The 1,040,238-nt window shown below is 42.4% G+C and overlaps 3 protein-coding genes, 1 long non-coding RNA gene and 1 other non-coding gene across 6 annotated transcripts; 2 read left to right on the top strand and 3 right to left on the bottom strand.

Moving 5' to 3' along the window:
- The first annotated feature begins 20,706 nt into the window (after nt 1–20,706).
- Nucleotides 20,707–22,550, top strand: LOC102409380 (transmembrane emp24 domain-containing protein 2-like). The gene has a single exon (XM_044932421.2). It carries the CDS (start codon nt 20,802–20,804, stop codon nt 21,405–21,407), a length of 606 nt encoding a protein of 201 aa, XP_044788356.1. The 5' UTR covers nt 20,707–20,801; the 3' UTR covers nt 21,408–22,550.
- A 58,767-nt stretch (nt 22,551–81,317) lies between these two features.
- On the bottom strand, nt 81,318–646,776 carry SEMA5A (semaphorin 5A). 2 transcript variants are annotated; one of them, XM_025270715.3, is made up of 23 exons: nt 646,246–646,776; nt 511,168–511,260; nt 444,891–445,085; nt 389,848–389,947; nt 371,529–371,574; nt 286,983–287,045; nt 276,740–276,838; nt 274,713–274,926; nt 250,946–251,231; nt 244,985–245,120; nt 236,238–236,442; nt 199,044–199,251; nt 178,180–178,297; nt 167,544–167,725; nt 161,470–161,613; nt 151,404–151,551; nt 105,660–105,885; nt 102,291–102,509; nt 98,143–98,313; nt 95,955–96,110; nt 93,212–93,259; nt 85,792–86,003; nt 81,318–83,231 (listed from the first exon to the last, which is right to left on the bottom strand). In XM_025270715.3, the coding sequence occupies exons 3-23, from the start codon at nt 445,009–445,011 to the stop codon at nt 83,112–83,114; spliced, it is 3,222 nt and encodes a 1,073-aa protein (XP_025126500.2). In that variant the 5' UTR covers nt 445,012–445,085; nt 511,168–511,260; nt 646,246–646,776; the 3' UTR covers nt 81,318–83,111. The 2 variants fall into 2 exon arrangements, with proteins under 2 accessions (XP_025126500.2, XP_044788464.2); XM_044932529.2 differs by lacking the exon at nt 646,246–646,776 and adding an exon at nt 516,081–516,117.
- A 3,442-nt stretch (nt 646,777–650,218) lies between these two features.
- Nucleotides 650,219–650,288, top strand: LOC112580747. The gene has a single exon (XR_003105083.1). It is a non-coding gene; the product is annotated as a small nucleolar RNA SNORD123 (small nucleolar RNA).
- A 98,537-nt stretch (nt 650,289–748,825) lies between these two features.
- TAS2R1 (taste 2 receptor member 1) lies at nt 748,826–749,716 on the bottom strand. The gene has a single exon (XM_006054484.2). It carries the CDS (start codon nt 749,714–749,716, stop codon nt 748,826–748,828), a length of 891 nt encoding a protein of 296 aa, XP_006054546.2.
- Nucleotides 749,717–916,117: 166,401 nt separating this feature from the next.
- Nucleotides 916,118–920,163, bottom strand: LOC123330617. Its single transcript, XR_006546643.1, has 3 exons — nt 919,568–920,163; nt 916,441–916,539; nt 916,118–916,222 (listed from the first exon to the last, which is right to left on the bottom strand). It is a non-coding gene; the product is annotated as an uncharacterized LOC123330617 (long non-coding RNA).
- Between the last annotated feature and the right edge of the window lie 120,075 nt (nt 920,164–1,040,238).

The following is a 1,040,238-nucleotide window of genomic DNA, read 5'->3' as shown; positions in this document are numbered from 1 at the left end:
TGGATTTTTTTTTTCTCAAAATCTTATTTTTTTTAAAATTACTTTTTTGTGTCATCTGGGACAGTGACTGAAGCCATGACATTAAAAGATGCTTGCACCTTGGAAGGAAAAGCTATGAAAAAACCTAGACAGTGTATTAAAAAGCAGAGAGACACGACTTTGAGGACAAAGGTCTGTCTAGTCCAAGCTATGGTTTTTCCAGTAGTCAGGTATGGATGTGACAGTTGGACCATAAGGAAGGCTGAGTGCCAAAGAATTGATGCTTTTGTATTGTGGTTGCTGGAGAACTCTTGAGAGTCCTTGGACTGCAAGGAGATCAAACCAGTCATCCTAAAGGAATCAGTCCTGAATATTCATTAGAAGGACTGATACTGAAGCTGAAGGTCCAATCCTTTGGCCACCTGATGTGAAGAGCTGACTCACTGGAAAAGACCCTGATGCTGGGAAGGATTGAAGGCGGGAGGAGAAGGGGACGACAGAGGATGAGACGGTTGGATGACATCACCAACTCACTGGACATGAATCTGAGCAAACCTGGGAAATAGTGAACAGGGAAGCCTATAGTGCTGCAGTCCACGGGATCACAAAGAGTCAGACACGACTGAGCAACTGAACAATGACAACATAGTTGCTTTACCCAAAAGGGAGGGGATATGTGTATTTGTATGGGTGATTCATTTTGCTGTACAGTAGAAGCCAGTGCATGAATATTTAACACAAACCTTAAGTGGTGTTGAAATATTTGAACTATTGAATAACTATTTTAAACTCCTGTTTTATCTCAGAAAAGAATGTTGATATTTTTGCTATTGATGCAGAAGCAGTGGTGGTTAAAACTTCTGGCACGTGAATCAGAGTCGTGGAAGGAAAGTGGACCAGCAGGCTTTGTCGTCCTCCCTCCTACACACTCCCATAAAACAAAACCAACGCGTTTTATTTCAAAAAGGGTTATACTTAAGAATGTCCTAGATGAAGCAGTAAAAATTATTATTATTAAATCTCAACCCTTTAGTATACATCCTTTTAAAAAAATATTTTGGGTGTTAAAGTGGGATGTAATGGTTATCTCAAGAAAAACTGATTGTGTGATTATTTCAGTTACAAACAACACTAGCTATTTTTCCACAGAACACCTTTTATATCTGAAAAAGTAACTGACAGACCAACCATGGCTTTTCAAATATAGATATTTGGCAGATACTCTCTTAAAAATGAATAAAGTGAGGCATTTTCTTCAAAGAAAACAGCTGACAAAACCTGTTTCCAATGACAAAATTTGAGCTTTCAAGTGAAAATTAGAATTTTGGAAAACTTATGTCAGCTACTGTGAACTAGATAGTTTCCTGATACTTTTAAAACGTTTCTTATGACTTTGGTAGTCATATTAATAATCAAACTTGTGTTCTATATCAACAGATGGAAAACTCATAAACAAAGCTCATTTGGAACACTCCTTAATTCTTTGAGAGTATAAGTGGTTCTGAACAATAAGAAGGAAATATAATTGGAAACCGAGGTAATGAACTGTTTCAGGGAAACTGTTCAGTGGGTCAGTGGGACATGAATCGTGGTCAGGCCTACCAGAAGAGAAACAATTTTCTTACTTCAATCCAGCACTTTAGTGAGGGGGTAAAACCAGTACTTTTATCAGTAATATGGAGCCCCTTTAACACAAACATGGCTGAAGCAGTGCAGTGTAAAGTCTGCCTGAAGAAAACCAGTTCTCACCGAGTCATGCAGGGACTCAGTGAGACACAGGCATCATGGCAGATGAAAGCTCTAATGCTGTGGTAACAGGCACCTACATCTGAGTCCTGGCTCTGCCCAAAGCCATTCTGTGACTTGAACACGTGGGGCCAACCGCCAGTTTCCTTGTTTTTAATGTTGGAGTACACCAGTACCTTACAGGGCTGTTAGAGCAATGGACGTACATGCTGAGTCCTGACAAGAATGCCCTGAATGGAGTGAACCTTAGGAAACAGCCCCCTGTGCACTGGGATGAGAGGTGGGAAGACTGGACCCGGGGGAAGGGAAGGAGATGGGTGGAGTTGGGCTGTATCTTGTGGTTGGGATGGTCAGGTAGGTTTGCTTAGGTTTTAAGAGCCAGGCTGCATTGCCATCTCCCTGTGTGGCGAAAGGCAACAGTATGAGTAGGAGGGGGTAGCATGCATCTTCCAGAAAGAAGGCTTTTTTTGACTCATGGCTTTGGAAAATTATTTGCAAATATAATTTAAGATGTTACACAACTCACTATTTTTCTCACAGAAAAAAAAAGGAGATATTCTAGTAACTTGTCAAAAAGCAATTAAAGTACTGAGTGATGCTGAGTGATACCTGGCAATTATTTTACTCATATCCTTGTTTCATCTATTACAAAATTGAATGTTTACTATCATAATTCTTTAGTAATGATTTTTACCATTATAAGTTTCCGTGATTATACTTCAGAAGTATTACCATACATATTCATTTGCCACTTCCATTTTTTTCTCATTTCCCAACATATATTTTTATAGAGACATATTTCTGTTAAGTTTTTCAATATATTAAGCATTCAGCAACTAGATTACTCACACTTCTATTTGTATTTTTATCCTATTGTCTTTTTTAAAAATTTGCTTTTATAGCAAGAACATTACAAGATATGGCAGGTTTTCCTAACCATTTTAAAAATAGATGTACTTAGGGCAATATTTCTATGTAATTTTGATACAATAATAACAGCATTATGACTGGTTTGCCAAGGAATGGAGTGAGGAAAAGGGATGTTTCACTATAGATACATAAATCACACACATACATCAACATGCAATTTTACAATCAACTGGCCAGCCAGCTAGCATCTGAGATAAACGTCTTCAGGTTTTAGTTATCACCACATTTAAGCTTATGATCTTCCCTGCATTATTAACAAGGACTCAGTGGTCCCCCTCCAGCTTTGTCTGCACTCTTGGCTCTCCCTTCTGGGGAGTGGGGCAGGGAAGGAATATGTAGTAAGTTCTTTCACATGAGGTGCTTAAGCTGTCTGAAACTATTCACCCTCTTGCCGATTTTCTCAGAGCAAATATTTCAATATACTCCTTCATTTTTCCTCATATCTAGTGAATAATTCTTTCTGTAATGCATCTTTCATTCAGCCAGGGACTCATAAAAGTAATGTACAGTTTGCTCTATGGCATCAATAACAGGAGAACAACACCTGCTATTTGCTACCACTGAAGATGCTGCCTATCTACCAATTCACATGAAATACCAATACATCAATAGTAGCAGCAACAGTGATCAAGTTTTATACAAGCTTCATAAGTCTTGAGATTTTGAATTGTGCTCAAAGCAGTAAATAATTAAGGATCAACTTCATGGAGATTACTGGTTTCTGGCACAGCAGGAATCTCAAGAAGTACCCTAATCATACAGGGAGGAAGATTTCTAAATTCCCAAGAGCTTCAATTCATGACTTGGTTGTGACACCTTGCCCTCCAGGAGGGGCAATTTGGGCAAAGAAAGAATTGGAGAATAAATTATCTCTGCTTCTCTTAGATGTTTCAGTTTGGTCATGCATGCGTGTGTCCTAAATGTCTTCAGTCATGTCCAACTCTTTGCAATCCCCTGGACTGTAGTCTGCCAGGCTCCTCTGTCCATGGGATTCTCCAGGCAAGAACACTGGAGTGGGTTGCCATGCCCTTCTCTGAAGAACCTTCTTTGCCCAGAGATAGAACCTGTGTCTCTTACCAGTCTCCTGCACTGGCAAATGGGTCCTTTACCATGAGCACCATCTGGGAAGCAGTACCAGCAGTGAACTCTAAGCCACTTGCTTAGGATCAGTGATGCCAAAAGCGTTTATCTTCCCTCTGAGCCCTTAAATTCCATGTAATTTCAAACACTAGGGCATGTTGCGTTGGCTTGGTTCCATAGATAATATTAAATTACCCAGGAAATAAATCTAAGTTTGTTTCTCTTCAGAGTTCTGTCCTCTATATTGAACAACATTATTATAATGAGACAGTGTGTGTAGTTTGCCTTCTCCTAAAGAGAAAAATCTGTTAAAAATACAAATGAAAGTTATAAACCCTCTTTGCACAGTTCTAGAAAGTTGATATAGACTTCATGTCAGTCTCTCACTTTTATTTTATCCACATAGCAGTGCTGTAAGGCAGACTGGTTTTTGGCTCTATTTCACAGATGAAAAATAACAGACAAGAATGTTGTCCCATTGCCCAAAGACCTTGAAGCTTGAATATGAGGGAGAGAGATTCAAGCCAAGATGCTCTGGTCTGTGTAGAAACCTGAACCTCATTGCTGCTCCTTACAGTCCACTGGCTCACAGTGCTTTGGGAGAGGGGGTTATGTAAATTCTATTGGTTTAAGGATAAAGGTACATGAAAATCAAAAATTTATCTAAATAATAAATGCCTACTTTCATTATATTACTTTGTGTTGGCTTAGCTAGGTTTCTAACAAGTTATCAGTGGATTTGCATTCTTCTGATGTTTGTAGATTAGTTTGTTGCACTCCAACCCTCCCACCAAGAACTGCTAGAAACACTGAAACAGTAAAAGGGAATTATCTATTTGAAGGCTTTGAAGAACTACCAAGATAGGAGAGGAGAAGGCAATGGCACCCCACTCCAGTACTTTTGCCTAGAAAACCCCATGGACGGAGGAGCCTGGTAGGCTGCAGTCCATGGGGTCGCTAGAGTCGGACACGGCTGAGCGACTTCACTTTCCCTTTTCACTTTCATGCATTGGAGAAGGAAATGGCAACCCACTCCAGTGTTCTTGCCTGGAGCATCCCAGGGACGGGGGAGCCTGTTGGGCTGCCGTCTATGGGGTCGCACAGAGTCGGACACGACTGAAGCGACTTAGCAGCAGCAACGAGATAGGAGAAGCCAGGATCCCAGAGATAAAAGAAGTGCAGAGAAGCATATTCACCATGAAACACAATTTTTTTTCCCTCGAACTATTTGTAAATTAGAAGAGTAATTCCCACTGGTTCAGAAACCAATCAGACAGACAGAGTTGAGAGGCGAGGAAGCTGAGCAGAATTTCCAGAAATCTCAAAGCGTTAGAGAGACCGAAAAGGGAGTTCGGGTCTCAGCAAGAAGAGAATGCCTGGTGTTTAACCCAGGAAATCCTGAAGGTCTACATGCTGTAAGAACAAAGTGAAATGCACCAACTCTTTAAGAATAATAATAAAGTTATTTAAGAATAACGAAGTTCAGCCTCTTATTAATTAATCCCTGGTCAATTTCAATTTATGATTTGTTCTGAGCTACTGGTTCCAAACTTTTAGTTCACAAAACCTGAAGGGGCATTTGGTGCTTAGTGATGAATGATCTGCTTGTCAGAAGTAAAAATAAATCTCTAAGGATGATAACAAACTTTATCATTTATCGTAACAAATGATCATTACAAGTTTTTAAATGTACGTTTTGACATTAAATTTGAAAATCACTCAACACACCAGGATATAAGACCAAGTGATAGAAAACAAGCAAAAAAAAAAAAAAAAACAGACCCAGACCCATGGGGAATTCAGACATTTTAGTTAATTTTATCAGACACAAACTTTAAATTGTACACACATGTACAAATGTGATCACAAAATTAGATGGCAAATGGAGATCATCAATAAGGAAATTTAAGCAATAAAGTAAATCTAATGGAAAATATAAAATTAAATATGCTCTAAGTGTGATTAAGATTGTTTGATAACAGGATATTGAGAGCTGAAGAAAGGATAATTAAGCCAAAAGACAAGTCAAAAGCAAATAGACTAAAATTGAGGGAAAATATGATTAAGGCCATCTCATCCTCTGTCGTCCCCCTCCCCTCCTGCCCTCAATCTTTCTTAGCATTAGGATCTTTTCCAATGATTCAGCTCTTTGCATCAGGTGGCCAAAGCACCTAAAGTTAACTTTTCTTTATTCTTGTCAATATCTTTCTCTCTGCTACTTTTTAGTATGGAATGATGTGGAACAAAAATGACTGAAAAGCTTTTCCTCCAAATCAAAATTAGGGCCTGAACAATATGATTGTGCATTTCGGTCTTCTGTTCATTTTGTGATCTCTTATCTATTTGTCTTATGAAATCCCTGGGCTTTATGAGTCAGGATAGAAATCAGACTCTACCAGATCCCTGTAGAAATAGTATATGGGAATAGGCATAATCAATAGACACAGAAGCTATATCATATTCTGAGCAGATTTGCTTTCTATCTTCAAAGTCATCACTCAAACTCTGTGAACTTACATAAATACTTTGTTTTACAGTGTAGATGGCAAATGTGTAGAAGGTATCTTTAGATTAAAATAAACATCCCAGAATGGAATAAGAATATATTCTTATCCAATCTATTTGAGTCTTTAAACTATAGCTAATTCAGTTTCCCATTCTCTATGGCTTATTTCCAAACTTTTCCCTTCTTCTAAATCTCACTTATACAGGAACTCTTCTTTCTAACATCTTTGGGAATTAAACCATTGCCTGCTCTATGTCAGATTTTTAGCACTAATCCCACACAATTGCTTTCACTTTGTTTGTTCAACATTTCTTTCTCCCCTTGTGTCCTTGGGAGAAGGTGCTCCTGAATTTAGCCAGCTCTTGCACCAGATACCCAGTGGATTCATCCACATAGCCCCCCTCTCAATTCTCAGCAGTCCTGATCTAGCAATTATCTTCTTTCTGCTCTATATTCAACCTCACCTTTTTATCTCCTTGTCAGTATTTGGAAATGCTCAAGAACACAACATTGTAAATCAACTATACTCCAGTTTTAAAGAAGTAATGATGTCTCAACCAGGGATTGAAACTTCCCCTGGTTGCGGCAGCATTACTGATGATTAAGTTACAAATAACTGTTAACTTTTATTCAGTATCTGCTATAGTCTCAAGACGCATAGCGTGTTAAATACAGTACAGTCACGGAGAAGGAGGTTGGGATTAGCTGATGGAAACTATTAAAATACAGCATGGATAAACAGCAAGATCCTACTGTTTAGCACAGAAGACTATATTCAATATCCCATGTTAAACAACATGATGAAAAAGAGTATTTCAAAAGAATGTATACACATGTGTACAACTGAATCATAACTGAATAACTTTGCTGTACAGCAGAAATTAGCACAATATTGCAAATCAACTATCCTTTAATAGAGATAAATAACATGATCAAGAATCTCCTATCTTTAAAAAATGCCCTTGGCCCTATATATTCCTCCAGTTACCCCCATTCCCCTCATTTTCCACCAAAAACTTACTGAAAATTTGCCTCATTCATTCTCTGCCCTTCTTCACCACAACTCTCCAACTCCATCATGGCTCTCATTTCTCCCAGTATGGAGTTCGGGCTACTGTATACAAAGGCCCTAGTGCCTCTGTGTGGCTGGACCGATGAATGCTTCGTACCTCCTCCCACCCCACACTCGGTGCTCCTTTCCCAGTGACCCCATGTTCCACACAGTTGTTGGAGCCAGCAGTCTAGCAAGGAACACCATGGAGATGGGAAGACACACTGCCTTTCTGGTTCAGCAGCTACTCAGCATGGAATCCTGCTGTGTTTCACAGACAAACAAATGCCAAGCACATTGCTAAGGCTTTTGAAATACTTTGGCGATTATCTCTGAGAATGTTGTATTTGTTTATAATTCTACTGGAAGTGCATGAGAAGGCTGGCTTTGACAACATTGGAATATTTTCATTTTTTTGTCTTGGCAAATGTGATGAGTGAGAAATGGTATTTCATGTTTTTGAATTTCAATAAGACTAGAATCTTTTTGCGCATAGCTCTTGGCCCTTGTATATTGACCCTTGGAGGGGTTTGCATTTTATCTGATTTCCTTTTACTATCTATTTCTTATTGGTTTGCAAACACCCTAAAACTTGATATGATTATTTTGAATAAGTTTTTCATCTATAGGATATACCCAAACTATATTTTGTCTTCTATATATTATGTGTGTGTATATATATATGTATATATATTTAATACAATCAAATTAAATTATCTGAGGATCTGGTAGAAAATCACAAATCACAAACTGTCATTAATAAAATATCAGCACCATGGTAGACCCAATTTTGGGGCTGAGTAGACAGTAATAGGGCCAATGAATTATGTCTGTCTCAGATTGAAGAAGAACCTTGAGTGTATTACTAGTTCATTCTAGAACAAACACTATATTGCTTTTTAATGAAGCTTGGAGTTATTGATTTTAGTGAGTCTTCAAGCCAAGAAGATTGTAGTCTGACTTTATAGTGAACTGAGAGGTGCTTCTAATCTCGCCCCTTGGGTGTATCTGTCATTTTGATGAATGTCTCTCAGCTCTTCCTCCTGGGCTGAGTCGTGGGCAATAATAGATGATGGGGGGTGGAGGTGGGTACACTCTTCTCCAGTAGCAGATTGGGCACCTACCCACCCGGGGAGCTCATCTTTCATTGTCCTATTTTTTTGCCTTTTCATACTGTTCTTAGGGTTCTTAGGGCAAGAATACTGAAGTGGTCTGCCATTCCCTTCTCCGGCGGACTGCATGTTGTCAGAACTCTCCATCCATCTTGGGTGGCCCTACACAGCATGGCTCATGGGTTCACTGAGTTAGACAGGGCTGTAGTAGGTGATCAGTTTGATTAGTTTTCTGTAATTGTGGTTTTCAGTCTGCCTGCCCTTTGATAGATAAGGGTAAGAGGCTAATGGAAGCTTCCTGATGGGAGAGACTGACTGTGGGGGGAACTAGGTCATGTTCTGATGGGCAGAGCCATGCTCAGTAAATCTTTAATCCAATTTTCTGTTGATGGGCTGGGCTGTGTTCCCTCCTGTTGTTTGACCTGAGTTCAAACTACAGTGGAGGTAATGAAGATAATGGTGAACTCCTTCAAAAGGTCCCATGCATGCACTGCCACACTCAGGGCCCCCGACCCTGCAGCAGGCCACCACTGACCCACGCCTCCGCCAGAGACTCCTGGACACTCACGGGCAAGTCTGGGCCAGTCTTTTGTAGGGTCACTGCTCCTTTCTCCTGGGTCCAGGTGTGCACAAGGTTTTGTTTGAGCCCTCCGAATGTCTCTGGTGGGCACGGGGTTTGATTCTAATTGCGATTTTGCCCCTCCTACCATTCTGCTAGGGGTTCTCCTTTGCCCTTGGACATGGGGTATCTTTCTTTGCTCGCATCCAAAAAAAGGGGCTTCCCTGATAGCTCAGTTGGTAAAGAATCCACATGCAGTGCAGGAGACACCAGTTTGATCCCTGGGTTGGGAAGATCTGCTGGAGAAGGGATAGGCTACAAACTCCAGTATCCTTGGGCTTCCTTTGTGACTCAGCTGGGAAAGAATCCGACTGCAGTGGGAGACCTGGGTTTGATCTCTGGGTTGGGAAGATCCCCTGGAGAAGGGAAAGACTACCCACTCCAGTATTCTGGCCTGGAGAATTCCATGGACTTTAGTTCATGGGGTCACAAAGAGTCAGACACGACTGAGCGACTTTCACTCTTTCTTTACAAATATATAGTCTAAGTCCTAAAAAACAATAATATGCAGAAATCTGGATTAAGCAAGAGATGTTTTCAGCTCTTCTCAGATTGATACCATGTGGTTCCCTGGGCTGCTCTCATCCCAGCTCTCCACCCTTTGCTGGAAGATGCATCCAACCTTTCCAGACTTGGTACCTGCAGAGGTTCCCCCCAAGCTCAGTTGCACAGAGTGAGCTGGTGAGTCTCCCCAGACCTTGACTTTGGCACTATCATTCTCCACATATTCCAAAGAATAAGAGTAGGTTTGCAATACCTAGTTCAATATCTGGCAGTTATTCCACATAGAAAGTATTCATTCCTTTCCAAACTTTGAAAGATAATAATAATTCTTTTTTGTTTGTTTTATTCACCTGTTATGTTTTTCAGAGTCCATATATAGTGAAACTACACAGTATGTCTTTGCCTGATTTATTTCACTTAGTATAGTGTCTTCCAAGTCCAACCATGCTGCTGCAAGTGGCAAAACTCTGTTCTTTTTTAAGGCTCAGTAGTATTTCAATATATATGTATATACACCACACTGTTATCCATTCATCTGTTGGTGGACATTTACTTAGGTTGCCTATAGACTCACAGATTTAGAAAGTAATTTAGGTGGCTCAGACAGTAAAGAATCTGCCTGCAATATGGGAGACCTGGGTTTGATCCCTGAGTCAGAGAAGGGAATGGCAACCCACTCCAGTATTCTTGCCTGGAGAATTCCATGGACAGAGGCAGGCTATAGTCCATGGGGTCACTAAGAATTGGACATGACAGCACACAGGCAATCTTTAGTGTTTATCAACGGGGAGAAATAAGGGGAAGGAGCAATATAGAGGTAGGAAAAAAGGTATTATTGTGGGATTATATGAAATTACATGTGTGAAACTTTTGTAAATTGTAAAGCACTGTAGAATTTAAAGAATCTTTCATTATAATAAAAAATAAAGATACTAATAATTCAGTGAATCTACCCTGGAAAGATGGAATGTAAGCACCTCAGTACCTGGTTGAAAGCCCTCCATCCCCAGATGGACCCTTTTTCAGATGAGATCTTTTCCCCTCCAAGTCCTCCCCTAAAGGACGTACAGACCCCAATTCACTCTGACTTATCTTCTGATTTTCCTAGAAGTCCTGACTCCACCCCCACTCAATTCAGGCTGAGAAAAATCTGTTTTTCATCCAACATTCCAGCCCAAATGTCCCAGAAGTCATCATATTCCCATATAGAACTGAGCAACACAGCATCCCAGAGCCTCAGAAAATACTTCTACTCCGTGCACCTCTGATTCCAGGTCAGAATTTTAATGATAGCTAAGAAGCCAGCCAATGATCCTTAGAGCCTAAAAGCACTGATGTGACCACCCTCCACATATGACCACTCACCGCACTCACTGCATGCTTCATTAGCGGGCGAGAGGCAGGCCTCAGCCCGGCCTTCCCTTTGTCCCGGGCTCTCCAGGCGTTGGTGGCGATCACAAATCCTCCAGGCCCAATCCTAGTCCCTCAGCCTCCTGGCTGACAGGTCTCACCTGGAGCTCTGCTAAGGCAGGGTTGGACCTGCCTGCTGGTACCCGGATTCCTTCACGTTCCATCTAGGGCCAAGGCTCCACCCTCTCACAGTCCGTGGCTCAGTCCCTGCTCACTGGCACATGGCCCTGGCCTGACACACACCAGGGCTCGCGGCTCTCCAGACGACAAGTAAATGCCCCCATCCTCTGGGTCTGCCCCTGATGCAGGCCCCCATACACAAGGTTTCAGAGACTCCCAGAGAGGTAGGGATTCCACTGATTGGGCACTGGGTGTTTGGAGGAAGAAAGCATCTTGGAGAATCAGAAATCACGTAAGTACCTGAGACTCCTTTCTGTACCAGAAAATGGAAAGAGAAAACCCAGTATGAGCAATCAAGACATCTAAGCTTATGTTTGCAATTATGATCTGCCAAGAGAGATTGTTTTAGTGAGGCGAATGCCACCTGCAATTTGTGGGGCGGGGGATGAAATATTTGTTTCAAATCCCCAGAACATTGGTTTGTGATTGCAATTCCAAGGGTAAAACAGAGAAATATATTCCGCCACTATGCAGCTCTACATTCTACCCTCTCAAGCCCCGCACGTAATTCTTAGAGTTAAAAAGGAAAGGCCAAACTGGCAAAAGAGCATTCATGTCCGATTCGTGTTGCCTTTGGAATGGTAAAAAGTGCTTAGCTCTTTCGCATACAGAAGCCACTCTGATTAGTTCCTACAGGATTGTAGCACACAGAACAGTGATAAAGGGTTTGGTTGATGAGTTAAGCTATTAAACATTTATAACAGTGTATATTCATACAGATCAATTCATATTTCTTCTCATGAAGTCTGATTATCTAACATCAAATTGAGGAAGAAATTTTGTCATCATGCAGTGACTGTCAAAGATGATAATTGCCAAAATAGATAATTCAGGTAAAAATGGCCTTCATTTCATGCCTCAATTATGAATGTTCACTGATCCTTGCAATTTTCTGTTAAGAGGACAAAATAGAAAGTCATGCAGTCTAACCACGTGACAATAAAGATAATGACTAAGAATGCTCAGTCTTACTAATTTTGGCGCATCGTTACTTCTTAGATTTTGAAGAATATTTTACCATTTTCTCCCAACATCTCTTTCCTTTTTACCAATCTTGTAGGCAAAATGACCAGTAAAACATGTTGAGACTATTCTGGAGATTTAAAATAAGATGAATATATGTATATGTGTGTGTAAAATATTGAAGTATGAAAGGTTAAATGTAACAAGGGTAAGTTAGAGGGTAAATGAGTAGATAATGACTATATTTATCAAGTTCTGTGTTTCTTCCTATTTTATCTTCTAATAAGTGCCTGTGGTCACATTTAGTTGTCGTTTTCCATGATGATTGTTAAGATGTCTTGCATTCTACTTTTCCTCATCCTATGTAACTTATATCAGAGTTTCCTTCAATTGCAAGTAATATAAAATTGAATAAAGTGGTAAACTCATTCAATTTTTTCCATGGGCACCAGAAAGCTAGAGGTAAGCATTCTGAATGGAAAGAGCATCTCCAAACTGAACCTCCGAACCAAGTTCCTCCTCCCTTCCTGTTCTGAGACCCTTAATGAATGACTTTCATCCTCATGTTCACAGAATGGTTGCTGTGCCTCTAGGCATCACATTTCTATTTCAGGTAGCAAGAGAGAAAGGGGAAAAGGGCAAAAAGAATGTGCCAGCTGAGTCCGATACTTTTTATTAAGAAAAAAGCAGCTTCTCCAGAAACCCCACCCACAATTTCTTATTGGGCAGAACTGTGTGTCACATGGGCACCACTAGCTAGAAGGCAGCCTGGAAAATTGAGATTTTCAGCTGGACACATGGCTGCCCAACCAACATAAAGGGTTTCCTTAGGGGGCTTCCCTGGTGGTCCAGTGGCTAAGGCTGTGCTCCCAATGTGGGGAGCCTGGATTTGATCCCTGGTCTGGGAACTAGATCCCCCATGATACAACTAAGAACCAGTGCAGCCAAATAAATCAATAAATATATATTTTTAAAAAACTGTTTCCTTAGAAATGGAAGAAGAGTGTTAATAAGTGTGGGTGGACTAAATATAGTGTCTTCTACAGTTCCTGCTATGGTTAGGGTATATCTATACAATTATATAGTTATGACTTAGAGATACATAGACTCATCTATTTGTGGTCTGAGAAGAGGGAGCTGTGATCCAGTAGGGAGTCATCAAATCCTGTCTGGCTAGTGAGTGGCGGTGCTCACGGGATGGTCAGATGAGCCCCTGGAAAGGCTCTAGTGCAGCTGCTGAGGCTGCTAGAGCTGGGTGTCCTGGGAGGAGAGTGGGTGGGAGAAAGGCAGGGGCTGACCCTGGAGAGCAGGGTCTCTCTCCAGGAGAGGGAGAATGATGTATGTAACCACAATGAAGGCTCACTCCTGCATGGGGCTTCAGATACCACGTCACTATTCCCCTTGATACCGTGTTCATCAGGACAGAGTGTACTTCCTGAAGCTCTGAAATCAGAACAGTGTCTAATTCTTCCACAGGACACTGCTGACCCCAGGAAGGCCAGTGATGGTTGTATAAATGCAAGAATTTATCTGAATGTGCTGGGAACTAAGTTAGATTTTTTTTTTTTACTGACCCTGCCGCAGGTGCTACGCTGGGTCTTCATCTGTAGGGTCTCACCTAAGCCTTGTGGAAACCCCATGGTACACGTGTACCGTGGATGAGGCAGATCTCCTGCTGATCCACATCCTCTTGTCTACAGCTCTGTATTATTCACGGTTCTTCAGAGAAACAGAACCAATAGGATGCATAAAAATTCCTTTGTGTGGTGTGTGTGTGTGTGTGTGCACCTGTGCATGCATGTGTGTGTACATGCCCATCCAAAGGCAGGGGAGAGGAGAAATGAAGAAATGCAGGTGCCTGCTGATCAGGTTAGAACCTCTTCATCCAGCCATGCCTGAACTGGATCTCTGCTCTGGGAGCCATTAAATTCTCAGTTTACATCAATCAGGCTACTGTGGGTTGGGTAGAATCTTTTCAACTACACTTAATAAGCGTCTTTTCTTTCCCAGTTGCCAAATAATAACCACTATACACATCTTCTTCTGAGGGCTCTCCCTTCAGCACACACGAGGCATCCCCTGTCGGGGGTGGTGGTGGGGAGAACAAGTCACAAAAAAATAAAACATGCACAAACGCACCGACATGAGGTTTTTGGTTATGAGAGGACTGTCCCTGAAAGGGCCTGCATGTGCAATTTTGAAGTCATGGTTTAGAAAAATGGACTTGTACTCTTTTTATATAGAATATGAATCTTCTCACTTTCCCTTCATAGCTCCTCATTTTGGGGTTCTTTGCCAAAAAAAGAAAATTGAGGTTCTCAGTAGAATCATTGATACGCTCAGATCGCGTTAAACTGTTTTGCATCAGGAGAATAAGTCAAGTTTCGATCTGTGATAATTCCCATTACCTTCTTCCCTATGGTGGTCCTCATACGAGGGTCAGAGGTCATCTATGTCTTCTCCAAACACTCCTATGACAAAGGCATCCTGAAGGAAGCACATTCCTTCTCACTTAGCCCACCGCAAAACCTTCTGCTCATTTCTATCCCTCTGTGAAAATAAACTCTCTTTTCTCAGTATGCTTTTTTCATGCAGTCACATTAAAATACAACCAATTTATTCTCTCTTTAAAATATTCATTTTTAAATCTTTATAATTTCTAGAACTCATTGGCCATGTTTCCAAGAAAACTATCTGATTATATGATACATATTGACTGTATGCCACATGCACAAAGCCACGCTTATTCTTCAGAAAGTAATTTAGTAGCATAAATTGAGGACAAGTGAATTTATACATCTAGAAATAAATGTGGAGTTCTTTATTCCTCAACTATTTTCCAAAATGATTGTCCTTGCATCCCAGAATTTTAAATATGGCTAAATAAGGGAATGTTTAAATTCCTCTTAATCATCTCAAATGTGTCACCAGGTCCCATAACTTCTCTTTCTGAGCAGGGCATTTTCTCCCATTGACCAGCCTCTGCTACGACTTAGCACCTCTGAAATCCAAAAGTAACAGCTAATTTACAGTCTATTTTGTTTCTACTTCTGCATAGTTCTGTAGCAGATTGTTAAGAACCATTTAAATCACTGGCAAAAAATGATCAATCTTAAATTGACACTATTAAAACCAATTATTAAAAGCACATTTAATAATTTGTTTTGTTTTCTCTTGCTTTCCTTTGGGCTCCAAGAAGGAGAAAAGGTTTATGTACTAGATTACATGATAAGCACCTTGATCTTTGACCTTCTTTCCCAAGGTGGGGAGTCACGTGGCTAAGCAGGGGTCACTCAGATTGTTTTTGAGTTGGAAGATGGCTGTGATAAAGGTAAAAATAGCCACATTCAGAATGGACAGAGTTACGCGTGGGCATCATCTCAAGTGTGTGAATGGGGGTTTCCTTTAAACGTGACACCTGAGGGACCTCAGTGAGCCCCCAGTGAATTTTTAGGTGTGAGTCTGTGAACAACTGTGGCTATAAAGATATAGTTGTAGAGTCTCCAAGGATTATCTTTGGAAAAGCACATAGGATCCGAGAGATTGCTAAAGCATAAAAAAAGATACTCTTTTTTTTTTTTTCATTAAAAAAAAAATGGCTAAGAGGAAAACCAGCCAAAAACCTAGGCATAGACAGTAAAATTTAACACATACAAGTACTGGAACGAATAAAAAAGAATCCATTTGTACCCGCTTTCACAATCAAAAGGGACTCAGTCCAGAAATCTGTGGAGCTTTGTATGGAATTTATTCAAGAAGATGGAACCAATTTATTCCAGCTATTATCGCAAGCCTGAAAGATCAGAGGGGAGGCAGCAGATAGGGCCTGTCTGCTGCAAAAGAAATTTTTCCCTCCTGTGGCCCCTTCTCAGACAGCAGCCTAGCAAGTCTGACCCTGAGGTCTTAGACGAGAAACACAAATCTTCTGGAAAGTTAGCCAGCACCGCAAGCCAGTAAGCTGAAGATGTAACCAGACCTAAGTCTCGTCAACAATTGACTAAGACAATCATCTCTGGACAAAGGAAAAAAAAAAAGATTTTGGAAGAGGCTTTCAGTATGATCATAATAAAATTAAACAAAATAGAAAACATAAATTGCACGGTATTAATATAACTCTATTTGGAACTTTGCTTTCTGGGACCTTAATTACTTAGTCATCTTAATTCTTCTTATATTTTATCTAATAAACCAGTAATATGGTTATTTTTGCTATTTTATTGGTAATATCGAGGGACTACTACTATGTATACGTAATTTCACCTGCAACTGAACCCAGTAATAAACCATCACAATTTCTGATTTTGCAGAGAAAGGATCTGAGTTTTCAACAGTTCATGTAAAGTGTCCAAAATACATAGAATGAGTGGTGAGGGCAGTGATCAGAGTCCGGTTGAGCCCAGAGCCAAGCTCTGCACCTCTGTGCACCCTGCCTCCCAGATTTCTTCAATCCCTCCTGGGATTTAAACTAAGAAGGATCTTGAAACAGAGGTCACTAATTCCACCTCTGCTGGAGGCATGACTTGTGTAGTTGCAGAAAATCCTCCGACTGAGTGGGGATCTTTCCTCCAAAATGTTTCAATCTACTATTGTAGCAGGCCCTTAAACTCAGAGTCCACAGGGCCAGGCAGGTAACCTGAATGTGTAATTTCTCTGAATATGCGAAGACACACTTGCACACATCTTCACCCATCTGGTAGGCTGTCTTTTGGTTCTGTTGATGGTTTCCCTCACTGTGCAGAAGCTTTTTAGTTTGATGTAATCCCATTTGCTTATTTGTTGTGTTTCTTTTCCTTGCCTGAGGAGACAGATCTAGAAAGATATTGCTGAGATTCACGTCAGAGTGTACTGCCTATGCTGTCTTCCAGGAGTTTTATGGTTTCTTATGTTCAAGTCAAATCCCTTTAAAGTCAGTTTTGGTGTATCGTCTGAGATAATGATCTAGTTTCTTTTCTCTTTTTTTACATGTGGCTTTCCAGTTTTCCCATCACCATTTATTGATTAAGAGGCTGGTCTTTCAGCACTGACTGTTCTTTTTGCTCTTTTGTCATAAATTGTCTATATGTGTGTGGGTTTATTTCTGGGATAAAGAAGATGCAGAATATATATAAAATGAGATGCTACTCAGCCAGGAAACATGAAATGTTGCTATTTGCAACAGCACGGGTGGACCTCGAGGGCATTGTGCTAAGAGAAATAAGTCGGCGGGAGAGACAGAGGCCATGAGATTTCACTCATGTGTGGACTAGGAAAAAACCAATAAACAAACACATGAACAAACAAAATAGATGAACAAACCAAACAAAAAAAGAACACATAGGGAGACGGAGGAGGAAAGGAGGAAAAGAGTAAAGCTGGTCAAGTGTATGGTGACAGATGGAGAATGAAATGTTGGTGGTGAGCACCCCATAGGATGTGCAAAGTTAAAAATAAAACACTGAATGTATGGAATTTGTGATATAAATCAATGCTTGTTGTTGTTTAGTTGCTAAGTCATGTCTGACTCTTTTGTGACCCTATGGACCATAGCCCACCAGGTTCCTCTGTCCATGGGATTTCCCAGGCAAGAATACTGGAGTAGGTTGCCATTTCCTTCTCCAGGGATCTTCCTGACACAGGGATTGAACCTGTGTCTCCTACATTTCAGGTGGTTTCTTTACCACTGAGCCACCAGAGAAGCCCTAAATCAATGCTACATCAAATAAATAAATAAAAATACAAGATGAAGAGGACTGTATCTACACACACACACACATACACACACACACACACTACCACAGGCATTCAAATCCACTTTTGTAATTCACTATAGACTGACCAAAGGAAAGCACTCCACAATTGAGGTTGCCCTGGTGGGCAAGGGTTTAGGACTCTATGTTTGAGGTCAGCAATGAAATCAAGTGAGAAAAGTGCTTATTTAATACTTGGCTAAAAGCACAAATAGTGAAGATTCAGACTTTGAGGTACAATTATGAATGCACCAAATAAGTAGGTTGTAAATGGATATACTTTTACAGGATTGAAAAGGCAAACTAGGGGAATGAAGTAATAAAATTACACTTTTATACTGAGGACTACTACACTGGGCAGTAGTGGAATAAAAATTGGGCCACTTTAATACTCTAAATTGGAGAAGGAAATAACCCACTCCAGGACTATTGCCTGGAAAATCCCATGGACAGAGAAGCCTGGTAGGCTACAGTCCATGGGGTTGCAAAGAGTCGGACATGACTGAGCAACTTCACTCACTCACTCTAATACTCTAAATAGACGAACTGTTGAATGCTGTTGTTTGTATAGACTTCTCAGTTTTTCAGAGATTAAAGCCTTTTGTTCCTACCTGGTGTGAACAACCTGCAGTCATAGTAAATGAAAAACTAGGGATGCTGAAATGAAAGGTCCATTCATGCAAACTACTTGAGCATTTGAATCTACTCTGTAGCATGTTTACTGAGAAAGACAAGGTTCGGAGCTTCTGTAATTCATCTTTGTTTAAACTGTAGAATATCCTGGTAATTCATTTAAAATGACTGGGAAATGTATTTACCAGCATTGGAGTCTATTAAGGTACAATATAAATGTAAGCTGGCAATTGGGATTTATCATGATCACCGGGGCACTTTAATGATAATAAAGTAGCTACCTTTCAGAATCCTGTTTTGAAAGGAGTCATTTTGATTTTTTCATTTTTATTATTTTTCTTTAACTTAACAGTGTTAGACTTTATTATTTTCTGTTATAGAGATAGGGATTTGGTTCTTAGACTTCCAATATACATGATTCTTCCCCCCTCTCCTTGCATAACTTTTATGCCAAACTGTTGGTGACATCAGATTGCGAGCTCGCGTTATTATGACCAGTAACTATTGTTTTCTGCTTAGCTAAGTGGTGTACTTTGATTAGGCTCCCTTTGCCTTTTCAATGATTTTTAAAAGGTTTTAATTAGAGGATAATTGCTTTTCAATGTTGCATTGGTTTCTCCCACACAATCACGTGAATCAGCCATAAGTATACATATGCCTCTACCACGCGAACCTCACTCCCACCCCCGGCCCCACCCCATTTGTCTAAGTTGTCCCAGAGCGTGGGGCTGGTTGAGCTCCCTGTGGTACACAGCAACTTCCCACGGGCTGTTTGACATATTGCAACATGTTTCTTTCAGTGCTGCTCTCTCAATTCATCCCACCATCTCTGTTCCCCGCTCTGTACACTAAATCTGTTCTCTATGTCTGCATCTTTATTCCTGCCCTGCAAATAGGTTCATTGGTACCATTTTTCTAGACTCCATATATGTGTGTTAGTATATGATATTTACTTTTCTCTTTTTGACTTATTTCACTCTGTATGACATGCTCTAGGTTCATCCACCTCACTAGAACTGACTCAAATCTGTTCCTCTATCTGGCTGAGTAATATTGCATTGTATATATGTACCACAATTCCTTTATCCATTCATCCATCGATGGACATCTAGGTTGCTTCCATGTCCTGGCTATTGTAAATAGTGTTGCAATGAATTTTGGAGTATATATGCCTGGTTCCCCTTTCTTTAAATATAGAGTTATTTTTCCTATAGTTAATAGCTATTCTGCTCTTTCATTTCCATAGATTTCTATGTAACCCTCACCAGTTCTTCCCACTTTCTCCAAATACTTCTCAGTGGTGTTTTCCACCTGGTCCAGTGATCCCATGCTTCTGTTGGTTCCATCTTGCTTCCAACTGCTTCTCTCTTGGTCCTGTCCTCTGGGGAGGGCCCCCTGCTCCCTGGAGTGAATGCCCAGCTGTCATCCTGAGAACGCTGGACTTTTACTTTAGCTGCCTTTGGTTGTCTGTTCCTTACCGCAGCAGAACCTTGTGTTGACATTGAATTTACATCAATTTTCTATTGTAAATGGAAAAAGGAGACATAAAAAGAGATAGGATTGTATCAGAAGATGTCCATGTGAAGGCTGGGATGCAGGGACAGTGTCCTGTGAAGCTGGAGGATTGGATTGAAGCACTTACAATTCAAGGAGTGCTGGAATCCCAGAAAACAACCAAATCTGGGAAGAGGCAAAGGAGGATCACCCTACAGTTTTCAGAGAGAACATGTCCCTGCCAACACCTTAAATTCAGACTCCTAGCCTCCAAAACTTTGAGACAATAAGTTTCTGTTGTTTTAAAGCCACTCAGGTTGTGGTCCATCCTTGGTTGTGGCAACTGTGGAAACTAATACAGTGGAGAACTAGAAATAAGCCTAATAGGTACAATTATCAAAGACTTTGCCATTTATATTGGTTATCTTTTAATAACATTCCTTAACTCTCAGAAGTGACCCAGTGTGGATGAAAAATATTAGAGGCTCATTCTGTACCTTGTGGGAGAAGGCAATGGCAACCCACTCCAGTACTCTTGCCTGGAGAATCCCATGGACAGAGGAGCCTGTTTGGCTGCAGTCCACCAAGGGGTTGCACAGAGTCGGACAGGACTGAAGCGACTTAGCAGCAGCCAGCTTCAACTCATCTTTAATTCCAAGTGTTCCCCTCGTTAAGCATGTGAGTGAGGGGTATAAAGAGTTAAGAGATAAAGTGAACAGCATTTTGGTATGAGGTGCTAATTTTAAAAAAATCACTGAGATAGAAAAAGTGTAGGCCGGGCGGCGGCTGAGAAGGCAGCGGTGGCGGCAGCGACGACGGCGGCTCTGGAGGCCGCAGTCCCGGTCCTGGCTTCGGCCCCAGCCCCACCATGGTGACGCTTGCTGAGCTGCTGGTGCTCCTGGCCGCCCTCCTGGCCACGGCCTCGGGCTACTTCGTCAGCATTGACGCTCATGCAGAGGAGTGCTTCTTCGAGCGGGTCACCTCGGGCACCAAGATGGGCCTCATCTTCGAGGTGGCCGAGGGCGGCTTCCTGGACATCGACGTGGAGATTACTGGACCTGATAATAAAGGAATTTATAAAGGAGACCGGGAGTCCAGTGGGAAATACACATTTGCTGCTCACATGGATGGAACATATAAGTTTTGTTTTAGCAATAGGATGTCTACCATGACTCCAAAGATAGTGATGTTCACCATTGATATCAGGGAAGCCCCCAAAGGACAAGACATGGAAACAGAAGCTCACCAGAACAAGCTAGAAGAAATGATCAATGAGCTCGCAGTGGCAATGACAGCTGTGAAGCATGAGCAGGAATACATGGAGGTTCGGGGGCGGATACACAGAGCAATCAATGACAACACAAACAGCAGAGTGGCCCTTTGGTCCTTCTTTGAAGCTCTTGTTCTAGTTGCCATGACATTGGGACAGATCTACTACCTGAAGAGATTCTTCAAAGTCCGGAGGGTTGTTTAAAAGCCTTTTCCCCATAATCCCAAATTCATAATTCACTGTTTACCATAATAATGTCATTAGTTTCTATGTTTTTATTTTCTGAACTATATCTTCACAGCTTGTTTCTTTGTGCTTAATAGATATTGGGGGAAAACACTTTTTTAGGAAAACTATAGTGAAAATTTGACATTTGATTGGCATAAATTCATATTTGAATTCTGAGGGCCTATACAGGCCCTCTCAAAACTCAAACACTAAGCCGAATATAGGTGTAGAGTCCTTAGTTTTCTTTCCTTTTATTTTCATTATAAAATACAGTTTGTTCAGGATAGTACTTTACTAAAAGGACTCTCTTCTTGGGATCCCTTATCCTACAGTTCAGGTCATTAGAAAGATTCATTTTGTTGAGAAACAACAATCTGAATCTTGACATTTTCTATCCAGCTTAATGGTAGAGCTCTGTGACTAGAGTATGTGACCAGGTTGGTACTTTTATACTTTGTCTATCTTGTTTTTGCTTTAAAGATAAGACTTAAACCAACAACCTTTACCCACCCCTCCAAAGTTTCACTTTGAACCTTAGAACTCAATCACCTCCACTTAAAATTGTTGACACAAGCAGCTAATAACCATTTTTTGGTTTCTGCCTAACCTTGTAAGAAGTTTATTAAAGCCAATTCTCTTGGGTGTTTTAGCAAACGGTAGCAAACGGTCCACTCTGCTTATGCATGAGAACAGAGAAGAAATGACTTCCTCTGTGCTGGCGCATCCACCTTCTCTACTCTTGGCATGTAGGGGGTGTGCATTAATGTAATTGGAAAAATCTGGATTTCCGATGCCAAAGGGTCAAAGCCTCTTGGATTTCTTTGCACTGATATGCAGCCACTATTTTATTTTTGATCAGTGGCATTTTGGCCACTGTTTAATTAGGGTACTGAACATCACTGTCAGTACTAGGGTTTTTGTTTTTCTTGGGTCTTTCTTTTTTGGCACATGTGAATTTTGTTTTGTATAGAACGAAAAACGACTTTCTTTTGGTCTCTGATAATGGGTTTAAAAATCAAGGAGCATCTGGTTTTATTGTGGGGATGATCCAGATTATGTTGTGACTGATGTATATTGGTTACTTGTACCTTTTTTTTTTGGATCTTTTCAAGGGGAAAACTACAAGTAACGAGTTTTGTATAATTAAATTTGTTACAGGTTTTCATGTTCAAGGTAAACAATTTTTCAACCTAGGGTGAAAATATTTGCAACAGTTTAAGGTGACTGAGTTTTATCTTAGGACAACTGTTGCATGCCAATTTGTGTGCGCGTGTGTGTGCAAACACTTCAAATTGAGTTAAAAGATGTAAATTTAAAATTGGTTGTGTATCTGATCTGCCCCAGGTTCAGTAAATAAACAGTTGTTTTTAAAAACAAAAAAAAAAAAAAAAGAAAAAGTGTAGGCCATGTGTACTTAGTTGACATACAGGAAAACTAGTTGCTTCAATTCACAGCTTAGCTAATCAGCTTGTGAATGGTCAAAAGACCCAGGGACACTTAGTAGAAACTCCAATAAGAGAAGCTGCTGCTGCTGCCAAGTCGCTTCAGTTGTGTCTGACTCTGTGCAACCCTATAGACAGCAGCCCACCAGTCTCAGCTGTCCCTGGGATTCTTTAGGCAAGAACACTGGAGTGGGTTGCCATTTCCTTCTCCAATGCATGAAAGTGAAAATTGAAAATGAAGTCACTCAGTCGTGTCCGACTCTTCGCAACCCCATGGACTGCAGCCTACCAGGCTCCTCCCTCCATGTGGTTTTCCAGGCAAGAGTACTGGAGTGGGGTGCCATTGCCTTCTCCTCAATAAGAGAAGAGGACTCTATGAGTTCCCATTCTTCCAGCTTGTAGCTGAACCAGGCTCCAATCAGGGCCATGTTGGATGTCTAAGACCCAGATAGAAACACCAGGTCTTATTGACTTGAGAAATGAAATGACCGAGTTCAAAGTAAATACGGAAGCTAGAAAGAGAGAAAGGAAATCCTGATATTGGGGTTTCCTTGGTGGCTCAGATGGTAAAGAATCTGCCTGCCAAGTAGGAGACCCGGGTTTGATCCCTGGGTCGGGAAGGTCCCTTGAAGAAGGAAATGGCAACTCACTCCAGTATTCTTGCCTGGAGAGTTCTAAGGACAGAGGAACAAGGTGGCTGCAGACCATGGGGTCGCAAAGAGTCAGAAATGACTGAGCGACTAACACAACACAGTGCAAGAACCCCAGATTCTGTGTATAAGCCACCCACATGTCTGACCGACTCTGTAGTCCTACGTGTAGTCCTACTACCCACATGTCCTACTGACTCTGTAGTCCTACGTGTAGTCCTACTCATGTATGTAGTCCTACGTGTAAACTAAGCTAAGTTCATCTCAGGAGAAAGGACCTGCACTGAGACCTTAGTTACTGCCATTTCTATGGAGACAGGGTAGGGAGTTTGAGTTAAATAAAACAAAGAAACTAAATCAGGACTTTTCAGAGGAACATGTCAAGATTCTGAATTCTGAACATTTAGAACATCAGAATTTTATGATGTCTCAGTCACACCCAAGATACAATCCAAAATTACCAGACTACAAAGGAGAAAACATGAATGCATACTCAAGAGAGAAAAGGCAATAAATGGAGACCTCCTACTCTTCTAAAATATTAATGAATTAAAAGAAAAAAATGAATACAAACAAAGCACACAGCCATAACTACTGGGCTTTCTGGCACATACAACTAGGCAGAGCCTTCTGCCACGAAGTACTCACAACACGCTCTTTTTATTTTCACACTTCCACTGTTCAATGGTCCATACTTCAAGCCCTCATCAGTTAACTTTATCCTTTATTATTAGAGTGATGGACAAGGATAGCCTGAGAGTGAAACAGTGGAAAGAGGAGGGAAAGCAGTTTTGTTTTCCTGGTTTGGTGAGTTTGCTTTAAGTTTGAGGTTATATGACATTTAGGGAGATGCCGATGAACAATTTTTCCAAGCTTTGGTGATTCTGCTGCTCATTTGCCATGCTGTGTAAGAGTGAGCAGAGGAAGTAACCTATCCCTGTCAAAGATTGTATCATGGCTCCATTTACCTCTAGGCCAGATTTTCTAGTTGCTTCATTAATTTTACTCCATAAGAGCTTAAAAGTGCCTGGGGGTCATCTGATCTCTTTTCATCTGTTGGGAACCAGTCCCAGAAAACTCAATAAGTTTACAAAGTTAAACAGCTTGTTAGTATCAGTTCAGGTCAGTTCAGTTCATTTCAGTCATTCAACCGTGTCTAACTCTTTGCAACCCCATGGACTGCAGCATGCCAGGCCTCCCTGTCCATCACCAACTCCCAGAGCTTGCTAAAAAATCATGTCCATTGAGTCGGTGATGCCATCCAACCATCTCATCCTCTGACATCCCCTTCTCCTCCTGCCTTCAATCTTTCCCAGCATCAAGGTCTTTTCAAATGAATCAGTTCTTCACATCAGGTGGCCAAAGTATTGGAGTTTCAGCTTCAACATCAGTTCTTCCAATGAATATTCAGAAATGATTTCCTTTAGGATGAACTCCTAAAGGAGTTTGAACTCCTTGAGTCCAAGGGACTCTGAAGAGTCTTCTCCAACACCACAGTTCAAAAGCATCAATTCTTTTGTGCTCAGCTTTCTTTATAGTCCAACTCACATCCATTCATGACTACTGGAAAAACCATAACTTTGACTAGACGGACCTTTGTCAGCCAAGTAACATCTCTGCTTTTGAATATGCGGTCTAGGTTTGTGATAGCTTTTCTTCCAAGGTACTGTTAGTATCAGTACTGGACTATAATACTGCATTTCAGCATCCTTCCACAAATCAATTGATTAGCACATTAAATGTAATTTTTTAACATGACTATTAGGTACCAAGAATCATCCTGGGAGATGGAAGTACATTAGTGAACATGATAGAGAAGTTCTCTGCCCTCAATCTATACTTACCAATTCTGTCTTGGAAATTATTTATCACTTGGCTTGAAGTTTTAATCAACTGATAAATACATTATTATTGTTATCACTTCTGATAAAAGAATTCCTTTGGTTGATTTTCCTAACATGTTATTCCTCTACCCCTCATTATAAGAAGTTAAGTAAAACTAAACATTAAAAAAACAAAATGATACCTGTTTAACTTTTGCAATAACTAGGCTGGCTTCTGGGCATTACTCCCCTTCATTCATGCTGTATCTATTAATCATTCATTCATGTGACAACAAGCCCATTAAAGATCATTTGAAATTATACAAGTTATACTGCATGGAATATGCTCTATTCCAGAGTCATTTAGATGTCTTTTACTTGCTCTCCTCCTGCTGCTTTGTTCACTGCTGAGAACAAAGACAACAACTGAACAGAATGGGTCATTACTTTTTACTTACTTCTTTTGGCAAAATTCATTGTGATCTAGTATAAATTAGTTTCCCCCAAATTAAAATAAACATTTTGCCTATTAACATGAGATTCTTGCTACTTCTCAGTTTGTCTTCTCTTTCTTGAAACTTGACTCATGATATTTAGCCTTCACTAATTGGCTGTAACTATTAAAACTGAATTCAACTAAACTGCAAATGCAATGTAGACACTAAAATAACATGGTTTTTCATTTGCTCTAAAGAGATTGAATATGTAATGGTGAGTGTTCGTATGTGTATATGTGGCTATTTTATTAACCTATGCATCAAAGTGAAAAGAACATAAGTTTTTAGAATGAACATGTGGATTAATATTTCTGATACAGTGGGCTATTATTACTTCTCATTTATGGGCTGTAAAGAAGCCCAAATCTTTAATCTGCACCGTTGTGCTATTAAATATCCAATATCCAAAACCTAAAAATCAACTGGGTGTGTGTAAGTTCTGTCCCTTGAGAGTCCCTTGGACTGCAAGAAGATCCAACCAGCCCATTCTGAAGGAAATCAGCCCTGGGTGTTCTTTGGAAGGAATGATGCTAAAGCTGAAACTCCAGTACTTTGGTCACCTCATGCGAAGAGTTGATTCATTGGAAAAGACTCTGATGCTGGGAGGGATTGGGGGCAGGAGGAAAAGGGGACGACAGAGGATGAGATGGCTGGATGGCATCACCGACTCGATGGACATGAGTTTGAGTGAACTCCGGGAGATGGTGATGGACAGGGAGGCCTGGCATGCTGTGATTCATGGGGTTGCCAAGAGTCGGACACGACTGAGCAACTGAACTGAACTGAAATTCTGTCTCTCAGTTGTGTCTCACTTTTTGTGACTACCATGGACATAGCTCGCCAGGCTCCTCTGTCCATGGAATATTTCAGGCAAGAATACTGGGATGGGTTGTCATTTCCTATGCCAAGGGATCTTCCAAAACCAGGAATCAAATCTATGTCTTTTGTGTCTCCTGCATTAGCAGACAGATTCTTTACCACTGTGCCACTTGAGAAGTCGCAAACATGAATTTGCCAACACTTTAAAAGATTAATAATGCCATTCTTCAATTTACTCAATAAAAGAGTTTTGCTAATAAAGTATTACTGAATCTTCTAGCCCTTTAATCTGTACATATATTCATATAACAACAAGAGGAAGAAATTACCTTGACGATTTAATCAACCCTTGAGGATATTTTTCAGGTTCTCTTCAAAGTTTCCTTGCCTCTCCATTCCAAAAGTGAATCATTATTTCTAATAAGATAGATTTCTAGTCAAAAGAGCAGAATATGCCCAAAGAACTCTTCCCTCCACTAAAAAAGAAAAAGTAGAAGCGTGCACACACACACTCCACTATAGGTTAAAATTTTTTTTTAAATTAAGGTAATGTATCCTTGGATATATCTACAGAGAGAAGCCAAATATTTAGACCTCTACCTATTCTAGAATTAGATGAAATCAGTGAAGACTCAGATATGCAGATGATACCATGCTAATGGCAGAAAGTGATGAGGAATTAAAGAACCTTTGTATGAGGATGAAAGAACAGGGTGAAAAAACTAGCTTAAAACTCAATATTCAAAAAACTAACATCATGGCATACAGTTCCATCACTTCATGGTAAATAGATAGGGAAAAGTGGAAGCAGTGACAGATTTTATTATCTTAGGTTCCAAAATCACTGTGGGTTGTGACTGCAGCCATGAAATTAAAAGATATTTGTTCCTTGAAAGGAAACCTATGACAAACCTAGACAGTATATTAAAAAGCATATTAACTTTGCTGACAAAGGTCCATATAGTCAAAGCTATGGTTTTTCCAATAGTCATGTATGGATGTGAGAGTTGGACCATAAAGAAGGCTGAGTGCTAATTGAAGGCTGAGTGCTTTTGAACTGTGGTGCTGGAGAAGACTCTTGAGAGTCCCTTGGACAGCAAAGAGATCAAACCAGTCAATCCTAAAGGAAATCAACCCTGAATATTCATTGGAAGGACTGATGCTGAAGCTCCAGTACTTTGATCATGTGATGTGAAGACCCTGACGCTGGGAAAGATTGAAGGCAAAAAGAGAAGAGAGTGGCAGAGGATCAAATGGTTAGAAGCATCACCGACTCAATGGATATGAATCTGAGCAAAGTCTGGGAGATAGTGATGGACAGGGAAGCCTGGCGTGCTGCAACCCAGGGGGTCGCAAAGAGCAGGACACGCCTGAGCGACAACAAATGGAGGCTCACATTTAATTTGCTGGGAGAAACAGCAGTTGAGCTCAGCCCCCTTGTTGCTGACCATAAAATGACTTCCTATATTAAGTGAGGTCTAAGTCTGAGGGTTTTTTTCTCATAAGCAGAAGTTGAACATGCCCTGTGAACCCACCTGCCATATTGTAAGGAAGTCCAAGATGTCCCACACAAAGAATTTTACCTGCAGTCAAATTCCAGGCCCCCAGCTCAAAGCCAGCATCATGCAGCCAACACTGAGAGAATGAATCCTCAGATGACTCTAACTTCCGGGCCTTCCACATGAGGACCTGGATGCTGTGGGGTAGAGACCATTGGTCTCTGAGGTTACCTGTTTAAGTTGCAGACTCACAGAATCTCTGATCATAAGGAATGTTTGTTTTACCCTGCTGAGTTTTAGGGTATCTGTTACATAGCTTTAGTAACCATTCATAATTTAGCTGTTTATATATAATTTCAGTTCAGTTCAGTTGCTCAGTCGTGTCCGCCTCTTTGCAACCCCATGAATCACAGCACGCCAGGCCTCCCTGTCCATCACCATCTCCTGGAGTTCACTCAGACTCACATCCGTCGAGTCGGTGATACCATCCAGCCGTCCCATCCTCTGTCGTCCCCTTTTCCTCCTGCCCCCAATCCCTCCCAGCATCAGAGTCTTTTCCAATGAGTCAACTCTTGGCATGAGGTGGCCAAAGTACTGGAGTTTCAGCTTCAGCATCATTTCTTCCAAAGAACACCCAGGGCTGATCTCCTTTATTTTTTTATTTTAGAACTTTTTTTTTAATTTTATTTTATTTTTAAACTTTACATAATTGTATTAGTTTTGCCAAATATCAAAATGAATCCGCCACAGGTATACATGTGTTCCCCATCCTGAACCCTCCTCCCTCCTCCCTCCCCATACCATCCCTCTGGGTTGTCCCAGTGCACTAGCCCCAAGCATCCAGTATCGTGCATCGAACCTGGACTGGCAACTCGTTTCAAACATGATATTTTACATGTTTCAATGCCATTCTCCCAAATCTTCCCACCCTCTCCCTCTCCCACAGAGTCCATAAGACTGTTCTATACATCAGTGTCTCTTTTGCTGTCTTGAACACAGGGTTATTGTTACCATCTTTCTAAATTCCATATATATGCGTTAGTATACTGTATTGGTGTTTTTCTTTCTGGCTTACTTCACTCTGTATAATAGGCTCCAGTTTCATCCATCTCATTAGAACTGATTCAAATGTGTTCTTTTTAATGGCCGAGTAATACTCCATTGTGTATATGTACCACTGCTTTCTTATCCATTCATCTGCTGCTGGACATCTAGGTTGCTTCCATGTCCTGGCTATTATAAACAGTGCCGCGATGAACATCGGGGTACACGTGTCTCTTTCAATTCTGGTTTCCTCAGTGTGTATGCCCAGCAGTGGGATTGCTGGATCATAAGACGGTTCTATGTCCAGTTTTTTAAGGAATCTCCACACTGTTCTCCATAGTGGCTGTACTAGTTTGCATTCCCACCAACAGTGTCAGAGGGTTCCCTTTTCTCCACACCCGCTCCAGCATTTATTACTTGTAGGCTTTTGGATCACAGCCATTCTGACTGGTGTGAAATGATACCTCATAGTGGTTTTGATTTGCATTTCTCTGATAATGAGTGATGTTGAGCATCTTTTCATGTGTTTGTTAGCCATCTGTATGTCTTCTTTGGAGAAATGTCTATTTAGTTCTTTGGCCCATTTTTTGATTGGGTCATTTATTTTTCTGGAGTTGAGCTGTAGGAGTTGCTTGTATATTCCTGAGATTAGTTGTTTGTCAGTTGCTTCATTTGCTATTATCTTCTCCCATTCTGAAGGCTGTCTTTTCACCTTGCTAATAGTTTCCTTTGATGTGCAGAAGCTTTTAAGGTTAATTAGGTCCCATTTGTTTATTTTTGCTTTTATTTCCAATATTATGGGAGGTGGGTCATAGAGGATCCTGCTGTGATGTATGTCAGAGAGTGTTTTGCCTATGTTCTCCTCTAGGAGTTTTATAATTTCTGGTCTTACGTTTAGATCTTTAATCCATTTTGAGTTTATTAGAATGGACTGGTTGGATCTCCTTGCAGTCCAAGGGACTCTCCAGAGTCTTCTCCAACACCACAGTTCAAAAGCATGAATTCTTTGGTGCTCAGCTTTCTTCACAGTACAACTCTCACATCCATATATGACCACTGGAAAAACCATAGCCTTGACTAGACGGGCCTTTGTTGGCAAAGTAATGTCTCTGGTTTTCAATATGCTATCTAGGTTGGTCATAACTTTCCTTTCAAGGAGTAAGCGTCTTTTAATTTCATGGCTGCAATCACCATCTGCAGTGATTTTGGAGCCCCAAAAAATAAAGTCTGACACTGTTTCCACTGTTTCCCCATCTATTTCTCATGAAGTGATGGGACCAGATGCCATGATCTTCGTTTTCTGAATGTTGAGCTTTAAGCCAACTTTTTCACTCTCCTCTTTCACTTTCATCAACAGGCTTTTTAGTTCCTCTTCACTTTCTGCCATAAGGGTGGTGTCATCTGCATATCTGAGGTTATTGATATTTCTCCCAGCAATCTTGATTCCAGCTTGTGCTTCTTCCAGCCCAGCGTTTCTCATAATGTACTCTGCATATAAGTTTATTAAGCAGGATGACAATATACAGCCTTGACATACTCCTTTTCCTATTTGGAATCAGTCTGTTGTTCCATGTCCAGTTCTAACTGTTGCTTCCTGACCTGCATGTAGGTTTCTCAAGAGGCAGGTCAGGTGGCCTGGTATTCCCATCTCTTTCAGAATTTTCCACAGTTTATTGTGATCCACAAAGGCTTTGGCATATTCAATAAAGCAGAAATAGATGCTTTTCTGGAACTCTCTTGCTTTTTTGATGATCCAGCAGATGTTGGCAATCTGATCTCTGGTTCCTCTGCCTTTTCTAAAACCAGCTTGAACATCTGGGAGTTCACAGTTCATGTATTGCTGAAGCCTGGCTTGGAGAATTTTGAGCATTACTTTACTGCATGTGAGATGAGTGCAATTGTGCGGTAGTTTGAGCATTCTTTGGCATTGTCTTTCTTTGGTATTGGAATGAAAACTGACTTTTTCCAGTCCTGTGGCCACTGCTGAGTTTTCCAAATTTGCCAGCATATTGAGTGCAGCACTTTCACAGCATCATCTTTTAGGATTTGAAATAGCTCAACTGGAATTCCATCACCTCCACTATTCTCTGAATAAATGACTATTTTTGGAGTCATTTCACAATTTTTCCTGAAATCAATATTGTCAATGCAGTCATCTAAATAGCAACACAAACAGCAATTACTGTAGTTACTTGTCAGCTGCTATTCATGGCTGGATCTTTTTAGTATTTTCTTTTGATTTCTCTCAAATCCACTGACTTCACATATCACGAGGATTTGATGTTGTCACTCACACCAATTATGCTTTTCCATAGACTATAACATGAGACACAGACTCTTTCAGAGCAGACTTCAGGGGGTAAATTCCAGTGCTGTGCTGAAATTATAGTTCACATGGGTTCTGCTGTAGACAATTGAATTTCACTGTGTCTTAATTTACTAGAGATGGTGATATAAAATAAGATCTGGCTGAACACCTGGGGTGTCTAATCAGGGTGATGCAGATGGAGTGAGAGTCAAGACGCCCTTGGTGTTAATGAAACCCCCAAATAAGTTTTCTCTAATGCCTAACAGTGTCCTTCCTACTGTGAATGATTATATTTTCCATGTGGACACAAGCGTTCTTCCCATCAGTTACCCAGTTCATAGTTATGAAGTTCTACCCTCCTGAGAGGCAAACTCAAATTTTCTCCCCCCTTTTATATTTTTAGATTTGTTTTCTTCTCTCCTTTTTCTTTTTCTTCAGCTATAGGAAAAATCTAGATGCTTAAACTATCATGATGACCTGCCACCTTATTTACCAACGGAGGCCACTGTCTGCTACTCAGCACATCATGGGCCATTCAGTGCCCTGTGCCTGCCATGAGCTGAGTTAGAGCAGTTGTAACCAATCCTTTGCCTACGAGTTCAGTAAAGCTCAAATATGTGGAGTTAGGAATCCTTGTAACAGGACTTCAACACATTGAATGGTCTGTTATTAAAGTGGAAACATATTCTATTAACTGATTGAGTCACATACTTATTATTTTTATCAATTTTAAATCTAGCTTTTAGAGAAGACCTGCTGTGTCTTACATTAGACACATTAGATGAGAAAGACATGATAAGATGAAAATACTTGCATTCATAAAAATACAGAAGATAAAAGAGAAAAAAAGAGATATAAAAGAGAGAAAATAATCTGAAGGCTAAAGTGGCCTTGTGTCTGTTCTTCAGTTAATTCTCCCATTTTCTAAATTCTGTAGCCATGTTAGTCTTTGCATCTAACATGATGGGCATCTATAATGGAAATGGGGTGGAGACGGGCAAAGCTTGTGGGAAAGATTGCTTACGTTTAATGATGAAAGAAGCCAAATTCAAGATGTTGTTTTAAAATCCAATATAAGACTTAAAAATCTTTAAATCTCTTAAATCTATTAAACCATACTCCTTAATTTTAAGAATTCAATGTTCATTTATTTCAAAGTATTCTAATTCACAGTCTCACACAAGATTTCTTTTGAGATCCTCATTTACCAATGAGGAGTGGCTACATTTGAGTGAAGCAATGACTTTCTAGACATGAGATGACTTCATGTTTGAAACTGGAATGCATAGTCGAAACTTTCATCCTCCTTGAGTTGCAGAGAGCACAAGGTTAGCCCCTTCTAATAAGTCAGCTTTTTCTAATAAGCTACTCATACTAAATACTTTGGCAAAGTCAAAAGACACGAAGAAATGATCTCTCCTCTTCCCTTCTACACATCCCAGTGGGAAGCTGGCTACCCCTCCTCTGAACTAAGCTATCACTTTTTAACCACTCTTTTGGAACTTATTGATGTCTCCCTGGTGTTATTACATAAAGAATTAAGTGTGAGCCTCTGGAGGGCAGAGTCTGTGATCACTGCCAATCCCAAATACCCCCACATCACCATTTCCCCTGAGGTCCCTTCTACACAGGGGCTTCTTGAATATGGAAGAATTAGTTTCAGGATCCTCACAGATGCTTTAATCCTCATCTCCATCGTCAACTGGACAGTAGCAGCCTATGAACAGCTCCGTTGTGTATTTTTTTCCAGAACATGGAAAAAATGCTGTTAGTTTTACTTATCACAATACACAATTGTGCTCCACAGATTTGTTCTCTGCTTTTTTGATAAAATACACTTGGCTCAGTCTACTGGCCTTTATTAATGGCATCTCTGCTTCAGCACTCCTGGTTCTGTCTATTATCCCAAACCCACACCAAGTGCAGCAAATCTCCACAACCTTGCCCATGACCTAAGAAGACACGTGTGTTGATACATCTCTTTAATCTAGCTGGAAGATCAGTCTTGTCTGCAGGCAGCTAGATAAGAGTGAGGACTGTGCCGTGCACGGATCTGACAAATGCGTGTCTGTTGTTTCATGAGTCTCAGAGTGCTGCATGTCCTCTGCTTGGCTGAACTGGGGCGCAGGGCAGAGGGGCCCTGATGGGAGGGAGGCAGCTTGCATTAGACCCTCCCACAGAGGCTGCTACAACAGGTGTTCGGACAGATGCACACGCAGGAGACACCATCCAGGACACTGGATGTGAGAAGAGTTAGTCCCAGCCCTGACTCTGCCCCCAGTGAGACCTGGGACAGGGAAAGTCATGGTTTCCTCCTGCCTCAGTTTCCTCGGGGGTGGAGTGATGGGGCTGTGACCAGTCTATCTCCAAAGGCAATGCAAGCTGTGGCACTTTGTTCCTTAAAAAGCTTAGAGATAAACACAGGTCGTCTTGAGTTCTATCAGATGCCCAAGAGTCGTGTGACTGTAAAGGATGCACCTGTCTAGGCAGAGTGTTAAAACAAGATGTGTGCAGCCAGTTTCCTGTGATGGAGAAGCTTGTGGATGAGGAAACAAAGGCAAACAACACCCCAGGACTTCTATTCTTCTCCAGATAATTTATCGATGCCAAGGTCCTCAGATTTATTCTTATATCATGCAAAAGAGTGGAGTGTGTCCCAAAGCAGCACGAGCTGAGGGATCAAATAGTTTCTGGAATAGACCTGTGAATGCATTTTTTGACAGTGTTTTGGTTGTATGCTTCCCTGGTGGCTCAGACGGTAAAGCGTCTGTCTGCAGTGCTAGAGACCTGGGTTTAACCCCTAGGTCAGGAAAATCCCCTGGAGAACGAAATGGCAACTCACTCCAGTGTTCTTGCCTGGAGAATCCCAGGGATGGGGGAGCCTGGTAGGCTGCTGTCTATGGGGTCGCACAGAGTCAGACACGACTGAAGCGATTTAGCATATGTGTGTATATATATGGCTGATTTACAATGTTGCACAGCAGAAACTAACACATCATTGCATTCCAACAAAATATAATAAAAATTTTTAAATGGTAAATATATACCCTCACCATCATATGCTTTTGGAATAGTTCTTAATTCCAGGATGCTATGGAAAAAAGAGTGTTCTTAAATTCTCGAGGCACCCCTGTGAACATGGCCCAAAATATAAGAATGACTTGACATCTAGATACTATCCCCCAAACCTACTCTTGTAAGGGTAGAGGCCCACAGTGAAAAGGAAAAAAAGTAAGCTAGAGGGGAAAATTTGGCTCACCTTCATACTAGACTCTCTGTTCTGACTTAAGGACTTCTAAAGAACAGAAAGATAAATTCAGGGGGAAACTGTAAAGATGGAACACTGATTAAATCATAATTTCAAAAGATCTTTCGAGCTTTTCCAAATGGATGTTAGATGAGTGTCTTCCTCTATGTGCTGTAGATATGGACTAGTCACAATACAATTATTTTCTTAGAGATGTTGAAATAATCCTTCCTTTTATTTTAAAGCCTTAGTACTCACAGTGAATTTTAAAGAGAATATTATTTTGTGTTTTCTAGTTAGAGAGTTATAACAACCTACAATGATGAAAAACATATTTTATTGGGAAACTTATTTGTGATTTAGTTAAGGCTTTCTCAATTGCTAAATTCTCTGTCCTCATAAGATTCTCTGTCCTCTGCCCTCATAACCTGCAAGCCTCCATGCTCAATGGCGTCTAACTCTTTTTGACCCCATGGACTGTAGCCCACCAGGCTCCTCTCTCCATGGAATTCTCTAGGCAGGAATACTGGGGTGGGTAGCCACTACTTTCTCCAAGGGATCTTCCCAACCCAGGGATGGAACCCAGGTTCCATCTGCAATCTGCATTGCAAGCAGATTCTTTACTGTCTGAGCCACCATGGAAGCCCTGGAAGTAAAATAGAATATTGAAACTAAAATTATTTAAACTAGCAGACACCTTTGAAATCTCAGGGCCTAAGATCCTAACTTCAGTTTTAACAGCTCACAGGAATGTATATATTTTCCTTCTCTGGGGTGGTCACTGGCAGGCCTAGGTTACAGAAAAATACATCACCGGTGCTCACTTCCTACACTTTAAAGCTGATACAGTTCAAAATTGCAGAAGAAGAACTCAGTATTCTCAGTCCGATCATGAAATTGCACAGGATATTTTTCTTCACCAATCATCAGCCCCTAAGTGACAAAAACTAGATGGTTTGAGGTTATAAAACAGATATCAAAGAAAGCCTGTCTTCCCATATCACTGGGAATGACTGTACCCTGTCTCATGACCACCGTGATAGTGATGAAATTGCAAGAAAGCAATCTTTAAATGCTTCTTCACCCCTTCTCGAATGACAAAAAAATGGAAAAATCACAGCAATTGGAGATCTCAAACTATCATTCTCCAAGGAATTCTGGAAGCAGATGGTCCATGGAAGCTCAGTGATGATATATGATTCTCAGAACAAGCAGTTTATGAAATCAGCAGCTTCTGCACAAGACCATAATGACAAGATTTCTGGACATCTTTGGAGCCACTGATAGTCACATTTCGCTTTGTATGGTGTTAGTCACTCAGTGGTGTCCAACTCTTTGCTAGTCCATAGACTGTAGCCTGCCAGGCTCCTCTGTCCATGGAATTCTCCAGGCAAGAATACTGGAGTGGATTGCCATTTCATTCACCTTTTGCATACTTTTGGTCATATTTTTGGTCATCCTTCTTTTGGCAATATTTTTACCAGTTCATATTTTAAATTTTTGACTTTAATAATACTAAAAACTTGCCTAAGTCTATTGTTGTATTATAGACAAACTCCACCCCACACTTTAAAATTCAGATTTCACAATCTATTGCTAACACAAACAATTTAAGAATTGTCAGACATATTATACCTTGCCAGCTCTTAGAAAAACTCAAAAATGGCCATAACTACAATTAATGCTTCAAATATACATCTTTATCAAGGATATTCTAATCATTAATTAACCTTAACAAGTGGTAGACTGATAAAGATCCAAGACAGAGTGACTATGATTTTACTTATATAAAAACCACAATTCACCATTATCATTGATTTGATCTGATCCTCAACATACTTTCTCTTTAATGATTGTTCACGATGTTTCTCCTGTAATAATACTACAAATCAAATCCTCAAAGAGACTCCAACTTCTGAAATCATATATATTACTGTAAAATGACAGAAGATCAAAGCATTTAGGATTATAAAAATAGAGACTAAGAAATGCTATGTTACATCAAATTATCAAATAAAGACTCAAAAACATATACAGAATGAAATATTGAGTCACAAGTATAAATCAGATCTCAGACTCTAAATCAGACACACAAACTGTAAATCGAACTATATGTGAAAATTCAACATTGAAGACAGTCACCACTTTGGGCTGAAACTTTGGATAAAGGATGATCAAAAAAGCAGATTTTGAAGAAGAGTTCCCTGACTTTCAGAAAAACATGGGCGGTCCTGTGACCATAACAAGAAACGACAAAGAACCCGCATTAATCGTGTCTGATGGATTAAATAAAAGTAAGCTGTATGACATCACTTTTAAAGCCCGTCAGTGACAGGTGAGCTTCCCAGGTGGCTCAGAGGTAAAGTATCCACCTGCCAGTGAAGGAAATGTGAGTTTGATCCCTGGATCAGGAAGACCCCCTGGAGGAGGAAATGGCTATCAATTAACTTTCTTGCCTGGGAAATCCCATGGACAAAGGTGTCCAATGGGCTACAGTTTACAGAAACACAGAGTTTGACACGACTGAGTGACTGAGCACAACAAACCAGAGACAAGCCACACTCCTGAAAGTGCACCTATTGGCAGCATAAATGTGTTAGCAACCACTGTTTTGAAACCAAGCCATTCACCAGCATATACACGCTACGCTAGCATTTACATATGGATTACCCAGGTAATAAAACAAATGCTTACACATTTCTACCTGTCAAAGCCCACCAGTCTCTTAATTACCCACTTCTCAGAAACCCATATGAAATCAATTCCCTGACCTGCTTGGACAGATTCTTCCTACAAGCATAGCTTTCTTTGACTTTGGCATGTAAAAAAGTTCAACTTCTTTGGGTGGTGGCCAACTTCTTTGAAAATCTGAAAAAAAAAAATCACATTGATAATGGTAGTTTTTAATAGCAAAATAGTTGTTTTTTTTTTCAAATATGTAGAAAATTAATACAAGGGATTATAAAACACATAAGGAATTTGATCTAGGTTATTCCTGAATGGCCTAGTGGTTCTCTCTACTTTCTTCCCTAACAGAAACAGAAGATATTAAGAGGTGGCAAGAATACACAGAAGAACTATACAAAAAAGGTCTTAATGACCCAGATAACCATGATGGTGTGATCACTCACCTAGTGCCAGACATCCTGGAGTGTGAAGTCAAGTGGGCTTTAGGAAGCATCACTATGAACAAAGCTAGTGGAGGTGATGGAATTCCAGTCGAGCTATTTCAAATCCTAAAATGTGAAAGCTGTGGAAGTGCTGCACTCAATATGCCAGAAAATTTGGAAAAGTCAGCAAGGGCTACGTGAGTGAAAAATGTCAGTTTTTATTCCAATCCTAAGGAAAGCCAATGCCAAAGGATATGCAAACTACTGCACAATTGCACCCATTTCACACACTAGCAAAGTGATGCTCAAAATTCTCCAAGCCAGTCTTCAACAAAATGTGAACTGAGAACTTCCAGATGTTCAAGCTGGTTTTAGAAAAGGCAGAGGAACCAGAGATCAAATTGCCACCATGTATTGGATCATAGAAAAAGCAAGAGAAATTCCAGAAAAACATCTACTTCTGTTTCATTGACTAAGCTAAAGCCTTTGCTGTGTGAATCACAACAAACTGTGGGAAAATTCTTAAAGAGATGGGAATACCAGACCACCTTATCTGCCTGCTGAGAAATCTGTATGCAGGTCAAGAGGCAATACTTTAGAACCAGACATGGAACAATGGACTGGTTCGAAATAGGGAAAGGAATATGTCCAGGCAGTATATTGTCACCTTATTAACTTATATACAGAGTACATCATGAGAAATGCCAGGCTGACTGAAAATCAAGCTAGAATCAAGATTGCTGGTAGAAATATCAATAACCTCAGATATGCAGATATCACCACCTTAATGGCAGAAGGTGAAGAGGAATCAAAAAGCCTATTGATGAGGTGAAAGAGGAAAATGAAAAAGTTGGCTTAAAACTCAACGTTCAGAAAAGGAAGATCATGGCACCTGGTCCCATCACTTCATGGCAAATAGATGGGGAAGCAATGGAAACAATGGCAGACTTTATTTTCTTGGGCTCCAAAATCACTGCAGACAGTGACTTCAGCCATGAAATTAAAACACGATTGTTCCTTGGAAGAAAAGCTATGAAAAACCTAGATAGCATATTCAAAATCAGAGACATCACTTTACCAAGAAGGGTCCATCTACTCAAAGCTATGGTTTTTCCTGTAGTCATGTATGGATGTGAGAGTTGGACCATAAAGAAAGCTGAGTGCTGAGGAATTGATGCTTTCACACTGTGGTGTTGGAGAAGACTCTTGAGAGTCCCTTGAACTGCAAGGAGATCCAACCAGTTCATCCTAAAGGAAATCAACCCTGAATGTGCATTGGAATGACTGATGCTGAAGCTGAAACTCTAATACTTTGGCCACCTGATGCAAAGAACTGACTTAATGGAAAAGACCCTGATGCTGGGAAAGATTGAGGGCGGGAGGAGAAGGGGACAACAGAGGATAAGATCATTGGATGGCATCATCTACTCAATAATCATGAGTTTGAGCAAGCTCTGGGAGATAGTTTTGGACAGGGAAGCCTGGCGAGCGACAGTCCATGGGGTCACAGTCGGACACATCTGAGCAATTGAACAGCAAAATAAAGTACATGTCTGCACGCTGGTGGGTGAAAGTGAAGTGTTAGTCACTCAGTCATGTCTGACTCTTTGTGACCCAATGGACTGTAACCAGTCAGGCTCCTCTGTCCATGGGATTCTCAAGGCATGACTACTGGAGTGGGTAGCCATTCCTTTCACCAGTGGATCTTCCCAGTCCAGGGATAAAACCCAGGTTTTCATGCATTGCAGGCAGATTCTTTACCACCTGTGCCACTAGGGAAGCCTGAACAAATGAAATGGTGGGTACATTCCATCATTTGATGGTGGATACATTCCATCAATGGAGAAGGCGATGGCACCCCACTCCAGTACTCTTGCCTGGAAAATCCCATGGACGGAGGAGCCTGGTAGGCTGCAGTTTATGGGGTCACAAAGAGTTGGACACAACTGAGTAACTTCACTTTCACTTTTCACTTTCATGCATTGGAGAAGGAAATGGCAACCCACTCCAGTGTTCTTGCCTGGAGAATCCCAGGGAAGGGGGAGCCTGTTGGGCTGCCGTCTATAGGGTCGCACAGTCGGACACGACTAAAGTGACTTAGCAGCAGCAGCAACATTCCATCAAGGGCTTCCCACATAGCTCAGTTGGTAAAGAATCTGCCTTTGATACAGGAGACCCTGGTTCGATTCCTGGGTGGGGAAGACTCCAGCAACCCACTCCAATATTCTTGCCTGGAGAATTACATGGACAGAGGAGCCTGATGGGCTGCAGTCCAGGGGCTGGCAAAGAGTCAGATATGACAGAGCGACTAACACTACTGCTACTACATTCCATCAAATCTTTCAAACTTCCCCAAAGGAAAAGCTTTGGTTGTTTAAAAGAAAAAAATAAAAGATATCAACTTTATTACAGAAAGTTCAGAAGCATTTGCCTGTTTCCCTTAAGAAAAACAAGAAAACAGATGTTTCTCAGAACAGTCCTACCTTCCTCAAATGTTCAGGTTAGTAGCCTGTCAACCACTAGTCCCTTTTGACATCTTGTCTTGCTCTGAAGTCTGCATCTTACTTTGTGAGTTCAGAACTTATCTAACCTCTACACTTGTGTATACACCTTTGTCTGAATTTATATGACTGAGAGAAAACAATCAAACTTACATACAAGATGATGATTGCACATAGGGTTTCCCAGGTCACGCTAGTGGTAAAGAATCCGCCTGCCAATTCGGGAGATACAGGTTCGATCCTTGTGTCAGAAAGATCTTCTGAAGAAGGAAATGGCAACCCACTCCAGGACTGTGGCATGGAAATGTCAAAAGAGTTGGACAGGACTGAGCACAAAGTGCAATAGGTCCCAGACATTTTCCTAGAATAACTATCTCTTTTTGAATCTGATGAGGATACACAACACCCAGACATCCCCTTCTTATTCTCCCAGTACACACAAATTATAGATGGATAACTTATTCAAAGGACTTCCCTGGTGATTCAGCGGTAAAGCATCCACCTGCCAAACAGGAGACCTGGGTTTGATCCCTGGGTCTGGAAGATCCCCTGGAGAAGGAAACTCCACTCCAGTATTCTTGCCTGGGAAATCCGATGGGCAGAGAAGCCTTGTGGACTACAGTCCATGGGGTCACAAAAGAGTCAGATAAAACTTAGTGACTAAACAAAAACTTATTCAAACTTCTGCAGATCAGAAAATTATATTTTACAAAGAAAGGGAGTAAGAAGTCAAGGGAGAATCATCCAACAATTTGGTTTAAGCACTCCTTGATTTTAACCTATGTGTTGTTGCAGAGCCATAGCAGCTTTCATAATGTAAGAATGCAGAATTCAAGAGATGATCTCACAATAGAAAGCACATAAAATTTCATTTTTCCCATAGTATGGAAGGATTAAGAATCATTCATATGGTGAACAAACTAAAACCTACTAATGCAGTATTTCTTGTCAGTAAAAGCAATATGATCATTAAAATATTTCCTCAAATGTTACTCGATGAGATCAAATCAGATCAGTCACTCAGTCGTGTCTGACTCTTTGCGACCCCATGAACCACAGCACGCCAAGCCTCCCTGTCCATCACCAGCTCCTAGAGTCCACCCAGACTCACGTCCATCGAGTCAGTGATGCCATCCAGCCATCTCATCCTCTGTCATCCCCTTCTCCTCTTGCCCCCAGTCCCTCCCAGCATCAGAATCTTTTCCAATGAGTCAACTCTTTGTGTGAGGTGGCCAAAGTACTGGAGTTTCAGCTTTAGCATCATTCCTTCCAAAGAAATCCCAGGGCTGATCTCCTTCAGAATGGACTGGCTGGATCTCCTTGCAGTCCAAGGGACTCTCAAGAGTCTTCTCCAACATCGCAGTTCAAAAGCATGAATTCTTCAGTGCTCAGCCTTCTTCACAGTCCAACTCCCACAACCATACATGACCACAGGAAAAACCATAGCCTTGACTAGATGAACATTTTTTGGCAAAGTAATGTCTCTGCTTTTGAATATGCTATCTAGGTTGGTCATAACTTTCCTTCCAAGGAGTAAGCCTCTTTTTATTTCATGGCTGCAGTCACCATCTGTAGTGATTTTGGAGCCCAGAAAAATAAAGTCTGATACTGTTTCCACTGTTGCCCCATCTATTTCCTATGAAGTGATGGGACCAGATGCCATGATCTTCATTTTCTGAATGTTGAGCTTTAAGCCAACTTTTTCACTCTCCACTTTGACTTTCATCAGAGGCTTTTTAGTTCCTCTTCACTTTCTGCCATAAGGGTGGTGTCATCTGCATATCTGAAGTTATTGATATTTCTCCCAGCAGTCTTGATTCCAGCTTGTGCTTCTTCCAGTCCAGTGTTTCTCATGATGTACTCTGCATATAAGTTAAATAAACAGGGTGACAATATACAGCCTTGATGTACTCCTTTTCCTATTTGGAACCAGTCTGTTGTTCCATGTCCAGTTCTAACTGTTGCTTCCTGACCTGCAGACAAATTTCTCAAGAGCAGATCAGGTGGTCTGGTATTCCCATCTCTTTCAGAATTTTCCACAGTTTATTGTGATCCACACAGTCAAAGGCTTTGGCATAGTCAATAAAGCAGAAATAGATATTTTTCTGGAACTCTCTTGCTTTTTTGATGATCCAGCGGATATTGGCAATCTGATCTCTGGTTCCTCTGCCTTTTCTAAAACCAGCTTGAACATCAGGAAGTTCATGGTTCACATATTGCTGAAGCCTGGCTTGGAGAATTTTGAGCATTACTTTACTAGCGTGTGAGATGAGTGCAATTGTGCGGTAGTTTGAGCATTCTTTGGCATTGCCTTTCTTTGGGATTGGAATGAAAACTGACCTTTTCCAGTCTTGTGGCCACTGCTGAGTTTTCCAAATTTGCTGGCATATTGAGTGCAGCACTTTCACAGCATCATCTTTTAGGATTTGAAATAGCTCAACTGGAATTCCATCACCTCCACTAGCTTTGTTCATAGTGATGCTTTGTAAGGCCCACTTGACTTCACATTCCAGAATGTCTGGCTCTAGATCAGTGATCACACCATCGTGATTATCTGTGTTGTGAAGATCTTTTTTGTACAGTTCTTCTGTGTATTCTTGCCATCTCTTCTTAATATCTTCTGCTTCTGTTAGGTCCATACAATTTCTGTCCTTTATCGAGCCCATCTTTGCATGAAATGTTCCTTTGGTATCTCTGATTTTCTTGAAGAGATCCCTAGTCTTTCCCATTCTGTTGTTTTCCTCTATTTCTTTGCATTGATCGCTGAAGAAGGCTTTCTTATCTCTTCTTGCTATTCTTTGGAACTCTGCATTCAGGTGTTTATATCTTTCCTTTTCTCCTTTGCTTTTCACTTCTCTTCTTTTCACAGCTATTTGTAAGGCCTCCTCAGACAGCCATTTTGCTTTTTTGCATTTCTTTTTCATGGGGATGGTCTTGATCCCTGTCTCCTGTACAATGTCATGAACCTCATTTCATCGTTCATCAGGCACTCTATCTATCAGATCTAGGCCCTTAAATCTATTTCTCACTTCCACTGTATAATCATAGAGGAGCTATCCCACGTTGAAGGTCATGAAGGGCGGCAGTGAGGAGATACCCCTCATCCAAGGTAAGGAGCAATGGCTGCGCTTTGCTGGAGCAGCCATGAAGAGATACCCCACGCCCAAAGTAAGAGAAACCCAAGTAAGACGGTAGGTGTTGCAAGAGGGCATCAGAGGGCAGACACACTGAAACCATAATCACAGAAAACTAGTCAATCTAATCACACTAGGACCACAGCCTTGTCTAACTCAATGAAACTAAGCCATGGCCGTGGGGCAACCCAAGACGGGCGGGTCATGGTGGAGAGATCTGACAGAATGTGGTCCACTGGAGAAGGGAATGGCAAAGCACTTCAGTATTCTTGCCTTGAGAACCCCATGAACAGTATGAAAAGGCAAAATGATAGGATACTGAAAGAGAAACTCCCCAGGTCAGTAGGTGCCCAATATGCTACTGGAGATCAGTGGAGAAATAACTCCAGAAAGAATGAAGGGATGGAGCCAAAGCAAAAAGAATACCCAGCTGTGGATGTGACTGGTGATAGAAGCAAGGTCCAATGCTGTAAAGAGCAATATTGCATAGGAATCTGGAATGTCAGGTCCATGAATCAAGGCAAATTGGAAGTGGTCAAACAAGAGATGGCAAGAGTGAAGGTCGACATTCTAGGAATCAGCTAACTGAAATGGGCTGGAATGGGTGAATTTAACTCAGATGACCATTATATCTACTACTGCAAACAGGAATCCCTCAGAAGAAATGGAGTGGCCATCATGGTCAACAAAAGAGTCCGAAATGCAGTACTTGAATGCAATCTCAAAAACGACAGAATGATCTCTGTTCGTTTCCAAGGCAAACCATTCAATATCACAGTAATCCAAGTCTATACCCCAACCAGTAACGCTGAAGAAGCTGAATTTGAACAGTTCTATGAAGACCTACAAGACCTTTTAGAACTAACACCCAAAAAAGATGTCCTTTTCATTATAGGGGACTGGAATGCAAAAGTACGAAGTCAAGAAACACCTGGAGTAACAGGCAAATTTGGCCAAAATTCCAAATTTGGCCTTGAAATACGGAATGAAACAGGGCAAAGACTAATAGAGTTTTGCCAAGAGAATGCACTGGTCATAGCAAACACCCTCTTCCAACAACACAAGAGAAGACTCTATACATGGACATCACCAGATGGTCAACACCGAAATCAGATTGATTATATTCTTTGTAGCCAAAGATGGAGAAGCTCTATGCAGTCAGCAAAAACAAGACCAGGAGCTGACTGTGGCTCAGACCATGAACTCCTTATTGCCAAATTCAGACTTAAATTGAAGAAAGTAGGGAAAACCTCTAGACCGTTCAGGTATGACCTAAATCAAATGTTACTCGAAGTTAATATCAATTTTAATAATGATCAGCTTTCCCTGATCTTTAAGCGATTCATAATAACTGATTATGTGATATGGGAACAAATGCATTGGCTCTTCTGTATTGGCATAATTTAAGAGATAGTAAAATCACTTAATAATTTCAAATGTTCCTTTAATATCCTAGTTAACATTCTTGTAGCTAATGAGCTGTTTTTAAATTGCATCACTCCTTAGAGAATATGCTTAAATATAGTCTTCCCTCAAACTCTATCACAACAGTTTGGCTAATTAAAAATTGAGGATGAGTTATTCTTAAAGCTGTAGACAGAGTAGAAAGTGCAGAGTTTGAATAGAAGTAAAAAGACATTACATTAAAGAATCCCTAGTTTATTACAGGTTTACTTTTTTTGAGACCCAAATTATGCTTGATATCAAGTGCAAAGCTAAGCATGATTGGGACTTTATGATTAATGTCATCACAGGCCATGCCTCTCTGAGAAAACCAACAACCTCTACTGTGTGTAAATTGTATATTTCAGAGACATGATATGTATTGGGTTGGTCAAAATGTTCATTCAGGTTTTTCCCTAACATCTCATGGAAAAAAAATTCGAACTAAAGAGTGAAGTTTTTGGCCAACCCAATACTTGCTGTATCTGTAGGTTTCCCAGGAAGAAAAAAGGCACTCAAATAGGATATTGTTAATGATGTGAATGAGGTTAAAGCAAACCAAAACGACTTTCTACCACCCCAAATTTAGAAACTGTAAGACTGTGACCAGGGGCTTCTCAGATGGCTCAGCAGTAAAGAATCTGCTTGCTAATGCAGGAGACTTGGGTTCAATCCCTGGGTCAGGAAGATCCCCTGGAGGAAGAATGGCAACCCACTCCAGGATTCTTGCCTTAAAAATCCCTTGGAGGAGCCTGGCAGGCTACAGTCTGCGAGGTTGCAAGAGTCGGACAGGACTGAGTGACTCAACAGGCACGCGCACAAGGCTATGACCAACCTTAGGTGCGTGTCGAGGGGAGAGAGATGTTTCCGGAACCCAAAGAGAGCTGAAGCTACTGAAAAGAGTCACCCATAGGAAGCAACGCCCTTTAGTGAAAGACCACAGTTACTGTCCACTCCTGGTCCAGTAGGCGGGGAGCCAGGAGTAAATATCCAAGATTTCTTCTCCTCCCAAGCTGTGATCTGCTCCTAGGACCACTTATTCCATAAGTTCAGATGGGAGCTGGAGGACAAAGGAACCAATTGAAGCCGTAAGTAAAGGCTCAGAACAGTGGAGATGGGAGGAGAACGGGTCTTCAGGAGTAAGCGGAGAAGACCCGGCCTGCTAGCTGTGCTGCTCTTCACTTCTGGCAGAATCCTTCTCCCCTTCCAAGGGCAACACGAACATCAGCTTTCCACAGAGGCTGTCCTCTGAGACGCCAGCTGCTCTCCAAGGCCTGTATACTGGCCACATTATGTTGCTTCTCCCCTGAAGAGCTGCTCAGTGTGGCCTCAAGGTGAACAGAGGCACTGTCATATTCATCAGGGTCTCCCAGCACTTGGCAGGATACCTGGCATAAAGTGTGTATACGAGAGGTTTGGTGATTGAATACATGTATGATCTATTGGCACAATAAAACTGTTTGATATTATTTAATATTAGGAAAAGATTTTTTGTTTGGTGGGGGACTTATAACTGCAGAGGAACCCAGTTCTTTCAGACATGCTGCTAGCGTTGCGTTTTCTTCTGTAACAATCTTATTTTTTTTCGTAAGGCTGATTTCACAGAGCTCTCAGAACACTGCATTCATGACTCTCAAGTGTCCTCAATCAGAGGCAGCACCCTAATGAAATCTATCTGTCATGGAGAAATCCAGGCTTCCCGCTGCTGCTGCTGCTAAGTCACTTCAGTCGTGTCTGACTCCATGCGACCCCATAGACAGAAGCCCACCAGGCTCCCCGTCCCTGGGATTCTCCAGGAAAGAACACTGGAGTGGGTTGCCATTTCCTTCTCCAATGCATGAAAGTGAAAAGTGAAAGTGAAGTCGCTCAGTTGTATCCAACTCTTAGCGACCCCATGGACTGCAGACTACAAGGCTCCTCCATCCATGGGATTTTCCAGGCAAGAGTACTGGAGTGGGGTGCCATTGCCTTCTCCGTCCAGGCTTCCTATTTTCCCCTAAATCCTGTCTCTACTCTGTCTGCCCTTTGATCCCAGGCTGGCAACGTGCTCCGCTGACTCAACGCGGAGCCCAAGGCAAACACAGTCACTGGTCACCAAATACATTTTGACCTTAGTCTCTGAATCCAACTAAGACTGAAGCAGTGGTTTTCTAGTAAATTCCTTAAACAAACAATATAAGAATCTAAGTCCCTTTCCCTCACGTTCAGCTCCGGAAGATTTTTCCAGCTGAACTCTGCTCTCACCTACTGGGTCTCAGGCTCCCCTTTCCCTTCCTGCGTCTCTCCCAGAGAATTCCAAGCCCCTCCCTCTGAGTGTGTCTCTGGAGTCCTTCTCACGCACAAGCTGAAGTGGCTTTCTTACCAAAACACTTCCTCCAAAAAAACCCAACACAAAGCTCAGTCCATTGTAACCATCAGTGAGTATTAATTGGCAGAAGAAATAATAGCTAACATCTAGGAAATCCAGGTCTCTTTTTAAATGAACTCATTTAATCCTCACTGAATACCAGACCACCTGATCTGCCTCTTGAGAAACCTATATGCAGGTCAGGAAGCAACAGTTCGAACTGGACATGGAACAACAGACTGGTTCCAAATAGGAAAAGGAGTACATCAAGGCTGTATATTGTCACCCTGCTTATTTCACTTCTATGCAGAGTACATCATGAGAAACACTGGTCTGGAAGAAACACAAGCTGGAATCAAGATTCCTGGGAGAAATATCAATAACCTCAGATATGCAGATGACACCACCCTTATGGCAGAAAGTGAAGAGGAACTAAAAAGCCTGTTGATGAAAGTGAAAGAGGAGAGTGGAAAAAGTTGGCTTAAAGCTCAACATTCAGAAAACGAAGATCATGGCATCTGGTCCCATCACTTCATGAGAAATAGATGGGGCAACAGTGGAAACAGTATCAGACTTTATTTTTCTGGGCTCCAAAATCATTGCAGATGGTGATTGCAGCCATGAAATTAAAAGATGCTTATTCCTTGGAAGGAAAGTTATGACCAACCTAGATAGCATATTGAAAAGCAGAGACATTACTTTGCCAAAAAAGGTCCATCTAGTCAAGGCTATGGTTTTTCCAGTAGTCATGTATGGATGTGAGAGTTGGACTGTGAAGAAAGCTGAGCACCAAAGAATTGATGCTTTTGAACTGTGGTTTTAAAGAAGACTCTGGAGAGTCCCATGGACTGCAAGGAGATCCAACCAGTCCATTCTGAAGGAGATCAGTCCTGGGTGTTCTTTGGAAGGAATGATGCTAAAGCTGAAACTCCAAAACTTTGGCCACCTCATGCGAAGAGTTGACTCATTGGAAAAGACTCTGATGCTGGGAGGGATTGGGGGCAGGAGGAGAAGGGGACGACAGAGGATGGGATGGCTGGATGGCATCACCGACTGGATGGACGTGAGTCTGAGTGAACTCCAGGAGACTGTGATGGACAGGGAGGCCTGGGTGCTGCGATTCATGGGGTCACAAAGAGTCAGACATGACTGAGCGACTGGACTGAAGTGAACACCACTAATGACATCATGTTGACTGGTTTTGTCACCAAGTAGTGTCGAACTCTTTTGTGACCCCATGGACTGTCACCCTCCAGGCTCCTCTCTCCATGGGATTCTCCAGGCAAGAATACTGGAGTGGGTTGCCATTTTTTTCTCCTGGGGATCTTCCCGACCCAGGGATCGAGCCCGAGTCACCTGCATTGCAGGCAGATTCTTTACTGCTGAGCCACCAAGGAAGTCCATGACATTATGACTCAAGTTATACTTTCATCTTCATCTTCTAGGATAGGGAAACGGAGACTCACAGATGTTAAGTAAAATTGTCAAAATCACAACACTAATAAAAAGAAGAAAGGAAGAAGGGGAGGGGGAGGGAACTCCATCTCTTAACCATTCAGCTGCACTTTGCATCTCACCATTGCTGCTTGCTATTCACTGGGATTTATTACACCTCCAGAGAGCTTCAAAGTGAAATAGCAACCCTGGCCACCTCCCTTCTTTTATTTAAAATCAATTCCGTCCATTGCAAGTTCACCATGTTTAACTTTGCTTCTGTGCCAAGCAAACCCATTGGTCTGAGTCCTTGCCCAGGGTGTCTAAGGAATTCCTGGAGGCATAAAAGCCAATGCGCCTGAAGTCAAGGCCCCTCTCAGCCCCTCAGTAGGATTGTTTCATTCCATTCACATCCAAAGTGTTTGATTTTGAAAACGGGAGGATAGAGGGGACATTTTGAGGAGGAGAGACTAAAATGAGAAGAAGAAAAGTTTCAAGGGCAAGGGGTACCTGCTCACTGAAGTCCCTGGAGCAGATTTAAAACTCCAAACAGAGAGGATTCAAATGCTCCAGACCACTGACCAGCCTGAAGAACTTGGTCACTTGGAATGCTGAGCCACTGACCTTGTGTCTAGAGTCGCAAAATAAAGCACCTAGTTGGGGGAGACCCTCCTTTCTCCCAGCCTCTGCCCCCATCAGCCTGCAGCCTGAAGGCCCAGCAGCTCCAAGACCTGCCCAGACTGTTTAGTGTCCTTTAGAAGACTGAGACAACAGAGGGGCTTTTAGGGCAGAGTTTGTGGGACAATGGAGGGCAGGGGTTGCCAAGAGAGGAGGAAAAGGGTATAGGATTATGTGTGGGGATACATGGGGAAGCTGTGAGCCCTTTAAGGTCTTCCAAAAATCACTAGAGTGGAAGGAGTCCTTAGGGCACAAAACTGGTGATGCTCCATCACTAACATGGTAGGGAGCTGGTAAGCCAAAGACCGCAAACTACGTAATTATTTTATGCGATACTTCTCTGTCCCAGGTACAGTTTCTGTCATCTTCCAGTTGAGATGGCTTGAAGCTCCAATCCTTTGCCCAACCTGATGTGAAGAGCTGACTCATTGGAAAAGCCCCTGATGCTGGGAAAGATTGAAGACAGGAGGAGAAGGGGACAACAGAGGATGAGATGGTTAGACAGCAGCACCAACTCAATAGACATGAGTTTGAGCAAGCTCCGGAAGATAGTGAAGGACAGGGAAGCCTGGCATGCTGCTGTCCATAGTGTCACAAAGTCGGACATGACTGAGCGACTGAACAACAGCAACATGCCTTTCATACAAATGGACCTCAGCTTCTCCTAATTAAGGTTCTGCATCCTCTTAGCACCCCTCACAATTTCAAAAAGAGGTCACCAAAGATTAATTTAAAACATAACCCCCTTATACCTAGCAAAGGTACTTGGAAACAGGATAGAAATATAATAGCTTTTGTAAAGAGCAATTTCATAATCAAATCAAAAGCCTCAAATCCGTGCCTAACTTTGACTCAGTAATTTCATTTACAAGAAATATCCCAAGATATATTTACAAAGATAGTCATCACAGCCTTGTTGTGGTGACTTGGAACACTTGGAAACCACCTAACATCCCGCAAACAGAGATTGTACATTCCTGACAGGGGGATGAATGAAGGAGCCATTTAATATGATTGAGAAGCAAGCAGCTTGTTTCCTGGAACAAATTACTGTACAATGTTAAGACAGGAAAAATGGGTTGAATAATATTTGTCTGTACTTATAAAAATATTCCTGTGCATGCCTGCTCAGTCGTCCAGTCATGTACAACTCTTTATGACCCCATGGACTGTAGCCCACCAGGCTTCTCTGTCCATGGAATTTCCTAGGCAAGAAGATTGGAGTGGTTGGCCATTTCCTACTCCAGGCAATCTTCCTGGAGTGGAACCCATGTCTCTTGCGTCTCCTGCATTGACAGGAGGAATCTTTCTCACATTGTTTCCAATAAAAGGAACATTAAGTGATAGCAGTCATCTCCAGATGACAAGTGTATATGGCAGATACTGCTTTTTAATCCACACGTTCACAATCCTGCCTTTCTTCTCAAGAGAATCTTTCCTTTGTTTAGAATTGCAGTGTACCAGGTAAAGAAGGACACTTTCCAACCTCTCCTGCACCTGATGGCTTAACAGAATGAGATGGCATGGCTATCTTCCCGCAGTTCTTTAGGAACTTTGTTCTGCTCCACAGCAGGACCACTCTTCCCTCCCTCTCTTACTTCTTCCTGTCTGGAGTACAGATAACACTTGGAGTTCCTGGAAGGCAAAGACCCCTTGATAAGAAGAGTAGAAACACTTTGAATAGAGGTTCTATAAACATTCCTGTGCCCGTGGCACAGCGCTAAAGAATCTGTCTGCCAATCCAGGAGATATGGGTTTGATCCCTAGATTGGGAAGATCCCCAGAGAAAGAAATGGTAACCCACTCCAGTATTCTTGCCTCGAAAATCCCACTGACAGACGAGTCTGGCGGGCTACAGTCCATGGGGTCACAGAGTCAGACATGACTGAGCAAGCATGCAGTCCAAACATTCACGCACAAGTATTTGTGTGAATATACAATTAACCTCTGGAGGAGTGCAATCACTAGGTCATATGTGTAACACACACACACACACACATACACACACATATAAAATTTATGAGACAATGATCAATTTTTCTCTGGAGAAGCTGTACTGTTTAGCATGCATATATTACAATAATTGATTAAAGAATGAGGCTGAATCTGATTGCAAGTATGACGATCTTTCTTCAAAATTTGCTGTTGTCATTGTTCAGTTGCTCAGTCATGTCTGACTCTGCGACCCCATGGATTGCATCATGCCCGTTTCCTCTGTCCTTCACTATCTCTTAGAGTTTGTGCAAATTGAAATCCACTGAATTGGTGGTGCTTTTTAAATAACTCATCCTCTGTTGCCCTCTTCTCCTCCTGCCTTCAACTTTCCCAGCATGAGGATCTTTTCTAAAGAGTCAGTTCTTTGCATCAAATGACCAAAGTATTGGAGCTTCAGCTTCAGCATCAGTCCTTCTAAAGAATATTGAGTTTATTTCCTTTAGGACTGACTGGTTTGATTTCCTTGCAGTCCAACCCTCTGTCAAATGTACTTCTCAGTATGTTCATATTTACTCAGGCACATTTTAGTATGACTGCTGAATGAATGTCATAAATGTTGCTATTATTGCCTTAACATTGTCATCATTTTAGTATGCTTCTATTATGCATATAGGTGTCAGAACCTTCTCCTCCCTTAAATCTGTGACTTAGAATCATTTGTATCTTTCCAGGTTGAAGTGCAATGAGACATACAAGTAGGTGCTGTGATGCCTTCATAGGCAATGGCAAGTGGAAATATGATGAGATGTATTAGCCTCTGTAAAGGTTGGTGACTGAAGTTTCTGAAACCTCAAATCATGGCTTCCGTCTTCAGAAGATTTTTCTCCTTGAAAGTACCTAATGTATCTTATCTTCTTAGAGAATGCTGGGACCTTATGTTTTCCATTTCTCATCAATTCATACTTTCCATGAACCCAACAATGACCTTTCAGAGAGGCTTGGCATTAAATGTACTGAAATTCTTTCTAGGCTCTGTGACCCTGAGTATTTCAAAGCCATAACACAGAATCTCTGTCTTTTTAAGAAATAACATATATTTTCTAGTGAATTCTTTGGTTATTTTGGGAAAATGCAGGAAAAACATACATGGTATTAGTTCAAGATTTTCTTGCGAATAAGAGCCATTTTTACATCGTTCATCTCTAATGATATAGCAGAAGGAACTGACTGAACAAAAAGTCTTGAGAAATATTACAATTATCTTTGTAAAAGATCAAAGGGATAAAATGCCTGAAACAGGAAGCTTATTTGTATAGAATGGTAGAAACCTGTTACATGGTGTTGAAGAGGAAAGGTTAAAATTTTATATAACCTTCTGCTCGTTCTGCCTCTGTAACTCAGCTTGGGCCTTGCAAAGTCTGGATCACATAAGTCATGTAGTCTCAGAAAGTAGGGACTTACAATAGTAGGAACTAGAACTTATCTCACTCACCCTTGTCCTACTCTTCGCAATCGCCAGGCCCCTGCAAAACTGCTTAATCATGCCTGTCTGGGTAAAGGTCAAGCATTCCCCTCCCCATGTTGACCACTGTTCCCGCGCGCGAAATCCCTTAGTTTAAACCAGCCTATAGCAATTAGTGTTGCACACTATAATCTGTCTATAAAAACTCTGTAACCTCTTTGTTCCGGGCTCAGAGCTTAACTCCTCGGGGCCCGCCAGTGTAATAAACCTGAGTTCTCCAACTCTCCGAGCCTGGTGCTTGGTTTGTCCAGTACTGGTTCCTGCAACCGTGTCTTGGTGACATTTAGTGTAAGCTAACTGATCAAACGGAGAAGGCAATGGCGCCCCACTCCAGTACTTTTGCCTGGAAAAGCCCATGGATGGAGGAGCCTGGTGGGCTGCAGTTCATGGGATCGCTAGAGTCGGACACGACTGAGCGACTTCACTTTCACTTTTCACTTTCATGCATGGAGAAGGAAATGGCAACCCACTCCATTGTTCTTGCCTGGAGAATCCCAGGGACTGCAGAACCTGGTGGGCTGCCGTCTCTGGGGTCACACAGAATCGGACATGACTGAAGCGACTTAGCAGCAGCAACTGATCGAAGGGAAAGATTTCAAATGGGAAAATGGCTCAGACACTGTAAAAGCTTGTTGGCAAGGAATGAACTATTGATAGAGCAGCAATATGAAAGAATCTCAACTAGCCTGACTCTTTTGGGGGTCCCCAGCAGCAGTGCCAAGGCCTTATTCGGCACACAGCTTCCAAGGCCTGGGGGGCACCTCCAGTCAGAACAGAGTCTGGGAATGATGGGTATCCTTTTCTTGGACTCACAGCCCATTGGTCAGAATCCTCACCTGATTCACCTAAAGACCCTAGGATAGGGAAATACATCCCCTCTCTGCATGGCCCCCTCCAAGGAGCAGCTCTAACCTACAATGAGGGAACACTGATCTTTTGTGGACAGTAAGCCCTCTGACCAACTGTTGTTCCAGAATACGTCATTTGTTTTGATGATTTATAGAATGCTGAGACATTGAGATGTGTCTTGGATATTTTCCCCGGAATCTTTTCCTCTTTTCTTTCCCTGAGTGTCAAGTACTTTTACTTCAATCCACTGCACTAAGTCTAAGCCAGATTCCCAGCAGTGCTTCCTACTGTATTTTTCTGGGCTTCCCAGGTGGTGCTAGTGGTAAAGAATCTGCCTGCCAATGCAGAGACATAAGAGATGTGGGTTCAATCCCCGTGTCAGGAAGATCCCCTGGAGGAGGGCATGGCAACCCACTCCAGTATTCTTTCCTGGCTAATCCCCTGGACAGAGGAGCCTGGTTGGCTACAGTCCATGGGGTCACAAAGAGTCGGACACAACTGAAGCATCTTACCACACACATATTTCTCTCTTCTCTATTTCAGCTTTAGGTGAAATCTGTACCTTGTTTTAAATTAAATCTTCTCATTGTTTTTGTCTTGACTTTTAACTTCTATTTTGTATTTCATATCTGTGGATCATTTTCTTAATTCTTGAGTTTTATCTTCCAATTACTGTCTTTCCATCTGTAACATCTAATTCACCATTTACCCTTCTTCTGAGATATTTTTCAATGATTAGAGATTTTTTTTTCAGGATTTTGATGGATTTCTAAATTTCCATTTCCTTTGTGAATCATGCCTTATTCTTGCCTTACAAATTCTAATCTTTCTCTTATTTTTTCCAACATCTTAAGCATATTTGTTTTCAAAACTTTTTATAAGATTTAAAGTAGCCGCAAAATAGAAATACCCTGAATGGTCATCACTTGATGGCAGTGTCTGAATATCTCTCAAGAATCTTCTCTTATGTGGTCATATTCTTTCCTTATCTTATGTGGGATATATTAGGGAAACACATTGCTCCCAGATGTGGAGAATTCACAATGAGACTTTACATTTAGGTTCACAAAATTTTATCATTTTCTAGACTAATTTATTTTTTCATCAGCATTACTGAAATAAATAAAATACACAAAATAAAATATAAGGGTAAACTTTGATACTTGTTTACAAATATATACATTCTTCTAGCCATGTTATTGCTGTTTAGTTGCTAAGTTGTGTCTTTAAGACTCCATGGACTGTAGCCTGCCAGGCTCCTCTGTCCATGGGATTTTCGAGGCAAGAATACTGGAGTAGGTTGTCATTTCCCTCTCCAGGGGATCTTCCTGACCCAGGGAATTGAAGCCCCCCGTCTCCTGCATTGGCAGGTGGATTCTTTACCATCTGAGTCCCCTGTGAAGCTCTTCTAGCCAAATGGTCATTTATATCACCCCTAAAATGTCTCTCAGGCTTGCTGGCAGAGAATGTACTCCTTTCCCACTCCTGCCCCAGACAACCCCAAATCTGTTTTCTGAAGCAACAGGGATATATTGTACCGCACAGGAAATTATAGCCATGATTTTGTCATAACTTTTAATGGAGCATGATCTGTAAAAATATTGAATCATTATGCTGTACACCTGGAACAAATATAATATCGTAAATCAACTATACTTCAATAAAAGTAAAATCTGTTTTCTGTTACTATGATTTTTTGGCTTTACTAGAATTTCACATCAATGGACTCATAGTTCATGTAATGTTTTTGTGCGTATGGCTTGTTCCACTTAATATCATGCTCTTGAGGTTCATTTATGTTGGTGTGTATCAGCAGTTTATTCCATTTCATTACTAAGCAGAATTCCATTTTATGAATATACCACAATTTATCATTCACCAGTTGCTGGACATTTGGGCTGTTTTTACCATTTTGCTGCCATGAACAAAGCTGCTATGGATTTTGCATACAAATATTAGTGTCATATTTTCTTCTTTGCATGCTTGGTATTTGGTTAATGAATGCTGAAAACTGAAAATTTGTGTGGTTTAATGTTGAACCTTTTTATTTCTGTATAGTGTTGGGACCTGTTCTGATGATCAATTATGTTATTTTGATTGCCTTGACCTTTTCAAGATTTGCTTATAAATTTGTCAGAGTGCATATGAGTAGAAATTTTATCGTTATAGGCTAACTTTCAACATTTATTTCTATAGAAGATTTTTGCACATCACACAGGCTGTGGTTTCTTCATTGTCATGGGCTACTCTTTTCCAACAATAGCTCAGAATCCCAGTTTGACATAGGCCTGGGATTCCTCAGTAGTGAGCACAGGGTATTCATCCTTAACCTCCTGGGTGGAACTGACTTCCCAGTTTCTGACCCTATTGTTCTTTTTCAGTCTCTCAGTCTTGTACGACTCTTTGTGAGTCCATGGATTGCAGCACACCAGGCTTCCCTGTCCTTCACTGTCTCCTAGAATTTGCTCAAACTCGTGTCCATTGTGTCAACGATGCCATCCAACCATCTCAACCTCTGCTATCCCCTTCTCCTCCTGCCCACAATCTTTCCCAGTATCAGGGTCTTTTCCAGTGAGTCTGCTTTTAACATCTGGTGTCCAAAGTATTGGAGCTTCACAACTTAGCACTCATGCATATGTGTGTGTGTGTGTGTGTGTGTGTGTGTGTATAAATGACAGAAGAAGTAACAGTAGTTACTTGCTTTGCTGAGGTATGCGTGGGGAGGTGGAGGGATTAGGAGCTGAACAGTTTGTAGAGATCAGTATAAGGAAATTTTTCACTAGTCTTTCTTAAATTTTTAATGTTTTCAAACTTTATGATTATGAATTTATTTCTGATTTAAACAATAAACATTTGAAACAGCAAAAATAAAAGTACGGAGCTTCAGGTTCAGCATCAGTCCTTTCAAAGAATATTCAGGGTTGATTTTCTTTAGGATTGACTGGTTTGGTCTCCTTGCTGTCAAGGGACTCTCAAGAGTCTTCTCCAATACTGATGCTTTGCAACAGTGCCAAAGCATCAATTCTTTGGTGCTCAGCCTTCTTTATGGTTCAATTCTCACATTTGTACATAACCACTGGAAAAACCATACTTTTAACTATAGGGATATTTGTAGGCAAAGTGATGTCTTTGCTTTTTAATACACTGTCTAGGTTTGTCACAGCTGTTCTTCCAAGAAGCAAGCGTCTTTTAATCCATGGCTGCAGTCACCGTCTGCAGTGATTTTGGAGTCCAAGAAAATAAAATGTCACTGTTTCCATTTTTTTCTCATCTATTTGCCTTGAAGTGATGGGACTGGATTCCCTTAAACATCACGTGGTTTCATTGTGCCCCTACGTCTCTTACAAGCATGCCTATCACCTCAAGCCTACTTTGCACAATCTTCTGTTTTACCAAAACCTTTACCTTAAGGGATGCTAAGCATTTATGATAGAGCTTTTCTGGATGGGAACCCCTTAAGTATCACTGCTGTTTCTGTAAATGTATTTTATTTCCCTAGAACACACTCTTTGAATATGTGCAGAGTGGGCAGCTTAGAAATAGGGGACTTGTTGAACCCTGGTCACAGTAATTTACAAGTGATACGAGAGCAATACAGACCAGACCAACTTTTCCAGGAGAAATTACTTCTCTCTTCAAAACATGTATAATCATTAAAGGGAGGATCCAATGTAATGGAGCAAATGCAATGACTGTCTTCTCAAAACAAGGCAAATATTGGGCATATTCTCTCATTTGTGATTTACAGGAGTTAACTCGCTTTTGTTTCAGGCTGTCAGCGTTTTGTAAATAACAATGCCCTGTTTTTGCAGTAGAGATGTATGACTGAGACATGCCCGGGTATTTTCCCTAATCCCTTCCTGCCCTTTGTCTCCGAGCATCTAATCCTTTTCTTTCCATTAGCCACATTAAACCAGGCAAAGTGAGGGAGCTTCCACCCCTCAGATACTAGAGACGGATTCAAAGGGCATTTTCACCTGGTCTGGGTAACATCTCATTGTCTCACAAAGGATCAAAATGTAGACTGTTCAACAATAGGATTGGTTGTTACCTAGGCCCCAGTTTAATTTTATTACACTGTTGAAACTTGTTTTCTGAAAAGTTTCCAGAAAAGAGCCTGACCACACTGTCAAGTTTACAGTGGTGCATTTTGAGAAAAATAGGACAGTTGGCTATTTTCTAAGCATGGAGAGCTCACCCTGCATCCTGGTCTCAGGTCTGGGAATCTGACCTTTGGTGACTGCCAAGGACAGAGGGCCCATTCTCATCAAAAGCCCAGTCTCTGCCATACGGGCCTTTCCTGCTGCCAACACACCCATCATCTCTCCTTCTTTCTCTTAATCTAGGTAACAAAACTCTTTTATCTAGTTGTGCTGTATTTATTGCCTCAGGCACTATGGAAGGACCATCTTCCCAGTGATGACTCTAGGTTACAAAGCCCTTTTCACCTGGTTGTGCTGCATGTATTGCCTCCAAGTCTATGGAAGGACCATCTTCCCAGTGATGACTTCTAGGCACTGTTCTTTCCAGAGCAGCCTTGTGGTTGGGGGTTTGGACAGTACCAGCCGCTGAAGGTGAGAGGAGAAGGGGACGACAGAGGATGAGACGGTTGGATGGCATCACTGACTCCATGGACATAAGTCTGAGTAAACTCCAGGAGTTGGTGATGGACAGGGAGGCCTGGCGTGCTGCAGTCCATGGGGTCACAAAGAGTCGGACAGGACTAAGTGACTGAACTGAAGCAGCGACAGGCATGGGGAATAGCATGGGATTAGCAAGTGTCTCCATGCCTCGGCCAGCTCTACCATTAACTGCTCTATGCAATTGTGTTTTGCACACATTTTATTTTAAAAAGAAAGAACTTTAACAGAAAAGAAATTAAGGCCACTCCTCCAGGGGAGTAAGAGCTGCTTGTCTTTGATGGTTTCCAGAGCCCTTTGTGGGGGCTCCTCCAGATCTAACTTGTCCCCCCTCCTCTCACCTTGCTCCACAGAAACGCTCCATCCTGTCAAACTCTTTTCTTTCCTCCAGGCCTCAGTGCACCCTGCCCCGAGCATCCTCACCTCCCTTCACGACCAATACTCTGTGCTGTGCTGGTCATCACACCCACCCATCCTCTGCTCCCTCCCTGCCTTTGGGGAAAGTGCCACGTGCCCAGGCTCTCAGGAGTCTCCCTTCCTCCTCCCTGGTACAGACAACTTCCCTGCAGAGCCCGAGGCCTCTTCCTCTTCCAGGCACCCGGGCCACGCACAGCAGACTCATCTCTTCCACTCCGGACAGCTCCTTACCTGGTCCTGCCCCAAGAAGACCCTGCAGAGTGGGCTGGCTAACCAGGAACCGACAGAGTCGTCTCAGCTTCACAGACTCCCATTTTCTGCAATTTTAGACAAAGATTTGCCTTTGCAAGGAGGCATCTTCCTATGAGGAAGTAGGTTCCTCATAGTAGGTTCCTGCATCTATGAAGGAGTAGGTATGTATTTAGATTCAGCTGCTGTAAGTGGGTTGACATTTGCTTGGACAGCAAAGAGATCAAACGAGTCAATCTTGAAGGAAATCAACTGTGAATACTCATTGGAAGGACTGCTGCTGAAACTGAAGCTCCAGTACTTTGTACATCTGATGTGAAGAGCCTGTAAGGTATAGTTCAGGCCGAGGCAGAAAAGAAGGAGAGACGACCTCAATGTAGGTAGATTACCTTTATTCAGGCAAGGAGGGGCGACAGTCAGCCTAACAACCAGGCTGAGAGCTAGAGAGATCAGGGAGGCTTCATATTTAAAGGAAGGTCTGTGAAAGTGAAAAGGGAAACGTTAGTCAGGTGGGACGTTTTGGGTAATCTTTAGTTGAGATGGCATTTGTAGTTGAACAGGGGGTGGGAGGTTTTGGGCAGGTGGTGATAAGTCCCCTGGGCAGGGGGTGATAAGTCCCAGGTAGCTTCAACCATCCCGGAGCATCAGGCTGGAGCATCAGTTCGGTTTTGTTTTCCCCAAAGTTAGATGATTCAGCAAGGGCCTTTGAGACCGTTGTTTTCTTTTCTAGGCCCAAGGACTCCTTCAGAGCCAACTCATTGGAAAAGACCCTGATGCTGGGAAAGATTGAAGGCAGGAGAAGGGGATGACAGAGAATGAGATGTTTGGACGGCATCACCGAGTCAACAGACATGAGTTTGAGCAAACTCAGGGAGTTGGTGATGGACAGGGAGGCCTGGCGTGCTGCGGTCCATGGGGTTGCAAAGAGTAGGACACGACTGAGCGACTGAACAACAGCATTTCTCACCACGGCAGGTCTGGGCCCCGTAGTTCTCCGTCTACACCAAGAGAGAGTGCAGGGACTTCTGTGTCACCTGGTCACATTGAGTGTAAGGATGACCTGACTGCTTCTGGTCACTTGCTGCTCATTCACACCTTGGCTGGAACAACAGGAACCACAGCCCAGCCTGAGTTCAAAAGGCAGAGGAGACAAGGAAAAGAAACAAACAGGGTGACTGGGAGAAGAAATGCAAACTAAGTCATTTCAAAAATGCTATTCTGTCCCAATCAAAGCAACCACTCATCCCCTTCCTTTATACAGGATTGGGGTTTTACCCTCTTTCCTACACTGATCTCCTGCAACCAGCTGTGGTGGGTTCTCCCACCTCCTTTCAAAGAATCTCAGGCCCCGGTCCTCACATGACAAGGTCCCCTCGATCAGATGCCTCGGCCAGATTGGACAAGTGCTCTGCCACTCAAAGCGGGTGCTGCACTAGGTCATCAAACTGGGTCTGAATCTGGCTCTGTCCTTGGGGACAAGGTGGTCAGGGCACTGAGCAGTCACGTGCTTTCAAATGTCTGGACTTTTGATTCCTTCGTAGGTGTCTCTCCTGTTGGACTGAATCACCACAGCTAAAAAAGACATGTTCACATTTGCTTTCTACAAACTTTTCTTTTTCCACTGCTCTCAAACACCAGAATTTGTCCAAGGCTACTTGATATTTATGTGAGTATGTGCAGGTAAGACTCCAGCAAATAGCTTCAGAATCCTGCTGTGGATGCAATTTGCAAGGTTCCATTCCAACCAACTTTCTTGTTGTTTAGTCGCCAAGTTGTGTCTGACTCTGCAACTCCACGGACTCTACCCCAACAGGCTCCTCTGTCCATGGGGTTTCCCAGGCAAGAATACTGGAGTGGGTTGCCACCTCCTTCTCCAGGGGATCTTCCCAATCCAGGAATCAAATCCAGGTTCTCCTACTTTGCAGGTACATTCTTTACCACTGAGCCACCTGGCAAGCCCCCCGCCTGAGCTGACTTTCCTTGCTCATGTATTTCTTATTACCTGCAGCCCCCTGCACCCAGGGAAATACTTCGGGGAAATTCCAGGACCCATGCCGTCTGAATTTTGGTATGTTTTACAACTTCTCCAAATCCCAATTTCCACAAAACTTTTGAAAAATATGGAGCAGTGAAAAATCAAACCCATAGATCAAAAGAGAGAACGTTAAATATCCAGGTCATAAAGCACGTTTCCACCAGCAGGTTTTTCTCTAGTTCTCAAGTGGGCCCTTGTGGAGTCACGATGACACTGGTCTCCATTTTCGGAAGTAAAGTTCAGAGGTTGGATTTTTCTTGTTTTCAGCCCTCAGGGCTTCCCATCATCATCCCTCTTGACAAAAAGAAAAATAGGTTGGAAACAAATAAAAAGGGAAAAAGCACCTGCCTTTTAAAAACTTGTTGCTTTCTCTGGTTATCTCAAGGTCAAGGAGCCCAAGGTACCTAGCAACCTCAACTACTAAGCACAGAAAATCTGTCTTTTCCATAATATTTTTAAATAATTTTATTTATGTATTGACTCTGCTGGGTTTTTGTTGCTGTGTGGGCTTTTCTCTAGTTGCAGTGTGGCCTCTGGTGTGGAGCACAGGCTCCAGGGTGCTCAGACATCAGTGGTTGCAGCACGTGGACTCAGTAGTCGCGGCTCTCAGGCTCTAGAACACAGGCACCATAGTTGTGGTGCTTGGGCTTAATTGCTCCACGGCATGTGGGATCTTCCTGGACCAGGGATCGAACCCGTGTTTCCTGCCTCGGCAGATGGATTCTTCCCTACAGAGCCACCAGGGAAGCCCAGTCTTTTACCATAACTCTTTAACAAACTCAAATATCTCACATTCTCTGTTTACATGATGCATACTAATTATGAGAATGTTGCCATAAACGCACAGAAGTCCTTCATTCCTGAGAGCTGTAAGAATATCGCCTGTCTGAGCCAGTCCTTCCATTATATGGTAAGGAGAGGATACAGGCTGCTCTGCAGAACAGAGCCATCAAGGGTCGAAGTGTTCCTCCCCATCAGCACCTCTATCGTGGATAATCATAACTTGCCTCTGTTTTGCAGGCCCTGGAATAATCCCCAAAATACGCATCGGACCAGCTTGATTCCCTGTTTCCCTGCAATGGACGCATAGCGGTTCCTTTTAGTTTTTAAATTTTTATGGGACTATAGTTACTTTACAGTGTTGTGTTAGTTCCTAGTGTACAGCAATGTGAATCAGCCACATGTGTTCATAGATCCCCTCTTTTTTGGATGTCCTTCCCATTTAGGTCAACACAGAGCACTGAGGAGAGCTCTCCAAGCTGTACAGTAGGTTCTCCTGAGTTATCCTTTTTATGCATAGTATCAATAGTATGCTGCTAAGTCACTTCAGTCGTGTCCGACTCTGCGCGACCCCATAGATGGCAGCCCACCAGGCTCCCCCGTCCCTGGGATTCTCCAGGAAAGAACACTGGAGTGGGTTGCCATTTCCTTCTCCAATGCATGCAAGTGAAAAGTGAAAGTGAAGTTGTTCAGTCGTGTCTGACCCTCAGCGATCCCATGGACTGCAGCGCACCAGGCTCCTCTGTCCATGGGATTTTCCAGGCAAGAGTACTCGAGTGGGGTGCCATTACCTTCTCCAATCAATAGTATATATACATGTATATATATATATATATGCATGCCAGGCCCAGTCTCCCAATTCCTCCCACCACTTCCTTTCTCCTTTTAGTGTTCATATGTTTGTCCACTACATATGTGTCTGTATTTCTAAAGAAGATGAAATACATATATTATGTAGCCATAAAAAAGGAATGAAATTAGGTCATTTTTAGAGATGTAGATGGACCTAGAGACTGTCATACAGAGTGAAATGGGTCACAAAGAGAAAAACAAATATTGTATATTAACACATATATGTGGAACCTGGAAAAACTAGGTTTATACGTATCTGTTCTGATAATCACTTGACCTGAAAGCTCATTTCCTCTCTTAAAGTGTTGTGGAGTTTGTTTGTTTGTTTTTTCTCTTTTTAATTGAGTAACATCCCAGTTTTCACAAGGAGGGTTCAATAAAGGATCACATTTAAATATTGTTCACATTGCTCTTCCATTCACAATAAAAGGAATAATAGCAAAGGCATACTTGTTCAGCACCTTGTATGTGGCCAGGCCCTTTGCTATGAGTTAAGATAGATGAATCTAAAGATTCATCCTTTAGATGAATCATCTGAAGGACCTTTCCGTATAGGCAGACCTTGGGGATAGTATGGATTCGATTCCAGACCACTGGAATAAGGTGAATATTGAAATAAAGCCAGTCACATGGTTTCTCAGTGCATGTAAAAGTTATGTGTCTACTATACCACAGTCTATTAAGTGTGTGAGAGCATTGTGTCTAAAAAAATATCTACCTTAATTAAAAAAACAGTTCAGCTCAGTCACTCAGGTGTGTCTGACTGTTTGCTACCCCATGGACTGCAGCACGTCAGGCCTCCCTGTCCATCACCAATTCCCAGAGCTCACTCAAACTCATGTCCATCGCTTCAGTGATGCCGTGCAACCATCTCATCCTCTGTCATCCCCTTCTCCTGCCTTTGATCTTTCCCACCATCAGGGCCTTTTCTAATGAGTCAGTTCTTTGCATCAGATGGCCAAAGTATTGGAGCTTCAGCCTGAGCATCAGTCCTTCCAAAGAATATTTAGGACTGATTTCTGTAGGATTGACTGGTTCAAAATCCTTGCATTCCAAGGGACTCTCAAGGGTCTTCTCCAGCACCACAATTTGAAAGCATCAATTCTTCGGCACTCAGTTTTCTTTTTAGTTCAACTCTCACATCCATACATGACTAGTGGAAAAACCATAGCTTTGACTGGATGGACCTTTGACAGGAAAGTAATATCTCTGCTTTTTAATATGCTGTCTAGGTTTGTCATAGCTTCTCTTCCAAGGAGCAAGCATCTTTTAATTTCATGGCTGCAGTCACCATCTACAGTGAATTTGGAGCCCAATAAAACAAAGTTTTTCACTGTTTCCACTGTTTCCCCATCTATTTGCCGTGAAATGATGGGACCAGGTACTATGATCTTCGTTTTTTGAATATTCAGTTTTAAGCCAGCTTTTTCACTCTCCTCTTTCACTTTCATCAAGAGGCGCTTTAGTTTCTCTTCGCTTTTTGCCATAAGTGTGGTGTCATCTGCATATCTAAGGTTATTGATATTTCTCCCAGAAGTATTGATTCCAGCTTGTGCTTCATCCAGCCCAGCATTTCACATGGTGTACTCTGTATATAAGTTATATAAACAGGGTGACAGTATACAGCCTTGATGTACCCCTTTCCCAATTTGGAACCAGTCTATTTTCCCATGTCCAGTTCTAAATTGTTGCTTCTTAACCTGCATACAGGTTTCTCAGGAGGCAGGAAAGGTGGTCTTCTATTCCCATCTCTTTAAGATTTCTCCACAGTTTGTTGTGATCCACACAGTCAAAGGTTTTGGCGTATTCAATAAAGCAGAAGTAAATGTTTTTCTGGAAATCTCTTGCTTTTTCTATGATCCAGTGGATGTTGGCAACTTGACCTCTTGTTCCTCTGCCTTTTCTAAATCCAGCTTGAACATCTGGAAGTTCTTGGTTCACATATTGCTGAAGCCTGGCTTGGGGAATTTTGAGCATTACTTTGCTTTTGTGTGAGATGAGTGCAATCATGTGGTAGCTTGAGCATTCTTTGGCATTGCCTTTCTTTGGGATTGGAATGAAAACTGACATTTTCCAGTCCTGCAGACACTGCCAAGGTTTTCGAATTAGCTGACATATTGGGTGCAGCATTTTCACAGCATCATATTTTAGGATTTAAAATAGCTCAGCTGGAATTTCATCACCTCCACTAGCTTTGTTCGTAGTGGTTCTTCCTAAGGTCCACTTGACTTCAAACTCCAGGATGTCTGGCTCTAGGTGAGTGATCACACCATAGTGGTTATCTGGTTCATGAAGATCTTTTTTGTAAAGTTCTTCTGTGTATTCTTGCCACCTTGTCTTAATATCTTCAGCTTCTATTAGGTCCATACCATTTTTGTCCTTCATTGTGCCCATCTTTGCATGAAATGTTCCCTTGGTATCTCTAATTTTCTTGAAGATATCTTAGTCTTTCCCATTCTATTGTTTTCCTCTATTTTCTTTGCACTGATCATTTAGGAAGGCTTTCTTGTCTCTCCTGGCTATTCTTTGGAATTCTGCATTCAGATGGATATATCTTTCCTTCTCTCCTTTGCTTTTCGCTTCTCTTCTTTTCAAAGCTATTTGTAAGGCCTCCCCAGACAGCCATTTTGCTTTTTTTGCATTTCTTTATCTTAGGAATGATTTTGATCACTGCCTCCTGTACAGTGTCATGAACCTCTGTCCATAGTTCTTCAGGCACTCTGTCTATCAGATCTAATCCCTTTAATCTATTTGTCTCTTCCACTGTATAATCATAAAGGATTTGATTTGAACAGTCTAGTGGTTTTCCCTACTTTCTTCAATTTAAGTCTGAACTTGGCAATAAGGAGTTCATGATCTGAGCCACAGTCAGCTCCATTTCTTGTTTTTGCTGACTGTGCAGAGGTTCTCCTTCTTTGGCTGCAAAGAGTATAATCAATCTGATTTTGGTGTTGACCATCTGATGATGTTCATGTGTAGAGTCGTCTCCTGTGCTGTTGGAAGAGGATGTTTGCTATGACTGGTGCATTCTCTTGGCAAAACTCTGTTAGCCTTCGCCCTGCTTCATTTTGTACTCCAAGACCAAACTTGCCTGTTACTCCATGTATCTCTTTTGACTTCCTGCTTTTGCATTCCAGTCCCCTATGATGAAAAGGACATCTTTTTTTGGCATTAGTTCTAGAAGGTCTTGTAGATCATTGTAGAACCATTCAACTTCAGCTTCTTTGGAATAAGTGGTTGGGGCATAGATTTGGATTACCATGATATTGAGTCAAAAAATACTTTATAGTTAAAAAATGTTAACCATCACCCATGCTTTCAGTGAAGTGTAATCTTTTTGTTGGTGGTGTGTGTTAGTTACTCAGTTGTGTCCGACTCTTCACGACCCCATGGACTGTAACCCATGGACTGTAGGTTCCTCCGTCCATGGGATTTTCCAGTCAAGAATATTGGAGTGGGTTGCCATTTCCTTCTCCAGGGGATCTTCCTGACCCAGGGATTGAACTCAGGTCTCCTGCATTACAAGCAGACTCCTTACCATTTGAGCCACCAGGGAAACCTTTGAAATATTGTTGAGAAATGCCAAATGTGACACAAAGGCAGCAAGTGAACAAATGCTATTGGAAATATGACACCAATAGACTTGCTCTATGCAGGGTTGCCGCACACCTTCAGTTTGCAATAAAATGCAGTATCTATGGAATGCAATAAGACGAGGTATATTTAGGTGGATGCTCTTGTTATCTCCATTTACAGATGAGAAACTGAGACACAGACCAGTAATCAGCCCCAAGGTCACAGCCATAAGGGTAGAGCCTTTGTTGGAACCCAGCCCAGCACCAGCTCCCTGTCGTCAAGGAGCCAAAGACACAGCTGTCTTAGTCAACACCTTTTCCCATCTTCCAACCCAGACCTGGTGCCTAGTGACCCAGAGATGGAGTACACGGAGGTATTGGAGCACATGCTTCATCTCCTTACTTGTGTGTGTCTTGTGATGCTTTAAAATCTGAGTGATTTTCTAAAATGTGATCAGGTGGAGAATTCAACCACAGGTCAGATTCCTTCCTTTTAATTTTGTAATGTTTTTAAAAAAGTCTTTATTGAATTTGACACAATATTGCTTCTGTTTTATATTTTCATTTTATAACCACCAGGCATGCGGGATCTCAGCTCCTTGATCAGGGGTCGAACCTGAATCCCCTGCATTGGGAGGCGAAGTCTTAACCACTGGACCACCAGGGAAGGCCCCAGACTCTTTTCTATTTCCATTCTGATTCCCCTTCCCACACATTTCCCCTTGTACTGGGTGGGGTTGGAATGGCTGTAGGCAATTCTGGGAGGTTCTATGCAGAAACTGAGATGGGGATACATTCAGTTGGGCTTCAGGAAGAGCGTGTAAGTGGTGTGTGATCACCTCTCTGTAAAGTGACGTTACTGCAGGCATCTTGCTGTCAATACGGCAGCACTTAACCTGTCTGTCATGTCACCCCTGTGTTGACACGAAGATGTGGCATCAGAAGGGCTGTCCTGCAGTGCACAAGTCTGGGAACGGTGGAGGGGAAAGAAGATTTGGAAACACAAGGCCATCAGCTGCTCTACATAAGTAATCATCCTCGTCTCTTAGCTTATATGAGAATAAACGTTGAAATAAGTGTTCCAGATTTTGACAGAAACTCTAAAATTCCACATATGGCTACATACAACACGGTGTTATTGATAAAGATAAATCAGCCTGGTTTAATAATTATCTTCTATTTTTGCAATAGCATAGTTTTTGTCTGATAATTAACACACACAATCTGTTATTTTTTTTTGAATTATTATATATGTAGTTTCTCCCATAATTTAAAATTTTTTTTTGTTTGTAGAGATTTATTTTCTAAGTCTGAATAAACACTGATTTTCATACTTCACAGTGTGAATCGCGTATTCCTCTCCTCTCAAAGACACCCAAATTAGATAAGCTTCAGGTGCTTTAAAGTGGGATCTATCCTGAGTATGTGCTACACAATGCATGTGCCACAAAGGGTTAGGTTAGAATGACTGGAAGCCCATGGCAAGTGTTTCTCCAAGTTCAGAAGGGAAGCGTGGCAGCTGTCATGTGTACTTGAGCAAGTGTGTGTCCCCTTGTCCGTTCAGGAAATGTGAGCGCCTCCTAGGTTCAGGACGGGGACTTTCCAGCTGCCGTGCTGATCTGTGAGTGTGTGCACGTGAACACACCCACTGGCCAACTGCCCACCTCTCCTCCTGATGGGCATGTCCTGACGCCTTGTTGCTGCCCCCACCAGGCTTCTCTCAGGGACCATGAGGCCTGGCTACCAGGGGGCGCCAGCCTCAGAAGGGGCACAACTGTAACTCTTGTAACAGGTATCTACTATCAGGAAACAGGGCTTCCCTGGTGGCTCAGATGGTGAAGGATCTGCCTGCGATGCAGATCTGGGTTCAATCCCCAGGTTGGGAAGATCCCCTGGAGAAGGAAATGGCAACCCACTCCAGTATTCTTGCCTGGAGAATCCCATGGACAGAGGAGCTTGATGGGCCACAGTTCATGGGGTCACAGAGTTGGACATGACTGAGCAACTAACACTTTCACATCAAGAAACAGGAAGTACAGCAGGGCTGAGGTGGCAGAGGGGCAGACCCTGACGAAAAAGAGACCCATAGACAGGGCTCTGCACAGCACTCAAGTGTGGGAGTGGCTGGCTTCAGGAAAGATGATCCATGAACCTGTAACTGAACCCAGGTCAGCTGCTCACTGCTCACTGGCCAACCATTTGAGAGGCCGGTGTCATAGAAAGGAAAAGTGCTTTCATTAAGATAGCCAGTCCAGGTTCGATGCATGAGACAGGGTGCCCAGGGCTGGTGCACTGGGATGACCCTGAGGGATGGGGTGGGGGGGGGAGGCGGGAGGGGGGTTCAGGATGGGGAACACGTGTACACCCATGGCTGATTCATGTCCATGTATGGCAAAACCAATACAATATTGTAAAGTAATTAGCCTCCAATTAAAAAAAGAACAACAACAAAAAGAAATTTACAGGTAGCAAGTAGCTGTGATACAATAAATAAGAAATAAAAAAAAAAAAGAAAAGCAGGCAATCTGGGGGGAAGGTGGACTCGTATCCAGAGACCAGCTTGGCCATGACAGTTTTCAAAGGAAAAAAAAAATGGGAGAAGAGGGGTGGATCTCAGTGAGGCACTGGGGAAAGAGGGTGGGTTCTGTCTCCATTGTGTGCAGACCGACGGACTCTCTCTTCAGATATTGTCCTGTCCGTGTGATCTGTCTGCAGGATTGCTTAGAGGGGCTACGGGGGCAGAGAGCTAGTCTTCTTTTTAATGTAGGAAAAGAATCAACAGGTTAGATGAGGCATGGCGTGCATGCAGGACAGCGTAAATCAGGAGTTAGTTTCAATTGCTTAGTGATCTCATTCCCGTAATTAGATTCTTTTAAGATTAGAGGGGAGCAAAAAAGGGCAAACAGGAAAGGGAAGAAAGAGCTGCTTTCAGAACCACCACTGGGATGAAGAATTGACCTTCTGGCAAAGGTCATGGAAAGTACCTGACAAATATCACGGAGCTCACATACATGAAGACTGGAAAACCTTCGTCCAGCAAACTTTTCTCTGTATTCTAAGATGAGACTCATTTTCCAAACATTAATAGTGGTTTTTCAAACTGAAGATGAACTTTTGCAGTTTCGGAGGTTTGTACGAGGGATCATTTCACCAAGAGTTACCTTTTGAGTTTGTTTCCTCTGTTATTTTTTAGTAGCTGGTCTTAGGAGCTCCGCACTACCCTGCACCATCAGATGTTTATCAAACATGTTCTTGTTGCTTTCAGTTCTGGTTCTGACTGTGATCACAGGGGTGAGGTGAGAGCTTCGAATACTCCCAAGAAAAATGTATGCCAAGTCGATTAATGAGAGAAAAGCCATTTCTGACATTCCTGTTTGATTTTATAAGCAAACTCCTGTAAAGAAGTAAACCAAATATAAACAAGTATAATTCCAGAAAATAATATAGTTTCAAGTGTTATTTTAAGGACAATTTCTTCTTATATTAATTTCCTACAATTGTGCAGTCAATACATTCAATCATTCCTGTTATTTTTCATAAGCTGGGCTCAAGGATACACTTTAAATTGAAATTTACATTGTGTATTTCAAATACATCCAGAGAGGGATTTTAAATCATATGTTAATTTTATTTTTTTTTAAGAATAAATGAAGTAGATTCAAAAAAGAGGAAGTGGATACATGAGCATTAGATGAGAATGTTTAAACATTAGAATGAGTGTGTGGTGTGTGTGTGTGTGTTCATTTGTGTTTGACTCTGCAACCCCATGGACTGTAGTCCACCAGGCTCTTCTGTCCATGGGATTTCCTAGGCAAGAATATTGGAGTGGTTTGCCATTTCCTTCTCCAGGGCATCTTCCTGACACAGCGATCAAGCCTGCATTTCTTGTGTCTCTTGCATTGGCAGGCAGGTTCTTTATTATAAGCTGAACCAGCAGAGAAGCCCCCTATTATAATACATCACTGTAAATACAAAGATTCTGAAAAAAAAATCACAAGGAAGAAAACTAGTGCCACATTTATTCCACTCCCTTTCTAACAGTCAAATGTAGGTTCTTTGGTGGTGTTTTAAGATATAATACAGATACTCAGGATGTATCCAAACTCAAATGGTCTGGGATGGGGTCTGGGTGATGTTTAAAAAACAGCTCCCCAGATAATATCAATATGCAGTTGATAATCTCTTGGATTGTCAACCTGCTAAATCATGAAAAAACAAATCTCCCCAAGAAGCTGCAGGAAATTCTTCTGCGCTTTTAGCATTAAAAGACCCCCAACCTTCCAATAGAAGAGAAGTCTATAAACTGTGCAAGTCAGTCTGAAACATCTGGGTAAAGACAGATTTATATTTCATTAGTTGGAGTTAAAGTTAGTTAATCATTACAGCATGCTTCATTAGTTTATATTTTTGTATATTTTGTTATTTTTTGCTTCCATATTAAATGAGCTTTCTGGTCAATTGAAAATTATATATGGGGAATTATACACATATATGGAGAAAGAGGTGGCAACCCACTCCAATCTTCTTGCCTAGAGAATCCTGTGGATGGAGGAGCCGGTGAGCTGCTGTCCATAGGGTAGCACAGAGTCAGACACGACTGAAGTGACTTAGCATGCGTGCATGCATTGGAGAAGGAAATGGCAACCCATTCCAGTGTTCTTGCCTGGATAATCCCAGGGATGGAGGAGCCCAGTGGCTGCTGTCTATGAGGTCACACAGAGTCGGACACGACTGAAGAGACTTAGCAGCAGCAGCAGCATACACATATATGTTTAGATATATATATATGAGTGTGCATCAGTTCAATTCAGTCAATCACTCATGCCCATCTTTTTGTGACCCCATGGACCACAGCACACCAGGCTTCCCTATCCATCACCAACTCCTGGAACTTGTTCAAACTCACATCCATCGAGTTGGTGATACTATCTAACCATCTCATCCTCTGTTGTCCCCTTCTCCTCCTGCCTTCAACTTTTCCCAGCATCAGGGTCTTTTCCAGTGAGTCAGTTCTTCGCATCAGGTGGCCAAAGTATTGGAGTTTCAGCTTCAACATCAGTCCTTCCAATGAATATTCAGGACTGATTTCCTTTAGGATTGACTGGTTGGATCCCTTTTCAGTCCAAGGGATTCTCAAGAGTCTTCTCCAGCAGCACAGTTCAAAAGCATTCTTTAGTTCTCAGCTTTCTTTATAGTCCAACTCTCACATCCATACACGACTACTGGAAAAACCATAGCCTTGACAAGATGGATCTTTGTTGGTAAAGTAATGTCTATGCTTTTTGATATGCTGTCTAGGTTGGTCATAACTTTCCTTCCAAGGAACAAGTGTCTTTTAATTTCATGGCTACAGTCACCATCTGCAGTGATTTTGAAGCCCCAAAGAAATAAAGTCTCTCACTGCTTCCATTGTTCCCCATCTATTTGCCATGAAGTGATGGGACCGGATGCCATGATCTTAGTTTTCTGAATGTTGAATGAGTTTTCTGATCTTAGTTTTCTTTTATTTTTTTAAATTTTATCCAAAATTTATTAGTCAGCTTTTTTTAACAATTGGTAAATGATTATGTATTTTTTACATAGCAAAAATATGGTTGACTTGTCCACAAAATATGGTATGAAAATGGATACTTTTAAGTTAAAGCATTGTGCAGTAGGATTTACTGAAGAACTGAAATTAGTATTCTACTAGGAAATTCGGCTGCAGACTTATTTTCAGAACATGGACAGAGATAACTGGGAAAACTTATGATTTGGGAAAATCCTTTATTAACAGTGTATTATGAGTGTTGTCTTCAGTTAGCCATGCCTTTCTATATTCTTGCTTTTTGTTTTAATTGCTTTACTTTAGCAGCAGCAGTAGCTTGATCAGTGGAATTTTGTTTTCAGAGTGAACCAACAAGTCCAGTAAGCTGATAAAGCAGATAGCAACTAATGAAGCTAACTATGGACCCCATAAATGGATGATTTTATGTAACTATTACACATAGACCCAACAGACTTATGATTTGTTTTTTCTTTTTATTTTGGCCCAGAAAAGTTTATTGTGCTGGGGTTTTTTAAAAAATTGAACTGTAGTTTATTTACAATACTGTGTTAATTTTAGGTGTAGAGCAAAGTGATTCAGATATATATAAATACACATATTTATATACATACACACTCTTATTCAGATTACTTTCCATTATAGGTTATTATAAGATATTAAATATAAGTCCATGTGCTATACACTAAATTCTTGTTATTTATCTGTTTTATATGTAGTGGTGTGTATTTTTTTTTAATTGGAGGCTAATTACTTTAAAATATTGTAGTGGTTTTTGCCATACATTGACATGAATCAGCCATGGGTGTACATGTGTCCCCCATCCTGAAGCCCTGTCCCACCTCCCTCCCCATCCCATCCCTCAGGGTAATCCTAGTGCACCAGCCCTGAGCACCCTGTCTCATGCATCGAATCTGGACTAGTGATCTATTTCACATATGGTAATATACACGTTTTGATGCTATTCTCTCAAATCATCCTACCCTCGCCTTCTTCCACAGAGTCCAAAAGTCTGTTCTTTACATCTGTGTCTCTTTTCTGTCTCGTATATAGTGTCATCATTACCATCTTTCTAAATTCCAAATATATATGTGTTAATATACTGTATTGGTGTTTTTCTTTCTGACTTACTTTGCTCTGTATAATAGGCTCCAGTTTCATCCACCTCATTAGAACTGATTCAAATGCATTCTTTTTAATCGCTGAGTAATATTCCATTGTGTATATGTACCACAGCTTTCTTATCCATTCGTCTGCCGATGGACATCTAGGTTGTTTCCATGTCCTGGCTATTGTAAACAGTGCTGCAATGAACATCGGAGTACATGTGTTTCTTTCAATTCTGGTTTCCTCAGTGTGTATGCCCAGCAGTGGGATTGCTGGGTTGTATGGCAGTGCTATTTCCACTTTTTAAAGTAATCTCCACACTGTTCTCTATAGTGGGTATACTAGTTTGCATTTCCACCAAAAGTGTTAAGAGGGTTCCTTTTTTTCCACACCCTTTCCAGCTTTTATTGTTTGTAGACTTTTTGATAGCAGCCATTCTGACCTGTGTATGTTGGTACCTTATTGTGGTTTTGATTTGCACTTCTCTGATGATGAGTGATGTTGAACATCTTTTCATGTGTTTGTTAGCCATATGTATGTCTTCTTTGGAGAAATATCTGTTTAGTTCTTTGGCCCATTTTTTGATTGGATCGTTTATTTTTCTGGAATTGAGCTGCAAGAGTTTCTTGTATATTTTTGAGATTAATTCTTTATCAGTTGCCTCATTTGCTATTATTTTCTCCCATTCTGAAGGCTGTCTTTTCACCTTGCTTATAGTTTCCTTCGTTGTGCAAAAGCTTTTAAGTTTAATTAGGTCCCATTTGTTTATTTTTGCTTTTATTTCCATTACTCTGGGAGGTGGGTCATAGAGGATCCTGCTATGATTTATGTCAGAGAGTGTTTTGACTATGTTTTCCTCTAGGAGTTTTTATAGTTTCTGGTCTTACATTTAGATCTTTGATTCATTTTGAGTTTATTTTTGTGTATGGTGTTAGAAAGTGTTCTAGTTTCATTCTTTTACAAGTGGTTGGCCAGTTTTCGCAACACCACTTGTTATGCTATGCTATGCTAAGTCACTTCAGTCGTGTCCAACTCTGGGTGACCCCATAGACTGCAGCCCACCAGGCTTCCCCGTCCCTGGGATTCTCCAGGCAAGAACACTGGAGTGGGTTGCCATTTCTTTCTCCAATGCATGAAAGTGAAAAGAGAAAGTGAAGTCGCTCAGTCGTGTCCGACTCTTAGTGACCCCATGGACAGCAGCCTACCAGGCTCCTCCGTCCATCGGATTTTCCAGGCAAGAGTACTGGACTGGGGTGCCATTGCCTTCTCCAACCACTTGTTATAGAGATTGTCTTTTCTCCATTGTATATTCTTGCCTCATTTGTCAAAGATAAGGTGACCATAGGTGATCTTAGTTTTCTTTGAATGAATTTCTGATCTCAGTTTTCTGAATGTTGAATGAATGAGTGTCCATACTATATATATATATATATATATATATATATATATATATATAGCTCAGTGAGGACAAAATCTGCCTGTGATCCAAGAGACTTGGATTCCATCCTGGGTCAGGAAGATCCCTTGGAGAATGGCATGGTAACCCACTCCAGTAAGTTTGGTGGGGAAATCCCATGGACAGAGGAGCCTAGAAGGCTATAGTCCATGGGGTTGCAAAGAGTCTGACATGACTTAGTAACTAAACCAACTGACAACATATATATGTGTGTATATATATATATATATATATATATATATATATATAGAGAGAGAGAGAGAGAGAGAGAGAGAGCCGTTCAGTGGCCAAGTCATGTCTGACTCTTTGTGACCCCATGGACTGCATCACACCAGGCTTCCCCATCCCTCACAACCTTCCAGAGTTTGCCCAATTTCATGTTCCTTGAATCAGTGATCCTATCCAACCATCTCATCCTATGGAGAGAGAGAGCGATTTAGTGGGATCATGAATACTGAAATATGACTTCCAGGCATCTTCTAGCTATGTTCGGGCTTACTAATTGTTAGTGTTCACTCTAGAAAAACCTCTCTTATGCAAGAAAGAATGGAATTTGATGTGCTGTAGAGAAGATGAACTTCATAGAAAAATAAATTGATCATTGCCAATACAGGATATCAACTCCTTGTAAATTAAAAACCTGATTGATTTTCCTCGGGATGCATTTCTTGTTGCCCACTGAGATATCTGTAAAAGTTGTTTACCACATCACAGAATCATCAGGAGACTAGTCAGTCCTGTCTTGGCCTCCACACAAGAGGCCATGGCAACACACTCAGGAGCGTGTTGTGGCGTTTGCCCCGGAAGTTGTCTGCAGTCTCCCTCCAGTGAAACGCTTTCCTTTAAGTGATCACACCTCAGCACATCTGGAGACAAAGGGGCCACTGAGGCTCCACAGAGAAAAATGCCACTAAATTGTTTCCTAAACAGTAGGGTTTACTTCAAGGCTAACTGACAATGGAATGAGACAAACTGTTTACCTAAAAACCTAAGTACAAAAAATATAATATAACTTTCACTGTACATATCAGGATTCTCTTATTTTTTCCCACAAATGTTGGCAGATAGAGATGAGGAGGGGGCTGCTGTGGAAGGAAAACTGGGGGACTGTTGGCAGGACCTGGGATCATCCTTCATGAATTGTTTATAAAAGATGCAAAGGTTTGGGTTCTAGAACTTGGCAATCAACCAAGAGCAGTGAGTGAGCAGGACACTTGCACTTCTGGGGTGCCAACTCGTTTTACCTTGTAGACATGCTTGTTTTCCTCGGTGTTGAGGCTGGGAGCTGGCAGGAGTTGGTGTCTGCTGACTGGCTGCATGACCCCTGTCCTCTTCGCCCCTGAACATCCATCACTAATCCAGGGCAGCGGGCAATGGGCTCCCTACCTGCGCTGCACAGCCGGTATTTTAAACTGATTTTGAAAACAGCATTATCTATCTGGTGTCTTGGACAATTTTCTTAGATTTAGACCTGAACAGCTCTCCAGCAAGCAGTTAGGAACAGTGAATTGGGTGCGTGTGTTAAGTTGCTTCAGTCTTGTCCAACTCTTTGCAACTCAATGGACAGTAGCCCACCAGGTTCCTCCGTCCATGGGATTCTCCAGGTGAAAATACTGGGGTGGGTTGCCATTTCCTTTTCCTAAAATTGTGTGTGTGCTGAGTCACTTCAGTCATGCTGGACTCTTCAAAACCAGTGAACTGATGAACAGAAAAGATGAAAGTGAAGATTACTGGAAATCTGGATTGCACAATTCTAGCAACCAGGTTTCCAATGAAACCTTGAGAGTATAATGTAAGGAATGAAAAAGAGTGCAGTATATACACCCAATGGTCATGAGGGGAATGTCCAGAAATCCACAAGTATTCCAACAAGACAACTGAAGTTCCATTTTTCTCACTCCAGTGAAGGGCAGACAATGCTATCTCATTCTAAAAAGGGTCCATTATGATAAATATATATTGTCTCTTACACATGAATTTCAAGATCAGTAACTTTCTGTAAGTTTACCAAAGGCTCAAGATGACTTCCAAGAAATTTCAATTAAAAAAAAAGAGAAACAATCCCAAATAAGTTTATTTTGTATCACAAAAACAGCAACAGCAAATTAACAAGGAATGAGGGATTTAACATTTCATAACATATTCAAAAGTTGTGAATGCCATAACACACAATTTTAATTACATACTTTTGAAGAATCTTACATTGGACCAATTTTGTGCACTTTCTTTGCAAACAGTGTAGAATTTTGGTGGTGTATGTAGGGGCTTGTGTTGAAGGTTCCTACTGTGCTTTCTTTCAAAGTGCAGAAATTCAAGTTTGATTTTGGCCAACAGTTACAGTATGGGTTGAGGGGAGAGAATGAATCAAATTTAACAGAGGAAACACTGTAGGTTTTCTTGATTCAAATTAAGGAAGAAAACTTTGTGAACTTATGAAGCAGTTTTGACACTGACTTCAAACAAACAGTAGGCAATATTCTATGTGGTTGTCACTCCACTCACCAGATCTGCCAAGCATCACCAGCCTCCATCTGATTTTCCTGTACCTATAGAGACTTGCCTGAAGAGGGACAGTAACAAGCTCCTTTAACTTCTACAGGCATCCCATTGACATTCCTTCTACAGAACAAACTCTCAAGTATTTTTGGAAGATGTAAAATTAAAGTGATGACAGTTTCTGGAAGGCTGGGCTCACCTAAATTCTGAACACACCGTGCCACCCCACTCTGGCACCACAGCCCCAGTGGGGGCAGAATTCACACCTGACGATGCTGTGCTTCTTGTTCTTTTCCTGAGATCAAAGAGGCATATGAGTGATTTTCTTTGAAGTACAGCCAATCAGTCCTCTGCTTTGAACAAATATCCAGATAAAAAGATAAATCATCATCTGAAACAAGGCACTGGCAGGAAATTAAACTACCTGCACTTACTAACAACGCTCTTTCTTAGTGATGATAGTTTGGGTCTTCTGGAATCCAGATTTTGCTTTCCAGCTTGTATTTATCTAATGTGGGGACCATTTTAAACATCTAACATTTGGGCCATTTTTGGCATTAAGTTGCCAAAAAGCTGAGAAAGAACAGGATCATCTTTGAATAGCTGGCCTCAGATTTCTGACTGATATGGAAGAGGTGGAATGACTTTTGTTGCCCATCCAACACGTTTGTTTAAGAAATGCCATACAGTGATTTTCCATTTCAATTTTTCTCCTTTCAGGTGTTACGATATCTTTGACTAGCTACTGTTGTCATGTCAGCAATGTGAAACAAGTTTGGTAGAATGAGAAATGGTATTGGGTAGTGGGTAATAAGGGGCTTCCCAGGTGGTGCAGCGGTAAAGAATCTGCCCGGTAATGCAGGAGACGAGACACAAGAGATATAGGTTTGATCCCTGTGTCCCGAAGATCCACAGGAGAAGGAAATGGCAACCCACTCCAATATTCTTGCCTAGGAAATTCCAAGGACAGAGGAGCCTGGCGGGCTATATAGTCCACAGGGTCATGAAGAGTCAGACACAAATGATCAACCAAGTGCACACACACACACACACACACACACAGTGGGTAAGAAGCTTGAACATTTTGTTTTTCTTCGGCAGGACTAATACAATCTTTTAAAAATACTACATGAGACAGCTTTCATTGGGAATAGTACATTCATGTTAGGCTCTGATTTTGGTTTTGATAATGCTGTTAGACATTTTGCAATGTGAACACATATTTTCAAAAGAGAAAAGGTCTCCATTCCTAATGCTTCTGAAACATGTACTAAATTTTTGATGATGCAATATATGACCATTACAAAACTCCCACTTTGATCCATCTGCTCCAAAAATATCTATAATGCATCTTTAACATAAATCCATAAAAAAGAGAATGGAATAGTCATTTTGATAAAAATCTCTGCCAATAGTCCAACTTTATATCTTGCTCATTACTTTTCAATTTCAAAAGAAAAAAACAAGCAAAGATGAAAGCAATATATTATTTTGTGTTTTATCAGGTTATCAAAATAGATAGAATGCATTGGTTCTGTATTTGTAGAGTTACAAGATATATTTAAATCAATTATTATTAATGACAATAGGAGAGAATAACAAATAAATTCCACTATGGCCACTGGTCTCTGTATATTTTATCTTGGCAACTTGCTGTGAAATATTTGGCATTCCCTTTTGTACATTTCTCAGGCCAAAATGAATGTTACTCTGTGTTGTCCCACTTCACACCCATTGATCAGAGAAGCTTTCTAGCATCTGACAATAGTTAAAAAGATAGGTAATCAGAGGTATTCAATTTTGGTAAAGCCTGGTCAACACAAATCACCATGTCAACATAAATTACCATGAAATAAGAGACAGACGAAATGAATATGCTGGGCATAGCCAATGAGATCTGTGAACTCCATTTTGTATCAGCTTAAAAATAAGAGCAGGAAAACAGTTTGAATATGAATAGATTTAAGTGTGTTTGTTTGTTTCTTTTTAATTCCCTGCCTTCACAGACAATGATTATTGGAGTTGTGGGATTTACGTGCAGTCCTGCCACGTGGAGAACATATGCCTAGAGGCAGACTCTGTGCACGGCATTCACCACTGATACTTGTTGCCTCTGGACAGATGCCCCAGAGTCACCTTTTGAAAACAGAAAGACTGAATTCAGTGTAGTTATCACAAAATGCCACACACAAGAAAATTCCATTGAACTATAAAAGACATCCTAGGGCTAAAGACAGTTGATGACCTTGGGGCAAAGTCAATGCTGAAAGTGGTTTGACAGTGCTGGAGAAATATTCATAAATGTCAAAAAGGAACATCAGGATATTTGTAAATGCAAACACCATCAGGGTTGCACCTCCAAAGTGCATTAAGGGAGTGTTTACACAAAATGACTGACTGACTGCAGACTTTGTACATTTAAAAAAAAAAAAAATCTCCTTTGATTTGCAGTTACACTAACATCCTTTCAGGAAGCCCCCGGGCTAAAATTTGTCCATAACTCTGAAGGCATCTGACTCACTAACTCTCTAAATTCTGAAGGACTCCTGTGCGAACTCTGATCACACAGGCTTTGATGCCCATGAATTCACCCTTTTCAGATAAATGAGGAAACACAGGCACCTTCACCTGCACTCTGGGCAGTTGATCGTGGAAGATGCAGGGATCAGACACAGGACTGTGTGAGATGATCACAGTCTCCACCTGGGATCGTCCACAGCCCTGGGCTGCAAGGGACCAGAGTCCCTTCTTCACAAGGCCACTTTCTCCCAAATTCACTTCCTTTCTCTTTGACATCACTCATGAGTCAAGGGGCCAGACCCCTGGCTCTCGCTGACCCTGCGGGCTGACCATCCCTGGGCACAGAGGCTTCTCTACATAGGAGCCCTCACATCCGCTCACCACTTACCCCTCTCAGTCCCTTTAGGCTCTCTGTCCACCCTCCACACACACAGGGAGCCATCTTTTCCCCCAGGATTACTGCCAATTCTAGTCGGAATCGACAGGCTTAGTGACATGTCCCTGAAAGAGCAGGAAGGTTCAGATCCCCTGGTAAGTTCCAGGGGCACCAGCACAGAAGCAGGCCTAGAGCAAGTCAGGCAATCGGGGAAGAAAAAGCCCGAGTCCGGGGAACCTGGGTCTTCATGCAGCACAGCCTGATTCTGTGTCCCCAGAATCCAGAGTCAAGGTCGTCCAGGGAGACAAACCCCTCAGTGTCATCAGAGCCACCATCTGCAGGGCTACTCTGAGAGGCCACCTGCTATGCTGTGAGCAGGGAGCCTGGGGCAGTGTGGGTTGGTGTTAGGCAGGGACTAGTCCAACTAGAGAAAGCACCCAACACTGGGAATCAGATTCCAAAGAATTTCAGCGTGAGACTGAAGCCCGTTTCCTAATGAGAACCAGCCAAACTTCAACTATATCTAGAAGCAACCCTAGAAATTAAACTGTGGTTAATGTCATTTGATGTTAAACTCAGAGAAATACAATTTAAAACTATTAGTTTTTATTTGTGCTGCCTGTTCCAGAAAAAAAAAAAAAAAAGACAAAAAGAAAGGAAGAATGAAAGAAAGAAAAAGAAAGGAAGGAGGTTGGATAATGAAGAAGTTACACAGAAATTTAAAATGTGACAGGTGTTGGCAGGAATCTCTACCATCCCCCTTACAAAGAGCTGCTGTTGGAAGTCTCCAGCAGAAGTGGGAGGCTTTACCATGAAAGCCACCACGTGGGGGCTTAATGAAGGGTACAGAGGGGAGGCAGACATGTGAGCAGTAGCCCTATGGTAACGGGAAAACAAAAGTTATTCCATGGCTGGTTAAAATTCTTAGATTATAGCTAAAACTATTCCAAAACCAATCCATATTCTGTTAAGTAAGAGGGAGGGATGGAGGGAGGAAGGGATGGGAGGGAAGGGGAGAGAGAGAGGAGAGAGAGAGCAGAACACTTTTATTTTGAATAGAATGCCAGAGAACAAAAACGAATGAATTTCTTTGTGGTGATCATCATAAAGCTTCATGTGATCAACAACATGAAAAGTCTGTTGCGGGGGAGGGTGCTTTCCTTAGTGTGTGAGACTGATTAATGACCAACTTTGAAGTCATTTAGAGAACATTTCCCATCAAGTCCAGTGATGCTTTTTTTTTTTTGAAATGTCAGTATCGTCTGTCCTAGGGGAAAGAGAATGATCTTTTAAGCTTAGAAAACATTGTGGGGGTTGGAATTCATAAAACCGTTGAATGTGCTTCACGATGCGGACATCTGTCCTCCAGGACAGTGATGAGACAGGGTGAAGCAACCAAGGAAAACACAACCCAAGGACAATTAGAAAACCAAGTGTGGACTTCAGACAGAGCAATCTCACACAGCATTCAAGGGAATACGGGAGATACAGCATGAACTCCCCACTGGAAAGACCCAGAACATCATTCACTTGAAATCTATCAGAACTCCCAGAGCCCAACTGCAATTTAGATTTTATTTTAGTAGCGCCATTTCAGAAAATTTGGGTACATGAGAATGTTTTGAACTCAACAACATTCATTACTAAGCATAAAAATTTTGAATTTTTTAGATAGGAAAGGGTGAATACATGTATGCTAAAACATACATGTGTCCCTCGATGCCCATACTGTAGATTTTCACAGATCTGAAGGTTCATTGATCAATAAGAACATGTTTTAATGTCCATCCAGGCCTTTATCATGACACCCAGAGGCATCCAATGGATAGTTTCAATCTTCTTGTTACTTTCAAAAATTATTCAACCAACTGCCATATATTATGTATCTTTCTTTTGTGAGTAATTTATCCTTTTTTTTTTTCCTTCTGGGGACCACACTGAACAGTATCATAACTCTGAAATGCTTATGAATGATTGAAGCTCAGAACCACAGGGATCAATGAAAGCCTTAACTTCCAGATACCCTGATTTCTCAGGGTACTTCTTCTGAAATGTTGTTGCCCCACACAGGGAGAGATGGGAGTAGGTGGGTGGGAAGGCAGCACTGAGATAAAAAAACAAAAGGCACCCAAGCTAAACACAACCTCCTGACCTGACCTGGAGGCAGCAAATGACAGCTTGGAACTTGGGGAGCACTTCAATATGCACAGCAACATGCTGCAGAAAGCCAGCTTTACACATCGTTAATGCTCTTAGTAGGGGCTGGTGTCCATACGTTAGTTCTATCAGGGAGATGGAAAATAGAAAGTTGCTTTTCATTAAGTGTCAGTTCATCCAATGCCTTCTGTAGCACGGAAAATTAAAAAAAAAAAGTTGTTTTCAATTATATTTCAGTTCTTTCAATACTTTCTTCATTGGCATCATGAGTGCTCAAAATTTTTCTTTGCAGAGAGAGGGCAGGTGCACAGTCTATTATACAAATGCTAAACAAGTGGTTATTTTACAGAGTGGTTCTTCAGAATGTTACTACGGCCCAGACAGGCAGGCTCCCTTGACTGCGTGGCAAAGAGCTCCCTGAACTGCCATGAAATCCACAAGGCAGAATAAGGCGAGCTTCCCGGCGAGCTGCAGAACACATTCACCCTTCATCCCGTCTGTCCCTCTGTTCTTTACACTCACTTCCCCTGGGAACAACACAGCAATGGCAGCAAGGCTGAGGGTGGAGACCTCACATCGCGTACCTGCACCTCTGCAGATGCTAGCCAGGCTGAATCCCCGGGCGTCCTCAGGCGAGAAGCGTTCCAAGTCCAAACACACACAGGACCATCCAGAATGAGAAGATGGAGATCACCACAATGGGTGAGTCCTTGCATGGCCACATTCATATTCTCCATTTTATCAATACTATAAAGCATGTGGAGGTGGGGAGGCTCTCATATTAAGTGCCTGCTTTCTTGAATTAAATCACCATTAAGATTTATGCTCAGAGTCAAGAAGATTGTTCATATTTCTAAAGACTGCTTCCAATGTGGGTGGTACAGTTATGAAAAAGCTCAAAAAAAGCAACAAACTTATTTGAAAAGTGGACTGAACATAATAAAAACAAAACTGCACACCATGGCTCATTAAAGACAATCATCAAGAATTGTAGACCAGATTTTCACAGCCATGTTTCGACTTTTGTTGCTTTTGAGAACGTTTCTCTTCGGCAGCAATGGGACACTGGTGGCTTGAAATGCACTTGAGATGTATCCACACTCCATCTCTGAAGGCTTGGAGACATGGGCAGTCATGGAGCACAGGCCTTGAGGAACTGGGGGAATTACGAGAAGCCAAAAATAGAAGAGCTCTTAGTACTCATCATAGTTATTGAGATCTGTAAAGTAGGCGTTAGAATAGGTCTTCCCGGTGAGATGCGGGTTGAAATATTTGTTTCTTTCCTCTAGGATCAAGTTGTTTTTGTTAAATGCCTGTAAAATATAAGATAGAAGATTTAAGAGTACTCAGTAAGCAGTATTTCAGAAAGAGAATGTAACAGGAGACGATTATAGTTGACCCTGGAACAACACGGGTATTAGGGGCACCGACCCTCTTCGAAGCTGAAAATCTGAATATAAGTTATAGTCAACCCTCCATACGTGTGGTTCTTCCATGTCTGAGGTCTGCCTGGACCCACAGTGCTGCATCCTGGATTCAACCAACTTCCTATCGTGGAGTACGGTAGTATTTAATACTGAAAAAGTCTGCAAATAAGTGGTCCCAAGAAGTGCAGTGTTGTTCAAAACCCTGCTGTGTGTGTATTTGAGCTCTCCCCTAAGCCTTCATTGTTTTCAAATGTCTTTTCTCACTTACACACTTCTGCATGTCATTTTCCTCGTTGAGGACTTGCCTCATAACTAGGGTGAGGTCGGTAGATTTTTCAGTCCAGATTATTTTTGAGCTTTCCTCAGAAAGTCTACTTTTGAACTTTAGTCTGAAAATTTCCAAGAGTTAGAACACCTAAATTGAAACCTCCAGGAAACCTAAGACTCTAGTGATTTCAAATTCATGAGCACTTTGAGGATTACCAGTTGTAACTGAGTAGCTGTATAAGCAGCTTTTGGATTGCCATGGTACATTGATAAAAGATTTTGAAGGAACACATTTACATAAATGCACGAGATTCTTAATTTCTCATTTCTACACTTGTGGGAAGGTGACTGTGGTGGTGGGTTCTACTGCAGCCACTTCTGACACAAAAGCTCCTTCTCACTAAGAGAATAGTTACCCACACTTTGGGGCCTCCCTGGTGGTTCAGATGATAAAGAATCTGCCTGCAATGCAGGAGACCCAGGTTCAATCCCTGGGTCAGAAGATCACCTGAATAAGGGAATGGCTTACCACTCCAGTATTCTTGCCTGAAGAATCCCATGGACAGAGGGGCCTGGCTGGCTGCAGTCCATGGGGTTGCAAACAGCCAGACATGACTGAGCAATTTTCACTTCACTTTACATACCCGTACTTTCGTTGAACTATCCCAAGTAGAGGGTAAATTATGAGAGGCTCAAAATAAAAGATGTTAGGTAGGTGGCAGAGCCCAAACATCCAGGATTTATCTGGCCAAGGAGTCATAAGAAAGTTCTAGAAAGACTCATTAGAGCCTGGACAGCGGTACTTTGCCTTCAGAGCAGCAAGATTTCAGATTAAGTGGCTCCTGGATCTTCAGTGAGAAGAGGAGACCAGATAAATGATCTTCAGATGCTTGAAGCAACTGTTCACAGGTGAGCTGACGGGTTGGAATCACACTGAGAAGGGCTCCCTTCTTGGCTACTGGAGGTTTCTCCTTGAAGATTCTTGCTCATGGGAACACATGTTCCTCCTTTGGGGGCTTGGTTCTGAGAAGGTGTGTGGGGTGTGTTATTAATTCTTGGGGCTTCATTTCCTAGCTCTATCATGGATCAGTATAACGTGCTGATGGCTGCTGGATGCAGCTCTGTCTCTATGCATGTGGGGGCACCATGGTGGTGAGAGGAATGAGAGAGGCCCCTGCAGATCCTGGGACATAAGAGCCTCCAACTAGCTGAAGCTGTAACGGCTGAAGAATCTCCATTTTCCACATGGGAAAGAAACTGGAATTTGAATGAAACCATCATAGCAGAAAGACAGGGCATCAACATACTCCCTAAGGACTATTAAGGGGAACCACGAACTTCACAGGAATGTCAAAATTCAGGTAGCTTAATGAAATGATGGCATTTGCAGCAACATGGACGGACCTAGACATGATCATACTAAGTGAAGTATGCCCGACAAAGACAAATATCGTATATCAATTATATGTGGAATCTAAAAAATAATACAAATGAACTTATTTACAAAACAGAAACATAGAAAATAAACTTATGGTTTCCAAATGGGAAAGGTGGGCATGGGATAAATTAGGAGTATGGGATTAATAGATATATATCATCATACACAAACTAAACAGCAAGGATTTACTGTGCAGCACAGGGAAATATATTCAATATCTCGTGAAAGCAAAGTGAAAAGTGAAAGCAAAGTCACTTAGTCGTGTCCGACTCTTTGAGACCCCATGGACTGTAGCCTGTGAGGTTCCTCCGTCCATGGAATTTTCCAGGCAAGAGTACTGGAGTGGGTTGCCATTTCCTTCTCCAGGGGATCTTCCCGACCCAGGGATTGAACCCGGGTCTCCAGCACTGCAGGCAGACGATTTTACCGTCTGAGCCACCATGGAAGCAGCACAGGGGAAACATATTCAATATCTTGTGACAACCTATAATGGGAAAGAATCAGAAACCAAATATACATGTAAAAGAATCACTTTGCTGTACACCTGAAATTAACACAACATTGCTAATCAACTCTCTTTCAATATGTCAAATAAAAATTAACGGAAAAGATAAGAGACGTCATTCACCTTGCCCCTCACCCCGTGACCTGAATTACCACCACTGAGTTTTGCCGACAGCCCCCAGGATAACACCTGCCTCCCTGGCACACCTGGCCACAGCAGTGGCTGCCGATCCCTACCTTGATGGCCTCCACCGAGTCATACTTGTCCAGTTTGTTAATGTGGTTGGTTATGCTGGTGTTGAGAGGGGCGGGCGCGACGGGGTGGATGACGGTGGCGTCGTGGGATTGTTGCTGGTACCGCTGGCAGTAGGTGTAGACGAGCAGCGTGAGAAGGCAGCCTAGGATGGAGCTGCTGAGCCCCACGGCAATCATGTGGAACAAGTTGAACTCTGGGGAGACAAGATCCACAGTGAGGCCACCTGGAAAAGGACATGCTCCTCCCCAGTGCAGTGGGCTCAGAGGAAAACAGAAGGACACAAGCAGAAAGCACCACATTCCTTCCAAAACTCAGGAAATCATCGGACCCTCCTTTGAAGTGTCCCAGGGACGTCCCCGGTGGTTTGCAGTTAGGACTCTGCCTTCTAAGGGGGGCAGTGTGCGTTTGATCCCTGGTCAGGGAGCTAAGATCCTACGTGTCTTGTTGCCCCCCCACAAAAAAACAGAAACAAGATACAAGACAGAAACAGTATCATAACAAATTCAATAAAACCATTTTTTTTATGTGGACCATGAAAAAAAAAATCTTTAATAATATAAAATGTCACTGCTACCAAAACGCTTCTCCGCATTGAGCACCGTGTAGTTCATGTCAATGCTTTTATGGATTATAACTAGTCTTTTGGACTCCCCACATACCCTAGCAGAGACATTTTTTTCTCTTTAAAGGCTTGAACAAGAAAGTCCTTCTGTCTCAAGTGCAGCATGATCTGTGGTCTCTGGGGTTCCTAGGGAGCACGTTTTCCATGCTCCTGAAGGGACTGCGGGCTCCTGCACACAGCCTGTCTGTGTCCCGGGAACAAAGCGAGGATGCATCTCACTGCTTCCCATCCCCACTCACCTGCAAGCCTGACCACTTCCCCTCTCCTTTATCACTTCATATTGTTTAAAACTGTGCTCTGATTGCATCATTCTTAATGCTTCCACTACATTTTTGGAATATTAATATGCACATATTGTATAACATTAGAAAGTGCATAAGGGTAGACAAGAATAAGTCTTTTTAAATTTTTTAATTTCCAAGAGGAGACGACTGTCACCATTTCTGTACTATGTTTTGGAGACACAAGGCGCACGCACATGCTGTGTGTGCCTGTTGTAAATGTCACCCGGGTACCATTTTTTTCACTCACATTGTATTTTGGAGACCTTATAAGTAAAATGCTTTACTCCAAAGAAACAAAGGATTTGTGTCAAAGAAATATGATCTTTTAATGGTCATGAAATGACCCTCTTTTATACAGTGCTTTTTTCCTACTTAATAGCATTTTCAAGTTATTTTGAGTTATAAATACAAAATATTGAAAAAATGAACTGATAGGACCTTATGTCTCTAATATAGGATTGGTTTGAGTGGTATCAAAGTGGCATAGCAAGGCCTGCTTAATGTCTGAGAAAGAACAACAAAATAAAAAATAAGATATTCACTGTGTGTTGGTAAAACACTCAACAATCAAAATTTTAAGCCTTTTAGGAAATAAAGATGACATCTGAGCTGTGCCCGTGAAGCTGAAATTACTGAAATTCAGGTAAAGCAAAATATGACCTCAATGCTTTTCCGCTGTCTTGGCAATGCATAGCTCACCAGTTGCCTGGGGGTTACTGGCCTTATGTCTCCATTGCACAGGGCACATCTGAGGATCTAGCTTTTCTCCCAGATGTCCCCTTCATGCATCACCAGATGCCAAGTGTCACCCTTCCTCTCTCTCATCTGTCCACTCTGCACTCAAATGGGACCACTGAAGATGCCTGCTGGGTACCACTGTGGATGCCAGATGAGAAGACTGGGCCACATGGGGAGGTCCCCAGGGAGAGAAGACCTGTGAGTCTGTTCCCTGTACCCAGCAGGTCCTGGCATATTTGTTCCTTGATCACCTGGGCTCCTTCCCAAGGACTCTGAGGGCTGCCTTTGCCTCACCTGGAATCCAGAGCACAGGTGGAGCATTCTTCACCCATCTCTAAACCCTCTAAGCTTCTCCCTCTATGCTGTGCCCCTTTGCTGCTCCTGGACACCATGTTCTGGGGCTCTGGGGCCCTAGGAGCTGGATTTGCACCCCAAGGTAGATGAAGATGGTGTAGAAGGGCAGCCTCCTCCTCTGTCCTCTGTGAACTATAACCCATGTACTGCCACTCCCACTGAAATTCTAAACTGATGATTCCTAACAGAGGCCTCCAGTGCCTTCAGCATCTGAGGCTGGATAATCCAGGAGGATGATACTAGAACATTCCACAGTACCACCCATTCCCTGACATCTACCTCAATTTTTCACTTCTTGATTATTTGGTCACTGGTTTAACAAAGTGAAAGGAATCAATAAATCTGTGGCGTTTTCTGATTTTGTCTAAAGCCTTTAGGGCTGAATCTGGGACAGTAGAATTAAGTATGTAAGGGCCATTCTACTAGCAACCATTAGAAGCTTCTACTCTAACCCTAAAGCCACCCTCCTCAAGGTAAGCAAGCGTGTACTACACTCTTGTTGTCATTTCTCAATGCTTTACAGCCATTTGGACCCTCCAGGGTCAAGGCCATGTGGGGATAAAAGCACTTCTGCTGCCTATATTTTCCTCTAATAGTTTCAGAGCGTCCAGTCTTACATTTACGTCTTCAATCCATTTTGAGTTCGTTTTTGTGTAGGTGTTATGGAGTGTTCTAACTTCATTCTTTTATGCGTGGCTGTCCAGTTTTCCCAGCACCACTCATTGAAGAGACTGTCTTTTCTCCATTGTATATCCTTGTCTCCTCTGTCACAGATTAGGTCACTGTAGAAGCAGGTGTTTTTCTCTGGGTTTTCTATCCTAATCCATTGATCTATAGTTTTGTTTTTGTGCCAGTACCATACTGTACTGATTACTGTAGCTTTGTAATATAGCCTGAAGTCAGGGCGCCTGATTCCTCCAGCTCTGTTTTTCTTTTTCAAACTTGCTTTGGCTAGTTGGGGTCTTTTGTGTTTTCATATAAATTGTAAAATAATTTGGTTATAATTCTGTGAAAAATTGCCATTAGTAATTTGATAGGGATTTCATTGAATCTGTAGTTTCCTTTAGGTAACAATAGTCATTTTCACAATATTGATTTTTCCAATTTAAGAACATGGTACATCTCTCCATCTGTTCGTGTCGTCTATTTGTCTTTCACTAGTGTCTTACAGTTTTCTGAGTATGGATCTTTTGCCTTCTTATGTACATTTATTCCTAGGTATTTTATTCTTTATATCCAGCAAAACTGACTTTCAAGTATAAGGAGAATAATCTGTTGTCTCGGTGTCACAGCTTGGAGAACACTGTTCACAGGAGCCCTTCCTGTGGGCATATTCAGAGAACAAGACCCAAACAACAGGCAAGACACAGACAAGGGGTTGGAGGTGGACCTTAAATACGCAGCGGCTTGTACGCAAAGGTTAGTGCGGGTGAGAGGGGAGCATGCACAGTGCAGCCGCTCTGGGTCCTGACGGTGCAGACAGAGCACAGCTGCAGATTCTGTGCTTTTCACACATGGAAGTTTGGTGGGGACTCTGTCTGTCTAGCAAGTCCATTGGCATCATTTTTCCAGCAGCATTTGCTCACCACGTGCCTCTGTGTCACATTTTAGCAATTTTTGCAATAGTTCAAACTTCTTTATTACTGTTATAATCTGTTATGGTAATCTGTGATCAGTGATCTTTGATGTTACTATTGCAAAAAATTATGACTTGCCAAAGGCTCAGATGATGGTTAGCTTTTTCTTTTTTTGGCAATACAGTACTTTTAAATTTATAAAAGTACTTCTGCTGTAGTAGTAACATATTATATTATAACAGGGGAAGATGTATGACTCTCTCCATATGCAGATACTTTGTCATTAGTCAAGTGAATCATTCCTGCAGGTGCCTGGGGAAGGCTGGGCCAGCTGACATCCCTAGGATGATTGTATAGTCTCTGAGTCTCATGCAACTAAAAATAGCTCTCAAAGTCAGAACCTTTCAACAGGCCTACATTTTTTTCTGTGTAAGTGAAAAATTGTTCCTATTAAATCTCTTGAATCTGCTTAGTGTGGCACTTCGCTTTGAATATGCTTTTTTGCTATTGTCTTTGTTCAGTAAATTTGGAACAGAGACCAACTACCCAGTGGGCTCAACTGGCCAATTATCTGTGTAAAGTTTGACTGATTTTTCAATAAGCTGAAAAAAGTTATCTGTGAAGTCCCCTCAACATCCTCAAAACTCCTTGCAAGGTAACCCTTTTTACTTATCACCCCTACAATTAGCCCCATCTGACCTCTTACCCCCAGGGCTTCCCTGGGGGCTCAGACTGTAAAGAATTGGCCTGTAATGCAAGAGACTCGGATTCGATCCCTGGGTCAGGAAGATCCCTTGGAGAAGGGAATGGTAACCTCCCCCAGTATTCTTGCCTGGGAAATCCCATGGACAGAGGAGCCTGGAGGGCTATCGTCCACAGAGTCACAAAGAGTCAGACACGACTGACCGCCTGAGCACGCCTGCACACATGACCACTTACCCACCTGCTCTGCCGTGCCAGTGTCAGCGGCCTAAGACCAAAACAATGAGTTTTGAAGACTGTGATTAAAGTTTCTATGACTGAACGAATAGCACCTTGAGGTTTGATTTGGTGCAGCATATGGCAGAACTGGCTCAAACACACAAATGCTGAGTCTTAGGATGGAAGTGGGCCTTCTGTCCCTCCTAGCTCAGTTGGTAAAGAATCTGCTTGCAATGCAGGAGACCCAGGTTCGATTCCTGGGTTGGGAAGATCCCCTGGAGAAGGAAATGGCAAGCCACTCCCCTATTCTTGCCTGGAGAATCGCATGGACAGAGGAGCCTGGCAAGCTACAGTCCATGGGGTTACAAGAGTCGGACACGACTGAGCAACTAAAGAGAGAAAGAGAGAGAAAAGGGCCTTCTGTGTCATGTTCTCCTGGATATTCAAGGTCTTGGCAGGACTCCCATATCTTACCCTGCGAAGGCCAGCTGAGGCAAGTGGCTTGTGAATTTGTGTTACACCTGCAGGGTCAGTCATGCTGCAGAAGCATCAGCTGGCTGCACCCAGGTTCTGCCTTGAAATCCCTTAGGATGGGGACACTCTCTATAAACTCTGCCGCTCTGGGGACCCTGGGTGTTGTCTAAGAGTGTTGCCTGGACAGAGATGCTATGGCTGCAGACCCCAGACACCTTCCACTGGGACACTCAGCACCAGGACTCTTTTCTTGTGGTGATTGTTGTTTAGTTGCTAAGTCATGTCTGACTCGTGACTGCACAGACTATAACCCATCAGGCTCCTCTGCCCAAGAAATTTCTCAGGCAAGATTATTGCAGTGGGTTGCCAATTCCTTCTCTAGGGGATCTTCCTGACCCAGGGATTGAACTGACATCTCCTGCTTTGGCAGGCAGATTCTTTATCACTGAGCAATATTGGAACCCCAAGGTGCTCTGGGCTTAACACTCACACTGGGATCCCACCGTCTGGATCTAGACCCAGCTCCACTTCGACTTCTTGTGAACCTCTTCTCTCTGACCGTCTCTCTGTTTATAAAATGCAGATAAAAGCTCTGGCTGCTATGCCTTCTCTACAATTCCCAAAACCACAGTCTCTGAACACAAATGATTTTTCACCACTCATCTGGCAGCGAAGCCCGACCTGACCCAACCTGACCGTTTGCTGCAGAACCGACCAGAAATGCCAGGAGGAGCATTCATTAGCTGCTTCTCTTCACCCATATTCCATGGCAAGGTCTTTAAAGAGACTGGTTACTATGGAGTGTGGTCCCCAGATCCTCCGGGGTGTCATACTGTATATGCCCAGTATCAGCTGTCTATACCCTGAAAAATGCTGACTTCCGAATCCTTCTCTATTGCCAAGGGTTTTACAAAAAGAACTGTGGGCTGCGGCACCCACAGGAACAAACTTTGCAGGGATGAAATAGGAAACCTCCTGTCATCTGATTCACTGTTGAGCACATAGTGACTGATCCAAAAATACTAAGGTGCCAATTATTCTTCTGTGAACCAACCCACATTCATCTTGCAGCTGGATCCCAAGCTGTATGCGTGCTTAGTTGCTTCAGTCATGTTTGACTCTTTGCAACCCCATGGACTGTAGCCCGCCAGGCTCCTCTGTCCATGGGATTCTCCAGGCAAGAAACTGGAGTGGGTTGCCATGCCCTCCTCCAGGGGCTCTTCCTGACCCAGGGATCGAACCCCAGTCTCCTGTGTCTCCTGCATTACAAGAGGATTCTCTACCGCTGAGCCACCAGGGAAGCCCAGATCCCAAGGCAGTGGTCGCTAGTCTGTGAACTCAGTGAATTGACCCGCATCAGACATGAGACATCACCCTTCTCAGGTACAGGGCTCTCCTGGGATATGTCATTTCTTTCCAGATGAGTTGGAGCTATTAGAGTCCCCACTGTACGCACCCCTCACAAAATTAGAACAGAGTGGGTGCTCAGTAAACACGACTGAAAACAAATGGATTAACAGATGGCCGAGTAAACAGAATGTAACAGTGTAGACAGACTTTATCAGTGTATTTAATAACGCAAGTATATCCCCAAAACACACCTCTGAAAATCCAGCTTCTTTCTGAGTGAGAGACCAAAGACCTTTGACCTGAGCTGTCTGGGACTCCCAGCTGGAATAGATTATGCTAGGAATGGTCAACACCTACACATAGGAAGACAGTGGTCTTGTATTTGGGTACTGGCTCCACACAGCAGCTGGACAGTGGTTGGACTCTGATTAGTGGACAGCCAGCCCCTCCGGTCCAGACAGGATAGAACTAGACGGGAAAGTCCAAAAGCATCGTGGATTTGACCCAAGGAATGCAATTTCTGTCATTCAGGGTTGCTGGAAGTTTGAAAAATATCTCTAGAGATATAAGTCTAACCTTTCGCCCATAATAAAACTGTATCATTTTATTGCTTCAGCCTTTTGGAGATTTGAGGCTGGCTGTCATGGATTTACACTATAAATATAAACAAAATGGTTGCATTCTGTTTTACTCGTGGGAAATCTAACTGTAGCTAATACCAAGATCACTGGATCATACAGGTTACATCCACCAAAAACACCCGAGGGGCTTATTAAACCACAGAGCCGGACCCCTCTCTGCGAGGTTCTGATTCTGTAGATTGAGAGGGGCCTGAAAACCTGCATTTCTATCAAGTTCCCACATGATACTGATGCTGCTGATCTAAGGACCCAATGTAAGAATCACTGATGCAGACATCAAATATGGACTCCTTTGCATTTTCACTGCCAAAATAAAATGTGTTTAGATCGAGGAGTTCCTCTAATCTGTTTTTCTTGGTCAATAGCAGAAACATATGAGATTAGAAACAACTGGAAAATATCAGAAATGCACTAGGAATTAATTAAAAAGCAGAACTCACCCCCACATCTTTTCTCTTCTATGCTGCTGGATCTGGCCACAGACACTTCTGGAAAAAGATTCAATCACAATGTATGAAGGGAAGGAAGATCACATTAATGATTCATTTACAAAGTGTCTAATGATTTTGAGTTTTATGTGAGTCAATGTTTCCAAAAGCCTAATCAAATTTTTTTTAAAAACACAATTATTTGTTTGTTTGAGCCAACCCGAGATGCATCTGGTCAAGGTCATCTTGATTACAAAGGAGTGAGATTCATTACAGCAATGAGAGAATACTAGGGTCTCCCAGACTGAAATCAAGGCACTTGTTTCAGAACAAGGGTGGGGTTTGTGCAGATCCTCTGTTACAATGTATTCTGCTCGCTGTGGAACACTGCAGTGTTTGCCTCAGGGTTTCTGCCTCAGATCTTTTGTCTCATCAAAAACAGTGTTGTCACATTCCCTGGGGAGGAGACCATTCCCCTAGAGCTCAAAGGAAACTGCCTCAACAAATAATTTTCCTACTCAGAGCTCATTCATGCTGTCTTCCATGCTTTTGTGAAACCCACAGGTAGGATGCCAATAAAAGGAGAGATCCACCTAAATGTTTAACTCCCAAGGATACACACCATTTCAGGAGTCCAGAAATGCTCCTGATTTTTCATTCAATAGCAAGAATTAAAAATATGTCTATGGTTGAAAAGGAAACAATAATAAACACTCCTGCAGTTCTAGACAGTGGAAGATTGAGGTCCTTAGGAGGCCTAAGGTAACTTTCTCTAAAACACGACTACATTTTTCTTTAGGGGAAAACAAGGTATTCTCTATTGCAACCTTTTAAGAGGTTACTCTCTGCTTTTGGTCCATGTCAGAGTCCTAAGGGACATGGTAGGAATATGTGAAATATTTTGCAAGTATCTAGCCCATGCCTTTTGGTTTGGTGTTTAGATGGTATCACCACCTCAATGGACATGAACTTGGGTGAACTTTGGGAGATGGTGGAGGACAGGGGGGCCCACTGTACTGTGGTCCATGGGGTCGCAAAGAATCAGACAGTTGAGTGACTGAACAACAGTCGGTGCCTGGGTGAGCATGTGATGGGTGATAAGCTATCACTATTAAGCAAACATTGATTTCACATGGAAAGGACTGTAGCCAAAGGGCCAGCCAACCTCTTCTCTAAGACGAGAATAAGGATCGGTTTCCATTTTCCCAAATATACTAAGATTACATGAAAAGAACGGTCCTCTTTTCTCTGTGCAAACAAATAGGCACAGCATTGCCAAAGCATTTAATCTAATATTTAAAAAAAACCAATCTTTTTATTTTTTGAACAAACTGTGTTATAGTCAATAAATTGTAGAAGATATTGTGCTTAAAAAAATCTTAAAACTCATGGCCTAAATTCAAGTCTCCAACTGCATTACCCACAAATCCATGCATGTGTGCATGCCTGCTAAGTTGCTTCGGTTTTGTCTCTTTGCAACCCAAAGGACTGTAGCCCACTGTGCTCCTCTGTCCATGGGATTCTCCAGGCAAGAATAGTGAAGTGGGTTGCCACGCCCTCCTCCAGGGAAACCTGTATCTATATCTACACCTATACCTCTATCTACATCTGTATCTATGTCTACATCTATGTTTATGCCTATATCTATGTCTATACCTGCATCTGTGTCTACAGCTGTATCTCTGTCTGTATCTATGCCATGCCCTCCAGAGGACCTTCCAGATCCAGGGATTAATCAGCATCTCTTACGTCTCCTGCTGCTAACTTGCTTCTGGAGAAGGTAATGCACCCCACTCCTGTACTCTTGCCTGGAAAATCCCATGGATGGAAGAGCCTGGTAGGCTGTGGTCCATGGGGTCGCTAAGAGTCGGACACAACTGAGCAACTTCACTTTCACGCACTGGAGTACTCTTGCCTGGAAAATTCCATGGGCGGAGGAGCCTGGTAGGCTATGGTCCATGGGGTCTCGAAGAGTTGGACCGACTGAGCGACCCCATGGACCACAGCCTACCAGGCTCCTCCGCCCATGGGATTTTCCAGGCAAGAGTACTGGAGTGGGTTCTTTACCACTTCTTATGTCTCCTGCATTGGCAGGCAGGTTCTTTACCACTGGCATCACCTGGGAAGTCCCATCTATGTCTACATCCTATCTATACATACATCTGTATCTTACATCCAATTCCCACATCTATATCTGTCTACATCTATATCTATGTCTACACCTATATCTATGTCTACATCTACATCTATGTCTACTCTATATGCATGTATGCATCTGCATCTACACCTGCATCCATATCTATGTCTACACCCGTATCCATATCTACATCTACACCTACATCCATATCTACGTCTACATCTATGTGTGTGTGTGCATGCTACATCACTTCAGCTGTGCCCTACTCTTTGCAACCCTGTGGACTGTAGCCTGCCAGGCTCATCTGTCCATGGGATTCGCCAGGCAAGAACAGTGGAGTGGGTTGCCATGCCCTCCTCCAGGGGATCTTCCTGACCCAGGGATAGAACCTGCATCTCTTATATCTCTTGCATTGGCAGATGGGTTCTTTACCACTACACCACCTGGGAACTTCCACAAATTCATAACCACCTTGAAACCATAAGAACTGATTGAATGATCTCTTGTTTTACCAAACAGAACCTCAAAGAGCAGTTAAAATGCCCTCCCATGAATCATTTCCTCCTGAAACATTAGAAGTGATTTTGTTCACACGAATAAGCATCTCTGCCCCCTTACCTGGAATGAAGTTGGAATCAAAAATGCAGGGCCGGCTTTCCGTGGTGTTTCCCAAACACTGGCTGCCCACGGGGAACAGAAGAACGCACTGGCGGACGCGGACCTGGACTCCAGCCACGTCACACTCAGACCACTCTGACCACTCCGACCAGCTCTCTGCAGGGGCCCGAGGAGACGAGATGTGGCAACAAGACCATTAAAATCCACCAACCTGGAAGCCTGGCAGCTTACCGACATTGAGTTTGCATATGATATTTATAGTTTACAAATAAGATAGACTCATATCTCATGACCAAGTCCAGTAAATAAAACACACAGGAGCATGAATCAAAGAACTCGTATACCTTTGATTAGAAATAATGTGCTTAGAGTACACTTTCTAAAACACACATTATTTTAATGCTCTAAAGTAATGTTAGACACTATCCTGCAGGATCATTCACACTCACATACGTCCCTGGGGAATTTCTACAGGTCTCAGCACCCAGGCAAGAGAACTGACATTAATGAGAAAGTCTTGGCTGCTGAAGGGGGTTCAAACTACTACACATATTAATACTTTCTTTTCTGTTATGAAAACAGCGCTGCAGAGTCAGTACACCACTGGCAGGCTGTACTTGAGGTAGAATTCATTCTATCCCGTGTTTACTGTGCCTGAAGCGCCAAAGATCCACGAACAAGTCTGGGTCAAGGTCAAAAGATGAGCCAGCTAAGGTCACTTTACCCCAGAGGAGGAGATTCCCTAGGATTTGTTAAATTCGCCCAGGTACACAGATGTGTGAAAAGAGAGGATTAATACACATTTTAAGTGAGGAGTTAAAAAAAAATGAACTCTCAATAATATTTCTGAAATATTAATAATATAAAAATATTGTTAGTACACACTTTGCATTTTTCTTCCTTTTTTCTACACACTTTGCGTTTTTCTTCCTTTTTAAATGTAAGTATCCTCTTTGCAGTTCAGGGAAAATCTGGAAACCAAACTTGTATTTTGATCAATTGTAAAGGGTACAGTATTTCCTGAGAAATGTGTAAAGTAACTGCTTTTGGACTGACTGAGGATACAGTTTCTAAACACTTCTCAATATACAAGAAACCTGCATGGAAAATATTCTGGAGCTAGTTAAAAAAAATACACACACACACACATACACACACGTTAGTGTGTTTCAAAGTTTAAGTCGGATTCAGAAGAGAGTGTCTCATTTTCACTCCAAGTGGTCCCTCTATGTCAGAAAACTGAAGTATTCTTGGATGGGGAAGGCTGCTGCAGGGTATCCACTGGGCACCAGGGCCACCCAGCCTTGGAGCCCGGAACCCATGCCCACCACCCTGGGGGGATTCTCGTGAAGCCACTCCATAAAGGCTCATTGGTTCCCACCATGATTCTCAGCAACAAAATGTCAGTTCGCATTCCCTGCCTGCCTGCTCAGTCACTCAGTCATGTACGACTCTTTGTGACCTTATGGTCTGTAGCCTGCCAAGCTCCTCTGTCCATGGGATTTCCCAGGCAAGAATATTTGAGTGGGTGCCACTTCCTTCTTCAGGGGATCTTCCCAACCCAGGAATTGAACCCGCATCTCCTGCACTGGCAGGTGGATTCTTTACCACTGAGCCAGGGGGGAAGCCCCTCAGCACCCATTACCAGCTTAAATATTATAAGAATGCTTGGTCATCACCAGTTTCTGTTGCTAGTTGTGCAACTGTGGCGTGGTGAGAATGATTCCATTGTATTAACAGAACAACGTGTTATGAAGTCACTTCACGGGCAACACTGTGGCACTGCTGTGTCCCCCTCTTTTGGTCTTACTGAGACATGCTTCTGTCAATTTCACCATTCCTCCAACAAAGTGAAAAGTGAAAGTCAAAGTCGCTCAGTCGTGTCCAACTCTTTGCACCCCATGGACTGTATAGTCCATGGAATTCTCCAGGCCAGAATACTGGAGTTCCCTTCTTCAGGGGATCTTCCCAACCCAGGGATCTAACCCAGGTCTCCCGCACAGCAGGCGGATTCTTGTTGAGCCACAAGGGAAGCCCAAGAAAACTGGAGTGGGTAGCCTATCCCTTCTCCAGCAGATCTTCCTGACCCAGGGATCGAACCAGGATCTCCTGCATTGAGGGCAGTCTTTACCAAGGGGAAGGCCAAAATCGCCCTGTCCTCTGCGCTGGGCAGGGAAGGGCTGCTTACCGGGGCAGGGCTGCGTGTTGCAGAGCGCCTCCTCCGTGTGCAGTCCCAGGCAGATGTCACCTCCATAGGCGGGGGCTGGGTTTGTGCACGAGCGGGTCCTCATGTAGTGTCCCCCTCCACACGTCGCCGAGCACGTGGACCAGGAGGACCAGCAAGACCACATGCCATCCACTGGGAAGGGGCAGAAAATCACAGCACTTCTGAAACCCACATCTGACCGAGCTGGTGCGGCTACCCAGGGTCTGCACCACAGGAATGTGTCGGGCACACCATGGACCATCACAGGAGGGCATATGGGGTCTTCCACATTCCTCCCCATGCTTCCTCAGTTCCTCTCAATTCTTCCAGGAAATATTTCTAAGCATGTAACATGCAAGCGTAAGGGTGATCGAGGAATGCGTGTATGTCTGTAGAACAAAATCCAGCCTCTGGGGCTGACCATGAACCTGGTTCTGTAGCTGTTCAGGTGAAGCTCTAGCTACCGCTCACTGCTGCCAACCACACAGGACAAAACTAAAGTCTTAGGCCCCCTTTGTGTTCCTTGCAGTTTACTGAACCAAGTGTGGACTTCAGGATTTCACTGACAGAGAAGCAATAAGTGTTCTTAGCATACCACAGGTGCCTAATATATGTTATAGACAGAACACTGTGGTTATTTAGTGGCTAAGTCATGTCTGACCCCATGGACTGTAGCCCGCCAGGCTCCTCTGTCCATGGGATTTCCCAGGCAAGAATACTGGAATGGGTTGCCATTTCTTTCTCTGGGGGATCTTCTGAACCCAGGGATCAAAGCCACATCTCCTGAACTGGCAGGTGGATTACCCCTGAGCCACCAAGGAGGCCCAAAATGAGAAAACTCATTTTAAAATAAAATACAGTGCCCCTTTGTGGACCCAAGAGGATGAAGGAGGAGTAAATTCATAGAAAGGGAAGAGTCCTAGATGAGGCAAAAATAGCCCATAGCTGGCTGAGCAGCTCAGCATGCAAACCTACGAGCTCTTTCAATCCCTGCGTGTTGTGTTAGGAATTTTCTAGGAGGTGGGAGAGAGAATTAGCAATTGCCCCACTTAGTCCCTGAACTTGTACCCTCCCAAGTGGAAAGTAAGAGGGCCACTCTGAATGTTTTCACAGCCCTCTAGGGAATCTTGGCTTTCAAAAGAGCTATTGCAATACAACAAGGTTATGTATACACGGTGCTGGCTTGACCAGCAGATCCACAAAAATAAAAGCAGCCACTAGGTCACACTGATGGGACGTGTCTGAGATGGACCCCAGCCTAGCACCCGAGGGCCCGGGCAGCACCCAAGAATCTGCAGGAGTCTGCACATTCTGCCGACGGCAGCCAGGGCTTGTGTCTGGAGTCTGGGGAGGTGGCGTGGGCAAGGGGTCCTGACTTTCTCATGCTGCCTCCCGGCCTCTCTTTATAGCACAGATGCTAATCTAATCATGTGGCCCCTCGGGTTCCCTCTTGGCCCCCCGGGGAAGGAGGAGCCCTTCGACTCTCCACTCTGGGGCTGTGGGAAAGACATGACCTTTCCCAGCCCCTCAGCATGGCTCAGCCAAGAAAGCTGGGTAGTTTGGAGGGAAGAGTCTCCTGAGGCTGGAGAAATTTAGGCAGAGATAGTCTAGGAAGTGCAAAGTAGCGGGAGGAGCAGGAACATGACTGGGAGCCCCCACTACAAAGCTGGGGACTGTATATTAAGTTTAATGTACATGTTTATTCACCCACCCAACTATCCGCCCACCATCTTCTCATCATCCATCCATCATCCGCCCACAATTCACTCATCATCCATCCATCTGTCCATCTAACAGATGCTGTCTAAGTACTGTTGCAAGCCAGTTCCTGGCTTAAGGAATCCAGGAAATTTTTTTTTTAACCAACTGAAAAAGATGCTACAGATGCAGGCTTCTGTGCCTTTAAAAACCCTGTGGACCATACTTAGCACGACCCCTTATTCCCCACCCCTGCTTGTCTATATGGCCTACTCGCATCTGGCCCTGAGGACTCAGCCCAGGGGCAGCCTGCTCAGTACAGCTGCCCTGATTCCAGCTCAGTGGGTCCCCGGCTGAGGTAGCCACCGCATCTTGTCATCAACCGAACAGCTGGTGACCTACTAGGTTGTCATTGTTCACAGGATGCCTCCTCACTAAATTCTTAAGTTCCTTTCCAACCTGGACCAGGTCACTGAGTCTTTCTCTGTGCTGTGCTGTGCTTAGTCTCTCAGTCGTGTCCGACTCCTTGTGACCCCATGGGTTGTAGCCTGCCAGGTTCCTCTGTCCATGGGGATTTTCCAGGCAAGAATACTGGAGTGGGTTACCACACTCTCCTCCAGGGGATCTTGCCAACCTAGGGATGCAACTGAGGTCTCCTGCACTGCAGGGGGATTCTTTACTGTCTGAGCCACCAGGGAAGCCCAAGAAGACTGGAGTGGGTAGCCCATCCCTCCTCCAGGGGATCTTCCCAACCCAGGGATCAAATCCAGGTCTCCTGCATTGCAGGGGGATTCTTTACCAGCTGAGCTACCAGGAAAGCCCGAGCCTTTTTATATTCAGTAAATAATGCAGAGTGGGTTATCAAAAATGTCTGCTGAAGAACTGAATGAATTAAAAAAAAGGAAGATCAAGTAACAAACTGCTTATTTTTGTATCCTTCAACAACCATCACTGGAGCTATTTGGAGCATGTGCCAGGCTCACTGGGAGCTGAGGGCATGGTCAGGAGTGAGATGGTTACCCTCCTTGGGTGGTCACTCTGACAAAGTCGAAGGCAGGATACAAAACCCCAGAGCCCAGCGCGCAGGATGGCCATGCAGCATGGGGTTAAATGAAAGCTGCTCTGACGTGGGAAGGCCAGAGGAAGCGATCAAGGTGACACAGCTGCACTCAGAGCCAGGGCAGGAAGAAGGTGGAGATGGTCAGAGCATCAAAGACAACAGAGGAGCCTTTGGAGCTGTGTCAGTACGCAACACCCTGCATGGGGGCCCTTGAAGCTCATTTATTGACCCTGTGCTTGTGCAGGAATTCGTGGACTCAGGGAGGAGACTCTGACAGCGCACCTCCAGTGGGCCTGCCGGAGAGGTGCTGCACGTTTAGAAGACTGAACTCAGGAGGAGGTGGACACCTGTCACCTGAGGGCACCTGGGGATGGGCTTGGCAGGCTCCTCGGGGGCCAGCCCAGTTAACTGTCACTCTGGTGAAGGCTCTGCGGTATGAAGGGAGGCCAGTTCTGGGGGGTTGGGCCCGTCACAGGCTGGGAGGGGCCAGCCTCCCATGTCAAGGACAGGACATGTCTCTCCAGACGACGAAGCCCAGCCCGCTTCTCCTGAGGTGCAGTGCCTGGGCCCACCATCCCTCAAAGGGGCTCTGAGTATGTTCTGGTTTCTTTAACAGCAGCAGAAACAGATGAACATAATCTGGTCCAGGTTATATTTGTCTTTATAGCAAGGAAGTTGGAAGATCATCTCTATATCCATGTATCTAAACTGATATGTATACTTACATCTATGTCAACATCTACACCTACTTCTACTTCCACATCAACGTCTATATATCTAACCTATGTCTATGCTGTGCTGTGCTAAGCCACTTCAGTCATGTCTGACTCTGGAGACCCCATGGACTGTAGCCTGCCAGGCTCCTCTGTCCATGGGATTTTCCAGGCAAGAATACTGGAGTGGGTTGCCATTCCTTCCTCCAAGGAAATCTGTATCTATAGCTACACCTATATCTCTATCTACATCTGTATCTATGTTTACACCTATATCTATGCGTGTGCGCATGCGATGTCATTTCAGTCATGTCCTACTCTTTGTAACCCTATGGACTGTAGCCCACCAGGCTCCTCTGTCTATGGGATTCTCCAGGCAAGAATACTGGAGTGGGTTTCCATGACCTCCTCCAGGGGATCTTACTGACCCTGGTATTAATCAGCATCTCTCATGTCTCCTGCATTGGCAGGTGGGTTTTTTACCACTAGAGCCACCTGGGAAGTCCATAATTTATGTATCTACACCTCCATCCACACCTGTGTCTGTATCCACCTATCTATCACAAGTTATACCTCAAACATAAAGCCAGGGAAGATGGATGAGAAGGTCTTCCAAGACCTTGATGTTTCAGTTTTTCCAGATTTCGGGACCTGCTCACCTGGGCAGGGCAAGATGTTGCATTCCTGGTATTCCAGGGACGGGCCCAGGCAAGGCATGCCCCCGAACTTGGGCTCCGGGTTGTTGCAGACACGCTTCCGGTTCCGGATGCCCCGGCTGCAGTCTCGGCTGCACTGCGACCACGCCGTCCAGGCCGACCACGCCCCGTTGACGGTGTGGGCGGAGTATCTCCCCGCCCGCAGGAAATCGCCCGACAGGCCTGCCAAGGAAATGGCCCAAGTGTGATTTAGTCAGGAGCTGTTCGAGTAACCAGAGTCCAAACTAACTCTCATTCTGCAGCCACTCTCTGCTCTGCCTCTGCAACTACATTCTCAAGTATCCGTGGAACAATTTTTACACTGCAGAAGCGAAAAACGAAATAAAAATAAAATTGCAGTTTGCCTGATAATCTCCTATAATTCAAGTCTTCTATCTCCACAGTTGCTATTAAATAATAGTGCAAATAAGACCTCGATTTGTGAATGTGGCAAAGTCCTTGTACAATAACAGAGTTCTTTTTTTTTTTTTTTTGGTAATAGATCACTTACTGTTCTGAGAAACTTCTTTCAAAGAAAATACAGCCTTCTCACTTCCATTGGGAATTCTGCAACAAATTGCCCTTGTGCAATTTGTGATTATTTTGATGAACATGTCTACTGCCTTAAAATATTAATAAATACTCAGTCATTTTCTCAAATGGAAGCAGGGTGACATGGGTTTTAACAAAAAACTCTCAAAGTATGCCATGAGGTTCTGGGTGTGAGGAGGCAGACAAGTATGGATGGTTATAGGCTTCTTGGTTGCTTACTTAAAATTTGTGGCTCAGAAACCTATGTGGGGTGCTCTTCAGAGAAAATGGATGAGAAACCTATTTCTCTGATGAGACAGTCCTTTGTGGTTAATCAATACAGAACACACAATTTAGCCTTGTTTTGTGTGATAGGAGCCACACAAGTCCAATTCTGTATTCTCAGGGTATCAGTACCAAGATGGGTGGCTGGTAATTAGAACTTGAAGCCACTAAGACACAGAAGGATGAAGTATTTTTAAAACTATGCCCACAATATACTTTTAGAGGAAAGGTAAGATGTCTTTTTTAAATGTATATCAAAATTTTCCTTAGTTTATATTACTATCATTAAAAATGAATGTTAATGTTGGTTTTATATATATATATATGAGAAAGGAAGGATTAAAAAAATATACGTTCAGAAAAGAGAATAAAGAAACAATGTCATTCATTTTCTCTTTTTTACCTTTGATGTCATAAGAATTAAGTTCACAGCCTGCTCTGAAATAAAGGAATATGTGACTGAATTGAAGACAGGGTTGCCAGATTTAGTGAATAAAATACAGGAAGCCCAGTTAAATATTAGTGTCAGATAAATAACAAATAATATTTTAGTATAAATATGTATCTAAGTGCATGGGATATACCTATCTTAAAAAAAGACACATGGAACATGTGTGTGTTAGTTGCTCAGTCATGTCCAACTCTTTGCAATCCCATGGACTATAGCTCACCAGGCTCCTCTGTCCATGGACTTCTCCAGGCAAGAATACTGGAGTGGGTTGCCATTCCTTTCTCCAGGGGATCTTCCCAACCCAGGGATGAAACCCAGATCTTCTGCATGGCAGACAAATTCTTTACCATCTGAGCCACCAGGGAAGCACATAGAACATACTTATACTAAAGTAATTTTTGAAAAATATCTCAAATTCATATTAAATTGCACATTTTGTATTTTATCTCAGAACCCTAACTTGAGATCATAAGACCATCCCTTGTGGTATGTAGATATCTAAAATGGGTCTTCAGTTACCTATTTCTTGGTATTCCATCACCTATCTTTCTTTCTCACTAAAGTAGGATTTTATAATGAATCAGAATGCATATCATGTTGCTTGATTTTGTAGGTAGGTAGTGTTTATTCCTTTGACTTAAAGTGTATACTTATTCAAATAAAATACTTCACTATAATAGACTTCCCGCCCCCTTTCCCACCAAGAAACAATGAACAACTTGTATAGCTGCTGAACTACAGGGAACAGAATGGTTTGAGGTCAGGAGACAGTTAATGTCAGTGGAAATATGACTGGGAGTGGCTCTTGAGGGCAACTGTTGAGCCACAAAGCATCCAGGCTGGCAGCTCCAGAAGGAGGAACGGAGATCTGAGACCTACATGTAGCTGGTGACCCTCACTCAGAGCCGCTCCTTGTGAGTGCAGCCCTGCAACAAAGCAGGAGCAGACTCATGGCACCTCCATAAGCTTATCCCACCCACGGCAAGCCCAACATGGCGACTCATCAGCTCTGTGGTCCGTCAAGGCCAATCACGCTGAACCTAAAAATGATGTTGATGGTGACTGTGTATTCTCTACCACAGTCACACTGGGAGAATAACAGAGAATCATAAACGAAAAAGTGTAAGAAATGTTCAAGCAGGTCCAGTGTAAGATATGACTCTACTGTTCTCATCATCTTGCTCCAAGAACCATCTTATTTTCTTTTTAGCATTGCACTGATTTTCTTAAATCAGATGAGCATTAGAGGAGAGATGAAGACAGAAGAAGAAATGAATCTCTTTGGGATGGCCAACCTCACTCCCTTTTCTGTAGTTGAGACACCTGAGCCCCAGAGGGAGCTAGTGAGTTGCCCGGTGGGTACAGGCAGGAGTGGCGTTAGTGGTGGAAGGTGACCATTCAGTGGCAGAACCAGGCAGAGAGTGGATCATCCCATCTACCTTAGTGCTCTCCCTACGTAAGTCATATGGCATTGAAGGGATTTATACAATTATAAGGGGCAAAGCAGTTTCAAAGAGTATTAAAGGATTCTCACATACTGCCTTTTTTAGCAGAAAGATTCTTTCATAGATATAAACACAGATATGCACTTCCTTTATCTTTGTCCCATTTGGGGAGTTAAAAAAAGGAAAAGCTTTATTTGCAGGTTACATTTCAGTGCCAACTGCAAAGGGATCTGTACAGTCTCTGACATCAACAATGATAAATATATATAATTGTATGTGAATAAAAGTGGTGATGGAAGAATGCAGGGGTTTCTTCAGTATATATTCTGATACTAAATAAATCTCCCATAAATTTTTCTGAACTCATTATAAATACGGTGCTATTTTGAGGGATGGAGTCAGGGAACCACCCCAACATGTAACTGAATATTTATAGTAAGAGTCTTTCCCACCAGTTTGCTATAAAGTGTTCTGATGTAGAGAGATCATTGTTATAAACATGGCTAAGCCATAATGAACAGGAAAAATCCATCCCCCCTCACAACTATTCTATGAACTTGGAGAGGGGATGGCACGCCTGTCCCTGGAGGCAGGTCAGTCCCTGTGGAGCCGCTGACTCACCGTCGGTGGAGCAGCCGCTGGTTCCATCACTAGAGCAGTACCGCATCTCAATTCTCTGTCTTCCCACTTCCAGCAAGTTTGGATCAGGCAGACGGGCTTTGCACGTGTACCGAAATCGCTGCTCGTAGTGACCCCCATTGTCAGAGATGTTGACGGGCGTCCAGGGAGTCCAGGGCGTGGTCTTTTTCAGCTCAGGGCATGGGTTGGTGTTACAAGGCTGGTACTCCTGGGAGAGAAAACGCATGACATGCGCTTATCATACTGCAGAAACAGAGCCTAGTGCTTCCTTCCTTAGGTGAAAGACAGGATTCTCACAAAAAACTTCAGCTAAAAGAGCTGAAATAACAACAGTCATAGAAGCTTTTGCTATGTTTACAGATAAAAAATTTAATCTTTACTCTAATTCTCAATATGTGGTCAGGCTGTTTCCACACATTGAAACTGCGGTTTTGCCTGAAAATAAAACTATATTTCATTTGTTAACTAAATTACAACAACAAATTTAAAAAAAAAATAAAATATTTTTTATTAGACACATTCGGGCTCATTCCAGATTGCCCAGCCCTTTAAATGCCTTTAATGATTTGGCTGACTTGTTAACCAGAAATACAGTGGCTGCTGTGATTGAGGAGGCCAGAGCCTCTCACTCACTTCATCATCAATACGCTACTGCTTTAAGATATCAATTCCAAATTCCCAGAGAGACTGCTCGAGAGATTGTGCGTTCTTACTTACACTGCCCTACTGTTTATAATAGTCTACCTATGGGAGTTAATCCTCATGGTCTCAAACCTAACGTACTCTGACAGACAGATGTAACTCATGTCTCTTCATTTGGAAAACTGTCTTTTGTTCATGTAACTATAAATACCTTTTCTCACGTTATTATTACAACTGCTCGTACCGGAGAGGCAATTAAAGATGTAATACAACATCTCTTTACTTGTTTTTCATATTTGGGCCTGCCAAAAGTTTTGAAAACTGACAATGCTCCTGCTTACAGTTCTAAGTCTTTTCAGAAATTTTACATAAAGTTTCAAATTAAACATAATACAGACATCCCTTATTACCCACAGGGACAAGCCATTGTTAAAAGAACACATCCAACATTAAAAATCCAAATAATTCAAAAAACTAAAAGAAGGGGAGTTTAAGTATAGTTCTCCCATCAAATCTTGCAACATGCTCTTTTCGTAATAAATATTTTAAATACTGATTTCAGCCGGAACTACTGCAATGCTTCCTCATTGGTGCCTGGAGCAATTAAATACAAAACCATTAGTCAAATTGAAGGCCCTCTCAGGACAATGGAAGGGTCCTGACCCATTATTAACTATCGGTCGAGGATGTGCTTATATTTTTCCACAGGATGCAGATTCTCCAATTTAGACAGGCTGATTCGCCATGTTGCAGGCCCCCAGACATCCAGTTCACCCATTGCTTCGATCACAAAAGAGGAGCCCGCCAGAAGGGGAGGCAAGATAAACATCGAGATCCCGGCGGGACCGACGGGGCTGCTGCAGCGCGAACTCCAACCAGAAAATAATTCTATTCTGTTTTGGCTTGTCTACCCTCTTCTTATGTTTTTCTCTTTACCAATGATTCTGGAAAACTTAATGTACATGTGACTTTAAACTGGTGGACCCAATGTAGTGACCTGTGAACAATGTATGCTCTCATCTTGTTTAAACCCTCAATATAATGTTTGCTCCTTTGTAGTGTTACAACGTCCACCTTATCTTATAATGTAACCACTTATTGATATAACTATAGTCTTGCTGTATTACAACAACTACAGGATTTAATGCGATCGTGACAGTTTGTGGGTCTACTTATTTTAGGAATATCAGCTTTAATAGCAGCTTTAGTAGCAGCAATATCATTGACTCAACAAGTACATACTGCCCAATATGTTGATACCATGTCTAAAAATGTTTCACTAACTCTAGCAACACAGGAAGCTATAGATAGGAAATTAGAGATGAGAGTAGACGCCTTAGAAGAGGCAATAATGCATATTGGGACTGAGTTACAGACTTTAAAAGTGAAAATGGCTCTGTCTTGCCACGCTGATTACCGGTGGATATGCGTGACATCTTTAAAGGTAAATGAGACAGATTATAAATGGGAAAAAATCAAAAATCATATCTCAGGTGTTTGGAACAGCTCTGACATTGGCCTGGACTTAGGGAAACTTCATAATCAAATACAGACCCTGGAACACTCTCGACTGGATTTTACTGCCGCTGGGGCAGCTAATGACTTTTTTCACACTTTCTCTAACTTCATTTCAGGAAAAAACATTCTGTCTAATATCCTTGGATACATCGCTGCTGGTGCTTTAATTTTGCTTCTCATATTCATTCTTCCTTGTATTGTCAGGATTCTTCGGCAGAACATTCAGAAGCTCGCGACTGAGCTACATCTGGCTGTTTTAAGAAATAAAAAAGGGGGAGATGCTGGGAGCCGGCATATTGCATATTGAGTGAGGATCTGGAATAGCTCAACTGGAATTCTATCACTGCTGAGAGCCAGCGTGAGGCACTCCACCCATGACAAAGGTCATGAGGAAGGAGGCTCGGCATACGCAAAGGCGGGATCGAGCCTCAGGAGTCCCCCTGGAAATTCTCGAGCATCTACCCCCAAAACCAGAGTCTGCCTACTTTCTGCTTTGTGCTTTCACCTACACCTCTGACTTTACGGGGGGCTGTCTCCCACTACCTCTCTCTGGAAAAAGAGTTAGCTTACAGCTCCAGTTAATAATTCTTGGATGTGACAGTGTTTAACCTACAAACTCCTTTGGAAATCCTCTAGCCTGCCTGAATAGGTTTTTCCGGCCACATGTGATTGTTCAGAGCCTCCCAACTGTGAGAGGCAGGAGATGTTCTAAACTGCCTAAACACAGATTCCTTTGAGTAGTTAAAAGATTGATTAGAAAATGTATTGGTGAAGGGTTTTTCACTTGGGCCAATGTTTGCTGCTAAGTCTCCATACTCCTTACCTACTGTGTCCTTGGCAGTGTATTGATTGATATAATGGGTGTATAGAAATGTAAAATGCCGCTTTGTCCAATGCTTTTTGGAAGGCTGGCGCCTGACTTTGGAATAATCACCTTTAGAGAAAGATAAGTTTCTTAAAATGTTAACAGGCCTCCGGGCCAGAAGATGATGTCAATCACCTGAACTTTTGCATATGATAAGTTTGCAGGAAGAAAGCCTGGCTTGCTGCATGACTCTACCCCTTCCCCCATTATCCTCTATGCATACCTTAAGGTATAAAAACTACTTTGGAAAATAAAGTGCGGGCCTTGTTCACTGAAACTTGGTCTCCCCATGTCACTCTCTCTCCCAAATTCCAGCTGAGCGTCCATCTAGAGCGCGGATGTCCTCTGCGACCATTTATTTGCCTGGGCTTCTAAGACCCACTCGAGAAGGTGTCTAAGGTGGGGCACCTTCCGCTATTCGAGAGGGCGCCTGCGGCCTCCGTGGTCAGAGCTAACCTGGTGTCACGGGTTATATTGATTTTCCGCGTAAACCAAGCCACTCAGCTTCTTTTCTCCACTGAATTTTTCTACTGAGCTATCCTTATTTCAGCCGCTTTTCTCCACTGAATTTCCTCACTGAGCTATCCTTATTCTATTACTCTTTGTATATTTAATTAAAGTGTAATTAAGCAGTTATTCCCTGACCCTCGCCTAGCCGTCTCTCCTTCGAATACCCTGGATCAGCCGGGGCTGGTCCCCGGCAAAACTTCAGGTCCTGAGACCTACCAGTCACTCTACCAAGTTAAAAGCACATTTTTTGGGGGTCAAATTAGGCATTTAAGAGAAGTTAACTGCAAAGGAATATGCACAGTTTCTCCATCAACAATGAGAATGAGACAATAAATGTTATTGTATGTGAACAAAAATGGCACCTATAATTACATTTACTGAAAGTGAATAAAGATGGTGAACGGGCTTCCCAGGCAGTGCTCATAATAAAGAACTTGTCTGCCAATGCATGAGACATAAGAGGTGTAGGTTCGATCCCTTGGTCAGGAAGATCCCCTGGAGAAGGAAACAGCAACCCACTCCAGTATTCTTTCCTAGAGAATGCCATGGACAGAGAGGTCTGGTGGGCTACAGTCCACAGGGTCACACAGGGTGAGACAGAACTGAAGCGACTGAGCACAGCAACAAAAATGGTGATCCCCCAAATCATCTTCCTTTCACTTAATAATCACTGAAAATGCTGTTTATTCTGATAGGTTTAGCTGTTTTTGTTTTTTAAGATTATAGTTAATTAAAATGATGGAACCAATATTTGTTTTTAGGATGATAATGTGTTTGATTTGAGATTTATGAATAGCTTAAGCTCTGGATCACAGATTCAAAGTGTTAGAAAGGTAGCTATCCAGTTGATAACACAATACATGATAAGTTTTAGTCTATAAGAAATTTCCACAAGGTAATGGTTTTTCTCAGTCTCAGCTCCCTTTCCTCACTGCCAGGTGCCTCCTCCAACAAGCAAAGGTGGGAGGACCCAGGCAAGTGGGCCACGCAGCTGTGGGTGGTGCAGTTTAGGACCATACACCTAGGTCTAATTATTTGACAAGAACTTTAAGCACTATGTCTCCAAAAACAAGACCAAACCTAAGGGGTGCAGAGTTTGACCTTGAACACAGCACTAGATCTCAAGTCCTCCTTTTGACAGCAAAGGATGTTTCATTAGAGAGAAAACCTACAACATGCAACACACTCAATGATGGCCACACTTTTAAAACAATTTTATTAATTTTAAATATACATATCAAATGGGAGTTAAGTATCTTTCTAACATTTATTATGAGAAATAGTAAATTTTTCCTAATAAACATGGCATCCAGGCCCATCATGTCATAGCAAATAGATGGGGAAACAACGGAAACAGTGACAGATTTAAATTTCTTAGGCTCCAAAATCACTGTAGATGGTGACTGCAGCCATCTGAAATTAAAGAGTGTTTGCTCCTTGGAAGAAAAGCTATGACTAACCTAGACAGTATATTAAAAAACAGAAGCATAACTTTGCTAACAAAGGTCCATCTAGTCAAAGCTATGGTTTTTCCACTAGTCATGTATGGATGTGAGAGTTGGACTATAAAGAAAGCTGAGAGCTGAAGAATTGATGCTTTTGAACTGCAGTGTTGGAGAGACTCTTAAGAGTCCCTTGGACTGCAAGAAGATCCAGCCAGTCCATCCTAAAGGAAATCAGTCCTGAATATTCACTGGAAGGACAGACGCTGAAGCTGAATTTCCAATACTTTGTGAAGAGCTGACTCATTGGAAAAGACCCTGATCCTGGGAAAGATTGAAGGCAGGAGGAGAAGGGGATGACAGAGTACGAGATGGTTGGATGGCATCACTGACTCAATGTATGAGTTTGAGCAAATTCCGGGAGATAGTCAAGGACAGGGAAGCCTGGAGTGTTGCAGTACACAGGGTCACAAAAAGTCAGACGTGACTTAGCGACTCAAGAACAACAAAAATTCTGTCCTTTCCTCCATCTCTTTCAGTTAAATATCTAGATATTTATCCCTTAGAGCTAACAACGAGAATTTTCCAGTAACAGGCATCATCTATTAACCATGTACCATGGGAAAAGGATTTCAATTTTTATTCCTTACCCTCACTCTGCATTAGAGAAGGAAATGGCAGCCCACTCCAGTACTCTTGCCTGGAAAATCCCATGGATGGAGGAGCGTGGTAGGCTACCGTTCATGGGGTCTCAAAGAGTCATACACGACCGAGCAACTTCACTTCCTTTCTTTCTCATTCTGTGTCTGCAACATTGATGCAGCTTTCTCACCTCCTATCATCTTAATGCAGTCATGCCGCACTTTTGGTTAGATCAAAATCCAGTGTTGGCACTCATTGCTAGATGAACAGTATCCATAGGTGACTGCTGTGGAAAACTGATTAATTTCTGTCTTGTGTCCAGTTCCTTCCCAGCCCGAGTCAAGGGCTCTCCTATTTTGTGGGGATGGTTTTCTAGTCTCTATGAACTTGTCATGCATTCACACCCCCTCCTCATCAGATATTTGGACACAGTTAGAACTGTGTTGCCTGGTGTATGCTTTGAAAATAAAGTATTGGTAATACTGTATAAATGAATTCTGGTAGGAGAGAAAGTAGCCACGTGCGTCCGCACCAGAAACTTTAACTGGAAGCCTATTTAAATGTTTATTTTGTCACAATTCTAATTATTTAATTAGTTTTCTCTACTCAGTGTCCATCTTTTAAAATTTTTTACAAGGACCCATAATCAACGGTTCTTCATTTTGTGACTTCACGGGCTTTTAACAGAAAATATGTAATCACTGCTTTCCTACTTTAATATCTACTGCATCCCTTCCCCATCCCACATGATGGCCCCCGTCTCCACAGCAACACACACTGGAAGAAAGGTGACTTCATTTCCTTTGCTTATAGCATCTTTTATTAAGGCATCTTTTGGATGCTGCTTTTTAAATGAAAAAAAAAAAAAAAAAAAAAAAAAAAAAAGCTCTAATGGGTGAAATAAACCTAATTGTGTGAAGTACTAGACAGAACATGTTTGTGCTTTTTTCACTTGAAATGGAGACCACGGGATAGGAATGCCTTCGACTTTGTCTCCGACTGTCCAGGCCCACAGTGTGGGACACTGCCAGCCCCAGACTGAAATTCCATGTGCATTCCCTTCCTCACTCTGTGCCAGCCTGGCTGGGCAAGTGCCCATGGGCTCCTTGCCAAAATGGACTTAAAGGACATGCTGCTTATGGACCCCTGCTCTTAGCATTAACACATTTGGCATCACCCACAAACCTAAGATCCCGTGTCTCAAGAAAAAAAAACGTATAAAGTCCAATAATTCTGAGTTTCCTTGCACCAGAAATTTTACCTCTTCTATGGAGACGAAGCTTTGGTTTTGAAACAGATGAGTAGAGAACATATTTTAAAACCCGAGTTTGCCTCCGTGTACTGCTAACAGGCTCAGCAGGGAGTGGGGGTGAAATCGTCCCAGAGGTGGGCACAACTCAAGGGTGAAGAAGAACAGTTCAGCCGTCAGACCTGAGCCTCTGATAGCAAACTGTGTCTCCTTGTGTCCCATGAACTCATCACTGCTCAAAACCCAACCGGAGTTTCAGGACCTCTCCTTTCAACCGCTTTTTAAGATCTGATGATGATGCATTCATTTAAAATATCAAATTTATTAAATCCTGAGAAATGGTATGACTGACCTGTTTTATATTAATAACCAAAATTATAAAGTGACTTAATTCAATGGTGAGTAGTTGTATGGCTTCATTGTGCCCGTGAGCTCCAATTTTCTGAGGAATTGATGCTATAAGTAAAATGGAGAAACTGTGACAATCCAAGCAAGTCCAAATTTGAATGGACGTGGAACAGCATTACATTTAATGTTAAAGAAAGAATTTGTTTTAAAAGTGATTTCAGGGAACTAATTGTTATTACCTACCACATAGGATTCTTAATATTCTCGTGGAAAAGCTAAGATAATAATTGTGACTAAATCAATCTCACTGCTGCTATATATCCAAAGGAATTCAACACAGGATCTCATAGAGATATCTACACTCCCATGTCCATTGCAGCATTATTCACATTAGCCAAGATATTGAAACCTAAGTGTCTAACACCAAGTTAATGGATAAACATGTCTCACACACACACACACACACACACACACACACACAAATACTATTCAGCCACGAGAAAGAAGGAAATCCTCCCATTTGAATAACTTGATTGGACCTTAAGTGAAATAAGAGAGGTAGAGAAAGACATTCTGTATGATCTCACTTATATGTGGAATCTAAAAATGACAAACTCAGAGACACATAAAGTAGCGTGGAAGTTACCAAGGAACTTCCTGGTTGGGGGAAATGGGGAAATATTGGTCAAAGGGTACAAACGTCCACTTATAAGATTAACACATTTGGGGATCTAATGTACAGCTTGATGATTATAGCTAATAATACTGTATCATGCACTTGAATGATGCTAACAGACAGGTCCTCAGTGTTCTCACCGTAGCAAAGAAATAGTGATTATGTGACAGGATGGAGGTGCAGACTAACTAATGTTATGCTGGTGACCATTTTGCAATTTATAAATGCATCAAATCAACACACTGTACACTTTAAATGTATACACAATGTTATATGTCAGTTAAATCTCAATAAAGCTGGAAAAAATAAAAATAAAGACAAAAAGAACAAAGGAAAAAGACACACGATTACTACAGCCATTTTCAGCAGTTCTTCCAGTGTGTCGTCTGTGTCCTCTCTGTCCCAGTCAACAGGAACACAACCGGGCATTTAAAGTTTGATCCAGAGACCTGGGCGGCACTTCCTGTTCTCCCTCACCTCTAGGCCAAGTCCTACATATATATATACGGCCTCCTGGGTTCATTCTCTCCTCCCCATCTTCATCATCTTTTTTTCTAATTCAGGCCATGGCACCTCAGGCCTGTTTCATAGAATTAAAGCTTGTATTTCACTGACATTTAATTGTATATGTATAATTCAGCCTTCATTAATAGACTGAAAATTTGTCAAGAGCAAGACATTTGTCATATTTATTTTATACTATCAATCTTAAGGCCAACAATATTATTTTTGGTGAATGGACAAATCATACTGATTGATTCACAAGAAAGTCCGTTCTGGTGGAATTTGTATAAATTTGGGAAAAAATTAGATGGTCAAGTGGGGGTGCTCTATTTTGTTATCAACTTTTCCACTGAGAAAATGAAGATATCTTATATTCCAAGGTTGAAAGTAAAATAGAGAGATGGTGACAATCCAAGAAAAAAAAATCGATACCACATGTTTGGCACAAAGTAAGAAAATTACCCTTAAAGTGATTTCATCAATAGCTGAATATATAAATATCTTCTCATCATGGAACACTCATGCTTTCTACATGCATTTATCAAGTTTTCTTTCAGTAACTTAGCAAGTCACACATGGAAACAGAAAGCCATTCTGCATAAAAGAAACAAGAAAGGAATGCAGTTGTGCTTTCAAAGGTCCAAAGCACCAAAGCACATGCACAGAAGCATATCTGTGACCCTAGGAGCTTGTGGAAACACAGCCAAGATTGACAGGGAATCCTGGAAATTAATTTAGAGGTCATGGCAAGGAAGATAAGGAAAGGGAGACAGTGTATCCAAAGTTATAATGCTGCAGAATCACTTCTGTGTCCAACCAAGATGACATAACAGAAATGGGATTAACTCTTTCACCAAAAATAACTTAAAATACATAAAACAACAGGTCTTAAGACATTGGACATCAAGCGAAGAAGGATACTGATTGCCAAGTTTGGGAAACATGAAGTGAGTCCCACAACTGACCAAGCCTACAACCCTAAGAAGGTTTCTAGGTGGTGGTGGAAGAAGGAAAAACCCAGGCCAGGGACAGGCTAGTGTTCAGGGAGACAGAGCTGGAAACTGGAGGAACCCAAAGGGGCTGGAGTTCTCCAAAGGAGAAGCTTACAAGGCAAGCAAATTCTGGTTATGCACAGCTTCTCCCTCAAGTATTTAGAATAGCAGAAACCCACAAACATGTATGAAGAAACTGCACATTGGTGGCAAAAGACCCATCTGAAAAGATCAGAGAGAGCAGTACTTGTCACGGACACGAGGTTGGGAATAGTGCTCGCTCCTAAGAGCCAGACTGAAAAACTCCGTAACTCTCCTAGCATCAGTTAGGGTATCAAGAAGGGTCTTGTCTCCACACTGCAGAAAAATCATCCCAGACTGAACTCTGTTCCGATCTCAACTAACAAAGCTTACAAGCAAAAACCAAAAAGATCAAACTAATTTCACATAACTTGATCTTGTCCCAAAGGAGAGCTCTAGCATATTTGGGGGAATTCAGTATTATCTGATGAACAAGGAAAAGGTCATAATATCTTACATCTGGTCTAAAATTGGCAGATATGCAAAGAAGCTTCTGAAAAAATAAAAAAAGCAAATAACAGAACCTATTATGAGAAGAAACATAAGTCAACTGAAATTGGCACAGAAATGACATACGTGACAGAATTTGTGATTCTGTTTTTTAATATCTGTGGCTGATATTTAAAACTGTTATTACAACTGTATTGCATATGTTCAAGGAGCTAGAAGAAACTAATATATTAAGTAGAAACATGGAAGATACACAGACGAGATATAAAGTCAACTGTACACAACGTCAACTCTAATTTGATATAAAAACCAGATAAAGACATTAGAAGGAAACAAACTTACATGTGAATATTCCCCATTAGCTGAGATACAAAAGTGCTTAACAGGGTTTTAAGAAACAAAATTCCCAACTATACACAAAGGCTAATATTTCATAGGTAGGAATTATGTCAGGGGTGTAAGTTTGCATTAACATTTAAAATTGGATCCATGCAACTCACCATATCAACAGTCTAAAAAGTAAATCTAAGCTGTGGGAAGCTGTTGTCTAGCACAGGGAGCTCAGCTCTGTGCTCTGTGCTGACCTTGCACGGTGGGATAGGAGGCGGGAGGGAGGTCCCAGTGGGAGGGGACATATGTCTACACATAGCTAATTCAAACTGTTGTACAGCAGAAACTAACACAACATTGTAAGTCATCTAGCCCAGTGGACATCTATGTTGCTTACATGTCCTGGCTATTGTAAATAGTTTTATTATAATAAATTGTAAATAGAGAAGCATGTCCTGGCAATGAACATTGGGATACCCATGTGCATCATCAAGCCCAATTTTACCCATCATCACTTATGCCTGAAAAACGTTATTTTCTATCATACAATCAGCCAGTGTAGCAACTGCTTGTTATAGCCACTATGTACACATGAATGAACTGCATTCTTTTATAATCTTATTTCTCTTACAATCAGTTTCTTTAGCTGCAGTGCATTTCCATGCTGATGGGGGTCTTTGAATACGAAGGAGTTATTATCTTCCTTGGGGTTTGGAGAACTTTGTGTGCTGCAAGATGGCTTGGTAGAAGGAGAACTCAGCCCAAAGGCCACCTTCTAACTTCTGTGTGAACTTGTGCTCAGTCATATCTGACTCTTTGCAGCCCCATGGACTGTAGCCTGCCAGGCTCCTCTGTCCATGGTATTTTCCTGGCAACAATACTGGTGTGGGTTGCCATTTCCTTCTCCAGGGGATCCTCCTGATTCAGGGATTTAGGATTTGAACCCGCGTCTCCTGAATCTCCTGCATTGGCAGGCAGTTTCTTTACCACTAGTGCCACCTGGGATGCCCACCTTCTAACTTAATTCTAGAATAATCTTCTGATAGAACAATCCTCTGCGAATCCTAGAACATGTCTCAGTCCATTCAGGGTACTATAACAAAATACCACAGACTGGGTGGTTTGTAAACCACAGGAATTAACTTCCCACCGTTCTGGAAGCTGGAAGTCCAAGACCAGGGTGCCTGTCTGCATGGCCAGGTGAGGGTCCTCTTCTGAGTTACAGATATCCCTGTATCTCTGGGGCCTCTTTCACAAGGACACGAATCCCACTCATGGGGGCTCCGCTCTTATAATCTATCATGTCCTGAAGGCTCCATCTCCTAATACCATCATCTTCAGCATTAGGTCTTCAACACACAGATTGGGGTGGGGGTGGGGGGGCAGAGGCAGGGCACAAGCTTTCAGCCTATAGCAGAACACATCCAAAAAATGTCAAGTAAGAGGTTATACAAGATGATCTCAAAGCACTTAACAAACACATTTTGGAAATCCACCATCTTGCTTTTGATTTAGTCTGCTGACCCAAAACAAATATTCAGTACATACACTTGAGGGCTTCCCAGGGGGCTCAATGGTATCCACCTGCCAGTGCAGGAGAGGCAGGAGATTCAGGTTTGATCCCTGGGTTGGGAGATCCCCTGGAGAAGGAAACGGTAACCCACTCCAGTATTCTCACCTGGGAAATTCCATGGACAAAGGAGCTGGGAGGGCTACAGTCCATAGTGTTGCAAAAGAGTGGAACATAACTTACCAACTAAACAACAATACACAATTGAATATGGTTCATAGAAAGGAAAAGATTTTATATCAGACACGACTGAGTGACTGAACAACATAAACGTGACCAACAGCTAGTCTGAAGAGAGGATGATGATTTAGAGATTTTAAAGAATATTCCTGATTTATTTCCATTACTATTATGAGTCATTAATGGCCCCCTGACATAACATAGAAATATTCTTTAAAATGTAAAAGCAATATTGGAAAAAAAGGAGTGAATATTTTTAAGTATAAAATCCACTGATAGAACCACTATGGAGAAGAGTATGGAGAGCCCTTAAAAAACTAAAGATAGAAATACCATATGACCCAGCAAGCAGAAAATCATAATTAAAAAAGACAACATGGGTATCCCAATGTTCATTGCCAGGACATGCTTTTCTATTTACAATTTATTATAATAAAACTATTTACAATAGCCAGGACATGTAAGCAACATAGATGTCCACTGACAGATAAATAGGTAAAGAAGATGTGATATATATATATAATGGAAAACTGCTCAGCCATAAAAAAAGATGAAATTAGGTCATTTGCAGTTGTGACTGGACCTAGAGACTGTCATACCGAGTGAAGTAAGTCAGAAAGGGAAAAAAACAAAACAAATATTGTATTAATATATTAACTCATAGATGTGGAATCTAGAAAAACGGTATTCATGAACCTATTTATAGGGCAGGAATAGAGATGAAGAGGCAGAGAATGGACTTGTAGACACAGAGGAGAAGGGGAGGGTTGAAAGAACTGGAAAAGCAGATTTGACATACAGACACTTTCAGTTCAGTTCAGTTCAGTTCTGTAGCTCAGCTGTGTCCGACTCTTTGCAACCCCATGAATCACAGCAGGCCAGGCCTCCCTGTCCATCACCAACTCCCCGAGTTCACTCAAACTCAAGTCCATTGAGTCAGTGATGCCATCCAGCCATCTCATCCTCTGTCATCCCCTTCTCCTCCTGCCCCCAATTCCTCCCAGCATCAGGGTCTTTTCCAATGAGTCAACTCTTCGCATGAGGTGGCCAAAGTATTGGAGTTTCAGCTTCAGCATCAGTCCTTCCAATGAACACCCAGGACTGATCTCCTTTAGAATGGACTGGTTGGATCTCCTTGCAGTAGATCACTAGTGAGAACCTGCTCTATGGCACAAGGAGCTCAGCTTGGTACTCACTGATGACCGAGACAGGTGGGATGGTGAGGGGAGGGAGGCATGAGAGGAAAGGGATATATGGATGCCTGGAGCTGATTCATTCTGCTGTACAGCAGAAACTAGCATGACATTGCAAAGCAATTATACTCCATTAAAAAAAGTGTTGTTCTAGTCCATCGCCTTAACCACTCGGCCACGACTACATATATCATGTTGATGTATGGCAAAACCAATACAATATTGTAAAGTAATTAGCCTCTAATTAAAATAAATAAATAAAATAAATAAAAATTTAAAAAGTATTGTTAAAATGTAAAAAAAAAACAGTCCCTACCCAAGGGGAGGGAGGTGGGGGGGAGGGGTTGAGGATAAGGGACATGTGTACACCCATGGCTGATTTGCTTCAATGTATGGTGAAAGCCACTACAATATTGTAAAGTAGTTAGCCTCCAATTAAAATAAATAAATTAACTTAAAAAAAATCCCACTGTTCTATTACAATAACTGCCTGCATTTCAGCAGACCTCCTCTGAGCAGCCACACTCCCCTCTTATGCCTCGTTCATAAGTCTTTGATCATTTGTTCCTAGGGGTCTCCCAAGCCTGCAAGCTTTTTGAGGGTAAATCCTGGGGTTGAAACAGCTTCCTTCCATTTGAGTGGAGCACTGGCAGTACCGCTGGCTCCAAAGGAGGAACAGATTGAGATCAACATCTCGGGGGCTTTCAAATGGGTGCGTTTACGTTCAGCAAGCAGTCAATCTGCATTTTTCCAGGTGCAGAAAAGCAGCAAAATATTCTGTGCCTTTGCACTAAAAAAGAGATGTGTGTGCCTGTGTGTTCTGTTAGATTATATACATGTGTGTATCTATAAAAAGTAGCTGGCTTTCTTCCTCACACATAATTTTAGGCATTCCTTTTTATAACACTGTAGAAAGCCCAAGAGAATAAGGAAATCAGTGCTGTTGCTGGAAATCTTTTTTATTATAGGGGCTGTGATTTGTGGTCCACTATAAACTTACATCTCAAATGAGAATATCCATTTATTTGCTTTATTCTTTCACTATCAAGCCCTTAAATTCTTAGTCTCTGAGAGTGAACATCAAGAATTCTGACATTTTTTTTTTTGGCAAACACCTTGCAACGAGAGGAGAAACTACTTTTAGTTAGGAGTGAAAGGCTGTCATTAGGAAAAATGCTTCCTTCTCAGACGGAAGATGGAAATGGGTGACCTTGAGCAAAAAAGTCCACCCATTACTGCCATTCCTCCATCTTTAAAGGAAAAAAATGCTTCACTGTAATATACTTGCTTCAGAATATTTGTACATATTTTAAGAGTTCTTAGAGGAATTTTGGAAGAACCAGAGTAAATAACACAAACCAAAATGAGGCTCTGTTATTTAAGTTTATGGCGAACTCATGGGGCATTGCTTTTACAGTAACACATGATGGTAGTTGCCCTGGATTCTTTTAAGTAAGAAAAGCAAATCATCTGCTTTCTTACTAGAATATGACCGTGTGCGTGTGTGTGAATCTCACCATATATATACAATAGAAAAACATGATTAAAGGAAAGAAATCTTCCCTATAAACATAAGATGTGGATGTTATGGATATATTCATAGAGTCACACTTGTGTGCACTGAAGTGGCTCTACTTCTTAAAAAAAGGGAGTAAGGGAATGGTTGTAAGTCATGAAAGTGAAAGTTGCTTAGTCGTGTCTGACTCTGCAACCCCATGGACTTCTGCAACATCCATGGAATTCTGTATGGAATCCTCCAGGCAAGAATACTGGAGTGGGTAGCCTTTTCCTTCTCTAGGAGATCTTCCCAAACTCAGGGATCGAACCCAGGTCTCCTGCATTGCAGGCAGATTCTTTACCAACTGAGCTATCAGGGAAGCCCGTAAGTCATGAAGACACAGGTCAAAACCATACTCATGGTTTGGGTAAACCCTAGTTTAAAAAAATAAGTGTATTGTATTAATATTAAAAGCTGTTACTTAGCAGCCTAGGCAACCATTAGTATTTTACCAACATGTGGTTATTAGTCTGTTGGATAAGTAAACATTTATTATATATATATATACACACACACACACATACACACATATAAATCCCTATAACAAATGGTTCTGAGCTTTTGAGAAATGTACTAAAAATAAATGGGAGTCAGATGCTGCTTATAAATATATGTAACTCTTTTCTACTTGACCACTGACTGCAAAATAACTTAATACCATTGTCTTCTTTTAGATAATTTGGATACTTTTGTTTTTTTCTTTATTCTGCTTTTGCAGCTAAAGAAACTTAGATTAAAACAGAGTTGTAATATCTTCTATTCGTTTATTCCATTGGCAAAATTCCGAAAGACGTCTTTAACAGATATGAGGCTCTTCCGCCTTTCGTCAGGGATGGAGGGCTGCGTGGTCCTCTTTGGCCCCAGGCAGCAGCTGGCCTGTATGCCATTAATCACCTGTCCCCTAACTCCCTGCTTACGGCACAGCTGTGATCTTAAGGGAGCACTGACATTAAGGATCCACTCGCAGACTGCGGTGGGCAGAATTCTCAGATACCCCCAAAAGCCCCACCACCTGGATATCACGCCCTGTGTAGTCCCCTCCCTGCGAGTGTGGATGGATTCCTGAAGCTGACAGCACAGTGAGGCTCCTCCTTATCTGAGACCTCCCCGCAGGGGACCAAAGAGAGAGGCTTCTGTTGGCTTTGCGAAGGTTAGCTGCCCCGCTGTGAGTGGACTGTGTGGCCAGAACCTGGGGGCAGCCCACAGGAATGGACGACATCCTCCTACCCACAGTCAGAAGAAACTGAGACCCTCAGTTCCCAGACTTCAAGGACCTGAGTTCTGCCAACAACCACAGGATTCCTAAGAGGACCATGAGCCTCAGAGAAGTTTGCAGCTCTGGTCAACACCTTGATTCCAGCCTGTGAAACACTGAGCAGAACTGCTTCCACTGGGTCCAGGCATCTGAACCACAGATCTGGGAAACCATAAATGCATGATGTTTTAAGCCACTAAGTTTGTACTGATTATGTTTTTTCCAGTAGTCATGTATGGATGTGAGAGTTGGACTAGAAAGAAAGCTGAGCACCAAAGAATTGATGCTTTTGAACTGTGGTATTAGAGAAGACTCTTGAGAGTCCCTTGGACTGCAAGGAGAGCAAACCAGTCTGTCCTAAAGGAAAGCAGTCCTGAATATTCATTGGAAGGACTGATGCTGAAGCTGAAACTCCAATACTTTGGCCACCTGATGCAAACTGACTCACTGGAAAAGACCCTGATGCTGGGAAAGACTGAAGGCAGGAGAAGGGGATGACAGAGGATGAGACGGTTGGATGGCATCACCGACTTGATGGACATGAGTTTGAATAAACTCCGGGAGTTGGCAATGGACAGGGAAGCCTGGTGTGCTGCAGTGCATGGGGCCGCAAAGAGTCAGAGATGACAGAATGACTGAACTGAACTGACTGATTACATAGCAATAGAAAACCAATATGTGCATGCTCAGTCACTCGGTCATGTCTGACTCTTTGTGACCCCATGGACTGTAGCCTGCCAGGCTCCTCTATCCATGGGATTTTCCAGGCAAGAATACTGGAGTGGTTTGTCATTTCCTACTCAAAGCAATCTTCCCAACCCAAGGATTGAATGTACATCTCTTGCCTCTCCTGTATTGGCAGACAGATTCTTTGTCACTGAGCCACCTGGGAAACCCCAGAAAACAAATACATTCCTATGTAAATATTTATTTATTTGGTATTTATATATAAAAGGGAATCTATTCCATGATCCTGATTTCCTTTCAACAGTCCAGAGGTTCAACTTAGTAGATGGTTCAAATTAAGCTGGATTGTCTTATCTGCTGCCTCCTTTACCCCTTATTCTGGTCGCCTAGTGAAAATGAACTTTCCTTCATGGAAACCTCATTGTCCCTGCTATGATAGTCCTCCGATATTCTCTTATAAGAAAGTTTTAGTTAAAAGTTAAAAAAAAAAATCTGTAAAATCACTCATCTGTCGATGGACTTTTAGGTTGTCTCTGTGCCTTGGTTATCGTAAATAGAGCTGTTACCACATGGGTGCATGTATCTCTTCAAATAGATTTTTCTCCAGATATATGCTCAGGAAGGGATTTCTGGATCATATAGCATGAATGATATAGATGAATGGATAAAGAGTGTGGTATGTATGCATGTATATATACACACATACACATCAATATTCATATACACCAATATGCATATGTACAGTGGAATACTATTTAGCAATAAAAAAAATAATGCCATTTGCAGCAACATGGATGGACCTAGAGATTATCATATAAGTGAAGTAAATCAGAGAAAGAAAGACAATTGACATACGGTATTACTTGCATGTGGAAGTATTACTTGCAAGATACAAATGAACTCATTTACAAAACAGAAACAGACTCATAGACATAGAAAACCAATTTATGGTTATCAAAAGGGAACAGGGTTAGGGGAGGGATAAATTAGGAATTTCAAAGAAAAAAAATGACCATTACTTGTCATTAATATTATATAGGAAATTCAAGGTGTTAATGAGAATCTGCATGTTATCTACCACGTTGAGGTTGGTTGTTACAATTTGTTTTATTAAAAGTGCCTGATAGCATCCAGAGTTAATTTTTTTGAATTCAATTTCATAGAATAATGACAGAATAGACATGTGGTGATCATCAAATTATATTTCAAACTCATCAGTTCCATTAAAGCTGTAGATTTCAGTTTATTGGGTTTGAGTAAACATGTTGGGTAAACGCTTTTGCTTTAAGGTCTTGAACAAAATTTAAGATGAAGCCCCATTCCCTCCATGAAAGAGCTTTTCCTAAAATGTGTCTCTGTGGGATGCTCATGGCACTACTGGGAAAAGCATCTGCTGTTAGTTGGTACCGAAAAGCTCCAGGTTCAACAAAGTTAAACGGGTTTCATTAAGCCAGGATGGATCAAAGCTGAACTGGCAGCTTTTTTTCTCAGAGGTATTCAGGAAGCAGAACTGGGTAGAGGGTGTCTTAGCACGTGCAGTCAGAGAGGATGCTACCTGCAACCAAAGGAGTTCTTGAAAGGAGAGAGCAGACTTCTCCTCAAATGACTGATTCCATAATCAACTTCACTGATTCAGAGCTGAAGATGGGTGTATCCCCAGAGTTTTGAAGTTGTGTGGAAGTCACCTGTCTTCTGCCAAAATTAACCAGGATTTAAAAGATACAGTTTTTTGTTGTTTTTTTTTTTTTTTAAGTATAGTTGGTTTACAATGTGCTGTTAGTTTCTGATATACAGCAAGGGGAATTCATATATATATATATACACACACACACACACACACATACATATATAGGGCTTCCCTAGTGTCTCAGTGGTAAAGAATCTGCTTGCTATGCAGGAGGCACTTCACTTACTTCCAAGTTCACGGCTCCATATAATAACCAGGTATTCCCACATGGTCTTAACTTTAACCTAGCGCCTCAGACTTCTCTTCCTGCATATAAAGGAATACATCATAATGACTGAGGAGTGTTAACAAGATAAGGTGTTCACAGAGATTAGCAAAGATCCTGGTACATGGAGCATCTCTGGTCTGCACAGAAGCCTGGAAATGAAGATGGGATGCGGAACATGAAAATATTAGGGTTTCTTCAAAGTTGGTCACTAGCAATCTTGAGAAATCACCCTCTAAGAAACTGCAGATGGTCGCAGCAACCCATAAAGATCCCAGCAGAGTTACACACAGGGGAACAGATTTACCTAACTGGCAAAATATGTTTAAATTTAACTTGCATCCAAGTTTACACGTATTATCATTTCACTCCCTCCATAATGTGATCATCCAGTAGATAATTATCTCTGAAATCTGTTATCTGAGTTTATATGAAACTGGCTTTTAATAAGTTCAAAATCCTTAAACAGTTAGTTAAGATGTCATGTCCTAAAAGAGAGTAGTAGGAATATTTATTTAACCTAAAATTCCTACAACATGAATGATGCATTTGGAACTTTCACTAAGATCCAAGTTCTTCAGTCATTTCCTTTCACCAATGTGGAAATATCTGGAACTTTGTGTATTTTTTTTTAGTTCTCTAAGCTCAGATTCTATCATTTAATGGGTCTGGGAAATGAAAAACATGTATATTTTATCAATACCTTTGCTTATAATTTAAAGCACAAGTAACCAACTTTTTTTTGCTCTTTTTTTTGGCCAATTTATTCTAGGAAATTATGGTCCTCAAATAAGGTTCTTTAAATAACTTTCTTCTTATAATTCAGATTAACTAGGTCTCTATTACCTCATGAGTATTTCCTGTCAGACATTATGGACAATGTCCTAAATACCTAAATTTAAACAACTGTGTTTTTGAAATTAAATGTCAAAGTAATATTGTCCAAATAGCATTTTCAGTGATAAACATAGTCATGAAAATAGAAGTATCATGTTACCCATCAATTCATCTGCTCCTCCATTCATACTTAGCTCAATAATTAGTGTTGGAGACCATTTGTTATGCAAGATGCTGAAAGAGTTAATTCTTAGGTAGGTTGATAAGGAGATCAGGGACCTCCAGGAGGAGAAAAGGGCAAACTTTTTTTCCCCCTTCATTCCTGCATCTTAGTCACATAAAACATTTTTTTTTCTTTAAGCCCAGAGCTAATGATTACACAACAAAGCAACTTATCTTGCTCAAGGATATGTTTTTCCTTAAGCTCTGTACCAATGATTATGTTGTTGTACAAAGTCACTGCTGATACAAAGCAAAAGAAAACCCCAGTGCACTCTCATCCACCTTAAAAAAGTTTAAAGTTTTGATTACAGAAAATAAATGGCCAACAGGTTAAAATGCTGCTGTTTTGCTATGAAGTCATGAAACTTCATAGTGACTCCATGGACTATAGCCTGCCAGGCTTCTCTGTCCATGGGATTTTCCAGGAAAGAATACTGAAGTGGGTTGCCATTTCCTTCTCAGGGGATCTTCCCAACCCAGGGATCAAACTAGGATCTCCTGCTTTTCAGGAGGACTCTACCACTGAGCCACCAGGGAAGCCCACAGGTTAAAATATAAGTTGTCAAAAGTGCTGGGTATGTGTTCATATTTTTTCTTAAAGATAAAATTCGTTGTGCCCCAGTTTTATAAATGTATGCACAGGGTTCCAGCAGTAGGTTTGGTGAAAAGAGAAAAGTGAGAGGGTAGCCTGCCCAGGACTGTGGTCACAACTGATGGCCAAGCGTCATTCCAAGGCCTGGGTGGTGCCCTGGGAACATCATTATTCTACTAAATTTCCTCTCAAAGCCGGGAGCTACAGCAACAAGAGACCACCAATCTAGCAGCAAAGGAGATGCATTTCAACTCTAGGAAAAAGGCATTGTGCTTTCTTGGTAAAATCACAATCTCTGTGCAGTAATATAAATAAATAATGGCTTTCCTAACATTTTTCTCAAATAAACAATCACAATAGTGAATATTCATTCTGTCTAAATGAACCGACAACATCATAACACAATATTTGTCTAAGACTACTTTTGATGGATTTATTCCTAAGAATTTATTCCTAATAATAGTTTAATGGCTTATTGATGTCTTGGGGTTATAATTAAAATTACTTACTGCTGACAATACTATTAATGTTGCAGTTGTTGTTCTTTTGTCATAGCCTAAACATATTTCTCATGTCTGCTTATATTTTTTTCTGTAAACTGAGTTTTTGGCCACCACAGGGGCTTCCCAGATGGCTCAGCACTAAAGAATCCACCTGCCAATGCCGGAGATACAGGAGACTTGGGTTTGATCCCTGGGTGGGGAAGATGCCCTGGCATAGAAAATGGCAACCCACTCCAACATTCTTGACTGGGAAATCCTGTGGATGGGAGAGCCTGGTAAGTTATAGTCCAGGGAAGGGCAAAAGGTCAGACACGCCTGAGCAACAGCGTGTGTGCACACACTGTATGGGAGGTCCTGTGCACCCACTTCTCATGGTCCTCTTTCTCCCCTCCTTAATAGGATATTCTGGACAATGGATCATTCAACTGCTTGGAGCACGTATCAAAGAGAACAGCCAGACCTGGCGAGCACCTGGAGTCTATGCCACAAGACTGGACAGAAAAACCTTTGAACACACCTGCTTCCTAAAGCCAGTCTGACACTGGCCACCAGCATCGATGTCGTTCTTTTCCTATCAGTGAGGACTGTAGTAGAATTAGGATATTCAAGAGGTTAACCCCAAACTTGTAAGCTAAACAGTTCTGGCCTTTAATATACTTAACATATGGCTGTAGAAGTTTGTGATAAAAAATAATTGTCCAAATGAACTTTTGAAGACTGATCTATATTATGGATTTTCATCTAGTTAAATATAAGTTGAAAATCTATACATCATTAATATGCAATATGGTGATTAAATTATTAAGTTGATAAACTTGTACCAAATCCATATTTTTGTCAAAGATATTTATTTATCATGACATGACTGGGCAACTGAACCGATGCTACACATGGGCTTCCCGGGTGGCACTAGTGGTAAGGAATCCGCCTGCCAACGCAGGAGACATAAGAGACGAGGGTTTGATCCCTGGGTCAGGAAGACCCCCTGGAGGAGGGACTGGCTACCCACTACAGTATTCTTCCCTGCAGAATCCCATGGATAGAGGAGCCTGGCAGGCTACAGTCCATAGGGTTGCAAAGAGTCAGACATGACTGAAGTGACTTAGTACAGTGCTATACATTCCTTAGATTTTGTAAAAGTGAAAGTGTTAGTCGCTCAGTCGTGTCCGACTCTTTGTGACCTATGGACTGCCCGCAAGGCTACTTTGTCCACGGAATTCTCCAGGCAGAAATACTGGAGTGGGTAGCCTTTCCCTTCTCCAGGGAATCGTCCCGACTCCAGCATTGGCAAGGGATTCTTTACCGCTGAGCCACCTGGGAAACCCCCATATGAAGATTACAGAACTAATAAATGTGGCTACAAATCTCATGTTCTAGAATGTTCCTTTAATAAAGGAGGAGTGTTTCTTGGGTTTCTTATGGAAAGCTATCTTTCAGGACAATAAAAAATGTCCCATTAAAATATTTAGAATTCTGTACTAAATTCTGTAGAAATCACAGTTGCTCTGTGAATGATTTTGAAATTCATTTTTTTCTTTTCTAGGAAATGTAAAATTTAAGCAAGACTATCAACTGCTTGAATTCCTGCTTCAATTTCTACTAATTTGGGCAAAAAAATTCATAAGGTGGCTGAATAAAAAGGCCTGCCCTACCAAAATCTGACTGAAGTAGCTCTAAATTGCTTAATTTTCCTACAAATAAAAGTATATGGAATAAGAAAAATAAAGGATGAAGCGACTTAGCGCACTCGCACATAGCAACTAAACAACCGCAACAACATGGGGTCACAGAAATGCAATTAACACTAATTAGCCAGGGTTTTTTGAGGCTGCCACCCCACCATTCAAACTCTTCCCGTGGACCTGCCTTGAATATGACTTTTACAATAATTTTGTGAAATTATATATATATATTTATATATAGCTGTGTATTGTATATATTAACATATAATTAGGCTTCTAGTGGAGAAGGCAATGGCACCCCACTCCAGTACTCTTGCCTGGAAAATCCCATGGACGGAGGAGCCTGGAAGGCTACAGTCCATGGGGTCGCTGAGGGTCGGACACCACTGAGCGACTTCACTTTCACTTTTTACTTTCATGCATCGGAGAAGGAAATGGCAACCCACTCCAGTGTTCTTGCCTGGAGAATCCCAGGGACGGGGAAGCCTAGCGGGCTGCCATCTACGGGGTCACACAGAGTAGGACACGACTGAAGTGACTTAGCAGCAGCAGGCTTCTAGCTGCTGGTATCATTCCTGCCTCCCTGTGTAAACTCTTGTTTGAAAAAAAACCTCACATCTCACTCTCCTGACTGCTTTGTTCTGTGTGAATATGGGTTGGGACCTTTCACGGTATAATAAAGCCAAACAACCTCTAACACCGAGGAATAATCTAAAAGAAGAAAACTAAATTTTCTTCTGTCATAAGAGAAAATTTGGATGTCTGTAGTCATCCTGTGTGCACGTGTGCTAAATCGCTTCAGTCGTGTCTGACTCTTTGTGACCCCATGGGCTGTAGCCCACCAGGCTCCTCTGTCCACAGGATTTCCCAGGCAAGAATACTGGAGTGGGTTGCCATGCCCTCCTCCAGGCAATCTGTCTGACCCAGGAATCGAACCTGTGTCTCCTGTATTGGCAGGTGCATTCTTTACCACTGAGCCACCTGAGAAGCTGGGGTGACCAGTAGAACAAAATCCAAAGTACTCAACTTTCCAGATTCAGAAAATGAGATCCACTGCACTGACTCCTCCCCTCCCATCCCACGCCCTGTATTTGAACCAGGTGGCACTGTCTTAGGGACCAGTGAAGGCATGCCGTGGCTTCAGGCCTCTCTGTCTTTGTTGCCACTGCCTTTCCTGTAATATGGGACTGTCCTATATTTACCCGCAAATACCACCCCCTCCTTCATGCCACCATAGCACCCAGAAGACAACAGACAAAGGATGCGTTGCCAAAGGATCTGTCTCCTTTGATTTTGAAGACACCTGCTACCTGGTTTTCGTGCTCCATTTCTAGCTTGGCACTGGACACTCGCTCCTGTCACAAAGAAGAAGAATTTTCAGCCCCTCACTGGACACTTGCTACCTATTAAAGAGCAGAAGACCCCCCGGGCCTTCCTCTGACAAACATGTCACTAATGGGGTCCATGCATCAGAAAACCAGCCTTCGCACCTGTGCTTTGACAGCTTTTCCTCAATGGTCCTCAAAATCTTTAAAAGCACTGAATAACCTTTCAATCAACAGAGAATACACAAAGATCAAGTGGCCATGGTTCAAGTGGGTTGGGGCCAGGAGTGGTCCAGCTGGGCACCTGCTATGACCCCAATGCCACCTGCCCAGGCTCAACATGGTGCCATTAGCCAGACACAATTAATGAATGTTACCCTACAGCTATTGACTGGTTATTAACTAGTAAGGCATGGTAAGTGAGCTGGCAGCATTCCTTGGGAAAAATCACTCCCATTCTTGACCTAACAAGTATTATTTCTTTGCCTTCTTGTGTTGAATTGACCATGAGGCCCAGAACAATACTGAACATTAGCACTGTTGGCAGGAATCCATGGCTTGTCTTTGAATTCAATTGAAAAGCATCTAACCTTTCACCACTATGTACGATGGTGTTTGCTGTATCATTTTAGAAGGTATCCTCATAAGGTTAAAACAGCTCCCATCTATGCTTTGTTTGTTGACTTTTAAAAAAACTATTACGAATGTTAAATTTTATCAAACATTTGTTCTGCATTGGGATAACTCTAACATTGTTTTTCTTTTCAAATCTTACTAATGTCAAATTTATTATTTACAAGGTTCTCTACTTGATCATTATAAATGTCATAAATATGAACATATAAGTGAAATGCAATTATTTATCTATGTATAATTTATATTTATACATAAAAGTCTGATGAATTAACATTGTATAAGGTTGCACAATATGTACACTGCACAGAAGAAGCCCCTGGCAGAGGGAATTGTGAGGGCTGAAATTCAGCCTGACTGTTTTCCTAATCCAGGAGTGTTGGCAGAAGGGTTGTCTGTCCTCGGAGGAAAGGGCATAAAAACATGCTGGCTGCCTGCTGAGCCCCGAGCTTGTGGTGTTAGGACCCTCAGGAGGGGAAACAGGTACTACTTCACAAAAAGGTACCTTACAGGTGAGCAGTGGTTCTGGGGCTCACCCATTCCTAATCCTCAAGGCCAAAGGCATTTACGAAGCAACTCAACGGTTAGGGGTAACACGCTGACTGAAACACCCACCCTGCCCAGGCACCTCAGTAACCATCTGTGTGAGTTATTTTATGAAAGGAGGTCCTGGTAACACGGAATTAATAAGCTACCACCAACCAGATGTCTGAAAAACGTCTAAAGGAGATGCTACTTGTTGGACCACCTCCCAGAGTCCTCCTCGCTGGCATCCACCTTGGCTGAGCAATGTGTGCGCCACCAAGAAGGACCCTGAGTCAGAATGCTTGGCCAAGGACAACCCGGAAACTAATCCCATCACCGTAAAACCCGAGACCGCAAGCCACATGGCAGAGCAGTCCTCTTGGGCTCCCTCACCCTACTGCTCTCCACCCGGGCACCCCTTCCCAGTGAAATCTCTTTCCAATGTTAGACAAGAGCCCACTCTCGGGCCCTGGAAGTGGTCCCCCTTCCTGCAGCTCAACCGCTGGATACTTTATCTTGGGAGAACTTGCTGGAAGAGCTTCTCACTTTGAAACAAAGGATCCCACCTTGTCAACTGCTCAGAATCCCTGCTGCCATCTCTATGAGCAAGCAACACTGGCTCTGACTTCTCATATGCCCCTCTTCTCAGTGATGCTGCCACAAGAAAAGGCACACAGAGTAAGGCAGAAAGATACAAATGCAACTCAAAATGATAAAGACCTGACTCTTCTTGAAAAATAAGGATTGTTTGGGGGCTACATGAGAGAATTTTTGATCTCTGCTGCTGGTTTAAATTTGTGATGATTCTTCCTTCATTTGAATTTTGCCAGGAACTTTTACACAGTTTACTGAGCAGCTACTTTGCTCTAGGTATCCAGAAGGTGCTGAGGATATAGGGCTGAGCCCCAGAGGCAGGGCATCTGCACTTGGGTTCTTGGAATCTCATGGTGTTCACAGCAAGGTGTCCCCAAGCCTCCTGGGATACCTCTCCTCTCTAGTGGAGTGCACCATAAAAAAAGCATCACTCAGCTTTCTGGAAATCAGGCTCACCTATCATTTCAGCCTGGTACAGTTACAAGGATATGTTTGACAACCTAAAACTCAGACGAGCACAGTTCTGTCTTCCACTGAGATGTAAATAAAACACCTGCAAAGTGCCAGCTTATAAACCTGTCTTTGATAACACTAGTCCCTCATCTTTTTTTAACTTGAGGACAAATGCTGAAAGTTAATTCAGATTCCTTTCAAATGAGGCAAAATCCGATAAATGTGTAATAAACTCATAGCTGCTTCTACTCGGAGGCCTCCCCTACACAAATATCAGCCTAAAAGCAACAAGGGAAACTGCAAACTTCTATTAAAGAATAAGGAGCAATGACTTCTGGGGGAAAAAAGTTACCATTTCCATTAATTATTTTTTGACAAGATTCAGGTAAGAGAATAGTCAGAATTCTAATAATTGACAGTTTGTATCAGAACGAAGTGGGATTTCCTCCGGTCAGGTTCCTCTCCTTATTTTGAGTCCTGGGTCTCCTCTAAGAATATTATAATCTGTGAGGGCCAAGGGTGACAGACAAGACAGAGAGCACAAGAAATATGAGACCATTTAAGACACGTGCTCCCAAGAAAAAGGGTGTCAAACCCTCACGAAGAACACGCATGTGGAATGACACCTCAACAGTTCAAGGAATCAGGTTTTAAAAAATATAAAATCAATTCCAGTGGGCCAGAAGTATTTGCATTTCCAGTTCAATGGCTTTGCAGGCTAAAGGACTCGTCTGTTTCAAGATTTGCAGTGCATGGAAAAACATGATAAATGCACTGGAGGGGCACAGGCCAGTCTCTGTTCAACAGGGTAATCAGCGGAAGCTCTTTAGAAAGCTCCGGAAGGGTGCTAGAGGTAAGCCCCCCCCTCCACCACACACATCCTCAGGGAAATGTCAGCACCTCAGTCAATCTCTGACAATTGGTTTGCTAGAGCAAAGCAATGGGGAACACCATTTGTATCTTTTTATTGGAGGATAATTGCTTTACAATGTTGCTTTCCTTCCTGATGTACAACAGTGAGTCCCTATGTGTATACATGTGTCCCCGCCCTCTTGGACCTCCCTCCCCCCTGGCTATCCCAATCCCTCTAGGTCTTCACAGAGCACTGAGCTGGGCCTTCCCACTAGCCATCAGTTTTGTGTCTAACTCTCAGTAACTCTAAAACAAAAGGAGTACGTCAAGGCTGTATATTGTCACCCTGCTTATTTAACTTATATGCAGAGTACATCATGAGAAACGCTGGGCTGGATGAAGCACAAGCTGGAATCAAGACTGCTGGCAGAAATATCAATAACTTCAGATGTAGATGACACCACCCTTATGGTAGAAAGTGAAGAAGAACTAAAGAGCCTCTTGATGAAAGAGGAGAGTGAAAAAGTTGGCTTAAAGCTCAACATTCAGAAACTAAGATCACGGCATCTGGTCCCATCACTTCATGGCAAATAGATGGGGAAACAGTGGGTGACTTTATTTTTTGAGGCTCCAAAATCACTGCAGATGGTGACTGAAGCCATGAAAGTAAAAGACACTTGCTCCTTGGAAGGAAAGTTATGACCAACCTAGACAGCATATTAAAAAGCAGAGACATTACTTTACTAACAAAGGTCTGTCTCGTCAAGGCTATGGTTTTTCCAGTGGTCATGTATGGATGTGAAAATTGGACTATAAAGAAAGCTGAGCATGGAAGAATTGATGCTTTTGAATTGTAGTGTTGGAGATGACTCTTGAGAGTCCCTTGGACTGCAAGGAGATCCAACCAGTCCATCCTAAAGGAGATCAGCTCTGGGTGTTCATTGGAAGGACTGATACTGAAGCAAAAACTTCAATCCTTTGGCCACCTGATATGAAGAACTGACTCATCTGAAAAGACCCTGATGCTGGGAAAGATTGAAGGCAGGAGGAGAAGGGAACAACAGAGGATGAGAAGGTTGGATGGCATCACTGACTCATGGAGATGTGTTTGAGTAGACTCCAGGAGTTGGCAATGGACAGGGAGGCCTGGCGTGCTGCAGTCCATGGGGTCACAAAGAGTCAGACATGACTGAGCAACTGAACTGAACTGACTTCTGCTAAAATAGTGAGGTGGGGCTTGTCTAGAAAAACCCATCCCATATAGAGGGGACTTAAAACTACCAGCCTGACTCCTCCCAACTTTTGGACACACGTAGCTTATCTCTAATACAGCACTGTCTACTGGAAGCTGATGTTATGGGATCGTTAGTATTAGTATCTCTCCTCCTAGGCTGAGAGTTCCTCAATGTTAAGGACAGCCACCTACCCAGATTCACATTCCACCCAGCCTGCATCCCCGGCTGTGGTTCATACTCATGGCTCTTCAAGACTCACTGTCGAGGGAACAGAGCTTGACTCCACGTTGGCTGTGCTCATGAAATGCACCAAGAGAGATAAGACAATGTTTGACTAACAGGCAGGCTGATGGTCTGCAAAGGGCTCAGGGCCATTACATTTAATTTCTTATTTACAAAGGAGAGCTCAAATCCTGGAATCTGTACAGCTTTAAAATATTAAATTCACATCTTCTTTTCTAATTGGGAGCTCTGCATTAGTTATATGTACTCAAGTCTTGCCTATGGGGGTCTGATAAGGTCTTGGAAGGTCACCGCCAAGTCTAATCTAATATCAAAACCAATTTTAATGAACTTCACATGCTTTTACTGCAGGCATGCTGGTTTTCAGTGCAGAATTTGATTTGTTTGGAGCAGCCTTGTAAAGTTAATTAGAAAGAATTTGAAATACGTTAAGAATATGAACAAGAAATGAAAAGTTCATAAGCGAATACCATGGAAAGAAAAATTAAATGTGAACAAAAACTAGCTCCATCAGGGTATGAAGAGTCTGGGTGAAGAAGATTGATCACAAAATACGTTCCTTCATAAGAAACTGTAAGAAAGAAACAAAGACTAGACAAAACCAATATAATGCACGAGTATAGTCACTTCATCCAAACTGCCATCATCTTTAACAGATTAATACATAAAATTAATAACTAGTTTCATTTATTCACTGCTATACATTCTGCTAGGTACTGAGGATACAATCCCAAATAAGACAGATATTGTCCTAGACTTTGTGCTAAGTTACCTTAGTCGTGTCTGACCCTTTGTAACCCTATGGACTGTAGCCTGCAAGGCTCCTCTGTCCATGGGATTCTCCAGGCAACTGGAGAGGGTTGCCATTTTCTAAAAATCTTAAAATATCATCTTTTTTGGGTATTAATAAGTTTAAAAGAAACTTCCCTGGTTGTCCAGTGGTTAATAATCCACCTTGAAATGCAAGGGACATGGCTTCGACCTTGGTCAAAGAACTAAGATCCCACGTGTCTCAGAGTAACTAACTAAGCCCGTGTACTGCAACCACTGAGCTCAAGGGCCACAGTGAGAATCCATCTGGCACGAAAAAGCATTCTTCATGATGCAACAAAGACCCTGTATGCCACAACTAAGACCTGATGAAGACAAATAAATAAATAGAAATAAAAACATCACCCAAGGGACTTTATACCATGTGTAAAAAGAAATTAATTTATCTCATATTAATGTGATGGAACTTTCCCCTTTGAAATTGGACCAAACCCAAGTTTACATGACATATTTGGGGGCAACATTGACTTTATGTTTTTTTTTTTTTTTTTTTTTGGTTTAGAAGCACCTATGAAAGTTGAAGTTATGATGGTGGGAAAATAGCAAATTTTAGAATAAGGACTCTGCACCTACACAGATCTGCTTTCACAATGTTATGTACGTGTTGACAATTAGATACTTTCTTTTAGGTAGTAAAATCAGGATGCTTTTGGTTGGGGGGGGGGGTGTCTATCAAGAAAAATAACTGAAACCAGGATGTAGCTTGTATGTTTGAAATCACTCATGGAGTTATACTGTGGAAATATTAACACAAGAAAATTTTCCTAGGGCTGTGAGATGTGGCCAAAAAGTTAAAAAAAAACAAAAAACTGACAAAGTTATAGTAGCCCCAGTTACATAGCTGCAATAGTGAGTGAGTGAGAGTTAAATGGCTATGCTCCACCTCAGCCTGATGTTCAAGGCCTTTCAGGAATTGAAACACCTTGTTTTCCATATTGCATCTTGCCATATTCCTTGATGACTTCCCTGGTGGGCCAGATGGTAAAGCGTCTACCTACAATGCGGGAGACTCGGGTTTGATCCCTGGTTGGGAGGATCCCCTGGAGGAGGAAATGGCAACCCACTCCAGTATTCTTGCCTGGGAAATCCTGTGGACGGAGGAGCCTGGTAGGCTACAGCCCACAGGGTCGCAGAGAGTTGGACACGACCCAGTGACTTCACTTCATATTCCTTGACAACAAGCTCAGGCTACGCCATTGACACTGGAGGACAGGGAGGCCTGGCATCTGCAGTCCATGGGGCCGCAAAGAGCCGGATACAGCTTAGCGATCTCAACAGCAACAGTGGCTCCCAGGGTGTTCCCCAGCCCTCTGATCCACAGACGTCCTTTATGCTACTTTTACAGGGAAGCTCTCGTTCCCACTTCAACTTGGCCAAACCCTGGCCACACCTCTGGGGCCATGGACCCATCCAGTCAGAAGTAACAGCCCCCTCCTCTGACCTCATTGCTTTCTGGCATGCCTCACTTCTTCCTTATAATCTGCCCATTAGATTTATGTTTTCTCCCATGGATAGTTTTCTTGTATGCACTGAGTATCTTCATCTTCCACAGTGCCTCCTACAGTTCTTTACACACAGCACATGTCTGACATTTTTGGTTGACTAGATATACAGATGAAAAGATCTGAAAAGTCTATGGAGGATAGAATGGAAGACATGGATCCATAACTCAAGTCACTGAGAGCCTTCTTTTCTTTTGCACGTGAAACTGTTTAGAAATTAACAATTACATATGAGATCACACCAAGTGTTCGAGAAATGAATTATCAAAGATGACTCATGTAACAGGCCAAGCTCCCTTCCACCCTTGGCTTTTGGATGTCAGAGCTTATCCCTAAAAGCTATTAGCCATGACAAGAAGATAAGAGAAGGAAATCCATTACATCAGCTTCGTAACCACCGGGCTAACATCAGAGGGCTCCTCCTAAGATGTGGATTCCATCCGTTTGCCCCTGCTATTTTCGTCTCTCTCTTTGAGAGGCGACGGCCCACATGCTTCGAGTGAGCCTGAATGATTTTATAAGGTAGATTCCACAGCTTCCTTTTTTCAGCCACTGCCATTTCTTTCTCCTAGCACGATGACACTCAGGTTCCTTGGAAGACTGCTTTTTAATAGCTGCAAACTGGGCAATTTCACGGGACTAGGATAGACTGGAACAGATGTGGAAAACCTTCCCCATCATGATAGAAGCAAGATGCCAAAAACTAATGTGGAGGATTCCGCTTTCTCACGCAGCTTGGCTTGTACAATAACGCAAGAACATGACACGGTGCAAGCCAACTCCGTCTTCAACAGTCTTCCCTGCAACTACTTCTTTCAAACCAGAACCTCATGAGATTCTGCAAGTCAAACAGATTTTGAAAAAAAAAAAAAAAAATGCCGAGTAGTAAAATGAACAGACAACTGTTCTAAGAACGTGTGCGATTTCAGCACATCCTCAGACCACAGAGCAAAACCGTTCAGCTTTAAAAAATTTTTTCTGCCCAATGTTGAAGGCTTCTAAATAGAACCTTGCATTTCTACTCAGAAATATTAACCAAAAAAATCAAAATGTAGCAGCAGCCTCTTTCTTGTATTCACATTGAAGAGTTCTGAGCTAGGCTCTTGTTCTTCGAAAATTCAAGGATTAATAAAAGGATAACACTTGGGAAGAAAGAAACCATGGCGTCTGGGAAAAATATTCAATGCTTTAAAACCATTTTTTTTCATGTTCCAACATCTGTTAGTTTCTTCTTTACTTAATTACAAGTTGCTTTGAAAATTATTATGTATGCGCATTGTTCTAACAACTGAAATTATACATGTTCAATAATTCCATTGGAGGCATTCAGATGAAATAATAAAAAAAAATGGGAAATGCAAATCTTAGGCAAAACACCAATTAAATCATACTGTTGATATAATTAAACACTTATGTTACTTCCCCTAAAAGGGAAAACTGTTTGCCACCAGTAAAGCCAAATGACAAGTATCAATATGACCAAAACTTGTGTTAAAACTCTTCAGTTGCCCTAGTATACGTGTGAACTATTTCTACAACACACTACTCGTGCTAAATCAACCCTGGTACTAAAGCACATTGTGAACAACACAAGGAGGGGGAAGGACTCTAAGGCAACAGCACATCCTCGACGTTACACACTGCATACAGAGGACAGGAAGTCCTCATCTCCAAATGACGGCATCATTTAAAGGCCAATTTGATGGACAGCTAAATTGCTTGTTTAAAAACTAGGAACAATCAAAGCCTGTTCAGACGCCAAGAGACCATTCTCTTTAATTGCAGTGGCAAGTGCCTGGTGCGACTACAAGGAAACAAGGTGAGCTACAGTAATTAACTAGAAATAAATGCCCAGTTTGGCAGAGACATCAAGTCGAATAAAGGACCTACACATAATCCACGATTAACCAAAAGTGTCAGCAGGCCTATGATCAAAGACTGAAGATGCATTTGGAAAAGAATATTCCCTGACTGTTGTTATAGGAACTTCTACTAAGGCTTTAAATTTAGAAAGTCACATTTCATTACTCATTTGCAGCAGTTAAAACTCTAGCATCATTTGAAACAGAAGCCTGGGGGACATGCTTGGTGGTCCAGTGGTTTAGACTCCACACTTCCATTGCAGGGGGCACGGGTTCGATTCCTCTAGTTGAACATTTATTAACATCTTTAGAATATCTGTTTCTTATTTGTGTACTGTGTATTTGTGTAGGTCTACAAAAGATTTTTAAACTCATGGTCATTGAGTGGCAATTGTTATGGCTGAGAATACTGTTTCTGTTTCCATAAGTTAGTTTCAGGTATTTTAAAAGCAGGTATTGGAAAATCTTTACCATGGAATGTATTAGCAACCTGTAAAGAAAGAGCCTGTGTGTGTGTGTCACTAAAGTCATTTTTACAACAGAAAATCTTCAGGAAAGTGTTTCTTTTCCGATTTGCAGTCACTCTATTTGAATTGTTACAGGCAGAAACAACCCCAATTTTTTGTAAAGCCAAAGAAATCTGGGCAATAGCCTCTTTTTTTTTTTTTTTTCTTTTCTTTCTTTTTTTTTAATTTTATTTTATTTTTAAACTTTACATAATTGTATTAGTTTTGCCAAATATCAAAATGAATCCGCCACAGGTATACATGTGTTCCCCACCCTGAACCCTCCACCCTCCTCCCTCCCCATACCATCCCTCTGGGTTGTAGCCTCTTCCAACACTGTAACAAAAACATTTTTGTGAACTAGTCCAGATCTCCATATCAATTAGTTTCCAGAGATGGTAGCATAATTCATATGTTCTAGAGGCAGGCTTTTGATGGATTAAGTCCTGTAATCCATCATTTTCTTTTCTTTCCATCTGCATCATACATCATTCTTAGACTTGATGGCCACACTTCCAGTTCTAAATTTCAGAATGCTTACATGTTTTCAGTTATCTGCTGTACCACTTGATTGCATGTACTGATATTAACTTTTTAAAAATATTCAAGCCTCTTTCAACAAATTCTGGCATTTTTAAGCTGACAATCTTTCATATATGCAAGCTTTTCACTGAGATCTCAAATAATAAAACAAAGCCAATTTTGCATTCCCATCCTTAGGAAGGTGTAATATCTAGTTTCAGCTAGAGAGATCCATCATTCCCCTCGCAGAATAATACGTAGAAGTACAAGTGACAGCATTTTACAGGCACAGTGCAGTGGGCGAGTGATGGTGATGAAATGTACATATATTATTTTTATTTATAAAAAATTTTCAATGTTTCCATTGAGTAAGAATTAACTATTTGATTTGTACTTAATTTTACTAAATTGTATTTCAGAGAACAGCCTTTTTAGAATTATGAAATGGGACTGCAAGGAGATCCAACCAGTCCCTTCTGAAGGAGATCAGCCCTGGGATTTCTTTGGAAGGAATGATGCTAAGGCTGAAACTCCAGTACTTTGGCCACCTCATGCGAAGAGTTGACTCATTGGAAAAGACTCTGATGCTGGGAGGGATTGGGGGCAAGAGGAGAAGGGGACGACAGAGGATGAGATGGCTGGATGGCATCACTGATGCGATGGACGTGAGTCTGAGTGAACTCCGGGAGCTGGTGATGGACAGGGAGGCCTGGCGTGCTGCGATTCATGGGGTCACAAAGAGTCGGACATGACTGAGCGACTGATCTGATCTGATCTTCATAAACAATGGATAAAGCTAGTTGTATTTAGCCCAGAAGGGCCACTGACTGACTTAACGTAAGCAGAGCTTTCAGGCTTCCCTGGTGGCTCAGTGGTAAAGAATCTGCCTGACAGTGCAGGAGACACAAGAGACTGGGGTTCGATCCCTGGATTGGGAAGATCTCCTGCAGGAGGAAATGTCAACCCACTCCAGTACTCGTGCCTTGGAAATCCCATGGACAGAAGACCCTGGCGGGCTACAGTCCATGGGGTTGCAAACGAATCAGACATTGCTGAGAGACTAAACAGGAGCTTCCTACAGCTCAGTGAGAAGCCCGAGTAAGCAGCACAGATGGGGGGCCAGCGTTCGTGACTGAGCCTTCAAGGTGTTGCTGGGGAAATAGACAAACGTGCAGAATTGGATTTTGGTAGAAGTGAAATAATAACCCTTTGAACAACACAGCTTAGTGTAAATTGGCAACATGCAAGTGCCTCTGTCTAGCATATGCTGGGCTTACATCGCCCAAACGTTAACAAAAGCAAACAAAAACAACAGGACTAAGAGAAAACATGCTTGCCCCTCCTCAGAGGAAAGTTCCTGTTCTTCACGGCAGGACCACAGAGCCCTAGAAAATCACCTTTCCAAGTGAGGAAATGCGAAACAGGAGTGCAAAGGAAACTGGCCGACACACACCAGGACACAGACTACTTTTCAGGTTTAAAAACTTCATTCTCTCCCAGCTAAGGTTTCCTTCCTATTTTCTGCAGAAAGGAGGTGCGAGCTGCCCCATCTGAGGAGAAGTAGGTGCCCCTGCAAGGAGGTCGTTATTCTCTTGAAGGGATGTGTGGTAGGATGTGTGCATGCTCAGCCGTGTCTGACTCTTTGCGACCCCACGGACAGTAGCCCACCAGGATCCTCTGTCCGTGGGATTCTCCAAGCAAGAATACTGGAGTGGGTTGCCATTTCCTTCTCCAGAGGATCTTCCCAACCCAGGAATTGAAACCATGTATCTTGCATCTCCTGCAATGGCAGGCAGATTCTCCATTACTAGTGCCACCTCTTAAAGATATTTTGAAAGCAGTGAAAGTTGCTCAGTAGTTTCTGACTCTTTGTGAGCCCCTGGACTGTAGCCTGACAGGCTCCTCTGTCCATGGAATTCTCCAGGCCAGAATACTGGAGTGGGTAGCCTTTCCCTTCTCCAGGGGATCTTCCCAACCCAGGGATCGAACCCAGGTCTCCAACACTGCAAGTAGATTCCTCACCTTCTGAGCCACGAGGAAAGGTATTTTAGCACTAAAAAAATTGTCGGGTGGGGGAGGGGGGTGGACTAAAGATAACTTTATCAATATAGAAGGAAATTAATCCAGCTTTGTGGGCAGGGTTATTACTTTGTGGATGGGGTTATTAACTTGTGGTTGTTAATTTGTGGGTGGGGTTACTACCTCCTGTAGAATGATTAGTTCTTACCCCAGTATCTTCTGAAGAGGCCACAGCATCCTGGACTTTCCAGCATCTTAAGGCCAGAAGACCTGCACCCAGGGTCTTGCTCTGTCAACTTCAGGGTTTTGTGTACACAAATGATTTTCCCTGAGCCGTGATTTTCTTATTTGGAAAATCAGGAACATATGAGATAACCTTTCCCAAAGTATTTTGAGAAATCCAATGTGCTACACAAAACCCAGCTATTTTGTAATATTGTTATTATTTTCATACAGTGTCATCTATTTAAACTGCCAATTGCCAGGTCTTACTTGTTTCTAAATGTATCCATGATGACATTTGTTGTTCAGTCATTAAGTTGGTCCAACTCTGTGCGACTCCATGTACTACAGCACACCGGGCTTCTCTGTCCTTCATTATCTCCCAAAGTTTGTTCAGACTAATGTCCACTGAGTCAGTGATACTATCTAACCATCTTATCCTCTGTCACCCCCTTCTATTCTTACCCTCAATTTTCCCCAGCCTCAGGGTCTTTTCCAACGAGTCAGATCTTTACATCAGATGGCCAAAGTATTGAAGCTTCACTTTCAGCATCAGTCAGTCCAGTGAATATTCAGGATTGACTTTCTTTAGGATTGACTGCTTTGACCTTCTTGCAGTCCAAGAGACTTGCAAGCGTCTTCTCCACCGCCACTATTCGAAAGTATCAATTCTTCAGCGCTCAGTCTTCTTTGTGGTCCAACTCACATTTGTACATGACTACTGGAAAAACCATAGCTTTAACTATACAGGTGCCATTACTTGACTCAAACAATTTCCAATGTGTTATATCAACTCTGATTAACCTTCCCAGAAGCCCTTTTGACACCTTGTATTGATTTTGATGTCTTTATTCCTGACCTTTCAGGGCCTTCTGTGGTCCAGTTCTTTTGTATCTAGAAAATAGATCTCCCTCTTCTACTCCCTGCTGATATCTGAAATCATGGCTTTTGTCAACTGCTTTACACTGGGTGTGAAATTTCAGTAATAAATGTAGTGCTGGCAGGACTAAGGCTGTTTTGCTTTTGAATTATCTTAGTTGTATGTGACACTGTCTTTAGCCTTATTCTTCTGCTAAACCTTTGAGGGAATTCGGAATTACATGAATTTTAAGAAGCAACTCTATATATACTGTAATATTTTATGCCTTCCTTGGTGTTTTTAAAGAAACTTATGTATTGATTTTGCCTCTGCTGGGTCCTTGCTGCTGCCCTCAGGCTTTCTCTAGTTGTAGTGAGTGGCGGCTGCTCTTCGTTGCAATGTGTGGGCTCCTTATGGCGGGAGCTTCTCTTGCTGCAGAGCGCAGGTTCTGGGCGCACAGGCTTCGGTAGTTGCAGCTGGTGGGATCTAGGGCTCAGGCTCAGTAGCTGTGGTGCATGGGCTTAGTTGCTTCCCAACAGGTGGGATGATCCTGGACCAGGGATCAAACCTATGTCTCTTGCATTGGTAGGCTGATTCTTATCCACTGTACCACCATGGAAGTCCTGTCTTTCTTCCTTTTGTATGTTGCAATTTTCAGCCAAAACACAGAAGTAAGATCTGGGTTATGAGTTCACCTTCCATTCATTTCCATGCTCATGAGAATCTCTACATGGAACTCTCATCCTGGGGGCTGGCGAAAGGATATGACTGCAATATTATGGACATCAAGGAAGCTAATGAACTAGGGGAGGGTTATGGAAAGACAAAAAAAAAAAAAAAAGCTCTTCTTTTTTTTTAAGGTACAATTTGTACTTCATAAGAGTAAAGAAAAATAAGGTCTTATCATTTATCACTTAACATTAAGCAAAAAAATGTGCAAAGGCAGTTGCATCAGTGTATTCTATTTGTACCCAAAGAACCAGTTCTCAAATGCTGGCCCAGTTACCCACTACAGCAGGGTACTGGCCAAGTTCATTAATCTTTCTCAAGTTGAGTTTCCCCATCTCCACATGGAGGTACTAATGAAAACTGCCTAGAAGGGACACAGTGAGAATAGAACAATGCATCACACACAGTAGGAGCTCAATAAAACTGAATTATTTGATTAGGAAACACAGAATTTCAGTCTATCATAACACACCTAAATAAAACTCCAGGTTGCTTGGTTATAGTTCCAACATTTCATTTGATATTACGCAGTAAGTTATGATTTGTAAAACTTAATGTAATGATTACCTTGATGGTTATTGGTGTGATCACTCACCTAGACCCAAATATCTTGGAGTGGGAAGTCAAGTGGGCCTTAGGAAGCATCAGGAAAAACAAAGCTAGCAGAGGTGATGGAATTCCAGTTGAGCTATTTCAAATCCTAGAAGATGATGCTGTGAAAGTGCTGCACTCAACATGCCAGCAAATCTGGAAAACTCAGCAGTGGCCACAGGACTGGAAAAGGTCAGTTTTCATTACAATCCCAAAGAATGACAATGCCAAAGAATGTGCAAACTACCACATAACTGCACTCATCTCACACGCTAGTAAAGTAATGCTCAAAATTCACCACATTACAGTTGAACAGTACATGAACTGAGAACTTCCAGATGTTCAAACTGGATTTAGAAAAGGCAGAGGATAGAGAGATCAAACTGTCAACATCTGCTGGATCATAGAAAAAGCAAAAAAATTCTAGATAAAACATATACTTCTGCTTCATTGACTACACTAAAGCCTTTGACTTTGTGGATCACAACAAACAGTGGAAAATTCTGAAAGAGATGGGAATACCAGACCACCTGACCTGCCTCTTGAGAAATCTGTACATAGGTCAGTAAGCAAGTTAGAACTGAACATGGAACAACAGACTGGTTCCAAATTGGGAACGGAGTATGTCAAGGCTGTATATTGTGACTCTGCTTATATAACTTCTATGCAGAGTACATCATGAGAAACGCTGGACTGGAAGAAGCACAAGCTGGAATCAAGATTGCTGGGAGAAATATCAATAACTTCAGATATGCAGATAATACCACCCTTCTGGAAGAAAATGAATAACTAAAGAGCCTCTTGATGAAAGTGAAAGAGGAGAGTGAAAAAGCTGGCTTATAACTCAACATTCAAAAAATGATTATGGTATCCTGTCCCATGGCAAATAGATGGGGAAACAATGGAAACAGTGACAGGCCTTATTTTCCAAAATCACTGCAGATGGTGATTGCAGCCATGAAATTAAAAGACGCTTGCTTCTTGGAAGAAAAGCTATGACCAACCTAGACAGCATATTAAAAAGCAGAGGCATTACTCTGCCAAAGGTCCATATAATCAAAGCTATGGTTTTTCCAGTAGTCATGTATGGATGTGAGAGTTGGAGTATAAAGAAGGCTAAGTGCTGCAGAATTGATGCTTTGGAACTGTGGTGTTGGAGAAGACTCTTGAGAGTCCGTTGGACTGCAAGGAGATCAAACCAATCAATTCTAAAGGGAATCAGTCCTGAATATTCACTGGAAGGACTGATGCTGAAGCTGAAGCTCCAATACTTTGGCTACCTGTTGTGAAGAGCTGACTTAAAAACCGTGATGCTGGGAAAGATTGAAGGCAGGAGAAGAAGGGGATGACAGAGGACGAGATTGTTGGATGGCATCACCAACTCAATGGACATGAGTTTGAGCAAGCTCTGGGAGATGGTGAAGGACAGGGAAGCCTGGCATGCTGCAGTCCATAGGGTTGCAAACAGTCAGACATGACTGAGAAACTGAACAAGAAAAACAAGGTTAGAAATGAAGTAAAAATATGCCAAATATAATTGAGCCCAAAGTGCCTATTCTAAAATGATCTAATTAAGTAATATAACTATATCCTCACAGTTCCAAAGCACTGCTGTGATCTAGGCTTAAATCCCGGCAGGAGACCTGGAACAGACACTGATTTTCTCTCAGCCCATCTTCCCGCAAGTAGAAGAGGAGGAGACACTGGAATGGAGACCCATCTGCCCTCCTCCTCTAGGGACAGGCACAGTACCCTCGGGCAGTTTAACCCCTGGGCTGTCTCACTAGGCTTCATCCATAAGCACTGGTGTAGTTGAGTCACGTTTACAGAGTGGTTGCATAGAACAAGAGGCAGATAGACTGCATCCAGCTCTCAGCAGGTGCTCAGTAAAGAGCATCATTTCCCCTGGTTTCTACTGCTGTCCCTTGTGGGTTTCCCTTGTAGCTCAGCTGGTCAAGAATCTGCCTGCAATGCAGGAGACCTGGATTCGATCCCTGGGTTGGGAAGATCCCCTGGAAAAGGAAATGGCAACCCACTCCAGTAATCTTGCCTGGAGAATCCTATGGACAGAGGAGTCTGGTGGGCTACAGTCCCTGGAGTCACAAAGAGCTGGACATGACTGAACAAATGAACACATGTGCCAACCTCAGGTAACATAAAATAACTTACATTTAATATAAATTTCTATATTTACACAAATACAAATTATAAATTATACAAATATGAATTTTAAAGTAATTTTAAATAGGAAAACATAAAATGTGAGTTGCTAATGGCATATTATTCAAGAATAGAAGATGTGTCCCCAAGACTATGACTTGATGCCAATAATGATGATAGTGGGTGGATCCTCAGTCATGTTCAACTCTTTGTGGCCCCATGAACTGTAGCCCACCAGGCTCCACTGTCCATGGAATTCTCCAGGCAAGAATACTGGACTGGACTGCCATTTCCCCCTCCAGCGATTGACCCAGGGATTGAACCGTGGTCTCTGACATTGTAGGTAGATTCTTTACCACTAGCCCCACCTGGGAAGCTTCAATAATGATGGTGACATTTTCGATTTCAATTTGCCTTGTTGGGTTTGTTACTGAGCAATGATATATAAACATATGTCTCATACATTCTGTGCATCCTCCCAGACAGCCAGGGGATTGCATTGAAGGATGCTGACTGGAGACGTGGAACAGGGCCCCAAGCACCCTGTGTACTTACAGGCAGAGCTGGGTTATGACACCAGCTTTCTCACCTGTCACCTGTGCCTTCCCCACATGCTCTGGGAGGCCACAGGTGTGAAGGGAGCTGGGGAAGAGCAGCAAGGACCAGAGAAACCCAGCGCTCATATGGGTTCTAGAGCAGCTTACTCAGAAGCAGGGCCCGGTGCTCATACGGGTTCTAGAGCAGCTTACTCAGAAGCGGGACCCAGCGTTCATACGGGTTCTAGGGCAGCTTACTCAGAAGCGAGACCCAGCGCTCATATGGGTTCTAGAGCAGCCTACCTTAGAAATGGGACCCAGGGATCATTTGGGTTCTAGAGCAGCTTATATGGGTTCTAGAGTAGCTTACTCAGAAGTGGAACCCAGCACTCATATGGGTTCTAGAGCAGCTTATTTAGAAGTGGGACCCAGGGATCATTTGGGTTCTAGAGCAACTTACTTATAAGCAGAACCCAGCACTCATACGAGTTTTAGAGCAGCTCACTCAGAAGCAGGGCCCGGTGCTCATACAAGTTCCATAGTGGCTAGAGCAGCTTATGCAGAAGTGGGACCCAGGGCTCATATGGGTTCTAGAGCAGCTTATATGGGTTCTAGAGTAGCTTACTTAGAAGCGGAACCCAGCGCTCATACAGATTCTAGAGCAGCTTACTTAGAAGTGGGACCCAGGGATCATTTGGGTTCTAGAGCAGCTTATATGGGTTCTAGAGCACCTTACTCACAAGTGGAACCCAGCACTCATACGGGTTCTAGAGCAGCTTACTTAGAAGTGGGACCCAGGGCTCATATGGGTTCTAGAGCGGCTTACTTAGAAGTGGGAGGAGTTTGTCCATTAAGTGTCCTGTTGTATCTCATTCCAAACTCATCAGAGGATTCAGCCACCAGGGAAGGACACATGTGTCCCCAGGGTCCAGGAAAGGGGTATCAGGATCAGAGCATCAGTGATTTCAGGGCCAGCACACATGGCCTCTAGCTAGCTTTGAGACAGAGGCCCAGAGGACAGTGGGCAGACCTCGGGGTCACAAAATGAACTGGCTGCAAAAGATCCAGGCCCTCCCTCTTCGTGTGTCAGTGAGCTCCCCAAACAACCCAAGGCTCGGGGCCCCCAAGCCTTTGACATCTGGAACTTACTTTTGTTTACCTTTGTTTCTTATTATGCTATTTTATCATGGTAAACATGATAAACATTTAACATGTGAGTGACCTTCTTACAGATTTTTAAGTGTTCAGTACTGTATTGTTGACCGTAGGCACAGTGTTGTAGCATACCTCTAGAACTTGTCCATCTTGCTTAACTAAAACTTTATCTCCCCATCTCCCACTCCACCCAGCCTCTGGCAAACACCACTGCAGTCTTTGATCCTAAGTATCTGACTGTTTCAGATATCTCCTTATAAGTGGAATCACATGCTATTTGTCTTCCTGTGAATGGACAGTTTTACTTAGCATAATGTCCTCAAGGTCCATGTTGTTCCATATGACAGAATTTCCTCCTTTTTAAAGGCTAAATGCTATTCCATTTTATGTATATCCTGTTCTTTATCCTTTCATCTGTAGATGGACATTTAGGTTGCTTCTACATCCTGCCTATTGTGAATAGTGCTTCAGTGAACACAGGAATATAGAGAGCTTTTCAAGATCTTGGTTTCAATTCTTTTGGATATAAAGAAATTGAAACCCTTGCGTGCTATAGATGGGGATGCAAAATGGTGCAGCCGCTATGCGAAACACCACAGAGATTCCTCAAACAATAAAAACTAAAACTACCATCCAATCCCAGCAAGCCCACTTCTTCATATTTAACAACAATAAAAAAATATAAAATCAGGATTGTGAAGAGATACCAACATTTAGAACTTTAAGAGCTGAGATTCACAGAAAAAAACTAATGGTTCTCAATGAGGATTCTTGACTGACCATCTCTTCAGTTCAGTTTAGTTCAGTTCAGTCGCTTAGTTGTGTCCGACTCTTTGAGACCCCATGAATCGCAGCACGCCAAGCCTCCCTGTCCATCACCATCTCCCGTCATTCACTCAAACTCATGTCCATCGAGTCGGTGATGCCATCCAGCCATCTCATCCTCTGTCATCCCCTTTTCCTCCTGCCCCCAATCCCTCCCAGCATCAGAGTCTTTTCCATGACCATCTCTTACTGAGATTTAAATAAATGCTTGGAGATTTATTGAAAGACAAGGATATATGAATATCACAGGTGAAACATGGGAAATATTTTTGTGGAAATTTCAAGTTAAAAATGGCAGAGCAAGAAAAGATTCTCAAGTCTTTTATATCCTATTCATTCTTGAACTTGAATGCAACACTTTTTCTACTGGCTGCTGTTGTGCTTATGAAATTTAAGTTCTTATACTTTTCACGAGTCTGTCCTTTACTGTGTGAATAACATTTCATTAGTATAAATAATTTTTAACAAGCTTGAACTCAAAGGAGCAGCTGAAGACCAGGAATAACAAAGAAGTGAAAGTAGGGAAGAGAACTCACAAGGAAGCTGAGACTTTCTGGAAGGAGGTCACGGGCATCACCGCACTTGATACTCACCGTGGCTCTGGGAGGGATGAAAGATCACCCTCTTCTCAGAAGAAGAGCCAGAGATTCAGAAATATCACCTGATGTCATCCAGCCAGACACGGGCACACAGATAACAAAATGCGTGACTCCAAAATCAACAAATTACCTATACTTACAGCCACATCTTTTTTTTTTTAACCAATTTAAAATATCCTTGTATTTTTTTTAATTCTCTTGTTTCAATATTTAATTTTTATTTTATAATAGATGGTCAATTTACAATGCTGTGTGCCACCATCTCGACAGAAGACTAAACATCAAAAATAGACATACGTTGTGCCAAAGATGTCTAAACTGCAGCTAGAATATGATCATCATGTCACTTTACCTAAATAGCTATTATTTTTAAATAACCATCTTAGGAATTGAACTGATAGGATATGTTTTCTAAGCAAGCCAAAGAAACCAAGCCTCTCCTTCATTCCGCTTATATTCCTCAGTTGATATTCCTACCTTGGAAGAGACAGAAAGTGGAATAAATAGGAAAAAAAAATGTGGGGAAAAAAATAAAACTTGTGCTTCTACTATAAAGAATAGAATGCTCCAGTGTGCCGTAATAACACCTTCCAGGAATTACATGGCCAGTAGTTTAACTATGGAGGGGAAGAAAAAGAAAACTAAACTGAAATACCTAAAAACTTATACTAAACTCCTTAGAGATGTTCATGATATTCCTCTGAATTTGAAAACTGATGTTACAGTTTTCATAAACCAAATTCTGCAAATATAGACACAAACAAAACAAATACATTAACATTTTAGGAAGACATTCAAGTTTTACATTTATAATCATATGTATCTCACACACACACACATACACACACACACACACACACACACACACACACAGTCCAGCAACACATAGGAGATAGGCTACACTTTTCTTTCATTAAACTTTTTATATGTAATAATTTAAATATGTTTGCAATAAGAAAATTAATAACTTGAAATGTTTTATGAGTTCTTTGTAGGGCGAAGTTTACAAACAAAAGTGCAATTCCACTCAGGTCATCAAATCATCCATCCCCATGGTTTACCAGCAGAGGAGACAAATTTTGACTTGGGAGTGGAGACCCCAGCGTTAGATGCCAAACCACCTGGATCAGGACTGATATATTTTAGAAAGGACAGACCTACCACATTTGAATGGTTTCCTAGACCTTCCTTCTAAATGATCACAGATTTACCTGTCACATTTTCATAAATAATTTTAAATCTCAGCATCTGAATTATCAATAATTACATCATCCTAAACTGAACACTAAGATATTCCATGGTTGAGTTAGTTCAGGCTGACCTGGAAAGAAGTGCTTCTATGATCAGTAATAGATTCTGCTAAAGCTACTGCAATATCTTTGCCAGTGCAAAGGGGAACAAATCTAATTGCAAATCCCAATAACAAAATCTCCTTGGGTTGGGTATAATATCCGACAAAGCATCTCATAACCCTCTTCCCCTCTCCAAATTTCCCAAGACTATCTGAACTGTGTGGTTTTTAGGTCTCACAAAAACAAACTGTACAGCAGCACAAAAACCTTCTATGCCTCATGAGCCAAGGTTACAAAATTACTGCAAAGACCAACTGGAAGATCAGCAAGGAAGCATGCCCAACCAGACCTTCTCATGCTGAACCTCCCCACCAAGGCGTCCCTACTGTCTCTACAGTCACTCTGCAATGTTTGCGCTGGAGGCAAGCAAATGAAGCCAAAGCCCCGCAGACTTAAGTGCTCAATCATTCTGACAGATGGCACAGGAAGAGCAACATCAGACCTTTGCACAAGTGGAATTTTGACAGACCAAAGTGTTAGGAGAAATAGGACCCACTAAGGCATAAGAGAAAGAAAACCATAAGTTGTCTCTGACGCCCTTAAAATTGGCACCAAATGTACTCTGATAACGGCCCCATAAAGTTGGTCAATCTTCAATGTCTAAGGTTTGTCCACATGTTACATTAATAACTTAGTGTGGGCTCAGTTTGATGACCTTATCCCATTTCCCAAACCAAATATAGCACCCAGAGTTAAGCAGGCTGAAGTTTGTGTACTAGCTCAGAGACAAGAACTGGAAAACTCCTGGGGCAGCTTATCCCACATGGGAAGATTTCCTCCAATCAGCCTTCAGTATACTCTTAATCCCAAGTATTTCCTCCAGACATTCTCGTTAGCCGGAAAGACTTGTGATTCACAGCATCTACTACCTGAATAGGCACTAGATTCACAGCATCAAGTTTCCAGAGCATTTTAGGTGTGCAGAACATCAAGTGTCTGCTGGGAAGCTCCTGTTTGTTGTATATCTAGTCAGTGAGACCACCTAGTCTCTGCAGAGCATCTGTGTTTGCAAAACATCTTTTGTGGGTGTAGCATTTAGTGTTTGCAAAGTACCCAGTGTTTGATGACTCTGGTCTCCCAGCTCTAGACTGCAGGCTGGGGATGAGGACTACTCACCACGTTACAGCCTGCACAGTCAGGACCGTTCTCGCAGGTTCTGCGGCGAGCTTGAATGCCACCCCCACACTGGGCTGTGCACCGTTCCCAGGGTCCCCATCCTGTCCAGAACACGTGTGGCGGGCACAGCAGGTGCTCATTGCAGTATCTGTAACGGGGAAACCAAGAGGGGGAAAAGCAGCCGTTTAGTGTAACGTGAGGCCGCGGGCCTGTCCACTCTCCGTCCCTGCACCGGATGTTGAACCCATGCGCATGCTCCGCGTGGAGGGGCGCTTCAGTGTTCGGAGTGGTCGCACAGGGAAGGAGGCGGATGCGGCGCTGGCCATGCTGTGTGAGCACAGACAATGGGATGTGCGGGAGACAACGCAAGATGCTAGACTCACGATGCAGGATGGAGCTTCCTGTGCAGCCAATTAGAGGAGAAACAAACAAACAGAGCCCTTCAAACAGACGCTCGGAAAAACGAGAACACACACAAAATACCTAAGTAGGGCATTTATCTTCGAAACATAAACACTGAAAGATAAAGTAGGTTATGAATACAAAGTCAGCAAATTGTGTTTGGGATTCATTTCTCATCCTTGAATCAAGTAAGGCCTGTAATCCTAGTAACATACCTTATAGAAAAATTAGTATAATTTTAGTATGAAGCTTCCAGCCACACAATGCCTAGGTTATTGTATTTTTAAATTTATTTGTAGACTCTCCCAGAATGATGTCCCACAACCTTAATATCGATGAGCACCTGTTATCCAAAAAGAGGTGAATTACTGTTGACAACCAGTCTATTTGTTTTAGTGACTGACTATACGTCTGTGTGTATATTCGTATTACCAATTCTTAGCCAAATATACAAAGCCATCCTTAGCCTTAGATATATCAAATTTCTCCTCAGTCTTTCATACTACAAGTGAGATAAAACGAAGTGAGAGAAGCAAACAATAAGAAGGAAACAAGCTGGCAATGCACGGGTTTACGGCTCACAGGTAAGAAGATGCTGTTCCTCTTCATCAAGGGAGCTTCCCTATTCAGGTGTGTCCAACCTGAGTTGCACTCAGGGAAACAGACACAAGCCCAGGGTGTGCAGGACAGAATAGACTTTTTAACTGAAATACAGTTGATTTACAATGTTGTGTTAGTTTCTGGTGTATACCAGTGTTTCAGTATACATATATATATATATATTCTTTTCAGATTCTTTCCCATTATACTTTATTACAAGATATTGAATTTAATTCTCTGTGCTATATAATAGGTACTTGTTGTTTATCTATTTTTAAGGAACCTCCATACTCTTTTTCATAGTAAGAAAAACACTATCTTAATGAGCAAAAAACAGAGGTGAGGAGCTGATTTCCAGAAAGTAAGAAAGGTAGTTTGGGCAGCATAGTTTCCTGACAGCAAATGCTGATATGACTCAACTGTTTTCCCATCAAATGAAGAACATTTAATGAATATGGTAGATGCAAGAATATATACAAGCATGAAAATCAAAAAGTCAGGCCAAGCTGAAGGGAGTCCACAGGATGAAGCACAGAGAGCATCACTGGGCATTCTGGGAAAGAATGAAAAGCAGGAGTGGGTCTTGCCAGTAGTCACTTCTACTACTAGCCAGGGATGTGAGAGCTGGACCGGAAAGAAGGATGAGCACTGAAGAATTAATGCTCTTGAATCATGGTGCTGGAAAAGACTGTAAGAGTCCCTTGGACAACAAGGAGATCAAACCGGTCAATCCTAAAGGAAACTGACCCTGAGTATTCACTGGAAGGACTGATGCTATAGCTGAAGCTCCAGTCCTTTGGCAACCTGATGCAAAGAGCTGGCTCACTGGATAAGATCCTGATGTTGGGAAAATTGAAGGCCAAAGGAGAAGGAGGCGGCAGAGGATGAGATGGTTAGATAGCATCACTGACTCAATGGACATGAATCTGAGCAAACTCTGGGAGATAGTGAAGGACAGGGGAACCAGGGTGCCCTCCATGGGGTCACAAAGAGTTGGACATGACATAGCAACTGAACAACAGGAATGGGAAGATTGTGATGAAAAAGTGCTTAGAGAGAGGTGAATACAAAAAGTCGCCGAGAGTGGAATGATCTGTCTTTATACAGATAGAGTGGAGGAACTTGAGCTTTATTTTCAGGGAACCAAGGAAATCTCAAGCTCCAGAGAAAAAATGAGTACTGTCAGAGTTGGAGTGAAGACTTGGCTGCAGGAGTTGGTGCCTCATCCTGATGGTACTGGAGCCCCTGAGAGGAGCAGAGTTCTCATGCTTGCCTGGAGGTGGTGCTGAGTTCCCAAAGGTGGATTAGGAGGAGCTGATGGGGCAGATGCCAGCCAAGAGGGCATGTTTGCAACAATATGAGGCAGAGACACCCCAAGTTGGACAAATACGATGGTGATGGCAAGAGACAGGAAGCGACATCCATGGGACATCCATGGTAGAGGGGGAATACGATGGCAGCTGTGTGGACATCAAGACAAATGAATAAATAAACTGTAGAGTCTAAAGTCAGCCTCTCCAATGAAAGTGGGTGGCGTGCTTACTTCTAGGGAGAGAGGGCTGATATTTCACAGCACAGGGGGAGTCAGGGACTAATTGGGAAAATGGTTTGGCCTCTAAATCTTCTCATGAAAGAGTAGGCAGTGAAACTAAAGAGTTCTCGCTCTTCTTCATAAGACAGTCTTCCAGGGTCCTGAGTCTCACAGCTCGGGACTCCAGACAGTCTTACATGTGGGAAGGAAGGGGAAGGAGGCTTCTAATTAACAGAGTATGAGCTTGAAAACAAAACTGAGGGTATAATAGATGAAAAGCACCAGACCTTTGCAAATGTGGAGTTACAAGACGTAAAGCAAAGCATCCTGACTCCTCAGTGACTATTAAAATCCATGTCAGTGCAATGATTGTTCTACTAAGAAACTGCCATTTGTTTTAAGAAGGTGTTTGGAAGAAGTAAGTCAAGAATACTCAAAACATCAGAATTCTTAACAGTAAATTAAAAATATCCATGCGGAACCTTTCTCAATGTGGACAGAAGACCACCCCCAGTTTCCAAAGTGATATTGCCAACATGTAAAGGGTCTGGAATTCCTCGACTCCTTAACACTAACTTCAGCTTTCTAAACCAAAAACAAACCCACATTAAGAGTAGAGCGGGCAAAGGAAAATCTTATTTATAGTACTCATAAAACCCTTGACTTTTTAATAAAAAGCATAGCAATGGAGCTACCACTTACCAAAAGGAAAGTAAATCAGAATGCAAGTATCCTTTCTTATCTCTGTCTACATCATGCTCCCCTCTGAACACACTGTGTTATTACACCTGAAAGTCTGCCACAGGAGAACCTGATAACTGTGTGTAGCCTAGAACTTTCTATCCATGTTATAAATTATATCCCTGGCTGCATTTTTAGGTGGTCAACAATACGCTTTTCTTCTCTTTCTTCTTCTATAGTAGTTCTATGACAAAAGGCACACCAGATAATGTAACTGGTGCCCTCTGCAAGGGAAGTCAGAGAGAACTAGACATTGCCAGGCTAGTCTGTCATTTATGTCTAGGTTTCACTCAAAAATTCACCTTGGGGGAGTCTGCTCAGAGGCTGAGCCCTTACAAGCTCCTAGCTCTGGATTCTCTGCAATGTCAAGAGAGCACTGGCCCTCTGCCTTTCTTACTCCGTCACCCAACAAACACATGCCAGAGGGGCATATCTCTTGTTAAATTACAGACTGGGCCTCCGATGTCTGTCTTGGTCATGAACAACAGTGGGCATCTAACTCACTCCAGTATTCTTGCCTGGACAATTCCATGGACAGAGGAGCCTGGCAGGCTGCAGTTTTCAGGGTCACAAATAGTCACACACACAAACTTAGTTACCTCGACGACTCTGGGTGTGCAAGGATTTTATTAATTTGTGGATAAAATAGATACACAATATATCAGCCATTTGCTCTTCATTACTGAGTCCTTTATACATGGCTGGCTTTTACCAAAGGATAAGCTGAACGGTTCTGAAATCTTATTGGCTCTCTCGGATCCCCAGCCTCTTAGAGCATCGATGGTCACAGATGCATTTCACGATGCATTAAAAATTAAGATTTTCATTTTTCCCATGACTGCTCATTCTCATTTTGCATTTCAGAATGAATTAATAGCCTGGCGGTATTTCTCCATAAATTATCCATTTTCCCACAGACCTAATCTCTGTGAAGAGAACTATCTTTCATAATCCTGCATGGACTAGATTTTCAATACCGTATCATTTTCCCTTGTCCTATTTCTTCACGCTACAAATTGTGTTCTGTTCTGGTTCCACCCATGTTGGTTTCTCATGAAACCTGTTAGCCTGAACCAATCAGAGCCCTGTGAGAACTGTTTTCTCCTTGATTTACTCTTAAGTGATCGTTGCTTTTCTGGGCCACACTGGGAGAATGGAATCTTCTGTGGCACCAGAGAGACTGTACAAGTATTGAGTTCTCCACAATATTATTTTTTCCCCAAGAAGAAGCTAAGGGATCCATTAGGAAAGAGTAGTGATAATGATTTGCAAAGAGCATCACTTTGGCTCATCATGGGATTAAACAAACTTACCTGTGCAGACAGAAAAATCATATCATAAACCCCGATTGGTGGCTGGGTCTCTTTACTTTGATAACACAACTGAAAGACTCTAGCGTGGTCTCCATGAGCCTCACTTCCTGGAATTCACATCTTGTGTAATTCCTTCCCACTCTGTGTGGGTGGGACCTGTGACTTGCTCCTAATCAACAGAATATGGCAAAGATGACAGATTGTCATTTCCATGATATACTACCTAACCCTGTATTATCCTTCTTTTAAGAAGTTCCTTCGTCTTGCTGGCTCTGAAGAAGTAAGCAATCAGATGTGAAAGTCCCAGAGGCAAGGAGTTTAGAGTAGTTTCTGGAAAACAGCTTCAGTCCAACAACACAGGAGAAATCTAGGAAGCAGACCCCTCCCCTTGCCAAAGGAGCCTCAGATGAGACTATGGCCACAGTCTATACCTTGGTGTACCCTTTAGTGATGCTGAAGCAAAGCGTCCAGCTAAGCTCCGTCCAGGCCATGACCCCAGGGACACTGTGAGCCAATAAAGCACGTGGTGTTTTAGGCAGCTAAGTCTGCGGTAATATTTTTATGAATGACAACTAGAACAGATCTTGATACTTAGACACATGGAGCTACTTTAAGAAAGATCTAAAAATATCAGAGAGGCTTCAGGACTAGAAACTGAGTAGAAGCAAGCAGAATTTTGAGAATCATGGTAGAGAAAATTAATCCCTTTGAATAAACTGTTAGTATAATATTACAGAAAAATATTATTCAGCCTGAAATGCAATGAAGTTCTGATACATGCTACAAGATGAACTTTGTAAATGATAATGCTAAGTGAAATAAGTGAGATACAAACTAGAAAAGATTATATGATTCTACTTACTCAATACTTACTTAAATCTTCTATTAGGCAGATTTATCAACTATTGGTTCCAGAGTTCTTGTTTCGGGGGATGCAGAAGTTTTGGAAATGGTGTTATGGTTGCTCAATAGTTAAATGTAATAATACTCCTAAGTCAAACTCTTAAAAACAGTTAAATGACAATTTTATGTTACAGGCTTCCCTGGTAGCTCAGATGGTAAAGCGTCTGCCTGCAATGCGGGAGACCCAAGTTTGATCCCTGGGTCGGGAAGATCCCCTGGAGATGGAGGAAATGGAAATTCACTCCAGTATTCTTGCCTGGAAAATCCCTTGGCCCGAGGAGCCTGGTAGGCCACAGCCCATGGTATCACAAAGATTCGGACACGACTGAGCGACTTCCCTTCCCTTTATGTTACAAATGTGTGTGTGTGTGTACATATATATGTGCACACATCTTCAGGCTCTTCAGTAGTGTCCAAGGCAAGAATACTGGAGTGGGTTGCCATTTCCCTCTCTAGTAGATCTTTATAAATCAGGGATCAAACCCATGTCTTCTATGTTTCCTGCACTGCAGGTGGATCCTTTACCACTGAGCCATTGGGGCAGCAGAAAAAGAAATTGAGGGAAATAATATTAAACAGAAAGGAAATTCTTGGCCTCTCCTGATGGCAAAAGATACTAAAATGAAGAGGCAGCTTCTGAGCACCACCAGGAACGGTTGGCAAAGAGTAAAAAACTGAAGTTGTAACTGTACAACCTTTTGTTAAAACCTCAGGAGCATCAAAAGATCAGAGTAGTGTTCAGTCCCACAAGGAGTCCTTTCAGAAGTTCAAGAGCAAGAGTCACAGATCTTCTCAATCACAAGAAAGCTGGAGGGTGTTGTCCCTCAGCTGTCTTAGCAGAAGCCCCAGCTAGAGAAGGGCTGTCTCAGAAAGATCTGTGGGTGTAGACTGTTTAGTGGAGCAAAGCCCAAGGAAATTCATGGCAGGCTTCTGAAGTTGACTTCAGCAAAAAGATCACCAGCTGAGACTAAATATATGGAGAAAGTACAAATGAAATGAGGCTGTTGGAAACCCAAACTTACACTGGCAGGAAGCAGGTTCATTAAACTAACCAGCTGCAGGCACATGCTACCTTTCATGGAAAAGGAAGGGTCAAGCAGGAAACAGACATGAGAGCAGAGCTAAGAACTGTGGAGAATCACACCCAAGCTTTGCAACTTCATCAAGCAACTCCATACACTTGTCTGCGTAGATCTCAGAATTTTTACGGAAATTTCTTTGTACCTTCCATTTCCCCCTTTTTGAACAGAAGTAACCGTAGCTGTTATCCTCTGCCTGCCCCACCATGTGTCCGCTGAGTGTGTTGGTGACCAGATAACTTGCCTCACACTTTAAGATGGACAGGCTGAAATGAACTACACCCAGGGAGACTCATTCACTTTGAGTCTGATTTGAATAAGGTTCCAGATTTGGAGAAATGACTGAATGTTATTATAAAACTGGGAGGAAACTGGAGATGGGGTGAATTGGATGTTGTATGTGATAAGGACAGTTCATCACTGATGGCAGATAAACTCTACGTTGAGCCCAACGATTCCTGCCTCTTGACGTGCACATCCTGTGCAATGCATACGTTTTTGTATGATGTACATATCTTTCCTCTTGATTGAGCACTAGGTCTGTGACTTTCTTCTAACCAATAAACTATGGCAAGGTGTGGGTATGTCACCTTTGTGATGATATTACATAAGACAGTAATGTTCATTTTGCAAGGAGATTCTCTTCCTTGCTGGATTTGAGGAAGCAAGTTGGGAAGGCTTGTTTGTCAAAAAACTGAGGACAGTTTCAGACTGACAATGAGTGAGCAACCAAGGTACCCAGTTTGATGGAAATGAATGCCAATAACAACCACGTGAACTTGGAAGTAAATCCTTCCCCAGGTGAGCCTCAGATGAGACCACAGCTCTGGCCGAGCAGAGAACCCAGGTGAATCATAACAGAACTCCTAGTCCACTGAGAGGTGATAACTGTGTGTTGTTTTAAGTCAGTAAGTTTGTATAACTGTTGTTACACAGCAGGAGAAAGTGAATACAGACAAGGATATTCGCATTTCAATAATATTTACACAGGGGTCCACTGCTTCATCCTTGTGGGCAGCCTCTCTGGGAATCAATACTTCTACTCAGTTTTTACTACTCAAGAAAATAATTTTCCAAAAATTTTGGAACAGATAAACAAATGCCCATGCCTTTTAAAGTACATCTAGAACATAAATTGGATATTTTCTTTATCCATTATTTAGACAAAAATCAATGTGAACATTTTTGAGATTTCTGTTGCAATAATGTTCTCACTGAATTTTTCACATATTGGAGATTTGATCACCAATAAAAAGTCACTCACTAAAGTCTTAGCATTAATTTAGGGACCTTACCGGGAGAGTCAATTTATTCATTTGTGGCCACTCAGGAGTTTTTTAGGTTTGTTGTTGTTCAGTTACCAAGTTGTGTCTGACTCTTTGTGACCCCATGGACTGCAGGATGCCAGGCTTCCCTGTCCCTCACCATCTCCCAGAGCTTGCCCAAGTTCATGCCCATTGCATCGGTGATTCCATGCAACCATCTCATCTCATTGTATCTCATTTTTAGGTTTGATGGTGTTTAAATAAGCATGATGTGACTTTATTAATGAGTGTATATGTCTAGCCCTTGTTCTTTCATACCTTCCCATGAAGATCAGGGTCTCCTTTAATCTTGAGTTTAGTTCTCAAATATGTCTTTTGTCAAAATTAGGATGGTATTTCTTTATATTCCTTAGGTAGAGAGATTTCCCACATAACCTGACAAAGACACTAAGAACTCTTTGCTAGTGAACTCTTTGCTAGTGAAGAGTTCTTAGTGCCAAGAAAGAGTTCTTAGTGCCAAGAGTTCTTTGCCAAGAAAGAGATGCCATGCATTTGTTTTTTCTAGCTTTCATTAACTTCTCAATCACCCCCTAAGAAAGGCAGTTTCAAAGGGAGATTCCCTGGGGATACCGGCCCTGTTCTTATCATCCACAAGTTCCCTCCTCAAGCAAACACTCATCTAGTCCAAAAGTGTTTCTTCTGTAAAACAAGAACACTTTAAATGAAAGTTCCCCAAACACATTAACCATCCTGATCTTTTTCTGAAAATGAAGCTTTATGAACACTTGTAAATGGATACAGAACATATATAGATGTTAACCACACAATTAACCAGCTTCTTCCTTCCTGTGTGCTCAGCTTGGGAAAGGTGATAACAGGTGTGAGATTTGTGGAGGTGCTGTGATTCTAGGGGTGGATAGAGGTCGCTTTACCTGAATGGGCTCTATTATGTGACAACATACAACATTTAAAACTTATAGCCAATTTAAAACCTTCTAACGCTGGAAGACATCTTTCCCATAATCGACTTTCCCACTTATCAACTGGTGTCAGATTGGAAATGACAGGCTTGTGTTAGACTGTCACAGGGTACTACTTCAAAAACAACCAACTTTGCCTTGTAAAAATCATCCTTCATTTTTCTTTGAGTCAAAAGAATGCAATCTTAATTGGTGATTTAGGAACACAATGAAGAGAGAAGAAAATTATTCTCTCCAGTTAATTTCAGGTTGTAATAAATATCTGGTGGAGAATTACCTACCCACTAAGCCTGTTGGCTTTGTCTATATAAATATTAATCACATAAGCCAATAACTGATAGGTATTTTTATGAGGCGCCCACTGAAGTCATTTCACAGGATACAAGTCTTACTACAATTTAATTAAAAAGTACTGAAAGCCAATTTGCTTCTCATGGACCAAGAACATAAACTGATATGAGTGTGGAGAGTTAAGACTCACAAAGGTGACGTGGAATTCACCTACCTGGATTTTCTCCCAAAACCATAAACGAGGGTGTACTTTAAATATGGAAGGAAGAGCCAGTGATCACAACTGCAGATTTATAAGGCCAAAACCAAATGTTTGAGTCTACAAATAGCAACAAGTTGTTAAATGCGAGACTGAACTGAAATGTCCCATGGACGTGCTGAAAGCTTAAAATATACATGGAAAAGGAACCCTCCCTCTGGGTTGTCCTGCAGGTTCACTGAGGGGTCCTGTTAATAGACAAGTGTGTAGTTGTAATTATAGCCAAAATACTCACTATGGCTCTCACCTGGTGCCAGTGCTTAATTCAGTCGTGATGGAAAACTTACCTCTTCTGATCAACACCATCTGGACCCAGGACCAGCTCAGGCCCTATTTGGAACTGGAGGTGTGAGACCAGTCTAGCGGAATTTTAATAAGAGCAGTCATTCCCCAGCAGACTCACTTGCCTCGTCTCCGGGGAGCCCAGCACAGAGATGCCCATTGTCCCTGTATCTCCCATCCCTCAAGAGCCGCTGGGCTGAGTGAACCCTGCAGGCTCCACCCCCACCAGTGATGCTGTCCACCCCAAGCTTTGGTCGAAATTAAAGGATGAAAGAAAAGAGGTCATTCGGCTCAACAGAAAAGGATGCCACAGACAAGCTGAGCTGGATCGAGAAACTGAAACCGCAGGGAAACCGACCGCACCGGGATGACAGGAAGCAGGAGGGTGGCGACCCGGAGGCGCAGAGGGTAGGTACCCACCTCTCCTCGCGGTTCTGCCCCACGCACACCCGGCCCCCGTGCCGCGGGGTGGGGTTGCTGCAGGACCGCTGCCGCACCTGGAAGCCGATCCCACACGTGGTGCTGCAGGGAGACCACGAGGTCCAGGGGGTCCAGCCTCCGTTCCTAGGGGAAGAAGCAACAGGGTCACTGGGGTCAACTTGTGCAAGGCCCAACCTCTATCTGCATGCACCCCCAAGTTCACACGGGGGTTCCCCCCACGGGGACCACTGACCACTGACCATGGCTGTGAAGGCCATGGGAGCAAGGAGCCCCAGGAATCAATGCAATGTACTGTCTCGGGAATCAATGCGATGTACTGTCTCGTAACCGCAGTTATTATGAAGTCTGTCCCCGCCCCCGAACCTGATTTTCGAGTCAAAAAAGAAAACTTGAGAGTTAAATTTTACATGTACTTGCAAATAACTTAAAAACGGGCTAATTAGAAACAAGAAAGCTTAGTGGTGAAAACGTTAAGCTAATGAAAAATAATGCTATTTTTGTTTTTTGAAAAGCAATTAGAGATGCATCCCTGAACCTTTGGCCTTTATGATTTTATTTGATCTGTACTGTATCAGTTATAATCTAGGAAAAGGGCACATTGAATCAAATAGTCATTAAATGTTTCCTTTAAAATCTATTAATGGCAGTGACAATCAGTAACTCTCTTGATGGCATTTGTATTGATAAAGAGTACCATAATGTCCAAAGTTATAAAACAAGCTTTATTAAAAATGAAGAAAGGATATTTTAAATTCAGATTCTTGGCTATTCTTGAATAATCTGACAAAGATATAGAGTATAACTAGGAAGTGCAAATTGTGTATATCTTTATTTATGTTATTTTAACATATATAAAATAAGGCAGATATATTAAAATATAAAATAAAAAACTTTTATAAAAGTGGGTTATACAAAAAACTGCTACTAACAGCCAGAGAAAAATTTTTGTTTAACATTGTATTTTTTTCCTTAAAATGTCTGCTTGTAGAATATTTATAATTTAAATATCTCCCTTAGCAGTTTGTCCCTGCTATTTAAAAATAAACTATAGGAATTTTTTAAAAATTTAAGTATTATTAATAAAATGTATGTTAAAACCAGAGTCCAAACTCCCATATAGATAGTTAAGTGCATGTAGAATTCTTTCTCTATTTCTCTGTTCGCATATGCATTTCTAAATAGCTGTTACTCTTATCTATAGTATTTATATTTCCACTGAAATAATTCTTATTTTACTTTATACATTCCTTTAAAAGCATGCAGGTGCATAGCTATACCATTGAAGCTCAAGGTATAAACAGCACACTACATACGTAATTTCTAACACAATTTCAAATGAAAGCTCCTCTGAGAAATTCTTAGCATATTTCATATTCCCCTACTTTATTTTCTGAAACTTAAAAATAATCAAAATCAAAATAAAGTGATACCTCGATGTATGATATAACAAAGCGGCTTCATAATAATTTAACCAAAATAACACAAAATAAGACAGATTTCTGAAGCTGTTTCTACAATTAGTATCTTACATGTCATTCCTCACACAATTTTAAAAAGTATACAAGTAATGTAATTTCAACATAAATAAAATAAAAACAAATAAAAGAAACATAAAAATAGAAATAAACATAAATAAAATAAATTTCAACATAAATAAAAAGAAAATTTTTAAGCTTCTTTTATATAAAAAAAGTTTAGATAATGCAAGAAACACTGCTCCCAAAATTGCTTGGAAATTCTTAACTGCCTAAACCTTTTAACAAACGTGACACCTTATGATGTAATCTACTCGCAGTCTATGGAACCTGTTGTATACAGGGCAGTAGGTATTTTAAATAATGGGAATATAGTACATTAGGAGATTAATGACTGCACTGTCCACATACGTGACTCTTCTATGGAGCTGGGTTCGCACTCCTCAAAGTGCTCCTTAGAGGCAGCCATGGCAGCAGGCAACCAAAGAAGCAGCATTGAAAGTGAGAGTGTTAGTCACTCAGTTGCATCTGACTCTGTGACCCCATGGCCTGTAGCCCACCAGGCTCCTCTGTCCATGGGATTCTCCACGCAAGAGTACTGGAGTGGGTTGCCATGCCCTCCTCCAGGGTATCTTCCTGACCCAGGAATCGAACCTGGGTCTCCTGCATTGCTGGCAGATTCTTTACCAACAGGGCCACCAAGGAAGCCCAGAGTAGCATTAAGTCAGCATATATCAGCAGATGGATCATTTTTTTTATTAAGTCAGTCGAAAACAATCCACTTAATGCATTTAAAACATCACTGAAGCAGGTTTGTTTACTAATATTTGATTTTTAGCCTTAAAATAACCACCAATTTTATCACAGCTCCTTTTACTGAATGGCATTCCAAAACTAGAGACAGAGCTGAGCAGGCATCAATAAAATCACAAGAATGTCTGTGATAGTCGTTTTTTCCATTAAACAATATAAAATAGAGTACTACTCATTGACTGTAGCCTTCCAACAATAACAGTTCTATAGCTTTTATGAAGTTTCTACCAGGCATCAGTGGAAACCACCTTAGTTTTATAGAAATAATGCAACACATAATGCAATGTTGAGATGCTCTTGTTTTCTGAAATAACGCAAACAGTCTAATCTCTGTAGCCTTCATGGGCTCCTTTTTGACTGTGTGGAGCATCTGAGCTGGCCTACGGAGATGGTGAACAGAGGGCAAAATCTGCCCTTGCAGCCTGCCTTTCCTTATCTGACTGCCCTTCCCTTCCTGGGCAGGCAGTGTCCTCAGGCCCTGGGTTGCCATACAGTGTGGCCCCCAACACGATTGTCAGTGTGAGTGATGTCACAGACCACTTACACAGAGGTCTCTGCATTCTAAATTGGCTCTTGGAAAGAAGATAATACTTAGAAAAAAAGTCCTACAATAAGTGAGGAGGGTGAGTGTGGACACTGATCTGAGAAGCTTTCCTGGTGCTTCTTGCTTTTTAAATTTTTTATATCTTTTTTACTGCAGTATGGATGATTCACAATATCATGTTAGTTTCAAGTGTCCTGGTGTTTGTTTTAAATATAGCATACTGATTGGGAGACTGGGATTGACATGTGCACACTGTTGATCTTGTGTGTGTATCTGTGATGCTCAATCATGTCTGACTCTTTACGAACCCTTTGATTATAACCCACGAGGCTCTTCTGTCCAGGAGATTTTCCAGGCAAGAATACTTGAGTGGGTTGCCATGCCCTCCTCCAGGGCATCTTCCCGACCTGGGGATTCAACCTGTGTTTCTCACGTCTCCAGTACTGGCAGGTGGGTTCTTTACCACTGCTGCCACCTGGGAAGCCCACTCAGAGCGCAGCACAGAGCTTTCTGATTAAAGACTTGGCCTCTGTCTCCTAGACTCTGGGGTCTGCCTGCCTTTCTCCAGATGCTGAGAGTATCGGTGGTTATAACTCTCAGGTGAGAGAATCTAACACCATCAAGGGTCCTGCCGCTACAGAGCTCCCCTTGTGACCAGCTGCAGTCTTTATGGGGGCTACAGCACAGCACACCCAGCTTCCTGCCTTCCCCTCATCCCCCCTGGAGATGCTTAGAACCCTCTCCATACTTCCTTCACACAATCTCACTGTCAGAGTGGTCATCCTGACCAACCAGGACGGATGCAGGTTTTGCTCCTAGAAAAAAAGTCCCATTAAAAAAGGTATACGTACACAAAATTAGCCTCCAATTAAAATAAATAAATTTAAATTAAAAAAAGGTATATGTAGCCATCATTGGAAGCTGCAAACTTATTTAGATGACAAAAACTCGGTCAAAGCTCCAAGCCTTCCTTGACATTCTACCTTACTACTGAGCTAGTTTGAGTTTTGTCTCTCTCCGTTCCTTCCTCCTTCCCAAAGAATTAGAATTCAGAAGGGGTGTAGACATTCATGTGTTCACTTTAATTATAAAATTAAACCAGATTTTCATGATTGATAGGAAGTCTGACTTGGCCCCAGTTTGATAATAGAGTCTGGCTTAGCTAATTACCTTATACTGTGGATTTATTTCCATAAATTGAATGCCCTTAATCTGTAGCTCCAAGATAATGACAAATTTAAACGATGTGATATAAGAGCATTTAATCAAAGATATTATATTTGCCAAATATATTGAATTAGCAATATTTTGAATTCCCCAACACTTTCTGAGTATATTAAGTTAAACAATAACAAAGATAAATGAAGAATGGGTTTAACTTTGAGTCATTAGATCAGTCTTTGTAAAGGCTTTCTGATGTACTTTGCACTAATTGAGGAAGTACTTGACATCAGTGGCTGCAAAAAAAAAAAAAAAATCAGTTTGCAAGTTAGGTGGTTTCCACTTTTCTGCTTCCAACAAAACTGAGGCCAACATAAACAAGTTATCAACTGATAAAGGGCATTAAAAACAATTTCTGATGTCAGATTACCATAGTTTTGGCAGATAACTTCAAAGGAATAATGTAAACTAATAAGCCCTTGCTGCTAGCAAACCAAATATTTGCTGCGAAATGGCCTTGTTCACTTGGCTTCTCACCACTGTCTCTTTCCTTTGACAGCACCAGGGGCTACCAGTGGATAGAAGTAAGTGAGTGCTATGGTTCCTCCCTCTTGACCCTGCAGTGAGGTGGTTCATAAGGATGAAGATCAAATCTGGTGACACCCATAAAACTGCAACATGGCCTGTTTTTGCCAATGATGGAGTCCTAGCTTCCTATCCCTCAGGCACGCTGAAATGTGCACTCATGAGAGGTCCCCATCAAGCAGACAGGATGCTCCTGGCAGCTGAGCATTCTCTTCAGTTACCATGAGAGACACGATCCCTGAGTCAGGCAAGGACAGAGATGCAGGCACAGTGTATCAACTCATGCATTCTTGGATCCCCCTTAAGTCGTCAACCAAAAATTATCGCTAATAGCTCACATACCAGTAAGTGACACTCTCATGTGGATTTGGAAAGCCATATGCACTTTTAGAGGGGCTTCCCAGATGGCACAGTGGTAAAGAATCTATCTGCCAAAGTAGGAGATGTGGGTTTGATTCCTGAGTCAGGAAGATCCCCTGGAGAGGGAAATGGCAGCCCACTCCAGTATTCTTGCCTGGAAAACCCCATGGACAGAGGAGCCTGGTGGGCTACAGTCCCTTGGGTCACAAAGAGTCAGACATGATGGAGTGTCAAGATACTGAAATATGCACTTTAAGAAGCAGGGTCCTCTGAGTGTAAGCATCAGGGTAGGATAGCTTTGGTAGTTTCAGAAATGGCCCCTAGAGTCGATATTCCTGAATCTGTAAAGGACCAGTCTAGGGTAACGACTAAAGCTCCCATGTCCACACAGGTACCTGCAATGGGCCAGCTGCCAATCACAATGTTTATACCTGGACAGTGTGGTTTTTGGATGCTCTGTCTCCATAGCAAGCTACTCACCTGCCCTTTAAAAGAATGGTGATAAACTAGATACCCTTCATATACTAGAAAGTTGTCATTGAATTCTCTTTTCACCAAAAGCTTCAAATGTTGCAGACATTTCTGTTACATCACTATTTGAATGTGTGAATGGAATTTAAATACCACAGAGATTTGATAGTCACCTTTGCATTTAAAAAATTGATGAACAGAGTCTAATTTAACATTCAGAAACTGTATGCTTTTCTTTCTTCTAACATTTTGCATACTCTAAACACTTTTCCCAGTCTAACAATGAACACATGGATAGGTTTAGATTTACCTAAACATATAAAGAGGCTTAGAATCTGATTTTTAATTTTTTAAATTGAGTTATAGTTGATTTACAATATCATGTTAGTTTTAGTTATATAGCACAGCAATTCAGTTATACAAATCTATGTACAGGATGCATAGGTGTATAAGTGTATTGCAAATTAGGTTTTTAATTTAAAATCTCCCCCCACAGATCATGTCATTTTTAAGTGGTCAACCTCTCTATCTTTTTGTGACCTTTTTCTTGAATAGGGAAGGCATTTATCGGAAGTGATTTCCCAAACGCCTGGACAAGCTGGGTTTACACTTGCGTTTAAGCCCAAGTGTCAGGAGGGACGCACCTGGAGCAGTTCGCAATCTCCATGCGGGGGCCCTGGCACTGCCAGCCGCCACACTGGGGGGCCGGGCTGTCACAGGATCGGGTGCGACAGAGGCAGGATCCCACGGCGCTGCCGTCCGTGTGCGTGCAGGGCGTCCACGGAGACCACGCGCCAAAGTGCCCATCCACGGTGAGATTCCTCACCTAGGAAGCAGACATAGGCAAGGATGTCAGAAAGGGTTAAGGCTGCAAACATAATAAGAGAAAAAAATCAGATCTCCCACAAGACCATCAGAGCTTCTTTGGAGTATCTCATATTGCAATCAAAAAGAGAGGAAGGGGAAGTATTTCGAAGGAAAGCAGTAGAGGCCACGGGTGGAGACAAGGATGAAGTGGAGGAGAGGAGGGGGAGGAAGGAGGTAGAGGGGAGGAGGGAACAGACGGAAAGGAGGAGGGGGAGGGGAAAGTGCTAATGACCTGTCAATCAAACCATGGCAGGGTTGTCTAATCTAGTTCTTTTTTTTAATTTATTTATTTTAATTGGAGCCTAATTACTTTACAGTATTGTAGTGGTTTTTGCCATACTTTGACATGAATCAGCCATGGGTGTACATGTGTTCCTCATCCTGAAGTCCTCTCCCAACCTCCCTCCCCATCCCATCCCTCTGGGTCATGCCAGTGCACCAGCCCTGAGCGCCCTGGCTCATGCATCAAACCTGCACTGGCGATCTATTTCACATATGATAATAGACGTATGACAATGCTATTCTCTCAAATCATCCCACCCTCACCTTCTCCCACAGAATCCAAAAGTCTAGTTCTTCTTGTTGCTGTTGTTTTTCATAAAAAAAAAAAAATCTTTTATTTGTGAGGAAGCCATGTAAAACTTATTATAAGTAAGTATAAGTTTAAGTAAAATTTTAGGAATCAAATTTAGGACTTGCCTGTGGTTTAGATAGAAAAGCATCTGCCTACAATGTAGGAGACCTGGGTTTGATCTCTGGGTCAGGAAGATCCCCTGGAGAAGGAAATGGCAACCCACTGCAGTACTCTTGCCTGGAAAATCCCATGGATGGAGGAGTCTGGTAGGCTACAGTCCATGGGGTCGCAAAGAGTCAGATATGACTGAGTGACTTCACTTTCACTTTTAGGAATCAAGAATAAAGGACATCCTCTCTCCTCTTCTAAACATGCCAGAACAGAATGGAGCAGAATAGGCTGTAGCTATTGAAGCTAAAAGCAAAGGAGAAAAGGAAAGATATATCCATCTGAATGCAGAGTTCCAAAGAATAGCAAGGAGAGATAAGAAAGCCTTCCTCAGTGATCAGTGCAAAGAAATAGGGGAAAACAATAGAATGGGAAAGACTAGAGATCTCATCAAGAAAATTAGCATTACTCTAATTAAATACCAAGGGAAACTTTCATGCAAAGATGAGCACAATAAGGACAGAAATGGTAGGGACCTAACAGAAGCAGAAGATATTAAGAAGAGGTGGCAAGAATACACAGAAGAACTGTATAAAAAAGATCTTCATGACCCAGATGATCATGATGGTGTGATCACTCACCTATAGTCAGACATCCTGGAATGTGAACTCAAGTTGGCCTTAGGAAGCATCACTACAAACAAAGCTAGTGAAGGTGATGGAATTCCAGTTGAGTTATTTCAAACCCTTAAAGATGATGCTGTGAAAGTGCTGCACTCAATATGCCAGCAAATCTGGAAAACTCAGCAGTGGCCACAGGACTGGAAAAGGTCAATTTTCATTCCAATCCCAAAGAAAGGCAATGCCAAAGAATATCAAACTACAGCATAATTGCCCTCATCTCACACGCTAGCAAAGTAATGCTCAAAATTCTCCAAGCCAGGCTTCAACAGTACATGAACTGCAAACTTTCAGATGTTCAAGCTGGATTTAGAAAAGGCAGAGGAACCAGAGATCAAATTGCCAACATCTGCTGGATCATGGAAAAAGCAAGAGAGTTCCAGAAAAATATCTACTTCTGCTTTACTGACTCTCCCAAAGCCTTTGACTGTGGATCACAACAAACTTTGGAAAATTCTGAAAGAGATGGGAATACCAGAGCACCTGACCTGCCTCTTGAGAAATTTGTATGCAGGTCAGGAAGCAACAGTTAGAACTGGAAAAACAGACTGGTTACTAATTGGGAAAGGGGTACATCAAGACTGTATATTATCACCCTGTTTATTTAACTTATATGCAGAGTATATCATGTGAAATGCTGGGCTGGATGAAGCACAAGCTGGAATCAAGATTGCCAGGAGAAATATCAATAACCACAGATATACAGATGACACCACCCTTCCTTATGGCAGAAAGCAAAGAAGAACTAAAGAGCCTCTTGATGAAAGTTAAAGAGGAGAGTGAAAAAGTTGGCTTAAAACTCAACATTCAGAAAACTAAGATTATGGTATCGGGTCCCATCACTTCATGGCAAATAGGTGGAAAAACAATGGAAAGAGTGATAGACTTTTTTATTTGGGGGGGGCTCTAAAAATCACTGCAGATGGTGACTGCAGCAATGAAATTAATAGACGCTTGCTCCTTGGAAGGAAAATTATGACCAACCTAGATAACATATCAAAAAGGAGAGACAGTACTTTACCAACAAAGGTCCATCTAGTCAAAGCTATGTTTTTTTAGTAGTCATGTATGGATGTGAGAGTTGGACTATAAAGAAAGCTGAGCACTGAAGAATTGATCCTTTTGAATTATGGTGTTGGAGAAGACTCTTGAGAGTCCCTTGGACTGCAAGGAGATCCAACCAGTCGATCCTGAAGGAAATCAGTCCTGAATATTCACTGGAAGGACAGATGCTGAAGCTGAAACTCTAGTACTTTGGCCATCTGATTCAAAGAACTGACTCACTGGAAAAGACCCTGATGCTGAGAAAGATTGAAGGTGGGAGGAGAAGGGGATGACAGAGGATGAGATGGTTGGATGGCGTCACCGATACAGTGGACATGAGTTTGAGTAGACTCTGGGAGTTGGTGATGGACAGGGAGGCCTGGCGTGCTGCAGTCCATGGGGCTGCAAAGAGCTGGACACAACTGAGCGACTGAACTGACTGACTGACTGAATATCCCATTCTTCTTGTTCTCTGGGTTTCTCACGTGAGTAGAAGGTCCTGCCATCCCTGACTGACAAGACATTAGCATACTGCCCTTTCCCTCCTTCTCCTCTTTCTTTTCTTCTGTCCCTTTCTCGTGATGTCACTTATATGTGGAATCTTAAAAAATAATGGCACAAATGAACCTATTTACAAAATAGACATAGAGTCACAGACACAGAAAACATACTTATGGTTAGAGGGGGAGGGGACGTGGGGGAGGGATAAATTGGGAGATTGGGGTTGATATAGACACACTAATAATATAAAAAAGATAACTTATAAGGACCTATTTTATAGCACAGGGAACTCCGCTCAATAGTTTGTGATGATCTATATTGGAAAAGAATCTGAAAAATGAATGTATATATATATATATATATGTATATGTATATCTGATTCACTTCATTGTACACTGGAAGCTAACACTATACTCCAGTAAAAATTAATTGAAAAAAGAAAATATAAAATGAAAAAAAGAACTAAAGTTAACACTCACACATGTACAACTCTTGCATTTTTATGTTCCTTAAAACATTGAAAGATTGGTCAACTAGTTTTATTTAAGATCTGGCTTGGTCTAAGAAAGTCATTTCAAACTGACATTTAGTTTACAAATTAAAAGAGTGCTTATTTGGCAAAACTAATACAATTATGTAAAGTTTAAAAATAAAATTAAAAAAAAAAAGAGTGCTTATTAAGCAACCAGATATGTCCTAGTTGTTAAGCACATTCCAGTCAAATCCATATTGTGCCCACCCTCCCACAGTTTATGAGCCAGCATGGAGGAGCTGGACCCATAATTATTACTGCAAATAAATGCAATGATGCAGCTCAGAGTAGGGAGTGTGGACGAGGAGATGGGGGGCTTCCAGCAAGCTGGTGGGATCTAGAGGGATGATGATGATGGAAGGTCTGGGCGAAGGGGTCTTCTGGGGCTGTGGAGGCAGAGGGCAGCCTGAGTGATGACAAAGGGGAAGGATACTGCCACATGTGTGGGCACCAGGCTGCTGTCCCTGGGACGGGAGGAGGTGGCCCAGAGGAAGCAAAGCTGAGAGCTGAGCTAGAAGCTTCAGCAGGGTCAGAGTGGAGGGCGGGAGGGCTGTGTGGATGCCCTATGTTGTGGATGCTCTGTGACGTGGGATGCTGAGAGCCCGAAGGGAGGGGCCTTGAAGGTTCCTTGACCCATGGAGACTAGTCCAGGGCAGGTGGAACCACATCATGTCAGCTCAAATCTGACAAGGGGATCTTCCCAGGAGGTAGTGAGTCCCAAGATTTGAGACTCACTGGACCCAGACTTCAGACCACCCAGCCCTCAGAAGGAATTTCCCCTCTGCAAATGGACAGAAGGCATAGAGTCCAAAGCTCCTGAATTTAACATGGGGAAACTGTGCATTTCTTAGAAAATATAATAAATGAAGAAATGAGGTTACACGTAAGTTACATGCTTCACTTTACCCTCTGCTGTCTGCTGCTCCCACCATCTTGCTCACAAGTTCCTGCCCTGGTTGATTCTGGGGGATTCAAGACTCATCATCCACATGGGGGGAGCAGAACTCCATGGAGGAGAGAATTAATTCCTTTGGAGCAAACAAACTGTGACATGACTGAGCAGAGTCAGACACGACTCAGCAACTAACATGTGTAACTTGTAAAACAAACTGTACTTGTGTGTCACAGTTTCAAAACAAAGGTGAAACCATATTTTGTGAAAATCCAGGCGACTTTCCTGTGGTCTGGTGGCTAAGAATCCAAGCTCCCAATGCAGGGGCCCTAGGTTTGATCCGTGGTCAGGGAACTAGATCCCATAACTTGCAACTAAGATCCAGCATAGCCAAATAAATAAATATTAAAAATACATATATATCCAAGTCAGTTTTATCTCTGCACTGTCATGCCTCCAAATACAACAGGCAAGAGTAACCACTGCTGGTGGTTTAGTTGCTAAGTTGTGTCCAACTCTTTGTGACCCCATGGACTGTAGCCCACCAGGCTCCTCTGTCCATGGAATTCTCTAGGCAAGAATACTGGAGTGGGTTGTCATTTTCTTCTCCAGAGGATCTTCCTGACCCAGGGATTGAACCCAGGTCTGCTACATTGCAGGCAGATTCTTTACTGACTGAGCCACCAGGGAAGTTCAGCATTAACTGTTTGCATTTCCTCTGACCTGGCTGGTTGCTCGTCTCCAGCTGCCACAATGATGACTCTGTCCTTTCTTATCCACACCCAAGGCTTTATACCCATTTGCCACACCTGGCTCTTTCTATAAGATGCGGTCAAAAGGGAGAGGAGAAACCTGCCTGATCCTCTGGATTCTGAGTGATTCACGGGATCCTACACAAATGAGTGAAGGGACGAAGGCAGATATTTCCTGAGAGCAAACATCCTCGTTTCTAAGTTCCCTGTAACCTACTTTCCCACCGGGATAAAAAAAAAAAATGCAACTCCTACTCTGACCATACTTCAAACTGTGATGTTGGAGAAGACTCTTGATCCTCCCTTGGGCTGCAAGGAGATCGAACCAGTACATCCTAAAAGAAATCAACCCTGAATATTCTTTGGAAGGACTGAGGACAGATGCTGAAGCTGAAGCTCCAATACTTTGGCCACCTGATGCTGGGAAAGACTGAGGGCAGGAGGGGAAGTGGGTGGCAGAGGATGAGATGGGTGGATGGCATCACTGACCCAATGAACGTGAGTTTGAGGAAGCTCCAGGAGATAGAGAAGGACAGGGAAGCCTAGTGTGCTGCAGTCCATGGGATCGCAAAGAGTAGGACAACTTAGTGACTGAATAACAACAAACTCTAACCTTAAGGACACTTCAGTGTTTTCTCAGAAACAGAGTCCTACGTAACCTTAATTCCCTTTTCCTTCTTTCACAGTAGATTTCGGTAATACCTGTCTGGCTATCTGAACATAACATGTGGATGACAAGTGGGTCACCAATCACTTAGTCTACCAATCAGCCACTGCTTTGGGAGATGCTGCCAGCTGGGAATGGCACTGATCTGCAGAAAAGGGAGAATATCAGAAGTATTGGACTTAAGTCCAGATTTATTTCCCAATGTAGTTTCAGAATCCTGTGTAAAATTTTTAGTCTGTGGTTTACGGTACTGATGTCTAAATAAAGAGCTCTAGGCTTAATCATTGCTAACGTCTCCTTTCACTCCAAGATATTAATTACACAGTAGCCAGGGAAGAATCTGTTATTTTAATACATTTAGGTGCTTATTTGGTCTACTTTATTTTGTTAATCACTGCAGCATGTATTTTGAAAAAGAGACTCATTGTATGACATAGTGTGCTAATAACCACGTGTCCAGACAGTATTCTTGCTTGGTGAACCCCATGGACAGAAGACACTGGCAGGCTATAGTCCATAGGATCGCAAAGAGGCAGACACGACTGAAGTCACTTAGCATGCCCGTACACACCACACAGAGTGTGGATGACATTCACACACAAATCAAGCCCAGGTGGATTTCCTTGGTAGCTCAGATTAAAGAATCTGTCTGCCAATGCAGGAGACTCGTTTGATCCCTGGGTCAGGAAGATCCCCTGGAGAAGGGAATGGTTACCCACTCCAGTATTCTTGCCTGGAGAATTCCAGGGACAGAGGAACCTGGAGGGCTGCAATCCATGCAGTAGTAAAGATTCAGACACAACTGAGTGACTAACACTTTCACTTTCACCCTTGTTAAGCAACACTGCAAGTTAGGACATATATATTACTTGAATCACTCTAGGTATATAAATTTAGATCTAACTTTAGTATTTGAAATCTCTTATACTGAGTAAAATGCTTACATTACAATAATATAAGCAAAAAGAACATTAATCAATATGTCAATTAACTAGTGTCCCATCTCCTGGATAAGAGAAATTCATAAACATTTTTAAATAGGGAACTTTGAGTGGAAAATAGGTCTCTGTCTTTACTCTGGTCCATAAAGTCAAACTTTTCTTTCATTTCAGTCAAAAACTAAAAATAATAATATAAATTACATTTTAATTGCTTTTAGAAATACTTCTCTAATCCTGATCTACATCAATGCTAATCATTTCATCTAGCTCATTTCTTTCTAAGAGATTTTTTGAAAGATATGTATAATTAATTAAAACAAGAGTTGGGTAATATAGGATTTCCCAAATTCTGCCTGGCAACGTACATAAATCAGAAAAATACACCTTTTTCTTTCCTTAGCTTTGTTCAAAGTGATACAATTTATTGTCTGTTGTTGGATGCTTTGCATATTCTTATCAAAAGTGTATCTTGGTAAATAACCAATTACATTGGATGAGATGGGAGAGATGGTTGTGTGTAATGAAATCACCTCAAATCAGGGGGAAAAAAAAAAAAAAACCTTCTTAAGTGTGTTTTAGGGACAGTGAATCAGAGATCACATCTCAGCCACATTTTCCAAAAAGAGTTGGTGGAGGGGCAGCTCTGAAACCAGGGTAGGTCCACATCATCCCCTGACCTTTCCTGAGTTTGTATCAGAAGCTGTCATCTCAGCAGAAAGAAGCAACTTTAGTGATAACCCTCCGGTCGCTTCTTAAATATCCGGTCACCTTCATTTTCTGACCATAGAAACATACAAGTGTACTTGTTACAAAACTAAGTGGGTGAGTGTGTATTTCCCATTATGTAATTAAGCATGTTGCAGATAGCCACTGAAACACCCTTGAGCCCTGGACTAATGACTTTATTGCTTAAGAAGAACTGCTGTTACCTTCTGCCCCCCTTTTAAGCATTAAAACAGTAAGGTCAAACCTCTGCAAGAAGATGTGCTGATTCTTCTAAAGTGAATGTCTGAACTTTTAAAGCTACATGTCACATAGCACTCTGTGTTTTCTTTAGCTGCAAAGAATTTAAAGGGAATACCCCTGTGCTTGTACAGTGTGGTTCAGACAGAAGAAAGGACTTCACACGGACAGTGGCATGTTTGAACCGGTTTCAAAGACAAGACACTGCAGATGTGTTGGCCCCTAAATTCAGAGATCCGGAGCTAAAGAACAAAAAGGACTGGCAGCTCAGCCCACCCCCTTCATGGCTTTGCTGAGAGCCTGGATGTGGTGAGGCACCCTCCTTTAGAGGGAAAAGCCTACACTTTGTGCCAACAGTTGGGGAATGACACCGGTTTAATCACCTTAGCCTTCCTCCAGTCACTCTGCCTGCTTGTCTCATTTACAAACTGAAGGACAGCCTTTGTGACACATGGCTTAGATAATGCAAAAAGCAGCTTCCTTGATAGGAAATGGACAGACTGTTCCAATGTCTCTGGCTGTTTGGAACAGAAGGACCATCATGGATTTAGCATAAGGGACGGTGTCCCTGCTTTCTCACCTGTCTTGCAGGGTGAGGCCAGGGCTGATAAGAACGCACACAGGCAGTGAGGTGATGGCCAAGGGACTTACGTAAATCCTAAACGTGCTGAAGTTAATAGCTGTTGCTCATATTCTCCAAAGACAGAAAAATAGAACTTGGGATGATTTAACTGACGGCTCTGAAGACAAAGGAGAAGAAAGGCCGGATTGTGCAGGTGAGGACCCAGATAAACATAACGGCAAAGGCAAGAGTGGAATCTGCTTTCTTGGATTCAAGTCTGACTGTAAATAGACCAGAGTTTCTCCACATTCCACAGGGTTCCCTGGGGGAATGCACTTTAGGCTGTTTCTCCCAGGAATTCCCTGACCCTGAGCAGTAGCGAAGACACTGTGCCACATTGGGTTCCATAATATTATCCTTTAGTGTGTTTAAAAGCTCTGTTTCCCTGCTTCTGGAATTATAGCTCCCAGGAGATATGGATGGGTGTGGAAGATACTATTTTATTAGTATTAATGCTACAAAGGGCAAAATGCTGCTGCTGCTGTTAAGTCGCTTCCATCGTGTCCAACTCTGTGCGACCCCATAGACGGCAGCCCACCAGGGATTTTCCAAGCAAGAATACTGGAGTGGCTTGCCATTTCCTTCTCCAATGCATGCATGCATGCTAAGTTGCTTCAGTCATGACTGATTCTGTGTGACCCCATCGACAGCAGCCCATCAGGCTCCTCTGCCCACGGGATTCTCCAGGCAAGAATACTGGAGTGGGTTGCCATTTCCTTCTCCTGAAGGGCAAAATAGTACACACCAAACTCTGGAGACAAAAATCCAAGAAGTAACAGAGATGTTACATCCCACTTGCAAACCAGCACTATTTTCTCTTAAGATAATGCGTGTATCTGTGTGTGTTCAGTCATGTCCAACTCTTTGCAATCCCATGGACTGTAGCCTACCAGTCTCCTCTGTCCGTGGGATTTTCCAGGCAAGAATACTGGAGTGTGTTGCCTTTTCCTGCTCCAGGGATTCTTCCTGACCCAGGGATCAGACTCTCATCTCCTATGTCTCCTGCATTAGCAGGTGGATTCTTTTCTCTCTCTCTCTCTCTTTTTTTTTTCCTGAAATTTATGTATATTTAATTGGAGGATAATTGCTTTACAATGTTGTGTTGGTTTCTGCCACACATCCCCATGAATCAGCCACAGGTATACAGATGTCCCCTCCCTCTTGAACCTCCCTCCCACCTCCCAGCCCATCCCACCCCTCTAGGTTGTCACAGAGCACCGAGTTTGGGCTCCCTGAGTCGTACAGCAAATTCCCACTGGCTAACGATTTTCCATATGGAAATGTGTATGTTTCCATGCTATTCTGTCAGCTCGCTCCACCCTCTCCTTCCCCTGACTGTGTCCACAAGTCTGTTCCCTAGGACTGCATTTCCACTGCTTCCCTGCAAAAAGGTTCATCAGTACCATCTTTTAGATTCCATAAGAGTAGTGTTATTCACTCAGTCGTGTCTGACTCTTTGTACCCCATGGACTGTAGCTCACCAAGCTCCTCTGTCTATGGGATTCACCAGGCAAGAATACTGGAGAGATTTGCCATTCCCTTCTCTAGAAGGTCTTCCCGATGCAGAGATTGAAGCCAGGTCTCTTGCATTGCAGACAGATTCTTAACCATTTGAGCTACAGGGAAGTCCTCTAGATTTCTTATGTATGTGTTAATATATGATAATTGTTTGTCTCTTTTTGCCTTGCTTCACTCTGTATAATAGGCTCTAGGTTCATTCACCTCATTAGAACGGGCCTCAAATGCATTCCTTTTTATGGCTGAGTAATATTCCATGATATATATGTACCACAGCTTCTTTATCCATTCATCTGTTGATGGACATCTAGGTTGCTTCCATGTCCTAGCTATTGTAAATAGTGCTGGCAGGCAGATTCTTGAGCCACCAGTGAAGCCCCTTCTCTTAAGATATTTCTTTTCAAAACAGACAGCAATTGATGGCAGCATCCTGTGTGGCTTGGTGCAGGAAGAGCTGAATGAGTTAAGAAAGCACAGACCAGATTTATGAGGAAGGTTCTCATAGGAAAAGGAATGGATGCCACAGAAGGCTAGGTTAGGACCACGGGTTAGGACCGTGGGTTAGGACGGCTGGTGTCCCGGGGATGGTGCTTCCAGAGCTGGGGACCCGGACACTCACAGGACAGGAGGCAATGCTCTGCTCCCACTGCGTCATGCTCAGGCTCTCCTCCAGGCTCGTGCATTTCTTCATCACCACGTCCCAGCCACAGTACGGATCCTGGGCCCCAATGCAGGCACTGAAAACATACACCAAAGGGTCATCAGAAAGGCAGGTTAATCTAGAACAAAAGAGGTAAGCTAAGAGTTGACCCTTAGGACTTGATGTAGGAGCCAGTTATGTGAAACAAAAGCTTCCGTCTGCACGTTAGAGAACATAGCTAACTGCATACACCAGTAAGTATCTAATTAAAATTAAACAAATTAATTTTAGTTGAAATGTCTATTTTTTTCTAAGATATAGAAAATGACTATTGGTGCTAACATGGTGACTTTAGGTGTTATGAATGATCTAAAGTCAGACTTTTGCTCAAGAATACTAGTTACCACCTCCACCGCCACCACAACCAACATCATCCCATGAATAATAGGCATTATTTGTGATAAGTAAAATTATTACATCATTGATACACTAACAGCTTTTATAGGAAGGTATTAATATTTTCGCTTTATTTATCATCATAATCATTATCACTACCACCACCATCATCATTACTACATCATCCTCACCCACTTAATGATAGATATTATTGGTTAAACAGACTGTGATTATTACATAATTTAACCATTTAAACAACCCTAATGAGGAAGTGAAAGTGAAGTCGTTCAGTCGTGTCCAACTCTTTGTGACCCCATGGACTGCAGCCTACCAGGCTCCTCCATCCATGGGATTCTCCAGGCAAGAATACTGGAGTGGGTTGCCATTTCCTTCTCCAGGGGATCTTCCCGACCCAGGGATTAATCCAGGTCTCCCACACTGCAGGCAGATGCTTTAACCTCTGAGCCACCAGGGAAGCCTTCTAATGAGGAAGGTGTTATTATTTCAACTTTACTGATGAGAAAAAAGAGACACTGAAAATTTCTAAAATTTGCCCAAGGACAAACAAATACACACCCAAACCTGTAACACGACTGGTTCAAATATAATAAAATAAATAAGTCTTCCTTTTGAGTAGCAGACTTTAAAAATGTATTAAAATTTTCCATTTAATAGTGGTTTAGTATAGCCCTGTCTATAATAATCAATATACTGTATCATAAATACTGTAGACGGTAGATACTTTATTCTAACTCTGTCTCAATGAAAGAGTTCATATACAACATGGGAATGATTAGATAAAGATTTCTGGCCAACAACAACAGCAACAGATACAATAGAAGGCTGGGAATTCCCTGGAAGCCCATTGGTTAGGGTTCTGTGCTTCCAGAACAGGAGGCACAGATTTGGTCCTGGCAGGGGAACTAAGATCCTACAAGCCATGGGATGTGGCCAAAAATAAAAATTAAAAAATCCAGGAGATGTGGGGAGGGAGGAAGCAGACAGAGGACAGTGAGAGGGCCAGAATGGTACAGAAGATGCTCCCACAGACAAGCAGCCCATTGGACACTTTCTCTTAAGAGCCAGGAGGTCAGGGACGCAGGACACGGTAGTGAGCAAAGGCAGCAAATACAGCCTGGGAGTGACAAGGTCTACCAAGTTAGGACAGAGCTCACAAGAGAGTATGGCCACCTCCAACACTTTGGCCACCTGATGCAAAGAGCCAACTCATTAGAAAAGACCCTGATGCTGGGACAGATTGAAGGCAGGAGGAGAAGGGGATGACAGAGGATGAGATGGTTAGATGACATCACTGACTTAATGGACATGAGTTTGAGTAAGCTCCAGGAGATGGTGAAGGACAGGGAAGTCCAGCATGCTGTAGTCCATGGCGTCTCAAAGAGTTGAGCACAACATAGCAACTGAGCAACAACAATAAGAGACTGAAGATGCTATAGAGCTACCAGTTCACTGAGAGCAGGGCTACAAATTCTTACTTAATCATCAAACATGGGGCCAGGGAGGTAGTCTAAATAATAATGCCATTAATATTAATGATATTAAAAACCCCTTATTAACAAATCAAATATGATAACCTTGAATAGAGTGCTGTTCTAGGAACTTGACCTCTATCTCCTCATTTAAACCTCATAAAAGCTTTAAATACACTACCCCCATTAGCTACTCCACTTAGTCTCATTTTAAAAGGGAAAAAATAATCAAAGAATAGAATGGAGACAAAGACAAAGGAGAAGTCCAAGTTCCACAGTTGGGGATGATAATCCAAAGGCAATAAATCAAGCAATAGAGGAAAATATGGCTGGTTAAGTTACTATGTAGTTACTGCTTATTAACCAGCCAAAGTTCAAAGGGTTAAAACTGGTGGTTCTCACTGCAGGACCAGGCTGGGGTGGAAAGGAGTGTCAAACAGTTACCTTCCCCATAACCTCACTGGGACTTTTTGATAAGTGCCCTGTAGCTGTTAAAAGATAAACTGAGGCCTATTAAACTGTTGGGGGGACTTCCCTGGTGGCTCAGTGGTAAACAACATGCCTGCCTGTGGAGGAGACACAGGTTCAATCTCTGGGTTGGGAAGATTCCCTAGAACAGGAAATGGCAACCCATTCAAGTATTCTTGCCTGGGAAATTCCATGCACAGAGGAGCCTGGTGGGCTACAGTCCATGGGTTACAAACAGCAGGACACAACTGAGTGACTGAACAGCAGCAGCAACAAAATTAAACCATTCAAGAGTTTCTTTGAGCAAAGGAGCTAAGAAGCAGTTTTTATAGGGAAGATTCCCTGGTGGCTCAGAGGAAAAGAATCTGCCTACAAGGCTGGAGACCTGGTTTTGCTCCCTGGGTCAGAAAGATCCCCTGGAGAAGGGAATGGCTGCCCACTCCAGTCTTCTTGATGGGAGAATTGCATGGACAGAGGACCCTGGCAGGTTACAGTCCATGGGGTTGCAAAGAGTAGGACACAACTGAACGACCAACACTTTGAGTTGAGAAGCAAGGCAAGAAAGTTATTTGATTGCCTGCAGCTTAAGAGGTACCTTACTTGGGAAAGCCTGGTTGGCTGCTTGCCATCTTGTTCTTAAGTTTCACCTTCTCTGATCCCAGTGTGCTGACTGGGTCAGGCAGGACTAGCGCCTACTCCAACTGAAACATCCCTGCCGGATGCTCAGCGTACATCACATGGCGGGATCTACTACGTGTTTGATCCTGTTTTCCCATCGGTGGGAAAAAAGGGCTTCGAGAATTATTTGAGAAGCCTGGATTTGATTTCATGCTTTTTTTTTTTTTTTTTTAATTAAAGCAACATGACCATGAGACAAACTTCACCTTCCAAAAAGAAGAAAATTTCACCAAGCCCCTAATTTTGCCTGAGACTTCCCCTTGCAAAGTTGCCGGTAGAACTGAAGCAATGCCACAGGGTTACAAGGAATAGTTAAGCTGCTTTATTCGAAAAGCAGCTTATAGTAACATCTCTTTCTTCTGATACCACTGATGGTTTTGAAGTTTCTTAAAATGACACTTAAAACACTAAAACTTCTCTATAATCATAAGAGCCCATTCATTAAAAATACCATTTATATATAAACATGTTTTCCTCACAGTTAAGTATTTCATACCACAAGGAACATTCTAATGATCTCCCCCAATATTCTAAATAACACCTTAAGGAAAACTAGTAATGACTTCTTATTTTTGGAAGGTGGGTCTCTGAAGGAGGTCGTGTCGAAAATCACAGACTCCCTACTAATGCAGCCACTGTGGAAGTGGCTTTTCTTTATTCCACCATGAAAATGTGTTTCTTTCTGTGATGAATCTTTTCAATAATATTTTTTTTCTTATTTTGTTAAGAATTTTAGATTATTTTCAGCTGACTTATTGCTCTGGCGTCTGAAAGTATATGAATTCAGAAAAAAATGTTGGTCAGATCCAAGATTTAATTTGAAAACACATTTATTGAAAATCGTATTTTAGAGCAAATTTATATTTTTAGAGGTAGGCCTTAATTCTAGAAGGATAAACTACTTTCCTTTTTACAGGAAATTTATCTAAATTAAAATGTATATAACCTCTTCCTTTACTTTTTAAAGTTCACAATTATGCTATTTGTTAAGTAATAGGAAAAAAAGGCATATTCATCAAAATCTTTCTACTGTATTTCTGGAAAGCTGGTGCTAAATACTGAATATCATCCTCTTGTGTATTAGATTAAGTATCGATGACTTCATCTGGCTTGTTTCCATCACACTAACTGCCATTATGTCAACTTATTTTTGATATTAAGAATTTTTGCTGTATCAACAAAATTTATTCATGAAACATGGAACATCAGAAGTGTTCCCATCATTCATTTCTTCATTACATGCTTAGCACCTGCTGTGAACTGACCTTGAAAGTGATGGGTGTGCCAGGCAAACAAAAGAGACAGTCAGTGTACCAGAGAACTCACCTCTCAGTGAAGGAAATAAACTTGAAACAACTACAACAGCAGCCAGTTGCAAAGTAAAAAAAAAAAAAAAAAAAAAAAAGGGGGGGGGATGAGGAAGTATGCAGAGAGAGACATTTAAGATGGGACCAATAAGATGACTAGAGTGATTGACATGATACTTTTCAGGGAAAATAGAACATTTTAGCAGGGAGATCAGAATGAGGCAGGGAGATCAGAATGAGGCAGCAAGACCAGCTGGGAGAGAGCTTGAGGGTCTAAAGAAACACCCAATAAATGGATGCTGGGTTTTGGAAGAAGCTTGGTGTGTAGAATCTGCTGAGCGCTCCAGCCTCCCTCCCTAAGGACTTAGGTTTCCTTGTAAATGCTGCATGCATCTTTAAGGTGTTTCCCAAATTCTACGCAAGAATCAATCACATGTCAAATATCACTATTTATTTGTATTATCATGAGGATGATAGTGAGAGAGAGAATAATTTATCTGTTCATGAATGATAGTGCCTTAATTTCTAAGACAATCTCAGGTGCCTTATTCTTAATCACTAAGTCACCATATACTTCAGAATCTGTTTTTACTTTGAGCTGCATTAAAAGCATTACACTACTAAAAATAAGATAGAGACATTCCAATTAGACAGTAACCTTTTTGAAGAAGGGCTTCCCTCCTGGCTCAGATGGTAAAGAAACTGCCTGCAATGCAGGAGACCCAGGTTGGATCCCCGGGTTGGGAAGACCCCCTGGAGGAGGAAATGATACCCACTCCAACACTTTTGCCTGGAGAATCCCACGGACAGAGGAGCCTGGTGGTTTATAATCTATTAGGTCCTAAAGAGATGGACACAACTGAGCAACTAACACTTCCACTTTCTGAAAAGTGCATTCTAAGACATCCACAAACTCCTCAACTGGTAAATCTAATTGGAGCATATTGTTTTCCTCCTGTTTCCTCTTCTATAAAACTGGAATGATAATGCTCACCTCACTGGGTTGTTCTGAGGATTAAATTACATCATGCAGTTAAGAAAAAAAAAAGCAACCAAACAGAACAAAGTATTTTGAGATGTGATGTACATAGCTGTTCTACTTAATGCATGCATGCATCCTCAGTCGTGTCCAACTCTTTGCAACCCCATGAACTATATAGCCTGGCAGACTCCTCCGTCCATAGAATTTTCTAGGCAAGAATAGTGGACTGGGTTGCCATTGCCTACTCCAGGGGATCTTCCTAACCTAGGGATTGAAACTGTGTCTCTTGTTCTCTTGCACTGGCAGGCGGATTCTTTACCACTGGTGCCACCTGGGAAGCCCTTCATCCTTAACCTCTAAACATAATTACAAATTAATATATGCGGTTGATTTTTGAGAGCGTCTGAAAACATTGTATTCCAAAAATACTAACTCTGTGAATACCTTGGGGTCTTTATTTAATAAGGGCATGTGTCACACCAGGATGTGTTCCTTTAGGTATTTCAGCTACACATTTGGGTCGATTATAAAGATTTTTTAACTACTTGCATATGCTCACACAGTGCCGTGGTTTGAAGGCACAAGAACCAGGAATGAACTTGCAGTCCAGTGAGGGAGGAAGACCATGGTCATGATCATTGCTTGACACCAGAGTTGATACTGTTAAGTAAGAAGTCCAGACAACCGGAGCTACTGGAGTCAGAGAGAGCTGTGGCCCAGATGAGTTCCAGGAAGTTGGCCTTTGAATGAAGCTGGGGATTAGCTGAGTAAGAAGAACATCCCTGGTCATTATGGCCCTGGGAAGGACAACATGGAGTTACATGCCCATGGCATGATCAGGGAGGTAAGCCAAGCAGCTTGGATGGGCTGAAGTTTCCTCAAGATTCCAGATAAGCGTAGTGATGCAATTAAAATGGTGCTTTGCTTAAGCATGAGGAATTTGTCTGTGGTGTATTGGATGTATATGACATCTACTAGAAGATTAATTCATAATTCCCAAGAAGAACTGAGATACAAGTACATTTGAAACAGCATTTTTTTTAAAGTTAGGACACATGCCAGGTAAACAGAAGACATAGTTATCAATAAAAATATGTGTCCACACTCATGATGCATAGCATTCTGAAGGCTATGATTTGTAGAGAAAGTTAATGAACTAGAATTTCAATTAGTCACTAACATTCAATATATTAAAAACTATTCATTATTGGCTTATCATTAAATTACATTGATTAAATAAAATGAGGATTTTTCACATTTCAATTTGCTTTTATCATCAAGTTCAAATAACTGATTTGCACTGCTGGAAATAGTAAGCAAATGGTTTTTAGTTAAAATCTTAGTAGGGAGATAGAACACTCAGGTTTTCCTGAAAAATTTGTTTTAAAACTGAGCTAGATTGATATAAATTTTGCAGTGAGGCATTATGGGAAAATTAATAGTTTAAACAAATAGTGAAAAAAGTGGGGGGTGTCTGAAGTAAGCAAAACAAAAATGCTTCCTGGAAATTGAGCAATTGTGATCAATTTTGGTTTCTGATGTGATACAGAGAGTCCCGTTTTATCCAGTTTTCCCACATAGATTACTGAGCTGTTTATCTTGGCCTCTGGGTGGACCTCAGTCATTGGGGACTTTTCTCTTGTCCAAACACAATGATTTTCTGGAAAGGTCATTCTGCCCTTTGAAAGTGAAGCTCTCCAGGGAAGGCGGGCTATCCAGTTTTGTATTTAGGGACAAAAGGGGCCCAGAGGGCAAACATGGGCCCTTCCCAGCTCAGGGCTGTTGACGGAATTTCCAAGTGACCGGAAAATGCTGCGTCCTGCGCCAGGAGAAAAAGAAGAGCATCGCTGGAGTCTTTTTTCAGGGAAAAGTCTACACTTTGGTATCCTATCCTCTCTACTCTGTACAAAAGAGGTAACTACAGGTTCCAGTCCCCTCTCCTGCCTGCCCAATCAAGGAAACCAATGCAGACACAATTACTTTTTGCCCCCCTCGTCTAATCAAGAGAAACCCTTCTGCACATGAGGGTTTAGTGGGCAGAATCAGAGGACATAGGAGAGGTCAAAGGGTCAACAGTAGCACCTGAAGAATGTACAAAGTGTCAAGTCACATATTTTAATTTTTACACAAAACCCTATAGGAAAGTAAGTCCAGAGTAGGGAGGGAAATATTATGTTGGCTTCTTACAATTCACTCAATAGTTTGCCCATGACTGAGTGAATGAGGCTTGAGCCAAGGTGTTAGCACAATCCATCCCAGGAAGGACATCCACCCATCTCAGCAGAATAGTGGAGGCAAGTATGGTGCCCATGTTGCCTCTGGATTCTCTGTTACCCTCCCCAACCACTGGGAAGGGCCTGGTGACAGCACCAAAGATAAGCACTTGACCTTCGTCACACGTGGCACCGGTCCACCTCCATCGGTGTCTGAACCTCAGCCCCTCTTGTAAAGACAGGTACCCACTCACCTGAAACAGGGGATTACTGAATTTCCACTGGCAGATGCACCTGCCTATTGGATGGGACCATGCTGACATCACTCACCTACACACAGAGTGTGGTCGTGGTAGAAAATCCCTTTGCTCAAACAGACTAGAGCTAGGTAAATAACTGAATGCAAGGAGCAGAATCTAGCCTGTTGGGTCCCCTACATCTCAGACAATGTGAAGTCATTTAAAGGTGCAAGAACAAATTCCTGACAGCTCAGTGTGCCCTCTGGTCCAGAGGCAAGTGAAGCTTATCTGGACAAAGAAGGCAAAACACATGTATAACAGCAGCCCTGGCTCCTCAGGACCTAGGTGAACTGAATATAATACTCAGGCAGGAAAGAAGAGGAGCATCTCATACTGAATTCTTTTTATTTGTCAGACCCATTATATGGTCTCTGTCTTTTTGTTTTCCTGGTGGCTAAGATGGTAAAGAATCTGCCTGCAATGCAGAAGACCTGAGTTTGATCCTTGGATCGGGGAGATCCCTGAGAGAAGGGAACAGCAACCCATTCCTGTATTCTTGCCTGGAGAATGCCATGGACAGAGGAGGCTGGTGGGCTACAGTCCATGGGGTCACACGAGTCAGACATGACTCAGCGACTAACACTTAACACACTGAGTCACTTGCTCACAATCACACATTAAGCTAAAGTCTTATCCAGATCCACCTGCATCCAGAGCTCATGATCTTTCCATATGGGAGCTGCTTTGTGTTAACAGAGGGATGATGATTTCCTTAAGAATCACTAATTCATTGGACCAGGCTACAAATACAATCTTACGGGGACTCAGGGAATAAAAGCCAAGGTGTTTCTGCTGAGAATAACTCAGATGCAAAAATCCGGTGTTGCCTATAAGCTTTCTGCAGCCCAAACTTTCCCATAGAGCACTGTTGTTGTTCAGTCACCCAGTCATGTCTGACTCTTTGCGACCCCATAGACTGCAGCATGCCAGGCCTCCCTCTCCCTCACCCTCTCCCGAAGTTTGCCCAAGTTCATGCCCATTACATCAGTGATGCCATCCAGCCTTCTCATCCTCTGATGCCCTCTTCTCCTTCTGCCCTCAATCTTTTCTAGCATCAGGGACTTTTCCAATGAGTCAGCTGTTCACACCAAAATACTGGAGCTTCAGCTTCAGCATCAGTCCTTCCAAAGAATATTCAGGGTTGATTTCCCTTAAAATTGACTGGTTTGATCTCCCTCCTGTCCAAGGGACTTTCAGAAGTCTTCTCCAGCACCCCAGTTTGAAGGAGTGGTGGAATAGAGTTCGTTACATAGCTTTCAATCTGCAAGCTCAAAAACAGGAGGCCAGTAGAGTGGACAGTAAATAATGAAACCTTGCAGTGTGAATCCTTTAGTTGTGCCTCTCAACACAAATGAGGTACAAAAGGTTGGTAATTACACTGATTTTAAAACTGTATCCAAAATGACTATTTGGAACCCAGACTGCCACTCGGAAGACAGTAACATGGTCATTTAGGAAACCAACCAGAGAGTGAAACCCCAAAACTGTTGGGTGACTAAGGAAAGCTAAGAACTTGTACTAGCGGATTTGATTTGTGGAAAATTCTTTGCAGTTTCTTGTTCTTAGAAACTTATTCTCCATTGTAATGACAATATGATTAACTTTAACACATTTGGCAAAATAAGAGAAGGAAAAAAGTGTACTCATAATTCTAAGGTTGTGGGGGCAGCCCATAGCATCTCTGCAAGACACTCATATGTTTTCTTTGCTTTCATTTTCTACCTGGATCAAATATATGTCTACATCATTGTCAAAGGTGGATGTACCATGATCCTACTGCAGACTGATGCATACTCCCTCACTTTATGACTTCTAAGATTCTGTGATTAACTCGAGAATTTTTTTTTTTGTTAGTATTTGACATTCTTTTCCTTAGAACAGAGAATTCCTTTTAGAATAGAGAATTCCTCCCAAATTGTAAGCGTCCTACTTCACATAAACCCCATTTCCCCTGAATACTACTGAAGAGTAGTATGACATATTTCTTAATTTACTAGTTTAATTCATCCATGTTCATGTTCTATGCATGTTTTGTCTGTTCCTTATCCACCCTTCCCAGGACTTGGGTGTGTGACTTAATGACTCTGCTGGAAGACACTGTGTTCCAGTTCAAGCCCACCTCCAACGCACTCTTACAGGGTTGTAATCAGCATGTTGGCATGTATTTTACAGTTGTAAATATCATGTGGACATATATACTTTTCCTTCTATTTTCTAAACAGTGTTAATGACGGCAAACACATAATGTCAGCTTATTTTTTTCGGTTAAGATCGTATCATATACATGTCTTCATAGTCACCATTTAATGATTTAAGAATAATCCACTGAGGGAATACTCCACCAATTCAGTATACATAACTTGGTAATTAATTCCCTTACTATTGGAAATTTAAGATTAGAGCACTGGTTGTGATTCAGACATAGCTTAAAAAATAACTGGAAAGGAACAGCAGGCTTGGAGATTAGGTCCTAGTGGAGTCTAGGATCAGACTTTAATGATAAATCAATTTTGGGATAAAGTCTAAAGTAAGTCCAAGGTCCTCTGGTTTGAGTCCAGAAGAGATATTTGGGAGATTTTATTTATGTCAGAATTTCTTATTAGATTCTGAGCCCAGGAAGACAGGGTAAGGATGTGTCATCTGTCATCATATACACAGAACCTAGCTTGGTGGTTGGTACCCTCGAGGTTCAATAAATATACTATGAGTGAATTAACTAAGGAAATCCCACAGTCTGTAGAGGCTACACCAGAGCCAGTGCCAATAAAAGCTGAAGACACTGAGATTTAGAAGACTCTTGAGAGTCTCTTGGACAGGAGGGAGATCAAACCAGTCAATTCTAAAGGAAATCCGTCCTGAATATTCATTGGAAGCACTGATGTGGAAGCTGAAGCTCCAATCCTTTAGCCACCTGATGCAAAGAGCTGACTCATTGGAAAAGACTCTGGGAAAGATGGAAGGCATGAGGAGAAGGGGATGACAGAGGACGAGATGGTTGAGTGGCATCACCAACTTGATGGACATGAGCTTGAGCAAACTCCAGGAGACAGTGAAGGACAGGGAAGCCTGGCGTGCTTCAGTCCATGGGGTCCCAAAGAGTTGGACACAACTTAGCAACTGAACAGCAGCAAGTTTTTTGAGACAGCAAAAGAGACACAGATGTATAGAACAGTCTTTTGGACTCTGTGGGAGAGGGAGAGGGTGGGATGATTTGGGAGAATGGCATTGAAACACGTATATCATATAAGAAACGAATCACCAGTCCAGGTTCGATGCAGGATACAGGATGCTTGGGGCTGGTGCACTGGGATGACCCAGAGGGATGGTACGGGGAGGGAGGTGGGAGGGGGGTTCAGGATGGGGAGCACGTGTACACCCATGGAGGATTCATGTTGATGTATTGCAAAACCAATACAATATTGTAAAGTAATTAGCCTCCAATTAAAATAAATAAATTTAAATTTAAAAAAATAAAATAAAGGGAGAATATTTATTTTGTAAAATGGGTACTTGTCAAAACATCCTTTTGATGTTTATATGATTCATAACTGAGTGGTTAAGTTTGTCTTGCTAGGGGACTTTTTGGGGATTCTGCAATTTCTCTCTATTTACTGTGCTTGTCTCATCAGGCAAATGATTTTTTTAGAGAATATTTCATTAATAAAGGTGCCAATTATTAACTCCACCTCTTAAAACTTTTTCTTTCAAATAATATACATCCTGCAGTAACTTAATTTTGATATTAATCGTCTTCATGAGGTGTTAATGCTTTTTTAATTACAGGCTAACTAGAATTTGAAATGTAGTTATTTGAATGGAATAACTAGACATCCATTCAAAAAGGGAGTTAAAGTTTTTTCTTAATGGTTTCCTCTTTCCCTCCAGTTGTATAAGCAAAATTTAAAAGAGATGTCTCTTATGTTATATATAGGCTGTGGTTCTTCCAGTTCTCAGCTTTTCTTCTCTCTCCAAATAGTTTTTTTATAACAAGGCAAAAATAAAACAAATACCTAAGGACTAAGGGCTTCCAGTCCTTTGGGTAATGTTTTACATTACTACTACACTTTTCTGTGGACTTTCCAGGTGGTGCTAGTGGTAAAGAACCTGTCTAACAATGCAGGAGATGTAAGACGTGGATTTGATCCCCTGGGTCAGGAGAATTCCATGGATAGCAGAGGCTGCTGGACTACAGTCCATAGGGTGGCTCAGAGTCAGACACAACTGAAGCAGCTTATCATTCATGCATACATACTTTTCTTTGAAGAAAGCTTTACAGTTTCTCAAGAATTGAGGGTTTTTTGTTTTTGTTTTTTGTTTTTTTGTTTTTTTTTTTTAAGGTCATGAAGAAAAATAGTAGAAAAGAGAGAGGCAGAGTATCCATTTGTTAATTTGATAAGTATTTACTGAGCCTGTCTCTGGCCAGGCACATGCTGAAGGCAACAGGGAGCCTAGAAAGACAGTGCCAGCCTTTGGAGTTCATGTTCTTAAGGGCAGAAGGAAGACTGCCCTGACAGCCCATACTCAGAATTCCAGTTTCTGTTCCGTGACTGATGAGTCTTTGTACAATCTCTCTCTGATTCCAATCCAATTCCTCATCTGTGAAATGTTGACTCTACAGCCTAATAGGTTTATCTTAGCTCATAATTGTGGTGGATGTCAAATAAAAAATAAAAACTTGATGAGTGTCTGAAGAGTAGAAAATATTAACTGGGTTTAGAGTTAAATTATGTAATTTAATACTTAATGGGTGTAATTTAACACCCAATTTTAAATGTTAGTATATATAATGATGCAAGGCATGTTGGTTCATTTGAAAGGCATATATGACAATAATCTAATTCAGGAATCAGCAAATGACAGCCTGCGGTCCTAATCCAGCCTACTCGCAGAAGTCTCAATGAAACACAGGGGAGGCAGATTCTTGGCCCCAGTATCCTGGTGACTGCCACATCTCCATGTCAGGCAAAGCTTAACCACAGCTGACCTAAGCTTAGGTGGAGTGCCCTGGGACACTTCCAATCATGCACATGGGAGGATTATGAGCGCCTGCTACAAAGCTGCTTTCCTTCCACCTCTCTGTGCTCCAGGGAGGGTTTCATGAGGTAGTTTCTCATTGCCTCCTGAGTTCTAATGAGGCATAAGGGTTTCTGCCCCCTACTCTCACCCCTACTAGAGTACAGTTGGAGGCATAAAACTGTAGCACGTACCCAGTTCCTCAGCCATGTGGGGCCCAAGTTCTTCTGTGGGTTATCAGCTGTGAGATAAGGACCCTGGGTTGTTTTGTTTTGGTGTCATCTGTGGGATAAGGGCCCTGGATTGCTGTTGCCTGGCAGCTCAGTTGCTAAGTCGAGTCCGACTCTGTGACTCCATGAGCTATAGCCCACCAGGCTCTTCTGTCCATGGGATTTCCCAGGCAAGAATACTAGAGTGGGTTGCCATTTCCTTTATTTCAGAGAGTCTTCCTGACTCAGGGATCGAACCCACATCTCCTATGTCTCCCGCATTGGCAGGTGGCTTTTTTACCTGCTGAGACAGCAGGGAAGCCTAAGGAACTTGGGTAGCTGATATATTTTCTGTTCTTACTTTCATTGTCTATGTAAATACTGAACTATCTGACTCTAAAAGTAAATTGTTTCTCTGCCTGATGAATCTGTGTGCCTTGCTGACATACAACCACACCCACTCATTGTGATCTGAGGCTGCTTCCATGCTGCAAGGATGGAGTAGAGAAGTGGCAACAGAGACCCTACAGCCTGGGAAGCCTGAAACATCTTCTCTCCGGTTCTTCACAGAGGAAATTTGCCAACCCACTGATCTAATTAATGCACAGTCCTTAAAATGACTTTAAAGTCTTAGTCAAAAGCCCTACCACCCCCACTTCCCTGGGCTTTCTTTTCTTTAGACCTGGGGAGTTTCATTCCCCTGAATTAACTGGAAGGTCACACAATTTCCTTGGAGGTGGGAGGCGGGGGATAACAGCTTGATTCCTGGGTGTGATGGTTATAGTCTGAGTCCTGTGGTCATTCCTTTCTTCCTAAAGCAGGGAGATGAGAACACTATCAATCCTTGGCCAGTCTCTTCTTTTCCAAGTGGCTGGTTATGACTTTACCTTGGTATTTATACCAGCAGGAATTAAGATAATGGCTATTCTTGGCTGCTTCACCCTGTGCATCCCTATGAAGACCTTGTACCACTTTCATGCTGGGAGCCCTGACTGTGCACCAGCCTCATGTGAGGACGGCACCAGCTTACCTACACTCCATTCACAGGCTGTGCACACCTGCTAAGTTGCTTCAGTCCTGTCTGACCTACGCTCCATTTCACAGGCTGTGCGTACGTGCTAAGTTGCTTCAGTCCTGTCTGACCTACACTCCATTCACAGGCTGTGCATACCTGCTAAGTTGCTTCAGTCCTGTCTGACTCTTTGAGACCCAGCGGGCCATAGCCCACCAGGCTCCTCTGTCCGTGGGATTCTCCAGGCAAGAACACTGGAGTGGGTTGCCTTACCCTCCTCTAGGGGGTCTTCCTGACTCACAGGTTGAACCCTCGTCTCTTAAGTTTCCTGCACTGGCAGGCGGGTTGTTTACCACTAGCACCACCAGGGAAGCCCTTCACAGGCTGTACCCACATCCAGCTCTTCCTAAACACCCATGTTCCTTAGAATTCAGCAAATACGATTCATTTCATGAAACTAACACATGTGTGCGGTAAATAAGTCTTGGAGTATGAAGGGCACACAGGAAAAGTAACCTTTCTCTCCCACTCTACATCCTCAGAAGTCACCCCCCATTCTGATCAGCTGCTTTATTATTTGCATCATTTTTCCATGCTATTTCTTAAATGGGTTGTGCAGGAAAAAAAAAACAAGACTAAAATTAAAACAAGATCTTTCTGCTCATTTTTTTGAGGTCAAACTTGACCAAAATATATTTTTAAGATATTGTTCTTTCAAAATAACTTTCTGAGGAAAACAGTTATGGGAAGTTAAAAACACCATGCCTTTGGCCCCAAGTTACAATGTGTGCACAGCATGGATGGCACGGGCGTGCACATTATTTTGGCCTCCCATGGGTCCAGGGTCACCTCCAGAACAGCTGGAGGATAAAGACTCATTTTACAGTAGCCCAGAGGTATAAAACCTCCTTTTGGTCTCCTTAACCCAGCCTGGTGGCAGTCATAATAAAGAAAGGACTAATGGGAAGAAGCTGGGGGTACTTGTCAATAGACTGAGTTCAGCCTGTCCTGGTACTAATTCTAGCTCTCAGCAACTCCATGGAAAATGCCATCAAATGGTCCATCCCTGCTGAAATCGAATGACTGAGCATGACATATTCTTTGTACCAGGAGGAGCAGAGAGAACCAAAAATAAAGTCTGGGCCTTGGGGGCAAGAGAGTTCAGCTCCGAACCTGGGTTTCGAATGTAAGAGCTATGTGACCTCGGGCAGGGCACCAGAAATCCCAGCTACCATTTCTTTATCTGAAAATTGGAGATGCTGTTTGACTTTACTGTCAGGGTGCTGTGATTAAGGAAAGTGGGGATAAGATCCAGCATAGTGGCAGACATAGAAGAATCTTGGAAAATTGTATCAGGTGTTATAATTTCTAAGCATTGCATCAGATATCAAACTGCCTTGCCTCTGAGAAACAGATATTAACAAAATGAACAATGTGAGTATGATTCTGAAGGAGATAAGTAATTTAGTTAAGCTCAATTTCTCCTCTTAAACACTTCAAAATTTACTCATAAAATTGATTTTCTGATAACAAAATTACTTATTCTATTATAAAAAGCATAATTAATATTGTTAGTGTAAAGAAAAATGCAATAGATTTCTGTGTATTAAGTTTGTATCCTGCAATAAAAGATCAGAAAGAGAAATTAAAGAAACAATCTCATTTACCTTCACATCAAAAAGGATAAAAGACCTAGCCTAGGAATAAACCTACCAAAGGAGGCAAAAACCTGTACTCCAAAAGCCATAAGACAAGATGAAAGAAATCAAACATAACACAAACAGATGGAAAGATATACCATGCTCTTAGATTGGAAGAGTCAATATTGTCAAAATGACTATACTACCCAAGGCAATCTACAGATTCAATGTGTGCTAAGTTGCTGCAGTCTTGTATGTCTCTTTGTCCCTATGGGCTATAGCTGCCCAGGCTCCTCTGTCCATGGGATTCTCCTGGCAAGGATACTGGAGCAGATTGCCATGTCCTCCTCCAGGGGATCTTCTCCACCCAGGGACTGAACCCCTGTCTCCTGTGTCTCCTGCATTGGCTGGCTGGTTCTCCACCACTAGGGCCACCTGGGAAGCAGTCCCTATCAAATTACCAATGGCATTTGTTATAGACCTAGAACAAAATATTTAAAAATTTGTACAGAGACACAAAAAACCCTAAATAAGCAAAGCAATTCTGAGGAAGAAAATCAGAGCTGCAGGAATCAGGCTCCCTGACATCAGGCTATACTACAAAGTTATGGTCATCCAAAGCGTATGGCACTGGCACAAACAATGTACATATGGATCAATGGATCAAGTCAGAAAGCCCGGAAATAAGCCCACACACCTGTGGGCAATTAATCTATAACAAAGGCGGCAAGACAATACAATGGAGAAAAGACAGTCTCTTCAATAAGTGGTGCTAGGAAAACCAGACAGCTACATGTAAAAGAATGAAATTAGAACATTGTCTAACACAGGAGCACTCAACCTCCAAGATCTAATACCTGATGATCTGAGGTGTAGTCATAGAAATAAGCGCACAATAAATGTAGTGGGCTTGAATTACCCTGACACCATCTGCATTCTCATCTGCGGAGAAGTCGTCTCCCACCAAACTGGTGTCTGGTGCCAAAAAAGGTGGGGGCACCTGTTCTAATACCATACCCAAAAATTAACTCAAAATAGATTAAAGATCTAAATGGAAGACTATACTATAAAATTCTTAGAGGGAAAACACAGGCAGAACACTCTGACATAAATTGCAGCAATATCTTTTTTGATCCATCTCCTACAAAAATGAAAATAAAAAGGAAAATTAAAACAAATGGGACCTAATGAAATTCAAAAGCTTTAGCACAGCCAAGGAAACCATAAACAAAATGAAAAGACAACCCTCAGAATGGGAGAGAATGTTTGCAAACAAAGTAACCCACAGAGGATTAATCTCCAAAATTTACAAATAGCTCATGAAACTCAACATAAAGAAAACACAAAAAACCCAATTAAAAAATGGGCAGAAGACATAAATATATATTTACCCAAAGAAGACATACAGATGGCCAAAAGGCACATGAAAAATGTTCAACACTGCTAACTATGAGAGAAATAAAAATCAAAACTAAAATAACACCTCACATGAGTCAGAAATACCATCATCAAAAAGTCTATAAACAATAAATGTTGGAAAAGGTATGAAGAAAAGGGAATTCTCCTAAACTGCACATGGGAATGTAAATTGGTACTGCCACTGTGGAAAACAGTATGGAGCTTTCTTAAAACTAAAAATAGAGCTCTGTATGGTCCAGCAACACCACTCCTGGGCATATTTCCAGAGAAAATCATGGCTCGAAAATATGCATGCAAATATTCATTGCAGCGCTGTTTACAATAGCAATGTCAGAAAAGTAATCTAAATGTTCATTGACAGAAAAATAGATAAAGAACATGTGGAACATATATAAAATGGGATATCACTCAACCATTAAAACAAATGAAATGGTGGCTCAGATGGTAAAGAATCTGCCTGCAATGTGGGCGACCTGGGTTCGATCTCCTGGGAAGATCCCCTGGAGAAGGAAATGGCTACCCACTCCAATATTTCTGCTGGAGAATTCCATGGACAGAGGAGCCTGGCTGGCTACAGTCCATGGGATCGCAAAGAGCTGGACACGACTGCACGACTTTTACTTTCACTTTCACATTAACACAAATGAAATGCCATTTACAACAAGATGGATGGAGAGATTACCATACTAAGTGAAACGTCAGACAGAAAAAGAAAAATGTCACATAGTGTTGCTTATACATGGAATTCAAAAATTATACAAGTGAACTTTTTTACAAAACAGAAACAGATTCACAGACTTAGAAAACAAACTTGTGGTTACCAAAGGGGAAAGGTGGTTGAGGGGATAAGTTGGGAGTTTGGGACTGACATATACACACTGCTGCTGCTGCTGCTGCTGCTAAGTCGCTTCAGTTGTGTCCGACTCTGTGCGACCCCATAGATGGCAGCCCAACAGGCTCCCCTGTCCCTGGGATTCTCCAGGCAAGAACACTGGAGTGGGTTGCTATTTCCTTCTCCAATGCATGAAAGGGAAAAGTGAAAGTGAAGTCGCTCAGTTGTGTCCGACTCTTAATGACCCCATGGACTGCAGCCCACCAGGCTCCTCTGTCTGTGGGATTTTCCAGGCATGAGTACTGGAGTGGGGTGCCATTGCCTTCTCCAATATACACACTACTATCTTTAAAATAGATAACCAACAAGGATAAACTGTATAGCACAGGGAACTCTGCTCAATATTCTGTAATAACCTAAATAGGAAAATACTTGAAAAAAATAAATATATGTATAGCTGAATTGCTTTGTTGTACACCTAAAACTAACACAACATTGTCAACAAATTATTGTCCAATGTAAAATAAAAATTAAAAAAAAGAAAAAAATAAGAGTGAGGGGACATAGGTATAACTATGGCTGATTCATGTTGATGTTTGGCCATAACCAACACAATACTGCAAAGCAATTCTCCTTCAGTTAAAAATAAATAAATTTATTTTAAAAAGAAAAATATAGTATATTTAACAATTATTATCCTATTCCTCTACAGCGCGTTTCTTTAGGCATATTTCTTGAAAATTAAAATTGCTTTTGTCTAGAAAAAACACACTATTTTTCTCCATAATTTATAAAAGTCTGGTCATGTAGCTATCAGTTCCTTAAAAATTGATTCTTTTTTTCTCCCAGGAATGTTAAGAGAGGATTTCTTGTCTTTCTATGAGAGGAAGATGACAGAAAAACTTTGGAAGAAATTCAGAGAAACTCTTGGGTTGAAATCTTTAGATTTTCTTTCCTCAAATGGAGCATTTAAGGGTCAAATACAAACTAACCCAGTTTGGTGTGAGTACACAGAGGATCACAGTCTATCAGTTTACAATAAATATCATCTCTCACTGCTTTTCCCTGAGCAAGTGGACAAGAAAACAGCAGGCAGATTCAGCTCTGGATAGAACTGTAAAATCCTGTCCTCCCAGAAGCCTGATACAGACAGACAAGGGGCTTATTCTCCTGAAAGGAAGAGGGGAGACTGTCAGCTCCTCCTGGGCAGCTGTGCCTGGAGGCCGCTGGTGCCTGTGGATTCATGACTGAGCTGCAAGTGCGGTTGCCTAGGAGATGAGAGGCGTGCAGATGATGCCTGCCTTGCTTGACCTGATTCAGGATCTAGTTGCCTAAGCTGCATCTACACGTTGCTGAGCTAGCAGAGCACCAGAGAAAAGGGGAATTGCCTCCTGCTCTGCCTGCAACGCAGGAGACCTGGGTTAGACCCCTGGGTTGGGAAGATCCCCTGCAGAAGGAAATGGCAACTCACTCCGGTATTCTTGCCTAAGAATTCTATGGACAGAGGAGCCTGGAGGGCTACAGTCCATTAGTCACAAAGAGTCGGACACAACTGAGCAGCTAAAACTTTTTGCAAGGCGCTAACATCCATTATGGCACCAGGAACACCTGTGTTTGGCTCAGGTCTGACTTCTTGTGTGATGTCCTATGTCACATCCCCAGAGCTTCCTGGCCTGGAGCTGGAAGACTGGTGACCTTTAGGTTCATTGAACTTGTGACACTCCCATTGGCAAGACCCCAGTCTTCCCGGTCAACCACTGAGCCATCAAGAACTGGGCCAGAACAATTTCTGCCGTGGGCTAGCGCTGTGGGAAACACAAAGCAAAACAAACTACAAACAGCCATTCGTTACATTTAGGGAAAAGCTGTTACATAAAAGATAGTCGTTAATCAATATCACTATTTGTTTTCAGCAATCACAAGAGCATTGTTATTAGTTGGGAGGGCCCTAATGTTATTTGTTTCTCAACACTCTGATACCAAAAGAGGAATTTTATTATATACTGTGCTGTCTAAAACCATCTATAAAGCAATATTGTCATGATTTTCATTAAATATAAGAATCTTTTTCTATGTAAGAATACTTACTTTGCAGATTGCTTTAAATCTTGCACAATATATATTATTCAGTTAGATTCTACAGCAATTAGTATGTGTTAGATAAGAAAGGAGGGCTTGCTAGGTGGCTCAGTGGTAAAGAATCCACCTGCCAATATAGGAGCCATGGGAGATGTGGGTTTTGATCCCTGAGTCAGGAAGATCCCCTATAGGAGAGAATGGCAACCCACTCCAGTATTCCCAAGGGACAGAGGAGACTGGTGGGCTACAGTCCATGGGGTTGCAAAGAGTCGGAGACAAGGAAGCAACTGAACACAAAACACACATAGACAAGAAAGAGAGGTTTAAAATGCTTTAGTGACCAGGTCAATATATATATATATCTCTAACTTGTGCCAGATTAATTCAGGAAGACCAAATATCAGCATTATCACTCAGTGCTGCAGGCGTGCTCAGTCATTTCAGTCATGTCTGACTCTGTGACCCTTTGGACTGCAGCCCACCAGGCTCCTCTCTCCACAGGATTCTCCACGCAAGACTACTGGAGTGGGTTGCCATTTCCTTCTCCAAACTCACTGAACAATTCACTTCAATCCTAACATCTGCTTACAGATGTCATACAGGGGTTCTTCTTCCAGGGATGCTGATGTATTATGGTTGGCATAGCAAGCTGGTGTGTATCAGAAGTCTGCATCCTGGGATGCAGGACGCACAAAGATTCTCTGGTCCCCATCCGTCCTCGGGGCTCCTGAACCCTCTCCCTGGGCGGGGTGTCTACAAGGGGCACCAGCACGTGGGATGGACCCCCCTTCCCGGGGCTGCCCTACCTGCGTGAGCGGTAGAACTGGCACCTCTTCAGCGGGATCTTGGCCACATGCTCTCGCAGGCCCGCAAACAGGACGCTCTGGCTGTGCAGGATCCGCAGGCTCCTGACAGGCTCGGGTCGCCTCTCAGGGAAGAGCTCCATCTCTTCCAGCACACAGCCGCCGGAGGTCTGGGTCAGGGGCGCCCGCACTTTCTTAATGGTGCCATAATCTGCGGAGGCAACAGGGAAAGCAGAAAAGTGAGGTCAGCGGTCTCACCGTCACTCACCAGCTAAGCCACCAGGCTTCTCCAGGCGGGCTGCACATAGGGCCATCTGAGGAGCTTGGACAAATGCCAGGAGACCCACCCTGGAGGTGTTCAGTGAGCCACACTGGACATGGAGCCAGGCACCAGTATTTTGTCAGCTCTCATCACAAGCGAAATAAAACCGGGATGAGGACCACTCGGCTACCAGCTGCCTGGTTCCCACACAGGTCCGGAGACCCAGAGCATGGCAGAGCTTGAAAGAAAAAAAGAAAGTGAAGTCGCTTAGTCATGTCCAACTCTTTGCGACCCCGTGGAGTGTATCCCACCAGGATCCTCCGTCCATGGGATTTTCCAGGCAAGAGTACTGGAGTGGGTTGTCAGTCCCTTCTCCAGGGGATATTCCTAACCCAAGGATTGAACCCGGGTCTCCTGCACTGCAGACAGATGCTTTACTGTCTGAGCCACCAGGGAAGCCCACATCAGAGCTTACTGTGGTCCAAAGCAGCCGGCTTTGCACCATCCCATGGAGAACAACACCAGGTGAAAGGGGCTGGATTCTCGATGTCAGACAGAGGAGCTGACTCTGCTGCTCAACACAGTGGACCCCACCTGACAGACAGCTGCAGATATGCAGGCAGCAAAGGAGGCTTCTGCTTCCTTCCTGCCCTGAAAGTATCTCCGTCTCTGTGTCTGCATCTAGACACACACATACTCTCTCTCTCAGACTTGTTCTCTGGGATGCTGTCCTGGGTCTCAGCTCCATGGATTCTTCTTTCCCATCCTACTGAACATCCATTTCAACCCATCCCCCTCCCTCCTCCATATTTTCTGCTCATCACGTGTTTACACTCATTTTGGTCTTAAGTGCTGCCCCAGGACAAGTGGGCCAGGGTCACCTGAACCACACAGATCCCCCAGGAGCAGCTGCAAGGGACACGGAGGAGGGCCCTCCCAGCCAGTAAGGGGCACGGCACCGTCAACCCCCAGGGTCGGGACACAGACTTGAAACATAGGATCTTGTCTGTGGTGCATGGTTGTGAAACCCCACCCCCCTCCAGCCAGTCTGCCAATCCAGGGCATGGATCCAACCCTCTAGAAGTACCTCTGAGAGCGGCTGGCAAGCTCCTCAGATCATCCTGGCTGAAGAAAACCCAAGGGAACTTAGTTTCAAAACATCACAATTCTCACTCTATCAACACAGACAACGAGGCTAGGAAGTCTTAAAGAGGAAGTGGAATCCAGAACCTTTGGCTTCAAGGCCTCTGATCGATCTGCTAATCTCAGAAGATTTGGACAGAAATTACCTTTCCAGTTTTCCATTCCTAGGAGAGTCTTTACAGATGGAGGATGTACGAAGTGGATATATGTTATCCTGAGTTCATTAAGGAATATGTATCTGAAACATCTCCAGTGATCATTCATTGATTATGAACTGTTATAAGTATTATGTATGTAATAGTCTATTTAATTTTGCACATAATAATATATTCCATATCATTAAACCATTGCTCAATTTTATTTTAGGTTAGTTGGTTAAACATGTAACTTTTGAGAAAGCTCAAGCACAAACAGAATTGCTATGGATGCTGGGAAGATTAAAAATAAGGAGAATCCCATGGGCAGAGGAGCCTGGCGGGCTACAGTGCATAGGGTTGCAAAGAGTCAGACATGACTGAAGTGACTTAACATGCATACACACATTTTTGTTTAAGGGAAGAGTGTGTTTGTGAACACACAGCAAAGTATGGGGATGGAGAGATCGGGGGCAGATGATGTAGCAAGGCAGCAATTTAATAAATAATCAGACTTCAGTGTGGAAGAAAATTTGTATGTATTTATTATATAAGTCAACCTAATTTTGAGTTGGAGACCTCAGTTCCCAGCTGGCGGGAAGTTCAACCCAGTGAGGTTTGGGTCTTCCTGCCTGTATGACGCAAAGGAACATAGTTGAGCAGAGCATCAGGGCAGTGGTGCAAACAAAGTGGGAGCTTCACAGAAGTTGACTTCAGCATCCACCGGCAGACGGAATTGCCAGGCTTCCTGTGGACCAGCAACAGGCAGGGAGCCCCTGCTGCCCTTCAGGAAACCCTGACAATCAAACAAGGTCTGAGACTAAAGATAGGAGCCAGACCTGCCACTATCCAGTGAACAGCAAGGCTCTGATGAGGCTTAAGTAAGACTCTTGGGAATATAGAATGCCCGTGTGTGTGTGCATGTGTGCGTGCTAGGGTGTTTAGTTGCGTCCAACTCTTTGGGGCTCTATGGACTGTAGCCCACCAGGCTCCTCTGTTCATGCAATTCTCCAGGCAAGAACAATGGAGTCAGTTGCCATGTTCTTCTTCTGGGGATCTTCTCGACACAGGGAACAAACCTGAATCTCTTACATCTCCTGCATTGGCAGACGGGTTCTTTATCCCTAGTGCCACCTGGGAATATATACACTACTATTTTCATTATAGGGGACTGGAATGCAAAAGTAGGAAGTCAAGAAACACCTGAAGTAACAGGCAAATTTGGCCTTGGAATATGGAATGAAGCAGGGCAAAGACTAATAGAGTTTTGCCAAGAAAATGCACTGGTCATAACAAACACCCTCTTCCAACAACACAAGAGAAGACTCTACACATGGACATCACCAGATGGTCAACACTGAAATCAGATTGATTATATTCTTTGCAGCCAAAGATGGAGAAACTCTATACAGTCAGCAAAAACAAGACCAGGAACTGACTGTGGCTCAGACCATGAACTCCTTATTGCCAAATTCAGACTTAAATTGAAGAAAGTAGGGAAAACCACTAGACCATTCAGGTATGACCTAAATCAAATCCCTTATGATTATACAGTGGAAGTGAGAAATAGATTTAAGGGCCTAGATCTGATAGATAGAGTGCCTAATGAACTATGGAATGAGGTTCGTGACATTGTACAGGAGACAGGGATCAAGACCATCCCCATGGAAAAGAAATGCAAAAAAGCAAAATGGCTGTCTGGGGAGGCCTTACAAATAGCTGTGAAAAGAAGAGAAACGAAAAGCAAAGGAGAAAAGGAAAGATATAAACATCTAAATGCAGAGTTCCAAAGAATAGCAAGAAGAGATAAGAAAGCCTTCCTCGGTGATCAATGCAAAGAAATAGAGGAAAACAACAGAATGGGAAAGACTAGAGATCTCTTTAAGAAAATCAGAGATACCAAAGGAACATTTCATGCAAAGATGGGCTCGATAAAGGACAGAAATGGTATGGACCTAACAGAAGCAGAAGATATTAAGAAGAGGTGGCAAGAATACTCAGAAGAACTGTACAAAAAAGATCTTCATGACCCAGATAATCATGATGGTGTGATCAATGACCTAGAGCCAGACATCCTGGAATGTGAAGTCAAGTGGGCCTTAGAAAGTATCACTACAAACAAAGCTAGTGGAGGTGATGGAATTCCAGTTGAGCTATTCCAAATCCTGAAAGATGATGCTGTGAAAGTGCTGCACTCAATATGCCAGCAAATTTGGAAAACTCAGCAGTGGCCACAGGACTGGAAAAGGTCAGTTTTCATTCCAATCCCAAAGAAAGGCAATGCCAAAGAATGCTCAAGCTACCACACAATTGCACTCATCTCACACACTAGTAAAGTAATGCTCAAAATTCTCCAAGCCAGGCTTCAGCAATATGTGAACCGTAAACTTCCTGATGTCCAAGCTGGTTTTAGAAAAGGCAGAGGAACCAGAGATCAAATTGCAAACATCCACTGGATCATGGAAAAAGCAAGAAAGTTCCAGAAAAACATCTATTTCTGCTTTATTGACTATGCCAAAGCCTTTGACTGTGTGGATCACAATAAACTGTGGAAAATTCTGAAAGAGATGGGAATACCAGACCACCTGATCTGCCTCTTGAGAAATCTGTATGCAGGTCAGGAAGCAACAGTTAGAAGTGAACATGGAACAACAGACTGGTTCCAAATAGGAAAAGGAGTACGTCAAGGCTGTATATCGTCACCCTGCTTATTTAACTTATATGCAGAGTACATCATGAGAAACACTGGACTGGAAGAAACACAAGCTGGAATCAAGATTGCCGGGAGAAACATCAATAACCTCAGATATGCAGATGACACCACCCTTATGGCAGAAAGTGAAGAGGAACTCAAAAGCCTCTTGATGAAGGTGAAAGTGGAGAGTGAAAAAGTTGGCTTAAAGCTCAACATTCAGAAAACTAAGATCATGGCATCCGGTCCCATCACTCCATAGGAAATAGATCGGGAAACAGTGGAAACAGTGTCAGACTTTGTTTTTCTGGGCTCCAAAATCACTGTAAATGGTGACTGCAGCCATGAAATTAAAAGATGCTTACTCCTTGGAAGGAAAGTTATGACCAACCTAGATAGCATATTCAAAAGCAGAGACATTATTTTGCCAACAAAGGTCCGTCTAGTCAAGGCTATGGTTTTTCCTGTGGTCATGTATGGATGTGACAGTTAGACTGTGAAGAAGGCTGAGTGCCGAAGAATTGATGTTTTTCAACTGTGGTGCTGGAGAAGATTCCTGAGAGTCCCTTGGACTGCAAGGAGATCCAACCAGTCCATTCTGAAGGAGATCAGCCCTGGGATTTCTTTGGAAGGAATGATGCTAAAGCTGAAACTCCAGTACTTTGGCCACCTCATGCAAAGAGTTGACTCATTGGAAAAGACTCTGATGCTGGGAGGGATTGGGGGCAAGAGGAGAAGGGGACAACAGAGAATGAGATGGCTGGATCACTGACTCGATGGATGTGAGTCTGAGTGAACTCTGGGAGTTGGTGATGGACAGGGAGGCCTGGAGTGCTGTGATTCATGGGGTCGCAAAGAGTCGGACACGACTGAGCGACTGATCTGATCTGATGGATAAAATAGATAACTAATAAGAACCTGCTATATAGCACAGGGAACTCTACTCAATACTCTGTAATGGTCCACATGGGGAAAGAATCTAAGAGTGGATACATGTGTATGTAAAACTGATTCACTTTGCTGTATACCTGAAGCTAACACAACACTGCAAATCAACTATACTCCAATAAACATTTTAAAAAAGACTCTTGAGATAAAATAGAACATTTTAGAGCAATGCAGGAGTATAGTTGGGGAGCAGCAGAATAGGCGGGAGTCCAGCTGAATAACTGTCAGGTTTTGACTATTACCAGCACTGAAAAATTGACGCTTTCAAACTGTGGTGCTGGAGAAGACTCTTCAGAGTCCCTTGGATAGCAAGGAGATCAAGGCAGTAAATCCTAAAGGAAATCAACCATGCGTATTCATTGGAAGAGCCGATGATGAAACTCTACTTTGCCCACTTGATGCAAGGAGCCAACTCACTGGAAAAGACCCTGATGCTGAGAAAGACTAAAGACAGGAGGAGAAGGGGCTGAGAGAGGATGAGATAGTTGAAAGACATCACTGACTCAATGGACATAAGTTTGAGCAAACTCTGCTGCTGCTGCTGCTGTTGATTCAGTCGTGTCCAGCTCTGTGCGACCCCATAGACGGCAGCCCACCAGTCTCCCCCGTCCCTGGGATTCTCCAGGCAAGAACACTGGAGTGGGTTGCTATTTCCTCCTCCAATGCATGAAAGTGAAAAGTGAAAGTGAAGTCGCTCAGTTGTGTCTGACTCTTAGCGACCCCATGGACTGCAGCCTACCAGGCTCCTCTGTCTGTGGGATTTTCCAGGCAAGAGTACTGGAGTGGGTTGCCATTGCCTTATCCATGAGCAAACTCTGGGAGACAGCAAAGGACAGGGAAGCCTGGTGTGCTGCAGATCCATGGGGTCTCAAAAAGCCGGACGTGACTTAGCAACTGAACAGCAACAACACACTATTTTCACAGGAGCCAAGGGTGAGAGAACTAAATCCTATTCAACAGGTGAACAAAGGCAACTGGCTGATTACTATTTATTTTGCTGACAGATTACTCTGTGAAGCCAAATCAATAATCATGGAAACATCCATATGCTCATACACACTTTGGATTCTTAAGCAACTGTGCAGGAAAAAAACACATTTTAAAAGATCTTTAAAAATTTGATTTAAATGAACTAACCATCATTGACCAAAATTTCTCAGTGTATATTTCTGCACACCTTGTATCTACTTTCCAGCTGACTAACAAATCCAGGGATTTGTTCGATCCAGGGATCTAACAAAACTCTAGGACTTAGCACTTTAGAGAATGGCACTGTACTGTCGATTTAGGTGCTTGCTTATTGAGCATATTTCCTGCCGTATCAGTAAACAAGGATGTCACCGTCATCAGTGATTGCAGCCCTGAGGGAACTCCGGAAGAAGAAAACCTGCCATCTAGACTGTAGCCACTCTCCGTGGTGAGTTGAGAGGAAAGGAAGCTGAGAAAATGAAAATGCTGAGGTACATATCAAAGAGATGATTTCAGTGAGCCCAGACTCTTTGTCTTCCCATACATAGAAAAGTGCTAAATTCCTTAAACTTGGGATACCTCGTTTTCTTTAATTTACAAAAAAAAAAAAAAATACATTTGACATTCAGACTATCTGCCCTTTGTTTGCAAGACTTCTATATAACATGGGTCCTCCTCTCCCCTCCTCTAAGCAGTTCTCTCGGGGTTATTTGAGAGGCTGGCTTCCTGGCTTGAAGTCCTAAAAACTCCCACTGAATAAGACATGACTCTCAATTTTTATGTAGTGAGTAGTTTTTAATCCTCATCACCCTCTATACCTCTGCTGGGTCATCTTCACCCTGAGCATCCATCACGTGAGGCACCTCATGGAGCTCCCTGCTCTTTTGGCACCAGGGTGACTGTGGAGGACCCTCAGGGTGCTTTTGTTTTTTGTTATTTTGTGTTATATTTCCAGGGTTTAATGACTGATTTACTTGTTTCATGGCTTCTACACTTGACACAATGAGGCTCCAAGAGGGCAGACGCTGTTAGTGTTGTTCTCTGATGTCTGCAGAGTGGCCATTACCGTGGCCTGTGCAGATTACTGAACACGCGCAGGATGAGAGAGTGAACAAGTGAGTGAGGGAAGGAAGGAAAGTAGAGAGACAGAAAGGCAGGGACAGAAGGCAAACGTTACAGGGATATCTTGTCACTTGCACATTTGCCAAAAAGACTCCTGATTAATGCTTTTGAATCAGAACTTTTAGTAAGAAATATGATATCAGTCAGTGTGAAGGTGAAACAAGAAATAATCCTCCACCAATTCCAAAATATTTCCTCTGAAAGCATCATAAACTAAACAGGAGTGAAGAAAATCATTTTAATTGGTTTCAGCTGAGAAAATATCAGCTCTAAAAATTTGCGGCAGAAAAATATAACCATACACACCTTCCATACTCCTGAAACTCAATACTCTAATCAAAGTCAGCTGAAGGTAAAAAAAAAAAAAGCTAGAAATACAGAAAAGCATCTCAATCAGTCTTTACCATTTTGAGATCAGAAAGAAAAGAGAAAATTGGCACTTCCTGTCAATCACTTCCCCAGAGAGACAACAAGGAGAAAGTGGTTCAGAGAAAGTGAAGAATCGGTGCTGAGAGCAGGACAATAGGGTGACACTGTTTTGGCCCAAATTCTCATAATATTCACCTTTTTGTGAAAATACGAACTACTAATTATGTTATGGAAACAAATTTCAGAGTCATATATTTACAGTTTCATGCTCAAATTGAAAAACCACAGCTATTCATTATGAAAGAGATAGAGCTGCTGCAAGATTTTTAAGACTGATGAAAGCTAATAGTATGGTTGTTATTTGAAAGACATGAATAGCTGTAATTACATGAAAATGTACATAATGTACTGCAGAACTTATATTTGCTAATTTCAGCAGAACAGGAAGCATGCTTATGTTCTAGGGAGTGGGCAGACTAAAGAAAGGATGCCCACTTAAATTTGAATTTTAGCTAAACCATTAACATTTTTTTAGTATTAGTATGTCCAATTCAATGTTATTCATGGTTTATCTGAAGTTCAAATTAAAGTAGGCATCCTGTATTTTATTATATAAATAAAACCTCATTATATCCACATCTCATTTGATTATCACAGCAAGCTGATGAGAATGTAAAAAAATATGTGAATGAGTATTCCCACTTGAGGGATGAGAAAACTGAGTTTCCAAGAATAGAAGATCTGATATATATTTCCAATGAACTGGTCTTTCAAAGTCCCATAAAGAAGTCAGACATAAAATGGAAGTTCAAGTCAATGCTTATGAATGAGATAAATGCAACAAAGGGCCCCAAAGCAGCATTAAATAAAAAGCTAGTGTGAGTGACACCTAGGAAAGGGCAGTTTTGTCGAGGTTGTTTGCAATACTCTTTTTATTCCATGAAGTCTTCCACAAGTCATGAAACATAACTTTGGGAAGCAGCAAGAAGGCAGGCAATCTCCTGATCCATTGGAAGCTGCCCACATGGATGACATGCAGGGGCAGCATCGGCTTCAGAAAGCACCAGACTCTCCTTGCCATCAGGATGACATCCCTTCCCTGGGTACCACAACCCAGGCATATACAGGCAAACAGAGTGAGTGACAGCTGTGTGCCCTTACACCATCTATTTAAAGAGGGAGGCACACTGAGCCAGATCAAACACCTGTATGTGAATGAACAGAAGTTGTATGCACACTTAAAGGGCAATATTTCTGGGAATAAGAGCAAAGGACCCCTGCCCCCAGCCCTCTGCCCTGCAAACAAGAACCGTGCAAGGAAGGTATCCTCACCAGACCGACCTTGAACAAATGAAGGGCTTCAGCAAAGTGCTCACCAGTGATATGAGAACTCTCCTGGGCACACAGCATCAGACTGCAGGTCCCAATAATTCCTAATATTGATTTTTACTGGTGACTAACAAAGTCATGGAAGACCAGAGGCGCAGCTGATGGCAGGTGGAAAACACAGGCAAAATTGGATTATCGCAATAAGAGAGATATTCGTTTCAACCTCAATTGAAGTTGAGCCATTCTGAGCCATTAGGAAAATGACCAAAGGAAAAAGCAAAAATCGTAAATGAGATGGTTTTCTAAGTTTCAGTTAGAACATTGACACGTGACACAGCAAGAAATACATTTTAAAAGTGACTGCTGGGGAAGAAATATTTACATAATACTTATCAGAAGACTGGAGTGCTACTTGAAAAGGACATGAGAAATCCTTACATATCCCCAACCCTCACCTAATTCCAACCACAAGAAATGATCCATGAGACACTGAAGCTTGGTCCACAACCTCCAACCCACAGGAAAATCTGTGCAGTTCCTACAGCTAATGAGATGCCAAATAACCTTAGAGGAACGATATGAGAACCAAGAACAACACCAAGTAAACAAACATGCATATGTTTTTCTGCAAAAAAAAATAAAAAACTGATTTCAGTGAGAGCAGAATGTGGTAGTCATGAAAGCTGCCAGGACACATTCCTAAAACATTTCATGGGAACAAAGTGACTGGCATGTGGGACCTGAGGAAGCAATGATGCCTAGAATCCCCAACAAACCATTGAGCATGGATGCCTGGAGGCGGAAGCTCACAGAGTAAGTCCAGACCAGCATCATTCAATGGAAATATAGAACAATCCATGTAATTAATTTTTTTTAAAGTAGCCACATTTAAAAAAAGATTAGCAGGTGAGTTGAATTTAATTACTTATTTTGATTTACCCCAATGTATACTTTGGTCAACTGATGGGAAGAATTGACTCATTTGAAAAGACCCTGATGCTGGGAAAGACTGAAGGCAGGAGGAGAAGGGGACCACAGAGGATGAGATAGTTGGGTGGCATCACTGACTCAATGGATATGCTGCTGCTGCTACTAAGTCACATCAGTCGTGTCCGTCTCTGTGCAACCCCATAGACAGCAGTCTACCAGGCTCCCATCCCTGGGATTCTCCAGGCAAGAACACTGAAGTGGGTTGCCATTTCCTTCTCCAGTGCATGAAAGTGAAAAGTGAAAGTAAATGGATATGAGTTTGAGTCAACTCCGGGAGTTGGTGATGGACAGGGAGGCCTGGCGTGCTGCAGTCCATGGGGTTGCAAAGAGTTGGACACGACTGAGTGACTGAACTGAACTGAACTGAACTGAAAGAAGATTCTTTCTGTTTTTGCTTATATGTTTTGTAGAGTTTTCCTTTAGTTAGAGGTTAGTCTTATGCCTGGCCTTCCTCAGTGGCTCAGTGGTAAAGAATCCGCCCGCGATGCAGGAACCGCAGGAGACATGAGTTGGATCCTTGGGTTGGGAAGATCCTCTGGAGGAGGGCATGGCAACCCACTCTAATATTCTGGCCTGAAGAATCCCATGGACAGAGGAGCCTGGTGGGCTACAGTCCACAGGGTCGCAAAGAGTCAGACACAACTGAAGTAATTTAGCACACACATGCAAGCTTTTCCCTACACTTCTGGAGTGAATCTTTTGTATCATCTTTCTGAGAAAACCAATGACCCTTACTGCCCTCCCAAATAGAAATGGTGAGGGCAACATGACTTTTCATCACTCACAGCCTGAATAATCAACATATTAAAGATAGTGTAAATAAGAAAAAGCCACTGATATATTTATACCAACATATATGCTAATAAAGAAAGAAGTGCAGATGTAAAACCTGATGGACAGAAAACTATAGAATCCCTTGTTTTCTTATTCAGTCAGTTTTGTAAATCCAAGGTAAATCCTTGAGGGAGAATACAAGAGATTCCATTGGTGTGGCCACCCTAAAGGCAAATCACCTACCATCACTATGTTTTCTAAGCTAAAATTTCAGATAGTCATAGGGTATTCGAGTTGGAAAGGATCTACAATATTCTGAAATTTGTAGGTAAGAAAAGCAAAACCCAGAAAAACTGAGTGCCTAAGGTCAGATTCTGGAATCTAAATGTAGGTCCTCTGTGTATCAATCAAGTGCTTGTTTCTAAATTTTTGATGGTCTTTTCATTTTTAAAGTATGGAAACTATAATATGCAGTCCTTACAATGGTGCATCCAGAATAGAAGAGCTGACAAGTTTCTCAAAAGATTCGGTTCAGTTCAGTTCAGTCGCTCAGTCATGTCCAACTCTTTGGGACCCCGTGAACCACAGCACGCCAGGCCTCCTTGTCAAAAGATTAGGTAGTCTGATACTAAGGGTATTAAGCAGCAGTTATTATTCAAGACACGGATTAAGCTATGATGCGTGGACATGCTTATCACAGAATTCCCTACACAAACTACCAATGTGTAAATGGTGCCAAGCCGAGGATAGATCTAACTTCTCTACCAGGCTAGAGACTCTCATTTCCATGAGCTCAGGAAGCAAACAAGAGAATAAACTGACGGAAATATTGCCTAAGGACTTCCCTGGTGGTTCAGAGGTTAAACTCAGTGCTTCCACAGCAGTGGGTATGGGTTTAATTCTTGGTCGGGGAACTAAGACCCTGCATGCAGTGTGGCTAAAGGGAAAAAAAAAGGAAAAGAAAAATGACTAGGGTATTCTATTTCAGTTATTTTTTAAAAGAAGGTTTAAGGTGATAAAATGTTGGTTTAAACAAAACATTTTATAATAAAGATATGATTTTTAAACCACTAATTTCTGTATGTAATATAAGCTCTGTGTAATATAAACTCTAATACACATAATTCAGTTATAAGTGGTTGAAAATTAACTATATTTTTTACTCTGGAAGAAAATAGCAGGTCTTTTTCTAAATTTCAAAGTTCAGCTTCCTAATTAACCTCAATTCAATAGTTTAAACAATAGCCTATTCTGCATCTTGATAGGGATGGTCAAATACAGAAATCTCTCATTTGCTGTGAAGTGTATCATATAATATGCAGATGACACCACCCTAATGGCAGAAAGCAAAGAGGAACTAAAGAGCTTCTTGATGAAAGTGAAAGAGGAGAGTGAAAAAGCTGGCTTAAAACTCAACATTCAAAACACGAAGATTGCAGCATCCTGTCCCATCACTTTATGGCAAATAGAGGAGGAAGCAATAGGAACAGTGACAGACTTTCCTGGGCCCCAAAATCACTGCAGCTATGCGATTAAAGGACACTTGCTCCTTGGAAGAAAAGCCATGACAAACCCAGTAAGTAACTGACTAAAAGTCACTCAGTTGTGTCTGACTCTTTGCAACCCCATGGACTATACAGTCCATGGAATTCTCCAGGCCAGAATACTGGCATGAGAAGTGTTTCCCTTTTCCAGGGGATCTTCCCAAACCAGGGATTGAACCCAGGTCTCCCACATTGCAGGCGGACTCTTTACCAGCCGAGCCACAACCCAAGCAGCATATTAAAAAGCAGAGACATTACTTTGCCAACAAAGGTCCATCTGGTCAAAGCTATGGTTTTTCCAGTAGTTATGTATGGATGTAAGAGTTGGACCATAAAGAAAGCTGAGCACCTAAGAATTGATGCTTTTGAACTGTGGTGTTGGAGAAGGCTCTTGAGACTCCCTTGGACTGCAAGGAGATCCAACCAGTCCAGCCTAAAGGAAATCAGTTCTGAATATTCATTAGAAGGACTGATGCTGAAGCTGAAGCTCCAACACTTTGGCCACCTGATGGGAAGAACTGACTCATTGGAAAAGACTCTGATGCTGGGAAAGATTGAAGGCAAGAGGAGAAGGAGACAAGAGAGGATGAGACGGTTGGATGACATCACCGACTCAACGGACATGAGTTTGAGCAAGCTCCGGGAGTTGGTGATGGACTAGGAGACCTGGCTTGCTGCAGTCCATGGGATCGCAAAGAGTTGGACATTACTGAGTGACTGAACTGATACCATACAATAAAATATGGGTTATTTTGGGCTGGATTGTATCCCTTGAATACTCTTATGTTTAAGTCTTAATTCCTAATACCTCAGAATATTTGGAAAAAGGGTTTTTTTTTTTTTTTAACTATTTATTTCACTGCATTGGGTCTTAGTTGCCTCATGTAGGATCTTTGTTGTATCCTGTGGGATCTTTCATTGCTACACACAGACTCTCTAGTTGTGGTATGAGGGCTTAGCTACTCCAAGAATGTAGGATCTTAGTTCCCCAACCAGGGATTAAACTGTGACCCCTGCCTTGCAAGGCAGATTCTTAACCACCAGACCACCAGTTGAAGTCCTAAGAAAGGGCTCTTAAAGAGATAATTAATGTAAAATGAATCATATGTGTGATTCCTAAGTCTAACGTGCATGCTGCGTGCATGCTAAGTCACTCAGTCGAGTCCAACTCTTTGTGACCCCATGGACTGCAGCCCACCAGGCTCCTCTGTCTATGGGATTCTCCAGGCAAGAATACTGGAGTGGGTGGCCACGTCCTCCTCCAGATGGAACCAGCTTTTCTTACATCTCCTGCCCTGGCAAGTAGATACTTAACCACTAGAGACAGCTGGAAGCCCAATCTCGTGTGTCTGGTGTTCTTTAAGAAGAGGAATTAAGATGCAGACTTCTGCATCCACATGGGAGGATACATCTGGAAGATACTTGACTACAAGCCAAGGGGAGAGGTCTCTGAAGAAATAAACCCTGCCAACACCTTAATCTCAAACTTCTAGCCTCCAGAGACATGAGAAGTAGACTTTTGTGGTTATATCTCTGAATCTGCAGTACTCCATTATCTTTGTTAAGGCAGTTTGAGAAGACTAGCAGATGGACTCCATGTCTAGAGTAGGAAGATTTTGTCACCCAAATAATTTGCTGAAACCAATTTCAAAACTAGGTTGAAAATTACTTTTCCACATTTCCCTAAGCTATTATGACTTAAATTCTAATGCAAAGACATTATAAACTATGTTAGACAATTTTCTTTTTACCTTGTATGGTTTACAACATGACTCATATTAGTAATAGTATGGTGTTATCAAATATTGTCATATATTTCATTTAATCCCCTATACATATGATCCTAGGCCAGAAAAGAAGCAGGAAATGACACAGAGCATGTAGTATTCTGAAAAACTGATGCACTTTGATAAACATTATAAAATAATTCAAATAGCTGAAGCCCTGCTCACAACCTTTATGTTAATGACCCTGGTGATCTTTGGGGGACAATTAGAACTAAATGAATCCTCAGGAAAAAGCTTTTCCAGTATTTAAGGAAAAGGTCATTGACTATAATGAATTTCTTTTTGGAGGATTATCACAGAAATTTCAAAAGTTCATGAATTTTTTTTTTTTTGTAAGAGGGACAGCAGAAAGGAAGGAGGGAGAAACAGGAAAGGAAAAGAAATATGATCAGCTGAGTATAACATTTACTACTACTATAAATAAAAATATTTTTTTATTTTTCATACTTATATATAATCAGACAGCCTTCTGCAATTCATTAAAACTTTAACAATAAAACAATACTTAAAGGGAAAGTTATGTCTTATGTTTTGGGCTTACCAGAAGGCTCAGTGGTAAAGAATCTGCATGTCAATGAAGGAGACACGGAAACATAGATTTGTTTCTTGGGTCAGGAAGATCCCCTGGAGAAGGAAATGGCAACCCACTCCAGTATTCTTGCCTGGAGAATCCCACGGACAGAAGAGCCTGGGGGGCTACAGTTCACTGAGTCACAGAGTTGGACATGACTTAATAACTAAACAACAACATCATGTCTCATGTTTATAGCAGCTTCAAGTCTAATGAACTTGAGAACCCTAAACAACAAAGAAAGGTTCAGAGAAATTAAAAATTCTTTTTGAGTATAGCAGCCAGAAGCACTTCCAAAACACAGAATAAATATATATCTCCTCTAAGTTTCAATAAAACACTTAGGAGGGTGGAGCTGTAGCATACTCTACACATATAAATTTTTGTTTTAAGAAAGGAAAGAAGCCACACCATGAAACAAAGAGACAAATATTCCAGGGAAATGTATTACAAAAATGCAGTATTACTGCAAAGTCTTGGATGGTTAAATCTTTTAAATCTTGATTCCATTCTCCTTTAACTACTTTTCTAAGTTCTGCTGTATTTTAAAGGGACGTTCAACTTGCCATGTGCTGAATCCAGTACAGAAATTCAACCTGTGAGCCAGTTAGGCAGCCATCCTGATGATGGTCATCTGTGATGGGGCTGGAGATTCAGTGCAGACACCAAGGCCACTAATCAGGGAAGCTAAATTGCTTTATTTCCAATTGTGCATTTGACTCTGATTCTCTGCTGCTGTATCCAAGAGACATTTTTATTGTTTATCTCATCGACCCAGAGTGACTGCAGACTAAAAGGAGGCCCTTTGTACTTGCATCTGTTGCTGTTCGGAGCACTATCTGTGAGGTAATGACGAAGTGCCCTCTTCCACTCACTGGGCAGCATGTTGCCATAGCAACAGATCATTATACAAAGTTCATCAATTCAGCTGGTTGTTAGTCCCAAGTAGCAGACAGCGAATGTGTTTCCAAAGGTCTTTCTTTTAACCCATAATTGAGCAAATGAATTAAATTGGTCTTGGCACTGGGAGCTCAGTATCACATTTATATAGTGAAGGGGAATTAGGAGAAAAAAAAAAAAAAAAACAAACAGGCTTTCTTGGCTGGTGTATGCCTGAAAAGGAGATTTTAATTAACTCAGTTTATCAGATTCAACTAATGGCTTATTTTTTTCTCAAAAAAAAAAAAATAAATAAATAAAAAGGACATGTAAGCCAGCTTAGCCATTCCAGTCATAAATTATATGTAACATTCTTTTATCGCAAAGAATTATTTTAAACCGTATTGAGGGAGTTTCATGGCTGTCCAGTGGTTACGACTTGGCACTTTCACTGCTGTGGTCTGAGTTTCAACCCTGGTTGCTGCTGCTAAGTCACTTCAGTCGTGTCCGACTCTGTGCGACCCCATAGACGGCAGCCCACCAGGCTCTGCCATCCCTGGGATTCTCCAGGCAAGAACACTGGAGTGGGTTGCCATTTCCTTCTCCAATGCATGAAAGTGAAAAGTGAAAGTGAAGTCGCTCAGTCGTGTCTGACCCTCAGCGACTCCATGGACTACAGCCTGCCAGGCTCCTCCATTCATGGGATTTTCCAGGCAGGAGTACTGGAGTGGGGTGCCATTGCCTTCTCCGTCATCCCTGCTTAGGGAACTAAAATCCTGCAAGCCACACGGTCTGGGCACAAAAAAAAAAAAAGTATATATATATATAGATAGATAGATAGACATTGTCACCCTCAGCATGTAAATTCCAGGCAGTCTGTGTTGGTGGACATAGTCTGACTTATTCACTGGGGACTCACCAGTGTCTGTGCCTGACACCCAGTAGGTGCTCAAGCAGAGCACATGGTCCAGTGTGTGGACCCTGAAGCCTGAGGGCCCAGGTTAGGCTCCTGTCTCCAGCCCACTCACCTCTGTGTCTCCTACACCCTGGGACCCAGCTCACAGACCAGGGGCCACGTAGGGAGCTTATCTACACAGAGGTCTTGGACAGTGCCTGGCAGGCAGGGTACGTTATATGAGAATTCTCTGTTATTACTTTATTGCTATTTTTAGCTTATAGATTATAAGCCCTCCTCAAGTTTTGTCTAAAATGAACAAGCACCCTACATCTGTCAGTACTGGCTTCACACAAAAGAGAGGAATAGATGATGGCTTTTTTTTAAACAACCTCCACTGCCTTTCTGAAAACCAAAATGAAACAAAACATTCCTCTAAGTACTCTACATCATAAGCTGATGCTTACAGGAAATTTACCACTGGAGCATCCTGTGAATAAAAACCATATTCCATTGGAAGTGAAAGTGCAATTAATAGAGTCCTCTGGGTATCTTTTCTAAGCTCCCATCTAACCCCACAGCTTCATTCTCCCATCATTCTGCTAAGGTGGCGATTCAAGTTTCTAGAAGGTAATTACTTGCCTTAGATTTATTGTATCTAAATTACCAAACAACGACCCAGTTGGCCAGGTTGGCAGCTCTTCATTGACAGTCACCAGGCAGGAACACGGAGTCTAAACGACCCTCTCACCCCCAGTGGTAAAATCAGTCCTGCCTCTGATCCCATTAGGTATGAACCGAGGTGGCTGAACAGATCTATGCAAAGCACTTTTGTACTTGTGCAACATTAATTTAGAGGGAAAAAAAGAGCTCTCTATTCAATGGAGTAAGAAAATTATTTTGTCGTTTTTCTGAATCGCTGCATTGCACTAATTACGAACTAGTGGCTGATAGTCCCAGCTGTTGAGTAGCTGGACTTTTCACAAGCTTTTTTCAGGCATGATCTCACCCACTCCTATGGAATCAAAGCCAATCTGAGCCCTCCATTACTGACCCAAACCTTTCTCTTTAAAAAAAGACTTCTAACCGACCATCAGACCTACCCCAGGAAACTGGAACTCAGTATCCCCAAACTGCACTGTTATCTCCCCTTTGGTGCAAATCTGTTCATGCATCTAAATACCTTTCCATTCATTAGTATAAATTTTTAAATTATTCAATGTTTTCATTTGATCTTTTCTCTCAGGGCTTCCCTGGTGGCTCAGATGATAAAGAATCTGCCTGAAATGCAGGAGACCCAGGTTTGATCCCTGGATCAGAAAGATCCCTTGGAGGAGGGCATGGCAACCCACTCTAGTAATCTTACTTGGAGAATTCCATTGATGGAGGAGCCTGGCGGGCTACAGTCTGGGGTCGCAAAGTGTCAGACACAACTGAGCAACTAACATTTTCTTTCACTTTCCTGCCTCTCTGCCTGTAACGCCAGTGAATGCAGTTTTTTTTTTCACCTTCGGAACAGTGCGTGCCTTTCTATATCTGCAGGTTTTCTATATCAAGGGTCTACTTCCAGGAAGGTTTTTCCAAACCTTCTCCACTAGGAAAGCATCCCGCTGTCTTTCAAGAGCCAGCTTCCACCCTCTTTCTGACCCTCCCAAGCCAGATCATGGTTCCCAAGTCTCTGTGCCCCTGGATGTACAGGAAGAAATCCTTAACCAGTCTTTGAGGAGAGGGTGGGGAAGGGGAAGCCTACACTCTTCAACTGGACCTTGAAAGATGAGCAAGCATTCACTAGGCAGAAAAGGAAAGGAGGGCAAGTTGGGGAGGGGTGTCCAATCAAAGTGGGGAGGATGGGGGACTCCGGCTCATAGATGTGTAGGATTAACTGTTCCTTACAACGGTGACACATTGGAAAAACCCAAACAAACCTTCAGGCCAACCCAAGAGCAGCACCACTTACAACAACAGAAGACTGGAAGCCACCCAAATATCAATCCTCAATATTACCTTCAGTTTAGGCAAACTGGAAAACTGCAGAGTGGCAAAGACGAAGGGATTTTAGTTATGTGCACAAACATGGATGAATCATTAATTTAAAAAAAATGCTGAACAAAATTTTAAAAAGACAGTCTTAGGAGAATATACATAAACACACTTACTGAAAGTTCAAACCATATAAAACTAAGCAATGCCATCTCGGGAATAAAATAAAGTGAAATTATCAAAGAAAGGAAGGGAATAATAAAAACAAAACTCAGGACTGTGGATACTTGGGGAAGAGTTCATGGCTTGAGGTGGGGTAAAGAGGGAGGCCCCCAGAACACTGGTACAGTTCTGCTGTGTGGTGAAAGTCAAAGAAAGTGAAAGTGGCTTAATTGGGTCCAACTCTTTGTGACCCCATGGACTATACAGTCTGTGGAAATCTCCAGGCCAGAATAATGGAGTGGATAGCCTTTCCCTTCTCCAAGGGATCTTCCCAACCCAGGGATCAAACCCAGATCTCCCGCATTGTAGGCAGATTCTTTACCAGCTGAGCCACAAGGGAAGCACAAGAATACTGAAGTGGGTAACCTATCCCTTCTCCAACAGATCTTCCTGACCCAGGAATCTAACCGGGGTCTCCTGCATTGCAGGCAGATTCTTTACCAACTGAGCTATTAGGGAAACTGATTTGATCATGTTATTATCTTTACACCTAAAATATCTATCTAAAATAGTAGTCTACAATTAACCCTTCCCCTCAAAAAACTTCTTAAAAATGGAAAACTACTATATAGAATGCAATTCTTGACCTTGGCAAATTTACCACTTTAGGCAGATGGACAGACCTATCTCTTATACCACATGTGTGTGTGCATGCTATTTCACTTCAGTCGTGTCTGACTCTTTGTGACCCTATGGACTGTAGTCTGCCAGGCTCTTCTGTCCACGGGATTCTCCAGGCAAGAATACTGGAGTGGGTTGCCATGTCCTCCTCCAGGGGACCTTCCCAACCCAGGGATTGAACTTGTGTCTCTTATGTTTCCCACATTGGCAGCCGGGTTCTTTACCACTAACACCACCAGGAAATACCACATGCACCCCAGCCCAATACACACATGCAGTTATACGATAGGAAGCTGATTTAGAGGCAAATATATTACATTAAAAGCAAGTATTAAAAACAAAAGGCATCATAAGTATGTAGTAAGTAATAATTAGTATGCAGTTTATAAGTATGTAGTAAGTAAGTGATTAATATATGCACTGCTATTCCCTAACATTCCTCTGGGACAGAACCAGTTATTCTTTGGGGAGTGCCCTGGACTGAGCTTGAGATGGAAGCTTACACACTTTCCTGTTATCCAGGCTCTAGATCTGGATGTGGGCGGGGGGTGGGGGGGCGGGGGTCAAGGGAAGAAGGTTCCATGGGAGATAAGGGTTGGACTTCTGTAGATCTTGTAGAGGAAGAGTAAAAGACCAAGGGTGGGAGAAGAGAGGCTGGGAGATGGCCAGAAGCTGCCAATAAAACTTCCCCATGACCATCGAACTTCTCACAGCGTTGTCTATAAACTCCCTCAAGGCTTGCTGGGCCTTGTTCTTTTTTAAACACAATCTGGTAAGGGAGCTGAGTGTGTGTCTGACAGCGTGAGAAACACAGTCTGCCTGAGAGTACACGGGACTTCCCGAGCATAAGCTCAGAATTCATTAGTGGAAATCGTGGAGAGAGCTGAGGACTTCCAAGGCCATGAAATTGGGAGTCTGAAATAAGAACCAAAGACTCAAGGGATAGGAAAGCCCCAGCGGGTTTCCTCTGTGCAGGTGTGATATGTGTTATTAAATGTTTGTGTGCACAAAATAGCTCTGCATTATGGCTCATTACTGAGATGAAGAGCTGGGATGTTCAGCCACTACACAGGCCCCACACTAAGGATGCAGAGCCCAGGGCCCTGAGCCTGTTGGCCTCAGGGTTCATTTCCCACATGTCTCTTGAACATTTCATGGATGCCAATGAGTCCTAACAAAATTCACTGGTTTTCCTTAACTAGGATTTAAATGGCTAAGGGGCAGCTGGGTCTCAATACTAGCTGTACATCCTCCAACCACGAAGGCCAAAGTGAGGGTCCAAGTCATACAGCAGGAGATTGAACGGAGGAGGAACAGGAGGGTGTCTGGAGATGGAGCAGGAGGGAGTGGGCACCAACTGCAGGGCACAGGAATGGCCCTGATTCCTGGGATAGGGATATGCTAGAGAAGATAGGACACAACCCGGACACTGGAGAGAAGACTGGATCACAGGTCACGAGACAAGATGTCAAGTCACTGAACTGGGTGATAAGTCAGAGCCGAGCCAGGGCAAGATGAGGTTCACTGGGCCAGTGGCCTCCTGGCATACCTGGAGCTCAAGGCAGGGAGGCTCCGGAACCTGAGGAACCCAGAGGTGCAGGTTAAGGAACCCCAACCCTGAAAATTAGAAGGTCCTCAAGACAAGCTGCAGGTGGCTCTTCCCAAGTCAGCAATTCAATGAAGACCAAGACAACTGACTGTTATCCAGTCTGTGCAGCGAGAAATTAATGCTGCCCACAATTTAAACAGAAAATGCCAATATTTTGTAAGCAGTATAATTTATAAGTTTAATATGTGTATGTATGTGTATGTATATATATATATATATATATATAGTTGAACTCAGAGCAATAGTGTGTTGTGAAGATGGCCTGTGAAATAACCAGTTTACCAAGGACAAGTCAACATCTCTGCAGATAGGGCTTTCACTTTGAACCAGTATTCTTTTGCTACAGTCAAGGTCAGATTTTAAAAATTAATTGAGTATATCAATGAGGATCTACATGAAATGCCTACACTAATAATTAGATTTTAATATCACTCTAAATACTATAAGTGAGGATTTTTTTTTTACATTTTGAATAGTTAGACATTTACTGACATTTTTATCATTAACACTGTCGACAAAAATTGTCACAACCTAAAAGTTGAGAGTTATGTTTTATTCGGTGGGACTTGTTAGGACTTCATGCTTGGGAGACAGCATTTCAATAACCCTGAGAGAACTGCTCTGAGAATGCTGGGGATGGCAGGGAGGAGTCAGGTTATATAGAGATTTGCAACAAAGGGCAGGCATTCTGAACATCAAAAGTATTTTGTGAATTAAAGAAAACCAGACATTTCAAGGTAAGGAATTTAGTTCTTTTCTATATATGGGAAGATTCAAGAGTCTGGGCTCACTGAAATCATTCCTTTCATATGCATCTCAGCTATCTGGGGCCAGTATCCTGGGTTTTTTCACATCCTGAGTTCCTCAGTGCTCACTCTAGGGAGTGGCTGCAGCCTGATGACTCCTGGGGGGCAAGTATTCCTCTCCTTCCTGGGTGCCCTGACAGCTCAGAACTTCACATTTGGAAGGCTGAAATCATTGATGATTGTGACATCCTTGTTTACTGATATGGCAGGAAACATGGTAGCTCAGTTGGTAAAGAATCCGCCTGCAATGCAGGAGACCCTGGTTCGATTCCTGTGTCGGGAAGATACCCTAGAGAAGGGATAGGCTACCCACTCCAGTATCCTTGGGCTTCCCTTGTGGCTCAGCTGGTAAAGAATCCACCTGCAGTGTGGGAGACCTGGGTTTGATCCTTGGGTTGGGAAGATGCCCTGGAGAAAGGAACAGCTACCCACTCCAGTATTCTGGCCTGGAGAATTCCACGGACTGTATAGGCTGTGGGGTCTCACAGAGTCAGACATGACTGAGTGACTTTCACGTTCCATTCCTCAACATAAATACATGGAAATTAAGGGTCATAAAACCTCATATTGTTCTTGGTGTAAAAACCAACTTCTACTGTTCTTGACTCAAGATTCTAATAAGGAACTTATAGTAATTTTAGATAATTCTCAATATTTTAGCCTCACATGATAACAATGCTTAACACATATTTTCTTGTTAAAGAAAGCAATCATCTATCTTGAGCAAATTTTCTTGTCCTTTCTCTCTACTCAAGTTTAATTCTTCAAATAAAAAATTACATATTTAATCAGTTTCATTGTACTCAGTTGGAGTGCAAGATTAGACTAAAAATAGATAACAAGAACTGCCCTCTGAACATTGTTTTAATCTCAAAATGCTTTAATAGCTTCATACAGAGTTAAGCTTTTATAGTCTTCAGAAATCCAAAAAGTGATGATAATTATTCACTTGGTCAAAAAGTTAATTTGCATTGAATGTTCTTAAATGGTGAAAAAGCTCAGAGCTTTTTTCTTCTTTCTGTCACATTTGGGTTTAGTTAACATAATGACAATGGGCTGGATGACTGCAAGGATGGCTGGCTGGACAGATAGACAGATGGCTCCTTGGTTTCATCTATCCATTCATTCAGCAGTGATTTGGCTTTTACTATCAGCCAATGCACAATTGGGATCAACTTGAGTGTTCATTACTTTTTCATCTATGGGAGCAACTTCATACATATATAATTATAATTTCAGATATTCTTGACTTTAGGAGGTAAGTTTGGGCTGCCTTGATTCTTCATATACTACAAGGTCTCATTAGCAAAAGTCATGCCTTCAGCATCTCTGAGGAAATACTTATTTACCCAACATGTAAATCAGATAGAACCAAGTCGGAACAGCATTTGCTCAGAGGGGCATTGCCTTAAAACATTATCTTGTTCTTAATACTACGAGAATTGTATGGTTCCTTGACAAGAACCTCTGCAGCATCTTTTTGGAAAGAGAATTCTGTTTAAAGACCATAAAATATTCTGTTCAGGAAACATCGATTTGACTATTTCAACATTTCAGTAAGGAAAGGTAGGTGAAAATATCATAAACCAACAAATAATTGGATGGGTTTTTAATCACACTGTAGGATTAGGCAATTTTTTTTGCAAGAAATAAGTTAAAAGAAATTTTGATGTTGACATCTCTGCAAAAGACAAATACAGTTTCCCACACCCACGCAGGTTTATAGATGTGCCCTGTCGATAATCACACTACCATCAAGCTGTTTACACCAATTACAATTTTCTGCAGGCATCCTGGTGGAAGGATTAATTCCTCCCACCTGGGTTAATTCACCACTTCCTCTAATGGGCTCCAGGTGGGAACTACAGTATTAATAGGTGCACATCACCCACTACACCTTGGCACTCTCTTATCAGGTCTGTCAAACCTCTTCCTTCTGTGCTAAGGGATTTCTTTACCCCCATCTCTTCTGCAAAGGTTTATTTGCAAAGAAATGATAGGGAGCTTTTTCCTCCAGTCACTCTGCTGTGTAACAACTTCTGGAAAAAAAGGCCGCATGTAATGTCATTGCTAATGATATTTCATGATGCACGGAAGACTGCACTTATACCTTCCTGGTCCTTCTGTGTGCACTGCTGCCGGTTTTAGAATTTAATTACCTGGAGGTCAGGGCCTAAATCTGCTCAGTAACGGTTGGTCATTATTGTTAGGTAAGGATCATATGTACAAGCCAGCAAGGATGGCAAAAAGTGCTTAGACAAGGAATGAAAAAGGCAGATGGTTAAAGTCAAGATGTAAACAATCCTAGATGTAATTTGCTGCTAGACATCAGATGCAGGTCCACTGTGGCCCAAGCAACCCGACACTTTGCAAAGCCTATGTTACCACGTCCTGTGTTGAGATGAAATCATTTTAGAAACATTTGCTCCAGGGACAACATTCCTTTCACAGGGCAAGAGTGAAATCTGAGTTTTTCTAGTGCAAAGATTCAATTTGTTAACACATCATAAACAGAATCAAATTATTCCAGATTTTATGGTACTAAGAAGAATCTTGCTTTCTGATTTAATGAGTTAGAGAATGATGACGGTGGGCCAGTTGACAGCAATATTACAATTATTTTATTGCCCATCAGCAACATGCAGGGTGAGGGAGTCCTGAGTCTGTCCCTTGCACTCTCTTGGTGAGTCCTGAGTCTGTCCCTTGCACTCTCTTGGTGCTGTTGTTTAGTCAATAAGTCGTGTCTGACTCTGCAACCCCATGCACTGTAGCCCACCATGCTCCTTTGTCCATGAGATTTCCCAAGCAAGAATACTGGAGTAAGTTGCCGTTTCCTTCTTCAGGGGATCTTCCTGACCCAGAGATGGAACCTGCGTCTCCTGCATTGGCAGGTGGATTCTTGCATTTCCTAATGAATGACAAAGCCTCATTCTGATTCTGTGTGTTCACAGAGGTCCACGACAACTGAGTACTGGACAATTTCATACTGTGGGAATCCAGACAGCTCCCCAGTGGTCCTGTAATACCTGGGTGTCAGAGAGGAAGCAACCCCTGGGAGATTTGTGCAGTTCCCTCCCTGCCTGTAGGGTGATGTCAGAAAAATGTTCCTGACAGGCTATGTGTTCATCCCCACAGTCAGGAAAGCACCGCTCCTCAAGGTCACAGTCCAGAGAAAGGAGGGAGAGAGAGAAGGCAGACATGGGCACGGCCCTTGCATTTTTAATGTTGTAAGATATTTTGTTTATTTGTTTTTAGCTTGTGAGGGAATTATCTGTGAAATGCCATAAATATAAGGCATTTTCCCCCAGACTTCCACTTCTACATTATTGATTTTTTTTCCCAGTGCAGACATTAGCTCATGGAGCATCGAAGCCAATGAAAAATGACTTCATTCTGCTATGAGCACTTCAGTCTGGGCTAGACAACCAGGTGGAGAACAAATAATCAATGTAACTGGACAGCCCAGACTAGAGCCACAGGTTTTTGCCTTTTAAATATGAACGGCCCTAATAACTGCAGGACTGGAAACATTTTGTACTTAGTTTTAAATTTTCAAAATCGAAACTTACATTGAGAGGCTTTTTTATCTGTTTGTTTGGTAGGAGTGGGTAGCAGGTGTGGGTGGAGGCTTCAAGAAACTTCCTACAGCAGAAAATTGTTAAGTGCTTAGTCGCTCCGTCATGTCCAACTCTTTGCAACCCCATGGACTGTAGCCTACCAGGCTCCTCTTCCATGGGGATTCTCCAGGCAGGAATACTGGAGAGGGTAGCCTATCCCTTCTCTAGGGGATCTTTCCGACCCAGGAATCGAACTGGGGTCTCCTGCATTGCAGGCGGATTCCTTACCAGCTGAGCCATCAGATCAGATCAGATCAGATCAGTCGCTCAGTCGTGTGCGACTCTTTGCGACCCCATGAATCGCAGCACGCCAGGTCTCCCTGTCCATCACCAACTCCCAGAGTTCACGTCCATCGAGTCAGTGATGCCATCCAGCCATCTCATCCTCTGCCGTCCCCTTCTCCTCCTCGAGAAGCCCCCAAATTTCTAAGGTGGCCCCACAATTACATGTATTATATATATGTACCTCTCCTTGAGTGGTCCAACCTTTGATGATGATATATCACTCCTGTGATTAGCTGACCTTGTATGGCAACAGCAAAGGGATTCTGCAGATGTGATTAAGATCCCAAATAAGTTGATTTTGGGTTAGAATGGGATTATCTTTTGTGGACCTGGTCTGATCAGGTGAAAACCCTTAAAAGATAGACAGGACCTTTCCTGAGAAGATGGCTCTTTGCAGGTGGATGAAGAAGACTGGGTGGGGAGCAGCTGCAGGCCACCTGCAGGACATGAGATGGTTTCTGCCAAGAGCCATCAAAACCCTGGGGACCCCAGTCACACAGCCAGAAGGACCTGACTTTTGCCAACAACCTGAATGAACCCATATGTGGATTCTTCACCAGTCCAGCCTTCAGAGGAGACTACAGCCCTACCTAACATCTTGACACAGCCTGGTGAGAGCCTGAGCAGAAAACCCAACCAAGCCCAGTCTCCTGACCCACAGAAGCTGTAAGATAATACATGTATTTCGTATTAAACTGCTAAGATTATATATATATATATTTATATGCATATATAAGATATTATATACGTATGTGATTGCTCATTTGTTTTATTCATGTCCGACTCTCTGCAACCCTGTGGACTGTAGCTGGCTGGGCTCCTCTGTCCATGGGATTCTCCAAGCAAGAATACTGGACTGGGTTGGTGCCCTCCTCCAAGGGATCTTCCTGACCCAGGGATGGAACCCATGTCCCCCGCATTGCAGGCAGACTCTGACAGCTGAGCCACCAGGGAAGCCCTTATATACATTTGTTGTTGTACAGTCATTAAGTAGTGTAGGACTCTTTGTGACCCCATTTATAGGATTTAGACAAAATCCCTTGTAACAATATATATTTGGACAAAAACTTTTAACCAAGTTTCTATAAGTAGGAGCCATTAACAAGTGTTGGTAATAACTGTACAATGTATTTAGCTCCAGATGACAAAATGAATGAGGATGGTGTAGCCATTTAATTGGGAGTCCTATTACCTATGGGAATGTTTGTTTTTAAGATCAGCTACAGAAATCCTTTTATAATAAAACTTGCAGGTTCATGATCAAATTAGCAGAGAAGTGGGTCTTCTCATAATGGAATTTCCAGGATAAAGGTATCTACAAAAAACATACCTTAAATTATGCATTCTAATAACTGGTGATCTACGTTAGACTTGCCTTATGAAGTTTGCAGAGCAAGTGGTTTGAATATTTCTCTGCAGAAGTGGAGCTCTCTGATTCACAGAACAAGGAAACCTGGGATATTTGGTGGGTATTACTAAAACCTCTTTGGAGTTATGATGTCATGTCACACAGAAACAATAATAGGCTTCAAGAGTTTTGTATAAATAGGAGAACAGCAAGACTGGGAATGGAAGAACTATCATTGTTAACCTCCAGTAACTGTCCTGATTTCTAAAGGAGTTACACCAAAAATGTGCACCAGACAGGATCTATATGAAAAGATGAGGTAAAGAGAAACAGTTTGTGTTGTCCACCAACTGTAACAATTTACTTCCTGGGGCAACTTTCAATCAAAACTGATCTTGTGAAATATGAAAAAGAAAGAATGAAAGACTTACATGGGTCAGAACCAAAGAAAGGCAGTAGAGAGAAAGCAGAGAAGAAAATGAAAATTGGGTCTCCCATAAAGACAGAAGTGGATTGCATCAATTTGGACTAAATTGTGATATTTACTAATTAGCATATAATTCAGATTATTTCGTGGTTGGGGAACTAGGCCTAAAGTACAAAAATTATTCAGAAAACATGTTTAAAAACAAAACACATTAAAAAGCAAGCAGTAATGTTCTTATAATTAGTAAAGTTGTTATACCATTTTAAGTGGTTTGGCATACATTAAATTGTATTCAACAGTAGACTTTTCATTTTAATTGGGCCTGACATAAAGTAATACTAAAACACTAATTTTGTTCGTTGCATTCAGGACATTTGAGGAATGTCAGGGGAGCAGGCTAGCACTTAAAATTTGGCTGCAACATCAGGTGCAAAGTGGAAAAGTATACCCAGGTGAATTAGTGTCCTGGGACAGCTACAATAGAATATCACATTCTAAGTGGCTTAAAGCAGCAGAAATTTCTCATCCCACTATCCTGGAGCCCAGAAGTCTGAAATCAAGGTATTGGCAGGGCCACGCTCCCTGGAGATTCAGAATAAAATCCTTCCTGGTATCTCCCCAGCCTTTGGTGCTGGCTGTCCATCACTGGTGTTCCCTGGCTCAGTCACATCACTCCAATCTCTGCTAAGTTGTCACATGCCATTCTCCCGTGTGTGTCTTTCTCCTCTTCTTATAAGAATGCCAGTCACATTGGATTAAGAGTCCACCCTACTCCGGTATAGGACTTCCCAGGTGGCTCAGTGGTAGAATCTGCCTGCAATGCAGGAGACCCAGCATCCATCCCTGGATCAGGAAGATCCCTGGAGAAGGGAATGACAACCCACCCCAGCATTCTTGCATGGAGAATCCCATGGACAGAGGAGCCTGGTGGGCCACAGACTATGGGGTTGCAAAGAGTCGGACACGACTGAGCGCAGCACACAAGACATCACAATGACATCTGCAAGGGCTCTTTCCAGATAAGTTCACATTCTGAGCCAGTTTTGCAGGGAACACAACTGAACCCGTGACACCAGGAAACTGGCATTTTCCTACATTGTTGCTATTCACTACAGGTATTTTATCATTAAACTGAAAATTCATTAAATTTTATCAAGCACTCAAATGATGTAATGCTCCCTTTCAGCCTAGGGGAACCCCTTACATAAATGGGCACATACAGAGCAAACCTGGATTAGATTGGGATTTCCAGCTGCCACTGAGAGGGAGAGAATTTGGAGTGACTGTAAAAAATCTTTTCAACATAGGATTTTCACAGATTGATGCTTGCCTGTGAAACTTAAGTAGTTGCAAATTCCTTATAAATATTAAGGGAGATAATTGTTAGTAATGGGAGCATTAAATGTATTACTTAAATTTTGGTGCTTGAAAAGATCCCTGTACTTTAGTCCCAGGGAATATTGAGGCCCCTCCTTTACTCAGCAGTCTTGTCTTCCTCTCTTTAGAAAGGGAGCTGAAAAACTGGATAATTAGCTTCTGGAAGAAACTATATTCAGGGAAATAAGTCAAGAGTGGGGTTGAGCTAGGTGATGATCGTTACTCTTACAGAAGTTTCTGGAACATTTTTTATTTCTTCGTTTTTTCTCTGTGAACTCATTTTGGAAATATTGCCGATTTCTGGATTTTAAGCATTGTTAATAGCATGTGACAATTAAAAAAAAATGCCTGTTTTGTATTAAAAATCTATTTGGAAAAGAAAAGAGGGAAAACAGGATAGAATCATTGGTGATATTTTCTCCATGGTCCTTGTGGAAAAGCCACATGGACTCGTGAGTCTGGGCTCCCACCTGCACCGGGGAATCTCCTTTCTCTTCCCTCTGGTTGGCTTGACCCCAGCCCCACGTGAGCATCAGAATGTCACCCATTTAGTGACTCCTTCTGCAGCTCCGTTTTCCTTCTCAGGGAGATGATTCCCAGCAGGGGTTGGCAACTTTATAAAACCCGCATTCAAGGGGTCTAGTCTCTACTGAAAATATTCAAAGTCATTTATTTCCCCAAACTGGAGTTCTGGAAAGTAGAATTTCAGTTTTTTTTTTCCTCTTGGAAATCATTATACATGATGGCTCTCACGCATTACCCTAAGAAGGGACACTGAAATCTTCCCCTCCCCCATTCCTTCTTATTGCTTTATTTTTTTCCCCATCTAACACTTAATGTAGCTATTTGTTTTATTGTTTGTGTCTCTTTCTGAAAGATAGGCTTCTTGAGGACAGAAAGTCCCTTTTGTTTACCCAGGGAGTTTGACACCAAAGCTGCAACTTCTTCCCTTCTCAGAAAACGCTGTCAAAAGATTGTCAGCTTCAACTGCCGCCTCGCAAGAAAATTAAGACACTCTTTGATATGACCCCTTACCTCACCCAAACATACCTCCAGAACATAACATACACTGAATCTATTTACTTCTATTCCCTCCATGAAAACACCCAACAGCAATGTTTCTCAAACTTTTTAAAATGATCACTCTGGCAAGGAGACTATCTTATTTCTTTTTCTGTAATTGTCCTCATGCCCATGAAATTTTAATACTAAAGATAGTGTATTTGTTTATGTGGTGCATGTATCATCCATTCAGTTCAGTCGCTCAGTCGTGTCTGACTCTTTGTGACCCCTTGGACCACAGCACCCCAGGCCTCCCTATCCATCACCAACTCCTGGAGCTTATTCAAACTCATGCCCATCGAGTCAGTGATTCCATCCGACCATCTCGTGCTCTGTTGTCCCCTTCTCCTCCTATCTGTTCCTTACACATAAAAATAAGGGTTTTGTCTCTTAAGAACTGATGTTTGCTTCCTTGGGAGCTGTATAGCCTGGCTGAGAGCACATGCTTCAGTCTACACCACCACTGCCTGTCTGCCGGCCAAGGCCACCACACCCATCTTGTTTATGACTGAAACAGCCTTGACCGCAGACTAGTCTTCATTACACAATTTCATTGAATGACATGTCACTACACTGCCTGTTTGTTCTTATATAACCAGCAGGTCGTGCCTCAAAATCATACTGATGTTGTAAAAAATAAGTTCTATCCTGTTTCTGCCCTTGCTACTACTCTCCAATCCATTCTTCAGGTACTATGGACACTAGTCTATTTTTTTTTCCCAACTTACTCAATGATTTTGAAAACATCTACTGATGCATATAATTTACTCTTTTTACAAAGTTTTGTTGCATTATTATTGTTGTACTCAGATTAAAGTCTTAATCTGGTCTATTGAGCCTATATCATCTATCCCTGCCTTTGTTTACAGTCAGGCAACTCTACATGGTTGGGTGAATTCTTCTTTAGTGTGATTGCCTAGAAAGCTGAACGTGAAGCAAGAATTAAGAGCTGATGCATTATTAGGGGTGCAACCCAGGACGTGTGAGTGAGGGACAAGTTTGAGCAGGAAAGGTAGGGGTTAATGCCAAGTGAGGGGTCACTGTGGGCCACCCCTGTATGCTGGCACATCTGCTCGGTTATGTGAAGAACCCACTGGCCACTGGAGGAAAAAAAGAGAAAGGAAATTTATTAGATGGTTCCTTTCCATATCATGCCTCTTGTCCATCAACCTTCACCTTACTGAAAGTTCATTCCCCTGAACTTCCAGGTTGCGTCTCCCAGATCATTTAGCATCTGCCTGAGAATCCACATTCCAGGCAAGCGGTGTGATGTCTGATTCATGTCCAGAAGCGGCAGGAGGGCCTGGCCACAAGCTGATCAGCATCAGTGGGAAAAAGCGCATCATCTAGCCCAGGCATCTATCAGCCCAGGTGGCACCTGGGATGGAGCAAATGGCTGAGGATCCAGGGAAAGGAAGCCCAAGAAAATCTGAGGACGGGCTTAGTTCAGTTCAGATCAGTCACTCAGTCATGTCCGACTCTTTGCGACCCCGTGGACTACAGCACTCCAGGCTTCCCTGTCCATCACCAACTCCCAGAGTTTACTCAAACTCATGTCCATCGAGTTGGCAATGCCATCCAACCATCTCATCCTCCATCGTCCCCTTCTCTTCCCGCCTTCAATCTTTCCCAGCATCAGGGTCTTTACCAATTAGTCGGCTCTTTGCATCAGGTGGCCAAAGTACTGGAGTTTCAGCTTCAACATCAGTCCTTCCAAAGTACATTCAGGACTGATTTCCTTTAGGATGGACTGGTTGGATCTCCTTGTAGTCCAGGGACTCTCAAGAGTCTTCTCCAATACCACAGTTCAAAAGCATCAATTCTTCAGTGCTCTGCTTTCTTTATAATCCAACTCTCACATCCATACATGACCACTGGAAAAACCATAACTTTGACTAGACGGACCTTTGTTGGCAAAGTAATGTCTCTGCTTTTTAATATGCTGTCTAGGTTGGTTGTAGCTTTTCTTCCAAGGAGTAAGCGTCTTTTAATTTCATGGCTGCAGTCACCATCCGCAGTGATGGACCCTCAAGGCCCTTCTCTAAGTTTTCTGTGCACAGGGTGTTCCATCAACTCTCAGAGGCCTTCATGTTCTATTGTTGTTTAGTTTTTAAATGGTGTCTGACTCTGTGACCCCATGGACTGTAGCCCACCAGGCTTCTCTGTCCATGGGATTTCTCAGGCTAGAGTACTGGAGTGAGTTCCTATATCTTTCTCCAGAGGATCTGCCCGACCCGGGGACTGAACCTGCATCTCCTCCATTGGCTGAATTTGGACTCTCTACCGCTGAGCCACCAGGGAAGCCCTCATGTTCTATAGGACTCCCTAATTTTTCTTTCATCCAAAATGAAAATGCATCCTTAGCTCACCAGCCATCCCTTTTCTATGACTTCTTTCCTGACATTTCTGTTCTAATTTTCTTCTTTGACTACAAAACACGGTTTTCTGTTTCAAAAGTAAGAAACCATAGATGCTATATTCCTAAATTTTCCATGTACCTTTATCTTTGAAGGAAAGATTAGCCTAGAATGAAAACTCTTGAGTCACATTCAACTTTCTTCCAATTTTTACATATATTGCTTTACTTGAAATCTAGTCTTAAGTGCTCCATTGTTTTGCCTTATTTTTCTTTTTTTCTTTTCAAAACTCCTCCATCATTTGTTTGGCTGAATCCAGCCAGTAATTAGTCTTGTTTTGTGCTTGTAGAAGACACTCCTGGTGTTTATTCTATTGCTTGAGATTTTCATTTTGAGGAATGTCTGCCTGTTTTCTTCATTTCTAATTGAATATAATACTCTTGATTCATATTTTCTTTTTCTCAGAATATTTCAGACTACATTTCACAGATTTATGCAGTCAGAGAGTATTCTAGAACCACCTTTATTTTTCCACTTGTAGATTTTTTTTTCTCATGAGCACCTGAATATTTCTTTATTATTGTAATTTAAAATCTTAACCTGACTATATTCAGTGTTCATTTATTCTGAGTTAATATTGCTCAAGAATGGTGTGATTTGAAATGTATAGACTCTATTCTTCCTTTATCTCAGGGAAGTCATTCCAGGTATCTTTGCCTGTCCAGCCCAGACCACCAAGTCCTATCAATATGATTTCTATTTCTTAGCCTATATTTTAATCATTCTGTATTAGCTTGCTTCATTTTAAAACATTTTCTTTCAAGTCAAGTCATATCTGCTTTGCTAAAAGTGAAAGTCGCTCAGTCGTGTCCCCATGGGACACAATGTGACACCAAGGACTATGCAGTCCATGGAATTCTCCAGGCCAGAATACTGGAGTGGGTAGCCTTTCCCTTCTCCAGGGGATCTTCCCAACCCAGGGATCAAACTTAGGTCTCCTGCATTGCAGGCAGATTCTTTACCAGCTGAGCCACAAGGGAAACCCAAGAATACTGGAATGGGTAGCCTATCCCTTCTCCAGTGGATCTTCCTGATGCGGGAATCAAACTGGGGTCTCCTGCACTGCAGGCAGATTCTTTACCAACTGAGCTATAAGGGAAGCCCTGGTAGCTCCCCTGATTAGCCAATAATACCAGCAAGTGAGATGAGCTGTGAAAATGTCTGTAATGTTCACATCAAGTAACAGATTTTATATCTGCATCAGGAACAATTAGAAATCAATCTCAATGTTATCAGAGCCCAAGCACAGAGATAAGCAAGGTACATTCCTTATAGAGAAGTGAGTCTAAGTCAGTAATCATCACTATTTCCTGTAGAAAGGCACTTCTTAAGTATGGACCAGAAATGCCTGGCATTGAGTTGACCTGGGAACCTAGTAAAAACACCCCCATCTCTGTACTGAATCAAGATCTCATGTGGTTGGGCTCAGGAACCTGCCTTTCACCTGTCCTCCAGGTGAGTCTTATCCACGCCCTCACTGAACAAACAGTATTCCAAAACAGCACCCCAGAAATAAGGGCTTGAATTAAGGGAATAAACAGTCATGGAAAAAGTAAAATAAATGATTAGCAGAGGTGGCAGAGGGCTCAGCATTATAGAATGTGGTACCTGAACAAGGGGCTTCCCAGGTGGCTCAGTGGTAAAGAATCCACCTGCTAATGCAGGAGACCCAAGTTCGATCCCTGAGTCAGGAAGATTCCCCTGGAGATGGAAATGGCAACCCACTCCAGTATTCTTGCCTGGAAAGTCCCATGGACAGAGGAGCCTGGTGGGCTACAGAGGACCCTGGTGGGCTACAGTCTATGGGGTCACAAAGAGTCAGACATGACTGAGCACCTGAGCACATACACACATTTTAACAAGAGTGACAGCATGTTGGAGGAGCAAATCTGTAGACATTGGAATTGAGGCCCAGTCAGAAAAAGCAATACATTTCTCCCTAGAGAGGACAGTAGAAGCTCTGAAATGGAATGGTATTTGCAGGGTTGGAACAGAGAATGAGAACAGCCATAGCTAAGAGCAAAAGAGATAGCCTCACATGAGGGGCAGGAAGATACACAGAGCTAGCAAAGGCATGTCACAGAGGGAGGATACAGGCCCGAAAAGATGGGGGTTCCCAAAATCAAGATGCCCAGAATCCACGGATGGTCAACACAATGCTCATTCTGTCCTTGGAGAGAGGAACTCAGCAGCTGTTTGGTTGTAAGACTCAGTCATTCATAAAACGCCACTCTTAAATATTCTAAAGGCAACATGGCCATGTTGACTCCTGTTCTGAGAAGACCTGCAAAATATCCACACAGTCATGAGCCAGAGAATGTGTCTCACCCTGGCTAGATTTTGGATAAGACAAAGATGGGAGTAGCAAAGATTCAGCCCCAGAAGGTGTACAGGAAAAGCTGTTGGTCTCAGTGCAGTGCTGGCCAGCAGGGACAATATCATTCGAGGCGCAAGAAGCACCATGAGCAGTACAATTAACAAAGGCCTATTTCACTTTGATTTTTAGAAACTACTGAGAAATAGAAGTAACCGACTTTCAAATGACCACAGGCAGGGTTTCTCCAATTTGTGCTTATTCAAGTAAACCCCAGGTAAAGGAAGAAAAATTACCAAATCTGATTGCTAAACCCAAGATACCCAACTGACCCTACTAGCGAGTTAGGAAGTAGCCCAGCTTCATATTCACTGGCTGTGAATGGTAATTATACCAATGCTGTATCAGCTGTGCTGTGCTTAGTCCCTCAGTCATGTCCGACTCTTGGTGACCCCATGGACTGTAGCCCACCAGGCTCCTCTGTCCATGGGGATTCTCCAGGCAAGAACATTGGAGGGGGTTGCCATACCCTCCTCCAGGGATCTTCCCAACCCAGGGACTGAACCCAGGTCTTCCGCATTGCAGGTGGATTCTTTACCAGCTGAGCCACAAGGGAAGCCCAAGAATACTGGACTGGGGAGACTATCCGTTCTCCAGCAGATCTCCCCGACCCAGGAATCGAACTGGGGTCTCCTGCATTGCAGGTGAGCTACCAGGGAAGCCCTGTATCAGCTGAGCCCTTCTTAACGTCTGGATGATATACAGCATATGGACAGTAAGGTCCTGCCATGTCTGCTCAGTATCAGCTCTACCATCAAATGTATCCAAGGTTTGCCTTGATGTCACCTATTGGCTGTGTGCATGCTAAGTCGCTTCAATCATGTCTGACTCTTGGCAACTCTATGGGCTGTAGCCCACCAGGCTCCTCTGTCTGTGGGATTCTCCAGGCAAGAATACTGGAGTGGGTCGCCATGCCCTTCTCTAGGGGATCTTCCCAACCCAGGGATCAAACCTTGCTTTTCTGATTCGTCTGCATTGGCAGGTGAGTTCTTTACCACTAGTGCCACCTGGGAGGCCCATCCACGCTATAAATAAAAGCCCACATAAACATCAGCCTTCTGAATTTTAAAAGTCCAATTCTGCAATCTTTGACATCCCTACTTGTCAGAAATGGTTCAGCTGTTAGCAGGTTTAGTTAAAACAGGCTGGCATTTTTGGATATTCCTTCTAATATTCCATTTGTACGTTTCAATGCCTTGAAAATAAAGAAGAAAGCTATCTGCTAGATCATTTCAAATGACATCCTTTTAAAGCTAAATTGTATTCTGAATTAAAACTTGCAAAAGAAGATATCACCTTCAAAATGTATTCAGCAGTGCTAGAAGAGATAAATGAAAAGACCCAGAACCTGGATGAGACATGAAATTTATAATTTAAGAGTCCTTAAAGTTAGAATCACCCAGCTAGTCTAAACAAATTAAATACTATCCATGTATCCAGATGCTAGGAGAACTCTGCATGTCTGCCCTTAGGCCCTGCGCAAGGTCGGGAGTGGGGCTGTTTCTGTATTCATGGCCATTTCCCTGCTGGAAGGGGCCTTCATCCACGGCAATCCCCTCTTCCCCTTGAGTTTAACAAACAACCTGCCTAGTGTGTCATGCAAACTACAGAAGAGTTCTATGTATGGCGTCTTCTCCCAGAGCCCATCCTGTGATTGGCATTAGTAACATCTTGCTCGACTATGAATGAATTTATCAATAAGCAGTAGATTATATCAAAAGCAGGAAAACCAGGTCTGTAGAAAAGAAAAGTTAGTCTCTAGAGGACGTATTTGCTGAATGGCTTGTCATCTATCATGATTGGAATTAGAACCCCAAACCAGGATGGACCTAGAAATTATCATACTGAGCAAAGTAGGTCAGACAGAGAAAGACAAATACCATATGATATCATTTATAGGTCTTCCCTTATAGCTCAGATGTTAAAGAATCTGCCTGCAATGCAGGGGACCGGGGTTTGATCCCTGGGTCATGAAGATCCCCTGGAGAAGGAAATGGCAACCCACTCCAGTATTCTTGGCTGGAGAATCCCATGGACAGAGGAACCTGATGAGCTACAGCCCATGGGGTCACAAAGAGTTAGACACAACTAAGCAACTAACACAGACACAGACAGAGAGTTAGGTGAAATCTAAAACACAACACAAATGAAATGAAACAGAATTTACAAGACAGAAATGGGCTCACATAGAAAACAGACATAGTTGCAAGGAGAATGGGGGAAGGAAGTACTAGGAGTTTGGGATTAACAGATGCAACTAGTAGATATAGGATGGATAAACAACAAGGTCCTACTGTAGAGCACCAGGAACTACGTTCGACATCCTGTCATAAACCATGATGGAAAAGAATATGAAAAAGAATAATATACAGATGCACGCATAAGTGAATCACTTTACTATACAGCTAAAATTGATGCTATATGTCAATAAAATTAAAAAGAAAGAAATTAGGAACTGCTTTTCCAATTAGAGTTATAACTAATAGACTGAAAACAGATGGTTAAATTACTTCAGAAAGGGTGATGAAGATAAGACAGCACTTTGATGCTTGGAGGAAAGAAGGCAGGCCCAAAGCGTGGCACCAAGGTCGCACACAAAATCAGGAGCTGGCAGAACACTCCGCAGAGGAGGGTGGGCTCCTACCTGTGGCCAGGTAGATGATGTGGATGAGGGCGTCCCGGGCCTGCACCACATCCACGGCCACGTGGGAGAAGCGGCTGCTGTCCTCCATGAAGGCGGGCACGGGGCTCACGGGCTGCACCACTTCGTGCATCAGGATGAACTTCTGCGCGTCCTGCAGGTTCCTCTCCGTGAGGTTCACGTACACGCCCTGGTCCACGGTGCCGCACTGCAGAGGGAGAGAGGCTGTTACTGGGCCCAGCCACCTGCACACCCAGGGCCACTCCAGCCAGCCTGGCTGGGGAGGCCACTGGCAATCTGAATATCTGCCGGTGCCAATGTGCCCCCTTCTCCAGTCCCCCTACTGCCCCCATTCTTGGTGTCTCTCCCAGTTTAGATCTGAGCTCATTGTATTTGGGGAGTCTTCTCAACTCTCATCCTAAATGAGTGATCAGAACAAAATGAAGTAACATCAACAAAGCAGAAACAGACCCACAGACTTAGAGAAGGAACTTATGGTTACCAGGGGGTAACTATGGTTACCAGGGGAAGGGTGAGGAGGGGATAGCTTGGGAGTTGGGAATCGACATGTATATCCTGCTATACTTAGAATGGATAACCAACAAGGACCTACTGTAGACCAGAGGGAAATCTGCTCAGTATTACGTAACAACCTAAATGGGAGAAGAATTTGAAAAAGAATAGATCTATGTATAAGAATAACTGAGCAGGCTTCCCTGGTATCTCAGTGGTCTGCCTCGGGTTCGATCCCTGGATCAGGAAGATACCCTACAGTAGGAAATGGCAGCCCATTCCAGTATTGTGGCCCAGGAAATCGCATGGACAGAGGAGCCCCATGGGGTCACAAAGAGTTGGATATGACTGAGCATGCAAACACATTGCCTTGTGTTGTATAGCTGAATCACTTTGCCATATAACTGAAACTATCACAACACTGTAAATCAACTATACTCCAGTATAAAATAAAAAGTAAAAATAAATCAATGATCAGAAGTTTAAAAAAACATGAAGTAGGAGTCACTGCTAATTTGAATAGCATATGCATAAAATCTCCTCATCACCTCTAGAGTCCCCGAGGGAGTTGTCTGGCTAAATGCACACCGTTCAATCTGCCAGACACATCAGATTCCCAGGTGGAAAATTCAGCCATCAAATGCATGACGCAGATTTACTAGCTTTCTTTGGGATGGCATGTCTATAAGCAAGACATGGATTCTACAGAGATAGATTTAGGTCATTTTAATCTGTAAACTATGCAATACTGTTCCGCTGTCTTTCACAGAAGCTACACAACACTACATTAGCCTTACTATTGTGCCCTTATTATCTGGGCTTCCCTGGTGGCTCCGATGGTAAAGAATATGCCTGCAGTGTGGGAGACCTAGGTTTGATCCCTGGGTCGGGAAGATTCCCCTGGAGGAGGGAACGGCTACCCACTCCAGTATTCCTGCCTGGAGAATTCCACGAACGAAACACTCTGTTCGCCTTATATCATGCGCTTATTATCTAACCCAAGCCAAAAGAAATAAAAACTCTGGTTAGAGTCAAGCATAGAATAAAAACATGGTGCAGGGCAGCAAAGCTTGCCACCCCAAACATCTCTCTGGCATGTGAACTATCTCCAGAGCGGAAAACAACGGAGGCCCAAAGGACTCGAGAAGAAACTGTGACCTTCCCCTAAATGCTTACAAAATTTAGATAGATGGCCTGTTCCTGGAATAGAGCTATTTCCAGAGATGTCTGCGCTGAATAAGGGCAGACTGTAGTGGGGAAAATTCAGCAGGGCCCAGAGACCAGAGCTCACTCTGTGTCCAACAGTCTCTGCAGGCCCAGCAAACTCTGGTTTACCAAACATTTGCTTTTCTATGTGCAGGTCAATTGCCTTCCTCCTCTTTGAAGTCTCAAACCACTACCAGCAACATGCTCTTTTATCTTTAGCTGAAGATGGTATTTAAGGTGAGGGTTTCTGCTTTAGGGGGAGTTACTCAGTTTTCCTGGGTCCCTCTCATGTGTATGTGTTATTAAACTTGTGCTGGATTTTCTCGTGTTAACCTGTCTCATGCCAATTTAATTCTTAGACTGGTTGGAAGAAGCTAGAAGGGCAGAGGAAACTTTCTTCCTCCCTGACAATGATGAATTTTTAAGAACAGGGGGGGTGTAAGGAACTAAAGGATGTGAGAGAGGAAGGAGATGAAGAGAGAGAAAAGGAAGAAACCAGAAGGAAATAGGAAGGAAAGAAGTGGACTTTTCAGGTAGAAATACCATGCAGAGGACTCTGGGACTAAAACAGGGAAAAAAAAATCCAAGCCTGGAAACTGCGGAGAATTAAATTCAGAGCTGCACTACGCAAAGGCTGGCAGGTGTCATGGAGGATGGTTTTGGGCAGGGACGAGGTTAAAAGAGGGGCGGGAAAGCAAGCCAAGCTTTCCCAGGGCAGCGTACAGAATCAGAAAATTATCACCACGATTTCTCATTTCTTTCATAAACTTTAAATCCTAGGCCCAATAAAGGCTGATCCCCGGCAGAACTTCATAGAGGCAGGGTTGATGGAAATGAATGTCCCTGTCCATTCCATCTGAAAAACAACCTTTATAACATGTCGTTTCTAATATGTGGTTTTATAATAGGTTAGAGGTGCAAAAGTAGACGATGGAAATGGCTTGTGAAAAATTGAGGATATTTTTGTAGCACTTGATAAAATAGCCTACATGCCCCCAAAGGATAGACTGATGGTATATTTAAAGAATCTTGGAGCAAAATGGATGCCAAGACCAGTCCAAAGCTTAGTTTAAATGCTGCATCTTTGCAGGGGTGCCCCCGGTACCAGGTGGCGAAGGGTCGGGTGAAGGTGAAGGGTCAGTTCTGTGGCCCAGGGGCCACGCGGCCTCAGGTGAGTCCCTGCCTCGCAGTCCTTGTCTCTTTATCTATAAAGTGGCTCAAAAACACTTCTTCTGCTCCCTTCAGAGGGCTGCTGTGAGGCTTGTAAATGCCAAGGAGCCAGGCCGTGCGCCTGGCACAGAGAAGCCATTCAAACAATGGTATAAATGGTCCGTGGGTCTGCCTCACAGCAGGGCAGCAATTCTATGGTCCATTGAGCTTCAGGGGCCAGAGGGAAGGAATGAATAAATGAAGGAAGGAAGGGATCAATGAGTGAACACACAGCAGTTGTACTGGGGCAGGGGGTGCAGAGCCAGGGGATTTTATATAATTACCGTATTTAACAATGACACGTGGAGGGCAGAGACACTGCCCGTTAACAACAGTGTCACAAAACGGTCTGAAGTCTGTCCAGGCAAGTTCTAGTTCTGAAAGTGGCCAGGTCTGGCTGTTTTCTCTTCCTGAAATCAGCAGCAATTCTTAAGTCACAGGAGGCAAGGAGCAGTCTGCCTGGGGAATGGAGTTTTCCATCCAGGTTTTGTTTTCTGCACACAGTGCTTTTAAAATTGACATCATAAAACCCGGGAGGCATAATATGAAACTGAGGACCTCTGGCTGCTCTTGAGGAGTCTGGGGACCTGGGAGACTCCAAGACCTGGGGGCGGAGGGTCGGTACTGGGGCTGAAGAATGGAACCCCCCACTGCCACCTGTCTTTTTCATGATGGCTACCCTAACCCTAGGCTGCAACCTGAATTGTCACTGTGATACTGCAATTTGTAATAAGAAACATATAGTTAGTTTTCATCCCTGTTCTGTCACAGAGCTCCTAAAACCCCTGACACTTCCTAAGTGAAGACAGCAATAAAGGCGTCTTTTGTTAAGTTACTGAGGTGACCTCTGGACCTCACTGAAGGGTGGGAATGCTGAATTCCAGAGCTGCCATCCCTGTGGTCAGAGGGTGGAACTTTTTGTCCCACTGCGCTGAACTCCAGGAAGGAGAAAGGTGCTGGAGGTTGAATCCATCAACAATGGCCAGATGATTTAATCAACCTGCTTAAGTGAAAAACGCTCATAAAGCTCCAAAGGATAGAGTGTTCAGAACTTCCAGGTTGGTGACCACATGGAGATTCAGCAAGCATGCTCAGCTCAGAAAGAGCTCCATGCTCTTTACCCAAACCTTTCCCTACTCTCCCTGTGCACCTCTTCCATCTGAATGTTCCTGAGCTATGTCCTTTACAAGAAAGCTTATTTTCTTGGACTCCCAAATCACTGCAGACAGTGATTGCCTGAAATCAAAAGATGCCTGCTTCTTGGAGGGAAAGCTATGAGAAATCTAGACAATGTATTAACAAGCAGAGATAGCACTTGCAGATAAAGGTCCATATAGTCAAAGCTACGGTTTTTCAAGTACTCATGTATAGACGTGAGAGTTGGACCATAAAGAAGGCTGAGTGCTGAAGAATTGATGCTTTCAAACTGTGGTGTTGAAGAAGACTCTTGTGAGTCCCTTTGACTGCAAGGAGATCAAACCAGTCAATCCTAAAGGAAATCAATCCTGAATATTCATTGGAAGGACTGACACTGAAGCTCCAATGTTTTGACCGTCTGATGGGAAGAGCCAACTCATTGGAAAAGACCCTGATGCTGGGATAGATTGAAGGTAGAAGAAGGGGGCATCAGAGGATGAAATGGTTGTATGGCATCACTGGCTCAATGGACATGAATTTGAGCAAAGTCCAGGAGATGGAGAAGGACAGGTGAGCCTGGTGTGCTGCAGTCCATGAAGTCACAAAGAGTTGGACATGACTTAATGATTGAACAACAAGGACACTCTCATAAGTAAAATGTTTGAGTTCTGTGAGCCTCTCTAGATGATTAACAAACCTAAGGAGGGGATTCACCTATAGCCCAGGTCGGAAGCAAGGGTGACAACCTGGACTGGAGATTGGTGTTGGAAGAGAGGGTCAAGGGGAGAGTCTTGCAGGACTGAGTCTATCAACCATGAGATCTGATGCTATCTCTGGGTAAATAGTGTCAGAATTGAGTTGAATTTTTGGTCATCTGGCTTGGTGTTGGAGAAAAAAAAGCTGCTTTGTGGTGAGGGGGGAAAAAGGCAGAGGTTGGAATCAATCAGCAGTATCATTAGCCAAGAACTGGTTGAAACTATACAGTGTCTTGGTTTTTTAGCCAAATTATAATGAAAATCTCACCTGAGGATTCTTTTTCAAATATTTTGAATTCTATTTAAATTTATACCATATATTTATTGGATCATAAGTAATCCACCTAGCTCTCTAACGGGCTGCAAATTCTCTCACCATGCTTACACATGGGGCTCCTGCAGTGTAGGCGTGACACCCCAGGGACTCTGAGCAAGAGGAAAACATTAAAAATAGTAAAAACACAGCCATCGTCCTCCTGCGGCTTACAATCCATAGTCTTTGTCTTGCTAACACCTCTGAGAGTAATACATCTATACTTCTACTAATTCTTATAACAATAATATTTGCATTCTTGTTTATTTTTTCCAAGGATGACAGATCCATCCTAGCCCTAGCCTGCCGGCCCTTGGTAGGTATGTCCACGATCACCGAGGCACACGTGGAGAGTGCTTGACTTTGATGGTACCCTTCCTCCTGTTTTGTTGCAAACGCCTATGGAGTACTGAAGGATGCTGATGACTTGGTCAGGTCCCATCATCTGGTCCTCCAGCAGTGGCCTGCTTATCTGCTCGACCACAATGAGGTCCGGCTTCTCTGTCCATGGGTTTCTCCAGACAATAATACCGGAGTGGGTTGCCATCCCCTTCTCCAGGGGATGTTCCCAAACCAGGGATCAAACCCGTCTCCTGCAATGTAGGTGGATTCTTTACTGTCTGAGCTACCGAGGAAGCCTTCTAGTACATATGCACTGCATAAAATTCCAAATCTTAGTAGGCAAACAATAATTTAAAATATCTAACTGCATGTAACCATTGGTTTTTGCAAGTATAAGGCCCTTTATACACAGTTAGTGGATGGACCCTTAATTCACAACATATCCCACCCCCCATGCCAGTGTGTGTGGTTCCTTAAAAGTCAGTCAGGTTGCCTTAAGTTAGCATGGTTATCAAACATGGTAAACCAAAAGAAAATATTCGATACTCTTGTATATCAGGACTTATGCAAAGAATCACCATAATCTAAACTTTAGTCCTATGCACATCTTAAATACTACCCAAAGAAGACAAGCTCAGTGGAGCAGGCTCCCTGCCTGAAATGCACACCACGTTCTGCAGGCTTCATTCATTACACCACATGGCCTGACTTCCATCTCATAAACGTGAGTAAGCCCTTTAGCGTGACACTGGCATTATAAAACCAGATGCCTGTGCCCTCAGGAAATGAGGGGATTTGCTTTGTGCTACAAATGTATCCAGACAAAGGGGCTAAAAGTTATCCACTGCCCAGAGGTGGTAAGGCATCACAGAGTTTATTAAGTCACTGTTCACTGTGAAGACCCGTGCAATTGAAACATCAAGACATTAAAAGAACCCTAAAATACTGTGAGCATCTTTGAAAATTTTTTTAAACTTCAGGATTTGACCAAGGACTTTCTGAAAGGAAATGATATATTTCGCCTTCATGGTTTTCCAGAGGGCCTTCTTAAACAGCTACATCACCCCAGGATCCAGGGATATGGGTGGGATTTAAATGCAGAGACTCAACAATGAGGCACAGGGAGTCCGTGTTCAGTTACTAATTACATAAACCATGTATGTCATCAGGAAACCTGACGACTTCATGTCTGGTTCCCACTAAACTGTTTGCTTGCCTGGATTTCTTTGTCTAGTACTGAACTTTCTTAGTAGGGAGACTTGAATAACAACTATAAACTTGATCATTCAGTTTCCTGACTTACAAGTGGGGCTAATGACACCGACTTTACAGAGCTGCTGAGATGAGAAAATATGACAAAGTCGCTACAAACAAATAACCCTTAAATAGTCCCCCCTGTTGCTGTTGCTGCTGCTGCTAAGTTGCTTCAGTCCTGCCAGACTCTGTGCAACTCCATAGATGGCAGCCCACCAGGCTCCCCAATCCCTGGGATTCTCCATGCAAGGACACTGGAGTGGGTTGCCATTGCCTTCTTCAATGCATGAAAGTGAAAAGTGAAAGTGAAGTTTGTCAGTCGTGTTGTGTCCAACTCTTAGCGACCCCATGGACTTCGGCCTACCAGGCTCCTCCGCCCATGGGATTTTCCAGGCAAGAGTACTGGAGTAGGTTGCCATTGCCTTCTCCAGTCCGCCTTGTTATGGGATGCTAAATCATTTTCCCAAGTAAAGCAGTGAACGATAAAGTGGACATGTAAGCCCATCTCTATTCTCAGTGTCATGATCTTTATAAAAAAATTTCAAAACAATTAAAATTGAATGATTCTTGTCAAAGTACAAGGAAAATGTAAAATAATTGAACTTTTCCAAATTCTCAGTTTTCTCAAAAGCCAGAGGTTTTATGTGTTGGGTTGACAAACCAACCAGAATTTGGAGGTCTGAATATACAACTTGAGTCTAACACTGACTAGTTATGAAGACTAAAGTTCCTCTGGTTGGAAGAGGTTGAGGCTCTGAATCTGAGGACTGGGCCTGAGAGCCCAGCTCAGCCACTAAGGAGCCCGTGTCCTTGTCCTGATGACATACTCTGAGGCTCAACACCCTTCTCTGTCAGAGGGAGCTGTTATCAATCATCGCACAGTTGCCAGAAGGAGGCAAGATACATAGAAGCATTGAGCCCAGTGTCTGGAACTTGGCATTCCTAAAAATTATACCCACGATGATGATGGTAAAGATCCTAAGACAGTTCTTCTCAGAAGAAAGGAGCTCCAGGGAAATCTGCTGGTATGCATGAATGTCTGAGTCTCCCTAAAATTCATATGTTGAAATCCTAACCCTCAAAGTGGCTGTATTAGGAGCTGGAGCTGCTAAGGAAGTGACTGAGGTTAAATGAGGTCATTAGGGTGGGGCCCTGATCTCATAGGGTTAGTGTCACTTCATGCTCACCTAGGAAAAGCCACATGAGGACACGGTGAGAAGCTGGCCATCTACAAACTAGGAAGGGAGCACTATCCAGAAACTGAATGGGCCAGAACCTTGATCATGGACTTTAGCCTCCAGAATTGTGAGAAAAGAAATTTCTAGTCTGTGGCATTTTGTTACAGCAGCCGGAGCTGACTAACACACCTGCTGACAGACCAAACAGTAGAGGCTTTTGTCTCTTTTGGTTTCAGCTCCCTCTCAACATGGGTAGATGAGAGCAGGTGATGTCAGAGCGCCTGACAGCTTGAACATGTGGCATTTGGTGCCTTATACACGAATGGCCTCCATCTGCTCCTGTTTTCTCCACAGCCGCCCCATCACATCCCATTCACCCCAACAGGAAATCTCACCGCGTACCCAATTAGAGCTCAATTCTGTTTGTGCATCCCCACTGCTCTGTGTCCTGGACCACATTCATTACAGCGTCATTCATTAGGAGTCAGAGCTCCTGGGGACACAGAGCCCACCATCATTAGCACTAATTGAAGCTGGATTCCCAACCTGCTGCATTGTGCTGGCCTTTTGCAGTCCAAGCTCAGGCGTCCCAGCTGACAAAAGACCCTTTGAAGGCCGGGCGCCTCAGGACACAAAAGGCAGTGGTCTATTTACAAGAGACAAGCTGAGTGAGGGACTGTCCCACAGGGGGTTGGGGGTGGGGCAGCTCACAGCTGCACTGTGCGAGTACCGAGTACCGGGGTTTCAGTGGTCCCAGCCTCTCTGTCTGCACAAGGTTTCTGCCTGCTATCTGGGTGAGCGGCGGGAATGACTGAAGGAGTGGTCCTTTGTCCCCGGAATTACCTGGAAGTTGGGGTTGGGGTTGGGATACGGCAACCAGGCGGACCGAGAGTTCTCCTGGTACTTGAAGGGCCCGTTAAAGGCCTGAGAGATGGCGCTGAGGTTGAAGACACACACGGCAGAGGCGGCAATGCTGTTCCTGGGGAAGAAAGAAGAGAAGGCGGGTCAGAGAGCACCCTCGCAGGTGAGCTCTGCTCCCCACAACAGATTCTGGGTGCCTAGGAAACACCTTCTAGGGGAACACTCAAGATCAGCAGGAATAAATGCCCTACAGATGAGGCTGAAGCAGTGACGGTGCTCCTCTGGGTTTTTTTTCCTCCAACATTTCATTCTAGAAACAACAGTATTTAGCAGTTATGATGCTTGTAATCCCACAGACAGGATGGAGTCCACACCCAGCCGGGGCGGAAATGATAGAAGCTTTTGAGGAGCTGTATGTTATGCCTTTAAAATTCCTGGAGGAAACAGAGTTCCTCCTCCAGGGCATGGGCCTCCCCTCACCTGGCAAGGTTCTCTCCCCACACTCTAATCTGGGCACTTTAGCTGGCAGTGGGGTGAGCTGCTGCTGCTTCTGTCTGTAAAAGCCCCAAATAGTTGTGAGTATTTGTCATCTTTTAAAAATAAACAACTGAAAGCATTTTGCAACAAGTGCCTGTTAGAGATCCTTCACGTATATGTACATGTATATGTGAAAAGTATTTTAAATTCAAAGGGTCAAAGACAAATATTTGGCAGAGCACTGACATAGGACCTCTTGAAGCTTTAATTTAGAATTCAGTCTTTGCAGGACCGAAGGCGTCAATGGGAGGCTCTCAGAGTCCAAGGCCCTTTTACTAAGTGGAAAAAGCAATATTTTTTTTTTTTTTTGGTTAAGTAAATCTGCATTATGAGCTCAGCTATGGTTTTAAAATTTCATGTTTATGCTATTAGCCAATAGTATGTCTACTTATAAACTGTATTTCCTAAGGCAAAGAAAAAGCAAGAAACTATAAAATGTGAATGTCTACCTTATCCTTGGTTCATCTGAAAAACACAAATAGGTGGTAGATATCTACAAACTCCAACTCATCTAAGCTTCTTAAGGGAGGGGACATTCACTGACCAAATGAGGTTAAGACAACTGCCCCAAATCACCCAGCCACTAAATGGGGGAGTTGGACTGAACCCCCAGGTAGGTTGGCACCAAAATGGAAATTTTGAATTCTTGGTGACAGCTCTGTGTGGAGAGTAACAAAAGACACCCCATGGAAGGTTGGAGCCATGAGAGCAGGTATACCTGTTCCCTCTGGAAGCCCCAGAGAAGAGAGTCTGAAGGGAAGACTCACCCCCACTTCTGGTGGATAAAATGATAAACAATAAATGTGAACTCATTACTAATTTTACTCTTTGCATATTACCCTTGGAAAACAAGAAGATAAGTCAAAAATGTCTAACGTAGAATTAGCCTTTGGACGTGTGAGTAGACTTCAGCAAGAACAAGAAGACAAGTATGTTAGAATGAGGATGGCAGACCTCCAGACCCCCAGGTGGGATACCACCCGGGGACCACGTGACCACTCCTCGGTCCTGGCACAGTGACAGCGAGGGGCTCACTTCTCCGAGCCCTCTGCTAAGTGCCTGACAGGGACCTTCTTGTTGATCACAGGGAAACTCTAGTTCCTGAGGCCAGCCTGACTTCACAGACATACGGACAAAGGTATAGGGAGGTGCCTGAGTCCACATCACAGGCTGAGGGGAAAGAAAGCAGGACCAACCTAGATAGCATATTCAAAAGAAGAGACATTACTTTGCCAACAAAGGTTCATCTAGTCAAGGCTATGGTTTTTCCTGTGGTCATGTATGGATGTGAGAGTTGGACTGTGAAGAAGGCTGAGCACAGAAGAATTGATGCTTTGGAACTGTGGTGTTGGAGAAGACTCTTGAGAGTCCCTTGGACTGCAAGGGGATCCAACCAGTCCATTCTGAAGGAGATCAGCCCTGGGATTTGTTTGGAAGGAATGATGCTAAAGCTGAAACTCCAGTACTTTTGGCCACCTCATGCGAAGAGTTGACTCATTGGAAAAGACTCTGATGCTGGGAGGGATTGGGGGCAGGAGGAGAAGGGGACGACAGAGGATGAGATGGCTGGATGGCATCGCTGACTCGATGGATGTGAGTCTGAGTGAACTCCGGGAGTTGGTGATGGACAGGGAGGCCTGGTGTGCTGCAATTCATGGGGTCGCAAAGAGTCGGACACGACTGAGCAACTGAACTGAACTGAACTGCAGGGGGCCCTGGTGCTCCTGCCTTTGACCCCATTGCTATGGCTCTTTCTTGGGAAGGGAAGACACTTATCCCCCACCTGCCTGCATCCATTTCCCAGTTCACTGCACTCATTCACTCTGAAGGGCACTGGGTGGGGTCTCTGATGTCAAACTGGATGCCCCAGGGGCTGTCGTTCTGAGTATCCCTGACACGTGTTGGTAGACACTTCTTCCCACCTCCTGGAAAGCAGAGCTCCATTGGTACAGGTTATGTGTTCTGTGCACACAACGCGCGCGTGCACACACACACACACACACACACTTTCCTGCCTTTCCTCTATCGTTTAACTTGCTGCAAACTGAGAAGGGTGAGGAGGAAGGACACGAGTGACCACCCCCTAGCAGCTCTTCACCCACTCTTCCTGGGATGGGTCTGCCAGCCAGAACTGCACATTCACCTTCCCCTGTTGGTCCCTGCAGGCAGTGGTGGTTGGCCCAGGTCTGGTCTACCATGACCTTGTGGACAAGTCTGCTGAAAGCTGGGGTCTACAGTGATATATCCATTTGGCTAATAGACCTTCAACCACATGTTGCAAGCTGACCTCTGTCATGGGTAATACTGCTGTATCTAATGTTCTGTTTCATTTCTTTCCCTGCTCAGAGCCTAGGCATGTAAGAGTGGCTGCACCCCCTCCCTCCCCCCAGGTGAGCCCAACAATAGGGGAACTTAGAATCTGCTGGAAGCCACTGGAAGAAAAGTAGAGGTGTTCCTCTTAGCTCTTTGTCTCTTAACAAAAGAAGAAAAATCAAAACGTTAACCCTCCCCTACTCCCACAACTACATTATCTGAAAGCCAGCATTTTTAGATTCCAGGGGAAGAAAAAAACCAGGCAAATCTCTTCAGAGACTCTGTTGCAGGAAGGTACTATTTCCTGCAGCCCAATCCATGCCCCAGGGTTGAGAAAATCACTGAGCTCTATCTGGAGAAGACTCTTGAGAGCTCCTTGGACAGCAAGGAGATCCCACCAGTCCATCCTATAGGAAATCAACCCTGAATGAATATTCAGGAAGGACTGAATGATATTCCTGAATATTCAGGAATATTCATTGGAAGGACTGGTGCTGAAGTTGAAGCTCCAATACTTTGGCCACCTGATGCAAAGAGTCGACTCATTAAAAAAGACCCTGATGCTGGGAAAGATTAACAGCAGAATGAGAAGGGGGCGACAGAGGATGAGAAGGTTGGATGACATTGCCAACTCAACAGACATGAGTTTGAACAAACTCCGGGAGATGGTGAAGGACAGGGAAGCCTGGCGTGTTGCAGTCTATGGGCTCACAGAGAGTCAGACATGACTTAGAAACTGAACAACTAGGGACAAAATGAGCTGGAACACTGAACTTTATCCCTATTCCCCAGTGCTGGAGACCAACAAACCTATGAGCCTAAGCACTGGAAAGCTCAGCTAGGGCAGTTTTAGCCATCGGTTCAGAGACAGGACACAACCGGTACCTCAAACTGTCATTTTCTCTCCATTTCGAGCATGTTTTGCCAAGAATGCAGTCATCTCCTGAGGGAGTAAGAGCAAGGCTGAGACAGGAGAGGGAGCAGAGGTGAGACGTATGCCGGGATTTGCAACAGATAGATCAGAAAGCAGTTCCCAAGACCTACTGAGAATAAGTACTGGAGAGAGATGTGGAAGGTCTAGTGATTCTCTTCCTGTTAGTATAAGGTCTCTGTATCAGATTTCCAACATGATGAGCATCTTCAACACTAAGCAAATATTCTGGAATAGTCTGAAACCTATCTTTGCAAGTATCTAAATAGACCACTCACCCTCCTGGAATGGCCCAGACACAGAACTTCCACAACTTTTTAAATTGTTCCCTTTTGCCCGCAGCCAGGGGAATGAACATCTCAGTAAGCCAAGCTCCCATTGTGTGTAAAATTGATGTCAACAGAGCCAGTGAACATTCATCTTGTGCAGCTTACACTATTTCTTAAATAAGGTTTTGGAAAGCAAATCAACTTCAGAAGCTATACATTGATTTTTTTTTCCCCCAAAGAAACTTATCAAGGAGAGAAAATAACCTCTGGGGTTGAAAACCAGATTTACAACAAAGATGGTCCTGGTGGGGTGGGGGTGAGTAGCGAGTCATCCATTTTAGTCTTATTTTTCTAACTTTACATCAGACAGAAGACTCCTCAGGAACAAACTTGTTAGAAAGCAAATGTTAACACTTAAGCTCAGCAGGAAAAATGGGAGGGAAGAGTAACAAGGAAGTAAGATGCAGATGATGTGATTCTTCAGAAATGCAATTCATGGGCAGCCTTCCCAAGTGGTTCAGTGGTAAGAATCCCACTGCCAATGCAGGAGACACAGGAGACCTGGGTTTGATTCCTGGGTCAGGAAAATCCCCTGGAGGAAGAAGGGGCAAGTCACTCCAGTATTCTTGCCTGGAAAATCCCAGGGATAGAGGAGCCTGCATTCATGACTACAGTCCATGGGGTCGCAAAAAGTCAGACACTACTGAGTGACTGAGCATGCACCATTTGGACATGAAAACAGAAGTCAACAAGACTTGGGAAGCTAATGAGACATCATAGACTGACCGACTGTCCCAGTAACCAATCTCTTGGTCTCGTGATCTGGGACAGACCTGTACACTTGGCCATCGCACCTCCATGATTGGCATTCTCAACTCATCCTGACTCAGATCCTTTACCCTGGACACAGATATCTGGCTTTTATCCAAACCATTAGGTCACCAGATGAGAGATTTCAAAGGTGATGCAAAGCAGAAATCACCCTGCAGAACCATCATGCCCACTGCGAAGGCGGAGGAAAGTGGAGCTTGAGTCTCTGTAATTCCTTGCGGTGGGTTTCATCTCATGGAGTCTGAGCACCTCAGCTAAGGAAGGGAATTAAGTGTGGGGTCCCACCACACTCCACCAGAGTGAATGTGAGTCAGGAAACTGTACATCCTGTACTTAGTCCAAATAATGTCAGTTCTCAAGGAAGAGTATCTCCCCACAAGAAATAAAACACTATATTTTTTTTTCCCAAAAATACTTTAAAAGTAGAATCATTCTTTTAGAAATGTCTAAGTTAGTCATCTAATACAATAGGGTAAGCCTACTCATGTGCTCTTCCTACATGTGCAGTTCAGTTAAGTTATGTTATCACAAAGATCAGATTCTCCAGACAACACTGGTTTCATTATGCAAAGATGCATGACTTATGTATAGGGTAAAAAAAAAGACCTAGAGAGGTAAGATGGGGAGGGAGGGGACACATATATAACTGGCTGATTCACGTTGTGGCACAGCAGAAGAAACCAACACAATGTAAAGCAATTAACCACCAGTTAAAAATAAATTAAAAAAAAAAGACATCTAATATATTCTAGTATTTCAGAACGTGCCCAGAACACACTAGTAAATCAGAAGGAAAAATTTACAGAGAATAATTTGAAGCTACCATAACAGAAGGATAGATCAAAACTTTCTGAGCAGCTTTATATTCCTAAGACCCATCTCAGAAATCACATCCCTTTAAGTAGCACTGAATTCATACTCAATTTTTTTTTTTTGGCTGTTAGCCCAGAGAAAGAAGAAACATCTCTGTTAAAGCAACTTGCAAAGCTCAAAGGGCAGAGAACAGTAGAGTCATTCACAAGGAGCGGAAGAGCAGGGCAAGAACCATTTGCAGTTACGTACACATTGGTGGTGAAGATGCCGTAGATCAGATCCAGCTCGGGCAGGAAGAAGGTGCCCTGGAGTTCATGGTAGTAGAAAGGCACCTCACCCGGGCGGGAGCAGTTGAGGCGAGCCTTCATGAACGTGGTCCACGTGTCCTCCAGCAGGAAGCGGCCCCCTATATCGTTCTTACACACGCGGGCAGCTCGGGAGAACACGGTCTTCCCACAGTCATGCTCCACGGCATTTTCTCGGAAGAAGAAGTAGGTGAAATTTCCAATGTCGTAAGAGGACACGAAGTTTGGTTCTAGAAACAACAGGAAAGAATAAAAGGCTCAGCCCACTGGACAGCACAGCGAACTGCTCAACATTATGTGACAACCTAACCGGGGGAAGAATGTGAAAAAGAAAGAGACACGTGTATCATTGAATCGCTTTGCTGTACACCTGAAACTAACACAGTATCGCAAATCAACTATGGTGGTGGCGGTTTGGTCGCTCAGTTGTGTCCGACTCTTCGCAACCCCCACGAACTATCACCCACCAAGCTCCTCTGTCCAAGGGATTTCCCAGATAATGCTGGAATGGGTTGTCATACACTTCTCGAGAGGATCCTCTGGACTCAGGGATTGAATCAGAGTCCCCTGCATTACAGGTGGTCCATTGCAGGTAATTTCTTTACCTACTGAGCCATGAGGGAATCCTCAAAACTATGCTCCAATGTAAAATAAAAAGTTGATTAAAATAAAAGCAAGAGAGAAGAAAAGCCTAAACATCCATAAGCTACTCCTTTGTATCTTGCCTGCTCAGTATTTATTCCAAGGAGACTTGATTTTGTGTGGCTAACACTGTGTTCTTATAGAAGGAACACAAGGCCCAAAGAGCACCGTAATGATCTACACCACTGGTGGAACCTGGTGCATGAGTTCTGCTGTTTAGCTGTTGAGTCGTGTCTGACTCTTTGCAACCCCATGGACTGCGGCCCACGAGGCTCCTCTGTCCATGGGACGTTCCAGGCGTGGGATACTGGAGTGGGTTGCCATTTCCTTCTTCAGGGTATCTTCCCAGCCCAGGGGTCAAACTCAGGCCTCCTGCATTGGCAGGGGATTCTTTACTGTCTGAGCCACTAGGGAAGCTCACATGAGTTCTAAGTGACAGGAAATAGCCAGTGTGATTCCACACATAAGCATCCCGAGTTAATATAGCACTTAGGTACATAACGAGGCTTCCCTGATGGCTCAGATGGTAAAGAATCTGCCTGCAATGTAGGAAACTCAGGTTTGATCCCTGGGTTGGGAAGATCTCCCAGAGTAGGAAATGGCAACGCACTCCAGTGTTCTCACTTGGGAAAACCCATGGACAGAGGAGCCTGGAAGGTTACAGTCCATGGGGTCACAAAGAGTTCGGCATGACTGAGTGACTAACACACACACAACTTTTCAATAGGTATGTAACATTAATACCATCAAAAATCAGCAGCAAAAATTTGCAACACACTAAAGCCATAGACAGTACTTTATTTGTATATTCTTAATAACCTTCAGAAACAGTGGGAGATGAACTTATTTACAGAACAGAAACAGACTCACAGACTTAGAGAATGAACTTATGGTTATTGGAAGGGAAGGGTTAGGGGAGGGATTGATTGGGAGTTTGGGACTGACATGTACACGATGCTATATATTTAAAATAGATGGCCAACAAGGACCTATAATACAGTAAAGTTTAAAAAATAAAAAAAGAAAGAAAAAAATTAGACACAGAGATTCTCAGCAATAATAATAAAATAGAACAATTACTATAATATACCATAATAAAAGCTATAGGAATTTGGGAAAATAAAGTGGGAGAAAAATATTAAAAACATGAAATGTGACTCCGAATATAGAGGTATTGCATTAATATCATGTTTGTGTAGAAGGCAATGGCACCCCACTCCAGTACTCTTGCTTGGAAAACCCCATGGACGGAGAAGCCTGGTAGGCTGCAGTCCATGGGGTCACGAAGAGTCGGACACGACTGAGCAACTTCACTTTCACTTTGTGTAGAAGACAACAATATTCTTTGATTTTACTTATATACTCGAGTATGACTTTGGCATAAATTATGTGCTTTCAGTAAGGACTTTAAAAATGTTTTCATTTGTGAAAACTGAAACTATAAGGTTAGTGTCCTGAATCAGCTTTAGCCATTCCTGTTACTATGGTGACTATGAAATGTGATAATTCTTACTTTCTTATTTCTGGGGAATTCATTTAGAGAAGGGGAGGGTATTGAGATGCAGTCATTGCCTTTCTGATCTCATGATTAGATCAAAATTATGGACTTAGAAATGACAAATTATGGCAAACCTTTACTTAATTGCCACACTCATTAGGCATTTAGGAATTTATTATAGATTGTCAACAGAACTTTGTATACAGCACTGAAAGCATTATCTTCATGACTTGCTGTTTGAGTCTATTGATAATAGAGATGATACCCTTTCAGACACCATGCCATGATGTGCTAAGTCACCTCAGTCGTGTCTGACTCTGTGCAACCCCATGGACTGTAGCAAGCCAGGCTCCTCTGTCCAAGGATTTCCCAGGCTAGAATACTGGAGCAGGTTGCCGTTTTCTTCTGCAGAAGACCTTCCCAACCCAGGGATCGAACCAACGTCTCTTAAGTCTCCTGCACTGGCAGGCGGATTCTTTACCACTAGCACTAGGTGGGAAGCGGCTGTCAGACACAGCTGTGCCCTAATACTTATCTTTTAAAAACTCTAATAACCAGGTTTCATTCTTACACTTTTCTCCATTGCTGAGAGTTTTCTACTCAATCAGCAAGTGCCTTAATTTATGGTGCAATTAAGATAATAGGAAAATATCCTTCAAAATTAATGGAAAAATACACACAACTGTATCCACAGGACATATTTCAGGGACAATTGGCTTTGGAGGACAATTCAATTGGCCTTGTACTTTGTCAGATCCAACCATGTTGTACCAACAGACATGTTATCAGCAGGGCAACTAAAAATAGATTTGGATACAAGATGATCCATTAATGTTAAGCATTAGGCCTGTTTTGGGCTCACCTAAGATCTAAAATAGGACTTCCCTGGTGGCTCAGATGGTAAAGCGTCTGTCTACAATGCGGGAGACCCAGGTTCAATCCCTGGGTCGGGAAGATCTCCTGGGAACCCACTCCAGTATTCTTGCCTGGAAAATCCCATGGATGGAGGAACCTGGTAGGCTACAGTTCATGGGGCTGCAAAGAGTCAGACACGACTGAGCGACTTCACTCACTCACTCACTCACTCAGGATCTGAAATACAGATGCTGATTCCAAGACTGACATGAAGAGTGTGCTGAGTAGTATTCTGTCCTGAAAGGTGCTACCAGCTTTCAACCAAATTCGACTGAATTTCAATCAAGAGTTGATGTCATCACAAAATGTTTCAAATTCATTCAACTTCACAGCTTCCCTGGTGGCTCAGAGGGTAAAGAATCTGCCTGCAATGCCATAGACCTGAGCTGGATCCCTGGGTTGGGAAGATCCCCTGGAGAAGAGAATGGCAACCCACTCCAGTATTCTGGCCTGGAGAATTCCACAGACAGAGGAGCCTGTTGGGCTACAGTCCATGGGTCGCAGGGTTGGAAACAACTAAAGGACTAACACCCTCACTTTCTCACATTCTAAAAATGTAAAAATATTTTACTATACATTGTATATGTCATGTGCTTCTCTCTTTAGCTCATAATATTGTTCTTAAATAGTTTTACGTGCACTAAAGTATTAAAAATAGAGATTTCAATAAGAACTGATTTTAATTTATCAACTGTTAAACATAGTGGCTGATCACTTGCTTTAACTCGAAACAGATATTTAAAAAAACACCCTAGCTTGCATTAAAATATATGAGATGGAAGTCAGACATATTTACTGTTCAGCCTGCTCTAATACCCTGGAAAGATACCCACAGAAACAGGTGGGGACTCACCTCCGACTTGTGTTTTTGAAAAGAAAAGCATAATAGTTGGGGAGTTTTGAATCTGTTTTCACTGTGTGTCTCCCAAAGAGAACTACTCACTGAAGCAGACCCCCTAAAGCAAATATATGAAACAATTTATAAGACTCTATTGAGTTTCTAAAGATAATATTCACCTGTATGCCTAATTCTGAAGAGAAGGTTAAATCTCTGCAGAGCAGGTTCTGCACCCAGGCTCGTATAACCAGACTGCAGTTTGCTCAGTGAAATGAAGACAAACAAAAAACCACCGTCATCACCAACAGACCTTATGGAAAATGAAGAAATGGAAGAAAGATGTAGGCGTGTCTAGCTATAGCTCCCAGCATGGGTGGATGAGGCGTGAGACAGAGTCCACAAGCTTTATCAAGCACCCTCACGACTACCTACTTCTGCCAGTAATTCAGGGAGACACAGCATGAAAACCACATAGGAAATTATCTGTAGTATCCAGGAAGCCTTGAGCAGGAAATCAAGGAGCTGAGAACATAAAAAAGATCTGCCTTGGTGTCTTCCGGCTCAAAGTCGGTCTGTAATTTAAAAATCTCCGAAGTGAAGTGAAAGTCACTCAGTTGTGTTCAACTCTTTGCAACCCCGTGGACTATACAGTCCATGGAATTCTCCAGGTCAGTATACTGGAGTGGGTAGCCTTTCCCTTCTCCAGGGGATTTTCCCAACCCAGGGCTCAAACCCAGGCCTCCTGAATTGAAGGAGGATTCTTTACCATCTGAGCCACCAGGGAAGCCCAATCTCTATTGAGATTAAAAACTCTAAAATCTCTATTGAGTGCTAAACTCTTGTATAAGGCTCCGGGCTAGGTGCTTCTCTTTCAGAAGCTCAGGAAACTCACAGGAATCATAAAAGGAAATGCTTGTGTTACCCATCCAGTTTCATAGATGAAGACACTACAGCCCAGAGGAACCTGACCAAGTTCACAGAACCAGCATCCAAGAGGAGGTTATGTCCTGAGTCTAGATAGTCTGACCACAAAGCCTATACATGGACCATTACACTTCACTGAAAAAATAACGGGCTGCGAGAGAACAGTTACTTCAACAACATTGAAGAACAGGTCTTGGAACTCCAGGCAATGTTTCAGAAACCACAGTGGTGGCTGGGTTTTACTCAGGACCAAGATGAGGAGGGTCTGAGAACAGACCAGAGGGGAAGAGGGATGCTCTGATAAATCTTTACTCTGCAGCTATCAGAGACATCAAGATGCCACAGAAAGAAAAGTGGGAGGAAGGAGTCAAGAATCCCAGAGCTCATTAAACAAGAATAGTGTGGGAAGCGTTTGCCTCAATTCTGGAGAAGATGCTTCCAGTGACGTCCACCAGAGCACGGGCGCATGTACCAGGGACCATGAGAGCGTCTATCCATGTTCATTGTCAACCCCACTGAACAATCTCACCCAGATTTCTCATAAAAGATTGAGTACTGAGTCAGGCCTAGCAGACTTGCCCATGGGTTCCTCTTTCCCTGGAGAACCTCCAATGTCTCTCCACACCACTCTAACCCATTTTATGATAGAGTGACATAGAGCTTTTTAGATAGAAATGTTCAAATAGATTTCTTTCCTACTGGGAAAACAAGGGAAGAATTTGTGCCTGGAATGCAGTACTGGACATGAACTTGAGCAAACCTGGGGAGATAGTTGAGGACAGAGGAGCCTGGTGGGCTACAGTTTGTGGGGCTGCAGAGAGTCAGACATGACTTAGAGACTGAATGACAAAGACAACAACGTTGTCCTGTGTTTCTCTAACCCACCACACCTTACATATATTTCAGTCAAGGAGCTAAGCTACCATTGGAAACACATCCTGCAGCCTCACATCCCTTCAGGGGGATGATGGGTTCCGATGGGTGACCTGCTGTCATATCAGGAAGTTCCAGAGCCTTTTAAAACTCAGCCAACATCCTGTTCCTTTGCCAAAGATAGTGGAAAAGCAGTGATAGCTGTTAAATAGAAAGCCAAGGAGCTGTTGCCTTTATAGATAGAAATCTGGAGGTAGGCGGTACTTGAATCTCACCTGGCGGTATAATAAAATGCATATTGTTTCCCTCCCATTATTTAAGTCCTGTCTCTTGTTAAAATGTGATTCACCATAAGCTAGCATCTTTCACTCCTGAGTGAACTGAACAAGTGAGAAATCAGTCAGTGGCCTTCCTGTCTACAGTGAATGTGGGTGCATGAAAGAGAGGTCTTTTATTCGTCATCATTATCAAGCTACAAATGAATAGAAGTTTTGCTAATTCAGAATAAAAACAGACACAAGTATTTGTCAGCTTATTATCAAATATATGCATGGAGAAGCTGTTTTTTTCCCCTCATGTTTGTAAAACATATCGAGTACCAGATTACAGAGTATTCTACAAAATATGTTAAAAGAGGAATTATGTTTCATGATATAAGCACTTTTATTTTGCACATTTACTGACATAATAGTGGCCATGAAGATGCGAACACTGAGTAGGGACCCAAGCAATATAAATAAACTTGAGTTGTAAGAAGGGCAAAAGCATCAATATTTTTGAGGGATTTCTGACCATGTACAACCAAACTCTAAACTGCCAGATGGATCCTTGCACTTGGTCTTCTCTCTGCTCCATAGCCTATTGCACCAGTCTGGAGGGGCGCCAGGCTCAGTGGTCCAATCTAATGACTGACTGGACCACTGAGAGCCTCTTGATATAGAAATATTTGTCTAAACCGATGAGAATGGACATTAAAGACAGGGAGGAATTCTGATTTTCCAACTCTATAAAAATCTTACGAGAATAAAAATCTATCAAAGTTTTAATTTTTTTGCAATCAAAAGGAAAGGCAGACTAGAAAATGTCTAGCAGGCGTAAAACCCTGGGCTGAACACTGACATCCAGAATGTTCCTTCATCCTGAACAACTATTCAGCCTAGGAAAGAAAAAGGCTGATACAAAATACCCTCCCAATAAATGAAGGCTATAATTTTTATTTGATGATTTCCTTGTGAATAATTTGTATTTAGTAGACCTTCTGAAGAATTGATGTTTTTGAATTGTGGTGCTGGAGAAGACTCTTGAGAGTCCCTTGGATGCAGGGAGATCAAGCCACTCAACTCTAAGGAAATCAACTCTGAATATTCATTGGAAAGACTGATGCTGAGGCAGAAGCTCCAATACTTTGGCCACCTGATGCAAAGAGTCGACTCATTGGAAAAGACCCTGATGCTGGGAAAGATTGAGGGCAAGAGGAGAAGGGGATGACAGAGGGAGATGGTTAGATAGCATCGCTGACTCAATGGACATTGATTTGAGCAAATTCCCAGAGATAGTGGGAGAAAGAGGAGCCAGGCATGCTGAAGTCCATGGGGTCACAAAGAGTCAGACACAAATTTTAACAACAATAAGTAGAACTTCACATAATGAAAATGAGTAATCAAACATGCATATATTAAAGGTGATCAGACTTTGAGAAACATAAATAAAGCCAGGTTGAGTTCTTAAAATAGCCAGCCACTTCACAAAAATAAAGGAGCTAATGGAAACAATATTTAGACATGACATTCAGTGAGACAGAGGTTTCAGTTCTATAATTTTTTGATATCAGTTACCACCTATATCATTTCTGTGCATATTCCTAGATTTTCAGGTCCTCTCTTTCTTTTGAAGATTGTTTCCCTATCACAGCTACATGGAAATGTGCAGCAGAGGGTTCCAAAGTAAAGCTAACTTCATCTATGTGTTTATCAAGATTTGATAATTAAACTAAAATTTAATTAAGTAAAAAGTGGTTTAAAAGACATTGACATACTAAAATTCTTTCCTTAAGATTTCTAGGAAAAGACTAGGTAGATCGATCGATAGATCAGTAGATATAGATAGATGGATAGATATACATGTTTGTGTGTGTATGTTTTGAGTGTGTGACATGCATAAGTATAGGATTGAGGTGTATGTATACATGGCTCAATACTTCCACCTACTGGCAGTAAGAACTTGGCCAGATTATGTAACAGCACAAGTTCTCAGTTTCCCCCATTTAGAATGTGTGCTCAGTCGCTTCAGTCGTGTCTGATTCTTTGTGACCCTCTGGCCTGTAGCCCACCAGGCTCCTCTGTCATTCTCCAGGCATGAATACTGGAGTGGTTTACCATACCCTCCTCCAGGGAGCTTCCCAACCTGGGGATCAAACTCTTATCTGCCTGCATCTCCCCCATTGCAGGAAGATTCTTTACCCACTGAGCAACCTGGGAAGCCCCTTAGAATGGTGATAACAATACCCGATACTTAGTATCATTGTGTTGGACATGACTTAGCGCCTGAACAACAACAACAGTATTATTGTGAAAGTCAAGGGTGATGCCTGCCACATGCCTATCACTTGGTTGCTAATCATCAAACTATAGATCACCATTTACATATATTCATATTTATCAGATTAGATCAGTCACTCAGTCGTGTCCGACTCTTTGCGACCCCATGAATCGCAGCACGCCAGGCCTCCCTGTCCATCACCAACTCCCGGAGTTCACTCAGACTCACGTCCATCGAGTCAGTGATGCCATCCAGCCATCTCATCCTCTGTCATCCCCTTCTCCTCTTGCCCCCAATCCCTCCCAGCATCAGAGTCTTTTCCAATGAGTCAACTCTTCGCATGAGGTGGCCTAAGTACTGGAGCTTCAGCTTTAGCATCAGTCCTTCCAAAGAAATCCCAGGGCTGATCTCCTTCAGAATGGACTGGTTGGATCTCCTTGCACTCCAAGGGACTCTCAAGAGTCTTCTCCAACACCACAGTTCAAAAGCATCAATTCTTCGGCGCTCAGCCTTCTTCACAGTCCAACTCTCGCATCCATACATGACCACTGGAAAAACTATAGCCTTGACTAGACAGACCTTTGTTGGCAAAGTAATGTCTCTGCTTTTCAATATGCTATCTAGGTTGGTCATAACTTTTCTTCCAAGGAATAAGCGTCTTTTAATTTCATGGCTGCAGTCACCATTTACAATGATTTTGGAGCCCCAAAAAATAAAGTCTGCCACTGTTTCCACTGTTTCCCCATCTATTTCCCATGAAGTGATTTATTTATTATATTTTATTTTAATATATTATATATATTTTAATATATAATATTATATATTATTATTTATATAATATTTATACACATATATAAATAAATTCATATTTATACGTGTATAAATATTATATAAATAATAAATCTATAAATCAATAATAAATACATACAAAATATGAATTAATAGCAACAGACATGTTGTTAAACATATCATCAGTATTTACTTGTGTGTGCTCACACTCACTCCTGTCTGACTCTTTGCTACCCCATGGACAATAACCCACCAGGTTTCTCTGCCCATGGGATTCTTCAGGCACGAATACTTGAGTGGGTTGCCATTTCCTACTCTAGAGGATCTTCCTGACCCAGGGATAGAATCTGTGACTCTAGCATCTCTTGTACTGGCAGATGGATTCTTTACCACTAGCATCACCCTGGAAGCCCTTATTTATTTAAAAAGTTATCATACTTCATAATATTTGCATTATGTATACCAAATGAGGGTGTGTGTTCCTTTCAGCAGATCTGGAACCAACATGGTGGAGGGTCTGTGCTAGAGATGGAGCCTTGCACTCCAGCTAAAGAGCCTCCATCCTCAGGCACTTCCTTGCCACCTGCTATGGGGCTGTCCCACTGTCCGGGGCCCTGGGCATCCCACAGCCCGTACCTTCAAGGCCAGTGTGAACCAACCAACAAGACACAGACCAACGAGTCAGCACAATAAGGAGGAGGACACTGGGGGCCAAGGGCATCGAGGTGAATTCAAGAATCAGAGGGAGGGGAGCAGGGAAAGGGCAGATGCTTAAGCTGGGACTGGGCCCCAGGCCACACCCAGAATGGAAAGTAGCCCAGGAGAAGACCCTAAGGGTGACCAAGAATGGAAGGAAGCTAGGGTTGACACAGAAGGCCAGGCCAAGACAGAGATTCACAGAGAGAAATCTGTAATTCAGCCACCACCGGGGAGACACTGGAGAGTTGCAGAGAAAGCTGATGCCCCAAATTCCTGTGTGTGTGGTGGTCGTCAGGCAAAGGTTGGGGTGGGATGTGGTCCCAATATGTCCTTAGTGATCACTGATATCATAACATGAGCCTCAGAACCCCAGGTCCTTCACTCACTGAGAACCCAGCAGAAAGTAATTGCTAAAACATCACAGAAGAACTAGAATCATGGTTCCAGCAAACTTGATTCCTTTCTTCTTCATGGGGAATGCGACCTGTTGAAAGTGTGTTATTTACATATATTTTCTGATTCGAGCAGGAGCAACATGTAGCACAGAGACATGTGCTATCTCTTCCTGAATGAGAATAGCCGCCTGTTCACCAGCATGTACTCTAGGAGCCCAAACTCTCACCCAGCAGTCTTCCTCTCTCAGTGTCTACAGGAACTCCCCCAACTGCCTATTGTCCACCTGTTCTAGCTCTGGCTCACAGGGCCAGAGACATCCTGCTCTATCCTGCTTGCTCACTCAATTTGAAGCACAAAGCCTCTGACAGCCTTTCCAGTCTCCTGTACGATCTGACTAAATCATATAGCTCTGGGCTCAACTAGGCATAAGTAATTTCATGATTACGTATTTCTCATATTTTCAAAGCTTCTATTGATCATGTTCATTTTTTCTTGATTATATAAATATTTTAAATATACAGGTTACTTCTTTTAGGAATCAATCATTTAACCTGCAGGACTGTAAAACCTAAAGAGTTTTTAAATTGGAGTATTAACTTTAATTCAAAGATCTTAGGAATACTTTAGCGCCTGTAAAATATTTCTTAAACACTAAGAAGAAAACATGCAAAAGTTGATTGGAAGAAATACTAGGTTCCAACATTATTTAGTGAAAACTGGGAAAACAAGAAGTTTTGCAGAGTATTATGGAGGCAAATTTACTGAAACACAGAGAATTGAGTATCTGATAAACAGGATGACAACATGATTTATGATCTGAACTGGAGATCTTTTGAGAGAGAGAGAGGAGCAATGTTAATAATCATGCCAGGAGTGAGGAGTGACCCAGGACCGTCATCAGGAGACTGCTATGATTTCTGGACAATGAAGATCAAAGCATTGTCCTGAGTGGTTACATAAGTACTAACAAATTTCTAAATGGTATATGTGTTCTCTATAATGGGAGATATCTTCTTTGTGCAGATTTTTTTTTAAATGCAGGTCTCTATATGTCTTAGTGTATACAGTTGGTGCCTCTGGCCTCATAATATCTTGGTGGGGGGAGAAAGGGTGGGATTCAAGTATTCTCTCTGGAAACATGTAAACTGAAGTCCAAAATGTAACTGAGCAGGATCCTATGGGGCCTTCCAGAATAGGCCCTCTACTCACATGTCCTCTGCCTGCCTCTTGTCAGTAAAAAAAAAAAAAAAGCCAACAAATAACCTTAATCAGAGAAATGAGAAGATGCAGAAGCAAAGGAAAACAGTTAAGCAGACAAAATAACAGTTTAGCCATCAGGCAAAGTCAAAGACCTTTAGTTCCTCCTCCAGGGCTAGAGATAATATTCTCAGATATATCCTCTGAGCTGTCTTGCAGATACTGAAACCCCTGCCAAGTGGGAGAAGTTAACTGTATGCTACCCACAAGCACAAAGACCCCAGACCAGTTGGAACCAGAAGGTCAATGATGTTGACTCCAGCTTACCTCAACACCCACCAGTCAGCAGAACGTCCTTGAGCTGACCATATACATGGCAATCTTCTCCTTCTCTTTTTCCTATAAAATCTCCAAGCAAAACATGGGGAGTGGGGAGTTGGTTCTTTGGGACATGAGTCCACCTTCTCCCCAGGACTGCTTACTTCCTCAATAAAGCTATCTTCCCTTTCACTCAACACCTGTCACTCTCAGGATTGGATTCTTTAGGGGCAAGCAGCCAAACTTGAATTTGGTGACAAAATGCCTTATTGCCAAGTAGAGACCCTGCAACACTCGCCTGAAGGGATTCTATGATTGCCCAACTTTCAGGAACTCAGTGCTCAAGGATCAGGACAGAACACACCACTATTTTCAGAGAGTACCACAAGAATTGGTTCCTTCCTGTCACCTACCAGACTTCTGCATGCATAAAGGGCTGTGCTAAATAATCCTACAGGCATTTCTGCCTTGGGTTTAATAACTCCAGCTCATTCCACCTCCTTTCTCAAGTTTTCACCAATCCAGAAAACACTGGCCACCATGTCCACGGTCTCCATATTGACTACCATACAGGCTACCATGACAGCCTGTGCATAAAAATCTGGACATCTGGAGAGAGATGGGGGCAGCTCATGATGGTGGTGTTTCCCAAGAAGTCAATTAACCAAAGGGGAGGCTGGGAGCCTACAGAAGGAGGAGGATCTGTCTTCAATTACTAGCTCACACATGCATCAGCCATGTGGGCCTGGTTCAGGAGGCTGATTCCTCTGACCCAGATTGCTCATCTCTAAATGGAGACAGTGCCATCTCCCTTGTGGTGGGGGGGTGTTGTGCAGAGATTTCCAGAAGACACATAAATGGAGCCTTCCATCTACCTGGCAAGTTATAAATAGTCAGCGTCACCACTCCTTGTGCATGGAATCATAATTGGATGTACCAGAGACTCCAGCAGGTGCACAGACAGGCAGATGATATGCAGGGAGACCATTTATTTAAACTCTTTTCTGACTTTATAAAGATAATCAGAATTGATTTACAACACTATTTCTAAGATATATCCATTCGCCTCAAGGTAGACCATCTGCCCACAATGCCTTCTGATAGGCTTGATTAAGCCTGAAAACTAGAAAATGACATTTGGTCATGCTGTGTCTCATGTCACAGGACTTTGCTCCCAAGCTCTAAGTCCACATGCCATCACCCTAACAAGTTGAAACTTCTTGAGTCAGTGGTCAGGGTTTAGTCTTTCAGCTGCACTGCTGAACAGAGTCTACTGTTCACAAGGACACCCCTTTTAAGCATTTGCCCAGATGCTGTCTGATAAAATCACAAAACTAGGCTGCAGACTATACATCCATGTCTTTTGTTCTGGGTTTTACCAAGCTTATTTTCCTTGATAAACACTACAGATCTCCTATAACAAACAGACTCCATGTTCAGGCCCTACTTGTCTTTGCTTTGCTTGTTCTGTGAACTCTGGTTCCACTCATGAATTTTCTGCTTTAGCAAATCTCATCTGTACAGGGAGAGCCTAACTCAGAAGATTTACACCTTTGGGGACTGCACTCTATAGATTGTGCCAAAAGTGATCTCACTGTCCCCAGGATGGAACCCAACAGGGTCACCCTATCCCAGACACGTTTGCATCCCCAAGAAGTGGTGTCTGCTCCCGGGAAGAAGTGCCAAGCTCCACAAAGCACCTGTCTTCACGATAAGCAGAAACAATTCCTCCTTAGAGTTAAGCACAGAAGGGATTTTTCTCTCTCCAAGTAAATTATCTTTAATCACTAGGAAGTTAATCATTGTATTTTAAAGACCTCAAAGAGTCTATTTAATATGTGGGTAACATCAATAAAGTATTTCAAACCAGGAGAGCTTGCGATGGTTACAGAAAGAGTTTTCTAAACTAGAAACACAATAGCTCATAAAAACGATTCTATGGATTTCAAGTGTGTTTTCCTTCACAGTGAGGTCAAGGCTGGACTCTCAAAGAATGGGGGAGCTGCAGAAATCATGGGAGAACCCTGGAGAGAGACAGATGCCATCTCCAAGAAAGAAAAGAAGCAGGATGCTGTGTTCCCAGTGAGATTATGCCCTGGGAGATGTCCATGCTGAGTTCATAAAGCTCACTGATAGATTCTTTTTTCACATTCTCTCCGAGGTTTCAGTTCATGTGCAAGCAAGCAGTTCCCTCAGAACCCACAAACTCAATTTGTACAACATTAATTTGGATATGCTATTTTACCCCCTTTTCATGGGTTGACTATTTCCCCGATTTGATTACCAGTTTCTTAAAGGCAAGTTTTACAGCTTCTCTATTTTAAACACTGACTATGAAACATTTATTATCCTGCTTTACAGTAATCATTTAATAAGGGTTATTAATGACTAGTATTTCAATGCACTAAACACATAAATTTGCTTTAAGAGTGATTTTGGCACAGAGAGAAAAATCTGATTTTGAAACTTATACGACCAAACATATAACTCAATGCTTCAAATTCTGCCAGAACATTATCCAATCGATCATGCTGCCTTTGATAACTGATGAAATACATAATGGCTAAAAGTGGGAGTTGAAATAGGTGGTAAAGGAAGATTCTTTGAATGTCCGGACCTGCATCCATTTCAAATATACAAATCTCTATGTTTTAAATTCTGGGTTACAACTAACAATGACATGTTCCCTTTGTTAACAACAAAATTCATATTTCTGCTGCTTATGAAATGTGCTTATCTCCAACTCATTCAACAAATATGGATGGAGCCTCAACTGTATTTCAGGCGGTACATGAAATGCTGAGCGCACAAAAATTGATCCCATCTAAACGCTGCCCTCAAGGAATTCATACACTAATGGATGAGGAAAACAAAGATGTAAACTACTAATCTATTAACTCATTTATTAAAAAGTGATGTATTGGGTGCTTCCTATGAGCCCATTAACGCTGAAAGATCTGGGATACATCAGTGGCCAAAGGAAATAAGAATGGACACCGGAGAAGCTTCATTCGAGCGGAGGACAGGAGACAAGTACTAAAGGAGGATCAAAGTTGAACACAGCTGAGGGAATCAAGAGGGCTGGATGGAGGAGGTAAGGTGAAAGCATTAATCACTCAGTCTTGTCTGACACTTTATGACCCCTGGACTGTAGCCCACCAGGCTCTGTCCATGGGTTTCTCCAGGCAAGAATACTGGAGTGGGCAGCCATTCCCTTCTCCAGGGGATCTTCTTGACCCAAGGATCAAACCCAGGTCTCCTGCAGTACAGGCTGATTCTTTACTATCTGAGCCACCAGAGAAGCCCCAGATGAAGCAGGGGGGTCATGTCAAATAAGATGATCAGGGCCGAGGTCCCATTTAGAAGCCACATCAGAGCAAAGACTAGATAGAAATAAAGTCATTGCCCACATGGACTGTCTGGGGCAAAGAGTTCTCCAGATAGTACAGGGGTCAGCACCCTATAGACCGCAGCCTAGATCTACCCACTGGTTATAAATAAAGTTTTGTGAGCACACAGTATTCAGTTCATTTCAGTTGCTCAGTCGTGTCTGACTATTTGCGACCCCATGAACTGCAGCACGCCAGGCCTCCTTATCCATCACCAACTGCCGAAGCCTAACCAAACACATGTCCACTGAGTCGGTGATGCTATCCAACTATCTCATCCTCTGTCGTCCCCTTCTCCTCCTGCCCTCAATCTTTCCCAGAATCAGGATCTTTTCAAATGAGTCTCTTCGCATCAGGTGGCCAAAGTATTGTAGTTTCAGCTTCAACATCAGTCCTTACAGTGAACACTCCGGACTGATCTCCTTTAGGATGGACTGGTTGGATCTCCTTGCAGTCCAAGGGACTCTCAAGAGTCTTCTCCAACACCACAGTTCAAAAGCATCAATTCTTCAGTGCTCAGCTTTCTTTATAGTCCAATTCTCACATCCATACATGACCACTGGAAAAACCATAGCCTTGACTAGATGGACCTTTGTCAAAGTAATGTCTCTGCTTTTTAATATGCTGTCTAGGTTGGTCATACCTTTCCTTCCAAGGAGTAAACGTCTGTTAATTTCATGGATGCAGTCACACAGCATAGATGAACACAATGGCCATGTCTGCTTTCATGCTTCAATGGCAGCATTGAAAAGCTGCAACAAAGGCCATATGGATGCAAACGATAAAGTATTTCCTCTCTGGCCCTTCATAGATAATGCTGATCCCTGGCAGAGAGGAAGGGCCAGGGCCAGAGTGCAGCATATAAGAAGTTAAAGCAGAAGGAGCAAGGTGTGGGCAGGAGTGAGGACAGGCAGGCAGTGGAGGCCGGCCAATGGCATCTCCACTTTCTCTGCAGCTGAAACGGGGACTCAAGAGGGTCTTGAGCAGGAGAAGGACCACGAGCTCCAGTGTTGTGGGGTGAATACAACCCTGAACATCGACCATGGGGAAGGAATGAAAGGGACCCGCCAATTCTCAGGGAAACTACAACTGTGACTAGACTACAGAATAATAGGAATTAGGGAAAAGGCAAAACTCAGGGGAAGTCAGAACAGCGTAAACAGTGTGTGGGAAGGAGTCCATTGAGGAGGAGTTTCACGCTCCTCCTGAAAGGGCACCTAGAAGGCACATGGGCAGAGGAGAGGACTCAGGGCTGAAGAGCAGGAAAAGCCAGATAACACAGGGAGGAAAGACGAAACTCCAGGAAGGTGCCACAACCAGCTTTGCTCTCCTCTCCTCGTCAGCCCCTGCTGACAGCCGATGGCGCGGCCACCAAGCGGGTCTTGCAAAGGTGCAGGTGGGAGGCTACCCATTGGTGGACAGTCTTAGTGTTGGTGGTGTCAGAAGACATCGTGCCTGGAACTCTGGTATTAGACTCAGGGCACTTAGCTTGCTCAGTGCAGGTTGTTGAAACTATACCACGAAGGGATGCTGGGTCTCTGGGAGGGGCAGCAAGGAGATCCAACCAGTCCATCCTAAAGGAAATCAACCCTGAATATTCACTGGAAGGACTGATGCTGAAGCTCCAGTCCTTTGATACAAAGAGCCAACTCACTGGAAGAGACTCTGATGCTGGGAAAGACTGAAGGCAGGAGGAGAAGGGGACAAGAGAGGATAAGATGGTTGGATGCATCAGTGACTTAATGGACATGAGTGAGAGCAAGCTCCGGGAGATAGTGAAGGACCTGGAAGCCTGGCGAGCTGCAGTCCATGGGTTGCAAAGAGTCAGACATGACTGAGTGACTGAACAAGAACAATGGGGAAGATCAGAGGCTTCACAGGTCCTTCTTTAGGGCTCTCTGTAGGCTGGCAGGACATCACCCTGATCATCCTGATGCCACCCTTTGCCTAGAAGAGGGCCCCTGAAGCATAGGGGTCCCCAGAGACTGGGGTCACTGAAGGGTCATGACTTTTCATGTTCTATCTACATAGAACATATCCCACATCCTGAAGAGCATCCTTTGCACTTCTCTTGACCTGGAAGGTCAGAGTGCTCATTGTTGCCAGGGTTTCTCTACAGCCCATTAAGAGAGTAATTCAGAGAGAGAATATGCGAGATGAAATCCACATCAGAATGCTGCCTAGGAGAGAGGGACTCCTTCCCCAGAGACGTGGGCTGGAGGATAGATGCACAGCAGATAAAGCAGAGGCTTAAGTGGACAGACTCTCCGCACCAGTGCTCTGGAGCACGGAAGGAGGAGTGAAGTGCAGGCCAGCTTGGCCCTGGGCAAAGAGGACTGTCCGCTGAGCCCTCCTCGATGAATTCTGATGCCCATTGGGAACAAGAAGGCAACATTGTTTGCCAAGAGTGAGGAGGATACTGCTGAGATGGGGGCACTGAGTGCCCAGAGGATTTAGTGGCTGCACAGAAATAGAGTGTCACTGGAAAATGGAACACCAAAGTTTAAGATTTCAACATTTGAGTATTTCCTGTTTAGGGCACTGTTACGGGTCGCATTGTATCCCGCCCCCCTCGGCCCAAAGATATGCTGGTATCTATAAATGTGACCTTATTTGGAAATAAGGTCATGACTGATATAATTAGTACAGGTGAAGCCATACTGGAATGAGGTAGGCCCCTAATGCAACAGACTTCCCTGATAGCTCAGTTGGTAAAGAATCCACCTGCAATGCAGGAGACCCTGGTTCGATCCCTGGGTCAGGAAGATCCACTGGAGAAGGGAAAGGCTACCCACTCCAGTATTCTTGGGTTTCCCTTGTGGCTCAGCTGGTAAAGAATCTGCCTGCAATGCTGGAGACCCGGGTTTGATCCCTGGGTTGGGGAAGATCTCCTGGAGAAGGGAAAGGCTACCCACTCCAGGATTCTGGCCTGGAGAATTCCATGGACTGTATGGTCCACGGGGTTGCAAAGAGTCAGGCACGACTGAGCGGCTTTCACTTTCACATCCAATACGATTGGTGTTCTCATATGAAGAAATGAAGATGGCCAAATGAGGACACGGGGCCATGGGGAGAAGCCACATGAACAGAGGCAAAGACTGGAGTGATGCTGCCACAAGCCAAGGGAATCTGAGAACCAAAGAGGTGGGGAAGGGTCCTCCCCTGGAGTCTTCATAAAGAGCATGGGCTGCCAACAACTTGGTCTTGGACTTCTCACCCTCATAACTCTCTGAAGACACATTTCTGTTTTAAGCTATCCAGTCTGTGGTACTCTGTTCCAGCAATGCTAGGTAACAAATGAAACAAACACCACCACTGTCCAAACTGCCACTGACGGTGTGGCCTGAGGAGATGGAGTTGGTTGGTATCCGGCTGTTGACTGGCTGGAGGCCGAGAAGGAAGACACCTGGCACAGGACTGGCAAAGCAAATGAAAAATGTATGTGACCGCTGTGCTGGTCACCCTGTGCATGTCCCCTCTATGACTTAATTAATCCAGTCATGGAAAGATACAGGCAAATTACCCTACAGAGACTTTAATCACAACAGTGGATCTGAAATCAGAAATTCTGCTGACCATGGTTCAGAGGTACCAGCCTCCACACCTCCCCTGCTGATAAAATTTCCCTTTCTCAACAGAGAAATGTTAGCCAAAAAAAAAAAAAAAAAAGTGAAAATGTCCAAAACAAAGACGGGAGCTCTGCCTATCATAATATGTGAGCAGCTGCTAGCTGAGTGATGGCCTCCCAGGGACCTTGGGTCTTGTTGACCCCTGGGGGTACCACGGATTGGGCAGTGACAGGAATCTACCTGGGGGACTTGGATGTGGCTGCAGCAAGACAGGACAGCCAGGAGAGGCTAGCCCAGAGCGGAGCAGGGAAAGCTCAGAGACAGAGGGTCAGAGTCAGGAGAGACAGGAGACAGGAGGCCGGTGGGTGTCAGTAATCAGGAACCACAGCCCCAGGTGCACTCAGCCAATAAGTATTAACTCTCTGGCTCTAAAGTCAGATATTGTATCAGGCATTGGGGAGTTCACAGTCATTACATCTATTTATAATCAGCTATTTGCTACTAATATTTATTATCTCTGCTGCTGCTGCTGCTAAGTCACTTCAGTCATGTCCGACTCTGTGCGACCCCATAGACAGCAGCCCACCAGGCTCTCCCGTCTCTGGGATTCTCCAGGCAAGAACACTGGATTGGGTTTCCATTTCCTTCTCCAATGCATGAAAGTGAAAATTGAAAGTGAAGTTGCTCAGTTGTGTCTGACTCTTAGCGACCCCATGGGCTGCAGCCTACCAGGCTCCTCAGTCCATGGGATTTTCCAGGCAAGAGTACTGGAGTGGGGTGCCACTGCCTTCTCTACATGGTCTGATTTTATTATCAGAACTTCCAGCCCCAGTGACTAGTTATCTCCAGTTCGCAGATGAGGAAATCGAGAACTGAGACAATTCAGCTCCCTGAGGGGTGAGTACTGATTGAACGGCAGGACTTTCCACCTCCAAAGTCTCCATCGCTTACCTTTTAAAATGATCACTGAGCCCAAGAAAAGGTAATGACCTCTGCCCAAAGGACCTAGTTCAGATGTGCTTGTTACCCTGCTTTCTGTCCCCTGGGGTGACCTGGGGTGGAGGGCTGCCCTCTCCCAGCTCCTGGTGTCCAGGTTCGAGGATCTGCAAGTAATACACCTTGTAATTTTACTTTGAATGAGTTTGTGGAAACTGCATCTTCAATTAAAACCCTGGATTCTTACTTCCCCAGATGGGAGCCTGATGCTGAGGAAGCTGCCTGCCAACCCCACGTGGAAGGCTGCTCCTCTTCATTCAGCAGCTCATGGTCTGCATTTTCTTAAGGTACCAGCTCTGAGAGTTTCCAGTACATTCGCTCAGCTCTATCACAAATAAATCCAGCTCTTTAATGGTCATTTATTAACCTCTGTGCCTAATCCTCCATCAATTGAAAACTTAGAAGAACATAAGAGCATCATTTAATGAGTCCCTGCTGCTGCTAAGTCACTAATATCACACAACAGGGTTGCAAAGAGTTGGACACAACTGAAGCGGCTGAGCAGGCACACAAGCAATATCACGCAGGGAGTAGCAGTCTTCTTGGACACGCAGAACTAAGGGTGCTTTTAGTTTCATTGTGTTTCTTTGTTTTTGTCTCACTGACAAGGGAGGAGATCCGAGCATTTTTATTAAGAGATGGTGGTTATCACCAGAGCGTGAGAAATTTAAGGATATGGCAAAAAAGAAGGGATAATAGGTAAGGCAATAACTTCCAGTAAAGGAAGAAAATTACTCCAGCGCTTGGCAGAAAGAAAAGAGACAGGGCGTCGGGTCTAAGTGCAAACAGATGCCAAGTGTGGACTCCAGTTAGGTCAGTGAGAATAAATGTCCAGGCTCCGAGGGGCAACGGATGCAGAGCTAACTGGGGGTCAGAGACCAGAATCCATGCTGGATGGAGGAGCAATCAGAGCAGAAAACCAGGGCCAACCAGAGGTAGAAACGATATCTCAGAGTTCAGCAGAACAAAGTGCCCCAAGAGAACACAGAGAGGGAATGACCACTGCACACACAGCAACCTGGGACCTTCAGGGCTCTCTGCCCGGAAGTGGGGGCCTCCGGGTGGGGCAGGGCACCACGCTCTGAGGAAGGCAGGCTATTCAGTGCCATGGGGGCTATGATGACCCTGCGAGCCAAGTGGCGGCTTCACTATATTTATTTGGGCTGATTTGCAATGTCCATAGTTGGATAGCGTCATCTATGATTTAGGACATGCATGCCTACAGTGACTGTCCTTACTTAGGCCCTCACCTGACTTTCAGATGGAAGAGATTCCACCCAGAGGGTTAGCAGAATCGGAGTTCCTGATCCGCCTAGAGATACATACAAAGAAACCGTGCTTATAACTCATGCTATAATTTGAATGATTTTTCCAAGATATTCTTCAGGGTGTCACTTCTGGGAAAAGAAAGACACTGTGCTCCTAATTACTTTTTACTTTGCTTGCAGCAAAGTCTAAATGCAATATTTGTGGTTGAGGAACAACTCATTTTGATTTTTAACTGGAATTTTACTTGGACAGGAAAAATCAACAAACAAAAAGAAAGAACTTTAAGCTACACAGATGAATGTGTAGAGCAGAAAGAAGACCATCTGTAGAGTCAAAAGGTTCAGCTGAAACCAGTTCAACAGAAATAGTGCTAATACAGGAAAGCTGGTTACTGCTTCAGTTTGGGAAAACAATTCACGTTGCCCTTTGGAAGCACATGGAGCCATTCAATTTGCTGAAGAAACTGGGTGAGGATATGCTTTTGTCTAAAAAGGAGTATTTTAAGGGCAAATTGTGATGGCTGGTTTGACTGTATTATTTTACAAAACGCTCATGTTATATATGTACCTGTGCTATGCTTAGTCTCTCAATCATGTCCAACTCTTTGCAACCCTTTGGACTGTAAGCCGCCAGGCTCCTCTGTCCATGGGATTCTCCAGGCAAGAATATTGGAGTGGGTTGCCATTTACTTCTCCAGGGGATCGTCCTGACCCAGGGATTGAACCCCAGTCTCCTGCATTGCAGGCAGATTCTTTACCCACTGGACCACTGGGGAAGCCCCATACACCTAAATAGCATACATGATCATTCTAAACCAAAATTTCTCAATAACAGGCAATATTTTTCCTGAGGAATATTTGCAAGTTTCTGAACAAATGTTTTGTTGTCACGTTGCAGGGGGTGGGGCATGTTAATGAATCTAAGCGGTATAAGCCAGGGATGTAGCTGACCATCCTACAATAACCAGGATGACCCCCCCCACCTGCCCCAGCAAAGAATTATCTGGCCCTGAACACCAGTAGTGCTGAGGTCTAGAAACTTTGATCTACATCATGAGCTTTTATGGGTGGAAGTCAGCACAACATTGTAGAACGTGAAAGCTCAGAACAGTAAATGTTATAAGGACAATTATAAGAGCTCATCTTTATGCAAACCATCAAACAAAGGCTTGAGGGAATGGATTACATATGGTGCATATATCTATACACAACATCGTGTTTGCTAGTGTGTGTTTCACCATATTCACACATGAGTGCACGCATATTCACAGGGTTGGATTTCAGCTGGCACGTCTCAGTACATGGCCAACTTTAACTTCAATTTGGGAGGCTGGAATCACTTTCCCCTCGTTTAGTGAGCAAGTGACCAAGTTCTAGCCCAGGACTGAAGGAAATCTGGCAGTTTCTGATGTCTTTAAAAAAGGACACAAGGGATGTGGTTCTCCCCTGGATATCGTGATATCTGAGTGCATACTTGGAACTGTAGTTGTGAATTTGCACCTATAAGCAGAGCCAGCCTGTGGACCAACCTGACAGACTGTGGGTGGCAGAGACAGCGGTGACAGGACTTGGGGGCTTATTAATTCCTGAGCCACTGAAGTGAGCAACTCCAATGACACCTACCCTGACCTCCTGGCTTTAAGACTTGATACCTTTAAAAAAAATTTTGGTTAACTTACCTGTGGAATCTAAAAAAAAAAAAAAAAAAAAAAAATGATACAAATGAACTTATTCACAAAACAGAAACAGACTCACAGACTTCGAAAACAAATTTATGGTTACCAAAGGAGAAAGGTGGGAGGAGGGATAAATTAGGAGTTTGGGATTAACATACAGACACTACTATGTATAAAATCCCCTGAAAGAGGATATGGCCACTCATTTCAGAATCTGCCTACAGTGCAGGAGACCAGGGTTCAATCCTTGGGATGGGAAGATCCCCTGGAGAAGGAAATAGCTACCCACTCCAGGGTTCTTTCCTGGGAAATCCTATGAACAGAGAAGCCTGGAGGGCTACATACAGTCCATGGGGTAGCAAGGAGTCATACAGCAACTGAGCACACACACACACACACACACACACACATCTGTAAACTAGATACTCAACTAGGACCTACTGTATAGCACAGGGAACTCTAGTCAGTATCCTGTAATAAACTATATGGGAAAAGAGTCTGGAAAAAAAATGGATATATGTATATGTGTAACTGAATTACTTTGTTCTATACCTGAAGCTAACTCAACATTGTAAATCAACTACACTCCAATATAAAATAAACAATTTAATTAAAAACATTGTCAAGCTAATGGCAGCCCACTCCAGTACTCTTGCCTGGAGAATCCCAGGGACGAGGGAGCCTGGTGGGCTGCTCTCTCTGGGGTCGCACAGAGTCGGACACGACTGAAACAACTTAGCAGCAGTAGCAGCATAGCCAAACACATTCTTTTACATAGTCATCTGAAAATTTCATGCAATGCTAGAAACTTCACTTTTTAGGGATACAGTAAAGAAGTCAAGAAAGAATGCACATGAGTCTACAGACATAAGTGACATGACATCAGATTTCCTGAACTTCAAACAATAATAGGAGAAAGCAACTTAAGTTTGATGAATGCTTATATCAGCATTAGCTCTATGTTACCATGTCCTACAGTGTTGAGAGGATCATTTCTCTTCCTAATTGGAAATGAGCCCTCTGATGGCTTTCTACATCCAAGAACAAAACAAATTACATTTTGATTCCTTTAGAAAAGGAGGAAATCATTTTATTTTGAAAACTGTGACAGCTTGCTTCTGAGCACCAAGGAAGAGGGCATCAGAGATGAGCGAGATGGGAAGCCGGGTGGGAGGGTAAGACTCACCATTGAGCCACTTGGAGTTGTACTGTGCGGTGCGGAGCGGGGGCAAGATGCCCAGGCTTCGGTAAATGGCGGGATCGCGTCCCGGGAAATCCATGGCCGTGGCAGCATAGAGCTCCCCACCGGCCGTGAGCAGGGCTGTGGAGTTGTGCTGGGGGCTGTAGGGGCAGCGTGCCATGCCACTGATCTGGTCATGGATCTCCGTGAGGTTACTCAACTAGGAGTGAGGACAAGAGAGAAAAGTCAGTGATTCCCCTCCATGAAAACCCTTTAACACTGTTAATGGATCAGATCTGCCCAACTTGCAAATGAAGCATACTCTAAACTCTCTGGGGCTCATAGCATGGGCCAGACATCCACATATTTGATGAGAAGAATATGCTGTGGGGACTGTCAGAGAATCTGGCAATCAATCTCTCATCATCCCGTGAGAATGAACCCCAGGCTGTTGGATACTCACCAAAGACAGAGTAAGACTATCATTTATGACTTCTATTTATAACACACAAGGCAATGCAAATTTGCCCACTTACATTACAAAACTCAACTTCACTGTTTATAGAAGTACAAACTGCAAGAGAAGTTAGGTACAGGTTTATCAACAAAAGTGGATCAAAGTTGTAAGACTAGCCCAAAATGTGTTCATGGGTAAGGATGGGTGGACATTTAGTAACCATGGAGCTCAAATTTCCAAGGCTTTAGATCTTAGTGTTCCGAGAGGCAACTTAGTGATCTGCAGTCCACCCTAGGACTCCTGCATTTGAGAAGCTGAACTATCACCGAATGAGAAAAGTCCTCTGGGTGGCTGGAGGAGGGGATCTCCACTCTATTCTTCTGTACTCTCACCTGAGAGCTAAGAGAGCAGAGGGGTCAGGCAGCGGCTCAGATACCCTGCCTGCTTTTTACTCGTGTGTGCTTAGTTGCTCAGTCATATTCAACTCTTTGTGACCCCATGGACTGTAGCCCGCCAGGCTCCTCTGTGCATGGGATTCTCCAAGCAAGAATACTGGAGTGGGTTGCCATTTCCTTCTCCAGCGGATTTTCCTAACCCAGGGATTGAACCCTGGTCTCCCCCACTGCAGGCAGATTCGTTACCATCTGAGCTACGAGGGAAGCCCTTATCAAGCGTGTAGACCCAGGTAAGCTACTTAAAGTCTTTAAGCCTTAGAGTCTTCTTTTACAAAACAATGACCCAAAGGATAACCACCAGGCCAGGTGGATGTGAGGGTGAAGTGACTGGGTTGTTGTAAGGTGTGTAGGACAGGCCACAATACCTAGGGCTGTATCTGTGAGCATCACTTCTTATCATCATCATCCTCCTGTCTTTATTTCCAATAACTGAATGTTAACTTGAAAATAATGAATAGTAAAAGAGGAAGATTAATTCAGCCTTTGAGAGAAATTGTGTAACCAGGAAATTAATATAATGATATTTCTTCATCATTTCTTGTTCCCTGAGGAAGAGCAAATGAATATCCCAAATTAGGAAGATTACACATGTGCTCTGAAAACTCTGCAATTCTATAGGAATGAGACCTGGATACAGAAGAGTCCCCTGTTCATAATGATGGGTTAAAAGAAAGAGAAAGAGGGTGGGTAATAACTTTATTTTTCCTAGGGTTCCATTTCTTTGTTAGGTTGCTTTAATTTTTCAACACGCTTCTTATCCAATTTCTAAATTGCATTTTCTTTGTTTGGATTGTGATTTTAGGTCATTTTTAATACTTAACACTATCTCTGCAATGAAGCAGGATAAGAAAAAATATGTTTAGGATTATCTTTAAGGTCACTGTTGAGAAAAAAGCTGGTGGAAATAGCTTGAAAGAATATTTAAATTTAATTAAACAAGCTTATTACATAACATATAATAAAAAAAAATACATCAAGTCTTTATTCAGTTTGACAAAACATGCTTTGAATTAAAATGCAACTCCTTGGAGAATAGCAATACATTTTAAAAGTGGTGTTTTAATAGTCTGTTTGGGTTTTCCTGGCATTAAAATCTATCAAAACTCCACATGAAGCCATACCGTGCGGTTGGTGCAGACAGGCGTGAAAGCGTTGGTCCCACACGTGAATAACCGGTCACCACCCACCAACAGTACCCGAATGTAGTTCTGACATTCCTCCTGAAAAACAAAAACAAACAACAAAAAAACACAAGAAAAGGGATTAAGAGGCTTGAACTCAAGAGGAAGGTGAATACGAAGATGTCTCGTCTGTTCAATAAATTAAAAGTTAATTGACCACTACAAACCCAACACACAACCTCCTCTCAGATACTGACCAAAAAATAACAAAAATCTTAAACAGTTTACCTTCGTCTGCACACTTGCTCAATAGAGGATATTTGTGAAGATTAATACATGTTCAGTTAAAATCTCAAAGCACATGTCTTCTTTTGATGAATGTGGTTTCATTTTGTGTTGTATCTGATAACAGTGCAAACTCTAAATCGCCTTTGACGTATGGTAGGAAAATAAATAAAGGAAACTATTAGAGCGGCTCATGAAACAGCACTTTAGGAAACTTGCCCAGGAGCTTCAAAAAGCATGGTGAATGCTCTCCAAAGACGAGGGTCACAAGTGAAGCTCTGATTACAACCGAAGCAAGTTTTAGATGAAGTTCTTAAACTGCTTTGTGTACAGCAAGAATCTGTAGACATTTTTGATTTTTTTCGTGAAAAAGTAAAATACAACTATAAGAAGTAAACAATGAGGGATGAAAGCCCATGCTAAGGGAGTGAATATTTTTTATGGTGGCAAAACATACATATATATCTGGGGCATGGTCAAAGTAGTACAGGAACATTCAGCTACAAAGCTATTCATTCAGCCAGCAAGAATTTACTGATTAGATACTCAATGGTAGAGACTGTGGAAGAAGTCACAATCTAGGCCCTTGTGTGTGGAATTTGCTCAGTCGTGTCCAACTCTTTGTGGCCCCAGGTACTGTAGTCCACCAGGCCCCTTGGTCTATGGAATTCCCCAGGCAAGAATACTGGAGTGGGTTGCTATTCCCTTCTCCAGGGGATCTTCCATACCCAGGGATCGAACCCAGGTCTCCTGCATCGCAGGCAGACTCTTTACCATCTGAGCCACCAGGGAAGCCTGCACGGAGGCCCTTGGCACAAAATTAAAATACATGGAGGTGTCCACACGCTCTATTAAGGAAGCACAGGAGAACAGCATATTGCTAATTCTAAAGGCCAGGGGAGGGGAAGGGAGGAGGTACAGGAAGGCTTCCTGGACGAGGTGACACCTAAGGTCAGTGTCAAAGGAAGAGTAGGATTTGGTGCCACTTGGCACTTGCAGGATTTTTTCGAGAGAAGGAGGGAAAAGACATTTTCAAAATGAAGAATGGACTGTGCTGGAGAAAGCATGGTGCTTTCACTGGGAACAGAGGAGGCACTGCACGAGCTGGGATGCCAGGCAGGGACCAGGTGTGTCTGGCCAGTGAGTGTGAGCATACTTTTTATGCTTGGAACGTGAAGGGGCCAGTTTATATTTTCACTGCATGTGGTTTTGACTTGATCTGATGTTTGTTACTGAAGGACCAATCAGGAAGCCATGTGGATGCAAGTGAAGGTGGGAGACTGTAGACAAGTAAGGAAACTACATCCATAATTCGTCCCTCCTCATTCTGTGCCTGGACCACAGTGTGAGGTGTGACAGGGCAAAGCCAGGTTCCAGCAAATGAACAGGACGTGGGGACTGACCGGACACCTGGACCTAGAAGACGCTGCATACTGACACACTGGTTTGACTCACACGCTTCCCCAGTCAGGAGGATCTGGATTAAATGGCGCAGAGATGCTCTCTTCAATGAAACAGAACCTCAGTCTCCAAGAAACATTGATTTGCTATAACTCAGCCTGCAGCATGGCCTAGCTGTGGATGTAAGATGAACTAAAACACATGAATTTGCTTTCTAAGCATAAAGTGAAATATCAAAGGTAGATAATTTACCTAACATTACTGAAAGTGAAAGTGAAGTGGCTCAGTCGTGTTCGACTCTTTTGGACCCCATGGCCTGTAGCCTACCAGGCTTCTCCTTCCATGGGATTTTCCAGGCACGAGTACTGGAGTGGGTTGCCATTTCCTTCTCCAGGGTGATTGTGGATTTTGAGATGAGATCAACCTGGATTAAGATGGGCCCTTGTGCTCAGCTGCTCAGTTGTGGCAACTCTTTGTGACCCCATGGATGGTAGCCTGCCAGGCTCCTCTGTCCATAGACTTTTCTAGGCAACAATACTGGAGTGGGTTGCCATTTCCTACTCCAACCTAATATTACTACTAACAATAATAGTAACCAATGAGCATTGGCTGCTAATCTGAAGTACACTGAGGAAAAAAAAGAGAGAATAAAAGATGGACATTAACTATTAGAAGAATTCAGAAATGAGTGTAAACAGAAGACAAAAGGTGGTGCTCTGTGACAGCCTTAGGGATAGGATGGGGAGGGAGGTGGGGGGGGTTCAGGAGGGAGGGGACACATGTATGCCTGTGGCTGATTCATACTGATGCATGGCAGAAATCATCACAATATTGTAAAGCAATTATCCTCCAATTAAAATAAATAAATACATTAAAAATAAACTGCATAACAAAGGATGAGATGGTTGGATGGCATCACCGACTCAATGGACACGAGTTTGAGCAAACTCCAGGAGTCGGTGATGGACAGGGAGGCCTGGCGTGCTGCGGTCCATGGGGTCACAAAGAGTCAGACATGACTGAGCGACTGAACTGAACTAAGAAAGGTGCACCAGATGGGGAGGCTTGTTCTGTTCTGCTCTGCTTTGTTTTTATAGCTGGGGAAAGGGAAGAAGAGTTCTAAAGAGAAAGAACAAAACCAGACTTCAAAAAGGCACATCGGTCTCCTTTCCCAGGCCCTGGGAGCTCTGGCTCCCAGAACACAGAGGAGGGTGCGCAGCCGTGGAAAGCAGAGGGGCACAGAGATAGGATCACAGCAGTGGTGGGAACACTAGCCCTAACCGCATAAATGAGAGGGCTCCAGAGAGACATCTCAGGGAACACAGGGCTCAGAGCGCTCTGGATGGCCGGAGTGGACAGAACAGACACAGCGGTGATGCTTTAATAACGAATGAGAGAAAATTACAAATGGTGCAGAGACTTTTAGGGGTGGGAGTTTATTTGTTTCTGCTGCTGCTTTTAGACCTCTTTTAAGAACTTGGTCAAAATGTAAGAGAAACATTTTGTTGGTTTTCCTAAGCAGGAGACTGACGCAGGTAGAAATACACTAGAGACAGTCACGTCACAGTGAACTTGGGGGTAAGGGTAAATTATTGGAAGAGAATCATTCCCGTTGAAAGAGGTGGTCTCATGGCTGAGTCCTACAGACACGCTGAAAAAAAAAGCAAGGGTCTCTCCTTGATTATGGGAAGAGAAACAATCAAGATACCACATGTGGTATTTATCTTCATCTCCCCAAAGAAAAAGTGTAAAGAAGGCTGCAGGTCAATAACCATCTTGAAGGCCCATCACAGACTTGATGGAGAACCAGAAAGATGGCTGGGGATGTGATAATTCAGATGCTGACACATTTCAGAGCAGAGGGACAAGTCGTCCAACCAGTTACCCACAAAAAAAAAAAATCTTGGAAAAATATATGAGAGAAGATACCAAATTATCTCAATTAGTAAATAGTATGTTCTGGTAGTCAGGCCCCTTGAGAATACCCGCTCATCCCGGAAGGCCATGCTGTCTGGGAAGGACTATGTGTGCCCATGTGTCCTCAGTCAGTTCCTCCATTTCTTTGTTTTTGTTTTTACATTCTGTTTTGCTTGGATTTTCCCCAGTTTCTAATTAAAAAAAAAAAAAGTTGTTTTCAATGTATTTATAAACCAAAACTTGGTGTGTGTGACCTGCACAGGTTGTTAGCATCCTATCTGAAAGAATCTTCCATGCTTGGAACAATTAAGAATAAAGAGTACAGAATAAAGGCAGTACTGTAAAGTACCGCCTTCACTGATTAACTCACAGGTTTCTAAATATTGGCACTTTGGATGAAAGTGTTGTTTACCCCCTACATCACCAGGTTCCCAGGCAGGATGGTGGTTCCTTTTTCTTCTCTGGAGTTAACCTGTTTAGGAGCAGAATCTGACAACCGGGAAGCAGAACTATAGGATCCAGCAGGAGAACAATGCACAGAACACTGGATTCTAATCCAAACTCTCCCACTGACCAGCAGAATCATTCTAGGAACTTGGTGTTAAAAATACTGAGATGAGATCACAAACAAGAAGCTTTCGAAAATTATAAAGTATAATACGTGCATAAAGGGACTCTTTTATTCCCTTTATAATAGGCTGTGTTTCCTTTGTAAAGCTGTTAAAGGTCACGGTGGGAAGGATTTTGGTTTAGACATAATGACCCCAAGCAGACAAAGAGCTCTTGTTGGATCACAAGTGAATTGACTATTTACGTTTAAAATAATATTTGTGTCAAACACATTTAAATAGTTCTAGAAGCCAGGTTCTATAATGGGGTTTCAAAAATAACGAACAACAGCCGATTTTATTAGAAAACTGTTTTGAACCCACAAACAACACACGAGTTCGCCCTCCCTTTCTCGCAGATGGAATGTTTAAGATCCTTTCAGGCCAAGTCACCCCCTTTCTCCCAAGGGAGCTGGAAAAGTTTAAGTGGAACCGATTCAAAGCTCACGAAGAACTGGCAGTCTCCACCCACCCTTCTCGGCTAAACAGGCCCGAATCAAAGATCCGGAGATGTTTTCTTGACCCCGAGTCCCTAAATGGCCACTTTAAAAGGTTGTACATGAAATGATGCTCAGGCTGGTCCCAACTGCACCGGGAATCTTGAGGAAATGTGTCCTCTCTCTTCCCACCCCTGCAGTCCGGGGAGGAATGTTCTATCCAGGGAACAGAGTGGGCATGGATGGTACGACCCCCACAGCCACAGCCCCCTCACCCATACTCCACATTCCTGTTGCTACAGTAAAATGCATTATGTGGAGACGCACAGACCACTTTCTTTTTTTTCCCCTTAGGGAAGGAAAAAATGAGTTCACTCAAAATGGCTGGCATTTTTCTCATTTTTGAGATGTCACATTTTGCCTTATTCTTTTTTATTTCAGGGAGAGGGGAAACTGTCAATCTGCGTGTAAAATTTTCATATTACTATAGCACCGACAAAAAGATAATTGAATTCCTATTTCTAAGCCCCGGGCGACTAAGAAAATCCGAATTCCACTCCACTCCCCCAAAGAGATGTTATATTTTAGTCAAAGGAACTCGATGGAAGCGTTTTCTGATCTGGGCTCTGGAAGCGTGAGCACAGGGAAACTAGGGGTGTGTGACCTTAGAATTCAGAGACTAGCCCTGGGGAGTGGGTTATTTCCTCCCCTTCTGGGTTCCAAGAGCAGGGCTCAGGTCTTTAAGAAAGCACCTGGGAGGCTAAATAAGAGAAAGGAACTAATGGGAATAAAAGGAAGAGCCTGGGAGGTCCCTCTGCTCTCCCTGCCCTTGGACCAGCCCAGCAGCATGGTCTAGGTTCTCCCCTTCCTAATTCTATCATTTTGTGCCAGGGAACTTCACCACACACAGTTCTGCTACAAAACCGAATTCTATTACAACCAAGCTCAGGTTGCTCAAAACTCGTCTGTGAGTTTATCAGCATACTTCATGCAGCCTAAAAGAACATGTAGTTTCTCTTTCCCACAGGGTTGGCACTTTGAAACTCATCTTCATCTGTCTTATAGTAATCTTAAAAAAAAAAAAAAAAACCTCCATCCACAAATGCAGTTTGAATCAGTTTCTAATTACTGAGCTTTGCCATTGTTCTTAGCCTATTAAAACCAGAAACATGTGGAACGTAAAGGTATGATTTCCTTTGAAAACGTTTGTTTTGCTCGTTTTCTTTCTGTGTATCAGCAAGCCTCAATTACGTATAATAATGATTCACTCCTTCTGTGAATCAAAAGTATACTCCTGATGAGCATGAAAGACGGTCTTTTCGGTGTGTTCTCTGGCTTTTACTTGCTTAATTTCTAAGCACCAAACAACCAAAGATCACAGCTTAAGGCAAAATATGGGCCAATTTTGATTCAGTAGAAGCGACTTTGCACCCCGAAGAGTAATAATATACTAGTATAAGGTTACCACAAGATTGTTTTAAAATTAAAGACTCATTGACTATTAGCAGGAGGAATCTTGGCTAGATTAAGTAATCGAATGTTCTCCTGTAACACATAGGAGACTGAAGTCCACAGAGATGAAGAGGATTAACTGTGATTTTTTTAAAGTCCATGAAATGAACACATAAGTAAGATTGATATGAAATATGAAAGGACTCTTAGGGAGAGTAAAATCTAACACAGACAATGTAAAAGTTGTCAATATATTTCCCATCTTGGGGAATTACCCCCAGAATTTTCAACTGAGTCATAGTCTGGCAATGTCTGGAGACATTTTTGGTTATTTTTGGTTGTCCTGATGGGTGAGAGGAATTACCAGCAACCAGCACATAGAGGCCAGGACCCTATTAAACATGCACCAATAACAGGACAGACTCCACAGCGGGGAGTGATCCAGCCCCAACATCAGGAATGCTGAGAGCAGAGCCCAGATGAAGGGTCCTGCGTTTGTTCACTCCATAGTGGAGTGAAGTTGAATAGCCACCACAGGCTGGGATCAACATGAATCCACTGGCCCAGCTCCGAGTTGAGGAGTTGGGGGGCTGGATAATTAACATGCAGACTGGCCAGGAAATACAAACAGCTACTGAGAAGCGATGCAGTGGTGTATGCTGGAGATGGAGGGTATTGTGGGACAGGTGAGGCAAGAATGCCCACCGACAGGGGACGCACAAGTCCAGGGAGATGGGTGAGGGAGGGAGGGTGGAATGATAGCAAGGAGGTGGGGAAGGGTTAGGATGGAGCCCTAGAGGCGGAGGAGAGCACAGCCACCCCCAGACCCAGGGCTACCAACTACACATATTCTCAGACAAGCCTTAGGACAGGCAGGTGTCAACAGGATTTTTGGCTAGGTTTCCCAAAACTGACTAGTGCTGCTCATGGGTGTATCATAGCCCCAGCAAGCAGGAAGAGGAGGAGAAAGATCCAAAGTCCTAGAGGAAGATGAAGACAAGACAATAAAGAGGGAAAAGAGGACAAGTGAAAGGTTTTTCCAGTGGTCACGTACGGATATGAGAGCTGGACCACAAAGAAAGCTGAGCGCCGAAGAATTGATACTTTTGAACTGTGGTGTTGGAGAAAACTCTTGAGAGTCCCTTGGACTGCAAGGAGATCCAACCAGTCCATCCTAAAGGAGATCAGTCCTGAGTGTTCATTGGAAGGACTGATGTTGAAGCTGAAGCTCCAATACTTTGGCCACCCAATGTGAAGAGCTGACTCATTTAAAAAGACCCTGATGCTGGGAAAGGTTGAAGGCGGGAGAAGGGGATGACAGAGGATGAGACAGTTGGATGGCATCACCGACTCAATGGACATGAGTATGGGTAAGCTTTGGGAGTTGGTGATGGACAGGGAGGCCTGGCGTGCTGCAGTCCATGGGGTCGCAAAGAGTTGGACACGACTGAGAGACGGAACTGAACTCAAGAGGGAGAAAAAAGCCCAAGGACCCTGGGGTCACCAGTGTCACCAGACAAGGGACAGCGTTGGCCGGAGCACCATGGCCAGAGCAGTCAGTGTTTCCCATCAGTGGATCTTACTAGAAGAAAGAAAGTGTTTCCAGGCCTCACACCCAAGCTGATCTGATTCCACCCTTTTCACTGCTCAGTACAGAGGGTCTTCCTTGAAGAATTTCTTGTGTGCCAAGGAATAAGGAGCAAAAGTGCAGGAATCCACCCATCAAACATGTAAGTGTTAGAGGGTGGAGAGGAAAAGCATATAGGAAGCCCCTTTTCAAAATCTTTATACATAATGTATACAAATTCCACTGTATTTATTATAGAGGTAAATAAATTTACTATGTTCTGATTCATTTATTTTGGGGGGAATTTTAAGAGACGCTATTCTGATTCTTTGGAACTTGGTGCTACCTTTAAATCATCTGTGTCTCTGATGACTTATCTCAGAGGAATTTTTGAGGTTAAATAACTTTCAGTAAATAGCCTTCAGCAACTTTTGCTTTTTTATTAACGTCTCCAAGTGTTTCTCTAGCTAAGATGGCATTTTCTTCCTACTCTTCCTTCTTTCTAGCTCTTTCCTCAGTTTTGGGAAACTGAATGACTAAGTGTGCTGAGACCTGCCTCCGTGTATGTCTCTCAGAACTGCTGATTTAAAAGACAAAGAAACAGAGGATGAAACTGGATAAAATAAAGTACGGAACAGTCTTGGACAAACACAGATGGTGTGAGGATACTTCACCAGCGCCCTCTCTCCATTTGCTGTATATCCCCCAAGCTCTTGGCCTTGGGACCGCACTTTGCACAGAAAGCCCTCTCTGCCGCTGTGTGTCTGCTTCTTCTGTAACCCCAAGTGTGATTCACATCGGAAAGGCCCACATTCCAATAAAGTAAGATGATCACTAACAGAATGATCCCTGGTGGTTCAAATGGTAAGGAGTCTGCCTGCAATGCTGGAGAGCCGGGTTCGATCCCAGGGTCAGGAAGATCCCCTGGAGAGGGGAATGGCAACCCACTCCACTACTCTTGCCTGGGAAATCCCACAGACAGAGGAACCTGGCAGGCTACAGTCCATGGGGTTGCAAAGAGTTGGACATGACTGAGCGACTTCACTTTCTTTTAACAGAATGAAACATCATGAGCTTATGGACCAGCTGCAGAAGAATTCCTTCAGGATGATCCAGTGTGATTTTCTTGAAATATAAAATTCCTTGAAAAAAGGACTCAGACCTCTTACTGAGCCGACCAGTTGTGTGAAGGTAGATTGAAGAATTAATGTTTTTGAACTGTGGTGCTGGAGAAGACTCTTGAGAGTCCCTTGGACAGCAAGGAGATCAAACCAGTCAATCCTCAAGGAAATCAACCCTGAATATTCATTGGAAGGTCTGATGCTGAAGCTGAAACTCCAATACTTTGGCTACCTAAGGCAAAGAGCCAACTCTTTAGAAAAGACCCTGATGCTGGGCAAGATTGGAGGCAGGAGGAGAAGGGAACGACAGAGGATGAGATGGTTGGATGGCATCACCGACTCAATGGACATGAATTCAGGCAAACTCCGGGAGACAGTGAAGGACAGGGAAGCCTGGTGTGCTGCAGTCTGTGGGGTCATGACAGAGTGACTGAACAGCAAGACCTGTGATGTGCACAGGAATTCGAGAAATATATCTCCAACCTTAGCGATTATCTTTCCTTGGGAACTTAAGGATGTAGATATTCATTCGGAGACAGACAGAGAGAGAGAGAGCTCATTTTAAAGATGTGTGTGTTAGTCACTCAGTCATGTCTGAGTCTTTGTGACCCCTTGGACTATACCCCACCAGGCTCCTCTGTGCCTGGGATTCTCCAGGCAAGAATGCTGGAGTGGGTTGCCATTCCCGAGAAGGGGATCCTCCCAACCCAAGGATCAAACCAATGTCTCTTACATTGCAGGCAGATGCTTTACTATCTGAGCTACTAGGGAAGGCTCTATATTTTAAAATATGTTAAACATATTTTAAAGATATGTTAAGATGCATTATTAAAACATCTCAAATCACTTTTGATCTAATAATCAAATTTATTATATAATCACTTCCTGGAGTGAGCTGCAAGATATGATTGCTGTGCTGTGCTCATTTGCTCAGTTGTGTCCAACTCTTTGTGACTCCAAGGACCATAGCCTCCCAGACTCCACTGTCTGTGGAATTTTCCAGGCAAGAATAATGGAATGGGTTGCCATTTGCTCCTCCAGGGAACCTTTCCAACCCAGAGATCAAACCTGTATCTCTTGTATTGCAGGCAGATTCTTTGAACCACTGAGCCATCCAGGAAGCCCATAAAGAATGATTAGGGGGAATTAAAATAGTATTTTCAAAATTCAGGTCCATATTTTTCTAAATAACATCATAATCAATTAATCTCATGTCTCATTCTAATGACTGGGAGGGGAAATTAGATCTGCTATGTTCTGAATCCTAACAAATGATTATTGTTCATCTTACTTTTGAACGGTAGAACCTTGAGAATTTCCTGTGTGTATATTTTGAATCTTGCTTCATTTTCCAGTTTCCAAGGCATCATAATCAGGAATAACCTTCATATTGAAATGTTCTATACACCCGCCTCCAAGTCAGTGATGACACACCCATAACAGCATCCTCCTTACCTGGGACTTGCCTTTGCTGTAACAGGCCTTCTTGGTTGCTTCATCACACTCCCATTCCACAGCCTGTAGGAAACACCAACGTGACAGCAACTATTAGGACTTTGACTGAATAAAAGGAAAATAAATAATAAGGCATCGGTACCCAGAAGAGGTAACACGGAGAGGCCGTGGCACCTAACATTTTCATACTAACAGAGTGTACACAAAATGCATGTCTTCCGGTCATGTGGGCTTATACTGAGCTTTCAAAGGGAAGCATTTTAAAGGACTCAGTATTTTCATTCATGCAGCAATAATGTGATATTTCAGATGTCACCATAAGACAGGCACATGCTATGAGTTGGTGACTCTGACGCACTGATGACAGAAACAGCCACTTCAGTGCATCACAGAATAGATTCGGAAGATGCTGAAAGCAGAAGCCTTGAAACAAACCGATCTAAATCCTCATTTAGACGTGTACCTCTTATTTGAATAGTCTGTCATTTATCAATATTCATAGATAATGAAGTGAGGTTGACTGCGTGTATCCCTACTCCCCAAACACACATATAGATGATGAATAGTCAATAAAATAAGCAGCTCAGGCAAAGCCCAGCTACTACTTCCTCCCAAAGCCACTAATTTCCATACTCTCATTAGCTCCCACTAAATACTGAGAGCTACAGCTTCTAAATTTCTTCCCTCACTTTCTAGATCTAACTCACGCTGATCAATTTGACGTGCATCCTCTGACATCTGATGCTAACTCACAAGTGGACCTGTGATTAGTCAACATAATGTACACTTACTTCACAGGAAAAATGATGCCTGCAAGCTTTAACGGCTGGTATGTTGAGATTGGGAATCATATTCTGAACAGATTTAAGCATCTGTGGTATTTATATTTTCTACTGTGTTATGGAATGTGCACTTTCATAGGGCCAAAATGTTTCCTTTATTCTGTCTGTCTGTCTTCACAATTTTATCCTATTTTCCTAAACCAGATGAATCATTACCAGAAAAAAAAAATTGAAGTGAGCGACAGTTTGTTTTTAGTTTGGATTACTGCTACATAATAAACTAAGTGAAAAAATACTAATGTTAAATATTATGCAAGAGAATAAAGCCTTCACTCTTCTAAAAAGAATGTTTTTTTTTTCCTAACTCTTCTAAACTGAGGAAAATAACAAAAGTCATATCAACACCATTATCTAACATCTACTGTTCTCCAAAGAATGTTACATAAGAGATTAAAACATAAAACACCACATTTTCCAAATCTTATCTTGCTTATCAAATATGAATCCACAAGAAAAGTGTTCTAGTGAGAACCACTTCAGGGCCTTTCAAACAGAAACAATACTATAACTGTTTTCCCCTGTGCAGACTTAGAGATTTCTGTCCATGTCAACATCTGATGAAAGAATTGGTTCTTTCTTCCTGTGATGTTTTCCTGTTCATAATGCTTAATGGCACCAAGAAGGTTAGAGCTAATTAGCATCTAATGCAAACAAATGACTTGAGTTTCACACTAGAGAGACAGATCCTTTTATGAGAAGTGGTGACATCTCAGAGAAGAGACAAGAGCTTCACATACAGTTGCATCATTATATATCTCCAGGAAGCACAGATAAAACAAGTGCATTGCTGCAGTTCTGAGTGGAGTGTCCCTTTAGCAGACCTCTGTATAAAAGCTTATCCTGTTGTTTTCGTTGAAATAGATACCCATGTCTTCACACTTCCTAAGGTGAGGGCACGTCTATGTGTTTAGTTGCTCAGTCATGTCTGAGTCTTTGCCACCCCATGGACTGTGTCCATGGGATTCTCCAGCCAAGAATACTGGAGTGAGTTGCCGTTCCCTTCTCTAGGGGATATTCCTGACCCAGGGATCAAACCTGGGTGTCCTGCACTGCGGGTAGATTCTTCACCATCTGAGCCACCAGGGAAGCTCCACCTTCACCCTTACTCAAACTCAAAAATGAAATGATACACTATGATATTACAGTTGTTGCTTAGTCCCTAAGTTATATCTGAGTCTTTTGTGACTCCATAGACTATAGCCCTCTAGACTCCTTCTGTCCCTGATATTTCACAGGCAAGAATACTGAAGTAGGTTGCCATTTCCTTCTTCAGGGGATCTTCCCAACCCAGGGTCGAACTTGTGTCTCCTGCATTGGCAAGCAGGTTCTTCACCACTAGAGGCACCAGGCAAGCCCACAGTATGATACAGTCTTTAGCACAGTAGATCCCGATACAACTTGGATTTTATATCATCAAGGGGACTTAGTTATACATCACAAAGAGGAATTTGTGTTGCATAATTGCTGGGCAAATTATTCAGTGAAATGTTTTAGATAATGGGGCATTCCTAGTGGCTCTCACTGGTCTAGTGAATTTGTTGAAAGTTCAACAGTACTGCACTCTTCAGTAAACTTAAAAACTGAAAGAAGCAGTTAGTGCCAGAGCTACCGGAAGAATATTTATCAAATGCCATCAAAATTCAAATCCTTCTGCTGAAATGGCAAACAATCAGCTTCCCATGTTTGCCTAACATCCAAGTAGCCTTTGCATTTTCAAGATAAACACTGGCCAAGGATTGGAAGGGGATAGTAATAGGAAAAAAAATTGTGACAGTTCTTGAACATATATCACTATTTTATCCAGTTTACCCAGAAAGAGCAATTGTTCACGTAAGTTTATTAGACCAACAGAAAATGGAAAACAACTTACAGATTTTTCTGAAGACAGTTATTAAAAGTAGCAAAATTGCCTTCCTGTGGCATTTTTATTACAGTATATCAAGTTTCCAATAATATTCAAATCCAGAATTAATTAAATACTATGATTATGTAACTATTCTCCTGATTCACTTTCACCCTGACTAGAAGACAGGATAAAGGGAAACTATATTAAGAAGAGAGCTGAACTATCTTTTGTACAGTTGAACACATGTGATTGGATATCACAGAATTTGAAAAAGAATGGAGTAGGGAAATGTATCTTTTCCAGATTGGCCTAAAATTGGGTGTTCCAGATGAGCCCCTTAGTTTTTGTTCATTCAGCAAACTAGACTTTACCTATATGACCAGGTGGCAGCAATGGATAAAGACACTTTGACTGGAGAGAAATATGAATTTCAGTGGGACTCTCCAGTATCAGATTTTTCAGTTTCTCAATTATTCTGCTTGAAGTAGATTATGTTTTAGCCTGGTCACAACTTTTCTTTATTCCATAAGATTTATAATTTTTTAAAATCAAGTCTTCTCACTCTAATCTCAATGGAGATTTATTGTGCAGAATGAAATTCTTTCATAATTTCGGAACAAATTCCACTATGATTTACGAAGCCATCTTTCTGGTTGACTTGCATTTTAAGACACTTTCTACCCATGCAAACCTGTCTTTATGTCAGTCACCACAAAGGCTAAGACATTCTACATTTCAGACCTCAATGCAACACTCGTGATCATATTTTCTGTCTCTGTTTCTTTTACATCTTTAATTTTTGTCATCTCCTGTCTTTTTCTGTCACATAAGATATGGTAGAGAAAAGATATCTTAATGTTTGACTCTATTCTGTATTTAGTCTTCATTATATTTTTCAACAGCAGATGTGTTGCAGTGATAATGTGGTTACTTGGATATCCAAAGGCAATGAGTTTGAAATATCTATAGCCTAAAAGACACAAAGATTCCGGTTTGTGACACAACTGTAAATAGTTAGAAATACTATCTGCGCTATTCAACAACGTACAGAAGTGTTGCTTTATGCACACACATTTACCACTCTCTCATTTAATATTCATTAACTACCGACCAAGAACAAGACACCAATAGATAATGAGCGAAATAAGGAAACACACACAGAGAGATAATATTCACACAAATCAGACATTAATTTACAATAAAATGTAAGTGACTTCTGTCAGTCTAGACAGCATCAGGCTAAATCTGAGAATGCATCCAAGGTCACTTTCGTTGTCACAGAAGCATGTTCGTCTCAGAATCCAGTGGTACACTGAAACTCACAACATCTTTAACTTTCAGGAAGTGACAGAACTTTCAGAGAGAGCAGGTTTACCCAAAATCATGTTATACCTGCAGAAATCCTGTGCGTGTCAAAGCATTTACGGTTTCGTGATACAGTACACTTTTCCCTGTCGTGCACACATACACACACACATGTTCAGGTTAGGATAAACAGAACTGTGATCTCTGAAGTAAATAGGATGTGAGAAAGAGAAAAAAAGATTGGCTCCTTTTATGGGCGAGTTACATACATATAAATCCACAGTTCGTGGAAGTATATAAACAAAGCTGTGTATTATCACATTCTGCAGACAGAGAAGTTAATTAGACAGGGACCAGCAAAGGCAGATACTTTTCATAAAAATGAAGAGAACAACATTCTAGGCAGATGGGCCAACACTCTTTCAGCAGATGGCTTTGCTAATTAGATACTGGCAAAAGATAACATGAAAAAAAAAAAACTAGTTTAATTACACAGTGCCAAAAATTAACAACCACCTGAGGGCTTTTTTTAAAAATATGTTTGCATTCATATTATTATGTCATGGATTTCTCTGAAATGCTGGAGAATGTTAAACTGTCATGATGATTATAAACAAATTGCCAGGGACCGTGAGATTGTATGTGTTCAAAAGAGAAGCAAAATGCAAACGAGTTGGAATTCGAAACAGTTGTGATTTTTATGCGACCTGAGTCAAGCGTCAATCTAGTTATCCTTGGGCAAAGGCAGCTTCGATAATTATTTTAGGGGTCACACTTGACAGGTTCAAAACAAGTGGCGGTTGGGGATTCCCTGGCAGTTCAGTGGTTAGGACTCTACACTTATATTGCAAGGGGCCTGGGTTTGACCCCTGAACTAGGAGACTGGGGACCCTTGAGATGTTGAGGTGTGCACTGCAAGACATAAAGGGGAAGAGAGCAGAGTCACTTTGAAAGGATTTGTCCAGTCTGCCTCTGTGTCTCTACTTCTTAGTGGATATTAAGTGTATTCGTTCACTTTTAACGTCAATTCGCTGTACACCTACATTTACGTCTATGGCAAATGTAGGCAAGCCCACTTTATTCTTACTGGAGGTTTCCAAATCAGAGAATTGGAAGGGGATGTTCATCATATTTTCTAACTACTGTTTTTTGATTCTTACAAAACTGAAGTCATCCAACATTAGAGAAACATGTGAACCTCAGAGAGTCCCGTACAAGCCTGTTATAATGATTGTTTAAATCCTTATATATCAAAGCCCAAGATTTTCTTCCACAAAATAATACCAAGTCAAACTTCCTTTGATCACTGGCCAGTGGAGCTCCCAATTTGTCAAATGCTCATTGGGGCTTTTGTTTTATAATTGGGCTTTTTAAATTCAGGGCTGTTCTTTTTAATTGAGCAGACAACATATGAGATTCCTAGGGCTGATGTAACAGAGCACTGCAAACTGGGTGGCTTTAAACAATATAAATCTATTTTCTCACAGTTCCCAGGGGGTAGGTCAGAAATCAGCCAGAATTGCTTCTTTCTGGGCTCCCCCGCCTCTGGTGACTGCTGGCCATCCTTGACCTTCGTTGGCTCGTGGAAGCATCACTCTAGTCCTTGCCCCTGTCATCATACAGTCTTCCCCTGTGTGTCTCTGTCCAAATGCACTTCTTAAGAAAACATTGGTATTCAAATTAGGGCCCATTCAATCCATTATCTTAACGAATTACACCTGCAAATACTCTGTTTGCTAAAAAGGTCACATTCTGAGAATCGAGTTGAGGATGAATTTTGGAGGGACCCCATTCCTCACAGCACAGATAGCCTGACATCACGACATAAGAAATCCTGAAACGGACAACTGACAGCATGTTAATGAGGGACACTCTTCTGCTGCAAATTAGCCAGATCTTACCAAAGCATGGATAACAGTTTATAAAACTTTCAGTCAGTTCAGTTCAGTTGCTCAGTCGTGCCTGACTCTTTGAAACCCCATGGACCACAGCAAGCCAGGCCGCCCTGTCCATCACCAGCTCCCGGAGATGACTCAAAGTTGAGTCGGTGATGCCATCCAACCATTTCATCCTCCATCGTCCCCTTCTCCTCCCGCCTTCAATCTTTCCAGCATCAGCGTCTTTTCCAAAGAGTCAGCTCTTTGCATCAGGTGGCCAAAGTACTGGAGCCTCAGCTTCAACATCAGTCCTTACAGCGAACACTTAGGACTGATCTTCTTTAGGATGGACTGGTTGGATCTCCTTGCATTCCAAGGGACTGTCAAGAGTCTTCTCCAACACCACAGTTCAGAAACTTTGGTTACACACTAATCACACTGCTACATGCTTTCTATACATTTATCTCACATATATGCCTCTCTATAATTTTATAGATTGGAAAATACCATTAAGGTTATGTTCTGGATGAGGACAGTGGTTAAGGCACTTTGCAAAACCACAAAGAGAGTAAGCGGGACACCAGGATTCAAATTTGGTAGCTTGGAGGAAGTCTGGGCTCTAATCCACTCTCCCTTCTCTTTGAAATTGTCAAAGTAACTAAACTTCATTGGAGGAGGAAATGGTAATCCACTCCAGCGTTATTGCTTGAGAAATCCCAAGGACAGAGGAGCTTGGTGGACAGGCTACAGTCCATGGGATTGCAAGGAGTTGGACACAATTTAGTCAATGACCACAACTGACCTTCATTACTGCCTATCAGGGTTTTCTTTTTTCCCTTAATTTAGAAAGTGAAGTGAAGTGAAAGACACTCAGTTGTGTCTGACTTTGCAACCCCATGGACTGTAGCCTGCTAGGTTCCTCTGGCCATGGGATTCTCCAGGCAAGAATAGTAGAGTGGGTAACCTTTCCATTCTCCAGGGGATCTTCCCAACCGAGGGACCGAACCCCAGGTCTCCCGAATTGCAGGCGGATTCTTTACCATCTGAGCCACCATGAAAGCCCATAATTTACAAAAAAAAAATAAAGAAAAAACCAGACAACTGTACACTTAAAGCATAGACATGTGTGTACACCTAAATTTGGAGCTGTAGCCATTCAGCAAACATTAATTAATCATACAAGTCATCGATTGCCCTGTCATGGAATGCATTCATTTTTAAAGCCTCTGGGCCCACTCATGGTCCTAGCATTGATTTTAAAGGAGGCATGATTCATCTAATGAAACTCTACAGTTACAACTGCATAGCCAGGGTATGATATAAAAACTGAGGTTGATTTTGTGACATTACACATCTTATTTTCTTGGGCTCCAAAATCACTGGAGATCGTGACTGCAGCCATGAAATTAAAAGACACTTGCTCCTTGGAAGAAAAGCTATGATTAACCTAGCCAGGGTATTAAAGAGCAGAGCAGTCACTTTGCCAACAAAAGTCTGTCTAGTCAAAGCTATGGTTTTTCCAGTAGTCATGTGTGGATGTGAGAGTTGGACTACAAATAAGGCTGAGAACTGAAGAACTGATGCTTTCAAACTGTAGTGCTGGAGAAGACTCTTGAGAGTCCCTTGAACTGCAAGGAGATCAAACTAGTCAATCCTAAAGGAAATCAACCCTGAATATTCATTGGAAGGATGGATGCTGAAGCTCCAATACTTTGGCCACTTAATGCAAAGAACCAACTCACTGGAAAAAGACTCTGATGCTAGGCAAGATTGAGGGCAGGAGAAGGGGGCGACAGAGGATGAGATGGTTGGTTGGCATCACTGACTTGATGGGCATGAGTTTGAGCAAACTCTGGAAGATGGTGAAGGACAGGGAAGCCTGGCATGCTGCAGTCCATGGGGTCACAAAGAGTTGGGCACAACTGAGCGACTGAACAACAACAACAACACATCTCGAATATCAGAACAGTCTGCTCTTGAGACAACAATGATTTTGTGCTTTTAAAACGGATGTTGAGATCCCATCCCCCCTCTGCCACAGCCTTCCAGGAGTCCTTCATTTACCTGGAGTAAAAGTTAAAGCCATCTGGAGGGGTCTACCAGATCGAGCCACTTACCTTCTCTCTGCTTTCCTAGCCCCTATCACCCTCATATCCTGTGATGATCCCCAGACAAGGCAGATGTGTTTCCTGTGGCTTGTGTATCAGCTCGTCCCACTTTCTGGGACACCCTCCTGGCTAATGCCTATGCCTCTGGCTCATCTCTGCTCAAGGGTTACCTCCTTGTGGGGCCTGTATGGTCATGCATGGAAACAGCAACAGGTGTTCTCAGCCCCCCTGGAAGGTGACTCCCACTTGGGTAGGCGTCATCCTCTCGGTTCACTTCTATGTCCTCAGCACCTGGAACACTGCTTCACACACAACAAGAAGTTTGTTCAACAGCCCACTTTCTGCATACATGAATAGGCTGAGGAAGCTCTATGCCTGCAACCTTGAAGTGGCTCCAGGCACCCTGATGGTGCCCCCCAAGTGGAAGGGACACATGAGGCTTTGGTACCATACCCTGCGCACCTGTGGCCCATGCACCGCAACAGTGTTTCTTCCGAACCCTCCCCTGACACTGGGAAGAGACACATCAAGGTGAGTGCAGAATCCACCAGAGCAGAGTCCCCAGGCTTTTAGGCAGCAGGGGCTGGCTTCATGGTAGATCATTTTCTGCAGACTGGGGTGGGGGACAGTTAGGGGTTCATTCCAGCACATCCATTTACTATGCTGCCACTGATCTGACAGGAAGCAGAGCTTAGGTGGTAATATGAGCGATATGGGGAGCAGCCACAAATACAGATGGAGCTTTGCTTGCTCACCCACCATTCGCTTATGATCTGCTGTGTGGTCGAGTTGCTAACAGACCATGGACAGGTACTGGTCCTCAGCCCAAGAGGTGGGGACCCCTGCACTATAGTACAGATGTCTACATTTCTTCTGCATTTGTGTGTGTGTGTGTGTGTGCGTGCGTGCTTTCACCTCCTTAAGTCAAGTCTTATGTAAAATCTCACATGTTGTTGTTTAGTCAGTAAGTCTCATCCAACTCTGAGACCCCATGGACTATAGCCTGTTGTCAGGCTCCTCTGTCCATGGGATTCTCCAGGCAAGAATCCTGGAGTGGGTTGTCATTTATTTCCTTCTCCAGGGGATCTTCTCAAGCTAGGGATAGAACCTGCATCTCCTGCATTGGCAGGCAGATTCTTTACCTCTGAGCCATCAGGGAAGCCCTATAATCTATCAGTTCAGTTCAGTTCAGTCACTCAGTCATGTCTGACTCTCTGCGACCCCATGGACTGCAGCACGCCAGGCCTCCCTGTGCATTGCCAACTCCCGGAGTTTACCCAAACTCAGGTCCATCGAGTTGGTGATGCCAGCCAACCATCTCATCCTCTGTCATCCCATTCTCCTCCTGCCCTCAATCTTTCCCAGCATCAGGGTCTTTTCAAATGATCTCATATAAAAGAATGCAAAAGTGGTATTTACTAAATTCAAGTTATAAATATAATCAAGATGATAGCATTAAATCATTAAAAAAAAAGATAACTTCAAGTGACACTGAGTCATAACACACTCAGTGTTCAATATTTTGTTTTGATTACTGAAATAATACTGATTCATACCAAGTAAGTAGTATTAAATAAGTTCACCTTTGAATTTCAGTTAATTTGGAGTAAAATCTCAAATGACAGCAGACAGTTTATTCCATGCTGTACAATAAACCAGCTTATCTGGGTAATCATAGCAATAAAATTTATGTCACTGAGGGTTACCAATGCCTTAAATTTTTATATATGGTATACATCAATGTAACTAATTTTTTATTAATAGAATTAAAATATATGCAATGCCTAAAATCCCTTAGCACCTCTAGAATTCTGGGACTCTAGGAAGCATATTTGGTTCTAAGGAACCAAGCATCTTTGATGAGCAATCTAAAGTGCAGAGGGACTTTCCTGGTGGTCCAGTGGTTAAGACTTTGTCTTCCAATGCAGGAGGTGTGGGTTCAATCTCTGGTCAGGGAACTAAGATCCCACATGCCTCTCAGCCAAAAAACCAAAACATAAAACAGAAGGAATATTGTAACAAACTCAATAAAGACTTTAAAAATAGTTCACAACCAAAAAAATCTTAAACAAAATGCTTGGAATTAGATAGAATTTGGAGAAAATGTAATGGAAGGTGAGTTCTAATAACCCCATTCTACTCCTGAACATGAATGAGCCCTCTCTAGATGATTTTGCCGATTAGGAAGGCGGTCAATATCAAGGACATTATAAAATCTGGTAGAATATTTAGAATTATGACTGTCAGACACTGAGGCATCAAACAACTTTTATATTTCCAAAATGTTGCCATCAGTGAAAATGTTGCTGGAAGGTAAGCTAGCAAGCACAGCTGCTCTTGGTTTCAAAGAAGTTATTTTCATGGATCCAAGAGAGATTGGTTTGAGAAATGGCATACTGTCCAATTCATCAGCCTAAATGTAGGGGTAAAATTGTAATTATGGAGAAATGACCATTTTTATATATAAACTTGCTGAAGTATTTGTATATAAAGAATCCAATACAAAGTAAATCAAGCATGGGGTAAAAATGTTGACTTCAGAGTGGACTGACTTCTCAAGGACCAGCTCCTTAACTGCATATTTCCCAAATGCCTAAAAAGTATTGCTTCAAATGCCATATTTTCAAGCATACGATTACATCTTCCATCACATAGATGGGGCAATTCAAACATCATGATATTTGTAATGTTCAACAAAAATGGTGACATTCATTAGAAATGAAACAGATATAAGACAATCAAATTAAAAGTAGGCATTCTAGCTGATGTAACATTTATTCTACTCATGCAAAGAAGTACCCTGAAAGGAATAAATTGATTATGTAGTCATGAGAAATATCAGACCAAGGTGAGCTTCTTAACACAACTTGAAGACTTCACAGAGCAATGACAAGAGGACTTGCAAAAATGTTTTTTTAAAAAAGGCAGCAAGTTGACATGAAATGCTCTGTTGGACTTCAGTCAACTGGAAGGATAAGCAACTTTGCATAATGAATGTTGTCCTGGAAATGTCTCCACAAGGCTAAATTTGTACTAGGGCTTTGACCAAAGCCTGCTTACACAGAGCGCTTGACTACTGACAGTCGCATTTCAGATCCTTGGGGAAAAGAACAGAAACAATTCTGGCCCCACTACAGGAATGAGTTTCCCAGCCATAGAACAAGACTTCATTTAGGAATGCAGTTAAAGAGTTTCAAAGAGACTGCATCTCACAGTGAAGGAGTTTAGAAGGGATCCCATCTCACAGTGAAGGACCAATATGAAGGGCCAAGGTATTAATTTTGAGGCAACATGAGATATAGAAAAATACTCTAGCAAACATAGCATGAATGTGAAGAGATACAGATTCTTTGTTTGACTTAGTTGTATTCTGCTGAGGTCAAAAAAATATTTTTTGTGTGTTTTCAAGATTCATTTGTGATCCTATATATTAGGTTTCTATTGCTTAAAGCATAAAGTCACTTTTATTGGGTTCATCAGTTTCGGTCCTATTACTGTATATTCTGGCTATATCGTAATGAATGCATTCTAGAGAAACTGTGACCATAACACTCAGCATAAATGTAAATACATGCATGTTTGTTTCTACTTTTTCCATCAATATTTTCTATTTTTTTCTGAAACTAGCTTCACAAAAACAAATAATACGTTGTACTCGATTCCTTTTCTCCATGGTTCTAAGTTAGAATGTGTGCACTAGAATTCACTGAAGTACTTATAAAGCCCAGATTATGGATGCTTACTGGGGAATTATTCTATACTCACTGAACCACTCAGAGTTTATTTATTGTTCATGTTATAAACCCTTGCTTCCTGAGATGCACCCTACCACTACAAAGACTGAATTTATTTCAACTGCAAAACATATTGATCTATGTGTCAGATCACAAAATATATGGAAAATCCTTTTTAGGAGTCTTATTCAGCCTTAGCTTCATAAATTTTAGGTTGCAGCTGGGAGAAACAAACATTAAATTTGTTTTCTGATATATATTGGGGCAGTTACATTTCTCTCTTATTTTACATAAAATGTGTAACAGGATGTGTAATTTCTGTTCAAGAAATATTATTTATAATATTATCACAATGTTAAAAGAGAACTAAATGAGCATTATTAATATATTCATTTCCCAGTTACTAAAGCTCATAATTTTATGAATACCTGCTTGAACTTATTCAAGCCAACAAATAATTTAGCATTCAACAGGAATGTGTGTTTTCACCATTTATTTCATCACAAATTTGTCTCTTTTCTATAGTATAATCAGTTTATTTATGTGCCAAGGGAATATTATAACTATTACTCAAGTCTTTGATGAGAAAGAACTCTACCTTGTAAACAAGTCTGAAAGCATTTCAAGTATGAGAATGAGAACTGGTGGTTTTTTGATATATGCAATGTCTAAGATCAGATTGATTATATTCTTTACAGCCAAAGATGGAGAAGCTCTATACAGTCAGAAAGAACAAGACCGGGAGCTGACTGTGGTTCAGATCATGAATTCCTGACTGCCAAATTCAGACTTAAATTGAAGAAAGTAGGGAAAACCACTAGACCATTCAGGTATGACCTAAATCAAATTCCTTATAATTATACAGTGGAAGTGAGAAATAGATTTAAGGGACTAGGTCTGATAGAGTGCCTTATGAACTGTGGATGGAGGTTCCTGACATTGTACAGGAGACAGGGATCAAGACCATCGCCATGGAAAAGAAACGCAAAAAAGCAAAATGGCTGTCTGGGGAGGCCTTACAAATAGCTGTGAAAAGAAGAGAAATGAAAAGCAAAGGAGAAAAGGAAAGATATAAGCATCTGAATGTAGAGTTCCAAAGACTAGCAAGGAGAGATTAAGAAAGCCTTCCTCAGTGATCAGTGCAAAGAAATATAGGAAAACAACAGAATGGGAAAGACTAGAGATCTCTTCAAGAAAATCAGAGATACCAAGGGAACATTTCATGCAAAGATGGGCTCAATAAAGGACAGAAATGGTATGGCCCTAACAAAAGTAGAAGATATTAAGAAGAGGTGGTAAGAATACACAGAAGAACTGTACAAAAAAGACCTTCACAACCAAGATAAACACAAAGGTGTGATCACTGACCTAGAGCCAGACATCCTGGAATGTGAAGTCAAGTGGGCCTTAGAAAGCATCACCACGAACAAAGCCAGTGGAGGTGATGGAATTCCAGTGGAACTATTTCAAATCCTGAAAGATGATGCTGTGAAAGTGCTGCACTCAATATGCCAGCAAATTTGGAAAACTCAGCAGTGGCCACAGGACTGGAAAAGGTCAGTTTTCATTCCAATCCCAAAGAAAGGCAATGCCAAAGAATGCTCAAACTAGTACACAATTGCACTCATCTCACATGCTAGTAAAGTAATGCTCAAAATTCTCCAAGCCAGGCTTCAGCAATATGTGAACCGTGAACTTCCAGATGTCCAAGCTGGTTTTAGAAAAGGCAGAGGAACCAGAGATTAAATTGCCAACATCCACTGGATCATGGAAAAAGCAAGAGAGTTCCAGAAAAACATCTATTTCAGCTTTATTGACTATGCCAAAGCCTTTGACTGTGTGGATCACAATAAACTGTGGAAAATTCTGAAAGACATGGGAATACCAGACCACCTGACCTGCCTCTTAAGAAACCTATATGCAGGTCAGGAAGCAACAGTTAGAACTGGGCAGGGAACAACAGACTGGTTCCAAATAGGAAAAGGAGTACGTCAAGGCTGTATATTGTCACCCTGCTTATTTAACTTCTATGCAGAGTATATCATGCGGAGAAGGCAATGGCACCCCACTCCAGTACTCTTGCCTGGAAAATCCCATGGGCAGAGGAGCCTGTAGGCTGCAGTCCATGGGGTCACTAAGAGTCAGACATGACTGAGCGACTTCACTTTCACTTTTAACTTTTATGCATTGGAGAAGGAAATGGCAACCTACTCCTGTCTTCTTGCCTGGAGAATCCCAGGGATGGAGGAGCCTGGTGGGCTGCCGTCTATGGGGTCACACAGAGTCGGACACAACTGAAGCGACTTGGCAGCAGCAGCAGAGTACATCATGAGAAACCCTGGGCTGGAAGAAGCACAAGCTGGAATCAAGATTGCCGGGAGAAATATCAGTAACCTCAGATATGCAGATGACACCACCCTTATGGCAGAAAGTGAAGAGAAAGTGAAAGAGGACAGTGGAAAAGTTGGCTTAAAGCTCAGCATTCAGAAAACTAAGATCATGGCATCTGGTCCCATCACTTCATGGGAAATAGACAGGGAAACAGCAGAAACAGTGTCAGACTTTATTTTTTGGGGCTCCAAAATCACAGCAGATGGTAACTGCAGCCATGAAATTAAAAGATGCTTACTCTTGGAAGGAAAGTTATGACCAACCTAGATAGCATATTCAAAAGCAGAGACATTACTTTGCCAACAAAGGTCCATCTAGTCAAGGCTATGGTTTTTCCAGTGGTCATGTATGGATGTGAGAGTTGGACTGTGAAGAAGGCTGAGTGCCGAAGAATTGATGCTTTTGAACTGTGGTGTTGGAGAAGACTCTTGAGAGTCCCTTGGACTGCAAGGAGATCCAACCAGTCTATTCTAAAGGAGATCAGTCCTGGGTGTTCATTGGAAGGACTGATGCTAAAGCTGAAACTCCAATACTTGGGCCACCTCATGTGAAGAGTTGACTCATTGGAAAAGTCTCTGATGCTGGGAGGGATTGGGGGCAGGAGGAGAAGGGGACGACGGAGGATGAGATGGCTGGATGGCATCGCTGACTTGATGGACGTGACTTTGAGTGAATTCTGGGAATTGGTAATGCACAGGGAGGCCTGGCATGCTGCAATTCATGGGGTCGCAAAGAGTCAGACACGACTGAGCGACTGAACTGAACTGAACTGGAGATATTTTGATTGAAAATCGATATTGTTGTTACAGTTTTACAATAGATTGAAATAAACATCACTGTTTCCCTTCACCCCTTTCCATCCATTCTTAGTTGGATGGAAACTAAGTTGGATGGTTACTGATATTTCTCCGGGCAATCTTGATTCCAGCTTGTGCTTCTTCCAGCCCAGGGTTTCTCATGATGTACTCTGCTGCTGCTGCTGCTGCTAATTCGCTTCAGTTGTGTCCGACTCTGTGTGACCCCATAGACAGCAGCCCACCAGGCTCCTCCATCCCTGGGATTCTCCAGGCAAGAAGACAGACACAGAGGGCACTGCAGGCAACCAGCGGATGCTGAGGGCCTGAAACACACACCTATATAATAAGCCTGAATTGGCAACTAATTGCCAAGTGTTGCAACTTTACCTAATTTTGTGCGAAGGAATTTGATTTCTATCTCTATGGCTCTGAGTAGCATCCAGAAACACTATTTTGTGTGTATGTAGAGGTGGAGCATGGTTGATGGATTTGAATAATGGCCCCCCACAAAAGATATTCACACACTATTCCCTGGAACCAATGAGTGCTACCTTGTAGGGCAAAAAAGAACTTTACAGACGTGATTAAATTAAGGATCTTGAGATGAGGAAATTACCCTGTATTATTCAAGTGGGCCCTAAACACAGTCAGATGCTTCCTTATGAGAGAGGTAGAGGGAAACGTAACACAGATCCGGGAACAGGCAATGTGGTCGCGAGGCTGGGACTGGAGGCACGCTGCCAGCAGCATCTAGAAATGGCAAAGGAGTGATTCTCCCCTGAACCTCCGAAGAGAGCACAGCCTGGGAGATTTAATTTTAGCCCCATAAAAATCATTTCAGACTCCTGACCTCTACAACTGTGAGAAAATACATTTCTATTGCTACAAGTCACCAAGTTTATGTTAATTCGTCACAGCAACCACAGGAAAAATGAATACAGGCATAATACACATGAATTAGTCACATGCAAACACACACATGATTTTAACATCATCAGGTGAACAAATTCATCTCTGTGCTTGTGTTGGACATCTGAGTTGGTCCCTGCAGAGAGGAAACAGACAGACCCTGCTTTGCAAATGCTGCCCGGGGGGATGCTTGCAGTGATTTGGGGGCATGGAAGGGACCTGGCTTAGGGATGAATCAAGGGACTTTCTCAGGGCAGCAAGGCTTGAGCTTAATGGTGAGGGAACTGGCAGTGGAGGGTGGGTAGTCATGAAAAGAGAAGGAATCGGCCATTACAAAGGCCTAGAATGGGAAGAAAGTGTGTCCGTGTGAGGACCCAGGTCACTGGGGTGGGGAATAGAGAGGAATGTGGCTTTCTGGGTTGGCGTGTAGCTCAAGATAGGGCTCACAAACCATGCCAAGGGGCTCAATTTTTTCCCCTCCAAATTACAAAAAGCCACAGATACGATGTTAACACAGATGTTGGCATGGTGAGGTCGACTGAGAAAGCTCTCTCTGGGAGCCTGGAAAGGAGTGTAACTGAATAGGAGACAGACACAGAGGGCGCTGCAGGCAACCAGCAGATGCTGAGGGCCTGAAACACACAGGGCCAGTGGATACAGAAGGGACGAGTGCCCAGCCACCTCGCAGTGGGACGAGCATGGCCAGCTTAAAAAGTAGATGCGTGGGAGGGAGGCACCTGCCCACCTGGCCAGACAACTGATCACCCATCGGCAGCTCAAGTCTGTCGAACCTTTAAGATGAAACAGATCGCACCCACTCCTCTAGCTGGGTCGGAACTAAGCACTGGGCACAATTCTGGACTGCCTTCTCTCACTCCATAGGTAACTTCAGAAAAATTAAGCTACCTTTGCCATGAGGTTTGAAGGAAAATATAATGGGATGATCCATCTACTATCAAAAACAGCAGAAGAGTTTGCAAAAAAACAAATTCATATGTTCTGATCATCCATTCTTGAAACAAAAGTATTTTGGCTCATTGGTAACAAAATTCTGGGTTTTCGAAACTAACTCAGAAAAACACCACAATAACCAAAGAAGCAAACCATATTCATCAGGTGAATGACATCACTAACATTGAAGGCAGTTCAGTAAAAGAATGTCTTTTTCAAAGTCACACAGTAATGACTTGTGTGCTTGGAATTCTATGTCCTGAGACAAGCAAATAGGATGATATAAAAGAAATGTGACATAAGTGGGAATTAAAAATGAGGAAAAACATAATCTAACAAAGCTCACGAAGTTGAGATTTTTAAGTGAAAAAAAATAACGAAAATACCGTAGAAAGAATGAAGCTTTTCACATTGGTTAGGCACATTCCTTCTAGATTTTCACCTATGTGGAAATTTCTGAGAAAGAACATGCTATTAAAAATGAATATCTATTCGCTTCTAAATAAGCCAAATTCAGAATTCAGGCTGGAGTTTCAGGTACATCGGTTCAATTACTGTCATTCTTAACATTAACAGAGGAAATTTAATGCCATTTTTAGGGAACACTTTGGGTCTTACTGTGACTTTTCAAGTTTTGACTCTGAATTCATTACTGCCTGCTTTTTGAATCAGTGTAGTGAGTTCAACCAGACCCAACAGACGAACATATATGCAGAAAGCTGTCAGTCAATCTGGAGCTGACACACTGTTCCAAGCATAGCTGACACGCAGAGGAGCAAAACAGCCTCAGAAACCAGAAACTAGACAGTATGCGGCAGTAAAGCACCCCTAAAATAGAAATCAGAAAGACATACCAGGGAAAACATGCTCAATTCCTGCTGGGGATGATGTCTGGTGTCCTTCCCCCCATCGCTACAAATTCTGTCTTCACCAACAGCCACACGAAGCAGCTACTAGTATTAAATCCATCCTACACAGCAGCTAGAAAGGTAAATAACTTTCCCAAGATTGCCAAGCTGCTCAGCAGATGACCTGGGATTTGAACCCAGGCCACCTGGCTTCAGCCTCTCTGATGTCAGCCCGCGTGCTATGGCCCCTGCTTCTAGTGTGTGGGCTCTGGGACCTCCCAGATTCCTGGTTCCTTCCTGCCTCACCAGAGTCCTACGCAAAGATGGCGTTCACTTGCTTTCAACTTGTCAGAGGAGATAAAACGCGTCATGTTCTCTTCATAATAAAAAAGCAAAAAGACTCTTGGGGGGAAATGGAAAATAAAATGATTTGGTTGAATTACATTGGTTGATGCCAGGGCTTGCAGGGTAGGGGGGAGGGAGGGGGAAGGGGAGGTGGTGTTTCACGGGGACAGAGTTTCAGTTCAGGTGAAAGGTGAGAAATCTGGGAGACAGATGATGGTGAGAGTTGCACAACCAAGTGGTACTCAGCGTCGCTGGACCGTATAGTCACATGTGGTTAAAATAATGTGCTTCATATCATGTGACTTTTACAGGAAAAAAAACTTAAGAAAACAATTTGGCTGAAGAGGTGATGCCTGTTCACTTTGTCTTAACTGAACTTTTAATAAAACCATTAATAGATTCAGTGCTGATTCCATACTGGGCATGTTCATTCATTTGAACATGTTGGCAAGCACCCCCTAACCCTTCCCATTGGTGCTCTGAAAAGGCATGGAGAATGCAGGGGTAAATTTAATTGAGAACAGGCCATCACTCTGTAATTCTGCTGAATTACCAAACTCACTTGAAATAATAGCAAAGGCAAGGTGCAGCACATACATGAGTGGATAAGTGTGTATATAATCCCATCTTCTGGCAGCGAACAGCTGGGGAAACATGATTAAACTACATACAGGTAATTCCCACCAGGTTATATCCCCAAAGTGAATTTACATGTTGAATTTGAAGAAATAAAGTAAAAGCTCTCCCACAGAAATATCATGGAAGCTGATAAGCACCCAGGTCAACCGACCCCTCACTGTCCTGAACAGGGTATGACAGACCCATCCATTACAGGGGCACAGCCAAGAAAGCACAAAATTCCAGCGTGAGAGTGTAAGGTTCCACGTTCTTCTCAGTGCAGCGAAAGATGGGTCCCCATCTTCTCACATAGAATATGGAGGGCAACCTCCTCCTCCTTCAGCACAGAGCAGGGAAGCCCACAGGAGTGTGCAGGACCATTGAAGAAGCCATATCAAGCCTGAGAAAGAAAATGAGGCAGTACCATGGGGCCTGGGGCACTGCTGGGTTCTTAAACTTGCTGGGAGCCAGCCTAACTGGTCTCTCCTAGAATGTGACTCTTCCCTGGGTCCAGAGTCTCAAGATTCCACTTGCTGTCCTCTTACCAAAGGACCCAGCCCTTCAGTGCAGTTCAGTCACTCAGTTGTATCCAACTCTTGTGACCTCATGGACTGCAGCAAGCCAGGCTTCCCTGTCCATCACCAACTCACAGAGCTGACTCAAACTCAGGTCCATTGAGACAGTGATGCCATCCAACCATCTCATCCTCTGTCATCCCCTTCTCCTTCTGCCTTCAATCTTTCCCAGCTTCAGGGTCTTTTCTAAGGAGTCAGTTCTTCGCATCAGGTGGCCAAAGTACTGGAGCTTCAGCTTCAGCATCAGTCCTTCCAATTAACATTCAGGACTGATTTCCTTTAGGACTGACTGGTTGGATCTCCTGGCAGCCCAAGAGACTCTCAAGAGTCTTCTCCAACACCACAGTTAAAAAGCATCAATTGTTTGGCACTCAGCTTTCTTTATGGTACAAGTCTCACATCCATACATGACGACTGGAAAAACCATAGCTTTGACTAGATGGACCGTTTTTGGCAAAGTAATCTCTCTGCTTTTTAATATGCTGTCTAAGTTTGTCATAGCTTTTCTTCCAAGGAGCAAGCATCTTTTAATTTCATGGCTGCAGTCACCATCTGCAGTGATTTTGGAGCCGAAAAGAATAAAGTCTGTCACTGTTTCCATTGTTTCCCCATCTGTTTGTCATGAAGTGATGAGACAGGATACCATGATCTTAGTTTTTTGAATGTTGAGTTTTAAGCCAGCTTTTTCACTCTCTCTTTCACTTTCATCAAGAGGCTCTTAAGTTCCTCTTCCCTTTCTGCCATCTGCATAGTGGGTGGTGTCATCTGCATATCTGAGGTTATTGATATTTTTCCCAGCAGTTTTGATTCCAGCTTGTGCTTCATGCAGCCCAGCATTTTGCATGATGTACTCTGCATGTAAGTTAAATAAGCAGGGTGACAATATACAGCCTTGACATACTCCTTTCCCAATTTGGAACCAGTCTGTTCTTCCATGTCTGGTTCTAAGTGTTGCTTCTTGACCCGCATACAGATTTTTCAGGAGGCAGGTAAGGTATTCGTATCTCTTGAAGAATTTTCCATTTTTGTTATGATCCATGCAATCAAAGGCTTTAGCATAGTCAATGAAGCAGATGCTTTTCTGGAATTCTCTTGCTTTTTCTATGATCCAACAGAGCCCTTCTGAGTCTTCCTAAACAGTCCCCAAGCTGTCAACAGTGCCACCATTACAGAGAGAAAGCAACCATTCTCTGGAAGCAATTACACAGGCTGTAAAAAAGCACTGCCTTTCAATTTAGTATTTTCTGAATATTCATTAAAAGGATTGTTGCTGAAGCTGAAGGTCCAATACTCTGGCCACCTGATGCAGTCGACTCACAGGAAAAGATCCTGATGCTGTGATTGAAGGCAAGAGAAAGGGGCAGCAGAGGATAAGATGGTTGGATAGCATCACTAACTCAATGGACATGAATTTGAGCAAGCTCTTGGAGATAGTGATGGACATGGAAGCCTGGTGTGCTGCAGTTCATGGGGTTGCAAAGAGTTGGACATGACTTAGCCACTGAGGAACAACCAGCCCAATCATACCCTAAAAGAGCTCTAATGTCTCTGAAACAAGTGATGCTCCTAGAGTTATCCTCCTCATTTCCTGAGGCCTACAGGTCTGATTAGGCTGAACAATTAAGAGAAGCTGTTTTTTCTTACTTTTTTCTTGCTTGTTTTTCCAAATAGGATCACTTTTTCCCATACACATCTATATGTACTCTCACCCAAGGGCAACAGGCTTAATGGATTATGATGATGGATAAAGAGGTCTCTTAATTATTTTCTTAGGATTATTGTAGCTGAGAAAATCAAGCCACATGCACATACATCCAAATAGTAATTATGAGACATTTAATTGCCTTTTAATTTAGAAATGATTTCTGGTTTTGAGAACTATCTCCAGCCAAGTGCGTTCATCATTTTTTTTTGCATATTCAAAGACATTCCCAGTCTATTTATAATCATTTTGATTGGTTTACCTTCTATGGTGGTTTGACAAATGTCATTTGTAATTGGTTAGATTTGTGTTCATGCTAATATACAATCGGGGTGATTTGACCAACACATAATGCTTAATTACCCAATTTTAATTGAATCTATTAAAAAAAATGGATGTGGCGAGTCCAAACGTGGCCTACAAAACCTCAGAATGTCACCTTTTCTAGACATCCAACCCTTGGCATTTCTAGAAAATGTCCTCCCTAGGGAATATCTGCCAATTCTTCCTTTTCCTTTAAACAATGATGAATCTCAGGGACAGAAACTTTTAACTTTAGGAAAATAGCTTCTATGTTGCCATAATATTAGTGAGAATCAAAATTATCATTGCATAATAGTTCTAAAATGGCTAAGTGAACTTTCTCTCCTGATGCCTAACAACTGTCACAGAGGCTCAGCCGTGTTAAATATTGATGAACTCACAAAACTGGAAACATGAATAGAAACCCTGTGTTACCCGTAATCCTTTATAATTGGCTCAGTGCCAAAGAAAAAACCAAAACAGGCAATGCTAACTAACTAGTCATGTTTCCACGCAACTCAGTTTACAACTTGCAAACTTTGTTTCATTTTCTGAGCTTCTATTCTGGGAAAGAATCTGGGATACAGTTGGGCTGCTTTCCAAACCCTCCTGCACTTTAGGAATTCTGAGCCCAGGAGAGGTGACAGAAAAGGTGTGATTGTAATACAATGTGGGGAGTAAAAGTATATACAGGCAAGCATGCAGAAAGGAACACCTTGGGTAGAGGTGATGATGAGTCGCACTCAGATGCTTAGGCAAGCTTCTGTCTGAGCAGGGCTGGAGGAAACGTGGAGGCTCTTCCTGTAAATGAAAGGAGCGGTTGCTCCCTGGAAAGAGGCAACAGCATGTATAAGGTCCGTGAGAAGAGAAAAGGCATCTCCTGTCTAGGAAACTGCAAGAATGCTCTATGCATGAAGGCCCTGAGAGATGCTGAGGAGACCAGCAGGCTTTGATGATGGAAAGAGAGAAAAGGTCAGACCATGAAGCTTCTTATATGATGTGGTTTGAAAACAGGAATGCTTATATTGAAGGGATTTAGTATAAAAATCATACACTAGTTTACCTATATTAAGACATGCATCTCAGTATGAGTCAGGGGAAACTGAGCCATAGAGCATTACAAACGCCTGCCCAAGGTCAGGAAACATGGAAGGAGCTAGGTTTCAAGTAGGATTGGATAAATAGTCCAGAAATGGACTGGGGGAAAAGGATTGAACAAATGAGCAAATAGAAAATAATTCATAAGAGAACATTACCTATTTTAAGCCCATAGAGGATAAAGTAAAGAAGCCAAATTCAAGAAGTGTGAAACTCCAATATTTTGGCCACCTGATGCGGAGAACTGACTCATTTGAAAAGACCCTGTTGTTGGGAAAGATTGAAGGCAGGAAGAGAAGGGGACGACAGAGGACTAGATGGTTGGATGGCATCACTGACTCAATGGATATGAGTTTGAGCAATCTCTGGAAGTTGGTGATGGACAGGGAGGCCTGTCGTGCTGTGATTCATGGGGTCCCAAAGAGTCGGACACGACTGAGTGACTGAACTGAACTGAATAAGACAGAATCAGCGATAGAAATGAGTAGACTGTGTTGGATTGGAAAAAGTTGATTTTGTTTTTCTCGTACCATCTTAGGAAAAACCCAACTGAACTTTTTGGCCAACCCAATATCAGTACAGGCTTTATTAATGGAGACAGAAACTTCCAAAGGCCTTAAGTGCTCTGGACAGAAAGTTTCAAGTCTGTTCCCTGAGGTCAGCTTGAGGTATATGTGTGCTAAGTTGCTTTAGTCATGTCCGACTCTTTGCAACTCCATGGACGGTAGCTTGCCAGGCTCCTCTGTCCATGGTATTTCCCAGGCTAGAATACCAGAGTGGGTTGGCATTTCCTTCTCCAGGGGATTTTCCAGACCCAGGGATAAAACCCATGCCTCTAATATCTCCTGCACTGGTATGCTGGTTCTTTATCAAATGGTGCTGGTGGTATGAAAAAGTACTCCATTGTTCCAGAAAGAAGCTAGATTGGAGTTAAAGGAAAAAAAAAATTTTTTTTTTCAAGACTTAAATTGTCTTTGCTTGGGAACTAAGGGGATACAGTGATTTAAGAGTGGCTCAGACATTTTGATTTGGCTTTTGTTCTTTTCTGGGAAGGGAATGGAATAAGAAGTCACAACAGCTCACACAATCATAAATCAACATTCTACACACTGGTTAACATGCAGGGTCCATGCTCAGTTGCTGGTCATATTACTGTTACAAGTAAGGATAAATCAAAACCCTTGTATGTTCAAAGTGTGAGATGATTCAGTGGAACACAAAGACTCACACCTGCAGCACAATGATATTAACGTCAAGAGAACTGAGCACAGTTTGTTGTCCTGGACAATAGAGTGAAGCACCCAGCACAGCATCTGGTTATCTAAGCGTTTTGCTAATGATTTCTCAAGAGCATTAGCAAGTCGACCTCTCCTTCCTGCAAGAGCCGCCTTCTCCCCATGTTCTACAGTGCACATTCTTCAGGTTTTCTTCTCCACTCACTAGCTGCTCCTTCTCAGCCTCCTCTAGCAATTCTTCCTCCTCTGTGTTCCCTCCAAATACTGGCCTGCCTCTGCCGTCTGTCTGGGGCTCTTGTCTTTCCTCTCAACCTTTCCTTCCTGGGGACTATGATCTGGTCCCATGATGATAAAAGCCATTAATACACAGTGCCTCCATTCTTGTCAATTGCTATCAACGATTCATATTTTTAACTCTCTCTTGGAATATATCCCCTGGGATAATCAAAAAGGGCCTCCAGCTGAATGCATCCAAATCACCATGTCTGGTCTTCTTCAATGTGTCTCAACTTGCTTCCCCTCCCCTCAGGTTTTCCCCATCACCACCCAGCCAGTTGCTTGGGTAAAAAGTATATGAAGCATCCTGGATTCCTCTCATTTCCTCATTGTGAACTTCTAAGCCACCAACAAATCCAATTGACTGTGACAAGCAGAAAAAGATCTCAATCCACCCAACCCTGAATACTCTTTGGAAGTACTGCTGCTGAAGCTGAAGCTCCAATACTCTGGCCACCTGATGTGAAGAGTCAACTCAGTGGAAAAGACTCTGATGCTGCAAAATATTGAAGGCAAAAGGAGAAAGAGGTGGAAGAGGATGAGATGGTTGGATGGCATCACTGACACAATGGGCATGAGTTTGATCAAACTCTGGGAGATAATGAAGGACAGGGAAACCTGTCATGCTACAGTCCATGGGATCACAAAGAGATGGACATGACTTAGCAACTAAACAACGACAACCATTTATCTACACTTCAACAAAAGTATGTTTTTCAATATGAAAATTAGTTGAATATCTTCTGGTGGCTTGATATTGTCCTTAAAATAATAGCCAGTGTCCTCAGCCTTGTTCAGAAAACCTTGTGAGATTTTACCACCATTTGTTTCCCTGATTACTTGATACCATCCCTCTGCCCCTTGACTAATAGGAACCAGTAACTTCTTTATATTCCTTTGGCCCACCAAGGTCTGTTCTGGTTCTTTGGATCTGTTGGTCTCTCTTTCCAGAACCTCTTTCCCTCACCTCTGCCTGACTCCACATCTTTCAGACATAAGCTCAAACCTGACTTTCTAAGGGTGGGCTTTTTCCAACCACCTTATCTACAGGAGACCCAGAGACACTGCCCATTGTATCACTGCATTTCACTCTCTAATACTTTTCTTAAGTATGGAGTCCAACTATTATCCAACTTCTAAGAGAAGAAAGTCCTTCGTTCTGGCTTGCTCCTTTACTCCCCACACTTAGAAGTCTGCTTGCCACATATGATATCCCGAAAATAAAATACTGAAAGAAAAAATCTAGGATTACAAGAAGGCACAACGATTTTGCCTTTAGAAACTTTCTGAACAAAAGGTAACAATTTTAAGGCAAAATAACCTTATTAACATTTGTTATCAGATGAACTTAACTTTAAGACCATTGGTTTAAAATGAGTGTCAAGTCTGGGCAAAGCATGCTGAACTTTTGTATAATGGGAAGATTAATCTCTTGTTTTTCTTGTTTCACAGGATTGTTGTAAGGTATGAAGAGATGAATATGGGAGCTCTCTACAAACTCAAGGGCAAAGTACGTCAGTAGTAGTCTGGCCTGGGATCTCCTGTCTTAATCAGGCATTGGCAAGCTCATTCTCACCCTTATAGAAATACTGTCCATTGTCACATAACCGGAGTGGTGGCTGTTACCACCTGGCCTTGAAGAGTTTTGCATCTGGCAACAATCCAGAACATAACTCCTTTGCAAGGTAAAAAAAAAAACAAAAGTACAAAACAAAACACAGAGAACACTTCTTAGCAGTCATCTCTATTATTTTTTCACAGCCACCTGTCACGTGACATTCAGAATGTTCGATGGACAAAATTCAGCTCACCTTTTGCTTCCAATAGGATTCTTGGTACACGTACTACTACTACATTATTATATGGGGAAAAAGTAAAGCTCAGCATATCTGGGAGACTATGTATAATACATATATAATCTTTCTTCATACCAAATCAAATTTCACTTGAAGGCAAACCAAATGAAATAAAAGCTTCTATGTCACACCTAAAAATGTTCATTAAAAGAGACAGTTCCAACTCAAAATGTGTGGTTTATATTAGGGACCCAGACTCTGTAAGAATCTAAACAAAACAAAACAAAACAAAAAACTGATTATAATTTCTCCTTGCAACACCTTGGAGTTCCTCTGCAGGCACTAAGACCCCCACCCAGATGGAAGAAGGTAATTTCAGGCTGAGGACAAGATCCCCAGAGCACTGCCCTATTACCTCACCACTGACCAATCAGAAGAAAGCCTGCACTCAGTCGAAGTTGACAAAGACTCTGATCCCTCCCCAGAGGATTCTTGCCTCAAAAACTTTCATGGTGGTGCAGAATCTTTGGAGCTGGTTTTTGTACCTTTAGTTCCTCCTCACGGGCTGTATACAACCATGTGATGCATATCCTGGACTCGTTCTGCAGAAACTAAGCCCTTCATCCAGGTAGAGGACGGTGGCTGCACAATGACCTCAGACATGTAGAGTCAAACTGGCTGCAGTCAGGAGAATGACTAAGATTCCAGAAACATTACCCTGTTATCTCGCCAGTAACCAGCGAGAAGAAGGTCCAAGAACTGCAACCCTCACCCCAAACGTTGCCTTTAAAAACCCTCCCCAGAAAACCATCAAGGAGTTCAGATCTTTTGAGCATCAGCTGCCTGTTCTCATTTGACGCCCTGTGATAAACACTGTACTTTCCTTCACCACCACCTGGTGTCAATAGATTGACCTTTTGATGTTGATTTCTAACATAATTCCACAGTGATTAAGGGAACAGACTCTGTATGATTTCAATACGTTTAGACCATGAAATTTTTGCACCTTGTGTAATGTCCCTTGATAAGTTTCAGTATCTCCCAGTTTATAGTCTATGGAAACTTGAACAGAATTTGTATCATACTGTTGGGTCAAAATTATATAAATCTTTACTTTGTTGAATTGGTTCACAGTGCTTTTTAAGTCTACTACATCCTTCCACTTCTCTGAATATTCATTTTATTAATTTTTAAGAGTTTGATATTGAAACTCCAACTATAAACTTTATCTATTTAAAAATAAGTATAATAAACAATAAAACTATATATAACCTAGTTCTGTATTTTCCAAGTCTCCTGTAAAACACTTTCATAATTAAAAAAATAATAAAAATTTAAAAAATAGACTGGGTTACTGTGAGTCAGGCTAGCAGACTCAAGTTCAGTTAGTACTAACAAGAACTTAAGAATGGCATTTAATACAGAGCCTTAATTAAACTAGGAGAATTTAATCATTTAAAGAAGCATCCATGTGAATCCACCTCTAATCCTTCAGCTATCTCTCTTTAACTTGGAATACAGCTATCGTGGGAGGGATATGTGCACACAGCTACCAGGCAACAGCTTGCTTTTCTTAAAAGGTTATAGTAACACATCTTTCCATGTGTGTTGACAAGAAATTGTCCTTTGCTTTGAGGGAGATTTGAAAATAAAATTTCAAGTAAATGCTTAAAGAATTCCAAATGATTTGAAAAGCTAAATCTATTCAGTCAGTAGAAAAAAAAAAAAAATAAAGCTGTCTGCCCCCACAAAAATCTATTCAGAATATTAATACTTGCTGTTTGCAACATTTGGAGAAAACTGAAACAAACAATGCTATGCCTTGAGGCATTTATAAAAATTAGCTATCAGTGTGTGATACAAGGAGAAATGTATATTTGACCTTTGTCCTGTCCTTCTCACCCTCAGCTCCTGAGACATTTCTAAAACCCTTGGAGTTTCCCCAAGTGACAGGAATATCTTTTGTTATTCATTAAGAAGCTACTTTCAGTCACTCCTGAGTTTATGCTAATGAGGTGACTCTTGATGACCCCTATGGTGGCTTCAAGCACATACATTATTTTGCCAACAAACGTCCATTTAGTCAAAGCTATCATGCGAAGAGTTGACTCATTGGAAAAGACTCTGATGCTGGGAGAGATTGGGGGCAGGAGGAGAAGGGGACGACAGAGGATGAGATGGCTGGATGGCATCGCTGACTCGATGGATGTGAGTCTGAGTGAACTCCGGGAGTTGGTGATGGACAGGGAGGCCTGGCGTGCTGCAATTCATGGGGTCGCAAAGAGTCGGACACGACTGAGCAACTGATCTGATCTGATCTGATCTGATGGCTTTTCCAGTAGTCCTGTATGGATCCCCTGGAGGAGAAAATGGCAACCCACTCCAGTATTCTTGCCTGGAAATCCCATGGACAGAGGAGCCTCACGGGTCCATGGGTTAAGGGTTGGACATGACTGAGCAAATAACACACATACACACATATGGATGTGAGAGCTGGACTATAAAGAAAGCTGAGCACTGAAGAATTGATGCTTTTGAACTGTGGTATTGGAGAAGACTCTTGAGAGTCCCTTGGACTGCAAGGAGATCCAACCAGTCCATCCTAAAGGAGATCAGTCCTGGGTGTTCATTGGAAGGACTGATGCTGAAGTTGAAGCTCCAATACTTTGGCCACCTGATGCAAAGAACTGACTCATTGGAAAAGACCCTAATGCTGGGAAAGATTGAAGGTGGGAGGAGAAGGGTATGACTGAGGATGAGATGGTTGGATGGCATCACCAATTCGATGGACATGAGTTTGAGCAAGCTCTGGGAGTTGGTGATGGACAGGGAAGCCTGGAGTGCGGCAGTCCATGGGGTCGCAAAAAGTCGGACATGACTGAGCAACTGAACTGAACTGAGGGCTTCAGGATGGAAGCTGATGCCCAAGGGGCAGTAGCTCTATGATCATAGACTGGAACTTACAGTCTTTCCTGCTGGAAGGGGAGAGGGGCTAGAGACTGAGTTAAATCAACACCCAAAGATGTATTCATCCATCCATGCTGATGTAATGAAAGAAAGTGAAAGAAAGAAAAAGAAAGGGAAGTTACTCAGTTGTGTCTGACTCTTTGCGACCCCATGGACTGTAGCCTATCAGGCTCCTCTGTCCATGGGATTTTCCAGGCAAGAGTGCTGGAGTGGATTGCCATTATGAAACCTTCCCCAAATACCTAAGTGATGGGGTTTAGAAACCTTCCTGGTTGAGGATGGTGAACACTTTAAGATGCTGGGAGGAACGTGAGTTGAGAAAGGCCATGGATGCTCTTTCATGTACACCCCCCAAAATTATTATCTAGATATGCACCTCTCTTCCATTTGGCTGTCTGAGTTTCATCCTTTGTAATAAACTGGTAAATGAATAAAGATAAAGTGATTCCTTGAGTTTTGTGAGCTGCTGTGGCATATTATTGAATCTGAGGAGGGGGAGGTGGGAAGCCCGATTTATAGGCAATTGCTTAGAATACAGATGATAATCTGGACTTTCTGCAATACAGTCAGTTGATTGGCACTGAGTCCTTCACCTGTGGGGTCTGGTGGACTCCAGGAAGTTAGCTGTAGGAACTGAATTGTAGGACACCCAGTTGGTGTCAAGAGAGTAGCAGAACTGTTGGTCTAAGGAAAACACCCCTCATTTGATGTCAGAAGTGTTGTGAGCAGCCACAGTTCAGACAATAAAAGGAATAAAACTGTCCCTGCTTTAGCACTCTGTCCTCCAGGGTCATTGAAGTCACTATAACACGTGCATCCTGCCATTTAACCTTTATGTGTGACTAGAGTTTAGCTTCTTGGGAAACATACGAGAACACGGTCTTTAATTCCTATGACATGTCCTAGATTCTCATCATGGTTCCATGGGAAAAATCAAGTTATTCTTATTAATAACACTTGGGTTTTTAACCATGAGCTGCTCTAAAAGATGTCCCTCTTAGCCTGGGTTTCCCCCCATTCACTTGGGTGCTTTTTTTTTTTTTAATGGGCACTAACACTGCTAAAACAACTTCAAGAGCTGTGGTCATTTCTCTTTTCTCAAACAAGCACTCACCTCATCTCTCCCCATCTTCCCTGCAGAGACTGGTAAGAGATGAATTTCGCTTGTAAGTCCACTTTTGTTGTCTTTAAACTAATTTTAGGATTGGAAACTCTCAAACGGTGGCTGTGTGCCTAGTTTCTTTTTAGGAAATATGGGCCAGTAATGAAAGATGTAAACAAACTTCAAGTCTATTTTGGGGAATTAGTTGTAAGTTTGGAAGAGAATAAAACATACACTCCAAATAGATCACTTAAGTTTTAGTTTAAGTCTATTATTTCCTATTTGAGAACATTTCACATTTGCCCAACACACTCCTATAAGCTAAGAGGAACAGGACTTGTGCCTGAGGATAAAGATGATACAAAGAACCAGGGGCAAGGAAGAAGGGAAGAGAGCCAGGAAGGAAGTAGAGGGGAAAGGGGTGAATTGGAAGCTGACAGTGATAAAGAGGAAAAGGAAGTCGGAAAGCATTAAACCATCTAGCCTCCAAGAAAAAACATAATTTAAAAAAAAGTAATGTTCAAAGCAAATCCAAGGGCAAGGTACTAGAATAAGCACCTAAAGTTAAAATGTGGCCACTGTTTTATAAGGAAGTAAGTTAAATACATGCATTGGAGAAGAAAATGGCAACCCACTCCAGTGTTCTTGCCTGGAGATCCCAGGGACAGAGGAGCCTGGTGGGCTGCCATCCATAGGGTCGCACAGAGTTGGAAAGGACTGAAGCGACTTAGCATGCATGAATGCCTGCCTGCAAGTTAAAAACTGGTGTCAAATGAAATGACTTGAGTAGAAACTATCCCCTGGTCCTCAGTTTTGAGATTTCACGTTGATCAGCAGTGGGACACCCTCACATTTACACACTCCCTCTGACTTCACCTGAGAGTAACGTTCAGTGTTTCATCAGGGGACCCTGGAGACAGAGATGGAAACTCAAAGAAAAAGCACATGTCTAGTTTTCTGATTTGGTATAACCTGTGCTGTGCTGTGCTGTGCTTAGTCACTCAGTCATGTCTGACTCTTTGTGACCCCATGGACTGTAGCCCACAAGGCTCCCCTGTCCAGGGGGTTTACCAGGCAAGAATACTGGAGTGGGTTGCCATGCCCTCCTCCAGGGGATCTTCCTGACCCAGGGACTGAAACCAGGTCTCGCACATTGCAGGCGGATTCTTTTCGTATAACCTACTTGAGGACAAACAAGCTACCTTCCTTTTCAATAACAACAACAGCTCTTTAACCAAGAACCTCCATGGCTGCCTAACCTGTGACGTTTCCAAGATTTGCTGCCTCGAGGATGGAAGGAATTGAAGCAAGGGAGGGTGGCCTGTGGCCGAGAATCAAGTGTCTTTATCTACAAAGTCATTTATCTCTTACTTGGAGCCCCTGAAAGGTGAATAAGAATGTCTTTGATCTAAAATTCCTTCTAATCTAACTCTTGGGACTCTCACTGTAATGTATACACACTTTAATATTTAGGAATAGAAAAGTAGGGGAAGAGTAGTAATATACGAATTGAGTGAAACAGTGAGTGAGTGGTCCACCGGGACTGCCAAGAAGTGCCTTTTTTTTCCTTTTTTTAGTTTCAAGCAAAGTAACAGAAGTCCTAAAATGAAGGTCTACCTCTGTGTGCTGCCTCCAAGTCTGCTGCTGCTAAGTGGCTTCAGTCGTGTCAGACTCTGCAGCCCACCAGTCTCCTCCGTCCCTGGGATTATCCAGGCAAGAAGACTGGAGTGGGTTGCCATTTCCTTCTCCAATGCATGAAAGTGAAACGTGAAAGTGAAGTCGCTCAGTTGTGTCTGACTCTTAGCGACCCCATGGACTGCAGCCCACAAGGCTCCTCCATCCATGAGAGTTTCCAGGCAAGAGTACTGGAGTGGGTTGCCATTGCCTTCTCCAGCCTCCAAATCTAGGGGAAACCTAAAGGGTCTTGAATGGTGTGACTGCAAGTTTCCTTCCTGCTCTGCTCCCATGGATAAGGTCCCTTAGCCAAATGACTCTCCTTGTCACAGGATGAGGCCCTGCTCCTGCTAATCCCTGGGTCACAGCCATCCCATGTGGTTATTCAAACAGCCACATGATGAGGACGTGTTCCCATCACATCCTCTTGTGGGAGCCAGGGGCACTCTGACCTTTGATCCTACAAAGTCTGCGTCTCACAGCCCCCGGTTGCACACTCTGTTCCCCTGGTGGCCCTGCCTGGCGGTCCGTGTCCTCCCACCCCGGCTGTAAGTACTGGTGACTCAGACACTGTGATCACCTCCTCTGTCCCGGGTCGGGTGTCCAGTCATCCTCCTAACCCCGATGGCAGGGGATCACCTTCCCCATCGGGGCAAAAGGCGGCAATGGAAACACTCATCACCTCCAGGGAGAGGCTAAACCAAGTTCCGGTACCGGTCCTCTCAGCTTCCTCTGACCTTCACAGGACTGATTTCCATCCACACTGAAAGTCTGGGCTCCAGACACAGGAGCAGGGAGCACTGGTCTGCTCCCCACCACGAGCTCGCAGGGAATGTGAGGCACTCTGCTGGCATGCAGTGATTTCATGCATTTCAAAAATGTGTGAAGGAGAAGGGCAGTGCTTTGTGGAGGAAGACCAAAGAGGAATTGCTAAGTTTTAACATTCCTGGCCCTGCAGCAACCCCTCCTTCCAAGCCTCTCCCACAGTTTCTCCCACCATTACCAAGAAAGCCACTTATCTTACATTCCCCAACCTGCTGGTGAGCAAAGGACATCAGAGCTCCGTTCCTCACTATGTAAAGTCCGAATATTGCTGGTTTTACCTCTACCCTGAGGGCATCTGAGGAAACAATGGATCCTTCAAGTCTCTGGACACAGGTTGATGTGTGCAAGTAGAGAACAATCTTGTCCACAGTTTTGTGTTGTGATGTTTCAGATACCAGAATGTCAGAGCTCACAGGGGCACACTCTAAAGCATGAGGGGGTTTCTGGACTTTCTAGGTATCTTATAAATAGAATCTATTGGCAAGCCTCTACTCATAAATACTGTTAATAAAGAGGGTGAACAGAAACATATAATTTGGGGGATACCTTGTTATTTGTGACAATCTCTAGAGGGCTAGGGCTCCATGAATGACTATTTCATGGTCACAAAGTCTCTGTCAATGTAATGATGCAATGCTTGGTTGAATAAGCCCTTTTATTTAATGTAATTTTAGGCTACAGTGGAAACTTTCATCAGATCCCTTAAGACAGTACTAGGAAACAATATTTTATCTTTAAAGCAATCTCTTCCCACCCTGTGAGAAAAAAAAATGTAGGAAGATTATAGCAATGAAATTATTGCAACTACTCTCTTTCGACAGAAGGACATAGGCATGGTTAAACTGAAAATGCCCTTCATTCTCTGAGAGTGATGAAGACGATTCTATTCATTGCAAAATGCCCACCACTGGCCCACCACCTGTGTTCAGCCACCCTCATAACCTCAATGGGTAGGGAATCTCTTTCACCATCGGGGCAAAGAAGGCAGTTTCTAGCCTCCCTCTGAATGGACCCTGTGTAGCGATCATTGTATCCTCAGATCACACTGCTGAACGAATTAACACAATTCCCACCATATCAAAGCAATATTAACATGGAAGATTTGAGAAGCTCTGAACATTTGAACAGTAAGTTTAAACACTAAATATCAAGCAACCAATTGAGTACAAAATATAAGAAAGAGACTTAACGATGGCCCCTTGTTAAATTCTCAGAAAACTCCTTAAAAAGCCCACTTTATAGATTAGGAGGCTGAGGTTCCAGTTGAGAGTAAATATCTCATTAAGCCCAGTGAGCAAGTGGCAGGATCAAGGTGAGCTGCTAGTTTGCTGGCTCAAGGCACTAGGGTCTTTCCACCACCCTATGTGTCCATACTATAAACAGTAGGGAAAAGCTCTTTCCTGGCTTTCATATTCAGAAAATACTAGATTCTGATCTCATAAGGATGAGCTGAGAATCCAACAGTAATACTTCACAGGATCTTGGGTTTGGAGAGAGCTAGATGACTTCAAAACTCTTCTAAATCCCACCTACCTGCCCCTCTATATCATGCTGCTAAGCTGTTGCTCTGTCCACTTGATAAATCCTATTGGTTCAAAACATCAATTTCTTGTGACAGGCCATCGAATCTTCAGCCTACTTGGCTGTAGAAAGTTCTTTCTTTAACCGAGCTGACATCCATCACCCCATAGCTTTTACCCATTAGTTCTGGTTCTACGCCCTGGAGACACAAAGATAAATTCTTAACCTTCTTCCACATTATTGTCCCTTTCTTGTTTATGGACTCCTAAATCGTCCTCCTGAGTCTTCTACTCTCTAGACAACTATACTCAACTTCTTCCAATTTCTCGGATAATATGGTATCTGATTTCTCTCATTATTCTGCTCTCTTTCTTCTCTCTACTTTCTGACTGTAACTTCAAAGTATAGACTTCAACTAAAATGTTGGAAGATGATATGACATGTTGTCTGAGGTCTGCTTCAGAATAATTTGTGGCTCGGGGTGGATGTGGGATTCCCAGGTGGTTCAGTGGCAGTAGATACATGTTTTATCCCTGGGTCGGGATGATCCCTTGGGAGAAAGAAATGGCAACTGGCTCCAGTATTCTTGCCTGGGAAACCCCATGGGCAGAGGAGCTTAGTGGGCCACAGTCCATGGGGTCACAGAGGAGTCAGACATGATTTAGCAACTAAACAACAAGAAGTGGTGGATGGAAATAAGTGGGTAAGGAAATAGATGAAATGAGATTTGCAAAATATGTGGATAAATTGTTTAACTGACTGCTTAATGCATAGTTTCATAATACTATTCTCTTTACTTTTGTCTAAGTGTAAAAGATTTTTAAATGGTATAGCATCCAAAAACATGTATGATTCCTCATATATGATACGATTTGTTGGGAAAAAGCTAAGGTTACACATTCTGTATCATAATACTGTACACTGATTACTGACAAACATGACTGCTTTTTTTTTTTTTTTAAGAGCCATGTAAATTCTGTTGATTTGTGTTTCCTGAAAAATCTTTGGTATTTCCCATTCTTGATTAACATGGTTGGTTCTTGTTTTTTTTTTTAATTGGTGGTGGGTTTAGCTTCAATCATACAGCTTAATATTTGCCCTTGAAAATATTATTTTGGAAGATTTCATCTATTAAACACCCATGGACCCTAAAACTGTCAATCAACTTACTCATTTGAGACTACACAAATATTTTTAGCACAGCCTTTAAATCCTAATCTGAGTCACTGATAAAATTACTGAGACAGACAGAAGTTGGAAATCTAGAGAATGAACTTGCAAAACATTTTCTGTGTGGGGAGGATGCATACAACAATTTCTTCTGGAAAGCTGATTCAATAAAAATGATAAGACCACCCATTCATTGAGGCAAACACAGAAAATGAGGTCATGGAACTCTCAGGGAAAGAAATATAAAGCTTATTACTTGTCATTTTTGCATTAAAGTTCAGAATTTGTGTGTAAGGTGATGGCATTGACCTGGGATTTAAAAAATTGTGATGATGATGGAACTAAAAATGCCACCTTAGTAAATATTATTGTCCCTGAGCAGTAAGAGTTGATGTAGTGGTAGGGCATATTAATGCTAGATGTGAGGGAAAGAGATAATTGCATGTTAATAAGGAATTTATTTTCCTTCCACTGTGGCAAATTTCATTTACATCACACTTTATAAATAATCACCCTCAACACTTCAACAGATTGCTGCAATTTATCATAAATTTTTAAAATGCTACCTTGTATATAGATAATTAATCAGCACCAACCGTTTGATTTGTAATTGCTTAATAATTTGGGAACAAATTATATTTATCTCTGTTTTAAACATACTAAATTATTTTTGAAGTAGGTATATTTCAATTTGTTTTAGAAACAATGACAATTTCATGATAAATAAGCTAGTAAGGTATACACTGCATCATATAATTATCTTCTGAGAAGCTAAGCAAAAGCACATTTTTTTTTTCTCCCTCTAGACTGTAAGATCAGATCATTAGACTAAAGGAACTACCCAAAATGCATCCCTTGGACTCATCACACAAAGTCAGGTGGGGAGGGAATTGTACTGAGAAAAAAACCATCAGGTGAAGAGTTGAGAACCTCATGTCTCAAATCTGTTATGCCGTGGGACCACCTAAAGTCCTCACTGGCAACAGACTGCCTAGAATAGAATCCCCGATCCCACATGGAGACACTTTGTTAGCAGTTGGAGGAAAGGGGCTAGCCAGCTGGATGACATAGAAGGGAAAGTTTAATACTGGCTCCAGTAGGCATGAAAGCAATACAAATAAATATTAATGCTAATAACAACCTACTCTTTTGCAGGTGGGGCTCTTAACTGAGTCAGTAACAAGACACTAGAGAAAGCTGCGGAGTTCATAGAGGAACACGGGGACTTTTTTTAAAGCTTTTTGTTTTGTATTGGAGTATAGCCGATTAACAATGTTCAGACAGTTTCAGTTGAACAGCAAAGGGACTCATACATATACATATATTCATTATCCCCCCGTCTCCCCTCCCATTCAGGCTGCCACATAACATTGAATGGAATTCTATGTTACAAGGACTGTTTTTTTTAATTAGCTATACAACTTTGAGCAAATTGTCTAACCTAAGCTAGTTTGTTCACCTAGAAATATGGGAAGAAAATGCCTTAGTTACCAAAATCAGTGATACAGAGTTCAAAGGAGGTAATATCCATGAAAATACCTTTATATTTCTACTAAAAAAGAAAGCAAATATGCTACATACAATTATTCATCTAATAGCAGCAAAAGAAGCATAAAATATAAAATACAAGTTTCCATATGATGAAACATGATCTTAAGGTTTCTATAAATGTGTATAGAATTTCTCAACATGTATTTTCTACTTCTTTTACATTTGCAGCATTAAAAATAATAAATCTACACCAGCATAAAGTAAGGGGTAGTTCTAAGGGTCTCTTCTGGCTCAGGGATCCAGTGCTATTAAATTAAATTCCTCATGACAATGAACTCCACTCCCCTTTGAATAACTGTACAGAAAGGAGTCTGTTTAGCAGACATGAGACCATGATCCTCAGAAGGACCTGCTTGCAACAGTGGCCTTCAGCCAGTATCTGGGAGGCTGGATTTCAGAAGGGTTTCTATCCTTCTCTAAGAATGGTTGACTGGGCCTAAACTGTTTCTATAATGAGATGGTTTACACTGAAACACGCTGTCCTTCAAGGAGTCTGGAGGTTTAGTAGGTCCCAGGCAGAGGGTGCCTATGTGACCAGCCCTCATGACTCCCATGCATTGAGTCCAGCAAACTTCCCTGGTGGACAGTGCTTCACAGATGTTGCTGCCACAAATGTTTCTGGAATGAAGCCCATCCTGTGTGGCTCCCCTGGAAGAGGACTGTTGTAGCTCATCCCTAGTTTGCCCTGGACTTTCCCCTGGGGTCTTTTCCTTTCTTGGACTTGGCTGTGTATCCTTCACCATAAGAAACCACAGCTGTGAACGTGATGGCCTGTGGAGTCCTATGAATTCTCCTGAAGAACCATGGAAGCCGGGCAACTCTACACCCAAACACAATAACTTTACTGAAGTATGCAGAAGTACATTCCCAGACACGTGAGCAGTAAGACTTCATAAGTCAACCTGGAAAAGCAAAGACCATATTTTGAAACTCTGGCCAGAGGAGAAAGTGTAAGAGGACAGGAAAAAGTCCTGGCTGGTCAGATAGGCAACCTTTGCTCTAAAACACCTCCTCGGGTCTGCCTGAGTTCTCCTGGCTTGGCCCTCAATGAACCACAGGAGACCATCAACCAGGATGCACTCTAGTCTGATACAGAGGAGATTTCTCCAAGACAAGGGGATGCAACTGTGTTTTATCTTCAATTTACACTGAGGAAGAAGATACTAGGAATTATAGAGCTGTTTATAAAAATAAAGATATATGTGGGTGTTGTCTGTGTTTACATAATTTAAAGAATCTCTTCGTTAACCTGATTCCTTACTAATAATGTTAGTTAACATGAATTAAGAGCTTCTAGGCAAAATGAAAGCCACTTTGTAAGCCTTATGTCAACTTCACAATAACCCTAGGAGGCAGGTGCCCTCATCCCCATTATATAGATGAGAACATCAAATATATTACTATTACTGCATAAATATGGATTATCCTCACAATTTAATCTCTAATATTTAATGATCTTTGAATCTATCTTTATCATGTAGATCTAGTAAAACTAACAAAATAAAAAAGCCACAGACAATTACGATACTTTGATAATGGCCTATTTACTTCTATTAGAATAAAATTTTCATTTCACCTCTAGCACAGAATACTGCTCTACTGGAATTAAAACACCTCATTCAAACACCTAATTTAATCCAGCCAACAGCTCCTAGTCAAATATGTTTTCCCAATGGTCTCAACTGGGGATGAATTTGCCGCTCCCCTCCAAGGGACATTTGGCAATGGCTGGAGTTGTTTTTGGTTATTAAACTGGGCAGGGGCTGGGGGGTTATGCTGGCATCAGTGGGTGGAGGTCAGGGATGTTGTTAAGCATCACAGAAGGAAGGCTTAGGACAGTCGCATAATGCAGAGTTATCCACCCAAAATATCTACTGCAGCAAAGTTGAGGAACCCTAGTTCATAGGAAAAGTAAACTCCATACCTATATTATTTATTGATTTTTTTAAACTGATGCATTGATTGACAAGGCTATGGGGAGATATTGAGAAATACTGAATTCTTACAACTATTTCTCAACAATACGGTAAATAGAGCCAAGAAACCTGATTAAAAGAGATCAAGAAATTCCGGTATCCCTGAGAGGGGCGAAGACAGCTGTTTGACATTTTTCAGGTCACCTAACCTCTCAGAATACTGGAGTCTCTTAAGAAAATTGAGTGATGGCTCATTTCTCATTTTTTTTCCCACTCAACCAAAAGAGCATCATCAGAATTCAGTTCAAAGAAGGTTCATTATCTGGAGCAAATAGATTAATGTCAAACACACTTTAAAAAAAATAATAAATACAAATAAAATAATGAAGACCGAACCAATAGAGGAAAGTACAGAAAGAAAAATGAAGCAAAGAGAAAATTCAGGTTGGAACAAGAGGTCAGAATAAACAGTGAGGCCTGTGGACACTGAATCATGGATTTGTCCCTGGAGTTTTCAGTAAGTCAAGTGAAGGGGACCCAAGATACCCTAAAGGCAGTGACTAGAAATGGAGTAACTGCGAGTTCCCACAACCTTCAGTCAAAGGGACACACATGTACAAAATGACACACTCTCCTTCCTTGTGAAATGGACTTAAGGAAAATCTATACTGCACAACATTTATCTATAGTTAAATCCACTCAGTTAATTGACTAGTATTTCTAAAACTAGTGTAATCTCAAGTACCATAGGTACACTGAGGCATTACCTGCTTTCTGGCAGTCATAACCTGGCCAGACAGACAAACAAATTCCCAACCGGGCTCCCTGCCATTCCACTGGAATGGTCTTTTTGAAATACATATTCCACTCTGTCACCATATGCATTCCCACTGCACAACATAAAACTTGAATTCCCAATGGTAGCCAGAATAAAGATGCACATGTCCTATCTTTGGAACCTGAGAATATATTAGATTACATAGCAAAGGGGGCGGGGTTAGGCTGCAGACAGAATTAGGTTGCTAATCAGTTGACCCTGAACTGAGGAGATTATGTCGGATTATCTAGTGAGCCCAATATTACCACAACAGTCCTTATAAGTGAAAGAAGGATGCAGGAGTGTTGGAGACAGGAAAAGAGATATAATGGATAGAGCGGAGGCCAGAGTGATAAAATCACTGCTTTTAAAGATGAAGACGGCCAGGAGCCATGGAATGCAGGCATCCTTTAGAAGCTAGAAATGGAAAGGAAAAAGACTATCTCCTACAGCCTCCAGAAAGAACACAGCCATGTCAAGACCTTGGTTTTACCCATTTTGAACTTCTGACATCCAGGAAGGGTAAGATGAAAAATTTACATTGTTTTAAGCCACTAAGTTTATGACAACTTGTCATTAAATAGGGAAAGCAATAGAAAATGTACGCACTCGTGGTTTAGTTTTCTATTGCTTTCTAACAAGCTGTCATAAACTTGGAGGCTTAAAGCAATACCCACTTAACAGTTCATGGTTCTTGAGGGTTAGACATCCAGATGTGGCTTAGCTCTGCCTATGATCTCACCAGCCTGTAGTCGAAGCGTCAACTGGCACCAAGATCCTGTTTAAGGCTCAGGATCCTCTTCCAAATTCAATGACTGTGGCAAAGTTCAGTTCCTGTGGTTGTGGGACTGAGACTCTCTGCTCCTAGGAGCTGCTTATGAACCTTCGCCGAGTGGCTCTCTCCATGACCTGGAAGTTTGCTTCTTCAAGGTCAACAGCAGAGCCTCTGGCACTACTTTGGAGTCCCTCTTAAAGGCTTATACAGTTAGCTCAAGTCCATGAGGATAATGTCTCTTTTTGATTGACTTACACTCTACTCATCAGTGTTAATAAAATATGCAAAATCCCTTTACCACACAAGGAGACCTGATCATGGAAGTGTGTTAGTTGCTCAGTCATGTCTGACTCTTTGCAGTCCCATGGACTATAGCCCACCAGGCTCCTCTGTCCATGGAATTTTCAAGGCAAGAATATTGGGGTGGGTTGCCATTTGCTACTCCAGGGGATGACCCAAGGATCAAACCTAGGTCTCCTACATTGCAGGCAGATTCTTTACCATCTGAGCTACCAAGGAATTCATGAAAGTGAATCCTGAGATAGTAACAATGCTCCACTGTGCACAAGGGGGCAGAACGACGGGTTGTTGTGGTTGTTCAATCACCTAGTTGTATCCAACTCTTTGCGACCCCATGAACTACATCACCCTGTTTATTTAACTTCTATGCAGAGTACATTATGAGAAACGCTGGACTGGAAGAAACACAAGCTGGAATCAAGATTGCCGGGAGAAATATCAATAACCTCAGATATGCAGATGACACCACCCTTATGGCAGAAAGTGAAGAGGAACTAAAAAGCCTCTTGATGAAAGTGAAAGAGGAGAGTGAAAAAGTTGGCTTAAAGCTCAACATTCAGAAAACGAAGATCATGGCATCCCATCACTTCATGGGAAATAGATGCGGAAACAGTGGAAACAGTGTCCGACTTTATTTTTCTGGGCTCCAAAATCACTGCAGATGGTGACTGCAGCCATGAAATTAAAAGACGCCTACTCCTTGGAAGGAAAGTTATGACCAACCTAGATAGCATATTCAAAAGCAGAGACATCACTTTGCCAACAAAGGTCTGTCTAGTCAAGGCTATGGTTTTTCCTGTGGTCATGTATGGATGTGAGTGTTGGACTGTGAAGAAGGCTGAGCACCAAAGAATTGCTGCTTTTGAACTGTGGTGTTGTAGAAGACTTGAGAGTCTCTTGGACTGCAAGGAGATCCAACCAGTCCATTCTGAAGGAGATCAGCCCTGGGATTTCTTTGGAAGGAATGATGCTGAAGCTGAAACTCCAATACTTTGGCCACCTCATGTGAAGAGTTGACTCATTGGAAAAGACTCTGATGCTGGGAGGGATTGGGGGCAGGAGGAGAAGGGGACAGCAGAGGATGAGATGGTTGGATGGCATCACTGACTCGATGGACGTGAGTCTGGGTGAACTCCGGGAGTTGGTGATAGACAGGGAGGCCTGGCGTGCTGCGATTCATGGGGTCACAAAAAGTCGGACACGACTGAGTGACTGATCTGATCTGATCTGAACTACATCATGCTAGGCCTCCCTGTTCCTCACCATCTCCCGAAGTTTGCCAAAGTTCATGTCCATTGCATCAGTGATGTCATCCAGCCATCTGCTTCAAGGATCAGTGTCCTGTCATGGAGAAGGGCTTCTGTAACGCAGTGAAGCTATGAGCCATGCCGTGTAGGGCCACCCAAGATGGTTGAGTCCTAGTGCAGAGTTCTGAGAAAATGTGATCCGCGGGAGGAGGGAATGGCAAACCACCCCAGGGTATGTGCTGTGAGAACCTCGTGAACTGTATAAAAGGACAAAATCGAATGCTGGGAGCCACCTGAACTTTTCTCCAGCATACTCCTTCCCTGGGAAAACTGGATACATTGCCAGTTTACCCTTGCCAACTTATCTTTAACTGAATTCCCCAACACAGGCAAAGTAGTAAGTTGTGACTGCCCTGAATACGCTCATTGTTACATAGAACATGTATCACCTTAGGTATACCCCTCTCTCTCCAGTGATGGCCCCCAGGTGGTTCCCCCAGCTCCTTACCATCTCAAAGAGTGCCCAGACTTCACCTCACTTTCATGGTGAAAGTATCTAACACAGAACGTAGGTGCATGGAATTAATTATTATGCATCTTAATGTAAACAATCCATAGTTTTATTAAAAGTATGTATATGATGATTTTTGTATCAAAAGCGTTTTCCTGATTGAACACTGCAATTCCACATGAAAGCATGCTGTAATGAACACCCAGTGATGCAATCACTTTCACTTCACCGTAAAACGGGAGCTAATATAGAATTCTGAGAGAAACTGATCATGACAAGAAGAAAGCCAAAGATCTTCATTTTCATAATGCAAACTCAGACCTAGATTTGCCTGCTTGAAAAGTATCAATGTAGACACATACTGAATGAATTATGTAGAGAAAGCGGCCCTATGGGAGTTAGCAATGAACGCTCAAATCAATGACTTCCATTCTTTTTTTTATGACGGATTGGATTGGCTCAAATTAGACACAATTTATCAATTATTACTAACAATTGCTAGCGATGGGATAGTTTTCCTTTGTTTTCTAACTCAAGAACTCTTTCTTAGGGTCACATTTTGAGAAAATCACAAATGGAACAGACTCCCCATCACGGGCTAGTGTGAACCTAGGGGGCTTTTATGTGAAAGGAAGAACAGCCTCCTTCCTTGTTCTTGCAGTTTTCAGCTGGAAGCAGCCTACCGCTGCAGAACGGATATGCTTTAATAAATAGCTCTCCTTGTGCCAAAGCACCACACATTGCTTCAATTATAGTTCTGATCCAGCACTGGGGGAGGGAGGGGTCACTCCTCACAGCCTAGCCTCAGGAAGGGGAGAGGGCTACCCCTTGGCCAGCTAGATAGTCTTGTAAGTCTGGGGCAGCCAGCCCAGCAGGACAGCTCACATTCTCTAATAATTCTATTCTAATAATAACACCAAAGGAGAGGAAGGCAGGAAGAAACATCTACAGTTCTGCGCTAAATTCCTCATGCCCCCAATACTTCCCAAACCCCTCCTTTTAATTAGAAGCACTTATACCTCATCACAAGCCTCCTTAGCCTTCCATCCACTGTCGAAAAAGCCTCCCACTCTAGTAAGAATTTTGACCATCTCTTGTTACCAACTGCTATAAAGGCTCGACAGTAAGTATTTTAGTCTTTGTGGGCCAAGAGGCAAAATCTCCTATATTATGCAGGTACTTATGTAACAAGGGGGAAAACAGATCTACAGCTTTAAAAATCGATGCAATTCAAACTATAGCAATAATAATTGAGTAAATTTTAAAGAGATAGGCCTACTAATTAAAATAGAATTCTAGTCTGGGGCTGGGGCATGGAGGATAAATATTTTCTTAATTGTGGCTCATAGATAAGATTGACCAAATTCTGGGAGATGGTGAGGGACAGGGAAGTGCTGGTGTGCTGCAGTCCATGGGGTCGCAAAGCCCTGGACAGGACTGAGCCAAGGAACAACAACAATTTGTTAGACAATGATCCTGCCCACTAAGTGCCTGCATTTCAGGATGCAGCTAATCTCCTTCCATCGTGTAGGGCTGGAGACTGCAACTCATCTTGGAGGGGATCCCGAGTATCAGTCATTAAGCTGAAAGCCAGCCAAGCTAGCGGCCTCTGTGAGTTGGCGGGAAAGGCCAAAAATGCCGTGAGCTCTTCCTCTCCAAAGAAACAGGGGATTAACAAGGAACTCCTGAGTCTCTCAACATACTAACGTCCAAATTAAACACAGCATTTAACTCAAACTGTGGTCGCCCCATTAAAGCCATGAGTTATGAAACTCAAAAGCAGCCAGGCCTGGTTCTTCTCTAGGCCGACCTGAAATACCAGCTCACAAGTTTCCAGAACAGCTGTTTCCGGTTGCCAGATCCATTTCTCTGCCAAACGGCGGTCCTGAGCGGGCAAGGGATGCCCTCTGAGGCATGAAGGGCTCATCTCGGGTGCACAGGGGAGGAGCACACCCCCACAGGGATCTACCTTCTCTCCCATTGGAGGTGGTACCCTAGGATGAATTGTGACCCTGATGCTCTGCTCATGGGGAGTGAAAGAAATACTATCAAAACATAGGGATGTGCCCACGAACACTGTAGCAGGAGGTACGAACTTGGGAGGCCAAGCTTTTCTAGAGAGCTGCACCAAATGGTATTCATCTCTTTGTATGAAGCTCCCAAGAATATACTAGAGATTTATTCCAGCTTCTTGATGAAATACAGATGCTAAATAAAGGCAATTCAATTCTATTTGTAACATTATATTAAAAAGAAATTACAAAGAGGTGTCCCACGAAGCTACATTTGAAAATGTACCTGTGTGTTACATGTAGGTGGCTTACCCTTACCTGATTGGATCAGCATGAAATCAAATTTTCAAATAGTTACAACTATTAAAGAGCTATTTAAATTATATATACATATAATGTACAATTATATATATATAATTATAATATATGTACATGTATATATATACATGTATGGAGAAGGAAATGGCAACCCACTCCAGTATTCTTGCCTGGAGAATTCCATGGACAGAGGAGCCTGGTGGGCTGCTGTCCGTGGGGTCGCACAGAGTCAGATGCAACTGAAGCAACTTAGCATGCATGCATGTATTGTAGAAGGAAATGGCAACCCACTCCAGTATTCCTGCCTGGAGAATCCCAGGGACGGAGGAGCTTGGTGGGCTGCCGTCTATGGGGCAGCACAGTGTTGGACACAACTGAAGCGACTTGGCAGCATATATATATACACATATATAATCATATATATATATGATTAGTTTTTTCCTACCATTCGATTGATAGCTTTATTTTTCATATACTCTGTTGCCCATTCCCAACCTCCTCTCTACCTCCCAGTCCTATATGTTAAAAAGGGCCAGCATCCTTCCTTGCAGCCTGATTTGAAATTCTCACATACTGCTTTGGGCAACCAGACAGATACTGGTGGTCTTCTCAGCTCACCATGTCCAGTGCCAGGGAAATACCCCTTCAAAGAGTGAGCCCAAAAGACAGGTGTAATCTGCTTCCTGGTCACAGCTGACTGGACCAGGCATGGACAGTTAGCCCATTCCACTACAAATAAGATATTCCTTAGTCCTCCACCTTCAATCACCATTTATTAAACAATCATTTATTCAAATGTTCATATTCAACCTCCTATCTCTCTCTCTCTCCTCTCTCTCTCTCTCTCTCTCTCTCACACACACACACACACAATTAATATTGATGTCTGCCAATATCTGAAGTAAAGCCAGTCATCAGAGATGGAAACAATCTGTGATGAGGTACATGCGAGTCTCTTGTGATCTGTCTGGGCCCAGGCCCTCCCGCACCCTGGCAACTCATTGACTTCAATATTTGCACACATTCCCCTGCTTTTTTATTGTTGTTTAATCACTGAGTCATGCCTGAGTCTTTTGTGACCCAATGGACTGTAGCCCACCAGGCTTCTCTGTCCATGGGGTTTCTCAGGCAAGAATACGGGAGTGGGTTTCCATTTCCTTCTCCGTTTTCTTTCTTTAGCTGCAGTCAAAACATGCAAACCCATTTCAGCCCACTGCTTTTGTTCTGCGTGCACCCTATGCAGTGGAGGGGACAGCACACGCTCCAGAGTGATCGGCAGTGCTGAAGACCAGGAACTAATATATTGGTGCACACATGCACAAACACACATGCACCCATGCAGAAAATGAATAAGGACATTCATTTTTATATTTAACTCAAATATCAGCATGATCTGAAAAATACCATCTGTACCACACTTGCTATGGTTAATTAAATATCTGTTAAGTGGTCTCAGAGTCAGCAAAAGTATCAAGTGCTATTTTTAGGCTTCACACAATGCACTAAATATTATTCAATTCAAACAGACTAGACACTCAAGTTCTCTTCATAAATATGTAGTTTTTATAGCCAAGTATTTCTTTATATACTACAATTATTTTCAGACAACTATAACTAGAAGTTATCCTTAAATAGAATTTAAATGATAATTTAAATGGCAAAGATTGTATAATTTCATCCATTGTGAAGACTTATAATTTATATAGCTTCAAAAATTCTATGCTTTTGAAATAAATTATATCCATTTCCCAACACTGTGTTCCTAGTACAGAAATGAGCAAACCATAGCAAGCAGGCCAATCTCGCTCACTACCTATTGTTATCAATAAAGTTTTATTTATACAACCATTTCTATTCATTTACATACTGCCTGTGCCTGGTTTTGTAACACAAATGGAAAAGCTGATTAGTTGTAACAGAGATCACACGGCCTGCAAAAGCTTCAAAACTCATTATCTGATCCTTTACAGAAAAAAAATGAGCAAACTCTTGCTACTGCTACTGCTAAGTCACTTCAGTCGTGTCCAACTCTGTGTGACCCCATAGACGTCAGCCCACCAGGCTCTCCTGCCCCTGGGGTTCTCCAGGCAGGAACACTGGAATGGGTTGCCATTTCCTTCTCCAGTGTATGAAAGTGAAAAAGTGAAAGGAAGCCACTCAGTCGTATCCGACTCTTAGCGACCCCATGGACTGCAGCCTACCAGGCTCCTCCATCCATGGGATTTTCCAGGCAAGAGAACTGGAGTGGGGTGCCATCGCCTTCTCTGGAGAAAACTCTTATTCTGGTCAAATATGGCAAAGCACTTTGAAGTTCTTTTCTCCTGCACTCCTAACTTAAAAAACTTAAATGCCATCATATTCAACCAAACTCAATTGAAAATGTAAATTCTTAAAATCTGTCTCTCTGCAAAACCATTGATGGACAGAGAGAACAAGCAACTAATATAAGACAAATTTAAAACAGTGGCATATCTACTATATTACATATGCTGTTACAATACTTCCAAACTCTAAAATAAAAAAAATACCTTTATAGGATATTTTATAAATCAAAGTTCCTATAAGAAATATGTGACATCATAAGATAATTTGAGGAAGCTTAATAAAAGGACTATAAATTAAAATGTGAGCAGGTAGAAGGCAACAGAAGAGTCCCCAGTGGCTACCAGGGGGTCAGAGAGACAAAATCAGAGAAGACTGGGAACATAAAGAGAGAGCCAGGTGGTACAGAGCTCTGTGATCTGAGTCCTCGGAGAGCTGGCCTTTGGTCTAGAGCTACAGCCAGCCTGAGGTGATCTTATGTGGACGATAACCCTGGCCTCCCTGACTTCTCCACCAAAGTTTTGTGTGACTTCTCCACTGGCCCCGTTTCTAACCAATCAGAAACTTGAGGGCACAGGAGTACAGAGGTGGTCCCTGAAGCAGGGCCCCATGGAGAAGGGAAAAGTGTACCGGGAGGCACAAGAGAAGACGCATGTCCTTTCAAGGCTGATGAAACAGGAGAAAATAAATATGAAGCCATTCTCAGTGGTGTTTGTATTTCTAGCAAATATAGTATCACAAATGAAATGCCATTTCTAAAATCAAGAATAAGAGTGATTCTTTTTACCACCATTAAACTTAAAAACAATTTTACCAAAAACTCATTCCATGATGAAATGGCTGGAACCAAAAAGTAGTCTTGATAAGATCACAACCAATCTGGAAAGGGAATTTAAAAGTTTTAAACTCCAGCTACTTAATATCATGTGATATTTGAAAAAAGTAGAAATGACAAAACAAATAAGAAAGCAGAGGACATTTCAAACAAAGGTTTTGTCATCTAAAAAATAATTTTAAATTAAACAACTTTTTGCTGGAGAGAGAATATTATATGCATTAATATTATAATCAATTGTTTACTGGAGACCAGTATGTGGTGTTCACAAAGTATCCTTTAATATGACTCTATCAGTATTTCCTAAAATGTTTTGTTCATTCTCATCAGTAAGACTACTGGCATTTCCTCTCTGCTGCTGCTGCTGCTAAGTCACTTCAGTCATGTCCGACTTTGTGTGACCCCATAGATGGCAGCCCACCAGGCTCCCCTGTCCCTGGAATTCTCTAGGCAAGAACACTGGAGTGGGTTGCCATTTCCTTCTCCAATGCATGAAAGTGAAAAGTGAAAGTGAAGTCGCTCAGTCGTGTCCAACTCTTAGCGACCCCATGGACTATAGCCCATCAGGCTCCTCCATCCATGGGATTTTCCAGGCAAGAGTACTGGAGTGGGGTGCCATTGCCTTCTCCGATTTCCTCTCTACCAATGTATATTTCATGGGGCTTCAAAATCACTGCAGATGGTGACTGCAGCCATGAAATTAAGACACTTGTCCTTGGAAGAAAAGCTGTGACCAAACTTCTTGGAAGAAAAGTAATGACCAACCTAGACAGCATATTAAAAAGCAGAGACATTACTTTGCCAACAACGGTCTGTCTAATCAAAGCTATGTTTTTTCCAGTAGTCATGTATGGATGTGAGAATTGGACCATAAAGAAAGCTGAGCACCGAAGAACTGATGCTTTTGAACTGTGGTGTTGGAGAAGACTCTCAAGAGTCTCTTGGACTGCAAGGAGATCAAACCAATCAATCCTAAAGGAAATCAGTCCTGAATATTCATTGGAAGGACTGATGCTAAAGCTGAAGCTCCAATGCTTTGGCCACCTGCTGCAAAGAAATGACTCCTTAGAAAAGACCTGATGCTGGGAAAGATTGAAGGCGGAAGGAGGAGGGGACGACAGAGGATGAGGTGGTTGGATAGCATTACCGACACGATGGACATGAGTTTGAGCAAACTCCGGGAGTTGGTGATGGACAGGGAGGCCTGGCGTGCTGCAGTCCATAGGGTCACAAAGAGTGGAACACGACTGAGTGACTGAATTGAATGTATATTTCATCATTTATATATTATACACATAGAACTATGCATACATATATGTAAATTTTCATTATATTTCAAAAGAATTACATAAATATACAATAAAGAAATATAGAAATAAATTAGACATATATATAGAAATAAATATAGAAATATAGAATAAAGTTATTTTATATTTTAATTGAACAAGTTTTTTAAAATCTTGGAATAAATATTTATGATACAGTGATTCAAAGGACGACCCAGAGGGATGGTGTGGGGAGGGAGGAGGAAGGAGGGTTCAGGATGGGGAGCACATGTATACCTGTGGCAGATTCGTTTTGATGTTTGGCAAAACGAATACAGTGTTTCAGGTTTAAAAATAAAATAAAATAATAAATTAAATTAAAAAAAATTTTTGTTTAGAGATTATTTTCACATTCAGTTTATTTTGACTTTTAGTGTAAAATTGTTAGAACCAAAGTACACATCTCAGACAGACATGTAAATCCAACTGCCCCTTTGAGCATTCTTTCTAAATTTTGACTTCTTTCAAAACAATCTTCTGATTAGCTGATTTTTTTGTTGAAACTTTCCTAGAACATTTCCAACTTTACTGATGTCAAAATCTCTTGCTTGAAAACTCATAAGAAGTTTAAAATGAGCAAAAAACACACAGAAATCCTCCATTGGGAAGTTTTACAGTAAAATTAAAAGTGCAGATAAGAATGCTTAGAAAATAATTTTCTACATTTCCAAATCTCCAGTATGGATAAGGCCATTATTGTGCTGATATTTTCATTTTCAACCACAAATTCATGTAAGGATAGATAGAATTAAAGCATTTGATTAAAAAAAGACTTTTCCATTGTATTAGTTTTTTAAAAAATAGACTTTGTTTCACTCATTCTTAAAATGAAGATCATATTTTTTCCCCAAAGCACCTATTTATCACACTATTAAAAGTCACAGGAAGTTCAGCAAATTTGGACCTCTTCTCTTAGAACGAATGAATAGATAGATGGGGAGATACATAGATGAATGGACAGATATGTAGATGATAGATAGACACACTTCATATATATGTGTATATATATGGTAAGTTTAATTACTTTTTAACATATTAATATGACAATTTTAAAAGTCTGTTGCCACTAAATACTAATGGAACTTCTCTACAGAATAAAGTAATGGTCCCTCCACACTTCATTACAAAACATTTTTAAGATCCTACCACATAGATAACATGATACAAAAATCCACTTTACTGGCACTTGTAAACCAAAATCCTTCCCCATTTGCCCACAGTTTCTGCAGGGACCCCAGAAATTGACCTTGACTTCTGTTGGCAACTGACATGTTGAAAAAGTGAAGGCACAGCACAGACTTGTATATTAATATTAGTAAAGGTCACGCTGCTGAGTTTTACATAAAAATAGTAGAAATAAATTTGAGTGCTTTTCCCCATGATTTTTGATATCACTAGCATTCAGGTCTAGACTCCATACATCAGACTCAACTCAGGTGTTTGTTAAAAATCAAGATCCTTGGTCCCTGGGGTCAGAATCCATGAGAGGTGGAATCCCAGGACCCAAGACTTAAAGGAATTCAGGACGGGCAGAGTGTGAGCCCCTTGGATGGCTCCAGAGTGCTCCCCTCCCCAAAACAGGTTGTTCTGCAACCTGAGCTGCAGATCGCCGCCCAGAACTGAGTCTAGTTCTCCACCACTCAGCATCCCAAGGCCTGTGACTGTTCGACCAACAGAACAGGACAGAGGTGCCCTGACCCCGCCAGCTCCCTGCTCAGCCCTAGCTGGCTCCATCATTCAGCTTCCTGCCTCGTGAAGCCAGCAGCCAGCTAAGACACAGGATTGTCCTGAGAGCAGGAGAGACCCCCAGGGATGAGATGATGGTGGCTGAGTGAGATGGGAAGGGTGAGAAAGTGGAGGACAAAGAAGGAGGGAGAAGGGGAGGGGAGGGAAGGAAGAAAATGAAGAAGAACAGGAAGGCAGAGGAGGAGAAGAAGGGCAGGGAGAGAAAGAGAAGAGAAAGAAAGAGAAGGCGGGGAGGAGAGACAGAGAGGGGTGACCCAAGAAGCAAAGAAGCGCAGACATAGTGGCTGATCAACCTGCTTGAATGAGAAGGCAATGGTACCCCACTCCAGTACTCCTGCCTGGAGAATCCCATGGACGGAGAGCCTGGTGGGCTGCAGTCCACGGGGTCACTAAGAGTTAGACACGACTGAAGTGACTTAGCAGCAGTGGCAGCAACCTGCTTGTAAAAGGAACTTCTGGCTTCAGCTGCCTCCGTTTGAAGCTATGCCGGTCACACATCAACTCCCCAACTAAGGTTTTCAGAATTGCCTGATTCACAAAACTGTGAGCAAAATGAAACAGTTGTTTTGAAACACTAAGTTGTGGTGTTGGCTCAGGCAGCAATCAGTAGCCAATGGAAGCAGGGAGTAACCGCTCTACCACAACTTCAGCTCTTGAAGGGACACTGCCCTGCTCCTCACAGGTGGGCATGTCAAGCCCACCCTCCCCTGGGGTCAGCACTCTCATGCCCATCTGACCATCCACCCTGGCTCCCCTTGCCCAGCTGAGCAGAACCAGAGCTGGGGCAGGGACAGTAGTGGCACTTCAGTTCAGTTCAGTCCCTCAGTCGTGTCCCACTCTTTGCGACCCCATGGACTGCAGCACGCCAGGCTGCCCTGTCCATCACCAACTCCTAGAGTTTACCCAGACTCATGTCCATGGAGTTAGTGATGCCATCCAAACATCTCATCCTCTGTCATCCCCTTCTCCTCCTGCCTTCAGTTTTTCCCAGCACTTCAGTTCAGTTCAGTCGCTCAGTCGTGTCCCACTCTTTGCGACCCCATGAATCACAGCACACCAGGCCTCCCTGTCCATCACCAACTCCTGGAATTCACTCAAACTCACGTCCATCGAGTCAGGTGATGCCATCCAGCCATCTCATCCTCTGTCGTCCCCTTCTCCTCCTGCCCCCAATTCCTCCCAGCATCAGAGTTTTTTTCCAATGAGTCAACTCTTTGCATGAGGTGGCCAAAGTACTGGAGCTTCAGCTTTAGAATCTTTCCCTCCAAAGAACACTCAGGACTGATCTCCTTCAGAATGGACTGGTTGGATCTCCTTGCAGTCCAAGGGACTATCAGGAGTCTTCTCCAACACCACAGTTCAAAAGCATCATTTCTTCGGCACTCAGCTTTCTTCACAGTCCAACTCTCACATACATACATGACCACTGGAAAAACAATAGCCTTGACTAGACAGACCTTTGTTGGCAAAGTAACGTCTCTGCTTTTCAATATGATATCGAGGTTGGTCATAACTTTTCTTCCAAGGAGTAAGCGTCTTTTAATGTCATGGCTGCAATCACCATCTGCAGTAATTTTGGAGCCCCAAAAATAAAGTCTGACACTGTTTCCACTGTTTCCCCATCTATTTCCCATGAAGTGATGGGACCAGATGCCATGATCTTCGTTTTCTGAATGTTGAGCTTTAAGCCAACTTTTTCACTCTCCTCTTTCACTTTCATCAAGAGGCTTTTGAGTTTCTCTTCACTTTCTGCCATAAGGGTGGTGTCATTTGCATATGTGAGGTTATTGATATTTCTCCCGGCAATCTTGATTCCAGCTTCTGCTTCTTCCAGCCTAGTGTTTCTCATGATGTACTCTGCATAGAAGTTAAATAAGCAGGGCGACAGTATACAGCCTTGACATACTCCTTTTCCCATTTGGAACCAGTCTGTTGTTCCACGTCCAGTTCTAACTGTTGCTTCCTGACCTGCATATAGGTTTCTCAAGAGGCAGGTCAGGTGGTCTGGTATTCCCATCTCTTTCAGAATTTTCCACAGTTTATTGTAGTCCACACAGTCAAAGCCTTTGGCATAGTCAATAAAGCAGAAATAGATGTTTTTTCTGGAACTCTCTTGCTTTTTCCCTGTTCCAGCGGATGTTAGCACTTTGATCTCTGGTTCCTCTGCCTTTTCTAAAACCAGCTTGGACATCTGGAAGTTCACAGTTCACATATTGCTGAAGCCTGGCTTGGAGAATTTTGAGCATTACTTTACTAGCGTGTGAGATGAGTGCAATTATGCACTAGTTTGAGCATTCTTTGGCATTGCCTTTCTTTGGGATTGGAATGAAAACTGACCTTTTCCACTCCTGTGGCCACTGCTGAGTTTTCCAAATGTGCTGGCATATTGAGTGCAGCACTTTCACAGCATCATCTTTCAGGATTTGAAATAGCTCAACTGGAATTCCATCACCTCCACTAGCTTTGTTCCTAGTGATGCTTTCTAAGGCCCACTTGACTTCACATTCCAGGATGTCTGGCTCTAGGTGAGTGATCATACCATCATGATTATCTTGGTCATGAAGATCTTTTTTGTACAGTTCTTCTGTGTATTCTTGCCACCTCTTCTTAATACCTTCTGCTTCTGTTAGGTCCATACCATTTCTGTCCTTTATTGAGCCCATCTTTGCATGAAATGTTCCCTTGGTATCTCTAATTTTCTTGAAAAGATCTCTAGTCTTTCCCATTCTGTTGTTTTCCTCTATTTCTTTGCATTGATTGCTGAGGAGGCTTTCTTATCTCCCCTTGCTATTCTTTGGAACTGTACATTCAGATGCTTATATCTTTCCTTTTCTCCTTTGCTTTTCACTTCTCTCCTTTTCACAGCTATTTGTAAGGCCTCCCCAGACAGCCATTTTGCTTTTTTGCATTTCTTTTCCATGGGGATGGTCTTGATCTATGTCTCCTGTAGAATGTCACAAACCTCAGTTCATAGTTCATCAGGCATTCTGTCTATCAGATCTAGTCCCTTAAATCTATTTCTCACTTCCACTGTATAATCATAAGGGATTTGATTTAGGTCATACCTGAATGATCTAATGGTTTTCCCTACTTTCTTCAATTTAAGTCTGAATTTGGCAATAAGGAGCTCATGATCTGAGCCACAGTCAGCTCCCAGTCTTGTTTTTGTCGACTGTATAGAGCTTCTCCATCTTTGGCTGCAAAGAATATCATCAATGTGATTTCAGTGTTGACCATCTGGTGATGTCCATGTGTAGAGTCTTCTCTTGTGTTGTTGGAAGAGGGTGTTGGCTATGACCAGTGCGTTCTCTTGCAAAACTCTATTAGCCTTTGCCCTGATTTATTCTGTATTCCAAGGCCAAATTTGCCTATTACTCCAGATGTTTCTTGACTTCCTACTTTTGCATTTCAGTCCCCTATAATGAAAAGGACATCTTTTTTGGGTGTTAGTTCTAAAAGGTCTTGTAGGTCTTCATAGACCCATTCAACCTCAGCTTCTTCAGCATTACTGATTGAGGCATAGACTTGGATTACTGTGATATTAAGTAGATGTCAAACATTAAAAGCAAGGTGATTTGACATATATGCAAATATGTAAGACCCCTTCTCCCTTAGCAAATGCCTATAGCCAGAAATTGACAAATAAATTCTGTTTCCCAGCCCCCTTATGGTCTTGATCTTAAAATACAGCTGTTACTAGAACACACTCAATTTGTGAAGTTCGTGATTAAAACAGGAAAATAACAATGACACCCATTCAGGGTTCCTGACGAGCCAGGCAGCTTCCACAGTGTTAGCCATACTCACTCACCATAAAAGTCTGCAGGAAGGCATGAGGATTAGTCCCAAGAGGAAGCTGAGACACAGTGAGTTTAAGCAACTTGTCCGCACACAGAGACAGGGCAAACTCAGAAAGCATTTTCCAAAACTCCTATTTACTGCCTTCTAGTTATTAATGTGGAAGTTGTAGATGAAAAGGCTACTAACTAAATTTTGCTGAATTTATGGGAAGATGAAATAGAATTGCTTGTAAGTTTAAATAATTTTTATGTACTTTGTTAAACAAAAACTCTGCTCATATGTGGGAAAGTTTAAACCTAAGCAACTGCTGTTAGTATCAACCAGTGGCTCTCAATCAGGGGGCTATTTTGACCCCCTTTGGCTCCATGGAATTGTCTGGGGACATTTTGATTGTCATAGTTTGGGAGGAAGGGCACTAACATGCTTAGATAGCCTCCCACCCTACACCCCTGCCATGAAAAAGGATTATCCAGCCCAAGACACCAATAGGCAAGAAACTCTGGTATGGAATGTGATTTGAGCTGTGCCCTGAGCTGCCCTTCTCTGACCTTCTGGCCTGTGATCAGTGATCCCGTCTTCCTGCTCCAAGTTCCCCTGGCCAGTCTGCTGTCACACGCCAGCCTTTAATCACAAAAGACCTGGGACAGCACTGTCACTATTACTATTTAGTCTTCAGGAGCATAAATCTTATCTTGTTAAATACAACAGAAGCTTCTGCTGAGTTCTCTTGTCCCTTTCTTCCCTGACAGAACACAGGGCAAATAGTCAGCACCTTATATCTATTTGTCAACCCTATTGACCTCGTAATTTCTGTTCTTGGAAGATTTGAAATGAGAGATTCAAAGCAGTCCAGATAATTGCTTCCCTCTAAAAAAAAGTCTTCATTCAAGGTCTTTGACTTCTTAAGGATTTATGAAGTCATCCTGTCCATCCCTGTACCAAGAGGCATATGAAAAATAAACTTTCTCAACTTTTAAATTGCAAGAGAAAGTTATGACAAGAGAAACACAGACTTGAATTTTTGAAGGTGCAGTGCTGACAGCCAGCTGTTTTATACTCACTATATGGGCAACTGCTGCTTTTCTGCAATAACAATAATAAATCTAAACAGATCAGATCAGTCGCTCAGTTGTGTCCGACTCTTTGCGACCCCATGAATCGCAGCATGCCAGGCCTCCCTGTCCATCACCAACTCCCGGAGTTCACTCAGACTCACGTCATCGACTCAGTGATGCCATCCAGCCATCTCATCCTCTGTTGTCCCCTTCTCCTCCTGCCCCCAATCCCTCCCAGCATCACAGTCTTTTCCAATGAGTCAACTCTTCACATGAGGTGGCCAAAGTACTGGAGTTTCAGCTTTAGCATCATTCCTTCCAAAGAAATCCCAGGGCTGATCTCCTTCAGAATGGATTGGTTGGATCTCCTTGCAGTCCAAGGGACTCTCCAGAGTCTTCTCCAACACCACAGTTCAAAAGCAGCATTTCTTCGGTGCTCAGCCTTCTTCACAGTCCAACTCTCACATCCATACATGACCACAGGAAAAACCACAGCCTTGACTAGATGAACCTTTGTTCGCAAAGTTATGTCTCTGCTTTTGAATATGCTATCTTGGTTGGTCATAACTTTCCTTCCAAGGAGTAAGCGTCTTTTAATTTCATGGCTGCAGTCACCATCTGCAGTGATTTTGGAGCCCCAAAAAATAAAGTCTGACACTGTTTCCACTGTTTTCCCCATCTATTTCCCATGAAGTGATGGGACCAGATGCCATGATCTTCGCTTTCTGAATGTTGAGCTTTAAGCCAACTTTTTCACTCTCCTCTTTCACTTTCATCAAGAGGCTTTTGAGTTCCTCTTCACTTTCTGCCATAAGGGTGGTGTCATCTGCATATCTGAGGTTATAGATATTTCTCCTGGTAATCTTGATTCCAGCTTGTGTTTCTTCCAGTCCAGATTTTCTCATGATGTACTCTGCATAGAAGTTAAATAAACAGGGTGACAATATACAGCCTTGACGAACTCCTTTTCCTATTTGGAACCAGTCTGTTGTTCCATGTCCAGTTCTAACTGTTGCTTCCTGACCTGCGTACAGATTTCTCAAGAGACAGGTTAGGTGGTCTGGTATTCCCATCTCTTTCAGAATTTTCCACAATTTATTGTGATCCATACAGTCAAAGGCTTTGGCATAGTCAATAAAGCAGAAATAGATGTTTTTTCTGGAACTCTCTTGCTTTTTCCATGATCCAGTGGATGTTGGCAATTTGATCTCTGGTTCCTCTGCCTTTTCTAAAACCAGCTAGAACATCAGGAGGTTCACGGTTCACATATTGCTGAAGCCTGGCTTGGAGAATTTTGAGCATTACTTTACTAGCATGACATATCATTAAATTCTACACTATTCTTGACCTCAGTTTGTCACAGTTTACACCTATAGCATTTTTCTTCTATGTCTTCCTCTCCTGTACCATTTACTCATCTAACTTCTTTATTTTCAGTTTTTTCTCACCTTCTCCTCCAAATTTAGATTTATTTAGATCAACTCTTTCTCTGCCATATTCCTAATTTAGCCATGTGATACCTGGAATTCAGAATTAAGAAACTGCTAACTCAAACTAGTAATTGATATTAAGGTACAGAAGTCTATAAAAAGATGAATGTTATTGGTGTCTATGTTACCTCTGTATCAATTAATGTGCTATCTCTATACTTTTCTCTGAAAAGAAATGAAGAGTAAGTGGTTTCTTTTTCTGCAAATCACAGTCTATATATTTCACCCCCTCTAACTTATCACATGATATCCCTTTTCACCTGCCAACAGAGGTGTAAGTGGTTGGAAAAAAAAATGTTGGCTTTTAATTAATCATATAATTGAAGGGAGAAGAGAGACAAGAAAATGAAACGGGGGGTAGAAACTCAGATCAGACAGAGCAGTGGATTATCCCCAAATCTTGTCTTCAAAAGATGGCACATGGGCTGGTCACCACACATCTCCGACGCAGCGACCACCTAACCATCATCCGGTTCAGCTCCACTGTTTCTGTTCAACCTTTGAGAGCTGGGAGAGGCATGACTCTTTGGAGGCACGACACCTGGAATAAGCCTCAGCATGTGCAACCCTCATCCCTTTTGGGAACCAGACACACCCATGAGACATTCTCCATCACATCAGCAAGTTGCCCACAAACTGGGCAGTGATCTTGCCTTGGGCTCAGAAAGTCACAGTCCTGCCAGACACCATGAGACGGATGCTGAAACCCGTCCCTCCATTCTCTCCTGGATTCCTCCTGCTGCTACTCACACGAGGACTGACATCATGCCTCCGTCCTGTTATTAAGTGCCAAACTCCCTGCCTGGCATATTCCAATACTTGATGCTGTCTAGACACCTTGGCAAAACTCTCTTCACAGATCCACAGACCAGCCTACCTGCTTAACCCCTCAGAGCTCCAAACCCTGTTCCTGTTATCTGCTTAGTCCACGGACACTGGAGTCCTAACACCTCATCCACAGAGCAGACCACGGCCTCTTCCTCTACACTGAGGACGCAAGGCAGAACTGGCTTCCTCGTGAGCCAACAATCTAGCCCCACTCCAAGATCTACCTGGTTCATTATTCATTCATTCATCTGCTCATTCATTTTCCCTCTCTTTCACTTTCACGTGCTCTGTTTTCCTCCTCCATCTTTACACCCACTAAGACTTTAAACTGCCTTTTCAAAGACCCACTGGACAGCCAGGGAACCCAAGTTCACTAATGTCAAAGCAGAACGTCCCACCCTCCATTTCCTCAACCCATCCAACCTCCAGCCTCTATAATTCCACTCTCCTCACAGATCTCCAGCACTTCTAGGCTTAGAGGGACTATTTTCAGAGCCCATGCTTGGATCCACTCCTACAAAGCTTGACTGACACCTTTGCTCTCTTTTCTCAAAGTTCCTGTTCAAGGCAGGAATTCCAATGGCTCTCCATGCTTATCCACTAGACATGGGAGGGATTTGGGGATTTCCACCTTTAAAAGTCCAGCTAAGAGAATCTGATGATCTAACAGATTTGAGAACTACTGTGTTAAAAAATCAGTGAGCCTCTTGTCCTAACTCGCATTTGAAACACGCATTCTAGTGGAAAAGGCATTGCACAGAAATAAATGAACCTTTGTGAGCTGGAATTAAGTGAACAAAGAGAGAGATAAGAGACCAAATAATTTCCCAGTAAGAGCTTGGATGGTAGACTTGATGGAATTTTCCAGCGGTTCATGAAGGTGGTATGTGGAAGTTAAAAGGGAAAGGGTTTGAACAGTGGAGAGGGGAGGAAGAGGGGTCACTGTCTTCCCCATCCTGCTCTTCAGAATTTACGTTAGAAGGTTGCAAACGTGTGCTACAGCCAGCAGGTAGGAGATCGAATCTGGAGTCTACCAAGGTTACAGGTGTGATACGGACACATTTTCCTTGAATGCAAAGTCACAATAAAGATGGTGGCTATCAGATTCAATACATGCTGAGTTCTTAGCACACAGATGAATATATACATATATATATATATGCTAAGATCACCATTATATGAGTAAGATTCAGGAAAATTAAATTTCTTCTATTGCTAAATATCTTCAGAAAATGACATTGTACATCCTGATGCTGGGAAAGACTGAGAGCAGGAAGAGAAGGGGGCGACAGAGGATGAGATGATTGGATGGCATCACTGACTCAATGGACATGAGTTTGAGCAAGCTCTGGGAGGGAGCAAAGGACAGGGAAGCCTGGTGTGCTGCAGTTTGTGGGGTCACAAAGAATCAGACACAACTTAGTGACTGAACAACAACATATCTCTGAAAATCTGACTAGAAATAACTGTCCTCATCCAAATAGCACTCAACAGTCTTAGGTAGAATGAGCAGAAAATACAGCTTCTATTTGTCAAATAAATCTGTGATCAACCAGCAGAGCAAACAGATTATTACTTATCAGCTAAAGGGCATTTTAATGTGATGAATGATAATTAAGGACTTAAAAGTTCAAAGGCTGCCATGTTAATTTAAAAGGGGGTGTGTAATGGGGACAAGGAAATACAGAATTGAATCCCACATGAGGAAAGGAATATGGTATATAAAAAAAAAAACAGTCATTTTAGAAGGTCAGGAAAAGGTTATCAGTGAGTGAAACGTGTAATTAATATACTATCTATACCTCCATTTATAAGCTTATCATGTCTTAGAGGCTGACCTATGAATCATCATATATATTGGCTATATTTAAACTGCTATGATAAACTGGAATTTGTCAGAAACTGGTAAAACAGTTTTCTTTCTACAAAAGCTTAAACATGATGTATTTATACAGGGCTCTCCAAGTATCAGGCTGCATATAGAGGATGTGACATTTTCTATAACTATGAAATACACATTTTCCATGAAAATAGAGAACTAGATGTTCTTTGTGAAAAATGGCAACTTTCCACAAAGGTACTTATTAACAATGAATCTGCCTTTTCTGGCAGAGTTCAATCCCACTTCCAATGCTGTGGGGAAAAAAAAAAAAATTAGGGCTTGAAATCTGACTTATGAGCTAATTAAGAAAAAAATCCTGAAATTTATAAGGAGAAAAAATATTACAGTAAGACATTAAATAATTTCATTAGCAATTTACTTATTGCATACATGTCATGTAGACTCAAAGTTTTGTTTGAATCACCCTATTCTCCTCATTTTCAATTTACTTCAAGCATATATTATCTACTCAAGTTTACTGCTCCTGGATCATTCATTTTCTTTTTTTATAAAAAGTAAACTCAAGAGCAATGAGTTTAAGATTGAATATATTTGCTTCAATCATGCTTCAAATGAAAAAGGCTATTATGATTTCCTGGTTGCGGGGGTGGGGGGAGTCACCTATTATTAGAACTATACTCTTATTCACACATTCAAGGCTAATAAAAAAACCATCAATGTAAAATCTCTATTTACCAAGGTAAATATATTACACATTCTTTTGTGACTCAGGGAACATATTTACATTTATGGTTATGTGTAATTCCATTTTATACTGAGTTGCCAAAAGGCATCATATTATTATGCGCTTGGTCAGATCTTTATAATGCCTGAAATTTTTTATTTTTACATTTTATAGCTTTGGTGCTGAAGGTTAATTTGGTAACTTGTTTTTTCTAATTAGAAAAGGAAATCAGCGTTTTAGAAAGTCTACAATCAAATGTAAATGTAAAACATCATACAGAAAGTAACCTGATCAGATGGAATACTTGATGACTTTTAAATTTCAGAACTAACTTAGGAAATAATACCTTTGCTGCTGCTGCTGCTGCTAAGTCACTTCAGTCGTGTCCGACTCTGTGCGATCCCATGGACTGCAGCCTACCAGGCTTCTCCATCCATGGGATTCTCCAGGCAAGAACATTGGAGTGGGTTGCCATTTCCTTCTCCAATGCATGAAAGTGGAAAGTGAAAGTGAAGTCGCTCAGTCATGTCTGACTCCTAGCGACCCCATGGACTCAGCCTACCAGGCTCCTCCATCCATGGGATTTTCCGGGCAACTACTGGAGTGGGTTGCCATTGCCTTCTCCCAATACCTTTGCAATATCTTATAATTTTTAAATTTCAGGATTAGTATGGACAGCACCAATATTGGGCAGAGAAAAGAGGAAAGGGGAGGGAAAGACAGAGTACATTCGGTATGTCAGTCACCATGCTCAAAATTGTATGGGCTAAAAAAAAGGTGTAAAGGCACTCTCCTTTCCTCAAGGAGCTTTCACTGAGTTACAGCAGAAGCTTCAGGGTCTCCCTCTGGAAGTAAGACAAAGGAAGTGATTAATGATGGGCAGAGAACAACAGTTAAATTTCAGAGAAGACAGCCAGCATCCCTGGATGATCAATTTTGTTGTTTAATCTCTTTGTCCAACTCTTTTGCAGCCCCGTGGACTATAACCCACCAGGGTCCTCTGTCCATGGGATTTCGCAGGCAAGAATACGAGAGTGGGTTGCCATGCCCGACCCAGGGATCAAACCCACCTCTCCTCTCTCTCATGTATTGGTGGGCGGGTTCTTTACCACTGCACCATCAGGGAAACTGGATGCTTCATTAGGAGGAAACACAAAAGGGTTAAAGAAAAAGATGGGAAGCAAGGTGGCGTAAGTGAGGCACTTTGCTGCAGCAGAAATCAGCACACATTGTAAATCAAGTATCCTCTCTAAAAAAAAAATTAAAAGGTGGCATGGTGGTTACCTAAAAAAAATTAATTATCAGCCAAAAGTTGAAAAGTGACAAATTCAACTTCACAAAAAATACTTTTTTTTTTCTAAATTTCATACCATCAACTAAACTATTCCACAGAGGGTGGAAGAAGGGGGGTGTTGATTTACTTATTCACACATGTGTGCAGAATTAAATACATAGATATGAACTTAGGTGATCAAAATGTTCGATTATTGAAAATGATATTGACAGTTCCTCCCATAAATGATAGGTTGAAATCCTAATTCCTAATACCTCAGAATGTGATGTCAATAGGAAATAACATTTTTCTAGAGGTAACCGAGTTAGATGAGGGGAGACCCAGGTTCTGTCCCTGGGTCATAGAGAACCCCTAGAGAAGGGAATGGCAACCCACTCCAGTGTTCTTGCCTGAAGAATCCCATGGACAGAGGAGCCTTGTGGGCTACAGTCCATGGGGCCACAAAGCATTGGACAGGACTGCGCAATTTTCACTTTTCACTTTCATTAGGATGGGCTTTAATCCAGTATGACCGATGTCCTTTAGAAAAGGAGAAATTTGGACATTGAGACAAATAAATACAGAGTGAAGCTGATGTGACGACAAATAGGGAGAAGGTGGCCACGAGACTAGGGTCTGCATTTACAAGCCAGGATGCCAAGGACTGGTGGAAAACACCCAAAGCTGGAAGAGGCAAAAAAGGACCCTCCCCTAGCACCTTCAGAGAGAGCACGGCCCTGCTGACACCTTGGTTTCAGAGTTGTGGCCTCAGGACCTGGGAGGGAATATATTTCTGCTGCTTGAAGCCACTCAGTTTGTGTTACTCTGTCACACCATTCCTAGAAGGCTAACACAGATGGTTAGAATAAGAGCATCGTGATCCAGTCTTTTCTTTGAAAGGTTTTTTACCAGTTCTCTCAAACAACCAAAAATATATAAATAATAACAAATATTTACATAGTTTAATTTTCTATTGCTGTAATGATTTCACTTTCCAAAGGATATTAAATATGAATTTTGTTCTCTGTTTGGCATAGAATTTTCAACCAGGTTTTTAAAGGAAAATATCTGTGATGAAGCTTCTTTTTCAAGATTGTGGTAGTAGCTGATCCTTTCACAACTTTAAATATATAAGGGCTTCCCAGTTGGCTCAGTGGTAAAGAATCCACCTGCCAATTCAGAAGAATTGGGTTTGATCCCTGGGTTGGGAAGATGTCTTGGAGAAAGGAATGGTTACCCACTTCCAATATTCTTGACTGAAAAATTCCATAGACAGAGAAGCCTGGAGAGCTACAGCCCATGGAGTCGCAAAGAGCTGGATAGAACTCAACAGGCACATGCAGGCAAATATACAGAGTGACATCTTTAGTGAAAAAGCATGGTAAGATTCAAACACTTCAAAATGGTCCCATTGTATGATTTCCAAACCATTATCATAACATTTTAGCAATGAACACTCCAAGTCTTTGGCTCTGCCCACTGTTGAATGGAGGCCATCAGCCTAAGTAAATACTTGCTTGATGGAGCTATTAGGAGCTTGGGATCTCTTCAGTTAGCCATTTGGACAGGCTTGATAAACCAAGCTCACAATCAACTGGCCATTAAAGGCACAGAGTGAGCTGTATTTGCTGCACCCTCAATATTAATTAAACATTGATGGTGAGCTTAACTTTTCTGAAGGAGGAGCCAAAGCAACTGACACATGCAACACTCAGAATCTCAGAGCTGAAAGGGCCCTTGGAGATCACCTGTCCATCTAGTCTAGTTCTGATGTGCTGGAGGAGGGCAAATTAGAACAGCAACAGGAGCGTTATGAAGAAACTGTTGGCATGGACGGGACAATTAAAATAATAGCTGCCCGGGTGAAGCAGTGGTAAAGAATCCACCTACTAATGCAGGAGATCCAAGAGATGCTGGTTCCATCCCCAGGTCGGGAAGATCCCCTGGAGGAGGAAATGGCAACCCATTCCAGTATTCTTGCCTAGGAAATTCCAGGCACAGAGGAGCCTGGTGGGCTACAGTCCAAAGGGTCACAAAGCATCAGACATGACTGAGCGATTGAGCACACACAGACAGAAGTATAGGGTCTGAACAGGAGAACAGCACCTGGAGACACAGGGGGGAGGTCTGAGTTGAGCTGGAGATCAGGTCAACGTGCAGGAAGCTGGGAATGATTCATTGATGTACATCTTGTCCTGGGGACTTTCTTGGAGCTGACCTTGCATTTTTATCAGCTCCCTATCTCAGGCTGGGCACTGACTGATGGACCAGAGAGGGAGGGCAGTGCAGGGGGAACTGGGAAGAAGAGTGTCCCCAGCAACCCAAGTCCGTCCTGGCAGAGTGGGGCTTAGATGCCAACTTTAAGCATCCCCTTAGGCACAGCCTTAGGCAGGATTTCATCATTTATCAACACCTGTCATTTGAACAGGTTTTGGGAAGGCGGCCACCGATGTGTAACACCTTTCTCTGCCCTCCTATTTGAACTTTAAAGAATCAAACAATATTTACAAGAAACCCTGGACAGTGATTATTCCAAGTAGCAGGGAAGCGCTATGCTTCACATTTCCTTTTTCCCTTATGCGGCTGGAACATGATGCCCTAATGCAGCTGAAATACAGCAGGAGGAGTGCTCCTGAAACCCTTCAGGACCCCAGCTCAAGAACTGTAAGCTCCCAATGCTTTAACCCTGCTATATTATGGTACTGAAACAGAAGATAAACAGAAAGAAAGCTGCAATCCCATCCTCTCAATTCCCCGCTACTGTATCCAAAGGCATTTGGGGATGCTGAGCTTCCATAGCTGCCCCAGGGATGTGGGGAGACCATCTAGCATCTGGTGGGGTTGCAGAGCAAGCCCAGTCATGACCATCTTCAGAGCCGTCCTCCAGGATATCACTGGGAGGGGCATTAGGACAAACAAGCTCTCTGCCGCCACCGACCTCCTTGTACCTCTAAGGTATGACCATGCCAGAAAAGGGTCGGGAGGGCAGATTTCCATAGTCCGTTTGTTTCGCCAGAGAAGATCCATTCCTTCCACTTCAAGAACAGGAAAAGCAGAACTGACATTTGCCTCTGAGCCCTCCAATTTCCTGTTCTCTTATCTCTTCACCTTTCTGTTGCAAACATTTACCATCATCATCCAGAGATATGGAGACAGAGTATGCTTCTCAAATGGGAATGACTTTGCCCCCTCCCAGGGGGTATTTGACGACATCTGGGGACAGTTTTGGTGTTGCACCTGGAAGGCAAGGTGCCACTACTATCTAGGGCACAAAACTCAGAGCTGCCGCCTCCATCCAACATCCTACTGGGCACAGGACAGATCACCCCCACCCCAGAGAATTATCTGATCTAAATGTCAAGAATGCTGAGGTTAAGAAATCCTGAGATATGTCTTGCCCTGGAACTTGTTGGCTCTTGTGTGGTGCTTGGTTTCAGCATAGGTATGGAGGCGTTTGATGACACATGTACCCCAATGTTCATCGCAGCACTGTTTATAATAGCCAGGACATGGAAGCAACCTAGATGTCCATCAGCAGATGAATGGATAAGAAAGCTATGGTACATATACACAATGGAGTATTATTCAGCCATTAAAAAGAATACATTTGAATCAGTTCTAATGAGGTGGATGAAACTGGAGCCTATCATACAGAGTGAAGTAAACCAGAAAGAAAAACACCAATACAGTATACTAACGCATATATATGGAATTTAGAAAGATGGTAACAATAACCCTGTATACGAGACAGCAAAAGAGACACTGATGTATAGAACAGTCTTTTGGACTCTGTGGGAGAGGGAGAGGGTGGGATGACTTGGGAGAATGGCATTGAAATATGTATAATATCATATATGAAATGAGTTGCCAGTCCAGGTTTGATGCACGATAGTGGATGCTTGGGGCTGGTGCACTGGGATGACCCAGAGGGATGGTATGGGGAGGGAGAAGGGTGGAGGGTTCAGGATGGGAAACACATGTACACCTGCGGCAGATTCATTTCGATATTTGGCAAAACCAATACAATATTGTAAAGTTTAAAAATAAAATAAAATTAAAAATAAAAGAAAGAAAGAAATCCTGAGATAGGGGAAGAAAGGAAGAGTCTTTTTTAAAAAGTTTTTGCAGCTACAGCCCGAGAAGAAGCCTCAGAGAGCCATGGATGGGGGGAATCTCTTTGAAACAAAGATGTAGAAACTCAAGAAGATGTCTTCTGAAGACCCCTTGAACACCAGCCACACTGGGTTGAATGGTGGTCTCGCAAAAGAGATATGACTACCTAGAAGCTGTGAATGTGACCTTATTTGGAGAAATGATTTTGCAAATCTAGTTAAGGGATCTCAAGATGAGATCACTCTAGATTGTCTGATGGATCCTTAATCCAATGACAGGTATCCTTATACCGGAAAGGCGAGGGAGATTTGTCACTCTGACTCACGGAGAGGACCATATGAAGATGAGGGAGAGACTGGAGTGATGTGCCAACAAGCCCAGGAACACCTGGAGCCACCAGAAGCGAGAAGAGGCAGGAAGGATCATCCCCCAGAGCTCCGGGGAGAGTATGGTCCTGCTGGCATCTGGATTTCAGACTACTGGCCTCCAGGACTGTGAGGGAACAAATGTCTCATGTTTTAATCCACTAAATCTGTGGTAATTTGTTACAGCAGCCTTAGGAAATGAATAAACCAAACAAAGGATCAGTCAGTTCAATTCATTCGCTCAGTCATGTCCGACTCTGCAACCCCATGGACTGCAGCATGCCAGGCCTCCCTGTCCATCACCAACTTCCAGAACTTGCTCAAACTTATGTCCATCGCATCGGTGATGCCATCCAACCATCTCATCCTCTTCAGCCCCTCTCCTCCGGCCTTCAATCTTTCCCAGCACAGGGTCTTTTCCAGTGAGTCAGTTCTTTATATCAGGTGGCCAAAGTATTGGAGTTTCAGCTTCAGCATCAGCCCTTCCAATGAATATTCAGGACTGATTTCCTTAAGGATGGACTGGTTGAATCTCCTTGCATACCAAGGGACTCTCAAGAGTCTTCTCCAACGCCACAGTTCAAAAGCATCAATTCTTTAGCACTCAGCTTTCCTTATAGTTGGTTTAGATTTAACTTGTATTCTTTCTAAAGGACAGAACTACCTGGTTTTAGGGCTTCCCTGGTGGCTCAGATGGTAAAAAATCTGCCTGCAATGCAGGAGACCTGGGTTTGATCCCTGGGTCAGGAAGATCCCCTAGAGAAGGAAATGGCAACCCACTCCAGTAGTCTTATCTGGAGAATCCCCAGGGGCAGAGGAGCCTGGTGGGCTATAGTTCATGAGATTGCAAAGAGTCATGACTGAGCAACTAACATACACACACACACACCTGGTTTAAATGTGACTTTCAAATGAGTTCTTTGAGATCTGCATTTATAAGCCAAGTGTGTTTCTCAGAGCTAATTGGCTCCCTCAACCAATGGTAATGTTTATTACAAACAGAACCAAATCACACTTTGTGACCCAAATCACACTTTAGACCCAGTGCTCTAAAGAGAGTCTCTTTTCTCAAAGCATAGACAAATTATAGGCAGTAAATTCATAAGCCTCAGGAGTCTCAATTAAGTATACACTGGCATTATAATCTACCTTGAGAAGTTTTAACATTAACATCAGATAAAATTAAAATCATTTTAACTAAGCCCTTAGAACTTGTCACTATCACTGTGACAAGTGGTAAAATCTCACTGACTAGTTTAAGTCAAAAGATTGGCCACATCAGTCTTCAAGGCCAACCTCTTCCAGTCTCCCTCTGCTCTACCTCCATATGAATTTCTTCTCTGCAGGTGTGTGTCAAATATCCCTTCGCCTCATTCTTCAAAGGACAGTTATGAATGCATTTAAGGCTTTGTTGTTGTTGTGGTTCAGTCACTAAATCATATCTGACTCTGTGACCCCATGGACTGCATCACACTTGGTTCCTCTGTCCTCCACTATCTCTCGGAGTTTGCTCAAATTCATGTCCATTCATTCAGTGATGCTAGCTAAACATCTCATCCTCTGCTGCCCACTTCTCCTTTTGCCTCTAATCTTTCCCAGCATCAGGGTCTTTTCCAGTAAGTCTGCTCTTCACATCATGTGTCCAAAATATTGGAGCTTCAGCAACTATCCTTCCAATGAATATTCAGAATTGATTTATTATTTATGGCTTATCCATATAATTCAAGGTAACCTACCCATTTCAAGATTTCTAATTTTACTGCATTTTTTTGGTCACAATCAGTTAACATTCACAGGTTTCAAAGATATGGTCATGGGGATCTTCTGAGGGGGCAGTTTTTCAACCTGCCACACCATGTCACTGGCAATACTGCCAGAATCACAGAGAGTAGGTTCTGATAATACCAGAAGAAAAATCAACAAGCAAGACAGTGACAGATGACCCATATGGGTGAAAATGTGAGCTCTTTAGTTAACTCTCCTGATGTTAATTCTCAAGATACTAGGAAGTCATTAGCATGAACCCTTCAGCAATGTGAGGGGTGAAGCACAGACCCCTGGGTAGTCAAAGATCATGAGATAGCTTTACAGTTGACCCTCTGTATTCATGCTTCTGTATCCTCAGATTCAATCATGTAGTACTGCTCCACATATTTGCTGAAGAAAAGAACCCACAGGTAAGTGAACCTGTACATTTCAAACCCATGTTGTTCCAGGGTCCACTGCATGTATTTGAACCACCAAAGTACTCAAATGGAATCTCAAACCTGGTGTTTGGTCAGACTAAGAAGAAGATCACTGTGGTAGAAACAGCATTTAATTTCACTCTCATTTTTATGCCCTGGGCTGTTTCTCAGAGCAGATTTGCAATGGTCATCAGGGCACCATCCCGGACCACAGATAGCGCAGCTGCCGTGACAGTGACATCAGCTAGCATCTAGACAAAGACAAAGCTTTAGAAGTGAGGCAGAAGTAGCTGGTGCCCAGGTGAGAAATCTGAAATCATGTGCCAGCCCTGGAGGGAAGCTTATTGAGGGTGGGAAAGAAGACACTCACCCATTCTCTCAGCATTTCTTCTCTGACTCTCCTGCTAAGTTTATGCTGAGAGGAAGAGATGTGCTGTGTGCTGTCCGACTCTTTGTGAACCCATGGACTATAGCCCATGAGGCTCCTCTGTCCATGGGATTCTCCAGGTAAGAATACTGGAGTGGGTAGCCATGCCCTCCACCAAGAATCTAACTGGCTAAGTAGTAAAGAATCCACCTGCCGATGCAGGAGACATGGGTTCGATCCCTGGGTGGGGAACATCCTCTGGAGAAGGAAATGGCAACCCCCTCCAGTTTTCTTGCCTGGGAAACCCCATGGAGAAAGGATCGTGGTGGGCTACAGCCCACAGGGTCACAAAAGAGTCAGACACAACTTGGCAACTAAACAACAAACAACAGGAAACTAACTACAATATGGAAAGAAATGTTGAAATCAGATTTCTCTTCCTTCAAGAGTCTGTTTAAATTTATTAGCTTTTGATGATACTAGAAATAATGTGTGTGTATATATATATATATATATATGGCATACAATTATGAAAATTACAGTAAAGAACAAAAAGGAGAATCCAAATCACCCACCACATACAGATGAGTACTAGTTAATTTACTTCAGATGCAACATATAAACTAAATATAAAGCAGAAAAATAATTTGAAATCAAATTGAAGGAATGTCTAAATTTCATATTTCTTCACCATACATGTAAACTGCTAAAATATTCCTAAAAGGAATATATTTAGAAAAAAATATTGTAAACATGTTTATGATGAGGTCATTAAGGTTGCTGTCTATTTTTTAACCACATAGTTCTTTACAGAACATATTTATTTTTCCAAGTAGTAAAACTTGGATCAGTTATTTAATAATCAGAAGAAACAAGTTTTTAAAAAGTTGTTCTTCACAATTATAAATTTTAACAAATCCTATAAAAACATTTTGAAATGGATCCAACTTTAAACTCTAAGCTTGTTTTTAGCTTGATTCTCAAAGAAATACAGAAGACAGATGATGATCATTTATCAAGCAAAAATCCCATTCACAAAAGATAAATCACTTTTTGGGGAAAGATAAATATTGAAAATTGATCATGCCATTAATTAAAATAAATCCTAGAAATTACACCCAAATAAAGACTACAGTCTTATGTACATCCATATTTGTTGCTTTCAGTTCTTCATACTAAAAATCTTATTTGATTTTATTTGGTATATATATATTCCTGTTTTTAGAAAAATTTGTTTTATATTTTTAAATGTTTTATATTTGTTTTATGTTTATATGTTATATGTTTTATTCATTTTTAAATTTTGCTTATATCCCACTTTCAAAAAGTTTGTTTTATATCTGGAGTACATTCTTGTAACAAGGCCATGGTTTTTCCTATGGTCATGTATGGATGTGAGAGTTGGACTGTGAAGAAGGCTGAGCGCCAAAGAATTGATGCTTTTGAACTGTGGTGTTGGAGAAGACTCTTGAGAGTCCCTTGGACTGCAAGGAGATCCATCCAGTCCATTCTGAAGGAGATCAGCCCTGGGATTTCTTGGGAAGGAATGATGCTAAAGCTGAAACTCCAGTACTTTGGCCACCTCATGCGAAGAGTTGATTCACTGGAAAAGACCCTGATGCTGGGAGGGATTGGGGGCAGGAGGAGAAGGGGACGACAGAGGATGAGATGGCTGGATGGCATCACTGACTTGATGGACGTGAATCTGAGTGAACTCCGGGAGTTGGTGATGGACAGGGAGGCCTGGCGTGCTGCGATTCATGGGGTCGCAAAGAGTCGGACACGACTGAGCAACTGATCTGATCTTTGTTTTCCTATCAAATTTGTAATAGCATTTCTGCTTTTCCTTTTGATAAAAACAATCATCATATAATTACTTTCCAACTGTTATTAATCTTGTGACTTAGATAAAAATACCTACTTTCTTCTTAAAGGCATTTTTATGGGACTCTTTTAATATATTTTTGATGAATTGTCTATATGAGACATTATATTTTTAATTCTAGGAATTCTTTCTTGATAATGGTTTTATCTTTTCCATGGCAGCCTTTTCATGCTTTATGGATAGAGTATCTTTCCTTATGTTATTTTTTTTAAACTAAAGTTAAACAAGTACTTAATTTATAAAGACATCCACCAGGCTTAGCACAGAATACTGAAGAAAGCCCTCTATTTTGTGGTTGATAAACTATTTGTTTTACAGAAGAACTTCCAGCTGTTTCACTGGTCTGTTTTGGCATTTATCTCCAAATCTCAAAATAGTCTGGTTTCATTGCTGTTTTGATTGCTAGGATGGGGAACACATGTATACCTGTGGTGGATTTATTTTGATATTTGGCAAAACTAATACAATTATGTAAAATTTAAAAATAAAATAAAATTAAAAAAAATAAAATAAAAAAATAAAAACTTAAAAAAAAATCATTTAGTGCCTTTTTTCCCCAACTTATCCCTCTCCCCCATCTACACACACACATCCTTCCATCTCCCCTTCCTCACTGCGGGTTTGCTATAATTCTGCTTCGATACCCAATGTTTACATATTCATGACCATGACAGCATCACAGATGTGCCCTCACACACATTCGCAGACGTGCCATGGAGTAAGATACGCTTCTCAAAACAATTTTATTCTTCTTGGAGGTAACAATGGTTACCCCTTTTCTTAGCTTGGACTAGTATAACAAAATATCAATGACTGGGTGCTTATAAAGAACAGGAATCTATTTCTCACAGTTCTACGAGCTGAGACGTCCAAGATGAGGTGCTGGCAGATTAGGTGTTCAGTGAAGGCAAGATTCCTGGTTCATAGATGGTGTTGTAACCTCACATGATAGAAGAGGAAAGCGATCTCTCTGGGGTCTCATTTATAAGGTGACTAATCCTATTCATGAGTGCTTTGATCTCATAACCTATTCTTCAGTGATCCATTGCTTGTTAAGTAGCATATTGTGTAGACTTCATGTTTGTATTGTTTGCATCTTTGTGTGTGTGTGTGTGTGTGGTTGATTTGTACCCTGTAGCAATGTGCTCAAAAAGGAAGTTTGATGTGATTTCAATTTTCTTAAATTTACTGAGGCCCAGCATGTGATCTATCCTGGAGAATGTTCCAGATGCACTTAAAAAGAATGAGTATTCTGCTGCTTTTAGATGGAATGCTCTATAAATATCAATTAAGTCCATCTGGTCTAATGTGTCATTTAAGGTCTATGCTTTCTATTGATCTTCTGTCTAAATGACCTGTCCATTGATGTAAGTGGGATGTTAAAGTCCCCCACTATTATTGTGTTAATTATGTTAACTGTTGACTTCCCCTTTTGTGTTTGTTAACATTTGCCTTATGTATCATGGTGCTCCTATACTGGGCACATATATAGTTGCAATTGTTATATCTTTTTCTTGACTTGATCCCTTGATCATTATGTAGTGTCCCTCTTTGTCTTTTGTAATAGTCTTTATTTTAAAGTCTATTTGGTCTGTTAGGTCTCTAATTTGTGACTACACTTCTCTTTGCTAAAATATCTGTTGGTTTCTCTTTCTGAGCAGTACTCATCTACCAGAGGCTTGCCTCTTCCTAAAACTCTGATAGTTTTATCTTTGCTCTCATTTTACTAGTTCTTGCGGGCTTGTAACATTAAAAATGCACATCTTACACTCTCAAGGTCGTATGTCAGAAAAGGACTGAAATGATCCTGAGTGTACAGTCTGATTTCTCACTGAATACCTACAATATTTTCTTGATTTTCAGTTTATAATATTTGAAATTTCTTTAATGTCTTATGTACCCTGGACTATTACTGATTCATCTGAAGTAATTAGTTTTTATCATGTTTTGTACTGCAGTTTTCTCTGTTCTTATATTTTTCCAAATTTCCAAAATTTTGTTTCTCAAAAAAAGCTTGCATTTCTAGAATTCTTTGAATTTATGAATTTATGTACTTTTACCTTCATTTAAATGCTATGTTTTGAAGGATGGAAGATCACTACATGGGTTCTCTCTACCTTCTTAAACCAGAAATGGGTAGCTATACTTTGAGACTACTTTTGAGTTCAATATTCCTTTATTAAAATGATAATTAAAATTTTTCAGCAAAAGACTTTACAAGATCTTTGCCCTGTAAATATTAACACATTCCATACATAGTTATACTCATTTTCTCATTAAATAGACTGCTTCTACTAGGAATTATAATAGGGCAACTTGCCTCTCTCCCTTCTGAAAACGTATTCAATGAGTGACTACTCCCAAAACATGAATAGTGTTCAGTAGGGTTGAACCTCAAGCATTAAACTGTACAATCAGCCCACATAAAATCTTAACAGATATCATATTCTGTACCTTGAAAGAGGATGAGTAGCCTCCAGGTTAGTAAGAAATGCTGCAAATAGATTAAATATTGTAACCTAATGAAGAAGTATTATACAGACTCTAAAATGTTACCTATGTGAGAGCAGCAAAAGGAGAGTTTGATGGGCATATATTAAATCAAGGTAGAGCCCATTACAGCTCAATCCACAGCTACTTTCTCAACTTCATCCCAGTTACTGAACAAATTCAGGATGACAAATCACTCACATGTGAAAGAATCACCAAGAATTTGAGTCCATTCAATCCAGAAAATGGTAGGCCAAAGTGACACATTTTTTCATCTATCATTCTCCCTTACTATTTTTCTTTGGCTCCTAGGAAACTAAGAGACTTCAGCTTCCAGAATGTATAATCTCTCACCTAAATAAAAAACTCATTACTTAAATTTGAAACAAAGGCTTTTCCTGGTACATTAGTTTATCTGTTTGGGTCAGCTTTTTGGGAGAGACACTCAAAATTAGGAAAAAGAAAGCAGATCAGAGAATTCTGAGCATGCTCATCATTCAGTAGCTATGTCAGATACTGGGGCCACTTCTGAAATGGAAATATAAATGCATTTTAGATAAACGAAACAGGCCCATCCATTTGTCTGCAGCCTGTGATTGTCAGACTGTTTGCTATTGACTTACATAAACTTCCTGACCTCATTTCATGAAACTAAATGATCCACATGACTAAGAAAAATATTCATGCATCTTCAATTTAGTTTTTGAGGCTGCAAGTGAAACATAAATTTGGAAGTGGATATGAGAATTATTAAAAAGCACAGCATGTACAACACAACAGAATGCATTCAATAATCAAGTATGTACTACATTTTTTTCAGGGATATAAAAAAATTTTGCTTCCTTGGGGATGGAGACCAGTGTCGGTATAGGCAGGGTCTAGAACATCAGAAGAAGCTGAAGTAAGATACCTAAAATACCGAGTGATGCATTCTGCACTGAGTGCTCTGGCACCCCATCCAGCTCTCCTCATAGGCCAGAGAAGCTTCCTCTGGCTGCTGGCAGTGTTGACAGCTTCTGACTCAGGCTACCCCCATCTCTGGAGAACTGCTTTTGGCTGATGAGAGCCACTCTGCCAGGAGATTCACCACCACCACCACCCCGACCCAACTCAAAAACCTGTTGCTAAAGACTGAAGGACAAGGTGGTAGTTGTATAAATCATCAAACCCTTGCTTCAAAGGGGACCTGCTGAGATTCCATCCATACTTTGGAATTCCCCTGGAATCAGGCTGATGCTGGACCCCAGCTGAGAGCAAAGGCTTGTCTTGTTTCTTTATCTGCCATATACCTCATCCTCCAAGTGCTGAGAACATAACCTCAATAAAGCACAGGCATATGGATCCTTGTCTCAGACTTTCAGGGAACTCGGCTTAAATCCACGTAAAAAATTATAATTATAAATGAACAACTATGTCTACTGTAGGCCAGTGGTCAACCACAGGTGGTACAACATTACTCACATTGTAATGAGTACAATAGTGTTTCAGTGATTAAGAGACTGTCATCTGGGACCCAATGTGCGTGCATGCATGCTCAGTCACTTCACTTGTGTCCGACTCTCTGACCCCATGGACAGTAGCCCACCAGGCTCCTCTGTCCGTGGAATTCTCCAGGCAAAAATACTGGAGTGGGCTGCCATGCCCTCCTCCAGAGGATCTTCCTGACCAGGGATCAAACCCACATTCCCTACAACTCTTGAAGTGCTGGTGGGTTCTTTATCTACTGAGCTACCTCGGAAGCCTGGAGCCCAATGTACCCAGATCCAAACGGTAGTTCTGGTATATACCAGCTGGGTCATCCTAGCTAAATCACATGAACTCTCCAAGATTCAACTCTTCCTCTGCAAAATACTGACAATAATACCCACTACACCTTAGTGGTACTGGGAAAACAAAACTGAGCTGATGATGCTTGTGAAGAGCTGAGTACGGAGGAAAGGCACAGTGAACACGGTCTGCTATTCCTGCTGCTGCGGTTATCATCATTAACTCATGACATTAAGTCAGTAAAGCTACATCAAATAAGAACAGTGCCAGGTTTCCCATTACAGGGCAAGTTTTCCTTAAAGGAGGAATCCAGGAGTCACTTAAGCAGTGACAGAAGGAAGAATCAGCACCAGAATGGCACACGTTAAGATTTTAATGCTGAAAGGGACTACAGGGATGATCCAGCCTACTCTTCTCCCCAGCTCTCCTCTCCAAATGCACCGTCAAGAAAATTGAGGTCTGAAGAGTTTAAATGGTTGGTTCAACATATCCCTGCTTTGTTAGTTACAGAAATGTTGGAGACATGGATAAATCTGTGTGTACAGTAGAAAATCAGAATGGCTGGAATGGTGGGGGGCAGGGGCAGAAAACAGTATCAGTGAAGCATAGCCCTAGGTGCTAATCTTGTTTTCCTAGCACCTTCTGGGAGAAAATGCTAATGCCTGGCGATGTCTGAAGGTCTCAGTTTTTGGCTTTTTTCTGGGAACATGGATAAATTATAATCCCAGCCTCCTTGAAGTTGGTTGAGGCTGTGTGACCTAGTGGCCACTGGGCAGAAGGGGGCATGCCACTTCCTGGCATGGGCCATGCAGATCTTCTCTGCAACATCCTCCACCCTTTCTGCCATGGAGGTGCCACAAGCAGAACCCCCTGGGCTCCTGGATGGCAGCAGAGAACAGAGTCCCCACAGCCGCTGCCCTGGACAGTCATCATGTAAGTAAGAAACTTCTGATGTGTGCTTATACACTAGGCGTGAAGGGCTGTTTGTTAATAGCATGAATTCAATGTGACTCTTTTCTGTGAAACTAGTAAAATCTTAGTCCTTATTGACTGGTAAAGAATCTGCCTGCAATGCGAAAGACCTTGGTTTGATCCCTGGGTTGGGAAGATTCCTGGAGAAGGTAAAGGCTACCCACTCCAGTATTCTAGAGAATCCCATGGGGTCGCAGAGAGTCAGACATGACTGAGTGATTTCACTTCACTTTATACAAAATATACACCAGAAACTATAAATCCTCCAGGAACTTAAGAGAAAAGGAGAGTAAAGTGTTTGGATAAAAGGGTAGATAAAACAGCTCTTGATGGGAAACGTTTACCAAGGGAGTGGAAGGAAGAGACAAGAATCTGGGGACAAATGGAGACACTGTGGGTTGCCAACCTATGGGTCACAGTCTAGGGAGGACCATGAAAACTTTTGGCCAAGAAGTCAAAATAAATACATCAACCACACAATGTCTGGGAAAATAAAAAAAAAAAAAAAAGCAAAAACAAAGAACAACAGCACATCATACTGTGTTCACTCACCCATTCAGGAAACACTTAACGGATATCTTCATCTGTACCACCTGTTTGGTACCATAATAGGTGACAAACTTCTTTAATGGGTCAGATAATAAATACTTTAGCTTTGTAGCCTAGACAGTATCTGATACAACTGGTCAACCCAGTTGATCTAGAAGCCATAGAAAACATCCAAAGGAGTGGGTGTGTTTGTGTGTCAATAAGATTTATTAAGGATAATCATGAGCTGGAAAATGCAAATAAATGGGCATGGCCATGTTCCCATAGAACCCTAACCACTATCGGCAAGTTTTCATTTTCAGAGCCTTCAAAATTTATCATAAAGATCTCTAAGCGCTTTAATAGCTAAAACCCCAGTCACTTCTACAGCAGTATGATTTTAAGAACGTATTTGACAAAGGAAGGCAGAAAAGAAAGAAAATTTAGAATCACGCTTTTTAAGGACCACATGGGAGACCAGTCTTCCCTTGTCCAATATAAATATAAGACAAGACTGAAAACATTAATCAATGTGAATATCTTACTTGAATAGTTATTCTAAATTATTAATTAAAACATCATTCTTTAAATTATACAGAAGAATTCCAACAGAGGGTAGTTGTATCAAATTGTTATGACCCATCAGAAAGGGTTTTGATATTATAAATTGACTCAATTTGTTTTTAAATTTAATTTCATATTAATAAAAGGAAGCAATTTAAACCCAAGAACCACAGCAGCTTCTTTAGAAATGCCACCAAGGGCTCATGCATGTGTTTGGTTAAATATATGAAAGACTCTAAAGAGGAAAATTCCCCAAGCACTGATCTAGATTTAATCCAATAATGTTAATATTGCAGACTTGAAAAGTGACTTCCTCAAAACACACAGAAGCCAAGGCAGTGATCACTTAACCTAGGGTTTCCAACCTCGGTGCTATTAGCAGTTAGAGCCAGAGAATTCTTGGTTGAGCAGAGAGGGGCTGTCCTGTGCACTGCAGAAAGTTTAGCAGCATCTCTGGTCTTAACCCACTAGATGCCTCTAGCACTTTCCCCTCCACTGCTGACAACTTGATGTTCCCAGCAGGTAAAACTGCCCCTAATTGAGAAATACTGGCTTAGAAATTGACTGGAGTTGAAATGCAATTCCCCAAATCTAAATATACAAGAAACAAAGTTAACATTTACGTTAACTTTGGAGCGAATTCTCTACCAATATTGACCAGGTCGTCAGAGACTTAATAGTTTTCAATTTAGAAACCAGAGCGAGGCAGGTGGCAAATTGGAACACAGATTTCAATTTTTTCTGCTTATTCCAGCAGGTTTGAGTGAGAAACAGGCTGTGAATTCCTTTCCCTCAGTAACAAAGCAATATGAAAATGGATTTTGAGCTATTTCCCCAAAGTACGTTAGGAAGACATGGAGGTTAAACGAGCTGCGGTGTCTCAGTGTTCGTAGGAGGTTGCTCAGTGCACGTCTACCTCGGGCCATCCCAGGCACAACCCCAGATGGGCAAACGCTGTCAATTCCTCTTGAGGCCAGCTGTGTTTTTACATTTTCCAGAAAGCTTTGTTCTTAGAAAATAACTGCTGTGATCAAGGCAAGAAATAAAAAGTGATGCTGAAGAGTTGGATCTGTTATTATGACAAGAAGTAGGAGAGACGCCTGATGGGAAATTCCATGCCCTCCATCCCTGTGCCTGAACATGACTGGTTTCCAAGATGCAAAGGCTACATTTCAGCACACGGTGAGCTGCAAGGAGATTTATCACAGGCTGCTGGCAGAAAGACCTTATAAATTATGTCACATGAATATCTGATTCTCCAGTCATTGATGAAAAACAGGTTTTGTTTCCTCTGGGTCTTTCGCTTTGATACTTTAAGATATGCATATTTGAAAATCACAACAAATATTCCAGATACAGCCACTCTAGCTCATGGTATACTTATAGGTGAATATTTTTGCAGTGATGTTAAGAGATTTACCTCAAACAGATAATGTTCACTGGGAGTAATAGTAATCGAGTCCCAACCCAATCCTTGCTCAAATTTTGGCTGCTTTAGAAACCCCACTAGTGGTGTCTTGACTTTGTTAGAGAGAAAAGGGGAAAAAGAACTGATTCAGGTTCTGCTGATGCCAGTTCCAGACTGCAGTCAGGATCAGGCTTATCAGGCAGCCTGACCTCACAGTTCATTCTCTCATCCTGAAGCCACTTTACAGAAGTCCATTTTTCTCACTTGTGGATTTCCACACATTTTCACAAGCTGAACCACGAAGCCCGACCATGGTGGATGGATAACAGGCTCTGATTTCTGTGAATGTACCAGCATTGCATCTTCAACCCATCCCTCACCCCTTGGGCAGGAACAAGAGCGGGAATCCTCATTAAACAATGAAAGTTTGGACCGCCAAGTCACTGTGTTGGGTCCAGCTAGTCATTGTGTGTGGACCACCCTGGTGTGGGGAAGGGGAGATGGGAGGATGCACCAAGGGTGTTCACAGTGCTACTGTGGTGGGGTAGGGGGGCTGGAAACTGCTGGCTGCAGAACACACATGAGCGCATTGAGTTCAGGGATCAGGAATTCAGAGGGAGGCTCTGGAACTCTGTGAAAATCACCAGATAGAAATTCAAGAAAGGAACCTTGTTGAATGTCTGCTTTCTCATTACTGATCTGAAAACAGCATTTAAGCAGAAGAATTTGGGGAAGAAGAAAAGTGCAGAGTAAGATGGAGCAGCCAGGTGGCTGGCACGTAAAAAGAAAGGAATGGGTCGGAGTCAGGAATTAATTATACTGTCCTAGAATTTTCCTGTAGGGTGGGAGCGTGAACATGTGCATTTCAGCATGACTTGCAGCAGGCATTCTGCACTTCTCTAGTCCCTGGATGTCATTACTTTCCTTCTCTTGAATTTAAGGACAAAAATATGAAGTTCACCCATGTCCTGCTAATGATAAAGTCTTAAAAAGTTGCAGAGTGAATATATTATCAAGTATCAAGGGATGCAGACTTTCACAGACATTTGTCTCCAGTCTATCACCCGCCAGATGACTACATATAATGATCGACTTTCATACAATCCTGAAGACCCAAAGAAATCAAATGCTCCACAGAACACAGAGAGAATTTCAATCTGAGACAAGAGAAAATCATTAAGAATAAAAGCTGAGGTTATGAAACACATTCCAGGAGTATCAGCCCAAAAAGACTCAAGGTGGGTTACAAAGAGGTGACAGTTACAGTGAGACCCAAGGGTTGGCCTCTTCTAGATTGAGAAGGGGTTAAAGTCGTTCACGAGAAAGAGGACCTAAGTAGGTGCTGAGAGTTGGGAAGTGGCCCCCAGTCTGGGAAGTTTTGAGCAACCTGTAACTCCAAGACCCAAGGAAACATCCCAAGACATCTGCCAACCGGAAGTGGACCCTCCTGTCAGGCAGGGAGGAGCCAGATCAAATGAAGGTTTGTCTAGTGTTAAATAAGGAATGTCACTGATTCTCAGCCCTGATGCTCTCCACTGTTTTCCTTTCTGGGCTCTGTTCCCTCATTTTCTCACATGTAAGCAATTATTTTCTTAATTCAAGCATTCAAGCAATTATTTTCTTGAAGAGAGAGGAAAGGAGAAAATTTATAGCCTAAAATATTCAATTAATCCAGGTGGTCCCTGGAGGAAATACTATTTCTATAACATAACTGAAGGCATGGGAGTCGTAAATGCTACTGCTCCTCGTGATCTCAAAGGGCACAGTCCAACTGGGCAGAAAGAGCTTTTCCACTCTTGCATGGTGGCTATTTCAAATCCATATATTCTCTAGGAGGGAAACACATACCAGATTTTGAAGACTTAATACAATTAAAATAAAGAAATGTAGCTCATTATTTTTTATAATCACTGCATGTTCAAATAATATTTGGGCTATAATGAGTTAAGTAAAATATATTATTAAAAATAATTTCCCCCCAAAGGGATTAAGAGGTACCGACTACTATGTTTAAAATAAATAAGCTACAAAGATATATTGTACAATACAGGTAATATATTCAATATTTTATAATAACTATAAATGGAATATAACCTTTAAAAATTGTGAGCTGTTATGAATCTGTTGGTCACTTGACATATATTCTACAACTATACCTCAATTAAAAATAGTGCTTCATATTACTTGTTTCAATGTGACCATCAGATAACCTTACAGTGTCCGTGAGGATCACATTGTGTCTCTTGTGGGCACCATAACTCTTTCTTCATCAGCGTGCCAAGTCTTTTTTGTTACCCTTGTTGTTTTTTAGTCCCTCAGTTGTCTCCAACTTTTTGCAAGCCCATGGACTGTAACCCATCAGGCTCCTCTGTCCATGGGATTCTCCAGGCAAGAGACTGGAGTGAGTTGTCATTTCCTTCTCCAGGGGACCTTTCAGCCCAGGGATCTAACCCATGTCTTCTGCATTGGCAGGTGGATTCTCTACCACTGAGCCAACCAGGGAAGCCCATTGTTACCCTTGGAAATAGTCATCTAAGTTGAAATAAAATATTCATAGAAATCAAAAGGACAACTTAACTGCAGACATGTAAGAAAAAAAGTCTGTGTGAAGAATTTCCAGAGAGAAGCCTCCAAGCTGCAGTAAGCTGAGCACCATAAACACCCACAGAACGTGACAGAGGAGGGTCGCACCGTGTGTGCTGATCCCAATGCCATGTCTGACATCCGTGATGAGGGCTGTGTTGTCAAAGCCTCCACAAGGGAAGCCCCTGCCTTCCTGCTGGGCCCTGTGTCAGCAGACCGCGCTCTCTCTTGCCAGGTGGTGACGCTGATGAATTTCCCAAACCTCTATAAAAATGCTTATTTCATCAATAACCTCAACCTGATTTCCACCAAAACTCAGTCATGACAATGAGAAGCGAAAATGGGGAAAGTACAGTTAGTTCCCTTGTCCCTAAAATAACATCATACACATGGTAACGACAAATGCGTCTCCTTATTTTTTGCATTATTTCTTTCGAAATTATGTGGATTTTTTTTGTAAGAAATGCCCAATGGACTCTCATAAATCTTTCACTGAGATTTCTAGAGCTTACCCATTGATATTTTATCACATTTGTTTTACGATTCTTTTTCTCTACATGCATGCATGTGTGTGTGAACATATATAGACAGAAACACATACATGTATATACACCATATATGGGCTTCCGTGGTAACTCAGTGGTAAAGAATCTGCCTGCCAATGCAGGAGATGTGGCTTCAATCCCTGGGTTGGGAAGATTCCCCTGGAGGAGGAAATGGCAACCCACTCCAGCATTCTTGCCTGGAGAATCTCATGGGCAGAGGAACTTGGCGGACTTCAGTCCATGGGGTAGCAGAAGAGTTGGACACAACTTAGTGTCTAAGCAACAATAATGTAATATATATACACATATGGTAACTTTTTAAATCAGAATACGTTTCAGAAATGAAACTTTACCCTTACTTATCTCAGAAGGTTTGTCCAAAGAACAAAGACATTCTCCTTCATAACCACATTACAGTTATCAAAGTCAAGATATTAATATTAATACATTCCTACCATCTTCTACCCAGACATTAAAATTTCACCAGTTGTCCCAGTACTGTTCTTTATAGCAAGAAAAAACTTATTTCCTGCTCCACGATGCAATTTTAATCAAGTGTTTCATTTGCGTGACATATGTATTTTTTCTCTTTAGGATGGAATAGCTCTTGTTGCTCATTGTGCCTTTGGTGATGGTGATTTTTGAAGAGTAGAGATCAGCATTCTGTAGAATGGACTTCATGTTTGGTTTGTGTGATGGTCCCTCATGATGAAGCTGGTTATAATTTTTGACTGTAATATGGAAATCTTGCTGTGCCTTTTCCGTGCATCTGATCAGGAAGCTTACACTAACTCTGTGTCCCATTACTAGGGAAAGCACCTTCACTAGCTGGTTATCAGAGTAGTGACCAGGCTTCTTCAGGATCAAGTCACAAGTTTTCCTCTTATAATTAATAAGCATTCTATAGGTAAAGACTTTGAGACTACATAGATACCTTGGTCATCATCAAAGTCTCTCTCATAAATTTAGCATCCATTGATCATTTTTGCCTGAATCAAGTTTTTCATGTGATCATTGCCAAATGATAATTTCCTAATTAAATCATTCATTCACGATTTCTTAGTTTTTAGAATAAAAATATTTTAGAATTAGTATTTTAGAATAAGGATAAGCAGTCCCTTTGTCTTATTTGTTAACTCATTTGTGTATTTTTATGTTAATATTTACTCATGGATTCTTAGTTAATTCAGTGTGCTATAATCTGATTCTATCATTATTTTAATAATCAAACAGTCCCAGATTTCTTCAGTGAGTCTACATCAAGCTGGCTCTTAGATCCTTCTGACTTGCTCTCATCATTCTTTGAATAATCCTTTAATTTCTGAAACAAGAAAGTCTTCCAGGCTTATCTGGGACTTTCTCTGCCAAAATTCTATAACCAGTTACTTCTCTAAGAAGCCCTGTCTTTTCTTAATGGATAATTATATTTAGAAACCAAGTACTAGATATTGTTCAGTGTGATCATCTCTATTGGAATGACAATACTTCTAGACCTTCTTAGCCAAGGGTGCTAGGGAACTAGGAAATCAACAGATATATATATATGGAAACATATATATCCATACACACACAAATCTACACATGTCACTTTTTCAGCACATACAACATGCCAAATAATATATTATACCATGAGAATCAAAATGAGAATAACCCTATCTATTGAATAATGTACATATTTTATAAAAGATGATTTAAAATCAAATACTATTTTGGTTAAACTGCTGATCATTCTCATTTCTTATTAATACATTCATAATTTCATTACTGATCAACTCAAAGATTTTAGTTATACATCAAATTGCAGTAGAGAGATGATGCATTGTCCACTGTGATGAAATGATTTTTAAAAAGTTATTATTTATTGTCATCATTTTCAAAAAACAATAGCAATTAGCATTTGTTACAAAATGACTATGCCTTACCCCTTGTGCATGCACTACTTTATTTAATTCCAGTAATGACAGTGGGTATTGTTTTGTGGCTATTCTCCAGATGAGGAAGTCCACAATTGCTGGGAGTCACGAAACTAGATAACAAACGCAGCTATATGGGTCTTTAAAGTGTTTACGGATATTAGTTTTCTTGTGGGGGTTGGCTTATGTTAAGGTACTGGTAAATAAAACTTAAATCTCATTAAATCTTAACTTTAAAGTTTCCTGAATGTTCACAAATACCAGCATCACAAAGAGAAGAAAATAACATGAATTTCTTGCCAATCACTTCTTAGAACTCTAGTACGTGAGGGTGGTTAAAGAATTTTTCCCAACTATATACAGCCCAAGGATTCTGTGCTTCACGGGGAGTTCCAGAATCTTGGTAGAGGAGATATTTATGCCATGACCCTGTCCTTCTCCAAGAGACTCTGCTAAAGACTGAAAGGGTCTTTATGATTCAGATCTGCCCCAAAAATATACACTGCTCAGACTTAAGCATCTCAGGTTCCTCCTCCAAACCACACACACAAAAAAGAAAGTAGGTAAACTGCATTTTTATCTATCATCACTAATTCTTCATCATATGTGGTTTTAAGCCATATACTTATATTTTTTATTTGCAAATAATAAAGAAGAAACAGAGATGTTTTTCTAAGGGAGCTGATTTTGATAATATGATAACTGGATGAATCAAACTGAATAATCAATGATTAATTAGGGGGAAAAGGTCATTCCCTAACACTGAAGAAATATCCATTGAATTAGCTCTCATTTGATGTAGAGTAAAGTGAAAGTCAAGTCGCTTAGTCGTGTCCGACTCTTAGCGACCCCATGGACTACAGCCCACCAGGCCCTCTGTCCACAGGATTTTCCAGGCAAGAGTACTGGAGTAGGGTGCCATTGCCTTCTCCGTTAACAGCGGCTAGGCATATTATATTTACTTGGAGCTGGTATATTTGGTGACAGCCTTAGTGCCCTCGGACACGGCGTCCTTGGCCAGCTCCTCAGGCGCACGGCAGTCTGAATCTCCCTGGATGTGATAGTCAAGCGCTTGTTGTAATGCACCAGGTGCAATGCTGGCGATGTAGAGTAAGTCAGGATGATTCCATGAAAGGAAAAGAGGCTGCTCAGAAGGAAGAGGGCTGGTTGGGAATTAAAGCAGGTGAAGACTCCTATCTAATAGGTCAGCCAAGAGTTCCGTGGCCCGACCTTCTGAGGAAAGGAACACCTCCTCTGATTTGATTTATACCTTCACGTACATCTGTCTTCATCCCCTTAAACACAGAGCTAATTAGGATGGAAAACAAAAGCTCGAGAAAAATAAATTGCACCTACCTGGATCAGAGACAAATCCTCCAGCTGTAACCTGAAGAGGTAGTTTCTACAAAATACAAAAAGAGAACAGTTTCATTTTTAATAGATCTAAAAAAATTGCAGTTCAAAAAACAATATGAGAACAAGGAAAACAAAAACAAAAAACAAAACAGCAACAACGATTTTTGGCTTCCAAAGCAGTCTCCTGCTAAGACTGTGTGTAACAGTTTTTCTTGGAACTCAGATTTCAGAGACATTCAGTAAGTCAACAGAAGTACACATTTGAGATTGGCAAGAAAGGTAAGGAATAAGGAGGTGGAAACTAAGGTAAGTCTAAATTACTAACAAGCTCTCTGAATTCATGGAATTCCATTCAGATGAAAGGACGTGGGTATTCAATTCTGAAACTAAGTTTAAGTTCAGCAAGACTATACAAAACCACTCTTCGTGAGTCTTCATCCTGATAGGTCACCTGTATTCACGATGTTTTATAATTAAAATACATCCAGGTTTTGAATTCACCAGTGGTCTGAGTATTATAGCTCTCTACCTCGCTGGACGGATTCTGTGTGTGATAATTTCAGAAGCATGAGCTTGTCTATCTGCCATCAAGGGTTTGAAAGGGTCAGCTCTGGCTGCCTAAGCATGAAACAGGGAATCAGAGAAAAGGAAATGATCAGCTTTCAACAATAAAGAGGAAGAACAATGAAATATGCAAGAGATATCAGCAGAGCAAAGGGGAAAATGGAGATATAGCCGCATGAGACTGGATCATATTGCTGTAGCATTTAGAAACAATGGATTGGTCTCCAACTTAAGTCATGAAAGAACATCTTAACATCATGCAGATGAGAAGCTGGGGCAGCAGAAGCAGCACCCCAGAGATGGATGGACAGGAAAGTCAGCCCAGGGGTGAACTGTGATGGCAGGGAGAAATTGACACAGAGTGGAGAGCAGACCTCAAGAATGCTTGTGTGCAGGGAGGGGTCTCCAAGAAGCTGAGGATACTGTCATAATAGGGCAGTCAAAGGCAGGAAAATACTAAGAGAATACCAATTCTCCCAACACCAGCAAGAAACAAATGTAAATGATTTTCACTCTCTTGTGGAGGTGGGCAGATGTTCGAAGTGAGCATGCTGTCCCAAAAGAAGTGACAACGGACAGACACAACAGGCCATGGGCACGGCCCTGAGAGAACAAAGAAACATCCCTATGGTGGGGATGCAGACGGCAGGCACAAACAACAGGGAAGGTTCCAGCTCCAGAAACATGTAGGTGGACACTGCTGGAGGAAGAAGGGGACTTAGTTCAGTTTCCGGGTGGTCTCAGGAGGACCAGCCCTTGCCCCCGGGGCACTCAGGTTTCTCCCAGTGTGCCCCCCCTCCACCGGAAGGGTGCCGCTACCCTGTATGTTGAAAATCGCTTCTCCCACCACTACAATGGCATGCTCACTATGGTCATTCTGTGCCTCCAATTCAGCCCCTGAAATATGGAGGTGGCCAAAAAATTTATTCAGGTTTTTCCATTTTGGCCAGCTCAATAAAATGCATGATACATGGCACCTCCACCACAGAGCCATTGAGGGAACACTCCCCATCTCTTTTCTTACAGTCAAATCATAGCTCTCTACAGAGGACTTCCCTGGTGGCTCAGCTGGTAAAGAATCTGCCTGCAGTGCAGGAGACCTGGGTTTAATCACTGGGTCAGGAAGATCCTCTGGAGAAAGGAATGGCAACCCACTCCAGTATTCTTGCCTGGAGAATTCCATGGACAGAGGAGCCTGGTGGACTACAGTTCATGGGATTGCAAAGAGTTGGATACAACTGAAGGACTAACACTATTACTACACAGAACTGAGGATGCCTTTTAAGAGGGAATGTGGAAGCTGGACTACTTCTATGTAGTCCAGCACCATGGACAGGCAAGATCTCCAACAGAAAACAACTTCCTGCAGGGGAAGGAAGATGAATTCAGTGCAGGTATGGAGGAGTGTAGTCAGGCTGCCAAGGGAAGCACCACTGAAGTCTGGCTAGTATACAAAGAGCTGCCAAGGTCTCACCTGATGTGAAACAGTGCTTCTAGGAGAAATTAGAAATCTATACCTACCCAGGGCATCCCTGGTGTTTCAGACGGTAAAGCGTCTGCCTAAAATGCAGGAGAATCAGGTTTGATCCCTGGGTCAGGAAGATCCCCTGGAGAAGGAAATGGCAACCCACCCCAGTACTCTTGCTTGGAAAGTCTCATGGATGGAGGAGCCTGGTAGGCTACAGTCTATGTGGTCCCAAAGAGTCGGACATGAGTTACTGACTTTACTTTCACTTTCTTACCTACCCAGAGATAAATCTTTCAGATGAGGGGCTTACAAGAGGCACCAGAGGCAATTACTGGCCATGATGCACTCACAGCCTCTTGTGAGCACCATGGTTCCCTACCCCCAGGCTGGTTTCATCATGGGCTTTCTGGATGCAGGAAGTTGCCAGAAGTCACTGTCCCTCCACGACAGGATGCAGTGTTGCCGAGGATACTTGTGCAAAAGCCAAAGTTCTGTCACCAAACTACATGGGGAGGGAAGCTGGGCACACTGTGCTTCCAACTTTTCATCTATAACATGGAGTTAATAGTCCCATCTCCTTGCTGATATTGCTTTGAGGTTTAAATCAAAAGGAAACAGAATGGTGTCTGACCAGCACTTAATTACCAGTAACTCCTTCTAGGCAGTTTATGGAAAATATTAACATTTCCAGACATGTTGAAATTCTCAGCATTTTCTCCATTGTATGGAGAAGGAAAGAGCATTTCTGCCTTCCAGCAAAGGCAGGTTTCAGGCATAAGCAGGTGTGATTATCTCTGTGTTCTGGTGATGGGATTGTTGTCAGAGGGGGATGGTGGTGGCACCACTGGGCTTTTGGAAAAGAAGACAACATTGTTTATCTGGTCATTGTTCTGGGACCCAGTGGTCACACTCTTTCAAGCTCACTGGCTCTTTTAAGAAAAAAATTTTTTTTTTCCTGCAAATGTTCCCAATAAAGAAGCTATTTGTATTCTTCCTCGGTGAATTTCTTGAGAGCTTTGATGATATTGCAAGGCCACTTCTTTCTCTCTCTCTTTCTTTTTCCTCCTCTGTCCCACACACATACACGCATACAAGGATGAATACCCACACTACAGTGCTGTCTCTGAGAACTTTCTAGAAAGGCCGTTCATACACTGAGGAAGAGCTGGAAGGCTTCATACCATTGAGGAAAGACGGTGGTAGTGTCTGTGATGCTCTGTAGAGCTATGAATAGGAAAACTGGACAGTAAAGTTCACAGTCGTCTTTCTCCTCATGGTGAGGGTTGAAGGTGTGAGCATTCTCTCTGAAAACCCCGGGTGCCGTTTCAGGTGTTGTTCATGGGGGAAATGTTATGGTCTGAAGGTGTGTGTCTCCCCAAAATTCATACGTTGAAATCCAACCCTCAAAGGTGATGGTACTAAGAGGTGGGGTGATTTGTTCATGAGGGTGGGGCCCTCATGGATGGGGTTAATGCCCTGACCAAAGCGGCTCTAGAGAGCTGCCTCCCCCTTCCACCATGTGAGGACACGTGAAAAATCAGCTGTCTGCAAACTAGAAGAGGACCCTTACAAGAACCCCACGGGGCTGGTATACTGATCTTGGACTGCCAACCCCCAGAACCGTGAGACATAAATCTCTGTTATTTATAAGCTACCCAGTCTGTGGTGTTTCGTAATAGCAGCTCAAATGGACCAAGGTAGGAAGACATTGATTGACGATGGCAAACATGGCACACTCTCAGTCTGCATCTCTTCAGTCAAATCCAGCTGCACTGGCCACATCTGCCCCACATCTCAGCAGTGTTTAACGGGCTTACCAGTGGATTTCAACCATTTGCTCTTCCTTCCCGAGATAACTGAGAACTATGGTACCCTCACAAGCATCTCATCAGTAATCAATCAGTACGGCACAGGTGAAAAGACAGGACAGAGAAGAGGGGCAGGCTTACTAGGGAAGTATGAGATACCATCACGATCATTACTATCACCATGCCTCAAACCTTAATGAAGTAAAGCACCAAAAATCTGAACTTTTCCTTTGATGTTTTCTGGGTTACAAGACGCAAATAGTGATTTTTTTAAACCAATTCTCAAGTTTTTTTTTTTTTTCTAATTTAAATTTATTTATTTTAATTAGAGGCTAATTACTTTACAATATTGTATTGGTTTTGCCATACATCAACATGAATCTGTAGTTTTGACCTAAAAAATAATCATAAAGCCCAGGAATGGTGGAGCTGGGTTCTTATTAGAGAATATATACCCCCTCGATTTTCTTCTGGACATTTCTGCAAAGTAAGGGGCGCAGTCTGATTTATCCAAGATTATTAAGATTCAGAGAAACACCTATGATTAGAACCAGGACTCCTCACTTTGCTGTCCCTCCAGAAAAACATCTATTTATGCTTTATTGACTATGCCAAAGCCTTTGACTGTGTGGATCACAATAAACTATGGAAAATTCTTCAAGAGATGGGAATACCAGACCACCTGACCTGCCTCTTGAGAAACCTATATTCAGGTCAGGAAGCAACAGTTAGAACTGGACATGGAACAACAGACTGGTTCCAAATAGGAAAAGGAGTACATCAAGGCTGTATATTGTCACCCTGCTTATTTAACTTATATGCAGAGTACATCATGAGAAACCCTGGGCTGGAAGAAGCACAAGCTGGAATCAAGGGAGAAATATCAATGACCTCGGATATGCAGATGACACCACGCTTATGGCAGAAAGTGAAGAGGATCTCAAAAGCCTCTTGATGAAAGTGAAAGTGGAGAGTGAAAAAGTTGGCTTAAAGCTCAACATTCAGAAAATGAAGATCATGGCATCTGGTCCCATCACTTCACGGGAAATAGATGGGGAAACAGTGGAAATGGTGTCAGACTTTATTTTTTTGGGCTCCAAAATCACTGCAGATGGTGACTGCAGCCATGAAATTAAAAGACGCTTACTCCTTGGAAGGAAAGTTATGACCAATCTAGATAGCATATTAAAAAGCAGAGACATTACTTTGCCAACAAAGGTCTGTCTAGTCAAGGCTATGGTTTTTCCTGTGGTCATGTATGGATGTGAGAGTTGGACTGTGAAGAAAGCTGAGCGCGGAAGAATTGATGCTTTTGAACTGTGGTGTTGGAGAAAACTCTTGAGAGTCCCTTGGACTGCAAGGAGATCCCACCAGTCCATTCTAAAGGAGATCAGTCCTGGGTGTTCTTTGGAAGGAATGATGCTAAAGCTGAAACTCCAATACTCTGGCCACCTCATGCAAAGAGTTGACCCATTGGAAAAGACTCTGATGCTGGGAGGGATTGGGGGCAGAAGGAAAGGGGATGACAGAGGATGAGATGGTTGGATGGCATCACTGACTCGATGGATGTGAGTTTGGATGAACTCCAGGAGTTGGTGATAGACAGGGAGGCCTGGCGTGCGGCAATTCATGGGGTCGCAAAGACTCGGACATGACTGAGCAACTGAACTGAACTGAACGCCTTTGTGCCAAACAGCCTCACCAATCAGTCATGCAGTGTCCTCTTTCCAATTTAACTGACAGCAAACACGCACATACAGAGGAGTCATTCTTACAGTACAATTATTCCATGTCATCATTGTTCATCCACAGGTGCATTTACAAATGTTTCTGAGATAATTCAAGTCTTGGCACTACTCGTGACAAGCTTTCAGTTGTAGGTAAATGAGTTTCACCTCTGGGACTGTGATCTGCCTGGGACATATGTCTCCCCATTAAGAGAAAATCTTAATCCCACAGGTCTGACTCATTACATGGTGACTTGTCTCCCTCTTAATTTCACATGAATTATTCCTGAAACTTCCTAACCATACTTATTTTAAGAGTGCCCCAGTTCCATCCTTTGTGAAATGAGAGAGCAAAACTATACAATCTGTCAATTTGCTTAACACAGATTCCTAAAAGATTGTGACCTTTTTTAGAGATAAAACATGAGCAACAGAGTTGGATAATCATATGACCATCTAATGAAATAATTGTTATTATGACATAGTTCAATAAATTCCTAACACTTTTCAGGTGTATTTTTATTATCTGCAACTGAATACCATACTTCAATAATCTTAAATGAAATTTCAGCACACAAAAGAGGTAAGAAAATGTATTCAATAGTTTACTTATATGTAATACCTGTTAATCATAAAGTCAGTTGACTAAGTTGATTTGAACATTTTTTAATTTGGCATTATCAGAGTTATCTATAATTTTTAATAGCCTCAAAGTTTAATTATGGTCTCTTTTTGTGTTGGTTGGCTGGTTGCATTTTTGTTGCCTTTTTTTTTAACTTGTTTGATTTTTGTGAGAAAGAGTTGGCAAATGTTTTCAAATATTTGTTTAATACATGACGATGTCTACAGAAACCCATGGACAATTTAATGCCTTGCTAGACCTTTCCATATTAGAAATACATAGTATTATACATTTTAGTGTTCACTTTATCTATCATGATTTTCAACAATTTTTTTTAAATTGTAAAAGATGAAATATACATGAAAAATGTGTGGAATTCCCTAATCACCTCCCTGGAACCTGACTCTGACAAAAATATGGTGTGGATTCTACCATTCTCAAAACACTTTCATCAAAGTATTTGGTTCCAAGTATAATTCCAAGTGTGTTTTTCTGCTGTTGGAAAAATTCCAGTACAGCTAGCAACATGAAGGACCAGAAATCTCCTATGACAGCTTGATCCATCACAGTTCAGGTGAATGACCTATGAAGTTAAAGGTTACAAAAAGAAAGAAAATCTTCTAAAGGGAATATAAAAATGGATACTCCCAGATGTTGGGTCAGTCAGGCACTAAAGTAAGATCTATGGTCCCCTGCAAGAGGCTGCTCTCCAGGGCTTTATGGAAGAGGCAATCACTTTATCTCGCAAGTGAGAGCATGCAGAGAAGGGGAAACAATGTATGTGAAGTTCAAGAGAAAGGCTACCAACGTTTCCAGCAAGAAGGAATAATGCTTCTGGCTCCCAGCCAGCAGGGAATACTAACCAAATGTTTCACATAAGGTCAGATTCTCTATTGGGGCAGTGCTTTGAGCAACCCAAAGCATTTAAGTGGCCTCATTAATCTTCCTAACACCCCCCGATGTAAATAGGTAGTAATGAGGAATATCGTCATTCTGCAGGGAGAAGGCAGTGCTGCAGGAGGTTAAGAGATCGAATTCTAAGAGCATATTAGTTACATAGCTTAGGGGAGCTGGTCTCTATTGCCATGTCCCACCTCTCATTACAGAAGTACAAAGCAAGGGTTTAACAAGGCTGTAAAGGTTCAATTTTACAGCCATAGCCAATAAAACTATGGGATTTTTTCCCTTGGTTTGAACTTACTCTTTATCAAAGGTATGGAATAAAATTTGATATGTGCATTCAAATGTAATAACTGTATTACTTTTAAGAGTGATAGATGAGGAATACATAGATCCAGTAAGCTGAATAATTCAAATCCCAAAGCCATTGAATTTGACAGACACAGACTGACAGTTCTTAAGCTCCTCCATCCTTCCCCCACTAAATATCTGAGAGTATGGTCTCCCTCTTGACCAGAGTGTATTTTTTCTGACTGATTATAGGAATGAATAACTCATTCCCACCTCCCATCACATACCCCAGTGGCCTATTAGAAACAAATCACTAAGCACAACAATATATTCTCTGAGGGAGCAGCCAGGGCCTTAATAGACGAAGTTCATTTGTGTCTTCATGTAAAGTAATAAAATTCAGCCAGCATTAAAGAAAAGGTTGAGCCTTCATGAGCATATTAACTAAATGATTCATTTTATCTAGAGACACCATAAAACTTAACTCTGACCTCCATTAATTATGAAAGACACAGGTGTTTTAAAATGACATTTGCTTAGAATAACTCAATTGGTCTCTGATGAATATAGTTATAAAATCAAAGGAAATAATTTCAGGTTCTTATTGAACATTTAGGTTAGAGGCTTGCTTATAACTGAGGAGCTTAAGACTGAATAATTAAGAAAGGTAGACTTGTACTTTGCACTACGAAAATCAAGCAAATCTTGATTTACTTACAGAAAAGCAAGGAAATCTATATATATATATATATATAAAAAAACAACAGTTTAAACAACAGTGATAGAAAAGTACACGTGTGCATGCTAAGTCGCTTCAGTCGTGTCCTACTCTGTGTGACCCCATGGATTGAAGCCCGCCAGGCTCCTCTGTCCATGGGATTCTCCAGGCAAGAATACTGGAGTGAGCTGCTATGCCCTCCTCCAGAAGATCTCGACCCAGGGACCGAACCCGCATCTCTTGTCTTCTGCATTGGCTGGCGGGTTCTTTACCACTAGCGTCACCATGTCTGTTGTTTATTAAAGTTCAGACCACTGCTGATGATGAAACAATCTGAAAACAAAATACCCACTGCACATAAACGGGGACCATTTGGGTAAATCTGAGAGTGAAACTAGTCTCACCTGTACCTAAGTCGGCTTCTCCTGTTCTGTGATTTCCCATTAATGCACGATTCCATCCTAACTCTTGTCAATATTCCACTGGCTTAGAGGCTGACACTGTGACTTCTTACATAACACCTGGATTTATAGTTGCAGAGACAGACTTAAAGATTAAAATATAATAAATGTGTGACTTTGAAGCTAAAGAAAAGTAGTATCTATATCTCTTAAAGCACAAAGTGTTTTCAGAAAATTATTTTCATTATCTACATGTAAATATTTAATATTTCAATCACATCAAAATTTTAAGAATATGAAGATTTGATTTCAGCATGTAACCAACTCACATAGTTCACCAACCTATCTATAATTGCTATACCTAGGATTTTCATTATGCTGATTGATTCTAAACAAATTTCAGGAGCTTTTATATTCTGTTACTTTAACCACTCCAAAAATATCTTTTCAATGTACTTTTCTCATAAGTTTTTGGGAGTCTAATTCAGCTTTAATATTACCAATTTATAAATAGTGGGATCACATTTAGATCACAGTTTTAAACACTGACTTTTTTTCACTTTGCTAATATATTTTGCAATATGGTGACAAATGTATAATACCATCATATTATGAGCTACCTCTTCAGTCAGAATTTTTCCAACACTCTTTGAAAAATAATAAATACATGTACTTTCAGCTATAGAATATTATAAGTAATTCTGATTTTATTATTATTATTACATTATTATAATACCATATGTGTCTAGTACTCACTATCCCAAAATTATACTGGTTTATCTCATTACCTATCCTAAAAAAGTCCATTTCAAACCCATTGAAAGTCTTGATTACTATTTAAAAAGTTCCAAAGAATGCATCAAAACCAAAATTAAACCACATTAATAGTACTCTTATATATTTAAATACCAATATTAAAAGGCACAGAAGTAGATGGAAACCTCTTACTATTTTGCAAGTAGAATCAAATAACAGAGATGGATTTTCAGTGGTTAGTAAATTCCAGAGATATGAAATCAGGAAAATCTTTTTCCCATAAGCATATTTAGGGACAAAGTTATTAATCAATACTGTCAACAAAATATTAGTAGTTTAAATTTTGTTCCTGGTCTTTCAGTCATGTCTGATTTTTTGCGACCCCATGGACCATAGCCCACTAGGCTCCTCTGTCCATGAGGATTCTCCAGGAAAGAATACTGGAGTGGGCTCTCATGCCTTCCTCCAGGGGATCTTCCCAATCCAGGAATTGAACTCAGGTCTCCCGCATTGCTGGTGGATTCTTTACCAATGGAGCCACCAGGTAAGCCCAATTTAAATTTTATTATGTTCTGTACACTATTAAGTGCTTTGAAGATTAAAGATCATGATTTATTGCTCTAAATTTAACTCATGACTTCTGCTTTTCTGGTCCACTGGGTATTTGATTTGTTCCTTTCCATTTTTCAATTAATAGAGATCATTTTTCCTTGAAAAACTACCAACTGTATTATTTTATGATTCCTTTAACCTATACTTTCCTAGGAATATTCACTCTTCAAATTATCTCCATATATACTACTTTTCTGGGTTATCTCAGAGTTAGTAAAACCTGAGATCTTTTTCACGTATCTCACATAATAGAAGAACTCTAATTCATTTCTCAAATGCTCAGTTCCAGTTGACGGTATTACAACAAGCACAGTTTCAAACCACAATCCCAAATCTTATCTTTGATCCTTGTTCTCAGCCACCTATCACGATTGGCCATCAATCACCATCAACTCAAAGATGTCTCAAATCTGACTTATCTCCATTTGCACTATCACTGACTAAGTTTAAATTCTCTCTACTGTCACTTGACCCAGATCCCCGTCTGTACCTCCAAACTCGAGTGCATTCTGCACACAGTGTAGTGGAAGAATCTTTCTAGTATGAATCAGAACTTATAAATATGCAGCTTTAGAAATATCCTGAGCTCCTACTGTCTTTAGCATAGGTCCGCCAAGTCTGCCAGGCCAGCAGATTACCAGAAGCTTGATTAAATCAAAATTCCAACATTACTTTTAGAAAGTCTAATTCAAATGTTCTGAGGAGAGGCCTGGCTATCAGCATTCTTGAGAGCTTTCTCAGACCACCCTACTGACTGCCGCAATTGAAAACATAGGTTTACAGGATGAAATCCCCACTCCTCCATAATCTAAAGCCCCAGCCTCACCTATGCCTACCCCTCCTCTCAGTCACTAACAGGTCCAGTCAAGGCGAGCTCCTGTCAGCCTCCTCAGCATCTGAGTTCCTTGTTCTATGATCCTCCTGGAAGACCTTTAAGGCCAACTGAAAAAGCAACTTCTCAGTACACCCATTTCACCTTTCTTTCCTCTTGGTGTTTTCAAGGCTCTTTATTCAGGCCTCCCTGGAGAACATAACCATTCCTGTTCCCCATACTCATCAGGCCAGGAGTCAGGAAAATATTTCATGGGCTAATTAGCAAACACTTCACCTTTGTGGCCCTGTGGAAACTACTCATCTCTGCAGTGAAAGCTGGAAAGCAGCCATAAGCGATGTGCAAATGAATGGGTGTGGCTGTGTGCCAATAAAACTTTATTTACAAAAGTAAGAGGCCAACCCAAGGATCTTAGCTTGCCAACCTATGCCCTAGGACCTAAAGTCTTTACCAGGTAGACACTCTGCTGCGTCTTCATTTCCCCTTGCCTAAGATACTTCTTGGCACAAAGTAGGTTCTATAAATATTCGATGAATGAAGAGCAACGATGTGAACTAATAAATTCTGATGGAACCCATGTGGGACTGACTATGAGAAAACTCTCAACACTCAAGACTTGTAACACACACATACACTCAAAGGCTGGTTAATTTTTATCATTCAGGGAATATGGGAAATGGGAAGACTATATTAACTAAATAAGGAACTATTCTGCTAGGTTTATTCTTCTTTGCCCTACCTCCAGCAGAAAGAAAAATGCAGAGATTTTTTTGTTTTTTTTTTTAATATAACAGCAAAAGGAGCACAATGGTTGGATGGTCCTTCCCACAGGAGTGTCTGCAGACTAGCTGTCTGTTAAAAGCTCACACTCTGGGACCACACTCCAGGCCCCTGGTTCAGATGAGTTGGAAGAAGGGGCAGAGGAAATTTCATTTTGAATGACTATCTCAGGTGATATTTAGGTACACGGATGTTTGGTAAATACTGGAAAAAATGTAACAAAGCAAGAAGAAAAATAACAGATTAAAAAAAAAAAAAACACGGAGTAGGTTAATTAATCAAACAGGTCTGTTGGAAGAAAGGTGAGAAGAAGGAAGATAAGCAAAGAGAATCTTAAGAGGAAAACATACCTATGTAGCAAGAGCCAACAGGAAAAACGAAATATTTAAATCTTAAAGTACAGTTTAAAAAAAAAATCCCGCTGGGGTGGGATAAAAATGAAGAGCAGGAATGAAAGCTCCATCCCTCCGTTCATCACCAGCTGTCTTCCTGGTGATAGGAAGTCATAATTAATATAAATACTATGTCAACATCATCATTACCAGGGATTTCTTTGCACAATGGGGGTTTACTGCTTTTTGGATTCACTCCTAATTGCTAATTTTACTCCACTCAGCATGAGTTACCTCTAATTGTATAAACTGGAAAATGGAAAGAAGTTGTGGCTACTGGAAGGAGAACTGCTGATCTCATAAAAGTCTCCAGGTTTTCTTTTAATTATAGACTGCTTCCAACAGATTAACTCCAAGGTAAACTTTGAAAGAAAAATAGGAATTATAGCCATCAAAAAAGGAGAGCATTATATTGGTCAAATTTCAAAGGTGACACACGACTTCAAAATTTAGCTCCACTTGTTTTGAATCAACAGCAAAATCATTTTGAAAGGAGGAATTTACACTGAGTAGATGCCTGCCCATTCATTTAATGTGATCTTATGACACTGTATGCTTGGAATACTTATAGCAAATTCAATACCAGCATAACAGAAAGCAAGTTAATTTTTTTTTCTTTGTTTTTGTAGATTCAAATCATGGGCAAAACAATGGTCTAAAATAATACACAAATGTTTCAAGACCAGTTTTCTGTGACCGTAAGAAAGCCCAAGTTCTACCTTGAAAGCAGGTAGATTTTAGCTTTTGTTTTTGGTAGAAAACATGCTGATTTGAAATCTGTACTATTTTTCACACAGATATGTACAGAAATATCTTTCAATATATGGAACTAGTCCATTGATCATAATGGTAAGTCAGAGGACTCTATACAATGCACATTCACAACTCTCGGCTGGTACCCATGTTGAATCAGGTGGGCAAGGAAACCCATGCAACCCCATTACCCTTTCAATTAATATTTTTATGACGTTCCCATTGTGTGATGCAATTTTAAAATTTAAAATTTTAGAAATGAAATTAAAAATTTCCCAACACATACATAAATCTTATGTTTGTCATCAGTTATGATTTTTCACCTGACCCAGTATTGGGTCTATGGGCTTCAAGCCCGTCCTCTCAATCCCTGGCAGATGGGTGGGCCTCCTGGACTCACTAGTGCTTATGTAAGAGCTCAGAGATGAGTGTTCTTACCAAAATATCATAGATTGCAAGTCTGTGCTCTTCAGTGATAGGTTTCTATTACACTGAAGCTTGTTAGAGAAGAGGAAGGTAATCAGAAAACAAGTTATAGGAAGAAAATGAATGAAAGACTGAGAAACAAACAAAAGCTGAAAGACTCTCATCTTCTCTCTGACGATGAAAAAACTTTTTTTCTTACTATTTATTGTATGGCTTTACACTTTACAAAAATATGGCTAATTTGTAAACACTCCAATTATTGTCAAACACCTTTTGGTGTGTAGTTCAAGTTAGTTGCCACTTGGAATAACACTTGAATTCAAAACAGAATCACTAGCTAACCCGAAACACTAAAGACAGATTCATTTGGAGAAGAAAATGTCGTTACTCTCACTTTGATCTACTGTTACAATCCTATACACAGTGAAACTGGAAATTGAACCAACTTTGTGAAATATTATTACTGTGAATTATTATCATTACTTTTATAATTATCCATGCAAAAACCTCTAAGCCTCTAACATAGCCTTTCATTTGAAATTTTCACACACACGTATACACATATATACGTATATGTATGTATATGTGCATGTGTGCTAAGTCACTTCAGTCATGTCCAACTCTTGAGACCCCATAGACTGTAGCCTGCAAGGCTCCTCTCTGTTCATGGAATTCTCCAGGCAATACTGGAGTGGGTTGCCATGCCCTTCTCCAGGGGATCTTCCTGACCCAGGGATCGAACCTGTATCCCTTAAGTCTCCTGCAATGGTGAGGGTTCTTTACCACTAGTGCCACCTAGGAAACCCATGTATATGTATACATAAATATATGAATACATATATATACACACACACACACAAAATGGAAACTGTTTTTAGTAGGTCTTTTTTAGCAAAAACATATACAAACCATCCATAAAATATTGTCCCAACATATAAACAAATAGAAATGAAATAATGTGGGGAAATAACTAAAAAGGTTAACTGATTATTTCTGAAATTGTGTTTTTTCTTTATGCTTTACAGTATTTTCTACTTTCTCTAAAATGAAAGTGCCTGAGTCTCATCACTGAAAATACAAACATTATTAATTTTTAAAGAGGCATGGGTAAAATAGGATATGAATATCAATGCTTTTAAAATAATATCAAAGATAATGTGCATCTTGGAAATGATAAATTTAAGGATCCTTCCAGAAAATGCATGAATTCAGATGCAACTACCTCTGGTACCACATAGCCACAAATCACTAAACAGAAGTAGTTTTTTTATTGATTTTGCTTGTTTTCCTTTTTGTTTTTGTTTTGCAAACAACAGAACTTTTTGCAAGGAATGCAAAGAACGTTTAACTGAATTCAGTTTCAGAAACATAAAGTACCACTGGTATAAAGTGAAACAACCCAACAATAATAATTAATAATAATAACTACCCAATAAACCACCAATGGCTTTACAATGTCTAGTACTAATTATGAAAAAAATAAAAAGACTATCATTGCAGTTTTTACCACTTACATATTTAAACAACTAAAGATTTCTGAAATATACACCTGCTAGCTAAACCTTTTTTGCTAGGTCAAGCCCTCCCAAACAGGAATCTGAGGGCTGGGTTATTTTTAAAGTTTATAACTGGCTCACATTCCCACTTAAACTTTCTGAGCCTAATCTCACCATGTGTATCTTAGGTAAAATTGCTATTCTCCACACACAGTGATATCTGCCTGAAACGCAGATGCACACATATGCCAAAGCCCACATATACCCACACAGCTTCCCCACCACTGTGGGCTTACAGGATGCCCGTTTCTGTGACAATCACTTTTCCTGGATTATTTCACCTAATCCTCACAACAGCTGAAAGGGATAGAAATAAATATATCAATTTTAAAGAGAAGAAAATTAGACTCTAAAATGGGCTCAAGGTCACACAGTTAAGCAAGTCTACCTACTCCCTTCTTTCCCATCAAGTAATCATGATGCATTATATCCTGCTCTAGAATAGAAAATACAGCCCATGCTCCTAGGGGTGCTCATCTGCAATTCAAGTTTAACTGCGCATGCGGGACTTCTATGTGCTAAGTCTGGCAATGCTATTGCTCCTGGTCATTATGCCATAGTATATGCCAGGGTGACTCAGTGGGTAGTCCAATCCCTCCCACGTCTGGGCTGGGACTGTGTTGAGGGGAGATGGATGGAGATCTTGAGAAACTCTAGGATGGAGACCTCAAGGGAGGTCAGAATGGAGATTTTCAAGGACACTGAGTAGGAAACCTTCAGGCAGGCCCTGATGGAGAGCTCAAGGAATAATGGGATCGATCCCTCCACCCATACTGGGATGGAGACTCTCAGGAACAGGAGTTCCCTGGGAACAATTCTCAGGTGTTGTCTGAAGCCAGGACAGAACGATGGTGATGTCTCTTTCAAATCTTAGTTTTCTCAGGGGCTTCTCACATCCCCATTAGGAGAATCTGTGTCCTTGACCAAAAGCCTACCACCTGCAGAGTGTCGGCAGGTATGTGATGCAGCCCTGTCCCTGTAGCGTGAAGGACCTCCAGAAACAATGGAGAGTCTTTTGAGCCAAGTTCACAGGAACACTATTTCCAAAGTCAGTTGGAGTGGAATGAGAGATGCAGGACTCTGCAACACCGGTTGGGGTCATATTTGCACCTGCTACCCCAGCCGGGAACCTCTTCCCCTTGGCTAAGGGTGAGAGTCCATTCGCCCTAAGGATTAACTGTGCGGTTTAGAGATTGCTGCTCACTGTATCCTTGCCCAAATGTAGGCATCTGAATAAATGCGCTACAACCCCATTCCCTTTTCCGTAAGTGTCCTACCAACTGCAGAGGGGCACATATACAAGTCAAATCCTGGAAATATAGACAATGAATCAACAGAAATCTTTGAACTTCTAGCCAGAGAGAAACTGTGCTACGTCTTAGAGAAACAAAGAAAAGACAGATCAGGTCATGAGCACACTGCTATGTTTAAAGTGGATAACCGACAAAGACCTACTGTGTAGCACAGGGAACTCTGCTCAGTATCACATGCCAGTCTGGATGCGAGGGGAGTTTGGGGGAGAATGGATACCTATATATGAATGGCTGAGTGCCTTCTCTGTTCAACTGAATCTATCACAACATTATTAACCAGCTATAATAATTAATTAATTAGTTGGCTCAGTTGTATCCAACTCTTTGCGACTCCATGGACTGTAGCCTGCGAGGCTCCTCTGTCCATGGGATTTTTCAGGCTAGAGTACTGGAGCGGGTTGCCATTTCCTTCTCCAGGGGATCTTCCTGACCCAGAGATTGAACCTGGGTCTCCCGTATTGCAGGCAGACGCTTTACCGTCTGAGCCACCAGGGAAGCTCTAAACAGCTGTACCTCAATATAAGAAGTTTAAAGCTTGGGGGAAAAGAGACAGAAACATCCTCTACCACACAGTACTTCACTATCTGACAACGGGGAAGGGGAGAGTTGAAACATGACAAGCAGTAATACAGTAAGGGCAGTAAGGAAGGCAGGTGGCAGGTGTGCTAGCAGAACCATGCAGGGCAGGGAACACGGCAGCTCAGGCCCAGCCAGATCCCTGCAAGGAGCAGGGGTTCACCCAGTGGATGACTTGGGACTTTGGTGGGTGGCAGGCTAATATTCCAGGAAAGCACAAGAGGGTATCAAGTCCCAGAGGCAAGAGAATGAACATTTTCTAGTTGTGGGCAACATAAATAATTCCACAAGCCTGGACTATGTGAGAATAAAAATGATGTGTGTGTCTCTCTGGCATGCAGGACCACAAGCCAGAAGTTCCGACAGGCCACATCAAAGAGCTAACAGGTGATCCCTGGATTGAACAGTATTTCTGCAACATACATGAAGGCAAACAAGTTGTAAGTGCTCCAGGAGGAGTGACTGAGGTGGGTATTTGTAAAAGATGACTTTGGCCATGGTATGCAAAAGGAAGAGAAATTCCAGAGGCCTGCAATGTATGGCCAAGGCTCCCAATGATGGAATTTGATGAAAGTCAGCATCAGAAACCCCTATTGCAGTCCCAGTGGCCTAAAGGCAGTAAAAACCCCAAGTAAGCCCTCCCAAATTCACTGTCCATTCAATAAACACTGAAAGAGATGCCAATGACACAGTAAGTGCCAGGAACTAAGCCAACTCTGTCTATTCATTTAAGTGACGACCATACATCTCAAGTCTTCAAGTGTTAAGTGGATGCACAAGGTCTTCTTAACATCTGAGAGCAAATGTAGTGATTCTAGAAAATGTTCAGTGTCCGTCCAGGGTGCTCAGAGCCTAAGCCAGATTTAGCTTCGCTCAGGTAGAAATTCCACCACCTCTCTTGCTATGAAAGGTATATTTCATCGTCTAGTAAATTTGGCCAAAAGATAACATGCACTCACTCTTCTGCCCATAGTACTTTCCTTGGCTGCCAGAAGAGTTCAAATCCACAAATTACCTCTTCACGTTATTACATCACTTCTCCTAAGAGATGAATACAAAATATTTTATCTCCACCAGTCTCAAAACATACTGGCAAGATAGGTGATTTGAAGTCAGGGAGGATGCACGTTTTCTGAGGAAGTCATGGCAAATGTCAGGAACACAAGACTAGATCTGTTCTGATTGGGTTCCAGTGGCCACACCACCCAACTGGAAGGTCAGGCATTGACCTGGACTCAGAAGCATGGGCTCTTTAAAAGAAATAAACAACAGCAACTCCCTTGAATGCTCAATTGACTGGCAAACAGCGTAACAGAGGTCACAAAGAAAGATAGCAACAGATGTGGGAATGGACATCAAGGTCTCCTGTTTTCAAGAACTGTGCTGAATTGAGAAATAAGAACATGCTGTTTGGAGCAGACTGTCTGGGTCTGAAAGCGGGGACCATTTGTTATTAGACGTAAAAATTTGTCCGCGGGGTAACACATTATCCAATTCTGACTCAATTTCCTCATCTCTAACACAGGGATGGTGATAATACCTACCTCTCAGGTGTCACAGGAGGAAAAAAATACTGAAATAATTCATGTTAGAACAGCTCCCGGCACATGGGTATAAAGAGTAGCAGTCCTCCTATTAGAAGTAGCATGTTCAAAAAAAAAAAAAAAAAAGAAGTAGCATGTTCATGACACTCTTACACGAAACTTCATTCTGAGATGAACTATTACTTAGCACTCATCAATTCCGGCAGGGATGCTCGCGTAACTGCAGAGACATAAAATGAAGTCGAAAATATCTGCAAGGGCAAAACATCAGATCTCTCACCTTGCTCCTACAACAAGTTCTTTCTGTCCTGGATCAAATGTTAACTGCGAGAAATCCACAGCATTCTTCGCTCTGAACTCCCGCAACCAGGGGCCAATTTCTAAATAGGAAAAATAAATAAATAAGAAGATAAAAATGAATAATTTTTTTACCCCCTCCGGGGACCCACAGAGAATGCACATGAGGTAGCAAACATTACATTTCAGAGAGGATTTGAAGGTCACCCGATGGATAGCTTGGGGGTCACTGGACGTTTCTGTCAGGATGTCACAAAATCCACACTGAGAACATGTAAAACACAGAGGACAGCCACCCAATATAAAGGGAGCAAGACGCCAAGGCTGGGCTGTGATTTACAAGCCAGACATGCATGTCCCTATAGGATCTGGGCCGGGCAGATGATAACACAACGTTCACAGGGCTCATCAGAGGAATACCGAATACAAACAAGACCATTTCCTGTGCAGCCTGGTGGGTAGGGGCCACAGAAGTAGAGAAATCACAACAGTCCCCATCTGGAACAAGGACAAACACAGGAGCACTATTTGCCTTCTTCCAACGTGGACATTCCATTTCCCTGGCCTGTGAGTTTCTATGTAGGCCCCGCGATTAGTTAAACGCATTCAGCTCTTTCTGGATGAGAAATTCACTGTAACTCCTGACCTCATTTACATTTTTTTTCTATGGAAAATCAGAAAACAGCCACTCCTTACAGACTGTTGTTTTTTTTGTTTTTGTTTTTTTTTTACAAGCTCTGTTAACTCCTATGAAGCGACCTCCAGCCTAGAGTCCAGTTATTATAACATGACAGTACTGGAAAAGGGTGAGAACTCGGCTTTACGAGCCGTTTTTGCAACTTTCATTAGCTGGTTTCTTTCACAAAAAAGTCTTCAGGGAGTTGCCTGCCAGTTGTGCGGAACCTGATCATTATCCTTGACAATTAACCACTTGATCTGATTGTCTTTTTCCTGGGGTTTAATATTCTGAATGGTATCACTCTGATGAAACAGGGGCATGAAAACGGGCAAATCGACACAGCTATTGGTTTGAGGAAAAAACTGTGCTGCACATAAATAATCTCATTCCACAAAAACAGATGCTAAAAACAGATCTAATACGGAAATATGCCCCTGTCCTAAGACATATCCTGTAGAAAGGCCTTTGTTGACATGAAGGAGGTAGATTATTTTCAAGCCATTGTTTTGTGAAACAAATATAGCATTTCTCTAATATCAGTTATTGGCAGGGGGTGGCAGCGAGGAATGAAATGAACTGAAGTTCTAGTCTACTTAAAGCAATCCAAGGTTGAGTTATGCAGAAATCACTATTTAGTTTTTTAAATTTTAATGTATACTGTATCTTGAATCCTTTTAGTATTTTATATAAAGTTTTTCATTTTATAGGCAAGTCAATTTTTTAAAAATACTTATTTGCAGCAACATAAGTACAAGGTCCTAGAGCTATAAAAAGCTGTCAATAAATAGTCTGTTTTAGGAGTTTTTAAGGAGTACGTCAAGGCTGTATATTGTCACCCTGCTTATTTAACTTATATGCAGAGTACATCATGAGAAACACTGGGCTGGAAGAAGCACAAGCTGGAATCAAGATTTCTGGGAGAAATAGCAATAACCTCAGATATGCAGATGACACCACCCTTATGGCAGAAAGTGAAGAGGAACTAAAAAGCCTCTTGATGAAAGTGAAAGAGGAGAGTGAAAAAGTTGGCTTAAAGCTCAACATTCAGAAAACAAAGATCATGGCATCCGGTCCCATCACTTTATGGGAAATAGATGGGGAAACAGTGGAAATAGTGTCAGACTTTATTTTTGGAGGCTCCAAAATCACTGCAGATGGTGATTTCAGCCATGGAATTAAAAGACGCTTACTCCTTGGAAGGAAAGTTATGATCAACCTAGATAGCATATTCAAAAGCAGAGACATTACTTTGCCAACAAAGGTCTGTCTAGTCAAGGCTATGGTTTTTCCTGTGGTCGTGTATGGATGTGAGAGTTGGACTGTGAAGACGGCTGCATGCCGAAGAATTGATGCTTTTGAAGTGTGGTGTTGGAAAAGACTCCTGAGAGTCCCTTGGACTGCAAGGAGATCCAACCAGTCCATTCTAAAGGAGATCAGATGCAGGATACAGGATGCTTGGGGCTGGTGCACTGGGATGACCCAGAGGGACGGTATGGGGAGGGAGGTGGAAGGGGGTTCAGGATTGGGAACACATGTACACCCATGGTGGATTCATGTTGATGTATGGCAAAACCAATACAATATGGTAAAGTAATTAGCCTCTAATTAAAAAATAAAAAAGAAAATAGACATAAAAAAATTAAAAAAATAAAGGAGATCAGCCCTGGGTGCTCTTTGGAAGGTGTGATGCTAAAGCTGAAACTCCAGTACTTTGGCCACCTCATGCAAGCTGGTCTTACCTGTGATAGCTGACAGGGTTACAAGCAAGCACTTGACACACAAAGCACATATCTTAGGAATAAAAAAGGGGGCATCGACAGGCAGAAAAGAGGACCGAATCATGGTGTTCCATCCTCCTTTTCAAAGACCAGTCCCTCCAACTTTATTTCAACACCATCGCTTCCTCTTCAATCCCTTCCCTAGATTACTTCTTTTATCATCTCTTGTCTCCAATGTTGCCAGGTCCCTTCACCTCTCCCTATATGAATATGCATACTCCTCGCATTTAAAAAAATATTTTAAAACACATTTCCTTTACACTCTTTTGTGATTACAGTTTCAAACACCCAAATAATAAACTCCAAAGTGCAGTTTGTTAAAAAGAGCTGCAGGCTTGGTTTTACAAGCAAGTATTGCCAACTGCTTAAGGAACCTATAAGACCAATTTCATACAAATTATTTTGGAGATTAAACAAAGAGTTAAAGCTTCTCTTCTCTCTGCAGTTAGGAGGCTATAATGATCTTGATAAATTTGATACTGAGGTTGAACGGGCATTATGAAGAAATGAAAAGCATGGGCAGCTCTCATTTAAGAACTGGGCTGAACACATTCCTAAGGAAATACTTAGATTAGCATATGGCACACAGAGATATGGACACACACACACACACACACACAAATTCATATGGTATAGGGTTTATTCTGGAGACATGACATCAGAAGATCTACTAGCAGAGTTTATCACAATAATGGATTTTCACAGTAACATGAAAAATTCATCAATGCTGCTTTCTAAGGACACAGAAAATGAACAGTTATGGATGCATAAGAAGAGGAATGAGAGAACAAAGTCAAGTCAGGCAGGGGAGGAGAGATCACCAGGGCAGGTGGTGGTGAACAGGCTCACTGGATACCAAAGAAAGGCCAAGGAGAGCGAGGTGACGAGGGTGGCACACAGAACGTGGGTGCTGGGGAGACATCACCTGCAGGAACCCCGACTTTCTTAACGTATGAGCTTCCCCCAAATAATGAGCTCCCCCCCTGCACCACCCTTTCTTCTGACCTTGCTGAAAGACCCACAGGATGAAATGGAACTTCAATATCACAGCCAATGTGACCACTGTTTGAAAGTCAAGTAGTGCCATAAAAATCTATAAACACAAATTGAATATTTTACATATTTTTTAATATTTGATATGAATCATCTTAGCTAATTCATTCATTACACAAACATGATTGTTGAAATATGGCCTCTGGCAGTGACTTTCTGCTGCAGAATTAGCTGTGATGATTCATATTTGCCTTCTCTTAATACTATATGGGCACCCACATATAGCTCAAAAAACAGTCTAGCAGAAGTATACTGATTCAATTTTTAAAAGTAGCCAGCTTCAAAAAATGATTCCTTTCATGAACATGTACCAATATTACTAAATTTGGTCTAAACAATTGGCAGACATAAATTCCCTACTTTAACTCTGTCCAGGTTTGTCTTTCCTCATTCCTCAGTCAGTTCAGTCACTCAGTTCAGTTCAGTTCAGTCGCTCAGTCGTGTCCGACTCTTTGCGTCCCCATGAATCGCAGCACGCCAGGCCTCCCTGTCCATCAACAACTCCAGGAGTTTACTCAGATTCACGTCAGTGATGCCATCCAGCCATCTCATCCTCTGTCGTCCCCTTCTCCTCCTGCCCCCAATCCCTCCCAGCATCACAGTCTTTTCCAATGAGTCAACACTTCCCATGAGGTGGCCAAAGTACTGGAGTTTCAGCTTCAGCATCATTCCTCCAAAGAACACCCAGGGCTAATCTCCTTCAGAATGGACTGGTTGGATCTCCTTGCAGTCCAAGGGACTCTCAAGAGGCTTCTCCAACACCACAGTTCAAAAGCATCAATTCTTCGGCGCTCAGCCTTCTTCACAGTCCAACTCTCACATCCATACATGACCACAGGAAAAACCATAGCCTTGACTAGAGGAACCTTTGTTAGCAAAGTAATGTCTCTTTTTTTTTTTTCTGTATTCTCAAATTTTATTTATTTATTTATTTTTTAATTTTATTTTTAAACTTTACAAAATTGTATTAGTTTTGCCAAATATCGAAATGAATCCGCCAGAGGTATACATGTGTTCCCCATCCTGAACCCTCCTCCCTCCTCCCTTTTGAATATGCTGTCTAGGTTGGTTATAACTTTCCTTCCAAGGAGTAAGCGTCTTTTAATTTCATGGCTGAAATCACCATCTGCAGTGATTTTGGAGCCCAAAAAAATAAAGTCTGACACTGTTTCCACTGTTTCCCCATCTATTTCCCATGGAGTGATGGGACCGGATGCCATGATCTTTGTTTTCTGAATGTTGAGCTTTAAGCCAACTTTTTCACTCTCCACTTTCACTTTCATCAAGAGGTTTTTTAGTTCCTCTTCACTTTCTGCCATAAGGGTGGTGTCATCTGCATATCTGAGGTCACTCAGTCGTGTCCAGCTCTTTGCAACCCCATGGACTGCAGCACACCAGGCCTCCCTGTCCATCACCAACTCCCAGAGCTTGCTCAAACTCATGTCCATCGAGTCGGTGATGCCACCCAACCATCTCATCCTCTGTCGTCCCCTTCTTCTCCCGTCTTCAATCTTTCCCAGCATCAGGGTCTTTTCCAATGAGTCAACTCTTTGCATCAGGTGGCCAAAGAATTGGAGCTTCAGCTTCAGCATCAGTCCTTCCAATGAACATTCAGGACTGACCTCCTTTAGGATGGACTGGTTGGATCTCCTTGCAGTCCAAGGGACTCTCAAGAGTCTTCTCCAACACCACAGTTCAAAAGCATCGATCCTTCGGTGCTCAGCCTTCTTTCTGGCCCAGCTCTCACATCCATACATGACACTGGAAAAACCACAGCCTTGACCAAACGAACCTTTGTTGGCATCCTCATCAACACCCCATCCCCACCAAAAAAAAAAAAAAGGAAAAAAGGAAAAGAAATAGGAGTAAAAGTTACTTTTTTTTTTAAACCAAAAACTCTATAAAGTTGTCCAAGTTAGTGATGGCTGTATGTTAAGAAAGCCTTTTAGAGCCTGATAAGTAAGAATCACAGGAGACTCTGCTGTTGAAGAACAGCACTTGTCCAAAACCTGACAGTCAGTCCAAATATCAGACCCCTGGCTCCTCCATGGGCTGAAGGCTTCAGAGTAGACTGTCTGCAGTCTGCAGATCAAGCTGATTTGTGGGCAAGCACTGAGAAGGAGAGTGGCTCTGGGTAGCCTGAGTTTCAGTCTTCATTCCTTCAAACCTTAGGTAATTAAGCAACTAGGAAAGCAGGATGGTAAAACTTCTTTGGGAACCTTGAAACCATATTGGAAACTGAGTCACAGGCTAAACTGGATGGGTCTGGGGGATGGTGGCTAAAAATTGTTGAAAGGCACAGGTAGCAACATACATATCCTGAAATGAAAAGAGCAAATCAAGGCCTACTGTTTCCAATTCTAATTAGTTATATGTTGGTTTTATACTATAGTACTGCTAATAACATGATGACTGGTAAAGCAGCTAACAAAAGGGGCTAACATTTAAATAGTATACACCACCTGCTAGGTTGTATTGTATGCACTTCTCATGTATTAAGTCTTGTATTTCTCCACCCACCCTATTACAAGTGAGCAAATCGAGCCTTGCTGAGATCAACAGGAGTGCTATTCAGCTTCTAGTATTGCAGCTATGGTTTTTAGCCCCACACTCGACTCAAACTACAGTGCACCTGAAATGTAGCTTCCTGTGTGATGCATTTGGAAAATAACAGGAAGAAAGAAAAATCAAAGACCTCTGCACTTTGAAAATGAGTTTATCACCATTGCTTTGGGCTTCCTGGTGGCTCAAAAGGTAAAGAATCTGCCTGCAATGCAGGAGACCCAGGTTCCATGCCTGGCTTGGGAAGATCTCCCATTGCTTTATACTATTAAGCAAAAACTGCCACCCACTCTGTTTAATAAATAATACACTTATTGTTGGGCTTCCCTGATAGCACAGTTGGTAAAGAATCCACCTGCAATGTAGGAGACCCTGGTTCCAATACCTGTGACAGGAAGATCCACTGGAGAAGCGATAGGTTACACACTCCAGTTTTCTTGGGCTTTCCTTGTGGCTCAGCTGGTAAAGAAACTGCCTGCAAGGCAGGAGACCTGGGTTCAATCCCTGGGTTGAGAAGATCCCCTGGAGAAGGGAAAGGGTACCCACACCAGTATTCTGGCCTGGAGAAATCCATGGGCTGTATCATTCTTGGGGTCACAAAGAGTTGGACACGACTGAGCAACTTTCACTTCACGTCACCCTAATTGTATTTACTGTTGTTATTACTAATAATGATGCTCTGTATGTTAAGATCTACCGAAAAAACATTCACCATTTTCCCTGTGCTGTGTGCTCAGTCCTGTCCTACTCTTTGCAGCCCCATGGACTCTAGCCCATCAGGCTCCTCTGTCCATGGATTTTGCCACCCAAGAATACTGGAGCTGGTTGCCATTTCCTTCTCCAGGAGATCTTCCCACCCAGGAATCGAACCCCTGTCTCTTCTGTCTCCTGCACTGGCAGGCAGATCCTTTACTACTAGTGCCACCTCGAGGTTTTATGATTCAAGGGTTGTGATATAAATAAGGCAGGGGGAGAGAAAATGTCACTAACTATTTACTGCTTTACAGGATAAAGAACATTCTGGAATGAAAAGGCAGGGCGGAAGCCATGGTTTTGATTTCTCAGCAGACTAAGCCACTCGACTCTGATGTGGGGGTTTAGGACACTGTCTCAAATGTGCAGGAGCGAGATCCTCACCTTCCTCAAAGGGCACATCTCTGGGCAGGACCAGTGGGGCAAAGGGCAGGGCGGACTCTGAGCTTAGCATGTGGAGGCTCTCCCTGTCTGACCTTCTCCCAGGCTGTGAAAGAGCCATCCTACCTCAAAGGCACCTATTACTCTCTGAAGTTGGCCTGTGTCGCCCTGCCATGGACTTCATTTTCAGCTTCAATGCATTACATGAACCATCTATCAAATGCAATCTGAGCTCAAAATGTGATTGGAAAACAGAGGAGTAGAATTTTAAAAAGCCCTAGAAGAACAGCATGGCAGGTCTGGGCTGTCTACTCCTCTGTCTCCATTTTTCTCCAACCCCTTTCTCATCTGCCTTTCCAGGCCTGTTTCACCAAACAATCATTCAGAAGAAAGTAACGCAGAACTATCACTTCAGGGACCAGTTTGATGGCAGCTCCAAGCCCTGGTTCCCCCCTTCTCCCCAAATAAGATACACTCAGGCCTTTGAGACCTGAGTCCTGTCTGAAATTCTTCAAGTGATTATCATAGATTTCAGCCCCCAAGTCTCATGTGGTTGTTCAGCAGCAGATCAAAAAAAAACAAAAAACATCTGTCATCTGGGAGGAAACATGCAAATTCACAACCATAAATGTTTGTGAATCAGAATAACTGATGTCTCTTACTTATACTTTTTTTTTAAACTATCTATATTTTCCGTGTTTGAACTATCCTAGATGCTCTTACATGTTAAAAGCTTTTTATTACATTTAGTGTTCATAATCCTATAAGGCTATAATCATTGTGGTAGAAATAATTTTTTAAATAAAAATCTCTGAGATTTTGACAAATAAAACATCTTGCCAAATGCAACACAGTGGGAAGGAGTTTAATTGGAGTTTAAACCTAAGACAGACTAAGGTAATATTTCCATAACGTCCAAATTAAAAATCAATTTTCCAAAGAATGCATATAAAGTACATTAATCCTTAGCACCGAGTAATCTATCTGAGTGGATTAATTTAGTGGAAACATGGTCGCCACCCACCAAAAGAGAGAAAAGTTGGAAAGGAGGGAGTTGGTGGTGGTCTTCTGACGGGGGATGTGAAGGATCCAGTGCAGGCTGCCCGGCAGGCAGGGCAGAGCATCATGGAAGGTCCCAGAAGAAAGCAGAAAGAAGCCAGCACCCCCACAGTAACCAGGCGTCCAGGGGAAGAAGATCCCAACAGTGCAACATGTATCTCCTTCATCATGGTATTTCCAAGGCAGGTGGTGCTTACAGCAGCTAACTTACACGTGCACACATGCTATGCTTTACTTTAGCTTTGTAGAAAGGCTGGGAAATGTCCAGTTAATTTTGTTTCTCCAAATGTATAGACCTCGATTATTTTAAAAATAACTACGACCCAGAATCAAAGTAATTATAGTAGGACATGATATTGACTGTCCTACAATTCATACTGCCCTTATTTTATACTTGATAAAACTCAGGGCAAAGAAGTAACATGATTCCAGAGTAACAGCCACTGAGTGGCCAAGTGGAAACACCAAGTCCTGTGTCTCCTTTACAAATACATATATATATATATTCTTCTCCATCACAACAGAAGGACATCCAAATGGAAAACCATGCACTGGAAAACCATGGACTTATCTGAGCACATAAAGCTTTCCAAATAGTCACATTTTAAGGGACCAAAATATCGATGTCTAGATTTAGGTAGGAGAAGGCAATGGCACCTCACTCCAATACTCTTGCCTGAGAAATCCCATGGACAGAGGAGCCTGGTGGGCTGTAGTCCATGGGGTTGGGAAGAGTTGGACATGACTGAGTGACTTCACTTTCATGCATTGGAGAGGGAAATGGCAACCCACTCCAGTGTTCTTGCCTGGAGAATCCCAGGGACGGCGGAGCCTGGTGGGTTGCCATCTATGGGGTCACACAGAGTTGGACATGACTGAAGCAACTTAGCAGCAGCAGATTTAGATATATACTTTATATTCAAACATGTATTGGCAGATTCATGTGTATGTGTATTTCCATATGTCTATCATGCATATATATGTACACAGATATATAATGAATATATAATCAATATATATTTACATATATATCTAGATACAGATACATATATATAGCTGTACATATTTATATCTAGATACAGGCATCCATAAGTTCATTTATATATACATATATGTGTGTACACATATGTATTTGCATAAGCATATATGAAGAGATATAAAAATATATACACACACACACATGTATATTACATACTGAATACCACAGTAAAGAAAATAATGGTTTCAAGATCTTGCTATAGGAAACAACCAAAGTGTTCCATTGATGCAAACTTTTCTAAAAAAACAAAACCAAAATATTCAATAATATCCTATTAGGTAAATTAAAATATTTTATATTAGTAAAAGAAAAACAATCCAATTTTTTGAAAAAAGACAAAGTATCTTTTATTTACACTAAACGCTGGACTGGAAGAAATACAAGCTGGAATCAAGATTGCCGGGAGAAATATCAATCACCTCAGATATGCAGATGACACCACCCTTAAGGCAGAAAGTGAAGAGGAACTAAAAAGCCTCTTGATGAAAGTGAAAGAGGAGAGTGAAAAAGTTGGCTTAAAGCTCAACATTCAGAAAACAAAGATCATGGCATCTGGTCCCATCACTTCATGGGAAATAGATGGGGAAACAGTGGAAACAGTGTCAGACTTTATTTTTTTGGGCTCCAAAATCACTGCAGATGGTGATTGCAGCCATGAAATAAAAAGATGCTTACTCCTTGGAAGGAAAGTTATGACCAACGTAGATAGCATGTTCAAAAGCAGAGACATTACTTTGCCAACAAAGGTTCGTCTAGTCAAAGCTATGGTTTTTCCTGTGGTCATGTATGGATGTGAGAGTTGGACTGTGAAGAAGGCTGACCACCAAAGAATTGATGCCTTTGACCTGTGGTGTTGGAGAAGACTCTTGAGAGTCCCTTGGACTGCAAGGAGATCCAACCAGTCCATTCTGAAGGAGATCAGCCATGGGATTTCTTTGGAAGGAATGATGCGAAAGCTGAAATTCCAATACTTTGGCCACCTCATGCAAAGAGTTGACTCATTGGAAAAGACTCTAATGCTGGGAGGGATTGGGGGCAGGAGGAGAAGGGGACAACAGAGGATGAGATGGCTGGATGGCATCACTGACTCGATGGACGTGAATCTGAGTGAACTCCGGGAGTTGGTGATGGACAGGGAGGCCTGGCGTGCTGCGATTCATGGGGACGCAAAGAGTCAGACACGACTGAGCGACTGAACTGAACTGAACACATAAAAGACAGCAATTTTTAAAAATGTTATTTGTATTTATTTGTTGGGGTTTCCCAGGTGTCTCAGTAGTAAAGAATCCGCCTGCCAACCCAAGAGTCACAGTAGATATGGGTTAGATCACTGGGTCTGGAGAGCCCCTAGAGGATGAAATGGCAACCCACTCCAGTATTCTTGCCTAGAAAATCCTGTGGACAGAGGGGCCTGGAGAGCTACAGTCCATAGGGATGCAAAGAGTTGGACACAACTGAGTAAGCATGCAACGCAGTTTATTAAACTTTTTAAAATTAATTTTTATTGGAGTATAGTTGCTTTACAGTGTTGTGTTTTTTTCCACTGCACAGCAAAATGAATCAGCCGTGCATATACATATATACCCTCTTTTTGGATTTCCTTCCCATTCAGGTCACCACAGAGCACGGAGTAGTTTCCTGTGCTATACAGCAGGCTCTCATTAGTTACCTATGTTATGCATAGTATCAATAGTGTATATATGCCAATTATCTCATGCAACTCAAGATCAAAAAAACAATCAGAAAGTGGGCAGAAGACCTAAACAGACATGTCTCCAAAAAAGACATACAGATGGCCAACAAACACATGAAAAGATGCTCAACATCACTAATTATTAGAGAAATGCAAATTAAACTGCAGTGAGGTATCACCTCAGATCAGTCAGTATGGCCATCATTAAAAAAATAAAAATCTACAAACAATAAATGCTGGAAAGGGTATGGAGAAAAGGGAACCCTCTTGCACTATTGGTAGGAATGTAAATTGATAAAACACAGCATTCTAAAATGTTAATAGTGTTTTGCTAGATTCTTTTTGCTTTCAGCTGCATATCTGCACACCTTGAGTCTGGTATTCTATCAAGTCTCTTCATATGTTTCTTTGCAGTTAGGTTCATGATAGAAAAAAATCTACAAAGTGCAAGTCATGCAAAATATCTGTGCTCTGGAATTAGTTTCTTCTGAAGTCCACTCCTTTGCCTTGCACAGCCTGCTTGGTAGATTTCTAAGAAACTAAAAAGCTATGATAGCTCACTTTTCTTTAACTGTTCTGATTTGGGTGTCCTTAAACACAACTCAAAAACCACAAGTCTCAAATTAGGCTATGTTTTATAGCCTGGAATCCATGTACAAGAGATATTCACAACATAAATAGACATTAAATAATAACCACAAACCAGTTAAATTATAGGAAAGAATGCATTGCTCCAGGAAGGGCAGAAACAGACCACCAGCATCCGGGGGTGGCTGTTATATAAATGCTGGCTAGAGTTTGCTGAGGGCATACCTCACTCCTAGATGGACTTCTGGTATGACTTACAGAGATAGCACTGCTCAGAGTTAGATAATTGCAGGGTACGCTGTTCTTGTTCAGTCGCTCAGTTGTGTCTGACTCTTTGTGACCCCCATGGACTGCAGCTTACCAGGCTTCCCTGTCCTTCACCATGTCCCAGAGCTTGCTCAAGCTCATGTCCATCAAGTTGGTGATGCCATCCAACCATCTCATCCTCTGTTACCCACTTCTCCTGCCTTCAATCTTTCCCAGCATCAGAGTCTTTTCTAATGAGTCAGCTCTTCACATCAGGGTATTGCAGGGTAACAGGGAACTAATTAAATGCATTTGATATTGATCCTGAGTATCTATTTTAAGAAAAATCTTAGGAAACAAAATTTCAGTGGGATTAACTACCATTCCATAACCAAATAAAATGTACTTCCTTGTTTAATGAAGGGTAGGATTTGTGCTATCCACCGCGTTCCCTACTTTTCATTCATTTGCATGATTTTCTGGCCAAAACACTTATTCAGTCTCAGGATCGAATGTCAATGCTAGGTGAGAGCCAGGCTTCTCTGGGCCCACAAATTCTTGAGTTGTTCAAGGGTCCCCTGAGACACATCTGGCAAGGTATAAAGAGAAGCTTCTGGAAAGCTGTCAGTAAGCTAGGTTCATAATCCGCCTGGCAGGGGGCATTGCCTTCTCTTTTGTTTAGGACTTTTAAGATCTGGAAACCTCCTGTTTCACTGAACTATCTGAAGCAATAAATGCTGGTGAGTTCAGAATAAGAACCAAGCTAATCAGCGGCAGGTTTTACTGCTGGATACCTCACACAAGAAGCAATTTCTATTCATCCATCCATCAAGACAGATTTTTTTTTTAGCTACAAGATTATGTAAATTCATATGTAAACTAAGCGAGACCCTCAAATTCTTGGACTGTGGCTGCCTTTGTCTTCCTGGCTGCGAGGTTTGTGCTGAGACTGTCCCGCCCTGAACTTGGCTTGGCTTATAAACACCCTGCCTCATCCACAGGAAGCTTTCCGGGTGCAGAAGGTCTTAATTTTGCCTTGTGACCTGCAACATATGACTGTAGGCTATAAAATCTAATTGCAAAATCTTAATGTTGCACCAGAGGACACTCAAAAGTAATTTCCTTCAGATTTACAACTTTAGAATTACAAATGATCTTAATATGATGAAAAGTGTAACAATGAACAATTTCTATTCAACAGGCTCTCTGCGAGTCAGCCATGCACTGGCGTGTCAGCACTCATGACCAGAAGTCTGACAGGTACAAATAAAGCCACTTGCCACTGGGAAACTACAGAGACTGCAGGAAACAGCCTCAGGAATTTCTCAGAATCTTAGGGTGTTCGGTTTTAAAATGCTCTTACACTTTGTTCTGCCACATATTCAGGCATTGACAGACTTTGGCTTTAAGAAAACAAATCATTTCCTGAAGTTAATATCACTCGCTGACAATTCATGTTCAGTTTCTTCTCAGGCTCCTTGCTATTTGGAAAAAGCACGTGTTCTCATCTAAACCTCTGCCTCCACAGACCGCAGGATTCAGGGGAAGAAGCCAAGTTCTAACAACTCAGGAGACAAGGCAGGGATGGGCCAGGAAGTCTCCTCGCTTGAAGACATTTGAAAAAGTCCCAGGGTGCTCTCTGAGCAAGTATTCATTCTATCTGTTCATTAGAACTAGGTTGATGTCCAAGACAGACCCAGCTTTTTCTAGGAACTTTACAGTTAAGGATTATGATGATATGTATAATGATAGTAAGGTGGGCTTCCCAGGTGGTATTAGTGGTAAAGGACCTGCCTGCCAGTGCAGGAGACCTAAGAGACATAGGTTCGATCCCTGAGTTGGGAAGATCCCCTGAAGAAGGGCAAGGCAACCCACTTTAGTATTCTTGCCTAGAGAATTCCATGGACAGAGAGTCCGGTGGGCTACAGTCCATGGGGTTGCAAATAGTCAGACACGACTGAAGGGACTTAGTACACATGTATAATAATAAGAATTGCTGTTGTTTAATCACTAAGTCAGGTCCGACTCTTTGCAACCCCATGGACTATAACCTGCTAGGCTCTTCTGTCTGTGGAATTTCCCAGGCAAGAACAGTGGAATGAGCTGCCATTTTCTTCTCAACAATAAGAATATTCTTGCATAAAATAATCTTCTAAAGAATATTCTGTATTTATGTAGTCAACTAGTACTTCTTGAGTACCATCTACACTGAGGAACACACTGTAGGTATATACAGGGTTAGATGCAAAGTTCCACAGGAGAGAGATCTCTGCCCTCAAAACATTTATGATTCAGTGTAAACTGTGAGATGTCTACACAAGATAGTTATGCCAAAAGAGAGAAATGCTTGCAGCTCCCACGGGAAGTGTGATAATCAATGCCCCAAGGCAGCACTGTCCAATGAAAATATATAGCAACCTACACATGTAATGTTAAATTTTCCAGTATGACATTAAAAAATGTTAGGAAGCAGATAAAACTAAGCTTCAACAACACAGTTTATTTAATCATATAGCCATGATATCATTTCAACATATTATCAAAATAAAAATTTTGGAGATATTTTCATTTCATATATATGTTCTAAGTGTCTGAAAGTCAGTGTGCATCTTGCACTACCTACTTACTGCTTGTCTCAGTTTAGACTAACCACATTTCAACTGCTTGGTAGCCAAATGTGGCTAATTATTGGACAATACACACCCAAGCTATTAGAAAAACAGCCTCCATGGTAAAGTAGAGTTATTTTTCTATTACCTCCATTACTGGAAAGGAAGTTTTGGATCTTCTCAGAACCAAATGCCACTAACACTGCAACTGAATCAGAGACTGGCTCTGGCCACCTAATCATTAACGAAAGTAACATGGTACTTGGACTTTGGTTGACTTGGGTTTGAATCTCAGATGCAAAAGTTTTTATCAGTAGTACTGTGAGGCTATCATTAGTTGCCCCCCCCCCCCATTAAACTAACTGTAAAACAGGGAAGTAACAGAATAGTTTGGGTTGAGAAGAATATGTAAATTAATTCCCAGGACACAGCCCGCAGAGTACCTAAAGCATGGGAGGATCTCAAGAAATATCAATTCCCACCATCACTAGGTAGTCAAGTGTTAAGTTGCTCAGTCGTGTCTGACTCCTCTCCACCCCAAGGACTGTAGACTGCCAGGCTCCTGGGTCCATGGAATTCTCCAGGCAAGAATACTGGAGTGGGCTGCCATTCTGTACTCCAGGGGATCATCCTGACCCAAGGATCCAACCCAGGTGTCCCACATTGCAGGCAGGTTCTTTACCGTCTGAGCTGGGTTTTAATCCATCTCACAATTTTACTATGAGGACGGCTCTATCAAATCCTGAGGATCAGGCAAGATATCTGACACCAGCTTTGCTGCCACTTAGAACTATATTCACTTTCACGTAAATCACATTCTACCTGCTCAGGGTGTAAGAGCCCTGCCAAATTTAGAAACACTCGAAGAACCATTCAAAACCAACTGAAAAAGTAACACCCTTTGCCAGAAATCTACTAATCCATTGAGAGGTTTTTCAGTAACAGATTGAATCCACAGGTCTGGGGCATTTGAAGCTTGCATTTTCCAAAGAATAGTCTGACCCTTGACCAGTTCCTGGGAAACAGTCTCTAAGACCTTGGCATAACCTGCCTGATCAGGGTGACTCAGTATACCTGAGAGCCTTGACTGATGGTGAAGACCTTTGACCGTGGTGTATCAGTCTGACCTCCACAGGGACTGGAGACTAAATAACTAAGATCAGCCACATGGGTGTTCCATGCCTACTGACTGAGTCATTAAAAGTCCCCAGGACACCAAAGCTCAAGTGAGATTCTCTGGTTGACACTACTTCGTGCATTCTGTCACACATCTTGCTAAGAGACTGTTGGCCAGATGATTCTACTGCAAGAGAACAAAAAATCTTGCACCTGGCTTCTCCTGGACTGTGTTCTATGTACCTTCTACCTTTGCTAATTTTAAAGTGTATCCTTTTTTATTGTAATAAATCACATTGAGTTGGCCAAAAAGTTCATTCAGGATTTTCTGTAAGATGACACAGAAAAACCCAACAGAACTTTTTGGCTAACCCAATAACTATAATAACTTTATTGAATTCTGTGAATCTTACTAGTGAAATCATTAAACCAAGGGTCATTTTGGGGACCCTTAACTGAGAGGTTACCTCCTTGTGAGGATATCCACAATAAATAAAATAATAAAACTCATATAAATATTCCTAGAAAGGTCTTATTCAAATACAGACATATTGGTTTAGGCGAGTCAGAAATGCACAGAAATCAGTCTCTCACTTTATCAGAGGATTATTTAACATGCTCATCTAAAAAGAGATCCCAGTTTCTTTCAATAGGTAAAAATCTTGGGTGGCCAGTCTACAGCATTTCCAGAAGGGCAATTCATTCTTAGGATCAAGCTCACCAAATTCTTTATCTGAGGTGTGATCACGCTATGGCTGAAAACAGGTACAGGTATAATCAGTACATTTCACTGTGATTTTCTTGATATATTGTACAGCTCCCTGCCCTGGTTTTTTGTTTTGTTTTGCCTTAATTTTTTGTTTCCCAACCCACTACAAAAAACTCTGTGCTTAGAGACTTCAATCTTGGATTTTTCCACAGAAACCAACAAGATAATAGATTAAAAAAATGAGCAGACATTCCATTAGAGTTTTCATTGTCCTATTCAATAATTAACATCAATTTAAAATAAAGAAAGCCAAAATGCAACTGTTTTGCATTTTGAAAGAGGGATCTTTCAGAAGGGATGAAAAGAAGAGAGAAAGTCAGATTTAGAGTCAGGAGTGGCCCAGTCCTCATATGAAATTCCCACACACGTTTGGAGGACACATTCTTAGTTGATGATGTCCCTGTGAACTTCCACCAACAGCCTTTGGAAGGTCATCCAGTGTCAAGGGGCAAGCCTGCCCTCTGCATGCACTGGCATTGTCCGTCTGTGAGTTTCCATGGGCCACAGTGAACTGCCTTTGCTGGCTGTCAGCCCCTCTCAAACACACCTGCCCTTCACTTCTTTTCTGTTTTTCCCCAACACCCCCACCACACACACACACACACACACACACACACCCCTAGTTGCACCACAATCAGCTCTTCGCTGAGCTCACTCTCATTTCCCCACTTTGCTAACATGACTCAACCTTTTCTGAATGATTCCTTGCTGCCTAGCAAATAAAACAGCCTGGAAGCCACTTACGAGTAGGGTGCAAATTTACTAATATTTGTGTTCTAGTAAGTAGCACAACAGGCCTCAAATGAATATGCATTTGAAAATGATAACCACACTGAATATAAGATTGAGCATTTTAATGCCCAGTACAACCCCAGAATCTACCTGAATCCTTCCTTAAAAACCCTCATTAACCATTCTCTCTTCCTCTGGCTCACCAGATATCACCTGTATAATACTGCTTGGCTGGTGATAATGTTTCAGAGGCACAAATGAATTATACTGTACCATTCTTTTACTTGTTTTATATATGAATAAGTTCATATGCAAATAATGTTGTGCATTTATCTTAAAATGCTACTGTTACTATTTACCGAGTAAAATTTGTTGGTACCTAGGCTCTAGAATGGGCTTCCCTGATGGCTCAGACAGTAAAGAATTCGTCTGCAATGCTGGAGACCCAGGTTCAAGCCCTGGGTCAGAAAGATTTCCTAGAGAAGGGAATGGCTACCCATTCCAGTATTTTTGCCTAGAGAATCCCATGGACAGAGGAGGCTGGCGGATGACGGTACAGGGGGTCGCAAAAAGTTGAACACAACTGAAGTGATAGCACTCATGCAGGCACAGGGTCTACAACAGGGATCAGCAAAATGATGACTCATGCACCACCCTGGACCCATTGATTATTTTGTAAAGATTTAATGAAACACAGCATACATTTACATATATTCTAGGGCTGCATTTGGGCTATACTGGCCAAGCTGAATACAGACCGCCAAGGTCTAGGAAGATAATGGTGACCTCCTTCAAAACGTTCTGTGCATGCACGGATGCACTCAGTGCCCCCAACCCTGCAGCAGTCCATCTCTGACCCATGCCTCCGCCAGAGACTCCTGGACACTCACAGGCAAGTCTGGGTTAGTCTCTTGTGTGGTCACTGCTCCTTTCTCCTGGGTCCTGGTGCACACACGGTTTTGTTTGTGCCCTCCAAGAGTCTGTTTCCCCAGTCCTGTGTAAGTTCTGTAATGAGCTGCACCCAGAGCCCCTGCCCCTGCAGCAGGCCACTGCTAACAAGGACCTCTGCAGGAGACACTCAAACCCAGGTCTGGCTCAGTCTCTGTGGGGTCTCTGGGTCCTGGTGCACACAAGATTTTGTTTGAGCCCTCCAAACGTCTTTGGCAGGTATGGGGTTTGACCCTAAATGTGATTTTGCGCCTCCTACTATCTTGCTAGGGCTTCTCCTTTGCTCTTGGATGCATGGTATCTTTTTTTGGTGGGACCCAACCTTCTCCTGCCAATGGTTGTTCAGCAGTGAGTTGCAATTTTGGAGTTCCCACAGGAGAAGATAGGTGCATGTCCTTCTACTCTGTCATCTTTAACTTATAAGAATTCATATAAGCTATTTAACTTATAACTTACATGCAGAGTATGTCATGTGAACTGTCGGGCTGGATGAAGCACGAGCTGGAATTAAGACTGCCGGGAGAAATATCAATAACCTCAGATACGTAGATGATACCACCCTTATGGCAGAAAGTGAAGAGGAACTAAAGAGCCTTTTGATGAAAGTGAAAGAGGAGAGTGAAAAAGCTGGCTTAAAACTCAGCATTCAAAAGACGAAGATCATGGCATCTGGTCCCATCACTTCATGGTAAATAGATAGGGAAACAATGGAAGCAGTGAGATACTCTATTTTCTTAGGCTCCGAAAGCACTGCAGATGGTGACTGCAGCCATAAAATTAAAAGATGCTTGCTCCTTGGAAGAAAAGCTATGACCAACCTAGATAGCATATTGAAAAGCAGAGACATTACTTTGCAGACAAAGGTCCATCTAGTCAAGGCTATGGTTTTTCCAGTGGTCATGTATGGATGTGAGAGTTGGATAATAAAGAAAGCTGAGCACCAAAAAATTGATGCTTTTGAACTGTGGTGTTAGAGAAGACTCTTCAAGCCCCTTGGACTGCAAAGATATCAAACCAGTCAATCCTCAAGGAAATTAGTCCTGATTATTCATTGGAAGGACTGACGTTGAAGCTGAAACTCCAATAACTTGGCCACCTGATTTGAAGAACTGACTCATTGGAAAAGATTCTGATACAGGGAAATATTGAAGGCAGGAGGAGAAGGGGATGACAGAGGATGAGATGGTTGGATGGTATCACCGACTCGATGGACATGAGTTTGAGCAAGCTCTGGGAGTTGGTGATGAACAGGGAAGCCTGGCATGCTGCAGTCCATGGGGTCGCAGAGTCAACACGACTGAGTGACTGAACTGAACTGAACTGAAGGTCTAAGATATTTACTGTGTGAATATCTTCTCGCTCTCAGTCATGTGTGACTCTTTGCTACCCCTTAGACTATAGCCCACCAGGTCCCTCTGTCTGTGGGATTCTCCAGGCAAGAATACTGGAGTAGATTGACATTTCCTCCTCCACAGATTTTCCTGACTCAAGGATGTAACCTGCATCTCCTGCATTAGCTGGTGAATTCTTTATCACTGAGCCACCAGGGAAGATATTTAGTACTTACTCTTTTATATCAACATTCCAAGCTCTGCCCTGGAAGATCATAAACTAATAAGAACTCCATAAATAAGTACTACAGATAATTAAACACACTAAGTATAATTCTTTAACAACAGACACAATGGTAATACACAACCTTTAAGTAAGAAAGAATCTCTAGATATCTCTACTCAAATGCCGCATTTTAATGATGAGAAATCTGGAGTAATCAACTACCCTACACCATTTGCTCTATAACAGTTAGCATCCATGAGTAATAGCATTTCCAGAATATTTTATTCTATTAGTTTCATTTATACATTCATATGTTTCCACTAAAGCAAAAATGGCATACAGAAAATCATTATTCTCCTCATGGACAAAAGCTGAGTGTTCCATGCACAGTCACACAAAATCACTTCAAAACCCCAGCTAATTACTATACTTCCACTTTCTCCATAAGATAAATAAACCTTTTGCAATTCCTAGCATGGCCTATTAGCTGATGTTATCTACAGTTCCAGAAAACTTACAGGCCTCACTCTTAGGCTTACTTCGGGACCAGCAGCCCCAAGTCAAACACTCAAGATGTTAGACTGAAAAAAAAAGTTTTAAATGCAAAACAAAAGCTGACATTTGCTGGTTTTTATTTCCAGCATAGGTGGATTTCGGCCTGGCCCGGGGTCCCCCAGAGAACTCGGCAGTCTGCACCTTCAAATCACCCACCTCCACAGAACGGTTCACAAGCCCTGCACAGTCAGAGGAAATCAGAGAGGATAAATGCTCTCTTTACCTTTGTTTCGTCCACTCGGTTTATGTTGGCGATGCCGTGGTTGTTTTCATTTCTGCCACTAACCTGACAGGAACCATATGCTTGTCTAAGGGCAGTTCTCATTGCCAGGAGGTAACCAAGCCAGTGTGGGGAAACCTGGAACTGGAGCTCTGAGTTCCTCAGACAGAGCTGTGAATCCAGTGTCATGGTCACCTTTCCAAACTTGTCTTAATTTTTTATTGGACTACAATCACTTTAAAATGTTGTGTTAGTTTCTGCCATACGACAAGATAAGTCAGTTATGTGTATGCATATGTGCCCTCCCTCCTGAGCTTCCCTTCCCCTCCCCGCATCTGACCCCTCTAGGTCATCAAAGGGCATGGAGCTCAGCTCCATGTGCTATAAAGCAGCTCCCCACTAGCTGTCTATTTTACACATGGTAGTGTATACATGTCAGTCCTAATCACCCAATTCATCCCACCTCCCCATAAGTCAGAAAGAGAAAAAGGACAAAGATCATATATTAACACATATGTGTGGAATCTAGAAAAATGATACAGATGAACCTATTTCCAGGGCAGGATAGAGACACAGATTTTTTTTTTTTCTTGATAAGCTCACACCCTCATTTTCTGATGTATCTCCAATCATTTCAGAACCCCTTCCTCCTCACTCTTTGCTGGATTTTCACAGTGTTCCTTGTGGTCAACTCTGCTCCCTTACTCCATCCTGTTCAACTTTCCTCCCTGGACCGTTCATCCCCAGGCACACAGCAGCTTCCATCTGGCAGACACTTAGCACCTCAGTGCCTGGCCCTGTTCTAGGAACTGGAGACACCAAAGGATAACAGACACAGCAGGTCTCCCTCTCATTAGACATACATGCTAGTGTGGAGGTCAGAATCAGAAACATTAATAATAAGTGCTAGGATATAATTTAAAAGGATGAATTTTTAGGATGCAGCTTGGAGCTACATTATGCAGAGTTCAGAGGGAAGACCACTTTGCTGAGCTGACATCTAAGCTGAGACCTGACATGTACATGCTGCTATATTTTAAATGGATGATGACAAAGGACCTACTGTACGGCACAGGGAACTGTGCTCAATGCTATGTGGCAGCCGGGATGGAGGGGGCCTTGGGGGAGAATGGAAACACCTATATGTGCGGCTGAGTCCCTCTGCTGTCCACCTGAAATGATCACAACGTTGTCAGTCAGCTATGTTGTTGTGCAGTCACTAAGTCAGGATCTACTCTTTGCGACCCCATGGACAGTAGCATGCCGGGCTCCCCAGTCCTTTACCATCTCCCGAAGTGTGCCCAAGTTCATGTCTATTGAATCGGTGATGCCATCCAAACATCTCATTCTCTGTCACCTCCTTCTCCTCCCGCCTTCAATCTCTCCCAGCATCAAGATCTTTTCCAATGAGTTAGCTCTTTGCATCAGGTGGCCAAAGTATTGGAGCTTAGCCCAGAGCAAAATAAAATGTTAAAAAAAAACCCAAACTGAGACCTGAGTGACAAAGAAGTCACAGAGAGCTGGCAGAAGAGGACTCCAGGAGAGGGAGCTGTCTTGTGAGAGGCCCTGAGGTGGGCGTGGGCCAGGGGTCAGTGGGCACCACAGCCAAGGCAGGCGTGTCCTGAGAGCTGAGGCCAGGAGAGACCTGAGGGAGGCAGGGCCACTTCACACAGAGACCCTGCAGGGCAAGGTGACAAGTTTCAATCAAATTCTACAGGAGTGATGGGGAAAAACTTGCTATAAAGGGCCAGAGAGTATTTAGGCTTTGCAGGGCATGTGGTCTCTGTCACAGCTATGCAACTTGACTTTTATCAATAAAGACAAATACAAGTGAGTGAGTGCAACTAGGTTCCAATAAAAGGACATTCACATCACTGGAGGTGGACCAGATCTGGCTGTGGCTAGTAGCTTGCCAACCCCTATGGCCCAAGGAAGCCAAGGTATGAGGGAAGGGGGTGAGGATGGAGGGAGAAACGGGAGCTACTTTGCTTCCAACCCACCCCGTGGGGCACAGCATGTGAGATCTTAGTTCCCCAGCTAAGTTCCTTGGGGACTAAGTTAGTTAGAACTAAGTTCCCCAGCTTAGTTAGATCCCCAGGGATCAAACCTGCACCCCCTGCAGTGGAGGCACTGGACATGCAAAGACCTAACCACTGGACCATTAGGGAAGTCCCAACTTTGCATTTTTAAAGGTGTCTATAGTTACAGTAAGTGTCTTTTAATTTCAACTCCAGTACTTTGGCCACCTCATGCAAAGAGTTGACTCATTGGAAAAGACTCTGATGCTGGGAGGGATTAGGGGCAGGAGGAGAAGGGGACGACAGAGGATGAGATGGCTGGATGGCATCACTGACTTGATGGACGTGAGTCTGAGTGAACTCTGGGAGTTGGTGATGGACAGGGAGGCCTGGCGTGCTGCGATTCATGGGGTCGCAAAGAGTCGGACACGACTGAGCAACTTAACTGAACTGAACTGATGGTTACAGTATGAAGGAGGACGCCAAGGGATTTAGAATACAAGTAGGCTGCATCTCAGCAGTCCAGAGGAGCCAGAGGGAAAGGGTGAATGCAGAAGGGCTTCGAGCTGACTGGGGAAAGAAGGAAATGTGAGGAATTAAGGCTGATACCCAAGTTTTCCCTGAGAGCAGCTCAATCGATGGGGAGCAATTCTGAAATAGGAGACACCAGAAATAAAATGGGTTTATTTTGGAGTCTGGAAATCTAAGTAGAGATCTGCCCTAAAAATCCCTGTGTCCATACAAGTGGGCAGGCACAGGGCTGTGCTGAAATCAGGGGTGGCTGAACTTAAGAGAGAGAAATGAACACAGATATGGTATTTGATATGGTTCTCAACAGGGATATTCAAGGAAGCAAGTCAGAACAAGAAGCAAGCAGGTCTCCACACTGAAAGTCAGCAAAACAACTTGGAGAATGTCGATCAAAGGGACAAACAGAGGCAGGCAAGAATGAATGAAGGAATTCACTGGGTCCTGCTGGGCCCCCCGCCCACGGTCATCTCCAACTCCTGTCGTTCACTGTAGAATTTCAAATCTCACCACCATGACTCTGTTTATTTCGCAATTTATGTGACCACTTAAACCCCCTCCCTGAAACCAGTAAGCCATTATCTACATATGTGCTTCTTCTTTCTCTGATGCTTTATTTTTTTCTCTTTTTTATTTACTAAATTATGAGAATATGCCAACACATTTACAGGAGACTTGGAATATACAGAACAAAGTCACACACATGTGCTTTTAAGCGCCTCTTAATTAGATGCTGTTTCTAGCACCATAAATATAAATTCCAACTTGCCTCCTCCCTTTTCTCCAGAAGTGAAGGCTTACAGGTCCAGGTAGGTTCTCAGCCTCCCTGAAGATGCTTTTGCGCTCCATGGGCCCCCTTGAAAGACAGAAACTGCTTTGGTGGTAATGAGATGGGTAACTATCATTCTTTTTGAACCAGTTACTAGACATTTGTTCTGATTTGTTTCTGTCCAGTCAACCCATCCTGTGTCTTTGTGTGCATGTGTGTGCACGCACGTGTGTGTGTGTGAAGAAAGTTTAGTTCTGCCTGTCATAACCTCAGGGTATGGAATATAACAGATGTTATAGCAACTACAAATTTTTATGCTTTCAGAAGAGGATGAAGGAGGTGGGGTGGGCTGACTTGAAGGCTCTTTGGATTCCAAATCAGACCAAAAAAAAATTTTTTTTGCACAGTTACAAGAAAGTGCAAGAGGAAAAGAACCCCCACAGAGTTCAAAGGGATCTAAGTTTAATCAGGCAAAAACAATTTTTATAGCCTCAGGAACCCACTTGGTGTGCGAGGAAGTTGAGCCTTGGGCATGGAAGCCAGCAAGCTTTATTCTCTCTGTGTTTGCAACAAGCTTTCAAAGAAACTCACTGTGTAAAAGAGATACTGGAGTGGATCAGACTCACGAATTAACGTTGTCACGAAAAGCTGCTTCCTGCTTTGAGCAAGATGGCAAGTGGCCCGTCGGTTACTGAAGCCCCTGTTCAGCCACCAAACCTCTTCCAGGGGCCCCATCGCCCGGCCCGCTTTGTCTCTTGCATGGATGCATCACGCATTTGAAATAATCATCAGCTTGCCTCCTGTCCTCACCAATGAGTCTGACTTCAAGAAAAAAAAACACCCTGAAAGAAGGGGCATCAGAAACTGGCAAGACACATCATCTTTTTTCTACTGAAAAACGTTCCTCCTTCCTGGGCCCATTTACGCCAGGCTTTGTCCGTTTCCTACCTGAAGGTCACATGCGTGGTCAAATCTGCATCTCATTAATTACAACTGCTGGCAAGTCATTAAAAATCTCATTTCATTCTCCTATTCACCCTCCTTTTAACTGACTTTTCATAATTATAATTCTATCTTTGATATACTGGACCTATTAAATTTAATGCCATACAGAGATTTAGAACTCCTGAAGAAAAGACCAATGCTGGACTGTGTCCATTAAAAAAAAAAAAAAAGTAGTCTTTGCTTGGGAAAAATGTAAGGAGGAAACTGTAGAGCATTCTACTTTCATGGAGAGAGAAAGAGAAGTCAAGTTAATTGCATATGGTCAGTATAATGACGCTGTCCTTCTGAAAGGGCTATAATTAGCCAGAATTGTTTTCACAAGCGGGACCAACCAAGCCGATGATTCCAGCCTGCATTAGTTCTTTTCTAAATTTCCCCACCAGTTATAAACATTTCTATTTTTATTCTTCCCAAAACATAAACACTACTGCATTAAAGATGCCCAAGCACAAGGGATTCTGACATTATCTCTATAAACGCTAGGAATAAATGTCTCTTTTCACATGTTGAGTCTATTAAGAGGATTAGGAGAGAGTGGTACTGTGACCCAAGGAGCCACCACTGAATTGGTGACACGAAGACAAAAAGCCCCAGTGAAACCTCTCCTCTGACTGTGTCAGTACTTGTACTAAAGGAGACACAGAGAGAAGTCATCTGAAGCCCAGTGTGAAGATGAGAGGGACATCTGAATCTGATTTATAAATCCGTAATAACACCATTTGCACCAACATGGATGGATATGTATCATCCTAAGTGAAGTCAGACAGAGAAAGACAGACATCATATGATATCATTTATGTGGGGAATCTAAAAAAAAGCGATACAAATGAACTTATTTACAAAACAGCAATAGAGTCACCAACACAGAAAACAAACTCATGGTTACCAAGGGGGAAAGGAAAGGAGGGATGGACTGGGAGATGGGGCTGACACACACACGCTACTGGTGGCTCAGACGGTAGAGAATCCTCCTGCTGGTGCAGGAGACCCAGGTTCAATCCCTGGGTCAGGAAGATCTCCTAGAGAAGGAAATGGCAACCCCATTCCAGTATTTTTGCCTGGAGAAGCCCATGGACAGAGGAGCCTGCTGGGCTACAGTTCATGGGGTCCCAAAAGGGTCAGACACAACTTAAGATACTAAAACAACAATAACAACAGCTGATACATAAAATAGATGACTAATAAGGACCTACTGAATAGCACAGAAAACTCTACTCAACATTGTAATGAACTATGTGGAAGTGAAGTGAAGTCCCGCAGTCCTGTCTGACTCTTTGCGACCCCACGGACTGTAGCCCACCAGGCTCCTCTGTCCATGGGATTCTCCAGGCAAGAATACTGGAGTGGGTTGCCATTTCCTTCTCCAGGGGATCATCCCGACACAGGAATCGAACCCGGGTCTCCAGCACTGCAGGCAGACTCTGTACCGTCTGAGCCGCCAGGGAAGAATCTAAAAATGAGTGAGTATATGTATATATAAATGTATATGATTCACTTTGCTGTACAGCAGAAGCTAACACAACCTTGTAGATCAACTATACTTCAATAAAAATTAAAACAAATTTATAAGGCAAACATTCTTTGTCTCCGTGTCTCATAATATAATATTAATATCAATGAATATTTATAGAAACACTTCTAGGCCACATCTTAGACCAAAGTTATTTAACTAATGGTATGGAGACAAGAATTACGAGAATGCCTTTTCCAGTGCTGAAACTCAACTGAAAATGTAGGTTTTAGGTTTTAAAATCTAAATCGTCAGGTTTTAATTAAACTGAAGGCAGTCAATTACCCTGAAATACACTGCAGTGATCACCCACACCCTCCACCCGCACCCCTGCACCAAATGCCATTGCTCCTACTTCTTCAATGCATATCCTTTGCTCTCCCTGTCATGGCCTTGCTTCTGGCCATGGCTCCCATGGCTGTGCTGAGAGTTGCTCCTTCGGTGCTCTGGTCCTGCAGTTTCCTCTGCCTGTGACCCCCCATCAACAACCTTAGATGAGACTGACCTGGGTCTTCTCCCACTCATCCCCTCTGCCATGCAAGGTGCACCCTGGATCTAGCTGTATCAAAGACTTTTGGGGTCCAGGGTCTCTCCGGACCTCCCCTCCCTTTCCTCGCCTGGAGCTCTGTTACCTGTTTGCAGGTACCAGCTGTGACGGCAGCTCCTTGGGAAAGCCTCCCTGAGTCTCCCAAGACAAGAGGAAAGATGCCTCCCACATGCACACACGACACGAACTTTGCCTCATCAGAACCCGTGACCCAGTGTTCAGCTCACAACTGTCCCCCCGCTTCCTGTATTCCCAGAGCCTAACACAAAGGCTGGCACAAAGCAGCCAGCCACTGGAGAAAAGTGTATGTAATGAATGAGTGGATGCTGGTCCAGTGAATAAGTGAGTGAATGAACACAAACATGAATAAATGAATAAGAGTCCTTAAGTAGCCGCTCTGTGATGCAAACAGTCAGTCTGGAATAGAAGACAAAGCTGTGGATGTAGACAAGTTCTTTCAGCTCCATGTGCATGGGCTGTCCCTCTAAAGTATAATAAAGACCCCCAGAATCTATCAAAGCAGTCCCTTATTTAGGCATGAGATACATAATGAGATATTCTTGCCTTAAACTTTTCTAAAGCCCTTTTTGTTTTGTATTGGAGTTCAGGCGACGAACGACGTTGTGATATTTTCAGGTGCACAGCAAAGGGACAAAGCCACACACAGGCATGTATCTATTCTCCCCCAAGCCCTTCCCCTCCAGTCTGCCACGTCACGCAGAGTTCTCTGTGCTAGACAGCAGGTCCTTGTTGGTGGTCCATTTTTAAATATAGCTGTGTGTACATGGCCATCCCAACTTCTTAACTATCTCTTCCCCGCATTCTCTCCCCACCCCGCCCCTGCTTGCTAAAAAATTTTTCAGCAAAGCACAGGTTGAGAGTCCCTTATAAATCTGGCTGTCAGCAGGGTGATGAGAAACTTCTGTTAACCTGAGGAAGGGCATACACATTTTGACTAAGAGGGAGCATGGGTCCCCAAACAACCAGGTCCTCAGGGGAACTCCAAACCTACCCTTCCCTAGACACATACACAAACCAAGACAGGCATACAAGGTTGCAGCAGTATGGAACAAGTCCCTTCCCACCAAGGCTAAGGACTGCAGAATTTTAGAGCCTGACCTTTGCATCCCCACTGGCCAGGGTCCCTGCTCAGTTATATATGTACCATGGGTTTGTGGGCAAGTTCCTTCACTTCTCTTAGCCTGCTTCCTGGGGCTAGATAAAAGGGTACAGACATCACCATGTTATAGAACTGTAAGACTAAAAACCATGTTGTACATAAAAGACTCAATAAATACTAGCTGTTGGGTTGCCAGGCATTGTCAGATTTCGAGACTACTGTTCTCCGTGCTCTTCATCACCTGCCATGATTATCAGCGGGGTGCTTCCCTACAATAGATTCCCTTTGCAACATGCCTAAATAATGAAGTGGCCAGAGAGAGAAGTTCCAAATATCAATTTAGATCAAAGCTGAACTGATGACAAGTTGACATGCATGGAATCCAAAATGATTCCTTGCTCTCAGAGAGGACACACCAGAACTTTCATGACTGTAATAATGATTCGTGTACACCAGTTTTGCCCTTTGCTTTAAAAAATTCAGAAATTCATCAGTTCCAGCTTGTTCTGTCTACATGTGACAACACATCGTGCTGGCTTGTTGAGCAGTGAAACACCCACGTTAGCATCAGTCAGTCACTTTCTTGAGGGCGAGAGAAAAAAATTAAAACCATGGAAAAAGTTACACTTGGAGGGTAAAACATCCACCCAGTTTCATATGAACCACTAGGGTGGAGGAAGCAGAATGATCTGGAATGCAAGACTGTGATAAGAAAGTTATTCCTCTGACAAGCTTTTGGGATTGATCGCCCTGAGGTCTATCACAGGACAGTAACAGATTTTAGAATTCTTGTTCTAACAGGACAATAACAGATAACAGATTTTAGAATTTTTGTTCTCTTCATATGATAGGCAAATAACAGGAGATTATTCTTGTTGAGTTTTTAAATTCAAGATAAACAAAAATTTCAGCTATGACATCATCTCTCGGCAATGGCCTTTGCACGCTTCAGGCAGTTTAATGACATGCTCCCCAAATGAGCCACTGCCCCCCTCTGTGAGGGAGGGAGGGAAAGTCGCTCAGTTGTGCCCAGCTCTTTGTGACCCCATGGACTGTAGCCTGCCAGGCTCCTCTGTCCATGGGATTCTCCAAGCAAGAATACTGGGGTGGGTTGCCATTTTCTTCTCCAGGGGGACCTTCCAGATCGAGGGATCAAACCCAGGTTTCCCACATTGCAGGTGGATTCTTGATCATCTGAGCCACCAGGGAAGTTCCCCCCTCCCCCCGGCACTGTAGTGGGTATCATATCTCATCTGATCAGAAGTTAGCATCAAGCATAAGAACAAACCCTTGAAGATAATGTCTAGGGTGGTATCTACAGGGATGGGGTTTTGATTCTGTTAGCAACCCTCAGAGAATACAGTGAGCAAGTTCTTAAGAAATTTGACAGACTGAATATATTTCAAAAGAGACAAAATTTCCATTCTTGGCTGCGCAACTTGCAGGATCTTATTCCCCAGCCAAGGATGGAACCGATCCCTCTGCAGTGGAAACGTGGAGTCAACCACTGGCCCACCAGGGAATTCCCAAGATACAACATTTTAATAGGCTAAAACTAAATAAAAGTGTTTTTCAAAATGTGTATATTAAGAAAATAAAGGAAACTATAATGAGAGGTTAGATTAAGAGACAGAGCCCCAGGAAAGAACTATCTCAACAGTATTCCCCATATATACATACATATATATATATATTTTTTTTTTTTTTTAAATAATCCCATACCTTGCTCTTTGGGGCTTCCTTGGTGGCTCAGTGGTAAAGAATCTGCACACCAATGCAGGTGATATGGATTCAACCCCTGGAGAAGAAATGGCAACACATTCCAGTATTCCTGCCTGGGAAATCCCATGGACAAAGGAGCCTGACAAGCTACAGTTCATGGGGCTGCAAAGAGTTGGATACCACTTAGCAACTAAACAACTACAATAAACTTGATCTTTATAACAAGACAATAGCTACCAAAAGAAACGAAGCCTTAGAACACACTCTTGAGAAACTTTATTTCAGGTGATAAATATAATAAAATTGCCATGAAAATAATAACACCCATAACAGTACATACTGATTGCACAGTAAGCCGAGCAAAAAGACAGTTATTTTACAATATACATTCATGAATCTTGAAAAATCCTGAAGCAGATATTATTATCTACATTATTCATCTACGTAAACTAGAATTCTAAGAACTAAAAGGCAAAGAAGAGTAAGACACAAAACGATGAATATTTTTTTTCCTCTTCCTCTAGCTGCTTTTATTTTTTTTTAATTTTATTTTATTTTTAAACTTTACATAATTGTATTAGTTTTGCCAAATATCAAAATGAATCCGCCACAGGTATACATGTGTTCCCCATCCTGAACCCTCCTCCCTCCTCCCTCCCCATTCCATCCCTCTGGGTCATCCCAGTGCACCAGCCCCAAGCATCCAGTATCATGCATCGAACCTGGACTGGCAACTCGTTTCATACATGATATTTTACATGTTTCAATGCCATTCTCCCAAATCTTCCCACCCTCTCCCTCTCCCACAGAGTCCATAAGACTGTTCTATACATCAGTGTCTCTTTTGCTGTCTCGTACACAGGGTTATTGTTACCATCTTTCTAAATTCCATATATATGCGTTAGTATACTGTATTGGTGTTTTTCTTTCTGGCTTACTTCACTCTGTATAATAGGCTCCAGTTTCATCCACCTCATTAGAACTGATTCAAATGTATTCTTTTTAATGGCTGAGTAATACTCCATTGTGTATATGTACCACTGCTTTCTTATCTATTCATCTGCTGATGGACATCTAGGTTGCTTCCATGTCCTGGCTATTATAAACAGTGCTGCGATGAACATTGGGGTACACGTGTCTCTTTCCCTTCTGGTTTCCTCAGTGTGTATGCCCAGCAGTGGGATTGCTGGATCATAAGGCAGGTCTATTTCCAGTTTTTTAAGGAATCTCCACACTGTTCTCCATAGTGGCTGTACTAGTTTGCATTCCCACCAACAGTGTCAGAGGGTTCCCTTTTCTCCACACCCTCTCCAGCATTTATTACTTGTAGACTTTTGGATCGCAGCCATTCTGACTGGTGTGAAATGGTACCTCATAGTGGTTTTGATTTGCATTTCTCTGATAATGAGTGATGTTGAGCATCTTTTCATGTGTTTGTTAGCCATCTGGATGTCTTCTTTGGAGAAATGTCTATTTAGTTCTTTGGCCCATTTTTTTATTGGGTCATTTATTTTTCTGGAGTTGAGCTGTAGGAGTTGCTTGTATATTCTCAAGATTAGTTGTTTGTCAGTTGCTTCATTTGCTATTATGTTCTCCCATTCTGAAGGCTGTCTTTTCACCTTGCTGAGAGTTTCCTTTGATGTGCAGAAGCTTTTAAGGTTAATTAGGTTCCATTTGTTTATTTTTGCTTTTATTTACAATATTCTGGGAGGTGAGTCATAGATGAATATTTTTTATCATTTTCTCAGTCTAAGATTTATGTTTTAAACATCTATTTTTTATCTTCTTCATCCTATTGGAGAAAGTAAGCTTTTTGAAAGCAAATAATTAAACATGAAGTCATTCTCTCCACCATCTGTGAAGTTTTTGTTTGGGGTACAATAATGAATAAAACAGAAAGCTCACTCTCTAAAACCCAAGTCTGTGCAGAATCACATACTTTCCTTATTGAAAATACATATATGGCTCTTTTTAAAGAGAAAGGAGGGAAAGGGATGAAAATTAGACTATAGAGACTTCTTTTTTTTTTTTTTCCTATAATGTAGCCTGGCATGCTGCAGTCCATGGGGTCACAAAGAGTTGGACACAACTGAGCAACCGAACTGACTGGGGACTGAGTCATGTATTTATTCCATGTTATAATTTCTGGATAAATCTTTGAATGACTCCCCAACTCTGAATTCAAATATAGATTAATCTATCCTTCTCTATGTACTACATTTGCACAGATCTCTTCAGAGATTCTTTTTCCAATTCACGACACTCTTCTTTGCTACATCTGTTTTCTGTCATATCCCTGTTCTGGCTTTATGCTCTGGACATTCTGATTCTACTTATGTATCTCTTATATACCTTAAAATCTGTCAGGAGTTATTTATTATATGGGTCAAGGGGATGTTCCTTCTGCACTGACTGTGTCTTCTGACTCTCTTGGGGTTATTTATGGTCTCAGTGTTATGTATTGTTTAAGCTCATCTTCAGCAAGAGTGGGCTTCCCTAATAGCTCAGTTGGTAAAGAATCCACCTGCAATGCAGGAGACCCCGGTTTGATTCCTGGGTTGGGAAGATCCACTGGAGAAGAGATAGGCTACCCACTCCAGTATTCTTGGGCTTCCCTGGTGGCTCAGCTGGTGAAGAATCCTCCTGCACTGTTGGAGACCTGGGTTGGGAAGATCCCCTGGAGAAGGGAACAGTTACCCACTCCAGTATTCTGGCCTGGAGAATTCCATGGACCATACAGTCCATGGGGTCACAAAGAGTCAGACATGACTGAGCAACTTTCACTTCCACCTCACTTTCACCCTCAGCAAGAGTGAGTCCTGCAGGAACCCAGGATCCAAAGAAAGGTGAAGGCATGTCTAGAGAGCTGAACACTAGGGGGTGGTCTCAGAGTCCGAGATCTGGTGTTCTCTTAACTGCCAATGTATCTGTTTGAGGCTCCTCCCTCACAAGGATAGCATAGGTTTGCATCTACAATACATGCTACATGCTAAGTGGTTTTAACCACATCCAACTCTTTGTGACCCTGTGGACTGTAGCCCACCAGGCTCCTCTGTGCATGGGATTCTCCAGGCAAGAATACTGGAGTGGGTTGCCATGCCCTCCTCCAGGGGATCTTCCTGACCCAGGGATCGAACCCTCGTCTCTTTATGTGTCCTGCATGGCAGGTCCATTCTTTACCAGGGATTCCCATAAAGCAGGTGGGTTCTTGAATTTCTCCTTCAAGAGCCTGTTATACCCACAGCCAGCGTCCCTCCCCCTGCTTCCTAAGAGGTTACTTCTTTTGAACTTCCACTTGTGGCTTGTATTAACTTTACAGAGGAGGCTGAGTTTCTATTCTTCCTGCCCATCAGGAACCCCACCACACGCATCCCTAAGCATGGTTTAAAACCCCAGCCTCTAAGGCCTTTCAACCTGGATTCCTACTGAGGATTCCAGACCTGAGTCTAGGTTTGATACCTGTTTGCCAAGACTTTCCCTTTTTTGCTTTTGGAGCACCTCTGTATTTTTTAATACCATTATACTAAGGTGAGGGATCTCTCCCGTCAACCCAGTTTACTGTTTTGCTGGAAATCTTAAATAAGACCTGTCTTCTTTATGTTTTCACATAATTCCTCAGGAACTAAGACTATTACCCCAAAATGAACAGAGATAATTATTTCTAACATTTTCATGTTGATAAATATTCACACTTTAAATCTGCAGGGAAGAGCTATACAATTTTAAGTCCCTACTTTTTATTTAACATCTGCTTTTTAAATAGAATTTAAATTACTAAGGTAAATCTCATTTAACCATTAATTATATCCTCCTCCAAAACAGAACATAAAAACCCAAGGGAACACAAAATTAATCTCTGGGCCGCATGGTTTGGGGCTCAGCCCACACACATTCTAAACTCTTTATTTGGTCCCCCATAAACACCAAATGTGAGATGAATTCAGTGGTTAGGAGGTGACATTAAAGTAGGAAAATTTTCATCTCAAACTCAAATCTTAATCTTTTTTTAACAGTTTTATAAGTCTTTTTTATTTCAGCTACCAGTCTGGTCAAAATGATATGTGTGTATGAAACTGATATGTGCTAGAAAGTCATTCATTTTTTTAAAACTTAACTTGCTGAGTATTTTTTTAAATGGGCGATGATCTTTGAGGTATTTTTTGTTGTTTATTTTACAAAATTCTGTTTTAGGGTTTTTTTCCATTTTATTTATTTTTTTATTGAAGTATAGTTGCTCAAATCTTAATTTTGATGTGCAAAACCATCTGTAAATGCTTAGAGAAGAAATCACGGGCTGCCCAGAAAACATTCAGCACCTCAGCCGAATGGGAGTACTCAAAAGGATCCCTCAGTGACTTCCTGGTCATGAAGGCACGTTATTTGTGAATGAATCTTATTTGTTTTTGTTTGTTTTGCATTTTTATTTCTTTTAATAGGGTTGGGAAACCCACTCATTAAAGATCTCAGAACTCCATAGTACATTTCATTAGTGTAGGATTTTTCATGAGACCTTATAATCCGGTTAGGTCCTTCACTGTCTGTGTGGTTATCTGGCTGGAGGAATCGGGTCTCAGATTATGAAAGGCACGAGTCCTTCTAATCTACACGTGAACAAATATAGCACCTAGGAAATCATTGCCAAATGCTGATAGCTTCATTTCTGTTTTACTCCATCTGAAGACGGTTGCTGTCCTCTAGGAGCTCACTGGTCCCTTCATGCTCTACAGATGATAAAAATAAACAGCAGTAGCCAGATTCAGTCCTGCGCTGGTTCTGGACCTAAGGACAGTTAGTCCGTTACCCCCACCTACCGCAGTAGAAGAGGGAGGTCACTATGATGACCCAGGGCAGAACAGGTCAAAAGCAAATTGCTGGGATGAGAGAAGTTCTCAAAGGTCACCCGGTGGGATTGGCTGGAAAGTGGCTCTAGCTCAGGCAAATGTTTTTGCTTGGCTTGAAGTCGTCACAACAACTGTTGCTACATAACAGAATTACACATCCTTTGGGAGACATCTTTCTCTCACATGGAGTGTGAAATTCTTGGCGATATCGACAGAGGCTTCACATAGGTATAGAGGTAGAAGAAACCCAGCGCATTTGACAATTACAAAACATGTCACACATGGAATATTATCTAACCATACTCTCACCTCCGCCTCCCTGCTAGGCAGCAGCTATATGGTCCTCGCCAAGAGCTACAGACCTGCAATGGGTCAGTTGCTCAGTCACAAGGAAAACAATTTTTAATGCATGCCGTGGGATGGCTGAACCAAAAAAAAAAAAAACAAAGTAAAATAAAATAAAAAGGCATCTCAAGTGACCAAAAAAAAAAAATAAGCACATGGAAATAGGGTGTGAAGCAGAATGTAGCCGGGAAAAACACAGTATTTCATTGGTTGCTTAAAAAACCAGTGGTGTTCAGGTTTGGCTCAGGGAGAAGGGGAAGTCTTAAACAAGAACAGTAATGGTAAACACATGCCAAGCTCACTATAATCTTCCTACTTGTTCTTTCACTACTGTGTACTTTAAATTTTCTCATAGCAGGCATCTTTAACAACCAACTATGTAAATTTATTATTTCCATATGTTCTTCCCTCTTCTCCCCCTAAATTCCAAACATTGCCCTCAAGAGCTTTCAAAGCTGAATTAAATCAGGGAAGATATTGAGCAATTTTGTGCAGACACCTTTGAGACTGAAGAATTTATGTCTTATAAATGGTGTGAATAATACATTTGACCCTAACACAAACTTCTTTTATAGCCTTGCATGAAATTCCTACTACACATCTAAATTAGACAGGCTTCACAGGTCTAGATGAAATATTCTTCTATGAAATTATCATCGTAGGAGGGTTACTTGTATTCAGTGGAAAAACCTGATAGAATGTTAAAGCTTTCCCAATGAGAGATGCATGTCTTTCTTTTATCTTGCTCCTTGAGGGGAAAAAAAGCTTAGGGAATTTCAGATAAAGCTTATCAGTATCACCTAAGAGTTAATCACACCAAAGATAGAGTGAGATTAATATTATGTGTGTGCCTACATAGGCACACACATCTTTAGGTCCTGTCTGACTTTTTTTGAGATCCCATGGACTGGAGCCCACTTGTCTCCTCTGTCCATAGGATGCTCCAGGCAAGAATACTGGAATGGGTTGCTGTTTCCTCCTCCAGGAGATCCTCCCCATCCAGGAATCAAACCCGTGTCTCCTGCATCTCCTGATCTGGCAGAAATATTCCCTACCACTGAGCCACCTGGGAAGCAGGAAGGGTGAATTCTTTTTTACCACCTTTCACACTGAATAGTTGTAATTGCCAAAACTCATGAGTTCTTTGAAAACATGGTTAGTCATTCAAAGATAGTCAGATTCCTACTGTCCACTTCAAGAGACACGAAAAAGCACCAACACAGCTTTCTGTTCTCTCAACCTTTTCATGAATCATCCTTGAAGTCTCAAGTCAGTCAACAATATTTCTCTTAAAGTATGAGAAAATTAAAAAAAAGAGAGAGAGAGAGAGAAATTCTTGCTCTACTTCACAGTATCTCATATTTGGTTGGAAACAGTCTGCTGGGGGAATTTTTCTGTTATCTATCAAGAGAATGTCTAGTCCAGGCTTCAATCAGAAAGAGAAGTGAGTACTGCTCCCTGTTCAGAAATAAATACAAGAGAGGGTACACACGTTGTTTATCAACCAGGGTTTTAGAATATAAAATAGTCCACGAAGCTTATATAAGGATTTACTCATGGGACAGATGCATCGGAACCAATGACAAAGCTCTGGAGGCAAACGCTGTAAGCTGCCCATGTTCCTCCTTGCTAATGGAACCCAATATTGTAGAGCAGCAAGAGGTGGGACAAAAGGAGCAAGTGAGCTCCTCACCTAGAGGGTGAAATTTAAGAGGGTGCCAAAATACTCAGCAATCAAGTTAATACTTTAATGCAGTATTTTCAAAGATGTGCATGCATGCTAATAAGTCCCTTCAGCCATGTCCACCTCTTTGTGACCCCCTGGACTGTAGCCCTCCAGGCTCCTCTGTCCATAGGATTCTCCAGGCAAGAATACTGGAGTGGGTGGCCATGTCCTCCTCTAGGGGACCTTCCTGACCCAGGGATCAAACCTGCATCTCTTATGCCTCCTGCATTGGCAGGCAGGTTCTTTACCACTAGCACCACCTGGGAAGCCCCTCTTAAATGTGTAAATTAACACAAAAAAGCTCATGAAGAATAAACTTTCAATATTTTTTTCAATATTTTAAATAAAGATGTTGGATCTCCACAGAGTCTGGAAGGAGACTGTACTGATCTTGACTATTTAAAATCTGAACAGTTTGTTCATCATGGATTTTTTTTGTCATACATATTGAGTTTTAAATACTGCATTGCTGCTGCTGCTGCTGCTGCTGCTGCTGCTGCTGCTAAGTCGCTTCAGTCATGTCCAATTCTGTGCGACCCCATAGACGGAAGCCCACAAGGCTCCCCCGTCCCTGGGATTCTCCAGGCAAGAACACTGGAGTGGGTTGCCATTTCCTTCTCCAATGTGTGGAAGTGAAAAGTCAAAGGGAAGTCGCTCAGTTGTGTCCAGTTCTTAGCGACCCCATGGACTGCAGCCTACCAGCCTCCACCGTCCATGGGATTTTCCAGGCAAGTGTACTGGAGTGGGGTGCCATTGTCTTCTCCAACATACTGCATTAGCTTGTTTTAATTTCTGAATTTTTTGGTGCCTCTTAAATATGCATCCAAGGTGACTTCCTCATCTCACCACACTCACAGGCCTACTAGACTCAGGGATTAATTCATGACTTTTCCCCTTCCATTTTTCCAGGCACTTCCTTTCTCTTTACAACTTGAGGCTGCCATGTGACATGGCTCTGGCCACTTGCATATAAACAATTCTGCACATGGCTCCCATGAAAGATTTTGCATTTGTTGTTGATTTCTGATACGAAACAGATGAGTCAAAAAGTTGGTTATCCCCCATTCTCCTGCTGTTGCCTGCCTCTGAACGCTGCCAAGAACCATCCAAACATGAAATAAAAACAAAAAGCAAAGGCCAATTCCATGATGATAACTGAACAAAATGACAGAACTTTGGTCTTTGAGCTTGGATCCCTAATTCTTTAAGTTGAGTTAAAGAGCAATAAATATCCTTACAATTTAAGCCACTATTAGGTCAGCTGTCTGTTACTTGAAGCCAAGATATTTTTAATTGATGTTGTAAGCTTAATAGCCAGTGAGCTTTAAGAGTATGAGTTTTCAAATTTCACTGCATTAGTGACTTTAAATATACACTATTTCATCTCTGAGTTGTTTGTTTCTAGATAGAAAAAGTGCTTAGTCTAAAGTGAAATATGATTCCACTTCAATATGTTAATTAATTGAGGAAATGTGTGAAAAACTGAAAGGTCAAACCATTGTATATATATGAAATACATTCATTTTCCCTACTAAACATTTGTGATAAAAATGTCAGTATCAACAATGTCAATAGGAATCTCAAATTCTAGTTTGCTTTTATAGAATTTTATATTATTATTATTTGAAGAATAAGACTGGATAGAGTTTTATGAAAGAGATAAGGAATGGAGCTTTCCTAGTGGTTTAGTGGTAAAGAATCCGCATGCCAGTGAGGGTGACATGGGTTCGATCCTTGGTCAAGGCGGATCCCACATGCCACAGGGCAGCTAAACCCATGTGCCACAGCTACCGAGCCTGTGCTCCAAGCCCAGGAGCCACAGCTATTGAGCCCACGTGTCCGGAAGGCAGTGGTCCTCAACAAGAGAGGCCACTGCTATGGGAGGCCCACACGCCACAGTTGGAGAGTGGCCCCCATTCTCTGCTACTAGAGAAATGTCCATGCAGCAAGCAACAAAGACCCAACACAGCCATAAATAAATATTATAAAAAGAGAGAGAATGAATGTCCCAATATTGTCTGGACTACCTCATTATCCTAGTTCAAAGAGCAATCAAATCATCACTGTGGTGAGGCCTTTGATAGAATAATCCATCCATTTACAGAAATTGAGATCAAAAGGAAAGGCAACAAGAGATTTCCTTTTCACCAGAGACACAGTCCACAGCAGAATTATAACAACTACACTGCTTTCTTTTCCTAGCCCAATTTTCTTAAAACATGAACCAGGATGCTTTCCAAAAAACTGACTCTGAGAAGATGCCAGGATACAAGTGTCTTTGCATAGCCTCACAAGAATGGCAGCCTATGCCAGTGTTTATTATGTAGTCCTAGAAGCCAAAGGTCCATACCTGTGTTATCCAACATGGTAGTCACCAGGAATAGATGACTATTTATACTTTAATTTTAGGGAATTAAAATTAAATAAATTTAAAAACTCATTCTTTCAGTTGCACAAGAAAAGAAGATTGAGCGCAGAACTGATGCTTTTGAATTGTGGTGTGGGAGAAGACTCTTGAGAGTCCCTTGGACAGCAAGGAGATCAAATCAGTCAATCCTAATCAAAAAGTGGGCAAAAGAACTAAATAGACATTTCTCCAAAGAAGACATACAGATGGCTAATAAACACATGAAAAGATGCTCAATATCATTCACTATCAGAGAAATACAAATCAAAACAAAAAATAATGTATCATCTCACACCAGTCAGAATGGCCACCATCAAAAAGTCTACAAACAAACGCTGGAGAGGGTGTGGATAAAAGGGCATCCTCTTACACTGTTGGTAGGCCTGCAAACTGGTACAGCAAGTATGGAAAACAGTGGAAATTCCTTAAAAAACTGGAAATAGAACTACCATATGAACCAGTAATCCCACTGCTAGGCACACACACTGAGGAAATCAAATTGAAAGAGACACATGTACCCCAATGTTCATTGCAGCACTGAATGAACACTGCTTCCATGGAAGCAACCTAGATGGCCATCAGCAGATGATGGAGAAGGAAGTTGTGGTACATATACACAATGGAATATTACTCAGCTATAAAAAGGAATGCATTGGAGTCAGTTCTAATGAGGTGGATGAAACTGGAGCCTATTAAATAGAGTGTTAGTGGTTTAGTCACTAAGCTGTGTCTGACTCTTGCAACCCCATGGACTGTAGCCTGCCAGGCTCCTCTGTCCATGGGATTCTCCAGGCAAGAATACTGGAAGGGCTTGCCACTTCTTTCTCCAGAGGATCTTCTCAACTCAGGGATCAAACCCAGGTCTCCTGCATTGCAGGCAGATTCTTTATCAATTTAGTTATGAGGGAAGCCTATAGAGATTAAAGTAAGTTAGAAAGAGAAACACCAATACTGTATATTAACATATGTATATGTGTGTGTGGAATTTAGAAAGATGGTAACGACTATCCTATATGCAAGGCAGCAAGAGACACAGATGTAAAGAACAGACTTTTGGACTCTGGGAGAAGGCGAGGGTGGGATGATTTGAGAGAATAGCACTGAAACATGTATATTACCATATGCAAAACAGACGACCAATGCAAGTTCGATGCACGAAGTAGGGCACTCAAAGCTGGTGCTCTGGGACAACCCAGAGGGATGGGTGGGGAGGGAGGGAGGTGGGGTGTTCAGGGGATATATGTGCACCCATGGCTGATTCATGTTGATGTGCGGCAAAAACCATCACAATATTATAAAGTAATTATCCCCCAATTAAAATAAATTAATTAAATAAAAATAATAAAAATTTAAACAATTAAAAAGTAAAATAAGACAAAGAGACAAACCAATCAGTCCTAAAGAAAATCAACCCTGAATATTTATTGGAAGGACTGATGCTGAAGCTGAAACTCCCATACTTTGGCTGCCTGATGCAAAGAGCTGACTCACTGGAAAAGACACTGATGCTGGGAAAGGTTGAGGGCAAGAGAAGAAGGGACAGCAGAGAATGAAATGGTTAGATAGCATCACTGATTCAATGGACATAAATTTGAGAAAACTCCTGGAGACAGTGAAGGACAGGGGGCCTGGCATAGTGTAGTCATGGGGTTGCAAAGAGTCAGACACGACTTAATGACTGAACAACAATAAGATATAATTTAGGCACAGTAACATTTAGCATTTTAAATTCAATGACCTTTAACAAATGTATAAACTCTATCACCACTGCCTCAATTGTGACATAAAATATTTCTCATGAAATATTTGCAGTAAATTCTTTCCTGTGCCCTCCATTCCATTCCTTTAATGGAAACAGAATTTAGTTTATCTGACTTTTCTTAAGTGAACTTGAATAGACTGCTTATTTTCAAAGAATTTACCCATTTCATCTAAGCTGTCAAATTCATTGCTATCACTCTTTTTAAACTGTAGGTTCAGTACTGATATCTCCTCATTCATTCTTAATATTAATGAATGTATCTCTCTCTTGTTCCTATCAATCTAGTTAGAGGCTTATTGACATTATTGGTGTTGTTAAAGAACTAAGTTTTAATTTCATTGATCTTCATTTTTTTTTTTATTTTCACTTATAATGATTTATACTCATCTCCATTTTCTTCTTTCTTCTGTTTACTAAAAGTTTAATTTTATTTTTTGTAGACTTTATCCATCCCTAATATAAGCAAATAATGATCTAAATCTCCCCCTACCAAGCTCTGCTTTAATCATATACCATAAATTTGGATAAGTTGGGCTTTTATCGCCATTCAGATGAAAATATTTCAGAATTCCCCTTTGATTTTCTATCTGATCTATGAGCCATTTAGAAATATATTGCTTAAATTCCAACATAATTTTCTATATACCATTCTGCTACTGATTTTTAGTTTGACTCTGATGTGCTCATTGATTACACAGCCATGATTTTAATCCTTTTTAATATATTGAGACTTACTTTATGCTGATCTATGTTTGGATTCTCCATCACTGTGCTAAGTCTTGGAAACTACTTTCATCGAACTGAGGCAATCATAGGACCCATCTCGTTTATTTACTTTCCCTAAGAAATAATCCTACTCCATCCTCTGCCTGTTGTCCACTGTCTGAAAACTGTACTTGTTAACATTCTGTCTGGTTTTCTTGTTTAAATCATGAAGGTAAATCAAATCCCTTTTTCTCATCATGACCAGATAGTAAAGTCCCCTATATCATTTTTCAACTTAAAAATCATGTTTACCAAATCTTGGTCAAACAAGCATAGAAGACAGAAGCTCTCTGCTGATACATACACAATTTTCAAAATTAGTATTAGATATTATGGTTAAAAACTCTATCATGAAAGAATTCAAACATTCATATATTTTTCATTGGTTTGCATTTATAGTCCCCAAAATGCTGAGGTATGTATTTATTCCTTACGGATTTATCAGCTAAGATGTTTTCCCCCACTATGAAATGGAAAGTGTATGGTTTCCATGCTTAAGCTTTTCTTTTGTAAACATGCTTTTTTAAAGTAGGGCTGACTCTTTGGAAGTAAGAAATAAAAGCATTCAGGTGAGTCCTAAATTTGAATGAATCATGCTTTATTTTAGTCTATTATTTTAATTCAGAAAATGTTTGAATCTGGGTGGAACTATCCACGCAATGATTTGAAATTTTCCCTGTAACTCCCAAATTATAACTTCTCAACATACTTTTGCATTATACAGTGAGAAATATTAAAATCCAGATAAAATTCATAAAGACTAAATATTCAGATTTGTTGTCCCTTCCTCACTGCTAGTTCCCAAACTGCTATGCTTTGTGGAATCTTCAAAAATTGCTCCCCAGAACTCCAAACTTGTATATGCAACTGACTACTTGACATTTTCACTTGGATGCTAAAGAATCATCTCACACTTCAAGTGTCCAAAATTGAACCTCTGAAACTCCTTCCAAGGGCGACACTCTTTTAATCTTTCTCATGTTAGTAAATACCACTTTCACCCTGCCCAACTGCCCAAGCCAAAAACTCGAGAGTCACGCTTGTCTTTCTCTTTCTCTCATATATATAACTTAAAAGGAAACACTTTGGACATGACATCCAAACACACTATAGCCAGAATGTGGCCACGGCTCCCTGGGGACTGCTGCCAACACTTTCATCCAAGCTACCACCATCCCCAGCCTAGATCACCCTCCAGCTCCCAAAATGGTCCCTCTGCCCTGCCCCACGCACCCACTTGCAATGCAGTCTGTCCTCAGCACGGCAGCCAGGGTGACACTTTAAGTCATATTAGGTCCTTACTACACCATTCCTCTGCTCAAGACCTTCCAGTGGCTCCTCGTGCCTGCATGTGTGCTAAGTCACTTCAGTCGTGTCTGACTCTTTGTGACCCCATGGACTGTCGCCCTCCTCTGTTCATGGGATTCTCCAGGCAAGAATACTGGAGTGGGTTGCTGTGCGCTCCTCCAGGAGATCTTCCTGACCCAGAGATCTAGCCAGAGTCTCTTACGTCTCCGGCATTGGCAGGTGGGTTCTTTACCACTAGCGCTACCTGGGAAGCCCGACTCCTCACTTCACTCAAAATAAAGGTCAAACTCTTAAAGGCCCTACAGGACCTTTTCCCCCTATTATCCTTCTAATCTCATCTCCATCCCTCCTTCCATTCTAGTCACACTGGCCTCCCTGCTCTTAGTCACACCTATCAAGTACCCTCCCACCCCAGGGCCTGTGAATTTCTTCTTCCCTCTGCTGGAACAATCTCCTCCATTATTCCTGTCACTTGCTCCCTACCTTTAAGTCTTGACTCAACAGGTTATTCTATACAAGCCACAGTCAATAGGAAGACAGAAACCACCCTAGGTAGCTCAGACAACACGTAATATAGAGAGTTGGTTGTACAGATCTTGGAAGATAAGGTACAAGAATGAAGGATGCAGCCTGGGAGAGCCAAGAGAAGAATGCATGACACAGAGATGAGCAGCTGCTAGCAAGCTGGGCTGGACCCACACACCTGTTTCTGCTGCTGTGCCTTTCTCCGGCAGCTGTGACTCAAGCTGTGACTGCCTGCTCCCTGGCTGAGGACTCAGAATCACTCCAGTCCTCAGCCACCCTGCGGAGGCATAAACGTGCTTCTCCATCTTCCTGCAGCAGCCTCCCCAGCAACAGCTGGTTCGTCCCCATCACACATCTCAGGAACCTGGCTGAGTCAGGAGCCCAATGAATTTCACTGACTCCCTCATCAGTTGTACAGGTGAAATTTAAGGGGCAGGTATGGGGCTGGAGCCAACAGGTAAATGCAAGCCACACCTTGTTACCCTAGTGTAAATTGCAAGATCTACTTAACCCATTCCCTACTTTATGTTTTTGCTCAGCCCATAGTACTACATAGACCAGTTTACATTGTGTGTGTGTGTGTGTGTGTGTGTGTGTGTATGTGTATGTTAGTCGTTCAGTCCTGTCCAACTCTTTGCAACCCCATGGACTGTAGCCTGCCAGGCTCTTCTGTGCATGGGATTCTCCAAGCAAGAATACTGGAGTGGGTTGCTATTCCCTTCTTCAGGGGATCTTCCCAGGGGGCCCAGCGATCAAACTTGGGTCTCCCGAGTTACAGATTCTTTACTGTATGAACCAGCAGGTCTATATTGTATCATCTTATTATTGTCTGTCTCCCCTAACAGAATGTAAACTCTGAGATTTCCACCATTCTGTTTACTGGGGAAACCCCATGATGGAAACATGTCTAGCACATCATATGCACTCAGTAAAGACTGATTGCATAGTTCATAAACTGGACCTCTGCTTTTATCTTCAAACAAGCAGAAGCTAAAGCACTCTGTGTGATGAGGCGAGGGGACCCAGGGCACAAAAATACAAATGAGGATGACAGTCATTAATCACGTTCTGAGAGCTGCCAGGAGCCCTCTGCCAGCCCAGGCATTCAGGGCATCAGGGTCTCGTTTCACTGATTTTATTTAATAGGGTGTGCAGTCTGCCTAACACAAAGGCCAGAGGGGCTTTCAAGGTGGGAATGGTCAGAGAGTATTACGACAACGTTGCCATCTTGCAGACTGGAGGGATCTATCCCTTTGGGCGTGTTAGCATACATTGTCACCTGCTGTTGATTAGAGCAGGTGAACATTGAACCATTGAACCACGTGACGCATGTGCTTAGGCTTTCTGAAGTCCATCCCTGACTCACAGGATGGAAGTGGAAACGTAAAAGAGAAATTAAAAAATAACTCCGCTGGTAGGAATAGAGACACAGATGTAGGGAATGGACGTCTGGACATGGGGCGGGGCTGGGATGAAGGGAGATTGGGATTGACCTCTCTGCGCTGCTATGTGTAAGACAGCTAGCTAGTGGGAACCTGCTATATAGCACAAGGAGTGCAGCCTGGGGCTCTGTGGTGACCTGGAGGAGCGAGACGGGGTGGAGAGGAGGTCCAAGAGGGAGGGGTTATATGTGTACATACAGCTGACGCACTTCATTGAACAACAGAGATAAACACAACATCGTAAAGCAACTATATCGCAATTTAAAAAAAAAAAAAACTCCTCTTTAAAAAGCTTCAGGAAAATAAAAGGTTAAGGTGCTGATTAGATTAGTACACAAACTAAATAAGATTTGGAAACCTTGGTGTAGTCTTTATTATATGAATACAGAGAAATTTCAGCACTGTTGTCTGCAGAGGCAGGCAGAATCTGGGTCTCCTCAAACGTGAGCATGGATGCTTACTTTGCCTTGATATTAGAAGATGACAGGGTGTTATAAATCCAAGAAAAATATTGCTTAATTAAAAATTTGTCCACTCTACATTTAATCTCCAACTGTTTTTCATAGGTAAAATAAGGATAAGGTTTTTATCTACCTTCACTGTGAGAAATGGATCAATTGCCCACTTAAGGCTTAGAAAGCCTATAACATGCTTGAACAAAAATAAAATAAAACATACTCTTTGAGGCTAAACAAAACGACTATTTTAAATTAGAGCCCTGATAATAACTTCACAAAATCTTATCCCCAAATTTAATGCAATCCCACTGAACTACTTAACTTATAAAGTTTTACATTTGCAATCTTAGAGTAATAAAAACTATTTCCCCACTGAGAAAAATCAATCAAAAATTGGTTATCTCAAGATAAAATATAGATGCCTTACTCATTATTTCATTAGTGGCCCTAGAACACAAAAGTAATACAAAAGTTATTGATCATTCTCAAAACTCAAATTATTTTCATCAGAACTTAATCACTGTTTATAAAAAAACATATAACAGAGACCCTCAAAAGCTTTCATCAATCAAAGATCAATAACAGTATGAAAGTAGAAGGTAGGTATTGGAGCAATTTCACCCAAAGAATAATGCATAGTGGTTTTATAATGACTGCATTTTCTAACACCTCTATGCACTCATGAGTGATCATTACATACCTGAGTATAGAGTTGAAAAGTGACATTTTTTAATATTCCATTTTTTCAAAGAGCAAACTAACAACACACTTTAGAGTAAAAAATGTATTAGCAAATGCAGTTCTTAAATGTGTAAAACCCTGAATAGTCATTGGAAGGATGATGCTGAAGCTGGAGCTCCCATACTTTGGCCACCTGATGAGAAGAGTCAACATATTAGAAAAGACGCTGATGCTGGGAAAGATTGACAGCAGGAGGAGAAGGGAACAGCAGAAGATGAGATGGTTGAATGACATCACCAACTCAGTGGGCATGAATTTGAGCAAACTCCGGGAGACAGTGGACAGGGGTGCCTGAGGGTGTCCTGAGTCCATGGAGTCGCAGAGTTAGACAGGACTTAGCGACTGAACAGCAGCAATGCATAAAACAGGCAGTGCGTGTATACCTTAGTTGCTTCACTTGCAAATAGGTTCAAATATTTTCTCCATGTGACTTTGAGATTACACTATGAGAAATATTCAGTCATTTGCTTGATAACAGGAGTTAAATTATTGATAGGTCAAAGGACTTTTTATAATAGAGGATCTATAGGAAACATTTCCCCCTCACAAGTAAACTCAAAGGAGGATAACTCATAACCTGCTATGAAACCAAAGAGAATTACAATTGATTTATGTAAATTTATGTTTTCACAAACAAAAGCACTGAGTTCAAGACAATTTTCAATGGTAAGTGGTATCTTACTATATTTTAATTAGATTCACAAGAAAATATCAAAATGAATTTTATGCAATCCATTTTAATTAAAATAAATTTTCCCAATTCTTCCTTGGAGAAACTGGACCACTGTCATGCAATTATGCACAATTATAACTCATAAAGGTCAAATGGCAAGTATAAGACTAGGAGAACAGGGAGAAATACTGGAGGCAATTTTAATCAAGGTTTACATGCTTAAAGACTCTGAAATCTGACAGGGACTCTGGAAATTACCTGCAAAGCCCCCTTGTGTGGTAATGAGCATCCTAGATCCTAACAGAAGAGATAGAATCCAGCCAGGATCATGAAACTACATGCCTGTCTGGGGCATTAGACACCAGACAGCCAAAACCCAGAGAGAAAAAGGAGCCTCGTGGAACATGTCTATGGTCCTGGGATGTTCATGAGGCCAAGACCTAGGTATGGAGTCCTGAGACAGGTATGGAGTCATCATACATGGCAAAAACACGGATGGACCTAGAGATGATCAAACTAAGCAAAGTAAATCAGAAAGAGAAAGACAAATGCCATATGATACCACTTATACGTAGAATCTAAAATACAACACAAATGAGCCTTTATCGATGAAACGGAAACAGACTCACAGAGAACAGACACTGCAGTTCCCAAGGGGGCGGGGAGGGGAGGGATTGGACAGGTTGGGAATTTGGGGGCAGCAGATGTCAACTATCACATATAAAACAGATAAACAGCAAGGTACTGTAGAGCACAGGGAATTATATTCAATAGCCTGTAATAAACCATAATGGAAAAGAATATGAAGAGGAATGTATATATGTGCATAACTGAAACACTCTGTGGTATAGCCAAAATTAACACAATCTTGTAAATCAACTACACTTCAAATAAATTTTTAAAAAAATACTAAGTGCTGTCAGCTAAGACACTGAAGATAGGCCTCCAAATTAGTCATAACATTAAAGTTGCAAGTCCAAGTAAGCATGAGTCCAGCATGGCTCACTCCAGCGGGGGTTTTTCCCTATGCATCCTGTGAAACCGCTCTAATTCCTATAACTGGCTCAGGCTCTCTAAACAGCCAGCCTGCTGGGTAAACTTTAATCAATAAACAAACAAAAGCAGAATGTGGCACTATCCCCTTAAGTGGACATTAAACATTTAAAACTCATTTGGAAGATGGTTATGAGAGTCAGTAAGCATGCTGAGAAACATGTTGTCTTGAAGGGTCACTATTTTCCCCCTCTTTATTGGAACAGATATTTAAGCAATCAACAAGGACATAAGTGTGAAGCATCTGTCGTGTGTCAGGGTGTTTTAGCAGCCACTGCATGATCAGGGGTAAATATTCTAGACCATGCAGTCAAGGGAGCAACCGTGCGGACACAGCAAGCTGTTAGGGCTTCTTAAGCAATGAACTCCACAAGAGAAGAGGAGTCTGGAGTGACAAATATTTTACCAAGATCCTGCCAGCATCTTCTGCCCAGCTAGGAAAATCGAATCAAGACGTTGATGAAACGTGCTTAGCTATAATGAAATGTTCCTGTAGACTCTTCTTGAGTAGATTCTCATGCAAAGTAACCCCAATGTATAAAACTAAATGGTGAAATTTGAAATATACCCCAAATATCAAGATCTTAAGTATCAAGGTGACCCAGTCCTGCCCTTATTGCTCTCTCATCCATGCTTCGTTATACTCTCTCAGACTGTTTGTAGAGAGCACAGAGAAGTGTTTAGGGGGCGTAGCTGTGGCCACCTGCTCAGCTATAAAAGGAGCCATTTCAAGGACTGACTGGGCTCTGAACAGTCATGGGGAATCTTCTGTGTCTGTTCTTGGTCGACAGTCTTATCCTTTCTTAAGAACGGCACTTCCTTCCTAAAGCCCCATCCTCCTGGCCCAAGGCCTGCCTGCTCCTCCTTGGCGAAGATGGAGTCCTAGGCAACCCCCTCCTGCTGACTGCCCTGCATCCTGGGTCCCCCGGTCTCCCTCCCCTGGGCTCCCTGGGGGTGGGGTCTGCTTCCTGGGAGCTAATCCCTCACCTGTGCCCCATATCCTGTCCCCTCCTACAGCCCTGGGGGCTCTGCCTAGTCAATTCCGTCCCCCTGTCTTTTCTCTCTTCCCCATCACCATTTAAAGAGGATTAAGTAATGCTCTCTTAAAAGCTATTCCCTATCCTCGTGTCCCTGCTTACTTGAAACAATAATTCTCTATTTTTATATCTATTCCTTCAACTCACACACATCCCTCTGTTCATTACCATGTAGTTTCATCCCATCACTGCTCTGAAGCTGCACTGATAAATGTCATTTGCTAAAGGCTGAATATGTCCTGTAGGTGACACCACACATGACACCACCCTAATGGCAGAAAGCAAAGAGGAACTGAAGAGCCTCCTGATGAAAGTGAAAGAGGAGAGTGAAAAAGCTGGCTTAAAACTCAACATTCAGAAAACTAAGAGCATAGCATCCGGTCCCATCACTTCATGGCAAATAGATGGGGAAACAATGGAAACAGTGACTGACTTTACTTTTTTTTTTTTTGCTCCAAAATCAGTGCAGATGGTGACTGCAACTATGAAATTAAAAGATGCTTGCCCCTTGGAGGAAAAGCTATGACCAACTTAGACAGCATATTAAAAAGCAGAGATATTACTTTGCCAACAAATGTCTGTCTAGTCAAAGCTATGATTATTCCAGTCGTCATATATGGATGTGAGAGTTGGACTATAAAGAAAGCTGAGCACCGAACAACTGATGCTTTTGAACTGTGGTGTTGGAGAAGACTCTTGAGAGTCCCTTGGACTGCAAGGAGATCCAACCAGTCAATCCTCAAGGAAATCAGTCCTGAATATTCATAGGAAGGACTGATGCCGATGCTGATGCTGAAGCTGAAATTCCAATACTTTGGCCACCTGATGTGAAGAACTGACTCACTTGTAAAGACCCTGATGGGGAAAGATTGAAGGCAGGAGGAGAAGGGGATGGCAGAGGATGAGGTGGTTGGATGGCATCACCGGCTTGATGGATATTACTTTGAGCAAGCTCTGGGAGTTAGTGATGGACAGGGAAGCCTCGTGTGCTGTAGTCCATGGGGTCAGAAAGAGTTGGACATGCCTGAACAACTGAATTGAACTGAATATGTCCACCCAAAAGATATGCTGAAGTCGTAACCTCATGAACCTGTGATGATTATGATTTTATTTGGACGTACGATCTTGATGTAATTAATTCAGATTTAGTCATGCTGGGTTAGGGTGGGCCCTAAATTCAATAGGGCTCCTATTCTTATAAAAAGAAGAGAAGACAAAAACATCCACACAGAGAAAATGCCATGTGACTACAGACTCAGAGACTGCAGTGATGAGTCCACAAGCCAAAGAACACAGGAGATTACTGACAAGCACCAGAAGCTAGGATGTGGAAAAGAAGAAGTCTTCCCTGGAGCCTTCAAAGAGAGCACAGCTCTGGCGACATCTTGTTTTTGGACTTCCAGCCTCCAGAACTATAAGAGACCACGCTGTTGTTGTTTTAAATCATCTAGTTTATAGTATCTGGTTACAGCAACACTGGGAAATGAATACACCATTGCTGACGGTTTCTAGGAGGGTAACCATCTGTTCCAGTTTTCTGAAAATACAGTAGAGTTTTCAGTGCAGGTGCTAAGTCATTTCAGTCGTGTTCAACTCTTTATGATGCTATGGACCACAGCCCACCAGGCTCCTCTGTCCATGGGATTCTCCAGTCAAGAGTGGGTGGCCATGCCCTCCCCCAGCGGACCTTCCCAATGTCTCCAGGAGCTTTCAGTGTTACACCCCAAAAGAGCCTGGGGGAAATCAGGGTGAGTCTGTCACCCTACCTTCTGGCCCAGATACTCTGATGGCCACTTCCCTCTTGAAAAACCTCTCCTTCCCTGGTACCCATGACTCCAGCTCTCAGCTAGTAAATTCCATCTGATGGCAGTTAGGAACTCAGATTTCTCAACCTCATCTCACCATTTTAGACTTCCCTTCTTTACTCCATCTGGAATCAACAGCCAAGAACTTGGGGCTCGTACTCAGTGCCTCCTGGTCCCTCCTTGAAAACATCAACAACCTCTTCTGCAGATTTCCAGAATCCACCCAGTTCTTCACATTCTGCTACCCATCCCACAGCTCAGGCTCTCCTGCCCTCTTCACGGCTCCCTTTGATCACAGCAGCAGCCCCAGGGTAGGCTGTTTCCACTGCCCGTTCTCCACCTTCCATGCTGAGCCTTTGCAGACAGAGGGGGCCTTCCAGAGATGCCTTCTTAGGCCCTACATTATTAAATCTTCCCTCTAAGTCTCATCTTCCTCCACCTCCTCTCCATGATCTAAACAGATTTCATGGCTCACTGGTCTTGTCACTTGCCAAAACCTACTGGGCTCCCTCCGTGAGACTCATAAACACATTCTCATAGTCATCTGGGACTCAGCTCTGATCCTGCAGCATCCTAGAAAGCATCCTCAGCCACTCCTCTGCTCAAGCACTCTTTTGCAGCCCAGGCTGCTGGTTCAGACAGCTTTCCCCTGGGCTCCCACGCACATGGCAAAGACACCTCTGTGAGGACCCTTAATAGAACATAACACAACGGCCCTTTCAGTCTGTATTCCTTAAGACATTCTAAACCCTTAACAGGAACTGTGTTTTTTTACCTCTGTCTCCTCGATATTTAGCACAGACTCCGGTACATAATAGGCACCTGAATGTCCACTCCAAATGTTTTTTAATTGATTGATTAATTGGAGGATAATTGCTTTACAGTATGATGGTTTTTGCCATACAATAATGCAAATGAGTCATAATTATATATACATATGTATGTGTAAATGTACACACACATATCCCACCCTTTTGAGCTTCCTTCACCCCTCCCATCCCACCCCTCTAGGTCATCACAAGATACCAGGCTGGGCTCCCTGTTATAATGCAGCTTACCACCATCTACCTATTTCACACATGAGTATACAGGGCTTGCCAGGTGGCACTAGTGGTAAAGAACCTGCCTCCCAATGCAGGAGATGGCAGGTTCAATCCCTGGGTCTGGAAGGTGCCCTGGAGGAGGGCATAGCAACCTGCTCTTGGTATCCCATGGACATAAGGGCCTGAGGTGGGGGAGCACACAGAGTCTGACACGACTGAAGCAACTTAGCATGCGTGAAGAGTATATATGTCAATGTTGTTTCCTCAATTCTTCCTACCCTCTCTCCCCCACTGTGTCCACACGTCCTTTTAAACATGCAGTTTGAAAGTATGCTGAATGCCACTGATGCACTACGCATGCATGCGTACTCAGTAGCTCAGTCACATCTGACTTATTGTGACCCCGTGGACTGTAGTCTCTGCTATGCTTCTCTGTCCGTGGAATTTTCCAGGCAGAATACTGGAGTGGATTGCCATTTCCTCCTCCAGAGGATCTTCCTGACCCAGGGACTGAAGCCATGTCTCTTGCGTTGGTAAGCGGGTTCTTTACCACTGAGCCACCTGGGAAGCCTTTGATGAACTACGGGGTTGTCCCAAATGCCAAAGCCTAACAGTGTGCTCTGCTGGAAAGGTTGGTAGGAAACAAACACTCATACCAAGAGCAAGGAGAATGTAAAATGGCACAACCCTCCTGAAAGGGAATCAGGCGAGGTCTAGCAAAACCACAGGCGCATTCACCCTTTGACCCAGCAATCCCAGTTCCAGGCATCTCTGCCAATAGCACACTTGTAACAAATACCAAAAGATTATTCCAGGAGATACTGTGCATTGTAACACTATACATGGTCACGTCCCCCAGTAAGGAGTTGTTGAATAGACTGGAGCTCATTCCATAGATGAGAGCCATGTGACTATGAGAAGTGACATAAATCCATATTACTGAGGCATGGACTTCAGGGCATGTCCTGATGTGCAAAAATGCTCGATAGACAGAATTTTTTGTATACATGCTACTTTTTAAGAAAAGAGGGTATGAATATATTTGTACATGTATATGTGTGTGTATGGAATTTTATTTATATTAAAAAAGAAACAAAAATCATAAACTTTAAGTAAAAGGTGAGCTAAAAGGAGAAAGGAGGAACAAGGTAAGGAAAACAGAGTGAAGTCAGTTTCTCCAAACACCCTTATTAATTGGGCTTTAAAATATTACAGAATTATGTCAATTTTGAAAAATCTCAAAAACCAAAAGTGAAATTAACTATGTTTCGAGTTGATGGCCCAACCATACAAACTGAAATTCCTTCAATTTCAAAGCAGTAATTTTGCTTCAATTATCTAGTGCAATTCATACCCTGATGACTATAAAAGAAAAATCACACGAAAGGGTTTTCTGTAGTCAACAAGCACTAGAGTTGCACACAGCCATTATTTTGAACAACTGAGTGTGTTTTGCAGGAAAAGACAAAGGAAAAATTACATTGACCTGCAGAGACAGGAGTCTGTGCACAGCAGAGAAAGACAGAAACATAGAATGGAAGAGGTCCAGAAGAGATCCCTAGAGTCCTCGAGATGAACTAGAAGCATCCAGAACAATCAAAGTGTGCTGTGGAGAATGCTTTCCTTAGATTTGTACACTGACAACACCTCACTTTGGCCACTCCTATGCTCCAATCAGATAAAAATGACTGCTTCTCAGGTCAATGGAAGGAAATGGATAAGAGGAGTGAAAGGCACCTTGTTATCCCAGAGAATAACGAAGCCACCAAAGGCCACTCGAGTTGTCTCAGAAAAATTCAGGAGGCAACCTCAAGAGCGTCCCCAACCCTAAGCTTGAAATGTGATCATTGCACCATCTACAAGAATAAACGCTGCAATTAATTGAAATATATCAAACATTGAAATCCATATATTAAAAATAACTCTAAAAAAAGCAAACAGAACATTTTATTTGTCCCCTTTGGATAATGTTAGAGAACCAACTAACTGGACTGTTTAAAAAATGGCACTGGAAAGAAAAATAAGCATTCACTCTGCCTTTCCTATGTCAGATGCACCCTTAGGAAATTCAAATAGTTAAGAAGTGAAAGTTACTTTATGTAGAAATAACTTAGCCATTAAGTGAAGAAAGAGTAGGAAAATGTAAGACTCCTAGTTTTGCACCCATGAATGAATCAGCAGATTTAGATGAATGAATGAATGATCATCAGTGACTGAATATTTCATAGCCCAGTGAAGGACAGGGCACCATCCATGACACAGTAGAGACAAAAAGCTGCATACCTGAATCCGAGTGGCCTCTCATTATCACTCCTAGTTTACAGAAACATTAGGGACAGAAGAACATCTCAATGACACCAATGGGAAGCACTGTGGAAACTCTCCAGGACAGTGAACTTAGGTTTCTTTAAAAATGAACTTGCAAGTGGAGCAACAAAAACAACACAACACAGCGAGAGACGGGGAGACTCCAGAGATACACCAACCAGCCACAATATACGAACGTCATTCCATTCCTGCCTCAACACAACCTTTAACAAAACAAGGAGCAAGCATTCCTGAGGCCATCAGGGGTCTCACAGCACTCACGCGACGGCTGCTAATTTTATGGCATTGGTTTATGTTTGGGCTTTTGATTGTTCTGGTGCGATAACAGTAGTATGAATTCCTCATCTTTGATATTCAAGAACTGAACTGTTATGACAAAATTATATGATTTCTTGAATTTGTTTCAAAATAATTTGGTGAATGTGGGTGGAGCATGGGTGGGGATTTAAAAGAAAAAAGACAGGCCATGAATGAATAAATCCAAGGGTTGAGTGTTCCTTAGACTTTAGAACAGATTCTAATTTTGTATGTATTTCAAAATTTTTGTGATACAAAAGTTACAAAATAGCAAAAAAAAACTAGTGGATGAATTATTAAAATACAAGGTCTGATTATACTTGGCTTCATGATATAAGTGTGACTTCCTTGAAGACAGACACAAAGACTAGTTTACTTTTCATCCTGAATGCCTATAAGTGTTGAGGGGTAAAGAACTCTAAAAACTTCTGATGAATTAAATAATAAAAGAACATGTACACATAGTAATCAATTGATCCTACAGATCTGTGGAGATATTTGAGACAGCAAAAGAACTCTGTCTGCCATGCAATGCCAGGTAAAGACAAAGGCATACGCTGTGTGGAAGGACTCGGGCTTTGTGGAGAAATGCTGAAGTGAAGACTTTTTTGTTTCGCTTGGTATGTTGTTATTTCTGTGGGCCCCATTTTTCTCCCCTGGTTCACACGCCTAGGGGGCTGACAGCAGCTGTCAAGTAAACGTGGCCTCAACGATGGGATTTTCTATCTGTGATAATTCTGAGCTTGAATTCTTCTCAGTTTCAAAATACGAAACACTCGCAATGGGGGATTTCATATTTTTGCTCTGATTTTAAACTAAAGTCACAGAATAACAGAGTGATAACCGCTGCTATCCTAAGCATGAGACTTGCACTTCAACGGTGCCTTTGCAATGCGAGCGTGCCTGACTCTCACCTTTATAGGAAATGACTGGGTGCTCTGCTCTCTGGCACAGAGACGTGTCTGTCTCTGGCTGGGCGAGTCTCCACCACCCCAGGCTTGAGAACAGCCACGCGATGACGCAGGGTCCCTTCATGATGGGCAGGAGACCGTCAACTCCGGGCACTTGTCTAACCAGAAGCTCGTGGTCCCGTCATGTGTGGAAAGTGCCTAAAACACACAGAAAAGAACAAGTACATGAACATAGGCTCAGGTTTTTAGTAGTTGGCCTTTTGGTAAAGCCTCAGCACTCTAGTTAAAAAAAGACAGAGACTTGGAGTACTTAGAAAAACATCCCTTTTTCTGGAAGATATTTCAGAAATGTGTATATATATACATATACAGGCTTCCCAGGTGGTGCTAGTGGTAAAGAACCCACCTGTCAAAGCAGGAGACATAAGAGACACGGCTTCCATCCCTGGGTCGGGCAGATCCCCTGGAGAAGGAAATAGCAACCCACTCCAGTATTCTTGCCTGGAGAATCCCATGGACGGAGGTGCCTGGTGGGCTACAGTCCATGGAGTCACAGAGTTGGATATAACTGAAGTGACTTAGCATATAGATATATATATATATATATATATATATATATATGCTATATATATATAAAAGATTAATAAGCTTTAAAATAAGATAGGCTTTTATATATATATATATATATATATATATATATATATATATATCTGAATCCAGACCTCTGTTCCTCCCAATGACTTTATGAGATAACCCATCCATTATAAAAGGGAAAATATTCACGCTTAAGCTCTATCAAGTTGTCATCATCACCCCTGAACAATGCACTTTAAGACTTATGATCATCATTTGGTTTTTCCCTCGGAACACCATTCTTACCTCCCTGTGCAGACACAGACCTGTATGTGGAAGCCCTCTGAATTCCTCCCCTTCCCTTTTCAAAATACAAAAGCCCCTATTAAATAAGGCCATGAGCATTGCCCTTTCCTAATAACCTGATTAACATCATGCCCCCAGCTCTTAAAAATCATCCACAGTAAGTGAGTTTATCCTTTGAAACTTACTGATGATCTGGCTGCAAACTTTCTGGCTAGCGATCAAGTGTGAATCAAATAAAACCTAAGCGGAGCACCTACTGGGTGAAATGAAATTACTGCGCTGGGAGCTCAGAGACTTTAAAGAGCATGAATAATTTAAAAGATTAATAAGCTTTAAAATAAGATAGGCTTATAAAAATAACGATAATCCAAGCTGTTGGAAAACCATAAAAAGAAGCTGGATTGCTGTGGGAGTTAGGGGAGAGAGCACGCTGCTATTTAGGGGAATCAAGGATGGGCCCAAGGAGGACTTCATATTTGAGTTTAATCGTAGAGGATAAAGAGGATTTCAACAGACAGAGATTTCCGGAAGTAATCCAGAAGAGGATGAAAAGACACACTGGATGGGATAAGAGGAAGGATCAGGCTACACGTGCTGGGAACAGTTTACTATACTCGATCTGGACCCCAGAAGATGTAAAGGGGAGAAGGGAGAAGCAGCTTAGAGAGCAGGTTGGGTTAAGATTTGGAAGGTGAATGATACTAAGTTCTGAGGTCTCTATTTTCATAACAATAACCTACCACAGTATATTAACATTAGAAGTAATGTTAACAAGATCACTATCTCCAGAGTGCACACAGGAAATTGGGTAAAAAAGAGCATAAAGGTCGAAAAGTTAAATTGAAGCTATGGCAATTGTCCAGAAGAGGAATAAGTGGAGCTGTGATTTCAGGGGGCTTCAGTGTCAACAGAAATTAAGGCAAACCCAGTAAACATGCCATGTGATGGGTACAGGGAAGTCCAGAAAATTAAAGATGTCATAGATTCTTCAACCTGCCTCCCACTGAAAGATGGATCTGCATCCCTTCCCTGCAACCCTGAATCTGGGTTGGCTCTCTGACTGCTCTGCTTGGCGGAATATAATCGAAGTGATGACACCCAGCTTCCAAGCTCTCAGCCTTAAAGACTGGCAGTTTCCACTTCCTGTCTCTTTGATCACATCCTCTGGGGCACTGAGACACGGGGTCAGAAGTTCAATGCCCCTGAAACCGCCAAGCCAGAGAGACCACATACAGGTCCTCCTAGCAACATCTCCCACATAGTCCGGGTTCCCGGCCAGCCCCACCAAGACGCCTGATATGTGAATGAAACCCACTGAGTGACTTCAGTAAGTATCCCAAGGGCACAGGCATCAGTTAGTGGAGCCTGGCCCAACTTCCTCATAAATGGCCATTGTTCCAATCTGTTAAATGTGGAGGAACAGAAAGCAAAAAGCACAGACGGACTCCAAGGATGTAAGTCCCTTTGAGGACAGTGAGGCCATTTTTTTTTTCCAAATATGAAAAACAACAGAAGAAGTTTTAGAGGAGGATATGATCATTTGGTTTGGTGCGTGTTGGGTTTAAGATGCTAAGAGAACATTTAAGGAAATGCAGCAGACTGTGGAAAATCCATGGCAGATGCTCAGAAAAGAAAAAAAAAAGAATCAGAGACAGCATATAATATTTAGAATGGTTAAAATCATGGGTGTGGTTCAGACTCATGAAACATGAGAGGGGGAAAAATTGGCTAAAGAGAAGTATTTATTTAGAAGTTGTTAAAGAAAAGTAACCACACAAAAATAACAGAAGAAACACAGAGCATCTCACAAATATAGCACCATGGGGGCCAAATTAAGCTGCTGGGAGGACAGATATAACACACTTTAAAAAGAGACCTCATCAGCTGTACCCTGATGAGGCAGAGCGAAGACCACTGGCTGTATTTAGTCAAAGAACAGTCAGTGGTCAATTTTGGAGTCAGTTTCAGAAAAACGGGAGACAGAATCCATGACGCAAGGAGCCAAGAAGGAAATGGATGAAGCAAAAGAGGGACAGAATATGTGTGGTACCTTGAATGTTAGGTAACCCCAGAAAATTCGATGAAGTCAGATAAGCACTAAGAGATCAAAGTTCTGAAAATTTTAGGATACAGAAAAAAATGATCATTAAATATGTCTCCTTTTCTGAGGAGTGGGGGCTGGAGAAGAGAATGCAGATTTTGGAGGGAGAGGTAGTAGAAGACCCAGAAAAACAGGTGACAAAGGATTAAGGTTCCAGAAGAGGAGGTGCTTGTGAAAAAGAAGAAAGGGGTTTCATCTTTAAAAACAGGGTGTGTTCATGAATAGATGGTAAGGGACTGTACAGTCCATGGGATTCTCCAGGCCAGAATATTGGAGTAAGTAGCTATTACCTTCTCCAGCGGATCTTCCCAACCCAGCGATTGGACCCAGATCTCCTGCACAGCGAGTGAATTCTTTACCAGCTGAGCCACAGGGGAAGCCGAAGAATACTGGAGTGGGTAGCCTGTCCCTTCTCCAGGGGATCTTTCAAACCCAGGGATCAAACCCAGGTCTCCCACATTGCAGGCGGATTCTTTACCAGTTAAGCCATCAGGGGAGCAAAGAGAGGGTGGTTATGAAAGGAAGAAAGGGGCTTCATCTTTAAAAAGGGGGTGTGTTCATGAATATACAGTAAGATATCAAGATAGTGATGAGACAGAGATGATATCTCAATATATGAGATATAACAATGGAGAAAGCATGAAGTGGAGGGTACATCGTCTTTCACAGTCTCCGCCTTCTGATTCCTGTTGACTCAATGTTCCCGGGGTTAGAAATGTGCAAATTAGACAGAGAAACAGATGAAGGGGCTGCAAATCATGAAGAGGCAAGAGAATGGTGTCCGTGGGAGGGAGAGACTGTGAGCAAGAAAGGTGGAGGAAGGAATGCAGAGAAAAACTGGGGTCCAGGGACACCTCCATCCAGTGGGGCCACGGCCCCTGCCCAGAGATAGCACGCTGTCATGGACAATGGAGTCCCAGTCACTGAGGAGCGGGGCACAGAGATGAGAATGTAGATTCAAGAAGGAGAGGTAGAATAAGACCCAGAAAAACAGAGGTGCCAAAGGATTATGGTTCCAGTAGAGAGGGTGGTTCCGAGAAGGCGATGGCACCCCACTCCAATACTCTTGCCTGGAAAATCCCATGGACAGAGGAGCCTGGTGGGCTGCAGTCCATGGGGTCACTAGAGTCGGACACGACTGAGCGACTTCACTTTCACTTTTCACTTTCATGCATTGGAGAAGGAAATAGCAACCCACTCCGGTGTTCTTGCCTGGAGAATCCCAGGGACGGGGGAGCCTGGTGGGCTGCCGTCTATGGGGTCGCACAGAGTCGGACGCAACTGAAGCAACTTAGCAGCAGCAGCAGCAGCAAAGGTGGTTATGAAAAGAATCAAAGGGATTATAAAATTAAAAGCATGGTTATAGTGGATTATAAAATTAAAAGTATGATTAATTTCACCCTTGGAACTGGGGTCACAGCCTGCAAAACTGGAGACTGTTCTAGAATGCCAGCTTAGAGGTGAATACAGGGACCCACAGGGAATCCTGGGGTCCCTGTGACCTGAGGTTTATGATGTTTCACCAAATGACGTATCTTAATAGGAGTTTGGGATTAACACAAAGACACTATTATATATAAAACAGATAATCAAAAAGGACCTGCTTACTGTACAGCACAGCAAACTCTACTCGATATTCTGTAATAACTTACATGGGAAAAGAATCTGAAAAAGAATGAATGTATGTATATCTAGAAATAAATTACTGTGTTATGCACATGAAACTAACACAACATTATAAATCGATCCTTTGCTGTTGTTGTTTAGTCACTAGGTTGTGTCAGACTCTTTTGCAACCCCATGGACTAGCCCGCCAGGCTCCTCTGTCCAAGGAATTCTCCAGGCAAGAATACTGGAGTGGGTTGCCATTTCCTTCTTCAGAGCATCTTTCCAACCAGGGATTGAACCCACATCACCTGCATTGGCAGGCAGATTCTTTACCCAACTCTACTCCAATATAAAATAAGAAATTAAATTTTTAAAAAGAATAACACCTGTCAGAGGTGCTCAGGTGTAATTCTTTTCTGTTCAGAGCAAGGAGATGCAGAGCACCCTCACCAACCCTCTCGGGAAAGGTCGCAGCTAGATTATCACTGCCCCACATCAAAAAAAAATGGTGATGATTAAAAAAATATACAGGAAAGCTAATGAAAGTAACACTGTAGCTCAACAAGTGCTAGCTGGCTTTGTGACAGGCAGGACAGCAAGCACTGACACCCACGCCCAGCACCCACCAGGCGCCCAGAGCTGTATCTTGGACACACCAACTCCCTCTGAACAGCATCCATCATAGAGATGGATGGGAACACGGCCACCTCGACCTCTGAGACTGAGCTCACGTCCCCTTAAGGCTAAAAGCAAATTCTTTCTCTTGCAGATCGCTTTTCGTGTGTCAGATCTAAGGCAACCCAGACCCACTCTATTATGTGGAACAAGCCATACAGACAACCGCCAACTGCAACTCTCTTATGTTTACGATAGCCATGCATTCCTATCTCGGTCCTGACATCTCTGCCTCCCGAAGGAAAGGTGAAGAAAAATAACACAAATGCCCGATCCGTCCCCTCCCTGGGATTTTGGAAGTGATGATTAGAGAATGAAATACCGTGTCAAGTGAAAAGAGCAGCTAAAATGGGAGAGACCCGTGGTTTGATGGGGAGGAGATGAAATTACAGGTTTGCCATGTTAGGCTAAGGGAAGCACATTTAATGAGAACAGGTGATTTTTAGAAGTTTATAATTTTCAGACCATAACATGTTACCTTTTTTTCCCTAAAATAAAGGCACTATAAACAGTCATCCTGGTAAGGTGCCAGGGAGGGACATGCAGAGTCGTCATTTAGATCGGGGTTTTCTGAGCATCCTACCATCAAAACTAACTCCTTGAATAGCCTTTTACTCTAAGTGGGCTCAGATATAAACATCAGGTCCTTCCATCCTGGCCTCTCGCTTCTTAGTGGACTACCATGGGGTGGGGAGAAGCATCTTTATGTCAGCAAGTTCAGTGCTCAGTCTCGGACATACTGATATTTAGATCCAGGCAGTTCTTTGTTCCGGGAGCTGTTCTGTGCATTTGGCACCATCCCTGGCCTCTCTCTACCCACTCCTGCCCAGTAACCAGTAGCGCCCCACTATCTGTGCCATTGAAAATTTCCTCCAGACTTTATCAAATTGTCCTGGTTGATAATCTCTGATTTGAATGTGTCAAAACACCTCTCCCTCTTTAGAAATAAAAGAATCTATCATCACTTGAAAGATTACTTCAAAATATGCTTATAAAATTATCCAAGTGAATTTGTATTGAATCATTTCTGGAAAATGTCAAGAAAAATGAAAGTCACGTTAAATATAACTATTTAGCTCCATTGGGGGAATACATGAGGAAATAATTTTCAAAGGTTCAATTTCAGGAAAAGTTGTTCGAATTCCATCCTATTATCTCTGGAAAATTAAAAGTATGTTTGGTGAGTTGATACTAAGCAAGTGATTTTGCCAATAGGAAGATTTATTACAGAGAGCCTGTTTGGGCTGTGCAATCAAATCATTTTCGCTGCAGCTTCTTCAAAATGCCTCAAGCCTTCTTTTCAGTTTCCTGATGCGGGAGGGAGGAGCCCTCTATAAGCTCGATCTAAAGAAGCAAAACTCTGTATATGTGTGTTTGTGCAATAAATAACATTTCCCATTCACACCCACACTGCAAATGAATAGGCTTTGGGGAACAGAAAATAACTGTTGCTTTTAGTAAAAAAAAAAAAATTACTGCTGTCAGAAGAAAAATCAAAAGAATGAAAGCTACACAAGAAGTTTTGCTTCAGGAACAAAAGTCTCACTAGTTATTAGTAAAAACAGATCCAAAATAAGCTTCATGTACCTCTTTTCAGCAGCGGCTGGTTTTCTTCTGAGTCTTAGGTTACAAGTAGCCAGGTTCACTGGTGTTGAGAGCCTGTGGAAACCCTGTCAGCCCAGCTCCTACCTGATGGCTTCAGGACTACCATCTCCAGGAGGATGAAGCCAGGTGAGAGAACTGACCAATGAGAGGCTTGGAGAGGACCAGCAGGCTGAGCTCCACCCTCGCAGGAACACAACAACCCTCGGGAAGACGCTCTGCATGTGCATCTTAATTATAAAAAGTTACGGTCTTGGGTACCATCGGAAACATGACAGCGTTTGGAAGATGGGGACGGCCAGCTCTTCCGAAAGGTCTGTGTTACCCTCATCTTTCCAAGCATCTCGTGGCCCTCCTCCATGGGATCAGGTGAGCCACTCCCCCAGGGACTAAAGCCCCAGCCCAAAGCAAAAGCAGCAGAACCACTGAAGAAACCAGCCTACCCTTGGAACAGACCACAGAGCCTTACACCTGCACACCCTGGCACAGCCAAACATGGCATCCTGGAGGCTGTTGCACCATCAGCACCTGGCACAGCCAAACGTGGCATCCTAGAGGCTGCTGCACCACCAGCAGCGGCCAGGTAAACAGCCCGGCCCTACTGAAACCCTCGCAAGATCTTCCCGCTGCTTTCCCAAGACAACCCCTTGCCCTTTCACCAACGACCCATCTCCTCCCAATTCCACCGTCACCGCTGCCAGCACCAAGGCTTCCCTTTGGCCCCTCCAGCAACCCAGCCATGGTCCTTCGGGTAAGCCTTGCACATGCATCTGCACATCCACTGATGCCTCAGCCCCACGTGTGTCCTGAGGCTTCCCACTACCCAAGGTCAAGGCTGGCCTCCACCTTCTGTACACACAGCAGCCGCCTACTCCAGCCAAGGTGGCAGATCCCCTGCGGTAAACCCTGATGAATCATGAACAGTCTCTACTTCCTCATCAAGGGGTCTATGGAAAGTCATAACCTTCTAGGTTTCTAAATTTTGACTTCTTTCTTTTTTTTTATCACAAATAAGCTATGGGCTGAGAGCGTAGTGACAGCCCCAAGTTAGACATTCCAACAAGCTGAACCGGCTGTCTGAATGAATCAGAAACCACATAACTGATGTCTTATTTAGCATAGAGAGCTCACCCACCCCTCGCCACAGAGCAAGCACCCTCATCAGGCGGTTTATTCAGTCCCTTGACACACGGGATACGGAAAGTGTCTCAAAAACTCATGAATTTGAGAGATGGAAAGGACACTTGAAGTCATCTCATCACTTTGCAGCAGAGAAAGCAAAAGCTCAGATGGACTGAACAGATCTTACAGGTTAAGGTAAGAAGGAGCAAACAGTGGCCGGCCACATTCAAACAGGAGCAAAACCCCCTGGCCCTTTGCCTGGTGCCCCTACCTTCCTGCTCACACTGGGGAGACCACACGCTCAGGGCCACAAGTTCAAATGACTCAAATCACACCCAGAAACACAGTTCTCTCTCGAGACTAACCATGGTCTGGAAACAGGGGTCGTCACTAATCCAGCCAGTCACTGAAGGATGACATCTGTGGGCAAGGGAGAGCCCTGTGACACAGGCGCAAAGTGAAGAGGGCACAGTCCGGGCACTTCCAGCTCACAGGTGTGAGTAATCAAGCAACTCAAAATCCACCTTTTGATAAATACCCAGTTATCCTAGAAGTAAGAGCAAATCTTACGAGCCACAGGAAAAGGAGGAATCCCTCTGAATGGAGGAAGAAGCTATGACTTCTAAAGGGTTCAAATTCAAGAAGGGAGAATAAAGGTCAGGGGCCATCCAAGCCCATGGGGTGTATTCATGGCTGGAAGGAGCCTGTTGAATGAATCTGGGCTCTTTCCTCATAACATCAGACATTCTAGGTACTGAGCAGGAAATGCCATTAAGTGAAGAAGCAATAAAACAATAAACTTAATGCAAAGTGTCCAAGAAAATAGATTCCTCTATTCTTCTCCAAAAACAATAACCAAACATTGTATTCTTTGGGAAATAAAGCAAAATTAAAGTTTTCTTATTACAGTACTGAGTCTATAAAGGAAATCAGGATGTTCACCAGGCATATTGCATCTTCAATTTTTAGGTACATTTTTATAAAAATTGAATCCTCTTTACATTGTTTTAACCCATGTACCATGACTGCCAAATTTCAGCCAAAAGAGGTTGTACACAAATGAATTAGTGCAACATTTTTAGGAATGTCTTAATGAAAACCCTGACTGCCCTCAAATATGGAACCCCTTCTGCATGGCACCTTCAGGTAACTGAGCAAGAAACTGACTTTCTTACTCACAGATTTTCATCATATCTGAGATGAGATGGAATTTTATGGCTATATAAAATGACCTCATGGTATAAAATGGGAAAAAGCAAACATTAAACTATTTTATACATTTCAATAATGGTTCGGCTCCATTGACCTTATTTTATACCTCTCTTCAAAGGGAATTGTTATTAGACTTTTGCCTTTTTCTCCTTGTTTAGTTCCAGATCGCCTGGAGGGATCATAAAAATAAATGAAGTCCATTGGATAAAATTATTATTTACACAAAGGCAATATTAATTTTATCTGTCAGCAGGTTTTAAAACTAAGTGAACGTTCATTCAATGTACTTCTGTGCTAGCTACACCAACAGGAACTCTTTCTAAAAAAGAAAAAAAAAAGTAATGGTCCCACAAGACAACGTAACTATTAATATATTTACAATTACTAAGGGATTTATCCAGAGAAGTTCCCTCAAGGCAGGAAACTCTTATGGGCAGAACAAAATAATCACGTTATAAATGACTCTCGTAGTGTGACAATTACTATTCATAGCTCCTGTTCATTTTTAGGTAAGATAGGCAGGAGGCGGAGCGCCACTTTGTCTCTCGTCAACCAGAAGGTGCAATGTCGATGGTGACATGCAAAGCACGCAACAGTGGCAGGAAGAAAAGAATGCTCTCCGACATCTCTACTCTGCTCAGCATCACTGACCACCTTGTGATTGCCAAGGCTGATGAGCTTATGCCATGGGCATCTATCACCATGGCAACTGTGCTCATGGCCTCTGCTCTTAAACGTCTCCCCAAACCCTCTCCTCCCTGGCTTCCCTAACCATGCCAATCTCCCAGTGCTCTACTGCATTCAGAACCCTTATTCCCCACTCTTCCCTTTAAATGAAGGTGTAACTCAGCCTCTCCTGAATATTCATTTCTTCTCAGTCTATGCACTCTCAGTGGCCCATCTCTTCAAACTCAATGACTTGATATAGTTCCTAAAAGTAGGTGATTCCAAGTCTATAATGCTCTGTGAGACCTCTGTACATAATCCAGATCTATAAATCAAAATAGACCTCTTCCAAAAATAGACCTCTTCACATAAATCAGACAGAAGGACCCCATCTGAGGGTGACTTCCTTGTCTGCCTTACCAACTGTATCCTTTATGCCTACTTTCTCTTATCGCTGCTCCCCATCTACTCTGACATCCCACTCGTAATCCAAGGACTCACCTTGTCTCCCCTCCTTCATCTTCCCAAAGCTCCTCTGTCATTTTGTCACTGTGTTCTGACAACTCTCCCCCAGCCCACTGGAAAAGACCATGATGCTGGGAAAGATTGATGACGGGAAGAGAAGGGGACGACAGAAGATGAGATGGTTGGATGGCATCAGTGACTCAATGGACATGAGTTTGAGCAAACTCCAGGAGATGGTGATGGACAGAGGAGCCTGGCATGCTGCAGTCCCTCGGGTGGCAAAGAGTCGGACACGACTGAGCGACTTAACAGCAACAACCCCTCCCTACCCTAAACACCCTCTCTATTTCTCTCCTCTACAATATTAGCCATTTTTTAACAGATTTTCTTGTCTCCAGTTCCAGTTTTTAAGCTTCATCTCTGAGTAACAACTTTCTCTGATTCTTTCCCACTTTCCTCTACCCCCATGGGGCCCCTACACATCAACACTCATTTCTATTTGTCACCCTGAATTACAATTACCCATGTACGTGCTTCATTCGAAAATAAGGCTGTGACATCTTAGCCTCTGGACAATACAGAAGGTACAATATATGCAAAACAAAATGATCTCATGAGAAATGAGTCAGTGGGGAGAAACAGTGCACTCACACATACCTCTCTACCTTCTTATCAATGTTGATGCTCCCATTAAAATGCAATTCTTGTTCCCTTTCCTTCTATGACTCTGCTAGTCACTGTCACAGATGTTTTATTCCTCTATTAAAATTCTCTTAACATCTGGTCCAAATACAAGGATTCCCACGGTTTTGAGAAATGTCCTTTCTAAATGTCATAATTTTCCAATTAATGGTCAAAGGGATGAAGGGATTACTATAGGCAGACCAGCTAAAAAGAGGAAGTCTCACTGGGCCTGGAAACATGAAAGCACATGGAAGATATAACTGAAGTTTGTGAACCCTGAGGTGTTTGGATAAGTTATTCTAGCACACCATAATTCGCTGCAACCGCTTGGAAAAAAAATCATAGGATGAAAAAGGAAGAAATTACAACTCACAGCAGAAGTAAATTCATCAAATTCATTGTTGTAGGGTGAAAATACAAATAACTTGAAATAGCATCAGATAAATCTGGGGCTTCCCCGGTGGCTCAGCAGTCAAGAATCTGCCTGCAATGTAGGAGACTTCCAGGAGACAAGGGTTCAATCCCTGGGTTGGGAAGATCCTCTGAAAGAGGGAACGGCAACCCACTCCAGTATTCTAGCCTGGGAAATTCCATCGACAGAAAAGCCTTGTGGGCTACAGTCCATGGGGTCATTAAAAGTCAGACATAACTGAGCACACACGCAGGAGATTGTAACAGATAAATTTACATATAATAGACTACTAACAATTTGGGTTTCGTGAAAAGGCCGCTGATTGGTGTTTTCAGATTTCAGTTGGGAATGGCCCTGTGTGTAACATCTAATGATACCTATTAGGTCCAATGGGATTTCCCCAGTGGCTCAGATGGTAAAGAATCTGCCTGCAATGCAGGAGACCTGGGTTTGATCCCTGGGTTGGGAAGATCCCCTGCAGAAGGGCAAGGCAACCCACTCCAGTACTCCTGCCTGGAAAATTCCACGGAGAGAGGAGCCTGGTGGGCTACAGTCCACGGGGTCACAAAGAGTCAGACATGACTTAGCATGCAGGCACATTAAGTCCAATGGACCAACATGTCAAAGCTTATTCGTTGGAGTTCAAATCTGTCACACTCTTTGGTCTAAGAACAAAAAAGACAAACCTCATGAGTACTAATTACTATCTGGGGGGCAGTTATTCAAAAACAAGAATAAGAAATCCTTACTAAAATAAGTAATAACTATAGTTAATATTGCATTGCATCTTTGCAATTTGCTAAAAGAGCGAATGAGGCTTCCCAGGTGGCACTGTGGAAAAGTATCTGCCTACTAATGCAAGAGATGCCGGAGACTCATGTTTGATCCTTAGTTTGGGAAGATCCCCTGGAGGAGGAAATGGCAACCCACTCCAGTATTCTTGCTTGAAATATTCCATGGTCAGAGGAGCCCGGCAGGCTATACCCACAGGTTTGAAAAGACTCGGACGTGACTGAGTGACTGAGCACACAGGAGGGCAAACTAAAAGTTCTCATCACAAGAAAAAAATACTGAGACATATAATATCAAAATCAAAGATTCCACCATCAGAGTGATAAAATCTAAGAAACTGCACAGAAGGTTATGTGGTTACGTACAGCATCAATACACTTCTTGTTTTCCTGAAACAAGCCTATAAAATAAGCATTGACCATCTTTCGTATTCTACAGATATAGAGACAAGACTCAAGGAGGTCCCGCAGATAAATGGAAGAGCTAACAATGTTAACAGGTGCATCCCTGGTTCCAAATCCATAGTCATCTCGCTACACTGAAGATACTGCCCCTGTGTATACAATAAGCATTTATTGACTAGAGATTGGAGCCCTGCTAGACACATGTATCATCTGGCTGAAAAAATAAGCAGGTGCTCTATTTCTACCAACTGACTTCGTATTGGGCTTGAATATGTGTTTCCTTGCAGATAGAAATTTTGCTAACTGGCACCATCATTCAGCGACCCTGAAGTCAGAGATCTCCTGGACCAGAATTTAACCCAGCCAGTGATGAACATGCACCCGCCTGAGCACAACTATGAGATGGCTTTAGCAATCTTCTGTCATTCTCTTCCCACCATCTACACATCCTCCTGGGAGCCCAAGACGTGGAAGAGCAACCATCAGGTGGGGAATATCAATTGATGTCTCAGCTCCACCTTGACCCTGAAACTGCAACTTCCATCTCCTCTTCACTCCTACTTGAGTACAAAGAATTACCTCCAATCAAACAAGGACCTAACACACCCCTAGCTGCCACTCTCCCCCAAATCTGCTTCCTCCCTGAGCCCTCCCCATCATAACCAGAGTCATTTTGGTGTCTCTAATTTCCCCATGTGATACTCTGACCCATCAACAAACCCTATCCTATGGCTCACACTTCACACTGATGCTGAAGCTCCAGACTCTGGCCACCTGGTGCAAACAGCTGACTCACTGGAAAAGACCTTGATGCTGCAAAAGACTGAAGGCAAAAGGAGAAGAGGGGCAGAGGATAAGATGGTTAGATAGAATCACTGACTCAACAGACATTAATTTGAGCAAACACCAGAAGACAGTGAAGGACAGGGGAGCCTAGCGTGCTGCAAGGAGTCCATGGGATCACAAAAGAGTGGGACATGACTTAGTGACTGAACAATAACAACAATGAATCACACGCCTGGCCCCCTCTCCCCTCAAAGGCTGCAATCCCCACGTGAAGCTGTTTCCTGTCCCACCTGCACCCAGCAGACCCTCTCTCATCAGAGTCTTGGGGCTTTTCTCTCTTGACCCCCCTCCACAGAAGTCTATTATCTACACTGTGACCAGAGTAATCTTTATAAAGAGACCGAAAATGTCAAACTCATAGAAGCAGAGAGTAGAACTGGCTGCCAGCAGCTGGGGAGTGGGAGAAACCGGAAGGAGGACAAAGGCTCAGTTACATGGGATGCAAATGTTCTAGACGTTTAATGGACAGCATGGTGACCTGGTCAATAATACACACAGTGTGCTTGACATGCACTAACAGACTAGATCTTAAACATCCTCATTACACGGGCACACGCAGCTGACAGACGAAGGGGTGGGTGTGTTCAGCAGCTTGACTGTGGCAGTCATTTCACAGTGTGTGTATATACATCAACACATCACATCGCACTGTCCTAATGATATGGTATGTTCACACGAATTCCTAATATTGGGGGGCCTTTGTATTACAAGCCCAAATATAATGAAATCATGGCAGATTGTCATTTTTTAAAACTTTTATTGGAGTATAGTTGCTTTACATTGTTTTGTTAATCACTGCTGATGGTGACTGCAGCCATGAAATTAAAAGATGCTTACTCCTTGGAAGGAAAGTTATGACCAACCAACTTCACTTTCACTTTTCACTTTCATGCATTGGAGAAGGAAATGGCAACCCACTCCAGTGTTCTTGCCTGGAGAATCCCAGGGACAGCAGAGCCTGGTGGGCTGCCATCTATGGAGTCACACAGAGTCGGACACGAATGAAGTGACTTAGCAGCAGCAGCAGCAGATAGCATATTGAAAAGCAGAGACATTACTTTGCCAACAAAGGTCCGTTTAGTCAAGGCTATGGTTTTTCCAGTGGTCATATATGGATGCGAGAGTTGGACTGTGAAGAAAGCTGAGCGCCGAAGAATTGATGCTTTTGAACTGTGGTGTTGGAGAAGACTCTTTGAGAGTCCCTTGGACTGCAAGGAGATCCAACCAGTCCATTCTGAAGGAGATCAGCCCTGGGATTTCTTTGGAAGGAACGATGCTCAAGCTGAAACTCCAGTACTTTGGCCACCTCATGCGAAGAGTTGACTCATTGGAAAAGACTCTGATGCTGAGAGGGATTGGGGGCAGGAGGAGAAGGGGATGACAGAGGATGAGATGGCTGGATGGCATCACGGACTCGATGGACATAAGTTTGAGTGAACTCCGGGAGTTGGTGATGGACAGGGAGGCCTGGTGTGCTGCGATTCATGGGGTCGCAAAGAGTCGGACACGACTGAGCGACTGAACTGAATTGAACTGAATGTACAGGAAAGTGAGTCAGCTCTGTATATATATATATATATATATTCCCTCTTTTTTAGATTTCCTTCCCACTTAGGTCATTTTAAGATAACTGATTCACTTGCTTCATTAAGATCTTACATCACTTGTGATTTTTGATCCTATTCCATAAGTAAAATTGCATATTACTTTTTTTAGGCTTTTAGGTGTTGTTTCAAAGTTACAAAGTTTCATAAAATTGTTTAGATAATCGTCCAATAAAATTTCCATCCTATTTGCTCTTTAAGAAAACAAAAACAAAAATCCCTTTGTGCGCTGTATTATGTGCTGTGCTAAGTTGCTTCAGTCGCGTCCGACTCTTATTGATCCTATGGACTATGGCCCACCAGGTTCTTGTGTCCATGGGATTTTTCCAGTAAGAATACTGGAGTGGGTTGCCATGCCCTCCTCCAGGATCGAACCGGTACCTCTTAAGCTTCCTGCCCTGGAAGGTGGGTTCTTTACCACTAGCACCACCTGGGAAGCCCCACTGTATGCTGGAAATAAACGCAATTTCTATTTATCAATTGTACCTCAATAACGATGGACAAAAGAACCAATTATAATAAAATATCTGCATGTTTTTAAAGGACTGACCCCACCCACTTCTGCACTTTCCCCAGCACTCCTAGGCACCATTCTGGGACCACACACACCCATGCACACACACCCAGGTACACACAGGCACACACTCATCTCTGTGGTATTTTTGCCCACTGAGCTCATCAGCTTTCAGATGCCACTTGCCACTCCTTAGGTCCAGAGGTCATTTCTCCAGGTTGTTTCAAAACATTCTCATGCCTCAGGCTTCTTTCAACGTCACCTCCTCAGAAATGAGTCCCAACCTGGCAGGCTGACATGGCCTCTCACTGTCTAGCAGATTCTGCTCTGTTCTCTTCTTAAGCCACTTAAAATTACATGAAACCACTCCACTGATGTATGTGCTTATGGCCTGCTTAATCCATAAGAATATCAGAGCTGGAGGACTGAGCCTCAGTCACGCTCAGTGGATGTTCCCAGGGTCCAGAAGAAAGTATGATATTAAATATTATCGACTGACTGACAAGGCCCTAGAAAGGAAAGAAACCCAGACAGCCTTCAGCTAAGTGATGGAAAAAAATCACTGTCAAGGCTTGAATGCTTTCTGCCAATGTCTCTGAGTGGTGCTTATCATAAGTTTCAGAAACATTTCTATGGAAAACTACAAGTTTCCTCACAAGCAATCAGTCTATTAGGTGAGATTTCAGGAGAAGAAGTCAGCAAAGCCCGTGAATCAGATGGCACAAAAGCATGGAGCAAATAGCGCGTTATACAACGCTGGGGCATGCAGATGTGCTGTGAACATATGGTGTTTTATTCTTCACTTCATTAGCCTGAAATATGGAAAGGTCATTGAGGACATTACAATAAAGGTCTCTGTGGTTTAAAGTAATCCCCAAATGTTTTAAATTCTACATTTTCTAAATATTAAAAAAGAGGTGACAGTGGATGTGTTAATGGAAACACAATAAGAAGAATTCCTAAATTCAAGTCCAGGAAAAGCAGTGACAGATTGCATCAATTTGGCAAGCCATTCCCAGGTGGCGCTAGTGGTAAAGACTTTGCGGACCAATGCAGGAGGCTCAGGAGACATTGGTTCAATCCCTGGTCCAGGAAGATCTCCTGGAGATGGAAACAGCAACCCACTCCAATATTCTTGCCTGGGAAACTCCATGGACAGAGGAACCTGGTGATCTACAGTCCATGGGGGTCACAAAGAGTCAGACACAGCTGAGCCACTGAGCACACACACAACACAACAAACACTCTTCAACTGTGACGCTTCAACAGAATTGCAGGATGCCTGCTTGCTTGCTCATGCCATGAGAAAAGCAAGAAGTACCTATGGTCCCCCTCAGCCTACAAGTCCCAGTGACCCACCTGCCCACCACTGCTGGCTTGAGATAGGCAGCAATTCAGAGATGCTTAGGCACACAGACTCTGGACCTAGACTGCCTGGGTTTCACTTAGCTCTAACAATACCCTTATGCCTCAGGATCCATTATCTGTCAAATGGAGAAAAAAGCCATGGCTTAAGATCACAGGAGTTAATTTGAAAGAACACAGATAACTCCCTAGCAAATAGGAAGCACCAAAAAGTTTTAATAAACAAATAAGGGTTATTTTTAAAACGCTTCTTAAAATTTGCAGGGTAAAAAAAAAAAAAAACAAACCCTCCAGCTACCAAATTAGTGTCTTCCTACAAAGGGATGATAAAATCAGTTCATGGTTTAAAAAGAGCTGTGATGGTGGGCGGCCTCAGCCTTAGGAAAATTCCACATCTCCCCAGGAAGCATGTAAAAGAACATTCACAGCAGCATTTTTCATAATAGCAAAAAACGAGAAATAACAGAGGTGTCCACTGAGAGAATGGGAAAGCTTATGGTATGTTATATCATGGGGAAAATGGATGGGCACCAGCTGCATGCAATGTAAACAAATATTAGAAACATCATGGTGAGAGAAAACGTCAAGAATAATATACAATACAGTAAATCAATATTTGGGATTCCCAGGTGGCACTCGTGTTAAAGAACCACCTTGCCAATGCAGGTCAGATCCCTGAGTCAGGAAGATCCCCTGGAAAAGGGAATGGCTACCCACTCCAATATTCTTGTCCGGAGAGTCCCATGGACAGAGGAGCCTGGCGGGCTACAATCTGTAGGGTTGCAAAAAGTCGGACACAACTGAAGTGACTTATACCTATTAAAAAATATACAAAATTAAAGGATAATTTGAATTTGTTAAAACAATATTTAAGCACAATACTATAAATCAATTATACAATTACAAAAAGATTATAAGAATTGTAGAAATATGCTGTAAAACAGCTTAAAAATGTGAATAAGACATAAAAAATGTATTCTAAAAACAAGGAAGGCAGTGTAAACAGAAACTTCACAGTGGTGCTAATGTGAAAGTTAGGAAACGTTGAAAGAACAACGGAGGAATTTTACTACTTTATCACCTCCCCATGATCAAGCCACTTGAATCAATTAGACCCACTAATCCTCTTCAGCCCCATCCACTTCCCTGCTTTTCTACTTCCACCCTCTGCATGGACAGAAATGGTCTCTTCTGTGTCTCTGTTAGAACCCCATGCCTCCTCTGAGGTCCATATCACTCACGAGTTCCCCCATGTCCATTACCATTTCCCCAGCAAGAAGCAAGGGCCCTCCACCAGGCCTCCTTGGGAAGCAACTGTCTGCATGGCCATCAGGTCAGCTCAACTTATAATCTGGCTTCTTCTGCTGTGTGGCAGGGCCACCCACGAGACTCTGTGCCACACACAATACTATAGCCCCTCAAAGTGAAAGTGAAAGTCACTCAGTCATGTCTGACTCTTTAGAGACCCCATGGGCTGTCAAGTCCATGGAATTCTCCAGGTCAGAATACTGGACTGGGTGGCCTTTCCCTTCTCCATGGGATCTCCCCAACTCAGGCATCGAACCCAGGTCTCCTGCATTGCAGGTAGATTCTTAACCAGCTGAGCCACCAGGGAAGCCCAAGAAGACTGGAGTGGATAGCCTATCCCTTCTCCAGGGGCTTCCCGACCCAGGAATTGAACAAGGGTCTCCTGCATTGTAGGTAGATTCTTTACCAACTGAGCCATCAGGGAAGCCCACATAGCCCCTCAAAGCCCCAAACATGTATTTTTTGCACTTAGACATGACCTAATCTTTGTTGAAGGAAAGGAACAACCAATCACTTACAAACAGTGGAAAGAATATCCAGCTAATATAGGAGGAGGCTGAGGAACAGATGAGTTTTGGAAACCTGGGAATTGTATAAACGAGCTAGAATGATCACATTTTGGCAGAGAAATAGAAGAAAAATCTCAAGGTAGAATTTTCTGAGAATGGGGGTAGCAAACACATTTATCTGCTAGAAGTGAAAAGACCAAACTTACTTTTATAATGAAATCAAATAAATCATGGCACATCCATACTATTAAATAGTACACAGCCTGTAAAACCAAAGTAGCAAAAATCTACACACAGACACAAAAATCCAATAATGATGCTGAAAAAATAAAGTGTAGACATTTACTTATCTATACAGAGAGAAAAAGGAGTAGGATTCCATTCTTAACTGAAATAAGCCAGATGATTTTTATGCGTATATGTTTGTGGGTGAAAGAAAACTTTGATTACTCCTAAGAAGTGGAGGGTAATTTATATTTGTCTATATTTTGTAATTTATTTCTTTTTAATTGGAGGATAATTGCTTTATGAGATTGTGCTGGTTTCTGACACGCATCAGCATGAATTAGCCATAGGTATACACATATCCCATCTCACATGCTAGTAAAGTAATGCTCAAAATTCTCCAAGCCAGGCTTCAGCAATATGTGAACCATGAACTTCCTGATGTTCAAGCTGGTTTTAGAAAAGGCAGAGGAACCAGAGATCAAATTGTCAACATCCGCTGGATCATGGAGAAAGCAAAAGAGTTCCAGAAAAACATCTATTTCTGCTTTATTGACTATGCCAAAGCCTTTGACTGTGTGGATCACAATCAACTGTGGAAAATTCTGAAAGAGATGGGAATACCAGACCACCTAACCTGTCTCTTGAGAAATCTGTACGCAGGTCAGGAAGCAACAGTTAGAACTGGACATGGAACAACAGACTGGTTCCAAATAGGAAAAGGAGTACGTCAAGGCTGTATATTATCACCCTGCTTATTTAACTTATATGCAGAGTATACCATGAGAAATGCTGGACTGGAAGAAACACAAGCTGGAATCAAGATTGCCGGGAGAAATATCCATAACCTCAGATATGCAGATGACACCACCCTTATGGCAGAAAGTGAAGAGGAACTAAAAAGCCTCTTGATGAAAGTGAAAGAGGAGAGTGAAAAAGTTGGCTTACAGCTCAACATTCAGAAAACAAAGATCATGGCATCCGGTTCCATCACTTCATGGGAAATAGATGGGGAAACAGTGGAAACAGTGTCAGACTTTATTTTTGGGGGCTCCAAAATCACTGCAGATGGTGACTGCAGCCATGAAATTAAAAGACGCTTACTCCTTGGAAGAAAATTATGACCAACCTAGATAGCATATTCAAAAGCAGAGACATTACTTTGCCAACAAAGGTCCGTCTAGTCAAGGCTATGGTTTTTCCAGTGGTCATGTATGGATGTGAGAGTTGGTCTGTGAAGAAGGCTGAGCGCTGAAGAATTGATGCTTTTGAACTGTGGTGTTGGAGAAGACTCTTGAGAGTCCCTTGGACTGCAAGGAGATCCAACCAGTCCATTCTGAAGATCAGCCCTGGGATTTCTTTGGAGGGAATGATGCTGAAGCTGAAACTCCAGTACTTTGGCCACCTCATGCAAAGAGTTGACTCATTGGAAAAGACTCTGATGCTGGGAGGGGTTGGAGGCAGGAGGAGAAGGGGACGACAGAGGATGAGATGGCTGGATGGCATCACTGACTTGATGGACGTGAGTTTGGGTGAACTCCGGGAGTTGGTGATGGACAGGGAGGCCTGGCGTGCTGTGATTCATGGGGTCACAAAGAGTTGGACACAACTGAGCGACTGAACTGAACTGATACACATATCCTCTCCCTCTTAAACCTTGTTCCCACCTCTTACCCCATTCCACACCTCCAGGTTGTCACAGAGTACCAGGTTTGAGTTCGCTGTGTCATACAGCAAATTCCCACTGGTTATCTATTAGATATGGTAATGGGTATGTTTCCAAGTTACTCTCTCAGTTCGTCCCACCCTCTTTTTCCCCCATGTGTTCACAAGTCTGTTCTCCATGTCCACATCTCCACTGTTGTCCTGTAAGTCAGTTCTAATGAGATGGATGGACCTGAACCTATTATACAGAGTGAAGTAACTCAGAAAGAGCAAAACAAATATCGTATATTAATGCATATATACGGACTCTAAAGAGATGAGACCATTCTTCTGTATTGTTTGAATTTTCAACAAGCATTGACTTAGTTTGTAACTTAGAGTAAGCAAAAAATATTAATATTTAGGTTTAAGATAAGTGAGCAGGGTGAGATTAGTTTTCTGGATTTGCTAATGAGACTGGGGCTAATTTGCATCTGTAGATTCAGTTCAGGCTCACTCACTGGGTATAAGGGATACAAAATGAAGGGAGAACAGGAGCTGAGGGCAGGACAGAAGCACGGCAAGTTTAAAGAGAGGATGATGAGAAGGTAAAAATATTGACTGAGCAGATGCCAACTTCCCATTAGAATTTTCCAAACACAACAGGAAACCCCTACTTTTCTCATTTAAAATCAGGTGAAGAACACTTATGATAAAAATACAGTATATACAGGTGTAAACTGAGTCAGTGATAGACATTTCTGCAACTGGGACCTCCAAGGCCTTTCCTGACTATACTCATTTTACCCGGGGGAAAAAGCAAACCTTCACTCTAACCTAAGCAAATGGGATTGGTCTTATCAGCCCAGACAATAAGGTATAATATGCAAAGCCCTCTGCTTAGACAGAAAAGAAATGATGAGGCCCACAGGCTTGACAAATGTTTTCCAAACTTGACATGGCATTCCTGTGTTTTGTCCTCAAAGTTGCCCCTTTAGCTTGGTAAATAGCACCCACTGTGAAATCACCCAGGAAAGTTAGAACACCTGTTTGTTTTGTGGATAAGCAGTAGACTATGTTTCTGGATGAATGCCTACATGAAAGTGATGTGCTTTCTGTAACACCATACGTAGGTGCAGCAAAATGTTATGGTTAATTTCGCTATTCCGGAAAATTCGAACAGTTCTCTCTGATTACAGCTGCAGGACCACAAACAGCAGCTCACTGCCCACGGAGATAACATTGCAGGGGACGAGGCAGGTTCTGGAAGAAAGCCTGGGCTTCCCAGGCGGCGCTAATGGTCGAGACCCTCCCTGCCAATGCAGGAGACATAAGAGATGTGGGCTCGATCCCTAGGTCAGGAAGATCCCCTGGAGGAGGGCATGGCAACCCACTCCAGTATTCTTGCCTGGAGAATCCCATGGACAGAGGAGCCTGGTAGGCTACAATCCATAGGGTCACAAAGAGCTGGACACAACTGAAGTGACTTAGCACGCACGCACAGAAGAAAGTTACCTATTTAAGAAGCCTGAAAGAAAAGTTTGTTTCCACCTTGTACTATCCAGTATTGTTTAATGATTGTCTTTTTGAAAAACAAATAATGAGGCACTTGGCAGTAGCTATGACCACTTGAAAAAAAAAAACTATTTTCTTTGATACACCAGCACACATACACAGAGAGAAAATTTTTTAAAAGACACATTTTATTTATTTTTTGGCCACGCTGTGTGGAGTATAGGTTCTTATTAATAGGTCCCCCACCAGGGATTGAACCCAAGCCCTCAGCAGTGAAAGGATCAAGTCCTAACCACTGGAACACAAAGGAATTCCCCCAGAAAAATTTTAAAGGACTTTAAAGTATTCATATACTTTGTCTTGGTGCTTTCATCTGAAGGACCTTCCCTAAAGAAACTGATCAGATAAGTCACCACATATTCACATCAAGGTATATTTCTTCTGGTCTGATTATAATACATTAATTACAACCATGATATGGAAACTTCAGTTTAGAGAAAAGGAAATGGTTCTATATAAATATAATACAGAACATCAGAAAGAGAGGCTATTATTTTTAAGAGAAATTTTAAGGACATGAGAAATACTCAAGATACAATATTAAGTGTACGGGCAGCAAACTAAACTCTGTTCCAGGCATATAAACAAGTACACACACACAGCACACCCACAAATGCAAGCCATGTGTGAGCACACACACAGATGGTCTTATACTGACATGTAAACATACAAATCCTGGGAGCCTGGGCTCTGAGTCGGCCAGTAAATTGGATGCAAATTCCAGTCACTCAGTCACGTTGGACTCTTTGTGACTCCATGGACTGTAGCTTGCCAGGCTCCTCTGTCCATGGAATTCTCCAGGCAAGAATACTGGAGTGGGTAGTTGTTCCCTTCTGCAGGGGATCTTCCCAGCTCAGGGATCAAACCCAGGTCTCTCTCCTGGTGGATTCTTTATCATCTGAGCCGAAGCCAGCATAGAAAAAACAAAGCAAGAAAAACAGGATGATGCTCCGAAGCCTAGGAAAGCTATGACAATAGTGTGGCATCAAACGGGAGATCACTTGAAGGGTGCTCGTGGTGCTCATCCATAACTTCCTAAATGGAATTCAGAGCTAGAGTGTAAGACCACATCGCCAGACTCTTCATTCATCTTGTGAGTCTCTCCCACATGCCATACTGAAAATAAAATACAGCAAGACCATAACCCTTCAAAAGCTTATTGTCCAATATTTTTCTCTCATGGTTAATGGTGATTCTCGGAGATTAGAACACAAGAGGTTATAGGAAAAGACAAGAGTGCAGACGCATTGAGAAAACAATTTCCTAGCAGCTGAGAGGCACAGCCAAGCAGCCCAGTTGACTTAAGATGCAGCTGCTGCTGCTGCTAAGTCGCTTCAGTCGTGTCCGACTCTGTGCGACCCCATAGACGGCAGCCCACCAGGCTCCTCCGTTCATGGGATTTTCCAGGTAAGAGTACTGGAGTCGGGTGCTGCAATCCAGGTGTGCCAGGGACCAATCGCTTCAGCCTCCAGGTGAAAAGTCGGCACTCTAAGAGTCAGACACAACTTGGAGACTGAAAAGCTACCAAACCTACCCACAAAATGTTACCACTTTCTGCATGTAATGACAAGAAAATCGTTGGAGAAAACTATGAGAGCTTGCAGATCACAGACCTGAGTTTTATCCAGTCAAGATACTATGACTCAGAGAACTCAGTCTTCTGGCTGCAGGTTATCAGCAGTCTAGAAAGGTCTGGTGCCAGAACCTGAATCACATGGGTTTGACTGAAAATACACCATACAATTCTGTGTCACCAGTGGTCTGATTTACTGCTTTAGGTAGGCTGATCATTTTGCAGCCACAGTAATAATGGACCCCACTGCAGAAAGCCTCACATTTAAAAATGTGTAAAGTGTGTGTTACATTTCAAATAGGATATGGTACTAAAGTATTTTTCCGGAAGTCATGTATGGAGATGAAAGCTGGAACATAAAGAAGACTAAGCATCTAAGGATTGATGCTTTTCAATTATGGTGCTGGAGAAGACTTGAGAAGTCTCTTGGACAGCCGGAAGAGCAAACCAATCCATCCTAAAGGAAATCAACCTTGAATATTCATTAGAAGGAATGGCACTGAAGCTAAAGCTCCAATACTTTGGACACCTGATGCAAGGAGCTGACTCATCAGAAAAGACCTTGATGCTGGGAAAGATTGAAGGCAAAATGAGAAGAGGATGAGATGGCAGGATGGCATCCTCGACTCAATGGACATGAGTTTGAGCAAACTCTGGGAGATGGCAAAAAACAGGGAAGCCTGGCGTGCTGCAGTCCATTGGGTCACAAAGAGTCAGACCCAACTTAGAGACTGAACAATGAACAACAATAGCTAAACTATTTGTCTCTCTGTAAAAATGAATGTCAGTGATTCAACATTTCCACTGCTGGGTATGTGCCTAAGAAAAATTATACCATAATCTACACCAAAACGTGTACATGAATGGTAATAAGAGAACCATACGTAACAGTCCCAAATGAGGAGACAATCTGAAAGTCTATCACATCAGATCAGATCAGATCAGATCAGTCGCTCAGTCGTGTCCGACTCTTTGTGACCCCATGAATCGCAGCACGCCAGGCCTCCCTGTCCATCTCCAGGTTGTCCCCTGACCAACTCCCGGAGTTCACTCAGACTCATGTCCATCGAGTCAGTGATGCCATCCAGCCATCTCATCCTCTGTCATCCCCTTCTCCTCTTGCCCCCAATCCCTCCCAGCATCAGAGTCTTTTCCAATGAGTCAACTCTTCGCATGAGGTGGCCACAGTACTGGAGTTTCAGCTTTAGCATCATTCCTTCCAAAGAAATCCCAGGGCTGATCTCCTTTAGAACATAGTTGACTGGAAAAAGAAAATGTGGGATGCCCTACAGGCTGGGCGCTCAGTCGTGTTGAACTCTCTGCGACCCCATGGACTGTAGCCCACCAGGTTCTTCTGTCCATGGAATTTTCCAGGCAAGAATACTGGAATGGATTACCATTTCCCATTCCAGGGGATATTCCCAACCCAGGGATCGAACCCACATCTCCTGCATTGGCAGGGATATGCTTTACCACAGAGTCACCTAAGACACCCCAGCAGTGATGGTGGGGACCCCAAAAGTAAGAAAAGAGTTCTTTATATATGGAGGTTTTCATCCACTAGGTTCCCCTTATGCTGACATACATGTGAAGCATTGGTAGATGAGTTATGGTAAATAAAAAAGTAAAAGAGCTATACAAAACCTAATCTGAACTTGAAATTGTTGCTCAATAGTTTGAACCCAAAGCACATTTTTAGGTTGAAATGCACTGATTATCCAGATAGCTTGCTGCTACCTACATAGTCACAAAACAACTAACTCTGCAATAAATTTAAATATCTTTCACTATTTAAAGTAATAAATTACTTTATAATTTATATTATCCATCATCAGAAATTACCTCCTCATTTATATTACTTATATTCTCTTACTTACTAGTAATATTAACATAGGCCTGGCTCCAAGCTCCAAGTGTGTCGTGCACACCCTGAACAATCCCCAGAGACCAGGTCCATGCTTCCTTCACCCAAACATATTTTAATAGAACTTCCTATTCTTTTCCCATTGTGTTTCCAAAGTGAAAGCAGTTCAGTCAAAGAGCTAAGGTGGGTTTTTCCAGGATTGCTCTTTCTCCAAAGAGGAGAATAAATGGAAGAACTAATGGGCATAAAGGTGGCTGGTGGCATCTGCAAATACTGTGTCCATGTACTTGGACATGTCACTTAAACCGTGTTTACATAACGCTTAGAAGACTAAGAATCTAGTGCTCCATGTCAGCCAAAAAGAATGTTTGCTCCTCTGGGGTCTGAGAACTCCCCTAAGGACCACAGTTCGGTGAAGCCTCTGTCACCCAACACTTGCACGATGGCTCGAATCAGCAGTCCCTGGTCCGCTTCTCAGCCTTTAAACATCAGCCTCACCCGCCTGCTCCACTGTCCCCACAGCAGGAGATAATGAGTGCTGTGATGGTCAAATTAGCATTGCAGACCAGAAACGAGTTTTGTTTTCCCCTAATCACAATCCTCTATAAATCTCTAGCCAGCCTATCTTTACAAATCAATTCCTGGACCACCGAGCAAGATTCTTAACCCACGGGGGGATTTTCAGGACAGGATCCATCCTGCACAAGAGTTTTTTGAAGAAATTCCAAGGACGAGGAGCCCAGGGTTGTTAGCTAAACACAACTCAGCCCTAACACACAGCTGCTTCTTTTTCTGTAACCATTCCCTCTAAACTCTGCCTCTGAGCAGGCCAGCACTGCCTTCAGCAGCCCTGATAAATTAAAGGCAGGCCTGCTCCAGTTCAAGCAGGCCCCACATATGGGCTGCCAGACAGTCCTCCGCACCGGTCTACAGCAAGAAAAATCGTTATCTTTATTTGGGGTAACCCACATGCTTAAAACGTGGGCATCCCTGGTGACTCCCATGGCAAACAATCTGCCTGCAATGTGAGAGACTCGGGTTCAATCCCCGGGTTAGGAAGATCCCCCGGGGAAGGGAATGACAATGCACTCCAGTATTCTTGCCTGGAGAACACCATGGACAGAGGAGCCTGGTGAGCTTCAGTCCATGAAGTGACAGAGTCCAACATGACTGAGCAACTAACATACACACACACACACACACACACACACAGGGACTCAGCTGTCTCAATCCATTTCTTTTGGTCCACTCTTTTCACTGAATGTCAAGACTCATGAAGAAGGAGCCACAAAACACCCCCAATCTTACAGTTAATAAGTGACTTTGCTCACAGCCAAGGACTAATTAGTTCCATGTAAACATACAATCACACAGCAACAAAGGACTCTAATATCTTATCTCATCTGTCAACACTTCTCTGGAATTTTTAGAAGTGGCATGTTTCAACCTCACCCTCAGTTTCAGAAGAGATGCTACAACTTTATCTCCAATTCCACCATGCAAATTGAATTATTCCACAGGTCTCTCCAACAACTTCTGGAATCAGACAGCTATGAGTTTGAATTCATTCTAACTTCTAGCTTGAGAACACTGGAAGTTTCCTAACCTTGGCCAACTTTCTTTTCTCACCTAAAACACTAGGGCCATTGAATTGACATGGTTTGTGTGGGGAACAGATAAGCTCATGCTTTTAATGTTCCCAAAACAACATCAGGCATGTATTGATGGTCCACGTTGAATGCCCTTCTCTCCCTGCCCCAGCCACTGTTCTGGTTGAATCATGACTGGTTTTCTCTTTTTCTTCCATCCATAAAGAAGGCTGAGCACTGAAGAACTGATGCTTTCAAATTGTGGTGCTGAAGAAGAGTCTTGAGAGTCCACTGGACTGCAGGGAGATCAAACCAGTCAATCCAAAAGGAAGCCAACCCTAAATATTCGTTGGAAGGACTGATGCTGAAGCTGAAGATCCAAAAGTCTGGCCACCTGATGTGAAGAACTGACTCCTTAGAAAAAGACCCTGATGCTGGGAAATATTGAAGGCAAAAACAGAAGGCAGCTGCAGATGAGATGGTTAGATAGCATCACTGACTCATGGACATGAATTTGAGCAAACTCCAGGAAATAGTGAAGGACAGGGAAGTCTGGCGTGCTGCAGTCCATGGGGTCACAAAGAGTTGAACACAACTTAGCGACTGAACAACAACAGCATTCTCAACATGGCTTAAAGATGCCTGTCCCGACCCTCTGCACTTGATCCTGTGGACAGTCCCTGAGCATGGCTGGCAAGACACAACACTATCTTACTCCAAACTCCTGCGTCACCTTCCACCAGGCACCACACGTGATTTAGCATTCTTGAGACACTAGCATGTTCATACCTACACATCCCTTTCCCTCTTTATGCTTAGAACACTTTCTTCCAACCACAACTTTCCATCTACAACTCCTCCTATCCTGTGAAGACCAACCACAGATGTATCTGCCAAAGTGTGGTGATTCACCCACTCTCTTCCCCCACGAGAATGAGATCTTCCTTCAACCTTGCACTCAAAAGCCACTGCATATAGCCTTTATCCTTCCATTTGCAAAGGGATATAATTCTTCATGCATACCGCAACAGGCCACGGGCAGAGATCATCTTATTAGTAGACCTCTTTTTTTTAATCACAATAGAGAACTTAGATACTAAATACTATTTAGACCCAGACAGTGTTTATGAGATAAATGAAGAAGTGCAGGCATGGCTGGTAAGCCCAGCTTCTGGATCGGGCTTCCAGTTCCTGCCCCGTGCTGGCTGAGTGACTCTGGGCAAGTTATGCAACCTCTCTAAAGCTCAACTGCCTCATTATGAAATGTGGATATTAACTGTACTTTCCCCCGTGGGTTGCTGTGAAGATTATAATACTGAATTCTTTACATGCATCATCTCACCCTGACTAGCATGCAATGATTAACACACATCTGCTGTCACATTGTAATGAAAACGGGAACACCTCATTTCAAGCCGTATCATACTCTGTTGAAAAATGGGTCAATCTTTTTCACTGAATGTTCCCTATTAGTGCTCAGAGGCTTAAGCTTTTGAAACAAACAACTTAATAAAACAGAAGAAAAGGATGAGAGAAAAGAGTAACAGAAACTTTACACACACAGCTCTCCTCTCTTCTATTGGAAACATAGAAAAAGTGGTACAAGGCATTTACATCCAAGTTCTAAGACAGGTTCTGTGTCTTACTGTGAATACTCCTTAGAAGACATATATATGGCCTTTATGTTAATTTCCTCAACCATGAAACCCAGGGTGGTCGTATTTCCCTTAACCATGGTGATACATGTTTTCATTTAGCTGCCTGTCATGAGGTTAAACTAAGAAGGAACATCAATGATTTTTTTTTTCTTCTAATCAAAGTCATAAATATAAAGAAAGCTGAGCACCGAAGAATTGATGCTTTTCAACTGTTATATAGGAGAAGATTCTTGAGAGTCCCTTGGACTGCAAGGAGATCAAAACAGTCAATCCTAAAGGAAATCAGATCTGTCTAAACTACCTGATAGAGAGAGGAGAGTGAAAAAGCTGGCTTAAAACTCAACATTCAAAAAACGAAGATCATGGCATCTGGTCTCATCACTTCATGGCAAATAGGTGGGGAAACAATGGAAACAGTGACAGCCTTTATTTCCTTGGGCTCCAAAATCACTGAGGACGGTGACTGCAATCATGAAATTAAAAGACGCTTGTTCCTTGGAAGAAAAGCTATGACCAACCTAGACAGCATATTAAAAAGCAGAGTCATTACTTTGTCAACAAAGGTCTGTACAGTCAAAGCTATGGTTTTTCCAGTAGTCATGTATGGATGTGAGAATTGGACTGTAAAGAAGGCTGAGTGCCAAAGAATTGATGCTTTTGAACTGTGGTATGAGACAAGACTCTCAAGAGTCCCTTGGATGGCAAGGAGACCAAACCAGTTAATCCTAAAGGAAATCAGTCCTTAATATTCTTTGGAAAGACTGATGCTGAAGCTCCAATACTTTGGCCACCTGATGTGAAGAGCTGACTCATTGGAAAAGACTCTGATGCCGGGAAAGACTGAAGGCAGGAGAAGGGAACGAAGAAGGATGAGATGGTTGGATGGCATCAATGACTCAATGAACATGAATTTGAGCCAGCTCTGGGAGATGGTGAAGGACAGGAAATCCTGGCATAGTTCATGGGGTCAACAAGAGTCAGACACGACTGAATTACTGAACAATAACAACATATATATATATATATATATATATAAAAGTGAGAGTATTAGTTGCTCAGTCATATCTGATTCTTTGTCACCCCCATGGACTGTAGCCCACCAGGCTCCTCTGTCCATAGGATTCTCCAAGCAAAAATAGCATTTGTGTATATATACTGTTTGTGTATATAGTGTTTTTGTGTGTGTATATATATATATACTTGTGAGACTCTGTTTGAACACATCAGGAAACAAAGCAGGTTCTCTATGCCCTGCTTGTTACTGCACTTTGGTCCCTTCAGAGAATTTGAGTAATACTTAGAAATGGCTTCACAGGGAAACAGTCTCACCAAAGATCCAAGATTCTGCAGGAATCCCACATTGCAGGCCATTCTGTGTGCTCTCACAAAAATCTTCCTTATCATCCAGGGGCCATATGTATACACAAACACACACACACACACACACATATGAGAAAAACAGGACTAAAATTGTAGCTTAGGTACCCATAACTTTCTAATATGAGTGACAAATTTCTAACCCAAAGCTAAACCACTTATAAGATTTAGTAACAGCTTGAAATCTCTAACACTATATCACTAGATTCCATATTTAATCAAATCATCTTGAAATGTGTATTTGTAGTGATGAGTGATTAGAGTCTCCTCTGATAAAGGATCGTTTCAGTGTCCCACTGGCACAAAATTTCAAGACAAATAATTTCCCCCTATTAGGAAGAACTCATGATTAGACTAACCTCTCATAGCTGGTTCTTGAGATCACAGAATGAAAATTACCACAAATGAATGAACAAACACTGAGGCCTTCCAGGGGGACCCTTTCAGGTGACCTCTGATGGTTAACTCAGGGAAGGGGGATACTGGCATCCCAACTATAAACCAACAAGCGATGACCTTGCTTCACCCTCTCCCTCTTTCCAACAGGTATAAGATTCCAGAAGGGATTATCCAGCCACCCAGAGAAAGGGTGAAAAGAAAGGAACTAGTTCTTGGGCATGTTCTCTCCCTGATTTAATAAGGAGCCATGTGTTTTGGACGCAACTTCTAGGGTTACAGAAGGCTAATCAAGATGTTCAGTTTTATCCCACCCTGAAACAACAGGCCCAGGCAGCCAACTCAGGAGCGTCCTTGGAGGCTCTGTTTGCACACGTCAATAAAAAAAGCAAGGTGTTCTCAATGCCCTGCTTGTTATGGCATTTCGGTCCCTTCAGAGAATTTAAGTAACACTTAAAAATGGCTTCCCAGATAAACGGTCTCAACAGAGACCCAAGTTTCTGCAGGAATCCGACATTGCGAACCATCCTGTGTGCTTTCATAAAAACTTTCCCTATTATCCAGGGCCATGATGTTTCTAACTCAAGGCAGGTCAGCCTTTCCATTTATACGACAGCACCTTTCTTAATTTTAAGCCATCGTGGTGGTGGTATAGTCACTAACTCGGGTCCAACTCTTGCAACCCCATGGTCATTTTAAGTCATATTTAAAGGTGAGTGTCTGAAGGCCCAGGAAAGTATTCCTTCCAAACCTGATCACTGCCCTTCATTCTCATTAAGTAGAATGATATATAATGTATAAAGCCAATGAGGTTCTACTGGAGAGACACAGTGAGAATACAGTGCTGGAGCTGGGCAGCCCTGAACCAAACACAGAACCTCAGTTATGCCAGCTCTGTAAGTTGAAATAAGGATATCCGTGCTCACCTCACTGGGCAATTGCAAGGGCTTCCCTGGTGGCTCAGACGGTGAAGCATCTGCCTGCAATGCGGGAGACCTGGGTTCAATCCCTGGGTCGGGAACATCTCCTGGAGAAGGATATGGAAACCCACTCCAGTACTCTTGCCTAGACAATTCCATGGACAGAGGAGCCTGGGGGCTACAGTTCGTGGGGTCTCAAAGAGTCAGACACAACTGAGCGACTTCACTCACTCAAATGAGCTAATATGTGCAAGAGGTCACCAGGGTGCCTGCTGCCCAGGTAAGGGTCAGTAATCATGAATTAGTTTGCATGGCCTTTTACAAGGGGGCTCTGAATATTCTAGGTTCTATTCCATATCACCCATCACTCCTTACTGTTGAACAGATCAACTGGGAGGCATGTGGACAGACAATGTCTGTAAGAGGGGCCCTGATGCAGCTCCTGTAATCACACACTGTCTGCAACTTACATGCTCACATGACAGGCCAGCAGGAGACAGGAACCCATGCATGCCCAGTTGTGTCTGACCTGTGACCCCATGGACCATAGCCTACCAGGCTCCACTGTCCATGGAATCCTCCAGGCAAGAATACTGGAGTGGGCTGCGATGCCCTCCTCCAGGGGATCTTCCCAACCCAGGGATTGAACCCGGGTCTCCTGCATTGCAGTCAGATTCTTTATCATCTGAGCCACCAGAAAAGCCCACAGGAACCAACAGGCCAGCAGAAATGACCAAAAATGGTGAACTTCTGGGGTCTCTCTTTACTCATCAGGAAAAAATTAAGACTGAGTTTCTAATTCCCCATCAAGGAGCTAAGACATGTCCCCTGGTTTAACTAGTCAAATAAATGGATATGGGAAAAAGAATTTGTTAGAAATCAAACTAACAGAACATAATTAAAATGACACTATCAAATCATCTCTGTCTCAAGCAGGAATTGCCCATATAGATACGTCTTCCTGATGGCAATTGCTTCCTCATCATTAAGTTTAGCAAAGTCATGGATACCTATTTATAATATCAAAAAGAGAGCATAACACGAGTTTTAAAAATGTTGTCCAGTGAGAATAGTCTCATAAAGACTCTACCCTAGATTTATTAAAAATAAATATAATAATGAAGCCTCTAAAAGTAGGAAGCTAAAAATATATCCTCAGATAAGAACCAAATTATGTTCAGTTGATGTCCAAATCCAGTGAGACTTTAAAATACTCCTCCTTTGGGGGTAAAAGGAGAAACACATTATTTTTTTTTCTTTTCAATGAAAGGAATTATAGATATCAAAAGTAATATGTTGGGTTTCGCTGATGGCTCAGTGGTGAAGAGTCCACCTGCCATCGTAGGGGGCATGGTTCGATCCCTCATCCAGAAGATCCCACATGCCATGGAGCAACTAAGCCCATAAGCCACAACTTCGGAAATCTGTGAGCTGCAGCTACTAAGCCCTTGCGCCCTAGAGCTCATACTCCACCAGAGAAGCCACCATAATGAGGAGCCCACGCACTGCAATGAAGAGTGGCCCCCATTTGCTGCAACTAGAGTAAAGCCTATGCAGCAATGAAGACCCAGTGCAGCCAAAAATAAATGAATACAATTTAAAAAAATAATATTTTGATTTATACAGATGCTTAAGGCACCAAATTTAAACATTAAATATGTGTTAGACATGTAGAGACATATATAGCAGTACATTTTGCAAACAATTCAAAGGACTTTATACCAGAGCTTAAAACCAAATTTAGGGAGAATAAATATATGCATAATTTGGCTACTAAGAATTGATAAAAAAAAATATCATTTGAAAAAGCATAAAGAAAATATTTATAGTGTTAACACTTAAACCGGAATTGTTTAAGTGTTAGTGTTAGCTATGAGCGGCCTCATATCTGGAGGACAGACAGACAAGATATAAAGAAATTAGTCAAATGGAAGAAAATTTTTTGTGGTACACAAATTCCAAACAGGTCTTTAAGTAAAGATTAGGTGTTCATTGTCATGAAATTTGGAAAATGGAAAAGAAGATATTCTAGAATGAGAAACATGGGTACTATCAAAGTTTTCATAGAATAAACATTGCATACCAGAGTTTTTTTAATCTCAGTATTACTGGCATTTGGATGGGGGGTGGGGTTCTGGAGGTGCTGTCTGAGCACTGGAGGGTGTTTAGCAGTATTGCTCACCTTCACCAAGGAGATGCCAGGAGCTCAAGATAATAAAAGTAAGAGTAAGAAAAGACATTACTTTGCTGACAAGGTCTGAATAGTCAAAGCTATGGTTTTTCCAGCTGTCATGTATGGATTTGAGAGTTGGACCATAAAGAAGGCTGAACACTAAAGAACTGATGCTTCTGAACTGTGGTGTTAGAGAAGACTTTTGAGAGTCCCTTGGACAGCAGGGAGATCAAACCAGTCCATCCTAAAGGAAATCAGTCCTGAGTATTCATTGGAAGGACTGATGCTGAAACTGAAGCTCTAATACTTTGACCACCTGATAGGAAGAGCTAACTCATCAGAAAGACCCTGATGCTGGGAGAGATTTGAAGGCAAGGGAAGGAGGGAACGACAGAGGATGAGAAGGGTGGATGGCATCACTGACTCAGTGGACATGAGTTTGAGCAAGCTCTGGGAGATAGTGAAGGACAAGGAAGCCTGGCGTGCTGCAGTCCATGGGGTCAGAGAGTCGGACACAACTGAGCAACTGAACAACAATAACATAATAATCTTGACAATCAAAATGTCTCTTACTATTGTTGTTGTTTAGTTGCTCAGTCATGTCCAGCTTTTTTGTGACCCCATGGACTCTAGCTTAACAGGCTCCTCTGTCCATGGAACTTTCTAGGCAAGAATGCTGGAGTGGGTTGCCATTTCTTTTTCAGGAGATCTTCCCAACCCAAGGACGGAAGCTGTATCTCCTGCATTGGCAGGCAGATTCTTTATCATTGAGCCACCAGGGAAGCCCCAAATACCTCTAGATATTGACAAACATCCCTGGTTTGGGCAGGTGAGTGGAGGTGTAATTCACCCTCCCTCCCCCTGAGAATCACTGCTATATACAAAGTTATAATTTCAAAGAAGTGTCTGAGTTATGACAGAACAAAAGAACTAAACATAAAAAGGGAACATTTCCATCTTTTCTTCATACTTCAATTTTCTTGTCTACTTACTATGCCAATAGGATCCTGTAAATAGAATGCACTACACATATTAATCAAAACTGTTTCCTGAGTCCCTACAACACACAATTTCACCACAATGAAACGTGGGTTTCACAAAATAGTTACATAATGGAAGCCAGATAAATGTGCTTGTTACCACAGTAACAGGGATAGAATAGTTTGGTAAATGAAATGAATACTGTCAAAATTTGTAAGCAAAGCCTACATATAATCCACTGCAAAAACATGAACAAAAACTCTGAATGTCCAAAGGAAGTGGACTTTGATCCCTCAGCTACTTGACAACTTTGGTTTTGCTCCGCAGATGGTAATGGAATTACAAGTCAAGTATGCGCCTGTGGAAGAGGTTCCAAGCCCTTCACAGGGGTCAGCCGTGAAGAAAAAGAATAAAGACAGTTTACTGACTATCCCCCACTTTCTTCTCTTCTCTCTCTCTCCGCAGCTAAGCAGTGCTTTTGCCTGAGCCTTTCCTTAGCAGTTGGCATGGAATTTCCAGATGCTTTTAAGCTCTGCACAGGGACAGCACCACGGTGACGTAAGATAAAGAGGAACTGAGTCTTCTGTCCTATCCCACTACCGTCACCACCACCTCCACCACCATCACCTTCACCACCACCACGACCATAGCAACCGCCACCAGCACCATCTCCACCACCAGCGCCAGCACCACCAGCGCCTCCACCACCATCACCTTCACCACCACCACCTCCACCATCATCACCTTCACCACCACCACCTCCACCATCATCACCTTCACCACCACCTCCACCATCATCACCTTCACCACCACCACGACCATAGCAACCGCCACCAGCACCATCTCCACCACCAGCGCCAGCACCACCACCACCTCCACCATCATCACTTTCACCACCACCACCACCTCCACCATCATCACCTTCACCACCACCACCACCTCCACCACCATCACCTTCACCACCACCACCTCCACCACCATCACCTTCACCACCACCACCTCCACCATCATCACCTTCACCACCACCACCTCCACCATCATCACCTTCACCACCACCACCACCTCCACCACCATCACCTTCACCACCACCACCTCCACCATCATCACTTTCACCACCAGCACCTCCACCATCATCACCTTCACCACCACCACCTCCACCATCATCACCTTCACCACCACCACCACCTCCACCACCATCACCTTCACCACCACCACCTCCACCATCATCACCTTCACCACCACCACGACCATAGCAACCGCCACCAGCACCATCTCCACCACCAGCGCCAGCACCACCACCACCTCCACCATCATCACCTTCACCACCACCACCTCCACCATCATCACCTTCACCACCACCACCTCCACCATCATCACCTTCACCACCACCACGACCATAGCAACCGCCACCAGCACCATCTCCACCACCAGCGCCAGCACCACCAGCGCCTCCACCACTAACGTCACCGCCAAGAACACGTCCCCCTCACCACCGCCACCACCGTCAGCACCAGCACTATCACCATCATCACTACTGCCGCCTTGATCACCGCCACCATTAGCTGGAAGGTGTCATTTCTACAGCAAGGAATCCTATGACCCTGCATTGGGCTCCAGCACAAGCAACCCTCTTCTTGGACAGAAGCGCACTCAATTTTCCCAGCTTCCCACACTTCTTACCTACACTAGACTTTTCCACTTCTAGAACTTCTACATTTCCAAAACTGGCTCAAGTTGTTCTCTTGACCTACAACATCCACTCCATACAAACAGTTAGCTTACCAACCTATGAAGCCCAAGTGAAAAGACACTGGACACAGAAAAGACTAAAACTGTTCAATGGATTGCAGAAATTCTCTCCATGTTACAAAACAAGTTTTCTAGTGGATGAGCACTCACTTATTTAACTCTTAAAAAGTACTTAATTGATGCCAGGCACTGTTGTTAATATTCTACAGTTATCATGATCTTGCCCCATAACAACTCAATGAAACCATGACTATCAGCATTATCTTCTTTTTAAATTAATAAACTTTATATTAATTCTATATATATTAATTATAATTAATATATTAACTCATATTCTTAAAACAGCTTTAGTTTCACAGCAAAATTGAGAAAAAGACACAAGAATTTCCCTTATGCTCCCTGAGATCACACGTGCACAGCCTTCTCCATCATCAACATCCCCCATCAGAGTAAATCCACACCAACACGGTCATCACTGAAAGTTACTGTCATCTTTTCACTGGTGAGAAAATTGAGGCACTAAAAAACATGCCTAAGGTCACAGTAAATGGCAGAGCTGAGATTCAAACTCAGGAAGCAGTCTCTCTAGGGATTCTAAACCACTCCACTTTGGAGCCACTCTAAATAAAGATAGTTCCAAAGCTAATTTTATGTCATACTTTTTGTAATATGTATACTTTTCATAAATGTATAAGTAACACTTCCTACATAAATGTCATAGGTACATACAGAACTGTAAAAACCTTTGACCTGCTGATTTTCAATTTTTTTCTAACAATAGAACCCTATTTTCAAGAGACTTGACCCCACACCACAGAGCACTCTGGAGAAAATCTGGGGTCAATTTAAATAGTTTAGAAACCACCGATTTTATTTCAACCTTCTCTTTTCACACATATGAAAACTGAGGCCCCTAGAGGGAAAGTCTTTGGCCAGAGAACCACAGAGCTAGTCAACAACAGAGCTGAAACTAGAACAGAGGTGTCCTGGTGCCAATCAGTCGCCCTTCAATTATCCCTGGGTACCCTGGCTAATCAACAGATCCATAAAAGTGCACTTTATCATCGATCAGTTTGGAGACGTGACTACAGACACATGAAAACAATTCAGCAGAAAAGGCAAAGATAACACTCACCCAAACATGTCTTCTTCTCTAAGTCTTCGGGGTCAAGTATTATAGTGAAAAATCTAGGATCTGGGCTGGCCCTCTCATCTATTCGGGTCCAAAGCCCTTTGCAGGCAAAGCTGGGCCACCAAGTCACCAGCAGAGTTAGCCAGGGAGAAACTGTAACAAAGACTTTGGGGGTCTGAGTTTATGGCTGAGCAAGAACTAAAACCTAGGTCCTCTGTCTGTCTGTCCACCCATCAATACCCAGCGCACACTCCCAGCCCAAAGTTCTCCTGCCCACTCCACACCTGGAAGAGTCCCTTACCTGAGTGTGGAGGAGACAGAGGCTCCTGGGCAACAGCCCGTAATTGGTTTAAGGGTTGACCTTGAGACCTTCACATCTTATACCTTTCCATGACTAAGTTCCTCCCCTGCAGAAAACTACTCCTCCCCCCTGCCCTGGAGGAGGTGTTGAGAAATGATCCAGCGCACCTGGCCACAGAGCAAAAGTGCCTCAGACTGAGGCCTGAGATGGCCTCAGATCCAGGATGGCACCCATCCCTCATCCACGCAGCTGCTCAAACCCAAGTCTCCAGGTAGAAACAAAAGACTTCCAGAAACACTGTGGTTTAACAAATGAGGAAGACCTCCCCACTGCTCTGTGGTTTTTTTCCTGAGATGAAGTGTGATCCTCCATGCTTTACTTAGAGGTTTTCTTTCCTATATGAGACATGATGCAATCTTAATAAAAAATGTTGTGTATCTTCCTGTAAAAATAATAATTCAATAGAAAACAAAACCTTATAGCTTTTATTTTACTATAAGAAATTTTCATTTTTAGAAACTGGTCATTAAAAGTTAGTGCTAGAGGTTTTATTTTCCAGCCTCTTTCATTTGTTTTTATTAAAGAAAGGAAAGTGTATAAATAAGAGATAAGCATCTATCTATACCTATAAGAGGACAAAAGAAATCCTATGGTGGTGTCAGTCTATTTTTTAAGAATGTAAAAAATAATAATAAAGAACTCCAATGAGATATTAAGTTCTTACTAGAAATATCCTATGTGCAACTAATAAATATTTTTCTGACATTACATGGGCTCCAGAGAGGGACGGCCTTTCTTTATCCACCTTTTCAAAGCATTTTGTTCCATTTCCCAGCAGCTGTTTTCATGTCTGGTTTACTAGGAAAGTCAGTTGCCAATCACCCCAGGATGAGGATTTCCATTTCATTGGTCTTTAATCTTGCAAAGGATCCAGGCTACTCTTTTCTCAGATTATAAATAAGTAAATAAAACAATCTGCAAGTAAGGAAAACAATAAAAAGGCATACAAGCTGCTTACATTTCCACAATACAGTGTTCTGTACCTACTCACTATATTTCGGCATATAGCAAATGACAATTTCCATCTGGACTTCTTTTTTTTTTTTTTCTTCCTTCATAAAAGGCATTTCTTGTTTTATCCTGTGATACTTTGAAAACAGTGTACACTGGGTAACCATAAACAAAATAGCTCATAGCACCTCTCCAAAAATTGTTCTCAAACTTCACACACACTGAAGTTAGCTGTTCCAGCCCAGCCAAAAATACAGCATCAAAGGGCTGCACACTGGAAGGGAAGAAATAAAGTAGCATGTCTCTGGCATGTTCTCTGCTATGCTGCTGACTATCCCGTGGAGCTCTGGAGTTTAATCAATTTTAGTTGGACACTTAGTTCAGCCCCTGGGTTAGAGCAGTCAAGTAAGAGATGAATCTTGGTCATCCATTTGTACTCTGTGCCTTGTCTACGCCATAGTTAGTAAGTATTGGTCACTCAGTCGTATCCGACTCTTAGTGATCCCATGGACTGTAGCCTGCCAGGCTCCTGTGTCCATGGAATTCTCAAGGCAAGAATACTGGAGTGGTTAGCCATTCCCCTCCAGGGGATCTTCCCCACCCAGGGATCAAACCTGGGTTTCTGGCATTGCAGGTGGGTTCTTTACCATCTGAGCCACCTGGGAGGCTCACGGGTATCCTCTGATTTCATCCACTGCAGGAGCCAAGCATCTCTATCCCATATCCAACCAACATCAAGTGAAAGCGAAAAGTGCAACCCTACCAGCACCCTGATAAAAGTTCCTGTTCTCATGTTGCAGTTCAGTTCAGTTCAGTTGCTCAGTCATGTCCAAATCTTTGTGACCCCCATGGACTGCAGCAGGCAAGGCCCCCCTGTCCATCACCAACTCCTGGAGTTTACTCAAACTCAAGTACATTGAGTCAGTGATGCCATCCAACCATCTCATCCTCTGCTGTCCCCTTCTCCTCCTGCCTTCAATGTTTCCCAGCATCAGGGTCTTTTCAAATGAGTCAGTTCTTCACATCAGGTGGCCAAATTATCGCAGCTTCATCTTCAGCATCAGTCCTCCTGATATTCAAGACTGATTTCCTTTAGGATGGATTTGTTGGATCTCCTTGCAGTCCAAGGGACTGTCAAGAGTCTTCTCCAATACCACAGTTCAAAAGCGTCAGTTCTTCGGGGCTCAGATTTCTTTATAGTCCAACTCTCACATCCTTACATGACCACTGGAAAAACCACAGCTTTGACTAGACAGAACTTTGTTGGCAAAGTAATGTCTCTGCTTTTTAATATGCTGTCTAGGTTGGTCAAAACTTTTCTTCCAAGGAGCAAGAGTCTTTTAATTTCATGGCTACAGTCACCATCTGCAGTGATTTTGGAGCCCCAAAAAAAATAAAGTCTCATGTTTACTAATCCCCGACTACAATAAACTGGGCACTTCCCTTAAGTCACCCACAGACTGATAGGCAAGTAACATCATTACCACATTCCACCCACTGCCAGAAAGATGGCTCATCCCCAACTCAGAGAACGAAACTGTGCCTCCAACTATCACAAGGAAGGAACAGAGGAAGAATGAAATGAAATAATCTAGCACCCAACAAATTGAAAGACTTATACTAAATATTCAACTATGATTAGAAAATGCTACATATTATAACTTAAAGGAGAAAAGCTCAAATAATATTGTATGTGCCTGTTCAGCTGCTCAATCATGTCTGATTGTTTGAGACCCCATGGACTGTAGCCCACCAGGCTCCTCTCTGTTCAAGGGATTTCCCAGGCATGAATAGTGGAGTGGGTTGCCACTTCCTCCTCCAGGGGATCTTCCTGACCTAGGGATCAAACCAGAGTCTCCTGCATCTCCTGCATTGGTAGGCAGATTCTTTACCAATGCAACACATGGGGAGCCCTGTGACTAGAACTTTATTTAGAATGAGACACAGGGTCTTAGTTAAACCCATGCAAGGTGGTCCCTGAAATTAAAAGACCATCTCCTTCAAGAAGGAAGTGTCCTATCCCAGTAAATATGGGGTGGAAATTCAATCTTGTCATGGATTGCTTTGTCTGTCTTTATTTTTGTTACCTATTCCAATTAAGCTAGAGAACTATGTCTATGAAAATGAAATACAATCAGCCACTCCCCAGATTATCCTATATGAAAATGACTTACCTTTGGAATGGCTATCTTGACTGACTAAGAACATTCCTTAAACTTTCACATTGTCATATAAAGCAAGGAACTATGACCTGATTTTATTGATTCCTCGACCATGTTACTATCATTTTCAAAACTTAACAGTCCCCATTGTTAATATTTTTTCTGTATAAGGATGTTTCATGACCAAAGCACAGTATTCATATACCCATCCTTCCAGCAGCAATCTCTGGTGTTTCATCCGCAGTGTCTACCATCCCATATAATCCACCACGTGAAATATAGTGGAATTATCTGTGGCAGGAGGTAAAACAAAATCTGCATCCCCAGCTAAGAGTCATGAGGTCAGGCAGCCAGGCGTTGGGCAACTTGGAATCCGAATCAAAAGAACTTTGAGAATGGCAGGCAACACCCCCAGGGGAATGACAAATAAAATTATCCAATGACTGGAGAGTGGGTAAAAAACTCTTTTTAAATCATTAGTACAGTCCTCCAGGGAAGGAGAAGGGCATCATGTAAACATATACCACCTATGAGAGCAAATGTGAAAGTACAGATGAGACTATAGAGGAGATTAGCTACACGTGTGTGTGATAAGTCGCTTCAGTCATGTCCAGCTCTTTTTGACCCTAAGGACTGTAGCCCGCCAGGCTCCTCTGTCCATGGGATTTCCCAGGCAAAAAATACTGGAGTGGGTGGCCATTTCCTTCTCAGGGAATCTTCCTGACCCAGGAATAAAACTCGTGTCTCCTGCCTTGGCAGGCAGATTCTTTACCACTGAGCCACCAGGGAAGCCCTACACTTCATTACTTCTCCTTCAAATGAATTTCACTGAAGACAAGCAAGATGTGTCCCCAAATAGGTAAAGTAAAACTCAACTCTATAAAGTAAAACTCGTCTAAGACATTAAGAGACAGCATCTCTTTTTTTTTTTCCTATCTAGTAGCATCTGATTCAAAATTATCATCTACTGTATTTTTTGTTTAACTAAAAGGATACCCAATTCTCTTGTCACTGTGAATTAAAAATTTATTACATAATTATTTTAGGAAAACACATATTATATGCACAAACAGACTTTATTGTAAGCATATTTCATTGCAATAATATCTGAGACTTTAAAGAATACCATTGAACAGCATTAATTTAATTTATAGTAAACGAAGCATAAGATATGGAAAACTCTACTCAGTTGTGTTCAAGATCTCACAGCTCCCTGTGAGTAAGAAAAAAATTACTTTCATCTAAAATGAGAGCTTTTCTCCAGTTTTTGCTGCTGCCTAGACAATATATTCTCTTCAAATAGGCATAAAATAAAAAAGTCCCTCTGACTAGATTTGATAGTGTAAATTTACATTCAGTGCTCTAAGTATCATGAATTCCACATAAATATTAAGATGGAAAATAAATATTAAGATGAATGATGCTTTTACAGTCTACTAATCATAACACAAAAAAATTGGCCACATTCTTTACTAGAAAGTTTCACACAAATGATACAAAAAAGTCATGCAGAAACCTTAGCAAAACCTTCCCATATACTGATGAGAAGAAAATACCCAACACAGGTTATCAGTCACAAGTGAAAGGAGAATATTTCCCAAAATCAGATCAAAGGTTTTTAAGTTAGAAGATCTCAGAATGAATCTACTTTCATGATTCTACACTAGGGAAATTAAAAACTCCGTGTCTCAGTTTTATCTATTAAATGGGAATAAAACCCTCTACCATTTGGGGTTTTATGACTGACTTTTATCATGACTGACAAAACATACAGAAAACTTCTACTACCATGCCTGACACATTGCAGGTCTTCTGTAAATATGAGATTTCCTATAAAACTGTTTAATGAATGTTATATCATTTCAGATCACTAGAAATCACATGGCATGTTGAGAAGCCTTCTGGCAGATTTTCCAAGCATGTAACGACTCTGCTTAAATAAATTCAACAATTTGTTAAATAAGTACATAAAAACATAAATATCCAATAACTGCTTACTGTAAGTCACTTCAGTTGTGTCTGACTCTGTGCGACCCCATAGACAGCAGCCCACTAGGCTCCCCCGTCCCTGGGATTCTCAAAGCAAGAACACTGGAGTGGGTTGCCATTTCCTTCTCCAATGCATGAACGTGAAAAGGGAAAGTGAAGTCGCTCAGTCGTGTCTGACTCTTCGCGACCCCATGGACTGCAGCCCACCAGGCTCCTCTGTCCATGGGATTTTCCAGGCAAGAGTACTGGAGTAGGGTGCCATTGCCTTCTCCAATAACTGCTTACAACCAGTATTTACTTTTAAGATGCAGTTTTCAGGAAACTGTTTTCTTTAAGCAAAATTTCATTAAAGAAGGAAAAAAAAAAAAAAACCCCAGCTCTTTGGCCAGTGTAGAAGCAGCTGCAAGGATCAGAGGAGCTTGATCACTTAGTGTCTAGGATTCCTCGGTGCTAAGATGGAGCTCTCCCACCTAGTAAAGTAAAGATGACCATTGAACACAGACACCTGTGAGATATCCTGGGCCCTGGAGATGCAAAATGTCAGCAAGAGAAGGAGAGGAATCTAAACACTGCCACACACATCAGAGGAGGAATACCAAAGAGGACTTAAAGGAACTTACTTAAACTTAGGGCATGTGTTAGAAGATGAAAAATTAGCATTTCTTTTAACATTCCTTTAAAATCAGTATTTTTCTAATTTTTCATCCTGTTTTTTCTTTTCTTTCAATTGGCAAGGTGTCAAAAGGCAGTACAGAAAAAAAGTGCTTCCAGATGGTGGGTCCCAGCAAATTGGGTGGAATTTTCCTTTAAATAAAATGGAAAATGTATGTCACAGAGGCCATGCTGAACACCTATCAAATCTCAATAACCACTGCCTGCATCGTTATAAGGTACTTACTGCTTAATGGCTTCACTCTATTGCAAAGAGTTTCCAAAATCTGCATGATGCTCTGCAGCACTGGGGTCAGCATCGGGTCTGTGATTTAGTGCAAAAACACAGGCTGTGACATTTTCCATGACTAGACAACGTTCTTGGTAACACGGTTGAAAAAGTTGAGCAAAACAATAATAAATTTTTAAAAAATTTGCATTCTCCCAAGACAGCTTTACCCTGTCCCAACTCCATAAAATCCATGGGTCTTAGTTGTTGTTTAGTTACTCAGTCGTTTCGGACTCTTCGCAACCCCTTGGACTGTAGCACTCCAGGCTTCCCCGTCCTTTACTATCTCCCAGAGTTTGCTCAAACTCATGTCCTTTGAGTCAATGCCATCCAACCATCTCATCCTCTCTTGTCCCCTTCTCCTCCTACCCTCAATCTTTCTCAGCATCAAGGTCTTTTCCAATGAGTTGGCCCTTCATATCAGGTGGCCAAAGTACTAGAGCTTCAGTTTCAGCATCAGTCCATGGGTCTTAGGGGTACCATCAAAAGATCTCTCTTGATCTTTCCAGTTTTACATTTTACTCTGATTATTGCATTCTTTTGGGCGGTTGTCAGTTAAAACAAGGGAGGCAAATGAAATGATGGTAAGGGGTCACCAGACCATAGATTAACTCTCAAAACTCTCAGAAAAAACTCATTCTGAAGTACTTCAAACTTCAGCCAGGTGGTTGAATTTTATTTGTTCTACCCTTTCACTCTAAAATCCATAAATGAGGGGAGACAGCGTTGAGATTTGTAGATGTGAGCAGTCAGGAAAGGTAGGGGTTAACTGTTGCCGACTTGGTCTACTGTAGCCCATTTGTGATCACTGGTAATTACAGAATAAGCCCCCAAGTCATTATTCATCATAAGACTTGGCCCCACACTGCCCAGCAATGAGATCCAGGGAGGCCCCCGCAGAGTCCCCAGGGAGGGGAGAGCAGACCCTGAAACTATGGGTCCTGCCTGCCTCCCTCCCACCAGGGCTGTCTCACCCATGCAGTGGATGGAAGCTGTCGGCACAAGGTCAGGAAACCTGTCAGAGACAACATGAAAATCGCGGTGTATTGAGTCCAAGCCCTGGCCTTCACAGATGTACGGCTACACAAAGAAGACACACAATGTTTTCAAGACTCATAGCTGTCCTGTTTTTAATTTGAGAGAGTGCATTCAGACCAATAGCTCCAAACTAAGGGTGATTTTAGTCCCTCTGCCTGGGAACAGTGGGCCATGTCTGGAGACAATTCGGGCTGTCACAGTCGGGGACGCTCCTGGCATATAGTGAACTGAAGCTGGGGGTGCTGCTATATTTCCCATAATGTACGAGAAAGGCCCCCAAGAAAGAAAATATCCACCTCCAAATAGTGCCAAGATTGAGGAACTGCTCCAAGACTGCGGAGGGGGATGGGCGGGGGAACTGCAATTTAGAGAGCATTATGCCCTGTAGGGAGAAAAGACCAGTACCAGACGTAATGATCAGAACCCCTCCCCCTTCGATGATTGCGATGAAAGCATTACCATTTGCCCACAGTTCCTGAACCACGAGGAAAATTCCTTATCCCCTGCATATAACCACTATTTTCCATAGCTTGCAAGCTGTCAGTTACAGACCTGGGAACTCCATACCACAGGAACTTTTCTCAGCTGCTAAAGTCAGAAGACTTTTCCAGTCATTGGACAGCTTTCTAATTATCTTTTATATCCTATACAGGTCCTCTCTTTATTTTGCCATGTAAAAAATAAGAGAAGCAATTTATAGAAAGAGTTCAACTCTCTGCTATATTAAAACACTGCTGCTTTTATGATTTTACCCCAAAGAAGTTACACTAGAATAATAAAAAACCAGCTGGACACAATTCATGAACAATTGTTTTTCAAAGAATACTTTGTTAATGTCATAAACTTCAGCTTCTAATCAAATATTTGATTCCATTGGACTGCATATGCAGAGTATACTTATCATTTCTACTTCTGTACATCATCTGCTTTGCCAAAACATTTTTTCACCTCTCACATAAATCTTCATTTATTTAAGTCCTGGATGGGATCTCAGTTTGTGCATTTTTCTTCTCAAGTACCCATATCATTTGATCCCAGCTATTCCTTGGCACTACCTAAACCTGCTAAATAGGAATAGACAAATTCCTATTTGTCGGGAACAAGGAGAATTATAAGGTTCAACCCATCTGACTCTGGAGATTCTGTCTCTGGAGACATTTTTCTTCACTTCTGTGCTGTGAAGAAGTCCACAGACCCTCAGATCCACACATCGTTTGCCTATCAGTCATTCTGTTAGATAAATTCATTTTAGCATTTATTAAATCCCTCCAATGTCAGTGGGCTAGGACTGCTACAACAAATTACCATAGAATGGGTGGGTTTGTTGTTTTACTTTATTTTTAAAGACTGGGTGGCTTTAGGAGTAAAGATCTATTTTCACAGTTTTGGAGTCTAGGAAGTCCAAATCCAGGATGCTAGCAGATTTGGTGTCTGGCAAGAACCCTCTTCCTGGTTCAGAGGCCAGTCTTCTGCTGCACTCTCACACTCACAGTAAAAGCGCAGATGGGAAAAGAAGCGGGGAGGGGGAAGCAATCTCCTGTGCTCCTCTAAGGGCACTAATCCCATTCCTGAGGGTCCATCCTCACGATGCAATCACTTCTCAAACGCCACACTCCTGACATCACCACACTGGGGATCAGAAATTTAACATTTGAACTTCAGAGGGACACCACCACTCAGTCTATAACACCTTTTACATGAAAGATGGAGAAAAATCAGGGCACAGACTCCACTTCAAGGCTCTTTGTCTCAGTGTGGAAATGGCAACCCACTCCAGTATTCTTGCCTGGAGGATTCCATGGACAGAGGGACCTGGCAGGCTACAGTCCACAGGGTCGCAAAGAGTCAGACATGACTGAACCAGTTTAACTTTGCCTCAGTAAGAGCAGCATTTGGCTTCAGCCCACAATGATCAGACACCCTCTTGTGACTCCAATCAAAGCCTTGTTGTTTGCTCGAAATCCCTGGCGTCCAACAAGAGCATTCTTTACTGTCTGCATGTGATACCTGCCCTCTCTGGATGAGAAATACTGGAGCACATTAAATGGAAAGATCCAGAAGATTGGGAACTCTGATATCTATGTCTTTATCCACAGAAAGCAATAAACTTGTCCTAACTATGCTCCTGATGTTGACAAGGATGAGTGACAGGGTTTATTCTACTTGACATTTCCTGTTGCAGAGAGGAGTTCAGGTGGCTAAGGAGCATCTCAACCATTACGACAAAGGAAAGGAAAAATGGGTTCCCCAGAGGCTCAGTGGTAAAGAATCCACCTACAGTGGGGAGACACAGATTCAATCCCTGGGTCAAGAAGATCCTCTGGAGAAGGAAATGGCAACCCCCTCCAATATTCTTGCCTGGAGAATCCCAAGGATAGAGGAGCCTGGAGGGCTACATTCATGGAGTTGCAAAAAGCTGGCTACAACTTAGTGACCAAACAACAACAACAAATGGAAAAATAGAACACGTCTTGGCCAGACTATGTGCCTCATTTAGGAACCAGATGGAGGTGGTGTCAAATCACGATCACAAGATAAACCTGGACCTATGAGCTGAGGGTCATCAGGGACCAGGTGATGACGGACTCGGGATCTGTCCCCATGTTCACGTATCACTCACCAACACAGGTACACAGACTTGGGGGATGAGGGTCTTTCTGCTTTATGAAATGAGATCTACCTTCCTCATGGATTATGCAAATCTCTCCAAGTTAACTAAGAGTGATTTAAATTAGTTTTTATAAATGGCTGCATCATATCCGAGGCATTCATATAATTTGATACATAATTTAAAATCTACTGATATATATTCAACATTTGGGGTCGTATTTATAGTTTGTCATGGGGAGGAGAGCACTGAAAACAATGCTACAATAAACACCTAATACACATACCCTTATATATGTATGCTTGTGCTTTTACTGTTTCAAACATTCTATTTCATATTGGAGTATAACCAATTGATGTTTCCAACATCTGCTGGATCATAGAAAAAGCAAGAGAATTCCAGAAAAAAATCTACTTTGGCTTCATTGACTACACTAAAGCCTTTGACCATGTAGATCACAACAAACTGTGGAAAATTCTTAAGAGATCAGAAAAACAGATGACCTTATCTGCCTCCTGTGAAACTTGTATGCAACTGAAGAAGCAACAGTTAGAACTGAACATGGAACAACGGACTGGTTCCAAATTAGGAAAGGCGTATGTCAAGGCTGTATATTGTCACACTGCTTATTTAACTTATATGCAGAGTACATCATGTGAAATGCTGGGATGGATGAAGCACAAACTGGAATCAAGATTGCCAGGAGAAATATCAATAACGTCAGATATGCAGATGACACCACCCTTATGGCAGAAAGCAAAGAGGAACTAAAGAGCTTCTTGATGAAGGTAAAAGAGGAGAGTGAAAAAGTTGGCTTAAAGCTCAACATTCAGAAAACGAAGATCATGGCATCTGGTCCCATCACTTCATGGCAAATAGATGGGGAAACAATGGAAACAGTTACAGACTTCATTTTCTTGGGCTCCAAAATCACTGCAGATGGTGACTATAGCCATGAAATTAAAAGACGCTTGCTCCTTGGAAGAAAAGCTATAACAAACCTGGACAGTGTATTAAAAAATAGAGACATTACTTGACCAACAAAGTTCCATATAGTCAAAGCTATGGTTTTTCCAGTAGTCATGTATGGATGTGAGAGCTGGACCATAAAGAAGGCTGAACGTTAAACAATTGATGCTTTGGAACTGTGGCCTTGCAGAAGACTCTTGAGAATTCCTTAGACTGAAAGGAGATCAAACCAGTGAATCCTAAAGGAAATCAACCCTGAATACGCATTAGAAGGACTGATGCTGAAGCTGAAGCTGTGATAATTTGGCCACCTGATGTGAAGAACTGACTCATTTGAAAAGACCCTGATGCTGGGAAAGATTGAAGGCAGCAGAAGGGCACGACAGAGGATAAGATGGTTAGATGGCATCACTGACTCGATGGACATGAGTTTGAGCAAACTCTGGGAGTCGGTGATGGACAGGGAAGCCTGGCGTGCTGCAGCCCAGAGGGTCACAAAGAGTCGGACACAACTGAGCGACTGAACAACAAAATAGCCAATTAACAACACTGTGATAAAGTTTTAGAAGCATAGCAAAGTTTCAGGTGCACAGCAAAGCAACTCAGCCATACATACACATGTATCCATTATCCCCCAAACTCCCCTCCCATCCAGGTTGAAATCAGACAGAGAAAGAGAAATATTGTGTTTTTATTTTTATACTCTATATTCCCAGAAGTGGTAATGCTGGGTCAAAAACTACATATATTTTTAATGGGAAGTCAGACTGCTTTCCCCCAAATACAAGCAATTCACATTTCCACCAGGAATGGGTGAGAGTCCTCTTTCATTAGTCCTTACCACCAGCAGTGTATTATGTTCCTTTGAGAGTTGGAAGTAGATGGAACATTATGTCATCTACTTACTGGACAGCAGAAGTTACTCATATGTGAACTATCTACTCATATCTTTGCCCATTTCCTTGTGGGCTGCTTGAATTTTTCTTATCAATATATAGCTACTTGTACATAGAGATACTAACCATAGGTCCATCATATGCATTACAAATATTGTCTGTATCTGATACTCAACTTGTTAGATTGTATACATTGTCTGTGGCACAGATTGTTTTTTAAATGACAACCAAATTACATTCTAGCCCTTCTGTCGCCAAAAAACGAGGAGGAAATCAGCAGAAAATTCCCAGCCTGCCACTGCTAAAATTAAGACTCAAAAACCCACTGAACATAAACTTGGAAAGGATCCAGTATAAATAAAACTACATGTCCAAAAATGCATTCTTCACCCTTAGCACAAACGTCATTTTTCCCCTTCCCTGGTTGAGAAGAACATGATGACCCACACAGTTGACAACGTGGCTGGTCCTTCCTGAACCCTGGGGTAGATGTTACTAAATGCAGCACTCTCTGTAATTCTTGAATCTGGGCAGATTTTTTGGGACTTTTCAGCTACAAATACTACTCTGTGCTGTGCAAAGTGGATTTTTTTTTTTTTTTACCAGAATAAATACATGATATGCTTAGTTGAGAAACTGTCTCTAGCATCAGGAAGCTCAAAATTGTTAGGTGGTAAAGAGTGAGAAAAATATATTTATCATTTTACCTGATTCTCGTGAGCATCTTTCAGTGTTCTTGGGGTTTTGAATCTTGTCCAATTTTTATCAGACTGACACTAGTATCAGCATTAAAAATGCTATGGAGTTTTTCTAATCCCCAAATGGTTCAATAAAACAAGTCTTAAAAAGGATAATGGAATCGCCTCTCACCTCAGTAACCTAATGTGACAGGCTAGATCCACAGCAAAGTGATAATATAAATATAATTCCAAGTGATGTGATCTCTGAGTCTCAGTCTTCCAGTGATCATTCAAAGCCCTCATCAGTCCGGGCAAATCCCAGTTTCATATTTTACTGTCCTCAGTGAGCTTCATTCACATCATTCATTTAAGAAGAGACACTTATAAGTCAGATAAAGACAAATACTGTCTGATGTCACCCACACGTGGAATCTAAAAATTACAACCAACTAGTGAATAACACAAAAAGCCGCAGACTCACAGACGTAGAGAATAAACTAGTGGTTACTGGTGGGGAGTGGCCGGGGGAAGGAGCAGTACAGGGGTAGGGGATTTAAACAAGGGTTATTATGGAATCATACGCTACTACGTGTGTAATGCTTTTGAAAACTGTAAAGCACTGTAGAACTTTTTAAAATAAAAATAAATTTTAGAAAGGGAAGAAGAGACACAACCCTACATCAGAGAAGAGAAGTCACATAACTTTAAAATTCAGACTCCTTGAAACTGAGGGTGCTGAAGGTTGACTAATAACCCCCAGACTGACTTGTTCAAATGGCATTCTTGAGAGATGAGCCCCAATCTCTAGAAATAAGGTGAATTTTAAAAATGAGATATATTTTACACCATGGAGTCTATTGATAATAACAAGACCATATTGCAAGCTTAAATTTGCTAAAAGGGTTGACCTTAGGTTAAGTATTCTACCAAAATAATTGGGAAGGACATATACATACTACTACAGATAAAACAGATGACTGATAAGGACCCACTGTATAGCATGAAACTCTACTCAATACTCTGTGATGACCTATAAGGGAAAGGAATCTAAAAAACAGTAGACATGCATATACGTATAACTGACTCACTTTGCTGTACACCCGAATCTAACACAACATCGTAACTCACCTATACTCCAATAAAAACTAATTTTAAAAAATTAATAAGAACAAAGTAGACAAGAGGAAACTTTGGGCAGTGACACTCTTGATGGCAAAGATGGTTTCACAGCTGTATTTTTATCCCCAAATTCATTAAGATCCATGCACAAAGTACGTTTAACTTCTTACAGATCAATCTTACCTCAATAAAGTTTTTCCTTAAAAAAAAATAAGATCTTTTGGGTGATTTATAAACTACTTTCTATGTTGGCATTTTACCTATGAAACGACTCACTGGGGGGGAAATGACATTCTTTAGTTCAGCTCATCCGTTTTAACAAGTGCTTGATCACTATGCCTTACAAATTATGTGTGTCCTTTTCACAAGTCTCTCTACGGATTCTAGATGCTCAAACCCATTCCTTTCCAACATACAGCTCTGTAATCTGGCTTAAAGCAGAATACAACTGTCTCAGGGAATCTTAATGGCCAGCGCTGAATGTTATTTTCAGTTTCTAGGAGAAACGAGAGTCCTCAACTTTAAGGTAATTGGCCAAATGCACTTCTCCTTGATAGAAATCAAGTTCTAAACCACTGATAAAATTCTGGTGACATCCTGAGCTTTATATCTCTGATCCTTTTATGAAAGCTATTAACAATGCAAGTGGGGTTAATTAGAAGAATCCTTGCAGGGAATCAAACTCTGTGGGCTCTCTGGCCCTCGTCATTGTCCGCTGCATTATTATTAACAGCGTGTCACATTCTCTTACCTAGCACACTGCAAGCATGCATAGAGAGTCATTCAATCAACAAGGATGCAGACGGCTGCCAGAACTGACACTGAGAATGTGCAACGCACTGGCAGAAACATTCCCCAGACCTCTTAATACTGAACTTTCACTAGCTCAAGTTTCCTGGAAACATATATGTAATTATAGTAATTGAATGAACACAGTGAGTGAAGAGGAAACAGCAGTGCAAAATTTTAATGCCAGAAAGTAGCATGTTGGTAACAAAGAAAACCGAAGAGAAGTGAAAGTCGCTCAGTCATGTCTGACTCTTGCAACCCCGTGAACAGTAGCCCGCCAGGCTCCTCTGTCCATGGGATTCTCCAGGCAAGAATACTGGAGTGGGTTGCCATTTCCTTCTCCAGGGCATCTTCCCAACCCAGGAATCGAACCCAGGTCTCCAGCATAGCAGGCAGATTCTTTACCAGCTGAGCCACAAGGAAAGCCCAAAGCAAACTGGGTGGATTGTTAAAAATACACTTCATACCTTGCCCAGTGCCTTCTAAGACTCAACTGGGAAGAGACTGCTTTTGAGAAACAGTGAGTTAACTGAAACAGTAGAACTGCTGATTGAAAGAAAAAAGCAAAATGAATGCTGACAATAAATCATATTGCTTCACATACAGTCATCCCTCACATCCCCAGTTTCTGCATCTGCAACTCAGCCGACCACAGATCAACTTGGAGAAACCAAGGACCGAGTATTGTACTCCACCACTTAATATACAGTAAGTCCCCTACATATGAACAAATTCCATTCCAAGACTGAGTTCATGAGTTCAATTTTTTCATAAGTCCAACAAAGTTAGCCTAGGTACCCAACTAACACAAGTGGCTATACAGTACAGTACTGTACTGCAATAGGTTTATAATGCTTTTCACTTAAATAATACATTAAAAAACAAACACAAAAAATAAAGAGAACATTTTTAATCTTACAATACAGTACCTCAAAAATTACACCAGACATATGAAATAACTTACATGATTGGACACTCAATGTATTTGAAAGTTCACAACTTAACGGTTTGTATGTCGGGGACTTACTGAAAAGAATCTGAGCATCCTTGGATTTTGGTCTCCAGGAGGTCCCAGAACCAACCCCCTACAGACACGGAGGGAATACTATACTTTTGTATGAATATGACCCCATTTCCCATAACCAGCATGGCATTTTCTATTACAACAGTGGAGAATTTTGCTGCTAACATGTTGAATGAAGGATTTCCAGGTGGCTCAGTGGTAAAGAATCTGTTTGCCAATGCAGAAGACACAGGAGACACAGGTTTGATTCCTGGGTGGAGAAGATCCCTTGGGGAAGGAAATGAAAACCCACTCCAGGATTCTTGCCTGGAAAATTTAACAGACAGAGGAGCCTGGCAGGCAAAAGTCCATGAGGTTGCAAAGAGAGGGACGTGGCTGAGCATGCGCACATACACAAACCATATGTTGGATGAAATCCCTCAAGGCAAGAATTACCTTTGGGACTTCTTGTCACTTTTTCCGTCACTTCTGAAATATAAAAGCACTACTATATCAAGCGGAATGTTATGAAGCACTCTCCAACAGATGCTCACACCCTACTCAAACATTCCAGCACCCACAGTCATGTCCAAGGTGCTCTTTTCCTCTCTCTGGTCTTTCCTGGGGGAGAGTCCTTGGACTTTACTGTCAAATACAGAGGTGACTCTGAAACACTGATCTTTAGCCCCAGTCATTTCCAAATATCCAGACTCACATACATGACTGCCTATTCTGTCCAACTGAGTGAGAAATGAAAGGCTTCAGCTCAAAATGTACATGGTCCTAGGAGACTTCTTGCTCTTCCTTCCAAAACCTACACTTATGCAGAATTTCTGTCTCACCCAATGGTCCATCCACCAACTCATTCAAGCCCAAAGCTAAACAGGACTCTTAGTTTTTCTTCCCCTCTCCCCTAGTGGCCAAGCCATCAGAGTATCACTCACCTTGCTTCTAAAAATATGCCAAATCCATCCGGTTTCCTCCACCTCCACCAACACCCTAGTCAGTACCACCATCAGGCCTCATCCGGTCACCTGTGATGGCCTTCTAGTCGGTCTTCCTCCTTCCCCTCTTGCTATTCTATCATCCACTTCCCTAATGGCAACCATGAAAATTTAAATGACAATTTAAAAATGCAAACAAATCCTGCACCACCACTGCTTCAGCAAAGGCTTCCCAGTGCCCATTATAAACAACCAGGTTTCCTGTCCTATCACAGAGACCTACACACTCTAACTCTTGCCCATCTCTTGATCTGAAGTCACACCACTCCCCTTCCACACTACACACACGAGTGCCCAAAGTTGCCCCTTCTTCACTGCCTACCATACAACCCTATCTGCAAGTTCTGCATAGTCCTTACCACTATTCGTTACTTTTCTATTTGTTGTTGTTCAGTCACTAAATCGTGTCCAACTCTTTGTGACCCCATGAACTGCAGCACACCAGGCTTCCCTGTCCTTCACTATCTCCTCAAGTATGCTCAAATTCATGTCCCTTGAGTCGGGGATGCTATCCAACCATCTCATCCTCTGCCACCCTCTTCTCCAATTGTCCTCAATCTTTCTCAGCATCAGGGTCTCTTCCAATGAGTTGGCTCTTCACATCAGGTGTGATGCAATAATTGTTTATAATCTAACTGTCTCCTAAAATATCTGCTTCATGAGAACTGGGAGCCTTCTTGTTTGTCAGTATATTTCCAATACATAAGAGGCTCCTACCCTGTATGTACTCAGTAAATATCTATTTAAAGCGAGGGGACACCTTTATATGAGACAGCAAAAGAGACACTGATGTATAGAACAGTTTTTTGGACTCTGTGGGAGAGGGAGATGGTGGGGTGATTTGGGAGAATGGCATTGAAACATGTATAATATCATATATGAAATGAGTCGCCAGTACAGGTTTGATGCACGATATTGGATGCTTGGGGCTGGTGTACTGGGAAGACCCAGAGGGATGGTAAGGGGAGGGAGGAGGGAGGAGGGTTCAGGATGGGGAACACGTGTACTGTGAAGTCATGTTGATATATGGCAAAATCAATACAATATTGTAAAGTTAAAAAATAAAATAAAATAATAAATAAATTTTAAAAAAATAATAAAAAAAAATAAATAAATAAAGAGGGGACAGCTGGACACAGGTGATCTCTTCCCTGTCACTTTCTTCATAATTTTCAAGAAAAGTGGTTAGTCTGTTACAATGATAATAGAAACACAATTTCTAATCTGACATGAATCGGGATGCCTGCTAGTCCTTGATGACCCACGTGTCCAGGAAGAGATGCTTCAGAGGTACCGTGTGTTTATACAGATGTTCATCCATGAGGGACTTTGTTTGAGATTAACCACCAATCATGTGTTTTCTGCAAGGAAATTACACACTGAAAGTGGGTTCCAACCCTCAACATACTTGCTGGCTCAGGGAAATAAAACCAAGACACTGTTTGCAGAAACCTATAGCAGCTTTATTTTGCAATAACATTTAGGATAAGGAATATTCTGCCCTGGAGTTCCCTTGGTGACCTTTAAAAGATAAAGGGGGTGAAACACATCTTGATTCTAAATTCAGAAGTTATATATCATCCACTGAGGTTGGCATGCAGGTAACCTCTGAATTATGCTGGCAAATTTCTTAACTATCCATGTTTTGGTTTACTCATCACTAAACTGGGGATAATGTTAGAACCTGCTTTGTATGGCTGCTGAGAAGATGAAATGATATAAATAAAGCAGTTATATCAGTGCCTGGGATGTACGGTGTGCTCAAGCAACTTGAGCCACTAATATGAATTATTACTAAGCTGTTATTATCAGTGGTTTATAAAATGTTCCAAAAGAAGAAATGTTGAACAACCTCTATCGAAAGTCTATTATCATTACCACATTACAAGGGGCTGTTTAATGACTTCCACTGGTGAACAGATCCAAGTCCTTCAGACCCAAACCTACAGGCAGGTGGAGGTGACCCAGAATATTTATACTCCTTGCTTTCAACATAAGGAGATCTGAGCTGCACTCAGATAAAAAGAAGAACCTATTCTAAATCAAGAACGCATTCACAAACCATGAACCTGTGCTTAGAAATATTAGTTGTAGGTATACCTGACCAGCCAGAATTTGCTTAAGAAAACAAAAAAGTAAAGTGTTAGTCACTCAGTCATGTCCAACTTTTTGCAATGACTCTGTAAATCCTCTTCCATAAAGACATAACTTGAACCAGAAAATAACTGTCAAAGTTAGAATATACATAATACTTAACGTTATAACCACAGAACACAAGTCAGACCACCACAATTCATTTTTCTTATTATTGCTATTAATATAACATCCCAGAAAAAAAATTTCTAAGAACTTGACAAAATTCCTATTACATCTGGATTATGGACTAATCTGAGAAGAGCATCCGGAGAAGGCAATGGCAGCCCACTCCAGTACTCTTGCTTGGAAAATCCCACGGACAGAGGAGACTGGTAGGCTGCAGTCCATGGGGTTGCGACGAGTTGGACATGACTGAGTGACTTCACTTTCACTTTTCACTTTCATGCATTGGAGAAGGAAATGGCAACCCATTCCAGTGTTCTTGCCTGGAGAATACCAGGGATGGAGGAACCTGGGGGGCTGCCATCTATGGGGTCACACAGAGTTGGACACAACTGACACAACTTAGCAGCAGCAGCAACAGAGAAGAGGATCAGTCAGTTCAGTCGCTCAGTTGTGTCCGACTCTTTGCAACCCCATGAACTGCAGCAAGCCAGGCTTTCCTGTTCATCACCAACTCTCAGAGCTTGCTCACACTCATGTCCATCGAGTCGGTGATGCAAAAGCACAAAAAATAGAAAGCTGCAACAAATGTGATCAGCTCCTAGAACCATGGCAGTGGAATGATCAATCTAGCATACAACGGCTTATCAAATTTAGCAGGGGAAATCAAAAAAAGAAAAGTCATAGTTGGTTGGGATTTAGTTAGATTTGCCTACTAAAAATACGCTTGCTTCGGTGAAGATATTTCAGAATGAGCACTTATATGGGCAACATGTGTTCACTCATTACTTCACTTATGTTCCTTCATCTTTGGGTCCTACTGTGTACCTGGCCTGTGGCTGCATCCTACTGCTGCTCATAGCTCAGAACTTGCATCTGTGTTCAGGGATGAGTGATAAAAATGGTGGCCATCTGTCTGCAACTTCCAGTGAAAAATATTTTTGTGTATACGTATGTGTAGGGCTTCCCTGGTGCCTCAGTGGGAAAGAATCCACCTGCAATTCAGGAGATGCAGGTTTGATTCTTGGGTCAGGAAGATCCCCTGGAGAAGGAAATGGCAACCCACTCCAGTATTCTTGCCTGGGAAATCCCATGGACAGAAGAGCCTGGCAGGCTACAGAAAATGGGATGGCAAAGAGTCATACATGACTTAGTGATCAAACAACAGTAACAATGAATATGCACATACTTGTAGCCCCAAGTCAATGAAAGATTATTTATCTAAAAGGCGCTTCATAGTTGTGGATCATTCAGTAGCTATCAATCAATTTACCAGAAACTTATAATTAAGCCAAAAAGCTGGGCTTTAGTACACTGTTGTATTTTTTAATATTTATTTTTATTTACTTATTTGGCTTCATCAGGTCTTAGCTGAGGCATATGATATGTGTTCTCTGATCAGGGATCGAACCCAGGCCCTCTGCATTGGGAGCATGGAGCCTTAAGGCCACTGGACCACCAGGAAAGTCCATTTGGTACAATGTTTCAGTGACACTTATTTCATTGGCTACTCCTGCTTTAGTGACTTTCATGAGCTCAGTGCTAGCGCTTTCTCTGTCTATATGTATATTTATGTTTATTTCATCTGTATCGCTATCTACAAACCTATATATCTATGAATGGTGGTGGTGGTGGCGGTGGTGATGTTTATCCGCTATGTTGTGTCCGACTCTTTGTGATCCCATATGGACTGCAGGCTGCCAGGCTCCTCTGTTCATGGGATTTTCCAGGCAAGAATGCTGGATGGTGGCCATTTCCTCCTCAGGGGGATCTTCCCACCCCAGGGATTGAACCCACGTCTACTTCATGGGCAGGCGGATTCTCTACCACTGAGCCACCAGGGAAGCCCCCATATATCTATGAATATACCTCTCTCTCTATCCATCTATCTATAGACAGACTATTCTACTGACCCAGAGGTTTATGGTCCCAGCGTGGCAGGGACTCTGTGAGGCACACAGGGCTGATTTTGAGCATGTACATCCCTGGTAACTACCTCACAGGAAACACAACTTCAGGGTTCTGAGCTTGGCTCAGCCATGCTGCACAGTGTCATTCTTACATTTAATGATATGTACTTCTTGAAGATGAAACTGATGAGATTCCACTGTGACCTTGACAGTGGGTCCAAGTACTCTGTGTTAGAAATGTTAAAGGCAGGAAGGAACTGCCTTCTGATCTTACAGTGTGGTTATGGACTATGTGCTGATGGACTACTGCCCACACCCCTTTCAGGTACGTGCACAATTCATAGACCACTCTGAGCGAGAAACACACTTAGAGAGGCTTGTGCACTCTTTCCTCTCTAAGATGCACTATGAATGAGGTACCCTTATACAGAAACAGCAAAAATTATTTGTGGAAACGGTAAATGGCCACAGCTGGACAATTTGGGGGCAGTCTATAATGGCTACCACAAATCTATTTAATTATTGTAAAATCATGAAATAAACATCTTAAATCAAACAGAGCATGATCAGAAGGCCAGAGGAGCACACCATTATCACACTCTTAAGGATTATTAAATCATGTTTTAAAAAATTTCAATCAGAATCCCTTCACTGAATAACATGTACATATTCAGTGCTTATTGTGTGTTAAGGATTAGGAAAATAAACACAATCAAGCCAAGGGCTTCCTGGTCTGAAAAGGAAAGGACTACATGTCTACAGGGAACAGTATAATGAGTCCAATTTTAAACTGCCATTATGGGAACAGGCCTAGGAATATGGAGGTGCTGCATCATTTATCTGGCTATGAATAAGGACGATAAGGCTCAGTAGAAGAGGTGACATATGAACTGAGACTTAATGAACATGTACCCACCTGCTGGACAATATGGGAAAAATTACACCAAATACACTAAACTTAGGTTGGATACAGAGGTTGAATAAGCCCATTCCTTCCTCTTACAGACAATCTCATGTACTTCCAGTTCTGTGTCCAAACTAAAATTAGGTTTTTCTGACCTAGTTTTGAAAATCATCCAGCCATCCATCCAACAAATAATTATTGGCAGCTTTTATGTCTGAGGTCATTCTCTATGCCTGAAGATGGAGCAGTGATCAAAATTGGCAAAAATCCCTGACTTCATGGAGCTTACATTTTGGGGACAGCAGAAACAATACAAATGGTGGGGATGGTCAGGGGAGAAGGGAAGGTCAAGGCACTGCAAGACCCCGCAAGACTCCAATGGCTGTAGGGCAGGGAGTCAGGCAGTTGAGGTAAATGGCCAGAGATGTGGGAGTCACTCCAGAGAACGGCGGTGTCCTGAAACCAGATGGAGCAAGTGCTTCAAGGAGCTGAGACGGATGGATTACACTGTAGGAATGCTGCTGACCCTGACTGCAGGGGCGATGCTGACAACATCAACCCCTGGATTTGGTAACATGGTGGCGACAGGTAATCTTAAAGAGGCAGGACTGATGGAAGGACTCAGCGGTCCAAGTGGGTTCAAAAGGAAGTTGAAACACAGGAATTAAGGATAATAAATACAAACAAATGCTTTCAAGCAGTTTTTCTGTAAAGAGAAGAAGAGAATGGGCTCACAGTTGGAGTGGAAATTCAGATCAACAGGTCACTTTTTTTAATGGTAGATGTTTGCTTTCCTATTGGAAAGATCCAACAGAGAGGGGAAAATAAAACTGATGATGCAGGAGAGAAAGGGAAAAACTGTTTAAGTACTGTCTTAGAGTAGGAGAGAAGGAATGGGATATTCATGCCCAAGTTGGAGTCTTGGTCTCAAGAAGAATTGATCAGAGTGGCCAACGGGTGGGTCATGTGATTGGCCAAGTTGGGCAGGTGCCTCACCTTCAAACCATCACTGTAGAAAGGAGGTGACTTTCTGGGGAAACAGGAAGAACCATTCTCAAAGGTATATGACCACTGAACTGCGAGCAAGGCAGTCATCTCCCACCTCCTACCAACGAAAAAAAATTCTCAACAACGATAAACAGCTTGGACATACCCACCTAATTCCTCAGCACTGGAAATGGAAGATCTGTTCACTATTTTTAGACACTATTATATGAAAATATGATGGTATTTACTTCCCAGAATCTACTGACCATCTTTCGAACCTTGGCTTTGGTTTAGCCAAGAGTGGTTACTGCCCAAGCTTGAGGCAAAAGCAAACAAAACAAAATGACTCTGCTCCCTTTGTGGCCTGGGAGGCTAAAAGAGACACAAACACTCATGCAAACCACATGAAAGGCTCCAGTGGAGAAAACATGAGTTGATTAGCTTTGCAACCCTGCAGCTATGGAAGCCTCTCCAGTACTGTGATCTGCAGACCACAAACAGGAAAACTTCAAGTCCATGAAATCCCAAAATCCAAACACAGGGTCATTTTTATGCCCTTAAGAGAGTTCTGCCAGAAAAGATCTCACACACAGTTTAATCAAGGGGCAGTGTACTCACAGGCACATGTAAATCTTCAAACCCAAGCAATTAACCCCAGACACAGATATCAGCCCCTCTAATGGGTGCCTGAGAATGAACAGCACACATGGTCCATTCCCAGGGAGAAAAGGATTCTGAACTTCGTCACACATTTGTGACTCACAAACATTTAGAGTAGTCACAGAGCCGGGACAATAACATAATGTGCAGAAGCTCACCCAAACAAACAAGTTTCAAAGGCCAAAATCCCAACAGGGAAGAGAACAGGAGAGAAAGCAAGGTTTCCCCATTCTGATGCCTTCGACCCTGAACAGTGGAAGCACACAGCTCTGCCATCAGTGAAGCTGGCTCACGTGGATCGAGATACGACAAAACACATCAGATCTGCATGGGGCCTTGCCAGATCGCTGCCTGGACAATGGGGCACGGATAATGAGATGCGGAGGCCACAACTTTAGTATTCCAGCCATTATTGAGACTGACAGGCTGAATCTTGATCCCCAAAGGCAACCACTCAGCATGTTTAAACAAGGGATGTACCTTGTGTCAATAATATACAGAGATGCACTGCAAATACCATAAAATGGAATTCCTCTCAGCACAGCAGCCCTAACTGAAACACTGACAGCAGAACTCAGGATTTACCAGCCAAGAAATGTGGAAAACTAAGGAAACATGGAGACTTGAACTGGGGTTCAACATTTCCAACTGGGGTTCAACTCCATCTCCATCTCAAAACCGAAATCTAGCTAATCCTCTATCTTTTGGAACTTACACATGAAACCGTCCTCATAAGCACATGATAATTAACAACTAATTAATATTTTAGGTGAGTACTCTAAACTCAACAAGCGAAGACATCAACCAATGCACACAAGATTCCACCAGTCCTGCCTTGGTCTTTCAGACACACCACAGACTATTTTGGTGAAAATCAAAAGTTACGTACAAAAATGAAACTAGAGGAAAAATGCTAACATATGACTTAATAATGCTCAACATAATGAGTTAAGTTCTACTGAATAAAAAGATAGGAAATACAGCTGTTTAAAAAAATAGATAAAATGCCAAAGTTAACCTTCCCCAAGCTAAAAGAAGAAAGTTAAAGAATGAAAGAATTCCAGTTGTCTGGCTGTAAACCTGATCTCTGTTTGTAGGATGAAGCAATATTTCCTTGAGATCTCTCATTCCTACAAATATTTTGACTGTCTGAACATCCTCCTCAGATTAAATTTGTGGGATAATTTTTGTCAGGGAGTTAAAAGAGAGGCAGAATAAAACTATGGGAAGAATTACAAAATAAGAGATAGCTATTCTTACATAAGTGAACAATTCCCTGAATGAAACAGTTGAGTATTTTTAATAATATCAGAAGAAAGCAAAGGAAAAAAATGTATTAAGTTTCTAAGCACTGATTGAAATAAATATGAAGGAACTATCTGGTGATACTAAAATAAACTTTGAATTTAAAAGGATAAAGTTAACAAGCTAATATACTGGGGAGAAAGACAACAAAGGGTTAATATTCTTCAAAATAAATTCTGCAAGTATCTGTTAAAAAAACATGGAATCTCAACAGCTAAAGGAGTATAAAACGAGAACTAACAATTTTTTCACAAGTAAGTTCCCTTCCTCTCCTCTACTTTCTCTCTTTCCTGCTCTTCTCCCCTTCTCAAAAAACAGCTATCACACAAAAAATGTAAAAACCTACCAAATAACATAATGAGTAAACAATAGAGTATATAAAAGGAGGCAAAACTATCGAATTGATTTAAAAAATTAATGATGATGATATTAAAGCTTTAGCAAAACAAATTCTGACACATATTTTTAGTGAAATAAAAATATCTAGAATACTTCTGCAAAGCCGACTGACAATCTTATTAAAATGCACTGACTCTGAAAGAGTAAATCAACTACAGCTATTCTGGCATAATGAATTCATCTTCAATTAAAAGAAAACCTTCATAATAATAGCTGCTATTGTTTATGAAGCGTCTACCTTATGCTCCAAATTTCTACTCTTCACAAGGTAGTGACAGTGTGGGCTGTAAAAGCAAACAACAGCGAGTAGCAGTGGGGTTCAGGAGTCTGCTACACTCCCCTTGTCACGATCCTTTCACACTGTCTGTGATTTTTGTTACCTGAAAATAATATATATCTCCAGCAAAGAAGTCAGAAAGAGAAAAACAAGCATCGTATCTTAATGCAAGTATGTGGAATCTAGAAAAATGGAACCAATGAACGTATCTGCAGGGCAGTAAAAGAAACACAGACTTAGAGAATGAAGATGTGGACGCAGTCGGGGAAGGCGGGTGGGATGAGCTATGATAGTACTGGCATTTACACAAGCACGTGGAAAACCGCTGTGGGAAGCCTCTGCGTGACACGGCAGCTCAGCCCAGGGCTCTGTGATGACCTAGATGGTGAGAGGAGGGGGTCCAAGAGGGAGGGGACACGTGTGTACATATGGCCGATTCACTTCACTGTACAGCAGAAACTAATACAACATTCTAAAGCAACTACACCCCAATTTTTTAAAAATATGCAGTAAATTACACTATAGTACCTTTGCATGATAGACTATTATGATGCATTCAAATAAAATATATTAACAATATATTTTCAATTACATGATATGCTATTCAGTTCAGTTCAGTCGCTCAGTTGTGTCAGACTCTGATATGTCATTATCATTTGTATATAGCATAAAAAATATACATTATAAGAAGCGAAAAAACAGCTTGTTAATTTTACATCTAGTGGTGTTCCCACTCTCTACAACACTCACAAAAGACTGTATTAAATGACAACAGTGACTGTCTTTGATGGAGGCACTATGGGTGAATATTCCCCTTCTTTTACATAATTTCCATAATCAGCTTTCACTATTTTAATCTTCTTTTCATATTTTTGAGCTGCAAAAATACAACATTCTTCAGAAAATTTTAGATAGTGACTATATGGTTTATAATCTCCCCCAGTAGCTCAGCTGGTAAAGAACTAGCCTGCCAATGCAGGGGTTGCAAGAAACATGGGTTTGGCCCCTGGGCTGGGGGAAGATCCCCTGGAGAAGGAAATGGCAACCCGCCTCAGTATTCTTACCTAGAAAATTCCATGGACAGAGGAACCTGGAGGGCTAGAATCCATGGGTTGCAAAGAGTCAGACAGAACTGAGCGTGTGCATATAAGCACACATGCACACAAGCACACATGCACACACGCACACACACACATACACATTTGGTTCATAAAGGGCCAACACCTCGACCCCAGAGATGACCTGTTTAGAGTCTGGTATATACCAAGGTGTGATCTAACAGACTTTGTAACACACAGGCACTTGGATGCAGAAATAGTACGAGTGTGTTTTTAAGATGAATGCAATTATATTAAGTATATTATTTTGCAACCTGATTTTTCCGATTAATAAGGTACCACACCTAGCCCTCCAATATTTTTATAATCTAAATTTTACTTTTCATATCATTGCTATTAAAGCGAAGAACACTTTTCCATTACTTGTAGAAGTACCGAGAGACCAGTGGCTCTGGAAAAATGTATATCCTCAAAACTACACAACATCAGGCTCACATGCTTGCTACAGTTACTTACTTCTGTGAATGAAGGAATGAACAGCTAGAGCAGGTCCCCACTTAAACTCCTTCAGGAAACACAAATTAACTGGTTTTCCTTTATCCTTCTTGTTAGATGATAAGCAGAAAGGTAGAGAGTCTAGCAGGCCTTGAACTGTCAGATGTATCCTTTCACAAGAAAAAATTTTAAAAAATCAAAACCCCACCTCATCTGATGTATGTGGCAAAGAGGGTTGCCATGTTACCCCATGATTTAAGTATGTCAATGTTGTTCACACTTGTCTTGTAAACATCTACTTTTGTTTAGAATAAAAGATGAAGATTTGATACCAGAATACTTCTGTACAATGTAATTATAAGAGAGCCCTCAAGATAATTGCATGATTGCCCTAATATGTATAAGGTATACATGTTAGGAGTATGTACATAGCAGCATGTATGCTCAGTCACTCAGTCGTATCCAACTCTTTCCCACCCCATGGACTGTGACCTGCCAGGCTCCTCTGACCATGGAAATTTCCAGGCACAGTGGGGTGCCAATTCTATTCCAGAGGATCTTCCTGACCAGGAACTGAACCCAGGTCTCCCGTGCCTCCTGCACTGGGAAGAGGATTGCTTACCACTGAGCCACCTGGGAAGCTCAGCAGCAGGTATATGGCTACCAAATAAAAATGTCCCATTTAGAAATTATATGTAGACCAAAATAGGAAATGCTGTCTGAACTTATTTGGTAAATGAGCTGCTGCTGCTGCTGCTGCTAAGTCGCTTCAGTCATGTCAGACTCTGTGCAACCCCATAGACGGCAGCCCACCATGCTCCACTGTCCCTGTGATTCTCCAGGCAAGAATACTGGAGTGGGTTGCCATTTCCTTCTCCAATGCATGAAAGTGAAAAGTGAAAGTGAAGTCGCTCAGTCGTGTCCAACTCTTAGCAACCCCATGGACTGCAGCCTACCAGGCTCCTCCATCCATGGGATTTTCCAGGCAAGAGTACTGGAGTAGGGTGCCATTGCCTTCTCCAGGTAAATGAGCTAGACATTGATTACTAACACCATCTTGATCAGGCCCTTCTGGAGCAAAGCTGTAGTCTAGGTGTTTGGACTTAGACTAACTCAGGGCATACCGACTGTGATAAGCACTGAACACCAAATGCAGCCAAGAAGTAGATTTTTGCAGTTACAGTAGACTGTTCAAAGTGGCTTATGATTAACTTCTGAGCATCCAAGATAAATTTTGTTAAGGGACTCATACCCACTGGCCACTAAAACACTCTCACTCTCTACACTGGGATCTTGGAGCGCTGCGTGTAGACCAAGGTTCGATAAACTACAGTCATGTGGAACAAGTCCAACTCAGCTTGACGTCTGTATTTTTAAATTTATATATATCATCTGTGGCTGCTTTAGGCTACAACACAGAGCTGAGCTGATACAAGATAATGATGATGATGACATGATAGAGATGACATGGCCAACGAATCCTGAAATGTTTCCTATCTCACCCATTTCAGAAAAAGTTTACTATCTCCTGGTATAGCCTGCTGTTCAAAAAATTGATTTCTTATTATTTAACATGAGCTTTGAAGATCTAAGTATTTCCAGAACAGAATAAAATCATGTCTGTCCTTATTCTCAGGAGGCATGCTTAGTGCTAAGAGGTCGTACTGGATTAAGGTTAAGAACATGAGTTCACATTACAGCCCTGCCTCTGATCACTGGTGAGCTCTTGAGCCCATTACTTCACTTCTCTGTGCTTTCAGTTTCTCTCTGGAAGCCTGCTCATTCTTTCACTGCCTTTCTGGACAGCTGAGATAAGTGATGCTCACATCCATCATGATTCTCAATCTATGAAATCGTTGGCTTCTTCATTTCCCATTTGAGTATCCTACTTACCAAGGAGGAAAGGGGTGGAGCGTGTCCTCGACCATGTATCACATGAAGGATCCACAGCCACTTGGGTGGTTCAGCAACTCTCACACACCAATGCTTCAACAAAGACAAGGGGGGAGAAAACAGAGATCATATTAACCCATTTGAAAAGAGGCCATGGTCATTGCTGATCGATTCTAGAAAGTTCCATGAATCCCCTGCACAGCCAGCTGCATTGACAATGTAAGGCTTAGCACAGAACAACTTGGAAATTACAACGTGACAGCCCTCGCCTTTTATCCTATACCAATGGGCTCCTTTCCTCAGAAAAGGAGAAACAAAAATTCAGATATCATTAATACAGGAAAACAAATCTCATAAAACAACCAAAAGGACCATTGCACACCTGTTTAAATTATTTTAAGCAGTTTGAGCATCAAATTCCAATTGTGTGAATTTACCCATTTTATGATGGGTCTTTCATTCTGTTTTTGGAAATACATAGTACCTTAAGAATGCATTTCAAAAATAGGAGATGAAGTCAGAAGGTATACAATCAACTATACTAGATTCAGAACTTGTGTTTTTATTTACATATTAATTTATTTGATGCAAAATATGAAGCTTTTTTAAAGGAAATTGTAAACCATAAAAACAATTCACATTACTAAAGCAAATTTAAATAAAATCCTAAAAGCTTAACACATAAGGTGATGACAGATGACTGCAAAGCACAAGCTTCCGCAGAACCATGTACAACAGAAATTAAAGAAATGGGTTACTTTCCATTTCTTATTCAAAAAAGAAATTTCTCCATTACTAGTTAAGGATGTCTCCTACTTCAGCTACTACATTTTGGGGCTCGTGCTTGTCCTGTTCTCCAAGTTTCTTTCTACTCACACAGTCCATAGCTTCTGGCTGCCATAAACCTCAAACACACTGAGGTTGCCTATCCCAAGGTTTCCCAGGTGGCAAAGTGGTAAAGAATCCGCCTGCCAATGCAGGAGACACAAAAGACGCAGGTTCGATTCCTGGGTCAGGAAGATCCCCTGGAGTAGTGAATAGCAACCCATTCCAGTATTCTTGCCTGGAAAATTCCATGAACAGAGGAGGCTGGTGGGCTACAGTCCACGGGGTGGCAAGGAGTCAGACATGACTGAGTGACTGAACATGCCTATCCCAGCATGAACACTTGGGCAGCAGCTGAGAATGATGATAAGAACAGGGGGAGAAGAAGCTTCCAGAACATTCTGAAACATTCTGGCTGTCCCCCTATGCAATGATTCCCACACCGTCTACTTAGTGATTATCTAAAGGCCATCTGCCTGCAGAAGGACAACTGGATTACAGCATCTGGAAATTTATATAATTTTCTATCTGTTGAAATGCCATTTGAAAGTCCTGAGGTTCAGAGGCCAGAGGACAATGGCTAGGTGACAGTGTCTTTCCATGAGGCTCTCTGCCTCCATTAGGCATCTTCATGGGAAGGGAGGGGGCAATCCAAAGTAAAATATTCAGAATTGGCCTGGAAGGCGCCCACAGCTCAGGTGCACTCCTGCACTGCGGCATCGCTGATCCCTTGAGGTCCCAGCTGAGTCTTTGAAAGTCTGTGACTTCATCCTTTGGAAAGGAGGAGAGGCAGCTGTAAATCTTCAAGGCCAAAAAGGGAGGAAGGGAGCTCTCCCCAAGGTAAGAAGGCATACTCGGCCCAGGAAAAATTCCTAGGAGTGGCCAATTCCTGTCTCACAACACCAGTAATATCTCCTTTGGGTGGGGCAGCAAATATGTTAGCTGGGACTTCTTGACTAAACAACTTGAATACAGTAACTTCCTCTCTTGATCTATTTTACAGTTAGTACGAAAATTTCTTTCCATTTGGTTATCTCTTAATCAAAATTTAACTGATACAGTTGGATAGGCCCACTGGTTACTGCCATGAACATCCAGCAATTCTTAAAGATTCCCATGTGTCAGAATTAAGTTAAAAATGAGAGAGTGATAATTAGGTCTGAAGGCTGAGTTCTCCCATCCTCCCTCAGTGAGATCATAAATTAGCTGATGTAGCCCCTTAGCTAAGACATCCAAGGGTCACACCTACAGAGAACGGCTATCCTCTTAAAAGGCAAAAATGATGGAGGCCAAATAAGACACTGAAAGAATCCAGAATTGTTGACAGGACCACACAACAAATACTGCAGGAGGTAAACTTTCCTGCTGAATCCAGGTGGGGACAGCCTGCATCCTGGACAGCCAGACGTGCCAGGCACAACCTCAGACCTAAAAGCGAGGCCTTTCCTTGTGAAAAGGCAACACTCAAGGGACAGAATGCCCAGACAGAGTTCACACAGTCTTGGGGGACAATAGAATGCCCTTTAGAATGTGAAATCTAAACAAGAAACTAGTTCCAACATCAGGATTTGGGACACACACCCTCAAAGGTTTTAACTATGCTTGCAGTTACATCAACAGTGAAAAAGACATTTTACCACCCTAGCCCATGATAGCCACACAAACACCATCAGGACCTCCTACTCTGGAGGGTCAACCCTTGCCTGGATAGGTGTGCCACCCTCTAAAGCGGGAGTCCTCTACCCCTGTGCCATGGATCAGTATTGGTCCATAACCTGTTAAGATCCAGGCTGCAGAACAGGAGGTGAGTACATGAAGCTTCATCTATATTTACAACAGCTCTCCATCACTTGCATTACTGTCTGAGTTCTGCCTCCTGTCATATCAGCAGTGGCATTAGATTCTCATAGGAGCACGAACCCGAATGTGCTTGAATCATCCCAAAACCATGCCCCTCCACCCCTGGTCCATGGAAAAACTGTCTTCCATGAAACCAGTCCTTGGTGACGAAAAGGTTGAGGACTGCTGCTGTAAAGGAATATATACCATCCCACAGGACATCCACGTGTCCTGTGCCGAGCAGTGTAGGCGCAGGCTTGGAAACCACAGCAACAAAGCAGTGACCTTGAATAGGCTAAGCTAAAGTCACCGATATCGGCCCCTGTAGGCCTGGATGCTGGGCTCTCCTCCCTCAGTGAGGTCATAAATTAGCTGATGTATAAACTAACTCGCTGACATATTTTCTAGAAAACTGAGAAACAATTCCAAAGGTAAAGAAGCTACAAAGTCTCAGTGGGTCATCTCAGACTGAAGGTGGAGTATTTTTAAGTGTCTATTTATTATAATGACTCATTAAATAAGAAATTGCTTATGTTTTATTAAAACACAAATGTCTCCATTTGACTCAATTCCATATTTTCCTTTAGCTGAAAATCAACTATAGTAGAAACAGCTCCTAAGTGCTCTGCCTCATGATTCTTAATTAGGGCCTGGCCATGGAAAAAGCTGCCAATGTGAACACACGTGCAGGGTGATCCCTGTCACACTCTGATTCACAAAGAAGAAACCTATCCTAGAAGTGGTACCTGTAGCCACCCTCACAAGTTCATAAAATCATCTCTAAATTAAAGTACATGTGTAAAATTTAAACATCAATTAGCACTAAGTATCCATCAGAAGCCTCCCAGATGGCTCAGTGGTAAAGAATCTACTTGCCAACGTAGGAGAAGCAGGAGATGTGGGTTCAATTCCTGGACCTGGAAGAACCCCCTAGAGGAGGAAATGGCAACCCACTCCGGTATTCTTGCCTGGAAAATTCCATGGACAGAGGAGTCTGGTGGGGTACAGTCCATTGGGTTGCAAAGAGTCAGACACGACTGAGCAACTGAGCATATAGGAGCACACCCTTGAGAACACGATTTTCTGCTAAAATATGCAAACTTCCCCATGTGGCTTAGAGTGAGGAAAAAAAGGTGGATTGAAATGTTTTCCTAGAACCAAAAGGTCAGCCGAGCAGTTGTTTTGTATCCTAAAGATACAAGAGAGAAATTAACATTTCAGGCCAGTCTGAAGAGCTCCATTTAGAAATAGCACTACAGTAACCAGAGTAAAATTACAGGAAATAAGGTGACAATGGGCAAGACCACCTGGTATCGTAAGGATGTTTAGCAGAGTCATGGAAAGAAACACCATACGTGCAAGCTCAGAAAACCTATAAGCGGCTGGGCTAGGGATTCCCAAGTTCCGAGAATTTTACAGCTTCATTGAGAGACATCCCAAACCACCACACACAACGTCCCGCTCTGGCCTTGCATGGTGGGTGGTTAGTAGATAAAGCAAGAACTGATTCTGTTCTCAAGAGCTCACACAAGATTTGTCTGCTACACAATTCACCAAATACTGTGAAATGGGACGAAAGGGAGGTACTACTATCGAATGAACGAGTCAAGGCCTGGAAGCTGAAAGCAGCTCTGCTAAGACTGGAAAGCAGGACCAGAGGGCAGCGAGGACCACAGACGGGGAGCTGGCCTGGTGCTCAAGTTTGTCGAGGAAAACAAGGAAGGAAACCAGAGAATGGGTGCCAGGTGGGAGACTGAGGAGTAAATGGATGCTCTGCCTTACTTCCCACATCACTCTACACGGCCAATCAGACACTTTGCTGCATCAAAGTTGAGGACAGGATGTGCTGAAGAGTGACACACGCAACTCCCTAGTCACGTGGAAGGGTCCTGTCCTCAAGGAATTCACCCTCTGGCTTCCCCCAAATCAGAAACAATTTCTTTAGTAACCAGCCAATTTGTTTTCATACAAATAATGCCATTTCTTGATCAAGACCATTTAGTAAAAAAAATCTCTTTCATAATTATCTCACCTACATTTAGAAAAGACAAGTAACAAAAGTCATAGTTTTGCTTCTTTAAATCTCTGGCTGTCTTTGGGCCAGAGTAGGAACACCGGGAGACCTTCAGCCCTATCAATGGCTGAAGCTTCAAGAACAGTGGGTCCTCAGGTGGGAACACAGGACCTCACGTCTTGGTCGTTTCATGACACAATCATCTAGCCCTGAGACCAGCAGAGGTAAACCTTACCTCCTGGAACAGAAGAGAAGGCACTTCTGAAAGTGACACCCATGGAGTAAGATGCACAAGAAACCGACATAAGCATCCTGTCAGAGCCTTCACACCCGGATCCACCACGAGGCTCTCTCTCCATCAGATAGTTGCCACTGTGGAATGTGATGGTTTACAAATATTAGACACAGCTGAGACCTACAGAAGACAGAAGGCGGAAATTGGATATTTCATTTCTCAAAGTGTTGACTAATCCTAACAACATTTGGGAAAAAAGAAACCTGACTGTTTTTCATTTTGGCTTCTGGTAGATCATCCTTTGGTGAGTATTTAAAGCTGGTAGGAACTGCTGACCCTGGAACAAATACACTGCCTCAGTAACTGAAACAAAGCCAGCATAAAAAAACACTTCCTGTGCCTCTGTTCCTACACCAGATGATGAGATGTGTTCTGAGTTCCAGGAGGCATGGGAAGAAAGGGAAAGAGAGGGCAAAAATGACATCCTTATTCAAGCAAAATGTTGCCCAAAACTAAGCGACTGCTCAAAATGAGCAATTTCTAAGATCAGCTCTCTAAGGACGCCAATGTCCCTGAATAGGGTCTACTTTCTTCTTTCTGCCACCATGTGCCAAATTTTCAAAGGGCAGCCTCACTTTTCAGGCAGGCAATTTTGAAACACTTGCACAAGTGGTTAATTTGCATGGGCAATTGGCCTCTCGGCTTTCATTTTGACAGCTAAATTGATCTGTCCTTTGTACACTAGAATCTCAGGACCCAGAAAGAGAAGGATGTCTGAGGCTTTTGGAAAAATGTGGTCTCTCAATTCCTATTTATTCATAACAACACATTCAACAAGACTTGCCCTGTAAGCAGTCGCTCGCACACACAAAAGGGACTCAAAATCCAACTCGAGATCGAAATTTGAGATTCAATTCTAAGATCAAGATTTAAGGCTAAAAAATTAAACTATAGCTGTTACTTCCCACTAAAGCAAACAGGATAGGTTTGGGTTCTTAAACTAGCTCTTTGGTCATTCCTTAGGAAGGGGGCACTGTCTGTCACAGATTAAACTCACAACTGGCACCAAAACCTTCCCAGGATGAAGCTGAACTAAGGCAGACAAAGGTCTCAAGCATGTGCATGAAGGAGAAGACGGGATTTGTCCCTGGAAAGAGGGCAGACTGTGAAAATCACAGCGAATTGTTAGTGAAATGGCAGTGGGATAAATCACTCAGAAAACTATTTTCTGAAAAAACGAACAGATAGAAGCTTTTTAGCTACAAAGGATGCTCTCTCACCAATTCAGTAGAGAAATGGAAAGATGTCCCAATCGGATTAGGACAAACCCACACAAGCCAATTCAATATACATGCTGGACTGTGTCAGTTCTAGCTTCTCAATACCTTCATTTATTTTATTAGTATGTGTCCAGACTTTAATGCTGCTGTTTTGCATGAGATAACAGTGATCTGGGCCAAATTGTGTTTTGAATTAAAAGTGAAACTATGCTCTTGTTTTTTGGCTTAAACCCAGCTGCTGCTGCTGCTGCTAAGTCGCTTCAGTCGTGTCCGACTCTGTGTGACCCCATAGACAGCAGCCCACCAGGCTCCCCCGTCCCTGGGATTCTCCAGGCAAGAACACTGGAGTGGGTTGCCATTTCCTTCTCCAATGCATGAAAGTGAAAAGTGAAAGTGAAGTCGCTCAGTCGTGTCCGACTCCTAGCGACCCCATGGACTGCAGCCTACCGGGCTCCTCCATCCATGGGATTTTCCAGGCAAGAGTACTGGAGTGGGGTGCCATTGCCTTCTCCGTTAAACCCAGCAAGTGCAGTGAAATCATTTCATTTCTCCAAAGGCATGAAGAATAAATGGGCATTTAAAACCTGTTGAAATCAGTCCCAGTGATCTATCGGGTCTTCCATTGTCAAAGGTGGGCTCCAAGACTAAGAAAAGAAGATAACTCGTCTCTTTGTTCCGGCAACAGGTCAAGTTGCTCAGAGATGCATTTGTTTCTTGCTTTTGAGACAGCAGCAGGCTTAACACCATATGAATTGCTGGGTGTGTTGTATAACCCAAAACCTACTTCTGTCCTATTTGTCATCCTCTCAATATAAATCAGTGATAAAAATAAGAAATAGGCTACTACGCATTGAACCAGATGGTGTCTTACCTTCCTGTAAACCCGGCTGTGATTAGAATGTGTACACATGTGGGGGAATAAAAAGATTTTCTTTTCTTTGCATTTGGCAATGAGTCATGTCACCCATTTCAGCACGAACTGTACTGAAACTTCCTCCCCAGGAAGAACCAACGCAGTTTCACTAACGTTTAAAAACAACCGTGTCAGCTGCCTTCGATTAGTCATGAAGCCTTTCTGCCCATCCTGCAGCCTCCAGCAAGGACAAGATCTGATCAAATCGGACTTGCTAAACATAACCAGAAGGTCGGGCATGTCCTGATGCAAACCTGCTGTAAAAAGACACCCTTTTTGTATGAATCAAAGATGCTTCCTCCATTCTCTCTGCAACAGGCACACTTCGAAATGTCAACCCAGGATCTTGACTTAAGGGCCCCCCTTCTACCTATATCCCTTTCCTCATCCTTGACCATCATGAACCAAACTATCAGACCTGGGGGAGGGATGCTGAATAATCGGAAAATTTCTGAGCTTACTGATGATTAAAGAAGACACAATCCATCACTCCCCACTGCATTCAATACAAGCCCTGCTTCCCTGGACGAAGCATAAAGAAAAGAAGACCAGTTTAAAAGGCAGATGGTATTTTACAAAATTGTGTTCCGTTATTTTCCACTGACAAGCTCTGCCAGCACAGAGAGCGTGATCCAGGCCATGCCTGACACATACAAACCACCCCGTGACTGTTCCCCTGTCCCTTTTCTCTGTCCCAACCATGGGCAGGTTTTGGGTTTCCTTTTCCTGGTGGCTCAGACGGTAAAGCGTCTGTCTGCAATGCAGGAGACCTGGGTTCGATCCCTGGGTCGGGAAGATCCCCTGGAGAAGGAAATGGCAGCCCACTCCAGTATTCTTGCCTGGAAAATCCCATGGATGGTGGAGCCTGGTAGGCTACTGTCCATGGGGTCAAAAAGAGTCAGACACGACTGAGCGACTTCACTTTCACTTTCACTTTCATAAAATCTCAAGAAGACAAACCCCTCCTCTATTGGATGGTAAGTATGAAACTCACCATGGGCATTGGTTTGTTTGTTTTGTTTTGTTTTGTTTTTATTTTACTAGCTGCTGAGACAGTACCTGCCCTCCTTGTGGTACCTATGAAGTGTATTTATGAATCTAAATCCAGAACTCTGTATTTCTCACCCTTTCCGATTCTATCTTGTTGGCTTGATCTCATCACTCAAGCCAGTCATTCTAAGCACTGTTGCTGCATCCCACCAGGCTCTCTGAAATCCACATGTGTCCCCATGGGATGTAGTCCCCTGTTCTCTGTGACCAGGACACCCAGTGCCTGTCTCCAGTTATCTCATATCACCCTCTGGAATTTGTCTGCTTCCTCTATCAAGGGCTATCATTCTATCCTATTCAACTCTGAATCCCAGAGCCCAGGCAAACATTCCATGAGGTTTCCTTCACTCTACTTCCAAGTTTGTGTAAATGATAACGGACCCATGGACCCAGAGGGCATAATCCTAAAGTCAGCTTCTGGAGACACTCTTCCCTCTTAACATCACATTATCCAATCTGGTATCAGTCAAAATCATCCAGAAAAACAGAATAAATCAAACCTCAGGGGGACTGAGATGCTCTCCTCCAGGTCTGTTGCCGGGCATCCAGCAGGTGCCCAGGTAGGAGTTAGTGGGTGGTGTCTGAGCGGGAGAGAAAGTCCTGTGGGAAGGGAGTCACGCCTTCCTGGACCAGAGGCTTGAGGCATGCCTTGACCCCATCTCTGCTCAAAATAAAGTCCTCCTTCCACCTTTCTTTAGAAGGAGACACCTTTCTGATGCTACTCATACAGATCTGAGTCCCCCTTTTTTACATCCTGTTCAAGCAATTGTAAAATCCAGACTTTATCCTAGACTTCTCAGGGCAAAGAAGCCCAAATGGCTCTGTCCTTGTCTCTTAAGCTGACTAAAACATACACAAGGGTCCTTCTGCAGACTCCCTGAGGGAGTTGCCTCCACACCCCCCAAAATCTCTCTAGATGCTCAGAGATATCCCCCCGAAGGGACAGCTGCTCACAGGAACAGAGGCCAGATAAGAGAACAAGGTCGAACAAGGGACCATCAGTGACAGCCAGGAAAATGCCCTTCCTTAAATGATATAAACATTATCTTTGTACATGGAATGTTCATACTGATAATTCCCTTAGGTAACCCACTTTCCACAGCCATCAGTTGAACTGCCAAGGAAAAATTACTCCAAGTTCTGAACTAATGATGCTCATTTAGACTGGAATGTTTCCTATGTAGCAAGTCTTCAATGATTAATTAAAACAAGATCAAAGTTCTTGGACTTCATTTCTATCATCAGAGCTTCAGGCCCCTTCACCCAGGCTCTGTCCTGAATGTACTTGAACTTCAGCTGGTGGCCTGCTCACACTTGGCCCCTTCTCTCCAGTTAATTGCAGAGTGTTGTTGTTGTTCAGTGGCTAAGTCCTGTCCAACTCTTTGAGACTCCATGGACTGCAGCACAGCAGGCTCCCCTGTCCTCCAGTATCTCTTAGAGTCTGCCCAAACTCATGTCCAATGAGTCAGTAATTCCATCCAATCATCTCATCCTCTGTCGCCCCCTTCTCCTCTTACCCTCAATCTTTCCCAGCATCAGGGTCTTTTCCAATGAGTCAGCTCTTTGCATCAGGTGGCCAAAGTATTAGAGCTTCAACTTCAGCATCAGACCTTCCAATGAATATTCAAGACTGATTTCCTTTAGGATTGACTGGTTTGATCTCCTTGCAGAGTCAGAAAGTTTTCAGCAGCTCTCTTTCACCCTCTTAGTTTTCCATGTCAATTCAGGTTCAGTTCAGTCACTCGGTCATGTCCGACTCTTTGAGACTCCGTGGACTGCAGCTCGCCAGGCTTCCCTGTCCATCACCAACTCCTGGAGCTTGCTCAAACTCATGTGTATCAAGTCGGTGATGCCTTTCAACCATCTCATCCTCTGTTGTCCCCTTCTCCTCTTTCCTTCAAGCTTTCCCAGCATGAGGGTCTTATTCTAATGAGTCAGGTCTTCGCATCAAGTGACCAAAATATTGGAGCTTCAGTTTCAGCATCAGTCCTTACAATAAATATTAAAGACTGACTTCCTTTAAGATTGACTGATTTGATCTTTAGAAAACATGGACATGCTCTGGCCACCTTGAACATGAAATTATGACATGCTTTACCCAGCTGAAAACTTAAAAGCATCTTTGACAACATAGCACCAGAAAAATCAATCTGTTCTTAGGGACATTTTATGCTTGAATTTACAATGCGCATTTTAATCTCAATGTTACATTTTTTGACTCCATTCATACTTACAATTCCCATCAATCACTTTTCAGGCTTATGGAAGTGATGCTATTCCATGAGAGTAATAAGCCCAACAACCGAATCCAGCTTTAAAGAAAAGTCTGTATGACTCCAGTGACGATGACAAAACAGTGATACAGAAAATAAAATCAAGTGACAACAGAACACAGACCTGTCTTTGCTTTGGGATTTTTTTCCAAACTATATGCTCAGGTTTTAAAATAAGACATTCTTGTCATATCAGGTCCCTTCTCTTGGACCAGCAGACAGCCAGCACCTCAGCACAGCTCTCGTGCAAAATCTGTCTCTCTCTCTCTCCTCACAGGTTTCATCAGAGGAACTATGGTCTAATTAAGGACTGTCCTATCAATACAGGCATCACTGTGAACATCAGGGAAATTAAACCATAAACAGAACCCCTCAATCACATGGAAAGCTGATAGCATTGTGGGGAGAGGTGATAAGACCCGTTATTATTCTTAGAACAAAACACCTTGCTCTGCTGGCCGTTTACTTTGTCACGTGTTTCAGATAGCGCTGGGAAGACGGGGCAGGCTATGCATTGCTGACAGTTTCTCAAGTCAAACTCCCTTTCCAAATATTGTTAAAAAGAAGCTATAAATCAGAACAGTGGCCTGAAATGTTGGTGATAGCTGCTTGTCTCAAAGACTCCTAAGTAAAGTGTCAAACCATAACCTGATGTAATGGCACGTCTTTATCCACCTTACTTGATGAACTCCTCACCCTCCTCATATTAGGTCTCTCTTAGTTTCATATTCGGAGAAGGCGATAGCACCCTACTCCAGTACTCTCGCCTGGAAAATCCCATGGACGGAGGAGCCTGGTAGGCTGCAGCCCATGGGATCGCAAAGAGTTGGACATGACTAAGTGACTTCCCTTTCACTTTTCACTTTCCTGCATTGGAGAAGGAATTGGCAACCCACTCCAGTGTTCTTGCCTGGAGAATCCCAGGGACGGGGAAGCCTGGTGGGCTGCCGTCTATGGGGTCGCACAGAGTCGGACATGACTGAAGCAACTTAGCAGCAGCAGCAGCAGTTTCATATTCTGGGGGACATAGGGTGTTTTAACAGAAGCAAAACAGATGCAAATTGGTCATAACCATCCTGAGATGAGAAAGGCCCAGGTCTCATGATTTCCCTCCACTCTGGACCTTGGGAGAGGCCAATGATCCCATCATTCTTGTCTTCACCTGGCCAAGGATGGCAGACGGGAACTCTGCTTCTCAGACAAGGCACCTGACAAGGTGTGGACACCAAGCAACGAGGTTGGTTACTTGGACACCAAAAAATAAGGTTGGTTTTATCTGAACTGTATGGTGAAAAGAAAGCAAAAGTGATCATCATTCAATTGTGTCCTACTCTTTGTGACCTCATGGACTGTAGCCCTCCAGCCTCCTCTGTCCATGGGATTCTCCAGGCAATAATACTGGGGTTGGTTGCCATGCCCTTCTCCAGGGGATCTTTCCAACCCAGGGATTGAGCCTGGATCTCCTGCATTCCAGGTGGATTATTTACCCCTGAGCCACCAGGGAAGTCCTCATAGAATGAAGAAAATAATCATAGCAGAAATCTGAATAATTGAACGGTTTCAGTCCTACACCTAGTCCATCTGTCATCAAAGGATCAACTGTCAATAGAAACACACTCTTCCCCTGACTCCCTGTTTCACCTTTCCCACCACTATCTTTTCCATCTGTCAGCCCTTCAGGCCCTACTGTGCTCATTATGGCTACAACAGATCTTTAAAGAAAGGACAGGCAGAGAAGCTACAATGATGTGAGCATCCCTCCCTCAAGGACGTTCTCTTGGGGAATTGACACTGCTCAGGAGACGTCTGCATTCCTGCTGAGATCACCAGAGGGAGCCCCTCCTCCTTGGTTTCAATTTGCTGTGACAGACACTTAGCCTCACACTTCCCAGAGCAAGATGCTGGGCAGGAATTTCATAACTGTCCTTGGCTTGTCAACAGATGTTAGTGCTCAGGGAGAAACCTCTGTGGCATCTCAGCCAGCAATCCATCCCACATGCTGATACACGATCCCACAAGCAGAAGAGCATCCCCCCTAGATTATTCCAGCCTGGACCTCGATGGCTCCCACCAAGGCATGGAGGTCAGCACTGTGTTTCAGAAGGAAGCTTCAGAGTCCTGTTCGAAGAATCACAATGGGCTCCCAGAAATCAGCCCACATCCCTTAACCAGACCAAAGGAAACTTCCTTTACCTTCCCGGCAACTCTCCCGAAGCCAAATTTACAAAGAGAAACGAGATGCAAACTAACCTTTGTCATTACTTGCTAGGGAGACATGCCTAGTGTGACCTCACCCAGCTTGTTAGTTCAGGGTGCTGTTGATCACTAAAGCTCTAAAACCACTGTTCTTCTCCAGGTCAAAGCAGAAGCACTCATGTTCAGAAAAAACACAGGCGTCAGGACAGGCAGGAAAGCTTCCAAAGAGGCCTAATTCCATCAGGAAGCAGGAATGTCTGAGAGCTGCTTCAGAGGTTGGGAAGTTTTCCACCAGTGATATGGCCACTGCCAAGGACATAGGGATGCACAAAGAATCCTGCTTCCTGAGAGGAGCTTAAACATCTCCTTCGTACCTATAAGATTCAGAGTACAAATGGAGTTGGACAAATGCAGACATTACTTCTTTCCTATAGTAACTGATAGTCATGAAAGAAGAAGAAAATGGAGTCAATGCTCTGCTCTTTCTTGATTCCACATTTACAGATTCTGCATTTGCGAATTCTATGCCTACTGGCTAACATTTATTTATAAACGCAAAATGTTCTGTTGGCTTTAAGTGCAAAGGTAAGGAATCAATTATATGTTAAATAAGGTGATTTCAAAATATGAATAAAATGTTCTTTATTCAGAAGTTGATGAAGACTTTGTGACCAGAGGCTCACAGGAACCTAACCCTGTGTGTGCCCTAGAAGCAAGGATTTAGAAGCCGACTAATTGAGGGTTCCCAATGAACTTACATGTCATGAGTACCATGAGTTGTGCTGTGTGCTCAGTCATGTCCAACTCTTTGCAACCCCATGGACTGTAGCCCGCCAGGATCCTCTGTCCATGGGATGTTTTAGGCAAGAATACTGGAGTGCGTTCCCATTACCTCCTCCAAGGGATCTCCTCGACGCAGAGATTGAACCCGAGTCTCCCGCATTGTATTGATTCTTCTGTACTACTGAGCCATCAGGGAAACCCATACTCCAGGAGGATGGACTAAATATTGAAGGTCACGAGCAACAGCCTGACCCCCCTCACCAAGTCCCAGCTCTCCTCAGGAATGTCAGGCGCTGGCTGACATGCAGGTGGGCGGCAGGACGGCATGAGCATGTCACACAGAGGAGGGGCCACCTCGATGGGGAGATGAGGGGTCAGACAATAGGAACTCCAGAGACACAAGCTACCTGATTGTTCCCAAGAAGCCAACTACCAGCCCTCTGGCTTCCAAGGAGCCCAGAACTCATGATGCTGGCAGCAAACTGTAGGAGCCCCTGGTGCCTGGCTGTCTGGCACTAATCTTTCTGAAGTCATCCTGGAGTGACAATTAGACCCCTCAGAAACAGACATCTGGACAATTCAGGGCACCGGGGATGACGGGCCGGTGGCCAAGGTCATTTGCTTGCCGCATGGTGGCTCCGGCTTTGGCTGGCAGGGCCCCTCATAGCTCTCAGTGCATAATGTGAACCAGATCCCCATCTTCCACAGCAGACAATGATCCTTGCTCCCTTGATTTAAGGTATGATTACAGTCTAAAGAGTTGATTGTGCCTTATTACACTTGAGATAAGAGATTCCTGACAGCCAAGGCTATTAACTTGAATTTCCAAACGCGTCACGCTAGCCCTCTGACATATTCTCATCCGTGGTACATCAAACAGGGGAGTATTTTCTTGCTGCTCAATGTGTAAAGGAGAAAAAGTTAAGCTGGTACAGAACAGAGAGTACTGTTTCTGTTTTGTTCTCCTAGTCCGTGACCATCTTAATTCAACTGTCACGACACTACAAAGTACATTGAGACCTTTAACATCAAAAAACAAAACAGGCAAGGCAATCCATAAAGGCCATAAAATAAAAAGGCCCAAAGCCATTACTTGCTTGTTTCTTTGTGGTTTTACAGGCTTTTGCCTCTAGACACCTCTCCCCTTTTATTACAATATTAAGAATTATAATTACCACCTTTTGGAATGATTGACTTCCTTTTATAGAGGGAAAAAAAGAACACTGAGCATCTTTCCCCACCTTCACCTCTACACTGGGAATTGTCAATAGAAAGAGACCAAAACTAACAGAAATGGCTCATAATAAAATGATGCATATACCATTTCCCAAGTTCAGAAAGGGTACTTTCAACAATGATCACAAAAATATGTCGGTCCATTCCACAATTGCATTCACAGAGAAAATCAGAATGACCTATAAATAACTCAAACCTAAGAATTATGGATATGAGTCAGACACCTGAATTTTTATTTCACCAGCCTCAGACAGGACTATATCTCGCCCATACCTGAGGCTGTGGTTATTGCAAACTAACCACACCTCTCAAGGAGTTCCCTGGTTAGTTAGCGTATCGTGGGCTTAGTCCTTGAGACTGGGAGGCAGTGAGCCAACATGAACAGGCCAGGACAGGAAACGGGTTTCAAATTGGGATCAAGCAGTCTTGTAATAAGAAATTGTGAGAATTTTTAAAATGACTATTCCATCTGGCTTTCCAGCCAAAGCTGGTTCTAAAAATTCCCTGATCTCTCCAAATACTAGATGCTAAAATAAGGACATGCGTATAGATGTTAACTGAGTTTTAAAAAGATCCAGTGGCAACATGAAAGGAAGGCTTGAGCACTACCAAAATTCAGAGCTGAAAAGCAGAGAAATAGTCAATATTGGACTAAAACTTTCAGAAGACCCTTTCAGAATGTGAGTGAGTCAGAAGGGTATGTACACATTATCTAGAGAACCTCAAACGCAAAAAAGCACTGAGGGAAGAATGTAATGAAAAGAATGTGAGGACAACCAGAGAAGGTGCGTAGAAAGAACCAAGCCTTGGTCTGCCAGTTTCAGCAGCAGTCAGCTTTTTGTTTCCAAGTAGACGGCAGTTGCAGGCCTTAGACTGGGGCATAAATTCTAACTAAACTAAATCTTTCTGGGTTCCCTGAAGAGTTTTCCACTCATCAGCTTCATCTTTCAGCAGGGTATGAGCTCCTTGTTACCCAACTCAACAAAGAGCTGCTCTGTCCCTGGCTGTGCCAGGGAGAGAAACACGTGTCCTAGCCGCACTAGGTCTTCCTGGGAAGTTTAATCTCTCTTCTACAATCCACTGAAAACAACTCCTTCTGTAAAGACAAGCACTGGGGATCTGGGTGAAGGTGAGAGTTGGGATTTGCCTGGGGAAGAAGAGGGAGTAATTGGAAGCCGAGACCAAAACATAACAAAACAAGAAAATGAAACCCCCTATTTTCAAGGCAATATAAGGAGAACACAGAGAGGGGAGAAGAAAAGAGAGCCATTTCTGGTGAGAGAGCAGAGCCCAATTAGGGACACCTGTGACTTTGGGAGCTAACAGAAAACAGATGTGGCCGTGGTCTTGGCCTCCTGAGCCCTCAGCCCAGTCCTAGGGCGGCCAAATGGTACCCCAAACCACAAACGGGCTGGAGGAGCCGGGCGAGGACTAAGTGGGTCCAGCTGCAATAACAAACCAGAAGGGTCGAACCACAAAAGGCTTTAAAAATAAACACTGTGATTCAAAGCCATGGGGAAAACCCAGCACTGGGGGAACTTCAAGGAGTGCTGGACCTCACCAGACCTCATTTTTAAAACCATTTAGAACTGCCTTTCAATGAGGTGTTTAAATGACAACAGAGAGGCCTGCCTCACTGAAGGAGAACAGGATCAAACAGAGAAACCCTCAGAAGAAGCCTGTTCAGGCTGTTCTACAAAGAGACCCAACTGGCCTTTCATCTCCCCATGGAAACATCCTTCGTCTTGAACATGCCTCAAAGCCCCCAGGACGCTGAAAGCTTCCAGAGTCTTAATACTGTTACCCCCTAGATTTTCTGAATCAATCCTAACAAATTAGCCCAACTATGTCTCTATTTCAGAGCTTTGGGAAAATAATTGGTCTCCCTGTTTGTGCTAAAAACCTGCTGCTTCTAAGTTCAATTCCTGAAAGTACAAACTGTGGCCCAGAAATTTCCGAGTTGTTTTTAAAAAAACACAATAATAATAAAAAGACATCACCCATGCATAATGGTTGAATGGCTGTGCCTGACTGAATCTACAACCTGCTCCATCTTCTTTAAGAAAAGTTGGGCAAAGGCTCCCTGATGGACCAGAAGTGGCACCCTCCTCAAGTTCAAAGGCTGACACTACTTTCTACCTGCTTAGTAGGAATGTGGCTTTTTGTTTTGCTTTTTAACTTTCCTGAGTGGTTTCCCATACAGTAGCATCAGGTTAAAGGGAGGGCATGAGCTTTCAAAACTATGCATGCCAGCTTCCTAACTCAAAGCTGGTGCTCACTATTTCTATCATTAGGACAAATGGAATGGTTCCTTAGACTAAAAAAGGGGAAAAGTCTAGAGGATTGGGGTTCATCATTTTTTTTCTTTCATTTTTACAATATTGTGTTGGTTTTTGCCATACAACAACACAAATCAACCATGATTATGTATACACCCACTCTGTCCCCAGCTTCCCCCCTCTTGCCCCATCCCACCCCTCCAGGTCATCACAGAGCACCAGACTGGACTCCCTGTGGTACACAGCAACTTCTCACCACTGATCCATCTTGTACCTGATCAGGACACGTGCTGACTGATGTTCCTTTCTCCATTCATCCCACCTTCTCCCTCCCCTACTGTGTCCACAAGTCTACTCTCTACCTCCGTGTCTCCTTTCCTTCCCTGCAAATAGGTTCATTGAAAAAGACCCACGTATCCTCAGTGTTCATAGCAGCACTGTTTATAAAAGCCAGGGTCCATCTGTTCTATGAGGCAGTGTCTACCACTTGACCTTTCTCGGCTTTCCTGTTTCATCTATCAAATGAAGTGATATGTTTACATTAGTTTCTTTAAGGCCAGTTTCAGGTCTAGAAAATCTAGCTGTCTGGGCATTTTGTTCTTCCTCTGTGTTCTACAACTGTGAAGACTCATTCTATGCCTACCATGACATTTTACCATGACATTTTTTTCTCCTGGCAACTTTTCCAGAAAAAAATAAATAAATAAATAAGAAACAGCCATCTGATATCCTCTAATGTACTTGGTTGGCCAAAAACTTCTTTCAGATTTCTCCATAACATTTTACCGAAAATTCTAAATGAACTTTTTGGTCAACTCAATAGAAGGATGACATGTTTTGAAAGGGTCATAGGACAAGTTTTTGATATAAAATACAAAAGAAGAAGGGAACATTAAAAATCAGTGTTTCTCCTTTCAAGTGAGAATGGGGACAAGCATACAGGCATTACCATGTGGAAAGGTCCAGATAGCTGATGACATACAGGTCTTGTTTTTTTCCCTAGTGATAGTAGCTTTGTTCTATATCTTTAAGTCCTTCTAAAATTGATCAGATCAGTCCTTCGATCTTTTGCAATGTTTCAGGATAATGTAGAAAGTGTAAACCTGCGTTACGTGCCTGAAACTAGGAGGAGCATTTGCCTACGATGTACTTTGCTCAGACATTCAGCTGCTCTACTGTGTAGGCCCATCAGAAGCAAGCCAGTTAATAAAACACAGACTGCACACACCCATCCACGTGTGGTCCAGCATGTAGATTCAGGCAGGTAACAGATCACCCATCGATCCCTAGAAGGCAGATGTAGACTGCTCTGGGGCTGCACAATGAGTCCATAAGTTGAGACTCCAGGATACACTCCAGGGTGCACTAGCAGACTCCAGGATGTCCATAGTGTCCCCAGAGAGCTGCTTGTCCATGTTTGCTGTGAAATATATCACAAGAAGTGTCTTCCATGGACAGCAGTGCCAACTCCAAGGACCATGTCTGAGCATCAGTACATAGGGGATGCTCCCTGGTGGCTCAGATGGTAACGAATCCACCAGCAATACAGGAGACCTGGGTTCGACCCCTGGGTTGGGAAGATTCCCTGGAGAAGGGAATGGCTCCACTCCAGTATTTTTGCCTTGAGGATTCTATAGACAGAAGCCTGGCAGGCTATACGGTCTATGGGGTTGCAAAGAGTCAGATATGACTGAGTGACTTCCACACGAGAGCTAACAGGCAGGTGTAAGAAGCAAAGAGGCTCAAACAGGGAGTTTCAAAGGGGTACACATTTTATAATCAGACTAGTATCAGTACTGACATCCTTTAAATCTGTCACAAGCTACCTTCGGCTTCATTTAGGAGAAGGCAAGCTATGTTGGATGAAAACTGATTCAGGGAGTCTTAGAAGACTAAGCTCTTGATTTCATCTATTTTGAAAAACAAAATATGGACAAGAAAGATTTTTACTCAATTGTTGTTCAGTCTATACTGACTGACTCTTAGTGAGCCCATGGACTGCAGCATGCCAGGTTCCTCTATCCTTCACTATCTCCCAGAGTTTGTTTAAATTCATGCCCATGGAGTCAGTGATGCCATCTAAGCATCTCATCCTCTGCCGCCCCTTTTTCCTTTTGCCTTGAATCTTTCCCAGAATCAGTCTTTTTCAATGAGTCAGCTCTTCGCATCAGGTGGCCAAAGGACTGGGGCTTCAGCTTCAGCAACAGTTCTTATAATGAATATTCAAGGTTAATTTCTTTTAGAATTGACTGGTTTGATCTCATTGCACTCCAAGGGACTCTCAAGAGTTTTCTCCAGCACAATTTGAAAGCATCAATTCTTTGGCACTCAGCCCTCTTTATGGACCAACTCTCACATCCATACATGACTCCTGGAAAAACCACAGCCTTGACTATATGGACAAATCAATTCTAATCAAAGCTGGAGGCAATGATTAAACACATAGTGCATTTTATATGATATTATAAGGTTAATATCTATTTTTTTAATTTCTCATAATTATATTGCTTTCATTAAAAGTTGGAAATGTCTCCCAGAAAGTTTCAGGAAGACTCTAAGACAGCTCCCAGGCTACCTGCCTTGCAAGATCTGCCTGCTTGAAGATAGCTGGGACATGTGACTTGCTTCTACCAACAGAACACAAGAAAGGTAAGGAAATATGAGTGATTACATGACTCTTACATTAGAGTACAGCACCTGCTTTGCTGGAGTTTCTGTCTCGCTAGCTGGCTTTGAGAAAGCAAACAGATGAGCTGGAGAAGCCCATGTGGCAGGGAGTTCTGGGCAGCCTCTAGTGCTGAAGGAAGCCCCTGGCGCAAAGTGAACTACTAGGCAATGGACCAAGAGGCAGACCCTTCCTCAGGCAAGCTTTCAGATGATACCCCGACCCTGGTCAACTGCCCTTGATGGTAGCATTGCAGAGAAGCCAGGAAAGCAACACGCAGACTCCAGAAACAGTAAGATAACAGATGTGTTCTTTCAAGCTGCTAAGAATTTGTTACATTATTTTAATATGCTAGTAGATAAATGATACAGACCATTAGAATGACACAAGCACTTGTATTTAAATAAGCTTTTTCACAGATCAGTTAAAAGTGAACTTGGTTCTCATCGATCCATGGTTGGTAACTAATGGTCAAATGTTGCTGTTGTGATTGTATACAATTTTATTTGTCTTATTAGAGTAAGGTCTTGCTATCTTTAGAATGACTGGGGAGTAGTGATTGGAAAATGAGAGTCAGCTATCCACAATGCTTGATTTTGTACTGTAGTTAAAAATAATCTTATTAAAATCAGCTAATTAAAAATACATATTTGTAGTTTATGATAGAGCAGTTCACTTGGATGCAATCTCAAAAATGACAGAATGATCTCTGTTCATTTCCAACACAAACCATTCAACATCACAGTAATCCAAGTCTATACCCCAACCAGTAATGCTGAAGAAGCTGAAGTTGAACAGTTCTGTGAAGACCTACAAGACCTTTTAGAACTAACACCCAAAAAAGATGTCCGTTTCATTATAGGGGACTGGAATGCAAAAGTAGGAAGTCAAGAAACACTAGCAGTAACAGGCAAACTTGGCCTTGGAATACGGAATGAAGCAGGGTAAAGACTAATAGAGTTTTGCCAAGAAAATGTATTGGTCATAACAAACACCCTCTTCCAACAACACAAAAGAAGACTCTATACATGGACATCACCAGATGGTCAACACCGAAATCAAATTGATCATATTCTTTGCAGCCAAAGATGGAGAAGCTCTATACAGTCAGCAAAAACAAGACCAGGGGCTGACTGTGGCTCAGACCATGAACTCCTTATTGCCAAATTCAGACTGAAATTGAAGAAAGTAGGGAAAACCACTAGACCATTCAGGTATGACCTAAATCAAATCCCTTATGATTATACAGTGGAAGTGAGAAATAGATTTAAGGGCCTAGATCTGATAGATAGAGTGCCTGATGAACTATGGAATGAGGTTCGTGACATTGTACAGGAGACAGAGATCAGGACCATCCCCATGGAAAAAAAATGCAAAAAAGCAAAATGCCTGTCTGGGGAGGCCTTACAAATAGCTGTGAAAAGAAGAGAAGTGAAAAGCAAAGGAGAAAAGGAAAGATATAAGCATCTGAATGCAGAGTTCCAAAGAATAGCAAGAAGGGATAAAGCCTTCTTCAGCGATCAATGCAAAAAAATAGAGGAAAACAACAGAATGGGAAAGACTAGAGATCTCTTCAAGAAAATTAGAGATACCAAGGGAACATTTCATGCAAAGATGGGCTCGATAAAGGACAGAAATGGTATGGACCTAACAGAAGCAGAAGATATTAAGAAGAGATGGCAAGAATACACAGAAGAACTGTACAAAAAAGATCTGCACGACCCAGATAATCACCATGGTGTGATCACTGACCTAGAGCCAGACATCCTGGAATGTGAAGTCAAGTGGGCCTTAGAAAGCATCACTATGAACAAAGCTAGTGGAGGTGATGGAATTCCAGTTGAGCTATTTCAAATCCTGAAAGATGATGCTGTGAAAGTGCTGCACTCAATATGCCAGCAAATTTGGAAAACTCAGCAGTGGCCACAGGACTGGAAAAGGTCAGTTTTCATTCCAATCCCAAAGAAAGGCAATGCCAAAAATGCTCAAACTACTGCACAATTGCACTCATCTCACACACTAGTAAAGTAATGCTTAAAATTCTCCAAGGCATGCTTCAGTAATATGTGAACCGTGAACTTCCTGATGTTCACGCTGATTTTAGAAAAGACAGAGGAACCAGACATCAAATTGCCAACATCCCCTCAATCATGGAAAAAGCAAGAAAGTTCCAGAAAAGCATCTATTTCTGCTTTATTGACTATGGCAAAGCCTTTGACTGTGTGGATCACAATAAACTGTGGAAAATTCTGAAAGATGGGAATACCAGACCACTTGACCTGCCTCTTGAGAAACCTATATGCAGGTCAGGAAGCAACAGTTAGAACTGGACATGGAACAACAGACTGGTTCCAAATAGGAAAAGGAGTATGTCAAGGCTGTATATTGTCACCCTGCTTATTTAACTTATATGCAGAGTACATTATGAGAAACGCTGGACTGGAAGAAGCACAAGCTGGAATCAAGATTGCCGGGAGAAATATCAATCACCTCAGATATGCAGATGACACCACCCTTATGGCAGAAAGTGAAGAGGAACTAAAAAGCCTCTTGATGAAAGTGAAAGTGGAGAGTGAAAATTTGTCTTAAAGCTCAACATTCAGAAAACGAAGATCATGGCATCCGGTCCCATCACTTCATGGGAAATGGATTGGGAAATAGATGGGGAAACAGTGGAAACAGTGTCAGACTTTATTTTTTGGGGCTCCAAAATCACTGCAGTTGGTGACTTCAGCCATGAAATTAAAAGACGCTTACTCCTTGGAAGGAAAGTTATGACCAACCTAGATAGCATATTCAAAAGCAGAGACATTACTTTGCCAACAAAGGTTCGTCTAGTCAAGGCTATGGTTTTTCCTGTGGTCATGTATGGATGTGAGAGTTGGACTGTGAAGAAGGCTGAGCACCAAAGAATTGATGCTTTTGAACTGTGGTGTTGGAGAAGACTCTTGAGAGTCCCTTGGACTGCAAGGAGATCCAACCAGTCCATTCTAAAGGAGATCAGCCCTGGGATTTCTTTGGAAGGAATGATGCTAAAGCTGAAACTCCAGTCTTTGGCCACCTCATGCGAAGAGCTGACTCATTGGAAAAGACTCTGATGCTGGGAGGGATTGGGGGCAGGAGGAGAAGGGGACGACAGAGGATGAGATGGCTGGATGGCATCACTGACTCGATGGACGTGAGTCTGAGTGAACTCCGGGAATTGGTGATGGACAGGGAGGCCTGGCGTGCTGCGATTCATGGGGTCACAAAGAGTCGGACATGACTGAGCGACTGAACTGAACTGAACTGAAGCGTACATAGAACAATATTCAATTGAACTGCTCTATCATAAACTACAAATATGTATTTTTAATTAGCTGATTTTAATAAGATTATTTTTAACTACAGTACAAAATCAAGCATTGTGGATAGCTGACTCTCATTTTCCAATCACTACTCCACAGTCATTCTAAAGATAGCAAGACCTTATTTGTCTGATAAGACAAATAAAGTTGTATACAATCACAACAGCAACATTTGACCATTAATTACAACCATGGATCAATGAGAACCAAGTTCACTTTTAACTGATCTATGAAAAAGTAACCATGTTCACCTTTAAATTGACCCATGATTACCATAAAATGCCACTTCTACTACTTTCAAAGTTTATTTTCAAAATTCTGATAGTTTGTTTAATGTGTTCCTGAAATGCACTCTAAGACATTGTGATTGATGTTAACAGTAGTCTAAGTAAAGGATCTGATTGTCTGAACAGCATGAGGAAGGTATTGCTAAGTTGTGTCATGTAGACTGTTTCACATTTGTGAGGGATATTTAGTCTGCAGGATATATTGAGACAGAATAGAAAACGAAAAATAGAATTACCATATGATCCAGCAATCCCACTCCTGGCCATATATTCAGACAAAACTATAATTCAGAGATACAGGTACTGCAATGTTCAACTCTATTCACACTAGCCAAGACATGGAAACAACATAAATGTCCAGTGACAAATGAATGAATAACGATGTGGTACATAAATATGATGGAATGGTACTTGGCCATAAAAACAGTGAAATAATACCATTTGCAGCAATATGGATGCAACTAGAGATTACCATACAAAAGTGAAGTCAGAAAGAAAAAAAATACCATAAAATATCATTTATATGTGGAATCTAAAATATGACACAAAGGAGGCTATCTATTAAACAGAAACAGAATCACACACTTCGAGAAGAACAGACAGGTGGGTGCCAAGGGGGAGAGAGATGGAGTGAGAGGTTGAGGTTAGCAGATGTAAGCTGTTATATATAAGACTGATAAACCCCAAGTTCCTACTGTACAGCACAGGGAACTATATTTAATATCCTATGATAAACCAGGAGGAAAAAGAATTTTTTAATGTACACACATATATATGTATGTATAACTGAGTCACTTTGCTGTACACCAGTAATTAATACAACTTTGTAAATTAGCTTTAATTTCAATACGAAGTCAATAAATAAAATATTAAAAAAGATTAGTTTCTTATACTTATAGAGGATCAGATCAGATCAGATCAGTCGCTCAGTCGTGTCCGACTCTTTGCAACCCCATGAATCGCAGCACTCCAGGCCTCCCTGTCCATCACCAACTCCCGGAGTTCACTCAGACTTGCATCCATTGAGTCAGTGATGCCATCCAGCCATCTCATCCTCTGTCGTCCCCTTCTCCTCTTGCCCCCAGTCCCTCCCAGCATCAGAGTCTTTTCCAATGAGTCAACTCTTCGCATGAGGTGGCCAAAGTACTGGAGTTTCAGCTTTAGCATCATTCCTTCCAAAGAAATCCCAGGGCTGATCTCCTTCAGAATGGACTGGTTGGATCTCCTTGCAGTCCAAGGGACTCTCAAGAGTCTTCTCCAACACCACAGTTCAAAAGCATCAGTTCTTTGGCGCTCAGCTTTCTTCACAGTCCAACTCTCACATCCATACATGACCACTGGAAAAACCATAGCCTTGACTAGACGAACCTTTGTTGGCAAAGTAATGTCTCTGCTTTTGAATATGCTATCTAGGTTGGTCATAACTAGAAATCCAAAATCAACATGTCAGCCAATTCATTTCCCTAGTGAGGGCCCTCTTTCCAACTTAAAGACAGACTGCCACCTTCGTGCTGTGGCCTCAGATGGTATAGAGAGAGAAGCAACTTGATGATGTCTCTTCTTACAAGGGCCCTAACCCCCTCACAAGTGGCCACCCTTTCAGCTTCATCTAATCCTAATTAACTCCCAAAGGCTCCATCTGCAAACACTATCACATATGGAATAAGGACATCAATATATAATCTTGGCAGGTACATAACTGAGCCCACAGCAGTTATGCATGAAAATATTTTTCTAAGCATGTTTATGAGTTAATTTAACCTCATGATTGCTTTGCTTAAATACACTATTTCTGTCAATGTTCTGTTAAAAGAGTATAAAATGCATGTAATAAAATATCATCTTTTAGTACATATAATAAAATATCATCTTTTAGTACATATAATAAAATATCATCTTAAAAGATGCTTGCTCCTTGGAAGAAGAGCTACGACCAACTTGGACAGCCCATTAAAAAGCAGAGACATTACTTTGCCAACAAAGGTCCATCTAGTCAAAGCTACGGTTTTTCCAGTAGTCATGTATGGATATGAGAGTTGGACCATAAAGAAAGCTGAGAGCTGAAGAATTGATGCTTTTGAGCTGTGGTGTTGAAAAAGACTCTTTAGAGTCCCTTGGACAGCAAAGAGATCCAACTAGTCAATCCTAAAGGAAATCAGTCCTGACTATTCATTGGAAGGACTGATGCTGAAGCTGAAGCTCCAATAGTTTGGCCACCTGATGTGAAGAATTGACTCATTGGAAAAGACCTTGATGTGGGAAAGATTGAAGGCAGGAGGAGAAGGGGAAGACTGAGGATGAGGCAGTTGAATGGCATCACCAACTAGATGGACATGAATTTGAGTAAGCTCCAGGAGTTGGTGATGGACAGGGAAGCCTGGCATGCTGCAGTCCATGGGGTCACAAAGAATCAGATACGACTGAGTGACTGAACTGAACAGAATAAAATATAACATGCTATTCAAGTAGGAAAATTTTGCTGCTTACTCAAAGTTAGATATTTTCACTCAAATCATCCTTTGGGATGAAAAGTGGGAAATGTTTCCCTCATCTTGACATGTTTACCAATTTGAAACAGAACCAAATGTCCCAGGTTTACATTCTCTAGCTCCCGGAAATTATGGAATTCTTTATTTCATAGAATTCATTCCTCTCTTGTCATTGAAAGTGTACAATACAATCAAATGAAAATAAATGCTATATTAAAGCCATGTACTCATCTACTTATAAAATGATAAGCCTTTGTCATACTGTTTTGAAAAATTTTAAATAATTTGTGGCCTTAGGACTTAAATTTGCTTTGTTATCTATCATCTATGCTGCCATTCTTATAGAGAGTAAGACTTCAATTATTAACTCTGTTTGCTGTCTTAGATGTCCCTTAAGCCTTGCCGAACAAGTAGCACATGGCTGTTCTTTGGACCAAACCCCAAAGACAGCCAAGTAAACCAAACAGTGAATCTCAGTGAAATGTATATCATTTTGGAAATGCTTATTTTCTTAGTAACAGGCTTTAGCATCCATTTAGCATAGAGATTTCCTAACACAGAAATGATTTTAAAAGCTCTAGCGCAGGGAATTCTCTGGCTGTCCAGGATTAGGACTCAGCACTTTCATTGCCTTGGGCCTGAGTTCAATTCCTGGTCAGGGAACCAAGATCCCACAAGCCACGCAGCATGGCCAAAAACCAAAACAAACAACCGAAAAGCTCTGGGACAGAAGACCTCCACAGACATGTTTCTAAAGAAGACATATAGATGAAGAGATGCTTCACATCACTAATTATTAGAGAAATGAAAATCATAACTCCAGTGAAAATCATAACTACAAGTACAATTAACTCATACTAGTCCGAATGGCCATGATCAAAAAGTCCACAAACATAAATGCTGGCGAGGGTGTGAAGAAAAGAGCACCCTCCTACACTGTTGGTGGGAATTTGGGTTGGTAAAGCCATGACAGAGAACCGTCTGGAGGTTCCTTAAAAAACTAAAAATAGAGCTACCATATGATCCAGCAATCCCACTCTCGGGCATAAATTCAGAGCAAACTCTGAACCCAACATTCATAGCAGCACTATTGACAACACCCAAAACATGTAAGCAACAGAAGTCCACTGACTGATGAATGGATAAAGAGGAGGTGCTACATACATACAATGGAATGTTTCTCAGTCGTAAGAAAAGAATGGAATAATGCCGTGTACGGCAACATGGATGGACATGGAGTATGGATGTAGTATGGACATCATACTAAGTGAAGGAAGTCAAAGACAAATAGCATATGATATCATTTATATGTAGAATCACAAAAAATGACACAAATAGACTAACTTACTCACAAAACAGAAATAGATTCACAGACATAGAGAATTTATGGTTACCCAAGGGGAAAGGGGTCAAGGAGAGAAGGACAAATTAGGAGTTTGGGATTAAGAGATACACATTACTATATATAAAACAGATAAACCACAAGGTCCTAGTTTATAACACAGGAAACTATATTTAACATCTTATAATAATCTATAAAGGGAAAGAATTCAAAAAAGAATATCCATCTCTCTATATATAATACACCTGAGACTGAACAATAGCAAATATATAATATTGTGCACACATTATATATCTAATACTGTATCACTTTGCTGTATACCAGAAGCTAATACAATGTTGTAAATCAACGATACCTCAATAAAAATTTTTAACTAAAAAAATAGAAAAGAAAAGAAAACACACACACGAAGGTCTTTATCGTTCCCCTATATATTTCCATCATTATGATGGTTGTGTTGTTGCATATGATCTTGGCTTAAAGACCAAACTTGACCCCATCCCCACTCTAGTGCTAGGAGTATCTGTATCCCAAATGTGAACTAAATGTATAGCAAGTCTTCCAAGAAATAAGGATGCACCTTATATCTAAAGGGCTTCCCTGGTGGCCCAGACAGTAAGGCATCTGCCTGCAACGCGGGTGACCTGGGTTCAGTCTCTGGGTCGGGAAGATCCCCTGGAGAAAGGAATGGCAACCCACTCCAGCACTCTTGCCTGGAAAACCCCATGGACAGAGGAGCCTGCTAGGCTACATACAGTCCATGGGGTCGCAAAGAGTCGGACACGATGCTTCCCTTTCACTTTTCACTTGTATCTAAGCTCTCAAAAAGAATCATAATATGGAGAACACTCAATTTATTTTAAACAAAAAAGTCTTATTAGGGAAAGACATGATCTGAAACAAAACAGGCCAAGGATTTTCAAGTGCAAAGCAGACTTCCGACACAACCATCACTGAGCTCACTGAAACAGTTAAAGAGAGAAGGGAGATTTGGTGCTAAAACTGCACTTGAAAGAGGTGCTCTTGGTCCAGAAGAAAACAAAGCCACACACAGATACAAAGTGTCACCTAAACAGTCAAAGGCATCAGTAGCCTCTGAGAAGGACAAGCGGTTTGGACAGTATTATTAATAATTAAGCATGATTTTCCTAGCAAATTAGTTTCTTTTTTTTCCTTAAGCTTAGTTGCAATAATTCTATAAAGAAAACATCCTTTCTCCTGAGTATGAAGTAAACACAGTGGAGCTGGGACAAAAATAAACCAGCCAGAGTCTAAAGCATACAAAAATCTGGGGCTAAAAATGGATACTCTCATTTTGCCTAAGAAATTATAGGTTTGGCAGGTGCTGCAAGCCACCAAGGCCTCCGCTGCCAATGCTACCTTCCTCTGTCCCCAAGCAGGGTGCTCTCCTCCAGCAGAGCCATGCAATAGGAAACGGCAAGTTACATTTAATATTCACATAGTATGCGGTGACACCACCAGAGTCGTTCCAAACCAACAGATGCAACAGTCAACCCCAGACTGGAACACGTTCCCCACACAACTGTGGACCTCACCACCGGAAGTGTTTTCGCCGGCCATATTTTGTGACTTTGGGGAAATGCTATCTAGGCTGTTGTTACTGGTTGGTAAGCTACACTCTGAAGGCACATCCTGAGGAATCTTAAAATAGTGATGCTAGAGCAGGTTTCCTCCACACGGGAAGTACACACATTTGCGTACGCACGTATGCGTGTACTCAGTTGTGTTTTCAACCACATGGACTGTAGCCCACCAGGCTCCTCTGTCCATGTAATTTTCCAGGCAAGAATTCTGGAACGGTTGCCATTTCCTCCTCCAGGGGATCTTCCCGACCCACGGGTGGGACCCATATCTCCTGCCTCTGGTGCATTGGCAGGTAGATTCTTTACCACTAAGCCATCTGGGAAGCCCTAACATAACAGGTGTTCTGTGTTCATGCCATTTTCCTACTCCAGGGGATCTCCCCCACCCAGAGATCAAACCCAAGTCTTCTGTGTCTCCTGCACTGGCAGACTCTTTACCACTGAGCCACCTGGGAAGCAGACAGCTAAAGCTAATTCTCCGTCATGGTAGCTAACACATGTAGGCAGGGTGACCAAAACCATCCCTGGTCTCTACTCTCTAAAGGCCAGTGGCACTCAGCTCTGCCCCCTGAGTTGTGAAAACAAAACTGTCCTTAGACATTGAAAGATGTTCCTATAGGAACTTCCCTGTAGCTCACACAATAAAGGCTTGCTTGCAATGCAGGAGACCAGTCTTCAATCCCTGAGTCAGGAAGCTCTTCTGGAGAAGAGAATGGCAACCCACTCCAGTAATCTTGCCTGGAGAATCCCATGGACAGAGGAGCCTGGAGGGCTACAGTTCATGGGATCACAAAGAGTTGGACACAACTGAGTGACTAGCACAGGGAGCGAACTGTCCCTGGCTGAGAATCGCAGGGCGAGATCCATGGGATGGTGTCCCTTTCGATTGCAGGCACTGAAGAGGATGTGGTAAGTCTACCTGCTGCCACCCTGGAGTGATCTTTGGGACAGAGTCACATGAAAAAAAGCCAAAGTCAGAACCACATCTCAGTTCCCATTTCAGAGTCTGCATATAGTTCCATCTGCTTAGGAAACTTCTGGAGAAAAACCTGAGACTTAATCATACTGGGCTCTGGGGAGGGGGATCTTGTTTACATTTTTCTACCATTTAAATTGTTTGCTATACTCCTGTACTTCTTCTCAATCATCTGAAAATAACTTTAACAACGTTTCATATTTTTCAAATTCTAGCATTCGATATGTTTTTTAAAAACTAGGACGTTTTTTGTGTGTGTTCCTTTAGTCAAATTCTCATTTATTTATTGAAGTATAGTTGATTTACAATGTTGTGTTAGTTTTAAGTGTACAGCCAAGTGGTTCAGTTTTTATATACACACACATATGGCTTTTCAGATTGTTTCTCCGTGTGAAGGGAAGTGAAAGTGTTAGTTGCACCAGGAGCCTGGTGGGCTGCAGTCCACGGGGTCACCAAGAGCAGGATACTGAACAAGGACAACCACCACCTTTCCCCTTTGGTAACCATAAGTCTGTTTTCTAAGTCTGTGAGTCTGTTTCTGTTTTGTATCAAACTGCAGTAGAGATGGGGTTGAACCTGGGAGCCTCACTGGGGGACCCGGCCCCGAGGACACGATGCCGCCACTGCCATCCTCTCTCAGCCCCGGCGCTGAAGCCGGCCGACCATCACCGCCTGCTCCGGGTGGAAGTGGGGACCAAAGGTGGGGATGTGCCACAGGTGCCCACGAATGATTGCTCACTGTGGGGTAACCTCAACCCCAGACAAGATCATGACGTCTAGTGGACTCAGGTCTCCGTTCAAAGGGATGCTGGCAGCAAGTCCCACTCCTGGTCTGCAACCACCCATGACTCGAGGTTTGCTGCACCATGACCCTGTGGAGTAGTGGGGGCGGGGGCCCATCTTCCACAAACCTCCTAGCATCACCCCAAATCTCTCATTGCATCATCAGTTTTAGGAGACCCAATTCCATCATCCAGAATGCACTCAAAGGGTGGATGGCATGCAGTCACTGCTGGGTTCTAGCTTATCAGCAGCATCACTAAGGACACATCAGAATGCAGGGTCCCAGGCTCGTCCCAGACCCACTCAATCAAATGCAGGGTCCCAGGCCCACCCCAGACCCACTCAATCAAACCTCTACAGGTGGGGCCTCAAGGTCTCCATCTTAACAGGTTACCCAGTGATTCCTAGGAAACTTTCTGCTTATTCGTGAATTTCCTTGATTTTCAGGTTACAATCAGAATCTAACATCAAATACTCACTTTTCCAAGAGTTGAAATCTGATTTTCCCCAAAGCTTCCAGGTATCAATCTTGAAACAAGTGAGTGAAATATATTCATCACTCATCAGGAAAGAATTGTTTCAATCACCCACGAGGAGCTAAGTTAATATAATCAGTTTCAGTCCAGTGGGCTGTCTGTATGAAGATATTTAATTACCCTATTTTGGGTCCTAGTCACTGTCTGGTGTGCCAAGGTGACACCCAACAGGTTCTGGAAGCATGAAGAAGGGCAGTAACGTGGAGAGGCAAAAACAAAACTTCACTTGGAAGTTCCACGTGGCTTCCATGTAGGGAAGGAAGGAGGCAAGGAAGTGCCTCCAAATTCCTCCAGGCAGGAAGTCTGGAGAGGAGGTTACAGGTGAAGCAATGCTCTGCTGTGGACCAGGAAGGCCTTCAAGCTCCCCTCTGCTTAGCTAAACTTCAGGTACGTTTCTTCCTGACTCTGGGCCCCTGACTTCTCTTTTCTTAGGATGTTTACTTTAGAACACCTACAGGTATCAAGTCTTTCTCTGAGATATAAATCTTCTCACAGGATCTTGCCAGTTTTACAACCCACGGTTGTTTATCTCAAGGACCCAGGAGCCATCTTTTTGAAATGTGATCAGTAAGGAAGATAGGGTGCCCCTAGTCTCTGGGGGAGGGCTGGAGCCTAACTACTGGGTGCCAATTAGCAAACACAGGTGGCCTCTTGGCAAAAGCCAGCCACCTCAAGCGCCCTCCAGTACTTTTGCATTAGCTCATCCCAATGCCTATAAATTCTTCTATTTTTCACATCAGTAAGGTTGAGTTCAATCTCTCTCCTCTGATATAGCTGTCTTGACCCCTACTGCCATATCCTTGCATAAAATCTTCCTGACCTAAAGTCTAACTTCTTCAGTACAATTTTCCTTTGGCATTACTGAAGGACTTTTATATACGGAAGTTTGTTTCTTATCTTATCTCAAGAAGGATGGGAGTTCAGTGAGGTCTCAGAGCTGGGGGTGCCCAGATCTGAGTGGCTGTATAATGAGGTAATTGGTTACCACTGGGAGATCGTCAGCAAACAAGGATTAAGCCACTAAAAGTATTTAAAAAGAGGAGTCATGAGGCCAGTAAAAGAATGAAGCCTCAATCTATCAAAATGGAGGAAAAGAACAGAAAAGAAGGGCTAGAATATTCAGGGATGGAGTTCACTATGAGTCAGTTTTTCTGACAAGGGTCTATATAGTCAAGGCTATGGTCTTTCCATTAGTCATGTACAGATGTGAGAGCTAGGCCATAAAGAAGACAGAACGCCCAAGAATTGATGCTTTCGAACTGTGGTGCTGGAGAAGACTCTTGAGAGTCCCTTGGACTGCAAGATAAAAAAACCAGTCGATCGTGAAGGAAATCAACTCTGAATACTCACTGGAAGGACTGATGCTGAGGCTGATGCAGTTTGGCCACCTGATGCAAACAGCCCACTCACTGGAAAAGACCCTGATGCTGGGAAAGATTGAAGGCAGGAGGAGAAGAGGGAGACAGGATGACAGGGTTGGATGGCATCACCGATTCAATGCACATGAACTACTTGGGAAAACTACAGGAGATGGTGAAGGACAGGGAAGCCTGGCATGCTGCAGTCCATGGGGTCTCAAAGAGTCAGACATGATTTGGCAATGGAACAACAACAGAAAAAGGGAGTGAAACAAAAAATTTAGAGTGATTCTGAGATTGCTTTAAAAACACTTAGTTCGGAGATTTCTGGTTTCAAAAACTAGGTAAACGTATTTATATAGAAAGATAAGGAAATCCAATTACCGAAGAATCGTGAAGTTAATACAATCTGTCCTCATGTTTACTCTAAAGTTATTATTTTCAATGTGTATCATAAATATTTCAGAGTTAATGATCTGGGATTGGTTTCACCTGAGTAGTTGGCTGATTTTTCTCATTCTTCCTCTTCCCACGCAGAATTAAATACTTGGCATCCACTCCCGACAGACATTTCTAAAATATTCTTCAAAGGCAAGGCCATGAGGGAGCCTGGGTTTTCAGATCGGTGTGTTTCGGATTTATCACAGGAGCAGACAGACATGGCAAAAAAGGAGAAAGAGGCTTGGCAATCCCCATGCTGAGAGGAGTTTCACTGTTGAGAGTGACAACCAGCAGACAGAAGGTGAAGGCACCCTCACAAAGCAATGTCCACATCAATTCTCTTCCCCAGACACAATGTGTCTACAATTTTCATCTCATGAGCCATATAAACAAAAGGAAACCGGAGCCAAGAAGAGGGAGGTGACCTGCATGAACTGTCCTGAGTCCAGCTGGATGCTAACTTCATTCCAGATTATGACTTTGAGGATCTTCCACTTCCACAGTGGTAGCTTTGGGGCACTGCTGGAGAATTCCAAGGTTCCACTTGGCCAGGCTACTCTGCAGAACTCTGCAGACTATGATGTAGACTTGGAGGAAAAGCATCTTTGTTTTCTGGCACAGCCTAGATGACTGTCAGCATAGGAGACTTTCTACCTCGACCGAATTTGGAAAATAAGCCCGAGAAGCCTTGAAGGCAGGGCAAGACGAGGCAGGTCCCAGCAGCTCTGTGCCTGGAGGTGGGGGCTAGGGTGGGTGGAGCAGCCAAGGCAGGACTGAGCCTGTTCTGGCCCAGTGTGGGCCCGGAGCCATACCTGCAGGAGGCTGGTTCCTTGTGCAGAATTACTAAATGCTACAAATAGGGGAACACTGCAGATGAAAGTGTGATGGGTTTATTAGTAATCGCACCATTCAGGGCACTAAAACTTCAAAATCCTCTTCCTGACAAAGTCATGCTATTCCTTACAACACCCCCACTGAGCTGGGGGAGCAAACAGGATTCAGTATTCCCATTTTAGGGAGAGCAGAGAGAGGTAAAGGAAATGGCAACCCACTCCGGTATTCTTGCCTGGAGAATCCCAGGAACGGGGAAGCCTGGTGGGCTGCCATCTATGGAGTCGGACACGACTGAAGTGACTTAGCAGTAGCAGCAGTAGCAGAGAGAGGTAAGGAGCTCTACGCAGGGTCATAGGAAGGTGAGCATCACTGGAGTCCGGATGACCAAGTCCAGCTTCAGAACAACACGCTGCCCAGCTCTACTGACTCATGCTGGGAGGGTCAGCTAAGGAGTCTCTCATTACTCAGAATGCAACTGGTGATTAGATTTTATTTAAAATAAAGGAAGCAGACATTGTTTTTTGTTGAAGCTTTAATAACAGTAAATGACAGTAATTTTGCCAAATGAGAAATGTCTGACTTGAGATGCTGGCAGACTTGCCCAGTATCAGGATATAGAATGTATGACTTTGACGAATCTCATCGGGAGCTGGACTCGCATCACTGGGCCTCCTCCCTGACGGTGGCCCCTACGTGCTACTGCTTCCCCTGGCAGCCTGAAAAGTTTAGGCATGAGTACTAAATAATGCTTGGGCTTCCCAGGTAGCAATAGTGGTTGCCTGCTAATGCAGGAGACATAAGAGACACGGGTTCAATCCCTGAGTCGGGAAGATCCCCTGCAGGAGGGCATGGCAACCCACTACAGTATTGTTGCCTGGAGAATCCCATGGACAGAGGGGCCTGGGGGTGGGGCTAGTCCATAGGGCCGCAAAGAGTTGGACACGACTGGAGAGACTTAGCATGCACGTGCTAAACAATGCTTAGTGGTGGGTTTTTCTTTTTAACAATCTTCCTTTAAATAAATTATAGTATTTTTCTGAATAGTTATCTATATTGTGAGAATTTTTGGAAAATACAAAGAAGTAAAAAGAAAATAAGAGTAATGAGGGATCTCTTATTGGTGGATTATGAATGATCTCTGGTAACACTACCTGTCAATTTTTACCCATGTAAATACATTTATGTTAGGTAAAATCGAGGTTACTTTACTTTTATCAAATCCTTGAATATTATTCAAAAATATGTAATAAATGGCTACATAACAATCCATCAAATGGTATTATCCATTTTTTAGCCAATCCTCAATACTGGCTATTTTGGTGGCTTCCAATTAGTGCTATCATTAGATAAACGTTTATATATTAGATAAACATTTCTCATAAAAATTTCTGATCATTTCCTCAGTGGCAATTTGTAGAAGACGAATCACGGAATCAAAGGATTCACACACATTCAAAGCTTTTCATATATACCACCACGCTATTCTCCAGCATGTTGTATCCATTTCCACTTTCACCTGCTTTAAGAGGTGAACTTTTCTGACTTCTCTAAAATTCCTCTAGCAGTGGGGCTTAAGAGTGGTAACGGGTTGCAATCATGGCTAGAACATTTGGCATAAAGCCATATTTAAAGCAAATATCAGTTTTACAGACAAAATGCCTGTTTGGGATGGCTAATGAGGGATGCCAGCCTAGCGGGGAAAAAGGAACATCTCTTCATTCCCCCCAAAGTCACCATCATTCATTAAGTGACTATGGAAAACAATTCACATAAAAGACCCTTGTAAGGAAGGTGTCCCCATTTGACACTTGAGAATATTGAGGCTCACAGAGATTCTCTAACTTGGACGTGGCATGATGGAGCCAAGATGGCAGGCCTGGCTGTCTGGTCCATCCCACCCACATCTAATTCGGAAAGTTAAGGGACCCTGAGTAGGGAGTGTAAGCAGCCCTTTTGATCCTGGCTATTGTCCGTCCTCTTCTTCAAGTACTGATGGCAGAAAAGTTTTCAATCCTAGATCCAAAGCACCCTTTATTCTGCAATGAACCCCCAGGAGGTGTGTATTGAAGGAGCACTCTGTAAGAACCCTGGGTATGTGGAGTGCTTTAAAAAAAATGTTATTTATTTAATTGGAAGATAATTACTTTACAATACTGTGATGGCCTCTGCCATACATGAACATGAATCCGCCACAGGCAGACATGTATCCCCTCCCTGCAGGACCACCTCTCACCTCCCTCCCCACCCCACCTCCCCAGGTTGTCACAGAGCACCAGCTTTGGGTTCCCTAATTCATACATCAAACTCCCACTGGCTATCTATTTTACACATGGTAACACACACATTTCAATGCTATTTTCTCATGGAGTACTTTTAATTAAACCCTAAGGCACAAAGCCTTTCAAAGGCAAGCTTTGAGTCAGACTACTGTGGGTTTTAGTACCAACTCTGCAACTTAAAACATGTGTGACTTTGGGCATGCCAGCTACTCCTCACTTATAAATGAATGAGGAAGAATTAAGGAGACAGTACAGGCAGAAGGATTATCCTAGTGCCAAAAGCATGGTAAATGCTCAAGAAATGGTCTCTAATAAGAATTCCTACTACGGCAAATGAGGTGATGAGGATGGAACACAGGTATCTGACTCAGAAGGCGATAGACGTGACCTAGCTTTGACATGCTGCAATCTCTACCCTCAGAATGTGATGGGATTTCCCTGGGCTGTATTACCCAGGCAGGCACAGCTAGAGAAGCTCCAGGAATGGCAAGTTTCTTATCCCTGCAGTGTTGGCCTCAACACTGGATTCTGGAGGATTCTGCAGCAACCTCAGGCCATGGGTGATGGCTCCAGGGTAATGGACAAGATTAGATTCCATTAATCAACTCACTCTAACTCTGTTCATTGGGCAGCCTTGGGCTCTTACACACCCTCTGTAAGCCTGTGTGTGAAATGAAGATCATCGCAGTTCCAATCTGCTGTGAGAAGTAAATGAGATAATATGCAAAGATAACATGCAAATGTCAGGGTGAAGATGCGTGACACATAAAAAACAAAAAACACTAACTGCAGGTATTATGTAACCATGAAAGCTGTTCACCTGTCTTCTCACGTTCTCCACTCAGCACACGGTAGATTCCTACCTCTCCATCTCTTGGAAGTAGGTGATAGACGTGTAATTTCTCTGGCTGATATAAGTGGAAGGGACCAGAATCCCCCTAGGTAGAAGCCTTTAGGAGACAGGGGTCCACTGTTGTTGTTGTTGTTGTTGTTGATCAGTTGCTAAGTCACGTCTGACTCTTTGCAACCCCATGGACTGCAGCACACCAGGCTACCCTGTCCTTCACTATCTCCTGAAGTTTGCTCAAATTCACATCCACTGAGTTGGTGATGCTATCTAACCATCTCATCCTCTGCCATCCCTTTCTCCTCCTGCCCTCAATCTTTCCTAGCATCAGGGTCTTTTCCATTGAGTCAGCTCTTCACATCAGGTGGCCAAAGTCCTGGAGCTTCAGCTTAAGCATCAGTCCTTCCAATGAATAGTCCTTCCCGAATCACAGTGATCACCAACAGTCTAGGTTACAGCAGCCCTGGAAGTGAGCCAGCCCCTCACCCCAGAGTGAGGACTGGGCGAGCAGACTCTCTGCCAACCCCAGATGCACACAGAACATGAAGCAGACGTTAGCTAATGGAGATTCAAGAGTACTTTGTTACTGTAACTTGACCCATCAAATTGATGCTGATACTATTCTGAGTAATTTGTCAGACTTGCTCAGAATAATTGGAAAAAATGATCCCAGCTTTTGACAAAACATTAATAATAGTAATTCTGATTGAGGACTTTCTCAATTAGAGTAGGTGACTGAGGTCAAAGGCTGTTTCAGAGCAATGAAAAGTTGGAGGTAAGAACTTTGCCCAGGACTCAGTGGGAATGGATTCTGTACAACCCCCTGGAAGTCAGAAGATAGGAGAACACAATTCCCTCACCTCTAGCAATCACAGCCGTAAGTCGACACAAAGGGTGATGTAAGTCCCTTGAGGATGAATGGGTGAGGGGGTCTAAAGCCAACGGGCCTGCTTCCTTAGGTTCTTGCAGGGCTGTGGGTCTCCAGGCAGCACTGCCTAGCCAGGGGCCTAGAGACAGATCTATTCAGGGGACGCTGCACAGTGATATACAACAGAGTTGCTGGAACTAGGTATGTACAGCCCACTTTCCAGAGGTTTCTGTATGAGGGAGAGAATAGCGTGGTCTCTGCCCTCCAATCCATAACCACCAGGCAACACAGGAAAAGCTTCAGTTCCAGATTTAGAACTAACTAAACTAACTATTGACTTCAGAAAACTCAAAAAGATTGCTGTCAAAGCAACCAGTTTGGGGTTCGAATAAAAGAAGCAAAAGAGATTTGGCAAATTATCCAAATCACGCAGTTTTACAAGTTACATGTAATATGTTGAATAACTGTAGCTACTAACAGTTTCGTCAACCATTAAGTCTGTGTATATTCATTTTAACCAGATTCATTAACGACCTCACCAAACGATACAGTTACAAGGAAACTCATTTACTCAAAATTAAATGCTCTGTGGTACATTTTTATTTCCAATTTTGCTTGAAGGAAAAAATGCAGAAAAGCAGAAAAAGTCACAACTTGTTGCTGTTAGTAAAATGCTGTAAAATATTCTTTACAGTATAAGATCTAACCTTAAATTATTAGGAATGGGACACTACAGTTATTAATTTTTTTAAAAAAGCTATAAAAACTCTTGCTTTGGTCTCTCAAAAACACAAACAGCCAGTCATGCTTTCTAAAAGCATCTGTCTTTGGGGTAATTTCCCTTCTGCTTTCTCTCCAAAAGCTTGGCAGTGTTTGGATTTGTTTTTGCTTTTGTTTTTCTTATATCTGCTCTTGACATTTTTGAGCATAGAAAAGACATCATACAGTGCTCTGCAAGTTTTTTGTTTTGATTTTTGGTCTTTTATGGCACCTCCTAATAGCGTTACATGACTGTGGGAATCAACTCTGTGCTTCACGAATAAGATATGAAATGAAAAGTTCCTGCTCTGTGTTCAAAGAATAGAATCAGCTCTCTTGAGGCTGTACTGTATGTTTTCCTGTATTTTCTATAGGCACAGAGATAATCCTTAGCTCGGTCTGGGGCAAGTGCCAAAGGAACAGTCTAAAACAACAGATCCCAAAGGGGATAGGAGGGTTGGGAGATGATGGGGTGAAGTAGAGGAGAAAAACTGTATAATAGTAATTTTTGTTCACTTCCAGATACATTCTTAATGTTTTCATATGCCTTTTCTTCACTGTGTGATCTGCATATATTCATTGCAAAACATTTATAAAAATATAAAAAGGAAAAAATCCTTCTTAATCTGACCACCAAACAATAATCACTATTATCATTTTGCTGTATTTTTAACAGTCTTTTATCTTAGAAATATATGTATTATATACATACATAATAATATACATAATATACTTATTATAATATAGTATATATTATATTATATTATATTATATATTATTATCACTGACTCAATGGACATGAGTTTGAGCAAACTCAGGGAGATAGTGAAGGACAGGGAAGCCTGGCATGCTGCAGTCCATGGGGTTGCAAAGAGTCAGACACAACTTAGCTAAGAATCTCAACAACAACAAATATTATATTATTATATATTATAATAATATATGTAATGTATACATAATACATGCATTTATATAAGATTTATAGTTATGGAAAAGATATGCATAAAATATATTTCCAGGTATATAAAGTGAAACCTTTTAAGTGCAGAATTTTTAACAACTGCACAATATTCATATTATTTATGCAACATTATTTAACTGTTTTTTTGCTGCTGGCCATTTATTTGATCCATATTTTAATTTACATTTTCTTTCCTGGTTTTCTTCCTGTTTGTTGCCATGGTTAACGAGAATGATAAACACCAGCATAGAAGGACCTACCAGATCACCTAGTCAAGTGAATGATTTAAAATAACTATGAAAAAAAGAACTTAAACTATTTGCAAGCAGCAGTTTATGCTGAATAATAGAGCTTTAATTAGCACAACCTATTGACAGAATATGGCGACGAGTAGTAAAAATGAGGACCACTGACTGACCAGTAAGCCCAGTAAAGACCAGCACAGGTGCTGTGCTGTGTTCTGACTCTCCAGCAGATCAGACCAGATACAAGGGGACTTGGGAGTCAAGACCAAGTGAACCCATCCAAAGAAAACAGCCAAGTAGGGCCAGGGGATCCGACCTTGACATTTTGGCCAAAACTAGGGTGCAGTATGTTAAAGGGAGAGAGGAGAGAAAAAAGGGGAAAAAAAGGACAAGAAGAGGAAAAAGGGGGAAGATAGGTGGCAACAAGGAACCTGGGGAAAGGATGAAAGGAAGAGAGAACGAAACAAGTCAGGAGACAGGGGTGGGATGGCCAGGGGTGAGTCAGCACAAGGATCCTGGCAAGTGGCCAGCTGGTGCAGACGAAGCACGTGAGAGTCTGCACAGGGGTCCTGGGGAAGCCTCAGCCAAGGACGGGAGACCCCAGGTGCTCTCCTGGGCTGGAGTCCAATCAGCAGGGCAGGAGTCTAGATGCTGGAAGCTGAAATAGCAGAGTTGGGGGTCAGGAATCGGGAGACAGGGTCACCAGAGTGACACCATCAGTGACACCAAGGAGTCCAAAGATGCTGGTGCGACTGCTTTTATGGAGCATGCAAGGCATTTACTACAGTCAGCTGCCTCCAAACAACAACCTACACCCACATCTATCCAGCTATCTACCTAGGACCAAGAGTTTACATGCTAGAAAAATGGTGGACGATGTGATAAAGAAGGTGCAACTAGAAGCTGCAGATGTTGAGAATGAAGAGGCCTTCTAAGAGGTGAAGACTTCAGTCCCTCAGGGCTGGATCTGATCTGACAGATTTCTCCATGAGCAGAAATGACTTTCTACTGAGTCAGAGTCTCTCAAGTCGCACACCCGTTTGAACGCGGTGTGCAGAGGAAAGCTGAGCCCGAGGGCAGGCTTAAACCAAAGCATCTGCCAGTTCGTGGGGTTCCGGGGGAGCAGCCAGAGACAAGGGGACACCAGCTGTGACAGATGTAAGTCAAGGTGAGGACAGAGCTTCCCAGCAGGAAACAGGAGTCTGGCTTGAAAAAGACCAAGGAATAAACAGGCACATCTGAGAAGCACCTTCACTTTGTTTCAAGGACATCCTGAAATATCATCTGTAAGAGTCTCTACAGGTTTTAGAGGTTTAGGCATTCACTGAGTAATTAGGAGAGGAGTACCCACCCATGTGCAAGGCACCGTGGAATTAATCTTCTACCTCAAAGGTAAATGGATTTTGCCTGTCATCTCAGGATTGTTTCCAACACAGGGTACAAAGGTCTACTCCACTCTGCACAGCAGTCGTGCAGCATTGTTGCCACTTGTCACCCACCATCTGGCCTCTGTCTGCCTGTCCTTCCTTCACCCTGGCCACACCAATCCACCTTCATCAACTCTCATAGGCCACTGGATGCTTTCGCTTTAATTGAATGAGAGATTCTTTAAATTCTACTGTGCTTTATAGTTTTCAAAGTTTCACCACTTGATTTCATATAATCTCATTATAACCCTTTCCCCTCTATCCCTATATTGCCCCCCCTTCCTTCTTCCCACTGGTAACCACTAGTTTGTTCTCTGTATCCATGAATCTGCTTCCTTTTTGTTTTATTCAATAGTTTGTTGTAGCTTTTAGATTTCACTTATAAGTGATATCATTTATATGACATATGATAGAATACCATAACAGTAATTTGTCTTTTTCTGATCTAATTCACTCAGCCTAATGCCTTCTAAGTCCATCCATGTTGCTGCTGATGGCAAAATTTCATTCTATTTTATGGCTGAGTAGTATCCGGTTGTGTATATACAGCACATCTTTATCCATCTATCTGTTGATGGACACTTAGGTTGCTTCCATACCTTGGCAATTGCAAATAATGCTGTTATGAATATTGGGTATATACATGCTTTTGAACTCATTTTCATTTTTTCAGATATATGCCCAGGAGTGGAATTGCTGGTCCATAAGAGATCTTTTTGTATCTCCATGATTTCACACATGGAAACCTCCCCACTGCTTATGCAATTGATTTCTTTCTCATTCTTCTTGTCTACTTTCAAATGTCCTCTCCATGGAGAGGCTCTTGTGAACAGCCCTGTCAAAATCCAGTGTGTCCATTTCCTCCACATCCTTTATCTCAATATTTATGATGTATTCAACTCTTTGTTTCCTTCTATGTTTTCTATTTCCTCAACTAGACTTTAAAAGTCCAACATTAGACTTTAAAATTCAGCACTCAAAAAATTAAGATCATGGCATCTGGTCCCATCACTTCATGGCAGGTAGACTGAGAAAAAGTGGAAGCAGTGACAGGTTTTATTTTCTTGGGCTCCTAAATCATTGTGGATGGTGACTGCAGTCATGAAATTAAAAAAACACTTGCTCCTTGGAAGAAAAGCAATTACAAACATTTGTTGCTTATTCGCTCAGTCACGTCCGACTCTTTTGTGACCCCATGGACTGTAGCTTGCCAGGCTCTTCTATCCAAGAGTTTTCCCAGGGAAGAATACTAGAGTGGGTTGCCATTCCCTTCTCCAGGGGATCTTCCTAATCCAGGGTTCAAACCTGCGTCCCTACACTGCAAGTGGATTTTTTACCACTGAGCTACCAACGAAGTTAATGACAAACATAGACAGCGTATTAAAAAGCAAAGACATCACTTTGCTAACAAAGGTCTATATAGTCAAAGCTACGGTTTTTCTAGTAGTCATGTATGGATGTGAGAGTTGGACCATACAGAAGGCTGAGTGCCAAAGAATTGATGCCTTTGAACTGTGGTGCTGGAGAAGACTCCAGAGTCCCTTGAGCTGCAAGGAGATTCAACCAGTCCATCCTAAAAGATCAGATCAGATCAGATCAGCCGCTTAGTCATGTCCGACTCTTTGTGACCCCATGAATCGCAGCACACCAGGCCTCCCTGTCCATCACCAACTCCCGGAGTTCACGCAGACTCACGTCCATCGAGTCAGTGACACCATCCAGCCATCTCATCCTCTGTTGTCCCCTTCTCCTCCTGCCCTCAATCCCTTCCAGCATCAGAGTCTTTTCCAATGAGTCAACTCTTCGCATGAGGTGGCCAAAGTACTGGAGTTTCAGCTTTAGCATCATTCCTTCCCAAGAAATCCTAGGGCTGATCTCCTTCAGAATGGACTGGTTGGATCTCCTTGCAGTCCAAGGGACTCTCAAGAGTCTTCTCCAACATCACACTTCAAAAGCATCAATTCTTCAGCACTCAGCCTTCTTCACAGTCCAACTCTCACATCCATACATGACCACAGGAAAAACCATAGTCTTGACTAGACGAACCTTTGTTGGCAAAGTAATGTCTCTGCTTTTGAATATGCTATCTAGGTTGGTCATAACTTTCCTTCCAAGGAGTAAGCGTCTTTTAATTTCATGGCTGCAGTCACCATCTGCAGTGATTTTGGAGCCCAGAAAAATAAAGTCTGACACTGTTTCCACTGTTTCCCCATCTATTTCCCATGAAGTGATGGGACCAGATGCCATGATCTTAGTTTTCTGAATGTTGAGCTTTAAGCCAACTTTTTCTCTCTCCACTTTCACTTTCATCAAGAGGCTTTTGAGTTCTTCTTCACTTTCTGCCATAAGGGTGGTGTCATCTGCATATCTGAGGTTATAGATATTTCTCCTGGTAATCTTGATTCCAGCCTGTGTTTCTTCCAGTCCAGTGTTTCTCATGATGTACTCTGCATAGAAGTTAAATAAACAGGGTGACAATATACAGCCTTGACGGACTCCTTTTCCTATTTGGAACCAGTCTGTTTTTCCATGTCCAGTTCTAACTGTTGCTTCCTGACCTGCATACAAATTTCTCAAGAGGCAGATCAGGTGGTCTGGTATTCCCATCTCTTGAAGAATTTTCCACAGTTTATTGCGATCCACACAGTCAAAGGCTTTGGCATAGTCAATAAATCAGAAATAGATGTTTTTCTGGAACTCTCTTGCTTTTTCCATGATCCAGTGGATGTTGGCAATTTGAACTCTGGTTCCTCTGCCTTTTCTAAAACCAGATTGAACATCAGGAAGTTCATGGTTCACATATTGCTGAAGCCTGGCTTGGAGAATTTTGAGCATTACTTTACTAGCATGTGAGATGAGTGCAATTGTGCAGTAGTTCAAGCATTCTTTGGCATTGCCTTTCTTTGGGATTGGAATGAAAACTGACCTTTTCCAGTCCTGTGGCCACTGCTGAGTTTTCCAAATTTGCTGGCATATTGAGTGCAGCACTTTCACAGCATCATCTTTCAGGATTTGGAATAGCTCCACTGGAATTCCATCACCTCCACTAGCTTTGTTTGTACTGATGCTTTCTAAGGCCCACTTGACTTCACATTCCAGGATGTCTGGCTCTAGGTCAGTGATCACACCATTGTGATTATCTGGGTCGTGAAGGTCTTTTTTTGTACAGTTCTTCTGTGTATTCTTGCCATCTCTTCTTAATATCTTCTGCTTCTGTTAGGTCCATACCATTTCTGTCCTTTATCGAGCTCATCTTTGCATGAAATGTTCCTTTGGTATCTCTGATTTTCTTGAAGAGATCCCTAGTCTTTCCCATTCTGTTGTTTTCCTCTATTTCTTTGCATTGATCGCTGAAGAAAGAAACCAACCCTAAATATTCATTGGAAGGACTGGTGCTGAAGCTGAAGCTCCAGTAGTCTGGTCACCTGATGGGAAGATCTGACTCAGTGGAAAAGACCCTGATGCTGAGAAAGATTGAAGGCAGGAGGAGAAGGAGATGACAGAGGATGAGATGGTTGGATGGCATCACCAACTCAGTGGACATAAATTTGAGCAAACTCTGGGATGTAATGAAAGACAGAGGAGCCTAGCATGCTGCATTCCACAGGGTTGAAAAGCATCAGAGATGACTTAGCAACTAAACAGCAACAACAGCAGACTGTAAATAGAAAGACATACCTGCATTCTGCTCATCAATCCCATTCCCACTGCCCACTACATAATCAGCTTTCCAATGTGATCATTTCTGATTGAGACACACATAGAATATGTTTCGATGAAAATGCAGCTTTTAATATAACATTTAATTCCTATGTCATAATGATTCAAAAAACCATTTCAGAAATATGCAAAATATCACTCACTTGCACAGTACCAAATGACACTATTTCTATTTTAACCTAACTGTCCTGAGCAGCAAAGTAACTAAGGGCCCCAAAAATAGAAAATGGGTTTAATTTGGCCAATAAGTATTTTGTAAAGTTTGACTGGAAGCTACTCGATAGCAGGAAAAATGTTTTTCATTCACATGTGGCCATCAGTGTTCAGCAGAGTACCTGGCAGTGCTCAGTAAGTGCTTTTGGTTTAAAAGGTTTTCTATTTTACACTAGTAAATGGTGCATGCTAAGTCACTTCAGTCACAGCCAACTCTTTGAGACCCTATAGACTGTAGCCCATGGGCTCCTCTGTCCATGGGATTTCCTAGGTAAAAATTCTGGAGTGGGTTGCCCTGCCCTCCTCCAGGGGATCTTCCCAAGCCAGCGATCAAACCTGCATCTCTTATGTCTCCTGAATTGGCAGGTGGGTTCTTTACCCCGCTAGCCCTAATATGGTACTCATTTGTAAAAGTATAAAATTATATAAAGTGGAAAAAGCCTCTCCCCACCTCAATCCAATTCATCCTACAGAGGTAGCCACTGAGAATAGGTTGGGGTGTATTCTTTCACTTGCCAAGTATTTATGTGCACACAAAAAGATTTACACATGTGATTTTATAACATTTCTTTCACTCAACATATCATAGATACATTGCTGTTTTGCAAAAACAGATATGCCCCAATCTTCTTAAAGGCTAGGTATGAATCCATACTTTACAAACCACTTATAAATGTCCCTTCTTGTGGACACTTAGGTTTTTCTCCCATTAAAAGAAGAAATCAGTAAATATCCTCCACGATTGCACAATTAGTTGAGCATAAACACAGGATAAATTCCTAGATGTGTTAGTGCCTGGTCCATTAATGTTGATAGATATGTTCTAAACTGCCTAGTGGCTGTTACGTTGACATCAGCCTTTGCATACCCTGGGATTTCTATTGTTTAAAAACATTTTTGTCAATTTGATAGGTGAAAATCAGTTGATGGTTTAAATATCCTTGATGATGACTGAGGCTAGTCAGCTTTTCATACTATTTGCTGCCTCTTATATTTCTTTTCTGACTAATAAAGATGATCCGACGCCTCCTCGCCAAGCGAGAGACTAAGCGCTGGAGGGGGATGTTGGAAGACTAACAGCCCCGTGGGCAGGAGGCTGCGTGAGTCAGGACTGCAATCCTCTGAACCACCTACGCTCTGCCCCTTGAGCTGAGTTGGCTCAACTCATCCTTAACTTACCCAAGCTTCCAGACAACACGCCTGGTTCATTTTTAACTGCATGCATGTCATTTCAGCTGATATATCTCTCATCATTCCTTACCATAACTTTGACTAAGACAAAAACGCCTGCTGTCATTTGAAGATAACAGCATTTCTCTCCCCAAGGGATTGGAAGAGAAGACACAGCAGAGACGCGGGATGGGCATGGACCCGCCACTTGTCAGCCGCGAGCGGGGCACAGGGCTCACTGTTCCTGGGCCTCAACGACATCAACCATGTAGAAATACCGTGTACAGTGTCTGAACTTTAACTGAATAAAGTAAGAAAACAAAGTGGCCACTGTTGGCTGTATGAGACAGGATTTTCTTGTTAAGCTATAAAATCCCTCCAGGGGCATTATTTCTCACTTCACACAGGAATACAGAACAAGAGGACTATCTGCTCTCCATCCCCACCACGAATCTTGACTACAATCTATCCATCTCTAGGTGAAGAGTCATGCCAGGCATGGCCCAATCTCCCACTAGCCCACCTCCACAGATGGAGCTCCGACAGACCACGCAGGGCAACGATGTTCATGCCCACTCACATCGTTACCCTCCCCAAGCCTGGTACCTGAGTATATATAACTGCTGCTACCAAAATACCATAAGAATCTGTTTAGACCAACGAATCTCAACCACAGCACTGAAGCACCTGGATCTGGATAATTCTGCATCGTGAGGAACTGTCCTGTGCCTTTCTTAGCATCCCTGGCTTCCACCTGGACACGCCTGGTGCACATACCCCAAGTTGCGACAACTCCAACCATCTCCAGACGTGGCCATTTAAATGTCCCTTGGGAGTGAAAATGAGCCCTCCAGTTAAGAACCGCTGCTTTAAACAGAAGGAAATCAACCAAATGTGTGTATGGTTTTTTTTAATATTTTATTTTTTAACTTTAAAATATTGTATTGGTTTTGCCATATATCAACATGAATCCACCACAGGTATACACGTGTTCCCCATCCTGAACCCTCCTCCCTCCTCCCTCCCTGTACCCTCCTTCTGGGTCGTCCCAGTGCACCAGCCCCAAGCATCCAGTATTGTGCATCGAACCTGGACTGGCGACTCGTTTCATATATGATATTATACATGTTTCAATGCCATTCTCCAAAATCATCCCACCCTATCTCTCTCCCACAGAGTCCAAAAGACTGTTCTATACATCAGTGTCTCTTTTGCTGTCTCATATACAGGGTTATTGTTACCATCTTTCTAAATTCCATATATATGCGCTAATATACTGTATTGGTGTTTTTCTTTCTGGCTTACTTCACTCTGTTTATTTTTTTTTAATGCAATGTTACAACTTGCTTAATTTTTCCTACGTTCCTGAATTCAGGGCTGTTTTGAGAGCCAAGCCAATAAGATAAGCTCGACGTTAGCGAAATAAGTCATCAGGGCTATTTACAACTGATTGGAGAATATTAACTGCCTCAGGCAAATCAGTCATTAACTACTGCTGATTTGGAGGGGGGACACAGCATTAACAATTCAATAAAGCAAAAGGCTGCAGGCTATAAAACCTCGAGGTTATTTATTTAGCCAATTAGATTCGTTTTTGGTGGCAACCCTGCTCTTGTGAGTGGGAATAAGCCCTGTGTATTCTTCAATTAATCAGGAAAATTGTACGTCACAAATCTGTGCTCATTGCCTTTCGAGCTGGAAGATGTGAGGCATAAGTGGTCCTCCAGCCTGCGGAGGAGGGAAAAAAACCAGCACAGGAGAGCCACAGACCCATAACTTAGCCACCTCACAGAGAACAGAGAGGCGTGGGAGTGGCGTGTAAATCAGAAGCCTGGGCCACAGCCTTCCCGCCCCAGCCCCTTCTCACTTTCCATCCTCAGCCCAGGGCAAGGAGGGGAGGGACCCCACCAGGTAAAATGTAGATGCGTTGACACCTGGACAAGCACAGTTGATGACCATTCGTGACGAGTGATCCCATCTTAACCACTCAGAGACCGGAAAACGTGGTATAAACACATGTCAGGTGTCATAGATGCAGGACCATTCTGTTTACTCCTTGCCCTCAATTTAGGGAATGGGAACCGTAGGTTGTAGACTTCTTTTGTGGGGGAAGGGGTTATTTTGGTCCAGGTCACAACGCGTCCTGTCAATCAGGAGTCATCTCTGAGCTCCATAGGCTGTGATGGCCAAATTGCGGGGTGGGGAAAGGCCACCACTAAAAAGACCATCTAAACCGACATAGTTCTGTTGACTGGCACAAACCATTGGAAATTCAAGAGACTTCTGCTTCAACCGTTAGAAATTTCATCTTCCTATTTTTTTTTTTTTGTAAGTTGCTTTGTCTCTATTTATATTCTATACTTCAGTTTCTTTTCCCTCTCACTGTCTTTTCCCTCCCCTGCTCTTTTTTTGGTCCCACTCACTTGTTCAAAGGCCAGATTTAATTATAAGGAGAGGTGCCTATAAGCTCAGAGGCACAAGGAACGTTAGATGCTAAGACAGACGAGTTGTTCCCTGGAAGGCCACTGACAAGATTCCAATAAGGAGATGCCCTCCTCTCTAAACAAATGCAATCACAGAAAACTAACCAAACTGATCACATGGACCACAGCCCTATATAACTCAATGAAACTATTAGCCATGCTATGTAGGGCCACCCAAGATGAATGGGTCATGATGGAGAGTTCTGACAAAACGTGGTCCACTGGAGAAGGGAACGGCAAACCACTTCAGTATCCTTGTCTTGAGAGTTGGACTATAAAGAAAGCTGAGCACCAATGAACTGATGCTTTTGAACTGTGGTGTTGGAGAAGACTCTTGAGAGTCCCTTGGACTGCAAGGAGATCCAACCAGTCAATCCTAAAAGAAATCAGTTCTGAATATTCATTGGAGGGATTGATGCTGAAGCTGAAACTCCAATATTTTGGCCACCTGATGAGAAGAACTGACTCTTTGGAAAAGACCCTGATGCTGATGAAGGCAGGAGGAGAAGGGACAACAGAGGATGAGATGGCTGTATGGCATCACCGACTCGATGGACTTGAGTCTGAGCAAGCTCCAGGTGCTAGTGAAGGACAGGGAAGCCTGGCGTGCTGCAGTCCATGGGGTCTCAAAGAGTCAGACACAACTGAGCAACTGAACAAGGACACCACCACCTTTCCCCTTCGGTAACCTTAAGTCTGTTTTCTAAGTATGTGAGTCTGTTTCCGTTTTGTATCAAACTGCAGTAGAGATGGGGTTGAACCTGGGAGCCTCACTGGTGGAGGTATGTGTCTCCTCCCTCACATGGGGGAGACACAACTGAGCCACTGAACTGACTGACTAAACAAACAGCATGGCCCTACAAACCTCTAGACAAAGATTTGAAATGCACAGAGACATCTATTTTAGCCTTTACAGACATACGGGGTCAGTTGAATGGCCCTCACGAAAGCACAAAATGGAAATCATATCTCCAAACATTTCTGTTTCCCTGAGACTGAACTGATGATTTGATAAACAAAACATAGGATCTCAGCTTCTCATGAAATTGCACTGACCCCCAAATTATCTTGGTCTACACAAACATGGGGCTTCCCAGTGTCTCAGATGGTAAAGAGTCTGCCTGCAATGCAGGAGACCCAGGTTCAATCCCTGCATCAGGAAGATCCCCTGGAGAAGGAAATGGCAACCCACTCCAGTATTCTTGCCTGGAAAATCCCATGGATGGAGGAGCCTGGTGGGCTACAGTTCGTGGGGTTGCAAAGAGTCGGACAGGACTGAGTGATGAACACTTTCACTTTCACGCAAATATTTTCTTCTGTCCTTTAATGTGCTTTTGGTTGTGTTGTCCAAGGTCAGGGGTACACACAGGTAGATTCGGATGACACTGAAGTGTATCTCAGAGCTGACGAGACCTCCCATTGCCTCCATCCAGGTGATGGGTTTGTCTGACTCCAGAAGACCCAGAAGGTCTTAGTTGTGTTTTTTAATGTGACACCTAGAAGCAATAGTCTATTAATTCCATGCAGTGGTAGGGCCTTGTATGAAGGGAATCAGAGGCCTCCTAATACACAGCAGTAGCCCACCAGGCTCCTCTGTCCAGGGGATTCTCCAGGCAAGGAATTCTCTAGGCAATAATACTGGAGTGGGTAGCCATTCCCTTCTCCAGGGAATCTTCCCAACCAGGATCAAATCTGGGTCTCCTGCATTGCAGGCAGATTCTTTACTGTCTGAGCCACCAAGGAAGACCATAAGAATGGAACTCGGGGCAAATAAATTTTGATTGAAGAAGAGAGAAAAATCAAGATATCCATAAGATACTCACTGTCTAGAGTGGGCATCCTTAGACGTCAGCATTCTGAGTGGGAGGGAGGTAGGAGGGGAAACAGCCTCTTGTGGGTGCCCAGTAACAAGTGATACACATACTGGTCACTGAAAGGAACAAGGGGCACCCAGAGGCATGTTGGTCTGTGTTTCCTAATTTCCTGGGGATCACGATCATTAGCATTTGTCAATTTCCATGGTGTAAATGCTCCCTCTGGGGCCCACTTCAAGCTACCCACAGGAGGTCACTGGACATGGGGATGGGAAGAGACACACACAGTAGGTTCTCAGGGAGTGAGAGGATGGGCCAGTGCAGCCCACCACCAGCAAAGGAAGTAAGAACTGAAGGGGAATTGGAAACCAAGTAGGGACCCTGAAACCTGTTTCCCACGGGTGGGGATTTGCTCTATCCGGGCCTTTAACATTGACAGAACTGGGCTTTACTGATCATGTATTCTAGGACATTGAATGGAGCTTCCTTCTCTCCACTTGCAATTATGAAATTCTTAGAAATTTAAAAATTCATGAAGAGTACAGACTAAATTAAATCCAAACCTCAAAGGGCTGTTCATTTTCCTCCTGTTGTGACCCTACCACATTAAATATGGCAGGAAATTATCAAGGCACTGATTTGGATTCAGATGCACTTTAGTTATGCCCAGACTTGTTGTTGATGGCATCCACAGAGCAAAGATTATCACCTCATCACTCTGAGACTTGCTGGTTGCCATTAGCTCTCCCTCCATCACCTCTTTCTCTCTCCTTTCCTTCTCTCTCACTTTGTTCTCTCTCTTTGAGGGGCTCCCTCCATCTCTTCTCCATTTTTCTTTCTCTATCTCTGTCCACATGCCTCTTGATCTCTCCAACTCTCTCTTCCCCAGTTCTCCCCCTTATCATTTACTTCCCTAATCTCCTCCTCCTCTCTCTCTCCCTTCTCACTCTTCTCTCAGTTTCTCAATAAGGCAAGGATTTATATATTTATCCTCATAAACTACCTGGAAACCCAGGCCCTGGTTTCCAGTTCTGTTTACTGGAGTGAGTGACAAGCCAAACTATAAGGGAAACAGAAAGAAGGTGATAAATCTGAGTACAACAGATATACCATCTATTACAAAATTGCGAACAAAGCTCAGAATTTTTGCACATCAGAATTAAAAATTGCACATCACTCATATGGACTTAATATGATGTACCAAAAACAAATGTGGCTGAACAGAAAGAATGTATAGCCACAAGAGACTAGATTACTAACCATTTAAATAAAGTTAGCTGAAAATGCTACAATAAGAATTGTGAATGGTATTTCTGTTTTATATGCTGGTCTCCCCTTGCCCTGGTATGTACTAGCCAAGCTCTGAAATTCTTACGTATCAGAAGATTCAGGGGAGAAAAGTAAATTAGACCCAAAGACTGAAAAGCATAAGTCACAAAATGAGGGCAGTTTTTTGTTTGTTTTTTAATTTTTCAATAAGGGCCATTTTTAAAATCTTTAATGAATTTGCTACATTATTGCCTCTGTTTTATGTTTTGGTTTTTCGCTTACGAAGCATGTGGAATATTAGCTCCCTGATCAAGGATCGAACCTGTACCCCCTGCACTGGAAGGCAGTCTCCAGTGCTGGACCACCAGGGAAGTCCCAATGAGTGCACTTAAAAAATAAATATTCTAAGATTTAGAGGGTAGGGGGAAAAAAAGCAGCTGTGACAGGTGAGACAAAGAATAGAAAACCTATTAAAGATACAGATAATGTCAAAGTCAAGTACTCCTTTCCACCTGACAGAGACAGTGCAGCCAACATACGTTGAACAGATAGAAAATAATATGACTCTAAATGTGACAACTCGTTGGAAGCTAATTCTTTATTCATAGAATCATTCTGCAATGCAGGGGTCCCAGGGAAAATTAACTCAAAATGTTGTCCCCTGAGAAAAATAAAAAAGGTGAAACTGAATTTCTGATACCCACAGATTTTGTAGAGGAAAATCAAATAGATTTTGAACCTGAAACCATTAAAATATAGGAAATTTTATAAAGAATTTTCCTCCAAAGATTAAGGCAAAGCACGTCCTCCATGTTCTTCTGATAAATGAAAGTGAAAGCTGTGTTTATAGCTCTTAGACTCATTTGACAAACACGTCAATAATAATTATCCACTAACATTACTTCATTGGCCTCCCACAGTCAGAAAAATATTAAAATTTCTCATGTGATCTCTTTGTTGTAACACACTTGTTCTTATTTAGCATGTTATCAGGAGGCTGTAAGCAAACAGCGAGTTAGCTAGCTGTCACAGTCAACATTTAACATCTTTGAAGTTAATGATGCTAAGTGGAAACTAAAAAAAACTGTAATTCAAGAGTGCATTTTAATAAAACAACAGAAGAAGTATTTTACATTTCAAGCAAAGTGGTATAAATAACTCAAGAGACTACAGGGTCTCCCATTTGAAGTGCTATTTATCATTATATCAGTATATTCATTGTTAGAAATTCATTTATTCACACTTAATTATTATCTGGAATATTCATATACTTAATTTTTGCTAGGGTCTGAAGATTTGCTGCTGCTGCTGCTGTTGTTGTTGTTGTTCAGTCATTAAGTCCTGTCTGACTCTTTGCAACCCCATGGACTGCAGCTCACCAGGCTTCCCTGTCCATCACTGTCTCCTGGTGCCATGGTTGGTGATGCCATCCAACCATCTCATCTTCTGTCACCCCTTTCTTCTCCTCCCCTCAATCTTTCTCAGCATCAGGGTCTTTTAAAATAAGTCAGTTCTTCAAATTAGCTAGCCAAACTACTGGAGCTTCAGCTTCAGCCTCAGTCCTTCCAGTGAACATTCAGGGCTATTTCTTTTAGGATTGACTGATTTGATCTATATGCTGTCCAAGGGACTCTCAAGAGTCTTCTCCAACACCACAGTTTAAAAGCATCAATTCTTCGGTGCTCAGCTTTCTTTATAGTGCAACTCTCACATCCATACATGACTACTGGAAAAACCATAGCCTTGACTAGACGGACCTTTGTCGGCAAAGTAATGTCTCTGCCTTTTAATATGCTGTCTAGGTTGGTCATAGTTTTTCTTCCAAGGAGCAAGTGTCTGTTAATTTCCTGGTTGCAGTCACCATCCACAGTGATTTTGGAGCCCAAGAAAATAAAAGGTTTGTGTCTCTCCTGAATTCAAACGTGACGGGGTTAGGAGGTGAAATTGATTAGGTCATGAGGGTAGAACCCTCGAGAATGGGACTGAGAAAGCAAGTCAGTCTTGGTTCAACTACCATTTCATTTGGTCCAGTTCTCAAAGTAAATGTATTTAAAGGGACTGCACTGCCAGAGCTCTAGAGGGGGCCCTCCTTCAGCTCCCTAAAGTATGTGTCACTACCTCTTCCCCGCCTACCCTCCATCACACGTTCCTCCAGAGTCAGTGCAGCTTCTGTTCACCAGACACCCGTGCGTAGGCTCAGCAGATTTAGCAAATAAAAATACAGTATGTGCAACTGAATTGGAATTGAAAAGAAAATAAACAACACACAGGTTTTTTTAGGTTAAATGTAAATTTCAAATAAACAGTGGATACTTTTTTTAGGGTAAGTACAGGGCAGATTTATACCAACACAATTACGCATTGTTTATCTGAAGCTCAAATTCAAATGGGCACCCTGTGTTTTATCTGGCAATCCTACCCAGGGAAAGCTGTGGGAAACCGTGCATAGTTCAGGGTCCTGATCCTGGCTACCTGCCTCTTCTTCCCACCCTGGGACTCTGGAAATGACAAAAGGGACATGTGTGCTTAAATGACAATGATAGTGAAAGTGCCGAAAGCTGAAAAGAAAGCACCATCCAAGCCCAGAATCTTGAGATAGAAAGAAAATCAGCTCATATGAACAGAGGAACTCGTAATCTCCAATAGGACCTAAGAAGACTGCCAGGAGACACCACGGTGCCTCTGGGGCTACTCCAAGGTCAGAAGCAACACATGCAGTGATAAGCAAGAGAACGAAGGCCTTGCAGATTAGTTGGGGGACCCCCTTCAGAACCTCTAAACAATGCTGCCCACCACCCTCACCCTGGGTGAAGCAGCAGAAGCATCTGCTCCTGGGATGGTCCACCAGCACTTAGACCAAAGAGAGAGGGAGGTACCCAGAGTGACTGTTGACACCCAGGAGGCACAAGAAAACAATACCCCTGCTGTATACCCAAACCCATCATCTTCAGTCAATGGACTGCAAGCACGGAAAGCCAAACAGCAACCACAGATAGAAGATTCCAGACTCACAGGATGACCTAATGACCCAGAACCTCAGGAAAAGCAACATCAACACCAGGAATTACCAAAGAGCTATGTGGGTCCTATACGTTCATTTAATTCTTATCTATTCTGTAATTGTGCTGGTATCATGAATGGGATCACATTATGTTGTTATATATTCATCATTTATTGCTGGTAAATAGAAAATCATTGATTTTACACATTTATTTCATAATTTGTAACCTGACTGAACTCATTTCCTCCAAAAACTTGTAGCTGATTATCTTGTGTTTTGAGGGCCAACACACAACATTCAGTTCAGTTCATTTCAGTTGCTCAGTAGTGTCCAACTCTTTGCAACCCCATGAACCACAGCATGCCAGGCCTCCCTGTCCATCACCAACTCCCGGAGTTCACTCAAACTCATGTCCATCGAGTCCATGATGCCATCCAGCCATCTCATCCTCTGTCATCCCCTTCTCCTCCTGCCCCCAATCCCTCCCAGCATCAGAGTCCTTTCCAATGAGTCAACTCTTCGCATGAGGTGGCCAAAGTACTGGAGTTTCAGCTTCAACATCAGTCCTTCCAATGAACACCCAGGACCGATCCCCTTCAGAATGGACTGGTTGGATCTCCTTGCAGTCCAAGGGACTCAAGAGTCTTCTCCAACACCACAGTTCAAAAGCATCAATTCTTCCGCGCTCAGCTTTCTTCACAGTCCAACTCTCACATACATACATAACCACTGGAAAAACCATAGCCTTGACTAGACAGACCTTTGTTTGCAAAGTAATGTCTCTGCTTTTTAATATGCTATCTAGGTTGCTAGGTTGGTCATAACTTTCCTTTCAAGGAGTAAGCGTCTTTTAATTTCATGGCTGCAATCACCATCTGCAGTGATTTTGGAGCCCAGAAAAATAAAGTCTGACACTGTTTCCCCATCTATTTGCCATGAAGTGATGGCACCAGATGCCATGATCTTCGTTTTCTGAATGTTGAGCTTTAAGCCAACTTTTTCACTCTCCTCTTTCACTTTCATCAAGAGGCTCTTTAGTTCCTCTTCACTTTCTGCCATAAGGGTGGTGTCATCTGCATATCTGAGGTTACTGATATTTCTCCCAGCAATCCTGATTCCAGCTTGTGCTTCTTCCAGCCCAGCATTTCTTATGATGTACTCTGCATATAAGTTAAATAACCAGAGTGACAATATACAGCCTTGACGTACTCCTTTTCCTATTTGGAACTAATCTGTTGTTCCATGTCCAGTTCTAACTGTTGCTTCCTGACCTGCATATAGGTTTCTCAAGATAATGAAGAATAATTTTACATTCTCTGCTTCAACGTTCATATTTTCTTATCTCCTTTTCTATCTAATTGGATTGCTTGTGCTCAGTGCTCAGTTGTGTCCAACTCTTTGCAATCCCATGGACTATAGCTTGCCAGGCTCCTCTGTCTATGGGAGTCTCCAGGCAAGAATACTGGAGTGGGTTGCCATTTCCTACTCTAGAATTGCATTGCTTAAAATGTCGTCAAAATACAGCATTAAAAAAAAAAATACAGCATTAAATCACACTGGGAAAGCCAGTATCCTTTTCCCAGTTCAATGGGTAAAGAAGAGTTACCTTCTCCCACATTTCTCTCAATGCTTACATTCTTTCAGGGCTTCCCAACTGGCACTAGTGGTAAAGAACCCACCTGCCAATGCAGGAGACATAAGAGATTCGAGTTTGATCCCTGGATTCTGAAGATCTCCTGGAGGAGGGCACAGAAACCCACTCCAGTATTCTCGCCTGGAGAATCCCATGGACATAGGACCTGAGGGCTACAGTTCATGGGGTCGCAAAGAGTCAGACATGACTGAAGTGACTTAGCACAGCACACACAGCATGGGGAACATATGCTGTATCTGTGTTCACCTGTGAGACTACTCCAACCCCACCTGGGCTTGAATCACTCTCTCTCTCTGCTCCCTCTTTGGAAACACACAGTCTGTCCAGATGGGCATCTCCATCTGCAGGTGAACTGAGATGAAGCTGGAAAGCCCACACTTCCAGATGGCCCCGCTGAGTATTAAACAATATATAAGTTCCACTTACAAAGAAAGCAGCTCCAGATGCTAAATGCACCACCTTTTACAGGAAAGTTTGTTGTACAAGTCCACTTTGACCTGCCATACTCTATCACCAGGGCTTCCCAGGAGGCTCAGTGGTAAAGAATCTGCCTGCCAAGGCACAAGGCGCAAGAGACAGGAGTTTAGTCCCTGGGTCAGGAAGAACTCCTGTAGAAGGAAATGGCAACCCACTCCAGTATTCTTGCCTGGGAAATCCCATGGACAGAAGAGCCTTGTGGACAACAATCCATGGGGGCGCAAAGTATCAGACACGACTGAGTGACTGAGCACACACATTCCAATGTCACTATTCCTACTATTTGTGACCGTATTTTTCATTACTGCTCTCAACTCAGGAAAATCAGTGACTAGTCTCAACCCTGTGTCCATTGATACTAGCATCTGTATGTGGTATATGCCTGCCACACACCTGCAGAAGGTTGTGTCCTCGAGTTAATTCCTAAACTGATTCAGCTCTCTAACACGGTGCTTGTGTGTCCACAGATCTTAAGCATTGACAGCAAATATTTTTTATATCCTCAAATAAAATATGCCCGTTATAGAGTCTTTTCTGGAAACAGAAATATATTTAAATCTATTCAAAATTCAGCATCAGGTCAAAACTTGGGGCAAGTGTTAGAAATCTATGAAGTTCCTTCTGAAGTGAATAAATTTTAGTAAGAACTCTCTTCCTGTGTTCTATTGGGTTTTAAGTCAACATAACTTTGTTCGCAAAAACACCTTCTGAAATGTTCACTGCTGCTGCTAAGTTGTTTCAGTTGTGTCCGACTCTTCGCGACCCCACGGACTGTAACCCACCAGGCTCCTCTGTCCATGGGACTCTCCAGACAAGAACACTGGAGTGGGCTGCCAGGCCCTCCTCCAGGGCATCTTCCCGAGATGTTTGCTACTTGTTTGTTACTTGTTTTGCATTTAGCTCCAGTGAAAAACTGCTTAAGGGTTTTACAACTATCAGCATTCTTTGAACAACCCAAAATCCTTGGTGGGGCTCACACACCATATTCTTACAGGCTTTCCCCAGGTCCAAACAGGAGGTGACACAGACAGACAGACATTGCGTCCAAGGAGTGTCCTTCAGCGCTTTGCCCCAGGTAGAAAAAAGAAGCTAGATTTGAATGCAGGGTGAAACTAACAACAGTGGGAGCCCTTCATTCTAACGAAAATTATTCAAAAGAGAACAAAATGTTAGCTGTTTCATAAAACCTATTTAAAGGTCCTTCCTAAATGGCAGGCGCAATGCTTGGTCCAAAATACAAGGGTTTCTCTAACTCTAACTTGTTGTTGCTGTTCAGTCGTTAAGTTGTGTCCGGCTTTTTTCCACCCCATGGAGTGAAGCGAGCCAGGCTTGCTTGTCCTTCGCTATCTCCTGGAATTTGCTCAGATGCATGTCCATTGAGTCGGTGATGCTAACTAGAACTGTGCAAAACAGAACTAAATATCAGCCTTTCCATAAGACACATCCCCATGGGCTCTCATAGAAGACCGGCTCTCTGTCGGGCTCAAGGCTGTACAGGGATCAAGAAGCTGCCATTCAGAAAGCAGCCAGGAGCCCGGTGGGGCTGGTGGTAAACGTACTTCACCACGAGCAGATAGAATGTGCTAGATATGGTGGGATTAAGTTACGAATGTATCATATTCATTCTGACTATCAGAAATTTTGAGAAAAACCACACTTCAGATAGTGTGGTCCAAATAATTCAAAGAAAATGAAGAAGTGAAGTAGGTATTTAACACTTAAGAAATGAAAGTGCCCTTGAAGTAGCGCTAACAGGATGATGAGAACAGCTCCAAATGGGAACAGAGATAACAACTCTGCACATGGACGGATGTGGTTTTTATAATATTATCATCCATTATGACTCATCACAAACTTCTAAGAGGTTACCCAAGTGAGGATCTGCTCTCAAAACGCTGCCTTCAAACACCACTCAAGACTCCCAAATTTTAGCTAAGTAATGCTGAATTTCAGTTGGCACCACTTTCCCCTCACCAATGGCTCCATGCTGTCCTTGGCACTTTTCTCCTCGTTATGTGATCAAGGAAAAGATACACGAGTGAGCCAATCAGTACAGGCCATTTGAAATGAAATATATGAGAAAGCCACCATTAGAGACAGAAACAAGTCTCATCTGCTCCCCAGACAAATTGAATTCCTTGGTGAGAATACATAGGTGAGATAATCAAACATATGTAAAGTGTCTGAGCTGATTTCTTCAAAACAAATGCTCCCAACAAATAGGATTGCCAACTTTGCTCTGCTCATTTGCTAAAAAAGAGCCATGTCTGCAATCTGAGAACATTAAAAAGGCCCAATTTGGATTCACCAAAGGCCTCATGCAGTGGGAACAAAAGGCGAGCACAATACATCTTCTTTAAATTGACACAACTTCTGTTTGAGCACAACCCCAGCCTGACATTGCAGATGTTGCAGACTGTAAGTAAGATTCTGAGAAATCAATAAGATGGAAAAATAGAAGACCATCATCTTTTTTCGAGTGACCTATCATTAATTTCTCTGTATTAGGAAAAAAAAAACTGAAAATAACTGTACACTAAAATTATGCTTTGGCCATCAGCATTTTACTTCAAAGACACTACTAAAGTGAATATATAATAAATAAGATAAATAAAGGTATTCCTCCTTCAGGGTGGCAATCAGTTACTGAGACTCCCCTAGTGGCCCAGAGAGTAAGGAGTCTGTCTACAATGCAGGAGACCTGGTTTCGATCCCTGGGTCAGGAAGATCCCTGGAGAAGGAAATGGCAACCCACTCCAGTGTTCTAGCCTGGAGAATTCCATGGACGGAGGAGCCTGGCGGACTTCAGTCCATGGGATCGCAAAGAGTCAGCCATGACCTAGCAACTTCACTTTCTTTTCTTTCTTTCTTTTCAGTTATTGTACTCATAGGCTCTGATGCAGAGGGTAACTGCATGCCAATTGCTGCTGCTAAGTCGCTTCAGTTGTGTCTGACTCAGTGTGGCCCCATAGACGGCAGGCCACCAGGCTCCGCCGTCCCTGGGATTCTCCAGGCAAGAACACTGGAGTGGGTTGCCATCCATTTCCTTCTCCAATGCGTGAAAGTGAAGTCGCTCAGTCGTGTCCAACACCTAGTGACTCCATGGACTACAGCCTACCAGGCTCCTCCGTCCATGTGATTTTCCAGGCAAGAGTACTGGAGTGGGTTGCCATTGCCTTCGCCGGCATGCCAGTTGAACTGGTGTTAAAATAAGCACCCTTGAAGCTCAGATGCTCTTGTCTATTCCCACATCTGCCAGGAGAAAGTGGCCACTCTCCCACCACTCTGTGGGGAGAGCCTGCCTAGGAAGACTTACAAGGAGCAGGGATGGGGCTGTGGCTGCTACACAAGCATCCTTGACTATCACCCCACCTCACACACGCCTTGAACACGACTTCTTTTTTTCAACTTATCTCTCAGACCTGGCAAGTGTCAGTCCTTCTTACACAAAGGCTCACACTGTCCCCACTGCCACACACCACCAGCCCTTCCACAAAGTCCTCTCCTGGACCCACTAAGAGATTATGGCAGAAACCCTGTGTGTTCCTCTTCAGCCTCACAGAGTGGCGTATAAGCCAGCACTGGCAGACCAGCTGCCAGATCCCCAGGAAAGAAACTAGGAGTGTCCTGGCCCAAACCCTCCACAGGCAGCCCTCCTTAGGCGTCCACTGCTCTTGGTCTGCATATCACTCATGATGTCCTCAACTTCAGCCTTGGACAGAAGGTGCTCCTTCACACATTCTTTTTTCCTCAGTTTACCCAACCTGAGAAATGGGACTATCTCACCTTGCTTGAGGCTCATCCCCAGGCTCTGGCCATAGTAGCTACTCTACCTACATCTAGGGCTTTTTTTATACTGATGTACACCACAATTGCACTCATCTTACACACTAGTAAAGTAATGCTTAAAATTCTCCAGGCCAGGCTTCAGCAATATGTGAACCGTGAACTTCCACATGTTCAAGCTGGCTTTAGAAAAGGCAGAGGAACCAGAGATCAAATTGCCAACATCCACTGGATCATGGAAAAAGCAAGAGAGTTCCAGAAAAACATCTATTTCTGCTTTATTGACTATGCCAAAGCCTTTGACTGTGTGGATCATAATAAACTGTGGAAAATTCTGAAAGAGATGGGAATACCAGACCACCTGACCTGCTTCTTGAGAAACCTGTATGCAGGTCAGGAAGCAACAGTTAGAACTGGACATGGAACAACAGACTGATTCCAAATAGGAAAAGGAGTTCGTCAAGGCTGTATATTGTCACCCTGCTTATTTAACTTATATGCAGAGTACATCATGAGAAATGCTGGGCTGGAAGAAACACAAGCTGGAATCAAGATTGCCGGGAGAAATATCAATAACCTCAGATATGCAGATGACACCACCCTTATGGCAGAAAGTGAAGAGGAACTAAAGAGCCTCTTGATGAAAGTGAAAGAGGAGAGTGAAAAAGTTGGCTTAAAACTCAACATTCAGAAAACGAAGATCATGGCATCTGGTCCCATCACTTCATGGCAAATAGATGGGGAAACAGTGTCAGACTTTATTTTTCTGGGCTCCAAAATCACTGCAGATGGTGATTGCAGCCATGAAATTAAAAGATGCTTACTCCTTGGAAGGAAAGTTATGACCAACCTAGACAGCATATTAAAAAGCAGAAACATTACTTTGCCAACAAAGGTCTGTCTAGTCAAGGCTATGGTTTTTCCTGTGGTCATGTATGTATGTGAGAGTTGGACTGTGAAGAAAACTGAGTGCGGAAGAATTGATGCTTTTGAACTGTGGTGTTGGAGAAGACTCTTGAGTCCTTTGGACTGCAAGGAGATCCAACCAGTCCATCCTAAAGGAGATCGGTTCTGGGTGTTCATTGGAAGGACTGATGTTGAAGCTGAAACTCCAATACTTTGGCCACCTGATGTGAAGAGCTGACTCATTTGAAAAGACCCTGATGCTGGGAAAGATTGAGGGCAGGAGGAGAAGGGGATGACAGAGGATGAGCTGGTTGGATGACATCACTGACTCGATGGACATGGGTTTGGGTGGACTCCGGGAGTTGGTGATGGACAGGGAGGCCTGGCATGCTGTGGTTCATGGCGTTGCAAAGAGTCGGACAAGACTGATCAACTGAACTGAACTGAACAGACCTAGGTTGTACAGGGCTTCCCAGGTGGCTTAGTGGTAAAGAAGCTGCCTGACAATGCAGGTGATGCGGGTTCAGTCCCTGGGTCGGGAAGATCCCCTGGAGACAGAAATGGCAAACCACTCCAGTATTCTTGACTGGGAAGTCCCAAGGACAGAGGAGCCTGGTGGGCTATAGTTCATGGAGTCTCAAAGAGTCAGATAAGACTTAGTGACTAAACAACAACAAACTAGATTGTCTATACAATTCAACAACATGGACAGATGGAAATACAGGTAAAACATTTAAGGAAGTAAAAGTTTCATGCTTGTGCTCAGTCATGTCTGACTCTGAGACTCCATGGACGATAGCCTGCCAGGCTCATCTGTCCATGGAATTTTCCAGGCAAGAAATACTGCAGTGGGTTGCCGTTTCCTACTGCAGTGGATCTTCCCAACCCAGGGATCAAACCTGAGTCTCCTGCATTGGCAGACAGGCTCTTTACTACCGAGCCACCAGGGAAGCCCTGCAAAAGTTTATGAACAGGAAATAAGCAGTGGCAACTTCTCTTAATTAAAGCCAGGTTCAGATTTCTAACAACTTTCGTGTTTCATTTTAATCCGATCACCTTTAAATTGCCACTGCCAAAAAAGTAACGTTAAGCTAGAAGGAAAAAATGAAAAGAAAGACAAAAGTAAATATAAAAGGGAGGAAAAAAAATTTATTGTCACTGATATGTTGTCCATCAGAACATATGATGGACATGTTAAAAGGACAAAAGTACCCTAACTTCTTATAGAGAGATAAATTGGTTAGTCCTACAATCACGAATTGAGATCTTTATTCAATATATTTATTAGAGAAGAAACCACATATACAATTAATTGATTTGCCAATAGTGGCCCTCAATTTATGGACATCTGCACTCTTTCTTGGTGAATCTGTGGTCAATCTTTCTGGAATATAGACAAAAGGCATCTGGAATATAGACAAAAGGCACAAAGCAACTTTGATAAAATCTCATCAGTTCTTTTGGAAAGTTCTTGTAGTCACTCAACAGCTACTTATGAAGTGTATCAGATACTTTCCTAGGCACTGGAGCTCCATAAGTACAAGTCAGATAAACAGATCTGCTCGTATGGTGTGCGAAAAAGACAATAAACAACATAAGAAGTAAATGTTACAATAAGCTGGAAAGTGACAAGACTTTTCTCCACAGACTGTTCTCCATGAAGAACAGCAATCTCAAGTTGACCACTTCTTGTGCACCAGACTGTCCATACACATCACCGAGAAGGCAGTACTGACATCTTTTCTGGAGAAGAAAACTTAGGCTCAGGAAAATGAAGAAAATTGCTAAAACTCATACAAATGGGAAGTTGATTCACAAGCCAAGATTCAAAGGCCCATCTCGATAATATAATGTGTTTGTGCAATCATTACACTGTTAAATTCTTGGGAAATCCTAAAGAGACCTCACTAACCATCTGAACAGGAAAACCAGGTGCCAGGCCTACTGCAGTCTGGATAAGAGGTGAACACAAGGGAACCAGACACCAGATGACCCAATGGTCCTCAGCATCCTGAATACCCAGGCTCCTCCTCACTATCGCCTTGGTATCTGCAACATCCAAATTCTACTTGCTTTTCATTTTTACAGAAAGCTTTACTTAAAAGAAAATAGCATAAAAGAGACTGTCTTATTTATCCTTACCAAAACACAGGAGGAACCAAGACGCCCCTTAGTAGGCGACTGGATAAATAAACCAACATCCATCCAGACAGTGAAATGTTATTCAGGGCTAAAAGGAAATGAGTTAACAAACCAAAAAGACTCAGAAGAACCTTAGATACATATTTAAATGCATCTCCCATAAGTGAAAGAATCTACTTTGCAAAGGCTACATTCCGTATGAGCCTCACTATATGAAACGTGGAAGTGGTTAAACTGTGGAGATAGAAGATCCATGGATGCCAGGCGTTAAGCAGGAGGGGAGGATGAACAATGGAGCACAGAAGATTTGTTAAGGCACAGTAACTACTCCACATGGTATCTCGATGATGGATACACACCATTACACATTTGCCCAAACCCATAGAAAGTAAACCAAGAGTGAACCCTAACATAAACCATGGACTTCAAGTGTTTATGATGCATTAAGGTAGGTTCACAGGTGTAACAAGCGTACACCTCTGCTAGGGGATGTTGATGACAGGGGAGGTTGTAGGTATATAAGGGGGTGAGGGAATATATGACAAATTGCTGTGCTTTCCAAGTAATTCTGCTGTTCACCCAAAACTGCTTGAATATAAAGTCTATGTATAAATATATCTGGGCTTCCCTTGTGGTTCAGCTGGTAAAGTATCCGCCTACAATGTGGGAGACCTGGGTTCGATCCCTGGGTTGGGAAGATCCCCTGGAGAAGGGAAAGGCTACCCACTCCAGTATTCTGGCCTAGAGAATTCCATGGGCTGTATAGACCATGGGGTCACAAAGAGTCAGACATGACTGAGTGACTTTCACATAAATATATCTATATTATATATATAATATATATATATGCTTGTGTGCTAAATCACTTCAGACATGTCCAACTTTTTGTGACCCTACGGACCACTCCTCTGTCCATGGGATTCTCTAGGGAAGAATGCTGGAATGGATTTCCATGCCCCCCTCCAGGGGATCTTCCCAACCCAAGGATCCAATCTGCGTCTCTGGGGTCTCCTGCATTGGGAGGGGAGTTCTTTACCACTAGCACCCCCGGGGAGGCCCATAAATACAGGCTTCCATGGTGCCTCAACAGTAAAGAGTCTGCCTGCTATGCAGGAGCCGCAGGAGACATGGGTTTTGATCCCTGCGTCAGGCAGATTCCCTGGAAGAGGGCATGGAAACCCATTCCAGTATTCTTGCCTGGATGGAGAATTTCACGTACAGAGGAACCTGGTGGTCTACAGTCCATGGAGTAGCAAAAAGTCGGACACAACTGAAGTGACTTAGCTCTCACACACATGTGTATAAATATATCTATATATAAAATATGTGTACACATAAAGCAAATGTAAGAGGCATACTGCCATCACCACTACTAACATTTGTTCAAAAAATTTACCATTTTTCAAAACAGCTTCCCTCTGTCTTACCCACATGTATGTGCCCCATTTGATTATTGCAAGATTCTTCTAGAATGATACCCTGGTAACTGATAATTAATTATGAACATAGTTATTTCTTTGGGGAGAATGTCAGTGCAGTCTGTTTATAAAACAGAACTGAAAGCCTCAGAGGAAGGGAACAAGAAGAGAAAAATCTCATTAGGCCTGACAGTCCTTGATAGGGGGATTAATGTTACTTTCCTCCCAACTACAAATGTGTCAAGTTAAGTCCACATCGTTGTATTTCTCTTCTCAGAAACGTGTGCTAAGTCCTTGCAAGGCCCTCTTCCCATGCCACAGTGTCCGTAACTCCTAGGAAATAAAGATGAAAAATGTAACCGGATGATGTCTTGGATGCAACGTCAGCAAAAGGCCAGCTCCTCATGAAGTGACACACACGCCAGCAGCAGCTCAGCACTGACCTTTAGAGAAATGAACATTTTCTAAAAGACATTTTCTAGCAGCAAACCAACAAATTCTCCGATCTTATCTCTCAGTGCACTGAGGTTCAATGTAACAGATGTAGGGTCACCACAAATTTGGAATTAACATCTGTTTCTAGTGTGTGCTAAATATTCTGCCTATTTTTAGTTGAAGTTTAAAAATACATTTTTATAGAGACACAGACATGGAGAATAAATATATGGATACCAAGAGGAGAGAGGGGTACTCTAGGAGATTGGGATTAACATATATACACTATTGATACTATGTATAAAATATTAATAGATAATGAACTGACTCATTTGAAAAGACCCTGATGCTGGGAAAGATCAAAGGTGGGAGGAGAAGGGGATGACAGAGGGTGAGATGGTTGGATGCCATCACCGACTAAATGGACATGAGTCTGAGTAAACTCCGGGAGTTGGTGATGGACAGGGAGGCCTGGTGTGCTGCTGTCCATGGGGTCCCAAAGAGTCGGACACGACTGAGTGAACTGAACTGAACGGAATGAGGACCTACTGTATAGCACAGGGAATTTTGCTCAATACTCTGTGGTGACCCAAAAAGGAATGAAATCCAAAAAAGAGGGGATATATATACACATACAGCTGATTCAGTTTGCTGTACAGCCAAAACTAACACACCACTGTAAAACAACAATATGTCAATAAAAAAGAAAAAGCATACATTTTTTAATGAGTGGATCATGTTTTTGTTTGAATCTGTCCTTACAAATGTCCTCCACAAAGACTGAATTTAACTATCCTTTTAATAAAACCAAATTAAATCAACAACGATACACAGAGCTCCTTCCTTTTGCATAATCCCTCAAGTGTTATAGGAATAATAATAAAAGAAATGTAAAGGATAGTCCCTGACCTCAAAGTGCTTACTCATGGATGCTGAGAAAGAGATGAAAGGATATCAAGAAGTTAATCTTTTAACTCTCAGACTCAAGACAACTATAGAAATAGAACTTCAAGGCAGTACATATATATACTATTCACTCTAAAACTGGCAAGGTATATAACGAAAGCGGTGTACTTTTATGTACAGTCTTCCTGCTTCCCAAGTAAGTTGCCAAAGCCTGGACCCTTGATCAGAACAGAATGGATGCGGCAGATGCACTGATTCAGTGCTTCTTCAACCAGCCTGCTCATCACGCTCCCCTGAGAAGCTTTCTCATCACCCTGCTCCATGCCTCAGGCCTCTGATTTTCTCTGATTACTAGGTCTCTCAGAGTCAGCTTCTGCCAATTCCCCTTCTCTCCACCAACCCAATATTTGCATAACACTTTAGAGTTTGCAAGCTTTCCCTAAACCTCCTTAGGCACTGTGCAAGATCTATTTCCTGAACAAGTATTTTGTCCTAGAGACTGGCGAATATGACTTGCATCAGCTCATATACAAAAACTTATGCTTCCCAAAGTATCTACTTAAAATATTCCCATTCTCCTCTCTAAGAAATAATAATAAATGCTTGTTTTGGCAGTTTTTACCTTAAAAACTCTTGCGAACTGACTGTATATATAAAAATATTCATTCCAAAATGAAAATTAGGAATTTCAGGAAAAGAACAATATTTGTACTTATGTGCATATGAAAGTCCTTCAGTCGTGTCTGACTCTTCCAAGGACTATAGCCTGTCAGGCTCCTCTGTGCATGGAATTCTCCAGGCCAGAATACTGGAGTGGGTAACTGTTCCCTTCTCCAGGGGATCTTCCCAACCCAGGGATCGAACCCAGGTCTCCTGAACTGCAGGTGGATTCTTTATCATCTGAGCCACCAGGGAAGCATGAACCTACTTCAAAATCAAGGCAGTTCTAGAATACTTCAAAGTGCTGAAATTCTTTTTCATTTCCTTTGAGACTGTCATTATTTCAGGTAAAGCAAAAATTTGTGTTCCTCCTGAACCATGGGGCTGCAACACCTTTGGTCCTAATCCAGTACACCGGGGTCGTGATGAGAAATAAATTACCCAGTGGCAGTGATTAAACCACCATTGCTAGGAGTCAGCAGGCAGGCATGTTCAAGGAGAGGGTCTCTCAGTAACAGCTTCACCCAAGAGCAAATACGAGCACTCCCCATGAGACCGTCTCACAAGACAGCAAGTCAATGAGCCAAAGCTAGAAATATTCCGGGTGGGAGAAGCTGACACCTACGGACTCCTCTACTGCCCTGACCTTCATGATTTCCTGAAGCAGGAAGTCTCACTCTTCCTTTACCTGCAGTAAGGACCATGTCTAGAAATAGAATCTATATGTTCCACCATTCAATACATACTTAATGATTCCCTACTAAGTGTCTGGCCCAGTAGCAAATGCTGGAATATACGAGGGAACTAGATTAAGCTCACAGTGAAGGAGTTGACATGGTTGAGTAACAAGCCCATCAATGTCACTTCCAGGATGGAACACCTAAACAGGAAGCCTGTATAAGGCTGAGGAGAGGCCCACTGGGCATCCCCAGCCAGGATAGTCAAAGGATATTCATCTATATTTTTTTAGCAGTTCTTGGCAAAGTATTTTGACATTTAAAAATGGGCAGTAAATGATAGTAAATACATCAGTCTCTCTGAGTGTTACTCTCCATTCTTCCAGTTTGGCAATCTTTCTTCCCTAAGCTCTACTTAGAAGAATCAGGAAGTAACCTTCAAAGGTAATTTTCTTTATATTTCTGTATGTATCTCTGATCTTCAATTTAATGCACAGAAGATATGTGATTTGTTACTTGAAGACCCAAATGGAATCATTATTTCTGATTTTAAAATTTCCAACATGCCAGTTCAAAAGCTGCAGTATAAATTCAAGCTACAAATGTTCTTCTGAGGATTTACTGACGGTTTTACCTGCCTGAGACTCAATCCTCAGGGTAAAAGTAGGACATGCGTGTACCCTGTAAAATGCAGAAGAAAAGTGTCTCATTAGTTACAGGAAAGCATTCAGTCATCATTCTGCTTACATCACATCAGTGGAGGAGGGCATGGCAACCCATCCCAGTATTCTTGCCTGGAGAATCCCATGGACAGAGGAGAATGGTGGGCTAAAGTCCATGGGGTCGCAGAGAGTTGGGCACAACTTATCAACTCAACAACAACAAAATAACTGCTCCCTTCAGGACCACAGCTGTGTGCTCACCTGCAGAAGCTCCAGTCGGGGTGGAGGCAGGGGGGTGCCTTTCCCAGGTTGGGGTGAGCTTGCTGGCACCTCCTTCACAGACAACAGATACCTCCTCCCTATCAACACTAGGGTCAGAAGAAGACTAGCAGTGTTATTACTACTCTCCCTGCATGTGTGGGACCATCTGGCATCACCAATATGGGACCACTTTTAAAAGAAGCAAAACCCAGCTATTGCAATTTGAAGCATATGCTCTGCCTAGTCAATACAACAACCTCCCCACCAGTTGCTGTTGTTCAGTTATCTGACTCTGTGTGACCCCATGGTCCTGGCCTGTCCTTCACTATTTTCCAGAGTTTCCTCCTTGCCAGTAGTCAACCTAAATCACTGTCTTGAGGCAATTGGTAACTAGCCTGAAGAAGGCTGAATTCTTTGAACGTCTTTGATTCTTCACTTTTTTTAACTATGTGCATGCATGCATGCCTGCTAAGTTGCTTCAGTCATGTCTGATTCTTTGCGACCCTATGGAAGGCATCCCTCCTCTTTCCATGGGATTCTCCAGGCAAGAATACTGGAGTAGGTTGCCATTCCCTTCTCCAAGGGATCTTCCCAACCCCAAGATCCAACCCCAGTCTGTCTCCTGCATTGCCAGGCAGGTTCTTTACCATGAGCACCACCAGAGAAGCCCCTTTTTAAAGTATTCATTTTCCTAATTTACAGATGAGTCCCTGAGAACATTTTTAAAGCCAATAAAGCCCATGCACCCTCTGCTACCAGTTTCCAGGAAGGACAATATTCCGAGCAGCCTATCTGAGATAATCACTGCTCATTTACGTTTTAATATGCATGAATAAAAAGGCCCTAAAATAGCCTGGCACATGAATCCAATATTTGTCTTTTAAATTAGTTAATCTGGTATGGGCTTCCAAATGCAACGCTTTATTAAAAAGAACATTACATGGTACCATTTTCCTATCTCCTTTTAGCTTCTTGTATTAGGGACTCACAGGGACATGGTATTTCTCTCTGAAACACCTGGAACTGGTCAGTCAGGATACGGAGACAATCAGCGTTCACACTTAATGGAAAATGATGAGTTCCTAATGGGAACCGACCAGTGGATATTTAATGCCAGTTGCCAACACAGGAGACGCAGGTTCAAACCCTAGGCCAGGAAGATCCCCTGGAGAAGCAAATGACCATCTACTCCAGTGTTCTTGCCTGGAGAATCCCACGGAGAGAGAAGACTAGCAGGCCAGAGTCCATGGCATTGCAGAAAGTCAGACATGACTGAGTGACTAAACAACAACAATCTCTCAAGAAAAGCATCATCGTTGTTCATATTGAAACAGAGCAGGACCCTATGGTCCTTGACCCCTTGCTTCATGTCCTCTGCCTGCCTTTTGTCTGCGGAAAACTGAAGTCAAAGCATAAGTTCAACCACAGAAGTGAGAAATGTGGAAACAGAGGGAAACAGTCAAAGAAGACCAAATAATAGTAATAATGCAGTCATTAAGCACAGTAAAAGGCCTTCAGTTCTTTCTCAAGGGCTACAGATAATATTCTGAGCTATATCCTGTGAGCTGTCTTATAGATACCAAAACACCAGGTGGAAAAGTTAACTACATGATGACCAGACAGTACCCAGGACAATTCCGAGAATTGGCCACAAAGAAACGGGAACAAATGGACCTGGAACTGAAGATGAACTGTACCTAGAACAATCAAGATGACACTGGTCAGACCACTGATAACCAGTTTGAAGATGACTGTTGGAGATGTCAATGCTACTTCTGTATGTTGCCCCACCACCACCACCAGCACCTTTGTCTATAAAAGCTACTCCGGTGGCAAATGTCTGAAGGGAGGTTACCAATAAAGACGGGATCTGCTAATATCCAGCCAGCACTTCCAGACAGGAGGCATCTGAGCACTATGGGCATGGTTCAGATTCATGCAGGAAATATAAATTCTTGACTTCACTTCATCAAAGAAGAATATGAGAAGTCAGCTTTTTGATCTGAGTCCCACAGGACGCAAGCACTGACAACAGGAGCCTCTCTGTGAAGCCGCTGCCCCTCACCACTGGGTTGACTTGCCTTACTTACTTGTGTGTATCAGTCTTTCAGTGAGGTCTGATTCTTTGCGAGCCCATGGCCTGTAGCCCATCAGGCTCCTCTGTCCATGGAATTCTCCCAGACAAGAATACTGGAGTGGGTTGCCATTTCCTACTCCAGGGGATCTTCCCAACCCAGGGATGGAACCTGGGTCTCTTGTATTGCAGCAGACTCTATGGTCTGAGTCACCAGGGAAGCCCTTTTGCCTTCGTTATTTTATTGCTGAAACTGTCTGCTTTCCATGTCCGTCCCACTTTCCCATCACACGGTGGCCTCTTGTATGTCTCCTGGCTGGTGTTCAGAAACAGACACCACTCAATTCTGTGTGTGGACCACTGGGATGTGATGGAGGCAGAGCTGGGTACAGTGATGGACACAAAGCCGCCACCCCAAGTTAACTGCACAGAGGCCAAGGGAACCCTCCCTGCACCAGCACAGTTCATCTGACCCTGTAAATCACTTGCAAGTTAATACAATTTAGACTCCAAATGAAGGTAGCCTGTAATATTCAATGAAAGAGCAAAGTATTAGTCACTCAGTCATATCCAACTCTTCATGACCCCATGGGTGCTCTATGGACTGTCCCTCTATCCATGGAATTATCCAAGCAAGAATACTGCAGTGAGTAGCCATTCCCTTCTCCTGGACATTTTCCCAACCCAGAGATAGAACCTGGGTCTCCTACATTGCAGGCAGATTCTCTACCATCTGAGCCACTAGGTAAGCCAATGAAGCATCCCTTTCTTCTCCTCAATATTCAAAGAGCCATCCCTTTATTCTCCTCAACTGAACAGTAACACCTATCTTTAAATTACTGAGTAACTGAAGATTATTCCCACACCCTTCATGTTTCCATTGTCTAAAAACCTTTTTTCTATTGAAATTACCACAAACTTGTGTAGCTAAGATAGCTTGTTACTGTTGTTGTTCAGTTATTAAGTCATGTCCAACTCTTTGTAACCCCCTGAACTGCAGCACACCAGGCTTCCCTGTCCTTTACTATCTCCCAGAGTTTGCTCAAACTCATGTCCATTGAGTTTATGATGCCATCCAACCATCTCATCCTCTGTTGCCCCTCCTTCTCCTCCTACCTTCAGTCTTTCCCAGCATCAGCACCTTTTCCAGTGAGTCAGTTCTTCACATCAGGTGGCCAAAATATTGGAGCTTCAACTTCAGCATCAGTCCGTGCAGTGTATATTCAGGGTTCTATTCCTTTAGGATTGATCAGTTTGATTTCCTTGCTGTCCAAGGGACTCTCAAGAGTCTTCTCCAGCACCACAGTTTGAAAGCATCAATTTTTCAGTTCTCAGCCTTCTTTGTGGTCCAACTCTCACATCCATACATGACTACTGGAAAAGCTGAATAGCTTTGACTATCCAGAACTGGGGAGAACCATTTATCACATTCTGCTATCATCAGAGAGTCATGGTCACCTTACATGTGCAATGGGCTATCATGGGTCCCTTGGCCAACTCTTCACTCAGGACAAGAAAGAAGCTGGCCAAAGATAAAGGATGCTGTCCCAGGATGCTCCAGGCTCCTCCCATTCATCCTTTCTGATCTGCTCAAGTTCAAGTGTGTTTTCAACAGGTGTGTTCCAGGGGGCAGACATGTCACTGAGCTCTAGCAAAGAATTTCCTTTCCACTGGGTTAGAGAGGTAAGGAGATGAGGGAGGCAGGAAGTGGAAGCAACAGGCACTCCAGAGCTGGGCAGGCCAGCAGCTTTCTCTGGCTCCATGTCCCAGGAACTAAGGTGAACACCAGTATCTTCCTGATTCTCATGGCAGCCTGAGAAGCCAGGCATCAGCCCTGAAGCCTGAGAGTCCTGGACACTGGGGACCTACAGGTTGGTTGGCCTCTGCACTCCCATATTTGTTTGTTCATTTATATATATATATATAGGCTGGGTTTTCATTCGCCCAGATTGGCCTTTCCGCAATAGAGAAGGAGTCCAGATTAAGGCAGAAGTTTGCAGGGAAAAGGGTGAAGAAGGAAGCTTTGGCTACTTGAGGACCAAGTTTCTATTCTAACAACAAATATGTCATTGCTTTGGATGGGAGTGATGAGTTCAGTTCAGTTCAGTTCAGTCCGACTCTTTGCGACCCCAGGAATTGCAGCATGCCAGGCCTCCCTGTCCATCACCAGCTCCCAAAGTTCACTCAAACTCATGTCCATCGAGTCAGTGATGCCATCCAGCCATCTCATCCTCTGTTGTCCCCTTCTCCTCCTGCCCCCAAGCCCTCCCAGATTCAGAATTTTTTCCAATGAATCAACTCTTTGCATGAGGTGGCCAAAGGACTGGACTTTCAGCTTTAGCATCAGTTCTTCCAAAGAATACCCAGGACTGATCTCCTTTAGAATGGACTGGTTGGATCTCCTTGCAGTCCAAGGGACTCTCAAGAGTCTTCTCCAACACCACCGTTCAAAAGCATCAATTCTTCGGCACTCAGCTTTCTTCACAGTGCAACTCTCACATCCATACATGACCACAGGAAAAACCATAGACTTGACTAGATGGACCTTTGTTGGCAAAGTAATGTCTCTACTTTTGAATATGCTATCTAGGTTGGTCATAACTTTCTTTTCAAGGAGTAAGCATCTTTTAATTTCATGGCTGCAATCACCATCTGCAGTGATTTTGGAGCCCAGAAAAATAAAGTCTGACACTGTTTCCACTGTTAGGAGAGGAAATGAAGCAGGGGCAGGACAGAAGATGGCGACTGAGCTGGGACTGGGCACAGGGGCAGGAAGCACTCCTGTACCTGGCCTTGGCCTTGGCTTCTGTCCTTTCATTTCCCTTTGAAACCTGTCAGATGGGAAATGCTCAGAAAGAGGTTTCAGGTGTTCCCAAGCTCTCTGCTGTCAACCAAGGAATCTTACAACACTTAATGCGAAATTACCCCTGATGAAATGTCTTATCCATTCATCTAGAACTGAGAAATCATTTCCTGAAATTGGGTTCAATCACTACCCACAGAGTAGAAATTCAGAGCCCACACTCAAAGATGCATGTGTGTGTATGAGCATCTTTGAGGGCTTCCCTGGTGGCTCAGATGTTAAAGAACCTGCCTGCAGTGCAGGAGACACAGATTCAACCCCTGGGTCAGGCAGATCCCCTGGAAAAGGGAATGGCAACCCACTCCAGTATTCTTGCCTGGAAAAGTCCCATGGACAGAGGAGCCTGGCAGACTACAGTCCATGGGGCCACAAAGAGTTGGACACAACGGAGTGACTAACAAATGCTCATACACACACATGCATCTCTATGACATTGTTTTAAAAGGCAGAGTCGCGGTTATTCTTCAACCCGCTCAGACGCCTGGGTGGATTCTAACACAAAAGGCATTTTGTCACGGAGGCAGGGCCATTAGGGAGACGAGGGGTCCACAGTGTCTGTTTCTCAGCCCACAATATGGCACCAGGGAGCAAAGTAGTATGTAAAGTAGACGAACCTCAGATCACAAAATCTTCAACAGGCATTCTCTGTAGCTGCTCAGTTCCCACGGGTATGCCATCCAAGTATGACAAGAACCAACTCTGACCCAAGAAACACATCATGCCTGGGGCCATTATGACTCAAGACTGAAACATAACACAAAAGGCGATGTTTAGCGTGGTTGGAGCTGGGCTGGGTGTAGTGCAATTTGCCTATGTTTTTGTTCTGTATTTGTTTTGTGTATAGGATTAACAGTTACAGAACTCGCTCTATCAAACAGAAGTATTAGTTACTGCAAGCTAAAGGAATGTAATGCCAAGAAATGTGTGCAGCAATTATGCTAATACCACAACCCAATGAGTAAACATGAAGCAGTGGGTGTAAGTACAAGCACAGAAAGGTCCCACTGGCTTCCAAGGGTGCAAGGATGCTGGTGTTTCTGTGGTGCCACCTGGTGGAGCCAGGAAGGTGGGAGCATTGATCATGAAAAGGGATGGCTGCCCCCTACCTGTGCCCACCACCACCAGGAGACTTCACAGGAATATGAAGCATTACTACTCCTGAAACTTGACAAACCTTTATGGAGCAAGCGAAAAAATGATTTTAAGGAAAAGCCTCAACTAGTTTATGGTGGTTTCTTTGTTCTCTTTCTATCCCCACCTGAGTTAATTTTCCCATATTTAAAAATAGCCAACAAATGCCAAAAGGAATGGATGAAAAGAATGGATGTATTTGGCAATGAACGCACTGCAAAAATCACACGAATTACACCGTTAGTAATGGCACAAAGAAAGCTTGCCTATGGAACAGGAAGAATGCCTCATTGATCTAATTATCTGGATAATATGTTTTCTTCTCCTCCCATTAAACTGCAAGCTATTAAAGTCAGAGAAACACCCGCTATGTCTCTGAATATTAGTTAACGCCTTACGTACAGTTGTTGCTGTTATTTAGCCACTAAGTTGTGTCCAACTCTTTTGTGACCCTGTGGACTATAGCCCACCGGGCTCCTCTGTCCATGGCATTTTCCAAGCAAGTATTACTGGAGTGGGTTGCCATTTCTTCCCCCAGGGGATCTTCATGACCCCAGGATCAAACCCCCATCTCCTCTGGCTCCTATATTGGCAGGTGGATTCTTTACCAGTGAGCCACCTGGGAAACCCTTATATACATTAGGCTCTCTAAATAATGGACTGACTTCTTTTCTCACAGCCCAGAAATGGACACTTTAATTCTTCAGTGTTTTAATCTTCTGTTATCACTAAGGATAAGGGAACTTATCCTTGGCAGCCATGGCAGATAAATAACAAAACCACCGTCATCAATATATGAAAATCACTCAAGTATCTCAACCTGGTTATGTATCATCAACTTCCACCCACTAATAACAAAAACCAAACTCCAAAATCCAGGGTACAGAGGCTCTTCTATCCCACAGGAAGGTGACAAGAAGAAACAGAGATCAGAAAGTGTAGGAAAGTTAGGGGGGAAAAGGGTGAAATCAGTGCTGTCCTGAAAAAGAAAAGCTCTATTTTACAGGAATAGGAATATAAGTCAATAGAAAACAATCAGGAGAAAATATATACGATGTGAAGCTCCATTACCAGCATCCATCTGTTACTCATATTTTAATATCTTGTGTATCACCCTACAGCACAACATATGCAATTAAGGAGGAATTCCAAAGCCATTGCTTTTGAGTAAGTTATTGTCAACAGGCCTACCACACAGAGCCCGATGCAAATCACTGAGTCAATTCAGCACCAGTTGACAAAGTTTTGATTAATCCTCCAGTCCGTCTTGTGTTATTATCATGCATTATTAAACACAACACACGCTTCAGACTCCATCCTTCTTAAAGTCGCCACATACCCATCGTGACAGTGGGTAGCTGTCATCCCCATGAGGCCTCAGAAGCGATCATCTTTCCCAGTGACAAGAAAACGTCTGTGCCTAAGACACACGTGCAGCGCTGTGTGGCAAAACTCCAAACCTTTCAAAGGTTTTAATCACACTGGCACTTGATGTGTGTGTGTGCATTCTAATCAAAGCTTGCCTTGTTACCCTACTCAGAACACTCATTTTCTCCCAGTTGGTCCAGATATCATCCCTGCACCTCCGGGACTGTATTGAACTCATCCAAGCAGATGGGGGAAAAATGCCACACAGAGATGCCGTGAAGATGGAGTGCCAGAGAAAATCCAGGACACCCAATTTAATTTGCATTTCAGACAAATAACAAACAACATCTTGTTAGTATAACTATTGGGTTGGCCAAAAAGTTCGTTCAGGTTTCCAAACAGAAAACCACTCGAATGAATGAATGAATGTCTATATTTATGTGTGTCTGTGTGTATTCATTGGAAGGACTGATGCTGAAGCTGAAGCTCCAATATTTTGGCCACCTGATGTGAAGAGTCAATTCATTGGAAAAGACCCTGATGCTGGGAAAGACTGAAGGCAGGAGAATGGGGTGACAGAGGATGAGATGGTTGGATGGCATCACTGACTCAATGGACATGAGTTTGAGCAAGCTCCGGGAGATGGTGAAGGACAGGGAAGCCTGGTGTGCTGCAGTCCATGGGGTTGCAAAGAGTCAGACATGACTGAGTGACTGAAAAACAAAAAATGTATATATACTTAACAGAGTCTTTTATACACAAACATAGTCTTTTATACACATTCTGAAGGAGATCAGCCCTGGGATTTCTTGGAAAGGAATGATGCTAAAGCTGAAACTCCAGTACTTTGGCCACCTCATGCGAAGAGTTGACTCATTGGAAAAGACTTTGATGCTGGAAGGGATTGGGGGCAGAAGGAGAAGGGGACGACAGAGGATGAGATGGCTGGATGGCATCACTGACTCGATGGACGTGAGTCTGAGTGAACTCCGGGAGTTGGTGATGGACAGGGAGGCCTGGCGTGCTGTGATTCATGGGGTCGCAAAGAGTCGGACACGACTGAGCGACTGAACTGAACTGAACTGAACTGAATACACACACATACTCACACAAGCACATATGCATATTTCAATTGTCTTTAGAGTAAAAGACAGGTGATCAGCAATCTAGGTTCTGACAGAAAAACCTGAACAAACATTTTGGTCAACCCAATAGATCCCATGCAACACTTGGGATATACTAACACTAAAATATTTGTTAACTCAGGCAGTCCTGCTTATGTAACTCCAGATTGTGGTCTGTGCCTGGCCCCATCCACGCTATCTGTTTCAGAAGAGGGAAATCTTGCCAGATCTAGTTTCTCCCTTATGCGTCTCTCCCTGACTTCTTGGAGCTTGCCAACACATCCCTTCTAAGCTGGGCCTTTACTCCATAAGTCTAATTCATCAGTATCTTCAGAAGCTAAACTGTTCATTGAAGATCAAGCTAAATTAATCCCCTAGTGAAAAAATTAACTATCCTTGTCCTTGTGAAAAAAACCTAGACACTTATTTAATAGCCACTCTGTGAAGCTGAAATCTCTTACTATGATTTTCTTGATATTTTAATGCTGTCATACAAAGACCATGGGAAAAAATTAATTAGCGATGTTCTATGACAGCTTTTCTCCAATTAAAATACACTTGACTCACAAATACATTAGCAGTTTCATATAACTGTGTCAAAAGGGTTGCTAACACAGTTTAATCTCTAACCTGCTGGAATCACAATACACCACAGAAATGAAAATCCACATATGTTTACACATTGGTTCTCAACTTGGGCTGTGCTTTGGAATCACCTGGGGAGATTTTTTTTTAAAATGCTGTTGCCAGGGCCCCCAGAGATTTGGATTTAATTGGTGTGGGTGTGGTCTAGGCACCTAACTGTTTATAAAGAGCTCCCCAGGCCTCCAAAAAGATTAATAAATGATCATTTATAGTAAAAAAAATAAAAATAAAAAAAGAGCTCTCCAGGAAATGGTAGGGCTTCCCAGGTAGTGCTGCTGCTGCTGCTGCTAAGTCACTTCAGTCGTGTCCGACTCTGTGCGACCCCATGGACTGCAGCCCACCAGGCTCCCCCGTCCCTGGGATTCTCCAGGCAAGAACACTGGAGTGGGTTTCCATTTCCTTCTCCAGTGCATGAAAGTGAAAAGTGAAAGTGAAGTTGCTCAGTCGTGTCCAACTTAGCGACCCCATGGACTGCAGCCTACCAGGCTCCTCCATCCGTGGGGTTTTCCAGGCAAGAGTACTGGAGTGGGGTGCCATTGCCTTCTCTGCCCAGGTAGTGCAGCTGGTAAAAAATCTGCCTACAATGCAGGAAACCTGGGTTCGATCCCTGGATTGGAAAGATCCCCTGAAGAAGGGAAAGGCTACCCACTCCAGTATTCTAGCCTGGAGAAGTCCATGGACTGTATAGTCCATGGGGTCGAAAAGAGTTGGATAGGACTGAGTGACTTTCACTTTCATTTTCACTTTAGCTGGCTCATCTGCCCTAAGTCAGGTTTACAGGAACACACAGCTGAATATTTCGCAAAGTGTTACAAAAGGAGAAACTTTAAAAGCTCTGGAGTCTAGGTATAGAAAAGGCAACCTGTTCAATTTCTAGATGGTTTTGTAATAATTCCCATACATAAGATGGAACTCAGGTACGTGCATTTTTTCATGGCATAAGGACAATATTGAAAAGAATCAAAGCTACCACTGATGCTAAAACAGACAAACACCTGATGGTGAGCCTTTTGCGCAAACTCACTCTCTACCCTTAGAAGAGGTACAAACTACTGTGTGTAAGATACTGCACGACACAGGGAACGGATCCAATGTGTCATGACTATAAATGAAATGTAGCCTTTAAAAGCATGAATCAATATATTATACACATATAACATATAGGACATCGACTACATGCCAATTAAAAAATTTCTTAACGATGTCATTTTTAAAATAACAATGGCAATACGGCAGAGGCATCCAAAGGGTCTGAGTTAAGAACTGAGGGAAAGAGCAAGTCTCTGGGTGCAGCTCGGATGGTTCTTCCTGGAGGGCAGAGTTTATTGCTCTGTAGCTGTTAACGTGGAGACCAGGAAACATTTCCATACCTAGCTGGCACTTCCATAAAAGCAGAAGTGACACCAGTGGTAAAGAATCTGCCTGCCAATGCAGGAGATGCAAGAGACTGGGATTTGATCCCTGGGTCAGGAGGATCCCCTGGAGGAGGAAGTGGCAGCCCAGTCCAGTATTCTTGCCAAGGAGATCCCATGCACAGAGGAGCGTGGAGGGTTAGAATCAATGGAGTTGCAAAGAGGCAGACACGACTGAGTGAGCACTCACGCAAATAAAAGCAGAGGCACCCAGCCCTCTGCAACAGGGACGAACCAGTGCTTACACCTGAGGATTCATTCTCATCCATACACGTGCATGTCAGAGGCACCAGCTGGCTCAGGGTAAGAATGCCGGCTCCGTCTGCACATTCCTGAGCTCACATGATTGAAGGACCTGAGACAGCCACATGACATCCAGGCGGACAGAAGGGACAGCAAACCTCAAGCCAGAAATAGCAAAGAGCTGGCCTGGACTCCCTCCCAGCGGTTCTCGATACATCCTGCGTCTCAAGCTTACAGAGTTTCCACGGGCTTCCTCGAGGGTCAGCCAGCCTCCTCCTGCGCCAGGCAACACGTGCTGAGCTTGTCACCTGGCACGCTCCCAGTGACACCAGAGCCCAAGATCCTGGCGGGAGGCCCCCAGCACTGTGGCCCCCAACTTCAAGGAGAGGAAAAAGTTCAGTCTCACAGCCATCAGGGACGAGCTGCCTGGGACAACAGAGGCAACTCTGTCATGAAATACAGAAGGAATGTGGAGGAGAGAGAAGGGGAGACAGGGAGGCAAGCCTGGGAAGTGGACAGAGCTTGCTTCATTCTCTGATTTCCTGGACATCTTCCCAAAGGGACACTGGAATCCTAAGCCCCGATTCAACCAGGATCTCAGAGTAGTTTTCCTCCAGAGAGGATGTCTCCTTGATCATCTTGCACCGTGCTTTGCATACTGTATGTGTCCAAATAATGACAGTACAGAGAATGCATGCATCCCTGGAATAGAGATGACAGTACAGGAAACACAGCCTCTGGCCTCTCCAGTGTTTAAACAAACAAAAAGAGATGAGGAAGAAAGAGAGTATTCAAAACATTTTTATAATCCCTTCCACCTGCAGGACTGTGTGTGTGCTCAGTCGTGTCCGACTCTTTGCGACCTCATGGACTGTAGCCCACCAGGCTCCTCTGTCCATGGGATTCTCCAGGCAAGGATACTGGAGTGGGCTGCCATGCACTGCTCCAGGGGATCTGCCTGACCCAGGATGGAATCCGAGTCTCTTTTGTCCCCTGCATTGGTAGGCGGTTCGTTACCACCTGCTGCATAGAGAAACCTGGCAGCTATAGTCCATGGGGTCACAAAGAGTTGGACAGGACTGAGTGACTGAGCAAGAGTGTGTACACACACATCTGACTCTTAAATGATGTTAACTGGTTACATTATGAATTGCAAATCTTCTCTATGTTAATGTTATTAATTCAAGAAAATGCAAATGCTTATTTTTATAGTTTCCATTAAAAAAAATATGAATTCTTTCAAATAGAGTCCTCCCTCATTTTACAAATGTTGGAGCACCTACTGTTTTCCAGAAATGTCTTCCAGCCCCAGAGAGGCACAGGGAACAGGACAAAGTCCCCATTCTCACAGAAGGTGGATGCACATGAGGGAACAGAGAATAAACATATGCATCCATAGATACATGATGCAATGGCGGATGATGAAAAGTGCTAGAAAGGACAGAATGTGAGGAGGGACAGACAGTGATGCTGGATAGAACCACAGATGGAGCGGTCAGTGGAGTTGCCCCAGTTCAGTTCAGTTCAGCTGTTCAGTCGTGTCCAACTCTTTGCAACCCCATGAATCGCAGCACGCCAGGCCTCCCTGTCCATCACCAACTCCCGGAGTTCACTCAGATTTGCATCCATCGAGTCGGTGATGCCATCCAGCCATCTCATCCTCTGTCGTCCCCTTCTCCTCCTGCCCCCAATCCCTCCCAGCATCAGAGTCTTTTCCAATGAGTCAACTCTTTGCATGAGGTGGCCAAAGTACTGGAGTTTCAGCTTTAGCATCATTCCTTCCAAAGAAATCCTAGGGCTGACCTCCTTCAGAATGGACTGGTTGGATCTCCATGTAGTCCAAGGGACTCTCAAGAGTCTTCTCCAACACCACAGTTCTAAAGCATCAATTCTTCAGCGCTCAGCTTTCTTCACAGTCCAACTCTCACATCCATACATGACCACAGGAAAAACCATAGCCTTGACTAGACGGACCTTTGTTGGCAAAGTAACGTCTCTGCTTTTCAATATGCTATCTAGGTTGGTCATAACTTTCCTTCCAAGGAGTAAGCGTCTTTTAATTTCATGGCTGCAGTCACCATCTGTAGTGATTTTGGAGCCCAAAAAAATGAAGTCTGACACTGTTTCCACTGTTTCCCCATCTATTTCCTATGAAGTGATGGGACCAGATGCCATGATCTTCGTTTTCTGAATGTTGAGCTTTAAGCCAACTTTTTCACAGAGCAGCTGATACTGGGGCAGAACCCTTCCTGGAGGAAGGCCGAAGCCAGCACACCACCTGGCCGCTCAGGGATAAGGGTGTGCATATGGATGATCACGGGTGCAAGAAAGAAAGTAGCCAATAAGGATAAAAACAGGTCAAGGGCCAGGCCACAGGAATCTCTGTCATTGGTGAGTCCTGAGATGAGATGCCATGTTGCTACTGATGACATCAGGGGATTACGCCATGGTGCCAACTGAAGGCTGAGACTGGCTTTCTTTTTCATCCTATCCTCACTTCTCAATCTGTCACCTCCTCCAAAGGCTCAGACATTGCCCTCTGTTTTCATAAGGCCCCTGTGCTTGGTCTAGCAAACAGCCTGATGCCCAACCATCTGCAGAATCCCAATAACTGCATTTTTGATAGAAATCAAAATTCACCACCCAGTTATTTCTCCTGACCAAATATTGCAACAAAATTCAGAATGCTGGAGAATTAAAAGCCTAATTTTGCTTCATTATATATCTTCTGTCTTGGCAGAAATATGAAATAACTTGGAGGAAAAGAGTTCCAGAAACATCAAGGATGACTATAATAATGACTGAGCAATTTCACATGGAGGGGACTCAGCATAGATGTGATGCCCAATTTCCTCCTCCTCTCCTGGATCCAGCTCTCATCCTAATAGTTCACAGAAGGCACAAGCATCTTGATTTCAACAGACAGCCCAATTGGGCTTAGTTTACCCAATGAAGAAATCCATTTAGTAGAATTTTTTAATTATATTTCACATGTCTATGATTCAAACTTTCAAATTACGGCCTCACTTCATCAGTGATTTTCGCTAATTACTAGTGGGAGATCTCAGATACAGCTTTGCTGTTGGGGGAACAAGAAATGGTCTGTAAAAAAAGGTGGCAGGCTCATCTTTTCCTTGGGGACAGGTCCACAGGTTGTCAGAACTTTCCAATGACACGATGGAAGCAGTTAAGCCTACTCTAGTCTGTTTAACTCCCCTGAAGCACTGGGAGGAAAGCTGCTTAATCTCCCTCTTCCAGAAGGTTAGAGCTGCCAGAAAGTCAGTGCCCACGCCCAGCTGATCCCAGCCCTTGAGGTCCGAAGACCCAGGGAGGCAGAGCATTGGCCCATGGCCCATGGCCCATGGCACCCAGCACATCTCCGCTGGCATCTTTCCCCTAGAAGACCAGATTCCTAAAGCTAAGACTGTGATCTCTCTTCTAACTGCAGCAAGAAGACACAGTGCAGGCTCATAAGTGGGGAGCATGTTATTTCTCCATTGTTTTTGACTTCCAGGTTTATAATTTCAGGGATCAGTGAAAAGAAGAGTCTCAAAGTGAGCAGTGAGAAATGTATCCAGGTAGATTAACTGTCATGCAAGCAGCTCTTCTCCACATTCACCACGATCAGAGCCAGATGAAATTAATGCCCCCAAAGGCACCTTGGGCTACGGAGGTGGGTCTCAACCTCATGGGAATCTTTCAGGTACAATTAATTAATACATCCACCCAGAATAATTTACATGACGGCTACAGACAGATGAAAGCAGAGAAGGAGCCAGATAATTCAGGCTTCCTTTTGGAATCATTTAAAGATTGATTCAGCATTAGACAGGGGCCAATTTAGTTGTAAAAGTTTAATTTTATATTAGCTGTAATGGGGACACTCTTAGCAGGTTACATGTATTAACTTCAAACCATTGCTTAGGAGCTGCTAAAATTATCTGACTTCTTGGTTTGTTCATGTCTCCGTTTAACTGCTATAAAATGTATTCATACATACTGAAGGTTCTAAGTTCATTAAATAGAACTAACACTTAACTCTAAAATTATTTTTTAACCTAATGTCAATATAAAAGGCCTCTTTTTTTTCAACTTTTGGTTTGGGCTGCAAAGAGCTATCATTAGACAATCTTATATAAGGTTCAGTTTTTGGAAACAAGACTGTGGAGGGTCCTATTTAAGGAAGAAGCCATAGTGATGTACAGTGAAGTACATCCTCATGGGCAGGGTCAAAAGGACAGACCCTGGGTCTTCAGGGGCATCAGAACAAGGGACAAGAAGCTGATGGGGGTGGGGAATTCCTGTGCAGCTTTATTGAGCCCCTTATGAACTGAGAGCAAAGATGGTGAGTAGAAATGGTGAGAAGGTGATGAAATCCACCACAACAAAGTGCTGAAAAGCCAAGGCCAACAGCCACCTGAAACTCAGATCCCAGAGATGAGGTCCCAGAACACAACCAGCTTCAACTCCCAAGAGCACACTATGACCCTGAAAACCTGTCTCCCACCCACAAGCCATCCCAAGACCACCACGTTTCTCACAGGGAGCCCGCCACCTCAACTTCTCTGAAGCACAAGCTTGTGTCAAAACACCCTTTAAAATTAACCAGTTACAGAGTATTTGTTAAAAGCTGAATACAACCAATAACAGAATGAAATGGGTGTCCATTCCTCATAGAAAAACGTCCACTCTCATTAAACAAGATGAAATTAGTTAGGTGGCAGAGGTATCACTTTACCAGAAATGAAATACTGATAGAAATTATGTGGTTGAACTCCATGACAATTAGATCTAATTATGTTTTATTGCCATAATAAAGGAGCACATGCTTTGGAGAGGTTGAGTTTTTACCGTGGCCCCAGACCTGCAGATCTTTGCCTTCATTATCTGGAAGTCACTTCCAGGTTAAATTCATCCCAGAATATCTGGGGCAGATTTACATGTTAACTAGTTCCTTGGAGAGAAGGAATGTGAGCAGTCTTGGAAAGAAAATGCCATCTGGTGCAGTAGGACTTCTCGCTGATGGTTTATCTGGATGCCATCACTGTGTGTTTCCCACACATGCCTTAATCACCTTCTTCAGAATAAATCGACTCTCTTGTCAAACTTGCTTTTCCCCGCCTTCTACACAAGTTTACACGTGGTTACAGAGGCTTATTACTCTGTTCAGGATGCACTCCTGAGGTCTTTCCTTATTCCCTGGCTTCCACATCTGATGCAATGTTAGTCACTCAGTCGTGTCCAACTCTTTGCGACCCCATGGACTGTAGCCCACAAGGCTCCTCTGTCCATGCAAATCTCCAGGCAAGAATACTGGAGTGGGCTGCCTTTTCTTTCTTCAGGGGATCTTCCCAACTCAGGGACTGAACCTGGGTGTCCTGCATTGCAGGCAGAATTCTTTATCATCTGAGCCACCAGGGAAGCTCATTTGATACAATATGGTGCCTCAAAAGCCCATGACATAAATTCTCATTCAGGCTTGGGAGGAAAGAAACAGACTGTGATAATTTCCATAAAGTGACCCAGGCAGGACCCAGTTTCCACTCTAGATATGCCTGCCATGGAAAGCCGTTCTTCCAGCACAAAGGAAAACTTGAGAGAGACAGCATGGGAATCACATCAAGAACATGGTCATAAGGCTCTAACAGCAACTGGAGAGAGATGAGTCACTCTGCAAGCGGGTGAGTCTTGAGAGTCAAAGATTGGAGTTCTTCCCCCCACACTCCCCACTTGCCATACCAACAGGAACAGCTGATACACCTTTCCTAGTCACTCACCTTGGAATGGAGCAGCCCTTCTTCTCAGGATCAAGCAGGAAACCAGTGTCATCTCCCATCATGAGGTTCCCTCCTCTTACCACATCCACCAGTGACCAAATCCTGCACGCTGAGCCTCCTGTATCCCAGCTAAATGGACCACTTTGCTCTCACACACTGTAATTTCTCTAATAAACACCATCATTTTATTGGACATGAGCTAGTAAAGAGGCTCCCTGCTTCCAGTCTTCTCCTCCTCCAATCCATGCTCCACGCTGCAGAACAGATGGCTTAGAGAATCTCACAGATGCACACCACTGACCGTGGGCCACATGCTGGCCAGACTCAACCACCTCCAGGTCTTCAGCTGCTCCAAGCTTTCTCACACCCTGAAGCTTTAACAGGTGGCTCCCTCTGTCTCCCACTGCTCCACCTAGGTCCTCTCCCTCCCTCAGGTATCACACAATGGCCTCCTTTTTCAGAACTTCCCTGCCATCCCTCCACTGCTAAACACTCTGGAACCTTCTCCTATGTTCCCTTCAATAATCCGTCTTACATTTCAATGCAGCTACTTGGCAACTTCCCATCCTCTTTGGCACAATAGCAGTTCTGTGAGGTTCCAGAGCCCTGTCTGTCTTGTCCATTACTGTGCCCTCAGTAGCTTTTAAAATGCAAGAGCCTAAAGGTAAGGAAAAATGTAAAGTGAATTATAATGAAGGACATTATAGAAGTTCAAGACAAAGTCTCACTGGCAACCCTGCTGCTGCTGCTGCTAAGTCACTTCAGTCGTGTCCGACTCTGTGCAACCCCATAGACAGCAACCCACCAGGCTCCCCCGTCCCTGGGATTCTCCAGGCAACAACACTGGAGTGGGTTGCCATTTCCTTCTCCAATGCATAAAAGTAAAAAGTGAAAGTGAAGTCCTCAGTCATGTCCGACTCTTCGCGACCCCATGGACTGCAGCCCACCACGCTCCTCCATCCATGGGATTTTCCAGGCAAGAGTACTGAAGTGGGGTGTCATCGCCTTCTCCTACTGACAACCCTAGAGGATGCTTATCAGAACCCTTACGGGTCCAGCAGGAAAAACAACACTTGACAATGAAATCCGTGCCTCTGAAAGAGAAGAGAGGCCAAGGAAGCTGCAACATTGACCCATTCTGATCAAGCACAAGGTATCAGAGTAGATGGGCTTCCCAGGTGGTGCTAGTGGTAAAGAACCCTCTTACCAACACAGGAGATGTAAGAGATGCCAGTTCGATTCCTGGGTTGGGAAGATCCCCTGGAGGAGGGCATGGCAACCCACTCCAATATTCATGTTTAGAGAATCCCATGGGCAGAGGAGCCTGGAGGGCTACAGTCCATGGAATCACAGAGTCGGACAGGACTGAAGCGATTTAGCACATGCACGCGCACACCAGAGTGGGTACAAGGGGAAGCCCACTAGCCCTCTCCAGAGCTGTATTACTAAAAGGAGAAGGCAGGTGATGACTGGGGCTGAGGACATGAGAAACAGATTGCGGGGACAGGGCTTGGGAAGCCCACTTTTACCTTCCATCCAAGATGCACTAAGTAATCATGGCCTAGCACTTAGTGGGCACTCAACAACAACAACAGCAAAATGCTAGATGAAAGGATATTGGCTCCAGAGCCCCAGGTACCCTACAGTACTGTGGTCTCAGCCCATCCTCATGGGTGTTATCATTCTAATATTCTAAATTCTGCAGAAGTCTCAGAGTTTCATCTTAAAGCTCAGTTTCTGGGGAAAAAAAATGTGCAAACCAGATCATCTCACTAGATAGTATCTCTTCAAATGATTCCTTCCTTCACTTACAAAATATTTATACTGAGTTGTTATTTTCATTGTTTAGTCACTAAGTCATGTCCAAGTCTGTGACCCCATGGACTACAGCACACCAGGCTCCTCTGTCCTCCTCTATCTCCTGGAGTTTGCTCAAATTCATTCCATTGAGTCATGACAGGACATGGTTGGATCATGATGCCATCCAACCATCTCATCCTCTGCTGTCCCCTTCTCCTCCTGCCTTCAATCTTTCCCAGCATCAGGATCTTTTCCAGTGAATCATTCCTTCGCATCAGGTGGCCAAAGTATCAGAGCTTCAGCTTCAGCATCAGTCCTTCCAATGAGTATTCAGGGCTGATTTCCTTTAGGATTGACTGCTTTGATCTCCTTGCAGTCCAAGGGATTCTCAAGAGTCTTCTCCAGCACCACAATTTGAAAGCATCAATTCTTCGACTATCAGCCTTCTTTATGGTCTAACTCTCACATCTGTACATGACTACTGGAAAAATCATAGCTTTGACTAGATGAACCTCTGTTAGCAAAGTGATGTCTCTACTTTTTAATACTGCTATCTATTTACTGAGTATCCATCATTTACCACTCACTCTTCTGGGAACTGGAGATATATTACTTAGTAAGACCAGGTGCATTCAATCAGGGACCTTACTGGAAAAAAAACAAGAGAAAACCAATATATAAGCTAAAGTATATGGTTTCAAATAGTGATACGAATGAGGAAGGGAAAAAATGTAGAGAAGAAGCAGTGGATTTCTCATGGGGACGGTCATGGGATATTTCAGGAAAGATGTCCACAGAAGGACCCTCTGTGATAGGCCAGTGTGACAGGAAAAAGTAACTTCATGGCACCTGGAATTAAAAGCCAGAAATGAAAGAAAAAGTCCTAAGACTGGAAGACATGCCACGTTAGCCCTATGGTTCCTGGCACAATGCTGAGTCCCAAACTCAAACAGACTCACACATTCAGGCTTCCATTCATTTACTATCTCATTTATTCTTTCAACAAAGGGTTCTCCCAAGGACTTACAGGCTGCCAGTACTCTGGTGGGTGGTAATAACATAATAAATGTTTGTTACTTGGTTGGGAGAATTAAAGTGAACCTGATCACATAAAATCTCTGATATTTGACAAATTTTAACCTATAAGACGGTAATTACGTATGATTCAAAGGTGATGTTTTATTCCTAAATTAGTAAGCACAAACTATGCAGAGGTAAATAACAGGTTTCATAATCTGGATTTTTGAAGTTTTTTGTAAGAGCTCATTTATACATCATCACAAAATAGTACTATTTTTAGTTAGCAAAGAAGCCTCTTCTCTGGGTGAAAGGATAATTTTTAAGGTATCCTTTGTTAATCCTGTTCTATTTACAGTTAATGGCTGAAATAAGTAAAACTGTAGGTTCTTTAAAAACCTTATATTTTGGACCCTTTTCCCAAGTTAATGCAAAGTTAACAATATTCAATATGTATTGGTATATAATAGAACTCTTTCCATTTACCTCCCAACAAGAATTTCAACCTAAGATTCTCTTTCCATTCCTTCAGAAAAGAAATATTTTAAAGTATAATCTCAGCAATCCAAGGAACTGAGTTAAACAAGTTTGGAAAATATTTTTGGTGACAATCATTACACAAACAAAAAAACAAATAAAAACTTCTGCAATGAACAGAATCCTGATCCATTCAAACTAGAATGCCAATTCCAACAAACACACAATTAGAAGTTCTTGTTAAGTCATTCAAGTTTCACTGCTCATTCTGTGGCCATGAGTATCAAGTCCTGCCTTTCTTGGTATCAATCTGCAGGGTTAGAAATATTCTGAAAGGAAAGTTTATGAGAAAAAAAAAAGAAATATTCTGAATACTCTCAGGAGCCATTACTAGCTTTTTAATTTATGAGCTCATCCAAACCCTTATGGAATTCATGTACAATGAGTAATTATAATAGATTACTCAACTCTTGGGGTGATGAACTTTATAGCTGAATTTCCCACCATGCAACACAGTCCTTCCACAGCTAGGCAAGAGTGCATCTTGTCAAAGAGATGCCATGAACACAGAGATAGAATGAAGTTCCTCTAATCTACATTATTGGTGGTGATACAAAATTAGACCCTGTCCTATTCTCAGTTGACACTAAGTCAAGGAGATACATCCTTTTTACAACAGAGTCTAATGTTTTCATCTAGATAACTCAGGAGGCAACCACAAGGATGAAAACTCTCCAACATTGAAAACTCTCTGAATTTCATCCCAGATTCTGAGAATACAAGAAAAAGTACCTCTGATACACTGGAGATGATCACCCTGATGGAAGAAATCAAAGGCACCAACTCTCTCAAAAGACCCTCCAACCTGCAAATGCTCCAGCCTGAGTTGTCTGGTATGTAGGCCCAAAATACAGTCTAAAAACAAAGCTGAATTACTGTGTAGGGACCAGGAAAAAATGATTTAAAGGGAAATTAAGATAAATAATAACAGAAATGCAAATAGTACCATCCTCAAAGTGTGACATCTCACCCCTCTGTTCTTCTTGCACAGACATCTCTCTCTCTCTTAGCCAGGGATGAACAGTGGGGAATCAAGAAGCATCCTTTATATGAGTATGGGCATGAATGAAGGCAGGGGAGTATTCATCAGTATTAGGCTCCTGACATCAACGGTTAGAAGTCACAACTGTCAGACCCAGAAGAGAGCAGAGCTGAAATAGCCTAGATCCACCTCTGTTGCTTCACGGCATGGGAGCAGACTCAATTGTTAACACTTTCACCCCAAGTGTACACACAGAGTTTACCTGCCTTCTACTTCAGCCATGTTCAAAACACCTTCATCATGACATTTCTTTTTATTAATACATAAAATTACATTTCACAAAGGTTTTGTATTAAGTTGCTTCAGTCATGTCCAAATCTTTGCAAACCCATGGACTGTAGCCCACCAGGCTCCTCCATCCATGGGATTTCCCAGGCAAGAATAACTGGAGTGGGTTGCCATTCCCTTCTCCAGGGGATCTTCCCCACCCTGTGATTGAACCCATGACTCTTATGTCTCCTGTACTGTCAGGTAGGGTCTTCTAGCGCCACCTGGGAAGCCCTACAAAGTGTTTACATTTAGCAGTCTGTAGACGTTCCCAAGAATCTGGAGTAGGAAGCAAGGCGCATTTTGTTGTGGTTCAGTGGCTAAGTTGTGCCCGACTCTGTCACCCCATGAGTTGAAGCACACCAGGCTTCCCTGCCCTTCAATATCTCCCAGACAATGCATACCGCTATTTTGCAAATGAAGAAACAGAGGTTCTTGCCTTGAAGGGACTCATCTAGAGATATGTGGGTAGGCAGTGATGAAGGCCAGTACAAATCCTGGTCTTCTAACTAAGAATCAAGACTTATTTTCTTTCACTTTCAAAATTAAGTGTTCATAGTAACTGAGCAACCTCCATGCACAGAGAGTGGATTTAGACCTCAACCCTCATGTTCAATTCTGCTGCTGTGGACAGTATTCTGGCACCAGGGACAGACCTCAAGAAGAACCTGGTCTGCTGCCAGCAGGAGCACAGCAATGCATCTTGCTTCTCCATTTAAGGTATTTTAAATTCATGTGTTAGATCCCATCTCTCTCTGCTTTGCTCACAACCAAATGCTTTCAATGAAAGTGCCCATTTGGCTTAGCAGCAGATTATTTCTTATCTATTTTTGAAAAATCACATAAACTTAACCTGAACAAATATGCCGCCCTGCATGTTCTTCCTGAATTGCAGTCAAAGTTTTTCAGTAATTAAGCATTTTTCCTAGAGTGCCATCAACCAAATAGTGCCGTGTGCCAAAGCAAGAGAAGCGTTAACGAAAACGGAAAGCAAAACGAAGCCAAGTCCAAGGAGGAAAAACTGTCTGCCTTATTTCATCAAAATAAGATGCAAAAGAAAAATATGCAAAGTGAGGAAGAAAGTGTGCTATGGGTTGTCAATGTGAATTCTCCCACTAGAATATTTTAGGAGAATAAATTATGGATCTGAAGAACTTAAAAAAAATATCACAGGTATGTGGGGTTAAGGTGTATTTTGGTAAAATTCAAGGACGTTACTGATTCATGCCTATAATGTGATTAAGCTGGAGAACTTGACTGTCCTTATGGGGGGAAAAGTAATCCAGAGGGAACCGTCTCTCTGCATCTCATCCAAAGTTTGAAAGTTTAGTCACTCAGTCGTGTCCGACTCTTTGCAACCCCATGGACTGTAGCCTACCAGGCTCCTCTGTTCATGGGATTTTCGGCAAGAGTACTGGAGTGGGTTGCCATATCCTTCTCCAGAGGATCTTCTTGACCCAGGGATTGAACCTGGGTCTCCCACATTATAAGCAGATGCTTTACCATCTGAGCCACCAGGTATCAAATCCTCTGGGTTTCATCAAAGTACTTAAAATTTTTTTTTCTTAAAATGTGTTAATCAATTTAAAAATATATACATCCTGGGGAGTAGTCTTCCAGGGAAATATTGGACACTGGCAACACATGTGTCTGAGGGGAGCAGAGAGAGAAGAAGAGGGGAAAGAATGGGAAGAAAGGGGCATCACATGCTCAGCAAAATTCACCGTCTCTGACTGCACGAGCTGTGGCAGAGCAGCCCCTTGCACAAGACACAGCACAGAGCTGTGCCGTCAAGTGGTCCAGCACACAGCTGCGCCGTCAAAGGCCAAGAAACTGAAGAATCACCCATTCTGTCCGCATCCGAAGCTTTCCCAATCTACACCCCAGAGTCACCTTCTAAATTTTTGCACTTTCATTCTCCCCTTATTCCAATCACTATACCTACTATGGTTTCACATAGGATCATTATAATTTGAATATTAATTTTATCTTCCAAAAACTCAGTGCCCTTGGACAAAAGTGAAATTGCTCGGTCATATCCAACTCTTTGCAACCCCATGAAATGTAGCCTACCATGCTCCTCCATTCATGGGATTTTCCAGGCAAAAGTACTGGAGTGGGTTGCCATTTCCTTCTCCAGAGGATCTTCCTGACCCAAGGATCAAACCCTGGATCTCCCACGTTGTAGGCAGACGCTTTACAGTCTGAGCCAGAAATGCTTCCTAATTAGATAGAGAAATGACATATTACTTTCCTATGGAAAAAATCATGATAAACTTGGTGGCTTAAAACAACACGAATTTATTCCCTAGTATTTCTGGTGATCAGACATCTGAAATGAGTTTCCCTGGGGTGAAACCAAGACCTCGGCAAGGCCACCATCAAGGCTTTAGACAGCAGTTCTTCCTTGTCTTTTCCAGCTTCCAGAGCTGCACTCTAGCTTGGCACCGGTCGTCCCTTCCATCTCTAAAGCAATAGCAAAGCATCTTCAAATCTCTCTCTGCTTCAACTTCACATCCTCCTCTCCTCTCCCCATGTAGCAAAGATCCATCCACTTCCCCTTTATGAAGACTCCTGAGGTTACATTCAGTTCAGTTCAGTTCAGTTGGTCAGTCGTGTCTGTCTCTTTGAGACTACATGAACCGCAGCACGCCTGGCCTCCCTGTCCATCGCCAACTCCCAGAGTCCACCCAAACTCATGTCTATTGTGTCAGTGATGCCATCCAGCCATCTCATCCTCTGTCATCCCCTTCTCCTCCTGCCCCCAATCCCTCCCAGCATCAGGGTCTTTTCCAATGACTCAACTCTTCGCATGAGGTGGCCAAAGTATTGGAGTTTCAGCTTTAGCATCAGTCCTTCCAAAGAACACCCAGGACTGATCTCCTTTAGAATGGACTGGTTGGATCTTCTTGCAGTCCAAGGGACTCTCAAGAGTCTTCTCCAACACCACAGTTCAAAAGCATCAATTCTTCAGTGCTGAGCTTTCTTTATACTCCAACTCTCACATCCATACATAACCACTGGAAAAACCATAGCCCTGACTAGGCAGACCTTTGTTGGCAAAGTAATGTCTCTGCTTTTGAATATGCTGTCTAGGTTGGTCATAACTTTCCTTCCAAGGAGTAAGCGTCTTTTAATTTCATGGCTGCAATCACCATCCACAGTGATTCTGGAGCCCAAAAAAATAAAGTCAGCCACTGTGCCCACTGTTTTCGCATCTATTTGCCATGAAGTGATGGGACCGGATGCCATGATCTTCATTTTCTGAATGTTGAGCTTTAAGCCAACTTTTTCACACTCCTCTTTCACTTTCATCAAGAAGCTCTTTAGTAGAAGCTCTTTAGTTCTTCTTCACTTTCTGCCATAAGGGTGGTGTCATCTGCATGTCTGAGGTTATTGATATTTCTCCCGGCAATCTTGATTCCAGTTGTGCTTCCTCCAGCCCAGTGTTTTTCATGCTGTACTCTGCATATAAATAAAATAAGCAGGGTGACAATATACAGCCTTGACGGACTCCTTTTCCTATTTGGAACCAGTCTGTTGCTCCATGTCCAGTTCTAACTGTTGCTTCCTGACCTGTATACAGGTTTCTCAAGAGGCAGGTCAGGTGGTCTGCTATTCCCATCTCTTGAAGAATTTTCTACAGTTTATTGTGATCCACACAGTCAAAGGCTTTGGCATAGTCAATAAAGCAGAAACAGATGTTTCTCTGGAACTCTCTTGCTTTTTCCATGATCCAGCGGATGCTGACAATTTGATCTCTGGTTTCTCTGCCTTTTCTAAAACCAGCTTGAACATCTGGAATTTCACAGTTCACATATTGCTGAAGCCTGGCTTGGAGAATTTTGAGAATTAGCATGTGAGATGAGTGCATTTGTGCAGTAGTTTGAGCATTCTTTGTCATTACCTTTCTTTGGGATTGGAATGAAAACTGACCTTTTCCAATCCTCTGGCCACTGCTGAGTTTTCCAAATTTGCTGACATATTGAGTGCAGCACTTTCACAGCATCATCTTTTAGAATTTGAAATAGCTCAACTGGAATTCCGTTGCCTCCACTAGCTTTGTTCGTAGTGATGCTTCCTAAGGCCCACCTGACTTCACATTCCAGGATGTCTAGCTCTAGGTGAGTGGAAGTGATCACATCTTCATGATTATCTGGGTTGTGAAGATCTTTTTTGTACAGCTCTTCTGTGTATTCTTGCCACCTCTTCTTAGTATCTTCTGCTTCTCTTAGGTCCATACCATTTCTGTCCTTTATTGAGCCCATCTTTGCACGAAATGTTCCCCGGTATCTCTAATTTTCTTGAAGAGATCTCTAGTCTTTCCCATTCTATTGTTTTCCTCTATTTCTTTCCAATGATCTCTGAGAAAGGCTTTATTATCTCTCCTTGCTATTCTTTGGAACTCTGGGGGTTACATTCAGAACTCACAAATGAACACTCAGGATAACCTCTCATCTCAAAACCCTTAACTTAATCACATCTCTCATGTTCCTTTTGGGATTTCCAGGTGGTGCAGTGGTAAAGAATCAGCCTACCACTGCAGGAGATGCAGGAGACTCAGGTTCAATCCCTGGGTCAGGAAGATCACCTGGAGGAGGAAACAGCAACCCAGTCCAGTATAATTGCCTGGAGAATCCCACAGACAGAGTAGTCTGATGGGCTACAGCCCATGGGGTCACAAAGAGTCAGATCTGACTGAGCGCACATGCAGTTTCCTTTTGCCAGGTCAGGTAACATTCCGAAGGCCTAGGGGTTAGCAGGGGGACATCTTTGGGGTCCCCATCCTGCCTACCACAGCACTATATATTCACCTCTCAGTATCATCCCTCCAAATTATTTCCTAATCTTCTTCCCAAATGAATACATGCCTTCTTAAGATTCCTTCAGAATAATCAGCTTTTTGGAATCTTGATTAGTTTCATTTCTACTCCAACTTAAACCCTGTATATTATGAAACTCTTGGAGAAAGACTACAGGATAGGATCTATGCTTCCTTCATTCTGGCAGATGTGGAAAGTTCAAGTCAGATTCCTCAAAATGTTTTGCTCCCATATTCAAATCATATGCTTATAATAGCAGTCAAAACCCATTTAGAAAATGGCCCTATTCAGTAATTTCTATGCCTTATGTTAAAAAAATAAAGGCGTATTACTTTAACATTAGCTTGTGCTGTTAGGTAATCGATAAATCCACTGCCCAAAAACATTACCATCATGGGATATAAGAGAAAAATATAATCATCTGAATATGATCATGGGATATTTGAGATCCAAAATAAATAAATATTCAGACATCACTCCATCAGATGCAGAGTGGTGTCTCATAGACAAACCAGTGACAGGAAACTGCTCTCTTATTAATTCACTTGTTCCTTTCTTAACCAGAGTTGTTGAAGATTTGTGAATTCAGTCTGAAAACAATCACTTTTTATTGCATCAGACAGTACTTATGCATTCAATTCAATTTAGCCAAAGAAATATTCTGTACACCTACTGAGTATAAAGTATCATGCAAGGCACTGCAGAGAGGGCCCCGCTGGACTCGACTCCAGCCCTGCCTGTGAGGAGGCACAAGTTCACACACAGATACACACACACAGCACATACACATATACACACTACACACGACATACATATCACACATACACACACACTCATACACACAGACATACATGCGCCCCAATCACACACCTGCACACATACACACCACACCACCCAGACACACACATTAATACACACATATGTACACACATATACTCATAAACATACCAAATACACACAGATGCACACACCACACAAAAACATATACCACATGCATGCATAAATAATTGTACATACCACATAAACATGCATGCACACACAAAGATATACATACATATGCTCATATCTGTAAACAAAGATACATAGATACACACTCATGCAGCATAAATGCACTCATACACTCACATGGACATGCAAATTCACATATATGTGCAAATGCATACCATACACAGAGATACACACATGCTCACATGCACGCATACACGCACCACGTGCCTAATGGGTCACTTATGAAGAGCAGAAGTTATCTTGTCAACAGCGGGAGACCCGAATGGCCTCCATGGGTGAGGATTCGGGAGCACCATCGCTTGAGAGAGGGAGGACCCGCTTAGAATCTTTAGAGAAACAGATCCCTCCTGCCCACAGTGTCTAAAGGCTCTCACAGTGATCTTACCCCACACTCAGTCACACAGCTTATAGTCCACATGATGCACATTTCAAAAATTCAGAAAACTGCCTTCACTTTTGTGTGAAGCAAAAAGCCTCCCCCCCACAAAAAGAAAACCCAGTGGGAAAAAGCAGGATGTAGTGTACCATCTTCCATGTACTGAATAGTTGACCGACCGGTTCCAAAGATGCTGCCTCATCAAAGCATCCTGGAGCCCACAGCAGGGAAGCCCTCGACACTCCAGCTGTTGAGGAGCAGGTCTGGCTGCCCTGGCCACTCAACTGGAGAAGCTGTGACCAGGCAGTCTGGGGCCACGCTGGAATGGTACCTCATGGATTACAGGGGACACCCTGCAAGGCACTGTGGGGCTCGGATCCACAGACACCCTCGCTGAAAGAACACACCCCCCACTAGACTCTGAAATCTGCATGATATCCCCATGGGAACAACACAAGAACCACTGACCTGAGAAGAAGCCCGGAGTCTTAGCAAAGCCTGCTATTATTCCCACATCAGCTTCTTTATAAGGAAATAGAGAAAAAGGTCAGTCATGTCAGTTCCTGATTATTTACTTACTTCTCAATGACATTAAAACAGGAATATCCACGACTTTGGGCTTTGGGGGCATAGTACAATTAAAAAAAAAAAAATCAAGCACAAAAAAGGAAAACCTCCAAGATCTAGCTAGACGGATGGGGAGAAGAGTCTATCAGTGTTGTCCCATTTCAAATAACCAAACACCAGTGGAAAAACAAATTGTGTGATGCCTGTGGATAATCACATTTTTTCCTTAAATAAAGAACAGTGAGATTCAGTGACAGTTTTGCCTGGTCTGTTCACTAAATGTCTATGGCGGAGGAAAAAGAATTTACTGGGAGGCTTTTCAGGGCTCTGGAGACTGACGTAGCATAATTATGGCTCCTGAGACTGAGGGCTCAATACCAGTGGCATCAGTATTATCCCGGAGCTTGTGAGAAATGCATCATCCCAGGCCCATCCCGGAACTCTAGACCGGGGTCTGCATTTTTACATAATCCCCAGATGCTCTGTATGTAACTTTGAGAAGGTGAAGCAGTGGAATAAATACCAGGAGTGCAATCTAGACCAAATAATGTCACTTGCAGTTTACTTTTTTAAACTTTTGTCTGTAATTAATTTCTCTAGTTAAAGAAGCTAGCCCAGCAATGACTTGGAATTCCTTGGCTAACAGGATGAATTTTAATACAGTTATTCAGTGAAACAGTCAGTTTTTGTGCATCATTAAAGTTTACCAAGGTTATCTCCCAGCTCATTATGAAGAAAATATTATCACCAATAAATCGAGGGACTGCAGCTTACCAAGAAGTTGACTCACTGACTCCCTCCCATCTGACTGCCTGTTAGCATGGCAACTCACATTTGCAGGCTCAGAACACACAAAAAGCAAGCAAACTGACACAAAGGAGTTTTTCCCTTTCTGGTCAGGGTTTATGGTAACAACAGGTGAGAGAGGTCAAGCTAAGCGATGATTTGCATCATTCCATGAAAGAGAAACACCAGCAGTAACTATGGCAACCAGACAAAAACTTCAAAAATGACTTGCAATTTACAAAGGGCAGAGCAACTCTATTTCTTTCACAAAAAATTAACTGTGGGCAAATCCATGGATATTTTCCCCAGATAGCCCAACATATAGAAGACAGTCACACAAATGTTTTACTTAAGCACTTTCACAGGTTGTTTGGTTTGCTGTGGAATTGTTGAATTACATATTTTTACACTTGGGTTATTTAGGTGTGGGTGCATGCAGGGCTAAGTCGCTGCAGTCGTGTTTGACTCTGTGTGACCCTATGGCCTGTAGCCTGCCAGGCTTCTCTGTCCATGGAATTTCCCAACAAGAATACTAGAGTGACTTGCCATGCCCTCCTCCAGGGGATCTTCCCAACCCAGGGAACGAACCTGGGTCTCCTGCATTACAGGCAGATTCTTTACTTTCTGAGCCACTGTGACTCAGTTTAAATCTAGGTTTCCATGGATTCTAAAGATTAAAATGGGCCCTTACCTGATTCAGCTCACTCATTCTTTAGGTGAAAGGTATATTGTTTTGAAGGTGAATTAACTGTTAAACATAAGTAGCATGACATCTCACCAATTTTCAAGATTTAAGAAATTACGGTAACTTCTAATGTGTCTCAGAGAAGGCAATGGCACCCCACTCCAGTACTCTTGCCTGGAAAATCCCATGGATGGAGGAGCCTGGAAGGCTGCAGTCCATGGGATCGCTGAGGGTCGGACACCACTGAGCGACTTCACTTTCACTTTTCACTTTCATGCATTGGAGAAGGAAATGGCAACCCACTCCAGTGTTCTTGCCTGGAGAATCCCAGGGACGGGGGAGCCTAGTGGGCTGCCATCTATGGGGTCGCACAGAATCGGACACGACTGAAGTGACTTAGCAGCTAATGTGTCTAATCTACACCTGAGGAAGATAAATGATCACAAGGATCCGGCCCATTATATGTTTACTAAATTGGTCCTCTATAGATGTCCTGTGGAAGGATCAGTCTAAATTGACACATTATTTACACAGCAAGAATGAAGAAGGAACATTTCAATGTTAACATCAACTTACCTACTGCCTGGAGATACCCATCCATCCAACTCAACGTCCATAAGCGGGTCCCCTGTGGATATCTATAGATCCTCCCATTTATCTGTCTGATGCTCTTTCTTCCTCACTTTCAGATCAGATATTACATTCTCCCTTTTCAGATCAACGTGTGAACTGCCTGATGCCTGTCAGATCCTCACCAGGAGAAAATGGCCACTCCACTAAGAAAATGAGAAAAGAATGAATCCCAACCGAAAGGAGTTTTAAAAAATTGTAAACAAGGGTCTCAAGGATGCATTTACGGACCAGAATGACATGCTTATCCTTCACTTACTGTTTTCATTCCACATCAGAGCAGAAACTATTTTGGGGGCTGGATAAATGAAGGCAGACTTTGGGCACCTGCTCTCTGAATTCCCACTGTCTAGGCTCAGTGAATGAACTGTGGCATATTATAAAGACGTCAATATGATACTGAGTTCCATCCTCCTGAGAATATTTATGTGAGTTTGTGCCTCCTTTTGTGTGTTTGCGTTTGATTTTCCTCCTTTCTCAGCAAAACACGCCTTTGCTAATCACTACTGTGTTATTACCTACAGGCAGAGTGTGCAAATAAACACTAACATGGTTTGCAAAGCCTGCTTGGCTGTGATGTGCCCCATTTTCAACTGAAATCTAAAAAGAGCTCTAAAACATTTCAAAATTAAATATTTGATTCTACTATGTGCCTAGAATGCTTTTGATGGATTGTGCCAAAAAAAAACTTAATTTAAAGCTGTTTTTTACATGGCATGAAAATAGAACAATACCCTGAACTTTCCATTGTTCAAATCAGGGTTCAACTCACAAAGTGAGAGAAAGCTTTCCACCACCAAAAACGGGAAAACAACCCGAACTAGCTGCTGTTGCCATTCCAGCGTCCTTTTAATTTGGTGTTAATTCTCTAATTGCTCATTTATTTTCTCTAACCACATAATTAACACTGAAAGAAGCCTTTGAGAGGCTGGTCACTGAGCACTCTATGCCTTAGTGGGAGGAAAAATGCCTTAGATAGGTTTCCAATCACCATGCATGTACTGAAGCCAAAACCAGCAAACTATCGTAAAATCCACACAAATAAGTGCTGAAACCAGCAAAGCCCTAAGACAGCTAATACCACGATGAGACCACCATGGGCTGGTTTTTCTGGCCTGTAAACGTGGGCTTCGCAGGCGGCGCAGTGGTAAAGAATCTGCCTGCCAATGCAGGAGACCAATCCCTGGGTCAGGAAGATCCCCTGGAGTAGGAAATGGCAACCCACTCCAGTATCCTTGCCTGGAGAATCCCATGGACAGAGGAACCTGGCAGGCTACAGTGCATGGGGTCTCAAAGAGAAGGACGTGACCGAGCACTGCTGCTGCTGCTGCTGCGTCGCTTCAGTCGTGTCCAACTCTGCGCAACCTCATAGACGGCAGCCCACCAGGCTCCTCCACCCAGGGGATTTTCCAGGCAAGAGTACTGGAGTGGGGTGCCATTGCCTTCTGCATGACTGAGCACATGCACATGTAAATAGGATTGCACTTCAGTGCCTCCTATCACGTGATCATTACATGCTAACGCATCATTTATTCCAGGATCGACCATATCAATTACATTACCCTCTTCCTTCTGCGTTAGTGTATGTTTCTGATCGATTCTGATGCATTTCCTTGATTGAAACCCATTTCAATACTCCTAGACTGTGTGCTTCTGCAAATATTGCCACAACACATGCAGTAGCCAAAGTTCAGACCTACATGGAGAAAAGCACTGGAGAAAAAGAGGATCACTGAAGCCCACACTGCTCAGAATATACACTGGTGAGAAAAGTGGGCAGCAAAAAGCCAAGTGATCCCTACCAGTGGTACCTGAGAAGGGCCATCACCATGGCCACGTTTCAGGCTTTATTCACCCCAAACTGTAACCTTAGGTGTAGAGGACTGTGAGCTAAAGGCTATGACCGTTCTTTTGACAAATCATTCGTTCATTTGCTTGTTTACTCTTCCCATATTTTTTGAGCACCTACTATGTGCCAGACACTGTCACAGGGGCTGAGGGTACAGTGAAGGAAGCACACCCTTCACCCTCCAGGGCCTGCCCTCCAGGGAGGAGACATCCACCAGGCAGACATACAGCTCACACAGGATGCTGGTGGTGATGAGCCTCGTGGAGGTAACAGGAGCATGGTGGGGGGCAGGTGGCTGAGACGGGAGCAGGTGCCTGAGAAGGGATGCTGAGATGGCCTCTGACACGAGAAGACAGGACGAGCACAAAGGGAAGGACAGACACAAGGGTCCAGGACATGAGAGCAGGAAGTGGACCGTAGGACAGAGCTCACTCAGGGCCCTGGGCCCCTCCAGATCCTCTGGATTTATATATTACCCCATATTTTATACCATCTCGGCAAGGTCCTCAAGGTCAACATCACGAGTGACAAGTCCTGCTGATGGCCGGACCCTTGATACTCACAAGGATGACATGTCACCACTGTGGTCCTCCCCTCAAAACCCAAACTGCAGTGTAGCCCAGAAAAGAAGAAAGTAAAAAAATCAGACAAACCCAAACTGAGAGACAGTCTATGAGAGACAGTCTACAAACTACCTGACCAGTACTGCTCAAGGCTGTCAAGGTCATCACAAACACAAACAAGGTCATCACAAACACAAACAAGGTCATCACAAACACAAACAAGCTGTCAAGGTCATCACAAACACAAACAAGTCTCACAAACACAAACAAGGTCATCACAAACACAAACAAGTCTGGGAAACTGTCATAGCCACAGAGAATCTAAGAAGACATGACAAGTAACTAGAAAATGCGGGATCCTGGACGGGATTCTGGAACATGACCCCAGGAGAAAGCAATCTAGGGGAAAATTGAGGAAGTTCGAGTAGAGTACTGGCTTTAGGTAATAATAATCCAATAATGCATCAGAGCTGTTTTTTCCTGGTGACCAACGTCGCATTCTAATGTAAGACAGTACAGGGAAACTCTATACTATCTTGTCACTCTTCTGTACATCTAAAATGATCCTAAAAATTTATTTAAAAGTTTATTTTGTTAAAAAATATACAGAGGCTCTCTGTCTTGAAATCATGATTCTGGAATACGAACTGAAACAAAAATGATAGATTTGTAACAACTTTGGAGCAGATTGCTCAGGACTTAACACCTCTCCGCATGTTCTTGTTGAATGGTTTATCAAATCTGTTTGAACCCTCCAAGCCAGCCAATGCCAAATGTTCCTTTATGATTCTAAATTATTAACTTATTTCTCCGCCATTGGCCCTACTTCTTTCCTCTGGGGCACAAATGACAAGGAAAACCTCTTTTCCTCTTAAGAGTCCTTGAGGTCTTTCGAGAACACTCTTCAACTCAAGTACTTTCTTGCCTTCTCTGGGCTCCGAGCTCCCCTGCACCAACAATGTCTGTCAGTGCCTCCCTAATGTATCCACAGGGTGCCTCTGATGTTTCCATGGTTGTCATGACTCCAGGGAGGTGGGCTGGCCTCTTTGAAGGAGGAGGTCACCAGTAGGAATGTCTGCTTGATATTCACACAGGTCAGAGGTAAAGTTCAAGTACTGCTGTTGCCAGACCTGTCCCCAAGACCCTCCTGCACCTTCTCTAGGGTCCAGAGCATGGGCTCAAGGCAGCTCCTATGTATAAGAGGCTCCCATCTGCCTGGACTACACCTTCTCAGAGACCTCACCTCGTCCTCCTCTGTCACCCTCACAACCAAACACAGAGCCTGCATCCACTGATCAATCAAGGATGCTGACAACTTGCAGGGAGTACAGCAAGATCAGGCTAACGTACTACAGGATCCCATGCCTAAGCAGCAGCCAGGTGATGTGCATGAGAGTAAATGAGGAAAAGACAGGGGCCAAGGCAGAATAAAGGGGTGATGCTTCACTCTCCTGAATGGTTTTCATTTCTGGGCTTCCAAAATGAGCAATTTTAACCTGAAAAGCTAAGCCTCTGAGGATTATCGTAACTATGAAATTAATATTTAGGAGAAAGTAAAATCTCTTAAGTTTGGTCTCCAACAGCCAGCCTTAACATAATTTAGTCTCTCTTGTACGTTTTAGTTGTGAAACCTCATCACAGTTGTTGATCAAATTGGCTTTCCACTGAAATTGAATTCACACAGTCTTTTATGTAGTCAGGACCATGCAGCTGATTTTAACTGTATTTAAACAATGGATTGAAAGTAATATTTTTCTTTTTCAAACTAATATGCACATGCATATTTTGAGTTTAAGTAAAATAAAGATAAAAGCAGTTTTATAAAATAAAGCAATTAGTACATGAAAGGTGATTTGATTTATACAGCTAATAAAAGAGTATTTAAAACCTATTAGAAGCTAACCTAAAGAAGATCCATTCTTCCAATATTTTGATGATCATAGAGAAAGCAAGGGAATTCCAAAAAAAAACCAACTACTTCTGCTTCATTGACGAGACGAAAGCCTTTGATTGTGTGGATCACAACAAACTGAAAAGTGCTTGAAGAGATGGGAATACCACACCACCATACCTGCCTCCTGAGAAACCTGTATTCAGGTCAAGAAGCAACAGTTAGAACCTTACTGACTGGTTTGAAAAACTGAACAGCTCAAAATTGGTAAAGGAATATGACCAGAGTATATATTGTCACTCTGTTTATTTAACTTATATGCAGAGTACATCATGTGAAATGCCAGGCTGGATGAATTACAAGCTGGAATCAAGATTGCCAGGAGAAATATCAACAACCTCAGATATGCAGATGATAGCACTCTAACAGCAGATAGTGAAAAGGAAATAAAGAACCTCTTGATGAAGATGAAAGAGGAGAGTGAAAAAGCTGGCTTAAAACTCAACATTCAAAAAACTAAGACCATGGCAACCAGTCCCATCTCTTCATGGCAAATAGAAGGGGGAAAGGTAGAAGCAGTGACAGACTTTATTTTCTTGGGCTCAAAAATCACCCCAGATGGTGACTGCACACATGAATTAAAAACCATTTGCTCCTTGGAAGGAAAGCTATGATAAACCTAGACAGTGTATTAAAAAGCAAAGACATCCCTTTGTCAACAAAGGTCCATATAGTCAAAGCTATGGTTTTTCCAATAGTCATGTACAGATGTGAGAGTTGGACCATAAAGGAGGCTGAGTGCCAAGGAACTGATGCTTTCAAACTGTGGTGCTGGAGAAGACTTTTGAGAGTCCCTTGGACTGCAAGGAGGTCAAACCAGTCAATCCTAAAGAATATCAACCCTGAATATTTATTAGTAGGACTGATGCTGAAGTTGAAGCTCCAATACTTTGGTCACCTGATGCGAAGAGCCAACTCATTGGAAAAGACCCTGAGGCTGAGAAAGTTTGAGGGTATAAAGAGAAGAGGACAACAGAGGATGAGAAGGTTGGATGGCATCACCAAATCAATGGACAAGATTTGAGCAAACTCTGGGAGATAGTGAAGGACAGGGAAGCCTGGTGCACTGCAGTCCATGAGGTCACAAAGAGTAGGACACAACTTAGCGACTGAACAACAACAAGAAGAAGCTGAAGAAATCTGTCCTTTATTTATATAAAACAGGCATTAACTCTTCCAGTCAAGAGAAAAATAAAATCAAAGCTGACACATACATAAGAGAACTATGTAACGATCAAACTGAGCCTCCACAAAGGACAATGAGATTTGAGTAGAACTAAATATGGCACATTGGCAATGGTGGGTTTTTTAAAATGTTTAAATATTGTCTCTATCTCCAGAGTCCTATCTTATCGTGGTCCCATTAGAGCAGTGAGCTCTTGTATCATCACCTCCTTTAGTAGAAAGTGGTTTAAATTTCTGTAATGAGAAACCTAATCATGCTGATGGCTCCCATAGAAATTCAGGAACTGTAAACATTGATAAAGTGAGAAAATTTCACAGCATACTTCTCAAATCTCAGCTGTAAGTGTAACCACTCTCTATAGTACATATAGTTTATAAAAGCTAAGAAATCAAAACCATTAGTACCTCCATATTATCACACAAAAACATAAAAAGATATAAAGAGGGACCAAAGGGAAGGTGATGTGAGTCAGTGTCTCAGCAGCAAATTATCAATTATTAATCATCATTATGGCATCACAATTGTCTCCTGCATGATTTCTCTCTTTTGTAAGCAGTTGGTCTGGAAGAAGTAGCTCTCAGGCAAGTTAAAATTGGCAAATGTTCATTAAGTGCTCAAAAACATAACTCTCCATTTGCAGCTCAAGGCGGGTAACTCAGGACCATCCCAAGAGCCAGAAAATTCTCTGTTAACCTGAAGCAGTGCAAACATCAGGATGCCATCAAGGTGTCATCTCCACCACCAGGAACCCTACATCACTCCCTCACAGAGGGCATCCTGGGGTGAAGAGTGGAATAGTGCCCCTCCACGTTCATGTCTCCAAAGAGCTTCCAAATGGCATGTGATACAGAAATAAGGTTTCTGCAGATGTAGATAGTTACATTAAAATGAAGTCTTTCCGGAGAAAAACAAGTATCATATATTAACACATATAATATGGAATCCAGAAAAATTGATATAGATGATCTTAGTTGCCAAGCAGAAATAGAGATACAGATGAAGAGAACAAACATATGGATACCAAGCAGGAAAGGGAAGGTGGGATGAACTGGGAGATTGGGATTGACATACATACACTACTGATACCATGTACAAAATACAGAGGGGCATCCCAGGTGGCTCTGGTGGTAAAGAACTTGCCGCCAATACACGAGACATAAGAGATGTGCGTTTGATCTCTGGGTCAGGCAGATCCTCTGGAGGAGGGCATGGCAACCCACTCCAGTATTCTTGCTTAGAGAATCCCATGAACAGAGGAGCCTAGTGGGCTACAGTCCATACGATCACAAAGAATTGGACACGACTGAAGCAACTTAGTTGCTCACTCATGTCCAACTCTTAGTGATCCCATGAAATGTAGCCTCTGTTTATGGAATTCTCCAGGCAAAAATACTGGTGTGGGTAGTCATTACCTTCTCCAGGGGATCTTCCTGACCCAGAGATCGAACCCAGATCTCTCACATTGCAGGCAGATTCTTTACCATCTGAGCCACAAGGGAAGCCCCTGAAAGATGATGCTGTGAAAGTGCTGCACTCAGTATGTCCGCAAATTTGGAAAATTCAGCAGTGGCCACAGGACTGGAAAAGGTCAGTTTTCATTCCAATCCCAAAGAAAGGCAATGCCAAAGAATGCTCAAACTACCACACAATTGCACTCATCTCACACGCTAGTAAAGTAATGCTCAAAATTCTCCAAGCCAGGCTTCAGCAATATGTGAACCGTGAACTTCCTGATGTTCAAGTTTAGAAAAGGCAGAGGAACCAGAGATCAAATTGCCAACATCTGCTGGATCATGGAAAAAGCAAGAGAGTTCCAGAAAAACATCTATTTCTGCTTTATTGACTATGCCAAAGCCTTTGACTGTGTGGATCACAATAAACTGTGGAAAATTCTGAAAGAGATGGGAATACCAGACCACCTCACCTGCCTCTTGAGAAACCTATATGCAGGTCAGGAAGCAACAGTTAGAACTGGACATGGAACAATAGACTGGTTCCAAATAGGAAAAAGAGTACGTCAAGGCTGTATATTGTCACCCTGCTTATTTAACTTCTATGCAGAGTACATCATGAGAAACGCTGGACTGGAAGAAGCACAAGCTGGAATCAAGATTGCTGGGAGAAATATCAATAACCTCAGATATGCAGATGACACCACACTTATGGCAGAAAGTGAAGAGGAACTCAAAAGCCTGTTGATGAAAGTGAAAGAGGAGAGTGGAAAAGTTGGCTTAAAGCTCAACATTCAGAAAACAAAGATCATGGCATCTGGTCCCATCACTTCATGGCAAATAGATGGGGAAACAGTGGACATAGTGGCTGACTTTATTTTTCTGGGCTCCGAAATCACTGCAGATAGTGATTGCAGCCATGAAATTAAAAGACACTTACTCCTTGGAAGGAAAGTTATGACCAACCTAGACAGCATATTAAAAAGCAGAGACATTACTTTGCCAACAAAGGTCTGTCTAGTCAAGGCTATGGTTTTTCCTGTGGTCATGCATGGATGTGAGAGTTGGACTAGAAAGAAAGCTGAGCCCCAAAGAATTGATGCTTTTAAACTGTGGTGTTGGAGAAGACTGTTGAGAGTCCCTTGGACTGCAAGGAGATCCAACCAGTCCCTCCTAAAGGAAATCAGTACTGGGTGTTCATTGGAAGGACTGATGCTGAAGCTGAAACTCCAATAATTTGGCCACCTGATGTGAAGAGTTGATTTATTAGAAAAGACCCTGATGCTGGGAGGGATTGTGGGCAGGAGGAGAAGGCGACAACAGAGGATGAGATGGCTGGATGGCATCACCGACTCAATGGACCTGAGTTTGGCTGAACTCTGGGAGTTGGTGATGGACAGGAAGGCCTAGCATGCTGCAATTCATGAGGTCGCAAAGAGTCGGACACGACTGAGACTGAACTGAACTGAACTGAACTGAAGCAACTTAGCACGCACAAACACATAAAATTGATAAATAATGAGAACTTACTGTCTAGCACAAGGAACTCTATTCAGTGCTCTTTGGCAACCTACATGGAAAGGAAATTTAAAAAAGAAATAGGATATATATAAACATACAGACAATTCACTTTGCTGGACAGAAAAAACTAACACAACATTGTAAAGCAACTATACTCCAATAAAAAAATTAAATTTTTTTAAAAATGAGATCTTTCTGGATGAGGCTGGGCCCTAATTCCACAACTGGTGTCCTCATAAGACACAGAGGAATACACACAGAGCAAATGCCACGTGACGACTGAGGAAGGGCTTAGGGAAATGGGTCTACCAGCTGAGACACAGCAAGAACTGCAAGCAACCATGCCAGGAAGCTAGGAAGGATGCATGAGCCAGATTATCCATTGAAGCCTCAGAAGGAACCAAGCCTGCTGATATCTGATCTCAGACTTCCAGCCCCAAATCTGTGAGAGAATGGATTTCTCATGTTGTAAGCCATCAGGCGTGGTTTGGTCACACTAGAAAATAAAGAGATAGTAATAACAATTATGAAAATCCCTTTGGTCATAGCATAAAGGCTTAACAAATTTCAACCACTACTAAAGCAATTATAAACACAAAAAATTTAAGGGTAAGAAAAAGAATATCTAATAAGTTATCAATTTTCTTCCAGTGAAGGCATTTTGAATTTAGGCTTCTGCACATCAGTCATGAACTAAATATGTACTTGTTGCATGAGCAAAATAGTTCAGGCTTTGACTTGGACACCACGGAGACTAAAAAAAAAAAAGAAAAAACCCAAGAGACTGAGAAAGAATCAGAAGTATTTGGAGTAGAAATGAAACATTCAAATGATAATGAGATTTACAACAAAGTATACAATATATTAGCTGGACTCCTATGAAATTGCCAATAGTTGACCTTTTCTGAACTACAAAAATTGCTATTTCATATGGTTTAAGTGTTAGTCGTTAAGTCATATCCAACTCTTTTCAACCCCATGGATTGTAGCCCACCAGGCTCCTCTGTCCATGGGATTTCCCAGGCAAGAATACTGGAGCGGGTTGCCATTTCCTTCTCCAGGGGATCTTCCCAACCTAGGGATAGAACTCAAGATTCCCACACTGCAGGCAGATTCTTAACCGTCTGAGCCACTGGGGAAGCCAGTGGCTCAAACTCATAAAAAAGTGGTTTAAGCCAGGGATAAAAAATTGCAGCCCATGGATCAGATCTGAATCACAGCCTGTCTGTATGGTTTTATTGAAATGCAGCCTGTTTGTATAAATAAAGTTTTATTGAAACCCAGCCAGGCCCACTCCTTTGCTGCTGCAAAATGGCTGCTTTTATGCTTCAACAGCAGAACCAAGCAGTCATGACAGAGATCATGTGGTCCCCAAAATGTAAAGCATTTGCCAACTGGCCCTTTGGAAGAAAACTCTGGCAAGTGTGTTTAACCTAACAGATGAAACGACTGGCAGAGACAGCAAGGATGACAGAAGTTTAAAAACAGGTAAGATGAATATAAACGTTTTCCCTGAGAGCCCAGTCTTGAGCTGGGTCTTGAGGAAGACTCAGATTCTGAACCAGAAGGGGAAAGGACTCTTCAAGGGATGCCATCGCTAGATGACAATGGCTTTGCTGACTGTAGGAACCCGGGGCACCTGCGGCCACTGGGACAACCACAAATGCCCCTCCACTGGCTTCCAGGTACTGTCTCGGCTCAGCCCTCCCTAGGGCGAAGTGGAAACAGCATGAGGCGAGTTTGGTAAGGTTTTCAGAGATGTCAACATTCCCTGAACACCAGATAGAGAAACGGTATCTGTTTTCTTTAAGCAGGAATCCACAGAGGCAGGACAAAGGTATGATACGTTACATTAGGGAAATAAGTCCTACAGATGTGAAATAATTGAATCCAGAGCAAAAATTCTATTATTTGGATTATATCATGGAGAATAATTATTCCAATGTTTGCAGTAATTATATTTTCAAGAATTATGGGGCATTTTAAACAACTGGGAACCTCTTTGAGCTATCAAATCAAAAAGTAATGAAAAGGAGCAATTTTTTCCTCATTAATAAGCCACACATTTCATCCAAAATATGACCTGTTGAAATATGACCTGTTATTCTCTCACACTATGCCGCCCTCTTCTCCTTTTGCCCTCAATAGTTCCCAGCATCAGGGCAGCAGCGGATGAGATGGTTAGACAGCATCACCAACTCAATGGATATGAATTTGAACAAACTCTGGGAGATAGAGAAGGACAGAGGAGCCTGGTGTGCTGCACTCCATGGGGTTGCAAAGAGTCAGGCACAGCTAAGCCACTGAACAACAACAATGACCTGCTCTAAAGCCTGTATTTCTCCTGCACAAAGAATTGCCAAGTTCTTGCTACCAAAAGCTCCCCAGAGATATAAAAATGATGAAAGAAAGAGGGAAATCGGTCTGAGTCAGAAGAGCCCTCTTTCCCAAAAGCACATTAAACCCTGGTAGTAACAGACACTGAGGTTGAGGATTCTGCCAGAAAGCCAAGTAGGATGTGTGTGTATGAGCCAGAAAGTAAACAGCTATTGTATGTTTATATGCCTGAAATTAAATGTATCTTAGACCCCATTTATGAGGACTGTCCAGGGTAAAAGAGTTTACAGATTTTATCAAAACTAATTCACAGCACACAGGGGTGCCTTTCATTACATAAACCAGATGTCCAGTGCCCAGCAAAGACTTCAGCATGGAAAATAAGAATCTTTCAGCTTTGAGAGCTGGATGTATAACACAACTGCTCCCAATTTCTAAGGGAATTGCTGCGAACCCTTAACAGCGATGATTTCTTCCTCAAGAGCCACCGGTGGCTGGACACTGGGCTTCAGGCTGCTAGTCCAGGCCCCTGGTTCCAGCCCCATCAGGGGCCGGTGAAGTGGGATGACTAAGCAGCCAGGAGTCGGGTCTGATCAACACACAGTCATATTTCTGGTCACGTGATCTGCTTCACCCCGAGTGTTTCACGTGACTTCACGTGAGCTTCATGTGATGACAGATAACAGATGACTACCCGCATACAGGCTTCGCTGGCAGCCCAGTGGTAAAGAATCTGCCTGCAATGCAGGAGACCCAGGTTTGATCTCTGGGTTAGGAAGACTCCCTGGAGAATGAAACGGGAACCCACTTCGGTATTCTTGCCTAGAGAATCCCATGGACAGAAGAGACTGGTGAGCTACAGGCTCTGGGGTCACAAAAGAGTCGGACATGACTTAAAGACTAAACAACAACCACCTGGGGTACTGGGGTAGCAGTGACACCCACCTGAGAAGCTGGGGAGGGAAATGCAAGGCATAGTTCAGAGTCAGGGCCAGCCACAGCCGGCTCAGCTACTGTCCCCAGGCCTGCTATCCTGGCAGGAGGGAGCATTTCAGTCCAAGACCCCACCCCACCACCCCCACAGAAGGGTTATGTGGGGGTCCCTGATGGCGTTGAGGCCTTGGGTGGAAGGAAAGTTGCAGCTGGCTCATGGAGACCTCTTGGGGTACAAGCCCCTTTTCCCCCACTTCCCCAGGGCTCCCACCAGGGGAGGCCAGGCAGAAGCAGAAAGCTGGCCAGCCTTTGTGATGTGGTCCACACAGATGAACCTTTCAGAGCCTGAACAAGGGTCAGACAGGATCTGTAGCAGCCAGCAGAAGATACCAGAGCAAAAGGCTAAGACATTACCAACCTTTCCTTTTTTTTTTTTCTTCAGGTCCAGAGATACCTGTTTTGATGGAGAGTATGGCAACAGTTTCCACTACAACCATTTTTATTTTTGTACTGGCCATTTCCGCATTTTTCCTCCCACCTTCTTTCCTTCCTCCGCTCTGTGTTGCACTCCCTATGCAGCTAACCTAACAGAGGGGCTGAGCCAAGTGCACAGTGCGACACACTGTTGAGTAGAGAAAGGTGTTAACCCACATCATGGCCTGTTGAGAGAATTTCTATTCATCGAATCATCACAAGAGTAATACCTGCTAAGATAAAAAGTGATCACAATGGAGCAGGCAAGTTACCTGCATCAACAGTCACGAATGTTCACAAAGGTCCCTAGGAGTTAAGAACAACTCATCATTTTGTTGTTGTTCAGCTGCTAAGTCGTGTCCAACTCTTTGCAACCCCATGGACTGCAGCACATCAGGCTTCTCTGTCCTTCACCATCTCCCGGAGGTTGACCAAACTCATGTCCATCGAGTCAGTGATGCTATTCAACCATCTCATCCTCTGCTGCTCCCTTCTCCTCCTGCCTTCAATCTTCTCCAACAACAGGGTCTTTTCCAATGAGTTGTCTTTTCATATTAGGTGGCCAAAGTATTAGAGCTTCAGCTTTAGCATCAGTCCTTCCAATGAATATTCAGAGTTGATTTTCTTTAGGATGGACTGGTTTGATCTCCCAGCTATTCAAGGGACTCTAAAGAGTCTTCTCCAGCACCACAGTTCAAAAGCATCAATTCTTTGACACTCAGCCTTCTTTATGGTCTAAATCTCACACCCGAACATGACGAGGAAACTGAGGCACGGAGGGATTAAGTATATCCCTCAAGTTCTCTTGGCTCCTTAGCAGCATAACTGAGTTACAAACCCAGCCATCTTCATCCAAAACCCACTCTCATAATCACTGCATTTCATAACTGACAGTGAAAAGTTTTAGAAGATCTTGATTCTTGAAGGAATCCTGTAACTGATCTTCCTCGTGGAGTAAAAAAAAAAAAATCCATTTTGGTGAAAAGGATCACCCATTTTGTAATGTGCAAGCTGGACCCTGCATATCATATTTGCTAAAGAACTGTGCTGGCTTCCCAATCCTGTCTTTACAGAAACAAATTCGGGGCTGATTGACTTAAGCAAATGATTATGCATGTACTTTGTCGGCTCTCATACACTGAACATGATGAGGAGTGGAGTGGCAGATGGTACTTCTCCACAGATGGTCTTGGCACACCCTCCCTCACACACACCATCTTCTGTAAAAACCTCGGTGCTTGCCCATCAGTAAGCATGCTATTTCTCCAACCCCCTGAATCTGGGCAAGCTCTAGGACTTGCCCTGAGCATTAGAATACAGTGGGAATATTCAATACTTGATTCTGGGCACAGCCTCTAAATGCCCTGAAAACTTGGGTTTTCTGCCTCTTGAAACCCATGCCTTCCTGTAAGACAAGAGAGGCCATGTGTCCAGGTGAAGCCATCTGGAGCATCCCACTCTGCAAAGTCTCTTATGAGGCTGGACCACTCGCCCCAGTGGCCACATGACCACAACTGAAGTAGAGACCCAGGAGAAACACCCAGCCCACCCAAAGGACTGTGAAAGAGAATAACCAAGTATTGTCTTCAACCACTAAATGGTCACACTATTTGCTACACAGCAGATAGGTCGTAGGGCTCCCCTGATAGCTCAGTTGGTAAAGAATCTGCCTGCGATGCAGGAGACCCCGGTTTGATTCCTGGGTCAGGAAGGTCTGCTGGAGAAGGGATAAGCTACCCATGCCAGTATTCTTGGGCTTCCCTTGTGGCTCAGCTGCTAAAGAATCCGCCTGCAATGTGGGAGACCTGGGTACGATCCCTGGTTTGGGAAGATCCCCAACCCAGGGGAAAGATTACCCACTCTAGTGTTCTGGCCGAGAGAATTCCATGGACTGTATAGTCCACGGGGTCACAAAGGGTCAGACACAACTGAGGGACTCTTACTTTCGTTTTTATTAAATAGGTCATGGAAACAAATGAGCTTATTGATTTAATGTATTTTCTTTTTTAATTTATTGGGGTATAGTTGCTTTACAATGCTGTATTAGTTTCTGCTGTACAACAAAGTGAATCAGCTATATGTACACACATACATCTCCTTCCTCCTGAACCTTCCTCCTCCCCCCATCCCACCCACCTAGGTCTTCACAGAACACCAAGCTGAGCTCCCTGCACTATATACAGCAGTTTCCCACTAGCTGTCTATTTTATACATGGTAAGTATATACGTCAAGCCTAATGTAATGAACTTTCTTTTGAGAAAGGTAAAAGGGTAAGAGAGCCAAGAACCAGAAATAAGAACACTACATTGTTTGCCTAAATTCCCAGGCAGAAACATAATGTGACCTGCGAGTCAGGCACCTCTAGGAAATTTCAGGAAGACTCAGTTCCAGAGGTCTGGAAAGCTTTTATGATAGGCAGTGTTTTCCTTTCTTTAAAAAACTAGTAGTTTGTACCTTATGAAACTTTTCACCAGTTTTGTCCATCCTCATACCCCACCTCTGGCAAACAACAATCTGATCTCTGTGAGTTTTGGTGTTGTAATGTTCATTCATCTGTTTTAAGAATCCACATATAAGTGCATTATTTAGTATATATCTTTATCTGAATTATTTCACTTAGCATAATGTCCTCAAGGGCCATCCATGTTGTCTTGAATGGCAGGATTTCCTTCTTTGTGGCTGAAACATATCCATGTATGTGTGTGTGTACACTACATCTTCTTTACACATTCATCCAGCAATGAACATTTAGCTTGTTTCCATGTCTTGACTACTGTAAACAGTGCTGCTATAAATGTGGGGGTGCGGGTATCTTTTCAAATTAGGGCTTTTCTTTCCCGCAGATAACTACCCAGAAATGGGATACCTAGATCAAATGATAGTTCTATTTTTAAATTTCTGAGGACTCTCCATACTGTTTCTCATAATGGCTACATACATCCCCTACACAAGAGTTCCCTTTTCTCCACATCCTCACCAACACTTGTTATTTCTTGTCATTTTGATACTAGCTATTTTAATGGATATGAGGTATTATCTCATTTTTATTTATATTTGTATTTCCCTGATGCTTAGTGATCTTGAGCATCTTTTCACGTGGGCCATCTGTATGTCTTCCTTAGAAAGACGTCTATTCAGATCCATTTTTTAAGTTGGATTACTTGGCTTTTTGCTATTGAGTTGCATGTGTTCTTTATATATTTTGGATACTATCCCCTCATCAGATATATGATTTGCAAATATATTTCCCCCCATGCCGCAGGTGGCCATTTCATTGCATTGACGGTTTCCTTTGCTGTGCAGAAGCCTTTGATGGAATCCCACGGGTTTATTTTTGCTGTTGTTGCCATTAGGTAATTTGTAAGATACGGCAATTATATTTGCAGGTCTTGATGCTTCCAGAAAATCCAGGGAGAGGCAGAAGGGCAGCTTATTTGGAGTTCTGAGGCTTGTTGTAGAGCCCTATGCAGATGGTTCTGGCTCTCACCATCAGTCTGCCTTCCAGTTCTGAAAGCACAACCAGCTGTCAGCTATATCACGGTCTAAGGATCCATCCAGGGATGGCGGCCAGGCCTTGGGTGCGAAGCTGCCTGAGTCGGGGTGCCAGCCTTCCCTCACATCTCCTCCACCCGTATCACTGTGGTAAACAGCCCACGTGTCCTCTCCGGTGGCCAGGCTTGTCAACACCTCGCTGAGAGGTCAGGAAGCCACTTGGCCGGCCCCGGGAGGCAGCTGAGAGGGCCCACTTCCTCGGCCTGCTCCCCAACCAGCAACACGGTTTCCTCCCAAGGGCTTCAGGACTGAGGCCTCCATTTCATGGTGAAGCTACTGAACCAAAGCTACCAGTAATAAACTTCAATTAGAACAAAATAAAACATGCAAGCTCTTTATGCCAAGAACGTTTCAGACTTTGATGTATAGACCTCTGACAATGTGATTAAGGTATTTACTGACCTGGAGTTAGAACTGTTTTTTCACATTAAACTGATAACTTGTGTTCAAACCCCAGCCTCCTCTTGGTATTCAGATCCTTATAAAATTCCATGGATACCTTTGCAAGTAACTCTGAACCTGACTTTTAGTTATTCATTCATTCTGTTGAAAGTTCTTCACCAAGCAGGGCAGGGGGATTGTGAAACCAAATTTCTTTGGGGGGGTCTTCCTTTGCAGTCCAGGGGTGAAGATGCCACACTTCCAATGTGAGGGTACAAGTTTGATCTCTGGTTGGGGAGCTAAGATTCCACATGCTACTCGGTGAGGTCAAAAAAAATTTTTTTTAATTGTTTTAAAGTCCTTTCAGGGCAACCTGATGTGTGGCTAACTTCTCTTTCTGCTACTTCACTACCCAGACTCGAAGTGTTTTATACTTTCCCTGGGATCATGTGGAAGGGTGGCCTTCAGAGTACTATCTGAAACTAAACCACCATAAAACCCAAAAGGTGTCATGTTTAAACAGACTCCACATAGTTTTCAAAAGGCTCAGTGGCCAGTGTGATCTCTGAGGAGAAGGCAAAGTCATAAGATTAGCGGGGCAGACAGAGAGACATGCTGGGGGCTTTTGCTCAGAAGCCCCACTTGCTGTTCTGGAGCCCCGTATTCTCTAGCTCTCTTCAGTTCAGTTCAGTCACTCAGTCATGTCCTACTCTTTGCGACCCCATGGACCACAGCACGCCAGGCCTCCCTGTCCATCACCAACTCCAGGAGTTTACCCAAACTCATGTCCACTGAGTTGGTGATGCCATCCAACAATCTCATCCTCTGTCATCCCCTTCTCCTCCTGTGCTCAATCTTTACCAGCATCAGGGTCTTTTCAAATGAGTCAGCTCATCGCATCAGGTGGCCAAAGTATTGGACTTTCAGCTTCAGCATCAGTCCTTCCAATGAATATTCAAGACTGATTTCCTTGAGCACTGCCTGGCTTGATCTCCTTGCTTTCCAAGGGACTCTCAAGAGTCTTCTCCAACACCACAGTTCAAAAGCATCAGTTCCTCAGCACTCAGTTTTCTTTATAGTCCAACTCTCACATCCATACATGACTACTGGAAAAGCCATAGCTTTGACTAGAGGGACCTTTGTTGGCAAAGTAATGTCTCTGCTTTTTTCTTTTAATATAAATTCATTTATTTTAATTGGAGGCTAATTACTTTACAATATTGTATTGGTTTTACCATACATCAACATGAATCTGCCATGGGTGTACACGTGTTCCCCATCCTGAACCCCCCTCCCTCCTCCCTCTTCATACCATCCCTCTGGGTCATCCCAGTGTCTGCTGTTTAAAATGCTGTCTAGGTTTGTTGTAGCTTTCCTTCCAAGGAGCAAGTGTCTTTTAATTTCATGGCTGCAGTCCCCATCTGCAGTCATTTTGGAGTCCAAGAAAATAAAGTCTATCACTGTTGCCATTGTTGCCCCATCTATTTGCCATGAAGTGATGGGACCGGATGCCGTGATCTAAGTTTCTTGAATGTTGAGCTTTAAGCCAACTTTTTCACTCTGCTCTTTCACTTTCATCAAGAGGCTCTTTAGTTCCTCTTCACTTTCTGCCATAAGGGTGGTGTCATCTGCGTGTCTGAGATTATTGATATTTCTCCTGGCAATTTTGATTCCAGCTTGTGCTTCTCTTAAATGAGACTGTTTCTGGAGATTATATCAAAAGCAAGTTGGTGATTCTTTGCTGTGTTGGGCTACACCATGAAAGACAGACTATGTGAATTTTTTCTAATTTATTATTTTTGGCTGCACTGGGTCTTCGTTGGTACCCTCTGGCTTTGTCTAGCTGTGGTGTGCAGCTTCTCATTGTGGTGGCTTCTCCTGTTGCAGAGCACAGGCTCTAGGGGACAGGTTCAGTAGTTGCTCTGTGGCATGTGGGATCTTCCCAGACCAGGGATTGAACCTGTGTCCCCTGAACTGGCAGGCGAATTCTTAACCACTGCACCACCAGGGAAGTTCCCACCACATGTGTAAGTAATGTTCACACAGCATCATAGGTGACCCAAGGAGAGCTCAGATACTCCCATTTAGACCAACAGCCATATTTTTTTACATTTGGAGGCTTTCACAGCTGCATATAATTTGATGGATAATTATACAATCAACACCTTTATCTAAAGGAACCATCCAAAAGGAAACAACACACATCATTGATAAACTCTTTAAGTCTTAAAGAACATCCTGGGGTGGGGGGTGGGGAGAAAAGGGCTCCTTTATAATAGTCTCTTTTTTTATTTCTGAGATATTGGCCCATATCTATCCCCACTCAAGGTGCTGCTCTTTCAGGGTTCTGTAAAAGACAAAAGAAAGAAAATAGAAGTGAGTGAGTTCATTCTCCTGGGTCACAAACACCTCTGCAATGAGAACTGGTGGATGGAGCATGCTGGCACAAAACCTGAATGATTTAAATAGTCAGTGGCATTCTGACGTCTGAGAACCACTGATGATGGCTCGACTCAGAGAAAGGGAACTCCTGGGATACAGGGAAGAAGGCTCGTGGAAGACAGAAATTGATGCTCTCCAGTGACCACAGTCTAGCTAGGGATCTTGACCAACAGGCTGAGATCCCTCTTTGATGGAGTTTGCATAAACCCGGATGCTATGCTAAAGGGCTAGGAAATCAGAGAGAGAGACAGGCAGAGGGTGCGAGCATCCCCAGGAAGGCTGGGCAGGAGTGGGTCTTAGGCAGCTTAGTTATCTAACTCTGCTCCAGTGTCAATTGCCCTCTCCACATCCCGAGGCTCTTCTATTTCAAGAAAGGTCAGGTTCCTTTCTTATCCTGACTGCAGAGCACACTAGACACTGGAAATGACAGCCCTGCAATGAAGGTGGATTATGTGATTTCTGTCTCTAAGAAAACCACCAAGAAATCTGTCCCACGTTTGAAGCCAGTGACATAAACCCCTTTATCCAAATCACACACAGAGCTAATCATTCGACCTCCAGCTCTGATGAGGAAGATCTCTGAGCCATCCCACAGAGATGCCTGCAGACTTCTCTAAGGTCCTAAAGGTAAGACCGTGGACAGTTCTGTCTTTCCCTTAGTCATCCTGAAGGCATTTTTCGGTGTCAGGCCCTCTCTGCTCCCAGAGAACATCAGAAGGCACGTGTCCAGGCTACATGTGCGATGATGGGTGCACCTCTGCACCCCAGGTGGAGGGTCCTCCCCAGGGCCCTGGAATGAGTACCAACCAGGTGTTTGTGTTAGGAGAGCATCTTTCAAACCCCCTCAGGTCCCTCTAGCCCATAAGGAAGGAAGCTCTGCCAGGGCGTGGAGACCAGAGCATGCTGTTCCAAATGTTCCCACGCCAAGCACCCACAGTCACCCAATCCTGGCTAGAGGTTCTAGGCAATCCTCAGGGTTTTAATAGCATTTGAAGCATCCTGCAAGTTTTCTTAAAGAACACCAGAGAAAAATGGCAGCCTTGCAAGGGCAAGGAATACCCAACTGGAAAACCAGGACCAAGAGAACAGAAACCCTCTCTGTCCTACACTCACTGTATTCCCAGATCAGGACCCAGTGTCAGACAGAGAGAAGTTTCTGGAAAACACTTGCTGGATGACCAAATGTCACCCTTCACCCAGTGTTCCTCTGGAGTTGGACCACAGTGAAACCAATGGACCGAGTTACAATAGAAGCCCCAAGGTACCTCCCTCTTTAAGAACGTAACAGATCACGATTTGTCCATGAGGGTTCAGAACAGGCCCTGCTTGCAGACAGAGAGACGCAGTGGACAGTTTCCACTGTGTCCTCTGTCCTCTAAACTCTGGAACCCTATGGAACGGTTGTATCAATTAGAAGGCAGTCAATAGTCAACGCATAAGACGGTGTGCTCCAACCAAGTGCATTTCCCTTCCTTTGAATCAAATCCACCTCCCATTCGCCATGTCAGTTTAAATTAAGACAACAGAAAGGATTTGTCAGAATAAAGCTATTAAAAATTAGCCCATCCTCTGTCAACTATGGATTACTTTACAAGCAAACAGAAAAACCTTTGGGAAAAAAAGTAATCAATGAACACAGCAAAGGATAATTGTATGCTGGGTGTGTATTTAACAAGGAAGCATTTCTCTAGGCATGGGGAAACGTAAATATAATTCTTTCAAGTGAATTGGTCATCTGTCTCCAGAATGACTGGGGGCACCATGTGTAAGAAAAGACCTTTTCCAGAAGGTAACTGTATCCCCCCTTTTTTCTACAGATGAAAGACCAAGCTTTTTCTGCCTTGAGGGTCCCCAACAACCTTCTCCTTTGACCTTCTTTTTATGTAAACAAAGCAGAAGAGGAAAAAAAAATCTCAGCTGTTCTTTTTCATGCCCCCACCAACAGAATAAAATAAAAATGTCCCTGTTAGGTATTTCACTGTCTTCATCACCAAGACTGTCATCTTCCAAAAGTCTGAATGTGTTCCCAATTTTATTCAGTACCTACCTTGCCTAGCCTGTAATTCCAAGGCTTCTGATCTTTTAGCTCACTAGGAGAGGTAATCCTTTTGTTTTCTGCAAAGAATGATGTATTGTTTGACCAAAGCAATCAATCCTAGTGGTAGATTTAGGCTGACAATTCAAAGATGTTGAGCATGCTGATCGGCTGAGTCCCAGACATTGTGGTGGCCAAGATCCCATGACTAATTTTGGACCATTGGACATCAGCCACCACAGGATACGTTGGAACTTGCTAAAAATAGCCCAGCTACCCATCGGCACATTTCAACCTACTGTGGTAGCCACAGAAGTGTGCTTCTCTTTTTAAAACTAGCTTCTTCCTCTGGAATGCAGTAAAGGAGTATTTCATAACAGGGAATTTTTCAGGAGGTCCAGAGGATGTTTTAAATAGATTTTTTCACCTTAGAGCTAACTGTTAAATAATCTGAAAAAGATTATTAATATAAAACTGAATGCCTTTTCTCTCAAGATAAGCAAGCCATACTGCATATTGTAGATCAATAGAAAACAATTGACACTATTTTCAGAACACTCCCTGGGCCTCCACTCCAGGTAAATGTGGAACATTTAATTAAACAAATCCCATTAATCATTTGAAAGTTGAAGTGGGAAAAGGAAACAGCTAACAACCTCCCGATTGCTCAGGAAAGTCAAATATTTCAAACATGCATATTTTATGTTTCATGTGTACCTCTAGTTATGTCTTTATATGAATTCCTTTTGCTTTCAACCAATCCTTTAAAGTTTATGCCTAACTCTTTGACAGAAATACAGCTACAAATCGTTTTCTTCCTACAGAGAGGAAAGATACAGGAATGAACCTGGCTGGCACTGATGTTCTGCTTCACAGGGGGCTTTTTAAAATCTCGTGCTCAGTAACATCCGACTCTTTGCGACCCCAGGGACTGTAGCCACCAGGCTCCTCCATCCATGGGATTCTCCAGGCAAGAATACTGGAGTGGATTCCATTCCCTTCTCCAGGGGATCTTCCCAACCCAGGGATTGAAACCAGGTCTCCCACATTGCAGGCAGATGCTTTACCATCCTAGTCCCCAGGGAAGCCCTATGGCACAGAGAACCCTGCTCAGTATTCTGTAATGACCTAAATGAGAAAAGAAGAATTTGAAAAAGAAGAGATACATGTATATGTTTAACTGTACTTCGCTGTACACCTGAAACTAACACCTTGTTAATCAACTATACTCCAGTAGAAAAAAGAAAAGAAAATAGAAAGGGTAGCACTCCCCTGAAGAGTAACAGAGATAAACACGAGGGTTCCCATACTCCTTCAAGCAGGCATTCTTCCCTAACCTGCTTTAGACTAGTTTTCATGGCTTAATTAGACTCGTTGTTCACTCAAAAGTGCAATTGCAGAACCACAAAGGGCTCTTGGCCCTGAGGGCCACCCACATCAGTGTCCAGCCTCAGCCATGCACTAATTGTGCCCTTTGTCTGGGCCTCTTAATGATGATTTTTGTCAAGCCTCCAGCAATGATTTTTGCTAAGCCTTCAATCACGATTTTTATTCTTCCCACTTAGCCCTGTCTCCAACAACCTCCAGGCAGAAAATCTTGGCCCCAGAGCCAGTTCTTCTGGGAACATACACTTTTCATCTAAAAACAAAAAATTAAAAGCCCACTGAAAGGCATTTAGCGACAGATCCAAAAGTTGGATTAAAGTTCACACACTACCACCAGTAGTTAAAGAGACTCTAAGGGACAGACCACTGGGGGTGAGCTTATAGCCTCGTTTTATGGGCACAACCTCAATGGACCCACTCGAAGGGGCAAACTGGGCAACCTTTTCCATTCTGTGTCCCTTCATCATGTGGACCCCAAACCAATGCACCAATGCTGAGCGTTTTGGTAGAGGACAAAGATCTGGGTGAAACTTAGGAAAAGCATGGCATGAGACGTGCACCTGGCTGAGTCTCCCCTCTAATCCACTCACTAGCTGAGAGGTCACGATACTCTCTTCCCTCTTAACATAAAACAGCCAAGTCATTGACTGCAAGAAGAAAAACTGCGATTTTTTCTGAAAGATTACCAAAGTACTCAGGATCCCAGAGATCAAATGAAGCATATTTATCTGGTCTGTTCTTTCCCAAAGTCACTCCAAAGCTCATACTACTCCCATCTACAAACCCAAACAAAGAAATCTAATATAGTTATTTTCTATAGGAGAATAATTCCTTTACAATGTTGTGTTAGTTTCTGCCATACAACAAACGAAGTGCATCAGCTGTAGGTAAACATGTCCCCTCCCTCCTGATCTTCCCTCCCACCCCTTGATCTTACCCTTTTAGGTCATTGCCAAACACCAAGCTCAGGTCTCTGCGCTATACAGAAGCTTCCAACTAGCTATCTATTTTACACATGGTAGTGCATATATTGGAGAAGGCAATAGCACCCCACTCCAGTACTTTTGCCTAGAAAATCTCATGGACAGAGGAGCCTGGTAGGCTGCAGTCCATGGGGTCGCTAGAGTCAGACACGACTGAGTGACTTCACTTTCACTTTTCACTTTCATGCATTGGAGAAGAAAATAGCAACCCACTCCAGTGTTCTTGCCTGGAGAATCCCAGGGACGGGTGAGCCTGGTGGGCTGCCGTCTATGGGGTTGCACAGAGTCGGACACGACTGAAGCAACTTAGCAGTGCATATACTGTCTACCCTGGTGGCTCAGATGGTAAAGTATCTGCCTGCAATGTGGGAGACCCAGGTTCGATTCCTAGGTTGGGAAGATCCCCTGGAGAAGGAAACGGCAACCCACTCCAGTACTCCTTCCTGGAAAATCCCATGGGTGGAGGAACCTGGTAGGCTGCAGTCCATGGGGTCACCAAGAGTCAGACATGACTGAGTGACTTCACTTTCATTTTTCAGGGCCTATATGAGGTATCACCTTGCACTGGTCAGCATGACCATCATCAAAAAGTCTCCAAACAATAAATGCTGGAGCAGGTGTAGAGAAAAGGGAACCTTTCTACACTGTTGATGGGAATGTAGGTTGGTATAGCCGCTATGGACAGCAGTATGGAGGTTCCTTACAAAACCTAAAATAGAGCTGCCATATGATTCAGCAATCCCACAACTGGGCATGTACCCTGAGAAAAATCATAATTCAAAAAGACACATGTACCCCATCGTTCACTGCAGTGCTATTCACAACAGCCAGGACAAGGAGGCAACCTAAATGTCCATCACCAGATGGGTAAAGATGTGGGACATATATACAATGGAATACTCGCCACAAAAAAACAAATGAAACCAGGTCATTTGTAAAGATATGGGTGAACCTAGAAACTGTCATACAGAGTAAAGTAAGCCAGAAAGAGAAAAATGAATATTATAAATCAACTGTACAAATAAATTATATCTGGAGTGCTTGATCTTCTGATATTATTTTCATTATATGAGAAAAAGAAGTCTTTTTTTAAATACTCTGTAGACACTGGGAAGTGCTCTTCTTCCTAATCAAAGCTGTAAGGGGTGTCACTCCTCCCCAGGTTAGCAAATCGGTCTCCCCTGTAGCCACGGTCCAAGTTGAAAGCATTGACTTTCTTGAGCCTCCTTCAAAAAGCAATTAATTCACTGACAGATACTCTTTTTAAAAGTGTCTTCAAGGTATCTGAATTGACAGGGGGGTCTGACGACTGTGAAACCTGACTCTACAGTCCTAACTGGGTTTTAGAGTTTCAGCAGCTGAACTCCAAGCACTGTTATTTACTCCATGGAGTTAGAAAGAAATGGACCTTACTGAACAATGCCTGGATCAGGGATGAGTGAGGTGGAGACATCCAGAAAGTCTTCGGCCGGTACCATCTCTGGGGCATGTCTACTAAGATGCCCACCATTGCCCTTCCCCAAGGGCTTTCTTCTGCACCAACACAAACCAGGTTCCAGGGAGATGGAACCCCAGGAGGTGGGCCCAGAGAAATTGTTCAAAGTTCAATAACATTTGTAGGCATCCGCTTTCGAGTGAATGAACCTTTGCAATTCTTACTTGCCAGCTTGCAGTTCCCCGAATGATTTCTTTTCACAAGCTGGGGACAGGACCTAGGAATTCCATCACAGCTGACAGACGGAAAGTAAATTTGGCTCCAGGCCTGACTTGGGAGTCGGCTTGGAAAGCCTTGACAGCCAATAAGCCACTGCTTGGACGTACAGGGCTCCTGGGCCCTCCTGTCTCCACCCCACCAGCCCCACCCCCAAACACCGCACAAATTCCATTCACAGAAGGCATTTGCACTGGTTTCAGATGTACATTGTAAAGGAAGTAGGGGTAGACAGGCAGAGTGGGAAAGACTGTTGCCTCAAACACCTAGGCTCAGGTATCCGCACTTTTCCTGGCACCAACTTTGTGACCAGGGGCCAAGGAAGTGAGAGTTCCGTGTGGAAAGGAGGGAGGACCTTGAGAAGCATAGCTCCAAGGCTTCCGACCTCCACCATCAAGACGAAAGGCTGAGGGGTGGAGAAGTCCCCACTGCCTTCTCACAAGGGCTTCTCTCGCCTAATATGCTGATGCCTGCTTTTCCCAGCTCGAGAACACCATCAGACGTGAAACTAAAGGCAGGGAACTAAATCACCACCATATTCCCGTCATACTTATAACTGACCTAGAGAAGGACTGACCTCATGAGTCAACATGAACCAGCCCAGGAACAAGGCTGAGCAAAAGAGCGTGTCCATCGATGGTGGCGGCGGTGATGATTTAGTGGCTAAGTCGTGTCCAAATCTTGTGACCCCATGGACTTCAGCCCACCAGGCTCCTCTCTCCATGGGATTCTCCAGGCAAGAATACTGGAGTGGGTTGCCATTTCCGTCTCCAGGGGATCTTGCCAACCCATGAATCGAACCCAGGTCTCCTGCACGAAATGCAGATTCTTTACAGACTGAGCTACGAGGGATGCCCATCGATGACACCTCTAATATTACGTCATCCAGCTGCAGCTCGGAACCCCCAGAGCTTAGAGCCAGGCACTGAAGTTGCCACCGTCTGGACAAAGCCTGGCCAGATCCCTTTCCACGGGGGCAGGAGCTGATACACAGGAGGGGAGGGCCAGAGAACGAGCTGGGCCTTGTTAGAAACTTAGGGCCGATCGGAAGTTTCAAGCTCAGCTCAGAACTTCATGGTGAAGGAGAAATGCATTACTAAAAAGGCAGCTGGGTTAGAGAAATTGACCAGAGAAAGGTCAGGTTAAGGAGGGACCACAGAAGAATCCCTCTGATGGGGGATGGAGGAGCAGATAAAAAGATTATCAGGGGATACTGGAGGAGCAGCAGTTCTTTCATTCATCAAAAAGAACAAGAAACCACTGTCCAGCAAGCTCCTTTCCACATTGGACATCTGGTCACCTTACCTCGGGCAAAGTTTCAACATCTGCAGCCTGGACCCCAGCTCCGTCAAACATGATCTTTCTTCTCTACTTACAGCCCAGAAATATTAAACTTAATAAATAAAATGCCTGACTTTAACTTCTAGCTCAAACATTAAAGAAGTTTTCTTTCCCTGACATATTGTCAAAAACCCTTCAAGTTTAAACTTCAGAACAAGGACAGCAGGAGGAGGTGTCAGCAGATACAAGGGATTGCAGTAGTAACCTTCCAGGCTGTGACGTGAACATTCCAGGCTCTTCCCTGTGATCCAACCACCCAACAAAGGTAGGATCCAGTACACGCTAGACTGTCCAAAATGAGTATTTGATCTTAGCATCTGGACGCTTTTCAGAAAAAGAAATGGTTAGGAAAAAATAAAACAAATCTTCAAAACTAATGGTCTAATACATTTTTCCCACTTAGGGCAATGTCTTCACAGAATTCTATATGTAACACTACATCTTGCTTTAATTACGATCAACTCCAGTTCTCAGATCCAATACAAATCAACAATGCTTCTAAAAGGAGGTCTTAAAACAAGAGAAAAATGGCATCATTTTCTTATTCCTTGTGTTTCCAAACTAAGTCTCTGTCCTGGCAAGATGGAAATTTCTCTCATCATGTAACCCGTCAATCTCTTTAATTGAATGCTTAACTAGTTACCCTTAAAATATGGAGAACATTAGCTCATTGCAAATGAAAGAAAACAACCACCAAAAGTACCCACCTAAACAGTACTTTATTGACCAATTAAAGCCGCCAAAAGTGACATCAAAATATAAATGTCACTCACTCCTTTGCCACCTAATAAGCAGAAGGAAATATTAATGCAATCTCATAAAGAACTCCTTACTACTCACCAAGGGTGAGTAATAATTTAGGGTTGGTAACAGAAAAACATGGTCATTTTATAAATTTTACTCTTAATTTGTGTGTAGGTTAGGCTGCCAGTTTGGGAGGAGGCAAACTCAGAATGAGCGAGTCAGAAATTACACTGGTAAGAGGTCAATATTTAAAACTCTTGTCAATCTCAATTTCTGCATATGACCACTACAAGGGCTGAAGAAATTAGACGTTCTTTGCAAACACCTGCCCAAACCATCCCAGGACTGGAGAGCAATACTTCACCACTAATATAAAGAGGCATATGAGCCCTGAAAGCCCCCATCTCCTGCCCAGTGTATCTGGAGCCGGGACCGTCTTTGCCAAAGTAAACACTCCCACGGAAAGTCACCATGTGGAAACCAACTGGTGTGGGGAGGGTAAGGTGCCCAAGAGAGAGACAAGCCAGCCCCGAGGCAGGAGGCAGAGAGGATTCTCAGGCACTAAACAGATGGAAGTTGCCATAAACAAGAGGAAAGAGCTAAAGACACTCCCATCCAGGGACAATAGTCGAAGAGCAAGGAAATTACAGGCAATTCATATGTACCTCTGCCCATAACTGAATCTCAGCTTGTGCTTTAACCGCAGAATATGTCAAAGCAGAAGAGAAAGAGCCAGAAATGATTCTAATGACTCTTCTAATGGGGAAAAAGGGCCCTCTCCAGTTTAACTGTTTGGGCTCTGAGCATTCAAAAACCTGCATACTACCACCAGCTCTGGCTGTTAGAAATAACCTCACCAGCGGAAGCAGATGCTCTGCTAGGTGAACAAGGATACAGAAGCAGGTACCACGCACTTTGCCCCATCCCAGGAAAGCAGTGTTCTATGGTGAGCAGAGCCACACTCTGGAGTTCCAGATCCTGCAGCTCTAATGAGACCAGGAGATGGTGTGTTTTCCAAGATTCTCCACCCCCCACCGCCACCCAGAGCGATGCCCATGTACCAATAAAACTAGCAGAAGAGGATTTCCCTAGTGGCACTGTGGAAAGGAATCTACCTGCCAATGCAGGGGACACGGGTTGGATCTCCAGTCCCGGAGGATTCCACATGTTATGAAGCAGCTAAGCCTGTGAGCCCCAACTACTGAACCCATGCTTTAGGGCCCATGAGTCACAGCTACTGAAGCCCTTTTCATACTGTTCATGGGGTTCTCAAGGCAAGAATACTGAAGCGGTTTGCCACTCCCGTGGATCACGTTTTGTCAGAACTCTCCACCATGACCCATCTGTCTTGGGTGGCCCTACCCGGCATGGCTCATAGTTTCATTGAGTCAGACAAGCCTGTGGTCCATCTGATTAGTTTGATTAGTTTCCTGTGATTGTGGCCAATACTTTGGCCACCTGATGTGAAGAACGACTCACTGGAAAAGACCCTGATGCTGGGAAAGATTGAAGGCAGGAGGAGAAGGGGACGACAGAGGATGAGATGGTTGGATGGCATCACTGACTTAATGGGCATGGGTTTGAGTAAGCTCCAGGAGTTGGTGATGGACAGGGCAACCTGGTGTGCCGCAGTCCATGGGGTCGCAAAGAGTTGGACACGACTGAGTGACTGAACTGAACTGAAGCCCACGTGCCCAGAGCCTGTGCACCCCAACAAGAGAAGTCACCTCAATGAGAAGCCTGTGTACTACAATGAAAACCCAGTACACCCAAAAATAATAATAATAAATAACACCAAAAACATTTTTAAAACTGGCAAAAGAGAAGTATCCTCAACAGACAACTGGAAACTGGTGTGCAGCAAACACCGAGTAGCCCAGGGGTCAGATGAGTTTAATTGATTTGACTTGGTTCCGGGTCTCATCTGGAAACAACCTGGGTTTGCTTGTTTTCAGGACAGAGATCACAGCTCTGATATACTTCCCAGGAAGTGCCTGGGGATCAAAGAGATGCTGCTCACCCAGCATCCTGTGGCATCAGCACTGGGCTTTGTGAAAATCCTGGAAACACAGACACAATTCCCAGGAAACACACCAGGATTTGTTTAGGCCATGGGTGGTTCAAAGAACTCTTTAGAGAGTATGCCCCAGAGCTCTTTTCTCTTTTAAGTGGATAAAATGTTTTGGTACATTGTAACCACTCAGAACATTATAAATTATTGTCACTATCTTGTGTACCTCTTGCATTTTGAGGTTTTGGATTTCTTCGGTGCTAAGTGTTCTTGCCTGGAGAATCCCAGGGGCGGGGGAGGCTGGTGGGCTGCCATCTATGAGGTCGCACAGAGTCGGACACGACTGAAGTGACTTAGCAGCAGCAAGTTGGAACCACACAACTTCACTGAGGCATAGATTACATACCATTTGTGTACAATTCGATGATTTTTAATAAATGCACATGTTGTGTGCCTGTCCCCATTATCCAGTTTTAGAACATTTCCATCTCCCTGAAAAACCCCAGCTGTCCATTAGCAGTTTCTTCCAATCCCCAGCCCCAATCCCAGATAACTTCAGATCTGCTTTTTGTCTTCACAGGTTTACCTGTTCTAGACATTTCACATAAAAGGAATCACGACACGCGGTCTTTGGGGACTGACTTCTTTCACAAAGCATAATCTGTTAAAGTTCACACTCAGTGCTGCCCATATCAAGCGTTCATTCATTTGATTGCCGAATAGTAGCCCATTGTATGGCTGGACCACACTCTGTTTATCCACTCATCTGTTTCAGCTTATTAAATCTATAAATCCAACTAAATGACAGAGCTCATGGGCCTCATCTCAGCAATACAAGAAGAAAGGCTTCCACAGTTCTAAACTTTTTCTGGAATTTTGAAAAGTCTCTGTAATGTGTGAAAATGTCATGAGGATACAATACAGTGCCTGGAATTTTTCTGCCTGTGGGTGGCAGAGGCAAGGGCTGCTATTCTCAGTAAATAAACAGCCCTGAATTGCACTTTTTTATGTTTTAATATACATAAACTATTAGAATACACACAAAGTGTTTTATGCTAATTTCCTAGTCTAGCAAGGTCATGGATTCATTGAACAAGCATTTACAACTGGGCAAACAGCCCTGTATAGGAAATATGAAGCTCACGGTCCTTGGCTCACAAAGACATCTGTATTTCAAGACGATGTCAATAAATCAGTTTGGGAGTATCCGAAACACTCTTCTCCACCTAAATAGTTTTTAGCTTCCACAGTTGGCCCCCAAAGTTTTAACCCATAGCTTTTATCCAGGACACTGTATCGCAGACTGTACTATTTACATACCACATAAAGGCATTTTCCCATTCCTTCACTCACCACATACCTGAACCCAGGGCAGCCTATGTGCCAGGCGCTCTTCTAAACACAGATTCACTAGGGGCAGTATTGTCTTGCTCTGAAGCTCCAAGTTGGTTAAAGACTTTAAGCCAATACAGTATGTTGGGTTGGAACAAAAAGCTACAAAGAGAAAAAGAGGCTGAGGAAGAGAGGAAAGAGGGAGGGGATGGTGTCCTAACTAGTATGATGTGAAGATGCCTTTCTGAAGATGGGACACTTGAGTGAAAGCCCTCCGAGAGGCCAGATCTGGAAGCCATGAGCTGTCCAGGCAAGTGGGGGGTGGGGGTGGCGGGGAGCTTTCCGAGCAGAAGGAAGAGAACACGAAGAGGCCAAAGGGCCTGGGGTCAGGAGGAGGAGACAGTGGTGGGACTGAGTCACGTTGGCGGGGACAGGATCACACAGGGTGCTTGGATGAGCTCAGGCGCTCATCCCCCCAACCAGGAACAGATTCCAGCCCGCTGCAGGGCCCAGGTCCCCTGGCTCTTCCTGCACGTTAGCAGCAGCCACCTGCCAGGATGGTATCCACACCTGGCGGGCAGCCAGTCCGGCTGGCTTGCTTTTCTCATTGCATCAAGACTGTCCCCTCGACCTGTCCTCCAGGCCCAAACTTGGGGCCTGCCTTCACCACCCCTCACCAGATAGCCTGGAAGCCGGCCACCACCGCCAACATTGCTCCAGCCCAGCGGGCGTGTTGTCCCCTGGGGACCTCTCTGCTGCCATCCTAAGTGCCCTGCCCAGTTAAGCAAGCAATCTATCAGAGCCCAGGCTCCTGGTAACTATTCCTCCCAGCTTTCCCAGAACTAAGTCTCCCAAAGTCAAGTTCACAGCTAGCACACACGGAGGAACTGACTTGATGGGTGTCTCAGAAGCAACTTCTCCTGTTCCGACTTGCACGTCAACTGGCACGAACAATGGCTTCATGGCAACGTCCGTTGAACAAAGGGAGGTTAGCATCCCAAGGGATTATTTTTGCTTTATGCCGTACCAGTTACAAACAATGTTCTCAGCTTTACAATCGGTAAAGTTTTACAGCAGATCTAAATCTGGGTCCTGTAATTGCTGAAGGAAATCACAGCAGCCAGTTGTGATGCTAAAGCCCATTTGGCTGCAGCCTGTCCAGCCATAAATGTCCCTGGCCTCCATCCGGGGCGCTTGCTTGGCACCAGGTCCTGGCGAAGTCCTGGCAGCGGGCAGCTGCCTCCTTGGTGGCTGACTGAGTTCAGCTCCCTGAGACAGGTCACATCTCCAGTTTTCTTTACAGAAAGGGAAGCTCTTTGTAAGGAATTGTATTGGGGGTCAGTTGGTGAGGAACACATCCGTTCCGGGAAGTTAACAGCCAGGCACTAATCATCCTATGTTTCTGCAGACAATTCACAGGACACAGCTTAGCAGAATTTTTCTTATTGCTTTCTTTTCTTTTCTTTGACTCTGCTTTTTCTTTGCATAGGCGTATCATGTATCATTGCCAAATGTTGGGTGAATTTGAACTGACTGAAAGAGGCTCTTTTTCCTGTGAACAATTTGGCCATGCTCAATCCTGACTGTCACTTGCCTAGAACTTATTTAATTTCACATTTCAGCAAATACAGTATTATTTTCTCCAGGAGAATTGCCTTCTGATAGCATCCATCTCCTGGTTATTTATCATACATATCTGTAATTGAATTACCTATTGCAGTAATGTGATCTACTCGCAAATGGACATAAAAATGCAACATAAAATAAAATTGTTCCAATATGTACCTCCTCATTATTCTATATGAACCCTAGGGTAGCCGATTTCCCAGAGAGATGGTGACAAGTAAAGAATGACAGATGGGAAGATAAAGATTAGTGAGTTCATGGCCTTCCAGAAAGCAAAGAAATTATCCTCTAAAAATGTACTCTTTTAAAAATTTAGTGTTCTTCAATATTAATCAGGAAACCAATTCGAGTATATGTAGGGGGGAAAAAAAGAGTAAAGAATGGAATGATTTCATTTTTTCCAAATGCAACATTACCACACTAATACATTTTAAAACTTAGGAAAGAGAAGTAAAGTGCTCAACTTCGCTCTTGTCAAACAGCCATTAATCTTGGACAATAAAAGAAGGTAAAGAAAAAGACAACAGCAATTCCTTTGAGAAAATTTTCTGTTTCCTTGAGCCCACCATTGGGCTAATTCTATTTTAAATGTCATACCCCAGGGACCTATAGCTTGGCTTTGAAGTTGCTTCAGAATACTCTGTGAAATTCAGAGCCAAGTTTCCCTAGATCTAGAACCTTTAGATGAAAAAGATTAATTGTGTCAATACCAGTACATAACAATAACTTAATTGTTATACTGGACCCTCTCTTGGATCAAGTTTTCATTTGCTTTGTTCTGTTTGGTATAAATTCTGAATCAAAACAAGTTTGTCTATATATATTCCAGTTTGCTTTAATTTTTCTCCTCTTTTCTTGCTGTTAGAAATTGATTCTGTGTAATCTGGGTAACCAGTACCTGATAAATTCATCACAGAAGTCAGTGACATCTTTATCAAGCACACCAAAAGCTGCTTCTTCAAACAGCTTCCCAATGAGCTAGCCACTCCTCACTTGTTAAATTTAATCTTTAAGATGCTACCAATATGTGCAGGAATTAGAAACCTCAGGTTGCCACCTATCTATGACTGATCATTTCTACAAGGCAGCAAACAGAGTGATAAAAACCAGTAATTTTCAACAAAACTTCTGCATCTCAATTTTAAAAGGCTGCCAGGAACATATGTGAAAATGCCTATGTTAACAACAGAACACAAAGACAAGTATAAACAACTTCAAAGTTCTTACTTGTTCTCATCTTAAGACTCAAGAAAAGAGTTGACTTTCTCTGTATAAATGTACAAAGATGCGGGTGGGCAGAAATGGACAAGGGTCCACACACACGCTTTGCACTTGGGTGTAAATGAAATTTGTTAGACACTGTAGCTTACCTTTTAAAAATTATTTCACTCCAAATGTAAAAATGTGTCACCTTGGTGTTATACGCTAAGCAACTTGTCTGTGTAACTATAGCAACAAGTTCAGAAGCATTTTAAAACACAAATATAGTACAATTTTAGAATCAAGAATTATGGAGGATTTATTGCAGGATGTGGAACTTTGCTCAAACACTTGTACACAGAGGACTCCAAAAATGGATTCCTTGACTCTGACATAGTATAAACTAATTAACTTGTTCTGTTTCACAAACTGTAGGATTTGTGATCCAAACCTCTTCTTATGGATTAGATCCTACTCTTAGTTAACTCTGGAGTTGATTACTTGTTTATATAATGGGATTCCTTTAGACCTCTGCTGGACATTTAATGAAGGAGGGGAATTTCCCCTCCCCCACTTTCCGGTATGTGTATCAGAAGGAACGCCTCCATTTCAGCGACTTTATAATAACAAAAACAGACATTTGGAATCATTAAAAATAATCACCAAGTTAATAAAAACTATGTAATGGTTTGGCTAAGCAGTTCTCTCTAGTATCAGGAGCAAAGGACAGAGTCCCAAGGAGCTGGCATCTCTCATTTCGAGCAATTAGCATATAACACATAGAAGAGTCTGGGTTTTAACATTTCTAATGTGAAACAAGATTTCTTGCTGCAAAGCCATGGCTGGGGATTCAGAAGGTCTACAAACTCTAAAACTTAAGCAAAAGTTTATGGGAATATGCACCTATTTATCATGCACTGGCCAACATCTTCTAACAGCCACTACACTACACATTTCCATGTTTCATCCTATCCAGAAATGGAGAAGAATCATTTTAAAAGGAGACCGGCAGTGAAAAGCACAGGTTTATTTTTATCAAGTTTTGAACATCCCCAAAACTTCTTTTGGACAAAAACAAGCTTTACCACCCAGGAGACCAAAGGCTTTGCTCGCAGCAGGAATCTCACAGCTGCTTGACATTAAAACAACCGATTAAGTTAGTGCAATTTGTAAAAGACATAAAATGATTAGTATCATCCATCTTCTCCCTGTTAAGCAAAGTATGTAAAAGCATGTAAAAGCGGGTACCAGCTCATCACCCCAAGGGTTCCATGAGTATGTAGAGAATTAGCATGACCAGTGTAGCACCATGGATGAGCTGCTATATCATGGCAAAGTTTCCGCAAGAAAGAAACTTAAGGAAAAAGAAATCTGTTTCAAGTGGCCCAAGCAGTTGCACTTCAGACCGCTATTTTCATTTAAGACAAACAAGGAAAAAAATCTTTGGGTGTACAAAATCTCTGTTTCCTCCGGGGTAAACACAGACATAGAGGAAAAGTTATTTAAATGGTACACAAGTTAAGCTATTATCTGCTTGAACTGAAAGTGTGAACTGGTCACTCAAAATAGTGCAGGATAAACTCTGCCCTCTCTTCAATAATGGAAGTGGCATTAACCAGCAATTAATTTAGCAATCCTAATTAGGTGTTAAAATCTTCCCTGGTAAAGTCTGATTTTGTCTTTCTGGGTCTCCTTAGGAAAGACTAATTCTGTAATTAATAACGTATCTGTTGATTGCAAACTTGGCCATCAGGGCTCTTCCGGATAAGCTGATTGTGACATACAATTGCTTTTCTTAAAAACAAGATTCAACATAAACCTTAATAAAAAAAAAATGATGTAACAATCATTTGTAACTCCTGGCGTTTTCACTAATCTGCTCCTGGAGGAGAACTTCATGTCAATACTGAACATAACTCACATTCTCTTCACCCGATTTCCATTTCTTTCTGGGTAAATACAAAGGTCGGGGGGAGGAAGGCAGACGCACAAACAGGAAGAGTTTACAGGGATGCGTTTAACTCTGGAAAGAGTCTTTCTATTTAAAGGACCTGAGTCTGTTGACCACCTTTCCTATCCCTTCTAACAAGGCTGACAGCTCCCTCCCTGGTCGACAGATCACCTACCCCGCCACCCTCCGCCTCTAGGAAATGATGGCAAGATCCGCCAGGTCCTGTGCTTTGCTCACCGGGACCCCCACCCACTCACCGGGCACAGAGGAAGCCTTCCTAGCCAGCCAGCATCCTCAGGCCCTCTTCCAGCGCTCGCTCTCGGCGCCCCCTACCGGGAGTCCCCAGGACGCCGCAAGTGCAGGAAAAGTTCAACCCCAACTCTAAACAGCCAGCCGCATCCAGGTACAAAGCGAGGGGAGGGCAAGGAGGTGAACGAGCTTCCCGCCAAAGCCCGGGGAGCCGGGATCTGACCACGCTAGGCCTGGCACCGGGCGCCACGGCGGCGAGCGATCCCGGGAGACCCCTCTTCGGCCGCGGGTCCCCCGCGCATCCTCCCTTCGGCGCCTGGATCCGCCTCTCAAGCCCAAAATCCTGAGCCAGGAGGGGATGCGAAGTGGTGGGGCGGCGGGAGAGATGCCCACGAAATGGGACTGGCCTGGTTGCAGCCAGCCTATCGGGCCGGCGACTCCCAGGGCGTCTACACCTCCCCGGCCGCGGCGATCTGGGCGGCCGCCAGCCTCGGTCTCCCTCCCTGCTTATCAACAGCGCTCGGAGGAGTTAAGCCCGGGTCCCACCGCCTCCTGGTTTCTCGCGGGCGCCGCAGAGCCCAGGTCACTCGACCAGAAAACCTTGCCCCAGGCAGGCACTGCGAAGTGACGGCCTCCGGGACCCTGCCCCCAGCTCCTTACGGCGCGAGCCCGGACACGCGCCGGGTGCGTGCAGCGACCTCCGCTGCGCACCTTAAGGAGGTGTTTGGAAGGGTGCCTTCTCTCCCCCCGCCCGGGGGCCCACCGGGTAGCTACCCCTCTTTCCCTCTGCACGCTCAGACCTCGGCAAAGGCGGAGACTCAAACTTCCAGCCAGCGAACCTGCTCAACAGTGGGTGCCCCCCCTCGCATTGGGTAGTCCGATCCAGCAAGTGCAACCCCCGGACTGTGTCCCACGAGCCTGCAGAGAGACCTTCCCGAGATCCACACGACCCACGCGCCGACAACTGCCGCCCCCGAGTCCTGGCCCTCAACGCGGCTGGCTCGCGGCTGCAGCTACGACCACGCAGGGACCGGGCGGGGTGCGGGGTGGAGTGGGGGGGTCGCTCACCAGGTGCAAGGCGCGTTCCCCGTGCCAGTCATCCGGCGCCCTGGGGGTCAAGAGCGGCTGCGAGGGTCTTCTTCAGCGCCCGCGAGGGAAGTCCAGGCAGCAGCCGCTGCCGCCCCCCACCACTTCCCTAGAGTTACCCCCAACTCGCTGAGCTCCGGGCTGGAGCGGGGGTGCGCCGGCTCGAGCCCAAGGCGCACCGTCCCCGGGCTCACGGCCGGACCTGAGGTGAGCAGGTTCGCGCCCAGCGGGGACGACTGACGAGGAGGCAAAGTTGGGTGCTCCAGCCAGCTCCGCAGGGAAGTCGCCGGGTGAAGTGGGGAGAGGGGAGCCCCTGGGATGAGCCACAAGGACCGGGGCGTCCCCCCGCCGAAGGAGGTGTAGGGTGGTGGGGGCCGCCGCTGGGCTCGGGGCAGCGGACGGCAGGGTGCTGCGGAGCCCACCCGCAGCGGGAGCAAAGCGCGCGGGAGGCAGCGCAAGGAGAGCAGCCGCCGCCGGCGCTGCCTTCCCGGCGAGTAGAGCAGCGCGGGGAGCCGGGGTGGGGAGCGCGGGGCCGGTTCGCCCCGCCCCCGGTCAGCCCCTAACCCCGCCCCTGCCCTGTTAGCCCCGCCCTTTCCCCCGCCCACCTCCGCCCCGCCTCCTGCCCCTCCCGGCGCGGGTGAAACCCGAGCGCCCCACCCCGCGCCTGACCTCCCGGGCCCCTCCCCCGACACCGCCCCTTCCCGGGACTGGACCCCCTCCTCTGCTCGCAGGGCGACCCCTGGACTCCCGGGAGGCCCCCCACTCCTGCCCGGCCAGGGCGAGCGCGCCCGAGCGTTGACTTTCAGGGAGCCCCCCTCCCCCGCCTCGCAACTTTCGGTCGCTCCCCCGCCCCCTGTCCCCTGTCCCGCCGCTCCGACGTGGCTGCTGGGGGTTGGGGTTGGGTGGGGGGGTATAAAGGGCCGCAGGCGGCGCGGGCCGAGCCCCGGGACGTGGCGCGTCCACTCCAGCGACCTCAGTTCCAGGTACGTGCGCGGCCCCCACTCCCTGGCTAATCCGGCCGGGGGATGGGGGGTGGGGGTGGGTAGGGGCCGCGGGGATCCTCTGGACTCCGAGTGTGTGATTTTGTTCCTCTCGTGTGCTCAGCGCTGGAAACTTCGCCAAAGACCGAGGAAAGTTGCTGCGGGTTCTTGGAGGAGCGTGTGGAGGGGGTCGGGGGCGGTGGTGCGCCTTCCGGCTAGATGGGGTCAATTTTTGCAGCGTTGAATTAGAGAAGCGGACAAATCCGGCGAACCAGGGAGGCAGGTCAGGGGATCCCCGAGTGGCCGGGCTGCGTGTTAAGAGAGGATAATGTCCCAGATGGACAGTCTTCTCGTCCAGTTATGGGGCAAATGTTACTTGTTGCACTTCGAACGGTTCTTTCGCCTTTATTGAGCGAGTACTCAAGTGAAAAAGATTCGTAGTTGAAAAGCAGAATACCTTTCAAGACTCTGGAATTTGTTGGGGGGTAAAAAAAAAAAAGGGTGTTGGTACTTGGTTGCAAAACTTTGGGAGGGAACGCTGAAGGGCTGCGCCTGACCTTTCTGGATGGGGGTGGGGGACAGCCTCTCTGGGCCCTTTTCTCTCCAACTAGGCTTCAGAGCGTGGCTTTCAAGCTTCCCTGGGGTGAGAAAATTCATGAATGCCCCACCGTGGCCCTTGTACTGCAGTGACAACAGCCAGGTGGCCCCATGGGCTGCCAACTGTGCCCCTGCGTTCATCTATAAAGACAAAGAGCCTGTGGCTGGCTGGAAGTGTCACGGCTCCCGCAGTAGCCACACAGATCTAGGAGAAAGACAACAGAAAAACAAACTGACATTGATTTATCTTTATTTTCTAGAAAAAAATTTTTTAAATAAAAGAATTAAATGAAAGCAATCCCGCGGGTTTGCGTGGAAGCCCAGCCCAGCCTCAAATCTCCAGTCTCTCTGTAGGGTCGGTGATGGAGCGGTTGGAGATACAACTCAGGGCCTCACTCGGATTTCCTTAAGATGTCCGGAGGAAATATCAGTAGCTGAGCGGGCGTCTGAGATGCTTTCTTCCCCGGGGTTGTGCCGGGGGCACTCATCCAGGTGTCTGGCAGCTGCTGGACTCCTGGGGCCTTCAGGAAAAGCTTAACAGGTCTCCTGTGCTGGGCACATGGGGCACCAGCTCCATTCCCGACATTCCGATTCTCCTGCCAACGTGGCAGAGAGACCCAGGAGTGCTTCCTGGGGAGGGCGGAGGCTGGCCAAGGTCAAGCCAGGCTTCTTTGCTCCTGGCCAGAGGGAGGGGGAAGGAGAACCCAGCCTCACCATCCAAGGGTGGCTCTGTGGACCTTGGATCCTCCAGCTGCGGGGGCAAAGGGAGACAGAAACTAGAATCCAAAGTGTTTATCTGCTCCTTGTCCTTTGCCCCTCAACACTACAGTTAAAGGCATTAAAAAAAAAAAATCTCAGCATATAGAGGGCTAAGCAGGGAGAAAGAAGTATCACCCAAAGAGGGCCGATAACATTTAATTCGATAAATTATGTACCTTTATGTGTCTGTGGAAGGAGTGAAAGTGTTATCCACTCAGTTGTTTCCGACTCTTTGAGACCCCATGGACTGTAGCCCACCAGGCTCTCCATGGGATTCTCCAGGCAAGAATACTGGGTAGCCATTCCCTTCTTTAGGGGATCTGCCCAATCCAGGAACTGAACCCCGGTCTCCTGCATGGCAGGCAGATTCTTTACTGACTGAGCAACTAGGGAAGCCCGTGTGGGGGCGGGGGGGGGGGGGTCCCGGGGGGGAGGGAGTCAATTTGACAGGTACTTACAGACTACACCAAAGGGTTGTTAAAATATGTATTTTTAGTGATAATGAATTATAAATAAATGAATAATAAAAATGAGGAACGGGAGAAACCAAATAATAATTTCGGATGCACCTTTAAAGCTAAATGGAACTAAACTGAAGTCATAATTTACCTTGCAACCTAGAGAAAGTTCTTGAACTTTTCTGAGCTATAGTCTTGTCAGGAGCTTAAACAAACCTGATGGCACATACATCCTTTGTAAACATTAACAGAAAAAGAAACTGGTACAAGTGAAATATTCATCTGAGGCCCTGCACGGAAGTAGGCTCTCTACAACAAAACTCATTTAAAAGAATCCACAGGTGTGTTCTTTTCCCAAATGCAATTTCTGAATTTGTTTTTTTTTTTCTTTGATAAGTCTTAGCTGAAGCCCATGTGACATTAAGCTGCTTCTCATCACAGTCAAAACTAGAGGGAATCATTTCAAAATGAAAGTGTGTAGTTATCTTCTTTTAAACATAAAATTGGAGCTCTCCCGAAACTGTATTCAGTTCAGTTCAGTTGCTCAGTCGTGTCCGACTCTTTGCGACCCCATGAACCGCAGCACGCCAGGCCTCCCTGTCCATCACCAACTCCCGGAGTTCACTCAAACTCATGTCCATCGAGTCGGTGATGCCATCCAACCATCTCACCCTCTGTGGTCCCCTTCTCCTCCTGCCCCCAATCCCTCCCAGCATCAGGGTCTTTTCCAATGAGTCAACTCTTCACATGAGGTGGCCAAAGTACTGGAGTTTCAGCTTTAGCATCAGTCCTTCCAATGAACACCCAGGGCTGATCTCCTTCAGAATGGACTGGTTGGATGTCCTTGCAGCCCAAGGGACTCTCAAGAGTCTTCTCCAACACCACAGTTCAAAAGCATCAATTTTTCGGCACTCAGCTTTCTTCACAGTCCAACTCTCACATCCATACATGACCACTGGAAAAACCATAGCCTTGATTAGACAGACCTTTGTTGGCAAAGTAATGTCTCTGCTTTTGAATATGCTGTCTAGGTTGGTCATAACTTTCCTTCCAAGGAGTAAGTGTCTTTTAATTTCATGGCTGCAATCACTATCTGCAGTGATTTTAAACTGTATTAGGTAAGCCATAATATAAAGGAATGAAAAGACCAACCGAACACTTGGTGAAAATGATGAATTCTGGGGCGCTGATTCATGTGATTTGAAAAACGCCATCCATTTCCTGATTCACCTCAGTTTCTGGGTGGAAATGTGAGGAGTCTCTTATATCTTTGAAACAAATAACTGATTTTGTCTTGTCTTTACCTTCCTCCCTTGTGTTTGAATTTCAGCCTCACGGTTAAACTGCCACCTCAGCTGAAAGGAGCCAGGAGAGAGTGGCAGAGAACATCACCCAGAGGAGACTGCCATGCTGCTGTGGGTCATAAGTGACCTTAACAGGAAACCTTGCTGTCTGTGATCCTAACAATGCAATGAGATTGTATCCAGATCATGAAACATCTCAGCATAGAAATTGTGGTTCTAGACGTTTCCATCATAACTGGATTTTCCTACTGATGAATAGGGAACATGTTACAGTCACCAACCACAAGTGTTCTCTTTTCACTCCGTTTTGCTTCTTTTAGATCCATGGCATTGAGAAATTGAAAAAATGTCTAGATCATCTGATCAACCCCATAAGTTTGTTGTTTTGTTTTTTTTTTGGTCTTAAAATGGCCAAACATTGAGAAAAAGGGAGTTTTATGCATCACTGAAGTTACCTGGTGCTGTTTTTTGTTCAGCAATTTTAAATATTTGGAAGACTCACAATTACAGTTACAGGTGACTGAATCATCGAGAAAGGAGAGCTCAGGGAGCCGTCAGCTCCTAATCACATCCCTTGAGCTTCACCAGAAAATCTTTAGCTTTTTTTTTTTTTTTCTTTCTTTTCTTTTAAACCCAAGAAACGCTCACTCCCCTTTTAGTGCAGCAGCCCACTCCCCTGGCAGAGGAAAGCAGACCAGCTTTATTCTAAAAAGCAGCTCCAAAACTAGGACAGAATAGAAAGAATAGTTATGGCACATCTGAGAATGAGCTGTGGGACCAAGTGCAGGTTCCTGGACCTTAAATGGGAGGACCTGGTCTACCAGGTAGGCACCAGTGCTCTGCCAGTCTGTGCATTGAACACTCCATCCTGGCCCCTTCCCTGTGCCTCAGTTTCCACCCCGCTGCATCCAGGCACTGCTCTGAGCTTTCCGTGTCTGGTCAAGGGAACGTGCTTTGCCACTGCCGGTTCAGTGCAGGTCAGCACAGAGCAATTTGGCCCTTGCTCCATCCAGGTGAACTCGACTCACCTGTGATCTCTCTTGAGCTCACTTCACAGGTGAAAACCACCTTCCCACCCCTCACAGCCACATTCGAAGGAGCAGCCTGCCTAAATCCTACCCACCAAGAACCTTAGCAAGAACTCAAGGGTACAGCAACCCGAGCGCATATTTAGTAAGAAATGCTCCCTTATTTTTTACTTAGGAAAACTAATCTCACATAATCTTAGCAATTAATCTCACTTTTAATAAGGGCCTATTAATAAAAGATGTGTTTTTACTTCAGCTGTGTATCCAGAAGAACAAAGTATTCTAGAAATCTGAAAGTATTTTTCCTGGTGTTGATGGTTAAATGTCTAGATATATGTATTTTTCTAGCATCCCAGTTTCCTTAAAATAAAATCAGTGTGCTCAAAATACCTCAAGTCATCTTTTTATAAGTATCATATGGGGAAAGGGAAAAAATGCAAAATTTCAAATATTTTGGGACTACCTAGAGGAAACGCAAATTGTTTGCAACATGGAGATAAAGCACTCCTGTGTGTCATTTTCTGACATTGAACCTTACATATATGTTGAGTATCTATACACAAAGAATGACTATACTTTTTAAAAAAAATTATGTTTGTACTTATTAATCATTGTCCTCTATATTCATCTGTCTTTGGAAATAGAGCTTTGAGAGGAAATTAGTACATTTGGAAAAACATTTTCGAAGAGAGTACCCATCCTGCATGTATTTAGAAACACAAATTAGTCTTCGTTTAGTCCAGTATTTACCAGGGAGATCAACTCATAATGACCTTGAGTTCAGTGAAAAGCCTCTCTACTAAGTGAAATTAAACCAATAGGCAAAGTGTTTCCTGGAGCAACGCAGTGAGAAGATGAGCTGTTAAGAACCCCGTCGCACCGTCTATCAAATCTCATTTCAGACCCTCCTTTCTGTTCCCGTGTTGTTGCCTTAATTCAGAATGTCAGTTTCTTTCCCTCCTCTTCCCGGTCTCCCTGTCACCCCTAGTCTACATCACTGTGCCGCAGTGATCACCTACAAACACCACCCCCACTCCCATCAGCCTTAATAACACAAGACACCCCCCCCAATTATATTTAAGTTGCAATCGTCCTGGCTTTGAAAAAAAAATTTTTTTTTCTTGCATCTAGGTTTGACCATGGAACTTAGCCATGATGAATAAGATATAAGTCCGTGAAATTCCAAGAAAGGCTTCTTAAGAGAGGCAACAACTAACTGGGCATGCTCTTTCTTGCCCTTCCCTCCCGCTTCCAGATTCCTGCCTGGAACTTGATTGTAATGATTGAAATTCCAGCTACCATCTTGGATTCATAATCTCAGGATCTAAGCCATGAGCTAAGGATAGTAAGGGTGTCCCTGGTGGCTCAGACGATAAAGAATCCATCAGTAATGCAGGAGACCAGAGTTTGACCCCTGGGTCAGGAAGATCCCCTGGAGACAGGAATGGTAACCCAGTCCAGTATTCTTGCCTGGAGAATCCCATGGACAGAGGAGCCTGGCAGGATGTAGTCCACAGGGTCACAAAGAATCAAAAATGACTGAAGCAACTTAGCATGCAGCTGGCAAGGATAATAGAGGTGGAGGAGAAAAAAATGCCTGAGTCCTTCTTGACTTTATGGCACCTCCTTATTAAGCCAGGACTTCTGCCTCCAGACTTCATAACATGAAAAAGAAGTAAATTTCCCGTTTTTGTCCATCATTGTCTCTGTTCTGGTTTTCGCAGGAGAATGTGATTCCTAATTGACAGAAGTATGAGACTCTCCCAGAGTCAGCATCCCTGTGGGTTCATCTCAGCATCACCACCCACGCCGCCTTCTCTCCCTCCCACCGTTGCCTTCCTGCCTTCAACGTAGTTTGTTGCCTGGCATGTTCTGGCACTGGGCTGCACCTTAAGAGGAGAATAGAGAGCAGCACAGCCAATGCCTACCTTTTCAGGCATTACAGCCCTTACAGGAATTAAGGAAGGTAGGGGTCAATGACTGGTTTCACAAGTATGTTGGCATAAGCCCTGGTAAGTGCTATGAAAGACAAGTTTAGGGGTGTCTGATTTAGTCTGGGGAGTCAGAACAGGCATTGTTGAGGAGGTGGCCTTTGGGCTAACTTTGGAAGGATGAGAAATGAGTAACAAAAAATGGGGGAAGAGAGATTCCAGGAAAAAAGCATAAATGTTTAACTTTAGAAGTTAACACTTGTTAAAATATCAAAGATAGTAATTGCAAAAGAATAGCCACAGACACAATCTTCTGAAACAGTAAAGAGGAAAAAAGATGAAATAAAGACAGCTTGGTCAATCAGACAAATGGAAAGAAAAAAATTGTGCAAGAGAAAACCTAGAAGAAATTAAGTAAATACATAAAATCAAATTATATCATAAAGCTCATAGCAACAAGGGGAAAAATACACACCAGACAAACATCAGTCAGAATAAAGCTAGTTTACAAATACTAAGAAGCAAATTTTTAGATTAAAATCTTTTTTGGTAAAAATATTCACCATCTAAAAAAAGTTCAGTTCATTAGGAAATAGAAATACATATACAACTAACAAAAGAGTTTCAAAATATAAAAAGTAAAAATCAGAATTGTAAGGAAAATTGACAAATCCCCAGTCATTGATAGTGCACATTTCTCTCACTAATTGATGAATTCACAAGGGGAAAAATAGTATGAATTTAAATATTCTGAGAAAAGCAATTATCAAGGTTATTCTGATATGGTATGGATATATCAAACACTTATCCAAAAATTACAAAAATTAATCAAGTCTGGGGCCACAAAGCAAGCCTCAATTAATTCTGAATAATTAGTACTATAACTGGGTTACAAATTAATAATTTAAAAAAGAATTTAGAAAACCTCACATTTGTTGGCTTTAAGCCATATTTTTAATAATGTGACAAAGAAGGAATAATGGAAATCAGAGAAACTTACATGTTGTATGAAGATTCAACATATAAAATGTGATTTAGTTAAAGTTATATTTACAGGGAAATTTAGCCTTAAGTATTTATATTAAGAAGGAAGTAGTAAAAATCTTTTCTCCAACTTTATTGAGATGTAATTGACCTGCAGCACTATATAAGTTTAAGGGGTACAGCATATTGATTTCATTTGTATCATAAAAAGATTTTCCCAATAAGTTTAGTAAACATGCATCATTTCATACAGATACAAAATTAAAGAAATAGAAAAAATTACTTCTTTGTGATGAGAACTCTAAGAAAGACTGAAATTAACAAGCTAGATATCTAACTCAAAAACCCAGAAAAGGAACAAAGCAAGGGAAAGTATGTAATTAATATCACATTTGAATGAAATATGCTGTAAAGATAGAGTGGAGACAATGGGAAATTCCAAAGCTGTTAAAAAAATCATAAAAGATTAACAAAACAGACAAACCTCTGAAAAGATATATAACTCACTAGGGAAATTTGGCTTTAGAAAACAAAAGAAGAAATGAAAATCCAATAACACTTATGACCATTAAAGAAACTGAATCAGTACACACTTCGACAAGATGAGCAAACTGGAGAACTCTACTGAATATTCAAGGCATAATTTACCCCATTCTGTGAAAGTCATCCTGGTGAATATGAAAATTGTAGCCCAAACCCCCCCAAATTCAAGAATGTTTTATCATTAGAAAATATACTAATATAAATCACCTCAGCAACTAAATGGAGAAGGAAATGGCAACCCACTCCAGTACTCTTGCCTGGAGAATCCCAGGGAAGGCAGAGCCTGGTGGGCTGCCGTCTATGGGGTCGCACAGAGTCAGACACGACTGAAGCGACTTAGCAGCAGCAACAGCAGCAACTAAATAAAAAAGAAAAAACAAATGATCATTTTATTGCCAGGAAAAGCCAATTCTGACTCCATGCTCGAACTATTTCTTTGACTTGCTTTCCATTGCTTTTGTTATTATCAGTTCGGTTCAGTCGCTCAGTCGTGTCCAACTCTTTGGACCCCATGAATCACAGCACGCCAAGCCTCCCTGTCCATCACCAACTCCTGGAGTTCACTCAAACTCACGTCCATTGAGTCCATGATGCCATCCAGCCATCTCATCCTCTGTCGTCCCCTTCTCCTCCTGCCCCCAATCCCTCCCAGCATCAGAGTCTTTTCCAATGAGTCAACTTCGCATGAGGTGAAAAATAACCTGCCTCAGAGAATCCTGCCCCTTTGCCTGACTGTTAAGCCAAAGGACCTTTATTCAGAATCATGTCCACCTGTGGATGGCAGGAAAGAAGATAGTAGAGTGGCCTTGGATGGGGTAACAATTTCAGTAACCACATAATATGCTTTGATAAAATCCAACATGTATTTTCATTTAAAAAAAGCACAAAACCTGTTAGCTATTAGATTAGTAACAAAAAGGAATTTACCTAACCTAATAGACTGTCTACAAAAAAAATTAACAAAATACTTGACGCTTCATTGTGAAAAGTTAGAACTATTTACTTAAAGAGAAGCTCAAGACAAGTGTGCACATATCAACACTTCTATTCAACGCAGAAACAATGGTTGAAAAGGGAGGAACAAACTTTAAATTGTAGACTGTACAAGTGTCTCCAGTAAAACCACTTAAAAACATCTGCAGATAAATAATTAGAATGAAAGGAAAGTTCTGCAGGTTGCTAGATAGAATCTCAACACACAAGTCAATTGTGTTCCCATAAGCCCGCAGCAAATATGAGAAAATATAATTTAGAAAAGATAACAATAATCAAAATCATTGATTTGTTACTTAAGAATAATGTCAGCAAACGATATGTTGGACCTTTGTGGAAAACTTATAAAACTAAATTTAAGGGTCCTAAAGAAGTCCTATGGAGAAGGAAATGACAATCCACTCCAGTATTCTTGCCTGGAGAATCCCATGGACCCAGGAGCCTGGTAGGCTACAGTCCATGGGATCGCACAGAATCGAACACTACTGAAGTGATTTAGCACCCAAAGAAGTCCTAAATAAAGTAATTCTATATCATATTTATAAGTAGAATGATTCAGTAATAATATCTTCAACATGATATATTTGTTTCAAAATGTCCATGCTCCCCAAATTTATCCTTAAATACAGTGGAGTTCCAATGAGGCTGGCTGTATGGAACTTGGGTAGACCTTACAATGGGTCTCCCAAGGCAAGAGCAAACATTTAGGAGTGGTTAAGAAATGTATGTAAAAAATGAACAAAACAGGTGAGATTATAAACTACCAATCCTGTTCATAAAGTTGTAAGAGTTAGGGCATTGATGCATTGTCACAGGGAGAGACCAAGAGAACAGTGAAACAGAGGGCCCATAAACAGACCCAACATATACCATCCATGACTGTGACCAAGAGGCTCCCTGGGCAGAGGTAGGGCTCAAGTGTGTTTAAGACAATTGACCACTTTGATGCAAAAAACACGGAATCAGATACTTCCCTCAAGCCATTCATACCAATAACTTCAAAATAGATTAAAGCCAAACTGAGAAACAAAACATTAACACGTTTAGGAAAACATGTATCTATCTATATGACCTCTGGGTAGGGAAGGCAGTTTTCAAAATAAGATACAAATATCAGTCTTTAAAAAAAAAAGTCAATACCACAAAAAACGTTAAAGTTTGGAACTTCCGAATGACAAAATACAACTTAAAAGCAAGCCACAGCCTGGGAGGATTTTCCGTTCATACAAATGACGAAAGATGGTAGACAGAATATACATATTCTCTAACTCCTAACCATCCAATGGAGAAAGAGGAAAAAAAGGAGAAGTGTACAAATGAAACAGGAAGCTCACTGACCAATAAACCTAAGAGTAGACTAATGACCTCCTTAACAATTATGGAAATTTATTTAAAGAAACATGGCACCATGGAAAACGGATCAGATTGGCAATAATGAAAAAGTCTGGCAATACCAACTGTTACCACACATTGACAAGGGGAACTTTAGAGGTGTAAATTGGTGCAATCACTTGGGAAAGCATTTTGGCCACTCTTATAAAGCTGAAAACGTACATTCTGTGCAGCCCAGTTGGCAAAGTTGCAGAGAACAGGCCACATACTGCTAGGTTATATAAAGTATTCAAACCCCAAATATCTGTGTAATGTATGGATACATACACAGTATGTATAAAAGCAGCAGAAATGCTCAACACTACACTTCTGATGAAATGCATGATGGTGGAAAGATAAACACAGGACACTGTGTTTACCTGTGAATCTGTTTTCAGAGATTCAAGAAAATAAGAAACAAGGCAAATATTGAGAAAGGTTCAGTTCAGTTCAGTTCAGTCACTCAGTCATGTCCGACTCTTTGCGACCCCATGAATCACAGCACGCCAGGCCTCCGCATCCATCACCAACTCCCAGAGTTCACTCAAACTCACATCCATTGAGTCAGCGATGCCATCCAACCATCTCATCCTCTGTCTTCCCCTTCTCCTCCTGCCCCCAATCCCTCCCAGCATCAGACTCTTTTCCAATGAGTCAACTCTTCACATGAGGTGGCCAAAGTACTGGAGTTTCAGCTTTAGCATCAGTCCTTCCAAAGAACACCCAGGGCTGATCTTCAGAATGGACTGGTTGGATGTCCTTGCAGTCCAAGGGACTCTCAAGAGTCTTCTCCAACACCACAGTTCAAAAGCATCAATTCTTTGGTGCTCAGCTTTCTTCACAGTCCAACTCTCACATCCATACATGACCACAGGAAAACCATACCCTTGACTAGACGGACCTTTGTTGGCAAAGTAATGTCTCTGCTTTTGAATATGCTATCAAGTTGTTCATAACTTTTCTTCCAAGGAGAAAGGTTAAGATTATATAAAGCTGGTTGGGTGGGTGTTCATTAGATTACTATCTTTTTCTGTATGCTCAGAAGATTTCATCGTTCAATAAAGAAGGTTAATGGGAAGTAAGGAAGTGCAGAAAGTAGGCAAAGAGAGCTCATTAGAGCGGTTTTGTCCTGGAGAGGAACAAAAGGACTGGTAGCAGCTGGAGAGAGATGAGCACAGAGGGCTATTTTTTTAAAGTGGGTCATTCGAAGCGTGTTTATATATTGATTGAAATACCTTCATAGCCAGAGAGAAATTGCCTATGCAGAAGAGGAAACAAGATAACCCCAGGAATGAAGGTCTTGGAAAGACAAGAGACAATAGAATTTGTTTGGAGAGAGCCGGAGTTTGTCTCCGCATTGTCATAGTAGAGAGGTCCAGGGAGAGAGCAGACACAGCAGGAGTGGAAGTTTTGTTGTACACATGCAGGCCTGTCCTTCTGATAACTTTTGTTTTCCTAATGAAGTATGATGGCAGGTTCGGGTTGCGGGGAGAAAGAGGGTATGAAGTTTAGAAAAGAGAAGCTGTGAAATCGACATCTTGGAAATCAGGAAGACACACTTGCTGGGATCTCCATGCTGCCTTGAAAGACAACTGAAGCTGGTGGTCGTCATCCTAACAGAACCCCATCCCCAGGCCAGTGGGATTTTGTCCTGCAAAGTTCAGCAGCTCAGGCACTGGCATGAGGAAGGCCAACAATTGGATCCAACCAGGAAACAGTTTCCCCAAGCAATAGAAAAAGGGAAAAGCAGGAAAACTGAAGATGTTTACAAGAAAGTGGCTTTAAGCATGGTCCTGCAATGGAAGCCAACTAAGGAGGACGTGCAGACAACAGTCACGGTGTCCGTGGACTGGAGGACAAGATACAGTCAAGGAATCGTGGCAAGGGGTCCCCTTGAAAGGGAAGCAGAAGAAGTTGTGGGGGAAGACTAGAATGAGGGCACGCATTGCATCATGGTGTTTCCATGGCAATGGGGAGCCCAGGTGGAAAAATTAGTGGTTGTTGAAGGCGGGGGGATGACAGATGGGTCATAGAACAGAAGGTCAGCATCTTAGATGTGTGATTAGTGTAGATGTTGAATCCCCCAGAGGAGTCCTCAGTGAATGAGGCAGGGTGACACAGGCGGGTCGGCAGACAACAGCCATGAGGAAAGGGCACCATCTTCTGCATTTTACAGGGTTTGAAAATGTGGTCCAGTGAGAATGAACCTCTAAGAAGACACTCACAGACTAATAGCCAACCCAGAATGGTTGGCCCCCAAACGCCATCCTTTTTCCACTAAACTTCTCAAGCACGTTTCAACACAGTAAACCTGAATAACCATATACAATGGAATTTGATATTAATCTCCAGTATCTCTTCTAGAAAGAACTGGTCATGACCACCCTTAACCCGTGTGACTAATGAGAAATAACCGGGAAGTCTGCAAACAAGCACAAGCCCAGGCTGACCATCAACCCAGTGAATAAGTCTCTAGGGGCTGAGTCCAGACCTGTGATTTTTGAAAAATCTCCCTGGGTGAGTCTGAAACACAATCTGTACTGACTTGGGTTATTGCCAGTACAAAAGCTCACCTATCTCTAAAGCATGAGTGGTTCTGATTGTCCCGAGGAAGAAATGATCCTGTAGAACAAAGGCTGGAGTGCCCCTATTGGGAGTGTTTTTCTGTCCATCCCTAAGCTTCTAGAATTCTTGCACTGAGCAGCCTGTATAGCAACTCCTTCCATACTAAACTGTATCAAGAACATGTTTTTCTGTTTAGAATCTTATGTATTCAGAGCAGATTCTTACTATTTGCTCAGCTTGCCCAAAAGATTCATTAAAATATCATTAAAATATCAACTATAAAATATTTTGGCTCATCTATAATATATCCTACAAAATGTTTGTTGCCTTGATTATTACTTTAGAGATTGCTTATATTGTGGAAGCCTCTGTCTTATCTGTCTCAGTCTCTGTCTCTCACACAAACACATATACATACTTTTCCATGCGGATCAGATTTTGCAGCTTTGTGCATGAGTGAAAGCAACTTCTTAGGGACATGAAATGAGACAGGATTCCCCTCTGAGTAGCACCAAGATCCCTCTGGCCCTTGTTTACCCTCCCTCTAGCCTAACTTCTCAGCTCAACCAGCACAGACATGATTCTTTAATCACACAAGCACATGAGCTGAAATAATATTCATTTCACCTTTCCCTGCCCCCCAGGAGATGATATCATGCCTGCTCACCACAGGGAGACACGTCAGGCTCTAGGGTGGGTGAGGAAATGGCCTGCAGGTACCTTGCTCCTGGAAAATGATACCACCCCTGCCAGCCTCCACAGAGCTCCTGCTGCTCCCCTGAGTAGGCAGGATTGCCTTCTCTTCTGTTCCCCAGAGCCTTGTGCATGGACCTAACAGAAGCAGAAGATATTAAGAAGAGGTGGCAAGAATACACAGAAGAACTGTACAAAAAAGATCTTCGCAACCCAGATAATCACCATGGTGTGATCACTTACCTAGAGCCAGACATCCTGGAATGTGAAGTCCATTGGGCCTTAGGAAGCATCACTATGAACAAAGCTAGTGGAGGTGATGGAATTCCAGTTGACATATTTCAAATCCTGAAAGATGACACTGTAAAAGTGCTGCACTCAATATGCCAGCAGATTTGGAAGACTCAGCAGTGGCCACAGGACTGGAAAATGTCAGTTTTCATTCCAATCCTAAAGAAAGGCAATGCCAAATAATGCTCAAACTACAGCACAATTGCACTCATCTCACATGCTAGTAAAGTAATGCTTAAAATTCTCCAAGCCAGGCTTCAGCAACACATGAACCATGAACTTCCTGATGTTCAAGCTGGTTTTAGAAAAGGCAGAGGAACCAGAGATCAAATTGCCGACATCTACTGGATCATCGAAAAAGCAAGAGAGTTCCAGAAAAACATCTATTTCTGCTTTATTGACTATGCCTTTGACTGTGTGGATCACAATAAACTGTGGAAAATTTTGAAAGAGATGGGAGTACCAGACCACCTGTCCTGCCTCTTGAGAAACCAGTATGCAGGTCAGGAAGCAACAGTTAGAACTGGACATGGAACAACACACTGGTTCCAAATAGGAAATGGAGTACGTCAAGGCTGTATATTGTCACCCTGCTTATTTAACTTCTTTGCAGAGTACATCATGAGAAACGCTGGGCTGGAGGAATCACAAGCTGGAATCAAGATTGCCAGGAGAAATATCAACAACCTCAGATATGCAAATGACACCACCCTTATGGCAGAAAGTGAGGAAGAACTAAAGAGCCTCTTGATGAAAGTGAAAGAGGAGATTGAAAAAGTTGGCTTAAAGCTTAACATTCAGAAAACTAAGATCATGGCATCTGGTCCCATCACTTCATGACAAATAGATGGGGAAACAGTGGACACAGTGGCTGACTTTATTTTTCTGGGCACCAAAATCACTGCAGATGGTGATTGCAGCCATGAAATTAAAAGACGCTTGCTTGCTCCTTGGAAGGAAAGTTATTACCAACCTGGACAACATATTAAAAAGCAAAGACGTTACTTTGTCAACAAAGGTCTGTCTAGTCAAGGCTATGGTTTTTCCAGTAGTCATATATGGATGTGAGAGTTGGACTATAAAGAAGGCTGAGCACTAAAGAATTGATGCTTTCAAACTGTGGTGCTGGAGAAGACTCTTGAGAGTCCCTTGGGCTGTAAGGAGATCCAACCAGTCCATGTTAAAGGAGATCAGTCCTGGGTGTTCATTGGAAGGACTGATGTTGAAGCTGAAACTCCAGTAGTTTGGCCACATGATATGAAGAACTGACTCATTTGAAAAGACTCTGATGCTGGGAAAGATTGAGAGCAGGAGAAGAAGGGGACGACAGAGGATGAGATGGTTGGATGGCATCACCGACTCGATGGACATGGGTTTGTGTGGGCTCCGGGAGTTGGTGATGGACAGGGAGGCCTGGAGTACTGCGGTTCATGGGGTCGCAAAGAGTCGGACACGACTGAGTGACTGAACTGAACTGAACACTTATTAAAAAGTAGAGACATCGTTTTGCCAACAAAGGTCCATATAGTCAAAGTCAAGGTTTTTTTCAGTAAGTCAGGTACTGATGTGAGAAGTGGACCATAAAGAAGGCTGAGCACCAAAGAATTGATGCTTTCAAACTGTGGTGCTGGAGAAGACACTTGAGAGTCCCTTGAACAGCAAGGAGATCAAACCAGGCAGTCCTAAAGAAAGTCAACCCTGAATATTCATTGGAAGGACTGATGCTGAAGCTGAAGCTCCAATTCCTTCAGCCACCTGATGTGAAGAGTCTACTTGTTGGAAAAGACCCCGATGCTGGGAAATTTGAGAGCAAGTGGAGAAGGGTGGAAATAGAGGATGAGATGGTTGGATGGCATCACCAACTCAATGGACATTGAGTTTGAGCAAACTCCAGGAGGTAATGAAGGACAAGGAAGCCTGGTGTGCGACAGTTCTTCGGGTTGCAAAGGATGGGGCACAATTTAGCAACTGAATTATAGCATATCATCTACAAAAGCAAATGGAGACCCATCTTTGGCTCCCAGGTGGTTGATCCCAGGGGTGCTCAAATTTGAACATGCCTCAGAATCATTGGGATAATTTGTTAAAAATCAAACTGGTGTTCAACACCCTTCCAAGTGTCTTATTCAGTAGGTCCTGGGTGAGGTCCAAGACAGCATCTTTAATCTGTTTCCAGGTGATACTGATGCTGTGGGTCTGGGTACCACCCCTTGAGAATGATAGCCTACAGGAATCTTAGCATCACACAGCCCTCATGTTATCTTCTGTGGGTAAATCAGATTTGCCATAAAATCTTACCATTCTTATGACTAAACCGCTATCAACTCCTTCCCCTTGCAGTCTTTATTCTCAGGAATTTTGTTTTCAGGAACATCAGCTCTTCAAATCTGAACCAGATTTTATCTTCTTGGTATTCACAGTACCCAGCGTAGTGGCTCATGTTACAAGGAGTTTGAAACTATTTTCTTGTAGAATGAAAGCAAAATGAGTGAGTCCAGTGCTGCATTAGATTATTGCCAGCAATTTTTGAATGTGACAAAAATACTAAGGATTTGGATAAACTGCTCAAACTCAGAGCGTAACATGATCTAGTGTAAGGAAATCATGTGTACGGTAGAGGAGCTCATTTTGCCCACTTTGCAAATTTAAGGAAAATCTACATTTTAAGACAAGTCCTGAGTTTTGTCCAAGTCACAAAAGATGTAGCTTGCTCTGAGTTGTGATTCTCCATAAGAAGCCCTTGCCTGTCAAGGTAGTCCTTAGAGATTGGAGACCAAAAAGTTGTAGGTTATTTATTTCACAAAAGGCATTAGCAATCTAGGCAGCAACAGATCTTATAGCTCCAAGACTGGGATGAGGCTGACTGGACCTGTCTAGAAATAACTCGAGCACAGCGTACCTGCCCAGGTGACTCTCCCTCGGGGTAAGTAGCCAGATAAGTATGACAAGGAGCAAATCACTTACAGATTTCAGTGCCCTGGCCAAGCCTTAAGGACATCAGGGTCTCCCAGTTCCCTTTATTTAGAAAAACAGGTGGGAAATCTAGATGTTCTCTGAAGTAGTGTGTTGGCCACAAAGGAGTGTGTTCATTCCAGTTTTTCGTAACAGCTTAAGCACCAACCCGAACTAACTTTTTGGCCAGCCCGATATTTTAATTAAAAGGAAAAAGCTTCTCCTTTGGTTTCAAAGCATGACTTTTCTTTCTCCCTCTCCACCCCTCAGCAATTCTGGGGGGAGAAAAAACAACTGAACGCAGCAGAGTGAAGAGATTGCTCCCAGTCTTTGGCACACAAGCATCACGGTCTTCCTGCATCCAAATGTTAATTTGAACTGACAGAACACGCTCAGCACTTTCATTTTATTTCATAACAAAAGCAGCAAACTTCACTTCTAAGCATTTTTGTTCCCCATTTAATGGCTGCCATTCCCGAGGTCGGCAAACAGATGGAGTTGAAGGCGAGGATGTATAATTGCAGATTAGGCAACTGCAAAATTAATATGACTTTGTTAATGTCATGATAAGATTTGAGAGCCAAAAGGGATTTTCGAGATCATTGATCTTGAACTTCATCGCACAGACGAAGACACTGAGGGCTGGAGTGATTATGTGTCCGTCTCGGATTCACAGAGCCAGCTGGGGACACAGCGACATCTGATGCCCAGCCTCCTGGCCCACGAACCAGTCCCCTCTGCCCTGCCCCTGTGCTCCACTCTTCCCATTAATTCCTCACAGGAAAGGGGCTGTAGTTTACCCCTCGCTGCTTCACCTTCCAATGGACGTGTATATGCACAGGTGCACACACATCCATAATGATTGTTTGGCTATCCATTTGAACTTAGTCCTCCATTTTCAGATATTTCATAGTTTACTTGGATCTGTTAACAACACATTGTACAAACACCGTGAAAGAATTATTCAAGAAAGACTTAACCCAGCCACATGTGGTAATGAGGATTTAATTGAGCTTCAGATGACAGAGACCCAAAATAACGGGGGCTTAAACACTGGAGGCAAAGGAAATGTCAGGGCGATGATACAGTGCTTCCTAAATTCCTCTTGGGACCTGGTTCCTCTCCAGGCCCATCCCTGGTGGGCTTCCTATGTCTTTATGAACCAGCATGGTTAACCATCACCCCAAAAATCTAGCCATGAAAGAAAGGAGGGGAAGAGAAAGGGAAGGCATACTCTTTCCCATGGGGACATGCCCTGGAGCCCACACACACATGACCTTGGCTGGAACTTCGTAACAAGGTCAGATCTTGATTCTGGGGATCCATGTGCCGAGTTATATAGTGTATGGAATTATATACTGTTGATGAAACAATGACTTTTGCTTTTTGTCTTAGTTTTGCCTTGTTGGCCTTTCTGGCCATCCAAACATCTATGTCTAATCAACTTCTCAGGATTTCCAGGTGGTGCTAGTGGTAAAAGAACCCACCTACCAATTTAGGAGATGCAAAAGATGTGGGTTTGATCCCTGGGTTGGGAAGATCCCCTGGAGGAGGGCACAGCAACCCACTCCAGTATTCTTGCCTGGAGAATCTCCATGGACAGAGGAGCCTGGTGGGCTACAGTCCATGGGGCCACAAAGAGTCAAACACGACTGAAGCGATTTAGAACACACACACATTCATCTTGTCATGTGAGGATACACTCAACCCCTACCCCAGGTGGGTGATCCCATATTGTCACTGTGTTCACCTCCAAATATTCTTGGGCTTCCCTTGTGGCTCAGCTGGTAAAGAATCTTCCTGCAATGCGGGAGACCTGAGTTCTATCCCTGGGTTGGGAAGATCCCCTGGAGAAAGGAAAGGCCACCCACTCTAGTATTCTGGCCTGGAGAATTCCGTGGACTGTATAGTCCATGGGGTCACAAAGAGTCAGACACGACTAAGCGACTTTCTCTTTCACTTCACTTTTGCCTCCAAACATGTGCTGCCTCCACCAGGTCCAGGCGTGGGCCCCTCAGTCTAGCAAGTATAAATTAAAAGATAAATTTCTGCCCATCCATTGCATTTAGTATGCAATGGTAAAGTAGAAACAGAAAACTTCAATGAGAAAAAAAATCTCTCAGTGGAAGGCAAGCAGAAGCTACTGGTTCTTTGTTGTTGCTGTTCAGTTGCTTGGTCATGTCTGACTCTTCTTGACCCCATGGACTGCAGCACGCCAGGCTTCCCTGTCCTTCACTGTCTCCCGGAGTTTGCTCAAACTCATGTCCATTGAGTCAGTGATGCCATCCAACCATCTCATCCTCTGTCATCCCCTTCTACTCCTGCCTTCAATCTTTCCCAGCATCAGGGTCTTTTCCAGTAAGTCAGCTCTTCACATCAGGAGGCCAAAGTGTTGGAGCTTCAGCATCAGTTCTTCCAATGAGTATTCAGGATTGATTTCCTTTAGGACTGACTGGTTTGATCTTTTTGCAATCCAAAGGACTCTCAAGAGTCTCCTCCAACACCACAGTTCAAAAGCATCAGTTCTTTGGCACTCAGCTTTCTTTATGTTCCAACTCTCACATCCATACATGACTACTGGAAAAACCATAGCTTTGATTATATGGACCTTTGTCAGTAAAGTAATGTCTGTACTTTTTAATATGCTGTCCAGGTTTGTCACAGCTTTTCTTCCAAGGATCAAGCATCTTTTCATTTCATGGATGCAGTCACCATCTGCAATGATTTTGGAGCCCAGGAAAATAAAATCTGTCACTGTTTCCGTTGCTTCCCCATCTATTTGCCATGAAGTGATGGAACTGGATGCCATTATCTTAGAATTTTGAATGTTGCATGTTAAGCCAGCTTTTTTACTCTCCTCTTTTGCCTTCATCGAGACGCTTTAGTTCCTCTTCACTTTCTGCCATAAGGGAGGAAAGCTGTTTGTTACTAGTAAGCAAATCCCTCCGAAAAGTTCCTGGCCAGGTAGTGGAGTCAGTGCCTTGGTCCCTTTGTCTGGCCGCACTGAGCAGAGGTCTCTGGAAGGAGATCCTGGTCCGTGTCTTCTATGGCTTTGTTTCCTGGGAGAGCCTTGCTGGTCTCTTAGCCTGTGCTATCCAGCTGGGGTGAGCCCAGCCCCCAGCAGGTTGACAGTGGGTCAATGATCACTTACATATGCAGGATCGTCTTGTGACTGCCTTGACAACACCTTTTTCAACCTTAAAATTCAGCATTTTTATTTCCTTACCTCTGTGCTCTGCCAAAAATCTTTTCAAATAAACTGTGACTACATTGAGGGTGTCTTAAGGAAAGAAGCTTCCAAGGTGGCACAGTTGGTTAAGAATCTGCCTGCTAATGCAAGAGACACAGGTTTGATCCCTGGGTCCGGAAGATCCCCTGGAGAAGGAAATGGCAACCGACTTCAGTATTCTAGCCTAGAGAATCCTATGGACAGAGGAGCCTTGTGGACTACAGTCCATGGGGTCTCAAAGAGTCAGACACAACTAAGTGACTAAACAACATAAGGAAATCCCCTTGTTCTGGCCTCCCATTGTCTGACATGCATGCTGCATGCTAAGTTGCTTCAGTCATGTTCGACTCTTTGTGATCCTATGGGCTGTAGCCCTCCAGGCTCCTCTGCCCGTAGCATTCTACAGGAAAGAATACTGGAGTGGGTTGGCATTTCTTCCTCTAGGGATCTTCCCGAGCCAGGGATTGGACCCATATCTGTTAGGTCTCCTGCATCAGTAGGGAGGTTCTTTACCATTAGTGGTACCTAACAGGAAATGCCTTATTTAAGGAACGTGAGAACAACCTATGATCTCTTGCCCTTGCAGCCTTCTCTGAGCTGCCTCTGGTCATGGTCTCAGTTTGGGGTAGAGGCTGTATTTATCAGCCTTACAAAGCCCCAGGAGGACCCTTAGTCAACTCAGTTGTCTACAAATAAGTGAGTGTCTTCTTCAAGACAGAATGTGGCGTGGCAGAGCTGAGGTCCTTCCAGTTTTGCTTAACGTCTGATGGCTCTTGTCTTAATTGGTCTCTCTAACATCTCAAGCAGCTGCCAGGACACCCCGGCATCCTGGATTTTCTGATCATTTCCCTGAATGGTGGTGATGGCAGTGACGGCATGTGTTCTGCAACCGGGATCCTGCAGAAGACAGTGTCGCCGGATGTCTCATCAGTGCACAAGGTTCACTAGCTTTCCTGCCACCATGATCAGTGTCTTTGCCACCTGCTATCAGAATCTTTCCTCTAAGACAATGACATCAATTTTAGGTTCTAACAAAGGCAAACTTGCACTTCCAGGAATAGAATTCTGCTCTATAGGTTCATCCAAACGTGGGACGATTTAGACGTCGACTTCTTTCTCGCATAAAATCTGACCTGCTGTGTCTGTTCCACAAGGTTACCAACCCCAGGCCCCTTTCTCCTGGTCTCCGCATCGCGCCTTGTTAATTCTCTGGTCTTCATGACCCAACATTTCTTACCACCCATGAGGAGGCAGAACGAGGATGCTACATCCCTGGAGATTTCACACATCATTTCTGTGCAATCCTATTATTCAGAATTATATCTCAAGAATAAACTCATTTTTCAGCATGGCTTAGTGCCCAGACAAAACTCAAGGTTTTTATTGCTTGAGAAGGAAAGGAAGTTGATACTGTGGAACTTGAGTGGCCTCTGCCACATTATGGAATCTTTTTTAATGTGCAACATAAATATTTATAAAACAACCTGCAATTAGTTTATAGCTATAATTGCAGGACAACTACAATTTTTTTTTTAACCTCTAAGTCTCTCTCCTCTAGAGTATTGTCTATACTGCCAATGAGGGAATTGTAGGAAACTCCTTATGTGAAGTGTTAGGGTCATCTCCTCCTCCACTGTGATTTGATCTTCCCTCTGTTCCCAGAGAGGAGGCATCCTCCTTGGGTGATGCTGGGACAGGCACTTCTTCTGTGGGAAATGATATTAAATCCAGTGAACACATGTTTAGTAACTGCTCAAAGTTCCCATTTTGAATACATCCGGCTTAACTCCTTATTTTAATTTGCCCCTGAAGCTTTTCTTTCCAACAGGCATGGTTTTCATTATTAGAATGTACATGGTCTTTTTGTAACAATATTGAGCTTACTTTCTGCTTTCTCTTGTGGCATTAGTCATCCCAAGTATGCTAATTTTGTCCTCAGTATCCTATTTTTCTAGGTTCTGAATCTATATTTTCTGCTGACTTGTGCACATGGTATTATAGATTGTTCTTTTGTGATTTTTTAAATTTAGATTGTGAGTTTGTGCTCAGTGGGTCTTTAGCTATGAAAACCCTGAGTGTCCTGAATTAAAATATGTCCCTTGCAGAAAGTTTTAGAAATCCCAGGAGTGATATCAGACTGGGGCTGTTTCTGTTGTTGCTTATTTTCTCCTTTGGGGATCTCATGCATAATAAAATCAAACTCCAAACCTTCATGAAATAAATCTCAGGGTTATTATTTTTAAGAGAAGAGTTTTTCTCACCATGAGCCCAAGAGAAATCACTGATTATCTCTTTGCTGATTAGTGAATGCTTCACCTTCCCTTTCAGATTTCCCTTTCCTACAGTTTCCCTTGATACAGCCAATCAAGGCCTTTTGGGAGGGAGGAAGGGCATCCTCCTGCATGCCCTAAGGCCTTATTTCCTGCGACCTTGAACTCTAACCCCCCTGGCTATTGCTCATCAGGATAGGTGTGCCTCACCTGCTTCCTGCCCCTGTTCCCACAAAGCAACCAGGTGAATTTCTATTCTCTCTTTATTTTTAACCCTTGGGAGTTTGCTTGCTTTGTTGTGAGCACAGCTCTGCATTTTAAAGCAGTTGGGTTTATTTTTATCCAGACTTCCCTGGTGTTCTGCAGTGGGAGGAGTTTCAGAATACCTAGTGGACCATGCTTCCATAAAAAGAAATCAGCTCCTCATTTCAGTTCAGGCAGAAGAATTTAGGTGCTTCAACCCAATAAATTGCAACAGAAATTTAAAATAAATAAAAAATAAGTTACAACAGAACTGAGAGAAAAGATTTGCAACATTTGTCACAGACACAGCCTTAGTACGCTCGTTAGAAGGACTGTGGCTGAAGCCAAAGCTACAATACTTTGGCCACCTGGCCCAAAGAGCCGACTCATTCTAAAAGACCCTGATGCTGGGAAAGATTGAAGGCCAAAGGAGAAGGCAGCAGCAGAGGACAAGATGGTTAGGTAACATCATCGACTTGATAGACATGAATTTGAATTTGCTCCTTGGAAGGAAAGCTATGACAAACCTAGACGGTGTGTTAAAACGCAAAGACATCACTTTGCTGACAAAGGTCCATATCGTCAAAGCTATGGCTTTTCCAGTAGTCATGTATGAATGTGAGATTTGGGTCATAAAGAAGGCTGAGCACCAAAGAACTGATGCCTTGGAATTGTGGTGCTGGAAAAGGCTCTTGAGAGTCTCCTGGACTGCAAGGAGATCAAACCACTCAATCCTAAAGGAAATCAACCCTGAATATTCATTGGAAGGACTGATGCTGAAGGTGAAGCTCCAATACTTTGGCCACATGATGCGAAGAGCTGACTCATTGGAAAAGACCCTGATGATTGAAAGATTGAGGGCAGGAGGAGAAGGGAATGACAGAGGATGAGATGGTTGTGTGGCATCATCGACTCAATGGACATGAATCTGAATTGAAGGACAGGGAAGCCTGGCTTGCTGCAGTCCATCGGGTTGCAAAGAATTGGAAAGAGCTTAGTGACTGAAAAACAACGACAAAAAAGAAAATATTTGCAACATTTGTCACAGACAAAGGCTTAATGTCTTTGTGTATCAGGGCACATCTGGCTCCCTGAGCTGGATCCAGATGCTCCTGGATATGGACAGTGGCTCTAGCTCTTCTTTGCAGGCTACTCATCTTCTCATTGAAGCCTGGCAAGTTCTTGCAACCTAAAGACAGCCATCCACAGAGGTTACAGGATTGGCACTACTGTTTTCTAACCCTAGGGAACATAGTTTCTCTGTTTACTCCAAAGAGTATTCCTGATCATTGATGGCAGCTATATGGCTTCCTGATGTGGCGTTTTGATGGTACACATGGACATATGGGAGCCATACCAAGATGGACAGAGGCAGTCAGAGAGCAGGAAGTGATGGCAAGTCACTAGCTATTAGCTTATCACAGGCTTATTAGCATGTGGTGGAACTACACTGGGGTCTCCCAGAAGTAATACACAGTGAAAGTTTTGCAATGAGCTGATTCCTGGCAATCAGCATGGGGGACACTAAGCTCCTGTAATTGATTGGGTCCCTAAAGCAAAAGGGATTTTATACTGCCAAGATTTGAACCATCTATCTAGGTGATGCTAAATATGTAGAGTGCTTAAGAAAGAAATTCCCAAATAAAATATGAGTAAAGGATAATTCGTAAAAGGAGCAAGAAAATAATGGGTTGGCCAAAATTCTATGACCAACCTAGACAGCATATTAAAAAGCAGAGACATTACCTTGCCAACAAAGTTCGTCTAGTCAAGGCTATGGTTTTTCCAGTAGTCATGTATGGATGTGAGAGTTGGACCATACACAAAGCTGAGCACTGAAGAACTGATGCTTTTGAACTGTGGTGTTGGAGAAGACTCTTGAGAGTCCCTTGGACTGCAAGGAGATCAAACCTGTCAATCCTAAAGGAAATCAGTCCTGAATATTCATTGGAAGGACTGATGCTGAAGCTAAATCTCCAATACTTTGGCCACCTGATGCGAAGAACTGACTCCTTGGAAAAGACCCTGACAGCATCAGGGCAAGAGTGAAGGCAGGAGGAGAAGGGGATGACAGAGGATAAGATGGCTGGATGGCATCACAAACTCAATGGACATGAGTTTGCCCAGAGTTGGTGATGGCCAGGGAAGTCTGGTATGCTTCAGTCCATGGGGTTGCAAAGAGTTGGACAGGACTGAATGATTGAACCGAACTAAAAACGTTCATTCGGGTTTTTCCATGAGATGTAATGGAAAAACTTGAATGAATGTTTTGGCCAATCCAATAAATATTAAACATATATATTAATTTTGCTGAAAAATTAAATAACAATGAGGTATCATTTTCATCTACCAAATTGACAAAGATTATAACATATGTTTTACCCTCTTATTTTCTGACTGATGATCATGTAAATGTATATAAATGTTATGAAGGGAAATATTTAGCAAGAGCTTTTAAAATGAACACTCCATTTTCCTCCAAATTAATTTAAAGAAATAAGAAGAGATTTATAAAAGTTAGGGACAAAAGTTACTTGTGTTACCATATATACAGTAGATAGCCAACGGGAATTTGCTGTGTAGCTCAGGAAACTCAAACAGGGGCTCTGAATCAATCTAGAGGGGTGGGGTGGGGAGGCAGATGGAAGGGAGGTTCGAAAGGGAGGGGATCTATGTATACCTCTGGCTGATTCATGTTGAGGTCTGAAAGAAAGCAACAAAATTCTCTAAAGCAATTATCCTTCTATTGAAAAATTAACACATAGTGAAAAAAATAAAGGAAGCAAAAGGCAAAAAAAGCTGGGGACAGAGACTGTCACCGCAGCACCAGTATACACCATAAAAAGAAACAACTGAATACGCCACAAAAGAAGTACAAGCAAATCCGTGTTTTCATCCGTTACATAGCTAGTGCATTTGAATCTCACTTTCTTCTCAAAGCCTATTTCAACTCATGCAAAAAAGCTTATGACATTCTTATGAAAATTATTTACAACCTAATTATGCAATGACATAGAGAAATATACAGGTTGTAAAGCAATATGTAAAATATATAGTCCTAATTTTGTATTTATACAAGTATTGGTGACACCTAGAAGTCTGTAGACACATGAGTGATTGTGGCTTTCCCCATCATGAATTTCTCCATTTTATCCATTTTTCACAGTGAACATGGGTTATATTCATTGTCAGTGGAAAGGACAATAAAAGCTATCATTACGATTATATAGTTGTGATCAGTGGGGTTTCCATGCCTCTAGAGATTTCACTCCCACTTCCCCTGTGGCACGTGTCTGGAGAGGCGCTCACAGGGAGGACCGCTCTGTGTTCCTCTGACCAGGGCTGGCCCTTCCTGGTCACTGCCCAACGCAAGGACGATCCTTGGGGATCACGTGGGCTCTGGGCTCGGAGAGGCCCCACTCACAGCTGGGGTCCCTGAGTTGCTCCTCATTATTGAAGACTCTTGTTTCACATTTCTTTTTTTTTCTTTCTTTCTTTTTCACTTGTTTTTATTTTTTAGATTTATTTTTAATTGAAGGATGCTTGCGTTACAGTATTGGTGTGATCCCTGCCACATATCAACGTGACTCAGTCACAGGTGTACACATGTCCCCTCCCTCCTGTAGTCCCTCCCACCTCCCATTCCTCCCCACCCTCTTGGTTGTCACAGAGCCCCGGTGTGAGTACCTCGAGTCACACAGCGAGTTTCCATTGGCTCCCTATTTTGCATATGGCAGTGTATAGGCTTCCACACTGCTCTCTCCATTCATCTCACCCTCTCCTTCCTCCCCACCCCTTGCCCTTGTCCATAAGTCTGTTCTCTATGTCTGTGTCTCCGTTGCTATTTCTTTTTCATTTTCATTTGTTCTGAATCATCTCTTTCTGAGTTGCTCTGCTAGTTAGCAGTTTCATCACTCTTCCTACTGAGGTGCCCGCACATGTGAAGTTCAACCAGATGAAAGTGCCAGTATTTAACAGTTTTTTGCTTTCATAGAAAGCACTTTCAACTGGCTTAACCTACTTCAATTGTATCTGTTCCTCATTTACTGGAAAAATCTTGCTCCTGATTGATTAGATGTTCTCGTTAGCTGGCTGCCCCACATAAGCAGTGATGCTGGGCAGAGCTACATGGGGTCTGAGCGGCACTTTCACAGGAGCACAGTTTGGTTGGTTTTTAATTAGTATTTTTAGAATAATGCTTTCCCACTAATCTAAACCATCAACTTAGAGGGTCAGGTTGGAATATTGACATTGAAATCGGCTTTCTTATACATATATATATATATAAATATATAAAATAAATGGGCTTTCATATATATATATATATATACACACATATATATAAAAGAACAGGTTCCACCTGCCTTCAGTTTAAAGGAATAAGCCTGAAAAGAAAAAAAAAAAAACACAAAAATACTTTTACAACGTTTTATACATTGATTAGACTTGCTAGGTATTTCAAAATAAATTTTAATTCAAATGTTAAAGGCTACAGATGACTGGAAATAATGGAAAAACAGAAAGTCCAATTTTAAAATACATAGTTCATGTTGGAGTAAAATAAATATGCATCTCAAATTATTCCTGAATTTTTTCAAAGGATAAAATAAAATGTAACCTAGAAACAAAAGCAGAGAGATGTTACCAATTCTTGGGCAACAATTAGCAAACGAGTCAAGAAATTACTCCTTAAAATAATCTGTATCCTCTTTCTAATATATTGTATTGCTTTTAATCTTGGTTTAAAGAATGAGATTGTCTTGGTGCAAAGTGATGATACAAAGTATTCCTGGGCAGGCAGTGGGGATGTCAAGTCTGAAATCAGAAAGAGGGGTTAGGGAGTCTTCAGTTCAGACGTGACTGGACAGGCTAAGAACAGGGTTGCAGGGATGAATGAAGATCAAAGCGCACAGAGTGAACCCCAGAACTCAGAATTCAGAGGTGGGGGAGGCGGAACTAGCAAAGGACTCCGGAATGCCCAATGAGATAGGAGGAAACCCAGATGGCTCAGTGTCCTGGAAGCCAGGTCCAGGAAAAGACAGAAATCAAATCCATATATGTTGCTGTGTGATCAGTCCATCAGTCGTGTCCAACTCTTTGGACCCCATGGACTGCAGCACACAGGCTCCTCTGTCCATGGAATTTTCCAGGCAAGAATACTGGAGGGGATTGCCATTTCCTGCTCCATTGATGCTGCTGAGAGGCCAGTTAAACAGAGAAACAAACGCCCACTGGATTTAACCATGTGAATCAATGAAAGCAGGTGCACTGGAATGACCCAGAGGGATGGTACGGGGAAGGAGGAGGGTTCAGGATGGGGAACACGTGTATACCTGTGGCGGATGCATGTTGATATATGGCAAAACCAATACAGTATTGTAAAGTTAAAAAAATAAAAATTAAAAAAAATATATTATAACCAACAAGCTGTTACAGAAAAGATGCTCAATCCTCACACTGGGAAAAAAAAAAAAAAAAAAGATACTTTTAATGCAAGATGTTACCAGTTAGGAAAAAACCAAGTAAAGCATGTCTGGTATCTTTTTGGAGATTTTCTTATAACTGCATGTGAATCTACAGTTTTTTCAAAAGTTAACATTACAAGGATCTCAAAAAAGTTAAAAAGTGACACTTTTGATAAGAAAAGGCCAGGTTTGAATCTAATATTAGAACTCCTTCAAGCTCTGATTCAGATGGGGGAGACAGGACTACCAATATCATTTGCAGGATGAAGTGCAAATGAAAATTTAGGGCCTCGGGTTCAAGAATGATTAAGAATCTCAAGATGTGGCCAGCAGAGCATTAACCCAATGGTGGCTGTGTGACTGCCAGCTTGTACAGCCCCTTCCAGCAGGATCAGGGCTGTGGGGTTGGGCTTCCCAGGGCACCAACGCTTTGCCCACGTGTGGGGCAGAAGGGGAGGGAACAGCAGTGGTGGGCTTGCCAGCTGCCAGCAGCCCCACATCAAAAATGGTCAGACTTTTTATTCCATGCTCTCATTTCCTCCAAGAATTTGTCCACATGTTAGCTTCTCAGGGATGCCCACCTGATAGGTCCATTTAAAATGTCACACCCCTCATACACCGTGGACTCACTTCCCAGGTGGCTCAGTGGTAAAGAACCTGCCTGTGAATGCAGGAGACCCGGTTTTGATCCCTGGGTCAGGAAGATCCCCTGGAGTAGGAAATGGCGACCCACTCCAGTATTCTTGCCTGGAGAATCCCCTGGACAGAGAAGCCTGGTGGGCTACAGGCCATGGGGTCACAGAGGGTCAGACACGAGCGACTGAGCACACGGGCACACACCTAGTTCCTCAATCCTCACCCCACCCCCAGGGCACATATCACTTTAGAACAAACTGTACTTTCCGTTTTTATTAGTAAAATAATATTTTCACTAGAAGATAAGCTCCATAAGGACATTTTCATCTATTTTGTTCTGAAAACACCACCAAGCCGATATTTGGCGCTCCGTGGTATTTGTTTTTGAATGAGTGGATGGATGGATAAATATAGGGTCTAATAAAAAGCTCTGAATGAGAGTGTTAGTTGGTCAGTCATATCTGACTGTTTGCTACCCCATGGACTGGGGCCCACCAGGATCCTCTGTCCATGGGATACTCCAGGCAAGATTACTGGAGCGGGTTGCCATTTCCTTCTCCAGGGGATCTTACTGACTCAGGGATCGAACCCAGGTCTCCTGCATTGCAGGCAGATTGTTTACTGTCTGAGCCACCAGGGAAGCCCCGCAAAAGCCGCTGACCCAGAACAGCGAGTCTCCCCTTGAGTACGAGTCTTAAGAGTCTTAAATTACACTGGTGGGGCCTGGTCCTGCCTCTCCGCTTTAAAATGTAAACATTGCAAGGGTTGAACAGTATTTAACACTAACGTCGTGTCAGCGTTTTACTGCTTTGGGTCCCAGATGGCAGAAAGACTTACAAAGCCAGGAAGGGTGGGAATGTCATCTTTAAAGTTGAAAACTGGAAACAGCACAAGTTGGAGTGTTACTGGGCAGAAGAGCAGGCGGTACTGTGAGAGCTGATTTCACAAAAGCAGTCATCAGGCACCGTGGTGCGACTTTAACGCAAGATGCTCAAGCAGCTCTCACTCTGATTGTTAAAGTGGGAGCATGATTGGCTGTAAGAGAATGTATTCCTCCAGGGAACCTGAGACTCCTGGATGGTCTGGAGGGACCAGGGTACTTGTGGAATAATGGGGGAGGGCGTGGGAAAGAGGAGGGCTGTTAAAGGGAAAACATCTTTTCCCCAGGTTCCATCAGCACCAGCACACATCACCTGAGTCTAATTGGAAAGCACAGACTTTGGATCTCATTTCAGGTGAATGGATGAAATGTCTCCTGTCAATCCATCTTTCTTCTAGTGTCCACGTTTATTGAGCTTCAGAAATAGAAAGAACGTGGCAGTGAAGTCGCTCAGTTGTGTCCAACTCTTGGAACACCATGGACTGTAGCCTACCAGGCTCCTCCATCCATAGGATTTCCCAGGCAAGAGTACTGGAGTGGGTTGCCATTTCCTTCTCCAGGAGATCTTCCCAACCCAGAGATAGAACCCGGGTCTCCCACGTTGCAGCCAGATGCTTTACCATCTGAGCCACCAGGGGGAAGAGCTAAATGAAGTGTTCCTTCCAGGGGACTTCTCTGGTGGTCCAGGGGTTTCGAATCTGTGTGTTGATACAGGGGACACAGGTTTGACCCCTGGTCTGAGAAGATTCCACATGCAGCAGGGCAACTAAGCCCGTATGCAGCAACTGACAGAGTTTTTGCACCCTAGGGCCCATCCGCCTAATCAAGAGAAGCCCCCGGAACAAGAAGTCCGAGCACTGCAACTGGACAGCAGCCCTCCCACAGCAAAGACCCAGCCAGAAATGAATAAATAAAAGCTTCTACCAGGATGCCCACATGCTACTATATCTCTGCCCACATGATCCACCAGGGTAAGTTCAACTTACACGTCCATGGGACTGAACCCCCTGCGTTTCTTTAGTCTTTAGGTTCTGATTCACGATTAAGTCTGATTTATGGACCTTCTCGCGGATGCTTACTGGAGCAAGCTAAGAGAGTAAAATGAAGTTGGATAAAGGAGAAGAGGAAATGAAGTGAGTTCATCTGATCCAACCCAGCATCACCAGCACCCTGTACATGTCAGTCTCTCCAGTGGATGGTCCCGATTCTGGAATTTGGATTTGCTCCAGCCCTGAGGAAAGCCTGCAGTCTTTCATCCCCTGCCCTGGGTCATTTTCTCCATTTTGCCAGCCATCTCTGTAGATTAAGGACAAGGCCATACCTCAGTCTTCATACAGAATGAAAAAGGAGGCACACCGAGGATTATCATGCCTACCGTTGAGACATAAACATGTTAAAACAAAAAGCAAAAACTCATTAATCACTGTCTGGAAATGAGCACGAGTTTTAGTCCAGACATATATGGTTACCTGATTAGATAAATGGGTGCCATACATGATACATCAATCTTCAGGCTTCTGAATTGGTCATAACTTAGCAAGAGAAGGCCTCCCTGGTAGTTCAGATGGTAAAGAATCTGCCTGCAGTGCAGGAGGCCGCAGCTCGATCGCTGGGTCAGGAAGATCCCTGGAGAAGGGAATGCAATCCACTCCAGTATTCTTGCCTGGAGAATTCCATGGACAGAGGATCCTGGCAGACTACAGTACATGGGGTCTCAAAGAGTCAGATGCAGCTGAGCAACTAACACTTCACTTCAGTTAGCAAGAGAAGAAAATATTCTACACACCCTACTCAGCCAGAGCTGGGGAAACATCCCAGTCAAACTCAGGGATTTTCTTATATGGTTGGAACACTTGCTAAGGAACCTTGTGTATTTCAGTAGCATTGAGAGGAAACAATGGTAAAATTCCAACATAGTAACTCTATCAGTAACTCTAATAAAGAATTCAAGAATCACAGGACACTACCCCAGGGGGAGGAGGCGTGACTGATGTGTGCCCCCACTTCTTTGCAAATGGAATGATTACTGTATCCTTTTTCTTCTAAGATAACTTCTTGGCTATTTGTTTGTTTTTGTTGTTGCTCTTGTTCACGTGTCTCCAGATGAGACCTGATGGAGAATCTTTGATTGAAAGGGGTCTAGTGGATATTTTCCTCCACAACAGGGTGATGTCTGTTGTGTGCCGAGGTGGGTGATTGAGAGAGTACACTGGGACAGCTTGTGTTGTCAGCCATCGGCCCCTTCTTACTATAGAGGAATGTCTTCCTCTGCACCTACTACCAGGTCTTCCGTGTGACTTGCTGTGGCTGACAGGTGTGAGCTGACACCATGTAGGCTACGGCTGAGCAAGACCTCCAAGAGCCTCTGGGTGTCTGCCCCATCTCTCTGGTTCTTCTCCTGTAGCCACGCCCATGCCATGTCCCCACCAGGGGCCATTCCTCCAGCTCTGGGACAGGAAAGAAGATACCTGAAACTGACCCACCAAGGACAACAAGGGTGAGTGAAAAATAAGCCAGAGTTTTGGGGGTAGTTTCTATAGCAAATTCTGAAAACTGATGGATGGATTCTGGAACAACTGAGCTCTTTGTTCAGCTGATGATTCCCATAAAGAGAGGAAAGCAATGCTCTCTGCCTATGAAGCATCATGTGCAGTGGCCAAAAGGTTTTGTCAATTAAAGTTTAAAGAATCTGAAGATGAAGGGCTGGCAGCAGGTAAACAACACATCTGGACCACAAACTGCAAACTGGACTCAAATGAAGATGTTCCCTGCTCAACTATTGTTTGCCTATAATCATCGTGTTGACTTAAAACACACACATGACCTAAAAGTTGAGGGCTATGTTTCATTCGAATGTTTAGGGCTTCAAGCCCAGGAGGGGCTTCCCAGGTGGCTCACTGGTAAAGAACCTGCCTGCCAATGCAGGAGACCCAGGTTTCATCCCTGAGTTGGAAAGATCTCCTGGAGAAGGAAATGGCCACCTGCTCCAGTATTCTTGCCTGGAAAATCCCACGGACAGAGCAGCCTAAAGAGGCCACAGAAGAGATGGATACGACTTAGCGACTAAACAACAACAGCAACAAGCCTAGGAAACAGCATCTAAAGTAATACTGAGACAACTGCTCCAAGGAGACAAGGAAAGGGGAGCCAGGTTAATGTAAAAATTTTTTAATGAAGAGCAGGTAGTCTGAACATCAAAAGGTTATTGTTGATGAAAGAAAACCAGATATCTCAAGTTAAAGAATTTAGTGCTTTTCTATGTGTGGGAGGACACAAGAGTCTGGGCTCAGTGAAACTTTTCCTCTGATAGACACCTCGGCTATCTGCAGCCAGTATCCTGTGTTTTCACATCCCTAGCTTCCTTGGCGCTCACCATAGGGAGTGGCTGCAGTCTGATGGCTGCTAGATGGCAGGTATTCTTTTCCTTCCTGAGTTTCCTCAGGGCTCACTGGTTCACACTGGAGGGCTGCAATCAATGACAACTGTGAGATCTTTTGTTTACCAATATGGTAGGAAATATTCCATTTCTAAACCACATTATTAGAAGTCTTAATGTTTTTGAACTTAGGAGTACCCTAGCAATTAGATGGAGAAGGAAATGGCAACCCACTTCAGCATTCTTGCCTGGAAAACCCCATGAACAGAGGAACCTGGTAGGCTACCGTCCATGGGGTTGCAAAGAGTCAGACATGACTGAGCGACTTTACTTATTTACTTACTTACTTAGCAGTTAGAACGTGTTCTCTGAGTAACTGTAATGTGTGCTGTATGTGCTTTTCTCAGAAATAATCAAAACTGACCTCTTCAAAGATGAAGCAAAGTTCAGAAGCTCTTTTAGCTGGGTATCTGTAAATTTAGAATGGGATGTCCACCCATAATGGATTCAAATGTGACTTATTTTTTCTCCTCTTTTGTATAAGTTAATTTTAGAGCAGAATTGACACTGGTATTTTGTTCTTTTCCTCTCTTTTTTACCCCAGATAATATGAAGACTCAACAGATCCCTTTTTAAAAAAAAAATCAGTATTCAAATTCATATATTCAATGTCATTTGTATAAATTGCCAGCAAATCTGCTGCCCTCCTGTGATCAGTGGGCTCTAAACAGAAGTTTGATAAAGCCTGTCAGTGCACTTGTTAGAGCATCAATAACCTTGGCCTTTAGGAGGGAGGTTGAATGAAGATGGATGGATGGCGGCTACGGCCCGGCAGGCTCTTCCTCTGCCAATTGTGGATGCCCACACACTGCCAGCGGCAATGCTACCCAAGTGCAATTAACGGATGCCACGGACAGAACAACTGTTCGTCTCACTCTCTGCCATCACTCTGACTTTGCTGCTAACTCTGAATCATTTTAATAATGTGACATGCTGCTATTTTCGTTTGTTTGACACATCTTGGAGTGACACTATTTCCCAAAGAATTATCCATAATGTGATTAAAAAAAAAAAGTCCATAGTTTACTTGTGCAAGTTTTCAGTATTTTTAATTGCAGGAAAATGCACATGGTTGAGTGGAGTTCTGGCAATAAAAGAGGCACTTTGGACTCTCCCAGTCAATAGGAAAATATAACCACACATGTACCTTATGTTTTCTTAAATATAATGTTAGTCATTCAGTCATGCCTGACTCTGACCCCATGGACTATAGCCCATCAGACTCCTCTTTCCATGAAATTCTCAAGGCAAGAATACTGGAGTAGATAGCCATGCCCTCCTCCAGGGGATCTTCCTGACCCAGGGATTGAATTAGGATCTCCTGCATTGCAGGTAGATTCTTAACCATCTGAGCCACCAGGGAAGTCCTTAATTCTAAACACTACATTTCCTTAAATATAAAATGTCACTCTACCATCCATTAATTTTCTTAAGTGGTTTTTGATTTATATATATTTTCAATCTGTATCTCTGTTTTATTAGCGCAGTACTATAACAAACCTTGCAATTGGGTTAAGACAATTTTTTTTTTTCTTACTTGCGTTACTGTCCAATGAGTAATTCCTGGTGAGTAGGCAGTTTTCCTCTAACTTGTGAATCAAAGGCCCTACCACTTTCCACATTGTGGCTCCACCTTTCCTGGTGCTGTAGTGGGCCCCTCAAACATTGTTTTCAACCAGCTGTTTTAGATGCTAAGTCATGTTTGACTCTTTGCAGCCCTGGGGACTGTAGCCCACCATACTCCTCTGTCCATGGAATTCTCCAGGCAAGAATACTAGAGTGGGTTGCCATGCCCTCCTCCAGGGTATCTTCCTGACCCAGGGACTGAACTCATGTCTCCTGTGTTTCCAACATTGGCAGGTGGATTCTTTACTGCAGAACCACCTGAAAAACCCTTTCAACCAGTAGAAATGCAAAAAGACAGTGGACAGGGCTCCTCTGCTTCCTAATTACCCCAGTGACAATGTGATATATCTCATTTCTGCTCATATCTCATTGGAGAGAAGTGGTTCATGGCCAGACCTGGATAGAAAGCTGAGCTGAAGTTGTCCTAAGTTGGGCAACCACCTGCCAAATATGTATCTATATTGTGGAAGAATGAACACAGGTTTGGGTTTATAGCTGGTTTTTCTGCCACAATCTCCTGGTGGTGTAATATATTTCATGCTTTTCTTCCTTACATTTATAAACACTGACCTTCTTATGTCAATGTTACTTCAACTCTATTTTGAAATTCAAGCAATAACATCTGCACGTGGCACTGAATTATTCATAATCTGACTCCATCTTTCCATACAAATAGTTTGTATGGAAGAGTTCTCAAAGCCTGTTGTATAAATACTCGCCAATTAAGGCTCATCTAATAATATGACTGGGCCCATTTGGAGAGTTTCAGTCTATACTCATAATCTGGGCTTGAGGACAAACTTAGTGGCATGGGAATCACACACTCCTTTTCTCAGATACCATAAAATTACTAAATCTGCTGATGCCAGCAACTTTTTCCCTCAGAATGAATTTGGAATCCATCATGCTTCTGCCAGTGTAAAATATTTACTTATCTATAATTGTTAATGTAAATTTGTTAAGGATTTTCCAAAGGGAAATAAATCATGTTAACTGATTCTCCACGCTTCCCTCTAACGTGTTGTTCATTTTCTCAAAATGCTCTGGTTTGTTGGTCAGTCAAGGAGCCATTCTCCAAGCAGTGTCCTGTCTGTGAAAGTGGAAAAACTGAGCTGGCTTTCCTGGTGGGGAACCCTGACTCACAACCCCAAAGACCACACTCTCCCCTTCCCCAACTCCAACTACTTCTGGTGCTCACTCAGGGGACCCAGCAGCTCCATAGCTTTCTAAGGGGCAAACAATCAATTTATTGAACAAAAGCACTCCCTGCATGTTTCTTTATCTTCCCAAGGTAGCTGTCTCAGAGATGCACACCTCAAGAAAAGGGGAAATTTTTCCATACTAATGACTTGATAATAAGTCAGATTGGTTTCCATTTTTTTTTCAACCAAATTAAAGGAGAGTTTAATTGAGTTATCAGCCCATAGAACATTAAAAGTAATTTTTGATAATAAATTGTAATATGATTTCTTCAGTGTAGCTTGGAAGAGTTCAAAGAATTGTGCAACATTGTTATAACAATTTTCTTCTATTTCCATCTATTTATATGGATGAATTTGCTAAGTACTTAAATTTATAAAAGTGTAAAATAGGAATAGAATTGACACTGAATCATTTTTCATTTCAGCAATAGGTAATATTCACCCAGAGACATATGAGCTAAAAGAGGAAAAGAACAAAAAAGAAAAGAAAAAGAAAGAAAAAAAAAATCACCCATTTTGCTTATGATGCATTTTTTCAATAAAATCTTATGTTCTTTCTTACAATTATCAAAGTTTGTGAGACATTTTCATTTTTGTTCCATTATGCAATAGTAATTACTGGAATGATAACTAAATCCAGAAGTAATTATTCAAAATGTATAGCAGGGTATTTAAAGTATCACATGATATTTTATAAAATTAAATTTAAATATAGACCCATATTTATATTGTAGAGAAGTAAAATGGAAATGCAAATTTAATGAGAAAAAGAAATAAAGTAAAAGTTCTCCTGTAAGAGTTTGTTCCCATAGTATTAAAATAGTTGGTGGTAGAGATCAAATCACTTTGTGATTGAGATTCCATAGAATATATTTAAAGGAGACAATATTAGGGTTTTACTCTAAGTTTCCACTGTGGACAGAACATTTGAAATTATAACCTTGTAAGTATTTAAATTTATGATAAGGCATTTTGGATATTAACTCAAACATGTGTGAAGGGAAACATTCACACATTCAGCATTCTGTTGGGAAAAATATTTGAAGATGCCAGTCCTGGTGTTGGTACACTTCTGTATCAGCATGCAATGGGTTGGACCAAGAGCACAGGGTTGGAGCATGTGCGAATCTTCTCATCTCTATCCAAAGTCCCTGGGGCTGGAGCTGTGGCTTTACAAAGGTATAGGGTACCTGTATCATAGACTACATAACATCCCATGGTGGGTTAAGGGTGGTTACCAATTCTCTTTTTTTAAATCAATGTTTATTGGAGTATTTACAATGCTGTGTTAGTTTCTGCTGTACAGCAAAGTGAGTTAGTTATACATATACCCACTCTTTTTTAAGGTTCTTTTCCCACAGCAGTCATTAGAGAGTAGAGTTCCCTGTGCTATAGAGTAGCTTGTTATTAGTTATCCATTTTATAAGTGTGTATATGGTCCAACTTTCACATCCACATATGACCACTGGAAAAACCATAAGGATGTGGGAGTTTGATCATAAAGAAAGCTGAATGCTGAAGAATTGATGCTTTTGAATTGTGGTGCTGGAGAAGACTCTGGAGAGTCCCTTGGACTGCAAGGGACTCCAACCAGTCCGAAAGGGAATCAACCCTCAATATTCATTGGAAGGACTGATGTTGAAGCTGAAGCTCCAATACTCTGGTCACATGATGTAAAGTGCTGACTCATTGAAAAAAGACTCTGATGCTAGGAAAATTTGTGGGCAGGAGGAGAAGGGGACAACAGAGAGGGTTAGATAGCATCACTGACTTGATGGACATCAATTTAAGCAAACTGCAGGAGATAGTGGAGGACAGAGGAGCCTGGTGTGCTGCAGTTCATGGGATCACCAAAAGTCTGACACAACTTAGTGACTGAACAGCAAAAGTGGGTATATGTCCATCCCAATCTCCCAATGTGTTCATGTCCCTTGAAAGGTATAGTCCATTGTCCTCGTCCTTGAATCTGGGCTGGAGTGTAATTGGTTTTGGCCACTAGAAGGCAGTGTAAGTGACACCCCAAACTTTGAGCCTGTGCCTTGAGCAAAAGCTGCAGCTTTTCTTCAAACGTCTTGGGATTCGTCCTCTCAAAATTCAGCTGCTGTGCTGAGGAAGCCCAGATGAGCCACAAGGGGAAGGTGGTGAAGGGGACCTGAGCCATCTCAGCTCAAGGCCCCAGCTGACACCAAGTAGAGAAGAAGAACCACCCTGTTGAAAACCCATCAACTCACAGAACCACGAGAGATAATAAACGGTGACTGTTCACCTGACACTGGTCAGAATCGCCATTATCAAGAAATCTACAAACATAAATGCTGGAGAGAGACTGGAGAAAAGAGAATCCTCCTACACGGTCAGTGGGAGTGCAAACAGATACAGCCACTATGGAAGACTGTGTGGGGATTCCTTAAAAAGCTAGAAATCACACTACCATATGAACCAACAGTCCCACTACTGGGCATATACCCCGAGAAAGCCATAATTGAAAAAGATACATGTACCCAAATGTTCATTGCAGCACTATTTATGATAGCTAGGACATGGATGCAACCTAGATACCCATCAACAGATGAGTGGATAAACTGTGGTACATATATATGATGGAATATTACTCAGCTGTAAAAGGAAGCTCTTGATTTGGTGCTAATGAGGTAGGTGAACCTAGAGCCTATTATACAGAGTAAAGTAAGTCAGAATGAGAAAACAAATACCGTATTTTAACACATGTATATGGAATCTAGAAAGAGGGTTCTGATGAACCTATTTGTAGGACAGCCGTGGAGATGTGGACACAGAGAACAGAAATATGGACACGGGGAATGAAGGGAGGAGAAGGTGGGATGGATGGAAAAAGTTGCATTACCATATGTAAAATAGCCGTGGGCATTTGCTGTACGACTCAGGGAACTCGAACTGGGTCTCTGTGACAACCTAGATGGGCGGGATGGAGTGGGAGGTGGGAGGGAGGTTTAAGAAGGAGGGGACATGTGTATACCTATGGCTGATTCATGATGATGGATGGCAGAAACCCATACAACATTGTAAAGCAATTATCCTTCAATTAAAAATAAAGTATTTTTTTAAAAGAAAAAGCTATAAATGGTGACTGTTGCTTTCAGCCGTAAGTTTTGGGGTCCTTCCTTGCACTACACTAAGATAGCATATATATCAGTATAGAGAAATCCAGAAATAGTCACAATGTGGGTAATCATGATCGTAAATAGCCTCACATCAATTCAGGCCAAGTTTTCACTACAAAGTTTACTAGGTCATTTCTTGTAGCCATATGAGTTATCAATAACATGGTTCCTGAAGAATTTTGAATTTTAGAATTGTGGATACAGGATTGAGATTGTGGATATGTAGTTTAAAACCCAGCTGAAATCCTCCATTGTGAGTGAAGTGAAGTCGCTCAATCGTCCGACTCTTTGTGATCCCATGGACTGTAGCCTAGCAGTCTCCTCTGTCCATGGGATTTTCCAGGCAAGAATACTGGAGTGGGTAGCTATTTCCTTCTCCAGGGGATCTTGCCAACCCAGGGATTGAACCCGGGTCTCCTACATTGTAGGTAGACACTTTACCATCTGAGCCACCAGGGAAGTCCCTGAAATCCTCTGTAGTTTTTGTCTTAAAAACTATAACTAATAACACCTATCACAGGTTCCCTATAACCTGATAGACGTCATTGTACATTCAGAGATACCATTCCTCATAATTTTGTATCTTTTCTTGCTGCCATACTGTTGTATGCTCCAATGAGGTGAGGAAATATCCTTCTATTCCCTATGTTTTTGTAATTTCAAGCATTTTATTTTACACCCAAAGGTAGAAACTTGCCATTTTCACTGTTCCAATGTCTCACCTTTATTATGTATGTGTAGAATTATCCCCATTTTGTAGATGAAGAAACTGAGGCCCAGAGAGATTAAGTAAGCTTCCCGAGTCACACAGCTAATAATAGACCATGATGTCTAGATTTGAACTTGGGCAGGTGAGATTAGGAACACTACAAATGCAGCCTGCATTTTAGAGAACCACCACCTGCACTGGCCAACCCAAAGGCTGGGCATTTCTCGAATGAGAGAGGGTTATACATGAACCTGCACTTTTTTCCATACAAAAACTTGATACAATTCACAGATCTTGTAAAGCAACCAAATACTGTATTAGTTACCCAAAGTGATGCAAAGATGACTATTGATGGAAATCACTCACAGGTAAATATACGGATATAAAAATGCATACTGCTCAATTAACTTTGTTGAATCACTGAATGAAGAAGCTACCAATTTGATTTCCCTGGTCATCTGTCAAGGAGCTCACAATCCCTTTTATTAAGAAGATAAAATGTGGATCCATCAAAGTCGACACTCTTGTTAAAAGCAGCACAGTCCAACAAAAGCACATATTTAAAAGAAATAACAGCTTTACTAACAACTGAAGTGTGCCTAAATAAAGAATAATGCTTACTAGATGTAAGCTTGACCAAAGTATTTTTTCTTTACACTTTGCTATTATCCTTCCTCCTTTCCAAGACATCACAGACCTTCTCGATGCTCCCATTGCTTCCAATGCCAAGTCCATTTCACTCCAAGGTCTCTCTCTGTCCCTTCTAATTCTCTCTGCTCTTCTTATTTTGCAGCACCAAGATTCTTCAGCCTAGACTGGCAATTGACCCTTTGTCCTCTTCTTTGAAACTGATTCAGAAATCTCCCCCGCTGGTTAGTTATCCATTTTATAACTGTCTTCTACAGAAGCCAGACTCTTTTTCTTCGGAACATTTATAAGTCAGCAGAAACAACCAAACACATTGAAAACGACGTGTGAGTGGATTTCCTAGAGGTGTAGCTGAATGAGGATATCTGATTTGCAACGTGCTGAGGTTATGACATAGCACATGGGAAGAATGCATGACTTGGCAACTTTTCCAAACTTAGTAAATTTGGAACCAGCAAATAATTGGCCTCCTTATTTTGGGAGCAAGCACTTTTGGAGAGAACCAGCACTTCACTTGCTAAATCATGTAAAACAAGGTGGAAGAGAAGAAGATTCAATTAAATAATCATTTGAGGATTGAAAAAGAGATAGTAAATATTTCTCATAAAACCCTTAAGCCACAGTGAAGATGAAGTAGAAAGATTAGTAGTAATCTTTCAGATTTAAAAATTGGAGAACCTGATCACGGAATTAGAATAGCAGTCTCTCACTATTTAAATCAAAGTTGTTAGAGACTGCACTTTTAAGTTGATGGCTTAATGTTAATAAAATGAAGATAAACAAGGTTAATATTTGTATATGTAACATATATAAATGCACATTTTGCCATTTAAATTGTTGACATCTAGAGCATTGGGTATAAATGCATATTGAGGTTCATGCAGAGATCATATACTTAAGTAGAATTGTTGATAAAGGATTTTTTTGTCCTAAAAAACTTTCTGAAATAAGAGAAGTTTTCACATTTCGAAAGAAATGCAAATATTTGCCTATTTGCTGCTTACTCGTATTGTTCCAAAAACCACCTGAAAGGCTACTTGCCTTTAGATTTCTTCCTCTTAAATTGTGTTGACGGTGAAAACCAGCCTTGCTGCCGATCTGAGCTTTCAGCATGGGGGAGGATGGCGTGTCTGTGCCCAGCGGTCCACATCACTCATGTGAGATCCTGACTCAAAGAGCACCTGGGAGGTTAATAACAATTGTCCACACCTGGGCCACCACCGCCTCCTCTGCCCCAGGTCAGGTCACAGCAGGGCCTCAGCACACAAGATAAAGCACGTGTATGAGAGACGCAGTATTAAGTTACTCCAAAAATTCAGGGCCTTTTGTAACTAGTCATCTGATCAAGACAGCTGCCTGCATTTTTGCAAAACAGTCAGCTATTAAAGGGCTGGTTAACATGATTATTTAACCAGCACTGGGCTTCCCCCAGCCCCGTTCTGGGAATGTACACTGGGCACGCAGCACTGATGAAGCAGACAAGGGCATCAGGCCTGTGCTCACAGCAAGTCGCCTACACCCATTAGGCGGCTGTTCTGTGGTTGTTCTAAACCCCAGGTCGGTAATGATCATAAATTAATTGTACCAAGGTGCTTTCCTCAAGGCACTTCACAGACTGGAGATTGCACCTTGATGAAGTAGCTGGCCATCCCCACACTTCCTGGACAACCAGCTTATTAGGAATACATCCTTGTCATCAAAGGCTGTTTGCTGTCTGCAGAGAGGACTGCAAATTCCTCTTACCCATGCCAAAAGGAAATGTTCCCGACAGAGGCTAATGTGAATGTCAGGCGTAGTACGGGGAAATTTGTCACTGTCTATGATCTGGGTGGGAAGAATTAGAGGTAGAAAAGACCAAATGGGTTGTTTCCCTCTGTTGATCCTAGAAAGTTAAATTTTGATAGAATAATCCAAATAATAATAATACCATTTTGCATCACTTATATCAGTTGGGACTAAGTTCTGCTATGTGAGACAGAAAACCCAATTAGATATGTTACTTTTCTTGCCTTGTAAAAGCAGTCCAGAGGCAACAGCAAGAACATCTATGAACCTGCTCCCCTAAGTCTTCAGGACACAGAATTTGTCCAGCCAACACCTCTGCTATTCCCAGCATATGTCTCAGGACCTCAGGATCCTGACTGGATGCCAGAGCTCCAGCCATCACCACCATGATCCAGGGAGGAAGAAAGTGGTCCCCATCCCTTTAGAGACACTTTCTGTGACTTGCACAAAACACTCTGACTTACATTTCTTTGACCAAAACAAATGGCCATATTTAGCTTTGATTAATGTGAGTAAGCAGTCATTTGGCTTAGTTGCAAAAGATTAGAAAAAAAAATTTAGAGAAAGGAGGAGTCTGAACTGAGGAGCAACTGGGATTTCTGCTGCATATAATTATAACCTCTTAACACATAACGCATTTTCATTAGGGGCTACTTTGGGGGAATAATCTGATTTTGTAAAATCAGTCATGTAACCCTAGAAACAAAATAAGTGAAGAACATTTGCCTATTCATTATGATGATATTCAGAATTACTTCCCAACTGGAAATTCTTTTCATGCGTGTTTGCTCAGTTGCTCAGTCATGTTCGACTCTTTTCCATTCTATAGACTGTACCCTGCCAGGCTCCTCTGTCCATGGGATTCTCCAGGCAAGAATACTGGAGTGGTTACCATTTCCTCCTCCAGGGGATCTTCCCTGACCCAGGGATTGAACCTGCGTCTGCTGTGTCTCTTACATTGGCAGGTGGATTCTTTACCACTGAGCTATTTGGGAAGCCCCAGAAATTATTTGAAATCCTATAAAATATACTAATTATATATTGACTCATCAAGTATTCTAAAGAACTTTGAATACTATAAAGATAACTATAGAATGAAAATAGGATTCTAATTTTGTTAAAAAAGAAAAACAGCAAAAAAAAAAAAAATAAATCTATGAGAAAAAAACTCTATTTCCTCACCTGGAAGTTCTAAAGCTCCAAACACTAAAGCTTTCTATATCTGCATTTGGATTCAAGTCATAGAAAAAATTAAACTTTATTTATTTATTTGGAGAGAGGTTTCTTACCACAATCTCCCCAGTGTCCTCCCAAAATGTAAAACCAAAGCTTAGATTTTGAACTCTAAATCTTGTTGCTATGGCAATTACAGTAACAACACTGAGATCCACTGGGTCACACTGGTTTCATTTGTTTCTAAAGGGAAGGGTGTATTTTAGTCTCAGGGAGACAGGGATGATGGATAGAGTCTCAGACAAGAGGTCGGAAGGCTGGCTTCTATTCTCAGCTCCTAGCATTGATTTGTGTGGCCACAGGCTAGTTACTTAAAGTCTTTGGTTTTATAGCTACTTTCTCCAAAGCTTAGCTACTTCCATGTGATAACTGCCCCTTAAAGATGGGAAGTATTAATTGTGGAATCTACCATGAAAACCCTTAGCTCCTCACCTTCTGAGTACTGCTTCTCCTAATTTCCCTGCGTAGGTAATGCCTCTCATCCAGCCAAGCATAGTTCATGTAGCCAATGCATTTGGAATGCTTTCTTGGCATGCCTTCTTCACTCTAGACATCTGAGGAACTGCAGAAGCAGCAGCTTCAAAACTCGAGGAATTGTGTGGATTCTGATAGACTCAAATTATATGAAACCCATTTACAGCCACTTGCAGCCAAGGCATGAGGAAGCAAGTTTCTCTGCACGAAGAAAATTCAACCAAAGCTCTGGGAAGTTCAATGCCAAGTCTTAGATCTAGGGGGAGCTCTGAATGAGGAACACCCGGGATTATCTATTTCTGGAACAAGACAGGCATTCTTGTCTGCCACACAAATGTGCCCAAGGAGTTGTTTCTTTTCCTTCTGAATGGTTTCCTGCCATACTGAAGCATACGGTGAGATGGTCAGTTGCTCTTTTACTAGGGAATTCAGAGATAAAACTACTCACGTCAAAATAAACAAGTCCACTAAGAGGTTTTTGGTTCACTAAAAACTTATACTACATGTCCAGAATGGGAAAACCAACCCTTTAAAAGGCTTGTGAAAAATAAGTGAAGGAGTGTGATAAGTATCATGTGCAGAATCATACAGAATTGTGCAGAATTGTGAAAGAAGTCATAAAATGTTAGTAAAAATACATGTGCTCAGTCCCTCAGTTGTATCCAGCTCTTTTGCAACCCCATTGACTGTAGCCCACCAGGATCCTCTGTCCATGGAATCTTCCAGACAGGACAAATGGAGTGACTTGCCATTTCCTAATCCAGGGAATCTTCCTGACTCAAGTTCAAAGTCCCATCTCTTGCATCTCCTTCATTGGCAGGTGGATTCTTTACTGCTGAGCCATGACAGGGTCAATTCAATAAAAATACAACAGAGTTAACAAAAATTATGTCCTGAGGACCATTATGATATTTGAGACCAAATTAATATTACCTTATATCATTGACTTCGGAGCTGGACAGACCTGGAGTAAATTTTACCTTCACTGTCTACTATTTTTTTTTTCAATCATCAGCAAATACTCCCTCTGAGCCTCAGTTTCCTCATCTGCAAAATGGAAACAATATCTGCCTTTCAGGGCTATGAAGGTTAAAGAACTTAACGCATGAGACTGCAACAAGGCTTCAACGTCTTCAAATATCCAAAAGGTTATTTCTTTTTGCTTAGAAGTTGTCTCACTGGAAGCAGGAGGCATGTGCCAGGCAGGAGGCAGGATTTTATGTTCTTGCCTAAACAATGTTGACTCCATCCTTCCAGTTTCTGTAAAACAAATAAGTAATAACATAAAAACTGGAGTCCCATAATTAGCTCTAAGTCTCATCAAGCCCAGATGGAGCCTTGGTGTCTCTCTGTGTTTTCTCTTCCAGCTTGCTTGGAGGAACATCTTTATCCTGTGGACATTTAAAGAAAATGTAAAGATGGAAGTAACATGCATACACTACTCTATATAAAGTAGATATCCAACAAGGGCTGACTCTATAGCACAGGGAACTCTACTCAAGTTGCTTAATTGTGTCCGACTCTTTGCAACCCCATGGACTGTAGCCCACCAGGCTCCTCTGTCCATGGGATTTCCCAGGCAAGAATACTGGAGTGGGTTGTCATGCCCTTCTCCAGGAGATCTTCCCAACCCAGGCATGTTTAAAATCTGGTTAAACTGCAATTGACAATGTAGCCTGGTCATTGCTATGACTTGTAACCCTTTAACATGATAACTAGAATTATAATTGACCACATTTTATCAGGGCATATCAGATCTATATGAATTCTACATAATTTGAGGATATCTATATTAGTAACATCAACCATACAGTATAATCTGAGATTTATATATAGATAGATAGATAGATAGATAGATAACTAAACCACTTTGCTGTATACCAGAAACTAACACAACATTGTAAATCAAATATATTTTAATAAAAAGAATAATAAAATAAAATCATTTTTAGAAAATAAATGGAAAAAAAAGTGGAAAAAAAATAAAGGAAATGTAAAAGCACCCGTGGCTGGTGCTGGGGACACAGGACCCTGTACGAGGGAAGCAAAGATTCTGCTGTGCCCTTGGCTTAGTTCTGCCCCCTTGATCAGAGCATCACCTGTCCCTGCATTCGTGGAGCTTCAGTTTGGCACACAGGACTCAGCAGGCTCCCTGGACAGCCACCCTCCCTAGCAGCCCCCAGTTTCTGCCTTTGCTCATCCGCAGATGTGAGCGTCAGGTGTCAGGAACATGGGAGCTCTGCTGTCTTGGAGCAGGAGGAGCCCCTGGTTGCCTTGGGCTTTCTTTGCTGTCCCGCGGCAGGCTGGCAGATCTCAGGGACTCAAGGGTTAACAATATGGTTCTGAGGAAAGCACTATCCTCAGTCTCAGGTGACTGAGTGGTAAAGAATCTGGCTGCCAAGGCAGGAGATGTGAGTTCGATCCCTGGTCAGGAAGATCCCCTGGAGAAGGAAACGGTAACCCACTCCAGTATTCTTGCCTGGAAAAACCCCATGGACAGAGGAGCCTGGCGAGCTACAGTCCCTGGAGCCACAGAGAGACGGACACAACTGAGTGACTAAGCACACACAAACACATCACACAAAAATACAGTAGCAGAGTCCTTGAGTTCTGCTCTTATCCAAATATTGTCCTTCCCAGATCTAAGCCCCATGCTTTCCCTATTTCTAGCTACACATCACACTCCGCTGCTACAAATGACATTAATTTTGCTGGGGGACACCTTCAAATACCTGGTCATTACTTAAAACAGCAGATGGTGACTGCAGCCATGAAATTAAAAGACACTTGGTCCTTGGAAGAAAAGCTATGACCAACCTAGACAACATATTAAAAAGCAGAGACATTACTTTGCCAACAAATGTCCATCTAGTCAAGGCTATAGTTTTTCCAGCAGTCTTGTATGGATGTGAGAGTTGGACCATAAAGAAAGCTGAATGCTGAAGAATAGATGCTTTTGAACTGTGATGTTGGAGAAGACTCTTGAGAGTCGCTTGGACAGCAAGGAGAACCAACCAGTCAATCCTAAAGGAAAACAGTCCTGAATATTCATTGGAAGGGCTGATGCTAAAGCTGAAGCTCCAATCCTTTGGCCACCTGATGGAAGAACTGACTCATTTGAAAAGACCCTGATCCTGAGAAAGATTGAAGGCAGGAGGAGAAGGGGAGGACAGAGGATGAGATGGTTGGATGGCATCACTGACTCAATGGACATGAGTTTGAGCAAGCTCTAGGAGTTGGTGATGGACAGGGATGCCTGTTGTGCTGCAGTCCATGGGTTCGCAAAGAGTTGGACACAATTGAGCAACTGAACTGAACTTAAAAAACCAGCTAGTGAGAGAGGGCACAGCACCTCTACAAATCTCTTTCCACCCATTCCATCCTTCTCCCTCCTCCCCCAGCTCAGCTCAGAACAAGGCACTTGGTAAGGGGCTGTGGAAGGAACTGGAGCCTTCTTTTGTCAAAATTCCTTTTAGCATACTGGCAAAGATCTGAACTTTCAGTGTGTAGGGGAGCAACGGGGAGAGATTTGTGGGTGCATGTGTGTGAGAGAAACAGATACATGTGTGTTTGATGAAGAATCTGGTCCGCATGTTGGTTTGAAGCCTGTTTCTAAGGTGAGAAACCCACACATCACCTCCCAGCTCATTCTGCTGTCCTTCTCCTTCAAATGCTGTCTGTTGAGAATTCCCTCCAAGGTCAACCAGCACGGGCATCAGGGTTACTCCTAGAAGCCTTTGCAGCTCCCGCCCTCTTCATGTCTTCTGTTTCCCCTTAAAATCTGGCACTTACACATCTTTCTCTCTCACCTATGCATGAGGAGTGGCAATGTAACCACTAATACATTTTCTGAAACTGCTTAACTAGTTCCTGTAGACCACTGGCCCCTGTGGAAGGGGCATCCATGCAAAGGACATCACTCCAGTCTTTCTTTTGGGTGAAAAATCAAATATGCAGGGTTCCCCCAGCCAGGAAGAAGTCTTGTTAACTGTCATTCCTTCTGAGAAGGGTATAAGGATTAAAGACATGAGGAGGGGGGACTGGGACACCTCTGCCAACAAAGAGAAAGCAATTCCACCTAGCTTGTTATGAAAGATTTGCAAGTTAAAGTACTAGCAGAGTGAGGGAAGGAAGGACTGTGCTGTGGAGAGAGGGGGTTAGAGACTGGACTTGCATCTCTGGCACTTGCTGCCCTGACTTGCAAGAGTCAAGTGACCTTCCAGAGCCTTGGTTTCCTAACATGGGAAATGGGAAGCATATAACCAATCCTGCAGATCTTTTGAGATAAATGTTAGCACAGCACCTGAAGTGTAATGGCCTAAGTGGTGGTTGTCAATACCACGAGAGTTGGGTGCAATTGGTGCAATCTGTTTTAATGCAAGAACTAAAACTTGGCAAAATTAAGGCCAAAGAAGTAAAATAATAATTATGTGCACTATTTGAAGATGTGACACCTTTGGAGGCATTCGACTGTATAAGGCAAGAGCTTCCAGAATATGATCCATATCATTTGAACCACAGCTTCTTTTCTTATGAATATGTGTTAAGAAAACACCTTAAAAGTGCAATATGAGGGCTTCTCTGGTAGCCTGGTGGTTAAAAATCTACCTTCCAATGCAGGTGATGTGGGTTCAATCTCTGGTCAGGAAACTAAGATACCACATGCAGCAGGGCAACGAAGTCTGTGACCTGCAAGTGCTGAGCTGGAGCACTCTGGAGCCTGTGATCTGCGACAAGAGAATTGTGTGTGCCGCAACTAGAGAAACGCCCCCATGCACCGCAGTGAGGACCTAGTTCAGCTCAGTTGCTCAGTTGTGTCCTACTCTTTGCAACCTCATGGACTGCAGCACGCCAGGCTTCTATGTCCATCACCAACTTCCGGAATTTACCCAAACTCATGTCCATTGAGTCAGTGATGCCATCCAACCATCTCATCTTCTGTTGTCCCCTTCTCCTCCTGCCCTCAATCTTTCCCAGCATCAGGGTCTTTTCAAATGAGTCAGTTCTTCACATCAGGTGGCCAAATTATCGCAGCTTCATCTTCAGCATCAGTCCTTTCAATGAACACCCAGGACCAATCTCCTATAGGATGGACTGGTTGGATCTCCTTGCAGTCCAAGGGACTATCAAGAGTCTTCTCCAACACCACAGTTCAAAAGCATCTTCAGCATTCAGCTTTATTTATAGTCTAACTCTCACATCCATACATGACTACTGGAAAAACCATAGCCTTGACTAGACGGACTTTGGTGACAAAGTAATGTCTCTGCTTTTTAATATGCTGTCTAGTTTGGTCATAACTTTCCTTTCAAGGAGTAAGCTTCTTTTAATTTCATGGCTGCAATCACCATCTGCAGTGATTTTGGAGCCCAGAAAAATAAAGTCTGACACTGATTCCACTGTTTCCCCATCTATTTGCCATGAAGTGATGGGACCAGATGCCATGATCTTAGTTTTCTGAATGTTGAGCTTTAAGCCAACTTTTTCACTCTCCTCTTTCTCTGTCCATCATCAACTCCCGGAGCTTGCTCAAACTCATGTCCAGCACCAGTTGGTGTTGCCATTCAACCATCTCATACTCTGTCATCTTCTTCTCTTCCTGCCTTCAATCTTTCCCAGTATCAGGGTCTTTTCTAATGAGTCAGGTCTTCCCATCAGGTGGCCAAAGGATTGGAGTTTCAGCTTCAGCACCAGTCCTTCCAATGAATATTCTGGACTGCAGTGCAGCCAAATAATAATAATATTTTTTTTTAAATGCAGTGTGTTTTGTGGTTATAAAATTATGGCAGTTAATACAGTGCATGGTTAGATGAGTAGATCAAGGCATCAGAATGGAAAGTCTAGACACTAGACCCACACTTAGGCAGTCACCCTGAATGTGACCAAAAGTGACACTGCTAGTCAAGAGAAAAGGTGGCCCTTTTGACTGATGGCGCTGTTCCAGCGGGATATCCATACGGGAAAAATAATTCTTAGTCCCTGCATCACACCAAACCCAGAAATCAATTACAGATGGAGTACAGATATAAATGCATGCAGTAAAATAATAAAGTAATGTCTCTGCTTTTTAATTTGCTGTCTACGTTGGGCATAGCTTTTCTTCCAAGGAGCAAGCATCTTTTAATTTCATGGCTGCAGTCACCATTGCAGTGATCTTGGGATCCAAGAAAGCAAAATCTGTCACTGTTTCCATTGTTTCCCCATCTATTTGCCATGAAGTGATGGGACCAGATGCCATGATCTTCGTTTTTTGAATGTTGAGTTTTAAGCCAACGTTTTCACTCTCCTCTTTCACCTTCATCAAGAAGCTCTTTAGTTCCTCTTTGCTTTCTTCCATAAGGGTGGTTTCATCTGCATATCTGAGGTTATTGATATTTCTCTTGGCAATCTTGATTCCAGCTTGTATTTGCTCCAGCCCAGCATTTCTCATGATGTACTCTGCATGTAAGTTAAATAAGCAGGGTGACAATATACAGCCTTGACGTCCTCCTTTCCCAATTTGGAACCAGTCCATTGTTTCATGTCTGGTTCTCACTGTTGCTTCTTGACCTGCATGCAGGTTTCTCAGGAGGCAGGTAAGGTGGTCTGGTATTCCCATCTCTTGAAGAATTTTCCAGTTTTGAGAAGGTAACAGGCAGGAAGGCCAGAGGTGCCCAAGTGGCAGGAGGAAATAAACTGCAAGTGGCAGAGATCCTGACTTGAGCTAACCAATGTGTTTTTCTTATGGAAATGTTTTTCTTAGGCTACGTTAATGGAACGATGTATTTACTTTTGAATTTGCCTTTCTTCAAAATGCTTCCACCTAAGACTAACGTTTTTTATTTTCTCAAACCTTGGGCTGATAATGGCTCAACAAACCAGTATTCCTGTCAACTGTTTTATGGCTGGATAACACACCTCCTGCCATCCTATCTATTGTGGGAGAGGGGCCTGGTGAAACTCCATCAGCCTTGAGGTGTCTCTCTTATTTGATTAATAGCTTTCTAACAGACATAAAACGCCTGGCTAAAAAACTACCAAGGATGCACTCTTTCTGTCCTCTTTTGATGTCTATGTCAGAAGTTTTCCTTATCTCTATTATACTTTAATAAAATTTTGCTAAAAAATTCTCCAAGTAGTCAAGGCTCATCTCTGACCTCGGATTGAAATCCTCTCCTCTGGAGGTCATGAATCCCGGCATAACACACAACTTGCACCAGCAACTTTTTAGTTGATGTGATCCACACAGTCAAAAAATGGGAGGTACTTAAGAAATGGAAATGCCAGACCAACTTATCTGCCTCCTAAGAAATCTGTATGCAGGTCAAGAATCAACAGTTAGAACTGGACATGGAATGACAGACTGGTTCCAAATCAAGAAAGGAGTATGTCAAGGCTACATATTGTCACCCTGCTTATTTAGCTTATATGCAACATACATCATGTGAAATGCTGGGCAGGATGAAGCACAAGCTGGAATCAAGATTGCCAGGAGAAACATCAACAACCTCAGATATGCAGATGACACCACGCATATAGCAGAAAGCAAAGAACTAAAGAGCCTCTTAATGAAAGTGAAAGAGGAGAGTTTAAAAGCTGGTTTAGAACTCAACATTAAGAAAACTAAGATCATGGCATCTGGTCCCATCAGTTCGTGGCAAATAGATGGGGAAACAATGGAAACAGTGAGAGACGTTATTCTTGGGGGCTCCAAATTCACTGCAAAAGGTGATTGCAGCCATGAAATTGAAAGTCACTTGCTCCTTGGAAGAAAAACTATGCCCAACCTAGACAGCCTATTGAAAAGCAGTGACATTACTTTGCCAACAAAGGTCCATCTAGTCAGAGCTGTGGTTTTTCCAGTAGTCATGTATGGATGTGAGAGTTGGACCATAAAGAAAATTGAGCACTGAAAAACTGATGCTTTTGAACTGTGGTGTTGGAGAAGACTCTTGAGAGCCCCTTGGACAGCAAGGAAATAAAACCAGTCAGTCCTGAAGGATATTCATTGGAAGTCCTGAATATTCATTGTAAGGGCTGATGCTAAAGCTGAAACTCCAATACTTTAGCCACCTGATGTGAAGAACTGGCTCCTTGGAAAAGACCATGATGCTGAGCAAGATTGAAGGCCAGAGAGAAGGGGACGACAGAGGATGATATGGTTGGATGGCATTAGCAACTCGATGGACATGAGTTTGAGCAAACTCCAGGAGTTGGTGATGGACAGAGAAGCCTGACATGCTGCAGTCCATGGGGTCCCAAAGAGTCAGAGATGACTGAGCAGCTGAACAACTGAACTGACATAGTCAAGGGCTTTACTGTGGTCAGTGAAGAAGAAGTAGATGCTCTTCTGGAATTCTTTTGCTTTTCGTATGATCTAGGCAATTTGATCTCTGGTTCCTCTGCCTTTTCTAAATACAGCTTGAACATCTGGAAGTTCTTCGTTCATGTATTGTTGAAGCCTAGCTTGGTGAATTTTGAGCATTACTTTACTAGCATGTGAAATGAGCGTAATTGTGCGGTAGGTTTGAACATTCTTTGGCATTGCCCTTCTTTGGGATTGGAATGAAGACTTTTTCCAGTCCTGTGGCCACTGCCAAGTTTTCCATATCGTTAGAGAAATGGAAATCAAAACTACAATGAGATGTCACTGCTCAGAATTGCCATCATTAAAGAATCTACAATCAATGCTGGAGAGGGTGTGGAGAAAAGGAACCTTCTTGCACTGTTGGTGGGAAAGTAAATTGGTACAGCCCCCATGGAGTACAGTATGGAGGCTCTTTAAAAACTAAAAATAGAGCTACAATATGATCCAGTAGTCCCATTACTAGGCATATACTCTGAGAAAAGCATAATTCAAAAGGACACATGTACCCCAATGTTCACTGAAGCACTATTTATGAGAGCCAGGACATGGAAGCAACCTAAACGTCCAATGATAGGTGAATGAATAGAGAAGACATGGTACATATATAAAATTAAATATTACTTAACCATAAAAAGTCATCTGTTTTTGAAATCTGGAAAGTAATTACTCTTGAATAGGAGGAAGGAGACATGAGAGGAATTCTCATGGTACATGGTGTACTAGATACATGGTGTGTTTATTTTGTGAAAACTCACTGATCTATATCCTTACGATTTGTGTGTATTCCTGGATGTATACTGTGCCTCAGTAAATAGTTTACCCTCTAATTTGCAGCATGCATGAAGACATACATGCACACATGCACACCCAATTTCATTAACACCAGACCTAAGGTCCCTGTGATGATTCATTTTACATGCCAGCTTGTCTGGGTCTTGGGATGTTCGGGTTTTTAGTTTAACATTATTTCTGAGCTTGTTTGTATTTCTGGAAGAGATTAGCATTCGAATAGTAAACTGAATCATGGAGACTGCCCTTGGCGGTGAGAATGGGCATCATCTCATCTGTTGAGGTCCTGAATAGAACAGAAAGGCAGATGAGGGGAGAATGCTCTGCCTCATGGCTTGGGCTGGGACATTGGTCTTCTCCTGCCCTCAAACTGGGACTTACACCATCAATTCTCTTGTTTCTCTGGCCTTTGGATTCAGACTGGAGCTACAGGACCAGCTTTCATTGCAGATAGCAGATTGTGGATTTGTCAGCCTTTATCTAATTATTTATAAATGTCCATGGACAGATGAGTGGGTAAAGAAGATGTGGTACATATACAGAATTGAATGTTATTCAGCCATCAAAAGGAATGAAATTGGGTCCTTTGCAGAGATGTGAATGGACCTAGAGAGAAGTCAGAAAGGGGAAACAAATGCTGTCTACTAACACATATATGTGGAGTCTAGTAAAATGGTACCCATGTACACATTCACAGGGCAGGAATAGAGACACAGGCACAGAGATTGGACATGTGGACACAATAGGTGGGTGGAGAAGGAGAGGGTGGCATGAGCTGAGGGTTCAAGGTAGACGTATATACACTACCATGTGTCAACTAAAGAGCTAGTTGGAGCCTGCTGTATAGCAGAGGGAGCTTAGTCCAGGGCCCTGTGATGACCTAGAGGGGTGGAATAAGAGAGTGGAAGGGAGACTCAAGAGAGATGGGATATGTGTATATGTATGGCTGATTCACTTCATTGTACAGCAGAAACTAACACAACATTGTAAAGCAATTACACTCCAATAAAAAATCTCTATCTGTATCCTCTTGGTTCTGTTTTCTGTTTCTCTGGAGAACCTTGGCTAATGTGGTTCCACATTATATTTCAGTGAGTTCAGAACAGCACTTCTGCTCCAGGACTTCTTGCGGCATTCTAGCTGTGTCCCACCCAAGACAATTTTGGATGCCCTCTGTCCCACTCTGCTTTGCAATTTCTTTATTGTCTCCTAAAATGAGACATCTATTAAACCTCTTTACCCCTGTTTGCTTCCCACAAATCCGCTGCTTTGTATCTGTAGGTACTGTCAACTCTGTGGATCCCAGATACTCCAGTTCTTCATTCTATTGAATTGATAGGTCTCAAAGAGCTACTCTGTTCCGTTCAGTTCAGTCGCTCAGTCATGTCTGATTCTTTGCAACCCCTTGGACTGCAGCATTCCAGGCTTTCCTGTCTCACCATCTCCCAGACTTTGCTGAAACTCATGTCCATTGAGTCGGCAATGCCATCCAACCATCTCATCTTCGGTCATCCCCTTCTCCTCCTGCCTTCAGTCTTCCCCAGCATCAGGGCCTTTTTCCCAGCATCAGGTATCAATGAGCTGTTGATACCAACTGGATTTGAACATGACTGATGATCATTACTGTTCCACTGGGAATTTGAGGAGACAAACTCATCAACATTTCCAGTTGTTCAGACAAAGAAAGACAGATATCATATGATTCACTTATATGTGGAATCTAAAAAAATTATACAAATGTATTTATCAAACAGAAACAGACTCATAGACTTTGAAAACAAACTTAATGGTTACCAAAGTGTAGTCGCTCAGTCACATCTGATTCTTTTTGAACCTTTGGACTGTAGCCCACCAAGCTTCTCTGTCCGTGGGATTTTTCAGGAAAGAATACTAAAGTGGGTTGCCATTTGCCTCCTTCAAGGGATCTTCCTGATTCAGGGATCGAACCTGCATTTCCTCTGTCTCCTGCACTGCAGGTGGATTCTTTACCTCCTGAGCCACTGGGGAAGAGGTTACCAAAGGGAGGAGGGATAAACTAGGAGTATGGGATTAACATATACACACTACTATATGGAGTAACAGGCAAATTTGGCCTTGGAATATGGAATGAAGCAGGGCAAAGACTAATAGAGTTTTGCCAAGAAAATGCACTGGTCATAACAAACACCCTCTTCCAACAACACAAGAGAAGACTCTATACATGGACATCACCAGATGGTCAACACCAAAATCAGATTGATTGTATTCTTTGCAACCAAAGATGGAGAAGCTCTGTACAGTCAGCAAAAACAAGACCAGGAGCTGACTGTGGCTCAGACCATGAACTCCTTATTGCCAAATTCAGACTGAAATTGAAGAAAGTAGGTAAAACCACTAGACCATTCAGGTATGACCTAAATCAAATCCCTTATGATTATACAGTGGAAGTGAGAAATAGATTTAAGGGCCTAGATCTGATAGATAGAGTGCCTGATGAACTATCGAATGAGGTTCATGACATTGTACAGGAGACAGGAATCAAGACCATTCCCATAGAAAAGAAAGGCAAAAAAGCAAAATGGCTGTCTGGGGAGGCCTTACAAATAGCTGTGAAAAGAAGAGAAGCGAAAAGCAAAGGAGAAAAGGAAAGATATAAACATCTGAATGCAGAGTTCCAAAGAATAGCAAGAAGAGATAAGAAAGCCTTCTTCAGCGATCAATGCAAAGAAATAGAGGAAAACAACAGAATGGGGAAGACTAGGGATCTCTTCAAGAAAGTCAGAGATACCAAAGGAACATTTCATGCAAAGATGAGCTCAATAAAGGACAGAAATGGTATGGACCTAACAGAAGCAGAAGATATTAAGAAGAGATGGCAAGAATACACAGAAGAACTGTACAAAAAAGATCTTCACGACCCAGATAATCATGATGGTGTGATCACTGACCTAGAGCCAGACATCCTGGAATGTGAAGTCAAGTGGGCCTTCGAAAGCATCACTACAAACAAAGCTAGTGGAGCTGATGGAATTCCAGTGAAGCTATTCCAAATCCTGAAAGATGATGCTGTGAAAGGCCTGCACTCAATATGCCAGCAAATTTGGAAAACTCAGCAGTGGCCACAGGACTGGAAAAGGTCAGTTTTCATTCCAATCCCAAAGAAAGGCAATGCCAAAGAATGCACAAACTACCACACAATTGCACTCATCTCACACGCTAGTAAAGTAATGCTGAAAATTCTCCAAGCCAGGCTTCAGCAATATGTGAACCGTGAACTTCCTGATGTTCAAGCTGGTTTTAGAAAAGGCAGAGGAACCAGAGATCAAATTGCCAACATCCACTGGATCATGGAAAAAGCAAGAAAGTTCCAGAAAAACATCTATTTCTGCTTTATTGACTATGCCAAAGCCTTTGACTGTGTGGATCACAATAAACTGTGGTAAATTCTGAAAGAGATGAGAACACCAGACCACCTGATCTGCCTCTTGAGAAATTTGTATGCAGGTCAGGAAGCAACAGTTAGAACTGGACATGGAACAACAGACTGGTTCCAAATAGGAAAAGGAGTACGTCAAGGCTGTATATTGTCACCCTGCTTATTTAACTTCTATGCAGAGTACATCATGAGAAATGCTGGGCTGGAAGAAGCACAAGCTGGAATCAAGATTTCCAGGAGAAATATCAATAACCTCAGATATGCAGATGACAGCACCCTTATGGCAGAAAGTGAAGAGGAACTCAAAAGCCTCTTGATGAAAGTGAAAGAGGAGAGTGGAAAAGTTGGCTTAAAGCTCAACATTCAGAAAACAAAGATCATGGCATCTGGTCCCATCACTTCATGGCAAATAGATGGGGAAACAGTGGACACAGTGGCTGACTTTATTTTTCTGGGGTCCAAAATCACTACAGATGGTGATTGCAGCCATGAAATTAAAAGACACTTACTCCTTGGAAGGAAAGTTATGACCAACCTAGATAGCATATTCAAAAGCAGAGACATTACTTTGCCAACAAAAGTCCATCTAGTCAAGGCTACGGTTTTTCCTGTGGTCATGTATGGATGTGAGAGTTGGACTGTGAAGAAGGCTGAGCACCGAAGAATTGATGCTTTTGAACTGTGGTGTTGGAGAAGACTCTGGAGAGTCCCTCGGACTGCAAGGAGATCCAACCAGTGCATTCTGAAGGAGATCAGCCCTGGGATTTCTTTGGAAGGAATGATGCTAAAGCGGAAACTCCAGTACTTTGGCGACCTCATGCGAAGAGTTGACTCATTGGAAAAGACTCTGATGCTGGGAGGGATTGGGGGCAGGAGGAGAAGGGGACAGCAGAGGATGAGATGGCTGGATGGCATCACTGACTTGATGGATGTGAGTCTGAGTGAACTCCGGGAGTTGGTGATGGACAGGGAGGCCTGGCGTGCTGGGATTCATGGGGTCGCAAAGAGTCGGACATGACTGAGTGACTGATCTGATCTGATCTGCTCTATAAAATAGATAATCAACAAGGACCTACTATACAGCACAGCAAAATCTACTCAGTGTTCCATAATAACCTATATGGAAAAAGATTCTGAAAAAGAATGGATATATGTGCATGTATAACTGAATCACTTTTGCTGTACACCTGAAAACTAATACAACATTGTAAGTCAACTAAACTTTACATAAAATAAAAATTAAATTAAAAAAAATTTCTAGCTGTGATTGGTGAGGTATCAGACAGGATAGAGTGGATAATGGTATAGAAAAATCTCAGCGGCTAGATAACAAAGTCTATTTCTTGCTTGCACTCTGTGTTTTAGGGACTAAGCAGCAGCAGCAGCAGCATCTTAAATCACTCAGGGACCCAGGCTTGCAGGGGCTCCCTGCTTTCATCATCTCAGAGGAGGAAAAGGGGAGCAGGGGCTGGCTCTTAAAGCATCCATCCAAACACACTCATATATCAGTGGCAAAGGCAAGTCATATGGTACCCCCTTCAAGGATACTCTGTCCTCCACAGAGACGGGCACTGAGTAAGTGTGGGTGCTGACCCATTCTCCCACGGGGGGATCTTTGGAGGAACCAAGGACACGAGATGCTGGTAGTCATTACCTATTTTTCTTTCCAGGTGTAATTTTGAAAGAGAAGCACTTTCTGTAATGAGGGGGAGGGCCCACCTGAGTCAGCCAGGTCACCAGAATCAATCCTGGTCCTCAATGGGCAATTGTAGTCATATTGACTAACATTCCATCCAGACAATGGTATGAGTATTAACTCTGCTTGATCAGTGGGGCTCCTTTGTGATCAGCAATAACTTAGTGCCATTTTGTTCTGTTTGGTCAATGGATTACCCTAAAGAACACCTAAAGAGAAAGTATCACATCATCAAAATGTTGAGAGATAATCTCTTTATGGGGATCTGAAAGGTTCTGTATTTATTAGTTTACTGATAAGGAACAGAGGGACACAGTCATCAGACCCTAAGTAGATGAACTGATAATATGTAAATAGATTTCCTCATTCTTCCTAGAGAGGAGACAAAAAGAAATTGTTTCTTTAATAGCAGAGTCACCTTAGATTAAACATTAGAAGGGGCTGACTCTTAAGTTTCAGTGTCTAAGGAGGTTGTGAGGTGTTCAGATCCTGTAAGTATAAGTATCATTGAATTAAATTCTGGATCCACCCCTTCCCCCAGATCAAATTTGGAAATGTACTAAGGCTTTGATCCTTAAATAATAAGTCAACCTCTTCTTTATCGGAGAAGTTGGCTGAGCATATATGCATGGTCTCTGCAGTTCCATAAAGTTTAAAAGAAAACGAAATAAAAATGAATTGTATACTGCAGGAAGGTAGGGGCTCGGTATAAGTTGTTAATTTTATCGGGTGAATTATTTTGCCATAAAGGTAAGTTTTTGCACTTTCTAGAAACCCTCTTTCTGCCTGGGGATCTGATAGAGCTACTTTTCAATACTCATACAGCTCAGCTTGAAAAGGGAGAAAAATGACGGTAAACAGCTTTGCTTCTCCTCACACGGAGTCCTTTCAGACTTTGAAGCTCAGCCTCTAATGAAGGGAGAAGATGCTGGCTCCAAACGCCAGGTGCAGAGCTGTTTCTGATAAGATTAAAAAGATGCTTTTCTTACCAGATATCATTCCCTCTGAATGTAGTATTTCCTAAACAAAGTGATTATACGCCAAATGGTGTGATTTATCTCATAGGAGCCTGGTTACTTGCTTCTTAGTTCCTGATAAAATGACTAGCTCTGGATTTTTTTGGTCACTTTTGTTTCTTTGTTTTAATATTCCCACATCTGAAGACAAACTCGGAAGCTATGGATAGAAGAAATTTATGTCCACTATGAACTGTCTTTATTATCAAATCATACTGAATTATGAGCCTATAAGAACATTGTTTCAAATTTAGTGAATGTCATTTCATTCCTCCCATTGATTTATTACATTGATGCCTAATTATTCCTTGAAACTTGTTTTATAGTAAACTCAACCAACTAATTTTTTACTGTGATAAGATATAGGTAACATAGAATTGTGGAGAAGGAAATGGCAGCCCACTCCAGTATTCTTGTCTGGGAAATCCCATGGACAGAGGAACTTGGTGGGCTACATACAGTTCATGGGGTCATGAAAGAGATGGACTTGACTTAGTGACTTAACAACAGCAACAACACAGAATTGACAATTTTATTTACTTAACTTACTTTTTATTGGCATATAATTGATTTACAATGCTATGTCAGTTTCAGGTGTACAGCAAAGTGAATCAGTTATTCATATACATATATCCACTCTTTTCCCATAAAGACCATTACAGAGTATTGAGTAGAGTTCCCTGTGCTATATAGTAGGTCCTTATTAATTATCTATTTTATATATAGTAGCATATGTATTGAAAAGACCCCGATGCTGGGAAAGATTGAGGGCAGAAGGAGAAGGGTGTAACAGAGAATGAGATGGTTGGATGGCATCACCGATTCAATGGACATGAGTTTGAGCAAACTCTGGGAGATATTGAAGGACAGGGAAGCCTGGCGTGCTGCAGTCCATTGGGTCATAAAGAGTGGGACATGACTTAATGACTGAACAATAAGTGTGTATATGTCAATCCCATAGAATTGACCATTTTAAGTCTACAGTTCAGTGGTATTGAGCTCATCCACAATGTTGTACCAACCATCACCTCGATCCAGTTCCAGAATTTCACTCACTAAAATTAAGTATGCCTAATAGTTCAAAGCAATCTCCCTTCCCACGGAAAATGAATATGTTGCCAAATGATTTTATCAAACAGTACTTTTTACCAAAATAATTTCTTGAACATGATGACAGGTAGTCATAAGGGCTTTTCCTTTGGAAGTCCCACTCTCCCAAGTTCTGCTCCATCTAGGGGTCTCTGGGATGACTCCATCCTCCCCATAGAACCGTTACCCTGGCCCTACACCAGCCCCAGAGGGACGGCCTCAGAGTGACCTGCCACAACCACAGTTAAATCAGAGAAGCTGTCTACGCTGATGTACTGTGCAACGACTCCTTGTGTAACAACTCGCTTGCAATCTCATCCGTCACAAGTAGGGGGGTATACCAAGGATGATGCCTTTCAGAATTGAGAAGCTTGACATTTTGATAAGAGCAGTTACAAAAGTAAGAGCTGAACTTCATTCCTTTATTTAACCTGAAAGTTCTCTTAATTTCCTGCATAACAGTGCCAAGAACTAGGCTTTCTGAGACTCAATTGGACAAAGGAGACATGTGGATTTGATTTCAGAGGCAAAAAAAGAGCCAAGGCAATGAAATGAGCGCCTTCTCAAAGGTAACCTTTAGGTTCATGAAAGGTTTTTTCATCCTATTCCTCAGCTCCCTCTCCCCACCCCTACCCATGCAAACTCCTCATCAAATCCTAAACACATCTGGCTGCTTTCAAATATGAAACAGGCTTTTAATTCATACCAAAAATGCAGACTTTTCAAAAGTTCTAAACTACAGCTTTAAACCCTTAATCATTCCTATGAATGCAAAGGCTCAAGTAATCTGGGGTAAAATAATCCTTCTTTAAAACATAAACTCTAGAATTTTATAATGAAAACAAACCATGCTTTTCAGTAGGGTAACCTCACGAACGGAGAAGGCAATGGTACCCCACTCCAGTACTCTTGCCTGGAAAATCCCATGGACGGAGGAGCCTGGTGGGCTGCAGTCCATGGGGTCGCTAAAAGTCGGACACGACTGAACGACTTCACTTTCACTTTTCACTTCCATGCATTGGAGAAGGAAATGGCAACCCACTCCAGTGTTCTTGCCTGGAGAATCCCAGGGATGGGGGAGCCTGGTAGGCTGCCATCTATGGGGTTGCACAGAATCGGATATGACTGAAGTGGCTTAGCAGCAACCTCACAAAGGACAGAGGATGAGATGGTTGGATGGCATCACTGACTCAATGGACATGAGTTTGGGTAAACTCCAGGAGTTGGTGATGTACAGGGAGGCCTGGTGTGCTGCAGTCCACAGGGTCACAAAGAGTCACGACTGAGTGACTGAACCAAACTGAACTGAACTTCGCAAATATATAAACCTCACTAACACATGTATACCTGTGGCGGATTCATTTTGATATTTGGCAAATCTAATACAGTTATGTAAAGTTTAAAAACAAAATAAAATTAAAAAAAAAAAAAAAAAAAAAAACCTCACTGATGTATTCCAGCTCCTAGAACACAGCCTGCCCAGGAAGATTCACCGTGAATATTCGCTGGATAAATAACTCTCTGTGGAAATCAGTGTTGTGGTGCCTTGTGACTACCTGGTATAACTTACTCTAAAGATGACTGCTGGGGCTGGGGGAGGGGGCAGGGCGAGCAGGGTACCTGGCAGGACAGCCCCACTGCCTTCTCCCTGTCTCTCCTTACACTCCTTCCCTGTGATCCCTGGCTGTCCTCCTCCCTCCCTGCTCTGGCTTCTCTCCATTTCTTCTCTGCTTTCCTTGCCTACTTCCCACCACTGCCTTTGTGTCTTGCTCTAGACTGAAGGCTCATGTCTCTCCAGAGTTTATACATTGAAAGTTCGTCCTCAGTGTGATGATATTTGGGTGTGGAGTCTTTAGGAAGTGATTAGGTCATAAGAGTGGGGCCCTGATGAAAAGAGTTAGTGCCCTGATAAAAGAGGACCCAGAACTCCCTCTCACATGAGGATGCAGGAAGAAGTTGGTTGGCTATGAATCCTCAGAACTCAGAACCTCACCAGACACCAGATCTGCCAGGGCCTGGAGGATGGACATCTTAGCCTCCAGAACTGTGTTGTTAAAGGATTTTTGTTGCAGCTTGAGTAGCCTGACACCTGCTTCTCTCCTTCTATTTAATTCCCACTTTTCATTTCGTGGATTTCTCTTTCTCTTTCTCTCATTTTTCCATTTTGCTTCCTCTCTCCTGTCCATCTTCTCCCTTTTCAGTACATACTTGGAACTAAGCTGTATTTTAAATTGGCATTCTGATTTATTAAATTTGTCTCACAATTCTTTACTTTTTTTCAGGAACACTTTGTAGGCATCTACATTGCAACAAGAGGCTTCCCTGGTGGTTCAGATGGTGAAGAATCCACCTGCAATGCAAGAGACCTGGGTTCAATCCCTAGGTCAGGAAGATCCCCTGGAGAAGGGAAAGGCTATCCACTCCAGTATTCTGGCCTGGAGAATCCCATAGACAGAGGAGCTGGGTGCGCTACACAGTCCATGGGGTTGTAAAGAGTTTGGACAAGACTTAGCGACTGAGCACGCACACACATTCAACAAAGAGCAAACTATTTTGCACTTGTCTTTGGCAAAAAAGGAAAAAAAGGCTGTCTCCATGAAGGCAAGTACAGCAGTGTTCCAGAAAGTTGCCTGCTTCCCATATGATGGAAATAAGTTATCCTATTGCCCATAATGCCCACATTATGAAGAAAACAGAGCACATTCTTATGGGGAAAAAAGGATGCTTTGTAGTTAAAGAATAATGGTGCTATTTAAATTGGGATGCCTTAGGTGATGTATCACCTTATTAGGGGATGAGGTATGAGTGTCATTATCCACAGTGTCCCTTCCTGTTTCCAGCATCCAGTTAATGTTGGTATGACATATGTTACATTGAGAAGTATCCATGGATTCAGCAGGGTGCAATTCCTAAATTCCTGGAAGAAGTGAAGCCTATGGGTTATTTCTTAACAAAAATAAGCATGAGAGTTACTTCTAGTATTTTCTGTAGGACAATCAATACTTACTTCTCATATATCTGTCTTCTTAGGTTAAAGGAATAACTGATAAAAGTTAATCAGCAATGTCATCATAACACATCACACTGTTCTGTTCTGATTTCATTTTCAAAAATGATATAAAATTGGAGGATTGGGAAAGAAAGCAAGATGGTTCATCCTTCCCAGTTTCAAACACCTGAGTCTTCAAGTTCTCCAGATATGTTAAATGAAACAGAGTGTATCATATTATGTAAGAAAATCTTCTCCTGCTCACATCATATCCCTTTGAACTCTTTCATTTTGAAACATGTAGAAGAAGCAATTGCTGGCTTGTTTTCTCAGTCAGTGGATTAATTTGCCTCCACGGTGGGTCTCTGCAGTTTTCCATTTCATTCAGCTTATACCTGCCTTGACACAGTGCTTCCCCTGCTTCTGGATACAAAGTCAAGAAATACAATTTGATGGTTAGCCTACCTGTGATTTCCAGATGCCTTTGTTCCCCTCATGTTGATTCCTAAGCTCTTGCCAGGGGAGGTAAGCTAGCCTGTCAGTAGGCAAAAGACTCTTCTCCAGTAAGTGTGGGTGGGTGAAGGAAGGTTGAATAGCAAGAGAACAAAACAGGAAGAAAATAGCATACTTTGCCATTTCTATAATCTTTGCTAAAATTTTTCTTCTGAGGCTATAAATTCACTTCTTTCACATAAGAAGCTTTGTTGAATAAAAATATTCTTAAAATTGCCATTAAGCGCACCACTTTGTTCAAGATGAACCCATTAAACATTTTCTTTCATATAATTAAGTTCGACACTCAGCAATCGGAAACATTTGTCCAAGTGCTGAAAGATTAGCTATCAACTTAGTGAGAGCTGGGAAGCCAAAGAATAGATGTGTATTTACTAAGCCCTGAAGAGCTTGTTTTGTTTTGACTTGACGGAAGGAAAGGCAGGTGGCCGAAACCCAGGACACTCGCTTTGTCTCCTCAGGATAAGCCTATTCACTTCAGCTTTGTTCAAGTCCACAAATGCAATCGTTCCTGGACCAGGAACCGAGGGGAGTCCTAAACCAGACACAGGACCTGTGGAGGAGAGCAGACAGCTACAGAAAGGTCAGGGACAGCCTGAATGGGACACCCAGATGGGAATAAACCTGGTTAATGGGCTGTTATATAAGGAAAGCTGGTCACCCAGCCTCCCATGGCTGGCTGTTAGAACCTGGATTGTTTTCAGTAACATTGCATGATGTCTAGATGTTTATCTGCAGTGCTATCTGTGACTTTTTAAGGCACAGAAGGACAGACGAATAATGATGTTCACATAGAATGAAAACAACCTAGGGTCTACTGAGCTGTCCGCTGAAGTCTGCACATACATCCAATGGGCTATAAACAATATGAAGTGCAGGATAACTCGATGCAGAGTGTTAATATTTTTCCTGTGGTTGTGAAAGGAAAAGAAGCTTCTTTCCATTTCTTTTCTCAAATGAAAAAAGGGGGTCTGGAAGGAAAAGAGCTGGATCCTTGCAGAAGAGATGTGGAAAGGCGCAGGGACAGGAGACTGGGCCAGGCCTCACAGCAGGAATCACTGGGGCTCAGGGTATTGATCGGAAGTTCTGCTGGGGACACCTGGCCTCAAGGGATCATCTCAGCTGAAGGACTCCTATTCAGGTATTTTGTGATGGCTTGAAATTGTTGCTGTTATTTAGTAGCTAAGTTATGTCTGACTCCTTTGCAACCCCATAGACTGTAACCCACCAGGCCATGGCATTTTCCAGAGAAGAATACTGGAGTGGGTTGCTATTTCCTCCTCCAGGGGATCTTCCCAGGGATTGAACCCGCATCTCCTGCATTGGCAGGTGGATTCTTTATGACTGAGTCCCCTGGGAAGCCTGATGGGTTGCAGACCGACCCCTAAGAGCTGTGCCCTTTGAGGCTGCATGGAAGATCCAAGTCACCAGATTTGTCACAAGGGAGAGGACATTTGCCGACCTTTGAGCATCCCAGGGAAAAGTCTGCAAACTGTGACTACATCCAGGCTGCAGCCTGTTTCTGTAAACAGGGTTTCGTTGGTGTGTGACCATGTCCCCTTTGCTTCTGTTCAATGTATGGCAGCTTTCACGCTACCAGAGCACAGTTGAGTAGTTGTGTCAGAGACCACAAAGTCTGGAGTATTCAATATCTGGCTCTTTACCAAATAACACGATGACCCCCGAACTGTTAGCTTGGAATGTGGGTTTAAACAATGACCATCGCAGCTGTTCTTGTCAGAGCCTGACATCAGGAGATCCCTTATAAATTTTTTGCATCACTTACATCCTCAAGGATACTGGTAAGATCCTGAGATGGATGGATACCTTTCCCTATCATCCCAGCCCTAGCCAGTTCAGTTCTAGATTTAAATATTCTATATTTCTAGGATGACAGAAACTCACGTGAGTTTCCTGGAGTGAAGCACTGTAACATGCATCCAGGTCCTTCACATATTGCATGAGCTTCTCATGGCTGCTGTAACAAATGACCACAAACGTGACTTAAAACCACATAAGTGGATTATCTCACAGTGTGAGCTAAGAAGCCCTGAATCAGACTCACTGGGCTAAAATCAAGGGTTTGGTAGGGCTGTGTTTCATCAGGGGCTCAGACAGGAGACTTGGCCCCTTTCCTTCTAGAGACCCCTGCAGTCCTTGGCTTGTGGCCCCTTCTTCTGTCTTCAAAGCCAGCAGGACAGCCTCATCCCTGCTCTCTGATCTCTGCTTCTATTGTCATGTCTTCTTTGACTCTCCCCATCCCTATATCCCCCTTGTAAGAATCCTATGATTACATTGGGCCCACTAGATAGTCCAAGATAATCTCCCCAGTAAAATCCTTAACTTAACTACATCAGCAAAGTCCTTTTTGTCAGGTGAAGTAACATAATCACAGATACCAGAAGTTGCTGCTGCTGCTGCTAAGTCACTTCAGTCATGTCCGACTCTGTGCAACCCCAGAGATGGCAGCCCACCAGACTCCCCCATCCCTGGGATTCTCCGGGCAAGAACACTGGAGAGGGTTGCCATTTCCTTCTCCAATGCATGAAAGTGAAACGTGAAAGTGAAGTCACTCAGTTGTGTCCAACTCCTAGCGACCCCATGGACTGCAGCCTACCAGGCTCCTCCGTCCATGGGATTTTCCAGGCAAGAGTACTGGAGTGGGGTGCCATTGCCTTCTCCACCAGAAGTTAGCACACGGCATCTTTGAGGGTCATATTCAGCCTAATGAGTCTGTGATGCTATCTTTAACATGTAAGAAATTGCTGAACTGCCATGGAAGACTACACGAGATGGGTTTGTCCTGGTACAGTCCAGAGTCTCTACTTTTTATTCATCTACAGTGCTCATTCACTGCAAGGACTGATGCTGAAGCTCCAATACATTGGCCACCTGATGTGAAGAGCCAACTCATTGGAAAAGACCTTGCTGCTGGGAAAGGTTGAAGACAGGAGAAGGGGATGACAGAGGATGAGATGGTTGGATGACATCACTAACTCAATGGACATGAATTTGAGCAAACTCCAGGAGATAGTGAAGGACAGGGAAGCCTGGTAAGCTGCAATCTAAAGGGTCACAAAGAATTGGACACAACTTGGAGACTGAACAACAGTGGCTCTCATTCAGGAAAGGAGTGAGTAGTAATAACACAGGTGGTCCCTTCTTGGTGGCATGTGTCATCACCCCTTACAGGATGAGAACAGGGGGATGGAATGAGCTCTTGGACTTGCTGGTTCTGCAACCTCGAGGGGCTCCCTCATCCTCTCCTCCCTGACTTCTGCTCTGTTCTTAGGGTGGGGTGGGGGTCCCTTCACTGTCTGTGTCACATTCCTCCTTGGCCACATCTTAAGTGGACTTTGAGAAGGATGCTCCTTTCTGGGGAAAGTGGTCAGAGTATTATTAGAACAGTTCTTCCAGCTGCAGGTGTAAGAGCCAGGAATCTCTCTAGGGAGGTCAAATATTCAGAGGCTGTTAATGACAAGACTCCAAATAGCTTTAAATAGAATTTTCTTGAAAGAAAGCAAGAAATAAAGAAAGAAAAGAGAAAGAAAAAAGGGGGGAAAGACGGAAAGAAAGGGAAGACTTCCATGGGCTGAATTGTGTTTCCTACATATTCGTGTGTTAAAATCCTAATTCCTACGACCTCAGAACATGACTGCTTTTGGAGATGGGGCCTTTGAAGAGGTAATTAAGGTCAAATTAGCTCACATGCCCCAGTCTTAATTCAATATGACTGGTGTCCCTATAAGAAGGAGAGATTAGGGCACGGGGAAAGCCATGTGAAGACACAGAAAGAAGGTGGCCATCTGCAAGTCGTGGAGAGAGGCCTCAGAAGAAACCAATGCTGCCAGCACCTTCACCTTGGATTTCTATACTTAACAAGAACCATGAGAAATAAATTTCTGTTGTTTAAGTCACCCAGTACAGAGTCCAGGTATGGAAGCTCTGAAAAGTGGGAAAATCAGTGAATCTTTAGCAGCAAACACTCCCAAGAGCTGGGAGTGCTGGCCCTGGATGGGCTTCCAGGTCGACCACTAAAAATAGCATTCACCACAACATGCAAGGTCTAGGCATAAGAAGAGAGGGCAGATGCTGGAGAGTCCCAAAAGAAGAGCTGTTCACTACTCTGAGCTCTGAACTCAAAATTATCACCATCAGGAACTTCTAACTGTTGCAGACTAGAAGTTGGAGTTTGAAGTCTCTTTCTAGGCAGAGTATGCTTGCCTTAAGCACAACAAACTGTGAAAAATTCTTAAAGAGATGGGAATACCAGACACCTTACCTGTCTCCTGAGAAACCTATGTGAAGGTCAAGAAGCAACAGTTAGAACCAGACACAGAACAACAAACTGGTTCAAAATTGGGAAAGGAGTACATCAAGGCTGTATATTGTCACCATGCTTTTTAAACTTCTATGCAGAGTATATCATGTGAAATGCTGGGCTGGATGAATCACAAGCTGGAATCAAGATTGCCGGGAAAAATAGCAACCTCAGATAGGCAGATGGTACCACTTTTATGGCAGAAAGCAAAGAGGAGCGGAAGAGGAGAGTGAAAAAGCTGGCTTAAAACTCAACATTCAAAAAACTAAGATCATGGCATCCAGTCCCGTCACTTCATGCAAATAGAAGGGGGAAAAGGGAAAGTGGTGACAGATTTTATTTTCTTGGGTTCCAAAATCACTGTGAATGATGACTGCAGCTATGAAATTAAAAGACACTTGCTCCTTGGAAGGAAAGTTATGACAAACCTAGACAGCATATTAAAAAGCAGACATCATTTTGCCAACAAAGATCCACACAGTTAAAGCTATGTTTTTTCCAGTAGTCATGTACAGATGTTAGAGTTGGACCATAAAGAAGGCTGAGTATCAAAGGATTGATTCTTTTGAACTGTGGTGCTGGAGAAGACTCCTGAGAGTCCCTTGGACTGCAAGATCAAACCAGGAAGTCCTAAAGAAAATCAACCCTGAATATTTATTGGATGACTGATGCTGAAGCTGAAGCTCCAATACTTTGCCCACCTGATATGAAGAGCTGACTCATTGGAAAAGACCCTGATGCTGGGGGAGCTTGAAGGAAAAAGGAGATGGGGGCAACAGAGAAGGAAGTGGTTAGACAGCATCACCGACTCAATGGACATGAGTTTGAGTGAACTCTGGGAGATAGCGAAGGACAGAGGAACCTGGCACACAGCAGTCCATGGGGTTGCAAAGAGTTGGACATGACTTGGAGACTGAACAATAACAACAATAAAAACAAATAGCACCCAGTGATAAGGCTGAACAACACCTGAATCTGCCTTTCTTTGTCCTGATGGGCTACTGCTGCCTTCTGGGTTGACATCAGTTTCATGCACCCCTTTGCCCAATGTGTGCCCTAGATAAGCTGTTGAATTCCTGAAGGAGAATGGAGAGGTAGGTCGTCTTTTCCTTCCCCTTTACCTAGATGCTTGTCAGAGTAGAACCTGTCCACTTACAAGATATCCCATTTTCTTTGTCCCTTCATCTTCTCATCCTATTATTCACTCCACAACAAATGGATGGGTTTTCCCTGGTTTCCTATTTTCCACCTCAGTGCTCCTGTCACTGGCAGGGAAAACCGAGCACTGTCCTTCTCTTTCTTTTTTAAAGTTCTGTCCTGCAGAAATGCTTCCCCTTGATGCTCTGGTATAAACCGTGCCATCTACCTCTACTCATGATCCCGATGACCACAGATTCTTTGTGGCATAGATCCTTGTTTCTCATTTCTCCTGCAGTGTTCTACCCTGTGTCTAGTGCAGTATGAATAATGGAAACAAAGTTCACCTTTATTTTTCATGCTTGATGGAACTGCAGAGGCTTGTAGCAGATGGCATCAAAAGGTGAAGGTACAATAAGACATTCGATTTTGTAATCAAAGAGGTCACTTTAAACAAGATGGAATGCCAGCCTGTGGGCTAATATTGACACAGTGGTATAATCCAACAGTGACTCAGGATATGTTTTTTTAAGCAGCCTACACATTTTCTGTTACATAGGACATAGACAAAGAAACACAAATATTTGGGGATTTTTGTTGCAATCAAAGCTGGAAAAGTTTAGGGTGTTTTCTTAGCCAGAAGTCTTGGTGTGGTCAGGAAGAGGTCTGTGAGCCCATGAGCAATTTCTCTGTAAGAAAACTATGATTACACTTTCTGTTGAATTTATTAATAGTTTTCAGATACTGAAATGCATATAAATTGAATGGACATTCATAAAAAGGATTCAGTTGGGAGAAAATAAAACAGATGAAGTCTGGATCTTTCTTTGTTGCTGATCTGAGGACTGGTGCATTCAGAAATGAATTGCAATGAAAAGTGTAGCCCAAACAGCAGGATCATTGGGAACTATTAGGGGCTATTGGCACAATGTCAGTGGACAAGCTGATCCCAAGTAGGCAGATAAAAAGATTTGGATCCACCAGCAATTCTGTGCAAAGATGCTCAGAGCATGTAGGATGAGGTGTGTGTCTGGTTGTCCTCAGTGAATTCATGAATGGGGTGAGGACATGGGGACTGGGAGCTCAGTGAAAGAGATGGGTGTGAATAAGAAAGTTTGTCATTCACTGGTACTGAAATCAGCCCTCTGTGTTTTTGGTTGACAGTAGCTCAACAGGAAATGGATTCCAGGAGAAAGAAGCCTGCAAAAGAACTACAAAGGAAGAAAGTCTATTCAAAACTTCAAACCAGCTGCCGGTCACCTTAACCAATACCACAGGTCAGCCCTTCAATCACTGTTTACTGATGCTCTGTGATGTGTAGCGACTTGGTCGATACTGGGAGTGAACTGGGCATTCTCCAGGCTGCCATAAGAAAACACCACAGACTGGGTGCCTTATAAACAAAAAGAGATTATTTCTCACAGTTCCAGAGGCCAGGGTGTCCATGATCAAAGCACCAGCGTGGACAAGTTCTGATGAGAGCCCTCCTCCTGGTTCATAGCTGGCTCCTTCTTGTATATACTGTCTGTATTTACTTCTTGTATATACTTCTGTATAATACTGTCCTCACACAGTATTAATCAATGGGGCTGGGGATCTCTATGGAGGTTCTTTTATAAGGGCACTAATCCCATTCCTGAGGACTTCACCCTCATGACCTAAGCACCTCCCAAAGGCCCCACCTCCTACCATCATCTCAGAGGGTTAGAATTTCAACATGATGAGTTTGATGGAGACTCAAAACTCAGACCATAGCCATCTCCTCCCTCATGGAGCTAACATTCCAGCAGAGAATTAGGTGACCCTGCTGTAATACAAGTGAGGGCTGGAGAATGGGGTTGGGAATAGGGCTTTCTATCCAGTGTTATATAAGCCTCCCTGAGCAGGAGGTCTTTCAACAATAGTGGAATGGAATGAAGAAGTGGGTCACTGTGGAGATCCTGGGGTCAGGGGAGGAGGGATTATTCCAGGAAAAGAGACTGTGCAAAGAGCCTCTGGTGACAATGTGGTTGGCAAGCTCCAGAAACAAGAGGTCCGTGGGGCTAGGAAAATAACAGACTCAGACAGTCTGTGGCCAGGTGTGTGGGGCTCTTTAAGGAATCAGAATTCCATCTTTCATGGGATAAGAAGCCACTGGGGATTTTCATAATTAGAAAGAATTAGGAAGAGATGTAGTCCCACCATTGTTCTCACAGGCCATCACCATAGTACACTGGAATAGAAAGAAATAGAAAAAGAAATAGAAAGAGCATGAAATCCCAGAATGGATTCTGTCACGTGTCCACTCATTGGCCAATGCAAGCCATTTAAATCCATCCGGGACCTGGTGTTTTGCAAAGACTGTTGCTGAACTTGAAGACTCCCAGTTATATTTTGCTCTCAGTGATCTGAATAATGTATAAGTGAAATATAGAGATATTAAAAGCTTTAATCCTCAATTTTATCATGCTTTAAGCATGATTTTTATTTTAGTATCAAAAAGTTATAGTATTCAAAGGGCCCTTTGTTGTCGTTGTTCACTTCCTAAGTCATGTCCAACTCTTGACATCATGGATTGCAGCACACCAGGCTCCTCTGCCCTCCACTATCTCTGGGAGTTTGCTCAAATTCCCATTCATTGAGTTGGTAATGCTGTCTAACCATATTATCCTCACCACCCTTTCTTCTTTTGCGTTCCATCTTTCCCAGCATCAGGGTCTTTTCCAATGAGTGGGCTCCTCATATCAGGTGGCCAAAGTATTGTCAACCTCAGCATCTGTCCTTCCAATGAATATTCAGGGTTGGTTTCCTTTAGGATTGACAGGTTTGATCTCAAATAGCTTATTTAATTTATTTTTAGCTTTGAATATGAAAAATAATGAAAGGCACAAATAATTTAAAATAACTTCATTGCATATATATATATATGAACACTCTTGGGATGTCTGGGAAATTCTAGCTGTGTGAGTCTCACATACCTAAGGAAGAACCCAGAGGACTTGGGGTCCCAGCTCTTAGAAACTGGGCCCCACATGTTTCCAAGTCCCACCACGCTGATTCTCACATACAAGCCCTGCTCTGGGAAGGAGCAGCCTGAGAAAAGAGGCTTCAGTGGAATCCACTTTTGGTGGAGGCATTTGGCTCCTGCCGGGCTGTGCACTTGCCTACCTAGTGCCTGGAGCACAAGGGGCCTGGGACATGGGGCAGCAGCCTCTGTGATCAAGCCAGGAGGCAGTGCACACCACAGCATCCCAGGCTTAGTGACAGCAGAGGTCCCACGGTCACTGTCATGTCCGTGGTTTGGGACCCAGTTCCTGGAAGTGGGGAGCTTATTTCTCAGATGTCTCGAGAATATCACCTGCTCCCTGGTCCACTCTTTTCTGCTGAATCCACCATAGTTAGTTATTGCTACTGGTAACTGCTAACGTCTGATACTGGCTGTCCTTGCCTTGTAAAAACATCTCCCCAGAATCTATATACATGTAAGCAACAGTGTACTTTCATTGGAAAGTGGACGTCTACTGTACACACTGGGCTTCTCAGGTGGCACCTGCCAACGTGGAGATGCAGGAGAGGTGGACTCAATCTCATTCTCTGGAATAGGAAATGGCAACCCACTCCAGGATTCTTGCCTGGGAAATCCCATGGACAGAGAAGACTGGTGGGCTGCAGTCCACATGGTCACAAAGAGTCAGACATGACTGAACAACTAGGTGCACACTCGCTGTTTGATACCAGTTGGCTTAGACCCTCCTTTCTTGTCAACAGCCATCATGCTCCCTGGTACTGACTCCTACACCGTAATTTGCTTATGGAGTTTCCTATCAATTTACATTGGAGAGATTTTCCTATTTTTAATTGTTATATACAATATAGAAGTGAAAACAGAAATAGTTATGTTTACCAACTCACCCAGTAGAGTTTTTGCATAGATTCCTAGCAGTAAGATTGCTGGATTATCATAGATCTATATTAAAATATTTAATATACGAATTATATTTTCCAAGACTATGCTAATTTGTACTCCCACTACAGATGCACAAAGAAATCTATTTCCTACCTTTGGTCTAATACTTGATGCTGTTAGTCTTTTTAAATGTTTTTAAATGATGCCATTTTGAAAGGCAAAACTGCATCTCATTATAATATACATTTTAAAAATCATTAGTAAGATTAAGTATATTTTCATATATTTACTGGTCTTTTGTATTGTTTAATCTTTGTTTTGTCTATTTATACCCTTTGTCTATTTTCTATTAATAGAGATAACATCAGATTATGTATTCTAAATATATAAAATATACAATGTATATGTTATCTATGTATTGTAAATACATAACATTTATGTTATATAATATGCAATTTGTATGCATTGAATTGAAAATAATTTCTCTAAGCCTCCCACTCATTTTTAATTTTATTTATGGCATCTTCTTCTATACCCATTTTACAAAAGTTTTATTCCAGACTCACTGAAATGGTTCAACTTTAAGGAATCTATAAATATTATTAATTATATTAATACAAATTTGAGTAAAAATTTATATCATCATATCCTGAGAAAAATATAATCAAAAAGAAAATTTTGTGATTAAAGACTTTAAATGAAACAACAGTTCCTCAGATATAACAAAAACTTTTAAAAAAGATTTTTAAAATGATACTAGAAATTATTATCAAGCATTAATATTAAATAGTAAAATCCTACATGCTTTCTCCTACTGCACTTGGAAACAGAACAGTCAGGGAATCGCCCACTAAAATTCAGACTCATTTAAGAGAATTAGTTAATGTAATGGGCCTCCCTGGTGGCTCAGCCGTAAAGAATCTGCCTGCAACTCGGAAGACCTGGGTTTAATCCGTGGGTGGAGATGATCCTCTGGAGGAGGGCATGGCAACCCAACCTGGAAAATCCCATGGACAGAGGAGTCTGGCGGGCTGCAGTCCATAGGGTCACACAGAGTCAGACACGACTGAAGTGATTAAGCAGCAGCAGCAGCTGCTAATGCAATAGGACAGAACCAAGTACTGGTGTAAATATTAGGGAAGAGGTGAAAACAGCATCACTTTTTGCAGCTAATACAAATCTATATCCAGAAAATTCAGGAGTCTTAACTAAGAGAAAACGTCTTAGAACCAATTTTTTAAAACACCAACATATGAAGATATCACCATATGCGACATAAATATTTGGAAAACCCAATAGTCTTTCTCTGTACTAGTAATAACCATTCAGAAATTGAAATGGGAAAAGATTCCATTCACGACAACTACAAAAACTTCAAAACGACTGAAATAAATTTTCAAGGCAGTTATAAGATTTAGAATATGTATTTTAGTATTAATATTTTACAGAGGACACAAAAGGAAGCTTCAGTAAATGAAGACATGACATATCCCCAAATGGGAATATTATAAGCGTGTTTCCAATCAGTGTGTAAAATTAATACAACTCCGATCGGCATCCTAATAGTTGATTTTGTATTCTGATCCAGCTTCTTAAATTAGACAAACTGACTATCCATTTCATATAAACAATAAACTTGATCATTTCTGAGAATAGTTCAGAAAAGAAATTATAACAGACTATTTTCCAGATATTTGAACATATGTTAAAACTGCCCTAATCAAAACAATATAGTTTGCGAATACCGGCACAGGAATAGACAGATTGATGAGCAAAACAGAACACACTCCAGAAACCAAACTGGAAGCACTTGGGTTTTTAATATATGATAAATGATGTGAGGACAAATAGCCTATATTTTATAAAAGAAAAAAATTATATATGCATCTGGGATTTCTTTGGAAGGAATGACGCTAAAGCTGAAACTCCAGTACTTTGGCCACCTCATGCGAAGAGTTGACTCATTGGAAAAGACTCTGATGCTGGGAGGGATTGGGGGCAGGAGAAGGGAATGACAGAGGATGAGATGGCTGGATGGCATCACTGACTCAATGGACGTGAGTCTGAGTGAACTCCGGGAGTTGGTGATGGACAGGGAGGCCTGGCGTGCTGAGATTCATGGGGTTGCAAAGAGTCGGACACGACTGAGCGACTGATCTGATCTGATCTGATACAAAATTTAAAAATTATTTCTAGATTGAATAAAGACCTGAATGAAAGGTACAGTCCATTTAATAATATAATACAATATAGAAGTTACGCTGTTTAAAAAAATAATTATTAAGAAGAGAAGGTACTTCTAAGCAAGAGTGGGGATTCAGATAACATATAAAAACCAAAATAAAATGAACTCCTCATCGCTTTGTTTATATATTAACTCCATCATTTTATAGGTTTGGATCTAAAGCCTAGAGATAAGAATAAGTAACTCACCTAACATAACTCAGTTTAGTGAAGATAGGGGAATAAATGACTACTCAGGTGATTAGAATATTTAATTGGTGTAAAATATCTAGCTTTTCTCTTTTTCAGCGCTTCTTAAACTTTACTAAACAGTAAAACACTATTTGTTAAAAGTTACCTGGGCTCCACCCCCAGTTTCTGATTTAATAGATCAGATTAGGGCCTGAGAATTTGCATCGAACCAGCTCACAGGTGATGTTCACTTAACTGGTTGTGACCTTATTTGAAGTAATAATATTGAAGTAATATTTCACTATGAAACTTCCTTATACAAATATTAAGGGTGCTGTTAGACACACTAGTTTGAATCATCAATAAATACACATTTTAAGGGGGCACCCATGTTATGAACTGAACTGAACCCATGTTATAAGACAGTGAAAACGTGGTCCTAGAGGGACAAATAAGTACCAAGAATCAGTCAAATTCCTTCATGAACAGATCTATCAGGTCAGGCTGGGGTTATACAAAAACAGCATGATTAAGATATTTCATTCATCAAAAGAAAGTTGAATGACATCAATGAAAAAGGCAGAAAATTATTTTTTCCAAACCAAAACTTCTCCATAAGAGCAATGAGACAACTGGTAAATGTTGTCAGACTTGATATTTTCAGAACTCTGGAAAATTAACCAAAGGCATGGTGTAATCAGAGGGGCATTTGTTAGAGAACAACTAGCTAAATCTCATTAAGACCAACGAGCGCATTGCATTTGTTGGGGGAGGGGGGTTGCCACACCACAGGGCATGTGGAATCTTAGTTCCCTGACCAGTGATGGAACCTGCACCCCCACAGTTAAAACACGGAGTCCTAACCACTGGACTACCAGTGAAGTCCTGGCATTCAACTTGCCCTAGTCCCACTCCCTGGTCTCCAGATCTATAAGAACCTTGTAAAATGAAAGCCTGTTTTTCTGTTGCAACCTGGCAGCCACTAGAGGTAACAGAATGGAGCTGGAACTCTTTGCAAAGACCCAGTCCCAGATAACTGTCACTGTTTGAACTATCTCAGGGTTCCCTGGATAATCTCACTTGCAGGGCTATCTGCATTTGACTTGACTTAGAGCTTGTGCAGTGCAAAAAGACTTCTCCCCAAGGGGTGCTTGTTGAAAACAATTATAGAGACATGTTTAACTTTGTAGCTGCCCGAGGTGATGGATAACAGTTTTGACAAACACCAGGCTAAGCAACAAGCTTAAAAGGAAAAGCTGGAGAAAGAGAAATCTGAAAGGGATTAGAAAAGCTCTGACAAATTCCTGGGAATCTAGAAAGACTGTGCATATATCCTGGGCTGTGAGCTTACTCAGGAAAGCTTTGTGAAGGTTCTAAGCTCTCAGCTTTAGCTGACCTTGAAGCTCTGTGCAAGCAGGAAAGGAAGGCAAAGGCAACACTGAGTTGAAGGAGCTCCTTAACACACATATGCAGCCCCTTTGCAAAAACTGGGAGGTATTGATGCCCAGGCCTTTAAGGAAACCTCTGTCTAATCACTAGCTGACCACCAAGCTAATTGAGAGTGCAGTGACCACACAAGAAGAAGATAACAGACTTTGTAGAATTAGTTCAGAAAAGTCACCAGATGAACAGCAATGATAACAATAATTCAGGGTGGAACAGAGGTGGGGACAGAGGCAAATCTGATTTTTAGAATTACTGTGCTGTGCTGGGCCATGCTTAGTCGCTCAGTCATGTCCAACTCTTTGTGTCCCCATGGACTGTAGCCCTCCAAGTTCCTCTGTCCATGGGGATTCTCCAGTCAAGAATACTGGAGTGGGTAGCCACGTCCTCCTCCAGGGGATCGTTCCAACTCAGGGATCGAACCCAGGTCGCCCACATTGTGGGCGGATTTTTTTATTTTTACCATCTGAGACACCAGGGAAGCCCGAGAATCCTGAAGTGGGTAGCCTATCCCTTCTCCAGGAGAACTTCCTAACCCAGAAATTGAACCAGGGTGTCCTGCATTGCAGGCAGATTCTTTATCAACTGAGCTACCCTGGAAGCCCTCAGAATTACTACATTATATTATTTTAAAATTCTGATTTTACAGAAAATTATGGGACATTCAAATAAACAGGAAAGCATGGTCTATATACAGCAAGTGGACAATGTGTAAGCAATCAATAGAAACTGTCTCTGAGGAAGATCAAACATTTGATTTACTGGACAAAAACTTTAAATAAGGTATTCAAATATAACCAAAGTGGTAAAAAAAAAAAATGTGTCTAAAGAACAAAAGAAAAATAAGAGATCTCATCAAATAAAGAATACCTATAAAGAAATGGAAATAATTAAAAATCATATGGAAACCCTGCAGTTGAAAAGTACAATCACTAATATGAAAAATCCATGGCCAGTCTCAATGGTAGACTCGAAAAGGCAGAAGAAACACTAAGTGAACTTGAAAACAGTTCATTGAGATGATCAATTTTGAGAAACAGAAAGAAAAATGAACTCAGCCTCAGAGACCTGTAGAGCACAAGCAAAAGTCTCAACCTATGAATAATGGGAGTCTCAGAAGTAGTAGAGAGAAAGGAAGAGACAGGAAGAATATTTGAAGAAATAATGGCTGAAAACCTCTCAAGTTTGATGAAAAAGAATCTCTTCCTCCAATTAGCTCAATGAATTCCAAATAAATAAACTCAAGAGATCCACACATACACATCATCATCAAACTGTCAAAAGCCACAGACTCAGGGAGAATCTTAAAAGCAGCAAGAGAGAAGGGACAGCTTTTGTACAATGGCTGACTCGTCAGAAACCATGGAGACCATATATCTAGGGCATGACATATTCAAAGCACTGAAAGAAAAAACTATCAACCATAAATTCTGTATCTGCAAAACCATCCTTCAGAAATGAAGGAGAAATAAATAGCATCCCATATTTTTTAAAAATTGAGATAATTTGTCTCTTAACAGAACTACCCTACAAGAAATAGCAAAGGGAATCTTTCAGGCTGAAATGAAGGGACACTGGACAGTAACTTGAATCCACATAAAGAAATCAAAAGCATCAATAAAGATAAGAACATAGGTCAGTATAAAAGATAGTATAAACAACTGTTTGATTTGTAACTTTTTTCCTCCTTTCTAATTTAAAAGACAACAGCTTCAGGAAGTAATTATAAATCTGTGTTGATGGGCATACAGTGTACAAAGACGTAATTTGTGACAATAAAGAAGCACCAGAGTGGGAGGAAATGGAGTCATATAAGGACAAAAGTCTTTGCAGAATACTGAAATTAAACTGATATAATCTGATGTAGATTGTTACACAATAAGACATTAATTATCATCCCCAGGGCAACCACTATGAAAATAACTCCAAATATATATAGTAAAAGAAATGAAAAGAGAATTGTAATGGTACACTGGAATATATGTATCTGACATTAAAAAAAAAAAAAAACAGAAGTAATAGAGAAACAGAGGAATAAAAAAGACATAAAACATATAGAAAACAAATAATGAAATGTCAGGTATAAAAGCAAGGTGAGAATTCTTGTCTAGGATACAAGGAGTGGGAGGGAATTGATGACCAGTATGAGGACTTGGCAGAAATGAGGACGGACCAGGACAGAAACTTGAGATAAAGTAAGAGAATGCTGGGAAGCATCACCATGGTAGTAAGTCCTCCCCCCTCACCCCTGCAGTCCCTCTGCCCCTCTGCAGGCTTTTGAGATATTCCCACCTTCTCCCAGGTTGGCTCCTGCTCAGCAGCGGGCTTGCCATGGAGAGAGTGACGCTTACACTATAGCTCTGCTCTCCTCCAGGGGTGCAGGCTCAGCAGCTGCTGGCCAGATGCATGGAGCATCGCCCCAGGCTAGGGTCACCTTTGTGCTGTACTCATGGAGGCCATGGGAAAGGACAAAAAATTGCCACTGTGTTCTATCCTGTGGTCCCAGTCCTTTGTGGGTTCATGGAGCATCCTGACTCTACCCCTGACCTCAAGGAGAGGGAACTGAAGGTGCTGCTCTGTCCTCTGCTTGCAGTGGACCAGCCCTGCTGTAGCCTGGAGACTCAGAAAGGACACAGACCAGGGCATGGGAGGCTAGACCTGCCACTGAGGCAGGAACTGCAGGAGTCCTGATCCAGAGAGCCTGGCAGATGAAGACTGTGGCCCTCTGAGGCCCTGACCTGATCCCGCATCCACCCCTGAAGGGGGAAACAGACAGAACAGGCTCCATCCTGACAGCAGGACTCCATCTTGGGCTGAACCGTGGACTTTGAGCTATATGCCCAGTATTTATGGAAACAGCATACCAACTGGAAAACCAGGCCCTCCGGATGGAAGAGCCCCAGGGCTTGTACCTAGACTCTCCATTGCCTAAAAGAGTACCCTAATTATCCATGTAACCAAATAGAATCATACATTCTATTATGCTTATTGGGGTATGATGTGCCTATTGATAATTGTCCACTCTTAACTACCTAGGCTTAAGGCATATGAATCGTGGGTTAACTTTGATTGTATCTTTCTTTTCCTTTGTTCAGACTAGTTTCAGGGAATTCAGCGAGGTAGGTTTGGGCACGTACACTTAGGGTATATAAGGTTTTCACAAAAATTAGTCGGGATCCTTGGCTAAAAGGAGACTCTGCCTTGGGCCCACCAGTGTAATAAACTGCACTCCACTATCTGCATTGTCCTTCTGAGTGAGTTTGTTTCCCAGAACGTGTGGCTACAACACCCCCACCTCCAGGAAAGACCCAAGGTCCCCCAAAGCGTCCTTTGACTCTGCATCCCTCCGTATTTCCGCTGGGAGGACCCGCTGAGCAAGAGACTGCACAGACAGTCACCATTGTGACATTGCCAGTTACGAGACGTGGCGCATAGAGAGGCTTTTCCAAACTATCAATAATAAAAAACAAATTTCTGTCAGCCTTGCTGGAGGAAAGATGGAATTAGCTTTCTGTTCTCTCTACAGAAAATGATATTGCTAAATTATTGTCCTAGGAGGAGGCAATAAAAGTGTGCAGGGGAAAACCAGAGAAGTGAGCCTTGCAGACGTGTGGCAGAAAGTCAGTTACTGCAAGGACTAATAATAACGATGTCATCTGATTTTTCTGGATGTTATGATGCTTGTGCTATTTGCTTTTTAGTATATAAATTTGTGTGATTTTTCTCAAGCGTCATCATCATATTCTATGTCAGCTTCAACCCCACGGCACCTGGGCTGGTCCTGTCCCCACTGTGTACAGGTGGCCTTCAAGGGGCTTCAAGTAAGCAGCACCCCCACTTCAGTGCAATTTTCCATTTATTGTCATGAAGTCCACCAGGGGAGTCTCTCACAATTTTTAAAACTTTTCATCTGTTTTGCTTCCTTTGTCATCACTAATATAATTTCTTTGTGTCTTCCTCTTTCTGGAAGTTTAATCTGCTTTGTCAGTAGTTTATTTTCTATTTTCTAAAAACAGCTTTTGCTTTTGTGATTTTGTTTCTTTGTCTTCTAGCTCATTAATTTCTACCATTGTTCCCTCTCTTTCTTTCCACTGATAAATATGAACTAGTAATTTTTTTTTTTAGAAATTTTTGATACAGCAAAGAACAAGCCAAAATCTCCCCATCCTGCAGCTTTTGTTGTAGGCAGAAGAGGAATAAACAAACAAGGGACAACTTAAGGCATATTTTGTCATCAGAGGGTGTCTGAGGCGCTTTGAGGAAAAATAAAGATAAGTCAGGGAAACAAGACGATGGAGAAGGTTCTGTGTGAGATTATGTTGACTAAAGAGCATGCACAACTTGAGAGTTGTGAGTGAAGTTTTATTTGGGGCAAAATGAGGACTGCGGCCTGAGAGAGGGCACCTGCGTTCTGAGAGACTGCTTCAAGGAGCCCGTAGAGGGAGTCGGGCTGTATGCAGTGTAACAAAGGGAGAAGGCAGTGTGAACATCAAAGATCAGGTATCAAGTTAAGGAACTTAGCATTCTACATATGGGAAGATGCAAGCCTCTGGGCTCACTGAATTCATTCCTTTTATATGCATCTCAGCTATCTGGGGTCAAATCCTGTTTCCTTGCTCACCTTAAGGGGTGGCAGATGGCTGCTTCTTGTATTCCCCCAGCTCCTCAGCAATCTCTGTAGGGGCTGGCAGCATGGCACTTTTGGGAGCTCTCATTCACATCTGGAGGCCAGAAATCGCCGATGGCTGTGACCTTCCTTGTTTATTGATATGGCAGGAGATATTTTCATTTCACAGTTAGATGACCAGGAAAGCCTTCTTCACGAAGGTGACACTCTAGTAGAGACCTGAATAAGTGAGGAAGAGAGGCACAGATTGTGCATTTTTCTGGGCTGAGTGAAGGAAGTGCAAAGACCCCGGGGTGGAAACAGACTTGACTCATTAACTAGAATGGCATAGAGGCCATTGGGTCCCATGCAGACCAGGTAAGGTAAAGAGAGAGGGAAAAATCAGAGAGATGCTAGGGCTCAGAGTTCATGTGCTCTTATAAATAAATGAGAGGGAAAGTATGGTTTTAATTCTGAACATGAAGGTGAGACAATAGAGGGTTTTGAGTAGCAAAGCGATAAACCAGATTTACATATTTTAAAGCAGCCGCAGGTGTCCACAGACCTCCTTTGCTTTCAATTCTGCTTCTGGGAACTTGTTCCTGGTGTGATACCAAAAGCCTGAAGGAGCTGGATCCCATGGGTAACAGCTGGGCAGGAGTAAACAGGCCTGATAAAAATGACAGAGAAAGAGTTGCAGGGGAGTCCGAGGGATTCAGACCAAGGCTCAGCTTTGATGCAAGGCAGAGAGTGAGAAGTCAGAAAGAAATATCCACCTGGGACAAGTGCCAAGAATCAGAGCAGGTAGCGAAAAGGCTGCTCAATTGTCAGAGGGCCTCTTTTCATTTTTGTTATTTTGTTTTTATTGTTAGTTGGTTATACAAACATTACAGGCTACTTGTGAAAATCTTAGGACCTACAGACAAGAGAAGAAGGAATAAAATCATTCTAATGTGTAAATCTAGAGATGAGTGAGTGAAAGCCGCTCAGTCGTGTCCAACTCTTTGTGACCCCATGGACTTTACAGTCCATGGGATTCTCCAGGCCAGAATACTGGAGTGGGTAGGCTTTCCCTTCTCCAGGGATCTTCCCAACCCAGGGATCAAACCCAGGTCTCCCACATCGCAGGCAGATTCTTTACCAGCTGAGCCACAAGGGAAGCCTAAGAATACTGGAATAGGTAGCCTATCCCTTCCCCAGCTGATCTTCCCAACCCAGGAATTGAACCAGGGTCTCCTGCATTGCAGGTGAATTCTTTACCGACTGAGCTATTAGGGAAGCACAAATTTAGAGATAGCTACTGAATAATTATTGTTGTTCAGTCACTAAGTCTTGTCTGACTTTGCGACCCCATGGACTGCAGCATGCCTGGCTTCCCTGTCCTTCACCATCTTCCACAGTTTGCTCATGTACATTGAATCGGTGATGCCATCCAACCATCTCATCTTCCATTATTGCCCTCAAATTTTCCAGCATCAGAGTCTTTTCCAATGAGCCGACTCTTTGCATCAGGTGGCCGAAGTATTGGAGCTTCAGCTTCAACATCAGTCCTTCCAATGAATATTCAGGGTTAATTTCCTTTGAGATTGATTGGTTTGATCTCCTTGCTGTCCAAGGAGAATAATATTGAATAATATTTTGATTTATATCATTCTGATATTTCTATATATTTATGTATAAGTTTGTATAAGCATACTTAACGTATATCACATAAAATCATATACTTTGTCTTATAATCTATTTTTTGCATTTACTGTTTTATAAACCTCCTCATGTCTATAAGTGTAGGTCAACATAAGTATTTGTAATAGATCCAAGAATATTTCATTGTAGAGCTCAACTGGGGTTTATTTAAATTCTCTTCTGGTCATTTAGAATTTTCCACATTTTTGCCTTCATAGAAAACCATGTCATGAAGCTTTCTAAATTTTTGTTTGGAGTATTTATTGTTTCTTAATACTAAGTATTTAGATGTGGAATTGCCAGGTCACAGTATTCAAAATTTCCAGTATCAAGGTACATTGACAAGTGACTATCAAAAAGCTCTATGCTGATTCCAAACCTGCCTGCACACCACACCCTCCACCTTCAGGATCACCAGCTCTGGCCACTGCATTCTTTTCCATCTTTGTCCACCTGCCAGCTATACTGTGGTTCTACCTAGATGCTGGTCCAGTTTGCATTTTGGTTACAAATTTCTCCTGTACATTCCAACCTTTGTTGAATCACCCACTTCTTATCTTTTGCCGATTCTGTTGGGCACACTTAATCTTTTTTTGTTGCTTTTGAGAGTTCTTGCTGTGTTTATATTAATTCTGTTGTATAAGCTGTGATGGTTTCCCAATGTTCTCATGATTATCTTTGAGGTTTTTTTTTTTTTTTCTGTACAGTTATTTGAAACGTTTCTGTCATCAGATTTGTGATTTTTTTTTTGCCTTTAAGTTTATGCTCTAAAAGACCTCTCCCACCCCCAGTTCTGTCAGAATGCAGTTTCTCTGTCTGTTGGTAAAGACTTATATTCAGATGTTAACCCAGCTGTCTGTCTTGGTCCCACTAGCATTCTGGTGAGAAAAACAAAAAATTGAAACAAAGTCACCCTGTTACACTGCGGCTCCATGCTGTTACACTAACATTCCTTGTGAATGTTCCCTCCTGCTAGCCTGAGTCTACAGAGAGCAATCACTGGGTCACTGTTTGCAGGGAGGTCTCCACGAGCTCCCATCTGATAAGGCACTGTCCCTCCTGGGGGAGCAAGGCTGTCCCCAGCTCTGAGAGTGACCACACGTGGCTTCTCAGGAAGGAGGTGAAGAGCAGTAACACTGCTGGCTGGACAGCCTGCCTGCTTAAGTTGACCTTTCCTTCCAGGCATCTAAAGAAGCAATGAATGATGGTGCAGACACCCTTGAACTCTCTGCAGAGGCTTGTCTGCACCCCCAGTGACCGGAAGCAGACAGCCGATGCTGTGTAAGAAGGGCATCTGACCTTGTCACGCCTATTTGGACTCTGCTCCCTAAAGCCCACGCAGAGCATCAGACGATCTTACATGAACTTTAAGGACAGCGTCCTCCTTAAGAGGAACTCCAAACAGAAGGAGAGGCTATTGACGCGCAGATGTCTGAATCCATATAGAACTTTGCTCTTGAGACTTCTGTCCCAATGTCACTGAATTCTGCACCCATTAGTTGATGAAGCCCCTACCTACACTACGGCGATGTCCTCACTCTGGGCCACAACAGCTGTTTCTCAGAGTCCATAAACAGTGGTTTGAAACCGGAAACAAGGGAGACTCTGTCCAGGGGAAACAAAGACAAAAACAGACAGAATTTGAATCTGGTTCAAAAGACACAGTTCCGAGTTTTCTCTGGAAGTTGATGTTAATAGAGCACTGAGCTCTATTATTTAATTGCATAAGTAGCACCATAGTCACGCATTACTTGTCAATTATAAAAATGTTCATTGACATATGGCCCACCGCCCCTTCCCCTGCCCCCCATCTCCTGTGAAGCAAGGTTTTCCCCTGAGCCCAGGTACCAGCCTCTCTGCTGACCTCCACTGCCATCTTCTTGCACACGTGGCTTCCGCTTGCCGTCTCCTCCATCCGTCTCCTCCAGCGTCCATAGCTGTGTGTGCCACACCCACTGCCGAGCATCCCGCCCTCAGCTCCCCTCCAGGGCCAAAGTTACTGTCCTGTCTCTCGGGCAGGTGAGTCAGGAGACATCATGGGAGTCCTTCCCTGTAGCTCAGACGGTAAAGAATCGGCCTGTAATGCAGGAGACCTGGGTTCGATCCTTAGGTTGGGAAGATCCCCTGGAGAAGGGAATGGCAATCTACTCCAGTCTTCTTGCTTGGAGAATCCCATAGACAGAGGAGCCTGGCGGGCTACAGTCTGTGGAGTTGCAAAGAGGGGGACACCACTGAGCAACTAACACTATTACTACTACAAGGATGGCAGTCCTGGCTGCACCAGCCACTCCATCTCCAAGGCTCAGTCCCTTCGCTTGTAGTGGGGTCAATAACAGGGTTTTAAAATACTAAATCAGGACCGTTAGTGCCCATCATTATCACCATCATTGTCATTTTCATGTTGAAAGTGATTATTATTATTGATGATAATTATTGATTCAATTTTAATTATTGATTTGACTCATTAATTTGATTCAATATTATTTTTTCAATATTAATTTCTAAAAGAATAAAGAAGACAAAGTATAATCATTTAACACACTTGTGACCTTCCTTCTGGGTAAACTTCATTCCTGGTGAGACTTTGAAGGATTCACACCCAGCCCAAGGTGTCCCAAGGCAGGGCAGGCCCTCTGAGCCGGGGCTGTGGAGTCAGATCACCCCAGCCTGGGTCCTCATGGCCCAAGCATCCTTGGCAAACAACATCCCTGAGGGCCCTGTTCCTGAATCTGGAAAGTGAGGGTGAAAGTGAAACCGCCGTCCACATCAAGGTGTAGTGTAGTAGTGTCACTCACTCAGTTGTGTCTGAATCTTTGTGAGCCCAAGGACTGCGGATCGCCAGGCTCCAATGTTCATGGAATTTTCTGGGCAAGAGTACTTGAGTGGGTTGCCATTTGCTTCTCAAAGGGATCTTTTCAACCCAGGCTTCGAACTCGCATCTCCAGCGCGTCCTGCATTTGGCAGGTGAATTCTTAACCACTAGCACCATAACCTTTGTGACCATGTAGAGACAGACCGGCTCACGGGAAGCCTTAGGTGCTTCCAACCCCAAGAGGGCTTTGGGGAGGACTGTCAGTAAGGACCTCACAGTCTTCCATACAGAGCCTGCCTGAAAGCATTCCCTGCCAGCCGGGAGCTGCCCAGAGCCTTTGGCCTCTGCCTCGGAAGAGTTAAGTGACAGCACAGAACACAGTGACAGCCACCACGGGCCAGGCTCTGTGCTCTGGGTGGTTAGAGACCATCCAGTGACTCAAACCTGTCCTCTTTGCTGGACGGATCTGGTGCGGGGCGTTCACTTTGAACATCTCCAGCTCACTGGAAACAAGGTTTCTTGGGAAACCTTCAAAGTTGATCAGGTTTTGTGTCAGACCATAAGACAAGGCTTCTAAAATGAAGATAAAGCCCAAAAGCTGTTCAGTAATTATTTAAAAAAAGAGAGATTTACCAATGGAAATCTCTCTCTGCACCTAGGAAATTAAAAAATGATAAACAACCTAGCAATTTTGTGCATTGATGGTTGACAATCCAGTGAATCTACACAATCTCCTTAAAAAGGAATTTGTTGGTGCTTTTAATAATCACTGCCATAGGAACCCTATTTCTAGGAATCTTTCCTGACAAAATTGCACAAAAAAATAGGAAAAATAAGAGCCATTAGACACTATTTATTGTCATAAAAATGGAAGCACACTCAATGCGTCCAAATAAGGATGTTCAGTTCAGTCTCTCAGTCATGTCCAACTCTTTGCAACCTCGTGGACTACAGCACTCCACGTCACCCTGTCCTACACCAACTCCAGGAGTTTACTCAAACTCACGTCCATTAAGTTCGTGATGCCAGCCAACCATGTCATCCTCTTCAATCTTTCCCAGCATCAGGGTCTTTTCCAATGAGTCAGTTCTTCATATCAGGTGGCCCAAATATTGGAGTTTCAGCTTCAATATCAGTCCTTCCAATGAATATTGAGGACTGATATCCTTTAGGATGGACTGGTTGGATCTCCTTGTAGTCCACGGGACTCTCAAGAGTCTTCTCCCACACTACAGTTCAAAAGCAGCAACTCTTCGGCACTCAGCTTCCTTTATAGTCCAACTCCCACATCCATATATATGGGAAAACCATAGCTTTGGCTAGATGGACGTTTGATGTAGATAAGTTAAATACATTTATTCATCTTTTCAACAAATATATATTGATTACCTCCATTTCCAGGCACTGTGTTATATGCTAGCCCAAGAGAATATTCTGTCATCATTAAAGTGATCAGCAAGAAAATATTTAATAAGGGAAAAGAAATTTATAAAATTATATCTTTGCCATGATGATAATAAGATTCCCAGCATTTAATGGGAACATCAGATCAGATCAGTTGCTCAGTCATGTCCGACTCTTTGCCACCCCATGAATCGCAGCACACCAGGCCTCCCTGTCCATCACCAACTCCCGGAGTTCACTCAGACTCACGTCCATCGAGTCAGTGATGCCATCCAGCCATCTCATCCTCTGTCATCCCCTTCTCCTCCTGCCCCCAATCCCTCTCAGCATCAGAGTCTTTTCCAATGAGTCAACTCTTCATATGAGGTGGCCAAAGTACTGGAGTTTCAGCTTCAGCATCATTCCTTCCAAAGAAATCCCAGGGCTGATCTCCTTCAGAATGGACTGGTTGGATCTCCTTGCAGTCCAAGGGACTCTCAAGAGTCTTCTTCAACACCACAGTTCAAAAGCATCAATTCTTCGTCGCTCAGCCTTCTTCACAGTCTAACTCTCACATCCATACATGACCACAGGAAAAACCATAGCCTTGACTAGATGAACCTTTGTTGGCAAAGTAATGTCTCTGCTTTTGAATATGCTGTCTAGGTTGGTCATAACTTTCCTTCCAAGGAGTAAGCGTCTTTTAATTTCATGGCTGCAGTCACCATCTGCAGTGATTTTGGAGCCCAGAAAAATAAAATCTGACACTGTTTCCATTGTTTCCCCATCTATTTCCCATGAAGTGGTGGGACTGGATGCCATGATCTTCGTTTTCTGAATGTTGAGCTTAAGCCAACTTTTCCACTCTCCACTTTCACTTTCATCAAGAGGCTTTTTAGTTCCTCTTCACTTTCTGCCATAAGGGTGGTGTCATCTGCATATCTGAGGTTATTGATATTTCTCCGGGCAATCTTGATTCCAGCTTGTGTTTCTTCTAGTCCAGTGTTTCTCATGATGTACTCTGCATAGAAGTTAAATAAACAGGGTGACAATATACAGCCTTGATGTACTCCTTTTCCTATTTGAAATCAGTCTGTTGTTCCATGTCCAGTCCTAACTGTTGCTTCCTGACCTGCATACAGATTTCTCAAGAGGTAGGTCAGGTGGTCTGGTATTCCCATCTCTTTCAGAATTTTCCACAGTTTATTGTGATCCACACGGTCAAAGGCTTTGGCACAGTCAATAAAGCAGAAATAGATGTTTTTCTGGAACTCTCTTGCTTTTTCCATGATCCAGTGGATGTTGGCAATTTGATCTCTGGTTCCTCTGCCTTTTCTAAAACCAGATTGAACATCAGGAAGTTCACGGTTCACATATTGCTGAAGCCTGGCTTGGAGAATTTTCAGCATTACTTTACTAGCGTGTGAGATGAGTGCAATTGTGCAGTAGTTCGAGCATTCTTTGGCATTGCCTTTCTTTGGGATTGGAATGAAAACTGACCTTTTCCAGTCCTGTGGCCACTGCTGAGTTCTCCAAATTTGCTGGCATATTGAGTGCAGCACTTTCACAGCATCATCTTTCAGGATTTGGAATAGCTCCACTAGAATTCCATCACCTCCACTAGCTTTGTTTGTAGTGATTCTTTCGAAGGCCCACTTGACTTCACATTCCAGGATGTCTGGCTCTAGGTCAGTGATCACACCATCGTGATTATCTGGGTCGTGAAGATCTTTTTTGTACAGTTCTTCTGTGTATTCTTGCCATCTCTTCTTAATATCTTCTGCTTCTGTTAGGTCCATACCATTTCTGTCCTTTATCGAGCTCATCTTTGCATGAAATATTCCTTTGGTATCTCTGATTTTCTTGAAGAGATCCCTAGTCTTTCCCATTCTGTTGTTTTCCTCTATTTCTTTGCATTGATCGCTGAAGAAGGCTTTCTTATCTCTTCTTGCTATTCTTTGGAACTCTGCATTCAGATGCTTATATCTTTCCTTTTCTCCTTTGCTTTTCATTTCTCTTCTTTTCACAGCTATTTGTAAGGCCTCCCCAGACAGCCATTTTGCTTTTTTGCCTTTCTTTTCTATGGGAATGGTCTTGATCCCTGTCTCCTGTACAATGTCACGAACCTCATTCCATAGTTCATCAGGCACTCTATCTATCAGATCTAGGCCCTTAAATCTATTTCTCACTTCCACTGTATAATCATAAGGGATTTGATTTAGGTCATACCTGAATGGTCTAGTGGTTTTCCCTACTTTCTTCAATTTCAGTCTGAATTTGGCAATAAGGAGTTCATGGTCTGAGCCACAGTCAGCTCCTGGTCTTGTTTTTGCTGACTGTATAGAGCTTCTCCATCTTTGGCTGCAAAGAATATAATCAGTGTGATTTCGGTGTTGACCATCTGGTGATGTCCATGTATAGAGTCTTCTCTTGTGTTGTTGGAAGAGGGTGTTTGTTATGACCAGTGCATTTTCTTGGCAAAACTCTATCAGTCTTTGCCCTGCTTCATTCCGTATTCCAAGGCCAAATTTGCCTGTTACTCCAGGTGTTTCTTGACTTCCTACTTTTGCATTTCAGTCCCCTATAATAAAAGGACATCTTTTTGGGTGTTAGTTCTAAAAGGTCTTGTAGGTCTTCATGGAACCGTTCAACTTCAGCTTCTTCAGTGTTACTGGTTGGGGCATAGACTTGGATTAGTGATATTAAATGGTTTGCCTTGGAAATGAACAGAGATCATTCTGTCATTTTTGAGATTGCATCCAAGTACTGCATTTCAGAATCTTTTTTTGACCATGATGGCCACTCCATTTCTTCTGAGGGATTCCTGCCTGCAGTAGTAGATATAATGGTCATCTGAGTTAAATTCACCCATTCCAGTCCATTTCAGTTCACTGATTCCTAGAATGTCGACATTCACTCTTGCCATCTCTTGTTTGACCACTTCCAATTTGCCTTGATTCGTGGACCTGACATTCCAGGTTCCTATGCAATATTGCTCTTTACAGCATCGGACCTTGCTTCTATCACCAGTCACATCCACAACTGGGTATTCTTTTTGCTTTGGCTCCATCCCTTCATTCTTTCTGGAGGTATTTCTCCACTGATCTCCAGTAGCATACTGGGCACCTATTGACCTGGGGAGTTTCTCTTTCAGTATCCTATCATTTTGCCTTTCCATACTGTTCATGGGGTTCTCAAGGCAAGAATACTGAAGTGGTTTGCCATTCCCTTCTCCAGTGGACCACATTCTGTCAGAACTCTCCACCATGACCCGCCCGTCTTGGGTTGCCCCACGGCCATGGCTTAGTTTCATTGAGTTAGACAAGGCTGTGGTCCTAGTGTGATTAGATTGACTAGTTTTCTGTGAGTATGGTTTCAGTGTGTTTGCTCTCTGATGCCCTCTTGCAACACCTACTGTCTTACTTGGGTTTCTCTTTCTTATCTTGGGTGTGGGGTATCTCTGTGGAGATCCAAATGGCTGGTTTATTAGGATGCAAATTCAGGATGATTTTCTTCTTTATTATTTGTAAGTCGTTATTACATTATTTCCAATAATCATGTATGGGTGTGTGAGTTGGACTGTAGAGAAGGCTGAGCACCGAAGAATTGATGCCTTTGAACTGTCATGATGGAGGACTCTTGAGACTCTCTTGGACTGCAAGGAGACCAGACCAGTCCATCCTAAAGGAAATCAAGCCTGAATATTCATTGGAAGGAATGATGCTGAAGCTGAAGCTCCAATACTTTGACCATCTGATGTGAATAGCCGACTTATGGGAAAAACCCCTGATGCTGGGGAAGGTTGAAGGCAAAATAAGATCTGGGCGGGAGAGGATGAGATGGTTAGATAGCATCACCGACTTAATGGACATGAATATCTCCCAAATTCTGGGAGACAGTGGAGGACAGAGCAGCTGGTGTGCTACAGTCCATGGGGTAGCAGAGTCAGACACGCTGCTAACAACAAAAGACTCAGTCCCTGGGCCCAAGGCTCCTTTCTCAGTTAGTCTAAGCCAGCTTGTCTTCCCTGCTTTGCTTTATTTTATTTTTGTTCTCTCCAGCATGATTTAAAGCCTCGAAGAGAACACATTGGAGAGTTATTTCACAAGAGGTCCGTTCATTCTCTTCCTGTAAAAACAGGGAGACCGAGAGCTATTCATACTTGGGATCCCTTGGGGAATGCTTTAGGAGTGGCACTCTGCCTGTAACTGATAAGCACATTCCAGCAGATCTGGGTGGAAGGGATGATGAAGCAGCTGCGATCTGCAGGGGCAGCAAGCTGGAGGGCTACAGAGCACAAAGGAGGGAAAGAAAGACAAGGACTACATTTCAAACTGGAATCAGCCAGCTGAGCTGGCTGAACTAAACTCTGGTCACACTCACAACTGGACAAGGTCAACGATCCCCAAGACGCACTCTCAGCTTACTCCCTTCAGGGCTCACGTTGATCGACACTGGTTCTCTCCGGGGAAGTGTTTTTATTTTGAAGGTTCTGGAAGCGTGTCATCCGTAGGTCTGTTCAGAGAGAACAATCAGTTTGTTCTCTCCGGATTAGCTACCAGTGCCTGAAGTAGCCTTTAAAGTTCTCTACTCCAGACAGTCAAATACAACCTCAATATCCTGAGGGATAAGAATTTCCATCCCCTGGCAATTGGCCCCAAGCATTTTCGGCCCATTAAAAGAAAGAAAGGAAAAACAGAAAGAGTTTTACAAGGTTTATTTGGGTTTGATCCTTGAGATGAGCTTTTTAAAGATGATATCAGAAGACTCGATTCTTCTCTCTTTATTCTAAACATCCACTGCACATTCTTAGGGTCAACTGCATGCAAAAGCCTGTGTACTTGGAGAAGCAGAAACTTGTGTTTGAATGGTAATTATCTATTTAGATTCTAAAAGTATCTGGGTTTGCAATATTTATCTGTTCACTGAAATGCAAGCTGATTCTAATGGGGAAGGCTGATTTAGGATTTAACAGTGAGTTAATTCACCAAATCAGCACCTACTCAATGGACATGAATTTGAGCAAACTCTAGGAGATAGTGGAAGACAGAGTAGCCTGGCATACTGCAGTCCACGGGGTCACAAAGAGCTGGACACTACTTAGCTACTGAACAGAACCACAAGTGAATTAATTCACCATGGAATATTACCTGAGACTTCTTTTGCCCATGAACCATATACAACAACACATTGGGAGTTCAGGATATACATATATACATTGCTGCTGCTGCTGCTGCTGCGTTGCTTCAGTCGTGTCCGACTCTGTGTGACCCCATAGACGGCAGCCCACCAGGCTCCCTCATCCCTGGGATTCTCCAGGCAAGAATACTGGAGAGGGTTGCCATTTCCTTTTCCAATGCATGAAAGTGAAAAGTGAAAGTGAAGTCGCTCAGTCATGTCCGATTCTTAGTGACCCCATGGACTGCAGCCCACCAGGCTCCTCCATCCATGGGATTTTCCGGGCAAGAGTACTGGAGTGGGGTGCCATTGCCTTCTCCCATATATACACTACTATAATATAAAATAATCAGTAAGGACCTACTGTATAGCACAGGGAGCTCTACTCAATGTTCTGTAATAACCTATAGGGGAAAATAAAATGAAAAAGATGGATATGCATATAATTTAATTACTTTGCTGTACACTTGAAAGGCTTCCCTTAGAGCTCAGTTGGTAAAGAATCCACCTGCAATGCAGGAGACCTTGGTTCAATTCCTGGGTCAGGAAGATCCACTGGAGAAGGGATAGGCTACCCACTCCAGTATTCTTGGGCTTCCCTTGTGGCTCAGCTTGTAAAGAATCCACCTGTAAAGTGGGAGACCTGCATTTGGTCCCTGGGTTGGTAAGATTGCCCTGGAGAAGGGAAAGGCAACCCACTCCAGTATTCTAACCTGGAGAATTCCATGAACTGTATAGTCCATGGGGTCGCAAAGAGTTGGACACAACAATTGCACTCATCAATGGCACCCCACTCCAGTACTCTTGCCTGGAAAATCCCATGGACGGAGGAGCCTGGTAGGCTGCAGTCCATGGGGTCGCTCAGAGTCAGATAGGACTGAGCGACTTCACTTTCACTTTTCACCTTCATGCGTTGGAGATGGAAATGGCAACCCACTCCAGTGTTCTTGCCTGGAGAATCCCAGGGACAAGGGAGCCTGGTGGGCTGCTGTCTATGGGGTTGCACAGAGTCGGACACGACTGAAGCAACTTAGCAGCAGTAGCACATGCTAGTAAAGTAATGCTCAAAATTCTCCAAGCCAGGCTTCAGCAATATGTGAACCGTGAACTTCCTGATGTTCAAGCTGGTTTTAGAAAAGGCAGAGGAACCAGAGATCAAATTGCCAACATCCTCTGGATCATGGAAAAAGCAAGAGAGTTCCAGAAAAGCATCTATTTCTGCTTTATTGACTATGCCAAAGCCTTTGACTGTGTGGATCACAATAAACTGTGGAAAATTCTGAAAGAGATGGGAATACCAGACCACCTGATCTGCCTCTTGAGAAATCTGTATGCAGGTCAGGAAGCAACAGTTAGAACTGGACATGGAACAACAGACTGGTTCCAAATAGGAAAAGGAGTACATCAAGGCTGTATATTATCACCCTGCTTATTTAACTTCTATGCAGAGTACATCATGAGAAACACTGGACTAGAAGAAACACAAGCTGGAATCAAGATTGCCCGGAGAAATAGCAATAACCTTAGATATGCAGATGACACCACCCTTATGACAGAAAGTGAAGAGGAACTAAAAAGCCTCTTGATGAGAATGAAAGTAGAGAGTGGAAAAGTTGGCTTAAAGCTCAACATTCAGAAAACAAAGATCATGGCATCCGGTCCCATCACTTCATGGGAAATAGATGGGGAAACAGTGGAAACAGTGTCAGACTTTATTTTTTGGGGCTCCAAAATCACTGCAGATGGTGACTGCAGCCATGAAATTAAAAGACGCTTACTTCTTGGAAGGAAAGTTATGACCAACCTAGATAGCATATTCAAAAGCAGAGACATTACTTTGCCAACAAAGGTTCATCTAGTCAAGGCTATGGTTTTTCCTGTGGTCATGTATGGATGTGAGAGTTGGACTGTGAAGAAGGCTGAGCACCGAAGAATTGATGCTTTTGAACTGAGGTGTTGGAGAAGACTCTTGAGAGTCCCTTGGACTGCAAGGAGATCCAACCAGTCCATTCTGAAGGAGATCAGCCCTGGGATTTATTTGGAGGGAATGATGCTGAAGCTGAAACTCCAGTACTTTGGCCACCTCATGCGAAGAGTTGACTCATTGGAAAAGACTCTGATGCTGAGAGGGATTGGGGGCAGGAGGAGAAGGGGATGACAGAGGATGAGATGGCTGGATGGCATCACTGACTCGATGGACGTGAGTCTGAGTGAACTCTGGGAGTTGGTGATGGACAGGGAGGCCTGGTGTGCTGCGATTCATGGGGTGGCAAAGAGTCGGACACAACTGAGTGACTGAACTGAACTGAACTGAGTGACTTTCAGTTTCACACTTGAAAGTAATGCAACATTGTAAATCAGCTATATTCCAACATGAAATAAAAATTAAATTAAAAAACCATCCCCCCCACCACCCCCTGCCTCTTTCCTTTTCTGATAGAATCTGTTTATTGCGTTAACACATACATAACATAAAATTTACCAACCCAAATAGGTGCTGCTCCTTCGGGACTTGGAGTAGCAACAAGACTTGTAAATTCACAGCTGTCTGGCAACGTGTGTGAGAACGAGCTCATGACTCAAGGACTGAGCTGTTGGCCCCAGTGGGGTCCCTAGTGATTCTGCAGTAAAAGAATCGGCCTGAATGAAGGAGACTGCCTAAAATACAGGAGTTGCAGTTTGGATCTCTGGATCAGAAAGATCCCTTGGAGAAGGAAATGGCAACTCACCCTAGTATTCTTGCCTGGAACATGGACAGAGGAGCCTGGTGGACTACAGTGCATGGGGTAGCAAAGGGTTGGACACGACTTAGCAATTAAACCACCACCATGATACTGTAGCAAAGCAGTCTGATACACCCTTCATTCCTCCTTTCACTCTTTTACTTTTCTGTGTCTTTATTTCTTTTCTCTGCCAGATCCCTCTACACACACTGTTTACTTTGTCTGGAATGTGTCCTCCTACAAACTCTATGATTGTTTGGTTTGTTACTGGGGGCTAAGCTTACCAAACTGACATCTTGGCATGTCAAAAATGATTCCATTTAAGGAGTTTCATATGATTTAACAACAACAGAAAAACAACACTGGCAGCAGCCTGGTGTGGATTCCACTGGCTCATCAACATAGCTCATTAGACCTGGAATGAACCATGTGCCCATTTCAAAGATGGGGAAATGTGAGATTCAGGCTCATCAACTTACCCAGCTCATAGAATCCAAATCAGCCTGTAATATGACCCTCTGTTATCCAGGATGATCCTTACCAATGCCCTTGCCCCCACAGTGCTGTTGGAGACTCCTGGTAACCATATTTATATCAGCCCCTTTACTCGGGGGGTGTGAGGATTCTGTGGTAGGTCAGCTGGTAAAGAATCCACCTGCAATACAAGAGACCCTGGTTTGATTCCTGGGTCGGGAAGATCCACTGGAGAATGGATCAGCTACCCACTTCAGTATTCTTGGGCTTCCCTGGTGGCTCAGCTTGTAAAGAATCCACCTGCAATGTGGGAGACCTGGGTTCAATCCCTGGGTTGGGAAGATCCCCTGGAGAAGGAAACAGCTACCCATTCCAGTATTCTGGCCTGGACTGTACAGTCCATGGGGTTTGCAAAGAGTCGGATACCACTGAGCAATTTTCACTTCTTTTACTTGGGAGTTGCTTTCATTAGTGCTCACAGTTATGTACCTGGAACTCTGTTAAGTACATGTCATCTATCATTATCATCCCCATTTTATAGATCAAGGAACAGAGTCTCAGCTCATTACTGTGCTTACAGCATTGCACAGATGTGGCTTAAAAGACCCAGGAAAGCAGGTACATTTCTAGCAAGAACTGAGATCAGGAAACTGGCTTTGGAGGACAGTGTATGGACTGGCTTCTGATCTCTATAAGGTATGACACAAATCTGTTGAGCCTCCCTGTCTAGAATATTATGCTCAAGACTTCCTCTCTCCTCCCACAGAGCTGATTCACCATATCCATCTCCAACCACAGTTACGAAGGACATCATGCCTCCATGATCAAAGGCACAAGTCCTTGTCTCAAGAATTTCAAGTATTACAGCAGACATGCAGTGATGCGTATGCTAGAGAATATTTATCATGAAACCAAGCTTTTTTACTATATCTGGTAGCACTTTCTGGAAGCCAGTTTCCTGGGTTTCAAGTGAAGTGCATGCTAAGTTGCTTCAGTCATGTCCAACTCTTTGTGACACCATGGACTGTAGCCCACTAGACTTTACAGTCCCTAGGATTCTCCAGGCTAGAATACTGGAGTGGGTTGCCATTTCCTTCTCCAGGAGATCTTCCACACCCAGGGATCAAACCTGCATCTCTTATGTCTCCTGCTTTGGCAGGTAGGTTCTTTACCACTAGCTCCACCTCAAGTGAAGTTCACAATCTTCAATCACAAGCATAGCATTTGCTGTCCAAATGAGTGAACTCATGGCCAGAGGACCTTCCATCTATTTAGTGATACAATATCCTAGCTCACTTACTTTTTATCCCATCCTTTTCCATCTGCTTATCTTCAGAAGAATCTGAAGTGTTCCCACTGGTTCTGGAATCTAGGTCATTCAGAGATGTTTTCCAAGTGCTGAGCCCAGTCTAGCTACCAGGACTTTGAGACTCTAAATTCAAATTTTGCCCAGTTACACATTAGCCTGTGTTTATATTATATTACTTAAACACATCTGTAGAAAGGAGAGAGTTTGTTTAACAAAAACTCAAGATTACACTTAAGAACATTCACACCAACCTCAACAACTGAGAAAGAGTTGAAATGTGTTGTTTTCCTCAGGAATTTTGAGATTGAAATAAAATGAATCCTCAGGCATAATTTTTATTTTTTATTTCTTTTTTACAGAAATTTTTATTGGTCTATCGTTGCTTTACAATATTGTATTAGTTTCTACTGTACAACAGGATGAATCAGCCATAAGTGAAGTTGCTCAATCGTGTCCACTCAGTTGCTCAGTTAGTGACTCCATGGACTGTAGCCCACCAGGCTCCTCCGTCCATGGATTTTCCAGGCAAGAGTACTGGAGTGGGTTGCCATTTCCTTCTCCAGGGGATCTTCCTGACCCAGGGTTTAAACCTGGGTCTCGGATCAAACCCAGGTCTCCTGCATTGCAGGCAGATGCTTTAGCCTCTAAGCCACCAGGGAATCCCCAATGTATACACATATGCCCTCTCTTTTGGACTTCCTTCCCATTCAGGTCACCACAGTGAAGTAAGTAGAGCTCTCTGTGTGTACAGTAAGTTCTCGACAGTTACCAATTTTATACATAGTATCAATAGTGTATATGTGTCAGTCCTAACCGTCCAATTTATTCCACCCTTGTCTTCATTTTTAAAGCAGACATGTTTTCAGAAGTTTCAGTAGATAATTTTATTCTAAACTGAGTTACACAGATGATCTTGTGGACAAACATTTAAAATAGAAACAAATAGAGCACCAAAGAGAAAAATGGAAACGCACGATGTGTTGATCTGAATGTTTTAAACTACAGGATAAAATCACTGACCCCCAAGCAGAACGATTAAGTAGATCCAGATGTCACAAATGTGAAGCCAAATGTCAAAAGCAATCACTATGTCTTTTCACAAAGGTATGGAGTGGTGCATCAAGTAGTCTAATGTACAAGGAGACAGAGGAACATGCTCGCTTATATAAGAGGGCAGTGAAGCAAAGGCCAGCGTGAGATCTGCATTTATGTTGACTCTTCCCCCAAAGCTTAATCTTCTCAGTTCTTTGGGACCGATTTTCTCAGCCCCTACCTTTTTCCTGGCATAAAGGTTTGAGATGACAGTTGACAATCAATAGGTGGCAAAAGAATAATTCTTTTAAAAGGAATATACGGCTGACATTGGGGCTTCCCCAGTGGCTCAGAGGATAAGGAATCCACCTGCAATGCAGGAGACACTGGAGATGCGAGTTTGCTCTCTGGGTTGGGAAGATCCCCTGGAGAAGGGTATGGCTACCCATTCCAGTATTCTTGGGTGAAAAATCCCACGGACAGAGGAGCCTGGCAGATTACAGTCCAAAGGGTCACAAAGAGTCGGACATGACTGAGCAACTAAGCGCATGCACTGCTGATATTGTTTGTACTAATACAGTCACTAACTTGATTCCAAATTCATACCATAGCAAGACCCTTTTGAAACAGGTGGGTCTCCTGCCCCTGCCATTTGGATTTTTCTCCAATATGGGCTCCATCTGTCTGCAGCATCTGTTATCCCACTGATTGCCAATGCTGGTTTGGATCATCTGTTTAGTTTCTTTCTTTCTCAGATATGTCTACCTATCCCTCCTCTTGCCCCAAGAGATGTAGGTCTACATGCCCTAAAGCTATGGAAACTGTGTTCCCCAAGCCTAAAATCACAGCACAGTTTGACATGAATGACTGTACTTAAGCATGCAATGGGGCATAATGTTGAAACTGTCTAAAGCATGCAGAATGGGTGGTCCTTAGCCTAAAGAAATGTATGTGTCAGTCTGTCACTTGTGTCTGACTCTTTGAGACCCTGTGGACTGTAGCCTGCTAGGTTCCTCTGTTTACGGAATTTTCCAGGTAAGAATGTTGGAGTGGGTTGCCATTTATTTCCTTCTTCAGGGGTTCTTCCCAACCCAGGGATCGAACCTGCATCTCTTACATCTCCTTATTAACAGGCAGATTCTTTACAACCAGCGCCACCTGGGAAGCCCTAATGAAGATGAGTACACATTAAATTTAATGTCTTCCTTCCACTTCTGGGTCTGGATTATTCCAACTATATGCAGTTACTACATTTGAATTAGTGACTGAGGATTTAAAAGGTATTCTTACTTTGGGAGAGCTTTAGAATTGTTATGTTTATTTCCTCATATCCAAATTGTTACAGGCATTTGTATTTTGAGAAAACTGTTGATATAAGCACACAGATTTAGTCTTCTTGGTTGGACTCACTGTCTTGTGGTCACTGAAACCATGGAGAATCCTTAAAGCTTGGGCACCAAACAGGTCAACCTCTGAATGGAGAATGGGTGGCAATGTGATGACATGTGTCTCCTGGTTTGGGGGTGGTTTGGGGGTGCTCATCCGACCTCTTTCTGAGATGGAATGGAATGCTCTTGCTGCCCCCGGCCTCATTGTAAGAGTCTGTCTCACTGCCCATCTCCTCTGCTACTAACTGAGCAGGGGAAACACAGGACGTGAAGGAAGAGTGGACAGCGCCTTGTCCTGTGTGGTCAGCAGTCCTCTGGCCTGACCCATGGGCATGCGCTCCCACAGCAAGGCTCTTGGGGTGACCATGTCCAGCCCCATCTCAGGGATTGGGTAGAGGACAATGCCATACCACGACAGAGGCTAATCCCATGCGATGTGAGCAGGACTAGAACACTTTGTCCACATAAAGGCAGCTCCAAACAACCAAAAGACTGAGTCTATTTTGCTTCAACTGGTGATGGGGCAATTAGTGTCCTTCACAATCTCCATCAACGTGAGAGCTAGGCAACATTTCTAGGAAAGTAGACTGAGAACGTGTTTCTGGAAGAGTTTGCATTAGCATGCATTATCTGTTTTTTGTTGGTTTTTTTTTTTTTTTTATAACTCTTGGTAACTTTTAAGCATACAATCATACCTTCATATTCGTCTCATTAACCAGCATTGTTAAAGCAAGATTTGCATGAAATTGAATGAGTAAAACAATCACATGAGACTTGTATACTTACAGATTTCCCATCCCCCCAAATATTTGAAATCTCTTCTAATTTTCTCACCATATTTCCAGGAGAAGGCATCTGAACTTGACATGTCCAGAAAATGTGATTCCTCAATGTCCCCTCCAAAGGAAGGAGTGATTGTCATCTCCAGGGCACAACAGCTCTTTCCAGAGCTGGTCACCTGAATACACAGTTAGCTATAAACCTTCCCACCCACTGGGACGTGGGGGAAGGAAATTCCAAGAAGACAAAGTTGGTTGCTTTGCTCCTTCCTCCGTAGGCAGAGCAAGAGTAACCTCAGAGCTTTCCCACATCCAAGGATCTTCTGAAGCAAAGACCTCAGTTTAGTACAAAGAGATCTGTATATCTTAGGTTTATAAACCAACATTTGAATCCATGTTGTTGATTACTGGCAAATCCAAACCTAACACATTTTTTATCATTACAAGTAAGCTGCAAGCTGGCCAAAATAAGGAACATCTTTTGCTTCCACTGGGAGTGGGGGCGCGGAAAGTGTTCTGAAGGTGTTTTAGGAATATACACATATATCTTAGCATCTGACATCATCAGCTAGTTCAAAACCGCATCTGTGACTTCAAGCAGATGGAAAAGGCCCCAGCCCACCCACCTACTGATGCTGCCTCAATGGGAAGACATTCAGTGTGGTAGGAGTGCCACATTGCCACCATCAGGTGAAAGGGCCCCAAAGCTGAGCACACAAGTACAAAATGAAATATCTTTGCAAGCTATTGTCTGTTCAGTGTGTCCAATTAGGTGAAATGGAAAGTGAGAGTTCAGCCCTTGTTTCCTCTTCCTCTTGCACCTGTCTGCCTTTTTATCATGTCACCATGGCACCTAGGTTCTTAGCAGCATGGAGTAGGTGAACCTACTTACAGGGCCAGAGAAATCCAGCCTGTCCTTGGCTTACTCTCTCATCCGATGAGGAAAAAATGGTTGTTGTCTGTGACTCTAAAAAAAAGTGCAGAAATAATATCCAGATAGATAAGGAACGAGCAATCAATGCTTTCAGTCAGGATAAATCATCTAAAACCAGCGTTAGACACACAGGGTCCTCAGGACATTCATGCATTCTTCTGCCATCACAAGTTCCAGCAGGTGCTTCCCTTTTCCTTTAAGCTTTTTATTTTGAGATAACTGCAGCTTTGTAAGCACTCATAAGAAATATTAAAAGCATCTCCCAGATGGCACTAGCAGTAAAGAACCCGCCTGCCAATATAGGAGACATAAGAGATGTGAATTCGATTTCTGGGTAGGAAAGATCCCCTGGAGGAGGGCATGGCAACCCACTCTAGTATTCTTGCCTGGAGAATCCCATGGACATTGGAGCCTGGTGGACTACAGTCCATAGGGTTGCAAAGAGTTGGACATGACTGAAGTGACTTAGCATGCATGCGTGTAAGAAATAATACAGAAAAATCTCTGTACCACATACCCAGGCTTCTCCAATAAGGTAACACCTGGCAGGGATACTGACATTGACGTAATCCAGCAATACATTTTTCGCTTTGAAAATCAGTGTAACCCTTTGAAAAAGGAGAGCCTCCACAAAAATATCTCAAGTTGAACAAATAGTCTTTAGATGATGCTTCATAAATTTGTGAATAAACTTTTTTTGGCTGAGGGAGGCTGAGCAGCTTCTGTTAATTCACCAAACTGCCGATTCTTTGACTGCATCAAAGTTCTCTCTCACTGACCTCACTTTCTGAGGAGGAGCAATGTCTTTGCATTTTGTTTCATTTTTGGGTTTCCTAAAATTAAAGTAATAGAGTGGACGGAGTGGTATGAACCAACCACGAAGGTGAAGAACAGAAATAGAAAGCTTCTAAGGTTAAAAATTTGAAAAAAGATCAAAGCAATTATCAGGTAGTGGCAGAGATAGAGGGCCAAGAAGGACAGGATGGAGAGAAAGGCCCTGATGTATGCACGTGTGTGAGGGTTTCTGGGGCCTGTCCATGTGTTTCTCACCTGCCAGGCATGTCTTCCCAAGGAAAATATCAAGGGCAGAGAAGAAATCAGGAAGATGAACAGTGGCAATGCAAACTCAGCAAACAGAAAGGCAAACTGTAAAGTAGGGGTTACTTTGATGTGAGTTGTTACATTTGGGAAGAAAAGGCCCAGGAAGTCTTCTCCGTAAAATACCCACTTATATTTGACATGCACAGCAGAAGTACTACATGCATACAGCAGGGACGCAAGAATCAGCCAAGGAACCAACTTGGAGATCTTCATCTTCAACCAGAACGAGAGAGGGTGAGCGATGGTAGCAATCTTGGTGCAGTAGTAGACACTGAGCCAGGTGGCAAACCAAAGTCCCAAATCATTTACAAATGTGAAGACTACAAGCGTCTCAGTAAATTGAGGGAATTTGATCAAGGAAAGAAGAGCCAGGTTAGTGTAGAAGAAGGCCAGCTGAATTCCCATCCTGGAAATCGCCAAGCAGGAAACAAGGAGATTCAGTGGGATCAACTTTCTCTGCTTGATGAAGTCAGTACCGTTCACAATCACAATGATGCCATTTACTAAAATCCCAAAGAGAAGGTGTACCACTGTCAAAACAAGGTGACTAACAAGGTGAGACTCCAGCATTCTGAGAACAAATAAAAAGAATCACTTACTTTAAAAAATGATGTAGCTATGGATGTTCAAACAGTTTGGATTATTTGAGTTTTCTTTATTCTTCAACAAAAATTCCTTTAGAGAACACAGCTCTTAACAACAAAAGAAATGAGGTAGGAATGTGGCGGACACTTGTTTCTATCACTGTTTCCTCAATTTAGTCTCAAGGCAGTCAAATAAGAAAGAGATACTTGAGCAATGATTTGCCTCTTAATGATGGCGTTTGCATTTCCCTGGTCTATTTGGCTTTCAGCTTCATCACAAGCAAATGGTGGAACCAGACACCTCCAGGGCTGGAGAAGGTCTTCTCCAGTACCTGAGCAGTGGAAGCTTCTCAATCCTCATCTCTACCATGAATTATTTAGTTATGCCTATAAGTTTGATTCTATTTAACACTTGCAAGGCATTCGTTACAGAAAACTCTTTTTAAAAACAAACAAAAAAATCATTTGTGGTATAATGACATAGTACAATCAGCAACGTGAGACTCCTAAGTAGCAGTTCTTTATTATGCAATTATTGAACAACTTAATGTCACCTAAAATATAAAACAGTAATGAGATAAATCATATGTTATAAAACACAGAGCATGACAAACTATAACGGCAAGGTAAGTAGGCTTACACATCCATGTACACGGTAGGTCAAAAGCTGAAAGGAAGGTGATAGAGAACCCTTCAGCACCATTCTCATCAGTCACCAACCATCTTCAGTATAATACAGGGCTCAAAATTTTTTCCATTAGTTTTCCAAGACTGTGAGAATTTTATGACATGAGCTGATTGTTCCAGGGGAAATGTAATGATAAAAGAGACCATGATTCGATTTGTTGTTTTAACTCTCTAATGGATTATTTTTGGAAAAAGTAAATGAGCAATTATTAAAATGTATTCTGCATGAGCAGTTGCATTCAACCTTGATACTGTTGATATTTGGGGCTGGATATTTGAGGGGTGGTGGTAGTGCCGCCTGGGTAGTGTAGCAAGTCTCCCAGCTTCTAAGCATCAGTTGCCAGCAGGGCACCCCTGCCCAAGCTGCTACAACAAAAAACGATTCTGGACTTTGCTGAGTGTTCCCTGAGTGGCAAAATCACCCCTCCACTGAACATCACTGTCTTACTACTGTGGGGACAAAGGTGGATACAATAGTTTCTGTCCTCAAGGAACTTGAAAACTAAAGGCAGAGCAAACCACCTTGTAGAATGTGACATAAAACTAAACTCATTATTTGGGCAATTAATCACTGGAGCACAAAGTGGAGAGTGATCTATTAAGCCTTTGTGGAATGAAGCTTTTCCAACCTAGCAGTTAATCACAGTGGACCCAGCAGAACCTCCCTTGAAGCATGTGTCCCTGTGGACATGGGTAATACTTTGTCTGAAGGTGTTCTAAAGGGCTCTTAGAGTGAAGCTCACTTTTAGAAAGGTGGAAGGCAATCCATATGAAATCCTTCATGTTGAAAGTAGGGACGTAGGTTATCTTATGATTCTTCTCTGAATATGCAGTATCTGTTTCCAAATTTGGAAAACTCAGCAGTGGCCACAGGACTGGAAAAGGTAAGTTTTCATTCCAATCCCAAAGAAAGGCAATGCCAAAGAATGTTCAAACTACTGCACAATTGCACTAATCTCACACACTAGCAAAGTAATGCTCAAAATTCTCCAAATCAGGCTTCAACAGTATGTGAACCATGAACTTCAAGCTGGATTTAGAAAAGGCAGAAGAACCAGAGATCAAATTGCCAACATCTACTGAATCATTGAAAAAACAAGAGAGTTCCAGAAAAACATCTACTTCTGCTTTATTGACTGTGCCAAAGCCTTTGACTGTGTGGTTCACAACAAACTGTGAAAAATTCTGAAAGAGATGGGAATACTGGACCACTTGACCTGCCTCTTGAGAAATCTGTATGCAGGTCAAGAAGCAACACTTAGAACTGGACATAGAACAAGAGACTGGTTCCAAATCGGGAAAGGAGTACATCAAGGCTGTATATTGTGACCCTGCTTATTTAACTTATACACAGAGTACATTATGAGAAATGCTGGGCTGGATGAAGCACAAGCTGGACTCAAGATTGCCGGGAGAAATATTAATACCTCAGATATGCAGATGACACCAGCCTTATGGCAGAAAGTGAAGAAGAACTAAAGAGCCTCTTGATGAAAGTGAAAGAGGAGAGTGAAAAAATTGGCTAATTTGCTATTATTTTCTCCCATTCCAAAGGCTGTCTTTTCACCTTGCTTATAGTTTCCTTTGTTGTGCAGAAGCTTTTAATTTTAATTAGGTCCCATTTGTTTATTTTTGCTTTTATTTCCAGTATTCTGGGAGGTGGGTCATAGAGGATCCTGCTGTGATTTATGTCGGAGAGTGTTTTGCCTATGTTCTCCTCTAGGAGTTTTATAGTTTCTGGTCTTACATTTAGATCTTTTTTCCATTTTGACTTTATTTTTGTGTATGGTGTTAGAAAGTGTTCTAGTTTCATTCTTTTACAAATGGTTGACCAGTTTTCCCAGCACTACTTGTTAAAGAGATTGTCTTTAATCCATTGTATATTCTTGCCTCCTTTGTCAAAGATAAGGTGTCCATAGGTGCATGGGTTTATCTCTGGGCTTTCTATTTTGTTCCATTGATCTATATTTCTGTCTTTGTGCCAGTACCATACTGTCTTGATGACTGTGGCTTTGAAGTAGAGCTTGAAGTCAGGCAGGTTGATTCCTCCAGTTCCATTCTTCTTTCTCAAGATTGCTTTGGCTATTCGAGGTTTTTTGTATTTCCATACAAATTGTGAAATTATTTGTTCTAGCTCTGTGAAGAATACCATTGGTAGCTTGATAGGGATTGCACTGAATCTATAGATTGCTTTGGGTAGTAGACTCATTTTCACTTTATTGATTCTTCCGATCCATGAACATAGTATATTTCTCCATCTATTAGTGTCCTCTTTGATTTCTTTCACCAGTGTTTTATAGTTTTCTATATATAGGTCTTTAGTTTCTTTAGGTAGATATATTCCTAAGTATTTTATTCTTTTCGTTGCAATGGTGAATGGAATTGTTTCCTTAATTTCTCTCTCTGTTTTCTCATTATTAGTGTATAGGAATGCAAGGGACTTCTGTGTGTTGATTTTATATCCTTCAACTTTATTATATTCATTGATTAGCTCTAGTAATTTTCTGGTGGAGTCTTTATGGTTTTCTATGTAGAGAAAATAATAGCAAATGAAGCAACTGGCAAACAACTAATCTCAAAAATATGCAAGCAACTCCTGCAGCTCAATCCCAGAAAAATAAACGACCAATCAAAAAATGGGCCAAAGAACTAAATAGACATTTCTCCAAAGAAGACATACAGATGGCTAACAAACACATGAAAAGATGCTCAACATCACTCATTATCAGAGAAATGCAAATCAAATCCACTATGAGGTACCATTTCACGCCAGTCAGAATGGCTGCGATCCAAAAGTCTACAAGCAATAAATGCTGGAGAGGGTGTGGAGAAAAGGGAACCCTCTTACATTGTTGGTGGGAATGCAAACGAGTACAGCCACTATGGAGAACAGTGTGGAGATTCCTTAAAAAATTGGAAATAGAACTGCTGTCCGACCCAGCAATCCCACTCCTGGGCATACACACCGAGGAAACCAGAATTGAAAGAAACACACGTGTATCCCAATGTTCTTCTCAGCACTGTTTATAATAGCCAGAACATGGAAGCAACCTAGATGTCCATCAGCAGATGAATGGATAAGAAAGCCGTGGTACATATACACAATGGAGTATTACTCAGCCATTAAAAAGAATACATTTGAATCAGTTCTAATGAGGTGGATGAAACTGGAGCCTATTATACAGAGTGAAGCAAGCCAGAAAGAAAAATACCAATACAGTATACTAAGGCATATATATGGAATTTAGAAAGATGGTAATGATAACCCTGTATGCAAGACAGCAAAAGAGACACAGATGTATAGAACAGTTTTTTGGACTCTGTGGGAGAGGGAGAGGGTGGGATGATTTGGGAGAATGGCATTGAAACATGTATAATATCATATGTGAAATGAATCGCCAGTCCAGGTTTGATGCAGGATACAGGATGCTTGGGGCTGGTGCACTGGGATGACCCAGAGGGATGGTATGGGGAGGGAGGTGGGAGTGGGGTTCAGGATGGGGAACACTTGTATACCTGTGGTGGATTCATGTTGATGTACGGCAAAACCAATACAAAATTGTAAAGTAATTAACCTCCAATTAAAATAAATAAATTTATATTTTTTAAAAAAGTTGGCTTAAAACTCAACATTCAGAAAACTAAGATCATGGCATCTGGTCCCATCACTTCATGGCAAATAGATGGGAAACAATGGAAACCATGAGAGATTTTATTTTCTTGGGCTCCAAAATGACTGCAGATGGTGACTGCATCCATGAAATTAAAAGATGCTTACTTCTTGGAAGGAAAGTTATGACCAACCTAGACAGCATATTAAAAAGCAGAGACATTACTTTGTCAACAAAGGTCCATCTAGTCAAGGCTATAGTTTTTCCAGTGGTCATGTATGGATGTTAGAGTTGGACTATAAAGAAAGCTGAGTGCCAAAGAATTGATGCTTTTGAACTGTGGTGTTGGATAAGACCCTTGAGAGTCCCTTGGACTGCAAGGAGAACCAACCAGTCCATCCTAAAGGAAACAGTCCTGAATATTCGTTGGAAGGACTGATGCTGAAACTGAAGCTCCAATAGTTTGGCCACCTGATGTGAAGAACTAACTCATTGGAAAACCCCTGATGCTGGGAAAGATGGAAGACAAGAGGAGAAGGGGATGACAGAGGATGGGATGGTTGTATGGCATCACTGACTCAATGGACATGAGTTTGAGTAAACTCCGGGAGTTGGTGATGGACAGTGAAGCCACGGAAGACTGAGCAACTGAACTGAACTGTGTCATGTAGACACACAGTATCTCTACTTTGTTCTTTGTGTCACAACTTCAGTGCAATGTAGGAAACAGCCAGGAGCATCTTCAATGAGGTGTCGAGGGAGGCAGTTCATGAGTGAAGTGAAAGAAAGTGAAAGTCACTCAGTCATGTCTGACTCTTTGCAACCCTATGGACTGTAGCCCACCAGACTCCTCTGTCCATGGAATTCTCCAGGCAAGAATATTGGAATGGGTAGCCATTCCCTTCTCCAGAGGATCTTCCCCACTGAGGACTCAAATCTGCGTCTCCTGTACTTCAGGCAGATTCATTATCATCTGAGCCACCAAGGAAGTTCACGGGTGGGCCCTATCAAAACTGATCCAGATTCAAGCATGACAATGAGAATAAGCCTTCTTCTCTCCTATGTGGAAAGAGAAAAATATTAAAAACAAAACAAAACAAAAAAACAACTTTCTGATTTCACATTCTGCAGGCTGGAAAAGTGAAAACGGGAGGGCATCCACCTGTGAAACAAGAGACTACGACTGTCATGGTTTCTCTATCAAACCTCCATCATTGTGCCTGTCACTACCTGCAAATATTGGGTCCTTGCCTGGATCCTGCAGACTCTGCTCTAGGGAGGGCATGTCTGGATTTTCTTCTCATCCCCAGAATGTATTTGCCTTTTCCCTGTTTGGCAGATGGTACTTTCCCCTGGAGGAGGAAATGGCTACCCACTCCAGTATTTTAGCCTGGGAAATCCCATGGACAGCGGAGTCTGGTGGGCTACAGTCCATGGGTTGCAAAGAGTCAGACAAGACTGAGCATGCAAACACCAAAGTAAAATCTTTTTAGATAGTTGTCTTTCAGTCACTAAGCTGTGTCTGACTCTCTGCAACCCCATGGACTGTAGCATGCCAGGCTTCCCTGTCCTTCATTATCTCCCGGAGTTTGCTCAAACTCATGTCCATTGATGCAGTGATGTTATCCAACCATCCCATCCTCTGCTGAGCCCTTCTGCTCTTGCCCTCAATCTTTCACAGTATCAGGGTTTTCTCCAATGAGTTGACTCCTTGCATCAAGAACCAAACTCCATTACAGAGGGTTTTCATAGCAAAGGAAAGAGGAAAAAATATTACAAAATCACAGAGAGAGAGCTTTTGTTTTCCAGCTCTCTGTTCCTAAAGGCATCAGGTCAGAGGAAAAGCTAGCTCATGCCCCTTCCTTGTCACCCCAGTTTAGCCATGACTTTGACCTCCTGAGCCCTTCAGCATGGTCTGCACACTTCAGTATCACAAAGAAGTCATGGTAACATTAAAGAGAAAAAAAATTCTGTTCTGAGTCTATAATCACAATATAGTTTTTCCTACATGGCACTTGAACGAGCAGAGATAATGCCTGGAACACCAAAGCCTTTAAGGAAATAACTTTGCTCTATTCTACTTATTAACATGCTTGTTTGTCTTTTGAATTCAAGCATCTGGAGGAGGTATTTGGGTCTCAAATACTCTATGATGACTTTTGTGAGAACTAGCTTGGGGAGCAGCAGTAATTCTTCATAGAAAACTTTATTTCATGTAGAACAGGTCTTCTGGTGCTGGAATCCCATGGAGTAAAAAATAAAAATTCATGAGGCTTAAGCTACATTATTTTTTCATTCAATAATTGCCACCACCAGTCTCTTCAGTGAACAAACACAAAGCTGTTGAAGGCACATCAACTCGCCTGGGACGTGAACTGGATTCCATCAAAGGATGGCAGAATAAGAGACGTCTGCCCTGGGCACCCAGCCTTCCTGTGGCTGTGGAGAAACTGATCCTCATTCAGCCCTGGAGGCTACTGCATCTCAGTACTGATGGGAAGACCTCCAGGGTTGCCTGGTCCAGCATCTCCCCCCACCTTAGATTCCACCACATCCATCAAGATAACCATGGATGTTGATTGCACTCTTATGCCAAGTGAGGGTGAGCTAAGTATTTTAATGAGCCATGCAACAAGCCAAATAGAGGAAAACGGTTCTGAATACAGAACTGCTTTGTGTCTTTGAAGCCATTTGTTTTACTGAGAAGGACACATCGGAGAATTTCTGACTCTGAGATGACAAACGAACAAGCCTGGCCTTACCTGTCAGTCATCAGCTCAGAATGGTGACAGTTTTACATGGACAAATGGCTCGGAACAGATAGAACAAATCCTGATATGGAGAAATTCACATAGTGATTACCCAACATTACCCTGATTAAATCTGCTCACTGGCACTCATCGGTAATGAGCAGTCATTAAAAGAGACAATACTAAATATTCTTGAGGTAACTGACAGGCGGAAAGGGTTGCTTATTTATATTCAAGTCACTCAGTCCCTCCAAACAAAGTGTGATTTTTTTTTTTTTTCACATGCTGTTAGATTGACATTGGCAAGCTTCTCACCAGGTAGGAGGCTGTGATGATCATCTTTCTGCTTTTCAGCAGACCACGGACATTTACTTTGGGATTAGCGCCATCATGAAAGTGAGCCATAGTTTTAATACCTTTCTCAAGTGGATCTTCCCACTTCATTACCAAGGGAACAATTCCTGGGGAACAATCCCTGCTTTAAGGAAGGTGCATCTGTAGCAATATTATCGTATATTTAATAAGATTGTTCAAATAAGAAAAATACAGACTTTGGGAAAACCAAGGCAGATATCCTTTCTGAATCTTCCCTGTAGAATAACTCAGCCCTTGGAATTTATTCCAAGCCCAAGTGGAATTTATTCAATCTAAAATTCACATTTTGGTTGAAAACCTCCAGACCCTTTCAGACTAATAATTCTTTCAGTCCATTCATTTGCTTCTTTCTACTTGAATTTGCAGTTGATCTTTTCAACTAAAATTTTCGTCTTTAATATTCAGGTCACTCCCCAATGCTTGTTCCTTCTTTGTTCTATTTATCCTGGTAATATATTTCTGTGCTTTTCCTCACTCTTCTCAGTGTTGTGAAATTTACTCTCATTGTACCAAATAGAATAATGGAGTCATGTAATGCATTGAATTTAAGTCTTACATGTAAGAACTCAAAGTGCTTTACAAGCAAGTATCCCTTGTTAGTTACAATGAGAAAGGGGAGGCACTTACATCACTTAAGTTGGTTCTCACAGTTTTGTCTTCAGCTCTGAACCGAGCCGGGGAATTTCAAATCCTTTCTTGCCTCTCACCCCCCTTCTCCCTTCCTCTCTCCTCCTTTCTCTCTATGTGTCTCCACACGTATTGTGTATCATGAACTAAGTACTAGTCTAAGCATGAAGTGTGTTGCAATGAGCAAGACAGACAAAATCTCTGCCATCTTGGACATTACATCTTAGTGGGGAAGATGAGAATTGAGCAGTTAAAGAAATAAGTACTTCCTGTTAACATAGGTGCACTTTTAGAGAGAGTGGTCAGGAAAGGTAGACTCCTCCAGGAGGAGGTGATAACTGCAAACAGAACTGAAGGAGATGGAATCTATGGACATTGAGGGGATGAACATCCCAGGGGAGAGGGCAGGAGAAAGCAGTGCCTCCTTGAATCAAAGAAAGAGCTTGAAGTATTTCAGGAAAAACAAAGATCTAAACTTTGCCATGCCTGGAACAACATGAGCAAGGCGAAGGGCCCAAGGAGAGAACAGAGGAGCAGGCATGGCCCAGTCAGAGAAAGCTTCAGGTCATGGTAAGGACTAGCTTACATCCTCACTGTGATGGGAAACCAGTTCAAAGTTTGTGTGAGTTTATGTGTTTGTGGGCATTTCCCTGGGGGCTCAGTGGTAAAGAATCTGCCTGCCAATGCAGGAGATGTAGGTTTGATCCCTGAGTCAGAAAGATCCCCTGGAGAAGGAAATGGCAACCCACTCCAGTATTCTTGCCTGGGAAATCCCATGGGCAGAGGAGAATTGATGCTTTTGAATTCTGGTTCTGGAGAAGACTCTTGAGAGTCCCTTGGACAGCAAGGAGATCAATCAGTTGATCCTAAAGGAAATCAACCCTAGGAATATTCACTGGAAGGACTGATGCTTAAGCTCAAGTACTTTATCCACCTGATGTGAAGAGCCTACTCATTGGAAAGGATTCTGATGCAGGCAGAAACTGAGGGCAAAAGGAGAAGTGGAAGGCAGAAGATGAGATGGTTAGATAGCATGACCAAATTTGAGCAAACTCTGCAAGACAGAGGACAGGGAAGCCTGGCATGCTGCAGTCCATGGGGTCACAAAGAGTCAGACATGACTGAGCAACTGAACAACAATAACAACAACAAAATGTGTTTGTGGCAGGGAGGGAAGGGTTTTTTCATAATAAGATCTACATTTGAAAATATTTATGCTGACTGCTTGAAAAAAAAGGAAAAGAAAAGATATTACTCTGGAAGACAGCCTTGTGGGTCAGGAAAGAGCCAGAGTAGGAGCAGAAAGACCAGTATGAAGGCTGTTAAGGTCCATTAGAAAAGGGATGCATGTGTGAGTGCTAAGTCACTTCAGTCGTGTCTGACTCTTTGCAACCCTGTGGACTGCAACCTGTGGGTTCTCTGTCTGTGGGATTCTCCAGACAAGAACCCTGGAGTTGCCATGTATCACCATGTGGGTTGCCATGCCCTCCTCCAGGGGATCTTCCTGATCCAGGGATCAAACCTTTGTCTCTTACATCTCCTGCATTGGCAGGTAGGTTCTTCACCACTAACACCATCTGGGAAGCCCTAGGCAAGGGATGCTGTTCTCCAAATCAGCTTGGTGGAAGAAGGTGGAAAGAAATGTCTGTTGACATTACTTTGGTGATTTGAAACCTCAGCAAGAATTTCAGATGGCTTTGGCAGGGGGAGTGAGGGAAAGAGAGAAATTAAGAACACTTTCAGAGTGGTTGACATGCCCCACTGGTGAGCAATGGTGCCATTTTTCAGGAAAAGAAGATTGGAGGAAAGTTAAAAGAGCTCTATTTTTGGTCAGAGGTGCCTGCTCCAGGAAGAAATGTTACTAAACAGTTAGTGATAAATGTGGGGTTTGAGGGGAACCACAAGGGCTAGAAATATGCACTTGGAATTTACTTGAGTGTCCATGAGGTTGGACAAGATTATGTAGCGAAGAGATTGGCAAGTGGAGTGTCTGAGCACTGTAGATAAGAAACTATTTTGTGCACTCACATCATCCCAACTGTCCTTTCTAATGCCATCTCTCTGGGGAGATAAGCATGATGGGAACAAAGTACATGAGTTAACACTTGCATCTTTGAAAGTGACCCTGCCAGTCATGGGAGAGACTAATCTCATTATATAGGGCTGATTCTATGTGTTGTTTAATTTAGAAATATCACTCTTTTATTCACAAAGAAGATTGGTCTGGAGATTTTTCTAGTGCTATATTTGATCAATTTGATTATCCATGTTATGCTAGATTTATCAAAAAATTGTTAAGCTTCTCTTATTTTCTATGCACCAGAGCGCTTTAAATTGCATGGGAGTTATGTGTTTCTTGGGGAATGGAAAGCATTCACAATGAAAGAATTTGAGGCCAGAGGCTTTCAGGAAAGGGCACAATCCTTACATGTTATTTAGCACTTAAAATGCTTAACAATTGACAGACATGGTATCAATTTGCCTTCTTGACAACTGTGTGAAATCAATATTATCTCCACTTTACAGAGTATTAAACTGACGTACACAGAGGATTGGAAATTGCCTAAAGACATGTAGTTTAAAAGTAGGATTTCCAAATATGGACCAAGATCTGATATTAACTACTACCTGTGTCTGTCTTTAAACATTCACCATCACTACCTCCCATGTTAAAGCTTGTCACAGTGAAAATGTCTTTCAGTGGTTTAGGCTTGAAGGTTGAACAACTGCCATTTCTGGCCTTTCTGGTATTCATTGCCTCCTCTTTACCCTGACTTTCTGTGGAAGAATCACTAACCCCCGCCCCACCCCCACCCCCGCCGCCGCCGTCGCCGCCCCACAGACACACACACTCCATCCTTGTTTGTGTCTCTTGTTTGGGGCTGTCCTCATTTCTGAACCCAGGAAGAAACATTTGACCAAGTGTAACAGTTAACATAACCACACATCTGAACAGTGGAGATCTGTTCAGGGATGAGTATGAGGTCCAAATTCATCAAGTAAGAAATAATCCCAGAATTTTTTGTATAGCAGGCTGGGCAAAATGAGCTTTTCCATCAGAGATGGGATGCTTGTCAGAAGCTGCTGGCAGCCATCTTGCCACCATGAGGAGGGACCTGAACCTGCCTGAGAATGGATTCTATGCAACAACATCAGTGCTCAGAGAAGAGAGAGCAAGACCAGTGCTCAGAACTTGTCAGCACCCAGAGTCAACCCTTATATACCATTGGCTTTGATATTTAAATGAACCTTTACATTTCCAGATTTTGCTGAAGCAAGCTTGAGCTAGGTTTTTTCGCACACTGGGTGTACTATAATATAATAGCTGCGGGCTATATAGAAAAGAAGAAATGCGCTTTTCATTTTTTATGTTTAGGAATTGGAGCCAGAGAAGTGACTTTCCTATAGCTAGTCATTCAGTGATACTCCTAGAGCCCAAACCTGTGATCTCTAAATTAGAGTTGAGTGCTGTATTCAACTAGATTCACAGTTTCTTCAAATATGTTCATAGGAAATTTGTTTAGAAAAGTTATGGTATTCTTTTCTGGGGTTTCCCTATACATGTAATGCTTTCTTTCTCATCACAAACTCACTTAAACAGCTCAGAGTTTCTCTGTATTATAGGGAGAGTTTCTAGTGTTTCAGTGGTAAAGAATCTACCTGCCAATTCAGGAGACACAGGTTTGATCCCTGGGTCAGGAAAATCCTCTGAAGTAGGAAATGGCAACCCACCCCAGTATTCTTGCCTGGGAAATCCCACGGACAGAGGAGCCTGGCAGGCTACAGTTCACGGGGTCACAAAGAGTCAGATACTACTGAGTACATACACACAAAACACATATAGGAAGAGTTTGCAAAGCTTGAGGTTAGCATATGGACATCAGAAGTTTTATTCACTCCATGCTGTATAGACTGCCAGTGGCATTGTATGCCGAATGGCTATAGTTTGTCTAAAGGATGTTCAGTGGACTTTATAATATGCTTTGACATATATGTTGGTTGCATTCATCAGACTGGACACAAGGATGAAGATAGTGGATGTGTGGTCTCGAAACCCATAGCATCATTTCTGCCCTGGTACCATCTTGAATGGTTCCCTTTTAACCTCGTACCTGGGACTCTTTTTCCTGCCCCACAAAGAAAGGATTTTACTTAGGAATTACAACGAGATGGTAGGAAAGGGCATTCCGGGTTTTCACGCATGAAAGCTTGTTTCTCCTTCTCCCCCTCCAAACAGGATTCTGCAGATATAATTTTGTCAACTTACAGTAGACCAAGATGATTGTTTCTTGCTTTATTTCCCTGGTAACTGGGAGCAGGTTTCATGGTCTCCCACCTCATGTGGTTTGGGGACTCTTATCCAACCCCCAGCATCCCAAAAGAGACATATATGTGTGGATATATGCAGTGATACTCTAAAAACATCTGTCGAGAGAACAATGGGGGGGGGAATGAACCGTCTCAGCTTTATTTATTTATTTATTTTACTTTACAATATTGTATTGGTTTTGCCATACATCAACATGAATCCACCATGGGTGAACACACGTTCCCAATCCTGAACCCTCCTCCCACCTCCCTCCCCATACCATCACTCTGGGTCATCCGAGTGCACCAGCCCCAAGCATCCTGTATCCTGCATCGACCTTGAACTGGAGATTCATTTCTTATATGATATTATACATGTTTCAATGCCATTCTCCCAAGTCATAACACCCTCTCCCTCTCCCACAGAGTCCAAAAGACTGTTCTATACATCTGTGTCTCTTTTGCTGTCTCGCATACAGGGTTATCGTTACCATCTTTCTAAATTCTATATATATGCGTTAGTATACTGTATTGGTGTTTTTTTCTTTTTTTTCTGGCTTACTTCACTCTGTATAATAGGCTCCAGTTTCATCCACCTCATTAGAACTGATTCAAATGTATTCTTTTTAATGGCTGAGTAATACTCCATTGTGTATATGTACCACTGCTTTCTTATCCATTCATCTGCTGATGGACATCTAGGTTGCTTCCATGTTCTGGCTATTATAAACAGTGCTGTGATGAACATTGGGGTACATGTGTCTCTTTCAATTCTGGTTTCCTCAGTGTGTATGCCCAGGAGTGGGATTGCTGTGTCACAAGGCAGTTCTATTTCCAGTTTTTTAAGGAATCTCCACACTGTTCTCCATAGTGGCTGCTGTACTAGTTTGCATTCCCACCAACAGTGTAAGAGGGTTCCCTTTTCTCCACACCCTCTCTAGCATTTATTGCTTGTAGACTTTTGGATAGCAGCCATTCTGACTTCATTGTGGTTTTGATTTGCATTTCTCTGATAATGAGTGATGTTGAGCATCTTTTCATGTGCTTGTTATCCATCTGTATGTCTTCTTTGGAGAAATGTCTATTTAGTTCTTTGGCCCATTTTTTGATTGGGTCATTTATTTTTCTGGAATTGAGCTGCAGGAGTTGCTTGCATATTTTTGAGATTAGTTGTTTGTCAGTTGCTTCATTTGCTATTATTTTCTCCCATTCTTAAGGCTGTCTTTTCACCTTTCTTATAGTTTCTTTTGTTGTGCAGAAGCTTTTAATTTTAATTAGATCTCATTTGTTTATTTTTGATTTTATTTCCAGTATTCTGGGAGGTGGGTCATAGAGGATCCTGCCGTGATTTATGTCGGAAAGTATTTCTCCTCTAAGAGTTTTATCATTTCTGGTCTTATGTTTAGATCTTTAATCCATTTTGAGTTTATTTTTGTGTATGGTTTTAGAAAGTGTTCTAGTTTCATTCTTTTACAAGTGGTTGACCAGTTTTCCCAGCACCACTTGTTAAAGAGATTGTCTTTTCTCCATTGTATATTCTTGCCTCCTTTGTCAAAGATAAGGTGTCCATAGGTGCATTGGTTTATCTCTGGGCTTTCTATTTTGTTCCATTGATCTATATTTCTGTCTTTGTGCCAGTACCATACTGTCTTGATGACTATGACTTTGTAGTAGAGCCTGAAGTCAGGCAGGTTGATTCCTCCAGTTCCATTCTTCTTTCTCAAGATTGCTTTGGCTATTTGAGGTTTTCTGTATTCCCATACAAACTGTGAAGTTATTTGTTCTAGCTCTGTGAAAAATACCGTTGATAGCTTGATAGGGATTGCACTGAATCTATAGATTGCTTTGGGTAGTATACTCATTTTCACTATATTGATTCTTCCAATCCATGAACATGGTATATTTCTCCATCTATTAGTGTCCTCTTTGATTTCTTTCACCAGTGTTGTATAGTTTTCTATATATAGGTCTTTAGTTTCTTTAGGTAGATATATTCCTAAGTATTTTATTCTTTTCATTGCAATGGTGGTGAATGGGATTGTTTCCTTAATTTCTCTTTCTATTTTCTCATTATTAGTGTATAGGAATGCAAGGGATTCCTGTGCATTTATTTTATATCCTGCAACTTTACTATATTCATTGATTAGCTCTAGTAATTTTCTGGTGGAGTCTTTAGGGTTTTCTATGTAGAGGATCATGTCATCTGCAAACAGTGAGAGTTTTACTTCTTCTTTTCCAATCTGGATTCCTTTTATTTCTTTTTCTGCTCTTATTGCTGTGACTGAAACTTCCAAAACTATGTTGAATAGTAGTGGTGAAAGTGGGCACCCTTGTCTTGTTCCTGACTTTAGGGGAAATGCTTTCAATTTTTCACCATTGAGGATAATGTTTGCTGTGGATTTGTCATATATAGCTTTTATTATGTTGAGGTATGTTCCTTCTATTCCTGCTTTCTGGAGAGCTTTTATCATAAATGGATGTTGAATTTTGTCAAAGGCTTTCTCTGCGTCTATTGAGATAATCATATGGCTTTTATTTTTCAATTTGTTAATGTGGTGTATTACATAGAAAGGAGTTGCTAGCCAAACTTTAGTATTATGTCATCCTTGTAACGTTTTTCCTCTGGCAGAGAGTGTTATTCCTTCTACCTACCATTGACCAGCATCCATCTTTTGTGAATATTTGTGGTACAAATGAGGGATGAAGGATGAGATCTGTGACACGGAGGAAGTGAGAAAAACATTAACTTGACTGTCTGGCTTCAACCCTGTGTACGAGACAGCAAAAGAGACATTGATGTATAGAACAGTCTTATGGACTCTGTGGGAGAGGGAGAGGGTGGGAAGATTTGGGAGAATGGCATTGAAACATGTAAAATATCATGTATGAAATGAGATGCCAGTCCAGGTTCGATGCACGATACTGGATGCTTGGGGCTGGTGCACTGGGACGACCCAGAGGGATGGAATGGGGAGGGAGGAGGGAGGAGGGTTCAGGATGGGGAACACATGTATACCTGTGGCGGATTCATTTTGATATTTGGCAAATCTAATACAGTTATGTAAAGTTTAAAAATAAAATAAAATTTAAAAAAAAAAAAAAAAAAAAAAAAACAGAACCACGTCACATCAGATCTGCAAAGGATATTAGTGCTATTTTTCACCAACTTCTTATTTTATCAAGAAGGAGAAAGCAGAATCCCAGAAAAGAATTTTATCAAGAAAGAGAAAGCAGAATCCCAGAAAAGAAATGCAATTCTCCGTAACTTGTTCAGGGAAATAGTCAGATGTATTCTAGAAGAGTGGATGCTGTGGGTGTATTTTACCTAGTTATGGCTGATGAAACCTTCATGGGATAGATAATGGTGGGACATTGGTAGGGCTTCCTTCATGGGTCAGTCAGTAAAGAATCTACCTGCAATGCAGGAGACCCAGGTTCGATTCCTGGGTCGGGAAGATCCCTTGGAGAAGGAAGTGGCAACCCACTCCAGTATTCTTGCCTGGAGAGAAGAGCCTATCGGGCTATAGTCCGTGGGGTCACAAGAGTCGGACATAACTTAGCGACTAAACCACCACCACCATTGATGGGTGGAACATTGGCGGATAGGGGACGGTACCTATGATCTCCCAAGGCATGCCTATGGACCATGTTTCTAGGGAGAGATGTGGAAACCCCACATATATGTACCTGTAGCCCACTAATGTGAGCTGCAAAGTATAGACACAGGGATTTGCAATCTTTTCTCAAAATGTGAAAAAAAAAAGAACATTCAACAGTGGTACTCAGGGCTCCTCAGCCATTCATAGAGTACAATTGGTCCAATATAAATTGCAAAGATAATACATTAGAAATGGAAACCCAAAGCCAACATTTCATTATAATTTTCTGTAGTCATTAATATTTATCCTTGTACATATGAGACTCCCTACATACATAATAAATGTGGATAGAGAATTTTCATTTTATGAAATACTATCCTTCTTCAATTACCCACCAGTCTGAATGTTGTCTTATTAAAGTTAAATTGATAATACCAATTTTAAAATTTCCTCTTCCTGCCTGACATGAAACACATTTTAGATAATCATAGATTCTACTGTTAGAAGAGATTTGGGTAATGCTCACAATTATACAATTGGGAGTCGGGCTTTTGTTAGGTTTAGGTGTCCCATTTTTTTTTTTCTAGTTATGACAACACAGTGATTTACAAGATTTACTTCCTCCTAAGAATTCATGCAGTAATGAATAAAGCAATTTTGGTTATAAAAAACGGGATAAGGATCAAACATACTCCAGAAGTAATTGTCCTCAGAGATATTCACAATGCATCATGCTTTGCTCTTAAATGGAGAAAGAGAGTGTAAATATGATCATGGATACACAGAGTCAAGGCACAGGGGAGGAGCAGAGAATAACACAACACATGAGAGAAAAACATGATCTTAATTATATGAGTGGTTAATTTATGCAGGTCAAATCTCATTTGTTGACCCAGTTTGCCAGGAACAAATATTCAGACCTCACTTTAGTTTCTGTGCTGTGTTGTGCTTAGTCACTCATTCTTGTCAGACTCTGTGACCCTACGGAGCCTGCCAGTCTCCTCTGTCCATGGCGATTCTCCAGGCAAGAATACTGGAGTGGGTTGCCATGCCCTCCTCCAGGGAATCTTCCCAATTCAGGGATCAAACCCAGGTCTTCCACATTGCAGGTGGATTCTTTACTGTCTGAGACACCAGGGAAACCCAAGAATCCTGGAGTAGGTAGCCTATCCCTTCTCCAGGGGGATCTTCCTGACCCAGGAATTGAACTGGGGTCTCCTGCATTGTAGGTGGATTCTTTACCAGATGAGCTACCAGAGGAGCACATTTTAGCTTCCAACCACTTTTAAAACTGATTTATGAAGCTTATTTTGTGGCTTCCCCAACCCAAATAATCTATCAGATCTACTAGAGGTGACCTGCTTTATTCCTCACCATTTCAAGGGGGTTCAAGTGTGATGGGAAGAGGCCAGAACTACATAATCTATAAGGTTATATGGAGGTCCCGGTCAGAAACAGAGGCCACCTACCTTCGCTAGGTCTCCATAATCACTACTACTGAGGACCCAGAAGTGAGGAATGACACCTTCTGTGCAGAGTAGGGTCCTGCTAAAATGAAGACCTCAATTTCTTTTGACCCCTCTGCCTTTTTTTTTTTTTTTCTAGGGACTGGCAGCATCGTGTAGGAAGAATCTATACTAACGATCTGTGACCAGTGACATCTATGTGGACATTCGGACCTCAAAACCAATCCAGTCCTAGCAAAGCCATCCACTCACGTAGAGGGAGGGAGCAGCATCAGCAACAATCCATGCTTGAAGGCCCTCCTCTCCATCTTTTCTCCTCTGGGAACCCCTTCTCCAACTGCTCACTCCAGACTCTGACTTAAAACATTTTTATCTTGTGGTTCAGATACTGAGCTTGTTGTGAGGTCCACAATTTCTCATTGCTAAAAGAGAGCTAGAATCACCTCTTTAATTCTGAGGGTTGTCATCAAAAATGGACTTGACCAAAGCAGTGTCAACTGAAAGCTTACTTAAGTCTGCAGCATCATTTAACAGATGTACCAAGCACAGTGACAGATTTTATTCTCTTGGGCTCCAGAATCACTTCAGATGGTGATTGTAGCCATGAAATTTAAAAGATCCTTGGTCCTTGGAAGAAAAGCTGTGACAAAGCTAGACCACATAGTGAAAAGCAGAGATATCACTTTGTCAACAAATGTCCATATAGTCAAAGCTGTGGTTTTTCCAGTAGCCATGTATGGATGTGAGAGTTGACCCATGATGAAGGCTTGATGAATTCAAAAGAATTAATGCTTTTGAATTGTGATGCTGAAGAAGACTCTTGAGAGTCCCTTGAATTACAAGATCAAATTGTCAATTCTAAAGGAAATCAACCCTGAATATTCACTGGAAGGATGATGCTGAAGCTGAAGCTCCAATACTTTGGCCACCTGATGCAAAGAACTGACTCATTTGAAAATACCCTGATACTGGGAAAGATTGAAAGCAAAAGAAGAAGTTGGGCACAGAGGATGAGATGGTTGGATAGCTTCACCGACTCAATGAACATGAATTTGAGCAAATTCCAGGAGACGGTGTAGAACAGAGGAGCGTGGCGTGTTGCAGTCCACAAGGTCGAAAAGACTAGGAAATGATTTAGCAACTGAACTACAAAGGACAACCAAGCATCTTGCACACTCAGATCTTTGACATTGCACTTATTGATTTGTCCATTGAACAAGTACTTCCTGGGCCACTACTGTGTGATGCATTTATTCATGTACATTATTAGCAATGTCTGAAAGCAACAGTTAATATATTTACTCAAAAAACTGTTCATAGAAACAGACTCATAGACAGAGAACAGCCTTGTAGTTGTCAAGGGGTGGTGGGTAGGGGAGGGATAGACAGGGAGTGTGGGATTAACAGATGCAAACTGTTACCTATAGAATGGATAAACTGTTACCTATTGTTGTTGTTGTTCAGTCACTAATTCCTATCTGACTCTTTGTGACCCCATGCACACCAGGATTCCCTGTCCTTCACCATCTCCCAGAGTCTGCTCAAACTCAAGTCCATTGAGTCAATAATGCCATCCAGTCATCTCCGCCTCTGTTGCCTCCTGCCCTCAGTCTTTCCCAGCATCAGAGTCTTTCCCAATGAGTCAGCTCTTCGCATCAGGGGGCCAAAGTATTGGAGCTTCAGCTTCAGCATCAGTCCTTGTAATGAATATTCACTGTTACCTCTAGGATGTATAAACAACAAAGTCCGACTGATTAGCCCAGGGAATCATATTCAATATTCTGTGATAAACCATAATGGAAAAGAATATGAAAAAGAATACATATGCATATAACTGCATCACTGTGCTGTATAGCAGAAATTAACATATTTTAAATCCATAATTCAATAAAATGAATTTAAAAGAAACAAACGAACAAAAACTGTTCACAACGCATTTGAAATAAGTTACTTGCCAATATTTTCTTTTGGAGGCAACATCAACAACAAATGTTAAGCAGAGAAGTATAACAGATAACAAGAGTTGGGAGTATTTGCAAAACATCTGTGCACAAGCTCACTGACTCCAAGGTTGTGGCATCTCAAGCAAAAGCAAGCTACATGGTATCTTTCCAAAATGCTCTTGGCTGATACCTCTCTGGAATGTACATTTTCCAACTCCCATTTCCCCAGTTTCCTATATTTCAATCAAAAGTCAGTGGTCACATGTCCTAAGGCAAGTTCTCTCTCAAATACAGAGTTTTAATGAAACACAAACGTGCACATGCATGTTCGAGCGAGCTATTCTGCATGATGCAAAAGCGTGTTAGAAGTGGAGCCACATTTACATTTGTTTTGTTTTTGTGATTGAAGAGGTCAAAATATGCAAACTGCATCCACTCGTGTCAATATCTTCAAGCAAAGGAAAATTTCATTAAAGTTAGATTCATGACCAACAGAACAGCCAACATCCATCATTTTGGAAAAAAAGTGAAAGTTAGTCACTTAGTCGTGTCCAACTCTTTGTGACCCCACGGACTGTAGCCCACTAGGCTTGTCCATGGACTTCTCCAGGCAAGAATACTGGAGTGGAGAAAAGTCTGCATTTAAAAACAAAAATCGGCATCATTTTTTTCTACCTAAAACTGAGAATACTTAACAAATATGCCTTTTTTAAACCAGGTATAACAGTCTGCATATAAATACACAACTAAAAAGCAAACTTAATTATAAGCAGTTTACAGCCCAAATGGACAAGAGTTGTACAGTTTGAGATTGGTGCTGGAAATTTTCATATTAAAAATAAAATTAGTGATAGAGGTATAAAAGATATTTAGCGATTTCCAAGAAGGAGTTTCAGACAGAGGCAATTCTTACCCAAGATCTATAAATAAAGGTTACATCTGTAAGAAATTTTGTATTTTCTAAGTTGATAGAAAAAAAAAAAACCTGCCATAACACAGCTAAAGAATTATCATCTTATTATGTACATGCTGGACTGTATTTATGACTGCTTCATTATAGGAACCGTTTTTTCAAGTGAAAGAAATTGGATTTAAAGAAAAAAAAATCAACAACAGTGTATGCTCCTGGAAACACTGGACATGAAATGCGGGAAAAAGCAAAATAGCAATGGCGTGTGTGCAGTGCGTTTCCCCTGTACTCTTGGCTGTGTAGAGTGGATGGATCCAGGCATTTCTACAGCCTTGCCTGGTTCCCCTGTGAAGCTCCAGATTAACCGTGTTGGAGATATGGCAATTTTATGCTTCTGGTTTTGCATGGGTTTTTGTTGAGTTTCATACATACATCTCTGAATTGATCCTCAACATAGCTATTTAATTTAATTAACAGAAATCTGTGCAGAGTCTTCTGTTTTAAATAATTATTCATACAGGTACTGGTATGAAAGAGAATAAGGTCTTGGTTTGGAGAAAGAAAGCCAATCCTGAAACAGGAAGTGAAAATTTCCAGAAAAAAAAATGTGAAGTGATTCCATAACATGTTGCTCAAAATCCCCCAACATGCTAAATTCTGACCTGATAAACAAGATAAATTGGAAAATGATTCACATTTGTGAAGACTTTTCATCTTAATGGAGGCATATTTAATTGAGAAATCTGTTACAGGTATTAAAGATTTCCAGTTTTTAAAGTTTATGACACAAACCCAAAATTCTGTGAATATATGTATAAGTACATGTGAATTTACAGCTCCTTCCATCTGAGTGAGTATAACTCAACTCTGTGTAGACATGACTTCGGGTGGCTTCAGCCTGCAATCGCTTAGACCAGGACTTGGGTTCCCAACCAGAGACCTGTCGAGGCCATGGAAGTACCAGATCCAAGCCTCTAGACCAGCGGACAGTGACAAGGGTCCTGGCCCTCAGGCTTTGCAGAAAAGATTTTCCATGAAGACGGAAAGTAGTGAAGCCAGTAAAGTATTTATTAAGAGGAAAAATAGTACAGTACGTGTGGATAGGCTCCCAGGCAGACTCAGAGGGCCAGGCCCCGAGCTGTGCCTGCAAGTCAGATTGAATTATTTTTATTGGGCATTTCTTCTGTGTATCCTTTGGCCAATCACTTCAATTTGCCTGATTCACAGTCCACATTAGGTGTATCTCAGGATCCTCATGTGTGCACTGGCATCTCTGAGCCAAGATGGATTCTACCAAAGAGGCATATGGGTAGAGCATTCCTTGACATTGCTCCCCTTGGACTTAGAAGGAGCTTTTCTATGCACGTGTGGTAGGGAAGTTTTCTGACTTTGGGAACGAGAAATAGGAGGTCTAGGCAGGGCCCAGTCTCCTCCCTTAATTGCTCTGCTATTCTCTTCTTGAAGTTTCCACTGATAGAGAATGAATCTCCAATTGCTTTACTCTTGGGAGGGGGTGGTATCTACCTCCTGCCTCAAACACAGGTCTTTCTTTCTTTCTTTTTTTTAATTAATTTACTTATTTTAATTGGAGGCTAATTACTTTACACTATTGTAGTGGTTTTTGCCATACATTGACATGAATCCTCCATGGGTGTACATGTGTTCCCCATCCAGAACCTCCCTCCCACCTTCCTGCCCTCCCATCCCTCAGGGTCATCCCAGTGCACCAGCCCTGAGCACTCTGTCTCATGCATTGAACCTGGACTGGCGATCCACTTCACATATGATAATATACACATTTCTATGCTACCCTCGCAAATCATCCCACCCTCCCCTTCTCCCACAGAGTCCACAAGACTGTTCTTTACATCTGTGTCTCTTTTGCTGTCTCGCATATAGGGTCATCATTACCATCTTTCTAAATTCCATATATATGCATTAGTATACTGTATTGGTGTTTATCTTTCTGAGTTACTTCATTCTGTATAATAGGCTCCAGTTTCATCCACCTTATTAGAACTGATTCAAATGCATTCTTTTTAATGGCTGAGTAATACTCCACTGTGTATATGTACCACAGCTTTCTTTTCCATTTGTCTGCCAATGGACATCTAGGTTGATTCCATGTCCTGGCTATTATAAACAGTGCTGCGATGAACATTGGGGTACACATGTCTCTTTCAATTCTGGTTTCCTCAGTGTGTATGCCCAGCAGTGAGATTGCTGGGTCGTATGGCAGTTCTATGTCCAATTTTTTAAGGAATCTCCACACTGTTCTCCATAGTGGCTGTACTAGTTTGCATTCCCTTCAACAGTGTAAGAGGGTTCCCTTTTCTCCTCACCCTCTCCAGCATTTATTGTTTGTAGACTTTTGGATAGCAGCCATTCTGACTGGTGTGAGATGGTACCTCATTGTCAAACACAGATCTTTCTTAAGCAGCCCTGGTGAGGGTTTGGGAATTAAGAACACTCCAGAGGCCAGGAGTCAACTTAGGCTCCACTGAAGCTATGGCTGGGGCTCGGCAACCTCCCTCACCCTTCATCCACTCCCCTCCATCTCAGCTCCATCTAGGATGGTGATGAAGCTAGCCTCAGCTTACTGATGACCAATGTTGGGCAGGACCAGCCCTTGTGGTTCTTATGACTGCAAGACATCCTTCAGCAACAACCATCAGGGTACTTTGGAAAAATAGAGGCTTTGTTACTTACAAGCTGAAGCTCTAATCCTTTGGCCACCTGATGTAGAGAGTCACTCACTGGAAAAGACCCTGATGTTGGGAAAGACTGAAGGCAGAAGGAGAAGAAGGTGACAGAGGATGAGACGGTTGGATGGCATCACCCATTCGATGGACATGAACTTGGGCAAATGCTGGGAGATGGTGATGGATAGGGAGGCCTGGCATGCTGCAGCCCCTGGGGTTGCAAAGAGTCAGATACAACTTGGTGACTGGACAACGACAACAAATTACTTACAAGACCTGGAAATCACACAAGACACCTGGGACCACATAATAGGGTCAAAGGAGACAGAGATAAAGCACATGAGCTTGAGGTTCTGCTTTTATTGGGGTTGAAGGTAGGGGTCTAGGGTTTCAAGGGTTCATTATTTATTGGGGAATTTAAAAGATAAGGGAGGGAATTTAAAGAACAGAAAAAGGGGGGAAAGTAGCCCCAATAACCAGCTATCTAGATCAACCTGTCTCTCTAAAACAAAGGAGCCTCAGAATGAGGAGGCGGTCTGATTTACATCTAGTCCTACGGCTGCGATTGTGTTTATTCCAATCAGCTTTCTTTGAAGGGGTTGCTTAAGTCAGGCACTTGTATTACAAAAATGGAATAGACCACAGTCAGAGCTTACATGGAAGTCAGAGCTTCCATGACAGATGGAAAATTTGTCTAGAACACAGCAGTGGAGTTCTCTAGTTACTGAGTTTCCATATTCCCATCTGTACCTGTGTTGCCGATCAAGTTTCTGGACCATCCTTTCTATGAACCTGCTCTGATCCTAGTAGTGACTAGCAGAATAGAGTCACTCCACTTGACTGTCAGGAGAAAGTTTTGAGGTCAGTTGCAGAAGCAACTGATCTTCATATCAAAATGTGGCTTAATTGAAATAACTATCTGTACAGTCACATGACTGCATTATCATGCTAAGGCAGTGAGGTGGGGCAGAACATGTAGACAGAGTATCTCTCTGTTCCCCTTAAGAAATATCTTTCCTACAAAATTCTGACAGCTAGGCTTGTTCCTGATCTTCTTATCATACTGCTATGTCCTGCACAATGTCTGTAGCAGAGACCTGCAGTTCCCATGAATGTCTGAGACCCCTTCCTGCTCCCTTTTGCCTGCTTCCTCTGACAGACAACTGGACTACATTTCCCAGTGTCCCTCAAGTGAGGGGTCTCCCTGTGAGGGAGTTCAGGCCAGTGGAATATGACCAGGATGGATGTGGGCTCTCTGAGGTCTGGCCTGTAAAAACTGCCCAAGACTATCCTCACCCTCTTTCCCTGGATGAATACAGAGAACTCCAAAAAGCCAAAGGAAGGTGGGGTAACATGAAGCCAAGATGGGGTTCCCTGAATGACTGCATGGGGCGATTACCCCCATTGCTGTTTGCCCCCTTCAGACCCACAATGGGTGGAAATATGAGTAATGAAAAAGCCTTTGTTGCATTGAGCCATCCAAATGTGGGGGACTGTTTGTTTCCCAGTTAACTTAACTAATACAATGACCCTGAAAGGTTTTTTAGAATCTGGAATTCCTAGGATCTTTTTATGTTTTATTGACTTCTAAAAAAGGATTTATTTAAATTGTGCTAAAACACAGGCAATATACAAGTTATCATCTTAACCTTTTTTAAGCATATAGTTTGGTGGTCCTAAGGATGTTCATATTTTTGAGCAACCATCACCACCATCCATCGTCACAACTCTTTTCGTCTTGCAAAACGGAAACTTTGCACCCACTAAACTTTCCATCCCTGGTTCAGCCCTAGCAACCACTTTCTGTCTCTATGTTCCTCATCTGAGTGGAATCATGTAGTATTTGTCTTGTTTAAGTAGCATATTTCACAAAGCAGAATGTCTTCTTCCAGGCTTATTGTAACATGTGTCAGAGTTGTCTTCCTGTTTAAGGCTGTTGTGTGTACAGACCACATTTTGTTTATCTCTTCCTCTGTTGCTTCTACCATTTGGCCATTGTGAATAATACTGCTGTACACCTGAGTGTACAGATATCTTTCCTTGTCCTCACTTTTCATTCTTTGGGGGTGTATATACCCAGAAATGGAATTGCTGGATCATATGGTTGGTTCTATTTTTCAGTTTTTGAAGAATTGCCAGACTGTTCTCCATGGCAGCTGCACCCAATTCCCCCCCAGCACAAGGGTTTTGATTACTCTGCATCCTCACTAACTCTTTTTTTTCTATTTGGATTTCCTAGGATCTTAAAATCCACCGCATATGAAGAAAAGAAACAACATATGACTGCATCAATTACTGTCTGAAATTTTATTCATTATCTGTGGAAATCAGTCCCCAAATTAAAACTATTCCTAAATATTCAAAGTCCACTGTTCTTTCCTTGATGTGAAACACAACCACTCTTTCACCCCAAACCAAGCTTCAAGGTCTCATGGCGACTTCTGAGCATGAAGTCAGGGTGTAGTTAGCTCTGCGGTTACTCAGTGACCTCCAGATAACAACTTGCTTCATCAGTGGGCAACGTTCAGTGAGGTGTGGGCCTGACGGCTCAGCTAGGCAGTGTTGTTTGTGCGAGAGTATTGTAACCTTGTTGTTGTTGTTCAGTCACTAGGCCGTGTCTGACTTTGTGCAACCCTATGGACTGCAGCATGCCAGGCTTCACTGTCTTTGCCTTTATCTGGAGCAAATTAACAAGAAATGTAAATTCCCCTCCAAAAATAGATTCCAGGAAATCGAGAACTTTTAAAATTACTTTCCATAGGAATTTCCATAGTGCCCAAAATTCTAGTTAAAAGGACTCCTGAAGTTCAATTTGGTATGAAATTCAAAACAAAACCAAAAATCCTTCCTACATTTGTTGTGTAGAAACAACACCTAAAGCTTCTTTTAAAAATAGTATTTTATCATACCCATATACACACTGCTATACACAACAGATAATCAACAGGAACCTACTGTAGAACACAGGGAATTCTACTCAATACTCTGTAATAGCTTACAAGGGAAAAGAATCTGAAAAAGGATAGATATATGTTCAGTGAAGTAAAAGTCACTCAGTTGTGTCTGACTCTTTGTGACCCCATGGACTATAGCCTGCCAGGCTCCTCTGTCCATGGAATTCTCCAGGCAAGAATACTGGAGGGGGTTGCCATGCCCTCCTCCAGGGGAATCTTTCCAACCCAGGGATCGAACCCAGGTCTCCCGCATTGCAGGCATATTCTTTACCGTCTGAGCCACCAGGGAAACCCAGATATATGTGTATGTATATGTATAAGTAAGCCACTTCGCTGTATACCTGAAACTAATACCACATTGTAAATCAACTATATTCCAACATAAAATGAAAATTAAAAGAAAAGATGGCCAACCTCTATCTTACAGGAGTTCCAGAAAGAAGAATAGCAAAACCAAAGCAAAGGCAATTATCAGGGAAATTACAGAAAATTTCCCATTGTAAAAATGGCCAAAATTGAAATGGCCTGTTGCATCGTAGCTGGGATGAATGGGAAAAGACCCTGCAATGTGACGCATCACCATGAAATTTGGAACCGGATAAATAGAAACTCCAAGAGAATTCCAAAGTTAGGTGAAGGGACTGGTGAAAACTAGACTGGCACCAATAATACCAGGTGCTAGAAGTCCGAGCTACACAGGCAGAATCTTGAGAAATGGAATTACCAGCAAAAAATGTATGAACTTTAAACAATTTTATTGTTGTTGCCAAAGTATTCTCCCAAAATGCTTACTTTATTTACATTCCAAACACAAATGCGTAAAAATATTTATTTCCATTGATCCTCACTTCTACTGGACAAATATTGTCTTTTTTCTTTTGATTTAACCTCAGTCTGACAGATGATAATGATGGCTTTATTTTGCATTTAGATGACTGCTAGTGAGACTGAGCATTAAAAAAAAATTGAGTGCTAAAATCATAATAATATTTTGAGTTATTCCCTTGGGCAAAAATTTACAGAAGACTGGAACAATCTCCTAATTTTACTATCTCTCCATTACTCCTTGACTTACAAAACTCCAACTTTTAGGGAAATAGTTCAAAACTTCAAGGAAGCTTAAATGTATATGTATGTGTATATATATAGATATAGATATAGATATAGATATATATATGCAAGAAACCTTTTGGAACAATGAGGATAGAGAAGACCAAAGATGAGTGACTTTCACTATTAGATATTAAAACCTGTTACAAAGTGACAGTGACGATAATGAGGCAACACTGGCTTCAGAAAACCAGAGAATAAGTAGGTAGTCCAGAAAAAGAAACATGTATATAAAACCATTTTGGTATTTAAAGCAATGGAGAGATTATGGATTATTTGATGAGTGTTGCTGAGATAAGTGGCTAAGCCCCTGGGAGACACAAAGTTAGATTCCTGTTGTCTCAGAATTTTCATAGAAATTGAAATTAATTAAACATGAAACAAATGGTGAAAATGTGGAACAACGTATCTTGTCGGTGGGAGTGAAAATGATATGACTACCCTGGAAGACAGTCCGTCAGCTTATTATAAAGTTAGACAGGCACATTGTCAGTGATCCAGCAATTTCACGCCTATCTCTTTAAGTACCAAAAGAAACAGAGCATATACCCCAGAAAGACTTGTACAAAGAGTGTCCATAGCAGCTTTTTCATAGCAGCTGAAAACATGAAAGAAATTGATGTCCACCAAGAAAGATTTGGATAAGTGAAAAACTACAGTGAGACATATAGAAATAAACAGTCATGTGATGATTACTGTTTAGAATTAAAAGGAACAAATTCCTGCCCATGCAATCACACGGATGAGTATCACAAACATCATGTGGGTGGAAAGAGTGCACACTGTGAGTGTGTTTACTTGAGTTCTAGAATAAGCAAAATGAGCCTCTGGTGCTAGAAACCAGAGCTGCGGTGGTCTGAGGTCAGGGCGTGGTGCATGGAGAAAATGACTAGTACAGAACAGGAAGGCACTTTCTGGAATACGAAAAATATTCCACACCCATACCATAGTGGTGGTTATGTGCTACATCAATTTGTCAAAACTCATCACCTGCAAACCTCATCATATGATAATTATCTCTTAATACAATTATTAAGTAGAGAAGGGGTTAATATAGAAAGGAGAGGTTGACAAATACAACTGCTTAATTTAAACTTCTGTAGAATCAAAAAGCCAGAGAAGGCGATGGCACCCCACTCCAGTACGTTTGCCTAGAAAATCCCATGGACAGAGGAGCCTGGTAGGCTGCAGTCTGTGGGGTCACTAGAGTCGGACACAACTGAGCAACTTCACTTTCACTTTTCACTTTCATGCATTGGAGAAGGAAATGGCAAGCCACTCCAGTGTTCTTGCATGGAGAATCCCAGGGACGGGGGAGCCTGGTGGGCTGACATCTATGGGGTCGCACAGAGTCGGACACGACTGAAGCGACTTAGCAGCAGCAGCAGCAGAATCAAAAAGCACACATAGTATTAAAAGATACGTTCAGTTCAGTTCAGTTGCTCAGTCATGTCCAATTCTTTGCGACCCCATGGACCGCAGCATGCCAGGCCTCCCTAACCATCACCAACTCCCAGAGTTTACTCAGACTCATATCCATTGAGTTGGTGATGCCATCCAACCATCTCATCCTCTGTTGTTCCCTTCTCCTGCCTTCAATCTTTCTCAGGATCAGGGTTTTTACAAATGAGTCAGCTCTTCACATCAGGTGGGCCAAAGTATTGGAGTTTAAGCTTCAACATCAATCCTTCCAACAAATATTCAGGACTGATTTCCTTTAGGATGGACTGATTGGATCTCCTTGCAGTCCAAGGGACTCTCAAGAGTCTTCTCCAACACCACAGTTCAAAAGCATCAATTCTTCTGCACTCAACTTTCTTTATAATCCATCTCTCACATCCATACATGACCACTGGAAAAACCATAACCTTGACTAGATGGACCTTTGTGGCAAAGTAATGTCTCTGCTTTTGAATATGCTGTCTAGTTTGGTCATAACTTTCCTTCCAAAGAGTAAGCATCTTTTAATTTCATGGCCACAGTCACCATTTGCAGTGATTTTGGAGCCCAAAAAATAAAGTCTGCCATTGTTTCCACTGTTTCCCCATCCATTTGCGATGAAGTGATGGGATTGGATGCCATGATCTTAGTTTTCTGAATGTTGAGCTTTAAGCCAACTTTTTCACTCTCCTCTTTCACTTTTATCAAGAGGCTCTTTAGTTCTTCATTTTCTGCAGTAAGGGTGGTATCATCTGCATATCTGAGGTTATTGATATTTCTCCCAACAATCTTGATTCCAACTTGTGCTTCATCCAGCCCAGCATTTCTCATGATGTACTCTGCATGTAAGTTAAATAAGCAGGGTGACAATATACAGCCTTGATGTACTCCTTTTCCTATTTGGAACCAGTCTGTTATTCCATGTCCAGTTCTAACTGTTGCTTCCTGACCTGCATACAGGTTTCTCAAGAGGCAGGTCAGGTATGTGACAATCAGAAAAAAAAAATCATTATGTATATGAGATTGAACCAATAATTTATTTTAGAAGGGAATCTTAAAGCTAGACACACACACACACATACACAAACTTACTGAATGATGAATAAAAATTATAGACAATTTATTAAAGAAGTAATAGTATATTTACTACCTTAAATGTTTAATTGTCCAAAGGTTAAAGTGCTTCTATAAAGGTTCTTAGAGAAACAAAATTCACCCAACACTTGGATATTTAAGCAAAGGATATGATAAACAGTTCATGACAAAGCTACACATATATAACCAATAAGTATTAAAATGTTTGACCTGTCTAGAAATCAAGAAAATGCATGCCTTGCCCTGACTTTTCCCAGCTTCTTCCTGCCACCAGGCTTCCATTATTTCTCTAGGACCAACATTTCCCAATTCAATGTCTGCGTGCCCAGTCACTCACTGGTGTCTGACTCTTTGCAACCCTTTGGACTGTAGCCCACCAGGGTCCTCTGTCTATGGAATTCTCCAGGCTAGAATACTGGAGTGGGTTGCCATTTCCTTCTCCAGGGGATCTTCCTGACCCAGGGATCAAACTCCTATCTCCTGCATCTTCTGTATGACCCCTATGAGTCCTCAAGGCCTCAGTTCAGATGTCACTTCTTTGATAGTTGCTCCTGACTCCCAGTTCTGATGAAGGCCCCGCTCTGCAGTGCTGGGCCGTACCTGCCCCCTTGCAGAGTATTCACCCCACCGTACTCACTGTGCACCTTTCTTAGGACAATCGTCATGATAATAAGTTCTATAAGGACAATACTAGAGCCTGAGTGTCTGGGACGTACTGGTTTTTAATCAACATTTCTTGAATGCTTCATTGAGTGTGAGTGCCTTTTTAAATTGGGAAGGGTTAAAATGAAGCAAAATAAACAATGTTGGCAAAATTTTAAATTATGGCACTTTACCCACTACCGGAGAAAGTATAAACAGGTATAGGTCTGTGGGAGAAAGGTAATTGGCCAACATTTAATATAAGCCCTTAAAATGCTTTGCATGTTAAAGGCTGAATCTAGGAATTCAGCATTTAAAAATGTGTTCTAAGGAAATTATCAGATAATTTCCATGAATATTGGGACATGAGATTTCATTGCTTATTGGTAATAACATGAAAAAATTTAAACACCTAAAGGGAGTAATTAAATGTTATGAGTTATAATAAAATATTATTCATAATTAACAGTGCTTATATGATAACCTACAATTATTGATGTTAAAAACTCATTCACAGTATGTTAAGTTTTAAAAGCCAGTTAAAAAGAGAATTATAATCTAATTTCAATTTAAAATATATATACAGACAAACCTGCAGAACTGTGCATCTAAAAAATTAACTGGTATTTTCTACAGACAATGGAATCATGGGTGAATTTTTTCCTTTTTTGTATTTGGTTTCTAATTTTTATTTCAATTAGCATTATTTCTGTAGTTTTAAGGAATGAAAACATTAACCATTTGTTTTGGAAGCTCTGTTATCTTTACAGAGATGGGCTTCACCTTGAAGTTCAGCCTCTCAGGATTGAAATCAAAAGCAGATGACTGAGACCCACACTCTTCTTAAAAGTTTCATTTCTTCTACTGCAAACATCCCTGCTCTGATCACTTTAAACACCTGCCTACACTGTGTCTGATATGGCCCCAGAAGGAAAAGAGACTGGGAAGATGTTTAAGAATGAAATTTAAAAGACAAAAGTGGACCTTAAAAACCAACAGGCCTGGGGTGGTGAGGAAACCAGGGTCAGATACATTAAATGATGTGGTCCAGGCCTTGCTGATGCCAGAACATTCTTCCTGGTATGTATCTGGGTGCCTGGCCTTCATTCACAACCAATCAGATGCTGAGCTCTCAGAGAATGGGAGCCAGTGAGACACGTGCTTCTTCTATCCACCCGGTGCCGGCATGCTAAGTCACTTCAGTCATGTCCCACTCTTTGCGGCCCTGTGGACCTTAGCTCAGCAGGCTTCTCTGTTCATGGCAATTCTCCAGGCAAGAATACTGGAGTGGGTTGCCATGCCCTTCTCCAGGGGATCTTCCTGATCCAGGGATTGAACCCGAGTCTCTGATGTCTCCTGCCTTGGCAGGCAGGGTCTTTACCACTAGCACCACCTGGGAAGCCCATCCTGCTGGGAAGGAAAGCAAACACTTAATATGTGCTTCCTATTTACCAGGTGCTGTTCAGAATGTGCTCTACCTATGCTGACTCAGTTAACCCCCACTGCAACCCTGGGAGGTAAGAACCATTGAGTGAGCCCATTTCACAGATGAGAAACCTGAGTCACAGAGAGGTTAATTTGCCAAGGCTACCAGCCTGCAGAAGAGTGGCAAAATATAAACCCAGTCAGTCTGGCCCTAGAATCCATCCTCTTAGCCATTTAATGCACAGAAGAATGATTTGAAAGGTTCATGAAAACCATTTCCTGGACTCCGTCCTTAGCCGGATTTAATAGGTGGTGAACGCGCATGAAATTAAAAGACGCTTACTCCCTGGAAGGAAAGTTATGACCAACCTAGACAGCATATTCAAAAGCAGAGGCATTACTTTGCCAACAAAGGTTTGTCTAGTCAAGGCTATGGTTTTTCCAGTGGTCACGTATGGATGTGAGACTTGGACTGTGAAGAAGGCTGAGCACTGAAGAATTGATGCTTTTGAACTCTGGTGTTGCAGAAGACTCTTGAGAGTCCCTTGGACTGCAAGGAGATCCAACCAGTCCATTCTGAAGGAGATCAGCCCTGGGATTTCTTTGGAAGGAATGATGCTAAAGCGGAAACTCCAGTACTTTGGCCACCTCATGCAAAGAGTTGACTCATTGGAAAAGACTCTGATGCTGGGAGGGATTGGGGGCAAGAGGAGAAGGGGATGACAGAGGATGAGATGGCTGGATGGCATCACTGACTTGATGGACATGAGTCTGAGTGAACTCTGGGAGTTGGTGATGGACAGGCCTGGCGTGCTGCGATTCATGGTGTCGCAAAGAGTCGGACAAGACTGAGCGACTGATCTGATCTGATCTGATCTGAACGCTCATGTCCTTCAAACTCCCCAGTGGCACCAATGCTGCTGGTCTAAGACCCACATGCTGTGCAGCTCTGCAGACACGAAGGTTGCAACAAAGTACACCAGCTACATTCTGGAATTAAATCTAGTAAACAATCAATAATGGATGAGTTACCCATGGATCAAATTAATTTACCCCAAGTGACTTACTATTGATATAGCAGGAATTGGTAGCGAAGTTGGTTGATAATCCAATTTTAAAACTTACTTTTTCCACTTCGTGGTGGCAAGTAATGAGGCAATAAGCCCTGACAAGCCTGCTGGGGGCCTACAGCGATGCGAAACCAAGGGGGTATCATTTGCAGTAAAACCACCATAACAGCACCACACAGTCTTCTGGTCACTAGAGCCTCATTTTCAGAAGTCACAGAAGACACTCTATGGCTACAGACAGCATCCCACAAGCCCTTATGCTCTCTCTGCTCTATGTCTACATCTGTTTTTCCAGAACAGGTTACCTTGGCTACATCCTCACGCCTGCAAAGTCTGTCCCCTGTGGCAAATTCGGATTTAATAAATCTGCTTGGTATTAATTTTCCTGCATGGCTCAAACCACCCAAGTTTGATAATCTCCATGAAAACTGAAAAAACCAGTCCCTGGACTCTCCAACTGGACAGATGAATCCAGGCCAGTGGTCACCTCAGGGGGACACAGGGATGTCCCTGAACCCACCCTGGAGGAAACAGAGCATCCCTCTCACTATAAACACGGGGAGTGCAGTGGGTGCGATTGGCTGCCCAGGACCCAGCTGGACTTCTACAATTACGTCTAATACTCAAGACCTAGACCGGCTGCCCTCTGAGACTGGACAACCATACTGCTTTGAATACCAATCACAGGCTTAACCTTCCGCTGCTTAGAACAAGCAGCCAGCAGCATGCCACTGCTTTCCTCCTGCCCCAGGTCTTCCATTTCTCCCTGGAGAGCTACCAGTCTGGTGGCCAGTGGACAGAACCACAGGACATCGTTTGACCTGCCCCCCACCCCATCAGGCCTATCTGACCTCTAAGAACTGAGTGAGTGGGCACATACCTAGCGATGGCTCCATGGCACAGCCATCCAAAGCTACTGGATGAGAAGACACACGACATGACCGTTTTTATAAGGGATTAGGCCCAATAAAATATTTTCATTTTACTACTGGATTCCCTTCTGTATCACCCTGCCTGGGAACAAAATTCAAATAATGGGCTCCAAATGAACTGGTTCACGCTCTCCAATCACCTATGCTTACTGAGTCAGAATCAGTTCCCACAGCATCAGGAGAGGAGGTTGCCGGAAGTTGTTTGGTTGGTTTTACTCCGCAGTGAAGACTCAGATGCACCCTGAGCCCCCAAGCTCATCAGCAACTCTCTCAAGACTGGGGACTGAAAACAGTAAGCGTTCATCTATGAAGGAATTCCTGAAGAGAAAAGTGAAAGTGTTAGTCACTCAATTGTGTCCGACTCTTTGCAACCCCATGGATTATAACCCGCCAGGCTCCTCTGTCCGTGGGATTCTCCAGACAGGAATACTGGAATGGGTTGCCATTCCCTTCTCCAGGAGATCTTCCTGATACAGGGATTGAACCCAGGTATCTTGCATTGTAGGCAGATTCTTTACTGTCTGAGCCATGAGGTAGTTAAACATGCTTTTTAATAATAGATAAAAGGCACTTGTGGAAAAGTCAGAAATACTTCTAAACAAATGGACAAAAACCAAGGCCTCCATATGACTTCATTCTTCCTTGCACAGAGCACACCCTGGCATTCACTGAGGTCCCCAGATCCCCTAATGCATTCCCCAACTGCCCAGCCTGGGAAGTGAGATCCAATGGTCATGAGGTCCTTTAAACCCACACCTCTAATACCTCTATGACTCTCTGTAGGCTGTGGAGGGCAGTGTGATATCCCACCCTTGGCAACAATGCCCACATCCTGATCCTTGGAACCCCTGAATATGTCTCCTTACACGGCAAAATAGACTTTACAGATTTGGTTATGGGGCATACCTGGAGGTGGGAAAATCACCCTGATTATCTGAGTGAGTTTCATCTAATTACCTGAGTTCCTGAAAGTAGAAGAGGACAGGAGGGGTGTGAATCAGAGAGATGGGAGCTTGAGAAGGGTCCAGAGGTATGGGCAGTGTGCAAAGATCTGAGAGAAGCCTCTAGGAGGTAAGGGTGGCCCCCCAGCTGACAGCTAGTAAGAAAACAGGACTTTCGTTCTACAACCTCTAGGAAATGAGTTATGCCAACCCCTGAACAGGCAAGGGAACAGTTCTTCCCTAGAGCCACCAGAATGGGGTTCAACCAGTTAACTCCTGGATTGTGGCTCCGAGAGACCCACAGTGGACTTCTGACCTCCAGAACTGGAAGATCATAGATGTGTGTAATTTTAATATGTGTTGTTTGTTTATCATTAATAGTTATGGCGGCAATAGAAAAGGAATACATAGTTTTCATATCAGTTTCCTTCTTAGTTAAAACCTTTCCACTTTAACCAGTCATATTTTTTCCAGCTGAAGACTCTAAGCAGCATGAACTCTGGTTCAGTCTCATAAAGCAACCCTCTTCCTGAGATGAGATAATTTAGAAAGGTCTTTATAATTTTTCTACTAATTCTTTATATTAAAAGCATCAGTGGATTTCCATGCTGCATTTTGGCCCAAATGGCTTGACTAATCACAGCAGTGTCAGTTAGGACTGATGTAATACTGAACTCCAAAAGGAGAATGGATGCTATCTTTCCTGACCCTGAAGGTGGTCTCAATCATGTCTGGCAATGACTGCATAGTGTATTCTGGAATGCATCAGCGTGAAGAGGGAAAAGCAAAGACACTGATCTTCTGACCTCACAATCTGGTTTTAATATCATTTGTCTGCAGAAGAATCCACTATTAGAGGATAATTTCTTCAAGTCCAAATTTTAAGACCCCTCTAATCTAGCCATCTGCTGAGATTATCTTTATAGGAATAAGGGAAATTTCAATGAACATATGAATTTCTTAGTTAATAAAATAAAAACTGAATCACCTTCTTAACCCAGTCTGCTGCTAAAAATTATTTTGACATATACACATCAGTACATGAGTATATATGTAATGTATACACAGATTTATACTACACACACACAACTATATACATGCATTGATACTATATGTATATATGATATGTACACAGTTACATTACATGCATATACATAACTATCTATCTCCCCAGGTGGCTCAGTGGTAAAGAATCTGCCTGCCAATGCAGGAGACACAGAAGACATGAGTTTGATCTCTGGGTCAGGAAGATCCCCTGAAGGAGAAAAAGGCAACCTACTCTAGTATTCTTGCCTGGAGTAGTACATGGACAGAGGACCCTGTTGGGCTTCAGTCCGTGGGGCTGCAAGGGTCAAGCACACATGCACCCACCACCACATACATAGCTACATGCACACACACACATATTAATCAGGATAAGCTAGTTCAAGCTGCATCAGCTGTCCATCACTACATACAAATCACACAGACTTAGTGGCCCAAGACAACAAAACTGTATTCGCTTCCAGTCCTGTGGGCCAGTGGTTTGGACTGGGCTCAGTTGGCAGTTCTCCTGTGAGTTTTGCCTAGGGTCCCCTGTGTACTTCATAGTTCAGTCTTCTGTGGCCCATCCAGGGCTGAATGGTCCAAGACAAGCCCATTCTCATGCCTGGAGGCAGATGCTGGCCATCTGCCAGGTCTCTCTCTGAATACGGTCCCTCCCTATGGACACTGGCTACACAGGGTGGTCTGAAGGCAGCAGGGAGTTCGAGCAGAAGTTACGAGGCCTCAAGAGGCCTTTGCTGGGAATTCTTTCAAGGTTACTTCTCAATCTGTTGATCAAAGCAAGTCACAAGCTCAGCCCAGTCTTTTGGGGGGTAGAGAAAGAAAATGTACCCCCTCGTGAGAAGAGCAATAATTCTATTGTGAACACGATGGAGGAATTTATGGCTATTTCCATAATCTATCATTACCTTCAAATCTGAAAGGTTTATTTTTACTAATGCTGCATGTCCGCTGTGGTCTGCGTGGGGTTCTTCTCCACATTATTCCTCATGAGAAAATGTGGGATGATGGATTTCTTTCTCCACGCAGAGTACATTGGGTTGGTTTTCCGTGCCAAGGGAAAGATAGCAGTGAAGAGTCTTGTAGGAAATGAGATGCTTCTGTCCAGGACTGACAGAAATCACTCAACCAGTCACTGTCCAAAGTAAGTGATAAGGCTCACCTGACCTTAGAGGAGTGAGAGGCAAAGTCTTCATCATGCACCTAGAAAGAGGAGAGCTCAAATATGAGCAAACGTATATGCTAGTAAGCATCACAACATATATGCGTGCGTATGCGAGCACGCACACACACACACACCATCAATCTCTTAGTTCCACACACATATCTCAAATATTTGGAAGTACCCAGAATGCTATCAGTGTTCTGGAAATTATACCCTGTAACTATCTATCAGTTAAGAAAGAAAAACAACACAATTGGTAGTATTTTTGTCTTTTTTTTAAGAAATTTTGATAGGAAAACTAATTCTCTCTTGTTTCTTCCAGAAATAATGATGTAAAAGGAATTAACTTGTTAAGACCCAACTGCCTTTGATCAGACTTGGAAGGATTTTTCTCCCCAATCTGACTAAAAAGATGTTTTGCCATTTTGTAATATCTTTGGACATAAAGGTTGGGATTCCAGGCTGTGATCGTTCAGGTGTTCACAGATATTCAGGCTCTTTCTCTTTCTGAGGGCTGGTCAATCCACCATCTGCATTAAGTTAAATGTTGTCATGTGACTTGATTTGGCTAATGAAATTCCACTATTCATGTTTGCATACAATTCTACAGTACAAAGCATTATGGCAAATATTAAATCATAACAAAGCTATTAGGTGCTCTCATGCAAATTTTGCTAAATAAAGATGATTCTACAAACAACATATGTGCTATTAACAAAAGGCAAAACAAATAATATTGAATCACCACGACTACCAGTTGGAATTGTTGGACTCAGGTAATGGTTATTATTTTAAAACATTGAAACAAAGATAGAAAATAATTTATATTTTTTTAATTTTATTTTTTTCTTAATAATTTTAAAATTATTTTTCATGTTGGAATATTTACAAGTCTGTAATGAAGTAAGAGGAGAGGTTTATGAATTTTGGTTGCCTATGGCACCCCACTCCAGTACTCTTGCCTGGAAAATCCCATGGACGGAGGAGCCTGGTAGGCTGCAGTCCATGGGGTCGCTAAGAGTCAGATACGACTGAGCATCTTCACTTTCACTTTTCACTTTCCTGCATTGGAGAAAGAAATGGCAACCCACTCCAGTGTTCTTGTCTGGAGAATCCCAGGGACAGGGGAGCCTGGTGGGCTGCCGTCTATGGGGTTGCACAGAGTTGAATACGACTGAAGCGACTTAGCAGCAGCACACTGGAAACAGTGTCAGGCTTTATTTTTTTGGGCTCCAAAATCACTGCAGATGGTGACTGCAGCCATGAATTTAAAAGACGTTTACTCCTTGGAAGGAAAGTTATGACCAATCTAGATAGCATGTTGAAAAGCAGAGACATTACTTTGCCAACAAAGGTCTGTCTAATCAAGGCTATGGTTTTTCCTGTGGTCATGTATGGATGTGAGAATTGGACTGTGAAGAAAGCTGAGTGCCGACGAATTGATGCTTTTGAACTGTGGTGTTGGAGAAGACTCTTGAGAGTCCTTTGGACCGCAAGGAGATCCAACCAGTCCATCCTAAAGGAGATCAGTCCTGGGTGTTCTTTCGAAGGACTGATGCTAAAGCTGAAACTCCAATACTTTGGCCACCTCATGTGAAGAGTTGACTCATTGGAAAAGACCCTGATGTTGGGAGGGATTGGGGACAGGAAGAGAAGGGGATGATGGAAGATGAGATGGCTGGATGGCATCACTGACTCGATGGACATGAATTTGGGTAAACTCTGGGAGTTGGTGATGAACAGGGCGGCCTGGCGTGCTGTGATTCATGGGGTCACAAAGAGTCGGACACAACTGAGACTAAACTGAACTGAACTTATACTGGCTCAACTTTTTTCAGGCACTTAATCTTTTTTCTTCTTCTTCTAAGAATGGATTTTTCTTTTCATGTAGAAGATTATACTAATATTTACCTAAAATCCAAATTAGAGATTTTTTTAACTTAAATGGGACATAAATTAGCCACATGGGTCTTGCTTTCTTTTTTTCTCATATAATTCCACATTTATTTAAGAAGGTGTTTGCATAAAGAGGTGTCATTAGTGATAAGGAACCTACCTGCCAATGCAGGAGACATAGATGGAGGTTCAATCCCTGGGTCAGGAAGATCCCCTGGAAGAGGGTATGGCAACCCACTCCAGTATTCTTGCCTGGAGAATCCCATGGACAGAGGAGCCTGGAGGGCTATGGTCCATGGGTTTGTGAAGAGTCTGACATGATTGAAGCAACTTAGCATGCATGCATGTATGAAGAAAGCTGAACACCGAAGAACTGATGCTTTCAAATGAGAAGACTCTTGAGAGTCCCTTGGACAGCAAGGAGATCAAGCTAGTCAATCCTAAAGGAAATCAGTCCTGAATTATCCACTGAAAGGACTGATGCTAAAGTTGAAACTCTAATACTTTGGTCACCTGATGCGAAGAACTGACTCATTTGAAAAGACCCTGATGCTGGGAAAGATTGAAGGCAGGAGGAGAAGAGGGTGGCCGAGGATGAGATGGTTGGCTGTCATCACTGACTCAATGAACATGAGTTTGAGCAAACTTCAGGAGATGGTGAGGGATAGAGAAGCCTGGAGTACTTCAGTCCAGAGGGTTGCAAAGAGTCAAACATGGCTTAGTGACTGAACAACAGCAACAAATGCTATTTATCAGCATGTTTTAGCTAATGGTGGTTTAGTCACTAAGTCCTGTCTGACTCTTGCAACCCCATGGATTGTAGCTCGGCAGGCTTCTCTGTCCGTGGAACTCTCCAGGCAAGTGGGTTGCTATTTTCTTCTCCAGGGGATCTTCCCGATCCGGGAATTGAACCTGGGTCTTCTGCTTTGCAGGCAGATTCTTCAGTGACTAAGCTACAAAGGAAGCCCCTCATAGACTCTCTAGCTGATTGTCCCCTTAGGCTTCAGCAATTTGTGAACTGTGAACTTTCAGATGTTCAAGCTGGTTATAGAAAAGGCAGAGGAACCAGAGATCAAATTGCTAACATCCGCTGGATCATCAAAAAAGCAAGGGAGTTCCAGAAAAACATTTATTTCTGCTTTATTGACTATGCCAAAGCCTTTGACTGTGTGGATCACAATAAACTGTGGAAAATTCTGAAAGAGATGGGAATACTGGACCACCTGACCTGCCTCTTGAGAAACCTATATGCAGGTCAGGAAGCAACAGTTCGAACTGGACATGGAACAACAGACTGGTTCCAAATAGGAAAAGGAGTACATCAAGGCTGTATACTGTCACCCTGCTTATTTAACTTCTATGCAGAGTACATCATGAGAAACACTGGGCTGGAAGAAGCACAAGCTGGAATCAAGATTGCCGGGAGAAATATCAATAACCTCAGATATGCAGATGACACCACCCTTATGGCAGAAAGTGAAGAGGAACTAAAAAGCCTCTTGATGAAAGTGAAAGAGGAGAGTGAAAAAGTTGGCTTAAAGCTCAACATTCAGAAAACAAAGATCATGGCATCTGGTTCCATCACTTCATGGGGAATAGATGGGGAAACAGTGGAAACAGTGTCAGACTTTATTTTTCTGCGCTCCAAAATCACTGCAGCTGGTGACTGCAGCCATGAAATTAAAAAACGCTTACTCCTTGGAAGGAAAGTTATGACCAACCTAGATAGCATATTCAAAAGCAGAGACATTACTTTGCCAACAAAGGTCTGTCTAGTCAAGGCTATGGTTTTTCCAGCGGTCATGTATGATGTGAGAGTTGGACCGTGAAGAAAGCTGAGTGCCGAAGAATTGATGCTTTTGAAGTGTGATGTTGGAGAAGACTCTTGAGAGTCCCTTGGACTGCAAGATCCAACCAGTCCATCCTAAAGCAGATCAGTCCTGGGATTTCTTTGCAAGGAATGATGCTAAAGCTGAAACTCCAGTACTTTGGCCACCTCATGCGAAGAGTTGACTCATTGGAAAAGACTCTAATGCTGGGAGGGATTGGGGGCAGGAGGAGAAGGGGACAACAGAGGATGAGATGGCTGGATGGCATCACCGACTCGATGGACGTGAGTTTGAGTGAACTCCAGGAGTTGGTGATGGACAGGGAGGCCTGGCGTGCTGCAATTCATGGGGTCACAAAGAGTCAGACACGACTGAGAGACTGAACTGAACTGAACTGAATGATTTGAATGTCCAACCCTCCAAAAAAAATATTTCCAAGCCCTACCCCCTGGGATTTGTGAATCTGAGTATTTGGATCACGAGTCTTTGCAAGTGTAATTAAGTTGAGGATTCTGAGATGAGATCACTTCTGCATTGCTCAGTTCAGTCCCAAGTCTGACAACTAGCATTCTGATAAGAGACAGAAGGGAAGAGGAGAGGGCAGGTAAAGCTGGAAGCAGAGATTGAGGTGATGTATCTACAAGGATTGCCAGCTGCACCAGAAGCCAGGAGAAGAGTGAGGAAATACTCTCCGTTGGAGCCACCAGGAGACCAATATTGCCAACACTTTGACTTCAGACAGCTTACACGGGAGAATAAATCTCCAGGGTTGTAAGCCACCCAGTTTAGGTGATTTGTTGTGGCAATCCTGGGCACCTAGTAAGGCCCTCCATGTCACTCAGGATTTCCTTCTCTCCTCCATCTTTTTTTTTTTTTAATTTTTTTGGCATTTTCCAACAAGGCAGCAGAACCATAATCTCTGAATTACCACTGTTTAAAATCTCAGTGATTTCACTTCACAAGACTTCCTTCAGGTTCCGTAGAAAAGCGTCTGTTGTCACATCCCATACACCAGGTGTCAATCACAGATGTGAACATGCATCTTGTGCTTTGCAGGGAAACATTTTTGCTTTTGTTTGCACATACAGAGCAAATGGTACAGAGTTGAAATAAAAATGAGCCCAGTTTTGGTCCTTCCCCTGACAGTCGGCTGTATGAACATATGGGCTATAAACCACTATATATATTCTATACGAATTCCCATTTGTTTTGTTTCTATTTTAACTCTCCAGGATTGAAAGTTCCCTTCAAAAGATGCCACGGTCTGAGTTCAGTTAATTTTCTTCTCTCTATTAAAATGCAAATTCATACTTCTGCACAACGAGTGATAGACTTGGGTAAGCTGTAGAGTTTTCTCCTCTCAATTCTTTACTGGTTTAATTTCAATCTGAATTGACTATCAAAACTCAGCCTATTTCTCAAAGTTCGATTAAAGTGCCACTTTCTTCATTCAGTTTCTCTGTTTCACCCTTTACTCTTACAATTTTGTCTTAATACCTGTGAATGTAGTCATATTTATTGACATCTTACTAAATATCGAGTGCTATGCCAGACGGTCATGAAGTGATTTCATCTATTCTTCAGAAAACACAGCTACCAAGAGCCCCTCTTTACCGATGAGGAAACAAACTCATCAGGATTCAGGAACTTGTCTGAGTTCATTGTATCAGTATGCTATTGCTGTGTAACAAAGTTCCACAAACTAAGTAGCCTGAAACACTGATTTATTATTCCACTGCTCTTTGGTCAGAAGTCCAGCAGGGCTGGTTACTCTGTTCAGAATCCTACAAGGTTAAAGTCAAGGTGTTGGCTGTGTTTCTTTCTGGAGGCTCTTTGGAAGAATCTGCTTCCAAGCTTATGCCCATTGTTGGCAGAAGTCAGTTCCTTGTGGCTGTGGGACTGAGATCCCCCTTCCCTTGACCCCCAGCCTCCTCCATCTTCATGCCAGCAGCAGTACATTGAATACTTTGAATACTTCATACTTTGAATCACTTCAGTTTCCCCTCCTGCCTCTGCTTTTAAGGCCTCCTGAAATTACACTGGGCCCTCCTAGATAATCCAGGAAAATCTATTTTAAGATCAACTGAGAAGTAATCTTAATTACATTTCAAAGTCCTCTTGCTGTGTATGGTAACATACCCAAGGTTGTGGTATCTCATCATTTTCTGTCCTGGGGATTAGAACTGGAATGTTTATAGGTCCAAAATTCTGCCTATTCATATTTTTCACAGGTTGTAAGGGACAGACCAGGGCTGTAAACCCAAATCTGTTTTTATTCTTTTTGACTTATATCCTTCTTCCTTCTTAATCTCACTATAACCTAAACCTGAGCTGTGGAAGCACAAACAGTACAATCTGAGGATGCTGGTGAGATGGTAGAGTGTCATGTCTAAAATCACAGACCATAGGCAGTCCTGTCTGAAATCAAATCCTCAGTCCCCTCATCTGTAGAATGGGTGCAATATCAATATCCACCTCTAGAGTTGTGAGAATTAAGTGACTTAATATTGGTAAAAGCTGAGAACATTACCTGGCATATGGCAATCATGATAGAAGTGATTTTAAATAAATAAAAAGAAATGATCATAATGTACAAGAGAGAAAGAGGCAAAAGAGGACAGCAGTTGAGAAGTGATTTTTCTTATTTTATTACACCATAAGAGTTTACAACTTGTTTAAAAGTTAAAGTGCTTGTGAATCTAATCCTGCCCTAGTTTTCAGCTAACACTGTAGGCTGTATCTGTACCAAAACCTACTTTTGGGGAAGAGAATATGATTTGTATGCATTAGATGCTCACTAATCAATTGAGGAGTTGAAATGGATTCAGGAAAATTATACAAATGGGACGTCATGACTTTTTTTTTTTTTTTTTGATGTTGCTTATTTCCAGGCAGGTTATTAAGTTGGAAAATAATTGCAAAAAGATATTTTTCTGTTCTTAAAAAGTTTCATTTTAAGAAGGATTTGGAGTTTTTTTTATTGAAACAGCTGTTCTGACTGAGAGCAAAATCACAACATAACGAATCTCTGTGATTGAAAAACCCTTGTTATAACTATGGTGATATAGCTGACATTGCAGCTTCCCTGGTAGTTCAGACAGTAAAGAATCTGTGTGCAATGCAGAAGACTCAGATTTGATTCCTGGGTCAGGAAGATCCCCTGGAAAAGGGAATGGTGACCCACTCCAGTATTCTTGCCTGGAAAATTCCATGGACAAAGGAGCCTGGTGTGCTACAGTCCATGGGGTCGCAAAGAGTTGAACACAGTCTAGTGACTATACTTTCACTTCTTCAGCTGCCATTGCATCAGATGTCCTCCATGGTCAACTGTGATGTATAATATGAAGGTATCTACAAAGCTTGCATCTGCCCTAAAATGCCATGTCCTTGGCTGACCACAGCTCTGGAAACTGCTCTTAATGTCAAACAAAATATCCTTGTTAATACTCATGATATCTGACAGGGATAAGATTCTTCATCAGTGAAATAGCACCTGCTATTTTTCAGATGATTGAGAGAAAAAAAAAACTATTCTTTTCTTGGCACTGATGCTTAGGAAAAAAAGCAGATTTTTCCTAGTGAAATTATATATTATATTTGCATGTTGACATATTTACAGTATAAATATACTGGTAAAATCTTAACACTAAATAATAGTAGAATAAAAATGTACTGATATCTTCAACTCACTAAAGAGTGAAAAAATGTAAGCAATATCTAGATCAGCAGATGAGAGAGAACAACAACAAAAATGAACAGGAAGCAAAAGTACAGAAAGCAGAAGCTAAAAACTAACATAGCAGTTACAATAATAAATGTGAGTTGATAAATGTGTTGTTATAAAAATGTGAGTTATAAAACAAAAGATTCATAAAATCACAAAGCAAATTCTACTAAATGCTATTCAAAAAGAGATGCCCTTAAATAATATTTGGCTTAAAAAATTAAATGATCGGAAAATATTTAAGGCAAATGAAATTAAGCAAAGTGGGAATAACTATTATCAATAATTAAAAATTCAATTTCAAGGCAAAATTTTTTTAAAAAATGATTAAAACTGGTCATTATATGTAGTTAATTGATATGTTCCAAAATAAAAATCTGTGAGACATGAAACATTTATGTTGATTTCTAGAACCAATTTTTTTTCTATATATCTATTTAATGCATGTCTATCATGTGCCTGGCATTATGTTAGAAATTGGAAACACACATTTTAACAGATGTGAGTATAGTCTCTGCTTTAAAAGTTTAAGCTTAATAAAAGTAAATTAATGTACTAATAATTTAAATATATATGTAGGAAAAAGAGATTGGAAGGAGATACAGAAAATTTTAAGTGTGTAGGCATTATGATTCCTTTTTTTACTTATGTGCTTGTTTATGCTTTTATCTAATTTACAATTTTTCTACACTAACAGGAAGTTCAAAGTCACCATTTGAAACTTGTGCTCCCAGCAACTGCTCATGGCTTGCCCTTGCCTCCAGCCTCTCTTCCCAGCACATTCCCAGTCAAAATCCCAGAAAGCTATTTAGTAGATATCAACCAGTTGATTTCAAAGTTTGTAGAAAAGGCTAAAGTCCAGAACAATATTGAAGAAGAAAAAAGTTGGAGAGCTGACTCTACCTGACTTCAGCACTTACTATAAAGCTATAGGAATCAAGATAGAGCAGTGAAAGAATGGATACACAGACCACAGAACAGTAAGGAGGGCCCAGAAATAGGACCATACAAAGATCACTAACTGGGTTTTTACAAAGGAGCAAAGGCAACTTATCAGGGAAAGAATAGCAGTTAACACACAGGATGCTGGTAAAATTGGGCATTCTAGAAGAAAACATGGGGGGAAATACTGAGCTTAGCAGGGGAGTTTCAGATATAATGTCAACAGTATAATATATGAGAGAAAAATGGATAAATCAGACTTTATTGTAATTAAAATTTGGGATTTATGAAGGACATGGTTAAGAGCATTAACAGACAAGTCACAGATTGGAAGGAAATATTTACAAAAGACGTATTTGATAAAGAACTGTTATCTGAAATATATAAAGAACTTTTAAAACTCAACTATAACAGAAGGAACAACTCAATTAAAAATGGATAAAGATATGAACAGATACCTCATCAAAGATGATATATGGATGGAAAATAAGCTTTTGTAAAGATGCTCAATATCATTTCTCATTAGGGGAGTGGAAATTAAACCAAGCAGATATCACTACATGTTTATCATAACATCCCAAATCCAAAAACTAACAATACTGACTTCTGGCAAGTGTGCAGAACAATAGGAACTCTCATTTATCTCTGATTGGAATGCAAAGTAATATTGCCACTTTGGAAACAAGATTGGCAGTTTCTCACAAAGTTAAATGCTAATCATCATCTTGCCATATGATCCAGCAACTGTGCTCTGAGGCACTTACCCAACTGACTTGGAAACTTATGCCCACACAAAAACCTGTATATGAATATTTAGAGCAACTTTATTGATAATCACCAAAGGTTGGAAGCAACCAAGATTCCTTCAATAGGTGAATGGACAAGTAAACTGTGGTATGTCCATACAGGGAAATGTTATTCAGCAATAAAAGCAAAGGCGCTATCAAACTAAGAAAGAACAAGCAGGGATTTAAAATGCATGTTCATAAATGAAAGAAGCCAATCTGAAAAAGGATCATATTATATTATTCCAACTATGAAATTCTGGCAAATGCATAATTCTAAAGACTATAAAATAAACAATGGTTGCCTGGAGCTCAGTGAAAGGGAGAGAAGTAAATAAGTGGATGAAATATATGAGGTTTTTAGGACAATAAAACTATTCTTTATGATAATATAATGGTGAATATATGATGTTATGCCTTTCTCAAAATCCGTAGAATTTTACAAAGGATGAACTTTAGTGTATGAGTATTAAAAACATCATTTGGAATGTTGAGATATCCAACAACCTCATTAAAAGGGGTGAGGAGAAAAGCTGCTGACCTAAATGACTCTGGAAATGAGCAGAGTCTCTAAAACTAAAGGCCAAAGAAACTGCCCACAGACATTGTACTCTAGTGGATAAAGTTATTTCCCATGGGATGTGGGCTAACAATGTTGATATTACTGGAAGTGAAAAAATAAGTAAATGAATGGCAAGTGGTGGAAGGCAGGCTTCTCACTGTGCATGCTTGCATGCTAAGTCACTTCAGCTGTGTCTGACTCTTTGTGAACCTATGGACTGTAGCCACCAGGCTTCTCCCCTGGAGGAGGGCATGGAAACCCACTGAGAATTTACAGGCAAGCCCAGGAAGAGACTAGAATGATAAATGTGGTACTGAGTTAGAGATGGAGACATGAGTATGAACTTATGTTTAGCCAAACACAGATGTCAATTGTTACATATAGGAGTATTTATAAGTGTATGTATTCTTGAAGATTAGTATCTACCAATTTCTTTCCTTGTGGCATCAGCTGAGAGAGCCAGAAAGAAACACCACCACAGGGGCAATGATAGCCCTAGCAGCTTGGCAGCCTTCCAACAGAAGGAATCGGGGATCCTGGGGGAAATGGTTGGTTCCAGAAGTGGGGCAGGGAAAATACAGATAAGCCTGAAGCATCTTTTAGTCCCAGATAATAAGAAGGTGCCAAAATGAAAACCCCATGTGATGGGTTATGTCAGTATGACAGGTGCCTCTTGAAGAGCTCCCAATAAACAAAGCTGGACAATGTGAACAACAAAGTAATAAGATAGCATCAGACATAATCTGAAGCATAAAATAAATATCATGAGTCCACACTGATATAAATGATTGAATAAATTTGTAAGCCGGAAGAAAAGACCAATCTTTCATGCAGAGTATTTCCAAGTAGCTATGTGGATACTATGTTCCCAAGGAGGAGGAGCATAACTCATATCCTTACACATGAATAGTGCGTAGCAACTACCTTCCAAAGAGCACAGTATGGAAAGGTCGGTGGGGGAAGAGTGACATTACTGCAGAGAAACTTGGCAAATACCACCTCAGCCAGAGGACCAAGGTCAACAACAGTTCTAAGTCATGTTCATGGTATCTACCCTTTGTATAATGGGATGAAAATGGCACTTTCCCTGTGTGGTCTTTCTCCCACAATCCAATCCCAGTTTTATCAGGATAAAAATTTCAAATAAGTCCCAATATGGAGACACCCTACAAAATATCTGACCAGTACTCCTCAAAACTGTCAAAGTCATCAGGAAAGGTGGTGCAGTGGTGAAGAATCTGCCTGCCAATGCAGAAGATGTGGGTTCGATCTCTGGGTTGGGAAGATCCCTTGGAGTTGGAAACAGCAACCCATTCCAGTATTCTTGCTTTGAAAATTCCATGGACAGAAGGGCCTGGTGGGGCTACCATCCATGGGGTGGCAAAGAGTTGAACACGACTGAGTAAGCATGCACACGCACACACAGAAACAGCCAGAGCCAAGAGAAATCCAAGAAGACACGCCAGCTAAATCTAATGTGATATCCTAGATAGGATCTTGGAACACCACCACCAAAACATTAGGAGCAAATGAAGGAAATATGAATACAATATGAATTTTAATAAATAATAATACAATCCCAACCAATAATGTTGGTTAATTAATTGTAAACAATGTACTATACTAATGTGAGAGGTTAATAATAGGGAAAGGTTGAGAATGAGATCTATGACAATCTTCTGTAATATGTTCTCAATATTTCTGTAAATCTAAAATTGTTCTAAAAAAGTATATTAAAATTTTAGGGATGGAATGGGGAGGGAGGAGGGTTCAGGATGGGGAACACATGTATACCTGTGGCGGATTCATTTTGATATTTGGCAAAACTAATACAGTTATGTAAAGTTTAAAAATAAAATAAAATTAAAAAAAATAATAAAATAAAATTTTAATTAGATCATGAAAATTCCATTTAGGTTCTTTAATATCCCTAATTGTACTTGCAGGATTAAATCCAAATCCCACCCTTAGCAGTGAATTCCAAGCCTTACTTTTTCCCCTTTCCAACTCACACTCCAATTCACACTTGTGGGAGCTTCTCATGGCTTCTCAAACAATAGCAACAAAAAACTATCACTCCTTTCCACAATTCCACGTCTTTGGAAAGATATCATGCATCCATTGGCCTTTACAGGTGGTTCAGTAGTAAAGAATTCACCTGCCAATGCAGGAGACGTGGGTTCAATCCCTGGGCTGGGAAAATCCCCTGGAGATGAAAATGGCAACTCACTCTAGTATTCTTGCCTGGAAAACCCCACGGACAGAAGAGCCTGGAAGGCTACAGTCCATTGGGTTGCAAAGAGTCAGACACAACTTATTGACCAAAGAATGACAAAAAAGCATCCATTACCCCAGATTTTTCCTAACAAATGGTTCATCTTTGATGATTCAGCATAGTCATCCCCTCCTCAGAGAAGTCTTCCCTGGCCTTCCCAAAATGAATTGATTGGATGCACTTTGTCTGTGCCATTTGGCTCCAAAGGAGTGCAATAAATTCTATCAGCTTGCTATTTGCTACTCAGTGTGGTTCATGGACCAACTTTGGTCACCTGATGCAAAGAACTAACTCATTAGAAAAGACCTTGATGCTGGGAAAGACTGGAGGCAGAAGGAGAAGGGGATTACAGAGGATGAGATGGTTGGGTGGCATCACTGACTTGATGGACATGAGTTTGAGCAAGCTCCAGGAGTTGGTGAAGGACAGGGAAGCCTGGGTGCTGCAGTCCATGGGGTGGCAAAGAGTTGGACACGACTGAGTGACTGAACTGAACTGAACTCAGTGTGGTCCATGGATCAACAGCATAGGCATCACATGGGAACTCATTGAAAATGCAGAATCTCACCTCATCCCGTGCCTACAAAATCAGAACCTACATTTTAACAAGATCTCCAGGTGATTTGTAGTCATATTATAGTTGGAAATGCTTTGAGCATCCAGAATTTAGTTCTCCCCAAGCTCTTTGCATGTGGTTCTCTGAATTTTTTAAACTGTCTGTATCTTTGCCAAGTTATGAACTCATTGAGGACAGGGGTCATGTTTCAGTTGTTTTTTTTTTTGTTTTTGTTTTTTTTCCCTATCTCCCATATTATCACTGCATCTGGGACATTCATGGGAACAGAACCAAATTAATGACTGGTTCAAGGACGCATTAAATGAGAGGCTATATTGGAAAGTTATAGAAGTTTTATAGGTTAATGCCTAACACTCCATTTATCCTTGCCAAAATTTAGAAACAACTGACAGACAGGCAAAGGGTCAGGCAGATGATGTACAAAGCATCAAGTTTACTTTTGCTGATGAAGCTGATCTGGGAGATCATGGCTTTGCTCCACAGCTGGGCAGCTTCTTTATGCCTTACCCAGAATTAAGCAGACATAAAGCTTATCCCAGCTTCCCCGTGGGGAATGGGGATCCGCTCTTATAAGACATAAGGCATGGAGGCACAGACCTGTGTTGCTCTCTCTCCAGGCAGAGTCCAAAGAGTGGAAACAGAGGTTCTTGTTCAGGGTCTTCTCTTTAATTCTCAGCAAAACCGCTCCCTCCCTCTTGTAGTGGATAATTAGTAGGTTACGCTGATGAAGTGAACACTGCTACCCACAGTGGAAAATTCACAGGGAAAAAGGAATAAACAGGGATTAAGGGAGAGGAAATGGAAATATAATGCATGAGCTATTATCTCAGGGCGGGGCTTCCCCGCTCACTCAGTGGTAAAATATGCAAGAGACACAGGTTCGATTCCTGGTCCAGGAAGATCCCATATGCCACGAAGCAATGAAGCCTGTGTGCTACAGCTATGAACCTGTGCTCTAGAGCCCAGGAGCTGCAACTAGGGAGCCGGCAGGCCTAGAGCCCATGCTCTGCAACGAGAAGCCCCCACAATGAGAAACTCGTGCCCCACAACCAGAGAGTAGCTCGCACTCCCTGCAACTAAAGAAAACCCCCTACAGTAATGAGTACCCGGCACAGCCAAAAAGAAATAAAATTATAAAAAAGATGAAGAATATTTTTGAAAGAATATCTCAGGGCAAAGATCATCCAGCTGACACTCAGAGGTCTAAAGGGCTTGACTTGGTTGAATCTTGCCTCCTTTAGGATGAAACTTCAGGCCAGTTCTGCTGTGAACCTGACTAGACCTGAACTGTCTCCTCTAGTGTCCAGATGAGCCAAGGGTGCTCTGAAAGGCCTGGTTCAGGGTCCAGCCCCCACTGGCCACATCAGACTGAAGGGTCTGGGAACTGCCATTGTGTTCCACTCTTCCAGGGGCTACCTTCCAGCATCTATTGACCAGAAAATTACCTAATATGACATAAAATGGCATCTTTAATCCATTCAAAATAAGGATGTGCTCTAACCAACCAACAATAATAAACTGAGTTTTGAGAAGACCAGGAATGTTCAAAGATCCATGAATGTCAGTTCAGTTCAGTTCAGTCGCTCAGTTGTGTCCAACTCTTTGCGACCCCATGAATTGCAGCAGTCCAGGCCTCCCTGTCCATCACCAACTCCCAGAGTTCACTCAAACTCACGTGCATCGAGTCGGTGATGCCATCCAGCCATCTCATCCTCTGTCGTCCCCTTCTCCTCCTGCCCCCAACCCCTCCCAACATCAGAGTCTTTTCCAATGAGTCAGCTCTTTGCATGAGGTGGCCAAAGTACTGGAGTTTCAGCTTTAGCATCATTCCTTGCAAGGAACACCCAGGACCGATCTCCTTTAGAATGGACTGGTTGGATCTCCTTGCAGTCCAAGGGACCCTCAAGAGTCTTCAACACCACAATTCAAAAGCATCAGTTCTTCAGGGCTCAGCTTTCTTCACAGTCCAACTCTCACATTGATACATGACTACTGGAAAAACCATAGCCTTGACTAGATGGACCTTTGTTGGCAAAGTAATGTCTCTGCTTTTGAATATGCTATCTAGGTTGGTCATAAATTTCTTTCCAAGGAGTAAGCGTCTTTTAATTTCATGGCTGCAATGAATGTAGTCTACTACAAAACCACGAGACTCATAGCTGTGTCATTTGAAATATTATTTATTCATTGCCTTTTACACCATAAACTCACAAAATTTGAGTTTTTCCCTAAACTCTTTGGGTAATAAGTATTATGGTAAATATGTTGTATCTGACTCTTTGTGATCCTGTGGACTATATAAACCACCAGGCTCCTTTGTCCATGGAGTTCTCCAGGCGAGATTACTGGAATGGGTAGCCATTCCCTTCTCCAGGGGATCTTCCTGACCCAGGGATTGAACACAGGTCTCCTGCATTGCAAGTGGATTCTTTACTATCTGAGCCACTAGGGAAGCCCATAATATGGATTAGAAAAATGCAACATTATAATATCATATTATGATCATCCTTAATCAGGCAGAATACTATAATTGGTAAGCCTCCAAGCCTTTTTGGAAAGCCTTTTACACAATGATTTAAGACCCATGTGTATGGTATCCTAAAAAAAAAATTAAAACAATGATACTCACTAGTCATGTACATTTAAAAATATACAGTGCAGTTTGACAGTCACAGTTTTGGAAGGTTTAGTACTGATATAATCTCCCTGGGAGAGCCGAGTCCTCCTGAGGCACAAGGGGCTTTTAACACAATTCAACAAACCATTCTGATGCTCAGGCAAACATCCAGGGGTGGTTTCCTGTGGTTCTTGAGGAAAGAAACTGATGTTAGGAATATAGGATGCAAATGCTTAGAATTCATGGCCATGCACCACCAGCTGCTGCTCCTGGCAGACATTACTAATTGATCACAGCAGTCTTTTGCTTCAACCTAGATGGAGCCTTCTCAACCCAGAGCTCAAGGCAGTCACGATTAATTGATTGGAGATTGCATGTAAAATGAAAGCTCTCTGATATTGCAGAGCTGGGAGCTTCCTGTCTCATCCCGTCTCCCCGCTAAACACAGATCTGCATGTACGTGCCTCAGCAGCCTCCACTGTTGCTGTGATCTTTCCAGAATGTCAACTCAAGGTCTATATGCTTTACTGTCAGGTTGGCAGCTTCCAGCCAAGTGTGTGGCACATTTTTGTTACAAGATTATAAGAAGAGGTGATGGGTGGTTCCCTAAACTGAAACAGGGACTAGGAGAGAAGAGCAGGTCTGGGAAAAGCCCCAAACAAATTCAGTTTGAACTGAGGGAGTCTGAGGTTTTGGTAGGACATCCCCTGCCACCTTCCTCTGCTAAAATCCAGACCCCGGACAACAGAGACTTTGGAGGGTTCAGAACTGGCTCTGCAGCTCAGACATGCTCAGGTCATACTTGCTGAGTGGAGGGTGAATTCACGGGGCACATCCTCGAGGCCTCTGCATGTGTCTGGAGAGCAAAGGCATGCTGGATCTGCAGCAGGGTATGAGAGACCTCAAGGTCAATTCACAGGCAGATCTACAGGGAGAGGGGTTGATAACACAAGCTGGTAATATTTATTCTCTCCTGATGAAAGCCCTAGAGGGCACTTGTCCATTTAAGCAATCAGAGGGGAGATTATAAGAAAAGAGTGGACTTCTGCTTTTTGAAATGGATTAATTGACCACACAAGACAATCTTATAGAAGCATAGAAAGCACCTCATCTCAACTAAAATATGTCAAGCAAAAACACTTTTGAAGTGCTAATATATAATAATTAATAATTGTATATGATTTTTATGGTACTTTTATGTATTTATAATCATCTCTACTATAGAATCACATTATATAGTGTTGTATTATGAAAGTGAAAGTGAAGTTGCTCAGTCGTGTCCAGCTCTTTGCGACTCCATGGAGCCCAAGAGGCTCCTCTGTCCATGGGATTTTCCAGGCGAGGGTACTGGAGTGAGTTGCCATTTCTTTCTCCAGGGGATCTTCCCAACCCAGGGATCGAACCCATGTCTCCCGCATTGTAGGCAGATGCTTTACCGTCTGAGCCACCAGGGAAACTTCTCTCATAGCTCAGTTGATCGTACTATGTTATACCATAAATATACTTATAAAAATGAAACTGGACAAAATGTCCCTTGGAAATCAAGCACACTGGAAACACAAGCCCACTGGGACTAGTTCTATATTTAACAACTGGGCTGCAGTCTGGGTGTATTAAAGATGTTGTTATACATTAGCATCAGATTTTGCAGGACTGTACAGTGTCCATGCAAGCCACCCAGCCAGAGCTGATGACTCTCAGTAAATGACAGATTCCAGTAAGCGGAGCTGACGGCTGTCCATAAATGACATATTCCAGTAGGCGGAGCTGACGGCTGTCCATAAATGACATATTCCAGTAGGCGGAGCTGACAGTTGTCAATAAATGACACATTCCAGAAGGCGGAGCTGACGCCTGTCAATAAATGACACATTCCAGTATACTTCACACTACATGGTGACAAGGAAGAAGACTAATTATTTCTACAAATTATTTTTTAAAGAAAAGCATAGTGTGTTGTACTAGAGACAGAATTAAATATTGTGAAGTAATGTGGCAAACTTTACACAGATAATGCCATTTTGGTTATATCTTTTAAACTGTAATGGGATGTTTCTCTTCATTAAAATCTTCAATCCCCAGATTTTATTTATCAGCACCTCAAAAACAGATAACTGTCCTGAATGCCAGAGTGTCATCAGGAAGACAAAGCTGTTGCCATTGGGAAAATCTTAAAAAAAAAAAAAAGAAAGAAAGAAAGAAAACTTACTCTTGGAAAGAAAATGTTGATCCAGCAGTCCTGACTGTTGTCTCTAGGCATTTCCCAGAGACTAGATCACCAGATGGGGAATTCTCTCCTGGGGGCCGTTCATCCTGAGAAATTCCTTGGGACTTTGCTTCGTCATGTAATTAATCACGCACAAGATCTGCAGGGTGATGTTCAATGTAATTTTATTTAGAAGAGTAGGAGGAAAGAAGAGAGAAGGAGGGGAGGGAGGGAGGAAGGAAAGAAGAAAGGAAGGGGGATGGGACTAAGGGAAGGATGGAGGGAGGAGGGAGCGAGGGAGGCAGGGAGAAAACAGGAGGGAAGGAATTACCCAGAGGTCCAGCATATGGTGAAATGGACAAACAGCATTGCATCCATGCACTAGAAACTATAGGCCTGGGAAAATTTGCTTTTTATAGAGAAATCCTCCTAACAAAATGTTACATTTTTAAAAGCAGAATTTAAAGTAGCACAATACCATAAAATTCCAATTTCATTAAAAAATATGTATTACTATGAAAGTGAAACTACATATTAATAGTAATTATATCTTGGTAGCAGTTTATTGGGTTATTTTTATTTTCTTCCATGTGTTTTTCTGTCTTTAATAATATTCTGTATTACTCTTTCGACTAACATACTTTAAAAAAATAAAGTGACAAATGGTATGTTTTTAAACGTATCTAGTTACCTTTTGCCTGTTTTAAATGTGTAAAATATTCAACAAAATTTTCAAATTGTAATGTTTCCTGGATAGACAACAGAAAGATAACTTGAGTTATTAATATATAATCCAAATATATGTACTAATATATGATGGACTCTATTAGGAGTCATTAACTTAGGATCTCTTTTAAATAAAAAGCACAGAAAAAAGGGAACTTGCTTTGGTGTGTCTGTTTACAGAGCCCTGCGTATCTAATGATCTTTTAGAAGTTAGTGTATTATGACATAACAGTACATCACTGGAAATGAGTCTTAAAAGCATAAATATTCAGAGGCCACAGAGAATTCTATCCATGGTTTTGTTGCTTATACTAAACTATTGCCAGACATAATATGAGCCACCAGTAAAAGGGGAAACATGGATGCTTTCACCTACTTGGGATAGATTTGACTTTTAGGTGACAATGGCATCTGGATGCAGTTCTTTCTTTAAAATAAAGTTTTATTAAAGTATAGTTGTTTTACAAAGTTGATTTTGCTTCCTCTAAACAACAAAATGAATCAACCCCTGTTGTTGCTGTTTAGTTGCTAAGTTGTGTTCCACTCTTTGTAACCTCATGGACTGCAGCACACCAGGCTTCCCTGTCCTTCACTGTCTCCCACAGTTTGCTCAGATTCACGTCCACTGAGTCTGTGATGCTCTCTAAGCACTTCATCCGCTGCCACCCCCTTCTCCTTTAGCCTTTAATCTTTCCCAGAACCAGTCATACATACACAAAACATATACACATACCCTCTCCCTTTTTGACTTCCTTCCTATTCAGTTCACCGCACTACATTTAGTAGAGTTCTCTGTGCTCTACAGTAAGTTTTCATTAGCTTATACATCATAGCAATCATGTATACACCTCAATCCCAATTTCCCAACTTCCTTCACTCTGTTTCCTCCTTGGTATCCATACATTTGTTTTCTACGTCTGTTTCTTTTTTTCTACTTTGCAGATTAGATCATCTATACCATTTTTCTAATTTCCTTGTATATGCGTTAATATATGATATTTGTTTTTCTCTTTCTGACTCACTTCACTCTGTAAGACAGACTCTAGGTCCATCCACATCTCCACAAATGACCCAATTTTGTTCCTATTTATGGCTGAGTAATATTCTATTGTATCATATACACGTAACACATCTTTATCCATTCATCTATTGATGGACATTTATATTGTTTCTATATCCTGGCTATTATAAATAGTGCTGCTATGAACACTGAGGTGCGTGTATCCTTTTGAATTATGGTTTCCTCTGGGTATATGCCCAGGACTGTATGCAGTTCTATCTTATGATCCTCCTGCCATGTGAGAATCCCGTGAGAATTGCTTGATGAACCTGACGGGCTGTGGTGGGGAATAGAAGCGCCAGGCAAAGCATGCTCTGGGCTCAGTTAAAGATTGAAGGACCCCAACATGGAGCTTCTTTTTCTACTCTGTATTGTCTACCCCCTTTAGTTGACAAAGAGTCATCTGCACCCACAGCATACTCCTCAGCATCTCCAAGGGCCAGGTACAGAGCAGGGCAGAAATTGTTGTCTAATGACAATAAATTGCCAGTTTGCCAGCTCCATCCATGCACTTTCTCTAAAGCTTCAAGAGGCAGAGATGGTGTCTCATCTTCCTTTATGGCTCTCTGAAGTGCCTGCAGAGATGGCTTACCTGCAGTACTTCTTCAATGAGCATTTTCTCTGTTTATTCTAATTGAATGAAGCATTGATGAACAGAAGGTGAGAGCCCATCCATCACTGAGAATCGATGGGAAACTTCATGGGTAGCTTGACGCTAGATATACCAAGGTCCTACCAAAACAGGCCCTGGAAGAAATTCACGGAGTCACTGCCATAGGAGAACAGACTCCTGCACAGAGAAAAAAATAACCAAAGACTTATTTCAAAATACAGCAGCATATTAAGCATTGCCCCATGCCTGGGAGATTTGAGTAGCCGAAACCTCAGAACAAAGACATAATTTTTCATCCTATGCTTGGATAACTATGCTAAGTGATATTAATTAGCTATCAATAGAAATCTGGGACCCCTTTAAACCATTAATGGAGTGACCTTTAGAAAGCTTCAATATTCTTCCATAAACGGAGGGTTGATTTATCACTTGGGCAGGTTAAATGAAGTCTTATGTGGTTACATGAAAATGTGTCTTTTTCAGAAATAGAGGAATTCTGGAAGTCTACATAATAAAGAATAGGACTGTGTTTAAAAATAGAGATTCTCAAATATCCCTCAGAGATTCTGTCTAAATAAATATTAGACGAGCCTGGGGTGTAGGTGTGTCAAATGCAGGTATTTATTTTTAAATTGATTTCTATAGGAGTAGAGTTGTTTTACAATACTGGGCTAGTTACTGCTGTACAGCAAAGTGAATCAGCTATATGCATACATGTATCCACTTGTTTTTAGTTTCTTTTCCCATATAGATCATTGCAGAGAATTGAGCCCTGTTCCCTGTGCCAAACAGTAGGTTCTTACTGATTATCTGTTTTATGTATCGTAATGTGTTATGTGTCAATCCTAATCTCCCAATTTATTCCTTTCCCCCTTTCCTCCTCAGTAGTAATAAATTCATTGTTTTCTATATCTGTGATTCTGTTTTGCAAATAAGTTCATTAGGACCATTTTTAAAGATTACACATCATATGGTGTCGCTTACACATGGATGCAGGTATTTCTGATATATGCTGAACAGTGCAGACAGAAGAGAGAGAAGGCAGACTCTGGTGTCAGGTAGGCGCCCCGCTTCCCACACTTCGGGGACTAGGGGTGAGTCCCCTGGGTTCTGGAAGGCACATTATCTGCATCTTTATGATGGGGATCACGTCAACCACCATGAAATGCTGAGAATGTGAAGACCCTTGCCCAGCGGATGTTCCACAGGTTATCATTGCCCCCAGTTCCAGAAGTCCACTGTGTAACCACTTTGTAAAAACCGTGGCTTCAGGAAGGCAAATCGGGGCAAAAAATAGAAAAGTTAAGGGCTTCTCCCATGTTATAAGCTTCATGCTTGGGGACTGGCTGCTTTGGTACTGGTCACCAATCATTTAGAACTGGGTGCTGGGAGAAAGTGCTCAGCAAAGATGGCTCTGACCATCATTACATGGGCACCACCAGCACCTGCGAATACAGGGTCTGTAAAAGCTTGAATAAACTAAGGTGCATGCAAGCTGTTCCCAGACCATTCTCAACAGAAGACTGATTTCTGTCCATTTACTTACTTTTATCTACTCTATTGTTCTGTTCTGGCCTGGCTAGGGCCCTGTCTATCATCTATCTATCTATCCTGTGACCTTTAATACTTTTGCCCATTTACTCAATTAAACTCCCTGTGAAAATATCCAATTAGCTGATGGACTCCAGACACTTAAAGTGAAAGTGTTAGTCACTTAGTCCCTGTCTGACTCTTTGCAAACCTATGGACAGTAGCCCAGCAGGATCCTCTGTCCATGGGATTCTTCAGGCAAGAATACTGGAGTAGGTAGCCATTTCTTTCTCCAGGGAAGCTTCCTGACCCAGGGATCAAACCTGGGTCTCCCACATTCCAGGTAGATTCTTTACTGTCTGAACCACCAGGGAAACCCTGAGATAGGGGAGATCCTTCTCAAAGTGTATGCTTGGACCAGCAGTATCAGAATTACCTAGGAACATGTTAGAAATGCAATTTTGTAAGTTCCATCCCAGACCTACTGAATTTGAAACTCTAGGAGTGTTTAATAAACCATTCAGGTGATTCTGATGAGTTTTCAAGTTTGAAAATTATTGCCATAGGGAGTTAACACCTACCATCATCCATTTAAATATATCTATATAGTAATAAACTCTTTTTTAACAGTTGGAAAATCTCTTTCATTCTTTTTGCTCCTTGGGCTCTTTCCCCATAGATTTGTATTGTAGTTTAACACATTTTTTAGGCTAGAGAGTCTTTTATAAGTTACTCTATCATACTTCTCTGGAACAAAAATAGATAGATAGATAGATAGAAATATATATATATATATATATATATATATATATAAATTATCATTTAAAATTTCCTCAGTCTAGAGTTTCCAAATATTAAAAATTTCTTTTGTTATTATAATTTCATATTACACTAAATAATTGATTAAAACTACATTATATCAACTTTGATGTTTTTCACAAGAAACAGTATTTTTACAAATTCATCTCCTAAAGTGGTGAGTGGGGTTTTTTTAAATTCTCACATAGAGAATGAGTCAGGAGTCCTCATAAATTCTATTCTTATTTAATGTCAAACATTGAAAACTATGTTTGTAAGTAGATGGGAATAGAAAAGTTTTGTTAAAACATTTTCACTCAATTCATTGAAATTTGTCTAAATTATGGGATCAGAACTATATATTAATATGTCATCAAAAATTATCTTTAATAATAGGACCAGGACATTTTTCATGTTGAAAGAAAAAAATTAGAGCCCTTCTAACTGGTAAAAGAGTTTGCTATTCTGTTAATACTGTTTTTGTAATTTCTAGAATACACATTCCCCCAAAATTCTGCCAATAATTATCAAATAACTTTCCTGAAGAAGTGCTTTAAGTTGATATATTCATAAACATTTGGGAAAATAAGATTCTGTCAACTATATCATTGCATAATAATTTTAAAATAAAATGTCCAGGTCTGGGAGTCTGACCATGTAGCTTGTGCACCATCCAGCTTGAAGGATGATATTTGCAAAAACTCTAGCACAGGGGCTGCCCTGGATGGACACAAAGGGGTGGCCCTCCAGTGCTTTTATCTTATCAGATGCTTTAAATCTCTTCTCATTAAAATTAAGGACATAACTCTGTGGAAAATAGCCTTCATATTATCTAATTAGTCAGATGAGTCATTGTCAACCCAATCAAGTCAACCTTAATTTCTATCAGAGAGAAAAAGCAAGTCTGACTTCATTTTCAATTAAAAGTGTTGATGCCTCCCTTGACCAACAGTCTTACCTCTGAATTCTAAAGTGAAGGTGGAGAAAGAAGAATAAGGCAGAGCTGCCTGCTGAAGTTGCTGAGTGCATGAAAGAAGAGGCAACTGCCTTCAGTTCCAACACCTTTGCCTCCTCATCATGGGATTTTTCCCCATGAGAAAGCCATTCTGTGCCAATACTCAAGGAATGAAAGGGAAGTCATGAAAATATGAACAAGCAATATTCTTATCATTACCCATTCTACCATATAACTGAACTCATATCCTTTAAAACCAGGCCAAAGCCCCTCCCTGTAATACCAGGCTTCATCCTTCACAGGAAAGTGCATAACCCAGGAGATAGTCCAGTCCTGTGGAGGGGAGGGTGTTGTGCATGGCAGTGGGTTGAATGGTGGCCCCTAAAGAGATATGCCCACTTCCCAAACTCTGGAGCCCCGGAGCAGGACTTTTTGTAATTATGTTATGGATCTCAAGATGAGTTCATCCTGGAAGATGCTGGTGGCCCCTAGATTCTCACATGTCTTTGGAAGAGACAAGCAGAAGGAGATAGACACACAGGAAGCAGAGGAGATGCCACGTGATGTTGGTGGAGGCAGAGACAGGAGTGATGCAGCCACAAGCCAAGGAACACCTGGAGCCACCAGGACCTGGAAGAGGCAGGAAGAATTCTCTCCTAGAGCCTTCAGGGGGAGTGGGATCTTTCTGAGTCTTGATTTCTCACTCTAGGCTTCTAGAACTGTAAGAGAATAATTTCCGTGGCTGTAAGAACCCCAGTTGTTGTAGCTTTGTTCCAACAGCCTCTGAAAATGAATACACACACACTTTAATTAAATGAGGCTTGTCAGTGCTTCTCTGTGTGCAGAGCTTGCTGCCTCCAAGCTTCTGTGAAGATTCCACAAGGGTGAACAAGGTGCCTTTGGTCTGTTTTACAGGTAATTACAGAAAGGGAATGGAAAGTAATGCTGGCATGACTACGGAAGAGGTAAGCAAAAGCACATTCTAGAGTCAGCAGGTATGGGACAATGTTCCAATCAGGGAACAGGATGGACAGATGGAGCCCTTTGGTGATGATTACTTGGTGAAACAAAATGGGATCTCTAGTGCTCTATTTGGGGCTTCCCTTGTGGCTCAGCTGGTAAAGAATCCGCCTGCAATGCGGGGGACCTGGGTTTGATCCCTGGGTTGGGAAGATCCCCTGGAGAAGGGAAAGGCTACCCACTGCAGTATTCTGGCCTGGAGAATTCCACAGAGTGTATATCCATGAGGTCACAAAGAGTCAGACACGACTGAGCGACTTTCACTTTCACTTTCAGTGCTCTATTTAGGGTCTTTTCTTAGTCTCTGATTCTCCTAATAGGACTTACTCAATTTATAGATTTAAAAAAAAAAAAAATGTCTACACAGTATCTCTACCATAAAAACTAGGCCGAGAGTCAGGTATGGAGAGATCAGATGATACGTTCCAGGAGAATTAAATAGGGGTGAAGAGCAGCCCACATGGTCCCTTCACCTGGAGCCTGAATGCCTCAGTGCAACAGCCAGAGAGGATGCCTATGGGCCCTTCTTCCTCCGTGGTTTGGAGCAGGCACAAATGAGCCTATCTAAGAAACAGGACCAGAATCTTGGACTCAGAGAACACACTGGTGGTTGCCAGAGGGAGGGCACTGGGGAGGGGTGGAGTGGGAGTTTGGGGTGAGCAGATGCAAACTAGTATGTGTAGAATGGATAAAAACCCAGGCCGTGCTGTATAGCACAGACAACTATATTCTATGATAAACTGTAGCTCAGTCAGCAAAGACTCTGCCTACAAGGCAGGAGACCAGGGTTTGATTCCTGGGTTGGGAAGATCCCCTGGAGAAGGGAATGGAAACCCACTCCAGTATTCTTTCCTGGAGAATCTCATGGACAGAGGAGCCTACGGGCTACATGGGGTCACAAGAGTCAGACACGACTTAACGACTGAAACCACCAACCACCAACCCTGAGCAAAGTTCCTGCAGTGTGTATTTTCTGTTCATCCTACACCTGACGAGAGCCACTGGCGTTCCTCAAGGGCCCCCTCCCGGAAGACCGGCCCCTCAGCCACCTGGTGGATGCTCCCAGTCTGAAAGGAATGAGACTCATTACTGCTAATTAGGGCTTCCCTGGTGGCTCAGAGGGTAAAGAGTCTGCTCGAAGTGTGGGAGACCGGGGTTTGATCCCTGAGCCAGGAAGATCCCCTGGAGAAGGAAATGGCAACCCACTCCAGTATTCTTGCCTGGAGAATCCCATGGGTGGAGGAGCTTGGTAGGCTACAGTCCAGCAGGTTGCAAAGAGTCGGACATGACTGAATGACTTCACTTTCACTTTTCAGTGCTATTTAAAGATTTCACATCACATGTTCCACCAAATTGTACCCAGAAAACACCACACGCCCATCCTTGCTGACGATAAACTAGAACAGGAAAGAATATAATAAAGAATGGATTATATATATGTGTGTGTGTACAACTGAATCACTTTGCTGTACAGTGGTAATTAACATGGCATTGTAAATCAACTAATACTTCAATTAAAAAAAAAAAAAGCAGTCTGGGCTTTGTCCTCAGCTATTCTCTCAGCCTCAAGAAGAGGAGCAGTGGCCTTGAGCCTGGGCTTTTGTCTTGATTTTTCCATGTCACACTGAGCCCAGCTCCAGTAATTCTCAGAGCTTGGGTTTCTTCTTTGGTTGGTGTCAAGGACACTTGTATTCTAGGTACCAGCCAGAGCATACTTGGACCCTGCCTCCAGCCAAGGGTTACCAGTACACCTCAAGTCAGAGGAAAAATAAACATAAGACTGCGTGAGAGTCACAGACTACACTTCCTCCTGATTGGTGATTCTTAAAAAGGAGCAGGGGGCGGGCGGGTAAGGGGAGGTCACTGGGTCAGACCTGCTGAAGTTAAGGACTTTTGTTGGCTACACATTCAATTATGGGGGCTACGTAGTCCATGTAAAACTCAGAGTCTAAATATTAAGCGTTTATTCTTGAATTGACCCAGACTATCAAAGAACCTGGTCACATATGGTTACTGATTCAGACCCTCACACTGAACAGCAGCTGGATTTGCTGCCATCTGCTTCCTGTAAGGGATACTGAACCAAAGTGCATTTTTGCCTAATTTGTGGCCCACCTATAGTGAACCCGTAGCTTATGACATCACAGGGCATTGTCTCCACGAAACTATGAGAGGACTGGAAAAAGTTGTGTGCCTCCCTTGTGAACAAGCGTTTATATCGTATGGACACCAAGAATTATATGACAAAGTGTGTTCTGCTCTGTGTGACACAGAGCTGGTTTTGTAGCTCTCCTTTTTGTCCATAAGCCTCATTCTGACCACATCTTATTTTTTTTTTTCTTCATTCTAATTTTCTCACTTGTTTTTAAAACTAATTATCAAGAAAGGTAATATTCACTGAGGATGTGTGAAACCTATGTTAAAGGAAAAGTAAATCATTTCTCTTGTCCATAGGGACTTGAATTCAAAAGCCATTTTTCTCCCTATGCCAACACTCCCCACCCAACTATTTCCAGAAGAAAAGCTTTTAAAGGCTGCTCCCCATCAGTGGACAAGCCCCTGGGCTTGAACGAAACACTCATAAGTTGGTGATAAATTGGAGATGGCTGTCTGCCTTCAGTCCACAAAATAAAAATTAAATATATATATATATATATATATACACACAGAGAGAGAGAGAGAAATACAGATAGATACACTGCACAGTGACTATTTAGAACACTTGGCTTTTTTAGGCATTTTACAAAACTTCCTCAAATATTTTTCAATAGAGAAACACAATAAAGGAGACAAATACTTTTCTTAAATTTTATCTTACCTGTATCCCTTGCTCAGTTATAGCACTATCTCTGTTCTAATGCTTTTTGTTCCCAAACTGAGTTTGCCTACTACACTGCCTTTAATTTTTTTTTTTTCCAAAAAGGAGTTAACCAACACTTGTGTCCATTTGGATTTTCTGTGTGTATAGTGTTAGCTGTCACACAGCAGTTTAAATAACATGGCCTGTTCTTATGTTCTAGAACAATTTAAAATGTAATACATTTTGATAGGATTAAACCAGCTCTGATAACTCAATAACCCTCACCTCCAAGATTCCCTAGTCTACCATCAAAGAAATTACTAGCTTTTAATGTTTTCTCCTGTGAGGTATCCTCTTTAACAAAGCTATTCCAGTCCTAGTTTAACCACAAAGGGAAATGGCTTCATCATAATTCACAAGGGAAGATTTACAACTAATTGGGCCCCCTTTGCCAAAATTAAGACACAAATGAATCATAAAATCAACCCTTTTAAGTGTAGCGTCTTAGATGTTTGCAGCTGTTGACAACAAGAAAGCAGATGACAAACTGTAACAAGTGGAACAAACAAAATCAAACAAGTTTTAATTCACAAAAATATGGAAGAAATTAAGTTGAGATCAAAGGAAATCTAAGTAGTTGCAAATCAAACAAGAGATGAACTCAAAGTGACTTCTTTCGTTTCAGGGCCACTAAACTGAGACTTTGAAACTAATATTTTCTTCCAAAATAAAGGTAAAAAGAATAAGAAGAGGGGATTGTGTTACCTACTTATAAATAATAATTTTATTAATTTTGTCTTTCAACATTTTTATAAGTGTCATTTAGTGTTTGAAGTATATCACCTCTTCTTGCCACCTGTAAATCTATAAAAGGAAAATGTTAAAAGAGCCAGTTTCTTCCTAATGGGTTTATGTTGCCTGATCTTAATTTTACATCTTTTTCCATTATCTAATTTTAAATCCAGTTTTTTAAGTGATGATGTTTTGGTAGAAAGTTATGTTAGTTTCAGCATAAGCACTGGAGAGGTTGGTGTGTAAAAACTTGAAAATCAGTAAAACAATTACTCTTTAACTCTTTCTCACATATTGATTAGTTAGGTTAATTTTGATCATTAATACTTATGGGAGTCTTTTCAGAAATTTGCCTTTTAGTATCTCTCTCCAGAATTCACTGAATTTTCAGTTTTCCATCATTACTTCATTAGTTCACAATTAAAGGACTTTTCTCAATTTCATGACATTGTAGAGTTTTAATCTTGTGCTCTATGGATAGACTAAGTAATAAGATCTTTTCTAGTTCCAATACATGGTCAGTAGGGTTGATTTTAGAGTTAATTTGTCTGGATGTGATTACCTGCTTACTTCACTGTTTGCCTGCTATGTGGCTTGAGGGGAAGGGTCGATTCATCTCCCTGTGACCCTTTCCTCATCTGTAAAGAAGAGGGGATAGTATTATCTATTACACAGCCTGCATGCGTGCTAAGTCCCTTCAGTCCTGCCTAACTCCTTTGGATGCTATGGACTGTAGCCCTCCAGGGTCCTCTGTCCATGGGATTCTCCAGGTAAGAATACTGGAGTGGGTTGCCATGCCCTCCTCCAGGGGATCTTCCCGACCCAGGGATCAAACCCACATCTCTTACATTTCCTGCATTGGCAGGAGGGTTCTTTACCATTAGTGCAACCTGGGAAGCCCTATTACACAGTGTGTATTAAACAAAGCAACTGAGCAATTCATGTTGCTGCTTAAACAAGCTCTTAACAAAATCAATTCTGTCACTGCTGCTGTTACTGTGACTGGTAATGACATCGTCATTGTTGTGTCAGTTTGCCATCTCACAGTAGCCCTGAGAAAGCCTAAGTTCCTTTCTCGATAAAACACCTTTGAAGATACAGGGGAACTTGAAAGTGCATCAACTATCCTCTGTCTGACAGTGACTCGCCTCTTTCCAGCATTTGGAAAAAGTTTGCATCAACCCTAAGGCATATGGAACTGGTTTGAGATAAATCCGGGCCAAGGGAAAGTTTGGATGGTCTCTCATATTCCCTGCAGAATGATCTAAGGAGGGTGGAGCAAGATCAGCCTATACGCTAGATAGTGAAGCTGTAAAGATTAGCAGAACCCTCCTACTACATAAAAAGCTGTGAGGGTGCCTGAATGGAGAATAAGGCCATGTAGAAACCAGAGACTAAACTTAGAGCAATTGTGGGTCTCCATGGCTGCACCTGATGATGATCACAGGATTCTCATACCCAAACAGCACCTGCGAGAAAGCCCCTCAGGATGAGGGGGGGGGACACCATCTTGAAGATGCAGCAGGGACCCTGGATCAGTCAAATATTTACCATAGAAGCTGGATCCTGATTCAGGAAATGGGGGCTTCCCAAGTGGCTCAGATGGTAAAGAATCTGCCTGCAATGCAGGAGACACAGGTTCAAGCACTGGGTTAGGAAGATCCCCCTGGAGAAGGGAATGGCAACCCATTCCAGTATTCTTCCCTGGAGAATTCCATGGACAGAGGAGCCTGGTGGGCTGCAGTCAGTCCATAGGATTGCTGAGAGTCGGACATGAGTGAGTGACTAAAACTTTCAGGAAATAGAACATGAGGAGACCAAGCAGGTAGAAAGCCAGGAGACGTTGCCTCTGAGAGACAGCAAGGAGGGAATAACAAAGAGAAAAGCTTTGGTGAAAAATACACTGGATGAAGTAAGAAGAGATTACCTGAAAAGCTTTTAAATGGACTAAATAAATATACACTAAAAATAAGTCATGAGCCATAATAATGGGGTAGAAAGGAAAGTAATTATATAATGGATGGATTTAAGTGGGCTGCTGAGAGTGCAGAAGAAAGCAAATGCAAGATCAAAAATAATAATTTAATGACTAATTTATTCTAAAAGCCTCAGGATATATTACTAAAGGCAAGGGAAGAGTAGAACTTTTGCAATTTTTTTCTATTACCTGGCAAAGTCAAGGTAAAGATTGACTAAAATCTCTTTTAGTCTTACCTTTGAGATTTTAGTCTTACCTTTGAAAATAGGAGGTTAAACAACTTTGGAAACACAGCAAAATTTTAAAATAGCCTATGTAACTATTGCTTTCCCCTTCATGAATCACAGCCTTGTCTTGGTGAAGGGGCTTGCCTAACTCAATGAAGCTATGAGCCATGCCGTGTAGGGCCACCCAAGACGGACGAGTCATTGTGGAGAGTTCTGACAAAACGTGGTTCACTGGAGAAGGAAATGGCAAATCACTTCAGTATTCCTGCTTTGAGAACCCCATGGACAGTATGAAAAGGCAAAAAGAAGTGACACCCGAAGATGAGCCCCCCAGGTTGGTTAGTGTCCAGTATGCTACTGGGGAAGAGCAGAGGGCAATAGCTCCAGCAAGAATGAAGTGGCTGGGCCAAAGCAGAAATGACATTCAGTTGTGGATGTGTCTGGTGGTGAAAGTAGTCTGATGCTGTAAAGAACAATATTGCATGGGAACCTGGAATGTTAAGTCTATGAATCAAGGTGAGTTGGATGTGCTCAAGCAGGAGATGGCAAGATTGAATATCAATATCTTAGGAATCAGTGAACTGAAATGGATCAGAATGGGCGATTTTAATTTGGATGATCATTATATCTACTACCATAGGTAGTAAAACTTAAGAAGAAACAGAAATCCTGTCGTTTCTGATACCATGAATGGATCTTGAGAGCATTGAACTAAGTCAGACAGAGAAAGACAGCATGCTATATGAATCACTTACATGTGGAATCTAAAAAAGACAAGCTCACAGAAACAGAAGGTAGAATGTTGGTTCCATAGAATGGGGGTGGGGTAAATGGGGAGATTTTCCTCAAGGGTATAAACTGCCAGTTACAAGGGTAATAAGTTCTAGGGATCTAAAACACAGCATGATGGTTAGAGTTAACAACACTGTATCATATGCTTGAAAGCTGCTAAGAGAATAGGTTTTACATGCTATCATCACAAAATAAAATAATATTTATGTGACATGATGATTATTATACGTTGGCAATTGATGATACTGTTGCTAATCATATAAATGTATCAAACCAACATGATTTATACCATGTCATATGTCAATTACATCTCAATAAAGCTGGACAAAGAATACCACAGATAAAATCCTTCAACGGAGTTTGATTGCTTTGTAATAAATGGATTTTTCCAAGAAAATATTGTGTATATGTGCATGTATTCTATAAAACAAAACACTACCATAAAATCATTAGATCTATTTTATACTTGAGTGCTTCAAAATTTCAAATAAAGAAGTAGTCCATGTAATATGCAAATTATTTAGAGAATAGAAAAATAGACAAAGCTATTCAGTTCATTTTATTAAGCTAGGAGAAGATTATTAGACTATGTGTAACAAATATACCACAAAATAAATGAAAATTCAAATCTAATTCCATTTGGAAATATGGATGCTAAATACAATTCAATTATATGTTAAAAAAAAAAAGTATCCACCACAGAAAAGAAAGTTGATATCACTAACACAAACGGGTTTAATATTAGGAAATCTGTTAATATGATTTTATACATTGAGAACCAATATGAAAAATAAAGAATCCTGCTTTTGCCAATAAAAAAAAAGAGTTCATGGAATTTTAAAACTATCAGCTATTTAAAAAGAAAAGCTCAGGTAACTAAAAATAATACTATCATAATATGACAAGTCTCAAACCAGCTAATCACCATGTTAGTCGTTCAGTCATGTCTGGCTCTTTGCAACCCCATGAACTAAACCCACAAGGCTCCTCAGTCCATGGAATTCTCCAGGCAAGAATACTGGAGTGGGTAGATGTTTCCTTCTCCAGGGAATCTTCCTGACCCAGGAATCAAACCCAGGTCTCCTGGATTGCAGGCAAATTCTTTACCATTCAAGCCACCAGGGAAAACCAGAACAACTACTACATTTAATATTAAAATACTTAACACATTCTGGTTAAAATCAAGAATAAGATAATCATTGCTTTTATTATTCTATATAATTCTGAAAGCCTTATTTATGCAATAAGATATGGAACAAACATTAAAATATAACCATTAGGAAGAATAAGGATTTGAAATAGCTCAACTGGAATTCCATCACCTGCACTAGCTTTGTTTTAGTGATGCTTCCTAAGACCCATTTGACTTTGCCTTTCAGGATGTCTGGCTCTGGGTGAGTGATCACACCATTGTGGTTGTCTGCATCATGAACATCTCTTTTGTACAGTTTTTCTGTGTAATCTTGCCACCTCTTAATATCTTCTGCTTCTGTTAGGTCCATACCACTTCTGTCCTTTATTGAGCCCATCTTGGTATCTCTAATTTTCTTGAAGAAATCTCTAGTCTTTCCCATTCTATTGTTTTCCTCTGTTTCTTTGTATTGATCACTGAGGAAGGCTTTCTTATCTCTCCTTGCTATTCTTTGGAATGCTGCATTCAAATAGGTGTATCTTTCCTTTTCTTCTTTGCCTTTGGCTTCTCTTCTTTTCTCAGCTTTTTGTAAGGCCTCCTCAGACAACCATTTTGACTTTCTGCATTTTTTTTCTTGGGGGTGGTCTTGATCACTGCCTCCTGTACAATGTCATGTACCTCTGTCCATAGTTCTTCAAGCACTTTGTCTATCAGATCTAATCCCTTGAATTTATCATGCAAAATGCCAGACTGGATGAAGCACAAGCTGGAATCAAGATTGCCAGGAGAAATATCAATAACCTCAAATATGCAGATGACACCACCCTTATGGCAGAAAGTGAAGAAGAACTAAAGAGACTCTTGATGAAAGTGAAAGAAGAGAAAAACTTGGCTTAAAACTCAACATTCAAAAAACTAAGATCATGGCATCGGCTCCCATCACTTCGTGACAAATAGATGGGGAAACTATGGGAACAGTGACAGACTTTGTTTTCTTGGGCTCCAAAATCACTGCAGATGGTGACTTCAGTCATGAAATTAAGACACTTGCTCCTTGGAAGAAAATTTATGACCAACCTAGACAGCATATTGGAAAGCAGAGACATTACTTTGCCAACAAAGGTCCATCTGGTCAAAGCTATGGTTTTTCCAGTAGTCATGTATGGATATGAGAGTTGGACTATAAAGAAAGCTGAGTGCAGAAGAATTGATGTTTCTGAACTGTGGTGTTGGAGAAGACTCTGGAGAGTCCCTTGGACCAAGGAGATCAAACCAGTCATTCCTAAGGGAAATCAATCCTGACTATTCATTGGAAGGACTGATGCTGAAGCTGAAACTCCAATACTTTGGCCACATGATGCAAAGAACTGTCTCATTGGAAAAGATCCTGATGCTGGGAAAGATTAAAGGCAGGAGGAGAAAGGGATGACAGAGGATGAAATGGTTGGATGACATCACCAACTCAATGGGCCTGAGTTTGAGCAAGCTCCAGGAATTGGTGATGGACAGGGAAGCCTGGCATGCTGCAATCCATGGGGTCACAAAGAGTCAGACATGACTGAGTGACTGAACTGAACTGAACTCACTGAGGAAGAATAAGGCAAAGTTATCATCAAGTGGGTCACAAAGAGTCGGCCACAACTGAGCAACTAAGCATGGCACATATTATCAAGTGCTGGATGGCATCACTGACTCAATGCACATGAGTTTCAGCAAACTCAGGGTGATAGTGAAGGACAAGAAAGCCTGCTGCAGTTCATGGGGTTTCAAAGAGTCAGACATGACTTAGTGACTGAACAACAACAACAATTATCAAGCGCAAAAAAGGAGATTTAAAAGTCCAAGAAAAATAAATTTAAAAACCTCTGAGAATTAGGAAAAACTCAATAAAGATGGCAAAAATTAGTCTTAGCCTTTGCCCCAGAAATATGTCTTAGTATTCTGACAGCTTGTTCTTAGCATATTCCAACATAGAGCATCAAGAAATAACCTCATAAGGAAAGATAATGATACTTTATAAAATTTTTTAAAAAGCTAAAGGAGCAACATGTTATCAGATAAAAGCATGAAAAATATTTTAATATATCCATTTTCCTTAGTGAATGGGTCCAATGGAATTCTAAACAAAATCCCAGTAGAATTTTTTTGGAAACTCGAAAAACATGATTCAACATATCTTGAAAGAATTTTAAGATTATACAAATAGCTTAGATAGTCTGTGCCAATAGTTTTAAAATGAGTAATTAATATTTATTTTGATTGCTACAGAAATATTATAAAATAAGATGTATACCACCCTTAAATGTTGTCAACATGACATCAAAATTGAAATCCTAAAGTCCTGATTAATCTATTTAGTTTGTGGTATAAAAATTGTTTCCTTTTCTCTAAAGTTGTAGTAATTTGATTTGTTTTTAGTAAACATTTGACAATTTTTTCCATTGACTTTCAAAGTTTAAAAATGTGCAGGAAAGCATAAAAGGAAGGAGGCAGATATTCTCACAAACACAAACACACCTGAGAATAAAATCAGCTGACTTTATTTTAACTACTAACCAATTTTTAGTAATTACACCTATGAAGGCACAGAATATTCTGGAAACTCCATCTTCTGTAGTTAGTATAATTCTTGTGAACACCAAAGTTAAGTGACTAAACCCATGCAAATACAGCCAGACATCATAAATTTCTTGAAAGCATGTAATTTTTTTTTTAAGTTTTCAAAGAAAATGACTTTGTATATGTCCTTTCTTGGTGTTTGCATTGAAGATTGTTTGTCCTATCCCTCCATATATTATTGTGAGTGTTTGTGTGTGTGTGTGTGCTCAGTCATGTCTGACTCTTTACAACCTCACTGACTGTAGCCTTCCAGGCTCCTATGTTCATAGAATTTTCCAGGCAAGAATACTGGAGTGGGTTGCCACTTCCTATTCCAGGTCATTTTCTAGACCCAAGGATGGAACCTGGCTCTCTTGTGTCTCTTGCATTGGCAAGTGGATTCTTTACCATTGAACCACCTGGGAAGCTGCCCATATTTTAGAAGATAAAGTGAAAAATAGAATGACATCCTGTTATTCTTTTTACAAGAAACAAGTTCTATAATAAGGGAGACTTTCCTATTTAAAAACTAAGCTTCTCATGTGTGAAACACCCACCTGGATGGATTTCAAGAGGAATGTCAGGTGGTACAATACAAAAGAATAGATTGTGCTCAGGCAGCATTATTCACAATAGCCAAGATATAGAAACAACCCAAGTGTCCATCAGGAATGCATAGATAAAGAGAATGGATGGAGAACATATGCTTACACTGGCATATTATTCTGTATTTAAATATAAGGGAATCCCGTCATAGTAGACAGCATGGATAAACCCGGAGGATGTTGTGCTAAGTGAAATGATTCAGACACAGAAAGAAAACTACTGCGTGAAGTCACTAATAGGTAGTAACTAAAATAATTCAGTTCAGAGCAGCAGCAAGTAAAATGGTGACTGCCAGGGACTAGGGGGAGAGGAAAACAGGAAGTTTTTGCTCCTGGGTATAAACTTTCAGGTATGCAAGATGAGTAATTTCTACAACCTTAAGGTATAACAGTGCCTACAGTTAACAATACTGTAGTTTAGGCTTTAAAAGTTTGTTAAGAGAGTAATTTAATGTTAAGTATTCTTATCACCAAAAAAAAAAAAAAAATAGTAGCACTTGTAGGGTTAGTTGTTCAGTCATGTCCAACCCTTTGCGATCCCATGGACTGTAGCCTGTCAGGCTCCTCTGTCCATGGGATTCAAGATGGTCAAGAATCAAGAATACTGGAGTGGGCTGCCATTTCCTTCTCCAGGGGATCTTCCTGACCCAGGAATTAAACCCAGGTCTCCTGCATTGCAGGCAGATTCTTTATGAACCACCAGGGAAGTGCTATAAAAAAAAATAGGGAAGAGGAAACTCTTGGAGGTGATGGATATATTTATTACCTTGATTGTGGTGATGGTGCCATGGCTATATGCATATGTCAAAACTCATCAAATTGTATGCATTAAATATATGCAGCTTTTGTATATCAGCTATATCTCAACAAGCTATTTAAAAGAAAATGATATAGGCAAACCATGAAGTCAGTGAGAATAGACCAAGACGCATAAAAATAAACTTGTTCTCACAGTCAGCCTCTAACTATAGAATAAACATAATGATTAGAAGCAGCTAGTTCTTGTAAACATACTAAATGATCTGCGATGTAAATCCAATCAGAGGTGTAATTAACTCCGTGAACCAAAGTCAAAGTGATGAAGCTGAATATCCATGAAGCAAATCGGTTCCCTCCAAAGCTTTCATGCTCCTATTAGTATGTAGCGCACGCAGCTTTCCGACTTCTAAGGATGGTTTGTTCCTCTGGGGAAGATTTATATGAGTTGAAACGATACAATCCTGTTTCGTTACTTATACCAAATGCCTTGAGCCACTACCAAATATTATAACAGAGATTCACATCAAAAGCCACAGATTCTAAATATCACCAAAGCTCACATCATCTCAGGGATTCTGGGACTGTCTTTTCCAGCATCTACAAGTCTGTCGCTAAACATACTACCTCTGTGGACCTATATGACTCATGGGAAAACCAAGTGCTCTGATGTTTGGCCATACTTGTGGGCAACGTGATGGAACCCTCATGCTCCTTAGCCACCTCCCCTGTCTTCTCTCTACAAGCCTCTATCCTTTTAATTGTGACATGCTGTTTCCAATTCTTTACTACTTTGCCCTCTACAAAGACTTTGTAAAAGACATATAATATCTTTGAACTAATAATTCACTTTTTTCTTTTATCAGCATAAAGTTAGCAGGGTCTCTGTGCCATCATCAACCCAAGGGAGAACTGCAACTACACATCTTTGATGGAAAAGAATTGAGCTTATTTCTTCAACATTCTTCCAAGAAAGACAGCCTATCATTTCTCTGATAAATTATTTTAGCATCTTTTAAACCACAAAGAAATTCTGGAGTTTAATCTAATCCAATGTGTGAAAAGCAGAGCTTTGCTCTGCTTAAACAAAGAAAGTTGCAGTGTTAGTCTCTCAGTGGTGTCCGACTCTGTGTGACCCTTCAGACTGTAGTCTGTCAGGCTCCTCTGTCCATGGAATTCTCCAGGTAAGAATACTGGAGTAGGTTTCCTTCTCCAAGGGATCTTCCTGACCCATGGACTGAATTTGGATCTCCTGGATTGCAGGCAGATTCTTTACTGTCTGAGCCACCATGGAAGTGAAACTAATTCATAAAATTCTCAACTCAATGAGATATTTTCCCCCATCTTTTTCATTGCTGTCTTCTCATCAAGATTCTGAGTGAGTGGATTTTAAAAATGACTCTGATTCAGAATCCAGATTATGTCTCCTAACATTGAAATTATATCACTCATCAAGTTCACAATTTTTGAAAAAATGAGGTTTCCAGATGAGAAACTCATTATATGTGTCTATGTCTAGGGCCAGTGTAACAGATAATGAAAATTGTGATCTTAGGCTATGCAGAATTCAGTTACAGATTAGCCGTAGATGTAAGGAGATACATATACACACACACACCCTTCCATGGAGATGATCTTCTTGATCTTTGCCCTTATTTAAGCCAGAATGGTTGATCAGGAAGCAGTGAAAAAGACAGACTGGGTTTGTGGGGGAAGTCATTCTAAGGAATATAAGGAATCTATACTACACAACTGAACAAGAGGCTTAGAATATAGTGTATGAGTTTTCTAAGGCTACCATAACAGAGTAAAACAGACTGAGTATCTTCACCAACATAAATTTATATTCTCACAATTCTGGAGGCTAGAAGTTTAGGATGAAGATGTCAACTGGGTTGGGTTCTCCTGGGGCCTCCTCCTTGGCTTGTAGACAGCTGTCTTCTCCTTAAGTTTTCACATGGCTGTCCCTCTGTGCATGTCTGTATCCTAATTTCTTCTTGTAAGGACACCAGTCTGTTGGATTAGGGCACATTCCTGTGACCTCATTTTAAGTTAATTATCTCTTTAAAGACCCTATTTCCAAATATAGTCACATTCTGCAACACTGGCGATTAGGACGTCAACACGTGGATTCTGGGTGAGCGAGGGGACATAATTCTGTCCATAACATGCAGAAAACACCAGCATTACAAGATATTTCTCAAAGGAATTATGGGACCATTCAGCATTTCTGATACAGGAGAACAACGCTGGCCAACAAATTTTTTTTTTTTTTAACTTTACAATATTGTATTAGTTTTGCCCAACATCGAAATAAATCCGCCACAGGTAAACCCGTGCTCCCCATTCTGAACCCTATTCCCTCCTCCCTCCCCATACCCTCCCTCTGGGTCATCCCAGTGCACCAGCCCCAAGCATCCAGTATCGTGCATTGAACCTGGACTGGCAACTCGTTTCATACATGATATTATACATGTTTCAATGCCATTCTCCCAAATCTTCCCACCCTCTCCCTCTCCCACAGAGTCCATAAGACTGATCTATATACATCAGTGTCTCTTTCACTGTCTTGTACACAGGGTTATTGTTACCATCTTTCTAAATTCCATATATATGCGTTAGTATACTGTATTGGTGTTTTTCTTTCTGGCTTACTTCACTCTGTATAATAGGTTCCAGTTTCATCCACCTCATTAGAACTGATTCAAATGTATTCTTTTTAATGGCTGAGTAATACTCCATTGTGCATATGTACCACAGCTTTCTTAGCCATTCATCTGCTGATGGACATCTAGGTTGCTTCCATGTCCTGGCTATTCTAAACAGTGCTGCGATGAACATTGGGGTACACGTGTCTCTTTCCCTTCTGGTTTCCTCAGTGTGTATGCCCAGCAGTGGGATTGCTGGATCATAAGGCAGTTCTATTTCCAGTTTTTTAAGGAATCTCCACACTGTTCTCCACAGTGGCTGTACTAGTTTGCATTCCCACCCACAGTGTAAGAGGGTTCCCTTTTCTCCACACCCTCTCCAGCATTTATTGCTTGTAGACTTTTGGATTGCAGCCATTCTGACTGGTGTGAAATGGTACCTCATAGTGGTTTTGATTTGCATTTCTCTGATAATGAGTGATGTTGAGCATCTTTTCATGTGTTTGTTAGCCATCTGTATGTCTTCTTTGGAGAAATGTCTATTTAGTTCTTTGGCCCATTTTTGATTGGGTCATTTATTTTTCTGGAGTTGAGCTGTAGGAGTTGCTTGTATATTTTTGAGATTAGTTGTTTGTCAGTTGCTTCATTTGCTATTGTTTTCTCCCATTCTGAAGGCTGCCTTTTCACCTTGCTAATAGTTTCCTTTGTTGTGCAGAAGCTTTTAAATTTAATTAGGTCCCATTTGTTTATTTTTGCTTTTATTTCCAATATTCTGGGAGGTGCCTCATAGAGGATCCTGCTGTGATGTATGTCGGAGAGTGTTTTGCCTATGTTCTCCTCTAGGAGTTTTATAGTTTCTGGTCTTACGTTGAGATCTTTAATCCATTTTGAGTTTATTTTTGTGTATGGTGTTAGAAAGTGTTCTAGTTTCATTCTTTTACAAGTGGTTGACCAGATTTCCCAGCACCACTTGTTAAAGAGATTGTCTTTAATCCATTGTATATTCTTGCCTCCTTTGTCAAAGATAAGGTGTCCATATGGGCGTGGATTTATCTCTGGGCTTTCTATTTTGTTCCATTTATCAATATTTCTGTCTTTGTGCCAGTACCATACTGTCTTGATAACTGTGGCTTTGTAATAGAGCCTGAAGTCAGGTAGGTTGATTCCTCCAGTTCCATTCTTCTTTCTCAAGATGGCTTTGGCTATTCGAGGTTTTTTGTATTTCCATACAAATTGTGAAATTATTTGTTCTAGCTCTGTGAAGAATACTGTTGGTAGCTTGATAGGGATTGCATTGAATCTATAAATTGCTTTGGGTAGTATACTCATTTTCACTATATTGATTCTTCCAATCCATGAACATGGTATATTTCTCCATCTATTAGTGTCCTCTTTGATTTCTTTCACCAGTCTTTTATAGTTTTCTACATATAGGTCTTTAGTTTCTTTAGGTAGATATATTCCTAAGTATTTTATTCTTTCCGTTGCAATGGTGAATGGAATTGTTTCCTTAATTTCTCTTTCTGTTTTCTCATTATTAGTGTATAGGAATGCAAGGGATTTCTGGGTGTTGATTTTATATCCTGCAACTTTACTATAATCGTTGATTAGTTCTAGTAATTTTCTGGTGGAGTCTTTAGGGTTTTCTATGTAGAGGATCATGTCATCTGCAAATAGTGAGAGTTTTACTTCTTCTTTTCCAATCTGGATTCCTTTTATTTCTTTTTCTGCTCTGATTGCTGTGGCCAAAACTTCCAAAACTATGTTGAATAGTAATGGTGAAAGTGGGCACCCTTGTCTTGTTCCTGACTTTAGAGGAAATGCTTTCAATTTTTCACCATTGAGGATAATGTTTGCTGTGGGTTTGTCATATATAGCTTTTATTATGTTGAGGTATGTTCCTTCTATTCCTGCTTTCTGGAGAGTTTTGATCATAAATGGATGTTGAATTTTGTCAAAGGCTTTCTCTGCATCTATTGAGATAATCATATGGCTTTTATTTTTCAATTTGTTAATGTGGTGTATTACACTGATTGATTTGCGGATATTGAAGAATCCTTGCATCCCTGGGATAAAGCCCACTTGGTCATGGTGTATGATCTTTTTAATGTGTTGTTGGATTCTGATTGCTAGAATTTTGTTAAGGATTTTTGCATCTATGTTCATCAGTGATATTGGCCTGTAGTTTTCTTTTTTTGTGGCATCTTTGTCAGGTTTTGGTATTAGGGTGATGGTGGCCTCATAGAATGAGTTTGGAAGTTTACCTTCCTCTGCAATTTTCTGGAAGAGTTTGAGTAGGGTAGGTGTTAGCTCTTCTCTAAATTTTTGTTAGAATTCAGCTGTGAAGCCATCTGGACCTGGGCTTTTGTTTGCTGGAAGATTTTTGATTACAGTTTCAATTTCCATGCTTGTGATGGGTCTGTTAAGATTTTCTATTTCTTCCTGGTCGAGTTTTGGAAAGTTGTACTTTTCTAAGAATTTGTCCATTTCTTCCACGTTGTCCATTTTATTGGCATACAATTTTTGATAGTAGTCTCTTATGATCCTTTGTATTTCTGTGTTGTCTGTTGTGATCTCTCCATTTTCGTTTCTAATTTTACTGATTTGATTTTTCTCCCTTTGTTTCTTGATGAGTCTGGCTAATGGTTTGTCAATTTTATTTATCCTTTCAAAGAACCAGCTTTTGGCTTTATTGATTTTTGCTATGGTCTCTTTTGTTTCTTTTGCATTTATTTCTGCCCTAATTTTTGAGATTTCTTTCCTTCTACTAACCCTGGGGTTCTTCATTTCTTCCTTTTCTAGTTGCTTTAGGTGTAGGGTTCAGTTATTTATTTGACTTTTTTCTTGTTTCTTGAGGTATGCCTGTATTGCTATAAACTTTCCCCTTAGGGCTGCTTTTAAAGTGTCCCATAGGTTTTGGGTTGTTGTGTTTTCATTTTCATTAGTTTCTATGCAAATTTTGATTTCTTTTTTGATTTCTTCTGTGATTTGTTGGTTATTCAGCAGCATGTTGTTCAGCCTCCATATGTTGGAATTTTTAATAGTTTTTCTCCTGTAATTGAGATCTAATCTTACTGCATTGTGGTCAGAAAACATGCTTGGAATGATTTCAATTTTTTTGAATTTACCAAGGCTAGCTTTATGGCCCAGGATGTGATCTATCCTGGAGAAGGTTCCATGTGCGCTTGAGAAAAAGGTGAAATTCATTGTTTTGGGATGAAATGTCCTATAGATATCAATTAGGTCTAACTGGTCTATTGTATCGTTTAAAGTTTGTGTTTCCTTGTTAATTTTCTGTTTAGTTGATCTATCCATAAATGTGAGTGGGGTATTAAAGTCTCCCACTATTATTGTGTTATTGTTAATTTCTCCTTTCATACTTCTTAGCATTTGTCTTACATATTGCAGTGCTCCTGTGTTGGGTGCATATATATTTATAATTGTTATATCTTCTTCTTGGATTGATCCTTTGATCATTATGTAGTGACTATCTTTGTCTCTTTTCACAGCCTTTGTTTTAAAGTCTATTTTATCTGATATAAATGTTGCTACTCCTGCTTTCTTTTGGTCCCTATTTGCATGGAAAATCTTTTTCCAGCCCTTCACTTTCAGTCTGTATGTGTCCCCTGTTTTGAGGTGGGTCTCTTGTAGACAACATATGTAGGGGTCTTGTTTTTGTATCCATTCAGCCAGTCTTTGTCTTTTGGTTGGGGCATTCAACCCATTTACGTTTAAGGTAATTACTGATAAGTATGATCCCGTTGCCATTTACTTTATTGTTTTGGGTTCGATTTTATACACCGTTTTTGTGTTTCCTGTCTAGAGAATATCCTTTAGTATTTGTTGGAGAGCTGGTTTGATGGTGCTGAATTCTCTCAGCTTTTGCTTGTCTGTAAAGCTTTTGATTTCTCCCTCATATTTGAATGAGATCCTTGCTGGGTTCAATAATCTGGGCTGTAGCTTATTTTCTTTCATCACTTTAAGAATGTCTTGCCATTTCCTCCTGGCTTGAAGAGTTTCTATTGAAAGATCAGCTGTTATCCTTATGGGAATTCCCTTGTGTGTTATTTGTTGTTTTTCCCTTGCTGCTTTTAATATTTGTTCTTTGTGTTTGATCTTTGTTAATTTGATTAGTATGTGTCTTGGGGTGTTTCACCTTGGGTTTATCCTGTTTGGGACTCTCTGGGTTTCTTGGACTTGGGTGATTATTTCCTTCCCCATTTTAGGAAAGTTTTCAACTATTATCTCTTCAAGTATTTTCTCATGGTCTTTCTTTTTGTCTTCGTCTTCTGGGACCCCTATGATTCAAATGTTGTAGTGTTTAATATTGTCCTGGAGGTCTCTGAGATTGTCCTCATTTCTTTTAATTCGTTTTTCTTTTATCCTCTCTGATTCATTTATTTCTACCATTCTGTCTTCTAATTCACTAATCCTATCTTCTGCCTCTGTTATTCTACTATTTGTTGCCTCCAGAGTGTTTTTAATTTCATTTATTGCATTATTCATTATATATTGACTCTCTTTTATTTCTTCTAGGTCCTTGTTAAACCTTTCTTGCATCTTCTCAATCTTTGTCTCCAAGCTATTTATCTGTGATTCCATTTTGATTTCAAGATTTTGGATCAATTTCACTATCATTATTCGGAATTCTTTATCAGGTAGATTCCCTATCTCTTCCTCTTCTGTTTGGTTTGGTGGGCTTTTATCCTGTTCCTTTATCTGCTGGGTATTCCTCTGTCTCTTCATCTTGTTTAAATTGCTGAGTTTGGGGTGTCCTTTCTGTATTCTGGCAGTTTGTGGAGTTCTCTTTATTGTGGCATTTCCTCGCTCTGTGTGGGTTTGTACAGGTGGCTTGTCAAGGTTTCTTGGTTAGGGAAGTTTGTGTCGGTGTTCTGGTGGGTGGAGCTGTATTTCTTCTCTCTGGAGTGCAATGAAATGTCCAGTAATGAGTTATGGGATGTCTATGGTTTTGGGGTGACTTTGGGCTGCCTGTATCTTGGAGCTCAGGGCTGTGTTCCTTGTTGCTGGAGAATTTGCTTGGTATGTCTTGTCCTGGAACTTGTTGGCCCTTGTGTGGTGCTTGGTTTCAGTGCAGGTATGGAGGCATTTGATGAGCTCCTGTCAATTAATGTTCCTTGGAGTCAGGAGCTCCCTGGAGTTAGGGTTTGGACTTAAGCCTCCTGCTTCCAGTTATCGGTCTTATTTTTACAATAGTTTCAGAGCTTCTCCTTCTATACAGCACCATTGATAAAACATCTACATTAAAGATGAAAAGTTTCTCTACCGTGAGGGTCACCCAGAGAGGTTCACAGTATTATATGGAGAAGAGAAGAGGGAGGAGGGAGTTAGAGATGACCCGAATGAGATGAGGTGGAATCAGTAGAGGAGAGAGTGGGCTATCCAGTAATCTCTTCCTTATGTGCACTCCACAACTGGACCGCTCAGAGTTGTTCACGGAGTTATACAGAGAAGAGAAGAAGGAGGAAGGTGACAGAGGTGGCCAGGAGGATAAAAGGGGGGAATGAAAAGAAGGGAGACAGATCCAGCCAGTAATCAGTTTCCTAAGTGTTCTCCACCGTCTGGAACACACAGAAATTCACAGAGTTGGGTAGAGTAGAGAGGGGTTAGGGAGGAGACACAGGCGACCTGGTGGAGAAAAAGGGAGAGAGAGCAGTTAAGCCAGTAATCTCGCTCCCTAGTGAAAAATGGGTACCGAAGATTGGGTTCTTAAAGGTACAAAATTGGTAACAAATACATAAAAGCAAAAATTAAAAATCTAGAGTAGAGTTTGGAATTTCAAAAATACAATGTTAAAAAAAGAAGAAGAAAAAGAAAGAGAGAGAGAAAAAAACAAACAAGAACAAAAAAAGTCGCATAAATTATACAGAAAATACAGGTACAAAATTGATAACAAATACCAAAAAGCATAAATTAAAAATCTAGAGTAGAGTTTGGAATTTCAGATATACAATGTTATTTAAAATAAGAAGAGAAAGAAACAGAGAAAAAGAAAAAATAAAAAAGGGTCACAGAAATTATTAAAAAAACTATAGGTACAAAACTGATAACAAATACCAAAAAGCTAAAATTAAAAATCTAGAGTATAGTCTGGAATTTCAAAAATACAATGTTAAAGAAAAGAAGGAAAAAAAAAAGATCAAAAAAATTATAAAAAAATATATATATGAAGTTTGCTTTAAAAAAAATAGGGACTTCTTTTTTTTTTTTTTTTGCAAAGTATTCAGTTATAAAAGTGAAAACTGAATAATAGAGGACTTAAAAATGTTTTTTAATTAAAAAATTTTTTTTAATTAAAAAATAAATAAATAAAAAAGAAAGAAAGAAAGAATAATCGTAAAAATAGTAAAAATATATCTAGGACTTTCTCCAGTTTTGTTGTGAGTATTGCGAGTTCAGTTCATTTTTGGCTAGTTCCTTGGCCCGACTTATATTTCTCAAGATCTATAGGCCCCTTCCTATGTAGTTGGTACTAACCACAGGGTTTTAATCTATTGCCTGTAGCTTCCAAGGCAGTTCCCTCTGTTATAGCTTCTTCTGTTTGCTGGTCTCTTCACTGTCTGGTTTCCACCCTGACACAAAGGGGATGGTGGAGGACACTCTTTTTTTTTTTTTTTTTTTTTAGGCTCACTTGTTCAGTCGCGCTGTGGGGAGGTAGGGCAGGATGCTGCAAACAAATAACACTGGCGTGTGCTCGCAGTGCCTCAGCCACACTGGGTCTGCCCCTCGTTCATGGCGCGTGTAGCCTCCCTGCCCACGCTGCTCAGGCTCTAGGTTGCTCCACCAGGAACCATCCGTGGCTGGCCCTGGGCTGCCTGCACTTCCCAGGTCCAAGCCGCTCAGGTTCAGGCACTCGGGTAGTCCTCAGAGACACAGACTCTCGGTTAGGCCTGCATTTTGTGCCCTTCCCAGATCTGAGCAGCTCAAGTGATGAGGTGTTTGGCGCGCGCGATTGCTGTGACTTATCGCCTCCCCGCCACTCGGTTATCTAGGTGTGCAACCGGCTCACCTTCTCAGGCAGATGTTGACCGTCCAGACCCCCAAGAAGTTTTAGTTAGCAAAGAAGCCTGCTTACAGTTTTATAGATAATGTCTCTCTGGGGCTGTGATTGTCCCCTTCCGGCTCTGGCTGCCTATCACTGGAGGGGGGTGGTCTGCTGCCGGCTATCTCTGTTAAGTCCTTTGTTCTGTGCACAGGCCTGGTGGTGTCTTAGGTTAGGGCTGGCTTTTCACGTGGTAGATATCCCACAGTCTGGTTTGCTAGCCCAAATTATTTCGCTCAGATAGCGCTCGGGGTATTCAGGCCAGATCCTTGCGATGCAGCCCGTGCCACGCCTCCCTGCCCAGCCCCCGCTTGCTAATGGCGGATGCAGGCGTCTGCGCTGCTTCTCCGCTGGGGGAGTTACCTTAGGACTCACAATGTGCGGGGTTTCATTGTTTATTTATTTTTCCTCCCTCTTATGTTGCCCTCTGTGCTTCCAAGGCTCATCACAGATTCGGCAGTGAGAAGGTTTCCTGGTGTTTGGAAACTTCTCTGTTTTTAAGACTCCCTTCCTGGGACAGAACTCCGTCCCTCCCTCTTTTGTCTCTTTTTTTGTCTTTTATATTTTTCCTACCTCCTTTCGAAGACTTGGGTTGCTTTTCTGGGTGCCTGATGTCCTCTGCCGGCATTCAGAAGTTGTTTTGTGGAATTTACTCGGCATTTAAATGTTCTTTTGTGGGGGAGAAAGTGTTCTCCCCGTCCTATTCCTCCGCCATCTTGGCCAACAAATTTCTCAGGAGTGGAAGTGGTATAAACAAATGATATTTCTGCACATGCAATTCTTGTTGAAAGAGGTCACTCCTTCATTTGCAATATGTATCACCTAGATAGTCTTGTAACGATATTCATCTCTTTTCCCCCCTGATTTCTTCTTTCACTGAAATTCCTTCTCTTTGTATGTCTGGCAAGATGAACAGCAACTTTTCTAGGATAAGGTTGAATAACTTTGAGTTATTGCATAGAGCAAACTACTTTTCTGACAAGAAAAATAAATGTGATGGGGTGACATTAGGTGTTTCAGAAGTCCTCCTCAATATCTTATTAATATTGCATATGATTAGAACCTGGTACAATGACAAAAGGAAACGATGCTGTTTCTCTGAGAAGCAAGAAACCAATGATCAGTAGACTGACATAAACTGAAGGAAATTTAAAAGCTGAAAATTAGAACCAACAACAATTTGACAAATACTAATTTTGGAGTGTACCTGTATGTGGTTAACTCCAAATACTTTTGTAAAGTTGTTCCTTCATATATTGGAAAAAATTTTTTCCAACTCTTATTACAACAGGCTTTCACATGTTCCAAATGTCTTGAAAGATTATTAAACATTTCCCAAATCAAATTTACACAAATAGCTCCTCTTTCTTGCAGTCACATTGCTACCATTCAGGATAAAATATTTCTAAAAAATTAAAGAGAGTCTTTTTAAGAGCAGACTGATTTAAAATTTAATATAACTAAAGTCTCTGTTAAAATGAAATGAATATGACTTGCAGGGGACAAAACTTGCTTAAAGGTCAATTTATGTAGAACAAAATGAAATTTAGGTGTCCCATCTCAAGGAAACTTTCTCCAAGTCAGCCAGCTAGCTGCAAGACTATTTCCTTTCTCTTTCCTTTAAACGTTGACATACTCCTCCTGGTAAGGACCTATCAAAAGTCTTTGCAAATACTTCTGGCAGCTTTGTCTGTGGGAATAAAAAGCTGCATTTCCTTATTAAATATACACCAATTTCTTGGTGTATATTTCTTGCTCTCACTCTTCCAGGTACTATGATAGGTTAGTGCTTCTCAACCAAGGGCAATTCCCCCATCCTAACCCCAAGGAACCTTTGCAACATCTGGAGAGATTAGGGGTTGTCACACTGAAGAGGGGGCCTGCCACCAGCATCGAACAGGTAGAGAACAGAGATGCTACTATACATCCTACAATGCAGAACAAAGAGTTGTCTGGCCAAATGCCAATAGTGCCTAGGGTAAAAAACCATGTGGTAGGTTCTTGGAAACAAAAACTCATAAAATAGAAACTGTTAAGCACACAGAAGCTCACCCAGCTGAGCCCAGCTTAAATTGCCAATCAGAAGAACAATGAAATAAATAATTATTGCTTCAAGCCACTATGTTTGGGAGTGATTTGTTACATGGAAATAGAGAATTGACCTCAACTGGTCATTTAAAAACTTGACCTAGATGAGAGCATCCAGAATGATCTTGACCTAGATGAGAGCACCCAGAATGATCTTGAGAAGGATGAAGTACTGAAGAAAGGCAGATTTTTAAGGGATGGTGAAATGAGGAAGAGAGACAACAAAAGTGAGGGAGGCATCAGAGAGGGGAGAAATAAACAAGAGAGAAAAGCTAAAGGAGCCAAGAGTGACATAAAAAAGGAAAGGAAAGTTTTAAGAAAGGAGGGGAAAATAAAATCAGATGAAAAGGAGGGGACAGTAAGAGAAGCCCTGAAAAGGGCCAGTTAAGCAATATCTTCTTTAATATCATCACCTTAAAGTAAAAACAAAGCTAAACCCCACTATATGGTCTCTAGCCTTATATACACAATAGGCTTGGAGGCTGGATTGGTCTTCTTAGAAGAAAGTTAAATAGAGATTCTCTAATACCAGAATACTCATAAAACTAGAATTAAGGGTACCCCCTTTCTGTCAGCAGGTAGAAGACAGTTTTTATTGGGTGGAGAAAGTGTCAAGAAGAGGAGGAGGAGGGGAGGAGGGGGAGGAGGTAGGGAGGAGGGGAAGAGGGAGAAAGGGGGCAGGGGAGGAGGAGAAGGAGGAGGGCGGAAAAGAAGGGAGGGGAGGAGGAGAAGGAGGAGGGGGAGAAGAAGGGAGGAGGCAGAGGGGTAGGAAGGAGGGAGTGGGTAGGGAGGAGGGAGAGGGGAGGGGAGGAGGGAAAAGAGGGGGAGGGGAGGAGGAGGGGGAGAAGAAGGGAGGAGGCAGAGGGGTAGGGAGGAGGGAGAGAGGAAGGGAGGAAGGGAGAGAGGAGGGGAGGGGGAGAAGAGGGGGAGGGGAGGAGACATTTGCTTCCCATCATGTCTGCTCTGTGGCTGGGGTGCTTTACATGTGACAATGTTCAGTAGAGGCATTCAGTTCAGTTCAGTCACTCAGTCGTGTCCAACTCTTTGTGACCCCATGAATCGCAGCATGCCAGGCCTCCCTGTCCATCACCATCTCCCGGAGTGCACTCAAACTCATGTCCATCAAGTGGGTGATGCCATCCAGCCATCTCATCCTCTGTCATCCCCTTCTCCTCCTGCCCCCAATCCCTCCCAGCATCAGAGTCTTTTCTAGTGAGTCAACTCTTCACATGAGGTGGCTAAAGTACTGGAGTTAGGGTTATAGACTCTAACAATTTTCAGACCAACATCCTCCAAAGAGATGACTGGGGGAAAAAATGAATAAATAAGTCTAGAGCGGTGACATGGAACTCATCAGACTGGTCTACCTGGGCATCCAATAGAAGGGCAGTCACTCCAGGCAGCCCTCACGTTTGCAGCCCTCACGTTGTAGAGCAGGAATGAGAGCATCCATTTGCGGGAAGCAATAAGGATAACATGGAGACAAGAGGGTGGACACCCAGGCAGAAGGGATCCAGCCATAAATACACAAAAGTTCGTCCTGCTCGGTAGAAGCACCTGTGAGGAATGAGGTGGATCAGTCCTTGGTGAGCTAGGATGGCCAGTCACTGGGTGAGCTTAAATGCTAAGTTGCTTCGGTTGTGTCCCACTCTTTGTGACTTCATGGACTGTAGCTCGCCAGGCTCCTCTCTCCATGGAATTTTCCAGGCAAGAATACTGAAGTAAGTTGTCATGCCCTCCTCCCGGGAATCTTCCCAACCCAAGGATCAAACCCAAGTCACTTAGTTCTCCTGTATTGGCAGGTGGGTTCCTTACCATTAGTGCCACCTGAGAAGCCCCAAAGAATGTCACTTCTGTGGCCCAAGTGGCCACCAAGAAATCATGTAACTGTCCTTAGAACATGAAAGCCAAAAGATTTTGGGAAACTCGGCAATTCCATCATTTTCTAGGTAAGGGCTCAGAGCCTGGCTGACACAGCATCTGTGCCCACAGCTGCTCAATTGAGCGGGTGATGAGGCATGACTGACTATTAGAAAGAAAATGTGTTCATATTCTTATAAGGTGAATGTCTTAGCCACTAGATCAAATTCATGCTCTAAGAACATGATCCCAGATTTTAGGGCTGAGAGATTCAATTTGACAATAATGGAAACTGATTTCAGAGTGGTCAAGGTTGTAAAGCTGGTTTGTGGTAAAATCATATAAATTGTCATTTACCCTGAATTCCTAGTCTAGAAATTTTTTGAGTGTACTACATTCTATTTAGGGCTTCACAGGTGGTGCTAGTGGTAAAGAACCTGCCTGCCAATGCAGGAGACATAAGAGATATGGGTTTGATCCCTGGGTCAGGGAAGATCACCTGGAGAGGGAAACAGCAACCCACTTCAGTATTCTTGTCTGGAGAATCCCACGGACAGAAGAGCCTGGGGGCTACAGTCCATGGGGTCGCAAAGAGTCAGACATGACTGAAGTGACTTAGTATGCACATTCTATTTCAATTAAGCAGGAAATATTAATTGACACTCTAATAGACAGATGAAGAAATTATGGGACAAAAACAAGTGTAGCAATCTCCCTACAACTAGAAAGCTTAGGATGAAATTTGAATTCACATCCTCATGTTGGACCCCATGAGCTTAAGAATTCCTTAGCTTTTTGTTTTATGTTATGTTCATCTCAATTTTCTGTATCACCATTTCTTCCCTCAAAAAGCTACCCCTCCCTAGAGTATCTTTTTTTTTTTTTGACCCATGTTCTTTATTTACTTCCTGCAGCAACAGTTCCACAGAGAACAAAACTCAGATATTATAAATCTAATTTGGTAAGTGAAATAGATCCCACGAGCTGCAGGCTGACTGTTCATGAGCTACAGCGAGATTTAAGTATTCAAATGTAAATAGTTAATACCCTCAAAGAACAGCAAAAGGCAATTCATGTTGAAGAAATCCAATAAAATCATCCTAAAACTATAGATCTTTTTAAGAGGCAGAAACATATAGATGAGGGAGGAAATGGATATGAAAAATTAATCCACACATACACATATGTGCATGCTAAGTCGCTTCAGTTGTGTCCAATTCTTTGTGACCCTATGGACTGTTGCCCTCCAGGCTCCTCTGTCCATGGGGATTCTCCAGGCAAGAATAATGGAGTGGATTGCCGTGACCTTCTCTAGGGGATTTTCCCAACTGAGGGCTCGAAGCTGTGTCTCTGATGTCTCCTGCACTGGCAGGCAGGTTCTTTACCACCAGTATCACCTGGAAAGCCCCCCATACACAAATCAAGCAAGTGGCTAGTTCGTGATCAGTTTATTCAGGCCAACATGTGAACTGATATTCAGCCTGATTTATGACTAAAATAATGCAAATATAACTATAGATTATTTTCCTCTATCAGACTGCCAGAGATGAAGAAGTTTGATAATACCCAGAGATGATAAGAGAGTTTGAACAGACATTCTCACGCATTGTTAACAGAAAAGTAAATTGGTGCAGAGTATCTGTGCATGCTTCTAAACTGTCAGAATGTACAATGGACGTATCTGCTGGTATTGCCAATTGTCTTCCAGCAATTTATCCCAGAGATCCATGTGCACAAATTTGCTTACAAATTTATTCATTACAGGTTGTTCATAGTAGCAGAAGACAAAGCACAGGCTAAATATCTACAAGTGGCCAGTTTGACGTTGCTTTTTGATGGGAAGAAAACTATAGTTTTTTTTTTTTCCTTAATTTAAAGAAATGTGTATGTGTTCTTGGGCTGCCTAGTCGTAAAGAATCCATCTGCCAATGAAGGAGACACAGAAGTCTCCTTCTGGGTTCCTGGGTGGGAGACCCTCTGGAGGAGGAAATGGCAGTCTGCTCCAGTATTCTTGCCTGAAGAATCCCAGGGACAGAGGAGTTGAGGGTTACAGTCCATGCGGTCACAAAGAGTGAGACGACTTAGTGACAGAGCAGGCAGGCACAGACATAAGTGTTCTTCAGGATGGAACTTCAAAATAGTTACCCAAGGAAAACAAGGAAATTGTTTGCAATGCATATATACCTGTGTATAAAGAGGTTTTTACATGCACTGAATGTTAATAGACTAACATCAAGAAACTTAAGAGTGCCCTGGGGGCTAACAGCTAGAAGATCAAAAGGATGGGGGATGGGAATGGAGAATGACTCCTGATTTTCACACTGTGCTCTTCTGCTTAGTTTGAATTATTCCTGTGAGTATGCTCACATTGCTTTTCTAATTACTATTTAGTGAAAAGAAGGCATTCTTCTTCGGAGAAGTAAACTAAAATTGAAATTCTGTTCCTACTGATTTTATCTAAACATATATAACCCAAATTATAATCATCATTTGGTCAACCTAGTCCTGAGTCCAGGAGAGCCTAGGGCTCTTGGGTGACCAACTGCCCTAGCATGTCTGACACCTTGAGACCCTGTGGACTGTAGCCCGCCAGGCTCTTCTGTCCATGGGATTCTCCAGGCAAGAATATTGAACTGGATTGCCATGTCCTTCTCCAAGGGATCTTCCCAACCCAGGGCTTGAACCCACGTCTCTTATGTCTCCTGCATTGGCAAGTTGGTTCTTTACCACTAGTGCCCCTTCTGGAAAGCAAAACAGAAGTTGGGTTTTACAGCCCTGCAGACTCAAGGATCTTTGAGTAGCTGAGGAGGGCAGGCAGAAAAACAGAGCTCCGAGGATATTTGTGTGCTCAAAAAGCACCATGCTACTGATGAAGGCAGCAGGGAGCATCAAGGCTAGTCACACATGCTGGCTTCTGGTGGGGAGGAGGCTTCAGGTTTGGCAAGGCCTGGTTTATGAATAAGGCAGTGAAATTTTGAACCTTCCTTGAGCAGGACTGGTGAAGGCAGACCCTGATATTAAAGGGATATTTTGAGACAATAAATGATGCTGTTTTTCTCTTGTGTGGGTGTTTTCCTTCACTTTAATTTCTCTCTTTCCCCAAGTCTTCCCATGCAAGGTCCTTATGAGTTACTTGGCTGATTTATTGCCTCCGGGGTGGAGTGTGACAGGGTAAAGGACAGAAGGCTGCCAAGACCTTTACAGCTGCTCTGAAATTGAGAGAGAATTCCAAAGAATTCTCTTTGCCTGTCTCCAAGAGAGACAAAATATTCAAATCCTTGAGAGAAGGGTTTCCTCAAGACTAGGGAAGGGGATACTTCCTTGGTGGTCGGGTTGATCTCAGGTGGCCTCGGCCTGCAGAGACTTGAAGCAGGGCTTCAGTTCCTGGCCAGAGACCGAGGTCGAGTCCCAGCAGTGAGGATACCCGATCCTAGTCACTAGACCTGTGGTCAGTGACGAGGCTCTGGCTTCTCGGTTTTGCAGAAAAGAATTCCCACAAAGATGGAAAGTAGTAAAACAAGTCAAGTGTTTATTAGGAGAGAAAAGAGTCCAGTGTGTGGGATAGACACACAGGCAGACTCAGAGTTGTTGAGTCGCACCTATGTGGCAGTTTGAATTACTTTTATGGGGCATTTCTTCCAGGAGTCCTTTGACCAATCATTTTGATTTGCCTGATTCTGAGTCCATATTTGGTTTATTTCAGAATCCTCCTATGTGTGTGTTCTCCTTTCTTAGCCAAGATGGATTCTAGCAAAAAGGCTTATGGGTAGTTGACATCACTTACTATGGGGTGACGCCTCTTCCCTTTTTGAGCTCCAAGGAGCCTTTCTGCACATGTGTAGTCAGGGAGGTCTCTTTAACTTTGAGAATGAGGAATATGTGATCTTTTATCTCTTATCTGGACAGGGCCTAGCTTCTACCATCATCCAGCCCAGGGCTCATCTATCTCCTGCCTCAGGCTGGTTAAGAATCAACCTTCTAATTCAGGAGACTCAGGCTCGTTCCATGGTCAGGGAACTAAGATTCCACTTGACATAGCGCAGCTAAGGCTGCCTGCCACAACTAGAGAGAGTCCATGCGCCACAACAAAAGGTCCATGTGCTGCAACTAAGACCCGATGGAGCCAAAGAAATAAATAGTTAAAAAAAGAAGAAAGACTAGGGAAGGAACCCCCCACCTGGTGGTAGAGTTGGGGAGAGGAGGAAGCAGGAGTTTGAGAAGAAGAGCGAGAGCTCCTAATTCACCCCGAATCCCAGGTTGAGCTGCCAGAACCCCCAGAGGACGCTAGGGTGGGGCATGTCTGGTCCTCCTCCCTCAGGCTTAGAAGACCAGAGAGCCCGCCACCCGAAGTGACCACTTACAAGGGCTAAGCAATGCTCCAACAGCCACCATGGAACTCTCAGCCCAGCTCTCCCTGGGTTTTGGCACTGTGCTATGTTCTAGAACCAGGGCACTGATTGTTGGGGGGCAGTGATACAAAATAACTCAGATTAGCTATTGTACCAGAGCTGTGAAGACCTCACTGAGATTCCCTGTGACACTCACTGGTCCAAACCTCACTATTTACTCCCTCCTTCTCATTGCAGATACGTGACTCTCTGCCTGGGGCTGCTTCCATCCAGAGCTGCTGGCTGAGCTCGGTCAGATGGGCTCCATCTGACACTCTATCTCTAGAGTCTACAGAAAGTGAGTGAACAGAAAGGACTCAGCCGTAAATATTCTGTCTTTATAGTGCAAGCTCCTACTAGGATATGTCATCTGTTGAAGGTAGCCTAGAAAATGGAAATAAACTTCAAAGCCCAAAGAGGGAAAAAGACGATCCCATAGAATATTCTTCAAATGAAATTAACTGACCAACAGGCGCTTTGAGGCTTTCAGGCTACTCAACTCAAATGAGAGCAAGCGTGTAATACGGATGACAGACCCTGCCTGGTTGCAGACTGTCACTTCCTTTCGGTTCTCAAATAAGTATCCTTGAGATGCTGTGCCACATGGCAGATTCAATTTTGTTCACTTAATTTTCATCTCTCTGACATAGTTTTCTTCTGAAAAAAAAAAGAAAAAAATGAAGACACTGCTTTCTTCAAAGACGACTTACCATTCAAAGAAATACACATAAAGAGGGAACAGAAAATGCAGATCCTCCTAAAACAATGCATTTTAATACACAGTGATGTCTCTATTTTTGTACAGTCTAACTTTCACACACATTGATTAAAAGCTTCACTAAAATCTGTCACAAACCATCTACACTGAAGTTTTGTCGCAAATCGATCTTTGTTATTTAGTCCCATGTCTGCTACTCAGTTTTAAGCTTTCAGTATTCTTCCCTTCGTTCGTTTGTTGACTTCCTCAGAATGTGGTAAGCATCATGATGGACACGGGAATATGAAGACAGGCCTCTCCTTTAACCATCGCCCACTGGTCTTTCTCAATTGCATGTCCCACAAGCGGGTCAATTTCAATAGACTGGACCCTGCTCCCTCTCATCTTTTTCATTTTATCTAGCATCACCATCATCTGCACTATTTATGAAGCAAAACTTTGCTTAGCTTTTATTTTATCTAGCCTTAAACCAATCAATTAATTAAACCAAAAAGGCTGGAAATGCCTTTTTCTCTCCTCTTGTATGTCGGGAATGCTTTTAGCAGCACATAACAGAATGGCAAACTCATGGTGACTTAAATTCTTAAGACATTTATTGTTAACATAACAAGATCTATGACTGACTAATGACTCAGCAATATCACTCAGAATCTGTCCATATTCCCACTCAACCACATCAAACATGATTGTCCCCTCACTGTCACAAAACGGCTGCAACAGTTCCATACGTCATATTTCCACACAGTTATATTCAAAGGCACAAAAATTCATGGAGAAGCCAGAGAAATAGGAGCATTTTCATTCTTCAATTTTTTTTTTTATCAGGACAGAAAAATTTCCCCAGAAGTTCCCATCATCAGACTTCCTTTTTGATTAGAAATGAATTATTGACTAATTGGTCACAGGGTTTCAATGATTTTCTCTTTCTTTTTTCTAATTGCAATATCCCCTCCCCTCATCAGCATTCTACTGATTCAGTATTCTCCTAAAAGGTCCCCACCTCAAATCTATCTCCTACTTAGATGCTAGCCCAGTATTTAATGTGGTAGCTGTACTTAAAGATGGCCACCAGTGACTCACACATCCTGTTACTCACATCCTGTGAAGTCTCTCCCATGCTGCTCCAGGGGTGGTCTGGGTGGCCAATAGAAGATGGCAGACTTGATGCGATTTCACTTCTGAGGCCAGATTACAAAAGGTGCTGTAACTTCATCTTCAGTTCTCTCATCCTTTGCTCTGGGAAGGGCAAGAGCTGTGTCCTGGTGATGCTCAGCAGCTCTACGGAGCGGTCCACACAGTGAGGACTGAGGCTTCCTGCCAACAGCTCATGGTGGGTTTGGAAGTGGATTCCATCCTCAGTTGAGCCCTTAGCTGACATCTTGATTAGCAACTCATGACAAGCCCTGAGCCAGAAGCATCCAAGTAAGCTGTTCCCTTATTCCTGACACATAGAGACTGTGAGACAATAAACACTTGCTGTTTTGAGCCACTAATTTAAGGAACTGTTTGTTGTGCAGTGATAGGTAATGAATTGACTTAAGGGGAAATTGTCCTGTCTAAAACCTGTAAGTAGTCCCCATGCCTCAGAGCAGATGACTTAGTCTTGCCAGCAGATGAATTTGGATTCACAGATTTAAAGATTTGGAACTGATATTTCAAACTGGGAGATGTCAAAACAGTAGAACATCTGGCCACACTAGAGCCACAAGTCCATAGAGCACCATGAGGTGAGCCAGGGGATCAGCTGTTTCCTTTGAAAATTCAATTCAGTTCCAATTAATTGAACGTTCTCCACTATTACTACTTCAACAATGGCAGGGACATTGCCATTTTTTTAAATCCCTGCTTGTTGGCTTCCCAGGTGGCACTAGTGGAAAAGAACCCGCCTGACAATGCAAGAGACATAAGCGATGTGGGTTCGATCCCTGGGTCGGGAAGATCCTCTGGAGGAGTGCATAGCAGCCCACTCCAGTATTCTTGCCTGGAGAACCCCATGGACAGAGGAATCTGGTGGGGCTATGGTCCATGGGGTTGCACAGAGTCGGACACAACTGAAACAACTTAGCATACACACACACAATCCTTGCTTGTACCATTATTTGGAGCATAGTGGAGACATACTCTTGTGTATCCATGTCCTATCCAAAATAGGGAAAAAATAGATCAAAGGGGCTTTGTTGAAAAAGCAGCTGGAAGAACAACTTCATAAAAAAGAATGTTCTCGTGTGTTTAATATATAAATGAAGTGTAAGAATATAAGTAGGTCTCAAGTCACTTGTACGTCTTCCCTGCCTGGTCCCCTTAGACATCTGTGTTTATGAGCCCAGGTCTGCAGGGCAGTGGTAGTTCATTAGCACAGTCCAGCTTCATTGGAATCCAGCCCAAGACCCCTAGTTCATCATATTCACTTCTTCTTGAAGCATCACCCACCGTGAGGCTTTATGTGTCAACTTGGCTAGGCTGTGGGACCCAGTTGTTTGGTCAAACACTAGTCTAAATGTTGCCATGGAGGTTTTTTTAGATGTTCTTAACATTTCCATTGGCGGACTTTGAGTAATGAAGATTGTTCTCCATAATGTGTTTGGGCTTTATACAATCAGTTGAAGAACTTAAGGGCAGAGACTGATGCTTTCGGAAAGAGAAGGAAATTGGAATGAGAAGGAATTTGGCCTCAAGACAACAATATAGAAACCCTGCCCAGGTATCCAGCCTACCTGGCCTGCCATGTGGAATTCAGACTCAAGACTGTAACATCAACCCTTATCTGAATTTCCTGCCTGCTGGATTGTCCAACAGATTTTTGGACTTGCCAGCCCCCAGCACGCTGTGAGCCAATCCTATTTCTTCCCTTTCATACATACATAGTTCTGCTTCTCGGGAATATCTTAACTAATACACACACCACTTTTGGCTGATCCGTGTCTCCCAAAATTCATATTGTTGAAGCACTAACCCTTAGTGTGATGGCTTTTGAGATGGAGCTTTCATGATGTAATTAGAATGACATGAGGTCATAAGGGTGAGACCCTCATGAAGGGATGAGTGTCCTTATAAGAGGAGGAAGAGTCATTTCTGTCTCTCTCTCTCTGTCCCTTCTTCCCTCTTTCCCTCCACAGGAACACAGAGGAGGGTCCTTGTGAGGTGCAGTAAGAAGGCAACTGTCTGCCACACAAGGTGAGAGCCCTCATCAGATACCAACCCTGATGGCACCTTGATCATCAATATCCAGCGTCCACAACTGTGGACAAATACATTTCTGTTGTTTTAGCCACCTAGTATGTGGTGTTTCCCCCTCCATCCACATGTCAAACTGGACTGTAATGACCTCATTTACATGGTCACCAGAGCAGGAACGGGCTCTTATTCTGTCCAGAGAATGAAGATATAAATGGATGAATCCTAACACATGATCACCAAAGAGGACAAACAGAGAATGATTTTAGACAAAAGTAGTTTTATGGAATTAACATGTAAATCAGTATAGAATAGAATGATGCTTCATAATTTAGGGGGAAACAGAAGGATTTTCTGGGCTTCAGGCAGAGCCTTTTTTCCTAACTAAACCATTTCACGCACAGCTTTTGCAAATGCGTCTTCTGCTGGTCATAATTATGTGTCCCCCCTGCCCCCCACTGTTTTGAATTACTTTGTGCTAACACCAAAATTGTTCCACAGAGAGTCAGATTTATTTGCTGAAATGTGATGAGGAGAAGGGGGTTCAGAGACATACTTCATGCACGGCGCCCGTTGTGAGCACAGCTGTATTTCTGAGAAATATATTTCAGTCCTTTTGCTCCATTTCTTTTGTAATTTAATAACTGAAGTACAAAGCTCATGAAAGCTGGGAATGTGCTGGAAGGTCAGTGAGGGGAGGTACAGTTAGGAGAGAGGGAGTTAAAATAACAGGGGAAATGGATCTTTCTGACCAATGCTTTTTAGCTAAATATCTATTTCGGTGAAAGACCAAACATTGGCTTATGTCCACAAAAGGGTAGAATAATTAACAAATTCAGAGTCAGAATTCCTTTTGCTCCCCTACTGTAAGTATAACTGTTTGTTTTAAAATGATTTCACTTAAGGCCAGTAGAGTAGCATCTTCACGTTAACATACAGAAGCAATGGTGAGGCTGGCTCTGCTCTTTGAATGGCACACACATTCACTTTTTCTCACAAAGCCTTGCACGCAGAACATGCCATATGAACAAGTGGCTTTCTGTCAAAAATCAGCATTCACTTAGAAGCCAGAAATTTGAACGGGTCCCTAATGAGGGGTTGGCTGACTTTCCTCCCTGAGGGGTAGTCGTCTGCAGCCTTTACTTGGTATTTCATCTGTAAATGGGATGTAGATAATATCTTCACGGTTTCCAGGGAACCTGGTGTTATCCACACCAGCATTCATGATAGCAAACATAATGTCCCAACTGAACTTTTTAATCAGCACTTTCAGGAGAATGAAGTCTGTTTCCCTTTAGCAGACCCATTTGATGCTATCAAACCATCTGATGCTGTGATGAAGGACAGGACCCAGGCTCTGTAATCAGATGGAGCTCCAGGTTTGGCCTTACCAGATGCGTGATCCTGGGCAAGATGTTTGGCTTCTCTGAGTCCCAATACCCTACTCTAAAAGGAGGTAAATAAAAACCACCTTACAGGAACAATATGAAAATTAGTTCAAGCTTTGGAATAGAGATTGGCATGCAACAGTTGATCAAAAATGGTAGAAAGTGTTTGTTACAGAATATAATTGACACCATTCCCTTTGGTTCAGGATTCTGGCTGAAGCTTCAAACAAAGAGTGAGAAAGCCCCTTGTGTTCCAAAGTCAAGTGCTTAACACATTCCTTCTGGACTTATTAAAAGACTGAAGAGCCAGTCTAGGGATGAAACGGAATGTCTAGCATGATATATGCACTCTGTGTGCAGTATGCAACTTATATATATGTCATATGTCTATACACCATACACACGTTCAAAGAATATCTGTATACACACATACATATATGTGAATAAATGAGTTCATTGAATGGGATGAGCCAAACAAGATTTGCCAACCAGGGAGGAGATTGCTGTGGATTGTTGTTCTAGGAGAGAGGGAAGCACTCTTGAAAGAGTGGAAAAGGAAAAAAAAAAAAAGAGTGGAAAAGGAAGCTCCAGGAAGAGGTATCAGAAGAAACTATACATATTTTAGGAGGGAGAGACCAACATCTTACTACCCATCAGACTCAATACCCTGCATGCTGAGTAAAACAAGAAGGGTGGCTCCTGGGAGGGCTGGGTGTGTGTTTCTTAGAGTTGGGTGGGTTCATGTAGGAAGTCATAGGCAACAACAGACATGTCTCCTGTTTCTCTCCCAGAGAACTTGAAAGATGAGTGACTGGCTGGAGCGGTGCAGTATAAGAGCTAGGGAGAGAGGGCCCTCTTGGGGCCCTGTGTGACCACCATCATTCATGACCACCCTGAATGACAAGGATACTACCCATGCTGGCCAAGCCAAGCATTTTGGAAGCACCACCCAACAGGGCAGCCTACTGAGTCATCACCAGGAGGCTGTGGGAATAACATCAGAACAAAAGTCGAAGAATTTCAAAAGGTATCCCATAGAACTCACTCATATTTTTGCAGAGACCTCTATGGGGCTTCAGATGACTGCTGAGCCATCTCTCAAAGAAGTCCCAGCTCTGGGGAACCAGTCACAGAGAGGGGGCAGGTGGATTACAGCATCAGGCACTTTCTTCCATTCAGTTTCCCCTTCCACTGTCCTGGAGAGAGGAGGATAAGGAAGGGGCAGGAGAGGAGGGATGGAGCAGACCATGTCTCCCTTTCCCACAGCAGGACCCTGAGCTTGGGGTGGGGAGGAGCTTTGCAGTGAAGGTAAGAATAAAGCTTTTCATCTACCTAGATCCATAATCACCTAACAGTGAATCTTCTCTAAAAATGAGCCAAAGCATCAAGAAAATTATATGAATCTGCCTAAAGTGTCTTCAATGGGCAGGGAGGGACACTCCAACAGAGCAGACTGAAAACACCAGAGAGAAAATAATGAGGTTGTTCCCTGTGTGTGTATCTCAGAGTTTAGAGGTCACAGTGAACCATACTATCATGTTATTATTCAGTTCAGTTCAGTTCAGTCGCTCAGCCATGGCTGACTCTTTGTGACCCCATGAATCGCAGCACGCCAGGCCTCCCTGTCCATCACCAACTCCCGAAGTTCACTCAAAGTCACATGCATCGAGTCAGTGATGCCATCCAAGCATCTCATCCTCTGTCATCCCCTTCTCCTCCTGCCCCCAATCCCTCCCAGCATCAGAGTCTTTTCCAATGAGTCAACTCTTTGCATGAGGTGGCCAAAGTACTGGAGTTTCAGCTTTAGCATCAGTCCTTCCAAAGAACACCCAGGACTGATCTCCTTTAGAATGGACTGGTTGGATCTTCTTGCAGTCCAAGGGACTCTCAAGAGTCTTCTCCAACACCACAGTTGAAAAGCATCAATTCTTCGGTGCTCAGCTTTCTTCACAGTCCAACTCTCACATCCATACATGACCACAGGAAAAACCATAGCCTTGACTAGATGGACCTTTGTTGGCAAAGTTATTATTGGTGTCCCCCAAATAGGTGCCCACTCAGTTTCACAGGTCATATACTTTTTCATTGCCAAATAGCAGGACATGATGGGGGCAGGGTGGGGAACTATTTGTGGTGCCATTGATTTGTGAATCATTCTAGACACAATATAACTTCTTGTTGTTCAGTCACTCAGTCATGTGTGACTCCTTTGCGACCCTGGGGACTGTAGCCCCCCCGGCTGCTCTGTCCATGGGATTTCCCAGGCAAGAATATTGGAGTGGGTTGCATTTCCTTCTCCAGGGGATCTTCCCAACCCAGGGATCAAACCCCCATCTCCTTTACCACTGGATTCTTTACCACTGAGCCACCAGGGAACTATGGTGGGGGAAAGCCCCAGGGATGGCAATCAAATTAAGTCAAATCCAGACTCACTTTAAGTCTATGATTTATAGTTTTACCTACACTTACTCCTGAAACTCTCTCCTCATAATCAACCAAACATGAACTAACTGGATTCCTTAACTTTGACTTTAAAAGTTTCCCTGAACAAGCCCCTTTTGTGTAGAGGCACAGAACTTCATCAGTTGAAATTGTACCCTCTCTTAACTCCATGGCCTGTGAACATAAGTCCACAAGTCTTTCTCTGGGATTGGTGGGAGAGACAATTTTGTTTTGAAATTTACCTCTAGTTTTGCCTTGATATCAAGCCTGTTAATAAAATAGTGTTCAGGGTTGGGAGAATAATGATGGGAGGGTTATGAACCTTGGCCTCCCTCCCCAAACAATCCTGAAACCGAGAAGTCAAACAAAGGAGACAAAAAAGAACTCACACCTTCAGCACTGCCAGAAGACAGAGAAAGCCGCAACATTTTTTACATTATCTGAGAATGAGATGACTCGCTCAGTCATGTCTGACTCTGTGCAACCCCATGGACTATAGCCCACCAGGCTCCTCTGTCCATGGGATTCTCCAGGCAAGAATACTGGAGTGGGTTGCCATGCCCTTCTCCAGGGGATCTTTCTGGCCCAGGGATTGAACCCAGGTCTCCTGCATTGCAGGTGGGCTCTTTACTATCTGAACCACCAGGGAAGCCCATAAATCACCAGAGGGTAGATCAAGACAGCAACAAGTTCCAATGATGAGGACTTGCCTGGTGGTCCAGTGGTGAAGAATCCACCTTCCAGTGTAGGGAACACAAGTTCCATCCCTGGTCAGGGAACTAAGATCTCACGTGCTACGGGGCAACTAATCCCTTGTGCCACAACTACAGAAGCCCACACACCGCCATGCAGAACACTTGTGTTACCACCCAGCACAGCCAAATAAATAAATTCCACTGGGGCTCCTCTGCTCACACTGTGTTTCTAAGAGCTTGTGGATGGAGAAGGGAGACTGGAAAGAGGTGTGAAAAAGAGCAGGAGGGATAGAGGGCTTACAAGAAGTATAGACGAAATGGTCCTTAGAAAGAGGAGGTGAAATTATAAGTACTAAATTACTTAACACCAGTCAGGAGATGGAGAGTCATAGCACTGCTATGGAAAAGGAGCTTGGAAGTGGGTGGGACCAGAAAGGACAGCCTCAAAGAAGCATTATTTGTGGGAGAGACACTGCTATGTAGAAAGGCTTGGTACCTCTGAGAGATGAGTCTGTGAAGGAAAAGAAGGAAGTAACAGGGAGCAATGTGTCCTGAGAATAACTGAACAGAAAGAACAACGTCCCTTGTTCTCGGTTCAGATGTCTCAATGTTATCCAGATGTCACTTCTCCCTAAGTCAGTTTATAAGTGTAATGCAATCCCAATAAAATCCTAAGCAGCTTCTTAATGGAGCTAGATGAGTTAGGAAAATAAACAGGAAAGAATAGCTAGGAAAACAGCGACAAGGAAGAGCTGAGCGGCTGGAGGAGGCTAGGGGAGGAATAAACCTATCAAATATTGAAATGTAACACAATTCCTACACAATTAAAATAGTGTGGTACGGCTCAAGAATAGAAAAAATACTGGAACGGCATACATAGTTAAGAAAAACATGCAAACAGGTATCTCAGATCACAGGTATAACACTAATCTCTTTAACAAATGATGTTGAGAGAATTGATGAGTCATTTGGAAAAAGATAAAATTAGATCTATTCGTTAAACCATACATAAAAATTAATTCCCAGTAGATACGGTATCTAAGTGCTAAAAAAAAAAATAAACCTATATACATACTAGAAGAAAACAGAGGTAAATTCTCCTATAACCTGAGTATAGTAAAAGACTTGCTGTGTGTGTGTGCTCAGTCATGTCTGACTCTTTGCAACCCCAATGACTGTAGCCCATCAGGCTCTTCTGTCCATGGAATTTTCCAGGCAAGAATACTGGAGTGGCTTGCCATTTTGTACTCCAGGGAATCTTCAGACTCAGGGATGAAACCTGCATCTCTTGCACCTCTAGCACTGGCAGGCCAATTCTTATATCTAGTGAAGTGTTAATATCCAAAATACATAAGAAGCTTCCATGACTCCATAGCCACAAAACAAAACAAAAACACACAACCCCCATAACTCATTTAAAAACAGGTAAAGAAAATAAATATAATTCTCCAAAAAAGATGTACAAATGGCCAACAGGTATACGAAAAAGGGGCTCAGCATCACTAATCATCAGAGAAATGAGAATAAAAACCACAGTAAGGTATTAAGTAACAACTGTTAGAATGGTTAATATCAGAAAGACAAAAGAAAACAACTATTGACAAGAATGTGGAGAAAAGGGAACCCTTGGATACTGTTGATGTAAACTTGTGCGGCACTGTGGAAAGCAGGACTTCCCTGGTAGCTCATCTGGTAAAGAATCTGCCTGCAATGTGGGAAACCTGGGTTCAGTCCCTGGGTTGGGAAGATCCCCTGGAGGAGGAAATGGCAACCCACTCCAGTATTCTTGCCTGGAGAATCCCATGGACAGAGGAGCCTTGCAGGCTACAGTCCATGGGGTCACAAGCAGCTGGACATGACTGAGCGACTGAGCACAGCAGAGCACATAGAAAACAATGTGGAATTTTCTCAGAATACTAAAACTAGAACTTAAATACCACGCTGCAGTCCTATTTCTGGGTGTATATCCAAGGCAATCAGGATCTCTAAGGGACATCTGCACCACCCCACCCCCGCCCCCATATTCATTGCAGTATTATCCACAGTTGTCAACACATGGAAGCAATTGACATGTTCACTGATAGATGAATAAAGAAAATGTATTCTATATTTATATTATTCAGCCTTAAAAAAGGAAGGAGATTCTATCATTTGTGATAACAGGAATAAATACAGACAACATGAAAGTGAAATAAGTCAAATATAGAACATTAGGTTTATTTACCATGGTGATATGGACAAAGCAATTCTGACACTATTTTAGATGTGTTATAGGATTGAGCAATTTAGTGATATGTTAATATTTTTGGAAGCCAGGGTTCTTACTATGGAAGAAAGGACATGTATATAGGGGAAACAAGAAGTCAAGAAAGAACCTTATGGGAATGGACTGGAGTTAAAAGTATTAGTGTGACTGTGAACTCATGCTTTCAAAAATGTGTTTGTGTATGTGTATATGCATGCATATGTGCACATAAATATATGAATGTATGTGTATGTGTATATGCATATTTATATGTATACATAAATATGTACATTTATGTATTGGTTTTGTCCTCTGAAAAAGTCAAGAAGTAAAGACACCCTAGTATCAAAGAGCACACCTAATGCCCAGATCTTCATCTCTAACACTGTTTTCCACTAAAAGCAACCAGGTCTCCTTACAGAAATGGGTAGTTTCAGGTCTGTGGCAGTGCAGGTACAAAATGAACTTGAAACATTTTGTTTTGTTTCTCTAGAAAGTACACAAGTTTAAAAAAAGTTGGGGTCTGTCCTACGACACAGGGCTCAATTGAAGGAGCTCTAATTGTCCTAATATGGACTATGTGTATGTGCTGAGTTGATCAGTCTTGTCCAACTCTTTATGACTGTTTGGACTGTAACACACCAGACTCCCTTGTCCATGGGGTTTTCCAGGCAGGAATACTGGAGTGGGTTGCCAGGGAATCTCTCCAACCCATGATCGAACCTGCATCTCCTACATCTCCTGCACTTCAGGCAGATTCATATAGAGTACCAAAGTAATTAAGTGCAGTAATGAGTTATAACCTATTTTGGGAAAAAAAAAAAAAAAAAAACAGAAAATCATGAGCATAATACTTGAAGGTATTAAAAACTGCCTGCTCCTTGGAAGAAAAGATATGACATACCTAGACAGCATATTAAAAAGCAGAGACATTACTTTACTGGCAAAGGTTCATATAGTCAAAGCTATGGTTTTTCCAGTAGTCATTATGGATGTGAGAGTTGGACCATAAAGAAAGCTGAAGGCCGAAGAATTGATGCTTTCGAACTGTGGTATTGGAGAAGACTCTTGAGAGTCCCTTGGACTGCAAGGAGATCCAACCAGTCCATTGTAAAAGAAATCAGTTCTGAATACTCATTGGGAGGACTGATTCTGAAGCTGAAGCTTCAGTACTTTTGCAAACTGATACAAAGAACTGACTCATTAGAAAAGACCCTGATGCTGGGAAAGATCGAAGGCAGGAGAAGAAGGGGATGACAGAGGATGAGATGGTTGAATGGCATCACCAACTCAATGGACATGAGTTTGAGCATCCCATAGGGTCACAAAGAGTAGGACACAACTGAGCAACTGAACTGAATATCTGAAGCACAGAAAGAGAGAGGAAGAAAGATAGGAAGAAAAAAAGAAAAGAATGAGGGAGAGGGGAAGTCTTGTTTACAGCAGGATGCTGAAGGCTGACTTATAAAGCGATGGTAGAGTAGGAAAATCATTTTGCAACCACATGGTTAAGATACAGTCTGACAGTATCTACCAATGGGCGGCCTCATCACCAATGGAAAAATTTCACTGAGGAGCAGGCTTTCCAGATAGTCTTAAAGTATCTCCTGCAGACTGATTATTTCTTACAAGAAAGAAAATTGCAAATTGTCCGTGGAAAAATTAGGCAACACCTTGACCAGGTGGTCGGAGTTAACATTATCCACGTGGAACAGGTAGATAGACCATGTCCCTTGAGATGTGATACCTGAGAAGGGCACATCACTGGCAACAAGCTGGCTGAGAAGGAACCTCAGCCTAATCACAAGGAGACGGCCTAGAAACAGGAGCATTCTGTTAATATTTAAAAGTGGAGGGGGTGCTGTGTTCTTCAAACACTTCAGTGCCGTAAAAGATAAAGAAAAGCTTTGGAACTGTTCCAGACTGAAGAATGTTAAAGAGGCATGACAACAGAGGGCAATACCTTTGACCCTGTATTGGGGAAGAAAACATCATAAAAGACATTATTACCTGGGTAACCGACAAAATTAGGATATGGACGTTAGATTAGTTAATAAGTTTGGCATCAACGTAAATGTAAATTGATAATGTAAAATCAGTAGTTTTATGTAGGGATAAAAGAAATCTCTCTCTTCTTAGAAAATGTGCACTGAAGTGTTTATTAGTAGCAGAGGACCAGGCTATATGTAACTTCTTCTCCAATGGTTCAGAAAAAAATTATGCATGCGTATGTCTGTGTGTGTATACATACACACATGCAGAAGGTGATAAAGCAAATGGGTAAAATAAAATGAATTTGGGTTAAGGATATAAGGATGCTTTGTACTATTCATATTTTTAACCTTTAAAAAATTTATTTTTAATTGGAGGATATTGCTTTACAATACTGTGTCAGTTTCAGCCAGATATCAACATGAATCAGCCATGCTGCTGCTAATTGTGTCCGACTCTGTGCGACCCCATAGACGGCAGCCCACCAGGCTCCCCCGTCCCTGGGGTTCTCCAGGCAAGAACACTGGAGTGGGGTGCCATTGCCTTCTCCGTGAATCAGCCATAGGCAAATGTATATCCACTCCCTCTTGAATCTCTCTTCCACCTCCCACTCTTTCCCACCCCTCTAGCTTGTCGCAGAACACTGGGTTTTAGCCCCCTGTGTCATACAACCAATTTCCACTGTATTTCTGCAACTTTTATAAATTTGAAATTATTTGCGAAGAAAACTTCAGAAGCAACGATGGTCTCATGCTTCTGCATCTCCACTCCCTCACTGTTCATCTCCCCCCTGAATCACTACTCCTGAGCCTCGCTCCCATTTCCTCCACTGACACCTGCTCCTGGTAAAAGCCTCCATGTATTCCTGAGCAGGAAATCTAAGGGGAGTCCTCTTCAATTCCTTATCTTGCTGGGGTTAGGGGTAGCATTAGGCTCTTTCAGCCCCTTACTTACTTCCTAAAAATCACTACTTCCATGACCTCCCTCTATTTATTCCCTCTCACCTTTATGATCATCCCACTCCAGCCTTATTTTCTTTCCTTTCCCCCTCAGCTCTTAAATGTGAGAGTTTCCCAAGATTCTTTGTTTGGATCTCTTTTAACTCAGCATGTTCTCTCTGCTTTCATTTTCCTGGTTCCAAACACCACAAACTGGATAATCAGAAAATGGCTGATCATTAAAAGCTGGTTAACCTACTGTATCATTTAACTCTTGCTGTGTAACAAACAACTACACGATCACTGTTGTTCAGTCGCTTAGTCATGTCCAACTCTTTGGAACCCATAGACTGCAGCACACCAGGCTTCCCTGTCCTTTACCCTCTCCCAGAGTTTGGTCAAACTCATCCATTGAGTCGGTGATGCCATCCAGCCATCTCATCCTCTGTTGCCTGCTTCTCCTCTTGCCCTCAAGATTTCTCAGCATCCAGGTATTTTTCAATGAGTTGGCTCTTTGCATCTGGTGGCCAAAGTATTGGAACTTAAGCATCAGTCTTCCTCCCAATGAATATTCAGCGTTGATTTCCTTTAGGATTGACTGGTTTGATCTCCTTGCTGTCCAAGGGACTCTCAAGAGTCTTCTCCAGCACCACAGTTCGAAAGAAGCATCAATTCTTTGGCCCTCAGCCTTCTTTATAGTCCAACTGTAGCATTCAACAAAAAGTATTTACTCTTATGATAGGTCTGCGAGTTGGCAGGGTTTGGCTGATCTTGGTGGAGATTTTCTTTCTTTTTTGTTGTTGAGTCTCCTTATTCGACATGAAATTTTAGGACTTCAAGCCTGAGAGGCAGCATCTCAAGTCTTGCTGGAGATTTTCTGACTATGCTCTAAGCTGCAGGCTAATCTGCCTCTGCTCCACCTATCTCTCATCCTCCATGGAGCCATGGGTTGGCTGGATCACGCTGTTACATCAATGGCAGGAGGCAAGGAAGCAAATAGATATACGTAATGTCTCTGCAACCCTAGGCCCCAAAGCAGCTCACTGTCCTTGCTACTCATATCCCATTTGCTAAAGAAAATCACAGTGTCAAACTCAATCAAGGGGCTGAGAAGGATGCTCTGCCTTTAGAGTTAAGAACTGCTAGAGCTCACTAGTGGCAGCATGGCCACAGGGAAGGGTGCACGTGGAAGTCTCTGGAAGTAAAAGGATGAAGCCATTTGTCTCAACTGGCTCTTGGTGAGGGTTGCTGCAACTGAAACCATGGCAACAGAAACATACAGGTATCCCAGGGAGGGGCCACAGAGGACCGACCAGTGTTCTTGGTGGGGACGTAGGTAAGTACAGGAGTGGGCAGGCAGAAACAGTCCACCTGAAATGTCCATTATGTGGATGGTTTGGGGGTTTTTTTGGCTAGACTGGAATTTGGTTGCTGCATGCAGGCTTTCTCTAGTTGCGGTGAGCAGGGGCTGCTGTCTAGCTGCAAATGCTCGGGCTTCTCATTGCTATGGCTTCTCTTGTAGATCACAGGCTCTACAGTTGTGGTGCTCGGGCTTAAGCTGGCCCGTGACATGTGGCATCTTCCCTGGCTAGAGATTGAACCTGGATCCCTGCATTGGCAGGCAGATACGTAACCACTGGGGCACCAAGGAAATCCAATGTGAGGGGTTTGTTTTTTTTTTTTTGTTTTGTTTTTTTTTTTTTTTAATTTTATTTTTAAACTTTACATAATTGTATTAGTTTTGCCAAATATCAAAATAATGTGAGGTTTTTTAAAAGAGCCTTCTTTCTTTGGGACGGAAAGCCAAATCTTCTATTCTCTAATATTTTTGCATTTCTGGGGAGCTGCAGGGGCGGGTCACACTGCACTTGAGGGGCTGCTGTCCCCCTTCTCCTGCTGTCATTTCCAATGCCCTTGGATATGTGCAGCCCTGGACCCTACATCTGATGGGTGGCTCCGCTGGGACCTCTGTGTGTTGCCCCCCACCACCTTTTTCCCCCTTCCCCCTGCTCCCCCTGCCCCTGATTGCCTGGAGGTCCTAGGGAAGAACCCGGAGTGTGAGGTTTTCCCTACCAATGTGTAACCTGCTCACATCAATAGTAATAAAACAAGCTTTGGCAAAAATTCTCTGACAACCAAGGAGCGATATATACCAGAAAGAACAAGGGAGCTTTCCAAAACGTGGAATCCCATGTGGCTCCCTGGGGGTCCTCCTGAGAATGGTATGTTTGATACAAAGGCTACATACATTTTCAAAAGCATTTTTAAAAATGATCCAGAAGAAAATTGCCTATCGGAGTATGTCCTAAAACCAGAAGTATGGAGAAGCTGTGGAGCCTAGGGGCTAAAGCCAAAGGCTCTGGAGTTAGGCTGGGTTACAACGTTGGTGCTGCTAATTAGCTTTGTCATCTTACCGCCTCAAGACTATACTTCTTCATCCATAAAATACAGCCAATCCTAAACTCAAAGAGTTCTGTAAGAATGAAATGAAGGACTCTATTAAAAGCCCATAGTGTCCTAACTAACCCACAGTAGGCACTGAATAAGTAACACCTTAAAAAAAATGTTCCACAAAAAGTATTATCATCATCATAGTCTGGGTGTTACTGGTTTTTTTTTATTTTCCCTCTTTTTTCCTCATTTACTACAGATGTGTTCCTCAATTTTGACAGCTTTTAGCCTCTTTGTGTAGTCTCCTCCCTTTGTGTGGGGGCTGGACATCACTTGCTTCTAATGAGCAGCGTCTAGCAAGGATGGCGAAATGGCATTCCTGAGACTGGCTGTACAAAACCGATTTCCCCCATTTTCACTTTCTCTCTCTCTGGCCCTTCTGGTTTGTTTGCTCTGCTGAAACAGCTGCCCTTTTGTGAGCCGAAGGGCCAAGGAAATGATGATGGCCTGTAACCAACCACCAGAGAGGAACCATGGAGAAGGCAATGGCAACCCACACCAGTACTCTTGCCTGGAAAACCCCATGGACGGAGGAGCCTGGTAGGCTGCAGTCCATGGGGTCGCTAGGAGTCGGACACGACTGAGCGACTTCCCTTTCACTTTTCACTTTCATGCATTGGAGAAGGAAATGGCAACCCACTCCAGTGTTCTTGCCTGGAGAATCCCAGGGACAGGGGAGCCTGGTGGGCTGCTGTCTGTGGGGTCACACAGAGTCAGACACGACTGAAGCGATGCAGCAGCAGCAGCAGCAGAGAGGAACCAAGGCCCCCAAAGCCACAGTCAAGGAGTAGATTCAGCACACTTTTTTTACATATACACCACATCTCTGTGTCTTACTTATGTTATTTATGTGGTTGCATCAGGTCCTAGTTGAGGCATTCAGGAATCTTTGGATGTGGAGCTCGGGCTTCTCTAGGGCTCCTCTAGTTGTGAGGTGCAGGCTGTAGAGAGCACAAGGGCAGTAGTTGCAGAGTGTGGTCTAGGTTTCCCCCCAGCTTGTAGGATCTTAGTTCCCCAACCAGGGATTGAACCCATATCCCCTGCATTGGCAGGCAGATTCTTAACCACTGGACCACCAGGGGAGTCCCAGTGCAATTTTTTCTGCAACAAATTGGTAACTGATACATCTTCATTGTACCAAACGCTATAAGAAAGTTTGGGTTTAATCTCCAAGAGGCGCAAAGATTGAAACTGCAGCTCTCAGCAGGGGACCTGGGTTCGATCCCTGGGTTGTGAAGATCCCCTGCAGAAGGGAAAGGCTACCCACTCCAGTATTCTGGCCCGAAGAATGCCATGGACTGTATAGTCCATGGGGTCGCAAAGAGTTGGACACAACTGAGAGCTTTTCACTTTCACAGAGAAACCCATTGGATGGCTTTCTTGCCAAAACACCGCACTTGCCTTTTAAGCCATGGCTGTTGTGCAGGATTCTACTGAAAAAACTAAAACTGCCAAGACTCATCGTCATGGGTTGGCCTCAGATTTGCAAAGCAAACCTTTAAGTTCCCACCTTCTTTCCCCGGGTACCCAGTACCTATGGCCCTGTCTTCTTTCTTCATATTGCCTATGCTATCTTCTGCTGAACTGAATCCCTCACACAACTGCCTAAGCTTACTACAGAGAGATACCACCTAGCATTCTGATATCAAAAGCACATTGTGAGTGAGCAAGCATATTCACAGCCCACAGTGATGTCAAGAATGGATGCTTGGAGTATGGCCACCCTTATCATTCCAGATGAGATCCTTAGCAGTTGCCGCTGGCTCGGCCGTGCGTACACCACTGGCTCAGAGATGGCCACTCAGGCTGTGAGATGGGCCCACACAGCTCCCCAGCGCGGTGAGCCTCTGCTGCACAGTAAAGATGTGCCCAGTTCTCAGATGGGCAACAGGCCTCTCAAGCAGAAGGAGGTGAGGGAGAGCAGGATGGAAATCAGAGCGTGCACAGAGATATTTCAGGGGTCAAACTGGCATTTGGGAGCTTGCCACCATCTGCCATCCTGGGGTTCCACGTTTGCCAGTTCAGCTTGCAGATGGAGTGACAGCTTTACATTTGGGGGATCGTTGCAGTGATTCTTTGTTGTTGCCATGAAGATCGTGCCTCTTCTCTGTCAAAAGATGCTGAGATCGATAGCTCCAAGGCCCCAGTGTTTTAGCATCTAATTATTATGGGATTGTGGTCTTTTCCCAAGGGGAGCGTGTGCTCTCATTGTGGACTCTGAGGGACAAAACTGCATTACCCATCTTTCCATTGTGTTACAGAGCCCCAATAAAACACTTTTTATGAACAGAAGACAGTCAAATTAAAGAGGTGAGCCTGACTTCAACTCTAGCCACTCTTATCACTCTTATTATCAGTCCTGCCATGGACAATTCCTTACTCACCATCATAACCACTACCAACACCACAATCAGCGACAACAAAATCAGCAGCAGCAGCACCACCAAAAGCTACGCAAGCACCACCAACAACAAAATCGACAACGACAAAGCTATTGTGACCACCTCCACCACCAAAATTAGCAAAACCACCCCCACAATATCTCTCAGCAACAAGACCACCATCCACTGACCACAACAAAATTGACACCAACAACCCCACCAACAACAACCACCAGCAACAACAAAATTATCATCACCCCAAATAAACACCAAACCATCACCCCACATTTATCAGGTGTCTTATTTGTCAGGTACTGTGCTTAGTGTCTAACTGTTGTTGTTTTTCAGTCAATTAGTCGTGTCCAATTTTTTGCAACCCCATGGATTGCAGCATGCCAGGCTTCCCTGTCCATCACCAACTCCCAGAGCTTGCTCAAACTCATGTCCATCCAGTCAGTGATGCCATCCAACCACCTCATCCTCTGTCTTCTCTTCTCCTCCTGCCTTCAATATTTCCCAGCACCAGAGCCTTTTCTAATGAGCCGTCTCTTTGCATCAGGTGACCAAAGTACTGTGTAAGTATTGTACATGGATTGTTGTAGTTAATCCCTTCTCAGTGGGATCCTTTGAATGACTTGTTCTCTCTCTAGCATTAAAACTCTTGCACATTTCCTGCTTAAAGTCTAATATCTCTATCCTTTCACTCACCACACCACCACTTTTGATTTTTTGGCAAATTCTGCTCATCCTTTAAAACCCAGATGGTGATTGCAGCCATGAAATTAAAATACGCTTACCCCTTGGAAGGAAAGTTATGACCAACCTAGATAGCATATTCAAAAGCAGAGACATTACTTTGCCAAAAATGGTCCGTCTAGTCAAGGCTATGGTTTTTCCAGTAGTCATGTATGGATGTGAGAGTTGGACTGTGAAGAAAGCTGAGCACTGAAGAATTGATGCTTTTGAACTGTGGTGCTGGAGAAGACTCTTGAGAGTCCCTTGGCCTGCAAGGAGATCCAACCAGTCCATTCTGAAGGAGATCAGCCCTAGGATTTCTTTGGAAGAAATGATGCTAAAGCTGAAACTCCAGTACTTTGGCCACCTCATGCGAAGAGTTGACTCATTGGAAAAGACTGTGATGCTGGGAGGGATTTGGGGCAGGAGGAGAAGTGGATGACAGAGGATGAGATGGCTGGATGGCATCACCAACTCGATGGACTTGAGTTTGAGTGAACTCCGGGAGTTGGTGATGGACAGGAAGGCCTGGCATGCTGCAATTCATGGGGTCGCAAAGAGTCAGGCACAACTGAGCGACTGAACTGAACTGAACTGAACTGAAGCATTTTTGGGAGAATCTTGTCTATGCTCTGTGAACAACTCTCTCTCAGAAGTTATCCTGTGGTAAGGTAATTGCTGATTTCCACACTTCTCTGCCAACTGTGATTAAACTTCATGAAGGAGAGATTGCATCTTTACCACACTTGTGTCTTCAGTGTAAAGCACAATCACCCACTATTCACTACAGTGAGTAGCAAAGCTCTACTGGAAGGATGCAGACAGGGAAGATAGAGTAGGTCTGAACTAATTCTGTGTCTATCCCAATAGAAGTCGATAGATAAATGGCTTCCTTTGTGGTTCAGCTGGTAAAGAATCTGCCTGCAATGCAGGAGACCTGGATTTGATCCCTGGGTTGGGAAGATCCCCTGCAGAAGGGAAAGGCTACCCACTCTAGTATTCTGGTCTAGAGAATTCCATGGGCTGTACAGTCCATGAGGTCACAAAGAGTCAGACATGACTGAGCAACTTTCACTTTCAGATAAAGTTTAATGCTTACATATCATTGCAAACTATACAGACATTATAAATAATGTGTGATTTCAAATTGAGAAACATTGAGACTAAATTGAGAAACACTCTAGGCTTTGAATTTTGAATAATTCCATGTGATCTTCTAAGAGGCAACTTACTTCTGATAAGAAATGGCAGCATCTGAAATCACTTACAAGAGAGTCTGCCATTGTCAAGTCTCTAATTTTGTCACTTTCTCCTATCACTGGGGATCTGCTGAGTTTGAATATTTTTCATTTTTAAATTTTTATTGGAGTATAGCTGCTCTACAATGTTGTGTTAGTTTTTATCTGTACAGCAACGTGAATTAGCTAAAGGTATACATATATCTCCTCTTTTTTGGATAAAAAGTGATCTGTTCCTATATGTTTAATACAATTCAAAAGAGATATATAAGGCTCCTAAGAAATCAGGTGTGAAATACAGTCAAAAATATACAAATCAAATACTTCTCCTTGCTTTGATTGTATGAGAGAAGTAGCTCATGGTAAATAAGTATGGCACAAGATAAGATATAATTATGTTAAAACCAACTCCATTACTACACATGAAAGATTTACTGACTGTATTGAAATGATAGAAAAAATAGACATGCTATAAATTGTAAATTTCAATTGGAACACTGTAACTAGTTTTGACATAAAAATGCCAGGCATCACAGATATTATACATAAGTGACTATGGAAGTTGTACAAAGAGGTAGAAACCATTGTTACATATATATATGTATATATGTATGTATATATATATATAGTTACATATATATATATCTATATATATATGCCAAAAAAATTATATATCAGTAGGTGGCACCACTAGTAAAGAACTTGTTTGCCAATGCAGGAGACATAAGAGATGCAGGTTTGATCCCTGGATCAGGAAGATCCCCTGGAGGAGAGCATGGCAACCCACTCCAGTATTCTTGCCTGGAGAATCCCATGGACAGAGGAGTCTGGAGGGCTACAATCCATGGGGTCACAAACAGCTGGTCACAAACACGGGGTCACACACACGACATACGACACACACAAACACAAACAGGGGTCACAAACACGATTGAGTGACTAACAGTCTCACTCACCATTGGTTCATATGTGCATGGTACCAGTTTCTCTGATGGCTGATCCCTTTGCTGTTCACCTGAAACTGTCACAACATTGTTTGTTAATTGGCTATATCCCAATACAAAATAAAAATTAAAAAAAAAAAGAACTTGGGTATTTGGGGCCCCTCCTGCTACTGCGGCTTGCTCTTTGTCCTCTGCGTGTCTCTGCTGTAAGTGCCCCCACTTGCTGGCCCAGTTTCCTCTGTGCTTCCTTCTGGAGCAGAGTTTCTGACCCTGTGCTGCCAACATTCTGGGCTGGGTAATTCTTCTTTGTGGGGCTGCCCTGTGCTTTGTAGGATGATGAGCAACACCCCTGGCCAGTACATGCTGGTAGGATGCCTGAGGTCATGGCCACGAAAATTCTCTGCTGACAAAAGTCCCTTGGGCAGCAAGATTACCCCCCGTTGGGAAGCACTGTTTTAGAGCTGGGCTTTGTCCCAGAGCATGTGCTGTTGTCTCAGCCCCTTGCTTTCTCCTGGCCTAGGTTTCTCGACCCCTAGGGATGCCCCAACAAGTTCTGCTGCCTCACCCCCTTGCCTTCTCCTGGCCTAGGTTTCTCAACCCCTAGGGATGCCCCAACAAGTTCTGCTGCCTCACTAAGAACATTGGGGAGACCTCTTCCTGCTCTCACAGCTGTTGGTGCCCAAGTCAGGGATGACCCCACTTGTCAGGGATGACCCCATCCATCATACCTGATGGGCTCCCAGGGGTGGAGCCCAACCAACCTGCCCAGGGTTCTCCAGCAGGGCCACGCCCAGGAAAATCCTTGGGGTTTATGTCATTAAAAAGAAAGACAATTTATAAAGAAAAGAAATTCAGGCATCTGCAGGACAGAGACTCTCCCTCCCTGTCTTGGGGTGAAGAGACATGCATGTGTGCATGGGATGCCTGACCACCCGCAGGGAACACATGCTGATTCCAGCCCTCAGTACGATCAGTGTCAGGCGGCTTCAGGACAACTGAAGGAGACCAGGGGTCAAAAATTGGCCACCTCCTTCATCCTCTGTAGGCACCTGGGCCTCAGATAGGTCAGGGCTAGAGCTCCATGGAGACATCTACAAGTCAGTGCCCTGGGGTCCTCACTTCACCTGACTTTTTTGGGAGGAGGTGTAGGAAGCATAATGAGATGTGGGTTTGATCTCTGGGTTGGGAAGATCCCCTGGAGGAGGGCATGGCAACCCATTCCAATATTCCTGCCTGGAGAATCCCACGGACAGAGGAGCCATAGGATCACAAAGAGTCAGACACAACAGAGTCAACTTAGCGTGCATACATAGTTGCTTTACAATATTCGTGTCTGCTACACAGCAAAGTGAATTAGCTGTAAGTCTTCATATATCCCCCCTCTCCTGTACCTCCCTCCCAACCCCCATCCCACCCATCTAGATCATCACAGAGCCCTGAGCTGAGCTCCCTGTGCTACACAGCAGCTTCCCACTAGCTATCTATTTTACATAGATGCAGTGCACATAGTTGGACCATAAAGAAGGCTGAGTGCCAAAGAATTGATGCTTTCAAACTGTGGTGCTGGAGAAGACTCTTGAGAGTCCCTTGGACAGCATGGAGATCAAACCATTCAATCCTAAAGGAAATCGACCTGAATATTCGTTGGTCTTGAACTTGAAGCTCCAATACTTTGGCCATCTAATGCAAAGATCCAAATCATTGGAAAAGACCCTGATGCAGAGAAAGATTGAGGGCAGGAGGAGAAGGAAGCAACAGAGGATGAGATGATTGGATGGCATCACCGACTCACTGGACATGAATTTGAGCAAACTCTGGGAGATAGTGAAGGACAGGGAAGCCTGGAGTGCTGCAGTCCATGGGGTCGCAAAGAGTCGTACACCACTTAGCCATTGGACAACAACAAGTGCACATCGATCACGTGACTCTTTTTAACAGAACATATGAGAAAGACGGAATTTCCCAGTCCCTGCTTATATACAAACGTTATCACTTGCAATTGTATTTGAAAAATAAAACACATTTGGGGGGAAAAGTAAGGCTCTGAGAAGATTTTATATTGGATTCAGAGATAAAGAAAGCATAGTGACCCAAGAGAGTAACCCTGAGAAGAGTGCCACTGAAATAGGGCAGAGCATCCACCTCTGTTTTCCTTCGTCCCTTTGGGATGACCTCATGACCTCTGACCTGTGGACTTGTGGCACATCTCAGACTGTCTCCAGCAGGCCTGTGATTGAGAATCACATTCATCCTTCTGCAGAGAGCCTTCTCTGTGAAGACTTCAGGGAGAAATAGCTCTTCCCTCAGTGTCAGGAGAGCAGATACTTTCTTGACCAGTCTATGCCTCTTTGAAATTCAGCTCTGAGTCTGATTTCATTTGTGTCTTCTTTTTAGCCCCATCGGGGCCAGAACTAAACCTGCAGCTCACCCCCTACTATGGCTAAGGCTGTCTGACCTGCTAGGAGACCTTCCATCTGGCTCTGTTTTAGCTTCAGAACCTTCTCCTTTATTTGGCTTTTGAAAAATGCTTCTCTTAGATATTTCTAAATTTTTTTATGTTGAAATATTGTATCTTCTTAAGCCATTTTCTATCTTCCTTGCCAAAAAGATAGAATATAAATAAATTATATGCAAAAAGAAATTTTTTCCCAAATTTATTTCTAAAAGAAAGAATATATATATTTAAATTTTGCCACATCATGGATGGACTATAAATGTAGTCTCTGTGTTGTTCTTAAACAGCTCTCCTGACAAGACTCAGCAAGTTCTGGTAAACCATAGATACAAATTATATCTTTGTGTAGAACACAGGTAGTACCTGGCAAGTTCCTGATACCATGAAGTCAGGCGGAGTATGAGAATGACCACATTTCTCCAACACTTCCTTGAGGGAGTTTTACAGGCACGTGTTCTCTGATGGCTTTGGGGCCACCATATCCTCAGTGCGTACCACGCGCAGCCACCTGGCTAGTCGCTGGGCAAAGAATTGTATATGGTTTGGAGAAACTTCTCTCAGAAGACTTAAAAATTTAGGGAGAAAATTACTGTCTGCAATGTAATTCTTCCAGAGCAGTGATAAGATCAATAAATTCAGACTTACAGAATCCCCAGAAGATATGCCTTAAGCCCTGGAGTCAGGGAGGCATTGTGTGGGGGTGATCCATTTTGGATATGCTGGTGTGATTTAGTATTGATAAGATTTAGGACTGTACTTCTGTGAAAAGTGCCACTGGAATTTTGATAGGAATTGCATTGAATCTGTTGATGACATTGTGTAGTACAAACATTCTAATAGTATTAATTTTACCCAATCCAGGACCACATGGGGTCCTGGGTCACTGAGTCACCTGATCATGTGGTGTTCATAGGGATGGAGGGGGGACTTGAGAGAATGGGGTCAACCTGTTAAAAGAATCCTACAGCCCACTGGGTAAGACCTCTCTTGTAGATTTTCCAAATCTAAAAGTGGAACTTCTAAACAGAGGGGCTAAGCAGTAAGGTATCTTACTTAATTGGTCAGCAAAAAAATTCAGCAATTTTTCTTTTGATAAGAGAGTGTTCATCAGTGTGATCCATTCCCCATAGAAGACCTGTCTCCACACTCGTGTACCAACTACAGATGAAGCTTTTCTTGTCAACGGTGAGCAGCTGAGGGACACATTTTCAATGTTTAAAATAGGATCTACAAATCGTCTTGCTCCATCATATCGGAAAGGATGACCCAATTGCTTCACATCAGTGATGAAGCAGTCATTTCACATTCTGGACACAGCAATTCCTGAGCTCCAAATGATACCCGAGAAACAGCGCAGGTGCTCCAGTTGCCTCCGGTGACCTCACCAGCGCTATCAAAGTGCTTTATCTACACCCTATTATCAAGCTTTTCACCCTGAGGCAGCTCATTTTTTTCATCACCTTCCTGAATCATTAGACCTTAAAGAGATAGATACTGTGTTATATTCACTTATGCCTTCTAAGACCTAAGTACATTTCTATCAGAAAGCAGACATTTGATAAATGGTCATTTAATAAATAGAGTTGATGAAAAAGTCTCAGATAAAGCATTTCAGTATTAACTGACGTGACTTTACTGTATTTGCTTGGACTTTTTACCCTTTCACTCTCTTAGGGAAACCAAAAAGAGCAGAATTCAGGAGCTCAGGGAAGTAAGGTCATAGCAGAAATCCTGTAAAGGCTTTGGAATTTACAAACCTAGATTCCAAGTAAAAAAGCTTGTCCACCCTTGCTGCCTGGAAAAGATAAACCTCCCCAGACTGGAGTGAAAACAATCATCATAAAAGCAACTAGAGCTAAGATGCTGGGAAGGCTCTGAGCAAAGCAGGGAACCTCTTCTTCCCCTGGTCCAAGCCTCAGGCATGAGGACAAGGATTCCAGAGTGGCTGAGGGTTTGCTTCTGGCTCCATGTAGAGGATAAGCAAGCAGCCCAGTGGTTCAATGGTAACAACTCTGCCTGCCAATGCAGGAGACCCAGGTTCGATCCAGGTTCGCTCCCTGGGTCAGGAAGATCCCCTGGAGAAGAAAATGGCCACCCACTCCAGCATTCTTGTCTGGGAAACTCCATGGACAGAGAAGCCTGGCAAGCCACAGTCTATGGGGTGGCAAAGAGTAGGACAGGACTGAGTGACTAAATAGCAACAGCAACAAGGACCCAGAGTAGAAGTCCCCATACAGGTTGCCTTGCTGGAAGACCCCATTGAGATGCAGGACAGAAGAACGCTGGAAGTCACCCACTCAGCCTCACGGGGTTGCTCTGGTCCAGGGTGCGTGGAAGAGGCCGAATGAATCCTGGGTCCAGATGTAACATGGTCACCAGATGTACAGAGATGGGGGATGATGCAGAGATATTAGAGGAGATGCTGAGGACTCTAGGCGTTCAAGTGCTGGGTGTTATAAGCTCTCTCTTATCTCCTCTTACAATCCTCCTAGAATTTAAATACAACCCCAGACATGTTGAGATAAGCCAAGCTGGCAAACATTTTCACCACCCCAATGCAATGGAGTCACAAATGTTAAATTACAGAAAAACAAAAAATATCATCTTTGCACACCAGGACAGTGCAGATTGAAATCTACCCCCATGCTATGAACAGCTGTGTCACCTGAAATATACACATGAAGGTACATCAGACCTGATTTTGGCACAGCTTTCCCTGATATCATAAATGAAACATCTAAAAAATAAGGAAGATTCCCTCTATGCCCACTATCTGGAGAGGTTTTAATCATAAATAGATGTTGAATTTTGTCAAAAGCTTTTTATGCATCTACTGAGATTATCATATGGTTTTTATTCTTCAATTTATTAAAATGCTGTATCACATCGATTGATTTGCATAGAACAAACATATTGGATACCAAGAGGGAAAGGGAGGGGTGGGAAGAATTGGGATATTGGGATTGACATATATACACTGTTATATATAAACAGATAACTAATGAGAACCTACTGTATAGCACAGGGAACTCTACTCAATGCCCTGTGTGACCTAAATGGGAAGGAAATCCAAGGAGGAGGGGGTATATGTGTACGTATGGCTGGTTCAATTTACTGCACAGCAGAAACTAACAACATTGTAAAGAAACTATCAGTTGAGTTCAGTTCAGTCTCTCAGTTGTGTCCGACTCTTTGCGACCCCATGAATTGCAGCATGCTAGGCCTCCCTGTCCATCACCAGCTCCCAGAGTTCATTCAAACTCATGTCCATTGAGTCGGTGATGCCATCCAGCCATCTCATCCTCTGTCGTCCCCTTGTCCTCCTGCCCCCAATCCCTCCCAGCATCAGAGTCTTTTCCAATGAGTCAACTCTTCGCATGAGGTGGCCAAAGTACTGGAGTTTCAGTTTTAGCATCAGTACTTCCACTGAACACCCAGGACTGATCTCCTTCAGAATGGACTGGTTGGATCTCCTTGCAGTCCAAGGGACTCTTAAGAGTCTTCTCCAACACCACAGTTCAAAAGCATCAATTCTTCAGCACTCAGCTTTCTTCACAGTTCAACTCTCACATCCATACATGACCACTGGAAAAACCATAGCCTTGACTAGATGGACCTTTGTTGGCAAAGTAATGTCTCTGCTTTTGAATATGCTATCTAGGTTGGTCATAACTTTTCTTCCAAGGAGTAAGCATCTTTTAATTTCATGGCTGCAGTCACCATCTGCAGTGATTTTGGGCCCCCAAAAAATAAAGTCTGTCACTGCTTCCACTGTTTTCCCTTCTATTTCCCATGAAGTGATGGGACCAGATGCCATGATCTTCATTTTCTGAATGTTGAGCTTTAAGCCAATTTTTTCACTCTCCTCTTTCACTTTCATCAAGAGGCTCTTTAGCTCCTCTTCACTTTCTGCCATAAGGGTGGTGTCATCTGCATATCTGAGGTTATTGATATTTCTCCCGGCAATCTTGAGTCCAGCTTGTGTTTCTTCCAGTCCAGCGTTTCTCATGATGTACTCTGCATAGAAGTTAAATAAGCAGGGTGACAATATACAGCCTTGACGTACTCCTTTTCCTATTTGGAACCAGTCTGTTGTTCCATGTCCAGTTCTAACTGTTGCTTCCTGACCTGCATATAGGTTTCTCAAAAGGCAGGTCAGGTGGTCTGGTATTCCCATCTCTTTCAGAATTTTCCACAGTTTATTGTGATCCACACAGTCAAAGGCTTTGGCATAGTCAATAAAGCAGAAATAGATGTTTTTCTGGAACTCTCTTGCTTTTTCCATGATCCAGCGGATGTTGGCAATTTGATCTCTGGTTCCTCTGCCTTTTCTAAAACCAGCTTGAACATCAGGAAGTTCACGGTTCACATATTGCTGAAGCCTGGCTTGGAGAATTTTGAGCATTACTTTGCTAGTGTGTGAGATGAGTGCAATTGTGCAGTAGTTTGAGGATTCTTTGGCATTGTCTTTCTTTGGGATTGGAATGAAAACTGACCTTTTCCAGTCCTGTGGCCACTGCTGAGTTTTCCAAATTTGCTGGCATATTGAGTGCAGCACTTTCACAGCATCATCTTTCAGGATTTGGAATAGCTCAACTGGAATTCCATCACCTCCACTAGCTTTGTTTGTAGTGATGCTTTCTAAGGCCCACTTGACTTCACATTCCAGGTTGTCTGGGATTTGATTTAGGTCATACCTGAGTGATCACACCATTGTGATTATCTTGGTCATGAAGATCTTTTTTGTTCAGTTCTTCTGTGTATTTTTGCCACCTCTTCTTAATATCTTCTGCTTCTGTTAGGTCCATACAATTTCTATCCTTTATTGAGCCCATCTTTGCATGAAATGTTCCCTTGGCATCTCTAATTTTCTTGAAGAGATCTCTAGTCTTTCCCATTCTGTTGTTTTCCTCTATTTCTTTGCATTGATTGCTGAGGAAGGCTTTCTTATCTCTCCTTGCTATGCTTTGGGACTCTGCATTCAGATGCTTATATCTTTCCTTTTCTCCTTTGCTTTTCACTTCTCTTCTTTTCACAGCTATTTGTAAGGCCTCCCCAGACAGCCATTTTGCTTTTTTGCATTTCTTTTCCATGGGGATGATCTTGATCCCTGTCTCCTGTACAATGTCATGAACCTCCATCCATAGTTCATCAGGCACTCTATCTATCAGATCTAGGCCCTTAAATCTATTTCTCACTTCCACTGTATAATTATAAGGGATTTGATTTAGGTCATACCTGAATGGTCTAGTGGTTTTCCCTACTTTCTTCAATTTCAGTCTGAATTTGGCAATAAGGAGTTCATGATCTGAGCCACAGTCAGCTTCCAGTCTTGTTTTTGCTGACTGTACAGAGCTTCTCCATCTTTGGCTGCAAAGAATATAAAAAAACTATACTCTAATAAAAATTCAATTTTTTTAACGTAGAAAATGAACAAAATTCCAATACAACATTCTGTTTACATGGAATTTTCACTACCTGAAATCCAAGTTCTCGTAGACAAAATAGGCCATCTTTCCTGACATTGTTCCTGCTGAAAAATGCCACTGAGTGCTGTGTTTCCAAATATTCAAGGGAGAAAGTAGAGCAGGACTCTAAGGAGTCTTGTGAAGAAAAGACCCTGATGCTGGGAAAGATCGAAGGCAGGGGGAGAAGAGGGTGACACAGGATGGGATGGTTGGATGGCATCACCAACTCAATGGACATGAGTTTGAGCAAACTTGGGGAGATACTGAAAGACAGGGAAAACTGGTGTGCTGCTGTCCATGGGGTCGCAAAGAGTTGGACACAGCTTAGCAACTGAACAACAGCAACTAAGGAGTCTGTTTTGCGCAAAACCGATTTACTCCAAATTTTGGTAGCTTTCCCTACTAGCATGGCCCTTTATGTGTGGAGGTAAGAAGTGAACACAAACTGGGAGCTGCCAGGACCCAGGAGCCTAAGGAACAGAGAAGTCCATTCCCAGGTGAGACCCAGCCAGAAGGGTGCAAGCAGAGGGGAGCTGGCGCATCTGAAGGTAGAGCTTATGCCAACTTCCATCCTTTCCCGGGCCTGAGTGGCAAGATCTGGGGGCTAGGAGTTTGAAAGACTCAACACTCTTGCTTCTTGAAGGAAACCAGAAGCTTCCTGAGACAATGAGAAGGAAGGTTCTTGAAGAGAAACTGAGGCCCAGTGGGGGTTTGTAACCTGTTGTTAAGGACAAGGAGAGGACCCTTCACCCAGGCAGAAGGCAGGGCACAGACCAGGCCAGGCTCCCCTAGGTTCAGGGAGAAGGATAGCTGAGTATCACTGTGCCACACAGGCACTACCACCTCTCTTATCCCCCAGGCTTGGCCTTCACACCCTGCCTTATATGGTTAAGCGTGTCCTTTGCAACTCCATGGACTGTAGCCCACCAGGCTCCTCTGTCCATTGGGATTTCCCAGGCAAGAATACTGGAGTAGGTTGTCATTTCCCTCTCCAGAGGATCTTCCAGGGACTGAAACCAGGTCTCCTGCTTGGGAGTCAGATTCTCTACCCACTAAGCCACCAAGGAATCCCTCAATAACCCACACTCCGGGGTAAAACTGGGGGGTTGAGGGTAGGTCTGAGGGACCCACAGGCCTGACTTACCAGGGGTGTGTGTGTGTGTTTGGTGGGTGGCTGTCAGACTGCAGGAAAGGAGATCTAATAAAGAAGGACTCACCCTCCTGCGCAAGGGGCAGAGTTCTCAAGAAGAGGTCCCGATCTCTGACATCACAAGGTGATGGTTGAAGAGTAAGGGTCTGTCCCAGTGGCCTGGCCTCCTGGTCGTGTCACAGCCTGGAGAAGGTGATGCTCCAGAGGTCTTGATTTCGCCTTCTTGACCAGCTGGGTTGTCACTTTGCTCCTCACTAGGGCATCTCTTACTCTCAGGAACATTGCCTACTGATGCACCATCACCCTTCTCTCCCTGTCGAGGATGTCTGGGAAGTTATGAAGAAGCTTCCAGAAACCAAAAGCCCATGAAAGGCCCTTTCTGAACCAGACTGGTGACAACTAGAGTCGAGTGAGTGAGTTTAACCAGAGTACTGAGCGAGTAGGTACACATATTTCTTGGAATGTTGTTTTAAAATCTACCTTTAAAAATTCTTTTAAAGAAATTATTTTAAAGGGTTAGTGATTAATGATCAGTTCCTTATTATCCTGAGGAACAACAACACTACCATGTTCCATCAGTCGCTTGAAAGAACAAGGTTATCTGCCAATATGTGAGCTGATCCGTGACCCCTCTGCTGAAAGAGGAGGGGGATAATGTTTTTTTTTTTTTCCTTTTTCTCACTTTTCATGGTGATACCCATGGACATTTTCCTTCAATTTTGTGCAATGAAACTGTGCTGAATATATATCAGTGGTGGACATGTAGATAAAGGAGGCAAGAATTCAGAAGAGGAAATTCTAGGAGAGGAAATTTAGAGTTCATAAACATAAATGGGATTCCCTGATGGATCAGAGGGTAAAGAATTGGTCTGCCGATGCAGGAGATGCAGGTTCGATCCTTGGGTCAGGAAGACCCCCTGGAAAAGGAAATGGCAACCTGCTCCAGTATTCTTGCCTGGAGAATCCCATGAACAGAAGAGCTGGCGATCTACAGTCCAAAGGGTTGCAAAGAGTCAGACATGACTGAGCAACTAAGCGCACAAACACACACACACACACACACACACACACACACATAAATACCAGCTCATCTTTATTTTTTAAAGGTATTCTGTATAATATATGAATATAAAAATCCTAGGGTATAGTGGTAGTGATTGCTATTCTTATTTATCTTTAGATATGAACTTTTTCAAAAGACAAAAATATGATTTGGGGCCACATGGATTCCAAATCTCACTGTGACATGAAAAGCAGATTCAGACAGAACCAAGAGAAAAATTATACTTTGGGCTCTTTCATACAAGGTTGGGTTCTCCACCACTGCTTTCTCTTTGAGTCTCACAGTGAATCTGGCAGGGAGGCTGAGGGGAGAAATGTGTATCTTGGCTGTATATAAGAGGGAATTGAGGCAATGTCTCATCTTCACGAGATTATCTTTTGGAACTAAAGTAAACAAAGTAAATAAGGTGCTGAACGGCAGAGATCGTCACAACACTGTAAATCAACTGTAGTTGAGTTCAAAAAAGTAAATAAGGTTCATAAAATCAACAAAGGCATGCTAGCTAAGGTGCTTCACACAGAGGTGTGCTGCACCTGTGCAGGTAAGCTGATGAGGTGCCGACCGCAGAGGGGCTCGGAGCAGGATGGAGCCTAGAAATAAGGTGAACGATGGGAAGGAAATATGTTTCAGAGGCAAAAACAGGAGGCTGGCCTGCCTTCAAGGATTCTGGTTTTAATAACCGTAGACTGGCTTACTGAGATGGACAAGATTGTTGGAAGAAGGGATAGGTGAATGGCTGGATGAATAGATAGGTGGATGGATGGGTAGATAGTTGAGTAAACCAATAAATATGTAAAGAAAATAATACAGTAAAGGAGATCGAATCTTCAGGGTGAAAAAAAAAACGCTTAGAAATTTAGGCAGAGATCGGTATCGCAGTATTGAGGCAAAATTTTTTCTTCCTAGAGGAGCCCTCAGGGTTATAATTTGTTTTGTTTTTCCCTTTTAAAGCTTTCAACGGATGGGATGAAGCCCACCCACATTACTGAGATAATCTTTCCTTACAGTCAGTGGACTATAGCTGCCATCTTATATCAAACATACCAAATACCTTTCACAGCAGCACTTAGATTAATGTGTGATTAAAATAACTGGGTGCTCTAGCCTAGCCAGGTTGATAGAAATAACCATCACATATCCAAATAAAGGCTCGATAGAAGCATCTAGAATTCACGAATGGTAAAATTCAAAGGTCAGCACACTACAGTCAGGAGACCAAATCCTGCCCATCTCCACTGTGGTTGACTACCGCTTTTTGGAACTCGATCACACCCATTCATTTGGGCTTTGTCTTCGGCTGCTTTTGTGTGACTACTGCAGAGTTGACTATTTGTGACAGAGACCAAATGACCCAGAGAGCAAAAACATTTACTATCTGGCCCTTTAGAGAAAACATTTGTGAAGTTACTCAAGCAAGGCAACGGTTCTGCTCAATGGAAAAGACTCAGGATTCAGTTAAGTCGTCAGATCTGAACCCACAGAAGGCCTGGGGAAGTTTTTAAAGAATAGTCAAACATGGCTTTGGAGAAAGAAACCCATAGTATTTTCCTTTAATTTCACCGCAGCTTATAATCTGGCAGAGGGCAGCTTTTACCTCAGCACTCAAAAATGGAGACTTGGGGCTTGTGGATGGAAGGCTGACCAGGCGGGAATTACACTCAGGAAATAGCACCTGCAGGGCAAACCCAGGCCAACTTGCTTGATTTTGCAAGTAGCAATTAGCTCAGGTTTTCATCTAAAGTTTAAGCAGCTTATCATCACCTTGCAAAGGGGAAAAAATAACCTACAAAAACTTGTAATGCTTTTTTTTTTCCTGTTAAAAGCATATTATGACATTTAAAATTTTAATGAAATCATTTTCTCACAAAATTATTCAAAAGTTTCGTCTACCACTTGATATCTTACGATATTTTATGTTAGCAGTGGAAGCTCCCCCCCACCCACCACTCTTCATTGCTTTTTTTTGGAATAAATTTTGCTGAAACAAACTGATTCTATTATCTCGATTCATTACCCTGTGTCTGAACCAAAATAATGCTTGCTGAGATTATTAACTGAGCAGAAAATTTTTAGATTTTTTTATTGTCGAGGTGTGAGAAAAATACATAGCAATATAGACACATGATACAATAAAGTTAATTTTTACAAAAGACAAAAAGTCTCACGATGCTTGAACAAATGAAATTAATGATTATCTATCATTAATCATAATCATTGATAAAATTAATGATTATCTATCATTTACTGTAGGGATAACACATGGTACTCTTTACCTAGTCCCATACTGTGTATTTTGCATGTAAAATCCCCTGTAATCCCTATAGCAATCCTGGGAGATGTACATGTCATAAAGATACACATATCTTTATGACATATCTTTATCTTGTGTTTATAGATGAGACACTAACCTGAGCTGAAAGCCTGACCCTTCTCTTCTACAACCCACACCCCAACCACTGAGGAAGTGTTTCCCTAACTTAACTCCTTATTGATCAGGGGATTTTTGCAGAAACTAAGTACTGTGGCTGGAGATTTTTATTTAGGCCAGCAAGAAATTAATTCTGTTATTTCACTAACACTTTATGTTTGCATCTTAACTAGCTTCACCTTGTTCTCAATACACAGTTCCATATTAAAGCATCACCGAATGGTCCACCCCTTGTCCCAAGGAGTCATACGGATGCTGTTGATAGGGTACCCTTGTCTATCAGCCCTCTTTCTCTTCCTCACCTCACAGCAAAGTTGGAATTCATCCTTGAGAGACCTCAATCTTCTTTTTAATTTAAATTTACTTTATTTTATTAATTTCTAATGTTTTTATTGTGGTAAAATTCACATAATATAAAAACACCCTATTTTCACCATATTTAACTGTTCAGTCCAGAGGCACTAAGTACATTCACATTGTCATGCAACTCTCACCATCATCCACCTCCCAAACTTTTCACCTTCTTAAGCTGAAACTCTGTCCCCATTGAGTACTAACTCTCTATACCCCATCTCCACTCCCCAGTCCCCGACCCCTGGCAATTCCAGCCTACCTTCTGACTGTACGAATTTGACTATTGGTACCTCGTATGAGTGGAATCAAATCTTGGAAAGACTTGCCTGTAGCATCCCTGGGTGAAGCCACAGAAAGACACAATTGCACATGCGTCAATACCCATATCAATACCATGTCAATACCCCTCTGTGCTCACACCTTGCTCCAGGGTCAACCAGAAGCCCCATCTGCTCTCTTGTGGGGCAGACCCAGAGTGTCCAGGATTTGTGTCCCTTGGGTTGAGAGTGGTGGGTAACCACCCCAGCACCCTTGGTCCTCTTGTGGGAAACTTTAAGGTGCACCCTCTAAACCATCTCCCAGTGGGCTTGTCTCCACGTGGCCACAGAGGGAACTTGCTTGGAGGTGTACCCTTTCTCCCATGTGTGCCTAGCAAAATCCACTTCATGCTGTTAATTGGAGTAGCTGTCAAAGTACTTGTGTGGAAACCCTTGTCTCAGGATCTCATGGGAATGCAAACCAAGTCAGCCTGATCCGTAACTAAACCCACAAGTACACTTCTCTTGAACAGTCTCTTATTTCAGCCTTGAGTTCTTTCCTGTCAAGTCTTGTCCCAAGAGGGCCTGGTTGGAAGGGGAACTCTCTCTGTATTATATGTTTTCAGACCTTGGTTTCATCAACTCTACCTTTTTCTTTGACCTAAAGTTTTGATTGGGTCGTACAAATGGTTGACAAATGGACAAATGGTTGAACTGGAGAAGCCACTATCCCTATGATCTTGAGAGCAAGCAGAAGCCCTGGTACTACCCCAGGCAATCCAGCCTCTGGAGGTGATTATGAGGGTAGGAGAGAGAGCTGGTCGTCAGCCCGAGACGATAGGCACAAGGAAGTTGAGGTGCAGCCATTCCCTTTCCTGGTTCCATCCAGATGGCAGTATGGACAAACTGAACAGGCAGGACACTGTGGACATGCAGCTGAATGATTAGTTATCCGTGTTGACTTAGCTGGGGTAAGTTAGCAAGGAGTCAGACACAGCTGAGCATAGCACAGCAACACCAAACTATGAAGGACAGAGGCTCAATTAGCCTTTCTCTGTTTGAGTCCAATTGCTCCCCTTCCTGACTCATTCTTTATGAGCCAAAGTCTCCCAATCCCCTCTCAGACCATCTCCAAGGTGGAGAAGACCCTCTGCAGTGGGGCTACCTCCTCATGACTGAGTCCTTAGCTGTTTTGTCCTGATGTTTGCATGCCTGGGACGACCCACACAAGAACATGCACACGGCCATCCACCTCATCCAGATCTTCTCACCTGGTGGGAGACCCACAACCCTCCAGCTGCCCTCATGCTTATTAAAAGAAGATAAGTCATTTCAATATTCTGCCTTCTCTCTCTCTCTCTCTCTCTCTCTGTCTCTCTCTCTGTCTCTGTCTCTCCCCCGCCTTCTGGGCAAGATTGGACTTTTTTTTCCTCTTTAGAGTCTGACTTAGTAGTATATTATTTTACTTTGTAGAAACTTACTATTTTGGAGGGAGTTATTACCATTCCATTCTCAGAGTTACTAAGCCCATGGCTGAGACATGATCCAACCAGAGCTGGAGCTCCTGTTGGAAATAAGAAGCCAGTCTCTGGGAACCCTGGGCTGGGGGAGGGGACACCCGGGTAGTGGTCCTGTTTTCTAATAAATGAACCAGGGAAGTGGGGCAAGCAGACAGGGAGAGAGGAGACCAGAGAAGAGGGTGTCTCCTAGGGTTCAAGTTCCTGACTCTAAACTTTTTTGAGGCCCAAGAACATTCCTTACTTTGGGTCCCCAAATGCCAACCAGTGTTATTCTAACAGCATCACTTTTATTTAGTCTAAGTCGTGGACGGTTTCTATCACTAGCCAATCCTGCAATGATTGTTATGTTATTTAAACTGACTCCAATTCTGTTTCTGCAGGGCACTAATGGATGACCAGGGCTTCCCAGGTGGCATTAGTGGTAAAGAACTTGCCTGCCAATGAAGAAGACAAGACATAAGAGATATAGGTTCAATCCCTGGATCGGGAAGATCCCCCGGAGGAGGGCATGGCAACCCACTCCAGTATTCTTGCTTGGAGAATCCCAAGGACAGAGGAGCCTGGTGGGCTACAGTCTGTGGGGTCATAAAGAGTAAGGCATGACTGAGGCAACTTAGCAGGTATGCACCCAAGGGATGACCAACCCCCTGGTAGATGAGCCAATTTATGCTAAGGGGGTGACAGGGAATAATAGTCATACCTTTTCTGACACTTTGCCTTGAAATCTAATGTTTACTGTCTTATGTCTGGTGTCAAAGTGCGTGTGTGCTCATACACAGCTGTGTCTGACTCTTCGTGACCCTATAGACTATAGTCTGCCAGGATCCTCTGTCCATGGGATTCTCCAGGCAAAAATACTGGAGTGGGTTGCCATGCCCTCTTCCAGACTCAAGGTAATGACTAATAAACCAAATGTCAGCTGCAGGAGAAGCTCAGAGGTTGGGCTTCAGTGCAGACGGGCCTTCAGACAGCCCTCAAATATTCCACTGGGTGTCTCTCTCCCTGGGTGCACATATTCTAAGGTTTGAGTTTAATTTTTTTCTTTTTACACTAGAGAGATAAGCCTTGCCAGTAATTCCCATGACAAGCTGCTGGAAAAGCCAATGTCACATCTTCATATTTTTCTGCTTTAACTCAGTTTTGGAAAAAATCACAAATTTTCTTCAGTGCCTGCCTGGTTCCAGAAAAAGTTCGCTGGGAATTAGAAACACAGAAGACCGCCTTTACCTTTCTCAGTAATGGAACCTGGTCCCTTTGCTTCCATGCACTTCCTCTTCGAAGACACTAGTCAGTGTTTGCTTATTTATAGAGCAGGTGGCTTAAGTGGTGAAGAATCCACATGCCAATGCAGGAGACACAGGCAGGAGATGTGGGTTCAGTCCCCGGGTCAGGAAGATCCCCTGGAGGAGGAAATAGAAACCCAGTCCAGTGTTCTTGCCTGGAAAATTCCATGTGCAGAGGAGCCTGGCAGGCTACAGACCATGAGATCGCAAAGAGTTGGACATGACTGAGCACACACACACACACACAGAGCACACACCATGAGATCGCAAAGAGTTGGACATGACTGAGCACACACACACACACACAGAGCACACACACACACACACACACACACACACACACACATACACACTCTCACACAGACAGACACACAACACAAGCCCCTGACTCCCAGGCATTCAAATCCAGTTGTCTGTCCTCTCTGTCCCTTTGTCTGGTGAAGTGGATGCTCTCACAGTGAACAGAGGTCAGACCTATCCCCTGGTCCAGTTCACTCCTCAAGGTCTCCTCTGCCCCCTGCAGGTCGGGTGTTTCCACAGTACTCAGAAGGGAAGAGACTTTGCCTCACCAACCACAGGAGGGTCTGTTTATTGGGCAGGGGAAACCCAAACTAGATTCCAGATTCACTCACTTGAAAATGGAATTAGTAAAACTAAGGATTAATAAATAATGATATTCTTGAAGTAGTCACAATAAAAAGGTGAGTCATGTAAACCCATACTATTAATAGCATCCAGAAAAAATTGCTGGGATTCACACTCTCATCCTTGGTGACATCCAGTCTTGTTACGTCTTAGCTGTTATAAGTCCGTAAAAGGCAAGTATGCTTCCCAACAATTCCTTAGAGTTATGGTAAAAGTAATTCATGCAAAAATTACATTTGAGAGATTCAAACATAAAGATCTTTTAATGCTTAAAATCTCTTTCTAATGCCCTTCTCATTCTCCTCCTTTCAAGGCCTAGTAGCCAAAGCACTCCTAATTCTAAATACACGAGTACTACTTGAATTTAGGGAATTTAAGATATCTCTAAATCAGGATGAGTCTTATAACAGAAGCCATGTCATAGTTTAACTAGCAGTATTTTTTTCCTTAGAAGTACATAAAATAATGGTGCATTTTATAACCAGTGGCATTTTAGATTCTAAGAAATACAGCAACTAAATGAGTCCTTCTAGAATTCAAGGTCTTTTTTAAAGCAGGGTAACTTTGTTATTGGATTTAATTCATATCTCAGTAACTTTTCTCAAATTTGCAGAAATTGCAACTTACATACCTCCTCATGGAGTGGGGAAGGATTATAGAGGTCATCTAGTCCCATGTTCCTCAGGGACATTTGTTAGTGAAAAACTTTAACCCAAAAATGTTCCATTGTTTAGTAAATTCAGGAAATGTTGTGTCATATTTATTCAGGTTCTTTGGTACACTAATATAAATTATGAGTGTTCTAGTATGCAAGATTTTCCTCACTTATCTGACGAGTTTGAAAGTCCCTTTACAGCAAGGAGATCAACCAGTCAATCCTAAAGGAAATCAACCCTGAATATTCATTGAAAGCACTGATGCTGAAGCTGAAGCTCCTGATGTGAAGAGCTGACTCATTGGACAAGACCCTGGTGCTGGGAAAGATTGAAGGCAGAAGGAGAAGGGGACGACAGAGGATGAGATGGTTGGATGGCATCACCGACTCAATAGACATGAGTTTGAGCAAACTGTGGGAGACAGTGAAGGACAGGAAGCCTGGCGTGCTGAAGTCCCTGGGGTCACAAAGGGTTGGGCACAATTTAGCAACTGAACAACAACAACAAACTTTGTTCTTAGGACTGATTTGTAGGTGAATAGAAATGCTGGGAAAATGAAGCCCCAAGAGATTATACAGTTTGTGCTAAGGACCCAGTCAGTAAGTAATAAAGGCAGGAATAGTCTGGAGCTTCCAATTCTAGTTTCAGGGCTTTACTACACAGCACTATTTCATGCATCATTTTTCAGCGAATCTAGTAAGGCACCATGGTACAGTTTTTTAGTTGCTAAGTTGTGTCCCAGTCTTTGCAACCCCATGGACTAGCCCACCAGACTCCTCTGTCCATGGGATTCTCCAGGCAAGAAGACTGGAGTGAGTTGCCATTTCCTTCTCCAGGGGAATCTTCCCAGCCAAGAGATCGAACCCAGGTCTCCTGCCTTGGCAGATGGATTCTTTAGCATTTAGCCACCAGGGAAGCCCCATGATACAATTATCTCTTGTCTAAAGTACTACCCTAAGAATTTCAAAACTATTAAGTTGATGGGATATAGTTAAAGACAAATTTACACTGGAGAATGACTGCCACCTCAGTTGTGGAATTTCTTAGCACACTGTGATGTCCATTGGAATTTGTCACGCAGTTGCCTTCCAAGACCCAAGAGCAGCTTTTGGAGTATTATTTCACAGCAGGTACAGGTTAAAAGCCATGGGCTTCTCAGGTGGCTCAGTGGTAAAGAATCCACCTGCCAATGCAGGAGACACAGGTCTGATCCCTGAGTCAGGAAGATCCCTTTGAGAAGGAAATGGCAACCCACTCCAATATTCTTGCCTGGAAAATTCTGTGGACAGAGGAGCCTGATGGACTATAGTTCATGGGGTCACAAAGAGTTGAACATGACTTGGAGACTGAGCGCACACACACACACACACAGATTAAGAGACGGAAGCTAAGAAACAAGTAAAGATACTTCCGTTACTACAGGTCCCCAAGCCTTGAATCTGACAGAACTCGGGCAGGTAACCCTCACTAGCAGGTCCACGCTCTTGGCTTTGTGACTCCTTCGTTTCTGATTATGAAAATATCTTTATTATGCTACACTGCACCATAATCATTTGCATTTTTATTGTTTTCACTCAAAAGCTCCTAAGTTATTTAGATAAGCACCATTGAACAAGTATCTGAGTAATTAGTTCTTTTGATGCTTCCTGGTGGCAGCAGAGAAACTCAAAGACGTTTATTAACAATACGACCTGTCTCAGGTGGGCCTTATTATAAACAGAGCTTAGCCCCAGAGCAACCTCTCATTAAATCTTGAACAGAAATTAGGTATTTTTCCTCTTCCATGCCATTCTTCATCAACCAGCCTCTGCCACATGAGTAGGATCATTATATCTTTCCCTCCACTAAAATTCTACAAACCACAGCTAACATGGTGTCCCAGAGGATGCAGAGAATACAATTACCCTGTCCCTCAGCATCCACAGACGCAGGCAACTTTGCCATCAGAAGGGAATTACAGAGATCGTCTACCTTACACAGGGCTTCCCCAGTGGCTCAGATGGTAAAGACTCTGCCTGCAATGCAGGAGACCTAGGTTTGATTCCTGGGTTGGGAAGGTCCCTTGGAGAAGGGAATGGCACCCCACTCCAGTATTCTTGCCTGGAGAATCCCATGGACAGAGGGACCTGGCAGGCTGTAATCCATAAGGTCACAAAGAGTCGGATACGACTGAGTGACTCAACACTTTCACTTTCACTCTACCTTACACCCCTCATTTGACCCATCGGAGATAGAGATCCAGGTAAACTGAGATTCCCCAAAGGCCCATGGGAAGCCGGCAATGTGACACATCCCCTATCTCCTGTCCCAGTGAATTTCCAGCCCACAACTCTCCAAAGCATCCCATGGAGGCCAGTGCCTGAAAGTCACCAGCAGATTCCCACTAAGTTCCTGATCTGTAGCAAAACACCACTTTCTCCCCAGAATGACAGTGTTATTCATGTTGGAGATTGACATGAAATGCGTTAAAATTACCAAAGGAAAGATTTACATTAAAAAAGAGGGACTTTATTTTGTGTACATTGGAAAGCAGAACTGTGAGTCGATTGGCAGGTGTAGCAGACGGGGGACCTGCTGTGTCTCATCTGTTCTTAACCAGCTCAGAGATATCCAGGAAACGCTGGATCTGTCGGGTCCCGCCCCACATCCGGGCAACAGGCTGGCCCGAACTGGACTTGAACGCACTGCGGGAGGGAGGGAAATGAGCCAGCTGACCCTTGAAGGCAGCTTCTGGCTCCAGGAGCTCCTCTTCTTTTCAGATGTCTTCCTTCCTGTGGGTGAGGCTGCTCTAAACTGGAAATGTCACTGTTAATGAGGCTTTCACTCTCCTGTCATGTAACAGACAACAGCACAAACAAGATTTCAAATAAGAGAGCTGTTAATCTCGCAGTGTTTGTTAACACATGAGCTCCAAGGAATAGGCATAGAAACAGAGCATCCACATGTCTCCCTCATTTGCTGGGTGTCACCCTCCTGAAAACATTAGCTGGCTGCCATAGAGGTAAACTTCCGTCTGCATACCTGCTCCCGAAGCATCATGCAAAACCCATACTGAGTTTTTAGCAAAACAACTGGACTCCCCACAAAGTATTTAGTCATTTTATCTCTCTAACATAATATTTTCTACATGCAAATACAGGAAAATCCAAGTTTAGCGGGGCAAATATTTCAGGTGGGAAAAAAAATATCTTTGAATTTGTCCCTAACTTCTTAGTTCTCCTCACTTCTACAGCTAAGATCTGTGAAAAACAAGGCAAGGTTTACTACTGGTTTTCTTAACAAAAGAAAATTCTTGGTTCTTTTTCCCCATTTGTTTCTCAGCTGCTAAGTCATGTCTGACTCTTTGCAACCCCATGGACTGCAGCATGCCAGGCTTCCCTATCCTTCCTTATCTCCCAGGGTTTGCTCAAACTCATGTCCATTGAGTCAGTGATGCCATCCAACCATCTTCACCTCTGGTGCCCCCTTCTCCTCCTGCCCTCAATCTTTCCCGGCATCAGGGGCTTTAACAATGAGTTGGCTCTTTGTATCAGGTGGCCAAAGTATTGGGGCTTCAGCTTCAACATCAGTCCTTTCAATGAATATTCAGGGTTGATTTCCTTTAGGATTGACTGGTTTGATCTCCTTGCAGTCCAAGGGACTCTCAAGAGTCTTCTCCAGCACCACAGTTTGAAAGCATCAATTCTTAGGCACTCAGATTTCTTTATGGTCCAACTCTTACATCCATACATGACTACTGGAAAAACCATAGCTTTGACTACAGGGACCCTTTTTTTCCATACCTGAAACTTACTTTAACTCCATTTCCTGCTGTCATCATGCACTGCATTAGCAACCTCATGTGCTGAGAAGATTTGAGTTGGGAAGTGTTAACAGTTTGGTGAGGCTCAGCTGAACCTAATTTAGTGTCATTCACAAGAAAGGCCGAAAATCTTTACCTGCCTGAAGCCCTATTTGGCAAAGGAGGAGAAAACCCAAAAGATAATATAAGATGCATGTCTAGATTAGAATGAAAAGGGGAAGTTGGCAACATATAGGGGCAGAGCAGAGAGTGGTAAATTCAAATTTGAGGAGTGACTAGGCAACATTATGAGCCTTAAGAATTGATGCTTACAAATTGTGGAGCTGGAGAAGACTCTTGAGAGTCTCTTGGACAGCAAGGAGATTAAACCAGCCACTCCTAAAGGAAATCAACCCTAAACATTCATTGGAAGGACTCATGCTGAAGCTCCAATACTTTGGCCACCTGATGTGAAGAGCTGACTCATTTGGAAAAGACCCTGCTGCGGGGAAAGACTGAGGGCAGAAGATGAAGGGCATGACAGAGGATGAGATGGGTAGATAGCATCACCAACTCAATGGACATGAACCTGAACAAACTCTGGGTGATGGGGAAGGACAGGGATGCCTTTTATGTGTCAGTCTATGGGGTCAGCAAGAGACATATATGATTTAGTGACTAAACAATAACAACAAAAATGATTCAGTCTGGAACAAATCAGAAGGGCAAACTCAAATTTGCTGACATGTGGAAAGCAATAAGTGATGCAGAGAAATGCCAGTGCTCATTTCTTTTCCATTTGCTCCAACCAGACAGCTCATAAAGGAGACTGTACTTGCAAAAAGTTCCAGATTATCTTTACTAACTATGATGTTTGTCTTTACTGTTAAGTAGTGCCAGAAGCAACTCCCTTTGGCTCTTCTCTCTCCCAGGACTCCCTTCTGGATGCTAATAAAGTCGGGAGAGTTCTAAGTTTCACAGTCTGAGTCAAGCAGTGCTACTCTTTTCTGCTGGCAATATGGAAAAAATAAATTAACTTGGAGGATTTCTCGATGGAAACAGTTTACAATCAAACACCCTACTGTTGACAAAATCGTCATAACTGTCACTTCACTCCTGTCTGCCAACTGCATAATTAGTGCCATTACCAGTAAGTCATGGAAATATAAATGAATGTGGGATATGCAACACAAAATTGCATAATATGAATCTCTTACGTAACCTAGGCAGAGTCACAAATTGTACATGACATGCAATTGGCATTACTTCCAGAGGATCTTAAGTTCTCTCCCCTAGACCAAGTAAACCCTCTCATGACAGAACTTTAGAAAGATGTTTCCGGGTGAATTATTCCTGAGGGCAAGAGATGAGGAGGAGAGGAGGGGAAAATATTCTGTTGGAACTGATCTAAAAATATGTAAACTTGTTAGCACATTTTTATGTTTAGGACATGTGCTTTCATTTTTATATTTTTCTAAATGGAATATAATTTCCCCAAACAACTTTTAAATAACAGAGTTTAAAGCCAGATGCATCTAATTTGGTATCACCTACTATTCTGGATCATTCTTGTTTGGATATTTTGACAAAAATGTTAGAACAGACCATTCTTCACCCAAATTGCCTGTAAATTCCTACACCCGGGATGCCTTCTTCCCGTCCCCTCTGCCCAAGACCAGCTTATGACATGCTTTCTTTTTCCCATCTTTGAACTTATTAAGCCTGGATCCTTGAAAGTACATCCTTTGACTTTTCTTAGATTCTGTAAGATATGACTGTCAAACTGTTTTAGTTTGTGTTAATTACATCTTTGGAATTTCCATACTTTTGCAGAGTCTTCCCTTCTCAGTGTCCAATGCTGGGCTCAGAAGTCACCAACATTCCCTAAATATGCAGAAGTTATGAAATTAAAAGGCATACTCTTTCGTTTCTATAGAAAATGAGATGGGAATGGGAAACAAGAGAGGAAGCCTGACTACTCTTTTTAGTTGAATGAGAGCACAACTTTGGGAACCATAAATTCATAAACAAAACATAGTGTGTTCATTAAACCTTGCTAATGAATCTTCTTAATCAGGATTACTTATTACAAGTGTGAATGTATATGAAGAAATTGCTAAGTCTCTTATGGTGTCACTGGGTTATGAGCTCCATTAGGAAAGAAAGTTTTGTCTATGGGAGGCAGAATAATGTGTTTTCCTGATGGCTCAGATGGCAAATAGCCTGTCTATGATGCAGGAGACCCAGGTTGGATCCCTGGGTCCAGAAGATCTCCTGGAGAGGGGAATGGCAACCCACTCCAGTATTCTTGCCTGGAGAACCCCATGGACAGAGAAGCCTGGTGGGCCCAGTTCAAAGAATAGCAAAGAGCTGGACATGACTGAGAGACTAACACTTTGACACTTTCAGGCAGAAAAATGGCCCTTGCAGAGTACATTATGCAAAACACCAGGCTGGATGAAGCACAAGCTAGAATCAAGATTGCTGGGAGAAATATCAATAACCTCAGATATTCAGATGACCACCCTTATGGCAGAAAGCAAAGAGGAACTGAATAGCCTACTGATGAAGGTGAAAGAGGAGAGTGAAAAAGCTGGCTTAAAACTCAACATTCAAAAAACTAAGATCATGGCTTCTGGTCCCATCACTTCAAGGCAAGTAGATGGGGAAACAATGGAAACGATGGCAGACGTTATTTTCTTGGGCTCCAAAATCACTGCAGGTGGTGACTGCAGCCATGAAATTAAAAGATGCTTGCTCCTTAGAAGAAAAGCTATGATAAACCCAGACAGCATATTCAAAAGCAGAGACATTATTTTACCAACAAAGGTCCCTCTAGTCAAAGCTATGGTTTTTCCATTAGTCATGTATGGATGTGAGAGTTGGACCATAGAGAAGGCTGAGCACTGAAGAACTGATGCTTTTGAACTGTAGTGTTGGAGAAGACTCTTGAGATTCCCTTGGATTGCAAGGAGATCAAACCAGTCTATCCTAAAGTGAATCAACCCTAAACATTCATTGGAAAGACTGATGCTGAAACTGAAGTTCCAATACTTTGGCCACCTGATGCGAAGAGCCAACTCATTATAATAGACCTTGATGCTGGGAAAGATAGAAGGCAGGAGGAGGAAGGGATGACTGAGGATGACAGAGGACGAGATGGTTGGATGTCATCACCAACTCAATGGACATGAGTTTGAGCAAACTCCGGGAGATAGTGAAGGACAGGAAAGCCTCATGTGCTGCAGTCCATGGGATTGCAAAGAGTCAGACAGGACTGAGCAACTGAACAGCAACAAATGGCCCTTAAAGATTTCCACAATCTAATCTCTGGCATTTTTCTTGGAAGACTGGGATGGCAATATTTTTTAAAAAGAAACAGGAGAATGAGTTCACACATTATTAAGTTGAGACAGCCATTTCAATACAATAAGAGAGGCTTTTGTAGAATGTGGTGTCAACATTGAGGAGTGATTCTGCATGACCATCACCTTGGAGTGTAGACCCAAGCACTGAAGTCTGCTTCCAAAAAAATGACAAGTGTTAAGTGGATAAAAAGGTGACTGATAACTCTGAAAAACTGACCCTGGCACAGTGCTGTGGCTGATCCTGGAAAAAATTTTAATTACTGATCATGTATGACATACACATATTTTAAGCACAATATTCCCGATACTGAAATGACCAAAAGTAATGACCAGGAATGTTAAACCACATGACTCATGGGAGACTTGAGGTTAGGTTGAGCCAGTAACAAAATCCCCTTCTGGGATCTCGAATAGGATAAGGAAGCTTAGTGAGTCCACAAGGAAACATGGAGATGCATTTCACTTCTCCATCCAGGCTTTGAAGGTATTATTATCTTTGCACATGAATGAGAAGAAAATCCAGTCTCCTCCCCTGCTCTATTCAGAGCAGTTGTCTTCCTCAAGTACAACAAAGAAATCTCAGTGGCTTAACACAAGATCATTTCTTGCTCATGCAAAGCTACTGATGGAGCCAGCAACCCTCCAGGACTGCTGTCCTCCACATACAGGGCTTAGCCTTTCAGGCTGCTGTGAAACTGTGTCTCCTCCATTGTGCCCACTGCAGGGATGGGAGTGAATGAGCAGTTCTGTGCTGGACAGCTCCCTTTGCCCATCCAGAAACCCTCCTCCAGCTATTCAGTCACAAGAGTCTGATCTGTGTGATCTTGCCCTCTGATTCTCATTCCATTTGAACATTGGGGTGGACCACAGAAGCAGAAGCTAAGTGAGTTCTGGGTGTTATTCCTCCACTCACACACTGTGGGATCATGCTGGCCTGGCTGCATCTCTCTACTGAGGACAAGACCTTTTCTATCTGTCTCTGTCTCTCTGCATTCTGATATCTGTCCTCTTCTCTTTCCAAACCCAGGTAATGCCACCTTACTGTTACTAGACCAAACTGTACCACAATTCCTTGCTGTTTTCTTAAAGCCTAGCCCACCCCCTTTGAAAACATTTATGTAAACTTGAGAAATCCAACTCACTCCTTTAGTAAACTTTCTTCAAGTACTCATATTTTGCATGGTTTGGTCCGAAAATGGCCCGCATCACGTCCACTTGAAATCATTGACCAGAATTAGTTATATCCTTGCTTAACTATAAGTCTAACTTCTCAATTACTCCAGAAAAAGGAGAACCCAATTTTGGTAAAGGCCAGAAGTCTCTATCACAGAGGCCCAGCAATTGATACAACGTGATTTATCTGATAATTAGAGAAAAAATGGTCACTTTGCCACTTTCATCATTAGAAACGGCACATATGTCATCATAATTCCTTTTGTGTGTGATTGCAGACAGTTGGACACTTTCAAAAGCAGTGATCAAATACAAAATCACCAAATTAACCCCCAGTTGGCAATCAAATGGAGATAGCTGTGTCCTCCGAGGTTAGAGAAGATTAACCATTAGCTCTTTAGAACAAGCAAGGCAAATTACAGGACTTTGCAGGATCAACTGGGTGTGCCCTCAGATACAAAATGTTGTGGAGTAGCTTTCAAAGATCTATTATACAGCTGTCACAGAAGGTGCAGAAATACAATGCTATATTTGAAATCCTTTGCCTGCTGATTGATTAAAACTATTAGACAGAGGTAAGCATAGTACCCAGTCCTGAACAGATGTGCCCACGGCATGCAGGATGACAAGCAAAGTGTAAGAGTCAGGGGCCCCCAGACCCTGCTCTCCCAGTAACCGGTTGGATGTCCTTAAGCATTTCTAGTCTGGTTTCTTATATGTAAATGGAGACAACTGCATAAAGAGCCTTTTAACCTGGGGTAGATGGATGTATTGGGCTTCCCAGATAGTGCTAGTCATAAAGAACCCACCTGCCAATGCAAGAGGCATACAAGACTCGGATTCGATCCCTGGGTCGGGAAGATCCCCTGGAGAAGGACACGGCAACCCACGGCAGTATTCTTGCTTAGAGAATCCCATGGACAGAGGAGCCCAGTGGGCTACAGTCCACAGGGTCACAAAGAGTTGGACACAACTGAAGCAACTTAACATGCATGCATGCAGATGGATATATCATGAGAGCTCCTAAAACTGTGCAGATTTTGGAATATATTTGAGGTGTGATTTTACTTTTATAGAATGGATTCACAGGTTCCATAAGACAACAAAATGTCCTTTACCCTCTCCCCTCAAGAAAAAGTTTAGGACCAGTTCCAAACAATAGCAAGGAGAGATAAGAAAGCCTTCCTAAGTGATCAATGCAAAGAAAAAGAGAAAAACAATAGACTGGAAAGAGTAGAGATCTCCTCAAGAAAATTAGAGATACCAAGGGAACACTTCATGCAAGTCAGTTCAGTCAGTTCAGTCACTCAGTTGTGTCCAACTATTTGCAATCCCATGGACTGCAGCACACCAGGCTTCCCTGTCCATCATCAACTCTGGGAGCTTGCTCAAACTCATGTGCATTGAGTCGGTGATGCCTTCCAACCATCTCATCTTCTGTCGTCCCCTTCTCCTCCTGCCTTCAATCTTTCCCAGCATCAGGGTCTTTTCCAAGGAATCAGTTCTTGGCATCAGGTGGCCAAAGTATTGGAGTTTCAGCTTCAGCATCAGTCCTTCCAGTGAATATTCAGGGCTGATTTCCTTTAGGATTGACTGGTTTGATCTCCTTGCAGTCCAAGGGACTCTCAAGACTTTTCTCTAACACCACAGTTCATGCAAAAATGGACACAATAAAGGACAGAAACAGTATGGACCTAACAAAAGCAGAAGGAATTAAAAAAAGGTGGCAAGAACACAGAAAAGAACTATACAAAAAAGATCTTAATGACCCAGACAACCACAATGGTGTGATCACTCACCTAGAGCCAGACATCCTGGAATGTGAAGTCAAGTGGGCCTTAGGAAGCATCACTACGAACAAAGGTAGTGGAGGTGATGGAATTTCAGTTGAGCTATTTCAGATCCTAAAAGATGATGCTGTGAAAGTGCTGCACTCAATATGCCAGCAAAGTTGGAAAACTCAGCAGTGGCTTTAGGACTGGAAAAGGTTAACTTTTGTTCCAATCCCAAAGAAGGGCAATACCAAAGAATGTTTACACTGCTGCACAATTGCACTCATCTCACACACTAGCAAAGTAATGCTCAAAATTCTCCAAGCCAGGCTTCAATAGTACATGAACAAAGAACTTTCAGATGTTCAAGTTGAATTTAGAAAAGGCAGAGGAACTAGAGATCAAATTGCCAACATCTGTTGGAGCATAGAAAAAGTAAAAGAATTCCAGAAAAACATCTACTTCAGCTTCACTGACTACATTAAAGCCTTTGACTGTGGATCACAACAAACTGTAGAAAATTCTGAAAGAGATGTGAATACCAGACCACCTTACTTGCCTCCTGAGAAATCTGTATGCAGTTCAAGAAGCAACACTTAGAACTGGACATGGAACAGTAGACTGGTTACAAATTGGGGATCAAGGCTACATTGTCACCCTGCTTATTTAACTTATATGCAGAGTATATCATGTGAAATGCCAGGCTGGATGAAGCACAAGCTGGAATCAAGACTGCCAGGAGAAATATCAATAACCTCAGATATGCAGATGACAACACCCTTATGGCAAAAAGGGAAGAGGAACTTAAGAGCTTCTTGATGAAGGTGAAAGAGGAGAGTGAAAAAGCTGGCTTAAAACTCAACATTCAAAAAACTAAGATCATGGCATCCAGTCCCATGACTTCATGACAAATAGGTGGAGAAACAATGAAAACAGTGACAGACTTTATTTTGGGGGGCTCCAAAATCACTGCAGATGGTGACTGAAGCCACAAAATTAAAAGATGCTTGTTCCTTGGAAGAAAAGCTATGACCAATCTAAACAGCATATTAAAAAGCTGAGACATTACTTTGCCAACAAAGATCCATCTAGTCAAACCTTTGGTTTTTCTAGTAGTCTTGTATGGACGTGAGAGTTGGACTATAAAGAAAACTGAGCACCGAAGAATTGATGCTTTTGAACTGTGGTGTTGGAGAAGACCCTTGAGAGTCCCTTGGACTGCGAGGAGATCTAACCAGTCCATCCTAAAGGAGATCAGTCCTGAATATTCATTGGAAGGACTGATGCTGAAGCTGAAACTCCAATACTTTGGCCACTTGATTCTAAGAACTGACTCATTAAAAAGACCCTGATACTGGGAAAGATTGAAAGCGGGAGGAGAAGGGGACAGCAGAGGATGAGATGGTTGGATGGCATTACCAACTCAATGGACATGAGTTTGAGTAAACTCTGGGAGTTGGCTGATGGACAGGGAGGCCTGGCGTGCTGCAGTCCATCGGGTCGTAAAGAGTCGGACACGACTGAGCAACTGAACTGAACTGAAGTGTTCTGCACAAATTCTTACCCAAAGAACAAACTTTAAAATGATAATGAGCCATTCTTAATGGACCAAGTTTTCTAACCTAATGTCCTAAGGTACCTAAACCACCAGCTCTCAGCTTCACTGTCCAGTTGCTTTAATTAACCATAGGTTCAGTTTTACTTGCATTCTAATTGGGTCCTTGACTAATTGTGCATTAAACACTTGGCAGTACATTACAGGTAATCTTACAAAGTCTTCATTTCTCCGAACTTTAATTTGCACATAGAAACCAATCTGGGAAATTCTAGGATGTCAGAGTATTATGGTTGGTAGTTTCCCAAGGAAACGAATGAAACCAGAAAAGATTTAATATGGCTCAAAAGCATGATCAGTACCCACAGGCATACAGCAAAGACTGGAAATCTTTTTTTAAAAAAACAACACTTTGCATTCAGTTAGGAACACTTTCCATCCTGGCATTTTCAAAGTGTATTTAGGGTGGAGCTGAATACATCTTCAGTCATGAGAGAGGAACTGTGTCTCACTAGGACAGGTGAGCTTGTGTCCTGATATTCAGTGTCATGACAGCCAAGGTTAACTTTTGGCATGGCAAGAAACAGTCGGAGGGCCTCTGTCCTCAGTATTACAGCCTCTTTGAAGTGAAAGTCACTCAGTCGTGTCCGACTATTTGCAACCCCATCGACTGACCGTGGGATTCTCCAGGCCAGAATACTGGAGTGGGTAGCCTTTCACTTCTCCAGGGGATCTTCCCAACCCAAGGATTGAACCCAGGTCTCCTGTATTGCAGGTGGATTCTTTACCAGCTGAGCCACAAGGGAAGCCCCCTAGCCTCCCATTTAACACACACTGCTTTAGTGCTTGAAGACACAACTTTCATTTAGAGATTCTTAGCTAGGATGTCAGTGTTAAATTCTTGTCCAGTGCTGTCTTCCTATAATTTCCACTTTAGGTTTTGAATTTTTGTTGATGAGACACAGGATTGGTCAGGTGGGTTAATTCCAAAGTCTATGGTACAGTGCTTAGTTGCTTAGTCACATCCATCTCTTTTCAATCCTATAGACTGTAGCCCACCAGTCTCCTCTGTCCATTGGATTTTCCAGGCAAGAGTACTGGAGTGGGTTGCCATTCCCTTCTCCAGGAGATCTTCCTGACCCAGGGATCGAACCCTAGTCTCCAGCGTTGCAGGCAGATTCTTTACCACCTGAGCTACCAGGGAAGCCCCAGGTTTGCACAAAATCTACATAAATAACTATAATGCCATGAAAAGACTCATTAAGAATTGGGGACTTCTGAGGGATGAGTGAGAATCAGATATCATTTCAAAATATTTTATTTCACTTTACAAAAGCAGAGTTTACCGAACAGTTAGTGATGACTCAGAAAGAAAAAGGACTTCTAAATATAAACATGAAAAAATAGAACATGAACCATGTATTTTAAAAATTCCAAGGAACTAATCACAACAGAATCTCTGTCCTCTGTTTATTTGGTCTCTTCTGCTGAATCGTGGGTTGTCAACCTGTTCCGTGAAGCCATCTGCTTCCAGACTAAGAGTCCTGGGCTCCTACCTCAGGCCAGTGGTAAAATTTGACAGCCTTTAAGTGATGTCAGTTCAGAAGCCTGTACCCAAGAGCCTTGACTTGAAAGAGTCAATAGATCAAAGTAGCTGCTATCATTCTTTCCATCAGGATTTCAGTCTGAAGGCAAAAATGACTACTTGTACTTTATAGTAGAGCCTTCAGCCTCAGAATAAGACAATGATTACCTTAGAAGACAAACACTTAGTGATTACTATCATCATGCTCAGTCATTCATTCACGTCTGACTCTACGACCCCATAGATTGTCCATGGGATTCTCCAGGCAAGAATACTGGAGTGGGTTGCCATTTCCTCCTCCTGGGGATCTTCCTGATCCAGGAATCAAACCCGGGTCTCTTGTGTCTCCTGCATTGGCAGGTGGATTCTTTGCCAGGGCACTACCTGGGAAGCCCCAATTACTATCATCAATAAAATTGTTATGCAAGAGGATAAACTCCCTACTAGAGGATAGTACCTAAATGTTTCATAAGGATTGTATCAGCGTGTCCCTGAGAGTAAGACAAACCTCCAGAGTCTTCTCAGAAGGCACATACTGTCTGGAATATTTATATTAATAGATTTGTCCTCAACAAACTCAAGAGAAGGCTAAATGTCTCATCTAATTTGATGACTTTTTCCATGTAGCTCTTGCGATAGCACTGAGCTAATTTAAGAGATATATAGCACGTTAAACTAACTTAATTATTTCTAGTGTTTCTCATTTTACAAGGTAAAAAATAAATCTTGGAGATTGCTCTGGGGCCTTTGTGAAATCTTAAACATCCTTTTAGGTATTAAAGATATCCTAAAGTTTTTATTTTGTTTTTTTTTTCTAAATAGAGGATCCAATCTTGGTAAGGTAAAAATCAAACCAGCTGTCAGAGGAGATTTTGGACACTTGATCTTGACTGGATATTGGTGCCTGAGAACCAACTACATGGTGACCTATTTAATCAAATTGACAACAAAGTGTTTTGAATTACACATAAAGGGTAATAAACTCGTAAAGAACATGAACTCTTGCACAAGTGAGAAAACTCTGTTCTTAGGGTTTTTTCTTTTTAACATCAAGGACATAGTAAAGTTAACATGAAGCACAGAAAAAAAAATTGTTCTGGCAGACACAGGTTCTCTGCTGTGTAGACAGATTTTGCAAAAGGTAGAAAAATATTCTTTCATCTTGTAAACAAAGGCATTAGTCAGTGAACCAATGAAACCAACCAACCCATCAAAAATGAGCCAACTTAGCTAAAATTTTAACTTATGCCTTCTTTTCAGATTTAGTTATGATAAACCAAATCTAATAAAATTTATTTTTCAGGTATTATCTTTTTCAAGCTCTTTCATATTCTGGAAGGAACTTACTCATATGAGAACAAAACTACCTTTTTCCTCAGAAAATAAAGGCACACACTCATTTGCATTTCTCCATTCTCATTGCTTGTAGCATAGTCTCAACCACGAATGTTAATTATAAATTCTGACCAAGGTGAAAATTTTCTATTTCACAGAGAAAACTAGAGAGTATATTATTGAAAACAGTCTGTCATTCTGCAGCTTTTTAGCAGAATGACATAGCTTGAGAATATACTTAAGACAGCTTTCTACAGCCACACTCATTGCTTTTGTACCTTAAGTGGCAAAAACAAACACATTCAGTAACATGACCCAAAGATATAGAGCATAGGAATATGAAGCCTCAAATTATACTTGGACATTAGTATCTCAGGATTCCATATCACTTAGAAAATATCTAGCCATCCAAGAATTATATATTAATTAACTCAATTTAATATTAGTTTAAGGTTTTAAATTACCTAAAGAGTTTAGAAATTATGTTTAAGCTGACACACTACAAAACATAATTACTACTGATATAAAAAGTTTGCTGGAGTAATGATTCAATTTAGTTGAGCGCAAATTACTTTTCATAATCTTTAACTTTGTGTGGGAATATTATTAGCTTACTTGATCATGAGACTGGAATAATTTTAGGAAATTCAGTCTATTCTCTTCATGAATCAATCAACTAAAAAATAACATGCATGCTTATATATAGTTAATACTGATAAATCAGAAAAATACATAGATTTCTTTTGAAAACTGTAATAATTACTCTAGTCCAATTTGCCAAAATTCTATCATAATTATGCAATCTTGAATCCTTAAAATGTTTCTGATCTAGCAACATATTTTTAAGGGCAACTCTGTTAATTATTAGAAATACAATTTCATTACTCTGGGGAAACATTAGGAATATTTTATTTATATAAGTGTATATTTACCTCTATAAACAATCAAAAGAGAGCTTCTCTAAGTGACATAACAACTTAATTAATTAATATCCTCTGGTGATAGGGGAAATTCCTGAGAAATGCCTTTCTCAATTACACACACAGACACATACTCATGAAGACATGTAGAGAACCTACAGCTTCAGTTCTACAATATCAGCCTCAGGTCAAAAGTAAACACAGACCCACAAAAACTCTGTGGCCTACATCTCAAAGAGCTTTTGCCTGTCCCAGAAATTCTTAATTGACTAGAGTTCAAAATAGACAAACAAAAAGGACTGAGAATATGAATTCTCCATTGTCTGTCATCCAAGAAAGAGCAGATCACTATCTTCCATCTGTAGGAATTAATAAGCCATCGGGGATAGAACCAAGTTTTCAATCATTGCTGACCCCAGTGAGAAGTAAATTGGGTTCTATGTGAAGCACCTGTGTGAACCAGAAACAAAGACAAAACACAAAATCAGGGGAAAAGAGGAAAATAAAATAGAGCATCAACAATACTAAAGTTCTACAGTCATTTGGAACTCAGACTGGAAACCAAGAAAAACAAAAAGCACAAGGCTGAGCCCAAGAGGTGAGCTGCTCCAACAAGACAACCTGTCAGATGAGTTCTAACATCTCAGCGGGACGTCCAAGTCAGTAAATAATAGTTTTCGAGTATAAAACCACAACTCTCCTAAAAACATTAACACATGTGAAAGATTGTATTTTCCTCTATTAACTATGCCAAAGTCTTTGACTGTATGGATCACAACAAACTGTAGAAAATTGTTAAAGAGATGGGAATACCAGACCACCTTACCTGCCTCATGAGAAATCCGCATGTAGATCAAGAAGCAACAGTTAGAATCGGACATGGAACAAGGAACTGGTTCCAAATTGGGAAAGGAGTAAGTCAAGGCTGTATATTGTCACCCTGCTTATTTAACTTATATGCAGAGTACATCATGTGAAATGGCAGGCTGGATGAAGCACAAGCTGGAATCAAGATTGCCAGGAGAAGTATCAATAACCTCAGATATGCAGATGACAGCACTGTTATGGCAGAAAGTGAGGAGGAACTGAAGAGCCTCTTGATGAAAGTAAAAGAGGAGAGTGGAAAAGTTGGCTTAAAACTCAGTATTCAAAAAACGAAGATCATGGCATCCAGTCCCATTACTTCAAGGCAAATAGATGGGGAAACAGTGAGAGATTTTATTTTCTTGGGCTCTAAAATCACTGCAGATGGTGACTACAGCCATGAAATTAAAAGAAGCTTGCTCCTTGGAAGAAAAGCTATGACCAACCTAGAACAGCATATCAAAAAGCAGAGACAGTACTTTGCCAACAAAGGTCCGTCTAGTCAAAGGTATGGTTTTTCCAGTGGTCATGTATGGACGTAAGAGTTGGACCATAAAGAAAGCTGAGTGCCAAAGAATTGATGCTGTTGAACTATGGTGTTGGAGAAGACCCTTGAGAGTCCCTTAGACTGCAAGGAGATCCAACCAGTCCATTCTAAAGGAAATCAACCCTGAATATTCATTGGAAGGACTGATGCTGAAGCTGAAGCTCCAATAGTTTGTCCACCTGATGCCAAGGACTGACTCATTGGAAAAGACCCTGAAGCTCAGAAAGATTGAAGGGAGGAGGAGAAGGGGATGACAGAGGATGAGATGGTTGGATGGCATCACTGCCTGGATGGACATGAATTTGAGCAAACTCCGGGAGTTGGTGATGGACAGGGAAGCCTGGCATGCTGCAATCCATGGGGTCGCAGAGTCAGACAGGACTGAGCGACTGCTCTGAATTTCAATTAATGAGTGAAGTCTGATATGTAAGCATCTGTGTCTAGAATATTCAGCTGGCTTGGTGGACCACATCATTTTGCATTGCTTTCCCAAGTAGGTGCTGACCTTGTTGACATTGAAGCAGACAGTGGTGACACTTTTCTAATCTTGTGGATGAAACATATCTGTCTCATGCTCTTTGTAATTTCTAAAGTAAGTATATTTCTATTCATTACTTATGATTGTTAAAATACATTCAAAGTTTAGTTGGATAATCAAGCTGGACATTCATCACCAGTGTCCTGAGTAGCACATCATTGTATAATACAAGGAAGCTGAAATCATGGGCCATTTCCAGCACAGACCATTACTAACTGCACTGCGCCCTCTAGAGGTCCAGGATCTCATTCATTAAATGAAAGGTCAAGATGAATGCCCTCTGAAGGCCTTTCCAGTACAAAGTCAATGGTAGTGTTCTCAGTAAACGGTCAGCAGGGTACTGCATTGTACTCACCTGGGGTGCTTGCACAACTAATAATCTTCTGATGTGCTATTTTTACTAATAAGTAACTTGGTCGAAGGATAAGGCAATGGCAACCCACTCCAGTACTCTTGCCGGGAGAATCCCATGGACGGAGAAGCCTGGTAGGCTGCGGACCATGGGGTGGCTAAGAGTCGGACACGACTGAGCAACTTCGCTTTCACTTTTCACTTTCATGCATTGGAGAAGGAAATGGCAACCCTCTCCAGTCAGACTGGGGAGCCTGGTGGGCTGCTGTCTATGGGGTTGCACAGAGTCGAACATGACTGAAGCGACTTAGCAGCAGCAGCAGCAATTTGGTCTAAAATGCCTTTTCTGTGTACTTAGAATAATTTTTTCAATGTCTGCAAGTCCAAAATATTGCTGTCATAATGTAAACAAACTGATTATAAATATGTTGAAATATTCTTGAGTACATTTTGTATGGGCTTCCCAGGCAGCACTAGTGATAAAGAACCTATCTGCCAATGCAAGAGACATAAGAGATGTGGATTAAATCCCTGGGTTGGGAAGATCCCCTGGAGGAGGGCATGGCAACCCACTCCAGTATTCTTGCCTGAAGAATCCCCATTGACAGAGGAGCCTGATGGGCTACAGTCCTTAGGGTTGCAAAAAGCTGGACACAGCTTAGCACGCATGCATGCATGTATGCACTTTGTGTATATTCTACAAGCCCTTAAAATCTGAAGGCTAATCTAAATTGGCACATTTTAGAATATTCAAGAAGAAAATTAACCACTTTCAATACCCCCACCTTTTATATATTATGACGATTTTGATGAGGAATAATAGTATATAAGCATTAACAAAACTTTGAAAGTTTCTTTCTATAAATATAAAATGTTTTTTAGTCACTAAGTTGTGTCTGACTCTTTGCAACCCCAGGCTTCTCTGTCCATGGGATTCTCCAGGCAAGAATACTGAAGTGGGTTTCCATTTCCCTCTCTGGGGGATCTTCCCAGCCCAAGGATCAAACTCTCATCTCCTGCATTGGCAGGTGGATTCTTTACCACTAAGCCACGAGGGAAGCACTCATTTATTTATTTCTGTTTTTATTTTCATTATTCTGGGATGTGGGTCAAAAAGAATCTTGCTGCTGCTGCTAAGTCACTTCAGTCGTGTCCAACTCTGTGCGACCCCATAGACGGCAGCCCACCAGGCTCCCCCGTCCCTGGGATTCTCCAGGCAAGAACACTGGAGTGGGTTGCCATTTCCTTCTCCAATGCATGAAAGTGAAAAGTAAAAGTGAAGTCACTCAGTCGTGTCCAACTCTTCGCGAGCCCATGGACTGCAGCCTTCCAGGCTCCTCCATCCATGGGATTTTCCAGGCAAGAGTACTGGAATGGGGTGCCATTGCCTTCTCCGGAATCTTGCTGCAGTTTATGTCTAAGAGTGTTCTGCCTCTGTTGACCTTGAAGGGTTTTAGTTATGTGCTTTCCTCATAAGCTGGGGGAAGATATCTTCTTTTACCAGTCCTGTTAGACACCATACTAGAAATTCTAACTAGTGCAATAAGAAAAATAAATAAACGTTATACAGGTTGGAAAAGAAGAAGAAAAAGAAAACCTTTATTTGTAGATAACATGATTGTCTATGCAAAAGATTCCATAGAATCTACAGAATAGCTTCTGGAGCTTTTTTAAAACTACTTTATAGTCATTTCAAATTTTTCTTGGAGTTTGATGAGAGTAAGGATTCTAGTTAAGAGTCAGGTATTAACTAGAAAGTGACCTAAATCAAGAAGATGGTCTTGATGGCTATAATTTAGTAACAGAAAGGAAAAAAAAAAACAATATGGCTTAATGAAGGAAAATGGGGATTTATCCTTCCTTTATACAAATGATAAAATGGAAGATTTAATCTTTATGCTACTTCAAAGGTTCAGAAGGATAGAGGCAACTGTGCTAATTACCTTTGCAAAATAATTTTGATAGTTTTCTTCTTTCTTATGCATTCAGTTTAAACAAGAGCTATGTATAATTTTCTCTAAATTCCATCTGCCTTTTGAAATACTTTTGTATAGATATTTAGTGCCTTGGCTCAGTTATTCAGTGAGTTATGAGTCTCTGTGCCTGCTCTCTGATGATGCACATGTGTCATCAAACACAAGAATTGTAATAGTAATTATTACCCTGTTACTAAACAGTTCAGTAATCACTGCAATAAAATGAGGCATAAATGTTCAGATCACATCTGGACATTTAGTTTGGCTCCAGATAGTTTTTGTTCATGAAGCCTACTTTACCCAGGTTTTTATGGAGCACCACTGAACGGTTTTCCAGAATCCTGAAATCTAACAAAATTTCCAAATCCTGAAGCTACCTGCCCTATAGAGGAGGAGCTAGAAGGAGCGGTAGGAGCCTGGAGGACTTTAAGGGACACTGTCTTTAGACTGGTGCATATAGGTCTTCATGAGCCTTGCACAATCCACGATCATTTTCCTGAATGCTCAGAGCCCTCGAAGAGCCAGAGGGCTTCTCCAAAGCACCACACCCTCCTCTTCCATGATGAAAATGTGTGTACCCTTTCTTAAACCTTACCTTGCTAATTGTAGAATAGCCTGTCTAAATTCCTGCCACCTGAGAAATGGAATATTTCCCACCACATCAGTGAACAAGAATGTCATACTCATCAATGATTACAGCTCTCCAGCATAAGCCAGTGAGCCCTGAGGAAGCTCAGGAAAGGATAGAATACCTACCACCTAGCAGCCATCGGGGTCGCACAGAGTCGGACACGACTGAAGTGACTTAGCAGCAGCAGCAGCAGCAACCATCGACCGCAACCAGCCACCCTGAGGAAACTCAGGAGGAGAAATCAGGATACTGGTCCAGGACTGCTGAGGTGCACATCAAAAGAATGATTTCAGCGAGCCCGGACTCATGCATCTTTCCATACACAGAAAAGCACGAACTCCTTAACTTGAAATACCAAGTTTTCTTTAATTAATAATGATCTTTTGATGTTTGGACTACCTGCCCTTTGTTGCAAATCTTTTTGTTTAACTTGTCTCCTCCCCCTCATCTCCTCAGAGTCTGAAGGAGACTATTTTATGTATGAGAGAAAACAGTTCTCTTAGGATTACTTGAGATGCTGCCTGCCTAGCTTGAAGTCCTAAAAGTTTCTGCCAAATAAAGCATAACTCTCAACTTTTAGGTTGCGTGTATTTTTTTCAGTCAACACATCCTTACTGAGCAAGCTGAAGCAGCCAAGGTTGGGTCTCTAGCCTATACGACACTCTTTCACCCACACCCACCTACATAGCCCACAAGATAAAGGAACCCTAAGAAGGAAAACATCTATTCAAAGGAATTTCTACACATAAAGCCACAAGATGAGATATCTTTTATATCTTTCAGGAAAGCCAAAGGACCCAATCCTGGGTTATCATGATAACTAAAACCTAGTTTGTATCATCAGTTTCACAGAGGATAAAAAAAAATACATTCGGTTTCATGGCATTTCAAACTAAATTATTTAATTAGGAATGCATCTTTCCCTTGGGAGAAGGAAATGGCAACCCACTCCAGTGTTCTTGCCTGGAGAATCCCATGGACAGAGAAGCCTGGTAGGCTGCAGTCCATGGGGTTGCACAGAGTTGGACACGACTGAAGCGACTGGGCAGCATCTTTCCCCACACACAACAAAGCCTATTTGTGTTACTACACACATAAGTGTGTAAGTATGTCACCACAAAGAGCTGGTACATTGTCCGGAGAACTTTCCCTTTTCCAAATCAGGTTTCTATGTGAAAGTTTGCAATGATCTGAATCTTTCCCTTTCGTTCCCCATTTTTAACAGATAGCACAAAAGCTGCTAGCAAATTTAGACTTGACACCTACTTGCTAGAGTTCAGAAAGGAAAGGGTGACAGACTTTGCACCACTTGGGGAGAGTATTTCTTTCAAAAACACCCTTCTGGCAATGGGGAATGATTTGCAATTTGTAAGAGTTCCTTGTCTCTAACCTTATGCCGGAAATATTTCCTCTGGGATGAGAAGCTTCGCCTAAATTGGAAACAGAAAGAATTCTCTTTGGGGAATTCCTCTCAAAAAGAAAGAAAAAACACGTTCATTGCCATTTCTCAGTGGAATTCTCTTCTACAAACACACGCCAAGATAACAAAAGATAATATTCCAGAAAGCCTCTTTATACATGGCCACTCCAGAGAAAAATATCTGTGGATTTGTGATAATAGAAGGTAGCTGCTGAGGCACAAGTATAAATTCACTTTTGCTCTTCCTCGAAAAGGCCCATATCAAAACCTTGTTTAAGCGGAACCTTTTGGAGAATTAGTTTTGTACGATTTGAAATAAACTGAAGAAGCAGAATTGAGAAAGTTACAAAAAAGGGGTGTTAGAAGTATTATGTTGAGAGAAAACAGCAACGCCAGCATTCATTCTATGACTCCATGAATCCCAGTGAAAATCTAGAAAAGGAAACAATCAGAAAGGATTGTCTATAAAGGCACCAGCTGTGCAACAACATCTGAAACCCTGCTGTGCCAGGGGGCAGAGCGGGGAGGAAAGAGAATCCGGAGAACAGAGGGAATCACAGGAAGAGCGATAGTACCAGGAGCCCCGGGTTCAACAAAGAATTAGAGCCATCAAAACCACAGTGATGGTGCATTGGACTCCACCAGGAACAAAGGAGTAGGAAACAAACATGAAACAGATGATTTTCAAATGAATTGTTGTGTGCTGCTCACCAATCTAGAGGCGCATTGTTTAGCTAGTAAAACAATATGGAAAATAAAAGTGAATGTTCATAGAAAGTTCAAAAAGGAAAATAAAGCAAGAATCTAATTACTTGACAATTTAGGGAGGATAAAAGAGAAGAGACAAAAGATGGGAAGGAAAATCGAAATGACCTCCTAGCCTTTATCCTCCCTAGATTTCCACAGGGATGCTACTCAAAAATAAATTAAAAGGTCATGTCTTTAACAGTCAGAATGCAGAAGGATAAGAAGGGGCCCTGGGAGCAGAGGGGTGATGGACAGTCTATGGGAGACAAGGCTAGGTCTTGAAAAAATAAGTGCAAAATTCATCATTTTTTTTACTTTAATTCTGAAAAGGCTTATAAATCATTTATGCATCTGAAATCTTCCTAAAAGTATGGCAATTACTTTTCCTCCCCTGGTAGAACTTCTCATATTTGTCCCACATTCTTTGTTGCTTTTTAGGAAAACATTTAGTTCTATAGAAATATCAAAACTCACTTTGGAAAATATCCTTCAGATTAAAGGGTCCTGGTAGGATTGGGGTTTTTAAGATTAAAATAATTTCTGACTAGGCTTTCTGAGCTGCTCCCAACATTTTATTTAAATATGGGTATTAGATACAGATATATTAATAAAATATATATTACCTATAGAGACAAAATTCACACCTTCAACAAAACTAAGACTCAGAGTCAATTAGCTTATCACTTGGGACCAGGAAGAATTTTTTTATAGTGAAAAGGCAAATTTAAGAAGAATTAGACTTCCTTGGTGGCTCAGTCAGTAAAGAATCTGCCAGCAATGCAGGAGACCCCAGTTCGAGTCCTGGGTTTGGAAGATCCACTGGAGAAGGGATGGGCGACCCACTCCAGTATTCTTGGGCTTCCCTTATGGCTCAGTTGGTAAAGAATCCGCCTGCAGTGCCGGAGACCTGGGTTTGATCCCTAGGTTGGGAAGATCCCCTGGAGAAGCGAAACACTACTCACTCCAGTATTCTGGCCTGGAGAATTCCATGGACAGTCCATCGGGTCGCAAAGAGTTGGACACGACTGAGAGCAACTTTCACTTTCACTTTTTTCCTCCAGGTCATTCACACCCTCTCCCTCCTAACTCAGAGAAGGGTCTGTTGGGAAACAGTTTCTCCCAATGTATCAAACAAGAACAGATGGCACAGGACCCAGTGATCTCAGTTTTAGAAGCCAACCTTAAAAAAAAGAGCCAGAGATTTCAACCAAGATTTATGCATAAAATTGTTTATGGCACCTTTTAAAAATCCAGTTAAGAAATGGGCAACGCCCTGAACAGCCACTAGCAAGGGAAAGAATAAATGAATCATGATATAGCCATAAGATTACTTATAAAAACCATGTCTGGGGGAAAAATAATAATAGGGAACATGCTCACAATATAAGATCAAGTGATGAAAAGTAGATGTAAAGACCTTTATTTACAGTATGAAGACATGTATGTTAAAATAACACACATACACAAATATACATCTAGAAAAAAACCTAAAAGTTAACATGCAAATGGAGTAGTTATTTCTGGATGGGAGAAAATTATATTAATTTTGTCATTCATACCACTAAATTTTCTCTATAATGAGCATGTGTTCAGTTGTGTCTGACTTTTTGTGGCCCCGTGGACTGTAGCCCACCAAGCTCCTCTGCCCATGGAATTTTCCAGGCAAGAATACTAGACTGAGTTACCATTTCCTACTCCTGGGCATCTTCCTGATCCAGGGATTGAACCCACATTCTTGTGTCTCCTTCATCAACAGGCAGGTTCTTTACCACTAGCACTAATTGGGAATAGTAAGCATACGTAGATTTATACTAATAAAAAGTTATTAGTTATTAATTGAAATAAAAATAAATGAAGTACTGATTGTGAGGTTTAAAACAGCATTGAACTTTGACTATCTCTTATTCTTATATTAACACAGACAAATTTATTTTTTTTATGAATCTCAGATAATAATATATGTCCCCAAGTTGAGATGGAGTTAACTGGAATAATTAAACTAAAATAATATATGTTAAGAGACAGGCACAACTCTAGTACCAAGTATGAATAAATGCCAGTCAAACCTTCACAAATGCAATACAGATAGTCAGTGAAATATCAAAAAACAAAAAAAGGCCATTCCAGATCAGTATTTCAATTGCTACTTCTCCACAAGCATGGGAATATCACACCCACATTGTTGATTTTTAGGGCCCATGGCATCACTGACTAAATGGACATGAATTTTAGCAAACTCCAGGAGATAGTTAAGGACAGGGAAGCCTGGCGTGCTGCAGTCCATGGAGTTGCAAAGAGTCAGACACGACTTAGCCACTAAACAACAACCATTTGGGAGATGCTTCCAAATGTAGAGGGCTTCCCTGGGGGCTTAGTAGTAAAGAATCCACCTGCAGTGCAGGAGATACAGGGTACTCGGGTTCTATTCCTGGGCCAGAAAGATCCCCTGGAGAAGGAAATGGCGACCCACTCCAGTATTCTTCATTGGAGAATCCCATGGACAGCGAGCCTGGTAGGAAACAACCCTTCCTTCGCTGGATGCCAGATGGTCTGGAAAGCTTTGAAGAGCCCCTTCATATGACGGCAGGAAACCCGACAGCCAGACATACGGAGATGAAAATAATGGAACACCTAATACAAGAGTAAAAGAGCCAGTACCTAATTCTACAGCAAGTTCTCACAAAGTGGGCCCCGGGAATAAATTGAGAGCACATCATTAAAACTGTATTTTCATGTCCCAGAAGGACAGAGACTAGATTACCCTAAGACAAAAGCATCAATGTGTCACATGCACCAGAAAGGTGGCCTAAGACAATGAGAAACACCTTTCCATTTCATTCTATAAATATTTTATCTGAGCTGCATTTCTTGTTGTCTGGTGCTCTGTGATCACACATGGCTGAGTTATTCATAGCCAGAGTGCTACTTGGCCTTTCAGATTTATTCTTCATCATCTCCAAATAATGTAGTCAAGCTTTATAAAGGAATAGAGCAACAGCCACAGACCTTGTAATGCATTTCTTAGAGCAAATCCTTATCATCCATCTAGAAAAGCAACCTAATGGAATATTTCTATTTTGCTGGTGGAAAACCTTCAACAAACGTACATAATCCTGACTATGTAGGCGTTTGATATTTTTAATATAAGTGTTAGTTGCTCAGCTGTGTCTGACTCTTTGTGACCCCATGGACTGTATCTCACCAGGCTCCTCTGTCCATGGAATTCTTCAGACAAGAATATTGAAGTGAATTGCTATTCCCTTCTCCAGGGGATCCTCCCAACCCAGGGACTGAACTGGGGTTTCCTGCATTGCAGGCAGATTCTTTACCATTTGATCTACCAGGCAATGTTAAATAAATGTTTATGCATGCTTACTTTAGATTTAAAATCAGTTTCTGTGTAAACTGTAGAAGAGTCATCAAAAATGTTCTACTCTTTAATTTTACCATTTTTATTTTACATTTGAAGCTGGCTGATGATCAAGACTAAGACAGACTTCAGGCCTCCTTCTTAAGGATTCCCTTAGGAAACAAAGCAGAGATGCTGGAGGAACATCTGTGACTTCTTTCATCAGCATCTTAAAGTTTTCAAAGTACAGGTCTTTTGTTTCCTTAGGTAGGTTTATTCCTAAGATATTTTATTCTTTTTGATGCAGTGGTAAATGGAATTGTTTCTTGAATCTCTTACTAATATTATGGTGTTAATGTATAGAAATGCAAAAGATTTCTGTGTATTAATTTTGAAACCTGCAACTTTACCAGATTCATTGATGAGCTCTAGTAATTTTCTGCTAGCGTCTTTAGGATTTTCTATGTATGGGATCATGTCATCTGCAAGCAGTGACAGTTTAACTTCTTTTCCAATTTGGATTCCTTTTATTTCTTTTTCTTCTCTGATTTCTGTAGCTAGGACTTTCAAAACTATGTTGAATAAAAGTGGCGAGAGTGGACACCCTTGTCTCATTCTGGCCTTAGAGAACATGCTTTCAGCGTTTCACCGAGTATAACGTTAGCTGAAGGTTTGTCGAATATGGCCATTATTACGTTGAGGTAGGTTCCTTCTATATCCACTTTCTGGAGAGTTTTTTTTTTTTTTTTTAATCATAAGTGGGTACTGAATTTTGTCAACATTTTTCTCCATCTATTGATCATTGGGCTTCCCTGGTGGCTCAGATGGTAAAGAATCTGCCTGCAATGCAGGAGACATGGATTTGATCCCTAGGTTGGGAAGATTCCCTGGAGAAGGGAATGACAACCCACTCCAGTATTCTTGCCTGGAAAATCCCATGGACAGAGGACCCAAGTGGGCTACAATCCATGGGGTCTCAAAGAGTCGGACACAACTGAGCAACTTCCACCAGGGGGTGAAACAATTAACAGGAAACAGTCCATAATATAGGATTTCCCACATTGCACACCTACCCGGGCTGGTTCTGAATCCCCTAAAGGATCCTGGGAACCACCTTGGTTGGATGGGTCTCATAACCCCTGATAAGACTGTGATCACAGATGCAAATCCATCCTTCAGCCTGTCATGTCCCCATACACGACCACCAACCCAACACAAAATCAGACTGGTGTTCCCAAGGTAGGGCAAACCTGGGTTTCTCTTCTGTCCCAGAAAATCCTATCCTGGAGGGTTGATTCAGATCAAGGGTCTCTCCTTGTCTGTTCCCAAATTCAGGCAATAGCCGGAGAACCAGTTGAGCTGAGCTGAACAAGCATGCAATACCAGAAGAGGGTAAAGTGCACGGGGAGGGGTGGAGGTGGGGAGGAAGGTTAGCAAGTCCCTGGGGTGGGGTGATTACTTACCATGTGGTCAGAGCCAGGAGCTCATAGAATCTTCACTTGGTTTCCTCCCACTTCCCTGGCTGCTGGTCCCTAGTCTCTTACTAAAATCTCCTCCATTGATACTAAGGTTCAGTTCAGTTCAGCCGCTCAGTCGTGTCTGACTCTTTTCAACCCCATGGATTGCAGGCTTCCCTGTCCATCACCAACTCCCGGAGTTTACTCAAACTCATGTCCATTGAGTCAGTGATGCCATCCAACCATCTCATCCTCTGTCATCCCCTTCTCCTCCTGCCCCCAATCCCTCCCAGCATCAGGGTCTTTTCCAATGAGTCAGTTCTTTGAATCAGGTGGCCAAAGTATTGGAGTTTCAGCTTCAGCATCAGTCCTTCCATTGAATATTCAGGACTGATTTCCTTTAGGATGGACTGGTTGGATCTCCTTGCTGTCCAAGGGACTTTCAAGAGTCTTCTCCAACACCAGATTTCAAAAGCATCAAGTCCTCAGCACTCAGCTTTCTTTACAGTCCAACTATCACATTCATACATGACTACTAGAAAAACCATAGCTTTGACTAGATGGACCTTTGTTGGCAAAGTAACGTCTCTGCTTTTTAATATGCTGTCTAGGCTGGTCATAGCTTTTCTTCCAGACAGCAAGCTTCTTTTAATTTCATGACTGCAGTCACCATTTGTAGTGATTTTGGAGCTCAAAAAAATAAAGTCTCACTGTTTTCATTATTTCCCCATATATTTGCTATGAAGTGATGGGACCAGATGCCTTGATCTTAGTTTTCTGAATGTTTTAAGCCAACTTTTTCACTCTCCTCTTTCACTTTCATTAGGAGGCCCTTTAGTTCTTTGCTTTCTGCCATAAGGGTGGTGTCATCTGCATATCTGAGTTTATTGACATTTCTCCTGCAATCTTGATTCCAGCTTGTGCTTCATCCAGCCTGGCATTTCGCATGATGTTCTCTGCATAGGAATTAAATAGGCAGGGTGACAATATACAATCTTGATGTACTCTTTTACCAATTTGGAACCAGTCTGTTGTTCCACATCCTGTTCAAATTGGTGCTTCTTGACCTGTGTACAGATTTCTCAGGAGTCAGTTAAGGTGGTCTGGTATTCCCATCTCTTGAAGAATTTTCTACAGTTTGTGGTGATCCACACATACAGTTTGTTGTGATCCTCCATTGACACTAAGGTTGGTAAGCCTCAAACTCAATCCTCAGCTTCCTTCTCTTCTACCTGCAGTCTCTTCCTTTCCGTGGATCTCAACACCACCCACACATGGGTGGCACCCAAACCCATCTCTCTGGCCCCAACCTCTCCACAGCTTCTGTGAGTGTATCCACCTCGCTACTCCATAGATCCATAAAAATTTCTATAAGGCACCTATCCCTTATCATATTCAAAACTTGCTATTTGATCCAAACTTGCTCCATTCATATGTCTTCCCATCTCGGCCAGTGGAAGCACTTACCTACACAGTCGCCTGGACTTCAAATCCAGAGCCATTCTGCATGTCTCTCTTTACCTTGAAGTTCAAGTATAATCCATACCTGCCTGTTCCATCTCAAAAATATATCCTGACCTTGCCTATTCTCACCAACTCTCCTACTTCATCTTACGTCTGAGCCATAAATCTCTTGCTCCAGAGACGTAGCATTGCACCTGCCTCTGAATCTCAGGGGACCCAGACTACCAGGGTTGGAATCCTTCCTCTGCCCCTCATTAGCTGGGTTAAGTCTGTGCCTCCAATTCCACAGTTGTAAAATGGGAGAAGTAATATTTCCCACCTCCGGGGATTATTGAGGGGCACATAGAAGCACCATTGTCCAGAGTCCTGGTCTTCACCAGGCCTCCTGACTGGTCTCTCTCCTTCCATTCTCATCCTCTCACAATCCATCTCCTTGGCAGCAGCCAGGAGATAAACAGATTGCATCCCTCCCCTGCTCCCACATCACCCTGCACTGGTTTCCACATTTTATTAGAGTCAAGTCCACATTCTTTCCCGGGGCCCACAAGCATGGTCTCTCTCCTGCACCATCTCTGACTGCATCTGCGGCCAGAACAGAACGCTCCTGGCTCAGTCCCATCTAACATGCCATCTATTCATACTTGTGTTTCCTGCACACTCTGATTACATTCTTCCTAGGAGCCTGTGCTCTCTCTCTGTCTGGAATGGTCTACCTGCAGCCCACAGGGCTGGCTTCTACAAGACCCAGCCCAGATGTCCCCTGCTCAGAGGGACCTGCCTTGACGTCCTATTCTGCTTTAGTCCTGGACACTCCCCACCATGCCATTGCTATGCTGTGTTGTATTCATGGCACTCACCATCCTTCTCTCTCTTCACGAAAGCTCCCAGCTTTGAATCTCATGTCCCCAGATTATATGACCTCCTGATGAGGCTACGAACTCGGCCTCTCATTTCTAGCAGATATGATTTCCTAAGTCAATGTCACTCTCCCAACATCACTTCTATTTTATTCTTGGAAATTTCAATATAGGATGAGATAGTTGGATGACATCACTGGCTCAATAGACATGAGTTTGAGCAAGCTCTGGGAGATGGTGAAGGACAGGGAAGCCTGGCATGCTCCAGTCCATGGGGTCACAAAGAGTCGGACACAACTGAGCAACTGAACAACATAGATAACACTTCCAGCCTTTGGACTCTTGTTTAGTTCCTTGAATTCTTCTTCTCCATGTGGCCTCAGCCCCTCCACTTTTCCTCCTTCCCTCGCCTCCTGTCTCCGCTCCCATTCCTTGGATCATTGCAGTTTTTCTTTGCCAACATCTTCAACTGTCTCGCTCTCATGCATTTTCATTATTGCTTGGCAAAACCACTACCCTGAAATCCATTTCTATTAATTGGATGTAGCTGGAAAAAAGCACATGCTGACTGATCTCACTTGAAATTCATGATGAAGTAACTAAGGTGGACCCTTAGTGATGTCAAGCATATGATCTATCAACCCTGCTTTACTCACTTTCCCTTTTCTCCTGAATAACCGTTTCACCAGTTTTTCTGCAAACCTTCTCTCCACCCCTCACTTTCAGCTAGTATCTTGGCCTTCTACTTCACTAGGAAATTGAAAGAAATCCTAGGAGGATGTTCAGATCCTCTCCACCAGTCTCTCTTCTTCTAAGCATCTGTGTTCACATATTCTGCCTGCATCTGTTCACCGAAGTCCGTGATTCTCAGAGCATTGTCCCGGACCAGCAGCATCGGGGGCTCTGGGAACTTGTGAGAAATGCAGATTCACAAGCTGCATCACAGAACTCTGCGTTTGAACCAGCCCTTGAGGAATTCCACTGCGGGTGCAAGTTTGACAAACACTGCTCAAGAGAAACCCATGATTCCAACCAGGCTCAACCCCTTGTGTATCCCATTCCCTCTGTCCTACATAAAGGCATTGCTCTAGCAAGGCCCCCTGCTCTCCTGTATTATCAATCTCCCCTTCTTTCTATGAGGTCATCCCCATCACCATAGAAACCTGCTATCAATCATCTCATCTTACCAAAAAACTAAATAAATAAATTACTTGACCCTCGTACAGAAGCTGATGCTGCAGTTTTGAGGCAGAATATCTTTTGCTGTAGCAAACTTCAGTTTTTGCTCTTAAGTCCTTTAGCACTATTGAGCATAATCTCCATAAAGTTAATAGATTTGACCAAATCTACATCTAACCTTGTCTATACCTCCATAGTTATACCTACATTAGTGTTTGATTAAAAAACAGGGTACTATAGCTTAACCACGTGAATACATAAAACTAACCATCCATGTGCCATAATACCCCAAATCCATATTTTTAGACCAGGTCATTTTCTGAACCCCAGACTTGTGTATCTGTTTGCTGGCTCAATATCTCCACTTGGAGACCCAACACAGTCTTCAAAGTCGAGCATTAATGCCAAATTCTCCATCTCAGTTGGTGGTAACTTCATCTTACCAGCCCACCATTCTTAAACCGCTGAGTCATCCTCCCATTCACACGCCTCAAGCCAAACAACTCTTGTTGGCTCTCCCTTTCTTACAGCCTCCTCGGTGACCACCGTGGCCCCCGGCACTGTTACCTTTGATCTGGATGCTGTTATCACCTCTGAAATGCTTCTGCCCTTGTTCCCTAATCTCAGCAGCAACCCGAGTGAGCCTCTTCCCGTGTAACCTGGAACACTGCATTTCTTTGCTCTGGACCAAGCTGCACCTCCACCTTGCTCTCAGAACAAAAGCCAAGTTCTCACCATGGTCCACCAGCCCTACAGGATCTGCCCCTTTCACTCACTGACCAGACCCTTTGCTCTGCCCTTGGTGTGGGCCATTCTGACCACACAGCCCCTGAAAGTGAAAGTCGTTCAGTTGTGTCTGTCTCTTTGTGACCCCATGGACTGTAAAGCCCATGGAAAAGCTATTAGGAAAGAGCTATTAGGAAAGCCCTTAAATATAGCAGGCGTATACCAGGACCTGGACTCCAGAACACTCTCTCTGCTTGGGATTCTCTTCCTTAGATACCCACATGCTCAGTCCCACCTCCTTCAAGTCTTTACTTGCATCTCAATTTTCATCATGGCCTCCTGAGCCCATTGTTCCCATCTGCACACCTGTCTACCCCAGGACTCCGACTGTCCTCATCCTGCTCTGACGCTACCTTGGGTTCACAGCCTCCTCACTATGTCTGGCTTACGCTTCATCTGTATGGTCTAGCTTTTCCCCTAGAATGTAGCCTTTCTATTCCTTGCACAAAGCCTCCCTCATGCACACAGGAAGCCCGGCATGTGCAGAAGGAATGAGCCATTTTGTGAACATATCTTAGTGTGATCAGGCCTCATCTCTCTCCTGCATTAGAGTAAAAGCTCTGTGAGGACCAGGACTTATCTCTCATTCAAGCACCTTGAACAGTCCCCAGGACAGGGTAGACATGGGTTTTTAGGAGGACGCTGGGAGCTTGTCTTAGTCCTTGAGGATGGTAAAGCAAAATACACTACCAAACATACTATAAACAGGAGGAGAAGGGGACGACAGAGGATGAGATGGTTGGATAGCATCACTGACTCAATGGACATGAATTTGAGAAAACTCCAGAAGATAGTGAAGGATAGGGAAGACTGATGCTCTGCAGTCCATAGGGTCGCAAAGAGTTGTAGACGATTAAGAGACTGAACAACAAACAACAAAAACTATAAGTCACAAAATATACTTCTCACAGTTCTGGAGGTTGGATGTCTGAGATGAGGGCACCAGTGTGGTTGGGTGGGGGGGGGGGGGGAGGTGGTCCTCTTTCGGGCTGAAGACTTCTTGTGTCTTCATGTGGCAGAAAGGGTGTCCCACTTTTAGGCGGCATTAATTCCATTCCTGTAGGCTCCAGTCTCATGACATGAGCACCTCCCAAAGTGCCCATCTCCTAATAGCACCACTTGGGGGGTAGGATTTCAATGTATGAATTTGAGGGGGAGACAATCAGACCACAGCAGAGCTCCTCCGTCTAATGAGGGTCTTCAGAGATGAAAGGGAGGCTAGTTCCTGTGAGGGGCATGAACTCATTATCTTCTTGCCCAGATGCAGCGGGCCTGACTTTGCTTGTTTCTGGAATATCTGGAAATGAGCACTGCTTTTACAACACAGTACCATTTCCAGGTGCCCCCACTCTGCTCTCTCCCCTTCAGAACCAGATGTTCAACATCGTATATTGCACACTGCAGCATGCTTAGTCAGGTCCAGCTCTTTGCAACTCCATGGACTGTGGCCCACCAGGCTCCTCTGTCCATGGCAAGAATACTGGAGTGGGTTTCTATGCCCTCCTCCAGGGGATCTTCCCAACCCAGGGATCAAACCTGCGTGTCCTGTGGCTCCTGCATTGGCAGGTGGATTCTTTACCTACTGACCCATCTGTACAGAGGAACTTATTTGCAAAGTAGAAATAGAAGCACAGATGTGAAAGAGCAGACTTTACGGTTACCAAGGGAGGAAGGAGGGTGGGATGAATTGGAAGATTGGGGTTGACATGTATACACTACTATGTATAAAATAGATGTATAAAATAGATTACTGATGAGAACCTACTGCGCAGCCCAGGGAAGTCTGCTCAGTGCTCTGTGGTAACCTAAATGGGAAGGAAATCCAAAACAGAGGGGATAAATGTACATGTACAACTGATTCAGTCCATTGTACAGCAGAAACTAATACAACATTGTAAAGCAACTATACTTCAATTAAGAAAAAAAAATGAACAGATGTTCATATTAAGCTGATTTCTCCCAGGTTGACATCTTGAGGGGGAGGTCTCACCCACACAGTAAGTCCTGATCTTGCTGAAACTGATCTGAAAATTTGAGACTCAGAGTAAGTCAAACAGAGGCTTCCCAAACCCAGCCAGGCATCCCTTTAGAGTCCCAAGTCTACCAGCTGCTCCCCCTCCAGCCATCGGGGACCTATCTTCCATCACTCATGAGCATGTTAACCAGAGACTAAAAGGTGTGTGTGTTAGAATTTGCATCTGTCTCACCAGTGACTTCAAAACACTTTTAAAGGCAATAGCATTTCCTTTGCTTTCTAATGCTGGCACTAAATGTTGCATTGTCAAGGAAAAGGATTCCTACTTGAAAAAAAACATCTTTTGGGGGAAGGAGGGTGGTGGTTCTCTGGAAACAGATGGGGCAAAAGGGCAAACATCTGACAGTGTGTTATGCCGCTTCAGTCACGTCCGGCTCTTTGAGACCCCACAGACTGTAGCCCACCACGCTTCTCTGTCCATGGGATTCTCTAGGCAAGAATATTGGAGTGGCTTGCCATTTTCTTCTCCAGGGGATTTTCCCAACCCAGGGATGGAATCCGTGTCTCTTCTGTCTCCTGAATTGGCAGGCAGGTTCTTTACCACTAGTGCCACCTCAGTAACATTTGACAGACTGCGATCAGAACCAAGAAAACTCCTCTGAGTGAGGACACCTGGGAAAGGAGAGACACTTCTGAACAAGAGGAGAGAATTGTGGCTCTTGGGTGGGTGTGGCTGGAGCTGACAAACAGCCGGTGCTTGCATGGTTTGCCTTCAGCTCCTGATGACTGTGCAAGGGGCTTGCCTCCCGCCTCCATCAGATTGCTGCAGCCCCACTGCCTTCCCCTCTCTTCCCTCAACTGGCTTCTGAGAACTCCATTAACTTTCAAATCTGGCCTGTAAAGGCCTGCCTAGACTGGCTCCCCTTCACCTAAAAGAATCTAATGATTACGACCTGTGTCTCTCCTCTCACACTTGAATCGTCTCATCCAGGCATCTGGAAAGATCATCTCAATGATTCTGCTTTAGCTCCTTGTGTGTGTTAGTCCCTCAGTCGTGTTTAACTCTTCGCGACCCCGTGCCAGGCTGTAGCCCACCAGGCTCCTCTGTCCAAGGAACTCTCCAGGCAAGAATACTGGAATGGGTTGCCATTCCCTTCTCCAGGGGATCTTTCCAACCCAGGGATGGAACCTGAGTCTCCTGCACTGCAGGCAGATTCTTTACCACTAAGACACCAGGAAAGCCTGTAACTCCTTAGCTGTTAAGAAAGGAAATAACATCAGCAGGCTCAACTGACCCTGGAAACAGAAGCTACTCCTAGAGCATTTGGTCAGCTTAGCTGATGCCAAGGCCTGCCTGTCCTGGGGAATGCCCCAGCCAGAGCCTGAAACTGTGTCCACCTGAACTCCACTGGGGCTGGGGGTCAGGTGCTTCATAATCACCTTTGGGCTTGCCTGCCACATGGGAAATCTTTCCTCGTGTCTGACCTGAACCTCTCAATCCTCCTATTTGAGTGACCACACTTCAAACTCCTGAATAATTTTCTGGGTCTGATTCCCTCCAGAATAAAAGTTTTTTATACATTTTTAAAGAAATAAGACTGTTCTATTTTGGTTTTTTTTTCCTCCCCCTCTTGGCTATTTGTAGAGCTTTAAAATATGGACACCAAAACGATATATTATCTTCTGAGAAAGGCCAGAATGTTTTGAAATATACAGTAGCCAAGATGCATCTCAGTTCGCAAGCTCGTATGTCAGAAGCAACCGTGCGCAGTTAAGGAGTTGATGAACATGACACGTTTAGAAAGGGCCCCTGCTGAGCACCGGAGGTTCCGGGGGTCTCTGGGTGTATCATCTAGTGGTCACAGTCCAGTCTCTGGGAGCCGAGCCGTCTGCCTTCAAATCCCAGCTTCTCCTCTTGTTAGCTCTGTGACCTCAGGCTGGTGGCCTTACCTGTCTGTGCTTCTGTTTCACATCAGTAAAATGAGAATGACAACAGTATCAAGGGCATTAGGAGGTGGTGAGGTTTAAATAAGTTAATAAGCATAAACGATGATACTGAACATTCTTCAGTCAAAGTGAAGGGAAGTGGTAGTTGCTCAGTTATGTCCAACTCTTTGCAATCCCATGGACTGGAGCCTACCGGGCTCCTCTGTCCATGGAATTCTCCAGGCAAGGATACTGGAGTGGGTTGCCATTTCCTCCTCCAGGGGATCTTCCCAACTCAGGGATCAGACCCAGATCTCCTGCACTGCAGGCAGACTCTTTACTGTTTGAGCCACCAGGGAAGCTTTGTAGTCAAAGCTATGGTTTTTCTAGTAGTCATGTACAGATGTGAGAGTTGAACCATAACAAAGGCTGAGTGCCCAAGAACTGATGCTTTCAAACTGTGGTGCTGGAGAAGACACTTGAGAGTCCCTCAGGCAGCAAGGAGACCAAACTAGTTGATCCTAAAGGAAATCAACCCTGAATATTCATTGGAAGGACTGATGCTGAAGCTGAAGCTCCAGTCCTTTGGCCACCTGGTGCAAAGAGCCAACTCACTGGAAAAGACCTTGATGCTGGGAAAGATTGAGGACAAAAGGAGAAAAGGGCAACTGAAGATGAGATGGTGAAATGGCATTACCAACTCAATGGACATGAGTTTGAGCAAATTCCGGGAGATAGTGAAGGACAGGGAAGCCTGGCTGCAGTCCTGCAGTGCTGCAGTCCATGGGGTCACAAAGAATAGGACACAACTGAGCAACTGAACAATAACACTCAACATTTTGTACCATAGAAAAGCCTACTGTAATCATTCACTCTTAATTCTCTATGTATGCATGTGTGCTTAGTCATGCCCAACTCTTTGCAACCCCATGGACTGTAGCCTCCCAGGCTCCTCTATCCATGGGATTCTCAGGCAAGAATACAACAGTGCATTGTCATTTCCTCCTCCGGGGGGTCTTCCCGGCCCAGGGATCGAACCTTCATCTCCTGCATCTCCTGTATTGGCAAGGCAGATTCTTTACCACCAAGCCACCTGGGAAGCCCTAATTTTCTATAAATAAATATAATTTTGACTCTGAACATCTATCTAACCAGACCAGCAGGAAACTTACTTCTGATGTTCAGGGGTTCCTCTGAGAAAGGGAGAGATCCCGAGCTGGGGGATATGAGTAACCCCAGGTCTGTCCACACAGACCCCTGCCAGGCCCTGAGATCTCCAGCAGGTCTGGCATTCCTGAGCCAGGCCTGGACCTTGGCACTCTGCGCAGGTCTCCCAAGAGTCCACAAGTCAGGACACACCTCATGTGCAGGTATTCCCAGCACCTGGTACAAGGCCTAGAGTGTGCCCTGCACACAGCACAGGCAAAGAAGAAATGACAACAGTCAGGCAGTTGGAATAGGGCAGAGTGCCCGGCTGCTATGTAAGCATCGGTGAAAAGGCCCCCTCCCCAAACCCCAACCTGCCCTTGAGAGTCCAACTGGAGTAGAAAGGCCCACAGTTCACTTTATGAGGTCAATTCATAGGACACAAAATTCGGCCATACCTCCAGACTAGAAATAAAATTTCATCTTGGACATTGTAGCAGAAACTTTAATGACACGGAAAGATGTTCACCGTATTCTGTTAAATGAAAAAGGTCAGGTTATAAAACAGAATCAAGAATGGTGTCTCTATGAATTTTCCAGGGTTGCTCTAACAAAGTGCCACGAACTCTGTGACTATAAACAAGAGAAATCTATTCTCTCACAGTTCTGGAGGGCAGAAGTCCAAAATCAAGGTGTAGGCAGAGCTGTTCACCCTCCGAAGTCTCTAACAAGATGGGGGGATCCCTTCCTTACCTCCTCCAGCTTCTGATGGTTGCTGGTCCTCAGTGTTCTTTTATCATGCCAGCATCATTCATGTGGTGCTCCCCCATGGGACTGCCTTCACATGGCCATCTTCAGATAAGGACAAAGGTCGCACTGGATTAGGGACCCACTCTACACCAGACTTCCCTGGTGGCTCAGATGGTAAAGCATCTGCCTACAATGCGGTAGACCCAGGTTTGATCCCTGGGTTGGGAAGATCTCCTGGAGAAGGAAATGGCAACCCACTCCAGTACTCTTGCCTGGAAAATCCCATGGACGGAGGAGCCTGGTAGGATACAGTCCATGGGGTCTCAAAGAGTCGGACACGACTGAGCGACTACACTTTCACTTTCTACACCAGATGCGTTCATGCATGGGTGTGCATACGTAGTCACTTCAGTCATGTCCAACTCTTTGTGACTCCATGGACTATAGTCCACCAAGCTCCTCCATCCATGGGATTCTCCAGGCAAGAATACTAGAGTCAGTTGCCATGCCCTCCACCAGGAGATCCTCCCGACCCAGGGATCAAGCCCATGTCTCTTAACATCTCCTGCATTGACAAGTGGGTTTTTTACCACCAACACCACCTGGGAGGCCCTCTACTTCAGATGACATCATCTCAATTTAATCGATTATATCTGCAATGACCCTGTTTCCAAATAAGGTCATAATCTGATGCATATCTTTTTTTTTTCTGGGAGACACAGTTCAGCCCATAACAGTCTCCAAAATTAAAGAACCTACATCTTTTTCAACAAAAACAAAAATGGATGCATCCCATTTTGAAGCCATGCTCACATACCAATACCTGAATGAGATCTTACCACTGCCATCCTCTCCTCCCAGCTCCCCCTGATCACCCCACTCCCCTACCAGGAGAGCTATGTTGACACCTGGATCTTTCCATATGCCTCTATTTACCCCTAGGTTTCTGCTCATACCTTTAAAGACATGTACTCATGGTGTAAATTTGCATCTTCAGGAGAGGGTCTTGTTTATGTAAAAAATAGAAAATTTGATGTACCTTCTCTGATTCTTAGGCTTCCCTGGTAGCTCAGATGGTAAATAATCTGCCTGCAATGCGGGATACTCAGGTTCGATCTCTGAGTCAGGAAGATCTCATTTGCTCAGAAAAATCTAGATTTGGTTGTTCCCAAACCCTCCCTCCAAAGTTTTGTGACCGTTGAAAGTATACAAAGAAACAAAGCAGGCCAAAAAGTTTTGAAATTTTGGGGAATCGGAGACACAGCTGCTCTGCAGAGAACTGTTCCACTTCTCCTTTGCTTATTTAAAATCAGTGACTTGACTTTGGAGCCAGATGTGTTTACACTTCAAGGGTCTAGTTTCAAAGGCAGAACAGAAACATTAGCTCATGCACCATGGGCCATTAGGTCATTAGAAAGTGGTACAAGAGGCAGAAACCTGGGATTTCAGGCACTGAATTGAGGGAGTAGAGTGGTGACCTGTGAAACTTTACCAGATCTAAAGTTGCTGTGTATGTCTGCCATTTCTGGGAGTATATTTCCTAAGAAGATGTTTGAGAGCTTTTGATGAAGCTGCTATTGAAATTTCCATTCCTTTAATTACCTGTAAGATTATCTGTGACTTTGACAGATGCTGTAAACCTTGAAGCACTAAATGATGAAATACCATTGCTATTAGGAAGGGATGTGAATTTCAAAGGTGAGTAAGTGTTGCTTAGAATTTGCCTTTCTGACCTTCCTTGAACAGATGATAGTAATGTGGTTCTCAACTCAGGCTGAATACTGTAACCACCTATAAGGCTTTAAAAGTATCGATGCCCGCATCCCACTTAATTGGTATTGGAAGAAGCTAAGCACTGAGTTTCTAGAAAGGCTTTTCAAGTGACTCTAATGTGCAGCAGAAGTTGACACCTGCCTCCCTAGAAGATTAAGGGATTAAATCTTTAGTTTAAGAAATGGAAAGGATTAAAACTGCTAAAAACTAGAAGGGCTGTTTGTGAAATAAGATAACACTAAGAATGAGAAATAACCTCCTTCACGTGGCAAAGCAGCCTTCTATGATCTGACCCACACTTTGCTCCTTAGCCTCACAGATTACTTCCTATACTTTCTTGCTGCAGCCGAACTTTCTCCACATAAACCACATCATTTCTCTCCTCTGTGCTTCACAAGTGTTCACAGTCTTCCAGGAATCTTTCCTTAAATCAATGCTGGCAATTCAACCCCTGGTCTATATCAGTGTAACTTCCCTATGGTTCCCCAAGGTGTGAACGCACAGTGTTGCATTTAATGATTTGTTTTCGTGCAGGTTCTGCCCTTGACACCCATGAACATCCTAAAAGCAGAGATTCTCCCCTAGGTTCCCATCACCTAAGCCAGTAAATGGCCCAACAAGGAATGATTATGAGATGAAGTCAGGAAATAGGAGGGCATTAGGAAGCATGTATCTGGTACTTATCAAGTATAATACTGGGAAATGTATAGTCTTGACAGGTAATACACATTTAAGAGAAAATTTGCTTTGTAGATGTTCACACCCAAAAGCTTAAAAAAGAACATTATGCAAAAGGAGGATAATATAGAAGAATTAGTTGTGATTTATATTTTATATGGTGTTTATAAATGAGTCTTCATTTCCCTCTTTTTGTTATTATAAAAAGCCAAGTAATATTATAGGGCAGAATCTTTTCACTACATATATATATGTATCAAATCATGATGTACAAGCTAAATACTTAAATACAATTTTATATGTCAATTATACATCAATAAAACTGAAATTTTAAAAAGCCAAGAAACATAAAAGCATCCTAGTAGCCAGGATATTTTTTCCAGCCTGGTGGAAATATAAGATACTCAATTTCTACAAGTGGTTCTGCAGATGAAAGGCCTTCCCTTGGGGAGACTGCAATGCCCTGAAACACGGCTGCAAACATTTGCTGACCTGCCAATCATCTGTCCCAAGCGAAGTAGCCCAATGGCAGTGACACTTCAGAAGTATCAGAACCAGGTAATTTATTCCTTGACTGTCTTCCCAGACAATTAAGAACCGAACATCTCCTGTGTGCTAAGCAACCCCGGGGCTACTCCTTTCCAGCAACTTCGCAAGAAAAACTGTCAGAAATCCTTACCAGCCATCAAGTCTGAAAGAGAGGTCCCTGGAGATTGTGTGCACATGAGCAAAGGCTGCTGGAGCTGAAGCAAGGGCAAACATCTCCTGCCAAGCGCAGTGCGCGCTGTTAAAGATGAAGTTCTTGCCCAGGGTTTCTCGCAGTCGTGAGGCACTCTGGATCAGACTTTGCAAAATCACAGCAATTGGACCAGCAGCACTTGGCTAGCAGATGCTTTAGGCATTTCAAGCTTAACATGGCAGACTCCAGGCCATTCTGCAGAGCTGGGCACAAGGCGAGCTTGCTAAGAGCTGTCAACAGCCTCACAGGGTGAGGATGGAGCAGAACCATGGGGTGGTCAGCGTTCACTGGGGGTCAAGAGATCATCTCTATCAGCCCCTTCATATTGCTGATGAACTGGCAGAGACTAGAGACTTTCTGGTTTCTTGCTGAAGGATCACACAGATAAGTAGGTATACATGTGCCCCATCCAAATTTGCAGGCTTAAGCCGGAGTTCTCTGCCTGAATGCTCTGATTGTCTGTTTGCAACGTCCAAATGCAGCAGCGGGTTTTCAGAGATTCAACTGACTCCTCGAGCTGTAGGCAGCTTAAGGATGACAGACTGTATCACCTTGGGCAAGTCAAGTTGGGGCTATACAAATGGACTAGATCCCATCACTGCCGCTGTGGGTCCCTGATACGGCTCAACTAATTCCCAGCGGCATCCAGTTATTTTGCTCTCAGTCACCAAGCGTGGCTGACCCTTATCTCTGACCTGAAAATCCTCAAAAGTTATTTCTTGGAATTTAAAGAGTTTCCAACAGGTAGATGAGAGTAGAAGCACTTCTATTAAGATGTTTGTCTCTTTAAAAAAAAAAAAAAAAAGGAATAAAGGAAGAGATAGGAAGCCAAAAGGAAATATAATTATAGTTCCCCTCACCTTTTGTTTATCTCAAAGAGAAATGTGGTCTTATGTAGCCTGTGGGTTGATTTCAGCTGAACCACAATTTAACTCATTAGAAGCTATTAGGGTATTTTGGAAAAGAATACAGAGTGGAGATTGTGAGTGAAAAGTAAAAATGTTTTGTGTTTCAAAACAAGAAATAGATTTTCTTCAAAATATAGAGACAGAATTAAGAGAAAAAACCAGAAGTGTGCTCTCAGATTAATTATTTCCCCCCAACTCATAAGTAAGGGCTATGCACGAACAACTCATGAGCTTATACTGATGCAGGCACCTGTGTACCCTGAGTACCTGTTTTCTTATGTGTATCATGATTGCATAATGATAAATGTCCCTTCCTGTTCAGAAGCAAATGCAATGAAAATGAGCTGGTAGGCAGTACCCTCTTGCCAGATTCCTCCCTTACCCCTAGACAACTTATCCATTGTTTTAGAAGAACTTTCATCTAAATAAGAAAAGAGTATCAACCACGTGGTGAGTGGGGAGGGCTTCCTCTAGAGCATTGGATACAAAGTACTGACTTCAAAAGCAAGACAACCAGGAGAGGCCTTAGATCTTCCCTCTAGGAACAGTTTGATATTTGCTTTTAAAAAAAAATGGCACCAGGTATTTCTTATTCGAGGGATATACACACACATAGTCCTTTTCTTCTTTAAACTGCCTTGATATGAACAAATCCTTTCACAGATTTTCAATTCAAAATGCTTGAGAAATGGGCACAAGTGATTCGGCATGCGAATGGGATGAGATTTCCAAACAAAACATGGCACTTCAGCATGATTGTAAGACACTTTTAATTTTGAAATGATTGAGAAAAGTAAATTGTACATTAAGCTACAGAAGGATGCCCAAACGACATTCTGTGAATAAGATGCGTGAATTGATCACACCATTCTCTCCTTACCTGGAATGCCTTTGTTCCATTCTTGGGGATCTGGTGATTTCTCCTGCATTCAGTTGCTTTGGTTGCCCTGCACGATGCATCCTTCCCAACAGTTCAGTTCAGTTCAGTTGCTCAGTCATGTCCAACTCTTTGCGACCCCATGATTCGCAGCACGCCAGGTCTCCCTGTCCATCACCAACTCCTGGAGTTCACTCAAACTCACGTCCATCGAGTTGGTGATGCCATCCAGCCATCTCATCCTCTGTCGTCCCCTTCTCCTCCTGCCCCCAATCCCTCCCAGCATCACAGTCTTTTCCAATGAGTCAACTCTTCGCATGAGGTGGCCAAAGTACTGGAGTTTCAGCCTTAGCATCATTCCTTCCAAAGAAATCCCAGGGCTGATCTCCTTCAGAATGGACTGGTCAGATCTCCTTGCAGACTCTCAAGAGTCTTCTCCAACACCACAGTTCAAATCATCAATTCTTAGATGCTCAGCTTTCTTCACAGTCCAACTCTCATATCCATACATGACTACTGGAAAAACCATAGCCTTGACTAGACGGACCTTTGTTGGCAAAGTAATGTCTCTGCTTTTCAATATGCTATCTAGGTTGGTCATAACTTTCCTTCCAAGGAGTAAGCGTCTTTTAATTTCATGGCTGCAATCACCATCTGCAGTGATTTTGGAGTCCAAAAAAATAAAGTCTAGATTTAATAATAATTGATTTTCACCTACTTCTAGAATTGATGCTTTCAAATTGTGGTGCTGGAGAAGACTCTTGAGAGTCCCTTGGACAGCAAGGAGATCAAACCAATCAAGTCTAAATAAAATCAACCCTGAATATTCTTTGGAAGGACTGATGCTGAAGATGAAGCTCCAGTACTTTGGCCGTCTAAAGTGAAGACCTGACTCACTGAAAAAGACTCTGATGCTGGGAAGGATTGAAGGCAAAAGGGGATGCGGGCAGCAGAGGATGAGTTGGTTAGATAGCATCACCAACTCAATGGACATGAATAACAAAGTCCAGGAGATAGTGGAGCACAGGTGAGCCTGGTGTGCTGCAGTCTATGGGGTCACAAAGAGCTGGACATGACTTAGCAACTGAATAACAACAACTTCTTTTCTTAACCCTGTCTATTATTCAGCTTTGGATAAGTAATGTTGTGGTAACAACCACCACCAAAATCCCAGGGGCTTACAACAACAAAAGTTCAGTTCTCACTAGGTTCAGTGTGCTTTCAGGTTGGCTGTGGCTCACCTCCACAGGTTCTCAGGCTGAGGGAATGGCCCTCCCAGGGACATGCCATCCTGATGCCAGAGCGAAAGAGGAGCAGAAGAATGGTGTTATGGCTCCTGAGTCTTCGGTTCAGAAATACACCCATGAGCCTGCTCACATGCCAGCGACTAAAAGTAGTCGGATAGTCAAGTGTGACATGACTGGGTATGAAGTCAGCTCCCCCCACCAGTGGATGCAGCAAGGAGGGACACATGAGGGGCAGTGAATATCTTGACCCAATATTATAATCTGCCCTTAAGCTTTTGGCAGTCACTTTGCAAGAGATAAGAGACTGGCCATTCTACTATAAAGCCATATTTGCTCTGCTAACATATTTATACTCTGCTACTCTATTTTCATGCCTTTTTATGTCTTTGATACATTTTCCTTTGAACATCAAATAATAGGTAATTTTCAGAGATATTTTAATCATCAGATAAACTCAACTATGTAGTTATTAGCCACACTCCTGACTCCCTGAAGCACCATCAGCGTGACAACCAGAACCAAGCCAGGACCCACACAGGGCAATGTCAGCTGTGGTTTCCTGGTCCACAGCAAGCACAAGACATCATTGCTTGGAAGATTCATTTCTGTTGTACCTTTATTGAACTGTGGGAAAAATTGAAACCTCATGATAGGTGAAATATAGTATTTGTGTGGGTGTAAAATAAGATTTGCTGATAAGTCTTTAAATACTCTGCAGCCTTGCTCCTCAAAGTACAGCTGTGGGGAAGAGCAATGGATGTCCCCTGGGAGCTGGTTGTTACTAGAAATGCAAAACTGCTGGATCCCAACCTAGACCCACTGCCTCAGAACATTAACAGGATCTGCAGGTGATCCCGTGCTCAACAAAGTGTGACAAGTAGCATTATAAGTGGCAGTGGCCTCAGAGCTGTGAAATGTATTATGCTAGAGTGAACACACACACAAACACACACACACACACACACACACACACACACATGCATGGATCATGGGGTCAGTAGGACTGCCCTCCCCATTCCTCTCTGCATCCTGGGGCCCCAAAACATGGGATAAGAGGAAGAAACATCCCAGGGTTATTCCATTCATCAGAGTAAGTGTGATAACAAGGGCAGATTGGGTATCTCAACCCCGGCTGCACATTAAGATCACCTAGAGGGTTTTTTTTTCTTTTTTTAAATACTAATGCCTAGCCTCCACCCTCAGATGTTCACTTGGTTTGGGGCATCCGAGTTTTTAAATACCTCCTAGGTGACTAAGGGTGGGGGTTTGTGATGCAGTGGGGAATGGAAGGTCTACTTGTGTAGGGAGCTGTTTGTGAACTAGGAGCAGAGCCATCTAGCTCTCCTGTGAGCACAGGAATCCTCACCATCACTCTCAGGACTGCTGCATAAATATGTTCTAATTTAGGGGGCAGGAAAGAGAAAGATGTTGTATAGTGCTGAGAGCCACCAGGAGTTAGGATCTGAGTAGCACACCCAGAACGCTAGGTTTGATTTGCTGACTCCTGGAGCCTCAGTGTTCTGCTGTTAAATGGGCTTAAAAATGATAACTGCCACTTGTCAGCCTCTGTCCACATTTCCTGGGGTTCTGAGTTTACAAAGATGCTCTTTATGGGATGAAACTTATTAAGGTGCTGCTTCCCTGGTGGCTCAGATGGTAAAGAATTTGTCTGCAATTCAGGAGACCCAGGTTTGATTCCTTGGTCGGGAATATCCCCTGGAGAAGAGAATGGCAACCCACTCCAGTATTCTTGGCCAGAGAATCCTATGGACAGAGGAGGCTGGTGGGCTACAGTCCATGGGGTCTCAAAGAGTCAGACATGACTGAGCAACTAACACTTTCACAGATACAAAAGTGTGTTATTTTTGTATACATTCTAAGACTTATTCTTGGAGTATTTTACCTCTCTAAAGAGTTACTGATTATTTACAGTTAAGAGAGATTGCCTCCTGCCTTGTATCATTTGAACGCGGGTGAAGTGAAGTGAAGTCGCTCAGTCGTGTAAACAACCTAAAATCAAGAGTTTTCAAACTGACTTCCTTGAGGCACTGGGATTTGGTTTCAAGTACAACTAGAACTTTTTGGTGATTTTCATCTCCAGACTTTACATTTGTGAGAGGACATTTTGTCTGAATTTAGTTTTTCTTCTTCTACTCCCAAATTATGTTTCCATATTATGATGGCATCATTTGGTTCTGTGTAAAGGAAACCTAAAATTACATCAGAAAATAAACACTAATGGGAAGAATATTTGGAATAGCATTTAACTATTTTGGTGTTATTATGATATTTTCTGAGTTAATCTAAGTTTGATTTTTACTATATGTGTGAGTGCATACATATTAAATTGATAGTATTTGCTTTTACATGTGATTAAAGCAATGTAATGTAAGAAAATTTCATACATGTATATGTATGCACATATATATGTATATACGTTCATGGACATTCATATTACCATAATTTTGAAGAGATGAACTTCAATATTTCTTCAATATTGGAAGAGGTGAACTTCCAATATTTTAAAATCTCTTAGGTTGTCAAGGTCATAGATACATAATGAACTCGTCTGTTACAGCTGCTGCTGCTGCTGCTGCTAAGTCGCTTCAGTCGTGTCCAACTCTGTGTGACCCCATAGAGGGCAGCCCACCAGGCTCCCCCATCCCTGGGCTTCTCCAGGCAAGAACACTGGAGTGGGTTGCCATTTCCTTCTCCAATGCATGAAAATGAAAAGTGAAAGTGAAGTCGCTCAGTCGTGTCCGCCTCTTCACTACCCCAAGGACTGCAGCCTAGCAGGCTCCTCCATCCATGGGATTTTCCTGGCAAGAGTACTGGAGTGGTACTCTTTGCCTTCTTTGCTGTTCCAGCTGGTAGCCTCTAAATATAAAGACCTGGGGTGGATGACATTATTACTGGAACAAGAAGACTTTCTTCATATATCCTAACTTTGAAATGTCTAACCATCTTGAGTTGGGTTACAAATGTTGCCAACAAACAAGCAGACTTTTAAAGAGGAAAAATTATTTGCACCTAAGCTTCTGACAACAGACTTTTTATTCCAAAAGGATAAAAAATTCAAAAGTAAGTATGAATGTTGGCAATCCCATAATTCTCTGCTCAAGTGCCAATACTACATCTTTGGAAAGCTCCCAAATGACTGCTCCAGCTTGACAGCTTAGGAGGAAATGTGGCAGTGATCATTAATCTCATGGGGAAAGTGGTGTGTGTGTATCTATATACAAATCTTTACTTGGGGAGATAAAAATAGGTCTCATTGGGAGGAAGAAGATGAAGGCCCCTATGTAATCCTTTCCACTTTTCATCTTTAAATTGGTGAAATTCTGATCAAAATGTTCATTTTTCCTCAAATCCAAGTGCATGCTCTTGAAGGTGAAGACAATCTCATAGTTAAAAGCAAGAAGCCCAGGGAGTTTCATGGCTGTCCAGTACTTAAGACACCATGCTTCCAGTGCAGGGGCAGAGAGTCCATGGATCCTCCGGTTCCTGGTCAGGGAACTAAGATCTCAGATGCTGTGTGGCACAGCCAAAAATAAATAAAATCCAATGTCTAATTGTTTAGAAAAACAAAAATATTTAAGAGCAAGAAGCTCAGATCTCTTACCTATGCTGGTAGGGATAACATAACATAAAAGAGAACACCTAAATGAAAGAGAATGTCCTTGGGCTCATCTACAAATTGAGCATGAAGGCAACTAAAAGGCTGCAAAGGACCACATTCAACCAACTGAAGTCCCGAAAAGAAACACTAATCAGAATAATGGAGGCACTTTTTTTTTCCTTTGTAGGTTTTATGGAGGCATGGTAGGGGATCAAGGGAAATAGGGTATGTGTTGAGGTATATTCTAGAAATTAAGAGTTACATAAAGTAAGTGAAGATAAAAGGGGATAAAACACTCATGTTGGGAAATTTTTGTTTTCAAAACAACTCCATGCTACCCATGGTGTTAAGGGATAATCAGTAAAGAGGTAGTTCTTTCAACTCAAGTAACAAAGAGAAAACTACGCTTTGATCACTTCAAAGGAAACCAAATACCACAAAGAGGGAAACCTTATGGACAGATGGAAAAGGGGAGTGCTATCTTGAGAGGGCGTAAGAAGAAAGCACCCCTTGGGAGACACAATAAAATGAGCCCCAGTACCCTACCTGCCTCCATGGGGTAGGCATTAGCTGCAGTTCTGTGTTAAGAACAGCACCAAGCCCTCAGTCTGGAGGTGATGAACCCTTTGGCCTTGGATGCAGAATGTGGTCCAAACAGAAGAGAAACCGGATGCAGGACTTCTCTGGCGGTTGGGAATCTGCCTATCAATGCAGGGGACACAGGTTCAACCCCTGGTCAGGGAAGATTCCACATGCCGGAGGGAAGCTTACGGCTGTGTGCAACTGAAGACCACTCGCCCAGCATGCGTGCTCTGCAACAAGAGAAGCTGCCGCAGTGAGCCCCTGCGCGCCACAGCTAGAGAGCAGCCCTGCTCGCTGCGACTGAAGAAAGCCTGCACAGCAACGAAGATCCAGTGCAGTCAAAAATAAATAAACTAATGGGGGGGGAAAATTAAGTATATTATTTAAAAAAAAAAAGAAAGAAAGAAACCAGATGCAACCCTTAAAGGGTGCAGAGTCTTATCCATTTAACTCAAGGCATTGTGAGTTGTGAATTATTAGGTTGCTAAGTTTTCAAAAGTGGGGAGAGAGACAGCATGAACCATCTCATGAGGCAGGAAAAGTGATGCTCTGAGAACTCCTATCACCTACGAGCCCATAGTTCTGGACACAGTGTCAGAGCCTCCGTCTGGCTCCAGACTCCACAAACATAACCTGGATCCCAAACCACTTTCCAGAACTGAGCCTTAGTGATAAGTAAGCTCCCTTGGGACAGTTAAGCAGCTTTGTAAACAGAAAGGTGAAGAAAAAAAATTAAAAGATCATGAGGTTAATCTAATCCACAATATTAGTTCTTCTATATGGTAAAGAACCCACCTGCCAATGCAGAAGACATAAGAAACGTAGATTCGATCCTTGGGTTGGGAAGACCCACTGGAGAAGGAAATGGCAACCCACTCAAGTATTCTTGCCTGGAGAATCCCATGGACTGAGGAGCCTGATGGGTTATAGTCCATAGGGTCACAAAGAGTTGGATACGACTGAAGCGACTTAGCAGGCAAGCATGCATGCATATTGAATTTAGGAATGAATTATGTTACCATCATTTTTGAAAAATGCATGTCATTTAAATCAGTTGAAAAAAATCTATGAGATTTCAGCATATTACAGCATATGACATATTGGCCCAGAGGGTTGATTTGAAATTTTCAGTTGATTATAGAATTGTGGTTTTAGTGTGAAAGGAAGAGAATTTGATTATGTTTGTTAAGAGTGTTTGATAGTTTAATAGAACTTGATTTATTCACTTGTTATATTAACATGAGATAAGTGCTTAGAAGGAATTTACTTGTTGGGTTGTAAGTCTGTCCTGTGGAATATATGAAATATTTCAGATATATTAAATTTCAAGAGCAGAGTTTTAAAATATTTAAGGAAACTTAATTAAGTTTCTAAGTTTGATTGGTTGTTTAGGTGAATCCTATTTGTTTAATCCCATTTGTTTAAACAAATGTTCATAAGCATAAGCAGTCATCTTTATTTTATACAAAAATTATTAAATTTATTAGTTTAAAAAGTTATCATTTTAACATAGGAGCTTGAGAAAAAATTAATTTTCAACTTTAAAAAATGAGCACTGATTTAAACAAAGTTATTCTAGGTAGTTTTTTCTGAGATAAAATCGTTACAAAAATGCCCTTTAAAAAAATCTAAACTACTGTATACCTCAAATAGAGTCAGAATTGGGTCACAGTGTGCTTTGAAATATCAGTAGGGTTGTTTTGGGTTTTTTTAAATAGTCATTTGAAGAGTGATCCTAACATTCACCAAATGTTAAAGCCCCTACTGTATTGGAGATGATATTTCTTAGTAGTATCTACGTTGCCACCTTTCACCTTCCACTCAATAATAACGTAATAATGATATTTCTAGCATTTTGGTTCTCAAACCATGCCCACTGGCTGTTTAGTCAGTGCTTTCTACACAGCAACCAGAAGTAATTTATACTCTGGCTCTTATTTATGTCCACTTGAGAACTGGAGTCACATACACTCCATACCAGCATCATTGTCAAGTGTCCTTGAACTTTACAGCTAAAACTATTTTGTCCCCCGTAGGGCTGGAAAGAAAAGTAATGGCTTCAAAAACTAAAAGCACTTTAACACTGAAAGGGCTCAGCACCTCATCTGGCAGGGAGCAGCTGCTCAGCACGCTGGGGTCCCCCTATTCTCAGCTCCCTGACATCAAGCCTTCATTGCCTTATCCCTTACAGTGTTTCAGAAAGTGTCTCCAGGACTCAGTAGATATGGCGCTTCAGGCCTTCATGCTTAACCAGTCACCCTCAGCCCCCAGAGGACCCACACCAGGCCACGCAGAAGCACTTTCTTGTAGCACAGGGCATCTCTTCAAGTTTCTCCCCTTCTGGTTTTCCCCATGCTTTTGGGGGTCCCTCATGTGGGGACCCTTCCCCCCTCACGTGGGGACCCTTCCCAGCTCACAGAACCCAAGCTCTAGGTCAGGGTCTCCTTATCCTGACCCTCGAACCCAGGGGACTATGGCTGGGTGTCAGGGAGAGTCCTTGAACCTTTGGTGTGTGTGTGTGTTAGTCGCCCAGTCCTGTCCGACTTTTTGTGACCCCATGGACCACAGCCCGTCAGTTACTCCATCCATGGAATTCTCCAGGCAAGAATACTGGAGCAGGTTGCTATCCCCTTCTCCATGGTATGTGTATGTGAATACTTAGATGGAGAGGATCCATAGCTTCCATTCTGCTCTCTAAGGACCCCCCGGTCAGAAAGGTGAAGGTCACTACTGCAGACACGTCCCAGCTCTGCCCGCTGCCAAACACCTTGCCCTTCGTCCATCTCATGGGACCCCAGTCAGCTGGCTCTGCAGGCAGGTGGGTAAATCAGCCCCAACAGAGAAGTCAGGGGCTTCCAAGGACCTCAAGATTGCTCTTCAAGACTCAGCATCAACTTGACAGCAAGAGAGTCAACCGAGGGGTGTGTCCGATGGAGACATCGAAGATGGTTTAAGAGGATGGGTTAAGTATCCAAACACAGTAGGATAATTTGTAAAGAATCTGCCTACCAATGCAGGAGACGCAAGAGGCACAGGTTAATCCTGGGGTTGGGAGGATCCCCCTGGAGCAGGGCACGGCAACCCACTCCAGTATTCTTGCCTGGAGAATCCCCTGGACAGAGGAGCCTGGCACGCAGAGTTGCACACAACTAAGGGACTGAGCATACAAGATAATACTTGACTTGGACAAGACCAGGCAGTAGGCGCCCGGATGCTAGCTGTCCATCACCCTCCACTCTGGATGAAGCCCTTCACACTGACTCACTGCTCGGAGCCAATACCCATCTGCCTGGGGCTCCAGAAGGAACACAAGAATCACACCCACACTCCATGAGAAGAATCTGCAGCTTCAGGGTGGGGAGGGCTCTTTAAGGTGACAGGGCCAGCCAGGGTCTTCCGCCTCTTCCAAGCAAGCTGACCAACTGTCCTGGCGTCAACGTTTAAAGTCCTGCGTCCTGGGAAACCTCTCAGTCCCTGAAAATTGGGATGATGGCTTGCCCTACAAATGAAAACCCTAAATCCCCCTCTTCTAAGAAAGTATTCACAGCTCCATTCTAAGCCAAAACAAGGGAGTGGCCCGGAAGTCTTTTAAAAGTCTGTCATTTGAAAGTGAAAGTCACTCACTCATGTCCCACTCTTTGGGATCCCATGAACTATGCAGTCCAGGGAATTCTCCAGGCCAGAATACTGGAGTGGGTACCCTTTCCCTTCTCCAAGGGGTCTTTCTGACCCAGGGATCAAACCCAGGTCTCCCGCATTGCAGGCAGATTCTTTACCAGCTGAGCCACAAGGGAAGCCCAAGAATACAGGAGTGGGTAGCCTATCCCTTCTCCAGTGAATCTTTCCAACCCATGAACTGAACCAGGGTCTCCCCCATGGTGGGCAGATTCTTTACCAACAGAGCTATCAGGGGAGTCCTAAAAGCTAACCTCATAGTCGGCAGGATCATTTCAAGGTGCAAAGGCAGACCTTTCATGTGGAAAACTGCTCTTTTTTTTTTCCTGCAAAAGATCAAAGTGTCCCTCTGCTCTTTCTGCAGGGACACGGAGCACAAGTTCCTTGCTAAGTGACAGACGTGGCCATCTGGTGGGCGGCCGTTTTGACTCAAGCAGCACTTGACTTCACATCAGAGTCAAAGGAAATGCTGTTTCCCCTCCAGACTGTCATGCTCTCATCTACTTGCTTCCCACAACATCCTCCTCCCAGTCCAAACCGCTTCCCTTCACAATGAAGCTAGTGTTGTTCCGAAAGTCCTGGGGTAACGTGGATCCCGTTACAGACCGCCTTGTCTTGGAGCCGTCAGCGCCCCCCAGGGTCCTCCAGGGGCTGGGAGAGGCTTGGCTGGCTCACCCACCCTCAGCTCTTCCAGGGAAAGAGTAGGAGGTGGTCTCGCGCCCTCCCCTAACCTCCCCTTCCAGTGGAATCATTATACCCCACCCCCCAGCGGATGTTGGAGTCTTTGCTGCCACCCCTGGGAGGTTTCCTTCTGGCATGCAATGAGTAATGGGCTGCAATACTGCTAACACACCCAAAAAGACCCAGGACACCCCCTCACCACAAAGAATTCAATGTCAGTAGCACCGAGGGTAAAGGAAGGGTGTGAGTCTCAGATGCTAGTCCTGTGACACTTAGGGGATTTTGAAGAGAATACAGCCCAAAGCTCGCACACTGATTGCCTTCTCTGATGAAGATTCTCACTGTTTCTGAGAAGGAGGGAAACACTTTAGAGGGGGAAAAAAAGACAGTATGAATTAATAGCAAAAAAATTCTACTTTATAGAAAAAAAAAATGTATCTCCTACCCATCCCAAGTATTAGGAAGAATTAGAGCCTATTAAAAGTTGTTGGCAATGATCTAATGATGTTGGTGATGTCATGGATGGGTTTCTGGCTCTTCTCCTTGTTACAGTCGTGTTAATACCCTGTGACTAGGAGCAGGAGTGGGAGGGGAGAGATGCTGTTAGGCTGCTGTTTTCAGCATTAATTAAAATGAACTCTCTTTGAAACACTGCAAATTCACTTTAAAATTGTATTGATACGTCCACACAAAGAGTTGTGTATGGATGTTCATAGCAGCAGCATTAATAATAGGCAAAACTGAAAGCAATTCAAGTGTCCGTCAACTGGCAAATGATGTGGGGACAATTGTGCAAGTCTGTAAATTTACTAAAAATCAAAATTGCACACTTAACGCAAGTGCATTTTATGGTGTATAAATGATACCTCAATAAAGTGAAAGTTCCTTAGTTGTGTCCAACTCTTTGCAACCCCACAGACTGTATCCTGTCAGCCTCCTCTGTCCATCAGATTCTCCAAGCAAGAATACTAGAGTGGGTTTCCATTCCCTTCTCCAGGGGATCTTCCTGACCCAGGGACTGAACCCAGGTCTCCAAAATTCTATCAGACTTGGAAGGATTTTTCTTTTCTAATGTTTGTAAAGAAGTTATAGAAAGAACACTTAATTGGGGGGTGGGGGTGGGCAAGATATCTATGTCCTAGTCTTGATTCTATCCACAATTAGCTGCATTACTGAAAGCAAGGCACTGATTTGCTCTGGGACTCAGGTTCCCAAACTGTAAAGTGGGCAGTAGCCTGTGAGGTGCTGTCTCTCATGCTGTTGAGATCTCGTTAACCAATGACTCACATTTCAACAGGAAGAGCAGCCACTACAGCTCAAGAGCCTAGGTCCTTACTTTATAATAATCAACTCACGTTTGAAGCCCACTTCAGATTATAGAGTAGGGGACTGTGCAGATATAAGTCAAGCCCAGGACCACATGAATGGCTGAGAGAACCTCTCCTCCAGTCTCACCCTGCTAGCAGTGAGGAGAGACCCTCCTTCTCACTAGTGTCTCACAGACGTAGATGAAAAAGTGAGTGTCATTCGCTCAGTCCTGACCAACTCTTTGTGACCCCATGGACTGTAGCCCAGCAGGCTCCTCTGTCCATGGGATTTCCCAGGCAAGAACGCTGGAGTGGGTTGCCATTTCCTCCTCCAGGGGATCTTCCCGACCCAGGGATTGAACTCAAGTCTCCTGCATTGCAGGTAGATTCTTAACCATCTGAGCCACCAAGGAAGATCACAGATGAGGATGTCTGCTGTCGAACCCAAGGGCCAGTGTGGGGTCTTCTTAGGCAGGTACACTCATACCCAAGAGGGTTCCTCTTCCTCTCCCAAGTTGGGCTGTGTTGCCATGTCACCCACTTTGGACAACAGCCTGGGGCACGCAGCACCAACTCAGACCTCATTGCCTGAGGTAAAACAGCTGCCTCATCTTCACCAGGTGCCCCCTGCCTGGGGGATAATGGATGAAGGTGAGCAAGCTCTCGCCTCTTCAAAGAGTCAGGGACTGCAAGCTCCTCACCATTGTCCTGTGCCCATATACTCAGTGAGGAACTAGGAAAGTCCACCCCACCTACTGGGGAGAATCCTCAGGTAGAACTGTAGCCCCACCAAGTGGCCTAGGACGTTAGAAACTCCATGTGCAGTTGCACAGGTTGTTGACTGCACAAGGGGTCAGGGATAATAAGCAGTAAAAACCCATTCCTTCTCTGCATGCTAAGCTCAGTGCCCCATGTAGGATGATAGCTACTCAGGGGAGGAGCACCTTCTCCTAATCGGAATCAAGGCACCTAAGTTGAACAAAAACACTGTATGGGTCAGAGGCAACCCTGCACATCACTGTGCTATGCCCACGGGGCATCAGATCCTCCCTGCTCAGTATCTCCTGGACTCTCAGGAAGGGCTGCTCCTGCCCTCTGCCCACAGCTTCCTCTCTGACTAAGACACAATGTTGGCTGAGCAGGACCCAGATGCTTCCTGGCTGTTCCAATTTCCATCTTAATCTCCATCCCTCCCACCCCTCCATACACTAATGGCCCCAACTACCCTCCTTCTCTTTCAGTCAAATAGAAAAACCCTCATGTAAATGTTTGCAAATAAATCACTGCATCTAAGTTGCAACTGAGAGCTCTCCAGGGCACAGAGGCAACCTAAGACAACAGCCCTTGCGATCTGACACAGGGACTGGTTGGGTACAGGTGCTATGCCAGGATCTCAAGGATCTCACAGGACATCTCCCATTTCACAGATGAGAAAACTGAGCGTGCAAAAGTCAAACAACTCGCTAAAACCACAGAACCCAGGGCAGCGGCAGGTCTAGCCAACTCCACGTCACCAGGTCTCTTTGATTCCCTAATAGACTCTCTAGAATTAGCTTTCCTCTCCCTTTTGTCTTTCCAAACCCACCAAAACACCATTCCTGCTGAGAACCGCTCAGATGATGGCTTACCTGTGATGACTTATGCAACAAAATCATGTAAAGAGGGCCTCTCATACTAAGCTGCTTTTGCACTGCCCTTTCATCGTATATCTCATCCCCGTTAGAGACTGTACTCTGATTACTTTTCAATATGCATCTTTAAAATGTAAAAAAATTAAAACAACAACAACAAAAACCAAACTTATTGTTACCAGAGGAGAAAGGTGGGGAGAGGCAGGATAAATTAGGGGTTTGGGATTAACATATACACACACTGTATATAAAACAGAAAATTGACAAGAACCTACTGTATAGCACAGGGAACTACTCAATATTCTGTAATAATCCATATGGGAAAAGAATCTGAAAAAGAATAGATAAATGTACATGTATAACTGAATCACTTTTCTATATACCTGAACTAACTCAACATTGTAAATTAACTATACTCCAGTATAAAATAAAAATTAAATTAAAAAATGAAATATTTTAAATGCCAAAGATGAAGTCCCTTCATGAGACATATTGGGAAACCCAATTTTATTTTCCTGGCCCCTAAGTATAAGTAGACTAGAAAGTTATGTAATGGTGAATTTTGCAAAAACAGAAAAATACCTTCTTGCTATAAAGGTGGAAAGGCACTGGTCTTACCTCATATTTTTTCCAGATCTTTAAAAAAAAAATAGGAGACCACTATAACTCAATTTTCCAAAATTCAGTCGCTTCCCTTACTGGACTCCCATTCATGTCACACATAGTGATGATAACCACTTCTGCCCAGTCATCTGATATGATAATTTTCCAAGGAGAGTTCACTTAGCAAGTAGAGGAGACCCAGCCAGGCATTCATGGAATCGGAAAGATTTGCTAAGAAAGCCAAAACTGAAGGCATCATCAGACAGAGGGTCCACTCTTTATACCAGCTGGTGGCTGACACCACAGAGCACCTTGCTTCAATGAGACCAACAAGGAGAGATGTACAGCAGTCCGGAAAGAACTAATTATTTCTTTTACTAGAACAATCCAGCTGTGTCTTCTTACACCATGTTAACTTTACAAATCTTCTGAAATAAGTTGCAAGTCTGTCAATGCATTACTAAGTTAAGGGGCATAATTCTCCCAATTAAGCATTTAAGTCAAAAATGAAGAGGAGAAAGAAAGAGAGAAACATCTCGCTGCATTTTGTGCTCAATTTTAAAGAAACTGAAGACTTGTTCTTGCCAAAGAGTGAGTGCTAAATCCTGAGGGCTGTCACAGCTTCAAACGAGCCAACAGATGCTTGTTCTCAAGTGCATTTTCCTCTTAATGGCATTATGAGGGTAGTACAAACTCACACAGTATTTTGGCGGAAACTCTTTTTAAAGAATTATTTTGTTATTTAAAAAAAAAAAACATTTTTGAATACACATTGGCCAATGCAGAACTGCAGACGAGATTTAGCAACTTAGGGGAAAGATAGGACTTCCCAGGTGGCTCTAGTGGCAAGGAACCCACCTGCCAAATGCAAGAGATGCAGGAAACACAGGATAGATCCCTGGGCTGGGAAGGTTCCCTCAAGGAAGGCATGGCAATCCACTCCAGTATTCTTGCCTGGAGAATCCCATGGAAAGAGGAGCCTGCCAGGCAACAGGCCGTAGGGTCTCACAGAGTTGGACATGACTGAAGCAACACAGAGACTGCAAAGATAATGCCTTCACACACAAAGTTGGTTACAGCACCTTAACCTATATTCTAAGGGATACATCTTGCATTTGGGCCATGGCTAGCTGTAAACGGATTCACATGTGACTTCCAATGAATAACACTTGGCATCTCATCATAGTTATACAGTATCCATTGTATTTATAGACTTTAACGTACATCATATCATCCTTGGGCTTTCCGCATAGCTCAGTTGGTATATCATCTACCTGAAATGCAGGAGACCCAGGTTCGATTCCTGGGTTGGGAAGATCCCCTGGAGAAGGAAATGGCAACCCACTCCAGTATTCTTGCCTGGGGAGTCCCATGGACAGAGGAGCCTGGCAGGCTGTAATCCATGGGATCGCAAGAGTCAGACACGACTTATCATCCTTGCCTCCTAAACTTCCGATCTCATTGATGTCTTCAACAAACTTGGTTTTCATTGCCAACCTCTCTTCTCTTTCCATTTGCAATTCACTCAAAACATGTCTCCCAAGATTTTTTCTTTTTATATCCTCAACCACAATATTCCCTTTACTTCACTCTGATCTGATTTTCAAGTACAAAGGGCTTTCTGGGATACAAGCTTGCCACTGTGTGCTGCTTCTTTTCTTTTCAACCCAGGTACAATCGAATGTGACTCAGCCATCATCATGACAGGTACAGCACTTTCCCAAAATAGTCACCCACCCTTTCTCTCCTATTTTGCTTTGAAGTAAAATCCCTTTTGAAATTAAAGGGACTTCTTCTCGAGATAGAATCCAATGACAATGGGATTTGGCTAGACACTTTTGGCCTTTTGAAAATGTTGACATTAAAATGCAGATTTGATGTTAATTGATACCTAGATGCCTGATTTTTCTTAATCAATAGATGTAAAAGAGAAAAGGCCAAAAAAAAAAAAAAATACTAGCACAAGACGCAAATTCAACTTTGTCTTACTTTAAGGAAACTCCACAGCAAGAATGTTCTTTTATCTAAGCTGGAATATCTGGAGTAAAAATTTTGAACATCTAACACTGGTTGTTTCAGAGTTTTCCCTACAGTGCATTCCATTGTTCCTGAGACCTTTTTTCATGTAGACATCCTATTAAAGTTTGGTCGACTTTGGAAAAAATTTCACCACAGGAGAGCTGCAAGTTAGGTTTTATTTGGGGCAAAATGAGGACTGCAGTCCAGGAGACAGCACCTCAGATAGCTCCGAGAAACAGAAACAGCTGAGAAACAGCTCCAGAGAGGCAGAGGGGAAGATCAGTATATGTGTGATTTTGGTGAAGGAGGAATATATGCAATCAAGCACAGATTTTTCCAGAGGTTTCCTGCAGTCTCATGAAGCTTTCTGCTACTCACAAGGAGCAGATTAAGGACCATAAAGGACTTTAGCGCTTTTCTAGATATGATGAGATACAAATATTGTGTCCATAAAATTGGCCTCTGAAAATACCTAGCTATGATCCTGCCAGTTTTTCCCAGAGTACAGAGTGCCTCATTTCTGCTCCCAATCCTGTATTCCTTTTAGGGGCTATTGAAAATCAGCAGCTACAACAGCACGTGATTTAATCCTTGTAGAAGTAAGATGGCAAGTGCCAATTTGAAGCCAACAGTTCGAATAAGAAATCCATTTTATATTCCAGATAAAAATTAAAAATCACTGAAGCATTTGTCTACAAATGGAAACTAATGACTCAGTCCTACACTCATTTTTATTCTAGAATGAAGGGCAACATGGATACATTAGAATTATCCAACAGTGACATCACTTACCTTCTCTATGATCCATTGTTGCTTACAAAATTTCAGTGGCTCCACGGCCTAAGCAGAAGATAAAATATGGAAAAATTCTTTCCTTGGCTCTTACTGTGTGACTTTGGGAAAAGAAAATACCCTTTCTATGACTTTGCTTCCTCATTTGCAAAACAGAGAAAGCAAAGTTCCACTAATTTACTAATAAATTATCTCATTACTGAGTGTAAACACTGTTATTGTTTAGCATTTATTTCTGCAATCTGTCAAGACGTTTTGAAATTTTTGCATGAAATATACAACTTAATGCAGTTGTTTCTCCTCCCTCTCGCTTGGCGTGTCGGCAGAATGGTGAACACATGGGCGATGTAAATGAAATGCTATTTATCTTGAGATGGATAAAAGGAAGTGTAATTAAGCCTCCTAAAAGCCTTCCAAATAAACTTCCCTTAAAGAAGGAATGGAAAAGAAGGTCATAACTGATCAAAGTCATGCATCAGATTCCTTGACATGAGAGACGAAAGGCAGATTGGGGTAACAACCAGAGAATCTACGCAGTGTAACCCAAAGACTTTACGGGACATAGGGGAAGTATCAGAAGTTCCCAGGTGTGCAGTGGGTAAAGAATCTGTCTGCCAATGCAGGAGCTATAAGAGCTGCGGGTTAGATCCCTGGGTCAAAAAGATCCCCTGGAGGAGGGCATGGCAACCCACTCAAGTATTCTTGCTAGGAGAATCTCCTGAACACAGGAGCCTGGTGGGCTACAGTCCACGGGGTTGCAAAGAGTCAGACACAACTGAAGCTTCTCAGCACACATGCACCAGAAGAGTATGGATCAGAAACATGTCAGCAGGGAGAAATATCTCCATGTCTGAAATCTGGAGCTCAAATTGATAACTGATGTATGTGAACTCTCTCTCTTCTCTTTCTCTTCGTCTTTTTCCTTCTCTCTTCTCTCTTTCTTGTGTGTGTATTAAGTTGCTTCAGTCCTGTCTGACTTTGTGTGACCCTGTGGACTGTAACCTGCCAGGCACCTCTGTCCATGGGATTCTCCAGGCAAGAATACTGGAGTGGGTTGCCACACCCTCCTCTAATCTCTCTTTCTTATCCAAACAATTAAATATATATATGCAACCTATATTTTTTATTAATGGTGAAAAGCCAAGATGTCTCACAAAAAGGAGAAAGAAAGCTCTACAGATCTGCAGATCCTTAGAGAGAGATTTCCTTTTGTACATATGCAAGCTACCAAAAATACTACTCGGGGGGTCCATGTTGTTCACTGATTGAATTCTGGTCCCTGTCAAAAACAGAACTTTAGCAAAAACGAGTATAAGTATACATATACTCAACAGCCCACATATATTTTTAGCTTCTCTTCAGGTTACATTTGCAAACTAGCTAGTAAACTCTACAAAATGAATGTGGTTTATATTTGTTGCAAAATTGTTCACCCTTCAGGAAACTCAAGCTGAAGCAAAGCTATATATATATTTTTTTTTCCCTCAAGGCTCCGTAATTCTTCTTCCTTTGAAATTACACATATGAGAAGTGGTCACCCTCTTCAAGGCCATTAATTTTCCTGAAATGTAGCCATCACAGAAATGGGCATTTTAATCCTTTTTAAAATATATGTGCATGCTTCAGCTTATCAACAGCCTGAACACATAGAGGGACCCACTTTGAAGTGATTGTGGAATTAACTGTTATGTGCCAAAACAGATAAATTTATCAAGATGTAAGTTTCCTCTCTCAAGGATTATGTCTTTATTGTAAGACAAAATTATGAGTTTACATTAAAGAGTGATTACTTTGTGATCTATCATTTATCAGCAGTCACAGACACTCTGTTTTGATTACTTCCCCTTTTCAACATGATCAATTATGGCTATGTTATTAAGACTGACTCCATCTGGAACATTCTTTTTTTAAATAATATTCAATGTGAATCTGCCTATAAAATAACATACTACTATGCTGGATAATCAATTATAATTGATTTTTTGATTTGTCTTTCAAACAAAGACAATGAAGATGTGACACATTCTCTGGTTAAAATATGGTTTTAAAAACTGGAATAAATATGAAACAATGATCAGAAATGAAGCAAAATTAAAGCATAATATAAAATCCCTGTAATAACAGCAGCCTTTGAATCATGGATGAGCATAAATTGAAAAATCTATTGCTCTTTTTCTGTAGACATTCTTCTGGGTACTGCTATGCTACCATTCATCAGAGATACTTATCAGAAATAATTTACCTCAGGGAGAAACATTTCATTATTAGGTGTGATAAAAAGCAATATTATTATAGAGGCATTCTAATCATCAAGTTCTCTCAGCCCGTTCAAGCTTTTGGTAAGAGGTATATGCACACATAAGCATGAGAACCATGAAACATCAAAGCAGTTCCTGACTTTAATAATAATATAGTTGATAATTTATATATTTTAAATATAGCTTTCTACCAAGCTTATCACAATTCTTAAAGTTTAAATTAAAATGTGCAAAATAAATGTTTGAATGAAATACTCCAAGTTGATGAAGGGTTTCCCTGGTGGCTCAGCAGTAAAGAAATTGCCTGCAACACAGGAGATGCAGGATCCCTCCCTGAGTCAGGAAGATCCCCTGGGGAAGGGCATGGCCACCCACTCCAGTATTCTTGCCTGGAGAATCCTATGGACAGAGGAGTCTGGCAGGCTGCAGTTCATGGGGTTGCAACGAGTTGGACACAACTGAAATGACTGAGCACGCATGCAATTTAGGGTGAAACTGATTAAGAGTCATTTTATTTTATTTACTGTGGTCTCTAAATTTTCTGCAAAGTACAGTTAATATTTTATAATAAAACATTTCAATATTATATTTAATTTTTCAAAAGCTACTAATAATGTCATTACTTACAAAATATCTCCCTATATATGGCACTTTATATGAGTCAAAGTCTTTAATAAGATTCTGAGGTCTACAAAAATAAGCTGAATATGATGAAAATTACTTTCAAATTCATGTATCACAAGTTGAAAGAATGTGTGGATGAACACTAATATCTATAAAAACATCCTCTTCTCCTGGAAACCTAAACCCTAAACTGAAAACAGTAGTTGTCTCCACGGAGATGGGAGTGAGAGTAAATTTTACTTTCTATTTCACATTTGCCTATTTTGAATTTTTGTGTTGCTTTTATTTTTACATTTCTTCTATTTGAAAAAAAAAAAACAGCTCTTTTTCTTGAAAAAGTTTGACTTTTTTTGAAACCCTACATGACTCACAAACATACATATTTCCTGATTGCACAATAGGAATAAATGTAGAAAAAAATAATCTTGGAAATTCTGCAAACTGAAAAGTTTAAGAAGTCACTGAAGTAATGAGCATGGGGTTTCTTTTGAGAATCATGGAAATGCTGTAGAATTAGATAGCTGTACAACCTTGTGACAAACCCAGACAGAGTATTAAAAAAGTAAAGACATCACTTTGCTGACAAAGATCCATGTAGTCAAAGCTATGGTTTTGCCAGCGTTCATGTGTGGATGTGAGATAGGCTGATATGGATAAAGAAGGCTGGCATCAAAGAATTGGTGCTTTTGAACTGTGGTGCTGGACTTGAGACTCTTGAGAGTCCCTTGGACAGCAGGAGATCAAACCAGTCCATCCTAAAGGAAATCAACCCTGAATATTCATTGGAAGGACTGATGCTGAAGCTGAAGCTCCAATACTTTGGCCACCTGATGTGAAGAACTGACTCGTTGGAAAAGACCCTGATGCTGGGAAAGATTGAGGGCAGGAGGAGAAGGGGATGACAGAGGATGAAAGGGTTGGATGGCATCGCCGACTTGATGGACGTGAGTTTGAGCACGCTCCGGGGTATAGTGAAGGACAGGGAAGCCTGGTGGGCTGCAGTCCATGGGGTCACAAAGAGTCAGACACAATTTAGCAACTGAACACATACAACACAGAGCCTTGTGAATATACTACAGAACATTACAAGGTAAAATAATGAACTTTACTGTATGTGAATTGCATCTGAAAAAGGAGGAGGAAGAGAAACAGAAAGAAAAGAAGAGGAAGAAGGAGGAAGAGAAAGAGGGGAGGGTAAGGGGAGGAGATTGAATTACTTGGGAACATTCCCCAGTAATCACTGTGTCTCCTTCCAGCCAAAAAAAGTAGATGGTGAGAAATAGACACAGGATGCTCAAGACGACCAGGAGAGGCTGTAGAATTCTATAACCATCTTACCCACAACCTTCTTACCCACACCAAAGAACTTTTTAAAATGAAATTGCATTGTACAGGTAGATACCCTGGCCATGTCCAGAGGAGACTGGCAGGGAAGTGCCTTTGGTGTAGTTACCCTGAGCCTTTTATCACATTCTGTCCCTATGTTGATGCCTCTATCAGCTGGCTTTTGCTGAAAAATTAACCATCTCCAAATTCAGTGGCTTGAAACGACAGCCATTTATGTAGCTCATGATTCTTGCAGGTTAGTCATTTGGGCTGGGGCTCAGTGGGGCTCACTCTGCCCCCACGTTCAGCCACAGGTCAGATAGTTTGGCTGCCTGTGAGCTGAGGTATTGGAATGACGTCTACATCTCCCTCTTCATCTGGCATGCTAGCCTTGGGGTGTTTACACAGGCTTCCAAGTGGACAAGCGAAGCTTACAAGGCCTCTTGAGCTGAGCCTCTGAACAAGCAGAGGCTACTTCGTCCACATTCTTATGATTAATGAATCACGAGCCCAGCCCAGAGCTCAGCAGTGGATAAATAGTCTCCACCTCTCAATGGGAGGAACTGTGGAGTCATCTTGTAAGGCGTGGACTACTGGGAGGAGAAAGGGCTTTTCCTACGGCTCAGCAGGTAAAGAATCTGCCTGCAGTGCAAGAGATGCAGGTTCGATCCCTTGGTTGGGAAGATTCCCTGGAGGAGAATATGGCAACCCACTCCAGTATTGCCTGGAGAATCCTATGGACAGTGGAGCCTGGCAGACTACAGTCCATGGGGTGGCAAAGAGTCAGGTATGACTGAGTACACATGAGTACAGGGAAGAGAATAATTGTAGTTGCTTTTACCCACCACTCGGCCCTAACAGGAGACCCCAAAATTATAAACACAAGGAAATAAATGTTCAAGGACTCTCAATTCACAAGCCTATTCTTCCTGGAGGAACATGATGATTTAATGACTTCAAAGTTATGTATTATTCAAAGAGAGAGAGAGAGTTCTCACTTGGGGAAAACATCCCAAATGAATTGAAATGCATCTGCAGCCCTCATCACTGTGTCCTCCCTTTTCCTTAGAGTTCCTCAGATGCAATTCTAGGTAGATAGAAGGCAGTGCGATGGAACAGGAAAGAAGGTTACAGCCTTTATGGAACCTTAGATGAGGACTGCTGAAGGAAGTCGAAAGATGGCCCGAGGAGACTTGAAGACATCTCAGTGAGTCTGAGTCAGGAAAGGTGCTGAGATTTTGGTATTTAAAACAAAGGACTATTTATATGCTTCAATTCACCATCCCTCGAAGATGTGACTATCAAGTCATGAGTTTTTCTAGATCCATATCATGTGGCTTAATTTTATAGGATGAGAGCAATTAACTGGAAAACAGCAATAATCTCTAAATAAACAAGAACTGAGCAAAAGCACATCAGAATTGATCAGTAAATTTATTAAAAATACTTCTTGGGCTCCCTTCTCAGGCATTCTGACCCTCAAAGTTTTGGGTTTAGTACAAAAACCTGCAATCTGAGCAAGTGTACCAGTGTAGACAAGTTTAGTTTTGTTTTATAAGACATAGGACTAGTTGTATCTGCTCCATCATGTTTCAATGAATGAACCAATAGGCATGGATGTATGAGGCATGTTGACCAGAGGTGCATTTAAGCAGATCTTATAAGTCAGGCTAATCATAGAGGGAAAAGCCTCCGATGTAAAGCTGATATTGGACATATTCCTACCTTACTTTCCAGGATGTCTATTTTCTCCTGATATCTACTGATCACTCTTGAAAACCTAGTACCTTCATGTTATCCCAGGCATACTATAGGATTCCATATAACTATAAGATATAAAATTTCACCCCAAAAATACTTAAGATAGAAATGTATTTGTTGTCAGTAAGGAGCCCAGAACTGACATGACCCCACTTTTCCCATCATACCATGTTGCCATTATACAATTCATGGTGTGGGGTGGAATTGGGTCTCTAGTCATCACATCTCAGAGAGAACACGTGTAAGAAGGAGAAAGAAGAAACAGATAACTCTTTCCTTTAAAGAAACTTTTTGGAGTTTTCACATTTCACTTCCACTCCTATCCCATTCATTAAGACTTAATTGCATGGCAAGGAAATCACTAGAAAGGAAGACTGGAAGATAGAATCTCTATTCTACACTGAAAGATGTAAGCTGAAATCCAATAGAAGATGGAGAAACAGAAACCACAGGACAAGAAGAAATCCCTGCTATATCAGAAACATCTATCTATGTTCACAGCCTATCAAAAGTTTTGTGCACAAAGGTACTCGTTGTAGGACTGTTCATAATGATAGCAGGTATTGGCATAGATGTTACATGGTCAGCAGCAGGAAATTGTTCAGTCAACTATAGTGCACCAGTTTAATAAAGTAATAAGGAACCACCAGATATGGTGGTTACCAAGATCACATATCATTTGCAGCTTGAAACAGTGTCTGCCTTCTTCCAGCTCCTCTCTTAGATATCCTTGAAGCACAAAAACTCATAGCCATGAAAACTAGGAAATAACCAGAGGTAGCACAAAGAATTTGATTCAGACAATTTCAGTTCATGGAAGCCTCAAGTTCTACTTTGTAAAACAAATTCATCCTAAAACTGAAAATAAGAGGACTAAAAGAAGACATTTTTCATCCCATAAACAGTGTTCAAGACACCAATATCTGTTCCCTAAATCTGTGAGAATGAACTTATGGTTGCTGGGGGAAATAATGGGGGGAAGGGATAGTTAGGAAGTTTGGATAGACATGTATACACTGTTGTATTTAAAATGAATAACCAGCAAGGACCTACTGTATAGCACAGGAACTCTGCTCAATGTTATGTGGCAGCCTGGATTAGAAGGAAGTTTGAGAAAGAATGGATACATGTATATATACAGCTGAATCCCTTCACTGTTCACCTGAAACTGTCACAACATTGGTAATTGGCTATATGCCAATACAAATTACAAGTTAAAAAAATAAGTAAAATGCAAAAATAAGACACTGATGATTTAGCCCATAATCCCAGGAAAAGCTTGAAACACTAGCAAGTCAGTGGGCTTTACTTTCCATAAACATTCCTGTGCTCTCCTGCCACTGTGAACCTATATCTACACATAAATACAAATCTCAGGGAACAACTTGGCAGGAAGTAAGGAGGAAGATGCTAGCAGAATCTTGGTGCTTTCTGGTTGGTGATATCTCAAGGGTAAAGCTTTACAGATGAGGGCAGATGTAGATAGAGTCTTCATAACAGTGCAAGTCAAGAATTATAGCTTTCTGTATACTTCACTGACTCTGAATATAAGAAACGACATAGATAGGGTCTCTCTAGGGAGAACAGATACACATGAGGAAAGACTTAGAGACTGGGAATCCAATCAGGAACTCTGCACATCAACAGCACCCCCAGCCCCTTCCAACAGTAGATTCAAGGAGCGATCTATTCATCAGACGAGTGGGCAGAGAGAAGATTCAAGAACACCCTCACTTGCCTTCTTTCTTCACAAGCACTCTATTGGAACAGATGTTTTGTTGTGTGATGATGAGTGTCGATGGAAACACTACTTCAACCTGAAAGATCAATGGAGGCACAGATCTCAGATGAACCTTTTGCACCGGACAGATAAATTTTGCAGCCATGACTTGACAACTTTAAAGGAATGAAAGGTCAAGCTATTTGGAAACATCTATAGAATATCCATCGGAGAAGGCAATGGCACCCCACTCCAGTACTCTTGCCTGGAAAATCCCATGGGCGGAGGAGCCTGGTGGGCTGCAGTCCATGGGGTCGCTAAGAGTCGGACACGACTGAACGACTTCACTTTCACTTTTCACTTTCATGCATTGGAGAAGGAAATGGCAACCCACTCCAGTGTTCTTGCCTGGAGTATCCCAGGGACAGCGGAGCCTAGTGGGCTGCCGTCTATGGGGTCGCACAGAGTCGGACACGACTGACACGACTTAGCAGCAGCAGCAGCATAGAATATCCATAAGGCAAAAGTGAACTGGGATGAAAAAATGAGAGCATGATAATACATGGGAGATGGTTGAGTAGGGTTGCAAAGAGATTCAAGATACCACGACCAAAAAAAAAAAAAGAAAAAGAAAAAGATACCATGACAACATTACAATTGCAAGGAGGGATAAATGCTTTTGCTGCTGTAGGAATAGACAGAGATGAGTAGGCTAAAACTGGACTTCTCTCTCAAAATGAAAGCATCTTACCACCCCCAAAACATATCTGAACTTGGAAAAACAGAACAAGAAAGATATGGAACTTATATTTTTCAAAAAATAACTGCAAAACATCACTACAAAAAGAGAAAAGACTTGAACAAAGACGGATTTCCCAGTTTTTGGTTTTGGGGGTTTCTCTTTGGTTTTGGCTTGTTTTCTTTTCTTTTTTTTTTTTAATTAGAGGACTTAAAAATAGAAAGGAAACAAGTCTCCCTCTGTTGGTAGAAATATAAAACACTTTGACATTTCTTGAGAGGAGGCACTTTGGAAGTATATCACAGTGCTTCCAACTTTTTTTCATTTATCATCATCATTCTCTCTTTAGACATATTAGAAATTTTCCCAAGTTGCCCCCACCCTGAAATTTGAGCACTGTAAGTTTTCTGAATATCTGTTTATGTACTATATATGTGTAACTGTGCTCTTTACATAGAAGAAGCAAATTTTTTCCACCCTTTCCAAAAAATTATTATTGTAAACCCACACAGTTTCACATACAAGCTATGGAAATCAACCAAAATCACTTTCATGCTCAAATTGTTATGACTGGTCAATGGGAGCACTTCCTAACTTAATCCTATGTCTTTTTGTCAATTAATCTGAAAAATCTTCCTCGACTTCTGGCATAAAAAGCTGTTTCAGTCTTAATATGTGCCTTTCCCAGCCTGAAATAAGTCATTTATCTAAGACACCATGATTCCCTCTGGGGCAAATAGTATTAAAGGCCAAGATCTGATTTTAGGGATGCTCCTTACAAATGAGGTGATATTGTTTCTAGATCATATCAGTGGTCAGAAATAGAAAAATAAATTTTAAATTTATGAATAAATAACATATTTTCAATTTAATTTTACCATTACTGTGTTCTCAGCTTTATCTTATAACATATATAAAATAAATTTTATTTTAAAAAATTTTATTGGAGTATAGTTGATTTACAAAGCTGCATTACCTTCTGCTGTACAGCACAGTAAATCAATTATACATATACATACAGCCACTCTTGTTTAGACTCTTTTCCCATATAGATCATTAAGGAGCATTGAATAGAATTTCCTGTGCTGCACAGTAGGTTCTTATTAGTTATTTATTTTATATATAATACTGTGTGAATCGCAATCCCAATCCCAATTTATCCCTCCCCCCCACTACCCCTGGTAATCATAAGATTGTTTTCTACATCTGTAATTCTATTTATGTTACAAAACAATTTTTAAATAATGATACTAATATTATTACTGGTAGCTCAGCTGGTAAAGAATCTGCCTACAATGCAGGAGATCCCAGTTCGATTCCTGGATAGGGAAAATCTGCTGGAGAAGGGATAGGCTACCCACTCCAGTATTCTTGGGCTTCCCTGATGGCTCAGACAGTAAAATATCCACCTACGATGTGGGAGACCTGGGTTTGATCCCTGGTTGGGAAGATCCCCTGGAGATGGGAAAGGCTACCCACTTCAGTATGCTGGCCTGGAGAATTCCATGGACTACAGGGTCACAAAAAGTCGGACACAACTGAGAAACTTTCACTTTTACTTTCAATATAACCACTGAATGAAATTTACAATTTTTATAACTCTTTTATCTTTAGATTCATGATATTAAAATTTTACATTTAGTACCATATATTGTCATTAAAATAAATTATTTCTGTTATGTTACCAACTTGATATACAAGTATATCTATTTCAATTTGCTTTAAAAGTTACTAATACTTGTATGATTCAAAAGTTAATACAAGAAGGAAGACACTGAAATGTCTCAACAGGTAACTATTTCATTGGTTTCTTGTTTATTCTTCCACTGTTTTTACAAATATGTACATAAATACCTCTCTGGGAGATGGTGAAGGACAGAGAAGCCTGTTGTGCTGTAGTCCATGAGGTCGCAAGGAGTCGGACACTACTGAGTGATTAAACAACAACATAAGAAGTAAGACTATCTCTTACCCTTGTGAAATTAACTTTGCTAATTAGCAGAGCTTTCATTTAATATATATAACACATAAGTCAGCATCTTCTAAAAACCTGCACAAGATTTTTTTATAGCTACACGTCATTTTGTATATTTTTTCAGTGATCATGTACTACTTTTGACCTTAAAACTCAGTTTGACTCTTTTTTTAATTAAGAAACACATTTCAGCCTTAACCTTGCTTGTTCTCTAGGCAGCATTTGGCTTCAGCCTCCTTTGGAAACGCTCTCCTTTTCATTTCCATGGAACACACCCCTTGATTTTCCTGCCACCAAGTTCTCAAGGCCTTTGAAGTCTCCTCTTCTCATTATCCCTTAAATGTTGGTGTTCTTTGGAACTTTCTGATTTGATTCATATCCTCATTATTCTGTGCTTGAAGCTAAAAAAAAAAAAAGCGTGTGTCTAACTTATAGAGTCATGTAGAGATGGTTGGGAGATAAGTCATTCTAAATGATAACAGTTGGATTCCAGACCATTGTAAACAGCTGTCCATTCTTAATTAAATGCAGTAAATTATGCTTTATCATATATTCATATTCCCAAACCGCTGTAAATCAGAAAGATGATATATTAACCTTGAAACATCACACTTAATAACAACACTCCAAAAACAAGACATAGCCTCTAGTATTATTTCAGGTTAGTACAGCATAGTTTTATTACATCTATTTTGTATATGGACTCTTCTCTGTAGGAACATTCACTGTGAGGCTAAGATTATAGAAGTGCTATGTCACGAAAACAGAGGAAATGTGTTTCTGCATAGTGGGAGTGATAATTAGCCATTGAGAAAGAACCTCAAGTGTGTTGAGAACTTGAAATACATGGATTTATGTCAAAAAAGAAGCTAGCAAATGTAAAGTTTCATACTGCTAGGGAGATAAAATTACTGCAAAGCAATGACTGTTTAATTCGAGGCTAAAATTTCTGCAAAAGCTCTTAAATAAAAATGTTGAATAATCAAAGACATTAATGGCTGTCACTGTATTAAGCTAGAGGTCTGATAATTCTTACTAAAAACAAACAAAAAAATGCCATGCCATCGCAAGTGGGTAACATAAAAAGACAAGAATGGAGGGATCCAGACACAACCAAGTCATTCTTCTGAGAATGTCTCGGGATATTGAGGCTTTATCTTATCTCTACAGTTGTAGACAGAAACGTTTCTCATCCTCCAAAATCATTTATGCGATTCAAAATAAAAATCTCCTCTTGGTGACCAATTAACTGAAATTGTTGAAATTAGAATCCAGGTATATCTCCTTTTCTGCTTTCAGTTGCAAGAAAGAACAGTGACCCCTCCCACTAATTTCTGCCTAGGCTCCCTGTTGGCAAGGCAGAAACCTGAGCTGCTAACCCTTAGCCAATGCACCAGATGCTGGAGTGGCAGGAACTATCTCTTCCCTCCAGAAAGACCCAGATCAGAAGACCTTTCAGAGATCACGACACAGAGGTATAGTTGAAGTCTAAGTTGAAACCAGTGGCAGTACACCAGCAGAAGCAGGAGCTTCAGAAGAGACGGTGACAGAAATGCTGAGGCCATGAGAGCTGGTGTAGAACACCTACAGCTTTGTCCGTGCCAGGGGGAGCAGTGGGTGTTAAGAGGACGAGGCTTGCTCAAAGAGTCCTGAATAAAGAGAGAGAAAAGGTAGGCAAAAAGATGGATAGATGATGGATAGGTAGATAGATAAAAACAGACATCTGTGTATCAAATTATTGAATCTTTCTTAAAAGATTCCTTTGCTGGAATCTTGTTGGAATGGGCCTTGAGCTGTCTATGTGATGCTAAAGAGACCTTGCACTGATATTTCCAATCAATAAGGCAGCAACTCCGAGGTCTCTTCACTCCATCTACCCCAAGAGTATATTTTAGTGGTCACTGAGATGATCTCATTTGGTGCCTCTTTTACAGAGTTGAATACAGATAATAGAGAAGCCAAGTGACTTGCTTAAGCTGTGGCATTTTTCCTGAGGCTGCATTCACTCAGAGGTTTTAGTCTTCTCCATAAATTCCCATGCACGTGGGTGGATGTTTAAAAATCATCTCATGCTTGCATGTCCCTGGGAAAATCTAAGTTTCTGGTGATTGGTCCAAAGCACTAAGACATCAACAAATAAATGGACAGAGGTCATAAAGAGACATTTACAAAAAGAAGAAACAAACCTTGTTAATAAGCATATGGAAAAATATTCGTGTGTGTTATGTATGTGTATGGGAGAGAGAAAGAGATAGAAAATTGAAGCAAGTAATAGTTTTCTCTATCAAATTAGCCTCTAATTATAACATAATTATATAATTAAAATATGATATAAAATTACATAACTATAACTGCTGGAGAGTACATTGGTGAGATGGAAAACCCACAGCTTTGGGGAATGCAACTTGATAGAAGTTTTCTGAAAGGCAGTTTAACAATATTCTCCACAACTTCAAACTTGTTCTTTTCCATTGATCCAGGAAGCTCAGGAGTATATCTTGTTACGGAGAAATACTGAGAACCTAGAATTAAATGTTAAGCAAGATGTTTCCTACAGGGTTATCACAAGAAGCAAAAAATCATATGACTATAAAAATAGTGTCATAATCTCACAAAAGAATAATATGAAGCCATGCAAATGTTTGCAAAAAATAATGTTTAGAAAAGGTCATTTTAATATAAATATAAAACAACAAGATACTGAATTGAATACATGCAACATTATTTAGATGTTTTTAACCAGAGGAAAATGCTAAAAGAAAATCCAATGAAAGATTAAAGGTGAGTTTGAAGAATGCAATTATGTTTTTGCTTTTGTGTATGTGACTTCTTTGGTGAGTTTATAATTCTCTCTAATGAGCACATTGCATTTTTTTCAAATCATAACATACTAGGTTGAAAAACAAGCCAGTCTTCTTTTTTCTAAGATTACTGTGTTATCTTAAAATTATTATCAACCTCTTGTCTTCTCTCTGCCAAGACAAAATAATTTTTACCTTTTAAACATTTTATTCACAGCTCTTACCTACCAACTCTTTAATTATACTTGTTACTCTTTCCTTAAAAGGTCTCAAGGTCCTTCTTCAAGAACTTTCCAAAGAAAATTCTGACATAATAGAGAGCTCATAGGATCACTAAGTTGTTAAGAGACTGTTAGAGTTATTTTAGTTTAACTCTGATGCATTTTTAATGGAAAATAAGACTGAGAGAACTGACATGCCCTTCATGGTTTCACATAGCCAATCAGCACTATGACCAGCTTTTTCATTTATTCTTTTATGTACATGATAATAATAGCTCGACCTGTTAGCAAGTCTAGTTCATCTTCAAGCTGGGTTCTCATCCTCTGATCTACAACTTGCTCTGGGTCTCATTCTCATAGCCCTGTTGTTGGTTAAACATAAGGATAAATGAAAGTGAAAATCACTCAGTCACTCTTTGCGACCCCATGGCCTATCCAGGCCAGAATACTGGAGTGGGTAGCCTTTCCCTTCTCCAGTGGATCTTCCCAACCCAGAAATCGAACTTGCATCTCCTGCATTGCAAGCAGATTCTTAAGCAACTGAGTCATCAGGGAAGCCCCAAACTATGCATATATCGACCTCTTTGCATTGTACCAGTTCTCTGTAAGATAAATGGAAATCATTTTCCTTCCTTTACTTCCAGACTTTCTCATGTTGTACTTATGCACATACTGGAAAGGAGTAGAGATTAGTTTGAGCCCAGTCTAGGAGGTGACTGTGCTTTGCTGGAACAGCCGTGAAGAGATACCCCACGCCCAAGGTAAGAGAAACCCAAGTAAGATGGTAGGTGTTGCAAGAGGGCATCAGAGGGCAAACACACTGAAACCATAATCACAGAAAACTAGTCAATCTAATCATACCAGGACCACAGCCTCGTCTAACTCAATGAAACTAAGCCATGACCTGTGGGGCCACCCAAGATGGGAGGGTCATGGTGGAGATGTCTGACAAAATATGGTCCACTGGAGAAGGGAATGGCAAACTACTTCAGTATTCTTGCCTTGAGAACCCCATGAACAGTATAAATAGGCAAAATGATAGGATACTGAAAGAGGAACTCCCCAGGTCAGTAGGGGCCCAATATGCTACTGGAGGTCAATGGAGAAATAACTCCAAAAATAATGAAGGGATGGAGCCAAAGCAAAACAATACCCAGTTGTGGATGTGACTGGTGATAGAAGCAAGGTCCAATGCTGTAAAGAGCAATATAGCATAGGAACCTGGAATGTGAGGTCCATGAATCAAGGCAAATTGGAAGTGGTCAAACAGGAGATGGCAAGAGTGAATGTCGACATTCTAGGAATCAGCGAACTAAAATAGACTGGAATGGGTGAATTTAACTCAGATGACCATTATATCTACTACTGTGGGCAGGAATCCCTTAAAAGAAATGGAGTAGCCATCATGGTCAACAAGAGAGTCCAAAATGCAGTACTTGAATGCAATCTCAAAAACGACAGAATGACCTCTGTTCACTTCCAAGGCAAACCATTCAATATCACAGCAATCCAAGTCTATGCCCCAACCAGTAACGCTGAAGAAGCTGAAGTTGAACGGTTCTATGAAGACCTACAAGACCTTTTAGAACTAACACCCAAAAAAGATGTCCTTTTCATTATAGGGGACTGGAATGCAAAAGTAGGAAGTCAAGAAACACCTGGAGTAACAGGCAAATTTGGCCTTGGAATATGGAATGAAGCAGGGCAAAGGCTAACAGAATTTTCCCAAGAAAATGCACTGGTCATAGCAAACACCCTCTTCCAACAACACAAAAGACTCTACACATGGACATCACCAGATGGTCAACACCGAAATCAGATTGATTATATTCTTAGCAGCCAAAGATGGAGAAGCTCTATACAGTCAGAAAAACAAGACAGGGAGCTGACTATTGCTCTGATCATGAGCTCCTTATTGCCAAATTCAGACTGAAATTGAAGACAGTATGTAAAACCACTAGACCATTCAGGTATGACCTAAATAAAATCCCTTATGATTATACAGTGGAAGTGAGAAATAGATTTAAGGGATTAGATCAGATAGATAGAGTGCCTGATGAACCATGGAATGAGGTTCGTGACATTGTACAGGAGACAGGGATCAAGACCATCCCCATGGAAAAGAAATGCAAAAAAGCAAAATGGCTGTCTGGGGAGGCCTTACAAATAGCTGTGAAAAGAAGAGAAGTGAAAAGCAAAGGAGAAAAGGAAAGATATAAGCATCTGAATGCAGAGTTCCAAAGAATAGCAAGAAGAGATAAGAAAGCCTTCCAAAGCGATCAATGCCAAGAAATAGAGGAAAACAACAGAATGGGAAAGACTAGAGATCTCTTCAAGAAAATTAGAGATATCAAGGGAACATTTCATGCAAAGATGGGCTCGATAAAGGACAGAAATGGTATGGACCTAACAGAAGCAGAAGATATTAAGAAGAGGTGGCAAGAATACACAGAAGAACTGTACAAAAAAGATCTTCATGACCAAGAAAATCACAATGGTATGATCACTGACCTAGAGCCAGACATCCTGGAATGTGAAGTCAAGTGGGCCTTAGAAAGCATTACTACAAACAAAGCTAGTGGAGGTGATGGAATTCCACTTGAGCTATTTCAAATCCTGAAAGATGATGCTGTGAAAGTGCTGCACTCAATATGCCAGTAAATTTGGAAAACTCAGCAGTGGCCACAGGACTGGAAAAGGTTAGTTTTCATTCCAATCCCAAAGAAAGGCAATGCCAAAGAATGCTCAAACTACCACACAATTGCACTGATCTCACACGCTAGTAAAGTAATGCTCAAAATTCTCCAAGCCAGGCTTCAGCAGTACGTGAACTGTGAACTTCCTGATGTTCAAGCTGTTTTTAGAAAACGCAGAGGAACCAGAGATCAAATTGCCAACATCCACTGGATCATAGAAAAAGCAAGAGAGTTCCAGGAAAGCATCTATTTCTGCTTTATTGACTATGCCAAAGCCTTTGACTGTGTGGATCACAATAAACTGTGGAAAATTCTGAAAGAGATGGGAATACCAGACCACCTGACCTGCCTCTTGAGAAATTTGCATGCAGGTCAGGAAGCAACAGTTAGCACTGGACATGGAACAACAGACTGGTTCCAAATAGGAAAAGGAGTACGTCAAGGCTGTATATTGTCACCCTGTTTATTTAACTTCTATGCAGAGTACATCATGAGAAACACTGGGCTGGAAGAAGCACAAGCTGGAATCAAGATTGCCTGGAGAAATATCAGTAACCTCAAATATGCAGATGACACCACACTTATGGCAGAAAGTGAAGAGGAACTAAAGAGCCTCTTGATAAAAATGAAAGAGGAGAGTGAAAAAGTTGGCTTAAAGCTCAACATTCAGAAAACGAAGATCATGGCATCTGGTCCCATCGCTTCATGGGAAATAGATGGGGAAACAGTGGAAACAGTGTCAGACTTTATTTTGGGGGGCTCCAAAATCAGTGCAGATGGTGACTGCAGCCATGAAATTAAAACTGAGTTGCTTGCTCCTTGGAAGAAAAGCTATGACCAATCTAGACAGCATATTAAAAAACAGAGATACTACTTTGCCAACAAAGGTCTGACTAGTCAAAGCTATGGTTTTTCCAGTAGTCATGTATGGATGTGGGAGTTGGAGTATAAAGAAAGTTGAGTGCCAAAGAATTGATGCTTTTGAACTGTGGTGTTGGAGAAGACTCTTGAGAGTCCCTTGGACTGCAAGGAGATCCAACCAGTCCATCCTAAAGGAAATCAGTCCTGAATATTCATTGGAAGGACTGATGCAAAGCTCCAACCCTTTGGCCACCTGATGTGAAGAACTGACTCATTGGAAAAGATCCTGATGCTGGGAAAGATTGAAGGCATGAGAAGAAGGGGATGAGAGAGGATGAGATGGTTGGATGGCATCACTGACTCGATGGACATGAGTTGGAGTAAACTCTGGGAGTTGGTGATGGACAGGGAGGCCTGGCGTGCTACAGTCCATGGGGTCACAAAGAGTCAGACTTGACTGAGCAACTGAACTCAACTGAACAGAAAACAAATGAAAAGATATATAAGCCAAAATGTTGATAATAGAATAATTGAAGGGCTCTAAAAATATTTTCCTATGTTATGTAACTTCTTTTAGAATTTTCAACACTATTGCTAAGAGTATTATTTACTATAAAAGACTATTCTTGGTAAGTCGTGAGAAAGGCTAACTTAAGGTAAAATGACAAAGAAGGATTAAAAATAGAAAGATGACCTAACGTCTATGGATAAGTGCACCTACAAAAGACCTGGATGACAATGAACATCAGCTAAAAAGGAATATCATTATCCTAAAAGAGGGGAAGAGGACTAAGAATAAACATCTATAAAAGAAGAAAAATATCTGGATGTCATAAAAGAAAAATCATTGTACTAAATCACCAAATGTGATTAAAGGATGTTTTCTTTGCATTTGCACACACAAATTTATAAATATAAAGATAAGCATACATAGGTTTGCTGTGATGTGCTGTGCTAAGTCACTTCAGTCGTGTCTGACTGTGTGTAACACCATGGACTGTAGCCTACCAGGCTCCTTTGTCCATGGGGATTCTCCAAACAAGAACACTGGAGTGGGTTGCCATGCCTTCTTCCAAGGGATCTTCCCAACTCAGGGACTGAACCCTTGTCTCTCATATCTCCTGGTTTGGCAGGCGGGTTACCACTAGTGCCACCTGGGAAGCCCCATCTATAGGGTTGCTTCATTTGAAATTGCTGTTTTGACAGGTGAGGAAAAGTTTAATACACAGTTTGAAACGGCTTAAGCAAATGAATTAATATATAAGATGCATATACTTCCGTTGAGAGTGGTAATTGAGCTCCTTCAAGCCAATCCTGTTCTTAAAGCTCTAGACTCCTTTTAAAGAAGACTTTGAGGCATCAGGCAAGACCTTTACTCCCCAAACAAGTAAACCAGGAGAGGAGAACATCTTAAAGTGAGTGATTCTGGGAGCAGGACACTGGTTGGTGAGTCCTTGGCTTAGTATGGAGGTTAGTTGGCTCCCCACCTCTACCCTAATCTCCACTTTCACTTTTTGGGTCCCATGCTCTGTAGCTCACAAATTACATAGCAACCCAATGTCTCTTCACATGTGCAAAAAGAATCAAGAGAAGCAAGCAGCTTATGACCTCGTTTCAGGTGCTTAGAGTGTAGACTCGGGAGTCAGACTCCCCTGAATCAAGTCCCAGCTTTGCAGCACATCCTCAACACCCTTTTTTTCCACCTTCTTCCTGGAAAACAGAGGCACAGAACACCCATCTTGGAGGAATGAGAGCCCTGAGTTAGCATGAGTACAGTGATCAGACCAAAGTGCCCTGCCCACGAAGAAACTTCAGTAAATATCAGCTAATGTTGTGAGTCCCATCTTTTGGTGTGTGTACATGCTCAGTCACTCAGTTGTGTCTGACTCTTTGCAACCCCCTGGACTGTAGCCCACCAGGCTCCCCCATCCCTGGGATTCTCCAGGCAAGAACACTGGAGTGGGTTGACATTTCCTTCTTCAATGCATGAAAGTAAAAAGTGAAAGGGAAGTTGCTCAGTCGTGTCCGACTCCTAGCGACCCCATGGACTGCAGCCCACCAGGCTCCTCCATCCATGGGATTTTCCAGGCAAGAGTACTCATAGTGTGAAGAAAAAAAAACACCAAACACGGTGAATACAACCACTGCAAATATTGACATTGGTCTAGTTTCATCTGTTTGGACATTCCCCAGGGACGAAGGTGATTCCCTCCCCTCTGTACCATAAAGATGGCAGTCAAAATTAACCTGCAGTATTAAGGGCAGTGTTGACAGCCTCATCTCTATAAATGTAATTGCTGGATTTTTTTTTTTAAACCCACAAACCTCTGGCCATCTTTCTCCATCCAGGCACTTGGAGGACTCTTCTGGGGTAGAAGCTCTTCTTGTCGATAGAAATTCAATTTGCCGCACACTTTAAGATGCAGTAAACTTCTCTCCCTCTTCCTTTACTGCTGCTTTCACAATCATAAAATGAGCCTAACGTTTAAATGTTAGAAAGCACTTAATGTTTAATCGGTAGAGATTAAGTCTCTCTTATGACGCCTTAGCTGCCCTGCAATAGGTTGGAAATGGATTGCCTGCCTGCTCCAGGGACGCTCCCGCGGCTCAGGGAAACACCTACTCCAGCTTTGCAAGGCTCTTAAATGGCAAAGGAAATGAAAAGTTTCCTTTTCCAGGGCAGTTGCAGGTTTCGAGGAACCAGCACAGGGCCGCAGTGGGCAGTATTCGGGCCAGTGAAGGGGAAGCGTGTGCAGAAGGAATTCGTGATGTTTGGGGCCCCAAGACTGCACCCCAAGCCCATGGTCTCCCAGAACCTTGTTCAACTGTGGCCAGGAGGAGCCCCGTGGTCACCACACTCATAAACTGAAACAAGCAGGCACGGCTTCTTGTGAGAAACACCTGGACGTGGTCTGCTCAGCATTTGCTCTGAGTCACATGGCTCAAGCCCATTCACAGCCATCCGCTGGCACTTATGCTTATAGAAACCCTGTTCTTTTGTGTCTCTGAGTAAGACCAGAGAACACAGGCAAAAGACAGAAAGGAATAATTGCTTGCTGTCACCCATTCATTCACCAACAGAACCAATTTTGAAAGGAAACAATTCAGCACCACTTGTCAGCAGGCTGTTGATGCCATGAATGACATCACCCAGCCAGACCTCAAGTGGCCAAAGGGCTGTGTGAAAGAGGAGCCCTGCCAAGCAAAGACCCCATGATGCCACCAGGACAGCCGTTTCCTGCTGAGTCGGTCCTCTGAAGCAGAGATCTGGAGTTCAAATGTCCGCTTTGCCACTCAGGGATGCTCTGACATTGGGCAAAAACCTCTCAGAGCCTGTTCCCTCCTTATAAAAAAAAAAAAAAAAAAAAAAAAAAAAAAAAAAGGCTTGTGATGCCTAGAGCCCAAGGCATCTGGGATAATTGTACAGGAAGTCATCCAGGAAAAACCCAATAAATGTTAGTTGACACTGAATCTGTAATAAATAAATCATCAGAGCCCTAGTGAAATCAGGTTTTTGCATGTTATTTGAAGTTTCAGCATTAAATAAACTCTATCATCTTTCAATCCCTTTATATTTGAGTTTCCCAACCTTAGCACTATTGCCATTTGTTGTTGTTGTTGTTGTTCAGTTGATAAGTCCTGTCCGACTCTTTGTGATCCCATGGACTGCAGCCTTCCAGGTTCCCCTGTCCTTCGTTATCTCCCAAGGTTTGCTCAAATTCATGTCCATTGAGTTGGTGATGCTATCTAACCATCTCGTCCTCTGCCACCCCATTCTTTTGCCTTCAATATTTCCTAGCATCAGGATCTTTCCCAGTGAGTCAACTCGTTGTACCAGTTGGCAAAAGTATTAGAGATTCAGCTTCACCATCAGTCCTTCCAATAAATACTGTCATGATCTCAGGATAACTTGTTATTCAGTCACTAAGTTGTGTCCAACTCTTTGCAACCCCATGGACTGCAGCATACCAGGCTTCCCTGTCCTTCACTATCTCCTGGAGTTTGCTCAAATTCCTATCCATTGAGTCACTGATGCTATCTAACCATCTCATCCTCTGTTGTCCCCTTCTCCTCTTGCCCTCAATCTTTCCCAGCATCAGGGTCTTTTCCAATGAGTCAGCTCCTTGCATCAGGTAGACAAAGTATTGGAGCTTCAACTACAGCATCAGTCCTTCCAATAAATATTCAGGGTTGAATTCCTTTAGGATTGACTGGCTTGACCTGGGTAATTCTGTATTGTGAAGGGTGGTTGTATACATTGTAGGGTGTTGACCAGCATCCCTGGCTTCTATCCACTAGACGCCAATAGCATCTCCCCACTCAGCTGGAACAACCAAAAAAATCTCCAGGCATCGCCCTATGTCCACCTCCCCCAGTGGGGGGAGGGGACAAAATTACTCCCAGTTGAGAATCCTTTGTATATCATCATCAATGCTAGGGCCTCTAACTGCAAAAATTATTCTTTGCTGCCCTTTGGCTGCATATTGAACATACGTAGGTAATAGTCAGTAGTCAAATAAGGAAATTGTCTTTTCTTGATAGTCAGTGATAACCTTTCCATAAAATAAGTTGACCAGATACTCCTTGTGCCCTTGGACCCATAGCTGGGGTTAGACCACAGCATGCTCCAAAGGTATAAAGTCTGACCAGGAGGAAAATGACTTGTACTCATGAAGAATTTCAAATGTTGCCCTTTTGTATTGGCAGAAACCTGGGAAATGTACATGAGAATAGATTCTAATGGTGTTAGACTATGCAGCATAAAGTTCAATGCTGAGTTGGTCCTAATTTATCAATCAAAGTGTATGGATGAATGTTTCTAGATTTGTTATTCTATGTGATAAAAGTGGCACTAACAGTCTACTTGGTTGGTTGGTTGATTAGTTGATTGGCTGCTTGTAAGCTCCTTAAGAGAAGGGATTTTGTCTCTTATTCTTTGCAATGTCCCCAGCATCAAGAAAAGTACCCGACACATAGTAGATGCACAATAAATAGGTATTGAAAGAATGACAAGATCATCTGCTTACTTTTGAGCAAAACAGTGTTTGTCTCTCTAATGGTTTCCACTTTTCTCTAATATCTTCAAGTCTCAGGCTTGCTTCCTCCTTCTGATTACATCAGAGAGCATCGCCATCAAGTCCATCAGTGATATGCAGGACATTTGTCCTAGGAAAGGAGCATAAAATCAGGATGAGGATAAGGATCAGTTTAGGGAGCTTTCAAAGAGCACAGACACTTGGGCACAGTGTAAAAAATTCTGGTTCTCTAGTTTGGGGCTGGGGGCTGGGAATCTGTAAAAGTGTCCAGACAGTTTGGGGTACCCTGCTTGGTCCCACTCACATTCTGCATCCCTGCTCCATCCTTGTCTTTCTTCAGAAATGTCGGTGGGCTCCTGCTTCTTCCCCAGAAACCAAATCTGAGAACTCAGTGTAGGAACAAGCATCCCCAGTGTAGGAACAAGAATGTGAGAGCATGGGAGATTAGAGAGGGGGACTGGAATAGTCCTTTTGAATGCAGATGCTTCATCTAAACACTGTATTTATAGGTGAGTGAAAGATACTCACCCATCGTGACAGCTGAGGCATCTCCCAGCCATAATTTTTAGCCCCAAGTATGCAAAGAAAAAGCTGCAAACAGAACTTGTGGTATGCCAGTTATGCATAAATAATGTGAAGTGACACCTCGAGAAGCAAAGATTTCTGTTCTTCAGCAACTTGGGGTCATCACTGACATTTGCCTCTGATTTTAATGTCCCCAGTTCTCAAGATGAAATCAATCAGAAGTTCTGAAAGCACTAAATACTGAACAACAAGTTCATTCTGAAAGAGCAGCTCTTCCCGGCATCACCCCAGAGCAAGTCCAGGGAAAAGAATTCTTTGATATGAATGTTTTAGGAAGGGAGTAAGGTGCGATGATCTCATTGTGAAGGAAGCTCAGTCCCTTAAGGTCATCTTCAGAGCTGGAAATGATCCGTGTTGAGAAAACTGACCTTCAGCATCTTCTTTGCTAGGTATTTAAACAGCAACAGTGGGTTAAACCAGCAATCTGAAATGCCATGAGAGTGGGAAGTTGGAAGATTTGGGTTTCAGATTAACTGGATACGTACATTAAGGTTGGAGTGCTTATTACAGAAGCCTATGAAAAAGAAATAGATAATATGAGAGTCATGAGTTAAGTTTTATTTATGGGCAAAATGAGGACTTTAGTCTGGGAGACAGCATCTTAGATAGCTCTGAGAAACTGCTCCAAAGAGGTCAGGGAGTCGAGGGCGGGGAGGGGAGGGGATGTTCAGTATATATGTGACTTTGGTGAAGGGGAAGTACATGCAATCAGGCACATCTTTTTTGCAGAAGGTTGCTGCTAGTCTCATGAGGGTTACTGCTAGTCACAAAGAGCAGATGTCACCATGAAAATTTTTAGTGCTTTCTAGATACGAGGAGATTCAAGAATTGGGCTTATACAATCTTTTCCTGAAAATATCTAACTGTCTGAAGTCCTGTCCTGCCAGTTTTTCCTGCCAAGCACAGAGTGCCCCATTCCTGATCTCCACCCTGAACTCTTTGCAGGAGGTGTTGAAACTACAGCAGCCCATGATTTAATTCTTGCAGCAGTAGATGGCAAGTGACAATTTGTTGTTGGCAGACATAATGCCTTAAAATTCAAATTCTTAACTCAGGACCATGATGTAGTCAGCATCAGACAGGCCTCTGTCATCACTGCTGTGATGACGTCTGAGTTGTACAGGCACCAGGGGAACCAGGGCACTGTGCTTGCCTATGGAAATCAAAGGAGACAGACACACCAGGTAATGAGGTCTTGTTACAGCAGCAGAGGGGGAGGGAATTGAGGTGAGAGAGGATGATGGGAACTCAGTGCTCACAGGCAAAAAGGAAAGTAATTTAGGCTGAGCTCCCCAGATTTCTGACACTCAATCTGCCCAGTGAAAAGCAAGAGGTAATAATTCATACATAGTATCAGCTATAAAACAAATCCTGTTTTATAAAACAATGAAGCACACTAAAGACAAACCTTAGTCTTTTATAAAAGCAAGCATATCTCATAAATGAATAAAAATCCAGTCCGTTTCTCTTTTTGTTTCCTGGAGACAAAATAAAGAAGAGAAGCTTTCAGCAAAATGATGAAGCTCCTTGAAATTATAATCAGAACACCCTGGACAGTTTCAACATGGGGAAGATGTTTTTCTATACTGAAACATGAGAAATTGTGTTTGAAGAACCCCATAAGTGCAAACTGACTCAAAGCTTGATTGCACTGTCAATAAAGAATGAATGAACAAAATTCTTCACAAGCTTCACACCAGAGGTATTGAGAGTTTCACAAGATTCAAAAGCAGATGGTTTAATGGACAGTTTGTCAGAGGTTGTAAAGATAAACACATTTATGTTAAAAAAAAAAAAGTCTGTTACAGGAATTATAAACCTAAAATTATAAGCATTAGTCTTGCTTTCCAATATTTAACAATTAAGTACTTAATTATTGGCTATTTTAATATAGATTATTTAGTAAAATGTACTAATTGTTACAACATTTCTAGGGGAAAAGGAACTTTCACCTCCTTATCATACCAGAACCAATTTTTCTCACCATTTCAAAGCTTCTGTCCTTCAAGAAGAGTTCTAAATCCAATCAGTTAGAGTGATGACTGTGGATGAATGGTGATTACCAGCAAATGAGATGACTAGGCAGATTGCCAGGAGAAATATCAACTTCAGATATACAGATGATACCACCCTAATGGCAGAAAGCAAAGAGGAACTAAAGAGCCTCTTGATGAAGGTGAAATAGGAGAGTGTAAAACTCAGCATTCAGAAAACTAAGATCACGGCATCTTGTCCCATCATATCAGGGCAAATAGATGGGGGGAAAATGGCAACAGTGGCAGATTTAATTTTCTTGGGCTCCAAAATAATTGCCGTCTATGACTGCAGCCATGAAATTAAAAGACATTTGCTCCTTGGAAGAAAAGCTATGACCAACCTACACAGCTTACTAAAAAGCAGAGACATCACTTTGCTGACAAAGGTCCATGTAGTCAAAAGCTATGTTTTTTCCAGCAGTCATGTACAGATGTGAGAGTTGGACCATAAAGAAGGCTGAGTGCTAAAGAATTGATGCTTTTGAACTGTGGTGTTGGAGAAGACTCTTGAGAGTCCCTTGGACTGCAAGGAGATCAAACCAGTCAATCTTAAAGAAATTCAACCCTGAATACTCATTGAAAGGACTGATGCTGAAGCTGAAGGCCATACTTTGGCCACTGATGCCAAAGAGCTGATTCACTGGAAAAGATCCTCATGCTGAGCAATATTGAGAGCAGGAGGAGAAAGGGGTGACAGAGGATAAGATGGTTGGATAGCATTACTGACTCAAGGGACATGAGTTTAAAAAAAACTCAGGGAGATGGTGAAGGACAGAGAAGCCTGGTATGCTGCAGTCCATGGGGTCACAAAGAGTTGGACACCACTGAGTGACTAATATTTTCACTTTTTTTCCCTTTCCAATCCCAATAATTCATATACTGAAGCCTTAATTTTCCAATGTGATAGCATTTGGAGGTGGGGTCTTTGGAAGGCAATTAATTTTATTTTTTAATATAAATGTATTTATTTTAATTGGAGGCTAATTACTTTACAATATTGTATTGGTTTTGCCATACATCAACATGAATCTGCCATGGGTGTACATGTGTTCCCCATCCTGAAACCCCCTCTCTCCTCCCTCCCCATACCATCCCTCTGGGTCATCCCAGTGCACCAGCCCCAAGCATCCTGTATCCTGCATCAAACCTGGACTGGCAATTCGTTTCACATATGATATTATACATGTTTCAATGCCATTCTCCCAAATCATCCCACCCTCGCCATCTCCCACAGAGTCCAAAAAACTGTTCTATACATCTGTGTCTCTTTTGCTGTCTCGCATACAGGGTTATCATTACCATCTTTCTAAATTCCATGTATATGCTTTAGTATACTGTATTGGTGTTTATCTTTCTGGCTTGCTTCACTCTGTATAATAGGCTCCAGGTTCATCCACCTCATTAGAACTGATTCAAATGTATTCTTTTTAATGGCTGAATAATATTCCATTGTGTATATGTACCACAGCTGTCTTATCCATTCATCTGCTGATGGGCATCTAGGTTGCTTCCATGTCCTGGCTATTATAAACGGTGTTGCGATGAACATTAGGGTACACATGTCTCTTTTAATTCTGGTTTCCTTGGTGTGTATGCCCAGCAGTGGGATTGCTGGGTCATATGGCAGTTCTATTTCCAGTTTTTTAAGGAATCTCCACACTGTTCTCCATAGTGGCTGTACTAGTTTGCATTCTCACCAACAGTGTAAGAGGGTTCCCTTTTCTCCACACCCTCTCCAGCTTTTATTGCTTGTAGACTTTCGGATTGCAGCCATTCTGACTGGTGTGAAATGGTACCTCATAGTGGTTTTGATTTGCATTTCTCTGATAATGAGTGATGTTGAGCATCTTTTCATGTGTTTGTTAGCCATCTGTATGTCTTCTTAGGAGAAATGTCTGTTTAGTTCTTTGGCCCATTTTTTTTAAAAACTTTACAATATTGTATTAGTTTTGCCAAATATCGAAATGAATCCACCACAGGTATACATGTGTTCCCCATCCTGAACCCTCCTCCCTCCTCCCTCCCCATACCATCCCTCTGGGTCGTCCCAGTGCACCAGCCCTAAGCATCCAGTATTGTGCATCGAACCTGGACTGGCAACTCGTTTCATACATGATATTATACATGTTTCAATGCCATTCTCCCAAATCTTCCCACCCTCTCCCTCTCCAACAGAGTCCATAAGACTGTTCTATACATCAGTGTCTCTTTTGCTGTCTCGTAAACAGGGTTATCGTTACCATCTTTCTAAATTCTATATATATGCGTTAGTATACTGTATTGGTGTTTATCTTTCTGGCTTGCTTCACTCTGTATAATAGGTTCCAGTTTCATCCACCTCATTAGAACTGATTCAAATGTATTCCTTTTAATGGCTGAGTAATACTCCATTGTGTATATGTACCACTGCTTTCTTATCCATTCATCTGCTGATGGGCAATTAGGTGGCTTCCATGTCCTGGCTATTATAAACAGTGCTGCGATGAACATTGGGGTACACGTGTCTCTTTCCCTTCTGGTTTCCTCGGTGTGTATGCCCAGCAGTGGGATTGCTGGATCATATGGCAGTTCTATTTCCAGTTTTTAAGGAATCTCCACACTGTTCTCCATAGTGGCTGTATTAGTTTGCATTCCCACCAATGGTGGAAGAGGGTTCCCTTTTCTCCACATCTTCTCCAGCATTTATTGCTTGTAGACTTTTGGATCACAGCCATTCTGACTGGTGTGGAATGGTACCTCATAGTGGTTTTGATTTGCATTTCTCTGATAATGAGTGATGTTGAGCATCTTTTCATGTGCTTGTTAGCCATCTGTATGTCTTCTTTGGAGAAATGTCTGTTTAGTTCTTTGGCCCATTTTTTGATTGGGTTGTTTATTTTTCTGGAATTGAGCTGCAGGAGTTGCTTGTATATTTTTGAGATTAGTTGTTTGTCAGTTGCTTCATTTGCTATTATCTTCTCCCATTCTGAAGGCTGTCTTTTCACCTTGCTTATAGTTTCCTTTGTTGTGCAGAAGCTTTTAATTTTAATTAGGTCCCATTTTTTTATTTTTGTTTTTATTTCCAATATTCTGGGAGGTGGGTCATAGAGGATCCTGCTGTGATGTATGTTGGAGTGTTTTGCCTATGTTCTCCTCTAGGAGTTTTATAGTTTCTGGTCTTATGTTTAGATTGTTAATCCATTTTGAGTTTATTTTTGTGTACAGTGTTAGAAAGTGCTCTAGCTTCATTCTTTTACAAGTGGTTGACCAGTTTTCCTAGCACCACTTGTTAAAGAGATTGTCTTTTCTCCATTGTATATTCTTACCTCCTTTGTCAAAGATAAGGTGTCCATAGATGCGTGGGTTTATCTCTGGGCTTTCTATTTTGTTCCATTGATCTATATTTCTGTCTTTGTGCCAGTACCATACTGCCTTGATGACTGTGGCATTAAAGTAGAGCCTGAAGTCAGGCAGGTTGATTCCTCCAGTTCCATTCTTCTTTCTCAAGATTGCTTTGGCTATTCAAGTTTTTTTTTGTATTTCCATACAAATTGTGAAATTATTTGTTCTAGCTCTGTGAAGAATACCATTGGTAGCTTGATAGGCATTGCATTGAATATATAGATTGCTTTGGGTAGTACACTCATTTTCACTATATTGATTCTTCCGATCCATGAACATGGTGTATTTCTCCATCTATTAGTGTCCTCTTTGATTTATTTCACCAGTGTTTTATAGTTTTCTATATATAGGTCTTTTGTTTCTTTAGGTAGATATATTCCTAAGTATTTTATTCTTTTCATTGCAATGGTGAATGGAATTGTCTCCTTAATTTCTCTTTCTATTTTCTAATTATTAGTGTATAGGAATGCAAGGGATTTCTGGGTGTTGATTTTATATCCTGCAACTTTACTATATTCATTGATTAGCTCTAGTAATTTTTTGGTGGAGTCTTTAGGTTTTTTTATGTAGAGGATCATGTCATCTGCAAATAGTGAGAGTTTTACTTCTTCTTTTCCAATTTGGATTCCTTTCATTTCTTTTTCTGCTCTGATTACTGTGGCCAAAACTATGTTGAATAGTAGTGGTGAAAGTGGGCACCCTTGTCTTGTTCCTGACTTTAGGGGGAATGCTTTTAATTTCTCACCATTGAGGATAATGTTTGCTGTGGGTTTCTCATATATAGCTTTTATTATGTTGAGGTATATTCCTTCTATTCCTGCTTTCTGGAGAGTTTTTATCATAAATGGATGTTGAATTTTGTCAAAGGCTTTCTCTGCATCTATTGAGATAATCATATGGCTTTTATTTTTCAATTTGTTAATGTGGTGTATTACGTTGATTGACTTGCAGATATTGAAGAATCCTTGCATCCCTGGAATAAAGCCCACTTGGTCACAATGTATGATCTTTTTAATGTGTTGTTGGATTCTGATTGCTAGAATTTTGTTAAGGATTTTTGCATCTATGTTCATCAGTGATATTGGCCTGTAGTTTTCTTTTTTTGTGTGGGATCTTTGTCAGGTTTTGGTATTAGGGTGATGGTGGCCTCATAGAATGAGTTTGGAAGTTTACCTTCCTCTGCAATTTTCTGGAAGAGTTTGAGTAGGGTAGGTGTTAGCTCTTCTCTAAATTTTTGCTAGAATTCAGCTGTGAAGCCATCTGGACCTGGGCTTTTGTTTGCTGGAAGATTTCTGATTACAGTTTCAATTTCTGTGCTTGTGATGGGTCTGTTAACATTTTCTATTTCTTCCTGGTCGAGTTTTGGAAAGTTGTACTTTTCTAAGAATTTGTCCATTTCTTCCACATTGTCCATTTTATTGGCATATAATTGCTGGTAGTTGTCTCTTATGATCCTTTGTATTTCTGTGTTGTCTGTTGTGATCTCTCCATTTTCATGTCTAATTTTATTGATTTGATTTTTCTCCCTTTGTTTCTTGATGAGTCTGGCTAATGGTTTGTCAATTTTATTTATCCTTTCAAAGAACCAGCTTTTGACTTTATTGATTTTTGCTATGGTCTCTTTTGTTTCTTTTGCATTTATTTCTGCCCTAATTTTTGAGATTTCTTTCCTTCTACTAACCCTGGGGTTCTTCATTTCTTCCTTTTCTAGTTGCTTTAGGTGTAGAGTTAGGTTATTTATTTGACTTTTTTCTTGTTTCTTGATGTATGCCTGAATTGCTATGAACTTTCCCCTTAGCACTGCTTTTACAGTGTCCCACAGGTTTTGGGTTGTTGTGTTTTCATTTTCATTCATTTCTATGCATATTTTGATTTCTTTTTTGATTTCTTCTGTGATTTGTTGGTTATTCAGCAGCGTGTTGTTCAGCCTCCATATGTTGGAATTTTTAATAGTTTTTCTCCTGTAATTGAGATCTAATCTTACTGCATTGTGGTCAGAAAAGATGCTTGGAATGATTTCTATTTTTTTGAATTTACCAAGTCTAGATTTATGGCCCAGGATGTGATCTATCCTGGAGAAGGTTCCGTGTGCACTTGAAAAAAAGGTGAAATTCATTGTTTGGGGGTGAAATGTCCTATAGATATCAATTAGGTCTAACTGGTCTATTATATAATTTTAAGTTTGTGTTTCCTTGTTAATTTTCTGTTTAGTTGATCTATCCATAGGTGTGAGTGGGGTATTAAAGTCTCCCACTATTATTGTGTTATTGTTAATTTCCCCTTTCATACTTGTTAGCATTTGTCTTACATATTGTGGTGCTTCTGTGTTGGGTGCATATATATTTATAATTGTTATATCTTCTTGGATTGATCCTTTGATCATTATGTAGTGTTCTTCTTTGTCTCTTTTCACAGTCTTTGTTTTGAAGTCTATTTTATCTGATATGAGTATTGCTACTCCTGCTTTCTTTTGGTCCCTATTTGCATGGAATATCTTTTTCCAGCCCTTCACTTTCAGTCTGTATGTGTCCCCTTTTTTGAGGTGGGTTTCTTGTAGACAACACATATAGGGGTCTTGTTTTTGTATCCATTCAGCCAGTCTTTGTCTTTTGGTTGGGGCATTCAACCCATTTACATTTAAGGTAATTACTGATAAGTATGATCCCATTGCCATTTACTTTATTGTTTTGGGTTCGAGTTTATACACCCTTTTTTTGTTTCCTGTCTAGAGAATATCCTTTAGCATTTGTTGGAGAGCTGGTTTGGTGGTGCTGAATTCTCTTGGCTTTTGCTTGTCTGTAAAGCTTTTGATTTCTCCTTCATATTTAAATGAGATCCTTGCTGGGTACAGTAATCTGGGCTGTAGCTTATTTTCTTTCATCACTTTAAGTATGTCTTGCCATTCCCTCCTGGCCTGAAGAGTTTCTATTGAAAGATCAGCTGTTATCCTTATGGGAATCCCCTTGTGTGTTATTTGTTGTTTTTCCCTTGCTGCTTTTAATATTTGTTCTTTGTGTTTGATCTTTGTTAATTTGATTAATATGTGTCTTGGGGTGTTTTGCCTTAGGTTTATCCTGTTTGGGACTCTCTGGGTTTCTTGGACTTGGGTGATTATTTCCTTCCCCATTTTAGGGAAGTTTTCAACTATTATCTCCTCAAGTATTTTTTCATGGTCTTTCTTTTTGTCTTCTTCTTCTGGGGCTCCTTTGATTCGAACGTTGGGCATTTAACATTGTCCCAGAGGTCTCTCAGATTGTCCTTATTTATTTTAATTTGTTTTTCTTTTTTCCTCTCTGATTCATTTATTTCTACCATTCTATCTGCTGCTGCTGCTGATATGTCACTTCAGTCATGTCTGACTCTGTGCGACCCCATAGATGGCAGCCCACCAGGCTCCCCAGTCCCTGGGATTCTATTTTCTACCTCAAGGCAATTAATTTTAAATTAAGTCATAAGGCTCAGGCTCCCATGATAGAACTATACAATGCCCTTGTAAGAAGAGGAAGGGAAATCTGTCTCTCTGTGCATATCCATGCACCAAAGAAAGGCCTTGTGGGGACTCAGTAAGGAGGTGGCTGTCTGCAAACAAGGAAGAGGGCCCTCACCAGGACCTGAATCTGCTGGCACCTTGACCTTGGACTTCCCAATGTCCAGAAGTGCAAGAAACACATTTCTGCTGTTCAAAAATACCCAACCTATGATATTTTGTTATAGCAGCCCCAGCTGGCTAACACATATGCCTCTAAATCCCAGGCTTTCCTGGGCTTTTAGTTGTTCCTCACACACAAACTGGACTTCATTGTCAGCTTGTCGCTGTGTCTGAGATTCTTTATCATTATTAAACTCATACAGACCTACATCAATCCTTAAAAACTGAAGTATGTGAGGATGCTTGGAAATGTAAAAGTGAAGTAACAGCAACTGAAAAAATATGAGCACATAAATATTATATTCTCCATGAATGCCATCACATTAAAGTATATGATACAGAAATAAAAGTCAAAATAAACTGCCATTAGATATTCATAGTACAGCTTTTACATTTTACATGAAACCCTGGCTTGTTTCCACTGTTAAACATATAGTAAAATGTTTAGAATTCACAATAATAAATTATACTCATTTTTAGTGGCCAATCATAGCTCAGTTGGTAAAGAATCTGCCTGCAGTGCAGAGGACCCAGGTTTGATCCCTGGGTCAGGAAGATCCCCTGGAGAAGGAAATGGCCACCCAGTCCAGTATTCTTGTCTGGGAAATCCCATGGACAGAGGAGCCTGGTGGGTTACAGTCCATGGGGTTGCAAGAGTCAGACATGACTTAGCAACTAAACCACCACTATCTAATGATACGCAGGGAACAATTAACCCTAGTGCCCACTCCTGCCATCAGCAATTATAGTATTGAATCAATTTTTCTGGAAGCCCAAGGCCCCTATAGTAAGTCCACTGGCCTCATTCTTTTCCCTATTTTCACCCAGTATACTTCACTGGTGGCTTAGATGGTAAAGAATCCACCTGCAATGCAGGACACCCTGGTTTGACCTATGGGTCTGGAAGACCCCCTGGAGAAGGGAATGGCTACCCACTCTAGTACTCTAATCTGGAGAATCCCATGAACAGAGGAGCCTGACAGGCTACAGTTCATGGGATTGCAAAGAGTTGGACACAACTGAGCAACTAAGCACACATATTTCTCAGGATGTAAAGTGATAAATCAAATATAGTAGAAATATGTCTTTCCTCATGACTCTAATTCATAAAAACATGGAATTGTTTTTCTTTTTTCAATTATTTACTAATGTTCCTTACAGGGAACCAATGGTGAATTTAGAAAGTTTTTGTTATCGTTGTTCAGTCCTTAAGTCATGTCTGACTCTTTGGGACCCCATGAACCAGAGCATGCCAGGCTTCCCTGTTCATCACTGTCCCCAAGAGTTTGCTCAAACTCATGTCCATTGAGTCAGTGATGCCATCCAACCATCTCATCCTCTGCTGCCCTCTTCTCCTTTTGTCTTCAATCTTTCCCAGCATCAGGATCTTTTCCAATGAGTCAACTCTTATTGGAAAGTTTTAAGACAACTCAAAATATTCTATTAGTAATTATTTCCAGGCTACATTCTGGTGCAATAGAACCAGTTCATACTGCCTCAGGAGAGTCAATTCTGCGCATGCTTTTCCAGTTTCACATCCAGTAACATCAGGTTGATAGCTTAAAATCAGCTTTATTGGAAGTATTTACACCATGTATACACACAACAGGCACAAATTACTTCCCCTCCCCCACCCCAGAGAACTCACTGATGGACATTTACCAGCTTATCACTGTCAGTGTTGAAATGTAAGTGCGTCTGGCTCAGCTGACTTGAGTGATCAGCAGAATAAATTTCTCCTCCATCAATTGCTAAAAAGTAATTACCTTCAATGAATTTCATCAATTTCTTTTTATCAGCACTCCATTGTCATTGAGTTTGTACCCTTCATAAAGTCTTGATCCCATATTTGGCTTGTACTGGATATTATGGGACTAGGGTTTGTTGACAGATTCATACGTGCTAATAAATAAAAATCTCAGTTCATTCTGCTTTATCTCCCCCATAGAACCTGGCCTTGTACTTTGCATGTAGTAAAGATTTAATAATATTTGTTGAATAAATGAGTTGCAAGTGCAATCAGTTTCTGCATAAGCTCCTAATTGAAGGCAGAAGAAATGTTAGTGCTCTCCAGGGATAAGATAGCGTGGCTTAGTTGTCAAGTTTGAAAAAGATGTAAGGCATCAAGTATGGTGCATTAATTCAAATGAAATTGAGCCTTAAGTATTTCAGAAATGTGACAGACAAGAGTGAAGCATTATATAAGGAGAGTAAAAGAAGAAGGGGGAGCATAGAAGCTGAAACCAAAGTAAAATTGAGAGATGAGATGAATGTGCTCAGTCATGTCTGACTCTTGCAAGCCCAAGGAATAGCCCGCCAGGCTCCTCTGTCCATAGAATTTTCCAGGCAAGGATACTGGAGTTGGGTGCCATTTCCTTCTCTAAGGAGTCTTCCTGACCCAAGAATCAGACCCCAGGTCTCTTGTGTCTTCTACATTGGCAGGTAGATTCTTTACCACTAGTGCCATCTGGGAAGCCCAGGCAAAATAAAGCTGTTTGCAAAAGCAGCTTAAACTAAAGACAAAATTAAGTGATGAAATGAGAAGACACTTGTAAAGTGCCCTCCAAGAGCTATGGGTTATTACGGTAATGCCTTCACAGACATCCCCAAAACACACAGTAATCTCTAATGTTTTTTAATTTGGTTTACTGACAGAGTTAATGACTGTTGATAACATAGTCATAAATAACCTAGAAACAAAAGAGGCATAATCTGGGAAAACAGTCGAAAACAAGAACAAAAAACAAAAATAACCCAAACAAAAACAAGAGAGGCAATGTCAAATGCTAAATAAAATCTGAAAGAAGAAGTGAAAAAATGTTATTCATATATTAGCATGAGCTTAAAGGTAATGTTTCACTCTGGGACCAATTACTGCAAGGAAGGAGCTAGAAAATGGGAGCAATCAACTATACTTTAAAAGAGCAAAAAAAAAAAAGGAGGAGAGATATAAATACAATTAAATGAAATTTATATGAACCAAGAAGACTTCCAGTGAAGGGAACAAAAAAGGGCTTTGAATGAAGAAAATGGAAACTTCGAGGGGAAAGTAACAGTATGCAAAAGTTCACAAGGTTCTGAAACTTTGAGCACCTATTGATCAATACCTGTGCATTATTTCCATCAATAGGACCCTGTCTCTTGGGGAAAAGCAAACAAGTCTGGAAGGCACACACAATGCATGTCAGGTAAACTTGAGTCATGTTGCTGAGTCACGGAGTCAGGCACCAGAGAGTCGTGGTGCCTCTCTGACACTGGAGTGTCAGTGGATTGCTTCTATGGATTTGCCTTGGCACACACCACTCCCCACTCTTGGAATAAGATAAAATGGCCAGAATAAAGACCATTTGAAATAATCTTCCCCCAGCTGCCCATCACTGCATGCCTATCTTCTCTCAAATGTCCAATGCTCACCTTCTCTGAATATATTTATTTAGCATTGTGAGAAACTGCATGGGGGTGAAAATGCTTGCTCTTGTCTAAACCAATCACTGGGGCTTCCCAGGTGGCGCTAGTAGTAAAGAACCCACCTGCCAATGTAGGAAACACAGGTTCCATCCCAACCAATTCAGACACAGGTTGGGAAGATCCCCTGGAGGAGGACATGGCAACCCAGTCCAATATTCTTGCCTGGAGAATCCCATGGACAGAGGAGCCTGGTGGGCTACAGTCCAGAGGGTCACAAAGGGTCATACACGATTGAAGTGACTTAGCTCACACACAAACCAATCACTAAACACACACATACACACACACACACAAAGACAGAAATGAACACTAGGGCTAAGAAATTCATATCAATATTACAACATATGTCAAATAAAGTTAACATTGAAAACAAAATTGAGCTCCCATTTTCCAGCCCCACTGATCCTTTCTATAATTCCATTAAGATTCTCTCTCTGCACTTTCTTTGAAGTCTGCTTTTCTCTTGGGTATAACCATAGGCAGCCTCAAAATTTCTGCCCCAGGCCATCTGTTCTTTGTTACTCAAAGTCTCAGTGACCTCATTAACTTCCATGATCTACTACAAAGTATGAAAATGTTTCCCAGAGCTGTAGCCTAGGCTGAGAGCTCACCCTCTTTCCTGCAGATATCTACAGGAAATCCTTAACAGACATCCCCAGAACACACAGAAATCTCAACCTGAAATCCAAGTTGATCTTATCTCACAGCAATCTTCTCAAATTGTCCATTATTACCAGGAGCTTTGTCATATTCAGACTTTTGATTTCAACTGTCAGGAAACATCTGTACATCTCCTTTGTTGTTTTAGTCATTAAGTCGTGTCCAGCTCTTTTGCAACCCCGTGGGTTGTAGCCCACCAGGCTCCTCTGTCCATTGGATTTCCCAGGCAAGAATACTGGAACGGGTTGACATTTCCTCCTCTAGGGGATCTTCCTGACCTAAGGAGCGAACCCATGTCTCATGAGTTGTAAGTAGGATTCTTTACTCCTGACCCACCACTGAAGCCACTGTATATCTCCTTTGCCCCACGTGTAACCTTATATAAAATGTTACACATGGCAAGTAGATCTATGTTAGCTCTTCTTTTTCAAAAAAAATTCTTTGGATTGTCTACTTCCTTTTCCATAAAACTGTGTCCTCGACCCCTAATGTCTAAATCCCTGAACAAGATACAAACAGATTTCCTTATTTGGGGCCCTCCAGCTCTGGACCATTGGACTTACGTCAGTTTCACTAGAAGCAGAACTGAGATACAAGTTCTTGACCCTGTGATTGACCAAAGAGGTAATTTCAGGGAGATCACCTGAAAGGGAGTGGGGACAGTAGGGGACAGCAAGGGAAAAATGCTAGCAATTATGTGCTGTCAGTCAGAAGTGAGCTTGAGTCAATGTCACAGGGAAGTTTTTGGAGAATCAGTGACAAGAAAGAGTTGGCTCCATCTTGAGACAGGAGGATCAGCCATTTGTAAGGCTTTGGTGATCAGGGTTCCTGTTGGGTGGGGTGCTTTACCTCCCAGAGGGCTCAGTTAGCCAAGGGGAGCTCCCTAGAGATGAGACAGCCATGTGGTGTGATTCTGCTCAGAGCACATGGGAATGGGTGGAGGGCATCTGGGCAGGGCACCAGCAGCATCCTCCACACCAGTGGCTCTCCGTGTGTGGCTCCTGGACCAGAAAGAGCAGCATCACCCAGGAACCTGTTTGATGTGCCACTTCCCTGAGCACCAACTCAAGACCTACAGAATCAGAAGCTCTGGGGCAGGACAAAACAATCTGTTTTAACCAGTCCTCCAGGTGATTCCAGAACACAATAAATTTTGCATCATTCAATGAAGAGCTTATGAACATTTCTAAGTCCCTTATGAATGTGTGCATGCTCAGTTGCTAAGTCATGTCTGACTCTTTGCAACCTCATGGACTGTAGCTGGCCAACCTCCTCCATCCATGGGATTCTCCAGGCAAGAATGCTGGAGTAGCCATTACCTTCTCCAGAGGATCTGCCCAGCCCAGGGATCAAATTTGTATCTCTTGCATTTGCAGGCAGACTCTACCACTGAGCCACCTTGGAAACCCTCTATATGAATATTCCTCCACTAATTAAAAGATTATAGTAATTCTTAGTCAAAAATGAACTCCCAAAGTTAGCAATATATTTGTTGTTGTTGTGCAGTCACTCAGTCATGTCTGACTCTGTGACCCTGTGGACTGCAGCATGCCAGGCTTCCCTATTCTTCACCAACTCCCGGAGCTTGCTCAAACTCATGTCCATTGAGTCAGTGATGCCATCCAATCATCTCATCCTCTGTTGTCTCCTTCTCCTCCTGCCTTCAATTTTTCCCAGCATCAGGATCTTTTCCAAAGAGTCAGTTCTTCACATCAGTTGACCAAAGTATTGGTGTTTCAGCTTCAGCATCAGTGCTTTCAATGAATATTCAAGACTGATTTCCTTTAGGATTGACTGGTTTGATCCTACAGTCCAAGGGACTCTCAAGAGTCTTCTCCATACCACAGCTAAAAAGCATAGTTTTTTGGCATTCAGCCTTCTTTATGGTCCAACTTCCACATCCACACATGACTACTGGAAAAACAATAGCTTTGACTAGTCAGATCTTTGCCAGCAAAGTAATGCCTCTGCTTTTTAATACACTGTTTAGGTTTGTCATAGCTTTTCTTCCAAGGAGCAAACATCTTTTAATTTCATGGCTGCAGTCACCATCTACACTGATTCTGGAGCCCAAGAAAATAAAGTCTCTTACTGTTTCCATTGTTTCCCCATCATTTTGCCACCAAGTGATGAGGACCAGATGCCATGATTTTAGTTTTTTGAGTGTTGAGTTTTAAGCCAGCTTTTTCACTCTCCTATTTCACCTTCATCAAGAGGCTCTTTAGATCCTCTTCACTTTCTGCCATAAGGGTGATGTCCTCTGCATATCTGAAGTTATTGATATTTCTCCTGGCAATCTTGATTCTAGCTTGTGCTTCATCCAGCCTGGCATTTCACATGATGTACTCTGCATAGAAGTTAAATAAGCATGGTGACAATATACAGCCTTGACATACTCAACATAATAAATTATTTCCTCCAAACTAGACTTCTTCTATTCCCTCAAGTGATATCTCAGAGGTAAAGAATATGCAATGCAGTAGACCCAGTTTTGATCCCTGGGTCAGGAAGATCCCCTGGAGAAGAAAATCACTACCCATTTCAGTATTCTTGCCTGAAGAATTCCATGGACAGAGGAGCCTTGTAGGCTATAGTCCACGAGGGTGCAAAGAGGCGTACACAACTGAGCGACAGAGGATGCACACACACAGATATGCACACACCTCTTCACCTCCATGGAAAGAATGCCTTTCCCTCCCCCACTGAGGTTACTCTTGGTTGTGGAATATGAGGGGGTGTGATGTACATTGGTTGGCCTGGCCCCCAGGGTTCCTGCTCTCTGCAGTGATGTCTCAGATGGGAGGTGTTCCTGGGGTCTGGACCTCAGAAATGCAGGCATCAGACTTAAGCCAGACCCTCAGCCGGAGTCAAGCAAGTCAATCCCAGCAGAACCACCCCCAGCCCTCAGACCCAAGAGAAAGAAATGAATACTTACTGAAACACCATCCTGTTTGTGTGTTGCATCACTACCCCAACCACCACCACAACAACACAACAACAATAACACAATGACAACAACCACTTACTCGTCAGAACCTGGAGGACAATCACATTTCTATGCCCTATACATACCCTAGCTCAATTATTTTTGACAACAATCATACAAAAGAGGAGCTATTTTACAAATGAGGATTCTTGGGCTTCAAAATCACAGCAAATGGTGATGGCACCCATTAAATTAAGATCCTTCCTCCTTGGAAGAAAAGCTATGAGAAAGCTAGACAATGTATTAACAAGCAGAGACATCACTTGGCTGACAAAATTTCATGCAGTGAAAGCTATAGTCTTTCCAGAAGTCATGTATGGATGTGAGAGTTGGACCATAAAGAAGGCTGAGTTCCAAAGGATTGATACTTTTGAATTGTGGTGTTGAAGAAGACTCATGAGAGTCCCTTGGACTGCAAGGAGATCAACCCAGTCAATCCTGAAGGAAATCAATCTGAGTATTCACTGGAAAGACTGAAGCTGGTGCTGAAGCTGAAGCTCCAATCCTTTGGCCACCTGATGCGAAGAGCTGACTCAGTGGAGAAGACTGTGATGCTGAGAAATAGTGAGGGAAAAAGGACTGAAAGGGATGACAGAGGATGAGATGGTTGGATGGCATCACCTACTCATTGAATATAGTGGTGGTAGTTTAGTCACTAAGTCGTGTCTGACGCTTGCGACCCAATGGACTGTAACCTGCCAAACTCCTCTGTCCATGGAATTCTCCAGGCAAGAATACTATAGTGGGTTGCCATTTCCTTCTCCAGGGGATCTTTCTGACCCAGGAATTGAACCCAAGTCTCCTACACTGCAGGCAGATTATGAGTTTGAACAAACTCTGTCCTTGAGATAGTGAAGGACAGAGGAGGCTGGTGTGCTGCACTCCATGGGGTCCCAAGGAGTCAGACAGGACTGAGTGACTGAACAACAACAACAAATGAAAAAGCAGAGGCAAAAGAGTGATGCAATTTGAAGTCACACTGCTGGGACACACCTGAGACACCAGACTCTGAAGGTCATGCTGTCTCCTGCTTCACGGGTGACATTTTAGGCATGTGGCTGCTTCTGTGTCCCCCATCTCTGGATTCCCAGATTTTCACATGAATTCCTGTAGCTTTGCTCTTATTTCACTGAATTTCATTTCAAGTGTCTCTTGATTTATCTCCCCACCTATGTGTAGAGGCCAAATATGACATGGTCCACATAAGGAGCTTGTAGCAAGAAGTCCAAGAAGTGCTGGCTAAGTGATTAATGATGAAGCCCTACCATACCTCTCATCACTGAGGGACTGAGGATCAGCACTCTTGCTGTGGTCTCTCTTTTTCTTATTTATTTTTAATTGAAGAATAATTGCTTTACAGTGTTGTGTTGGTTTCTGCCATACATCAGCATGAATCAGCCATTGGTATACATATGTTCCCTCCCTCTTGAACCCCCCTCCCACCTCCCACCCCATTCCTACCCCTTAAGGTTGTCACAGAGCCCCAGTTTGAGCTCCCTGAGTCATATTTGCTGTGGTCTCTTAATTAACCAAGCTCCCACCTCCCCTGACCCCTCTCTCTGCACCCACAGGCAGTATAGTCTGTCTTGACCAGCTTTTCAAGGCCAGACTCTCAAGCTGTTGTCTTGGCCTCCCGTGTCTTGTCCTCAGAGTCTCTTTCCACCTCCTCTTTCATGTCTCCTCCTTTCACTCCACACTCCAGCTGGGCGCTACACTCCCTCACTCCTGCCTGAACTTAGAGTTCCCTCCACCTCAAGAAGTCCTTCCCACTCCAACCACAGGCGCAAATCCTCCCCCACCGCATGTCCCAGTCCACACACCAGTGTCCCAGCCCCGTAGCTAAGCATCCTCTTCCCCTCTCTGGACTCTAGTAGTGGATCTCTGTGGTTTTGGTACACATGTCTCTGTGTTTATAGCATTCCTCTTAAGTCAACCAGATCTTGACATGTGTGTCTGCCTCTGAAAGCTGGGGTCCATGTCAAATTAACCTATGTCATCCATGAGTGCCTAGCACAGTGACTTGCAAACAGTAGGCATTTAATTGGAGAAAGAAGTGGCAACCCACTGCAGTATTCTTGCCCGGAGAATCCCATGGACAGAGAAGCCTGGCGGGCTACAGTCCACGTGGTCGCACAAGTCGGACACAACTGAGCCACTGCCAGGCATTTAATACCTATTTCCGCAATGAATAAGTGATGTTCGACCTGGCTTGCTTGCATGAGGTTTTCGCTGTGAGCTTGTTCTGGAGGGGGCCGAGTGCCAGGCTGCAGCAGGGCCGATCATTCGGGGCACACCCCTGCCCCCCAGCTTCCCGTCGGCAGATGTTGCCCATTGCAGAGCAGCACGCTGCCCTGTTCGGGCGGTGTTGCCTAACAGAAGGTACTCTTGGCAGAAGTGTTGGTGCACACTGCGTTCTGCAGGCTGCGCGCCTGAACCAGCTCCTCCATTGGCAAATGAGCCTTCTTGGAACTGGCTTGTGCCACCCTCCGCAGGCCTCCTGCCTCCCAAACAGATGGGCACAAACATAAGTGTGCGGGAAAACAAGCGTGCACATCGGCTTGGAGTTCCCTATACAAGATTTGTCTCTCCTGCGCAGTGTCACCCCATCCAAACAGCCAACGCCCACTGCTGGGTTGCGTGAAATGTTGCAAAGGAATTTCCCTCATATTCTAATTTGAGAAACCATTAATTCAAGGGGCCCAGACCTGGAGGAGGAAGTGAGGGTGAGAAAGAGATGAAAGAAAACACTCTGTCTCCCTTTGACTGACTCCCTTCTGACTCCCACAGGGAGGGAGAGAGTCACTTGTTCCAGGTGGAGTTCAGATTCAAGACATGTTTTAGACAGCAGCTAAATCCATGAGCAATCTTCTACGGCTTCCAGCAAGGCAGCAGTATGACAGACACCCCTCCTGGACTTGCTGTGCTTCCATACACAAGGGTGAATAAAAGCTTAAACCCTTCCCATCAGAGCCAACATCTGTAAACCATGTTCCAACAGCATAGGTTCCAAGCGAAGAATAAAACACTCAACGTCCACCTTGTTGATAACCTAGTAGCAATTATGTCCCAACCCGGGCTGAAAACCTTTATTGACTCAGGGGTTATCTTAATTGTCTGATGGCCTGAGCTGGCTAGACAACACAGTCAGTGGTGGGAGCAGCCAGTGTGGCCTTTGGCATACATTACCATTTTAAAAGTCTGCAACTGACAAATAATACTACATGCAACTCTGAAGCACTTTAATTCTGATCTCTTTTTTGAGATGCTGAAGACAAATAGGAACCGCATTGATCTTGCACGGTAGATCTCACAAGTAATTTCTTCCACCGGGATTTGTGGTTTTGCTCTTACTTTCCAAACTCTAATGTACCCATGACTCATTTGGATACAAGAAGCGCAGCTTGAACTTCGCAATCAGTCATTGGCAAAATGTGCCAAACAGCTAGAGGACCATGGGGAAGTCACATAATGGAGAGCAGATCATCTGGCAAAACTGTCCAACAGCCAGCAGGTGACTCGGTTGCTGGACCCCGATGCTGTCCAAGTCCTGGACAATGCCCAGTCTCAGAAATGGGTTATAAATGTTGGTTCAGTGCTGTGACATTTGGAAGCTGGGAGCCTTAAAGATCCCAAGCTTTGCTGGTCACACTAGGGGTGTCAGGTGCTTCTCTGTAGATAAAATTCCTCTGGTCTACCTATTGTCTGCCTTTTAAGTCATTCCTTGTTTCCAGACAGCTCCGGATAGAGACTTGACTAGGGATTAAGCATCCATCATGAACGTGGCTCAGAGACATTGAAAAAGAATACGAGAGAGAGTTTAAATATCTGGTGTGGAAGAGTTATATCGCTGTGACAGCTTGGAATGCTGTGTTTATTAAACAATGAGGGTAGCAGAGATCTCTACTGCACACCACCTTTGTGCTCGAAATATTTTTCTGCAAGGAAAAAGCAAGTTCATTTTTAATACTGAGCCCATTTTTAATACTGGGCTCTGGAAGAGTTTACAAGTTTTGAAGAAATTAACCTCTAATTTTATTTAGTTTCATTTCAAAAGCTTCAAAAATATTCAGAACCCACAGGTTTCTCAGACGGAATTAGTCCGGGAGTTTGATTTTAGCATCTCTGAATGACTTAATTGTAAATCATAAGTGTGTCCAAACTCTTCTTCCCTGCCCACCATCTTTTAATTTTTTTCTTTCATTCTCTACTCTCTCTGGCAGTACAATGTTCATTTGTCTGGTAGCAGGATGAATGGCCAACTCCTGGCATGTACAAGTTGAGGAAGCTGTAATTTGCTCCCTGTTTCCCTTGAAGGTCACTGAATTTAATACTGTGATTGAAACCCAGTGCCTTCTATAAATCTCCAAAGAACTGTGATTCCTAAGAAGGCAGATAATTTGGAGGTGGGATAAGTTGACCTGTGCACACATGTTAAACAATTATAAATTGTTTCCTTTCATCTGTCTCAGAAGTAATCTATAGCAAGACTCCAAAATATAAATCCTCTTTAAAATGAGATAGCTAGGAAATAGCCCATGAGGACTGGTAGGTCCATCCACAACACTGATACCCCTGTACAGCCTCTGATGGTGACAAATGATGCCGATTTTCAGCTTTGGCTTGACTTGAACTGGTCGCTTCTATCTCTGGCTTCCCTCTTATGGGAAAAAGAAATATCTCATTCATCCCCTTGGCATCATTCCCAGTCAATGAATGAGCGTGACACTTCTCCCAGGTAACTGTCTCAACGTTTTTTTTAGCTGAGCTAGTTAATGTAGAAATGTTTGGATATTGGAACATATGGGATAAAAATCATTCTTTCACTTTGCACCTGGGAAGGTAGGGCAGTTAAGACAAAGTAGTTCTGTCTTTGCCTCTCCCATTTCATGTATTCTTTGGTATCCCAGAATGGAAAATTGGTTTTATCCCTAGATATACATGAAATCATTGAAGATTCCTAGGTCCTCTAACTAGAGGTCCCTCTGTAGGAATGCAACTTTGTTTGGATAACAGTGGTTCCTGGCAAAGTGGGAAAGGGCATCTAAGACTATCTGAGGCAGAAGAATTGAGGCAGAGTGATCCAGGATGGAGGGTCTCAATAGGAAAAAGCATGTATGAGAGTGATGACAAGGTCTAAGGTTCTAACAACTTCAAATCCAGGTCCTGTTGATTCCTAAGGGCTTCCCTGCTGGCTCAGCTGGAAAAGAATCTGCCTGCAATACAGGAGACCTGGGTTCAATCCTTGGGTTGGGGCAATTCCCTGGAGGAGGGCAGGGCATGTTTCCAGTGGATCTAAATTGAAAGGATGCTCCCTATTTTTAATCATCCTTCATTTTGATCTAACTCATAACCTCCCATTTTAGTCTCCTACAGCTGCTGTAACCAAGTAGCATAGATTGGATGACTTAAACAACAGAACTTTGTTGTCTCACAGCTCTGGAGGCTAGAAGTTGACGATCAAGGGGTCAGAGGGGTTGGCTCCTTCTGCTGTGCCACTCATATGGCTTTTGGAAATCTACTGGCTGGAATCTCTGGAGTTCTTTGGCCAAAGAAACATCACCCTGATCTCTGTCTTCATGTTCATGTGTCATTCTTCACTTATGCCCATCTTTGCACATAAATTGCCCCCTTTCAGTAAGGATAGCACTCATTTTGGCTTAGTGACCCACCCTGCTTCAGTATGATCTCATCTTAAGTAGTTACATCTGCAACAACCCTGTTTCCAAATAAGGTCACCTTCTGAGATACTGGGAGGGACGCCTTCAACATATAAATGTGACGAGGGCACTATCCAACTTATAACACCCACTAAACAACATTCCGATTACAGTCTGTATCCTCCTCTTCAAGCAGAGAGATCAGGGGCTCACCAACCAGAATTATAATAAGGGATAGAGGCTGTTTGAGGTAGGGACACAGAATTAGGGGCACGCTTGAACTGCAGACATAAAAAGAAAATCAGAAACCAGTTATCTAAAAAATAAAAAAGAAAGTCTGATGAATTGCCAAATTAAAAGCACCAAAAGGAAGTATCAAAGTTTAAGATACAAATAGGGAAAGTTTTAAAATTGGATTCAACATAAAAATACAAAAAGCAGGGAAGGGTAAATAAATGAGATTCAATTTCAATGATCAAAACTGAAGTTTTAGTAAGATTTTGTTACTCCAAAGAGCTATTCACGCCTTTATGGAAAAATATCCAGCCCAACTCAACCGGGGGTGACAGTCCCATATAAAAGGAGTTGAGAGACTTGTTTTCAAATCCTCACACATTGTCTTTTCATAATGAGTCTGGCTGTACCACACGGGATGCATGAGACAGAAGTTATTACATTCCATCCAAAGCATGCTTTCAGATGTTAGGGCCTGACTACCAGAACCCTGGCTAAGAAGTACTGAAGGATATTAATAGACCTGTATTCTAACTAGTATCAAGGCAACTTTTCCTTTTTTAAAAAATACCTGTTTTCTGGTTTTCTGTGTGCTTATTTTAATAGAAAGAGTTGGATTTATATGTTTTTAAATTTTTATTTATTTTATATTTTGGGCCGCTCTGACTTCTTGGTATGCTCAGGCTTTCTCTGGTTGCGGTGAGTGGGGGCTACTCTTCACTGTGGTGTGCGGGCTTCTCATTGCAGTGGCTTCTCTTGTTGCTGAGCACAGGCTCTAGGAGTCAGGGCTTCAGTAGTTGCAGCACTAAGGCTCAGTAGTTGTAGCTTGCAGGCTTAGTTGCTCAGCAACATGTGGGATCTTCTTGGATCAGGGATCAAACGTGTGTCCCCTGCCTTGGCAGGCAGATGCTTAACCAACGGACCACCAGGGATGTCCCTATATCTTATTCTTAACAAAGAAAGCAATGACTTTCATTTCCAACGTGGTTTACTAGAAATAAACCTTCAGATGAAAGCAACTAAAAATTCTGGATAAAATAGTATGTATAATTATTGTTTAGCGATGCATTTATAAGAGACAAAAATACTTTTAAAAAGCAAGGATATTATTATCAAAATTACCAGGACAAAGTTTAGCCTCTGGGAGAGCAATAGATTTGAGAAGAAAATTTAGAGCCTGGTATGTCTTTATGTCTTCGACGATGTAGCCGTTATAGGGTTATTAGCTTTATAAGCGTTCATCAAACAGCAGTTCATATAAATTGAAAGCACTTTCTGTAGGTGTTGTATTTCACAATAAAACAAAGAAACATAACTGACGAAAGAGAATGTCTCTAGGAAGTCTCAGACTTCAAAAACGAAAACAAGAATCAGTAGGTAGCCGGCAAGCCATAGAATATCTCTCACAGTTGGGTTTACAGAGTGGTGTCAGCTGCTAGTTTTCCTGGCCCAGTCACCAAGCAAGTTTAATAGCTGCATTTAAAGTGTCAGATGCAAGAACAATAGCAGTCTTATCTTAAATGATTTGTTTTTTTTTTTTTTTTTTTTTTACTTATTCCCTGCCAGTTCAAGAACCTTTTCATTATAATGGTCTTTTCCTCTCTGTCAGGGACTATTAAACTCCCACTTAGCAGCACCCTGAATCTTAGGTAAGCCACTTTTGGCCCCCAAAACATACCTCCAATCCTCTGTAACCTGAGCCAGATTCACCACCTAGACAAGGTAGACGAGAAAGAAAGCTGTGACAGAGATCAAATAAAAGCAAAGATACAGAATGGTGGGAGATGTTAGTCTGTAGAAAGAAAAAGCTTCAGTTCAGTTCAGTTCAGTTCAGTCGCTCAGTCGTGTCCAACTCTTTGCCACCCCATGATTAAAAAGGCCACAAGAACTTTCTGCCCGCCAGTGGATGTATTTCATTTACAAATCGCATTTTGTTTCTTTTAGAATGGGTTCATCCTCATTTAAGAACTGAAAATTCAGCACTCTTTCTAAGGTACATTTTTTTCAAATTGATATAAGAGCCCCAGATGGTTTTGCTCAGAGTGTCCCATTGATTACTGCATTCTGCTCCCTGCAAGTCACAGATCTGTTAGAAACTAACTGACTAGGGAGAGTCCATTGTTTTGGTTTCAAAACAATTCTGTCCTGAGTCACATACTTACAGGCAAAGCAGTGCTGAGGGACTGGATGAAAGCTGCCTATTGGAAACTTCAGTAGCTGGTTATTTCTTCCACAGAATTGAATATACATTACTCCAGTCATTGTCAACAAACATGCATCGACAACAGTCTTTGCACCATCTGGACAACGGCCCTTGAATACCAGAGTGAATGGATCCAAGTCTGAGTCATGATTCTGCAAGGACAATGATACTTACCTCTCACAGGACTCAGTGAAAAACAGAACAAATAGAAACGGATTGAAAACATCAATATAAAGGAGCTAAAAGTACCGTGTGCATTGTTATAAAATATTAATTCAGCAATCCCATTGTGTAACACCCCCAGACAGGAAAGAAATCCAAGGAAGAAACGCAAAAAGAAACCATGGTGTAAGTGCTTTTTTTAAATCTCGCTGGCAGTGTAGGGGCTGGGGTTTTATTCCTGGTTTAGGAACTAGATCCTACCTGCCACAACTATCTGCTCTTTAACTAAATAAGCGAACACTCAGTTGAATTTTTGAGAAATCCAGCTCCAAAGATGGTTACTGTGAAAAGCTTTCACCACCCTCTGCTAGGAAAGACACCACCCATCACCACAGCCCGCTGTCCAGACCTGCCTCCGCTAACCTCTTAGCCTGTGTTGCCTCCACCATCAGAACCTTGTCACTGTGAGTCCACTCTCCTCCCCGCCTACTGGAATTCCAGCTAATCCCCTTGTCCTCAAATTGATCTCCTCGGGCTCTTGGCACCTTTGAGACATCGAATGACAAGCCAGGAAAACATCAATAGGAAATAACAAGCTAAGAAACCAGGATTAGGAAGGATACTCCTATTCAATCAGAACTTCTGGTCCCTGTGCTACTTTGGGTCTGCTGAAGGGTCAGTGTGCAAGGGATTTATTGGGAGAGGGAGCAGGAGAAGGCAGCGAGAAATTGAGATCACAATGCAGGTCTGCTACTCTGGAAGGAGAGAGGGAAGGAAAAAAGACTGGGGAGCATGAACCTCAGCTGCAGGAAGAACAGTTTGGCCAAGTCCATGGGCAACCCTGAGCCAGAATTGCCCATTGGAGGAGTCTGCCTTGCGCTTTGGTGTCCAGCCATGCCCAGTCATCTGCTGGCTGCAACCTGCAGAAACGATGGCCTTGGTGTAATGATGAGTGAATAATAAGGGGAGTGAACAAAGCAGGCCATTGGCCACTTATGTCTCCTACAGCAGAAGGGAGACCTGTGCAGCTGCTTCTCAACACTATGTTCCCTTATCTGTTGGTCACATGAAATTAAAAGTGAAGCAAAGTGAAGTGAAAGTCACTCAGTCACGTCTGACTCTTTGTGACCCCGTGAACTGTATAGTCTATGGAATTCTCCAGGCCAGAATACTGCAGCGGGTAGCCTTATCCTTCTCTAGGGGATCTTCCCAACCCAGGGATCGAACCCAGGTCTCCCACATTGCAGGCAGATTCTTAACCAGCTGAGCCACAGGGGAAGCCCATTTTAATTGCTTAACCTTTTGTGCAGAAGTCACAAACTGACTGCAATCAATAGAATCTGGCAGAGAATTTTTTGTTGTTTGTCTGGTTTGGGATTTAGAATAATATTTTGAAAAATTTTGAGCTAGTTACCAATATTTAAGAAACCAGAGATTTTACATGTTAAAAGTTCTGATTTACAGCTTTTCTTGAGATGCAAAGGGTTTACATTCCTGCATGTTGGCAGAAAAGCAGGAGTTTGTTCTTCTCCAAGTAGCCACATCCCACTCTTCCTTTAGACTTACACCAGCCCACACCACCCATACTCCTCTAACTGCCCGCTCTGGTCATTTGAACTTTTGGTTTGCCTCCATTTGGGCCTGGTCACTGTCAGAATATAAACTCTCTGAAAAGTGTTAGTCATGTCTGACTCTTTGCCACCCCAGGAACTGTAGCCCACCAGGCTCCTCTGTCCATGGAATTCTCCAGGCAAGAATATTGGAGTGGGTTGCCATTTCTTCCTCCCGGGGATCTTCCCGATCTAGTGATTGAACCTGGGTCTCCTGTATTGTAGGCAGATACTTTACCATCTGAGCCACCAGGGAAGCCCAAGCTCTCTGAGGGTAGTGATTTTGTCCCTTTGGATCATTGACATCAATCAGTGGTCTGGAACACAGGCACAGAGTAGATGCTAAAGAAGTATTTGGCCACTGAAGTGGTGTGCTATCCTCACAGAGGGCTGGAAGATATGGTTTGGGTTGGTGGTGGTGAAGAATATGAACTTGTTCCAAAGTTTTGCCTGGGGCTAACCTAGTTCAACTCAGACAGAAGCAATTGGCACCAAACAAAGAAAATGAGACTGCAGATGTAGCGTAGGAAGCTTTTGTTCTCAGGAATGGATGGGACCAGTGTAGCTCCAGAACAGAACAGAAAGACTGTGCATCCGGCAAGAGACAGGCTACCGTTGCACATCTTGCACTCTCACATAGGGGTTCCTTCTTCCCCTCTTGAACTTAAAGGGAGGCAGTGGGCTTGCACAGGGAAATACTGCTTATCTCAGCTCCTTCGCTGGCCCTCGTGGAGTCTGAAGCTTTGCTACAACATCCTTGCTGGGCCACGTTCCAGGGCAGCCAGGCATGAGGGGTCCTCACCCCAGAGCTAGCACACACTTAGGCATAATGGAAAGAATCAAGCTCAGTGATGATGTGACATGCATTCCTCAAATGCATAAAAATGCACATGGACAAATGGTGCAAATCAAACAGAACTGCCTGCCAGAGGCAAGTCCCCCGTGGTGTCTCACTAGCTCCGAAAATGACTACCAGATGATAAAGGAGAGCAGGCGGCGTGCAATCTGATTACCAGGAGGGACTGGCGAATCCATTAGGAGCAAATAGGCCTCCTTCAAGTCCATTTTACTTGCTAAAAACAAGTAACGTTAAGTTTAAAAAATGAGTCAATTTTTCATCTCATTTCTCACTGTCTTATATTTGCTGCATTCATCTCCAGCTAAAAGAGTAGAGAAAGTTTGCATGTTGAGACCAAACTTTGTTGCTATTAAAACTTTAAGTTGGATCCAGGCCTGACACAAGGCAGAGAGCTAGAACCTTCAGTCTGTGGGCAACTTGCTCTGTCAGCTTCATCTGTAGAAAAACAGGGAGGAAGAAAATTAACTCTTACAGAGCACTTTCAAGGTATCAGACTGAAAAGTTCTTTGCATATATTTTGTCACTGAACTCCCTGTTCCAAGGGATAAGGAGGCTTATAAAAATTGCACTCAAAGCAAAATTGGGCAGCCGCTATGGAAAACAGTACTGAGGTTCCTCTAAAAATTAAAAGTAGGACTACCAAATAAATAATCCAGCAATCCACTGCTGAACATTGATGCAAATTAATTGAAATCAAGATCTCAAAAAAAAGAGGGCTTCCCTGGTGGCTCAGTGGTAAAGAATCTGCCTACTAATGCAGGAAACATGAATTTAATCCCTGATCTAGGAAGATTCCACATGCCTTGGAGCAACTAAACCTGTGTGCTGCTACTATTGAGCCTGTGCTCTAGAACCCGTGAGCCACAACTACTCAACCCACATGCCACAACTTCTCAACCCACACACTCTAAGAGCCTGTGCTCTGCAACAAGAGAAGCCAAGATTCTGCAATAAAAAGCCCACACACTGCAACTAGAGAGTAGCCTCTGCTCCCTGTAACTAGAGAAAATAAAAATTGTATAAATAAATAAAAATTATAAAAAGATCTCAAAAGAAACCTACTGAATGGGAGAAAATATTTGCAAACCCTATATTCAACAACGGGTAAATATCCAAAATTTGTAAAGAACTCATCCAACTCAATGACAGCAAAATCCAATTAAAAATTGGGCAGAGGATTTGAGTAGACATTTTTCTAAAGATGACATGCAGATGGCCAATAGGTACTAGAAAATATGCTCAATGAAAATCAAAAACACAGTATCACCTCACACCTGTTAGAATGGCTATGACCAAAAAGACAAAAAAATAAAGAGTGTCAAGAAAAGGAACCCTCACATACTGTTGGTAAGAATGTAAGTTGGTGTGGCCACTGTGAAAAACAGTATGGAGCTTATTTTCCCCACCTCATGAAAATCTTCAGCAGAAATTCCCTTTCCCTTTATGGAAGGTTAAGACGCTTACCTTATAGGCTTCACATCATCACCTACTTACAGTACATTTAAAAGATTTAACCCATTAACATAATGGTAAATAAGAAAGGCATTTCTTGTGGAACCAGAAACCGAGCAATTCAAGAAAGATGGGAAGTGACAGGGCACAGATAGAAGAAGGAAGCTTTGGTCTCAGGCCCCCAGGAGGGCCCTGCTACATACGAAGAGAAGGATGACAAACTGCCTGTTACCAAGGAGCCAGCTTGGGCTGTGATCACAAGGGCACCAGCCAGGGAACGTGCTGTGACAGCTCAGCAGAGCTGTTGTTCAGTCACCAAGTCACGTCTGGCTCTTTGGACCCCATGGACTGCAGTACGACAGGCTTCCCTGTCCTTCACCATCTCCCAGAGTTTGCTCAAGCTCATGTCCATTGACTCAGTGATGCCATCCAACCATCTCATCCTCTGTCATCCCTTCTCCTCCTGCCCTCAATCTTTCCTAGCAACAGGGTTTTTTTCCAATGAGTCAGCTGTTCACATCAGGTGGCCAAAGTATTGGAGCTTCAGCTTTAGCATCAGTCCTTCCAAAGAGTATTCAAGGTTGGTTTCCTTTAAGATGGACTAGTTTGACCTTCTGTGCAAGGGACTTTCTAGGACCGCAGTTCAAAAGCATCAATTCTTCAGTTCAAAAGCATCACCTTTAAGACGGACTAGTTTGATCTTCTGTGCAAGGGACTTTCTAGGACCACAGTTCAAAAGCATCAATTCTTCAGTGCTCCGCCTTCTTTATTGTCCAGCTCTCACATTTGTACATAACTACCAGAAAGACCATAGCCCTGACTGTATGGGCCTTTGTCAGCAAAGTGAAGTCTTTGCTTGTTAACACACTGTCTAGGTTTGTCATAGCTTTCCTGGCAAGAAGCAATCATTCTCTTATTTCATGGTTTCAGTCACCAACGGCAATGATTTCTGAGCCCAGGAAGAAGAAATCTATCACTACTTCCACCTGTGTATGAGTGCCCTTCAACTCCATTTACTCAGCTCCCAGAACTTGTGCTTTTCTTCTCCTGGTTGTAATTAACACATATCGTTAAACACCTTGATACATTACTTTTGTTGCTTTTATAGTCAACTCCATTTCCATTTTCTGATAGGCTTCCTTTCAGTATTTTGTGTCTGCATCGGGGATCATTTTCCTCCTGAGTGAAGAACTCCTTTCATGTGCTTCTGGAATGTGTTCTTAATTTTTGCTTCTTTGAAAGTGTTTTTATTGCACCTTCATTTCTTAAAGGATATTTTGCTGAGTAAAGAATTCTAGGTTCACCAGGTTATTTTCTTTCATCACTTTGAGGAAATTGTTCAATTGTCTTGTGACTCTTATTGTTTCCCTTCAGAAGTCAGTAGTTGGTTTTGCTGTTTCAAAGTCCTCTGCCTTTCAACACCTCTGAATGCTTTTAAGATTTCTCTTTGTCTTCAGTATCCAGAAATTGCAGGGATGTGTCTAAAGCTTCGTTTTCTTTGCATTAATTCCACTGGGGCTCATAGACCCAGATTTTGAAGTGTTGTCCTTCCAAAGTTTGAAAAATTCTTGACCACTATTTCTTCAAATATTGCTTCTGTCCATTTTCTTTCTTCTCTTTTTCTGGAACTACAATTACATCTTTTCATTGTGTCTCATGTCTCTTCTTTTCTCTATCATCTTTCCTCCTCCTGTGCTTTAGTCTGGATATTTTCTACAGATAATTTACAGTTCACTCAAATTTGATGTATGCTCCTCAATTGATATTTCGATTTTATTTATTTTTATTTTTCCATTACAAGACTTCAATTTGAATCTTATGACTTCTAATTCTCTACTGAAATATTAATTATAGACATTTAGTGTTCATGTACAATAACTCCAATTTCTTGTTGCTTATGCTGCTGCTGCTGCTGAGTCACTTCAGTCATGTCCAACTCTGTGCGACCCCATAGACAGTAGCCTACCAGGCTCCCCCGTCCCTGGGATTCTCCAGGCAAGAACACTGGAGTGGGTTTCCATTTCCTTCTCCAGTGCATGAAAGTGAGAAGTGAAAGTGAAATCGCTCACTCATGTCTGACTCTTAGCGACCCCATGGACTGCAGCCCACCAGGCTCCTCCATCCATGGGATTTTCCAGGCAAGAGTACTGGAGTGGGGTGCCATTGCCTTCTCCGATAAGTATGCTTAAATTACCTGTTTTTTTCTCTAGTTTGGGGTCAAGTCTTTCCTTTTGTGTATACCTGGATTTTTAAAAAATTGGGTACCAAGTACTCTGTATGAAAAATTGTACAGCCAACTGAAAGATTTGAATAAGGTTATCACCTCCCAAGTGTATTGAATGTTTCCCCTGGCATTTCATCTTATTCTTGTCTAAGATTGAGCTTGTTGGGATTTGGTTTTCAGTCTTAGTGAAAATAGGATGTTTTCACTTTAACCTTACTCTGAGGGTGTAGGCCTTTAGTATAATAACCAAAAACCTGGAGCAATTATAAAGCTTCTTCTTAAAAGATCCTTCACTATAATTTTTGACTTTTCAGCCTGGTAACACTACCAAAAGCTTTGCTCAGAATCTTAATTTCCCAGATGCCACACTTGTTTTCTGATTTTGCATTTGCTTTGTGAGCAAAAGCAACCTTAGATGCCAGACACCTCTCTTTATTTCTTATTTTTTCTATATCTTAGACCCAGAAATTCTTATGGTCTTTGTAGTTCTTTGAAACCTTCAAACATATATTTGTATATGTGTACACACGTGTGTAACAGCTTTTCTCACTATTCCCCATGTATCCAAAACCACACGGTCAGTCAAAAGCTGTTGATGTTGAATAGCCTACTTATCTCTCAGAAAGTGGCTTGGGAAATGCTTATGTTTCTGACTTGCTAAAGAGAATTGGTGATAATGTAATTCGCCAAGACAAGGGATTCTAGACAAGGACTCTGTGCGGAAAATAGTTAACATAGGAGGTCTGACAGTTATCCAAGGTTAGCCCTTGGCTGGAGTCTGAGAACTTGATTTCCGGAGGGTTCCTTCCATTAACTGATAAGAATATCTCACTGTGTCTAAACATTTTGTAATAACTATTGGTTTATGCTGAACATCTGCTTTCTTTCTGGAAGTCTGGAATTTGAGTATGGGTCAGACAGGGTATACCAATGTGATCAGCCCCACACAAAAATCCAGGGTATTAAAGCTCTAATGAGCTTCCTTGGTTCCCAACATTTCACATGTGTTGCCATAACCTGTTTCTAGCAGGGATTAGTGTGAATACATTGGGAGAGGACTCTTTTCTTTTTTTTTACATAACATAAAATTTACCATTTAAACTGTTTTTTTTTTTACTCATTTTTAAATTTTTTTTTCATACTATATGATTTTTATTACACTATTTCATTTGACTTGGTAATATCATATAATGGATTTTCAAATCTACATAAATAGGTAAAGTGAGTCCATAATTATAAACATTCTGACCTGGTTTTAGAATCAAGATTACATTAACATGATGAAATGAGCATGGTAGAGTTCAACTATTCTTCTGTTATTTATTTATATTTTGAAGATTATATATAAAGTATTCATCAACTGTTCTTCAAAAATTTATGAGCATTCACTTATAAACCCACTGGGATTAATGATTATAGAAAGAGAAGGTCTTTAACCATTTCAATTTCTTTAAAACTTATTTGAATATCCAGGGTGTCTATTTCTTGAAACAGATCTGAAATGGTACATGTTTCTGAGAATTTATTCATTTCATTTATTGTTTTGAATTTCTTAACATATTTTTCTTATTATTTTCATTGATTTATAAATGTCATTTATTTCTGTATTTTCCAATTTTAGTTTTTTTAATTTAAATTTATTTATTTTAGTTAAAGGTTAATTACTTTACAATATTGTATTGGTTTTGCCATACATCAACATGAATCTGCCATGGGTGTACACATGTTCCCAATCCTGAACCCCCCTCCCACCTTCCTCTCCATACCATCCCTCTGGGTCATCCCAGTGCACCAGCCCCAAGCATCCTGTATCCTGCATCAAACCTGGACTGGTGATTCATTTCTTATATGATATTATACATGTTTCAATGCCATTCTCCCAAATCATCCCACCCACCACAGAGTCCAAAAGACTGTTCTATAAATCTATGTCTCTTTTGCTGTCTCTCATACAGGGTTATCGTTACCATCTTTCTAAATTCCATATATATGCGTTAGTATACTGTATTAGTGTTTTTCTTTCTGGCTTACTTCACTCTGTATAATAGGCTCCAGTTTCATCCACCTCATTAGAACTGATTCAAAAGTATTTCTTTTTAATGGCTGAGTAATACTCCATTGTGTATATGTACCACTGCTTTCTTATCCATTCATCTGCTGATGGGCATCTAGGTTGCTTCCATGTTCTGGCTCTTATAAACAGTGCTGCAATGAACACTGGGGTACATGTGTCTCTTTCAATTCTGGTTTCCTCGGTGTGTATGCCCAGCAGTGCAATTGCTGGGTCATATGGCAGTTCTATTTCCAGTTTTTAAGGAATCTCCACACTGTTCTCCATAGTGGCTGTACTAGTTTGCATTCCCACCAACAGTGCAAGAGGGTTCCCTTTTCTCCACATCTTCTCCAGCATTTATTGCTTGTAGACTTTTGGATCACAGCCATTCTGACTGGCGTGAAATGGTACCTCATTGTGGTTTTGATTTGCATTTCTCTGATAATGAGTGATGTTGAGCATCTTTTCATGTGTTTGTTAGCCATCTGTATGTCTTCTTTGGAGAAATGTCTGTTTAGTTCTTTGGCCCATTTTTTGATTGGGTCGTTTATTTTTCTGGAATTGAGCTGCAGGAGTTGCTTGTATATTTTTGAGATTAGTTGTTTGTCAGTTGCTTCATTTGCTATTATTTTCTCCCATTCTGAAGGCTGTCTTCTCACCTTGCTTAGAGTTTCCTTTGTTGTGCAGAAGCTTTTAATTTTAATTAGATCCCATTTGTTTATTTGTGCTTTTATTTCCAATATTCCAGGAGGTAGGTCATAGAGGATCCTGCTGTGATTTATGTCAGAGTGTTTTGCCTATGTTCTACTCTAAAGACTCCACCAGAAAATTACTAGAGCTAAGTAATGAATATAGTAAAGTTGAAGGATATAAAATCAACACACAGAAATCCCTTGCATTCCTATACACTAATAATGAGAATATAGAAAGAGAAATTAAGGAGGCAATTCCATTCACCATTGCAACGAAAAGAATAAAATACTTAGGAATGTATCTACCTAAAGAAACAAAAGACCTATATATAGAAAACTATAAAACACTGGTGAAAGAAATCAAAGAGGACACTAATAGATGGAAAAATATACCATGTTCATGGATCAGAAGAATCAATATAGTGAAAATGAGTATACTCCTCAAAGCAATCTATAGAGTCAATTCAATCCCTATCAAGCTACCAATGGTATTTTTCACAGAGCTAGAACAAATAATTTCACAATTTGTATGGAAATACAAAAAACCTCGAATAGACAAAGCAATCTTGAGAAAGAAGAATGGAACTGGAAGAATCAACCTGCCTGACTTCAGGCTCTACTACAATGCCACAGTCATCCAGACTGTATGGTACTGTCACAAAGACAGAAATATAGATCAATGGAACAAAATTGAAAGCCCAGAGATAAACCCACGCACCTATGGACACCTTATCTTTGACAAAGGAGGCAAGAATATACAATGGAGAAAAGACAATCTCTTTAACAAGTAGTGCTGGGAAAACTGGTCAACCACTTGTAAAAGAATGAAACTAGAACACTTTCTAACACCATACACAAAAATAAACTCAAAATGGATTAAAGATCTAAACATAAGACCAGAAACTATAAAACTCTTAGAGAAGAACATAGGGAGAGGACTCTTGAAAGCTTGCACCTAATTTCCCTCAGATTTCACCACATATGCCTTTTCCTTTTCTACTTGTAACCAGGATCCTTTTTTTCCATGATTAATCATAACCATGAGTATGACTATGTGCCTACATCCTTCTAGGGAATCACCAAACCCTGACACTTGTCTCAGACCTCTTCACAGACCAATTGAGTTAGAAACAAAAATCATCCAGATTCAGATAGATTAAGCTTGAGGTACTTTTTATTTTACCCAACCTGTCATTTATTCATTGTTCTACCAGATATTTCTTGGGTTCTCATTTGATAGTTCAATAGCATTAACACTGTTGACCATCCATCTTTCTGGAAACATGACTGCACCTTGTATTTTATTGCTCATTTGTCACTGGGCTTACTTCTTACTCTTTTCCTTTGACAATCTTGCAAGCACATGCCTTTAGATTCCTGGGCCCTCTTCTCTTCTCATGATATCTTCTCTAGCTGGACACTCTTATCCATACCTACAGCTTCAAATACCTCCTATGTACAGAGGCCTCACACGTTTATAACTTTGGCTTTGATCTTCCTTTTAGGCTCTAAAACTGGGTGTTGAATAGCCTACTTATCTCTCAGATAAATCAGAGTTATCACAAATGCTGGATGATCCAACATTTCCTAATAAAAACAAACCAAATGCTTTGCCTCACAGCACCTCCTCTTCACCTACACTTTTCACTTTTTCCCTGCCTCCCATGAACAGGTTCACACCCTCAATCTTTTTCATCCTTGCTTCAAATAGTGTATCTCCTCTCTGTCCACAATCCTTTCAATTTCCTGATTCAGACAGCAAGTCTTTATTGAGCATCTGCTATATACACTCTGCTAGACGCTAGGGATGTGAAGATAGTTGACACATGGAACTAATCTTCAAGGGCTTTATAGGCTAGTAAAGTAGTAAAGAATGGCAGACAAATAAATAAATAAGTACTATAAAGAATGATAAATGTGAACACAGACCAAAATCAAGACATAGGATGAGCCCTCAAAAGGGGAAGTGATCAGATCTCCAAGAAGATGAAGGAGAGGATGCTTAAATTGCATTTTGAAAGCTCAGGGGGTGTTCTCCATAAAGACAGAATGGATGCAAAAATTAAATGCACCCTGCAGGGAGAGAGAAATGTGTCAAAGTCACTATGCCTATGGAAAACCACAACAGAAAGTGTCATGGGAACTAGGCTGAATTAAAATGCAGGGCATTAATTTTCTTTAAACAGAGTTCATTCAAAAATCTAACTACCAGGAGAATCTAATGAAATAAAATAACTAGCATTCCTAGAGCTTTGCTGAATGATAATGGGTTTGAATGATGAAAGCTCTGGACAAGTCTGTTGCTCTTAGCTTTCAGGAGAGATGCCAGTAGGTGGCCTTCCTTTCATGAGAGCAAGCGACAGGAGCCAGATTCAAGTTTCAGGAGACGTCAGGGGAATGAGAGCAAAAAGGATGATCAGAAGAAATGTTTAAAAGGAGGTAATTACGATCAGGAAAGCAATTAAAGATGTCAATAGGGCAAAAGCTCCTCCCCAGATTAATTCTTAATGATTACAGTGGGGGGTGGAGGAGAGGCACTCTGGCAGCATCTGTTGACCATGTCCTTTCCGAGGTGGTCAATACAATTGTGAACCACTGCCATTTCAGAAGCTGACCACACTCATATCAACCTCAAGTCTTCCTATCGTCAATGTCACAGGTTTGTGTGGAGAATGACTTTCTGGCACCTCTCAAATCATGCCATGGTATCCACTCTGCCTGGTGCAATTGCATCCCTGCACACTGACACAAGACCCCAGCCCGGCTCACCAGAGCGATTACGGACAAGTCCTCCTTCACCTGCTCAGACGTGCCTTGGGAACCGTGTTCACTGAGACCCATAGTGTCCACAGGAGGAGTTTTTCCCCCAGACTTTCCTCTCTTCATGTGAAAAGGTACCCCCTGAAATTCTTCCTCTGCCTCAAAACGTACCCAAAGAAGGATGGTCCAAGGATAACCATTGTTCAGTTTAAAAACTGTCAAGCATTTTCTATTGATTAGTGGCTGCACGAGTTACCACTAAGCTTTTTAACATACACAAGACATGCTCTCTGCCCACTACAGAATAAATACATCCTGGGAAATGGGAAATTCAAGTGAAGTCCTGTAATTTGTCTACTGTTAGACAAACACAATGATCAAAAAGTAAATCTCTAATATGGATAGATGCTCAGGGCAGAAATAGAAAATCAATAAGAATAAAGTGATTGCAAATAATCTCAACTCATTGCTGACTTCAAAAGTGTAGATTTTATTATATAATAAAGTTATATGTGCATGCATCCTAAGTCCCTTCAGCTGTGTCTGACTCTTTGTGATCCCATGGACTGTACCTACCAGGCTCCTCTGTCCTTGGGATTCTCCAGGCAACAATACTGGAGTGGGTTGCCATGCCCTCATCCAGGGGATTGTCCCAACCCAGAGATCAAATCCATGTCACTTATGTCTCCTGTGTTGGAAGGTGGGTTCTTTATATCTAGTGCAACCAAGGAAGCCAAATAAAGTTTTCTATATATATGTATATCTATCAGTTCAGTTCAGTCACATAGTCATATCCAACTCTTTGTGACCCTGTGGACTGCAGCACGCCAGGCTTCCCTGTCCATCACCAACTCCTAGAGCTTGCTCAAACTCATTTCCATTGAGTTAGTGATGGCCTCCAAACACTTCATCCTCTGTCATGCCTTTCTCCTCCTGCCTTCAATCTTTCCCAGCAATAAGGTCTTCTTTTTTTTTTCTTTTTTAGGTTTTATTTTTTTTATTTTATTTTTAAACTTTACAATATTGTATTGGTTTTGCCAAATATCAAAATGAATCCGCCACAGGTATACATGTGTTCCCCATCCTGAACCCTCCTCCCTCCTCCCTCCCCATACCATCCCTCTGGGTCATCCCAGTGCACCAGCCCCAAGCATCCAGTATCGTGCATCGAACCTGGACTGGAGACTCATTTCATACATGATATTATACATGTTTCAAAACATGTATAGAAAACTATAAAACAGCAATAGGGTCTTTTCTAATGAGTCAGTTCTTTGCATCAGGAGGCCAAAGTATTGGAACTTCAGCTTCAGCATCAGTCCTTCCATTGAATACTCAAGAGTGATTTCCTTTAGGATTGACTGGTTGGATATCCTTGCAATCCAAGGGACTCTCAAGAGTCCTATCCAACGCCACAATTCAAAAGCATCAATTCTTCAGGACTCAGCCTTTTTTATGGTCCAACTCTCACATCCATACATGATTAACGGGAAACCATAGTTTTAACTAAACAGAATGCTGTCGGCAAAGTAATGTCTATGCTTTTTAATACTTTGCCTAGGTTTATCATGAATGTGAAGTCAAGTGGGCCTTAGAAAGCATCACTACAAACAAAGCTAGTGGAGGTGATGGAATTCCTGTTGAGCTATTTCAAATCCTGAAAGATGATGCTGTGAAAGTGCTGCACTCAATATGCCAGCAAATCTGGAAATCTCAGCAGTGGCCACAGGACTGTAAAAGTCAGTTTTCATTCCAATCCCAAAGAAAGGCAATGCCAAAGAATGCTCAAACTACTGCACAATTGCACTCATCTCACATGCTAGTAAAGTAATGCTCAAAATTCTCCAAGCCAGGCTTCAGCAATATGTGAACCATGAACTTCCTGATGTTCAAGCTGGTTTTGGAAAAGGCAGAGGAACCAGAGACCAAATTGCCAACATCTGCTGGATCATGGGAAAAGCAAGATAGTTCCAGAAAAACATCTATTTCTGCTTTATTGACTATGCCAAAGCCTTTAACTGTGTGGATCACAATAAACTGTGGAAAATTCTGAAAGAGATGGGAATACCAGACCACCTGACCTGCCTCTTGAGAAACCTATATGCAGGTCAGGAAGCAACAGTTAGCACTGGACATGGAACAACAGACTGGTTCCAAATAGGAAAAGGAGTACGTCAAGGCTGTATATTATCACCCTGCTTATTTAACTTCTATGCAGAGTACATCATGAGAAACGCTGGACTGGAAGAAACACAAGCTGGAATCAAGATTGCCAGGAGAAATATCAATAACCTCAGATATGCAGATGACACCACCCTTATGGCAGAAAGTGAAGAGGAACTCAAAAGCCTCTTGATGAAAGTGAAAGTGGAGAGAGAAAAGTTGGCTTAAAGCTCAACATTCAGAAAATGAAGATCATGGCATCCGGTCCCATCACTTCATGGGAAATAGATGGGGAAACAGTGGAAAGTGTCAGACTTTATTTTTTTTGGTCTCCAAAATCACTGCAGATGGTGACTGCAGCCATGAAATTAAAAGACACTTACTCCTTGGAAGGAAAGTTATGACCAACCTAGATAGCATATTCAATGGCAGAGACATTACTTTGCCAACAAAGGTTCATCTAGTCAAGGCTATGGTTTTTCCAGTGGTCATGTATGGATGTGAGAGTTGGACTGTGAAGAAGGCTGAGCGCTGAAGAATTGATGATTTTGAACTGTGGTGTTGGAGAAGACTCTTGACAGTCCCTTGGACTGCAAGGAGATCCAACTAGTCTATTCTAAGGGAGATCAGCCCTGGGATTTCTTTGGAGGGAATGATGCTGAAGCTGAAACTCCAGTACTTTGGCCACCTCATGCAAAGAGTTGACTCATTGGAAAAGACTCTGATGCTGGGAGGGATTGGGGGTAGGAGGAGAAGGGGACGACAGAGAATCAGATGGCTGGATGGCATCACTGACTCGATGGACGTGAGTCTGAGTGAACTCCGGGAGTTGGTGATGGACAGGGAGGCTGGCGTGCTGCGATTCATGGGGTCGCAAAGAGTCGGACACGACTGAGTGACTGAACTGAACTGAGGTTTATCATAGCATTTCTTCTAAGGAGCAAGCATCTTTTAATTTTGTCACTGCAGTCACCATCTGCAGTGATTTTGGAGTCCCAAAAAATAAAGTCTCTCACTGTTTTCACTGTTTCCCCATCTATTTCCCATGATGTGATGGGACCAGATGCCATGACCTTTGTTTCTTGAATGTTGAATTTTAAGCCAGCTTTTTCACTCTCTTCTTTCACTTTCATCAAGAGGCTCTTCAATTTCTCTTCACTTTCTGCCATAAGGGTGGTGTCATCTGCATATCTGAGGTTATTGATATTTCTCCTGGCAATCTTGATTCCAGCTTGTCCTTCATCCAGACTGGCATTTCACATGATGTACTCTGTATATAAGTTAAACAGCAGGGTGACGTTATACAGCCTTGATGTACACCTTTCCTGATTTCGAACCACTCCACTGTTCCATGTTCAGGTTTAACAGTTGCTTCTTGACCTGCATACTGATTTCTCAGGAGGCAGGTAAGGTGGTCTGGTATTCCCATTTCTTTAAGAATTTTCTACAGTTGGTTGTGAGTAACACAAATGCTTTGGCGTAGTCAATGAAGCAGAAGTAGATGATTTTCTGTCATTCTCTTGCTTTTTTTATACCCCAACTGATGTTGGAAACTTGATCTCTGGTTCCTCTGCCTTTTCTAAATACAGCTTCAAGCTGTATCTGGAAGTTCTCAGTTCACGTACTGTTGAAGCCTAGCTTGAAGAATTTTGAGTATTACATTGCTAGAATGTGAGATGAGTGCAATTGTGTGGTAGTTTGAACATTCTTTGATATTGCCTTTCTTTGGGATTGGTTGAAAACTGACCTTTCCAGTCCTGTGGCCACTGCTGGGTTTTCCAAATTTGCTGGCATATTGAGTGCAGCACTTTCACAGCCTCATCTTTCAGGATTTGAAATAGCTCAACTGGAATTCCATCACCTCCACTAGCTTTGTTTGTAGTGATGCTTCCTAAAGCCCACTTGACTTCACATTCCATGATGTCTGGCTCTAGGTTAATGATCACACCATTATGATTATCTGGGTCATGAAGATCTTTTTTGTACAGTTCTTCTGTGTATTCTTGCCACCTCTTCTTAATATTTTCTGCTTCTGTTAGGTCCATACCATTTCTGTCCTTTATTGAGCCCATCTTTGCATGAAATGTTCACTTGATATCTCTAATTTTCTTGAACAGATCTCTAGTCTTTCCCATTCTATTGTTTTTCTCCATTCTTTGCACTGATCACTTAGGAAGCCTTTCTTATCTCTCCTTGCTATTCTTTGGAACTCTGAATTCAAAAGGGTATATCTTTCCTTTCCTCTTTTACCTTCGCTTCTCTTCTTCACTCAGCTATTTGTAAGACATCCTTAGACAACCATTTTGCCTTTTTGCATTTCTTTTGGGGGGGATAGTTTTGATCACTGCCTGCTGTACATTGTCATGAAGCTCCATCCATAGTTCTTCAGGCACTCTGTCTATCACATCTAATCCCTTGAATCTATTTGTCACTTTCACTGTATAATCATAAGGGATTTGATTTAGGTCACACCCGAGTGGTCTAATGGCTTTCCTTACTTTCTTCAATTTAAGCCTGAATTTTGCAATAAGGAGTTCATGATCTGAGCCACAGTCAGCTCCCAGTTTTTTTTTGTTTGTTTGTTTGTTTGTTTTTGTTTTTGTTTTTTGTTTTGTTTTGTTTTGTTTTTGCTGACTGTATAGAGCTTCTCCATTTTCAGCTGCAAAAAATATAATCGGATTTTGGTATTGACCATCTTGTGAAATCTATGTGTAGAGTCTTCTCTTGTGTTGTTGGAAGAGGGTGTTGCTATGACCAGTGCATTCTCTTGGCAAAGCTCTGTTAACCTTTGCCCTGCCTCATTTTGTATTCCAAGGCCAAATTTGCCTGTTATTTCATGTATCTCTTGACTTTCTACTTTTGCATTCCAGTCACCTATGATGAAAAGCACATCTTTTTGTGGTGTTCGTTCTAGGTCTTATAGGTCATCATAGAATTATTCAACTTCAGCTTCTTCAATATTACTGGTCGGGGCACAGACTTGGATTACTGTGATATTGAACGGTTTGCCTTGGAAATGAACAGAGACCATTCTGTCATTTTTGAGATTGCACCCAAGCACTGCATTTCAGAGTCTTTTGTTGACTATGATGGCTACTCCATTTCTTCTAAGGGATTCTTGCCCACAGTAGTAGACATAATGGTCATCTGAGTTAAATTCACCCATTCCAGTCCATTTTAGTTTACTGATTCCTAAAATGTTGACGTTCACTCTTGCCATCTCCTGTTTGACCACTTCCAGTTTACCTTGATTCATGGACCTAACATTCCAGGTTCCTTTGCAATACTGTTCTTTAAAGAATTGTACTTTACTTCCATCAGCAGTCACATCCACAACTGGGTGATGTTTTCATTTTGGCTCAGCCTCTTCATTCTTTCTGGAGTTATTTCTCCACTCTTCTCCAGTAGCATATTGGGCACCTACTGACTTGAGCAGTTCATCTTTCAGTGTCACATCTTTTGCCTTTTCATACTGTTCATGGGGTTCTCAAGGCAAGAATACTGAAGTGGTCTGCCATTCCCTTCTCCAGTGGATCATGTTTTGTCTGAACTCTCCACTATGACCCATCCATCTTAGGTGGCCCTACACAGCATGGCTCATAGCTTCATTGTTATACAAGGTTGTGGTCCATGTGATCAGTTTGGTTAGTTTTCTGTGATTGTGGTTTTCATTCTGTCTGCCCTCTGATGGGTAAGGATAAGAGGCTTGTAGAAGCTCCCTGATGGTAGGGACTGGCTGTGGGGGAATCTAGGTCTTATTCTGATGGGTGGGGCCATACTCAATAAATCTTTAATCCAATTTTCTGTTGATGGGTGGCACTGTGCTCCCTCTTGTTGTTTGGCCTGAGGCCCAACTATGGTGAGGTAATGGCAGTAATGGCATCCTCCTTCCCAAGGACTTCTGCCAGCACTTGTATTCAGTACCCCTGACCCCATGGCAGGCCACTCTCTGCGGAAACTCCTGGACACTCACAGTCAAGTCTGGCTCAGTCTCTTGTGGGGTCACTGCTCCTTTCTCCTGGGTCCTGGTGCACACAAGGTTTTGTTTGTGCCCTCTGAGCCTCTCTGGCAGGTATGGGGTTTGATTCTAAACACAATTTTGCCCCTCCTACTGTGTTGTTGGGTCTGCTCTTTTGCTCTTGGACATAGGGTATCTTTTTTTGGTGGGATTCAATATTCTCCTGTTGATGGTTATTCAGTAGCAAGTTGCAATTTTGGAATTCTTGCAAGAGAAGATGAGTGCACTTATTCTACTCAGCCATCTTATAGATGATGTGCATATATATACACACACACTAATTCACTCAGTCATGTCCGACTCTTTGTGACCCCATGAACTGTAGCCTGCTAAGACTCCTCTGTGCATGTAATTCTCCAAGCAAGAATACTGGAGAGGGTTTCCATTTCCTTCTCCAATATGCACATACGTGCATACTTTTGCAGTATTGTGGCCTTAAAAAACAAGAAAGAAAATATTTCCTACAATTTTCCCAAAAGATTCTGTGTGATTCAGAGAGCTCAACAATAGCAATAGTCAAATAGACATAGTAATGTAGTTCACACCCAGCAGTTTAACATTTTATTTTCTAGATTGTCACCACTAGGTGGATTGGAGGATGACTTTCCAAAGTAGTTCACAGTAACAGAAAGAATCACATCTATGACAAGTTCTGCTTATAATTTCCCCCCTTGAGAAAGCCTGTTGCTCAAGACAGCACAAAAATAATAATAATAATAACTCAAAAATCAAAATCCTTCTTATAATTTCTATCCATCCATCACTCTGGGTAGAAGAAAGAGTAAGGTATAATTAGATATTCAATTAAGTATTTCCAAATAGCCCTCACACTTTTTATTTTCCAAAGCCCTTATGACTACTTTGGAATTTTCTATGGAAAATTGAAATATAATACATAAATGGAAATAAATATCAATATGTCTAGAAACTAAATTTAACCTGCAAATTTATCCCACCCACCCCAGGCCACTCAGCAAAGATTATTGAGGTAGATTAATTAAATAGTTAATTTTAGCACATGAAGAAATTATTTGTTAATTAAGCTAGGGGAAATAATATATGCAGGCAACAGGTGATATTCACCCTGTCTGTCAGACACAGACATACTGACTTGAAGATACAGCAAGCCTAGTCCTAAAATTCACTGGTGCCCTGTTATCCTTGAGTGAGTGTTAGTTGCTCAGTCATGCCTGACTCTTTGCAAACCCATGGACTGTAGCCTGCCAGACTTCTCTGTCCATGGAATTCTCCAGGCAAGATTACTGGTGTGGGTTGCCATTTCCTTCTCCAGTGGATCTTCCCAACCCAGGGATCCTTCATTGCAGGAGAGTCTTTACCATCTGAGCCACCAGGGAAGCCTACTATTAAGAGACATTTCTAAGTATAAAAACAGGTCAACTTAAAAAGTATCAGCAGATACATGCTTGACTTTATCTTATAATCTACAGACAATAAATCACAATATGTAATGAATCCATACACCTTTTCCAAAGGAATACCCAAGACAGAAGTAACAATAAAGTTAAAAATGATAGTCGTCAATCAGATGAAATAATTTAGATGAAGCTTTTCTCTCTCAAAGAGATGGGGACTGGGCAAGTGGTCAGGAAGGAGATACAATGTGCTTTTAACTTTGTATGAAAAATAATGTTATCCTTATGTCATCCATTAATTCCATTAATCATGGATTTATGAGATAACATTCTGATCTAGTAATAATTGCAGCCATCTTTTGAGGGTTTATGGCATGTCGAGGCTTGGTCCTGAGAACTTCAAAGACATCATAATAGCCCCATAAGGGAGAACTATTCTGATTTTCACTTTACATAAAAGGAAATAAAGAATTCAAGAGGTTATGCAACCTGTCCTGAGTTTGAAACTAACCAGTAGAGATCCTGGCATCAACCCGGGTGCCCACATCTGAACCCCCCAGGAATCACCCACTGTACCAGACTTGTGCCACCCACTGACCATCCTTCCTGGGGTGCTGGGGTCCTTCTCTGGTATATTCTTTGTGATGGACCCAGGGGATCGCAGACTGGCAATCCTAAAAAACCTCCTTAGAGCCCACACAAACCTGACATCTGACCTGCTTCCTACCTGCACTGCACAGGGATAGTGAAGAAGCCACTGGAAAGAGAGACTGTTTTTATCTTCCTCTCACATTGTTCAAAATATTCCAAATATGTGAAATGTTATCAAAACCCCATCCCAATCCAATTTTCAACATCAACTGCGGTAAATACAAAACATCATATGGGACACGGTGGATAATTAAAGGTCACTTTATTTCACAGCATCAAATATATCTTCCTAAACTGACAAAATTGTTATAAAGGCAATATATACCACATAAAGTTGTATAAAGTTTCTCTGCATTTGGCATTTTAAACAATATCCTTTATTTTTCTTATCTTGTTAACATCAATTTGCCAACTATTTTTCTTTAGAGGAATTTGAGATTATGCCCATTCTACTTCTTTTGGCTTAAAAAGTGGCCTTTAATTTATAGCATTATAGAGAGAGTAGACCCTAGTATTAGCTAGTATTTAGATACTATCACTATACTAGTAGATAGTAGGTACTGGTTTTATTTTATTTTGCTTTCAATAGTTTATATGGCAAAGTAAGATGTTGGCAATGTAAGGCTGATCAGGAAAAACTATCATTGGGGTTGTCTTTAAACAAATTTGCAAGATCTAGAAGTCTAGATAAAAGTCTAAAAAGTCTAGACTTATTTCTCTTTGCTGACTCCCTAGCCTCCATCTCTCATGGGGAGACTCTGGGGTCCCATTTCAGGCTCTGGGTCAGAACCTCAAAGTCAGAGTGGAATCTCAAGGTCCCACTGAGATCTCATCTCTGCTGTCTTCTTCAAGCTGCAAGACATAACAAAAGTACAATTTTTTTTTCTTTTCTTTTTTTAAATTATTTTCCTTCTTGGTCCAAAGTTTAGCTGGATTTTTCCAAGAACTCACACTAGAAAATTCTCTTTGTTTAATTGAAGTATATATTTTGATTTACAATATTATATTAATTTCAGGTTTACAACATAGTGATTCAATAATTTTATAGATTATATGCCATTTAAAGTTATTACCAAAAGTGAAAGTGAAAATTGCTCAATTGTGTCCCACTCTTTGCGACCCCATGGACTATACAGTCCATGGAATTCTCTAGGCCATAATACTGGAATGGGTAGCCTTTCCCTTCTCCAAGGGATCTTCCTGACTCAGGAATTGATCCAGGGTCTCCCGCATTGCAGGCGGATTCTTTAGCAGCTGAGCCACACGGGAAGCCCCAAAAGTGGGCTTTATTACCAAAAAGCAGCTATAGTTTGCTGTGCTGTACAATATTCCTAGGGGCTCAGATGGTAAAGAATCCTTGCAATGCGGGTGACCTGGGTTCAATCCCCAGATTGGAAAGATCCCCTGGAGAAATGGCAACCCACTCCACTACTCTTGGCTGGAGAATTCCATGGACAGAGGAACCTGGTGGGCTATAGTCCATGGGGTCATGAAGAGTCGGACTTGACTGAGCAACTTTCACTTCACTTCACAATATATTGTTGAAGTTATCTATTTTGTACACAGTAGTTTGTATTTCTTAATCCCATACCCCTATCTTGCACCTCCTTAGGCTGTTCTTTATATCTGTGAATCTGTTTTTGTATTGTTATATACATTCATTTTTAAAAATTTTTTAGGTTCCACACATAAGTGATAGCATAGAGTATTTGTTTTTCCCTGTCTGACTTCTTTCACTAGCATAATATTTTCTAGGTCTTTGCAAATTGCAGAATTTGTTTTCTTGTTTATGATTGAGTAATATTCCAATGTGTGTGTGTGTGTGTGTGTGGAGATGTATATACATCCATTCACCTGTTAATGAACATGGGTTGTTTCCATATCTTGGCAATTGTAAATAACATTGCTGTGAACACTGGAGTGCATGTATCTTTTCTAATCAGTATTTTTGTTTTCTTCAGATATGTACCCATGAGTGGAATTACTGGATCATATGTTAGTTCTGCTTTTAGCTTTTGAGGAATCTCCATTCTGTTTTCCACATAGGTTGTACACAAAACTACATTTCCACCAACATTCCTTCAAATCCTTGGCAACATTTGTCACTTGTGGTCTTTTTGATTCTAGCCATTTTGACAAATGTGAGGCAATATCTCATCATAGCAATATTTTTTAATCTCTTAAGGCAAAAGAAATAAAAGCAAAAATGAATAAATGGAACCATCATCAAAATGAGAAATAGCCTACAGAATGGGAGAAAGTATTTGCAAATATGACCAGTAAGGGTTTAATAGTCAAAATACATAAACACTCCCTACAGTTCAACATTAAAAAACAAACAATCCAATTAAAAAATGGGCAGAAGACCCAATGGAAATTTTTCCAAAAACGCCATACAGAGGACCAACATGGCACATGAAAAGCCATGGCACATGGAAAGCCATGGCACATAGCTCAACATCACTAGAGGACTTTCTTGACACAGAAGTGAAAGTCCCAGACTTGGAGTCAAGACTTGGGCATAGATGTCATCTCCACTCTCCCTCAATTTCTTTTCTTCATTTCTAAGTCTCTGTTAGCTCAGGTGGTAAAGAATCTGCCTGCAATGCAGGAGACCCCCATTCAATTCCTGGGTTGGGATGATACCCTGGAGAAGGGAGAGACTACCCACCCCAGTATTCTTGCCTGGAGAATCCCCATGGACAGAGGAGCTTGGTGGGCTACAATCCATGGGGTCACAAAGAGTCAGACATGACTGAACAGCTAAGCACAAGTCAAGGGTAGGATTTCTAAAGGTCATGCATTGATCTTACATTTGACGTGATTTCATCAACTTCCCATCTTCAAGACAAATCAGTCAATTTCAAGGCAGAAGAACCTTGTTCTTCAGACCTGAGTTTATTGTCATTTGTACAGTAATGCTTGTGAAACATCTCCTCCCATACTAAGGGAAGCACTATTAAGGGGAAAGCGGCTCTTCTCTGATGCTGTGAAGTCCAAAAGGCAAGGAGACCTACTATGTGCAGCAATGCTTTTACAGATTTCATGGAGGGGGACACATTTTGAAATTTAGGCAGCAGTAAAATAGAGACATTACTTTGCCAACAAAGGTCCGTCTAGTCAAGGCTATGGTTTTTCCTGTGGTCATGTATGGATGCGAGAGTTGGACCATAAAGAAGGCTGAGTGCTAAAGAATTGATGCTTTTGAACTGTGGTGTTGGAGAAGACTCTTGAGAGTCCCTTGGACTGCAAGGAGATCCAACCAGTCCATTCTGAAGGAGATCAGCCCTGTGTGTTCTTTGGAAGGAATGATGCTAAAGCTGAAACTCCAGTTCTTTGGCCACCTAATGCGAAGAGTTGATTCAACGGAAAAGACTCTGATGCTGGGAGGGATTGGGGTCAGGAGGAGAAGGGGATGACAGAGGATGAGATGGCTGGATGGCATCACTGACTCGATGGACGTGAGTTTGAGTGAACTCTGGGAGTTGGTGATGGACAGGGAGGCCTGGCGTGCTGCAATTCATGGGGTCACAGAGTCGGACACGACTGAGCAACTGAACTGAACTGAACTGAGGCACCCTTTCCCTTCTCCATTTGATTACAAAATTCAGATGACTTTAGGAGTCAGGCAGGTCAAATCAAGAGGCAGGGGCAGGAGCCAATGAGGAGCAGTGAAGACGTGGTGACTTGAAAAGGGGATATCCTACTGACAGGCATTCAAGTTCAGATATTAATATGTTTACAATTCTGTGCCAGCCACACTGAATAAGACTGCCACCTGAATTCAGCCCCTGTGCTGCCAGCTTGCAAAAGAAACTAACACAACATTGTAAAGTAATTATAATCCAATTAAAAAGTAAAACAGAAATCATAAAAGTTAAAAAAAGAAATGCTCCTTACCCCGCTTTCAGCTGTCTGCTTGGCCCTGTAGAGAAAGCAATTGAGTCTACAAGGATTGAGCATCCAGGGAAGAGCAGACACTAGTGAGAAAGGACCTGGGAGTCCTGCAGCCAGCTACCTGTTGGAGAAAGTGCACCCCTGAGGAGAGTAGGGGGGAAGGGATGGCAACCCAAAGGTGTGCAAGGGTCTCAAATATGCATTCAATGTCCTGAAAGGGTGACCCACTGGCGTTGCTGAGTTGAGAAGCAATGGCAAGGTATAGTTTAGAGTAATGAGATTATTCCTGCATTTGCATCTTTATATTATTGTTAAATTGAAGAGGAAATGGCAACCCATTCAAGTATGCTTGCCATGGAAAATTCCATGGACAGAAGAGCCTGGCGGGCTACGGACCATGGGGTCACGAGAGTCGGATGTGACTTAGCAACTAAACCACCACCACCGCTCTTGTTGCAGTGAAAACTCCAGATCTGTCCATCTCCTTTTCCTGTGCTTATAACTGTTGAAGTCCATAGCTGTTCTCTTACACATTTGGCTAGGAAATCCAGCCTTCACAGGAGCCATGTGGAACATTCCAGCTAGTCCTAAAGCGAAATCCATCACATCCCAGCACAGTCTTTGTCCCATTCTATGTGTAATGAGCACTGCCTTTCCTGGTGGGTTTTGTAAAATATTATTAGATAAAACCTGGCCAAATTTGCTTTGCAGAAGTATCTTTCATGGAAAGCAGATGGGAAAAGCTAACGTAAAAATGCAAATCATAACATTATAACAACCTTTCTTAATTTTAAAAGTTACGGATCCAGCTTCCCAGGAGGGACTGGGAGAGATGGTGACAACAGCTGCAGAAGAAACATCAGGAGGAGGAGGTGAGGGGACAACAGAGGGAGGTCGTAGAGCTGCAAAGACCATAAAGAATATTCCTTGTCCCGAGACGTGGCAGGCTGAGCACTCGCATGTGTTCAATCCCAGAGTGTTTATTCAGGTAAAGAAAAGAACAAAGATACCACCAATCTTCAGGATGCAGATTACTCCCAAATGTGTCCACACGTGCCACAAGGAATAGAGAGCTTCAGAAACACACATTTAATATCCTTCCTCCAACTCTCTACTCAGCTCCTCAGACAGAAATATGAAACCACAGTTCACGAATGCCCCTGACTCTAATATATTTACTCAGATGTGAAACTTCGCCTGAAACGAATATTGAACACAGAGTTTTCTTTATGTTTTCATAACTAGACTCTCTTGAAACCCACTGTTCAAGAAGGGTGGAACTCTGAAGCACGTTCTTATTTTTGTAGAAAGCAGTTGGGTTTCCTCCTCAAACTGTTCCCTACTGTAAATTGAAGGCTTCCCTCTCCTCTTTCCTGATACTCTCCTGATATAGAAGAGATTTTAGAAATAGTTTCAACTTACTAGAAAATCTTAATATTACCCTTGTGAAGAAAATTCAATATATATGCAAAATACACCTCTTCTGCCTTTTCAATTCTTTGTACTTTTGTGGGGTTTTTTAGTTTTTATTTTATATTGGAATAAAATTGATTAACAATGTTGTGTTAGTTTCAGGTGTACAGCAAAGTGATTCAGCCATACATAATGTGTTATCCATTCTTCTTCAAATTCTTTTCCAATTTTGGTTATTACAGAACATTGAGCAGAGTTCCCTGTGCTATATAGTAGGTCCTTGTTGGTTATTTATTTTATATATAGTAGTGTGTATGTGGAGAAGGCAATGGCACCCCACTCTAGTACTCTTGCCTGGAAAATCCCATGGATGGAGGAGCCTGGTGGGCTATAGTCCATGGGGTCGCTAAGAGTCAGACACGACTGAGCAACTTCCCTTTCATTTTCCACTTTCATGCATTGGAGAAGGAAATGGCAACCCACTCCAGTGTTCTTGCCTGGAGAATACCAGGGACGGGGGAGCCTGGTGGGCTGCTGTCTATGGGGTCGCACAGAGTCAGACACAACTGAAGCAACTTAGCAGCAGCAGCAGCAGCAGTGTGTATGTGCCTGGGTTGGAAAGAATCCCCTGGAGAAGGAAATGGCAGCCCACTCCAGTATCCTTGCCTGGGAAATCCCATGGTCAGAGAAGCCTGGTAGGCTACAGTTCATGAGGTTGCAAAAGAGGCGGACATGACTTGGCAACGAAACCACCACCAGCAGCGTGTATGGGCTTCCCTGGTGGCTCAGATGGTAAAGAATCTGCCTATAATGCAAGAGACCCAGGTTTGATCCCTGGGACAGGAAGATCCCCTGGAGAAGGAAATGGCAACCCACTCCAGTATTCTTGCCTCAGGATTCCATGGATACAGGAGCCTGGTGGGCTACAGTCCATGGGGTTGCAAAGAGCTGGACTCAACTGAGTGACTTTTGCTTCACCAGTGTGTATATGCCAATCTCAAACTCCCATGCTTTGTGGTTTTTGAATAGCAAGTCACCACAGGTATTAAGACACACACATGCACACACAAGCAGTCTCCCGACAAATCCATTAGGAAGTCCATCCAGAAACTGATCCCATCATTGGTGTCACCCTCTGACAGCTCAGGGCTGTCTGGCCTCTGTCAGAGTATCAACAGCTGTCCTGGTGAATGGCTGACACGTATTTGCTTTCTCGGTAGAGCTGCTTGAAATTAAACAGATGGAAGTACTTCCAAATTTCTGTCTGGGGACCACTTAATGTATCGGAACTCACCATGAATTTCCCACTGAGATAAAAGTATTAAAGTTATTCTTTTTCTTCTTTTTTTCTTTTTCTGTAAGGTATCTCCTTCCTCCCACTAAACAGAACATCAATAGAATATCATGTCTTTCAAGTTCTTCTTGTCACAGGTTAGAGAAAAGAAACGGAATCTAAACTTAGCTGTCATTTGTCTCCTAATGAAAAAATGGATCCACATCTCACTGGGGAAGAAACCAGTGGAGGAGGACACGTTATAACTTACGGCTGCTTTTTCCCTCCTTCAGAATGAGGCACAATCCGTGAAAACCGCTCCTCCAGAAGCCAGTATGGGACTCATGTTGACAGCTATGTGTGGGGAACACAAGCCACTGGGGGGCTCACAGCCAACCTGTAGGTTCAGAAAACAAACACAGTCATGGCAGCATTGTGACCATTCAGCAGAGAGTAGGATGCAATACAAAATGCTTCATCTTGAACTGCATCCAGGGCGTTAAGTCCAGGGTGTTGACTTTCCTCAATGCTTCTCCACTTTGGTGAAGGATTTCCTATCAGATATTCTACCCCACACCTAGCAGCCCCTGCCCACAGGACCCTGCCATGCAGTGTGGTTGCAGGAGAACTGACCATTCTCCTCAGAAGGCTTTTGCTCATTAGAGCCTTGAGCTATTTAATGAGACTTGACATGCATGGGCATCAAACAGAACTGGCCATCTAGATAGAATCTGACAGCATCTGGACATGAACCAAGAATGCTTGCAAAGAAGCTATGTTGTCTGATCACTTGGGCAATACAAGCCTTTCAAAGCTATCTGTCTGTCTGTAATTTGGGGTCACTTTTACTTCAGTCGTGTGGCTGCATCATCTTTCTTGGTTTATAGCCGTAACAGTATTAGTCATAACAGGTTTCAAAGGCAGTAACTGCGTTAGGGTTCAGTTCAGTTCAGTTCAGTCACTCAGTCATGTCCGACTTTTTGCGACCCCATGAATTGCAGCAAGCCAGGCCTCCCTGTCCATCACCAACTCCCGGAGTTCACTCTGGCACCCCACTCCAGTACTCTTGCCTGGAAAATCCCATGGACGGAGGAGCCTGTTAGGCTGCAATCCATGGGGTCGCTAAGAGTCGGACACGACTGAGCGACTTCACTTTCACTTTTCACTTTCATTCATTGGAGAAGGAAATGGCAGCCCACTCCAGTGTTCTTGCCTGGAGAATCCCAGGGACGGGGGAGCCTGGTGGGCTGCTGTCTATGGGGTCGCACAGAGTCGGACACGACTGAAGTGACTTCGCATAGCATAGCACGTCCATCGAGTCAGTGATGCCATCCAGCCATCTCATCCTCTGTCATCCCCTTCTCCTCCTGCCCCCAATCCCTCCCAGCATCAGAGTGTTTTCCAATGAGTCAACTCTTCGCATGAGGTGGCCAAAGTACTAGAGTTTCAGCTTTAGCATCATTCCTTCCAAAGAAATCCCAGGGCTGATCTCCTTTAGAATAGACTAGTTGGATCTCCTTGCAGTCCAAGGGACTGTCAAGAGTCTTCTCCAACACCACAGTTCAAAATCATCAATTCTTTAGCGCTCAGCTTTCTTCACAGTCCAACTCTCACATCCATACATGACCACTGGAAAAACCATAGCCTTGACTAGACGGACCTTTGTTGGCAAAGTAATGTCTCTGCTTTTGAATATGCTATCTAGGTTGGTCATAACTTTTCTTCGAAGGAGTAAGCGTCTTTTAATTTCACGGCTGCAGTCACCATCTGCGTTAGGGTAGGACACATAAAACCTCTGAGAATCCTGTGACTGCACTTCTAGAGAAACTTTCGGAACCTAGAGGCACTCATCAACACCCTTCACAAAGAAGAATGAAATCACACAACACGTTGGAATGTTCCAGCGCCTTTGCCCTGTGTCAACTAAACTAAGCTAAAAGTGCATTTCCCAGATTCCTGTCCCTGTGTGGTCCTGGGTTAGTGCTGGACACAGGGAACGTTTTGCAAGAGATTTGGAATGCAGAAGGGAAGTCACAGCTATATCTTTTTATGCTCTGAAGTCCTCGTGGGGCTCCAGGCACGACAGCAGCTTGCACACATTGTCACTGACCCGCTGGCTCACCTGGCGGTGTGTGGCAGCGCTCCGGTTTCCACCAGCAGGGAGAGACTTGGGTAGAGTGAGTGAGGCTCTGGCCTTGGGGCACACAGTTTAAAGGGCATCAAAAAAAAAATTTTTTTTAAACCCTCAATAATCAAGACGGATAATGTAATCTTGTGATTTTTTAAATGAATGCAGTAAAGCACATAGTGAACAGATTATCCCAAGGTTGAATAGACTGGAGGAATCACAGTGTGGGAACAAGCCACACTGCAGTCTGAGACCAAAGGAAAAATCAGTAAGACTGACCTCACAGGTCGTGAGGTCTCCAGCTTGTCCAAAGCCTGGGGTAGACACACACGCAACTCTGTAGCAGAGGGCGTGTCCATCCATGGGGTTAACGGAGATGGTGAGCGACATCTGCAAGTTTCATTTTGCCTCTCAGGGTCCAGCTGTTCATTCTCAGGAGCTCCAGTCTTCACTATGCCCTTCTACAGTTGGTCAGTCAGTTCAGTTGCTCAGTCGTGTCCGACTCTTTGCTATCCCATGGACCACAGCATGCCAGGCCTCCCTGTCCATCACCAACTCCCAGAGCCTACTCAAACTCATGTCCATCGAGTCAGTGATGCCATCCAACCATCTCATTCTCTGCCCTTCTACGGCTGTTTTTCCAGCTGTCATTGGGGTGGACCTATAGCAACTTTGTCCTCAATGCTCAGAGCAGAAACTGGATACCATGGCAACAAGCAACATGTAAGGCTCCAGCAGCAGCCCCATCCTCCCCACCACTGTTGTGGTTCAACTGCTCTGATTGATCACGGTGTGATTGCTGTATACAAACTAGATTGTGTCAACTAGGAACACAAGTTCCAGGGGTGATAAGGTCAAATGGAACAGAGAAATGTCCACAGCTTTCTCTCTGTCTGTGTGAGTCATCTCTTTGACATGGTCAAGATGTTGCCTGGTGCATTCTTTTGCTAAATGACCAGAGGCTTCATATCAGTGGAACCTACTGTTTATGCCCGAGGAAAAACAGATAGCCAGGATGTCCATGTGCTTCTTCCAAGACAGGGATACTCTTCTTCAGGTTTGGTTTCATTTTTTCTTTATCAGCAATGAAGATAAAGCCTTAGTCCCCTGAAGAATCCATAGAGCATGCTGAATAAACTCAGGTTCCACAAACCTGAACTCCTCTGGAGGAAGCTACTATTGTGTTTGCAAGCCCAAGATGCAAAGTTTAAAATATAGTCAAAAGGGAAAAGCCGTTTATCTTCTGAGAGAGTTGTTTCCTAGGCAGGTTGATAAGAAGTCTAGAGGTCCCCAAGGAGAGAGGGGGTCTGTAATTCTCAAGGAGGAAGAAAGGACAAACTTATTTTTTTCTTTTCTCTACATTCCTTAGGATTATGTAACATGTAACAATAATGTATCCTGCCTGAGGACAGTCTCTGGATTAAACCTTCTGGCTAATCCTATTATCTTAAAATGTAAATTATGGGAGTAGGTCTGCTAAGGTCTTTACAACCTCCAGACATTCTTTTGATTCATTGGAGAGTATATAACTTCATTGCTAACACTAGCAAGGGGGTGCTCTTTCTGTCCACTTCTGATGCCTATGTCAGAAGCTTTCTCTGTCTCCTCTATACTTTAATAAAACCTTATTACACCAAAGCTCTGAGTGATCAAGCCTCATCTCTGGCCCAGGATTGAATTCTTCTCTTCCAGAGGCCAAGAATCCCAGCATCTTTTCGTGGTTCAGCAACAACGTTTCACTTCTTTAAAGATTTTTACGAAGGTCCCAGGCTGTGAAATTATAGACTGGTCTTGAGTAACTATGGTGTTGTTATATGTCCCAGAGCTGATTAAGGCAGAGACTGGGGTTGTGATCATGAAAAGACTCTCACACAATCTCTGAGGTAGACGCCTGCTGTCTGAGGAATTTGGGATCAGTTGGATAAACCATAGTCTATCAGAGAGTGAGCATCTTTACTCCTGAGACTCGCTATGAGAAGACACAGAGAGGTGGGCACCCAAGGACAGCTGTTGGAGATTAGAGACTTCTCGGTTGAGGGACCAATTCTCTGTGACAGATCTAGACCAGAATTTTTTTTATCTCAACACCATTGTATTTTCATGAGCAATTCTATGTAGCAAGGGGCTCTCCTACATGCTGCAGAATGTTGAACAGCACTCATAGTGTCTGTCCACTAGATGTCAATAGCACCTCCTCTCCCAGTGGTGACAACCAAAAACATCTCCAGGCATTGTCAAACATCTGCTGGGTGACAACGTTGCCCACGGATAAGAACCACTGGTATAGACGACAGCACAGGCTCCTTTTAGCCACCAGGACTGATACTGCAGTTAAAAAAGCCAGAAGTAGGTGGCAAAACAAGGTCAGACATTGAGAGTTCAGAGGCAGTAAAGACTGAAGTCTGCCTACAAAGTAAAGGCAGATTGTACACCAGGAAAGGCTAATACATAGTCAATCACCAAAGACCCCATGTGAGTGATTGAAAGTCGCTCAGTCGTGTCCAATTCTTTGTGACTCCATGGACTACACAGTCCATGGAATTCTCTAGGCCAGAATACTGGAGTGGGTAGCCGTTCCCTTCTCCAGGGAAACTTCCCAACCCAAGGATCAAATCCAGGTCTCCTGCATTGTAGGCGGTTTCTTTACCAGCTGAGCCACAAGAGACAATACACTCCAGATAAAATTCAAATCAGGCTCAAGTGAGGGACCAACTAGAAGACCTACCTGGGGAATGTGAAGACATATTTTGCATGGATGTGGTTGTTATCGTGCATTTAGTAATGGAGACTGGAAAGACTAAGGGCCTTGAGAACCTATCCCTAATATTAAAGACAAAGCTTCTCAGCCTTTTTAGATAAAATCGATTGTGTCAGCCAGCTATTGCTTTGTAACAAGCTGCACTAAAAACTCAGTGGCATAAATGATACTTTTATTTCTCCTGAGTCTATGGCTTGGCTGGGTATTCTTCTAGTCCTGGCTGGCCTGTTCTGAGGCACTTAGGCTTTCACATGTACTTAGAGTAAACACAATGGAATATCTAATGTGATACCTTTTCATCTAAATTGGTGAAAGATAAATCACTATTATTGATTACTGAGGTATCAGTCCATGGGAATCGTAATGGTTAGTTCTGCTGGGCCTGTCACCCCAACTATTATTACGCTGTCAGCCTAGCAGTTAATAGCAGTCACTTTTGCCAACACTAATTTCTCTCTTTTGGCTAAAAACCCTTATTTAAACATTAGCTCCAAATAATTTGACCTTTTTCTAGGAAGTAGCTATACGTCAAAAAGAAACTCATTTCTTTTTCTACATTCCCTATCACTCAAGTTGTATTTTTGTTGTCATGTGGACCCTTGCTATGCATGCGCGTGTGCACACACACACACACAAATGGCTTTACATTTTTTTTTAACTGGAATATAATTGTGTTACAATGTTGTGTTAGTTTCTGCTGTACAGTAGAGGGAATCAGCTATATGTATACATATATCCCCTCCCTCTTGGATCTCCCCACCAAAAGTCCCACCCCTCTAGGTCATCACAGAACCTGGAGCTGAGTTCCCTTTGCTATACAGCAACTTCTCACTGATTACCTATTTTTCACATGATAGTGTATGTATGTTAATACTTCTCTCTCAATTTGTCCCACCCTCCTCCTCTCCCACCCTTGTGTCCACAAATCTGTTCTCTGTGTCTGCATTTTTATTTCTGCTTTGCAAATAAGTTCATCAGTACCATTTTTCAAGATTCCATATATTTGCATTAATTTTTAAACTGAGTCTTTCTCAGTCTTAAATAATATTTCACCAGCTCCAACACAAATGTGGCAATGGCAAGAAAACCAACAAAACAATTACCATGTATTGAGTACCTACTGTGTACCTGACATAGAGGCTATACATGGATAACTTTTTATCTTCACAATGACTTTATTTTTTTTTACAAAGAAACTAAGCTACCAAAAGGATAAGTTCAGTTCAGTTGCTCAGTCGTGTCTCACTCTTTGTGACCCCATGAATTGCAGCATGCCAGGCCTCCCTGTCCATCACCAATTCCCGGAGTTCACTCAGACTCATGTCCATTGAGTCAGTGATGCCATCCAGCCATCTCATCCTCTGTCGTCCCCTTCTCCTCCTGCCCCCAATCTCTCCCAGCATCACAGTCTTTTCCAATGAGTCAACTCTTCGCATGAGGTGGCCAAAGTACTGGAGTTTCAGCTTCAGCATCATTCCTTCCAAAGAAATCCCAGGGCTGATCTCCTTCAGAATGGACTGGTTGGATCTCCTTGCAGTCCAAGGGACTCTCAAGAGTCTTCTCCAGCACCATAGTTCAAAAGCATCAATTCTTCGGCTCTCAGCTTTCTTCACAGTCCAACTCTCACATCCATACATGACCACAGGAAAAACCATAGCCTTGACTAGATGGACTTTCATTGGCAAAGTAATGTCTCTGCTTTTCAATATGCCAAAAGGATAAATGACTCCCCAGTGGTCACTCGGTTGGTACAGGGGCCAGTATCCAAACCCCAGCAGTCTGATCCTGAGCCCATGTTTCCATCTATATGTGCTACTGCCTCTCTGAAAGTGAAAGTGTTAGTCACTCTGTCATGTCCAACTCTTTGCGACCCCGTGGACTGTAGCCTGCCAGGCCGCATTGTCCATGGGATTCTCCAGGCAAGAATACTGGAGTGGGTTGCCATGCCCTCCTCCAAGGGATCTTCCTGACACAGGGATTGAACCCAGGTGTCCTGCATTACAGGCAGACTCTTTATCATCTGAGCCACCAGGGAAGCCCCTCTAATGCTGCCTCTCTAATGTTGAATAAATTATATTCAATGAAATTTTGATGTTTTGATAATCATTATGGAGAAGGCAATGGCACCCCACTCCAGTACTCCTGACTGGAAAATCCCATGGATGGAGGAGCCTGGTAGGCTGCAGTCCATGGGGTCGCTGAGGGTCGGACACGACTGAGTGACTTCACTTTCACTTTTCACTTTCATGCATTGGAGAAGGAAATGGCAACCCACTCCAGTATTCTTGCCTGGAGAATCCCAGGGACGGGGGAGCCTGGTGGGCTGCTGTCTGTGGGGTCACACAGAGTCGGACATGACTGAAGTGACTTAGCAGCAGCAGCAGCACGAAGTTAAAATTTCTTTTTTTGAAAGAAAGTTCAATATACGTGCAGCCATTTGGTTAAAATACAAGATTTGCAATCACTTTGAAATTCAAAGACTGCTGACTTGGCTAACTAGAGACCATATTAATTCATCTCATTTGCTTTATGCAGATATCACTGTAGGCAAAACACAAATTATTTAGTGTAATAGGATCCAATCCCTTGCTATAATATACCATAACTTTGTTTCTGCAACACTGCTGTAATTGACTCTGATCAAACATTTTTCAGTTATGTGCTGCTGTTAAGTTTGGATGTTTTAAGAAATTGAACCAGAAATGGTATAAGTCGGGGGAAGAGAAGCTCAAGTATGAGAAGGTACAATTTCATCAATAGTTCTATGCAGCCTCCAATTAAAATTTAAATTCATCCCTTAAGAGAAAAATACTGATTTGATCAACTGAAAATTTATGTGGGAGAACACGTGTCATTGAGTCAGAAAAGCTGGGGTGGGGGGAAGGATGACCTGGCACCAAATTAACCATAGAAAGAAGGGAAGCATTAGTGTAATAAATACATATGAAATATGAAACACAGATTAGAATTCTTTTTAACAAAACTAACAAAGTGGTCATTTGAAAATCTATTTGTGAATAAATAAGGAAGAGTACTTTGGGGAAAAAACATCAATAAAATTATGAGCGGTATCAAAAGACTGTTTACTCAGAGAAATGATTTTAAGAAAACTGAGGATGGCATATATCTTCTTACTAGCTTAAAATATGTAACATTATTTATATTTTTGAAGCAAGTTCCTTATTTGCAGTTAAACACAGAGATGGAGGCACTCCAAGGCCTATGTGTACATTTCAATGAATTATCAAGAAGTAAAACATCCCATAACCATCACGTGGGACTCTGTGTGGTGCAATGGTAAAGAATCCAATTGCCAATGCAGGAGACCAAGGGACTCAAGTTCATTCCCTGGGTGGGGAAGACCCCCTGAAATAGGAAATGGCAACCCATTCCAGTTTTCGTGCCTAGGAAATTCCACGGACAGAGGAGCCTGGCAGGCTACAGTCATGGGGTCGCAAAGAGACAGACACAACTGAGCACACACACACACAACCATTGCTTAGGTCAAGAAACAGAATATTTCCACACCCAGAAGTCACTTCAAGCCTTCATTCAATTCCTACCTCCCAATTTTCCCCAAATGTAACAATTACCTGGCCTTAACAGAAGTTTCCCTTTTTCTTAAGGCTTATAAAATGGTGAATCTCACAATCTAGCATCTTTTTGGTCTGCCTTCTTTTTTTGCCCTATTTTTGTGAAATTTATTCACACTGCTTCACTCTGCAGTATGTCACTGATTTTCAAGGCTGTATAGAGTTTATCGCATCATCGAATTTTCCAAAATCTATCCTTTCTACCATTAACGGACATTGAGGTTGCTTCTTGCCCAGAACCATTATGACTAATGACACTGGGAACAATCCCACACACAACTTTTGGTGCACACATGTCTGTGTTACCATTGAGGAGTGAAATTGTTGAGGTATAAAGTATATGTGTGTTCATTTGAGTAGGTCTTACCAAACTGTTGTCCAAAGTAAAGGGACCAAATTTATCAGTAGGACAAGCGAGTTTCTGTTGTCTTTATCCAGCCATCACTTTTAACTGAAAGGTAACTTGATCACACCACGTACTAATAATCACAGGCAGTGATTTAACCGCCAGCAAATTTCATCCTGTCTTTCCCAATTTCATCAGCAGCCTGGTCACAGAGAGCTTCAAAGCATTTTCTTCCTGCTTCCCCAACCACATCCACTCGACTGGCTTTGATTATCTACATGTTGCCTTTGTCATCCCCACCCCAATATGCACACAGGCTTGTCCACCACCTGTATATCAAAGGTGGTGTCCCAAACCCCCAGGCCACCCAGAACACCTGTCATCATTTATTCCCTGGTTCCAAACACAGCCATTGCTGCAACACTGTGTGCTTGTCACTGAGCTTGTACTGGGTCAAAGGAGGAATAAGACCTGACTCTGTCCTGAAGAGCTGACAGTCCAAGGAAACAGATATGAAAATGAACAAGCGTGATAAGTCATAAGAGGCATAACTAGGGAAATAGGAAAATGTGGGTGCATAACCCAGGCATCAAAAGAAGAATAAGGAGGAGAGAAAAATGAAGGAAGGAAGGGGTTTATTTGCCAGAAAAGACAATAAAACTTTGAGCAGGATTTCAAAAGCTAAGAGGTACAGAAAAGAGGGTAGGATTTGAGCAGTACATCAATGATACAGGAGAAGAGGCTGAAGGGTAGAAACAGCCCACTTCCCTGGACCAATCCTAAGTAGATCAACATAGCTGGTGCTTAGGGACTTCCCTCTCAGTCCAGCAGTTAACACTCTATGCTTCCACTGCAGTGGGGAACTAAAATGCTGCATGCCACATGGTGTGGCCAAAAATTTTTTTTAAATCTGGGGCTTAGACAAAGCTGGAGAGAATCACAGGTAGGACCCATAACCTCTGAGTCTCCCCCGATTCACTTCCACCATGAACCTCCCCACGCCCAGACCACCCTTCTTGCTTCAGTGCCTTCTCCTTCTTCTCTCCCTTCCCATCAGGGGCAGCCTCATGGCTGAGTTCCCACAATGGTTGCCTGATACTGACACACCCTGGCATTATTCCTTTCCCCCTCTTGCTCTAGAAATACAGACAAAGAGTTAACAGCCACAAAGAGTGAGTCTCCAAAAAATGCAGTCAACATCCCCTACATTTTCTCTGTTGAGTCACTTCCTCAAAGGCCAAAAAACTCTTAACACTCTGTCAATTCTAAAGCGTCTAAGCCATAGGAACAGAATTCTGCTGTCCTGGACCCTCCACACTCTGCTGGGTTATTTTAAAAATTAATCAACCCCATAATGCACATATGGGAAGCATGTAAATTGCTGAGCCAGCACTTCATGGGGTGGACCTGGAGTTATTTATGTTCAGTGGTGAGAGAATGGTGCCCTGTCAGCCCCCTAAAATGGTTCCAGACCTCACCAACCTAAGTCTGATGGAGGAAATAGACACGAAGCAGAGTTCCAGAAATGAACCACAAATTATTAATACAGTCCACGTAAATGCACAATGGAGATGTTCATGGGGCTCAGAGTGTGTAACAGAGGAAGGACCTGGAGGGGCTAAGAGGGGAGTCTTTTTTGAGGAAGCAGTGCCTGGCTTCCCTTAAGGAAGGGCATCCTTTAACTATGTGGAGTTGCAGAAAGTGCTCAAGTGGTGAGGAGAGAAAGCAGAGGCAACGCCAAGATGGTGGAAGGAGGAAGGCACTTTTGAGGAAGTGAAAACCAACGAGTGGGGCCAAAGGGAAGAGTGTTTGGGGGAGTGTTTCGGGGATGGAGAGAGAAGCACATACATGACAAGCTTTACAGAAGCTTGAAGGCAGCTTAAGAATCTCAGATTTGAGTTTGTATTGTGTGTTAGTCACTTAGTCATGTCCAACTCTTTGTGACCCCATGGATTGCAGCCCACAGGCTCCTCTGTCTGCAGGATTCCCCAGGCAGGAATACTAGAGTGGGTTGCCATTCTCTTCTTCAGGGCATCTTCCTGACCCAGGGATCAAATCCACATCTCCTGCATTGGCGGTAGATTCTTTATCATCTGAGCAATCAGGGAAGCCTAGATTTGAGTTTGCACATCTGTTAATGGCTTGGTAACTCCTATGGGACCAATCTCCCCTCAAATTATAAAAAATACCTTTAAACTCTATTAAAAAAAAAAAAAACCCTACAAACTGGATACTGGATGTAATAAGCAAATACCTAAAAGAGTTGGAGAATGACTAAAGCAGGTAGATACTAGAAGGGCAGTGATATTTGAAAAGGGAACAGGAGTTGGGTGAATTTCTTGGTTGCATCATTTGCTCTGAGAACAGGCCCCAGTCAGCAGCATGCAGGAGCAGATGATAATTTTCTGTCTTACTGGATTGAAGATGGGGAGACAGAGATGGAGAAACTCCAGAACCTGGAAGCCAAGGGAAATGGGGATCTGGAGGAGGAGAGCCCCAAATTCTGTGCATGACCTCTGCCAGCACCTCTGGCTGACTCATGACCATGCAGGCCTGGCTAGAGCTTGAAGAACCGAACTCAGGGCTCCATGCTCCACCCAAAAAGCAGAGTTTCCATTTCTGAGTTAAGCCCTTGAGCCTACAGTTTGCATTAAATCATCACAGAAGGCATTTTGGGTCACTGTTTTGTATTAGGGGGGTGGACTTCCTGAAAAGATTGGTATTTTTGCAGTTTCCGGCGGTGGTTCTGATTTTTTTTTTTTTTTTTTTTTTTATGCAGAGCAAATTGTGTTGGGGCAACAGGCGGTGCAAGGAGGCCTTAGGTAACAGCCCTCAAATTCCCACGGGAGGCAATGGTGCCTCGGTGGACCTAGAAGAAGTATGAAGTCTGAGAAGTGGACATGGGGCCACCAGAACCTAAGAAGGAATTAAACAAGGCTGGGGAAGAATGAGGGTCTCCAAGGTCTCCTCTAGAAACTGAGGGGTGACATTCATGGCAACACATAGACGGGAAGAAGACCAGGCTTGGTGAGGAGTATGCATCTGTTTTCAGACAAGTGGAGTGTAAGAGATACTTTAAATGTCCATATAGGAAATTAATACAGGAGTGAAAGAAAAGTCAGAGTTTGAGGATATAAATTAGTGAGACAACACGGTTTCAGGGTGATGAAGCTGTGGGCACAGGTGAGATTCCCCTAAGGATAGAATATGGGGCAGAAAGAAAAAACGAACCAAGATCCAACCTTCAGAAATCCACAGATTCATGGCCAAGTTGAGTTGGATATGTCTGCAGAGGAATTAGAGAGGGCAAAGTCAAAAGAAACAGACGTTCAGCTCACCAAAGGCAGCTATAGTGATTTAGGGCAGAAAACTCCTAGCCTGCACTCATCACCAGTCCAGATACTTTATCATAAGTTTACCCACAAACTCACCCTGACCTGTTTTAAGATTTCACCCTAAAATTCGTTCTAAAACCTAACCTTCCTTTATGGAACCCACTTCTTCCAACATCTAAAAACCAACGACTCTAGTTCATCCCTCCATGTTCTCACTTATACTCCATTCTGATCTGGTATCTGTTTAGCAGTGCATTCTCCTCCCCTCTACAAGGGCCCACGTTGTCATCCCAAAATGATAAAGAATCTCACAGAGTCACCTGAAAGCATAATTTGAGAGTCTGATCCAATATCCTAAAATCGACCTAAAGAAAGAAAAAAATGTTTGGCATGTGAGCTAGACTGAGAGTCTGTAGAAACTGACATCTTAAACATGTGTCCACATGAAAGAACCATTTTCAGTTGGCTTTGATCTGCTGTTGTTTTTTATTTTTCTTTGAACAACTCAAAGTTTAAATGATTGACCTGGTGAAATTGCCTGGCTCGGTTTTGAGGGCCACTGTGACCTCCTTATAAACACATAGCAGCCTTAAAACAGGATTCCCAAACCAAAGAACAGCCGCACATGGAGCGAAGAGACTAGAGGAGAAATCATAGCCAAAAGTTGATTATACAGGCTTTGCGAGGAGTCCTGCTCTTCCCTGTGGGGGTCCCTTCAAGGGCAGCAGCCTGGGGCCTGCTTCTGCCCCATCAACAATCCTCAGCATGTCATCTGGTGTCTCTTGAGATGCCATGACCCTGTCAAGGGTGCAAAGTCAAAGCTATTTCTGTACTAATATGAAATCAATATTTGGCTTTTTATACCCCATCCCCTCATGAGTCTTTAGTGTTTTGATGCCATATCAAAGAAGAACACCCACAATTATCTGGGGTTAAATACCCCTTGGCTCTAGTGATAAAGACTCCACCTGCCAATGCAGGAGACTCAAGAGATACGGGTTCAATCCCTGGGTCGAGAAGATCACCTGGAATATGAAATGGCCTCTCACTCCAGTATTCTTGTGCCTGGAGAATTCCATGGACAGAGGAGCCTGGCAGGATACAGTCCATGGGGTCACGAAGTGTCGGACAAGGCTGAGTACCCACCCATCTCCAAACACATACCTGGAAAACAGCAAATTGCTGAGACACAGAAGCAGGTCTAAAGGCAACTGTCATTAAAGGGATATGCAAAAAAGAATGTAAGACAATGCCAGTCTCTCACCAAATACTCTTTGTTTTTGAGAATAGTGTTATTTTCATAGAAATCTATTATCTACATCACCATGTAATAGATTTATCATTATTGCCTTTAATGAATCATTAAATAAATATTTTTAAAAATTAATTTTGGATATGGTAACTTCTGATAGCTATAATCCATTTAATAAGCTCTTTCAGCCTAGAGTCAGGTGAACTCCGGATCCCATCCACAGGTATGGGTCCAAAAGGGACAAGAGAGGGTTCAGCCTTGGCCCTGCCCCCACCAGCCCTGCTAATCCACCAAGTGTACTTCCCTCTGGGCAGCTGTGTTTTTCCAGGACCCCAGAAGAAAACTGGGCAGGAGCCCACAGCCCATGGTGTCCCCATCAACTCATGTAGAACGTGCCAGCATGCACGTCCTCCTCTGCAGATAGAAGCCCAGAGGACAGATATTAGACCAAGGCACAGAGTCGGACACTACTGAAGCAACTTAACAGCAGCAGTATATTTACCTATCAAATGGACACGAACTTGGGCACACTCCGAGAATTGGTGAAGGACAGGGAGGAGGCCTGGTGTGCTGCAGTCCTGGGATCACAAAAAGTCAGACACGACATGGAGATTGAACAACAACATATTCAGCCCACACCCAGCCATGGAGCCGGACCACTTGTTAAAATAGTAAAGAATGTCTTACCCTGTGTCTCCAAAGCGCTCCTCCCCCAGAACCCCACAGGCTGAGACTCACCATCTTTCAGTGAAAAAGGCAGACCCTGGAGATCTGACTCCAGAGCACCCTAGCTCACCCTCTCTGGTTTCCCCAGGACCCCACAGGCTGCCTACCCTCATAGTCCATCCTGTGTTCTGTACTGGTTGTTATATCTAGAACGCCACCCCTCATCAGAATCCACGTGGTCCCAACACACACCCCTTCTCCATCCTCCCTCTCAATCCTTCTCTCCACAGAACTCTGACCCAGGAGAGTCAGACTTCAGGATTTTTCTTCCTCTATCTCATCTCTTCTTCCTACTCCAGGGCAACCAGGCTCTTGGCCTAGATTTCCAAGTAGAAGGGCCCTCCTTATAGACCCGCTTCAGATAGCATACTGAACTGAGTGCGCCATTCTTGGTCTTTGAAATGTTAAATGAATTTCCAATGTGCCAAAGGCTCTAATTGACTCTTCTCACACCATGTTCAGCAACCTCATTACTCGTTTCTCAAGCTTTGGAGAACACTTTCCTGCAGCAGTCCTCAGGTGTCTCCAAGTTTTTCTTCCCAGTCTTTCTTTTCCAATTACATCATTGATGAGCCAGCAGTTCTTAGAGTTCACTGCATATTAGGATCACAGGAGGAACTTCAGAAAATGCTGGTGTCCAGGATGAGCCTCATACATACATGTCAACCTCAGGAAGAGACCCAGGAAGCGGGGTGTCCTCTAAACCATGTACCTTTAAGAACTGCTCAAGGGTCAAGGATAAGACATGTTTAGGGACTGTCCACCTGCAGGAGCTTAGGGAGCTTTGATCATAAGCAATAGGATGACTCCTAACTGTGGGGCAGTCATCACACACGCTAAAGTAAGTGTGGGCTGATTTGTATTCTCTTGAAATTCATATGTTAAAGCTCCAACCCTGTACGCCCAATGTAGCTGTATTTGGTGTCAAGGTCTTTAAAGAGGTAATTAAATGAAAATGACATCCCTTTTCTTCCTTTTTTTCTTTTATTGGAGGATAATCAGGAAGAATAGATGTTGACTCAGATGGTAAAGAACCTGCCTGCAATGCAGGAGACCCGGGTTCAATCCCTGGGTCAGGAAGATCCCCTGGAGAAGGGAATGGCAACCCACTCCAGTATTCTTGCCTGGAGAATTCCATGGACAGAGGAGGATAATTGCTTTACAGTATTGTGTTGGCCTCTGCTGTACATCAACATGAATCAGCCACAAGTGTACACATGTCCCCTCCCTCCTGCACCTCCCTCCAACCTCCCACCCCTCCCACAGCTCTAGGGTGTCACAGAGCACTAGGTTGAGCTCCCTGTGTCACACAGCAAATTCCCACTTGCTATCTATTTTACATATGGTAATGTATATGTTTCCATGATAGTCTTTTAATTTGTCCCACCCTCTCCTTTCCCCCTCTGTGTCCACAAGTTTGTTCTCTAAGTCTGCATCTCCATTGCTGCCCTGCAAATAGGCTCATTGGTACCATCTTTCTACATTCCATATATATGCATTAATATACAATATTGGTCTTTCTCTTTCTGACTTCACTCTGTGTAATAGGCTCTAGGTCCACCCACCTCATTAGGACTGACTCGAATGTGTTCTTCTTTTGCCTGAGCCCTACTGCAATCTGTTGGTGTCCTTATGGGAAGAGGAAATTTGGACACACAAAAACACAACGAGATGGAAGCTGTTTCAAGTCAATGAGAAAAGCCTTGGAAGAAACCACTGGCACCTTGATCTTGGACTTCCAGCCTCCAGAATTGTCAGAAAATACATTTCTGTTGTTTAAGTCACCCAATCTGTAATATTTTGTTATGTCAGCCTGAGCAGACTAATGCAGGTAAGTTAACTTAATTCTACTCTGATCACCTACAGATAATAAGGCAGGCTAGAAACAGAGTTCCTGGGTGCTGCAGATTGCTACAACGATGTCAGCCTCCGTGCCAGGAGACATCCGTGTGGGCGAAGTCATTTCACAGTAGGGTTTCTTTGTGTGGTTCGTTTAGTACATTTTTGGCCAAGATACAAAGCAAAATGTCCTTATACCAACTTCAGGACAAGAAAAAAGGAGAAGAATGAGGTTTTCGGGCTTGACGCATAAGGTTCAACATTTTTCTAAAATTTAAAACACGAGTGCCAAAAAGCGGTCCACATAAACAGCTAAAATGAATCAACCCTATAAAAATAAGGATAGTTCTTGGTGAGCAGAAGTGTGGCTGATGAAGAGTGCCCCGAGTAGTCTGTGACAACAAGTTCAGCTCGCTCTGCATCTTCAGACCAAAGTCATTGTTTTCTCATTTTTCATGCCTGAGTGTGATTGAATGTGGGTGTGGGGGGGGCGGGGGGGGCGGGGGGGAGGATGTGTGGGGGGAGGCAGGTTGGTAAATGCACAGTGCCTCACACAGAAGAACTGGGACTGCAAAACCAGTGCCTTCTGCTGAAAAACTAACTCACATAAGGAAGAGGAGAACAGTTTCCTCTCTGCTTTGAAAGCGGACCTGGCTTTGATCAATAAGCTATTATAAATATGATGCACAGTTGCGAGAGAAAATAACTTCTGTTTCAGAGGAAATGGTACAGATGAAGGCGCCACCATAGCCTTTGAAAGTCAATACCCCCCCGCAGTGATGTACCGGCTGCAGCCCAGGGGCAGCCTTGAGGGTGAGCTGGGCAGCAGGCAGTCTGGCTGATTCCTGGAACAGTGCTGCCTGCAAAAGCTTGCAGAAGGTAAGGCCTTCTCTGGAATCAGTGCCATAGTCGACTTAGATTTTTTTTTTTTTTTTTTTTTTTTTGGCCAAAACTCTTCGAGGTGAACAATAATTGTTACAGATCTGGTCTCTTGCAAATCCAATATATGCAGTCTGCCCTTCCGGGCACTCTCTAACAGGTCCACCCCAGCCCACCATCCTTTTATTGCACTGTCTGGAAGGCTCCTAAAGATACTTCATCAGACCCAGTGTGATGTCGTGCAGGTGCCAGTTCATTTAAATTACAAGTCTAGAGGCGTCGATTGCCCTAATAAAAAACAGCGAATCCAGCGGTAGTCTCAAGGAGTTACAGTCAGGAAGCCAGCACTCCAGTAGAACTGTCTCTGGGGTGCCCGTTACCTGGATCTCAGTCCCCAAACTGCACTGCACGTGTTAACATACTCAGTGTCAGAGATGGGTTTTTTTTTTTTTTTAATTTTTAATTAGAGGATAATTATTTCACAACATTGTGGTGGTCTCTGCCAGACATCAACATGAATCAGCCATAGGTATCCATAGGTAGACATATGTCCCCTCTCTCTTTAAAACTCCGTCCCCCCCCCTCCCCATTCCACCCCTCTAGGTTGTCACAGAGCACCAGCTTCGGGTTCCCTGTGTCATACAGAAAATTCCCACTGGCTATGGCTTAAAGCTCAACATTCAGAAAACGAAGATCATGGCATCCGGTCCCACCACTTCATGGGACATAGATGGGGAAACAGTGGAAACAGTGTCAGACTTTATTTTTCTGGGCTCCAAAATCACTACAGATGGTGACTGCAGCCATGAAATTAAAAGACGCTTACTCCTTGGAAGGAAAGTTATGACCAACCTAGATAGCATATTCAAAAGCAGAGACATTACTTTGCCAACAAAGGTCCATCTAGTCAAGGCTATGCTTTTTCCTGTGGTCATGTATGGATGTGAGAGTTGGACTGTGAAGAAGGCTGAGAGCCGAAGAATTGATGCTTTTGAACTGTGGTGTTGGAGAAGACTCTTGAGAGTCCCTTGGACTGCAAGGAGATCCAACCAGTCCATTCTGAAGGAGATCAGCCCTGGGATTTCTTTGGAAGGAATAATGCTAAAGCTGAAACTGCAGTACTTTGGCCACCTCACGTGAAGAGTTGACTCATTGGAAAAGACTGTGATGCTGGGAGGGATTGGAGGCAGGAGGAGAAGGGGATGACAGAGGTTGAGATGGCTGGATGGCATCACTGACTCAATGGGCGTGAGTCTCAGTGAACTCCTGGAGTTGGTGATGGACAGGAAGGCCTGGCGTGCTCTGATTCATGGGGTCACAAAGAGTCGGACACGACTGAGTGACTGATCTGATCTGATCTGATCTGATCGACTCTACATATAGTAACGTATATGTTTCATGCTACTGTCTCATAGCGCCTGCCTTCTCCCTCCCTGACTGTGTCTAAACGTTTGTTCTCTATGTGGGGATCTCCATTGCTGCCCTGTAGACAGGTTCAGCAGTACCATCTTTCTGGATTCCAGAGATGGATCTTTAGTAGTGAACATTTGTTGCTGCTGTTGTTGTTTAGTCACTAAGTCATGTACAACTCTTTGCAACTGCGTGGACACCATGCCAGGCTCCTCTGTCCCTCACGATCTCCCAGTTTGCTCAAATTCATGTCCATTGAGTCCATAAAGCTATCCAACCATCTCATCCCCTGCCACTCCCTTCTCCATTTGCCTTCAGTCTTTCCAAGCATCAGAGTCTTTTCCAATGAGTCAGCTCTTCTCATCAAGTGGCCAAAGTATTGGAACCTTGCTTCAGCATCAGTCCCTCCAGTGAATATTCAGGGTTGATTTCCTTTAGGATTGACTGGTTTGGTCTCTTTGCAGTCCAAGGAACCCTAAAGTCTTCTGCAATACCACAATTCAAAAGCATCAATTCTTTGGTGCTCAGTCTTCTTTAAAGGTCCATATCTGTACATGACTACTGGAAAAACCATAGCTTTAACTATATGGACCTTTGTCATGAACATGGTGACCTCTAAAATTTCTGTGATGAATGTCAAAAATAGATTCTCCTCAGCAAAATTAAAGTTATTCAAGATATGTGAGCTTAAAAAAGTATTTCAGATATACCTGCCCCCACCTGCTCATACAAGGAAAGAGAAACTGGAGAAACCTGCTGTCCTCTGTCAGGAACAAAGCTAGGGCTGAGTCCCTCAGCACTCTGTGTTCAGCCACCAGGGTCAGGGGGTTCTGGTTGTCAGAGAGTGATCACAAAGACAGGCCCACCTCTGAGAAGTTGTCTCTCTCTTGTTATGCCAGAACACCTAAGTCACAGATAGCTGGGACTTCATGACCTCACAGAGCAGGTTAGATAATGCATCTTTGGCTAATATGTGCTTTGTTTCATAAATGCCCAGCTGGGATGCAGAAGCCTCTGAGCTGAGACTTGCCTTCATTAGAAATTGGCATTGATGTTGTGCTGTGTCACTTCAATCATATCCAACTCTTTGCAATCCCATGAACTATAGCCCACCAGGCTTCTCTGTCCATGGGATTCTCCAGGCGAGAATACTGGAGTGGGTTGCTGTACCCTCCTCCAGGGATTCTTCACAACCCAGGGATTAAACCCACGTCTCATACGTCTCCTGCATGGGCAGGCAATTCCTTTACCACTAGAGCCACCTGGGAACCCCAGGCATTGATGTTAGGGAATAGCTAATCTTCAGCCAACTCTAAAGCAACATACCGGAGATTACAGCATCTACAAAAAAGAACCACATTGCCTTAGACCATCATTCTCCAAGCCAATTGGATCTCTCCAAGCCCCATTGGTGTTACAAGTCCTTGCTTCTCTAATATTGGCTCAAATCTAGACTTCTCCTCCACTACTTCCTTCCCCAGAAATTCTTCCTCATTTAACATCTCACTTTGCACTCAGTAGACAAGGGCTAAAGAAATTCTCAGCCCATGCAGCCACAGCGTCCCCTTTGAGGTCTTCCCAGATGGCACTAGTGGTAAAGAACCCACCTGCCACTACAGGAGACATGGATTTAATCCCTGGGTTGGGAAGATCCCCTGGAGGAAGGCATGGCAACCCACCCCAGTGTTCTTGCCTGGAGAATCTCATGGACAGAAGAACCTGGTGGACTACAGTACATAAGGTAGCAAAGAGTAGGACACAACTGAAGCAACTTAGCAGGTATGCATGCAGAGAAATTATGCTTAGACTCTCATTGTTTTGCCATGACTTTTTTGGTCTTTCTAGCTTTCTAGGTCTAAGCATGTCAAGATTCTAAGCCTTCATTTTCAACACTTGCAAATTATCTCGTACCTTCTTTAACAGTGAGACCAGCCCCGTGAACACGGAAATGCTTCCTAAGTGTATCCACTGTGTCTGTGCCTACTGTGTGCATGATAAACTTCAGAGTTAGGATAAGAGATCACAGTTTGGCTGTGATCCTCAAGACATGATCCAGGAAAAGAGCTAGGACACAATGGTTCAGAAAGACAGGTCTGTTAGTGAGCCTCTGCAGGCATGCATTTTGCATTGAGAATGTCTGCATTATTGAATTTCTGGAATCCTAGGGAAGGTGGTTACTTCCCCAGAAGGCTGAGAGGGGGAGTCTCAATTTTTTCTTCAGTAGATGCTTTAAAGGGAGCTAGTGTGGCTTTTTCTCAAGGAAACTGAATTTGCAGTTTCTAGGTTTAATAGTCCACCACACTACTGTGAACATAACATTAGGCAATATATTTAATTTCTTTGAACTTCCAGATAAGCATATGTAAAATGAAAATACTGTTTATCAAACAGGGTCATTGTGAGGACTGAATGAGTGTTCTTTGTATTCTAAAATGCTGTACAAATGTAAGGCTTTGTTACTTTCAAATATTCACTTTTTTTTTTTTTTGACACCAAGACCATCTTGAAAGTAATATTTCAGTCTGAAAGCCCATTGAACTCACACAAATAACCTAGTAGAACTTCAAAATAAAAAGAAAAAAATTTTTATTAAAAAATTCCTTCTTGAATTAAAAATGCTACATTTGGGAAAGACTTAAAAAAAAAAAAAAAAAAACAGGTGGTGAATATGGAATTTCTCACAAACCGTCTATCTCACATCTGGGACTTTTTCATTTCTTTTCAAAGTGCAGAGAGAAGTAATAAATTAGGAGCAAGACAGTTTATTTCCGCTGGCGGTCCGGGTGATTCTGGAGGGCAGGGTGAAATTCTAGAGCAAGAGAGTTGACCTCAGGTCACTTTCAGAAGGTCTGCCTGTGCTCATTTTGCCTGTTAAGGTGCAAACAGCACTTCCATCCCCAGAGCTTGGAGAGACGTTGCTGTTTCCAACTGCAATAACTTTCTTGGAATGACAAAGTAGGCATGTATCTTTGCCTAAAGTCAAGTGTTATGAGATCATCCATTCCCATTCTTAGAAGGGTTCATTTTTTTTTACTGAATTAACATTAGGAAGAAGTCATTTGGCTTTATTAAGCATGTTTCTTCCACTTTAGTAGACTAAGCAGATCAAAATGTGCCGGGAAGATGATGAAAGCAACAAAATCATTTATCTGAAGGGAAAGAAAGATAAAATTACTGGAAGCTTGCAGATGAAAGAACCCATTTTCTGTTTTAGATTGATATATGAAACACAACAGTTGGAGACAAAACGTGGGCGAAGGACATATCTTCAATGTTCTCCCTCTAATTTTAACTTTAATTAATTCTCCGTATTTCATAACAATGCATTTTCTAATTACACAGGGGCTCACTTCAGAATCCTAAGTAGGACTGTTACCGTTTGTAAGTCATCCTTATGTTTCTAATGACTCAGTTTTAAACTATTAATACATATCTCATCTTAATTAAATAGGCTAATTTCCCTAGCTTAACAATTATTCATAATAATCTGATATTTTTTAAATTCCAAAATAACCCTCTGAAAAATATACATCTTCAGCTTAAGTTTGTACCTGTATTAGCGCTCTGCAGAGAAACAGAACCAGTAGGAGGGAGGTTGATATATATTTGATATATATGTATATATTCATATATGAGGAGATTTATTACAGGAAGTGGCTCATGTGATTACAGAGGCCAAGCAGACCTGCAGTCTGCCATATGCAAGCTGGAGACCCAGGAAATTAGGTGGTATAATTCAGCCCAGAGGTCCTAGAACCAGGGTAACATTGGTTTAAGTCAGGATTACCTGGTAACTCAAACGGTAAAGCTTCTATCTGCAATGCAGGAGACCCAGGTTTGATCCCTGTATCAGGAAGATCCCCTGGAGAAGGAAAGTGCAACCCACTCCAGTATTCTTGCCTGGAAAATCCTGTGGACAGAGGAGCCTAGTGGCCTACAGTCCCTGGGGTCACAAAGAGTCAGACACAACTGAAGGCTGAGCATCAGGAACCTCAGTGTCCAAGAGCAGGAAAAGATGGACATCTCAGATCAAGAAGAGAGAGAGAATTTCTTCCTGTTTATCATTTGTTTGGGCTTTCAATAGAGTAGGAAATGCCCACTAGCAAGGTGATCATCCTGAGTTTACTGATTCAAATTCAAATCTCTTCTAGAAACAACTGTACAGACACACCCAGGAATAAAGTTTCACCAGCTCTCTGGCAACCCCTTGAAAGTATCAGTGGCTCAGTGGTGTCTCTTTATGACCCCATGGACTGTAGCCCACCAGGCTCCTCTGTCCATGGGATTCTCCAGGCAAGAATACTGGAGTGGGTATCCATTCCCTTCTCAAGGTGATCTCCTTCAGTCTCCTGTGTCTCAGGCAGATTCTTTACCACCTGAGCCACCAGGGTGTCCCCTTAGTCCAATGCAGTTGACACATAAAATGAACCATCACAGTATCCTATTATTACCAGTGCTCTTGGCTCTGGGATAAGAGAGAATGCTTCAAGTAAGAGGAGCTAGGTATAAACAGTATGCATGTATGGTTTTGACAACCCCCCTAAAGTAAGCTTGCCCTTGCCAGCAGATATTGGTGGTGTCCAGAGATGAGAAAGGGCAAGAGAGCCCCTTCCACATAGACCTGCTACCACCAAAAGGCACATCACCATGAAAAGCAGGTTTTGGACACAGTTCTGCCACACACATGTTTCTTGGAAAGCACACACAAGTTTCATGTTTCTTGGAAAGCTGGCATTAAACAGTTTGTACCCATAAACTCATTGGAGCCCTAGCTCTCTGCCACTTTGGTGCTCCTGGAGTATCTTGAGTGATCTGGACACAGAATTCCCAATTAAGAGACCAGAAGGAAAATGCAGCTGAGCCCCAGGTCAAGGGCAACACTAAAGGAGCACACAGAGCCTGCTGGGGCCCCAGATTCCTGAAACCTGTCCACAGGAGGGCAGAGGGACCTAGACAGGGTTTAACCAACTCACACATGCCAATTATCACATACATCTCTCATCAGTCAGTTCAGTCGCTCAGTTGTGTCTGACTCTTTGCGACCCCATGGACAGCAGCATGTCATGCTTCCCTGTCCATCACTAACTCAAAGAGCTTGCTCAAACTCATGTCCATCAAGTCAGTGATGCTATCCAACCATCTCATCCTCTGTCATCCCCTTCTCTTCCCACCTTCAATCATTCCCAGCATCAGCATCTTTTCCAATGAGTCAGTTTTTCACATCAGGTGTCCAGAGTACTGGAGTTTCAGCTTTAGCATCAGCCCTTCCAATGAATATTCCAGACTGATTTTCTTTAAAATGGACTGGTTGGATCTCATTGCTGTCCAAGGGGCTCTCAAGAGTCTTCTCCAACACCACAGTTCAAAAGCATCAATTCTTCGGTGCTCAGCTTTCTCTATGGTCCAATTCTCACATCCATACATAACTACTGGGAAAACCATAGCTTTGACTAGATGGACCTTTGTTGGCAAAGTAATGTCTCTGCTTTTTAATATGCTGTCTAGGTTGGTCATAGCTTTTCTTCCAAGGAGTAAGCGTCTTTTAATTTCATGGCTGCAGTCAATGCCTGCAGTGATTTTTGGAGCCCCCAAAATAAAGTCTGTCCCTGTTTCCATTGCTTCCCCATCTATTTGTCATAAAGTGATGAGACCAGATGCCATGATCTTAGTTTTCTGAATGTTGAGTTTTAAGCCGACTTTTCACTCTCCTCTTCACTTTCATCAAGAGGCTGTTGAGTTCTTTGCTTTCTGCTATAAAGGTGGTGTCATCTGCATATCTCAGGTTATTGATAGTTCTCCCAGCAATCTTAATTCCAGCTTGTGCTTCATCCAGCCGGGCATTTTGCATGACATACTCTGCATATAAGTTAAATAAGCAGGGTGACAATATACCACCTTGATGTACTCCTTTCCCAATTTGGAACCAGTCTGTTGTTCCTTGCCAAGTTCTATTTCTTGCTTCTTGACCTGCATACAGATTTCTCAGGAGACAGGCCAGTGGTCTGGTATTCCCATCTCTTTAAGAATTTTCCACAGTTGTTGTGATCCACACAGTCATAAAAATTATCTCCAATGGTCCTTACTTGAGTGAACCAATCTCCAATGCAGATATTTGTGAATAAAGATGGTTGAGGATTTGGAGCAGAGGATGCTGGACTGTACACTCATGTTCAGCATTTAAAATGCTAAGCATGCCTATCAATGTAATGTGTGCATTCTTCTTCAGGACACTATAAATGCTAACCAATCACCTCCCAGGATAGAGAGTAAAATTAGCTAGCCCACATATAGAGATAGTTTATAATGTCTATGATAAACAACTTTATAGGAAAATCACTGTGATTAATGTCACTGAGAGTGATGACCAACAGGAGAGTGCAGAGGGACTGGGGTGACCAATCCCCTCCCAGTTTGAACACAAGACAAAAAAAAAAATCTAGAGATGAAAATGTTAAATAAGTTGTCTCCTCAAAAAAGGTGAAAACTGGGGTCTAAGTAAATGGACATATAAAAAAATGTGCATTTTAAGTGTTTTCTTATGATACATGCTCTAGAAAAGATTCATATAGTTGCCTCATAATCTTACAGGGCTTTTGTTTGGACAGTAATCAAAATTGAGATGTTCCCGAGGAGCCCAGGTGATCAAGACATCATGGGAAGGTGGTTCACAGCCCAGAGTCAAGCTCCCAAATCGGTCAATGGATTTCATTCTGTTCAATTTCTTTTTTAACTCTTTATTTTGTATTGGAGTGTAGCTGATTAACAAGGTTAGGTTAACAAGGATAGGTTCAGATGAACAGTGAAGACATTCAGCCGTTCATATACATGTATCTCATTCCATTCAATTTCACATGCAACGCCTCATCCAAGAATGCTTGAACACAGAGCCCATCTCACCCACCAGGCAGAGTACAGTTGACTTACACAAGACCAAGACATATGTTTCATTCTGTATAAGTTGACACACTGTATTTTAAGATAAACTTGTTCAAAGGGATTGAGTTTATGTCAGAAAGAACAATGCCAGCTGCACTCAGTTGCAACAGAACAGTTTATCAGGGATAGACCCTGTTTGAGGAGCTTGTATCTGAAACTCAGTTTTCTATCTTGGAGGTCAGTGTAGCTGGACTCAGATTCACTGCTGCTTTGCGTTGTACCACTTATTCGTTCATCAGATGTTTACTGAGAGCTTCCCCTGTACAGCACTGGGGCAGACCCTGGGGAGTCTACAAGGAAAGATAGGATAGACATGATTCTGGCTCTCGAGGAGATTTGATTCTGAACTTGACTTACAAATTACAACAAATGGCTATGAATAGTAGTGAGTGACTCAATACAAATGAAGGTCACTGCCGGGAGCTGGCATATTGCATATTGAATGCATATTGCATATTGCATATTGAGTGCAGCATTTTCCACAGTATCATCTTTCAGGATCTGGAATAGCTCAACTGGAATTCTATCACTGCCGGGAGCCAGCGTGAGGAACTCCGCCCGTGGCAAAGGTCATGAGGAAGGAGGCTCGGCATACCCAAAGGCAGGATCGAGCCTCAGGAATTCCCCTGGAAATTCTCGAGCATGTACCCCCAAAACCAGAGTCTGCCTACTTTCTGCTTTGTGCTCTCACCTACACCTCTGACTTTACGGGGGGCTGTCCCCCACTACCTCTCTCTGAAAAAAGAGTTAGCTTACAGCTCCAGTTAATAATTCCTGGGTATGACAGTGTTTCAACCTACAAACTCCTTTGGAAGTCCTCTAGCCTGCCTGAATAGGTTTTTCTGGCCACATGTGATTGCTCAGAGCCTCCCAACTGTGAGAGGCATGAGATGTTCTAAACACAGATTCCTTTGAGCAGTTAAAAGATTGATTAGAAATTGTACTGGTGAAGAGTTTTTCACTTTTTGGGCCAATGTTTGCTGCTAAGTTTCCATATCCCTTACCTGCTGTGTCCCTGGCAGTGTATTGATTGATATAATTGGTGTAAGTAGTAGCTTTAATGTTTGTAACTTTGGACCCTTGAGTTAATTCTTTTTCTTGTTATAGCCCACCACACCTTTGCGCTATAGGAATGCAACTTTAATGCTTTTGGAGGGTGGCGCCTGACTAATCACCTTTAGAGAAAAATAAGTTTTCTGAAGAAAGGGTCTTAAAATGTTAACAGGCCTCCGGGCCAGAAGATGATGCAAATCACCTAAACTTTTGCATATGATAAGTTTGCAGGAAGAAAGCCTGGCTTACTGCATGACTCTACCCCTTCCCCCATTATCCTCTATGCATAACTTAAGGTATAAAAACTACTTTGAAAAATAAAGTGCGGGCCTTGTTCACCGAAACTTGGTCTCCCCATTTTGTTCTTTCTCTTACCTTCTGGCTGAATTATTCAGCCTCTTTTCTCCACTGAATTTCCTCACTGAGCTATCCTTATTCTATTACTCTTTGTATCCTTAATTAACGTTTAATTAAGCAGTTGTCTCCTGATCCTCGCCAACGCCGTCCCCGCTTCAAATTCCCTGAATCCACTGGGGCTGGGCCCCGGCAGGTCACAGTCCAGAATGATGCAGTGCCAAAATAAGAGACTATGTGAGGAAGCACTCCTGTGTTTCCCCTTTACTCCCACTTGTGACACCTGGTTCCACTGTCCACACATTGAGCAGCTCTCCAACACAAGCTGGGCCCCCTACCACTCAATTCAACTCTGATACTAACCAGAGTTGGCACAGACCACAGATTAAAGGCTCAGCCCCACGAGATGGCTCTCCCCTGCAGATGCCAATGGCAAGTAATGCCACCCAGGTTACCCACAACTTCTAACCAAAGAAAAGAAAGTGAAAGTGAAGTTTCTCAGTCATGTCTGACTCTTTGCAACCACATGGACTGTAGCTTACGATGCTCCTCTGTCCATGGGATTTTCCAGGCAAGAGTACTGGAATGGGTTGCCATTTCCTTCTCCAGGGGATCTTTTGGACCCAGGGATTGAACCCAGGTCTCCCACATTGCAAGCAGACACTTTACCCTCTGAGCCACCAGGGAAGCCTATCCAACTTGGCTACAAATCAGAATTCCCACAGCCCTCTCTTTGAATTAAATCATTTGCTAGAACACCTCATAAAACTCAAGGAAATATTTACTTGTGTTTACACTATATTATATAATAAAGGATATGATTAAAGACATAATTAAACAGACAGAAGAAGAGAAACATGGGTCTGGGAGAGTCCCAAGTGCAGGACCATCTGACCCCAATGGAGTTGAGGGACATCCAGTACATGGATAGTTTCACCAACCTGGCGTAATTGGTCATTAACTCCATTTCCAGCCATTCTCCGTGCTTGGGGAATGGATGGAGGAGCTGAAAGTTCTAAGCCTCTAATCATGGCTGGGTCTCTCTGGTGACTGGCCCTCATCCAGGAGCCCACCAAGCATCACCTCATTTGAAGAGAAGAGTTCCATCATCCAGGACATTTCAAGAGATTTAAGAGCTCAGTGTCAGATACTCCTATCACTTAAGAAATTACAAAAGACTTAGGAGCTCTGCACAAGAAACCAGGATGGATCAAAGACTAAATATTAGAACAAAAGATCCTCTTAGCACCTCTATTTACAAGGGTTTTAGGAACTCTATGTCAACCAGGGGCAGAGACCAATACATATATATTTCTCATTATTTCACAGAGACAATGGAAATTGAAATGCTCAAAAATAAAAATAAAACAAGCTTCTTAGTGAAGCTAGTTCTAGCAGGGCATAAGCAGTCACAGAATTTGTCTGGGCAGAGAAGAGAGTATCCACTTGAATAAAGAAAAGACAAAGACAAAAGAGATAGTCATGGAAAAGCGCATTGGTTTTCTGGAAAACAATGTGAAAAAAAGTGAAGATAGGTGCCAGTAAATAATGAAAAATGACTGCTGACCAGACTGTCATCTGAACACAGAATATCTAGAATGTTGTGTGAAGTTTACACTTTGTCCCATATGCAATGGGGGTGCTATTTCATGGATATTAACAAACTGATTTTAAAAGGGTGTGTACTTGATAAATGGGATATTTTAGGACACAAACCTTCCTGCAGTAAAAATGCTTTGGAACAGAGAAAGAAGGCAAAACGACCAGTGGGAAAACAGCTTCAATTATGCAAGCATGAAGTGATGTGGGTCTAAGCCAGAGCGGAGCAGTGAGAGTGACAGCAAATTGGTCTGTTCATTTTCCAAAGGAAAGAAAAAAAGGCACAACTGCCCTAAAAAAATAGCTTTGGCAGGTGTGCCACAGAATGGACTGTCCTTCACTTATTTCGCCCCTGGTTGTTTTCTTTTTTTTGCTTTAACTGACCACCAAATAATCACTCCAGCACCAGATGATTTATCATCCTCACAAGTCCAGCCCAGCAGACCTGAACAGCATGAAAGGATTTCAGAACTGGTGGGTTTATCAGACTGCAAGGTGACATTACTGTTGATCTTTGATTACTATTTGATGTGAGTGCTGTCTCCCAGATCTCACCAGCAAGGTATGCCAAGAGAACACAGCTGACACCTGAGCAAGCCAGGTTTTTATCCCCCAACATAGTTGTATAACTTTGAAACTTGGTGGGTCATTAAATACCATGGCCTACCATTTAGCCCCACCAAAGATATATGAAGCTGTAAAATCTTCATTATAAATTTAAAACACATAACTGAATGCTACCTAGACTTTCAGTGAAAGAAACAAAAGCCCAGCCCCTCTCCTCGGCTGTCTTCAAGTTCCATTAAGACCTTCAGGTTAGGTTCCATTCATATGGCCATTTGAATAGCTGTCTTCACGTTCACGTGGCCTTCTTCTTGTATATCTCTCTGTGTCCAAATAAGAGACACAGTCAAATTGGATTAAGACCCATCTTGATGACCTCTTCTCAACCAATTACATCTTCAATGAACTTGTTTCCAAATAA

This window comes from Bubalus bubalis, chromosome 19 (genome assembly GCF_019923935.1).
Source record: "Bubalus bubalis isolate 160015118507 breed Murrah chromosome 19, NDDB_SH_1, whole genome shotgun sequence".
Taxonomy (NCBI): Eukaryota; Metazoa; Chordata; class Mammalia; order Artiodactyla; family Bovidae; genus Bubalus; species Bubalus bubalis.
This window is presented reverse-complemented; position numbering and strand designations above follow the sequence as displayed.

What these genes read in the sequence shown, in the direction of transcription:
- LOC102409380 (XM_044932421.2), top strand. Translation starts at nt 20,802, where the DNA reads ATGGTGACGCTTGCTGAGCTGCTGGTGCTCCTGGCCGCCCTCCTGGCC.
- SEMA5A (XM_025270715.3), bottom strand. Translation starts at nt 445,011, where the DNA reads ATGAAGGGACCCTGCGTCATCGCGTGGCTGTTCTCAAGCCTGGGGTGG. An exon ending in ACCCCAACCCCAACTTCCAG is followed by an intron (nt 236,443 to 244,984) that starts GTAATTCCGGGG and finishes CTCCCTCTGCAG; the next exon opens with TGCGGCACCGTGGACCAGGG. An exon ending in CAACACGCAGCCCTGCCCCG is followed by an intron (nt 96,111 to 98,142) that starts GTAAGCAGCCCT and finishes GGGCCCCTGCAG; the next exon opens with AGAGCTGGTCGGAGTGGTCA.
- TAS2R1 (XM_006054484.2), bottom strand. Translation starts at nt 749,716, where the DNA reads ATGCTGGAGTCTCACCTTGTTAGTCACCTTGTTTTGACAGTGGTACAC.